The 1,144,495-nt window shown below is 36.7% G+C and overlaps 58 protein-coding genes, 4 long non-coding RNA genes and 1 pseudogene across 132 annotated transcripts; 32 read left to right on the forward strand and 31 right to left on the reverse strand.

Annotated features, from left to right (window-relative positions):
* Positions 1-13,330: 13,330 nt before the first annotated feature.
* On the forward strand, positions 13,331-60,188 carry LOC117231266. Of its 4 annotated transcripts, none has more exons than XM_033489544.1 (3): positions 13,331-13,462; positions 20,348-20,418; positions 53,631-60,188. In XM_033489544.1, the coding sequence occupies exon 3, from the start codon at positions 53,657-53,659 to the stop codon at positions 54,347-54,349; it is 693 nt and encodes a 230-aa protein (XP_033345435.1). In that variant the 5' UTR covers positions 13,331-13,462; positions 20,348-20,418; positions 53,631-53,656; the 3' UTR covers positions 54,350-60,188. The 4 variants fall into 4 exon arrangements, with proteins under 4 accessions (XP_033345435.1, XP_033345437.1, XP_033345438.1 ...); XM_033489546.1 differs by having other exon boundaries at positions 53,634-60,188; XM_033489547.1 differs by lacking the exon at positions 20,348-20,418 and having other exon boundaries at positions 13,341-13,462; positions 53,634-60,188.
* Positions 60,189-101,420: 41,232 nt separating this feature from the next.
* Positions 101,421-144,979, forward strand: LOC117231552 (methyltransferase-like protein 9). 3 transcript variants are annotated; one of them, XR_004492991.1, is made up of 7 exons: positions 101,421-101,800; positions 117,161-117,372; positions 137,791-138,003; positions 140,534-140,921; positions 140,991-141,099; positions 141,848-142,039; positions 144,707-144,979. XR_004492991.1 is itself a non-coding variant. In XM_033490105.1 (6 exons), exons 1-6 carry the CDS (start codon positions 101,609-101,611, stop codon positions 144,709-144,711), a joined length of 1,119 nt encoding a protein of 372 aa, XP_033345996.1. In that variant the 5' UTR covers positions 101,421-101,608; the 3' UTR covers positions 144,712-144,979. The 3 variants fall into 3 exon arrangements, 2 of the variants coding, with proteins under 2 accessions (XP_033345996.1, XP_033345995.1); XM_033490105.1 differs by lacking the exon at positions 141,848-142,039; XM_033490104.1 differs by lacking the exon at positions 144,707-144,979 and having other exon boundaries at positions 141,848-142,359.
* Positions 143,474-147,216, reverse strand: LOC117231551. 4 transcript variants are annotated; one of them, XM_033490102.1, is made up of 8 exons: positions 147,018-147,216; positions 146,803-146,936; positions 146,253-146,495; positions 145,713-146,097; positions 145,225-145,612; positions 145,002-145,124; positions 144,647-144,779; positions 144,504-144,560 (listed from the first exon to the last, which is right to left on the reverse strand). In XM_033490102.1, the coding sequence occupies exons 3-8, from the start codon at positions 146,492-146,494 to the stop codon at positions 144,512-144,514; spliced, it is 1,320 nt and encodes a 439-aa protein (XP_033345993.1). In that variant the 5' UTR covers position 146,495; positions 146,803-146,936; positions 147,018-147,216; the 3' UTR covers positions 144,504-144,511. The 4 variants fall into 4 exon arrangements, with proteins under 4 accessions (XP_033345992.1, XP_033345994.1, XP_033345993.1 ...); XM_033490100.1 differs by lacking the exon at positions 146,803-146,936; XM_033490101.1 differs by lacking the exons at positions 146,803-146,936; positions 147,018-147,216 and having other exon boundaries at positions 143,474-144,560; positions 146,253-146,494.
* A 951-nt stretch (positions 147,217-148,167) lies between these two features.
* Positions 148,168-151,533, forward strand: LOC117231553 (Golgi to ER traffic protein 4 homolog). The gene is made up of 6 exons (XM_033490107.1): positions 148,168-148,330; positions 148,416-148,494; positions 148,868-149,102; positions 149,190-149,328; positions 149,417-149,557; positions 149,648-151,533. The coding sequence occupies exons 1-6, from the start codon at positions 148,170-148,172 to the stop codon at positions 149,895-149,897; spliced, it is 1,005 nt and encodes a 334-aa protein (XP_033345998.1). The 5' UTR covers positions 148,168-148,169; the 3' UTR covers positions 149,898-151,533.
* Positions 151,534-152,279: 746 nt separating this feature from the next.
* Positions 152,280-155,950, reverse strand: LOC117231296 (serine hydroxymethyltransferase, cytosolic). 2 transcript variants are annotated; one of them, XM_033489629.1, is made up of 7 exons: positions 155,808-155,950; positions 154,824-155,006; positions 153,926-154,119; positions 153,628-153,839; positions 153,223-153,547; positions 152,641-153,140; positions 152,280-152,552 (listed from the first exon to the last, which is right to left on the reverse strand). In XM_033489629.1, the coding sequence occupies exons 2-7, from the start codon at positions 154,986-154,988 to the stop codon at positions 152,386-152,388; spliced, it is 1,563 nt and encodes a 520-aa protein (XP_033345520.1). In that variant the 5' UTR covers positions 154,989-155,006; positions 155,808-155,950; the 3' UTR covers positions 152,280-152,385. The 2 variants fall into 2 exon arrangements, with proteins under 2 accessions (XP_033345520.1, XP_033345519.1); XM_033489628.1 differs by lacking the exon at positions 155,808-155,950 and adding an exon at positions 155,593-155,748.
* Positions 155,951-157,036: 1,086 nt separating this feature from the next.
* LOC117231294 (ubiquitin carboxyl-terminal hydrolase 7) lies at positions 157,037-170,068 on the reverse strand. Of its 4 annotated transcripts, none has more exons than XM_033489619.1 (18): positions 169,161-170,068; positions 167,990-168,088; positions 167,383-167,655; positions 167,158-167,276; positions 166,742-166,876; positions 166,273-166,467; positions 165,989-166,160; positions 165,699-165,891; positions 165,450-165,603; positions 165,105-165,299; positions 162,304-162,525; positions 161,728-162,022; positions 161,354-161,573; positions 161,112-161,279; positions 160,517-161,021; positions 160,348-160,419; positions 160,187-160,280; positions 157,037-160,018 (listed from the first exon to the last, which is right to left on the reverse strand). In XM_033489619.1, the coding sequence occupies exons 1-18, from the start codon at positions 169,252-169,254 to the stop codon at positions 159,894-159,896; spliced, it is 3,330 nt and encodes a 1,109-aa protein (XP_033345510.1). In that variant the 5' UTR covers positions 169,255-170,068; the 3' UTR covers positions 157,037-159,893. The 4 variants fall into 4 exon arrangements, with proteins under 4 accessions (XP_033345510.1, XP_033345509.1, XP_033345512.1 ...); XM_033489618.1 differs by having other exon boundaries at positions 160,187-160,286; XM_033489621.1 differs by having other exon boundaries at positions 157,037-159,997; positions 169,161-170,067.
* Positions 170,069-172,772: 2,704 nt separating this feature from the next.
* LOC117231295 (inositol polyphosphate 5-phosphatase E) lies at positions 172,773-178,691 on the reverse strand. 5 transcript variants are annotated; one of them, XM_033489626.1, is made up of 7 exons: positions 178,596-178,691; positions 176,922-178,457; positions 175,523-175,744; positions 174,531-174,840; positions 173,895-174,454; positions 173,326-173,794; positions 172,773-173,254 (listed from the first exon to the last, which is right to left on the reverse strand). In XM_033489626.1, the coding sequence occupies exons 2-7, from the start codon at positions 177,388-177,390 to the stop codon at positions 173,140-173,142; spliced, it is 2,145 nt and encodes a 714-aa protein (XP_033345517.1). In that variant the 5' UTR covers positions 177,391-178,457; positions 178,596-178,691; the 3' UTR covers positions 172,773-173,139. The 5 variants fall into 5 exon arrangements, with proteins under 5 accessions (XP_033345517.1, XP_033345516.1, XP_033345518.1 ...); XM_033489625.1 differs by lacking the exon at positions 178,596-178,691 and having other exon boundaries at positions 176,922-178,580; XM_033489627.1 differs by lacking the exons at positions 175,523-175,744; positions 178,596-178,691 and having other exon boundaries at positions 176,922-177,597.
* Positions 178,692-178,798: 107 nt separating this feature from the next.
* On the forward strand, positions 178,799-190,053 carry LOC117231293. Of its 5 annotated transcripts, XM_033489613.1 has the most exons (7): positions 180,980-181,204; positions 182,461-183,669; positions 183,772-185,880; positions 185,975-186,156; positions 186,260-186,578; positions 186,665-186,874; positions 187,177-190,053. In XM_033489613.1, exons 1-6 carry the CDS (start codon positions 181,072-181,074, stop codon positions 186,865-186,867), a joined length of 4,155 nt encoding a protein of 1,384 aa, XP_033345504.1. In that variant the 5' UTR covers positions 180,980-181,071; the 3' UTR covers positions 186,868-186,874; positions 187,177-190,053. The 5 variants fall into 5 exon arrangements, with proteins under 5 accessions (XP_033345507.1, XP_033345508.1, XP_033345505.1 ...); XM_033489616.1 differs by lacking the exons at positions 180,980-181,204; positions 187,177-190,053 and adding an exon at positions 178,799-179,335 and having other exon boundaries at positions 186,665-186,867; XM_033489617.1 differs by lacking the exons at positions 180,980-181,204; positions 187,177-190,053 and adding an exon at positions 180,329-180,465 and having other exon boundaries at positions 186,665-186,867.
* Positions 190,054-191,211: 1,158 nt separating this feature from the next.
* Positions 191,212-213,189, forward strand: LOC117231297. Of its 2 annotated transcripts, XM_033489631.1 has the most exons (6): positions 191,222-191,417; positions 193,088-193,222; positions 210,297-210,615; positions 210,699-210,851; positions 210,921-211,065; positions 211,309-213,189. In XM_033489631.1, the coding sequence occupies exons 2-6, from the start codon at positions 193,210-193,212 to the stop codon at positions 211,921-211,923; spliced, it is 1,245 nt and encodes a 414-aa protein (XP_033345522.1). In that variant the 5' UTR covers positions 191,222-191,417; positions 193,088-193,209; the 3' UTR covers positions 211,924-213,189. The 2 variants fall into 2 exon arrangements, with proteins under 2 accessions (XP_033345521.1, XP_033345522.1); XM_033489630.1 differs by lacking the exon at positions 193,088-193,222 and having other exon boundaries at positions 191,212-191,417.
* An 842-nt stretch (positions 213,190-214,031) lies between these two features.
* Positions 214,032-228,137, forward strand: LOC117231473 (zinc finger protein 271-like). 11 transcript variants are annotated; one of them, XM_033489945.1, is made up of 12 exons: positions 214,032-214,171; positions 214,926-215,031; positions 215,835-216,230; positions 217,455-217,966; positions 218,046-218,187; positions 218,279-218,611; positions 218,686-218,930; positions 219,163-219,428; positions 221,963-222,184; positions 223,662-223,745; positions 223,830-224,047; positions 224,565-228,137. In XM_033489945.1, the coding sequence occupies exons 2-12, from the start codon at positions 214,981-214,983 to the stop codon at positions 225,036-225,038; spliced, it is 2,943 nt and encodes a 980-aa protein (XP_033345836.1). In that variant the 5' UTR covers positions 214,032-214,171; positions 214,926-214,980; the 3' UTR covers positions 225,039-228,137. The 11 variants fall into 11 exon arrangements, with proteins under 11 accessions (XP_033345836.1, XP_033345835.1, XP_033345831.1 ...); XM_033489944.1 differs by having other exon boundaries at positions 215,835-215,942; positions 216,024-216,230; positions 223,662-224,047; XM_033489940.1 differs by having other exon boundaries at positions 223,662-224,047.
* On the reverse strand, positions 222,086-222,688 carry LOC117231479. Its single transcript, XR_004492976.1, has 2 exons — positions 222,311-222,688; positions 222,086-222,239 (listed from the first exon to the last, which is right to left on the reverse strand). It is a non-coding gene; the product is annotated as an uncharacterized LOC117231479 (long non-coding RNA).
* Positions 228,042-230,487, reverse strand: LOC117231476 (gamma-glutamyl hydrolase A-like). Its single transcript, XM_033489954.1, has 8 exons — positions 230,286-230,487; positions 229,618-229,720; positions 229,480-229,530; positions 229,332-229,409; positions 229,069-229,223; positions 228,890-228,996; positions 228,591-228,819; positions 228,042-228,515 (listed from the first exon to the last, which is right to left on the reverse strand). Exons 1-8 carry the CDS (start codon positions 230,404-230,406, stop codon positions 228,376-228,378), a joined length of 984 nt encoding a protein of 327 aa, XP_033345845.1. The 5' UTR covers positions 230,407-230,487; the 3' UTR covers positions 228,042-228,375.
* Positions 230,488-232,031: 1,544 nt separating this feature from the next.
* LOC117231478 lies at positions 232,032-234,987 on the forward strand. The gene is made up of 5 exons (XM_033489957.1): positions 232,032-232,296; positions 232,410-232,632; positions 233,563-233,974; positions 234,370-234,544; positions 234,692-234,987. The coding sequence occupies exons 2-5, from the start codon at positions 232,453-232,455 to the stop codon at positions 234,831-234,833; spliced, it is 909 nt and encodes a 302-aa protein (XP_033345848.1). The 5' UTR covers positions 232,032-232,296; positions 232,410-232,452; the 3' UTR covers positions 234,834-234,987.
* A 118-nt stretch (positions 234,988-235,105) lies between these two features.
* LOC117231477 (NHP2-like protein 1) lies at positions 235,106-236,190 on the forward strand. The gene is made up of 2 exons (XM_033489955.1): positions 235,106-235,343; positions 235,567-236,190. Exons 1-2 carry the CDS (start codon positions 235,341-235,343, stop codon positions 235,945-235,947), a joined length of 384 nt encoding a protein of 127 aa, XP_033345846.1. The 5' UTR covers positions 235,106-235,340; the 3' UTR covers positions 235,948-236,190.
* Positions 236,191-236,585: 395 nt separating this feature from the next.
* On the reverse strand, positions 236,586-238,835 carry LOC117231475 (chitobiosyldiphosphodolichol beta-mannosyltransferase). Of its 2 annotated transcripts, none has more exons than XM_033489952.1 (6): positions 238,330-238,835; positions 237,797-238,139; positions 237,480-237,727; positions 237,207-237,380; positions 237,015-237,129; positions 236,586-236,872 (listed from the first exon to the last, which is right to left on the reverse strand). In XM_033489952.1, the coding sequence occupies exons 1-6, from the start codon at positions 238,604-238,606 to the stop codon at positions 236,659-236,661; spliced, it is 1,371 nt and encodes a 456-aa protein (XP_033345843.1). In that variant the 5' UTR covers positions 238,607-238,835; the 3' UTR covers positions 236,586-236,658. The 2 variants fall into 2 exon arrangements, with proteins under 2 accessions (XP_033345843.1, XP_033345844.1); XM_033489953.1 differs by lacking the exon at positions 238,330-238,835 and adding an exon at positions 238,307-238,325 and having other exon boundaries at positions 236,601-236,872.
* Positions 238,836-239,189: 354 nt separating this feature from the next.
* LOC117231213 lies at positions 239,190-240,582 on the reverse strand. The gene is made up of 2 exons (XR_004492919.1): positions 240,363-240,582; positions 239,190-240,274 (listed from the first exon to the last, which is right to left on the reverse strand). It is a non-coding gene; the product is annotated as an uncharacterized LOC117231213 (long non-coding RNA).
* An 80-nt stretch (positions 240,583-240,662) lies between these two features.
* On the forward strand, positions 240,663-245,932 carry LOC117231210 (ATPase family AAA domain-containing protein 5). 4 transcript variants are annotated; one of them, XM_033489412.1, is made up of 6 exons: positions 240,663-240,815; positions 241,393-242,304; positions 242,397-242,707; positions 242,945-244,124; positions 244,219-244,636; positions 244,738-245,932. In XM_033489412.1, exons 2-6 carry the CDS (start codon positions 241,406-241,408, stop codon positions 245,497-245,499), a joined length of 3,570 nt encoding a protein of 1,189 aa, XP_033345303.1. In that variant the 5' UTR covers positions 240,663-240,815; positions 241,393-241,405; the 3' UTR covers positions 245,500-245,932. The 4 variants fall into 4 exon arrangements, with proteins under 4 accessions (XP_033345303.1, XP_033345301.1, XP_033345302.1 ...); XM_033489410.1 differs by lacking the exon at positions 240,663-240,815 and adding an exon at positions 241,078-241,247 and having other exon boundaries at positions 241,383-242,304; XM_033489411.1 differs by lacking the exon at positions 240,663-240,815 and adding an exon at positions 241,078-241,247.
* LOC117231211 (eukaryotic translation initiation factor 3 subunit L) lies at positions 245,922-247,909 on the reverse strand. The gene is made up of 3 exons (XM_033489414.1): positions 247,732-247,909; positions 246,200-247,660; positions 245,922-246,114 (listed from the first exon to the last, which is right to left on the reverse strand). The coding sequence occupies exons 1-3, from the start codon at positions 247,750-247,752 to the stop codon at positions 245,980-245,982; spliced, it is 1,617 nt and encodes a 538-aa protein (XP_033345305.1). The 5' UTR covers positions 247,753-247,909; the 3' UTR covers positions 245,922-245,979.
* A 244-nt stretch (positions 247,910-248,153) lies between these two features.
* LOC117231212 (developmentally-regulated GTP-binding protein 2) lies at positions 248,154-250,671 on the forward strand. Its single transcript, XM_033489415.1, has 5 exons — positions 248,154-248,333; positions 248,806-249,113; positions 249,210-249,640; positions 249,810-250,011; positions 250,333-250,671. The coding sequence occupies exons 1-5, from the start codon at positions 248,270-248,272 to the stop codon at positions 250,417-250,419; spliced, it is 1,092 nt and encodes a 363-aa protein (XP_033345306.1). The 5' UTR covers positions 248,154-248,269; the 3' UTR covers positions 250,420-250,671.
* A 754-nt stretch (positions 250,672-251,425) lies between these two features.
* Positions 251,426-253,443, forward strand: LOC117231288 (ras-related protein Rab-40C). Its single transcript, XM_033489605.1, has 4 exons — positions 251,426-251,962; positions 252,465-252,658; positions 252,731-252,953; positions 253,023-253,443. Exons 1-4 carry the CDS (start codon positions 251,803-251,805, stop codon positions 253,328-253,330), a joined length of 885 nt encoding a protein of 294 aa, XP_033345496.1. The 5' UTR covers positions 251,426-251,802; the 3' UTR covers positions 253,331-253,443.
* Positions 253,444-255,820: 2,377 nt separating this feature from the next.
* LOC117231522 lies at positions 255,821-257,057 on the forward strand (annotated as a pseudogene).
* Positions 257,058-257,883: 826 nt separating this feature from the next.
* LOC117231526 (glucose-induced degradation protein 4 homolog) lies at positions 257,884-261,005 on the reverse strand. The gene is made up of 4 exons (XM_033490052.1): positions 260,744-261,005; positions 260,030-260,197; positions 259,732-259,964; positions 257,884-259,512 (listed from the first exon to the last, which is right to left on the reverse strand). Exons 1-4 carry the CDS (start codon positions 260,888-260,890, stop codon positions 259,449-259,451), a joined length of 612 nt encoding a protein of 203 aa, XP_033345943.1. The 5' UTR covers positions 260,891-261,005; the 3' UTR covers positions 257,884-259,448.
* A 566-nt stretch (positions 261,006-261,571) lies between these two features.
* LOC117231524 (BTB/POZ domain-containing protein KCTD5) lies at positions 261,572-265,891 on the forward strand. 2 transcript variants are annotated; one of them, XM_033490049.1, is made up of 4 exons: positions 261,572-261,831; positions 262,197-262,493; positions 262,625-262,753; positions 263,865-265,891. In XM_033490049.1, the coding sequence occupies exons 1-4, from the start codon at positions 261,640-261,642 to the stop codon at positions 263,892-263,894; spliced, it is 648 nt and encodes a 215-aa protein (XP_033345940.1). In that variant the 5' UTR covers positions 261,572-261,639; the 3' UTR covers positions 263,895-265,891. The 2 variants fall into 2 exon arrangements, with proteins under 2 accessions (XP_033345940.1, XP_033345939.1); XM_033490048.1 differs by lacking the exon at positions 263,865-265,891 and having other exon boundaries at positions 262,625-262,852.
* Positions 265,892-266,166: 275 nt separating this feature from the next.
* LOC117231527 (ragulator complex protein LAMTOR2) lies at positions 266,167-267,552 on the reverse strand. Its single transcript, XM_033490053.1, has 3 exons — positions 267,140-267,552; positions 266,763-266,925; positions 266,167-266,452 (listed from the first exon to the last, which is right to left on the reverse strand). The coding sequence occupies exons 1-3, from the start codon at positions 267,205-267,207 to the stop codon at positions 266,303-266,305; spliced, it is 381 nt and encodes a 126-aa protein (XP_033345944.1). The 5' UTR covers positions 267,208-267,552; the 3' UTR covers positions 266,167-266,302.
* Positions 267,553-268,148: 596 nt separating this feature from the next.
* On the forward strand, positions 268,149-270,345 carry LOC117231520 (queuine tRNA-ribosyltransferase catalytic subunit). Its single transcript, XM_033490040.1, has 7 exons — positions 268,149-268,526; positions 268,711-268,800; positions 268,932-269,085; positions 269,167-269,299; positions 269,412-269,573; positions 269,645-269,813; positions 269,915-270,345. The coding sequence occupies exons 1-7, from the start codon at positions 268,392-268,394 to the stop codon at positions 270,257-270,259; spliced, it is 1,188 nt and encodes a 395-aa protein (XP_033345931.1). The 5' UTR covers positions 268,149-268,391; the 3' UTR covers positions 270,260-270,345.
* A 234-nt stretch (positions 270,346-270,579) lies between these two features.
* On the reverse strand, positions 270,580-271,918 carry LOC117231525 (coiled-coil domain-containing protein 25). 2 transcript variants are annotated; one of them, XM_033490051.1, is made up of 6 exons: positions 271,760-271,918; positions 271,588-271,635; positions 271,429-271,520; positions 271,209-271,347; positions 270,965-271,097; positions 270,580-270,880 (listed from the first exon to the last, which is right to left on the reverse strand). In XM_033490051.1, the coding sequence occupies exons 1-6, from the start codon at positions 271,782-271,784 to the stop codon at positions 270,799-270,801; spliced, it is 519 nt and encodes a 172-aa protein (XP_033345942.1). In that variant the 5' UTR covers positions 271,785-271,918; the 3' UTR covers positions 270,580-270,798. The 2 variants fall into 2 exon arrangements, with proteins under 2 accessions (XP_033345942.1, XP_033345941.1); XM_033490050.1 differs by having other exon boundaries at positions 270,671-270,880; positions 270,965-271,347; positions 271,760-271,917.
* A 238-nt stretch (positions 271,919-272,156) lies between these two features.
* LOC117231521 (ubiquitin-associated domain-containing protein 1) lies at positions 272,157-274,994 on the reverse strand. 2 transcript variants are annotated; one of them, XM_033490041.1, is made up of 10 exons: positions 274,727-274,994; positions 274,423-274,586; positions 274,161-274,354; positions 273,924-274,084; positions 273,636-273,847; positions 273,448-273,548; positions 273,380-273,388; positions 272,697-272,887; positions 272,501-272,639; positions 272,157-272,409 (listed from the first exon to the last, which is right to left on the reverse strand). In XM_033490041.1, the coding sequence occupies exons 2-10, from the start codon at positions 274,455-274,457 to the stop codon at positions 272,264-272,266; spliced, it is 1,188 nt and encodes a 395-aa protein (XP_033345932.1). In that variant the 5' UTR covers positions 274,458-274,586; positions 274,727-274,994; the 3' UTR covers positions 272,157-272,263. The 2 variants fall into 2 exon arrangements, with proteins under 2 accessions (XP_033345932.1, XP_033345933.1); XM_033490042.1 differs by lacking the exon at positions 273,380-273,388 and having other exon boundaries at positions 272,159-272,409.
* A 12-nt stretch (positions 274,995-275,006) lies between these two features.
* Positions 275,007-276,765, forward strand: LOC117231523 (coiled-coil domain-containing protein 28A). 4 transcript variants are annotated; one of them, XM_033490044.1, is made up of 5 exons: positions 275,007-275,412; positions 275,581-275,737; positions 275,868-276,078; positions 276,341-276,457; positions 276,528-276,765. In XM_033490044.1, the coding sequence occupies exons 2-5, from the start codon at positions 275,582-275,584 to the stop codon at positions 276,725-276,727; spliced, it is 684 nt and encodes a 227-aa protein (XP_033345935.1). In that variant the 5' UTR covers positions 275,007-275,412; position 275,581; the 3' UTR covers positions 276,728-276,765. The 4 variants fall into 4 exon arrangements, with proteins under 4 accessions (XP_033345935.1, XP_033345938.1, XP_033345934.1 ...); XM_033490047.1 differs by having other exon boundaries at positions 275,008-275,412; positions 276,377-276,457; XM_033490043.1 differs by lacking the exon at positions 275,007-275,412 and adding an exon at positions 275,433-275,490.
* A 1,108-nt stretch (positions 276,766-277,873) lies between these two features.
* Positions 277,874-282,836, forward strand: LOC117231362 (ATP-dependent zinc metalloprotease YME1L). Of its 4 annotated transcripts, none has more exons than XM_033489748.1 (12): positions 277,874-278,111; positions 278,465-278,579; positions 278,665-279,084; positions 279,157-279,376; positions 279,722-279,813; positions 279,937-280,180; positions 280,733-280,865; positions 281,371-281,608; positions 281,679-281,921; positions 281,988-282,131; positions 282,325-282,480; positions 282,570-282,836. In XM_033489748.1, the coding sequence occupies exons 2-12, from the start codon at positions 278,565-278,567 to the stop codon at positions 282,759-282,761; spliced, it is 2,097 nt and encodes a 698-aa protein (XP_033345639.1). In that variant the 5' UTR covers positions 277,874-278,111; positions 278,465-278,564; the 3' UTR covers positions 282,762-282,836. The 4 variants fall into 4 exon arrangements, with proteins under 4 accessions (XP_033345639.1, XP_033345637.1, XP_033345636.1 ...); XM_033489746.1 differs by having other exon boundaries at positions 277,878-278,111; positions 278,465-278,593; positions 279,734-279,813; XM_033489745.1 differs by having other exon boundaries at positions 277,879-278,111; positions 278,465-278,593.
* Positions 282,837-284,780: 1,944 nt separating this feature from the next.
* LOC117231359 (DNA-binding protein RFX7) lies at positions 284,781-295,613 on the reverse strand. Of its 2 annotated transcripts, XR_004492954.1 has the most exons (7): positions 294,862-295,613; positions 293,117-293,371; positions 292,802-292,994; positions 292,482-292,695; positions 292,268-292,410; positions 286,417-292,192; positions 284,781-285,913 (listed from the first exon to the last, which is right to left on the reverse strand). XR_004492954.1 is itself a non-coding variant. In XM_033489742.1 (6 exons), the coding sequence occupies exons 1-6, from the start codon at positions 295,200-295,202 to the stop codon at positions 289,619-289,621; spliced, it is 3,720 nt and encodes a 1,239-aa protein (XP_033345633.1). In that variant the 5' UTR covers positions 295,203-295,613; the 3' UTR covers positions 284,781-289,618. The 2 variants fall into 2 exon arrangements, 1 of the variants encoding a protein (XP_033345633.1); XM_033489742.1 differs by having other exon boundaries at positions 284,781-292,192.
* Positions 295,614-296,163: 550 nt separating this feature from the next.
* Positions 296,164-300,082, forward strand: LOC117231361 (presequence protease, mitochondrial). 2 transcript variants are annotated; one of them, XM_033489743.1, is made up of 2 exons: positions 296,164-296,269; positions 296,738-300,082. In XM_033489743.1, exons 1-2 carry the CDS (start codon positions 296,247-296,249, stop codon positions 299,865-299,867), a joined length of 3,153 nt encoding a protein of 1,050 aa, XP_033345634.1. In that variant the 5' UTR covers positions 296,164-296,246; the 3' UTR covers positions 299,868-300,082. The 2 variants fall into 2 exon arrangements, with proteins under 2 accessions (XP_033345634.1, XP_033345635.1); XM_033489744.1 differs by lacking the exon at positions 296,164-296,269 and adding an exon at positions 296,608-296,643.
* A 206-nt stretch (positions 300,083-300,288) lies between these two features.
* Positions 300,289-302,008, forward strand: LOC117231363 (methyltransferase-like protein 25). Its single transcript, XM_033489750.1, has 5 exons — positions 300,289-300,422; positions 300,508-300,722; positions 300,814-301,396; positions 301,464-301,598; positions 301,732-302,008. The coding sequence occupies exons 2-5, from the start codon at positions 300,645-300,647 to the stop codon at positions 301,977-301,979; spliced, it is 1,044 nt and encodes a 347-aa protein (XP_033345641.1). The 5' UTR covers positions 300,289-300,422; positions 300,508-300,644; the 3' UTR covers positions 301,980-302,008.
* LOC117231365 (mediator of RNA polymerase II transcription subunit 8) lies at positions 301,980-304,400 on the reverse strand. Of its 2 annotated transcripts, XM_033489752.1 has the most exons (7): positions 304,196-304,400; positions 303,889-304,060; positions 303,559-303,804; positions 303,320-303,328; positions 302,644-302,814; positions 302,366-302,483; positions 301,980-302,280 (listed from the first exon to the last, which is right to left on the reverse strand). In XM_033489752.1, exons 2-7 carry the CDS (start codon positions 304,051-304,053, stop codon positions 302,204-302,206), a joined length of 786 nt encoding a protein of 261 aa, XP_033345643.1. In that variant the 5' UTR covers positions 304,054-304,060; positions 304,196-304,400; the 3' UTR covers positions 301,980-302,203. The 2 variants fall into 2 exon arrangements, with proteins under 2 accessions (XP_033345643.1, XP_033345644.1); XM_033489753.1 differs by lacking the exon at positions 303,320-303,328 and having other exon boundaries at positions 304,196-304,399.
* Positions 304,401-305,929: 1,529 nt separating this feature from the next.
* Positions 305,930-307,341, reverse strand: LOC117231364. Its single transcript, XM_033489751.1, has 4 exons — positions 307,060-307,341; positions 306,837-306,953; positions 306,495-306,745; positions 305,930-306,418 (listed from the first exon to the last, which is right to left on the reverse strand). The coding sequence occupies exons 1-4, from the start codon at positions 307,159-307,161 to the stop codon at positions 305,977-305,979; spliced, it is 912 nt and encodes a 303-aa protein (XP_033345642.1). The 5' UTR covers positions 307,162-307,341; the 3' UTR covers positions 305,930-305,976.
* Positions 307,342-308,058: 717 nt separating this feature from the next.
* LOC117231358 (tuberin) lies at positions 308,059-317,209 on the forward strand. The gene is made up of 29 exons (XM_033489741.1): positions 308,059-308,137; positions 308,376-308,512; positions 308,627-308,820; positions 308,897-309,100; positions 309,185-309,359; positions 309,458-309,658; positions 309,735-309,876; positions 309,945-310,093; positions 310,171-310,343; positions 310,406-310,574; positions 310,654-310,875; positions 311,013-311,274; positions 311,361-311,479; positions 311,542-311,706; positions 311,795-311,960; positions 312,037-312,233; positions 312,318-312,434; positions 312,512-312,693; positions 313,801-314,014; positions 314,108-314,539; positions 314,607-314,778; positions 314,863-315,064; positions 315,169-315,349; positions 315,467-315,649; positions 315,723-315,901; positions 315,989-316,337; positions 316,408-316,548; positions 316,615-316,785; positions 316,967-317,209. Exons 1-29 carry the CDS (start codon positions 308,059-308,061, stop codon positions 317,171-317,173), a joined length of 5,484 nt encoding a protein of 1,827 aa, XP_033345632.1. The 3' UTR covers positions 317,174-317,209.
* Positions 317,210-317,931: 722 nt separating this feature from the next.
* LOC117231265 (calcium channel flower) lies at positions 317,932-321,700 on the forward strand. Of its 2 annotated transcripts, XM_033489543.1 has the most exons (6): positions 317,934-318,169; positions 318,250-318,370; positions 318,693-318,900; positions 319,138-319,245; positions 319,773-319,932; positions 320,766-320,899. In XM_033489543.1, exons 1-5 carry the CDS (start codon positions 318,167-318,169, stop codon positions 319,894-319,896), a joined length of 564 nt encoding a protein of 187 aa, XP_033345434.1. In that variant the 5' UTR covers positions 317,934-318,166; the 3' UTR covers positions 319,897-319,932; positions 320,766-320,899. The 2 variants fall into 2 exon arrangements, with proteins under 2 accessions (XP_033345433.1, XP_033345434.1); XM_033489542.1 differs by lacking the exon at positions 319,773-319,932 and having other exon boundaries at positions 317,932-318,169; positions 320,766-321,700.
* Positions 321,701-326,301: 4,601 nt separating this feature from the next.
* Positions 326,302-339,566, reverse strand: LOC117231287 (adenylate kinase isoenzyme 5). 2 transcript variants are annotated; one of them, XM_033489602.1, is made up of 12 exons: positions 339,309-339,566; positions 337,329-337,923; positions 331,456-331,623; positions 331,011-331,121; positions 330,595-330,737; positions 330,033-330,215; positions 329,799-329,921; positions 329,503-329,662; positions 328,899-329,167; positions 328,597-328,761; positions 328,124-328,409; positions 327,569-327,828 (listed from the first exon to the last, which is right to left on the reverse strand). In XM_033489602.1, the coding sequence occupies exons 2-12, from the start codon at positions 337,348-337,350 to the stop codon at positions 327,569-327,571; spliced, it is 1,890 nt and encodes a 629-aa protein (XP_033345493.1). In that variant the 5' UTR covers positions 337,351-337,923; positions 339,309-339,566. The 2 variants fall into 2 exon arrangements, with proteins under 2 accessions (XP_033345494.1, XP_033345493.1); XM_033489603.1 differs by lacking the exon at positions 339,309-339,566 and having other exon boundaries at positions 326,302-327,828; positions 337,329-337,350.
* A 5,072-nt stretch (positions 339,567-344,638) lies between these two features.
* Positions 344,639-348,370, reverse strand: LOC117231392 (E3 ubiquitin-protein ligase MARCH3-like). Its single transcript, XM_033489794.1, has 4 exons — positions 348,069-348,370; positions 345,896-346,059; positions 345,515-345,741; positions 344,639-345,124 (listed from the first exon to the last, which is right to left on the reverse strand). The coding sequence occupies exons 1-4, from the start codon at positions 348,217-348,219 to the stop codon at positions 344,998-345,000; spliced, it is 669 nt and encodes a 222-aa protein (XP_033345685.1). The 5' UTR covers positions 348,220-348,370; the 3' UTR covers positions 344,639-344,997.
* Positions 348,371-349,288: 918 nt separating this feature from the next.
* Positions 349,289-351,901, forward strand: LOC117231278 (general transcription factor 3C polypeptide 5). The gene is made up of 7 exons (XM_033489580.1): positions 349,289-349,468; positions 349,561-349,734; positions 349,830-350,394; positions 350,483-351,058; positions 351,136-351,344; positions 351,414-351,597; positions 351,655-351,901. Exons 1-7 carry the CDS (start codon positions 349,325-349,327, stop codon positions 351,819-351,821), a joined length of 2,019 nt encoding a protein of 672 aa, XP_033345471.1. The 5' UTR covers positions 349,289-349,324; the 3' UTR covers positions 351,822-351,901.
* Positions 351,902-352,290: 389 nt separating this feature from the next.
* LOC117231279 lies at positions 352,291-369,839 on the reverse strand. The gene is made up of 4 exons (XM_033489581.1): positions 369,703-369,839; positions 367,427-367,562; positions 356,280-356,459; positions 352,291-352,859 (listed from the first exon to the last, which is right to left on the reverse strand). Exons 2-4 carry the CDS (start codon positions 367,560-367,562, stop codon positions 352,477-352,479), a joined length of 699 nt encoding a protein of 232 aa, XP_033345472.1. The 5' UTR covers positions 369,703-369,839; the 3' UTR covers positions 352,291-352,476.
* A 10,980-nt stretch (positions 369,840-380,819) lies between these two features.
* LOC117231219 (signal transducing adapter molecule 1) lies at positions 380,820-387,498 on the reverse strand. Its single transcript, XM_033489430.1, has 10 exons — positions 387,064-387,498; positions 386,170-386,330; positions 385,856-386,101; positions 385,503-385,578; positions 385,214-385,423; positions 384,971-385,090; positions 384,712-384,900; positions 384,122-384,348; positions 383,800-384,038; positions 380,820-383,497 (listed from the first exon to the last, which is right to left on the reverse strand). Exons 1-10 carry the CDS (start codon positions 387,104-387,106, stop codon positions 383,383-383,385), a joined length of 1,626 nt encoding a protein of 541 aa, XP_033345321.1. The 5' UTR covers positions 387,107-387,498; the 3' UTR covers positions 380,820-383,382.
* Positions 387,499-387,725: 227 nt separating this feature from the next.
* Positions 387,726-416,729, forward strand: LOC117231218 (mucin-3A). Of its 6 annotated transcripts, XM_033489425.1 has the most exons (17): positions 387,726-387,791; positions 388,062-388,263; positions 388,400-388,701; positions 388,796-389,905; positions 390,001-390,085; positions 391,171-391,260; positions 391,728-391,834; positions 392,621-392,762; positions 394,335-394,585; positions 394,839-395,207; positions 408,175-409,868; positions 410,156-410,715; positions 412,917-413,032; positions 413,493-413,630; positions 414,076-414,280; positions 415,119-415,340; positions 415,943-416,729. In XM_033489425.1, exons 10-17 carry the CDS (start codon positions 395,085-395,087, stop codon positions 416,029-416,031), a joined length of 3,147 nt encoding a protein of 1,048 aa, XP_033345316.1. In that variant the 5' UTR covers positions 387,726-387,791; positions 388,062-388,263; positions 388,400-388,701; positions 388,796-389,905; positions 390,001-390,085; positions 391,171-391,260; positions 391,728-391,834; positions 392,621-392,762; positions 394,335-394,585; positions 394,839-395,084; the 3' UTR covers positions 416,032-416,729. The 6 variants fall into 6 exon arrangements, with proteins under 6 accessions (XP_033345316.1, XP_033345315.1, XP_033345320.1 ...); XM_033489424.1 differs by having other exon boundaries at positions 388,400-389,905; XM_033489429.1 differs by having other exon boundaries at positions 388,400-389,905; positions 414,079-414,280; positions 415,943-416,031.
* A 299-nt stretch (positions 416,730-417,028) lies between these two features.
* On the reverse strand, positions 417,029-419,871 carry LOC117231289 (vacuolar protein sorting-associated protein 52 homolog). Its single transcript, XM_033489606.1, has 9 exons — positions 419,485-419,871; positions 419,174-419,349; positions 418,708-419,092; positions 418,455-418,637; positions 418,251-418,376; positions 417,975-418,159; positions 417,809-417,893; positions 417,530-417,733; positions 417,029-417,454 (listed from the first exon to the last, which is right to left on the reverse strand). The coding sequence occupies exons 1-9, from the start codon at positions 419,716-419,718 to the stop codon at positions 417,029-417,031; spliced, it is 2,004 nt and encodes a 667-aa protein (XP_033345497.1). The 5' UTR covers positions 419,719-419,871.
* A 5,594-nt stretch (positions 419,872-425,465) lies between these two features.
* LOC117231538 (protein rhomboid) lies at positions 425,466-921,740 on the reverse strand. Of its 3 annotated transcripts, none has more exons than XM_033490074.1 (10): positions 921,683-921,740; positions 917,082-917,323; positions 916,673-916,696; positions 916,436-916,600; positions 586,599-586,711; positions 534,613-534,730; positions 462,821-462,963; positions 445,934-446,046; positions 431,421-431,576; positions 425,466-428,386 (listed from the first exon to the last, which is right to left on the reverse strand). In XM_033490074.1, exons 2-10 carry the CDS (start codon positions 917,259-917,261, stop codon positions 428,145-428,147), a joined length of 1,254 nt encoding a protein of 417 aa, XP_033345965.1. In that variant the 5' UTR covers positions 917,262-917,323; positions 921,683-921,740; the 3' UTR covers positions 425,466-428,144. The 3 variants fall into 3 exon arrangements, with proteins under 3 accessions (XP_033345965.1, XP_033345964.1, XP_033345966.1); XM_033490073.1 differs by lacking the exon at positions 921,683-921,740 and adding an exon at positions 919,849-920,008; XM_033490075.1 differs by lacking the exons at positions 916,436-916,600; positions 916,673-916,696; positions 917,082-917,323; positions 921,683-921,740 and adding an exon at positions 689,991-690,033.
* A 62-nt stretch (positions 921,741-921,802) lies between these two features.
* On the forward strand, positions 921,803-923,786 carry LOC117231539 (soluble calcium-activated nucleotidase 1). Its single transcript, XM_033490076.1, has 4 exons — positions 921,803-922,562; positions 922,636-922,839; positions 922,919-923,076; positions 923,154-923,786. The coding sequence occupies exons 1-4, from the start codon at positions 921,938-921,940 to the stop codon at positions 923,364-923,366; spliced, it is 1,200 nt and encodes a 399-aa protein (XP_033345967.1). The 5' UTR covers positions 921,803-921,937; the 3' UTR covers positions 923,367-923,786.
* Positions 923,787-923,915: 129 nt separating this feature from the next.
* LOC117231540 (tetratricopeptide repeat protein 39C-like) lies at positions 923,916-933,111 on the forward strand. Its single transcript, XM_033490077.1, has 16 exons — positions 923,916-925,049; positions 925,393-925,530; positions 925,752-925,953; positions 926,378-926,585; positions 927,063-927,263; positions 927,858-928,026; positions 928,322-928,520; positions 928,596-928,847; positions 930,793-930,969; positions 931,535-931,638; positions 931,712-931,832; positions 931,916-932,047; positions 932,136-932,251; positions 932,391-932,558; positions 932,633-932,725; positions 932,787-933,111. The coding sequence occupies exons 1-16, from the start codon at positions 924,894-924,896 to the stop codon at positions 932,907-932,909; spliced, it is 2,559 nt and encodes an 852-aa protein (XP_033345968.1). The 5' UTR covers positions 923,916-924,893; the 3' UTR covers positions 932,910-933,111.
* Positions 933,112-950,921: 17,810 nt separating this feature from the next.
* Positions 950,922-1,059,436, reverse strand: LOC117231425 (voltage-dependent T-type calcium channel subunit alpha-1G). Its single transcript, XM_033489861.1, is given in 38 exon segments — positions 950,922-955,759; positions 956,607-956,866; positions 957,412-957,691; positions 959,549-959,841; positions 960,000-960,149; positions 960,248-960,378; positions 960,463-960,724; positions 960,807-960,999; positions 961,546-961,926; positions 962,751-962,900; positions 962,978-963,170; positions 963,442-963,788; positions 964,309-964,474; positions 966,580-966,726; positions 966,849-967,000; positions 967,295-967,585; positions 969,487-969,621; positions 970,011-970,166; positions 983,099-983,219; positions 986,340-986,543; positions 986,961-987,112; positions 991,966-992,267; positions 994,748-994,877; positions 994,972-995,032; positions 995,034-995,194; positions 995,881-996,224; positions 998,286-998,391; positions 998,393-998,459; positions 1,001,767-1,001,945; positions 1,002,431-1,002,523; positions 1,003,766-1,003,941; positions 1,004,724-1,004,827; positions 1,017,393-1,017,431; positions 1,022,949-1,023,120; positions 1,025,114-1,025,211; positions 1,027,340-1,027,473; positions 1,029,650-1,029,761; positions 1,059,012-1,059,436. Coding segments are annotated over 38 exon segments (7,797 nt in total). The 3' UTR covers positions 950,922-954,829.
* A 2,394-nt stretch (positions 1,059,437-1,061,830) lies between these two features.
* Positions 1,061,831-1,066,223, reverse strand: LOC117231428 (spermatogenesis-associated protein 20). 2 transcript variants are annotated; one of them, XM_033489864.1, is made up of 13 exons: positions 1,066,130-1,066,223; positions 1,065,508-1,065,675; positions 1,064,897-1,065,263; positions 1,064,684-1,064,827; positions 1,064,420-1,064,509; positions 1,064,070-1,064,327; positions 1,063,798-1,063,977; positions 1,063,522-1,063,731; positions 1,063,246-1,063,438; positions 1,062,986-1,063,154; positions 1,062,708-1,062,916; positions 1,062,218-1,062,417; positions 1,061,831-1,062,127 (listed from the first exon to the last, which is right to left on the reverse strand). In XM_033489864.1, exons 1-13 carry the CDS (start codon positions 1,066,174-1,066,176, stop codon positions 1,061,867-1,061,869), a joined length of 2,496 nt encoding a protein of 831 aa, XP_033345755.1. In that variant the 5' UTR covers positions 1,066,177-1,066,223; the 3' UTR covers positions 1,061,831-1,061,866. The 2 variants fall into 2 exon arrangements, with proteins under 2 accessions (XP_033345755.1, XP_033345756.1); XM_033489865.1 differs by lacking the exon at positions 1,065,508-1,065,675 and having other exon boundaries at positions 1,066,130-1,066,191.
* Positions 1,066,224-1,067,057: 834 nt separating this feature from the next.
* LOC117231444 (probable protein BRICK1-B) lies at positions 1,067,058-1,068,141 on the forward strand. Of its 2 annotated transcripts, none has more exons than XM_033489893.1 (3): positions 1,067,058-1,067,415; positions 1,067,788-1,067,870; positions 1,067,965-1,068,141. In XM_033489893.1, the coding sequence occupies exons 1-3, from the start codon at positions 1,067,295-1,067,297 to the stop codon at positions 1,067,989-1,067,991; spliced, it is 231 nt and encodes a 76-aa protein (XP_033345784.1). In that variant the 5' UTR covers positions 1,067,058-1,067,294; the 3' UTR covers positions 1,067,992-1,068,141. The 2 variants fall into 2 exon arrangements, with proteins under 2 accessions (XP_033345784.1, XP_033345783.1); XM_033489892.1 differs by having other exon boundaries at positions 1,067,093-1,067,430; positions 1,067,965-1,068,136.
* LOC117231370 lies at positions 1,068,000-1,074,066 on the reverse strand. The gene is made up of 4 exons (XM_033489758.1): positions 1,074,046-1,074,066; positions 1,073,831-1,073,923; positions 1,068,498-1,068,771; positions 1,068,000-1,068,351 (listed from the first exon to the last, which is right to left on the reverse strand). The coding sequence occupies exons 1-4, from the start codon at positions 1,074,064-1,074,066 to the stop codon at positions 1,068,098-1,068,100; spliced, it is 642 nt and encodes a 213-aa protein (XP_033345649.1). The 3' UTR covers positions 1,068,000-1,068,097.
* On the forward strand, positions 1,069,392-1,070,963 carry LOC117231443. Its single transcript, XM_033489891.1, has 3 exons — positions 1,069,392-1,070,058; positions 1,070,162-1,070,276; positions 1,070,737-1,070,963. Exons 1-3 carry the CDS (start codon positions 1,070,023-1,070,025, stop codon positions 1,070,880-1,070,882), a joined length of 297 nt encoding a protein of 98 aa, XP_033345782.1. The 5' UTR covers positions 1,069,392-1,070,022; the 3' UTR covers positions 1,070,883-1,070,963.
* Positions 1,072,274-1,073,083, forward strand: LOC117231448. Its single transcript, XR_004492966.1, has 2 exons — positions 1,072,274-1,072,396; positions 1,072,671-1,073,083. It is a non-coding gene; the product is annotated as an uncharacterized LOC117231448 (long non-coding RNA).
* A 913-nt stretch (positions 1,074,067-1,074,979) lies between the features above and the next one.
* On the forward strand, positions 1,074,980-1,079,496 carry LOC117231438 (farnesyl pyrophosphate synthase). Of its 3 annotated transcripts, none has more exons than XM_033489885.1 (7): positions 1,074,980-1,075,017; positions 1,077,379-1,077,547; positions 1,077,738-1,077,878; positions 1,078,023-1,078,226; positions 1,078,518-1,078,682; positions 1,078,788-1,079,000; positions 1,079,081-1,079,496. In XM_033489885.1, the coding sequence occupies exons 1-7, from the start codon at positions 1,074,995-1,074,997 to the stop codon at positions 1,079,288-1,079,290; spliced, it is 1,125 nt and encodes a 374-aa protein (XP_033345776.1). In that variant the 5' UTR covers positions 1,074,980-1,074,994; the 3' UTR covers positions 1,079,291-1,079,496. The 3 variants fall into 3 exon arrangements, with proteins under 3 accessions (XP_033345776.1, XP_033345777.1, XP_033345778.1); XM_033489886.1 differs by lacking the exon at positions 1,074,980-1,075,017 and adding an exon at positions 1,076,332-1,076,440; XM_033489887.1 differs by lacking the exon at positions 1,074,980-1,075,017 and adding an exon at positions 1,076,414-1,076,556.
* LOC117231435 (probable RNA-binding protein CG14230) lies at positions 1,079,313-1,083,113 on the reverse strand. Of its 2 annotated transcripts, none has more exons than XM_033489877.1 (7): positions 1,082,900-1,083,113; positions 1,081,188-1,081,341; positions 1,080,910-1,081,107; positions 1,080,602-1,080,831; positions 1,080,244-1,080,503; positions 1,079,959-1,080,165; positions 1,079,313-1,079,857 (listed from the first exon to the last, which is right to left on the reverse strand). In XM_033489877.1, the coding sequence occupies exons 1-7, from the start codon at positions 1,083,085-1,083,087 to the stop codon at positions 1,079,703-1,079,705; spliced, it is 1,392 nt and encodes a 463-aa protein (XP_033345768.1). In that variant the 5' UTR covers positions 1,083,088-1,083,113; the 3' UTR covers positions 1,079,313-1,079,702. The 2 variants fall into 2 exon arrangements, with proteins under 2 accessions (XP_033345768.1, XP_033345769.1); XM_033489878.1 differs by lacking the exon at positions 1,082,900-1,083,113 and adding an exon at positions 1,081,811-1,081,928.
* Positions 1,083,114-1,084,192: 1,079 nt separating this feature from the next.
* On the reverse strand, positions 1,084,193-1,093,375 carry LOC117231430 (sodium-independent sulfate anion transporter-like). Of its 2 annotated transcripts, XM_033489867.1 has the most exons (11): positions 1,092,705-1,093,375; positions 1,091,717-1,091,912; positions 1,089,744-1,089,964; positions 1,089,465-1,089,651; positions 1,089,130-1,089,294; positions 1,087,873-1,088,034; positions 1,086,547-1,086,687; positions 1,085,797-1,085,942; positions 1,085,018-1,085,191; positions 1,084,773-1,084,929; positions 1,084,193-1,084,655 (listed from the first exon to the last, which is right to left on the reverse strand). In XM_033489867.1, exons 1-11 carry the CDS (start codon positions 1,092,930-1,092,932, stop codon positions 1,084,462-1,084,464), a joined length of 1,971 nt encoding a protein of 656 aa, XP_033345758.1. In that variant the 5' UTR covers positions 1,092,933-1,093,375; the 3' UTR covers positions 1,084,193-1,084,461. The 2 variants fall into 2 exon arrangements, with proteins under 2 accessions (XP_033345758.1, XP_033345759.1); XM_033489868.1 differs by lacking the exons at positions 1,091,717-1,091,912; positions 1,092,705-1,093,375 and adding an exon at positions 1,091,030-1,091,204.
* Positions 1,091,852-1,092,705, forward strand: LOC117231446. 2 transcript variants are annotated; one of them, XR_004492964.1, is made up of 4 exons: positions 1,091,852-1,091,940; positions 1,092,031-1,092,086; positions 1,092,234-1,092,414; positions 1,092,515-1,092,705. It is a non-coding gene; the product is annotated as an uncharacterized LOC117231446 (long non-coding RNA). The 2 variants fall into 2 exon arrangements; XR_004492963.1 differs by having other exon boundaries at positions 1,092,234-1,092,705.
* Positions 1,093,376-1,094,132: 757 nt separating the features above from the next.
* On the reverse strand, positions 1,094,133-1,105,318 carry LOC117231434. 3 transcript variants are annotated; one of them, XM_033489873.1, is made up of 12 exons: positions 1,105,019-1,105,318; positions 1,103,150-1,103,252; positions 1,099,634-1,099,725; positions 1,097,656-1,097,765; positions 1,097,178-1,097,300; positions 1,096,934-1,097,086; positions 1,096,663-1,096,841; positions 1,096,258-1,096,560; positions 1,096,001-1,096,191; positions 1,095,740-1,095,928; positions 1,095,180-1,095,236; positions 1,094,133-1,094,798 (listed from the first exon to the last, which is right to left on the reverse strand). In XM_033489873.1, the coding sequence occupies exons 2-12, from the start codon at positions 1,103,241-1,103,243 to the stop codon at positions 1,094,565-1,094,567; spliced, it is 1,725 nt and encodes a 574-aa protein (XP_033345764.1). In that variant the 5' UTR covers positions 1,103,244-1,103,252; positions 1,105,019-1,105,318; the 3' UTR covers positions 1,094,133-1,094,564. The 3 variants fall into 3 exon arrangements, with proteins under 3 accessions (XP_033345764.1, XP_033345767.1, XP_033345765.1); XM_033489876.1 differs by lacking the exon at positions 1,095,180-1,095,236 and having other exon boundaries at positions 1,105,019-1,105,317; XM_033489874.1 differs by lacking the exon at positions 1,095,180-1,095,236 and having other exon boundaries at positions 1,095,728-1,095,928; positions 1,105,019-1,105,315.
* Positions 1,105,319-1,106,609: 1,291 nt separating this feature from the next.
* On the reverse strand, positions 1,106,610-1,110,823 carry LOC117231429 (pre-mRNA-splicing factor CWC22 homolog). The gene is made up of 2 exons (XM_033489866.1): positions 1,110,788-1,110,823; positions 1,106,610-1,109,624 (listed from the first exon to the last, which is right to left on the reverse strand). Exon 2 carries the CDS (start codon positions 1,109,031-1,109,033, stop codon positions 1,106,817-1,106,819), a length of 2,217 nt encoding a protein of 738 aa, XP_033345757.1. The 5' UTR covers positions 1,109,034-1,109,624; positions 1,110,788-1,110,823; the 3' UTR covers positions 1,106,610-1,106,816.
* A 274-nt stretch (positions 1,110,824-1,111,097) lies between these two features.
* Positions 1,111,098-1,122,439, forward strand: LOC117231431 (nuclear protein localization protein 4 homolog). Its single transcript, XM_033489869.1, has 12 exons — positions 1,111,098-1,111,201; positions 1,111,879-1,111,959; positions 1,112,032-1,112,236; positions 1,112,307-1,112,445; positions 1,112,517-1,112,654; positions 1,112,712-1,113,015; positions 1,113,100-1,113,237; positions 1,113,321-1,113,468; positions 1,113,592-1,113,752; positions 1,121,579-1,121,730; positions 1,121,805-1,121,943; positions 1,122,024-1,122,439. The coding sequence occupies exons 1-12, from the start codon at positions 1,111,181-1,111,183 to the stop codon at positions 1,122,339-1,122,341; spliced, it is 1,944 nt and encodes a 647-aa protein (XP_033345760.1). The 5' UTR covers positions 1,111,098-1,111,180; the 3' UTR covers positions 1,122,342-1,122,439.
* On the reverse strand, positions 1,113,939-1,120,684 carry LOC117231432. 3 transcript variants are annotated; one of them, XM_033489872.1, is made up of 4 exons: positions 1,120,667-1,120,684; positions 1,118,148-1,118,465; positions 1,117,696-1,117,845; positions 1,113,939-1,117,550 (listed from the first exon to the last, which is right to left on the reverse strand). In XM_033489872.1, exons 2-4 carry the CDS (start codon positions 1,118,463-1,118,465, stop codon positions 1,116,219-1,116,221), a joined length of 1,800 nt encoding a protein of 599 aa, XP_033345763.1. In that variant the 5' UTR covers positions 1,120,667-1,120,684; the 3' UTR covers positions 1,113,939-1,116,218. The 3 variants fall into 3 exon arrangements, with proteins under 3 accessions (XP_033345763.1, XP_033345761.1, XP_033345762.1); XM_033489870.1 differs by lacking the exon at positions 1,120,667-1,120,684 and adding an exon at positions 1,120,159-1,120,628; XM_033489871.1 differs by lacking the exon at positions 1,120,667-1,120,684 and adding an exon at positions 1,119,815-1,119,985.
* A 158-nt stretch (positions 1,122,440-1,122,597) lies between the features above and the next one.
* On the reverse strand, positions 1,122,598-1,123,674 carry LOC117231440 (EKC/KEOPS complex subunit TPRKB-like). Its single transcript, XM_033489889.1, has 2 exons — positions 1,123,636-1,123,674; positions 1,122,598-1,123,496 (listed from the first exon to the last, which is right to left on the reverse strand). Exon 2 carries the CDS (start codon positions 1,123,403-1,123,405, stop codon positions 1,122,863-1,122,865), a length of 543 nt encoding a protein of 180 aa, XP_033345780.1. The 5' UTR covers positions 1,123,406-1,123,496; positions 1,123,636-1,123,674; the 3' UTR covers positions 1,122,598-1,122,862.
* Positions 1,123,675-1,123,806: 132 nt separating this feature from the next.
* Positions 1,123,807-1,125,307, forward strand: LOC117231442. Its single transcript, XM_033489890.1, has 3 exons — positions 1,123,807-1,124,129; positions 1,124,226-1,124,443; positions 1,125,052-1,125,307. Exons 1-3 carry the CDS (start codon positions 1,124,078-1,124,080, stop codon positions 1,125,247-1,125,249), a joined length of 468 nt encoding a protein of 155 aa, XP_033345781.1. The 5' UTR covers positions 1,123,807-1,124,077; the 3' UTR covers positions 1,125,250-1,125,307.
* A 2,256-nt stretch (positions 1,125,308-1,127,563) lies between these two features.
* LOC117231437 (antichymotrypsin-2-like) lies at positions 1,127,564-1,141,523 on the forward strand. Of its 4 annotated transcripts, none has more exons than XM_033489881.1 (8): positions 1,127,564-1,127,671; positions 1,131,840-1,131,961; positions 1,132,070-1,132,252; positions 1,132,379-1,132,589; positions 1,132,726-1,132,940; positions 1,133,029-1,133,214; positions 1,133,287-1,133,422; positions 1,141,302-1,141,523. In XM_033489881.1, exons 1-8 carry the CDS (start codon positions 1,127,662-1,127,664, stop codon positions 1,141,442-1,141,444), a joined length of 1,206 nt encoding a protein of 401 aa, XP_033345772.1. In that variant the 5' UTR covers positions 1,127,564-1,127,661; the 3' UTR covers positions 1,141,445-1,141,523. The 4 variants fall into 4 exon arrangements, with proteins under 4 accessions (XP_033345772.1, XP_033345771.1, XP_033345774.1 ...); XM_033489880.1 differs by lacking the exon at positions 1,141,302-1,141,523 and adding an exon at positions 1,140,904-1,141,161; XM_033489883.1 differs by lacking the exon at positions 1,141,302-1,141,523 and adding an exon at positions 1,135,699-1,135,881.
* The last annotated feature ends 2,972 nt before the right edge of the window (positions 1,141,524-1,144,495 follow it).

The following is a 1,144,495-nucleotide window of genomic DNA, read 5'->3' on the forward strand; positions in this document are numbered from 1 at the left end:
TCGACCTTCGTACAATCAAAATTTGAAACTAAACCACGATTATTAGTTACGACAATAATCATGATAATAATAACAATAACAATAATACAGAGACAAATTCTAAACTCACCTAAAATTTTCATCAAATTTTTCCAACCATTGTAACAGCCCAACCGGCTCGTTTAATATTACTCTCGGCCTAATCTTCGGCATCTTTCGCGTCCCTGCAGATCCACTCCTGTGTATCGTTCTTCCAAGGTATTCTTTCATTATTGAAGGTCAACATAGCGAAGATACTTGGACAATAACCCGTAGGCGAATTCCTGAGGACCCATGGAAGAAGGGGGGGAAGCCTAGATTACAGACATGGAATAGCATAGAGACCCGTGGTGGCTCCCGTGGGCGAGGGTTGTCGGCGGTTCACGGTGGAGGGAACGGCAATCATCCCTACTTGATGAGTTTTTCTTATTTTCCCGGTGGAGTTTTAAAAATGGCCGTTTGGCATGCAAGCCCGAGCTCACTCCGCTCTCTTGGATTTATTTCGATTACTTTTCCCAACCCCTGTCACTTCACCCTCGTCCTCCTTCCGATCGAGAATGAAAGAACACTCTTTGATCGGTCGTGTATCCCTGTCTCGTTCTAAAAATGATTTTTCTTGATGCACTTCTTCTTTTGGACGACAGTCGTACATTTAGAGATATTTTCGGAAGATTAATCCTAAGAGCGAGATGTCATATTCTTCAGAATGGAATTTTCATTATTTCGTCGAATAAAAATTATTATCGTTTGACAAGAAAAATGTCATTATTGAAAAATTGTTTAAATCCCTTCTAATGTCTGTTATCTGAATGATAAGCGACGAATATTTTTGCGAGGAACGATCGGTTAAATCCTATCGAAAGACCTTTGCTAGCTACGAACCTCGCAGTTTAAAGATCTATGCAATCAATAATATACAAATATTTCTTTGTTTCCAACTAACAAATGTAACAATATACTTTGGTAGATGAATAATTTGTTGTATCAATTCTATAAAGGATCGACGATCCGTGGTACCTGTACAAACAAAAAAAAAAGTTTTTCGATCGAACATCCGCGCCGAAGCGCACGGTAGCTTGTCTGGCAATCATCGAGCATTGAACGAAAGATTACATTAGTAATAAGCCATTGATATTTCATAGGGCTGGATCTTGTAACACGGTTCACACGTACGTACCACTGCCTCACGAACCTGTTCCCAAGAGATCTCAATCAAGGCGAAAAATAATTTTTATCCCGACTCACGCGAGCTAGCCTCATAATCTTCCCTGGGTCTGATCGAGTTTCGTTGCGAGTTCGATGGTCCTCCTGCATCGAGGATATTTCGTTCTCTTGCCTTTTTGCAGCCAGTAAATGTCTTCTTTAAAACTCGACTCTGTTAGACATAGGCCGGAAAGTTAGGATAGAAACTGACAGTAAATCGTTAGATTTTTATTGAAAAGTGGAGAAAAAATGAAAAAATTAAATTACATATCGCAGGGCATAATTATAATACAGATAATTAAGATTCCACCGCATTCAAAAGTTTTTCATTACGACTTCGGTATCTTCCATCGACTTTATTTTCCATCGACATATCGTTGATTTAACACTAACGATAAACCACGACTCTGTCCAATCAAGAAATCTCTGAAAATTCCAAGAAACTACAAAAACCTTAAAAATAAATTAGATATTAAAAAAAAAAAAAAAAGAAGGAGGAGAAAGAAACGAAAATGCGAATTTTGGGAGCGCGTTTTATGGCGAACGGAAGAAAGGAGAAAGAGAGACCGATAGAAGGTTCCGGCGAGCTGTTCCTCCAGTTCTCTTCACGGCGTTTCGTCACACCTCCACACCTCCTTTGTTTTAGCCGCTTCGCCTCGGTTTCGCCTCGGTTTTTCATGGGGCTTTTTGTCCGCGCGTTTCGCCACTTAACTCCAGTAGTGTCACGTCATCGCCGTGCCTGTCCAACAGCTATCCAAAGGACCTCTTCTGTGTGCGGAGATATTAAAGGTATGCGAAAACCACCGGCATCTCCGTCTCCTCCTCGAGGATTCGTCCCTGTTCCATTCCTCTCTCCTTTCTTCGCTCTTCTTTCGATCTTCTCGACGACCCGTTCTTCTTCTACGTTTGGCCAGGCCGCTCTCGAATCTCGATCCTAATTCCACAAAACAATGCCGATCCGCGGCTGGTCTTCGCCGATTAAACGCGATCGCCAGTCCTCTCTCGTTTCGTTGGATTAAAACTCGCTCACCGAACAGTTGGCAGAGGCTTTAATTTGACTAGGAAACGGCGGACGAAACCGTCTCGGATATCTTTTTGCTCGGATCCCTTAGGTCCATGCTGAGTTCCTTGGAATCGTACGCCGCGCATAGTTAATGAGCTTCTTCTTTTTTCTTAATATTCGTATGGCAAGGATGGCTTGATCGTGTGGTTAGACGAGATTCGCTCGGTTGGATGGATTTATTGGAGTTGGAAAGGTGGTATTCGGTTTCTCATTGTGTAAAAGGATGTTAAGGTTCTGTGTCGAAGCGTCGCGTCGATTCGGCTGAAGTTATCGTGACAACGTAAGATTATTCTTCTATATTTCACTTAGCTATATAATTATTTTGTATAATTTATTTTCATTGTGTTATTCGATTCGATCGAACGTGGGTAAATTTTATACATAAATGTCGGACTGAAATTTACTTGTAATTCATAACGCGATTTTAAAAACTGTAATTTATGAACTCGGTCTGCTTTATTATCCCCCTGTAACGATTAAAGCTCGTCTGTTTAACACGTCATCGTACAGACAGGTTCGACGATGAAACAGACGAACGAAAATGAACGGGAAATCGATGCACAAAGGACGGATATTTTTCTTGCGTGGTGGGTCACGTTTTAACGAGACGGGACTGAAAGAATTACGACGACATACCAAAAGTGCGGGACAATTAACTTAGAACGCATCGGCCTGATTGAGAAAAGGTTCGCCCGGGCGTCTGCCTGTCTGTTTGTGGGCATGTCTGACATCGTTGGGCATGGCCGTCTGAATGGGCCTTGGAATGCGGCACCCACACCACCGGTGTATTCCCTTTATACGCAAACACGTATACATACGCCTGACCGCTCACCCACGCCACCAATAGCTGCTCCATCAACGACGGATACCAAACCAATTCTATTCCTGTATTTTCTATATATACAACTTCCAACATTTTTATTTTTTCGCGTGGATCCATTAACGAGCCGACAGTATCTTCGTACAATTGATTCGTTAAATAATCGACGAGCCGAGTAACAGATTCATTTAACATTTAACTTAACTTAACATTTGGAAACTAGGTACGATTTGAATTTTCATATTGTTTTCATAGAATTTTGTATAAAGTATCCTATTTCCAGACGACTCGCGTTTCGAACGATGATTTGTAAAGAATTCGTGACGTAAACTAACGTCGATAGAAATTCTTTTCTTCTTGTAAGGTTTCGTCTCAAAGTAATAGTTAGGATAAAATGACTTTCTCGTTTTATTTTTTTATCTATCATCATCACCGACTTCTCTGCATATTTTATCTTTCGCTTTGAAAATTGTACACGTTTCTTTGTATTGAGTTGGCAACTAAGTAATTGCGGATTTTGTCAATACCACCAAATGACAAAATCCGCAATCACTTAATTGCCAACCTAATACATTCGCATTCATTTGCTTCCCATAAACGCGCAGTCTGGCAATTCGAAATCAGATTGATAGGAAGTGTGTTAAGCAAGGACTCTCTAGCCGCTAGGAATGATTTCGCCTGCGTGGACGTGTAGATCGCCGCGGTTTGCCCTTGCAAAGCCAGGAACCTCGGAATGCCGCACACCTAATAGCCTCCGGTGACGCTCCGCGTGCCCCGCAGTCTAGTCCTCTTCGTGGCCGCATACCTTCGTGGACCCTGGAGGAAGCTGTGCCACGAGCTCACCGACTAACGCGGCGGAGGACCTCGGGGTTATGGTAGCCACGCAATTTCGTTTCGTTCTTTTGGGTGCACGAGGCGCGACCGGCAAATCGTCAGAACGCCTCGCCAACCGAAATGAGTTTACTGCACGCTTGAATATGGTCGGGTCGTCTTGAAAGCTCCGAGTATAAGCAACGCTGCATTAGGTTAGGTAAGAAATTTGCACAGAAGTCGGAAAGGTTTAGGAATTTTGAGAATGCAGATTTCAGAGGAGATCGATGATGTTTCATGCAAGACGTACTCGTGTAAGTCGGCCGATTCGATTTTATAGTTTCATTTTCGCTGGACTTTTGTCCTTGCGGATGATAATTATCGCTTTTATAATATGAAATTTCGGACAGTATTCTTAACGAATGTTGAAAGAAAATAGTACGAGAAACAGAAAAGAGCGTTCTTTCTGCAGAAGCATTCTTTTCTCGCTTGTAAGCTATGTAGCTTATAGCGATATTAGAATAAATATATATTTGGTCAATTAAAAGCATCTACATCTTATTTCGATCTACATCTTACGGCGTTGTCAACAAAGCGACAAAAAATGTTGCGAATAACCCATCTAATGCAACTTGAAACGGATGATCGCCTTCTAAATTAACAACAAACATCGTGAGCCTCTAAGGAGCCCTTAAAACCACGATTTCAAAGATAACGCCGGGTCCCATTGAAAATCAGCGCGGCACGATTATGCATTTTCGGGTCCGCAGCGTCCGACCACTTCCAATTATCCCGAAACTTTTGTCCTTCCGCCTGGAAGCCTTTGGTCTGGGTCAATACCTTTCCTTGGCCAGTTGCCCGCGAAAGGAGCACAAAGGAACGAGTTCGTTCACGGTGGACCAACGGGCGCACTGATTAAAAATTATCACCCAACGACTACAAAAGGGCCACTTGCTTGCTTCGCGCTTCTCCTCTTTCTCGCTCTTCCACTTTTATTCAACTTCCCTCGCGAACAGATTCCACCCTCTCCCCTTTTCTCTGTCGCACGGTCAGCTCTCCTTTTCGCCGTCGCTTCTCCTTATTTATCTTCACCAAGTTCTTCCTCGAAAGCTAAACGCTTTCGTTGCGGCACAGTCGCCCGATAAAGAAAGAAACTTAGCGGACGAATGAAAAGTTAGACACCACAGTGGTGGTTGCCGAGGCTTTTACAGAGGGCGAACGTTCGTGGAAAAGAGAAACATTCGTTGATGATGCTCGCTTATAGAGAAATACGTGCGGGCCTGTACGCAGTCGAACCGATCAATTTTTGTTGATTTCTTGACTTCGTTACGTAAGTACAGGATCGATGTTCGGTTCTCGACTATTCTGCCAACTTCGAGTAACATTCACGGTGAAAAGCTCGTTCGTTGTCGAGGTTGCTTGGATCGAACACCGATCGCGTACGGCCATAAAGCGAATTTCCACAAATTACGTCGCGGCGTTTACAACCGATCGCGAAGGATCGCGGACACAACGGCCGCGTCTCTGCGACGTGATTCGAAATTTCAAAGTGCGCTACGAAACGGGCTGACTTTTACACGTCCGGCGATGATAACAATGTTACGGACCCACCTTCGGCTACGCGCGACGTTGCATTCGAACGGAGAACGCGTGAAATTTTGTAGTAAAACTCCGTTTGTCCGAACTTGTGGGGGCAAACAGTTGATATAACCGCGGAATTTACGTAATACGAGTTCATCCGTTTTGTCCGCCGCTTATTATTTTTCGTTCGCACGATAGAAGATCGCGTTCAGACGAATGTACTCGATGGACAAAATTCCAGTTAACCGTGTACTAATTGCAATTTCCTTTTAATTAGTACAGGTCTATTGTATATTAAATTTCGTACCATTTAATCGCATCTTCAAATAATTGCAAAAAGAAGAAATTGACAACGAGATATAAGACCTGCTAAAAAAATACTTTCTCTATATGCACTGCAAATACGATTTCAAGGAGAGAATCTATGGTTTAATACGAGGTTCCAAAGAAACCGTCTCGATCGAACTCTTATGTGGAAAAACGGTTTCACATGCATCAACCCAATACGTATCTATCCCATCAAAATTCCAATTACGAGACAAAATCCTGCCGTCAACTCGATCACGATGAGACGTCGCACGATCATCACCCGATTCAAAGGTGATCGACGTTCGAAACGTTGGAGCGAAGGCGTAACGTTCTGTTAATCAATAAGAGAAGGCAGCTACCGATGCCTCCGTACGGACAGTCCGCTCGATCTTTTCAGATCGATTCTCCCTTTCGGACGTATACACGAATACGCCCATCGGCATTCACGAGCGCCGGTCACGAAAGGGGCCGTGACTCGCGACGTGATTCGCACGTATCGTTGCCCTCACGATAATTCCAATGCCAGTGAACTTTCAATCCCGAACAAGCTTCGGGCTAGTCCAGCGCTGAATTCTCGTGTCTCGAGCCGATAGCTTCCTCCTCGTCAGACTGGCCGGACTATGATTCTCCGGCCAAGATCGAATCGCCAGGATTCGGCCAGGATCGTCCACGTGAATTTCAGAGACAGTCATTTTACTTTTGTCGTTTCTCTTTTTTTTTTGTTAGTTTGTTATTTAGGAACGAAATAAAAAATTAAAGCGTAGATTCGAAAAAGACGTTGGTAGTTTGTGCCGTTGCATTTTGTATAAATGACAAATTTCGTAAAGGTTTCTCTTTTCTAAATTTGTTAGACGATAGTTGATGTAGTTAGCGATTCAAACCTCGATTTACAAAGCTACGTTTACGACTTTTCTCCTATTTCGTTGGTTACACGCCATAACCAGAGAAAATATGCAAATCTATCACCGTGAAAGTCCAAACACGTTAAAATAGTCATTGCAAAAAAACGTAGAATCCTCCGTTATGCAATATTCGTGAAATCTCTTGCACTATCGAAGCAAACGTATTGCTCCTTCTTTTATGCGGCAATAGAAATTCTAGAACGAAAATTACACAAGAATTTTGCAATTCAAATTGCTTAAAAAGCTCATTTACTTATTTCAGTCAGCACCGAGTGAATCAGTACTCGAAAATCAACGTCTTCCGATGAGATAATTCCAATGAACGAAACAATAAGAATAAGGAGAAAAATATGTATAAAAACATTTCATCTAAAATTAGCAGGTTGAACGATAGAAGAGCTATTAATTTCCTAGACTCTCTAGAACGGTACCGGAGCGAGCCAATTCTCGTACCCCGATTCTTAGAACTCATTTCAATCCGGCAGGATAATTCCGTGCCGAAGACATTCCGACGGTCAGTGAGTCCTTCCACGTCACGGGCCAGAGATTCTTAAAATAAATCTTTCGGCTGGCAACTTCCTCACTGGAAATTTAGTCGATGAAACGAATACGTTCTCTGAGAGGCTGGAGGTCGAGGAAGTTCTTAGTGACGAAGGACGCAGGAGTAGGATAATTTAACTCGGACAGAAGCGTTTAATTTTGCTTTCGTATATTGCTTCGTAGAATCTTTGTAACTAAGAAATCGCTAGACTATGGATATTTCTATAAATACTTCGAAATGTTTATAGAATTCGCAAGTTAAATCGATCGACCTTCCGAATATTTCTTAATCTTAATTTCAAAAAATTTTTATTACTAAAACGCGCGATTGATATGCGATTCTTTTTTCTTTTTTTTATTTTAATTAAAAGATTAAGCTCGCAGAAGTTGATCAGTTTGACTTAAAAAGTTAATTTCTGAACAGACAGGAGGATGCAAAAAAAAGGTGACGTGTAATATTGGTCAATGTAAAATTTAAGACGAAGAAGCTTAGCGCGATTTGGCAATGCGCGAGTCTGCCGCCACCCGGTCGTACTATAAAAATCTTATCGGCGATCTTTGTGCTGCCCGAGTGGGGACGCTTAATATTAATGTCTCCTCTCGCGCGGTGGTATCCTCGCATCCATACACACCGGGTGACTCTGAACGACGTGCAACGATATTCGAAACAAGACATTACAAAGTGAATTTACGTTAGAAAGTTGGAAAGTCGACGATCGAAGTAGTAATATTTTTCTAAATAATATTCAAATCAATATTTCGTAGCTAAAATTAGTATCAAATTGTCTAATTTCTACGCTGAAATCTAAACTTAGATGGATAAAAACATTATATCTAACGTGAGATATCCTTTGGGTAATTTTCTAAACGATATTGTCACGAAATCTTTGAGGATACCGAAAAATATGAAACTGCTTTCAATCGCTGGGCTTACGTTTCACGTGGCTCTTTACGTTGACTCTTTATCGAAAGAGGAAACTTCGGATAGCCTTTCGTTTCCGTAAGAACGGCGATAAGGAGAGAATTAACAAAGATATCGAAATCATTGACCCTCCTTGACTCTTCTTCGTTCGTTCTGACTGCATGACTTTTGCCAATAATTGCGAGTCACCTCGCCCAGGGGACTTTTCGCAAGCGGAATCGTTGCACGCAAAGGTCGCCAGGTAATTTCCGAAGGAGCAAACATTCTTCTAATTGCGATAATGAACTGAAACCGATACACGGGGACTAAGCAACACCGTCGATTCTTCGACTAATGACCAACTGAATCGAACAATCTGCATTCCTCGAGTGTCACGATCGTGAAATATGTATGCGAACGGTGTTCAAAAAATCCACAGAATTAAAATTCATGGATAGAGACGAAACGAATAAGCTGCTCGGAAGATAGACACAGGAGAAGATAAGATATTAATCACCAGCGTACAGAAGATCATTCTTAAACCGGATTCCACGAGACATCTAAAAATCTTTAAAATCGTATATTTATCTGTCATAACTCGACTGCCGATTCTTATGCCTGTTCCTATTTTTAAACGTACGCTGGAAACAACTGTTTCGTTAAAAGATATTCGTATCGTGTACAACTTTGCACTTTCGAGTTCCTCGTAAATGCACCAAAATCCGCAGTCTAATCTTAAACACGGGACCTGGAATAGAGATCGAGTAGAAACACCCGTTAGAAAACGTTAAACGCGAACGTGTAGAAGAATCGTGCACCAGGTACCAACGTCCCGTATCCCCCAGTATAACGTATGAACACCACAGGCTCGAGGTAGTATAGGAGTTTAATTGGTGGTAATATGAATCCGCGTAATATAAACCGCCATCAGTCTCTCGCCAGGAGAGTGCGCGAGCAAGAAAGTGGCGGAGGTGGCCCTCGAGAAATAACAGAGAAGGGAAACACGTTCGACCCAGACCCACGAAACGATGTCTCCACCTTCGTAATACCGACGACTCTTTTTATCACTGTCGCGAAACACGTTGCCCTTTGAACGTTCCGAGTCTAGCCTCGTGAAACGAGAGTAACGGGGGCAATTTAGATCCAGTCGATCGCTTCGTCCAGCTGAGAATTAGGCGTCCTCGAGGATGATAGAACTGGGACCGAGAACAAACGATCTCTACCAGGCGCTAACAAGCTTTTTAAACGAGCGCAAATTGATTCGCGATCTACTTGTTCCACACGTCAGTGTATATGATACGTAGATTATCGTTCGTAAGTATTTAGATAAATTGCTTGATTCTTAATGACGATATTTTAAACAACGTTTATTGAAATGGCCACTTAAATTTGATATTTAGCATTTCTACGTATCGTTCGAATTTCCTATTTGAATCTGGTATTCGAATTCGGTATTCGATCAAAAGAATGGAAATTAATAACGAATCGGTAATTAGACGTAGTATTTGCTATCTATTTATGAAATCACAGTAGACTATGAGTTTAAGTTGCTCGTTAAAGTTACACAGTCGCAGAAACGTAGAAAAGTTGCAATTCTAATTTAATCACGAAACTTAGCATACCGTACGTAACGAACAACCCGTTTCAGCCAATTTATACACGTTCGAAACTCAAAACCACGAAACTCTCTACTATTACGAAACTTTCCATTCTCTCCGTCCGTTTCCTCACCAAATGTCAAGTCCACCGCCATACAAATAACACTGTTACACATCGCCGAAAGTTCGTAGCAATCAAAGAACGCTCACAACCCTCGTCTGTTGTCTCGGGGTGCGACAATCTCTCCTGGAATACCAGGGAGGGCCGAGTTCCAAGTTCGTTGACTCGCCACGAGTCGTAAGCGATCCTAAGAAGATAAATACACCAGCAGAAGACGATTCCAAGGCGTTTCCCCCGAGGAACCCGCTATCCCTCACAGTTCACCCTCTTTTTCCTCCGACTGCCGTGCATTTTCTCTAATGTATTCACAAATCTTCGTTCTAGCGCGACGTTATCATTCTCCGAGCAGCCCGGAGCGTCGTTTCACGGCGACCATGTGTCCGTGCATACGTGTGAGATAGCGCGAGGGCGCTCGCTTTCTTCCAGCCCCGCTCGAGCTGCAAGGGTGGAATTCATTTCGCGGCCCAACGCCCTCGTCTATAGCCCGGCAGCGGCGTTCGATTGCTTCGATTATCCTTACCTTATTCCGAGAACCCCTCCAGTCCCCATCGAACCTCTCTTTTTCTTCTACGATCCTCGATTCGCCATTCTCGTTCCGGGACATCGACGAGAGTGACTCTATCGCGAGCGACTTCGCGTTCCACGTAAACCCCTCCCCCTTCCCTTCTGCCTGATCAGAGAGCTCTGGAAATCTATCGTTCGGGGTGCAACTACCCTCGAAATCCCCGATGGTCTTTCACCTTCGTCGCAGAGCTGATCCTCTTCGCGAAGGCTCCGACTACGACTGAGAAACACGGATAAAGAGATGGAAAAATGGTTAGAGCGACGAAGATGAGGGTAGCATAAGGAGGAGTAGTGGAAATTAGGGTGAATATAGTCGACAAGATTTACCACGAGGAAGTTTGTTAACGAAATAGTTGCAGGTTGAGAAAAAATCGGTCAAAACTTTGGAATCGGTACGCGTTCCAGATAGATCTAAGAATTTAAAGAGAAAATGAGCTTAGAAGAATTCTGCAGCTTCGGCAATTCTTTCGTAGGAAATGAATTAAAGCGAGGTAAATTACTGTCGATATCGGGAGAAGAAATTTGGAATTCATAACAAAATTATCTGGTAGGAAAAGCTCTCTCTACTCTACATTGTCCCAAGTATATCCACATGGATTTCTTGTGTCGCTTTATGCAGTACGTACAATTTTTATCTTTGATCTTGTAGTTTAGGTGTTCGTTTAAGAATGTAATTAATATATAGTTTGATTCATCAAGTTCATTTAGGTGCTTTTGCGTTATAAATGAAAGAGCCGATCTTACGTGCGAAGGTAGTAAGTCCAGTTTTATCGGCTTCCGGATTTTAACGTTACTCGGCGATGACTAAACGCGAAATAGTTTTTCCGATGGCTTTTAGCCATTTATTGTCTTTTAAAGTAAAGGAGAATTTTACGAGAAAGTTTTCGCAATTGGCGCGGACACAATGACGGTTTTATTCGAATTTTAGTCGTTTCGAGTTTGATCCCGGAATGCTTGGCTCGGTACCATGAGCATCGGCCGTGACAAATATGCAGGCGAAATATCACTATAGGGAAAGGAGTTTCTTCGAGAGATCTATCGCATACCGATCGTACAGAGAAAAACGGTGGTATCGTTGGTAATTTAGCTTTCACGGTTTAATGATTCCGTTGAGCGCGTAGCAAAGAAACAAACGTTTCGAATTTTTCGAGAGGAATGCAAATTTTATTTCCTCGTGGAATCTTATTGTTCGTTTCAGATGGAATAGTTACACAACAAATACACGAACTACGAATAAAGGACTTAGAATTTACTTTAGAATTCCACCAAGTACCAACCATCGATCAAAAATCAACCGAACAAATTGTAAAATACATTTTAATTGAGGGAAACCGCAAATCGTCGATGAAACGATAATACATCGAAAGAAACGCGAATCTTTCTACATTCCCGATGCACAAATCTAATTTCTTCAAGACTTTCTACCTCCTAAAACAGGCATTTATTTACGCAATTGAAATATCATTTATAACATAACTCGCGTTGTAATTTATACTTTGGTTCGCCATATGATTCGTGTAATTTACCATATCCACGACCTAAGCTCAAATACTATATAAAATACCATAGAACTCGTATTACGTCGAAACCAAGCGAGAGAGGCAAACGTTCCCCGGCCTCCAAGACAGCTACCAAACAATTCATCTGCCATCAACTATGAAACCGTCCGTATCTCGAGAAACACGGTCGAAATTTATTCATAATCGAGGCTGGAACGGCGGTATGGCGAACATTTCGGTGCCAGAAAGAAGAATATCCACGGAAAGACACGAAGGGATGGGGAATCGAGGGGTCGAAGTCGCGTCGTCATTCCAGAATATGAGATTTCCAGCAGTTCCAGGCGAGGGAGTGGTCGTACGTAAGAGATCGAGGGTCGAAGAAGGTCCAAGGGAGAATTCGCGAGAGAAGCTAGAAAGAGAAGCGGATATAACGGGCACCGAAGCGGCTGAGGGGCATAAGCCGGCGAATCTGGCGACTCGTACGCGAAGAAAAGCGCGTACTCGTACGAGCAGAGTCGATCGGGGGACATTATTGGATTCTGAGCATTCTCCGAGTTATTAAAATTCGAAGCGAACCGCGAGGCGACCAGAGCGAAAACTCCCCCTTTCGTCTCGCTGGTCTTCAGGGGTGGAACGTTTGTCGAAGAATATTAAAGCCCCGATACCCAAAGTCTCTAGAAAAGAGAAGAACTGTTGGCAAAATCCTAGCCCATGCATTTCTTACGCGATTTGTTAGCGACGAGCGAAGAAGCTTTCAACGAGCTTTAAAAATTTGCGGGGCTTCTGCTAATTTTATATGAAAATTTATATTTTAGGCATGGCTTGAAAGATCATTTGGAGAAGAGCATGACCGATATCGACGTTAATTGTAGCATCTCTTTCAACAATTAGGAACCGTGATTCAAGAACCAAGAGCTACGACTCGATTATTTTCGAATGTAATATTGCGAGAATATTCGATTTGACGATGACGCCGATTAATATAGAATACTCGAATATTTTGACGAGCATTGTTAGCTCCATTATCGTACAATAAATATTATAGAAATAAAATCGCTGCGAAGAAATCGTCAAGTTCTTAAAACCGGCAGATGCGATCAAACAGATAATTATTCCATTACAATGGTAATGTAAAATAAAGAATCGTTATATTAATATCCATAGCGTGAAACTTTAGTACAAAGAAATCTACACCAACGATTGGTAATACGTTGAAAGCAGAAATCGCGATATTTTCCACGTTAATTTACCAAAGAGCGTCCAGAATATCGCAAGCATTTTATCGGCGGTCTCCGCCTACTCTACGTCGATGCTATCATAGCCTATTATCAAATCAAAATGATCAATCATCAGGGTCAATAGCGAATACCGGGGGAGGGTTGCCTTCTCACTGGTGCGAGGCAAACACAAAAGGCGACAGCCAGTTTTCAAGAGGGTCCGGTAAAAGGCGGCAGAAGTCACCGAGGGCAGATTCAAGGGAGGGAAAGGTGGCAAAGGTCGTTCTCGAACCTTGATCAGGGGTGTCCGTCTCGTGTGAGTAAATACAGGGATCTTCTTCGTAATCGGCGTAATCGTTCGACCGACCATCGATCATGCTTCCACAATAAACTTAATATCATTTCGCGTCGAACTGCGTGAAAAGTTGAACGCCCGGGAGATGATCCCTCGATTACACAAACGCGACTCGCGTAGTCGACATTGTACGTATTGGAAAGCGTATCGTGGAGAATTTTAAAGGAAACCAACGTACATTTAGTGATTTTGTCAAGGATACCTTTGCTATCGATGCAACGATGAACGAAACTTTTTTAAAGTAAATCAATCGTCGAGGAATTTTCTTCGGATCGTCCAAAGAGACAACGTTTGATATAATCGATATATCTGTTATATATAACGGGATCGGTACGTGAGAAAAGAATAAATTAGTCGAGATTTGCCATTGTGCATGGAATGAAAAAGAGACCCAAACGAAAGCTATTTACGATTATCCAGAAACGCGATTGACATTCGTAAAAGAAAATCTCCGTGCAACGCGTAACCTACGAACTACATAGAAGCTCAATAAGAAGATAATAATCAGCCTGCTCCCTTACGAACAAAGCAGGCCGAACAATCAAGTAACGCGCACGGCACGCTAACGAACAAATAAAAATCCCTTCCGCGTGTTGCATTTTCCGGCGCATTAGTTGCGCACAATGGTTCCGGTAAAAGGTACAGCGGTAATGGTACGCAACGTAACGAGATCCAAGGAAAAAGGCAAACAATTCCGCCGCCTGATCGAATATAAGTAGATTAAACGCTAGAGAGCTATATATGAAAGTATTCGTTTATACGACGAATAAAAATACAAAGAAAAATAGACAATGTCCATTTTCAGCGATTTTACGCATGGAGCATCGGAATGAACGATTTATAAAAATTGACAAGTAAACGTATTTGAATAAGATGAATTAGAAAATTTGGTATACCGGTTAAAAGGTTGTTGATCCGCCGATGCAATCACAGATCTTCCCACTTCTAATACCGATTACTGTCATTTTCAAAAACGAAATTTGATGTTTCAATGTGATCCACGCGACATAATTTTCAACAAGACCTTTCATTCGTTTCAAACATTTTTACAATCGTCTTCGAACGCGTAACACGAATCTTTCCCATCGATTCTTCCGATACACGCTGCACGCGTGTTACGGTAGCAAATAAAACACTGAAGATTAAAAGCGAGGGTGTCGCAAACGCACATGTGCGCGAGTTTCTCTGCTCGAAACGAGAAACGTGGGACGAGAAAAAAGACCGGAGGTGAAAAAAAAAAACGAGCAACTCCACGGTTACGTTTGATTTTTGATCTGCATTGCTGTTCGCCGGCCCGGAAGGAAAGCCTTTAGAGAATTTTTCCAGCTGGGAAAGCCGTTCGAATATTCACCGAGCTTCTGGTGGCTCTCTATTCAATCCGCTCTTTCATTTCCGTGATTGCTGTTTTAAATAATTGCATCTCTATACCTATCCGGTCGCGGAGTCCCTTCCTGACTCGTTTGCGCAAAATATTTGAAATCGACCTGGGTTATCCCTTCTCCGACACTCGCCCCTCCGCGACGTTTCCACGTTTTTCATCGGATGGCTTCGGTAACTCGCGATTTTTAATTAAATCCTCTCTGACTGACGGCCGAGATCGATGAAAAGAAAAATGTTGGCACTCGTGCGCGACACGTTGCCAAACGGGATTCTATGAAATTGGCTATCGGCCCAAGCTGAGCGCGAACACTCGCGAATCGACGGGGGTAAAAAAGTCATTTGCGGGATTGAAATGGAAATTCGATCGTGTTCCCGTGGAAATTCCATTCGCACGAGAGTAGGACTTTGAACAGGCTGTTCTATTGATTTCAGTGAATTCGGTGGTCAATGAATATCTTTTTTCTTTCCTCTTTGTTCTTTTCGTCTTTTTTCCCTTTTTTTTCTTTTTTCTTTTTTTTTTTTTTTTTTTTTGATGCAAATTATAATGGCCGTTAGAGGTGTAACACTGCTGGATAGAGACACGGCAACGCTGAAAAATTAGAAAGGACCTTTTCCTCGCTTTCGAGGGTATCGAACCCTCGCTTTTCGATATTTTTTAACAAGCTGCTCCATGGGGAAAAATATCATATTTCTGTAAAGGCGGCTCGAGCGTCTCCCTTCGACGTCCCCCTTTAAGTTTAGTTGCCATCTCGAGCCGGTGAACGATCGATCGTCTTGGTTCCGTCTCTCCCTTCTATTGTCACAGCATGGCCCGAGGGTGAAGCGAGGAAAACTGCTGGAAAAATTTACATCCTCGATTGCGACAGTATGGTCGTGTTTGGGTTAGCTACGAACAAACGTGACGAGAAATCGCATGGAAAACGTATCGAACGTTGGAAGAACGTTTTTATAGCGATTGACTGAATATGAATGTAAATGTGGCTGGTTACGCGTTGGTTATTGTGCACGTAATAGCATATTTTTATTTAAACCGACTGATATAAAAAGATTGACAGGGAAACGACGTTGTTACATAATATTTATATAGACCGAATTTAATCGTTTTTGATAGCGAATTATCGAGTAACTAGGAAGAACAACGACAGAGTATCGACAATTCGCGTCAATTATCGTTACTACTCCTACAATAATATTTCAATTTCACATAAACGCGTATCTTTTCTCTGAACTGTTAAACCTCAACATTGCCAATCTATTTGTTAAATGGGTTAAAAGTTACATCTTTGCGCGTAAAATAAAGATCGTAAAATATCGGTAAAACAATAACGCAAACTGCAAATCAAAATTTCGAGATAATAATCCAAACCACAAATCAGTGCGATAAACCGCCTCCTCCGTGAAATCCACCTCGTTCTACGACCACGCTGCAATCTACGACCAGTTACAGTGTCAGAAAAGGACGAAAGCGAATCCGGGCGGCGCCGAACCGAGCGACAAGACTTTCTCGATCTTCCGTTCAAATCACCGGAGCCACTCCTGTCGCCGTGATATCTTTGTTCGACGAAAACCGGACGGAAGGAAAGCCCGTTCCTCGAACCGCGGCAAGAAAAATAAGTCCTTCCGCGAATCTGCGTTCCATCCAGCGTGAACGATCGACGAAGAAGAAATCGGAAAAATCGCAGAAAAATCGCAGAAAAATCGACGGGACGGTCGATGCATGCGAGGGTGGAAATGCAAGAGAAGAGAATAGAAGGGATGGCGTATCGCGGGTGTCGTGATTCGTGCGAACCGGCCTTTACGATTCGAAATCGGTCGATGGAAGCGGCGGAACGGGAGACAACGGCGAGAAAAGAAGAAAAGGAAAGGGAGACGAGGGAGAAAAGCGAGAAAGGAGGGCGAAGGAGAGGCGAGACAAGAAGGGAGGAGATGATAGAGGAACGGAAAAGGAAAGAGAGAGGAGAAAGAGAGAGAAAGAGAAAAGAGAAGCCTCGAGTGCTAAGCCCGATGCGAGAGAGTGGCCAGGCTAAGCCCAAGGCAGAAAGAAAGGTTTTATCTGCTCGTAGTTATTTATCGCTTTCCGTTGTAGCGCTGGCGTCGGGGCACGACCAATCAGAAGTCAGTATCCCCGGGTACCAGTCCGCGCCATCCGCATACATTATCGTGCGGAGCCTCGGCCATTGTCTTTCCACCGTTGTAAATCACATTTTATTCCCTCGCTTACGGTTTCGTTTTATTTATTTGTCGGAGAAACGTATCGCTACCGTACTCGTGGCCAAAGGGGCGCTCGCGCGCGCTCCTCGCGCTCTTCTAACGTGTACAGACGGACGAAGAGACGGACGTGCACACATAGAGATAGATATACCTATATACACACGTGTACCATCGCGGAACAACACGAGAAGGACACACGTGTAGCCAGAGGAAACACACGCTTCCCCGTAAAATCCGTGTAAAGGGAACACACATCCGTGAGTCGAGGGTACCATCGTGGTTGTTCCCTCTTGTTTTCTCCTTTGGACACTCTCTTGAATCGTCCTTTCCTCTCTTTCGTCGACGTAGAACGTGTGAGAGAGGGCTTCGAGGGGCAGAAACGAACGAACGACTTCGATTTTTATTAAGCACCCGGGTGGACCGAGCAACGTCCTCGTCCTCGTCGTCTCCAACGACGACTGTTTAACTAAATTCCATCGCGGGATCACCCTGCTGGTTCGTGATCTCCCCCTAGGACCCCGATAGCCTTTTTTCTTGCCCCGAGCTGCTCCGCTGGCCCGTTGTCCTCGTTCTTTTGGCCACGCTTTCTTTCGAGCCTTTTTCTTCTCTCTCTCCTTCTGCACGCCGCGGAATAAAAGTGAAAGGATGCCTCGCATGATTTACGGAAACGACGAGCTGATGAAACGGCTCTCCGGGCCCCGTTTTCGAACCGCACCGCTCCCCATCGGCGACCGCGATCACCGCCTCCATCCACTACCACGCCATTCTAATTCCACGCGCTTTTTCTCCATCCTCCTATCGTGCTGCGTTCTTTTTTCCATAGCTTTAGTACCGATGTTATTGAGCATTCTATGGCAGTCGTTCGTGTATCGATGGTTTAAGCAGTAAATTATTAAGGCGTTCGTTATATCCAGATACCCTGCAAGATATCGTTTCGCGGACGCTGGTCGTCTTGCCTCGTATAATTATCATTTATTTACGATAATCATAGAATACGCGCGTTCTACGCAAAGTGCCCGAAACGTCTCTGCATTCTCTTGTATTTAATCGATAAGTCGGATATCGTTGAGGATCGATCGTCTTCTCGATTTCCCGCCACGATACGCGTAGACTTTTTCGCGTTCCACGCTGCGAAATACTCGCAACGATATCACACAGTACTATAATAGATATTATCTCGTTCAAAAAATGTTCGAAAGAGATATATACGTCACGCTTAATAATTGTTATCCGTAAATCGTGTTGCATTGACAATTGGCGAAAGATACCTGGTCGGTCGAGTAGTAATTCCGAATTAATAACACGAAGGAGAAAAGATTCGAAGAATTGGGTCAGTGATACGAAATTATGGTTTTCACGCAACAACGACAACTAAAGATCCATACGCACAGTTACAGCTGGATAAATAAGTACATTGTACGATTCTGCTATAAACATAACGACGTCCGTTTCAATTATAACCGTGTCGTATTATTTCATTTACTCTCGTATCATCGAGCATCGATCTTTGTGCTTTGCTTCTTAACGATTCAACGATTCAACAGGAACGCATGATTTCTCCGAGTAGCAATGAAATCGCATTTCGAGAGTCGAGCCTCGACTCCAAACGATTCGATGCGTAACGCGGTTTATTAACATGCTTCGACGAACTGCTATTTTATATGCGCGCAATCCGCGCACCATGTTAATTATGGGTTGCGTTACCTTGTGCCGATACTTAACCACAGCGTTGTACTCGACCCGGGTGAATTATTTCGCTCGTACAAAGCCAAAGATTTACGAAGTTTCGTAGTAAAAACTATAACACCCCGATACCGTCGTTACGTTGTGAAACCCTTTACGCATATGCTCGTAAACGTAGCATATAAAAGAAAAAAAAGGACTCGCTGATGTGTATAATTCCTTTGGGTTTTTTAATTAATCATATAGTTTTTCGCGTTATAATTGTACCGCAGTTAGGCGCAATAACGATGCTTCGGCATCTTCGGCTTGTTCAAACGTAATTGTGAATTATCTCTGCTCTTTCTGAAACCACTGCCATCATTATTATACGACGATGTAGAAAATTATAGTCGAACAAGTTGAATACGAGGTTCGTTTAAAAGTTCTGTATTACCTTGTCTTGTTTATATTTTAATAATACGTGTTGGGTTATAGTTTTTGCTGCAGATTGTAGGAATAATAACGTCGATAGTTGAGCATCTAATTCGCGAACGTGTAATATAAGAGATATTTTCTCACAGAATCCACATTTACGCTTATCCTCACACATGTGCGCTTCGTTTACGAATTATCGTGAAATTTCCCTTTTAAATTTCGTTTTCAATCGAGTTTGCTTTATCGTAGGATTTCGATCAGACGCGTAACGTGGCTCGATGAACGTATCGGTAGGCTGGCTAAAAACCAGACAATGACAAGTCAATTAAAGAAAATGAAAGAAAAAATTGATTATATAATAGAAAGTGACGTGCAAAACAATCGAGTCTCGAAGCGTAGCATAAACTTTCACGCTTATCAAGCTGCACCTACGTGGTGTTGCCATCGACGCATACGATACTCTCGTACCGCTTTCCTACGAAATATAAATCACGCTGCACGAAAGTGTCCACGGCCGCACTAAACCGGCCTCCGCGTGCCAGTAACGAAACAACAATCGACCATAACGTGACCCACCAACAACAATATTATTGATCTCTACTACTTGAACGATCAACGTCCTCGATGTTTATCGTTCGCGGGAATGCTCGAACCCGCCGAAAAAGCGAACAGAGACTGTTCACGGCAGACAGAGTGAAACGGCTGTATAAAGAATTCTACTGCAGTACGGCGACGCGACGGAGGCGCCGGTTTCGAGGCGAAAGAGAGTCTGGCCTGCTCTGTGGTTTCTTTCGATCGGCTTCCAAAATTAATAACGACTGATTTTTATCTCCAATCCATTTCCGAAGTTAGCAATTTCATTTTTAACGAAAAGACGTTGGAAAAGAATTTCGAACAAGTTAAAAATTTAATTTTTTTTTTTAATCGTCTTTGATAACGTTGAAATTTTCAATAATTTTGTTCCAATAGAACAGAACGAATCAATCTAATCGATGTTCGTTAGAGGTATTGCATAGATTTAGTCCTGACCCTCTTCTCCTTTTATTCAAAATTATTTCGTGTATGAGAAATTAAAAAGACAAAAAAAAAAAAAAAAAAAAAAGAAAGAATTAAGAAAAATACATCACGACCGAATAAAACACCAAATGCTTGTGATAGTTTCAGCGGTGCAAGTAGACCATGCAGGCCAGGTTCTCTCCCAGCCTCAGTCGCGTCCTGGCCATCAACAGGTCAGTAACAACGATAAATATACATACATATTACTGAAACTTAAGCGTGCGGATAGAGACAGACGAGCGAGAACACTGTTCTATGTTATAATGGTATGACGCTGATTATCTGGATAAATAGGAGAATATACAATTTGAGACGTAAAAAAAATCGGTAAAATCCGGATAATCGGCGTTTTATCGTAGAAGCGTATAGTTGCGTTGTTAACGCATTATGGATCGTTTAATTGAAAGCGGCGATGATGACGGTACACGTGATAGCGTAGATAACGGTGCGCAAATTACATGGCACGCATTCGCACGTGTTTGACTTGTATGTAGATACTATCGTTTTCGTAACAGTATTGATGTGTTTGCCTGTGTCAGACGAGGAGTAACCTTTTTACCTTGGTTTCTCAGTAAATGGAAATTATTGAAAAGAAAAGGTACATTAATTTTAATGAGTCGGATAAGGTATCTGCTGGTTCGTTTAGCCTGATAATATAACCAGTTTGAAATTTTTAAAAATATTATGCTGTGTGAGTTAGGTATCTTATTTCGATATTACTATAGTGATAAATATATAGGTGCTCCAACGTTTCCAGATACCTGTAGCACGTATAGATGATATTCGGATAATGAGTTTTTGAAACGAAAGCTATAGGTGTAGCAAGATTTATAAAATTCTAAATTCTTCCTAAGGAAAATTTTATCAACGTACAATTTAATCTGCCACAGAACGTTCGACCTACAAATTTTGATAACCAATATGTTGATTTTTCGTTAGCTCGAGACGGATATTTCACTTATTTCATTTCTACATTAAAGGCTTTGTGTAATAAATTGAAATAGTTCGAGCGATAATTTGAAATTCAAAGTTTCGAGATTCGAAGTTCGCAGCTCACACAGATTCGAAATTTTACACTTTTATGATTACGTAGCAGTTACTCTACGTTTCTTATTACGAAATTGAAATCAATTTTTTCAATGTCCGTTCCAATACTATAAGCGAACGTTTCCAAAGTATAATTTATTCTACTTCTGATCATTTTTTTCCATGTAAATTTCACTTTTTCAAATCCTGTCTTAAGTAGACCAATAATCGTTAAAACTACGTCATTGAACGCACGCTCGAAAAGATGAAATATTGTCCATAACGCGTAAACTGCAATATAATACGAGATTTACATCGGTTAGCGACAAATTCATAACGCGTATAGAAAACCTCGCCGAGCAATTACAACGTGGCAGTGCAATTATTTATTTAATAGTCCGTGAAAGAGAAAGTCGTAGAACAGGTTGCTGCCACTGTTACGCGTCGTGGCCCTATCGATTATCGTTTCACGAAACATACTTCGATAGTTCGCTTAAACTTTTTCTCGTAAACTGTCGCGCGTTTTATGCAGGAACGTAACAACTTGGGAACAAAGAAACTTGTTGACCACCGACAACGAAGGAAAAGGCTTCTCGAAGCTGTTTTTCAGTGCGTTTCGAATATCATCTACCAGACTACGAAACATATTACTTGATATCTAGCATGGTAGAAAATTCTACAAATTTTTAAATATCTTTTACTCCCAATATACGCGTGAAACTTTAAATCGTCGTAATTGTTAGATCTATGTATTAATTCGGTGTCTTTAGATCTAGCCATTTCTACTTAAAATTTAAGTATATCTTTTAACGTACTTAAAAATCTAATATCTATATATCCAGAATAGACTTTTAAACAAATTTTTAATTTTTTACGCGTCTTCCGCTTTCCTCGTTAAAGATAAATCCAACGTATCTCGTAATCCGTATCTAAAATATCAATTTTAGATTAAACAGGCACCGAATTAATTTACGATCCTAATAATTTCCATCGTTATCCTCGCACGTCCAAACGACCATCCCTTGTTTTCTCCAATCCCCAATCGCGTTCAACTTTTTTTTCGTCGCCGTACACCCTGTTGCCTTCGCCATGGACGACCTTTTTCTTTGCGTGCGAAATTAGTCTAACCTCAAATTAGCTCCCCGTCAAACATCCAATGTTTCCCTCGTTCTGCCTTATGTCTCGTTACTGTTGTTTCTTTTTTTCCCTACTTTGGCCAACGAAACTCGAAACCTGCACGATGGGTAACCTTGTTTTGTGTTGGGTCGCGCGACCAGAAGCTTTTTTGCCCTCCCCTTTTTTCAATTCTACTCCAGCGTATCTCACCCTCCATGCAAATGAGCGTATCGCGGATCTTCCTCGCCCCGTGCCAAGGGCGTGCTCGTCTCGTTTAGAAAGGAAATACTCGACGCAGAACGCCTCTCTTTGTGGCTTTGGCCGCGTTCTCTGTTTGTTGGGGTTGCACTGATTAACTTGTCGCGTGCGTAATTGCGTTAACTACGATTAAATACTTTGCCAACGATGTACCATGGTTGAGAAAGAGAAGAACGAATTTCAAACTATAAATTTTATTAACTCGATTAGTACCAACTGTCGCTGTTACGTTATTAGCACCTTATGTCACTAAAATATTATAATATTACGTTATATTGGTATAACGACTTGCATGCGGTTTTTCTAACGTTATTAACAATTCTAGTCGAAACAATAAATATTCATATTTCTTATACACAAGACGATATAAAAGTCACCTTCCTGAATTTTGTTAATCTTACTTCGTATTTCATAAAGCATCCTACATAGAGAAAATTCTCTTTTTAATATAGCCTGTCTGGCGTTAAAACAGTGACGTGGCAATGAAAGAAGGAAAATAAAGGAGACGATTAAGTATGAAAGAATAAACTCGATGTGAGGTCTACCAGACGTCACCTCGACCCTTAACACGACCCAAAAACCGTCAAAGTCTGCCTCCTGTTGTCATGTAGATTCGTAATCTTCCGCATTGTACCAAACAATGGAGGCATTCAGTCCCAGGAATAGTGTGAATGCTTATTAAAGTCACGCTGGTATTCACTGTGTTTAGCCTTTTCTGAAACCTTTGCTTACGATCGACAAAAAATGCCTCGATACAAAGAAACATGTCGACAAAGAAAAGCTGAATTTCTACCAGTCCTTGCATTAGTACGATGATTGGCCATCTAGCTGTAAAATTACGCTTTGATTGGATTTCTTTGCCTGGTATTTTAGATGTTTCGATTATTCTCTCATTTAGCGCCATCTTCTTAAATAGATTCTGATGGAAAATATTTGTGATTTATATCGAACCTTGAATCGCAATTAAACTCACTTTGATCCGATTAAACTACGGATAGCTTCTTAGGAAGATGACAAAATTTGTTATAGAAGAATTTTTATATTTTGTAAATCAACAATATACCAGGAAACGATAGAATTACCAGAAATCTCGAGAATAATTTGTACGTGTAATTTCGCGAATTATTTTTAATGGAATTAACGATTGCTCTAGATTTAAAAATCTGGCTTAATTAAATAATTCCTTCTTTATCGTTCTACGAAATTTCTATTAAAACTATTTTGTTTAAACGCTCGTTTAACTTACAAAGGAAAAATAATACAGCGACGAACGGTTACATATCTTTAATTAAAAAACTCGGATATTCTTTATCTTTATACGATTAGGTATCGAAAGTGAAATAACGGATTTCGTAATCGTTTGTGTACGAAGGAAATACAACGAAACGTACATCATTTCGTAACGAGTGTTGATTGTAGGTTTGACAGAAAGTTCTTAAAAATATTCTACTACAGAAGAAATATTTCCGTGGTGACGCGAAAACGGTGAAAGCGAGCAAATGATACGAACGATTATTTTATTGTACCGAGAAGATAAACTGTCTGATCGATATCTAAAGGCGAACCCCTCGGTACGTATGCAGCAACAATGCTGCACAGCTCGACTACTCAATGATTTATAACCCCACTTATGAACCAAATCGATTTCTCTCGAAGGTACTATCCTGACGCCTACACGCTCTTTTAATACGGATAGATTCGAGAGTCTTCTATGAAAACAACGATGCTTTTACATCGTTTCGGTACGAAAACCGGGGATTAACCGTGCAAAAATCAAAAATTTCTATAATACGTGTGTGTGGACAAATTTTGGGATGCGTTGGGATAGATTTGGCTAAGGATCTATTTAACACTAACGTTTTATTCTTTCGTGCGATGGACGAATGCTAAATGATTCGAATGAAACAAACTAGCGAATATGTTAGAGCTGGATCTCGATTATCTCGACGCGTTTATCCATTTAAATTCTAAAAGATCTTGCACGTTGGTATAACCGGATCGTTCTATATTGTACGCGTACAGTACTAGCCCGATACAAGTAAAATATAAAAAAATCCACGTATAACTATCATTCGCGTAGACAGAGCAATTTCCAGTGTAATTTAAATACAAGAGAACCATTTGCATGGACAGCGTCGCTCGTATATCATACACCGTGGATACCTCTCGTCCGTTAATCGAAAGCAACGTATAAACAAATTATCGATCAAACGACGGAAAAAAGCAGGCATCCGAATATCATCGGTGTCACGAAGACACCGTTCGCAGGATCTCACGAGAATGATCGTCAATTCCGCGCCTGGAAACCTCCACCCTTCGATCACATACCGCGGCGTTCTAATAAACGTTTCACAAAAGGATTTTAAAAGCGGAAGGGTATCCAATTATCGCCTGGTCACGACATCCGATCGTGCTGGAATTGCAAAAATAAATTCCCCGGATAGCCTTGCTCCGTCCGTAAGGAATAAAGGGGGTGATGGTTGACGAAGAGAGGGTAAACGGAAGGTGGCGAGGATGCAGTGTCAAGAAAGCGGAAAGTCCGATAATGAGACGTCCTCGCTTTGAAGTTGAAGGCAGGGCGATCGTCGAATGTCGACGTTCGATCGACGAGAAATGAGGCGAGCCCGATGAAGAACGAGGAGAAAGGGCAAAATAAAAAGAAGGCTACGAAGGTGGCAGAGGGTGAAATAAAGGCTGTTAGACGGTGGAAATTACTCTTTTCTGGAAAATCACGTGTGCCAGCTGCTGGTTGCACCAGCGATCGCGTTGTCGTATCGACTAAACAGCGTGTCACGTTCGTAGACAGACGACACGGACCGTGAAAACGATGTATGTACCGTTCGAAACGCTTCCATCTTCCGTACTTTTCGTCGTTTAGCGATCGTTTGCAAGGGTGAGGGATGTCTGGTCCCTTCTCTTTCTCTACAAATTCAATAGCGAATTCGCCGCATCGTTAAACGATACAACTCGTAAAATTTCGCAGTTCGATGCGAATAAACGATTAAACGGATGCATGTTGACGATCGCAGTGGAAAACTTTGCGTTCAGTTTTACCTTGAAATTTCGATCTTTTATATGGCAGTTTAAACGCGCAAACTTTTATTCCTGATGTTTGAAGGTATCGTCATTAGTAATCTTAATTCTGTTATTATACTATATTTTCGCTTTAACGACTTAGCGTTATCTTCGCGCAACGTTGCAAGAAATTTTATCAAGATTAGATAAAACGTAATTTTTCCATCTCAATTACGAATAAAATAATTTCTTTCGATTGTGCATTCAGGGAATATATATTCGAGAGGGTGGATCTCGTGACTAGTACACCATCGTGTCTGCTCGCGACGATACTCTGTCGCGTATCGAAACGTCACGACAGAGATACCGAGGGTCGACGTCCGAATTAAAATGTTTTAAATAGCAATGACAGTAATTGCTCGGTATAAATAGTCTTTTTGTATTCTACCTTCTTCGCCGATTGATTCGAGGTTGATCACGTCCGATGGAACGATGTCGTATAAATTACGTTCTCTCAGCTTGAAAATGGTCCGCGTGATTCTAAATCGAAAGTTATAAATTATAAAATTCATATGTACATATGATCGCTTATTTCGCAGCATAAAATTAGATCCAAGTATAGAAATTACTCTTTTAAAGCGTCGCACAAATACACGACGTCGGTAGCAAACGCGTTAAGCTCGCGTAGACAGAAAAACTCACAGCGAAATGACAATCGTGAAGCGACGAAGTTTCAGAGTCCCGAATGAAATACAGTATATGATAAAAAGGAAAGTAAAGAAGTACAAAGAGACATATACATGATTATTTTATGACACGATGGATTGGTCAGCACCTGCAGGACTCACGATCGTCAAGGCGAATGACCGTCTCCTCGCATTGTCCAAGGTTACGGGTCATCCCTGACCCTGCCACGCGTCCACCCCCTTTGAAAAAACTTCGGTAATGATCGTTCGTGACATAAAGCTATTTTTTGTTTCGACGCCTGCTATCCGTAAGAACCAGCGGCAATTGCGGCCCGCAACGCACAACCACACAAAGAAACTATGTATGTAATCGGAATACATTTGCGAGAATCACTGGGGTGAGCACGCATCCCCCATACTTCCCATAATAACGGATATCCGCGTATAAGGGGGGAAAAAATAGAAGAACTAATTTGCCACCCCCCGTATACTGAACTAGCGACCGCTTGAAACGAAGTATTAATAAGGGTAGTGTGGCTTTACATACAAAATACATGTTATAATTGGATGCTTGCGAAGCTCTTTACGCGAAGGTGCTGATAAAAATAGTACAGGAACAATTTCACCGTACTTTTATTCTTCGATATTTTGACATTTATTTATATACAGGGTGGTTGGTAACTGGCGGTACAAGCGGAAAGGGGGTGATTCTACGCGAAAAAAGAAGTCGAAAATATAGAATAAAAAAATTTTTTTTTTTCCATCGAGACAACGATCTACAGTGAGATCCGTTATAACGTACCGCACGCGTACCGAGCGAAAATTTAAAGTCGATTTTCTCGAAAACAAAGCCTCGAACGAAAAATTTGTATTCTATATTTTCGACTTCTTTTTTCGCGTAGAATCACCCCCTTTCCGCTTGTACCACCAGTTACCAACCATCCTGTATATGTTTGTATTTCTTGGAAATTAGCATCGTTTAACGTGAAACAACAACTAAACGTGTATTTAAATTTGTTGCAATTTTGGCAAAATTTCTTTCAGTTTCGTGTGAAGATACGACTAGATCGTTAGGACGAAAATATAATAAATAATTCATCGAAATAGTAGAATTAAGATCAATAACTGTCTGTAAATATTAAGAATGAAAGTTTTCACGGTTAAACTGCAATAGCGCAAAATTGAAGGTCCAAGATAAAATTGAACATAAAGTTTTCCAATTTGATCGTCAACGTGTAACAATTTAATAATTTATCCGAGTTGCGTAGTATGACAAAGCAGAAACTTTAATATTAAATTTCTAGAGGAAGAGAACGAACCCCCGGTAAAGTTTTACCTGCGAAGGGAATGAATAATTAACATCGAAGCATGAAATTTTGTAAATTGAATGTTATTTAGTTGCAAAAAACAATAATGTGGAATCTTTTCCATTATCATTTTTCGACCCTTTCTTAAGGGCACGCAACCTATCGTCGACCTACCATTACTCTGCTACGGCACAACCCCAACTTATTTAAGTTTACTCGTGCATGACATTCAATAAAATAATAAAATCTCGTTTCTATGAAAATAGACGATATTTTTTAAATTTCAAAATATTTAGTTGAATTTTTTACTCGACCACAACGGTTAATTAGACACAGTATTTTGTTTTTTAACTTTATACGTGTAAATTGGAGTTCGCACGAGCGTTTTGTAAATTTCAAAGATTAATGCAAAGGTGTTAATTAACCAAATCGACTGAACATTTTATCGAAGTACGGATAAAAGCGTCGTACACGATGAATAGGTCGCGTAAAGACGTGACGGTTCGTATAAAAAATATGATCGTCCAGTGCGGTCCATAGACAGCCTCTCGAAGCATAGTTTTTTTTCTACCCCGTAAAATATCCTCACCCACCCCATAATTCGACTCTTCTTGGTCTGCGTGCCTATCGTCGCTGGTTATTAACAACAAAAGAAAGAAGAGTGGGGATATAGACATTAGTACCACCCTTGTCCCCGCCCTTCGTGATGCTATAAATATAAAAATAACCCTCACCCCTAGGATAAATTTCTATCAGCCATGCGGGAAAATGTGGCCCGTGGAAAATACAATTCGAAACCGACATATGGAACTTTTGTTCGATCGTCGCTACCGATGGAAGATTCTTTCGGTGAAAAGAGAATGTGTATCATCGGCAAATATTCAAGTGACAATTTAAAAGAGTTCGTATTACTTTTTAACACGTTTTTTTAACGTAGGCAATTTGATACTCTCTATATATCTATATTTCTTTTAAAAAATGTTAAATAATCTCTATCACAAAATCTCTTCAAGTCGCTGACCTTTCAACATATTTACGTGGAAACAAACGCCACGATTATTTTTAGTTTCGTTGCGTTGTAACTGTTAGCGATAGAAATTCCTGGTCCGATATAGTATGCCAGCTAAAAATCAACGACACAGCATTGTAAAAACGTTGAAGAAAACTTAGGAAGGTACACTTCTACGGAAACGTTTACGACGGTTTTAGGATAGTCGATGGTTGACTGGCTCTTTTTTTGTACAAAGTACAAAGGGGCCGGTCGGAGGGTGAAGAAATCACCCTTTCCGCGTGTGTCTATGTACCGCCAGGGGTGATAGTAAAAAATAACCAAGATATACGGCGGAGCCAGCAGTGCCTCCGGGAGCATAACTCTGCTAATGTATCCTGGCGAAACTTATTCTATGCTACGATCTCTCCCTTTAGCAAGTCTCTTCCCTTTCTCCGAACCCTCTGCAACCCCTGTACCTATTTCTCCGCTAATATAAAGAAAGGCAACAGTCTGTATTAGGATCTACATTCGCTAAAACGCGAAAGCTGCAAATTTTCTATCTCTATATTTTGGTGGACTACTTAGGAACGTTCGAACACAGATATAGAACACTTCGAAGTTCGTTCAATTTCATTCAGTTTTATAAAAACTACTATCAAAGTTACAAAATGCTACGAGAGATTGTACGTTTTCGTTAACATAGATTATCGTAATTCTTGTTATTAGTAATAATACAGAAACGCGAGAAGCGTTAACGTTACGTTGTTTGGAAAATTTATAGTCATTTCTAACAAGTGATATCTTTATATTTAGCCAGATTGGAAGACAATTATTTAGTGGAAATGTGTTTCGTTAAAATCTTGTTTACTTTGTTAACAGTAGATTGAAATATGTAAAATGGAAGCTGTCGTGCAATTACTACTAACTTCGTCGATCAACGATAGATTCTTACAGTTTAAACGATTCTCACTTGATTCTAGTTTACACGCCATTTCTACAAAATAATCGAAGAGCGGAAGTAAAAATTCGGGTTCTTTATTATCAGGAGCAATATCAATTATCAAGGAGGGAAGCGTTATCACAGTAATTCGTACAATTTTTAGCGTTTCGCGTGTGATACAGGATGTATGTTACACGATCACTTTCCTGAATTATGTTGTATGTGTCACGTGCCACTCCTTCGTACTTGAACATGTGCGTAAAGCAAATCTGCTTCAATTATTCCATCGAATAAGAAAATCTGTCTTGGCACTTACAACCTTTTTAAGGAAGCTATACAACTTACATCGTTTCTTGAAATATAAAATTCTTTTTTACTGTTAATTAACGAGTCTTTGATATATTAAAAGTAAAAATATTATAAAGTTAAGATACAAAACAGTATAGCACGTGTAAATAAGTTTTCTTGTATTTATATATACTTTTCTATATTTATTCGTTACATTATATCGTTATATTCGGTCGATAAATAACGTTCTGATAAACAAACAACTGTTTGCCACAAAACTTCGCTTTGGCACGCGCACATTTATTCGACACTTCGAACGTTCAATTAACTTGGCTGTTAATAACTCACGAAAAACTTCTACATCCTCGTTCCAAACGTAGTATCATTACTTAAACATAGCTATTAACGGTTTCCATTCGATCGTAAACAAAAGCATTCTCGGTCACTTAATCAAGTCATCAAATTAATCCACGTAATTACAGAAGACATAAAAACATCCCCGTGCCGCGTCGAAACCGCAGACTAAACGTTTCCCCAGCGATTCGGGCATTAATTGCCACGATGTAACGGGTGTACGAAAAGAAAAAGGGTCTGAAGGCTGGGAGAGTGGAAGCAGCCGGCTTCGAGTCATAAACGTGAGTTATGTCAGCCGTTGGATAGTTGAATCTCAGTATTCTGTGGCGCGCTTTCGGTCCGTTAATATCTTCATTACTAAATCATCCCCGCCCACGGAGCAGCATCGTTCGCGTTTCCTCGCGCTGCCTTCAGATAGACGATCGCGTAGATGGGAATTTCTGGATTCTACCCTAACCACGGCCATTTTCATCCACGGCACATCGCCGGTTTATGCGATCGGTTATCTCCAATCCGGCAAACTACTCTACTCTTGCCGTTTCTTGCCGAATTTCCCTGGAAATCTTGATGAAACGGAAAGGTGGATTAGGTACGGAAAACGAGGAGGATTGAGAATTTCAAAGGAGAAATCGCTGTAAGTTCGAGTCTCGTAGAAATCTCGTTTCAAGCGAAAGAGACAATTTTTTATTAAAAAAAAAAAAAAAAAAAAATTGAATTCGAATGGAATCGAGTTCCTTCGCAACTGTTCTATTCTTTCCGTTCTGTTCTTTAAGAATCACAGAAAAGTCGACCGTGAAGATACGTATCCACGTAGAAAGGATCTCAGTTTTGATCGAAAGAAATGTATCTCGACGAATCAATGTCATCGTTGTGAAACGCTGTATTCTTTTCATAAAATTCCTACTAACTCTATTTCCCGTGAATGTGAAATTCATAATAAGTATATTTATTCCTATAATTTTTCGTTCTTACCTGGTTAAGGATATTTAGATAAACTTCGTCTTTAGTTGTATCGTACGTATGAAAAGAATCACGGACGATTTGATACAAAGAACGGATTTTAAGTGGCATCGTTTTCAGAAATCAGACGAAACGTACATACAAAGTAACGGAGCCATCGAGTCAAAATTAACGTTCTCTCTATTTTCCCTGGGCGCTGTTGTTCCAGCTACTGTTACGAGGACGCGCTTTCTACCAGGAATTAAACCAGCGACCTTAAATTAAACCGTTCATACGAACGGGTCGTAAGGCCTGACACTCGCGATAATTCACGTCGACCCACGTTGACAGCACCGCCGTGTCGCATACAAATGGCGAAAATTCGTATGGTCGTTACCTTCGTGTAAAATGAGAAAAAAACGAAAGACAGAAAGAATCTCCCATGACCGAGCTGAACGAAGAAGAGAAATGGAGAAACGAGAGAAAAAATGTTTCCCATTCGCGCTGGATAACGCGATCCTGTTCTTCGCGTTGGAAACGAAATTAACAAATGACGAACAGTACGAAGTAATGTTTACTGCTGCGAGTTTCGTGTCTGGTAAATTAATTCCTCGGTTTATCGACTCTTTTGAAATCCATTGTATCTATAACGCATATATCATTTTATTAATTTCGTTTCGTTTATTTATTCGTTTCATTTCTTATTTTTTATTCCTTACTTGTGTCGTTTGATGCGTGTTATGTTATGTTATTCGATTAATTAAATTAATTTTAGTAATACATTAAATGTCAAGTATAATAATTTGTTTTTATTTTACGAAAACTATAAGAATCGCGATTGCCGTAACGAAGTGTTGAAAAGATTTCGAAAGTTCAGGAATAACTAATACTCAAACGTGTTAAAATTAGTTACGCGTTGCACTTAGCCAGTGGATACGTACGGACTGGTTCTGTCAGAAAAGTACATGATTATACCTTGTTACACTAATATCAGCAGTTCTCTTTCGTTTCCAGAGCCTGCTTATTTTTCTTCGAGAATGATTTGACAAGCTACATGAACGACAGATTCATATGTACGACTTTACATGCTACATTGAAGAACGTTATTAATATTCTTAAAGGATAAATATATCAATGTAGAAGAAATCAGAAATGTATATATCATAATATACGGCTTATAGATATTATCGATGAATAGTAGGCTGATATTTCGGTCGCATAAATCGTACAGATAATACTCTTAAATTGGTATCACTGGGCATACAACGAGTATCCATAACGATTCAGCTTTAGATTGCTTAATTTTGTAATTTTCAATTTAATTTTACCACTAACCTCTATCGCGACGGATATCAACTACAAAATAAAATTAAATACCCCAAATTTTAGTAGTCTAACAAAAAATATCATAGTAATCTGTAACGAAACGATATTATATTTAATGACAGACCATTTAACTCGTTATGTACTCGATGCATAGTTTTCTACGGAAATGTCATTTCTGCTCATCGAAAGATAATAATAAGTCTCGTTCGGCTGATGTGAATATTCTCAAACGATCGTCGCTCGCTAACACGCGTGTATATTTATTCCACAGATCATTTTGTTCTGTTCAATATAAAATCGCCTATTTGAGAGTTAAGGATGACACTCGTCATTGTAACACCGAAAAACGTCGAAGAAAGAAAGAAGTAAAGAATAACGGGGATCGTTTGGAGGCTCATTAAAAACCAAAGTACTTTCTCCGCCGCGTAAAAGGGCAGAAAGGATCGCGTTAACGACGTGCTCGACAATTAACCCCGCCGGATGGTCTCTCTTTTCCCTTCCCCTCGTTCTTGGCAACCGACCTGGGACAATTAATTAATGCTCGGCCCGGCCGTTTAATTCGGGACGCAAACGAGTTGGATCCTATGTACCAAGAGACAACAAGACAGATAGAGAGAGAGACAGAGAGAGAGAGAGAGCTGGATACAAACGTCTCCCGTTGCAACCTGTTGCTCGAGAGATCAACCGGATGGGCGAGCCAGGATCGTAGAGGAAGAGAGGGAAAGGTAGCAGAGAGGATGATGGTCGTGATCCTTTTGGGGGTGGCAGTGATGCTGCGCGAGCTGGCAATTAAGCCATCAACCCCTTAATGAATGAACTCTGTGAACGGGCATCGAGCCACCGGCAACCCCATTAGCTAACTAACCCCGAGTTATTTGCATGCCTGTCGGCGAGGGTGAGTCGCTCAGATTCACCGAGACAATTACCAGTGACTTTATGGTCAGGTGCTTAAAGGCTTAAAGCGGAGGATCCCTTAAAGAGGCGGGTTGATGGGACCGCGATAGAAGACGTTCTGTTACGAATCGGGTGAATGAGAAATGGGGTGATAACGAGGTGTTTTAATTGTAATTTATTTGCTCTCGCTTTTTCTTTTCTTTCTGGTGTGGGAGCAAATGAGAGATGAGAAGAATTCGAATTATTTATGACGCGTACGTTTCTTTTCTTCTTTGATCTATTTACTTATGCAGAGTCGATCGCCGCGAGAGAAGTTTCAGTTTCGATCGTATCGATGGCGTGACAAGTAACGTTGATCATTAGTTAATTTGATCAAAAATTAGTTAGTTTGATCAAAAATTTATCGGTCAACTTCATCATCGACATAAATAAAAATCTTCGATCTTCGACGTAAATAGAATTCTGCCGTATATACTAATCCAAGAGGAATCTTATAATATTATCTTTGTTCCCAACGAAGCTAAATTTACGGTACGGTAACACGGTGAAATTTGAAATTACAGGAAAAGGAAATCAGAGTATTTTACGGTGTGTTGTGTAAACATTTTAATACCGCGGAAAGGATGAGGTATTAAAGTTAATGGCGCAGAACCTTACGTGCACGCGAAGACGAGTTTTTTTTACCCTCGCGATGGAACCCTCGAGAAAGCAGGAATTTGCTCGAGCTGTGTCCTAAGATTTTCCTCGAAGATAAACCAACCCACGTGGTCAGAGAGCTGAACTATCTCATCGTGTTTTTCACGCCCCAAGACGGGATCGTTCGTCTCGTGTCCATAAGGGGTACGCTCGCGTGTGAAATTGACCACGACTATAGACGACTATGTTAAGTGTTACTAATTAAATGCTCCTTAACCCCGACCGGAAACTGTTCGTCACTTCTGCCACCATCGAGATAATGTCTTTTGTTGTTCGTACATACTGCGCGATAGTTTAATCTTTCCATCTTATTTCTTGCACTTATTTCTTTTCCAAGATCAATAATAAATTTAAATACACTGCTTCGAACAATTAGAAAATCATTTTCCGCGTCACTTTATTTTGGCTCTCGTACCCTGTGCTTGTACAATATTTTTAATCGATTGACTTCGACTAATCTTACGATCAATGTATCAGATTACAGAAGTTTTCAGGTTTTATTTGATCGGTCGATACGATAACGTTGTGTTCGTATTTGCAATCCTCCAACTGTATCGAACGAACGTATTTCCAGAGAAAATACATTCATATACCTTGGTAACAGCCAACTCGAATTCTAACGTGCCGTTAGTCTGGAAAATTAAGCAACGATAAATCCGCGCTTTAGAAACCACTTCGTACATTGTCCAAACCATTAAAATACCTAAAATACCATAAAAAGAATGGCAAACATACGTGTATCCACCACTGTGAATACATTCAATCCTTTGAGATTTGCATTTGAAAAACTTCAAACAATTTCTCAAACTTTCCATTCGAAACAGAATGCATAGAAAGAAGAAAAAGAAGAGCGAAAGGATGGTTGAAGCACACAGCTGGTATCGACGAAAAGACGAATCTTGAAGCGTGCATCCCGTACAATTTCGGAGGATCGCGTGTCGAGACGCACTTTGTCCTCCTAACTCCCTTATACCTTATCCAGTCCTTAGCGCGGAAACGCTAATTCGTTGATTATCCTAATGACTGTCAGAGAAGCAGCAGGAAAGAAGAAAACCACGTACCGCGGGCCCATCCGCTTGATTTATTCCGAGTAGCCCCTTTGAACTTACCGACCAACCTTTGCATATTCCGTACTTTCGCCGTTTCTCAGCGTTCTCTCCTTCGTTTTTCTTCGTTATCGATACGCTTATCCGTGTAAAGTTTCTCTTTTTACGATTTGCAATGGAACGGCGATCGAGTCACGGTATCGCGAGAATCGACGATTCACGCGTCGTGATTCCCCGTGGAAATCTTTATTTCTCATTACGGCATCGGAGTATCTAATAGTTAGACGCTCGTGTCTTGATCACGATAGGGCTTCTTAATCTTACCAGACAAATCTGACGTCCCAGTTTCTTACCCTCTGCCCGGCAAGCTTCGTCCCAGATTGTGTCAAACTCGAGAAATTAGCATCAATCGCCTACCTACGTTTCTATTTCCCGATCTTCTTTTCTAGCTGATGATATTTTCCGATAATTATCTAGCTACGTATCCAACTATGTACATTAAGTTAACGTTAATTATTAGAATACTATTAGAAACTCCTCTAGACAGTTGTTAATGCGCCGTATCAATGTTCAGATCTAACAGCGATCGACTTTACGATTATTTCACGCTGTTTACTTAAATCCATCGTTTGTCACAACCTTTTGACGAAATTTTCAAGAACCTTCGTTCGCTCTACGCCTCTGTGTTACTCGCATGTAACCACAGAGCACGGTAACAAAATTTTGTACAGAAACGTCCACAGGTCTCATATACGCATACTGAAAGTCTAAAAGGAACTTTGAATTTCTTAAATAGTAAACTATTCGTTAACGAGCTGTAAACAATGATTCCAATTGTGCCCATCGCACGAGAGCAGGAAATGAAATACGACGAAAGACAAAACAATCGGTTAAATACAATTCACGCTAGAAGCAAAATTGAAATACATAAGAGTCGGTTGAAGAACTCTCGTTCGGAGCGTAGATGGTAGGCAGCGTGGGCACATAAATGCGAATTTAAATTATACGGGTACCGGTCGCCATCTCGATAGGGTTTCTTAATCCCCTCTGGGAAACGCTAACGCCCTACTTCCACGCGGAACCCCTACTTAATTACTCTAATCACGTGTCGGTGTCGCGTCACGAGGATCGACCAATCGGCAGACTGGTTAATGCCCGGCTACAACGGAATCTCTTGGCGCGAACTCGAAAGAAGAAGACCCTGGTATGCACCGAACGAATCTCGCGTTTCCCGTGATAAGTACCGTCGTTCATCCAATTAACGCCTCGAAGCACTTTTATTACACCCTGTAACTGCCACTTTATTTCTTAATTTCGATGTATCGGCACCGCTAATCGCGTTCGAGACAGCAGTCCAGCGAGTCTCGAAAGATCGTTTCCTTATAGAGTTCATAGAGTTGTTTCATAGTGTCTTCATCACGCTGCTGCTCCATTTATCCGAACTCGTCGAATGACAAACAGTTTGTATAATGGTTGTTCGTATAACAGAAGCTCGCCAATTTTCCTCGCTGAATTTTATCTCGCGTTCGCGCGAATGAGGTCAAGCGGCAAAAGTTCGTTCGATCGGGCATTAACTAGAACTCGGTTGCGATAAATGCAATTGCACCGAGATAAAAGCACCACGAACTCTTCGAATAATCCGATATTTGTTCAAAGCATGGAAACGTATCGTGTCGTGGAATCGATCGTGATACGCTGAAAGGACGATACTCGTAAGAGCTGTAAGAATACGTGACAAGTTGTAAGAACGCTCCGAATACAGATTCTGAAAGTCTTCGCTTGCTTACAACACGATGATTCTCAGCCTGCTAATTAAAGCTCGCGGTATCGATTACCAGCTCAACAAGTTTCACCAAGGACTTCCTTATTGGCGCATAAATTAAAACGCATCCCGTCGATCTCGTGGATGATAAACCGGCCAACGCAAAGAGGGGATACCTGGGATAATCGTTAATTGGGGATTGTTTCCTTATCCCTTCGTTCGAACCGTAAATTACAAAACCGAAGAAAGTTCGGCTTGGAATTCTTCAGCTTCTTCAACTCGGACGAAGTTCCCGTTTCCTGTTTAGCTGATCCTTCTTTCTCTTTTGAAGAAATACGCTTCGTTTTCCTTCCGCGAGGATAACAAGGGGGGTGATAAATAAACGGAGGTTTCGATATTAAAATCTCTGATTCGAGTGTTTCTCTGGGCGTTTGCTGGACCATTGTTTGCGGGAGCCAGAGTCGAATCCTCCTAATTAGGAAATTCTCGTCGCGACCCCGTCTTCGCGCACGCTTTCTTCCTCCGAAGCTTTTTTATTATACCCGGTATAACGAGAGACGAGGGTGCCTCGGTAATTATTATTCAAATATTTCTCTTTACCCCGGCGCGGTCGCATTAATATTTACGACGCAAACCCCGACACTCGCATCCCTCGCGAACTTGGCGTTTCCATTACCGAGGACCACCCTGTACATTTTCTGCTTCTTTCGATTTCTAGTTAAATATATTTTCTAATTTGAAAATATCAAATTCCTTCGATATTACACCGGAATATCTATGTATTTGCTTCAGTATTATTTAGTGTATTTAGTAATATTTTCTTTGTATCGCAATCATTAATATCTTTGTTATTATAATTAAAATAAAAAAGATTACTCAAGAACAGAATTGGTTGGTTTGAGAAGGAGAACATCGTAACGACTCGCTATTCTTTCCTTTTGTCTCGAAATAATTGTTTTCCATTTTTCAAAATCATCCACATTTTTTAAGTAGGACTACGCACGTGTATGTTGGACAAAACTCTAACTTACGTCATCAGTCGTTCGGCTGCAGAGCTAAATTAAATTAGGACGAGCTGCTCGTACTTTGCTCAATTCTCATGTCAACTCGCTCGTATTCATGCAAATCCACTCTACGATCACAATTATGTATTTTAAGTTACGATTATAGTAATCACAACGATTTAATCATCGTACCTGTCTCTTCGCAATAACTGTAAAATTACTCTACATTCTGAATTTAGGGGAAACGTCTGAAAAAAATTCGCTACACGGTTGTAATACACGTATTACCCGTGAGTTATGAAATATTCTGAACTTTTAAGTCCAGTAATTATCCACGGACGATGGAACGTAATTTGTACTCTCTCTTTTTCTTTATCGATAAAACCTATATATAAAAATTGTAAAAAATGATAGCCAGTAAGCGCATTACATCTCACGAAAGTTTAATTAAAATTGTTTACGATCGTTAATTGGCGCATACGCGAGACAGTTAACGATTACATGTTGAGACACAGGTACTCGAATTTATCAGATGAATTATACGAGAATCAGATACTAAATTAATACAAGATTGGCAGAAAGTGGAATGAACGTGAAATAAGAGTTTCCAACAACTTTCTCTAACTCGGCTTTATTTTTCTTATTGTTTTATAGCGGCACGCATGAACTTTTAAATATTACAAACTCTTGAAACACAAAATTAAAACAGCAAATCGCGGAAAATCTTTCGACTCTTACGAAACGACGTATTCAATTTCTGTAACACGCACGAGAATCATTCGATATTCTGTCTCGCAGATTCCTTTCTCTCGATCGTTCGTTCCACAAATAAAAGCATAGAATCGCATCCTTAAAAATACACCTACGAATATAAATAGGGTTTCAAAAAATAAATGTTGCGATACAAAACGCAAAACTCGAAACCAAAGAATCATTGAACGTCTGAAATTTTCTAACTTCTTTCCTTTTATGCGTTCGCCAAATAAAAATACCGCGGAATCACACTCTCGGCAAAGCCTACACACTGAGATAAACAAAATATCGATGAATAAACGCTTTGCCGACAAAATCGATAAAACCAAGTAAATCAATTCGCATGAAAATACCCAAGAATCGAGCGAATTGGCAAGAAACGAGCCCAGACAGCTCTATTCGATTAACTACGAAATCCCTTTACATAAATCACCCCTGTAATTTCTCGTCTGGTCCACTAATTTCATTATAAAACGATTAAACAAGTAAGAAGTAAAGGAAGCAGCGTACGAACGAGCAAGGTCGTTCGACCACGTTCGCATTAGTTCGTTACGTGCACGCTCTTGTAAGGTTTACAGTGCAAAGAAATATCGCCACTCGAAACTTTCAATAAGATAAGATAGGCTGATTTGTGTCGGGCTAATGAATTCACCTTGTGATTCTCCAAATTTGATTGCAAACAACTCGTAAACGATCTACGTTTGAAATCGGACTGCTTACCTCGTTTAGAATATTACGGCGCGACGAATAGCGAGATCTATCACGTACGTTAACGACTCGATGACCATAGTCTTCTATACGAGGATACACGTAACCTTAACTAATCAAAAGGAGAAAAAAGTGTGGCCGATGCTAATGTTAACATTCGTCTCGTACACAATGATCGTAGTTTAATAGCGTGTATATATTGTTCTATTTCTGCGAATTGTTTTGTTTAATTTGTTAATTTTTATACGTATAACAACCATCTCTAATTAACTCAAATAACCTTACTATAGATTTATAGATATTTAAATTTACGCTTACGATACGATTATTGTAGATTTATGGTTATAACAGAAAACATTTTGTCTTACTAGGCTCTCGTTGTTTCGTCGTTATATGGAAGACCGAAGTTGTCTCGTATTAAAGTTATTCGATGTGTAAACAGAGAAAACTCGTGGATAAATTGCAAGGCAGAAAATATATTTAAATAGAAGTGTAATTATAAGTAAGAATACAATTTGAGCTGGTTCAGATCCGCACGCTAGCTGTGTTACCCAATAACTGAAAACCCCGAAGCCAACGTCGCCTGTCTACTGTTTGTAGTCTTCGTCGCAGTGTTTTGTCTACACGCTGTCGATGACTTCGGTGCTTGAGAAAACTAAAAAGACCAGATGTAGAGTTTTCTTAGAAGTGGTGACCACTTCAACATCTCGTAATACACGACAAGTTTAAAATTATTCTGTACAAAGACGTCCAATTGAATTTTAAGACGTGCAATCTCGGCCGACGCAAACGAATCTATATGATACTTAAAAACGTGAAATTCCTGTAGGTGGATGTAATTCGATGTCCAGAGACTGTTCGAGCGTAGACTGTTCAACGAGGAATATAAATAAGCGGAGACTTGTTCCAAACCGAAAAGGGGTTGGGAAAAAGGGAGGAAAATTGGAATCCGAGCGTGTCTGATCTGCGTAACAAGCCGCGCATGGCCGTCAGTCGAGGATCCACGTTCCACCCTCCGATGGTTAGGAATCGCGCACCCTCTTCTGGGCTTCCTAACGATGTGCTAACAAAATACGAGCCGCGGATAAAGAGCTGTTTCGAGGAGGAACGTAAGCAGATTGACGAGGAGACGACGTTACGTACGTCGGGAATAAGAATGGGAAAAAAAGAACAGAGGGAGAAAAGGAAACGAGGAAGACAAATATAAGAGGTTGCAGAGGGTTACGTCTAAGAAACGGACGATGGAAATGATTTCTTCTTTCCCTTCGCGAACGGGCTCTACCTTCCACCCCTTAATTATCCGGCTGACAATTATTTTTAACGACTCCGCGATATCCTAACGAGACCTAATCCGCCGACGTGGCGTCTCTTCCCAAAGAAATAACAAAATGGAATGGTAAACTGGATGTCGAAGGTTGTCCCCTTATCGTGTTTCCTTTTAATCGCTCTGACATTTTTTTTTTTTTTTTTTTTAGTGTAGTCTCGTGACGTTTCTTATCGAATTACGATCACTCTGTCTTTGGCAATATTATTGAGAATTTGTTCAAAGAAATTCGGATAATAGCGTCTTAGCAGATAGAAGAGAATAGGCTGGAGTTTATATACATAGATTTACCTTGCGTCGCTTCTAATTAATTTCTTCGCTTATTTTTCGATAATTTCAGTTCCTAGAAGAAAAATGAAATTCTTCGACTCTCGACTTTCCTGTATTTCTTGCTATGTTACTATGTTGCAATATATCGATCCTTATAACGAAAGAGGATAGACGCGACGAACGTAAAATGTCAACGGCAAGTGAATTAAAATGGAAACCTTCGGGGTGAACGTGCACGTGGAAGCATACGAACACAGTTTGGTTAAATCATAAGGTTAAATCATTTCTATTGTCTCATCAGACAATTACTTCTCTATATTACCACTCGTGCGACTGTTACGATGAAAATTACTGCGTTCTTATATTTAACATAATATACGAATGACGGTCGAAACGATTTTATATACATATGTCCGAAATTGAAGAGTATCGAAGGTCGATCGTTGTTTGGTTTAAAATATCGAATAGTTTGGTGGACGAAGTTATAGAGAGCAGGAAAATTCCTCTCTGTATTCCCACGTTACAATCGGCACGAACAATCGACACAATTGCACAAAACAATCCCGGTCGCCGCAAAGTGGCGAAGCATGACCATCATCGTGATCACGTGAGGGAGTCCACTCCTATTTTCGATCGCTATTACAGCACGATAATTACAGTACGATAGGCGACTTCCCACGTCCGGCACGCCTCGCTCATTAAGTCGTCGCTTAATGATACCTGCAATCGGCTGCGGTCTATACCCGTTATGGTTATGGCAACGCGCGTCATGATCGTCGTACCATGTATTAGTTAATCCCGTTTATTTCGTTACCTGCTACGCTCACAAATAAATCTGCCCTTATACCTACGTCGAATATTACGAAACGACACGATACAATGTTCTCGATTACTTTTCGCGATTATACAATGATTAATCTGAGTTGACTAAGAAGGAGAAGTTAATTCGTCGTTCTATCGGCCAATATTTGTAACATCGTAATTTATTCGAAATATTCTATATGTATTTAAAATATTTTCTTGACATTGCATCGTGCACGATGTTCCATGATCTTCCGATATTACGTTAATTCAACGATTCGTTGAAATAAGGTACGTCGATACGTCGCTATCGAAAGATCTTTTATTCCCACGTTCTCCAGAACACGCGAATTAATAAGTTTCTCAACTTGTCGTATTACGATATGTCGATTTTTAAGCGCACGAAACGTTTGCGTTTAAGAAACGAGCCGGTTAACAGATCAAAAAAGTCAAGCTTTTCAGAATTAATCTGCGAAAGAGAGTTTACGTACGATCAAGAGGTTTCAATCTCGTACGTCACTGTTTCTTGAGCTGGGGTGCTGTGAGAACCCTGTGATTCGCGTGTCGACCAGTTAAGAATCATTAAGGCAAATCTTCGAAGGGGTATTGCTTGCCATCGTGTCAGGGTCAGGCTGGCCTATATGCACGTACCTACTCGTTGAGACAAATATTGGATTGTTACCGGATACATTGTTGATCTAAACCCATTTACGACCGCGTCACAACCACCATTCCCAACGGGACCAATCTCGCTAACAGGGCCGGATCGTTTAACGAACTTACTCTGCATTCTACTCTTCGCTTTCCACGAGGACGGCCAAGATGCGAGACGCGAACCAAAGAAACCAAAATCGAGATGTACGAAGAAAGGCGTAATAAACGCAGGAGGAAGAAAGCGAGAAAACGACCGCTAGGAGTTTATAAAATTTCTATGAGAAATTACTAATTCGTCATTTCTTACAGTTACGATCCTAAAGTAACCCGAAGGAAGTGTCTACCGTAAAAGAGAATTTAAAGGATATCACGGAATTTTTTCAAGAAACTTTCTCTCTTTCCGATCGACACTGATACAATTACGATCTTCGGACATACTCCGGACGAAAAGACGAAACGATAATTATGGCAAACTTGAATCTCCATAGCCTCCGAGGAATGAACCAACGTCGAGAATAAACTAAGAGAAGCTCGCCTAAAAGATATACCATTGCTCTGGTTGTCACGAATCTCCACCTCCGTCACTGTCTACGTCGTTTGCCGTTTCGAGTCGTCGATTCTCATAACGCTACGATATACCGTAAAGCTAAATCCGTAGTCCGTTTAAAACTACGAAACACCGCCTCGCAATCCCAACAACGTCCAAACATGTCCATCCACTCGTACAATACCGATCTGCCAATCTCCTAAAAAGAAAACTGCGAAGACGAAATTGTAAAGGCGACGCAAGGTGGGCATAAACTTTAACGAGTCGAAAGGCTGGAGCCGTGGTCCGCCCCTGACTTTGGCGGGTCCGCGTGTACCCTTCACGTCGGATCCGCAGCGTTGCTCTGCATTTAAATAATTAAAGATCCGACGGGACGGATGGATGCACGGACTCGTCGGTATTAATGGGATAATCGAGCGTTCAACGTCGAACGAGAAGTGGCCGGAGGAGCGGCGAGGGGAAGGCAGCAAACGGGGGGGTGGGTGGGGAGAAAAAGGTTGGTGGTTGGTGACGATGCCTCGGTGGTGGTGGACGGGTGATAATGATTTTATAGTCAGCTGAACTGGCCGGGGGAGGAGGGTGAGAGAGACAATTGACTCGATAATACGGGTCTTCCTGCCTGGCACCCGTTGATACCGACGGCGAATCAAGTGCGAACAACCGACCAGGAGAGAAGAGAAAGAGAAGAAACGAGGGACAAGGATAAATGTTCCGTTCGCTAATGACCCTGGTGCCTCTTTAGGGACTGCTTCTCGACTTAGGCTACCGGTCGAAGACCTCTCCTCTGCCTCTTCGTCACAGCACGGGGAATCAGGTACCTGACAGGGAACTCCACCTCCTGACTTCTGCCGCGTCCTCCCGTTTTGCAGACTCAATACATACCAGCGGCCACCGGCTTTCGGTGGATCGCGCTCACGATCCTCGCGCGTCCAGAACTTCGAGAAACCTAAGCGATGGATAGCGTGAAGCGTAATCGTAGGCTGTCTTTTGGCCTTTTAGCGAGACCTTGGCGAGTCCTTTAGTGCGTCTCGCTGACGTTTCGCAACGAAGATCGTGCACCGGAACAACGCGATAAATCGTGCTTTGTTGTTTCCATTTCGTATCTTTCCGTGGTAATTGTTAGGTAAAAGGGAACACTTTGACATGACGTACGAGTGGGAGGAGGAACAAGCTTCTAGATTTAAAATTACTCGATCTAATTAACTCGATCGAATTAATTCGTCGATGAACTTATAAAATTTTGAAAATGTCAAGCATCGAACTGATGCTACGGCAAGCTATATTTTTTAATTATTCAAGGGGAGGAACTGTGTGTTTAATTCGATGATCCAACAGAGAGACAATTTCGTTTAGACTGGATTGATCGCAAACATATCTCGAGTAATTCAAAGATTGTCTCCCAAATAAAAGACACGATGTTTCCCTCTGTGCTCTTTAATTCTTACGCGGGGGTTACTAAATACGAGTCAGATATTTGTAAAGTAATACAAGCCATTGAGAACACACGATCATATCGAAACATAATTCGTTTCGCCCGTGTGTTTGGATCGTTGCAATCGTCATCGCGACCCGATCTGTAAACCACCCGGTCACCAAAGAATTCAGCAGATATCGTTCAGCAGTTAACCAAAAAGATGGATAACGAGTGACACAAGTGTACAGGTGGTTGGCGTTGATATCTTCAAGTTTCACGACGAATAAGCGTGTACTTTTGCCGGCAGTTTTTTATAACGGTCCTATTCAACGAGTCGTAATTCAGCGATAAAGCGTCGAGTCATCGATACGAAGAATTAATATCGTGTCACGTAAAACATTTAACGAATGGACGCTCGAGTTTCTTTCGCTGCTCGTAAAGAGCGTTTGCTTGATCTCGCCTTTTCCACCGAGTTTGACGTTCATACACAGGTGTCGAAAAAAGACACCTGCCCAATAAGATGGTTCGCGACGTTTCCTCGATATGCGTGTCATGTCCGAGATTCAATTTTCTTCCCCTCGACATTTTCAAAAAATCATCGTTTCTTGTATAAAACAAATTAAATACGTCGTGTGTGTTCGTAATCGTATATTTTCCGAACGCCTTGTATTACTTTCGAATCTTTGAGCTACCCTTTTGCCTCGTTTTACGCGAAACATCGCTACGACACGAAGTTTCTACGAAACTGCACGTTACGTTATATGTTTTCACTCTCAAACAACGATCGTTACCAAAGTTTGAAAAAGATCACGTTTCTTCAACTTTCTCTCTTCATCCATAGTATTTGGTTAGAGTCAGAAAACCCGCAAATAACGCTATATATACACCTGCTCTAATTTCATAAAAAACTAAACAATCGAAAATATCTCACGAACAAAGCGAAGTAACGAAATATAGCAGACACAAGGCAACCGTACGATCCACCACAAAGAGACGATAGAAATGAAAGGAAATTCGAATCGGCCGGTTATCGAGCGATATTTATCGATCTCGTTACGAAAACGGCCACCTCGAAACGAACGAAGCAAGAGAGAAAAAATAAAGAATCGATTTCACGATTAATACGGTGGTACGAATAATTTTGTTGGGCCACCATGGTGCGACGAAAACGGTCGAAGGACGTTCGCAAGGAAAGGAGACGGCGAACGAAGGATAAAAGCAGAGAAGCGAAAGGGATCTGGTCCCGTAGGTTCACGTGCGCGCGGCGAACGCAAAAATAGCTCCGAGACACGTCAATAATTAATTAGCAGAATTTATCGATACGCCACCGCCGTTATCTTGTCCGATACGCGTACGAAACGATTTTGTGACCGTGCAGGGAGATAAGCCGTCGTCAATTCACTCGGCTGCCTCGTTCCCGTAGAAATTACGACTTCCTCGTGATCCTCGACATCCAACATTTCCAAAGGGAGGCGCAGAATGCCCCTACAACGAAACCTCCTGGCCTGTATCGAACGTCAAATGGGTGGGCAGGTGACTCTCCGATGGTCCAACCCAAATTTGGTCCCTCGAATATGAATGTCGCCCATTCACCGTTATAAATAACTATTCCACCGTTTATTTCGTACACAGCCAACCTCGTACACTTGCACGTATAGCTGGATGGGAGCTGCTTTTGGTCGTTTAATTATTCGACTTTTCGTAAAACTCTGTTAACGCGTATAATTAGACGGGCGGTTGTAAATTTTATTGGATTCCTCGGATATCGGGATACGCGTTTCGCAGATTGCATTTAATTGCATTTAACGAGACCTTATCGGTCGTTGATATTGTAGAATAATAAATGGAAGTTTCGAATACGAGCTTGCAGTGTTGTATCTTTTACGAGCACAAAGTTGAAGTGGAATTACAAATAGCGGGAACTTTATAGGGCTCGGGCGAATGTTAAATTAATGTTAATTAATGTTAAACTAAGTTGAAGAAATATATGCATTAATCGTTGGATAACCATTTCAATAAATTTTCCCTGAGAAGCTGCGGTGTACGACTGCAGACAACAAATTTTAGAATGACTCGCCTCGTATATATATTTTGATTCAAAGTCTCTCTTGTAACGCGAAAGGTCCTTCTGCTCGTTCAAACGAGAGTAAAATTCGAGAATACAAAAACTCGTACATGGATAAAGCGATATTCTATCGATTAGCTTGATATGTGTAAACTAATTATTATATTAAAATTTCGTAAGGTATTTCGTAATACGAACATCGCGTGTTACCACAAATCTATCGCGCGATAATATTTTACAAAGCTACAACAATACGTCCGATCAACGATCTCCGATACCAACGATCGACAAAAAATCAAGCAAGAAACACTCGCACGGAGCAAAATACAATTTGCTCTTCCATCCATACAGTGAACCGTGTCTTCCCTGCCAACAACTTCGTAAAGAGCCACAGCCTTCGGATTCGAGAACGAAAGCACACAGATTGCACGGTTGGTACGAGGCGCGACAACTTTTTCTATATAAAACACCGTGGTCCCATCGGGCACCATCTCAATCGGAACCGAAGCGTCTTCTAACGAAGACCCGTTCGCCGATCCGGCAAAGATATACTCTTTGGAAGAAACGGGACGGACAACATCATGGAAAGAGCCATTGATCCTGGTGTTCGGGACACGGTTTCACCCATGTCCGAGCAGCGGTTCGAAGGCTTGGGACATCGGTCCCTTGACGTCTCAAGCGGGAGGGTCTCGCGTCGGCCGAGATAACGAAATTAGCCCGGCCGCTAATTTATTTCCTAATTCTCGCGCGAGCGGAGGTGTGAAACAGCCGTTCTGAACCGTGGTATCCACGATAACGGGCCTCGATGTGGAATAAAAAGAAGAAGAAAAGGTCCCTCTCTGTTTCGGTTGGACGGTGAATTAAAAAGGGACGGAGACACCACGAATGGGAATCGACCGAGAGGAAGAAAGAGAGAGATAGCGAGGAAGGTTATAAAGAGAGGCGAAGAGGAGATAATGCGAGGGAAGGAATGCACGCCCACGTTCACAACGTGTTTTCCTATGTCGGTGTGTACGGTCACACCGCGCGAGAACACGCTGGTAGACGTACGTGGAATGCACCGTTGTTGCATACTTCGCGTAGCAAGCTTATGAACGCGCGAATGCATCGATCCCCAACCGTGGCATTGACTTCCCAAGCGCTGAAAGATGGTCGGATCGGTCGGGTGATCGACTGCGCCCAGGATCGCCGCGAGATTAATGCCCTTACACGAGAACCTTCCTTTCGACCAATTGTATAAATGATATTGGTTCGGTGCGTTGATATTGTCGAGTCAATCTTCGGCTATGCAGATACGATAGGCATGCTGATCTTTTGGGCGATCCTGATCGTCCAACGAATTCTTCGTTCGACGGCACGTCGACGACTAAATTTGTTAATTACGATATTGGTATTCGATGTATTGGAAACGAAATTTTGCGGGCGAGACGAAGTTCGATTTGCTAGACAGCTGGGAGAAGAGATTTGTAGTTTGTCGTAGATCTCTGGTTTGTGATATCGATTGTTAAAAGGTGGATAAACGAACGAGGGTAAAGAAAGGCGGCGATGGTGGAAATTGAAATTATTAATTACGATTTATCGTTGGATAAATTTTGGTAATCGAGCATCGATAGAGAGTTGCGAGGAAAGTAGATCAACGCGGTATTTAAGGAAACTGGTAATATCGTCTCTCGATTAACGGAGACAGAAATTGAGTTGTTCTTTAATATACCAAAAACGTTGGTCGATCGAATCTCAACTTTAAAATGAAACGCAAAGATAATTGCTAACGAAGATTTAGATAGACGAGCATAAGAAAGAGAATTGCATCGTGAAAGAAATTAATTAAGGTAGAAATACATAAACGACGACAACGAAGGAGCTTGTGTTTTCGTTTTGCTAGAGGTTCTATAGTGTCGAAGACTTCTGGCCTGACGGTAATTCTTTGCGTCAATTATCCACAAACGCTTCGTAGCTATCGAAACGAACATGTCACGAATGGAAGCGAAGGGAAAAAAGTAAACTTATATCGAGAGTTAATATTGAAAGAAAGCATATCGAGGCTGCAACGTTCCGCAGCAGCAATTACCTCATTCGCTGTCGTAATTGGAAGACAGACTGTTAGGCCGTAATTTTCTTTTCAAGAAATGCTCGAGCAATTAGTGTAAATAGACACAAAATTGCTCGTCTCCCTGGTAACTATATATAAATTCGTATAACCAGTGTCCCTTCTTTCTCCTTCATTATCATTAATACATTCGATGCGAAGTAAAAATAGATTCAGGGCAAGCTGGTATCGCGAGGAAAATATTACAAAATTCGTATCAATGCGTTACACCAACGTCTCGTATCTTATTTCCTTGGCATGAAAAATTATTAACGCTCTATATTACAACATGATATTACCCATATAAAAAGATAAAAGAGATATGTTTCATAGGAAGATCAAATATACCGGATGGTATTTTCCATACGTATAAATTAAATAAACCGTAAAAGGATAAACGACGAATTAGCATAGTTTTAATGAACGAATTTAAATCAAGTTCCATTCCCTTTGAGACTAGTCGCATTTACAAATGTAAATATCTCGGTGCGAAAAAATTAATCTCTTCTATTGAGAATTCCTCCTCTTCCAGTCATTAAAATACTCATTAGAATAACGAGAAAATTAAGAAAGAATTTCAAAGAAAAAGAATGAAATACAGTCCCTTGTCGCAAAGTTCTTTGTTGCAATTCTCGTTGTAATAACTGAAAGCTTGTTGTAAAGAATTTCGCAGCAATAGAATTAAGCACGGTCGAGGAATGCATTGTAAAATACAATTTAAAATCGGTAGAGGAATCGTTCGACTGTCCTGGATGGGACGCAGTACGCGCGGCTTAGCAAACCAGCTTCAATTTGACAAACTTGCGCGTTGTCGTTACGCTGTTCCAGAACATCCATTAAAATTCCTGGAGGCGCTAACTAACGACATTCCCGATTATTCTGTTCGACGCCCTTCGAATGCGGTTTTATAGCTGTCAGGATATACAGACATATACCTACTTACCAGCGGAACCCACGGTATTGCGTCTGACACGGAAACTCGCTCGTAAATTCCCGCCGAACAAATTTCCAGCATGTGTCGCGGCTATCTTAGGTCCAGTGGTCCTCAACCGACAACGAATCGTTATCTAACTCCGTTAAAAAATTGAATCGATCGACTACTCCGAAGATACGTCAAAAAGTTATTTCAAATTTGAATTTAAAATAATTATTTGCTTGCAAATTTCCAACTGAAATAAGGTTTAATTCGTTTTACGAATCGGTATTTCCTATAGCAAAACGCATCAGAAGCATTTATCGATCTATAAATCGAAAAATAGAGAAAAGCGACGATATCGCAAATATTTTTTTGAAAATTATCTCGAAATTTATAACCGTGCATCCTATCTGTTGTAACAAACAAACCTAGTGGAAAATTGGATACTAATCAAACATCCAGGTAGAAATTTACAAAAAAAAAGTAGTCGATCGGTTACTCGAACGTAAGAGTCTCGTAGAAGCCAAATTGGCCAAATCCGCTATTTATAAAGTTATCAATTCCACGTTACCTAGGTGTGTGCATATACGATATATAATTAGTAGCAAATATCTGAAAAGAGAAATCTTATATTTTCATTTGTCACGAGAAGAGAGCGTCGATAATCGTAAATTCGGGCGAAACTTTCGAAAAATGATGTTTCTAATTGTCATCGTCGTATGAATTTTAATTTACAAAGTTGATCGGCGCGACGTCCGAACGGTTCGTATATCGAAGGAAGATTGAGAGCCGCTGTCGAGCTGGGAGCGGCCGGCAATCAGAATCTCGTACGTAGTCACACATTTAAACAAAAACACACATCGAGGTGGTACCGAAGCACTACTATCTCAATCCGTACGCAAATGAGCTTCTCCTGCCCTCTAAGGAGACGAAGCGAGAGCGATGCGCGTGTAAAAGTTGCCCAGACCCGAGCGTGTGTCGGCTCGTACGTGTTTCACGCGCGCGAGTTTCTCTTGTTCGATTCACGTACCGTGATGATCGGCCGCGTGTACGTACACATGCGTGGACGAGTAGGAGGATCGCGGGAGGGCAGAGGGAGAGGGCAAATCACAGCCACTCAAAGAAATAACCAGTGCTCATTAAGAGTAATAACCCCTCCGTTCTCTCGGTCGAGCCGATTGTTTCAAGGGTGTCACACGGATCGGGACAGCTGCGCGATCTACTGCGCGTCATTCGACGCTCTTCCTTATTATATTAGCTCGTTCGGGGTTGTAACGGGGTCCTCCAATGGCCTTGGTGCCGAAAGAGATCTCACGAACCTCGCGATATTCTCGAGCTCCGTCTTTACTCGAGCAACAGCCAAGAACTTCTCGTCGCTCGTTCTCCATACATGTTGCAAATATCAATTTGTATACGCGTTTTGTCCACGCTGAAGAAAGTAATCGGGAACTTGACGATGAAACAAAGACGAGCAACTTCTCGTAGCTTGTGGTTGACGCATGTTCCGAACGAATATCAACTTGCACAAACATTTTGTCCACGTAATTAATGGAATATTCGCGTTGGATTTGAAAACGATATTCGTTGTTAGCAACAAGTATACGCGGAAGGAACGTATACTGCTGTCGCCGTGTGTTGCCGATCTTTAGCGCAACGAACGGAAACAAACAACGTACTGCGAGTCTGACTTGTAAAGTAAAGGGATTAGTTACTTCTGAAAGGGATTATGAACGCGTGGACGTCGTTCGGCTTGCGTTATCATCGATGAGGAAATGGTTTCGGCGAAGATCGTTTCGAGAGGAAACGTTTTAAGTCGCGTTAGCCGTCGCGAGATTGAAATCCCCGGCGGAGGCGCGACTGCTTGCGTTCCACGAAATTGTTACGCTTAATTCACGGAGTCGAGGACGATCGTCGACATCTGGACGGTTCCGGTCATCGTACGATCAACCGATTACATACTTGCAGGCTGCTACTTCGTTTCGCGATTAAATTCCGGTTCTTTGGAAATTACGCGTAAATTTCTTTTTTATTTCTAAACTAATTTCTATTTTAATCCCATTCCTTTGGTTTCTCTAGAATATCTAATTCGCCCGCGATCTAACAGACAACTTATACAACAGACAGCTTCTGGCTGTTGCCTAATTTACAAACGAAGGAGTTCGAACGAATACAAATAGATCATCCTCCACGACGATGGGCGAATTCTCTGGATTCTTACAAAATTCCTCGACGCCATCTCTCGCAGAACTATACCGCGGTGAATGTCGCTGCGCTAATCCCGCCATTTATCCGTAACACATTTCTCCCGTCTTTACTGCACGAGCAACTCCTTCCAAGAAAGGTCCCTTCGACGTTCAAGGACATAAAAACGCGGATTATTTGGCCTCGCGATCGACGCGAACCATAATCCACGCGGCCGCGAATTACCGACGGTCAAGAAAACGAAGCTGAAGGAAGAGAGGAAGGAGAGGAGGAAGAAGAAGAAGAAGAAGAAGAAGAAGAAGACGGTGAAAGCGTTAACCAAACAGGGCTAAATCCACACTTCGCATCGGCAGAGGTTCTCATTAGGGTTTCAGGTTAAAAGAAGCGAATGTTCGAGGCACGGCAAGTATGGTCTTCGACTCTAATAACTATCAATTCCACGTTGACGCGGAACAGACGGACCAAAGCGAGAGGGACAGAGACGATATCCTGCCTGATATTCCGCTCTCTCGTCCAGGTTTGCTCGCGCCCCACCAAGCCTGATAATTACAGGCGAACGTCCAGCGAATGAGCAGGGGTATCATTAACACTTCCTGCCTCGTAACGACTCCTCGTCCGATACACGATACGCGATATACCCATGCGCGTCACTGCGTAAACCTGTCAACCCGCCTAATCGACGTGCAACAACGCATCCTCACCGACCACGAGATCCAAGATCGCTCCAAGATCGCTCGAGGATCGTTCGAACATCTCACCGGGATCGCTCGATCGAATCTTGTCTGAAATACATTGCCGTGTCGCGCTATATTTCGTTGAAAATTGGTTCAACGAAGGCGTTCCTGCATTCTTACAGGCCATAGCTTTATTCGAATTAGCCGAGCTTGTAATTCAATCTCGAATTTTATGTGGAATAACTACGACTCGTACAATACGGGGCGCTATCGGTTTACGATACAGCGACGAAAGAATAAGTGAAAATATTTGATATTTCATGTCTAAGAAGAAGAAAATATCGGAAAGTGATTACGTATAAAAATTAACAGAATAAGCAAGAAAATAAGTTTCAGAGGCGAAGTAACGCTTACAGAATATCACGAAATATTAATCCAGTTATCGCTGGATGAGTAGAAATTCTACGCCTGTAAAAGACTATCGTCATCGAATTGTTAACGCGTAATTGCTAAGACATTGTGCGGAACCAAATCTCGTTAATTAGGAAGCAAATTGCTCGCGATCTGTCGCATAAGCCTTACCTTACCTATGATCCATCGTTAAAAATAAAATCCTGCGATAAAAAACGGAATCCGGATCAAGCTGGTTGCTTGATTCGGATCGAACAACGACGATAGTTGTCTAATTGAAATTATCCGTGGATAGACGATGCCACGGTTAGACAAGCCGGTGTAGAGCGTAAGGAATGACATTGAGCTCCTTTCTGGAGGCGGCCGCAGGAATTATCCCGTCAATGCGCGTCGCCCCGCGGCCAGGCTAATAACTACCAATTTACCTGTCTCGTAGAAGCAAAAACAGGTTCCATATAAATTCTCTGCTGGTTACATCGTTGACGTTATTATGACAACTAAGTCGGCACAAATCAATTATAACCCTATCCGCGTTTGGAAATCATTTGAAAGAAGAACCGCTTCGGTAGTTAGGAATCTCGGTACAATAGATTGCAAAATGATAGTCAGACACCGGTTACGTTCGTTGTTGCGATTAAGCGAAGCTGCCCATTTTGGTTGAAGTCTATAGTATTTGATTTATGAAATATCGAACGTTAGTCGCGTGTTCCAAGCAACGAAAGATCGCGAGACTGTCAGAAGACCAAGTCGACTATTTTGGCTTCTAATTTCTTTCTAATTCTAAGAAAAGATCCTGATAAATCGCGTTTCCGCGTTTTTCATACAACTTTAAGGTGGTTTTGTAAAAATTTAAAAACAGAACGGATTAAGAAACCGATTTTCTAACGGAACGAATCTGTGGTTTGTTTCCAGTAGCGGCTCCAGGTTTGAGCGGCAGCATGCACGGCAGTGGGCTAATGTCGTTGCACGTGGAAGGGGGCACTCAGGTCCAGGTGCCGCGCTCTCTGATGCAAGCATTCCTGCAGCAAGACCCGAACCATCCAGGCCTGGAAACGGTCCGATTGCCGACGCCTCCGTGCGGCTCCGATGAGAACGGGCCGCCACAGCACTGTCGCGAAGTCGAGACGGAACTGTGCCTGGTCTGTCGCCGATGCGGCCGAGCTTATCCGCAAGAATCGACGCTGCTCGCTCACCAACGCTCCTGCTATCTCGGCAATCAACAGCGTCGCGGTGCGTTGCGCCTCGTCCAATCTCGTTACGCCTGTTCTCTGTGCGATGGAAACACCCCGACGAGAACTTACACGACGGTCACCGAATGGCGGCGTCACGCTGAAACGTTGCAGCATCGAGCTCGCCTCGAAGCGAACCAAGAACGCCAACAACAGCAACAACAGTTTGGTAACATCGGCGCGGAATCTGTGGGACAGTGTGGCGAGGAAGTGCATCCGCTCACGGACGAGATGGAGGATGTGGTGAATCAAATCACCCTGTTGGCTGCTCGCGCGGCCGCTGAGAGCACCACGGGCCAGCCACAGGCTAACGAGAGGGCGAACCAGGACAACAATAACGCTCCCGACGTCAAGAGGCAGAAACTGGTCCAAGAGGTTGCTGCTTTGGCTGGCGCGCGTTAAACGGAGCGTGTCACGCGCGAAAGAAGCGAATAACAAAGACAACGGAGAAGAATCGTCAGGCAGAGGTGCTACGACGAGATGAGTCATCGAACGTTCGCGAATCGTCCGGTTCGCAGGCCGACGATTTCTTCGGGAGGAGAAGATGAAGAGGAAAACGAGAACGAAGGAAGAAAACGGAGCTGGGAGAGAGTGTTCGATGGGTGCTCCTCTTCGACGGGGTACTCGATAACGAAAGCAAACAACGTTCCTAACTGGCTAAATAAAGGGGAGGGGGTTCCAACCAAGGCAGGAACTGTCGGTGGGGGGGGGGGCTTTTTCTTCCGCTCCGGGCACCGGGGAATCCCCGGCTCCAGATACTCGCGCGTGGACGGTGGACCAATCAACGAGGATGCCGCGTAATGGACCTCTCTCTTTATTCTCGTTTTAATTTCGGGCCGCGCACGGGCCACTGTCGCGCGCGTAATCACCAATTTAACTAATATTTTTGTTACAATATATGTACACACATAGCGTGCCACCAAAGCAGCGCGCTCACCAAAGTTCCTTCGATAGAAAGAATGAAGAATGCTTCGGAGTTTTGACGGACACACGTAACGGGACGAGTGAAAACAGAGAAACGAACGACCAAAAGGATTATCGGTTTGTTGTTTGATAATTGAGAGAGACGTTTGCACGAGTCGAGAAACGAGCGATTTTCTCGATGGATCGTCGTTCTTTTCTTTTCTTTTTTGTGTCTCTTTTTTTTTTCTCTTTACGAAGCGACATCGCCTCTATACGTGCGTTGACTTTACGCATCGGTCGCTTCGTAAGTAGGATTTTGGGGATGGAGATGGCGGCGCGGAAACCGCGAGGCGACGAAGAAGCACGTGGAGGAGAATAAATACGTGGGGGAGAGGAAAAGAATGAGCATCGACGACGCCGGGAAGACGCGTCGAGGTGGGCTGATTTAAACGTTCCTATGTAAAGTAATAATAAAGATTTAATGAAACAAAAGAAAAAAAAAGTTACTAAAACAAGCGGACAGACGTTAAGGACGCGGCGTAGTAGGATAGATGGCGCGGCGTTCGCGAAACTAATAGCGTCGCGCTCGTTGCGAATACATACGTACATATTCATCTCTAAGAAATGAAAAAAAAAAAAATGAATCTTCACTCTCTGTCTCTCTCTTTCTCTTTTTACGTGCGTGTGTATGGGTGGTACTGCGTAAGTAGCGTGTGTCAAGGAGGATGCGAGAATCGGATGAGGCGTTGTTCACCGACGGTGACCACGAAAAAAGATGAAAGACACGAAACGGAAGGGAATCGCGAGAAGAAAGGAAGATCACCGCGTGTTCCTCTTTTCTTTTTTAATCGGCAAAAGGTGAACGCGCGAAAGTACATACAGAGGCCAGAGAGGTTCACGTGTCGGAGGACGATCGGACGACCTTTTGAGGAAATCGGTGGCTGGAAGGATTTTTTCTTCGAAAAAAAAAAAAAAAATGGAGAGAGAACCCACGCGCACACGTGCACACTCACACGCACTCACTCGTGACACGTATACACGTGCATACACGCATACACAAGCCTAGTAATATCCATTCTATAGTTTCGAGAAACACCCACAGGGCACGGTAACCCCGCGGCTGGGAGGGGTTCTTTTTAAGTACGATAAAACGCGTAATAAACGTCGCTACCGGCGCGCGAATTTTAAAACGTGAGTTCCGTTCATTTTTCTCTGGCCGTGAGAGCAAAACGCTCGTAAGGAGAAACGTCGAATGGAAAGAAGAGTAAAGTTTCGTGGGAGAGAAACGAGAACGACGACGCGAAACGAAACGGGGAAAAAGCAAAAAGAAGAAATGGGAAGAAAAACGCGAGAGGGCAAGTTGCCCCGGTGCCCGTCGCGATACGGTTCGCGTTCACGAACAAGCAGACCCAGAAACATGGTTCCTATATTTAATAAATTATATTTAATAACGCTAAAAAAAACCTAACGATTAATGATTAATATTAATGATAATAATAAACATAGTAATAATAACGATAGTAATAATGGTAAATAGTTATAGCTATCGATAGCTGTAATTGATTATCGCTAGTTAATCGGTCGACGATACGATAGCAAATCGGTCAGCCGTGCCAGAGACCGCGATCGGGCGCAGTGCTGATCAAGACGTGAACTTTTTTGGTTCTTTCTCACTGGAAAGCCGGAAACGGTGGATCGCGCGGCGCGTGTGATGCTTTCGGGGTCGACCGAAGGAAAGCGCGAAGTTCGCGTACGCGCAAATCGGGTCTCCGTGGTTACGAGAGAGAAAAAGAAAAGAGAATTAAACGCAGTTGAATCGGGTGAACACGGCATAGCACTGGACACGATGGAAGAAAAAGAGAGAAAAAAATGAATGAAAGAAAGACGTAAATAAAAGTCACCTCTCGATCGACGGACACGGGGTTTTTGTAAAGGTCTGCTCGGGAACGACAGAGAATCCACTATTAGCTCGTAAGTTAACGGTTAATTACAATTAAACTGTAGATTTTAAGGGGAATATGGGAGGATATGCATCGGTAGACGACACACAAGACACACTCATGCATAGGTATATATATATATAAAAAAAGGTATATATATATAAATAAATGAATAAAATGAATGAACAAAAAGTATATATATATTTATGTAGAAAATTATATAAATATATATATATATTATATATAAATATATGATGTTGTAACGTACTAGAATCCTCGCGGGTAATATCCGAAACGGCCACGTGTATACGCGCGTACGTACGTCGTGTTTCTCGCGTTTTGTTTAATCTTTTAAACACGCTTACGCGCCGAAATCGAACACACATACATACACACAGACAGACACACATACACACATACACACGTACATAGAACAGGAAAAAAAGTAAGCGAATTATCAAAAAGCCTGAAAACTATCTGGAAAAATGGTGAATCGGGGATATCGCGAATGTGGAAAAAGAGCGGGGGTTGTGCCACCGTATGTGCAAGAGAGAATGTGAGAAGAACCTGTTAAGGGTCGCGCTCCGAATCTTAACCTCAAAAGCGAAAAAAATTAAAAACCGAGGAGTTAAAGCGAAGGTAAAGAGCGTACGACGAAGTAAGAAGAAAACGAATATATATATATGTAGTATAAAGAGGGTACTACCCGGCTACGTGGAAAGTAAATTAGGAAGAAGAGAGAGGGGTTGAAGGGGATGTTTATGGGGATGAAAGGCGGGCGCAAAACGCGTAGTGGTCGTTAGACGTCGAACGAGACGCAAAGTAATAACTATTTGTAAGGTAACTAAGCAACTCGAGGTTCCTGTCTGCAAAAGATAATTTTTCTAATGTAAACGTTGACGACGACGATTATTAATATTATATTTGATTATTACCGACTATTATTATTACGATTATTATTATTATTATTATTATTATAGATTTACTATATTATATTTACATATATGTGGTCATGTATTTATTATTATCTATGTAAAAAGTTATAGCGTTGGGCTAAAACTGAAACGAATGGACACACGGTAACACGCACACATCACACACATACGACACCTGTTTAGGGACACTGTACACACACGTTTATATACACGTATTTATACACGCAAAGAGAGACACGTGTAATTATTGAATTCACACGTACAACATATAAACACATATACGTATACACATATGAAAATCGAAATTCCCAATTGATCGCGTTGCTCCGCGGCGATTCCCTTTTTAGTTAAATCGTAACACGGAGCATCGAAACGAATGGAGAAAAGGAAAGAGAAATGTTCGTAACCGATACCTCGCAAAATAGGACAATTGTTACTATCCGGTGATCACGGGCTAATTAAAAATCTGCGTAGATGTTAATCTGTAGATTACGAAGTAGCGAGCCCCCTCTTATTTGAAATCGTGGCTTTCACCACGTTTCGTCGATCTCGAACGCTCTCATCAAGCCTGTATATTGCAAACGACCTAACCGAACGGCTATACATACACACGATATATCACTAATCTTAGCAGACGAGACGCGAGACCTTGGAAAAAGGGCGAAACGCGTCCCCTTTTATCGCGCGTACATTCTAACGAAAGAGAGTAAGAAAGCGAAAGAGGATGAAAACAGAAACGAAAAGAGGAAAAAGAATGGTATGCACTTTGGCGCACAAAAGAATCAACATCGTGTTCCTTTTAATTGTATACATACACATATGTATAGACGCGTATACATGTATACACGGAATATTTAATTTTTCTAATCGATTCGCGGCTAATACACACGCAGGAGATTTGCACGAGACGAATCGACGAACGCGCAACTTGTTTCGAGAAAAAACATGTACATCGAACATATACTCACACTGTCTACACGTACGCATATATAATACACACATATGAACATGTAGACGTAATACACACGAAACATGCGTATATACGTGGATACCACACATCGAGAATTGAAGCGAATCGAAAACATCGAGAATGGTCTCGAATCGATATAACGTTTATCGCATATACGCGCGTGGAATTCTCAAAACGCGGCAACGTACGTGCGCGTGTACGCAAAACTGGGTTTTGGCGTTTTGAGTTTCGAGTACGGGAGATTGCGTGATAGAGTAACCGAACCTCGCTACTAGCTGTTCCTAAAATCAACAATGATGAATGAGTGATAAGCGTGCGCGGATTAATTTAAGGAGTGAACTATAAGAGATGCAATTGAGTATGCAGAAACTATTATTACGTTGCGAGAAATTTTCACCGCCCCATCGCCGCCCGTCACCTTCCGGTTTCTCTCGTCGATCGTGCGACATTTCCTCGCGAGATCACGCGACCCGAGAACGTTCGACGATACGTCCTTTCGATTCCACGATCGATTTTTCTATCCACGGCCTGCTATAATCGTCGACGAAGCTCGTACGAATAGACGCGGCTGCAAAACCGAAGCTTATAAGAAAGAAAAAGGAAAAAAGAGAAAGAAGAAGATATATGCGATCAGTGGAAAAGAAACTATTCGGATGATCAGTTACACGTATTTACAGGGTCATACGGTCGATTTTTAAGAAGATTGATCGTGGAATGGGAACGATGTTAAGATCGATTCGTTAAAAAAAAAAAAAAAAAAAAGAAAAGACGAAAATCGAAAGAATCGCGGTTTCCTTTTTCTTCTTTATCGAAGAGCACAGAAAATGGAAACACAAGTGGCAAAACGATACGTCGTGTAAGATTCGACGAGAAAAAGAGCGGCCGGCGGCGAGGAAGTTTTTCAGTTTTCTATAACTGTCGTTGAGTTTGTATGAAATATGTTGAATACGACTATACTTATTGGTATAACCCTATTGGTTATTTCTATTGCTATTGCGATTATTATCTATTATTATTATTATTATTATTATTATTATTATTATTATTATTAATGCAGTGATTGAAAGGGCGTTTATTATTATTATTATAATTATTATTGCATTATGAATATTATTATTAATATTGTCACTATTATCGTGGTTCACATTTATCGCCGATTGAATATTTTGTGAATTTGTTCCGAGCTACATTTTCATTGACTATTAATTAATAACGGATACTAATTGATAACGATAGCGACTAATTCTTGTGAGAGATTGCCATGTGTATATCTTATATGTACTCACTTACGGGGCCCGTGGCCCTCCGATGGGGCCGGAAGAGGCCGTGCAACCAGCGTGGCCGCGCGGTCAACCCCGTAAACGCCGGCTCAAGAACCCCGACGATGTTGGCGCCGCGCGCGATCCGTTCCTCTGCGTGCGAGAGCAATTTTTTTTCGAGAGCGATCGTGGTCTGTGTCTGTCGCAAGGTACTCGATCGCGATACTTATAAAAAAAAAAAAATAATAACGTTTCTCTCCTCGCGCCTCGCGCCTCGCCCCTTTTTTTGTAAAACTCGCGGAGACGCGGGGAGACCCACTTGACGAGAAACGGTAAAAAGAAAAAAAAAAAGAGGAAACGATACCGACGGCTTCGATCGAATACAAACCAGGATAAACGAGAAAAATAAGACAAGAGAGCAAGCAAAAAAAAAAAAAAAGGTGGAGGTAAAGGAGAGAAAAACGATAACCGGAGAGAGAAAAATGTGGAAGGGCGCGCGAGCATGCAAACAGACGTGCGTTTCTCGTACTTGCTGACGAAGATGCGCAAGAAAGACGTACCGAGTGTCGTTGTTTTTTAATCATTTGGCAATCGTTTGTGATTTTCGAGCGAAGTTTTCAAGCAAGGATTTATTTTTCTTCGTTGTCGAGTTTGCATTCTTCTGTGATGCCTGTCACGTTCGATCGCGCGACAATTTTCGCGTTCCTATCAAATCGACCTCGTCCGATTTCTTTCGTCGCGTATCAGCGACCATCACCCTTCGTTAATCTCCGATTAATCGTCGATCGACTAACTCGAAATATAAAAGCCGCGTAAACTCGGGAATCACGATGTAGGCCGAGGAACGATAAGAAACGAAGGCGAAACGCGGCCGAGAGAGATGGAGACATCGCGTACGTTCTTTCTTGTTCATCTCGTCCACCCACGCTCGCCCTTGTGTACAAATATATATTTATGGTGCCATATGTGTTATGTGCGCGCGAACAAGATCCCGTGTTCGCGCACGCATCTAGATTTTATAATAGAGAAAAGAAAATGATGAAAAAAAAGAGAGAGAATAAAAGGAATAAGAGTTGAGCGAGCGAGAGAGAAAATGCGACATGCAAGCGCGAAAACGTATCGACATACGAGCACACATATACATACACGAGCACATGACAATTCATATTTACATGCATACACGCGTTACATGTACACATACATACATACACACAAACACACACAAACACACACACACACACGCATATTATATACATACATGCATACATACATGCACACATACATGCACACATACATGCATACATACATGCATACATACATGCATACATACATACATACATACGTACATACATACATACATACGTACATACATACATACGTACATACATACATGCATACGTACATACATACATACGTACATACATACATACATACGTACATACACACACACGTGCCATGCAAGATGGCTGTACCTGTATACGTATATAAATATACGCGAGCATACAGTGATGCACATATTTACGTGCGCTATTCCTATAAAGAGTAATTGAAGAGAGAGAACAAAAAGAAAAAAAAATAGGAATTTAAGAGTGAGGCGAGGGAGATCTGCGATCTGGCATCAACATCGTACGGCAAAATGGGTGCGGTGCAATCATGTTCCTATTAGGTTTCATATCTAAGCGAATAATTAATTATACCACTAAATATAAATGATGAAGAAGATATAATGATATTATATATATATTATTGGATATATATATATACATACGATACGATTATATATAGATCTAGTCTGTGAAACTGATGAATAATCCCCTTCCTATAATCCTTTTCTTAAATAGATAAAAGCTGAAACGTCTTTTCCCCTGATCGATCTCTCGTTTCTTTTTCGCGTCTGCATGGAAAATCAGAGAACGAAATTCACGCGCGTACTCCTCACATTAACGTTCTTTCGTAAGTTGAATCGTTCGTTTAACTACAGAGACACTTCTTCCGCTTAGGGGTGAGAAGCGAGATGTTACGTTCTCTTCCGTTCTTTCTTTCTTTCCCTTTTATTTTGTTATCGAATTGCCATTAACCGAACGTCTAGTGAAAAGAGTTCTCAATTTCTGATTTTCGAAGATTTTCAATCTTTGCTCCGATATAATAAAATGGCTACGCCGAAGCGAATACTGACACATTCGGGATCCACGCGATACCGTGCTTCTTCGAAATAAATTCATATTACTCGATCATTTATCGATGAGAATCTATCAACGAAATGATATTGTACGAAAGTGAAGCAATAAGAAAAAGGAGTATAAAAGTTAACCATGATACGCATCGATTTGTTTAATTGCATCTGGATCTCGAATGTGTTAAATCTCGAGTCGAATATTTTCTTACGAGAAAAGAGAATCGCAACGTCCCGAAAGAAATCGTTAAAACGCAAGGTGGCAAGGTGAAAAGAAGAAAAGAAGAGGAAAAACGATACGAGTAAGAAAAAATAAAGACCTTCGAAAAAAGAAAAACGAGGAGGGAATGTAAACGAAAACATTTGATTCCTAACGTTTCGCCCATCGATGGTGTCTTCTAAAGTAACTCCGTGTTCGTGTTACTCCGGTAGATTTTGCCGCGAGAAAAATAAACTGCAGGACACGCAGTATCTTTCTGCAAAAATATCTTTCTCCGAAAATAGCTTGTTTTGATCTTGTTTTTCCATCGTCGCTTTATTTTTCCGGGGTCTTTCTACCAATTTACTGACTTCAAATACTTCGAATACTATTCTCTCCTCTTTCTGATCGGTGAAAAAACTCGCTTCCTGTCCAGCATGCATCAACGGTGAACGTCTTCGTCGTTTCACCAAAGGTGAAAATTCCTTCTGCCTCAACGAGTTACTTTTTATCCAACGGAAGTTTTGACACGGAGCTTTCATCGAACACGATTACCAACATCGTTTTACGACGAAACAAAAATTTCCTTCTGCGTACAGTACGATATATATCGTTTATTTAGCGGTCTCCTTTTACAGTTATTATTTATTTCGCAAAATTTCCAACGCTTCCATGAAATTTTTCTACGAAATTAAAACGCTAGAATTCTTTATACAATTCCTTCGAACCGTTCTATGAAACTAAAACACTGGGATTTCACGTAATACTACCGTATCCTGTCCCTTGTTATTTTAGGACGTAGCAAGTTACCTTTCTTTAAGTTTCTCTTTCGTTTTTCCCAGATATTTATTACTCTATCGAGAAACATGTTGAATTAAAAGAAGATATTTCGCTTAAGGCTCGAACGAGTCTGAAATTCGATTCAATTCGATTAACCAATTTCGAATAACACTTGAAATATCGATATGAGAAACTAGGAATATCGTTAAGAGAAAAGGATAAGGATGTAAAGATATAAAAATATTTAATATAAAATACAAGTTTCACAAAACTTTCGGAAACTCCTCCGCCAATTGTACCGTGCGCTATCGCGGATGAACGAATCACCGAGCGCGAATATCATTCTATTATGCGGGATTTCATTTTATTTCCGGTCCACAGAGCGTCCCATTTCCGAGTTCCAATATTAGCTCACCTGCTAATTTGCATAGGGACGGAAAACACGGCCGCTTAAGCGAGCGATGTCGCGTGATAACGCGACATCGGTAACGCTCGTACCACGATGACCCGATGCAATTTTTCAATGACGCCATTACGGATTTCCATTCGGTGTCGAAGCGTTCCGAACAATCGCCGTGACAGTCTCCAGTCACTGTCGATACGATCGAATTTATTAATTTCGTGATTTCGCGCAATTGCTGAACAAAACTGGCAAATTCCTACGCGATTTCCAGATTATTCTTCTCGAGACTAAGAACGGATACCTATATTTATTGGAATCCTACTTCGAAATCAAGTACTTTTCCTTTTCTTCTTTTTTTCCTTGTGCTTGAAATATATTACTCTAGTATAAAATACTAAAACTTATCTTTTTCGCTTCAAACGAGGAGGATTCATTCTACTATGACATATTTCCACATGTTCCATTAAATGGTAAGTATTACCTGTAAGAAATTCGATGTTTCTCGAACGACTTTGTTGCACGAGACTCGCGTCCGTCGTTGGTCGCAGCGCTCTATCGTTAGAGGCTCCTCGAAAGGTGCATTTGTGAAACTTTTGATGACACAGATGTCGAGGTAAGTACGAGTTTCAAATATTTCGAATATTCTAAACCTTTGATCACGCAAGTAAAAATTCTATAATTTTCTAAGGGATCGAATATGTCAAGTTTTAGGGTGATCTGCTTATCAAGTTTATCGTTACACGCGAGTTACATTTGGATTTCGCTCGTAAAATAAAACAACGATAAAATAAACCATAATACCATCTCAATAAAAACAAATCACGGAAAAATGAATATAATAAAATTTCTATCTGGTTCTTACGTTCGATTCGTATATTATAATTTTATACCATTTAATACCAGACGTTTTTTTCGACTATATTATTGTCACGACACATCAGTAAATACTGAGAAATTATTTTAAGAAATTCTGAAACATAAAACATTCGCATCTAATAAAACAATTACTACGATCAAACTTTCCACCGTCGTAAAACCACCTCCGTCGTAGATATTTGTCAAAACAATTCTTCCAAAAAGATACAAGTTTCCAAATAGAAAGCCATCTTTTTTTCATTCTATTAAGAAAAAATTCGCATGAATTCGAAGAAAAATGAGCTCGATACAGCCCTATACGCGAGGCAAACGAGGAAACTCACGTGGCATTCGCGACGAATCAAGAGCGTTTCGAGAGAACGAAGCAACTCGTCCGGAAGAGGATGAGAGAAGGAGGATCTCGAAAGGTCTTGGAAAGAGTGTTTGCTCGCGAAATGGAACGCAAATTAGGTTTAGACGGGATCGAAGCTCCGTCGTATCGAAATAAAGGCGACACGTAAAATATATGCGACCCACCCTCGCCATCCGTAACCTTTGGGAAGCTGGCTGGGACGCGAGAGCATCGTTCAGCTCTATCTACGTCTCAGCCAACCCCGATTCAACCCCCGTCTCTGAGAAACCCCCAAAGCGTCTTCACGACGCGATTTCGTCTCGAATGCTAAGTTCGTACCGCGTCTGGTCTTTTGCGAAATTGCCATAGGCGACTGACTTGAAAATTTAAATATCGTATCTTTGCCTGCCAAATGGGAATACGTAGAGTAGAAATGGAAGGGTTGAAGGTAATAATCTCGCTATGGAATAGGATTTTCTATAAATTATCGGAGCTACGATAAAATTGTTTATATCCCAACATTATTGAAACGGATCTATAGCGGTTAGACGTAAATGCGGCGAGCGCTATGCTAGGATCCAGAGTGAAGATATTAATTAGATTTTTCTATCGTTCTCGGCTTAGTTTCTAAAAAAGAAACCATCAGAAGAAGAAATTACCATCGATGCCAAAGATCGGAGGTTATAACGAAATAACTCTCCGATTATTCTTTTGAAAAGTTGATAATCACATTTGAGCTGAAATTGTCAACGAAGAACGAAAATCTACATGGAGTGGATCTTTTTGTAATTTTGAAAAATCTAAATACTTTTGAACCGTGATATATGGAAGTTGAGATAAAAATGAAATATCGAAAAATTATAAAACCTGTAGCTAATAAAGAATTACTCTAAACTTTTCACGGTCACGATAGATCCATAAACGATAAGTAACCCTTAGCTACGTACTTTTTCCCTTCTCACGAACAGGAGTTTATTTGTTAGATTACCTAGTAACGTCGTTTGTTAAATCACTTCGTAATGTAAATTAATCTACCATGACTATTTTCTTCGATTTTAATATATATAGATATATATCTGTTTGAAGATTCTTTGTAACAAAGAGTACTCGAAACGTACAATGTACATAACTACATTTAAAGAAGAAAAAGAAGAAGAAGAAGAATATATAACGCGTAACACGGTATACTGTTACTATTTCGAATTACGTGGCAATCTAAAATTGCATATTGCAAATACATCTGAAATGCATTCAACGCGAAATAGTGAATGGGTACGGCGTAAGACAGCACGCGGATCTGAAGGAAATGGCGAGAAGCTCCGTTGAAGATTCCTTTGGACAGAAAGAAGGCAGAGATGCATCCACCTACATAGTTTTCCTCTTATCCTCCCTATTTCCACTCAATCGCATCTAGTACATCTTTACCATTACGTACATCTCGGTATCTAGTCACCAACACAGCACGCTGTACGTTTGAGACAATTTCTATCGAAGCTATCGCTTTTTCTTCTGTGTCCTCCTCCTCCTTCTCCTCCTCCTCTTTTTCCTTTCGCGTTCGTGCAACGTTAAAATTAAAGAGACATTCCTTTACGATGATGTAAAATATATAGGAAAAGTACGTTCGTAATGATCGAAGACTACAGGAAAGAAATACGATAAATCATCTTCTGTCTCTTATAAGGAAGTAATTTAAAAGAAGCTAATAGGTATGCAATGAAATATTGGCATCCGACAAGAGCGGAGAAAATAATTTTCCAAGCAAATTTACAGCAAAGCATTCTAAACAAATTCTCCGTCCTAAGACGATTTTTCTAGACCTATAGAGAGGCTATCGCGATTAATTCGAGCAATGATATTTGAAATCATCGAATATAACGCGTAACGAGACGCGTTTCGAGTTTCGATACACCGCCGGTCAGTTTTCAAACGAATAACTAAGATGTATCGTATTTATCGATTCCGTAAGACGACGAGATGTTGTTTTTAGCAATTAGTTTCTCATCAATCTATACGTTTCGCTACATTCGCGTACTGTTGCTACAAATCAACTGCGTTCAAACACTTACGAGCAGAAGTATACGTACCATGTTATCGGAACGTTAACACAATCAACCGAGTATCCGCGGAATCGAAAGAACCAAAGAAACGAAACCACAAAATGAATCGAAAAGACCAGCGAACTCCGGCTCGCTTTAATAACTCGAAAGAAAAAAAGAGAAGATTATTATACGGCGGGAGAGAGAAAAAGAATGCAAGCACAACCGATTCCCCGGTGTTAACATCGTTCTCGGAACGAGCACCCGGTATATAAAGAACGTACGTCTTCGGACGTTGCAGCATATAAGACTGCTATACCTATACGCGCACACAGACAGACGCGTATATAGTTACACGTTTACCAGGAGGTCGTATCTTCTCGTTAGCCGCGCGATGAAGCTACCCGCGCCGTGGAGTCACGTTTTTAATTTCTACCGGGCTGGCCTTAGTTCATTTTCACACCCCCTCGCTGGGCGCCGCGCTCGCCAGCCGTCTAATAAGTAAATAATAACTCGTTCCGCCACATAACTCGTCCCGCTTGGCCAGCCCTGTTCGGAGGCAAGCCGAGCTGGACCGCTTGTCCACTTGCAATTAATACGAATTCCACGGTGACACGTCGCGACGAGGCGATGTTTATTTCGCGGCCGAGCTGTGCACGCGCGAGTCCTGGAAATCTGAAAACTCGCGAACCTACGGACATGTTTATGGTACGTGTACGTGGCGCTATTGAAACGAACTGAGTTTGGATTACGTGTGCTGTTGCACGACCAAGCGTGCGTGCGTGCGTGTATTTTGGTTTCGGCCGCGTTGTAATCGAATTGATCGATTATCGAGAGTCTTATCGTTTAGAGTATCGGACAATATCGTTGAGAATTTTGAATTATAGAAGGGACGTTGGTAAGAATATCTGAGAATTTTGGAGAAGAGTTGTGTAAGTCTGGAATTTCCATTAGACGTGTATCGAAGTGAACGCGCGTCGCTATCGTAATGTGTATAGCACGTATATGCAATATGTACAAAGTATCTATATGTAACTGGTATACACGGAAATGCTAATGTTTCTTTCTAATTTTATAATTGTAACGTTCGCGGAATAAAAATTAGAAAGCATACAGTTAGTTGGATAAATTTAATTACACGGGGCATACTACGTAGTTATCGGCTATTGGCCTGACATTTTGTAATAATGACCGAGGTGGATGAAAAATTTATTGAAATTTAATAAAAACGACATTCGACTTTCTCAGGATCAGAGAATCTCACATCTTAAATTACAGAAGATTTCCCTTTTAAGTAAACAAGAACTAGCAGAATTCAGCGTATTCCGTTCGCTTCTACTAACTCGACTAACTAATTAATTCGATTGCGAGCCACGGTAAAAGCCGTTGGGTTCGAGATAGCAAGAAGCTTGCAGCATGTAGCGCACGAAAAACAAGCCACTAAACTATGAAATTTAATCATGTCTTCACAAGTGCTTGACAACTTAATGTAAATTATTTTTTTCTGCCCTTTTATACACGTTGTATTCCAATGGTAATGAGAGTTGCTCTAGCATTAGAGTGGCTGTAATAATACACGAATACAAAGTCATGATCTGTGAACCGTATCAACGCGTTCAGCTAACATAGAAAACACCTCTACTCGTTAACATGTAACAAATGTTTATGGGAAAATAAAGCGAACCTTTTCCCATCGATCGGCCTCTGCTTCTTCGCATTAAACAAAGGAAGTTCAATGGAAAATTAACGAAAGATCGATAATTCCTGCATCGCGCCACCGATCGTTTCTTCTTCTCTTTTATTTTCGTATAAGTACGCCAATCATGGAATAAATAATCTATGTAGTCAATCAATCGACGATTCTCATCGTTATTAATGGCCAAATAATGACAAACACGTTCCCCTCTTCGCGGTCGTGTTCCCACTTTCTTGCTACGTATCGTATCGTACAGAAGGATACGAAGATTCGGAAAAGCTACGAGGAACCACGTATATGTAAGTACACAGTTTCGCTGATTACAATTTGACAGGTGCTGATTGGCGGCTCGTTTAACAGCATTTAATACGCGGCCAGCTGAAAGAGAGCAAATCGCATTCGAACAGAAAACCAGCCGGTGTTTCTTCTCTTTTCTTCCCCTTGGCACGACCATCGTTTCACGATATCCCCGCAACTTTATTCGAGTGTATATGGTGTTCATTAAACGCAAACACCTTAGGTCCATGGTAATCACGACGCACCATCGCGAAATACGTTGCACCGAACGACGTATCTGCCGCTACAATTAAACGCTCGATACGCAGAAAAAAATGAAAGGAAACGATGCACGCGATTCGATTCTATCGAGAATCTCAAAGTGAAAACAGAGTTAAAATCGTCTTCTTCGCAAGATAGCAACAAGGAACGTGAAAAGCTTATCGATTCTCTTAATTTGCAAATGTCTCGTTCCAGAGACAACCTTAGCCGTAGGATCTCGCCTTACCGTTTAGGCGTTAATTCAAATTTCACTGTAAAAGAACACGATTACGCTAGCAGAAGGAGGAAAACGAAGCGAAAGACTATATGAAAATTCAATTTTACTCAGAAATTTCAAGCGAAAACACGGTAAGACCACTTTTCTCTGAAAATACCAACAAGCACTATCGGAAGCTCCTGAATCCTCGGAAAGGTCCAGCAAGAAATTATCGATCAGAGGCATGCGTACAGTAGTACGCGTTAGATAGTGTGGAACAGCGTATATGTGTAAAATAAAAGACTTGGACAGCAGGGGGATTGGCAAAAGTATCTTCTGTGCTCGTATGAATACGTGGATGTATGTCGCGGGGACGAAAAAGCGCACGACGGAGGTAGGAGAGGGTGAGACGTAGGGCGAACCTCCTTAGAATGCATGTGTTTGCCTTTAATACATTTTTCGACGATGTTGACCGAGGCGTATCTTCAACCTGTGCACGTGTGCACGCATATGTATGTGGGAACCAACAAGCTACGGGGTGCCGCTAAAATATTCACCTTGTCAGAGCCGAGCCGCAAAATGTGGACGGCAATTTCCGTGGCTACCGAATTCAAAGCGACGCAGAGACTAAGAAAGAAAAACGATCCTCCTAGAAAAGTGCGCTTTATCTCCGACCTTCGTGTACCAGGCGTTGGCTAGCTACGAATTTGTTTTCAAATAATAATCGCATTCCTTCGACGACGAAAGGTCGAACGACGTTATCTTTTTGTAAATCGAGCTAAAATTGTTCGAGCTTTAATAGCTGAAGCCTGCGTTGTAACGTAAACTCTGGAAGTTTGTTCTTTTTCGCGCTACGAGTTTCGCACAATTCACAGGGTTTTAGATACTAAGCTCAGGCTTGTTACCGAAGGGTAGTTGAGATTAGAATAAAATTGAGATTAGAGTTTAGGAGCAAACGCTGTTATCTCGTAGAATAATCTGACTACGTTTCGCGTTCATCGCTCAAACGTATGCAAAATGTATGCAATATTTAAAATGAAATTAACATTAAAATCCAAAGTATTCGTTATTCTATACGAAACAATTAATTGAGGTAGAAAATTACCCGAGGAAATGATTTGTTTCATGTTAACGCGAAATAATATCGCTTTAAGATAAAAGTAATAAAGTAGTTAAAATGATCCGTTATTGCGAATACCAATTTTTCATTCTTATTCCAAATAAAATTTCCCAAGTTTGTTAATGTAAATAGACATAATTCGGGAACAATGGCATTCAATTTTAACGAAAAAATTGTAGCTACCGTCAAACATCCTGGAAGTTCTCGAAAGAACAGCTTGATTCGTATAACGCGCAATCTATTCTAAATTATACTGTCCACAATACATTTTCCTGATATAACTGATGGCACATCGATCACGGTTATCGATATACTAATAATCTAGATCGGTGTACAAAAATGTGTTTTCTTTTTCTTCCTTCTACGATCGCATAACACACACACACACACACAGGCAAGCAAGATACACGCGTTTTATCGAATCATTAAGACAAACTGCATTAACATAATCATAGTATGCAAACAGCGATAGCAATTTCCGAAATAGCTTCTTCCATGTGTGTTTAGCTGCTGGACAACAGCCAGCCAGCCTCGAACAGATTTCACGTGAAATTACCGTAGGCTTCGCCTCCTCTGTAACCGATTTTATCGCGTCTCATGTTATTAACAGACCGTGTGACATGTGCGTATTATCATGGTTGACGTTTAGCCACGCTTATTCGAATTAGATAATCGCATATTGCCCATTGTTCTTCGGCCAGAGTATAATTATTTAATTCTATGGAAGATAATACAACAGTTGCGTCATATCGTAGCGATAAAAATTTTTGTCTTAAATATTCGTACGTGCCATAGATTAAAACTTCCGTTTAACGCGTTGATTAAAATTGATTAAATATAATACTCGGCTATAAATTTCAATCGTATTCTTATTAAATTATAGACTACGAAAATATAAAAACTGTACAAATGTAACAACCGTATAAAAAAGTACAAGTCGATCGAAAAAGTATCGACGTCGATCAGTTATGGATTTGAAGAAGACGTATTAATCGTTACGTCAGTGAATACAGGTATATTAATCGTAACGATCTACCAACAACGATATCGTTAAATACTCGACTAGAAAACTAATAAAATTACCTACAACGATTTCCTTCTGTTACGCTTCTTTTATCAGATTCCGAAACATCGATTCCAAACGAAGATAGCGTTGTACGCTTCCTGTTACAGTAAAAATCCCTGTTTCAACATGTTCATCGCTATCAACCAGTTATCTACACGTATGTACGAAGCTGTAATAAACAATTTTCGTTCCTTCAAAGCGCATGAGTCGATTACAACGTAAGCTATCGCATTCCAGCGATCCTAAAAATCCATCTTAATAACATAATTCCGCTGGTAAGACGAATAATATCGGATCAAGGTAGATTTATTATAATAAATCTACTGTTTCAGCCTGAAGCGTCTCCTCTTTTGATCGCGAAAGGTCCACGGTAAATTAACATGATGCTTTACGCGTTCTGGTTAACGCTGAAACATTCCAAGCATCTTTTAATAAGATAATAATCTATCCAGCCGTTGTAAAGGGACTATCCGGCCGATTATCGGATAAACACGATAAAAGGAGCAACTGGATCGGCCATTATAAATTCAAGATCGCCGTCCATCGTTCGCAGCGATTAAAAACGGTGGCTAGGGTGGCTGAGCTGCAAGAGCAATTTCGAAGATGGCATTTCCGACGTCCAGCGGCTGCGGCCAAAGCCTATCTTCGAGGCGATTTCACGTGATGTTGTTGCCTCTGGCCTTTCGTTACCGACCGGAGATCCAAAGGAAGGGGATTCAAAGACCCCCGCTATTTCCCGCTAAAATCATTCACCAAGATGCTCCTTATCTCGCTATGCAAAAGAAAGGTAAGGCGCAGACAGAAATTGACAATTCCTCGATGGTTCTCCATCTTACCCTCGCCAACCCTTTCTCTAATCCCTTTCTCCGGTTCTTTCGGTGACTTTAGTGAAAGGCCGAACAGCGTGAGAAACGAAGAGAGAAAGAGCAGGAGGAAGGGGGTGGTTGACGACAAATCTCTTTTCCTACGCGGAGAATAGCCAAAGACAGACGAGAAAGGGAGAGGGTACCTACTTGCAAAAGCTACGGTTAGGAGAAAACGCGCGGCAAGGTAAGAGAAGGGGAGCGGAGAAAGGACAGACAGCGAAGAAAAGAAACGATGCTCGCAGTGTTTGTCCAAGAGGATTCGAAGAAGTATAGCGAATGTGTTCGTGGAGGTCGGCACATAGAGAGAGGGTGGTCACCCCTCCCATCCTTGGCCACCCACGTGTGGGTGGTGGCTGTTGCGGAAGAACTCAGGCAGAGGTGAGAGAGAGAGAAAGAGAGAGGGAGAAAGAGAGGGAAGATGTTGGTTCCGAGGTAGTCCTCTCTTAGAGCATTTCAATATATGGCAAGGGCCTTTGAGGTTGCGGGGGTTAGGGTGTTCGAGGGCAAGAGGAGGCACCCACCTTCACGGTGGAAGTGAGGAGCGCAACGATGGTGTGGGGTGAGAGGCGCTATTGATTCTTCTTTTAATCTCGTCGCGACCCATCCCTCGAGTCGACCTGAGCTGTGGGGGAAAGGGAGGAGGTGGAGATTGGGGTGGTGACGCTAGCGAAGCCGGCAAGAGGAGGAGAGAGAAGGCGAAGGAAACGAAAGAAGAAGGACCTTACGGCCAAGGGGTGGCAACGCAAGGTCCCAGGGATGGGTGCCACAGGGTGAACCTCTCCAAGGGGCGAGGGGATGCCCTTACTTATTTGAATGTGTCGTCGCGCGAGACAAAAACGACGCCGGTGAATCCACGGAATCGATGTGCCATGGTGCCACTACCACCGAAAACCTCTTTCACCCGCATCGCCATTCGGCTGAAATCGTGGAAGGGAAAAGAAAAGTTTGAAGACGTAACAGAAGAATAGGCGACGCACGCGTGTACTGGGTGCACGCAGGGGTTTGTCGGGCAGAGGCCCCGCAGAAGGATGATATTTATGTATCTATTGATTGAGTACCGCCACCACCGGCCACCGCTCCAGGCACTTTTGTTTCACGTGAAATCGACCCCGGTGAGAGGGAGCGGTTTTCTCTGGGACGCTTTGCTCCGCCGTGTTCGCGAATCGATGAATGTAAGCGGTATCGGTGGAGATACGATCCACCGTTGGTAGATTTGTAATATCGTTTCTGTCGCTTTGAACCCGTCGACCGTTGCGCTTGTGCCGCATTTTCGGTAGGTTTAACGATTGGTTGTATCACCATCGGGTTTAAAATTGGTAATCGACACGGGTTATTAGGAAAGCGGTTATTCGCGTGATGATCCAGGATATAGATTAACGATTTGTATGAATCGTTGAAAAGTAACAAAGTTGTTAATATTTCGGTGTCATACGTTAGCCGCCATAATCTGACAAATTCTTATCCTCGCTCCAGTAGCGGCAAATGAGTCAACGGAAGATTCGAATCGGGAGAGACTCGTATTGTTACGCCTTGAAGTGACAACGTTGTTTTGGTTTGCTAGGTTCAAAGGTAAACGAACTCCGTTGTATTTGTAATCGTCAACCGGAGTTTGAACTTTTTACGATACCACCGGTTCATACAAATAGACGAACGTGCTCTCTAGGACAATCATTATAGCGAATCATTATACGGAGTCATAGAGTCGAATAGCAAGCGTAGAGTTGAATAGTAGCAAGGAGCAAGCGACGATTACGACCGGCATACACTATCTTTGTACTTGTATTTTAATATACACTGACTATTACAATTTTATCACTCGTCTCTTTAATAAACCAACGCGTATAATACACTGCCTCACTCTCATATATTAAAATCTTCACGTATTCTCCTCTGAAATTCGTTTCGTTCCAATCGCTGTTCTTGCGAAGGAATCGTCACTCGTAACAATATGAAAAAGAGCACGATTTTCAGAAACCGGACTGAAAAGCGCTTAAAATATAACCTCGACTAAACAACGATTCATATTCGCCACTAATCGCATATAAATTACATCCGATGAAAGAACTCTCGCGATGCAGAAAAAACGTACGCACGTGAATCCCCCGAACAGTTTCTCGTCGTTCTCTAAAATACTTTAGCATCTTTATTCGCAGTAGATATCGAAATTGCGAGCGTGTAGCACGTGCCAGCTGGGTATTAAAAGTCCATAAGTATGGGCCGCATGCGGCGTATAAAAATTCAGGAAACGCAATAAGCGCAACGAAATAAAGTCGTGCAGTTTCTTCCGTTATCCGCTATACTTCCCCTTCTTCTCTTCCAGTTACGCCACTTCCCAACTCCGTATCCCATGTGCGCTCGCTACTCTTTCATCTCCCTGCTCCATCTTCCTCTTTCGTCCAACATCTCTCCCTTCGTCTTTACCTCCATCCACCAGAAATACAGCCCCAAAAGGGGGTGAGAAGAGCGACGGAGAGGTAGAGAAAAAAATCAGCCCCGTGGCCGAAACGAGCAGGGAGCGACGACTGGAAGACGCGGGGTTGGATTTTGTGGGATGAGAATCGCTGGTGGAAATGACGAGAAGACGGGGGAGTCACCCTATTTTTTTGTGCACCCTGCCCGGGCTAGGGTAAGATATTGATTTTTTTTATTTTATAATTAGGGGCTCGCACCCCTTGGCTGCCAGAAAAACATGTCACCCCGTGGAAAGGCCGCCGCTACCCTAACAAAGTCCTACGTATTCGGCGATACCCTTACGGCCCACGTATGCTCTGGGCCATCCACTGTAAATATCCTAACTCCGAGATGTTCAACGACGCGATAGGGTGGCAATTCGAAATAAGGTAAGACTATTTTTAAGCTTGAAGTTTCTAGAATTTGTATCTTCGTCGAAAGCAATGATTGGCACCGATGGTTATGCAAATGTATTGTCATAATCGTTGAAACTTGTGTCGTAACATATAGCCGGAAATTATCTACGAAACCAGTATGAATTATTTACTCGTTGTACGTAATATGCACAGGTACACGCGTATTTAACGATTACCTGTAAAATTAGTACAGATCGATGAGATAGTCGCGACAAGAAGGCAGCTTTTCGTTAATCGAAATAAAGTAAGAAATACAAACTCAGAGTCGATCAAAATTGTATCAGATTTTGAAACGTGCTACGAATTCATAGCGAACCGATATCTATAGCAATACACTTTTACGCTTCTGAAAATGAAACTCGTACATCTTGTTCTTTCAATAAATACGATTTGATCCTTCGGTTACCTGGTCATCGCGCGTTAAAATTTCGACGTCGCCAAAAATTGCAACCGCATCTCTAAACAGTTACAGAAGGACGATGGTCTCGCTATCTTTCAGCGAAGCGCGTGTAACCGTCGCTTTCGATTCCTTGGAAAGAATCAAAGCCACCCCCAGGAGTGCGCTCGCACCACGGCTCCCGGAATTGAACGAGAGCCCCGGTAAAAATCACAACGCGTCGGCTCACCGCCGTTCTCGTTTCTCCATATATAAGATAGCACGGATTCGTAGAAATTCCAGCTTCGCAGGGTGAGAGAGGAAGCTAGGCTAAGGAGCTAGGGGATGGCTGGAAAGCTGGAAGGAAGGTGGCAGCCTCCACCGGCATGGGGTGAGTTCACTCGCGAGGTGGAAGCTGCCGTGGGGTATGGGAGATTGCAGCAACCCTGCAAAGTACAAAGAACCGGCATAGCCGTGCAACCCCTACCCCATCGTCACATTTCTTCTCGCTTCGCCATCCTCTCTCTTTCTCGCTCCTTGCGCTCTCCACCCTTCCACCGGTTCCGTCGGAGGTGACAATTCCTCATCTGCCTCTGCTCACACCTCCGCCCGATTCCTTTGCAACCCCTCTACCACCACACGGACTAACATCGCCTATACATACACGCGAGACACCAGTTCATCGTGCTTAGGCATACACACACGTACGTACGTACACTCTCGTTCAGAAGTATTAAGATACCTGAGCACGATAATTGTACGATAATTCACCAAGCAATAACGTTTGAAGATTGACAAACTCCAATTTTGTAGTTACTGACCTATTTCTACAAATTTTCTGATTTTCCATCGATTGAGTAATTTGTAAATTTGTAACTTGTAAAATTTGTTCGTGAAAGTTTGTTCTTTCGTTGGCGAACTCGTTGTTATTACACACGTGCAAGAATGTTTATTAGCAACGGTAATTTATAACTCGCGATTAATGAGATTTTATGGATAACGTCGGTTCGATCGTGAGGCTACCCTGCTGCGCTCGTACAAAACACAAAAAAGATACGTAAGATACCGAAAGTAGAGTACACGTTGCAACGTTTAGTAGAGAAAACGAGTCTCCGTTTAAATTCTATTTCCATAACTGCGTTAGCAAAAACGTAAACTTGTATAAAAATGCGTGATTGAACCGCGTATACATAAACAAAAAATGGTGCGCGCTTAAGTTTTCACTTATGAACGGGTGTGTACGTAAGCGCGGTTTCTCGTTCGCCTAAACGCACCAAGGCGGCCAAACACACACGCAGCCGTACGATGGTGTACAGCACACCTCCACACCTACACAGTGGCATACATAACGAGTCGGCTTGTCACACACAGAGTATAATATGCAAAGACCCGCCTCCGGGTTGCTATGGAAACTCTAGGAGCCGGCGTGAGAGGTAGCCGGTGCAGGGTGGAGGGCCAAGAAAAGGAGATTCGAGAAACGGTGGGCCAGGAGGGTGACAGGGAGAGGAGGCAGACACTCTTGGAAATTTGTATAACTACCCCCAGGAGCGGCGAAAGCGGGTAGGAGAAGCTGGGTGACTCTTTCCCCGTGGAAGGCGGGGGCACACACATCGATCCGGGGAACCACCCCGCGCCCGACGCTCCTTCGTCATCTCGCAGAGCTACTGCCACCCATCCGCCACCACTTCCACCCTCTTGCTCTCCGCCAGGCAACTCCTGCATGCCTGCAGTGGCCCTGCTCGCCGAATGTTTATGCCTTGCATTAGAACCACTCTTTCTTCTCCGATGCCGCGCCAAGGGATACGATATTATCCATATGTGGAGCGATCGTGAATCGCGTTTAAGGGTGAGGAGTTCTTGCATGGCGAGCGCCCTGGACGCTGAGATTGCACAGAAGGGAATACTTGATCGAATGTAAATAAGGGGTTGATCAGGAAGATCGTTTGAACGAGGAAGAAAGAGATCGGATGGGTGATCGAGACTGGTTTCTTTCGATCGAAAATCTTTTGCACAACTGGACCGATATTGTTAAGGACATTGGACACGTGTTAACCATTGGACTAGAAATCGTTGGGTTGTTAGAATATTTAATTTTAACTTATTTCATTCTGGCGTTCTATATTTGGATAAAAATCGGTAATTAACAGTCTTTGCTGCGGATAAAGTACAAATTGTAAGTATAAACTTTAAAATCGAATATCTCAACGTAAATTATGATTATTATTGCTGTGCTATATGAACCAATGGATCGATTCTAACTAGTTTCATTCTGACTATCTAGCACTTATGGAAATACGTATTCTTCAGACAACAAGTGGACTCGGTAGATACATGTTCGATTTAATTTGAATTCAATACCAGCGCGCTGTTATTCGCGTTGCATCTCGAATAAATTTTGCATGATTTGCGATCGGTATTTCGAAACGACGTACGATATAATTTGTCACTGAAAGATCAACTCGCACGATTCCACACGCCGGAATCTCATAACGTCGACTTCGTAACATACGTTTCTATGAAATCCCTCCGATAAGAGTAAAACTTTTATGTCAATTCAATTTTCAATTCCACGCACAAAGGTCTAGCGCAAACAAAAACCAAAAGGCATCTAAAGTGTTTCGAACAGGCTAAAAACAAATTTCCATTGAAATAAAAGCGCGATAATTTGCACGCATTCCAATCGTAACCGCGTCAAACGAATTTCAACACGCTCGTAATCGTAATCACGCTCGACCGAATAAAAAATCTGTGAAATCACATGGAAGACAAAACTAACAGTAATGAAATAACAGTAATAATAACGGTAATGATCGCAGCTCGAGTAACCCCGAACGTTGCACGACGAAACGATAATTTCCTTGTCGGCCTATTAAATCAAGATTTCACGAGCAACGCCAGCCGGGACGGTTGTGTTCCTAAATACGAAGGCCATTAATCCGCGCGAAGGAAACGCAAACACCGTGGTCGCGGGGCCTAAAACGCGAAAGGATCGAAGAGAGCCATCAACACCAGGAAGTCCGATAATACAGCGCACGACCCCGAGAAAGGAGATTAGCCGAGCGAGCCTCTCATAATCCGAACGTAAAGCAGATCCGCGATGGAGAGTCGCTCACGGCGAATCCTGACCGCGGTTTATACACCAAGCCGATTCTAATCGAATTAACTGAACTTTCACCCGGCTCCGTAGTCACCTAACGACCGGTCCGCAGCAATTACCAAGCCCTCGTGTTTCGATCATCTCCTTCGTTTCTTCCTCTCCCTGTACCATTTACCCTTAGTATTCTATCGTTACAAGTTTTTCGTCCACAATACGTATTTATTCGACGCGTTTCAGCTTCTCTTTACGCGTACTGTAACGCTCTAAAGTCTTGTTCGGACGAGTCGAGTTGCTTGATAGGATACTAACGATCTAAGGACCTTTAAATATGAAATCTGTAAACTAAACGACGTCAAAGCTAAACCTTTCTTTCTCTTTCAACGAATACCGTTTAATTATTCCAGCTGTCTGCGTCCAATAAAATTTCTTTTAAAACGATTTAAGTTACTATCCTATCCTGATACGTCAGAAAATGCACCGTGTACGCGAATACCATTCGTACGTATCCACGTCTATAGCGTGTTAAACCTGGCAACGAGTTCCTGGACAGCTCGGGGCGACCGCTTCTTCGGGCCACTCGGTAATAAGTTTTCGTACCGCGAAGAGGGAAAGAGAAGTACGGCGTCGAGGGAAACGCGTTGCCACGCGGCGACGTGCCCGTGGGTTCCATTGGCTCCGTGGCCAGTCATAATCATCATGACGATAATTATGTAGGTAAATGCGGCTACAAGGGAATTACAAGATGAAAAAAGAAAGAGAGAGGGAGAGAGAGAGAGAGAGAGAGAAAAGAAGAAGAAGATTCGAGGAGGCAAGAAACGAAGATGGGTCCCGATTCCACCGCTGGCCAGCTGCCTCCTCGTTCGATCCTTCGCTAATTATCCTCGTAAGCACCAACTTAATTGCTACACACACTGCCTCTTCTTTCGATCGGTCCCGCTTTTTCATCCCCCTTCCCAAGCAACCGATCGCGATCTTCTTTCGATTTCTTCCTCCTATCGTTGTCTCGCCTTTTCTCTCGCTGTCTCGTTTGACTCCATGCGAACCTCTCACCGAGTAGGAAGTAGCAAAAGTGTAACGTGGGACCCGCGCGTTCGTTGCCATTCGGACGTAGATCGCTCGGAGAATCAAGAGCCTGTCCGCTGAAAGGGATACTCGCCTACTTCCTTCGCGCTGGATAATTTTGTTTGTTCTTCCGAGAAATATCAAGAGGACGCATTATGCGATTAGCCTTACGACTCGTGGATTCACTTTGTCGCTTTAAATAAATTTCGAGAGTTATCTCGAGATAATGACGTTTGTCGATAATGTAATATCGTAAATATAATAATAATTAGTTTATTAATAACAGATGGATTAAACAGAAAACAATGGTTACTTAACATGAACTAATCGTATCAACGTATTATAATTAATTAACGACTCTCGTCAACACAGATTCGACTCTCTCTCAACAACGCTAACAACGCTATCTCGACAACGCAATCCGCACTCTCTGGCTTCTCAACTCATACTGCTGTTAATTCGTTTATGTCTCTTTTGTCTTTTGTCTGATATCTTTTGTTTAAGCTCCGTCATGCACACGCTCAGCAACCGCTCGTCTACAATTCTAATAATGCACGACACTAAGATAATATCCATGAAATCACGAAAGAAAGTCACGTGTAAGACTGACGCTGATTGATATCAATATTAGAAATATTAAAAATATTAAAAATATTAGAAACTACAACCTGATACGAGAACATATCGGTATTAATCATTTCGAAGGATATTGAACAATTCTAGAGACGTATGAAATTAAACAACCACAGACCTGTATCGTACGAATATCAAAGGCGATAAATCGTTAACGATAGAGATTTTTTAAAAATCCAAAAATTTCAATGCATGTTTAATTCGACTGGAAACTTCCGTCGTTAAATGAATAATTACAACGCTGTAGGTAAAGAGAATTTATGCCATACTAAACGAAACTAAAGCGAAACATCACGGGACGAAATTATATGTACGCGTAATACGAAAAAGGTGTATCGTGCGAACTCTTGAATCGATAAAATTCTTCCCGCGGTGATTAAAAGTGCGCAATCTGTTTCTGACAATCATTAATGTATTTAACCTGACTAGTTATTTTCAACGCGTCACCAGCGGTAACAAGACAAGCATTCATTCAACAATTCGAATCAGACAAGAATGATTCGGCAGATTCGTAATCAAGATCCCTGAGACGCAGCTCCGCGTGCATCGAGAAGATTGGTTTCGATATGTTGCGAGGCATGTGATACAAAGTCAAAGGTATGCATTATAACGTCATACTTAATATAAAAATCATTTTTCGTGTTATACATAATCTTACATCGTTATTTCGTTGTTACATGTACCTACTACTGAAGGTATTATCTTCTCCCAGTGTCCAATGAACTTGGCAGAGTCATCCTCGGTACCTAACGTGTCCCGCTCAAAAAATAAGCTTAAAGGAATATAACAGTCGTGGTTTCTTTGACGTAGAACTAACAACGTTACCCTATTTTATCGTAACAAACTCGACAATTAGGTGGAACGTCTCATGACCAAATAAATATAAATAATATGAGAATATAATATTTATATATGGTAGGCAAAGGATGATAAAACGAATAACGTTCCAACTGGAATATAGAAGGCTCGACTCCATTTCCTAAAACTTTCGTAGTTTCGATATCATCAAACATGCCTGATATCTACTGACAAGAAGAAAACATTTAAGATACGCTTTAAAATACGAAAAAATAACAATTGCCTGGTGCAAAATTTTCCAATTAATCCACCCCCTCCTACATCTTCGGAAAGCGCGACGAGGCCGTCCGCGAGCTTATCTCACGCAACAATTCACGGCGTACGGCGATCATAAAGGTGGAATCGGTAGGAATGGTCTTTTGTGAGCGCACGATCGGTCGTGGAGAAGGCAGCGCTAGATAGGCTCGGAAACGGCGCGGCACCTTCTCGTGATCCCTAATACTAGATCGCGCAGGGGCGCGAATTCAAATGAGCCGAAACGACCACGGCACGGTTACCGGGCGCAAAAATGCACGGTACGAGGATGATTACAATGTTACCGGCACGGTAGAACGTAGAATTGCAGAATCGAAGGACGGAAGAAAAGGTGGGACGACTGGGTACAGAGCGCGCCGGGCCAACAGATAGAAAGGGACAAAACTGAACGAACCATGATACGATAGAGGAAGAGGAAGGAAAAGGGAGATAGACGCGGATACGTGGTGTGTGCGTGGCGTGGGTGGAGACTGCCCCACGAAGCCCTACGGGCAGAATTATCATACCCACACACCGGCACGGAGTCCGATCTAATCACACTCCCATATACATAAAATAACTGCTCTACGGGGCCCTATGGGGCACACGGTGTATACAGGGTCCACGGTGAGAGACCAAGCAGGACGAAAGAACGCCGACAAGAGAGAGAGAGAGAGAGAGCGAGAGAGAGAGAGAGAGAGAAAGAGAGCGAGACCGGAGGAGAGAAGGGGGAGAGAGAGAGGTGGATTGTTTTCAGCTGGGACTCGAGTATAAATTGGCCAATTATTCGGAAATAAGGTAATTATATAAGAAGGGAGTGATCTCCGATCGCGCGGACTCGAGCAGAAGGAGATGAAGGGCGAGGGAGGGTAACCGGGGGTGAGAGAGCGGAGGAGGGGAGGGTAGAGAGCAGGAATCGAAGAGAGAAATCAAAGGCGATTATCTGCCTATGAGGTAGGAATCGTCGGCTGGCGTCGGATCGTTCTCTCCTAAGAATTATTCGCCGTGGGCCCCGGATCGTAGCTCGCGGTGCAAAAGCCCTCGTTCGGAAACGGCAGATGTTTTTTCTAAATGGAGACGAATTAGTCGATAAATAACGATCGATCGTGCGCTTCGCGACCGAACCGCGTATCGCGTTTGGAACGAGCGATTGGTACGAGGAGAGGAGAGGAGAGGAGAGGGGGCACCCAAAGACGACCGATGGAGTCAGTCTTCCCGGTTGGAAATCGTGATCGGGATGAAAGACAGTTCCGAGACAGGTCTCGAAGTTGTAGGAATCCTTCGACGTGAACTTCGAAGCGTTTCCGGATAGATGCAGTTTGGAACGACACTTCCGTCGTTTCAGGTTTGCGCTTTTTGTTTAGGCAAGATGTATCAAACTCGCGAATCTGTATTTTGAAATCTGTCTAGTTTTTGTTTAAAACGTCGTACCGAATGTCCGGGATATATGCTCTACCTATAAAAATTAGCTTCCCCTTGCAAATTATATCTTGAAACCTCTGGCGTTAATAAATATACCGGCGTCTTGAAAATAATCTCGCGAGAGGACCAAACTACTTAACCTCCTACTTACAAGGTGAAAAACGTTCAAGATTTTCCTGTCTTATTTCGCTTATCGCCTTGTAACGAGAAAGGAAAGATAACGATCGTTCGAATGGCACGACTCGTTGCACGAGAAAAGCTTCCTCTATCGCGAGAAGAAGAAGAAGAAGAAGAAGAAGAAGAAGAAGAAGAAGAAAGAGAAGGACAAAATCCTTAAAAGAAAGGCTAAAATAGAAGAAGAAGAAGAAGAGGAAGCCGGTGAAAATGAATAAGTTGATAAAGAGGAAGAGCAATCTCTGTTGAAAACCGTGTTTTCGAAAACACGGGGTTCCCGGAACCGCAGGATCCCGATTCGTCTGCGTAGGTAATCCGCTCCGTGGATTATCCAAAGAGCGGAAAGTCACGAGCTGAAATTCTGGCTAAAAACGACGGAACGGCGCGCGAAAGAGAAACAGAGATAGAGCAATCACGCGGCCATTGGAAGCGCACGTATACCCCCGGAGGTATCCGTACACGGCCATTTAAACTCCCTCGCTTAAATACGATAAAAAGTCCCGAATACCTGGAAAACGAGTAATAGAGGAGAAGAAGAGGAAGGGAGAAGGAGAGTCCCGACGCATTATCCCAATTACACGTACGAGCGCTAATCGTCGACATGAGCCGAGCAAGGGGCGCCTCTACCGGGACATTAACATTCCGAAAAACCGGTGATTCTCGCCGACGGTACCATCGACTCCGGGAGACCTCTATAACTACGAGAGATGCACACCGTCCCTCTACGCTGTATATACGAGCGCTAGTTGCTGGCATAAGAGCTGCTCAGCTGGCTATTAAGGGCTGCGTGGTGGCCCGAGGCCGGAATTAGCATACCCTCGAACCGAACTCCACCTCCGCACCGATATCTCGGCTGCACGAGGAGGAATATAACTTAAGTTCAAGCGGATATTATGCCACCATTCTTCCCTTCCCCCCTGTAATCCGGGCCTCCCCTGACCATCCCTTTTATAACCATATAGGTGGGTGCATCGACTGGACCCCTGAGTGAACAGGCGATAGAACGAAGAAGAAGATAGGCAGAAGAGGGAGGATATAGCCGGGGCCTAAGAAGAAGAACCCCTCGACACACGGAGGTCCTCTTCCCTTATCGACGACCATCTCTTTTAATTGTAATTATATGCGGCCTCGGACCAGATAAGAATCGAACGAAAGAAGTCGGGTCCAATGAGTCCTGGTTCCAGACCCACCCAAGCGCGTGCCGTTTACGCCCAGGAATCGACAGGGTTACAACCCGATCTCCGTAACTCTGAATCAACTTACTAGCGCGATTCCATTAAAACGAATCGTTTTAATGGAAGCCATTAGAAAGGAAGAATCGTTGATGTAGCGACGAGCAATTATCCCTCTTAAGTGATACTGATATATGCGTGTGTGTGTGTGTGTGTATATATATATATATATAGTAGGTATTGGTTTAACCCGTTTGGTTCCAAATTATGTTATCGTTGTCTTTTTATCGCAATTTTTGTTCCGAATGGTTAAAATCCGTTCAAACGGCACGTATTGAGCTATATATAGATATTTTTCACAAATACGATACACAATACGCCTATGTATAATATACGATACACGATATAACGATACTTACGAGTAACGATGGTTCTAGAAATATCAATCTCATATAGAAGCCACGAAATAACGAATATTGTATAATATAGCTCCTAGTCGTACGGTCGAGAAACTTTCCAAGTTAAAAAAATTAAACGTCTAAAATCAACCTGTAGACCGCGGGTCTACATTTATCGAAACCGATTTATTCCCTTTCCGCGAATTCTATTGGCCGGTTACGTTCTTTTGCCTATAATCCCTGAAACACCCTGTATTTCCGTTTCTCGGTTGTTCAGCGATTATCGGTCGATATTTAGGATGAAAATAGGGATTTAAACGAAATACGCGTTTCGCTGGCAAAATGCGGCGACGAAAAATTAAACGAACGTACAATCAAAACGAAGAGCAAGGCCGCAGGCGACGAATCACCGTGGCGCCGAGATTCGGGCATATTAAATCATAGCGTAACATCCTTAAAGAGGTGTATCGCGGCGTTCGATTTATTTTCGTAATCCATCGATTCCGCCACGCCGTTCGATAGCCGTATTCTCTGCTGGCTGTAATCATCCCACTAAGCGGACTATCATTAGGGGCAACATTCGCGTGTAGCAGACGTTGTAATAAGAGCACCGAATCATCCCGCTGACCATTTAAACGCGTTTCCCGCGTTCCAGTCATCGTGCGCGCGTGCACATTCCGTGAAGCGGAGAGAAAGAAAAAGATTAACGTGTAATATTTAAATCGTTGCACGATACGGAAATACCGTTTCGAGATGAGTAGCTCTAATACCTGAGTCGCCCGAAGCCAATACCGATCAAAGTTTGACCGGAGACCAACTACTTGGAATCCCTTGTTGATGCAGCTAAAGTTTGAGCGAAGGAGCTACTTGAAACGTTCTGTATTAATACGAGTTAACCGTCATAATATGCCGTAACACAAAATTTCATTCGTAAAAATTTCTACCACGAACTTACGATACGACCGACGTCAGAGTTTAGTTGGAAAACGATGTAAAATCTACTTTGTAAAAGTTCCGCGAAAATATTTAGAAGAAAAGCAACGTGGATTACGGTGTAACTGGATAAACTAGTTGTACAGAATCCTCCGTATTACAAGATAAACGCTACGATATAGAATCGAATTTCGACAAATTTCGTCTAAATACTTAGAACAGGATCCACGTGACAAATTTTTGATCGTCGCGCGGACGATTTCGAACCAGCACGAAGCATCGTCAAGGACGGTCGATAGGCCGATAGATTTTATTACGACCGCCACGTCCAGTCGTATCTCCCGCGGCAGAAAATTCTTTTATAGCGCTTTTTCCGCGAGATAGGAAACCGGATACGATTAATCCGAGCCCGCCGGGCCTCGATGATATTATGGCTGATAATTGGTCGTTCAGGTATCTCTGGAACACGCGAGAGAAAGAAAGAAAGAGATGGACAAAGGAGAGAATGGAGAGGCAAAGGATGGACACGGAGGCGGCGGGGTGGTTAACCAGCGAGATAACACGGCGCAACTCGGCCTCGACCAACCCATAACTAAGCTACGCCTTATTTAAGGCATTATAAGGGCCCTAATTAATACAATGTAGGGGTAGGCGAGATTTTTTTACGAGGCCGCGAGGTTTTATCGCCAATTAAGCCACGGTGCGCTACGGAGCCGGCTGCGGAATGTAAGTAGAGAGAACTGGAGAGAGGCTCCAGGCCGAAAGCGGGACGAGGAAGAGGAGGGAAAATTAAAAAAGAAAGAAGGGACAGGAAGATCGTATGGCTAAATGTTTCCCTATAACGCTGTAAAACGATCGGAAGGTATTTAAGCGATACTTTCAGTGGCTTCATATCGATGTTTTACGCTCTTTCCTCGAATTCGTTTATAGTAGCGCTTGTAATTACTCGAATGATCCAGATATTGCAATGTAATATCAAAATGTATAGGCAGAAGTAACGATTATTACTAAAATAAACAAATCTAAAGAATAATTTCAGAGAAGATCAAAATAGAAAGCAGCTTAAACTTTGGAATTAATATTTTCATTCTACAATTAGATATTTACAAATTTCATTTCAAATATTCACCGAGTAATATTTCCAAAAATTTAACGAACGATCGACGTTAAACGAAATTAATGTTGTAATTCAAGAGCAAAAACTTCTAACTAAGCGTGATATTAAAATTAACGAACGCTTACTCGTCGTACAAAAGAAAGAAGAAAATATAAGACGTTTCAGATATTTTCAGAAATATTTTAAATGACTCACCGACTGGAAACGTCGAAGACGATCTGGCCTCCGAGGAAGCAATGTTCTCGACGGTAATACTCGAAAAAGAAACATCCGTTGGAATTTAATCCACTTTCCGTTGCATTTCCCGCACCAGCTTCGGTTCTAATCGAAGGCTCGCCGATTCTATCGTGGAATTGATTTCCTTCTCATCTGAATATAATTTTCCCCGGACGATCACGGCCGCCGAGGATAATGACGGAGTTACGCCGTAACACCTCCGAGGCATCTCTCTCCCTTTCTTTTTCTTCTTTTATATACATACATAACGTATATGCATTGTGCTCTGCACAGAGAATGTTCAAGCGTACCGTAAACCAGAATTGTACACCATACACGCCATAGAACTGGCCTGTGTTTATATCAGTGTTCGTACACTCGTATACTGGAACAATAAACTATCATGCTCGACTGACTACTCGAGGTGAGCCTCGAAATTTGACAGACATGACTGTAACGAATTGTAAGATACGCCGCGCTGTTACAATCGAAAGAGATTCGGTGGACAGTTTGTAACATTGCAATTTGCTGCGTGTCGTTGAGACATGTAGTCCATACCTGTTCGATCCTAAAATGAAATAAAAAAAATGGTTTTGTAGTATAGAGTCAAAATTTAAAACGAGCAAAATATATGACTTATTACTCGTACCTTTTTTTCTCTACCTTCACGTGCGTTGTAGGAAAGCTACAAAATCTTGACTCTCACCATCCAAGCCTTCTTCGCTCTTAACACGTTCGTTGCTATCATCGAACCATTATCGATGTACAACAGCTATAAAAAAAAAACAAAAAGAATCTCTTACCCATCATATTACCCCCTAGCGATCATCGTAAGAAAGTTTGAAAATTCGACTCTCTAAAGTCTTCTTTACCCTTGACCGACAAAGAGGATAAAGAATCGGTTAACGATGCAACAAATTTCGAAATTATTCTACTACGAGAAACGAGAAATAAACTTATCGCGTTCTCTCGTCGCGTTGCTCGCGTACATACGATCGTCGTGAGAAAGCTTCAGAGACCTAACCACCGAACGCTTCTCCACCCTGAAACAACAAAGTGGCATCTCGCGGCGCGTAACCCTTGCCGTTCGTCCCCACTGTCCATCGTAATCGACGTTTCGGATTCTTTACGGAACAACGGACCGTTCTACCAAGATTTATCGGCCGTTCGATCGTATTTCATTACTCGGCTGACCCTCATTGTCCGGCGTGCGCGACATATTTCCATCGGGCTGTAAACGGTCGAAGGAGCCGCGCGGCGACCGCACATTTCGTTCGGTTAGCCTCGTGGCTAATTCCCGAACGTCCGGCCGTGGACGAAGTGCATAAATAACCGGGCAATCGTGGGTGACGAGTTTTCGCGTCGCGTACGACGAGCTTAAATCTCCCCGGGGCCCAAAGTGACGCCTCGTAATGCGGGGTTTGCTCCGTTCGAACGACGACACAAGCGCATCGACGTTACGGTCCCGCATTGGCAGGCGTTTGAAATACACTCGGCTGAATTATGAACCGTAAAAACAAGTATAGCGGCCGGAACGAAACTCCGTAGGGCTTTAACCCGACTGGTAACCGTAGGCCGTAGGTAACCGTATTCACCCTCGCCAAGGGTTATTACTGTGCGTGACTCGGTGTGGTCTGCGGTCCAAACACCTCGCCAGGATGCCTTCTGCAACGTAGAATAACAGAAAGAGAGGCGAACACGGTTAGGAAATGGGAAAGAGAGAGAATAGAACGAGGCGAACACGAGCATAGACGAAAGAAGAAACGGAATGCGTGGTGGACGACGGAACCACCTCTGGTCGCGAATTCGAGTGGCAAGCGCGCCTCGTTAACAGCTCGTCTCGTTTCGAATACGAATGGGATACCGCCAGTAATTTCTTCAGGGTTAGTCTTCTTTATGTAAGCGAGCATTGTTCTCTTCGTGAGAGGATTTTCGGCTTAGATGTTGGGTCATGCGTGTGGTAAAGATGGAACGTTTGGAATAACGTTATCTCATCCCTTATGGCATACATTTTTTTACGGTTCAGCGATCGAAACTTGCTCGATAACTCAACAAATAAAATTAATAAGTTACCAGCTGTACCGCGTTTATCGGTTTCTGCAAGGAATCACCTGTGTAGGAATAACAATATCTACTAGTTTCCAACCAAGCCTCGCATTTCCACCTTCGAGAATATATCTCCACGTCTAAAAATTAATAGTTAATAATCACCGATAAATGAATTGGTAAACCTTAAACCATCCAAGCATTTAATACCCGCAATTCTTGCGCCTATCGAAACATCCATTCTGCCATTTTGTTCGCTCAAAATCAATAAACATCTGCGATTTCAAAAATCCCTTCAGAACGCTATAAACAACACGACGTAACGATACATCCATTAAAGATCTCAGTGGACACACGATCCCCGAGGTGCCTTAGAATCGAAACACAATGAAAACAGGAATGACCACCTGGTAACGAGACAAAGAGAGGCGTAAAAAAAAAGGAAGAAAAAGGCGAAAAGACTCGAAGGTTAAGTACCAATCGAAATAGCCTTACGCGCGTCGTTCGAGGAAGGTTGGAGGCGGCAAGGGCATCGGCTGTTCAAGGATTGGAACGCGAACCGTGTCAAGTATCCTTCGACGTGGAGGTGTGGTGACCAGAAGAAACGAAAGGCATCGGGTCTCGAGGATGAAGAAGAAGAAAAGGAGATGGACATTAGCGTAATGACGTCCAGAGTGAGGCGTAATGACACCAGGGTCATCGAGCGATACTGCAGTGGATCATACGGCGAGGTCGTGATGGCGAGGTCGTTCCCTCCACCTGAACCACCTCGAACGCCACCACCATCACCACCACCACGCTCTTTCTCTCTCTAGCTTCCTCTCTCCCTCTCCTCTCCTGCTTATTCTTCCTCCACCACCTCCTCCTCCTCCTCCTCCTCCTCCTCCTCCTACTTCTACCTGACTCCTACAGCTCCTCTTTTCCTCCTCGTATTCGCAAATGCGCCCGCGGAATGAGCCGGCTCGGCCCCGACTTGCCCGCCAATAATAATTCTTACCGGATTCAATTTGAATAATGCCGCGTGCGGTTTCCATCGGCATGCCCGAGCACGCCTTATTATCTCACGTACCAACTCGCCTACTCGATATCCATCGATGGTAGGTATATCCCCCTCCTCGCCCCAGCCACCATTATATTTTTCCCCTCTACATCCACCGACACAGAGAGGATCTTTTCCCTCGATCCTCTTCCATCTCGAATCGCTCTTTCGTTCCTTCTTCGTTCCTTCTTCGTCCCTTCTTCGCCCCTTCTTCGTCCCTTCTTCCTTCCTTCTTCCCCTCTCGGCCCCATTCCGCTAGTTCGCGCGAGTACCTTGCCGATGGTTACAATTCTAGGATTTATCTCTCCTTTATCCTTTCATTCCTGTCTCTTGGTTAATGTCGTCGCGCTCTTTTCTGCCCCCTTCGCCGCGGCCTCAACGCCGTGTTGCTCTCGCCTCGTTTTATAGAAATCCGCCAGGAAAAGGAGTACGTTTGAAATACACGGTGGCTCGATCCAAGTATCGAAGGATAAGAGAAGAGAAGGAAAGAGAAGAAGGAAATAAGGGGCGAAAGATCGCGGAGGTATAAAGTGTTTATACTCCGGAATCGCCCTGCTGGAATCGATTTCCAGTCGATCCCCGAGTCTGACCCTTTCCAACAACGATCGATACATATGTACGTCTATCCCCGAAGATTAATGCGATATTGCGCCAACTTTCGTCACGTGGAATTACAATCCCCATCCCCTTCTAGCAAATTAACCCATACTTTACCGTCCTCGTTTTTTCCTTCTTCGTTTCAGCTACCGATCTCCCTACTTGTTTTATCAAAATTACTCGCGCCTCTTCAAACCTCCAGCAATTTCTACTTGTTCTCTCTCTCTCTGTTTCTTCCGAACAGTCTCCTCGGTCTCGCTCTTCCGTCTATCTGCTTCGTTTTCGCGCTTTCGATCTTCTTCGTTCGAGAAGATACATCGGATCCGCGTTAGAGATCCTCGCGACGAAAATTCCCAGGCCATCGGTAGTACTCTTCCTCGTATATGCCATATCGAAGACGGTATGTGCGCCGTCACGGTCCACGGAATAGTCTGTTTTCCTCTTTCTTTCGCCAGTCTGTTCCATCTTGTCGAAGAAATCAACTATACCAACCAAGTGACGACAGATCCTCTTCGCGAGCTCCGACTTTCGACTGACACGTTCAAAGAGTCGATGCACTTATTGTCACGCGTTCTCTTGCCCGTGACTTCGAGTCACGGTTGCCGCTTCTTTGGTCTCGTCAGCTTCACGCCATTTGCAAATTCGTGACACACGTTCCGACCAACGTCTGACTTAACGAGCCTTGTTCTAAGATAATTTGCGCCTGAAATAAGCAATAGATATGGAAATTACGGCGACAGGTTGTTACCCTCGTGTAGTTTTTCATCGTTCGATCAGAAAATTGATAGCGTAGTAAGATGAATTCAATTTTGATTACAGCTTTTTTTCTTCCGAGTATTTTAAACGGAGATTAATGCCAAATATCGTCTTGTTGAATCACGTTCGGTTTGCAATAACAGAAATACAAACATCACATCGTACGATATTGATTTCAAGACAAATGTCAAAAATAAAAAAATGGAACGGTGAAATACCGTCGACTCACACGGTTGATATCTGGTACTGTTATTCGATAGAACGGTAGACAGATATATGTAGAACAAAGCTATAGCGAAAAGCATTATTTAATAAAATTGGTTGACAAAAATTGGATCTAAAAATATTCATTGAATGCCGATACACATTTTAAAAAAAATAGATGAAATGTAAAATAAATGTGGAAAAGTATTGCCTGATATTCTCTTTCTTAAAGTCGCTGCAACTAATTTATCGCTATTTCGACAATGAACAGCTGAAAGCAACGTCACAACATTTTTCATACCGTGGTTAGAGTTTCGTGCTCTAACTTCGTAGACTGCCGTCCCTTTTCTCGCTCGTCGACATAATGTCCTTTCAACCCCCTTTTAAAACCCCTAAGCAGTAACAGTTACAATGTGATAGGGAGCTCTCTAGCCTCATCGACTTCGACATTTCAGTCAGAGAGAAAACTGTACGTGACTGCCATTACCAAGGAACCATCTTCGTCAAAATGCTTCGCGTTTATTTTTAAAGTTGCTTTTTTTGATAAAAAAAAAAAATACACGTTGTAGATTACTCCTTAAGTATGTGATAAAATTGTTAACAATATCGTAATTATCATTATTATGTTAACACTTATATTATAATTTTAAAGCTATAAATATCTTGCTACCGATTCTAAGGTTGAATCCATTTTACAAAAAACATTAACGAATATATCGTATTCCTGATCTAAACATTCGGAAAAGTCAAACGATGCGCGCTAATAAACTATATTTATTAGGAGATTCGCAGGATGACGATCTGATGGACGCCAATCGCACAGTTATCGATTACCTGTCGCCAGAATCAAATAGGAGATTGAGCGGACTTGTGGTTTGAAAGAAAAACCACTGTAGCATATGTGTCCCGTAGGGGTGCTTTTTATCGGAACCATTATAAAGGTTTTCAGAAAGTTTTCGACAGCCTACCCCAGCAACATCCACCGCCTGAGAAATACATTGAATGTAGGGTTGCCACAACAAAACCGTTTGCTTAAATCTACGAACAAAATACTTAAAACTACTATCGGTTACGCGTTAAATAAAGAAATGAAAATAACGCTCGATAAAATGTTTATCTACCGTCGACTATGATAAAATCTATATTGAATTGTTTAGTTCTGAATTTTCAAATTAAGAAAGTGCGACTAATAGGCGTAAATACAATGTTGGAAAGCTCTTCTTTCGTGCTTTCACTGACTTTTGAAATAGTCAGATTCCAAAGGCAAATCTTAACGACGTTTAATCATTAATAACGCGACTTCTTTCATGCTATTACTCATCGCACAAGCCTATAATCAAAATACAAACGCCCAACAAACATCCCAGCGAACCTAATGTCCAAATTAAACAAAATCTGTTTATCATTACGATGTTCTCGGTGTCATCTGCTCGAGGGACATAAATACAAGCTGCGGGGATGACTCGGCTGCGCGCATCCGCCGCCTCTCTCAATCTAAAGCTCGTCGGGGGAAATTAAAACGGCCCGCAATCATTCAACAAAATGCCTCTACCTGGTTTTATTGGTCGAAAAAGCGGGATCTACGTGGAGAAAGGGAAATAAAGGGAGAAAAGAAAGAGAGAGTTGCTCGTCCGGAGCTCTGCTCCTTTCGCTGTTTGGCTGTTTGCGATTCAATACGACAGAAACATCGGGCCCTGGCGAGTCGCCGAAAGGAAAAAGACAAAACGAGCCGACATCGGGGGCCGCAGCAGGCTCCACCGCGAGGTAAATCGAGAAGCTGCGCCGCTAGCTGCGAGTCGAGAAGCCGTCCGGGTGCGGACGACCAAGAGGACTCATGATTCAGTTAGGAGGTTTGAGGTTTGAGGTCTGGCCGTCATTATGTCGCCTGCCGCCGTAGCTGGCGGCTTGTCTGACGAAGAACGCCGAGGTGGCGGCGGTGAAGGAGAATGGAGAGGCAAAAGGAGGTGGGGAAGACCTGTGGTAGCGGATCAAGAAGGTGGAGAACGAAGCAACAGCGGCTGAAAGAACAAGAGAAGGAGGAGGAGGAGGTGGAGGTAAACCGAGGAGGGAAGAGGACAAAAACGAGGCATTAGCGCTACCCGTGCTACCGTGTGTTCCATGGTCTGGCTGACCGCCCGCTGATGCCCATTTCTACTTACCAAATTAGCATTATTACCCGGCACGGACGCAAAAATGCAATCAATGTGTATATCCGTCGGTACGTATGTAGAATCGAAAAAAGAAGGTGCCGACCCCCGTCGGACGTCGATGTACCCGCCGCGAACCAGTGTTAACGACCCTGATCCTCACCGTCCCCGAAGACGTACGAGTGTACCTGCGCTCGGGCATCGGTTAGCACCTTCGATGCTTTATACGCGCCACGATTCCCAAAACTTCTTTTTCCCAGGTTTGCTGATTGAACGGCCTGAAAAACAGGATTACCTTAAGATTGGCCATGTCTCGTGTAGAGTACCAGCCACGCACCAAATAAATCTCGAAAACTCGATCGTTATGAAGGGGCGGGAACGTTTTACGTATTACGACTACGTAAGTAAGAGAGAAAAAGATAGAAGGGAAACTTGAGTGATTCTACACGAAGACTACAAATGAAAAAGACGATAAGACACATTTTCTGTTTTTCGCGGGCAAGCAGTTCTTGCGGCAAAATTTTGGTTTACTGCCTATTTACAAGATTCTCTTTATATTACATTTTGAAGCTAAATAAGTTTGTACATCGCGAAAAGATGATATAAACAATAAAGGATTCTAAGGAGAATTTACAAAAAAAAGTATTTCTGATCGTCATTTTTCTATACGTTTCAATTCATACAGTTGGTCGGTCTTCTAAAAGACTCGGTGAGGAAAGAGAAACGCTTTGCTCGCTTGAGGGATGAACTGACGAGCAGTGTTTAAAAAACGCGATTAGGCGTGATTTATAACGGTTGTTGATGCCCAACGAAATTTTAAAGACCTTTTCCATGAGATACGTTTTCGAAAAATTATGCAGCGCCACTTCAAAGAAATCGACGTACATCGGCTACGCGGCTGAGTTTTCGAGCTAGGTACCTCATCCGCTCGTTTAATATGCATACTACCCGAATTTTATGTGTATCAGTCAAGTCTCGCTTTTACATAAATATTTACATCAGGACACACCTCGTCGATTTTAATGACCTTGACATATGTTGCCATTCGCCGCCGTACGGTCTTAGTTTCCGAGAAATTCATATAAGCCTTCAATTAGATTCAGTTTCCATTACATTTTATTCTGGCATCTCAGGTGGCTACATTTTTATACAGCCCAACCTAAATTCAATTGATCGATGTTAATCGTCTTTAATATAAATAAAAAAAGATAAATAAATAGTTTGTAGCTTGGGTTAGATCGATATCGCTAGCATGACTCAATTTTTATTTCATGCAATCTAGTAAACGTATCGTAAATTTGATTACTATTTTATTTATTATTATTTGTGTATATCTTAGCATTTTGTTCAGTTCTTTGGCGTTCCTACCTATCTAAACTTTGATGAAAGTCTGGTTCGAACAAACGAGCTAATGTTCTTTTGACTGCATAATTAAATCTTAAACTATTCAAAAAAAGTATTAAATTCGAAACTTAATTCTAACCTATTCATACGTTATCTAATTCTTTTTCTCGTTGGTCCAACTTTAAGGATAAATACACTGAAAAAGTATAGGAAGTTAACCGATACTCACACAAAAGTCATCATAATTCCAAATTATTAAACCAGGTATCGATACGACAAACCAAAACGCGTGATTAAACGATACTTCGATACCGCGATCGAAGTTAAGAGGCATAATCCGGTGAATTCTCACGCCCCTCTAATTTGTCGTGTGTATAACCTCTGAAACGCCTAGTTTGGCTTCCAAATCGAGCATCGCGCCCACCTCGCCACGTTTTTACGAGAGAACTTTAAAATTTATCATGCAATTCACCTTCCATCTACGCTCGAGAAACGTACGTTCACGTGGAGCGTAATCACTTTAATCTTCCGCTAATGAGAGTACCCGCGACCCATAAGCAACGAGATTCCATAATTTTTCAACGACGCCTGGCGCTCCTCTGTCGGTCGAGCAAACAACACGAACTCATAAAATGGCGTTCTCGCGCGAGAAGAAGTTCGATTCGGTTCTTCTAGATGCACGCACGGCACGCACACGCACACATGAGCACATGTACGCGTGTCGCGCCACGTGTATGCATGTATGACATGAGCAGCGGAGAAGGCTCGACTTTGGAAGCCTCAGGGCATGTAGACGTATAGGCTCCCCGTGTTACGCATCGTGCCGCACACGGGGCATACATCACTCCACGTGTGAACCCTCACCACCACTAGCAACATCAGCGCCGGCGACCTCACCTTTTAGATAGCTGTTCGTTCCGTGTTGCTGCTGCCGTTGGTTTCTCGGTGTGCCTGCACCGCGGTGTGTTGGTAATTATTATTACGAGGGATAAGAAGAACGAGCCGGGAGAGAGAAACAGCAGGGATCGGTGCGTGGATCTCCTTTCGGTGTTCCCCTGTAATCAGACAGCCGGACCTGACTGCTAGGTAGGAGGGGCAAGGTGAAACACAGAGAAAGAGAAACTTACGGAAGACGTATTAGTGTCGTTTCTGATTTAAGCTGCTGCACAGACCGACTTAATTGTTTCTAACTGATCTTTTCCCCACAAGGGAAACTACTGACAATTTGTCGTTAGGTTAAGGTTAGGTGGATGTTTCTGTACGATCGGCAATGTCGGGTCGACGAACTTTTACGTATAATTGACGTTTGAGGCGCCGCCTGTTCGGTGGACGAACAAACCAATGACCGACGAAAAGCATAGTCCTTTAAAATTTAAAACATCGATCAGTAAGTCGAAATTGGAAGGGAAAGTTGGTTTCATAAATTAGAAGATAATCATAATAACGTAGCGATGATTTATAAGCGAAGTAGCAACTTTTTATTCGTCGGATAATTGAAACTCGGCAACGCCGGCCGACAAGTCGCGTATGCGTGAAATAAGAAAGCCGCAGCGCCGTGCGCAGGAAATGTACACTCTCGGTTCGGTGTGGGTTAACATCGAATTATCGTTCCGGCAATTATCGTTAGCTGGGTGTAATTAAATTATTTCTCGAAGCCTGCGAGGAATTTAACCCGTTTTACCGCTTTTAGAATATCGCCCGATAGCACGATTGTACACACACAAACCACGGGTTTCAGCTACGTAATTACAGGTACGATAATTCATCGACGCGCGCACACGCATGCGACCTGTTCATCCGCGTCCGTGTCTACGTACGAGTTTCGTTAATAACGGTTTGCACCTCTGCCGAGGCTAATTAACGTTTCCCACTCCCTGTACCGCTAATTACGCGTCCTTAAAAAAATGTCCTTATTATCTTAAACACCGGCTTTCGGTAAAATCTGGATTTGTCGATCGACGAGAACGGCGCAATAAAACCACACAGAGACCGATCGCCTGCGTTTTCTCTTCGAGCCAAACGATAAATTTTCAACGTAGAACGAGAACTTCGGAAACACGGCTGGGGGGCACGTTTCGCGCTGCTTTGTCCTTTCGACTCCTCTCAGCCTCCCTCAACCACTTTCCTTTCTATTTCTCTTCTCTTTCCAACTTACTGGATCTCTCTGTGCGTCCATCCTTCTCTCGTTTCGGCCTCTTTCTAACCTCCTTCCCTGCAAATTTACAATGCCCTCGCTTGTAATAAGCGGTTGCGCGCTTCGTTCACGATTATGAGCTCACTTCAGGTACCGTGAGGACTTATCGAGTTAAGGCCCTTCCAACCATGGAACACCAAACAACGTCTTCTCTTCCTCGAACGATACCCCCTCGGTGGAAAACGAATTTTCACTTACACTTACACTGGCGATTCACGATTCACGCGTAAAGTGTGTAAAATAATATAGAACGTTTTCTTGAAGATTTGAAGGCCCCTTCACGATGAAAGGAAAATAATATAGTAAAAGGTTAATGCGTTTCGTACTGAGAGAAAGGTAAGCAATTTAGCACTTTACATTTAAGGAAAGAGGTTATATTAGAATATTTAATCACGTAGTCTTAGAGATATATAATATATAATCTTAGAAAATATACAAATGTGTGCGAATATTTAATTTTATGAGGAAAGGAAATGAAAATTGATTCGTCCGACTTCTTTATCATGCAATTGTTTTTCACTTTTTAGGTAAATAAAGTTTCTCATTGAAAGAGAAGGAGAGACAAATAAATCAAGTTGAAGATTTTGCAAAGAAACCACTTTTTTCTAGAGAGACAGATTTATGGCGATGTAAAAAAGATGGCATTCTAATTATGTAAAATGAGGTACGTTGATACATTAAGCGGTAAGTTGCAATTAAGAGTTTTAAGTAAAAATAATTGCACGAAAATAATAAATAATGATACCTTGTACCTTTTAAGTATAATTAATTATAAGAATACTCTCTTGCATTATTCCAAATAAATTTCACGTGACATTAATTTTTGCCATTAATATGCAAAGCTATCTAATTTCGAACATATATATTGCTAAATATAAATAACAATAAAAAGTGATAATTTGTATCAATTATAGAAATAACAGATATGATTATATTATATTATAGAGTAAATATTACCTACGTGAAAATTAATGTGTCTTACATTGTTGTAAAATGAATTATTTTATACATGTAAGCTATTAATATTCTTACCTTGACATTTTCAACTGGTGCTTTCAGCAGTTACCCCGTTCGCATAAACGTTTTAAATCACTTTCTCATGAATAAAGGATTTTAGTTTAATCGTTTCTGATTTATAGTTAACTTAATGTCGTCCAACCGCGTTCACTTAAGAAAATTATAGAATACTTCAATAACATTGTTTAAATAATTTTGAAATTTCGAATTTATGAATAAAACGAAAAGATCAAGGTTTCATATACTTAAAAATAACTTACGAAGTTTTATTCGCATATGCTATAGAACGGTACTAAAAATTAAAACCAGAAAAGTATGATGCAATATTTGATAAGGAACTAATTGCCGTTTCAGATTGCGGTAGCGAAAGTTATGTAAATTTCCGTACAAACGCGTGACATTTGGAACATTTACGGAAACTTGTCTACGAGGAACTTAATCTAGTCAGCTGTGAGCTGCTAATTATTAGCTATCGTGTCGATATCCATACACAGGCTATTAATCTTTCTTAATTACTCGACGAGAGATAAATTTCAGTGATATCTTAATACTAGATCAGTATTTAAAAATGTTCACTTTTTCTAAACGACAAAACTCTCCATTTCCGCCTAAAAATACTTTTTTTTTTCTTTAAAATTTAATGCTGTAAATATTATAAACAGATGGTTAATAGAGAAAAATATCCATTTCTAATCAGTTTTTTAGAATATAGGGAATTTTTTGGTAATATTACAGAATCTGTTCTTTCTTTTTACTCATCAAATATAAGTGAGTAGCACGATCACTGTCGTGTACATCGTCTTCGTTGGGTAAAAAAAAAAATAGAATACGATATCGTTACACTAATGTCCAACTCCTTAAGTACCTGACGTATGTGAAACTTCTGAATAGCCGGAGGGAAGATTAGGGATTCGAATCGGTGGAATGTACCACGGGACGGTGGCACGGCGTGCTTTGTAAGGGAGACACGTGCACCACATGTTTAAGCTTTAAGTGACGGTCACAGTCCAAACATGTCGCGGACAAGTTAGAGCTCACACAACTCACCGCGGCAGCATCCTTCTTTAACCTTCCGCGATTCAACGCGCTTCCGAATCTAATAAACCACTTGAAAAAAAGATCGTAAAATTAAGTACAGTATTGTACACGAGACGAATAGTTTTATGAGAATGTTGCGATTTCCTATACAACTCGAGAACTTTCGTTATCTTACATTTTTTGCTCACATAATGATATCGTATTGTCAGTTGTTTAAGAGATTAAGATTATTTCGTAAATAAGATAATACCCTTAAGTATCCGTACTAAATATATCGCACGTGAAGTTTATCACAATACATCAGCTTTATTAAAATTTTTAATTGGATTAATGGATTATTAATTTCGAACTAGTAATCTTGTATCTTTTTCTTGAGCTTTGAATTTATATTTTATATAACTAATGGTTTACAGATCATTTAAACAAGTATATGTATATCTTTAAAATTATATTTGACACATACAGTTTTCATTCTGTCATTTTACTTTCACTTCGATTTTTCTTATCTTATGTATTTAAAATGCGTTAATATTTAATCTCAGTATTTTTATTACATTTAGTAATAAACCATAAAAATCATGGTCATCATAGGTGCAAAAAAGGAAAATATTTCATATAAAAAATACATATATATCGTATGAAACACATACACATCCTTTTGCGTGATGTAATCGCAATACGAAAAAAGAAATGATAACCCCAAGAGAGGGTGTCACAGTGTCAGCTACGGTGAAAAATTTGCCAATTAAAAAAATCTCATTTCTCCCAGTAACGAGGGGCGGCGTGCAATTAATGTCAGCGGCGAAAATGATTTATGGGGTGAGGTGGGAGAGATGCAGGTTGTAGGCGAGAGGCTAGCTTATCATAAATTAATGAATTATCAGTACTCGATATGGGGAGCATAAGGGAGGAAGAAACGTTCGCGCGCGCGCGCGCAGTACGTCAATATGGTATTTGAAATATTCATCGATGCACTCCGGTGTACAAGAAATTTTCTCTAAGGCGTATTTATATCACGTAAAACTTTTATGTATGACGGTAAAATTCTTTGGGGTGACAACACCGATGAAAAACATAGCGTCAAGACGTGTGCTTACAGTAGTTATAAATGGGAGGACCCATCAGCAGTTGTTGAGAAACGCCATCAACGTCATCGTCTATAGTACTCCTTAAAAATTGATAAATAATTCAATTTTATGTAACCATAGATCGTGCAACTTCTAATATTTTTAATTAATTGGTAAAATGACAAGAATATCAATTATAAAATAACTAAAGTGATATCAGAATACACGATCACCAGTGAAATACACATGTATGTATATGTGTATGTTTATGACTCACAATACGAACTGGTATGTTTATGTCCACTGTCAAGAACTACGTCGATGTTCCGCGATTCTCCTCGACGCGTTCTTTAACCTCTATTCATTTCACTGTCTTTTTCTCGTATACGTCCTTTTCTTCCTCGCCTTCACGCTTGCATACTTTCTTGTTCTCAATCACTATTCTTTCGCTACCTTTGTCTCATACTTCAACAAAGAGATCGTGCATTCTCTTTTCCACTTAGAATCTATTAAGTCTATTAAGAAGCGCATTGAAATGAGATTCAAATCAAGGTTAGGTGTGAATTAAACCGTGCGACATAAAGGAGTGGAATTTAATTGCGAAGACATTGCGCAGTCGTCGATGTTCTCGTCACCTAAATTTTTTTAATCAGTGTGCTTATCAGTATTTTTTAATAAGTATCATTTGCTATTGTTGGTACTATATTATGCTATAGCTATACTTCAGTCTGTATTGTACCATCTAAATAAAGGAAGCATATATAATCATTTAAATAGTAAGTAATTGTCGTTAATAACAGTATAAAAATATAAAATTTTCCAAGGATTTTCAGAAATCAATTATAACGAAGATTAGTTATGAACAATAGTCTCGTAACAGTCGTATAATTGTCGCAATGGTTTATTTCCGCAGATTTATCGACGTATTATCAAGCACTATTCGTGAAACTCAAGTCTCCTTAACGTATCATTTCAATCGAGAATTGTTATTTTTTCTTAGGAAATTATTGAAATCGTTTTGGCTTTATATTATATAAATGAAAGATACACGCGTCGAATATCATATTTGCCTGGAAAATCGTCGATGGTTTAAAAGTCATTCCGTGTTCCTACATCGTCGACTGTAGCTGCTTACGGGAAACGTAATTCGCTAATCAACCTGTAGTCGCCGCCACCATCGCCAACATGGCCACGTGCTAGACGTGTTTACGTGAACTGCGTCATCTTTCGTATTTTTCTTGTTCATATACCAAAGTGTTAGCTGTGAGATTACAGTGTTGGGTATCGGGTATAGTCATATGATGCGCGTGTGGTGACTAGCAGTCATTAACGTGCTCCTCGTGGGCATGGCGGGTGTGGACGTGCCTGTACCACGGTGCACCTGCAACGTCAAGGATTTGACTACCTGTTCCGCTGTCAATCAGGATTCACCCACGAGTAGAGCCGTAAGAAGTTATAGACCACATGGGAGCCTCGCCAGGTTACTTTATGATAAGCAGAAGGCGGATGAACAGCTCGAAGCGTACGACAAAACCCAGGTAAATATTAACGTAAATAGGTTACATTTCCTATTCAATCCCCTGCATACATATCTGTAGCCAACCCGCGCGTACTCCGTTCTTCGTATCGCCGCCTGAGGTCACGTCAGTGGCCTCAGGACCGTAGATACGTTATAGCGCTTCCAGCTAAAATGACACAACTACATTACATTTTTATTTAACCGATTTTCTAAACATTACTACGATTGTTATATTAATTTTACAATGAATTCATTTTCAATTATATATAGATGTATATATATATATATATGTATTTCAACGTTGTAAGGGAAATTCGTGTTATCGCTTCACGTAACGAATTTGGCCGTTCCAAATTCGATACAGGTTTGATCGTGCTATATTGAAAAGTAAGATTTGTTTAGTGGGTCAGATAAGATAGCAAAATTTGGAATGCAACTGATTCGCGCGTTTATTTTCGTATTATTTGATGGATAACTAGAGATACGTTCGGTGTCGACCTTAGTCGCGTTTAATTAAAATAACGTCGAGGAGAAATTTCTTTTTCCGTGAATGAAGGATCTCTTGAATCTGGTCTTAGTAAATTCCGAGTGGCGCACGGGCCAGCAGGGTAATTGGGTTGTCGGGGGAGGAAGTAGCCACTAAGGCGAAAGCAAGGGGGAGGGAGCAAGGAGAGCAGTAATAATTAGTACAATTACCGCACAAGGCCAACCACTGACTGCCCTCTCATTCCGCGAACGACGCTACTCAAGAGTCAAGAGCATGCTCAGTAATTACAGGATAATTACGTTCTCGATATTCCTGAAACATCTTCAAACGCCAGTCCCGAACACCGTCCAGAGCGTCTTGCCTCGCTCTATTTATAATTATATCTTTATGGTTGCCTTCAATTCAACTCCTCGAAGTCACGAGCGATCATGCCGAGACCGTTGATCGCGTTGAATCTATGAAAACGATCACAAGACAAAAGTCTGCCAACTTGGAACCTACTAACAGCGCTAGTTGCTAGTTACACAACTTCAAACGTTCAATCTATTAATACCGACAACAGCGTGCGATGGTTCGCGTTTCGATTCGTCGTTACTCATGCTACGCGATTACAAGGAACGTTGAAAATAATGGTGTAGTTCGGAAGGAACAGATTTTTAATTTTACCATAAAGTAAGATTAAAACGTAAAATTCGCTTTTGCGAGAAAAATTGAATTTGGAAATGCAAGAAACTAAGACGACGAAAGCATAAAATTCCTATGACCGATAGCGGTTGCTTTCGAAATATTTTGAAATTAGCAGTTACGCGTAATGTTTAACCTTCTGTTAGGTAATTTAACGAGACTGTGATAAACAATACTTATTTATAACAGATGTATACTCCGTATTATCGTCGGTTCAATGATTGTATTTCTTATAGGAAAGGTATTGAATTTTTCGTAAAGTCGGTTAAATTTAAATGACGAGGTGTTGTTCAATTAATCGCTTAAATTCTTCAACATTTGTAAACAGACACATATTTTATATAATCTAAGCCTGGAAGTAGAACGCAGAACTTAAATACACGTTCAATTCTTTCTACAAAATTGAGCAGATTTTTCCTTAGTATCGTCCCAAACGAATTTACAAATTTCACAGGCAAGCAACGTCTCGAAGAGTTTTCGCCTACCATTCTTCGCTTTGAACTTATTCTCAGCTTCGAACATGCCTTCGCACGACGATCTCGAACGCGTCCTTTACATCTATATCGTTTCACACGCGGCCAGAAGGAAAACGAGAAAAAAAGAAACACGCCTCTTTACGTTTTCCATTACGTAGCTAGCATAGGTTGGAAATCCGCAGAAAGTCGACTGGCGCGTCCGATCGCGTATTTATTCATCTAGCGGAAGAAAGAAGCTTTTATCGGTGTTTGCGAGAACCTTTCGCGTGCGACAGAGAGCAAATCGATTCGGAGGGCCGCTCGCTCGAGCAGGTGCTCGCAGGAAAAGGGAAGAATCCCATTCGGTCGCGTGAAACGAGAAATTTGAAATTCGTGCGGAGGGACGCCCCCGCGAGATTTGCCTCAACCCCCTGCCGACCGAAATCGAGGCGAGACGTCGCTTCACCTTCTCTCTCTCTCTCTCTCTCTCTCTCTTTCTCCCTCTCTTTCTCTCTCTCCCGTCCCTTTCCTCTCTCTTTGCGTAGCACTAGGTAGTTCTCTGTGCCTGCCATCGCCTAATATCCCTGAGCAGTCTGAAAACTTTACTCTCAGACCGAGTGGCGTGGATGCGTCGACCCGGTGGTGTTTTAAGGTTTTTAAAAGACTGGCGGCGCCGTTCGTTTCCTCGCGGATCCTCCTCTAAGGAAAGAGATGGAAAAATAGAGAGAAAGAGGGTCGCGTGGAACGCTGCTTTGAAATATTAAGTAACTGATGGATGAGACTCCTGAGGGGAAGAAAGAGAAAACTCCTGCAACCGAGACAACTACCACCGAAAGACGTTTCCGTACACTTTTACACCCCGTAGCCTAAACAACGCGTCCCATTTCTTAGGAATTTTAACTCGTCCTCGGTGCTGTCGCCAACCAGTTCACGGCAGCTTGCGAAACACGCGTATCTCGAGCTCGCTCGTAATAATAACAGCAACGCTCGTGATAATAATGTTTATTACCTTCGTGAAGTGTGGCAAAGAGGAGTCCTGATTGCGAGCAACTTCGGCGAGGCTAATGACGATTCGCTTTGACCATGTTAAATAGAATTTCTCTGTTTGCTTGATGAGGCCCAACTGGTAACTAAGAGACGCGATTTTAAGTTTAACCCCTTCACGTTTGCGGTGCGTCGCGACGTCGTCGCGAATGTAAGTAGATCATTTGGTGTATTATGGATGAAATATTTAACGAATTACACGAATGAAATTTTCATGGCCAAGTATGTCGTTCGTGGCCCAGGAGACTTTACAAGTAGCTACTGTACAAATATACGTATCTACTTATGCGGTATTATAATTGTGGGAACGTGAATTAGCAATCAAGGAATCTCGACAGATATTTCGTAATAATTTATATCGGAATTATGAATATGGATTTTGAAATTATGAAAAATTTTGGATCAGCGAAAGAGGTTGCGCTTACGCAACATAAGACGATACATCTGTTGCAAGAATGTAAATATTATGTACGATCTGAGAGGAAGATGTTATTTTTGAACGCAAAACACGAAGAGTATATTTTCCAAAGACTGTCTTTTTTTTTTCTTAAGCTCCGTGTTATAATGATATGTTTTGAAGTAGATGCTAATTTAAACGGAATTGTGTTATGGCGAGTTAAATTTAACTATGACGCGTACCATAATGGTCAAGTATCCGAACAACGATTGCTATTTACGTCCTTCGCGTTATCAGTGAAACGTTACTTCACGAATATTAATTGCAAATGAATTTCAAATGATTTTTTAGAACGTAATATCGTATACGATACTACTGTAATTTAAAAAAGATACTCTTCGGGAATATTTGTCCGTCGTATTATTCACGATCGTTCGTCGCGTGCTACATTAAGAATTCTAACAGTAACTCGTCTCTTACGTCAAACTGTAATAATATTTTCTTGTCGTGACACGCAACGTAACAGAGTTTAAAGAGGCTAGATATCTCGGACAATTTTTAATACAAGAAGACGCTAGCGAAGAGTAATATTCGACTTCCAAGTGGATCGAAACATACGTGCCTGTTACATATAACGTATATATAACAAAGTCTAAAAGTTTAATAAAATCGTTTATTTAAGTTAATTAGCCACCAACCAATACTACATCGTATCGTAGCCCGTGTTGCAACAGTTCGTCTCGATGTTATCTCTGACGAAATCGGACACCGTACAACAGCCGAAAAGATCAAAACAAACACGAATGACGATTTACAAAACAAGTGGACGGTCGAACGATTCGTCATCTCCGTCGAAATAGCATAAAAAACCGCAAAGGACAAAAATAAATATACATAATGTATACGCGAGCGCGTATTCATAGCTTCGAAGCGTTCTTCGAGATAAATCTCACATACGATAAATACACAGACCGGGCATATACGTACACACGTAGATACTTAGCAGCGGAGAATAGCACGTGACACGCATGGCTCAGACTAAATAACGACAATGTAAATAATATCGAGTCGCGATAGTTGTTACGCGACGCAGTAGCAGAGCGCGGTGCAACGAACGAATCTAGAGAGGAACGAAGACGAGTATACCGTGCGTTATCGTTCGCGTGAGATGGTATTGTTTCGAGAAAAGAACGACCAACGGTGAATACGACTATCGTTCATGAACATAAAGCGAGATCTAGGATCTTTCGCGGCACTTTCACGGTGAAGAATCGCGAAAGATGTTGTCAGGACCGGCGATAAATCCGTATGGTCGGTGGATGTTCGTTTATCAAGTCGTATAATCGCGGGCGTGCGTCGTGTGCGCGAGCATGCGTGCGCAGTGGATCCACCAGCCGAAAAACTGATTTCTGCGGCGTAGATCGACGCTCGATCGACCGAACAAGTCGTATTTATGTCTTTATTCGTACGCAGGATACCGGTTTCCAACGTGAACGCCGATCCATTCGGCAGAATTCTCGTTCGCCGTACACGATACGCTTTGTCGCCGAACTTCTTGCGCACGAGACGCGAGTTGCCGATGCGAGGGGGCCGGCGGTGCCGCCGACCGATTTGAAAGTCGCGGGGCAAAAAAAGGCACGGTTCCAAGACGAGACTCGGTGAAACGAAGGATTTCATTAGGCCCGTCCCTCCCGGCTCTTTTGGTATTTCGCATTTTTGCTGATTTCTTCCGCGCCGGCTTTTCGTCGAGCATAGACCGTGAAAAAGCAACGAGCGATAAGCGACGTTAGCCTGGCATACTTTTCTTTTTTCCTTCTTACTAGAGATTTCTTTCGCATTTGCTACGCTTCGTATCAACGTCGCTGAACCTTTGGCTTTGACTCGAATCGCTGATTTTTGGGGATTAACGACTCGACAAGGTTCGACTCGTGAGGTTAAGTTAATAAAACATATAATTGTATAAATTATTCGATGGCGAATGTACCTTTCCGTCAAGCTGTTTCGCGTTCTTTTTTTTTTTTTTTTTTTATCTAAACATCGTTATTAGAAGATTACAGAAGATTAGAAGATGCTGTTCGATCGCTAAGAATCGTTAACGTATCGTATCGTGCCAATAAAAAGTTTCCGTTTGTAACTCTACGCACGTACGATAACTATCAGGCCACTCGTTATCGTGCCTCGTTGATGCCATTGCGAACAGGAATCAATTAGCAAAAAATATCATGTAAACCGGATCGGATCCTGTGATTCGGGATCTACCAACGGAGGCCCGCTTGTACCGCCTTCATCCTGGTCAATTCAAGTTTTATTAACACTTCGTAAGGTGTATCATTTCAACCACTTATGTCTCTGAAATCGTCGACCAGACACTTTACGTTTCACACGCAATAACAACAAGTTGCTATTACCTCGTAAAGGTAGATCAAAATCGACGTGATAGGTATATTTCGGATTCTGCGCGAGTATACCGAATGTGTCAACGTAAGTGACGTTTAACTCGGTATTCGATCCGGTAATTTCGTAAAGTAAACGATAGATTCCGAGGAATTTTTTCCGATTTTCCAGGGTCGACTTCGACGAATGCCTTTGACGACAAAAAGAATTGCACGCAACTTGTCTTTATCTAAACGTAATTTAATATATTAAATTTAATCGTAGGTAGATAAGAAATATCAAATGAAACTCGGAATATATCTTTATAATCCATAAATTAATAATGATCAGAATTTTATTTGCTCGTGAAAAAGCAACGTTACGATCGACTGTCGTTTTCTTCTTTTCTTTTAATTCGAAATTTGAAGATCACCGACAACTGGAAACCTCGATCGACGGTATCGAAACGAATAAACGAACGAAATGAAGTTTGAAGGATAATAAGCTGGACAGAAGGATGCATAACTTCCAGGTAACTTGACGTAGTAAAAGATCAAACAACCGTAACTGATATCTGTTTTACTGTAAAAATAGAAAGACACGGGTATCTACTCGAGCACTCGTTACCTTTAAGGAGAATTCATTATTAACTTCGGTACTCGGTTATCTTTTTACTACCAGGAAAGTGTAATCCTCTCGATCACGGATAAAAGAAAAAATTCGATCTTCGCAACCTTTCGACACGCTAAAATCTGATTAGTCGCGATAATCGTCTCGGTATCCAGAGAAACAGCGTTTCGTTCTCAGGTTCGCATCTTTGAAACTATTAAACAACCACATGCGCGGTTCTACGTGCAGCGATAGAGATTCCGCTCTAGCCAAGCCCGCGGGACCAAGATCAAGATCGAAAAGCAACATTTCGGATCCTCCTCTCGTTAGCGTGGCAGCTTCGACCGATAAACGTAGAGGAGATTCATCGCTACGAAGGCTCAGAGTGAAATAGTTGGTAATACGAAATAGTTGGTAAAACGAGATTGCCGCGCGCAAGGTGTTATCCTTCGCGACAAGCTAAATTAGCGAGTATACGGAAGATTTTCGCGCGCACCGTATACTTATCGTGGCTTCGACAAAGGCATCGCGATATCGTTCCTCTCAAAGAACAAAGAAGTAAAGGAAACGAAAAGCAAGGGGCAGGGGGGAAAAAAGTTAAAAACCAAGAGAAAAAGAAGAACGAGTAAAATAAATATCAACGGCTTAGGAACGGCTCGTGGATATCGCGGAGAAAAGGAAGAGATATTATGGATGTAGGAGAGAATACGATAGTGCTTTCCGTACGTGAACACGGACCTATCGATGAACCGATGCAAGGGAAGAAGAAGAAGGCTGTCATAAAAGCCGTGGAAAACGTTGGAAAGCCTGTTGAAAAAAGGCCGAGAAAGGGGACGATGAGACGGTCGAGCCGCACACATCGTAATTTGCAAGTTATTTTACGCGGCTATACGGATCGGATAACGAAGCCGCGGGACGGACACAGATCGTTATCGGCTCGTTCTCGAAATATTCCTCTGGGGCACCACCGGTAAGTCGAGGAACGTACAGAGAGTAGAACGTACGTAACCAGAGAGTGCTCTTCCAGCCGTTTCACGCATGATCGATCGCGTCTCGCGCCAACCAAAGGCACTCCAAACGATTATATCGGTTCCATCCGTGTGGGTATACGTACTTGCTTATACAGGGTGTTTCAGAAAGTTATGCCAAACTTGGAAAGTACGTACACGGCGCTCGTGAAACGAAGCGAACGAGCGTTCGGACGTTTGGGCCAAATATCATCGGTCTTGGTGTCGCGAGACTTTCTCATCGGTGAGATTATTATCTGTCATATGTCGTACGTTTGAAATTTCATTAGCGGTATAAAGAGACGCGATTGTCGCGATCGTATCGGTCAAATTTCAAATCTGAAAATGTACGTCGTACGTAGTACCTATCTATAGGAAACGTTTGCTTGGTACGTACAAGACATATATATATATATAGTAAAAAATTAGTACGCGTAGCGTATAAATTAAAATTCCTTTTATGGAGAGTCTTTGATCGATTCGACGAATACCACGTGCTTCTAAAGTTTGGCATCAACTTTCTGGAACATCCTATACGTAGCTACGTATACGTCTGCACGATGCGCTGTCTGATAACGATCCGATTCATTTTGCATCATCGCGGATAGCGCTTACAAATAATTTCGAATCGACCATGTTCGAGAACGATCGTTCGCGAAATAGTTATAGCTGTTTCCTGAGCGAAAAGACTATGTCCAAGAAGATAGTTGATTGCGATTGGTTTAGCTACCAGTTCGGTCGTGGCTTCGACGCTGGCTTAAAACGTTCCAAGATACGTACCTATTTATCCGAGAGTATTAGAAATTTATTTAGTCGAACTAGATGTCGAGGAATAGATATTATTATTTAGTTTATACTAGATTTTATTTGTAGTTGTAAATGTCTATTATATGATTATACATCTATTTTATGATTATACAGTTGTATAATTAATTTATATATATTTCATAGAAATATATATACAGGGTGGTTGGTAACTGGTGGTACAAGCGGAAAAGGGGTGATTCTACGCGAAAAAACAAGTCGAAAATATAGAATACAAATTTTTCGTTCGAGGCTTTGTTTTCGAGAAAATCGACTTTGAATTTTGGCTCGGTACGCGTGCACTTTATCGCGTCTCGTTATAACGGATCTCACTGTAGATCGTTGTTTCGATGGAAAAATTAAAAAAAAAATAAAAATTTGTATTCTATATTTTCGACTTCTTTTTTCGCGTAGAATCGCCCCCTTTTCGCTTGTATCACCAGTTACCAACCACCCTGTATATGTGGAATTATATAAAAAATTGTACGCGGAGACAACAAGCGAATAACGCGATAAAAGTCATACTTTGTAATGGAATGTTGAAATACAACGATATTACACACAGAGACACGAATAATCTTATACAGACACCTACACAGACATTTGAACAGGACACTTACACAGGTCATACTCGCTACTGTATGGAGAGTGGGGTTCTAAATCTTTTAAGGGACCATGGGTCACTACGTACGGTCAGTCTGAGATTAACTGGCCAACTGTCAACGATCCATAAATTCTTTACCTGCACACTTTGTTAATTATACCATATCGCTCACTTAACACGTTGACCGCCACGACACCCGTATTCGGGTGTCAGCAAAGTTTCTGGTCAGGCCGCGTAATCCATATTCGGATATCGCTTATTCGACTACTTGCGAAGGATCGTCGTAGGTATTTGAAAAGATATTCCATAATAATAAATTGTTAATTAATAATTAATTGTAATAGTAGTTGAATTGTTATAAAATAAAAATACGAAAATGGTTTATTAAAAATATTATTTAGAATGTAAAACTTTTCTGCCTTTGTTCGGTCCATTCGACGTCTTTTATTCGCATAACATAGTTTGCACGCGCGTCTAATGCTTCTTCCGGAATCGTTTTTCCAAACGGCGATATTACGAAGACAAGAATTTTTTGTATTTTCGGACAACCTTGATAATTTTGCGACTAACGACTGTCTAAATATTCTAACATCTATATCTTCCCTTGTCGCAATTTTGTAAACGGTCAAAGCGTTTGCAACAGGAATTCGCAGAAGGAATGCCAAGTTTTCCGTACCATTTGATTCCTTTTCTAATCGTGGTGGCGTAAGAAACCATTTGGTCGGAATAATCTGTACCACACTTTTCTTCGTTATATTCGACAACAGCAAGTGGTTTTTAACGTTGCGAACAAACGAAACGAAAGATCATTCTTGAGACTACCACTTGAGCGATTCGCATTACTAAAATATCGATGGGTGCACCTAGCAGAGAACGCTCGGTACTGCTGTACGCGTGGTCTGACGGAGATTTCTTTGAAAACGCGCGTGGCAGACAACGCGTTAAATTCTAACATGGGGAAATCGTAGAACTCGATATGCCATCGATTAATTTCCATGTTACCAAAGCTGTCTTTTTATTCGCTTTGAAAAATACCGTACGCGTTTTATGTATTTTTGCTTCTTTAAATTTTTCCTAAATGCACGAACATTCGCAGCCTATTCGCGAGATTAGCTTCGTTAGATCTTTGCAAAATTCCATAGGCTTATCGCTACGTCGTTGCGTGGATACGAGACGGCACGCATAAAATCACAAAGGCAAGTAGTTCTTCGATTTATTTTCGCGAACGTACGAAAATTTTCGATGTAGAGTCGTCGTTATCGTAGATCGTGTCGGCAGCCTGGAGGATTTAGAAAACTCGAATTGCCTCTCTTCTCGCGCAAACGAACTGATATTCTAGGCGCGGCCAGCTTCGTTAGTCGATCGTCGATCTCGATGAAAACTCCTCACGGTTAGTTACACCGACGCTTTCTGCACACCGCTGCTTTTCCAATCAACACTCCCCACCCGAAATGTTCACGTTGTGAATCTTCAAAAAAGGGGCACCATCTCTGCATTCTGCTCTTGCGAAATTTTGTTCGATACTCTCCCAAGGAAACGGAGAAATTAATTGAAATTTTCCCTGATACTTGCCGCTTTTCAATAACGCAATAGAAAAGATAATCGGTCTTTATCGTTATTAGAAACCTAACGAATGGAATATTTCTTGATTTTAGGATTTTTATGTCGCTGAAGGTGGTGCAAGGATACGTTACCGCTTAACCTGTTAACTGCGGAGTTTAGTTTCAAAAATCCTTTACAGGCTGCGCAGATAAAATGAAGCGACGACGAGTATATACGTCGATCGCGAGGTAAATGCCCCCGTTATAAATTTTACGAAAAATAAAGCGAAACGACGAAGGAAACAATTAACAATTCATCGTTGAAAAATGGTATTGTTATTAAAGACTCGAAAATTGCGAAAAGGTAATAAAGTAAAACGCGCAAAACGACTCGGGGAGTAGTCGACGCATCGAGGAAAATAATCGAATCGATTTATAAAAAGCAATATATTATACAGAGGATAATCGATATACCGAAGAGAATAATCGAATGATCGAACTGTCATTTTTCAAACTCTTTTCGTCTTAAATAAAATACACGATGGTTTCACTGCAAGTATAAAGAAAACATACCACTAAATGTCATTTACGTTACTTTTTACTAAAATTGCGAGTTTTCGTAGTAAATGGTAATTGTTTATTTCGAACGACGCGTATACTCGTTGAACTCGGTTAACTAGTTGAAAGTGAATAGCAAATTCAACGAGCCCTGTGCAAAGCGGAATAACTAATTGCCGTGGAATGGAAAAGAAAACGAAGTTTCTTATGCCAAGCCAGCTGCGCAACGATAAACGACAAACGACGTATTCCGTTCGAAACGGTTGTCGCAACAGCTCGATCTCGCTCGCCGAGTCTCGGACCGCGGTTCGACGCGGAGAAGAAAGGAGCATCGGAAGGATCGATCGATTCGAAAATCCGTAGCATTTGCATCGGCGCGGTTAATCTCGGGAACGTGGCACTCGGTGGTCGCCGGTGAAATCACGAGACAGGTTCGGAAACTTGGAAAGATGGCGTCGATTCTCTCCCACGGCGCCAATATAACGCCTGCTTGGCTCGCGCCCGCCACCGCTGCCGCCTCCGGTATAACATAATGGCACAGGAAGAGAATGCGTTTGACTCGCGATCCAACACGACCCTGGAATTCGAAGAGTTCCACGTACGAGCGACCAAACATCCCCAGTATTCTTCGCGGAAAGCATAAACCGCTCGACGAGCGTTGTTTATCGTTCGCAGTTTACCTACGCCAGGTTTACGCGTGCTTCGGGCCCCCTCTCCATCTCTGAATACCGGAGAGATTTTCAGAAAAAGAAACTCGAGGAAACACTTGCTTCGTTGAGAGAAACGAATACTACGTGTATATCGCGATATCGTAATGGTCGAGAGAGTGAGAAAGGAAATGGAGATTCAAGATCTCGCGATTCGATCTACGCTTGGCAAAATTCCATTTTATTGGACGAACGCCGGATAGCTGCAGGCACGGACGATCCTACGCCGAGGTATAATCGTTGGACACACAGAGAGAGAGAGAGACGATATATGTAGGTGTATCGCTCTCCTTGTTCTTAACTCTTCTCGATGTTAATCAACTTATCGGTAATCCGTCGACGAAAGAAAGTTTGCGGAAAATCGCGCGAACGAGCAATTGGAAGTTAAATAAAGTTACGTTAGGCGAAAACTTTTCTATCGATGGACGTCGAACGACCGATCTTAGTATCGAGGTAACGTCGCAACGAGCAAGCTGTAGGTAAGTAGGACAGTCAAAAATGTCGTAACCTTGAAATACTCTCATTGACGAGGAATGGTAGTAGGTACGGTGCCACGGGTTATACGGCGAAGTTTACGTTTCGCAAGTTCTCCTATGCACTGCAGCGTACCGTCATAAACAGGCACATAACCATTCGGGACGAAGCGCGTTGAACACGAGTCTCGCGCGATGAGGAGCACGGATCTCATAGACTCGAACTGTGACGCGAAACTGCTCTTTCTTTCTTAGCTTAAGTACTGATTATCAAGCACGTTTGTCGCATTGCTTTTTATTTTCATCCTTTTACGCGAGTACTTCGTTACTAAGACGTTCGTTTATTACGCTGGTCGCTTGAAACCTAACGACGAAGAAGCGAGTCGCATCGAGTATACGTTCATTACGAAGAAATTAAAAAAAAAAAAAAAAAAACACACGAGACTTTTGCTTTATGATACGCAAAATAATCGGTGGAAATATTCTCCTAACGAAAATTACCCATTTTGCTTAGTAAAAGTTCGAATAAGTACGGCATTCTGCTCTACGATCGATGTTTATAAAGTTATATTATGTTTACGCGATATTTTTACATTTATATCGTCCGACTATATTACATTTCTATAATTATATCTTTTTTATACGCGCGTCTCTCTTTTTCATCGTCGCAACGACCTTCCATAGATCATTTTCGTCTCATTTTAACACGCAAATGCACGGGTCGTACCATCGCATCGTAATACTTAATATGTATACGTATAGAAAGATCGAGGCGTCCGTGTCGTTTGTCGGTGGTACGCGAGACGTTGATTTAGATGAGCGTGATTTCCGAGTTGGCTACTTGTTGTCCGAGTGGAGAGATGCGATTGGTGCGTGCGCTGGACTAGACGGAAGGTGCGCGAATCTGATTCCCTTTTGCTCCTTCCCTTCGACGATTTCGCCCCGTCTCTGTCCGACGGTTGCCTCGCAGAAAGTCGCCACTAATGACACAAAGAGGAATGCTGTCCGGTCTCCGCACCAGCACCTCGGTAGCCATTTGTAATTCGTGGTGAGAAAAAGTCGCGAAAAAATCGCGAAAAAGTCGAATGAAAGTGCGATGACGGAGGTGGAAGCAACGTTGGCTACTTGCAATTAGCGATGCATGCTGCCAGCTATAATTAAAATCGTACGCCACTCCTTCTGTCTGTCTTTCCTTCTCTCGTCCGCGTAGCTCGCGTAGATCGCTGATTTTCAGATTCCTTCTTGGCCACCTCCCCTTTGTCACTGTTCCAATTCAATTACCAGGGAAAAGTCGTCCAGAGTTCATTAGAGTAATGATCGAGTTACATGATTCATTGCTTCGACAGATGCGGCCCCGAGTCGACCAGTCTCTTTCTCCGGTTCTTCTTCACTCGAGGTTAATTTAATTAAGGCGTTGTTCGTTCGAGATGAGTAATCTGGCTGAGGCTATTGTTTCGCGTATTTGTTGCGCTTATTCTCTGCTAAATTCGCTACCTTCTTCTTTCGGTATTTCTATCTTTTCGTCGAACAACGATATAAATGCATCGCGAAAAAGCTCGATGGCTCGTTGCAGAGGGATACGAGCGGAGTAAAACTTTCCAAGTGCAAATTCACGCGTTTCTCCCCTTGAAAATTAAAGGCGTACAGTATCGAATTATTTTCCTCGTCGACGACGACAGCTAAATAATTATCTTTAAATCTATTCTACTCCGAATTGGTCTAAGAAATTGTCACGCTTAACGAAATATCCGTCTTTAAAAGAAGAAATACTTGTTCTTGTAACGACGATCCAACAAAAATTCCTTTTAACATTGTCCAACAAATTTCTTAACATTTCCCATTCTATCTTGCAATTATACGCATTTCGTTGCCTTCTTACGTTGCGTCTTCGAACGAACATCGTATTACATACTCGCGAAGCGATTTAAAAACTCAAGCTCGAAATACGAGCGATAGGACGAGAAGATAGAGGCAAAAGATACGAAAGAAGCAAGAGGAAAGAAGAGATTGGGAAATCAGAGATAGCCAAGGCCCTATGGACCTCGACGATGACAGAGTCGACAGAATATTACAGAGGTTTGCCGGGAGTTAATTCCCCGGGGCCGAGAAGGGACTGTTTTAATTAGAGAATCTAATTGATGGCCGCGTACGGTGCGGCTGCCGAGCAATCCATAAACGACTTCTTAGGGCCGCGCACCTGGGCACCACGGCGTTAATTACTCTCCTTCTGTGGCCGGGTCCTTCCATCTCACCATTCCCCACCTACCTTCTTCTTCTTCTTCGTCGTTCTCCTCGTTTTTTCCAGGTCTCTTGACTTGCGAGTCTGAAAGAGGAACAGGGAATAATGGGGTGGGAGAGCAGGAGAAAAAGACGTACAAAAAAATAAAGAGTGCGAGAGAGGAAAACGAACGATTGCCTGGTGAGGAAAAAAGAAGGCATGCGTATAAAGAAAAAGAGAAGAAGGAGAGAGAGAGAGAGAGAAGAAGGCGGAAGGTAGAGGCAAGGTGAGGGAGAGAAAGCAACAAGTGTCCCCCGTCGCGAGGCGCAAAAGCATTCCTAATTACGCCCCTGCCCTTGGAGCGAAACGAGACAAAAAGCGCGTTGATTACATTTTCGTATAATTTCATCGGTCGGCGCTCGCCATTAAGAGCCACCACCGCGCGCAAATTAGATCGATTCCTTAATGCCCCGGGCCGCGTAATTGGTTCTCATTCTCGGAAGCTGACGGTGAAATCGGATATCTGTCGTGTACCACAGCCACACCGAGCCAGACTGTGCCGGTGCTGCCGGTGTTGCTGGTGTTGCTGGCGTTGCTTGGTGCTTAGTGGTAGTGGCATGGTATATATACATAGCGACGGTCGGTGGCGATGGTCCGGTGGTGGTGACCGCCGCCACCGATGCTGCCAGCGGAGGACCGGTCAACGTAATTGCTTCTCCGACTGTTTTGCGGTTCCGCACCGAAACCGTTCGCCGGCACCGGAGGAATATCGTTAATGTCGCGATACGCGGCTCCGATAATGAAGCGAGAAACACTTTTTGCCGGACACCTTGCGGGATGTTAATGAATCGCAAGGGGGCCGCGGCTCTTATTTCGACGCATTAACCCACCGCGAAATTTTGCGGAGGCCGCGGTCTCGCGGAACGTGATGCGTGTCGTGATTGCCTGCGAAATTGAAAATATTCCTGCCCGATACTCGAACGTGGCTTTGGATCGTTCCTTGCTTCGTTCGGAGCGACGAGCCTGCCTTTGAATTATAATTTGGTACGTCGTTGCTCGAACGTATTGCAATTATCGCTACGTTCGACCACGGGAATGTCCTGTCGGTAGATTTCGACGTCGATCGAAACGATCACAGGATAGCTTATCGGTAGTTTAATTTTTATACCTAGTTCTAGCGTCTTTGTATGTTTCTTAGATTGTCGTTTTACAGACGCAGCGTCGCATCAACGGTCGTATCGGTTTAACGTTTGTATGTGTCGCTTCTTGCGTCCGTACGTTTTTTTAAATTGTATCAATAGAGAAATCTATAGAGAAAAGAGAGCAGATACTTTTAAGAATTGGTATTTGTATTAGGTTTGAAAAATATTTCACGCACACACACGTATGCACGCGTGCAATTCTTGGCCTTGTTGCAGTGGTACAAAGTGGACAGAACGAAAATCCGGGAAGATTTGCTGCGTTTGTGGATTCCCCTTGGAACAGGACTCCAGCACGATCAACCCGACAAAACCGCCGAAATCTTCCTAATGAAATCCATCGAGAGATCGGACTCTTTACCGTTGCAAGCCTGGCATTCTCTGGCAAGATCCGCTCTGTCCTGGTTCATCAGCCGAACTTCCATAAACGGGTGAGTACTGTAAACCACGACGCGAAAGATCGGAAGATCGTCGCGTTAAATGGACTCGATCATCCGCACGTTTAACATCGTAAAAACCGAATCTTTTTACCGATAAAAATTTTATCCCTATACAAACTGCATGCATCGCGTACTAGCAACTAACGATACGTAAAACGAATTGCTCGCTGTTCCAAATTCTATATTATGTCATCCGATCGTGAGACATAAATTTACGCGTACCATCGATCTTCAAAATTTTATGTTCCGCTTAGACATACGCGCGAGATGTGGAAGAATTTGTTCAAAGTCTCCAGATCGAGATCGTTAGACCCGGAAGGAAATTAAACGCACGATTATTAAAACGCTGAGATACGTCTGTGAATATACCTAGAAAAAGCGTCGACGATTCTGGCCGGATCGTGCGAAGCGCGTGAAATTTGTCTTTCGTATCTTCGACAAGAGTACAGCTTTCATCCAGAAGCCTCGCTAACTTTGATAATCTCTACGACTCTCGTAAAACCCTCCGATCTTCCGACGACATCGAACAATTTCTCCTCGCATAACCGGAAGCACAGCCCCCTAACAAATACTCGGCCAGTGCCGAAAATCCACAGGGTCTCTTTGCGAATCTGCTGGCATCTCGCTAGGGCAAGGTCTCGGCCTCGGCCTTGCTAAGGTAGATCGTTTGCGAGGTGATGAAAGGAGGCTTTCCCTTCTCGCCGGTTAATTAATAACCACGCAGATACGATCTCCGCCTATCTGGCTGTCCGATGAGGCTCGACAACCTGGTGGCAAAGGCTCCTCTGCCGGTTGTACCCCGTTGCTGGGTCGGCTCTCGAGCTGGGTCTCTTCTCGGCCGCTAGACAGGATAGAGAGAGAGAAGGGAACGAAGGGCTAGAAAGAAGAAAGAAAGAGACAGAGACAGGTGGCAAGGGGTACCTGGTACAGGGAGAGGGGAATGGTTATTGATGACCAGCTTTGTTTGCCCCCCGAACCGTTTATTAAAATCCAACGCGGGTGATTAACCTCTCCCCGAGCTACGCGTCGTCCTGGCAGCTACCAGGCGAAACACCTCCGCATCCACTGTGCCGCCTGTGTATATGGGATTGACCGGGGAACCGTTTATTAAAATCCAGCACGGTTATCCGCGTGCTACTAGGCGGGACAGCCTCGCCGGTCGCTTCATGAATTAGAATGATGCGCAGCTTTCTTTTTTCTTTCTTTTTTTTTTTTTTTTTCTTTTCTTCTCTCTCGTACGAATTTTCGAGACCGTGTAGGCAGGATTGAGCAATTAACGCGCTATGGGAATACCTGGATAGGGGTACATCGTGGGATAAATTTTTGGCGATTTTCTCTCGTTAGGTTGATTTTGATCGTGTCTCGAACATATATATCTAACGTTTGTAGAAAGTATTAGGTTGTCCGAAAACTTTCTTTCGTTTTATAAGGAAATAGTAGAATAATAATAGTTTGTTTTATATTATTTTATCGAATTACGTATGATCCATTTTCTTTCGATAGAACATATCTGTTATTTTCCTGCGAAACGAAAGAATCTTTTGGGGCAACTTGGTATATCTTGAAATTTGATTGTACGACACCGTAAATAGACTGGCGTAAATAGCGTTTACGCAAGTTCAGATCTTTATCGGTGGTATCGTTAAAGAAGTAAGAGCTTTTTCGTCGTTTTTTTTTTATATGGGAACGGTAGAGAAAGCACGGTTCTTTGTCGCTTTCTCGTTAACTCGACGTCGAATCGATAAAATCGGTAAATACATTTTGCCCGCGTATTAAAAATTCGATAGTAGACAGGATTGTTTTCGCCGCGAACGTTGAAATTATCAATTCATAATACTATGAATTAAACTATGAATTAAATTGCCAGAATATTTCAAATATTTTTACGTAATACGGTATACTCGATATTCGTGAAAAACATTCGTAATACCAAGTTGAATTTAAGATGGGTATTATTCGCGACGTGAAACAAGGGAAGTAACTAAGCGTATAGGTAGAATATTCGGCGTTCCAAATTGCATCGCCTTATCGGTTGGCCCTGTGCCGTGGACTATCAAGATAACTTTCGTTTATACCATCCAAAATAGTAATTCCACGCTATCAGATAATTTTCGTTATGCTCGACCTCTTAACTTCCATAATCTCGCAGTTAAGGCTGTTATTTTAAAAATAGAGCCTGTCACGCGTTATTTTCTTCGCAATTTTTCACGTTCTATCGTTACGTGAATACCTACTTTTATATCATAATCCAGCCACATTATCTCATCGGTATGTCCGATTATTACTTTCTACGCACGCTCCACGTATCTTGAAAAACAATCTCTCAATTAACTAAAAATTTCTCCCGACCATTTCGTTGTACCTGTATATCGTTTTAGTAATTCGTTACGCTTTCGACGTTCTGCTATTCGAATCTAGCGACTTTTCACGTTCGTCGTTACGGAAATCGATGTCGCTGTTACGAGCGAAAATAGCTGTCGAAAATCATCGACGTTAAATCAAAGACACCGATGATTTTATTCTCCAAAGCAAACTCCTTCTCGGACGACCAACTATGCGCTAACTCGTTCTCGGAAAGAAACCGGATCGATCCACGCTACACAGTAGCCTAACTCGATACATAATACTAGATGCGCGTTTATTTTGACTCGATCAATCATCGACGGATCCGGATCCCCCTTGTTTCCATAAAGAAACCACTGTACCGTCGCTGTTCGGTGCCACGGAATTATCCGTATCGAAATTCCGCACATACAAAACGAAATTGCACGATAATGATATCGTATCGTAACGAACGGGGCTGCCTTGTAACTTCGTCCATAAAGTCTGTTAACGAATTTCTAAGTCGAAAGAAAATTGTATACGCGCGATACGCATACGTATCTCAGAGCCTGTCGCTTCTTTTCATTATCCAAAAGTCAAAATCGGTTTGAAATCTCGCTCCTGTATGATTTCGAACGATCGTTCGATAACGATCGACGATAATAATCGATAACGAACGAATTATCGTTTCGCGCGAGTGCTATTCGAAGTCCGCGAAACGAAGTTCGAGTACGAAGATCGACTTGGACTTTTGCAAACACGCGTCGAACTTGATCCCATCGCTAGTTACGATGATGACTCGCCACGGCTTAAACAGCAATTAGCAGCCATCGTCCCCGGGCTTTTATTATGCGTATTCACGGCAGAACGTTGGCATGGAAGGAGGAGAGCCGAAGCCTCCAAACTAGGATGAGAAGAACGACGGAGTCACCTGGGTGACGTTCACGTGACGTTACAACGCGCTCCCGCTGAGAATATTAATTACATTCCCCCCACGGCTGATCCCCTGCATCTTGGTAGCCGCTGACTTCGAGACCCGTTTGCTCGTCTCACAAATTAATCATAATTAGCGGTGAGATGTCCTCCATCGGTTACCAAGAGAGAAACGGCCAGCGAAGCGAACGATTTCGAGCGAACGAAAGATAGAAAAGACGAAGGAGAGAGGAGGTTAGAGGGGATCGAAGAGCATCCGAGAGAAAAGATAGAAGAGAAAGAAGAGGGAGAGACGAGGGAGAAAATCAAGTCTGGTCGAAGCGTGCATCCGTTCGCTCGCAGGACGAAGGTCTCGATGTTCGCCTTTCTCGAATCTTCCACGTCGTCTTCGTTTTATTTTTCGACCAGCTTCATCTTTCCCTTGGGACACGTCGAGCTTCTAACTTTTTTTTCTCACTCTGCGATTAAACAGAGGACTTTTAATATGACGCAATTGAAAACAGAAGCTACTTGTTTCGGGCTACAGACGCGAGTCTTTCAAACGTAGCCAAATTGACGAAGTTTTACGATAGTGAAAGGTAGAATTATTAATGAAACAAACGATGCCTTAATATCTTCGATAGCGTAATATCGTAACTCGAAAGTTTGCAAAGGAACGAAAAAAGTACAACAAATTTACGACGAGTTTTGAATTAAAAGACGCTTAGTTTTAAGACGAGGAGACAATCGTTTTAACGATATATATATGAAAAATATACAAATATACGAAGATCAGGCGTGCGATACGTTTCTCGTTCTCTTTCGTTATCTCGTCGATGACTGGTAAAGACGACGTCCGGCGATATACAAGTTCGATCATTTCGTACGAAATTCAAGACGTTCGATCTTAGCTCGAACAACCTCTACCCTACTACGCTTTTTAATTCTACTCCTGCAAAAACAATCGCATATGCCGTGAAAAAAGAACGATCAGATACTCGGTGTACCTGAAAATGAATTTCGACCATCGAACGAAATTGCGCGCAATTTTCGAGGGATCCGGGAGCAGGTGGAGACCCACGTCGAGCCGAATCGTTTCGCAGCTCCTTCGATGTCAATTAACAATGATTGCTACATCGACGTGGAACGGCCATTATTTCTAATTGTTCGCCGGAAATGTTCTCCTTGAACCAGCGAGTTTCTGTTATTTCCATGGCTGCACGATTGTATCCAGATGCAAATTCGGTCGTTACTGGCTGTTTGCTCCGCGGAACACGGAATAATTATAGCCCGGTCCATTACCGTTTCACTTCTAATACCGGTGTTCCATCGACGTGCCTGTTGATTCGTGCCTTCGTCCTGTTTATCCTGCCACTTTTGATACGTTCTGCGAATGGTAGAAAAGCGAGAGAGTCGTGATCAAGAAACGCGTAATTGAATGTTTCGCTCTCTCGTAGTCTGTTATAGTCGCCAGGGCTCTCGCTACTGTCAGTTTACCATCGTTTGTACGATAATAATTCGCGATTAAACGATTCCTTGGATAAATACGGAGGAATATCCACAAGGTTCGATCCTTTTGATCTTACCGATGGGGATACGCGTCTAGCCAAATCTATTCTCTCCGACTAACGAACGTGATATTTCAGAGAAATTCGATTGCTCGGATCTGCGAACATCCGCGTGGCTCCGATCAATGAATCGTCCTTTCTCGACACAGAGGTAGTTTTCGTGGTTTGCATCGTTCGTTCCCTCGATCTCTATAGAGAAACGACAGATTTACGTATCAAGGGCGAACCGACGAAATAACGCGTGAAAGATGCATAAACGCGATGCCAAAGGAACACGAGAAAACCAAGAAACGCGTATAAAGTGGGTTATCCGTTTAGCGAAGTTACTAAAATACGTGTCGGGATAATAGATACGTCACAAGAGACTGTTGCACGAGTCGAAAGGTACGAAAGAGAATTTCCATAATTGGAAGAAAATTTCCACGTAGCATAAAGTATCTACCTACTGAAATTTCTCCGAATTTCTCCGAATTACTAAATGGTTCCCGTGTTTCATAAATTGTTCGGTGTTCGTGATAACGCTATATTTCTCGTACGCGAAGCTCTACGTTTCGTATAAACTGCAGATTTACGTAGATAAAATATCCGACTCTCGTAAACTAAATCGAGATCGCCTAATACCTATCGATCGACTAACGATGTAAGGAGAAAGATAACGTGAAATTACGCGAAAGGGAGAGGGTGGAAAACGTCGGATCGATCGTAACAAAGTGAGACAAGGAGGTCCCGACAGATTCCGCAGTCGGACGGAACACAGCAGCCAGTTTTTGTGTCAGGTCCCGGAGTGTGCGGAACTTTAGAATGGTCGTGAGTACGTACCTGCTGAAGGAGGACGATCGAGGAAAGGGGCTGTTTAGTTCCGCGCGCCACCTGTTATCTCCCTGTCCGCTTTTCGACCTCCCCTCTGTCCTTGTAAACCTGACTTTCAAAGGGTGACCAGATCCTTATTTTCTCATGGGTATATACGATATCTTTTTGCTTGGCCATACTTTTAAGACGTTCGTTCGACACGTGCCGCAACTTGCGCGTCACGCTTGTGTCCCCCGCTTCTAAATTTTCTATCCGAGAATCAGAAATTCTTTACATTTTCGTTGTCAGTCGGTTGTCGAGAAATTGCTAATTAAACCCTTAGAGTGCCGAATACTCGCGGCCTATGCGGCCCGTACGGACGGCGCTGACCATCGCTGTGAACCGAGTACTTTTTCGCTAGACTGAACTCTGTCGATTGACTATTCAAAGCGCAAATCGTAATAAGTTATAGTAATTCTTTTGCACGAGATTAAACGATTCAAGAGCGTTATTTTTTAGTATTAGTTGTTTATTATAAACATTGAAATTTACAATAATCTAGAATTTGGGTAGTAAACTAGAAAACGATAAACTAGAAAGTTAAATTTAGTAAATACAACACGAGTTAATAATGCGACATCGCATTTTCTGCATTCGTATCGCGTGTCGCTCCTTCTCTTATTTTTCACACAAACAACACATCTTCTTCTTGATAATTGCGTTGCGCCGGCACGATTAGGGCATTTTGATGGAAAATGCCTATCGATTAAACGAAATGGTAACTCCTCCTCGGACTTTCTCTTTCCTCCTCCTAACATGCTTCTACGTTGGAAATATCTTCGTAAAATGTCTCGTATCAACGCTAAATGAAATTCACGAAATTTTTGTTTCGAAGCGGTAGATTTTTGATATAAAATATTATTATTATATATATAAGGAATGCATTTATATTTATCTCACACAAACGAAATAGTATTAGTTCCGCCGTAGGTGTTCGAAAAAATTGACAAACGCATATATACGTCCATAGCACTCTAAGGGTTAAGACGTTGTAAATATCCCTTGGTGCTCTACGATCGAAGACACGTTAATTTTTAAACGTCGTCGTTAGTAAAACCGTTCATTTCCATTTGTCGTATACAATGCAAATGGCAAAGTCACGTAAACTTACGGCGTTATAAAGTAAATACGATTTTAATGAGCGAACAGAAGCACGTGAGTCGATAATTCGAGGGAACCAGACCGAGCATTTTCGTAATTACAACGACGCGGCAATGAAATCAGTAATTTTCCGGAAACGATTGGGAAACACACGTTGCCAGGGAATTACGTGTTCGCGATGTTTATCACTTGAAAACACGTCATTACGTCCCACCTCGTTTTTGTTCGTCGCCGGCCAAACATCGATATAATTTCGTAAGTGCTTGTCGGCCTCGCAGTATCAAGTGGCGTCGATTTTATAAAAATCGTCGGATACGAAAAACTAACGAGACAACCACGTGCCGATTATAGGAGCAATTTTATCCGTTTTTTTCATTAACCACTTTATATTTCTGTTTCGTTATTAAACTCCCCTTCGAGTTCATTTAGGATTAGAATTTTTACATAAATACTTGTACCTCGTAAATTGGTAGTCCAATCATTTTTTCAGCCTGCAGTTTATCTAATCGCGCTCTTCTAAATTCGACTTGATCGGACGATTCGCGTTCTTTTTGCTGCGTTCGTTATCTCGCGCCAGTCTTCTTTGATTTCTCAGCTTTCGTAACAATAAGCAACACGTGTTAGAATACACACTTTTCTGAAATAAAAACGCGTTCAAATATCTCGAGTTTGATCAGAAAAGTATAATACCTGTCGAAGTAATTACTTCAAGAAAACCTCTACATCTTTTTCTTCTGTATATCCGTCACCCGAAGACCGCTGTTACGAAGAGAATAGAATTTAGCGAAACAAAAGAAACAAGGAAAGGTCCATAATATCGTGCCCTTGAATGTAAATTTTGTTTTGGATTACAAGATCTAGAAAGAAAAGAGCTGTAACCAAATTTTTATTGCTGTTTCTCGTAGCCTTCAGCCACAGCCACAGCCACAGGGTTAGCTTTTTGATAATGTCCTTTGCTATAAATATTAGGTTGTCCGAAAAGCGTCTTCCTTTTACAGACACGTCTTTTACAACAACGCATCTTTATAAAAAAAAAGAAACCTAATCTTGCGATTTTTATTTTGACAGAACAAAATGGATCATACGTAATTCGATAAAATAATATAAGACGGAAAATGTCGTGCATCCATTATTTCCTTAGAAAACGAAAGAAACTTTTCGGACGACCTAATATACAAACGTCCCTAACGCTCCCTATCATATCTTCTTCCGTTGTATCGTAACACTGTAAGAGCGAGGATCTGGATCAGCGTACGCTATACCTCAACTTATACTTGTACCTTTGCTTATTTCGGTATATTTTTCTATTACAAATTCATCCACTCGTTCCTCTATCAACCTCAACAGTACCTACTACTGGTATGCCTGTTAGAACGCCTTTGGATAAGAAAATATACAGGGTGGTTGGTAACTGGTGGTACAAGTCGAGATGGTTTTCTAAGAGGAAGACGTAACACTTTGTCGACTGAGAGTTTTATCTGTTCCACGTCCTATCTACAGGGTGGTTGGTAACAAGCGGAAAGGCGGTGATTCTACGCGAAAAAACAAGACGAAAATATAGAATACAAATTTTTCGTTCGAGGCTTTGTTTTCGAGAAAATCGACTTTGAATTTTCGCTCGGTACGCGTGCACTTTATCGCGTCTCGTTATAACGGATCTCACTGTAGATCGTCGTCTCGATGGAAAAATTAAAAAAAAAATTTTTATTCTATATTTTCGACTTCACTTTTCGCCTATTACTGAAAATTCTCAACGCGAGAATTGATTGTAATTTCAACAAATAAATAAAAAAAAAACTTTTCGCCTAGTGTTACGTCGCGTAACACTCTACCTAGCCGATGCCATACACCGCAGGCAATATGGCAACCAGGTGTCTTCGTATACTCGCAGCGTATCCTCCATAGTTTCAAGGACCTTCCATAAATTTCATAGATTTCCTAGAAAAGGTCCTTCAAACAAAACAAACATCTGGTTCGGAAGAATTTCTAAAGACTATTGTCTACCACGGCGAAAAAGGGAAAGTTAGTTTGTCACGTACGCTGCAACTTTCCTTCCACTAACCACTTTCTCTCGAGGGCGGTTAAGACCCTTCGTCTAACCAATTAAAAACGAAGCCTATTCCCTCACTCTCCTAAATAACATCGGCACCAACAAATCCGATGGTCCCGTGCGCTAGACACACCCATCCTTAGCTTTCCTCCGACACAGCATCGTCACTCGATTTCACTTCTTCTACATCGTTGGAAAAGTCAACTACTAAGTATACCGCTATTGCCCATCGGGCAGTCTAAGCATAACGCGAGAGTCGGTCTCGGTATTGTCGAGCCTACATTTCCTCTCCTAAATATCTTATAGTGCTACGTCCACTAATACACTAAATCTAATTATAAGAGCCCTGCTCTAACGTACATATGTATCTTATCTTCGTGCGATAAGTGATTATCTATCTATCTATGCTCATCAGTGTAATCTAAGTGTTGGAAATATATAATTTATAATTCTGTGAATCACAGTGTTATACAAACTCAATCACCCCTATTACCTCAACGGAAATCAGGGGATCGATCAATTCGTGGTGTCGATTGTTATAATCGTAACGGGGATTTACGACCCCCGTTGACGTTTCTCCTAGCGACTACGTCTCCCCGCGATTGGTCGAAGAAACACCTAGAATCATCCCTTTTCCGCTTGTACCACCAGTTACCAACCACCCTGTAGATAGGACGTGGAACAGATAAAACTCTCAGTCGACAAAGTGTTACGTCTCCCTCTTAGAAAACCGTCTCGACCTGAGAGAAATCACCTAGGAACGCCCACATTTGTCGAGTCTCTGGCGAGGTAAAGGGTTAATGAGCAATTAGCAGGGCGCAAACTCGTGGCGGAGGGCGCGTGGCCACGAAGAGGGTGGTATGCGTGAAACGAGCGCCGCCCCTCGTTTATAATTAGTGGCCACAGCACTGGCAACAGAGAGAAAGCCAGAAATCCAGAGGTTTTCGAGGGGTCGACGCCCACGAGACGCTTTTCCATTAGACGCGAGAATTCGCGCCTGCGCCCCTCCATTAATTACGGAGAGGGTTGCCAATCGGAAGGAGAGCCGAGCGCCGCGCAAACGCGCTAATGATAATTACTGACCAACGAGCCAACGTCGTCTCCGTGGACCAATCGCAGGACGCTGACCGAGAAAAGAAACGAGACGAGCGAGGAAAGAGGGAGGGTTTGTCAGGATGTCTGAGGGGTCGAACGACGAAACTCGCGCGCGCTCCAAGATCGAAAGACTCCACGCTGAGAATTAAGAAAAGTTTGCTTTATTCGGAGACGCGTTATTATACGTGGTTGTTTGCCTTTTCGTCGATAGAAAGAGGAATAGCGAGGAAATTACAACGCCATCGAAGTAACAAAAGAAAGCGTCTCGCTTATCTCTCACGGCATCGATCGTTTCGATGACGATGAAAAAAAAAAAAATATCGATTAGAAAATATAAAAAGGAACAAGATAATAAAAAGTCAGTATGATGTAATTTACGAAATGTATATCGCTTTTTCTCTCAAAGAAGAACAAACGTGTAAGTTTAAAACCTGTTAGTATTCCAAGAATTGCAGTTGGATATTTACAAAGAAAGAAAATAACGGTGGTTCGTATTATTAATAGGCAGATAGGGTATATAACGAGCCTTATTATTTTTATATTAACTACGTCTCCCTAGAAAATATCGGAGTAGAAAAAAGAAAGGAATCGTTCGAATCACGATTGGGGCAGAGAATTTTAAAATTCACCCTCGCCGCGCACGCGACATAGGTACATATACGGATAATAATACGTAACCGTTTGACGAAACTGAACTGTATGATATTTTATACTTTCTCTTATGATTCATTTATTTATATCGATCTTACAGTTTTTTTTACAGTTTTTTGTAGTTTTACCATCAATTCTACATTCGATCGAATACTTTAACTTCGATCGGGCGTTACGATATTCTCGTTTTAATACCCTCGAAACACGTGCACGTAAGTTTGAATTTAACACTCGAACAAGCTTGATATTTTTCGAATTGTTAGCGCGAAATCGGGGAACTCCGGGACTCGCTATTTTCACAGAATCTGTTCGACGGAAAATTATTTCTCGCTTTCGATTTGCCTGCTCGCTTTGACTCGCGAGTATCTTTGCGATCAATTTCATATTTTCGTCTTATTATTTCAATTGCAATGGGATATTTCAATATTTCTACGTACTTCGATGCGTTCGAATTCAACGATAGCGATATTCGTCGAATCAGATATCGTTACGATAAACAATCGTAAATAAACGAATCCCGTCGATTCGACGCGGTTTGCTGGTTCTAACGTTAAATAGGAAATTATTTCTCGTTTTCGATTTGCTTGCAAACGGGCAACCACCCCGTTCCTGATCGCAGCTCGTAATACTCGGTCTACCAACGCGCCATCGAACGTATCGAATGCCGCTCCAATCATCTATCCTATCCGATACGAAAATAAACAGCTTGACGCGATGGAAGTTAAAGAGGAAAGCAAGAAGCATCCCTTTGTGACAGCGTATTGGTATCGGCGGTACAGGCGTGACGAACGCATCTTCCCCGTATATAGTATCGGTATAAACCGGTATGTATTTCCACGGGACCAGGGGCAGAGGAAGAATCGTAGACCGCGTAGCAATGGTCCGCGAGCAACCCTACGAATTACATATGCACGGATGTCGTTCGTAGAGTAGCGCGTCCACGTAAATCGAACGATATGGGGCTGGCCAACCAGCCAATCGGAATGGCCGTTAACGTCTAAGATAAAAACTAGCCGTGGCCCCCGCACCATCTCTCGTCGCTACCATGAGGATTCGCCTAACGAACAGCGAACCAGTGTCTTCTTCGATTCCACGTACACTGTATAGATATACAGGGTGTTTCAGCCAACTGGGCGGAGCTATATCTTTAGCCACCGTAAATGCAATTTTGAAAGTTATACATAAAGTAAGTAAAATCGAGATCAATTTGGACGAATACGTTCGAAATCCGGAGAACTTGGATATATGTAACCCTTTTATTTATAAGCGTAGTACGAGTGTGTCGTGACAGATAAAAATTACACCATCCGGTGATACATATCGAGGAAGAATTTTCTAATCCCGAAACGTTACAGCGAGAAAACGCATTCCGCAGTCATCTTTGCTCGTATCGTGTCCGACAGTACAAAAGTAATAATCCTTCGCTATTTATACCTTCCGGTAATGTTCCTGCGTGAAAATTGCAGTTAACATCTACCGTTATAGTGGGATCGTATGTAATCTGTTACGCGTTTGCCAGAGAAAAATCAGAATGAGAAATACAAGGAGAATTAATAATCATCGATACGTTCGTTAATTATTGCCAGTTGAAATATCGAGTAGATCTGATCGTCGAGTTTCTCGTTTCGAATAATCAAAGTACGTACCTCTAAGAGCAACATTATCATTTCAGAAGAAAAATATTTTCATGCTCTTTCGACAGCTTTTCAAGCGATGTAAAAAATAAATTTACCATCTTCGCTCGATTTCTAATCCCGTTAAACCATTCTGAAAAGCTTGCGGCCAAACTGTGCATAATACACGCTACCCGTGAAACCGAGTTGTAACAACGTCGGTATCTGCGTTCGATCGGAAAAGTTATATCAGAGAATGGAGTGTTACGCTTATTATATATATCGAACACGTTCGCGAGGAACTTGCACTTGGGAAAAGATGTGTAACTTATTATATACGCTGCAGTCGATAGAATGGGAGGTTCCGGTGGGGGCAAGATACATTGACCTTACACACGACGATCGAAGAAAGCTCAGCTTGAAGGAAAGACATCTTGAAACGTTATTTCACGTTATTCGATCGTTAGGAACGTTCGCTCGATAAAAACGAATATAAATTCGGATAATATTATAACGACACCTGCAAGCTACGGTTAAACGTATCTTGCACCGCTTCGACGCAATTAATCTCTGTTGTCACGATTCTTCATTCTTCTCGTATACTTCGGAACGAATGACTTTTTATCCGCCCCTTATCCTTCGATTATCGATCGCGATCAGGAATACATTTGTAAATCTTTGGATCTCAGCTTCTTTGAATATACGTAGCCGAACATTAGACAGCTATCCGCGATTTCGTTTAAACGCTCGATTCTTAATAATTCCAATTTGATTGTATACGTTAAGAAAATAATTTTTTTTTCGACGCACGCCCCCATTCTTTCTTATACCTAGTAAGCTACAATATGTAGCTGGTTGGTCGAATCGAGTCTACGCCCGTCCTTCTTTATCTTTTATGGCGCAACAACTCTTGGGGATCGTACTCGAATCACAGTGTTTAAGGCGTCTAAAATTCAGAAACGTCTCCAAGGAAGGGGGGAGGATTTGCTGTAGCTGGCGCCGAGAAGAAACGAGTTATAAAAGCGTGTATTTCCCTCGCGAATAGTCCACTTCGTGCTCCTATATTCTCCCACGACAATCTCGCTGAAAATCGGACGATGTTCCCGAACTTGCGACGAAATTACAAACTGATACGATATCGTACTCTTACAGATTCACCAAGGAGTAAATATTAGAATGCCATTTTATCAAACTATGATATCGTATGGTAACAGAATAAAATAGACTACCGCCGATTAATCGAATTATAATACGGCGAATCGAGGTAAACTAATTCGATCGAACTACTGTTCGAAATCGAGGCACGAGAAGGACGTAGGAAGAGAACTGGCGTGTTTAATCTCGAAACCAAATAAAAATGGTTTTATTCTAAACAGTCGATTCATATTCGAGCATAACCTTTCAGCAAACGCTATTCCTCGATACAACCAACAATAGGAATTCTTTCCTTCGTATACTTCCCTTTTCAGTGCCGACTTATCGCGGCGAAACAAACGGAGCATCGTATCCTTCAAAAATTGACGCGAGGAAACAAAAGGAAAGGATACAGAGCGTTGCGATTTCTTCGCTCGCGCCCCTTCCGTAAAAGCGTCGCGGTGTATAGAGACCAGGGGGAGTGGAACCGCTCCCCCCACCCTCGCCGGGAAAGGGTCGAATTGGTTCGAACGGATACGCGACGTGTGATCCACGTCTCCGCGCACACGCTCGCCGACGATATTCGCAGTCACGACGAACGCAACGCGAACGTTTCGAGATCGCGGACGCTCGCGGAAAAGAGAAAGAAAGATGGATAACGTTTCCAGGGGTGAAACGGGCCTCGAGACTGACAAAGGTGGGGGTAAGGGGAAAGAAGACGAGATACGTGGGGAACAAGGAAATTCAGAAGTATAAAAGAGAAAGAGAGAGAGAGAGAGAGAGAGGAAAGTAGAAAGGCAAAACGATGCAAAAAGGGAAAGAGAGTATGCGAAAAACTCGCATAACGATCCCGTTTAAGAATCGCTCCACATCCCCCTCTCGCGAGACAAACCCTTATCCCGTTTAACTCCTAGGCGAAGCTGAGCGAAATAACGGGCAAACATGCTCACCAGCCACCCACTCAGCCCTCTTCCCCCGTTTCCTCGTTCTTACCCGGCGCGGAGGACAGCATTTGCAAAACTCCGACGTGTATAATAGTAATTATTGTCCACGGATACTCCTATCCACCCTCCCTCCCCATCCTTTAGCCGCCGATCTGCCACCACCACCGCGACTATCGCGGCGTGGCCTCCCCTCCACCGCTCGTGGACAGGGTGGTCCATGTTCCACGCCTACCCAGCATCCCTAGCTCCCAACTACGTCCTCTCTCCCCTCTTCTCTTCTTCTCGCTTCTCTCTTCCGCTTTCCGTTCTGTCTCGCATAGTCCTCGGAACTTCTCGTCTCTCACACCCGCGCTCCAAGCACGACGAACGAGCAGAAGGAGAAGGAACGAAAAGCCAGCTAACGAGATACCGTCGCCGCGGTAGGGGGAATGCTAAATAGACGCTACGTTTCTCTCTGTCTTCTCCGTTCTCGTTCCTCTCGTTTTTCCTTCGAACGACACCGTTTTCCCCTCCTTTTCTCGCTCCCTCTCTTCGTCCTTCTTTTCCCCATGCTATCCCCACTATCGCTATTCCCCACCACGCGCTGACTTCTCGTACACATCAGCGAAGCTAGCTAACCCCCACCACGGTGATCCGGCGCACGAGCGCTCACGAAAATAGTCGAACGAATCCGAAAACCGGCTACGGTCTACATTGTCACCGCGGACGCACACTAGCTGCGCATACGCTGTGTCGAGCGCGTCGTTCCTTCCGATTCTGTTTCTGCTTATGCTTATGCTCGTGTCTCGTCCCGCTTTTGCTAAAACCTAGAGCGTCGATTGTATAATCGTGATCGAAGAATGAAAAGGGGAAGAAGATCGAGGAATTACAAGAAACCATGATATCGGAACGAAAGACCCTTGGTTCTCTTCTTGTTCGATTTCTTTCAAATAATCTTTGCGACTTTTCGGTCGTTCTTCTTTCGTACAGTCCGATGACGGCTGAATCGCTTGAATCATTTATTAATTAAATTTAGGTGCTTCCCATCTGATAACGAAGAATTGTTATAAAATGAAAATAACAAAAATATATTTGCTCCAATGATAAGTTTAATTCTTTATAATCTATATTTTAAGCTTATGCGAATCGTTTTGTTCTCTGTGAGAGATCCTTTGTTATCAAGTAATTCAAGGAATACATATATCTTAAAATATCGTCTGTGCTTTCGATATCTTCGAAGACACATGATAAATATCGTCGATGCCAATAATGTTTCATAGCGGAAAGGTAGAAGCTGAGTTCAGCGGTTCCGTTCCATTATTGATGTTTGTAGCGAATTGTCAGCGAATATATGTACGATACAGAAGACTCAGAATTAAAAGTTTCACGGTCGATTTGAATTTGTAAACGTAGGAAAAGCTCTCTCGAAGAAAAGTTGGCGAACGATCTGTGAAATTTCTCAAGCCACCGTGATCCCTTTGCTTCTCACCAATTCGAAATACATTTTTCAGTCTGGCAGACATTGATTGAGTGCATCCTAGGAAAGTAATACCGCTGAAATTGACTATTGAATCGAACGAGGAAGTTATAAACATAACTCAAGATCCTTGTTGTCTCTCGACATTTGATTTTGTAATTAGGAAATACAAAATTGAAATTAATTTCTATCGATATCTACATATGTAGTGGGTTATTCTATGTATAAGGGCATTTTTATCAATTATTTTGGTTAATTTATAATTTTATTCATTAGATATGTTGTAATTATTACAGACCACAGTTGATGACAGTTACTTGTTAATTAGACGTCTCTTATCTATAATACAATCTTCGATAATAGTAACGCAATAGTGCGGTAGAAAATAGAGGAATCCAAAATTTTGGCAATTGCAGTGGCAAATTATAGATAACGCCAACCATAAACATATATGTATCTATACGTCAAAACATTTACAACATCTTTTGATATTTCGTACAAATTGAACATTTCCCATTGATTTTATTTTCTAATTACTTTATTACGGTACAGTAAGATGAGTAAGATATCCTAATGCTTACAGTCAGCAATGTAAGTCACGAAACGAAAAGTGAGTCCCTCGACGTGGTCGAAAAACGATCTAGAGCAACAATATGAAAAAGTAACCGAAGAAGGGGAAAGAGAAGTGACATAAGGAAGAATAAAAAGAAGGAGGAGAAAGGTCAGGATAGCGCGTTATGCTCGTTCAGGGCGACAAACGAAGGTAAAGATGACTGGACGGATTCCTTAAGTGTTGCCCCAATCAGATCCCATGTCACTCGGTTCATTAATCCATTCAGGGCGTACTTCGAAAAGTTCCACGTTGTATTACAGTGTTACACCGGTCCCGAATGTAACGACGTGAATATATAATGACGTTCGAAGCTTGAAAAATCTCGAGCGTGACAAGATTGAATCAAATTATAATTGTACCGCATCGATGTAACCTCTTAAAGCGGTTTACGCTGAACCGAACTTTGCATCCATAAATACAAGCATGTGTTACATTCTCGATAGAATTATATGACCACGTCGAAAATTGAATATGCGATAGTACTCTAGTACTTTAGTACTCTCTTTACAAGTAGAGTAGTTCTTTTTACTTTTCTGACGCCGTTGTTATAGTTGGCACTATGAAAAGTTTCAAGTTACTTGAATTCAATTCGTGTACCTTGACTAACCTAAATCGCACACCATTACTCCAAAATATTTACGCAGCGATATTAATATTTTAAACTGATTCGAACCGTTCAGAACAAAAGTACAAATGCTGGAACCGAAGTTCGATAGTAATTGCCATTTATCATTTACTTCGATCTTCAATTGAGATACTTACAGTTTAGTACCAAACATTTTCAAAAAATAATTTGTTGTAAAGCTTCCTGTAGATTTATGATATCGTGGCATATGCTCGTTTTCCATCGTCCTAGACTCCGCGATTCTCCGAATGCAAACAGCAGAATACTGCAGAAAAACCGAGATACGATGAGACGCGTCTCGCGTCTGTGTCGTTAGGTGTGTTTCTGTAATGCTAGCCTACCTTCGATTATTTGCGCGTCCGGTATCGAGAGAAGGACAGATCGCAGGTAAAACGATGGTGCAAAAAGAGACGGAGATAGGTGTATCGAGAGCTCTGCAGCAATCCAGCAGAGAGCAGCACGGCTGAAACGAAGATTTGCAAACAATAGGCCCGTAGCGGGGTGGATTCTTTAGATGGCGACTTGATACGCATCGCATTTACATATTATTGCTATTATTAGGTAAACGGTCCTTCGAGCGCCTCTTTAACACTACGCGCTCGCCCTTCGAGGTATTTTACGAGCGAACGCGAGAGGCCCTCACCGATAAAAGCCACCGAGGCCATAGCGAACTGAACCAGCGCCGCCTGTCGGTCGACAAAAATTCAACCACCGCACCGCCCGGACCGAGTAGGTGGCTGGAATTGTAAATAATCGTCCAGAACCCCTGGAAAAAGATTCTTATCACCTTTATACCCGCCACTGTCCCGTTCCATGTAGATATGACTCGTAGACTAGCCGTCAGCGCTTCGAAACTTCTTACAATCAGTTATTCTTAATCCCGATGATGTATGCTTTGAGATTGCTACATGATTATTGATATTGATGTACATATATAGTTACTTTTATAACACTTTACTATGTTGGAATCGATAGTGTTTAAATGCGCGCTATGTGCAATTCGTCATTGGTATGTGGTAAAACACGATACATATTTGTAGATGTATTTATTAGTAATGAGAATAAGTGTTTTAATTGAATATCGAGTAATTAAATCGATACCGAATCGTACGACTCGTATCGATTGTAATGCAAGTATTAGATTCATAATTAAATTTTTGTATGAATTTTGATATAGAAGATGTGGCCTTTCTCAAAGAATGAATTGAAAAGATAGAGTAAAATGTTGTAGTGTGTATCTTTCGTTTTAAAGAACTCGGGCTTGAAACTGCGAAGATGTGTGAATTTAATTATAAAGTAAGTATTACGTTCAAACTATCTAAATGCATCTTACCCTAAAACAATTGGCTCCTAATTTCTACGATTTGAAAAATAATAATATATTATTAACAACGTAACGAAACTGCGTGGGAAAGAAATAATGGGTCGATTCAAAATCCGCGTAATAACGCAAGATCGCGAGGGATCGGCTTTTTAAACCTGGCAACGCTGTGTAGCCGCGCGCGCACCGGACTTCTCTAGACCGCATGACGCCAGGGTCGAAATTAAAGACGCGGCTTCGAAAGGCAGAGGTAGGGGGCCCCCGACGACGAAGTTGTGGAAAGCAAAAAGGACGAAAAGAAGGGATCGGAATCGCTCGATAAAACAGGGCGACGTTGGAAGCACCGATAGGCCCCGAACGATTCTCCATTGGGAGAAACATTGCGACGCGAGGAGAAGGGAGGAACGAGTACGTACACACAATGGGGTCCAAGAAGAGGAGCCGAGAGCAAAAGCGGTGAATTAATTGTCGCTCGCGCCGCCGACGAAGCCGCCACGATCCGCAAGCCTGATTTGTGAGCCGCACGCGTGTATATCGTATGTGTATCTACCCGTTCCTTTCCTCTGCTCTCTCCCCCTCACCCTCTCTTTCTCACTGGTTCTTTCGTTTTCTCTTTCGTTGCACGCTCTCTTCCCTTTCCATTTCTTTCATTCTTCACTGGTTGATCGTCTCCGGCGTGCAACAAGGAGACCCGTGTACAGGTTATACGCGACCATGGTGGAGACTGACAATGGAAACAAGCCCAACGGTACGGCAAAGTAAACAGGCACTGTATAAGAGAGACAGAGAGAGACGGTAAAACAAAAACAAGATGGTAATGAAAAGAAGCAAATAATAAACGGAGAAATAAGAGAGATAGACCGTGAATGATCCGTGGAAAGAATAAAGAACAAGATAGAGAATCGGAAAGATGCTACGAAAAATGCGGCAACCGGGTCTCCATGTTTCTTTCTCTTCTTTCCATTCGCTTCTTTACATCCTCCTCTTCTGCACCTCTTTCCTCTGTCTCCTCTGAAATCTTCTTCTCTTCCTTCTTCTCCTCCTCCTCCTCCTCCTATCTCGTCTGTTTTTCTTTTTCTTTCTCTTTTTGATTTTTATTTATTATTCAATAGAAGCCAGGAGGTGCTCGTTAATTGATGGCACCGGCTATGGTCGAGCGCAGGAAGCGGTAGAGAGGGAGAAAAATCGAGGTGGGCCCACGAAGAAGGGGACCATGAGACCACCATCGCCTTATTTATAACGCCGGGGGTAACCGAATTCACGATCAAAATCCCGCGTTCCGCGGCATTGATGGATCGCCACCGTTGTGCGCCGCGTTGCGGCAGCGCTGGTATTTTCAAATGAACCCGCCCTTTTTCCTCGTGCGTTCAGCCATGGTTCAGCCCTCGCCATCATCCGCCGGCTAGTCGGAAGATTCCCTCCGAAACGAGGCATCATCGAATTCTCCCGACTAAACCGAGCCACAAACACGTCGGACCTTTTGATTTCTATATGCAGCTGCCTTTCATCGATCATGGAAGCTCCGTCGACCCGCACAATGAGATGTTGAAATATGTGTTACCGTTGCGTTGATTTATTCGTCTCACCCTTCTGTAGCCGACCTCGCGCACCACCAAATCTCGACATTTACGACTTTATCTTGTAATAACTTAGATTTACCTTGTCAAAGTTGTTACAGCGGAATTATATTTTGTACGAGACAGAAAATGCGAAAATTTCTATACGTGTTTGCAAACTTTCTTCGCTTTTCAATACTTTAAAATTTATTCACATTTCAACTATAAATATTTTATAATCCAAATGCGATTGTAAATGCCTGCATTTTTAAGCGACATTTGATTCGAAAAATTATAATTTTACATAGGAGAATAAAGACAAATTTCTATACCGATATCATATAAACATATTTAAACGATTAAAACTTATTTAAAAAATATAGAAATTATTATATATAAGGTTATATTTTATTACATTACGAATAGTTATGTGGTAAAATAGTACTTTACCATATTATATGTTATATAATCCCATCAAAATGAAATCTCATCAATATTAATATCAAATATATTTCTCAAAGGAAAGACAAGCTATTCTGTGTACATATATTCTATGTTATTAATTTTCGCATTTCAACATTGTAAAATGATGATTTCAGGCTGCTAGGCCGCGGCTCCATGCATGTCTTTTCCTGCGAACAGTTTCAAAAATTTATGGCAGCGAGCGGCTTTACAGGGCCGTGGCATTCGTTGGTGGATTTAGGAGCTGGCGACGGTGCCACCACTGCTCATGTAGCCCACCTCTTTGAAAAAGTTTACGCCACAGACATATCAGCACCGATGAGATGGGCTCTGGCGAGAAGGAAGTTCACGTAAGTCACGTTCAATCTTTCGTTCAATTTGCATTCTTCGAAATGAAAGCTTAAAAGGGACAAGAAAATTGTAGGGGTTCCTATTTCTAGTTATTTAACGAAATATCGATGGGGTAGAAATTTGAAAATTTTACGATACACAGAATTTTCCACATTTTTATTCGACCATCTATCTTACCTTTTTTATATTAGAATGTCGTAATTCCATCTGTGTTTAAAATATACAGAAGATTAAATTCTTTGCTCAAGTATGTGCAATGAAAATTCGTACGATGCTATGAATATTTCAAGTAAGTGTAACTGATGAAATAAAGAATGTTAACTAATTTTCAAATATTCCAAAAATATTTGCAAATTTGTCAACCATCTAAAAATGCAAGTTTTTATATTAATAGGTAATTAAAATAAATCAAGGGAATTTGACAAACGTTTTAAAACTTTTGTTGAAAATAAATATACAATTTTCTAAATTATCCTATCCTTCTTTTGAATATTGTATTTTAACGTATGAGATATCTATTACAGGTTTCTTCTATACTATATTTCTTCTATTCTATAAAAAGATAAATAATATCTAGCAAGAAAAATTCACATCAAAGGTACATTTAAATTGACGTTATTTTACCACTTTGCCCTGTAGACGTCTATTTCTTAAAAACTGGACAAAACCATTAATTTTAGTTCGAAAAAAGAAGAGAAAAAAAATGAAAATACATTTCGTTAACAATAGATTTCATGAAAATTGAAACTGATCGTTGAGGTCATTCTTGCAGTATCGATGTATAAATTGATTATTCTTAAGTTTCATATCGAACGACCAGTTCACCCTAGAACGAACATAGAATTCTTCACTCATGGAACGTCGACTATTTCAAAGGTCCTCGTAGTCGCCTTAATTAAGCGCGTAGATGCTTAATTCAATGGTATCCGAGAGTTGGAGGAACATCTAACGACTCAATGTCGTCGAGGACGGTGCATGTAATAGACCATGGTGCGCTACTAACAAGTTTATGGCACCGAATTGATTGGAGTAGAAGTTTACGGTGGTTTTACACCCGGCCTGTCTCGCGTCGATACGGTTGCAATCCGAGACTATTCGAATTTTAAATAAATGTCCGTAGGGTGCGATGTACCCGTAACCGTTTTATAGAAATCCGTTTGCTCTTTTCCAGACGAGTTTAAAACCCTCCCCCCCCCCGTGATCTTAGGCGCGAATGAAGATCTTCGAAGAGAAAATAGGAAGAGAAGTACGTGTTAACACTTAGAATACGATAGTAGTTAGAGATGCAGTCACCGTGAAGTAAACAGTAACTTTGATTCGGATCATGTCCAAGGTGTGGCATTATGTGGGATCCAGTCATACGAGCGAATTCGATGCTTGAAAATAATTAAACAATAGGTTTGTACGAACGTTGAGTTGATTTTGCTTCCGCTTTGGAGCTAAGACTAATTTCTTTGTTATCTAATTATTAATATGATTTTCGTGAGATATGCTTTCAAGGATTACTTTTGTTTTTTTTTACAGTTTAATGCTGTGTAGTGTTTCATTAAGGTTTCTTAACTTTTAAATAATTTATAGTATTTGAGTTTATTATTAACAAAGGAAGAATATTTTGTAAAATGAATGAATTGAAAAGTCTTATTTTCTGATTTACTAATCAAAATTTAACTAATTTGTTTGGATAACATTTATGTTTTGATAATTTTATTAAAATATTGTATGTGTTTTATTAAAATTTATAACTTGAGTGATTGTATAAACATATTTTATTATTTTTAAGTATTGAATTTATTAAAACAAATCCCACATAGGATGCTACACCCTGCTACAACATTTATATTTAACTATAGTATCTAAATTGTAATTACATCATTCTTATTTTCTTACTATTTTAAAATTAGATAAAACTTTGTTAGAAAAATCTAATATCTACTATGTGGCGCTAGATTTTTCGCTGTTTCAAATCTTACTGACAATGCAAATTTAATTTATCATCCAAATCCAATTTAATTTGTTATCCAAGTGTTTGTGTTATTAAAAATAACGAGAATATGAAAATAGGCAAAATAGATAAAATACTTTTTGTAAGAACATAACCGTACCTAAATGGCCTGCATTTAAAATATCTGAATTTACTAACTTCATATTAATTCTTATATTTCTTTTTATGTAATACGTTTCAAATTTAACAGAAGAAAATCATCAAAATCTATTAGAAGAAATATTCTATATAAAATAGGCTACTAAATTTTTATCTAAATTTAATCCTACGCAATCCACAAATCATGTGCATTCTTCTCTTAAAATTAGTTCCTATACCTTTGACCAAATAGCATGCACGTAAATAAAATTCCAAAACATTAAACGAAGCATCTTAAACACAAGATGATGAGAGGAAATGTTTAACAGATTGTGTGAATTAATTATAACAGCATACTATCACCCCTTTCAAATATCAAACAACATATGACATAATATTCTATGGGAATAAAATAAAAATGGAAGAAAATATACTCTATTATCTTATAGGGTGCTGGACGTAGAAAAATGGCACGAAAGCGGTCCATTCGACGTGATCCTCTGCCTGAATCTGTTGGATCGTTGCGATCGACCTAATACTCTACTTCGCCGTCTGAAATCATCTTTGGCTCCGGGTGGACGTCTGGTCGTAGCGCTGGTTCTTCCCTTCAGCCCTTACGTGGAAGTTGGTGAAAGGGGTGACCACAAACCGTCAGAATATCTGCCAGTAAAAGGGAACGGTCTAGAAGGTCAAATAGCCAGCCTCGTCGACAGAGTTTTCGCACCATTGAGCCTAAGGTGTCTCGTATGGAGCAAACTGCCTTACCTCTGCGAGGGAGACCTCGGCCAGGCGTATTACTTTCTCGACGACGTAATATTCGTGCTAGAAGCACAGCCAGTTAGTACACAATCCTGTGAATATTCAATGAGAAATATTTCTAGACACTTATACGCTAGAAGCTTTTAGGATAGCTCGCGATACTCAGCTTCGGAATGGATGGATACGGAACCGTCTGGAAAAGAATGCCCGAACATGTTCGAACAACAGAATTATCAAGAACGGAAATGTAATACAGGCAAGTCACACTTGTAAAAACTTTAATGATTGCTGTTCATCGGTTAGAATTATGCAAGAATACAGAAGAGCAATACTGGCAAGCGACAACGAGCTTAATGTGCAAATACAGCGGTAGCATTGGTGTATTATAATTCATCATTCATTAATCGATTGTCCATTTATGCGAATTGATAAATGAACAACGACGGTGCGCATCTTACAACGATCTCTTACTGTCAAAGTCAGAAGGTGCAGAAAACTTGTACACGGTTCCTATTGATAATAAATATGACGCGAGAGCGATAAAACTTGGAAACTGGATTCTGAACAACAGTTCATACGGCTTGCGACTCTATGTCACATACACCTAAAACGTTTAATTTGTCTCGAGACTCGGTTTTTTGTACCTTTTATCATCAGACTTTGTTTCCGTGCTCCCTCTTACTTTTTTCTTCTCATTTTTTTTCGCTTTTTTCTCTTTTTTTTTTTTTTTCATTTGGCATACAAGTAGCGACTTAGTCATGGATATGCTTAGTCGTGTCGACACTTCGACAACAAGACAAACGATGATACGTTTCGCGTTAGTCTCGTAATAGCTACTAGAAGAAATAGTTCCATTTAGTTGTTGTTGCAAATACACTTTGGCGTGTAACAGGTAAATCGTCAAAAATTACTTAGATGATATTGCAGCAGCTTTACTTATAAGATTCATGTCGATTAACAAAAAACAAGGGATATACAGGACTTAAATTTCGGTGATATTTCAGATTGCATGTGTTGCTCAGTGTATAACATTCTGTGTGCCAAATGTGGATGATCCGTAACTGAAAACACAACCTGTACCTGTTTTGTCCACTAATCTCAAGCATAAATCAGAACACCAGAAACCATAAAATCGATTTGTTCCTAGTAATTTCAACAATTTCACAGACAACGTTGATTTGAAATCTATGTCTATTGTAAGTTCTATTATTAAATTTTATTAATAGACTACAGTTTGCTGGCTTATATTATTTCTCCACAATATTCATTCCAATAGTAAACTACAAAGACAAGATAACAAAATTAATTTAGGATGTATAGAAGAGAATATCAAATAAAATAAAGGTAAATGGTTTAATATTTTATCTTTCACATTACTTTTATATTGTTATGTATATACATAATGTGTATATTACACCCACACTAGATACACATGATGAGATATGCTAAACTATCAATGGCATTTCTTCAGGATACTGCTTGAAAACTATGAAAATAAAATGCTTATCTTTGCACAGCTTTTATATATATAGTAGCATCCACAATCCTGCAGCCTGTATATGCAGCAAATTGCTAAAAAACATATTTTAAATAATGTAATTAATTTTGAAATATCTTTCATACTTTCTACCTTTCTTCCTAGAAATTTTAACACTCCTTCACATTTTCTTTATTATCTACACATATGTATATTTTATTTTCTCAATTATATTAATAATTTTATTCAACTGAGATATTTTAACATAATAATTGGTACATAGATAATATAGATGATATAAATGAATTTTTATGAATGGTTATGTAACATTATACAAAATTAAAATAGAAATTTTTAGTTCGCGCTTCTAATATTGAATTAAATAATTCCTAAATAAATTGAAATTTTATTATGTTTCGTCAATTAATATATATATCAACAGCAAAAAAATTATCGTTAGGACAATATTGTCGAATGTAAACGAAAGAAGATGATCAAAATATTTTCATCCTATCATCCTACATACTAGAAATGCAAAAATGTTTGAATTTAAAAACGAAGTTAACACACAGATGTAAATAGTGGATCACAGAAATCTGAGCCCTGCTAACAATTGATCGACATATTCGCTGCAGATGTTATAAATAAATATACATGCGTTTTATAACAGACACGTTTATAGAAAGATACCTAAACAGAATCACGCGTTCACGCATTCAGATACGTTCATATAAAATTTTGCTATTTGATAGCCGAAACTTTACATCCATCGAACCTGTGTACAAACAAGATTCAGACATTCATCCACTTTCCAAGCATTCATTACACAAATTTATTGTTTATGTTCAGAAACGTATAGTTTATATTTTGATATTATCGAGCGAGAAGGAAACATTTTACCATCGCAGATATGCGTATAACAATTGAGTTTAAAACGATTTTACTTCTACAACCAAAATAAAATGCATTTCATCGAAGAATTTCGATTAAGATAACGCATAATATTTTCTATTTTCTCTTCTCTCGGTTTATCACGCATTTCGCGGTTGCCAGAGGTAATACCGTTTGTAAGTAATAGTGCACAGAGAGAAATTTTTGAGCATCAGTGCAAATCACGCTTCGAAAATTTTCTAATAATGTAACTTTTCGTTCTTTTATTTTTTTTTTTTTAATCGTATATAGTAACGAAATAATTTATTTCTCGAAAAATATCTATGAATTGACCAATGATTTATTTTTTTATACGTGCACACCGCATGTTACTGCCCATGGAGCTTATAAATTATTGCAAGTTTTAACATTAACTTGTCAGATAATAATACTAGACATAACAACAATATATGTTTGTGATCTATTTTTATAAATAAACAATAATTTATACAAGTATAATTTTTAAAAAATGTATATATATAGTATATAGAAATTGAATATTTATTTTAACTAGATAATTTTGTCGTGATTTTAATTATTTAATTTGAAACAATAGTCCAATAATTATATAATAAATATTCAAAAATTAAATAATGCGAGGTCAAGCGACAACAAGAATTGCAATTGCTTATTTATACTCTCGTATTTAAAATACTTATAACAATATCTAATTAGCAAACCTTTCACACTTACATGCAAGACTGAATTTAGTCTTTACACTTTGTCCAAACTTCCAATACGTACAAAAGATTTACTTATATAACAAAGAATCTTTATAATACAATGTTGATCAGGTAATCATTGGAACACAAGTGGTGAGCTATTAAATCAATGCACAACAATAAAATATAAATGCCATTTTATAATACATTCATAATATGTAAATTATTCATGATGAGGTAGATAATTTAAAATTATCTTACCCCATAGTTTCCAAGTAAGCCCCATAGGCAGATTATAAAAATTCGAAAAAAACTTATAGCAACACGAAATAAAGCTAGTTCGAATTTGAAATAACGGTGTGGAGATTCGATTGACTATATATAAATTTTTTTCTTCGCTACCCACGTTTATCACAGTCCACGCATGACTCGTTTTGTCTCTTAGTATTTTGAAGTCCTAAACGCCAACAACATTTGAGCAATCCTTCGGGTTGTTTAAATACAAAACACCCATCTAACCCATAAACACCACATGACTAGAACATCATAGAGCGCAAAGACAAAACCTTGTCTGCCGCTTAAAAAGCGAAGACATTTGTTTAGTCTAGCTTGCGTTGTTCGCATAACTCTTCTAAACCTCCAGTCTTTCTGCATAAAAATTATAACTCTTTATTTGATATCTCTAGTCATGTAACGAGGGTATACTTAAAATATAGACCATAAGAGATACTTACAATGATGGGAGATAGGGAGTACCCGTATGATCTAATCGATGTTTATCTTCATTTTTCCAGCTTGAGACAGGAATATGTGGAGGTGGCAGGAAACTTCTTAGCGACTGTACAAGCTGTATTGTATCCACCAGCGCTGTAACAAAACCAACACAAAACATACATTTCATTTTCATCAATGGAGAAAGATTGGCATGATCTAAAATGTAGTCAAAGAAACACAGTATTTAATATCTAATAACATCACGCATCGATATTATGTAAAATATAAATAATTTATAAGAAGAATCTATTTGTAAACCTAATGGAAATATTATATTAAAAGATAAATCATGACAGATGCTATGTATTTTATTACTTTTTTGCAAAGCTTCTGATTGTTTTCCATATGGCTTGCACATTGCAGGACGTACACAAGCTTTCATCCTTGCCATGTTCTTCATAACTTCTGCAAAAGCCCTTACTATTTTTTCTTGTCCTCCTGTAAAATTATAAGAAAATAATCATTTTTTAAAGACATAAATATAAACATAGTTTCAATTTCATAGATTGAATATTATACATATATATGATCTATTAACCTTCTGAATTTGAAGATGCCCGAGATCCTTTCTCATTTTCTAATGGCCAAGCTCCATTATGTAAGGCTAACAAATCCTTATTTGCATTTCCTATCCCTTGTAAATTTCCCAAACCAAGCCCACTAAGATTGTCCAAATTATCTAAATTCGTTCTTAAGAAGTCTGTTAATTTATGATCAGACATTGGAATATTAGGTATTAAGGATTCATAATGCTGTTTCCCAGTGGCTACTTTTTTTTCTTGTGACACAGGTCTATGTGGAATATTTAATGATGGACGGCTTGGAGGACGTTGAAGATTCATTTGGTTCCCAGCACCTCTCATTTCTGCCAAATCTGCTGTTGATCCTCCTCCCATGTGAGTATTTGGATTAGCACTGCTTAATGTCTATAATATAAATACATCAAATGTAGTTGATTTAAAAATATGTAAAAGTTAATTCTTTTTTTATAAATAAATTATCAATAAAAATGGCTTTTATGCTTACTGCTTGAAAATCTGTGTTATGAGGAAAACTACTACGTAAGAGAGAAGCTGTTGTTTCATTTTCTTGAATGTAAGTTGGTGCCATATGTCCCATTTTTTGAGTTAACTCGAGTTGATTTTTGTAATAACGGCAAGCAGGATTTGGACAGTTTTGTACCACCTCTATTATAAATTCTTTTTCCATACCAAAACATTCCCGTCCGATAGTGTATGATTCCATAACAGCTCTAACTGTCCCTTCTAAGCCCAAATGTAGACCATGTGGACCATTCATATGCTTTAACATCACAGCATTTGCAAAATGTTCATAGGGCAATATTATTTTTCCATTTTCTCTAAGCACTAGCCTTCCCTGAGAGTCCAAAGCTATTCTTGATGCCATCATCCTATTTATACATTACAGAAAATGTAATAAAAGGATTGTAAATTTTACATAAAAAGTTATGTTTTATAAAAAAAACTATACAAACAGTTTACATTTATATATAAACATACAATATAATATATTAATACATAAAGACAAAAGATCAAGCAATCTTACTGCAAATAGGCAGCACTTGGTATCATAGATGCATCCTTGAATTCAGAAAAACATTGCAGCAGTTCGATGCTTGGATTCCAACCTTTATTTTGAAGATAGGCTTGTAATAACATATACATCTTTTCAGTAACATAACCAGCACTACTTGGTGTACCAGGGTAACCAGATCCTCCACCTGGTGGTCCCATTTCGGTTTGCATACCTTTGGCAACAATGTTTTTCATAGTTTCTGCTAAGTCCATCCTGTGCAAATAAAATCATCTTTTCAAAATAAAGAAAAAGATTTCATATAATTTCTACAATTAAAAAATTAAAAAACACATCATAAATATAAAATTAAGTAGACTAAACTGAATTGCTAAAGTTATGTGTAATATCAGTTACAATTTTCGTAGGCGGTAACATTTCTCTTTCTTATAATACATAGAAAATTTCGTTAATTTCTGATGAGTTACATCTCATAAAAATTAATTTACAGAATAGTACACATTGGATAAATTAATTCGTAGAAAGCTATTGTTGAAAATATTAAGATGTACAGTAGCCGTACCGATGCTAATTGACACATGTAATAAAAAAGGGTCAGGAAAATGTGTGTAGGTTGCCAGGGTAGCAAGCTTGGCATTTTAAAAATCCATGCATATTCGAATCCTCCGGCCATTGTTATTTTCGGGATGAAGACGTCTAAAGAAACGATAAAAAAACACTGATGCGAGCCACCGCCCCCCTTTAAAAGCGGGGGGAATGAACGTTTTGGACACTCACCCCGTTACCGAGCACGACTTTCACTCACTCGAAGTGTAACCGGGAACACTACAGGACCCGCTTATCACCCTAATCGCCGCTACTTGGCATACCCTCATTAATGATTCTCTTCACATTTACAAATAACATAAATCGTGATAATTATTTCCGCAAGGATTGTTTGCGCGGCTGGCCACCAGAGGCGCATTGCCTTCACGATTTTTACTGTATCCACGTATGTATGCACCTACGGCATTTCAGCGCTTACGCGACGCCACTTTGCGCATTTATCAATATTACTTTTTGCAATTGCTATCACCTCCGAGACAGCCTTCCAATTTTTCCTATCGATTTAACTAAAAACTATATATTATGACTCTCATCTATATAACGACTTGTATTATCTTCTTTGTATTATGATTACAACGAAATGAGTTTCATTTTCTCTCTAATATATTTCATAAAATTTAATCTCTATATTTGATTATACATATGTATATTGTATTTCATTAATATGTATCCCTAATTATTGTTTTTGAAGTAAAACAATCATTTTATATTTCATATGTTAAAAGTATGTGTAATCGGATAGTAAAATGTAGTGCATATAAAATTGAATAATATAAGTTATATTTTGAAATAATTTTATATATAAAGCAGTATTTTAATATTGCTCCTATAAATTTAGTAGTGCTTACACTACTCTTTCTCGACTTAGAAATATGATAACAAGTAACATAATTGCACACTGAATGTTTTGTGTTGTTTATAGAAAATTATTTTCTATTTATAAAAGCATTGCAAAATTGTAACTACACATGCTACTTTATTATAATTACTCGTTTAATTATTAATGAAGAGTATAAATTATATGTATAATTAACACAACTAAAAATAAAGTTTGCATTCTCAACATTATAATTATATATATATTTTTATAAAACATATATAGATAAATAAGTACGAACATACATTTATGCACAACTTAATTTCTAAAGCTAATTGTATTAGCGATCAGTTTATATTAATTTGTGATATTTCATATTAATATCTACTATAATGTATTACATATATATTATTTGTAACGTTGTATAATAATGTCCTTTTATAAGTGAACATATTGAAGTTCATCTTTAGAAAAAATTCAAATTTAAATTACTTACACACACAGCAATGATACCAATTACAAAAGCAGAAAAAAATATTCCAAAGAGCGTAAACATGGCCTCGCGGTATAATCACGCTATTCAGCGAGTTTTAGCAAAATTAGAAGCATCCATAAATTCGGAAAATTATTATGAAGCTCATCAAATGTATAGAACTTTATACTTCAGGTGGGCCAACAACGTAATTAATCAACATCGTCAAAGAATCGTTTTTATAGAATCGTCGATATGATTGCTTAACCTCTTCTTCCAGATATCTTGGGCAGAAAAAGTATTCGGAACTTTTGGAATTACTATATAATGGTTCTACTCTTTTATTACAACACGAGCAAGTACGTAATCTATTCCACTTTCTCTATTTTTCATTGATTTTACAAATATGTCGCGAAAAAAACTATTTTCAAAATGATGTCATAATACACATTCCTAAGTGTTATTTACAAATTCCCTTCTCGAACAATCTATAATTAAGTTCTATTATCAGTTATCATTAATGTCTGTTATATTAAAATGTATTTTTATAAATAAAAATTAAAATGTTGTGGAATATTCTAGAATATTTTAAGATATAATGAGATTATGTTCTATATCAATTGATAATACTATATAACATTGAGTTGTATATAGCATATTTGCAATTATTTATGCATATTATACAGATGTATAAAAAAGTATTGTAATATTATTATATTTTATTACTTATAGCATGCAAGTGGAGCTGACTTAGGAATCTTATTTATAAATGTTTTAACACAATCAGGAACAGAACCTTCTCAAGATTATTTCGAAAAAATTACAAACTTGTTCAGTATAATGAGTCCTTTATCACCTGAAAGAGATGTATTTGTACAATCTGCTCTTCGATGGAGTATAAAAGGTACAGAATATAAAACAGGTCATCCAGATTTGCATCAGAAAGTAGCACAAGTATTTTGGAGAGGTAAATCGATTAAGATAATAAACGTCTTTAAATATACATTCATATAATAATAATAATATTAAAGAAATTTGTTATACATTTTCGTAGAAAAAAATTATATAATGGCAAGGCAACATTTTATATATAGTAGAGATGGTTCTGGATGTGCTGCGATGCTTGTCGAGCTCCATGAGCAACGTGGTTACAAAAATGAAATAGATCTTTTTATAGCTCAGGCAGTTTTGCAGTAAGTACGCACCTCATTAATTTAAGCATCTAAATAGTATTTAAAGTACTTTAAAACAATTTAGAAAATCCTGTTAACTTATTTTTAGATATCTTTGTTTACAAAATAAAACTACTGCACAGGAAGTTTTCAATTCTTATACATCACAGCATCCAAAAATAAACAGTGGTCCACCATATCTTCTTCCTTTACTGAATTTTTTATTTTTTTTATTAAAAACAGTTGACAGGTGAGTACAAATTTTATCTCATTTGTTTAATTATTAGAAAGTTGTAGGAAATTTGTAGCAATATTATATTCTGCACTTCATATTTTTCAGTGGTAAACTCGCTGTGTTCACAGTACTTTGTGAACAATATCGAATATCTTTAAACAGAGATCCATGTTATCGACAGTACTTAGATAAAATAGGGCAATTATTTTTTAACGTTCCATCCCCACGTCCTCGCAATCAAGGATTATTTGGTACACTTTTACAATCATTTTTTAATGGTCTTGAAGATGAAGGTTCAGATGATGAACAAAGAAACACAGCTTCAACTTCACAAACAGCACAAGAGCTTGACTGATTAAAAGTTACACGTCACTGTGCAATGTGATGAAAGTAAATAATGAACTTTATATATATGTATATATATATACACATAATATATATATACATATATATATACACATATAATGGTGTCCCATATATTTTTAATACACACATTGCGTTGATCTAGTAGATCTTCAAACATTGTATTAAAATTAATTTTCTTAAATGACTTGTACAGATAAACTTATTTAAAATAAAAATATGTGGGATGCATTCCTAGGGGAATTTTTCAAAGTTATAAGTTAGGAACAGTTTTCAAAAATTCATTCATCAGAAAGTAAAACTACATAGAAAGAAGATATTTGTTAAAAATAATGACTCTTTATACATGTCTTTCTTTATATCACCATGGAAGGTCTCTTTTGATACTATATTTGAACTATTATTTGATATGTTGCAACTTAGTCGAAACTTTCAAATTATACATATGGAATCTTATTTAAATATCACAATGAAGCTTAAAAACAAACTTGAACTTTGAACAAAATCCTTGTACTAATAATTATATATATATGATGATGTATGTTCAAGAAAAAAAACATGTATTTGAGTGTAACTGCTGAAATGAAGATTTATTTTATATAAACTTAATCGTGTGACAAATAAACGTTACATTATACACTTATAGCTACAGAGAAGGAGTGCTTAATACTATTTGTTGCTGAAATACTAAATGAGTGAAATTAATCTTATGTATGTAACTGTCATAGCGGGAAGTAAAATATTTATTTATCAAACTCTGTACTAATATGATTTATATTGTTTACAAATTTTAGCGAAAAAAGAATGTATATTTAATTGTGAAAATGACGTGGCCATGATTTTGTAACAAAGCACTTTTCAGTACTAATAAGAATAATGTACAATTGCTGTGTATTGAATCCAAAAGTACAGGAAAAAAATATGATGAAGGATATAGATTTATAATTAAGTATATACATATACAGACATATGTGTATTCTTGTAGTATATGTTATATGTATTATGGGTGTAATAGCTTATTTTTCCATAATTTTTGAACACAGCAAGCATTTTGCAAATATGCAATGTTTAAATTTGTTACAAACACACATGGTTCCACTTTAAACAAAATAAATTAAAATTTGTTGATAAAATAGATTTTTCGTATAGTACATTGACAGACGTGATATGTATTTGTTTTTCATATTAATATGCGCGCGAACATTGATATAATTTTACATATATTATTTAGGAAATTATTAAAATTTATACCATATACAAATATTATATATATGAACACATTATCCTTAAAAGATTTATCACGAAACAATAAATAAATTGAAATACAAAACATTGGAATACTGCGTATATAGATATTATACATAATAGTAAACAAAAATAACATACAAGTAGAAATTTTATTTTATTTACAATTGCAACTTAAAACGTCTTATTTCAGGTCCATTTTTTACATATAACTATACTGGATGTAAAAAGGAATGCAATGTCTCAAGGTATCTCAATTAGAAAAACTAATCTGAAACGAAGCAAACAATATAAAAAGTTAATTCCAATTAACTATTCCTAACTACATTCATTTCTATTGAGCAATAACTGAATATATGATATTATAAATTAGTTATAATATTGTAATCGAGAAAAATGATACTGATTGATAGTAATGCAGGATAATTTATGTGATAATTCTAAATAAATATCAATTATCAATTCGTGAATAAATCTTGATTGTTAAATAAAAATACACAGCTCTAAACAAAGAAACATGAAAATAATCGATATCATAATATAGTTAAAAAAATTAAGGATTGATTTTTATTAATATTTTTATTTATAATTGGTAAGCAACGAATAATAGCAATGGGAATATTTAAATGTTGATGATTAATACAGCAACATTTAGAATCTTTTAAACAAATATAAAAATAAAGTATAAATATTAAATTTTTTTATGTAACAATATAGGAGAAAAACTTTTAATATTCGTGTTTATATAAATGTAATATTCAAATTTCTCTTAATAGTAATTTATGCAACTAAACTTTATTTTTCAAATGAAAATTTAACTCACATATACAAGATACGTTTATATTTAGTTGCAATAATAAATGTACAAAGTTCTTAAAAATTAATGAAGAGTATGGAATTTATTATACTGTATGTATAAGTAATGCAATATTGTAATTCACATAATGTAATACCTTTTAAATGTATAATTAAAAATTATCTTATATTTAATTTCTTAATGTACCCATAATAAGCATTTTTCAAATAATTTATATCCGTGAAAGCATTATATATGTATATAAATACATATTTCATACAGAATTCATATATGTATATATTTATGTTTCTTATGAATAATTACAAAACATAATTCTTTTAAACATATTTTATTCTTTTTTACAAAATTAATAAAAAATGTGTGCAATACAAAGAGTTATGTAAGTAAATATTTATAATGTCATAACAAGATTATACCATCAATATTCTTCAAAACCGGGAATAGGAAATTGCCTAGAAAATGTTTCAACTTCTTCTCTTAAAGCTGTAACCTTTGCCTTTATGTTGACATCGGTATTCAATACCCTTTTATAGTCAATAAGTTTAGGACCAGAAATGTTAGACACTTCCTTAGCAAGTAATAGCCCTAAAAGAAATTAGAATCAAAGAATATTTTTTGTACACTTTTAATATTTTCAATTCTATTCTAAGATATTATTTTAAAACATAAGCACCTCTGTGTATAAAATCAACAACTTTATCAATATCTTTTTCAACTAAACCACGAGTGGTTAATGCAGGTGTACCAAGTCTGATACCACTGCAATTCAATGCACTTTTATCACCAGGCACTGTGTTTTTATTGCAAGCTATGGAGATACTTTCCAAAATCTTTTCTGCTTTAGCTCCTGTAATGCCTTTATTTCGTAAATCTACAAGAAACATATGAACATCAGTTCCACCTGTACTGATTTTATAGCCATGCTCCTGAAGTCTTGAACATAGTCTCTTTGCATTAGCTATAATTTGTTTCTGATACTGAAGAAATTCTGGTGATTTAACTTGTTTCATTGTTGTAGCTATGCCTGCAATTGCATGATTGTGAGGTCCACCTTGTAGTCCTGGGAATACAGCCTGATTAATTTTATCTTCCAAATCATACATAATTTGTTGACCATCTTTTCCAATTTTTCTGACTCCCTTACGAAAAAATATAACACCAGCACGAGGTCCTCTAGTAATGATAAACAAAGAAATGTTCTTTGATAAGGAAATAAGAAGCTATTTACCAATAAGCAATATTTGCTAACAATTACCTTAAAGTCTTATGAGTTGTAGTAGATACAACATCACTATATTCGAATGGACTAGGAATTAATTTAGCTGCAACTAATCCTGATACATGAGCCATGTCACTAAATAAATAAGCATTATTCTCATCTGCTATTTCCCTGAATCGCTTGTAGTTTAAGCATCTACTATAACAGGAAACACCTGCTATTATAATTTTAGGCTTAAATAAACTTGCTTCCTCAGCTAACTTATCATAGTCAATTAAACCAGTATCAAGACTAACTTTGTATGGCATTGATTCAAAAAATATTGATGTGGCAGAAACCTTTTTAGTTGCAGAAAAAAAACCTAGAAGATTGAAACAAAAGAGTTTAACATCTATAATAGCATAGCTTATAATGTTTTAATATGAAAATTTTATGTGGTACCATGTGTAAGATGTCCTCCATCAGGAAGATCTAAACCCATTATACGACCATGAGGCTCAATTAAACCTGTGTAGACTGCAAAATTAGCTGGACTTCCTGAATATGGTTGTACATTACAACCCCATTCTTCAGGATTTAAATCAAATGCTTCCAAAGCACGTTTTTGTGCCAACAATTCAATTTCATCAATATATTCATTTCCTCCATAATATCTAAATATATAAGGACAGTTTTAACAATTGATAAACATATAAATACCTTAAGAGATAATGATAATTGTAAGTTATAAGAAACATACCTCTGACCAGGAAGGCCTTCACTATATTTATTGTGAAGACAAGAACTCAAACATTGCAAAACACTGAGAGATGTAAAATTTTCACTAGCAATCATTTCAAGACCAGACTCTTGCCTCTTTTTTTCCTTTTTCATTAATTCAAAAAGTTCTGGGTCTGTTTCCCAGACATTCTTATAAATTATTTCAGGCATGTGCTATGTAATTAAAAATTCAAAGAATTTTAGTGCCTATTTTATATATTATCAATATACTCATCATTTACTTCATATAATAGAAATAATTTATTGGAATAATGCTATACTATTTCCTGAATATATACTTGTTTATTTCTTAAGTCTGCAGGGGATATTGCAAAATAGTGTTTAGTTATTAGTCTTTTTATTATCTTGATAAAGTTCAAAGTGTTTTTACCGATAACCTTGTGTATAGCATGACACAATGAGATTTTCTTTATCAAGAGGCATATATGTTTTACATACAAGACTCTCTGATTACTACTCCCTATTAATTACTTATTTATATTCAATTATTTCTATTACTTATCAATACTTTGATTAATATTTTTTAAATTTAAAGAAATATAATATAGATTCTTAGAAGCATTTTAACAAATAAAAAAATTGTCCAAAGAAATTATACATTAATAATCAGATATATAATATATAAATATATAAACATTTTTATACAACTTATTTAATTATTATGTAAATAATAAAATAATAAATTAAATATAATATACAGCGATAATTATAAATAATTATAAAAAAATTTTTAATATATAAGATAATTATAAAAAAAACTGCATAAAATATTATTTATGCAAAAAAGTAGCATTATTACTACTGATTGTTCAAACAAAGATTAATTATAATGAGAAATAACTTTTGCAATCACTCACGAGTTTAAGTGTACGACACGTGGTTGAAAAATGCACGTTAGGATTTGAATCTTGGAAGACTTCTGATAGTCCTTGAAGAACACGATCTTTTATATGTTGCATACGGCTGATTAACAGATTGTCAGCCAATCGAAAACCGTAACGATTTAAATTCGCCCAATTCATTGTTATAACAAATAGTTTCTTAAATCATATATATACAAAAGTTCATGAAATATACAAGGTGATTAGAAATTCCTTAAATCATTCATATTTATTGTAACTGACACATTTAGCATTTCGCGTAGTTGCATTCTTTAACCTAAAAATTGTGTAGGACTTCAACTTCAACGGTTCGCAATTTACACGCGCGTAATTTTTAAGTGTAATCGTTTTGTTCAACTATGAGAAGTGATTTAAATGATTCGTAATAATAAAAAATATTTGAAATTGTTAATTTATATAACAATCTAAAATTGTTCCTCAATAAAATATACAACTTTCAAATAAAAAGTGTCATATTATTACATGAAGATATATGTTTTAAAAAATAAGATTCCTGTTTATTACTAATTTATAAAGAAATCGAATACGTAGTAATACGAGATGTAGTATAAATTTAATATAATAGAAAGCGAATTTTTTCTGTAATTCAATAAAATATTTCAAACATTTTTTTAGAACAATCGAAATTGATTGTAATTATCAAATTGAAATGTTTTAATAACTGTTATAAGCGATTAAAAAAGTTTCTTGTTGTTGGCCTTTCTTTATAAAGGATATAATAGACCTAGACACTTCCTTGTTGTACCAGTTTAATTAAAATTCTTCGACCATTTAACTTCACTTTATAATTATTCAGTTCGAAATATTTCACTGAATTGCAATGCAACTTAGTACATGCTTTAAATGTTTTTCTAATAAGAAATAATGATAACAGATTTTACAATTTTACTATGGGCAATACTGCTTTGAAAGTATGTAATTCACTATCGACATACTTACTTTCTTCGAATACACGCAAGTCTATAGCGTATATATCACATTTCTTAGCGACCAATGCACTCCACACTTTTATCAGAACCGTTTAAACGTTCTTTTTTTATCATATTACAAAAACTTTAAATATTTTCGTCAGATTGATTGTTCCTTCTCATCTTTAATGATAACTTAGCGAACAATAATACTACATTGGGAAATTAATGTTGTTACAATTATGACGAAATTTCTAGGGTACAAACATTTATGTAATTGCCATTTCGTAATTGGATAAGCATTATAAACATGAAAATGATCGCATAATTAAAAAGGCAAACATTTGAAAATTTAACAATTTATTTAAAGAGATTATAATACACTTGTATATATGTACTTTGTAATAATTACTTGTTAATTATATGTTCATTCCAAAAAATGTTTACAAGTTAATTTCTTGTCGTGATAAACAGATTATCATAACAATTTTATACTCGCACACAGCATTTTTTATTTTGCTTCTTTTTGTTATTTATTATTGGCATTTTAATATTTAGCATCCCTGGAAAATTCCGGTAATTGAAGAAAAATTAAATTTCGTTATATATAAATCATCATATGCTAAGTAAAAGTCGTATTTTTATTCAATACGATTTGATAATATTTGTCCTCAGTCCAACGTACGTACTATTGATTGACAAATGCTATTTAAAGATAAATAAAACGTTTCTTCTTTTGTCATTTTTTTACTATTAAAATAATTAAAAGTAAAAGTAATAGTAATAAAAAGTAATCCAGAAATATTTATCCATAATATTAACCCAGAAATTTTTTAAGTTTGTTTTAAATTTGTATGTTAAAAAAATTAAAGGGTATTTGAGGAAGATATTGATAATATTGAATCATGAAATGATAGAAAATATCTGCATTATACGTTAATGTTACTATTAACCTATCCGCTAAATTTAATACCGCTTTTAAAAAGGAAAACAGTTTAATTATATACAATATTTATATCCAATATTTTATCTCAACAATGAATTTTTCTTGTAATGTAATTTTTTAATCAAGTATTTCGTACTAGTGTCATTATATAATTTTAAATAAGTTAATGTAATGTCGAACAATAACATTGTTCTAATATAAATATTATCTCAATCCTTAAAAAGAAAATAATATTAAAGTAAACGTACGAAGAAAAACGAATTGAAATATGTCACACTGAAATCATGTGAAGATAATCAAATAAATTCATAAAATGTTCTTTTTCTTATTTATTATCTTGTTTATGCATTCTGTATAGTCTCGTTTATTGTGTGTATTTTGCTTTTTATTTGCTTAGAAAAAAATTAGTGAAAAATTATTGATGAACTTTACAATCACAATTGAGCAGCTGCTACAATATTAGCTGTACAAAAACAGAAACAGCATTACAATTAATTACAAGCATTATATTATATATCAGAAGTGCATATTTTCGCGGATTATTTGTTACATGTAAATTTGATATTTTTTTTCGTTTGCTTTTCTCTTTTTTATTATAATACAATAACTTAAATAATTCTTTTCAAATATAACTTTCATATGATTTAGTGCAAAAAATACATAGATACTATTAACATCGTCATAAGTGATATTCATACTATCTCCAACTTTAAAATCATTGTTATTGTTAGTATTCATTGAGGAACATAACAATAAAATGTATATGTATACAACTAATATGCGGAATTGATATCTATATTTAATAAAATGTGTAATTCATATTTTCATAATGAATACATATGTTTCCAGGTAAATACATATGCCCTATTCATGACATCCTTTGATCAAAACTTTCGCTTTACTTTTGTCAGGAAAACCAGTTATGAAGACTAATATTTTTACAAAAAATTAAACATTAAGTTTTTGTATATGATTTAATTAAAAGAAAAATGAAGTTTTCAATTTTTCTAATGTTTAAAAAATATGTACTTCCTTTTAGTGTCTTATCTTTACATGATTCTAATAATCTTATGAATTGAAAAAGAAATAAAAAGAAAAAGAGAACAAAGAAAGTTCATTTCAAAATCACGTAATGAAATGTATTATTTAAGAATTTCTATCTATATTTTTTAACAGAACACATATTAAAATTATTTTCGAAAACAAAGATAAGCGACTGCAAGTTGCATGTTTATAACGAAACATTTGCAAGCATATACATGATTAAAATTACGGCTGTAGTTAGTCAAACTAGCTGTACAATCACGTTTAGGTTTACAAAATATTGCAATCTTCACAATTAGCATGTCCAGTCTTCGTAAATATTACTGCACATCGCATAAATTTCTTATGTGTTATCGATTCATAGTAATTATTCGTCGATGTTGAAATACGTTCTAGAAAACATGTGACATCATGAATAATACATACTCATTGTAAGAGCTACATTTGACGTATTTCTTTAAATTATATACTCAATCGATATAAATTACCGCTCCAATTGAGCTGCAGCAATTTATTATTCTAATAGACTAACAGCTAATTAGCTCGAATTAAAATCATTAACTTGACCTATTTAAAGAGTTCTTTTAAAGTTTAAAACTCTTTCCTTTCTTTATTTTTTAATAATTGCAACAAACTACTCTCTTAGAAAAAGATTTATTTATTAAATAAATTGAATAAATTGCTCCATCTTTTTTCAACATTTAGTAACATTCTTAGGTATTGTGGAGCCATGGATTTAAACGTTTCGAAGAAAGACTATAATCACAGTTAAGAGAGGAGGAAATGTTGAATAAAAGATGATTCATAAATAATAGGAGATCTAGTAATAACATCGTGGCAAGTTATCGTGCGTAGAGTGTATGCAAAGAATAAAAAAAAAAGAACAAAGCTATGAAATAATGTTTAATAAAACAAAAACAAAGGCTTAATTAACGAAATGGTGAAAACACTTTTTTTTAAACAACAACTTTTATCTTCCAATGCATTCCATATAGTTATGCTCATAGCACAGTGAATTCAACATTCACCATATTTGATGCATTCTTTTTCAGTTTTTTGTTATTTTAATTGAAACTGCTTCATTAATATGTTAGTCTACTGCTAGATATTTGCAAAATTTCATAGAATCCCAGTAAAATATATAGGAAAAGATGTAGAGAACACACACAAAAAAGAATATACTCAAACATAAAAAGATCCAGGGTGTTTGGAAAGCAAATCGAAAATTTTATTTATGAATTATCTTGTAAATATTTTATAATCATTTTTGTTATGCAACAATTTCGTACTGTTTAATTACATTCCCCTTCAATTAAAGTATAATAAGCAACGAATCTATAAACAAGATGTTAATGTTTTGCTATTTTGCGAAGAAATATGAAGAAGGTTATAAAAAGTAATTGTATGGCTGCGTTTCAAACATCCTGAATATAATATAAAACAGGAATATGTAGACAATTCTTTTGTGATAATGGGCGTTAAGTATTACATCACGTAGAACAGTACATAATGTTTCTTTGGGTCTCATTATATTCAGCTACAAAGATTTTACATGGCAGGATCAAATAACCGAGATTTAAAAAAAAATTATACTTTTCTAAACTAATGCGCTATATTTATAAATACCTTACTGTTTCTTGACACAAAAGCATTTTTTTATTTAGTAATAAAATATGCTTTTAAATAAATTCTTACTCTTGATAGACGTAAAAGCAGTGAAAAACAGTGCTTTCAAAAATATTTGTTAAATAACTGTCACTGAGTGACAAAATATTTACAAATTTCACAAATAGAATCCATTGTTGCAGTATAGTGGAATCAATCATCAGTATATATGATTGATCCAGCCATTACGTAAAATCCCTGTCGATTCGAAAGGGAGAACTTCCATGATGTATAAAATATCATTGCATGTTCATTACAGTCTCTTAATCCATCGTATACAAAGCGTAGATTTACCTTTTGTTAACATGATCATAATATTAAAACCGCGCACTATCTGGTTGAAGAACCGAATACATAAACGCATTTCCAACCATCCTATGTCAAACGTCGCTTTCTTACTATAGAGTCGTATAAATTATATGAGTGGCTGCCTAATTTCATTTTTCTTCGTGTGATGAAAATCTAATTGTAAATTTTAATGGCCTTTTCGAGGTAGTTGATACGAGAGCGCTTTGGCGCTTTGTTGACGTGTTCTAGGCCGAGCCAAGGCCTAAGTGGCGATGTGCCTGCGTTTAAAAATGGATAAACTACAAAATTTATTTTTCATCAACGTCAATTTAAAGTCTTTACTGTAAAATTATTCGCTACTTCACCTATTTTAATATTTTCTATCAAAACTTTGACGTTTGTATTTATATGCATGTGTGAGTGTATGTATTTTTTTTTATTTGTATCTTTTTTATTTGAACACTTACTTTGATTTGGATGAATACGGAAATCTGCGAGGTCCATGCAGTATTCTGGCGAGTCCATAATAAAGTGTGGTTTACCCATCGTCACCACCGCGAACTTAAACTTCAAAGTTTTTTTATGAATTCTCATAGAATATCAAATAAAATTAGATTAGGATGCCTACCTTTTCAAATTCTTTTTCTTGTACCCCCAACTTCTTCAATAGTCTTTCTTTCATCTTTGGAAAAGGCTCGCCCTGTAAACACATAAACGACGAAAATACAAACAATGTAAAATTATAAAATTAAAATATTTACTTGAAAAAACATCTTTTCATATTTTACTATACTTACATGTTTGATTTTAAAGAAAAAGGGAATACCAAATGTTGAAAAAATATCCTTGTGGAAATGGGCAACAGGAACCAACATTTCATCTTCTGCTAAATTTAACTCATCATTTGGAATTTCTTCTATCCTGTATAATTTTGTGCCAGATGTATTTAAATTATCTAAAGGTACATCTTCCCTTGGTCCAGGCGAAAGTTTACTAGAATTAATTTCTAATATCCTTAATTTTCCAGATCCGTTTTCTGATAATTCTACTTGTTTTTTAGCTTCTTCCAGCAGTGTTGCTACTGTTCCATTTTTGTTAGGATAAAGAATAATTTCCTTCTCTTCTTTAAGAGACGGACCAACCCATATACATTTGAACTGCTTTTTGTTTTCGAGTTCATTTACTCTAATACTAAGTTGCTGATAATATAACTTTTTTGCTTTAGGTTTACAATAAGAAACTAAATCTTTCAACGAACCTTCAAATGTGCATTTTAGTGGGTGACCAGGTGAATCTTTGTAGCTGCAAATGTAATAAGAAATATTTGTATATATAATATAGATGTATAAAAGTATATAAAATTGCATAGTTATATATTATATATATTCTTACGTTTGACATTTAAAGAATTGCAAAAGATAAGGATCTGTACCAAGTCTCTGTGCCACAGCTCTTGCCATTTGGTCATATGTCATTCTTAATGAAAGTTCCATTGTAAAACCAGTATCATTAGGAATTGTTTTATCACAAAATGTAACTTCCACTCTATGAAATAGGTCTCTGAAATATAAGAAAAATTTTTGTATAAAGATATTTGTATAAATATCAAATTTTACAAATGTTTCTCAACTTACTTGAAGTATTCTCTACATGTTGGAAGCTCATACATTTGATTGTCACCCTCTTTTTGAAAAACAATTATATCTCCATCCATTAATTCCTCAAGGACTTTCTCTAATGGTTCTGTTAAGTTGTCTATCTTTTCTACCAAGTTTGGTTTGATTTCTTCGTAAAGAGCCAATTCTGTATCAGGTGGGAAACCGGCTCTTTCATTTAAGATTGGTATAAGTTCCTCTGCACAAAACCGTGATAACAATTATTTTCCACTGTTATGAAGATATAAATCTATTATATTTTATAATATATAAATTTGTTTCTTAATCTCTGACAATAACATTATAGCAAAAAATGAAATTAAAGAAAGGAAGTTATTTAAAATAAAACTTACGGACTTTAGCTGTGACAGGCATATAATGATGTCCGCAGTAATGAATTTTCTTATTTTTGGGATCATATAATTTAAAAAATAGCAAAACATCAGTGTCTTTATCGAAAGGTGGCAATGCTGTTAGATCAGAATCTGGAGGAACAAGTTCAACAAACACGTTCCAAACATTTGGGTTCTCTGCGCATTGGTAAATGGATTTTTGTAGGTCATTTTCTAATTCAATTGGCATTGGTCTACAAGTCTGGTTTGAACGCACATTCAACGGCCACAAACGAATTTGTTCTATTGGATATTTCTGTGGAAAAAAATCCCATAAAATTAATTATTTAGATTCTGTATCCTTCAATTTGATAAAATAGTTGTTTCACTTTTAAGTACAATTTTTTTAATCACCTACCGTGTTCGTAGATGATCACAATAATATAATATATAACCAATTAGTAGCACATATTATGAAGTCACACCAATATTTCAATATCAAATAATTAAAAATATCGATAAAATAAAATATCGATAGTAGCATATTTTAATACAATATGATGAGAGTAATAGCATGAAAAATTTGTCAACACTTACCAAGCTATCACTCAGCAATTCGAGAAACTCGTGCAAGGTACACTGCTTACGTACGCGAAATACACGATACAAAGCATGCTCTGGATCATATAAGTCATTCCCTTGGTGACCGTCAAAATTATCCTCAAGAAGGACGTTGACGGTTATATACAAGTATGCTTCTGTTCTTTCCTTTCTTCGTATTTGTTCCAGCCTCTTCTCCTCTTGCAGCCTCTCCACCAGCTAGACCAACAAAATTAAAATTATCCATATATGTACTAAATTCATCTCATTGGTAATTTTTCCTCATCTGTCTTCTAAAATTTAAACTTTTAGAAAAGCAGTGTGCTAGTATCATGCTTTTGAGATTCGAGAACAAATAGTATTCGAAACATCAAAAGAATGAATTTTGTTTTGTCCTTTATATAATTTTAATTTTGTTCATCTGCCGCAATACAGACTACTAAGTCAAACAATTACACAATGAAAATTATTCAGCTGTAAATGATGGTTTCATGTAATGTACTTCAAATTAATGCAAACAATTAGAAAGTATATAAAATACATAAAATACTAATAAATTTTTACACAGGGATGATGTTTTAAATAACTAAATAATGATTTATGAAATGTACTAAATTTTTGTTTCATAGTTCTAAAAAATAAATTTCCTATTATCTTCGTTTTGTCTACTACATTTTGATTAAAGTATAAAACACAATGTTATATTATATATTTTTTTGAAATCAAGAATCATACAATGTTAATAATTGATATTTGCAGATCTTAGACTATCATACCTGTGTGCTATGAATATTTACAAAAATACATGACCATCATTTATGCTAAATAATAAAAAGAATGTAATGTATAACTATAGTAGTGTGGAGATGCTTTACATATTGAATTACTGTCATGCGGATGTTTTAAATAATAAAACAACTACATTTTTAACAAGTAAAAAGTAAAAATGGTAACAAATTAACTAATATGATTTTTAGTGTTTGAAATTCTCTAGTATTCAACAGTTTATTCTATATTTTTTCATTCATTTTATGTCTAAGATAAAGAGTAATATATATATATATATATATTATATATTATATATATATATATAGGTATTTTATAGTTATTATGAAATATTCACTTTGTTCATGAGGCATTGAATTTTTTCTATTTATTAATACGTAACAACAAATAAATAGATAGCATCTGTTGATGGTCATACTGACTATGAACATTGACAAAATTTAATGAATTAACGACTCGATTAATTGATTCAGACCTCATTACAAGGTTCAATATCCTAATTTTATTATTAACGTTGATTCAAAGTGTTAATTCGTGAAAATCATAGATTTAATAATATAAATCACATTTCACCTCACTCACTAAACGATCTTCATTAAATAACAAATACACCTTAGAAGACGTATTAAGGAAGTAGCAGACATTAATAAATCCTACTTATTGTTCATTTTCTCTTTTTCCCACAGCATTATCTATTTCATGAGTTATAACTCATTATTTTAAATCAGATTTTGAATAATTATCTCACTCTATTAACTAATAAGTCTTTCTTGCCTGTACTTTTGTTATAATTATTCACACATTTCAACCTATTCTGCGATATGTCTGTGCATTTGTTACCCAAAGCTTTAGAATACTACAATACAATTATTTTTTTAGGTATAATATCATACAATATTTATTACAATAAACATTTCAAACTGATCCTAAGGCTCACCATGATAATAGCCTAATAATCAGATTTTATGCCAACCCGATTTCAATTTTTGTATAGTACCTGAAGTGCAACGCGTACATTAATTATAGCTGTTTAACCTTCAATCAACTAATATATAATTAATATAAAATTTTTAAGTAACGAGAAAAATAAATTAAAAGAATCAACAAAGATCTAATTTTTACATGACTCAATCGTCCATACAAAAAAAATCCTCTGTCAAAAAGATTAAAATACGTTCATTTGAATAAAACAAATCTCTATATAACATTAACTAATAAAAATCTATTGATAATATACATATTAGATAACTGTAATACAACATTTTATATTGATTAACTGTCATTTTCAAACCAAATATCTTTGTATATAGACATCAATTCAATATAATGTAATGAAATATTTTTTTTTCTCCTTTCTTTTTTAAATATGTAATAAATATCAGCAAAGTAATGCGCGCGTAACACTTTTAAGTCACATAAGAGTGACGTATTACATACAACATGCTGTATCTGAAAATGGACACAATGTATACAATATCAACATTTGGTGATATAACAGCCTGTAGCTGATAACGCTATAAATTTCTGGTTATTAAAAAATATTAAGAGAAATTTTATAACAAATATTTGAAAATATATATATGTATGTATAGGTGCTAAAAAAAATATTAATTTATTAAATTTAATTTGTAGATATTATTTTCTGATTAATTCACATATCCAAAATATTGAATCTATTCAAATACGTTCCTATGTTATTAAACTTATTTCATCCTTGTATATAACTTGATGTAATGTTTTATGAATTTGATGATTTTATATGTTATGAGCTAATTAGCTCAAGACATATTTAAGAAATGGGAAGTTTTATTGGAAAAGAATTCAACCAATTTGCAACTCTTTCCATCTCTTCAAAAATCATGAATATAGAGATTTGGATTTCGAGAATTTTGCGTGCACGGACGAAGAGTCGTAGTCTCTGTATGTGAGTCTTTGATTGAGTCAGTCGCGTCTTTGTCACGTTCATGGTCGCTCAACTCCTGGGAAAGCTCTCTTTGTAGGACGTTTCTGACCTCTTGAGGTATATCCTCTTCCTTGACTTCTTGTAGGACATTTTCCAGCTCGGAGTCCCTTATGTACACCAACATATAGGCGTTCGTACAATGTTTGACAGCTATAGACATATCCTCATCTTGACCACCATAATTGTGTTCAATAGCTTCTTGTTTCGTACACCTTGAGACGACATCATCGTCGAATTTGCACCACTGTTTCAGAATTGAGTATACACAATCAATGATATTTGCATATAATTATTTAAAATTATTTAAATAGAAAATGACATTATGTTTAAAAGAAATACATAATTATTTCTAACTAAATTAGAATAAAATAATTAGAATAAAAAATGCACATACTTTTCCATCACCAGCTGGGTTGATAAATACAACATAATGCCCACCATGATTATCCCCACTGTGTACTAAGACTGCGTGCAATGTATAATCTGCACTTGTTGCTTCTTTATTTTGTAAATATTTGCCAAGGCTTATTTTTTCATAGAATTCAAACCTTAATGAAATTTAATATATATAGACATAAAGATCGCAAATATGAAAAAATAGATTCTATGTATTAAGATTATAATTTTTTTTGTTATTTCTTACCTATCATTAAATTTTACAGAACAATCTGTAACTGGATCATATTGAAATCGCATTAAATGTAAATGCAACACTGGTGGAAATGATGAAAAGATAACACCCTTTTCTGCCTCTTGCAATCCATTCTCCCCCGCATCATATTTATTATCACCATCCAGACTTTCAGTACTCACATAATCATTAAAAGACTCATAAACTAAAGTTAATTTTTACATAATATAAAATTTTATAAATAATACGCAAAACATGAAATTTTTATGTATTTAATAAGAAATATTTCTTCGTATACTTACTATTTTTCTTTCCTTTTATATTTAACTGTATATCATAGAAAGTTTCAACTCTAGTTGATTTGTAATCAATATTTTTACATTTGATAAATGAAACCATTTTTCCTTCAAATAATTTTGGCACTGTACCTTCTACACATGTACCTTTCATTTTACTTTCCAACTTGTCTAAAAGCTAAAGCAATTATTAGTAAAGAAAAACTCTTATCATTGATAAATAAAGCTTAAAATACTACAGATTATTGTTAAGGATTTTATAAATAGTAGTAAGTACATTAATTCCTTACCACTCGTAAAAATTCTTGTACATCATGTTGCATGAATGAATCCAATGTTTCCCAACCAAAGCTTTTGGTTAATTTTTTTGTACCTACTGGCTTATCAGAGAACTGTAATTCATGAAATACCCTTTGTAAAGCCAAAGCAACACTTTTGCTAGAATCATCACTTTCTGTTGGCATTTTGTAAACTGCTTTACGTAACTAGAAACATAAAGGATAAATACCTAAATATTTATATTACAATCACAAAAAGTTTAAGATCTAGAAAGTAAAGAATATTAATTAGTTTTTAGTTTAAAAAATACAACAAATTTTATTTTACTTATGTTAATCTGATAATTTCATAATATCCATCACTATCAATGTTTCTTTAGAAATTTGTATTAACATAATATACACAGCACATACTCATACAAATAACAATTATAGTTAATATTTAAGTTTTGAAATACTCGAAATGAATTTATTAACCTACCTGATTCGTAAAATACAAAGTTTGAAGTAAAGAGTTCATATAGCATGTAGCACCTTGATTTTTTAAGCCTACAAATCCTGTATGCTTTTTACTATCCCAGCTGACACCATGTGGAGCATCAGCCATGACATGAACCTATTTAAAAAGAATTAATGTTATAAAAATAGCTATAAACGTGTATGTTTACAGAAAATATTTACGAAACAAATGGATTGAAACTTAATATTTATATAATATTTCATAAACCTCCTCAGAGAATTAAATTATAACATAACCAGAAAATTGGAAATTTTTAAAAATTTTTGATTGAAGATAGCCTAAAATAAAAGTAATGAATAACTATAAATTTTTACATCAAATTAAACAAAATATTTCTTTATTACTCTTTGATTTAAAAAATCTAATATCACACTAACCTCAAGTGTAATAGAATCATCTTTAATAAAACCTTTATCAGGATCCAGGACATCCTGCCATGTCATAAAATGACTAAATCCCCAATCATTTTCTTTACTATAGAAGAGATGTTGAATTTCTAAAATAAGAATACAGAATCATAATATTAACTAAATTAAAAATTAAATGAAACAAAACAATCTTCAGTAAAAATAAAATATTAGTATATGAAAATATATACTAACTTCTACTAAATGGTTCCTGTCCTTCCTTACAAGAAAGTAATCGAAGATCTGCAACTGCATAACAACTCCATGATGATTCACTTTCTCCATTACATTGCAGAAAAAAACCAAGAGATTTCTGAGGAGCTCTATCTTGTGTCTGACTTGACCTTGGCATTATCATTATTTTCCATGGTAAATTACGAACGTAACATGGAGGTGACAACTGGGTTTCTTTCATTTTAGAAAGATTTTCCACTGTATAACGAAATGTTGCCTCTGATCTTGCTTCATCTAAATAAAAAGATATTGAGATTTATAATTAATGATATGCATTTAAATTTTTATAATTGCAACATTAGATTACATCCCATTATAATATTCTTACTCATCATAACTTATTATAACTTTTATAACAACTTTTAATATCTATTATGTATCTATATACCATAATTTTTAAGTTCCCTTTAATCGCTAATTGAATTTAATTACTAATAAAATTTAAGTAAGCTGTCACTGTTAGCAAACATTTATGCCTTTTATTAAGATTTTAATGCTAATATTGTGTTTAATTTGTAAGAAAGGTGGTATCAATAAAATAATCTTTTTTTTAATATTTTTCTCCTACCTTCCTCCATCTCTTGATCTTGAACTATACAAGCTAATTCTGATTCTCCGTTCATAGGACTAGTATCATTACCATCTCCTCCACCATCATTTGGTGTTTCTAGAAGGTTAAGACATCTATTACTGCAAAATTTTTAAAAGCTGCTTTTTGAAAAAAGCTTTCATAACAATTTTAGCAATAAATTAGACGGATAACATTACATTTTACAATGAATTATGCGCTGTTTTGTATATAATATATAAATTTTTGACAGTATTTTTGTATTTTATAAACAGTACCAAAGGAATGTTGTATATTTGAGCTGTTTGAATTGTAGATTATCCACAATACTAATATATAAAAGTAAAAAATTTACTTAATGTTTTATAATAAACTTAAAAAAATGATTTACAGAAATATCTATGTAGTAATTTATACACATAAAACTTGATGAAAAATGCTGTGTCAAATTCCAGTCATTGTGTCATAATTAGAAAACAAATGAATGTTTTCATCAAATGAAGGTCTGCTTATAACCATATATTTATAAGTTGTTAAAAAGAGTATATATACATTCAGTAACTTAACATTAAGTGTTTAAAGTATTTATATAGATATGTAGAGAAACCAAAAATAACAGTACATTTAAAATATATTTAGAATCTTACTTTTCTTTGTCAAGTTAATATAATTTGCGTGATTATATACAACATACATACTATATTGGCGCGCGCGCGCGCATGTGTGTGTGTTACGTATTATACATATATATTAAATACATATCCCATTGCAATATTTTCTATAATGAAAATTTTAATAAACATCAACACATAGATTTTGATTCTTTTTGAATATATAAACTGCATGACTATGCAACAAACCAATCAAGTAGTATAGAATCAAAACTATCCCAAATGTAGCATAATATAACACAAATTATCGAAATCATATAAATATGTCACATATTTTTAACTCTAAAACCAACATAATTTTTATCTTATATTCTAATTAACGCTATTTTTGACTAAAATACGTACATACGTAAAGAAAGTTCACTGTAAAATGTTCGTATCAACGTATAAAGTTCGAAATAATTTCCCATAACCTTCAAAGCAAAAATCAAAACATATAAAACTAATAGAAAAAACTAGAAAAATTTCAATGAAATGAAACAGATGAGGGTAACCCGTACCTCCTTCTTGTGTATCCATTTCTTCGACTTCATTGACCTGAACCGGTGCCAGGTTGAGCTGTTTAAGATTTTCCTGATCGTTAACGTGGTTCATCGCAATGCCGATATTGATGGTCGTCTTGATTGCGCCGGGAACCTCGGAGGCGGCTTCCGCCGTCGAGGTTACTTCTGAAGTTAATTTAACTGATGCAACTGCAGACGAGTTTCGAGTAAAAATGGACTGTTGTCGTTCGACGGGTTGATTATTCTCGTCAGGGACGGAAGATTTTTGCTCGAGCGAATGTTGCTGATTTAGTTGTTCGATTCCAATCGCAACCGGGCTCGCGTCACTACTACGACTCGAGAACGACGTCTTTTTGCCACTCGACGATGGTTGATATTTACTTGCGATGAGACCAATTTCTGCAGCTCTCAAGTGCCCCCGCTTTTTCGGGGGACGCCCACAGCATATATTCCACCCTTGCGAGATATCCTCGTAATTTCTACGTTGTCTCTGCTCTTGTCGCCACTATTTCTCTCCTTATTCTCGAACCTATCTTCCTCGCACTTTTCACTATGTATCACCTCGCTCTTTCTCGACCGATCCGAGGAACGGTTTCCGCACCGCGGGACCGGCGCGCTACTAATCGTCAAACTTACGTACTTCTTGCAAACCACCAATCTACTATATTTCGATCTTACTATTTCATCCAGCCTCTGGCAACGATCACCTTTACAACCAAATCTTTCGTACAGTGTTTCCAGCTTTTTAACCTGATCACTGATACACTCAGCTGATCTTTTCACGGACGAAGCAGGACGATCTGCTTCGATGATAGTCTTTCAGACCTCTTTTACGCGAAAATAAACAAAATGGCGACAAACCACACTGTTCTACTGCCTGCCTGTCTGTTCTGCATACAATTCATACAAGTCACGAAATTTTCAACGTCTTTTAGATAGCACACTCGATGCTACCTTTTGTCTTGTCAACGCGGCAAATATAAATAACTACAAACAAATTACTTACTAAAATCCAGTCTTAGATTCAATTCTATCTGTATTTTTTGAAAAATATTATTCTATACCATTGTTCTTATATTTAAGTTTATAGTTAAGTATAGTAAATGATATATGATATAGTACATTGATACAATAAATTCTAAATAAATTATTATGAAAATAATTCATCGTCGTATGTGCTGTTTTCTGTTTATAATATTATTTATTTAATAAAGTAACTCTACCAAAAAATGGATAAATATAGTGAAATATATGTTAAGAATTTCGAAAAGTTATATAATATTCAATCCATATTCAACCGATGATAAAATTTTACTTTATATTTGAAGATAAAGTTCCAGTTTACAAGAAACAATGTCTTTTAATAAATTGTGATTATACAAATAACTTTAGTAATTTATAATAAAATAAAATAAAATTAGTTATAATCATCATATGTTACACTTAACAGCTTAACCTACATCTTTGTACTTTATACGACTATGTACATTTATTTATTTAATTATACAACTGCATATAACTAATTAAATCAGTTTCAACAGCTTTACAATAATATTGTTGTCTTTAGATTGACAAACATTTCTTTTCGAAAATGTAACAATTTCATATCATAAATTTTATAGATATAGGTTGGATTTATTTATTGCTGTAATTCAAAAATTACAATATTACAATTTTATATCATTGTATTGTATTTCATGTATTGTAATTTAGAAGTACGCACAAGGAAAAGAAGGATACAATAGTATAAATGAAATACTACTGTAAAAAATAATTGAAAGATACTTGATATTTTAATAAATATTTCTTTTTATGTTTATATTTTTCACAAACAGCAAAAATAAATAACTTACTAAAATGTTCACTTATATTTATACAAAAGCATGTTAGCACAAATCTCCCATAAATAGTGATTTTCAATAATATGTATATTAAATCATTAGCAAGTTTTATACAATGTTTGCAAATTATTTACAAATGAGGATTCTACAATTAAAATTAGTTAATAGTTAATAGAATTGATAAGCATTTTAGTAGATAAACGTTTTACAATATTGATTCAATCAAACTGAATATATTATTTGCTTCTATATAAACAGAAATGTATTTAATACATGCTTTTTTATGTTTTTCAAATTAAATATCTTTCAATATAAAATACTTTGTACACATTGAAGCTTTTGAAACATATTGAACATCAGTCTAATTAAGCATATTTGAATTAATAATCACTTTTTAAGTATTTAATTTATATTAGTGCTGCTTTTTGTCTTCCTAGATCATTTTGCAGTTAACGCTTATTTTCTGGTTAATGTTAATCCGTTATTATGAGTATATGTATGTTCTTAAATATATAATATTTATATGATGTATTACATAAATCAAATTCTTATATTAATATATTATTGTTGTACATTATTGTTTAGTATGAGTAATTAAATATATGATACTTGCAATATATATAAAACAAAATGATCACAGTTATATGATAATTATAATCCACTTTTAATAAATATTTAATTACTAATAAAATATGATCATTTGTGTAATAATAATAATAGTTATGCTATGTTGTATATGGAAAATAGTTACTACCTTACAAGCACCAAATTTTGGATATTTTTTTATTATAAATATCCATTAATTGTTAATTGAAAGTATTATTCCAAAGATGATATAATATTGTATTAAAGCAAGATAAATAATATATCTATACCACTGCTCATCTAAATTTAATTAAATAAAGCACTTCCATAGTTATTTAAAAGTTAAAATATTAAACTATTTTATTTGACGCAGAAAAATACACAACAATATCATACAAAAAATGTATATAAAAAAATTTAGTTTGTTTTGAAGAAAAATAATATCAAATGGTTTCAGAAAATAGTAACATTAATTGCAATTGTTTATATTTTTTCATACACTATAGCATAATATTTTAAATTCATTGAACCATTCATTAAAAAATAATTTATAATATTATATTCAGTAATAATACTGATGAAATTTTTGTTGTTGTCTTATATAATAAGATAACGACTTTGAATTTTCATATAATAATTATTATCAGCATTTTTAAATATTTACAATAAAAGTAGATATAAGTGGTGGTAATTACATATAAGCAAAAACAAACTTTTTAAAAGTTTAACTATGTAATAGGATTTACTTAATGCGTTTCAATTATTCAAGAATGAATAATTTGAATATCTTCAAATTTGTTTAAGTTGAATACTGTTGAATATAATAAGCAAACTATAAAATTATTATAAGTTATAATAAATATAAAACCATAAACAAAATTACTTATACATGGTTTAATATTATTATTACATCTTGGAGTGTGTAATTTAACATATTTTAGGCCTTACATATTTTTTATGTAAATTATTTAAGTGGAAAATATATTGCAATATGTAATTTTTTATAATGAAAATCACTGTTGAATATTCTTATGATATTCTAGAAATAAAATGCAGTGATGAAATAACATTATGAATTATGAAATAACATATTATAATTTATACATAGAGAACCTGTAAAAACTATTTGTCTTTTATAAATATTTTAAATTTCCAAATAATGAAGCATCTTTTATTCTTCTTCTTTTTATATTTTTTAGAAATGGCACATATATCTATAATATCTAGCATTTTCATTGCTAGTTATAGGAATGGGAAGTCTACTTTATTTTGACTAGACATTACAAAGTACACATTGTACAGTAACTTGTCCTATAAACTGCACTAAAAAACGGTATTTGATATTCATATAAAAAAGTTATGAACAGTTACAAATTTATCATATATATAGAGCATACAAAAAAAGAAGTGATATTAATTGTAAGAATTGCAATAACTATGATTTCACATTTTGGCATTAAAAAATTAGAATAAATAGAAATATAATGCTCATGTTATATAAATTTCTTAATATGAAATATTTTTTCCAATGAAATTTATATTATCTATGTTTATTGAATTGAACATACTTTTGAAGTTCCATGAGATTCATCCATAGCAGCTGCTCGCCTTTTTATGCCTTCTAGATATATTTCACGATTAAACAAACCACCACCAAGAGGAATACTGTAATAGATGTTAATTAAAGAATATGATGTGTTTTATATAATAAATTATACAATATGAATGGTACATACGTGTCAATACCAGGTCTTATGGTTGTTTTAAAAACACCCCATACAGGTTTATGATCTGAGGTACAAATGCTGGGTACAGAGTCATAAATCAAACATTCTATAACTCCATCTTTATATGAATTAGAACTTTCATAACTAACTCTTCTGATGTAACCTCTTGTATGTCCTTTTCCTTTAAAGAGAATTCTATCAGTATATGCAGGTGTGCGTTGTTTACTACTTGAGTCAAAATTTTGTGTTCCAGGATCATATTTATATGTAGGAGGAAATGTAATTGGTGCCTCTTCAAAACCACGTAAAACAGCTCCTTCACTAAGAATTGTTTTTAATTGATCTTTGTGCAAATTTACAGGTAATTGTTGTGGAAAGCATGCATCTGTGACCCATTGAATAACTTCCTCTCTTGGCTGAGCTAGCCGAAAGTTTAAATCACCACACCAAAATACACAGTCAAAATTTTGAGTTACATCTAAAAATATAATATTCATTCAATATTTTTATAATATAAGCTTATGTAATACAATGTTTTTATAATACAACAATAGTAATATACATTTATATATCCACACCTTTGCTTTTATGTCTCGTAGGTAACTCCTTAGGAAGATCAAGATTTCTAACTATTCTTTTAATATCATTTACCCTTTCTTTAACTTTATCTTGATGTGCGGTTAAATGTGCAGTAACAAACAGAAAACTTGTGCCAAATAACATTAAAGCTATAGCTACTGCTCCTTTTGTTCTAAAAGCAGTTCCTGTCCTAGTTGAAAAGCTAGCATCTTCATGGATGGAACAGAACCAAATTAGATCTCTTCTTAAGAAAAGTGCAAGATGTAGTGTTCCTAAACCAGTACTACAGAGTAGTACGTGAGAAGGACCAAGAGTTTCTTGCAAAGCTGCCTCCCATTCACTCCGCTCAGAACAAGATTCTTGTGTTCCAATTGCTAACAGGTCTGGAACAGTTTCTATATCTGAAGGTAACATAAAATCATTCAATTCTTTTGGTGGATTCTGTCCATTCATATTCCATGTTCCAATAAAAATTTTCAGTTCGCGATTTGGTAGTACTTTTTCAAGTTCTACTGGTCCAAGTAGTGAATTTGCAGCAATCCTACCATGAAGGAAATTTCTATAGCAAAAAATCATAACACATTTACAAAGACAAAGACAAGTACAAAATTAAAACTTTATTAAAATTTATAAACCTTTCTCGTGCTTTTTGTGTAGGAATTAGATTAAGAACTTGAGCAGCTAGTAATGCTTGTTTTGCTAAACTGTCCATAGATGCTCCAGTTTGAGATTGATGACGCTCTTTTTTTTTGGACAATGCATCATGAGATGTAGAACGCGGTTTAAGCTGAACAGGTGCACTTTTTATAGATTCTGGACTTGAATGTCTCATAGAATTTGTTGGTGAATTTCCTACTAAATTATCCACAGATCGCCTATGAATTAGTCTTTGCCTTAAATATGTAGGAACACTTGGAGAAATAGATCCAGAGGATGAATTTTCACCTAGAACATCAAAGTAATATAAAATTATGTAGAACTATATGGAAACCTTTTAGGAAAATACAAAATTCAGGTAACACATATGTATTTTAAAGTAATGTCTTGAAGAAATGAAGTTAATATTAGAAAATAGAATGATAAAGGATATTACAACTTGTATCTGTAATGAAACTAAATTGGTTCAATTGCCAGTTATTGTATTCTTGATACTGACACAGTTATTCAGAAATTAGCAAGAATGTGATTCATTTGAAATATTATAATCAAATATTTTATTCTTTTCTCAAGAGACATATCTTATGTAATTAAATATAGTATTGATATATGATTACATATATGAACAAGATTAAAGTCCTTTTAAGATGGAAAATCTTGTCTTTAAATATATATAGAAATATTATAAAATTTATATTAAAAAATTTATTTTTGTATATATAACATAATATAAATTTTCTTGGAAAAAAATCCAAAATAATTACCTCGGAGGTTTTTAATCTACACAATATTAATGTCCTTAATAAATGTCTATGTTATTAATAATTTCATAGTTCAGGTATTGAAATTTTTTTAAGTGGCCAAATAGAAGAAATAATGTAACATTTATATATTAATAAAATAAAAATGTTTGAAGAAGCATGAGAATCAAATTTTAAGCAGCAGGTATATTTCATTTGTTTTATTATACCTTCTTTTCCTGGTCTTTCAGTATTGTTAGTTTCATGGTATTGAACCATACTGTAAACATCAAAAGGATTGTAGAACATCCGTTCCATTTCCAAGAAGAAATAAGTGATATATTTTCCTTTTGTAAAATATTCGTCCTTGAAGCTTTTTTCATTTCTTTCATAATCAATTAAAAGTTCATTTTCATCTTCTGATGATTCCTCAAATGAATCTTCTGTTGACTCTGCAGAGAAATCACTATCTTCACTATTTTTTTGTGACATTATGCTTTTTTCTTTTAGTAAAAATTTATGTGTATTTTGTAAATTTTTTATAGTGCCAGAATATGGTACTAAATTTGATATTTTGACAAAATCAGAATGTGATACTGAATTTGCAATTTTTGAAAAAGAATCAGAATAGTTTGAAGAATCATTTTTATTTTGTAGATATACATTTTTTATATTATAATCTTCATTTAAAAATGCAATTTTCTTATCTAAATTTCTATCTGAACCACATTTATATCCTTTTTCATCCTGTTCTATATTAATATTTGTTGCACTGAATGCCTTCCTATGTCTTTGGATGTTTAATATATTTGTACATAAGTTATTAGGATATAAATTATCATTTTGTTTAGAACTTTGAGTTATATTTTCATATGATGTCACTTTATTGTTTTTAAAATGTTGATTGTCACATGAATTTTTAATATCAATTTTATGTTTATTATTTTCTCTACTGTCAAAATTTATGTCAACATTAATATCATGCTGCAGTTTAGATGTATCTTCTTTTTCACAACTAACATTATGAGATTTAGTATTTAAATTTTCAGTACATTTTTCAGAAGCTTCTCCAAATTTTAATATTTGCTTTGTTTCTCTCTCTAGTTTGCCACTTTTATTTCGTTTAAATGCTTTAAACAATTTATTAAAAAAAGAAGTTTTCTTTGCTTTATTACTTGGATTAGACATGCTTAAAACATAATACTTAACATTATGCTTCAGATATGTTTTTATGCCAAAGATCAGGTACTAACTGACTGTCAATAAGAACTATGTCTCCTTGCATAAACACATTAGAAGCAATCTTTGCAGGTATTAGTGTAGAAAAAGATATGGTGGGGATGTGCAAGGTCACTACCTCATTCAGTCAAATTACAGATTTGATAAAAAGAGAAACATCATAAGGAATGTATTGGTTAGTGTTATATATATCTTAATTACCCTTAAACAGCTAATAAATAAAAAAATTATTTAGGGGAAACAATTAAACAATCAGTTAATAATTGCTTAAATAATTAAACATCATTTAAGGAATTGACAAATAATTTTTAAATTTATGAACCTAATATATCATCATTAAAATTGATATAATTTGAAAACTGTTTAATTTTTAATGAAACTAATTCTTACCTTCAATAAATGTACTTTGTCGTTCTTTGCCCGTAAAAACACTATTCCTTCCTACATTTTCTTCAACATTGTGCGTACTACTTGCTATATACATCTCCTCCTTCTCTATCGTCACATCTGTTTGACAATTTCCATTAGCAGAAGCTATCTCAGATTTAACAGATGTGTGGCTTAACGTAGTTGGAGATAATCTACTGACAGTCAAACTTTGTGGCGGTGTTCTGCTGCGTTCAGTCATTGCACAGCATAATGAAAGTTTTGTACTAGTATGAGATCCATGTTGTGAATTTTCCAGTTTAGAATTTTTATTTGAATCACCATCTTTGTAAGATGTCTCCAAACATCCAACTTTGGTCTTTTTATTCATAAGCATACGGCAAAGAGATTTTTTCTTTTGCTTTGACTTAGGGGAAATATCTGCCTTAGTATTTGTCACGTTAGATACATCAGCTTCTTCACACTGCTCCATGGTATTTGAAATTTTATATTTTGAACACCATGTAATTAATCCACTATCAATGAATAGAGTACTTTATTATTGCATGAAAAGTTTAACGAAGTCAATCTATCATACATGTGACTATTAAATAAATCAAAACATAAGCATTTGTAATTTTGTTATATAATTATAATTATTCTTCTTCTAATATGAGTTCATATATAAATAAAAATTTTTTTAATGTTTATGCTCATTTGTAGTATAAGTACTTGCATATATATAATTCTTATATGAACAGTGTGCAATTATATCACTAATATATATTTTATTGTATAATATAGACTAGAATCGTAAAACAAGATATTTATCTTGTTAACATCTATAGCACTTTGTTATGTTTATGTCTTTGGCATATTTCTCATATTTAAAGAAATACATTTAATGTTACATTAATAAATAATTGCACTTCAAATATAATAAATTTAACACTTTCATATCGAATAATTTAGGTAGAATATTTAGAGTAAATGTAAATAATACATATTTGTAAGTATAATATTTAGGATGACTATTTAGTTTCTTGATGTTTTCCCTTAGGCATAACATTCATTTTCTTTGCACATGAATATCATTTCATAATTATTCGAAGGAACTTGTAGATGTATATATGTATCTTTCAATTTTGTTGTTACAAATCAAATTCGATAGAAAGACATTGTGCTCATTGAAAGTCAGAGGTTAATTAGACTCAAGTTGTATACACTTTTCTTGTATTATTACGAAATTCACTTTGACTTTGAATCTCACATTGACTATACATCTATACATTGACACGTCATTCACGCTAAAATCCATAACAAACTGCATTCTGATTGAAAATACTTGAAGAACGACGATTAACTCTAACTTCCGCCTCCATGTTTAAATAGAAAGTTAAACAAAATACGTAACATCTATGTTATATTTTCAAAAATTCATATAAACTTCGCTATAATTATCATTTTAGCGATAAATTGTTCTTATTTTCGGTAAAGCTCTCACAAATCCAAATACCGTATCTCTTCACCGCTTCGGCGCTGATTTCTGAACTTGCGCAGCTGTCAATTAAGCAGACGACAATATTACCATATTACAATATTTTCTATAAAATTTCATATTTTACCGACTAATATTCAGTCTAAACAATATACTGAAATAAGAAATTTCTGGTATTTTAGAAAATGTATAATGATTACTTGAAAAAATGATATTTCTTGACCAGTTAAAAGAATAACTGTCAGAGCGAGCAGACGACATTCATTGGCGCCTCACTGTTGGCAAAAACCATCTGTGACGCAATATATTTCATGTACTCGATATACATATGTAAGTATACGAATATATGTAGTAAGTACTTGGTTGGCTCATTTGGCGGGTTGCGTCACTATAATGTTTGTTTACGTGACGATAAGTGTACGTTTAAAGAAATGCGAATACACAGTTAAATTATGCTAGAAGATATATATATGTCCAACTAGAATAATTATTTGATCGTAAACAAAAAAAGGCAGCTGTTTATTTAAACTTTATAATTTTCTGTTTTGCAAGTCGATCGTGTAAATAACACATAATTGTAAATATAAGCAAATAATCGTGTGCGATTAACGAGGAACAGTGTAAAGTAAATATTTAAATGTCGATGATCGCGGTTATTGTAAAAATGATCATTTATATAAATTTATGTTCGTGTCAAAGAAGATTCCAGAAAGACGCAGAAGCGGTATTATACACATGTAGGGAATAAATGTTTGCATATAAGTACATTGCCGCGTTTTCCAAACATTCGTTGAATGTTATTCATTGACGAAAGCGATGTAATATAGATTCATCCATCATTGAGACTTGATTATAGTGAATTTTCTACAGAACTAGATATCGGATACGAAGCATTTTAATAAATATACGAACAAAGTAGTAAAAGAAATGCCACGGCATGGTAAGTAATATTAATGACTTGATTGTGGCTATAATATTTATTAGACTCTACAATATATTCATATTCATATGAATAATAATAAATGTATTAAACATCTTTAAAAACATTTTTACAACAAATTTTGACCGTAATAAATATTAGGAAAGTAAAAATAATTCATGTACGAAAAACTGTTGTAAATAATGAAAGAATAATTTCTAAATATATGTATGTGTATAGTATATACGAAATTTTTAGGAAGAAAAATAATGCATACAACATAAATCTACGTCAATAACAATTCTAGTCCTTAACAATAACTTGAGTGAAATATGTTTTGTCTCTTTTAAGTTATGATCAATGATTACGTTTTTCAACTAAAATTTATACACGCGCTTCTACATGGCGTACCAAATACATGGGCAGAATTCTAATGAAAGAAAATTTCATAGATATAGATTGCGAATGTGGGCGGTGTTAAGGGTGGCTTCAAATTTTCAATCACTTTTTACTATGTTAACAATAATTATAATATCAACAGTATCAACAGAAAACGCGATAGAAAGTGCATTTAAACGTAAAATTAGTATTTAAACAACTATAATTATATGCATTTCACATACTATTGCGAAAAATGTTTTAAAACGCATGTAATCTTCTTTTCGTGTATAATTTTGACAAATAAATAGATATTAACTTAGATGATAACACTAGCAGTGCAATATTTTTGGTAACATTTCTTTTAACAAATGAGTTCAAAATACCTATGTATATTTTATACAATCAACTTCGCTAAACAATTTGCAGTAGACTACATCTAAAAGACTATGAACAAGTAGGAATACATTTTTGAATTGATATCCATTACTAAATATTCCGATAATTGTACGAAAAAAAATAATATTGTGAAAAAGATTGTACATATACGAGGAAGAACGTGTATGACTGTGAACGGGCGAGCGAGAAGGGTTAACAAAAGAGGGAATGGGATAGAAACGTAATTCGCGCCGCCACCGCAAGGTGTCAGCATTGCATGCGGCTCGCTCGCTAGCGGCCACCATTGTTGAAATTCTGCTTTGGTTGATGCCCCGACAATTTTTTGACGGAAAATCGTAAATTCGCCAGCCCCTGGCAAGGGCCCTGTGCGGAAGGTGCGTATCCCGCGGTAATCCTTGGATCATGGCTCCACTATAGCTACCGTCAGTAGCATGTTTAGCGATAAAAAAGGGCCCACCGGGGAAAGCCAGTGAAATCGAGTGTGCCCATCGATTTACGCGAAAGAAAGAGGCACCCATGTCCGTGTCGTACGTCTTGTCGGGGTGTTGGTGTTGTGTGCGCTGCCTGAATTGTGCATGGTACGTGCGTGCATGCGTGCCGGTACAATGCAACGCGTCTGTCCTCGCGCACCATGCAATCTGTCGATCTTAGATTCTGTTGTCCGAAGTGAACGAAACGTTCGATTATCCGAGTGTCCCCGAGAGTGTGAGATATTTGGGCGTCAGGTAGAGATTGTACGAATAATTTGGAAATTTTGAATATATAAGTACACGTTGTTCCGCGTGTCGGCAACACGCGACTCGCGCGTTATCGACGATACCGTCCAGGTGCGGGGAAACACTACATCCCTGCTTCGGTGTTTCGTTAGTGTCTCTGTGTGCGTGTGCGGTATCCACGGGGTTAGATGTCTTCTTTCCACGCTTTGCACGTTGTGCGTGCATAGGCGTGTGCATACGCGAACGCACGTCATTCATACATGTATGCATACGTGCGCTCCTGTGTATTTTCCATGGGTGTATATGCGCGGCTTGGTTAACGTGTTTCATTCGTATATATGCGTGCTCTGGTGCGGTACGTCTACGCACACTGTATGCCATCGGAATTCACGAAAAAGTACATGAACTGTAATCCTGCTACCACGCCGTTGGATCAGCAAATCGAGATACACAGTGTTACACTCGCATGTCCATAGCTCCCCTCGTGGCTAAATCGTAACATCGGCTACGAAACACTTACAGTGTTATTCCTTGTATCGTGATTCTGTGCAATACTGTTAGAATTTCACATCGATATTATTGTGACAGTTCCTTTCAAAGATATAACGCTCGATCCATCATGAGAAATTTCCAAAATAAACTGAGCTTGGTGCTTCTTGAATCTTTTCATATATCAACGTTGACACCCTGACAAATACTGTGATTTTTTATCATCATCCTTAATCTTCGTTCATAGATATCGAATCTTTTGTGTTTTATGGATTTTACGTCCTTTATTGTTTAAATATTGCGAAGGGTTACTTCCAATTATGTGTCCTATTTGTTGAACAAGTAGATATGTTTGTCCTTTAAATTGCTCTTGTGAACTTTTCATGTTGGGATTATATTATTAGTGTAATGTATCGTATTTTAATACAAATACCTTAAAATTATTGATAATGTGACATTCACTCATAATACTGGATATTGTAAAAATATAAGATAAACACCAGTTAAAGATGTAAACATTGAAACTACAAACCTTGTTGCAAAAAGGATTTGCGTTTTGTGAAATATGTGGGTTACATAGAAATATTTTAACAGAAAAGATTAATCTTCTTTTTGCTTAGTGTTAGGTCAATCAAAAATTTATACAATTGTATAAAGAAATATTCATTGCCAATAATACTTATGTTTATATTTGTTTCACTATTAATACCACTGGAATATTTTAATTTTATATCAATTACAGCTTAACAAGATGTAAACATTCAGTTATTTATTAGTATAAAATAAACTAATTTAAACTAAGCTAGTTGAAAATAAACTAGTTTATTTAAATATTTTCTTATAATACTTTCAGAAATAGAAAATATTTATAATTGCACATTACAAGGCAGAAGAATTAACTTCCAATTTATATAATTCATTAAATAATTATCAATGTTATTAATGTGTACATAATATTAATGAGCAAAGAGTAAATATTTTAGAGCAGCATTATGATGTGAATCGTCAAAACACATGAATTGTTCCTATCAATAGTAAATGTAATTTTTGACACTTTCTTCACATAACTTATTTCATAGACAAAAAATTATTTTAATTTTTCAAGTTTATTTGAAACAATCTATAATTGTAATCATAGTTTTCAATGAACATGTTTGTTTACAGGGCCATTTATATTTGGAGTTGCGCCAAAATGGGCGCTATCAAATAATTTCATGCAGTGGGATTACATACAAGAATTGGTAGCACATGGTGGTGTGCCTGACGTTTATAATTTACGTCACAAGGAAGAAAATATAAGTGTGTCGGATTTAGATTTAACTTATGTTAATCAATTTATAAACTTCATACAATCAACAAACAATAAAAAGATTGTAGATTCTGATATACAGAAGGGAACAGTTGATAAATGCTTATCAGAATTTTTAGAGCCTGTGCTTAAAAATCACAAGGAAAGTTATAGTACCTGTCACAGTGACGATAGTAAAATAAAACCATCTAATTTATTGGATACTAACCAAACCATAGGCACCTACTTATTTTGCAAAGATAAAAGCGAAAATTTATCTGAAACAAAGAAGAAAATTGATCATCATCATAAAATTATTGATTGTGTTCCTTGCTTGTCAGAACAATCAAACATACAAAATATTACGCAGTACAAGACATTGTCTAAAATTTTGGAGCAGTATAAAAATATTTATAATCTTTGTGCTTCTGAAGAAGACAAGCCACTTAATTTAGTAAAAAACTTGGAAGATAATAAAGGCTGTTGTAACAAACAAAGTGAAGATAAAAAGAAGCTGTGCAATTTTACAGATATAAAAGTATCTTTAAAGGACTGTGCCATTTCAGACCGAGCAAATCATTCCTGTAATATAGAAAATTGCTACAACACAAAGTACAAGGAAATAGACTATGGTTTATTAAAATTCTCAGATCTAGATGATTTATCTCCTAAATTAAAAATTGATAAAACGTTACTTAAAGCTTCAAAACCTAAAATATGTAAAAATTTAGAAACAAAGTTAAATTGTGTACCAAATAAATACTTAGAACAAGAAAGTACTCTTGCTCTTAATAAATATTTGACTAATAAAACTTCAGTGTTTTTGCGTGAGAGAAAGAATACAAATCTTTCTTTTCTAAATTCATCTCTGAATGTCAAAGATACAAGTATTAAAAGTGAATCTTGTTCAGACGAACAGATAAATAAGTCAAAGAACTCGTATTTTGTAAATACCTGCAAACCAACATTAAGTAATTGGGAAGATTTCGAAATGTCAGGACAATATCCAGGTCATAGCCGACCTCCGGTTGGCACACCTCCACCTCAGACAGTTTGGAATCATCTTACAATGGCACAAAGTCAAGGTAATACCTCTCTTCAATTTTTTAGAAAATTTAAATAAAGAATATCATTTTTAATATAAAATGATAAACATTGTTCTTTTATATTAAAAATATTTGTCTTAGTTTCAGGGTTGAACATTCATCCAACAGCCTTGTCAGGTGCAGCATTGAGTCCGGCAGGATTTTACACACATCCATCTATGGCAAGAGCATCTCATATAACATCACAACTTACACCACAACTTGCACATACTCAAGCACCTCCAACATGGCATACACCAACTGTTCCATCAAAAACAGTTACTCCAGCCAATACACCAGGAAATCCTTTGTTTAGTTTACAAATGCTGGTAGATAATAGACAGAACCAAAGTCAGTATAGAAACTCACCAGGTTCACAAAGTACACTAGATTTATCATCTACTTCCGAAATTATTCCTGAAAATTATTCTCGCATACCTCAAGATATCCCAATAAGTTTGACTGCAAGAAATGTAGATAAGGGTAGCAGAAATGGAAATATTATTTCTCCTCCAATACCTTTGAATGGAGAAACTTCATCTGATAGTGGAATTAGTTCGTCGGTTCCAACACCTAATTCTGTTAGTGAACCAGTTTCACTCTCAACAAAAGAAGTTACAACACCTAAAATAACAGTAAAAAACTTTGAAAGCAATTTAAAAGGAGTGGCAAATCTTCATGATAAGATTAAGGAGATGAATGTAGATAATTTTACGCAGAAAGTTATAAATTTACCACCTAGTGTTACGATTGAAAGGGTAGTTTCAGAGAAGAAAGAGCCTGAGGTTACGAAAAATAAAGATACATTAAGCGTCATTGCACAAGTACCAAGAAATGTTTTGCCTGTTATTGTAAACCTTACCTCTAGAGTGGACAAAGATGTAACAGATAGTCCGAAAAGGGAATCGTCTTCAGAACGAGATCGAAAGATCGAAGAGACGAATGTAAGATCACCTAAAAATTTACCAAAAAGAGGTAAGAAGGGTGTGGATTCTCTGTTAGAAAAGTTAGAAGGTGGTAATAAAAAACTTGGCAGTGCTGAAAATATTGGATCTGTTATTGTAATGCCAGTAGAGGAAAGAGATACATCGAGTGTTAAAAGCATGTCCCCTGATAGACAGAAATCGAAATCTCCAAATAGGGAAGACGAAGTAGTATCTCCAGCATTCAGTAATGACGATTCTAATGATAATACTAAGCAACGCAGAAAAAGAAAACTAGAAAAGCCTGTACGGCTTAGTAAAGACTCTAAAACGGAAGTAGAGGATATGGAATTAGAACCTACAGAACCAACAGAACCTAGAACAAGTGAACCAATAACAGAAGAAACAAATGCAACTCCAGTTGTCAAATTAGAAGACAATATTGACACAGCAGAACAGAGAATATCTGAAAAGATTGAAGAAAGTGTAGACGAAACAAGTGAGGAGAATCAACCTATTAGAAGGCGGAGGAGTAGTGAAAGTACACCTCCTAGTTCAACTCCATCGAATCAGAGGGTTAGAAGAAAATCTAGCGATGATGCGACTGAATTTTCAAAAGTAACAAGTCCAAAACCTGTAAATAATACAAATCCGTTTAATGAAGTTGAATCAGAACTTGAAAAGATGTTTGCCGGTATTGTTGAGACAGAGACAGATGTCAAAAAGGAAGAATCAAAATCAGAACTTACAGAACCTGAACTTCAATCCGGGAGCACAGCGAAAGTCGAAAATTTAGAAAATAATGTGTTACACACAAAAGAGGCGCAAAGTATAAATCCTACTGATGTTTCATCTACAGTTGATACAAAGATGTCTGGAAAGAAAGGGAAAAAAACTAAAGTACAAGGTGGTAAACGAAAAATGTCCAGATCATCTGAAAATATTTTTGGAACTGTGGGTAATGATATACCTCAGAAGGAAATCAAAAAGAGAAGGATATCTAAGAGTTCAAAAAAGCAAGACGCCTCGAAAAAGATTAAGAAAAATGCAAAAGTGGACGGAATAAGAGAAATGGCATATGATTCTGGATCAAATGCAAGTTCTATTAGGTCTCGTGGGCCAGTAGTTCATGTTGAAGGTCCAAGGGACAGTCCATTAAGCATTCAAGTAGTTAACGCACCACGGGAAGAAGAAGAAGAAAAAAGTAAAGAAAAACGAAAGAGTATTGGAAATGGTAATGCGGGAAGGAGTAAGAGACTCAGTCATCAAAACGATTTAGATTATAGGGGTGTGTAGTTTTAATATTTATGTATATTTATATTATATATATAAACGAAAATTTGTATATACAAAACTAAAAAAAAAATATGTGTTTTATATAGGTAAAGTCAGTAGAGCGGGTCTCTTTAGTTCAACGTTGTCATCACGTTATGACGCACATACAACAGATTCCACATGGGTGTGCGTATTTTGTAAACAAGGTCCTCATTCTGTAATACCTGGGGATCCTGCTCGACCACATCCTAATTTGGCTGGTCCACATATAGCACCTGGAACATACACTGTGCGTATAATATTCTTTTTTTTAGCATGTATATTAAATATTTTTTTACTTTATTTTAAATTATGAGTAACATTCAGAAATAACATTCTTTATCAAATTATAGGTTCCAGCTGGTGTTTTGAGTGATTTATTTGGGCCATATTTGATTGGTAAAGAACGTTTAGAAGATGGAATTCTTTCGGCTGATGAACAAGAGATTACTACAGAACAGAAGAAAGGTGGTAAGAATAAAAGGAGTTTGAGGTACGCTGGGTTAGCCGATCAGTTTACTGCAAAAATGGGTAAAAAGAAAAGAAATTCCATTGAAAGTAATACTAATGCCATGTTTACGGGAATGACCGTACTCCCCGGGGAAGAACAACGTTGGGAAGTATGGCTTCATGAACAGTGTGCTGTTTGGGCAGCTGGAGTGTACATGGCAGGTACAATAGAAACAACTTTCTTAGAACTAATTGCAGTAAAAAAAATTGTTGTAAGATTCTTAAGAAAAAATTAATTTACATTACAGGTGGAAGAGTAACAGGTTTACAAGAAGCTGTATGGGATGCAGCAAAGTCGATATGTGACTCTTGTGGTTTAACAGGAGCAAATATTGGTTGCGTTAAACGCGGTTGTAAAGCCGTTACGCATTACCCCTGTGCGTTAACGAAAGGCTGGCACTTGGATACTAATCAGTATATACCGAAGTGCAACCTTCATCGGGTTACGTGAAACTTCGGTGAGTTCGCCAGTATGCGTTACTATGGAATAAATTATCTGCATTATTTCACAACGTATGGCTTTAATTTGAAGCACCGAATGATGATTAATAATTATAGAAAATTATATCCAAATTTGTTTATAAAAGAATATGTTAAAATTAACAAAGCGTAAAACAAAACATCTTTGTATATTCATATATACTATGAGAAATATTTAACTCTTTAACCTCTTGTTCACTCTGTATTATATATAATCAATATTTTTGTTGAAAAAAGTTGAGATTTTAATCAAGTCTAATAATTAATTTATATTTTTCAGCATTTAACAATTTTGAGAAGTTTTGAAATTACGCTTTGCATCATTCGATGCATAAGTGTGTTTGGAGTGTGAAAGTATAAATGTCAAATGTATAAAGGACAGACATATGGTAATTTGCATACACGAAATATCAATATGCTCGACAGAAATATCTTCCAATGTACAAGATGTTCAAACGAGAATGCTGTTACTGTCTTAAGAATTTCAAATGAAAATGGAAATTAACGGATATGAAGAAATGGAAGTTCTTCTCGTTAATTAAATTTAATTAATTTTCTTGGCCTGTGGCCTTGAACAGTGGCCTTTTCGACCTAATGTAAAAGGAAGATTTTTTAATTTAAAATTTGTAGTATAGACGAATCGTTGCTGAGGAACAATGTTAATCAAAAAAGTATTTGCTTTCTTGCTAATATTTATGAAATTTGAAAACGTTACAAATTTTTCCCTAAAACATCATGTACGCAGGAATAAAATATGGGGCATATTGTATTAAAATTTGAACAAAAATCAGAATTCGGCAAAAGAATGAGAAAGCATTAAATTTCTTCTAAGTTGTATGTGTGTATATAAAATGGAATGAATTATTAATCAAGTAATTTAATGGAATTTGAACACGTGTTTCGAATGAAGTGTGGATAAGAAACATATAGACAAGTGTTCTCCTGTGAATGTAAGAAATCATCTGTAAATAACAAAGTTTTTATGTGAAAAAAATTATTATTATATTATTATACAACTTTAATGATATTGCGATATTCTTCATTTTTAAAAATCATACTATTTTAGTAAGCATGTGTAGTTATGTTCTTTATTGCGGGAAACTACATTTAGTGTAACAATACTTATTTCTATTATAATTTTTTGAAGATTAATTGTGACATATAAATCTATTGTAGGTGTAAATAAATAGATTTTCGCTCATATAATATTTCCCTTTATTTCTTAACCTTGTCTATTTTATAACTATGTGTTGAAATCATTTTTATTTAAAGAGAACGAGCTCACATGTTTACTTGAAAAGAGAACACTTGTAATAATTGTAATTATCGTTGTTAATATAACAATAAATTTCTAAGAAAAAGATGGACATTTGTTCCAGAAATATTATCTTCTCTTTTTCCGGCATGTGACAATTATAACTTCACTGTATACTATAATTTATGAATGTGTGAAATCAGTGTTTAAGGTTCAATAGTATATATACAATTCAGTGATTAAATTAATCGCTACTTATTATTATAAAATTTATGGTAATTATTACTGATTTATATTATTTTTTCATATTACTATTATTGTAATCATCTGCGCCGTCATTATTGTCATTGTCGTTTCCATCAAATTTTGTAAGAATATAAAAGAATCAAGTTTTTATAATAACAAGTATAAGAACATGGATAATATCGATTCTCTTAATGTATCAGGGAGAAGTATAAAAAAACAGGAAAATTGTATAAAAATATATAGAATAAAATGTACATAATATTAATTTGAGTAGATAAAAAGAAATATGTATATACATACATACATGTGTATATGTATTTGTATATACATAAATCTGCAAACATGTTAAAAAAGATAGTTGCCACTCCTCCTCTCGCAACACAGAGTATGGCAAAGCAAGAGTAATCATTTTTAAACGTTAGTTATATAGATACAGAAACTAAGTTGTCTAAGAAAAAAGATTCTTTGTACATATTATATATCATATAGTAACAAATGTCTTGTAAAAAGGATTCAAAGAGCGTAAAAAAAGCATTTTATTTAGGACTATAGTCTATCTGTTTTAATGTAAGATGATGAATAGTTTACATAAAAGTCAACGTATTTGGGTTTTTCTTAAACTCCTCAAGACATAGCTCGTCACTTCAAGGGCAGTCTTTGTAAGATAAAAACAAAGAAACAAACAGCCAAAAAATATTGCTACTGAGTTTAATAACGAAAATTAAATTGTAAACAAAACGCTTATATTATACAATTGTGTATGAAAGGGAAACAAAATTCTATCTTAGATGAATAACTGTAATATTAATACTTGTGATACAAAAAAATTTCTGGATAGGAAGGTGTGATGAATAATTCCAGTATATTCTTCCTTTAAATCTAACTCTGCGTACATAGAGCATTATCTACATATTCCTGTACAGATCAGCTTTATGATAAGCCACTGTAGTATTGTATACATATATTAGACTATTTGTGAAAGAAAAGTATAAAGCAGGATATTGTCAGAAGTTTTAGAGATTTTAGAATTCTCTTTGTACGCATAGTTTATCAATATGTAACAAATTTTGAAAATGAAATGGAAGAAAAATGTTTTATTATCTGTCTTGTATAAATGCTAAATTCATTTGGCTTGTAAATTGCGGAGAAAATAATTTAAAGCACTGATGCGCAAACAAAATTTGAATATCACATTGCCTAAATAATTTGTATAAAATATAGATCTGTAAAATAAAATTGTCACATCGTGATGCGTGGTGAGAGAGGTAACGGTAGTAATGTTCGCGAATTGAAAGTAGCAAAAAAACAATTATGTAATGTTAAAAAATCAATAGGTATTTTTATTCCTTGCCTTCGTATTTTTTAGGTCTAATTTAGTTTCGGATCTTCCCTTCTCTTTTCTGTTCAGTCCTCTTTCTTTTCTTGCTTTTATATTGCTTTTAAGAGCTACCTATAGTTTTATACAATTTCTGTGACCTGGTTTAATATTAATAATCAATAGAAAAAGAAAAGTATTGGTTTTAATCCATTTACTGATGCCCGAATAGTAGAACAAAATTCGCGAAATGTATTTGAAGTCGATACAATAATACAGCTAAGTATATATCTTTGTGTAATATAAATATAATGAATAATAAAATATGATACACGTCACAAGTCAGAATAACTACAGACAATTTCAAAATGGCCCTTTATATATTAGGTGAATGTACAAAATTAAAAAAAAAGTACTATGAAGTTCTTGTACCAATTTTGATCCCACTAATCAAAACATAATAAAGAAACATTATGTACAAGAAGTACACAAATTTCGGTTGCGTAATGAAAATTTTTATGTACATGGCAAAAGAGATAGTATTATTAATATTTAATTTTTTTTGTTATAAAGCGTAATGAAATGAACTTTTGTAAATATATTTAAATACAGTAAATCCATAACCAAAATATGCACTGTTATATTGTGAATTATATACCAATGAATTATAGTTTTTTTTTACGGCATCTAACAAAATAATACGAGCATTCTATTTTACATGCAATAATGTCGTGAAAAAGATATTAAGAACTAGCGATAGAAATAGATTTAGAATTGTCTTATTCGGTAATCTTATTTCAATTAAAAATAATTTGAGGACAAAAATAAACTGCGAGGAATATTTTTAATAAAAGAGACACTAAATTTTACAGAAATATTTGAAATTTATTTTAAAAGTAAAATCTTGTACTATAATACATTTGTTTTTGAAAGAGATTTGCAAAATTTTATGTTAGCAAGCACATTATTTTAATTTCAAATAATTTATTTTTACTTTTGATATTTAAATTATAATAATTCATAGTAGAACTGTAGTGCATAATAGCAAATACTTTATGGTCTGTTATATATCACGAATTAATATTCTTTTAATAAAAATATATTACAAGTAATAAAATAAACCTACTTTATTTTATTTTTCATGTTATTTAAAATGAATGTAATAATCTAATTATAGGTGATAATATCTTTGATCACTTTTACTTAAATTTTTTTATAATACAAACGTGAACTAAGCAAAATTTCATGACTTATTACAGAGTCTTAAAATAGTGAAAAATTGTGTATTTACAGGTGCTGTAAAAATAAAATATTTTATTTGAATGTTTGTGCGAAGTCATACGTCGCGCTCAATGCGCCATCTTGAAATTCAAAGAAAGGCATGCAATGTTGTATGTCTTATCCCCAATATATCAATGGTTTTAATCTTCCTGTCATTGGTCAGGGAACGAGAAAGTCTTCCCACTTCCCACTTTCTAGTAGGATGTAGGATTAGTTTCTTCAGTATGCTACTGACTGCGGTGAGAGATGGACGTGTTGTGTGGTGATTGTATGGTGTTTGAGTTTTCATGAAGTTTTGTAACTTTTGCATCGACATAGAAATTATGTCGATTCAAAATGGGTAATTTACCAACGCTAGTGAAGTTTAGTGCGGCACTTCTCTCCTGCATTTTGGATTATACGCGGGCTGATAACGAATTACAAGGTAATAAAAATCTTCTGTATATCTATATTATGGTGTTCCAAACATCAAGCACACGTGGTTATCCTAATCTACTTGATTCCTACTGTCGTTTACTGACATTTAATATTTTGGCGCCCTTGCTTTCCGTCAAATCCACTTCAGAACACTTAAGTTAATAAGCTTGAAAGATGAATCAACCGTTTGTCAACATTGCATACTGGCTCTTATTTTTTAAATGATAATCCATAATTGAATTTTAATTTTCTTTAAAGAAATTTAAATTTGTTCTTTAAATTTTAATTTTAATTAAATTTCCCATGTTACAAAATATACAATTACATTTTTAGATTGTACTTTTTGACTAAATCTTGTTTATTTAATTAACAAATCTGAGTATTAGTTTGTATTGCATTACTATGCCTATTTCATGTCATGAAAAGTATTCTTTTTCACTGCATACCTATTAAACACAACAGTAATCGAGTCCAGTTCATCTCGAAGCTAATTGTCGTACAATGCTTGCGAGTTCGTAGGCGCACTATACCAGAAATCCTCCTTTCATATCAACCCTGTTTCCTTAGTGTTCATTGTAGTGTTGTCATGCTAACAATTATTCGTAGAATTATTTATTAACAATTATTTTCATAAAAGGATGTTTACATCTAAAAATAATTAAATAGAAATATATGTATTTAAATAAGAATTTTTAAACAGTAAATATGTGTAACTTATCTGTATTTGTGTGATCTAAACTGTCGATACATTTTCAATATTTAGAAAAATTCCGAGTAATCTACATTCTTACCTTCTGTTTCCTATTTTATTCTGGAATGTTAATAAAGTGATAGCAAAAAGGTAGTAATTAAAAAATGCATATTACAGTGATAAAGAAATTATTGATATATCAATTATATGATTTTAATAGGAAATGTCAATGAATATAACTTAGAGTCTAATTCTACGTAAAATATTTATTCGCAAGTATTTTTTGGACATTGTCATGTTTTTAAGAGCTTTCTAGAGTTTAGCAGAATTAATTCTCGCACATTCTAATACTCACTGCATAGTATGCATATTTTATTTCTAACATGTTCAATAACAAACAATCTTGCCATTATAAAAGTGTTGCAGTAAAGCATTTGAAAACTGATGAGTCCACGAGATATTTTAATTGTTTTCATAACTGAAATACCTTTAGATTTTCTATAGAATTTATAGGACGTAAATACATCTTATTTTTAAATAACTTTCTAGGATAAAGTTAGGAAGGTTTAAATCAGCCGAATGAGCGCACTAATCAAGGTGTTCATAACACAATTGTTATCGTAATTGTAAATTTCTTTGAGATCCTAACTATGATTATTTGTGAATTATTTCTGTAATGTTTGTATAAAATTTATGTTATTAACGTTGCTGCAAATTATACAAAAATTTCAGCTTTATAATATTCATAAAAATTTTCTTTTATCGAAGATAAGAATTAAAAAGATTAGTATCAACAGTTAATTACAAACAATTAATTAATTACAAATTTTACAAAAATTCTTATCGTAATTGCTTCGATTGAATAACAGCGAATTGTATGTTCTAAGAAGAGAAAAAAAAAAGAGATGTGAAGAAGTTCAGTAATAGAGGTGTGCCATTAATCAAGCCAAATGATACTAAACCGATGTTTGGCTTGTTTGTGCAAGTGAAAGGAGACGAGGATCGTTTTTACGTAGTTGGAACTCGGTTGTGTACGAGCTCTAGGTTAGAGAAGGCTGTGCTCACCGGCCCTGACCAGGACGGACCACCACCGGGCACAGGAGCGTAGATGCAGGGGAAAGGTATAGCCATAGCTCTAGGATGGAAGTGCCTCCGTGAAACCTTCTAGAAGCAAATCGCGGCATTTGCCGTCACTTTTAACATAGTTGTACATATGTCTACTCATTGAAAATTTTCATTTCGATCCTCTACATACCATGAATCATTCAGGAAACCGAGATAAAGTATTTCAAAGAGATATGTACTAGCAATTCTTTAAACAACGTAGTTTAAACTGGCGTAGGTTTTTTCTTTGAGGTATAGTTCACTTGTGCGCAAGTGTATATACACATACACGAATACACGTATGAAAGTATACTCTCATAATTTAAATAGCAATTAAATTATTGAATGATAAATTCAATCCAGTGTCCGAATAGTTTCGTTGTTCGTTCTATACGAGTTCATCAGTCATGCTAATTGTTTCCACCGGACACATACCAATTAATCGGTTGAGCTCGTAACTTTCGCTGAATTCCTTAACAGGTTCACGATATTACTTTAAAGATTCGTTATTCATTTCGTATAATGTTGGAAGCTTTCGTAATTCGAATTCTCCTAGTTAATATTTATCAAGCCTAGGCGCGAGAGTGACTTTGTAATTTTTTCGAAGGAACGATGTTTGCTTGGTATATACGGTGATGTGAAAGAATATCTATAGTCGATAATTTAATTACGTCGCAATTAAAAATTTGATTATTATAACGAGGAATAAAAATTTACATTTATATATATTTAAGTCGTTTTATTTATTTTACTCGTAAATTTCATTCATAATGAAGGTGTGATCGTAATACCTGTATCCTACTTACGTAGAACGTAGAAGAACGTAGAAGCAATGGATTTTTGAGGAGCACGTGAAAACATGCAAAGTAGAAGAGGGATAGTGAAAGGTACGCACGAAAAGTATTTGCACCTACACCAACCTCACTGTTCCAATGAAAATGTTAGTACTTAAAACGCGTAACTATTTCGTCAGATGTGAAATATGGAATAAATTTTTACCTAATTCTATGGTAATATATACGGCAGCGTAAAATTTTCGAAAAGAAATTGGTTACGTAAAGTTGAAAAGGAAAATGCTTATTACGACATAATTATTACGTAATGTATTATAATTTATATTTACGATGCATATTTGTGCAATACAGGGGACATATATTTAATTCTTGTAAATCGCAGAGATTATCGAAACGATTATGTAATTAGGTAAAACATTTGTAAGAAACGTGCTACTGTTAATTAATTATCGATCGTAACATCCTTTCCCTAATGAAGAATAAAAAACATCGTGCATCTTATCTGATGAAACGTTCGTTCGTTTTCCGCGAAGCGTGCAAAAATGAAATTGAACGTTTATTTATTTAGATTTCTCTCTCTGTTCGACTGTTATTTTTAAGCTAAATCGGAGCTAACAGACAATTCTAGGGCACAATGAGAGACGTATACCTTGCTAAATAAAAGATATCTTGCGATTGCGCAATTTCTTTTGCCTCGGTGTAATAGTTTTTTTCCTTTCTGTAATCTCCTTACAATGATTTTAATTAACGTCACCCATAAAGATTTTCATCTGTAGATCAAGAGTTACAATTATGTTACGTTGCAATATTATGTAATAACACATAAGAAATATTTATAAAACAACGATGCCAAGTTACTTGGTGTCTACAATCCTACCAGTAGCGTCAATTTCAATCGCGTACAATTTTGCCATCTTGTATTAGCTTGTCCGAAAAGTTTCTTTCGTTTTATAAGGAAATAATAGACGCACAATGTTTTTTGTTTTATATTAGTTTATTGAGTTATGCACGAACGGAATGGATCATAACTAATTCAATAAAATAATATAAAACAGAAATTGTTATTTTTAACAGACATCACTGTTCACAGTATTTTCCTTCGCGTCATATTCAATAATTTTCTCGATTAGTTTCATAATAAAGTAATTATACTTTAGCGAAGAGTTTCACGCTTAACGAGTATTGCAAATCCTCGTATCCCTTTCTCTATAATCATTTTGCATATTAAATACATAGGTATTTTACTTTATTGCCTTGAACAATATATGATATTTATAATACGTCTATCTGTAGACACAATTGAAATACGAATAAATGTCCATGCGTTTGAAAGGAGACACCTGTATTTCTTAAGAAACGCCACACGTTTATTCAACGTAATAATATTTGAATTTTTACTTAGTGAGGTAATGGTGCGAGATGTTTAACTGTGCGTTCATTGCAAGAATTATAATTAATCCTGGTGAATTTATCGTTAGTCTTTCTTAATATCTTTAACGTTGAACGGAGTTTAACATTATATCGTAGTTGTGGGGATATTTCGTTTTCCTTTTTTTCTTATGTCTTTGCGACTGTCAGTAGTTACGATGAAAGCGAAACTTGTACGTAAATACTTGCAACTTTTTATATCACATTACAAGTAGAAAGCAGGTACCTACTAGTTACCTGTACAGACTAAATTACTGGTAATTTCTATCGTAACAGTGCTACAGCGTCTAATGCGTTACTAACTAACAAGTTTCATTATAAAGTAATTTTTATGATGTCTAATAATTTAAAGTATATTTTGATTATACATAGTATAGGCTCGTAGTAATAAATTTCAAAGAACATTAAGAAGTTGGAAAGCAATGACAAGTTTTATGAAAATTGCGATTTAATCTGTTCAATAATTATTATATCTTTCTAAAATAAATATAGAATATTCTATCATAAATCTACTTTCGTAAATGCATAAAAACCTTGTTAAATTATTAGAAATTAGTCAAGAAATTATTTTCGATTCCTTAATGCGCATAAAATAACATGCAATTTCTAAATATTTTCTTTACATTTTTCGTAGTTCATCTATTTCATATATTCCATTAATAGTAAAAAAAATTGACGAGCAACGATTCAGCTGACGATTAGCATTAGAAAACTCTCTCTTTGTTGCGTTAAGTCGTTTGATCCCGGTATAATGAAATATCGGATATGCTGTGATCATAAAGAAATAAAATAAAGTACGTATATAGCAGAAAATGTGCATGTGTATATGTAAATGTAATGTAAATAAATGTAAATGTATATATATATATATATCCACTATTGTTCGATATGTTTTGTAATAAAATTTTGCAATAGTTAGTCAATTAATGAGCAGGTGCATTTTCCTGGCACATTATGATTCATTCTCTCGTTGGAAAATTATTCTCCCTCTAATTCATCGAGCATGTCCGGGGTTAGCACTGTGCGTTTAGTCTTCCATCATATACACGTGCCATCAGTGGATCGCTGATAGTCCGATAAGCGGTGGCATCCTGTGAGCGAAGCGTGCTTAATATAGTACCATAGCTATCATTTAGATGAAAAGATTACTCCAGAGCTTTTTTAATTAGCAGAATCATGTGCGACTGTCGTTTTACAATTATTGTTTCATATGCATCGATACTCTTTACGATTCGCTCCTGATACAGAGTATAACCGTAGAAGACGATTCTTTGTATACTTTAATGGTATAACGATCATGTTATCACGTGAACAGAAATGTCTGTGAATAGAAAATCTTTTTTAATTAAAAGGATCGATTTTCATTCAACGACAAGTCGAATTTTTCTAACTACTAGAATACATTATTATTTAATGTTCTATTCAGAACAAATTGTCCTTTTTTTAGATTCTCGCTTTGAAATAAACTTTGAAATAAATCGTTCATTCCGTTATATCATACGTTTTACGTTTTGAATTTTATTCCACTCCACTAAATCTTTACACCACCGTGGTCACTTTAATTAAAGCAATTACGTATCACCAGTTGAATTACTTGCGTGCACCACTGCCGTAGAAATTACATACCCAGTGCAACCAGGTCAGAACTCCTATTTTAAATCAGTGAGTGCGCGTACGCATTTGTAAGCACATAATTCGCGGATCAAGAATAATATGTTGTATTACGATGGTTATTGAATTGGTTGAAAATTGTCCCTGTATCAATTGATAATATCGAAACGAGAATAAATGTCATTCAGATTCTGTGGGATTAATAAGTACTTTAGACACCGATACTCGCTGCTACTACGTTCCGTGAAGTTGAAAGGAAATAACATAAGAAATAATTTAGATCCACTTAGAAATCAGACCAGAAAATAGCTGTAATTTCTTGTACATAGGTCAACGTTGAGACGGCAAACAAGAATTTTAGATTACGAAGATTATGAATATTAGAGAATTATGTCATTTATCGTAGTATCGTTTCCTTACTCGATGATTAAACGAAATAAACGTATAATTATATTTATCAAATGTAAAGATACTTTTGTCCAATTTTTCCTCATTTCACGAAAGAATTCACTTGTATTACTTTTCCATTGAACTTTCCAATTAATCATCGCTCGACGATCGAACGAAAGGCTAGCCAGTCGTAACTACAGTTCTAGCAGGTTCGTTAAGGTCATGCGCTGGTTTCTTATCTAGAACTATACTCGATCTCGAAGGCACCGTAGGTAAGCGGAATCTAGACTTTTTCGATGCGGCGAGCTGCTAGTAGAAAGGGAAGTGGGAACAGTAGTCTGTGCACCGAACTACCATTTGATTTTCCAAGGTACCGTTTTCTTCCACGAAACTAGCCTGATCCATCAGAGTCTGGGTGCAGGGCAAACTAACTCCTACCCACGTAACAAGACCCGCATTTTCCAAGTATGTATATCCACAGCTCGTGTACAACGTGGAATTCTTCTTTTTCTTTCTCTCTTTCTTCCTTACTGTTCATCTACCCACAGTATATACCAGTACAGGTACATAGTTCCGATGGTCCTGAGTTGAACAAGTGAACAATGTAAATATATTTGAACGTTTATGCGATCGCATGCGACCGACTTCAGCGGAAGTATCACGCATAGTATTCTGGAAATGCATTGCTGGCAAGTGTGCTCGTTGTTTAGGTGTTCTCGTTGTCCTTTTCCGTGATCGTTGCATTTATGGTGAATTTGTGTTGACTATCTTAATTAGTGAGCTAGTTGGTTGATGATATCTATGTACGTAATGATATTTTAATAATATTTAATTATCCACGCGTTTCTTGTGACTGTAATTTCTCAAATAATATTTAGATTTTTCTTCAGTCTTTGACCTGTTAACTGCGGAGTTTAGTTTCAAAAATTCCTTAGGGGGTGTGCAGATAAAAGCAAGCAACGACAGATATACACGTCGACCGCAGGACGAATGCTCCTATTATAAATTGAAAAAGGTAAGCAAAACGTGGAAGGATTACATTTTTATTCGATAAAAAGTTAACGATTCATTGTTGAAAAAAGATATTGTTATTAAAAACTTAAAAATTGCCAAAAAATAATAAAGCAAAACGTTTCGAGGAATAGCCGATGCATCGGGGAAAATAATGAACCCAATTTATAAAAAGCAATATACAGAACATAACCGATATGCGAAAGAGAATAATCAAATAAACTTTTTTTTTAAACTTTTTTTTTATTTTATTTTTGTTAATAAAATATATAACAGTTTTCCTGGAAGTACAAAGGAAACATACCGCTAAATTTCATTTATATCACTTTTTACTAAAATTTTGAGTTTTTATAGTTAATGGTTTTTATAGTAAATTTGGAATGAAAACTTTATTATTTATAAAGTTTTTCTTTATTATCTATAATATCTTTATTATCTATAAAACTTTATTATCTATAAAGATATCTTTATTATCTATAAAGATAATAAAGTTTAGGATAAATTTTTGCGCGATAGTCGAATATAATTCAGCAAATTATTCGGCAGTATTATTATTCAGCAGTTTCGTAACGGAACATGAAGACACAGAATTTGACATATGTACAACAGAGTGACTCCCCTCTAAAGAAAGCAGTAAGTTTATCATCCAAATGCAGGTTTTTACGAGGCACTGAGGCAGTCTTACTATCGGCATCCGGCCTGACAACTTCCGTCTCGGCTCTGGTAACTCATCGTCAGTGGAACATCTGCATCCTTCTTCAGTCTACCGCTTCGTCATTTTCCGTTCCTCTTATCCTCGACTATCTCGTTACCTGCTATAAAGAACTTTAATTCGCTGAGAACAGTTTCGAAATACAATACTCGTGCGATGCAATAAAATAACGTTTGCCTCGAATTTCTGCGAAAAATGATTAATCTATGATCTACTTTTCAAGCATATTAACAGGCGATTACCTTTAAATATCTCAGTTTGGAACATAAATTGTAAATGTAGTATTTCGATAATGAAAATATTGTATGCAGGTAAATACATAGTTTGATCTAGTTTTACACAACGCGAAGTAGATGAAAAAACATAGCTTTTACAATTACAATTAGCGAAGAACTCTATCAAATGTAGAGTCAGAATCATAAAAGTAGCGGAAAGAAGTTAAGATAGCATACAAATAATTATAATTGTCGAGTATATTCAATAAAAGAAAAACGAAAAGTAAGCTATCCATAGAAAAGAGATGTCGTAAATATTTCTCAGTTATACGTGTAAATAATACATATTTGAAATTATTCAAAGTTTACATTTCTGATGATTAGGGATTGACAGTAATTAGCAATGCATTGAATTATCTCTCGTTGAGCTGAGAAAAATATGAGCTATTAAATTATGTATGCATCTATAATAGGTGTTTGCAATTGTTATGCGAACGACGGCATTGGATTACGAGCCGATTCTGTTCTGTGAATCTATTCTGAAGATCGTTACCCATATTTGAAAGTACAGTTTAACCGATATTCTGTATATACGTGTAACGGTGTCGTGTGAATGGAAGAACGTATACGTTCATTAAGAAATACGTTGTTCTTTCATCGGAATTTTCCTCATAACGATATATTGCTACAAGATATATCTATATGCAGTTTTTTATTCTTCCTTTTTTTCGACCTACAGTATCAACATCATCTTTCGTTATACTTTCACTAGTATTTTTTCTTCTTCCTTTTTTTTTAATTATCTGAACTCAAGCAATTTGAAACCATTTTATCAACGCGTACCTGCCTTTTTTTTTTTTTTATTAGATCATTTGAAATCTTAATGAACCTTTATTTCTATTTACATTGTTAACTAACTTGAAACATCCTTTCATCCTTCCATCTTTCTTCTCATTAGTCATATCGCTTGACATCAGTCAAATCGCTTGAATTCAAATAATTAATTTGAACGAGGCTTTAATGGCATCAAGATTCTGATTATGTATTTATGACCGGAAGTACGTATACGTATACATGTACATGCTTAAAAACAGCCGGTAGACATTTTTCAACTCCGTGCCATTTCTCCATACGAATTTATCTCTACTTACATGACTTACTTGACATAAAATATCTTATCAAATTTCCATCCTTTTCCTCGTAAAGTCTCTTAAACTCGTGTAACTCGATCAATCCGAACAAGACATTAATGCATCAAGATTCTGGCTATCAGAGCGTTTATGCAGGTTCATATCTTCATGAACATACTTGGAAAGAATGAAAGCTAAGCAGTCATCTGTTTCACCTACCAAATATTACGCCGATCGCTGCACTTCGGATATTTTATACATCTCTGCGTATTGTGTCTATCCCGTGCGCTTTTCCACCTGTAAATTTCTCATACACGCATAAACATCTGCAATCTACCGATTACTTATGACGGGAAATATGTGTGTATGTGAATATCCTCGAATCAGCTGGTAAACATTTTTCAACACCTCCAGGCCATTCAAGATTTTACACCTGTGCGTTTCCCCTCTCGATTTACCGGCAAGCGGATTCTCGCGTAGCGAGGCAAATACCCGGGGAAAATGAATTCGAAAACGTGAAGCGGGATGCGGATTCATTGTTATGCGGACAACGTTGCTAGGTCACCGGTGCATTTTACGCGACAATGCCCCAGGGTTCTTCTCCTTCTTAGCTTCGACGTCTCTCTCATTCTTCGCTCTATTCCCCTCCCTACGTTTTACTTATTATTATTTCACGGGATCGGGCCACGAGTTATAACTGTACATTTCTGTGGTGCCGGGATAGGTCTTGGCATTAACTAAGTTACGTAATGACTGGTTTCCTCGGAGAATGAATACTCGGTGCGCGACCTGCCTCTTTTTCCCTCTTCGCGGCGCGGCATCGAGACCGCTCGCTTCGGGGACCACGCAAGTAAATCCCGATGTACAGTTACTTATTTGTACAAACACGAGAAACTCGAGCGACGATACCACCGGTCAACGGACCCAAAACGCGTCTATCCTTTTGCGTTGGTCGTTCGAGTGACGTTACGTTGCATAATAAATTAGATCGATGATCTTTATGCATTCATGGGACATTTGAAGGTGCGAAAGGACACAGGATACGCGCAATATGCAGAATTTTTATTGGTTATTAATATTTAGTAGAAACGTTAACGTTTAGTAGTTATAGAAGCGATTTTTTACCCAGGTTTTGTTCGTTTCATAATCGTAAAGAAAATAACGTAAAAACTAGGTTTTTGTACGTTGCACTTTTAATTAAAGAACTTTGGTTAAATCAGCCATTTTCAACAAAATCATATACGAATGAAAATAATTGTCGAAAGCTTTGTCGCTTTAAAATGATAATTGAACGGTGAGATCCCAATGTACGTATACTGTTATATTCTAGTCATGCGCGCAGTACTCAATCGAGGCTAGCCGACTACAACGACACGATTAGGATTCCCATAGAATTTGGTCGCTTCCTGGTACTACAGTAATCTCGTCATTTTGGTGCCAAAGAAATCCGAAAGCTAGTTCCTAAGTATCGCTTTACAATGTTGTATCGAGATTTGCCAAACAGGGGAAACTTTACGCGATCACTATGAACGTAGAAACAAAAATGATTTCTTACTTGCATGGTTTTTGTCAACATTTAATCGACTATATGTAACTTCGTCAATGTTTGATCGACTATAAATCTGTTTACTTTCATAAACAATAACGCCTACACAAATATCGAATTGCTTATACGTTTTATATTTTATCGTCTAAAAGAGTTTTGGTTAAAGCGTGTATTATATTTCTACAGTATTTCTACTTTCACGTGCCTAATTAATTTTATGTTTCTTCTGTTTTTGCAAATTTCGATACGATAATCATCTTAACAATGTAGTATAGATTTGATAAAATCTTCCAGTGAAATGTTATTTTATCAAAACAATAATCAGTGAAAGTTTCGAAAAGCTTCAATTAATGAAGCTAATTTAAGCGAAGGATCCTAAACGATTGTTTTCAGCATGCTTCTGTACAATGGTATTAAGAAGTCAGTGTTCTCTTTCCTCATTAAAAATTAAATTTCTATTACCAGAGGACAATTACAAATTAAAAATTCCCAATTCTCTTAATTTCGCGTAGAAATTTAATAGATTCATTACAATGCCTTTTAAAGACTTTTTGTAACGTAAAACACATACCCAGGTAAAGGCTCATTTTCTTTGCGTTACGTATCTTTTTAAATAGCCTCATACATTTTAATTTCTTTGATACAAGTCATAAACTCTCTCTCTCTCTCTCTCTCTCTCTGGTATCTTCATAGAACCGGCGAATACCTTTACAATACCGATCAACGCGTAATTTCTTCGTCTCTTTTAATTTACGTATCGTTTAGCCGTTTTCACTATAGTACAAAGACGTTACTAACAATAGTTAGCATCTATGATGATTATACACGGTCGTTGCATTGAAACCTTTTGTACGTCTCTACAAAATACAGCTAGCAATTAGCATGGACCGATGTAAATGGCGTGACAGCGTTTAATTATATCAATTCACCAAGTATTTCACAGTCTGGTTGAAGATCTCACGAAGTTTCTCTTGGTTTAGACATTGATTGTCGCACGGTGACCGAGGAACTTCCACTTTGCGAAACGGGAACGGATTCCGCAACGAGGAAACGTTTAGGAGAGAGAACTCGGTTCCTACTTTGGCAATGATGCAGATTGTCGTTCTAGATAGCTAAATTGACCGTGGGTATGTGGAAAGCTCTCGTACGCGGCTAAATGACAATTTCTCTTTCACCAATTGGCCGAAAACGAACTCGTGCGCGATCAAAACTGGGTTACTTTTAGCGATGCTCTCTAAATCAATGATCGATGACGATTGTTAGCTTTCTTTTCTGCTTTTTTTGTTATATCAAGATCACAGTAAAGAAACGCGATAAAAATACTTTTTTTTTGTCAACTTCTGTTACTTTAAAGCCATTTTTGAGTAAAAGGGAACGTTTTTCCAAAAAGTAGTAGAAAATGAAAAGGACTTGTTAGATAAAAAATTGACAAAGTCTAATAACTTTCGATATTTCAATATCGCGACAAGCGATATTTATAAAATTACGAAGAAGATCAAATAAATTCTGAATTCTGAAATTGTTCTGCTATAAAAAAAAAGGATGATTCCTTTTTACTCCTCGTATCAGAAAGCGATTTTTCCTACGACGAGAAATTGTTCAAGCGAAAAGTACATTTCTTCTAAACTAATTATGATACATTTTCTAACATGTAAGTTTATAGTTACATGGAAATTGCGTAGACTGCGTTCCTTGCCGGAAGGGATAATCGGTTAAAATATAAAGATACGGATCATTTTGCAACTAGGAAAAACCGTAGAACGTAGTTCTACGAAATGTTAGCCTGAAATATAAAAGACCAGAACTTTCTCCCAATGCTCACCGATCGTTGATGCGAATTCACATGAAATACTGGAAAGTGAGTTTTACATTCTTTGTCCAAGTGTCACGATACGATTCATCGGTCTGATAAAAGTTAATAAAATTTACATGTTGTCAAAGAACGACGAAAAGCTTTGTTAAAAAATATCTTTAAGGTATTGAAACTAGTATACGTTGCTTGTTTCTGACTCAGTTTAATATAATATAATTTTCTATGTGGCTGTCAAATGTTTGGAAATAAGTTTAACTATTTTTAAATCCATAAAAATTACTTCGATGATCTGCTTCTCTATTTTACACATCAGAAAGTTATAAAAACTTACAAACAATTTCAATTGTGATAATTCGTTTAATTATCGAATCGGAAGAATATATATTAAATAATCTGTTTAATAATAGAGTATTGTTGTTTAAACTACCGACAAAATAGAATAAGTTTCGCTTATTTTGTTCCATCGAATAGCTCGTCAAAACTCCTCTTTCATCTTCTTGGAAATTTCTCTAAAAATCTGCTATAATTGGGTTGCATAATGTCTATTAATGGTCCGTTTAATCGAAGAATGAAAATTTAATTGGCAGCAACTCGATTATATCTATATGCATATAGCACTTACGTATGAGCGTTCTTCCTTTTTATGTCGAAAGAACACGATGATCGTCAGTCAGATCGCTGAACAAAAGCGTTGCATCAGTGACGTAATGCATTTATGCGATAATACAGTGGCATAAGTGAACTTACCGTGCATGATGTCAGTAAAGCGTAATGACGGTTCAACATTTAACAACGTGAAGTTTCTTAACAGAAATGCTAATTGCTAGATACAATTTCGAATTTATATTACGAGACATATCAGGACAATGATGCGTTTAATACCCTTACGGTATAAAACAGTGAATCTATATCAGTAAACGATATAATTTGAAACTTGTATTATAATCTGCATTTGATTTTTTAAAATATATAACAAACTTAACAAATCAATTATAAAAAGATATGACAAATTTTATTAATTCGATAAAAATTTGTAAATCGTGTCGACGAGATATTTTAATATTAAAAAACGAAGAATCGTTTACAACGACGGCATAAATACATTTCTGTATAAGAAAGAAGAAAGAAAAGTTTCAGGCATATAACAATCGTCTATTCGAACAATCTAACAATGTAAAACCTACTATATGTACTTTTTATTCAATCCCATATAACACTTATCGCTACCATAAATTCTTTTCATTGTTAAAACAATTGAGATTTGGGCGACAATCGTTGATGAACGGTCGCGATAAAATGGAAGAACAGCCATTGCCGGATATTTATGGAAAAGATGCGCTGCTGACACAGTACCGCTTGTTCTACGCGTTTTATGTCAGATCAGACGCGTAAACGCGCGTACGCACGCGCCAGTCACGAGCATCTGCTTGCTATCCGGCTCCATTTACCAATTGTGCTCGTTAATTTCACGACACCCCGTTCCTTCGTGCTAATTGGTCGCTTTAATGGATTTCATGCAGGCTAAAATGTCCAAAAACAGGAATAAACCATCTGCAAATTAAACCTGGAATACTTAATTGCTTAGTTAGATGTTAATGAAAATATACCGTAGACATTACGAATTATCAACTCCACCAGAAAATTCTATCTTCCTTCTGAAGCACAAAATTCCCAAACACGAAAAACTATTAAACAACTATCTGAAAAATTATTCCACCTAATTGATCTGTTAGTAATAAAAAATTCATTTCTCTTTAGAGAAGCTTGTATGGAACTATAGACCCCAATTCGATTGAGAAAAAATAAGCACTTTTAAAACAATTTTTAAAATTTCGTTAGTCACGCAAAGAGTTAAAGGTCATCCTATATTAAACTTACTATCTCATTTAGTATGAGAACAGTGGAAGTTATTACATATAACTAGTACGACTTCCTGAACAATTTCTCATAATCTTTTATATTTTATTGTAAAACAACCTGTAATTAAAGGAATCGTTATTGGAATGTTCCATAAAAAAATCATTACACTAAAGCTATTATGCTTTCATTTAAATCAACAATCATTGAATCGTTCCCCGAAGTAATGAAACACGAAGTAGTCCGTAGTGAATTCTCGAGTAACCTAATAACACGAATCTCGGCCGCAGATTACACACGAAAATAATAAAACCTTAAAACTGTTACCGTAACATCGTATAATTATACACGATGATGTACCTCTAACATTTGAATCGTTCCACATTCTGATTCCCTACTGTGAAAACATCGCGAATATCAAGATCTATCGTAAGAAAATTTTTCTAGTGAAACCGTTGCTCGCGATACTTCCTGACCCGTTTTTCCTTTATTCCAAATAAAAAAAAATTGGAATTTCATTCAATCAACAACTAAGCAGAAATTTATTTTATATCTGGGAAGTGCGACAAAAAAATCCAAAGGAACATTTAAGAAATTAATCTTTGCATTCTACGATAATTTGTCAAATATTGCTTCTATAATTTCTACAAATTGTATAATTTCTTCTTCGACGAAAAATTCTGACTCGTTAATTTGGCGTGACTCGTTAAAAAAAATGATGGATTCTATCTATCTTCTTAAAGTCACACAAAACTTGAAATGAAAGTAACGAAAACTTCACGAATTCATCATCTACATTTGAAATTAACAAGTTATTTCGTTTTCCATTATTTCATATGAAAATACTTTCTTTCTACGCACCAAATGACATAAAAATCGACGATAATGAACTTTACATATGAATTCACACTATACAGTAATCGTTTCTTTCGTAGCTTATACATCTACTCACAATCGTCGAAGAGCGAATGAATTAATTGGATTTGTCTATAGATTAATTATTAGTTGCTTTCACTTGGTTTTTCGGATCGAAGAATGAAGAACCTCCTTTTGACTTTCCCTCGTGCATCCGGTACAGGAAAAGGCTAAACATTCGAGTTCGCCGATTGCATCTTGTATATCGCGAGTTTCGATTTCGCAATAGACTCATTGCTTTAGCTTGCCGACCTCTCAACGTCCTTGCAGCGACTCTCATTAATATATAATTTCATTCCTGAAATTTCATCGTTTATCGGATAGTTATCATGATCGCTTTTTCGACAAATATTTCACTCTTTACAGCGATGAATTCATTGAAGTAGTACTTTTACAGGCTCGTGTAATTTTTTATCGTTAAAAATAATTTCACGAAAATCAGAATAAACGATTATTGCGTTATTGATTATCGCAGCGTGATATAGCGCTATCAAAATACGAATGCCGCGCACACAGAGGAATAGTTGTAAAATCACTTTTGTGAAAGTAGAAAACACGATGAGTCTAAAAACTACGTTAAAAGTAATAGAGCTGTAACAATATCTGTTATCGTTTTACAACGGAAATCTTAAGAAACTACAGGATAGTCGGTGTAAAAACGTTAGAAAGCGATAATTTCGTTGCAAGAGACTATATTATTTTTGCATTCGAATACAATCGAACATTCCTTAAAAGTGAAAGTACATACGGTTACGAGCGATTTGTGTAAAATTCTGCGATGTACCGAAAAGGAAAATTCTTTTTCCTTCTTTTACTAGTAAAATTTTTTTCTACGATAGTTCGCACGTTTTACTTCCCTTAGCTTGCGCTAATTCACTTTTTATATGGGAGATGTCGGAAAATTGAGAAAATAAAGGGGAGCAAATGAAAAATAAGAAAATAATCAAGGGAAACAACTGATCTTGATCGAACGTCCCTTTCTTATCGTGCATAATAACATTAATGAGTATCTTAATTAATCTCTAGAGGTTGAGAACCTCCTCCAAGGTAAATCACCAACACTTGATGTTACGAGCAGTGCGCCAATAGCAACAAGAGGGGAATGCCGTGCGCGGATCGTTGAAAAGTTTCACCTGACCAGTAATGGTACTTCCTGCTAGTCAGGTGGACTATACGTTGATTCATTGGGGGCATATACCCTTCATTGGATTGCAGTTTTATAGTCGTACAACTTCCACGGGTATACCACCAAGATGATACGCTTAACGCTGCTAAAATCCCGAATACATACCCAATCATATCATCTATTCTTTCTTTTCTTCTTTGTCTATTACTTTGGTTTCATTCTAATTATTTCAATTCTGTTTAAATGAAATTTCTTTACCATCGTTTGTATACATATATGAATTATTTAATTATAGAAACGTGTAGAAGAATTTACAAAAATTTGTATATGATCGCTGTGGTTGTGTTTATATTCATAAACATTTGAATGTTTATGAATATAATATGTTCAACTGCTACCAGAAACAAAAATCGAGATAGTATAAAATATAATCAAATTACATTTAAGGTAAGAAATTTAAAAGCGTATTTGACGGAACAGATTTAAATTTAAACTAAATACAGAATAAAATATTCACGTGTAGATAGGAAATTGAATAAGCAAACAAAGGAACTCTTTAATGTTCATCTACGAGAAATTTCCTTTGCTTTACTCCATCTTGTAATCATTTGCATATCAAAGGGATTTTAAGAGACGTTTTCTCACCTAACTATCGATACAAGTGCGAACTAAAGATCTGTTTGCTTCAGAGAAACTGGTAATACTGGAACCGTTTTGAATTTTCTGGTTTTCTTTCTGCCAGCTTGCGCGACGTGTCATTTAAAATTAAAAATATCTTTTTTAAACCTCTTTGTCGTTAACCCCCCTTTATACGATAAAGTTGATGAAACAAAATTCGTTATACATATTTCAATTTTTTTTTTATTATAGCATTCTTTAACGCCTTGGATTAAAGAAAAATAATATTTTAAATAAGATTAATTGGTATATAATTTTCACATTCAGCTTTATTATATATTTATTAGATATTATGTATTCATATATAGTGTAAGTTTTCTATTTCTAATTGCTTTGAAATTTATATTTGAATCGTGAAGTTATTGACAAAATTCGACATTGTTTCTGCACATGCTCGAAACAATCAACTATTGTAACTAAATATAAGTATTTAGAATCGATATGCGTATTCTATGCTACGTTAAGTTTCACTTATTTCATTAAATATCTATTACTTCGTCTATACACTATCATATATAGTAGAAGAATTTTTTGCATTGTTTCGTATTAAATTCTATTTATATTTTTCAACTTATTTTCAATTTATATTTTTCATTGTCAAGCATGTCACATATTTATTTAAATTTTCTACAAAGCTATGTAATTTGGAAATATCTTTTAAATATTTAATTTGTTTATCATTGTAATATCGTTACTTGTTGATACATTGTTATACTGAGCTAAATTAAATAAACTAACATAAATTTGGACCAAACTAAATTTTTTATTGAAATGTTATTGAATTTTCATATGTATAAAAAATTAATTTATAACAATATTAACATAATTACGTATACAAATAAATGTATTTTGCTTTCTACTCTGTGTATATTTTGAAATCTTATCTCAAGCGATGTAAACTTTTTGAGTTTATACATCGAGTAAAATAAATTTGAGAATTCAAAGTTTAGAATGTGACAAAGGAAGTAGAAACACGAGATAACGTTCTCAACCTAGAGAGAATGTAATCGTTGATCCTTCCGCTACCCTACGAAATGGATGGAACACGTAATCATGAAACCAACAACCGCATTCCTCATATACGTACTAAATAGGCCCTCACAACTGCATAAGGTCTACCTGATACGAGGACTCTGTTTCATTGTATTACGAGTCATTGCTCTTCTTCTTTAGAATACATACCACCACGAAGAATTGTAAAGTTTGCATTAGGTCATCTAATACGTAATACAATTTACTTATTAAACAATATAAAACACAAACAAAAATTCTAAAAATTATATAAATTTTTTATAAATAATACAATAATTAAAAAAATTATGTAATGGAATTGCAATTATAAAGAGAGTTGCGTTAGGGATAAATATATTTCACGTAAAAGACATTTTTGATTCGAATAACGTAATTAAAGATCACTTTATATTAGCATTCCTTATATTTAAGTATATTTAACATTGGTACTTGGCGAGTATGTGTGTCAAGCATTTGGGGCACAGCTTCAGGCTATGGATCATTGATCAACGCAAGAATTCGACTTGCATGTTCTTCTTACGTCCCTCTTACGCGAGATTCATAAAGTGGCACATTTTATTCTAGAAGTATAAAACAGTTCAAGTTATACTTGTTTTTTAATAATATAGCTTTTAGTAAAATGGATAAAATAGTATTTATATTGGATTATTTAAAATAGAAATATATTAAAAATGAATCGTTAATAGCACTACAATGTAGCACTACAAATATATTAATATTATAATTATAAAAATAATTAACATTAAAAAACCATTATATATTTTTGAGTTATTTGATTCTTAAATATTTATTATTATATAGAGGAAACTATTGTACATTTTTTATGATTACAGAATGTGTTGAAGGACACAGTGGCTGCAAGAGATGTAGAGATGGAACATGTGCAAGATGCGCAGTTCTTTTACATCAAGGAACTTGTGTCGATACTTGTCCTCCAGGTCATATTGCAGATTGGTCAACTAGAGATGAATACATGGGCAGAATTTGTAAAGAAACAGGATATATGTTTGGATTTACTGGCAGTCAAGTAGCCATTTTGGTAGGAGTTGTTTCTGGTGCAACTATATGTATTCTGATAATATTATGCGGGGCTATAATTGTACATAGAAGAAAGAAAAAAGCTGCTAAACTAATCCAACAGTTTGAAGACAGGTATTCTTTGCTAAATCTTTAATGTATTGTAAGTGTGATTAAAAATGAATAATATTAAAAATATGTTTTAATTTATGTTTTAGTGCAGAGAGAAGAGAATTTTTGAAACATCTTGCAATGCTTAGAGGGGAAGGCAACACGTTTCTTTCTATGCTCAATGACACAAGGAGACAAGTTAGGGAGTTGTACTATTCAGGAAATAATGGAGATGGTGCTGTTGGAATACAAGCCTATAGGTACAATTATGCAATTAGCATAAGCTATCGATTGATATATTCTTTCTTTATTATAATTATGATTTATAGACCAGTTTTGCGGGATTTGGCAAGGATACTGGTTCTTATTAATAGGAGAGACGATGAAATACCAATTCCTCCAGATGATTGGCAAAGACTTTTTTCATGGGCTGAGAGATTACTAAGAAGATACAAAAGGCACAGCTCACCTGAAGTAAGCTAATTTCTTTGTTTAAAACTTATATGAAAAACAAAAATCGAATTCCAAAGAGCTTGTTATTCTAAATTTTGCTTTTTTTCATGCAAGTCTCTAAAACACTTTGGTGAGTCATGCACGTTGAAGGAGTAATTACATATGCATGAGTAAAAAAGAATTTCTTTTAAGTGAAATTATATAAACCAGTAAAAAATTATGTATTTTGTATCAAATTTAAAGGATAACATTTTATACTTCAAGGTGGCTCAACTTATAACATTCTTACAACAACCAACAGCATCCGTCCAAATAAATTCAACACAGCAAGTAACAATCACACAATCACCTCAGCCTTATGAAACAAGAACCACTCCAACCAATCTAACTACATTCCAACCAAATGCACCACTTACAACATTTCAAGCAAGCGACAAATCAAGTATCAGCCCTGCAAGTTCCAGTCTTGGATATATAAAAGATAGCCCTGTGAGCTCCAGCCTTGGGCAAAACAGCTCTGGAGCTTATAACGAGAAACTTAGTCCAAATGGATCTAGCATAGGACAAACAACTCCACTAGTATATGATAACCAAAAACGACTGAAACCTTCGAATACACATTTCCAAGAACTTGCCATTTCCACTTTTAATCATAAATACAATACTGGTGCAACATTAACAGAATCCACTTGTGCAATAGATGAATGCGAGGCAAATGGACTCGATCGTGAATTAAATCCTCAGTGGGAATTTCAAAGTAGTACAGAGGCTGCTAACTATACTATTTTATCAGATTGGTCACCTGCTCGTGAATACCTCATTGATGACTTTACAATTCTCGGTTTCCGACCACAAGATGAAATTACCACGGAATTGTAAATAATATATCATGATATACATAATTTATATATTTCTTTATAGTTTTTGCTCATAAATATATATTTTCTATAAATAAAAAAATTTTCTATTTTATAAATAGGAAATATATATTTCATTTATTTCTATTCTTTCATTCATTCTAAAACTGTAATATCTAAAGCCATAATCGAGAAATATCATGGACTCTCATATTATTGGACTAATTTATTCGTATATAATGCATTTTCAGCCATTCTTATAAATAAAATTTTAAATAAATATATTATTTCTATATCATTCTTTAGACATTCAAGTATATATAAAATATTTCATAATTATTAGGTTGATTGAGACAAGTAAATTTTTCATACCAAAACAAATAGAAAAATTGTACCTAAAGCTTGATTTTCAAGAACCAAAAGTAAAAATTTCCAGCCTATATTTCTAGCACATACTATTTCAGGTATTAGATGGTAGAATGCATAAAATATTGGTTTCTCAATGTTTTTTGAGTATTCAAGAGCTGTAAGAAAGAAAATAGATATTATGTTCTTAATTTATTCGTAATCTACTATGTTAATGTAATAGACGTAAAACATATCTTTCATTCAAAATCATTATTCAGATATTTTTTGATCTAAACACATGATGCGCTAATGCACATTTGATCCTATACCTAAACAGCATGCACCAGAATTAAAACACTTAAAATCTTCAAACCAAATCTTTGAATTGTACAACTTAATAAAATACTTCTTAATTTCTTTTTGTTTAGGACAAGTTGTTTTTCTTGATATTCCATGATTTTGAAAAAATCTGTATGTGTCTGTATGCATGTATGTATCCTAGTTTGTGTATTATATATGTATGAGTTCTGCGATAGAATGAATTTATGATACTATCAGCTAATTGTAAGCGTTTTGTTTAAATGATATTCTTTATTTAATTTCTGTATTACAAATTAATAATTATTATATAATTTACTGTACTAGTCAATATTTCCTTTTATGCAAGAATATGAATTATGTTATGAAATTATGTCCTTATACTACCAATGTCTGAAGTAAGTCTATAAAAATAGTTTTAGATCTTTAATACAAATATTTTTTTATCGATGCACCAACATATCATTATTAAATAAAAATTGCAAAATATTTACGATATAACACATGTATGTATACATACCTGTATATGTTGTTACACAAAAGACCAGAATGGTCGGCTGTATGTACAAATTGATGTAAATAATATTTTACTAGCAAATATGTAAGATAATTATAAATATAATATAATATATATATATATATATATATATATATATATATATATATATATACATATATATACCTAAATATAATCAATCCATCTTTTTATATTTTTAATTAATTTCCATTTTCAAAGGAACTATTTTTCTACAATTATAACATTACAATAAAATGTTGCTGTGTTTAAAATATTATCATTTTTACAATTCTTTCTGTGCGGTAAAATTATATAATTTATACAAATTCAATTGTTTGTATCAATTGTTTTTTACAGAAATTAATCTCCTTTTATTGTTAATTGACTTCTAAGCAAACGTAATACTTCGATCAGAAATTTAGATAAATAAAAATTATTAAATAAAATTATTCACACATTTTAGATTTTGATGTTTCTAATTTGGCGGGTTGTAACACAGGAAGTAATAAAACGACGCGCGCAACCGGATGCTGCGCGCGCATACTGAATGAATTAACAAAGAGCACTTGACAAATTTCATTTTGCCATATTAACAATTAGGCGGTTTATTTCCAGAAAATTTCGTTGGAAATTTGTTTTTCGTTATGGCAAGTTTATTTATCGGGTGATTTTTTCATAGAAATCGATGAAAAACTAATCGACTAAATGATGCACCAAACGCGTAAGTTCCTGCGGGGTGGGCGAGGGACGCCATGACAGTCGTCGTATTTTCTGTTAACCGCGAGCACGTATGCCCTTGCCAGCGTTTTCGTGAAATTGTTGCACAGGTTGCTGTCTATCTGGATCAAAATTGGCAAGCTTGTTTCCTGAATTTCGCAGACTTCCCTTGGAATATATTGTGGAGGTGGAGGGCGAGGGCGCGTGGCCATTATCAGGGATTTGCTTGTGGGTACCCGTGGCGAGGTGAGACGTCGAGAGGCGGCGAAAGGCGTCCCCCCCTGCGTCGGGACGCGCGTCTCCCTGCATACGAGACGGCCTAGGGCCGACCAAGCGAGATGCCAGAACCGCCGACGGCACCGTACACCACGTGAGTCCACCCTCCGAGCACTCTTGATTATCGCTTCGGCCCTCTTCGACGGTTTCTAGAAATCCCCTTGCCCCCGTATCCCGAGGAACCTCCATCTTGTAGCCTCTTGTCCTCGTTCTACGAGTCACGATAATTGACGCGTCATATGCCTGAGACACCAGAAGATGGTGCCCGTGAACCCTCCGTTAACTGCGAGGGGATCTGCGGCGAGTCCTGACAAATGTGGAAATATATCTGCGTACTCATTCGAGCCGTTTGTACTTACGCCTAACATTATACCATTTCACTCTATCAGCCTTTGTCGCCTTCAAAAGATGGTATTGGATGACTCACCCTTTCCCGCTCACTCAACAAAGAACTCTTAAATATCTGTGAGGTTAAATTAACTACTTTTCTTCTTTTTGTAACGTGTCGATACTTTTTTCACGATATTAACCTATCCATAGGAGCATTATATAATAATAAGTATCCGCCCAATGCTGTCTCGAGTTCATTGTATTTAGAAAGAGTTATTTCTCTTATTGATATTAAACCAATTGATTTCGAGGTTAAATCACAAGGTTTATTTTACTAGTCAGTTCCAATGGTGCAAAGGGCAATATAGATACTTTACTAATTATATATCATATCGTTTTCATAATAATACTGATTTCATTAATTTTATTCATTTTACAAGTAATGAATATATCTTATCAGATTTTGTAGAATATTAGGAATTTAGGCAAGAAATAATTTTAATTAAATTATTTTGCAGGATGAGAAATGAAATATATCAAAAACGTTTAATTAGTATCCTTCAGTGAATAAAGATGAACAGTGAGCAGCATGCATTGCCAGCGACTACGCAGGCACAGCAAGAGGTAAGACCATTTTCAACTGATATGGGCTATTTACCAAACCACAAATGCGCAACTGATATATTAAATACTACATTTTGAAAATATTGTGTAATAAATTGAGAAATCCCTGTTCATTGAAATATGTATATGTATTCCCTTTATAAATTCTTCAACAAATACTTACTACTATTTCAATGCATTAATTTTTTTTAGAACTCTGTTATACCTGCTTATTCTTTTGTGCAGTTTTACATAAAATTTATGTTTGGCAGTAGGAAATAAAATTTTTTGTGTATGATGAAATTTTGTATAAAACTTTATACTTCTCCTTTTTTTTTTAAGTTTTGCTGCTTGTAGTAAATTTAAATAAAGTAGCTTTTGCTTGAATATTTTGTATTTATCAGCTTGTTCTTTTTGCAATATAGGTATTTATAAAGCATATTCTGTATGTTAAAAGAAATAAATTTTCCCAAATATGTGTATATAGTGCATAGTATTTATAATTTTCATTATAGTGTAATTCACATTACACTGTAATATTGGATATAAATGTATAAGCTTTTGACTGTAAGGTATATATTTTGTATAATTTTAGATTTAGGTATAGCTATACTTTAATTTTTGCTCAAATATGAATTTGGTATATAAATATCAATAAAATCCTGGCGATGATTGCACGAATGTGTTACAAATTAATTTATAGCTTTTGTAATGCTAGAAAAAGGAATTTGAACACTAGCGCATTTGTTGATTGGATTTGAGCCTGATGCATGCTGCTGCATGCTCTATCAATGTTGTACAAATGTTTGAATGTATATCGGTAGGATGTAAACGCGGGTCAAAGTGGTCGTCCTTCATACCCAGGTGGTTTGGCTACAACAACCAGTCTTGGCAATGTAGGGAGTACCCCGCATTCATCCGCGGACCTGCGTGTAGGTACAGCCGTAGCGTTAGCCTCCTCGGTAGCTAAATATTGGGTCCTCACCAATCTCTTTCCTGGACCGCTACCTCAGGTCTCAGTCTATCATCATTCCCACCACAACTCCTCACATAGGAGTAGTGGAGGTGGAGAGGCATCTTCCAAAGAGCCAGCCTCTTCATTGAACCAAGAAATGGCGTTGACTTCCAGTTCACATCATCAGTCAACACCTACACACCATCATCACCAACCTTCAGTTAGCAGTAGCAGTCATCATAGTTCTTTACAACCAAATTCACAGGTTTGTTTACTTAGAGGTATGCAATGACTAGTTATTGAGTGTAGCTTAAAAATGACCCAGGTTTAGTATCTGCGTTTGCAGGAATTGTGGTAATATACTGTATTGTATGTAATCTCATATAAGTGTGAGTAGATAACAAAGTTATGTCTTGTAATACATACACATGGAATGCTTGCAGTTTCACATTTATAATTTGAAGTATTGCTTCTATCACAGTTTTTTTGTTCCTATTTTTTTGTTTATTATGTGTAATTGTATGTTAATTGTAATTATATATGTATAATATTTATATATATAGTGTATGTCATTTATCTGAAAACGTGCATATGTCTCAAAAACTGTGGATGATATGGACAAATTTTTGAAACGTACTATGTAAAGGAAGATATGTCATACCAATATTTATTTTATCTTACACTAATTTCGAAAAGACCTATAAATGTCACATTTATATTTTTAGATGGATATTATATTTTTTTATCCTATATTCTTATAACCAACAACGATGAGTTCTTGAAATGCTACTTACTCATATGTTTCGCATAAACCACTATCAAGATATTAATTCTTAAGAAGGATGGAAAGTTGTAGCCTTTTCAATGGTAAACAAGTAGAAAGAAAATTACACACACACACAATTGGTTCTTTTTAGAACCACCATGATGTACGAAGTCCGACCGAGCAACCTCCCCGTGGTGTACATTGGATAACGCCAATGCCGGCGGCATATCAAATTTGAAATTTAATATCCCGATATTATGTTATTTATGCGAAAAGTATAAGTAAACAGTGTTTTGAAAATTTTTCTATAGTGGCTACAACAATATGGGATAAAAAAGATGTTGTTACAATTTAAGACAGTTAAATTATAAACATGACCTTTATAAGGTTTCTCTAAGGTTATTACACGATAAAATAAATATCAGTATGATATGTCTCCTTTAGCTTCGTACAATATCTGTTCCAAACATTTTTCTGTATCATCTATAGTTTTTCAGATATTTAGACATTTCCAGGTAAATGGAATACACTGTATATAAATAACTGATACTGTGTTTTTAACTGTTGTTTTTTTTTTCTAGTTTGCAATATGCTAAAAAAACAAAGAGCATAAAATATGTTATTATTAATTTGATGATACTTTCAATTATCTAATTGTTAGAACTATAATTTAGTTATACTGAAAAAGAATGTAGTAATATTTTTTCTTTATATTTTATTTAGCAGATACCAGTTTCTCTACCAGGCCTTAATTTAGACGGGGCACATATACCTGCCAGCGTCAGTCATTTACAAGCAGCACATGCACAAATGCAACAAATGCAGGCAGCACAACAACAACAGCTGCATCAGCAGCAACAGCAGCAGCCCCAACAACAACAACAGCAGCAGCAGCAACAATCTCACCATCAGATGCAAAGTCATCAGAACGCTCAGAACAGTGGACCAACTGCACATAATCAAAACGCACAGAGAGATGATAACAAGGTGAAAGATGAAAGTGGAAGTTGCACAACTGAACGTTGCAGTGACAATCAAGTTCACTGTCAAGTTCAATGTGACCTCCAATTACAAACATCTCAAGATTTACAACAAAGTCTTATGCAACAGCAGCAACAACAGCAGCAACAAATTGGTGTAAACATAAGCGGAAATTCATCGAGTGAAGGCGGAAGTCAAAATAATACAGAAAAGCCTGAAAAAGAGAAAGAATTGCGTCAACTAAATATGACGCAGTACGTTCACACAGTTTATATATCTATTACATTCGATAATTTTTGTACTTCGACAAACGGTATTATAACTTTTGTATAGATTCCAAGTGCCAGATTTAAAACCAGGAGGTCATATGATGGATGTAAGAACAGCTGATGGATCAGTCGTGAAAATTAGCGCTGGGAACGAGCAAGATTTAGCAAAAACACTTGGTGTTGAAATGGTGCAAAATATGTACAAGGTGAGAGTTAATGTGGCACATTATAATAGATAATATATATAAAACAATAGTTTTTAACGTATAATTATAAAATTTGTATTACATTCTGCAGGTAAATGTCGAAGACATTAATCAGCTTTTAGCATATCATGAAGTATTTGGAAAACTACAAAGTGAAATAGCAGCTGGTACAACTTTAGTTGGAAGTACAGTTCCTACTCAAACAGTTACCACTATACAAAATGGAACTCCAATTGTACAACAAGTTCAATTAAATAAGTTTGATATTAAATCAAGCGATGGCGAAGCTACACCAGGACCAAGCGCTTCGCCTGTATCAGTTGGAAGTCATGCATGTGAAATATGTGGAAAAATTTTTCAGTTTCGCTATCAGCTTATCGTTCATCGTAGATATCATACGGAAAGGAAACCTTTTACTTGTCAGGTATATAAAACGTGTTTTCATATTTTATCTTATATTTAATTTTTATTAAATATATATGAATTTCTTGTTTGTAGGTGTGTGGCAAGGCCTTCTTAAATGCAAATGATTTGACACGACATGGGAAGTGTCACCTAGGTGGATCCATGTTTACTTGTACAGTTTGTTTTCATGTATTTGCAAATGCACCCTCTTTGGAACGTCATATGAAGCGACACGCTACCGATAAACCGTATAATTGTACCGTATGTGGAAAAAGCTTTGCAAGAAAAGAACATTTGGATAATCATACGCGTTGTCATACTGGGGAAACACCTTATAGGTAAATTCACTTACGCTATTTCACTAAAATTTCAAAAATTGATAAAGATTACTGTAGAAGATATATTAACATTTCTAATTTTTAATTAATGAGTAATTGTATTTTGTTTTTAGGATTTTAATAATATTAGTATTATTTTTATAATTATTGTCTCAAATGTATATAAAATTTTAAAATATTTATGTTTAAGTAAAATCACGATTAAAAGTAATACTATTATCTTATATTTTAGGTGCCAGTACTGTTCAAAGACGTTTACTAGGAAGGAACATATGGTAAATCATGTTCGCAAACATACGGGTGAAACACCTCATCGATGTGATATTTGTAAAAAGAGCTTTACCCGCAAAGAACATTTCATGAACCATGTTATGTGGCACACGGGAGAAACTCCTCATCATTGTCAAGCTTGTGGCAAGAAATATACACGTAAAGAACATCTCGCAAATCATATGCGTTCACATACCAATGATACACCGTTTCGCTGTGAAATATGCGGTAAGTACTCTATTTTTCCAATAATTCCTGTGATGTAAAGTATTACACACATAAAGTATACGAGTACTCGTTATATAAAATCACTAAGATAACATCTAAAGTGAGCCATTTTTTCCATTTCAAGATCACTTTCTTTAACTCTCACTAATTTAAACTTAATGTATCTGTTATGCTAATAATGATAATAAATAACGAATAATAAATAGATATTTAATTATAGAAGTTTAATATTTTTTTAATTAGTCACTAAAGAGAGTAATCTATACAGATAAAATAATAATGTTTAATTATTTAGTATTATTTTTATGTGATGTATGTAATTGAAATATAATATAAATGGGACGATTCCAGAATATTTAAAAAATTAATATATTAATGATAAAAGATCACATGTGTTGTAGTTGGAATAGAAGTAATGCTTGTACTACAAAAATCATTTTATGTAACATGTTATAATTGATTGAGTTTACACAGTATTTGAGATATTTTGAAGGTAAGTTATATTTTAACTGTCATACATTGATTGACAATAAAATATTTTACATCTGACATATATTTCTTATGGTTTTTATTTAGTATTAGTTATTTTTAAAATTAATTATATATTTTTAATTAGAATTAGGAAAAATACGAAACTTACACACTACACAAATAGTTTTCAGAACTTGTATCTATCCTTCTTAATATTAGCATTAATTTAATTATTCATTTAACCATTCATTTATATATTTCTTATTCAGAAAGAATTATACAATATTTTTTATGAAAAATTATTTAACGCCTTTCATTTTAATACAATATTTTAAATTGCTTTCACATATTTATATATTTAGAAAAAGATATAAAGCAACATTAGATTTCATATAATGTAGCACTTTCTTAAAAATATATTTTATTCGGTGTTTTCAAAATTAAGTAAATTAATAATATTATTTCAATTTAAAAAGTTTAGTATGAATGTTTTTTATAAATATATTAAATACAATAACAAAATATTTGAAGATTAGAAGATATGAAATAAAATTCATGAGAATTGATCGCGCATTGTGTTTAGCTATATCCTGTCACAGGTTGCGCGCATTCCTTTGCAGAAATGTCTTTCTAACCTTCGAATTATCAGTGAGTTCGACCATCGTATATTATTTTTTTTTGTAGCATTGCTATCAGTGATGGGTCACTTACCGTCGTTTCATGCATCTACACTTTACCACATTCTTCAATGTCAAGACTTATTTCGTAAATCTAAGCGGTTCATATACATATTGCGAGCACGTTTCTTTGTCAATAGGTCGCAACAATATTTATTCGAAATATTCGAGTATAATGCGTTTATCTATTTAATTTCAATTTTATTTATTTTAATTTTATTCATATTAATTTAATCCAATTGATTTATTTTAATAATTAGTAATTTAAACAAAATTAATTTCTATTTTTAAAGTATATACAAATCCAAATATTAAGATGTGGCTTTTAAAAACTTGAAGTTCATGCCTATTATTTACTTTATTTACACGTATATTTTGCTTTTTTAATACATTTTTATAAATTAGGCCAGAATGTTACTGTCCATAATTACGTTTTGCATTTAAATTATAATGATTTGGATATCATTAAAAATTTCTTAAAAAATAAAAATTTCTTATTTAATAATTAATCATTTTTATTTAAAAAGTAGAATAAAAATTCGTTTTTGATATGTGGGAATAATAATTTTGCAGTGCCCCACGTGTATTTAACTATTTTGTAGAATAATATTAATTATGAATAAGGGCATGAAATTTAATGTTAAATCTATATCTTACAAGGACGATATTTTTTTATTTGATTACAAAAATTCCATTTACACGATTGCTACGTAGGTATTCACAGATATTGTGGCTATTACCTCTACAGTTCGTGTTACTTCGATATTTATACCCATATTCCCATACCTGTACATATACAATATTCATACCAATATTGACACGAATATATTTTGTTACCAAAAAATTTAAATACTTCTCTTCGTATCAAAACAAGAAATTTAGTTGAGCAAATTGTATTTTGGAAGAAACTGCATTGAAATTTGTTATTGGTATTGTGCAGCGCCTGGTTTATTCCGCAAATTGATAAGATTAGTATGCGTGTATTGAAATGCATAAGAAATAAGTATCTCTAATGGGAAATTTTTAAAAATATGATAGTAATACAGTTTATCATTATCTCTTTGATGATAGATGTCTCACAAATTAATTTTTACTTTGCACTTTAAGCAATAATCTCTCATGTATGAAATATATGAAGAAATTATGCTGTTACTTCGGTTCTTTACCATGAGAAATCAAATAAAATAAATTATCCAAAACATTTTGATGGTCCAAATCATCATCTCGTTATAGCCCAATTTAATCATCATCTTGGAATCGTCCCATAATGTGTTATACATGACATGTCAATGGCAGTTTAATTACAGATCCAATTGATACTACAGTATAATCAAAGCATTGGTCTTTTGTTTTTCTTTTTTTGGTTGTTTACCGCTGCGAATACAGGTAAGTCGTTTACAAGAAAGGAGCACTTCACGAACCACATAATGTGGCACACGGGTGAGACGCCGCATCGCTGTGATTTCTGCTCGAAGACATTCACGCGAAAGGAGCATCTTTTGAACCACGTTCGCCAGCACACGGGTGAGTCTCCACACCGATGCGGCTTCTGCTCCAAATCGTTCACCAGAAAGGAACACCTTGTTAACCACATCCGCCAACACACAGGTGAGAGCGGTTGGCAGATATCCACTTCACAAACAACCAATTGTGATATTTGTCTCTAAGAGTAGTAGTTTTATATGTGAATAGAGAAATCATATTTAGTTAAGAAATACGAATCTAGGTACTTACTATATCACTGAGTCACCACATTCATGTAACGTATTATATAACACGCATTACATACACCAAGAAATCGTTCACATCTTTGTCAAAACCTCAATCGATCCATTGTTTCATCATTCACATAAAAGATGATCATTTAAGTGCATATTGTTTCCAAACACGCGTACACGCACATCATTCGGTTTTGCTTCTACCCAATGTTTAACTATGATTTGCATACTTGCATGTGGAAAAAGATAAATGTATAGGTGTACATATCTTCACTTCTTTTTTAATTTTGTTTTTATTTCTTTTTCTTTTTGTTGCCTTTTGTTCAGCCTTTTTTTTTACTCTTTTTTTGATTAATAGTACTGTTTATGGTAATATACCTAGAGATAATGCGTTCGCCATTCGTGCATAACAGTTCACATTATGTCCAACTAGCAATTAGTTTAACTGATCACAATTACCCCATTTCATCATCAGATCCTATAGAGACATTTACTGTTCTGCCTAATACACCGCTCTCATATATGCTTCTTATTAACTATTTCAGAGCCTTCTCGCTAAATGAAACGTTCTCATAATGCCTCTGCATTGTAGAAACGTTTTCTTATTCGACTTATTATCGCTCCCTTTTTTTGTTCGAGATATGTACATAATTCCATTCTCATTTTCATTTCATTTCATTTCATTTCATTTCATAGCAAAATTTGTTAATGAGATTTCGTTTAATGTAGAGAAGATTCATAATTACAGAATAGTGATTTTTACTTTTCTTTCCTTTTCTTTCTGTTGTTTCTTTTGATGGTAATGATATATATATATATATAAAACATTTTCATTGAATATTTATCATTGTCTGGATCTGATTTTTCATCGATGTAACGTAAGGAAATGGCAAGATCAAGAATTGATTTCATAGATGTAAGAATGACTAGCATTGATAATATAGACATTATCAAAACGTAATGCGAAAACTGAGTGAAGCTCTCACAAACATTTAAATCTCGGTATGAAAACAGTACATCCAGTAAATCAGTAATTTATATACAGTGTCCGTCCTAAACTCTTTCCTCTGAATGATATCAACATATTCTACAAATTAAATATAAGAAAAAAAATACGATATTAAAATACAGATAAACATTTTATTAAGAAGTTATAAAAAGATACAGAATAACAACAAAATAAACGCGAAAGATTTAAGACTTGATCACCGTGGTATGTAAAATAGCAATATGTACTTTTAAAGTGTATACCCGTACGTTGCATCAAAGAAAATCTGTCAAAACTAAAGTCAAATCGTGTAATGATGATTTAATGATGATTGATTGGGGAAATAAAAGTCGCGATATCGTTGGTTAATGTTGCGCAGGAGAGACGCCCTTCCGCTGTCAGTACTGTCCAAAAGCATTTACGCGGAAGGATCATCTGGTGAACCATGTCAGGCAACACACGGGTGAGTCACCGCACAAGTGCCAGTATTGCACCAAATCCTTCACGAGGAAGGAACATTTGACAAATCACGTGCGTCAACACACAGGCGAATCGCCACACCGATGCCACTTCTGCTCCAAGTCATTTACTCGTAAGGAGCATTTGACGAATCATGTGCGAATCCACACTGGTGAATCACCTCATAGGTGTGAATTCTGTCAGAGAACGTTCACCAGGAAAGAACATCTAAATAATCATCTCCGTCAGCATACTGGAGATTCATCGCACTGCTGTAACGTGTGCTCGAAACCATTTACAAGAAAGGTAGATTCAAGTTATGAATATATTTATTTCAGATGAAAGACATATAATAGAATGATAGAATGGATTTTTTGTATGATTGTTAAGCTGCTCCTCATTGAAGCAACAATGATAAACTTTTATTGCCTATTTTATCTATGTCGAAGCATATAATCATAAAAAAATTTGGATTTTGTTTCGGTCTCGAATTGACACCTGTTCTTAACAGATGCGTTGTAAAACAGTTGACAAACTGTATACACTGAAAGGGTATTTGTCATGATGTCTCTTACTTTTGTTTGATCTTTGCTGCTTTGGACGAAAATAGCTAATGAATAGCTCTTTTTGTTACTATAATTCGTCAGAAACATGAAGAAACGGTTGAGCAACAATCAAGAACTTCTTCAAAAGGCATCGACTAAAAATGCCTTCATTGTTATTAGTAAGGACACAGCTTAACAATTGATTTTTTGATTGAGTTTTTTAATTATCGATAATATAAAAAAATTCTAATAAAAATATCCTCAATTTTCTGTTACAGGAACATCTCGTAAATCATATGCGATGTCATACTGGTGAACGTCCATTTGTATGCACAGAATGTGGCAAAAGCTTCCCTTTAAAGGGTAATCTACTTTTCCACATGCGTTCGCACAATAAAGGCAGCAACGCTGAGAGACCGTACCGTTGTGATCTTTGTCCAAAAGACTTTATGTGCAAAGGACATTTAGTGTCTCATAGACGATCACATTCGGACGAGCGACCACATAGCTGTCCAGATTGTGGGAAAACTTTCGTTGAAAAGGGCAATATGCTGAGACACTTGAGAAAACACGCAGCGGAAGGTCCGCCAACACAAGTCAGCACGCCCTCTGCAATTCCTCAATCCGGTGTTCTGCCCATTCCGGCAGCAGCAGTTCTGGTCGGCCATCCTTTGGCACCCCCTGCACCACCCGTAGTCCCACAACATACCGTAGTTGTGCCTACTCCTCCAGGTGTACTGACCTCCTACTAAACCAAATGAAGAGAGCAAACATGTGAAGGAAAAATAGAAAAGCATTTTTTCATAAGGAGAAGAAAAAGTGAGTGTATACACGATGAATGTTGTGTTTGTTGACCAATGAAAGTGCGCCGTTAAGTTGTTTTCCTTCTTTTTTCTTGTTCGTCTGCTCTTTTCTTGGAAGAGGAAGAAGAAAAAGACTGTTGAAACTTGCAGTTTCTACAGGCACAGAAGTGGGTTAATCGATAAAGTGTTGTTATGGAAAGATCGTTGTGAATTGTCATGATTGCAGCGCCCTATTGTTCACGTTTCGAACCTGTCCTCGTCGTAATGCTCTCTGTAGCTACGTATAGAAAAAACGAGAAGGGTTTATAATATGAACTTCGTCAGTTTTGAACAATTAATCGTGCTGCTATGATCGATAGCAGTGTATTATCCAAAGTTTGAATTACTTTGTTTCTGTCTATTTTCTTCTACTTTTCTTTTTCTTCTCTTCTTTTTTATATGATAACTTTTAATAGATCGTTTATCAAGGGGAAAAATATTTGATATGTGTTATGGAGTTAAAAATATAAAATCGATAATAATCGCGAACCCTGCGATTCGATGATGGGCACACATAACTTCGCTATTAATTCGATTACGATTAGAAAGTAATATGACGCTGTATTAGTTTTATGCAATAATTTCGTACAAAAAAAAAAGAGTAACGAAATTAATGTATTTGCTAATTAAAAAGAACAAAATTTAGCGTGATATAATGTAATGTATGTACAACATACCTCTGAAATAATGATGTAATCATAATTTAAAAAATTTATCAAGTAGTTTGCTTGAAGTACAAAATGTATTTGTAATTTGAATTATATTCGGTTTTTATCATTTTTGTCACAATTTTATCAAATTGCTCTGTTTGAGCTGAAATAAGAAAAAAGAAGTAGTTATTCAAAATGATCATAAAATGTAGTAGCAATTATATTTGCGTCCGTCACGTTGATCAGAGCCACAAAATTTTTTACGTTAATTATCACTATTACTCACACAATAAATGAATTAAGAACAATCGATTTGTTCCACAAAATTATACTTTCTTTTTTTTCTATTTCTTTCTTTAGAAAAAAACATAAGTTCGCTTTCTATATATAATTGGCTTAGAGATAAAAAAAGAATTCTATATAAAATCTAATATCGTAAGAATAAGTATACATTTTATTACTTGCGTAAAAAAATTCTGCATAAACGTGACTGAGAAGGAATACTATACATTATAATAATGGATCATTTTCGACTTACTTAGATAATTACGTTTATTTTAATTGGCGTGTAGTTTACTTTAACGTGTTTACTTGCGAGGAATTATATTTCAAAGAAATATTTAAAAACACGATTTATGTTCTTTAATACGGACCCGAATGTCGAATTAAAAGCGTCGCGTTAGTTGTCCGTTTTAGTTGTAGTCATTGTTTTCTTCTCCTTTTAACTTTTCTTTTTGTTTAATCGTAATTATTATAATGGAGTGCAATATAGTTTTGCCGATTTCACTTAAGCGTTTATCCGCATCGAAATGAACCTTTACTACACCAGATTTTAAATAATGAAAAAGCTAAGGAAACAAAAAAGATAAAAAGTGAACAGATGATAGCAATTCAACACTTTTTTTATTTGTAGTATATAGGGACGATACTGAATTATTTTGATTCTTAAAATTAATTTTAAACGATTAACGCTATTTACGTTTCATCTAGTTTGAAAAGGAAAAATATTATTAACTCTAGCGATCTTGTAAGGCCATGTATTTCGTATTTACGATTAAGGGTAAAAGATAAAAGTATCGTAAGCTTGGTTCTGCGGCAACATTGTTTAGTGTTATAAGTTACCTAGATATATATCACATATTTAAAAGAGTATTCAAAATAACAATATGTATGATCAGTTTGTAAAGCGTAAAACGCAGAAAAACAATTCACAATTGCATGTTAACGATTGCTGCAGTATCAGGTTTACCTTAATTATGTATAATATTATAATAATAACAACTATTGAATATAGACACGAGAAAGATGATAAATTTATTAACGCACGTGCATGCGTCACGTGGAGTGTACGACAATGTTCATCACTCCGTAGAAGTCTAGATTAATATATTACGATAAATATATCTAAGTATATCCAAACAGTTAGATATCTCGTACTATTTAAAGAAAAAAGAAAGAAAAAAAATAATAAGGGGAAAATTAATAAATGCCGCAGGTTCACTTTATGAGTGACGCACGAAATGTATGTTACATATGGAGCGTAAAATTCCCACATTATATTCGCGTAGAAGAAGAAAAAGAGATATATAGAGAAATGGAAATAAGAAGGAAACACGCAAAGGTACATCTAGAAAGGAAAGACAAATATATATGTATAATATATATTGCTGATGCTTATATACATTATGTATATATATATTGTACACGACACGAAAATAGAAAAAGGAAGAAAACTATGATGCCGTACCGGAGTCACTTGATACAAATAATATTTCCGACGATATTACGCAATATATTCGTGGCATCGCTCCTTGTAATTTGCTAAAAAATCTAACAAGGAATAAATAGAAATAATGTTTATATGAATTATTATTATTATCTTATTATTATATTATTATTATTATTATTATTATTGATAATATTATACGTTACAAGAATAAAATTACGAGTTGATTCATGCTTTTAAGAGATTTAGTTTCATGCTTGTTTTAAAAAATAGCAAGCAAGTATCAGATCCAACCAATTCCCTTTAAATCGAAGCGACTTTACAAAGATATCAAGTAGAAAACAGTAAAATGCTAGATGCTACTTTACTTTCTCAATAAGAGTCGTAACCAGTCAGTTTTGTGTATAATTTTTAATAAAATTTCTGTCTACATGATCTTATCTTTTTCGGCAATAACAGTCGTTTAAATGAGAACGCTTCGGTTCGAAGTGAAATACGATGGTGAAGGAAAGAATTCAAAATATGGTTTACTTTAGATAGAAGGAAATATGTATAGAACTTTATTATGCACCATTGTAATATTATGTATCCCAGTTGTGACACAATATACACTGGTGTTATGTTAAATGTGAACACTATGTGTCCTGTTTTACATGTAATGATTTCCCATGCTTTAATTCTATTTTGAATAAAATTTTCAGCATAAATTGAAGATTTAGTGATAATAGAGTCGGTCTGCAATAAATTTACATTCATTTTAAAAAATTTAGTATTCCTTTTAATATCTATAGAATATATAACAAAATAATAATTAGTAACAATATACAATAAAATTATCAGACCGAGAATTAACTAAACAAATATCAACAGATCATAATGTATTCACTAAATCAAATATGTAAGATTGCATGAATACAGAGTCCCCCAACGCAGTGTAAGTTGGTGAGTAGTTATAAATTAACGTCTGAGCTTCTTCCTCACTGCTTCGAAATATATGATGATTCTTACGCACTGCACACAAAATAATTTTGGTTGGTATTGATTTCAGATATAAGATATAAAAATCTTCAAAAAAGACAGATGTACCTTCGTTAACGAAAAAATTAGCAAAATATTGTGCAATTTCAATAGCATTTTTTCCATGTGGAATTTTTTCCCCGATTTTCCATTCGTATAAATTTTTCTCTGGATGAAATTGCAAGCCGTAAAAAGGATAAGTGATGTGTTCCAACGAAGAAATGAATTCAAGATTATTTAAATCACGATTCAAAGACAATATTCGAAATTTATCGCTTACACCAGCACGTTGTAAACCCTACAAATCTGTTAATAAGTATCATAATCTTCAGACATATATTATTGTAAAATAAATGAATATATCTTACCGATTTCGTAACACAATTTAGATGCTGGTTTGATGTCACTTTCTTAGTTCTCAATATGTCTTCAACATTATCTGAAATATCAGAAAACATCCTACCGCTTCTGTAATCTAAAATATACAAAGAAAATTAGATTTTTGTTTTAGGAAACTGGTTAAAAAGGTGACATTTGAATGATGAACCTGGTGTAAATTCCAACTGAAGTGGTAGAGCTTGTGCTCTGCAACGTGTCCTATGAGGAAAACGTTCAGCAACAACGTATGTTAACAACTCAAATCCTAAACATATTCCAAGTATTGGAAAATAATCTCCATTGTCATTCATTCTTTTTGCAATTCTGTAAACGAATTCAAAACAATTAAGAAAATTTTTCATACCATGATTAAGCAAAAGATACTCCTATACCGTTTCGAGTGATAAAACTATTTTTATATAATTCTATTACTTGTAAATCTTATATCCTGTATCTGCATACCCCCCATTGCTGTTAGCGAAAGACGCAGATCCACCAGGCCATAGAACTCTATAGGAAATGATATAATACATATATTATAATTTATATATTTTTCTATTTTTTCAGTCTTTCATCTTACCCATTTATTTTAGATAAAATATCTTCATAATAACGTTCATCCCTTCCAATCCTAAAAAAGAGCATCTTTTTGGTATAATTACATGTATATTACAGTGATAATTCAATCTATTATTTATTATAACAATTACAAACTTACCAAATTGGAACAACTCTGGCACCGGCTCCTTCAATAAATTTTACGTATGATGCAGCAATATAACTTTTGGAGTGGTCTGGAGGCTTCTCTTGTACTAAAATACCTTTTAAACATAAGATTGAATAAAATATAAGAGAAACAATTTAGTTAACCAACGCGTTGAATAATATATTTTCATATAATCGCAATAAACTAATATTGTTTGAATAAAAAATAAAATTCGCGCTTTGTTTATGTTACTAGACGAATCAGACTAATTTTAAAAACAGAATATTTGCAATTTTTCTTACTAACTCGCGCAAAAGAAAAAATTAGCAAAACGTGTAACGTGAATTTTTCCTATAAATGCTTCATATAACATTCTAACTTTTTATATTCACTTGTAGATTATATTACAACAGTTTGATTGAAAAATTGAAGTCGCTTTGATTACCATCGAGTATTATCTTTATATATTACACGATCTATGGACCATGTATTACTTGAATATTAATTATTAATTATATATCTCAATCTACGATACAGTTTTTTATGTAATTAAATTTCCATATGCAAACATATTTTTTATATGATTTCTAAAGCATTAAAAAAGAAGGAGAGTTAGCATTATTGATACTTTGACATATACGTGTATATGTATATACATATATGCATAGATCAATACTTGCCAATTATAGGACGGTTATTTGGCGTAGGATTTTCACTGTAAAAATCAAACTGCCCTAGAACTGTCGTAGATTGTAAAGTAGTAAGTACAAACGTAATAAACGCTAACAACAATATCAACATTATAAAGTGCAGATATTTCTGAATTTCTGAAAACACAGAAATGCTCAGTTGATTACTGCGTTTCCCGTTGTAGCTCCACGCTATATAAATAACTCATATACGTACGCCCCCTCATATACGTAATCATAGAATATCTGTGTATATGATAAACATAGTATACATTACAAATTATATAAGATAAGGAATTGTTATTAAATCGTAAAAGTTTACACAATTTACATAATGATATGCCTTTAGTATATAAAATATATGCAGGAAGTTTTTTAGGGTTATCGCTCATTGCGATAAAACACGGAAAAAGCGGGCTTTTCCTAACTCCACACTCGAGTAACAACACTCGAGTTGATGGAGAACGGCCAATACTCATCAATATTTTCTTCTCCTACATCTCAGTTTGTTAATCAGTTAGTCGACATTTAACCTTGTTATCTCTAAAACTCAGACAGAAAGCATCTCAGAGCGTTTTGTGTAAAGTTGTCATAAAAGCAAAAGTAAATCATATCAAATTTGACAATAATTTTGTACTCCGTACATGGTATTATTCTGTGATAAATATTTACCCTAAAAATGTCACGACTTTAAAAAAAAATAGAACATAGAAGACTGTTCAGTATACGATGAACTTCAGCAACTGAAAACGGCATAGAAGCACATGAAAACCTATTTACAACCGAATCAGAGTTGAATTTTATTTATAAATAACCGTTCACGTCCAGGGTAAAAAGGAAAGAAATTATCGTTAAACGGCATATAATGAAAGAACAAGTAAAAACGGAATTTAACAAATACGGCAAATAGATGCATTTATTGCTCTGCTTATGCCTGAGGTGCATATTAGACAAAGAATTTAGATGTTTCATATTTGTGGAATAAAACTCGGAGACCTGCATTTTTTTCAAAAACAATGAGCAGGAATGACTTTGCTGAAATTATGAGGTTAATTTGATTAGAAGAGCGAAAGAAGCCAACATTTACGAACCATTAAATTTGCAATGGTGTCTACAGCGTGGGTTAGGTTCTTATAGAGAATTCACAAAATTGTTATAAACCTGATGCATACATTACTTTTATATAAAGAATCGCGGGAAAAAACCATGCAATAAAACTATCAACAAGTTTAGATTAATTACTACAAAAAACTTGTCAAGTAAAAAATTATAAAGGTTACAAAATTATGAAAATTTATTTAAGATGCGGGAAATATGTATTGGAAATATGATAATAAGATAATTTGTAAAACAGTTGAATAAGATATATCTCTATATAAATAAAAGTGTAATTTTATTTAAGTCTATAATTGAAATTAAACAAAAGTAAATTTCGACGAAATTATATGAAAGTTCACCATTTTATATACATTTAGTTATAAATTAATCATTATCTAAATTAAATCATAAAAACTATTACTTCTTTAATCATCGGTCATTTTAACCGCACGAAGTGTCAGTAGGTTTAGTGTTAATCCCATGATATACTTTGAATTGATATTTATATAAATATATAAATATTTCAAATGCAAAATAATTATTCTTTGAAAATTATTTCCCAAAATCACAAATGTTTTTGAAAAATGAAATCGTTATAAAATAATTCGTTATTTCAAATATGTAATATTTCAGATAGTGTTAATTCGTTCATGTTTCATATTCATAATTCAAACTCCTAAAACTGTATTCATATCTCTCCAGGTTTGCCCTGAAGCAGATGCGCTGGAGTATCGATTTCCGTGTTTTCATAGCCAGTCATTGCTTTCTATCATTTTACATATGTATAGCAAATTCATCAGTCGGTAAATCATTAACCGGAGAAAATTAATTATAAATTTTTAGGATCATGTTAAATTTCTATCTTCGGTCAACATAAATTATCGAAGATCATGCGAATTACAATGTTTGTATAAACTATTGTATAAACCATTAAAATTAGACAGCTCTATATATTGAACATTTTTTAAAAACTAATTGAGTGAGAATAATGAATTATTCACATTGATATATCTTTAGAAAATCTGTATGTCCAATCTAAGTCGAGAAGTTTCATAAGGAAATGTTAGTAAATTGTACTACGAGAAATACTGGCCCTATACCAGCGTATGGTACAACGAGGTATAGTGGAGTAATTAATTTGGAGGAAAATGGCAATAAATACTTTATCAATTCTCCACGCAACGCGCATATTGGACTTTTACCGCCATGCACGAAGACAGATAAGTGGTCAAAGAAATCGGTAAATAATAATCATTCATTTTAAGTTCTTTTCGAAATGCTCTTTAATAAAAAGGCATAGCCGAATAAACATGGTAAAAGTGTATTTAAATCAAATTAAAATTGTCAAACGTCAATCGAAAAAGCTTCGTAGGAAATCCATTTCGACCAGATTTTAGCACCCTACCTCTATTATTAGGGTAGTTATTGATCATGATTACAGGCTTAAACATGATTTACAAGCTATGCTTGATTTCTTTTGTTCTATCCTATAAGAAATTATGGTAAAAATTTAAGATACTATAGCTATATTGTTATATATCTGGGAATTTTTTAAGACCTTTTGACCTAAAATCCTATTTTCTAAAAATTAGGAAAGTTTTAAAAGGCCAATTTTTTATTGAAGTTATTAAATGACAACATCTATACTTTTACAATGAAAGTGGCCTACCATATTTATTAACTCATAACTTTCTTAGATTTGTCGGAATGGTGAGTCATAAATAACAAAATTAAAAACCACTTTTTTTAGAAACAACAGATCTTTTTACGTTTCCGTAAATTTAAAAATGTTTTATCTTCTACTACCACAATCCGTGTCATCGTTGATCACAAGCTTTCATATGATATATGCAATATATCAATTATATAAATAGATCACTCTACACACAACTTTGTCGAAACGGTTTTCTTTCGATCGACGTATCACAAGTTTAATTTGGTTTAGATGCACCTTTATCATGTTTATTCGGCAATGCCTTTTCTTTCTCACTGAACCCCTCCATTAATTATTAACTAAACAGAACTTCAAAATAAAAATGATATATTATCGTAATACTCGTAAGATTATTGTACACAAAGATAATGGACGCCAAAAATTTTAAAACAAAAAAATATGTAAAAAAAGCAACAAAAACATAATATATCTAGCTATAAATTTACTTATGTTTAGAGAAACAATAGAGCTATAAGAAAGGAAGACGGCGTGTGCAGAAATTCCACAGAATCTACTATTCTATCAATTTGTGGAACCATCAGGAAAGAAAGCAGTCATTGTACATGTAAGGACGAAGCGTCATGTATCTGCTTAGAAAACGAAAGAAAATTAAAATCGTTGAGCGAAGACTGTTCAGATTGTTGCACGAATTGGAAAGAAATTCAAAAATTGACAGATACTTCTGAAACGAAATTAACAGATTCATTCGAGAAACTGCTTAATTGTGTAGAAAATGGTGGAGACACAAGCATGTATCTAGATCTATTTGAACCTCATCCTAGAGAAGAGCAACGAATAAAAGGAAAAGATTCGATACCGCTTGGATACGATATGACTTTAATTCTTCCGCAATGTGTTTGCTTAAAAAGTAAATTGTTAATACTACATAGAACTTTAAGAATCTTATTCTACATTGAACTCCATCATTAGCGGTCATTTTGAAAGCATACGATTTTTATTCGTGTCTTTTTATAAATATTTCTGTTATATATATATATATATATATAAAAGTGAAGTTTTTTTTATTCATATTCTGCTACACTTTATTCAAATTAGAATTCATACATGAAGTTACAAGTTCCAACAAGGTACACGTACAATTACGAAACGTATCATTTTTAAATTACAAAATACCTTATATAGGTTAAATATAGTAATATATTTGTTAATATATACATTAATGTTATAATTTTTAATATTACATATGCATAGCGATATATTTTTTACTATTTCTTAATATTTCGAGCATGGTATATATGACAGATTATCAAGAAACCAAACAAATCGAAAATGAAAGTGAAGATACTATTCGTGATGAAAAATCTGAAACTATAAATGACTTAATATGTGCGCCTAGTATTATAGACCTTTCGTGGAATATAATGCAATCTGGAATGATTGAGAAAATACCAGAGAAATACACAACCAATATTTTTGAGTAAGATATTACATATTTTATCATGAAATAAAATGTTTGCATATATATATGTATATGTATTGTTCTCTATCATGCCTATAATGTCTGACATTTCCTATGCGCACACAAGTGGGCATGTAAATGCAATTTATGTATTCTAAATTGCAGGAATGAAAAGAAAGAGCCAATAGGTACAGAAGTATGTTCTAATGTCCAAACAAACGTATGTACAGAAGGAAATTCTCAAACAACATACTGTTTGCATAAAGCATTTTTGGAAAAGATAAATAAATCATATTTTTCGATGTAATTGATATGAACAGTTTATGTATAACATAAAATATTAATAATGTTATTTATAAAATAATATTTTGCATTGAGATAATTATTTGGTAATGATAAAGAACTATGTATATAATACGCACATGTATATGTTAGTATGCATATTATACATGCACTATATAGTAACGCTTTTACAAAACGGAACAAATGATTTATTTATTATAATATATTATTAATATATATATTATTCATCAAATACGTATCCATGAAAACCATTCAACTTTTATGTTTTGATAATATCTCGATACATATCCTCTGAAATCACTGTTGAAATTACTCTTGAGATCAATTTAAATGTGACACTCTGTATAAATGAAGCCAACAGCGATTGGGCTGCCGCAGTTTAAAGCGATTATTTGAGTTCTATCCTCAGTGAAGCGGTTTTTAAGCAAAAATAATCGCGGAGAGGAGCAATTAATTTCTAACAAACTATTCTTTTTAAAATATATTTTAAAACATAATTTGATCAGCAAAAATGGTAAGTTGTTATTTATAATTCATACTTACAATTATTTGTTTTCTTTTATCCACGTGCAACCTTATAGGTTAAGTTTCACACGTGATTATTTACCAACTTTCAGTTAATATAAATGAAAATAATTATAATTATTTATATTTGTTTATATATTGATATTAAGTCAAAATACATATTTTTTCAAAAGAATATTGCTCTTTCCTAATTATTTAAATATCTTTTATAGGGAGATGAAGTTAACCCTAAAGCGTATCCTTTAGCAGACGCTACTTTGACTTCTAAAATTTTGAATTTAGTGCAACAAGCCATGAATTATAAACAATTAAGGAAAGGGGCCAATGAAGCAACAAAAACATTAAATCGTGGCTTATCAGAATTTATCGTAATGGCTGCAGATGCAGAACCTCTAGAAATTTTGCTGCATTTGCCATTATTGTGCGAAGACAAAAATGTACCATATGTATTTGTTAGAAGCAAACAAGCTCTAGGTCGTGCTTGTGGTGTATCTAGGCCTGTTGTTGCTTGCTCTGTGACGGTTAATGAAGGATCACAATTAAAACCACAGATTCAGGCTATACAACAAGAGATTGAACGTCTCTTAGTTTAAATACTTTGTACCTGATTCAGAATCATTCTTTTTAAATTTAAATGTAATCAAACTATTATTTCTATTTTTTACACAGAATTTTGAATAATTTCAAAAGATAGAGCCTTATATATCTTTCATGCAATGAAATTTATGTATAAGTTATCTTTATGACCGAAAAATGTTAACTAAAAAGTATTGATATTCTGTCTGTATCACAATCCAAAATAAATGTTTTTTATCACATATAAAATTCATGATCTTGTATGACTTTGATAGTTACTTTCATATTGTGTAAAAGAATAAACAACATTTCACTTAAAAAATAAAAAATCATTTCTTTTTTTTTAAGTATTGTAAGCATAAAATATTGAAGTATTGTATTTTTCTTTCATTATTTTGGTATATTTGTCATTTATGAGAAAAGCGCTTTCAATAATAAAGTGACCACATTGTATACTTACCTACATTCACGATTTAATAACACTTAAAACCAAATTTATTTATTAAAATTATATTTTGTTCTTGCCAAAATGATTAGACCAATAGGATTTATCTTTTAAATTAACTACTTTAGACAATTAAAAAAAGATGATAACAAATGTTTTCAATTAAGTAAGTAATGAGAAAAATGTAAAGGTTAGAAAAAATAAAACATATAAATTAACGAAATATATATTATAAAAGCTATAATAAAAAAAATATATGCATTAACGAAGTTACAATCATAAATTATTGATTAAAATAAGGTAAGGCAATAGAAGACCAGTTACCATGCCACCGATTTTTTTGAAATTTATGTAACTCCTCTCGAAATTTTATATCTAGTTGGTGTTGAATATCGTTATTAGGAAAATCTTCAAACCATGATTTCAATTGTTCTGCTAGTTCTTTGTCATTCGAAAAAATCATTCCATTTTCCTTGTGTTTAACAAGTTCTGATAAACTAAAAAACAAATGTACTATACAAAAAATCTAAATATAAAATTTAAACATTTATAGATTCAACACTTTTCAAAGCATAATACATAAACTTTAATAAATACAATAAATAAAAAGACCTAATTATAATATAATGTTCTGCTTACCATTTAAAGTTATATGCACAAACTGGAAGCTCACAACCAAACATATCAATAATTTTCATAGGTAAGTCCAATCCACTAGATGATATGTGGAGACAAATGCCTAAATCCGCACTAGCTATAAACATAAATTATGCTTCTTATATACAAAAATATATTAGAATAAATACAAAATTTTATGTTAAAGTTTAGTACCTAACATTTTAGGATACTCTTCATTTTCAAGCCATGGTGTTATGATTGTGACATGTTTCCAATTCTTTAGTTTTATAATAGCCATATAAAATTCTTTCAAAGGACCTTTACCAGTTATCATACAAATCAAATCTGGTAGTTTACAAATATCTTGTTCAAATGCATTTTCATATTCTGCGAAATAAAAAATTTTAAATATAACAATAAATAATTTAATAATAAATGGTAATAATTGATGTCATCAATTATTGACCATAATAATATAACACACACCCTGTAATGCATTTAACAATACTGAAAAATCTTCATCTTCTGTCCAACTTGTACTTGATATAATAAACCCAGGCCTTTTAGAGTATAATTGTGCTTCATTTTCTACATATTTCGTAAATACAGTTGAGCTCTCTTCAGAACCTTTTAATACATTATATTTTTCACTTAATTTTAATAAAAATATATGTTTTTCTGTTAATGATATAGGCTGAAATTCATTTGATGGTCGATCATATAATACCTCAGCTCTAAAGAAAAAAAAGATACTGAATTATAAATTCCAAAATAGGAATTATTTTATATATGAAAACACTAACTTGATGCCCCATTTCAATTGTAAATCTTCCTTCATTGCTTGAGACACACAAAAATTATAATGTGCCTTAGAACCAAAATATGTTTCAATTGCTTTTGCAAATTTTACAAGTAAGTGGTCATCTTTTAGTGTCAATGCCATAAGAGTATGTGCATAATTATGCCAATCAATAATAAATTTTGAATCAACAACTATGGAATAAAACCAACAAACTAGAATCGTTGGTATTGCAGGTGGATTTTGTATTAATATATAATTTGATATATGTTTAGTGAATAATATCCATATAAGGTTAGATGTTTGCCATATCGTTTTTATTACATAATAAGGTAAACGAGACAATCCTGAAATATTAGAAAAAACTCTTTTATTCTACAAATATATATTTATATACAGCTATTACTTCAAACAAATTGTATTATACAATCATAAAATAAAACAAAGACAAAAGAAGTAATAAAAGTGCTTATTTTAAATAAAATTAATCAACATAAATTATAAAAGTATTTACTCATAATACAAGTACATACGTACTATCTTCTATATCTGGGGGAGGATGAAGGTAATAAATATGTATAGAAGAATTTTCTCTTATTTGTTTTAAAGGTAATGAACCGGGATAACCTATAAAATCCACTGTGTAACCTTCTTTCGCAAATGACATCGCATGGTATTGCATTCTAGGACTTCTACCCAAATCTCCAAGAACAACAATACAAACATTTTTATGTCCTTTATATAGATTTAAACATAATTGTCTAATTAAAAACAAAATTGGAAAAATCGTAAATAATAAATAAACACTCCACATTTTAAAGTTAAACCTTGGTTTAAAAGTATGATCACCTTACACTTCGTTCACGGAAATGAGTTAGTAAAAGTAGAAAGAAAATTGACTATAGGAAATATGTAAGGACATGAAGATGTAACGACTAATTTGTGTAACCACATAACTAACCACGCTTTTTATCCGTCTTACTTTCATTACTGACTAAATTTATTAATTTTATGAATTTTGATTGTCTTAAAATTTGATGGATTATATCAAAATGAACATTTCATATTATACTGAAAACAGACGACAATTCTCATTTTGTATCCAGCGAAAGAATGACGAAAAAGCAGGAGAAAGATTAAATGAAAATGAAAGATGAAATGAAAATACAAAATCTTTTAACGAAATTTAAAAAAATAGCCAATTAGAACTCCCTACCAAAAAATTACTTCAAAAGATATAGAAAATTATGTCAATATTAGTATCGAAAATTTTATTTCGGAAGAAAATCGCAAATTTTTATGAAAATTTAATATATTTATGAATTTTTTACACGAAGATGCGATAATCTGGAAGAACGATAACACATATAAAGAAGAGTTAGAAATAGTACAAAATGTCAGAATATAATAATTTATTAACAAACAATGAAGAAAATAGCCAATACATTTACAAATATCAGATATACCTAATATGTATGGTATCTCTATAGCGATAGACCATCTTACAAAGGAAAAGCATCCAAAACCTTTAAGCGAGACACTTGTACCTATTCAAGTGTAAACTTCTGCCTTCGAGGAAATACCAATTGCTTTTTGCCCTTCCTCATAACTCTTGAGACTTACATCCTTCTTTCTTAATGTCTTCTTCGAGTGCGGCATTATTCACCAAAACATCTTTTTTCTATTCGTAGTCTATTTTTTGTAGGATTTGCTTTGTATATTTCGGCTAAAAAATGATCGTCAAATCTTATACTTTCGCCTTTCCTGGCCTAAGTAGTAAATATCGGGTCGTAAATCTTATTATCGCACGGTGGAACTGACTATATAGATTATAGATGTATATAGATTGACTACGAACGCATGCGTCAATGTAGGTTAGGTTTTTATCCACAAACTGTCTCTGGATTTGAATTTTGTCTCTAAAATACACTAAAAACTGTTATATTTTAAATGTGATGTCACACATGTGGTGTGACATATGATATGTTATAGTCTCTATTCATCGAGTACTATCAGAAGATGGAAAACAAATTATGAGATTGACGCCCGAAAACCGAAGTTCAGTTAAAAAATTAAAGCATCAAACAAAATAAAATGAAACTGTCATACACATGTTTAGCACTCCAATTGTTCGACTAAAGTGTGTAGACTAAAGTTTGAGTTTTCAGGATTCAGTAATGTTTGGTAATTTGAGAAGCATCATAGGAGCATAATAGCTAGTAGCTGCGCGACTTCGGCTCACTTGATTCCTTAGAAACTGACGAATTTATAATATTTTACAATAGTAAATGATCTTATATGCAACGTCATTGAATTTGTCTCAATAAATGCCATTGTACGTACTAAGGAAAAAAAAGTGGTACTAATGAAAAAATATCCATGCCAGTACAATTGCTAAGGGTTGACGTTAAATCTAAGTGGTGTATATGTCAAAATTATTGCATCATTCAATCAACTCAAAGAGAATATTCTCTTTTTTTCTCTAAAAGAAATATAATAAACAATTAATTTTTTTTTTTTAGGTAACTTACAATTAGTTTAATTATTTTCTGATTTTGTTATTTTCATACTTGTAGACATGAATTTTTCCATAGAACCGTACAATTAAATGGGTTCTTGTAGCGCGGAACTCGATAGTTTCTTGTCTATGCTAGCGTATAACCAAACGTGGCAGATCCCTAATTCTATAGGATCTTGTATATGCTAGCATATGTCACATTCAGCACTTAGCCACATAATGCAGCACTAATCCGGAAGTCACCAGAACCATAAACGTGGGCACTCTCATTTCTTCTTTGGTAAAAGTAAATATGCTTTACTGCTGGCTAGTAACACCCGAATTTCACTAGTAGGCAACCAATAGCTGCAGCAACAGTATTCACATTTTGTTTATGTTTATTCTTTCATCTCGTTGGATAAATAATAGAAATTAAATTCTTAGGTTCATGGATAATACAACAATCTGAAAGCAAACAAATTTTATACAAAATTAGAGATTTATGTTTTATAATAAAATTCAAAAGGTGGACCTATATTATAAATAACTTTCATATATGCTTATACACTTACCAGTGAACAATAATTATATAATTTTTTTTTACTTAAATGCCTGTAAAATCGTAATATAAAAATGTTACGTTTTTTTTATAATTTAATATAAATATTTTCTAAGAATTAAATAAATAATTTCTAAAATTTTACATTATTTTATAGCTCTTTTTTGTATCTCATAAAATTACTTTTATGACTAAGATCGCTGACCACTGATGAGAACCAAATAAATATCTTCTATATAAGATAAAATAAAGTACATATATTTATGTGATATTGTTTCGTCACTTTATTTTATTATAAATTGAGATATATATGCAAAAATTCGCTTATGAAAAGTAGAAATAACCTAACTGAGGAATTTAATTTGTAATATTGCCAACAGAGTTCTAAAGCAAATGATAGCAATATTATAATCAAATCCATATCTGTAGTATACACATTACACATGTGTCGTGGCGCCAAAATCTTATACTATTGCTGTACAAATAGTAAATTTTATATCAATTGCTTTTACCGTAATTTTCATATTTTCGAAGTTTTTCTCAGGTAGTAATGAAGGATGAGGAATATTACACAGTATTTTGAGGACAATGTACAGTCTACTAATGACGTATCGATACATTCTGATAATGATACGAAAAAAGAAATGAAGTATAGAAAGGATTCTAAAGGAAAGCGTAATCGTGTTAAAATTAAAATATCTCGAACGAATTCTAACGAAAGAGTATGTGATATTATGGACAATAGCAGTGATATGATTGATAAAACGCCTAGTCCATTTGCTAAAATAAATAATGAAGATAAAGATTCATGTGAAACACCAAAAAAATCTTTTCCAAAAAGTGTTCGAAAGCCCTCCAAACGAAACAAATCAACAGATCAATCTTCAAGTTATCTAAATTTAGGAACAAATGATTTGGATATAAAAAATAGAGAGCAAAGTAAAGAAGGTAATGTTAAAACTCGATTAAGCAGTAATAAAAAGTATAGAAAAGAATTGAGTAATAAGACAAATATTAGTGAAGATATAAGCATAGATAATACACTTAAAAGTAGAGAAGTTATTGATGATATAGAGGTAGTAACTATTGATTCTAATAATGAGATTGAAAATAGTAGGGAAGAATCAAATGCTTTTCAAATTCTAATGAATCGCAATAAGGTAGTTCAATATGTCTCACCAATAAAAGTTCTTCCTCAAAATGAAGAAGTAAATAGCAGAAAATCAGAAGAGTATAGAGAGAAACTAAAACGTTCTAAAGAAAAACTAATAGCGTTAGCTGATAAGAAAGGATATTCTAAAAGAAAACTTGCAGAGATGGAAGAAGGTGAAAAAATAGAACAAATAATACAAAATCGTATAAAGCTGTTTAAAGGTGAAGAGAGAAAGGATAGTAACATGAGTACAACTATTTTAAATCATAAGCAATCAGGTGGTAGTTTATTAAATTATTTCAGGTAAGGAATTAGTAGTTACTCATTTTTTCTCTTGAACTATGAATTTCTTTTATTTTCAATATTCTTTTTTATGTTTATTTTATACAATATAGCAAAATTCCAATGGATTTAGTACATACAAATATGGCAAATATGTCCACTATTGTAGTAAAAGCTGATGTACATATGACAGAAAACAATGCTAGATGTGAATTATATAAGTCAGATTTAAGTAGTACGGTACAATCAAATAAGAAACCTAATAAATTAGAATTATCTCAAATGGATGACATTAGAATCATAGAATCTGAAAACATTAATATCTTGAGTAATAAAAAAAAGCAACAAAATGAACAGAATCACAAGCATAGATGGTCGTTGCGAATCAAACTTCAAACTTATGAAAATGAAAATGCTTCAGCAGGTATTTGAAACCTAAATATTACTTCTAATTCATTATATAAAAAATCTGAAGAGAGAGAGAGGAAGAGAGAGAAATACATATGATGTAAAAAAATGTATGGGAGTCTCCCAAAATCAAATATTTTGGTTGATGGCAGTGAGCTTTTACACTTTGATCGCTGACTTTTTATTTTAATATTTTATTATACATACATTTTATTGTGTACTTTTTAAAATAAATTATTTACTTTTTAAATAGGTGATACCAGTGATGAAGAATTATTCTCACCAAGAAGTAAGGTTAAATTAGATATGAAAAATTATAAAAAATGTGGATCAACTAGAAATCTAGATTCAGAAAACTTATCAACAAAAAATAGGAATGTAAAAGAAATATCAAAGCCAGCAGATGAATATACAAAATTAAAGCTAGAGAAACGTGAACATTCGGAAAGTTCAAAAAATAACAATAAATGTTTAAATAACAAATCTGAGAATAAACAGAAATTTATCAAGTGTGATAAACATGATTCAACTTTGATAAAAAATAGTAACGTAAAGAACTATAGTAATACTAATTTAGAATATACTACAGAAAATAAACAAAATGAAGAGGATTGTATGATTATCAAGGACAACAGTTTAAGGAGAAAAACATTTGATAAATTAGCTCCTTTATTTACCAAACGGAAAAGGCAAAATCCAGAAATAATTGCAGCACGACGATTGTTTTTACAGCCAGATATGACAGATAATAATAGTAAAAATAAAAATCGGAAAGTAAATGTTTGTAGTATATTACCATTTCCACTCATTAGTCATGTTACACAGTTAAATAATTTATCTTGGCATGAAACTAACATTTTTAATATCCCAAAAGAAATCTGTAACAATTATGTTCCAATTATAGATATAAACGATTTTAAATCTTTAATAGATTTTTCCAAGAAAAAATTGATAGCTTTAGAAAAAATTAACAAACCGAAAATTGAAGAAGTATTAACAGATATAGAAAAACGTTGTTCAAATGTAAAAGACATGTGGGATGTTATTTCATTTATTGTTAAGGAACAACCTAATAAAATAGTATCTCCTAGAACAAAAACTAAAAAAAATAAACAATCGGGAAGAAAAGAAGTAATAGAATACAAAACTAAGGAGGATCAATTTGAATACTGTAGTTGGACTTACAAATACAGACCAAAATGTTCTCAGGAAATAGTTGGAAACGAAGAAGCAGTAGCAAAATTGAGGGAATGGCTGCTTGGGTGGAAACCGATGTTTACCAATGAAGATGTTAGCAGTGGAGATGAATTTTATTCATCTGATAGTTGTCAAACAAGAATTAGTGAAAATAATCAAGTAGCTGTATTACTCGGACCACATGGCTGCGGTAAGACTGCGAGCGTATATGCACTAGCAGATGAATTTGGTTACATGTTAGTATTAAAAAATTATATTAAATTGACGTATATGATTAAGAACGTTATATAATTTGTGTATATATATATATAATAAAAAATTCTTTTTTAGTGTATTAGAGTTAAATGCATCATCTAGAAGAACAGGAAAAAAGCTTTTAAAAGAATTAGAAGAAGCAACTAAATCACATCGAATTAAGAAAAATGAGAAAATATCTGTATTTTGTGACCTAGTTTCAGATGAAATTATGCCAAAGAAAATACCACAAAACTCCCTCATTCTTTTAGAAGATGTTGATATTATATTTGAAGAAGATGAAGGTTTTATTTCTGCTACATATCAATTAGCATCAAATTCAAAGCGTCCAATTGTTATGACGTGTAGAGACGTTTGTTCCCATCTCAATAAAATGGCACCTCAACAAAACAGAATTTATTTTCAAGAGCCTGTTGGGAATAGAGTTTGTGTTTTATTAGAATTAATTTCATTGGCAGAAACTGGTTATAGACTTCCATCTAATTGTATAACAGTAAGTTTGACTTATATGATGTATAAGCAAAATTAATATGCATTATTTTATTAATTTTATAGAGATGAAATTGTAAATACTAAAATTCTTCTTATTTACAGGAGTTATTGCAAAGCGGTGATTTACGAAAAGCTATATTACAGTTACAATATTTATTGTTATCTGGTCCACCACGAATATTGGAACAGACCATAAGTTTTAAAAATTCATTTTGGCAAAATATACGGTATTATATACACAAGCCGGCAATTAAAATAACTAAGAGGGGGAAAAGGAAAAGAGTTGCAAGTAACGAAGTAACAAATGATGACAAAAACATACTAAATAATATAGCAAATAAATTAGATAATATAGCTTTACTATCATCTCTAATTGAAATAGAAGATTGTGCATTAAATCTGTGGCAAAAAAAAGCACAACCCAATTTATCTTTGGTCGAAAATACTGCTCCATATTCAGCTTCTAGTAATATATGTCTAGAAATAGCTGAATGGATAGGTAGTAAAATTATATGTAAAGAGGAATTGAATGACTACAATGGGACACAATATCAAGATAATATTATGTTAAAAAAACAGTCAAATAAAGGAGTAAATGAAGCCTTGTCACAAACTACATCGTTATTGCTTGACCATCAAATTATAGCTACAGATTACCTCCCATCTGTAAGAACAATATGTAGAGCAGAAGCATTAAGGGCTAACAACAATAATAAAAGAAGAAATCGGTTCTTTCATTATCTTCATAATTTGAAAGCACCATCTACATTATTTCAACCTAATATTTTAGCGGCAGCATGCAAAATAATGCACGATAAAGTTGACAATAATATACAAAGTGAAAATAATAGTGGTCTCTTATAACGATTAATTTTTTGCATTAAATATGTTATAAACATTTATAAACATAGTGCAAATATTATTTTCAAATATATAATAAATCAAAAGAAGCAGTGCATGTTTATAAAACGCTAGAAAAATGAGTGTTATTATTTAATTATATTTTACTTTTTAATCCTTTTTTTTTAAAGAAAATAGATTGTAGATTGTTAGTCATGCCTACTTTTATAATATTAAAAACATACATAAATATTTTATATATTAATAATGAAGCAAAATACCTGTTATCTTGAAAAATATTCAACATTATATATCTTTTTTCTAAGAGCAGTAATATTGTATAAGCATAGAATTAATGTAAAGTTGTATTATACATAGTGCCTCCAAACTGTCTTAGGCTAACAGATTATGTCTTGAATCTTATGATTACATAAATAAAAGATATATTTATTATTAATCAATGTTTTTTATTTTCTTTAGTAAGAATGATATCAATGTAGAGACTTAAATTTTTATATGATGTAACTTGCGATTTAATTCTTCAAATTTTAGAATTTTGCGAATGAAGAAGTCTCCATAACGATGTGCTACTTTCGTGTCCGCAATATGAATCATATCGTGATCTATATAAAAATCCAGCTGTAACAACATGCGTTGTGATTATTTTTTAATGATAGTAAATATAAAACTAAATTAATCAATGTCATATTAAATAACAAATTACCTCTGAGCCAGATTGAAATTTTCCATCTAATCCTGATGCACCTTTTGTCCAAACAATATTCTTCATTTTATGTTTAAAACACAATAGATGAATAGTTAATGCACTGACTTCTTTATCTAAATCCCAGCTCTCATCTGGTCTAGTATTACTACACATAAATGTAGCTAGTTTACTTAATGGCAAAGTAGTATATAATTTTAAATATGAACGAATAGTTGGTAACATCTTTTGTTGAACAACTTCATCCATAAAGACTTGAGTTTGATGCTTAATTGCTTCTCGAACATAATCTTCAGTTGGATTATCAGGGTTTGGTGGTGTAAGAGATAAAAACTTTGGACATGCAAATAGAAAGCATGATTCAAATTCAACTAAATCTCCATATTGCATTTTATACATTTTTTCATGATAATTTTTGTCACGTAACGCCTGTTGTAATCCGTCATCTATACATTGTGGATGAAGAACAAGACAGATTGCTAATAAATGATACATTTGCTCTGTTTGCTTATTAATTTGATCATTTTGGTAACTTCTTGTTGCAAACAACTGTTTGGTTCTTTGAATATATAATAAAATACCAGAAAATGTTCTGATTGCATCTGCATATCTCCGCATCATCATATAAGCAAAACCAACATAATATGCTGTTGATATTTGACAACCAGGAACATGTGAGTATGCACTCTTTTTATAAAGTTCAACATTTTCTAATACTTTAATGGCTTGATAATAGTCTCCCAAAAGAGAATGTAAACGTAACAATCCTACAAGAGAAAAATATCCAAGCATTTTATACAAAGAGTGTCTTCCAAATACACCAGCAACAGAATCTGGATCTCCACCACTTGCATATACTTCTAATTGACTTTTGATTTTTGATTTGTCTACTAAATAATGTAAAACATTTAAAACACACAATACATCCCATGTTTTGCTATGTGCATTTAAATTTTCAATTTCTTCAGGTGTTTTATTTGATAAATTAGCACGATATTGAGTAAAAGACTGAAATTGGTAAACAAATTCATCAATAAGCTCCCATAACCATTGATCGGGTAACTCTAATTGAACTGGAGTCTCTGGACGTAAAATATAATTAAAAAGATCACAATAATTATAAAAAGAACCAAGACGTTGTTCTAATGTTGGTCCTTGCATTCGGGCATAGATATGACGATAATAAAGCTCTTTATACAGAGTAAGAAATACTGGATCATTGTCAACTATATGTGCAATTGTTTGAGTATCTGGCCAAGAAGACTTATCAAATAATTGTTCTGAGATTTTCGGGAACGTTGTTTCATAAAGATTTTGAATCTCAAAAATCATTCCTTCATTTATACAATTGCGTAAGAAAACCAGAAAATTTCGTACAACTTCTGGTACTTGACGATAACCTAATCTGTCATACTGGTCACCATGAACATCTGGTGGTCCATAATCGTCATAAGCATCATACTTAAAATAATATAAATATTAATCACTATAATATGATAAAAAATACGAATATTTACTTAAGTAATATTTACCTCGCTATAATCGTCATACATGGTAATTACTTTTAACTAACTTTATATTTTATATAAAACACTTGGTATAACCTATGCGTTAAAGCAACAAGCTAACCAAAAAGATCGGCAGATAGTTCACGAGTTACTAAATGGCATGATCATAAACTAATCCAAACTAAGATATGCCTCTTACAAATTGTATTTGAAGATAAAATTCAACATTAATAGTCTAGCCGACGAGTCAAGGCAATAAACATGAACAAAATTTAATTACTACGGTTGCAACTATTTGGTGCCGTCTAGTGACACTTAAGTGATACTAATTGGCAACTAATATTTGCAACCGCAATAATCAAATTTTGTTTACGTTAACTGCCTTATCGCATTGGACGAATTATAGATGGCGTAATCAAATAGCAATGAATGTTCTTCACTATAATTTATTGTTTATGGTAGATGTCTTTAAATATATAAGTATATTGTCACGGACACCACATGTAAAAGTGTGTGTCATTTTTGTAAATGTTAATTTATTGTGTGCTTGTTGGTATATAAAATGGGCATATTAGAAAAAATATCTGAGATTGAAAAAGAAATTGCTCGGACGCAAAAGAATAAAGGTTCGTACATATCTCAAGATTAAATTGTTTTTTCTAACCTTATGTAGAAATGCTTCTATATATTCATTTATGCATACTCTTGTAACATACGCAAAGAATTACACATAATACAAACATTTGTCATTTCCGATATACATAGTTTTGTCCTTTTATTAAAATTAGTATTATTGTTAAAATACTTCAATATTGATAAATCATCTTGAAACTAACTAAATCTTTGCTGTTTTGTATACACTGCTAATTTATTAATAAAATTTATTTTAAAAAATGTTTGTATTTATTATTGATCATTATTTATAATTTATTATATTTCTATTAAGTTTTTCCATATATATTTTACAGAAAACAATATAAATTTATTATTATCATTGCTATCACAATAAATATATGTGGCAAAAAGATCATATATATATTTTCTATAAAAGTTATAAGTTGAATAATAGTTAACTTTATTTACAAAATTTATTTTCAGCTACTGAATATCATTTAGGTTTATTAAAAGCAAAGCTTGCAAAGTATAGATCACAACTTTTAGAACCACCAAAGAAATCTGAAAAAGGAGAAGGGTTTGATGTATTAAAATCAGGAGATGCAAGAGTAGCTTTAATAGGTTTTCCCTCTGTAGGAAAATCTACTTTGTTAAGTACATTAACACACACAGAATCTGAAGCAGCATCTTATGAATTTACTACTTTAACTTGTATACCTGGTGTTATTGAATATAAAGGAGCTAATATTCAACTTCTTGATCTCCCTGGAATAATTGAAGGTGCTGCACAGGTAATCACAAGATTAAACTTTATATAATACTAATATATAATACTAATATATAATAATAGTTTATAAAAATCTTACATTTGTGAATATTTCATTAAGGGTAAAGGGAGAGGTAGACAAGTAATAGCTGTTGCAAGAACAGCGGACTTAGTTCTTATGATGCTAGATGCTACTAAACAAGATGTACAAAGACAACTCCTAGAAAAAGAATTGGAATCAGTTGGTATACGACTTAATAAAAAAAAGCCAAACATATATTTTAAGATAAAAAAGGGAGGTGGATTGGCATTCAACTCCACATGTCCATTAACAAAAGTAGATGAGAAATTAGTGCAAATGATTTTACATGAATATAAAATTTTCAATGCAGAAGTTCTATTTCGTGAAGATTGCAGTGCAGATGAGTTAATCGATGTGATTAATGCTAACAGAGTATATTTACCATGTCTTTATGTACATAACAAAATAGATCAAATATCAATAGAAGAAGTGGATAGAATTGCCAGGCAGCCTAATAGTGTAGTAGTTAGGTACAATTTTTCTATAGATTTTTATGTAATATGTATATTAAGAAAATTGATTTTCAAATTTTCATATAAAAATATTATTAATTTCATATAAAATATTCTTATAAAATTTTTTTGTATCTTAAAGTTAAATATTACAACGTTATAAACACATTTCATATGTTTTTTACAGTTGTAATATGAAATTGAATCTAGATTTCCTTCTTGAAACATTGTGGGAATATTTATCTTTAATAAGAGTTTATACAAAAAAACCTGGACAACCACCTGATTTTGAAGATGGTTTAATATTAAGAAAAGGGGTTACTGTAGAACATGTATGTCATGCAATTCATCGTACACTTGCTCAACAATTTAAATATGCTCTTGTTTGGGTAAGTTTTCACTTTTAATATATTAGGTTTTCACAATATTAATAGTTTATGTTCTTATAATTATTTGTTGAAGATTTTGATTCAATATTTTCTCAATAAACTATCTATTTCTATACTTTGTACAATACTCATTTGTGTGACATGTGATAAATCTTCTCATAAAACTGATAAAACATATTTTATAATAAAATTCTAAAAAATATGTGAAAGAATGTAATAAAGATAATGAATTATAGATAGTAGTAAATTCTCAAATAAATGTCTTAAAAAAGAAGAACATTTTTTTAGATGGATTGATAATATCTTACATATTTTTTTTAGGGTACAAGTACCAAGTATTCACCACAACGAGTAGGAGTGCAACATGTTATGCACGATGAAGACGTTATTCAAGTAGTTAAAAAATAAAATTTATACGATTATGTGCATAAATTATCTGTGAAAATCTAAATAGCAAAAATAGAACATTGTATAATTTTGTTTATACATTTTATACGTATTTGCTGAAACGAAAAGGAAGAGATTCTCTTTTAAAATTTACTTCAACTTCTGGGTTTGTTCTATTTAGTATAAATATGAAACATTTATACTATATATTTCTTATTAGTTTAAAAACTAAAATTGTTTAAATGCAACTTTTAATAAATATCATTCATATAAAAATAATCCTAAAGAAGCTAATTTTTTATAGTTGTATAATAATCATATATACATACCATTTGTTTATTAAAAATATATTGCGAAAAATAAATATTGTTTTGTATATTTATTTATATTTACGTAACATATATATTTAAATTATATTATTTTTTACATATATGTGAAGAACGTGTCCTACATAAAAAAAATAAATAAATACATAAATTAATCACGAAAGTATTTGATTGTGCCTAAGAAATAAATAAAACATTATTAAATAACCATTACAGTATTTATTTCTTATTTGATTGATAGCAAGATATATAATATACAGAATGGCCTAGCTAAATGGGATCACCTAAATATCCTTTGAAATACTGTAACTTTGTACTGAGAAGATTTTTCATTTAACAATAAATACGACAAATATCTGATGTAAATAAGAAGCAGAACAGTAAATTTGAACTTGGAGAGAGATATTCAGGTACGGTGCGTATTTAGGTGATCCCATTTAGTTAGTCTACCTTTTGTAACTTGTAACCTCAAAATTGATATCTTACAACTTAATTTATAAATGTACAAAATTTTGTATCCCAAATAATACTAAAAAATCTTAATCTCTTGGTTGTAAAATATTTATTAGTTACATTAAATATTACAATATGATTCTTATTACAAAAATGTTGGGGAATTACAAACTTAACTACGATAGCTACAATCGAGTAATAATCGCTTTACATGAAAATCCACCTTATTTTACCTGGACAAGAATCATTTACTACACACTTGCCTTAATAGTTGGTCACTCGACGAACATACTTGACCTTCGGCCTTCGATAAACTTGACAGTAGACACCTCAACTAAGCAATTAAACATAGGGTAGACAATACAGTAGAAAATGGATTTCATTCTTGTTTTGTTATGATTTTGCTTGAAACTATAACAGCCGTCGGTGAAAAATCATCGTAGGGAAACGTTGTCGATACGTGAAAGTAACTTCGTGTTGAGTGCAACATGGTTTGATTTGTAAAAACGAATCTTTAAAAGAAGTTTATCCGTCTACGGATTCCAAATACAAAAAACGTTAAAGGGGCGATCAGTGCATAGAGGTTTGCCTGCAGTATGCTCAGGGTTTACAATACAGGGATAGTATGGCTGCAGGTGAGGCCAGCACAACAAAGTCTCGTCAAGAAAAACAATACGATTATCTTCTCAAATTTCTGCTGGTTGGTGACAGTGACGTTGGAAAACAAGAAATCTTGAGTGGACTCGAAGATGGTGCTGCCGAATCTCCGTTTTGCAGCGGCAGTGGTATTCTACGATTTTCCTTATCAGTATCTTTTAGCTACCTCTTTTCCCTTTCCCTCTAATTTAAAATAATGCACTTGCATCGTGTTTAATTTAACTTTATTTCATTAGAACTACATAATCAATGTCATAAAATATAATAATATTTGTTTAATTGCAAATAAGATAATAAGGAGCATACCAGAGAAATTTCACGTTAATTATTTCTGATTTGTTGATATTTGTAATAAACATTAATTTGTTACCTATTTGATAAAACTAGTTTAAATCTTATGACTTGTAATTGAACATGAAAATATCAATTTAAAGATTCATGCGAGCAATTTTAAAATAAGATTTTAGAGAATCATACAAAAGCTGAATAAGTATATTATATTACATTATATTCTGTTTATTCATTTTAATTGTGTCATCCTGTAACACTTGTTTTATTCCTAACAATTTGAATTTTCTATTTTCTCTCTTGAACAATTTGAATCTTAAATACTTTGAACCTACTTTTTAGCATATAAAACTACTACTATCTTACTGGATGGAAAAAGAGTAAAATTACAATTATGGGACACATCAGGTCAAGGTAGATTTTGTACAATAATCAGATCTTATTCTCGTGGGGCTCAAGGTATATTTTTAGTCTATGACATTACCAATAAATGGTCTTTTGATGGCATTGATAGATGGTTAAAGGAAGTTGAAGAGGTATATAAAAATGATCTTAAATATCAATTTTATATTATTAAGCAATTATTATATAGTTAAATTTAATTGTAGCATGCTCCTGGAGTACCAAAAGTACTTGTTGGTAATCGCCTTCACTTAGCTTTTAAAAGACAAGTGGGAGAACGTGATGCTGAAGCATATGCAGCTAAAAATCATATGGCATTTTTTGAAGTTTCACCTCTTTGTGATTTTAATATTCGTGAAAGTTTTTCTGAACTTTCTCGAATGGCTTTACATCGTAATGGAATGGAAAGATTATGGAGATCTAATAAAGGTAATGCATTTCAATTTTTGCTATAATAATTTTTTTTAAATCTGTTACGAATACCAATCTGATTTTTAGTTCTCAGTCTTCAAGAACTTGCATGTCGTGCAATAGTTGCAAGAACAACAGTTTATGGTATTGATCAGCTTCCATTGCCTAAATCCATTAAATCTCATTTGAAATCTTACGCAATGACAACTACATCTCAATTACGTTATAATGGAAATAGATCATTGAGCTCTAGTAAAAGTCTAGGTTCTCATCACCGAAAATTACGTTTTGTTGGTGTAGGTCATAATGGACTATCAACTCCAGGTAGTTCACCTGGTAGTATAACAGATTCTCGTACCAGTTGTGTCGGTCGTAATTCTTGCACAATATCTTGAGAATAATTTTATGATTATAATTGTAAATATATAATATTAATTCTTCCTTCCTGTCTTGATGTAAAGAGTTTTGTTAACATGTGCCATCAAAAATAATAAAACATTGAAATCTTTTTTTTTAATAGTAATTATAGCATGAAATATTAGCAGTAAAATTTAAAAAAATAAAAAAAATGATTTATTTATAATTACAAAATATAAATAATTATAGCGCTTCTATATTTAATTTTATAGTTATGTAATATTATAATTTTTTTGTCATATTTCTTTAGTAGTTTTAAAATATTTGAAATAATAGTTTAACAACTTTTGTTAATGATTCAAAAATTTCATTATCATTAATGAAAAAATTATGAATTTTATTAAAAGTGTAAAGATATATAACAAATCAAAAAGTTCTTACTGTCTTTTCTTAAATTTTGATGGACAATGTTTTTTAAAACGAATCTATATTAAAGCAGGAAAAGATGAAGCGAAAAGTACAAGTTCACTAAGTCTACAAAGGTTGTGGTGTAGACTAGAAATAATGTAAGTTGAATAGTTTAGAGCAGCTAATTGGATAATAATACATAAGGACAAATCCAAAAATGTATAATAATTTAACAAATTTTTTAAAATATTATTAGTTTCCATGTTACTAGTATTCTTGTTCAGTAATAATACGAGAAAATTTGTTTTACTTTGTCACTTTTGAAATATTTTAATATGTATTTATATACAAAATCAATTCTAAATTTATATTACACATCTAATTTTTTCTTTCTATTACTCTTTTCTAAAAATTAATTATGCAAAATTGAATAACATTCTTTATAATAATGCAAATATTACACCTTATTTAAATATTTTAATATAATTATATATTATTTTATTTGTACAGTGTAAGTTTATAAAAATTATGTTGTGTATTGTGTAAATATAAAAGAACTCATTCATACTATACTCATATTTTGATAAATTTCACTATAGTAGATTACTATGATTTTTTAATATCAGTAATACAATAACAGCAATTCTAATCTAGCAAATTCTTTTCTTAACTTTTTGCTCTTAACAATTACTTTAAAAATTCCATGAAAAATAATTGTTATTATTAAACCATAGACATCTATCGTATGAAATTTATCAAACTGTGATAACGATTTATACGATAGTTTTTTTAAAGATTACATGATATCAAGAAAACATATAAGATGTATTTATACTGTGTAAAATTCAAATTAAATTATATGTGTATATAAAAGCAGCCATTATTAATTAATATATATGATATGATATGATATGATATATACATATATAAACATAAACGAAGGGGAAGGGCTCTTGCTTGTCCAAAGGAATATATTTAACGTATGTATATTATATGATACTTACAGAGTAATATTTGTGTTATTTTAAAATGAAATATGACATTACTTATTAACCTTTTACCAATTTATCTTTTTCTTGCTAATTTATGTCATCTTTTTAATTGTTAATACATATATTTTAACAAAAAGAGATACAATATAATGTAAAAGAGATCATTGATTTCATCATTGCTGTATATATATATCACTTTAAAAGTTTTCATAAATATTGAAATTGTGGAGAAAGAAAGGGGCCATCTGAATAATTGAAATCAAGTAAAAAAGTTAGTTTCTTATTTGTTAAATATTATAAGAAGCTTGTTTATGTTTATATCTAATAAATAATTTTGTTATAAAATATAATGTGATATATATCACATATTTAAACACATTTCCATTTTAGTATTATGTTTTGTAATATTATAAAATGCATTATAAATGCAAAATACAAATTTCTTTCAACCTATTAATGAACGTAGTAGAAGTAATTACTTCTAAAAAAAATATTAATGCACTTGTGATGGTCACAAAATTGATAAGAATATAACATAATTTGACATTTAACTATCTTATATATAAACAAATATTTTAAAATCACATCAAATGTAATATTGTGCTAATTTTGTCTCTAATCACAAAGAATTTTGTATTATAATAATCGAATACAATTATACAACAAAAATACGACGATTTAAACAACAAATTATAATTAGAACCCTAAATTTTATATACTTTAGAATTAGATGACATTATATTTTATTATATTTTTTCCACGTATGTACAATATAACATAAAAATGATCTATTTTATAAAATTTAGATACTTGAAAATTGGATATGCTATATTTAAATGTAAGTAATATATTAGATAGTGTTTTAATTTTAGTTTAACATATAACTATAAAAAATACTTACAATTTTAGTTGATAATAAATAATAAATTGTTTTCTACTAAAAAAATAAGTTAAAAATTGTATTATACGTAATAATTTATTCATAGATATTCTCTGGGTAGTCATTATAAAATCAAATTTTGAATACATATTAATATCAATTTCTATTCAATAAATTTATATGAATGAAATAAAATTGATTTATTGTTATGATGCATTTGACTATCCTTACACAGAGTATATCATTAAAAAATGTTCAATTGTTTGATAAAAGACTAATGCAATCTAAATTTATTTCAAGCATCTATTTTTATATTTTCCAGTTCTTCTTATATAAGCTTTGCAGACAGATTTAATCTATGTTTATTTAAGGAATATATTTGTATAATTAAAAGAAAAATTAGAGAGAAATGACAACAATTGATGATATATCTATGGTTGAAGACAATGCTTCCCTTCCCAGTAAAAGGAATCTCTGTGTTCCTCAACAGTTATCAGAAGTAAATGAATTATTAAAGTCAATCAATAGAAGACTGGAAGATTGTGCTTTAGAATGGCAAGCAGAGATTTCTCGCAAACAATGGAAAATTTTTAATTCTAATGGCACTGGAGTAACTTCATCTGAACGATCTCTATTAGCAAGAACATATTTTACAGAGAAAAATCTTGATGAAGCTTTCCAACATTTACTTTCTTGTAATAAAATCTTTTCAGAATATTTAAAAAATTTTATTGGTAAGTAAATTAAATATAAGTATTTATATGTTTATTAATAAATGCTAATAACAATATGTTATCAAAATTTAAGCTATTATAATAATCTATTATTAGATCTTTTACAAGATGAAGTATCTGTTTCAAATGTCAAAGAAACATGTGATGTACAAAATCAATGTTTTAATAAAAAAAAAAGTTGCAAAGTATTGGATATCAGTAATAGAGGACCAACACAACTTTCTCCACTTTTAAATGGGGAAGAAAAAGTTCAAGATTATATTGATAACATATTAACAGTCCAGAATTCATTTACTGATGTGGTAAAAGCTAAAATTAACTTTGATACAAAATTTTTGGGGTTTGAAGCTGTATTACATAAAGCTACATCTACATCAACTGATGCAGTTTGCCTTTGTCAATATTGTTCTAGTATTATGGTAATATATTTCACCTGTATTATATTTTACTATTGTTATAATAATATACCTATATATTCAATTGCATATTTTAGCAAGCTACACATGGTACACACAGAAAATTAAGAAGTGTAACTCTTAATCAAAGAAATCGAACAGTTGCAAAACCTAAACGCCTAATTAAGTCTAAAAGAACATTATCCAAAAAGAAAAAAAAAGAAAAATCATCCACAGTAGTTGATAAAATCAATGATCAATTACCACTTGAAACACATACAGGAATCTGTTAATGCAATTTTGTTATATTGTACTTATTTCCAATTAACCATTAAATTTTTGTTAATTTTTGTGGATATCAAGAATTTAAACTAAACAGTAACATATACACCCAAAAAGATAATTTCCATAATTTACTAGAGGAATTCATTTATTATCTTTTACATTATTAGTACATTTCATTTTAATGTTAAAATTTTCCTAAATGATAAATAATCACTAAGCGATTCACTATTTCTAATTTTGAAAGCTTTATTAACTTTTAATTAAACCATTGGAAAATTTAAACATTAAAGTGATTTGTATCAACTTTATATACTTCTTATAACTTACAGTTTTGTTTCTATATTAAAAATATCATATAATAGTTTTAATAGATATATTATATTTAATAAGCAATTTACAATACAACAAGGATCTATACACTTTTATGCTTAATTTTGTAATAATGAATTAATACTTTATCATTTGTTTTAATATTAAAGTAATTACAATATACATGAATTCAGAAAAAGCGTTAAACTCTACTTTTTGCAACAAATGCTGTTAATATTATGTAAATATCATTTTATTAAACATGTACATGGGTATTTAAAATTCTATTTTTTAAATATTCGTCATAGTACGCCATTAACTGCTAATATCGTTTTGTCTTATTTGCTAATATGCTAATTTGGAAGAAAATATATTGTACAAAAATGTTTTTGATTTTACATATATATTACATAAAAATATTACAATAATTTGCCAAATAAGGTATATGACTTTATATATTACATTTTCCAAATTTTGCAAGTTGATACTTCAAACAACATTTTTTTTAAATTAGCAATTTATAAATAAATGTTAATAAGAGATACTTATAGAAGTTACAAACAATTATTGTTACAAATTTCTACCAAATGAATGATTAATTTTTAGTTATATTTAGTTATATTGAAATTAACAGCAGCAGAAATGTATAAATGAATACAATAAAGATATTTTAATACAAATTACACATAATTTTTAGATATTTTATCTTGGAGTAAATATGTCTCTATCCTACATTCTAAGTAACGAATAAATCTAGATTCTAGGTAGTAGACAAGTTTTACTATTTTGGTAACATTAAAATTTTTTTAGTAATCGTTAAAAGAATAAATTTTACATTCGTAAAAAGAGATTCAAAATTAATAGTATTTAGTTTTTAGTAACTTACTGAATAAATACATCAGTTTAAATTAGCCTAATCAATGCAATGAACCATTATAATGTCCTATGTCTATAACAGATTCAATATTTCATTAACATTACATCACGATTTCTATGAACAGCCAACTTGTATCAAATTTCTTCTTCCATTAATATTATGAATATCCATAAAAGGTTTCTTGTTCACTTGGCTCATTAAAATTGTACCACTACAGGGGAATCTTATGAGGAAAGACTTTCTTTATTTGGTATGTTTCTGTGACTGAGAATTTATTAGCTGTATTGAACATACAAAACAGAATTAATGAGTAAATCAACTGACTCATATGGGTAGAGTAAGAAAATCCTTCCTAATAAAATTCTCCTTAAGTGGAGTGATTAATCTGAGTTTACCATTTATTTAATCTGTATCATGCTGATACAAGAGAATAATATCAGCATGAAATTTTGACATCTTAAGATAATATTAAAATTACTTTCATGTTCCAGTTTGATTTTTTTTACTACATTCACTTCAATCCATTCAGTCACCACCGTTATTTCAGTTGAGGCAAACAGATCTCATAAATATATGAATGAGTAATAATATAAGTAAACCTTAAATTTCTACAAATCTATGCAGTCATTACATCATATAAGTAACTCAAATATAAGTATAAGCTTTTAATACATTGCCACAAGATTTTTTATTTCATGTTTTCAAATATATAATTTACTAGAGATTTTTTATAATATGCGTGTATTATTCATTGAACTTAAACAAAAAAACAAAACCCTATTCATACTATAGGGTAAATTTGATTATATATAATGCTAATAAATGATATTACAATCTTATAATAGATAAAAATACCAAATAATTAACAACATTTTAATTGACAAAAAACATCAATTAATTTATTTCGATAAAACATCTTACAATGAATATTAATAATAACTAATTTATAATCAAGCGTATCAATGACTGCAATCCTTGTCACTTTTTCAATTATGACCTTTCTTTTACGAAATCTCTCTAATATTTATATAAAGTAAATATATAATATGCACCATATATATTATGTACTACTATTTAAAAAAGAACCTAAGAAATACCTTATTGAAGTAGTTTATATATATTCTTTCAAGTACTTTACTTTTAACATAAACAATTTAAAAGTTGTTGGTTATTCAAATCGATTGAAACTACTTCAAAGATTGATTTTTATGAGATCTGTAAGCTAAGAGAGGCAAAATATGAATTTCGAGAGATAAATGTGCGAAAGTCATTGATTTCACCTGAACTCGTAGATTTGTATGCTATGTTCTGGGACGTGTTTCAAATTTAAAGATTGATACCTAAAATAATACAAGTATGAAAGAAGAACAATTTTTTTAACATAATTTTCTATCACATACAAATATTAATTTCTTAATGGAAAATGTATAGAATTAAACTAAAATATTACTTATAATTGTAAAGGTTTGTAGTAAGTAAAGTTTAGGATAGAGGGAAAGAGGGGCGGGCGGAAGAGAATATATTTTGTTACATTATATAAATATATCAAATAATATTACCACTCTGAACTACGATGATAATAAAAGCCTTCAATAGTAGCAGCAGATTTTTGAAAGCAAATATAGTAAAATCCTGCAAATGAGGCACCGTTGATATCTTTTATAGTATGATCAGGAACTAAAAAATGTTCCTTCCACCTCATAAAAACAAAATCAGTTCCTTTCAAAGCCTCGTAATCAAATGTGTCTGAATTAAATGTTTTGGCATACTGGCGAAAAGATTCAAATTTACTCTATAATTGAAAAAAATGGATTAGACTTCTGTTAAAATAAAAAAAATATGCAATAAAATACAAACCCAATGTTTTCTATCAACATCTTCATCTGCATCCCATTTACGAGTTAAAAATGGATATTTCTTTGATATAATTTCACCATCAAAGAATGTAGTTAAAGTAGGAAATTCTTCCGTAAGACCCTTAATTTTTAAATAGCCACATAAATAGCTGTTCTCTTCATCTACGTGCTGTAATAGAAAAATCCTTATAAAATAATAGTTTGTACATGTATGTGTGTTGTATTTTATTTGTAAAATAAAAGAAATATGCTACAAAAGATACATTACATACATTTTAAAATATATAACTTCTATATATATATTTATACATATACTCATTCTTTGTAAACATTACAACTAAAATTTTGAGTTCAATCAATATCTATTACTAAAGTACTATCTACAAATTACCGTTTTATTATATATTTTCATTTTCATAAATTTATTCTAATAAAATAACATTACCTGTCAAACAAAATTACGGATTCTATATTGCCAAGATATTTATAAATAAGCTAAGAAGTATAAGGAAAATTTTTTTAAATTCTCGTAATAGATCATTTTAAATTCAGAACTATTTGGATATGTAAACAACATAGTTAACTAATCTAAGATTGTAAAATATTTAAAGGATAAAAGACGTATAATCAATCATTACGCAGTAGACAGATGTCAAAGGTGTAATAGAAATTTGAGATATTTGTGGCGCAATTTCCAGAAAGGGGGAGAACTAACCTGCAAAACTACTTCTACGTCGTAACTGTTGCCTTTAGACTTTTGAGAACCTTGAAATCGTGAACCGTTGTAGAGTAAAGATTTTGTGACACCCGGCTGCTTTGAGTTTGCGGGCGGTGGTGGTACTACGTCAACTTTCACCGGCATTCTCGGCTCAAGTGAACGTTCTTAAAATTTGCCCTCCTTGGGCGACAATTCCTTCATCACAAAACTCTCGCAATGACTGCCGGTAATTTTCAGGACGTAGATGTATTTATGCAAAGCCTCGAACCCAGACACACCCCCGGCCGTAATTTTTACGCGAACGTTCAATTCGACGTCCCTTAAAAAGATCTTACTTTTCCATATGAGTATGGAATTTTAATTATTTTTAATAAATATCAAAGATAACCGTTCACTAACAAAACAAAAACTAATATTTTCACTTGTTTCGTCAACTTGCACGTATCATGTCCAACAAAATTTAGTTCTATTTTGCCGGATGTATAGATACTTACATGTTACTTATCAACAATTTAAATATTAGATTTCTTTTATTCATTTAAATCTTATACTTATACCATTGATTACATTAATATCAGTATGCTACTACCTTATAAAATATACGTACCAGAATTTGTATTTCCAATAAATATAAAGAAATTATTATTTATGTTTATCTTTTTTCATAAACAATGATTCTAATTTGCTTTCCCGCCATAAAATAACAATTTTGATAGTGATATTACGTATTAAATAGTAGCAAAATGTATTAACAATTCAAACAAAATATTTAAATTTGATCTGAAAAAATAGTTTAATGTCACTTTCAATTTCGTGAGCTTAATATTAAGACACTGATTTGATTATGTCACAGAAACCTATGAGCTGAAAGTTGCGTGTGTTTCAAAGCAAATATGGAGGATTTCAGTGACACGAATTCGCACGAAATGACAGAAAATCATGTTCAAAAACGGTGTAATAATCAGTGGGTTCGATTAAATGTTGGTGGTACATATTTTTTAACGGCGAAGACTACTTTAGCTAGAGACCCCAATTCATTTCTCTATCGATTGTGTCAGGAAGATTCTGACCTTATCTCAGACAGGGTTAGTTGATGTTTTTAAATAACCGCGAATTTTAAAACATTGTCAAAAATTGTTAAATATTTTCATCTATATGAATATTTTTTGTGTAATTAATAAGAATATTTTATATAAATCAATTTAGGTAATTATTTTTATAAACCTTTTACATTAAAAGATATATAAACTTGAGTGACATAGCAAATTTTGTTTATTTTCTAATATGATATGTAGCATATGTGTCATTATATTGAAATAATTATACATTAATAATTCATAATGTATATAAATATTAGTATGAAATCATAATTTGTAATTTTACACGAATTATGTATCGTTATAAAATATGTATCATTTATGAAAAATTATTTGTATACTTCATTGTACAGGATGAAACTGGAGCATATTTAATAGATCGTGACCCAACATATTTTAGTCCTGTTTTAAATTACTTACGTCATGGGAAATTGGTTATTAATAAAGATTTAACAGAAGAAGGTGTCTTAGAAGAAGCAGAATTTTATAATATTACAGAACTCATTCGGCTAGTGAAAGAAAGAATTATCTTAAGAGATACCAGACCATTAAGAGATTCAAAGAAACATGTTTATAGAGTCATTCAGTGTCATGAAGATGAATTAACTCAAATGGTATCAACAATGTCTGATGGATGGAAATTTGAGCAGGTATTTTATATGTAAAATTAAATATATTTTTATTTGATATATTAGTGTTTTATCCTTTTTAACATACATTAATAATACAAGAACAAATAACATGCATTGTTAAATTAAAATTGTACTCTTATTTATTTTAGTTAATCAATATAGGATCTCAGTATAATTATGGAAATAACGATCATGCTGAATTTCTATGTGTGGTCAGTCGAGAATATGGAGCCAGTCAACTCAATAGTAAGGAACAAGAATCAACAGATCGTGTTAAGGTATCATTATTGCATTCAAAATTCTTATGTCACTCTTTTAACCAAAGCAATTATACATAATCTTTGTTCATAATTTTATTAAATAATTATGTTACTTTCTTTCTATTTCTTATTTATTTTGTCATAATTGTAACATGAAATCATATTACTAATGTCAACAATTATGTTTATATTTTATTACCAAAGATTATAATTAATAAAAAATTGGAATACATATAAATAAAATATGGAATTATACCATTTCAAAAAAAGTGTTTATAGTTAGGAAATTTTTATAGTTTTATGTAAATGAAGTCACATATATTTAAATCTCTATCTATAAATCTTTTAACTAATTAAGCACACATTATGAATACTTTGTTTTATGATGCAAGATAATATAAAAGTACCTTATAGTTGGTATTAAATATATGCTACTAAGTTTTATAAAAAACATTTTATATTGTTTTTGTATAAAAATTAAAAATATTTATAGATTTATCCTTTTTTATGACTTAAATTTATTTAAATTATAATATAATACTAATTAATTATTTATATTTTTCTTCTCAAAACATATATCATTAATTCAGGGGCCAATTTGCATGAGCATGTTCTGCCTCTGATATTTGCTGTATGTATTACATCATGGTTTTTTTGTACTGCATGCTGTACACTAAATAAAGAATTTTTTCTTTTATTGGTTTGGTTACTTTCTACCCTGTTGTCCTGCAACATTTATTAATGCATGTGTTTGAATTATATTTTGAATGTATTATATTTACAATAGAAATTTTTTAAATTGAAAGCTTTTATAATATACATTGAATTTATAGTACAATATTTTTAATAATTAAATAATGTACAAAATCAGTTCATATAATAAGGTTTCATTTATTATTACTCTATTGTATATTAATCAAAATATTTTCTTCAAAATATGAAGATATTGTGTTATTATAATTTATACAACAAAATGCAGAGGCTGAACAATGCTAAAAATAAATGACATTCGCATATTTTACTTAAGATTTTACATTCATATTTATATTTTTTTTCAATGGAATATAATTTTTAATATGAACCTCATAATATAATCTTACTAAGCTTGAATCATTAAATTATATTTTAGGTTCTGCAGCAGAAGGGTTCTCGCATGTAATCTCTAAATCCGTCCTTTTCTTTTCTTGCTTCATTTAATTAAATCAACTGTGCAGCAACAAGATGAAGACTGTTTTTATTTCTACATGTAAAAGTTTAAGTTCACACAAGATCTTCATTGCTTCATTTTTCATGTACAGTGATAATAACAAAAAAGAAAATACAAAGGTATAATACCTTTTGTAGATACATAGTTATTATGCAACAACACAAGGTGAAGCTTTAAAAACCGAAAGTATCACACATTAATAAGTGAATCATTTTATCTTCTCCAATCATAATTTTAATTTATCAAACATTTAACGAGAATGAATATGGATTGTAGTGGTAGAAATAGTGCTTAATCATTCCATGAGGGATCATACATTTTATAATGAAAGAAATTAATACTGAAGTAAAACTTTTTATCCCACTTATAATCTGTGACACTCTCCTTTTAAAAAAGAATGTACCAAATATAAAAAATATTAATACATATATACACGCAATCACTAATATTAATATGCTATGAAAAGAAATTGTTATTTAGTAATGTTTTAGTTCACTAAATAGTTTAAAAGACAATAGCATTCATAAAGGCAATCTTTTTCATACAAATTTCTACAATGAATATAAATACTCTCTAGTAATAAATAGTTTATCTTTTTGTAACAAGTTGTATAAAAATAATTTTTTTTCTAATCGTATCTTTGTCATAATATTATCTAAATTACTTACCTTCGCACTGCCGCTATAAAACATAAAATAATATTTGTATATTTAGCATGATACTTTTGATTATCAAATACAAAGTTATAACTACAAATGTAAAACTAATTTTGAGATGTAATAACGTGGATGAAAAAAAAGAATGAATGTAATTTTTAACAAAAGCAATTTATTATATCGTTTATTGATATACGATAATATATAGCGAAAAGATTTGAATACAAAAGTTTAAACCATATGAAACATTTAAAAAAAGCTGAATAATTCTCAGTTACTTAAGTATTATTTTCTATATGCATATAATTTCTATTTCATAATATTTCATTTAATGCAAAGCAATTAGGAAGGTAGACTGTAAAATTATGTATGTATAAAAGATACATATTATTTTATTTTCCTCTTCTTTTATTTACAGTGCATCTACTTTGTTTAGATAAGAGTTTCCATTTTTATATATATTTAAGACTACAACAAATCTCTATTATATAATTATAGAATTAAAAACACTTTATAATAGGCATTAACATAAGCTGTCAATTGTTGAAGGCCTATTAAAGAAGTGTTGTAGACAATATACTTGTATTTAAAAGCATTATTCATGAGAAGAAACTTACACGTAGCACTAAATTGTTATAGGTATTGTTAGAATTATGTTATATATGATATATAATAAATTGTATATTATATATACACATATACAATAATTTCATAAAAAAGATTTTTTTCTAAACATATATAAAATAATTTAGTGATATTATTAGTTAATTACGATTCACATTCACAATATGTCACTTGGTAAACATTAATACATGAAAATTTAATTATATAGTTTACAATAAAAAATGTAACAATATAACACTTATAATGAAAATTTATTGTTTGGCTAGTAATTATTATTTTATGTACTCAAAATAACAGGAAAATTTTAGGACCAATGTTAGTCATTTTGTGCAATGTATAATGTAATTCAGTGAACTTGTGTTTAACTTGTATGATTAATCTAATTGATATTAGAATTATCATATTATACATAGGTATATATAACTCTATATGTAAAAGAGTTTGTACTTTCATAGATATATTTCTAAGTCTATTAAATGTTTGATGTTTATTGTTAGAAAAGAAAGTAATATTTATATGCATCAAAAGTAAGTTTTAATACCAATAAATATTTCAAATTACATAGAAGAAGATTATAGGAGGAAGTATATAAATGCAAATGAAATAAATAAAATTTATAACATACAAATTGTGGATTTAAAATAAAAGCAATTCTATTTATAAAGGACATATACATCTATTAATTATTTTTAACATTACATATGTTTATTAATGTATATGAATGTATGAATTTAATATTTAATTTCTAAATTTTTTTAAAGATTATCTATGTAGATATTTTACATTATTAAAAAATATATGACATATTTCATCGATTACAATAAAATTTAAAACTTCATTTCTATGAAGTTCACAAGAATATTTTTAAAAATGCTACTAACGCTTGATTTCAAAGCTAGATTTATTTTCTAAGGGTATCACATTTTTATAAATTTTAATATATAAATGATTACATAAGTGTTTTATTAATTGAAAATATATTATTTACAAGACAGTACCAAGTATCTTTACAATAAATTATAAACATTAAAATATAAAACTAAATTCTACAACACAATTGGGTATATGTTTAAACATTGATTAAGGCATATTTGCTATTGTTTTTAGTGGTTGATCAAGGTATCTTGCTAAAGCTTGTGCTTTTTCTCTTAGTAAACCAAATCCCACATTTTCTTTTGCATACAAACATAACAACAAATTAGCGACTTCGGTAATAACGACTTTGCCCTCCTAAAAGAAAATGTTTTATTAAAAAACATGTTACAAATGTATTATTTCAATATATATATATAACATATAACCGTATGTTGTTTACAACTTTTCATTAATATGCAACTGAAATTTCTGAACAATAATTTGCAATAAAAACTAGTAACTATATACATATTATTTTACTAAAAATATTTTTGCAGTACATTGCAAATATTTTTATTTGTAATCAATTCGTATAAGATATTAATAAAGCAATTTAATTGCATAGAATTTAAGTATTATATAATTAATTACTTGATAATCAAATCTATTAATATTTGATCATTACCACACAATCCATTAATACGAATTGCAATTCATCTTCCTTAAATGCATTTCGTCCATTTTTTTCATAAGCTGACCAAATATTACTTGTAATAGCAGCAGTTACTCTTGCATCTTTATCGCCATAACCACTGTAAGCTAATAAACCACCATCTCTATTTAATAATCTGAAATATATTTTCATTTGAAATATTTGATCACAAACTTTTGTTTTCCTAATTACAATAACGATAAGAAAAATATGTAAATTTATATATGTGATTTCACTTGCATGTTTATTAATATTTATATATCTTATAACATTATATAGTTATTGGATTATATTTAAAAAAACATGCATATAAATCGTGCTTAATTTAACGAAAGAAATATTTTACTTACAATGTATTTTCTACGCCGCCGGTATTAGCTTGACTAAGTACTTGCGTTAATGCTTTTGGTTTCAACATAGTTTCACAAGTAATACAAATTTCTCTTTCTTGTTATCTTCTTTAAATTACTCTCATTAAACTTTATCGTGAACCTAATATAAAACACCAACAAGGTATGAGCATTATTTTTTAATACTTGTATTCTATAAAACAAAGGATAATATCTCTAGGACAAAAAATGTAGAACACAAATTGTAGGATACCAATTTTTCACTAGAGAAAATTAAATTTCTAGCATATGGACTTTTCATAATCTGTAACTATCGTATGAAAACATGTTTTAATATTGATAAGGGTACAAAATAAATATTGTTATTCTATTTTAACGCATTGTAATCAAAGACTACACTGATGATGTGATATTTACAACAAGCAGAAGTTCTGCGACAGTGTTGCTATTATGGACTTACTTTATATATTTAAATTGGTAATAGTGAGCAATTTGGTCAGTATTTCCAATTTCTTTCTCAAACTTTGATATTGTTAAAAGGCCTGCTAAATAAACAAAATATCACGAAAAAAAATATTGCAATCAATTATACATATTTGTAATTTTACTTCAGAGCTAAACCTAAATCTAACCTCAATCTAGGAAAAGCCCTAGAAAATTTCATTTTTATTTTGCAATGTAATGTATAAACATTTTACTATTAGCTACTATTACATATGGGCGTATTTACATAATCGCAAAAGTAAGATAAATAGCACTGAAATGTGTTCCTTGTACAAAAGTACTTAACGTAGTTAAAAGATGATAATAAATATTATCGTAAGGAAATTGTAGAGTAGATTAATATTACACATGGAAAGTAAGTTGATGAATACTGATATATAATAAATATACATATATATATATATATATATATATATATATATATATATATATATATATATATATATATATATATATATATATATATATATATATATATATATAAACGAGTCTTTGAACTGGAATTTTACAGCTATAGTTTATAGTTCAAAGTAAAGGATATTAAGTAATATTGAACAACTTTAGAATTATATATAACACATTTAGAATTACAATAAAACAAATTAAATTATGTTTGATACAATAAGTTATTATTATTATTGTAAATTGTGATATAAGCGACAGTTTTATAAACATTTTATTAATTATGTATGTATATGAAACAAAATACATTATTGACATTATTTGCTAAATTATTAAACTGAAGAAAATGTTACAACAACGAAAATCACCATTACTTTTTGAAATATTTTACGAATGTCAAACTACAAAAGCTAGAACTAGTAGGATGACTCTCATTCATCATCATGTGGATACACCAGTATTTATGCCAGTAGGTACACAGGTAAGTTAAATATAATTAAAAAAAAAAGATTAATGTTTTATGACATTGCAAATCATATTTGGCATATCATTAAACTTGTAATAAGATTTAAGTGTTTATAAAATATTCTATTACTTACAGTCATATTATAGATATATATAAATCAGTCACATTATACATTTTAATAGCAATATTAATGTTTTAGGGTACTTTAAAAGGCATATTACCTCAACAATTAGAACAATTGAATTGTCAAATTATACTTGGAAATACATATCATCTTGGAACAAGACCTGTATGTAATATATATAAATATATAAAGCATAAAGCTTTTCTTTAATATTTCTTCAAGTTATAAAATAATTGAGTTACTTATATTCAAATAAAGTGAACAAATATGTTATTGATAAAAACTGGATTTTGTAGGGTCTTAATATAATGCAGAAAGCTGGTGGTTTACATAACTTTATGAATTGGAAAAGAGCATTATTAACAGATTCTGGTGGTTTTCAAATGGTATCGTTACTAGAACTTGCTAAAATTACGGAAGAAGGTGTCAAGTTTAAATCACCATATAATGGTAATCATTGTATAAGAACAATATATACTTATATTGTATTATGTAAAAATACAAATAAAATACTTTAATATTACTTTACAGGAACAGATTGCATGTTGACACCTGAACATTCTATACAAATACAAAACATAATAGGAGCAGATATAATTATGCAACTTGATGATGTTGTTAAAACTACATTAACAGGACCAAGAGTAGAAGAAGCAATGCATAGGTAGAATTGCATTTATATATATAATTTATAAATAATATTATTGCATTTACGTATATAATATATTATTAATTCCTATCAAAATAATTTTTAATACTCAATATATTATTTACAGAACAACTAGATGGTTAGATAGATGTTTAAAAGCACATCAGAGATCAAATGCGCAAAGTATATTTCCAATTGTACAAGGAGGTCTTGATCCTAAACTTAGATCAGAATGTGCAAATCAATTAATTAAACGTGAAGTGAATGGCTATGCTGTAGGTGGATTAAGGTAAAATATTAATTTAGATGGATTAATTTAGGGAAAGAGAAAGATTATTTTATGATTAATAATATTTCTAGTGGTGGAGAATCTAAAGATGATTTTTGGAGAATGGTACACCTTACTACAAATATACTTCCAAAAACTAAACCACGTTATTTAATGGGTGTTGGATTTGCTATTGATTTAGTTATTTGTTGTGCTTTGGGAATAGATATGTTTGACTGTGTATTTCCTACAAGAACAGCGGTAATTAATTACGGATAATGTGTTTGAATTAAAGAAGAATATACACAAAGTGCAACAAGCTGGTAAAATGAAATCTATTAATGCATATATTACTTTTTTAGAGGTTTGGTTGTGCTTTAGTACGTACTGGTCAATTAAATTTAAAACAAGTTCAATATCGTAAAGATATGAGGCCAATAGATGAATCGTGTGAATGTAGTACATGCAAAACATACACACGTGCTTATCTTCATCATATTGTAACGGTAGAAACAGTTGCATGTCATTTACTATCTGTTCATAATATTGCATTCCAAATGAAATTGATGAAAGATATTAGACAAAGTATCCAAGAACAAAGATTCCCAGAATTTATACAGCAATTCATGTTAGATTTGTTTCCAAACAAGGAATATCCCCCATGGATAGTTAATGCATTGGAAGCTGTTAATGTTACATTATTATAGTAATAATTATTATTTATTTTCATAATAAAATATGTCTTGTATAATTTTTTAATGTCCTTTATAGAAATAAATGTTTGAAAATTTTATATATTTTATAGTAATTGATTTCAACTATTAATAATACTAAGGTATGTAAATTATCATTTATATGAATATCTTACATAAAATAAGTACTAACATATTAAAATACATGATTAATATTATATTCATTTACTTACTAATGTATGTATTAATATACATATTAATGTTCTTAATAGAATTTATATAAGAGAAACCCACTCAATGTTAAAAATTGTTTTGCAATTTGTGCAAAACTTGTACTTCAACCCAGTTTTAAAAATATTTTAATTAACATTTTATTAGTTTCAACATTACCTTGTTATTTTAGATTTTCGTAATGTTTAATGATAATTTTCTTTTAAAATATCAACCAAATTTAATTTTGAAATTATATATGCTTTTTGTTTTAAATATATTCATCTATTATTCCAAACTATGGTGAGTAGGCAATCAAATTACGAATAATATTAATAATTTCATCACATAAAATCATCTGAATCATATCCACTATTTTCTACATTTGATGTCATATTAGATGTATTAAATAAAGAATTATAACTTCTGTAAAAAGTAGAAAATAATGTTAAGTCTGACGAGATTAAACAATTTATATTTGTCAATAATGTACCATAATTTTTGTCTAACCTCATTTCTGCTTCTTCCTTTCTTCGTTTTTCTTCTGCCTTTTCTCTTTCCTTTTGCTCTCTCAAAAGTCTCTTTTTATCTTCCCGTTCATTTCTGTCCCGTTGTTCTCTTTCTGATCTTAAATTTACTTGTTCTGAACGTTTAGTTTTATTCAATCGATTAACAACAGTATTTATTCGTTTTGCAACATGAATTTTACGAACATCCTTATCTTTATGAAAACCAACTTGTCCTATTTCCATACCTGGTGTTTTTTTCAGATTAGACCACATTGTGTATACTACATCGATATCATTCATTTTATTTCCTTCAATACTATTTGCTTTCACTAATTGTGCTGCATCTTCTAAAACTACACTAGGTATGTCATCTATTGTTTGACCCTATAAATCATGTATTCATATATAGATACGCATATATAAATGTGTAAAAGAACATGCATGTTTTTAATAGAAAATATTTACAAGGCGAAGTCGAAGGTATACATGCGCTGAAGAATATTTGTCAACATGAAACCAAACATCTTCTGGCCAACCCCACTTTATGAGGTCATCATCTAGAAAAATATATATTGAAAGAACGTATCTTATACATTATAATATATTTTAGAATTTTTCATTTACTTTCATATTGGTCGACTCCCATAAATAATGTCACCGATGGTTGTACAACTATAATTAAAAATTATAATTATCATTCTAACCTTACTGCATATTATTAGTTTTTTAGTAGTAAAATGTATATGAGAAAATTTAAATATACATTAAACATGAAGCCAGTGATAAATAATAATACCTTCACTTGTAAAATAATAAACCATTATTACAAAAAATATTTAGTTGAAACACGTGGTGTGATTTATCTGTCAAATTTCAAGTCGATACTAGCGACAGCAAACCGTACTTCTTGGAACTATTTAACTTTCTAATACGTAATACCAGAGTTGTAATACTCTGTTTCATGTATATTTTTCTAAAATTGGAAAAAATATATTATGTCCATATGAATATATACTCAAAATTAAAAATGTAATGTTAAAATATACATATCATAAAATAGATTTTTAGCAATGTTAATAAAATTCATGATTCATGAATATAAGTCTATTAAATATATCTAATATATAACCATAATAATAGGCTTCATTAATATGCATGCCTATTATAGCATCGTTTAAAACATTTAGAAAATCTTTTGCTACAAGCTTATGATATTCATTTTTTATTTTATTATAATTTATATTATTCTTATATTGTTCATAATATTAATATTAATTTATTTTACAAAATAATATTTAAATCAGAAATCAATTGCATATTGACTGATATGAATCGTATGTTTTTCGGCATGATATATTGATATAATATGATCCAATACTGGTCCTACTTCAGGATCTCTTATTCGTTCACTTATAGTTACTGGTGATTCTAACAGCGATAAATACACTAAAAATTTCATTTTTACATTAATTATTGTATTATCTAATTATATTAATTTTTTTTTATTTTTATTATTTATTAATAAAAATAATCTTACCAAGTAACATATTAGGATTTGTAAGACTAAGTTGAATACGTGGATCATTCATGATTACTTTATAAATTTGACTACCTGGATCAAGTTCTTTATCTAAATTTTGTAAACTATGCCTCCTTTCTCCAAGTAACCATTCACACTGAAAAGAAGAATATATTTGAAGTGTAATAAAATTAAATTTATATAGATTACTCACAGCATTAATTTGATTGTTTTCAGTAATTTTTAGTGCCTCAATAATATTCTTTTCTTCAAATCCCATCTCTGATAATGATTGTACTGCTCTAGAACTAGGTTTGAAATCCATCTTCCTATAGTAACGGTAACTTTTTAGTAAATGATCTACTATGCTGAGTACATTTTCTTCCTTCTTCAAATTTTCACATCCTACATATAATTATCAATTTATTTGTATACAATTATAAATCAACATGTAATAATAACATATAATTTATCATAATTTTAATCATTTTCAATTAATATGTTTATTACATATATTATTATTTTATAAATCCAAATATGGGCTGTAAACAAATTTTTAATATTTCTGAAAAGAAGTGTTCTCTTTGTGAAGTTTTATTTTTAATTGTAATATATTTTAGTTTTAACAATTATATGGATGATTTTAAATATGTATGAATTAATGTATGAATGTTTTAAATATGAAATTGAATAAGAATATAATTTATAAAGAAAAACTACATTATGATTATATAATATTTATAGTACTTTATATATAGCAAAAAATGAAATGATTTTTCAAAATATACGCTTGTCATAATTTAAAATTTTCTCAAGAATAAAATCAAGAAGATTTATTTGTACTTGACTTGTATTAAATATTATCTAAATAATTAGCTCCTTCAAATAAATCAATACCTGTTTCCCCTAAGACATTTTTGATATATAAATAGATGAACTGGAAACTGCAACATCTTTATTATTACCTTTTTCAATAGATATCAAATCTAAGTAATCATCATCATCATCATCTTCTGGATCATTCTGATGTTCTGCTAACCATTCTAATGCTTCTACTATATTTGATCTGTAATAAGTTAAAAATCAGAGCATAAAATATTACTTTTAATTTATTAATATTCCTGAACATTAAATTAAATAGTAGATTGCGTACTTTCGTAAGTGAAGAGCTTTCAGAACCTTTTTTTCAGAAAAACCCATTTCTGTGAGAGTTTTTGCAGCATTTGTATTAATATTTGGTTTACATCTTGCCTCTAATTTTTCTTTTAAGATATCATAAAACTTTTGTGCTTCTGGGCTATACGATATAATCCTTGCTGATGCTTTTACAAGTGTAATAAAAATTTTTCGTATTTCATTCTGAAACTATAATATAAAATATATAACGTAAATTTTCTCAATACAGAAAATGCAATAATTATACATGTATGTGTATATTTACATCTGCAGGACAAGAAAGAAATGGAATAGGTTTAGGTGGATTACGTATAGGTAAATCTTTTGTTATTTGTAATACTACTTCTTCATCTGGACCTTTCAAAATTTCTGCAGATAAATTTTCATTTATGGGTATTGGACGTATCTTTATTAACATTAATTCATCTGTAATAAAGATAATCATTTTATTTTGCTTAATATATCTGCTGATGTAGCACAGAATTTTAGCAAATTGTTTTACCATTTTCATTAACTTTTTCATTAATTACACTATGATCATCTATAAGCCATTTGAATTCAGATGTATGAACTAAACGAAAGTTAGTTGGACTTCTTGATTTATCATCACCATAGAAATGTTTTATTGCAATATTTTTTATGTTATTGATAGTCATATCTGATGTCACATTAAACCTCATGATCATTCCTTCAAGACTAAGTAAATAAATTATGTTTACTAATAGCTCCCAGGAAGATATTGATAATATTTAATAATATTCTACCTTATAATATTCAAAACAAGTTTTGAGTTAGACATTGTATAGTTTTATAATTATTTATTTTAATAAGATGAATCATCAGATTGTCTTTTGCTTGCTCTTGCTAAACTTTTTGCATCCCAAGTTTCACCAAGTAATTCTTGCAATCATAGAAATATTAGTTATATCTGTAACATAAAGATATGTTATCATTTCTCTTATTATATATGATATAAATCAACTTGAGTATCTTTAAAATAGCTTTGTATTTATATACATATATATGTATATATAATTTTTCATTTTATAATATAAATATTATATTCACTTTTAACATGAAATTTCTTAAGATGTGTATTTTAATTAAAATTTCCTTCGCACTACATTGTCATAATTTTCTTGATATAAAGGTTAGAAATGAATTGTAGAAACATTTTCAAGTGTCACTATGCTAAATGTAATGAATAAACCATGTATGGTTTTTAATCATATCGTATATGAAATAGCGTATATGACACGTATTTGTAAATGTTTTGTTAAAAGTTACAGCACTTAATCAACATTTTTTATCAGCATAAAATTTAAGTTATATATAGGTACATAAATGCCAGTTATCACTTATCAGAAATTGCAGATAATCAGATGATTTGTTTGTATATTATGTGCATGTCAAGATATACAAAGTACAATCGAAAATATATAATCATGAAAAATTAATTCTGTAACTGTTTATTTTCATAAAACGTTTCTTTCTCAATTTTTTTTATTCTTTGAAGGAAAAGGAAGATTATACATACAATAAAATATATTTCGTAGAAATGCTTTTATAATTTGGAGGCAATACATTAAAAACATTACAATACTATGTACTTTAGAAAAAAAGTCAATAAACAAAACAATTACTAATAACATAATTGTGAATGTGTAATAACATGTTTAAATTATAATAATATTTTTGATGTTACTACAATAAAAAATATCAAGTTTAAAAAAGGGTTTGGTTAGATCTATTGCGTATGTATATAGAAGTATTTAAATATCTTCTTTCTTCTGTTTCTTATAAAATGTCATTTAAATGTTATTTAAATTTAGGTATTCATTGATATATATAAAAATTCTACAAATATCTAAATTTAATAACAACAAGAATATAAATTTTGACTAAATTAATGAATTTTTCAGGATGACTGAAAAGTCTGGATGTGGTGAATTGCAACAATTGGTTCAAGAAGAAGAATGTGAAGAACCATTAAGTCAAGGTGGAGAAGCTACACCACCTTCCACACCAGCAAGATCTCATCATCCAAGTAAAAATGATACACATAGTTCTCATATATCGGTATGAATTTAGTATTAGTTACCTAATTTTGACTACTAAAACATAAATTCAAATGTATCATTTCAAAAAAATGGATAAATAGGTGATTTAAATAAAACAATAAAAATAGTAAAAGAGTTTATTATTTCAGCAACAAGTATTATGGGAAACTAATGTACAAACATCACCAATTATTAGTAAAGGAAGTTCTGGTCAGGCAACAAGTCAAGGATCTATGGTTTCTGGCCGTGCTGTGAATCTTTCAAATCATGGTAATCAGTCACGTCTAATGTATATGAATGAGAAGGAAAAGCAAAAACCAAATCGACCAGAACTACCAAAAATAAATCGTCAACATAGAGGTAACTTTGTACTTCATAGTAACATTTAAAAATATTATTTAGAATATAGTAGTAAGTATCCTAAAAATATTTACAACATTTAAATAATATCTTTTTATTCAATTTTCAGTTATATAATGTTACATATTATATTTAATAATACGAAAATTTATATTTTTGTTAATTAATAATATATTATAATCTTTTCATATATTTTTCTGTTTTAAGTATTGTTATGTTTTCATTATATTTTTTGGTTGTGTTTTGGTGTCATTAAATAAAGCTATGGCACCATGCAAACATCATTGCTTTTTGTCAGAGGTTCCTGATGTTCGTCGTATGGAACAAGCTTTATTACAACTTCTGGAAGATTTCCATAGTGGTAATTTACGAGCATTTGGTATGTGAAATATGCTTTTCAATATAGCAGAATAAATATAAAATTGGAATAATATGGAATTGAAATACAGGAAAAGATTGTAGTATGGAACAAATGACAGAAATACGAGAACAACAAGAGCAATTAGCTAAACTTCATTTTGAGTTAGGTCAAAGACAAGGAATTGGTGGAGAACAATCAGGTTTACGACATTCAAGTGCTAATATGAATAATTTGTTGGAATGTCTTCAAGAGCTTAGTGTTTGTATTGAAAAATTACATAGCAAGTAATTGTAAAATATTTATAATATATACAAAATTTATTTAAACATGATATTTAAATAGAAACATGAAAATTAATTAATATAAAAAATAGAATATAATGAAAATTTATGTACTTTATAGAATGTTTTCGCATTTTGGAAATATTTCACGATACTGTTTTTATATAACCGTACATTTAACTTTTCCAATAATGAAATAATTATATTTCTTGATTACAATGTTTTTATTTAATTTAGAAGTTCCTCTTATTATTTTTGTAAATTTAGTTTTATCAAATTCCTTGTAAAATATAAATATATAGTAGTAGCTATTTAATAATATTTAATAAATGATAAAAAGTAAATCACTATGAAGTAGTCATATAATCTAATGAAATTGCATATTTATGTTTAATTATCTATGCCAAACATTTTTTTATAGAAATATTTCATTTCATTTTACTAAACATTTTAACAAATTTATATCAGTGCTTATGTTTATGTAATACTCTAAAACTGTAATTTGTATATTTAATAAAATGACGTAAGTTGTACATTCAAATATACTAAATAATGACAATATTAAAAATTCTTGTTAAAAGTTAGGAAACAAAATTTTTAAAACTTTTCTAAAATTCAATTTTAGTTTTGTATTATCTAAAATGTTAATGTAATTTAATGGAAAAGAAATAAATACGGTTCCTGGTATTTATCTGAAAAAAGAATATATCTTCTTTCTACGTTGTATTATTTATTTTATTAACTGTTCCTATAATATATTTATTCTCTGTTAAGAAGAAATCCATTTTAAAATATAATAAACTAATCAAAATTTGTGTATCAAGCAAGTGCATGAAGCTAATAATATTTTCATAATATATAAGAAAATAGTACATAGGTTCGACGATAAAGGAAATTTATTTAAAATAATATTGAAAGTGTTATGTAAAATAAGTTGTTTTATACATAATTAAATTGTATCGTAAAATAAATGAAGTACGCATAAGGGTCGCAAAATAGTTGTTTTGAAATGCGATTATTAATCCAACAATCTAACTATAAAATAAAATCTGTTGTTACACACATAATATAATCTCGAATTAGGGAAAATATGTATTTTCCGAAAAAATCTCGATGTGTTTTACGCAATCTTAAATCTAATCTCAATTGATTTTAAACATTCGGAAGTTTATATTGTAGATAGCAGTCATTTCCGTTACCTTGCAGCATTAAAACTATATTTCGTATAGGAGATATTGATGTCATGTAATTTAATCTTTTTGGATATGCAACAAAACGTTACTATCAGTTGAATTTAGTTTTATTTAAAAGTGTTATACTTCCATTTATCTTATTACATGTGTTAAATATAGGGTTGAACTGCAATGTTTTCTTTCCAACCTCACAATCAGGTTTGTATTATCATATTTATATAGCTACAAAAGTTTCCAAAATTCATAGATAGCTTATTAGATAGTCTTTTACATTTGATGACATAACAAGTATATACATGAAATTTATATTGTATGTCTTCCTTAAAAATGTCTTTAAAAATTTCCGTTTTATAACCTTATATGTCTATTACATTAATACAAACTTATGAAATTTTTGTCTATTTCATGTCTGTCTTTAGTAAAAGATAATTTCCTGGATTACAAAATAAATTACTTTCTATATGTGTACATTTTTATTTTATTCAATCTTGAAAATAATTAGAGCAAAATATTTAAAATTTCTTATTTCTAAAAAAGAGAATTATTTCTAGGTGTTATATCATCTGACGCAATTAACTTCAGTAGTTAGTCCAAAATCTACATCATTTTCAGTTAAAGTTAAAAGACAAAATGAATTGAAAAAATCTATGAATGATATCTCTTCTGGTAATTTGTCAGACGTAAGATAATTTGGTAATGTATTACATAAAACTATAATGATGCAAATTACTAAGTTTACTTTTTATTTTAGGCTACTAAAAATTATATTGATACATTAATAGGCAAATTAAACATGTCTGATGTAATTACAATGTTTGATATAAGGACAAATAACGTTATGGTAGCATTAGATCAAGTTTCTATGAAAATTTTTAAGAGAAATTTAGAAAAAAATAATAAGTGGAAAGTCTATGCATCAGGATTAAATTCCACAAAAAACAAACACAAATATCTATATAAAAGATGTATGGAAGAAATTATTTTACCTGCTATGTATTTACCATCGAAACAATATCATACAACATTATGTACCTTTTGTAACAAAAATTCATTTAATCACTATGTACAAATTCGTAGTTTTAGAACAAAACGTAATGTCTCTACTGAATTAGAAAAACAATCATCATTTATAAATAAATTTAAAAACTTGGTTGGTCATTTCTCTGGAACAGTAAGATCATGTATTATTTATTATCTATATTGATATTTTATATACTTTGTGAATAACTTTCTTACTTCATAGAATACAGGATTAGTACATGCTCTAAAAGAAAAGGACTTGGCAACAATAAAAAATTTATTTAATAGTCAAACATCGACAGAAGAATATAAAAGAATTATATTAGCTTTTATTGAAGGATATGAAGCAGGACTTAGACGCCAAACATATTCAACTTTTGGATGGTTCAAAATACTATGTAGCTTATTAACAGGAACTGTATTATTAATCTTTTGGTATGGAGGTATGTATTATAGAGGTATAATACAATTTCTATCATTATTTTCTTTGATAACTTTATTTTAATATATTTTTTTGTAGTTACTATCTGTCATTAGCATTTTAAAAAAATATATGTTAATATTGAATATTGTCAATTATTTCAAATAAATAATCATAATAATTTGAAAGTCACTGAAAAATTATTTCACTAAAGGAAGAAGTATTTTTAATATTAACTGTATTATATTAACTATATAATATTAAATATTAAAGTGATAGAGGAGCATTAAAGGAGTATTTAGAATATATTAATATGCTTTAGATTACTAATAATGATGTAAATTTTCTTATACCTTTCATATTGCAGTTTATGTTGTAGGAAGTGGATTACGATTTCCAATGGATGGTGTTAAGTTTAGACCAGAAATAACAGACATAACTTTTAATGACGTTAAAGGAGTAAGTAAATTATTTAAAAGATTCTAATATATCTAAAATCTAATAAATTCTAAAATGAATAAAATCTAATAAGATTTTTCATTTTACTAAATACTGTATATTCATTTGTTTATATACAATTAGGTTGCAGAAGCTAAACAAGAATTAAGAGATATAGTTGAATTTTTAAAAAATCCAGAAAAATTTGTTGCACTCGGTGCAAAATTACCTAAAGGTGTATTACTAGTAGGACCACCAGGAACAGGAAAAACATTATTAGCTAGAGCAGTAGCTGGCGAAGCTGGTGTCCCATTTTTTCAAGCTGCTGGACCTGAATTTGAAGAGATTTTAGTAGGACAAGGTGCACGAAGAATGAGAGATTTATTTAGTAAGTTATAAACAAAATATTGCGAACACAAAATAAATATTAAAGAAACATTCTAAATCATACATTAAATAAAACAAAAAAAACTCCTAAAGAAATATTATTAATGGTTTTCAATTTTTTTTTCTTCTACACTTTTTCTTTATTATAATTAATATATATTGATTATTTATAAGCCATATTAGTTCGATATATGTACTATATATGTATATTAGGAATTGTACATGCTATTTATATTTCAATGTTATGATCACAACATTCTAATGCTGTCATTAATGTTGTCTATTTATATTCTTTTTTTATCTGTATCATGATTTAATGAGCCTTAATTAGCAAGTGTGTATTACCTCAAAAAAATTTTTTATTTTGGGAATTATAAAACAATATGCCCTACAAAAGATATTTATAATTATCTTCATTTTGAATAAAAATTTAAAGAGAAGAAAAGAGAATTTATTTTGATATCATATGTAATTTATATTATGATGTGCAATTTCAATTAAAGTGTCCTGAAAAATTTGTATTACTTATTCATGATCTGTTATTCTTTTTCAGAAGCAGCAAAAGAAAAAGCACCTGCCGTAATATTTATAGATGAAATTGATTCTGTTGGTGCAAAACGAACAAATTCAGCTCTTCATCCATATGCAAATCAAACAGTAAATCAGTTACTTACGGAAATGGATGGGTAAATAAAAAATTTTACCTCTTTATCCTGTAGAATATGGAATAATTCTGAAAATTAATATAGGTTATATACGAAAGCAAAGGAAATTAATAGAAGAAAAGATAAAGAAATTAATGATTATCTTTTTAAATTTTTTAAAAATAATATATGTATTACAAGTTCAACAATTTCGTACTACTTTCTTAATGTATTTTCTCAAGATATGTTTTTATTTCATGTGCATTAAAACTAGGAGACTGAATCTACAATATAAACAATATGTATAATATAGTAAGCATATTATGTTTCCTTATATTAGAGTTAAAGAAATGAGTGTAGGATGGCAAAATAGTACTAATTACATTCATTCATTTCTTTCTCCTATTAATTTTCCTTCTTCTTTTTCTGAAGAAATAAAGTTCAAATTTTAAATTTTGTTACTTATAATTTATAAATTATGACCTTATATATCGATTTTATGTACATTTATTATCATTAATAGTTATATATTTCTTTGTACTTACAGATTTCTTCAGAACGAAGGTGTTATAGTATTAGGTGCGACGAATAGACGGGATGATTTAGATAAAGCATTAATGCGACCCGGTCGTTTTGATGTTGAAGTTCTTGTTGATATACCAGATTACTTAAGCCGGAAGGAAATTTTTGATTTATATTTATCAAGAATATTAACACAAGAGGTTGATGCAGACTATTTAGCAAAGTGTACTCCTGGATTTACTGGAGCTGATATAGAGAATATGGTATTCATTTGAAAATAAGTATTAATTTTAGATCAAGTTAATTTTATTATTATGAGCTTAATTTTAAAAGGTAAATCAAGCAGCTTTAAGAGCTGCTATAAATGATGCTGAATATGTAACAATGAAACATTTAGAATATGCTAGAGATAAAATAATCATGGGTCCAGAAAGAAAACAAAAAATTAAAGATACAGAAACTAATACCATTACAGCATATCATGAAGCAGGACATGCATTAGTTGCATATTATACTAAAGATGCACCACCTATACATAAAATTACCATCTTGTCTCATAGCCATTCTTTGGGACATGTAAGTGTTATAAATTAATAATTGTATTTTTTATTGATATTACATTTCAGTACTCTTTTTGTATAGACAGCGTTTTTATTTAACGACGAATATCATACAACGAAATCCAAATTATTAGCTCTAATGGATAGTTCAATGGGTGGTCGTGCTGCAGAAGAATTAATTTTTGGTTCTGATAAAGTAACAGCAGGAGCATATAACGATTTTCAGGTATTTTGATATAGTTCATATTTATATTAATAATATCTTATCACATATGGTACAATAATTAAAAAAATAAATTACAAGAGCTTAGGAAACAAATTCTAAATACTAAAAATATTCCTAATTTTATTTGCAAATAGTGAAAATTTGAAAATATTACATTGTAATCATTGATAATATTGATAATCATATTTCTTAGAGGGCGACTTCCATCGCAGAAGAGATGGTACACAAGTATGGTATGTCTGAAAAAGTTGGTTTTGGTACAATTCGTAGAAATGGTCAAGGGGATGGATTTCAATTAGGTCCTAGCACAAGTGATCTTGCTGATAAGGAAGTGAAGCGCCTTTTACAAGTAAATTTTATCACCATATAATGTTAATTCTATCATGTAATATTATTCTTTAACCTTTTACATCAAAATTACTATATTTTCTATCTTAGGAATCATATGAACGAGCAAAACTGACATTACAAAAACATGCGAAAGAACTTAAAAAAGTAGCAGATGCTTTACTTAAGTACGAAACATTAAGCAGTAAAGATGTAGAAGCTATTATTAATGGAGAAAAAATTCCACCTGAGACTTTGAAGAATCAACCACGAATTGTAGATCCGACTGAACATGTATTATAAGTAGCATATCGAGATATTCAGTTTAAGATGATAAGTAAAATAAATTATTTGGTGCAGTATCGCAATTTACAATCATACTTTATATTACTTTATTATAAGTAATTATATTTTACAATTTTCAATTTTACAAATTTAATTAAGATATATCAGCTTTTTCAATTGAGAACTTTGTAATACATAACTTCTATTTCATTATCTAATTACTTATTTCTTTAATAAATTAAATTTATATAACAGTTCATACAAATTTACTTTTTGTAACCAATTAATACCTTACAGAGTCTCAACTGAAAATAAATTAAGACAATATACAAATATATCAGAAAATAACATAAATGTGACGAATTATACATAATTACATAAAAATACCAAACTATACATAATTATATACCAAAACAAAATTTTTACATTACCTAAAATTTGAAGTAATAATCGTACAGTTGGAATTTTTATCAAATATAATTCTGCAAAGGAAATTTTATTTTTCATTTACAGAAAATATGTCAATACTATTATTATTGTTACATAAATTTATTGTATGCAATATTGAACTGAAAATATCAATGATCTATTTTTACAATATGATTGTATTCCTGTTACTAATATAACAATAAATTCTTTTTTTATGTTAGCCAATTTTCGATCTCATGTTGAAAAAATAAATTATTGTAAATTCTGCACCAAAAATATATAGGAAAATATTATTAAGTTGATTATTTTTTTATATATTAAAAAAATGCATTGTTTTAGTCGGAAATAAACCATAATTTTATTCAAACTAATATTTACTAAATAATGCTAAACATTCTTTAAAGTATTATATTATTCAATTTTTAACGTGGTTAACCAATTGTTTGGTTGAAAGAAAATATTTTTATTTGTACAAAATATTCAAACAGATTAATAACATTTAGGCCATATAGCATTAACATTTTATTTACTACATAGATATTATAAATTATACAAAATTATATATGTATCCATATATTTCATATTTCGTATAATCCCTATCTATTCCTTCATCATACGATACAGATCACGCTATTATTATTGCATCTAAATTTACTTCTAATACATTACTATAATTCATTAATGCTTACTCCTTTCGTTTTGTTTAAAATTTAATGTCATTGAATTTAGCAATTAACAACGTGTAATATTATTTGACAATGTTTTTAAAATAAAGTTCTATAAAATTCAAATTCTATTGTGTGTTAAATAAACAATTTGCATAAAATATACTATACATATGTGAGCAAATATAAACCACGGAAAATGATCTCTAATATAAATCTATAAGATTAAGATTATATATGTACAATAAACGGATGTACAGGAAAACTCATTTATAGAAGTATTCATACAAATATCACAGTTTACTAACTTTGAGAGAAATCATAACAGTTTAAATTCTCCGAATAATTAATTGGTAATATACTTGATATTAATTGTAATATATATGTGAAAACCGATTCAAAGAAATTCTTGGCTTCAAATAAATTTTTTCAATAAAGAGGTGAATACTATCATTTAAGTAATATTGAAGATTGTTATATATTCGATAAATTTACATGAAAAAATTTTTCTCACTAAAATAAAATTTTCATACACAGTTAAAACTTACATTTTTTCTTAAAAAATAAAAAAGTTACTTTCACTAGCATATGCTGATTGAGTCTTACAAAATTTATATTGATATAATACGAATATATCATAACATAAAACTAATGAATAAAAAAAGAAAATAGTTACAAATATTATTAAAAATACTTTAGTTACAAAAGTACTACTTATAGTAAACATATAGAACCTTTTTAAAGATTCAATAAGAATAAATATTTTTAACATGTAAGCTAATTTAAAATATAAAGTTCTATATGATATATAAAATTTCATAACATTAAACTTAAAAAAGAAAAATATCTATGAAAAATTAATAACGGGAATTTATTGTTATCTTATAAGGAATAAAGAGGGAACTGCATTTGTTATGTTTCTCTTTAATGACTTTTTTGCACCTTTTTTTACTAAAAAAGAATTTTTATTTACAAAGCAAAATAAATTGCCAGTAACACTAGCACACGCAATGGGAATACCGCTTTCCTATTGCTTGATTTAGTCTACCTGACATTCGATCATACAAAATAGGTAGAGAAATTTTTGTTTTTTGTTTTTTCTCATTAACGAAGCAAAAGTATCTTGAAGAATCAAAAAAACGATCCTTCGAAGATCTATAAGCCTCAGAAACGGCATTAGAGCCGCATAATATCGCCAGGTCTATTTTTTTTTCCTTCAATTGAAAGTAATACAAAATCTTTGACAAGAAACAAAACGCAGATCGTTTTATGTGGCAAGATTACGTATATTATAAATATATTTGACGGAAAATAAGCAAGGCGAGTTTTTTCTTCTCTTTTAAAAATTACCAATAAAATCAATCTGCAAGCAACAGTACTTTGTTCACACTTTCTTATTATTTTTCTTTTTCATGGAAACACATTTCTTGTATTTTTATTTTGTTTGGCTATGTAGGATAGTATGTTAATTCATGATGACGTTGAAGAACAGAAAACTCGAAATCAGTAAAATTTGAATGATATTTTACAAATTAAAAAGAAGATCTTTGTGATAATCTATGATCGATGGATCTTGTTTTATGAAAATTATTTCATTCTACGTTTTTCTAATCGTGATGACCGATAAATTATTGCATTCTACGATTACGACATATAATATTTTACTGACCTATAAAATTGTCCTACCCCATGCAGTATTGTTAATATTCGAATAATTATCCATTTGTACTCCATTTTTTCTCCGTCGAAATTTATATTTCAATTCGAGAAAAAAAGATCAATTATTAAACAACACAAGGCAATATTTGTACAAAATTTTTGTTACAAAGGAAAATATATTTCCTTATCGTGATATTAAATATTAACATGGAATATAGATAAATAAAATATCAATAAAGAAAAGAAAATAAACAATTCACAAATCAACAAACTTCCGATGGAGGGAAAAAATACAGTGCAAAGTCCAATTGTATGGTAATTTAGTTATACCATGCCCATTCAAACAATCTTGTCCCATCAGCGTATTTTCATTTTCCATTGAAACAATATAGTATTCAAAATGATGCTCACGATTTCCTATGCAGACAAGATCGCCGTTATTATTACCTTTTCGTTTAAATATAACTATATCTATTGACTGTCTGTGTAAATATGAATGTATATATGTTTCAATATAATTTATTTCCGCTATTTTGTTTTTAATTTTTTTTCTTTTTTTTATAAATCGGTGCTGTTACATTACAGATGTCTAGATACCAGTATCAATTTTAACGTTTCGCATTTATTCTCGTATTATTAATTTGAGCCAATAATTTTACAATATTAATCTTACTGTTCTCCTTTTCTTTGTTTGGCAAATAAAGGATAGTACGATTATTGCACATTGTTAACTGTTTCATAAAAATGTTTCACATATTTTTCATGAATATATCGATATCCGCATCTAGATAAATTCAAATTGTAAATCAAACAGCACAGACAAACCCTGATTACACGATAATATCGAATAATTCCTACCTAAAATCTTTGTGCGTACAACAACAAGTAATATCGTAGTACATATACTTTTTTTTACTTACGAGTTACAAATAGCAGTACTGTTATAGAAATTTCCAAGATCTTCGATCATTTGGTCAAGTTAATGAAAGTCATTTATTCACGTCTAAGAACATCCTATAATTGCTCGGTTCATATTTTCCATTAATTTTTTCTTTCTTTCTCTTATTTTTTTTTTCTTGTCATTTCACAACCTATGGAAGGTCGAGTCCTCTTTTCTTTTCGTCCATTTATTTAACTGCTAGTTTCAAATCACTACTTGGTTCGTCGAATGATTCTCTTTTTTTATGTTTGTACAATTCACAACTCGCCTTACAGTAAGATTACCGTCTTATTAGTTTTGTTTTAATAGTTTAGAATATTTGAAACTACGTTGTAACTCATTTCATACAAAGAATGTGTTACTCTCGCTGTATTTCAGGCTGCGTGGGAAACTAACGTTTTCTTGTTGCTTATAAATGTGTGATGCAATTACCAGAAATATTTATTAACCTTTTGAAGTATTGCTGATTTCCACTTTTTTTCTATATCTTTTTCTTTTTTCTACCTTTTTATTCATTTTATTCTGTTTAAATTTGAATCAATATATAAAAATACGCTTAATAGGCATGCTCATATAAAGTATCTTTTAATATCTTCCAAGAAATCTCGTTCGATTCTCTATTCTTAATTTGTCATTTAAAAACTTTATGATATGCCGAGAGATTACTTTCGTCGAAAAGTTTTGTTCCTTTTTGGGTCATCGTATTGGCTCGATTCATGCTTCAAAAGGTTAATAGAAACGTGCAGGTTACAAATTCAAAACCATGATTACATGCGTAACATTCTAGATTTATGGAATTCGAAATTCTTCGAATTCCCACATACGATTATTTAGTTACGGTATGTGAAATGGCGATTAAAAACCGGTATTAGCAATGTAGTGCCTTTATATGGCAATAGCACAAACCAAAAAACGTATTCAAAATATACTCCGGTTAATCGTAACGTTACGAAAAAATTAGACATAAATTCACACAGAAATTACTCTTGTAGATACAAAAACATAAATTTTAAATAATTCGTTATTTTTTAACTTATTTCATTCCTTCTTCTTTGTATTTTTTTATTGTCATAATAATTGCTTATTTGATTATTAAAATGTTAATCGATTAACAGAAACACGAGATTTGGTTCATGCTATTTAGTACGTCAATAGTAACTCTCAAGAACAAGATTTCACAAAAATCATACTATATATTTACATGGTGTTAACATTCGCAACGCCATATAATCCTTTACAGAATGATAATATAGAATTCTTGCAAATGTCGTGTGTTCGTGATCATTTGCGAGTAAATAACGTTTACCCCATATTTTTTATAAAAATCTAATATTTTACGATGTTGAAGCGCATCATTTTAAGACTTCGACGTGAAAAATAATTTTAAGTGATGAAATTCATACAACCGCGATCATACCATACATTTTTGTGTGGATTCTCTACAAAAAATTCTAACTTTTTCTGCTTTGAAAGCTAAGTAACCACGGTAAGTTAGGAATAAAAATCGATTAAACAACTATCCAATTCATAAAATTCTCGATCAAGAACGCCGTAGAAAAATATAAATTGGCGGTGTATTTATGGTAATTCGGATTTCATTGATGAACAAAACGATATACCAGGAAGACCCGCCATAGTAATAATTATTTAGCAGTATTATCGATGTAGAATCCAGTACGGTACATAAATATGAAATTTTATGTCTTTCGAAGCACAATTCTTTTTCTTTTCTTTTTGCTTTATCTTTTATTTAAAACAAAAGTGCTCAAACTTCAATTACCCAAATTATACGAATTTTGATCAATTTTTGGTAGATCATATTAATATTTAAAAATCATATCCAAAGTAACAATTTGAAGTCATATTTAAAAAGATGGTAACCGTGAATGTAATAAATTTATTTGTGTTAATAATAAAGTTTAAAGCATGTGACAGGACAGAATAAAAGGAAGAGAAATGTAAAAATTAATAAACAGTAATAGTGATTTTATGAAGTTTGAATACTTCTGATCTAAAATGTGATGTTTTATCAATCAAACGCAAATTTGACAAATTTATATAGATATGAGGTAAAATAAAACATTTATAAATTTACATACTCGCTTTTTTGCCGTCACTTTGCCGGTCAGAAAAAGCGTACTACATACTGGGTTCAATACCGATTGTTATGTAAAAAGAAGCTCACCAATGTCCAGCAGGTGATCGTAAATATTTCTTAGAAACGCTTGAGTAACAAAGTCGCAATAACGCGTTCTTAAATGACTTAGAAACAAACGTTTCAAAACGACGAATATAAAGTATTTATATAAAATCAACTTCCACTTATTCGAATCTCAAATACTTCACAGCGACGATCGCTCTGTTTGAGCAACTTCTTCGTCATATTTTTCACACTTGAAAACTCAATGTTCCACCAAAGACACCTAAGACTTCACTGAAGACATTTACACTTTTTAGTTTCACTAGTGGCAAATTCAAGAAATATATAATGTTCGAAGATTATATTTGCATCACAGTGATTTCTTTCTCGCTTTACTTACTTTAAAAAATCAGAAATACAAGTATAAAAAAAATACCATTGGCAGTCACTCATTCTGCTCTTTTATATTGAATTGAATTATGAATACTTATAACTGCGTCAAAATTATGTTCAATTCAATAGTCAATATAGTATTCAACTCTTTTAAAAACATCTTTTTTATATTTGAATTTTCTATCATGAGCTCCTCTCATTATAATGTATGTTAGTACTGTAATTGAGAAGATAAATTAAAGACATTAATTCTGGTATATTCTTGTTATCATGTATGTATTACCTAAGCAGTAGAGATTTATTTAATGTCTCAATAAACGGTAAAAAATGACAAATTGATGTAAATTATATTCATAAATATAAAACAAGAAAGAATTCTTTATTCCAACAAAAACTCAAACTGATGCATCTTTATGTGATCACTGTGACATGTATTATTTGATATTAGCACAAGGAACTAGGATTTAATCGTTAATCCTTTTATACTGCCACTATAATGTTTTGCATATTAAAATGGAATATTTATGCAAATTACTATCATTATAAAATGGAGTCATGCGAACATACAATTTAAGAATTATTTTTCCAACCTTTGGTAGATCACTATGCAAAATCACAAGAAATCCATGAATTACTTTTGTATATGCTTTCAACGATTAGGCTCTGTCACTTCATTAAACAAAGGTGTCAGTGAATCAACATCTTGTAATCCATCAAAATTACCAAGTGGGTCCAAATCATTTGTTTCTGTATCAGCTTCTCCAAGGAAATTGGCTTCAAGCAAATCCACAACATTCCTACATAAACTGCTAGAAGTAGACTCGTTAACAGTTTCATTGTGTAAGTTTAAAGAATTCAGAGTAGGACTTGAGAGCATCGGTTCGTTAGTATCCTGATACGTTTCTTGCGATTGAATTGTATGTAGTGGAGTCGAAGGATATGATCTAGATCCATTACTATCTTCTGTGTAAGATGGCGTATATGTTGATACTGGCACAGGTAATGGTGTATTAGGATAGGAGCGTGACTGTATTATTTTCTGTAATGCTCCACCTACTGGAATATCAAGTACATTTGATGGATCCAACATATCCTCTTCTGACAAGTTTAAATTTGAATTTGGTAAAGCATCCAACACTATTGAATTGTTTTCTATCAAGCCTTCTTCTGCAGGTTGTTCCGGTAAAATTTGCAAGCTTTGAGTTCCTTCTTCATCCAAAATGTTTAATATATTCGTTATGTTTTCAGGTGTAATTTCTTTGTCACCCATTAAGAAATTTTGGTCATCTGATATAAAATTCGGATCAACGTCATCAAGTAAATATGTTGAAGGTCCTTCTGGTTGACCCATTGATCCAAAATCATTGAACTCACTAGGTACTGGCGTAGGCGCTATGGAACTGCTTGTAGATGGATTAAAACTCTGGCTTTGAAAGGATGATAAGCAATGTTGCGTTGAAATAGGTGACATCAATGCAGGATTAACCATTCTATGTAATGGAACTGATTGCGACCTATAAAGTTCACTGGTAAATTGTTTATTGTTATGAAACAATTCGCTAATTTCCTGATCAGGTTGACTTTTTTGATAAACGTTTTTAATTTCTTGTAAATTTTCCTGACTTGGATAATTAATGAGTAATTGTTTTTGCGGTGCTAAATCAGAAGATAAAAATGCAGCACACTGTGATCCTTGTCCTTCTCTTTTTGGTGTAACTGAAATTTGCGTTGTACTACTATCCACCTGCACTTCCGACGACTTGGTAGAAATCAACGGTAACTGTGGTGTAGATGACGCTTGTCTAACTAATTCCGGACCACTTGTGGGAACAACAAAAGTATCATTCTTGCTAGTATAAGGCATACTGCAAGATATTGAACGCGATAAGGATTTGTGAGTACGAGCTCTGGAACTACCTGCTTGTAAATTGCTTCTCGACCGTGGCACAGGTGTATTTCGTGGTGAAACGAATGGGCTAGCGTTTGCAGAATTAGATTTGGAAGCGCGACCATTAATAGGTGAATGTGGGCCAGGCGATATTGGCGTAAAATTAAATATTCGACGTCGTGTATTTGGGCTCTGTGGAACTGTATTAGTAATAACATTCGAGTCTTGAACATGTTCTACAACATTCGTTTCAAAACTGACTCTACGTCTGGTATTATTTTGGTTCGAATGGTTTAGTAAAGTTGGTAATATCAAATTGTGCTTTTGAGTGATTTCACGTTTTTCAACATTCTGCCTAATGATAGCAGCAGGTAATACATCAACAGGTGCATGTACAGTCCCTCCTTTCAAATTCTGTTGTAATATTAATCTTAGCTGTGAAACTTTATCAGATCTTGATATTTGTTCATCAATAGCAATGGTATTTGCTTCCACATCTGAACTTGATGAATTGCTTTGTTGAAAATACTGTAATAATTCCTCCTCTTGTTCTTGAGAGTTGTTACCTCCATTCAAATAATCATCTAAAGCATCCGAATCAATAGAGCCAAGTTTCTCGGTTTTACCTGCAAGATTTGAATTCTCTTGCAATAATAGAATCTGGTCTTTAGTTAAAACTGTAGATTCCTCTATTGCATTTGAACTAGACTCAAAAGTGTTGGGACAACCATTTACTTTAATGCAACTTTTGGAACATGTTGATGATTCATTATCACAGTTTTTGGTAGGCTGATTGTTAACAGCCTCGTTTGTTTTGCACTTGGTAGGCTTCAGATTACTAGCTAGTATCACCGAAATTTTCCCGGGACGTTGTATAGATGTAAGCTTAGGCAACAACACATTGGAATGCTCTACATTCTCTTGTATTTGCTGTTCTGTAAGTTTTGTCTGCTTCTCAGGACTTGTCTCTGATGGTTGATTCAATACAATTGGATTGGCACGCTTTCTGGAATTTTTGGGTTTGATATCTCGCTGTGTATTTACGCAGTTGGTCATTACTACACTAGGGTTGCTATTATTCTGTATGTCTTCAATCGATTGTACCACTATATTATCACAGTTGGATTCCAGGGAGATGTTACATGGCTGACTACTAGTAGCTTTAAAAACTTTCTTCTGCCGATTGGTTACTACAGCAGATGAACTCAATTTCGTTAATGCATTCTGCTGCCCACTCGATACATTTGTACCTTGAGATGACTGATTGGATTTAGTTTTCTTATTTCCCTTATTTGCCCCCGTTTTATTATCGACAGTCTTCTCTTTGTTCTGGTTCTGAAACATTTAAGAAACATTACATTTACTGTTAGTTACCTACATCTTGTTACTTACTAAGAAAATATTTTATACCTGTATAACAGTATCAAGATGACGGTGTTTTTGATCCCTTATATGTTCTCGCTGTTGTAGCTTTCGTTGCAACTGTAATTGTGCTTCTCTAAGCTTCCCAGATTTTCCACTAATAGGTGTTGCACGTATATCTGTATTTGTCTCTGAATATATAAAATAACTTATAATATACAATCAGAAAGAATGCTTCTGAAATATATGACAATCATCAAACCTTTATTTGTCGATGTATTCGAATTTCCTGAAGCACATAATATGCACACAGCAGATAGAGATCGAGTATCAACACACAGATTATCAACAAGATGACGTGCTAAGGCACTCAAAGTTGGAAATTTCAAACCAAGGAGGCTTTCTGCCCATTCTCTGATCAATGTAGATGCAGCTCCCAACATTTCTTCAGTAATATTTTCATCTACTTCCTCACCCTAAAAAATTTAAAATTTAATTATAATACAAAATATAGTGTGTGTTTCGTAAAATATAGAGAAAATATACATTATATACAGTTTTTAAAACAATTTTGTGTCTTACAGTCTGAGTGCCAGATATATTAGGCAATGTTGGAGGATCCAATTTAACTCTCTTGCGCATTCCAGCATAACAGTAACGTGAATTGCCTCGTGTGCCTAGCCTACGTGGTCGAACTCTTGGATATACTTGTTTCATAACTTTACCGAAATCAGCAGTTGATAAGGGTTTCATAGAATTTCGCATACAATACATACTGTAAATAAATTGAAAACAGAAATGTAAAATAACAAATAACAATAAGATACTCAAAGTTTAATTAATTAATAAAAAACTTTTAGGACAACTTTTAAAACATGTCATATTTAAACTACTTACTTATATTCATCATAAACTTCTTGTTTTGGTAAAGAAACATCTGGATCTTCTTCTAAATGTGTTTTAATCCACATGATAGTTTGATGAATTTCATAACGATTTCCTAATGGATTTAATGGTTGTCTCAAAGGATCAACAGTTCCTCCAGTATTAGTCAATGATAGTGGAAGTTTCAGGTACAACAATAATTTTTCTTCTATTTTCAGTTGTTCAATTTGTGAGAAGATTTCTTGAATACGTGTTTTTGATTCTTCACTGTATATAAAAATCAATAAAGTTGATTTGTATATAATTATATATAAAACACACTGTATATAAAATTTATCGAATGTACATTGTTTAAAATAATACTTGAATGAAAACATATTTAAAACCGTGGTAATATAAAAGCAAAATTTACATATTTATTCTCCATATATGTGTTTATAATTTACATGTAGTTCTGTTTTAAATACTTATACATAGAATATAATTTCTATAAAAGAATTATAGCATATAATCAATAATGTTTTTATGCGCATATGAAATATGTAATTTTTCTGTAAGTATTAACATAACATGGTAAAATAAATTTAGTAAAGTATAGCTTAAAATAGAATTTGTTTAGTTAGCTTGTAAATTTAAATAAAGAATTATTTTATTTCTATTTCCTCCGAAAATTATATAAATACATCTTTCCTTTTTTTATTATTAGCGAATTACATATATATTTGTCTTATTATAGAATCTTCAATTTCATTTGCATATGAGAGCATAAATTTAAATTAAGTTGAAAATATATTTCAGACACACAATTAATATTAAGTTGTTTCAATACTTTCTCAAAAATGTATCGGCTTATGAGTATTTTAGATTATAGATTTCAAACAGAATAACAATGTTTCTCCTTTATTCCTAATTGCTTGATTTATATAAAGATTATTACTATAAATGGTACTTTTATTTCAAAAGTAAAGCAAAGACATTAAATACTTATCCTAATTTATTTTACAGTATTCATTATTCCATAAAGATAAAAATATATATATTTATACAAAATTTTTATTCAAATACCTTCTCTTCATCTGAAATAGAAATATGTAACAGTGTGATTCTACTTAAACATATACCTCTTATTTAAAACTTTAGGCAATAGTTGAAACTCTGCTTTTATTTATAAATTCAGTTGAAATCTTTGTGCTTATTATACATTGCATTAAAAAAAGATGTTTGAAATAACTTTAATATTACAGTAATTATTATTATAAATAAAGAGAAATAAAAGAAACATTGTTTTTATTTAGCATAAACATTGAAGAAAGTATGTGTTAACAAAATGTATTAAGTAACTTCAATTTCACAATTGCAAACTAAATAAATCATTAAAGAAGAATAAAGAGAAATATAAAAAGAAGCATATAAACAATTAAATTTTTTAATGCAAAATTTCTTTTGGATATTATCACCTAATTTTCTTCAACTTATAATAGAAACATTCAAATAATTGAACAAATCGCAATTTTGGCCAAAAATTCTACAAATTCATTAATGTAAAAGGAAAAAAACATGATACATTGAGAATAAAAAGAAAGAAAAGCCTAGAGGCAGGAGAAGAGAAAATGAGAGAAAAGAACGGGAAGGAGCGAGAGCGAGTAAGCAAGCAAGGGAGGGAGAGAAAGAAAGAAAAAGAGAGACAGAGAGAGTGAGTGAATGAGTGAGAGATAGATAGAGAGAGAGAGAGAGAGAGAGAGAACAATTGAATTAACCTGATGCTATCTTCGATCATGAGCCGAATTTTGTCGTACTTGGTGGTTGTGCCATGATTTGCCAGAGCCGTGAACTTGGCCGCGATGATATCCTGAAGTAGGTCGTCGTCGTGGAAGCCGTTTGAAAATCTGCCGGCAGCCGGTCGCTGACTCGACTGTAGTTGCTTGTTAGTATCATTAATGCCGGCGTTGATGCTACCGTCACCATTCTCAAGGGAAACGTCAGTTCGTTCCTTCTTAATTCGCCTGCCGTCGAACGCGCTTTCGTCGGCATTAAGCTCGATTCTTGCGGGTGGTTTGCTGACGCAGGGCTTCGTTTGATCATGGTTATCAGTACTCATCGTACCCCGTCAGAGCGGAGGCGCTTCGATTATGTGTGGAAAAATTGATCACCTCCCGTAGGACGACGCGAGTACCCTACCATTTTGTCAGAGTCAGCTGGACTACTTGTTAGCATTGCACTCCCGGTGATTATACATGAGCGCCATTCGAGACCCTCCACTCGCGCGGACCCGACAAGTCGCCGAAGCGCATACAATATGAGAATAACCACCGATCCGTCATACCGATCTCACGAGCAACATTTTATCCATGCCTTTTGGCATAGTTCATTTTGGCGGAATGCTCTTATGCGCAACCCATGACCAACTTTAATATCAGGATTAGTGGACGGTCTACCAGGCACGGAAATCCGAGCACTTTGCGCGTTCTTCAATCGTCATAGATCTTGCGCTTTGTCTTGTGAGTATGTCGCTTCATGTCGCTTTCTCCTACGTGTTAAGTCGTATTCTCATCGAACTTGCGTTTCCCTTAAAAAGATCACCAACTATTGGTAAATAGTTCTCGAAGTTCCATTGAATTTATATATTTTTATCGTATATTTGTATAAATATTGTATGTATTTTATTGTTAATGAGCTCATACAATTTTCAACTTCATAGATTCAACGGCAAAATGTCATTATATTTTTTCTCAACGATCGTTCGTTGCAATTCTACCTATTTTATTTCTTTAATATCAGGTTTCTTATTGGATGTTTATAATTGAATACGCTTAATTATTGGTTGATACGCTATGGTTTTGGAAATACTAGATACAATAATATGATTGGCTAGCGTTAATACTTTGTAATTAAAATTTAAAATATATCTGAATGAAATAAAAGTTTAAGTATATGAAGTAAGTAATTTTATATTCATGAAAAACAAGTTTTTTTCAAATAGTAATAGTTATAAGTTTATATCTTAACAATTTTATATTGGTAGTAATTCTTAATAAATAGATTTTGCCTGCCTAGTTATTTGTACATAATCAAGGCATCAAAACAAGTAGAAGAAAAATCCTACCATCGTACCTAATGCCGAGAATGAATATCTAAAAGTTATATGTACGTTATAAGAGCTAATAGGTAAGATTATCGTAATATAAAATTATTTAGTTGATTTTTTACTTTAGACTGTTACATATTTAATATTATATATAACTATTAGCTTGTAATTACAATTATATACTATCACGATTTGTAATCTATTATCAGTTACAAAATGAATTTTGTCTTCTGTAAATTTTCGATGTAATCATTATTAATTAATATCATTATATAATTACCATTTAATTAAATAATCTACTATAAATACTAATTATTGGTGATTATTACATTAACATTCATCGTATTAAAAAATCACGTGTTATGAATTATTTTCAAATTTAGAAATTAAAAAATTTGTAAATATTGTTTTAAAAAAGATATAACATTATCTACACACCGGATATCTAATTTTGGTGAGTGATATTGTATAAAATGATATTTTTTTTTAAGATCTTTCACTATATGTTATTCAAATGGCATAAGGTAATAGTGATTAACCTTTTACAGATTGAAGTGCTACAGAATCATGTTGAAGATGTTGAGTTTGCCACAAAATTCTTATTTACGTCAATTTGGATTGAAACACTATTTGAAATATCGCAATTTCCATTCAAAAAGAAATGTAGCATTTAGTGCTACAAAATACGATAGAAATGTAACAGAAAGTGATGTTAATAAATTCAAAAATGGACAAATTATTCATGGTTTTATAGTAGATGAAATTGCAAAAATAGATGAAGTATATCTAACTGCAGTGAGATTAACTCATTTGGGAACAGGGGCACAGTATTTACATTTAGCCAGAGATGACAGTAATAATGTATTTTCAGTTGGATTTCGTACAACTCCAAAAGATTCTACGGGTTTACCTCATATCCTAGAACATACTACTCTCTGTGGTAGTGAAAGATATCCATGTAGAGACCCATTTTTTAAAATGTTACGGAGATCGTTGGCTACATTTATGAATGCTATGACAGGACCTGATTATACCATATATCCATTTTCTACACAAAATTTGAAAGATTATCGAAATTTACAGTCAGTGTATTTGGATTCTGTATTTAAACCAAATTTAAGAGAACTTGATTTTAAACAGGAAGGATGGAGATTAGAACATGCAGATGTTAATGACAAAAATTCCCCTATTATTTTTAAAGGCGTAGTTTTTAATGAGATGAAAGGTGTCTTCAATGAAAATCAAACAATATTAGCTGAAAAATTACTAAATCTTATTTTACCTAATCATACATATGCAGTAATTTCTGGTGGAGATCCTCTTGTTATTCCTACTTTAAGATATGTTGATCTACTCAATTTCCATCAAATTTATTATCATCCTTCTAACTCTCGATTCTATTCCTATGGCAATTTTCCTTTAGAAGATCATTTAAAATTTATCAATGATCGATACCTCTTTCTAATGGATAAGATAGATACATCTATGTCCAAAGTTCCTTCAGAAAAACGGTGGAACAATCCAAAGAAAGAACATATTACATGTAGGCCAGATCCAATGGCACCAGATCCTAGTCGACAAGGTAGCATAGCTATTGGTTATTTGTGCAATGATATCACTGATATACAAAAGAATTTTGAAATAAACATTTTATCTCAACTATTATTAAGAGGTCCAAATTCAGCATTTTTTAAGGCCTTAGTAGAATCAAAACTGGGAACTGCTTTTGGCCCAATGACAGGTTTTGATTCCCATTGTAAAGATACCATGTTTGTTGTCAGTTTGCTTGGTGTTAAACCAGAAGATTTTGAAAAAGTAGATAAGACTTTTAATGAAACTGTACAGAAAGTTGTTGAAGAAGGTTTTATGGAAGATCATGTTGAGGCTGTCCTACATAGTATTGAGCTTCAACTAAAACATCAAACTTCCAATTTTGGATTGCAATTACTTTTTAACTTAACACCATTATGGAATCACAATGGCGATCTTATACAATCAATGAGAATCAATAAAGCAATTAGGAAATTTAGAGAAGGAATAAAGAACAATCCTAAATATCTTCAAGAATTAGTGAAAGCATATCTAATGGATAATAATCATAGATTGACATTAACAATGCTGCCATATGAGAAATATGATCATGAAAAAGAAGCTGCTGAACATGAATTGTTAGAATCTAAATTAAAACAACTTTCCAAGGAAGAATTAGATCAAATTTATATAGATGGAAAAATTCTTCTTGAAGAACAAAAGAAAGAAGAAGATGTGAATGTCCTTCCTACTTTAGAAATAAAAGATATAAAAGCAGATGTAGAACGATATAAATTGGAGGATATGAAGGTAGTTGGTGTTCCTTTACAAGTTGCTACTGAACCAACAAATGGTGTTTGCTATTATCGAGGAATTCTTGGTACACAAGATTTAGCACAGGAATTAAAACCATTGTTGCCACTTTTCAATAATATTATTTCAAAAATGGGTACAAAAAATTATGATTATAGAAATTTTGATCAAATGATACGATTGAAGACTGGAGGTTTAAATTTTATGAATCACATTGTAGAACATAAAAATAGCTTATTGCAATATGAAGAAGGAGTATTAATAGAATCTTATTGTCTAGATCGTAATGTAAATGATATGTGGAAATTATGGTTAGAATTGTTTAATAATGTCCAATTATCTGATATTGAGAGATTTACAACATTAGTTAAAATTAATGCTGCAGATTTGATTAACGGTATTGCGGATTTAGGGCACACTTATGTAATGAGTAGTGCAGCCAGTTTGGTCTCACCAGTCACTAAATTCAAGGAAACTCTATCAGGATTACAATATGTCTCAAACATGAAAAAAATAACACAAATGTCAGATTTGAACCCTGTTTTAAGTCAAATGCAAGAAATATCTGATTATATCTTAAATAAACAACATCTGAGATCAGCAATAAATTTATGTACAAATAACAAAGACATGATATTAGAAAGTATCAGTGAATTTTATAGTTCATTGAAAGGTACACCACAAAACACATATACTTTTACACATGGCCAAAATATTGAAATGGAAGATAGCGCTATCCATTATGTATTACCATATGCTGTAAATTATACAGCTAAAGCAATTCTTACTGTACCATATACAAATCCTGACTTCGCATCATTACGAGTACTTTCTAAATTGATCACATCACTTTACTTACATCCAGAAATTCGTGAAAAAGGTGGAGCTTATGGAGGTGGTGCTATATTGTTATCAGATGGAATATTCGCATTTTATTCTTATAGAGATCCTAATTCTACTCGTACTTTAGACTTATTTGACAAAGCTTATGAATTCTTATTGAAGTATCCATTATCCCAAAGTGATATTGATGAAGCAAAATTAGGAATATTTCAACATCTTGATGCGCCAGTTTCCCCAAGTAATCGTGGAATGATTAAATTTAGATACAACGTAACGGATGATGATATTCAAGAACAAAGAGAAAGATTGAAAGCTGTAACTAAAGACCAACTTATGCACGTTGGTACTAAATATTTACAACCTGATCAGAAACATATTAGAGTAGGACGTGCGTTGATTGGACCAGTTAATCACGATTTATTAAATAGGCATTCAGAAAATTGGAAGGTTCAAAATCAAGAAGAAGAAATTCGAGCAAGAGCAGTCGAATGAATATTTTGTGTTAAAATAAATATTATTAATTATATCAATCTACTAATTATATTAATTATGAATATTATTATCATATGTAAGCTATTTATTAAAATGAGCATCATTTATATAGAACACATACACTTATATAGAACAATTTATGTAGTTACCATGAAATGTATTGCAATTCGTTGTAAAATGTTTATATAATAAATGTTATAAAAATTACTATAATATATATGTATGCATGTATATACAATGTAGATACAATTATAAAATATAATTGTAGTTACAGGGTAATAGTAAAGCTTAAAATATATATAAATTTATATATATATATATTCCTTCACATATATTTTTTATATATAGATGGCATGTGTAAATAAGTGTATTGCAAATATGTATTTTTTGGATGCATTGAACTTATTTCATGACATACAGTGGCTTTATAATACTCCAGTTACTGATTTGTTAACTGAAGGAGTACTTGATTTTTTTCCAAAAGAATGGCTGCATGCTTTGCAAATTTTAAAAAATGAAGAACTTAATGATTTTGTTGTAAAAAAAATGACAAAGGTTGGTAAATAATTAACAGTAAAATATAAAATATACAAATATGTTGATATAATATCACAAATACATTATTTAATTTTTTAGCCAGAATGGTCAAAAACCTTAATAGCTTTTGTTGAAAAGTGTAGATATATTGATCAATTACCAACTATAAACACTGTATTATCAACAACATTACCAAAGGACTTCCAAATAGGTCTTACTAGCAAAAAACAACATGAAATAATGCAATTGGCACATCTGGTACATATGCAATGTGCACCTCTAAATATTAAAGTTATTATTGATCTTGGTGCAGGTTTGGTAAGAAATCCATATTTATGTAATGCTATTCAGGAAAAATGAAATTTGTATTTCTTTTCTAAAAAATGTTTATACCATGCTTTCATTCTAGGGATATATTTGCCAATTATTATATCATTTATATGGATATAAAGTTCTAGGATTAGAAAAAAGTCAAGTAAACATAGATAATGCTCAAAAGAGACAACTAAAAAGGTTTCCTGATTCATTAATGCATGTTAAATATAATTGTTGTGATTTAAAATGCAATTCTGTTGAGACAATAGAAACTATTTTAAGTAATGAGTTTCAAGAAAAGTCAAATGTTTGTTTGATTGGTTTACATGCTTGTGGAGATCTTAGCATATATGCATCAAAAATATTTCGTGATATGACAGCAGCACGTGTTTTTATTATAGTTCCTTGTTGTTATCATAAGCTTTCAATATCAAAAAGAATAAAAATAAATGTATCAACTGAAAAACAATATTTTAACAATTTCCCTTTATCTAATTGTCTTAAAACTATAATTAATAATACTGATTTTGACATTGGTTCCTTCTTGAGGCAGCCCTTTTTACGACTAGCATGCCAAGAACCAGCAGACAGATGGAATAATATGTCTATTGAAACACACAATGAACATTCCTTTTATGTTCTTGCAAGGGCTGTCCTTCAATTATATGCATCTAAAAGTATGTGTCAATTTTTTATTTCAAATACTATTTACTTAACATTAATGTAAAATATAAAATGCTTTAGATGGATTTTTCCTTAAGAAACGTAAACAAAAAGGAACAAGAAAATCTCAATGTTGCGACTTCAAAACTTATGTTAGAGATTCACTAACTAGATACATTTTACAACCACAGGAAGAAGAAGCATTAAAAGAACAAGGTGATATTCTATTAATTTGTCACATTCTAAAAACTTTCTGTTGTTTTTATGACTCTTTTGGTATATTATATGTTACAAAAATACATTTTCACAAAACTATAATGAATGATTAAGAGGTTATTTTGGTTTTTAGATGTACAACTTAATCTTGATATGCACGAAAAAAACATCATAGAGCTATGGGAAAATCACTGTGATAAATTAAAGATTGTAGAAACATATACTGGTTTACAACTGATGTTGCAAGCATCAGCAGAATCATTTGTTTTACAAGATCGATTATGTTGGATGGAAGAACAAGGTTTAGAAGCAAAAATTATTCCTGTAATGAATAAATACTTATCCCCACGAGCATATGCAATTATATCACAAAAGAAATAATAAATTTTATAAATTAGCAGTTTTATAAATCATATTTTGCTATATAATTATAAACTGATCTACAAGTATTATATCTAACTATATCAAATATTTTATCTACATTTTTCTACGACAATAAGTAATTATTTGACTGGTTATGTATTAGAAGATAATAAATTATAGTAGAAATAACTTCTAATTTGAAAAATATACTAAGATTAATATGTTAAATAATAAATTATATTTTATCTGTATGGATGAATTTGTGATGCTGCTTTAATATTAGTTTTGATTGCACTTGGAGCTTTACTCATTTGTCCCACTACAAACACATAAAATATATTGGTTAATATTGTGAATATAAACATTAATGTTATAATTAATCAAATTAGAGTGGATTTGCTTACTAGATGGATTTCCTAAAGATCCTTGTCCTGGAGCTTGTTGTTGATTTCCAGGCCTACCTACCATCATCCCACTTGGCACAGAATTTACACCAGATTGAACCATTTGCACAGAATCAGACTAGAAGGTAAAAGTGCAAAATATAAGACAAAATTATTCCGGATATAATTTTACTCGTTGTAACTATTTTTTGGAACATTCACTTAAGATCACTGATCACTTTATATGAGATTTGTGTCATAGCTAAAGTATTAAAAATATTAACTTAAAAGAAATTTACCTTTAAACCTTTACCCATACCCACAGCTGCTACAAGAGCATGAGTGTCTGCAGTACTACTTGTCTGGGCTTGAGTTGCTCTAGATCCAGCTTCACTTTCCCATTCCTCACGCGCCTTATTTGCTACATCCCATATATTATTAATGACTTTTGTGTACTGACCCATATGTTTCTGAAAATTATAAAGTGCATACATATTTTATAAGAAAAATAACATTTAATGTTCCACTCGCTAAATGGACCTACTATGAAATTTATAGTATTTTTAAACCATTAGAGGAAAATTAACTTTTGTATATCAAAATTAAAATGTTTATTAATATCAAGTTGTATTAATATCAACTTAAATAAATATGCAATCTACTACAAATTTACAATAATATTTTTTAAACATAAAAGTTAAGATTTCCTCTAATAGTTTAATATTAATAAAAAAGCATGTGTTGCTGCAATGTAAATAAATTATAAAATAATTTGAAATTTAAAATTGTACTGAAAAATATGATAATTTAAAGTGCTATTATAGGTAACTAAATACAAAACATGTTAAAATATATAAAGGATATTTTTGTCTTCAAAATTTGAAAATTATTATATGTATAATTTGTAACTATTTTAATTTCAGTCCAAAGCGAATGGAACTAATAAAAGCTGAAAGCTAGCTGATAGTAGCTTACATTGCAGTCCTAGTTGATGTTTAGTTAGCAGATTAAAAGAGAAATAGAACATCTTATATTATCTTTAGACTTATACAATAAGACAATAGAGAGATATAATTTTATCTCTGTCTTAAAGTACTTTCAAGATTTAAACTCATTAAATCTTCTAATTATTAACAGGAAGTGAAATTTATATAAATATTCATAGTTAATTTTTAAAAAGATGTAATATATAAATAAGAAATGGTTTTTCTTACATGTGATGCTTCAAAATTTACATTTGCAGCTTTTGTTTCAAGCTGCATCATTTTTTGTTCTGCTTGAGGTTCCACTTTAGTTCGTAGATAATCTGGTACTAAATCATGAGCAAATGTGGGAATTCTACCTTCGGTTAAACGAAGCAATTCTTCATCTTTCTCTGGACTTAATCTTAATGGTAAAACTGTTAAGTTCCTTAAATTTGGTGCTTTATCATGTCCAAGAATTTTTGAGAGACTGGTCAACTATAAAAACAGCTTGTTTTAAATTAAATCATTTAAATTAAGCAAAATTGGTTTTATTTAAAAGTTTCAACTACATTAACTTACATGTCCTGAAATAAGTGCAAAATTGTCCAGAAAATTTGGCCAATTCAATGTTTCATATTCGTGTTCCAATTTAAATATCATTGCAGCAATTGCAGTCTTTAAATCATTTACTCTCATAATAATAGCCTCCAAAGCGGAATCCAGTTGCTTTTCTTCTCTTTGCATTTTCAATCTTGTTAAAATATAAATAAAGACATATTGTAATATTTTTACATGCATTGTTATTCATTATTATTAAAGTAGCACAAGTAATTGTGTATAAACAATATTATATTCATATTTATTTTATTAAAGATAGCATACTTACTATTAGATGTACAATAATCCAACAAAATTCGTAATTGTTTATTGTGGTATTCTTTTATTAATATTAGTCTTACATTATTACAGCATAAACATTCGTACGCATCTTGTACATGATCGTTCTTGTACCTCTGATCATGATGGATATTAATCATGAACATAGTAATACACGAAATCTAAATCGCCACTTTAGGCTTGATGGTGGTGGGAGGGGGGGGGGGACACTTCCCGGAGGGAAGAACATGGTCACGTGGTATTTTGCGGTCACATCGGTGATTGGCTTTAGCATAATTGCGCAAAATTTCAAAATGAGATCTCTGATTTGTTTACAATTATAGATGTACGATAAAATATTCTCCATAAAACGGAGGCACGAAGTGTTTTATTTATATATCGGCATACTGAAATGTTAATAGTGTCATATAAATGTTATCGTACATTATTGAGACGTTAGAATTAATTGGCTAAAAGTTAAAATCTACAGATATGAATCTACAGATATATTGTTTTCCTTTAGTATCTACTTTTGCAACTACCATATCCATGGGCAACTACGCAATAGATTCAGTATGTTTTTCAGTATTATTATGACACAGAGGAAATAAACCCGTCAACCTGTTACGGCAATTACACTGATTTACTTTTATTTGATGAAAATAAAATTACGCTTGCACGATCACAACCAATCACCAATGCGGCCTCAAAGTACCACATGACCATAATTTCTGTTTTTCGGGAACGACTTCACTTCTCTTAGTTACTGTTCCGACGTTCTGAACATTGTCCTGAATCTCAATATTCCTATGTCGATGGTTATGGTGGAGTGTGTAAATAAAGTCTATTAGACTACTTAATAATTTTCTAAATGAATTAATCAAAATATATTATAGTAAATAATAGTAATATACAAATTTGAGAGAAAGATTTGATGTTGTACTTCTATTTGAAGTATTTTCATTATTTTTAAGTAAATAATTTTAAATAAATAATATATATATAAAGTAAGATATATATACATATAAAGCAAGAGATTTCGATGATTTTTGATATGTGTAGAAATCAATGTTTAGAAGAACTTTTTCCTATACATATAACAATGGACGACCTATTATAAGCAGTATTTACTGTAGTGGTATCGACTGTTTTCTGCGAATAACTCAGAAGCTGAAATCGACCATCGGTTAAATGTATAAAAAAATGTTGTTCAAAATGTTGAGTTTTGCAACGTATAGAAAAATCATCGAGATTGGAGGGGAGGTAACTTCTCTGAAGTTTCAACAAAATAAGTTCCCTTTGCTTTTTGACAAATTTTACTTTTAATGACTGATAAGGAATTATACAAATTTGTAGGCGCATAAAAAATCAAAATTACTAATACAAAGTAAATACAAATAAGCAGTAAGAGTAACTCATATGAAAAGTTACAGAAAAGAAGATTTTTTAAATTCAATCACAAGCATAAAAATTGCTTTAAAAAACAGTATTATAATCTTATATACATAAGAGTAAAAATTTTTTATTTAGTATTTATTAAGATCAAGATACTTGGTAAATAACTTTTCACATTATCCTAAGGATATTACTGTGGCATGTTTCTAAGTTTAAACATAATTATCTTTGTTATTTCATTTTTATATTTTTTAAATATACTATAATTAAAGCATTATTTATTTTTGACTGCAATAAATTTATTTGTAGAAAATATTAAATCTTTAATTAATATAAATCTTAAATATTAAATCTTTCATTACAACATTTTTATCATTTTGGTGAATTATTGAATAATCAATTTTGAGTGTCACTGTCAGGATTTGCTACTTGTCTTTTAAGCATTATAAAAACCAATGGTGCAACTACTTTCCAGCCAAGTTTTTTAAACATATTTTCAGATGTTGTATTTCCTTTAACAATAAATAGTACTGTAGAAATCCCTTGTTCTGCAAACTTCTTTGAAAGCATATTTACTACTATTTTTGCATAACCTTTTCCTCTATGTTCCTCTACAGTTTGTACTATTGATAATCCATGCCAATCATTTTGCATGCACCAAGAAACTAAAGAATCATCTTCTTTTAAATATAGTCCTATTCCACCATTCATTTCTACCAGTGTACTTAAGTATTTTAGAGATAACTGTGGGTTTTCCACATCTCTGTGTGGCCATACAGAATGTATTAATGGAATGTTTGATTTATCCAGAGGTTTTATATAACATTCATTTGGTATCCTAAAGAAAAGCAAATAAATTATTGTATATTGGTATTATAGTGGTATACTGATAATATAATAGCAAATATGAATACCAAGTCTTTGTTTTTATACACTCTTCAGCAGGCTTAAAATAATAGTTAAATGACAACACTAGATTTGTTTCTACATTTCTCAAATGTTTCAGATTCTCTAGTGCAGTCAGTACACTAGATATAAAACATTCATGAACTGTAACAAAGTTTACTTGTTGATTATAATCTATGACTTTGGTTTCTGTTAACACTTTATTTATAATATCACTGTTTGGATGCAGTGTAAATATTAGTACATTATATTCTGAAAACTATATATATAACTATATATATATATAAGAAATAATATTTCTTATAATTTCTTTTTACATTTATATATTCACATTTATATAAAATACTTACATTGCTTATCCCAAGGAAAGTTCCTTGTTCATCATCTCCATATGGGCAATACATTTGAATAGATATATTTGGATTCCTTTTTTTCCATACAATAGCATTTTCAATCCAGTAATAATACTATAAATAGAAAATTTTATTATGATTTACTGTGATTTATCTATAAGATTTATATTAACAACATTAGGATATGTATTGATTATAAATTGTTTAAACTGAAACTTACATATGCAAAATGTGGCCAGTTATGCTCTACTTTTTTTTTAATAAGAGACCATTTTTCAAATGGTAAAGGTTGTAAAATATCTACAGTAGAATTTTTTGACATTGTATAATTGAAATTTCTAACCGTAAAATGAGAATGTATAATTGCATATAGCTATATATTTTACTACTGTTTTTCAGTGTTACTACCTTGATCTCAACTATCTGAAATGTTGTCCTAGAGTAAATAAAAGAAATGAAATTGATAATAGTTGATAATTATAGAACTATGTAATATACGATATTAGAACATTAAAAGATATATAATAAATAATAATATATATATATATATATGTACATATATCAATTATCATTCTGTATTCTATAACTTTATATCAAAATTTTAAAATCGTAATAAATCATAAAAGTATATTACTATATTTCTGTATAAAAGAGAAAGAAAGTATTTCATACACTTACTACATTTATTATATTTAATATAAATAATACTAAATATATTTTAACTTAAAAATTTTATTTATATATAATATATAGTACTCTATAGTAGAATAGATTTAGATATTTAAGAAGAGAAAGAGAGGGAAAAATGATATTTTGCTTGCAGTTTACTGTTTTAGATAAATTGAATTCGTACAAAACAATTGTATTTGACCATAAATCATTAAAATAATAGATCTACAATTTTTCATTTGGAAATTTATTTTTAATTGAATAAGTACTTGCGGGAATTAGTTATTTCTTGTAGCCCTCTAATGGCGAATATCAGAAATATGGTTTAAACATACGTTTAAACTTTATATATTGATAGTCTTCATTAGTGTTTTTTTATAGTTGCAAATTACAGCTGATTGGTGTTTGGCATTCTGGCACCCCATCTCTCTTTACACGGTGCATCTCACTGACATTTCTCTGCTCAGATTTGCTTTTGATATGCCTACTAATACTTATTACAACTCTTTCTGGATATATCCTAGTGTTTTCTTTTGGTTCGTAAAATAAAATGTCGAAAATGAACTCCAAAGATAAAGATAATAAAACATTACATGATAAATTGAAACAATTCTTCCGCATTAACAAAGGTGATTTTATAAAGATTCAATTTTTATAATTAATGATTACATTGTATTATTGATATATTTTGATATCAAATAATGAGACACGCTTTTAATGATAATAAGCTTTTATCTTGTCCTAAGTAAAATAATTCTGTAATTATAATTTATAAATTATAATTGACGATTGCAGTTTATATATTATTTACAGAATGGCATTCGTATATATTATTTGTAAACAAATCAATAATAAATTTATTTTTAGGTAATTATAAAAGTCGTGAAGATGTTACATTAACTCATGATCTTGAGAAAGAAATTAGTCCTGAAAGTCCTGTGCATCATCGTACAAAAGTAATTAAAGATTTGTGTGATGCAGTTCTTAATCAACAATGGGAAGATGTAGGTAGATTGTTTATGATAATAAATTTATACTAATATGTATAACATTATCTATTAAATAATATTTCATAGTAATATGTTTAAAAATATTATTGATTTCTATTTTTTCATTAGAAAGCAGCTGAAAGATTATGGTATTTGGTACAAGATCTTCTGGAAAAGGATGTGCCTCGTGAGCACAGACATGTGACATTAAACTTTCTGCGATGTCTTGTTCAAGGTCAATATTCTAAATTATCTTCTCTTATGAGAGTGAAGTTCTTTATGGTTGTTAAGGAACACAATATTCCTGAAGATATTGGACCTAGGTAACTATTAAAATACAATAATTAGAAATTGTTTTATTTTATGAATATTTTAGCTAAGTTGAGGATTATTATGTAGATTGGACCTTTTACAAAGCTTAACAGAAAATGGAAAAGATATATTGCACCTAGAGGAGAGAATGGGACCTTTCTTATTAGATTGGATGCCTGTTGTAACAGCAGGAGATGGAAAAAGGGGGGCTGAGTTTTTATCGCTTCTTGTTAATGTCATAAAATTTAACTCAGCATATATTGATGAAGATATTATATCAGGCCTTGTTCAGTAAATATTTTATAATTTAATATAAGTAAATCAACAATTATGGTAGACATTATAAAATAAATACTTCATATTTTATATTCTTAGGTATATTTGCCATCTATGTTATTATAGCAATAGCAGTGAAGTTGTTTCTGGATGCTTAGAAGCTTTGGATGCGATTGTTTGTTACAGTAATTTACAATCTGATTCATTACAAACTTTTATCATAGCATTATGTGGAAGTGTTAATGTTGAAACATACTGTCAAATAAGTTGGAAGGTACATCACAAAATTTTATGAAGTCTAAATAATATTAATTTAAATTAAAATTATAATTTAGAAATACTTCAATCTCAAATATGTATGACTTTTTGTAGATAATGCGTAACTTATTAGGTACACATATGGGTCATTCTGCACTATATACGATGTGTCGTTTGCTACAAGATACAAATTTTCAGAGAGATGTTCGTTTACTTAGAGGTGCAGTATTTTATGTAAATATGGGTCTTTGGGGGACTCATAGAATTCCAAAACTAGAATGTACTCCTACATCAGTTTTACCTTCATTTTATCAAGTAAGTAATAAAAATCTAGTATAATCTTTATATGTTTTCATGTAATTCACTGTTTATTGCTTTGTTATTTTATAAGGCTTTAAAATGTAATCATCCAATTGTTATGTATGAAGTCACATTATCAATTCAAAGATTAGTAAATAAATATGGTGCTGAGTTATGGGACCCTACATGGAGTATTATTCTTGATATTATTGAAGAAGTTATTTCTCATACAGGTAAAATTTAAAACTGTAAAATTCGATGTAAATATTAGGTTTTTATTAATAATGTATTCTGTTCTTAGAAACTAGTAATCAGCCTGCAACCAGACAAGTTTCAGTGAGTTTACATGAAACAATAAATAGCATTGAAAATTTATTGGATAGTAACTATTATAATGGTTGTATTCAACGATTTTATGATCTCGTTGAACGATGTAGTGATGCAAGACCTGTAATTATTATATTTTTAATGCAAATATAACACTAAATATTTTTTCTGTGCCAAAATATAAAATTATTTTTTTTTAGGAAGGTTCCATTTTGAAATTAATCGAATATCGAGCACGTACTATAGGAGCTACACATCATCTATGGCAATCCAGATTAGCAAATTTGATGGAGCGTTATTATAAAATTGAAACGCGTACTAATGTTAGAATGAAAGTTCTTGATGTTTTAACAAACGTCGTTCAAGTTAATAGGTATATAAAATGACATTTTGTAAAAATTAAATAAATTTTGTAATTGTCGTTTCTTTCAATAGATCTAGATATGAAGATGAATTAATTGAGCGAATAATTGTGCCATATTTTCAACATGTCGATATGGATGCGGATATTACAATTCGTAATGGTGTTGCACATTTACTTGTTGACCTTTGTCTTGAGTGTGATACAAAAAGATGTTTAGAACTTTTAGATATACTGGAGAAGGTATATAATTTTTTAGATATTTATTTACATAAAACATTATTTTTAATATAACATATTCAAATCAAAAATGTATGTTAAGGTAATCAACAAACCATTCGCTTCTGACACTCCAGTTACGAAAGATGTCGATATTAAAGATGTAAAGACTGCAATTGTTGGTGTGATAAAAATATTAACATCAAAAATTTATTATTTACCATCAAGTCATGCCATACGTGCTTACAAAGTTTTAGTCAATCATCTGGAGCAACATTACAAAGAACCAACCGTCTTCCATGACATTTCTACCATTCGATACTTGGTAATAAACATAAATGATGTAAATGATGTAATAAATACAAAATATTTTAATCTCTAACTTTTTAGTGGTAATACGTTAACATTTTAGTGTATCTTATATTTTAGTGTACCTTATTATAAAATTATTATGCATTTTAGATTTTTGAATGTTTTTTAAAAATTAGAGCGAATACGCTTTATCATCTTGGATTTCCGGATGCTCAAAATGCATCCGTGATAAAGTTCAGCCCATATCTAGTTTTAGAACATGCAACAACTGAACGAATGAATAGTGGAGGAGGTGGCAGTAGTCCTCCACCAGTTAGTCCAGCTCCATTACAGCATTTATCTTGTCAAATTACTCATATGTCATTGGCACATGCATGTAAAGCGGTTATTTCCTGTATTAAATCAGAAAAAGGTTTATATTATACATATTTTCAATTATTATATAATTATTTATTTATGAAAGTTGGGAGTTGAATTTAAAATTTATTGGCTTTACAGATTGGAAGGTTTTGCAACTTGTACTAAAAGAATTGCCTCAAGTAATGCAAAATAGAGCATTAATATTATCACGACATACAAACGATATTGACTTCTTTGCAACTGCACTTTGTTCCATGGTACATTATCTTATTTTCTTCCTTAAACATTCCAACAAATTTATTTTGATATATTTTTATAGGTCAGTGATAAAAGTTTGAGACTTCCAGAGTCTCTCTACAATGTTCCTCCAAAATTTACTCTTTCAGAGTTTCGCGTTCATGTTTTTCCAGTATTAGCATCATTAGCTTCATATCATGCACATCTGGAACCTAATTTGCAACAGCGTTTGATAAAGTGTTTAGAAGTAAGAAAATAAAATTCAATTCTTAAAATTAATACACTGATGCAATGTTTGTAGCTAGCTAAAATTTTTAAATATTGTCACTTTTTAGGTTGGATTAACAGCAAAGTGTGCAAGTCAGTGTGTTACTAGTCTTACAACTTGTATTTTAGAAATGCGTGATGCAATGAACAAACTTCTATCTGAAGTACTTTTAAATTTATCAAAAATTTCAGCAACAGTACATATAGCTATACCAATTTTGGAATTTCTGTCTAGTAAGTATTAAAAACTTTAACAACCAATAAGTTTAATCGTGAGATACATATGTATTTATATATCTTTTCCTTGCAGCTCTTACTAGGCTTCCAAAAGTTTTTGCAAGTTTTATTGGAGATCAATACATGTCTGTCTTTGCAATTTTATTACCATATACAAATCCCTTCAAATATGATCATTATACAGTATCCTTAGCACATCATGTAATTGCTGTATGGTTTTTGAAATGTCGACTACCATTTCGTAGAGATTTTGTTAGATTTATTACTACAGTATGTACATTATTAACATGCTATTATTAGTCTATTGTTAGCTATTGTTCTTAATAATGAAACTGACTTTTTTTTAATATACAGGGTTTGAAGGCAAATGTAATAGTTCCCTTTGAAGAGGGACATTTAATGAAATCGGATTTTAACTTCATAAATGAAGATTCTTCAAATAGAAAACGTAGTTCAAGCTTAACAGAGCAGGTATAAAAATTAATAAAACTATATTCGTTTATTATCGTTTTTTAATCCATTATTTACTGTTATATTTTTATTTATAGGGTAGTAGGGGCAGGAGAGAGAGACCTATAATGGCTAATCGTATGATAGGAGACAATAAGGTTTCAGATTTAAAGCCTCCAATTGATGAGGCTTTAATGACTTTTCATGTGGAGCTTACTGAAACTTGTATTGATCTTATGGCTCGGTATACATTTTCAACTTATTCAGCTCGACCTAAAAGGTAAATTTATAAATTTTCATGTTTTATTAATTATGAAATATATATATGTCGGAGATGAAAGGACATCGAAGCCTCCCCTTTGGAACTTCGAGATAATCCCCTAACACCGTAATCTAGATTCTATCATAGGCGTAATTAAACAATTGTCGTCTTTCGATCCGATTGTATTTGTTCGAGATTTGTGATAATGAGCTTGGGCTCGAGGCGACAGCTAGTCGCCGAACGTAACCGCGGTCACGGGATGAACGCTTTGTCTAACAAAGGTACGGAATAATTCTATAGCTCTCCTTAAAAGAAATATGTATAGCGGCACGCGACAGTAAACATTCCAACGGTTTTTGTTCCATGGCTCGCCACACGCAGATCCTATTCTTCGAGTATGATGGTTACTAGATGCCGACGCGTCTCCACAGTACGTGATCAGCTAGCCCGAGGGCCGTTATAGACACTAAGATCTAGTTACCTGAAGTCCTTCAAACAGACAAACAGTCTTTGTCCCAACTACGGGAAGATAGGGGAGATCTATTTTTTTCAACGAACGACGTCTCCCACTAGCAACTTTCCCTCGAGAGCGGCTAGCATCTTTTTCTAACTACCGATACGGAGATTGACCAATTAGCAGCAACGTCAATTTCCCTTATTTTCCGAACAAAGGCTATCCCCGACGAATCCGATGATCTCGTGTCCTTAGACACACCTCATCATAGTTTTCCTCTGTGGCATCGTCGGAACGGAAAATCATTCTTTCTTGCGGTCCCATTGACGAATAGAGTAACACCTTACGATCAGTGAATATTACGCGTCCGATTTAGATTTTGTGAGCACGTTCATCTCTCATCCCGTCGACTGCGGATTCGTTATTGAACCTAGGATCATTGTCATTAGTTTCTCGAGTATCTAATTACCACGGTTACTTGTCCAGTTCTATGACAATCATATTTGCACTAGTCAATGTCTTCTCTGTTGCATAACGACAACGTGTAATCCAAACGAAGATTCGTTTCACGCCCCTAACCCTAATTCTAATGTTACACCCGACATATATATATATATATATATTTCATAATTAATATATATATATAAATAAGTATAACTTATCTTTATTAGACTAGCAGCTGCCGATTTTCTACTTAAAGAGGGCCAATCAATGACATGGCTACTTGGTAACAAACTTATTACAGTAACAACAAGTGGTTGTAGCAATAAAGCAATGCGAAATGGACTTTGTGATAATTGTTGGGTTGTATGTAAACCTGGTCCTCAATCTCCTGAACATTCGAAAACATCTCAATCAACTTTAAGACGAGCATCGAGTACAGAGGTATTGTTAATATGCATTATTGATATTATTTACATAATTATTTTGCTATTAGTTACAAATTGTTCTAAAATATAAAATGATAATATATAATAGACAGCAAAAGAGGACAAATTGTCTAGGCAGTCCTCTGGAGGTCATGGGAGCTCTACTGCAAACACAGCTGCAAATTCCCCAACAGAAGAATCAAAGAAAGCATCGGAAGATTTAGATTTAACAAAAAAAGACCATTCTTCAGAAAAAATGGAAAAAGATCAAGCAGAATCATCAAAATTAGAACAAATACTTAATAGTGAGAAACAAGAAGAACATGTGCTCTGTGCTTGTTGGTGTCAGGGTTGGGCTGAGATATATGTACGTAGACCTACAGGTGATATGTCTTGGATAATGAGGATTCAGAACTCTATGCAATTTGAAACAAATGTAGACTTTCCTGTGTATGATATAATGGCTTTATATAGGCCAAATCAAGATTTGTTGCAAAAGCAGCAAGAATCTACATCAGAGTGTTCTGGAGATGAAGCAGAGGTAGTTTCAAAATATATTATTTAAAAATTATGTAAAAAGATGTACAATTCTTTCTCTCTTTCTATAGGACACTGCAGATAAAAGTATGGATCAAATACGATGTGATCATAATATTATGAAATCTGTGATATCTTCTGTATCATCAGGTCCAATCGCAATACCTGGTTCACCAGCTCGACCGAGTCCTTCAAGGCAAAGTTCACGCGATAGTTTAGAGAGTTTAGAGGATGGTGAAGATGGTATGATTAAACCTTATTATACTTTAATTGTCGTAATAAACAAATAATAAAATGGGTATATTAAAAAGTAAAAATTATTGGTAGATTTACGTCGTTCTCGAAATCCCGTACGCAGATCAAATTCTAGTCCTGAAATGAGTGCTAATTGGAAGAATCCATTCTTGAATAAAGAAAAACTAAGCAATTTGCAACAAGTAGACCGAGATCTTTTATCTACAGATATAGAAGTCAAACTTGATGCAGAACTAAAAAAACCTGCAAAAACTACATATGCAAAAGATATGAGGTATTATTTGTTTAACAAATAATAGTGTATTCTATTATTTTAATAGATTTTAATAATAACTTCATTAGCTTTGTAAATATAATAATAAAGATATATTTATGCAGAGTTAGTTGTGAAGCTATACCAGAAGAGATGTTTGGCATGGGTACAACACCTCCATCAGAAAATGCATCAGATCATCCAACTGCATTACGATCTCAACGTTCTTATCCAGGTGCAACACAAGTCACTCAAATTATTACGACTACCAGCAATACTGTTCCTCCATCACCTACTACCATACAGGTATAGTATTATTTTTTTAGCCTCTCGGGCATGAAAAGCCACTTCCAGTTTATGTATTCAAGTAAATAAAGTTTGCAATATGTCTTAATTACAAAAACCTTTCGTCTATTTTTACAGGTTCAAGGAAACTTTTTGGGAGTACAGGGACGCACAACACAAATTCAGTCATCTGTTGCAAAGCCTCCACAATCACCTACACAAATTTATCCTCGTTTATCTAGTCTTGACTCTGGTCAAAAACAAATGCCATTAGGATCAGATAGTAAACCACCTATTGGACGCAATCATTTAGCTGATAAGGTATTGTTGATTATATTTATTCTTAAATACTCTGTTTTAAAAGGAAAATACATATACACACATCTGTTTGTAGCAAAAGGATGAGAAACCTGATCCTTCTATGTTACCTCCTTTGCCATTACCTTTTCGTGATAGAGGTCATACAATTTCTGTAATGAGCCCCGTAAAAAAGTCCCGTGGAGAATGGGATAATATTCGTAGAGGAAACTCGCCACGAGTAAAAGAAACACCTAAAACTAGTATCAATCCGAGGTAATGATACAATACTTTTAAATACAAATATTCGGTAATTATCTTTGTGTTCTAATGTAAAATTTATATTTAAATTATAAATTACAGTTTTGTGTTTTTGCAACTGTATCATACAGCACATTTTGGTTCGCCTTCAGAAAAACCTTTATTGGTTCCACAGACAACGGCTGTACAAAGAGCAGTAACAAATTTAGATAGAATACAACCATATGAAACCCATAAAATTGGGGTTCTTTATGTTGGTCCAGGGCAAGCTTCTAATGAAACTGAAATTTTAGCTAATCAACATGGATCACTTCGATATACAGAATTTTTACAACGATTAGGAACGTTAGTCCGATTGAAGGACGTTGATGAAAGTGTGTTTTTGGGAGGTTTAGATCGTAATGGTGAAAACGGAAACTTTGCATATATTTGGCAAGACGATGTTACACAGGTTGAAATAAATTTCTATAATTTTTGTTATTTTATATTTTTGATAATGTAATTTTATATAATTTTATCAGGTGGCATTTCATGTTGCTACGTTGATGCCAACAAAATTAAGTGATCCGAAATGTACATCTAAAAAACAACATATTGGAAATAATTATGTTACTGTTGTTTATAATGAATCTGGAGAACCATATAATATACAAACTGTAAAGGTATGTTTTATTATAGTATCTCATTGTAAAGTATGATATGTACTAATATTTGTGTTGCTTTCTTAGGGACAGTTCAATTATGCATGTGTTGTAATTCAGCCCCTAGATCATGGTACTAATCAAGTTACAGTTCAAGTAAAAGAAGAATTAGTTAAACATATTCGACACAGTGAACCAAAAATTATTTCTGACCAAAATTTAGCTATTTTATCTCGACAATTAGCTCTTCATGCCAATGTAAGTTTTATAAAAAAATATACTAATTGTAATTATATTGTACTATTCGTATACTATTCAATGTCTTTCCAATATATAAAAAAAATTAAATCAACATTAGTTTAATACCGTATTTGTTTTATTATAGCTTTCTCTTAAATTATATTACAATGAAATTTATAGTTTCTCTTCTCTGTCCTAGCTTGCTTCAATGGTTTCATCATCATTGGAACAAAATAGTCACAATCCATATGCTTCTAACTGGTTAGAACGTTTACGACATATTAAACGACTTAGGAATCGTGTGTTGCAAGAAACAAACAATAATCCAGATAGAACAACTGATGATTTATCACCAAGATCGAACAAACGTATTTATATGGATGATTTTACTGAGTATACAACATGATTTGATTTTAATAAAGGAGTTATTTAATAATTGTAATTAATATGATTCATGTTTGTTAATGCGATAATTAAGTATTCTTTCTGTAAACTACAAAGAAGATAATTATTCTAAGTACAAATATTTCTCATATTTTATATTCAAATTTCAGTTAATTCATTAATATAAATTTTTAATTTTGTGATAAATAAAAGAACGAGTATGTAATATTCTAATATAATTATGTATTGTTATTTTAATATTCAATATAAAATAATATTATCTATTTAATGTATTTCGTTCTTCAAGATTATAAATAAATTCGACAAAATCGGTTTCAAACAAATCGTTAGGAAAAATTCACAATTTTAGAAAATACATTTATATTAGTAAAAATGAATTTTATATTTAAAAATAATAAAAATATCCGCTTGATATTATGAATATTTATTTCATATTGATTGGTAGAAATTTTCCGTAGAGGTTATATTTTATTTTGTAAGTTGGTAATACAAATAGCGCTTAAACCACGATCATATAAACAGAGCTCTCGATATCCATACACTATACCCCAAGCCTAGGGAATATTCTAAAATTGAATCATGAAAAATTAACATGGAAGACAGGAAGGTTCTCGTTCTATGCATGCGTGAGGTGCCATAAATGTCTCAAATAGGGACAGAGATACTCTACTCATCTCTGTCTATCTCGCAGAACGAGAACTTTGTTGTCTTCCATGTTGACTTTTCACAACTCAAAAGAGGGGTGGTTTTCCCTAGCGAGTGTCTAGATATGATCGTAGTTCAGACTCTAGACCTGTTTATATGACCGTCGCAGCTTAACTATAAAGAAGTTCACGTGAGAACTACATACAAAATCGTTGACAGATATAAGCGCCTCTGCCCACATAATTAAGAAACTCACGGGTCGATTTTCCGTACATCAACATCCTTATAGTACTGTCAGTCTCGTTTGGTCCTGTCAGCTGGTGAAGAAGGGGAGACTAGAACGATAAAAATGGTAAATGTATTTTCAATTATTGAAACTACAATTATTTGGACATATGTTTTTTTTATATTGATAGTTTATTGACTTTTTAGTCGTTCGCTGAGAAAATATCGTCGATTATGCAAAGACCAGGACAGGACCCTGTTGCCAAGGACGATGTACCTTGGTGGATGAAGTATGCTGGACGAGGACTCGGCACCGTGGGTAGTATAAGTATGTTTTGTAACATAACATGTATTGTGAGATATACATCATTATGGAATTAACTTACTGTCATTACTTTCTTTTACAGTAAACTTCTTATATTTTTTAGAATTTACATAAAAATGTATATAATAATTCATGTTTTATATAGACATATACAGTATTAACATACAATATGCATTTATGGTTTGTGATTTTTCTATATTTACAACTAATTATATAGAACTTAAACATCTTAAATCATCTATTGTTATCACTATAAACATTTTTATTACTTATCTTTATATTATGGACACAATAGCTATTTATGATTTTTGTGAATTTGTTATAGTTGCAATTATTCTTGGAGGATGGAATTGTTTATCAATTCTGATGGGTTCGGTAGATTGCCTAATAAGTGGTATGTGGCAAATGGTGGCTGGTTTTATAGTTGCAACAATAGAAGCACCATGTTGCTGTCTATTTATTGATTATGTACAAAACTTAAGTGATTGGGTGGAAAAGAGACCATATTGGAATAGAGCAGCTGGATATTGTATGTAAGTTTAAATTATATTTTTAATGAAATATTTAAGTTATAAATCTATATTTTTTTCTATAGTGATGTGCATAGATAATTAAATGAGAATGCATCGTAATAGAGAAAATTTTTAACCGAGTTTCTTTTATGGCTGGGAGATATAAAATTAACTATGTTATTGTTATATTGTTTTTCTTTCCTTTAATATTAATTTATATTGCTACTGTTTAGACATAATGTATTGTTTTACTTTTAGAATGGCAATTCCTTCAGTCCTCCTTTGTTTTGGAATGAGTAGCTTATTTGGCAGTGGTCTAATATTTGCGACAGGTGTAATATATGGACTAATGTCACTTGGGCGAAAGTAAGTTACATCTGTTTAATTTATTATTTTAGGAGATATATCATTCATATTAAAATTACATATATCATACAGATATACTTGTATAGGTATAAACAATTTATATTAATAAGTATATTGCTTTGTTTCAATTCTAAAAAATTAGTATAATTTCTTATACGATTATTTTATTCAGTTAAGGAAATAAATTGTATGGTGTGTTGTTATCATGTGTGCACATGTTATTTGCTTGTGGGTGGAAGACTAATTTTGTTACATTATCTCATATTTGTTTATATTTATGTTTGAATTTGTTGCTATGGTTTTTGGGTACTTTTTATAATACATAAATTAACTAACATAATTTCCATTTCATATTATGAAGTTCCATAAAGTATATATCATTCATACAAAGCAACACAAAATGTATCATTTTCCTTTTATTTAACATACGTTACAAGCTATGTACTATTAAAATATAATAGTAAAGTATATAATATTTGTCATATGTAATACTTAATTTTTCGTTACTAATACACTAATCATAACAGAGGAACCAGGCCCGACCCAGCAGGAATGACGTCGGGTGTGAGTTCCCCACAGGGTACTGTACCTCCTACTACAGATCACCATACAACTCTCGTGGAAGATCCTGATGTCTGGAGGCCTACATAAATCATCAAACATTCATTGCACCACTTCTCTAACCAGGCAATAATAAATAAAATTTAATGTCATTTTTACACTTGTAGTTTTCTAGATACCACATTTTTAGATACCACATTACATTTTTAGATTTATGGCTAGATTTTAATGTTATAATTATGATTAATATATTTGACAATATGAGTTTAATTTATCTAATACATTACAATGAAATTGTCATTTCTGTGTGCAATGGTTTTTTCGCTAATTTATTTGAAAAAATTGAATTATTTGATTTAATAATACATATATTATTTGTATTCTATGTAAGTTAAAACTCATAAATTAATTATGCTGCAATGAAAGGCTTATATGTGTGTATGCTTAAGCTTAAGAATATTAGTTCATAATTTTAAACAATTATTTACCTATACACAAACGTTCTTTTAATACTACGAAAATAACACACATAGCTTTGGAAAATACATATTTAGCTTTGGATTTCTTGCATTGGAAACACATGTTTGCTTTGTTCTTATATTTTTGAGATATAGTGTATCACTTATATTAATGAGTTGCATGATATTGCTAGCTTCTTTTACCTATAATTTTATATACATTTGGATTTCAGCACATTATTTTCAATTTTAAATACCATCCCTTAATACTTCTTTGTTAAATACTATTATTTATGAATAGTATAGGTTCTTTTTAGATATAGTTATAAAATGTTTAAAATAATATTGAAATTTTTGCTATAACGTAACATTTTATATTATTAAAGCGTCTTTATAGGTATGTGTTCTATAATACAAAATTTATATTTTGTATATACATATAACGACAGTAATAAATAATAATTAAATAAATAAATAAATTAATAATTTATGAATTTTTAGGGCACCACTTCGTGAAATGAGATCAGCAGCGACGAATATCGAGGTTCCTTCATCGAGTATGCAAGCTACACTTGTTGAAAATGCTCAACCAATGAGTTTTACCAATAGACCAGATAGTAATGTTTAAATTCACAACATTAATTGGCAAAAGAATTCATTTTCTGGTATGAATGGTGATGAATGTTGACTTGGTAAAATATTCAATAATTGAGCCTATGAATATGCATTGTTTGAAGCACTTATTATTTAGTCCTACTAATATTCTAATATTTTATCATCTTCAATTTATGATACTGTAAATTGCTTATATTATTTGTGCTGACATATAGGTGAAGTAGTTAGGTCATTTTTTCCTTTTCATACATAATTTTTAATTTAGTTTCAGTTGTGGACTTCGATATCAATAGAGCATTAGTGATATTAACACATTATTTACTAAACCATTATTATATATATAAAAGTTACATTATTTCAGTTTTTTATTTGAAATAATGCCAAAGTTAAAGACTGCTATAGAAATTATATTCTGTTAGTATTCATAGGCTTGATTTCTTGTGCTCCTACTTGTCTATTGTGTGTCATAATGTTCATAAAGAATGAAATTGGTGAGGAAAAAATAATTTTACGTTAGTTGATTTTGGATGTAGTTATCTATTTAAATTTTACATTTTAAATTGATGAAGTGTAATATTTTGAACTAAAATAACACTTCCAAAATCAAAATATCCTAAGACTTTAAGACGAATCATTCATAAGTTATAGAAGGTGGACGAGTCATAACTAGCTTTATTTTCATTTATTCATGTATTGTATACATATATATGTGGGATAAGTTATATAGTTAGAACAATCCTCCATTTGTTTATTATTTAGGATAAAAAATTAATCTATAAATTATGAATTGATCTAAATCCAATAATATTGCACTTCATTTTTTTTAGAAAAACAGCATTATATATATATTTTATATGAGTCAATCTTTTGTGAATGAAATTTGCAATATTTTGCAAAAAGATTATTTTGGATAGATTTTTCTTCAAAATTGATATTTGATGGATGCAAGAATTAATTTATATAAAAAATTAAATATATATGTAATTTAAAAAGAGAGACATTGTTCGACTTCGGTGTATTATTACATTTAACATGAAAAAGAGGAAACAAAAAGATAGATTATGTAACTTTTCTTTTTATTATTTTATCCTACCTTGAATAAAGAAAATATATATGGAAATATAAGTATATGGATTACTTCGTTTATTTTTTCTGCGAAATTACTTGTACATATACATGTATACATACATACATTTGAATTTACTTCGTAATCGTTTCATTCGATATTTATATTTATATATATGGTATCTACTCCCATATGATATTCTTGATTCCAAAACTTCCAAACATAATTTTTTGTACCTTCTATATTTTTGTAGCTAAATCTGAATGATATATGGCAGAGACTATTACTGATCTACTAGTATATTTTAGTGTGTATAATGTAGTTTTTGTTCAAAATTACAAAATTGTAAATATATAATATTCTGATTATTTCGATAATGTTTATATCAGATTTTACTCTATTCAAAATTGTTTTAATCAGAATCAGACGTATCAATGACTTCCTCATTTTTATAGACATTTTGAACTTCTTTCCCTCTTCAATCCATATCATGTATTTTTAATCGAATAAGCATTTATTTCTTAATCGAAACTGTCAAATTACTCGACCATTATCTCTCCCTACATTCCCATTTTTTAATTAATTTATTTATTAAATATACAAGACTCTAGAAATATTTAACCAGGTACCGATTTTTTAAATCTTTGATGATTTTAGTGTTGCGTTTGCCAAATAAATTCAGTTTAAATCCACTTCTAGACGTATGTAAATTATTGTATTTATATAGTGCGTATTATAAAGTTATTGTTTATTGTGATTTTCGTGTAGCATTTTATTGTGATTGTTTATAATTAAGTACACTTTTAGTAATTTATGTTCATATATGATAAATAATATACTATATCATACGCAATGTTAATTAGCATGCATTAAAAGAAATAGGAGCATATTATGTAACTTGATTATATCACATGTAGTTTCTGTACTCAATCTGAATCGAATATTTCCGATTTTCATATTTTATCATTTATGATTTATTTTCAGATTACAAAATGCTTCTTTTAAATTTAAATTACGTATTTTAAAAAATATAATAAAATCAGGGTATACTTACCTTGATAACATCATTAGTGTCAAATATTTTTATGTAATGTTTAATAGGAAAAAAATGATATAAAGGATGTATGATATTAGTGAGAGATTAAATTAGAAGCAAATATTCGGCGCTAACTAATTTTATTTTACTTTCATTGCATAAATTTTGAAGAATATTTAGCGTTTACACAATGAGAGACGATACTTGAGCAAATTCAACATGAAGAAAATAATATAAAAAGGAAAAAAAATGTTAAAATAAATTTTCAAATGAATAATGTATAAAATATACGATAAGTTACACGAGGCATTTTATTGTTGTTACTGGTAGGACAGGAATATATTTATAATAATTTTCTGTCATAAGGAAATGTGTTCAAAAGTATATGTCGCATGCGTATTTGACCAACTATTATTGAGAAGGATTAAACATTTATAGTAACATACATTATTTGCTATATAGGTTAGTGGATTATGAATAAATTTTAAGAATACATACTGTCTTCGAAATATACCAAAATATACATATGTAGATATTCAACTTCCATTAAATAGAAACCCAAACGAAATATTTATAATGCTTAATGCACTATCACGATTTCAAGCCAATATGATATGTATACACGGAAGAAAATAGACTTATTTTAAACATATGTCTATTTAATTAAAAATATCCTGTTATAAATATGTTTAATTTTGGGAGTAGAAATTTATAAATAAAAGGTTCGGATATACACCGCTATGTATGTATTACATTAATAATTACATGAATAAATTAATAAGCTTCGTTACATACATGTATAGTAAAATTGTCAATAAATATTAAAATTACATTAAAAGTATTATATTTGAATAATTTTAACTAAAGTGGTAAAATTTATTATAACTAAACCTTTTAAATTTCATTCTTATAATTCTTTTCTTTCGACAGTACTACTTATGTATTATATTTTACATGATTCTTTTTTTAAAAATCGCGTTGTTTATTTTAGTAAGTAAATTGTAAGTAAATTGTCAACCAATTATAAAGAAGGATTTGATATGACCAATGAAAGTATTCAAAAAATTTCGTGTTATTCGTTCTTTATACATTTTGTTCAAACGTGCGGAAATTCATATTATTTTATAAACGTACGATTAAATAAATTTTTTATTATTCAAGAGATTTAATTGATACAGTGTTTCTTTATGAAATAGATAAATGATGATGTAGAGTAAAATTCGCACTCAATTTAGTTTAGTTAATTTAGTTATGGTACGTGGAATAAATAATACGATAACGATATTGTGTAAAATTTCAGTGCATTTGTTTATTATCTTAATATTTGTCTAAAAAAACATCGATATATATATATATATATAGAAATAATCTAAATAATATAGAACATTATACAACTTTTATATTTTTATACTTTATCGCTGAAAAAAAGACAATGATATTGTTATTTATAAAATATTATCATATTGATTTAATATCAATTAAAAATTACAATTCATATGTATAGAAACGAATGCTGAATGTGAGTGTTTGTAGTACGAATCGATGTGCTTTGTCTCGAAAAAATTCCAATAAAATCAAATCGTAAAGGTAAGGCAAAACATAAAAATCTGTTTCATATAATAAATAATATAAATTATAATTTAAATATTCTGAATAGAAGATGATTTTAACGTTAATCTATATTGATTTATACAATTTATATAAATCCGCCTGCGGACTCAGTTGTATATTATATGAAACTTTGCTTAGATTTATATGTATATTTATAAATTATGTTATTTAATTGTAAGGTTTTTACAATGCATTTAATTGCACGGTATGTCACAGCAATGATATTTTATCCGACAATTTTTAAATAAAATTTGATAAGGCTATAAGTTCAAGACATTAAGTAATTTCTATTTTTCGTACTATTGTTCTTATGATATTGTTTTTTACAGGATGTTCCACAAGTTTTTGTACAAACATTGCTGGTGTCTTGGATTCTAAATTTTCAGTGAAAATAAGAGAAAAAGAAGAAGGATGCATTTGAGTTGTGTCCTGTAAGTACGTTTATGATCACTATCTGTGATACAATTAACTAATGAAACGAAATAAACATATACTTTACATGATATTTTTTATCTATAGTGATCTGTTAAACTCGTGAAAGAAGTGTGTTGAATACCTCACGGGACACCAGCATTGATGTAAGTATTTCTAAATTTATCCTAAAGAGTTGTGGTTAACTGTTTCAATATACATATGAATCTTTTCGAAATGTTTTTTGTACTTCGTGTAGAAAACAGTTTGTCACCTGATTTAAGTAGATCTACTTTCTGCATGCATTTAAAAAGTCATTGTTTATTTACAGTTATTTGTCATATCAAAATTTGTCACGATTTGTCATATCATATTTCTGTATACATATTTTTTAATTGCATTATCTTACGTATTTACTACCTGCATAATTTTTTAATATTTGGACCAATATCTCTATATCATAATTCGTAACGCAAATGCTTTAAAACGCACGCATAAAAGAAGATTTTATTTTAATAAGGCCAATAAGCACATTTTTAGTGAGGTATCTAATGTTTTATTACGTGTAATGTATAAATCCCTGTGATATGAAATATTAGAATGTAAAAACTAGACTATTTAATTATTTATTTAATAATCAGGAGTGATTTGAAGATTTTAGTTTTATTCTTTTATGAAAGAAAATAATTTCAATAATGAAGAACAATTTAAAATTGCTTCATTGATTTTTTTTGTACGTATTCCAGTCTCGTATATAAATCAGTCCAATATTATACAGAGTGGTTGGTAACTGATGATACAAGCGGAAAGGGGGTGATTCTACGTGAAAAGAGAAGTCGAAAATATACAATAAAAATTTTTCGTTTGAGGCTTTGTTTTCGAGAAAATCGACTTTGAATTTTCGCTCGGTACGCGTGCACTTTATCACGTCTCGTTATAACGGATCTCACTGTAGATCGTTGTCTCGATGGAAAAATTAAAAAAAAAAAAGAAATTTATTCTATATTTTCGACTTCTTTTTTCGCATAGAATCACCCCCTTTTCGCGTGTACCATCAGTTACCAACCACCCTGTATAAATGAAACGAAAAAAATGATTGATTTTTCATTGAGACATTTTCCATTTATGTGGAATACGACTGAAAGTATATAGAAGGAAAATGAATTAATATAGAACAGAAATTCGCGTAAATAAATAATGGTAAATAATAATGTTAAAGAAATTTTATTTGTAAATATTAGATATGGAAATAAATTATCAAGAAATAATTAAAGAAGCTATTCAAACTAGGTGAAAAAAACGATTATTTTAATATTTTATTAGAATATACAATTATTAAATGTTCTTTAATTAGACTTAACTTATTGATATCTTATCGTGCTTACTATGAGTACCGTTTAGAGTAATAGAAACACGGATAATATTATTCCATTCAAAAGTCCGAAACTAAATTCTTTTTCTACGTAATATGTGCTTGTATCAAGAGCCATTTAATTTCTTTTGATAAGAGTTCAACGTACCAGCTACTGATCCGTAATTATTAAATTTGCATAATTTGGTTCAATTTTCATTAGAGTTAAATTTTCATTTACACTCTTGAAATATCTGTTTTCTAGAGTTCCATAAAAAATCTTATTTTTATAATCGCGTTTTATTAGAAACGAACGATATTAAATACTTTACTTCGTTATCAGTCTCGCTTGATGTAAGTACTTACTGTCTGTAACGTTCAGGTAAAAAAGAATAAGAAAAACAAGAAAGAAAAACATACGTATTTCATATTACACTTAAACGTATCGTATACAACTATTTAGTCTCGAAACCTCGATATTTGAATACGAGTATCTTAGTCTATATGTATACATTTGCGTATCTAATTTTGTGTTTGGCTTTCCTCTTAAATTCATCGTTTAATCCTATGTAAGTCGTAATGGTCTTAAGGCACGATGCGAATGTATTATTACGTAAGTGGGCTGTTCCCGGATTTTCCCGACAAACTGGGATTATTGAAAATAAATAAAAAATATAGTACGAAATTGAGTTAAAACTGTTTTGTTGGAAAATTATAAGTTCATATTGAACACAACATGAATCAAGCAACGATTTTTCATTGCTATTTTACATTATGTTTTTCTGTTTTAAAACGATCCAGCTTAATGGACTCTTAATTAGCGAGTTCTGAATTTCGTTTAAAGACTCTTGTAATGTAATGTTTACACATTTATTGAAACTTATTTATGGCATTGAAATCTTTCTTCTATCATGGCAAAGCGTTCATAAACAAAAACTTCATATAATAACTTCTTCTTATTTTCTCTAGTAAATTATACTTTTCCAGTTTATCAGATAACGCCGAAAAATCTTCATATAGTATTATTATAATACGTATAGTATACTGCTTATATATGTATGTATGTTTTATCAGAGAGGAACTTCGAATGTTCGTTTAATTTCGTGATCATTGACGTGATCGATTAAATTTATAAAAAGATAGAACAATATTAAAAATATTCTTTTCTCCTTTTTAATTTTTCGTTCGAACGACGATCTTACACGTGTTTTTAACTACATGTGTAAATTCTGTTGGTAACCTTCGACCTCGTTGTACATCTTCCTCACTGCATCTTTGGTGTTGTTCGGCAAATAATTTTGTACCGCCGGTGCAACTTTGTTATTACTTGATATAATTCCGTTGGCCAGATGTGCAACACCATTTTGCAACATGTGTGCGGTACCATTCGCAATACCGTTTTGCATACGAGCAGCACCGTTTTTTTGAACCTGTCTGGCGTTATTCTTTAATCCATTAGCGATTCGTACTGCACCTGTCAGTGGAAATTTTGATTAAATCTTATTCTTGCCCTTTGTTTTCAGTAATTATGTTCCATTAAAATTTAACTTATTTATTATCAAACTGCGAATGTTTCTATAACTTCATATTTTTGTAAACGTAATTAAAAATGGAATTTAAGCAGGGGTTAGCAACCATTAAATATTATATAAACGTATAAACATTTGCAGTGTATATATTATACATATGTACTTAGGTATAAGTAAAGTAAAATAAGAAAGAGAGAGAGAGAGAGAGAGAGAAAGAGAGAGAGAGAGAATATTGGTTACCCTGTATGCTGCGTATTCCATTCATATTTTTCGTAGCATTAACTGCTTGCTCGGCATTTAATTTACCATCGGTCATCTGCTTAGAAACACCGTTTGATATGATCGATTGATCCTTATTATTAAGAACAACTGTATTTAATTTCTCATTGTTTCCATTTTCTTGTACCATCTGTGGTTCAGGATTATGCAGATCATTCTCTTCTTTGCGACGCGTTTGCGTCATTAATTGATAAAGTGCGGCCGCGAATTCTTGTTGCACGCTTGGTACGTCCGTGTCGCCATCAATCTGTATTGAAAACGATTTCACATTTTAGTATTACTACACTCGTACTATCTTGATTAATTTAATATTAATTTTATATAAAATTATATTTCTTTATATCTATCTAATGCCAAATTTTTATTGTATTATTGGTATTGTAGTATTATATTGTCTGAATCACAAGAGAGGAAGAATTTCGGATTACACTTACAATCGTTAAGCGATTTTCGTTGTCCAAGGTTTTTAACATAGGTAAAGATACTTCGCGAAAGAGTTCCAGCCTCTTTCTAAATGCAGATACGTTATCATCTATCCTTCCTCTGCCAAGTTGTAGTTTCGAGCAGTCTAATAATACTAACGGTGGCTGCTGGCCAAACTAAAAAGTTGAGAAATAATATTGGATATGTTCGTTAAATTTGGATAACATTGTAAAAACATGAGAAAAGATCTATTGTGTACACCGTTGTACATTTATTATCAAACTGTATGTATATATGGGCCATTGTAAATTACCTTATTCTCAAATTCTTGCACTTGATTCAAGTCTCTCGGATAGCCATCTATTACTATGCCATCCGTGTCGCGATTTAGCATAATCTGCTGTTCTACTACTTGCATGACGATGTCTTGTGGCACCGTTTCTCCAGAAACGATAGCATCGTTGACAATAGTATTTGACGATGCCATCGCTCTAAGCAAACCACCGATGCTAACTTGGACCCAGCCTGGCATATTGCGAACAGCCTGAGTGCATAAATTTTCTTTGTTGCTTCCTGGGCCACCTAGTAAAATAAAAATACCAATCTTAAGTGCTTGTAACGTTTTATTAAATTTCTTCGATCTAATTCGTTTGTTAACGTAGCTCTGATATAATTAGTTTTAGTAAGTTTTTATTTTCAAGCTCTATATGCCTATGCTCCTGGAACCTTTATGCTCAAATCTTACGTGTTCTAACAAGTAGAAAGAAATCACGCATACCAAAAAACCATTCTTTCATTTTACCGATTAAATTAACAACAATTTGGCAAACTTAAGAAATTTGTTAAGGCTAAAAAAATATTACGATTGGATTTGGAATAATTCAAGGAACAATTTTGTAAGGTGTATTTTTTCTTACCTATAACCCAGATGAACGCGGGTAATCCTTTTCTAGACTTGATCGCGGTTTTTACGGGTTTCACATTCACCTCGACAGGTATTTGCGTTAGCTGAGCCAACACTTCTTCCATAGGAGATGATGATTTTGGAATAGATTCTTTCCTCCTCTCGACTTCTACCTGTAATTTCAATATTCTACGTTGGACAGCTTGAATATTAACATTTTCACAGACGAATTTATCAAGCGTTTAGCAAAAGAGATCGTAAGCCGAAGAATAAATATATATATCACCGGTTCGAAACATGGAAACTTACTTCTGTTTTTAACGGTTGAGAAGCATTTTTTCCTTGTATTTCATCGTTTGACAAGCCGAGAATTTTGAAAACCGCTTCACGAAAATCGACGTAAACCTCGCTCGGATTTCTTTCTCCGTTTATCTGTAATTACCATAAGCGATAATCAGACAATGCTTTAACGATTATCACGCGTTCAGGAAATGAGATCAGCATCAAGTTTCAAAAAGTATGTAGAAATATTCGCTTGCTTACCTCTAGCAACATTCCACTTTGATCGAAATATTCTGCGACGGGCATAACGTTTCTATAAAAATTATAAAGTTCCATTCTTGCTAGCTCGATCACTACTTGTCCAAGTTGTGCACCAAAATCGATTTGTCTTTCGAGAATCTCCTGTCTCCAGGACACGAGAATCACGCCGTTTACAATTTTAATCTGTAAATGTAGCAATTATTTTTGGACCTCTTTTTATAACATAAAGGATCGTTTTTCCTTTCTTAATGTAACAGTTTTAACGAAGTGTCGCAGAAGCTGTTCTATAAAACTTATGACACGATTAATTGTAACATTCAAACATGATTCTCAAAGGAAATCGATTTCTTTTCTACAAACGGGAGTTCAGAAATATTATGAAAGGATCAATCGAAGAGAATGTCCTAATTTGGTGATCGATTTTTGTCCTTTATCTGCTTTGTGCATGCTTCAATATATGTTTTGTTTACATATCTCATTTAAGAATTTGATCCGGATTATTCTTCTCTGTCGTTAGAAGAGGCGTTTTCGAATCAAAATATATTTATATAAAAATACTTACTTTTTCAGCATATTCTACTACGTCGCGCATATTACGTGGATAACCACTAACAAGAAAGACTTTGGAACCTGGAGACATCTTAATTTCCAGCATAAGAACCTCCGCAACTGTTTTACTGCTAAGTTGTCCGAAATCTTGCATATCTATCGTAAAAATAATATATCAACAAATAGGATATTTATATATAGGATATAATAAATAAAAAATATTAATATAATAATATATTAGTATTCGCAAAATTCTGTTTTCATCTATCTTACGGGCTTTCATTAGCAATAAAATCATTATAACAATATATTCATTATCAATTTTATTTAGTAATTGTTACATCACTAATATTTATTAATTTACGTGTATAGTAATTATCCGTAATTTCTCACTTAATGATCCACTTTACAAATAACGTGTCTCCATACCATTTCCAAGAGCGTATTGTTGAAGGAGATCCATCATGTTGATATGCGTTATACCCTTTTTCTCTTGCATCAAATTATCACAATGTGTCACCTTTCCACTACCAGGTCCACCTGAAGATCGAAAGTTGTATCATGATATAGAAAGAATGATAAAACACCATTTCGCACTATAGACAAATATGGTACTTTGCTCGAATAACAGCTAAAACGCTGATAGCATTTTACGATAATAATCAAATTAACAGAAACTTTCTTATGTCAAAATTTGTTGAAACGTAAAAAAAATTTTTTACATTAAACTTTGCATTAAAAAGAGTCGTCCTAATCCGAAAGTTAATTCAGATTCTTATTTTTAACTTCATCCGAGAATCATGTACGCAAGGCGCGAGAAAGCAATTCAAATACTTTGCTCTTATTTTTCAACTGAATCGTATATGATACGAACCAAGCACAAATATGACAGGCACTTTTGGAACTTCGAATTTAACTGCACCAACGTTCTGTTGTGGAAAATATCCGCTTGGGGGTGTTGACAAGAGGCCAGCCTCTCCTCGCCATTTCCCCGCGCTTCGAGCATCAGCTTCCTCGAACACCTGCGATCCATTTTGTTGATCTGCGACCAAATTTTTCGTTAAATAACTTGAAGTCGATCGTTAAACTAGATTATTATCGGTTGAAATTATAAACTAAGTACTATAAGTTTGGAGAATGATCGGTTTATTCGTTAGCCGTTTTGATGTTCAATTAAAACTTTTTAGTAACCTTTTGTATTGGGTTGGCAACTAAGTATTGCGGATTTTATCATTAGGTGGTAATGACAAAATCCGCAATCATTTAGTTGTCAACCTAATACAACGATTGCTTATTGCAAAAGCAATTTTCATAGATTCCGATCAATTTTAATGTCAATTTAAATCTTCCTTCTGTTCTTTACACTTTTCTTTGTTAATTACCTGTTAACCTTACGTTAACTGTAATATTATTTTGCAAAATGTATTATATTTAGCAAGTGATGACATACTGTGAAGAACATGCTCTTAGAAAAATTATCAGTCTACACGATGTCGTAACGTTCAATTTTTACATTGCATGTGCTACGTAATATTGCGTGGCAATTTATAACATCACGTGCAGCTGCGCTTATGTACATTTAATTTAAATATTAACGATTACAAAGCAATGTCTTCATTAGGTTAAAAGGTCTCCAGCACCTATTTGTCTCTTCCTTTTATAAAATTTCCTTTATCTCTTGGTTTCCGCTTCGGAAGAAAACGAACGAGTATGATGATCGTATACATGTTAACCACTCTTGTTTTCTTTATATTTTTCGAAAATCTTTTCTAATTTTAGTAATTTATCAGGCACCATTGGGATTCTTTTCATTCAAACGCAAACACTGCTACGATCTTAGTTGATAAACGAAATAAAAATGTATCAGCGAGTAAAAATATAGGTATAATAATTAAACAGAAATATATTAAAGAGAGATTCTAATAGAAAAATGTTAAATACGATAATTTTTTTAGCAATTTCTAAACTTTATTTAATGAACGATGAAAGTATGAAAATTGTTATTAACGATTGTGATATGAAAACAATTTTTCCTTTCTTAAATACCAATATTTTATAATATCTGATCTTAGCTAAAATTTTGTATGTTACTACATTACTATTCTACAGTGTTTAATTTATTCATAAATGTTTTAACTCGATCACATAGGCACAGATCATACACGATATACATATATGCTTGTACATATAGAATGAATTATTCATATATGAGTTTATACTTCTATTAATTATTAACGTACATCTATAGAAATTTCAATAGCTTGACGAAGAACTGCCAGTTTAATTCCAGAAAAGATATATACATAGTTCAAACTTGTTATTAAACGTATATGATTATAAAAACTACAAGAAATGAATTGTTCAGACAGAGATTTATTTTGACAAACGATAGATATGATTTTACTTAACAAAAAATATTTCATCGTTAAACAAAATTATGTGAAATAAATATTCAGTAGCTTTATTTTTTTTTAATTAAATATTTTAATGAAATTTTGCAATCTTTAATCGTTAAATTAAATACACCACCGTGGAATAATATATAATGTTATTAATTATTCAATCATTCAAAGAGGAAACTATGTGATAGTGACCGTCAAAACAGAATGAGATCGAGGAACGATCTCTAATCTTTTTAATTCTTCAATTTGATCGGTCAATAAAAAATCCGAAAAATAAAAAATCATCGCCGCGACTGCCGTCACGTTTGCGCGACTAATTTTTTGCGTAATTTACACGAGCGTTTTGCACTAATTTGCCGTTTCTCCAGTTAAAAATGGGAATCGCGTTCCGCGTGAACTGCTTCGTAGAAATCCACGCTATTCTAAAATGTAACGACAAATTGGCGCGACGGTGACGCTGTGGCTAATCGCACGTCTCCACCGTGCCTGTAGGCATCGTAGCTTTTGGTATATACGTATAATATCTATGTATACGTATAAGATCTATGAAACTGGAAACATTTGCACATTCTTGTATGCAATCGAAATCATTTGAATGCCTTTACGTTAACTGTGAAATTTATCATGACCGAACACCGTGTCACAGTGTAACGTTACTTCCACGATATCGATTAAACTGTATACGTAAACTGTATATAAACTGTGTTCTTGCGGTCTCCTTTCGATTGTAGAGAAACAGGTCTAACGTTGAAGCATCTACGTGTCCATAAAGGAAAGAAACACACGTTACTGCTGTACACGTGGAACGATGTGTTTCTGTGAAAAAGGTGGCCACACGTAATGATCGAAGATCATACATTAAAAATTATGTTCAAGACTATAAGATTTTAATGAAGCAGATTCGCACGATTACATAGTTGTCTTCAGTAAACATTTTAATTCATTTTGCAGTAAGTGTAATTTGATGATGATATTTTAAAGTATGTTTTAACGTATCAATTTTCGTATACGGGGATGTGTATTTCAATAAATTATGTTGAGTTTAATCTTATAGTAATCGTAATGTTATATTCAGGTAATTTTGTTATTATTTTCAATGATAATCAGTAGCAGCCGGTACTATATCAAATAATATACGCGATAAAAGAACGATATCTTACTGTTGCTTCAACGTTTATAATCTTTGTGATAAGAATCGCTAACAAAAGGCCAATCGTAATAACTGCCAACGTCCTTTCACGGCACTTCGCAATCGTGGTTTTAATCGTAGATATAAAAAAGAAAGAAAGATATAAAAGATTATGTTTAAGATTTGATTCTCATCTTACTGTTTCCTTTACTAAGAAAGGGGTATAAACACTGACTAGCTAACGACAAACGTCATGAACTTATTTGCAATATTGATTCGTTACGTGACTCATGCCTATAGAAATTTCTTTGTTGCCATCGAGCTATTCATTTCTACGTAAACTATTAACTTTGCGGTAAACGAATCCTCGAAGAGAATATGATACGAAGGAACCATTGTAAACGAAACAAGCGTATCTCCTTTTCACGTTGACCATATATACAAAGAAAGCGTTGATTAATCTCGGAAGAAGATTAGATCGCAGTTGATATTTTCCTTAAAGATGAGTTTCAATCTCAAGAAAGTAATGAAATCTTAAGACAGAATTTACGCCATTTTTATAAACATAACTAAACAAAATCTAAGTAGAGGTGCGTTCCATCTTTTAAATACTATAACGGCTTCTATACTTTGAATATTTTATGTAGGGTGGTGGGTAACTGGTGGTACAAGCGGAAAGGGGGTGATTCTACGCGAAAAAAGAAGTCGAAAATATAGAATAAAAATTTTTCGTTCGAGGCTTTGTTTTCGAGAAAATCGACTTTGAATTTTGGCTCGGTACGCGTGCACCTTATCACGTCTCGTTATAACGGATCTCACTGTGGATCGTTGTCTCGATGGAAAAATTTAAAAAAAAAAAAAAGAAATTTTATTCTATATTTTCGACTTCTTTTTTCGCGTAGAATCACCCCCTTTCCGCTTGTATCACCAGTTACCAACCACCCTGTATATTTTTCTACACTCACTCTTTACATCTTTAAATTTCCTATGAATGTACAAACATCCGTAGCACGTTAATTATATACATTAAAATTCTTATTAAGATTTCTTGAATTATAGATTCGTTTATTCGTTTAAAAATTCCACAAAATTTTCATTTACATTGAAACCGTGAAAAATGTCTTTGTGTCGTAAAGCTTGGAGGGACGGTAAACTGAAAACAATGGAATCTTTCGTGTACATGTTCTGCGCGCTTGTTAATACATTTTGTAAACTTCCAAACGTGTTTCTATTTTATCGTCTTGCGTAATTTAAGAGATACGTCGAATTTGTGATAAAAACGAGTTTCTGCTTTTCTTTTGGGAAATCGCTGGAAGACTTATTGATCGAGTAACATGTGTAATGTCAAGTACAAGGTATATATGGGTCACGCGTGTGTCTCGTTCACATTTGTGTCTTAATATTAAAAGCGAAACAAGAAACATTTTCTCAATATATATCGTTATTTCACAGTTTTTCCTCTCGAAAATACCGTTTTACTATATATATCTATATATATAAGAAAGATTTTCTATAAAAATCCTACAAAGTATAATCTTCTTTATGATTAACAGCATAAATATAAGAGAAATATGAATCATCGCAACTAATATATCATTAGACATTCCACTTCTCCGTCTGCTTTCTAATATCATGTTTCAGGTTTTCAAATAAATTTCAGTAACATTTTTTGTTTCATATTTTCAAACACGATTGTCTTTTAATCTTTTTAATCTTTTAATCTTTAAAAATATGAGAGAAGAAATTCTAATTGATTATCTATAGATTCTTATTGTAAGCGAAAAGTTAACACTGCCGTTTGTACTGCTTAGTAACACTGCTCCTCGTACTCCATTTTCCTCTTTGTTTCTACCAGATGCTATCACGAATAAATCGTGCCGTCTATTAAATGTTTCTCGATTTTTGTTTGCATCCCTGTCCAGTTTGAATGTTTGTTACCTTTCGTGTATTCACTTTCACAATTTTTTTCTCTGTTGACTCTATTCTATCACTAGCGCTCGATATTTCACTTACCTTTGTTCTTTCACCGACGGTGCCAAGTTCACTAACTAACAGTATTTTATTATTCAGGTATATTTATTTCTGAATTTTCACTTTACACTTGTTTACTTGTGACCGATCGCCTGAAGAGCCTTCAGCTGGCTACTGACTGTGAACGATATTTATTATCCAAAGTATTGCTCGCGTATACCACACAGAGATATTAATCGCGACGATATTATCTCAAGATTTAACTTCGATCGATCGTTTCGGTTGATACTGTCATTAAAAATAAATCGAGTCTCGGTCTACAGCCAATTTCGACGTTTCAATATTTACGCGAAAATTTGACTTTACAATGCCTTGAGATGCTAAAAATAAGAAGGAGATACTAAAACACTAGTTGGACTTAGAGATATGAAAGCTTCATTTCTATCGATTCTAACGAGTTCATACATCCGACAGTCAAACGTTTAACGTCACCTAACGCTCGCCGTGTCTTCTGACAAACATGAAAAAAAGAAGAAAAGAAACTAGGAAGTAAAACACCTCGTAAAACACTTAATTTTATATAAATTTCAGTAAGAAATTATTATAATGAATTTCACGCGTGACGTGTATTCTTTAAATTATATCAAAGACGATCGTCGTCACTGCTTTTTTTAATTCATAAATCTATAACGTTATGTATAGTATATACACTGTAGTATTATGCTAAACAAAAGCTTTTCTTTAAATAAAAATAATGTTATCATTCGTTATTATTTGTTTACCATTAGCATGCGATAATATTTGGCAACATTAACCATCGATATGAAATATCAATTCACATGTACAGAAGATTTTATGATCTAATCAAAACCTATTTGCAGTTCAACCTGATAGCGTTGATATTTATCGTTCTTGTTATAGTTTTCATATTTGCCATTTACGAAATGCAAATATGTATTTTTTATTTTTAACTTTCCAATATCTCTGATAACGGAAGCTCTTTCACAGTGTAATAAAACGAAATTCATTCAGAACGAATGATTCCAAAGATATTGTTATCTCCTCATCCTCGAGGTTTCCTATTTCCCATTTCTCATTCCAGCTTTCCGGTATCACGTACAGATACTTTTCATAAGAGATAAATATTAACAATTGCGTTACGCATGATGACGTTTAGTTGATGAAATATATACCACTACGTTCTAAAGCACAATAGTATCAATGATATTTTCAACGAATACTTACCAGTGTCCAGGCAGATGCCCATAGTAGGTCGTTCGAAGGATGCCAAGATCCTGCCACGGCCATTTACTCACATGCTTCCAACTAACTAATTCACTTTTTCTGACACGTTCCTTCGAGAACCAAGTACCACAAGCAACAATTTCCTTCTCACATTAAGAACTCTTTTGTTCACAACGTTTTCGTCGATACTTCTTCTTTCTTCGATTCAAACTACTCGAACTATTAACCGAGTTTTTTCACTTTTCATAAACGGTTGCGAATAAACTTCTATGATACTTTCTTTTCAGAAGTATCCAGTAGATGTCCTTACAGACGACTAAGATCGATCAAATGAGATTTATGATCACAGTCCAATAGATCGGTATCCAAAAGCAGGAGAAGGCTCGATTCGTAAAGTTTCCCTCGATGGTCGATTAAATCCCCGTAGTTTCTTTAGGAAAATCTTCAGAACGATGGTCAGTAGTAACACCATCCACATCGAGTCGATAATTTTTCGTTCAGCGTATGAGATGCGATGCACGTTGTTTCGTGAGTTTATCAGAGGGCACGTCCATCTTTAGCAAGAACCACTTTCAGTAGCGAACTATCCAAGAATCTGTAATACAAATAATCAGCAACGTTCGTTAACCCTTCGCAAGAATTTTGTTTGCTTATAGAGAGTTCTAGGAGTTATAATCGATTTATATTTCTTACTTCAACTTGGGCTAACTATCGGATCATAGGTAGACCATAGATTTTTATGTAATTGTTTAGAAATTTATAGATAATAGAAATTTATAAAATTGCGAGGAAAATAGAAATTGGCAATAAAGCGTGGTTTAAATAGAGATCAATTTAATATTTAATATGTATCGATTAAGTACCACTTATTTCATATATTCTGTTACTATGAAAATTTAAATTCATTCCAACGATATCGTTGAAGCTTTGCTTTTCATTTTTCAATAATCCTACTTTTTAAAATTCCATCGATTCGCAATACCGCCTTTGAAATTAGAATTTCTCTTCGAAAGTGCATTTTATTTCAACGTAATTCATTTGCCAATATTTCCACTTATAGTCGCTAGATTATTTCAATGTCGAATCGATTAATAGCAATTACTTGATAATGTGCATAGTGTTTATGCGTATATATTCATACTTTTAATTTTATTCGAGAGTTCAGAAAACAATATAGGAATGAAAGAACTAAAAACAAGGAGAAGTGCAACTGATCGGAGCTCTCTAAACATAAATTTCTATGCAAGTTTCCGCTTTACTGTTAATTTTCTACGGAAATAAGCATTTGCACAAGAGTCTACAATTTAGCAAGATGTAACAGAGTGATAAATAAAATAAAATTTGAAATACGTACATGGCCGTAATTTAACCTCAAATTTCCACGTTATAGAGAATTAAACTAGAATATTAAACGTATTAAATAAATAAAATAATTTCATATTCATTTTAGTCCATATCGATACTGTATATTATTCGTATGATAGGGATTAGTCAATTTGTAAGCATCTATGTAATACAAATGAAACTTAGTTTCATCGCTGTAGCATAAACCCTGTAACCTTTAAAATTATAATTTATTTTCCATTTGTTATTCCATTAAAGAATGACTCCTCCCCTCTTTCTGAACTTCTATCAAAACTATCAAGCAATCAGACAAAAATAAAGTGCTCGTGAAGGAACGATCAAGCGAATCTCTGACAATGCACAGAGAATCGTGGGTTTTCGAAGTATTTTCGATTAAAACATATAACATCCACGACCGTGTTTCATCAAAGAAACATCGATTGAGTAATCTTCCAGGAAAGTGAGGCCACGCGACAAAACGGATCACCGCCACACGATGCTACTCTTTGTTCGAATAAATTCTAACCCTTTCACGAATCTCCCTCGATTCTTCCATTCTCTTCAAAAAATTATCGAAGAGGACACGACGTAAGATCACCAAAGTACCAGCCACTAATTACAACCGCACAAACTTACATAGTAAATGTCTCTGCTGGAAAACTGTTTCTTCTTAGATTTCTAGAAAACTTGTCCTTTTACGTTTTATAACGATGTCGAACCGTTCGAGAACTCTGTCGATCGTTGTGAATCGAGAAAAAGGAAGCGTGGTCTCAGCGACGAAAAACACAGCCGACACGCGAGACTTTCGGAACGGAACTTTCACGAGCAGAGGTTTTCTAGTCGCGGCGTGATAACACTGTAATGGATTGTTAGAAACGACTAGAGGTCGTAGCAAGAGTCAATCGTCACCATAGATACGCCCATGCGCACCTAATCCTTTTTCCACCACTGTCCGATACATACATGTGTTTTGCATACGTCTGAGTTAATGGCCCCGCTTTTTGCGTTGGTTACAATGTACGAAAGTGTGCGTCGGTGAGTTGCAGGTTCAATGTCAAGTTCTTGCCGAACAGATGGTTCTCGAACGAGTGGATTAGCCATTGGCGAATTAATTAATCCCACCATATTGTTACAGCGTTTTTAATCTTCTATATAGCGAATTATGTAATTTAACTGTTCCTCTCACTTGCCGTTTGGTGAACCAATCGAAGTTTGTTTTTGACATGGGTGACAGGATTTTAAAGGGTCTTTAAAATATAGTAGGATTCTTCTTAACCGATGACCTATGAGACTGAATCTAAGTGTCCTGTAAGATATTTGCCACGCGTGATTTCTCATTTCAATCGTATGTCGATAATTTTTTTTTAAATATTAATAATCCTTCTCTCGGTTGAAAGTAAAAGTTGAAGCATACAGAATTCGGAGGCTACAGCAGGATTAATTTAAAAGTATTTACCGTATGTTACATAAAAATTCAAATATAACGAAGATAACGTCTAACCTAATCACGTAATTATCTCGATTTAATCTCGCTATGTTCTGTGTGGCATTTTTAAAATGCAATCGTGGTCTTCTATTATTAAAAAATTCCTTAATTCCAAGGAAAATATGAAAGAATCATTGTTGATTTCTCGTTTCTAGAGGAAATGAATTGCAAAAAATCGAAGAAAAGTTTATTGAAAGAAATAAAATGTTATTAGTTTGATACACGTGATGTGTACAAAATTTTTCTTATTGTTAAATGATTTAACATCGTTACGTATGTAAGTTTATATACTATATTTGTACAAATAGGTCCTTATTTTCAAACTAATAAACATACGTACATTGCGACTGAAAACTTTCAACAGTCACATATTACATGTGTATTTCATGTATACATACGTACTATTTGTTGTCTGCCTTATGCGGTGTATTTCTACTGCATGACTACTGTCGGCGTCCGTGTTTCTTCGTTACCTATAATTCACTTTCTTCGTGTCTTACAATATGTATCAAAAATGAAAAGTTTGTTTTTGGAAACTACTAAATTAAATAAATGATCACGTGTTAGGTTTATTTTATAAATTATGGTAAAACTGATTCTGTGAAAAGTGCAAAACAGTGTGTTATAAAAATGAAGGAAATTTTCTCGTACTTTAGAAATGATATTTAAAACGCTTTAAATTCTACAGTTGTTTAAACAGATATATTAGAATTTATTTCTCCGGTACGTTTGCAATCGATTAAGTTTCTAGAATGACTATTAGATGTGCGCAATATCAACATATACGAACATACATTATATTCGATTAATATCACTAGTCACCGTGTGAAAATATACTCTACTGCAGATATATTATTTTATTATCATCATCTATGTCTATCTGATAATGTACAGGGTAATTCACCTATCCTAGCCATCATAAATAACTCGTCAACTGTTTGTATGAAAAATTCTTTTAAACGAAAGTCGTGTAACATTAACAGGCACACACACTACAGAAAACAATTTTCAACTAATGATAAATTGATTTCTTAAAGGTGTGAAAGACAAGTGTTAGGAGATATTCTTTAGATTATCAAAAGTATGTATACATGATCATTATACTTTAGAAATTAAAGTGAAGAAAAGTGAAAAAAATAAAAAGATAAAAGAATGGAGGTTATGTTCTTGCAAAAATAATTGCTTGGGAACAATGTATAGGTGGATCAATTAAGAGCCAAGAGACAATCAATTCACATTTTCAATTGTTGTATTATATTGCTTGATTGCCTGATGTTGCATCATCCTTGAAAATTTTTCAAAAATAATCCCATTGCGACTTTCGCAGAAAGTTTACTTTCATTAATATGGAATGGAATTACCTATATATTTACAATCCTTTTATTCATTAAAATTTTGTTATCTTTACTAACAAAGATTGCTCATATTCAAGACAATAATTCGTACCAATAACATTATATGTTTTTATTTTAAAGAGAAAGTGATCCTATCGACCGATAGAAACTTCCAAAAAAATTAGTTTCTTCTCTCTTGATAGTAAACCGATAATTCTTCTCGTAACGTGAAAAGTTTAAACAGCGATCATAAATCCTAGTTTCGTAAACGTCTCTAGCAAGAGCTATTACCAAGAAATTACTACTTGATTCGTAGTGGGCGATTACCCCCGTGTGTCTGCATTATTCGTTATTCAAATAAGCTCGAAGGTATAATCAACCACTCTTCCCCTGTTTCTTCGACGAAAATAATAAAAGCATTCGAGCATATATACTAAAAACTGTCAGTGATAGTTGTGATATCGATTAAATTATTTAGATACCCACTCATACAGCTGCTTAGCTCTCACACATTCATGTATAATTCTTACAAGGTAAGCCGTTTAGGTAACCACGCCCGTTTTCCAATGACATGCATCATCTCCGTGACAACGAATCACTCCCCTGAAAAACGTTTTAATACTAGCCTGTCGTTCGCTTTCCTTCACTTCTTTCACTCTTATTCGCCTTCTTTTTTTCGGTCACATTGCCCTGAAATTATATAGATTATTTTAATTACAATATATGTATTATAATACGATTCAATATGAGTTTTTAGTATAGTTTACTTTTATACGATTGACAAACGATAGATATTGAAGCAATTCAATTAAACAAGTTGTTTCTTCGACGAATATCGACGAGAAAAGAACCAATGAAAATGTCATCCTATGAGAAGTTTCGATTAACGTTTAACGAGCGGAAATGTCTCATAGAACTTTCTTTTCAAATGAAACATAACATAAGTTCATTTATCTTTAATGCACAACTTGATTATTGACGTCTCATTGACAAGTAACGAGCAACCTTCGTCATTTAGTCAAGGACATACGACGTCGCCTGATGAATTGTCTCGTTACTTGACTGTTAATAGTGCACTAACGAATGAGATTTTAAAAGGATAAAAGAAGCAAGACAGTTGACTGCGATTATATTGCATGAAAGCAGTTAGAAGAATTTTAGATGGTTCAAAAAGTACAATTGAATATTTGGATAAATATTGGGTAAATTAAGTGGAAATAATGAATCATTTGGACTCTAACAGGAAAAATAAAAGTAGAATTCAGATTTCATTTTTTGCATATTTTATTACCACAAGAAAATAATAGTTTCGCTTTTAAAAATCATTCTAAACATTTTTTAGGATATAAATTTTTAGTTGTGTAATATTTTCTTAAATGTATACTATAGCTATTTACAAATTTCTGCAGATCTTTTTCTTTGAAGATCGCACGATCGTTTTACAAATATTCAAGTACATTTATTTAAATTATTTAGTAGTTTCCTTGACCTTGATATTCGATCGTGAAGACGAATATTGGTATGCAAATTTTAGGAAGTACATTCATAAAATATTGCCTTGCATTTAATGTCAGAGAAATATTCATACTGTCCTTCTAAAATTGGCATAAATTGGACTGGCAATGTTTTAATATTAAGTCCTATTGCGGAGGCATGTTAAATATATAAAATTGCTAACATAATTCATGTCAAATATTTCATATTCGAGAAACAACATTTAAAAAATTATGATATATTATACACATGCAATAATACATTTATTTATATCTATAGTATAAGAGATACAACAGTGAATTAAATTTAAAAAGTTTAAAGATATTGTCAAATATTTTTATAAGCATCTGATTGTTATCTTCGCTTTCATGTTTATCGGTTTTTTAAAAGAATTTTTAACACGCCATCATTATAAATATCCCAAAAAATATTTCCTATATATTGCTGCTATGCTTGTCATTACACTTGTTCATAAACTGTGTCTATGATTTATACAAGCTTCTTAGAAGCTTAAAAGTTGATCGCAGAAAAGCTTACTATAGTTTCTTAACGATTGTTTGCCTGTTAACTGACTAAATTGTCGGAAATGTTCTAACAATTTTCATGAATAATTTAATTACAGTTGATGAAATTATTAAATGATATAAACAGATATATTTCTTATCTTAATAGTATAATTCATATCACAGTTTTTCTCTAATTCAATTAAAAAAAATCTGTATTTATTGTAACAGTTTATCTGATCTATTTCTATTTTTACCAATTTATATACACTAAATTCTTTGTCCAGTGATTAGTCTAATATCACATTTGATTAGAACGCTAGGATTCTCCTAGATTGTCCCAGTGTCATAATTGTTTTATTATGATAATATCAATGTCAAATAAAAATCCACTACTCTGTTTAACATTAAATGTTTTACTTATATTTTTCCATGAGGGTCAACTGCATATATCAAACGCATAATTGACATAGTTAAACACATTTTATTATTTACAAATTTCATATTATTCAGATATTATTGTAAATAAATTACAAAAAATAATTACAACTGACGCCGTATTCTTTTTCGATGTTTTTGACAAATTTATCTTTACTGTTTACTGATGTTCTTATTACAATTAAATGGTAAGAAGAAATACTGTTTCAAACGCAGTACAAAAGTCTCTTATCGTTTTAAATGTATCGTTATATACATCGAATATCTTGTTACAAAAAGTGCACGTACTAAAATCTTGTGCATTAGTTCATACACCGTTTCATTTTTATGAAAATACATTTATAAATATACAAAATTCGCCCACATACTTCTTTAATAAGTACGTTCTAATTTAAATATCACTCGTTTTAATACTGGAGGCGTATACAAATAATTTATTAAAAATGGTATATAGCATTGCATTAAATTAATTAAATAATCTCAATACAAGGTAAAAAAGACTGAAAACACAGATCAGTATTTTCTCCTTCGAAGACACGAGATGATAAGTAAGTACATTAATATCACATAAAAACAATGATTAAATAATATTAATCATATATGAACGTTTAAAAATTTTGAGGGAACATTACCGTTTAATTGTTAAATTTTGAAAAACGCATAACTAATTATTCATAAAATTAACGGAGTTATCGATTAAACTAATTTATCTCTCGGCTCAGGTACTTCATTATTTGAACGCTTATTAATATCACACAGTATCGATTCACAATATTGACGCATTCGCAATGTTAAATACATCTGAGCTTTAAATTATTTAATAGCACGATATTACATAAACTTGTATTGTTGTACAGATTTGAGCAGACTGTACTCACACCATACCGTATCAATGTACATATTTCAAATGATCGGAAAGCAAATCACTTTAAAAGTATAGGAAGATAAGATTCTTATAATGGCAAATTAAGACGCGAATATGACAATATATAGATAGTAATTTCGGTAGTTTTAACAATTTCAATGAAATTTATGAATTGTAAATTGTTTATCAAAATTATTGGATGCTTTTAAATCTTAAATTCATCTTCCAAAGGATTTGAGAATTCGATGGTACATGTTTCGGGCTTGTGCTTTACTATTAACTTAACGTCTTGATTTCTTGTGCGCCATTGTTGCCACGACCTATAATGAAACCTAAAAGCAAAAATTTCGAACATCCGGAAAGATTTAAGAAGAGTAGAGTTTACATTAATTGATAGAAATTAATTTTTTGTTGAATAACAAATATACATAGATAATCGTGAGTCATCGATCATTTTTAGTGATTATCGATGATGAATTATACAATGTATAATCAGCTAATTTGCTATATTGATCGCTGTGTCTTTACGAAAAGTGACTAAGATATGATATTATAAACAAAAGATACACGATTTATTTTATCAATAATGTATTTAAAACCTTGATTCGAGATATAAAGCAAGAGGTAGATTTTCTACACTATTTCGTATCAAATAAATTAGTAGCTATATTTTAATAATAATGCAACAAATAAATTTTTCGTATGATGATCATAAGCCATACCTCATAGTGACAATCAACCACAAGCAATAAGTGGCTACCAGTACGCTACAAAGGGCAGTCAAGCCTGTTCCCTCCCAAAAACCAAGCTTGGTATAAGCGGATGCGCCAATTGCGCAGAAGTATGTTGCCGCGATACAAAGTGGAGTTAACAGTATCAGACACACTATATCGCCAGTTATACCTTGTGGTCCGTATCTGTTTCTAGTTCTCCACCATTGTCTGAAAGACTATAGTAATTTTTAGTAACGATTAAAGTTAGCCAAATTATAATCGAACCAACGAATTCAAATCTTTCTTTAATTCTTTGTCAAAGTAACGTGAGCATGTAATTCAAGTTTATATACAAGAAAATTATTTTAAGAGAAATGTCTAAAAACTCACCTGTAATAACGGTTTATAGTTCCTCTGTATCTCGAATGACAGGTTACAAATCTCACAACGATCGGTGTTCGACATGGACAACCATTTTTCCAAACAAGAAGCATGGATTAGGCCCAATGTACCGGAACATTTGCAAGGATCTATCAATTCTTCCGAACTTTCATCTATGAAACAATTTTGTTTCATTTAATAGAGAACCCTATTTTGTAACGTTGTAATAGTATTAATGCATTTATGACGGTATTAGATGCAATGACACCGAAATAAAAAAGGAAACAGAAGAAACTAATCGAAACAAAAGGTGCTGTTCCTCAACGATACTTTTAGATCTCGTATGCCGATAAATAGAAAGCGAAAAATGGCGGTTCTCAGCTGAGATATTTAACCACATCCGCTCCAGTCATCAGATATAACATAGTCCCATCATTTCTACATCATTTATTCTGACCCGTAGAAAACCGTTTAGTGAGTATTGCAAAAATTAATTTTGACGATACTGTTTCGAGATTTCGTCTTAATGCTTATGTATTATGAAAAGTGTTGGATTGGAAAATCTGCTCAAAAATTCGATTTATAAAATATGTATTAATCTTTATATCAAGGTAATTCTATGTTTGTTAATCTTATCGTGCGGCTTCTGCTCGTATACTATTTATATAGGTATTACAATTACGTATAAGATAAGAATTAACCATGCACATGAATTAACATTTGTCATCAATGAAAGAATATTTTAATAATTGCTTTTTATGATTTTTAATTTTGTTTAAATTTTATATTCGTTTGGCCATCACACCGACACGAACCATGTTCCACCACTTTTAATAATTAATAATCAGCAGTCAATAATCAATGATCAATAATAATCAAACATGTAAATAAATTAATAAGTAATACACATTATCACGTAAATTGCGCATTGTCTTACATTACAACAAAATATTTACATCTATCTATTCCTGCATATAAATATGTAAGTAGATACATGTATGTATACAGATATGCACGTATATGCATACCTATATATGTATAGTTTTGTATTATATGTTGCGTGCACTATAAGGCTTACATGTTAAAGTTTACACGTAATCTATGCTTATCGTTTCATCAAAAAACGTAGTACCTGCCACAGACTGTGACTCAGAGAACATTTCGAGACGTCACTGAATTCTTTGTGGTAGTATCGAATCTATGATCGATATCAAGATTTCAGATACTCGGAATATTAACAAAAATATATGCAACATACATAATCACCAAAATATAAACAATCAATTATTATTAATAAAATTCATAGGACTAGATGTAAGAGATGTAAAATAAAAATAACGATAAAATCGGAAATATTGTCATAGAGGATACGTTAACGCTTTCAAATACTCCCATTAATCACGAAACTGAATCACTACTATACATACATATATATATATATGTTTCTCTTGTTTAGGCACATTCCACAAATATAGGCATATTCCACTTTTTTCATTTTAACATATTTATTTTAATATACATATTTTTTATCGATATGTATCACCCGTCCTTATAAGGTTACCAGTTTAAATATTGGCAGAATTAATATTTAAAGACAATATGAAATCACACTTAGAATCATATCGAAATCATTTGCTATTTCTAACAAAAACTTATCAAGTTTCAACACACACTTCTATACCTTATTTATATTACCTCAAAAAATATTAGTTCACTTGCCAAGAATACCTTGGGTTATTACCTTGCGTAAACTACATCTTGAAACTAACTAGGTTCTGAAAACATTTCGTACGTAATCCACTTTCAAACTTACTATTTAAATCACAAAAATAGTCCCTGCTTAAATTATACGATCTTAACACTTCGTTTCTAAATCTTCAATGAACTCTTCCCCTGGATTACAAATTTATCATTTAAGCCTGGAGTATATTAGGACATACTGATACATTACACTTATATAAAAGAAATCATAAAAAAATATCATAAGCAATCTTCAATCACGTTGTCCAAATCATGAAACCACAACACTTTCTTCTTAGCATCTCAGTTTCAAATTCAAACCACTGAATCCTAAACAGATCGAGGAAACAAAGATCGTGCAGGATCGATGGATCAATATACTTAAAAGTGAATGAAGAAGAGGAGGAAAAATAGGAAAGAAAGAAAATTGTCAATATTGTACCTTCGTGACATATTCGACAGCAATTAGAGCCGGCACTTTGTTTATCGGTAGTCATGTTGTGTCGGTAGAAAGGCGAAGCGATTTTTGGCGTGTTGATGGTCGCAGCGTCGTCGAACGCCGCCGTCGCTGCACTGCTCTGATGAAATTCCATGGGACGTTATCGAGCTATTATCGAGGAATTATCGCCGCCTATGCGTTCGTTGTTGGATGTCGTCGCAATGTCATCCGGATGAAATCAACCGTTTTGTCACAGGAATCGGTACTTTTCGATCATCAATCAAATCGGTGTCTTTAACTTGACGTAGTCGTCATCAAAATGTTTTGATTCTTAAGTAGATATAGTTTATCTACTGATATTCAAAAGTTTCGATTTGTGGAAATTAAATAATTATAAAATTGTAAAAATTGTAAAAATTGTAAAAATATATATATAATTGTAATTATTTGAGTATATTTTATTGAGTGTATCATTTATTTTTTAATTTTAATTTTGGTGTAATATTTACTACATAATAGTAGTTAATATACATAAACATATGTAGTTTGCGCAATATTTTAAAGTTGTTCAGGAAGGATAAATGAAAGGATGTAAATGAGCATTTTATTTGTATTTGTATTTACAATTCTTAATTGTATTAAATTATTTATAACTGTGTGGCAAGGTTGAGCATTAATAAATAGAATGTTAGTAGTTGATGTTCTACAATAATTTTTTTATTTATTTTCTTTACATATTTTTCTAATATATTTTTCTTAATAATATTATTGTTTTTTTAACGAATCTTGAAATAAATTTATACAAGGCAATAAAATTTTATTTTAAGCTCAAAAGTTTAATTTTATAAATGGAATGAATGAAATGTTTAATATATGTATATTATAAGATACGATATTTTTTAATTTTATTTAACTTTATTATGAATATTTATTTTATTAAATGAATTGCAAATTTATATTATACGAGTATATATACAATTAAAATATAAAAATATTATTATTCAAATTAAGTTACATAAAATATATATTTTTGTATTTTATAGATTTCAAAGTTTATGAACCTGTAATTAAACAACTTGTGTAACCTTGTTTTCAGTATTCATGTGTTCAGTAAGATTTTTAACCTCAAAAAAATACGTTGATTAAATCTAACCTATATTATATTACATATTATTACAATATTATTGTGATTACATGTTTTGACATGATATTATTTGTAAGTTTTATGATTTAAGGATAATAATACAAAAAAAGCAACAATGAGTACATCAAGTGATGTTAGTAATGAGAACTTAGAAGTACAGGATGGGAAAGATGAAGATATTAAGATTGAAGATTATCAAAAAGAAATTGATAGTGATGATTCCTATAGTGACATTCCAGAAGCTAGTAACGATGACAATGTAAGACTAAATTAACATTTTATATTTACTTTTGTTCTACTTTTATATTAATAAATATTTAATATACTTTTAAATATATTTAAATTATATAGACAGAAGATAATCAGAACAATGTAGATAATTGCCAAGAAAATGAATATGTGGGACCAGTTCTTCCTGGAGGCCATAGGTTTGACAAAAAGTTTATCTGTGTTAAATATCCTGGAAATGTTATTAATCCAGATAAAGCTGTAGAAACACTAGGTGGCATTCAAAGCATTTCTACGGTATTATATTATTTTCTCATAAGGATTATACGATAGTAATATTTATAAAACTAATAATTAACAATCCCTCTAATTAATTGTATGTGTGTTAATAGGCAGTAAATACACCAAATCGACGGTTGGAGTTAAGATTCAGACCTGATGATATTTTTTGTAAACCGACTTGTGGCGATAGACATAATACTAATGGTTTCCTGCTTAGAATTAGAATTAAAAAATCTAGAGTAAAGAAAGCAGAAGAAGCTGAAGCAAAACAACAAAGGAAATCATCAAGAAGTACTGTGATTGTAAGTGATTCTTCGATCGGTGACAATGAAAATACTGAAAATAATGTGGATAAAGTGAATTTACCACAGACTAGAGACAATAAAGATCAACAAGAACAACTTATGACTGAATTAATCGATCGAGTACAAAGTTGCAGCTTTAATACTCCCAATAATCCTGTTCCTGGTCCTTCTCATAGAGTGTATTCTGAAAATAACGCGGATTTACGGGATCAATCACTAAATACAAATGAAGTAAATATATCAAAGAACAAAAAGGATATACCACCAACGTTTGATCGAAATAAATATGAAGATCTTTCTGAAGATAAGGATTATACATTGCCAAAATTACAAATCTTAGGTCGAGTTGACACAGAATTTAGATTTACAAGTATGTATGGTTTAAAATGGATAAAATAAAATTTATGTTACTTTTTTCATATATCGGAAATAGAGTTAAAGAATACAATATTTTTCAGGTCTTTGTGACTTTCAGTATTTACCTATGACACAAAGTAAGGAAAATCCGAAAAAGTTAGAATGTATATACCACAAGATTTATCCCAGTAATATACCACATTATTCTTGGTTAAAGAATGACGTACCTTACTTCTTGCCACCAGCTGCGTTTAGCAGAATGGATACGGTACAGCAATATGTACCAAAGACAGAAATTAATTCGTATCCGGAAAATATAATAGGAAAGTGTCGAAAGAGAAAGATAGGATTTTCGAATTTCATTTATTTTTCAACATCAGAAGTTCCTTCTAAACCGCCAACAGGCATAGAAACTGCCATGAAAGTTAAATTCATTCAGAGTATACACTTTGAACAAATCCGTCAAATTTTTGAGGAACGACCAATTTGGTCGAAGAACGCAATAATATATAAAACTAAATTTTCTTCTGAACGATTGAAAATTTTACTACCAGCAGTCGCATATTATTTTGTAACTGGTCCATGGAAAATTATGTGGGTAAAACTGGGGTATGATCCAAGGAAAGATATTTCTGCTAGAAAATACCAAACTTTAGATTACAGATTAAAATCTATGCGTAGGTATCTTAAGTATTGCTGTTATTAATATAATATTCACACTGAAAAATTGCCTTACTTACTTTGTTTTATTCAGATGGTTTAGGATCTACTGTAAAATGTAAAAGAAATTACTCAGAGTATACATTACCATACAAATCAACATCAGCTGCAAAACAGAAAACAATTGTACAAAGTGTGATTTCTAGTCGAGAGCAAAGTCCTAAAAAGGAACAAGATTTAAGCGAAGATGTGTATATCTATCGAGAAGGAATAGTACCTCCCTCGAAGCAAATGTTTTATCAGGTTTATTACAATTTTCTGATTATTACAAATTTTTATGGTTCTATACTTCAAGTACAAAATTCCTTTCAGTATTGCGATGTTCTAGTAGATGAAATACAAGAAATGTTAGCAAAGTTACCAGATCCTTTACCTGGAATTAGGTGCCACGAAAAAAGAGGCTGGTTACCAGTAGGTTTTGATGCACAGTGTAGAGAAATTATTAACAGACAAGTTCGAGCTGTTTTAAGAAAACAAATGAATATACCCGAAGATCGTAAGTATTAATATTTCTTTGTGTATATAATTTTATACTACAATATTTTATTTACAGATCCTACATCTTTACCTCGAAAACGTAAATCTGGAATTAAATTAAAGCTTAATAAACTTAGAGCTAAACAAAGAAAGAAAAAAAATGATTCTGTCTCTAGTGCAGAAGAAAGTGAGGGAAAATATGATCAATCTGAAACCAATGTTATTGCAATAGAAAATGAGTAAATTATGTTATGTATATGTAAGATTTGGTAAATAAATAGCATTTTATAAATACCTACAAATAAAGTTTATTCATAAATGTACAGAGTCTGTCTGCCAAATGTCTATTAATAAATATGTTTACATCATTAATTAACTGATACTGTAATTACAAATTAAACAAAACGTAAAATATAATTGATTTCTTTTGAAAAATGAGTGCAGGAAAAGTGCAGCGACGAGACACATTTTAATAATATTCATGAACGCTTAATAAATATTTTTAATACATGTATAACATGTATATATAATTAGTGTAACAACTTTTGTATTACATTGCAAGAAATAATTAAGTGCCTTTGAAAAATCCTGATCACAGTTCCTCGACGATATCTAAATTTATATAAGCATTTATATGTATATGAAACTTTGTGATCCGAAGAATTAAATTTATATAAATTGTATATTCGATGTAAAATATTCCATTTTTTTGCAGTCCAAATGAAAGGTAATGCTTTAATGCTGATAGGAAGCTAATTCACATAAATAATATAGAATAAAATGTTCAACGATTATTTTTCATTTGTTTCCTTTTTGTTTTAACTCGTGTTTCGTCTAAGCTGCAAGAGAAACGGATAAAACAGGTGCTGATGACGCGAATTATTCATTCACGAGGCCTTTAAACGCGGATGTTGGGATTGGTACTGGCCACGTAGCTCAAAAGTTCTTCGGAGTCCTCGCAGACGAATGGTTTCTGGTGATAGCAAGCCACATCGTGCCAGCTGATTCCATCCTTGTAAACGTTGTTTAGGATGGACATGCAAGACTCACTGGTGCCATTTATGTCGAATTCAGCGTTGTCCGGTTGTCTGACCTTCTTGTGTCCAGTTTGAGACCATGGATTGAAGGACCAACCTTCGGGGATTTGATTTGTTGGCGCCATCTTCTTTCTGTTGGCTGACCAGAACCAACCATAGAGGGCTTTGGGTTCAAGATCACGACGATTCTCGCAGCCTTTGAAGTCGCAGAGACGTCCAGATGTCCAGATGTAAGGAACATCGTCTATGAAAAAGTAATAATTTATTAATTTTTACGAAAGAAATGATTAATACATTACAACAAATACAACAAATACAACAAATACAACAAATACAAACTTTATTATACAGATTATGCAATTCTCTGGTATATGTTTTTTCTGATAGGTAAAGAGCTGTAATCCTTTCCCGAAGGAAACTAATATTCAAGTGAAATCTATACCGTGAAAACTGAAAATTATGGTATAATATTTTGGAAACTTTTTTTTATTTTCAGTTTAAGTATATTCCAAGTATAATGAAATATCGAAAATTTTGCATTATTTTTCTAGAATCTTATAATTTTAGTCATAGATTTACGACTTTTGTAAGAAAGTACTTCTTTCAAAATTTCTGTTTAAATCTTCTACAGGTTAGAAAACAACATAATTTATAAAAGGTTTCCGCTTTCCTTATCCAAAGGACAACCTTCGAAAAAATAACCTCATTTTAATATCGGTAGAAATGTTAACATAGACGAGTTTCAGATCATACTACTTCGTGGCAAGAGACATATGCGGTCGAAATGATTGATGCGTTCCGTGATGCAACTATGTATGTATATAAGAAGATGAGATTCCTCAGCCTCAACCCACTTAAAGATCCTTCGTTTTGCCTTGAAGATTCTGTTGTTAACTCGTTAACTCGGAGATTCTAACTTCTCGACAACGAATGGAAATTGTATCTGCACTTGCGAAAGCAATTAGTTGTATGCAAATGAGCAACAAACAAATTTCAACGCGCGCGCGTGTGTGTGTGTGTGTGTATGCATTAAATGAATCTTTTTATTGATTCAAATATTTCATCTGTGATGGGATAATCGATACACTAAATTCTTTCGATCTTTCTTTCTTGTTTCTCAAAATATTTGATTCAATAAAAAAAAAAGGAGAATTATTTTATGATATTGTTGTAATACTTTTTTACAGACATGTCTATTATAAAATTTAAATATTTTGTTCTTGTTTTTTAAGAGTTTCAAAAAAAAAAAAAAAAATAAGAAAAAAGGAGAATAATTTTAACTACGGCGAAGTTAATTTGTGCATTTATAGAAAACTTTGAAGCACAACAAATATCCAGAATACGTATAACATACAAAGATATATAAAATAGCTAGAATAAAATATTTACTACAATATTTAGTCGACGATACAAATCTTTATTTAAATTCTGTTTCTTTAATTATCTCCACAAGAGACACGAATTTACATAAACATACTCAGTCCACATAATAATTAATTGCGTAATTGTAAGATTCGCCTTTATGGTTTGTTGAATAACCAATAAACTCTTCTCGTCCTCGTTCCGTGAAATATCCGTTCGATCAAAATATGTATTTTCACGACATTGTTCTTGTAATAAGTAACCATAAAACTGATTAGTCTTTCACTTTCTTCAGCCGTGAGGAAACACTATGGCCGAAGACGCGATGTTACAAGCCACTTAACGCGAAGTCGAAGAAGCATCGTCTCACGGCGATGGATCATTTGTTTCGAAATTTCTATGCTATCCAGCTGGCTAAAGAACGAAAGCTACGCTGGGTAATAAATTGTAAACGATCCTGACTGCTTCTGTGTTCCTTGGTACCGATTTTATCTCCGTGGTCGTAGAACTTTCTAAGCCTGACGTTAAAGAAATGGATTTATACCTTCCTACGCGTTTCTGCCGACACGTAAAATTTAATAACTATGTACATACCGTTGTATGAGATTATTGTTAGGTATATCTCTCGATTAACTTAACTACCGATTATTGCTCAAATTCACGTAATTGGCGATGGTATTCGTTTCTTGAATCCATCCATGCTGTTTTAAGGCGAACTATGTTGAAACTCGTTACTGGATCTTATAATTTATTTCGTGCAAGCAATTGTTAATCATTTTTGTCAAAATGATTTAGCTGAACGCGAAAATGAACGAAGTCAAAACGATGGTAGCTAAAACAAAAGGAAAAGTAAAATTGTCTGCTATAAAATAGATCAATTACCAGGTTCGTTATACGAAAGCCACAAGAGAGAACATAAGTACACGTTTAGCTCTAAAATAAAATAAAATGTACAAGTTACTTAGGTTTAAGAAGAGTATAAAAAATTCCTTGTTGCTGTACGTGATCTTTTGTCTGAACTTTATCCTGAAGTTTCTCTCGAAGTATTAAAAATTTTGTTTACATAAAATATAAGAATTTTATTTGACACGCAAAAGTTCGAAGATCGTAGTAGAAAAGAAAACGCAAGTACTATTTGTTGATTTTCTGATTTTAGTGTTACCCCGTGACTAGATAATAGGAGTTTAAATATAACAGATTTGAAAAGGAAAACGATCTATCGTATGCAGACTCTTTTGAAAATAGCCGATGAGCTAGCACGACCAAACATATCGTTTCGTATCTTCAAAGTATTCGCGAGGGTTTCAAAATTTTCCAATCGAGTTCGAACCTATTCGTAATATACTTGATTTTATCTTCGTTTCAGACGTGACGTACGAGAATTGCTGTAATATACTTGAACTTTGCACAGTTTCTTCTTCCTTACGTTCCTGCGAATACGCGTGAAAGGATCAGAAACGTTACGAAATGAAAATCACGCGAAAGAGCGACAACAAAGAAAAAAAGCCGAAGAGAAGAGAAGAGTTAATAGCGATGCAATTAGGATATATGAATCCGTACGAAACCGAAGGTAAACGCGTTTCGTGTTCACGCGTGAGTCGTTCGCGAAACGTGCCTGTGCATCATGCGTTAATGAATCATTTTTATTCTTGTAATCGTTGCCTCGAGATTATTCAACCGATCGAATGGAACACCTCGTTTTTCCTCATGAATAAACAAGTACACGTCGATAGAAATTTTTTCTTCTGCGAATCGATCTTCCTCGTATCATAGCGAAAGAAATCTTTTGATAAGTCGACTCGAATACGAAGAAATTCCAACTTAGCTTCGAGATGAATTTTTATTTTATTTGTAACGTTTCTTCCTTCTCTTTTCTCTGTATGAATACTAACGACGTTTCAATTGTACGTACATAGGCGTGTATATACTGTATAATAACGTACATATAATAACATATACATATATGTACATAATTATCGAACTGCAGATTCATTCGAAGGTGCAGAAATGCATATAAACACGTAAAATACTTGAAATATAATATTCGAAGGCGATATTTAGCAAGTAAAACGATTTTTCAACCGGATTTCATTACTTAAATTCTATTTATAAAAGTAGGAATTTCCATGAATATCCGCAATTTAATAATCGTCAATGAGCATGATTCAGAATAGTTTAGAACACCTGACTTCGTCTTTTTATTCTAAGCTTTACCTTGCGTCTTCTATTTTATAAAATATTTCAAGAATTTGTCTTATTTATCTTCTACTCGCGGAGCATCTCAAGAATTAAAATCGCTTACTTTGTTGAATGAGTCTGAAGATTAAGTTGTTCTCGTCTTGAGTTTCCATCGACACGAGGTCCATGCAGTACTCTCTGCAGATGTTCCTAGCGTCTAACCAATCCACCCTCTGGTTTGCGTGAGCCGGAACGTGCCCGCTATAGAAATAATTGTGCCCTCTGTAGTTGAATTCTCTCGGTCCTGCGAATTGGAAATAGAAAATTAATCCCCCGAACGAAAGACAAAGGTTTGTGAAGAGATCGGCTTTTATTAATTCTTATCAGATTTTTCCACGCGACACATAAGCGTGGTAATCTCGTACGATAAATTCTAACACTTTACGGTATCTTGACGCTTCGTTACGATCCTTTTATCAAGAAAAAAAAAAAGAAAAGATATGAACTGATACCAAGAATGTTCTTCATACTTTTTGTCAGTTGTGTTTGATATATCAAGATTTGACTACATAGAGTTGCGGATTTTTCTTCCAGAAGAAACAGAGAAAGAGAGAGAGAGAGAGAGAGAAAAAAGGAAATCGTTCACGATATTCAATTATGTTTGTCGTGTATAATGTATATAAACGGCGTGGATCTGTAATCGGGGAATGTGATTATCGTCCGGTTAAATGTCAATGGTCTTACAATTTTTCACGTTACACGTTGATTATGCAGGAATGCCTCTCTCGTCGACGATTTACGACGTGCGTCTCATTATGAGAGCCTAACGTTCTGATTGCGAAAGGGTTGCTCGTATTCAACGGTAATATTACAGGCTGTTGCCTATTTCATCTATGTTCTCTCTCGAGTATCATCGATATTCTAATATTCTCAAATTAACCAATCCGTGATCTCTACGAATAATAATCAAGGATTTCTTTCCCATAGATTTACGAGTTATCGCGTCTATTGGCAAGCAGATCGACTGTAGTTAATTCGTATAATTTGTAAAATTTGATGTATAACTTTATCAATTTTATTACCACGTCTGTCATCGTTCTTCGAAGGAATTTATCATCATCGATTATTCATAATTCGCGACTCGTAAAGTTTTGCTAATCGTGTCTACATGCATAGAGCAAGAGAGGTCTGGGAAACTTGTTCGAAAACAATTTTTTCTTTTTTTTCCGCAATTTAAATATTCGCTTAAGTACATCGTTTATCTTGAATATCGCGTAGAATCCTATAATTTACCTATAAAAGTGGAAGAGCGTTGCTGAAAAAGTCACTAGACCTCGTCGAATTATTGCCAAGACTAATATCCTAAATTCTAGCTATTAAAATCGATTATGTCAGAACCTGTTATTTCAGAAGTTGCAGACACACCATAGACCAGTGCGTATGTATTATTACGTATTTACTACGCGTTTCATCGCCCGTAATGCCGCAAGGAGAGGCATGATGGATGCGCGCGAACACGGCTCCTCTTCACCGACGTGTAATCCTGTGTAATCTCATTGTTGCAAAAATAGCCGTTGAACGAGAAGAACGAAAGGGAAAGACAAGAAAAAAAAAAGAAAGAAGAATTAACTAAATTGCACGTTCCTTCTGACATATCACGGAAAAGAAAAATCTCACGGTGAATGTCATGTGGCTAGTTTCTTCTGAATGATTCCCAAGCAGGAATCAATCGGTTGTTACATTGGGAGTCGAGGCTACGACGCGTTCCCCTTTCAAAAACGAACGATGATTCTAATACCTCTGTTAGAACGTCGATTGCCTTAACGTCGAAGTGCTGTCGTGAGTTTCGACAAGAAGTTTCTACGAGAAGATCATGATCTCAGCGACGCCGACGCGGATAGTCGAATAAACGTAGCAGCTATCCTTGAACATTTGGCATTTAACAATTCGTGGTTCCTGAGATTCTTGCTTGACCGTAGGGAACATGGATTTTTAATTGTCGATCAACTTTCGAAACGTGTAGCTTTTTCATAGAAATATAGATTTTGTATTCATTCTGGCAAATGTATAGTTTCATCTATATCATGCAGTTTTTGTAAAATTATTATATTACAAACGAACGCATTCTTGAACATTTAGTATTTAGCATTTCTTGGTTCTTAAGATTCTTGTTTAGTCTCAGGGATGGCTCTTTCTATGTTTCGTGCATTCTTTTCTTTCTGGTGAAATTACTATTATTTTATTTACTATATACTATATTTATATTATATTTACTGTACTATATTTACTATATACAGGGTGGTTGGTAACTGGTGGTACAAGCGGAAAGGGGGTGATTCTATGCGAAAAAAGTAGTCGAAAATATAGAATAAAAATTTATCGCGTCTCGTTATAACGGATCTCACTGTGGATCGTTGTCTCGATGGAAAAATTAAAAAAAAAAAAATTAAAAAAGAAATTTTTATTCTATATTTTCGACTTTTCTTTTCGCCTAGAATCATCCCCTTTCCGCTTGTACCACCAGTTACCAATCACCCTGTATATTGGATTATTTACTACAAAGAAGAAGAGAAGAAGCTCTGCATTCGTTCTACGGTATATCGAACGAAAGGAGACAATTATTTCCAGCGTCAGAGTATGACTAATTGGTATGTTAATTAGATGCCTTTAGAATCACCTATCTGTAATAAGCATATTTTTAAATTCATATATTTTCTCATCTCGTGACAGTTCGAAAGATGTATCATTTGTATTTACGTAATTTCAGGGAATTTCGTATAACTTAATTGAAATATTTCGATGATGAAACTTGTATTACGCGTATCGTTAATAAATTTTGAATTTCACCGAATTAATTTGCATAATTTAATAATTCGAACGTATTGCACGGATCTAAATCGATTCTAAAGAAAACTTAATTCAGCCGATGTTATTCTGCGAGAAGATTAAAAAAAACCACATGTAGAATTTCAAACGAGAGTTGCAAATCAGCAAAGAAATATCGAATTTTATCTTGCCTCGAGTTTCCCTTTTTTCACGTGATTTTCCTGCGCTACGTTGTGCGATGAATATTGCTAACAACGAACGTAAAAACAATTACGATATCGTATACGATCAAGTCTATCGTACGTTTCATAATATTCGAGAAATTATTTCCGCTATTTGTAACTCGAGTTTTCCTTCCTTTTAGTTTCCCAATGGCAATGAATTTGTTTCATCTATGAACAATCGAAAGAAACGTTCACCTTTGTACATTTTATTATCGTCTTTATCATCTTGACGAGCGTTCCGCCTACCAACACGTTTTTCCGTGTCCACGTTTAAATTCCAATTATTTCGATTGCATCGATCGATATCGATCGAATAAACAAATTTTATTAATAATTATTTGTTGATCGAGATTAACTTCTCTAGAAGACCGATAAAAGTACTTGGCATCATAATTATCGAATGCATGTAGATACGTCATCTAACAAAATTAAAAATCATTCTATATAAAATAAATTAAATTATCAGAATTTTTTATAACGAACTTATTACTTAGCCTAAAGCGATCGAAAGAATACCAACAAATACGATGATAAATATTTAACACCGACATATGTATACAACCGCGAAAAGATGATAAAACAAAGGTTAAACAAAAGTGACATTAAACACAGTGCATTTCACAAGTTGTGTTTCCTTGTTTCTATACGATCGTGTGTTTGCGTCTGATAGACGTCTACGAGAAAAAAAATTGGTCTCCCTCTTCGTCTTTCTTCAGTTTTCTCCTATACTCGCAATTAACGATCGTTATATCACCGTTCATTAAACATTTATGCGCCTTTAGAAACACTCGCACGTTTCACCATTGTGTCAAGGAACTTCTGACGATAATCGTTTGAATCGTCCGCGCAATTCTGTTGTTTTCGAGTCTACTAACGGTGTTTCTGCAGCATCAGTTATATATAAAGAATCTATTCCTGAGAATATAAGATCGTAAAAAATGTGCTTTTCGAATCGCATACATTACATAAAATATCGTAATTCGTAATTTTAATTTCTCGTCTTCGTTCGTTACTATCGACAATAATATTCAATATTATTCAGTGTTATTAATAATTGCTTTTCGTAAACTGATGTAATAAAGGCTCTATGATCATTTTCGTTGGGTGAGTTATACAGGGTGGTCGGTAACTGGTGGTACAAGCGGAAAAAGAAGTCGAAAATATAGAATAAAAATTTTTTTTATTTTTTTAAATTTTTTCGTCGAGACAACGATCCACAGTGAGATCCGTTATAACGAGACGCGATAAAGTGCACGCGTACCGAGCGAAAATTCAAAGTCGATTTTCTCGAAAACAAAGCCTCGAACGAAACATTTTTATTTTATATTTTCCACTTCTTTTTTCGCGTAGAATCACCTCTTTTCCGCTTGTACCACCAGTTACCAACCACCCTGTATATCGAATTACTTCGTTCTTTCGTATATATGCAATTTTTCGAAACGTATTCGAAACAATATTCGTTCGAACGTATATATGCAATTATTGCACATGAATACAGATAGATGTAAATATATGGTTTTATTATTTATTTCAAAATGGAATTCTTAAAAAATCTCTGGTTCTGATCTCATTTTTAATATTATAAGCCTATTTTCCAAACATCTTATTCAAGATGTAATTTTTGGAATTCTGTCTCCTTTGTTACGTACTAAAAAGACCATTAGTCAAACGCAAGAAGCGGTTCGTACAACGTTTCATTCATTGTCTAAGGCTAAGCACCTTAATGCATTAACATCCTCGTCATTACCATCGTCAGTAGAATGGTAACTCGCGAAATTAATTATGACCTTTCTACGGTAAAAATGTATGTGAGAATGAATGGTGTTGCTGAGTAAAGTTGGACGTTAGTTGTTCAAAGTTAATAACTCTGAAACACAATGTTAGTTCGTATAATAGCGAATCGCAATGGTAGATTGGGAAAGATCTAATGATTGATGAACGTAATCTTTCATAGCAAGTGAAGTTAATCAGAATACTACAGCAGTATACTGTTCATACATTAAGAGAAAAATGTAAAGCCGGAACTTCGTTCTAAGGCAATAAGGCGAGAAGTGTGCGTAGTAAATAACAAATAAATAATACTGTTCTAAAGAGTTTAGAATTGAAAATATCCATCGTGAGGTTTTCATGAGAACGTTGATCGAATGTTTGAATAAAAAAATTAATCGAATTAAAAGAAGCAGAAGATCTGGCAGGGAAATCTGGTTCCCAAATTTTTCACTATTTTTATATCTTTTTTTGATAAATCTTTAAAGTGGTAAAATTTGTAAGCTACTACAAAATATACGAATTACATTAAAAAATATATATCGTCATCGCAGTACATGCGACTATCCGTTTAATAATAGAAAACAGATTTATCTCATTTGGTTGTCAATCATACGCAAGTAAATAGCCAATTTAGGGCGGAGAAAGCGGAATTTATTAATCGAGGGACAGTAGAAATCTGTTATTTTTTACGCCCACTTCCGCCATGACTTATCGATCATATTTGCATGCCAAGTCTTTTGTTCGACGCCAGTACGATTTACGTTGCTCTTCAAACAGGTATTTTTTTTTCTTTTATCCATGTCAAAACTTGTATCTATTTAATTTCTCTTTTTTTATTTTTTTTTTTTTGATCAGATAACAGCAACGAAGAAGATAATATTTTCAAAAATACGAAAAAATATGTTTTAACGCAATAAATTTAAATAAAGGAGACGACATTGTACACGTTTTGTTTATATCGAATTTTATCTTGCGTAACGTTTAGAATTCGCAATAATTGCATCAGATCAAACACGATTCAACATAGCTATTTCAAAATAACATTTAAACGATCGGTAACATCTACGATTTCATGACACGGCTATACACGACTAACTGTGCTATTTGCCTCCTTCGGAATATTTATCCATGGGATTATAAAAAGAAAAAAAAAAGAAGAAGAAAAATGACGAAAGAATAATACGAATGACAGCAAGAGGCTTCTTGTAAGATTTTTAAAGTGGTTCTTGACACACGAGGAACTCCAATGGAATGGAAAGCTCTCACTTTCACGTGTCACGACCTGCACGTGTTTCACGGCAGAGTCACCTAAACGTTTCCAGAAACGTATAATTTATGCCAATGAAATGGTTAATATTTACGGATCGTATTTGAGCATGACGCGCCATTTCTTGAAAAGGAGAAAAGAAAGCACGTTGGACACGCGTCGTTTTCAAATAAACGTACTTAATGAATTCGATACGAAGGATTTTATACGTATAGCGAATATTTCATATTTATGATTTTACAGTTGTTAATGAAACAGTTGAATAAATTTTGCGATTTTTCTAGAAGAAGAAAATTGACATACTGAATTTTTCAAAAAAAAAAAAAAAACAAAACAAAAAGGTACAATATTCTTATAACAATTCTTTATAAATGACTTTGTGAAGAAAATACGAACGAAGAAGGAGATTAGAAAAATTAATTTTGGAAATGTTAATCAACTAAAATGTAGGATGTATAAAACAGTACTTGTAAAAAATGTATAATTGTAAAAATGCAATTTTTCAATTTTAATTTATTTATGGAGAAGGTATCACACTAAGTGGGAAATTAACTTGTCATCCAAATTTCTAATATTTTAGATTTAATATTTCAACACACTGTTAACTATGAATTAAACATTTTCATAATCTATGCGCAGTCGAATCTCATAAATAAGTGGCGAACATTGGATATAAAAGTCGTTTTGATCGAAGGTGCGAGGAAAACGAAAGCCAAGCCGCAGGTGAAACTTTTTCTTGATAATTCGACTTAATGGGTGGAGATTACTTGAGATTCGATTCGTCCAGCGACAGAGAATAACAGATTTCCTTTTTCTTCGGCTTCTTCTGCAGCTATAACCAATCGGACGTGTAACTTTGTTCGAAAATAAATTGATAAACGATGCGTGCAATACGACATTGTAATTTATCACGGTTTGCTGCTATATTATTTATTCGATCGGATACGCTGTTATTTGGGGTTGAATAAAGGTCGAATAAAGGTCAAACTTTTGTGCTCCTCGAAAATATTACGTAAATGTATAGAGTTACTGTTTTGTTATACTTTGCATAATAAAAAATAATTCTATAAAAATAGTACTTCCTTTCGCATCGATATAAAAATCTAACGTATCTTTAAAAATTAACGTACGCATGGAATATTAAAAATTTCGAAACTTTCGTACAAGGAGAAAAAGTACGTATGAAATATCGAAAATTTGGAAACTTTCTAGAAAAGAAATTTCTATTCGTGAAATATCTAAAATTTTGAAATTTTTTGTATAAAAGGATTTACAGCGATTAAAAAAAAGTTATTCGTTTCTTGGAAAAGTGTAAAATAACAGAAACTTTGTATCTTTGCGAGCAACTTTTAAAATAATCAGCTTCATCGACCAGGAAAAATAGAAATATCCCATGTGAATTCACCGAATTGGACATTTTACTGGAAACCAGGATCAGCGTGAAGAAAGACGTGAACTATCGTTAAAGAGCGGTCATTATACGCGGGCATAACGAGCAACAGCGAAATTATCTCTGTGGCATGTTGTTGTTTCGTTTCGCAACAATTCTTGACATTTTCATAGCGGCAGAGCATCGGCCTTTTGTGAGCTTGTCAGTTGGACAATCTTACCAGCTACGATATTACGACACCTGATTGGTCAGCCGCACTGTCATAAGATAATTTAACGACAATTTGTTAGCTGCGGACCAGTAATGTTTCATAATTTTGATTAAGAACCACTTTGATCATCAGACTCCTCGGTTGTGTTTAACGATTCAACTTTTAATTCCCAGCCCGGTTAAAGAGCATTTTACACTCTAATGTACAGAGACTTATAAATTAAAAATTTGTTATATTCCGTAAGAATGACAATTTCAATATAGGGGCACGATTGTCACGTGTGTTATGTCTTTTTTTTTTCTCTTTTCAAAATTATTTCATACGTTTACATTGTTTTTACTTTTTGTTTTAATTAAAAATTTATGGTCGCATACAGCATCCAAAGTTATCAATAACCACTGCGAGAATAGCTTTGTTTCTTTAAAAAGAAATGTATTATACGTGTTATATTGGCTATATACTTTATAAATTTTTACTATCAAATCTACCAAATCAGCCAAAATGTCTGATTGAAGATTGTATATTTTTGGAATTATTGAAAAAATGCAAGTAACGTTAAGTTTCGTTAATTATTAATCAATATTAAATTCTCACAGCTAAATGACCTTATTGCTCGAGATGATTTCATCGATGTAGCACGTGACTCGAGTTTCTTATTGTTACTAACTTGGAAAGTGGATGCAACTGTAGATAATCGAACATTCCAGTCGAACATTATTATAATCCAACATTACGACACTGATACCTTTCACGTGATTAAATACCGTGGAAATAGGATTACTACGAAATTTCGATCGATATGATCATAAGGGAATAATAACAACCAATAACAACCAATACTCGTCAAATTAGTCTGTTTGTAGTAAAGTATTTCTAATGTTAAATAACGTGTATTGGCAATGTTATTTAATCAACCAAGGTAACTCGACGTTTTTAACATTGTACTTGTCGCGAGGCGTATTAAAATGGTAATAAAATGGAAATTAAATAAAAATGAAAAACTCGCATTTAGTACAGAATAGAAATAAAGATATAACGAAGAATGAACATTTTTACATAATAACGATAAATATATACACGGTGCCGATATGCGTATTTTGACAATATTTAAATGTTGATACATACATAGATGCATGGATACTTTGGCTCGATAATTTGCATTATCTGTTACATCCAATCAAGAGTAAGTGTCAGTGATCATACAGATGAAAAGTTGTAGCAAATTTTATGTCCCATAAAAATTGTCAGTTGGTGAGATATAGCTGACCTCCTTGTAAATGTGTGTGTGTGTATATATATATATATATATAAGTAAGCAATGGAGATTGAGATGGAGAAAGTGGATTGTATATTCTCCAAACAGATTTTTCATTCGAGATAAAAAAACGAGATGTACATTCCACTTTCGTTCCTGCTGGTTATCTTTGAAACAGATTACTAGGAACAGTAAAACATAAATTTCTATATGACATTGAAAGATCATTTCAATGAGTAAAATCTGCGTGATAAATCATATATTTTTTCTATAAATCATTATTTAATATTCTCTTGCTAAGTAATAATTGTGAATGACAATAAGTAATAATATTCGGTTGTTATTAACTATCAAGAAACTTACGTTGTTATTGTTATATTTTTGTCAATAAATAGGAAGCACATAAAGCAGATAGGCCTCAAGTTCCAACCATAAAAATATACAAATATACAGGGTGGTTGGTAACTGGTGGTACAAGCGGAAAGGGGGTGATTCTACGCGAAAAAAGAAGTCGAAAATATAGAATAAAAATTTTTCGTTCGAGGCTTTGTTTTCGAGAAAATCGACTTTGAATTTTCGCTCGGTACGCGTGCACTTTATCGCGTCTCGTTATAACGGATCTCACTGTAGATCGTTGTCTCGATTGACGTTATTTTTTTAATTTTTTTAATTTTTAAATTTTTATTCTATATTTTCGACTTCTTTTTTCGCGTAGAATCACCTCCTTTCCGCTTGTACCACCAGTTACCAACCACCCTGTATAATTGCATATAAAACACGCAATTTATAAAAGTTTCCTAAAATTTTTCCCATCAAGTGATTTAGGATAATGTATTGTAAATTGTAAAAACGAATTGTAAAAAACGGATTACCGGTAGCTGATGTTACACAGTTTTGCATTGAACAAATAATTTGCGGGAAACTAGTCAAAACAAAGCCGACGAAACATCCTGTTCAAGATTATGCAACTAGTCCGTCGCGTCGGCTTTGTTGACCCCGAATCGGTGTCTCTCCCTTAACTTCGTTTCGTTACACGTCCTCTCGCTAATTATCGCGGCGCGATTGCGAGATGTCTGCTGGTTTCTTGATTTTGTATCCTAACCGTGAGAAAGTGCATCGAACGCAAACGAAAGGAGACGAAACGCTACTCTCGCATTGTACGATCCGTTAACGAGTTACCAACCAATTACAGACTCGTCTGCGCTAGACCTTGTCTGAATAAAGTCCAAATGATTCTAAATAATTTCAAATAAGGAAAATGTACCTAAATTATGAGAAAATCTTTACAGACCAATAACTTATGAATTTTTAGGATATCTATACTTTTATGAAGGATTATTTATAAAGAGAATGAAATTTGCTACGTACATACATATCCTAAAAGTTGCATTAAAAATGACGATTCGAAGTTAACTCATTATGGATTAACTAGTGAAATAGCGAATAAAAAAATATATAAACGTAATATTAATGTACAGTAATGGATTTGAAAATCTGAAGGTGCACAAATTTTCACGCTTGAAAATGAAATATTGTGTTAACGTAACGTTGGTCTTTAATGAATTAAGATAAAAATATGTAAATAACAAGTATTTGTTATTGTATTGTGTGTATACGTCTAATATATTAGTAAATTTGTATTTGTATTATATTCAAATCTCAAATGAAAGCAAGTATTAATTACATGTAGACAAATATGGTTAGGTTAACCTTTAGGTGGATGTACATAGCGTTAAAATAAAAAAAGAAATTTAATTATCCAGGTATTATAATCAGAAGAGAATAATCTGATATACACGTGTTTGCACAATAGACGAATGCTGTTTTAGGTTGAAAAATATACGATCGTGAGATTGCGCGAGAGTTTTGTCGGCATGTATCGGGCCGGTTTAACCTCAATTTCTTTTAGTTGCCGGAGAACGTGCCGGGGCATCTAAATGCCCCGGATTCACGGAAGAGGATTGTGTTTTGTCCGTCGTTAACATTGTCGCGGATATGTTTTGAAATCGTGATGAGAAATGTTAAACTTTCAGACAATGATCAATACAATTAAAATGAAATTGTATGATGTCCAAAGAGTTTTTTTAGCTTGTCATTCGGAATTTAGAATTTTTCTTCATTTCCATTCCTTTTCTAGTACATTTACAGTTTGTTTGACGAATAAATTGACTTTTACGTCATGTTTTAGTAGTTTCATTTTAAAATTTGACTTATAATTAGAAACTAAGCTTCAAAGAGATTTATTCGTACGAAATATCAAGAAAAAATATGATCCTAGCGTTTTAACTACAAAGAGAGCCGAAAGTTCAAAACGAAAAATTTACTCACGGTTTGCACATTTCTGCGGTACAGGAAGAGACAGGAATCTTCCTGGTCTGTTGCTTTGTGGCCGAATTTCGTTTATTGCTGGTTGGGCGTACACTAACGCCGCGAAGAATAACACGGCCAGCGGCGCCAACATCATCTGAGAAACAAATTAAAAATTGAAAAAAATAATAAATTAAACAAAGATTAATATACACTGTCTATAAAATTACTTTTAAGAAATATAATTGTACTTGTATTTTCATTTTAATTTACTCATTGACAACGCTAATTAAAAAACTACAATCGAAATAATTTGGAATATAATTTTGGAAACAAAGGGGACGATATCATCTATATAAATAATAAATAACATAACAGACAAAGATTAAAGAAATCTATTACAAAATGAGGAGAAGTGTTCCAAAATTACATATTTCATAAAGTAATTCAAATCCTTTAATTTCTTATGCAAATCGAAATCGGAATCTCTTAACACATACTACATGCTACTTCGGCAGAAACATCTTCGTATACATCAATGACAACAGGATGATCTATCGCACCATCTTTCAATTCAGCATTCGAGCCAACCAGCATCAATATGATCCTATAAGATCGAAGGAGCGAAGCGATGGAAAGTTAATTATAATTTTAAAACACCTTGTCATAGACATATGCAATTGTTCACATCGTGACCAAAAACAGGTGAGAGTTTTGTTGGTTAAAAGTGACACGAAGATAAGGTCGTAATTCCGTATATACCTATTAATACCTATGTTTAGTTTCTATAAGTCAACAAAGAGAGTTTCACTCGGGGAGTGCCAATTTTTGCACGTGACTTTTTTACGGATAGATAGTAGTATCGCCACTGTCTTACGTGCCAACTGTTACATGTAGTGATCCGGTAATTGGCGGGGACTTTTTCGTTGTAAGCCTGGCTAACGACCGAACGTTCCCTTGTACGGTCGAACGTAATGATTTTCGACGCGTCGAGAGTAGCTTCATCGCTTCCTCCAAGAAAAATGAGATAACGCGTGAAGCAAGAATCCTCTTATGTAATAGGGGATAAAAGAAATTGCACAATTGATGTAAAATTCGCAAAAAGCGAATTGAAGACTGTACTTTGTATACGATTCTTGTAGTTCATATTGCGATGGATCATTTAGAAACTAGATAAAGGAAAACATTAAATTTTTACAGAGATATTCTTAGATATCAGTTCTTCCTGTTTATTATTTTGGCTTTAACAAAGTGACGCATAATTAAATGCATATAATTCATTAATTTATATATCTAGCGTATCATAAGACTCTGTTATATTTTTTTTCATTGTTGTACTAATACTATTAATGTTAATATTAATAGTAAATATTAAAGAGAGACTAAATTTTCTTTTTATCATTATTTATGAATGATTTTGATCAGTGATCTTTATCATTTAACAGAACAATAATAAATTAATATATAATAATAAATTAAATTGAACAATAATAAATAAATTATATGTTATAGTACTCACTGATAAATTTTGGATAAAAAATAAAAAGTACGAAACATTCTTGTTTGTATCAAAGATGTAAACCACAAAGCAACCATATACTCGTTTCTAACTAAATAATATTAATTATCAGATCTGTTACCTTTTTCCTTTTTATCGTTATTACATTTTTCCAGAAGAGTATATAGTCTGGATACAATGAAAAATCTTCATTCATTCATAAAAATTTATTTCCTTAAATGTTACTTTCAAATGTACCAATGCTTTACTAACTACAATAAATTTAGAATTTCTCCTTTTAAACGTCATCAAGAAATCTTGCATTTTTATTTCACTTTAATTTTACTTTAAAAACATTAAACACTTAACATTTTATTATTCAAAAAGACCTTATTTTTGTCTATGCAAACGTTTCAAGCAACTTCCATAAAAACCCAATCGAACAAGAACTTACAACCTATACACGAAACCATTACCATCCTCATTGAATTAATTTATCGGTAGTATTCGTCACGCAGAAGCGTGCATTATTCAAGCCTGCGATACTCTACGAGATGTAGGTATATACATACATACATATATACATATATTACATATTCAGTTTGTTGCACTTTTTCTATTTTTATTTTTCCCCGCTTTCGTTTAGCACTTTGCGATTGGTATTCCGTAGATGACTTTAAAAAAATCGTGAGAACTGGAATTCCAAAAAATGAAAGGAAAATAAAACGATACGAGCTCACGCACAGGTATACGTATACTTTTTTTTCTTTTCCTTTTCTGATCATTTCGAAACACTCACCTTGTCTCACTTGTCTTTCTTTTTCCGGTTTATTTCTCGGATTAAAACGAGATGGACGACGAGATCGACGATTAAAGAAACGTGCTCACTGATAGGGTTATGAAGAGACAGGCACCTTCACCGTCGATTATATAGAAATAGTCCCCACCATCTCGTAGATTCATCCCACCCTGGGCTACAAGGAACCATCGAGACTCTTCTTAGCTCGACCTTAGTCATAATTGGCGTAATAATCGAGGGTTAGGTTTTTCGTGATTTTCACGTGCTTTTGTCGCGTTTATTGTTCGAGAAGGTAGGTTAGAATCGAAAAATATCTTTTTAAATACGTTTATGTTAATACATGTTTTCTTTGTTTTTCTGGTGTTAGTAAGTTGGAGTGGATCGGTATTGGTAATTGGTATTCGTGTAACCCGGAAGCCTGAAGGCATAGTTTCTACGAGCTATTTGAATGGTATTTGTTAAGAGAATATGTCGATACAGGTTACAGGTAAGAGAGAATACATTAATTTTGGAGATAAATTTTTGGTTATGATCATATTTGTAGTTTCAATGGTAGATAAATTTAAAGCTAGACTGCACGAAGAAATTAATTTTAATAGAATGTATATGAAAAATGTTACTTTTTATCTTATGTTCCAAAATGCTTTTTTCTTTAATATCCTTGTTAGTCACATAAATCACTGAAATGGACAAAAAATACTATTTATCTAAAATTCAAAATTTTGAGAATAATATTTATGTAGAATAAAACGTGTAGAATAAAAATCCAATTTCTTTATGTCTCACCTTCTTAATGAACAAGTTAAGGTTAATAGTCTTTTTATTAACATTGCCGAGGCAGTCAACGTTGTCACTAAAATAATATTTATTCGATATCTCTAAATTTGTTTATATTGTAATGTTTAATGCGTTGTTAGGGTTATTTTAGACAATTGTAAAATTTAGTAGGGCAAACAACGAGATTAATATTTCTGTGGTTTCCTGGCCATTGGTTAGGCGCGAGTCGATAATTGACTCTCGACCCAGAAGAAACGTATTTTCCCTGCATTCCATCACATTTACAAGTAAATGCATTTTCGCTTGCTCGCGTAAATATTCTTTGTAACATGCAAACATCGCCTGCAAGCTTTCCTTTTCGCTTAAGTCGTCATATCCGTGAAAAATACGCGATAGATTGCTCTTTGTTTCGTTTCATGTGTGAATTTGAGTTGTTTCTGAGTTGAATTTGATTTGCTTCGAAGAAAGTTGAAACGTTGAAAAAACATGTAGGAGGCAATGAATAATAGATGATTTGGATACTTGACAATTTATGGATATTTACGTAACATAGCACACCTTCTCGTCCATTCAGGAAAAAGCATTGTGAAAATTTTCCCAAATTTTTTTTATTTTACAATTGAAATTTCTAAAATGACTTTAACATAGCTATATATTTATATATAGGTTTCTCCTTTTATTTAACATCTCTGCGATGAATAATAAAATAGAACCATATTAGTCTTGATTGGATCTAATTATTTTTTTTGTTGAATATCAATCTCAAAGAAAATTTATTCTAATACAATAATAATAAAATTTTATTCTGATTACATTAAATTTTACTCATCTTTCGGTAGTTTTCTTTGTACTTTTCCCATGAAATTACTCACATGGAAATGATCGCTTTAATTATAGAAATGCGTTAAAATTAATGTTTGTTGCGTGACTGTGATCGTTACATAACGCTGCATAAAAATTCGCATGGCCATTTTAATCGATACCGTATATATTTTTTTTGAAATTCACAAAATTTATGCCTTCGATTCTCCACGTGGGAAGTACTTTATGACATTGTACTTGAATTTTATCGCGACATTCGTGAAATACAAGAGCGTTTCACCTCCACAAATTAAAGCTTTTGCAAATCAGAGGAATTAATGTTTACATTATGCATCGAAGATTTAAAGATTTCAAAGTAAGATAAAACAATACATTTTGCATTATACCTATATATATTATATAATAAAAATGAAATTAAACTTTCCTATTTGTGTTCGTATGTTCTTATATATATATTTTCAATATGTAATATCATTTAATATTTCGAAATTCTTTTTCAATATTTCTACAAAATCCCAAACGTTACAAATATATCTTGCGCCATCAACTGACTTCTACATTTACGTATATTTTAAGAACGTCATGTTATCAAATTTGCAATAAATTCATGACATAACATGCCATAAACATCCTCCTTTGCTGGTTACAGTAAATTCAATGCAAAATCAGCCGTACAATTTTTGTACGCTTTTCCATTATGTAATAAATGACACGCTTCGTATCGATGGTCATCCTTGCACAGAATAAATGGAAGCCGATTAATGAAAAAACGACAGAAGAAAGGAAAGGGAAAAAGATGATAGGTACAAAACGCACGTAATTTGTTACGTAACGTAACGAACCAGATGTTCGTAATTCCGCGAGGATCTCATCATCTTCTCTTCGAGAAGAATAAAATGGAAAAGGTCACTTTTGATCTTGATCGAATGTATGCGAATTTCAGAAAGACTGGACATTGTGTCTCCATGTTTTGTTCTCTGCTCTCTTCGGCCTTCTTTGCCGGTGACCTTGAGGATGCACCGCCTCGTTAACTTTCACTGTAGTAATCGAAGATACCGTCGAGAACAGGATGGTAGTCAATGTCACCTGCGATTCCATTATATTATAGTACGGTATATTTATTGTGTTTTGTTTATTCATCGAGAACCATTCATCGAGAACCATTCATCGAGAAGACAGTTTGGATAAACATAGTATTTGATGACCATAGGGGAATGACATGATCTTTATAAAGGATATTATAGAGTAACAATTAAAAATTGCGACTGTAAAATTTTTTAATTTCGATACACCGCCAATTAATCTTGTATTAGCGATACTAATATGTATACCTATATTTATTTGGTTTCTGAATTTGGATTTCATGTAAACATTAATGATCTTCAGGCTAATTGTACGATTGGTTTTATATAATACTTCGTGGATGTATTGTCTATTTTTACGAGATTTACATATATCTTTAGGCTAAAGAAATCGTACGATGAATAATACAATTAACAATAAGCAGAAATGGATTTATCATATTTTGCCATCTTTATAATCTTTATCTATAACGTTGGTAGTTATCCATTGATCATATTGGGTTTTCCCAGATAAAAAGAATAACCATTTATGTAATTTGAATTATTCGTTCTCACGTTAAGAAGAAGATCAGGGTATTCTCCATACCATATCATATACGTATGAAGCTATTATCGAACAACAGTTTGCTTATTTAGTCATTTACGCAGGAGTATGCTGCACGCGTATTTAAAGACGTTTAAACGCACATTTGCAGTCATTGAACGCGCCAGGATACGTGTCAATCACGTCAGATGCTTTATGAACCATACTTAAATAATGTAAAACGATAAAACTGGCTATTCTTAGAATTGGTACGCTGGAACGCCTATTATCGCGACAAGAAGGAAAAGCTTCTGCTTCCATAATTTCTTTTTTCGTTATTCTTTTGTTATACGTAAAATTTTAAGCGACTAAACAATCTTTTGTTTTTCAAAATGTAGGTGCATTTTTGAACAAAGGAGAAGGATGTTTTAAGAGACGTTAATGAAAATAAATTATGGTAAATAGAAAGAGAAATGTCATTTCAAACGAAAGTTGTTCTACCGTTATTTGTCTCTTGGTTCAAATAGGAAAAGCAAAGGAAATAGATACGTGGGTTTCACGTGAGTTAAGCGATCTATAGGAACTCAGACTTAGTGGGTATAATCATTCGAAGAAATAAATGGGATCTATTTATAAAAGGTACCGTCTCTTGTAACGAACGGTGAATCTTATGTCACAAGATAAAACTTCCTGAATTGAATGATTTAACAAAGATACATACGCAAGACACATATTAAATTAAAATCACTGTTCCTCGTCAAAACAAACACGTAGTTAGCATTGAATGAACATCTACGGATTTTATCGATTGCAATTTTCTACAACTTGGAACTACTGCAATTACTACAGAGAATGAGTTTGTTGGTAAACAAATGAAAACTAATTTTATGACACGACAATACAGTTATCATTTGAAATTTTTAATTGAATTAAATTGAAGTAAATTTTTAATTGGATAATTTCCTAATGACAAACAATCGACGTGTACGGAAGAGAAAGGCAAATTTTCTATTGGAATTTGCAATAACAACGTTTTGTTCACGAATACGTGGAAATGTTGTGATCACCGATTGATGTAATGTTTTCATCGTAGAATAGGTAATTCCTCGAACACTTGTTACTCACCGATACGTGCTCTTAATACCTGCAAAGGGAAACTTTCAATTTCGTGTTTGAAATCCATAAATTCACTTTGGTCCGTCCTGGAAAATGCCGATCGCTGTTCTTGAATTCGAATCTCGTTTTCCTGAATGAATTAAACACCGTGAAATCGGGATAATTCTTTATTTCCAAATTTTGTCCAAAGCCCAAATTAAACGAAAATAATACAAAACAAGTACGGTCATCGAACGTTTATTATCTTTTTTTTTAATTTTTTTTATTTTAAAACGACTAAAAATAATCCGTGCAACTTGACAAACTTTGATTCCAAATATGCGGTTTGAGACTTAACGGTAAGGGTCGTCGAATAATAAATAATTAATTATCGTTGGCGATCCTTGAATTTAGTTGCTTCGAACGACCGGTTCTGTTCGCGTTCGTGGCGAATGATAAACGAGCGATGTAACGTTTAAAACTTCGGTAAACAGCATCACGAGATCGTCTCAATTGTCGCCGGGGAGAAAGGCCGCCTTAAGGTCGCATGAAATTACGAAATTCCAGAAAGCATTTGTTTCCGACCCTTAAAGGTCGCCTGTACTTCATTTAGATTAAGTACGTAGCCGACAGGGAACATCCTTTTACGCCTCATGTCCTTGCATGCTTGTGATTTACGCCATTTAATGGACAGTCATGACGCGCTAGCTTAAATAACGTCGCGAACACGATAAACTTGAAATTTTTCAAATGTGTCCGCTCCTTCATCGGATAATTATCGAATACATTGACTGTGATTTATCTTCTAAGGGAATCTTCTATAGTGTCGTTCAGCAATTGATGTATTAGCGTTGACTTACAACTTCGGTTTAGTGATTGTCAGATTGATAGTTAAGTTGAAATAGTTGAGTGTATTTTGAATGTATCTGGTTTTGAAACCGATGTTTGATCCTTCTCTATTCTCCTGTATTTAATTTTTCAATAAAATGACAATTAAAAATAGCAATTAAAAGTCAGTAGTGCGATTCTGTCAGAAGCATTTTTTAATTTGAATAATTGTTAGTTTTAATAATTGTAGAAATAAGACGCCAGTAAGTTGCTCGAGCATATTTGTTCTAGAGGTAGATTATTATATTCCCTGCTCGTATTATCTATTATTTTGAGTTGCATTAATCTTTGTATCTTTAGAAATCTTCTTAACAATTGTCGCTTAAGAGTCATGCTATTACAGTTGTCCTAAGATCATCGTTAAGCACCTGGCGGTGACTGGTTTTTTTTCAATAGAACGTAGATGTTGTCACATTAGGATAAAACTAAATTTCTGGAGAAAAATTACATAAATGGGGAAAGCAACCGAAGAACGAAGCAGTCGAAGGTAGTAATTAAAACTTCATCATCATCATCATTATGAGCAATCTCTACTTAAAAGGTGAATTCAAAATGCTCGTAACAGCGTCCAATTCGATTAATCATTTTCTCTGTTTTCAATAGTTTTTAGCCTCTGTCTTGATGAAGAGATTACAAATAAAAATAACAAAGTAAAAACACTCGGAGAAAGAAGTAAAATTTTGTATCTAAATTTTTTTGGCGAGAAGATGCAAAGGAAACAAATTGTGTAAAAGGAGCAAAATTTGCATATGCCATGTATACAGGAAAATTATCATTTATTTTCAATTTATATCGAAAGAAACATAACTTAACATATTTTATTATACCGATTTATAATTGCTAAAGTTACCGTTCGTCTGTCATTCGATGTCAAATACATTTTCGTCTGTCTCTTCTTTCTTTTTTTTTTTAGATGAAATATGTAGTGAAGTTGCGTATCTAAAACAATAAACATTGTCTCGAGACAATGGTGTGAATTATTATGCATCTCGATAGCACGATTTCGCCTCGGTACACCAGTTACGAAAGTCAGCGCTACGATGTACGTTTCCTTTTCGCTGCGATCTCTAAAATGACTCGTCTTTCATTGATCTTGCGATTATAAGATATTCGAAATCTAATTTTCTTGCGCAAATGAATCCTTCGGTATAATACACGAAAGGCTTGGCCAATTTAAATATTCGAATAGATTCTCTCTTTTTGTTCTGACAATCGATGACGCTCGAAAAATAAATTAGGAGCTTTATATCTTCGAATATTCAAACGAATACATAGTGCACGTTTTGCAATAATGGCTTGTTTCTACCTTAGTTATTACTTTATTTCGAGATTAACACAACTTTTGGCCACTTTATGTCACGGTATCTCTACTTAAAAAATTCTGATTTACCAATAGTGAAATACGGAATTAAAAGTAAGTTCCAAGGATAATTTCAGATCAAAGATTTTTCGAGTTAAAAAATTGCTTCGATACACTGACAAAATGTTTCTATCAATTTCACGCGCATCATTGACGAACACAGTAGCATCAAAAAAAAAAAAAAAAACTTTGCTCTTGTGCACTTTGTTAATTATGTCGGATCTTATTAGGTTATTCTCCGTTTCCGTTCTCCAATTATCTAAGCTTCAAACGTTTCACGTTCGAGGATGTATTTCTCACGGAAACGCAATTGCAAGAGAGCCGCTTTGGCGGAGCTACGAGATGATAGATTCTCGAAATTTCTCAATAGCCGCCTCTTACTCGAAATTTTTATCGCGCGAAGACGCTGGATCTCCAAACGATCAAATTATAATTTATCTTCAAAAATTTCTTCCCCAAATTGTATTGACCGATAACAAATTTTAGAATGCCTATCCTATAAATGTCAAAATCTTTGTTAATCATATAAAATACGTACAAGATGTTTCGCAGAAAGAATTTCTCTGTTACAAATATTCAATCGTATCTCTTTGACTTATTTTTGTAAAGATTTAAAAAAATATTTCTTTAACGGACACCCTAACTGTTTGTCGATTCGCCTCCGTACGATTTTTATATCGAGAGAAGACAAGAAAGATAAAACACATTGATGAACATCTTCGCAAAGATCATTTAATTATTCTTCGAGTCTTGTAATAGCGCAGCATGTTTTATTTATACAAAATTAAGGATGCTCGTAAAGAATTTTCAAGGGAAATGAGGATTGCTTCTTGTTGTAAATCGAGTTTTTAACGAGAGGCGATGCTACTTCCACGAAGCAAGTGATCGCAAGTGATTCAAGGGCAATATGATTTATTAAATGTCACAGGAAATTATAGTTGGATTCGGTCATCGCGTGTAAAATTATTATATTCGTTATTGCTATTAAAATTATTGTCCAGATTCATTAGCAGGTTTTTATCTGCCGCATAATCTGTGGTTTGACGAACGTATTGCAGCTTCAGTTCGATGTGGGAGTGGCTATCGTGGCATTCTATTATAACGCATTACTATACGATGCATAGAACATCCGCGATAATCCAGTAGACCGCGGAGATTCGTAAAAGGAGAATATCCTGGAATGCAGAGCATCCTTGATTCACGATTAACTGCAGACATCTGACGAAACTGCAACGATGGATGGACTTGCAAAACAGCATTTAACACGAATGTCGCAACATTGTACGTGCGGATGGGAAGATTGAACGATTACTAGATCGATCTTGAACGATGTTCGAAGGATCGACAAAGTCACAAAGGGATACGTCCATCCTTTCTTATCGTTATATCGATTCCATGGAGAAGTTTCGTGAATATACAGTGCGTTTTACAATTATATTATAAAAGCCTGAAACCTTAAAATTTTCAATCCTTGTGCCGGTATAAGGTACAAAATATGAAATCTGATTAGGAAGAAATATCGCAAAATCGAACAATTAAATTCATGGAAAACGAGGGAAGATGTATTACTAAGTTACTGTTACAATTTAATTCTATTTTATCTTGTATTCGATTTTTATATAGCAAAAAAAAAAAAAAATACTGTATGTAAATATGCTGATTTCATAGTTCTCAGACAAAGATAAACTCGTATAGTTGTTCTTTCTTCCAGTGAGTACGACCTATCCTTTCTTGAGAAAACATCGTCTCTTATACGTTTTCCTCTACAGCAGGGCGAATATTAGATATTTCCATCTTGTAGCATTCGTTCTTTATTCGTATCGTTGGCCTCGAAAAATTAGGTCAAAACTTGTTACTATACTATATCAGGACAGAAGATGCAAAAATTTATCCTGCAAGGACAAGAAATGATTACGTTGAGATAATTATTCCGAAGATCAGTATCACGCGATCGTTGATAAAGGTCTTTGTAAAGAACGTGGCACGATCTGAATTTTATAAAAAATGTAAATAATAGAAATTCTTAAATCTGATTGATTCAATCGATAAGTAATCAATCATATATATGATACGTTGCATTTCTTCAACGAGATAACTATTCTCAATAACTTAAAGATTACTATTAAGTAACTTATCGTTAGTAAAGAAAAAGAAATGAAATATTTGTAAAGAGATTACCAGAATAGGCAAAGCTGATTTCTCTGAAAGATAGAAGTAACACGAGGTCAACGATCGTTATTTAATGATTGTCCTATTTGACGCGCCACATCTTTGACCTTGTTGCTCGAAAGGTAGGAAAAAGATTTCTGTTAATTCATTTGGGAAGACCTGCAATTTGGACGAGCTCGTTAAAGTTGTTGATTCGTAAAATTCTCCTTAATTATTATGGGATTACCTGTATATAGTGAAAGGGATGAGTATGGACCTAAATTTAACCTGCTTCAAACGAGTCATGAGTTCATCGTACGTGTTGTTTAATCTCTTCGTTGAAACTTACTATTAGTTTAAAGATAGCATTTTGCAATTTTATCCAGAAATTTTCTGAACGAATTAGAAATTATCGAAGATATCATGTATATTTCTATATATTTATTTTGAATTTTAATTAAAAGTGATGCCGATTATACACATATAGTGAAATATGGAGAAGTAAAAGTTGAAACTTTTATACTTTTCTATATAAGTACTAGTTGCACGTTCTTTTACGATCCGAGGCTAAAGCGTTTAAAAATATTAAACGAAAATAAGAACTATTAATTTTCGTATGACATTTTTATAAATAAACTGTGTTTGTAAATCAAATCAAATGGAATTTTGCAAAATCTGGATAAACAGAAGATTTATTCAAGAAGAAATAGGATTCAAAAATCTTAATATTTATGCTAATATACCTTCCCTTGACATTTTAACTTAATGGAACAAAATAAGAAAAACACGCGCATACTCGTGACCATATGCAAAAGATGTTCGGTTTTAGAGAACGTCATATACAAGGTGTCTCATAGGTTTCGATAACGTCAGAAATGATAATCTAATAATTTTCTACAAACTCGTTAAATCGAATATAATAAAGATAATCAGTTTCGTGTTACGGAGCCTTTGTAAATATATCGCTTTGCTTTTTTTTTTTTGTTTTTTAATTAAAAGAATACAAAACTGAAGGAAGTAGAATGTTAATGTCAAGGTTGTTTTGTTCATTGTCGATCTAAGATTGCCATTGTCAAGGAAGACGACTCATTATTCTATCGATCTTTGGCCAGATTAACAGTTATGAGGATTCCACGATCAATTATTAATGCATTTATTAATATCCTGGTTCGCTACATTGCAGAAAATCATTATTATGGCGATAAGGTAGAAAAACAGTTGTCTGGAAGATTAATTTTGTGTAATCAAATTATCATAAGCTTTGTAAACAATAATTATTTTTGGATGTAATAGTAGATTATAATCATTATTGTATTTAACTGTCTACCCAACATGACTTGAAAGATATACACTTCACCTTTGCTTCATTTGTCTTTTATTAGTATGTTATACCAAAACCAAATCTCTTCATATTTCTAAATTTCAAATTAAGTTGAGAAGATCTATAACGAATCCTATAATCTATTTTTCATAAAGAAAATTTTTAAGTTAGCATATCGTATAGGAAGTTAATTATAATCTATATAATCCAACATTGCATTTAAAAATATTTATTACATAGAAAATTTTTCACAATAATATGATTACACAAAATTAATATTCGATATAACTTTCTGTATCGACTGTATTTGAAAATAATTCTCAAATTGCTATGATAAATGGAAATGACCATTCTTATCGCTATTCTTTTAATTGTATTAGGGTGTTGCCGTTTCAGTAGATTCCGGTCTTTTAAATGTTGTCAGCTTTTCATAGAAATGTAAGATGATTTACGACGATGACGGCACTGTAAAATGATACCTTTTTACGATAAATCCACCACTACGTCGACCATAAATCTTGAGTAATGAGTGGATCGTGCGCGAAAAACACGGTGCTGGATAACTGTGTTCAGAGAAGATGACGAGATTTCGAACAATTCTTGGGAATCGCAATTATTGTGAGATTCGATCGTGGTAAGAGCGTTCAGAAGGTCGATAGAGCATGGACGCATCAAGAAGGGAAGATAGTAAACCGTATGAAAGAAATAGAACAAGAGAAGAAAGATTAAAGGAGTAAACGATCCTTAAAGAAATCTTTGCAGAAATACAATTCGAGGCAAAATGTTGACACACTACGCAATACATAATAGTACAATATAAAACAATATACACTGAATAAATATTATACTTCTTTTTTCAAAACCATTTTGATATTATTTATGAGTCTATCAGTTTCTATCAAACAAGGTTTTCTTCAAACATCTAACTGCGAACGTTTGATCGTTTCCTGTCAAATCCCACAGAGTAAAAAGTAAAACACGTGATCTTTCTATTTACGTAAATGTCATGAGCAATCTTGAATCGATTTTATTAGGACATTGTGTATATAAGGTGATAGAAAAGAAGAGGGATCTAAGATTATATAAATATTAGTGTTAGAGTAAATTATTCAAATCCAAACGTATCATTTATTTTCCTTATGTATGACTTATTCTGTACATTAGACGATGTCCAAACTAGATGATTCAAGATCATTTTTTTTTTTGAAATACTAAAAAACTAAATGTTATATTACAGACTTTGAACGATACGGTTCACAAAAATATAACAAAGGAATTCAGTATCACTTACGTAAATAATGAGAGTTTAATGGCAACGTAACATTTACAATGTAAATTACATCTATTTTTCTTTTTTTTTTGTAATAAGACCTATTCCTCTATCACTTTCTATGTCTCTTTTTTCTCTCTCACTCGCTCTTTTTTTTTCTCTAGGTACATATACAAAGTACAGTATACGTTTTTCTCCTCTTCCTTAGTCTTCTTTTTTTCGCTCAATACATCTGTATGTGACTTACTTTTACACATATGTGGCTTCTTTTTACTGACATTGCTTTACAAGATTTTTACATGATCTTATTTCATTTTTTTTTCTTTCTACACGTTATCGACGTAATTTATTCCGTTTCTTTTAAATTCCTATGCCGCCCAAGTATATATTGCACTATCGTATCAATGCGCCCTGTCTTTTCTGAGAAACATTAAGGGGGTTACTCAGTGTCTCGAATGAAACTTGAAAAATGATAAAAAAATGCATACTTGAACCTAATGAAAACTTAGAATCTAAGAGTCTAAATGATTGTACATTTTATAAGAATGTTTATATATATGCTTATTACAATGTTCATTAGATGGAAAGATGTCATACTTTACAATGATGTACTTTACAATATTTTCGTTAGAAGAAATTCTTTACATACGTTTAATTTTCAATTCGAGTTACGAAGCAACCCCTTTAAGTTATATTAAATTTGAGATTGTTTCCAGCTTTGAATCAAATTCTTTCAAACTTATTAACAATCTATTTTTAGACGTGTGTATGTAGATATTTATTGCTTATTAATTACTAAGAAATTAGAAAAAAGTAACTTGTATAAAGAGAAGTTAAATTGAAAGTATAATATACATAAAAAAAAGAAACACTTCAATTTAACTATTTTAATTAGTTCATAAGAAATATAAACTATTTCAAATCAAATAAGAGTGATAATTAGTATACAGATTTCAAATACGGGATTATATACATTTTACTATTAGACTTAATGTAATGTGAGAAATTCATGCGAATGAAGTATCTTTTTTATTGTATGTTTCATATATGCAAAAAGTAATTTTCATAATCTATCGGGTTTATTACTTTCCTTGCTCATTTTTGTACTTCAACAAATCTGAAATTACAGTCTAACAGTGATTCACTCACTGACCTACTAAAACTTTCTCTTGGCCTATAAATTGGTACTAATATCATGTTTTAACTTCGAAATATAAACTTCACTTATAAATATCTTAAAAATAAAGGCCTATTAAAGAAATCCTTGAGAATCGCATTATTCTAATTTTAAACCTTTAAATCCTATTTTAATGTAAGTTTAAAAGAATACAGTCGTCTTTTTCCTTATGTTTTTCTTATTTTTCGTTTTTTTCTTTAACACAGACAGGGCCGCTTTTACGACGGTATGAACGCAACTATATGCGAGTATTATGCATTAACAATTCATAAAAAGTTTCTCGCAGATTTCTCGATAAGCGATTAATAGGAAATATGTTTTATTATACACAGTGGACAGACTAGACCAAGTTCAAACGTCTTGTCGTGATAATTGTTCTTAAATTTATATGTACCTCGACAATATTTAATTCGAGCTGCTTCTTTCAAAGCTACTATGATCTTTAACTCTTTCTTTTTCTTTCTGTATTTCTTTTTTTTATTTAAGGAAAGAATTTTCATATTTTAACAATCGTATATTAAGGACCTTTCATAGTTGTTAATAATGAATGATAGTAAAAAACTATAAAATACGGTAGTTCTTTCGATTACAGTCTCCACCATTTTTTGTGTACAGTTTTTGTGTACTAGCGTAATTATACGTTAAACGGCGGTGCAGTTTTCTTCAGAACTTATTACAAACATACGATAAACTTTATACAACATATTATAAATAAGTATAATAAAATTGTTACGCGATATAATTTCGACGTATGATTAAAAACAATATATCAATATTTATAAATTGATTTTATATTTCAGTATTTTTTTCTTTTTTTCTGATTTTTCCGTGCATTATTTTTCACTTCAACACTTTGAATGTAACGAGGTTGTTACAGTTGAAATGCGAAACGAAATAGCGGTTGCTAACGAATCAAAGGAATGTGTTAATTGAAACTGAATCAATAACTGACACAAACGCTTTTTGAGAAGAATATATACCATAACGGTAATCAAACGTTAATAAAATAATTCGCATTTCGCTTAATGCATTTTTTAGTTATTTCGTCGTGTATGTGCCTGTAATAAGCTTACACGGTAAGTTTCGAATGCAAAACTTTCATCAAAAACCCAGTATCTTTGGCTACTTCGGGTATGTTTATTTAAATAATTATAATATAGTGATATTGTATAGCTTGAGTTACAGTACAGGGTGAATTTGAAACATGTAGCATCCCTTTACATCATATGTTGCCCATTTGATGGAGCATATTGAGGTTGTTGGCTTACCGGATGTCCTGTTGGTCCTGGTGGACCATATGGTCCTGGCATAGTACCAGTTTGAGGTGGATATCTGTTGTATATCATTAAATGCTTCTTTATAAACTTTTTCTTTCTAACGTATATTTTCATTAATCCCTTAAATGACCGATTTATAACAATCATAAATTAATGTGACTTTCTCATATTACACTAATAGAAAGAAGTAATTTTTAGTCACAAAAGGGATTAAATATTGTATTAATCTCTTCTTTATAAAGCTATTAAGACCTATATTATTAAACTATTTACATGTACTATATATATTATCTCTGAATAAATATATTATAAGTGGAATTTTCAAATATCTTATATCACGTGTATATCAACACATACCCTTGATGTGAGTAAGGTACATTGCTTTGCTCTGGCACAGGTGGTCCATGAGGATGTCCTCCTGGTGGGTGCTGATGCGAACCCGCTGGTTGCACGTGAAAATGTTGTGGTAATGTCATGTTTGGCATGCTTGCAGGACCCATGTATTCGTTAGGTGGTATAGTCGCATTATATGGCCCAGGTGGACCACCTCCAACAGGAAAGGAAGTTTGATGAGGTGGAGGTACTCCATTAAATATCTAAGAAATTCAAACATTTCATTTTAACTTAAATAAGAATATCATTTATTGAAAAGAAATTGAAATATATATTAAATTCTTACATGTGGAGGTGGTGGTCCCTGATTTTGAAACTGATAAGGGTTTATGTGAGGTGGCATCTTAGGTAGGGTATAATTTGATGGTGTAGGAGGTGGTGGTTCTCGCATCAATGTATGATACAAATTAAGAGCATCCACCAGATCAGAACTTAACTGAGTTAGCTGTGCATGCCTCCTGTCTACTTTTTCTAAAGCTGCATCTATCAACGGTCCCATAGCAGTAACTTGTTCTAAAATTGTTATAAAATTAATAGTTAATATAAGTAATGATATAAAATAATGTATTGTGGTATTGTGGACAGATTGCCCAAGAAATATCGGGTGAACTACAAATGTTGCGAGAAAGCCTAAGTGCCGACAGGCCGAAAGAATTGGGAAACTTCAATGGGCCAAGCAGCCCATTTAGTTATCTTAGTTATAGCACATTACTATATTTAGTTCACGTTAAATAACCATTGTTTTCTGTTTAATCCATTGTAAATAAATCCATCTATCAATAAACTTATCATATAGGATAATCATTGGAAATCCCAATTTCTAATATTTCTGAATAAATAAATCCTATAGTACAATATAAGATACAAATACAGTACCTTCTAAATCAAGCATTTCTTGTGGATCCGAATTATCACATTGAGGATCAGCTTCATGTAATAAATGTAAAAGTCTGTCCATCTTTCTTTCATCTATTTCAACTTCAACCACTTCTGGTTCTCTCTTTACAGTTTTTACTTCTACCTCTTCAGCAAACTGAACCATTTTTTTGTTACTGTGTTCTAATTCTATATGTGAATTTATATATAGTACTTATTTTTAACTAACACATGAATAATTTAATATTTCATATCTTACTTGTAAACTGTTCAGGCTCCATAGACAAATCTGCAGTAACAAAGTTAGAGGGAAATAGTCCTTCTCCATTTTGGTTACTGCCTTTCCACCAGTTTGGATCAGAATCGTCCAATATGTTAACTAAAATTCAGTTGATAACAATAATTTCATCATTACACAATAAATTTATTATAGTCACATCTTTTTAGCTGTAATTAAAATATAACTGTTTGAGATTAAATTTTCAAAGAACACAAATCATACTTATTTCTCCTGCAAAAAATGTTAATTCATTATCTTCTGCTGCCTCAAAATCATACAGAGCACGGACCTTCCTGCCTTCGGAGTTGCTGGAGGCACCAAGTGCAGAACTTACATTAGGGTATAAACTGGTGTATTTATTAGATGCTGGTGAGCTATGTGAAGAGGATGCTTGACTATGAGCTTTACTTTCCTTAAGAGAAAGTTCTATGGCTAGAATGGAAAGTAATTAATTTAATTTTGCAATTCTAGGGGAAATGTTATTAAATATTCTTCAACAATTTGAAGGTACCTTTTGCAATGTCTTCCTCTTCTTGTGAATTTGTTACTACATTTGGATCTTTACTTAATACACTTATACGTTTGGGCTAAAAAAAAAAAAAGAAAATGGATATACTAAATACAGCAATTATTTGTGGTTATAGTTATTTGATGCATACGAAATAATCTATCAATCTATATAAATAATTCCATGTGGTTCAATGGAATAATTATTCTCTTGATGAATGATTGCAGGAAAAACACAGAACGTCAATAAATGATAGTCTTATCTTATTAGTATTTAAATAAAAGACTACATTCAACCATATATGTTTCGCAATAAATAAGAATCTTATATGTGAATTCAGATGGAAGGAAACTTACCGTATCTGATGTAGAAGTAAAGTCATGTCCTTCATTTTTAAGTTTATTGTACAAACTTGGAATTAAATTTAACTGAGGATCAGTTTTGAAATCATTTTCAGCCCATTTCTTTAAAAGTACCTTCATTTTTTCAGCAATCTTTGGTTCAGAATGATTAACAAGCTTCCTCAGGTCATTTTCAAATTCTCTTGATGCAATTTCCAGATGAAATGTTTTTCCACAATTGATGACACACACATCTAACAACTAAATCCACATTCAATGAATATCGGTTACACAATGGTTTAAAGTTACATTTTGAAGGATATACTGACTGTTAATGCTTGCATAACGATGTGTGGATCTGGAGAATATAGTCTTTTAACAATCGACCGTAAACATTCCTTTGCATTTTGGGTAGAAGTTCCCACTTTATCACAAATATCCAACATACTTCCCCATTCTATAGACATATTCTTCTCACTGGTTGCCTTTTCTATTATAAAAAAATTATAAGAAAGGCATAAGATATGATAAGGGAAATAGAAGTATCAATTTGCATTATTCCATTCCAATCGCAAATTTCCTAATAAAAAGTACTACTGAATATTTCAATTAGGCAATATATATATATGATAACTTTATTCTTTTTCTTCAATGATTTCCTCAAACATATGAACATCATGGAGTATCAATCTCATATACATATTTGTACCACAACTTGTACACAACTTCCTAACAAATTGAATAAATAATAAAAGGTGTGAGCTCGTATCAGGCTCGTTTCGCGTTGCAAATTAAAGAGAAATCTGGCTCTGTCCGTGTATGAATTCCAAAAAGAACAGTTAGCATTCAGGAAATTCCTACGATTTGAACGTCTCGAATATTTCTCTACGTGATTTATGCTTTTATCAGAATGAACGAGCATTTTCGTAGACGTGACGGGAGTAATCGGTCAAGGCGATATAAAAGCGAGGTTGAAGTAATTCGCAAAATCTGATGTCTTAATTAGAGGTCAAATGTCAACAACCGCTTAATGCATCCATCAAACGTGGAATTTTGACGTTGCATAAAAAAAAAATGAAAAACCAGATCCAACGTATGCACAGAGAAACAATAGATATGAGCTGTCATAGGATTTAAAATTTGTTTCCTGGGGTTAAAGTAGTCTGATGCAGGAACAATCGTGTTATAAGTGAATTAAGGCTAGGGAGAAGTCTGCCACTCACCAACGTCAGCGTCGAAAGGCGAGGAATTCTGGAAAAGACCCATTTTCGACGTGGTTCCTTTAATCGATCTATGTTCGACAGTTACGTCCGTTACGCGCTGTCACGGAATTACGTTACGTTCTTCTCTACGCATCCAGCTGATATTTACTTACAAACACGACACCGAATGACTAATAACATTCTAATCTACCATCGAGGGACATCTTTCTTTCGACCTGCCAAAAAACCTCGATACTATCGAATCATCTCGAGCGTAATGTCAAACGGGAGCGGTTTCGCGTCACGAATTATACGATTAATCGATGAGTTCACCGTATGGCCACGGGGAATTCAGATAAACGATTCATGCTTTGAAGGATTAAATATGTATAGCGATTAAAATTACTGATAATTTGCGCAATTCGTTCCTTTTCGATAAAGACATTGAAATGAACATCGACAATCGATACATCGTAAACTATTGCGTCCTACTATCTGCCATCTGGCGAAGAACTTGTGAAATTAGTTTATGAAAGTATGATTTACCATACGAGTCCCATTACCATTTTCGTGTCACACGCGACCTTATCATTTCAGTACATATAACATTCTGTGTGTAAAATGTATGTACATTCATACTACATGAATTCAGAGACAAGATACATAATAGACGTGACATTGGATATTCGCTGTAGTAGACTAGTGGCAGGGATGAGGTGCAGACGTAGTCAGTGCTTATATAGAAGAAGGTGATCGAATATGACAGAAATTATTACAAAGAAACATTATTTTATTACACACATTATTGAATGCAATTGTATTATCAAAAATTTCAAACAATATGATTCACTGATCGTAGAACACATGGTTAGACTATGAAATAATGAGTTGCGTTTGATTCCATCGCACTTGCTTCCTCTCTTAAATTCATGAACATCATTTGATTCCTCTTCTTCTTTTACAATTCTACTATTTGTCTTGTATTGTGCATATTTTTTGAATATATTCTCTTGATATAGGTATCATGTTTGGCGGTAAGAAATATACCGAAATATACCGAAGATAACCGAAGTGCACCGAAGTAAATGATACCGAAGATGATATAAAGTGAAATTGATGTAATTACCGCCATTTTAAAATTTAACTTGCGAGAATAAGTTAGCGCTATTTATAGCGCTAGAGTTATATTTTTTATGTTCATAGTTTATTAAAAAGGATGAGGTAAAGTAAAGTATATTATGAAATTCTAGAAGACACTTGCATCATATTTGAATCTTAAATGACTTTATTATTTATATTTTCAATGAGCCTGGAATATTATAAATTGTGGTTGTAAATTGAAAACCTTTTCACACAGATTTTTCATCGAAAGAAGATCGAAGATTCTGTCAAAAGCTGAGTATGGAAAACTTAAAGAATAGAGAGATGCGCGGTTTATTACGAAACGACATCGCGAAAGAGTCTCTAGTTCATTGTGGTTTCACGAACAATTTTTGCATTTGTCCCAGGCTTCCAAACCTTGGGAATAAACTGCATCACATAATTTCTGCATAATACACTGACAATCAGGCTGTCATCATGTTTGTCAAATTACAATGTACTGTCATTGTGCTTGTTGAAAATCACCTTGACATTATGCAATAACCATGAATTTTGATGGTCTTTATTAGTATTTTGATATCTAGTATCATGAAATTATCATATAACTTTTAATTATATCGATAACTTTCCTACTCTGCATTGTTATTTATAGAAGCTTCCGGGTGCAGTCCTTGTCCTTTTGGTATCGATTGTATATCCAGGTCGTGAAAGCCTCGAAGATTTCTATCTCCATTCAAATGTTTAAATATCACTTTCACTGTTCGATATGATCAAATGATTTATCTACGTTGAATAAAACAAAGCAATGATTAGCATCTGTATGTTTTGTAGTTCTGACGGAATCTGTAACAGAAGCTTCAACGGAAGTGATACGTTGAATCTATTTGAAACATTTGATACTTTCTAAAAGAAACAAAATATAAGAATGGTTTCTATTTGTTTAAAATTGTCAGTGGTTTGAAAAATTTGCTATCGTCAATTTATTAGTTTATTTATTGCCAAGTTACAGTATATTATCTCCCAAAAATAATTTTTATGTCAAGAGGGATTGTTTTAGATATCTCGCGATGTTCTTAGAATTCGCAAGAGGAGGAAGAATGCCAGAGGAAGTAGTCTATGAACTTACGTTACGTACATGCTTCCGTTATTAGTTATAAATAACGGGTGAAAGCGCACACGTGTACACGTTTAATTATTGCAGGACAAAAAGCAATTCTGGGGAGCAATTGGTGAAGGAGGATAATCAATAAAGTATTGTTGCGTCTTGACGGTCCCGTAATGGCGGTTATTAAGTTACGGATGAGAAGTAGCAGCTTTCGATGTCGAAGATAAGACGTAAAGTATTATAGAAAAGTGAGAAACGATGTAGACGAGAAATTATACAGTAGAGTGAAATAATTATAACAATTACGTTTGAAAGGCAAGGAAAGATAAAAATTAATAATAGTACTTATACTATATGCATATATTAGTAATAGTCTTATAACAGTTTGTAACAATTCTATGTAGAAATATCGTAGTAGTATAGGAAATATCTACAAGAAGGAGAAATTTATGATAAGCATACTTATGTATTTTTCGTACACATTCTTTATGTATATTTATAATTTTCCTAACTTGTAATTTATGTAAATTTCATGGTGCATCGAGATATTACAATTACACTACGAATACGAGGACAGAAAATTATCTGGACAATTACCCTGTAAGACAAGGGGAAAATTAAGCAGGCAACACGACAGGCAAAATTGTATTGTTTAAGGTAAATTATGTTACACTGTTTTCTTGCAAACTAGCTACGTCCAGTTGGAAATCTTCCACCTACATTTAACATTGCTTGGTCTTACGAAATATAAGGTGCTGTGACTTCCATTTTCCGGTTTCTTGCAATGATTTAATTCATAAGACGTCTGTGACAAACGAAACCTGATTCGACAGAAATGTAAGTAATATGAATAATATTTTAACTGTACGATTTATTAAAACTTAGCATTTTCTTTTTATTAGTGAAGCACTTTTATAATTATATGCGAAGTCTATATTAGAGTATTTGGAACCGACAACAAAATTGAATAAGTAATTAGAAAATATTATTCAAATTTAATATGACCTGAAATTTACGTTCTACGACAAATTCTTAAATTATATTATCAGAGTCACCCGAAATAACATGGAACTTGATTAAGAATTTGACTGACACGGGAAGATGATTATCATAAACAAAATTGTAATATTTCAATATTGTTTTACGTAATCCTAAAGATAAAATTATATCATGTAACCAACTATAGTACTTGAGATTCGGTATGAGCAAACAATACAACGTTACTCTAATAACTGTATAAAGGGGTAACAAGGTTCCTCCTGCGGCGAAGAATCGAAACTACGAGAATATTTTCGTTAAAATTCACTTCCTCTCCCCTTCGTACAGGTGAAACGCTTTTTAATGAGATTCACGGGCATAAAGGAAAGCGTCTTTTCCCATCCGCGATATATCCGTCCACACAATACTTTTTTTCCACGAACCGTCTCGCTCTTCCGAGATGTCTCGTGTCTGATAAACAGTACGAATATTGCGTTCCCTTATGTAATACGGTTCTCTTGATCTTTGTATTGCTGTTTTTCGATAGGGGAATTTCAACAGCGAATCACGATATACAGGTGTACCTGTCTTCTTTTTATCTCATCACGAAGATATATCTTTCAAAGAGTATTACAATCTATAAAATACGTTGATCGACGAAAGTGTGTACTCTGATATTTGAGGAGAAAAACCACAGCTTTCCGGGTGCAATTTCATAATAATATACCGATATTTCATGATTAGAAACGTTTGCCAAGTAAGTATTGTTAAATTTACATTAAAAAAAGGTTTGTTTTTTCTTGAAGATTATTGTATGTATAGAGACGCGAAATTCTAGGTAATTTGTTCTATGTAGTATCGCGCGAGTTTGATTTTTTATTCTTTGAACCGATGATCGATTCTTTTTATATTACTCGACAATTGTAATTATTTTTGCCTAATAGGAACAGCTTTAGAAGATTGTAAGAGGTGCCTTACTTCATCGATGGAATTGGGAACAAACGGTTGCTTGGATGTTCTGCATGACGAAGAAAGTAATGGTTATACACTATCGTCCATAAGTTTAGGGTCACGCCTGCAATTCTAGCAATATATAGTTTACTAGCACGATATAATATCACTTAAATTTGCGAGAAACAGTGTTTTTTAGTTTCTTTTAAAATTCTCTTATATTTGTATTTCAATACTTTATGTCTCAAAAGAGGTACTTGAACAAAGTCTTTTCAAATTGACAATTTAGAAAAAATGCAGCTCCAGAAAAATTTTCTCTTGAAATTAAAAAATTTTAATTTCAAGCTAACTTACTCTTAAAAGTCATATCGTAAAAGAATGAAAATTCCTTTTTTGAAATGAAGAAACTAGAAGAAGAAACTTAGGATATAGATGCTTCTTAAAAGTTATCTTTAAATGACTAAATCATAGAAAGCTTTTTTATAAATTCATTTGTCATACATACTAAACAATTTTGCATGAAACGAAGCATTGTACTTCTGGACGATAGTGTACTATAGCCGTACGAAGGAAGAAAGTTCGGCTCGGGCATCATACAAGGAAGAGCATACATCTCGAGCATTGTGGTAGTCTGAATCCGCTCATGTTCCTTAAAAGGTAAGAAATGGATTGCAAATAGATGACGCAAGGATTAATTAAAGTCTTGAACAAATAATGTTTTATTTCTATAAAATAGCTAATCGTAAGTTTTATGGTGAAGAAATTTAGAGAAAGGAAATGGAAACATTTTTTGTGCATAGGTAGCATGAAACATCCATCATTTATTTTGCAGTACCTATACCTTTTCTTACATAATCGGCATAGAACACTTTAAACTATTGTTGGTAAAATTGATATAATTTATTTTCGATTAAATTTGTTCCTTCTCTTGTATATCAAATATTAATCGTATGAATTTTAAAAAGTGAATTTTAAAAAAAATTTTTTAAAAATACAAGAATGTTTTTGGTAAATTATTAAACGAGGTTCTTATGTAATCTTTAGCAAAACCATAACGAAATTTGGCAGATGTTTACGGAGGTGTTTAACAGAAAGTGATCGAAACTTTCGCTCAATTCTCGAATCTTACGTCACGACAGTGATCAGTCTTACAATAATAACCAATCGGTAACATGTATTATAGCAATCTTTAGTCATAAAAGCGTGTACTTTTTTTATTTTATTTATAATTTTTATTATTCTTTTAATTCAGTTTATCATTTCGTTGCCGATGGTTATCTTCTTTATTAATGTCTTAAAAATATTCTACGATCATGTAAAAATACATAAAACAGATTATTTGCAAATTCTATTTCCACTAGCGATTGGCATGTAATATTTTCTAAGCTAGATTAATTGTTTTCAGTGAATCCTTCTTGTAACAATTTTGCAACAATCTTACAGGAAACAGATAAGCAGATTGAAACTCGTTTTCGATGGTGAGCGGAGAAAGGACGAATGGTGATCGCGTTTTCGTTGCCTCGAGCCATTTGAAAAATATTTTACCGGCTAACTACTTACGTAGTAAAAACTAACCGGAAAAGAGGTATCTGATTCCATTTGATCGATGAGCAAATTTGATTTGTCAGTTCTTTTACTTGGTTTCGAAACAAAGTTAATCATTCCACAACGGTATTCCAACATTTAGGTACATGTTTCTTTCAGATATAATAAGATAGATATTTTGAAATTTCCAATTTACATAAAACAATAGAAAAATAGTTTTATTTGGAAGAAAGATTTCTTGAGATTTTCTCATAAAATTTGAGTAGCTTCTTCTCTTCTATTTCATCAATGTATCAGACGAGAAGCTTCCTAAAAAAATGGTCTAGAGATCCAGGATAAAAAAGAATATTCATAGTTGAATTAGTAGGAAAATTGAATATATTTTATAAATATAAAAAACGTTCCTTATGGACTGTTCTAATTAACAATTCGAATGTAGCTAATATTAAAAAAAATTACAACTAGAATTTTCAACTCAATTTACTAAACTTCAGCATTTTATTTTATGAGCCTTTCCCCAAAAGGTTTCTCAATTATTATTCGTTAAATCTTCTAGTCCTAATATTGTAATCTTCTCCAAAAAAATTCCTTAGATTCCAATGTTTTTTCAGTATACGACAGTTGTCCTCTTTCCAGTAGCGCGTTTTAAAAATTAGGAAATCTATTGCGGCGTGCCGGTTCATTTCATTCATAGCACTTCCGCGAGCATTCTACACGACAACTAAAAACGATTTATTATCGGAAGTAAGTGCCGAAATTGTTTGTAAAACGGTACGATGCGCTTTTGCGCGTTCCCCGGAACGTTCGAGCGGAACTGGTACAACTTGATGCTCGTTCGAGCGTTTCCGTTCGTTTCAATGGTGTTAAGTAACTTTCCGACGTATCGATTCGCTTCTTTTGCCTTTCTGTTCAAAAACTGTTCATGTAATCTTTCTTCGAAGCATTTCTCTCCACAAAAGATGTCGATTGATTTGATTGAAAAACCAGCTTGTTATCTTATTATATCTATGCTATTTTCTGTATAATGTTCTTTTTCTGCTCCTTAATGTTTTCTCTGTATTCCTTGGAGTATTAATTTGTCCATTAGAATCAAGAAACTAGAATTAAGAAAACATATTTCTTTATTAGAATCGAACGTTGTTTTGGTTTAATCATACACCTCGTATCTTGGTATTTTTATCAATCAAATCTAACTCAACGTGATTCGTCGTATTTTAATTATAAAAACAAATTTTTAATCTTGAAGATCACATAGTGTGGAATAGTCGATAATGTATAAATATTAAAATTAACTACTAGTATATTCTATAAACGTTTGGACTGAAAAAAAATATGTTTTCTTCCTCTTCCCGGTTCTATCGTTCTACGTATTTTTAATGTTCCCTCGATAAGAATACATGACCCGTTAATCACTATTATTAACAATTCTACATAATACTTATAGAAAGTTTCCTGATTGTTTTAATTCCGATACAAAATAATACGTTCCGTAATTGCACATCCTTTCTCCTTTCTTCTACTAAAAATAACACATTTTTTAATTTGCATCTGAAACGATTGCCTGAATTGGATCTGAACGATTCCTAAACCAACAGACATCTACTCGATACAGATTTCTATCGATCGTTGGCAAAAATCCCAACAAAATGGAAAACAAATGCAGGTTCCAGTTGAGGAAGGCGTCAAGAGAAGACAGAAGTGGGTTCGGAACCGACGTTCACCGTCCTACCTGTACGTCTCCCACCTGGTCTATGCCTGAGGAACTCTTCCCCGACTGGAGAAGTAAAACTCTCAGACGTTTTCCGATCTCCAACAGTCCCGAACTCGTCCTCGTCAACGTGTGAACTTGTGTCAGCTAAGCAGGTCTGACGCGTCTTCGCTATTGTCCTCTTGTTTTCGTTTCTCCGCTAACACGAGAAAAGCTCGACTATTCTTTCTTTCGATAAAACGACCCGAGAACCTTATTTTCCCTTAGAACAACGCTTTCGTTTTGATCAACGAAACGATTTCGTTCTCCGAATATATTTCCCAGATATACCTATCTTTCTTTTTTTTTCGTTTAATTTGTAAATCATGGTTCAATTTGTAAATTAACCGATTCGTTGTATTTACGAAGAAAGGAAAGATATACGCGATATTTGTTTGAGGGAAGATTATAGAACGAGGAAGCAGTGTAAAATTATTTGGTTTAATAAGCCTGCTGTAACTTTGTAAGTAAATTTGAAAGTCGACGGATATTGGAGAAGAAAGAAGAAAGAGACGTAGTGGGGTGTCGATGTTCCGGTGGTGAAGTTCTTAGAAAAAGGTAAACCGTGTGTGAACGCTGCTCGATAATCGAAGAGAAAGGAGGATCGTTGACGTAATGAGGCGGAGAAATGTTTTGTGCTTCCTGTGGATCACCGCGATCCTGAGGATACAAGGTTTCGTAGCTGCCGAGGCTGACCCGGCGATTCTCTCAGGGACCGACTTGGCTCAGTTCCAACAGGTAAGAAAAATGCTACCTGATTAATTTCTTCTTTTCTTGATGGTGAAGTATTATTTAAAAAAATGTTTTTATCGGATAATACATGATCTCTTGAGAAATTTCATGTTAATATAGTGTAAGATACAGTTGCTAAATTGGAAACTACAAAGGAGGTATCTTTCATAGACTTTCTTAGATGTGTAGGTAGATAGAGATTTAGGTACCTACTTGGTATCTTTTAAGAGAGGCTTGAGAGATTTTTATAAAGAAAATTTTGACAAAACAAACGCACGATATACTCTATCTAATCTATATGGGGCCAGAGTCATTGGATTTAATAACAAAAACGAATTATCAGGTGGAAGACAGCTACAAGTAACAACTAATGGTGAAGATTAATTAATAAGAAATTGCAGATAAAACAATTGATTTCTCTCCTTCCAGAGGATGAACCTGTCGAAGGTTTCATGCAATTCATGTAAGCGAAGTTCCTTGATCTTTTCCGCTATCTGTCGCTTTTTTGTCATGTAAGAAGCATTTGAGCACAGATTCATCGACAAAGGTTCTATCTATTCAGGCATTAAGTAAAATTACGTTTAAACAAATAAAGTTTTGCCGTGCAATAATCTATCTTTAGTAAATAAATATATATCTTGTTCTAGCTTGGAAGGGTGGGACGATATTTTATCAAATACGCTTCCGATGTCAGACGTCCGATGGAAAGTACACTTCGTAAAGCATTCGGCTGTGAAAAGATCGCGTGTAGTCGATCAAAGTTTTCCGTAATACCGGCGAGATCGATGTTCCTTTTCCACGATAGTGCAACGCTTCTATCGATCGAATACAATACTAAGCACGGGAGAATTACTTTCGAGAATCGGGATTTCCAAATACGTGTGGTATCTCGATTCAGAAATCGTGGAGATCGTTCGGGAAAAGAATGACCCTTTTAACGATTTGAATATCATTCTAGCAGAAATTACCGTGCGAACGTGAATCGAGATATCGCCGGTGTATCTCTGGCAACACGCAAACTATATTTTCTCGGAATGTGCAATCGTCGATGATTTTTATCCACCCATCCTGTGTAATAAACAGGCTTCCGATGTTCACGCACGCTTCTGGGAAACTTAAATCAATGCAAAAAATGTACAGCATGTACATAGTATGCAAAAATACACGAATAATTCGAAATAATGTTCTCGTTACGGTATCCTGGAGAATGAAAGAAATTTCTATTCACATTCTGTATATTTTTACGCACGATCGCAAAAAGTATGAATTTGGAAGATCCAGCGATAAGTAATAACCGACAACACATCGAGTTAGCAAGTTTCAAAAGACTTTGCACGTTTACGAAGCCGATCGTTTCACGTGGAACAATCTAACACGTATCGAGGATCGCTTAGCAAAGAAATTTCCACGTAGCGCGTTTCAACGTGTAATTAAATCTGATGCGAGATCTCTCCGACACGAACAAAGAGCCTGTGTGCACGCGTACGAACGGTGTGAAACGAAGCCATTTGCGATAGGTATGCAGATTTGATGAAATTACTTGGTACTGTTGCTCTCGCGGTTGACGTAATCAGGCCACAGTTAAACATTTCTACCACTGCCTTTGTTACACGTTATATTAGGTTGTCCCAAAAGTTTCTTTCGTTCTATAAGGAAATAATAGATCGGCGTTTCAACAAAACGAAACGGATCGTACGTAATTCAATAAAAAATAATATAAAACAAAAAACATTGTGCATCTATTATTTCTTACAAGACGAATGAAACTTCTGGGACAACCTATTATAATCTTTGATAATCGCGAGCAAGTTTCGCTGGTTGGACAGTAAAATCGGCGAATAAATATAGAGATATTACGGTTCACGCTGTGAATCGCGTTCGTTCGCCGTTGAAACGCCGCTTCTTTCTCCGTATTTGTTTATACGATCGCGATTCCTTGTACGTTTCCGATTTCACTTATGCCATTTTAACGCCTTCGCGACACGGTTAACACATTCACTTGGATTTTCTCACTTGATCGGATTTTCATGATGTGTGTTCACCAAGTGTGTGTTCATAGGTATTGGATCGATGCATACGAAATCTCATTGTTCTGTAGCTTAAATTTGGCGTTAAATTTTCGCACAATATGTAATAATAATACTAACATATCCTGATAACACAGGATATTTAAAAATTTTAATTGTTTCAATAACAGGAATTCTTTTTACAATGATAATTAAGATAATGGCTTGAAATTCAAAGTAAGCGTTGTACTTAATTACGCACAGTCGCGTTAATTACGTTTCTGCAATCATTCTGAAACGATCCAACCCCAAGATTTCTCTTCATCATCAAATTCAGTTTTCCGCGTAATAAGTAACGCTCTGTGGAGTTTACCTTCTCTGTTTTTGTGCCGTGTCTCCTCTCATCTTCCATCTGTGCAACGTATCAACGACGTTGCTGGACACAATTTCTTCGTTCTTCTCATAATATCGCAGTCATCTTTACGCTACGATCATTCCATAATCCTAATACTAGCTTTATGCGGTACTTTATCTCCAAAAACTTACTCCGGAAGCTTGTTTCAACAAACTGACAGCTTCTAAAGATAATCAGTGAACAAAAAGTTCTCCGCTTCATAGTCCAGTTGAACTGGATTTTCAGCAAATTTTTATCACATTTTTATCTAGCGCACTGCATTCCAAGGTTTTCCAAAGTCTCGCAATTCTCTATGGACCGTCGATCTAAATGAAAGTTATAAATTCCATGAAGTATATCCGATGGCCATTGATACCGGCACAAAGCATGTCGATTAGCGAGTTCTCGGTGCAAGGTTTCTTCAATTCTCGAGAGAAATCCGCCAATTAGAGGAAGATGCCGCTAAGAGGGCGCAGGAAATTGATATTGCAAAAGACGAAGATAGGAAGACCCGACATCAGATAGGAGTTTGCGAGTGAAGGTAGAAACAGAGGCCAGAAGTCACTCTGTTAGTGGGTGAATAGTGAACATCTTGGTTCTACTTTCGTACGTTGTTATAATTCCTCTTCTCGTGTCACGATTTTCCTACTTCTTCCGCAGCCAAACGTATTATAAATCTTTGCATATATATTATCACGTTTAAAAGATTTTAGATCAATATGTTAATTACAGTAATTAAAATAATACTCGCTTAGGAAGTTTCAAATCTCACACCGGATAAGGATAAAACGAAACCGTAGGAAACGGAAAAAGGGAAAAAAGGAAAGAAGAAGAAAAGAAGAAAGGAAAAGAAATAGAAACGAAACAGTAATATAATAGATTGCTTATAGAATTTCTAATCGAATTAACAACATGAAATTAGAGGCGAAGCTAGCAGAAAGCTAGCATCTAATAAACGAAAGTAAGGTTCATCACGGCTATCCAACGTTTAATACGTCGCGTCGTAAACTTCCTAACGTACTCAATTTTTATCCATTAAAGGATAAAAACTTTAATGGACATCCTTCGGTTAATCATCGATAAGTTCCACGTTAATATTTCTATTAACGCGGCCAAAGATATTACGACAGTATCGGTGGAACGTGACAAATAGATAAATTTCATGCAATTTTCAATTTCCTTTTTTTAGAAACGTATCATTGCGTTATATAAAAGCTTTATCTGAGATACAGAAACTATATGTGGGATTTAAGGAAAGAAGTTGAAGCGGGTTCTCAGTGGCACAGGGAAGTAAGCTGAAACTACTGGTTTTTTTTTATCTTCCAACGACAAAGAGGAAAATGGGATCTTTTTATCGCTATTATTTCTCGCGCACAACGACGTTGTAACATCGTCAATTATTCAATATCGTCAACGACAAATCTCGTTAAACACGTTCCCTGCCTTTTTCTGTCATTCCGCCAAACAACACTTTCACGAGCTCGGCGATAAAGTCTAGCACGTTATAGCGTTTACAGACATTTCTCCTGTGCGTGACATCCAAGAAACACCGATTATATTTCCCAATAGTTTCTCTTACGGAGAGTTTTTGTAGGTTGACCGTGAGCATACGTAAAATCGAGAGTCACTTCTTTGCCGCTAGACAGTCCGCGATACGTAAGACCAAGAGGAAGAAGAACCGGAAGTTTCGCCAATAGGCTGTCTTTGACGCTTCCGTTTCCACGCACGGAATGCTCCATCGAGCGCGGCAATTCATCGTTTCTTCCTTCCGACAAACGACGGTGAAAGGGTCTACCGTTGATTTATTCTGGTTTACCCGATAATTCCAATCGTACTTGAAATAATTTTAACACTGCGCGTACCGTTGCGGAATTTCAATTTTTATATCGCGATCTCAGAACAATCAAAGTCTCTTAATGTTTTGAGAAAAACATTGCCACAAAATTCAGACAAATTGCAAGCGGATCGTTCTTATTCTGTGCATCGAAACACCAACATTTATTTAAATTTCTAACGTATATTTTTTATAACTACGCGATTTTCATCTATGTGATCCATATCATACTGATCTATGGTTGTTCTATATGATTTTTTTATTATTCTTCTATAAAATTAATAAAAAGACGTGCCAGGAGAAGTTCAAATAGAACCGTGACTTTAAAATTTTATAAAATTTTCATCTTGCCCTCGACATTGGTAACAAGCAGTCGCTGGAAGTCCATTTACGATAGCCATTTTCGTTTTCACTTGCTGTTCTTTCAGCTTTTGCTCCTTTCGTCGAAGGATTACGCTGCTCCATTTCTTTTTATCGCGTCCTAATGTCGTAACTTTTTTCGTTTCTAAATTCCTATTACGAACAATACGTAATTTCTATTTCCGCTCGTTTCTCGTCTAATTTTACGAAAGAAGAATTCTTCCAATTTGTTTCTTGTTCATTTCGTTATTTCTATGATGCGTGTACTCAACATAGAGAAGTTCCTGTTATTTCAATAATATTCACCGAGACCTCGAAGAGTTTATCAAAGTGTAGTGCTAAATAGCACGATTCGATTCACCTTTCTCGAGGACACGAAGTGAGATCAAGGCGAATATACGGGACAATAGGTGAAGGTGAAGGATGCCACATAGTTTCTCACTTTCTCCAGAAACTTTGCCGATTAGCAGGCTCTAACCAGCAATATGCTCAATGTAATTTCTAGTTAGAAGGAAATAGTTTTCCAGAATGAGAATAAACGAACATCGAACAGGTAAATCGTCTCTGAAAATGATACGTTTAGAAACTCGTTCGATCGTAGCATTCCTTGCTTTAGGATGCTTGAAATAAAAGTAAGAAATTTTGTCAAAAGTATTTAAACTATATTTTGATCCACGAAGAAGGCGATTTCGGTTAATTAAGGTTACTATGACATTCTTGAAATGCTTGGCCAAATTTGGGCATCGTTAAACGACAGAAATTTTCTTAATATGTGTCGCCGTGGCACGGATTTCTCTTAAATTGGTTGCCGGTTGCTACTTTGTATTTTGAAATTAAATACAAAAATGTTTTGAAAGATTAGATTAAATATAATATCAATGCATTCGATATATCCTGTATATATATATATATATATATATATATATATATATATATATATATATACTCAGCAAAAGAAATTCAAGAATTTGACCTAAATTTTGTTTTGAGAAGAATTTTATCTTCATCTTCTTCGCCTCTTCTACTCACACTCACAATTCTATTTACTACACATTAGTCACATTTCACACGTATTTACATATAAAATCGTGGTGACGCTGTCTCTGTACTTAAACTTTCACGAATAAAATTTGAATACATCACGCAATTAAATTTTACCTATCTATAAAATTTCACAGGCAGGAATGTAAAAGTTCGTCTGTTCGATTCATTGTTCGATTAATCAATCTCTCTCGTCGGAAGACACGAAGCAAAAAAGGTTAAAGAACGCCAGGTTTCTGACATACTCTATGCCCAATGACAAAACCAGCCTACGTAATCGTCAAAGTTGGCCGGCCTATTTTCTCGCGAACGGTTCCTTTTAAATTGATAGGAAGTCTAGTGACGTTAATTGCAGCAACGGTGCACAGCTATCGAACTTCATATCTTAAGGTGCAGGAAGAGAAGAAGTAGTTTCACGACAGTAAGATCGAAAGTGCGACTTCTGCACGACCCTGGGGTGAAATTTCTCTCTTTCTATAAGAAGACGGAGGATGTTAATCATTCTCGGAGAAATTTCCATGTCTGTCTTGTTGACCGGCGAGAACAAACACAATGCTTGAATAATTATTTTAGTAATTTAATTTACATTCGTGTTTACCAACTAACTTATATCCATAATGGAGTGATTAGAGTATACGAAGAATAGCAAGGAAACAATGAGAAATTTCTGGAGACGATTTTATTGAGAAAATCCAGTTTCTATACTTTGATCTATCGGATAGTTTAATCTAGATAAGATTTAGAATTTAACTGTATGCGTAATATACAGCGTTATGCTTTTATTATTGGCTATTGTTCGTAGTATATGTACGATCTATATCTTTTTTATAGCAAGCTACAAGAAAAAGAAGAAGAAGAAATGGAAAAAACGTATAATCGTTTTACGTTACTTTATACTTTTATTTTGTGCTATAACACTGTAGGATATCAGGACAAGAAAAGAAATGTCTATCATTATCCATCATTTATACTGGATCCATTTTAGAAAACAAATAACCGGGTACATGCTCCTACAGCTTTTTTCCAATCGTTCACTCTTCGTGACAGTTGACAACTTGGCATGTTTCTCATTAACATATACCTTTCACCCCGAGATCACTAAATTACGCGTTGCACTATACGCACATTGCACAATGTACAAATATTGATCAGCTATCACGTAATATTTGATTACATATTAGATCATGTTTGACATTGATTCTCTTATAATATACGTAAATATTTTCTTGAGCAATGTTTGTCGTACGACTTGTACCGTCCAATAGCACAAAATGGGACATGCCCGCAAACGTGTTGGCGACTCCCATTAATACTTTACGATAATAAATACGCTAACTTATTAAATGACATTATGCGAAAGAACAAACGTAGTTGTTCCACTATTACAATCTAGGACACCCCGTGTATGAAAGATCTCAGATAAATCGGAGAGATTCTCGTTAAATTATTCCATGTAATTGCTTGCGTTTCTTGCAATGCTGGCATAAAAAACATAGGATACGTGGCACGGAACAAGTATACAAACTCGCGCAGAAGAATCCAGTTAAACGGTTATGTTACAGGTCGTCCTTTCACTAAAATCGAACGATCCCGCGTGCGATCGAAAGTAAAAGCAATCAACTGGTGGTATACTTTCTACGAAGAACGAAGGATAAAAGCATACGTTAAAAGATAAAAGATAGAAGGACACTTTCGCGATTTCGTATTCATCTTTATGGCAAGTACAGTCGTTTAAAATAACAATCGCGCCTTTTAATTATACCTTTTAGAATGCAGATCGAGAAAGTCCAATTAATAGTATTCATTAAAATATCGCTTACAGGGTTTCGGTTTATAAGCGATTGCGTGAAAATAATTTTATCGCAAATCCTTGTGTCATTAGCACGCAGTTGCTAATCGCTCGTCAAATCGCTTAACAAAACATCGATTAACAGAAAATCGAGGATCCTAAAAGGGATTGGCAAGAATAGAAATCGAAAGATATTACTATATTTTTATTCAAAACTTTCGTTTCTCTTTAAATAGATTAATATCGGTGTTTGTAAAGTAGTTGAAAATTATCCGAACAGTGTAATATTTGCACGAACACAATGACGAAATACGACAGTTGCAGGTTTCCACTGGATCGCCGATTCGAACGTCTTGCAGTCTCCTTGAAAGTCTCTCAATTACGAAAAAGTAATTTTTCTCCAACAGCGAGATATTTCGCGGACACAATAAAATCTACCAGTCGAAGTTTCGAGAAAATTACTGCCACAAAGCCTCCTTCCAAGTGTCTCAATTATGAAAAAGCAAAGTGTACCAATTCCTCGCGCGCTTTTCCACCGCCGAGCAACCGGAACGTGCGATTTATAGTATATTCGTTAGCAAAGTGACAATTTCATTTAACTAAGACTATCCGAACGTGAGAGAACATATCGAAATTAATCAGGAAGTAACGTCGGTTTCGAAAGTCGTGGGAAGAGGAACAGATCGTTCCGTTTAAAAATATTACAGACTTTCTCTGCGCTTTAATACCGCCTCGTTATTTGCCTTGTGTCGTTGAAAGCACTTTGTCCGCCTGCCATTTATGGATTACAAATTTTATAAAGATCACGTATGTTGCCGTTTGGAAAATAAAAATGGTCGTAGAAACGAGAAAAAGACTTTAACGAACTTCTTTCCTTAAAAGAAGTTTCCTTTGAATTATGTATTGGCGTTCTAGATATGCGGTTTCAGAGCCTATATCGTATATAAGGTGTTTAAAAAAAGAAAAAAAAAAAAAGAAAAAATGTTAATTATCAAGATATTTCGAGTGATTAATTGGCAGTTTGTATTTCTTGAAATATTTAAAGAACAACGTTTTCGAGTTAACACGGAAGATGAACTACTCCGATTACATAAACAAATTAGGAAGCACTTCAAGGGTTTCAAACGCGATTAATCTGTGTAGGAGTCGTGACATGTAGTAAACGCTCGGTGATAAATGTACGAAGCGAATATTATTACGTATTATTACGTACTTTAATCCGCAAGAGTCGTGACTTCGTGCGGATTATGTAAACTAATTATGTTACTAGTAGATGCCCTGATTATAATATACATACGTGTCTTGTGTGTACCTTGACATTTCGACTTCTCTGATCTTCGATTCTTCTAATCTTCCGATCTTATAGTTTTCCAAGCATTTTAATTTCTCAATCTTTCGACGTTACGATATTTCGATGTTTTAATATTTTAATTTCTCTGTCCTTCGGTCTCTTCGTCTGACTCTCAACCATCCAGAAAGATCCATCGTAGGGCATCGCCGACCTAAAAAGCACCGACGAAGTAAAAAGGGATCTCGCTTGGAACGTTGAAGAAAAAAAGAAAAAAAGGCTATTCCGAACGTTATTACCGAATATAGAGATAATGACTTCTGGGCGTTCAGAAATATTCTGCGAAACGGAAGGAAAGCGAAAGGTGGCAGAAATCTTCTGTCCTGTTGAACGCTAGGAACGCCATATTCTACGGGGCGTAAAAGTGAAGGAGCACCCGTTATATAACGGGACTATACCGTGTCCTGTAGTGAATGCACGCGTTTGATCGTGCATGCAGGCCTATTATGCAATCACTGGCATAATAGGGGTAGTGTGCTGGCCGCATATTCCGCGTGGATGTACCTGGCTAAGCTGCTCGAAGATGTAATAGCAAAGAATTTCCTCATGGATATATGTGGAAAGTGAACGTCTTCTTGGAGTTGTAAAAAAGGAAAAAGAACCAGTGAATGGTTTTTCTGCGTTGATCGTCGAATGAAATATAGCGAAGGATGGTGGTTTAATTAATCGGATGGAATCGTTGCAGTCTGTGGCGTTTTAGGTAACAAGGGATATTGTATAAGTGTCTGAAACACATTTCCCTCTATTCGAAATATTTTTACCAGTTGATCGTAGATTAACTAATATTCGATGCTTTGATGTAATTTGCAGCTCGTAGTTCGTTCGTTTCTCAATTTTCTTGTTATCCAGCCATGTATATGTATATAATATAATATAATATTAAAAGCAAAATATTCCCTCGCGGTCGTAAAATAACGTTAAAATCGAAAATTCGACGAAAATGCACGTGTCGTGTCTGTGTTTTTCTGCGATCGTCGAACATCGTTCAACGAGATCCTTGCGTTTTAAACGAACACAGATAACCATTCTATGCAAAATACGAGCAAACCAACTTACACCACTGTGACTCTCGATCCGCCACCTTTCTCCTTCGTTCTTCTTCGCTTCCACAACCCCATGAATAGACAGAACGCAACTTCACCGACCATTACTGTTTCCACGTTCGATTTTAAACGATCCGTTCACTACCGACTGCACGTTGAAACACGATCGCTTATAAGGCCTTCTCCTTGTGATATCAGAAGGAAATGCACGATCGTGCCGATCTATAGAACGGTTGTCTGGTCAGTCGATATATCTGGAGATAGTTGAAACACGCGGACACGTGGATCGTTAATAGAAGAGAGAGAGATAGGAAGCCGCGCCCAGATTACATTTTTTTCCACATCAGCTGTGGGAAAACCGTGGCCAACGATCCGCGGACAGCAGCACCGCGATCGTTGCGCGTGATCTCGTTACGTCAGTGATCGCGATCGATGAAATCTTTGAGGAAGAGTTTAATTCGTAAAAGCAGAGTTGCTTGACCGATTACCTGCGTTACGTTTGATCAGTAGACTGCGAACTTTTACGCGTTTTATGAAATTCCATTACCGAAACTCTAGCACGTTTAATCGCGAAAATAACTTTGCGTTATATCTCATAATTGCAACTATTATTACAACGATCATTTTTCATGACACGAAACTATGAATACGAATTTTAATTATTGTTAGTCTTATGTACGTATATGTATAGAGGAATAAGTACACGAATAGAATTTATAGTAGCAGCTGAGACACTATATTTCATAAACACTTGGTTCATGAACGAAACGCACGCATAGTTTGGTTCAAAGAGGAATAGCGGTAGAAGGAGAATGCACGAAGTTCGTTATGCTTTCGTGAAGTCATCTGGTTCAAGATTGCATGCAAATAGGTGCAAGAAGCGAAGAATGTTTTATTGTTGACATCATAGATTCATATAGTTTCTCTAAAACGTCCACTTTCTAAGCCTCGATTACTCTTAACCGGAGACAGAGACTTTTCGCAATAGTAAGCGGGGAAAACTAACATCGCGGTATACTTTTTTCGAGCGAGGTAAACATTGTTATTGCTTTACTAACTGGTGTTGAAATTATCGTTATGTAACACAATGTTCTATCCACGTATAATAATCAAATCCTATATGAAGATCGATCGATCATCGGCGTCTGTTTAATTAATCAACTTGCAGAATGAAATTAATCGCATTAAACCATTTTATTACTAGCAAAAACTAGAGAAACATAAGGCTATACAAATGTGACAGAGTCATTAATTATATTATATTCTCATAAATAAATATTAATCATAAATTTATTTTTATCGATAGTCAAATGCTATACATGTAAAAGTATTGTATCATTTCCTCAAATTTTAAGATCCATTTCGATAAAAAGAATATTTGATCTATCCTTTTTCGTAAGCAAATCTATCTGCAATACCATATTAAAAAATCAAAAAATTTAAATTGCATAATCATCTTACTGCACAATTATGATAAATTCTCTATCTAATTCTCAAATAGCACGTTCCATTCTGCATTTATTCTCACGTTTTTCTGGCCTCGGCGAGAGGCAAAAACCTGCTCCAGTTACTCGTCTTAGCCTGTTTATCTTGCTACCAGTTAGTCTATTCAAACACCGCGTGATTGATCGCCTTTGACTCACATTTACCGTCAGCGTTATTACGAGATTTAGGAGACTATTAGAACGTACTACGGCAATTAGTAGCAGCCGACATGACAATGACAGTGGTTTCTATAGACGGCATTGACTTTCGATCGTATTATCGAACATATCTCTTTAACGCGTTGATCGCTGGACCGAACCCACGTGGCCTTCCATCGTGTGTGGCATTCTTTTCTTAAAATTCGACGATTTGCACAGACACCGCTATAACGTCACCCACCTCTGGTATCAACCCGGTTCATAACGCCAACGTAGCGTCATCAGTAGTCAGCAAAGAGTTAACTACACACGGAGATTTATAACACGGTCGACTAGAAAGAGAATGAAACAACAGCTAAAAACAAAATGAAATACAAGTAAACAAGCTAGTTGATAAACGGCCAGAGATTCATTAACTCGTAATTTATGATAATGATACCAGCGTAACTTTCATCCATATTGCTCATCGTATTATAATTTCAAATTTCCTTCCGATCTAATTGCTATTTGCTAAGTAATCGTTTAAAAAACTTAATTTCAGATTGATCAATCGCCTATCGTAGTTAACGACTAAATAGAAAGAAATTTCCTGTACAAATATCATTTACATAATATTTTTCTTCGTGCGCACTCGTGATAATGTACCTTTCATCGCACGGACTGAAGAGATTCTCTTCGACGCGCAACTCTTGGCACGTAGCTATGCTTTAATTTTAATTTAAAGAGAAAGGTAACGAAGGAACGCGATGGCAAAAGCTTGGAACAGTGTCGCCGCGCGTACCGAGGTGGTAGAAGAGATTTCAATTTAAATTCGAGATCGTCGAACGAGTTATTACGCGAGGACGCTGCGAAATGAAAACCGCGACGGAGTTATACTTTCTCGAAGAGTCGAGGAGATTGTCTCACAGCCCCTGGTACAACAACGACACGGAGAAGGGAGCCTAGAACAATGCCTCGGCTAATTATCGCGATCTTAATTACATCGGGCTCTCTTTCTTTCTTTCTCGAACAAAGCTGATGATTAATCATCACGAATACGCGCTGGATTGCCTTGCAGATAATTGCAGAATCTATAACCGCCGGTGATTAAACGTGCGACTAGGGTAGATCATTGACTATTCCGCGATTTATGTAAATACTTGTGCTCATTACACGCCATTTCTTTGTTCACAAATTTGTTAAGTACCTATTAACATGGTAAACAATGTACGAATCGGTCAAGAGGTACGATGATCGAATGCATGGAAGAATGACGATTACAAATGTGATTTCTTGCAGTTTTCCTTCAAATCTAATTCTGTTTGTTATCTTCTGGAAACTAATTCACGAAAGTGAAATTTCTTAATGAAATATTGGACACCAATTGTGCACCTGGATAATGTGACACTGAGAATTTTATGAAAAATAGAAATAAAATTGATCAATTTGATTTCTCGGAAGCTCACATGACCAGCGAAAATGTAAAGAAACATAATATAATAAAAATATAACGAATATATATGTAATTTTGTTTAGAGTCATCCATCGCATGATCCACGGCCGCGTCTCTCAGCCTCTCAACAGGCTCAAATATTGAGCGACGTTCAGCAACACCAGCAACGTTTCCGTCGACCCCAAGACGCGACCAATTCTCGAGGATCCTTCGATCAAGTTGCCTCCAAGCCGCAAACTAGCGCGTCTTACCCATCCCTGGCCAAATACAAAGTAGATCGCGCAAAACAGCAACAACTTCAACAGCTGTACCAACAGCAACAACAAGTACAGCAATTGATACAAGAACAGCAACAAAAAATAGCTCAACAACTCAGCAATCCAAACTACTTGAACGCTCAGACTCAATTCCAATCTCAACCAGCCAAGCAACAATTTCCACAGCAATTTAGCAGCCAGTATCAGAACACCAATAGCCACTTTCAGAACCTTCAGCAGGACTTGTCGCAACCTTTGTTCAGCGATCGACAGACGTTACAGCTGCAAGAATATCTAGAGAAGCAACGTGAGTTGGAATTGGTGCAAAAGCAAAGGCAACAATTATTATTGGAACAACAGGAGCTACGAAGGCAGCAGGAGCTTCTGAGACTCCAACAGCTTCAGAAACTCACGTCGACTACTCCTTTGCCAGTTCCTGTCACTTCTGCCAGCACGATTGCTGTCAGCACTGCAACGTCTCCTGTTCTCGTATCGCTACCAACAGCGAGAAAAATCACTTCGTCCGAAACAGATCTGTTCCTGAAAGCGATAGCTACTCACCAGAAGAAGTTCTCTACGACCACACCAATTCCACCAACAACAACGACAACTGCGAGGACCACAACGACCATCAAACCGACCATCGTCACTGCAGTCTCACCCAGAACGTACCAAGAAAAGATAACGGTCACTCCCACTATCCCAGAGAATTTATTGAGCTTGATACAGGAGCAGCAGAATCAGTTTGTGCAACAAGGTAAGCCAAAGCCTCAGATCAAGGTTATATATCAGACTGAGAAGCCAGTGACCTCGAAGACCGTCACGACGAAGACCAGGTCTGCTTCCTTAGGATCGGAAAGAGACGTCTTGTTGAAACAACTGAAGCTGGCTCTGGCTCAATCTATCGACGACGACGTGAGGAACGTCAGTACCAGGGACATAGTTCTTCCCAACGGAAAGAAGATTCAATTAATTGATTCTTCAAGCAGCTTAACGTCTAATCTTCCTACCGATGGATCCACCTTAACTATGTCTACTTTGGCGCTGACTACTTCGACGACGACTATCAAGCCACCGAAAGCTATTTTCGAAGAGCTGACTAGGGGCGTGCTTCCTCCTGGAGCTGATTTTGAAGTTATTAGACAGAAGAGCGACGGAAAGCTGGAGGAAATTGGAAAAGCACCGATTCAGAGTCTACCAGCGAAGAAGGTGACGTTTGTGGTATTGGAAGAGCAACCCGATGGCAGTTACAAAGTGCAAGGGGTGAAAGGGAACGCGGAGAAAGAGGGAAGCGAGGTCGAGTCTATCGTGGAGAAGATAAAGAAAGGAGAGTTAAAGTTGCCACCGAGTTCTTCGAATCCGACGACTGCGACTTCGCTTCAGAATTTCGGATCCGGCTTGGATCCAAATTCTATTTCGACGAGGCAGAGTGCGACAGCCTCGAGTCAAAGTATTGCGTCTACTAGCCCTAGATCGACTACTCCGAGGTCTACTTCTATTTCGTCGAGGTACACGGAGAGGTACGCGATAGAGCAAATTAATTTAATTCGATAAATTTTTCATTTCTCATACCGCACCAATTACAAATCTTAATCTTCTAAATATCGTTCTTTCACAATATCCTTCAGAATCCAACTACAGTGGCTATGAAAGTATTTACATGGTGTAATCGTAACTACTTACGTATTGTAATTAGGCAATTTCTGTGTATGATCCTAATTTATCGTGCACTGTATTTGCGTACGATCTATCGCGTAACTATTCGCGTCATTCGCGTTTAATTAATCAAAACAACGTCTTTTTGCAGCAAACCGACGGAATACTTCCCTCACGTGACAATTTCACCAAATTCCGTGCCCACGACGGACAAGTATCTGTCCTCGGCATCGAGCGTCACCAGCCACGTGTACAATTCACTTGGAAGCGTAAACACAACCCCTAAATTGACCCCCTTGGATCACGATAGTCGAGTGACGTCGAAATATCCAAGTGTAACAAGGAGTCACTTCATCCCGACCATGGCTCCGGTCAATGAAATCATTACAACGACACTTCCATCGATGCCGACCACTTTCTCGCATCAGTCGACCAATTCCTACATTCACTTCACCACCAGGCCAACCGGTGAAACTTCGCCGACCCTCAAGACGATCCCGACCACCACGAGACCGTCGTCCACCTTACACAACGAGAATATAATCTATCAGGACAGCTTTGAAAGGTCCACCATATCATCGACGATCGAATCACCTTCGACCAGGAGTCAGATACACGAGAGTTTGAACACGTTGTTTAGGAGGGAAGGATTGTTCGCCATGGCTAAATATTTGAGACAGTCGGGTTTGGACAACGTGTTGAACGAAACTGGTGAGTGACCGATTAGATTCCTTTTGTCGTAATAAAATCGAAATGAAAATGTTACAGAGACATATGGAATTTTTCAAGTAAAAATTTTGAAATAACTATCACCGAGAAGTTGAACGTTGTAAGGTAACTGATGGATCAATTACCAGAAGTTTTCTTCTTATTAGAATAAGATTAAAACGAAATTGCAACCGTAATCTAGCCTATGGTGCCTTTTTAATGAAAAATTTTGAAACTTGCAGTGTCTTCGTTTAGTACGAATGAAATTTTTTGGATCTCGATAAATCACACGGCAAAATTCTTTTTCGTTAAACTACTCGAATTCGAACTTCAACTTCCATATACATTAACCTGATGAAGAACGAAGATTTATAATCTGTACAAATGTTTTGCTTCTTCTCGACGTCAAACTTAGCCAAGCAACGTTCATTAGAAAAATGTTCACACGGATTGTCTGAACGTTTCGACAGAACCTGCCTCGTCGCAACAACAATAATGGTCGTTACCTCGTTATACGAATCTTTAAATTACAAAAGTCAGCTTAATTGCGTCGTACGGTATTGCGTTAATTGACCTATATAAGCCATCGATTTGATCGAACGTTTGTAACATCTCGTATCTTCAATTTATGAATTCAGTCACCGTGTTACCGCCGTTACGTTACCTTTATGGCTTTAACAACGAACGACTAATTAAGGTTTATCGAAGAATCGATCGCCGACAAAAACGATACAATACCGAAGAATCCGCGATCTGCAGGTCTGATTTATTTCAAGTCTCGTTAGTTTTTCATCCTTTATTTCATGATACTTTTGTGTCGCGTTTCGTGAAATGGGTACAAGGTTGAATTTCTAGCACATTTACTGTTAATACGCTTAAGATGGTTGATCGATAATTGAAGAGTGTCTGTAGAAAAAACGCTGTAGGTACCACGATACAGGTTTTTCAGGAGGAAAGGACACTTTATGCATCGATGTAGTCCAAATTCACGAAAAAGAAAAGTTGAATCTATTGGAAACCCTGTACTCGCCGCCTTTTAATTGCACAGAAAACTCAATGCTCTATTCATTTAGATAAAAGCACAGATAGGAGCCGAGAAACGATTAATTAAAGTTTACTGGCGCTTACATTTTTCTCTATAGAGGCGACGTTATGACACCATCTCCGAGCATTGTTAACGACCATTCAGAACATAAAATTGCATTTAAGTTCTATGCTACTTCTATGCTCGCGTTAGTACGTAGAACATTGTCCAATAAGAAATCAAAGTTCTTCAACTTTGACACTTACAGTGTTTTGTACAATCGCTCTTCATTGATCGTTCTAAAATTTTTTATTACCGAAAATAAATTCGCTTGTAGCGATCGTAAAACATAAACCACGTAACTACAAAATCCAACGATTTCAATTTCTTCATTCCGTTAACATTGACGGTGAAAACGTAATAACACGAATATTTTATAAATATACTTATCTATCAAACGTATAAATTATAAATACAATTATTATATAATTATGCAATTATAAATACGTTATTAAATATATATGATTTATAATTTATAATGTTACGCAAGTAATAATCTAGACAGTCGGACAATGTCCAGACGTTTCTGAGGCAATTAAAAACGATTGTGAAAATAAGCGGTGGAGAAACGCGTCGGAGGAGATCGTGCAACAGCCAGATCCAATTATCGACGTGTCAGACAAACGGAAAAACAGTGCACTTCCGTCGATTAAAAAGCAAAGAAGCGTAACGGTGTCCCTTCACGCTGGGCGAGAAACGACCGGATAATAATTATCCTCGTGATTGAGAAAGATGCGTTTGTCACTCTCGTGACGTCTCTCGAGCCAGATCCAGAACAAACGCGCCCTGTCGTAAATCGTAAAATGACGCTAAGCTACAGCGAGTTACACAATATCGTGCGAAACGTAGACGAATACTTGAAATAGGATTATAAAACAGCGAGTCATTCTATCTGAGATTGATCGTCTACGTTTTAAAAATAATCTACGAGTATAGAAAAAGTAGCATGTAATCGAAGTTTGTCTCGAATTTCTTTCGCGACGATCGCTTCTGTTATTTTATTTCGAAACACTTTCGAACCGATCATTTGGACTACCATTTGAATTTAATGAATATGATTCGATGTTACAAGAGAAGTAACTAATGTTACGCTTATAAAAACTGTTCTATGATATTACAGGGCCGTACACGATATTTGTACCGACAGACAAAGCTTTCAGGACGCTTTTGGTGCAACTTGGTGGTCCAGAAAAGGCAGAGCAAAAGTTCCGAGATAATCCACGACTTCTTAGCGGGGTACGTCACTTTTGTTGATTTATAACGCGGCAACGATTGCTTGCGATATTAATCCCGCGAGAATCGTCTTCTTAGCTTCTCACGAGCAAACGAAATTCCATCCTCGAATCGAAGAGTAATTAATTGAAGAGTAATTTGAAGAGTAATTTGAAGAGTAATTGAAGAGTAATTGCGCGATACGTTGATAAGTAGTAATTTTTGATTGGATTGCAGAATGTAGTTATATCTCTAAGGAGCTGACGTCACAGTAAAATGCCACATTCTGTTGATCATTAATTCTCTCTTAAATAGAATTATGGGTAAAAGTAATTTACCGTGATTAAATAAAATTTACATGGATGGAATTTGTATGATTAATTTACAACTACCGCTGTGCCTTAAATGGAATTATGGTCTACTATACGATGATTAAGTAGACTATATCGCTGGAATTTATATGGTTTATATGGTTAATTTGCAGTTACTGCTGCACCACGTGATACCAGGAGCCTTCAGGATCGATTCGTTGCAAGATGAAATGACTGGTGTTAGCTTAGCTGGAACGCAATTAAGAGTGAACGAATACGCAATGCACGACCACGAATGGAACGACATCAAGGTATATCCCTTATTTCACAGAGACCTCGTAATTCCAGATTATGTTATCGTTGACAGTCTCACTGACCTTAACGGCGATTTATCTCCATCGATTCTCATTTTTGGATCAATGAGTCATAACCAGCGCTGCATATTCGCCGCATTGCTCGATCGATCGTTTCGCGTTGATCTAGTTTGTCGACCTTCTGGAAAACATTCCATTCGCTCGTTAATAATGCATAACATCGTGCGTACATAAACGATCGTGCGATCTTTTCTTTTCTAGGAATTCAAAATTGGCGAAGATTGAAACCAATGATCTTTCTTACTGTCGCGTATCTTTTTCACTAACTTTGCGTAATGTTATTTAAATTCTTAAAACGAGTAAAATCGACATTGATCTAAGCAGAAAGCGACGTTAACAGCGCTGTGTTTTTTTTTTTTTTTTTTTTGTTCATTTTTACAAGCAGGTGACAACGATAAATGGCGCGAAAGTGGCATCGAATAAACGGGACATCGAGATACCACAGGGTGTCGCCCACGCTGTTGATAGGGTGATGTTTCCTCTTCCGGTTGGCGATTTGGTGCAAACGTTGCAGGCTGACCGCGAGAGAAGATTCACCAATTTCCTTAAAATGCTTTACATCTCCGGTCTTCAAGATACTTTATCAGGTAAGACAGATCGAATAAATAATAATAATAATAATAATAACTAAATAATAAAAAATAAATAATAACGCACATTTATGAACGCATAAAATTGCAGGGAACTGTTAAATTACTATCAGCTACAAAACTAACTTATATATCAATCATGCCTGATTCTTTGAAATGCCACAAGATAAGATGTAGTTTATGGATTTCTTGTATTCGGTAATAAAGAGGAATTGATGAGAAATTGATGATTCAAATAACCGGTACACGTTCGATAACTTATCTAAATCATCGTTTGCGATGCTTCATCACTCGTACAACTTGTTTACTTTCTGACGAAACTCTTTCCATCGTTGAAGGGTTAATGAGCCTTTACCCAATAACAGTGCTCGTAATATCGTATCTATTAATGATATAGATGGCTAATAGTTATTTAATGACGTACATATAGCCAGATATTTTATGATTTTCAAAAGATTTTATTTAAAAATACCTGGATATAATAATTCGTAATTCATTAATTATCACCATGTCGTGTAACAATTATGTAACTTGATTTTTGTACATTTTAAGGATACATTCTAAGCAAAGCTCGAAGGGAACGAGTTATACTTAAAGCGTGAAATATCCATTAATAATAATAATCGATAAATTATCTCAAGCCGACTGAATGAAATTTTCATACTTACTTTAATGAAGGTTCGTCAAATTTTCAATAATCTGAGCTTCCGTTGATATTTATTAAGTCAAATTTAACAGAAGCTGTCGTAATTGTCTATGATTGTATGTATGATAACATTTAGGTGTTAAAATTAGAATTATTAACAGTTCAGTAATGCGGAAATAACTTTTGCAGGACCTAAAACTTTCACCGTTTTCGCACCAACGGACTCCGCTTTCGAATCATCTTCGAAAGACGGAGCACCGGTTTGGACGGAAGAAGACGGACCAGAAGCTGCGAAAACGATTGTTTCGAGACACGTGATTCCATCTACCCTATACACAGCTGGTATGAGGTATTATTTGCAAAAGGATACCCTTCGTCCTCAGTCACCTGTTCATATTCACAAAAACGGTGGTAAGTGAAAGATATTCTGTTATAAAATATAAAATATCAAGTAAGATTTAATATTACAAGAAAAATATTCTATCAAAATATATATGTTATAATTTTGTTTAAATAACAAATTTAATTGCTTGGAGAAAATATTAACTACTTATGACTAACGAATCTGAATTCCCGATTTCCTGCTCAAAGTTATGTTAATTGAACGAAACATACGTATTGAATAATAATCTTCTAAGCTAGAAAAATTCAAAGAATTTTCTTCCCGTAAAAATTGTAGTCTGGCGCGCGAACGGTGAAAAAATAGGCGTCCTAATAACCTATTTGCTCGTTAAGCAGTGATTCCCCCACCTTGTGATTAAACATTCCCTTTCGCCCCATAACGTATTCATTAAAGTATGATATGGAACGAATTTCTTTCTAATGGATGCATACGTGCTGCCCCACCCATCTTTATCCCTTGAAATTGTTCTTTCACTTTCAATGTTATAATTGCTTGTAATTATTTTCAAATTAATTGTCTTCCATTTAGTAATTACCGTTATGAAACAACCTTTCAAAGAAAATATTTTGTAATAAAGAAAGATTGTAAACTATTTCCTATGTTGTTCCAGGTCGAGTACGAGTGAACGAGGCGCATGTCGTAACACATAATATACCAGCAACAAATGGAGTTTTGCACGCAATTGACGGCATACTATAGCCACTACAACATCGGTTACGTAGATCGGTTACATTCAATTTGAAAAGTCAGGCGTCTTAAGAGGAAATGCATATGTCAGTCACAGTACACGAAAAATATTTATATTCTTATACTTATTACTTCTTTGCGATTTGCTAAAGAAAAATATAATAATAATCTTAGACTAGGTTTGCACTACGTGATAATCTAATAATAATTTATGAATAATATACTAGCCTAATAAACGTTCTGTTTTTAGAAATATGTAGTGATAACGAGGAAAATAAAATTTTAGTAAAAGGAAAAAGAATTTTTAACGCTTAGGGATTATTGCAGTAAATCGCAAAGAATTAAAGTATTCGTCTCAAAAAGATCGTAATTGAGACAAAAACGTAGGTATCTCGGGAAAGGAAGAAAAGATAAATCTCTAGAACTATCATTAAGTTCAACAATAAGGATAAATCGACAGGATTTGCCATAGATGTTGTGAAATTGCATAAATGTAATGGGATCTTTTTTAAGGCATAAACAAATAGAAAGACTAATTTATATAACATAGATGCGTGTCAATCGCTCATGTTGCTACGCAAGCTATACGAGCCACTAAGTGCGAAAAATTAATTGCCTAATTGTATAGAATGGTAACGCAATACCATGATTAGTATTATTATAGTATGTATTATTTTATAAATAAATGTACAGTCTATGTTTTTTCATAATTATTGTCTTCTAATGTTATTTTTAATATTTGACCAATTACTATCTTTCGTCTTCTCACTTATATGCAATAAATAGAATAGAGATAAAAAATATACAATCATATTGATAATAAAATTATTTTTTATTTTTGTAAAGATAATTTATAAATAAAGTATATAATATTTCCATTCATAAATATATATAACATTTACAATTACATTACGTTCTAAATCGACGAAATTTAATAATAAAATTGATATACTGTTATACGTTATTACGATAATTCTGCCTGATTTTAATAAAAATTCTTTTATTCTTTTTAATAATTCGCTTTATATTTTTTCATTTCCACCATTATATGATGGAAGTTCGTTAATTGTGTACGAGCATTTGGCGGTAAGATTTTATGGAATCTGTGGTAATATTGCACTAACTGTGTCATTGCATGTTGTACCAGTGCTGTACCAAGTACCAAACTAGGAAAAGATTTTAATACTTCGTGATTAATTTCTTCTAACGCACGTTTCCAATTATTCGTAAAAGATTGTACAAGAGCCAATGCTTTTCCCTCTTGTCTTTTTGATTCATCGGGTTGACCCTTCTCGATCATGACTTCAGATTCTTTGACAAACTGTATTATACCTCCAAAATGTGGACTTAAAATTTCCTCGACATATTCCGAAGAACGTGCGTTTAATTGATCGCGAAAACTTTCTGCTTCTTTTGAATTGTCTCGTGTTCTTTCCTAAAGAATATGGTTACGTCTATAACATATTTCTTTTTACAATATTAATTAAGCGTAATAAATTAATTGTTTTACCATTAATACACCAAGAACCAAATCATAATTATTGATGAGAAAAACTAGTTGTTGAATTCTAGTGCAAAATGTAGCTGCCATTCTTAATAGGAAACATTGCACGGCTTCCCGCAATTCCGCTAATAATTGCGTAGCCCCTTCACAAGGAAATCCTTCAACTACGCCAACCATTGCAGCACTAAATTCAGCGTATCTTCGTGTAATCTACATACAAATTTCTCGAACTATTACTATTTCTAAAAACTTACGTTAACATATACTTTAATGTTATAAACTTACATAATGTGGCCCTGTTTCTTGGGTGAGTTTTAGTGGATCGCAGCTTTTTATACTTTGAATATTCAATTGAAAAACGTATTCGAATCTAACGATTCAAACAAAAAATGTATATATTTAAACTTCCACTTAAGAATTAAAAATTATATTATTATGTTGATTTAAATACCTAGGCCAAATTATTGATGTCATGTTATCCCAATACTTATCTAAAGCTGGTACCGCTCTTTTATGACAAGTTAAGCGATATCGCATTACTAAATGTAAACACAAGAATAAAGCGATGGTATCATAGCAATTTTCCACAAAAGATTGCAGATTTTTCACCATTAGATTTATTGTTTTTCCCATTACCTAATTATTAAGTACATGGTAGTACATAACTTTATATATTCATTTTTGTTCATTTTATTAGAATTGACATAAACAATGAAAAGTATTTTACCTGATTAAAGATATCCATCGCTTGCACACCACGTACTTTAAAAAATTCAGTTAAGAATAAATATTCTCTACAAGCATTATCTACAAGAGCATATTGTTCACTTCTGAACAAAGCTTCGTAATGATACTATAAACACAAAAGAAATTGTTCTATTAATATTTCCATATGTGATTTTACCTTAAAAGCGATAATTTCCATATTCACCCTTGTTTTAGATGCAGTATGAGGTACTATAATGGCTGCTTCCAACTGAGAAGTTAATACATCTCCTCTATTACCTATAGAAAATACTGTACCCTTATGCTTTAGTATAGTTTTATGAAAAATACTTCTCCCTGCTGTGTCTTCAACTCCCATCATATCATCTTTAGTTGCTCTTTCTTCAAACTATATAATTTAGTAATTAGAAAGAGATTTTGATTATCATTCTATTTAAGATTTGACATTATTATTTTACCTGCAGTTTCATTAGTTTCGAAGAATACGACTTAAAATACGAATAATATATTTTACTCATTGTGCTAATATATTCTCCACAAATTTCTTCGGCTACGTTTCTTTCATTTGCTAAAATAAATTCGAAGAAAAATTTATACTTCAACATATTGTTCTGAGGGACTTGATAATTTGTCATTGGTTTCCTGAATTTGTAAATCTGTTCTAAAAGATACGTTCTGATCTTTGCTAGTGCTTTCACTTTCAGTTTCTCTAATATATCTTTCACATCTAAGCACGACTTTGCTTCTTTAAAACTCTGCTCCTTTACAAAATTTATTTTATGATTTAATGTTTGTAGTTGGGTCAAAAATTCTTTTTCAGTCACCGGGCAATCCATTATTCCCCTAATAAATCATAATTACAAATTTAAGAATATTTCTAAATTTTTAAACGAGTATTATCTTTGTATTATTCTTAATTCTTACGCGATAAGAGCTTCTGACACTGTCATGTCTTCGATAAACTGACTAAGAGGTCCTCTAATAATTTGCCTATTAGACAATTGTTGACTCATTGCTACAGACTTACGTTGTAAATACAGTATTTCTGAACTGATACTTCCTAAATCTAATTGGAAACTCATTAACATTGATTCCATTTTCTATAAACAAAATTTTTGAAATGCATTTTAAATCATACATCGTGTCTTTTAATATATTTTATTTTTGAAGTCGTAATCAGATTTTAGAAATTATAAATTGCAGATACTGGTAATTCATGCAGATTAAAATCTAACCTCCAAAATATTATCGCACGCAGCAATTTGGTTATGAAGACTTGCAATATTTTCGCTTTCTTTTATATAGTCTTGAATAGATTTATTCTCCACTTCTTTTAATTCTTTTTCAATTTGTCTGGAATATTGACGCAAATCCGTACCAGTCTTCAAAACTTCTTGAACAACATCATCTCCAAGATCTTGAGGTAATTGCACCTCGTTATCTTCAAAGATATCAATTTCACCCGACATTTTACAAATCTTCCCTTTCTTTAATTAATTTATTAATTTAATTCATTTATATCGCACAGTAATAAACGCCATTCCTTACTCTGCTGTCAAACCTTTTTCACTTGTAGAACTGTCACAACGGTCACTTACATTCTCATTGGTCACACACGCGTTACACGGAACTGGGCCATAGATAAAGTAAAGAACAAACATATCATAACAAATAAATACGTATGTATGCGTAAAAAAGTTTATTTATTTAGGATATAATTTTCCTAATAATAATTTTTTAAATAATTTAAATTTTATGTGGGGTGACGTGGACAACGTGGCATTAATAATATAAAAGAGACATTCATAATATACGTATAATATCATTTCTATTGCTAATATTTTATTCTAATAATATGTTAATAATAGAAATAATATTATATTTTTAACGACACTATAATTATTTTATTATCATTGATATTATATGACAAAATTTATTATATTTGTAGTTTCGATTCGATTCGATTCGATTCTTACCATTTTTATCACATGCGACATTACCGATTCAGTATATAATGGTTTGAATTAAAAGTAAAGTTTCGTATGGAATTACAAATAAAATACAGTCTTACCATCCAGTCTAAACGAATGAATAAAAAATATTTATTCGAAGACCTTTTCCGAGTACTAATTTCAACAAATAATTTACGAGTGAATTAATTACAATAGTTAAACAATTATCTTAGCTTATATTTATATATAAAAAAATCTGACTTGTTTCGAGGTCGGTATTCTGTATAATATTTCAGAACGAGAAACGCAAAGTCTCAATAATGCCATGTTTAGTCTGCATTTACGTTTAAATGTATTTATCAGCTCACAGTGCATATTTAAGTTGGTATGCTTCCTGTTGTACCGATTATCGATCTACCATCCATACCGTAGTTCAACTTGTACCATTGTGTCACTTACACTGTAACGTCTTATTTTAGTTACTTTATTATATTGTAAGGCTATCATTCGATTCAATCGATTCATTCTATAGTTGTATATCCTATAATTGTATCAATATCCGAATTTAGTCTACAGAAAAGTATAAAAAGTGTTCGAGACAAGTGTGATAGTTCTCTTATTAAGAACCTTGTTAATTTAATGTAATAAGAATAAAGGAATTACATAGTACGAACTATATTAAAACGCAGCTTGCATTCTTATCTGGAATTTAGGGAAGGTAAAGGAAATAGAACGTTCGTTCTTCACAAAAATTTTATTTTCGCACATTTCTCGCGTTCCTTTTACAACGTTTGCTACTTCTTGTTTTTTCATTTATACAATTTACAAAAGATCCTTTGTCTTTCATTTTCATTCCCCACGCGCACCGGAAAAATCCGAAATCTTGCACACGGAGACATCAACGAACGAATGCGACGAAACGAGCTGACTAACGATGACGCTGGCGAGGTTTATTTAAACGATGACGGTAATAAGAATAATTTATTATATAAGTCGATAATAATAATATTAATAATAATATTAATAATAATATTAATAATAATAATAATAATAATACAATAATAATAAGTAACAAGACTACAGTAACGATAATATCAATAGTCGCACGGAAAGTAACCTTTCAGGCCTATTTTCGCTTTTACTAGCTCCGCCTCTTTGGCTTGTGAACGTTTCATGACTGACCGTACATTATCAATGGTATAAATAAATAAATAACGAAGAGAAGATATCCATCGACCATACACTAAACGAACAATGTTTTCCTCGGCTAATTCACCCGAGAGATGTATAAGATAAATGTGTTTAATTTCGTTCAAAGCATCGTTCGGATTGGGCAAGTTACTAGAATTTCTCATGGTCAAGTCAATTGAAGACTATACAGTGAAATTACGATAAATCATACTTCCGCTATTTATAGGAGAAACAATTCCAAAATTCTGTTATACAGTCAATCAATTACAAAATTGTCTCTTTAATTGTCAAAATTAAGTACAGTTGTAATAGCTACACTATTGCCTTTTTTTCTTTTTTCACGGATTTCGATCAAATTATTTTCTTTTCATATTCCATATTAAAGTAAAGTCCGTAGTAAAGTCTTCGTTTAACTTGAAATCATTTGAATTCAAGTAATTTGACTAATCTAAACAAGGCTTGACAGATGGCAAGCTCGCACTTGCCTCTACCGCTCCAAGAGAAACTCTATTCTGGAATTATTTCTTTTTCGTTTTTTTTTTTCTTCTTCTTTTCTTATTTTGATTTAAAATCATGATCGCGTTACAATTGTTTTAAACTCGCGAGGAACCTGCCCTGACTCGATTAGATGAAAGCGAACATTCGTGGCTACAAAATCGACTAATTATACGAAGCTAATTGTATGAAACTGAAAAGGACGTCTTTCCCTTGTACGCGTTGACGTACATTAGACTGCGAATGCTTATGCAAATTCATATTTTCAATTCGTATTTCGAAAGCATCCAAATAAATGAAATCTAATAATTAATGCTTTAAATATTATCACCAATACTTTGGATATTTCTTGCATATTTTTGTATATCGCGCGAATTCTGTAAATTTCTTAGATATTTCAATCTCTCATAATTGCACAAATATCCACAGTCCAATTATTACAAAACTAATTAGCGCAATAAAGTATAATCGCCAGAAGATCACAAGCGATCGTTCGATTTCTCGTTCGGTTTCGCTGACGATTATTACGAGCAGCGGCGCGCATTACATAAACAATTTTCTTCGACTAGACGAATTATCTGAAAATTGTGAATCACGAAATTACACAAAAATTGTGCTTCTTACGATACAATGAAAAAGATACTATTGAATATTTCAAGTCGCATGGAAAGAGCGTATTTACGCAGAACTGTTTTAATTACTAACAGTTTGATCGTGATTTGCCGTCTTACGTTTCTCAAGCTAGATCACTCTCGATCAAACTCAGTCTTGAAATGAAATATATCAAATGTTTCACATGCATTACAATAAACGCTGAATATACTCGGAAATTTAATCTCACTGCTCGACATTTCATATTTTGCAATCATTCTAACGATCATTCGTTGAGTTCCAATTACGCTAGAACTTCGTTTACACGAACTTTTATTTTGTTTACACGAAATTTCAGTCGGCCAATCTCATTTCGGTTGGTACGCGAATAAATGAATTTCTGCCAGCTGAATGTATTTACCTGAATACGAACCCAATAAACTCTTACTATAATAATAAATAGCTAATGATAGAAGATTAATGAGCAAATTGAAAAATCTCATCACATTTGTTCCAATTACGTAAATTGCTTGCCTGCCGACAAGTTTGCACAAACGAAGTTCTACTGTATATCATTCGTACGTTCGACAGAAAGGGCTCGTTTCAATGATCCCGACGATCTTCGAGCCTCGAGGACTCGACGCAGCACGCCGGTTCGAGACGCGTGTTCCATGAATTGTTGCATTAAAATTTCGTTTTAAAAACAGCGGTACAGAAAGTGGACGTTGTTCACGGTAGGTACAATTGTTTGGTTCGGCCATCGAAACGTCGAGTTCATCAAAAATATCAACTTAAAACCTAAACCTCTCGAGACCGGGAAGAAAAGAAAAAGCAGAGAAGAATCCAATTCTGCTCGTTAATTATTCCGCAAACGAGCAGGATGATCCCTCCTCGAAACGTCTGTGCTTCCGTTATCCGAGAGGCGCGCGTTCCAGGAGGCGAAACTGCATCAATTAAAAGCAGAATTCGAAACAAACAATGCCCAGCAACGGTAATAGAAATTAAACAAGAACTAATACTAGTATCGGCGCGCGTGTAGCGCTGCTACAAATTTCGAGGTACGCGAATTCGAAGCCGCTCAAGTGTCGAGAACGAAACGAAAACGCTGTCGTTACGATAGATATTCGTGTATCTAACCACGGATTCTCTATCGATATCGAATATTCGGATTAGTTCGTCGTATCGGATGTTCGATAGCTGGCTCGGGCGCCGCTTAATAAAACGAAATAATAAATAAATAAATAAATAAATAAAAACGCGTGAAAATAATATACGTTGTTCGATGATCTCCCTCCGTTTTCTTCGAGGCTGTAAAGGAAAGGGAGAAACGAGCAGAATCGAACGATACTTAAACGAATTCGACACTTAAACGAATTCGACTTGAACACGTGTTTTAGCTTCTAACGTTAACACGCGAAATAATTTAACGGATACAACGCGTTCGTGACTGTATAAATCTCTCGTCGTCACGCCTTAATTATGCTGATAGAGTTAGACTATGTCGCGAGCGGAACTTTTCTATTTGCCTCGCAGGTAACATTTTGGCCGGCTCTTCGAAATAAATAAACGTGGAACTCGAGGACTGGCATTAATATTCGACAATAATATTCTGCTGTCCGATTTGAAGTCAAAATCGTTAGGACGACGTGTTTCAAATCGCTGGTGAAATTGGTGATTCGATGTTTTTCCATGATTTCTGACACGATACGATTTCAAACGAAAAGATGAGAAAATTCCATTAATGCAGATTGTCACGATATACGGTGAAAGTTCAATTTTCGTAATTGTCGAGTTAGCAACTATTTATGCTATTTAACGATTATTTGTAAGCGTAATCAATCGGAAGAAACACGTCAGAAATCCGAACGACGAATCACCACGTTGTTCTGAAGTAAATTTTCGAGCCGTATCTCGCCGTTTCAAAACGAAAAAAAAAAAAAAGAAAGAAGAAGGAAAATTGTTCTCCGACAATGTCTTAATGCCTTAGCTGCCTGCTGCCGCTACTAATTGACTAGCATCGTTAATCACTCTCGGTTTGAACTCGTTCGCCTTTTCGCCATCGACTTTTTGGTACGAATTTCCTCCTTTTCCTTTCTCTCGCTCTTTTTATCTCGCGAACACTCGCGCTGACGATTAGTTTTCGCGAACCAAAGGAAACTCAACGTCGCAACGAAATAATTCTCGATTTACTCGTTAATATCTTTCTTCCTAAATTTTCAACCAATCTGGTATCATTTACGTTTAAGAAATGAAAATAGTTGGGAAATTATAACGAAAAGAATCGATCCATAAACGGGAAAGCAAAATAAATTGAGAATATTTCCTCGTGTGTGAGTCGACCGATGGATAAGAAAGAAGAGAAAAAGAGGACGTGGATTAACGAATGGAGCGGACTCGAGGAGATCCAAGTCGCGACGAAATCACCGGCACACCTTTATCGACGAGAAAGTATCAATAAATAGAAGCTTTCGTATTTACTAGGAATATACGCGCGACGAAGAACGAGAATAAGCAAATAAGTTAAGAAAAAGGCGAAAGACACGCGCTTCCAAAGATCCGCGGTACAACTAGTCGACCATAACGCAACCACCTTATAGTTATACGCAATTTAATTACAAATGGGCCTTTATAGAGTGAACACATATGTTTCGCGAAGAACTCGTGAAAATCGCAACGATATTCTTCGATCATTCGCGCAAGCTTCTTCGTTTCGCTGTTCGACGATTTTCTTTCTTCGAATGGGCCTAAGCTCGTTCTTCGAAATTCTCCTCGAACGAAACTTGAATTTTAGGTCGACGATAAATCATGTTACTAAATTATAATATCAACAGGGACATAGAATATGGACAAAGCTTGAGAAAGTTGTCCCACAAAACTCGCGAATCTTCATCGTATCTTCTTAAGCAAATTTTTCTAAGAAAATCTTGTTACTTCGCGAAACACCAAATTCAAAATACTTGATATTCGTTTCTTATTTGTCTCTCTCCCTCTCTCTCTCTCTCTCTCTCTCTTATCGTTCTCTTGTTTTATACGAGCAACCACGCAATCTCGCGATTATCAGACTAGACCGCGCGGTCGACCGAGATTTACTTCGGTCCAACGCGCTTGCATTATACTCTCGCATTCGTTTTCGCGCACACGCACACACACACACGCACTCGTGCATACACATGGCGGGATGTCCGCCGTTTTGATTATGTACAGAATTATTTACAATGGTATACAGATTAGAGCGCGAATCGATCGCTCGGTCACAAACACGCTGGAGGAGACAGCTTTGATCACATCTTGATCGCACCTTGGTGATGATCGTGGATGTTCGGCAGTCGGTAGAAGATGAAGAACAGAACCAGTTTTTCTTTTCTTTTTTTTTTCTTTCTCTCTCTCTTTTTTAAAAACGCATCTCGACGAGCATCGCGTTTCGCGATAATTACGTAAATGCCCCGAAGATAACTAAATTCAGCGGCGCGCGGTCGCTGTTTGAATTTCACGCCTCGAGACGTATTTGAACCGAAGAACGTCAAAGTTCTTTTTCCTCGATTAATCATCGATTTTCTTAATTCTCGTATTAATAAAGAAAGATCATCGTGCTTCGTGGTTGTCGGACTCAACTTCGTAAAGGAACGAATTTTCCAACGACCAAGGCAAATCCTTGCGATCGTCAGCCGTAAGAGAAGACGCCGGTAGGAGACGTTCGATTCTTTAATCTGCTGGTTTTTTCATTTGCACGACGTTCCGTTCGATTCCCGAGAAAGATCGTTGCCGCGTTTGCTGCCAGGATCGATCCTCGAATAGCGACGAAAAGACCATTCTTCTTTCGTTTTCCTCGTGACCAGAGAGACGATCGATCGTTCTCCCTTGGTTCTCTTCTCGGTTTCTTGTATCTGGACACCTTGTTTCCCTCGACATCGCGAAGGCTTCCTCCGGAACATCTTTTCGCCTCTATCTCCGTTGCTCTTCGCTTGTCGTCCGTCTTCGTTCGAGAAGTGAAATTGAAAAGGGCAAAAGAGGTTGTTCGCTAGGATTCTTTGGTTTTCTTCGTGCCACGAAAGCGGCCGATAAGCGAGAAAATAATCCGGAAAGAAGAATCGCGTCTCCTTCTACGCTCGTGTCGTCCGCTCCCCCTCCCCCTCCCATCCCCCCGAAACGAATCCTTTAAACGAAGATTTTTTTCTTCTTCTCATCGTTCTTCTGTTCTTTCCTTATACCATTCCTTTCCATTTCTTTTCTCTCTCTCTCTCTCTCTTTCTCTCACTCTCTCACTCTTTCTGCTCGATGAATCGCGAGTTTTCGTGGTTATCGTAATTCGAACGACAATTTGGGTCCCGTAAACGGATTCCCAGAGGTATCTCGAATCTTTGGTTTCTCACCGGGAAAGTAGGAAATCGCTGACGCTCGAGGGGAAGGGATCGGTTGTATCATTCAAATTTTTCGATTTCTTTTATTATCTTCTCCGTGATAGATTCGTTCTTTCGTAGTTGCGATATTCGACTTGGAGAAGATACGTAAAGTCGATGCGAACCATGACGCGTATGCGCGTAGGAAAGGAATTTTCTTCCTGGTATTTTAATGAATTAATTAATTAATTAATTATCCTATGCACAGTTGAATTTGTCCCGACGTGGGAGAGAGAGACACGAAAGTAATTTTATATCTGTATTGTTTTAATTACGCGACATTTCGACGAATAAGGGAGCTATCTCGCGAAAATTGTATTCGAAAATAATGAGATTTGCTGTCGCACAGTGTTTTCTTTCCGGTCTGTGTTCTTTGTCTTTCTTGTTTCTGTTCTCTCCTTTTTATTTGTATTTTTCCCCTTTATTTCTTGCTTCTCGTTTTATTCGTTCAAGTTTGCATATTCAACGAGTGTCAAGTGTCACGGCTCCTTCGAATATCTTCATTTTGCTTGTTCTTTCAATTTGTACTGATGACTAAGTTCGATCAAAGTAGCTAAAATATTCATTCTTCCACTTCCTTTGAATTTTAATATACTTTTAAAAATCTCCTCTTACGCGAATGCCAGTGATTAGAAAATTATTTCTCTTTCTTCCTGTTAGCGTTACGTAATCATTAATTTTTCCTTCTAATCGTAGTCCTGTTTTGCTAACCATTTACTTACAGTTTCTCCGAAATATCTGCCATCGCTCTCTATCACTTTCCAAGCTCCCCTCGAGGCAAACTCTTGGAAAGTGCGATTTATCAACAGGGGCTATCATCGATTCTCCTCTTCATTCTTCAGTCTAGCAAACAACGAACCTTCCCATCTAATTTTTCTTCGTCGTGTTCGTCCAAAAACTTCGCTTCGCCATACACGACTACTCAAAAAACCGTCCCGTGCAATGTTCAACTTTCCTTCATTCAAAAATATCTTCTTATCGTCTCTTTGCTCTGCACCGCGACCGCCGTGGAATCGGAAACAGAGGTTTCTTCTTTCTCTTCGTCTTCAAAAAATCCACTAGACGCTTGGAAAAATCTTCTTCTTTTTTTCTTCGCTCATCTTCGTCGAGGTTAGAGAACAGTTTCTCTCGACCGTCCTCTCGATCAACTCAAACTTCCATGTTTCTTCTCGATTTCTCATCTGTGTCCTCCTTTGTTAGTTCGACAATTTGTTAGTCAGCTTCGCGTTACGAATTTCGCGGTTGGCCGTACGCGAAGCTGACCTCGCGTCATGGATAGTCCGGATGCATGAGATTGTACATGATCGCGAAGATCGTGCAGGCCGCGTATACGCCGAGGGCCACCCACCAGAGAAGCTGTTCGTGGAGCCGCTGCTCGAAGTTCTTCAGCACCAACAAACCGATCGTCAGACCCGCCAATGCACCCGTCAGATGCGCCACGTAGGAAACTGGCGGGCCTATTTGCTCGGCTGCGTATCTGTCGTAGATCGCGAATCCCACGTCTGCACTCGCTGAAAATGAAAATCGTTTCGTTTTACGTTTCTTCCATTTGCACGTCTATCAAGCCGATTGCTTACATAAGAGGAAGACATGTCGAGTTGTCGGTGGATTATCAAGTGGATTGTTGGGCGTTATCTGCTAATTTCTCTAGTTAGGACTTTCCTACCTTTGAAACTCAGAATAATTTTAATTGGACAGAGTAGGCAATTGGATATCGAATCTCGGCAAGTAAAATACTGGAGTAATTTTGAATTTCGTGTTTCAGCGTTACGTCGAGAATTAGAAAATTTGTCTGAGATTAACAGGATTAACAGTCGGCAAGAAACTTGGAAAATCGTAGCGACGTTAAAGCAATGCTGTGAAAACTGCAAAGCTCGTTTTACTCGCGTGTACAGTGTACCATTTCCTCCTGCTTCTGTCTTCGTTCCCATGCTACAAACACTTTCCGTACTTTGTCCTCTGTTTTAACAACACCAGCAAAGGGAAACCGGCAAGTTATATTAACACTGGAACTACCACACCAGTCAAATCGACTGGTTTTACAATTTTATTTTCAAATTCTTACTTCATGTTATACTTTTTCCCCGTAATAACGTAATGACCTTCGCAACGATAACTAAAGGAATAATATAATGAATTTTATTTTGTTTTTTATGTATTCAAACTGAAAATAATTTTGTATCAAGGTTACTTATACCAATACCAGTGAAAATGACTGGTACTTGTCGAAGTGTAAAAATGTCTTGCAATTTGTTTTCGAACCCCAATTAACCAGTTTCCTCGTTTTGTACTTCCCACGCGTTTTTACAATTTTTACCGCGTATCATTCGATATGACGATATCAGTTATCAGGAAAATTCCGGATCGATCGCTAGATGCTAACACTAGAAATATTTATATAACACAATTTTATAAATGTGTCAACCCTCGTTTAGGGATCATGGTCCCGGATGGATTAATAATACGAAAAATGTACTACATAACATGGAATTCCTTCTGTAAAAAAGTAATAAATAAAAAAATATAAAGATATTCTATTATTACGTATTTTTTTAAAAGACCAGTCATTTTGACTTGATTTGGTAGAAAGAGCTTAATGTTAACTATCGGTAGTTTCAGTGTTAAATCCGTTGATCTTTATTCAAACTTTATCGCGGAGCCACGATGCGTGAAAGGGATGCAAAAGCTGCGTAAAAGGCTTCACACGGCACTCAATTAGAACATAGACTTAGATAAAGAGCACTATTTTTGTTGAAGTATACAGGGTGGTTGGTAACTGATGGTACAAGCGGAAAGGGGGTGATTCTACGCGAAAAAAGAAGTCGAAAATATATGTCGGGTTTACATTAGAATTAGGGTTAGGGGCGTGAAACGAATCTTCGTTTGGGTTACACGTTGTCGTTACGCAATAGAGAAGACATTGACTAGTGCAAATACGATTATTATAGAACCGGACAAGTAACCGCGGTAGTTAGGTACTCGAGAAACTAATGACAATGATCCTAGGTTCAGTAACGACTCCGCAGTCGATGGGATGATAGATGAACGTACTCACAAAATCTAAGTCGGACGCGTAATATTCACTGATCATAAAGAGTTATTCCTTTCATCAATGAGATCGCGAGCGAGAATGCCTTTCCCGTCCCGATGATGCCACAGAGGAAAACTATAACGGGGTGTGTCTAAGGATACGAGATCATCGGATTCGTCGAGAAAAGCCTTCGTTCAGAAAGTAAGGGAAATTGGCGTTGCTGCTAATTGGTCAATCTCCATATCGGTGGTTAGAAAAAGATGCTAGCCGCCCTCGAGGGAAAGTTGCTAGTGGGAGACGCCGCTCGTTGAAAAATATGTCTCCCCTATCTTCCCGTAGTTGGGACAAAGACCGTTTGTCTGTTTGAAGGACTTTAGTTAACTAAACCTTAAGATTTATAACGGGCCCTCGGGCTAGCCGAACATGTACTGCGGAGACGCATCGACATCTGGCAATCATCTTACTCGAAGAATAGGGTCTGCGTGTGGAGAGCCACGGGACAGAAACCGTTGGAATGTTTACTGTCGCGTGTCGCCACGAATATTTCTTTTAAGGAGAGCTATAGAATTACTCCATACCTTTGTTAGACAAAGCGTTCATCCCGTGACCGCGGCTACGTTCGGCGACTGACTGTCGCCTCGAGCCCAAGCTCATTATCACAACTCTCGAACAATTACAATCGGATTGAATAACTATAATTGTTCAATTACAGCTATAGTAGACTCTAGGTTACAATGTTGCGGGATTATCCAAAATTCCAAAGGCTCCGGTGTTCTTTCATCTCCGACATATAGAATAAAATTTTTTTTTTAATTTTTCCATCGAGACAACGATCTACAGTGAGATTCGTTATAACGTACCGCACGCGTACCGAGCGAAAATTCAAAGTCGATTTTCTCGAAAACAAAGCCTCGAACGAAAAATTTTTATTCTATATTTTCGATTTCTTTTTTCGCGTGGAATCACCCCCTTTTCGCTTGTACCACCAATTACCAATCACCCTGTATATACCAGTATGAAAGTATGTCACAAGATAACCGTGTATCGTTGAATAAACGTTGAAGACTTACGTGGTCAGGGTGATTTTAAATTCAATTTTTTTTAAACATGCTCAAGGCTTTTTATCTTCGATCGCGTTTTAATCGTTTGTTAAATTAGATCGATATAGATTTGACGAGCTTAAAGTGGATCTTGTATTATTCCATAAGCTTCTATTTAACGAATTTTTAATTTTTTACCTTCAAGTTACGAAAAAGTTCAGGAGGACATTAAATCGATTGAAAATACTAAGTTCGAAGTTTGGAAAAAGATTTTTCACATTTTTCGTTCTTCGAAAGCTTTATACGTATGGCTTGAAAACTTTCTATATAACTTTTTAAAGAAACGTATGAAGTTTTACGATCTTTGTTTTTTTAAATATAATATATCCTTCTCTCTTGCTGAAACGAATTTCTCTATCCGTGTAATATCGAAAAAGATACGGAAAGAAAAGAAAATTTTGTTCGAAATCTTACCGATTACAAAGATCCCTATTAATCGAACAATGCCGAACTCCATGTTATTATAATTGAGAAGGACGTTGGCTAAGTGAGCCGCGAGGAGGGCGTAAACACCACCGCTTGCGCCAACAAGGTACACGTCCGTGTCGAACACCGAAGTACCCAGAGAACCTGCAAACATAAAAAGAAAATTCATTTCTCGTATCAAATTATGCATGTTACGGTAAAAATGTTATATTGAAACACCTATCACTGTTAGCCTCTCATTGTTTGAAACAAACACCGATAAAGATTAGTTTTCAAGAACAACGGTGTTACGACCGTTCGCGGAGAGACGCGGTCGCGAGGAAAACGCGTCAGCGAGAGGCGTAAATTCTCGCTACGATTCGTTGAATCGACGCCGCGAAGTAGTCGTTCCCCTGTTTCGGTTAAGATAACAGAGGTGGTTGAATGAATATGACACAGTAGAGTAAGTTATATTTCACCGTTTATTCCAACAACTTAGGCAACGAAGACAATTACGCTGGTGCGTATGTACGAGATGAATGAGTGACTGATCTGCGGGTGTGTATACCCGGTGGAAGGATGTTGACCGTTCGAAGGATGTAAAACTGCATGTCCCACTGTCTTGGGAGACGATGCTGTGTCGGAGGAAAGCTAAGGATGGGTGTGTCTAGCGCACGGGACCATCGGATTTGTTGGTGCCGATGTTAGTTAAGAGAGTGAGGGAAATAGGCTTCGTTGTTAATTGGTTAAACGGAGGGTCTTAACCGCCCTCGAGAGAAAGTGGTTAGTGGGAGGAAAGTTGCAGCGTACGTGAGAAAAACTAAATTTCCCTCGTCAAACCGTGGTAGACAATAGTCTTTGGAAATTCTTCGGAAACAGACGTTTGTTTGGTTTGAAGGACCTTTACTAGGAAATCTATGAGATTTATGGAAGGTACTTGAGACTGTTGAGGGTACGCAATGAGTATCCGAAGACATCTGGTTGCCATCTTGCCCGCGGTGTGTGGCCTGGGCTAGGTAGAGTGTTACGCGACGTAACAACGGATATTTGCATCTCCTTGTAACGTTAATATTATATTTTCTCTTGAAATCCTAGATACGTTATAAAGAAATTTCCATGATATTTATAAAATAAGGAGTCGATGGAATTTCATAAAAAGAACAAACAAATGGAAGACTACTACCATTATTTGTTCTTTTCTATTTGCTGACACGAACTTGTTTTCCTTCAACATCTTGAAATCAATCTTAAAAATTAAAATGCTTGAAAATCTTGAAGATTCTACAAACTGTTTCGTCTCGTGTATAACAAATTTAACACTTTCGCGAAACAAGTTGGCATGCACGTTACTGCACAAGTGTATTCTATTGTAGCAAGTTACACGGTGTAACAAAAGACCGCACGTCGTCGTTTCGCATGCGTGCGAAGCAACAGATGTTTCCGAGTAGGAAGCCGAAGGAAGAGCCGACAGTGGAAAACTGTGCTGTAGACAGCCAACTTACGACTAGTTTCGTCACTAAAATTTATAGTTTCAGGATGTTTACTCGGGACCATAATGATGATTAATATCGGAATGTTCTCGCGTCATTTCTTCTAATACGACGAAATTATTCAGGAAAAGGAAATTTTCAGTGGAAGATATCGTTCTACGTTTACTAATGTTAAAAACCTCTAGACGAGAAACGATAGTTTACAAACGAAATCGTTAAATGTCGACGAGAAATAGACGCATTTATTGAAGAATCAAAGGGATCATCCACGTGGAAAATCTAACAGTGGATGCTTTATACCTCGAGTATGCCATCGCTCTAAAATTAGTAGTATAACACGGTGATAGTCAGACGTGGCGGAACGATCATATAGAAGCACTTCGCTTCATTTCTATCGTCCGGGCATGACTCTGGATAGGAGATTGACATGGAAACAACGCATCACAGACAAATCGAAGCAACTCAAGGCTAAACTTACAAAATTTTACTGGTTCATTGGCCGTCGCTCCAACTTAAACACTCAGAGCAAAATAATGCTATATAAAAGCCATACTAAAACCTGTTTGGACCTATGGGATCCAACTATGGGGAACAGCGAGTAACTCCAACATAGAAATCCTTCAACGATCTCAATAAAAAACACTAAGATCCTTAATAGATGCACCTTGGTATGTCACCAACGAAACAATCCACCGCGACCTCAAGATACCCACAGTCAGAGAAAAAATATACAAGTTCAGAAGCAGATATAACACAAGAGTCAACAACCATTAGTCACCCAACTACTTGACACGACGAACCAGATCCGCAGATTAAAAAGAAAATACCCTTTAGATCGAAGCATTAGATTCAACTAGAACCAACATAATATAAGTTATTATAAACCAAGTTATTGTACCATGCCAAATGAAGTTATTTAAAATTCTCAACGAGAATTGATTGTAAATAGTCTACCAAATAAAAAAGAAAAAAATTTCTATCGTGTTTGAAAGTTTCTTTGTCATCTCCAACACTAAAATACTTTCCCATTATCTTTACAGAACTCACGTATCTCTGTAATATTTATTTTTATGTATTATTTTGTGTATTATCTTTTTCGATCGTCTTATAGGTCAAGTGTACCGTCGTTCTAAAATCAGTAGTATACTACCGCGCTAGTCAGACATCGCGAACACGTCGTAAACAAACCATTTCTAGAAACTCTTCGCTTTATCTGTATCAGAAAATCAGTTGGAAAAAATCTGTCGGTGAAAGTCTGCCGGCGGTGGGAACGAGAGAGCGGACGAAGTAGTGGCCGAAGAAGTAGACAATTCTCCAGGTCCAGACCATTACAGCCTGCAACAGTTTGTCCGCAGAAATTATACTTCTTAACTTAAGAGCGAAAATAAACGAAAATTGGACAAAAAATAGAAATCTTCGTGCAAACCACGACCAACAACAATACGAAGCGACTTTTTCAAGAAGATTCTTATTCTACCAAGACACGACCAAGTCGTAATCTCAAGAATCCTAATGGGCCACGCGAAACTCGCTCGCCAATATCTTCTCAACAAAGAAGAATGTCCAACCTGCGAACTGTGCGAAGTTCATCCGACAGTAGAGCACATTATCATTCATCGCAGAAGACACGTCATGAATAGACAACGATTCAGCGTAAGATCCAGCTTGAGAGACGATTTAAAGGACAATGAACCGACCCAAAATCTACCGCGCTGCCTAAAACATACCAAACTGTACAACAAATTGTAAAGTTCGTTATTGAGTCGTTAATAACCAAGGCAAATGCAACGTCGATGCAACAATAAGAGTAATTGAAATAAAATCAATTTTCTCCTGATGCTAAAATATCGGAATATTCGATCGACCACGGGGATTAACAAACGTGCAATTATCTCATCCGCGAAACTTTTGGCTTTACGTACTATCCGACAATAATCTACTTCGTTCTACGGAACAACTTTAGAATTTAATTATAAAATTATTTACTAAGCTATTAATTTCACCTGCACTGCTCCTGTGTTAGTCTAGTTCGATTGTGAAGCATATAGGGAGAGAAAGAGAGAGAGAGAGAGAGAAAGAGAGAGAGAGAGAGAAAGGGAGAGAAAGGGAAAGAGAAAGAAAGGGACAGACAGAGAGAATAGTAGCAGTAGTGGTAGTAATTAGCGAGTGACCTGTATCGTTCTGGGAGCTCCATAGGGTAGTGGCTCTGCTCACCACCATAAACCTCGTAAACTACCTGTGCATAGAGTTTCCTCCGGTTGGAAATCGGATATGTGTTTCTACCTTGGCAAGGAAACGTTCGCTTCACATCAGACTGGTTACTATCCGTATTAAGCAAATTACTTATCTCTAATGAATCGACTAACTATAACCGAGTTCCATAGAAATTAACAATTTACGTATTACATACGTCCGGCGAAAGAATCGGGTTTCATCGGGGAATTCGAGTTGGGGAACTTTATTCTTCGAAGGATAGTGCACGTTCGTATTGAATTATCGTACGGCTTCTATCGCTACGTATAATCCCTTATGGAGTTGAAGGTTGGAAGAGAAAGCGCAAATCGTTCGAGGAATTTAGTTTCAAAGCGTAACTTTAGAGACGAGAAGAAAGATAATAAAATGAACGTTGAGATAACTTTTTACGATGTAAATAAAATAACAGAGATAATGTGCGAGAAGGAAAATATTAAGAATTACGAATCCATCATCGAAGTTTCTTAAAATTATCGAAAATTAGAAATTACAACGAAATCTTACGTCGACGAAAATTATGTCTGCTTCTGCTTAGAATTAATAAAAGCTGTAATAAGACAAATATGCGATTATTGCAACGTTAAACAAGCTGATCTGTGTCGCTTTGAAATCTTATTTAAAACAAAGACAAAGCGAAATGCTGCACGTTAAGACGAACAGAGACAAACGAATATTAATCCTTGGCTGTTTATCACGGTATCAAAATTCAGAAAGGGTCGTTACCATTAATCAACAGACTGTTAACGCTGCTAATAATGATAAAATAGTAAATACGATGGTAGTAACAACGGCTGGTTATAATTTACGGTATGTTATCATGCTACATCTGAATATAGATAACTCTATTAAAATTAAGTTCCCGTAACAGGTACCGTGGTTGGATCCCGTCAGATGAGATGACTGGAGTTTGTCCAGCCACTATTACTGAGAGAACGCCACCATAAAAATTGTCTATCCTTTGGGCTCCGCGAATCTTCAAGCTTAATAATGGTAAGATTAATTTCTTCGTATGAAATTCCACGTTACTCGACGTTAACGTTAATAAGAAAAATATCATTTGTATTTTGGCATTTTTACACTCGTACTTCTAACAGTCTGAAAGTCGATAAACTTTGCTCTCGTTAATTACTAAAGACAAGATTGTCGAGTTTCGTGGATTATAGAATCTTAAATTAGAATAGATCCGGATATCGTACCTTCGAATATAAACGTACTGAAATGTTACCATATCCGAGGAAGCCGCGGGATATTAAAAGACGTTTGAAAATAACGTTTCATTCTATCAATGAAGTCGATGGGCGTCGATGCTCGTCAATTTTATTTTTACGCGCTCGAGGTATTATATATTATTAAACGACTTTTATATTTCCTCGCCTTCTTCGTCTACTTTTTATTTTTTTTTTTTTTTTTTCGCAATAATAGTTCTTGGACCTGAAACACGTGCAACAGGTGCAAAGTATCAACTACGAGCGCCGCAACCAATAGCAAAAAAAAAAGTATGAAGAGTGTCGGTACTTGGATCGTCCTATGGGGACTCTGCACACACGTGCAACGTCCACGATTGTATTATCGGTTTTCCGTCCAATAGAAAAATTGATAAGTCCAACAGTTTGTTAAGCAGACTATAGAGATACATTAATCTAATGATATGTTAATATACGCGAGACATATATCGTAACATTCAGATGTTCGAAATCATTTAAGTAATCTTTTTGGTAGTAAAAGGCGATTTTAACGCAACATCTTACGAAAGAGAAATTTTTACTTACGACATTCTTTTACTTACGGATCTGCAAAGTAAATTATATACTTATACGTGTAAAGACTAAAACTGATCTAACTTGAGTAATTAATTTGTCTTTATTATCTATCAGCTCGATAATTATACGAGTTTAACTATTTAACGATTATAGAAGTTTATAGCAGACAAAATTAAAAATACACATAAATTGAAAAAAGAGGAAATTCGCTGGAGCACTAGTTTCGTTTAAAACCACGTAATCGGAAGATACGTCTAAACGATAGAAAAAAATGAACCGTAGTATGAAACACCGTGCTAACGCTAACACTAACTAATGATACGAAGAAACGAACGTAGCAGAAACAGCGAGTTCTTCTCGTTGCAATTCGCTCGTTTTCACCAGGGCACCCAACGAATCCTATTACCGAATCTGTAAAAGGGAAACGTTTGAAAATTTTCTTACGCGTACCACTCCACCGTCTCAAGGATCCGTGGCTGCATTCAGCCGGAGAACTGTGATACCGAGAGGAAAAATGCTGGGTAAAAGCGGGATGGAATAAAGAGGAGAAGGAGTTGCAAAGACAGCCGATGCGTCTCGTATTGCTCGGCAGGAGAAAATAGAGCGCGCATTTAGAAGGCGAGTGCAAGCACGTCGATGCATTCGTAAAGAGGGACACGGAGGTAATGGAAGCCGAGAGCTGGGGTCCGGAAACCTGGGAACCAACCCGGAACCTGCATGCCCGATTCCGCCGCAAGAACGATATATTTTAACCTTCAATGAAAATTCCACGAGAATGCGTCTGATTAAACTGGAAGGAAATTTAAATCCACTTTTATTTAATAGAATGGGAATTGATTTTATTGTGATCGATTCGATCGACGATGGATTATCGATTTTGTCCATTAAAGCGCTAAACGCTAATGCAGTTGGTTCTAAGTTGGGTCTGAGACATTTTTACCTTATTCGTGGGCGTTATCGATACTTCATCCATCAACGATCGAGTTAAGTCAAGTGGTTGATTAATTAAGCGCAGTAATTGTGTAAAAATAATTGTGTATTACAACAATACATACACGTTATGGATACACATCGTAGATCGGTGGCACGAAGAAGAAGTTGCACGATTTGAGAAGAGATACTTAGTCACAGTGCCATGGAATATTTCAAATTCTTCGAAGTTCGTGAAATTATAGAACGTAGATGGAAGAGGAGATACTAAGGAAAAAGTTATAGGAAATTTTCCGAATTGCTTTTCGCCGTGTGAATTCAATGGAATTCAATAACGTAAAGTGAGTGGGAAGAAGTTACAAATGAGTCTCTTATCCTCTTCCTGCTGATTCTACGGACTAAGTCAGAATGTGTAGAGTGTGAGCATATTTCCCTCTTATCGTTGTTTCCTGGGCTCGTGGCGAATCGACGGGGACAAGGAAACGAAGTAGTTTTCGAAGTTTGCGGGAGAAGGGTGAAACCAGTGGCACGTAAACAGTCTATAGTCTATGGCTCTGGGGAAAACGAAAGGAGAATGTATTGGCTGCCGTCCGGGACTCCTGATCTAACTGCTCGTAATAAGAAAGAGTAGCAATAGAGGGAAACTGTATTTTAGAGATGTCGAGGTAGTATATAGCGAATAATTTTCTAGTCTCAATAAAAATTGAAGTATTTGTCTTTCGGCGTGAAGGATTTTTGTAGCAGGCACTAAGAAATTAATAAAATAGCTCGGTATCTGCGTTTAGGTTTTTGAATTCAATAAAAGAAAGATTAAAAACGGGGACAGAAGGACGCGAGTCGAGGGAACGTTAACGCGTTTTGTTACGAGGCTTGTACAAATCACTTTCATCGCGAAATCTGTCATTGTCGTTGTGTTAAATAAGTAGCTAGCGAACGAAGGGATATATTTTTAATGTATTTTGAATTAAAAAAAAAGTAAATAAGTAAATTGCAAACAGCAGGAAAGAACAGAAAGCATTGAAATTAAAAATATTCCGCAGCAAGAAAAATGATCGCTTAATCTTTCTAAAAACCAGAGATACCTGGTAGAAAGAAATATAAAAACGTAAAAATAATAGAAATTTTTATTCCATTAAAAACGGGTAGACCAGTTTGGAATAACATAGCATAATATACCTAGCTATTCATATTCTCCCACCATCTATCTTGCAATACGCTCATTTTACCGCACCGAATGTCAAAATTCTAAACTGTATTGTACGCGTATAAGCCAGATGCGACCAGGATTACGAAAGTGATATTAAAGAGGAGCGGAATAAACGGAGGCTGAATACGAAGGGAATTTTCGATGGTGTTAGGTCGTTATCGAAACAACACACACCGAATATTGTTCATCTTCTATAAGCCCCCTTTTCTCTGTTTCTCTTCCACCTTGCACGAGTCTTCCACCTTCAACGTCGTTGTTTCTTTTTCGTCTTTTCATTGTTCCATTTACCCCGCTTAATTCTCATCCATTTCGCGCGAAACTTTTCCACGTTTTTTGGATTATTTTATCGGCTCCACCATTCGCCCATCCTATTTTCTTTTCGTGCTTTTTAATAAACTTTTATATCGTTTGCTCTATCCGACATTCTTTTTCTTTACGCTTTACGCTTCACTCCAGCATATTACATTTCATTGCTATAATAATGGAATATTGTTTTCTACTAACTGTACGCCAATTTAACTACATATTCTTGTTAGTTTTCTCATCTACGGTTTTTCTATCCAAATAAACTCTTCATCCCTCGCTATTTCTCCCATGCTATTCTATTTTCTCGGTTCGTTAGTTCGTCTCGAAGCTCTCCTTTTTAGTTGCTCGTGTCACTTTCCACGGACATGTGTTGTTACTATTTAAATTTAATAATCTTAATTAGTTTATCGTAAACGTTTGAGCAGCAACAAGGAGACAGCTTCGATGTTTAAATCGCATTTAAGCAATAGATAACCGTTTCATATCCAAAAACGCAAAAATTTATTACTACGAATATCGTTTGACTATGAACTTGTAGAACGTTTAAAAAAGCGACTCGACTCGATTGATTTTGAGTTGATATTCGTTGGCTCTAGCTTCTTATCGCAGCAGCTTCTTTATTACATTTTAGCAATTAATTCGATGTTACATAACAATAGCACATAACGTATTTTACGTAGTATCTGTTTTTAAATTCGTAATTCTACTCTGCTCGACGAATGATACACATAAGACGAGCGTATAATAAAAAGGAATACGGTATTGACATGGAAGTATGAAGCGCGAGTTACAATGACTCCTCCTCTATCTTTAAACAAACACGGCACAGAGAAAAGGTAGCTCGCAACAGAAGATGAAAAACAGCGGTTGCACCGGAGAAAGAAAATAAAATCTACTCGATACGTCGGACTTTCTTCTCCAGTTTCCTGTGCGCAAGTTTATGCCGTTGCTTGGAATTTTCAATTTTACGCTTCCTGATGAGCAAATATCCGAAGTACGATGGAAAATCGATGATGGCGTTCTCCTGGCAGAAAATAGCATAGAGATTCGCCAGCTACTATACAACTGCCACGGTATTATGTATGAAACGCGTTTTGCGGAAGCCTCCAAGCAAACAAGCTTACTTCGAAACTGGATTTTTTTACGATCTACGAAATTTAAAATTCCAAGCTGATCATTCGTCGTTACGATAAAATATTTCTAATTTGACAATTATTCGCTGAATACGATTGCAACCTTATCTTTTTTTATCACAACGTCGTAAAGTTTTACCGCGTTTTCCATTATTAAACGTTTATTTCGTCTAAGCAACTTAAATAAATATCGTAGAAAGTTCAGGGGAAAAGTTCCGAGAGAATTTACGTCTGAACGTAGAATCGATGACGAATTACTCGGTAAAATGCTAGATCCTTATTAAACGAAAATTTCCTATTCTCTGCCTCCACGAATACATTTTTTAATCGTATTACGAACGTACGTATTATGAATTGTATTTTTGCAAAATTCATTACTATTTGTCAGAGTGATACGGCCAGGTAGTGTGAAACGAAAATAAACGAATTGAAATAATAACGAACACCGATAGCGATAATTAGTATCGGTTGATTAAAAATTCATTATTCGAGCGTATCCCTTTAAGGATAATGAAGCCATCGGGTAAAAGCATGGAAATTATTTTTCGCATTACTCTCGTGTTAATATTATAAATATGACAAAAAATTATGTATGCACAAACGGAACAAAGTAACATTCCAACGGACCCTGCTTTAAAATATTACCGACGATATTTGCAATTCATGAGCATGTATTACACACATCGTAGGGGACCGTAAAAACGAATACGAAGGAGGGAGAGGGAATGGAAACGACGAAACTGCGGAGGAGATTAAAAAGCTCGATAAAATTAACACGAAACGGTAAGGATGACAGGGATAGAAAAAAAAATTGATCAAATCAACGGGAGCATCGACCAGAATAAAGAACAATAGCGCACGCAAACCGAAAGAAGAAAAAGAGGAGGAATACTACGGAACAAATAGAATGGCATAGGTCGAACGAATGCCTGAAAATCCAATAAAAGAGAAAAGAAGCAAAAAGAGAAAAAAGAAAGAAAAGACAAAGACAAAGGATGAAATAGTGTACAACGATTCGTTGAGAAAAAAAGATGAACAAAAGAGAAATAGGGAGGGAGGGAGGGGGGGGAGAGAGAGAGAGAGAGAGGAAGTAGAAGAACGAAAAAGCGGTCGATTTTCCGCGTTTTAAATCAAAATTTAGAATCTTTCGAATTTTTCTCGCGATCTCTACTTCGAGCAAATTATATTTCGCTTTTCTAACAGAGAACAAAGAGGCCATAAACAAAGATCTTTACGATATTAATTTCCAAAGTTAGTTTCTTTAGAGCTTTTAAGATTGCTAAAATATCTTTACTATACGATTGAGATCGGCACGTACCATATTTTGCAATTTTTCCAATACGGTTCGCTTTAAAAACAGGCTCGATATTCTTTGAAATAAATGGCTGCCTTTTTTTTTTTTTTTTAACCAGCGAACGACGATAGAAAAATTTGATCGACGCGTTCCATTTGAACCGCAAATTAATATCACGAGAATATTACGTTGAAAAATTTAATGAACACGTCGAAACGTACCTTGGTTAACGATAGAAACATCACGATCACGGTCAAGCCATATAACGCGTATAACCATTAAAAATAATAACAATAATAAAAAAGAATGAAAACAACGAAATACGTTTCTAAAAACTGAGATCGTCTGATAATTCCACAAAGGATATAACCTAACAAACACGAAGATGGTACCCCGCTGGGGGTAGCCACCCACATGTTATATTATTATACCACTAAGCTATAATATTTTACCGAATGTCCTACTGGACAAATTGTAAAATTTAAACAAAGAAATAAAAAAAAAATCTAATAATTCCATCGACGTTGAATTCAATTTGGAAAAGTCTATTACATCAAAAGCGAAACGGTACCTGCTGCACGATGAGAAAAGAGGGTGATCGAACAGTCGTCTAAAGGGAGACGAGGGTGAAAATTAGCGAAAAGGTAAGCTGGAGGGCAAATAACGGGCACTGAAGGGTTTCGAGGAAGGGAAAGGCTAGACAGACGGCCGTCTAGCATCGGGGATACCGTGGTCTCTCGTTGTGCATGCAAAATGCATCACGCATACGGGAACGTTCCGCGACGACATGCAGATACCGTCGTATAATTGTCCGTGTCACGCAATCGGCACGGCGCCGGTGATTCTGCGACACGAAGTCTCGCTGCCAATTCGAAAGCGGGGCCGTTGACGGAACGAATGAAATTACGTGGAAATTAAGCCGGTTTATCTCGAAATTATTCTCTCGTCATCGCTTTCTTTCCATCTTTCTAAGAATTTCGAATTTCTTTCTTCCATCGACCGGAACTTTCTGGCGCCTCGAGCTTCTTGCACAATTATCTAATACCGTGTTAGTTATTAACGAAACTGTACAAGTTGCAAGTTAGATGTTACGATACGATATCGATAAATTTTCTTGGGTAACGAGACGAACGAACATCTTTGAGTATTTGCCATTATCTTTATATCTAATCTTCGATTATCGCGTTTGGGGTAAGAGCGCAAAATTATAGTTGGTAACCTATGACGAAGTTGTAGTTTAACGAGTCGCTCGGTGGATAAATGATAAACGGTTTGTTGCTGGCGAAATCTCAAATCCTAGTGCGCTTTAAAATCATCGAAAAAAGTGGTTTATATAGTATAATTAATTCAATAAAGGAGGTGTTCTCGCAGGCTAAAAAACATTCAATTCTGAAAGCAATGACAGGAAAGCACGTAGTTAAGTCGTTTGAAAAATTCAAGAAAGCTACCCGGAAAGCTATATTTTACAGTTTCTATGTAAAGTACCTCTCTATATATAATCTTCATTCTAAAAATTATTCAGAATAATTAAATTATGTGAGCGATCGTACGTTAGACGATAATTAAATTTCATCTATGAATGCATGAAGTGCAAAAAACCTGCAAATTGATCGATCGTAAAAAAGAGTAAGTGAAAAAGGAAAAAAAAAAAGGGAAGAGAGAAGCGAGGTAAAGGCGATAGATGCCGTTGCACTTGCTTAGTTACAATCGCATTACATCGGCGCGACCGCGATGCATACGAAGTAATCTTGTCGCGGTGGCCTCAGACAAGCTGTCGCCGCCTCCTGTTCACATGGAAAGCTACGAAGGCTCCGGAGAAAGCCAGTAGGGACGACTACTTCAGAGGGGACCTTCCGAGAAAAGACGAACGAGGAACGGTGCCGCTTTATTCTCATTACGCGATTCAATATTCCGAGGTAACCTTCTCGCCTGGTCTATGATTAAGCGAAGCTGCAAAATGAAAATTTCGATAGCTCTGTCCTGTCTGATAAATCCAGCCTTTTTTCCCCTTTCTTGATCGATGTAAATTGAGACGTGGAAAATTGGACGAGCCTCGAAGCGCGAATAGACGTAAACACGTAAGAAGTTTTCTTTGTTAAAACGAGATTGGAATTTATCGTTGAATTTACGATCTATACAGGATCTCGACTTCTTGTTTCTTGTATGGTTGGATATGCGTTATAACGTAGCTGTAAAATACAGCTTTCCGGACAACTTTCTCAAATTATAGGTTTACAGCGTTAGCGTAGATCGTTTTTTTTTCTTTTTACATAAGAGAAACAAGTTTGGTATGTGACAAAAGCGCGCGTTTCTATATCACTTTCGTATTTCCGTCGTATTGTTTTCGAAAGGTTAAACAATTTCCAGAAAACAGGACACGAACAACCAGTCGATTTTAATCGTTCGTAACAAACTTGGCATTTTCATCAAAACTAACTATGCGAAAGATACGACGAAACAAACGAAATACGTACGAATGTCTAATTCCATCGCGTCCATATGGTCCATCCAATTACACGTCCTTTTTCGCAACTCCAAAAATCCGCCGCCAAAAAATCTTTCCTCGTTCGCTGTTACCCGTTCCTCTGTTCATTTCTCTCTCGTAATTCCGAGTCACCACAGTTGGTTTCGTTTCCAGTTTCCGGGCAAAGCGGAACGTTACGATCCCCCGGCATCTACGTTGTCCGATGTATCCCGGACCTCCCAGCGGGAGTTTATTATTCATGCGCCCTATTTTGCAACGTTTTACTTTCATGACTGCTAATAACCCGGGATCCGAGTCTAATCGAATTTATGCAAATGGCAATTAGGTTTACACGAATGTGCGGCCCTTGCTTCTCGTCCTGATACGTGTACCAACGGTACACGCGTTTCTACGGATATACACGGATACACGAGAAACGCGCGTGCCTCCCTTTTCTCTCTCACTCTCTCTCTCTTTCTCTCTCTCTCTCTCACTCTTTCTTCAACCCTCTCTACGTGCTTTACACGCGACAGGGACGAAATAATGGAAAGAGAGAGGAAGAAGAAGAGAGTGAGCGAACGAGAATGGCGACGCAACATGCTCGGAAAGGGTGACAGAGGGGAAACGAGGGATGATCGGAGGGTGGTGAGATGGAGGGGGAGGGGAGAGTAAAAACACGTTCCATGCTGGAAAATCCCGAAACACGGCAAATGGAAAGAGGGACAAATTGTGTTACAGAGAAGAAATAGAGTCGCGCGGCCTGGCAGTTGCAGCTGCGCTTGCAACGGCATTTATATGGGTGAGAATCGCCGAGTGATTTAAATTCAGGAATATTGTTGCCAGCATTCTGTAGCATTACTGCATTACATGCCGGCGCATAATCGCGCGTGCAGCTATCGACAAGCCTCGGCTTGGCGAATGCTCGGCGCGTTAAATGCACTTGGACCGAGGCTCTCGTTTAATCGCATTTTGTTGACAACGGATAACGTTCTCTCGTCGTTTCCTTCCTTTTATTCTCTCCACGCATTCGCTGCCTCTCTTTACATCTATTTTTCGTTCGTTTGCTTCGATTCGAACGATGTGCCGTTCGACATGCTTGTTCTCTACCTGTAGACGCGTAATTACGATTATTTCCGAATTGGTGCGCACGATACCATTTAAATAGTTAGTTTAAGATATCGTGTTTGATAAAGCTCGGACTCTTTGAGAATGGGTTAGTCGACTTTTAGCGATTAAGAGGCTGGTCTCGAGATGTAACGTTCTTTCGAAGGATTTTATCGCGCAGAAGTATCTCCGTTGGAACTGGAAATATTTTTGAAAAAAACATCCAAATAGTTAAATACAAGATACTTGTGTTTAATCTTTTGTTATAACGATGTCCGAGAATTAATCGAATACGAATGTGACGAATTTCCGTATTATCGAACGCATGAGTTTATATAATCAATTAATCCGGAGTCTGACAGTTCTGAATAAACTAAACGAGAGTCGTCAACTGTGTAATCTGTTAAACGTATTAAACGAACTGTCAGTAATAATTGTCGTATTTACGAACGTTTTTAATGCACACCTAACGCATAGAAAAGTGTAATTTTGGGAATACTGTCGCTAGATGTCGAAACGAGAAATTCCACTTAGCCATAGAAATAAAATTTTGCGATTTGCAACGCGTAGCGATTACTTACCGGCAAGAACTCCAGCCATGTAAACCGCCGCGATCCTCAGACTTCCGTGAACCATTTCCAGGGGAAGTCCCACGACCACCTGTACTCCTAAGTTAAATAGTAGGTGAAGCCACCTGAAATTCAAGCGCACATCCTCGTGAGACGGTAAATTTCATTCGGAGTAAAGTGAGAGATTAATTACAGAAAAAGCGTAGTGGAAGAATTTGCTTGGTTTCAAAGACGTTAAATTTTTTACTCTAAATTTTGTCATATTTTGCGCAGGTTTAAAAATATGGCATACACGGTGTGTTTATAGACGTGCAATTTTTATGTCATTTATTACGTAATTTTCAGATAAGACGATATTACAATATATATCAAATATTGATAAATGAGATAATACGTTTTATATTTAAAATGACATAGCATTAGCATTTTCGCGTGTTTGAAAGTTTTTCATTATGCCTCATTCTCAATCGTGTTATCGAAATACTGGAATGTGGTGGCTATAGGAATTATAATCTACTTAGCAGGCGAGTCTTTATTGCGAGTAATCATCGGCGTGGCGCAAACCTGCATTAGCGAGATACACAGGTAGCTAAGAGATTTATTTCCATGCTCGATCTTTCTAATAACGCGAACTTTGTTTGGAGAACAAACTTACTTCCAAATCGAAAACCCGCAATATCACTGAAATTTAGCAGACATTTAATTTATGAATTGGAGGGTTGAACGAACGTTCGGAAAATTTGTGCAAAAGCATGTAAGTTCCTTCGTAAGTCACGAATCTTACGATTAAAAGAAACGTTACATTCTTGAACCGTGTAATATCCTTCTTCGGAAACTCTTAATTTTTTTTTTTGCAGTGTAAAAGAAGAACTAACAAAAAAAAACAACGTTATTTATTCTATAAAGGAATCCCCAAATTATTCTTCAAATTCGGCAGATTCGGATTAATCGTAAATCAAGAGTTCCAACACCTCGGTAAGGGCTATACTTGATAGCTTTATCGCCAGCCTAACTCGCTACAAGTGTTAATAGACACTCGCAGGTGATTATTAATCCGTACCTCTTAAATTAAGGGAGACAAACGACTATCTTGGCTCACACTTTACTCGACGAAATGGCGCTCGAGATCCGAGAGCAGCGAATTAAAATTACCCTTCTTCTGAAGGCGCGTACGCAACTTAGGGGAAAGATAAAAGCGGAAGTGGAGCCGAAGCAACGATAGGATCGGCGATGCTTCCTGGAAAATTCGGCTCGCCGTGCCACGACTATCGCAATGACAACGGCGGACGACGAAATTAAAGCAATTATGAATTTTATCTTGGCGACGCCTTGGAAACTTTCGCCGCGAGAAGAGAAGATGATCGAGCTTATCTGCTCCGGTTGGCAGCGCGGGAACGTTGTACGAGATAACATTCGTTTGACGCGATTCACCCAGTTTCCCTTCGTCTCTCATATTCAATTCCCAATTCGACCATGTTGCAATCTCTTTCTCAACTCGTCCGTAGCTTTCGCCAACTAATTACAACGAAAAGACGAACGCGTAATCTCGTTGGAACGAAAGATGCCGGCTACACCGAGTGCCTCGCCAACTCCGTCCGTTTCAAAGATCCTCGTTGTGTCGACGATAACGAACGAAACTATTGCTCGTAAAAAGAAAATCATATCGTGCCTGCACGAAGTAAATACAAGCTTGGTTTGTTACGCTCTGTGAATTATTCGTGTGATTTTCTTCGGTTTATTTATATTTATACAATAGCAAGTTGAAAGAGCACCAGAATTTCTACAAATTTCTTCATCGCGCTGTGAAACGCGTCGTTCTGACAATCACGATTACAGATAATTCGTAATAAACGTTATACTAGTTGATATTTGTATTCTCAACAGTGCAGTTCTCGAAAGTCGAACAAACAATCGTGTCTGTCCTGCTTCTTTCGCGGTGTTTTTCATCGTTTTATAAAAATCAGTGACGTTAACAGCGATTTGGACAACTCGCACTATGAAATGTTAGAGTTTCCTATCGATGTCTCGATCGTCGATCCAAACCTACAGCGACTACGCAAAGTATCGTCACGTGATTTTACAAGCAAGCGTTTTCTTATCAGAATCTACGTTTCATTCTTAAAATATCAGACTCTTATATTCCTACGAATATGCTCTACCATGATTCACACGGAATTTACGTACTTGGATCTAATTAATTAGTACGTAGATGCTGTAATAGATACAATAGCGCGCCAATGCTTTTCGTAGTGACTGTAGCTGTGATATTTGAAAACTGACGACTGAAACCTCCACCGCGATCGACTCGATCCACCGTTTTATGGGACCTTTCGCTGGGAAGCTCGTCGATTGTCGTCCGAAACAGCGCAAAAGCGAACTAATACGTTAAATGTGAAAGTAGGGAAGTTTCAGTCAAACATTTCGTCGATTTTACGACGATACGAAACGTTTGCCTTCTTACCACGGCATATTCCTTCTATATACGTTCTTTGCTGAAACTTGGAACGACTCTACTTTCTCCTGGCACCGCTTTAGTATTTCAAGCAGACCGTTTTTCCGTTAAAAGCCTGTCGGCTCGGCTTTGCTTCTTTCCTATTCGCCGAGTGCGTTCGCGAAGAACCGTTGGAATTCCAGCAGGCGGTTTCGCGGTGACCTAATCACAGGCTGTCTGGCTCGATTTGCGTGGCACACGTTCCGAAGCGAGACGAGAAAACGGCGCCCGTGAACTTGTTCGAGAGCGTCTCGATCGCATTCTTCGGCGCGTCGACCGCGTTGCGAAACTAGACGCGCGACGACGATGCTTCAGACTCGTCGAGGATGCAAACAGCGCGCTTAATAGGCTCACGTTTTAGTCGGTCGACTCGATTTACGGATCAGCCAGCTGAACTCTGTTCTCCAGTTTCTCTCGTCGTAGTTAAGACGCGTTTAGACCAACCGAGCGGATGCTCGTTCTTAGCCCACTTTACTTCGAATTAAAGCGTAAACGAGCGTTCTTTCGTCGTTTGGCAATTGCTCGCCGAATGGAGAATCGAACATCCGAATGCTCTAAATTGCTACAAAAGTACGTGTTCGATGGTCGCGAATAGACCACGGATTTCTATGCAAATTTATATTTTCGAGAATATATTTGTAAAATTAAAACCTCGGTAGAAAGTCGTTTTCTCTGCTTCAGTATTACACCAGGCGCTATACTTTGGATTTGGATATTTTATGTACATTTCTTGTAATTTTGCATCTATATAAATTTCTTACAAACGCATAACAATCCGTAGTGAAGTTACAAATGAATTTACGAACAGATCGCGCGATAAGCGTTTACGTTTAACGAGCACGAGCGAATGCTCTGTTGGTCGTTTGGTCTGATCGTAGCTTAAACCTTGTCTTCCTGCGAACGTTTCATACGTATTACCGTTTACTAAAAATTTGGAAACTTTGAACAAATTTAATCAGAACTCATCGCAACGTTTATGAATCTATCCTCGAGTATCGCACGCTGGGATAATAGCAAATAAACGAAACGCCATTTACAGAACATAAATTCACAGATATTTCTGCATACGGCTAATATTTTCGCGAACCTAAAAGCCGCACGAAATTCCAAACGAAATTCCACCAAACAAAATAGCCAAGCAGAATAAAACATCAAGGAAACGACCTACTTTTTCATCATCCTTTAACACTTTGACTTTTCCGCGTTTCAAGACGATTTGAAGAACGTTCGTGGTAAAAATGTGACGTTTCCAGCTGCATGGAACAATTCCACAAATGCACACACAGAGAGAGAGAGAGAGAGGGGGGGGGGGGGAGCGGAAGGATACGTAGGCATCAATTCGTCGAAAGTACGCAATCCACGAAATGGAGCATGCAAAAAGGAAGTTGGAAGGCTGTTCGCTGTCTAGGACAGCTCGGATAGAAGGAGGGTAGAAACGATAAGACAAGAGGATAGATACCCTCGCTTTGCGATGGAAGGAAAGACCGCCATCCGTCATTCGTATTCGCGAGATAGAAATTTCGATCAGGCAGGATCATCCTTCAGCTGAACTGAGAGCCGACAATCCGGTGTAATTCGTCCACTAAGACAATGACGGAGAATTCGTCTAATTGCTATCCAATTAACTGAAACCGCTACCCCCTTCTGCGCTCGTTCAACTTCCTCTGAATTCTTCCCTCTTCTGTCTAGAAACGTTTCGTGTGTCGTGACTCGAATAATATCGTCGTTTAAATGCTAAAACGCTATTAACGCTGAAACGCACGGATTTTACGTACTAGTCGATCGCCGTGATTTTCCAGGAATATGAACGGGATCACGAGAACGAAAGCAACCGTGAAGTTTATAATTCCCTCGGGAACAACCGTTTGAAGATATATACGTACGTATAGCGACTGACAAACTCGATCAAATTGCATCCGAATATCTAGTTATTCTTATGATCAGTCGCGATCAGCTTCCGCCATGTTCTCGTATTTTCAAGCAAACCGTAGTCTGATTTTCTTTTTACGTAATCAACAGTTTCTCTCTTTTCATACGTTCGCGTATTCTTGCTTTTCATTCGCAAAAGCTTTATTTCGCTCTCGTAGCGAATTATCGATCGTTTCGTAGTCGAAGAAAACTTTGCTTCATGTCGCGTTTTATCTTTCGACAAGTTCTTTTAAAATTTGTTCGTACATTAAGCACCGTACCCACAGAACGTTGCATCTTCTTCGTAATATCAGAATAATCAGATTTCGGTAATCTTTCAATTTCTGCTTGCTCGCATCGATCCATCGATTTCGCGACTACAAATTATCGCAAATCCTTGGATTTCCTCTAGAACGACTATTTGGTAGTATTCAGCGGATAAATCGTCTTGCATTTTCTCTTGGCCAACTAGTCGTCGACGTGGTTGCTGGTAATCAAGGTATCGTGGTCTAAATTGTCCACGATAAAGCGAACACTCGCTGTATACCATTAAGGAAATTGTGTCTTCCTCCGCGCGACTACCAAGCACTCGAAACAACGGTAATTACAGAAACACAGTGATTAATTAGAAAAGTAACTTATAAGTGACTGTTCATTCGTTCCGACCGCTTGGATCGCGCGGCAAATCTTCAAGTTTCTTCTTACGATTAGAATTTCTCGAGGAATACGTAATATCGCGTATTTTACTTCCTTCTTTTAATTCCCTGGACTCTGTAGACGGAAAGAGATACATTAATCCTCTCTTTATGGAAATTTCATAGTGTACGCTTCGATATTCTCTTGTGGATTTCTGGAAGTAGAAACGATACTTAATCTACGGTTTTTCTTACAAAGTACAGATTCCTTTGTCTGCGGCATCGAATATCATAATTTCCTCGTCTACGATTTACATCCTCTATGGCATTCCATGGTTTTAATCAGATACGATTTCTAATTATCGCCACTTCGATTATTCGAGTGTCGTTCGATAGAAAAGTTCGAGTATCAGTCGATAGAATAAAACAATGTATCTGTTTCTTGTGATTTTAACAAAGAATAAAAAATAATTACAATTTTTCATTCTTATCGTATATTAAAATTCTTTTCGAGCTTATAATTCGTCACGGCTAAGCTTCGATATCTTCGAACTCTTCCTCTTGCATTTGCTTCGCACAGGACGATTGCTCGAACGATCGAATAGATCCGAAATCGAATATCATAATTTCCTCGTCTACGATTTACATCGTCTGTGGCATTCCATGGTTTTAATCAGATACGATTTTTAATTATCGCCACTTCGATTCTTCGAGTATCGTTTTCAGTCGATAGAATAAAACAATGTGTCTGTTTCTTGTAATTTTAACAAAGAATAAAAAATAATTAAAATTTTTCATTCTTATCGTATATTAAAATTCTTTTCGAGCTTATAATTCGCCACGGCTAAGCTTCGATATCTTCGAACTCTTCCTCTTGCATTTGCTTCGCACGGGACGATTGCTCGAGCGATCGAATCGACCCGAAATCGGTATAAAAGGCGAGCGACAAAAGGAGATGGTCGGGACGATTAAAAGGATTATCGAGCGAAACCGATTTGAATGCGAGCTCGCCGCTGAGCAACGGGATAAAGGCGGAAGGTGGAGTTTCAGCAAGTTGACTCGAACGTTCCAGAGTCGCAATGTCGTCAGTCGGTCTAACTACTTGCTAGTAGTTAATTACGTATCGAAAACTTCTTACTTATCGTTGAATCGTGGCCGAGTTTGCCCACGCCGATGTCTCAGCATTCTACGATTTCTAATAACGAGCCGATGCAGCTCGCCTACTTTTCCACGGCCTGTTATCGTCAACTTTCCGCTCCAAACAATCTTCGTTTCGATTCTATCGCTTTATCGTCTAATCTGATGTTCGACCGATGGCTCTGACGACCACTCGATGTTCAACCGCTGACAATTACGAATTGGAAAGCTTCCGTACCTTGGAAACTTCACGTTTCGTGAATAAAGTTTCTAAGCTTCCTTGGAATTGGATAATTTCTCCTTGAAACACCGTATTACGACGACGATGATTTGACGTTGAAAAATTACTGATTGAAAAATCGTCCTATAAAACTAGAAGCTTCACCGACGATTTCTACTTTGTTTCAGAAGCAACGAGTTTTTGCGAATACGATTGAAAGAGAGTGAACCTACGCTGGGGTTTGTTTCTTGAAAAACGTTATAACCAACTTTCTATGCTTCTAGAATAGCAAATCTTATAATGTCAAAGTATTTTTGTATATTCTTTGCATCCTTTATACGTTTAATTTATACATGGTGGTTGGTAACTGGTGGTACAAGCGGAAAGGGGGTGATTCTACGCGAAAAAAGAAGTCGAAAATATAGAATAAAAATTTTTCGTTCGAGGCTTTGTTTTCGAGAAAATCGACTTTGAATTTTCGCTCGGTACGCGTGCGGTACGTTATAACGGATCTCACTGTGGATCGTTGTCTCGATGGAAAAATTAAAAAAAAAAAAATTTTATTCTATATTTTCTTCTTTTTTCGCGTAGAATCACCCCCTTTTCGCTTGTACTACCAGTTACCAACCACCCTGTATATAAATGCGCAAAATCCCATAGTCTAACGAAGAGATTCGATTTATAACATCTTTTTCAGATTATACGTACATGGACCAGTGAAGATACATTGGTTTTGAGTAAATTTCTCGAGGAAAACAAAAGCTACGCATTGTTAAAAAGCGACACAATTTTGCGTATTATATCGGGTCCTAAAATCTCGACTTCAAAGATAGCAAAGAAATCCACGACGGGCAAGTGTATGCGGTAGACGTAGCCTAATCTTAATTACCCGTAGCACCCGTTCCTTTAATCCACAATCTGTTCCTTCAAAATCCCCGTATGATAATGCCGTACGTCGGAAGGGTGAAGCAAAAGTTTCCGTTTCCACGTGACGCGTCTCGACGCAAGGAACAACGACAGGGTCGAAGGTATTAAGGACGAGGCCTTCTTTTCTGCATTTAGACGACATTAAACGAGTTTCGCATAATGGTTTTGCTCGTCGGGCATGCATAATGTCTCGCCATTGGGTTGTCGGTGAACGAAGGATCCACGCGGACGATTCGACGGGCCAGCAAGATGGACGTCGTTATTTAAATCGAGTCGATGTTATCCTCTGCCGCTCCACACTGTCTTCTTTCAATTTCATCCTCGCAAAAGTCCTGCGATGATCATCGAGAACAGCAGGGTGCGTCCTGCATCTCCTCCAGCCGGCAGACACTTCTTCCCCGAAATGAATTTTTCCGAAGGAATTTATTCATTTCTCGGCGTCTGCCTTGGTTTTCAACTGGCGGTTGCATTTTTATAAGAGGAATATCAACGAAGGGTAGAACGAACACGTATACCTACACCTCTGAGAACTTATACCACAGTTTTGACAAGATGGATTTTTTCTATCGTCTATGAGAATTTTATCGCAGCTTCCTCTCCTTCTCTTCTGTTCGAACGTTTCGCGCTATTTGTATATTTTGTACATTTCTATACTTTGGTCGGTGTAAACAAATCGTTTGATCAAACGAGAACGATACCGATACCGAGACGAAGAAGATACGATTTAGAAAATGTAGAAACTGGAGTGAATTATAATTACACACTTTTATTATTATTATTATTATTAGCAATTAGATATTACACGATGTTACAGAGAATTAAGAAACGTTCGGAAAGAGATTCGAACTGAATTATCGAAATCGGGTTAAAGCGCAGCATAAGAGACGACAAACGTTGTACGAAGAATATTTTTATATCATTGGTCGAATCAGAATGATATTTTACGTATCAGCCCCCGTCTCGATTCTATTATCCGCGAATAGATTTACAGAATGTTGAAAAACCTTCAGGTATTTCTTAGGTAAGGATCACGGAAAGGTTTCTATTCGCGAACGTGGCACGGAAACATCCTTTCGACGATACTTGTTCTCTCGTATTTTCGCGAACTGCGCGATACCATTGTCTGTTCCAACGGTGTGCCGTGTTCACTTCCTGCAATTACCACGATTGTCTCGATTTTTCTCGGCTTCAACGTTTCTCACGGCTCGTCCCCTCGTATCTGTACGTCGCAGGTCGCGAAACTACCTGAGAGATACGCCTCTGAAAGACAGGAGACACCTTTCACATTGATAACAAGCAGGTTAAACTCGGTGTTCGGCGGCAAGACGCCTCTGAAACCAGGGGTTTTCGATTCCTTGCCGTTTGGGACGTTTCCTTTCGTTGCTCCAAATGTTCAACGTATTTCGACGACAGTTTAAAAGACATTGTTCGAGTTGGAGGTCGCGCAAGTTTCAAGATTTTACCATTCCATGGAAACTTGCTTTAGACTGAAACTTTCCAGCGGATGGATGAGATTACTTCCGTAATATGTGCGAGCAGGTTCGTTTTTGGCGAACAGAGCTTCGTCTTTTCCACTCACGATCGTTTCATAACCTTTGTCCTTTAAAATAATCAATTTTGTTCTTGTACCTGAGTGTGTTACACGTGCATATAGTTAAAAAATACATTCTTCCAAGTTGTGTTCTTCAAACTTGCGACATTTTCTGCGATAATTTTTCAGATATCTTTTTTGTTCGTAAAAAGAGTGGAATATACAAAAATAGAGTTACATCGAGGTGTTTCGGTATTTCCAAGTATTTCAAAACTATATGTATTCTAATAAATATACAACAGCCATTTCGGGTTATATAGATCGAAGAAGAACAGTAGAATTAAAACGATAAAATTCCAAAGTATTAGCTCTTCGACGAATGCAAAGATATATGGTCATGTTAACGCGTTATTTTATCCAATATCGCTAAAATATCGAATCATAAGATATCCTGTCGTTTAAGTAAAATATTTTGTCGCTGTAATAGCAAAAATGTTTTTGGTATATATAAATATAAGAAGGAACGTACAGAGAACAGAAATAAAGCACATTTCTTTAACGTAGAACCGATCGTGTGCGTAAAATATCCTTCAATGGAGTATTACGTATATTAGATATTCCAGAGACGTAGACCGCTATAAAATCGTTCGCAGTAATAAAAAACGTCTTGAAAATCGCGGGACGCTTTTCGCATTAATAACGAGAAGCCTTTGATAACACGTCGAGAAGAGGAGAAGAATCGAGCATGGGATAGAGATAAGGCAACGTTAGATAATTTACCAGGCTATCTTTTTACCTTACCATCGAATTACACGTAACGGATGGACATTTACATCGGATCTTAACGAAATTTCTTTCTTCTAATCTTCCGCAAACACTTTCCACTTTTTATCGATACCTCGAAATTTAAAAACAATCTTATTACTTATCGTACAAATTTTCTCATCGAAATTGATCAATGTATTTTTGTTACATCCGAAAGAAGCGAAATTAACGCGTTTGGTTTGGCCGAGTGTCAATTTCAAGAAAAGATAGCAGATATTAATCTCGACCATTAGTTTGCCATTATTAGTTAGTTCGTACATTGTAACAACATTTATGTATCGTTGATATAAATCAAGTAAAGCGCGGCCATACGAACAGCAGTTCGTTCGTTATCGAAATCTTCTTTGCTATGAAAAATTTCTTATCGAAGTTCACGAATGTTTCGTGCAATTGGTACAATAATTGGTCGAGAGCTATCGCGGAAGTTGAATCGTAAAGAAATTACAAGGTTTTCTTCGTTACAGTTCTGGTCGATCTCGCGTACTCTCACACACACACACACACACACACACACACACGCGCGCGCGCGCGCGCGCGCGCGAGCATATGCACCTTCTGCTTCTTAATTGCACTTCATTTTATTTTCCGGATATTATCGCGAGTTAGAATCGTTTCGAAACTTCCACGCTCGTTTCTATTCAAAACTTCTCGTCCGTGTGTTCTATCTGAACTTTCGACCAACGCGATACGTATTCCTACTTCACCCAGTATGATTTTACGCTTTCTCAAACGTGCCTACAATTGCAGCTTGTTGGAACTTTGATAAATACACCGTGTTCCCTTTTCTTCCGTTAAGGTGATCGACGGTTTCCTTGCTCGGCTTTTTTCCATCCACCTGGTGAGAGTAATCCCCTGATCTCTTTTCTCTTTTTATCTTTTTTAACGTTGTTTGATTTTACAAAAATGATCGCTATTATTGACGTTATTGGAATCGTGATAGTTTATTTATGACAAGAAATAAAAATGACAGGCTCGTGGCAAAACACGTTTAATCTCTGTTTAATAGTTTTAACCATTTTTCACGCAATTTTCATCGTATCGCACAACTGTTCTAGATGTATCTGTATATATATATATATATATATATAGAGTTGGCAACTAAGTAATTGCGGCTCATGTCGTTAGGTGGTAATGACACTTAGTTGCCTACTTAATAATTATATCGCTACAGAACATCCACGTTCGTTCGAATAACGAAATTGTAGAAGCACGACGAACGTTTCTATAAAAACCAGTCAATTTTCACTCGACGACAAGTCAAAACGTATTTGTTTCGAGCTCCTGAATTATCAATGGAAGACGAAGATCGGCGAAAGCTACCAGTGTCGACTGCGTGATAATTCTTAGAAATGCTACTAATCCCTTGGTAATCGTTCGCTGTTACTTAATATACTAACATCTAAGGAAAGTGAACTATTTCAAAGAGCAAACGTCATATTGAATCGTTGAAATCGCACACCACAAGCAGTCAGACTGGCAACACGAACTCATCGTATCTCGCGAACAATCCATATTCGCGATGATCCGCTGAAAGTTGTCGGGTTCAGGTACGAAGATGGATCGTGAAGGAGGTTCATCGGGGTGGAGAGATATATTTTCGCGCATTAATAACTAGGATATCGCAATATTCTCGGCAACGAGAGAGGTGGTTTTTGAGAAGACCGATGGCGGCTGAGAGAAGTAACAAAGAGAAAGGAAGAAAAGGGAGCGAGGAAAGCACGCGGGTTCTATGGGAAAACGTCGGGTCACTCTTATCGCTGTTTCCATACGCACGTAGGGAAAATGGTCGCCTTATCTGCCGTTTCCATGAATAATTTAGAGAGCTTCGCTGTTGAAAACTTCGCCGCCAGTTCCTCTCGTTCTATCGTTCGGACGTTTCTCGCGTGCGTTACACTCCCAAGAAAGAACTATCGTCGTGGAGAAAAAGCGAACACGGAAAAAAGAATGCTATCGTTTTGGAAGGAGCGCGACGAACAGGAATCGAGAAGGCACCTGAGAAGTTATATTTCTAACGCGGATGAGTTTAAAAATTCATACGGACGAGTATTGCGTATTATGGTACGAGTGACTGGTGGACGAACGTTTCGCGTAACTGTGCCTGTGAACCTGCATTCAACTTATGCATATTTAATGGTTATTACGCGGCAAAGTGTATATGTGAATCATAGGGGGCGACGTTTACACCTTTCATAAAATAACGGGTAGTATTTAAAGGTTCGTAGGCGAGGGAGAATTAAAACGTTAGTCTGCGAGTTTCTTCGAGAAAGTAACTTGAGATATATCTTTGATATTCTTCGAAAGATCAGTAGGATAAAAAAGATTAGACCAATACATGTAAATGATTCGTTTTGTCTATGAGTTGGCTGAAAGATCGTTTCGAAATTATTTCACGATGCATTTGCGTGTTGAGAATTGCAAGAGAGGAATTATACAATTGCACGTTTCAGGATTATTTCACTCGTGATATATAGTTTTTGAACCTATCATACCACAAAGTTGTTTGAAAAGGTTTATATCGATACTGGTGATTCGATTTTGCTTTATGCGATTCTATATTTTATCTAATTTCGTGCTTTTATCGCGCAACAAATAGCGTAGCAGCGTTATTATAACATACGTTTTCAATATCCGCGTAAAACATCGAAAGAGGAATATTATGAAAAACCGAAACTCGTATCATTAATTCCCTGAAAGTATTGATTAGCGCGCACGATACGTCTGATAAACATTCAAAGAGAGTCGGTTGAAAGCTACTTTCGAAACGAATGAATTATTGTCAAGGAAATGACTGATAAAACGAATATTATTGCGTACATTGAAAACGGATTTAACATCCCTTTGTTATAAATTATCTGAAAAGCACATCAAATTTCTCTTCGTAAAACAATATACCGAAACACCGTACGTAACAATGGGTATTCAAATAATTTTCATCCTTAAAATAATCGACGTCGTACAGTGTACACTTTTAGGATTTAATCGATCTAAAACGTTATGAGTTTCTGTTTCGCGTTTCCCCTGTTATTTTACAGCGTCCAGTACGTGGCGCGCGTGTCCGTACGAAGTTGCGTTGTAAATTTATAATTTAGGCGAATAAATTTTGTCGATCATCGACGTTTCTGTTTTAGCCTCGTAAGGGTTGGCCAGAGAAGGGTGAAGCTAGAATATTATATAAGCGTCGAGACGCTTATGTGCGTGTCTTTCAACGCTTCTTTATGCTGCCATTAATAAAATACAATCCCCTTCACCGTACAATTTTTGCTACAGCGGAAAAAAGCAGAACAGGACATGACTTCGTACTTTTTGTTTTTTTTTTTTTTTCTTTTTCAACAGAGAAGCATATTTTAAAATTTAGTGCACTGTCGATCGATCCACGTTACCAACATTGTCTTTCTTTCTACTTTCCATCAATGTATTTTTTCATTCTCTTCAAAATTTTCGAAATATTGCTTGCCCTAATGGTTACATCCTCGGCATCTCCGACGATTCAATTGAAATTGACTGATTAATTAAACTTGAACGTTAAAACACGAATGTTAAAATCAGTTAAAATCAACAACAACGTACTTGCTCGGCATTTTCTCCAGTGATTTTCACGTATTCAATTGTTAACGCAACATCCATCCTCCCTAGTTTCGCCTAATTTTCATCTCTAATTTACTATTCGAATTACGATTCTTCATTGTATCGGTGTAAATACACTCAACATACAGGAAGCTCGGACACGTTCGCAAAAGGTGTTCGCTTGGACCGTGAAAATGATGGGAAGCAAGGAGGTAGAGAAGGACGATAGGGGCGAGTAAACAGTTGAACGATGTTCTGCTGAAAAGATAGCGAGAGAAAAAGTGGAGAAAAGCGTATTTTCGATGGTGGGAGCAGCCGCGTGCCGGAACATTTACGTAATTCCATTTGACTCGTGGGACGATTGTTGAATTCGATTCGCGTCGACCGAAGGAGATTGCAACGTGATTCGCTGTCGCCGCTGGGAAGGGGATGGAAATTAGCGTCAAGGATTAACGCGAGAATTGCATCGGGCGTATTCACGGCGAAGGGCGGCCAATCGAGAAAAGTGGCCAGCAAAATGTCCAATTTGTCACGCGTGACACTTTCCTTCTGCGCGCCATCTGAATTTCAAACTGTCCACCCTCTCCCTTTTTTTTCTTTTTTTCTTCGCGTGCGTCAAATCTGTAGTCCGAATATTGTCGCAGAATATGATAATACGGTTATAATTACGCCAGATTATGCATTGTTGCCGATTTAATTGGACGATTGGTTTCGTAACAAAACGTTGTTATTTTCTCGTTCGATACGTTTCGTCCGCTGACTCTTTGCGTAGCCCGGAATCCATCCCTCGGTCCAGGCGGCCACTCGCTACGTCAATATAATTAGTTGGACCGTAATAATCATAGGGAACTGTCGAAAAACTAAACATTTCGATCTACATCTCGATTGACTCTTCGAGTCAAGATGTACCAGGGATTTTCACCCGTAAGCGACCGGTGATGGGGCGATCAACACTCGGCAAGAGTTTTCCTCTGTGACAGTGAGTGTCACGTCAGAGACGCAAGAAATCACGAAACCGATAGATCGCCGGTGATCTCCTCGCGTCGCAGTCCGAACGTTTCGCGAATAAAGTGAAGAAATTGAACTTTGTACGTGATAATAGAATTTATTATGCGAATCCAACCGAGTGACGGTTGATCAAAGTGTTACAACAGAATGATTAAAGTGTTGCAGGAGACTGATCCAAAATGTTTTAACAGACTGGGCGAGCGTCTATTTTGGAGGGTTTTTATACCCAGGTTTTAGTCCCTCTGGAGAGGTTGTCGTCTGCTGTATCTCAGAAGCGCCTATTCCGTTACTATTTGGTTATTGTTTCGACGACTGTGGTGTGCAGGATGTCTAGCCTATCCTATTACTGTTTCTGAGCGGGTGGTCTTCTTGAGCGTGTGACAACCGAACTTTACTGGAGTCGTAGGACTCTACAGATCAGTCAACATCTCTGCTCTCAACTGGGTTCACTACTTTATCTCAGTCAACATATGTTCATTAACTATATCTACTTTTGATAACTCATCTAATTAACATATATATATATACGAAAGGAGCGTAAGCATCTTGCCCAGTTAGTTACCCAACTACTTGACACGACGGGTCACGCAGACTAAAAAGACAATATCCTTTAGATCGAAGCATTAGATTCAACTAGAATCAAACATATTATAAACTATTATAATCCAAGTTACAGTACCATGCCAAAAGAATTTACTTATAATTCGCAATGAGAATTGATCGTAAATAGTCTACCAAATAAAAAAAAAAAAAGAAAAAAAGAAAGAAAGAACAAAGAGTACGTTATAACCTGTTACCTCAGCGTTATAATTAATTCAACTACCTCTATTATCTTAAACGAAATAGAGGATCGATCAGTTTCGTGGCGTCGATTGTAATATCGTAACGGGAATTTACGATTCCCGTTGACACGCTTCCTTGAGATCTCCGCCAACGGTCGACGATACACGATGTTACTTGGTTTATGGAAATTATGACAAGAGAGTAGAAATAGTTAGTATGGATTTTGTTTGGGAAATTGAATAGAAAATTATTTAGTTACACGCGATAGGAAGAGAGTATAATTCCGTTGTCATGTTGAGTGATGTGAAACTTTTGCAAAAGTAGTCTTATACCGTGTGAGCGTTTTCCAATAAATCAATTTTATTTTAGTCGCGCACTAGGCAGATGTTAGAATCGATAGCTTTACTATTTTGCAGTAAAATGAAAACGTAGTATGATAAAAAACATTTCGTTCCCTGTTAGTTATTGTTTGGTTTATGAGAACTAGAGGGTCGTAAATATTAGGTTGTCTCGAAAGTTTCTGTCGTTTCACAAGGAAATATTAGATGCGTAACATTCCTCGTTTTATATTATTTTATTGAATTACGCGCGATCTATTTTGTAGTAATAGAATAAAATGCAGTTAGGATTTATTTTGAAACGAAAGAAACTTTTGGAACAATCTAATAAATTCGTTAAAAAATGCGAGTAAAACGTTAGTTGTTTAGGATCGAGAACCATAATCTTTCATTATCCTTCTTTCATTATTCTTCGATAATACAAGATGATTTTACTTTATTTTCATATTAGTTTTTATTTCACGTCGAACGAACGAATTAATACAGCAATTAGTACATCCTATATCTAATGCTTTATTTTTAAACAAATAGCATATCATTTTGCCTTTTTTGTCTTCACTATTTTTACATTTCTACTTTATCAGAAAAATGAAGACGAAAATATGACAAGTTTATCATCATATGAAAATAACGCGATACTGAAAGCTGCATTTTGAACGCAACATAACTAGCAAATAAATAACGAGTTAACTCAGCACAAAGGTTTCATACGTCAAAGAAACATAGCCGGCGATTTAAACGATCCTCCTGATACACAAATTTACCCGGACATTTTTGACAAATGCGTCGTGAATTTCAATTTCCGCATTTTCCAATAATCGTCGTGAAATTTCATTCTGCAGTCGAACGTAACGAATATCTACCTAATATTAAAAATAGTATCGTCACGACGAAGCCCGACTCTAATGAAACTCGACGGTATATTACAACGACAATAATTTTATCATTTTATTTCGTTGTTCGGCAAACAACGGCGCTAACATACTGCTGTTTAATCGATATTACAAAGGATCCCGATTAACGTCAAAGGAGTTAAGATCGACAAACGATAACACATATTTCGCTGACATTTCGATTCGTTTTTATTAAAAAATATTCGATAAGACCCAGTGTAACGTAGTATCAACGATATCAGTATGACATTCGTGGAATTTTCGTCGTTGTATCTAGCGTGACTTTCAAAGTAGTAGGTCGAACAGATCGTTAAAAAAAAGTGTTTGTTCCGGGTAAAGGCCAATTTTTGTTTCAAATAAAAATTTTACTTAAAAAAAAAAAAAAAGAAGGAAAAGGAAAAAACAACGGTATGTTCCGACTTGTCGGAAAAGAAGCCAAGTTCTGTGTTTCCTTTTCAAATAAACTACATATATGTTTCCTAGAATATGACAAAGAATTACAAAAGTATGAGACGTTTCGTAACCGTCGTTTCCTTAAAAATACACTTTATTTCTTAACATTTTTGCGACCAACGGATGCTCTTTTACACGAAAGGGAAAACAAATTACTTCGTTTTTGGAAATTTTGATTTAACTTACCCAGCATGAAGGAACATATAGAACGCGAATCTCCAGAGCTCGAGACGTTTGTCCGGTCTGTAAATGAAAACGCTGTCGATCGGTACTGGCCCCGAAGGATTCACCTCTCCCATCGCCACCGTGTAATACGTGAAGAAACCCAGCTGCAAGCATAAATTCACGAAAGATTAATTCATCGTTTTGTCATTTAACTATCTTATCGAGTAATAAATTCGTTCGTCTCTTACTAGCGCGGAAATGCCAATCAAATTTTATTATTCCCGATTTTCCTTTTATATCCAGCCATAGAATCTCTCTTCCGCTTCGCTTGTACCGCGAATTTAGAATCGCCACGTATAGGAAAATTAAGTTGAAAAATATATTGTACCGTGATATAACGTTCCGTAATTAACGTATCGTGGATCTTAATCGCCGAAATAAAAGTAAAGGGACACCGAGGTTACACTTAGAATTCATATTAAAATAGTTTTAGATTTATTTAATAAAGGATTTCCAGGATCTTCGTCGATATACATTTGCACGCGTCTCTCTTTGTCTCAGCATCTTCCATACCACACTGCCAACGGAACAGTTACATTCGTTTGTTTTTCGAGACGCCGTGCACACACGTACTTCCACACACTCATATTCACATACGCGTGTCACTACTACGCGGCCAATCTAGTTTAACACACAAAATTATACATATCTCAATAACAGTCATTATCGACACGTTGCTTATCAAACTGGACATCCCTTGGACGTGCTTTCAGGCAAAACGTCGTTGTCCGTTTTCCAAGCCAAAGACGCGTAAGTATATTTCTGGTCCTCGACAGAGAAGGGAATCTTTCCATAAAAGGATATTGCGGATACAGATCTCTGGTGATCTGCCGTTGCATTATACACATTGTGCCCCGGTTCATAACGTTGTATATATAATATATCGGCGATATTGCGCAGAAATATTTGAATACATCGGTCACTACTCGACTTGTCCCTACGTCTAATTCAAAATAAACAGGCGCGCACCTTACTGCTCGAGTGGTGTTTATTGCGTGCTTCGCCAGCTTTATCGAAATTAAAATCTCCATTTCTGTCTATAATATAAGTTTATTCGACTGTAAAGTCAGATATGTTATCGGTTTTCAGGAGATATTGTGGCAAGGGTGAAAGAAGATTGAATATGAAAAGGAAGAGCGGATGGAAACGATAGCTATAGATCCAATATCTTTTATAATAAATCTATCTAACAGAGGTCGTAACTTAGAATAAAAGTTTTATATTAGATCGAAGGCCCGATCGTTGGATTTTCTAGGGCGGTACCACGCAACATGCGATTTTTAGCATGCTACTGATGCAGCTTTTGTGTGCACGTTGGTCGATTAGTAAAATCTTTCTATTCGATTCTTGTTTCTATAAGGAGAAATTGGAACTTTTATTCGAAAAATTCACCGGTTTTTAATATTCCGGCGACCAAAAGGAATTCCAAATATTTACATCGGATCTTGCTTTGTTAGTTCGTTCATGCTTTTTTCTTTTAATGATGTCACCCGACTTTCACGTATTATTTCAATGCTCGTGAAAAAAACATTCTATTTCAATCGTGAGATTATTTTACTTCCATTACGACGGTTTCGAATTTCTTCATTTAAACTAACGATGTTGCGTGGGCTTTTTAAGTTACTTTTCAAGCTTACCTTTGAGTCTCCTGTCGTTTGTGCCACCTACTTGTACCGAATAAACCCGCGAAAGCAAGTAAGTATTTTTTTTTTCTTTTTTAAATTCAACGCCAATCCTGTACTCGTCCAACGAAATTGAAAAATTAACGAAAGAAAAAAGAATTAATTTGTCTCCTTGTAGAAACTCGTAGCTAAGAAAACGATCGAACGAAGAGAGGGGAAACTGTTAAAAATAGAAATACAAAATTGAAAACACTCTGTCATCGTGTAGTACTTTAAAATCAAGAGATGTTGGCGTGGTCGTGCACTGGCGAGAGATACGAGTGACATGCCGCGTGCTAAGGACGTTTATTACGTCATAATGATCCGAACTGCCGGCTTGCCGAGTGAATGTAAGCGGCTAAAAGAGGAGAGAATACGACACGACGTTGGTGGTGGTGCGTGCAACGTTACGACGACATAGCGGCTGCAAGCGTGAATGAACGATATAAATCAGGGTTTGTAATATCACGTCGACGCCGGTGTGCAGACGCCGTTTAGGCATATTGTTTCTGTAAACGAGAGAAATATAACGGCGCCTGGCTATGTACAACATTTCCCTGGCGGCTCAACAACAATGAGAGTCGCGTCTTCAACAAATTGCCCCTGCGTGGGCTCGCAGCCGTGCAACCTAGGCAAACTTTTCCCTTCGCGTTAATGAATTATTGTATTTTCGTTTCATAGCTCGGAGGGTTTCCACTTTTTGAGCTTCGACGTTACGCGAGATTCAATGCGATCGAAACTTCTACGAACTTCTTTTTAATCGTTTCACGGTGGAACAAGAGAGCAAGACAACTAGAGATTTTGCTTTTCAGATTTCTATAATTTCGCATATTATATATTATCGTGGTTTCGTTTCATAGCTCGGAGAGTTTCCACTTTTTGAGCTTCGACGTTACGCGAGATTCAATGCGATCGAAACTTCTACGAACTTCTTTTTAATCGTTTCACGGTGGAACAAGAGAGCAAGACAACTAGAGATTTTGCTTTTCAGATTTCTATAATTTCGCATATTATATATTATCGTGGTTTCGTTTCATAGCTCGGAGAGTTTCCACTTTTTGAGCTTCGACGTTACGCGAGATTCAATGCGATCGAAACTTCTACGAACTTCTTTTTAATCGTTTCACGGTGGAACAAGAGAGCAAGACGACGGCTAGAGATTTTGCTTTTCAAATTTCTGTAATTTCACATCATCCTAAGGATTCTTAACGAAATAAACGCATAATCGAAAAGACACATCTTTATTTAAACCAGAGGTCTCGATGATCAGCTCTGCGAATGAAGAAACGGAGAAAAGTGATGATATACAGGGTGGTTGGTAACTGGCGGTACAAGCGGAAAGGGGGTGATTCTACGCGAAAAAAGAAGTCGAAAATATAGAATAAAATTTTTTTTTTTTTTTAATTTTTCCATCGAGACAACGATCTACAGTGAGATCCGTTATAACGTACCGCACGCGTACCGAGCGAAAATTCAAAGTCGATTTTCTCGAAAACAAAGCCTCGAACGAAAAATTTTTATTCTATATTTCCCACTTCTTTTTTCGCGTAGAATCACCCCCTTTCCGCGTTTACCACCAGTTACCAACCACCCTGTATATATATTTCTTTTTCTTCTTTTTTTTCAAAATTTATCTTGCTCTTCAAGATTATTTACATATTCCGACTCGCTAAGTAAACTTACTGGAAATAAGTAATTTGTCGCGAAAACACTAATCGCGTGTCTAGGCAATGAAATTGAAAAATATAGGAAATACAAAGTTGATCGATTTGCTCTGTGAGAGTTTCGTTTATTAACCTATTAAGGTCTAACGTGGCGTTACGTAACATTTTATTTTTAATCTGATATCGCGATATTATACGTAGCGTCGTATCGTGCGTAGAGTACTTATATATCTATTCTACATAACTCTATTATCATCGAGGAAACATTGATCAATGGAATAATTAACCTGGCTGCTCGAGGCAATACGCGTGTATTAACTCGTTAACACCGTTTCATTATTATCTCAAATTGTGCGTCAATTTTCGGTTGCATCTTCGCGACAGTTGTAAATCGGCCGCTTTCAATTAAGCTTCTTTGATTATAACCGTGTCCCTGAACCAGACAAAGTCCCCTAATTCCAATGTTCGAGGACGCGCGTCTGGCGCGTTCCTTTGTGCTAATGGAACAGAGAAATTCGCGAGAACACACCTAAGAATGGAAACCGTGTCTTGGTCGGGCGAGTGGAAAAGTCTTGGAACGCTGAAGACTGGAACAACGACCGAGCCTTCTCTCTTTAAGACGTTTAAAGGTTTAAAAATGGGCGATGAAGAAGCGTGAAAAAAAAACGAGCGTTACAAAGAAAGAAAGAAAGAAAAAAAAAACAACGTGAAAACGAACAGAATAAAAATTGGAATAGCACAATAGCAATAAACAAATAAAAAGTTTCATTTTTGAAAGATGTGATCTTCGCTCACAATCTTTTCGAACTTTGAACATCGATCAAGTTACACGAGCGAAATTAAACGTTTCGTTACTATTCGATACTGGATGATTCGATTTCTTTCTTTGATGTCACTTTACGACTAGCGAGAAATATTTTAATACGATATATTCGAAGATGGAAAGAATTTATTAGCAACTGGCAAACGATTATTTTAATGCTACGACAGCCGACAATTTTCAAATTACGAGGAGAGTGGAAAAACCCGCGCGTAAGCTGAGAATCAAACAGCAAGACGATTCTGATAACAAGAAATTACTTGACAATAAATCTTGACAAAATTTCCCCTCGTAAAAAGCGGGGAATGTGATTTATCAAGATACGTTGAGACGAAAGAATAGCGTATATCGAATATATATGTATACATCTGCAATATCGAAGGAGAATTCGTACGGAGCGAAATTTCATCCGTGATAGTCTTAAAAGAGTACACAGAATGGAAGAAAAATTCGCAACGCAACGATGAAACACGAGGGAGTGCAACGTAGAACAGTGGACTGTCGTAAAGGGGAAAGAAATAAAAGAGGGAAGAACGTAAGCAGAGCAGCGAAAAACAAGCAATAAAGTGGAAGGAAAACGAAATGTAATGAGGAAGAGAGGGGAAAAAAAAACGAGCGAAAGATAGAAGAGGTTGTTGCAGTCTGTTGACAGTGGTTGAAGGTTTCTGGTCGTCCAAAGCACAGAGGAATGCAAATGATCGCAGCCAACTCGATATGCAAAAGAAGGAAAGAAGCCACGAACTAAAAACATTGTGAAAAAAAGGGAGAAAAAAGAAAACAAAAAAAAAAAAAAAGAAAGAGAAGTAAGAGGAAAAGTCGACGAGGATAACAGAAAAGAATCCTCGATCGTTCGAGCTTCCTAGAAAAGTATACTCCCGTGAGCATACGCTATGAGTATACACCTGTTTAACGTCGATGCCTCGTACTTTGAAGAGCATTAGAGGGTAATGCACAAGTATTCGCTGAAATATATAGGGTGATAAAGAAAAGAGTCTAGTAGTAGGGAGACTTATACGGTTGACTATGAAAAGTCAAAAATATTACTGTATATTAGCGTGTCCATTTTATGGAAAACAGACAGCGAAATTTTCTCAACAACGTTACTTTTCGATATCGAGAGCGTATTATAAAGGTTAAATTGCAGATTATTACTCGCATGTAATATGGATCAGCTCAATAAATCGAAAAGTACAGGGAAGCGATAGTTGTTAAAAATACTGTTTTTTTTTTTGTTTTAAATTTACCTTGGGGTTAGGTAGGATTTACCTTGAGAAATTTATAAAAAACGAAGTTGTTCGGTTTTATACCTGTGATAAGAGGGTCGTAACGAATTACAAATTTTCTAAAAGATTTCCTCCTCTTGATGAAAGTTCGAATCGCGAATATGTAAATATATTAGAACAGCGAGCTACGTTTATTTTCGAAATCGTGTATCATTCGTATTGTCTTACAGGTAAAATAAATTTTACGATCAAAACTTTGTAACAGATAGGTACTAGGTTTGTTACACATAGATCTCGCGAGTATTTTGGCTGCGTGCCACGCTACCGAAACGTTTAACAACGCTACGATGTAAAGTATAATATACGTGCAAATTTAGCTGAAGCAGCATATTGCGGAAAATTGTTTGTTTCCACCATACGCACATATCATGATTAGCAGAACTCCCTTGCGAATAACTTTCAAAGAATTGGCACGAAATAATTTAATCTCTTCAGATACGAAAATATATAGTTTGATGGTTCTGTTACGGAACAATATCGAAACGAAACTCGCGTGTAATTTCCCATGACGGTCTATAACGCACAGCATGCCATGACAGCGTTCCAAGCTTTGTAAAGATACATTATACAACGTCTTATATATTGTTGTTATTATTATTATTATTATTATTATAAATATATCTTCAACGAAGAACGAGAATCGCAAGACTGAAGGTTTTAAGCAATTCGTAAGACAAGCATGTACATCGTAAATTTATCTCGTCTCTCGCGGGAGACGTTGGTGGGAGGAAAATGAGGAAAATGAGAAAAAGAAGGAGGGTTTGAAGCACCGGCACAAAGGAAAAAGAAAAAGTCTACTAGAGTATGACGAGTACCCCTTATTAAAGTCCATTAAGCAGTGTTTCCTCTAATTGCCTCATCTTTTTTCCAACGCGAGCCACTGGTACCTTCTCTTAGGAATTTTCTAAAATTCTAGAATCGAACGACGCGGCCATGTATAATTAAATTCTATCGTTCAGTTTTCCTCTGATCGCGAACAACGATGGCGTAGACGGTGTACAGTAGGCGGAAATGAAATCCTCGTTCAATTTAATTTGACATATTTTCCAGAAATATGCGAGAACTAGGATAACATTTATTTTTCATACTATACCGTCAACGACGTGTTAACGAGTTCGTAAAACCATGAAATCATAAAATTCGCAATTATCTTGGACAACCGCAACCGAGTAAATCGAACATCACACGAGACAAACGCGACAAGTCCGTTTTCCCATTAAAACGCTAATAAAATTTACAAAATAACACGCGCAACATATTCGTACAACGTTTGTGCAAGTATTCGAATACTTTCGTAATGTATTTCGCTCACGAAACTTCAATCGAAACGACTACGATGATACAGCGGACTATTTACAAAGGGAAAGGTACATTGGCAAACTTTGAGTTGGAAATGCCAGTAATTAGCTTGTATTCTTTTTAGACCTCGTTCAGTTAAATTTCCCTTTCAGCTGGAAAGAGCTACAGCTCGTGAAATTGCAATATCAGAGCGGAGACAAGCGGTCGCCTACCTTTGAAAACTTCTTTCCTCTTTCTGATTTTCGAGTTTCAACGTTAATCTCGAGGCCGTTGCTTCTTTACCGGTCCATCACCCGGCTACGTGAGCTTCGTAATTAATTAATTCTCTCCCCTTTTAATCCAGCTTTCGTCATTATTGCACTTGCCGCTCTTTTTTATGTTCCTTTCTTTCCTTTGCCACGGATGACCTCGGCTCTGTCTCATTTTGTTTCATCCAACTCCCGCAGGACTGTTAATAATTAGTTCTATCTTCGTCCCCCTATTTTCTCTCGTATCTCTACGTGTATTAAGCTTCTACAATTCCACTTCCTCTCTCATTCTGTCGTCTTTTTTTTTCTTTTTTCTCTTTCTTTTTTTTTTGTACGAAAGTGTGAAACTGATTACGTTGCGGTGGATCTAGCTAAAAAGAAACGTTACAACGTCCTGTGGTGAAATTGCCGCGTGCGAGATGCTGTGATCTTTGTATCGTTGGCTGCTGCTTCTTGCGACTTTTTACGAACTGATGAATTATACGTATCGTGTATTATTCTTACTTCGTATTATTATCGTTTTTAATTCAGGTGAATCTGAGCTTTAGAATTTCATTCGAGTAAAACCATTTAATTAGCAAGACGATTGACGTTTACGACTGTGGTACACAAACCGAGATGTTCTCACTGAAATTAGTCGATAAATTGAATCTTTTTAACGATCAGGATCTAACGAAACTCGAGGCGCGAGATTTGCCAAAATACCCAAAAATATCAAGTATCGAAACGTCGAAGTGATTGTACACGTTCGTCACAGAAGAGAGCATCGTACGCCGAGGATAAAAGGATAAAGTATAGGAAACTATTTAAGAAAAGTAGAAGTGACCTAGGAGCCTCTGAAAAAATGTGTACATCGCTTGGAAAAAAATTACTACCGTCACGTACTCTCCGTGCTATAGAATACAATTTTTACAAACAAAATTCTCTCGTATCCCTGAAAACAACGAAAGCGTCGAGAACAAGATCGTTGCCTCGCGCATCGTGTGTCGCAAAATCACCGGATGTCGATCGATCCATCCATCGAACATGAAATTTTATCCTTTATCATTCCTGTTTTAGGGGAAAAATTTCATCGACGGTGAGCACGTTGCTTCGAGATTCATGCGAAAACGTCGGTCGTTGAATCGGCCGAGAAAGAGTATGAAAAAAGAAAAAAAAAAGAAAAAAAGATACAGCGAAACGGCCAACGCGAGCTGGACGGGGACTGAAAGCGCGGCTTAAAAAAACACAGAAGGAGGGAACAACCGAATGAATACTAGAGCAACAGAAAAGAGACATCGCGTGGAGAACCGACTTTGTAACGAGCAACAGCCCATTCCGCATTACCACCTTTGTTGCACAGAGTCTGTGTTTGTGCGCGTTCTTTAACGCAGAACTTCGTCCAACTTATTGGAAGATTCGAGTGAGAACGAGACATAAATGCTTTGTTTTTACGCGAGGATAATAACGATCGTTTATTAGGTACGTAAGTAAGTTCTTTCGATCAACAACGTCGATGGATAGAGCGCGGATGTCGATGGAAATTTATATTTTTATCAAACGTCATAATGGGTATTACGCTTTCGATATTTTATATATTGCTGCATATTATGTGCGTTTTTTATGTGGACATTTTTGGAATTTTATTAATACAGTTTATTAATTTTATTAATACATTTTATTAATACAGAAATTGCTAGATCGCGGATGATTATGCAAACAAGATTGACGTTTTCTTGGGTACAGTTGAAGAAGCGCGAATCGAGCAGAGATTTGTTTTATCTTCTTGAACGTTAGAACGATTATTTTAGTTTTGATATACATATTTTTGTTAATATTCTTGCGCTCTTGAATTTCCTATATTTTTATGCGGAACGATCGAACTAACTAAAATACATTTCTAGCCAATATAAGCCAATATTCGCACGCTATGATAATTAACTCAAAGTTGGACTAACTTTATAAGCTCCGGAGCTTAGCTTATGCAACACTGATTTTAGATGTAGGATTGATATGAAAATGACATGAAAGTTAGTTAGCGGTCTATTGTATGTGGCATCTATTCTAATAGGAAGTTTGTTCGCGTTATATGCAAAATCAATTATATTATAATTTGAAGACCATTTTTCCCTACGGCGATCTTCGTACGAAGTACGACTTCGAATATCAACGATGAAAGTATAACAATATTAAATGGAATTTAATTGACAGTTTACATGCCACGTTGTTTCTAAAGCCCGAAATACGTCAAAACTCTAACGTGCATCGTTGTTCATTTCACATTCCATTTTACCATTTGAAAACACGTAAGATATCAATAGACCGAGTGTAAGTAGCTTTTAATAGCACGCTTGCGCTCTTTAACGTACGTAATTGTTAACTCGTCGATATCATCTTGTTTCGCCTAATGAAATTGCATTTTTACTAGTCCCGAGCTCTCTCATTATTTTGTATTTACCTCCTATAATTATCGCAATGTATTTCCATCTTGATCTACGATCGAGTATATGCACACGACACGACGTTACGTTAATAGGATAATTTTATCGCCGCTCTGTTATCCTCTACAAAACATACTACAGCAATTTCTCCGTTTCACGTACAACAACAACGAACCGAATGTTCCTGTTATATTTCCGAATGCACGACTGTCTATTTGAAAATTCCTCGCTCTTTAACCACCAACGATAGACTATTCGAGGGACGTTTATTTTATTCGTGCGCAAGATTCCGTGCTTCTCGGTCCACTACTGCCCGCTAGACAATTTCTTAACACATTCTAACTAACAGTAAGAAAGACAGACTATTTGAGGGATGTCTATTTTATTCGCGAGTAAGGTTCTATATCTTGTCGATCCATCACTGTCTGTTAGAAAATACCTTACAACATTTTAACCAAGAACGACAAACTATTCGAAGGACGTCTATTTCATTTGTCAACACGATCCTACGCTTCTCGACCTATCACTGTCCGTTAGTTAAAATTCCTTACAATATTTAAGTACGAAAGACCAGGCTGTGGTATGTCTATTTTATTTGCCAGCAAGATTCGCTCTAAAAACAGCGCCATAGAAAATGCTACGAGTCTCGGAGGGCAAGCGAGAATTTCACCGCGCCGCGTTACGAAAACAAAAGTTTCGACGATTTCGAATTTCAAATGTAGCGTCGTCGTCTCGCAGCAAGGAAACACGCATGGTCAGAACGAATGCGGCACACGCGAGGCTAAAGCGAGCAGAAGCAAACGTGGAAGGAATGCAGGCGAAAATCCCATCGTGAGAATAATATTCTCGTTCGCGTCGATTTCCACGATATATTTTACAGGGATTCGCCGGGATTTCTCCTTCGTCAGCGTAGATCGGGATGGCGCGCACGATTTATGCATGTACAGGATATCGTAGTAGCGGCGGACGCAGCCGAGGAGTAGGCCGATTCCAGGGGAATCTCTCGATAATCGTCGCCGTGTAATCGCGTTTGCACTCGAACCGACGATTTATGACCAGTCACGTCAGTGCCAAGCGTACGCGTCTACCTTCGGCCGCTGATTAATGCGGCCGGACCTCCACCGTGGAAATAACATACAGAACTCGCGTTTTCAACCGGCACAAACGTCCTCCGCCGTGACGTGACATTTAACGAGCCGTTTTATCGACCAACGCCCCCTCCTTCTTCCGTGTTTTTCCGTTTCCCAAATTCTTCCCAACGAACCACTTGGACACACGACCGAGTCGTACTACTTGCTCGATAGCCATTTTCATTGCGGCGTGTCGGAAAATACGCGAAGGACATTCGGAATATGCGAAAACGACGAAGAAAGTTCGCGTAGAGAAACGAGTCACGGACGATGATATTTTATGGGCATTTTGTATTTTGTCAGAATTACGAATTTTCACGTTTGGTGGATCGAAGAAAGGATAATTTTGCACGTGAGCGAAAAACCAGCCGGTTGTCAAGCGTCTAATTTAATAACGACACGATGTATTTCGCGTTAGTCTCGTTAATTCGTGTAACATTCGACTCTATATGGTAATATGTTGGCGCTATACGAATTTCTTAGGCTCTTGCATCGATCGAGAACGGATCGAAAGTGCAAATGGATTAAGCTAAAACACGCTGATCGATTCAATGGTAGTTTCGCTTGAGAAAAAATAATTTACACGAAGAAACATGTAGCGCGAAAGAATTAGCGAACGCCAATTAAGCGTAAAATTTGAACCGAAGGAAAATCGCAAGAAGGGAAAGGCCTTTGTAAAATTATTCCGCGTATAAAATGTTAACTGAGAATCATGGCTATTCTCCAACAACTCGTATCAACGCTACTCCGAACGAAGTCGAATCGCACAAAAGCTCAAACACGTAGATTATCCCATTAATGTGCCTGGTGATTATCATTAGGGCGAGGAAACATGGAATTAACGTAAAATCAAAGGCGCGAAAGCGTGTACAGGTTGGCCGGTCTCGCGTGCAAATTTCAGATACAGGCGCGGTACATGCCGGTTATTGGAGCGTGTTGGTCCAGCTCCAATTCATCTCGTTGAGCGTGAACGTCATCGCCGTTGTCGTCGACGCCGACGGTGTCGCTGGCAAAAAGCCTCTTTCACGCTCCGGGATTCCGAGCCATCTTTCTCGGCTTAGGTGCTTTTTGCAAGCCAGTCGTTCGGAAAAACGGATGGAGTGCGATAATACGGGAACTCCTGGAACTACTTGCGAATAACCTGAGAAAACAGCCGCGCTTTTGTCGAATCCACAACGACCTTTCGTTGCGAGCGCGAGCTAATTAAAATGTCGAACTGCTGCTAAACCGATTATTTTCCGACTACCGCAGAATTTTATCCGAAGAACGTGCGATCGTTTCGGACGTTTCTTGCGATCGAATTAACACGGAGAAACGCGATAAATTTCTAATATCTGGCAATTTGTTTTTATCGCGGAACGAGGTGATAGATAGGAAACTTTTTCTCGATGTACTGTGCTTCCAACGTGAAGGCAAATGTATGAAAATTGGAAATTCTCTGGGATGGAATTGGGTTTATAAAATTTGAGAGGAAGAACAGCGACAAATTATCGTATTTCATTTTTCCGTTACTTTAGTAGCGTGTGAAACAGGATATTTTTTTTTCCACGCAACGCGCTTTTGTACAGCGAACGTACGAAGATTGAAAGTCCTTTGAAATGAAATGAAATTTGCAGAACTCGACGTGGAGAAGCGCGATGAATTATGATGTTTAACAATTTGGCAATTTTTCTATTAAACCGGCGATAAATCGAATATTTCTGATTCTACCGCGTTTCGGAAGTTAATTCGGAAAATTGGAAATTCTCCGGCATGAAGTGGAATTTATAAAATTTGAAACGAATAAAAGCGATGAATTATAATATTTAACAACTCCTCCGTGTGGCAAACCGAATATTTCTCGATATACTCGGCGTTTATCCACATACTGTACGTAATGGAATTACATTAAATTTACTACGTTCGAAATAGAAAACTACGATCAATTTGTAATATTAAAACTCCTTTTTATTATTTTTCCATATTACTGCATTTGCATTATAATTATTATGTTCGTATATTTGATTCGTTTCGCTGTAATGGCAGGAAGTAAAATTTCGTTTCGGAAATTGACGCGATGAAATTGACACTTGCGGGTTTCGCTGCCTACGTTATTGTTTGGTAACAGAACTCCACGGCGTATCGATTCCATGTTAATCAAATGAAAAACACGTCAAAGACACGATTCCCATTTCCTGCTTTATCTATGCGTTTTATATCGTAGCGACAGTTTTCGACTAAAAGCAGAACAGTACGCACGCTGATAGAGAGAAAGTCGCAGCGTACGCGTTTGTATGCGTTTATCTACTGCACAAACGTAAGTGGCCAGTTCGTATTGAAAATATCGGGTTGGTAACTAAGTGATTGCGGATTTTGTCATTAGGTGATATTGATAAAATCCGCAATCACTTAGTTGCCAATCCAATAAATCGAACATAATAACATTTAATCATGAAAAATTACAGTAACTCAAGTTACAGTAATAAGAATATAAATATAATGGAAATATTAAAAATACGCGAATAAAGTGGTTTTTAATTTGCCTTCAAAGTAAGCATCGCGCGAAACTCGCTGAAACTGTGCAATAACTGTACAACAAAAAGAAGAAGTAACTTTACTTTCGACATTTTTACCGGCTTAATCCACGCTTTAAAATTAACAGAACAACCGCAGAAGCTTTTTGCGTGTATCTCAAAGTTTCCATACGTTTAGTTAAAAATTCAGGAAACTAAACAAGGCCGGTGGAAAAGTTTCTGATCGGTGTAAACGCGTCGAAAACTAAAATACGGATTCCCAGTGTCGAAGAACGGAACAAACTAGAAAAGAGCTTTTACTAAAGGGGAACGTTAATTTTTGGATAATATACAGGGTGGTTGGTAACTGTTGGTACAAGCGGAAAGGGGGTGATTCTACGCGAAAAAAGAAGTCGAAAATATACAATAAAATTTTTTTTTTAATTTTTCCATCGAGACAACGATCTACAGTGAGATCCGTTATAACGAGACGCGATAAAGTGCACGCGTACCGAGCGAAAATTCAAAGTCGATTTTTTCGAAAACAAAGCCTCGAACGAAAAATTTTTATTCTATATTTTCGACTTATTTTTTCGCCTAGAATCACCCCCTTTCCGCTTGTACCACCAGTTACCAACCACTCTGTATACGTAATGTGCTTGCGACAACGAAAGTTATAACGCAAGGTGAGCTGAATCAAATTTTACGTGTTGTTTTCTCCGTAATTACTGTTAACCCCCAAAATTTTCAAGATTTTTTTTTTCCTTAAATTCCCTTCGAAATTTGCGCTTGCGTTGTATCCTCGCGATAAATAATTTTGTGGAAGCGAATAGGTCGGATTCGTTGCATAAGTCGGTCGTAAGATTAACGTTAAATCGAATGGTCGAAATCCAATGGAATTACGTATATTTATCAGACTGAATCAAATTGAATGATCGAATGAAATAGGAAAATAAAATTAACGTTTGATCCGCACGTTGAACATCGATTCAGCTAACGAGATTGAGAAATTTCATTAAAAAATGGTATTGGTCGGGTTGGCTTTCGAAAGGCTCGATCGATTCTAAAACGCGTGATTTAGCCAATTTAAACGCTACAACAAGCCGATAAAACAATCATTCAAGAATAAATCTTTGGAAATAAAATTTCCGCTGATTTCAGTACAAATTTCAAGAATAACGTAATACAATGTTACATGGAAGCACATAATCGAACGTTTCCATTCGTCGTTTACGTTAATACAACAAGAACAAAACGCTTCACTGTGTTGTTATTTGTAAAACAATTCGCTTTATTGCTGAAATAATTCCCACTTTAAGAAAAATGGTTTGCTCGAATTACGGTGAAAGAACGTCTCTTCCAAAGGTATCTTATTTTCACAGAGTGGAAACATTCGCGTACGTTGCGTCTCCTTTCTTCTTGGCAACCTACCGCCCTTAAAATTCACCTCGAACCCCGCGAAATGCAGAAAGGAAGCCCGAAAGCTATCGGGGAGCGCGTCTGGCGATATTGTTAGGAATGCAAATTAAAGCATTCAAAGGCTTTGATGAACTTGCGTGAGTTCTGGCCAGCTTAAAAAAACGAGCTAAAGCGTTGATGGAAGAAGAAACGGCGAAAAAGAAAGAGTTTCATCCGGTTTCAAACGACACCTGAATTCGAGGAGACTTTTGACTAGACAAGCGCCAACGCTTGCCATGGATTCTAAATGTACGCGTGTATCTATAGTAGAGAAAATTTAATTATTGTATTAAATTAAAAGAAATTTTCTGCTGTTAATCTCAAATTTTATTTTCTTACGTCGGATTAAAATTTTATATATATAATCTAATGTATACAGGTTTTATAATTTCGTATAGTTCGAAGGATAATGGCGCACGTGATAAAAAATATCGGCACACCGTCGTATTTATTCTAACATTCGTGTGCATGTTGGTTAATTAGACCCGAGTGTATCAAGTTTAAGTAAAATAAGTCATTTAGGAGAATTGTTCGGTTAAAACGGCGGACAAATAGAAAAGAAGTGATTCGTATCAGTAAAGAGCGTAACAGAGCATGAATAATGGTATAACAGCGTAATATAATAATAAATATAATAAAGAAATAATACAATGGTATGTGAATACGTCAATTGGAAATGGTCGTTTCAATTTAAAAGAATTAAGGTACTTTGCTGGTAGAAGGAAACAAAGCATAGAATTAAAAATATAGGACTCTGTTTTTAGACTTAACAAAAACCCGAGGACTACTGTGTTAATGGATTCTTATCCTTTAACGCTTTTAATATTGATGAGGAGGACCGTTTTACCGGAAGTGCTCGCCTTGCTCGTTTCTTCCACCTCAAAGAAGAGAAAGTTCCTCTTAGAAGGGGCGTGCTTTGTATGCTTAATCGTTAACGATTCATACGAGAACCGACTACGGAAAAATGTGGCTAAGAGCGAATATCCCTTGCCCTTTGAACACGCAAAGATTTTGAAAGCAACTTAAAAAGGATCTTTCCTTTCAAACTGAAAATGTACATACACCGGGTGAAAACAACGTTGCGAACTACGCATAATAAAGAAATTTCCTTCTCGGAATATTAAAATCCTATCAATTACGTGCTAGACGATATTAAACGAACCTGTACAATTTATCTTATACGTATTCATCGAATGAGTTTCCTAACACAATCATCTCAAAGGAAAAGTTGCTCGATGTATAGAAAATTTGTCCACGTAAAGATATAAATTGTGATTCACGGGAATATGGAAACTTTGCAAAAGAAAAAAGGAAGAAAGAGAAGGAAAGACAGACAAAGTGTAGAAAGAGCAAACAATTGAAAATCAGAACGAAAAGCTCGGTCGAATGTGCTGAAATTTGATCGAAAATAATTGTCGAGGATTATCCTACGAACGTGATTCTTAATCCCTCTGTGCATCGATAGTAAGCTCTGCAGTTGGAGTAGTTAGACAGGCCACGACAAAGATATTTTTAAATCGCGTCCAAGCTTCGTGTTGTCAAGGACGATCGCAATTTACCGTAGGTAACGGCACTGCCTCGATCGCTGAACGAAAGCTGAAAATTCGTCGACTCGCGATAAACGACGATGGACGGTTTCGAAGTTAAGCCCGGTTGTCGACAGAAATTATTACAACAGTTAAGATAATCCATCCACAAACTCCCGCTGGATATTAGCCATCCTGTCGAGCATAACGTTATATCGAGTACTTTATGCTTCTTTTTTTTTTCTTTTTTTTCTTTTTCCTTGGTAGAGATCTTGGCAGGGGATGGAAACTGCGGCCGTACTAAATTTCCACGCTTTCAGATATTTTACGCGATCGTGAAAGAGAAACGTTTGTGGTTTACAGGATTTCTGAGAGGGTCAAAAATAATTTTTACTCTCATTTGCTCTGGCTGTGCAAATAAACCTACGTGAGAACGACGTGGTTCAATGAACAGTGGAACGTTCATTGTTATTCGGACGTGGAGAATACTCTCGGATATTACGTGTCGATTATCGCGGTTAAATTATTGGACAGTGATAATAATTCGAAGGAGCTGTTTGACGCAACAGAAACGGCGATGGTGAGTCGAACGTTGCGGTAAAAATAAAATATCGCAGCAAGATTCAGCGGAAGAATACGCGCAAAGAAACCACTGTACTTGCAGTGTTGGTCGAACAACGTCCGATAGAGACGAATTTCGGTAAATTTTAGGAGAAGACGAGTTACAAATTTCTATGAATACATGAATATTTAAGAGCGTTTAACTAACTCTATCGTGCCATGAAATTTAGAATTTCCATTGTAAGCATATACCTTTGTACCTATGTTTTAACAAATTTATCTTATCTCGAACGTACGAATCAACGCAAGATGGTATTAAAAGAAGATTTGTAATTGCATTTCGTGTAATTATTTGTCAATTATAAAATTTCTGCAAAGATAGAAATGTCTCGTCGTTCTTATTATTAACAATACGTCGTTTATTATATTTTTATTAGAATATTAAACGAACCAAATATACAGAGTAAAATAGCTAACCACTTTATTCGATCTATTCTGCAATTGATCGGAAATTATTCGGGTCGTATAAATGACCGGGGTAACTAGGAAACAAGCGTTCGTAAAATTAGCCAACATTAATTGACAAACTTGACAAAACTTGTATCAACGTTGATTCGATCGGTTACAGCCATTGCTACAACATTTCGACTATTCGCATTCAGCGTGTAGCTGTTATGTCTGACCATTGACCATACTCTGACTACTACGAATCGATTTGCCGTATCTAACCGCAGCATTGACACGAGCTACTAATTCAATGGAAACAGAACCAATTCGATGTCCGATTGTTTCGTTTCATTGTTATTTTAACGATGCTTCGTTGTTGCTTCCTATTTGACTTTATTTCTTTCTACATATGCAGCTACGATTCCTTACGCGCCGATATTCGTCCGATTGTAAACGGAAACCAGAAAAACACGATCAACACGTGGTTGATAAAACTTCCAGTTTAACGAGAGAATTTCATATGCAACGATTTAGTATAAATTTTATAGTCTTCGCCTCGCTAACACTTGGACTACGGATACAACAAGAACACCGACGATGAAAGAATCTACATCGAATTAACTAACAACAAAAAGATTCGCCAAATTCTCAACAGCGAAACGCTTCGGAAACAGGTCGAAATTAGTTTTGCCGGCGTATTTTTTCACGAACGATGCTACATACAAATAGGGAAATTTTGATTTTCATTAGCTTTCGGAGTGAGCTGAAATTCGCGCAAAGCATTCCGAGCATAGCGCCGTCGAACAACGAGTTTCCCGAAGGAACGATCCAAAAGGAAGAGAACGGATAAACCCGATTAATTAAATCGCAAAGCGAAGAAACAGGGAATGTACGGATGTTAACATGTATCGCACGAAAGATGACAACACTTCGATCGTACAATCTCGTTCGCGTTTCGTTGTGTCGCGTTACGTTGCACTTTCGCGTCTCGCTATCGACGTCTGAATTTTATTCCGATACCGCGACAAAGAGTAACAATTTTCCGTTCATCTTTCAGACGTCTTGCAAACGAGATTGGTACACGAGCGATGAAATTTTCGCGAATTAAAAGACGCTTCGCGTCGTCACCCCTTTGGTCGGGCAACTTCGCTGACTTTAACCGCAGAAAAACATGGTCCGTCGGTAACTACGACTAAATACAATAACATAAACAAGGAAGATAAATAGACGGGGTGAGAGTTAACGTTTGCGAGCGAAAGGTTGCAGTTACGTGTCCTGCAGCTTGAAACAGTTTAAAAGCGATCTCGTGCAAATTTGTATGCGGTCAAGTTTATATGGTGCGGGAGAGCTGATGGTGTTAGTTTCATTCTCCCTCCCCTCTCTCTCTCTCTCTCTCTCGACGATGTCCTTTCTTCTCTTGCATCGTCAATTTCCTCTATCTATGGTTATCACCGAGCCCGGCATTCTACGGTTTACAGGTGAACTTATGGTGGCGAGCGTATACGGTCACAGGTGTTTGAACGCGTGTATGCAACTTGCGTGTTTGTTTCACTTGTCTTCTCTACGCGTTTACCTGTACGATATAGTGGGATATAGATGATGTAGGTACAAGATCTGGCGCGCGACCATGTCGGATAAACGTGACTTGCGATCTTGTGTGGAGATTACTTCTGGTATAGAGCTATGCGTCGTTTCTGCGTTATTGGTCGAGGTTTGTGGTTTCTACCGAAGACTTTTAACCATCTGCGGTATTTTCCAAGTCTCGTTCCGGTTGGTTCGCGCTCATGTCGTTAATCACTGACGTCAAGTCGATATCGCTTAGTTTTTTCGTTGCTTCGATATTTTAGAAGCAAACTAATACGACGACATATTTGTATATAGGTGGGTATATAATACAGGGTGTCCGTGAAATCATGGTACAAGCGATCGGATGACGACTGTGCATGCAAGAATTAATTGAAAAAAAGAACAACGTCTTTTCGCGTGACGTTTCGCTTTCGAGAAAAATGAGATGGAAAATCGACTGGATGTTTCTCCTTACGAAATCTCTGTTTCTGATCGTACCGCGACTTGCTTCTTGATTAACAAAATGCTTGTTAAAAAGTACTACTAATTTTATTCCTATTTATGAAACGATTCAAATTAAATAACAGGAATGAAGAAAAGTAGTAATCGACCTCGCGGAGGTAAGATAACAACGATAACAACAGGAACCAAATTGTGGAATTATTCGCCTTTAATAATTGAATTTAATAATAAAAGATACGAGCAGAAATGGAAGTTTTATAGTTGGAAACTCTCAATTAATAATCAGATGCGTTTCCAAACTCATCGTTCTCGAAAACGAAGCCTTAAACGAAACAATGTCGTTCTTTATTCTTTTCCACGTATCTTTGCACGTAGAACCATCAACCGACCGCTTATACCATGGTTTTGGAGACACGTCGACGACGTTGGCGACGTCGAGTCACACTAGATAAAAGATCGCAAACAGTTAATATACCGTGACAATAAATTACCAATAAACACCATAAATTAGCAATCAAAAGGGAAAATGGTGTACGAGCGCATAGAGAAAGAAAGAAATACACAATTCGTTCCTGTTTACCTGGAAACGTTTCCGATGGATTTTTAGCGCAGTTTGAAGCTCGAAAGCATATAGATTTTTGCAGTAGAATTTAATTCGACTCATAAGTTTCTTAAATGGAAGATTCTATAATATTGATATGTGCGTGTTTCACATTTTCACCCTTAGCTCGTATAATTTTACGTCGGCATACATCACTGAAAATGCAATGAAACGCAGATGGCCAAACATATTCATACATGTGTGTTCATATCTGCAGCTGTTTATACACATAGCGAAGTGTTTTCGCAAGTGTTTATGCGTTTGCATCCCGCCAGCTTGATGTAGTGGAATAGATTTGACGTGCAGCGCGCCGAAACGAAGAGCACCATTCACCAATTAATTTTATAGAATGGTTTCGTTGCTGTACTCATCGCAATATCGAAACCTCCTATTAACCCGTTAAAGGTCGAGTAGTTTTTTTTATCGTAAGCTATTTCTGTTAACAATAATACGATGGTCGTGTCAAACAATTTATCATTTTTCGTAGTAATTTTACAATCTTGCAAGGAGTATCTTTGCGTATACGATTTATTTTAATTTTCCTTTTTGGTACAATTTTGGTCGAACGTTTGAAAAATAAAAATCCAGAAAAATATTAGAAAAAAGAAAGGCGATATTTAAGATATATCTATACTATGATATTAATTAATGACTATTATTTCGTTGAATATCTATTCGTCACGTTGTCACAGTACTATGTTAAGTTATGTTTCTCGGATTACGTTGCGCGGAAAAAATAGTTAGAGTTTCCCTTCGAACAATTTCGTCAAAACGTAACGTCAGAAGGAATTCGTAAGTTTTGCTATACGAGACGGAATTGGAAGCATGGCTTGCGATTAGGCTAGAACCATTGGCTGCACGTGCCACGTCGTGGATTTATATCGTGTCAATCGCTATACACCGAAATGCTACAATTGCGTGTGACCAACAGTAATAAGGGAAGTTCGGTGACTTAGGTGACTTATGAAATGGCTGCTAGAATTTCCAGCTGCCAGAATGTTCTAAATTTTAGGAAATTGTAATTGTAAATGCAAGGATTAATTTATTAAAAGAATACGTGTTAAAATTATTACGATCGATAGACGATTGCTTCTCACATTCAACGGTAACATAAACAAATAAATAAATAAAACAATCAACTTTGTTTTCACCTAATATAGTACGTAATTCGCATATACACGATATCATAGGTATTTTATTATATTTCCTATTATATTTTCGAAAACAGATGTTTCGAATGGAATTTTAAAATGTTTTATACAACGCACGCAATCGAATAACAAAGTTTTCCATAGTAAGCATTCAAATATGATTTAGTATATGTTATAGCATATTAAAAAATGAAATACAGCGGTTCATACAGCGATATACGAATTCACTGTACGTGAAAATAATCTAACGTAACATCTGGATGACGCGATACGCGATAAATAAAAGATCGGAGTCATAATTCAAGCCGAAGAAATATCGCCGATATAACAACGAATTATAGCTACTTTTATTTCGGTTCTTTCGCAAGAAGAAGGTAAAGATACTCGAATGACGAGGTGAATCTGCATGAAAGGGAAGATTCGGTCTCAGGTGTGTCGTACATCGTCCCGGTCGGACATCGAAATGGCTTTTCTCGCCTCCAGGGACCTAAGATCGGGACTGTGCTGCGACCAATATCCATCGCATACCTTCTTGCTCCAGCGAATCTCGATCCAGCCAAGTCTAGACGCGTTATCGTAAAATTAACATCGACCTGAGTCTGAACAAATTTTCAATTTTCTCTGTGCCTATAGGTTTACGTAGCCTCGCTTATCAAGCGGCCTGCGTGACTCGAAAGAATTTCTCCAGCGACAATAAAGATGCCACTGATCTCGATCTAAATCTACCTGATATTCTCCTCGTACATTCTGAAAAGTTTTCTCGTTGTTTCTATAGCCTATCGAAATGGAAATTATGGGGTGTCTGTATGGTACGTGGAAAGGTATTTTGTGGCTTTTACCGAGGGATTTTTTTTATCTTTGCTAACAGATAGTTACTTTGCGTTAGGAGATAACGCTCTTTGTTAGAAGATAAAGTACGAATTATAGGTACATTATTGTTTTTAACTCTGTTTTTTTTTCTTTTCTTTTTTTTCTTTTCTTTTTTTTTTTTTTAAAGCCTTTTTCGATTCGATCGTAACGATTTTCTATCGTTAGCCAGATCTTTGAAATTGCTTCGAAAAATTGAAAACTTCAATTTGAACGTTTAATTTATCAACGTTCACGGTAATTTGAATTTCACATTGTAGAAAGGTCATTGACTCGTGTAACCCTAATGAGCATTAGATCGAAATGTCGAATAGCTTTAACGAGATAATAGATTGCCCGATATGTACAAGCCATTAATCGCTCGTGTTTCATTAACGCTGTCCAAAATTTAACATGAAAAACCATTTATAGCAAGTTTTTACTTCAACTCGCCGTGTTACCGAGTAATTAATCAAATATCCACGTACAATGATACTTCAGGCAGAAGCTTTGTAACAAAAAAAAAAAAAAAGAGAAAGAGAGAGAGAGGGAATCGTATACTTGGAAACTAAACTTTTTTAAAAATTATTAAACCGTTACTTACTATTATCTTTGCTATTTACTGCAAAAATAAATAAAGATAAATAAATAAAAAATAAAAAAAAAATAAATCCAGCATAAATTTCAAATCTTTAAAAAATCACGTATCTGTTGTCTGTGGATAATGCATTTCCAACGACGATTCCGATTACCAAACAAAATTTCACGTAAATTGAAACCCTACAAATTTATTAGAATTTCCGAATCTCTACGGATCAACATTTTCAACATCGGCAGGAAAATGAAAAAGTCAGCGGTGAACGTGCCCTTTATAGGCTCGTTTGTTGATTATGTCCCATTATTACATCATTACCATTAACGCGTACGACGCATCGAAACGATCATTTAATCGTTGCTGCGATTCGATCTGTCCAAATCCGACTACAATGGTTCGCAGGAAATATTATACGATCATTGAGAGAGAGAGAGAGGAAGAGAGAGTAACAACGTTATTCCATCGAATGCAACGTAATTTGATAATTCGCGGCTCGACTCGCTCAATGGCCAATAGCGTTAATGGATTATGTCACTGGTTATAGTAATTCGCTTCCGTCCACCGTACGGGTATCCTCTCTGCTCGCGCGTTTCCAGAAATCCGATATTAGGCCAGGGACCATTTAGTTTATTCGGAAGATACTGACGATCGTTCGAACTACGAGCGTGGCGATAATTATTAGCAACGCAATTCATAAAGTTTATTTGTAACGAGATTCGATCTCGAACTATGAAATTACGGAGAAAAATGAGGCTACGCGATCACGAAGATTAGGAAGACGAAACAAGTGGATTTTGCTCGTGATGTATCTGTCAAATTTACTCGAGCACTCGTTTATCCGACGTAATCTTTGTCAGAAACGCGTCTCGAAATAGCGAAATGGTAATTGGAAAGGGTAGAATGGAAAGTGAGAGACTCGCGTGTAACTTACGTGGAATTAATCATTTCGAATATGCGAGCGAAATTGCATGGCTGTTTCAAAGGGAAGTATTATCCGCGTCTATGTATTAGAATAATGAAACGGTATTATTGCATTAGATCCGAATGATCCTATTTCGAAGATACAATTGGATATTTTAGAGACACGCACGATGCGAGACTCGCGCGATCCAAAGATCACAACGTGTAAATGTTGCAATTTACTTGACTTCTTTGTCTCGTTACAATGCTAATAAGATTTCAAATGTTTCGTATAACACGCATAATAAATATATTCATGAAAGACTTGCACAAGCGTGCAAGTATTTTTGTAAACTTCTGCGTGTGTATTCGAAGCGTAGTAGGTTTCGAGGTGATTTTCAGAAATTATTAGGACTGGCTGGAACAAGAGGACGCGGGAAGGGGGTGCAACAGAAGTTAATCCATAAGAGGTTCCTGGAGTACTCCTGTCATACGCGTAGGATGGTCATCGTGGAGTTTTAGTCGGTAGGAGTCCGACACTACTCTGCTGTTACGCGATTATTAGAACAGCGGAGTGTCCATGAGGATTTCTCCATGTACAAAAAAAAAAAAAAAAAAAAGAAAAAAGGTTTCGAGGTGATTTAAAAATTGGTTATATTTTAACGAACGTATTGACATAAATGGTTCCGTTGAAAGCCTGGAGATTCATCGGATATCGTTGGAAGACCGCGTGTTCTATCTTCAACGAGAACGTGTACGAGAGGAGCTAGAGAAGAAACACCGGGCGAATGGAAAAATAAACGATTGAAACAAAGAGAGGGAAAGAGAAAGAAGGAAAGAAGAATAGAGAAAAAAGAAGGCTGGAACGTGACGACTGAAATAAATCGACGAAGGAAAGCAAGAGAGGAATCGAGATAGAAACGTGGACACGGTTGAAAGGAACTTTCACCGCGCGACCTTTCCTTCCTAACAAACTTTCTACTCCCTTTTTGGAAAATAGCCTCAGCCATTTTCAATGAAAGCGCGTGATATTGCCGGGACCTCGATGAAAATATTTTGAAAACAAAGCTGCGATGCAACAAATTCGCAAGAAACTAGTTCGCTATAAAAAAGAAACAGAAAGAAAGTGGTAAACCTTTTTTCCCCCCGTTTACGTGCATCGTTGCAAAGAATAATCGTTGATTTTTAACGAGGCAAAGTAAATGTTTATGAAATGAGATTGCAGGTAGAAAAAAATGTATGAAAGCAAGCGGACAAAGAACGAACTAGAAACAGCTATTGGAAAGGTAAATATGTAAATTACGAATGAAAAGAGGAACGATAACGATCTCGCAATGACGCGTGTCTTCTCTTTTTAGTTTTTGCGTTTATAAATATACTGAAACATTTAGTGTTCTAAACATTTTTCCTTTATAGAAGAATATATAAGAAACGACTGTGTCGAAAAACTTTCAAATTGGATTTTGAAGACTTGGAAAAATGATATCGTATTATACTAATACGCAATATATTACAGTACACATACATACAATATATAAATAATATCATAATCGTATCATAAAAATTTTTGGTTGTATGACCATTTAATCGGGATAATTAATAGGTGAAAATTCGACAACTAGAAAATTTAACACATTGGAATATCGTAACTTTGTACATCTATAGTTCATGAAAAAATATTTTATTTATTAAAGATTAAAAAATTAAAATTATTTAAAACAGTACGATCTTACATTCGTTCTAAATTCGTAATAATCGAGCTATACTAATCGGAGATTTCGATATCATGTTGCGCATCGTGTTCGAGCTTTTCAGTTATTTTTACGAAGCTTCACGGGCCAAGTTCTCGGCATTCGAATGCAGTTTCGCCTTTATAAAATTATAAAACGCTTGTGCGCGTTTACGCACTCGGAACGAAAGTCATTTGCATGAAGAAGGAAACGTCGCTTGCTCGTGAACTCTTTTACGATTCACGGCTGACTGCAGTTCCCTTTTCGTTTCTTATTTCGTATTTATTCGCATGATTTGTGTCGCTAGGCTTTTTCCTTGGAAAACCAGTCGTCGCATCGGTTTCTTTCAGTTTCTTCCAACTTTAAAACTCTACTTTTAATATGCAAATTCCGATCATTCGCCAATCCAATTTATTTATTTCGTTTGTTCGTTTAAAATATCCAAACGACGAGAACGTATTTAAAAGTTGCAAGTTTCGTGTCAATGAGAAATCGTTTGGTATAATATATTATCGTTTAAGAAATTGTTATTGAACGCCAACAGATTTATTGCTATGTAGACGTTCACAGACAAACAAGAAGAATATTATGAAAAAGGTCTTATAGGGAACTTCATACGAAAAACTTTTCACAAGACTCGTATTCTTATATTCTTTTTATATTCTTCTCGGTGGAGACTCTTTAAGCCACTTTCTCAGTAGTATAAGACCGAATATGTCAGACTATGTACGTCGTTCTCGAAAAATCACGTTTAAGGGAATTGTATGTGGAAAACTTAAAAGATATATATTTTTATATATATTTCAATATCCTCTTGGATAATTCAATAATTAAATACAATATTTTTTCAATTAGTTTATAATTGTTATAGATCGTAATAAACGAAGCGATTAATATGCCTAAAGGTAATAGGAAAAATCCAGCGGAAGGATAAATCCGGATCAACTTCTATTTGTTTAATTAGCTGCGTTTTCTAATCCAATTCACTTTTTCATTACTCTGGTTAAACGAGTTTTATTAGTAATATGCGAGAAATTAGCAGGGCAAAACTTTCCGCTCTCCGTTTCGCCCGCAGGAAAATCTAGCTTCAGTTCCCTTATCAAAAATCTCTCTAAAAATAACGTGAAAAATTTCAAGCACAAGTTACACGTATGAAACGAAAGAGAGAGAAAGAGAGAGAGAGAAAAAAAAGAAGATTTTCATCGTCGTGTTTCGCGCAACCATGTACAGCAACATGCTAAACACGATTTCAGAATCGAATATTTTTTAGACTACGGGACAAATTTTATATCTCATCGATTATCGATATTAGAAATTCATTTCTCTCCACATGCCTGCCGAGGAAATCCCGCGTACTAAAAAATCGCCAAAATATAATAAAATAATCCTACGATCGTCCTTTTGGAAAATCGACGGGCATATCCGAACCGTTCGAAGAACTTGTCACGGTACAATGTCGCGTACATCGCACGATAGAAGAAAAACAAAAGGACCAAAAAAGAGAATTAACCCGATAATGATCTAAAGGCTTCTGCATTCGCGTAACCTTGTTCACCGATGCGAAAACTAAAGACACTCTAAAAAAAAAAAAAAAAAAAAATATAAAGGAACCGCTAATCCGGCCATTACTACAAACTCATTACTAACGGACAAAAAGGTTTCCAAAAGAAGACGGAATAACGTTGCAGAGAAAAAGAAAAGAAGAAAAAAGGAGGAAGGAAAAGAAAAGAAAATTAGAAACGAAGATCAAATAAGAGCTTGCAAGCATGTACTCGAATGCAGGCTTCTAAGAAGGTCATCGACCTTCGGAGGATTTTAAAGATGGAATTAGCGAAAGGGGGTAGGAGAGGCAGGACGAGAAGAGAGAAAAGAAAGACAGCGAGAAGAGAGGGATGTTGGAGAGGAAGAAGGGAAAAGACGATGGTTATCCGGTGGCATTTGTTTTTGGAGGGAAGCGAAAAAAGGGGGCGAGAAAGGGGCGAAAGGTAACGGGGAAAGGGTGAAAGAGGAAGGAAAGCCCGTATTTGTGTTATCTCGTGAGAGGCAAAGGACGAAGGTGGAAAGGAGAAAACCCGCATTTCTGTTATCTAGAAAAAGGGGCACAAAATGGAACTACCTTAATACCTACTACGGACTTACGAAATTATTATCGTCTCTCTGGTTAAACGAGATGCTCCGCGTGATCGTGACCGTCCGAACTAGATCCGTAGATCCGCGCGGATTAAACTACTTGGACCTTCTTACTTTTTTCGCCCCTCTGCCTTGCATCCCCGTTTTATTTTATAGGTCAGATAGTGGCCGTTAAGCGTGGATTTCGAATTCGCCGAAAATTCACCGCGCAGTAAATTGCAGCGGCAAACGCGACCACCCTTGCGTTTAAACTCCGACCTATTACTTACCCCTTCTGGTCGCTAGGTTTGCCAGGATTTCATTTTTCTAGCTAATTCGCTGGCTTCGTTTCTTCGATCGAACCGACAATTATTTCGTAGGAAAGAAGAAAAATAGGATTTTTTCGGGTTCAAATCGCGCGATGGTAACACATGGGGTAGATACGAAAACCCTTTTAACGATCTTGAAATATACGTCGCTTATTTAACATTCGTTGTTAATTAATCGAATTTGGCGTATAGATAGATAAATCTCGAAGCTGGTCGTTTTTAAATGTAATTGATGTATAATTGTTCGATTTAAATGAAATATATTTTTCACGTAATTTACATCCACCTGAATGTAGCATTTTATATGGGAGTTTGCATGGAAGTCTAAATATGCATAAAGCTAATGAAAAGCAATTACTTCTTAAAATATTCTTGATGCAAATGGATAGCATAATATCCTGTGTTAATTGCTACACTATCGTTTGCTCAAATTTTAAGCATCTTGTTTGAGTAAACGGAGCGAAGATCTATAACAAGATCGTGATATTTTACAAATAGATTACGATGGTTTTAGTAAACTGTCTTTTACAATAAGATCTGTAAGTGTCAGATCGCACTGACGATACGGTTGGGACGTTAAAAATTACGCGCCGAGATGAATAGGAAAAAGTAAGGCGCGGAAAGAGTAGGAGATTTACATACATTATCCGCAGGTCGAGGAAAACGAAAGTGAGAAGACTTTGAGTGGAATAAAGGAGATACGGTGCAAAGAAGATTTCGAGCGGCAAAAGTTTGTTCTCGCGTTATCTGACGAAGAAAAAGTATCGGGAAAAGAAAGGGGAACAGGAAAAAGGAAATGCTAACCAATGAAGGATGAACGACGAATTGCTAAACTTAAAAATTACAAACGATTGCACAAAAGATTATATTCGCTCGATTGTATTTAAGAATAAAGCAAGCGCGGCAGATTTGAATCAGAAGATCGAAGCGAACGACTAAGACGAAAAACTATTCGCAACTTTGAAAATACGAATTTTTCAACTTATTTGCATTGGAACTTTTTCCTCCATTCGAAGAATACTATCCATCTGTAAAATTTCAATCGCTTCTTTCTTACCATCCGGCGTAAACGATCAAATTTCTTCCGTTGAAAGCTACAGCCGACTCAATATCGATTAAAGAGTTCTTTCAGATATTGCTTTTGGAACATAAGCTAACGAAAGAGAATAAAATTCTATTTGCACGTGACAGTACTTTTAACATCTCGAGCCCTTCTTTCTTATCACTCTATACCGCAATCTTTCACGCATTAAAGTGAAAGTCGCGCTGGTCCTTCTGTCGATTTTCTTTTTCTCCCTTTTCTTTTCTCTTTTTCTTTTTGTCATGCGGCATTCGAGAGGAAGAGAGGACGCTCCGGCTCTTTACGATCCGGCCTCCGTTTAAGAAGATTAGGTTTACACGGATCTTAGTTTTACTTGAATTTACGAAATCGCATCCAGTAGAAGGTATCCACGGGGACCCCAGAATCGCCAGAGTTTTATGCGAGTTTAAAGCAGAAAGTCCAGGGGTTTCTGATACTTCCAGCTAGAAAGAGGGAGAGAGAGAGAGAGAGAGAGAGAGAGAGAGAGAGATAGAGGAAAGAAGAAGACGAAAAGAAACGAGGACGATTGTTTTCGCTACATTTGTTTCGCGAATGTACACGGAAGGAGGGGGGAAAAATACGGTGGAGAAAACGCGTATATACGTGTGCTCGTTCGTTTGGAACAGATCGAAAAGTGTAAGCGGTTCTTAATGCTTCGTAGTAGCAGCTCGCTGTTTGTAGAATTCTTAATTCTCTACGAAATTGCACAACTTTTGTCTCGGTGCAATAAACCAAAGTTTTGCCCGTTCTATGTAAATTTATACTGAAAAAGAGAGAGACAGAGAGTACTGAACATAATAAGTTTGTAAACTTTTCAGAAAGTAGAGAGCAGTTTGAACAACGAGCTGCATTGTTTAAGAAAAAAGCAGCCACCCGTTTGGACAACGTGTAATCTTTCCGACCGTTTAGCTGTACAATATTTTTCTTCCCCTCTTTTTCTTCCGAAGCTACTCGCTTCTAACTCGTATCGTCCCTTACAGAAGACTACGATAGTTTGGGCTGCATTCAAGTTACGTTACTTCGTTTCCGAGTGTTCGTGTTTGATAAAATAATCGAGAATTATATAATTTATCGATTATAACACGTTATTGTGATTAGTTCGCGTTAAACAACCATCGTTTCCTGTTTAATCGTCTGTTTGATCCATTTATCGTAAATAAACTAATTGTAGTAAAGATCCTACAATATTCGATCGTGTTCTCTTAAATACCACGGAGGTATATAACGAAACCTCTACGACCCAGAGATCGGGGAAGAAGGTTCTCCTATCTCGACTATCGAACAAATTTATTTTACCAACTTTTATATCTCTGCCATGAGCATCAATTTCACCAATTGCTACCGAATGAAACTTTGAAGGAAAGCCAAACAGTCGTCAAAGAACTCGCGACTGTGTCAACATCAATCCGCAACGTTTACGAACCAAACGGTGTTTCAAAGTATTCCCGCGAAACGACTGTTTAAAAAAATTGCATCGGCAATTTGCGCGAGCAAAGTACGTCCAAGGCGATTGGGATTTTAGAGAAATTTAAGGAGAGAAGTCGACGTGGCACGGAACTTGCGGCGCGCGATTCCAGCTTCCCGTTGACACGGGTCTGACTCGTTGATTTTGCATAATTCAGGAGGCAAGTTAGGACCTTGCGGTTACCCTCTGTTATTCCAACCTTATCTTATCCCGTCTTCGGGCTTCCGTTCATCTCACGATATCAGATTTGCGCGAGGCTTCCGGTTCGAAGACCGTAAAGTCTAAACTCTGGTTCCATGCGAACCTCTCGCGTGAAAAATCGTCCTCCTACGAGAATGGAAACTAGAGACGCCATTCTGCCGAATTATCGAACTTTGAGAGTGTTCCGGTCGCTGCTAAGCTTCGTCGAATCGGGAAGCCGCAAAGCGTGTAATTTCTTCGATAATCGAACGAAAAGCAAGGGTCTGAAACGCATTAGCGCGTTTTGGGAAAAAGTAGCTTTCAATCATCCGGCCATTGACGATTTTTCTATTCTTCTGTGCAAAATCCCGGGCGAAATTTATAGCGTGTACGGGTTTGTCATTAGGAGACTTTTAACGTTATAAGATACGTTGAAATAAGTTGGAGGAAGAGGAAATATTTCTTTTCCTTTGGGTTTAACGTCGCGTCGATAATAAGGTCGTTATCGATACCCCATTAGGGTAATGGCACATTTGTTTTCCGCAGCTTGCCGCTGTTACATCTCGTAGCATACTTCTGTTTCTTCTAACGTGTTACGTTTTGTACTACGTTCAATTATGTTATTTATATTACATATCGTAACGTGGTTCTGGGATGTCAAAGCCGTGCTTGGGTGAAGTCTGTATTTTCGTGTCTACGTTTCGAATCTTCTGCACTCGGACAGCAAGGTGATTCGTCGAACCCGTTTTCGTCGATTAACTTACATGTAACTCAGGAACAGAGTGGCTCATCAACCGAAATCAACCGAATATATGCTGCAAACTGCAAGCTCAATTTACGTAACTGAAAACTGGCAGTTCTCTTTTATCATATTTCGTAACATTAGCGAACAGCGAAAGGCATAATACGATTCCTACAATAGCGGAAAGCTTTCAAGCGAATACGGCTACGCTTTTCCAGCAGACGAAAACGATTCACCGAACTTTGGTCGGAGTGCGGCTCGATACGCGCCACCGATCCCGAACGTCCGGTTAAGAGTTGGACTAAAAAAAATTTCGTGATTGCGCAAGCTGATCTCGTCGAGGTTACATTAGTGCGTTACGTGACGAACTTGCGTGATTTCGTGGAAAAACTTTCGGCTGCAAGAACGCACCGGGAACTCGCAAACGGGCTGTGAGAAGGACGAGGAAAGACGAAGACACGAAGGAAAAAAGAAGGAATGAGAGAGACAATGAGAGGAGAAAGAGAGAAGAAGAACGGAGACTCGTAGTTTCAGCCAGCGGAAAAAATAAAGTCGGAACAGCCGTGGGGAAAATTGACTACTTCGTCGAGATTTTAGACGATTGGCACCCCTGCAGCTTTCGTATTACCCGGGGAAAATAGCGGCTGTTCTAAAGAGAGGAATTAAGCTGGCGAGTTTTCGCGTCGAAACTTTTTACCTCTCTTTGCTTGCCCCCACCTCCTCCGCTTCTTCTGCGAATTCTTCCTTCCTCGATCGTAGATCAACATCAGGCTACACTGATTTTTCTTTTTCTCGCTCCTTTTCAGCTATGCTTCCCTTCGCCCTTTTCGTTTTGATTCCTCGCCTCGAGAAGAAGCTATTGCGCGAGAAACGCGCTGACTGGCGTTATAAGCTTCTTTTAACTCTTGTTGTTTATTCCACGAATCTTTTTTTTTTTCTTTTTTTTTTTTTCTTTCTTTTTGCCATTTCCGCTTCGTCCTTTTCTTCCTGTACAGAGGTTCTCAGTCGGTATCTTGCGAGATTATCGTTCCATGGAGCAAGATATTTCGACGAAGAAGATATCGCTTTAACGCGTACTTTTAATTTAGAAAATTGCCTCCTTTCGCGAGAACAAGCAGTGTCCTGGAATTGATTATATCTCGCTATGCGACGAGGAATTTTCGTTAAAGGCTGCACTTGCTTCCGTCGTACGCGATACTTGTCGCTATGGTTCGTCATAAGATTATTGTTCGAAGCTCCGGCTATCGAGTGGAAAGAGATTTTATACGGCGTTTGTTTAGAAATTTATTTCCTTTTGCAACGCTGTGTTTTCAAGTTGACTGTTCACCTCGCCAACTGAAATTTCAAACAGTTTTCGATCGAAAATTTGTTTTCTTTTGTTGCGCAGTGTCTCTCGATCGCGTAGTTACTCTTTCACAAAGTTATTTCGCTTTGTACCACGTTGAAAGAAATTTTATACGATTTTCCTTTAGAAATTTAAGTTCTTTCGTAATATAGTATTCTTAAATCGATTACTGTCCCGAGTTATCTCACTTTGTATCCTTCGAACAGAAATTTCCCACTATTTTACTAACAAAAATCTTCTTTCCCCTGAAATATTTCGCAATCGTTCGACTGTCGTTATTATTGTAAATCTATGTTTCTTTAATAGTATAATAACTATCATTTATCTATAACTATCAGATAGATCGCTATTCCAAGTTACTTCGTAAAGGTCGAAGTGAAATTTTGCACAAAAGTTTCAAAATAGAAAAGAAGAGAAAATTGATCGTTGTTAAAAATGACAACGCGAGTTCGTGCTCGCCATCCATATGCAAATGCGTTAGTTACAAGAAATAGTAACTAGAAAATAGTCCTAGTTACGATCGATAGATTTAATCGATAGGCTTAAGATGCTTTTTTGTTTTTATCCCTACTTTTTGTAAGCGCGTGCAATAAAGGTTTTTTTGGCTCAGAACAGAAGATTTATCCACTCAATGAAACAATAACTATTGCGATCCTATCTCTGAGTACAGAAATAACAAAAATCGTATTTTATAATACAACGTTTCTCGATCATGTCGTCACTTTGTTGCAACAAGTTAATTCGAACGAAGAGTGGCGGAGTCTGTTTCGAACGAAGCAAGCGCGAACACGAAAATGCTAGGGAAAAATTTGTAAGCAAAGTTCTTCCCCTGCAGATGCGAGAATACGAGACTGGAAGGGAAAAAAGTGTAACGTGGAGGGGATGCTATCTAAAGGTGGGATCAAATTTATATTTATTTCTGCCTCGTTTTCGCGGCTAGAACTGAACAAATGGCGGCAATATTTCAAAGGTAATTTGCCGAGGGAGAAGGAAAAGAGGAAAAAACAGTGCGCCGGCTACCGCGATATAAATCGAAATTTGAATTCGGATAGTTATCATTATATTGGACTTTTAATTAATTTTCGATCATCGGATACGGATTTACCGAATTTGTATTCTACGTATGTCCCGTGGTTTCCGTTATGTAAATTTTATTTCATCTTTCTCTGTGGCGACAGAAAACTTTTTAAGACTCGGAGCTTCGTTAACGAAGATTCTCTTAATCAAGGCACTTCCAAATTGTTAATATTTATGTTTATTAATCAAATGCTTAGCGCGATCGTAATTATTTTTACTTCGACGAGATCGTTCGTTCCATTTGTATCATTTAATTTAATATTGTGAAAAATATATAAATGAAAATTAATATATATATATATATATACTATGTAGGTACGTATAATAAAATTTCAAACTGTTTTCTCATTACGAGTAAGATATTTTAAAGAGAAGAAATGGAAAGAATCTCGACCTGTGTGGTTCTCAATGGACTCGAAAAGTTTGTCTATCTTTAAACAAAAGTCTTCGGCCACCAAATTTTTCGTTGAACCGTCTCGCTCGATTTTACTCCAGGGCAACCTTTAAACTCGCCAAGTTTTAACATTTTCTTCGTCTCTCTGAATTTCGAGGGCTCGTGCGAAAGAAGAAGAGAAAAAGAGCTATTGACGCGACGTCACATTCAACAAGTTGCGAGGAAACTGGGACGATACTCTCGCGGAATGAAATGTCTTATAAAATCTCCGATAGAATAAAATAGTCGCATCGAACGACACTTGCTTGAAAATAATGCGTAGTTATAACAACGTTAGCATGTATTAGGTCGCCCGAAAAGTTTCCTTCGTTTTATAAGAAAATCGTGGATGCACAACATTTTCCGTTTTATATTTTGTCGAATTACGTACGATCCATTTTGTTTTATCAAGATAAAAATCACAACGTTTGACAGATTGGATTTCACGTTTGTATTATATAAAAAAACCTCTTTGTAAAAGACGCGTCTGCAAAAGAAAGACACCTTACTATACGAATACAGCTTTCAGAAGGACGCCAACGTTTAACGTAATATTCGTGCAATTGAAAAAATAAACGAGTTTCATTATCTGCGGTATACGCAAAATCAAACAACCTCTGTATAATTTTAATTACAAGATTGAATATTAGCGATATTCGACGAACAATAGCCATAAAACGAATATTAAAGTTCAATTAGTCGATTTACGTTACCTTAACGGATTCGAGTTGACGATTAGGTTAAATCTAAATAATCTAAACGTATTAATATCGAATTTACTTGGTTTCATGGAAACGATTGCGTTAGAGTTGTAACTAAGCAATATGCATTCGATCGTAAAGCCACGTGTTTAACAGTTTCAAGCACGAAGATCGTTATATTTGATCAACACCAGGCAAGGTATTCCACGAATCCCTATACAAACTCTAGCGCTAATTAATAATTTCGTGATTGTTTCGTTTCAATCAATTCCAGCTACAACGGATCAAAATAAATATTTTTAACTGTAACAAATTACTTCCAAAATATGTCACGTTACGTTCGTTAACTTCGAATTCATTCTGCCTACTTGTAAGATTCTAACTACAAAGATTCTAACTAGTTTTTCTGAGCTACTTTTACCTTTATGCAGCCATGCACTGCTAACTTTTAAGGGAACCAACTCGCACGCGTATGTATGTACATGTACATTCAAGTACTTGGAGTTGGATTATTTAATCCTCGTAAGTATGTGCGCATATCTAAGATTCTCATTTTCCAAACATTATACTTATCTCCCTCTCTCTCTTTCTCTCTTTCTCTCGTGAAAATTCTCTGGGTAAACTTTCTTTTTCCACGTAAAATGAAACGTCTACTGCACTAGAAACGCTCCCTTAAGAGCCGTTCCAATTGCCTTTGAATCTCCTTTATGAGAAGCTCGGTGTTCAATTGCGCGTCTAACTCGCGAGAGATTGCGTTCTCCAGAAAATAATCTAATACGTTCGCTTCCTTACGTACGTGTAAGGTGTGAAACTTCTTAAGTTTCTCGCGGTGCAACCGTATGATTTCAGTTGCACAGCAATTTCACATTGGCATACAGTTTGTCGTTCTTCGGAAACATGTCACGACACAGAAAACAAATTCATCGAGATTGTTGGCAAAATTAATCTCGAGGTTTTTCTTCTTCCGTTCGAAACCATAAAATAAAAATCTAGTTGCTTGTTAAAACGAGAGGGAAATTTGACCATATAGAAATTCCAGGACTTTACCAGAACCAACTGTTTCTAAAAACAGAGAAGAATTATCGTCTACAATCGTCTACAAAATTCATCAAAATTCTCCGGTTCAACGTTAAAGTCTTCTTTTAGAACGTTGAAAATTTTCTTAAAAATTCCAGAAAACTTGCAAACAAAATTGTGATCGCAGCGTAAAAAGAACGAGACGCTGTTAGAAAAACGGACGAATGACTGGTGGAAATTGTCCGTAAGCTTCGTCGAAATTCTTCCGCTTAATGTCAAAGTCTTTTGCCAAACGTTAAACATCATTTTCCTCGTTAACGCAACAGTTAACGACGCGATCGAAGCGGTAACAATTCAGCGTTGAAAACGAAACAGAACCAAAAAATACGAAAGAATAGATTGGTCGAGATCGTTCGTAAAAGTCATCGAAATTAACGTCTCCTTCTACAACGTTACGCGTCATTTTACTGAGTAAACCAAGACCGAGGATTCGAACCTACAAATTCGAGCATCGTAAGAGGAATTACGAACGAAACTCTACTCTGTGTATATGGATACGCAAGGGAATAATCGAAATTGTCGGTAAAACTCGTCAAAACGGATCGATCGAAATCCAATCAATCTATCGTGGCCAGTTCTTGCGCGTGATACCCGATCGTAGCGGCATCGCACAAACCGGTGCATATTTCTTCGAATGGCGCGTAGTTAAGCCGTGCCCACCGGCGCCGCGAGTGTTCCCTTCAACTACACAGGATTTGCGCGATCCTCGACAATCGATTATACTCTAGCAGCGGTGAAATTTGTAGCGGCGGCACAGATGAAAATTTACGCCGATTCACGGTAGCTGCGCGTCCTTGTCGAGCGCAAAAACGTCAATGGGGGCCAACGTAAATTCTGACCACGCCGTTTGCTCCATGTTGCAAAGGTTTAATCGATAAACCTCGTTATATCGCACCCTAAATCCTTTTCTAGCAGCGGTTAAACCATAGAGCATGCATTAATATATTAGGATCTCGCGAGGAAAGTAGTTGAATAGGAATTTTAAATTTTCCAAACTGTTCCGTTTGATTTTAAAAAGAAGCGAAACGTAATTTTTTTGGAGCGGTACCAGCTTACAATTAACGCGTGCTTTTTACAGCGGAGACTCAATGGATATAGATTTTTTCCCTTTTGAATTATTTAATTTAATTTAATTCACGATACGTAATTTTTTAAATGGAACCATTTGTTCAATTAGCATACGTATTGCGTGGGTCGTCGCTGGAAACGCCTGGAATATTTTCCTTTGAATGGGCAGCGGAAAGTATTTAACGATCATATCGTTATAAAATTCCACGAATCGGATAGTATGCTTTCTCGTTTATTTAAATATTCGATAAATATCTTTTTGGAGAGGAAAAAAGAGGAATTTTTTTTAGAGTCGATAGGAACTTTTATCCGACAGGAATTTGGTTGCCGGACTTTCGAGAATTTTCTCTGGTCTTAAGAACTCTTCCGGACTTTGAAGCACCTTTTAGAACTTTGAACTTCGTAACATTGAAACTGCGAATCCCACTCTTCCGTGCAAATCACAATCGAATTGCAGCTATCAAAATATAGTTCCCTTATATATAGAAAATTTCAAACGTATAACTTAGATTTCTGCTGTAGTTCTCATTTTCTTCTCTACGAATTTGCTTGAACAAATCTTCCATCTCAAACTTTCGTGATTTTACTTTCAAAACAAAAATATACAAAAAGATCTATAAAAAGCGTTTTTGTTGTTATTTCTGTGTTTAGATGTAGGATCACAATAGCTATTATTTTATTCTTTGGATAAATCTATCACACCGTTCTCACCTTTACGCACTTTCTTACACGGATTAGGCATAAAAACAGAAGAATATCTTCAATCTATCGATTATATCTAGAACTATCTTCTAGTTATTATTTATTGTAACTAGCGCGTCTGCATATGGATGGCGAGCGCGAACTCAAGTTGTCATTTTCAACAGTTTTAAGTTACGTAACACGAATACGATCTTTCCACATTAGCATGCCGATACACGATACGTCGCGCGATTGTCGTAAAGCAGTTTCAGAAATGAAAACCGCAGGACCCTTCGCGTCGTTCAACTTTCTCCAAAATTCGACAAAGATCGTGAAATCTCTGCGTGGTTGAAACATTAAACAGAGAAACTCGGAAAGCGGAGTGCAGTAAAAAAAAAAAAAACGAGCGGCGACAAGTAGAACTGATCGGCGATTCGAGCCGTCGCGACGACGGTGAAAATAACGGAAAGTTGCTAACGAGGATTCAGAGAGAGAGTTTTCATTATTGCCCGTGCATCGACGTTTTTCCTGCACCGCCAGCAGTCACCTTCGTCCCCAAGAAATCCTTATCTAGGACTGTTCATCCCCTTGGAGCTTCGTAAATTTTCTGATTCGTGTTCTCCCACCAAAACCAGGAAATATCGTTCAAGAACCGCGTTAAGCCAAAGGATATCGAAGTTCTTCAGAGGGTTTCGCTATTCTCGGTATTTTTTTATCTTCTAACCTGGGTTGGCCGGTAGGTCGCTGATCGAGGCTAAAAGGTCTCCAGATTGCCATGGACCTTCGTTTTCTTGCTACCTTTTCGCCAGCCACTAGCGAGGGATTCCTCGTTTCCTTGATTTTCTTACGACCGCGATGCCTTCCTCTATATATCCTTTAATCCTGAACTTTCGCCCTCTCCAACTCTAACTGTCTTTCCTCGCTCCCTTTTCACTGTTTCCCTATTTTCTTGAACAGTGATTCGAAGTGTGATTGGACGGTTACGTCGCGAAGATTATAGCGCACGATTCAAGGGTGGCTAAAGCGATAATTACGTGGCAGCGAATTTTACAATCGCTGGAAGCGGAAATTTGAATAGACAATTTTGAGAATCATGTAACTGTAGTGGCTAATTTTGGTAATGGTAAAGGTGGTCTTCGCGATGGAGTAAAGTTCAGAGGTGGTAATCATAGTGGAAAATTTTGGAAATTACGGATGATGGTGACTCGTATAAGACAACGATGTATCGAACGTTATCTGCATGAGAATATATCGAGTCTTTTAGTTTATTCGCTCAACGATATAAAGATCATAGTTGTTACAATTATACTTACAGGGTATCTATATAATTGAAACTAGAGAAATAAAAATATTAACTGAAAGAATATAATGAAATTTGTCACATGTAAAATATTTGTTTTTTTTTTTTCTTTTTTCTTTTCTCTTTGTTTAAATACAATACCGCCAATAAAATTGTTGTAACGAAAAAGTCGTGAATTCAGTGCACAAATGAATTTTATGTAAAATATTTCGTTTTGAAACGAACACTGAATGTCACAAGATATTTTTAACGTTAACATCGGTAATACTAAAAATTGGTTCACTGTATAACCGCAAAAATAAAAGGTGAAATCATTGTTTGATATTTTCAATTGAAATTGTAAAAACATTTCTCCGTTATCTTTCGGCAACAATATATTTATGTCCCTCGCCTAAAAATGATATTCAGACTATCAGGTGTTTGTCTTCGTTGAAACGCGAAATAACACACGAACGTACCAACACATTGTACAAAGTTGTGCTCGTATTATCTTTATACTGATAATTATCATATAAGGATAATCTTACAAGTCGGATTACAGCGTAATTTTTTACGATGGTTCTCTTATCTCGCGTAATCTATTCTCCCTTCGGTTGTTTCTGTTTCGACTTTTATCTTTACTTCCATCTTTATGTTACGTTAAAACGAAACGAATGCTCCCACGTGCGTTAAAACGAAATAAGGCTTTGTAAGAAAAAAAAAAAAAAAAGGGAGAGGCGGAACATTTAACCTTGGAATGTTTGAGTTTCACTCGTGAATTCATTAAAAATATTTCTCCGTATAGGATACTTTTATATTTATCGTATTCCTATATCTCTATATAATATCTTTTTCTATCATATGTTCAGCTTACTGTATCTTAATAATTACAGAACTTATAATCCGAAACACAGATACAGAATAAAGAATTTCTCGTTCAAACAAGATCATATTAGGAGCGTGATAAAAGTTTAGCCTATGAGACAAAAGATATTACTTAATTTCAAAGAGCAATCAAAAGCATCAATTTAGCTGTAAAATTACTTTAGGTCGTTTTCAATGTAGCCGATTGATCTCTATATGAATGAAAAGTACGATATTTTGCACTACAACCACATCCTCTTTTCTTATTTTAAATAGCTTTTTTTTTATTACAAAAAATTTAATCATTTTCACTGATAAACTGATTAAAGAAAATCGAAACGGACATTTATATTTATTATTGTACTATATGAAGCATACGAAGATCCTAAGATTTTAGAGGTAACAAGACAGAAGGTGCGTGGACGTGAAAACTTCGCAAGAAACAGTTTCCAATTAACGTCATTCCGTGGTACCGGCGGAAATAGCGAAAGAACGGTCTAACCTCGTTTGCCCGACAAACAGTTGTAAGTGTACAATGGTTCCATCAGTTTTCGGATGACACAAGAAGCGAGAAACCACGTTTCACCCTCGGTATCAATAATTGTCCGGATGTTCTCGCTAATGAAGCGGGACTTCGACTTAATGACCGTGCTTAATTGGCAAAACTTTCAAGGATCCGTTCTTCCTACGAAGCAAGAACGTGCCACTATCTGTGACCTCCCCTATACAGAAACTGTGTTTCTGGCTGACGCAGCTAAGGGAGCAATCCAAACTCTCACTCCCCCCTTTATCTTACTTCGCCGAATATCCATCGAACTCTCCCTTCGTCCAAATAGAGAATCGTTCACGTTCGACCTTTTATCGCAGGGAAGATGCGAAAAGTTGACACAAAGTAAAATTGTTCCGTGAAATATCATTTCGGAAAGTAAATCCGAACATATCTCGTCCTTTACAGGCTATTTGTACGATTCGAGCTGCGAACGAAGTATATTCGTCTGAGCGAAGGTGGCGACGAATTTTTAACAATTACGAACTAGCAGCAATTAGATCGTCATAATAGAAACGTGCAACGACGAAACCAACGAAATCGTAAATTCCCTTCTGCTCGAAATATCTCAACTTCCACGAAAATTACGATCTAAGATCTTGCGAACTTACGATGTTCGACGCAAGAAAAACGAAACGTCCCGTTGCTGTTTGTACAAAATGTACATTGAAAAGAAAAGAAGAATAATAAATTGGACTGTTTTTTTTTTTTAAACCGATGTTAATTACAACGAATATTCAGAAAATCTCTCGTTCATTCTTATTTAATTACGGACGATCGTAATCTTACTCTTCCCTCGATACGACGAAATCTTCGAAAATCAGGGAAACAGGAGAAAGGAAGTTTGAAGAAATTGACAGAAAAATGAATTTGCTGTTGGCAAATGTTATCGTCGTTCTTCGATAGCGGCTCGTCTTAATTGGGAAAACTTCGCAAGAGATATTCTTCCCCCGGGGGAGACAAGAAGTTCGCTATCTACGCGTTCTTCCTGCTGGTTCCCTGTGGAAGATCTAGCTCGGTCGGTTCCTACGCTTTCACCCCTCCGACGGTTGGTATTCTTGCGGTGGCGGCGATCACGGTAAGGGTGGCAAAACGTGGCTGGCGTTATCCGATATTCTCTCTGTGGCTGGTCCATGATCTCGGAACGAGGGTATCGTAGGATCAAACGAGGTGCACCAGGGTATATCGAGCCACGGTTCGCCGCTCACCGGTTTCCGGAAGCTTATTGGAGCCACGTAGTTTACACTGTAGGAGGCAGGAAGCGACAGAGGGAGATACGAAGAGGGAGAAGCTAGCTCCGCTTCGCGTCCACCAGTTTCCTTCTACACAGATGCTCCGAATAGCGGGGGCCACCTCTTCTTGAATTATGGTTGCACGTGTATCCATACGCTTATCTAATATTACCTACCAACTATTATTATTCTTGTTATTATCGTCATTAGCGTCCGAAGAGTATCGACGCTCTCGTAAAACCTCGATTTTTCGCGTCTATCTTGTCGTCGCAGAGCCTACGGATAATGGAACGAACATTTTCCTGATTTATTAAATTTCGTTGGTTCAAGCAGAGATTAAGGAAATCGACTTGTATAATGTTAATACGCGGGGAGGAGGGAAAGTGGAATAAGAAGGTACATTTCGCAGCGCGGATATAAATATGGATATAAGATCGTGGTAGACGTGTAATAAATGCTATCCAGCTAGTAGAATATTCATTAACTCGAGCGAACTCACCGGTGAATTTCTTAAATCTGTATTGATTATTTGATATCTTTGATCTTTCATAACTTCCATCGCTGTTATTTATTAAAATTTGTCCATCGATCTGAACGACATTATCAAGCGAAATATTATGTTGTCGGAAAAGTGTCTTTCTTTCGCAAACGTACTTTTTTATTATTTCCTCATAAAACGAAAGAAACTTTATGAGCAAGCTGATAGATCGAACGCTTTGCCCAAATCGTCATTCTGAACAGGTAACGTAATCAAGGTTATTCATTTCAAATATTTAGTACCATTTTTAAATAATTGCATTAAAGCGAAATTTTATATTTCCTGATATTTGTTGATTAACTTTTTGCGCATATCCGTACGTACAATTCTTAAAAAGAAAAAGAAAGTAGAAAATATTTGGTAAGAATCTACTCGACTTATACTCGGCGAACTTTATATCGTTCGTTCGTGGAATTTTAGCTCGCGACTCTATCGAAGAAACGTTTAGCAGCTGTACGGCGAATTTTAACCGCAGTTCTCAAAAGTTTGTCCGCGACAGAAGACGATTTATGTTACAATGACATTGATACCCCGCTGGGAGTAGCCACCCGCATGATAATCAAACAGCCAAAAAATTCTACCAAATGTTCAAATTGGACAAATCGTGAATGTAAACAACTAAATAAAAAAAAAACAATGACATTGATATTACCTATGAGAAAAGCACATTCGTCGTACGTCCGTATCAAAAGATACCTTGTGCGATAGAAACTCGATTTACGCAGCCTCCTATTTCTCTTCTTATCTCTGGTGGTTTGCTCCCGGCGCGTAGTTACTGCGCTACGTAATATAAATGAGCTTTCGTAAACCGGAAACTGTTGTTAAATGGCGCGAACAACAGTTTTCAATATTAACGCCTTAAATAAATTGCCAGCGAGACGAGTGTAAACGTACATTCGAAAGTCGCGTCTAATAACGTCCAAACGCAGTTTCTCCGGAGAGATGAATTTCTGTAGATACTTGTGCATGAACGTAACACACATACAGTGTACTTGTACGGCGCTGCGTCTCGTGTTCCTCGTGGTATGCCTCGCGAAATATCAAATCGTGCAAGGTCACGTACATGCAAATGCTAAGTATATTGAAGTTCGCGGTTCATTTTTTAAATTTATCAACGATATTGGACCTGCTGGCGTTCGACGATCAGCCAGATCAATCACTTACGATTCACTACCACGTAGGTTTCTTTTATTTTGCGTTTAACATTTTTCCCGTGATCAGAAGCAAATATAAAAAAAATTATCGAAAGTTTTAGATCGATCAAAGTAGTTGAAAGATCAAAGTAATCGTCGCGAGTGTGGTTTGCGCATTGTATTTATTAAAGGCACATCGATCGATACAGTTTCATTTTCCATTTGGTACGAATTGCGGTATTTTCTAAACGTGATACACGATACGTACGCTATAGCGTGAAATACAGAGGACGCGGTGAGTAGGAGAAAGGATAATAGTTGTCTCTTAAGAATTTGAAAGGAAAAAGTAGAGAAGAAGGGAAAGGATATGCAACACGTCCGCAAGATAAAGATACTAGGAAGTAAGTTGCTATCTAAGGAAGAAAAGGGACGAAACGAGAAAGAGGATGACAATAATGCGCGAGTTAAGGCGTCGTAAAGTTAAGATAAATGTAAAGCAAATGCAAATTATGTGCTCGTCTGCGTGAGAATAACCGATACGATATTCATTTGTGATGTAAGAAATAAAACACGTTAAACGATTCTGGCACGTCGATCAATTTTCATCGAGAATCTGCTTCGTTCCGCGTCAGATTTCGCGTCGTTCTCCTAATCTAATCGCCGTGTTATCCATTTAATGGTCCGCGTTCCTCCTCCGCGGCAGTAAACTCTTTAATCGCTCGAACCTTTTCTTGTTCGCTCTTCTTCCTGTTTATACCGTTTTTAAGTTGCCAGGAAGACGCGAAGGAACAAATAGAGAAGGAAGCGACGAAGGAAGCCGAAAGAGGGATGAAAGAAACGATTCGTCCGGGAGAAAGGGAGAACAACGTAGGGGCAAGGTTCGTGGCGTACTAACTCAGGCACCTTAATTAGACGGACGTCGAGCAAAAGAGAGGGAGAAAAAAGAAGAGGACAACGAGATGAAAAAAGGACCAAGATCTCCTAGGAACTGACTTATACTCCCTTTATCCTTTTTTCTTTCGTCGACATCGGCTGGAATGTCGCTCGATAAAAACGACATCGATTTTCTCTGCTTGCAGCGACGAAAAAAATATGCCGAAGAACGAGATGGGAGACACGTCGCGAGAAAGAGAGAAAGACAGAGGCTTCCAACGCGAAGATTGGGAACTTCCGCGTTTTCATGGTCCAATTGCGTGTTCCAAGTGTTAGAGAAGGCGCACGTGCTCGATGCAACGTATTTTTGACTTTTATGAGATGGTTCGACGTGGAGGGTTTACCAATTCGTGGGATCAAGCTGTTTGTCTGTTATTATCGATGCTTCGTTTCTTTTTCTATTCTTTTCTTCCCTTTTTTTTTTTTTTTTTGTCTTGCCTCCTTCGAGCACGTTTCCTCTCTGCGTGCAAGTATTTAGAGGAGAATTTGTACAGAGAATAGCATTTAAAGAATCTATTTTTGAAAAATTAATCTGCCACGTATAATTTTAAATTATTCGTCGACTATTAAACGTACACTGTTGCACAGGCAGGATCATTGCGCTGCTTGTACATTCGTTTTTATTTCTATTTCTGCTTCTGCTTTTGTAAGGAGAATATTTAACTTTTGTTCTTCTTGTATGTTGTATTTTCACGTCGTTAATTTTTAATCCTACGACGAAATTTTCCTCCGTAAACGGACGGTCTAAAAATCTTGCGAACTTTTGCTTTTCAAAATAAGACAGTCTCTTCTTATAAATGTGTTAATTAATGCACGCTGCGTTCGTACCGTGTGTAAGCTCACAATACGTATATTCCGGTTTAAAAATATTCAAACGCGATCGTTTCTTGTCGCAATATCTTTCGCTCAACTAGACGCGCAACCAACAACCAACTAGCCGTTTCATCTCCAACATGTGCAGTCATTAAAAGAAAAAAAAATGTAACGCAAAGCAAAGAATTAATTCGAGCTTCGCGTAACCCTCTAGCGAGGCATCTCTTACGAAGTAACTTCGGTTGCAACTTCTGTGCTTACACTTGTTAGCTTAATTAATACGCTTAAGCGACAAACGTTTAAAAAGCACCGATGAGTCTACGTTGGTTCGTAGGTGACACGGCTTTCTGAATTTTAAATAATCCGCATGATGTATTTACATACGTCCGTAATTGGAATTGCAAGAGTCGCGAGCATTCCTCGTGCTCTCTGCTGATGTTTACGTTTCAACGAATATAAAAAGTGTTAAAAAAAAAAAAATGTAAAATTACACGTATTAGAATTTTCTCATAAAAGCTATAAATTACAAAATTTGTATCTTAGAGAAACAGGATAATCCCCCGTTATAGATACGCGCGTGAATACATTTCACGTACGAAAATAATAACATTCGACGCGCTGTTTTAGGAAAGCGCGAATGAATTTACTATTCAACCGAATACTACGAAGTACGAAGATATAATAACCGGTTTTGCGAATTCTAAATAAGGTCCACTGTCCGCGAAGCTTCATAGACGCGAATTAGATGCTAGCGTTAAGTACGTTTTCATACAGTGTGGTCATTGTGAAGTAATCTGCGACAGTACACGAAACTCGCAGCGAAGCGTCTTCGTCGTTACGCGTTTTCGTCATGACGACTGGCGTTAACATTGTCGGTAACGAGACGTACGTTGCAGCTGTAAACGAACGTAGCGACATAGGATGAACGCGACTTCCTCGTCGCCAGCGACATTTTAATAACGAGACGAAACGTATCTTACCGTACGCTTCGTAGACCGAACATCGGTGTACGCCGTATCGTCGCTTCAAATAAACATACGCTTACGCCAACTTCTATGAAGTTTCTTCTACGAAGCGACGGTTCGTGGACAGTGGGCCTTATATTGTAATTGTTAACACTTGTCTTCATACGTCGTACGTAATAAGAAGAGAGAAGAAGAAAATGCAGTGGCATAGACGCAGACAGCCGGGTGGCTGAGAAGATTGAGAGAGAGAGGGAGAGAGAGAGAGAGAGGGCAAAGGTAAGGAGAAAAAGCAGAGATGGTAAACCAGTTCGGCGGTTGTCCACGTGCCAACCGCGTCTGCTTCTGTCACTCGCCACAAACGTATCGTCCCATCGTGTTGCCGACGTGGAAGCGCGTGTAGAGCCCTTCTGGTGCACACGCGTGCACCATGCACGGCCGCCCCGTTAACGAGCCACTCGTGCAACCACTCAGAAATCGCGCGGAGAGAAACGAGGGATCGAACGGTTTGTTCGAGGCCTGGAGGAGTTACGGGCCATCTGGATCCTGCCATTGGTATTCTACGTTTCTAAAAACGGATCCGACGCGATGCGTTCTTTCCAAATAATCAGACAGGTATGTATTATATCCAAATGATTTTGACGAAAATATAATAAGAGGATAATTCGAGCGAAGATAACATACGTGGAAGAAAAATGAAATTTCCTCGTTAAAAAATTGGTACCGGTGTATTTTCTTTAATAGAAATTGTCGTTGAAATTTCGCACGGCGAATACCGCGGGTAATTACGCGATTGTGAATTGTTAACTCGTTGTTATTGATTTTAATGGACGGTATATTAGCCAGCATCGAAGGATCTTGTGTGCAAGAGGACAAAAATCCTTTGACAGCGTCGCTCGTAATATTCAACGCCACCGTTAAATTAGCAATTAACCATGGTTACGTGTTTCATTTTCAGCAGGTACGTGTAATGCCTAATTACATTTTTAGACTCTTTGCGCTGTTCTTTAATCGAAGAATATATTAATGGATGGATAATATGGAGAATAATATGGGACATAAATTCGTAAAATTTGTGAAACGTTTAGTATTCACTTGTAATAATAGAATTTGATATTGAAATATTGCTACTAATCATTTTTGTATTAAATTACGCAATTAGACTGCAAAATTGTATACGTTTATGAGAAATTTAAAGATGCGGAATATGCACAGAATGCGTGTAGTACGCGAGAACGTACAAAATATAGTAGTCTGTATAATATTCAGTAGATAAAAAACAATTTGTTCCCTAAATTTCATCCTCTTGATTATATTTATAAACCAATCTCTTACGTATTAAACACAAACAGCGCTCTATATGTAATAACGTTACTACGTAGAATTTAATTAAAAAATTTGACATTAAAATTAATTATCAAAAGAAATCGTACGTAACCAAAATTTCTGCGTTCGCACGAAGAAGAAAAAAGAGCAGGAGAAAAACGGAGTGACACGAGACATAAATAGGCTGTTAAAGGGAGAGAAAACGGAGAGAATCCGAGCGTAAAGAGGCGCCAGAAGGAAAGGGAACATCGGCATTCCCATTTAAAAGAGCAAAGGGGCTAGTTTTTTATCTGGAAGAAGAAGCGGCCCAGAGGCGTAAAAGGAATCTATCGGTGGCACGTGACGAGCCACGCGCCCTTAACACCTACGGCTTTATCTCGAGGGTTCAAGCGCGTATCTTGTTCACCCACCTTATTCGAAACTGATAAGAATGATTTGCGATCCAAACACAGTTTGATTCTCTCTGCTTTCTTTCTCTCTCTCTCTCTCTCTCTCCTCCTCTCCTTTCCTTTCTTCCGCCTCCCTCTAGTGACTAGACTGCGAATTTTTATGCATTTATGGAAAATTTAAAGGAGCAAGAACGCATAGAATATACATAATACACGAAAATATCTAAAATATGCAGGTTGAGTCAGATCATGTGGAAAGTACGGCAGGGGTTGATGCAGCACGCTAAAATAAAAAGAAAATAAGAATATGAACACATGCCTGATACGACCTTGTTTTCGATTTACAGCTTATTTTATGACGGTACACGTTGCTTACATAGATCAACGATTGTCTAGCAGGTGAATGGATGGTGCTGGCCTTATTTCCTGATCAGCTCGCTCTCCGGACCTGAATCCGTTCCATTATTGGTTATGGAGGCATTTAAAATCTCTTGCGTATAAAACGTCAGTTGACAATGTCGAAGCTCCTGATGAACGCGACGACCAAAGTTACCGATAAACCCGTATAAGCTGATCGAACATGTTCGACAATCTATGATGTGATACATTCACGCTTCTATTGAAGCTGAACCTGGTCACTCGGAGCAGCTGTTACTCGAAAACAGGGTCATATAGGACATATATCTATACGAGCGTTTCTTCTTATTTTAGTGCGCTGAATACGGCTGCTACCTTATACATATACTTTTCGTATCTTCTGACCTACCCTGTATAAAACGCTATATCTACGCAACAGTGTTGCTGTTTATAATATTTAATCGATGAAGCGACATGTATCAAACTCTGATGGATCCTGATGGATGAACGAAGCTGCGAACTGAACTGATGCATCTGACGCGACGTGTCTTGTCGATATTTCTTTCTCAGATTTGCGCGAAATATTTAAGAAAATTATGATTAACGACCCTAAGAGCAGAGCAATCGAGATGGGTTTAGAGAAAGGACGAAACTCGTTTCGAAATTTCTGCCAATACGATCAGCCAAGAATTTGGTTTTTCAACGAAAAGCTCTCTCGTGAATCAATCGTCACGATCAATCGCTGCAGCTGAGCATTGTAATCTTGCCGCGTCTCTCGCTCAAGTTCGCATAACTAACGATCTGGAATGCTCGTGCGCACGTAGCTATCAAAACATTGGCCATATTGCATGGCAATGCCCTTTGTTTGATACTCAGAGAATGAAATTAGTTCAACAACCTGCGGAACTGAAGCTGCAACCGAGTATAATTGTCTGCCTCGCCAAACCAAATGTACCTACGTGCAATTATGTTTTGTTGTTTCTCAAGGACCGTAATATTAAAGTAGGAAACGTATATACGCGTATATTCGCGATATATAGCGAACAAGCCTGCACAAGGCTTGAAATAGTTAAAAAAAAGACGTTAAATAATTAAAAAAAAAAAGAAAATAAACCTTCCGTGGAAGTGCCTAATTTTTAAACACACGTAAAGGAATTAAATCTTTTCTTTGTCTTTGAGTAAGCATAACATGGAACGTACGGTTCTATTTAGAAGAATAAAATGCATCAATTATTGAAGAATGAAAATATTTGAAAGAATACGAATATTAAAAAAAAAAAATATTAACATTGTTCTTTTGTTGATAATACGAAATGAAGCGAATATAGCACGAAACGAAGAATCTTATTCGTTATATCAGAGAAAATCGATTGAGCATTCTAGCAGGACGGATTGCAAAAATGTGTCGGAAGAGAAAGAACGGACCGAGCGGAGAAAAGAAAAGCGGCAAACGCGACTACGAAATGCTTCTGTTGAATTTTTCACGAGCATCGGGCCGAGCTCTCATCTCAGAAAAATCTCGTCTGCATTTCCTCGTAATACACCGCTCGGTTATCCGGCCTGCGAGTCTTTCGCTAGCTGCTCGAGATTTTTCGCGATTAATCATTAAACAGCATCGCGATCCTTTGTACCAACTCTTTTACGAACTTACATACGAAACATGTCGAATTTAGAATGTTTTCTGTCTTCAACGAACCTAACAGCTTGCAGCTTTCGAACTTTTATTTGACCTCGCGATATATTACAACGTAAAAATGCTAGAACGTTTTGGTAAGATGATTAGTTAAAAGGTGTAAATAAGATGATTTTACAACATGGTTTAAATGCAAATGATGTCAGATTTAACTTCAAACTTAAAGAACGAATAAACACTTTTACCTTGAAACTTACCATTTGATCAACCATTATTTGTCGAATCGATTATAATTCATTGTCTTCTTAATTAATATTGCGTCGTTTTTTGCGATAAATGAAGTTACGAATATGAATCGTATAGCCGGATAACGAAACTGAGAAACTTACAAAAAGTGCAGTCGATTTGTTTTCTTTTGAAAGGCTGGTATAATATTATCAGAGTAAAGTTATCTTAAGAACAAAGTTACGGCAATAATTTAAGACACAATATAGATAAATTTTATCAGTATAAAAGTACCTATTGCATACTTATTATTAAAAAAGTATAAAAGCTTGTTCTTTTTTTGTATATTATCTGTTTCTTTACGTGTCTTTCAATTCGATTCTTTCGATACAAATGTTTTATTTTCTTCAAATAATTCTAGTATTATGTCGTGAAATTCCGTATCTAAATATTATTGTTACAATCTGCAAAAAATCTCTAGCGGCCCAAGACGTACGCTTCTATTGACAACTAAGTGATTGCGGATTTTGTCAATACCATCTAATGACAAAATCCGCAATCACTTAGTTGCTAACTCAATAAATAACTGTTCTTAACAGTTAGATTTTGCATCGAAAATCCCAATACATTTGAACGCTACGGACGGCTGGCGGTACTTTGTATTTCATTGTTATCTTCTTAATAATTTTTTCACAAAATTTGAAATATTTATCAACTAATAGTACGCATATACAGGGTGGTTGGTAACTGGTGGTACAAGCGGACAGGGGGTGATTCTACGCGAAAAAAGAAGTCGAAAATATAGAAAAAAAATGTTTCGTTCGAGGCTTTGTTTTCGAGAAAATCGACTTTGAATTTTCGGTCGGTACGCGTGCGCTTTATCGCGTCTCGTTATAACGGATCTCACTGTAGATCGTTGTCTCGATGGAAAAATTAAAAAAAACAATTAATATTCTATATTTTCGACTTACCAACCACCCTGTATAGTATTGTAGATGTATTTCATAAAGTAACAAATATGACGAGCGCTACTGGTTTCTCTTCGCAATCGATTAAGACAAGCGCCATCGCGCTATTCGGGATTTTTCGACCCTGTTTTTCCAAAGACTCCCGGGGCTCAAAACGGTTACTGTATTCTGGAATGATCATCGTAATTACATATATGTGTAAGAGTGTGTTCGTAATGTCGATGAAAAGTTATAAACGACGTAGCTATCGTAACGTATGTACCTACACATTTCTGTCAAGTGTTACTCTCTCGCTCGTTAACAGAGTTACGACTTCGCGAAGACTTCCGTTTTACATCTACCTTCGTCTCCTTCGAGATATCGCTCGAAGAGCTTTCGTCTCGAAAAGGCTTATTCGAGGATTAACAGGAATTCTCGTAAAATTCAAATCCGTTCGATCACCTAAATCTGTTCTCGTGTTTTAATCGCACGGAACTTCGAAGACAGAAACGCTAGCTATTAAATAGGTATCGAAATTATTAATTTTCATTTATATTATTCAGATTGTTAAGCTATATAAAAGTAATAAATAATTTTCTTGAATTCAATTCATTTCCACTTCTGCTCCAATTGATACTTTGCTTTAGAAGAGAAATTTCACTGATGAACACCGCTTGCCAAGTATATATACATTGGAAATAATTTATTATCCCCATTCTATAAACTTAATTTACAGAAATATTGCTTGGATAACTAATATTTCCAAAGCTTTTCATTCATTCATTGCCAAGCTTCTTAAGCACCCATAAATGTAAATGATTTTCTCTCCGTTAACTCGAAGCAAGATGTACAAGGCGTCTTCGAAATCGTGGTACAAGCGGATTGCTGGTGATTCTACGTGTAAAAGTAAGTCGAAGAGAAAAAATAATATTTTTTCGTTGGTGGGTTTGTCATCGAGAAAAGTGAGTTCGAAGATCCATCAGGTGTCCAGTTACTAATTACTCTTGAAACTTACAATTAGTAGAGAATCTGCTAGATTCGTCTGCTTTTATTTCTATAGATCTTGCATTTACAAATATTACACATTCGTAAGTATTCGATTATGAAACGCAGAATGTCTCCGAAATCGTGGTACAAGCGAATTACTGGTGATTCTACGTGCAGAAATACGTCGAAAAGAAAGAATAATATTTTTTCGTTGGTGGGTTCGTTTTCGAGAAAAGTGAGCTTGGAGATCCGTCAGGTGCCCGTGTACTAATTGTAAGTTTCAAGACTATTGGATTGGCAACTAAGTGATTGCGGATTTTGTCATTAGCTGGTATTGACAAAATCCGCTATCACTTAGTTGCCAATCCAACAGTACCAGGGCAACTGACGGATCTTCAAACTTTTCTCGAAAACGAAGCCTCCACCGAAAAAATGTTATTCTTCTTTTTGATTTATTTCTGCACGTAGAATCACCAGCAAACCGCTTGTACCACGATTTCGGAGACATGCTGTATTTCATAATCGAGTATTTCATAATCTAGATCTATAAAAATAAAAGCAAACAAATCTAGCGTATTGTCTGTAAATTTGATCGAGGATAAACAAAATACGAGATATTGCATAGCGAGGACAATTCACGAACGTTATGGACAATCGCATCGGTGATCGCTGTGTGAAAAAAGGGTACAAAAGCGGAAGGGTAAAGACACTTTAGCACTTTTCTCGTTTGCAAAATATATTTCCCTTCTCGAACAATAAACTGGTTGCAGCGGTTCTGTTCGATATCCGTGAATGGTCGAACGGATGCGGTTCCCTGGGATTTACCGGCTACTAAATAACGAGGCCAATAATGGGCATAATAATGATAGCGCCGATGAGATTATCGAAATTGGAAAGATGCCAAAAGGCCTGCGATGTTTCCGTCTCGCGCGCCAGCACGCGTTTTTACGCGTTCTCCATCCACCGCTTCCCGAACGTGTAATACAAAAAGATCTATGATCGTCCCGTCATATTTTCACCGTATTTTCCGTTTCTGCCTTTCGAATAGACTGCTTGAAGTTTGGACAAACAATCGCAGTTAGAAATTTTAGTATTTCTGATAAACAACATCGATGCGTGAAGAATGTCGGTTATGAATAATTTGATATCGCATTAAATTATACAAAGTTTATTCATCTTTAATACGACTTTAATACTATGATTATAATTCATCTTTAATACTATGATTAGTTTGTTTGAAGCATAATTTACCAATGATCGTAACCTTAACCTCGTGTAATCTTGCTAGGTTGTAGCTTATATACAGGGTGTCGCGTTTCTACCTATGTATTATTATTTCTATTATTAATCCTTCGCACTCGGCTGTCCCTTTTGATCCACTTTATGGAGCGCGCGGGTTATATAGAACAAATTAAAAAAAAATATATGTTTCATCGAAGCTGCAGTTTCGCACTGTACGAAAGAATAAATAAAAAAGTTGAAAATGTACACAGATACGCCGAGTGTAAATGGTTAATATTATTTCCATTACTGTAAATCTAGTACCGAGCCAATAAAAATATCATGCAACATGCTTTTTGAATTTCCCTAGAATGTCATAAAAAAGCTAACGTGTGATCCTATTTATGTTACCCAAGGTGACGTTAGTTTTGCTTAGAAAACAAAGTATTTTTAGAATTTTTTTATCGTCATTTTTAGTACACTAAACACCACTGAAACACGGTTCAAAACACTTTTTTGTTACGTGACCGCAAATGGCACAAAACAAAAATAGTGAGCCGCCTTACGCGTGACATCCTATATATTACGTTATAATAATATTTTATATATACTAAATATTGTCTGTATGTGTGTATACTATAATATAATGTATACTAAAACTAGCCAATCGTTATAGTATTAAAGACGAATAAATTTTGCGTAATTTAATCTTGTTATCTCTGGTAGCTAGCAACTTATGCACGTAATTTTCAAGTTACAATACCGTCATTTTCAATTGAAACTCGCTAGTCGACGAGTATGATACATTTACGTTAACGACTTGAACACACACGGTACTAGGTTCTGGTTCTTTAAATCAGCTTGCCAGATACGAGTGTCAACATAGCCCATTGAACCTAATACCATTAACCAAACCCGAAGGCGAGTTACCAAAATCTATTTACACATCGCCGTTGTTTAGTGTACACAGTCCCAAGACGTTAACGCAAATTACGCAAGTGCACGTGCGTACACATGCATACCACAGAGGCTGGCTACAGTATTAGTATCTGCTGACATCAAGTTGATAGATGTTTAATGATAAACAGATTTCCATAATGAGATTTGCCGAGTCTAGTGCAAATCATTGTTTGAACAGCTTCCTCGCCTGCGTTCTATGCATTTTTGTCCCCTTACATTTCTATGATAAATGCACAGATATCAGCAGTTCGATCTTTCAAAGTAACAAAATTAGTACACCGATAAAACGATATAAGAATAGCAAAACTATTCTCGATAATAATTCTAACAGATACGTTTACGAAATTTCAGCAGAGTAACCATCATTGATAAAAACATTCTTTCGTTCGATTAATTTCTGCCACTTTGATACATTCGCTGTTATCGCCTCAACGACATTCTAAGATCTAAGAATCTACGAATCCAAAGAAAGTAATTGAATCGACGTCGGTAGCGAAGAACGCGTCGAGCAATGAACGACGACGGAAGCTACAGCACGAAATGACTGAAACCTTGCGAAAGAACGTGAAGATGTTTCTAGATAGAAACTGTAAAACGAAGCACATAATGGAAACTAACCAGTAGAAGACACAAATTTAAAAACGCTGTGAAAAAAATATTCACCGAGAGAAGTACGTTTAGAAACTACATGCGTGCGTATTATTCGAGCCATCCGTGTTTCTTCTTCTTACGATCCACGTAAAACGTAAGAAGAAGAAAAATATGTGATAAAAGTCGGTGAAATAAGAAATTGTCGAAGTACATCGGAGCAAAACAGAAACGAAGACAGGAAGAAGTGGGCAATAACAATACGTGAACGCGATTACCCTGGAAGAAGCAGGTAAACGAGCAAAGAGAAAGGTAATGCGATGGAAAGGGGAGAATGGTGAGGGCGTACACAGGTGTAAGAAGCCTGTACAGCCAGATGTTTACGTGCGTTATGGCGGCATGGTAAAGGCGTACGTACGGATGATACAATATCCAAGCGATATCAAATCGATGTTTATTCAAGTGGCTGTATGACACGTACTATACGCAGCATCAGAATGCCGGTTCGTGTTCGAGTTGTTTCACTCTTGCGCGCTTTCTCTCGACACGCCATATGCTGGTCATTTCGATGCAGCACCAACTAAGTATTTACGCGTCTATCGATCAACTATTCTGTTTTATTTTATTTGTCCATGCTCTATCCGTCATTGTCGCGCCTTAATTTCGCGAGATTTCAGCCGTGGAACGTCTATCGAGAACTATCTTCGAATTCTCTTAGATCGTGCATCGACAGACGAAGACAAAATTCAGCGGAGACAAAATTTCATTGGAGATCAGTTCGATGTAGAAATCGAAGATACTTTGATCAGGAAATAGTAAATGATCGTGTAATATTTAACAACGTTTTAATAAATTCGATCGAACATCGCTGTGGAATGTTATCGCAGTCGAAATATTAGAAAATATATCTTGTGTATCAAAATTTTTCTTTTCGCGTGTGAATATAATCGAATTTATAAATATACCTATTTGGTTGTAAAGTTGTTCCGATGTGATCTTTTTATTCGCGAACGGAGAGAACTTCTTGACACTTCGAACAATTCGTAATTAACAGCGATAACGATTTTACAGCGACAAGTTGACTTCTCGCAGAGCAAACGTACATATCACTGTACGTAAGAAATATTAAGAAGATAAAATTAGAAGACATTAAGATTTTGTATCTTATACGATGTAACACGGAGATAATGAAATGGCGTGTACGTTAATTCGTTCGCGAGCAGCCCTTGTTACGATACGGAGGGCTGGAATGAATCCAGTAGACGCATTACGCGACACAAACTTGGCGCGTTTTTATAAATTTTCCGCGCGCTATAAATTACAAGAAGTTTTGAAAAACAACGTGCAACTTCAACACTTACGATTCTGAAGTCGAGACAGCATATTTTAAAGGCTACTTCGGCCGCGATACAGCTGTATAAAACTAAATTTAAACTCGCCCGTTTATCATAATTCACTTGGATTCAGTGTACTACAAACGACATTTTTCTCCTTTTCTTGACATTTCTCAATTTTTTAATTCTAAGGCATACGCGTTTTAACATCACGGGAAATCTGTTCGAAGATATATACGTACTTCTGTAAATTTACGAATGCTGCAGCTACTACTTGCGTACATTTGATGTAATTGCATTTGCATATAATCGATATCGTACGCCTGCGATTTAAATAAAAAGTCAAACGATCGAGTGGAAATCGGAAGATGCAACGAGGAAAGGTTTAAAGCTTTATTCAAACGTTTAACGCTTATTTGATAGAACATTCTTAAAAGCAAGGAACAAGGAATGTTACAAAACGCTTTTACAGTGAAAATTCGATTTCAATACTTTAGCGTACCAGGAGGAAAACAAAGTTCAACGAAGCCTGATCGTCGATTACGCGTCAAAAGTAGAATCAACGAATCGACTTCCGTTCCACGTTACTCTAATTTTTGTCAATCCTTCGAAAACTTCCATACTAATCGCGTATTCGTATAATGAAATTGAGAAACCTGTAAAAAAAGGCATTAAATGTAAAAGGATCGAGTGCAATTCCCATTATTCGTGAATCAATATCATTTCGAGCTGTTAAACTTCATTGGTCAAAGTCCATTCCATTTAGGATGAAATCCAGAGGAAACAGCTAGCGTTCGAGCTCGTTATCATACTATTCCGAACCGCGGAAATAAAACAGCGCGAGCTATTCCGGGCCACGAGAGAACAAACAATTCGTTGGGAAACGACAAATGCAAACTATTTAACGCGCGAATGCCAATTATGGTTATTGTAGTACGATCTCTGAAGCCTGTGAGATGTCACTTTTATCAAGACGCGAATCGTTCAAGTAACGATTAAATCCAACGACTGAATGAACAAAACGCGCGGCTAAACGGAATCGAAAGGCGAGAAGAAAATTATTAGATAAACGGTGCGAACGATTTACGAAAATTAATGGACGTAAAACGTATACGAAAATTAATGGACGAACGATGGACACAGAGTATCTGGAAATTTAACGAAATGAAAAATTTTCAATACTTAAGGGTACGATCAAATACGAAATGTTTTATAAAAAAAAAAAAAAAAAAAATTAAATACGTACAAAAATGCGAAACGTTATATTGAAAGACAAGAAAAGATTCGCATATCAGCGTAATAGTTAACTGTCAATACTCCATTTCAACATATTCACCGTTCCTGTCAATCTGAAGGTGACAACGATAAAAGATGGAATTTATTATCCTATTGTTTCATCCCAATGGAGAAGATTTAATACTCGCTTGACGTATCTTTGTATGTTTACAGTTATCCGCGCATAAAATTCCAATGGTGTAAAATTGAAGATCCAAGCATCCTTCTCTTTATATTTCGCACGCTTGTTGTAACTTTCAACGAATTCTTCAAATCATCTACGTTCAAGTAACGTTTATCGCTGAATTACTATATCCAATAGGATATGCTGAGAGTAAGTTGAGCTCTTAAATCCTGGGACACCCGATGTACGTAGATACATATACACACACGTTGACAGCACCGTTACGCATTCGCGGATAAATACCCACTTACGTATTCAGATCCGGAGGTTGGCTGCAGAATAATCGTCGTTCGAGTCGCTTCTACAAAGACAAAAGACTACCACCGGATTGTAATAAGTGAAACTGCTGCTTCTGTGTCTACCTACCACTGTTATTACTACGTGGCTGTTAAATTACCAGGGAAAAGAAGCAACGGAAATTTTCTATCCTCTTGCCAGCGTTTTTACATTTTCTCTTTGATAGTGTAACTTTGCAAACCGAATTCCTAACAATTTGATTTCTTCTATTTCTATCATACACGTTTGTAACGTATTAGGTTGACCGGAAAGTTTCTTTCGGTTCATAAGGTGATGATAATAGACGAACAACAATCTCTGTTTTATATTATTTCATTGAATTAGGTATGATCCATTTCGTTCTATTTCTATTATTACGTTCGTGCATAATTCAATAATTCCTTATTATTTCTATTATTTCCTTATAAAACGAAAGAAACATTTCGGACAACCTAATATATCATATACCGATAGCGTCGAGTCAGCCTACTTGTATTATCGTAAGAAATTCATGATATTTCTTCTACTGGACAAGACTCTTCTTAGATTAGAGTTATAACGCGTAATTGACCACGAATTCCATGATTTCGATAATTTTATACGTGTTTTGACACGCGACAGGAAACCAGCGACATTTCCATTAAACGATAATTCTATGAAGATACATTGCGTTCCAATGTTTTTGAAATAGTAGCGTTCTGCGTCGACGTGTGCACTGGTATGTCGTTCTTTTAGATCGAATGGGATAAATGCAATCGCATATTTGCATCAGTCATCGAGCATAACGTGGAACGAATACCACGGCTGATGTTTACCCGGTTAAGTAAGTGGGTGAACGTTTAGAGGAAATTAAAGAGAGTTACGCTATCTGGAGGCTACGCGTTACACATTTACGCACCCGTATAGTAAATCGGTAAAACACAGTTATTGCCAATGGACGATAGACCACCAAAGTAAAAATATTTCTAAAAAACATTATATACAATGCAGGCCACAAATATTAGGACGTTCGTTGGTTACATTTAATTATTGGGAAATTCTTACTTTATTTAATATTTTACCTTAGAAGGCAGGTTGCAAAGGCAAAAATAAAATAGCTAAAGTATAAAAGCAACATAAATTATAACATACATATATCATTTTTCTATATTTTTATATTTTTTTTATTGTACGTATATTTGAATTTACGCTAAATATTAAACACCAATAGACGTGCTAACACTTATGGTCGGCTGTGTATATAGGTACGTAGGTCTGAAGGAAAGGACGTGGCACGCGAGTATACACACATCGGCACGCAAAATATTCTATGAAAATCGTCGCAGCGATCGAACCAGATGGAAATTTAATTCCCGCAGGCAGGTTATCTCGGGACCGAGGAGAGCGACTGAAGTCGCGGAATTGAATTTTGGAAGGGCCTGTACCCATGGAAGACCTTCCCGAGGACCTCGATATACGTCGCATCCGCTTTCGCCTAGAATCGAATATTTTCATGAAAATGCCGAAACAACGATGTTCCCGGTCGAGCCTTTCCATATATCGAATTCTGTTTAGCTATCGGGACACCATATAACGTTCTTGAATTGCTCGCCTCCGTTCTCACTGGAGTCATACGAATTGCATTTGTATGCTTTTTTTTTGTTTGCGCGATCGATATTAAAAAGCGACGGAAAGAAAGTCGAATGATTTCGGAATATTTATCTCTATAAAATAGTATTTTTCCTCGTACGATGGTGCACTGAGAAAAGAGAAGATATAGTTACATCTTTTTTAATGCAATCAGGTGCACGGTATCATTCTTTTTACGCGAGTAAATTCTTCTAGCTGTTGTTCGTGCAACAGCGAAGAAGACAGACGTTCGATAAAATTAATAATTTATCAGACATGGAATTTTCTTTGCAAGAGTTTACGCGTGTTATTTTAGATGTTTTGATACGTTAGTAGCGTAAATAAAAGAAATAAACTTGATTTTTACTGCAGATATAAGCTTCGTTATTACAGCCATTCCACCAGCTAAAATGTGCTTTTAATATATCGCATCATGCTCCTATCTCTCGATTAGTCTACGAAAATATCGATACGTATGCAAATTTATCGATTAAAGAATAATTCATGAATCTAAATATATCGCGATATAGCAGGAACAATTCAGAAGAATCGTCGTCTTATACGGAAACAAAACATCTGGCTATATTAAAAAAGAAAATGCCTGTACTTTTTCGCGTATTAAACGAGATAAAATTCCACGACATTGTCAGTTGATTCAATTTTTTTCTCCGTCACTTTTTAATATCGTTAACCGTATAGAAGCAGTAACCCGTAGCAATGGTCTGACTCAACCTGCATATGCAGCAGCGGAGAAGGACCAGACCAGACAAGGAAATTGTTTGATCTTCGATCGTCGTCCTCATATTGGCCCCTTGCCGTTTAAATTTCCCGTTTCGTAAACTGATGCAGATATTATTTTCTTTTCTCTCTCTCTCTCTCTCTCTTTCTTCTCTTACTTTTCCATTTTTCAAATAGAACCCTGTCGCTACGACGGTAATAAAGAAGTTTCATCTGTTTTCCGTTAAAAGACGACGCTTTATAGCGTTTCCAATGGCACTTGCGACGTTGCGATTTTAACTTAAATTATTGGCAAGTGCTTGCATGGGGCTAAATGTAAACGTACGAAGGTAAATGTCTCTAGTCGATGGGAGCTACGTTACATAAGAAGTATGCGAGATGTTTAACTTGGCGTTGGCAAATTATATTTTTCTACGCTTCCTGGGCAAACTGGTTCGTTTATATCTCGGTCCATCTTTCATATTCTAAAGTTACAAAAATGTGGAAAAAAGTTCTGCGACATTCGGATACTTTCGTCTGTATCACAGTCTGCGCAAAGATAACGTTCCTGTAAAAATAAAAATACGGAGAGAAGAGAAGGCCGAGTGCGAAATTACGCGATTTAAATTATATATTTCCAATATCGCTAAAATTAAAAATCGAATGTCTCTGTTCATACAGCCACAGAGGTGAAAAAATAATAAAACCTAATTTTCGATCATTATCATTCATCTGCCAGTAACTTCTTTTAATTTCATGAAATATAGAAATGACGTTCAGTTTTCTTCTTGTTTCTTGTGCAGTCTCTAACGGGATGGCGATTTTTGTAAATTGAAAATGTTTAATCAAGCCTTTTCCGTGTCCCATCTGGATTCGAGAAATCTGGTTTCTTTGTTTTGCGCAAGACGACCGAGAAGTGCTACAAGCGAACTTAATTTTCCAATTAAATATACTTCGTTCACTGGTCAAACAGTATTTCAAATGGTAGATTGCAACGATGGAGTGACGCTCGTTTCTCTAATATCGTTTCTATGTAACGAGGTTAGTTTGGCCAGGAAGTAGTTAGAGCTCTGGTTCAGCCTGGAATGTGGAAAACCTTACGAGGCTTTACGAACGAACGAAATAAGCAAGATAGAAGAAGTATCAGGGCAAAGGAAAAGTCATTGAATTTTCTAAATCTGACATTACTAGAAATTATTCTTATTTATTTCACTTTCTATGAAAGCAACTTTGAATATCGGATTTATCGACGAACGAGATTTTATTAACCGAAGAATACAGAAGGAAGACACGATGAATCATAATTTTCATTTTTTTTTCGTATAAAACCGATTTCACGTATATCATCAAAAGTTTGATTCTCATCAAATTTCTTTATGGATTTCTCCTAAAAAATTATCGATTTCTCGAGACTCTGTCGAAAGATACTGATTATTATGCATCTATGAGACATTTCAAAGTGCGAAGGTACATAGAATACGCATAATAAAGAAATACGTATACAATATGGAAAGTATGCCATTCGTTATAATATTTAGCGAGTGAAACAAATCTTTGCTTAAGTTTTATTTCTTCATTTGTGTTTATAAAACATTCACAGTGTTTAGTCATAGTCTAAATATAAAACAAGATAGGTATTTAAAATTCATAGAAACTCGTAAGAGGACGAGTCCGTGAGTACGTAACTACAGTTACTCGCATAATTCATCCCGCAACACATACGCTCATATCGCACATACATAACAGATCATACACATATCAACACATGCTCGTTAAAACAGACTAACGTTTTTAAAATAGGACAATTAAACGACCCGAGTATTTTTGAGAAGTTGAAAGAATTAATTCGTGTTAGCCGGCGTGAAAAAGAAAGAGATTTGGAAAAATGGACAATTTTTCTATTTAGATTTCAGGCCGAGAGTCGTAAACAAAATGACGACTTTCGTTAATTTTAACCGTCTGTAGCTCATAGAAACAGCAACCGATTTCGATGAAATTTTCAACAAATGGACAGAACGCGTCGTTTAAATTTTCATTAGAGGCCCAGACAAGAAAGCTGTGACAAGAAGTATTTACTATTTTCCTCGCGATTCCGACCAAACGCAATTTTTTTTTCCAATTGTTGTTCCATTTAAAAAATCGTCATTCTTATTTTTGTTTGAAAAATTCTTACTGTTGTTTTGTTTCAAAGGGCGTTTGGTATAAAAGAGAGGGATAGATCTCTGCTTTGTACGATTGCGTACAATAGGAGTGAGCACCGTTATTGTTAAATATAGAATCAGTTTTTACTTCCGATGTATGTTTTCCCGTACTTTTCTCTTTCACAAATTTGTATTCGTCTTCTTCCTTCGTTCCTCGTATTTTATTCCTATCATTTTATACATCAGAGTCATCTTGCCTTTTCTTTCCTTACCTTTGAATTTCCTTCGAACTTTTTCACTTCCTGAATACGATATTTTTCAAATTTTTCTTCCACCGATCTGTCTACGTCGATCGATACCCAGTCGTTTCGATTGTTTCGCGTACGTCGATGTTTCGTGAAAAATTTTGTTGCAGAGTCGTATACGGATAAGTACACACGATTGAGAAGCTATTATACGTCAAATAATTTGCGCGTGCCTGTGCATGTAGCATCGAAGTTACTCCGAAATTAGTAACTATATTCACAGTTTTTAGAATGTGACAGCAGATTATAGAAATCTTTGACGAAAACTTTCGAAATTTCGGTAGTTTACGTGTTAAGAGAATGTACGTGAGTTTGATTATTCCGTGTAAAGTCGGAGCTTGAATTCTAAGATATCAAAGCTTCGCTGAATCGAATAATCCTATTCTGCTCTATAACGAAAGTTAGACGAATAATAGATACGCAACAAGCGTAAATACGTATATGTTCGACAACATAATCTTCTTCTACGGAAAGAAGAACCTGAACTGTTCAAGGTAAGCGTATTTCAATGAACCCTGTTTTTCATATCATCAAACCAATATCCTCTGTATCTCAGGGACTGGCGTATCGATTTCGTCGAATTTTTGCGCTAAACAAATTAATGGAAGTTAATTGTAATTATCGTAAATTTAGTCGGAAAACACAACAGTGTATTTTCTCGAGTGAAAATTTAAAAGTTTAATTCTCCGTTCGGGCAAGCTCTGCTCGCAATTACGCTTGGCGCGCGAGCTTAAATCGCTTTTAAAACTGTTTAATGCAAGGACATCGACATAATCGACGTCGGTTGCCAACAGAGAGCCTGTTAAAACCAGTGATTTTAACTTTAACAACGGGAAGTATCGGTATTTTATTTAGAATAGAGTACAAAAGAATTTAACGAGCTGGTAAACGGCGTGTCTTGCAAACAGGTGTAAAGTTCTTATGCGATGCGTAAAACTTAAACGATATTGTAGATATCCATCTAATATTTCTCTGTTCTGTCTCTTTGCTCCTTTTTCTCTTCCCTTGGTCTGTTTACGGACACAGTCAACATTCTACAGGGTGTCACAACTGTCTAGAAACGAGGCATTCGGAAACCGCATTGAGTGACTCTGTAAATCGAAAAAGAACAAGGGGGGAGAAAAAACAATGAAGTTGCGAATATCGTTTTGTAGAATTTAGCTTGGAATCTCCAATTATTTATGCCGTCTGGTTGCAACGGATAATTAACTCGCGTAAATAAATAATTCGCTTTTGAAGAACGGAACACGGTCAACGTCCAACTTATGCGACGAAGTAGAAAAAGATCGACAAAAGATAGAGTCAGTCGGTGAGTTTGGCTTCTGTCCAGGTCCAAATATCCTTCGTGTATTTTGCGACAGCCTGTAGAGTATACTCGAGGGTCGTTATACGACCCGCGTTGTAAACGAAAATGTAATTTTCTATGCATTTCCGTCGGTTAATGCGAAGCTGTACGAATACACGCAATGTCAACGTATTATCTCTAATTGTATTCGAGTCATTAGGATTGGGATCGTCACGAATCGGGCGTCGAATCCATAACTTACAACTTGTAAGTCACGATACTCGACGACGCACTGATCGCATCAACGTTAATAACAGGTCATTAAATTTCTAATTTTCCGCGCGGCGGCCTTAACTAGAAAAAAATTACACGCTTCGATATGGCCGAAAGAACGAAGGAATTCGGACCTCTCACGGAATCAGGCCATCTTGCTAGAATTTACTTTCCTATCAACGATAATGGCGATTGGTGTGCGAAAATTGCACGATCAATTGAACAGATTTACCTTAGACTACTAGTGAAACGAAATAATTTTCATCGGGATTTAGAGCCGAGGTTCTTGACTTTCCGCCGGCAAATATTCAATATCTCGAGAATAGTCGAGCGTATGTAATCGTGTTTCTATCCGATAACAGATAAGAAATAAAAGTAAGCGTTGTAAAAATGACAAGTAAAAATATTTGCGTGCTTTTAGCAATTGGAAAGACGAAATATGCGATACCAGCCTCTTTTACTGGTTTCCTGATAATCCTAGTGTCGAAACTTTATTTCTCGAATTCTTGCCAAATACAATGTTAATTTCCTCTAATCTGGCAATGTAACTTTGTTTCAAAACGATGTACACTGACGTCGCAAAAGCATCTGTACGTTAGGAGAAAGAAACGATAGCAAAAGAAATATTTCATTTAGGACAAAAACGATTCTGTGCGCAACGTGAACTCTGTACTCTGTTCAGAGAACTGTAAAATTAATACACTTTGGCAAAATTTCAAGGGATCGAACGATAACATTACCGAGCTTTCACGAATGCCAATTCGGATAATTAATTGAGAGGCCCGTAATAAAATGTTTGTCTCTTTACCAGAAAAATGAGAGAATACTCTAATATTTGCTCCAAAAATACCTCTTCGATTTACGTTCGATGGATTTCAATTCTTCAAACGAAATATTCACGACAATACATAGTTCTCATACTCCTGCATCTTTAATTTTTCTTCCATAAACTTCACTATCTCTTCAACGACATATTCTCATCGTTTTACACAATTGCTGCAAATGTATCTGTAATGTCGTTTCAATCGCACGCTTCGTTAGAGTTCATAAAATCGAAGACCGTTAGACTCGAGTCGTGTATAATATCTGAATAATTTTTATATCGGCCACGACATTTTTCGAAGATAAATAAAAATCTTTAACGCGATAACAGAACAAATGGTAAAGCAAAGGGTTTAGCTGGCTTCGTAAAAATCTGCGATGTAATTACGAACGTCCAATTCTCCCCTTAAAAAAGAAAAAAAGAAAAAAAAATAGAACAAACCGCGAGAATACATTAGACACGCGAAAATTTCCAAATTACGATTATTATTACGACCATAACCGACTAGTATACCCTCTCCTCTCTCATTCGTGATCGATGAGCCGGTGAGCACACGCGTAAAATATCAGCAGTGAATATCCGCGTTATTAATACGTGGCGCAAACACGGACGCAAACGCTCGCGCAATAACAAATGCGACAGAGAGTCGAGGATGGACGCGCGAATGGGAACGTCGGGATACGAGGAAGACAGACGAACGCAGAAGGGTACTATTAGAAGGGAGTTATTAGAACGAGAAATAGGAGTAACGAGAAAACAGGCACGTCGGCGAAACACAGGGGAAAAAAGCAAACAGAAATAGGTGAATGAGAAAATGAAACCGCGAGACACAAAGAGAAAGAGAGTGAGGGAGAGAGACAGAGAGAGAGAAAGAGCGAGTGAAGGAGGGAGAAAAAAGAGAGAAATGCAAAGTAACGAAAGCAGAAACGGTGCAATTAAAGCGGCGACATACAGTATAATAGGAAAGGAAAGACACAAATTCTTTCTTTTGTCTACTTTTTTGTGCAACGATAGAGAGGAACTCGATGACAACGTTATGCTCAAAACGATAATACCAGGGCCACGTGAGCGTTGTCTATTAGTAAACGCGATATACCGCTATTTTGATCACAAGTATCGGGACATCCATCGGTTACATTTATGGCAAAAATTCTAGTAAATTTTACTGCATTTGGTATTTTACGTTGCGAGGCAACGCGTAACAGGTTTGCGATAAAATAACTAGTAAATAAGAGCAATTTGTTAGTAAGTACGGATAGGTGCCTTAATATTTAGTAGTCGGCAATGTAGATATTTACCTGTTTCTTTAAATATTTAGCGCTTTTATCTTGTTACTTTGCGAATGTCCAGAGTTATTGAATTTTCTTCTGTGTAACAGATTTTTTTTTTATTAATTATTTTGCAAATTTTGACGAACGTGCTCGGAACTAGCGAAAGAAAAATACATGAAAACGGGGATGGATGCGGATGGATTAGAGAGGAGACGCGTGTAGAGGACGTGAGACGAAAGAATACGTCACAAAGCTGTAAATGATATATGGACAAATAAAGGTGGAGATATTTCCGATAGGAAAGCGAAGGTAAAGAGAGAAGCGGAACGCGATAAATTGTAATTAGATCCGGGGCGAATTTGACAATGTCTGGCGTGCATGAATCATGTATTAATCCAATCGCTAATGGGTATTAACCAGAATCCCGTTTAAAATTATAGCTCCTCTATAGGTATTGCGTGTAGGTATGTGTATAGGTAGGACGTGTGTGATGCAACTCTAACAAGTTCTTACAGTAATGCCGCGATTAATATTTTCAAATAATAAATATCGAATAAAGTAAAGTAAAGTCGCTGCACTGACGTTGTGGAGATAAAAACCTTGTTACGTTTTTATTAAAAAAAAAGAAAAAAGAAGGAGAAGGAAAGGAATATTTATTTTTAATCTATACGCGCGATGCTAATGATACGATAAGCGTTTAATCCTTTTGCAACTATGGACGAGCTGCCTCTTTTAGAATATTTGTTCGTTCATTTTAGAAGATAGATTGTTTCAAAATGTATTTTACGTTTCATCGTGAATTTTCCAAGTAATTTGATAGTTACGTGGTACCGTTCTCTTACCGTGTTTTGATATTGAACGCTAATGGAACCGTAATTGAGAATGATACACGCGAAAAATCGTATTCTAATTCTGGCAGTAAATTTAAAATAATTGGAAAAAATTGTATAATGCCGAAAGAACTTAAAATTAAAAATCAAATTAGAAAGCTTTTCAATAGGAATTTTACTTGATAAAACATTTTAACATTTTTCCTCTTCTTTTTTTTTTTTTTGGTATTTAAATATTTTCCCGATTCATAGGACAAATGTCGTGCAAATTGTCGGGTGAATAATTTTGGAAATTGTAACAGGAAAGGTGTACAAATAATTCATTAACGAATAATCGTATTTAACGGTGACAGGTACATTGAAATTTAATCAGCAGGTTGATCGGCAAATCTGACGAAATCCACGGTAATCCATTTTTGTTGCTAAATATCAATGAAGCGAGTAGAGTACTGCGATTTAATTTATCGATTCTCTGTACTTCTCCGACAATGGTTTCCAATAATCGGAAGAACAAAATCAAATACACATAAAACATTAAAAAAAAAAATAAAAAAAAAGATAAAAAAAGAAACATTTATATGATACTTAAGTAGAAACTTTGTAGATTAAACGTAATCGCGTTTAAAACTAAAGTCGATTTTTTTTCAATTAGTCGTAATATTTTAATTATAAAGCATTAGGGACCTGATCCAGGTTCTGTAGACGCACATGTTGCTTCTGGAGTTGCGAGTTCACGCCGTGGGGTATACTTGAAGATTTAATTAACGAGGTGGTTCGATGAGAAAGGATTGCTGTATATCCACACCGCACCTGAGACCCGTGTTTCGTCCCGTATTTAAGAAATTCTGTCAATTTAACTTCTTAACAATTTTTACGATACGATGGACCAACAAACTTCAGCACATTTTTACAGCGAAACCTCTTTGAAACCGAGGATTTTGTCTGCAAAAGGAAATAATTCCAATGTTTCTACATTCACTTGCACACTAGCTTTTTTCCTTTTCTCGCTTTTTATAGGCGACAGAAACAACATTCGTGCCATTCGTAATACGCTGTGATGAAAGATATAAAGCATCGAGGAAGCTGGGAAAATTTGCAAAAATCTCAAATGTTGTACCCGATTTATACAATTTGAATGCGGTTAGGAAAACTATTTCAATGTTTGATCACGTGTTTTCCGACAAATATGAAAAGTAATTTCGCGAGCGCTTCTTCGAATCGTCCAAATATTAATTCGACAAATATCCGCCTGCCGTAAAATACTTTGAAGTTTTTGGTGAAACGAACGATCAACAGATAATTCGATATATTTACTCGAAGAACCGAACGTTTCTGAAAACAGCGCGGAACCTCCGATACAGACTGAATATCGAATATCGAAAATAGAAACTTTCCCAGTTTTTCGTCTGTTCTTCTCATTACAGGTGCAGATTTTTTCCCCTTTGACGATGGATTTTCTTCTCTTTTTTCTCTCTCTCTCTCTTTTTTTTCTTTTTTTTTTTTTTTTTTTTTTTAAGAAACGAAACCTTAATATGGAGAACGTTACAAATGTACGCAGAGGTACACCAGTAAATAATTCAGCGAGTTAAGAATTTTTAAGCGAAATATTCGAAACGTTATGCGATTACCGCTGGCGAATTGAAATTACCGATGTCGATTATTTCGTTTCCAATTAAACGGTGATGCTCCTACCGATGTAAATCGTTGCAAAATACTCTCGTTAAAAATTCATTGAAATACCTGTATCAAGAGCATTTATCTAAAATTGGTGGACGCGAACGGAGAAAGGGACGTGGCCGGTCATTTATTATTTATTTTTGCGATACATCCAAGTGAAATTCTTCGCGTGCGAATTGCTCGCGTAAAAAGTCGATCGATCACGCATCACGCCCACGCGTCAAAAGAACGTGATTACACGTTCGCGTATTATCATACAAACGAGATACCCTTGTAAAGGCTAATTATATCGGCTAATCATTTTCACGAAAATAAGAAAAATAATCAAGGAAATCGATCCCCTCCCCCTTTGTCTATCGCGGTCACTGTGGCATTTCAAATAAGGCTAACCCATGAATAATAGGAAGCCGCTACCGACTTAAGAGATAGTCTCTTCCTCCTTTTTTTTCTTCTTTTTCCTGTTTTTTTTTCTTTTTATATTTTCGATGACTAGATTTTAGAAGACTTATTTCGATAACAATTCAGGAAATATAAATATCGAATCGCAGATAGGTAGACTGAAGTCAGGACACGTACAGGTGAATGATTCAAGTATTTAGGCTTAGGGTAATTTCAACTTTGAGAAGTATGATTCTCTTAGTTGTATACGCCATACGTAAAAACACGTAGAAAAATACGTAGCAAAATACGAGCATAAAAAACTACTTGACATAATCCGAAAAATTACTTTGCCTCTCGAAAATGTATTTCTATCGAAAAGCTTAAATAAATTCTAAATATTTGCAATGATAATTTGGCGATGATTATATCAGGCGTTTAAACGATATCTATGGTAAAGAACACGGAACAAATTGAATTAAAGCATAAACACACACGCACAGCTCTGACTAATTAAAACGAGAAGTCGAAACAGCGAGAAGAAATAGAACTTTCTGGCCGATACATATTCGCAAACGTATGAAATTATGGAATCGTTTATTTCGGTTAAGCAAACTCCGGGCCGAGCATTTTCAACAAATAAGTACCAGATAAATCAATTTTTCTACTTATTAATGCACTGGCACGTACCGCGATGCTTGCCTTTGTATATTCTTTATCGTCTGTTCGTATTGGAAATCGAGGGAATTTCCAAACATTTGTCAAAGGAACAACGTTTAAATGGAATTTCACTGGTTAGCCTATTCCGGATTTTTACTCGATCGAAAATAAAGAAACTCGTATCATTTACGAGGATGTTTAATATCGTGCAATGTAAATAACGTAGTTATCGGGCTGCAACGTAGTTCCGCGGCAATAACCAAGCCGGCACATTACACGAAATAACGGCACATAATAGCTTACGCATAAAAAATATTTATAATATAAAATGATTATCTCGTTTGAACCGACAGACTATAAACGACTCTTTAATACGTTCGATATCAAAAACGATAATCTTCGTCAATTTGATATAACGAAATCAATTGGCCTTTTGCCCATGAACAGGCCCAGTCACGAAAGCATTTGAATAGTTGTGATAGAAAACTTGTACGTGTCATATCGTACGCGTTATGCGAAACATTTTGAAATTTCATTGGCACCGTAACGAGACACGACTGTCGCGATCATACCGATGAAATTGGAAAACGTTGAAGCGAGTATAGAAATTACCTTCGATCTTCTCGATAGAATCTAGACGAGAAAACTATCGACGCCAGCGCGTGATTATTGCAATTGAAATTAATTACGATTCTTTCGAGTATAATAGGTGTAACAAGTTGTTACATTTTATCCGCGTGTATATTTGCATCGGAACTTTTGCATGAATATGTATAAAGTTCTGATCGATTAATCGTGATCGAATATCGCGTTTCGAAACGACAGTGTATATCGTTGCAGCAATTTCGAATGAAGTCACAGAACATGGCGCGGCATAACGTTCGTTGTTGCCATTTTATACGAACTTTTACGGTATTTTACAGGTTGCCCGGTAAAGTTGGCCGGTTCTCGCGGTCGCTCTGAATCTGGCCGCATAATGTAAACCAAAATTAACGACCTTGCTTTACACACCCAGCCCCTTTCATCCCCCTCCCCCCACCTCTTTCTCATCGTTCGGACGCGAGCGAAAACAAATTCGCAAGGGGTGAAATTTAATAACGCGGTTAGAGCGACAGCGTGAAAAGCAAAAAGGTGCGGCACACTCTTTCACAGTCGCGTGAAAAAAAAGACGAACAGCCATCGTCGTCGCGATATTAATCGCGCAACGATATAAAAGTAACGACACCGGTGTTCGAACCGGCGAGATGAACCAGGAAGGGGAGTATGATGATAGCGAACGCGATAGAGAAAAAGAGACGCGCGTATCAAAGGCATTTTTAATAAATAACAGCGGCACGAGCAGTTCCAGTGGCCTCGTTCCGGTCGCGCTTGTCACCGCGCATCCTTCCACTGTGTAATTTTCACTAAAAATTCATTAGTCAACGGATCACGCGGCGTGATCAAAGTCCGCGAATTTCAAATCTCATAGCATTATGGTTGTGTCCGGTAGAGAGACGCAAATTCTTCGAATACGGATCTCCATTCTCTCTTTTTTTTTCTTTTTTTCTTTTTTCTTTTTTTTCTCGATAAATAGATTTGGAAACGTATACTTGAACTAACAATGTCAGAGTTTCGATATGTATCTTACGTAGATACGAATCTTAACACTTTGACTGCCACGTTGGTGATATATGACCGGTCACGGTTTCTCCTGTGACGACACGGTGGGTCATTGGTGACCGGAGCGCTTGAGCTTCTTACAATTGTCAAAATTGAACGAAAGTTGACAGTTAGGGCATTTTGAATATAACCGATAAATAGAAGATACTTTGAAATAAAAAGTGCCCCATCGAACGATTAAACATTTTTATTAGAACATCAATAAAAAAAAAAATCAGAACAAATCTTGCATTTAACGATGCACTGTGTTAAAACACAACGATTTTAGTCAAAGTGTTAATATTTTACGCTTATAAATTGCGTACGGCGCTCTGCGCGCAAAACGCGCTCCCAGAGCCATTTTTGATCGACGCAGAGATCTATCGATGTACTGGCTACACCGACTGATTGTTTTTATTGCTTGGAACGTCAACGTTCGGTTGTTTTGCTGATCATTTGTCACAAGAATGCGCAAGGCTTCATTACCTTGGTAACATAACAAAAACGTTTGTCTCTCGTTGCTTAAGTCATCGATTCGGTCGAAAAAGACATAAAACCGAGATATCTCGTGACCCGGCCACAACATCCTGCTCGCTAAAAACGAGATATCCCGTAACCCGTAAGCAATGTGTTAAATACGTTACACGTAATCGATTAGAGTTAAAGCGATACGAAGGAAATAAACGAACAGATGTACTTACGTTCCTGTTCCGATAAAGGTAAATCTTCGCGTAACTAGGACCGTTTGCATATTTTTAGTAATTCGACGAAGACGTAAAAAATTTCATATCGTTCATTTTGACTAATTTCGTAGGTTCAGTTTTAACAGCAACGATGCAAACTTATCCTTCTTTTTTTTTTTTTTTTTAATCATTCTATTCCATTTTAAACGACGACGGCGCTAATCACCGCGAAACGCAAGTACAGCGGAATATAACGACGATATTAAATTGTCGGATGGGTTAAATTACAGAGAATAGTTTGTTCTATACTAACCTCCACAAGGGTGATGAGAATGATGAAAAGAGGCGGCGGACAACACCTGTAATGGTCGGCGTAGTATTTCCGGTCCCTTTCTTCCGTAAGGAATTCATCGCCGATCATGCGGACCATCCTGCAATTAAGAAATTTTCTTTCACCGATTCTATTCTTTGTCGTTGGTGACATTTCTGTTTCTCGTTTTCTCTTCGACACATTGGCGCGTTAATTTTTCCACGTTTAACGATCGAAACGTTGCTTCCGCGGATCACAGTTTAGTTAGCTGTGCTTGCTTCGAGACGAACGAATCGTTGGAATTTTGCTTAGTGGAATAAATTAAGGAAGAAAAATACGTAGCTCAGATACTCCATTTTTGCTCTCGATGCTGTATTTTATTGGCTCGAAATATTATTTGTAAATTTTATTGTTCAAGTTGAAGGTATTGTTCGAGGCATTTCTGGTTTGTTATATTATCCGTAGAGAATTTTTTAACTGATTTGCAATCCATTGTAACGGTAAAATACATAGATGTATGGAAAAACCAGAAGCAAAAGTTGCTCGCATTTTTCATTCTGTAATATGAATGATAAACAAATCATATTTCGAAAATACTATATCGCGCGTATTGGTAATATAGGCTCGATGAATCGGTACATTTGCCACGGATGATATTCCAACGCGAAAAATGTATTGACCAACGATAAACTCGTCAACCAATATCAGCTTGAATGCGGTATTTTCAATCGTATTTAAAAACCTGCGATGTATAAAATAAACGTTAAAACATTACAATAAATGTCCATAACCAATGTCCATAAACAATGAACGTTACGTAAAAAAATATTGACGAATGAAATACAATAGACGCTGCATGGAACATTGCAATTAGAGATTCGGAAATTTCAATGAAAAGCATAAAATCCTCGTTAAAAGAGGTTATAAGATACTTATAAATAAACTGTGGCTTTTGTACGCTTTTATCGAGAATTCAACGATATTGAACTAATAATGTAAAAAATATAGAAAATATTGTTATATCCAAAATAAAAATTGCAATATTCAATGAGTGGAACAAGCGTCTATTTAAGCTGCCTTTTTCTACTCGTATTCGTAAGAATACGAAAGCATCGTAAACGTGTGCAATCGACTCGCGTACGAGAAACGATACAAAAGGAACGCGAGCTTGTAACAAATAACATAAAGAAAAGCTTGGAGAATTCACAGCTCGCGACTCACACCACCAAGTTCTTAGCCGGCACTAACGAAACAACGGATTTATCGAGGCAGAATTATGAAAATTATCGAGATCATTAAGAGTTTTTTTTTTTTTTTTTCACCCAAGTATTTGAGAATTAATCTGTCAATGGCCCGGGGATATTCTGCGAACTAATCGTCGGTCTGGAGGAATTTTCACGCGAAGAAATAGTTACGAACGCTCGTTAATCGTCGCCAGGGGTAGCGAAATAACGAGAAATTAATTTTACCGATTTCAACTTCGCCACGAAGAAAAGGAGAAACACTTTCGCGCAATTACGGCTGACTTGTGCCGTCTAGGATTTCTCATTATCTCGACCAGTCGATATCCGACAGTTGTTCCAAGTCATACACCCTTGACATTGTGAGAGAATTTCCACGATTATTAATAATAATTACGATTAACTAATTGCACACTGTTGCATTGACGCATAGGATTTTAATCAAAGACCCTGTGTTCTCGATACCCTTTCAGCCTCCATCCAATTTCCTTCTTCCCTTTTCATTCTTTCACCTCGATTGAATAGTTTTTAATGAAATTCAACGTATTCGAATATCTCGCAATGAATTTACTTTGACAAAGCAAAATCAGAAACGCGAGCCACGAGATTCTAAATTAATTCTAAATTGATTCTAAATTGATTCTAAAATAATTCGAATATATTTCGAGAATCTCTGGACTTTTTAACGAATTCACGCGACAAAATAATTATTACAAAATATTTTTTAAATTATTTATTTACTTAGCATTGCTCGTATACTCGTAACAACGAAATAACTGTCCTTTGATATTCGGTATGATTTTACGTTCGTGTATTCCACGCGGTTTTATGAATAAAATATTCTAAAAAAAAAAAAAAAAAAAAAGGGAGGTATTTGAAGAGATAAAATATCCAATAAAATATCGAAAACGTGAAGAACAGGGTTAAGCACGGAACGAGTAACGTCGTACGGTTACTGATAAACGCGTAATTAATAACTTGATCGATCGTCGAATGAAAATTCGAAGGTAGAAAGATACGAATACCGCTATTTATTTCCTATCGTTCTACCAGAGAAGACGAATGCAAACATTTCCTATTCATTCGTTATTCTGAGGCGATCGTTCAACTGTAAGTCTGTGTCACTGTGAATTAAATCGTCGATCAAGTGGTATTTCATAAACGTTCTTCATATTTCCCGACTGTGCGCCGTGAACCAATATTTCTCGTGGATTTCCTCGCAATTAGCTTGATTGAACATCGAAAAAGGGGAAATCTTATATCTATTGGGCACCGAAGAAATATAGTAACATTTGTTTTTTGAGATTATTGAAAGACATTTATCAAACGTATTTTCCTGAATCCGATAAAATAGTATCGGCCATGCTGAAGTGGAAAAATTTGATATTTCATTTTGCGTTTTTCTTAATGTTCTCCGCGATATTTTTTAAATCACGCGGATATTTCATTTCTACGAATCTACAACCCTATCATTTACGATTCCACGTAGTTTGACCGTATGGTTGTTTACAAAATTGTCAAATTATACTCCAAATCTTCGTTACATTAAATCTAAAATCATCTAAATTACATCTTAGATCAATACGTACGTTATGGTAGAAATTCCTAATATTCTATAATATTATCAGATAAAAAATAGCGCGAAATCTAAATTCTACTCGCTAGAACAAAAGATCCGAATTCTTATTATTATAATGACAAAAATTCCGATTACTCTATCGTTGGAGACTAATACAAAATCTAAATTCTAAGGTTAAACATTTTTTAATTCACTCACGACAATCGTAGAAACTTTGAATATTAATATTATTATTATGAAAAAAGGAGTAATATTATTAAAACAATACGACGTTTCGATTCTACTATAAGAACGATACAAATTCCAAATACCATCACTGAGACGATAGAAATTCCATATTTTTCCCCGTACCTATCTTACAATCTCCTATAGTATTCCAACGAATAATGTTCTAACGAACGATAGAACAACAAATGGACCAAACGAGACACAAGTTTCTTTTAGAAACGTGCCGAAGCGTGAGCAGCTATGGTCGCGTAGATGCTCCGGTGTTCCCGATAGCGATCTTCCGTTCCATGGAATAATTACGAAGAAATATTGGCCCGTAATTCAACGCGCTAGCCATAACACCGTTTATGGTATCATAGATGAACTATCTCCTTCGTGTTTCCATCGACTGCGAGACGAAGCGAGGGTAGAGGACGCTCGTACGAGGGTGGACGAGAAAAGAGCAATTAGAGAGAAGCTAGGCTATATGGAGCGTGTTAGAGGAATGAGAGAGAAAAAAAAGAGGAAAGAAAGAAGAAGGAGGGGGAAAAAATAGGTAGAGAGGTAAGAATTAACGGGAAAGATGAAAGAAACGTGGCAAGGAGAAAAAGTAGAGCAGAACGAATAAAACAGTTGGTAGCGAGGAAAGGTTGGAGGACAGAGATATTAAAGAAATGAGAACCACGACTAATTACGGAATAATACAGAGATCAAGAAAGCGATGGAAAAAGTTCTGGCGGGGTAGCCTGCGACAAAAAAGATCATGGAAATGGGTCAAAATGTGATACTAATGGGAGAAGCAAATTACAGGATGAAGAGGGGCCGACAAGAACCGGGAAATATTATTTTTCAAGCACGCTATCGCGGTACGGTTGCTTTGTTTATCTTTTAAAGAGACGCGACTTCGAGTTACAGGAAGTATAATACGTTTCTCTTATCGATTATTTACGACTGTATCCATTACTATGATAGATTATTCGTGGACTATCGGAAAATTTAAAGGTACAAGAATGCGCAGAGTACGCGTACGTAAGATACAGATTATTAAAAATGTAGTATGTTCGTTAGGATTGAGATTATAGGAGATTTAGAATTGCAAAAATGTACAAAGTAGACATAATACGCAAAAATACACAGAATATTCAAAGTAAGTAAGTAAATTTCTGTTGAAAATGACAACGTGAGTTCGTGCTCGCCATCCATATGCAGATGCGTTAGTTATAAGAAATGGTAACTGGAGGATGATCCTAGTTACAATCGATAGATTTAATCGATAGGCTTAAGATGCCTTTTTGTTTTTATACCTAGTATTTTGTAAGCGCGTGCAATAAAGGTCTTTTTTTGGCTCGGAACGGTGTGATAGATTTATCCATTCGATAAAATAATAACTATTCTGATCTAACCTCCGAGTATAGGAATAACGACAATTTCTATCTAGATTCTATTTAATTTAATTAAATTCATAGAAAGACGAATTTGCATAAAACTCCGCTGTCTAGCTACGATACGTTTAACGAGTGAAACAAATTTCTATCGTTGTGCTTCTATTTGCGCGATGTAAATTCGCGTGGAATACGCAATCCGGTTATTAACGATTCAGTTGAAATCATAAGCTGAATTTTATCATTTACAACGACGATCGGTCTGTTTTAAAAATGTTAGCAGCTGCAACGCTGCTTAGATTAAATATTAAAACATGATCGAGCGGCGAACAACGTGTTTGCAAAATGCAGGACATGGCGCAGTGTAATTTTCGTTTTTCACGTAAAGCACAACTCTTTTTCAAAAAGTCGTTTCCCGGTATTTTAGATTTTTCCACGATAATTATAAAATACTGACACTGGTGGATTAAAGCGATTCATAAAACAGTGTTATTTAAGACGTTACAGAATGGGTGCGCAAAACAGAGAAATTGTAGCAATTTATGGAAACATTTATGGACTTTAAATTACAAAACAATTAGAAAGGTATACGGTAATAACGAAACCGTATAACAGCGAGTAACTATTTTACAGAGGGAAACAAAACTGTGTGGGCGAGATGGGAGTTAGTGTTTTATGAACACCTAAGTGTTCATGGAGTACGCGAATCGTGACACCGTTTTATTTGTTGTAGTAGCTGCAAACCGCAGTGTGCGGTCAGTTACCGGGTTGTGTAGTTACTCGCGTAACAGGAGAACAAATATCTTTTTCTCGTTGTCGCAAATCCTTTCGTAAAATTGCCAGCGTTTTCTTCTATGAAATACGTCGCGAGCCACGATTGCCGCCGGTTATCCCGAAGAAACGCGTTAAATTTATGGGACCTTGGTAAATCATAAAATTCCGATCATTGATAAGTGAATGAAAATATTACATTCTTCGCTTTTTTCTAATCATTCGAAATAAAAATAGAAGTTTTCGCAACCATATTCGGAATTAATCTTGCGATCGCTTTTTGCTACGTTTCCAGACAAAGTGTCACCAAACGAGATTGTAAATTTTAATCTGTAAAAAGCGAGTTGCACTATAGATAGATATTGTTTTCATTTGTTACCTATAATTTCAACAACACGTTTGTTCAATTTCCACCAATAAAATACCAAACGCGATCCTGATAACAACTCGCTATACATCCTCTCCGTTCTTGATCAGAGGGTTTTCGCAACATTTCTCTGCGCATCCGTGCAAAACACTTTTCTACCAATTGGAATTAAGAAACGGTCGCAGAAGTCGTCGCGAACGTTTCTAAATTTCTACAGACGCTATGAAAGGCGAGAACAGAAATAAGAGGAGCTACGAAATTGTTAGTCCTGGTGGGTTGGGTTGTCCTTCTCAGTGGGAGTTGCAAGTAGCCGTGAAATAGGAAAGCAAAGCAAGCAGCTCGGTGAGGAATCAGCGAAAACGGAGACGGTCAGATACGCGAGATATGGTCGGTCTGAAAGAAAAGAAAGAAAGAAAGAAAGCAAGAAGGAAAGAAAGAAAGAAAGGGAGAAAAAAGCGGGTGATCTCGAATGCAGAGTGGGTCTGTGAGCGCGGCTGCCAGGTCCGTAGGCTCACATCTAATTGCTAGCGCGCCTCGAGACACCGTAGATCGCACGAGCGATTTCCAATTAGCGATGTGACTGATATACCTGGGTTCAAGGAAACGAGAAAGGGGTCGTCTACTCTGTTTCTCTCGCTTCCTCCGTTCGCGACAGCACAGGTGGCGTGCTTGACGTCCGCCACGCTTCTCTGCAACGGTCTCTGCTACAAGATGAGACAGTCTGAGGAGAACGAGCCGAGAGAGAGAGAGAGAGAGAGAGAGAAATACCTGCTTCAAGGATACTGATTAATTGCATCGGCTAGGTATATCGAGCCTTCGTTATTAACCGTCACAATGGCCGAATAGTCAGGCTAATTGATCGAGCACGCGGAAAATCGCCGCGAGAACGAGAACTCGTCGATGCATGCTTTTCGACGATTTACCATTTGTCCAGACGATTCTTTGGAAGATAAGTTTCTTTAGAAGATAAATCGAAGTATACACCGAGACGGCAGTTCGCCAATCATTGACAAAATAGATACCTAACGCAACAAAGTTATCTAAATATTTAAATTTCGCGAACCATATATACTACGTCTCCAAATATCTTCGCTTTTATCGATTCTTTGTACGACCACGATATTGTACGAATGCATCTTCCATCATATACCCCGTGACGCTTCTTCTTCGACTACTATATCCTTTACGCGTTCATGCAAATTTATATCCTTCTAGACACAATGAAGAGAACGGAATCTAAATAGCAGTTCGTTTCGTCCCATGGATACGGTAATTAACGCCTTCAACATCTTGTATATCTTTGTACATTACGCGTGCTCCGCACGCCTGCGCGCTTTTGAATCATCGATAAGCGTACGAACACCATGTACTAAAACTTCCCTCGTAGATAAAAAGTATTTCCTTGCCTCTTATCAGCATACGAAACGTCGTTACATGGATCCATCGTAGATACGTCGATTTCACCAACAATTCACGCGACATGTCAAAATACCTGCGCTTTCATCGACTCTCTTACAACTACGAATTCCTCTGCATCGTGTAGAAAGTTAGAAACACGGTGAGGTTAAAAGGATGAGTCTCGTAATCAAATTAGTTACTCGAGTTTTCCGTAAAACGCGGAGATCCGTTGTTCGCGCGACAACCAACCGGAAAGTAAGAAATTGTCCCAGCAGCGGTACAGCTAAGTAAGGACAGTAACGACCTTAACTACTATGTCAACCTGTATCGCCTTTAATTACTCGGAGAGAGTGTTGCTGCTGTCACGATCCCGTGATCGCCAAGTTTCGCTGTTCCTGAAGTTCGCGCAAGCGGAGGCTTTCGGAGATGGTTTCGAAAGGTTTCCCGTGATAATTCGATTCTTTACTTTTGCCTCGTACGCGTTTTTCTATTTTCTTTTCGCGACCACGTCCGCCCACGAATTAATCGAATCACCTGGAACCGGCGATTCTTGGTTCATAAAAAAAAAAAAAAAACAAATTCACATAAAAGCTCCGCTCCCCAGCGGCTTAAACCCAAAAATTGTACTAAACAAAAAAAATGTAAAGCGCCGACACATAATATAGTACGTCGTAGCGCCGCGTATCGGTACCTTTGCCTAACACATCATTACAAAAATTCACCGTTTATTGTGAATACCAAAATGTATTTAAAACTGTATCTTGGATTAAATAAACATCATTAAAAATAAAAAATAAAAAAGAATTCTTGATTCATACAAACGAGTTTATTACATCGGCGACGGTGTTTCGCAGGTTTCTGATACAGCAGATCCCATGTGTTCGTAGGAAACAACGGGATAAATGAAAGGAACGAGTATCATCGAAATACCGTACACGCGTTTCGGTGGATTCGTCAAAAAGTATACGTGATATTGGATTGGCAACTAAGTGATTGCGGAATTTATCATTAGATGGTATTGACAAAATTCGCAATCACTTAGTTACCAAACCAATATTTGTCGATAATTGCGTTCGGAGTTAGTTACGTTATTTAAAGTTATTCGGAGCTTGACTGTATTTCGCGAAATATTAAATTGATCTCGAGCGCAGACTTTATGGTTCACTACGTCTGCGAAGCATATTTCGATTATCGTCCCCGTACGTTCCTTTCGACGAGCTTATTGTAATTTCGTCGGTTCCTTTCTGTACCAATTGTACGCAGCAGATTAGAAACGTAAGGTAAAAATTGATCGGGCTGGTGCACGCGACGCGCGATTTGAAGATGGAAATAAAATTCGAAACACGATATATTCGATGGATGTAATTTCTACGCATATTCTTCTTATTTCGTACGGTTGACAATTCACTCTTCGTGGAAGCAAATCGAGTGTCTCGAAATCAATTTTACAGGAATCAAGTTTACAGAAACGACGTTCCCCGTGCACGAGAATCTAACATTTCAATATCTTACATTTATTACCATCTTATATTTATCGCAAACAGACAGTCGAGACGATACTGTAACCTCATTTATCGAATACTATCTATCTGTCGACAGTAAATATTTATTTACCATAGCTTCCAACGATATCTACAAGAACAGCATTAAGCAAAATAAGAAGGCAACTCTTAAAGGATTTGCGAGTTAAAAGGAAAGGACACTCTAAAACGGATATTAATTTCTCCAACTTGTATCTTCGCTGGTACACGTAAATAGCTGATCCAGAGTAACGTTTACATAAAGCTAAACGGTACAACGAAAAAGCTGGATTTATCGCGAGTCACGTGTTCTTACAGCTTCGTCGTTACGTGCACGCAAGTGCACAGACAGATGCGAACATAAAAAGGGAATAATACTTCCGTAAGAGTCGCCTTCGTTCTTATCCCCTTGCAGATGTACGTTCGTATAAGAATCCAAGCAGATCAGTAGCCCTTAAACCCGATTTTACTCGTCCGCGATCAAAGCGATCGGGAAATCGAATCTCTCGATGATCGTCTAGCTCGCGTGCAGATTTCGTATCGGTGGAATAGAATATGTAAGCCGACCAATACCGTTTTAGCTAAGGCCGCATACGTACAGGCGTGGAGAGTGCATAAAGCGGATCAACGAAAACGTCGATCGTTCAGACGATTTCTTAAACGTATCGATTTTTGAACGTTTTACGAGCGAACAGAATCGTCTCCGACAGAATCGTTCTGTCGTTTTCGTACTTCTGCGGGGAGAAAGAATAAAAATGGTAAATCGAGACTACCAAATAAACTTCAGACGTATCGCCGTGCAACATAGAAGCGGCGCCTGGAATTTTACGCGCATCTTTTCATACGCTTTTTACGGTGAGGAGCATCGAGGTTTAATCGAGCCGCTTATTCGGTAAACAGGTTAACGCTTTGACTGTCACGGTGGTTATTGGTCAGATACGTAGGAAAATATAAAGAAAGAATAGGAACACACCCAAACGAGCTAACTGTGGAAACGATCAACACCTCAAACATGGATAAAAGACTGAAAAGGAAACAGACCTCACAAAGGACACAACCTAACAAACACGAAGATGGTATTCCGCTGGGGGTGGTCACCCACATGATAATCATCAAACAGTTAAAAAATTCTACCAAATGTCCAAACTGGACAAATTGTGAATGTAAAGAATTAAATAAATAAAAAAAAACGGTGGTCATTGGTGACCGGAGCGCTTCAACTTCTTACATTTGTAAAAGTTGTATGAAAATCGACACTTAAAATCGTCCATTGAGGGAGAACGTTGTCTCACATCATCGGTTTATTATTATTTTGCCATCATATGCTTTGAATAATAAAAATACTCCCGTGGCGTCCTCAGCGAGAAATATGATTTCCACGTGGCAGTCAAAGTGTTAACTTGGCGAAACAAAGAGCAGAGACGATCGATGAAATTGTATAAGATAAGCATCGGTCGCAAGCGCTTTGCAATTAATATTTCAACATTTCGAATGGTGATGTAGGTTAGAGTCAGATACAAAAGTAGTATACAAGAACCATAATTGAAAGAAGCTACGCAAGTATATCGAAACATAAAATCTGCGATTACGAGCAACTCGATATTTCGTAAAACACAATCAAACGATAAGCATTTTGCTTTGTGACGGTCCGATCGAAGGACTTGGAGGAAGATTATCTGTCTTATCGTGTTGAAAGATTCCAAAATGTAGAATTTTGTGTCGCGACGCGTAGCATGGTCCACGACGAAGAGGATCGTATTTGAAAGGATCAATATGGAAACCCGATTCGAAGCAGAATACACACGTGCATTAGTTGGTAGCGAAGGATGGAAAACGTTTTTCTTGCTCGAACTAAAAACACGTTTTAAGCAAGAAAAATATGGTTCGCACACAGGAAATGTACAAGAACACAACTGAAATATTATCTTTTTCATCGCTGCAATGACGTTTCATTTGCGAACTTTGTTTCAAAATGAAATAAATAGAACCGTGATCTTATGATAACCTCCGGTAGATATTGAAATCGCGACAGTAGAAGCTTCTCGATACGTTTATATTTACAAAAATAAAAGGACGGATATTTTTACCGTATATAAAATGTTTGGGAACAGGTTCTATGTGAAAGTTGCGACGGTTCGCAACGATTAAAGAAGCTACATGATTTTTGGTAATTCAATTTACTGGACGTTAATGGCATTACAATTTCATGTGAAATTTTTATTTCTCCATCTAATACGCTCATGTTCGAAGTTAGTACAATCGAATCCAAATTATCAGCAAAATCTTCAAAATTACGAGCTTCAAGTTCTTAATTTTTGTATCCCATTCGACGAGAAATGAAAAACTTGTGGAAGAGCGGAAAATCTACATCTCGTGTCGTCTATTAATTGCTAAACTATTCTGCAAGACCATGTGAAATCTTCAATCTGTAACTTGCTCTTCAATTGATAAACATTATCACTTAATAAATGTGGGATGGTGTGAAGGGTCAGGGAAGGACGTGGCGTGAGGGGTGATTGTTTATAAACGTCGTCAGGATATGTTAATGTTGTCAAGGAGTGTCGTGAGCGTTACCAAGGTTTGTTAAGGGAAAAATGAGCATGGTGAATGCTGTCAGAGTTGAATGAAGTTCGTTGTGTTGTTGTGACGTAGAATTAGTGAGAAACGAATTCGTGAAACGCGATGTTTTATTCGATTTTGTGAGAGTGCAACGATATTGTGTTTATCATACTGTTTTTTCCTGTTAATTTATAATATAACATTCTTACATAAATTATTATGCACCAATGACGAAGAAATTCATCAATTTTGTTCGTCTTTTCCTTCGATCATTCAACATCGCATCCATCGCTTGTTACAAGCGACTCAAGGCTGAGATTTACGGTTTGTTTCGTCCGGTGACTCTTTGAGTAACCTGGAAACTATCCCTCGGTCGAGGCGGCCACTCGCTACGTCGATATAATTAGTTGGATCGTAATAATCCTAAGGAACTGTCGTAAAACTAAGCATTTCGATTTGACCGATTAAGTGGTATAAGCATTTCGATTAAGTGGTATAAAACACCTTCGAGTCAAAATGTTCCTTATAGTTATTGCTCCATCAGGTAAAAAGTGGACAAACGTGGGTTTCCCATGTTTCCCGGGATTTTCACCCGTAAGCGACCGGTGGTAGGCGACCAACACCCAACAAGAGTTTTCCTCTACGACAGTGTCACGTAAACTTAAGGGTTGGATGACGAAATAAAATAGCTGAGTCGTAACACAACTATTAATTTTGTTTTAATTAAACTTTATTATGGATCCAGCAATCACAACGGAATACACACTGAATTAACATAAATCACAATTCACTCCAATCACGTTATGTAAGACTTAGTTACACTGATACGTTAAGTACGCGACTGTTAGAAGGGTAGAGACCGGTAAAGATATGTTGACTATTCTAAGGATACGGAATAAATGAATTTTACTGACGAGGAAAGCTAGGGATGGGTGTGTCTAAGGACACGGGACTATCGGATTAGTTGATGACAATTTTGGTTAAGAAAGTGAGGGCAGTAGACACCGTCTCCGATTGGATAATAAGACGGTTGGTAGACCAGGAAGGGTTTTGCCCGCCCTCGTGAGAAAGTTGTTAACGGAACATACCAGACGTTAACCCATATTAACAATAAACGTAAAGACAAGACAAGAGGTACTCGCTTGGTCCGAAGGACCTTAACTATGAAAATTCCAAGACCCCTGGTGGGTACTTCAGATTATTGAGGGTACGCGCCAAGGATGTGCAGACATCTGGGCGCCATCCTGCCCACGGTGTGTGCCCTGGTCTCTGATGTGAAATGACGTTACAACAGCATCATCACCGAACGTTACTGGATCTACGATTACAGATCAGTCAACATCTCTGCACTGGGTTCGCTACTTTATCTCAGCCAACATATATCCATTAACTATATCTACTTTTGATAACTCATCTAATTGACATATATATACACGCAACGAGCGTAATCATCTTGTCTACAATTGTTGTTGGAACAAAGAATACATTATAACCTGTTACCTCAGCGTTATAATTAAATTCATTCACCTCTATTATCCTAAACGAAATAGGGGATCGACCAGTTTCGTAGCGTCGATCGTAATATCGTAACGGGAATTTACGATTCCCGTTGACGCGTTTCCTTGAGATCGCGTCTCTCCGTCAATGGTCGAAGAAACACTGTTTGTTGTACAATGTTTCGCTATGTGCTGCTATGTTTCAGGTAGCGTGGCAAGTTCTCGGTCATCGATTTTCTATCGATAAATAAAACATCTTGTAATTTTTACGTATTATCCAGATTGCTTTCCAAATTGTGTCTCTAATGAAATTTCAAAGTGTACCACGTACAATACGGACGTAAAAGCTTTCTGCTTTCCTGTGCCGGCGTATGTACATTCTGTTTGGGTGAGAAAGGAAGGAAGGAGCAAAGGGGCGAGGGGAAGAAGACGAAGATCTCGATACAGAGTGAAAGACAGAGGGACAGAGGATCGGAAGGACGTTTGATCGTAAAGGGGTCGAGGGTGCGCCGCATGCCCGAGAAAGCATGAAATTGCGCTCAGCTCGGTCGCGGCATATTAGATTATTAGGACTCCGCGCGCGCATATCCGGACGTCGTCCTGCTGTATTCCCCCCGGGAATACAAGGGAAATTTCGCGATAAATCAAACGTAGCCAGGCCACAACTATGCCCGTCGGGGAAACAAGATTTTCGTCGAAACGACCGTAAAGTCGTTTAATACCCCTGTGTTTGGAGGATCGGCCACGCAGATCCGCCATCTGTTCACGTAAAATTCACGACAATTTCCGTTCAACATGATCGAACAGCGTCTGCCACAGGCCAGTGACGATAAAAGATCATAAGCGTCAGCTTTAGCCAATTATTACAAAAGAATAGCAGTAGCTAGGTATCTGTTAAACGACCAATTTCTGACCAATCGATGCAAAACTCCTACGGTTTACCGTGTTTGAGTAGGTTTTGCGTTACTTAACGATTATATCGTGTTTGTCAAGATTAATTGAACCAGCCTTCGGCGAATCTACGAATGCTGTTGCGTTTCGAAAAATTGTTCACGTTGTTGATACGTACAAATATTCAGAAGCAATTTCACACATACGATGATTTATGTCATTTGTTTGCGACAGATAAATTTCTATTTTTTTTTCTTTCTTCTTTTATTTATTTATCAGAGCGAGGCAATGAAATTAAAAAATTTACGAAAAGCGGAATCGACTAATTGAACTTTGGACCCTCGACTCCGTTTGGTTTGACTCTCTGAAAGCTTTTCTTATCTACGATTGTTGCAGTTACGAAAGGAGTCGATATATTTCTCGACATTAAGAAAACGTTATCGTAACTGGCAATAAAATTCCAACTTGATTGGCTACCCGAATAAACAAATACTTTTTTTTTAAGAATCGTAAAACACGAATAACTAATATATCGAAGATTTCACCGTTTAATTACCCACTGAACGTGTCTCTATCTTCAGCCGTTATAAAGATACTCCTAACTTCGGCCTTGGATTGCGTGACCCTGTATAATTACCTGAGAACGACGACTTAATTAGCAAGCTCTGTCAAATCAATTCGCTCCTTGCTTCGGAGCAATTACAAGTTATTAACCAGAAACGCGATCCGGGAAAAAGAGGCGAGGACAAAACGATTCGTGTCCATTCGAAAATTCGATTTGCCGGATAGTAATAATATCCTCGATAAACATGTCTGAGGGTCTCTATCGAGAAAGTTACGGTCACCGTGTGTATCAACTGTTTCAAGGATGACATTTAAGAAGAAGCAATACGTTATAGGAAAAGGAGAAAAGGACTTTATGGGGGTGGCAGAAGAGAGACAGGATTATTCTCGCAGGTACAAGAACAGGATCAATTGGTAAGGATGAACAAGGAGAAACCAATGGAGAAAAGAGTTTGCCGAAGAAGGAAATTGACTTCTGGCAGGTAAGGACACGTGCTTGGACTACGTGCCACTGTCTGGACCAGTGGTTCTCGATCTTTTGCGTGTTTGAAAATGGCATATTCTTCGTCGAAGTAAATATAGCTATAATTATAATGTATAACAATGAAAAGAGAATAAAACACCTGCAGATAAATCGTTTCTTCCTGCTTTTATTTTCTAAACATTTCGTTGTAGATCGGTTATTTCATTCGTATTATAGCTGCCTTATAACGTAAAATGTAAAACGAAATGACATTTCTTAGAGGTTTTCCTACAGATACAAAACGAGTAAACGTCGTGATATTTACGGTCAACAGTTTTGTATACGCATCAAGTTTCGTACACCTGGATTACATATATAGATAAATGGAGAAAGCGAGGAGAAACATTGAATCTTATAAAATTATAGAAACTCCGATAACTGATCAACCAGACGACTGTGGCTTACGCCAGGTTGAGAACCACTGGCCTAAGCTCTTAGTCTAGGCGTGTCTTTGCACGCACCACCATAAGCTCGTAAATGTATACTTCGTTCGTAAGTACGAGGATGATACTTTGGTCCAGCAGCATTAACGATACATGAAGGAATATCACTACAAGTTGTCAAATGTAAGTAGTTTTCCTTATCAATTTGACAATTCCATATCACATAAACAACATATTAATCTACTAAGAAAAAGCTACTGTCCCCTCTTACTTCAACTTTCTTTCTCACGTTCATCCCTTGCAGAATGAGCTACCTACGTTCGCTTTTCTTGCCCTCTCGTTTCCTTCGACTGAGCAAATCGATTGGTATATAAATGCTACATGCCAAATACAGTGGTTACGTTCAATGGCTACAATTTTCGCAGCCATCATACGCATTCTCTATTTTCTGGTTTCAGCCGCTCATTTGCCAAGTCGTTCGACTCTACAACGCTAAAACGATAGAGAAAATTGATGAAATTACGCGAGATAAGCATCGATCAACCGCTTTGGCATTAAAATTTCAACAATTTCGAAGAGCCTAGTTAACCACTTTGGCCTGAGAACGACACGTTTAATGGTCATGGCAACTCTGCCGTATCTGCGTGCCTAATCTCGGTTGACGTTATTTTCATCGTGAAGCGAATTAGTTTTTCTTTTCTCTCTCTCTCTCTCTCTTCCTTTTTCGTCAGTTAGAACGGTGTGTTTCGATTCTACGAGGAGAGAAAAACGAATAGATAGAAGGTTACGAGCCTGGTAAATGGATGCCTCACGCGTCTGTTTGTAGGAATGGTGATTCGACTACTTATCTGTCTACTTAACGTGCTTAGGGGAGTGGTCGGGAAATAGCGTCGCAAGGAGGATAAGCTCGCGCGACTAGGGTTTACGGGAAGGTCGATAAATACGACGCGAGACGTAAAGTTTCACCCTGCAGATATGGAAGAAGCGGCAACAGAACGGGGATGATCTATCCTGTTCGATTACGTTTAAACGTATATGAGCGCCATAACGTTGCTTGATTAGTTGTTCCAGTTGTTTGAGTTCGCGTGTGTGTTTTATGTTCGACTTTAGAATCCGTTTAACCTTATCGGATGGATAGTATCGTTGTTGGTAGAACGTACAGTAGCTCACAAAGGTATTCGAACATTTATTATAGAGACCTTGGATCACGAGTATATCGTGTTTATTATAGAAAGCATTTTGAAATTTCATCGACATTCTTACGAGGTACGACTGTCATAATTAGGTCGGTGAAATTGGAAACAAACTGGAGAACGTACGTAGAAATTGCAAGGCATTTAAAGCAAATGTATGGAATTTATTACAATATGTAATTCGTTTAATCCAATATCGAATTTGTAATTGTTATAATTTGTCTTATAATTCTAATTTATAATCGAAAATTACAGTTAATGTAGAAGATCGATAGAACGAATGATCGTCAATATGAGCAATAATAGCATCCAGTACTAAGTTTCCTACGAGTTAATGTCATTACGCGCATGTTTGTTCGTCGAAATGCATATTCGTGTACGAAACACGTATCGTGCTCTTCGCTCTGTTTACGCGATAAATTGTTTATTTTATTGGCCTATTTGTAACGTACATCGTTTATGTCATTCGTAAACCAATACAGAGTTTGAAGTAGAATGTATTCCGAAGCTGTTCATCGACCGTCTCGATTTGCTGCAAAAGTCTCGAAATGAAAGTAGAAACAGTACGTTAAAAAATTAATCAACGTAATAAAAGAAGAGATAAAATACATTAAGAAATATCGTAAGACACGCTACGAAATTCAATTAATAAACACAATCAATAGCGCAATTCCAATTACCACGTGAAAACTTCGATACTTTGCAGGATAATTAGCACGTTGCAATGGGAACCGTCATAGATCGAAATACATCGCACCATAACGTTTAATTTTTGCAAAATATCGTACATTCTAGTTACGTACTCCTTTCTCCGACCACGTTATCCAAGTTATTCGCATCGTTGATAATCGATAAAATTTACCTTACTTTGATCATTTTCGAAAATGTATTAAAAGACGCGAGTCACCGATGACCACCGACGTGTTAAACTGTCTTCAACCGTCCCGGTCAAGCGGAAACGATTCATTTCACGAGAAGCACGAAATCTCGAAGGAAAGCTAAGAAAGGATAGTTTCAGCCATTCGATCAGCACCGATATACTATCTGGAAAAACATCGAATCATTGGGACTGGCTGGTACAGAGAACGACAACGGAACAGAGAACGGTCGATAGGATTTTTCTGATTACACTCGGTGTTCCGGAGGAAACGAATCGTACCTCGAAAGAATACGATGCTAGGCAAATACGCGATCCTGAGGAGTAATACTCCTCTATCTCGCGATTACTCCTATCACTCGTGGAAATGAGGGAAAAAGAAATCGAACCGGAACAAATAGGAGGAGGAAGTGGGAGGGAATGTACACGGAGATCGATAGACAGATGGAAGAAAATAGAATGAAGGAACAGGAGGAAACGATATACAATTGAGGAAATGGTAACCGGATAAAGAAGTTCTCTTCAACTTCTTTCAGAGCGAATGCGGTATTTTTACTGGAGAATTTGATTTCAGGCATCTCCGGAACTTTAATCCGTCGCGTTCTGCGTTCAATGTGAATATTTAGTAAAAATGGATTTTACTCAGAGCGGAGTATGTTTAACGACTCGCGATAGAAAGAAGGAAAGCTACTGTTCTCCTCAAATATTTCTGTTTAAGTAAGTGGAAAGGATATAAGCGATTCAGCAATAGTACCTGCGATCGATGCTGTGAACAAATTAACTTGTTCAAACATCTTTTTCGAACATTTACGCGATATTCACGTATCATAGGTATAATCAAGAGACTAAAAAACAATTAATATAGAAACTGACCAAAATGTCGTACACTTACAAATAGTAACAATGCACCGTGCGAGTTGTCTGACCGATGCTAGTCGATACTACTTAAATCAAGTCATACGAACGCAAAGAGAAACAGGAACAGAAAGATACAACAACAACAACAACAGCAGCAGCAGCAGCAACAACAACAGCAACAACAACAGCAACAACGCAGGACGTCGCACGGACCATTCCACGCGACGTAACACGTATATATACGAATATAGAGAACAGCGTATATAAGTTGCCTGACCAATGCTAATCGCTACTACTTAGTCGAGCCATAGCCACGCAAAGGATAAAGAAAAGGACGAGAAAAGGATAGAAGCGAATACGGCTGGCTGATTTAACGGATTAGCTAGCAGAAGAGGATCATTCGCGATTTTTAAGCATCGTATGGGAGAGGTTTACTGGAGCGAGTGCGCGGTCGGCGACCACGATGCTTGAATCATTCTGACTTGCTCACCATGTTCGGATAACCGGCACAACTGGCGGTAAGGGTGGTTAAACCGACGCAGGCCAGCCGATGATGTACAGCTCTATGGTAAACCACGCATGCACTAACCGAACCTGTGTCTACCCTCCTAATGGCACTTCTTTCTCAACTTGGGCGTGTTGGTATTTTTGGATTACGTCACGACCTTCTGAGAAACGTTTCGAACAGAAGAAGCGGTTTCTTTGTAAGAGAAGTAAGAGCTGCTTTAAATTCTCGGTACATTTAAATACATGAAAATGCATCAGACTAGGTTTGGAAATCGAGATGCGATTTTCTTTCCTCCTTTTACTATGCAATAATGTTTTCGTTGGTATAAAAACCTACCGATTTTCTATCGAAAGTTGACGTAGATTTAATATTGTACGATGTCTGTACATACGCGAAACATATTTTTTAAATGTCAACAGAAGCTTCACTTTTCATTTCCATATTTATTCTTGTACTTCGATATCATATAAAAATATACCGATATTCTATTAAAAAATTTAATTCTCTCTTTTATCTTTTATCTACGATGGAATCCAGCAACTTGTTTCTCATTGCAAACTAACAAACCTTTCTTCAACTATACGTTCCTACGAATTATTGAAATATATATATAACAATATTAATATATCAGGTTGTCCGAAAAGTTTCTTTCGTTTTATACAGGAAATAATAGACGCACAATGTTTTTTCTTTTATATTAGTTTATGCACGAACGTAATAATGCAAATAGAACGAAATGGATCATATCTAATTCAATAAAATAATATAAAACAGAAATTGTTGTTCATTTATTAACATCTTATGAAACGAAAGAAACTTTTCAGACAACCTAATAAATAATAAAAAAAAAACCGTCACTATTTTATGAAACCGCGAAGAAGATAATTTATTTTCAACGCAAATTCTATACAAGTTCCACTAAACGACAATTTGACTGAATCGCAAGCGATCTGCGAATTAAATCAATCTTTCGATACACTGGACAAACATAATAATAAGACCAAGCATTAATACCCCCCTTCGAGTATAATGTCATTTACGCAGCTCGTAAATTGATAATGATACATGACCACGATATAACCAATAACTGTGCAGATAAGCGATCTTTGATAGATACAGCCGATTGGATAACGCGCAATCAAATGCAATCAATCAAATGACCAAGTCGCCGTGCAAAACCATATATTACGAACGGACAGCGCGTCTTGATGGTCAACAGAAGCTGGATCACGGGAACGGAGGGACTTGTCACGACCCTAATTTAGTAATCTTCGTTAACGGGGCCATAGGTAATCGCTTCGCAAGTATATTATCGTTGCTCTCGATCTTTAGCTATCTTCTCGTCTAAATCTTCTACCTGGAGTTTTTTCAAAAACGGATACCCGTATCGATTAGTTCCGTAAGTAGAATACGAGTAGCACTAGTCGGACAGTAGCGTATGCAGACGCTTACTCGCCTTTGACGAGTTGCGATTTGGTGTTAGAATTATAGCAGAAAGGAATAAAGTGCGAGGGAAGTTAATGAGAGTACCGTTGCAGAACGATGGCGATGTTTTAATCGTCGTAGATGAGTACACGAAACTTTCAAGCGTAAGTACATGAAATCTTTACACATTCCCGTTGTTTCGCTTGACTTTGCGTCAATATAAATTTCTACTTGCTGAAACATCTAAACAAAAACTCCCGAGGGACAAATTACTTAGGAATAAAAAACAAAGGTGAAAGCAGACCTGATGATTTTTATGAAAAATAAAATTACGCATCTAAGTCACTTCGATCGAACGCAAAATCTTGTAAAGGAAGATTCGATTTACCTCTGCGAATATTCCAATCAGTTCCGATAACTATTGTAAAATTGTATTCCACAGAAAGTACATGTAATAACTATTTTTAGCGAGCGGATATCTCCCAAACGATCAAACAAATATAAACAAAAAATACGCGATAAAGGAAGTAATCTTCGATACCGAAATCCAACTACGTGTGTATATATATATGTATATATAAGGTACAAAGATAAACCCATAAAGCAATTACGCGCACAAAACGAAGAGCGGAAGATATTCGAAAATTGCGGAGGATGACAGAGGGGGGGAAAATCGGTGCCGATGGCTCGATCTTGTAGCGCGATTAATCGAGGACGGTGTGGTACGAGTCGACCGTCGAAATTTCCAAAATTATCGGGATGACACGCCACGAAATAGCTCGCGTCGAGTGGATGAGAGGAGCGAGAGGAGAGAAGCAAAGGGTTGGCGAGGCAGGGAGCGAGGAGGAGGAGGAGGAGGAGAAACACTTCGTCGCGAGGAACAATAGCTCGTTTGGGGTCGCGTAGCTATGCAACGTATGACGTATAGCCCAATATCCTTGGTACAGGCCGACCGTATGCTTCTCTCTCCCTGTGTTTCCACCACCCAACCTTCGCCAGCCGCACTCTGACTCCGACCTGCACATAACCCTCTCTCTTCTCCCTTTCATCACACCGTACTCAAATCCCTACCCGTGGCCGTAGTTCCCATCCTTAGTCGCCGAGATCTTCGTTCTCCTCGCCACGAGAAGCTCATACATGCGTGCAATCCCCAACGAGGGTGAACGTGTAATTACGTACCAGGTGGCTAATTAATCCGGCGAATCTGCACGCTCTCCCCTGTGCAAGAGGCCTCGGTGAAAAAGGGAACCGTGCCAACTAGACGAAGACGAAGCGATAGATATCAAATGTATGGGTGAATCATTTACGTCTCACCCCATCCCCTAAACAGACACCACCTACTAAATATACCTACGTACATATTGACTATAGGACTTACTGCCGTTTGCATGTTGTTATACACCGTTTTACGACTACCGACATTGTTTGTCGAGATTGGTGTTGATCAAGGGGTGCGTCTTCTTTTTCTTTTTTTCTTTTTTTTTTTTTTTGTTAAGAGTGATGGAGGAGAACTCGAGAGAAATGGTAGGTAGTTAGGTGGAAACTTCTTCTTCATTTGTCACCGAAAGAGGAATTTTTGTACAGATTGACGAAGCAATTTTTCCGAACGCTGTACGCTCGACGTGTTTGTGATTTTTCGCGTCTGAATCGTGTTATTGGTATATCTATACGTCGAGTTTTGTCGCTTCTTCAGGCTAGATCCGAATCGGGAAAATTTACGTCTGCCTCGAAGAAGTAAAGCGAAACGTGCTAACAGCACCGATGGAAACTCGAAGAATCGTAAATACATTGGCACATAGCTTCATTTTCTAATGAAACGTTCTTAGCCAGCGTTCTACGTTTCATTTTCATAGTACCAAATTTTCGTAATCGTATCATAGTACTAGCAAATAATACGAAAGTTGATATATTTGAACGCAATCGATGTATTGATAGGATAAATGCAGCGACGTGACAATACTTCTTGTAGCCATTGTATGTCATCCAATCATCGTGAAAATTTCAAAACTTAGAACTTTACTCCCTTGATTTCGTTATTGCTTGACAAACTCGTCATCGAGCAAATATCGTTTTCTCTAAATACATAAGCACAGATTTTACACATACATTACGTATGTTAACCGGAATAACGCCGGAATAATTATCTCAAATAAATATTTATTCAAAAATATTCATACAACGCGTAACGTTGATTTCCCCAACGTAAAAAGCGGTTGTCCTAAAATTTCGTAAATGCAAACCGTTTCTCGCTTCGACCAAAGCATTACAATTTCTCCTTCTTTTTTTATGTTCGACCAACTAACGCACATTTTTTCCTCTTTTTTTCCTTTTTTTTTTTTTTTTTTTGTTTCATAGAATTTTTGGAGAATATTTTTCGGCGCGAAATAAAAATCTGGCATTGCTGTGCGTCATGTGGCCACGAGTGAAGGAAAACAATATTGGGTAGGCAAAAAGCGTGAGAACCGATTGACAAAACGTTCGAATTTGCATGAATCACGATAACCAGACGAAACTCGCATCACTGTTCGCGTGTACCAATATGTACGAGTAACGTACGCGGACCAACAGAGGGTAGGTACCGTAATCGCCATCGGTTTTGCCGATCTCGTTTTCAGGCAAAAGTCCTGGATTATTTTTCTGCGATATCGAAACATGTCGGCGTCTAATTGCATATCAAATGTACGATAAAAGGAAGGTGGAATATTTCTTGCAAAATTTGCAACCGGCTAAAGTTTCTAATATTGCAATGTCAAGTTCGAAATAAATTTGATCATTTAATAAAACATACAGGAAATAGCGTATAAAAAGAAAGTTCATTAATCCGCATCGCGTGGAACAGAATTGATTTTACCGAGTAATATTTCGCGTTGTAAATTGTTTAAATCTTCCAAATTCCTAAAAATTAGTTCTTTAAATTTGTTAACGATTGTCTAAATATTTATAAAACTGATAGTAGATCTTTAACGATGAAAGGTATTTGCAATTATATCGAATTAAATACAAGTTACTGAACTGGTTTCTTGCGTGCTGACACACAGTAGAATATCCCGCAACTGGCCAGACGTTCGACGATAGATGTACTCGTACTACTTTTAGACTTCACACGTATGAAATTACTTATTCAGCTAATAATAGAGTATCAAAGGAATTGTCTTTTACGAATCAAAACCGCTTGTTCTCGATTAAATAACGATCGGAATAAAAAGCAACGTTCGTTTCACTTTTATAACTTCAACAAATAACTTATATTCGATTACTTAATTTCCATTTACGCGTATTTAAATATGTATATGAACGGTTATGAAAGTTTGATATTTTTTTACTGACAATTGATAGTATTCAAAGATACATTGAAACCGCGTTTTGAAAGTTTTAGTCAGGCGACTATGCAATTCAGCAGCGATCTAGATTGGCGGTGTATTCTGAACAAACTTTTTCAGAACGCCGGTATCCAAATCGGTTTTAGAAGTTTCGACGAACAGTGAGAAACAAAATCTATAAACAAAATATATAAAAAAGACATACGGAGAAGCTTATTAGTCAGCTTGGTCGTTAAAAAGTTTATCGTAGATGTAAAAGCGTGATTATTTCCGCCAGATTAACCAAATCGATTTAACCCCTGAGGTAAGCTGAAAATACATTAACTTTTTGACAGAGTTGTCGGATATCTGGATAAAAAATTTCGATCTGAACTTATGAGTTGTAATTACAAGCTTCGACCTAAATGAAGATTAGCGTTATAAGTTTCTCGATAGCTAAATTATAACGATATCTACAACCTCCGATAGTTGAGAACTTCATAATAACGATAAAGAGTTAACCGTACAATTTTTAAATTAATAGGACGTCTAATTTTCATACCTAAAATTTCTTTAAAAAGAAGAAACCAACGAACAAAGATTCGCGAGAGATAAGGTTAAGAATATTCGTGGCAAAATAGAGCGGCGAATTAAGACGAAAAAAGGAAGCCGATAACCCTAAGGAAACTTTATGGAAGCTCTATCGTGTCTCAAATTCACCCTTGACTTTGCCTGCTTCGTAAACGACAAAGTGTACAAAGAAAGACCGGTCTCGCTTTATCCAGAAATTACTCGTGACTGGAGCTGGTAAATCCATAAATACAACGCGCCTGAGAGCTGATTCAGTAATTTCGCGATAACGATACACGAAACAGGCTACGTGTACGAGAAACACAATCCGACCTCGTGTTATCAATACAGGGCACGATCGAAGGACGAGGCGGCTACAAAGCAGTTTTCCTCCTACGATCAGCAAAAATCGTCTTCTACGAAGGGAGGGGACCCATACAATGATGCAACAGAGGGACAGAGAAAGAACATAAAAAAGAAAGAAAAAGAAAAAGATGGACAGAGCGCCGAAGAGGGGCTGAAGGAACAGAGAAAAAGAAAGAAGAACAGGCCACGTCGAGTACCTACATTCGCTCGACGTGGTCGGTCGACAGCTTGGACCTTCGACTGGTGTAACCTGCCAGTACAGCAGTCGGAACATCCTCTTATAGACGTACACGTCCATCCAGAAAGTCAACGGCGGCAAGCCGTGGTACACTGATCGGTCGGCGAACGTTCGAGTTTCGAGCGTGAACGTCGAGACGCGTACCGAGCCAGGAAGCAGGTTGAAGCCGAACGACCTGACTGCTCGTTAGCGCCGGTAATTGTCACTTGTTAGGTGGCAGCTTGTCCTCGGGCCGGTAACCTCCAGTTTTGCGTCAATCTCCCACCCTCTCTCTCTTTCTCTTGGTAGCACACCACTCGAAACGCCTCGAACGCGGCCGAGAGGTTTTTCAAAAGCGCTTCAACGCCGAAAGCTCGACCGGCCCTTGTCGACAAGTCCTTCTATTTACCCTCTTCTATCGACCACTCCTTTCGTTCCTCGCTATCTCACCTACAGCTGTGTCCTATTCTTTGCTATTTCGGGGCTCCGCTTTTGCCACCCGCTCGTGCTCGTGGCCAGTGCAAAGCTCTTGAAATCGCGCGAGCAACCGATCTGAACGAAAGCATCGTTAATTGGGGCAAAAGAGGTGGACGCCTTTGGAAATCCGCGTGAAAACTTTGCGGATGAAAACCGATGGAGGATTTGGTATTTGTTATATTGGGTCGTCGGATTGGTCTTAAAGCTTGCCTAGAACGAATTATAAAGTTTGTAATTAAATTACCACGCTTTGTAATGATATAATTTAATCAAATATGCCTAGCTCTGCACGGTAATATATTTTCATCGATAAGACAACAGTTCTGTTTATGTGCGAAACGAGCGGCTACGAGCTAAGACAGATTTAAATCTGCTTCCACGAGCCAATGTATTTGCATTCGGAAGTGTTAGGACAGTTTCTATTTTTGGTCAAGTTTTGGTATTTATTGCGTAGACACGCTACTCGAATCTTAAATTTTGAATTTTACATTTCTTAAGTAACATTTCTTGATTTCTTCGTTAGGTTTACTGCCAGGTATTCTTAGCTCTTTCTTATTTTGAAACTGATAGAAATTTCCTAAGATTTTGGAGCAGAAGCGTAGGTAATTAAGAAATATTTGTGGATAATCGATAATTCCGATCGTGTGTGATCGCAGTGTTCCCTGTAACTCTTTGAATCGAAGGAGTCCGGAAACGGAACAGTGCACGAAAACGAAATATTACACGAGTACAGGCTTACTAAATCTAAATTTTCAATTGTGAATAAAGGTCGTACAATGCAAACGTGTCGAGTAGAGTACATAACTGATGGTATAACCAGCAAGGGAGTAATTCTACATGAGAAAACAAATCGAAAATGTAGACCAACACGCTGTTTTGTGTCTGGCTTTATTTCCGAGAAAATTGAGTTTGAACATTCGCCGTATACTACCCGTTCCGACAATTTATAAGTTGATTAAATAAATTGCTTATAAAATGTGTATTTTGTAATATCGTACTTTATACGCACACCAATGGTAAAGAATAATTACAAAAGCTACCTGTAACGATGAAATTAGAGAACGTTTTTAGCTGGATCTTTTTAATGGAAATTTTAATCAAAAATACTTAACAAAAATACGTTAAAAGGGGATTATCGTAGGAGACAGAGACGCGAGTCAAGTAATTATCAAACAGTCGACCGAAAGTAGATTTTAATTATCTCTGATAACAGAAATTTAGTGGATTTTCATCGTGTTTTATATTTTAAACGTCAAATGTCTAAAATGAAACGTATATCAACTCAGAACGTAGGAATTTCATAAAATAAAAACTTGATACTCGATACATTATTATCATTCACATTTTTATATCAAATTACCTCTAGCTGAATATCAAAGATATTACATTTCATAATTAATGTATCATCGGATGATAAATAAAAATAAATATTTTTCGAAAGAGTTCACTCCGCTATTTGCTCGTTTAATTCTGCGAATTCTGTTCCTTTTTCTACAAACATTTGGATGGGAAAAAGCAGCGAGGAGCAGATCAGTAAAAAATATTGATAAACGTAATATAAGCGGTGAATGACATCTTTCGATCTCCCGTAGCCAGATAAAATCACGTCATCGCGCTGAAGATCGTCAAGTGCGACAACGTTTTGTTCGATTCGATGAAAAAATAAAATCGAGGCGCGCGAATGGGTGGCGCGGCGAACAATTTTTACCGACAAAAGGGTGTCGAACGCTTGCATCATCGATCGATTATTACGGGGTTGAAACTCGCGAGCAGAATATCTAAGTTCTTTCATGTTCGTTCGAAAACATTTGATGGACCTCGGAGGTCTTAGATCGAACGAACTCGATGTTTCGTTTGACGATTTTCTGGATAATTTAACAACGTCGCAGACGTCAAAACGATTCCTTAACCTTTTTTGTTCTTCATTTATCTCGATTAGACGGTGTCTCAAAGTACCTACCTATAGAACGAAAAGATTTACACGAAGATTTTAGCAGACGATAGACTCGTTCGATTATTTTGTTTAATTTGACAAGTAGTTTTGTGAAGCAAAAAGAAATTATAGCTAATAATATAATATTGAGGAATAAATTACAAGAAACTAAACTTTTACTTTTTAATAAAACTTGCCAAATTCTATTGATACTGCGAAACGATTGAAGAGGAAATTATACAGATGTACAGTTTCTGTGCAGAATGAACTAATTGAACAAGGAATAAAGATACGAGAAAGGACCACATGATCGCATATGTTTCGATCTTTCAAATTTTGTCCAAGACTGCGTTCAAATATTTCGAGTAGCCTTTGCTCGACGTACAATTCAAAGTAACGTTCTCCTCTTTTCTGATCAACGACCGAGGAACCAATTTTCTACGTCGTATGCTCTAGTTGTTGCCTTTAGCGGATGATAGATTACACGATAGTGCAACGATCGATCCACACGTTCTTAATAATTTCTTACTTATCTTTTACAAGCGGTATAGCTCAAGACGAAATTACAGTCGACGAAAATATCTGATTTCACTGTTGAAATACGCTAGTGCGAAAAACTCATGTAGATTAAATTCCAAAACATTATTAATTCTTTCATAAAGAATATAATCTAACAAACACGAAGATGGTAGCCACCCACATGATAATCAAACAGCTAAAAAATTCTACCAAATGTCCAAATTGGACAAATTGTGAATGTGAAATATTAAAGAAAAAAAAATTATTAATTCTCTAACATTCTATTTTATCTAACGAGTGAAACGTACGAAAATGGTTCGTTAACCGAATTTAAGGAATTCGATCCAAATGTATCCAGAATAGTAATATGCAAATTGGTAAATTTAACGACGATCCTATTCTTTCGATTTTTAATAATCTTCAAAATTTTACCACCACCCATAGATCGTTTCGGTGGCGGAAACTTTCAACGTAAGAGGAAGAAACTTTACATATTACGTAGTCTTTTGTTAAATTTCACAAGAACAGATAAAAGTACGTAGGGTAAAAGATCTTTGCGTAAAATGTACTTCCATCGTGGTTAAAGAATATCATCGTCTTGGAATGGACGAAGAATCGCGACAGAATTTAAAAAAGGTCGAATGTAACGAGTCCTTGGAAGAGGGAGAATTCTTTTAAAGGTGAATATCGATCGATCAGGCTACTTACAAGGCAGTCTCGCATCCCATGCACACGGAATAGATTTCGTATGCGCCTGACGTTGAAGAAAAACCGCGGGAAAGTCGTGTGGCCGTGTTCATGTTCCTCCTTCGAGGGAATATCATTGAACAGCTATAAAGACGTAACTAGATTTTATTGTCACCCATATCTCATTTATGACAATCCGTAAAACCAGCCGCGATTCCTACGCACATTGAAATATATCCATTTTATAACCGAGCCCAAGAAAGGGATCAAAAGAAATTCGTATTCCTACGCGTTTCCGCTGTGTTGCGAGAAATATCGGATAACGGATACCGTGTTCTTTCTTTCGTTTTATGCGCGCAGTATGTACTTCGTTGTTTGGTAATTTTGGGAAATTGAAAGGTTTACAGCCATCGTTCGATTTATCGTTCATTATTGAAACATCGTTATCCATTTTTTTTTTTTTTTGGAATTTGCGTTATTAGATTTGATTTTATTTGGTAGAAGAATTTCGAATAGTAAAATTTCCAAATTTTATGCAAAATTAAATTCACACAAATATACACAAATATAATATATAGGATGTCTACGTTTCTTGCGTCCAACATTTTTCGGTACATTCTACGTTTGTAAATAGGAGAACATTCGCTTTGTATAATTTGACTATAATTTATTATTATTCGTGAAACTTGACCATCATCCGTGGAACTTCTATTAATTTATTTTATTTGCCAGATCGTGGGACAATCTGCAATCGTAAAAATTTAGGCTTTACGATAATTCGTAACAAACGAGCACGCAAAGCGTCTAAATTTCTCTCATTTAAAATTCGTCGTTGTATTATGCGCGTATAAATGGAAAAAGTGGATAAACTTTTAGAAGAATATCGGTTCGAATGTATTCGAAGAAACGACGGACGATTGGAAAGTTTGAAAAGGGTAAATTTTACGCTTACGTGAGATTGCGTGATACGCGAATTAAAACGAAACCTGTCACGAGAGTTATATAGGAAAGTTAGGGGCCAGGCAAATAACGAAGTAATGTGCATGGTCGTGTGAACGTGGTATCAATTGTCTAAATAAAAGGTTTGAAACTTTTTGCACGGCTATAAAGAGAGAGAAGCGGCTGGTGATATCGATGCCCTTCAATTAAAAATTGTTTGATACTGTCTCTCCTTTGTTTGCAGAGATGTTGGAAACTTTTATTTTCTTGTTATAACGAATCGGAATATCAATTTCACAATGCAACAGCTGAAACAAATTAATTGGCGAAGAGAAGAACGTTTTGAATGAAACGTTATATAAGTATCTTTAATTTGTAATTAATTAAGTAGCCATAATGAGAGAGAAATTTCATATTGACGGTAAATATGTGGGAAAAAGGTACGAGCCTTTCAGAAGACAAGCTAATCGACTCTCTTTATACATTACTCGACTTCATTAATTTTTTTCACACAATTAGTACAATTGATAATACAATAAATGTTTAATTTTCAACAAACAGACGATTTAGGTTTCATAAGTTCACTCGTCGCACGGAAATGCCATAGATAACAGTAAATTCGAAGATGAATTTACAAAATTAATATTCGTAACATGGTTTTTCTTTACTTTCCGATTTACGTTAAACTCGATGAACTTTCATCGCTACGAATATTTGGAAAAATTTACAAAAGTAACAACCGAGAAAAATCTAATCCTTTCAGCGTAAAGAAAGAGATATTCAAATAAATATGTAAATCCTACTTTTACTTATCACAGACGTTTCTACGCTACATAGTTTGAAATGTTCGAACGTGGGTGTGGAAAAATAAATCTCGATTTCGCGTAAAAGTGAAATATTTTGCGTGTTTCTGAAACAGAACAAACGAATAAACCAGCCACGGTTTTTATCTTATAGGAGCGTAACGATAGAGTCGCGTCTGTTGTGTCTTATTTAAATTTTAAAGTATCAATTTAAGCTAACCGCACGAAACTAATCGAAGTTGAAAAACGATGGGCGTGGCTTTAGTTAGATGCCAATGAAACGGCATCGTAGTACTCGTTGTTTCGTCCGTTAACTTAATTAAATCGAACGATACGTCTCTCTCGCTGGCCGTCAGTCAATGACAGGAATTTGAAAAAAGAACTGCGCGCTACCGTAATTTATAGCTTGTTTGCTCCATCCTGCGCGGCCAAATTTTCCAAACTAGAATTATTGCCTTCTCCTCGCTTTCGTTTGTTTTCCACTGCCCGGAAACAAATGGAAAATAGCCAAATAACAAGTCACCGAAGAACCAGCACGTTCCGAAAATGTTTGCAAAATTCAACGGTACGCTTATCGATGGCCCGGTAATTCAAAGAGGGGAAGGAAATACGTATATATATTTGGAAACTGTTCCGTGAAACTGTTCGATCGAGAAACAGTAGTATTTATCCTACCGCAAATTTGTTTCCACTTAACGAATTCTACATTAATTGCCAGGAATCGATGGCGAAGATAAACAACGTTTTATAAAATAACGAAAAATAACGAAATTTATTTATAATATTTAGCGGTAACCGTGGCCAAATATATTTTTTTTTTAACCAAACAGAAATAGAAATCGAAGTAAATTGTATATAATCCTTCGTGATTTACTGTGAACGGTAAACGCGTTTCAATAAAATTTTGTTGTATGACCCAATATATCGGTGATCTTTAATTTTAACTTTCCCCGTTTGGGTGCGGATCATTTTTGTTTAACTTCTATCGCTGATCGTATTTAAAAAAGGAAAAGAACAGAGGCAAATTTGTCGGATTTCATCTGGCAGGAAAACATATTCGTACGTATTTTATAACTCGAAAATCATGATTCTCGATAAAAAAAAAATGATTTTAAAAGTATATTATTTAAACGTGAAACGGAATAACCATTATGGAAAAAACATGTTACAAGAATGTGTATACAGGATAGTTGATAACTGGTGGTACAAGCGGAAAGGGGGTGATTCTACGCGAAAAAAGAAGTCGAAAATACAGAATAAAAATTTTTCGTTCGAGGCTTTGTTTTCGAGAAAATCGACTTTGAATTTTCGCTCGGTACGCGTGCGGTACGTTACAACGGATCTCACTGTAGATCGTTGTCTCAATGGAAAAATTTAAAAAAAAAGAAATTCCCCCCTTCCGCCCCCCCCCCCCTCTTTCCACCAGTTACCAACCACCCTGTATAACGTTACATACTTTTTACCATTCCCATTAAAATGAAACATCGACTGATCGTTAATAAACGTAGTAGCATCGATTAACGAAGAGGTGTAACCAGCTATCAACGTCGAAACATCAACGAAATATTAATAAATATCTATTAATGTCATCACAAACGTCATTTAACACGTTACACCCTAATTCACCATAAAACAATATTCCCTGCATTTTCTTCTTTCAAATTAATCAATCACGACATTAATCGATAATTAATCTACTGTCGCTCGACCCGTTGTATATTACGTGACTAAAAATTCCATCAGAAACGTATTCTTTCGTCCGTCGTTAGAAATACAGCCGATGATATTTCAGAAGACCAAAACTCGCAGCAGCTGCGCCATTAAATTTATCGTTATTACGTTAACGACGCTTGCAAGAGGATTGTAGATATCGGGGATGAAAAGTGTCGAACGATGCCAGCGATACTTGTTTACCGTACGAGCAGCATTAGCTGTTTTATCGTTGGCGCTCGCGCGTGGTCTGCTGGAATAGATAATTAAATACGAGAGGCTTAACACTCCGCGTAGGGCGGCGAACAGGGGTTTGCGAGAGACGGAGGAACAGGGGCAGAGCGAGGTGGTAGCTTAACGAGGCAAATTATTAGGCCGATTAACTCGGCTCGATGATCGAGAGCGTAACTGTAAACACACAGCCACGTAACATTGAAATTCGCAGTTGGATGCGGAAACGCAACGTCAAAGAGACAAAAATGGAATTTCCCGCCGGACGAAAGTTGGGAAGGATGAAAGGGCAGAGCGAAAAGAGAAACGTTGCAGAAGGAAACGAGCGTACAGTTGAATAAAAAAGAGCGAGAGAGTGGACGAGAGAGCGAAGCGAAATAAATAATTGTGAGATTAAAACGAAAGATCGAAGCGAAGTATGAAAAAGATGGATAAAGTGGCGGATGAAGATAGAGAGGAGAGAAAGAAAATTTATGTGATAAGATTGAGAAGAGACAGACTACTGTCGATAGGTCGATTTATCACTAGCGTACCGTTCGAGAATTTTTCAAGGATTTATCCGACTTTCGGTAGCGCAGATTTGACGATCCCTACATTTACGACACTCTCGCCTTCTTACTCGAAATTATTTCAACGTGTTTTTAACTTTGCCGATCGTTGACGATTCGTTCGCGTAATTGACATCTTGCAGAGTATCTATGCGGTATTTCGCGCGTGGAAATTTGTTTCTCTACCGTATTCGCTGAATTTGCAGCGAAATTTTGAATATTACAGGTGCGATGTTCATCTGTATGTTCCTCGTTCACCGAATATGGCATCTACAATTTCGTCGTTATTTACGATCTTTACAAAACTTATTCGAAAGACACAGACAAGAAATATACTCTAGAACCCTGTAAAAACCATTCGAAGAAATCCATCAACGAAAAAGACAAAATATATTTCAAGAAAAACCTCGCGAAGTTATTGAAGGCAGCAAAAGCCTAATTCCCAACTTAATACCTAATATGGGTTTCTGCAGGCAGAAGGCAATTTTTCAGTTCCGAACATTCTAGACGCCTGACTTTATCCCGACACAAAGCAATAATGTAATACCTGAAGACAGCGGAATTTCCAACAAAGTGGAACATCTTAAGGGATTTTCATTTAGGACGAACAGCATCCATAGCACCCTAATAAATTCGCAGGCAAGCAACGAGTCTCAAATTTGTCGGAAAAAGAGCCATATACATACGTACACACAGAAATATCAGCTTCACTTGGACAGCATGAAAAACTCGATCTCTATGTCTCGCAGCTCCTCCAACGCTGGAGATACTCTTCCCTTTCTATTCTCTCTCATTTCCCATTCGGAATAAAGTTTCGCATTTTCTTCGAGACTACAACCCACAACAGAGCTGCGCGTCCAAATAGAATACTCGGCAAACTACCGGCAAGTAAATACGCGAATGACGTATATTCAATTTGCAAATGCATGAATACCTGTCGCACTATGGACTTTTCCAAGTGACGATGAACAAATTATTACAGAAAGAAAAATCTTCCCGAGCACATCGTAAATCTTCTCTGCCTACAACTTGTCATTCGAATTGTTTCTGCGCCTTAATTCGAGGAAAAATCATCGAAAATGGTTCACGCCTCTTTGCGATATGCACTAAAGGAAGCAGAGTGATGTGAGAGAATCTATTGTTAAATAACGTCAAATCTACGCGTAAGCTTTCGATATTTCTTCGATATTTTCCATTCATAAATTATTCGATAAGCGGAATCTTTCGTTTGGGATAATCGCAATTTAGTTTACGATGTCTCTTTTCTTTTCCATTTATGACAGTGAATGTATATGTATATATATATATATATATAGTGAATGCGATGGATGGAAAATTTTGAATCTAACATGATTTTCCTTAGAAAAGAAACTATTTAATGTTCAGCAGTATTTGTTTCAATTTATTAATTTCATCGCGCGAAAGAGATTTATAATAAGCAATTTTCTTCCATTCCAATGAAACACGCAACGGAACCCAATATCGATTGTCAGGAACTTTCCACACGATTTAATTACTTTTGTTATTGAAACTTCTTAGAAAAGTTACGATATGTATCATCCAATTTGATATATTATAGAATAGTTGAAAATCTCGAGCAATTTCTTAAACTACCCTATAAAAGTTGAATCAGCGAAGAAATTTTTAGCAGTGGCGGAAGCCGCGACAATTTTCCAACGAATCCCCTAACGTTTTGTCTAAATACGACGTAATTATTTACGAGTGCCGCAATGCGTGGGTGGCACGATTCTATACCGACTGAAATGTCGATGGTTTACCGGTAGATGTAGGTCACCGCAATAATTTCTGACATGTTTCGCATGTTGTGCCGATAATAACGTATTGTCCGATGCGAAATGGATCGGTTGGTAAACGACAAATCGACGCGCATAAATGTAATAGATTATTAGTGTCTAACGATTGTCAGCAACTCTATCATTCGCCACCAATATTATCGTAAATATACCAAAACCAGATCACCGATATTACCCCCATCGAAAATACTATTATATTCATTCGCATACCGAACACTCGCGGCTGAATTTTACGACGCTATCTCATTCCTATTCAAATTTTAATTAATCGATTCGAATATTTAACTCTGTCAAATATGGACAATGTACACGTAGTATTTCTTTAAATGACACGAAATTATATTTATTACATATAAATAGTTGTGTTAATCTTTGATGAAATGTATATAAAATGTATATAATAGAGTAGAATCTATTAGTATTGAGTTTAGAGAAACTGTTTTCTTCTATTCTTTCTATGGTATCTAGTTTGGACGTTCTAAGATAAATTAAATTGATAGCTAACTGTTTTATAATAATAACATACGACTATATAGATTATACGTGTCATTTCTGTTTAACTCTAGCTTATTTCCTCGACACATCAGTATCGTGTTTCATAGTTTGATGCAACCGAATCGTAGATATATTTCATCTCGGTGCACTTACCCGAAACCTCTTTGTCCTTATAAATGATATTCTAACTTAACCTAACTATGGCGTAACAATATGTAATATTTGATAAATTCACAGAAGACTACGACATCTTTATTGTTATGGAAATGTATCCATCACAAACGAACGCCCGTTTATATACACGGGAATTTCACGACAGTTCGAACAAACAAATTTACATGAAATCGTTACTAGAAATCGTTACCTAGATGCGCACAACATCATTACGCATTAGCGAACGCATCGTCGTCGCAAGGTTCTCATGAGCACGCCGCGCCGTGTAATCTCGTTTTCTTTTCGTAAGATCCCATTGTCCCCGAGACCGTGTCGTCGTTTCATGGAAAAATAAATAGAGTCGGGACCGTCGTAGGACGACCGGCCGTTCCTGCACGAAACACTCGCTTATTTGTCCCGAATGAAACGAAAACACACGCTAAGCAAAAAAGTTGCTCGTTATACCGGCTCCGTATCTTCTCATGCGATGTCTTAACGTCAACCGACCGCTAACCAGTCCTAACTCTGTGACCATAACAATTTTCTCATTACTTTGAGCTTTCTATGTACTCTTCGTTTGTCAATTTATTAATCTTATAGATAAAATACAAAGAAAGTTGATCTCTTTAAGTTTGATTCTATTGATTCGATTAATTCTAGATACATAGATAGGCATATTTCAGACATACACAAAATATGTACTAATATCGAGGGCCATGTATGCACCAAATAACTATATTTACTTACAAATAGTCATGAAAATTATTGGCACATGCGAAATAAACGTTAGACAAATTATCTCTGAAGCGGAACTTTTTTACGAGTATTGAGCAGACAAGAGGCAAATAGCACGTACAACCGATGATACCAGGAAAAATCTGCCAGTCGAAATTTAGTTTGTTCATGTTCAATGGAACACGATAAAGAATCGTTCGCTAAATTGGCACCGCTATCGGACAATAACACTACAAATGCTACTTTACTGCAACACGTGCTGTTCGATGGAATCAAGTTCTCCGAGCGATCTCCTCGACGTACGTACTTACGTACTCGAGATGCTATTCTACTCCCGCTTTCAATACCGACGAGGATAATGAGATACAAACAGAACGAAACAGCGAGATCGCTACCTCGTAACGAAAGTATTACGCGAATGAAATTCTCGATAGCGTTTTTAATCCGAATAACGTGTAGCAAAATAAATCGCCGAAGTTATAAAGACGCGAGGAGCCAATTTAGTTCCCTTTTGTTCTCATTTTTTTTCTTTCCCTCTTTATCTTCTTTCTTTCCTTTTTTTCCAAAAAAAAATCACTCGTTCGTGAAAATGCCGTGTTTGTCCGCAAAAATTTCATTCGGGACTTTTTCGCAAACAAGAACGTTAATCCCCCCTGCGTTACAGGCACGCATTCAGGTTATATTTCCGTTCTAAAAAACTACGAAACCAAGGGGAAAAATGTCGCGACGTGATATTTCGTGACCGCTGAAAAAAAAAACGCGATAGTAAAAACGTATCGACGGCCATTTAATCGGTTGTTATTGAGAAATCTGATTTTCTGATTCGTCAGAGCTCTGTACCTTCGACGTCAAGTCGCGTTTCGTGGCGCTGTTAGCGCTGAAAACGAACGCCACAACAGAGTGTGTAAACAATACCAAGATGATTTACATCGTTACCGGAGGCGCTGACACACGATTCAATATCAATTCACAGGATCACGAATTTCTGTTAACAATGAACTAACCCTTCCAATACCGTTTATTTTCTACTCTGTGTCGGATTGATAACGTTTAACTTTTCACCTCGGAATCTTCTCAGTACCTAGGTTAAGTTTAGTCGTTCTATTACAAGTACGTCAATTACAAGCTATGGACGAATGATTTATAATATTTATGATTAATAACTTTCTGCCTGAAGAACTGCAATTGTAGTTGGACAAAGTGTGGTTACAAATATAAACAGACTTTGTTATATTTAGGCCATAATTATGACTGTTTTTAAAAAATTACCCAATACCATTTGCATTTCGAGGTTAGTTTATAAATAACGTTTTAATAGGGAATTCCAACCTACAATTTACTGTCTTACTTTACAATATTCTTGCAAACTTTCTGTAAAACTCACGAAAACGCATTGACAGTTATAAACAGTAATTTATACATCCAGGCCAAAAGAATGGAGTTTACTTAATTAATTAACATAATTTAAATCTATATTGCCCTGGTTTCAGCTACGAGAAAGTAACTAGTATTACTTCTACTTATTCAATTGATATTAAATTATATACATTGTAGTAAAACTCCACAAATGCATCAAAATGTCTAAATAATACCTACAGACAGTAAATTATAGATCCAGACCAAGAGAATAGATCTTATCTAAAATAGAGTTAAAAAGTTAAAACGCCTAATAGATCACGATGTAGCAACACGATGCAGCGAATGAAAAAAAGCGTGCACGCGGTTGAAGGAACGAGAGCAAGCTACGAGAGAAAAAAAAAGACGAATCGACGCACGCCTTTTTCGTGGCATCTCGATTTTCCTAGTCTTCAAGAGAAAAAAAGAAGATCGTTTCTCGTTCGACAGATGGTGCTGACAGAACGAACGCGTCGAAACGTGTCTAACCAAGGGAATTTTTGGAAGCTGATTCGAACGCGTTTTCATCGATGCGTATCGCTGGAGATCGCTTTCTAGTGTCAAAAGATGTCGGCGGATTTCAAATAGCGATTCGTTTGGTTCTTCGGTTCGACGAAAACGATATCAAAAGAACGCGGTGGGTCTAAACGAAACAAAACGGTGGCGAGCTCTCTCGTTCATTTATAGACCGCAGAATGACAAGAGAGAAACGAACTGTCGCGTGAAACGAGGCGCGTTTAGCCGGTTCGACTAAAGCTGTCGATGTCATCGTATCCGGGCCACTCGAAACAATATTTTCGCCGGTCGAAAGAAGTCACGCCACAGAGCTCGTAGATAATATTTTTGTCAGCAGCGGCGAGCACAAAGCGAGAGCTTTTGCCATCGAAATAACACTCGCTGTGGACGTGGTCGAAAAAAACCAACGACCACGTGGTCTACATAAAAAATTGCCAACAGGGAGAGGATCGACGAAATCGAATTTGGCACGATGGTATTTCAAGAATTTGCGAGTTACAACGTCGACGCTTCTTATATGTTCCACCATGGTAATGGTAAATCAGAAGCGGTAATTAAAAGGACAAAAGAAAAGAAAGAATATTTACATGATCGACGTATGCTGCGGCCTGTCGGTGTCACCGGCATTGTTCGTGCCCCCCGTTAATCCTTGCACCTGTACGTTGGTCGCGATGCTAGTCCTTGCCGGATGCCTGGCACTATCCTTCAGTATTTTTTTCGCGCTGAGCGGCGTGGCTGTCACGCACATTGTCTTGCGCGGTATCACGATCACCTTGGTAGCACGCACTTTGAAGGAGCGTCGTGGTCGTCGTCGCGTGCACAAAAACAACAAGCGTCGGTCACGATCGGTGATGATAGCTGAGCAGCGAGAAATCGAGCTCGCGCGTGAACGTGGATCGCGAAACAAAGGGAGAGAGGACGCGCCGCCGGGGCATACGTGAAAACTTCGAAGAGAAGATCTTCGACGGGTGAATTTATCCGAGGCCTAGCGCGTGGTCGTTTGTATGCACTGGTGCGATGTGTAGCGAGGATCGACTCGTGACGAGGGGGTTAGTGGAGGGGCGAACGCGTCGATTCCTTCGCGAGATGGAGACTTATCGGCGTGAGAGTGAACTGTGCGCGGTGGCGTACGATTCGTTTGTTCCACGCGAGATTAGCCCCGCAGCAACGGGTGTAAATAAAAACTCGCGTCTCGTTCGTTCACAGATCCCACCTCATAGCGCACCGCGGGCCTACTGAGTGACTGACTGACTGAGTGACTGCCGCGAGCTTCGAGCCACGAGCCACCCTGCGTGGGTGCACACGCGGTCTCACTGCGTGGAAAGGCAACGAGCGCGCCGATTGGCCCGCTCCAGAGGCTGGTCCCCGTGGGGGGCGAGCGTCGACCAATCGGAGCGCGCGAGTCACCACCGTACCACCGAGCAAACTCTGCTTGACGATTTTCCAGCACTCTATCGCGAGCCGTTTCGCGGTGCGTGTTGTCTCGCTGTCTCTGTAACTCTCTGTCGCCTTTCGAGAATTTCTTACGAAACGTCCTTCTATTCCTCGCGTCGCATACTCATTTCTCGATCTTCGTTTTTTCTCGCATCCACGAACAATCTCGGGTGTCGTCAGAGGCAAAAGTTTCGAGTAGCTTCGCCGTGGATTCTTTCAAGTGTGCAAGTGACGGAAGTTTTAATGGAATTGTTAGTCGCGCGGCTTTAAGTGGACCAAGTGCTATCGGATCCTGCGGGGTGTGCTTTGGGAACGGAAATCTGTGATGAAACGTCGTTACGGGAAAAGTGATGTGCGCGGAGAAGTGTAAACATTTTTTTTTTTTTTCTTTTTCGGCGTTCGAAGTTCAAAGCGCCTGGCTATATGGCGATACGGTTTTCCAGATGTTTTCAACGCCTTTTCTGACGGCACCGAAATAACCTTTTTGTGCGATTATTATCGTATTTACGTTGAACAGCTTTGTCATCTTGCGTATCGTGTTACGTAGAAACATCACTCGTATCCTCTTAATAACGTCGTTCCTCGTAGTTTCCAAACAAAAGCGTATATAGGAGACAGGCTACTTCAAAAAAAGCAGACACTCGGTAGAAATGCAATTCGACTCGCCCTACGTGTCGCGTGTCACTTGGTGGAAATTAACGAACGTCTGTCACGCGTCGTCGTCGAAAAGCCGAACGTTTGAAATCCACCGAACTTTACCATTGCTGTTACCTTACGTTCTCCGTTAAATTGTAGTACAAACTTTCTTGCGAGATAAACTATTTTTCTCCGTCTAATAAATTACGCTTCCAAACTTACTAATCGTCCCTTCCTCTTATTATTCAGTTTCACGTAATAGATAACAAGAAACAAAAGAAAGGAAACAGAGTAATATATTGTACACTCGTAAGTACATAATATACTGATTATTTAAATTGGTGGATATGTCTTGCACAATTATTGAAGTAGTACCATTAGAGATAGTTTTACAGGTTACCAGCGGTGGTAACTTTTTTTGCGCATTAGCGAACAGGTTTGATAATAAAACACATTAAGTTCTACAAGTGAGTTTTATAAATTACACACAAGCCATAAAGCTACATAATTGCCCTGTTCAGCTTCAAATTATAAAACTATGAAGCTGTTTATGAAGCAGCGGTTTATAACCTATAATTTGTTACTTATCAATTCCCTAGCGTTACTAGTTACGTAGTAAATTATTGTGCAAAAGAACCGTGCTTTTAATGGAACACAAATATCACTACGGATACGATCATAAATCAAAATCTTGTATAATCGCCGATATTTTTGCTTCTGGTTTTACAATCAAATTCCACCATGTCAAAAAAAAAAAAAAGAGAGAGAGAAGAAAAAAGAAAAGAAAAGGAAAAGAAATATTCTAGTATTTTTTCACTTTCAAGCAGTAATATGAAACAAAATCTTTTTACACGCGTTATGTAGCCTGTCGTTTGACTTCAAGGTCGTAAGAGCGATCGAGAAGGTTAATAAGCGAAACGATGCGATTTTTCGAAGTGTCGCAGGTACTTTACATACAGGGTTGCATCCCGAAAAGCGAATCTAACGACGATGGTATCTGTGAACGTGGAAATTTTCTCGGTTTCGAGTGTGGCTGGCTTCTTGAACGGCGACCAGGTGTGTAGGGTCCTGAATATGGCCATCGACTGACGCACACCTAAGTATTTTTCACGAGCCAGCAGTTTACAACGGCTCCTTTTATGACCTTTTATTAACTGGAGGATTCGTCGCTACGTGACCGACTCGAGTTTCGCCGGATTAGTATTTCGGGACACTGAATGGACGGCGAGATTCGATCGATTTTTCCACGGCTACGAAATTAACGAGATCATCGTGAAAATCGTAGCCGAACCCAAAGGGGCGGGGGGAGGGTGACATTCGTAGGCCTAACTGATCCAGTTGAAACGTACACGTATTTGAAATTCAAATACGTGTGGCGCTCGTTTTTTTTTATGCTTTTGGTTTCTCTATTTTTTTTTTTTTTTTTTTTTTTTCAAATCGAACCGAGTACTCGTTTCCCTGTGTAATGTAATCGTCGTTTGATTTACGTGGAACATGTATGTTCAACGTGGTAGATATTTTTTCACGCGATAAGACATAAATTTTACGAAAAATAATCTGTAAGTATATTTTATAAGCGAATTTCGTTTCATGTTAGTTTCAGTGATATTGACGCGAGTTTTTCTCCGCCAATATTTCTCAACGTTTGCTACGGACAAATATTTGTACAGGGAAAAGTTTTATGAAACATGCTTTGCACTTTCCACAATTTTTTTTTTTTTATAAAAATTTACAAATTCAAGGATTTCTCGCGAGAGTTACGAGTATATGTCTTACTGGTTTGTAAAAAAAAGAAAGGAAAAAACCGTCTATTTGTTAGTTCATACAATTCTTTTCGAATTGTAATTGTAAAACACTAAGCATAATGTGCTGAATGTGTTAAGCATAATAATATATATATATATATATTTATGTAATAAATACGAGTGAATACAAGGTGTTTCAAATGGACGGAGAAAAGAATTTATAATATCGAGGTTGAATTTACAATATTACTCAGAACCTCCGCTATTTGATTTGCATTTGAAAAATTAAAATCTTGCAAATATATTGAAACGACAGAGAAAGGTCGAACGATATGTACACTGCGTTGCTCTCTTCGAATCATATTCTGCTAGATATATATATATTTCTTATTAATTAAACATGTTTCATTATACAGGGACGTAACTAAGTCGAAAATATAGAATAAAATCTTTTTTTAATTTTTTTTTTAATTTTTCCATCGAGACAACGATCTACAGTGAGATCCGTTATAACGAGACGCGATAAAGTGCACGCGTACCGAGCGAAAATTCAAAGTCGATTTTCTCGAAAACAAAGCCTCGAACGAAACATTTTTATTGTATATTTTCGACTTCTTTTTTCGCGTAGAATCGCCTCCTTTCCGCTTGTACCACCAGTTACCAACCACCCTGTATAATCCATTACTTATTCGGTATATGAATCTAAAGATAGCTTCTCACAGTAACCATCCATCCTAGCGAAAGTATTAAAAATCTGCACAATGTACAACGTACACTGTTTGGAAAGAAAAAAAGGAACATTGACGTTCGCAGTAAGAAACGACGATCGACTTTGTTTTCTCGTAGCAACAGTGGCCGATGAGGCAAATTGGCGCGTTTGATCGAATAGGTAGACAATTACACGGCTGGTAATAAGCAGTATAATAAATGGTGATCAAACAAACCGGCTTCAAAGGCGTTGCCAGGCTCTTTCAAGAGAAATCCGGGAGTTCCGGTAACGCGGTATCAAAGAGCTCCGGGAATTTCATCCGAAGTTCCCTTTCTTCTTTTGCATCGGGCCCGGGCTCGTTATCCCTACAAAGTGCGGCCTAGCAGGGTGTGAAAGAGAAGCCTGAAAAATCTGGCCGCATCCGCGGGGGAAAAGCAAACTTTTACGCCGACGCGGTTTATAATTCCGTCGTCGCGTTAGCGGCAAACTCAATTAACAGATTTTACATTGTCGCGTCGGAGGAGAATCGTAACGGGGCCAACGGAATTTCGTTTCCTTGCCGCTGCACCACTGAAAAATAACCGTACCGTTGCGTAACGGAAACCAGGAAAGATTCCTTTAGCTTTGTGGATCAGCGTAAAGAAAATCTTCAGAGAAACGTATGTTGATTCTTCAAGTAGCTTAAAGCGAAATCCTTGTTTTTACGAAAGGTACATTTATATATTGGCGCATAGTTCTGCTTGAAAGTATTTATGGAGATATCCGCTGTTTTCAATTCAATTTTAGTATTTACAATTGGATTACGAACTCTCCACGATATATGTATTTGTGTACCGGGTGGTATATTTTTTTAACACACGATGGACCGAGAATTGTAGTAACGACAATCGAAATCAAAAAGTGCTCTTCGTTTAAGTTCTTGGAGAATTAATTTGAACGATTACGAAGTTACAGGCTGAAATTGATGATATCGAGTTGATAATCTACTAACAGAGGAAGAGCTCTATCTATTTAAACGTTGCTACGTTTTTAATAAGAATAAATCTCATCGCATTTACATTTACAAGAATTAGGATCCATATAATTGAAAATTATTCTTATCGATATGTAATTTCACAAATGTAGAAGCTTCTGATTAAAGGAGAAGTTGGTTAACAAGTTCAAATAATCGAATTTCTATCGATATCGGAAACAAAATCGGATATCTTCTTTAACTCAACGAAAAATTTTCACAAAAGTCGCATTCTACCTGCTAACTATATTTCATCGAAAAAAGTATCCCTAATCGCGGAAGTAACAGGGACAAGCCCAATATTTTGTTCAAAATGAGCTCACAAATCGCTCTGGTATTTTGTGCTCAACAATGGATCGTAAATTGCAGCTAATTAACGGTGTCCAATATCGCACCGCGTACGATACATTAACGTGAGAAAAGTGGTAAAATAGCCGGGACAATGCGAAATATTTTTCGCGGTACGTCCGTCTGTATTTTAATCGTCCCATTGAAACCGGACTGATTAAAATCGACGTAACAAAATTGCGAGCGAAGTTTAGGAAAACGTTCGATTTTCGAAACGATCGTCGTCTGCGGGCTATGATTAAACGCAGTGGCGAAATCGAATGGAAACGAAGGACATACGTTCACAAAGCGACAGAAACCGTACACCATCGTCTTCGAACTCTAATTTGCTGTTCTCGTTTTGTCGTTCGAAACGATCTTTGACGGGATGCGAGAGCGGAGACCCTTTGAGGATAAGCAGGGATATGTGGGACGATGGCAAAGTAAACCCGTATCCATCATTTCCTTTTCTTCTCTTTTTTTTTCCTTTTTTTTTTCTATAGCGATTAAGAAAAATATTTTGATACGAATGACGTATGAGTGCGTGATTGACATTGAGATTATCAAACTCAACAAAATGATTGGTATTAAATGTTTTCTATTTGTAATTACCGAAAACGTCAGTGTTTACCTTTATTGAGATAGGAATACGATTACATACACTCGTCTATTTTTACCATATTGCTGTAATTCAAATTAATTATGTGTAACGTATTTAATATTTAGATAGCTAGTTCTAGAATTAATTTTTGTCTCGATAAGAAAGGTGCGGTTGAAAAGTGTGTTTCGTTATTAAAGAAAGCGAAAAAATAGTTATACGAAGAAATCTGGATAATTTAATATTTTAATTGTATACATACAATGTTAAAAGATTAATAAACTCTACAATCGTTACTAGAATATTTATTTTATTTAACAGAACACCTCCAACATATATCGTCTTTACGTATTGTATTATAGGGTTATATCTGTCTCTGTTATCATTTTCGTTTATTATTTTATCTTTGTGAACCATTAATTACGCGATGAAAGCAAACGAATATCGTTATAATCCTTTTGTCTCATAACGAAACAAGTGGTATTCATCAAATTTCAAGTACTTTTTAATATCGTTTCATAAATCTTTTCGTTCGAAATACATAATATAAATAAAACGACAGCGTTAAATAAATTTTTCGTCTTTTCCTCTTCCCTCCACGCTAGAATTAATTAAAATCCAGGTTTTAATTATTCTTTCATAAAAATTATCATCATAGGTTTGAATCTACATGATTCTAAGCATCTGATGGCAAAAATGACGCAGAACACGCCAGTGGGGTATTTAAATGAAAAAATGCAGGATGATAACATCGAAATTACCGCGATGTGAAATTAATTCAGCTCCGCGAAGCGCGGCGAACGAGAAGCTAATTATTAGAAATTCGCCTTTGTTCCTAATTAACTCATATTGCTTTTCCTTCGTTTCGGGCGAAATTGTTGGCGAGGATACGATCAACGTTCAAGAACAATTCGTCGGCTTAATGATGCTTGTATTTTGACGCTTAATTACTGAAGGAAGTGCAGTACGTGTAAAGTTAATGATTTCCGGAATTCGATGATCAGTTTAAATACGTACGCGAATATTCAAATAAGAAATCCTGCAACACGTTCGTTTCTTTTAATTGTACATGGCGAAATGAATCAAAGTTTTGATTTTCACGCATATTACTTAAAATGTAGAAATATAAGAGAATTCTGAGAATCGTAAGATTGAAAGATCTGCAGAGTACGCGGCGCGATAATAAACAGCTTCGAATCGACGACGACTTCCTTAAGCTGAAAATGTCGATAATGTCAATTTATGTCAATCGAGCAAGAGACATCCCATCGGTTATGTCAATTGCGTTTCATGACGTTGACCTTGGCACGATCAATATGTTTTTTATCGTGCCAAAGGTAAACGTCAGAGCTAAGCTAAAATTCAAAATGTTAATTTAAAAAATTCTGTCGTTCTATTTATGACGTTAAAGAATGATGCAACGATATAGAAGAACGTAATTTTACTTACCAACGTAAACTATTCTTATTTCGACGTATTTTTACATTTTTACACTTTTTCTCTTAAAACAAAGAGAAGACGGACATTTTTCTCTTAATAAGAACGAACAATATAAAACGAAGCGAAACTGTCGTTGCATCAAAATTAGCAGTAAATGTGGAATAATAACGATGGTTTGATAGTATGTATATAGCCATAGTTATGGTATTTCTCAACGTGCGGTAAAGCGCTATTTATGGAAACGATATTTTAGTTGGTAGATGCTCGATTAACTAAACTCCTGCCGATTGAATCCACTTATCCGAACGTGAACTCCCATTATATTTGAACGAGAAGTCACATAGGTGGAGGGAATCGGTAAACTCCTGCTACATGAACTCCAGTTATACGAACTGTTTGTCCCACGACGGATTCAGATAAATGGAGTTCTATCGTAACTGTATATTCCGCTAATATATGTAATAATATTCAGTATCGTAGCTAATATTCGCACAATCGAAATGTACTCAAACATTTAGAGTTTGACGTAAAATTAAAGGGCCGTTTTCTTTCATTCAAATAAAAGTACCTGTTCCTTTTCCTCCTCTTACGTCTTTCCTCGTTTTTAACGATTTCACCTATCGATATATTCATGTACTATCGTTCTGATACCATCGTTGAAAGCTATTCTTTCTTGCAAATTTTATCAAATTCTCGCGGTTGCATGTTGTTGCTCGTTTTCAAGACTAGCGTCGGTGGAAGAAAATTCGTAACGCTAACGAATTTTCCTTGCATCAACGGCGTAATATTATAGTCAAGCATCGAAAACGAATATTTCGCATACTTACTAGTCGTTATTAACAATGCACCAGAGATTGCACCGCTGCTTACGATAATTTTCGCGAGAAAAATAAACGGACGGCCGGCTATACAAAATATGCGGCGTAAGCAGCGTAACACGGTAGCAATTAAAATCACTTTCACTGCGCGAGGATGAAGCTCGCTTTAAGAGGTGCACTTTAATCGAGAAACATTAAGCTCCGACCGGATTAACTCGGAAGAAAAGAACGCGGCGAGATCGCCCCTTATTACGCGCTACGGGATGGTTTTTTCACGGTGGAAAAAAATCTGGCTCGGCGTTTCTGGCCGTTTTCGCCCGCGGAAAATGAAATCACACCTATTAACTGCGTCAGGTTTAACGAAAATTTAAAGGGCGCAGAGCAAGGTTTTTGGATCTTTGTTTCGCGCCTCCGAGACGGATTTGCGTGTTATATTCAGCAGCTTGACTACGGAGAAAGACTGGGCATCCACCATGTTGAAAGTCAACCGTTCCAGCTACGTTTTCCAACGGGGGTAAAAGAGAAAGCGAGCGCTTCTGTGCGCCAACGATACGAGGAAAATGAGAGAAACGACGCGAGGGTTGGAAAGTAATCCCCAGTTGCTTAGAGGCGTTTGCATACTTCGCGAATATACCTTTCGTGAATGCATCACGTGCGTCGTACGACGCATTTTGAAATTTGAGCAGAACCGTAACGAAATCACGCTATCACGATCATACTGGTTAAGTTTGAGATTTAACTGGAAATGCACATATCGTACGCATCGCATAACGCGTTTAGAAACATTAGCACTGTAATGAGATACGATTGTCACGATCATATTGATCAAGTTAGAAACTATTGGGTTGGCAACTAAGTCAATACAACCTAATGACAAAATCCGTAATCACTTATTTGCCACCCAATACATATTGTACGTATCGTACAAAACGTTCGAAATTTCCTTAGCACTGAACGAGGCACGATTGTCACGATTGTAACGATTACGGTGAAAAAATTTGAAATTAATTTTCAAATTGCATATTTCAGAATGTTTTATAAAATACGTGTACGATCATGTACGTAATACGACGTTTTAAATGTCAATGTATAATACGTTTTGCACGATGTACAAAATATATAGGTTTTCAGGTTGGCTTTTCTTTTCTTTAATTTTACCAATATAACCACGACAGTCGTGTCTCGTTGCAGTGCTAATGAAATTTCGAAACGTTTTATGTAATGCGTTTTCCGTGGCAATTGTTAAAATTGTTACTTTCCACTGTGCCTTTAATAGCCGTGTTTCTCGAAGAAATTTTCCGCTCTCAGCGCTCTCCGCCGGGAAACCGCGATTAAAAAAACGTTTCTTACGTGGTCGCGCGTGCGCGTAAACCGGATATACATGGAAGATGGGAGTTACGGATGTCGAGTTGAGACGCTGGTCTTCGCGCGACTTTCCAATTACCAGAGTTCGTTGCTTCCGGAGGAACTGCTGCTTTTATGACCGCGGGAATTATCGTTATAGAAGAGCGTAATTCTTGGAGAACGAATGATCGCGAGGTTTTAAACTGAAAGTTTAGTTTGTTCGTTTTGTTGGTATCCTTCTGTCAGAGAGTTTGAGGGAATTTATAGCGTAAAATAAGAATTTGTAATCGTATTCGCGAAGGAATTAATCATTAGATCGGTGCAAATGATATAATCAGGTAAAACTGACGATTGCCAGAATTCTAAAACGCACGATTTCGAATCAAAGAAGAGGTCTATCGATTTTGAATTAAAGAAGAAAGAGCTTCCGATATTACAGGCCAACGTAATACAACCTATTAGCTAATTTACTAATTAAAATTCACGTTATTTCTTTATCTTCTATCTCGAAAAGAGCCATACGAGGAGAAATTCATAATTCGAAAATGATTTAATCAAAAAAGCAACGGCCCGACGTTTCATCGATTGCCTTAGCCGCGCTGCTCCGCATAACAAATCAATGCTCGTCATCGTGCTCTGTTGGAGCTGGTTGCACGTCAGATTCACCGCACCGCTAGCACGAGCATTCGTTGGTTCGCTCTCAGCAGGAGGAATCGCCGGCAATAAAGCATTCTTAGTTTTTTGATGCTCATAGAGAGAAGCGGCAGGGATAACGGCGTCGCGTCTCAGGGGTGTCGTGCAGCCACTTTTACACCTTCAGCCGATTCACCACGAAAATTTGCATGGCCCTTGGTCGTGGTGGTTGGACCGCGACGAGAAAGGGGGCGTCGAGACGCGTCGAGGCGTTGGGTTCAACAGCAACGACGACATAGAGGAAGAGAAGGGGAGAGAAGACCGCGAGACTTAAGGGCTCTACTCGCATCGAATTCCAAGCGTGCTCGCGCTACCTGCCTGGAATATAGTCTCGTCATATTTCCGTCCGGCCACCCCCCCGTTTCTCTCTTTTCCCTCCTCTTCTCTTCTCTTCTCTTCTCTCATCTCTTTTCTCCTCTCTGTCCGCCTGACGCCTGAGCGATATTTTATTTGCAAAGCGGCTGCCTGCAGGTTGCCACTGCTTCTTCTTATCTTATGCGCGCAGGAATGTCTCCTTGCTAGCTTGAAGATTTCATGCTATCAAACGATGACAGCACCAGAAAGAGGAATAAAGAGAAGGAGAGGTACCGATCAAGTGAAATACATTTTGTTCGATTTTTACTTTCGATTCGTGTCGTTTGTCCGCTTCTTCGACGGTTTTATCTCTCGCCTTGTATCCTTGACCGTTTCCCTACGCCGCCGCCGCTCCCCTTTTTCTTCCCTTTTTCTTCCCTTTTTCTTCCCTTTTTCTTCCCTTTTTCTTCCCTTTTTCTTCCCTTTTTCTTCCTCTTTCTCTTGGTGGAGAGACGCGCGTGCTTCGCCGCTCATTTAACGAGGCAAAATAGAACTTCAAACAGTTTTAATGGAATTTTGAATGCAAGCTCTCCTCTATAACGCGCCGCGGTCTTCGCGTCTTAAGGGAAATTTGGTAGTTTCATGGCTCGAAGGAGAGAATACCCGAAAGTCCCTAGACTTTTCCGTACACGGCAGCCAGTTTAATAGCTCGAAATTTTTTATATCGCTTTCGGTAGGCAGCTTGCTCGCGAAATTTCCCGTTTGTTTTCAGGTCGTAGGCCTTTCAAACGTGCTTCGTAAACTTGGAAAGAAATCTTTTCTTCGGGGCGGTTATTTATGCGGAACTTGGCTTGTTCGAAAGAACATATCGAAGCAAGGAAAATTATGAGTTCGGAAAGGGAGTAAAAGATTATAAAATATGGAAAAATCAGCGATTCGTTCGATATTAATAGATATGTAAGTTCTATTCGATTCGAATCGAACATCTCGTTAAAACCTTTAACATTTACCAAGCGATTATTATTTCTGTTACGTAATTACGACATTAATTGCTTTTAAAGATATTTCAATGGAAATTACGACGAGAAGAAGTACTGTCGGAATATTAAATAGCACTTAATATGAGTTACATTCTGTTGAAAGTGTTCTGACATTTCATTAGTATTAAAATTTCGTTAACTACAGACGACATTAATATGTATAAAACATGGAAACTTTTAATTGGTAAAATTCTATCTCATAAAAGTTCCTTCCATCTTTCGTTCCTCCTATCTATTTTCATTTTTACATCTTCATTTCCTATTCTACGAATCTTCCATCCCTGGAAAATTAAAAATAAAAACATATCACAGTGCAACTACGATTCTATTGCTATTCGTAGAATCACAATTCATATTAATTAATAATATATAATATAATAATTAATTCATATACATTTTCTACAAAACATCGATACATTCATCCATTTTATCGTAATCCGATCCATCTGACGTTCGAACAATCTTTAACGTTACAAATTAATACAAGTCTTTACATCCGACGTGTTTCGCTTTTTTAAACAGTTACTGTATCAATCTTACCTACAGATCTTCGTTTTTTTGTAATATCCTCTACCAGATACGTACATAGGTTTGCACGTTTAATCATTTATCTTGCTTTACGCAATTTTCTTATATTCTCTTATCCTTCGATCTCTGTGTACACGCTATTTTTCGCATTTCCGTTTCTTTGTCGGCGTTGTTCCTTTTATTTCCTTCTTTTTCTATTCCTCATTTTTCATCCGTCTTCGTTGCCTTTCTTTAATCGCGCGCACGCGCGTGGGCCCTTTTTCGTATCTACTTTCTTTCTCATTAACTCTCCCCTCTGATCTTTCTTTTTGCTCTTGTTCAACTCGCTCGCTTACTCGTTTACTTATTCTTCGATCCATTCACTCGTTCGTTCTCATCGCGCTTTCATTTTTCTTTGTGTATGTGTTTGTGCTTCTCTCTCTTTCTCTCTCTTTCTTTCTCTCTCTCTCTCTCTCCGATCTCTCAAGCGGACGCGACGGTACAATGAATTATTTATGAATGGCACCCAGAAACAAGTCGAATCGATCACGCTCGAGGGACCCGACGCCTTGATACATATCCGTGACTATTAATCTCATCGAGTTACTCGCGAAAGGAAAAGTGATTAATTTCGTTGCAATGTCCCCGAGAATGTTGGTGATCGGAATGTCTTTGATTAGAACCGGTCAAACTTTTCTGTCAAACGCTTTAAAGATTACAGCTACGGGATGAAGATGTAAATAGCCGAAGTGTTACCTCACGATATTCCGGTTTGCATATTGTTAAAAGCAATGTTAATTCCGCAATTTCGTAGAGATATCTCTTTCACGCGGCTGATAAATTCTAGCGGACCTGATTATTCGTATTTACAGCTTCGTTTCGTTTGTATTTATTTAGCCGTATTTATTTCTTTCCTGCTCGTGTAATTACGAAACTAACTTGCAAATGGAATTTTTCGATATTTGTATGGGTCCTTCGTAATTTACGATAAATTCAATTTATACGCGCCACCGAAATTGATCAACTCCGTGGAGGCGACCCGAAGCTGCACATTCGAAAAATGTATTTTCTACGGTATATTTACGATAAATTGAATTTTCACGCACGGAACGAAAATCGGTCAACTGCGCGTAGATCGAAAGATTAAAACCCGAGGAACGAAGCGGTAACGTTAGGTTCGCTTCCGAAGGATTTGATTATCAACCAGCGACGCGACGATACGTTTCGTTTAGTGCTCTATCTACGAAGGTGACGGGCGTCTCGTATAAAAATTCTCGGCGTGCACCGAAACACGTCGATATAATCTACGCAGAATCGTATCGAAAATTCGAAATCCACGACAGCTCGCGTATTCCACGCGATTCATCGTTGAAGACTACATTTTGTGGAAATCGCGCGCGCGCCTCGTCGCGAACGCTTCCGAACCTCGGAGGTGGAATGTTAAACGAAAGAATCGCAGCTGCGACTAACCGTGGAGAAATTTTCGACCGACTGGGAAATCACATCTATAAGCAATGACTGGAAACGCGTTCAGTGCTCGGTATGCCGGGTCGAAACGAAAGGCGATATATACAGAGGAACAGCGAGAACGACGAAGAAGTAGTAGCATCCTTCGAGCTAGCAGTAGGAAGTAGAAAGACGTTGATGTTTCACAGGTCGTACGATGTACGTTGCTGTTTTCTCGAGGTTCTCTCGCATGGGTAACGATGCGGAGCATAAAATGCAGCACAGAAATACTGTAAGGAGGTCCTCGTCGTACGGTGTCGTCGGATGTTTCAACGGAATAATAAAACGCGCAACCTTCCCTTTCCTCTCATTTTTTCCCATCGTTCTATCCACTTTTCTTCGCCACCACGCTCCACTTTCTTTCTGTCTCGACGGATAACTTAATTTTATTCTTTTCCTATCTTTCTCCTTCCTTCATCGATCGTCGAGCTTTGTCTCGCCGAACGTTTTCTCCAGGTTCAATTTGTCCGAAATCTCTAACCTCGTCGAGATGAACGCGAACAATAATATGCACGATGTTTATGCAACGATGATATCGTTCCGTAAGTTTGGCATCGCGCGTGCAATTTTGCTTTCGATGAAAATTACGCGTCTATGCTTGTCGAGATGAACGCGAAGAATAATACGGAGAATGTCCATCGAACGATTTACTACTCTTCTGCGTTTGGGACATTGGCTTTTGACGAGGCAAAAGATGGAAGGACGTTTTATGATGGTAAAAAATTAGATAATCGTACCTGCGAAAGAGAGGAGGTTCGTGCACGAGCAGATGAAAGTCGTTTTCGGAGCAGACTTCACGGTCACGATGGTGAACCGCGCATTTAAAGCTTCTAGTTCGTTTGCCACTCATCTGTAACAGAGATAATTAATTATTATTGATCGTTGTTCGAAGTCAGTATTTTATTCGGAGATTTAAAAAACATAGGTCTGTTACGGGTTAATAATCGATAAATTTACAGCAACGTTTAGATCGTATCTATTGGAAGAGAAAGAGAAATTCATATCCAAAAGTACGGAGGTTTGTTACTACGAGCGACGAGTCGACTATAAATTTATAGCCCATTTAAAAAAGTTCTTAATTTTTGTTTATTTACTCAAATTACCCAGAAATGCGGCTATCTTGTCATTCGTAAAAGTACAAAAACTGATATCCTACGTGCAAATGTCGAAGAACGTGTCAACGTATCATAATAAATTATATCTCGTTGCATAATCTGTACTGTTTTCCTCGATAAAAATGTCGTGTCCAGAAGTTTTCCATTTTCCAAGGTATATTCAAATATTCGAAGCTTCCCATGATTTTTACTTCTCGAGTAAAGTTACATCGCACCGTTACGAAATAATAATGAAATATTTTGTATCGAATAGAGAAAAACAAGGGTAGCAAAAATGGCAGCATGTTCGTTTCAATTTATTTACCAGCCACAAACGTATCCGTATGTAAGAACCATAAGAGAGACATAACCGACTTTATGGAGTAGAAGGGAGCACGTCGATGTTTCAGAGAATCTCTTGGCATCAAGGATGCACACGCGCCATTATCGTAGAAAAATGTCGAAAGGACAAGATCCGACGGAACGATCGATTTGACGGGAAGTCAACGACACAAAAGGTGGCTGCAGTTCTTGGCACGATCCTTTGGAAGGAAGCTCGACTCGACGCTGCTCGAGCTGCGGTGTCTGATATTTGGATCAGGATCCGTTAACGCGGTTAGGCAAATGCGAGCAGGAACGCTAGCAAACTCCTTCAGCTAAGTCGTGTACATAGAACGGCCCTGTACCACGAAGACACGAACAAACATCCACAAACACGAGTACCGTCTTACGCGTGCAGTTTGTACCAATGTAGAAGGAAGAGAGTGTGTGCACAGTGGCGTAAGAGCTTCCTACATTACTATCCATCGACCATGGAACCCGCTCGCTATCGTATTTACTGGTGCACGATAGTTGTTTTAGGCTACGAGACCTGTGGGCCAATGAATTTCTCGTCAATGTCGCGAATAATTTAAGTAGAACGATAATCGTTCGTCGAAGAAAAGGATACGAAGGAGAAGCATATGAACGAAGGATGAAGTGATCCGACTATCTGCCTTTTTTTTACGATTGTACGAAGAAACTACTGGGGACAAAGTTAAACTGTTTCTTTAAATAATAAACAATCCTTTCTCGCGTTTATTTATTTCGAAGATTCGAAGGTCGTTGGTATTTCCTTAAATAGAATCTTATGTATCTTTTTATACCGGTGGATGTGATTTTCTTTTCTCTATACAAATAATCTAAGTACGTAGAGAAGTTTGGAGAATAACTACATAAACAGTTACATAAGCTTGAAAGATATTTCGATTTTAACTTGATGAAATGCAGTAGTGCATGGAACGTAAAGGAAACGTGAACGTAAGAGTACCACTTTGCGCATTTCCTTCTCTTTCGTACGTCGAGTTGCACGAAATTAAGGTTAAAATATCATTTGATCTATTTTCAGGCACAAGCAGCTTAATACTCTTGTACAGGAGAATAAGAAAACGCATCAATTGATGGATAAAAAGGTATAGTACCCCTACGTCTAAGAACGTAGCGGTAGCCTTGGAATCTCGCGGAGAAACGACCTTGAGAAGAAATTCTTTCCACCGTTATGTGTGCCCCTTCAAGTAGTTTAACTTTGTCCTGAGAAGTTTTTTCCCAGACAATCGTACACAAGGCAGATATTTAAGCGATCTCATTCCGCCGAGACATACTGTACATGTATACTGTGTATGTACAACCTGTGTATGCGTAGAAAAAAGTTGAAGAAAAACTTTAGGAGCATACAGTGCTCATCAAAACAAGCAAAAACGTCTTAATAAACATGGGTTCGTAAACCACTAGTTTCTGAGTTACGAGGTGTTTTTGCCAGTAGGACATTACGTTTACAACATATGTTCAATATGTCTCCCGTTCATTTCCACGCACACTTCTATACGTTTTCTCATAGAAGCGCGCATACTTTGAAAGATCTCTGGCGTTTCTTCTTATCACTCGGCAGTACTTTTTCGTTCGTTGTATCAACTCATTTAGCGAAGCAGCTGTTTTCCTATACGCCACACATTTATACGTTAAACTGCGAAACTAATGGTTTCTCGATTCACCTTTATTAACATCTCTTTGTTTTCCCTGTTTCTCGACCAGTATTACGTGTCAATTTTTTCCTCAACTTTTTGTACATCCATTCTGTACAACCTTTTGTACATTTTGTTATATCATTTCGTACTTTGGACGATGTACAATTTTCAGACATTGTTCGGATGGCAGCCTGACGCGTTCGATGCGAGAGGATCTCTAGGGTTGCTATCTTCTCCGACGAAAAAAATCGAAACAAGTTCTTTTATCTGCTTGAGAAATGGCTGGAACAGTTAGATCGTCGTCGATGAAATGTCACTTATTTGCGCTCGATAGTAGAAACGAAATACAACCGTACGTGTTTCTCTTCCTCGTTGAAACGTAGCTACGATAAATGTGGATTTCTTATTAAAATAGAACGTAAATCATGTTCTTATGTGTATGTAGGTAGATGCTGGTACACGTTAAATCGGTGCGAAATTTCGGAGAATTTTCCAAGGCGGCGACAGTGCGCGGTGATGGGCCGAAACAAAGCACGATGGAGCGAGTTCTGGCTGCGCGGAGAACCAGCTGCCGGAAGCCGCAGTGTTTCTTGCTCGTTTGATTGCCAAAAAGAAGCGGTCGCGGAGGAAGAACAGCGGCAAGGGTGCACGCCGATGAACTTCGTGGAACGTCTAGCCGGCCAAGAGAATTAAATTTGCCGTTGCCGTGGAATCGGTACTCCTATTTGCCACGCCTCGGAGCGTATCCCTTGTCCTTTCTGCTCCTTTTTTCACCATTTCGTTTTGTATCCCCCAGAAAAATTTTTTTACCACTTAATGACCAATAAATTGGCGTCGTATAATGGTTGATCTCGTGATTTAAACGTCCATTCGTAAGATACTGTACGTATGAAAATTGGATCGCGTTAGTTGATCACCAGCGGCGTAACACATTGATATCTGTTAAATTATTTACTTAAATTATCGCTCAATATTCACATTCATATTCGTATCCTTAATATTTTATTTCATTTAGTCGATTATTTTAATATTAATAAGTTTCTTAAGAAAAAAATATGTTATATCTTTATGGTTGCCAGGTGATTATAATTATGAAAATAGGTTTAATAATCGTCAGCGGTAAACGAGAGAAAAATCTATACGTTAAAGAATCAAGAGTCCCTGTAATCTTAGTTTAGTCTGGTAAAACGATCAACATCGTAAAATTAATCTTCAAACTTGCATTCGTAATTAAACCGCAGATAAAATCCTACCGCTGTAAAATTACCGCCGTTAATCAAGCTGATCCCTTTTCTCGCTAAAAAAAGACAAATTAAACACTTAGGAAATCTGGCCAATGCATTTACAAATCTCCTTTAATCAACCGGCGTACCTCGTACTTTTTAACTCACTTTCGTAATTTCCACTAATTTCCAAGATCAAAGACGAAGAATAGGGTATAGTGGTATAGCGTAATCGTAGGACAGTTCGGACGTTAATGAAAAGGTGGCAGATCGTCGTTTGCCTTTAAATATCCGTTGGTCACGTGTTACATCTAGGAAGGTTTTACCGCGCAATGAAGCAGCGGAGATTCGTTGCCAGCCAGTGTCCGGCTAAGTAAGTAAATCTTCGACGTGAATTTACGGTCCCGGAGGGAGTCGGTTCGTGTGTCTCGTCGCCGTGGCCGGGATCGATAGTATCGCAGAAGGAGCCCAAGGGCTCGTTCTATTAATCTCGATCGTTTGTTCGGAGTTTATCGCCGTGCAGCGATGTATCCAGGATATTTAGAAGAGCTTGGCCACGCTCGAAACACCAGAGAAGCTTTTTGCCGGCGACTTGTGGATTCTAGCATGAAATTTAATCTGTTGTTCGTCGCTTATCGCGAGGCTGGGAACCTTGCGAGCATCGTGTAAGATAAAACCATGGAACCGAGATAGAAAAGCGGAGTAAACGTGCTTACAGCGAGGCGCGCAATTTTAAAATCCACGGGTGTACAAAACGTAAACGTATAAATGTAGTTTGTCGTGCTTTTGGTTCTGCCGGATCAATCGGGAAAGTGCAACGCGTAACACGATTGATCTGAAAAACCAAAAGCGTGACAGCCATCGAGCATCGTGAAAGCTTAAAATCTGAAATAAACGCAGTTACCTGATTGCCAATGATATCAAAGTGGAAATTAAACAAACATAGTTTGCATCTTTTTCTACCATTGAAATACGAATAAACGAATAAACGTACAGGTTCAAACGTACCGACTTGTTTCCCTATACGATGCAGCTAAACTAATTTTCTAGTCATATTTTCCCGAAACATATCCTTCATACTAATTAACAAATACCATTTTACGTAGCAATATTTTCTGTATCGTACAGAACCATCACTTTTCCCTAAAAATTACCTATTAAATTAAACCTACTCACCAAACTAACACTATAGTAAAGCTACGAAGAACTATAATACATAAAATAAAACTATAATAGAAAACTGCTCGTAGGTGGGAAAACCACGATGCTGAAAAGGCTATACGAGGAAAGATCGATACGCAGAGTTTGGACAAAGTCTGGATAACGTTGCTCAAGGCAAATGAGTTCGTGGAATGTCGGCGGTGCTGTGGTTTCAATCGGACGATAACAGAGATCGATGGGAAACGCGTGGTCCGACGCCTTCCGCCGAGGGATGGTCAATGAGGGGCGAGGTACGCGCACGGCTATTATAGCTCGAACATAGCAAACGCAGACCGACGAGTCAGCTCGTCGTAAACACGAGTACAACCGGCCAGTTTAATTCGATTAGGCCGCGATCATCGGACTGCTCGATCGCCCGGCAGCGAATTCCCTTGCTAACTTCGCGCTCTTGCGCGTTCCGCAATCTAATGACGGTCCTATAAACGATACTCGGCCAACCGGCACGGGTTGATAAACGCGTTGCATTCTTCAAATTGTACGGTCCACGAGTGAACACCGAAAATGCCGAGTTAGAATGTGAAATGCCAGGTGAAAATGAAAATTGTGTTTATACGTGGACGAGAAGATAACCGAGTTTTCTAATTGTTGTTTTTAAAACGTTTTATAGCTAACGATATTTGTCTTTTTAACGGTATTCGGAAAGATAAAACCGAGTCTTGCATGGTATTTACATCGTCGCGCTCGATGTAGGAAGATCGTGCGTATGTGCGTCGATGAGGATAACATCGGGTGTCTAGGTGGAATTTTTTGTATGTTTTGTGATTAATGGACAAGAACGTTTGTTGGACTACAGAGATATTTTCGTTGATATTTATAAGTCTATAATTAGTAAACGAAGTCTGAAATGTAATCTTTCTCTACATTCTTTTACAAAATTTACATTTTTTACACCGAATCGCACAAGTCAGATAAATACAAGACGTTTTCTACGATTATTTTATCACGTTCGAACCTTTTCAAGTACAAATATAATCTTTTACTACGAGCCAGGTAATCCGTTTGTCGAAAAAGCGTCCAATTATTCGCCAACAAAGGAACAGTGGTAGAAGGGAAACGAAGAAAGTCGGGAAAAAGAAGGATAGGAAGAAGTGAGAGAATAAAAAGGGAGAAAGGCGCAATCAAGGTAGATATCCCCCGATCGTTTTAGGAAGATATGCCTGTACACGTAGGGGCGAATAAGAGACGCAATTCCCGTGGATCCAGTCACGTGTTCCAACCCCTAGGAGGGTACGGTAACACGTATACGCGCGGCTACATAGAGTGAATTTTCCGGAGCATTGTCGAGAAGCACGGCTCTATTCGATTTCGAATCGAATCGAATCGAATGAGCCTGGAGAAGGGGGTGGTTTGCAACGGACGAGCGGGAAACCGACGTTTGCGCGAGCCGGAGAATTTACCCCATTGGCCAGCCTAATGGCACGGATTTCATTATGCCGGGTTTACACGGGGCCGGGCCTACATTACGTGGCAAGTCGGCCCTCCGACCATTTGGAATGCAAAACTGTTGCCTGCGCAAATTTGCTTCCAGAGAATATTGGCCCGTGGAATGGTTTAATCGTGTTGACGGTCCCATGAGAAGAGCCTCGCCTCGTGAAATGTTAAAGGAGTCCACTGTATCGGCTGTCTTCCACTTTTCCCTAGAAAATTCCCGAGATGATATCGATCAATTATTTAAGACCAGGGCACGGAATAGAATTGCAGCTGTAATTTTGTACTTTACATCCCCTAACGAAGCTTGTTCTTGTAAACGTAGGTCGTATAAATAGTTGCTTTGGGGAGAACAAGATCCTTTTTTATGAAAAAGCAAATCGTTTAATTATTCGAGATAGAAACTTGGGTACAGTTACGGTTATAATTCGTAATTCGTGGGTCCTGAACGAAGGTTAAAATGGCAAATCTTTTTCTTTTTTTTCTTTCTTTTTATAGAAGTAGAAATGTTTCGTACGTAGGTCTGAGATTGTCGAAAAAATTATGGCTTGATATTATTTCACATACGGTGGCGTGTGAAAGTTGCTGATTGAAAGTGGCGCGTGAAAGGATTTTAATTGTTCAACGTTGAGCCCAGGAATGTTGTATGTAAATGATACAGTGGAAGAAATACAAATGTAGGAAATTATTGGAAATAATATTAAAACGTTGGTAGATGGATTGTTTTTCTAGTTAAAACGAAGTTTTCGGGAAATTTCCCAACGTGTCAATGTAATCGCGTAATTCTGTAGAAACGAAGCTCCTATAATTCCGTAGTTACACTTTAATCCAATCGCGTGAAACACTCTGTATTTTCGACGTCTGCTCGTCCTTTATTTCTCCGCCAATAATCACACGAGAACAGCGGCAAGAAAAATAGTTCCTCAGGCGAAAGGGTAAATCGGAGATCGAGCGGGCCTCGTACAAGTTGAAGAACGTGCGAGATTTTTCAACGAGAAGGATATAGGGGCTTTTTTGCCTCCATTTCTCTCTCACGTTTATGGCTATGATCTCAAAGGAGGCACACATCATTTTTAGGTTTGAAATTAAGTTTGGCGAGATTCCAGCGTATCGACGTGAGAATCCCTCTCTTTCAGTACGCTCACGTGCAAACGTAATCCACTAGACGGTACGCTTAAAGCTTTCACGATAATTGGACTGGTTTATGCGGGCATAAACAACTCACGACAGATTTAGCCCATAAAATTTGATTAACATTTCTCTTTCATGGAATTAATAAATATGATTAAATTTCGTTGCCACGTCTCTTTCGTATTTCTTCGTATTTTTCCACCCATTCTCTTCTGTTTCCTATCCTTAACGAAGACAGTCGATTCGAAACCATTGGAAACAAACGAGCATCAATTTTTAACAGAACCGCGACCGACGACGTGTTTGTTCCTTTTCTCTCTCCCCCTCTCTCTCTTCTTCTTCTTTGCAGAAAGAAACTTTTCCGTGGGCACGTTAAACGCGCGTTAAATAACGAAACAAACCCGTTAAGAGCACCGTATAACTTAAGTCTGTTATAAGCTTGTTTGATAAATTGCGGATCGGAGAGTAAATTGAAGCATTTATCAAGTAATTTTATTAACCCGAGTTTATCGTATGCAAGGCCGAAGAAGGAAACGGATTCACTTCGGCGAAATTAATTCTACACGTTAGGCGAAACGCTCTTTTGCATGGCAAGCTCGTGAAAAAACCTTCTCCATCGCATAATTAGATTCTCGGGGTTTTCCACCTTTTTATGCGGCTAACGCTACGCCTTATACGTATATATATATATATATGTATATCGAACTTGGTTCGCAAATCTGACAGAGGTAAATTGCACTTTTTGTACGTCGGTGATTTTTGTATCAGCGTTTTCACGCGTCTTACTCTATTTTTTTCTCTTTTTTCCGCAACTGCTGAGGTTGTCAATTTTTCTCTGCGCGCGGAATATGCGTTTCACTAGACGGGAACGAAAGTGTACGACTACAGATTGAAAGTATTTTCAATGCGTCTCGCGAGAGCGTTTGTCGTTCTACAATTATAGAATCATTGAGAATATTAGTAAAAGAATTGATACAACTCGTTAGTTCCTTTTCGTACAATATGTTTCGTACAAATCGCAGTGAATTACATTATGAGAGAAAAGCAACGACTACCAACGAATTACACGTAACTCGAATAATTAAATATTTAATCTATAACTTTGTTGGAATCTTTTTTCCATTTATCTTACGCTTCTTCGTGAAAATTGTGGAAAAATGAATTAGTAGGAGAAAGACGAAGAAGAGGAAGAAGGAGAAGAAAAAGAGGAAAGTATTATCATACAGAGAAAATGTTGTTTCGAGCAATCGTATTGTCTTATTGTTAGAGGAGACAAATAATTGCCTTATTTCAATTGGTAAACGCATTCAATGGTTATTGCTATTATATACAAAAGTGGTCCGCCGTTAAGGGAATTTTTTCTTTGGAAGATTGCATCAAAAGAAGAGCAGAGTGAGTGGAGGTAAAGTCGACGAAATATTGAAACGGAAATTGCGACAATTCGTCGCGGAGGAAAGAACTGTTTCAAAGAGTAATATTATTCTAAAGGCGTATAAAACGTTTAAATTGTATTTCTTTCAATAAATTTAGACTGGCTGTTATTGTTCAAAATATTCATTTTCCATTCGTCAAAAGTTATATTCTCAAACAATTGCTCAAACGTTGACTGCGTTTTTCTTAATATGCTCGTGTTTCAAATGCGATATGTTACGTTATACTTTGGTGACAGAAATGCGTATGTAGGGCTGTAAAGTTATTAGAATTTTGCAAACATTTAATGGAAATATTTCACTTCGTATATTTCTATATAAAATTCTTTTGCTTTTAAAAAGTAAAAGACAGATGTACGTGTATGTGATTTCTTTATTTCGAATTTTTAAATATCGAACAATTTTATTACGTTGTGTCAGTGGAAAATCCCTTTCCTGAACAAGATTTCACCAAAGAGTGTTTGCTGAGTTTTTATACGGGAATCGCGTTCTCTCTACGAATCGATGCAAAGTAGTTTAAACTTGATATAAAAATTTCTACGCGCCAATTACCTGTTTCGTTATTCTGAAAATAATTCACGAGAATTTAGAGTCGGACGAGCCGAAATACGGACAAAATTTTTCACAAATTATTTTTCGCTGAAGCGTAACGCGATACTAATCTCGTTAACTAACCGCTGTTTCATAACAGCTGAAACTTTTATTTCCATGTTCTTTCATTTTCTCGAATTGACATTTAACGAGAATAGAATCGATTCTTTTATTATATTAAATAATAATAGAATGCCACGAGCATTGAAATATTTAACGTTAGAAAAATGAGAAAATAATTTTCAAGGTAGACAGGCCATGCAGGGAATAAAAGGGGCGAATCGACTGCAGTTTGATCTATCGAGAGGCGTTCATTGCAATTTTAAAGCGATCGAATCCCTCGGTGCAGTCGAACGACGTTATATGCGGCTTCGTCGACCACGACACAGAATTCCGAGGTTACAGCTTGCCCGCAACTGGTTACCCGCTGTTCAATTAACAATTACGAATGAATATTAATTGCAAGCTCTCCAATTTTCGGAAGTGACGCGACTGAATGTCGACTAGAAACGTTGCCTCGCACGTGATAATGACGCGCAACGCGCTACATAATCGATTAAATGGCATTTGCGGCCCTCTATCAAAATTGGTCATCTTAATGCTCATTAATTACCCATTTCTGACCATATAACATCTTGTTCATTTTTTACATCGGTAGAAAGGAAACAGGTACGTTTAATTGCATTTGAAATTGGATATAGAGACGATTGTGAAAGATGTAATTCGGTGTACCCGTAGTAAACCAACGTTAGCGATAGAGTTTTTTATTAAAAGTATAATAAAGCGCTGAAACATGAACGCTGACATTCACGGTAATTTCAGCCGTCGAAGAAGTTCATTAAACTTCACAAGTTGGTTTGATTTTGTATCGTAGAATTTTCAAGGAACAACGCGTCTTCGCTTTCTTATCTCGTTCTCGTTTAACGTACGAGTATCTTCGAGGAGAATTAAAGCAACGAAGTAGACACGGACGTTTCGTTCTTGGAAACGGGCCAAGGTTGATTATTCCTCAGAATTTTGTAACAAATCGTAAATGAACATCTCCATAAAAATTGAACGATTCATTAATCTCGCCACACGGTACATTTTCACCCAATTGAAACGAGAAACAAAATGTTTTCCCTTGGTCATATACACGCTCCTACGAATAACATTTCACTTGGATCCAACGTTTCTCTAATCAATTTTCTACTCCATCTAATAGCCACCTTATCGACGCACGTTACCTTCTTTCATTTCGCCGAAGCTCAAGCAGATCGAATGAACGATCTGACGTGGTAAACGACGCAATACACGTGAAGGAATCGATACTAATTACCCGAGATTTCGGCGGGCAGGCGATCGTGTAAATCGATCTAGTAATACCAATCAGATCAATCGAGATAAGGCTGATCCGAGTAATTCGAATCGAAACTGGCAACTCCAGTTTGCCCTCTCTCTCCCTCTCCATGGAAGATGTGTTTCATCTCGTATGGCGAGCTTGCTTCGCTCAGAGAGCCCCGCGTAGTTCGTTACAGCCGAGGTCACGCACAGAACGACAATGAGAAAGAGGCTGCGACGGTGAAACGCGAATCAAAATCCGGTGCGCCCTGTTCCGTCTGTTCTCTGGTCGTCTGGGTCGTTACAAAGGATCGTTAACCGTGTTTCCACGTGGCCATCGTGGCTCGTTACCGGTTTCTCCGTGTATTTCGCCGACATCTGTAGCTAGCACGAGCAAATCATAGAAATCAGATAACAACGATATACCCGCCTCTGCGAATTTGCGTCGCCGAGACCGTCTCCCCTTTTGCTCCGCCTTCTCCTGCACGTTCTTCTATTACGAGAAAGGACCACTTCGTTTACATATCTATGCTAAACTTACCCCTCTGGAGCGAGAGTCGCCCTTCGACGATCGCCCCTTTCGAAGCACGCGCCCGTCAACGCGAGGTCGCATTCGGTTCCTCGTTCACGCACCCTGTCTGCTGCCTGAATTCAGACACGTGCAAGTATACGCGCGTAGAGACGTATATTCGATTTTCAGGTTGCCGGAATTTTCGTCTCGCCCTTTCCATGTTACACGGAATCGGTCGTTTTCAATGGCTATTTCGATTTCGTGCCGCGGATTAGAAGTTGCAGCGTTTGGGTCGTAGTACGTCGGGGTGCGCGTGTATATTGCGCGATTCGACTAGGATTGTTAGCGAAATTTTATAACTTACGAGTTAAAAGCGTGAACGAATTGACGTGTATAGTAACTACGAGCTTGGCAATGACAGTGTCACAGATTCATAAGAAAAAGCAAGGGGCTCTAACCAACATCTCGCAGGCCATCGAAACAACAACGCAGAGAGTGTTCCAGTATTAGAAAACAGTAACAGCATGGCCACCTCTGGCCCCGGCGATACCCTCTCCATAAGAGGCAAATTCATAGTATATAAACCTTCCGAAAATCAGCTCTCCACACACTCTGTTCTAACATTCTTAACTGTCACTCTGTCGGATTCATATAATAAATTCTGCCAGTATATCTAAAGTCCGAATTTTTCTTACCTTGGTCGTGAAACGCTTAAACTTACGCGAGATCATTCGAAGGATCATTTTAATTTCATCACTCGCCGTGTTTTCGACGTGACAACAGAAACGAGGTTGTACGTGCAAGTTTGTAAATTACAAGCTGCAAGTAGTCGATCACTCAGGTAATAGATTTCTTCGATGTAACATTGTAAATTTATAAGGAAGAAGTTTATAATCTGTTCCTCGTAACTTTACGATTCTTATCGATGTTATTGGCTGGTAAACTATTATGTAAGGGTTGCTCGGTAATAGCATCAGAGGAAACGTTCGTCGACAGATCGTCGAACTTAAATTTGAACGTAATAGCTCGTCCGCGGAATTTTACAGAGCGACGTCTCTACTTTCGATATTTCCCAGAAACCAGCGAAAGGCAACGAGAGTGAAAGGATCGGCGATTAAACGTTGGAGAATCAACCCCGATATTAGAGCGTCCAGCCATCCGCTAACAAAGCCGAGAAAAGTATCTACGATCAGCTGGAAAGTCGAAAAACCGTAAATCAAGATTACTCTCGTTAACGATGGAAATATTCCAGCGTTTCCTCTAACTCTCTGACTAACGGCGTGAAACTTGTAAAACCACTTCCTTGAGTTGTCGAGAGGAAGTTCCGTGTTGCAAGCCAGCGCCAACAAGTGTATCAAAGAGAAACGGAATAACGAGAGACGGCCTGTAAACGAGCAGGCCGGCCATTCAGACATTTTCATCTTATTTTTCTCGTAGCTGCGAAATTCATGGACGCCGATTAGTTTCGTTTAATTTGAGGCAAGCAATTGGTACTTTGAACGTTGCGAGTAATTAGGTAGGTGAGCCCGTTGAAAAGGAAGAAGCGAGAAACGGAGTAGCGAAGCTCTGGAGACCGCGTAAAGGTTCGTTTACGCCTTACGACCGTCTCGAGATTCTATCTTCTAACGACGTCTCTCTTCTTCTATTCCTCTCTTCTATCCGATCTTTCTCTACTTTTCCTCCTTCTCTCTTCTCTCGTAGCGATGCGTGACCGGAGTCAGTATGGCACCGTTAGAAACTGTTCCTACGTGTGCTCACCCACTCGTGGAGAACACGTACCGCCGCGAAAATAAGCTGCGCACTCGTCGGGGTTAAAAGCATTCCCGAGACGACTAAGCTCTCGCGTTTCTTTTTGCCTGGCGCCTGGTCGCAAGTTTCGGGGATGACACACTCCCCCGGCAATACTTGAATATGCTATCCTCTACGACTGCCAGATCCAGTCGTTTATTATTTCAACTTTATCGATTCGATCGTTCGGCATAGTCAGCCTCTATGGTGTCCCGCTTTTCGTTTCCAGTTCCCAGGAAATACCGTTTCAGTCAGTGTAACACGACGAGTAATAGGAAAAGCGTAAAACGCGCGAAACAACTTTGTTTCATTCTGTTTCTCTGGCGATCTATCGAATCTGTCGCGTCCATCGTCTTTCTTCGATCGCGTCCTTTTCTTCGCTCGACGATCGACGCGTATCGTTTACAACGGTGAATTTACAACAGTGAACAACGAAACGATGAATCGTGCATCGAGAATGTGGCACGCGACCGGGTCGGGCGTATTTGTAAAATAACTTTCTTCCTTTTATTACTAGTCTTCCAGACGTTATTTATATTTATATACAGGGTGGTTGGTAACTGGTGGTACAAGCGGAAAGGGGGTGATTCTACGCGAAAAAAGAAGTCGAAAATATAGAATAAAAATTTTTCGTTCGTGGCTTTGTTTTCGAGGAAATCGACTTTGAATTTTCGCTCGGTACGCGTCCGGTACGTTACAACGGATCTCACTGTAGATCGTTGTCTCGATTGACGTTATTTTTTTAATTTTTAAAATTTTTAAATTTTTAAATTTTTAAATTTTTAAATTTTAAATTTTTAAATTTTTAAATTTTTAAATTTTTAAATTTTTAAATTTTTAAATTTTTAAATTTTTAAATTTTTATTCTATATTTGCGACTTCTTTTTTCGCGTAGAATCACCCCCTTTCCACTTGTACCACCAGTTACCAACCACCCTGTATATTCCTTCCTTTTATATTTCTTTATATTTCGTTTATGGGTGTGTATATCCCTTTCCGCGTTTCCAACCAGCTACATAGTCTCGTCGATATATTCGAAAGCCATAATATTAAAAAACACGACAAATTATATTCATCGTATTTTTTTATAGTTCAATGGTGTTATGGTTCAATGTTCACACCGAATATTCTCCTTCGATTTTGGGATAATCACCCGCTTGAACGTTTAAAGAAGTATTAGGTTTTCCGGAAAGTGTCTTTCTTTTACAGACACGTCTTTTACGTCTTTATACAAACATGAAACCTATTCTGTCGAACGTTGTGATCTTTATTTTAATAGAACAAAATGGATCATACGTAATTTGATAAAATATAGTGAAGTATAATTTCCTTATAAAACGAAAGAAACACGAAGATTAATATCAATTGAGTTCAGCTTCCCCAAAACTTAAGTTGAATTTTCGTAAGGAACAAAAAGTGCGATCATTCTGTATGACCATCCAATACGTTTTACAAGAACGAGCAATAGTTTCGTAGAATTGATTATATTCCTATACTTATTGTAACTTAGTTTTTATAAATCTACCACGAAGATTCCCACGAAGATTTTAACCACTGTTAAACTGTTTTCGACGAGTATACTCGTCACGAAGAAATACCTAACCCCAATATTTTGTGTGAAAAAGCGCTGTCGGTAATAAAATTAAAAAATAAAACAGTCATTTCGTTGCAACTTTAATTCTGTATTATATCAGATTGTCCCAAAAGTTTCTTTCTTTTCGTACGTAATTAGTAGATGTATAACATATTTTGTTTTATATTATATCCATGTTGTAGTAATAGAACAAAGTGTGTCATATACAATTCAATAAAATAATATAGAAGGAAAAATGCCGTGCATCTATCATTTCCTCATCAAACGAAAGAAACATTTCGGTAAACTTAATAACAGCCAGACGTACTCTGTGTTTCACGAGTATACTCGTCATCGCTTGCTTTTTGCGATACATTTTAGGTACACGCTTTTTAAACAGGTCGCAACAGCTAACTGGTTGATAGATACGATTTACGTAACTTAATTTGTTACACGCAGTAACATCAAAGGTAACAATACCGTATGCTCGAATGGTATTAGCAGAGTATGTTAGTTGCATTCGCGTCAAAGCCATCGAACGGATTATAGCGAACGGGACACCGCGCCAATTAAACGTACTTATCGAGACAATTATACGGAATCTTGATAACAACTTGACGCTAGAACTACCTTAACCTTAACGACGTTTCAGTCGCTATAATCCCTGTTAACGAAGGAATTAGGATAATTGTACTTGTTGAGAAATTTGCGATGCGTTTACAAAACAAAAGTTAGCTCATGTTCAATTCATAATCTGACATTCCGAGCGAAATAATCTGAACGTCCAAACGATATCAATTCGATATCTGGATTTATTACATCGTTGGATAATTTAGATTTTATGCGTTTGGATGCTTTTGTGTCGATAATCGGGAATCCAATTAATCGAAAATAAATCCAAAATGAGGTACAGAATTATCCATGTGCTTGTCGTTTATCGTTTAACCGTTTTATTTTCTCTTCTGTCGCATGCTTGCTTCTTGAACAAACGTTACTCGAGAGTTCTACTTCTCGAAGAAACAGTATGTTCAACATTCTATGTTCTATAAGATTCTAATTAAAACGGCAGCTAATTTTTATTTCAATGTTTTTCCTTTATTCTCTGATGTCCATATTTTTTCGCTTTGCTATCTTCTTCGTTGTTACGTTACTTACGTGTCATTGTACGTAAAGTTCGTACGATTTGTGTAAAATTTCTTTATCGAAAAATTTATTGCGAAGTAGCGAGGAAGAAGATAAATAAGTTTCTCACCGTAAACCGGTTCTTCGAATCTTGCGTTGTCCGATATAATGGCCATAAAATATTTATCGCGCGATACAGCTTGGAGGAAACAAAAGGAGTAGAAACGATATTTGGAAGAATGATCGAGATGAAAGTAGACATGGTCCGAGGGGCGAAAGCGTCATTTTCCACAGGTGGTTGAGAAACGAGATAGAGATTTGTCATGAATGAGATTCGAGAAATAGAAAAGGCAAGACGCTGCTACCAAGAAACGTCGTTACGTTCGAAACCGCAGAATACGATCGAACACATTTTCTCGACGTCGTCTCGGCGACGATTTTCAGCCGATTCCGAAACTATTTTAGCGAAAAAGGCGAAAGACCAACGAAATACCTGACAATTCTCGAACGAGTTTTCGCGGAAATACTTTCGATTAGCCGATTTTATCGAGAAATCGAATTCTTCGAACTCGTGCCGCGAAAAGTGCATCGTAAGAGAACAACGAAAGTTAGTAAAAATAGGCGAACATATCTGTTAGATAAAGCAATTGGAAAATGTCGGGTCAGCGTACAAATTATTCCTATTCTGTTAAAAGTTTACTTTGAAATTATTAAATACAGACTGTTGATTAATTCTAACATTAAACGCGAACCATAATCATTTTACGATTCTATAATCATATGAATATCGCGTTTCGAATGATAACATTGTCGTTTACTTTCCCTTTTTCTTCGATTTTATTTCATAATTCTAATATCGATCTAATATCGAATAATTCCAGGAAATGTAAACTACAGGAAATGTAAAATCGCAAAATACGCACAATACGTAAAAATATCCGAAACATCGCATATTACGATATTCGCTGTACAAAATAAATTTATACAAAATAAATGAGTTTAACATATTCGTCGCCACGTCGTACATATCTAGGTGACGGGTATACTTCCGTGGGAACCCCGTCACAAAGTATGGGTGACGCTCTTCTTGTTCGAGTTAATTAAATATAAGATATTATATATAGAACATACAACATAAAAATATCAAGAACATATTATACCATACTTTTTATTAATTTATATTCTGGATAATATATTACATTATGCTATATCGCGTGGTATTTGTTAAAAAGTTCCAAACACATTTGGGGTGATTTTGGGCATTTCGAACAATGGACTCCGTCATCACTACTCTCCTCACTTTCAAATATATTTTCACACTGTTTATTGAATATTTTGAGGATGAAAAAATCACTGATGTACGTCTCACAAGTATGCTTCTCGATTAAATGAAAGATCCGAGATATCTGCCATGAGATCCCTCGGAATACTCTAGCTAGAAAGCTTATCGCTTTCTCCACTTCGGAACTAAATAATCTTTTCTTTATAATGAATCGAAGACGATAAACAACGAATCGAAGGCGAATCACGTTGGGCGACGAACATGTTAATTAAGTTCGTAATAATTCGAGTTCTCCTAGAAATCCGTAATCTGTAACGTTTAGATTAAACAATTAAAGGCAGGTTCCGAAGAACGATAAGAAATAGCCGCGAAATACTTTGTCAATATCTATGGATCTGGTTTCTCGTTATTCCGCTGTCGATCACTCCAACGGAGTAGAAATCAAAGTAACGGCTGCAGTGCGGAACGTAATTCCAGTATATCATGTCGGGACGTAATGAAACATAATGGTTTCGCAAAGTCATTATGTTTTCTGTTAATGGGTTCCCGTTGTTCCCGCCAGCTAACATTTTTGTTTGCCGTGCTATCAAGACGAACGGTGTGCACACATGTGTGTTCCGCGCCGTTTCTCGATAGCCTGATCGATTCACGCGCGTGCCACATAAAAAGAAGGAAGAGAAACGAGCCGCGATGGAGCAACGTCCGTTCGTTCGTTACCGGAACTTGACGAGTCAAACTCCGACCTGATAATAACACGCTACTTTCATAATTGCTGATGTAATTAGAGGGGGGAAAATAGGGGAGTAAGAGGGGACTCGTGACGGCACTTTCGCCACAGAACGTACGATTGCTTTCGTTCTCTCTTTGGAATAGGCGCGGATCCGCTATTGTTCGCCATTCTACAATTTCGTTTCCATCGGCAGATCGGACGCGTAATCTTTTTCTCTTCGCTATATTATCCGGTAGGATACTCGTGTCCACTATTGTATAATCTGTCCGTTTATTCGAAAAGAATTCAATTTCACATACCCGAGATACCCGAGTTAAGGATTTTTACATTCGTAGTATTTCTTCTTTCTGTTCTCTTCTTTTTTGTTTCGGAAATTCCGTCTTCCGGAATTCGCGAAATTTCATCTTCTATAAAAATACCTAAGTTAAAGATTTTTATATTTTTAGTACCTGCTTTTTTTTTACCTTCCTACCAATTTCGTTGAAATTGAATTTCTTATGGAAGTGCTCATGTTCCTAGATCTTCGTGTTCGTTATCTTTCCTATCGATTTCGACGAATCAAGATTTATTAGCATTACACGGAGATTACAGGTTACAGTGATTCTAATCAGCCTGCTTGCTCAAACGTAAAGCGAGTTTAACTTCGTATAAAAATATCGCAGTTGAGGATTTTTACGTCTTTAGTATTCTGTTTCATTTTTATCAGTTTCAGTGAAATTTATCCGGAGAATCAAGAATTTATTAGCGTTACACGAAGATTACGCGTTGATTTCGATCTGTCTGCTTCCTCGAGCGTAAAGCGAATCTAATTTCTCATAAAAATATCCAAGTTAAGGATTTCCACGTTTCCGGTATTGTTTTTCTCCCTTTCTATCGATTTCGGTGAAACTTAAACAGAAAATTGAGATTTACACGATGATCGTGAAACTCGCGGATGAGGCAGACGGGCTAAGGTATTGGCTAATGTTTGACAAATTCTTCATCAAAGCGGTAATCTTCAAATTCCATGACTCTTTGGCTGATAAGGCTTTGAAACCAAAAGACCAGAGGAATTTAATACGATTCGTGGTTATCGACGAAATTCGTGGTTAAAACTAAAAAGCGGCGGGAGCAAAGTAATAGCAGAAAAATGTGGAACGAAATAACAGAGAATAGAAGAGGGGAGGTTGGATAAAAATTTAATTTCGATGATTCAAGGGTGAAAAGATAGGCAGATAGATAGGAATAAAAAAAATGGACAGTAAAGAATATGAAGCAGAAAAAAGAGAAAAATAATTTGATAACCTTTATTAACCTAGATTGGTTCAAACGAATATAACGTAGCAATTTGATAATTGAATTTTATATTTATCAAATTTAACCTGCAGTCGTTACAGAATATTAAATATGTTACAAAATGTTAGCATGTTCTTTATAGAAAATTATAAATATAGTTGCTTTCTTTTTTAATTTGTAAAAGACAATAATTAAATATTACAAAGAGAACGAGTAATTAAGAATCACAAAAAAAAAACGCATAAAAGACTTCTGAACAACATAAAAATCTAGAAAGTTAATTGGGAGATAGCTTCAGACACGCGTAAGTAGAATGAGACGGTACATTCTACTTATTAGCATCGCGTTAAAAAACGTTGGTCTTCGACAGCGAATAAATATCGACTATAGTTTGCGATATTTTTTTGAATTTTTTCCAGTGCCAACGACAAATCTTCATACTTTTTTTTAACGTCTGAAAAACGATTCGGAATGATAAGAATGATATTATTCAGAAAGAAAGAAAGAAAGAAAAATGAAAAAGGAAAAGACGAAGATATAAATCAGACATCAGTGAAATTCAACAATTATAATTTGATTGCCTCAACTTGATATAGCTATGAATCAACGTGAGTTACGAGTTCCGTGATTATGGTAGTTTCTCCGAACCTGCTGTTGTATGCGGTTACATTGTAATCCCATTATCAATTCAATTAAATTCACTGCGATACAAATTGCAACCGCTTCCAACTTCCCGCTGCAAACGAAATTTAGCGTACGTTTATCATTACTATTTCCCTCATTTTTTTTCCTAATTAATTCTTTCCGTTTTATTTTTGTTACTAATTGCACGACATTCGGAATTTTAACGACTGGCTCGATATTTCCTTCAATTTAGTTTGTTTTTCTTTTCCTCGATAAAATGAATCGCAGACTGTCACTTGAAACGATTAACAGTTCGTTAATTGTGGATTGTTAATAAAAAATATTTCTAGCTTTGCCGTACCGCATACACGAATTACGGTATAAAATAAGGAGGGAAACAACGTCTGATTTCTTTTTCCAGTTCATTCATCTTGTCCAATTCCTTTAGGTAGAACGATAATTATCGCTAAGTAACGTCATAAATTCTGAATACCGCCATAGTTTGCTCTTTCTCGATTGGTTTCCTATCCTCCGCTGGTTCTTCTGTTTGCCGAAGCAATTAATGCATAAACCCTTTCCCTGTTGATTGATCCATGAAATTGGGATTCCTATAATTTGAATCCATTATGATTGCGTAATCTGAGTATAATGGGCAATTAAAGTTTGTAGTACTTTGGATTTAACCACATGCAGATGTAATTTAAGGTTAAATAAAGCTAAATCGCGAATTTAACGAAGGAAAGTTTCTTTCCGCGCAAACGTCAAATAACGACTTTTCCTCAGGATCTTCGCAAACTGAGGAAATCATATTTAAATATATAAAAAATCCGAAACTCGATCGTGGTAAAAAATTCGTTACCACGGAACAATAGCGAACGGCAAATAAACGTCGAACCAGAAAATTTCTGTAATCAGAACTTTGAAATTTTCGATCGACGTAATTGAAAACTCTATTCCGAGCCGTTCCACTGTCTACTTACTTTTCGATCTTCCAATATTCCACGAATGACACACGCGTCACTCCGAAGAAAGAAAGGCGAAGAAACTTCGTGATATTTAAATTACCATTCATCGTTAGTTGGAATTGCCGTTTATTATCGCGCCTCGTACCCGTTCTCCTCCCCCACCCGTTCACCATACCCGTTTAAGTTTTCTAATTCCCGGTGTTCAACTTCACCGCCGCGGAGGAACGATGAAAATTTGCAGAAGGAAGTAACGTCGTCGACTTAACAAAGTTTTCTCGGCCGTTGCCTCGCACGATTCTCTCTTTGCTCCCTCGATCCGAGAAGGATCGCCGAGCATTCGTGTCGTCGGTTCTCCGAAGCGAGCCCGAGTTACACAGAGAACGAGCGGAATCGCTGAAGAGAAGAGCTGGCCACCGTGCTTTTACCCCGTACTTCGTTACAACTTAATTCACATCCGCAAGAAACTCTTTCGCGCGTCGAGCGAGAAGCGTCTGTCCCTCCTCCGTCTTTAACTCGCGGAAAGTGAAAGTATGGCAAGAAATGGAAAGAGAAAAACGCGAGCTGCGCCAGTTACGTAACGCGGTTGAATCGTTCGCTCGACAGCGAGAAAAAGCGCTACGTATTATTCTTCTTTTTGCGTTCTCTGCGTCGAGTAAGAATGTGTCTAGATTGATAGAGAACGCAGCTTTGCATTTCTTCTTCGTTATCGTGAAAATAACTTTGCTGAAAAATAACGATCGTTTTGTCGTTCGTTGCCTTCCTCTTATTCTTCCTCTTCGTCTTTCATTTTTTAACGTCACGTCCGCCAACACGGCCGTTAGCCACGGTTTTGCTTACATCTAAGTTAATCGTCCCACGCGTCTGTCGATTCGAAGAATTTCAAAAGGATTTCCCTACTTCGTCACGAATGCCCAGTTCCTCGGGTATTTTGAATCTGTCGCGTGGTTCGTCTTATTTCCTGCGTTTTAGAATTACGAGCTGTACCGTGAGTGCTAGGTCACAAGATTCACACCACGGACAAGTTTCTCTTTGTACCTTTGAAATAGAAATTCGCGCGTCGAGTCTTGTGTGTCCAATTAGCAGTTTCAATGGCTCGACCTCGTCTCTTCCATCGTACGGTGGTTCGGCGAAAGATCGAAATGATGTTGCGGAGCTTACGGTAGCTTCCCATTTCTCGAGCAATCTGCGTCCCATTAGATTTCTCAATACCTTGGCATGGTGTACCGACGTCATCTTTAAATGGTAGTGAGATGGTTTAGCTTCCTCGTTTCCTGCTGTATCTTGGTGGCAGAAAATCCAGGTGATAACGATCGTTCTCTGTATTGTTTTCTAATTTGCTTGAGATCACTTCGTTTTCATTCTGCGGATTTCGTATTGCTGCAATCACGTTCAAGCAGTCGTCGAAAACGTGGTGGAATTTTTTATTTGCCGATTGTTCAAGTGCTTCGAGCATTGCTACTCCACTGCTTCTGCACTGGAAACGTTTGGCACGAGGTGTATAATAAGTTGAATTTTTTCATTTTGCGTTTGATGCGTCTGTAAATACACATAAGGTAAAAATCATTGACTTTATGTAAAATTTCGTCGAATTTGCGTGTTTTCTTGCTTTAAATTGATTTATCCAATTCTACTTCTAGGGCGTTTACGAAGTTAGTAATTCGTCTTACTTTCTTCTCAATCTTCCGCGTTATTCGATCGAATGGATAAATTTTGCTTTTTCCATCATATTGCACGTCGCTATACGAGGTATATAGAATTAATAGACGAATTGTTCAGAAGCCATACCGATCGATTTTTTAAATTTACCCTGGGATTCGTTTTTATTTATACCACACTCTTACAATAGACAATAGAACTGGTACAAGCAAGTATTTGTTATTTCTTTTAGAGTCGAGCATTAATCGTGTATTTATGCAGTGGCACGAAGAAACTAATAGAAGACGTAGTTGGCGAGTTTAATTTCCGGGAGGCTCATTTCCCAATCCTTCCAACAGGAACTTCATTGTTTGTTCGTGAAACAACATTGTTGACTTGTTCGTATCGTTTGGCGATGAAAGCATAATATTTTCGGTATTCGACTACCTTCGCGATATCTTAAATAGCTTTTATTTTATGTAACTTTAGAATTTGATCAGTAACTAGAATAAGAATAAGCTGCGTTAGTTAAAATTGTTCAAGGTTACATATATAAAGTGGCAAAGTTTACAAGTAGTAACTGCGAATGTTTGCGCGGGAGGAAGAAAGTTCTTAGAAACGGGGAATTTAGAGGGAAAGTTGCTAGTGAGAAATTAAGGAAAATACTTGTAATTAAAATTTAACTACTTTGCCGCACTTTCAACGCACAACGCACGCCCTCGCACGTTTATATCCTCGCGTTCGCGTGTTTTATTCTTAGCGTCGCGCAAATGTTTTACATTATACCCAAGGCGACGGTAAACATATTGTCAAAGAAATTTGGAATTATGAATTTACTTAATCGCGATGTAGTATACATACGTCAAATTAACATTGGTCAGAAAATACAGCATTTCGTACTCATTGCCACGGCATATATATATATATATATATATATATATATATATATATATATTTCTTGAAATTAGTAATATTAATATTACACGAATATTACGAGTCGTACAAACACGAAACTACTTTAATCTATGAACTTGTTCCTCGTGTTACATGATCAAACATTATTTCCAAAAATAATTTTAAAATCCTTCGACGATTTCTTACGTCGTTGAAAATCTCTACCCGCGCCCATGTACTTCGTTGTTACGTTACTTTGCTTTATATACTCGTCAAACTTAATGCAATAAACGGCCGGTTATTTCACGCGTACGAAGCGGAGCAAGTAGACAACACGCTTTGGTATCCTAATCTGAATAAAAGGAAGAGCGAGTGTATCGGGGGTAAATTGATTGGCCGATCGGATAATCCCTATCGTGTACGTAGCCGGATATTAGTAATTTCGATAAGAAGGATCCGAGACGCGGCGGATCTTTGTGTCGAAGAGAGAAATAAAATTGGCGAGCTCGGCAAATTGGACCGAACGGGTAGGCCAGAAACGTAGATACGTGTTTTGGTAATAAAATTACGCTACATCGGGGGAAAGTATCACGATAGGAAATTGCTTATCGCTCGTAATTGGACCGTGGCAAATTATGAAAATGGAGGGAGGCGAGCGTGTTGGAGGAGCCAGCGCAGGTTTAAGAGGCGTAATTAAAGAAAACGAGAACGCGAACCGTGTGATAGGAGGAAATTGAAAAATTGGCGATCACCTGCTGACCGGAATCGATACATTCGAACAAATAGCGATAATTGACCTAATGAATTACCAAATGGAAATTTCGAGAGGGTATGAAATTGGCGAAACTAATAGTCGAACGAAACAGCTGCAGCTAATTCCGTTAATGCGAGGTTAAGCGGAAATTTCATTAAGTGAACAGGACTAAATTCCTCGTCGCGATTACGATTACAGGCTAATGATAGTCTGATTTATTCCTATTGTTCGTTTGTGTTTAAATTCCTTTGATTATATTTCATAAATATTATTTTATTCGATTAATTCCGCTTCGAGCAGACGAAAATTAATTAAATTAAATCGAAGAAAAATTGTACAGGAAAATGCTGCGCTATCTGAGAAGCTCCATCTTATGTTTCGTACAAACGCATCAACGAGCACAAACGGTATAATTTTGTTTGAAAGTATCGCGATCTTATCGTCGTTTGTCTTCAACAGTACATTATATTACTTCGTACTTTTAATTATATTTTAACACGTTTTACTTCTACGCGTCTGTACAATATCGAATAAATTTTTCAACCACTCGCACGTATTTAATTTCATTAAAATTCCTAACAAAGATAAATAGAAAAACAGATTCGAAAAAATATCGCTTCTAATAAATGCAGAGTATATATTGCAAATAATACGGATTATATTCTGTTCGCTGAGAAATAAATAGCTCGTTGAAAAAAAAAAAAAAAAAAATAGCGGGAAGAGAAACGGAAGCTGTAATGAAAATCAATTTGCCTGGCAAAACGTTTCCAGTTATACAGGAACAACACACGCAAACCGAGTTCCTGTTGCCGAGTAGTTGTGCGGAAGTTCGTTTAGCGGCATTTTGAGGCTGCGTTTGGACAACATGCAAGGTGGCAAATGCTCAGGCAGGGTCAAAGTAAACCCTTCGACGAACTTCATCGAGACTCCGCGAAACTTTATGCCCGTGACTATACTCAAGTTAGACGAGTTTCAACCGATATCGAGACACGGACGTAGACGTATAAATTCCGCGTGTATACGTATAAGCGCACCGTCACTCACCCAACACTGGTTTACCTAACTTTTGCCACCGCCCAAGACTCGGTCTGCTCTGAAATTCCCGAATTAGCCGCTAAAGTGGTCTCTTGTATTTCCCTCTAGCGAATACGATAGTAATGAGCGACGAGAATGGCTGTAAAGTGAAATGCCAACGATTTCACGGGATATTAGCCTGTTAATTCTAAGTTGACGTTCATTCTATGTTATTCGATGTGAAAACTTACATAATGAAACGACATAATCCATGCAGAAACGAAGTCTTCCCGATTTTTCGACAATTGGATCAAAGTTATATTTAAAAAAATTGAAATCATCGAAATAATTCCCATTGTCGTGGACGACGTTTTCCTATTTTCCGGTAGCTTGCGAATACCATCGGGTTTTCGTTCAACAATCGACCTAATTGTTCGTTGACGAATTTCTGAGGACCAGCAGGCTGTGGTCAATTTTTGAATTCGAAATTACCTTTTTTCGGTACGGACCATTTTACTGGCTTCTCTTTCAATCTTCGACAATTGGATCAAAGTTATGTTTAAAAAAATTGAAAATCATCGAAATAATTCCCATTGTCGTGGACGACGTTTTCCTATTTTCCGGTAGCTTGCGAATACCATCGGGTTTTCGTTCAACAATCGACCTAATTGTTCGTTGACGAATTTCTGAGGACCAGCAGGCTGTGGTCAATTTTTGAATTCGAAATTACCTTTTTTCGGTACGGACCATTTTACTGGCTTCTCTTTCAATCTTCGACAATTGGATCAAAGTTATGTTTAAAAAAATTGAAAATCATCGAAATAATTCCCATTGTCGTGGACGACGTTTTCCTATTTTCCGGTAGCTTGCGAATACCATCGGGTTTTCGTTCAACAATCGACCTAATTGTTCGTTGACGAATTTCTGAGGAACAGCAGGCTGTGGTCAATTTTTGAATTCGAAATTACCTTTTTTCGGTACGGACCATTTGACTGGCTTCTCTTTCAGTCTATCTGACAAGAAGATGGAAAGAACCTCGAAATTTCGAACGGTTCGATGCTTCAGGTTGATGCTAAAGCAGGCCCGAAAGGATCTGAGTGCGTGGCTGTCTGCTTTCATACGTTTTTAATTATTTTTCCTTACTATAGTACAGCCGCATATTCTAACAAATTTGCGAATGACGATTCCAATAAAGACGTTTAGAACGTAAAAAATTACTGCATTCGGAACATCATTTCTCTATTAATCCTTTTGGGGTCGTTTCCTTGTCAACCTAAAGCATCGAACGCACGTACTTTCGGCAGAGTTCCTATCACCTTACAGTGAGATTAAAGCCAAACAGTATGCCGTGCTGAATATATCGCATACCGAGTGTCATCGAACATTTCATTAATTTATAAGATTACGGCGCAACAATTGAGCAGGACACAAAAGAGCAGGATGATATTTTTACTTGGACGGCTGTGCCGAATACGTGAATCCAGTCGAATAGAATTCGTTCCTTCGTTACTCATTGCGATTAGATCGAGCGAATGCCAAAAAATACAGCAATTAGTCACGCTATCCTCTCGCGATTTTGTATTCGTGCGATGATATTCGACAATCTCTATACGTGGTTCCCACGTACGTTAGAGCAGTCGCCGGTCACTTCGTAATGAATCCACTGTCGGCGTTCGACTTTCGGATCGGCAAACTTTCTTGTGTTTCTTTTCTTCTTTTTTTTTTTGCGAAGAAGTACGAGTCACGGCGATCTCGCTGTCCGTGGAACAGTGTGCACGCGGAATCTCGGCAGATTCTTCGTGCGGAAGTGACGTGCTTTCGAAGGTAGTGAAACGCACCACTTCCCTCTGTGTCGCTGTGAACCGAAAACGAATGGAGAAAGTTCAGCGCGAAATTCTGGCCGTAAAAAGGAAGCGGAGAGACGGCGGAGGGTTCGCGGCACGAGGAGGGGAAGAAAAATTTACGGGCACGGCCGGCTCCGCCATTGAAATCCGGGACTGGAAAACCGCGAAATCGTTGAAATAACGTCGCGCCGGAAATCTCGCGGAGATTCGATATCCGGCGATCGTAAAGAAACGCCGGACGTGACCGAAAATTACTAAAAGACGGAAATGCGAATTCCACCGCGAATTTATATACGCTGTTCGCTTTGTCCTGCGGCTCTGTGCAACCTGTGTCCTCCTTTTGCCTTCTCCCCGCTTCCCCCCTTCCTTTTTTCCATTGTTCCCTTGCTCTTTTTGCACCGGACAATTCCGTTCACTTCCGGTTTCCGCGATATATACTGTCTGCTTCGCGCATCGATGTTTCTATTCGAGGATCCTTTCGTGCAAGGACTTTCGAAAAATTCGAAATTTATCGTCCCGCTGAAAATTGCTCTGTACGCTACGCGTGCGGGCGAGTTTTCGAAATTTTTATCGGGAATTCTCGTTGTACGATGTAGATCGCTGGTCAGAGATATTTCGACGCTTTACGATGTTAATTTTACCTGAACGCTTCAACTATTTTTTATTATAGATCTCTTCGTTCGTTCGTGTCGTACGCGCGTTACAGTGGCTGCAAAAGGTATTAAACAACTGTATATATTACAGCACTGATATATCGGTGAATTATGTTCGAGTATATTAAATCTCGTGTCATTTGATAGTAATCGCGTACGACCGCAAGAAATTGATACCGTTGGAATAAAAATTAGGACCTTCCAGATACTTTTCGTTAGCCACTGTATAACGTAAAATACCTATCAGATAAAGCAATACGTATTTGTTAGAGTTTTTCCAAGGTTTCTAAGCTTTTTCCTAGAGATGTCTTAATGTTTACGGTCTGTACGTTGGTACGAGCACGTCTTTTCGCAGATGCGGCTCGATCTTTTCCTCGCGGAGTAAATAAATTTTATAGATACGCGCTTTCCTTCGCTCGTAATGGTTCCAATTACGTATCAATTTCTTCTTCGGTCGCTCTATGAATTATGAATTTCAGCTTTCAAGAACTACCCGTCTTATGCAGCAGTTCGAAGACAGAAAAATTCGAAGTAATTGAACGTCGTAAAAGTAGTAATTAAAAGAGCGCCGATTGGAACGTTCAATTAAGTATTTTACCATATTTATGCCGAGTCTCGTAAATTTCTAACGATAGGAAAAAGGCTACAGCCTTAAGCCCCTTTACCGGGACATCAATTTAATTTATTCGGCGCGGTTCTTAGGGGCGGCGCCGCTCGGTTCCGGAACATCTTAAGACACGATCGAACTCTTTCGTTCTTTTCCATCGCGTTAATTTCCACTTTAGTTAAGAGATTGAATTACACGGTAGTCGAGCGAAGATAGAAATATTCGTATTTGAAAACGAGAGTAATTAAGCGGAGCCGCGGCGGGTCGCAGCGAATTGCCTTTGTCTAGCAGCGAATTGCCTTTGTCTAGCATCTGCCGTTGACGTTTCGCCTCTGCTCTTCTTCTACCGCGTCTTACGATTGCTCTTTCGGCTCGTTATCATCGTTTCTCATTATCGTAACCGTCATCCGGCCAAACAACGAACCGCAGATCTACGGGCGAATCGAATTTTATAGGAGAATGCCACCTCGGCGAACGAGAGGAAACGAAGAAAGGGGTGGCTTTGACTTTCGTCGCCCTTTGCTTTCGCCCTAGTTAGGAACTAACCAAACGACCGGCGCTGAATCGCAGAAGCAAGACAATGCCGTTACCTCGACCGGGTAAACGAAGAATAAATTGTATGCTTTTCACACGGGCTTGCGGTGCTTTAAAATTGCTGCTTTGACTTCTTTTTCTTCGTCTTTTGTCCCTTTGTTCCACACCGCGAAGCTTAATTAGAATAAAACGTGTAATAAATGCGTTGGACCAACACGAACGAGTCCACCTTTATTCCGGCCACTTTCTTCAGCTTTGACGTTAACAATTGCTCAGCTTTTCGCCTTTATCTACGTCATGGACGACGCGCGCGCGTCTGTGTGTTGGGCAAGTTGACTCGCCAGTTTTGCTAAGCGCGTATTAATTAACGAATGTATTACTCGTAGAATAAGTAGCTCGAAGCTTAGCTCGTTTTCCTTTGTGTTCGGATGTCCAATATAAGGAATTTATATTTGTCGAGTTCTCACTATGATTAGGGTTAGGGGCGTGAAACGAATCCTCATTTGGACTACACGTTGTTGCTGTGCAATGGAGAAGGCATTGACTAGCGCAAATACGACTACTACAGAATTTGACAAGTAACCGCGGTAATGAGACACTCGAGAAGCTAACGACAATGATCCTAGGTCCAACAACGAATCCGCGGTCTACGGGTTAGTAGGCTTATTTCTTCGTCGAAGTGCTAAGTTGGAATTGATATCAAGACGTTAGTTAACTAGTCCAAGAGCTCGTACACCAGCGAAAAAGTGACTTTCCGTCACGGTGACGCTGTCGAGGAAAGCTATGATGGGGTGTGTCTAAGAGCACGAAATCCTCGGATTCGTGGAGAGATGTCTTCATTCGGGAAGCGAGGAAAATCGACGCTGCTGTTAATTGGTCAGTTTGGGACAAAGACTGCTTGTCCGTTTGAAGAACCTAATTAACAAAATCCTAAGGTTTATAGCGGGTCCTCAGACTAGCTGAACTTGTGCCGTGTAGGTGCATCGACATCTGGTAATCTTTGTTTACTGTCGAGTACCTCTACGGGTATTTCTTTTAACGAGGGCTATATCATTACTCCATACCTTTGTTAGACGGAGCGTTCGTCCCGTTGACCGCGGTTACGTTCGGCGACTGATTGTCGCCTTGAGCCCAAGCTCATTGTCACAAATCTCGAATAAATACAATTGGGTAGAATGACGGCAAATTGTTTAATTACAGCTATAGACTTTAATTACAATTTTACGAATATTCCCGAAGTTCCAGAGGGGTGGCTCCGGTGTCCTTTCATCTCCGACATATTTAAGAATACCAAGAAATGAATTACCAGAGTAATTATTTCTGCGTCACTGGTAGCTAACTGTGCGAGGCTTTCCGATATAGCTAGAGAATAAATCGCTCGGTCGTCGTCGGTAGAGGAAAACGGATTACACCTCGACACGAGACCAACGGAACAACATTACTTTAGGTGGAGACGTAGAAATTTGTAGGTAATGCTCGATTTTTTTAATAGAAATATCATTTTCTTATAGCAAAATTGCAATATATATCCTTTTAAACGAAGACAATAACATTGACGTAAATCGATATAATAAAATGAAATAATTTATCCTATATAGTAATTAATTTTGCAACAAGAACGAGCGTTCACATTTATCTTAATTATGCACGAAACATTAATCGAGTATCTTCGGTAATATAACGCGCACTTGCATTTAATTATAAAATATTGATCAGAAATTACACGTTAGCACGCGATATTACTAGCGTTTCGTACACGAGAGTATAATCGTATTTTAGTTAATGTTACTTATATGTAAATAACTGTTTTCTGAGTCGAGCAACCAATCCTTCGCGAATTCAAAAGCACTAACTACTGTGCAAACACAATTATAAACGTCCTCGTCTGAAAAGCCTGTGACAGCTTCTCTCCTCGCTCGGCGTAAATGCACAGGTTTGATAGGGATTAGCATTAAAGCAACACTTCTCTAACATACAACGTACTCTTCAGGGTAGAGTGTAACCGTGATGTCCGGAGAGCAAGTGTTGCGCGAAATTTGAAGTTTAGTAATATACGTCGCGGTAATGAAAATATGCTGTCCTTAAATCGAATGCCAAGAGAAATACAGTCGAATAAATAAACGCTCGAAGGCACGTGCGATATAAAGACAAAAATGTGTATCCGATTGCGTGGACTTTGGAACAAATTTTCGTTATATACAAATTTCCGCAACATTACCTTTCAAAGTTCTTTCTTCAAATAAGGAGCAGATTTTCTATTTTTATTACAACACGCGCATTAACAAACACAGCATTTTAAATTTACATCATCCTTCCGCCGATAGTTCTCGTACAAGATAAAAATTGTCGATTGACAGAGGCTCACGTACACTTGTCGACACTTGAACGTACGATGAGTTGTTGCGATCATATTGGACAAATGTGTAACGCCTTTGAAAATCTATACGGAAGCTACAAGACATTTATGACAGACATAGGTTTGATAAAAACTTACTACACGGTACGAATAACAGTCTTAAACAATTAATGCTACGGATGGTTTCACTACGTATTTTTTAATTACATAAATAATCAACATACGTTTTCAGATTCGTTGCAAACTTTTCTTTGCGTAACCAGCATAGTCGTATCTCGTTGCAGCGTTAAAGAAATTCCAAAATGTTTCGTATAATATATACATAAAAGTAAAAATCTTCTAAGAGTATCGCGGTACTTTCGCGGACTGCTGCACATAACCAACGAGAATCTCCAAGCAATGGAGAAGTGGAAAGCTGGAACAAGCAACGTCTTCCAACTATACAGACGCGTCTCGCAACACGAAATCTCATAACGACGCTTCAATAAAGCGGAATCGAAGCTTCGTAACATACAAATGTCCGTGTATTAACCGTTGCCTTTCTTCCTTCGAAGGTAAGAACGGTATTGCTATTGGGGTAAGTAGAAGCGAGAGGGTGGAGAGGCGCAGTTGCAGCAATCGGTAACGATGCGCACCGATTAGGAGCTTACGTGTTCCTTCGAAAATTGTTCGTTTTGGGTTCTCTACTTCCCTCGGGTTATTCGAACGAGTAGGTCCGCTTATATAGGTTCTTGCCCGCCGCGAATTCGGGTCTCGAAGGTACTCGTCGCGCCACCTGAGCCAAACGACTGCCAGTACCCTGGCTACCTACCAAATTAACTTTTACTACCATCTTCCCAATTAATTTACAGGCTCCCGCAGCCGCCTAATTGCGCGCATAAATTATCCGCACCCTCGAAATTGTCCGTTCCGAGCCACTCCAACGGAGATGTCCGACTTGCTTCTTTCCTCTCTTGTATCTCTTCGCCTTCTCTAACGTCTCGTTTCTTGCTTTCTCTAGCTGACACGACTCCTCTTTCGATCCTCCAAACGTTCCGTTCGTTCGTTCGCTGCCACTTAACCTGGCCCTTGATTTCACGCTCGTTCTCGTCACCAACTGGATGGTGGTGACGGTACGGTTCCCCGCGACTGGATTTTCTTGTCGAATCTGGCTATCGCCAGCACCACGCAAAACCAGAAGGGGCGCGCCGGTTAAACGTCCAGCTGAATTTCCGGCTTTATCGAATACGCCTGACCGCCGTTCGCGTCTTACATAGCAAGATGCTCTGTTTAATATCTATATGCGTTTACAAGAACACAGAGAGCGAGAGCATTCGTTTGTGCTCGTTCGGTGCAAACGATCGTGGTGCAATCTGTTCGTAAACACGTTCGGATCAAAAGAGTCTGCTCACGAGATACGCGAGCGAACGTGCGCACGTAGGGATTACACCGAGCATCCGAAATACTTTCGCAATTGTTAGCGTTTCTCGTATCACACTTTGCTGTTATGATATACAAAGATAGAGTAACAGTTAGGATTTGCTAAAATTCGAGCTACGATACGTATACGCGTGTCGCGTATTATCTTCGTCATCAACATTCAAACACTGGAAATTCAAATATTTCCTCGACATGATACGTCGCGAGTTCTACAAATACCCAGATTAATCGAACGGTCAGATATGATTCTGAAGCAATGGAGTATTTAAATCGATGCATCAAATGGTCAAAGCGCATAGATTTTCGTTAATTCAGAGAGAGAAGTAAATTCCCTGTAACGACGCGGTATTACGAGGCGAAGGGTTAACGGGATTAGAAACTCAGTGCGAAAAGCATCGCGAATTGTCCCGGTCGAACGTTATTTGACACAATGGCCCGTGGAAATTTAGCCCTGGTTTCGAATAAGATGAGGCAAATTAACAGCAACTGCCTCGGGCGATCGAGAAAGTTTGACTTCGAATCTCGTCGCGATTCACAGGAATTAATTACGTGCCGCAGTTTCTGCTTTCGCCCGTCAGTCTTAACGCGAATTAGTGTACATGGCAAATCGTTCCTTTCGCGTTACGCAATTACCCTTATTGGCCTGCCTCGATCCTAACGAAAACGCTTTGTCCCTCATTTCGGTTATCGTAATGAACCGATTGTCACGATTGCTTTGTCGCAAAGTGAATACGTTTCATCGATGACGAGTCACACCGTCGTCTTCGTTCGAAGACGAATCACGAGTGTCAGAAGTTCAAAAGTCTTGAAATTAATTCCAACTTTTTATTTTTCATAAAAATGATAGTGCGTAGTGCTAACTACGAATATTAAATTACGCACATCCTTCCTTTTTGATAAAATTGTCAACATATTGTAATTTCTAGATCGTACAAGGTATCAAGTTGCCAATCTTTTTACGATCACTTAAATTCTTCCGGGTTTTAAGTAAGTTACTATCACATATACACTCTTTGATATTACGCGCGTGAAAATTATTGCATCCCCAAATTTCCCACAGATGTATTTAACCTTATCATCGTCATACGTCGATAATCTTCGTCATACGAGACGCGTGATACAAATTAGAACGAAAGATACTGATCGTAGCGAATACGATCGATATTGAGATTTACGACTATATGCAACATTCGATCCATGGTCTTGCACGAATCGTCTATAGTCCAACGATACTAATTAAAAGTTAAGCGGATAATTACAATCTTAACATGGATAAATACCTTATATAGGTGAAATCTATGCATTCTCACATTCTGAGCTCCCTAATTCCGTGTTGAGAATCGGTTCGCAATTAAGGCTGAACTTTGGAGAAGCGGAATGGCGAAGGATTACGCGAGATATCACGTGGTAGGACGGCGAAGAGCACCGCCGTGATAATTCATTCCAGGTATTTTCCACGCGGATGGAATAAGTGCTACATTTTCGTCGGCGTTGTTCGCTTATATATTCATAAATGCGAATATATCGAGGCAGCTACGTACGCGTGCACGGGATGGTCGAAACGATTTTGCGACGCGCCCTTGCAATAATTTATTCGCGAAACCGTACTCTGTCTACCTCTTGGAACTGGCCATCCGATCCACCTTCGCAACCCAGCGACCCAATGAATGTATATTAATGACCGACGAGAATTTAAAATACTCCGTGTCGGAAACGAAGCATTCGCGAATCTTCTGGCTCGCGTCGAAATGGTTGGCGGGCTGAAAAGAAAATTCAACGAACGAACTTGCATCTGTCCCATGTAATAATAACAGCGATGAATATTTGTAAAGGTGTACGAAGCATTTTTATAGGAATTTCTTTCTATTCTATCTTCGGATTATTTTTAGTTTTATATGGAGATTGTTTGGAAAGAAAAGTAGAGGAATACGTAGCGGAATTAGGTTTCGATGAACTTTCATCGAATTACTATCGCTGTTATGTATTTAAGTTTTATTTATTACGTAGCCTTATAGTATATAGATGATTGGCTAAATAATCGAAGTTCGTGCTTACATTTTGGTGTAAATAATTGGAATTTAATGAAACTTTATCGATATCTATTTCCGTCAGCTATTCACTTATTTCTGTATGAAAGAATTATTAATTGTTCGAAGTTGATTGATGGAGATTTAGATACGTTTGCAATTAAAGAGAAGTGAAGTCAATTTATATGACCGTAGAATGAAACGCTGAACGATGACGATGCGAAGGGAAATGCCAGTTTCTGTAATTGTTCGATTAATTTGGAACTTTACATTGGAGGATCGTTTAATTAGTTTAGATCTTTGATGCATTGCAAGATAATCGTTATATGGAGGTTCCAATTGTTTCGATAGAAAAAAGATTTCCATGGTTACATACGAGTTTTGCTTTCTAACCATTTATTTCAGATTTTCATTGATTAGATGTGTATAGTTCTCTTCTTTCTTTCATGCAGGTAGTTCTATACGGAATAAAAGAAGAAAACACTTTTTATTTAAATAATACGGTAATTTCTATGCCTCTAGTTTTATATTCGCGAATGTATAAATATGTAATATTTTGATTTAATTTAAATGAATTTTAATAAATTTTTTTCTTTTCATACTAAACATTTCTACACGAGCGGACGTGAATGGCACGATCAATTTTTACACGACTCCCTGTCACTTGGATTTTAATTGCTTAAAAATTTTGCCAAAAAAATTCCACTCTTTTATTGAAAATTTTGATAAGTAATTTTTTCAGCTGTCTATAATAGAATGGAATGTTTGAACAGTTTGATAGTAATTCTACAGCCTGCTGAACAGCTTTATTGGCTCTTTCATTTCCACGGATTACATGTTATGGTACCTGTCCAAACAGAATGTGGGTAATTTTCAGTAGGATTTCGTTCCATTTTTTCAATGATTAGTTTTATAATAGGATTTTCGGAATTTCAATTTTTTTTTCACCGTTGAATATGAACCTTTATTTGAGATTTTTCATGATTTTCGATCTATTCGATACATACTCTATAGGTGAATATCGTAGGAAAATATTTCGATTTTTCTTTAACGATTATTTAAAGTTAAATATATGTACATTCTTATGAGAAATTCTCTATTTCAAAAGATATTTTTAAATCGGTCTCTAACTGGAAATAATTGATTTTAAACGATCGATTGAACGAATTATAACAAAAGATAGTTTAATTTATATTTAATTTCGAGAAATTCTACCTATTTTTTGAACTAACATTCTATTCTGACTACGAACAATTCACATTTCATATTAAACTAATCAAATGTACTAATAATAGTAGTAATGAAGTTGATTTATAAATATTATAGAGGTACTAATAATTTTAGTGGATGCAAATTACCAGGTTACATTTTAATTTTCAAAAAAGAAATCGTAACGTGAGCAGGTAACCGATATAATATGAACTTATTACAAAAAGCGTTGGTATTATTAAAAAGTGGTAGTAATTACTATGCATGGTGTTCACAGAGTATGAAGTTATTATTAAGCAAGGTGGTCTATTAGTATTAATAAAAGACGTTAATGTGCAGCTGAAAATGGTTAGAAAGTATAGGTACGTGTTATTCTTATGGAAATGGCTGAAGTGAAATGAATATTGCGGAAGTAGGTTAACAAATTAGTGGGGGAATGAATATGCATTTGTAAAATAAAAAGAAGATGCGCTGCAGGGGAAAAAATGAATTTCTTTTAGATGAAAAAATTCATTTTATTAAAAAAGTTCCCTCAATGCCGTTTCGAAGACCAATTACTGGCAATTGCACGTCGCTGCACCTATAAAAATTATGTAGACCTACAAATATAGTATTCTTTTCACTATTCTATTTTTACTTCTAATATTTTTTCTAATTGAACTCATCGTTAGAAAACAGCTACAACTTGAAACAATCACGTGTATCATGATATTTAATGATCTGTATATTGACATGTGTATATTCATATACATTTATGTATATATTTATTTACTTATTTATTTATATTTATATACATGTGTTTATATACATATATTTCAAATGGAATTGGACTCACACTTATATTGACTTAATTACAATCTTTACCACAACATATCATATCCACTGGCATCCATAAATAACAAATCATCTTAAATTTACAATAGACACGAGCGAATCGACACGTTACAATTACAAAATAATGTTGATGATCCTTCACCGCGTATTATATCGCACAGAAAACCGAGCTATACTATGTTTTGAAAATTTTATGACAAATTCATTTTAAAATTAAGCTACACCGTGTTTCAAAGATTTTATTGAAAATCCGATTTCATTCAAGCTATTATAGGATTTTTTATTTACTTAGAATGGATAAAACAGGAGGCGATGGTTATCTAACGTGAACTAATTAATGTGCTATAACTAAGACAACTAAATAGTTAATTTACAACTCTCGTCACCACGGTTCCAACGCTCTCTTTCACGCGGACCACACACAACGCAGACAATACTCTGACTTTTCAACTCACACTCTTGAGCCCGATAACGCCAGCAACACTAAAGAACTCTCTGGCAACACTAAAGCTCTCGCTGGTAACGCTAAAAGCCCGACAACGCCGGCAACGCTAAAGCTCTAGCTTGCAACACTAAAGCCCGTTAACTCACTAACCGCTACCTTCTATACCCTGGCTTCGGTATACCTGGCCCGCACGTGTCCCATAGTCAAGCAGACCTTAATTGCTCAGGATTTTCCCCCGAAAATACTACACTATCGCCTAATGTCAGCAAGCGTTTTCATGTCTTACGGACCCGAGTGTATTTCACTTTCATTCCTCCCTGCGTATTTATCTCGACGCAGTAAATCATCCGAATCATCCATCCACGATCCATCACACCTATTTCTTCCGAGCACAAATCTCTTATTCCCTTAACCGTTCTATTACCAACACACTCCAAACTTTTTCTCCCCTCCGCTTCTTCGCTCTATGCTTCGTTTCGTTCTGGTATCCATCGATTCGCTTCCGCGAGACGCCTCTCGTTGACGATTCTCGTCTCGCCAGACAACCTGACTCTTTTTTGTCCTCGATTCTCACCTGTGAATTTCCTCTCGCCCCATTACCTCTCCGGCTCTTTTGTGAAGTTTTTGATTCGAACTAGCGCCACGAGCGGAATCGCGGTATCGCGCGCGCGTTTACGCGCGTTCCTTTCCATCCCTGTTTTCCGCGCTTTCACGCGACGCGAGTGATAAATCCGCGTCCTATAAATCAGCCGCCATTTTTGGCCGGAACTTTTTGACAAGGCAATTGGGAATTGTTTGGTAAACGACGCCGGGGTAGGGTTGAAAAATCATGAGGTACGCGGTTTCCAGCGTCCGTACTATCCCATTCAATCCATGTCCCCGACCAGTCTCGGTCGTTTTTATTTATCACGAATCGCGGAATTTCCAGCCGGAATTTCCTTCCATCCACGATCATGGACACCGATTTCTCTACCTCCACGTGTTTTCCTCTCATTCTCTCGAGATCCTGTGATCTCGCGCCTCCTGTGAACCTTAGAACGCTTTTGCCTCTTTTTCAGGTAATATGCGATCTCGCGATTGAATATCACACGGTTGTTAGCTTCTGATATCGGAAATATCGCGCGATTCATTCGATCGGATGAATCGGCGAAGCTCTGTCGTTAGATCTCTCCTGTTTATCTTATTTCACGACTTCTATGAGTCGTTCTCGATGGATAATCGAAATATAGGAAAAGTTGAGATAAGAAAGAGACGTTAAAAAATAATGTTTCGCAGCTCGAACGTTAATAAGACGTGAAAAATATTGAAGTTGCTTTTTATCGGTTTTAATCGAGTAATTTTTAAAATACTTCTATCTGGCGATACTTTACGTCTACGCTGTTACGATTTGTAAAAGATTCCGCTAATTATAACCATAATTAATTATAACCAGTAAAACCATGATCTTTTAATCTCGTTCTAAAATTTTAGAATTCCGTCGTGGATTATCCTTCGCCATGAAATTAATTAATTATATTAAAATAAAAATTTCATATTGTATAAATTACGCGCAGATTTTTCGTTCGTCCATCTTCTTTCGAAATAATAGCATTATCGTTGCCGGCGTAAACGTTAATTTTTCAATTTGAATCTCATTGTGTGCTTTCACAAGAGTCGAGAGAACCTGGTGAATCGGGTTTCGTCGATAATAGAACGATAGAACGTGTCGAAATGTTCACTAGGGCCCGTGTATTTTTGCAATGCGTCGCTTACAGCGTAACGTATATTTTATTTCATTCTTATGATAATATCCACGCGAATTTTCTCCGTTGCTTGAATAGATCGTAACAAGCGCGACGCGATTTTATTTCTCTCAATTCGGGGAATTCTGTCGGAATTCGGGCTTCAATCATCGCACCGCGCGATTCTTGCCCGCGCTATATCCAGAGGAACGAAATTTTCAGCTGTTCTTTGTTTCAAACCCGAAGAATGCAAACAGATAACAACGCTATTTTTGGAAGGCCGAGGTAAATTATCGGACCCTCAGGCGCCACCGATTCTTCCTGATTCTGACTGCAAGAGAAATAACGACAAATCTACCAATCGTCCGACCATTGTCGTCTACAATCCGATTTGAAAGTCTCTGCTTTGAGAAAATTCGAAGCTTATTCTTCGCAATATTGAACACGATTTTATATATTTGATATATTCCAGAGAAACGCAATGTTAAATTTTATGTATGTCGAAATATCACGACATATCCACCCTTCTATCTGTACATTCGTTTTAAATTAAAATTGCAAATATATTAAACCATTTCATACGGCTAACGAAACGAACAGCACGAATTGCCTTCTCGACGAAGCAAATTGTTTAATTCTCTCTTACGTATTTTTAGTCTTGAGATTCTCGATATAGTAAAATATAAGAACGCTTGTTCCTATTTTTATTGAAAAATAATATTACTGTTCCATGATGTTTTGTATTTAATATTTTTTTCGAATTACAAGAAAAGAATCTTTATTACACGTTAATATTGCAGCTCTGATCAAAACCGGTTAGCGATACCGCTTACAACACGAAGCGAAGAAAATAATATCATTGTGTCGTCTATTCGTTTCTACAACGTTAATTTCTCGTTACGGTAATCCCAAAATCATCTTACAACGCGAAAAACCAAATTCTCTATTTAATTCCGTCGCACCAACGTCTCCATAACGCAATTACTTTAAATTTTAATTAATTGGCGTCGTTGGCGAGATGAAACGTTTCTTCGAATTTGCGCGATACGCTTTCATCGTCGAGGCGAAAAAGATTTTAGCCTCGTTTATCGCTTGTTTCTCAAAAGCGGGAACGTATGATCTAGCCTGGCTAAAAATACGCGGAAAAGTCGGCTAGAAAAAGGCAGAATGATATTAGTAACTCAATTTACGTTTCGGCGATAGTTTGGAATCCTTTGGAAGACGAAAGACTGGTCGCAGAAAAGAGCGACGGAAACGGAGGGAGGAAGAAAAAGAAAAGAGAAAAGAGAAGGGAAGGAAGAAGAAGATTAGGTAGGTATACGATTTGGGTTAGCGCCAGCGTCGTTGCCAACGACGCCGGCCGACGTCGAGGGTCCGTCACTTGGCGCCGCAATTGCTACGCTATGGCTGCTCCCTTAAAGGACAATTCACATCTGCCTTTTCGTTTTCACCATTTTCTTTCAAACAACCCTGTTACTGTCAATTGTACGTATTTCTTAATTGCGTAACGAATTGATTCTTTCTTTCCCTTTTAGACGAACCTTTTCTCTCCGATTTTTCCATCCAGATCTTTGAATGGTTTCAAAGATAGGTCGCTGTTATCTCGGGTTTACAACATTCTACTGCGTGCATTAGGATAAACGAATAGTCGAGCGTTCAAGATTTATGTAGTATCGTTATGGCACTCTGTTACAGTTGATTTTTGCTCGAAACGAGACAAATATCTTATTACGTTATTATTCTTTCTTCAAGCCATTCGTTGTTATTTCACGCAAATTACGTACGAGTAGTATTCGTACTCGTTACTGTAATTCTACGCCGTTATTAGTTATATTTCAGTTCATTGCCAATGTATATAATTCTTTGAACGTTCAAATGCTGGATACAGTGATCCAGCCACCGAAAGCAGGACGCAATGATCTTCGAGAGAATTCTAATATTTCCACATGTACGCGTTGTATAAAGATTTTATATTCGATTATCAAGAACATGTTGTTCGACGATACGTAATAGGAAAGCTGAAAGTGTAACCAACGATAGACTACACGGAGTCACTTCTTTCTTTAAATCCACAATAACCACGAACTTCGTTTCATCGACTTCCAGATCACGTCCAATCCATCGCCTAAGTGCTAGTACGTACGATAGACACGTTGGGAAACACGCGAATACACGGTTGCTAAGCCCAAGAGGTCCAATTGAAATTAAAGAGGACGAAAGATACTACGTGCTGTATAATTGGCAAAAAGAAAAATGTAGCGAAAGGGACGAAGCTACTTAAAATTAAAGAACAAAGCGTATTACACGCGTGGTCCGCTTAAGCTGAAGAGCATTTAATGTTCAATTAAATGCAACAAAGATCAAAGATCCCGTCAACGAAGGTGAATTTGCCTTAATTCAAGCGACGCGACGACTGTTCTTTTTTTCCTCCTCTGTCCTCATCCGTGTCCATTTTTTCCATCCTCTTCTGTTCTCTCTGGTCTCGAGAGCAAGTCCGCGAATCCCCGCCGCTATAAATAGCGCGGGACCGTCTGACTACGTGTCTGCGATGTCGTGAAATGTACGACGCCCGAGTTCCTTGTCTGCAGAGGCGTCTCGACGCCTGTAACGATACCGATCGAGATAATTCAGTGGGGTAAGCCGCGCCACGACACCGCGTCGTTAAAATTAGCGAAACCACGCTCTCCTCGTAACTACGGTTTCGTCGAAACGGACGTCGTTGCTGTGTTCTTCCTTTCCTCTTTCAGGTAATACTTGCATCTGCGCAATCTCGTTTCCCTTCGACGCCACATATCAATTTTTAAACTCTTCTTTATCCGCCACTGTACGTACGACCGCTCGTCACCGAGCTATTAGACCGAAGACGTTACAGCGGCATCGTTCACGATATTAAATATTACCGTCGTAACGCGAATGTTGTAAAAGTTTTTCGCGATGAACGTTTTAAAAAGAAAGAAAAAGAGAAGTAAAGGACAACATACGTTATACATATACGTTGGTCGCGCGTATCACAGCGCTTGAATTTATCGCACGTATCACAACATCAAAGACCACACTGATCTCAACTCGAATTTATACCTGACGTTCTATCCTATATTTCTTCCTCTCTCTCTTCTGCTTTTTCTCGCTATTTCGTTTCTGCGAGATTGATGAAGACCAAGTACGTTTATTATGTTGCTACAGCGACAGAACAACGCATTTATCGATTCTTTTTCTTTGAGGAGCACGTGTTATCCGGGATTTATAGGCCACTGCGAAGCTCAACGTTTGATTGGAAACCATTCGTGAACGGGAGTATCTCGTGAAAATTATGGCCCGTATAATCCTAAGGCAGATGTTTACTCTTTCCTTCTTTTCTTTTTTTTTTTTTTTGTGGCTTTTATTTAACGTTTGTCGTAGTTGATACTGTGTAAACTACAAATTTTGATGCCGTTTTTGTGAAAATCATTGGCAGCGTGGAAATATATCTTTCGATCCTGTCGTTTCTATTTCGAGAAATTTCTTCTCGCAACGTTTATACAAATACGGATTTCCAAACGTATATTCGTACAAAAATTTGTTCGGAAGTATTTGTATCGAAATAGAAATTACAATATAGGATATGATACAAAGTTTTATGCTGTACTTGGTGCACGCGTAAACGCGTGTCTTTAGTATCGAGTTTTAATACAATACGATGAAACACATTTATTCGATAAATACGATCTTGGAAAATGCTTGTAACGAGTGCGATTGAAAATTAATGTTTTAATGTAATTCAATTATTAAACTACCGTAACCCTGGAAACGTTTTAATAACACGGACATCCGTGTTCATTGACACAGCAATTATTAATTAATAATGGTGTGAGTTAATTAAAGAATTCTCTCGTTAATTAGCGGAGTTAATTTTTGCTTATTGTTTATAACGGTAATAAAATGATTACCGCTTCTCGACAGTAGTCCACGAATACCAACGTTTATGCTTCAATAGGTAAAAATAAGGTAATAACGTATTCGATATCTGTTACTTCTAAATTGATAAAACCCTGTTATTTCCACTGTATTAAACACACATTATATCTGTACATTTCTACAATATTTATCGGTTTTATATACTTTTTCTATATAACAAGAGCAACAGAGGAGAAACAAAAGTATTGGGTATTTATGTGAATAACACGTAAAAAATAATTTGCAAATAAAGTGAAAATTTGCGAAGCAAATGAATAAAAAAAGAAAACGTGAGTGTGAAAAGTTTCACAACGGAAATAGCGTATCGTTCGATACGACGACGAAGTTACGAAAACTACAGAAAAATGAAGTAACCGATAATTCAACCAGCAAATTTCTTCGCGAGCAAAATATACCAATCTGTTACATTAGAACGACCATGCGCTTCTTTAAATATCTTCATCAAGAAATACACGTTTCCATAGCGATAATAGGGACTTATTTCTCGACAATGGCGGCGCAGCTTGACATGGCAGAAAATAAACTAGCACGAATCGATAGAGACGCGGAGAACAAATCTTCTGGATGTTGGTCGGCGGCGGGCACAAGAAGAAAGTCGAATCCGTTTTCTGGAGTAAGGCGGAAATTAGAATTTTCACGGTAGAGGGAAAAAGAGACGCGGACGAGTCCTCGTGGGATGAAGAAAGCGAATCTTCGGCCGGAACGAGTTGGCGTTGATGGAACGACAAGGGGGTTGCAGGGTGGGTGACTTTAGGCAGACCGTCAAATCGAGAGGGAAGAACGTGGCAGGGCACTTTTCGAGTTAGCAGAAAGGTCGACCAACCCCTGACTGCCGTGACACGATAAAGGACGAAAGTCCACCTCCATTCTTAACCGTGACAGTATGTCTTATATACGGGCACGTTCCTACCTTCGTTGGAGAATGTGTTTTCTAGAGAGAACCTGGCCAGCATCGATTGCTCGTCGACTCGCCGCAATGCGATGTCATCGAATTAATTCCGAACGAAACAAAGAGGCCGAACGAAAATTTTGAAAAAGCTTTATTGCTTAAAGCTTTATAATTATTTTAAAATTGAAATTTTATATGGAATATTACGAGAACGAGAAAAGAAATTCGTTCGTTGGTGGAATTTTTGTATATTTGGAAATTTGCTTTATTCGAATGGGATTCGTAGGAGAAAAAGGCCGCTGGAAAGTGCTAGGTAGAGAATTCAATTTTTTTTAATATTAATAGAAATAATCGTTTGAAACGTTAATAGTACTGCGCGATCTCTGGTATTTTGGCTGGTTACATTAGAAGATATTAACGTATAGTTATTTTAGAATATCTCGAAGACGTAGAAATTTGGCTAAGTTGTATAATCGATATGTTCGATTCATAGAATTTTTGCGAGAGATGTCTACGCAGAGAGGGAATATACGTATGACATGATACATGTTGTATCTCGTTCTTTGTAACTATTTAAATTCAGCGAACTTTATATCATGCGAGTTTCAAGTTTCGAGAAACTGTCAAACAGATACTGTCAGACTTACGTAAGATATAACTTATTGTTGCATAAAATGTCTCGGAAAATGATCCTTTTAAGGAAGACGATCGTGTTAGTAAGACACATGTACAGAGTCAAGAGACTCGAACCGATATTATATCAAGTGAATTTCCCCTATGAAATATGCAAAATATGTTATCAAAGGAAAAAGTTCCGAGGAACATCGACATAAAATGTCTGGTTGTAAGAATCGATGCATTTTTATTATTTTTATTACCGAGATACACGATATTTCTAGTATCATATTCCATACGCATTGTCTGTCTTCTTCCTCGTTGTCGAAGCTACTATTACTACGAGAAAGTTTGCAAGATCCACGAATCATGTTTCTCTTCGAATTAACATTAATGTTATATACCATGTAATATCGATAACGTTAATATTAGCAAGCAAGGTGAGTGGCCGATGGCCACCGATAGCAGTCGACACGTTAAACGAGAAACCACGTTGATTACGAGCTACCATTTATTGTTAGGGGTCTGAGAAAGTTTCTGTTCCTTAAAATTCAGGAACAAACCAGAGCGACAGCATCGGCGGAATTAATTAACAGGCACCTCAAACGACCAACCTTTGACAAACATACGGAAGTGCTCGTCGACTTGCTGGTCGCGTGTGATGCTCCGCAAGTCAACGCGGAGCATCCATAAACTACTTGCCGACTATGTTCGTTCGTGAACGAGAACATTTCGTTGGCTTTACCAAGGATTCAAAAATCTAATGCCGTGATTTATCGCGATTACGAAGGAATCGAACCGAGTCTACGGCGCTACGCTTTTATCGACCCTGTTCGACCCTTACATTCTCGTGCTCCGGCGTAATAATATCTTGTCGGGTGTTTGTTTAAGAATTTATCGTATGCAAGAACGTTGAGCCCCGTTTTTTCAAGTTGCTTTATTATCAAAAGTACATAAAATAAACTTTCGGCTGTGAACGATTAATCCTATTAACTCGAAACATTTTCTATCTAGCACGATATACGCGGAAGTTACTGGAAAACTTGAAATTACGTAATCAGACTACATTAGCTTCAGTTAATTAAGGTATACAAGTAGTTAATGAAGTCATCGTATAGCAGTATAATACTTGGCGGAATTATTTTAGCAAAGTTGGCGGGTTTACTTTTTAAATTGAAGTTAAACGAGAATGTCCTTTGGTGCATCGATAATTCTTCGGTTAAGCGGAAAAGAAGGGATTTCGGATGACTTTATTACAGTAATAGCTTTAGGACCCGTGTTCGCGATAATTATGGCCGTCGTAACGTTGAATTCCGGGGGAAAAATTGAGCCGGCGATTGCTCTGTATAATTTTACGTCCACGTTAATTTAATTTCGTATTTTGACAAATTACCACATTATGAAAACCCACGAATCATCTCGAGTAATAGGCCTTTTATTTTCGTCTTCAATTCTCTCCCGTTTTATATTCCGTAACAAAACCTGATGCCGGGGTTTTCTACCAAAAGTTTCCACCCATTATACCTAATTATTCGTATGAGACGTACAAGCATTCGATTAAAACTTCCAACGTCGAATAAAGCTGTCGATCAAAGTACCGAAGATGATCTTCCGGTTTTCGTTAGATCGGTAGCTAGCGTTCCGCGGTAACGAAACACGTTACTTCTGCCGCGATCAACCCGATAACCGACAAGATTCTAGTTAGTCTTTCGCGTAATTCGGTTTCAAAGTAATTAGTTGTTTTTGGTACGCTCGGCGAACAGAGTACCCTCCGTGATATTCGGGTTCTCTTCGAGCGTTCCAACTCTTCGCTAACGTAAACTCATTTCTCGACAGACTCTCCAATGTGATTTATTCGGATTAAACGGCTCCGCCCCTTATCTTGATCATTATTAAAGAGCAGCCTGAAATTTTCCTTCGATCGAACTTACGTACTCACGTTCCAACGTTATCGGGGAATTCGAGAGTGAATTCGGTGGAAACCGGCGGGGATGGAAGAAGACGAGCAAGGGCAAAGGAGAAAAGGACGTAGAGAGGATGGAAGAAAGGGAGGAATTAAATTACGTTCTTGAGAAAAATTTCCTTCGACGATCAAACGATCGTGAAATAAGCGAAGGAAACTGTGTTTGACAAACAGCCGACGATTCTCCTTGCAGCTTGTTTACAAAAGCGGCGGAATGTGTTTTCCGCTCGTTGTCGAATTTACCTTACCGAGATTCGCGAAGTCTTTTTCAAAGGGAATCGTTGGATCCGCCGAATTTATTTTATTTCTATCGAAAGGCGCTCGAATTCCGCGCGAGAGAGCGTCAAATCCGACAAGGAAAATTAAACGTACGTCTATCGACGCATCGTCTGTGTATATCGTCAAATAATTTCATAGCTCCATTGTCGTTGTAAAGATCGTATTTAACTCGTAGTTGGAATTATACGAATATTCTTTACGCATCGCGGTAATTTATATCGCTGATGTCGACGTAGGATGAATTTACTTTGAAAGATTAGATTTTGTTGCACAGAAAAAGAACAAGTACTTTTAATATTTCTCTACGATCACCGGGATTCTCATTCGAAGTTTCCTTAAAATTTTGGAATTTCATATAAGAATCTTTACATTCTTTTATTACGTCTTTATATTAAAGTTTCAGCCTGGAAGTTTAGTTTATATCGCGCATCATTTTTCATTAGAACTTCACCTTTTGACTTACATCCCGTTATCGCGAAACGTTCTCGTTGGTATCCGGAGAAAAAATTTGTATCGCTCCGTCACACGAGCTTAAACAGACCGGCGCATGATGACGGCATAGCTTCTTCTCTCTTTACCGTGTCGCAGAACTATTTTATACTATATTTATCGTGATCGTTACGGGCCGTCGACAGTAAGGACCGACAAGCATTTTCTAGAAATATGTTTTGCCATAATCTTGCCACTACGTACACAACGCAAGCAATCAACCATCGCAATAATGTTCCGTGTCTGCTATTCATATTGTCAAATGTTCGACATTTCTAAGAAATCTACAAGATGTTTAGTAGACACTTTGTTATTTGTCACCATAATGTAAACCCTATATTCGTCCTTCAACAGTGGTTACGAAAAGTATTTGCACGTACATTCGTTCTCACGAAGAGTTTCTTTTTTTTTATCGGACTCTACATTTCATTTTCAAAGCATGAAAGGAGGACGATGAAAAAGTGGCAAATTTCTCTTCCCTTCAGCCACCTAAAATTCCGATAAAAATTCTAATAAGAATCGTTGCAAGAATTGTTTCGTCTTTGGATGACGTTTCGTCGTAAGATGTTGGTCATACTTTTATGATATCTTGCTATCCGTAAGATGATGCCTTATTAGAATTTTAGGTGCCTAAAGGGGTGTATAAGTTGGATATTTTTTATAATCATATTTCAAAAATACAAGTAAATAATCCGAAATTACGTATATTTGAATCTAATTGAACAGTACGTAAATGTTACGACAAATACGATGGCGTTCAAGTACTCTTTTCGATCACTGTACAATATTTCACACGCGCGAGTTATATTAAAAAATCTCTATATAAATGAAAGATAGAAGCTATTTGCACAAAGTATACACTCGTTTGTCATCTTCGAAAGGAAAACCTGCGTTGAGTTCGAAACGACGTACGAAGTCAGTCATTCGATCACTGTCGAACGCCCATGAGATAAGACAGAGAAGCGTAGGCTGAGAAACAATTAGGATAGCGAAAAGATGTCATCGTGAAGAGATAACGTAATGGGGGACATTAGCTACGACCCTCATAGAGGGTCAAAGTGCTCGTATAAATAAATTACTTTCGCTCTTTATGTTTTTGCCAGCCGATAAACGAGGTCGTTTACAGCCAAAGCAACCGTGTCCCGGGACCGTAATCTTCAGCTTCTCCTTTTGTTTCCGCACGGCATGAGCGCCATTTTCTATTCCATCCCGCAGAACGTTTTCGTTAAGTGCATAAGGGTACGATCTTGTTAATGAGCCAAGAAATGGAACGTGCCAGTGTAATGACCGTTAATTGTTTTCACCTCTCATCGTATCCTTTGACCTGTCCTCCAACACGCTTGAGAGAAAAGCTCGCGAATGATACGACTTGGACGAAACATTGTAGGCTTCAGGATCAATCGGAAACATCAAACACGTATACTTTTTTTTCTTTTTTGTTACGCCAACTCAAATTTTAAGTGTGAAATCACCCTCCAAAATTTGGTCCCTTGAGAGATAACCCAGCTAACATGGTAACCCAAGTAACGTGGCTGATGCGAATTATCTAAACGTTTCTGAAAATTATTCGCTGCAGCACTTTCTTCTAATATGTTAGAAGTCAGTCGGTTTAATCAAGAAGTTAAACAAGATCTTTTCTATCTGTAATCGTCCCCAAGTTGGATTATGCTTTGCTCAACGCGTAGCTAAAAAGATATACGTGTTTGATATTTTTGTCTGTTCTTCGAGCCTGCATGGTTTCCTGTAAATTGAAACCGGCTCAGTCGCCATCTCTTTTCGTTAGTTAGATCGCAAATTGCGCGTCGATTTATCGCGAAATTTTCACAACGATACCAACGACCGCTTATATTTAACGTTTGCCGGGCTAATCCTGAACGTCGATGATCGACAACGTAATCCTTGTTTTCAGTGATTACCATTTAAAGCGCTTGCGATAATCAGCTTCGTGTATTTGCGATCGAACGCGAGTTTTCAAATTTCCTACACCGTCATATCGTTTCACTCCTTTTCCATCGTCGTCTCGATACTTGTGATATCTTTTTTAACATTTACAAAGATTACAACAAGCGTTGGTACGCGTCCTTGTTTTCCAACTTTTATATTTCATTTTTCCGTATTACGCGTGTAAACCAAGTCTATTTCACGACCGCGAGGATGAAATTAAGTAAATACATAAGTTTTATTTTCATAGCGTTCTAAATAATACGAAATGCAATATATCGGCTTGGTAACTAAGTGATTGCGGATTTTGTAATCTAATTACAAAATCCACAATTACTTAGTTGCCAATCCAATATTTGCATCTATTTAATCGGAGCGTAAATGCTGTAATAAATGTAATAGCGCGCCAATACCGTTTCTAACTATTGTACTTTAATGACAGAAATCTTGTAAATTACGAAATTGGTCCGATATCGTAGAAATAGTTATATTATATATCGCTATAACATAGGATAATCATATGCTGCTGTTTCGTTATTAATTTATTTGCATAGTTAAATCTCAACAGCTGCTGTGAAATGGAAATACGGTAATTCTATGGTGGATTCTGCAGGCATAAGTTATAATTATTAAGGCTGAGCCTAATTGGAGATTACGAAGATACTTAGCGTCATGTGTTATTTGAGAGCGAAATTATGACGATGTTTATTACGTCTGGGATACTATGGCACGTCACAGTAGCGATTGGGGATTAACTGGTGATAATTATAAGTAATTAAATTTGATTTTCATCATCATAGTTATAGTATTTAATCTGTCGATGTATCCAATTGCGGGAATCTTACGATCGAATAGCGTACTTACGTACGTACGAAATAATTTCCAAGTAAAAACAGCGATGATAGCTAAATAGATTTGTGTAGTGCGTGTTTCTTTCTCCAAGTATGTTTCCGCGACATATCTATCAACGATTTAACGATACTAGAAGAAGATTAGCACTGCGTAAGACAGCAAAAAGTTGGAAATTAGAAAAGTAATTTTAAAGAGGAATAACAAGAAAAGGACGAACGTTCGCGTCAAGACGCATCGCTTTTTAAGAAGATTAAAATCCACGTTTTTCTGACGTTAAATTTAATAAACGAGCATATTACATACACCGAGAAGAGTCGCTATTCGGTAAGCGACACTATCGACACGTATAACGAGAAGTCGAGCCGACATACGCGTTCCGTCGTATCGCGAAGATAAATTTAAACGAAAGCTCTTTGCCAGGTGAGCGTTTAGAGGTACACGAATTAACATTCGAAGCGCGGCGAACAAAAGGCGAGGAAATAATCGCGAAATGATTTATCGCGTGTCGGCGCGCGTTACATAAATCACCCGAGGAGCAACGTTCTACAAATACAATAAGCGGAATCTCCGCCTTCAGTCTGGTAAATCGGTTCGTTCATTTTTTCAGCCGTTGATTCGCACGCGTCGAACCAGCGAATAGGACGTGGCAGTGGCAACTATCTCGAGTCTTCCACCCTCGAATCGCGAACGCGTTACAACGCAATGGCATCTATGAATATATACACTCGCGTTCATAAGTATTAGATCGTCTGGTCTCTCGCATAATCGAATTAACATTGTTAATGAAATCTCACGAATCAGAGATCGCGAGTTATTAGCGTTGCGTGATATATTCATTTACGTAATAACAGCGAGCTTGGTAATAAAACAAATGAAATTGTATATGCAGATGTTACAAGCGGCGAGTCGATCGATTGTCTGCCTTGACATTACACAATTACGAAACGAAGTTGTATACGTAAATGTTACAAGCGACGAGTCCATTGGTTACCGCTTTGACAATTAAAAAAGTTATAAGTTTTTAATCACTTTGGAAGTTATAACCTGTCGAGCGAGAATTCAAATTATCAAACGATTAATCGATCGGAATTTCCTATTCGTGCGGTGTACGATGTATTTATAGAAATCGTAAAAATTTATTGAAAGTATTTTTGCAAGGGTTGTGACGAGACAGTAGGTGTAGTTTTTATAATCTTCATAAAATTCCATTGTTGTAATTTTAGACGAATTTAAGGGTATCTCGTAAAATCACCGCGAGTTATCCAAATTCTTGTGGAATAAAAGTCTTACGTATTCGATTTGATAGGAGAAAATCTGACTAGAAGCGTGCAAAGTAAAACGGTTGAACTTATGAAAATTATTGCGCCGATTTCTTGCGTCTAAAGTCTAGCGTTTCAAACGAGGTAATTCCACCTTTAGTTAAAGTGTCTTATCTACCATTTCGAGCCTGAAGAAACCTCAACTTTTATCATTCTCTCTGTGCCATTTTTGTTTTTGCTCGTTTTCAAGCATTAAAGGATACGCGCGCGACAATTTATCGCTCTCTCTCGCATCAATCGAAAGTTCAACTTCTTCTTCTTCTTCTTCTTCTTCTTCTTCGAACAATGCCATATTATTTACGATAGTTATAACAGTTACAAACAATGATAAAGATAAACAATAGTTATAAATAACAATTTATAACACCTATATATATCTAACAACTATCAAAGCGACGGTTTTATCGCTAGTGCGTGTCAATCTCTACGATACAAGTTTACTCAAAATATAAAAAGAAAAGCACACGAGACTTGGAACATCTCGACGTATAGTTTGAAAAATAAAGCAACTATTAGGTAGGTTAAATGTTAACTAAGAGGAACAGACGTCTTAAACGTTTGAATAATTTTCTAGATCCTTCAAACGTACCAAAGTTTCTTGCAAATGTCGTAATACTTCTGAACGGGGGTGTACCTCGCTCGGTTTCTATGGTGTGCGCAACCTTCGCTCCATTCGTGCTCGTTTTATCGGGCTGAAACGATGACTCGTCGAGTTTACTCGCGAGAGCGGCCTTTGCCGGAACGGTACCAAAACGCGGAAGGGACGGGAACTCGAAGAAAAATGTCCCCGTTTTTTCGATACAGTCACCGCGACAGAACCGTGGGGCAGAGGCAGGGAAAGCACGCGGCTAATAGCGAGTCGTAAATCAAGCCCGCCGCCAGGAATGCGTTGATTCACCTCGATTTAACTCAACTCCGTCGATCGTGACCATTAGTTTTGACGCGTTTATTATTTTTACGCGATCGGTCACCCTTTTACCACGATCGATACGTTGCGGCAGTATTTTTTTACTTTTTTTTTTTTTTTTTTTTGAAAAAGAATTAACATCTAGCGACGGTAAAGAATTTTTTTTATGGAAGCGAAGATATAAAATCGTGTAGGCTAGAACAGAATCCATTGGAAATCGATTTATATTAATATTTTCCTATTTAGGGGTTTATGTAATTTGAAAAATACGCACATATCCGTTAGTTTAGTTACAGTTTAACTAGTGCTTGAATAAAATAAAGTTTTTTATGTTTACAATTTTCTCTTTCCTGGACCTCGTCGTTCTGTGACAAAATGATTCGGTTACGAAATATTTTACGACTATCCAACGAGCGTATGAATAAGATCGAAGATCCAACGTTGCAAACTCCCGCACGAATATGCGTCAAAGTATCCAAGGAACGAGAATTCCGGAGAACAAACCTCTTTGTTAATATTCGGTCTAACCGGATAAAAATTACCAGGTTAAAATTTCAAGAATCTTCGTCGTTTCGTTCGAAGAAAAACGCCGGTGACGATGAGAGAATTGTTGAAAGTAGCGTGGAAACGAGAATCTTATCTACAGAGAGAAATGTACAACACGTTGAAAGACACTTGAAACGCTCTGCATAAATTAAAAGAGTAATCGCACTACCAACAATTTCCACAATACCGAACTCATACCTCCACTTTCCTGCGATTAATCAGAGAGTTATTCAAAAATGTGGCGTCTTTGACTCGTTTGAAGGCCGCTGTACCGCCGCGTTTCCCTGCTTTTTACGCGGAACCACGGATCTCCTGGTTAAGTCATCTTCTTTTTCAATTACGGTAAGTAAAGGCGAGAAGCACAATAACAGAGTGGGTTTCGCGTTAAAACGCGCAAGGCGGCCGAGTTTTTAGAAAATTGCCAGCGTTCATGCGGTCGACGTCGCGTTGCGGCTAGCGTCGCGTTGCGACGACACAGCCCTAAGGGGTCAGCGATGGCGATGCTCGTTGACGTGTATTTCGTTGACAACGACGCGTCAATCTGCGGAGCTGCAAATGGTCCGCAGTCCGCGATACAGCAGCGATTTCGCATCTGTCTGTAAACAAAGCGACGATCACTCTGGTAAGATGAGTAGCCAGATACCAGGCCGTGCCAATCAGAATCCGGGTTTCGTTGATAATTCGCCAGATATTACCCCGTGCAATCATCGTCCTTACGAAACAGACGATCACGATCCGTGCGACGTGGTGTTGCAGCGAGTTTATGCGATTGTCGTCAAAGTTCCATGCTTCGGTGATTTGTGTTTTGCTGTATAACGTTGCACCGGCAACAATTTCAAGGATACTCGACGACGTAATGTGTTTATAACGCGTGCTAACCTTTGTAGTTGTTGTTGCGCGTAAGTCGTGACTTACGGTTATGGTTATGCGGATCGTTACGCAATTTCACATTTTCACCATCGTAATTACAAAAATGGCACGTAAATAGAGATTCGTTTCAGTCGCTAAGTACTGCAATCAATTTATATTCGCATCTTACTTACATTTCGCATCTTTTACTTAGAAAATATCGAGCGAATAAGTGAACGATGAATTCCAGGGAAGGCGTCGAATTGATAATAACCTGGTGCGTCGATGCAACGTTTTAATTGCACTTGCTTATACGCGAGTTCTATCTGATGCTCCTACAACATTTAAATTACCAACTATGACTGTGGAGAAAATAATCATGAATAATACATATGATAAATAGTAGAGGCATAAAGTGCTGCATACAATACTTGCAGTTCTCTCTATTGTATACCGCGAATCAACAAAGTCTTCTCTTATTATTCAGTAAATTAACCGATCTCAATAAGATCTCAAAATATTCGAATCGTTATAAAACGAAATGCTAGTCAATTTTCAAGATATTACGTAGAAAGGGAATTATTGGAAATTATCTAAAATATCGTAAAATTGAATTCGAAAGACGTTGTAGAAGTAAATGGTAGTTTACGAGTAAATTTTCGAAATGCTGTGCGTTGAAGCGGATGCTACAACGGCAGGTTTATTCTTCGAAATGACAACATTTCTGTTTTAACTGATTAATTCGTGTACCCGGTTAGATTTCGACGAACAGTTGGAACGCGTCTATCGACAGACTGTTTCATAGTGGAAAATTAACGACGCCATGACGACACGTCGAATTGTATTCATCTCGTGCAGAGTGCATCGGCGCAACTGCAGTCGCATAACCGGTCTTCAGGCTGATGAGAACGTGTATACGGGAATCATGTCAGAGGAACGAGGAGAGAAGGAGAGAATGAGCGGGCGTATAGATAGCAAGGTAGTCTAAATTGTGCCCAAACTGCCGTAGGCGATACGGGCGATTGCTCGTCAAATCGATTCGTTGAATTGGCCGTCGCGTCGTTTCATTTGCAAACAAACCGATCGATCCAAAATCCATTGCTACGAGCCTCGATCGTTTTCCAATTACCTTTTTTCTATCTTCCTTGTTCTTAGAAAATTTCCTACAGCTGTACTCGTTCTTATATTGATCGTAATTGCAGTCTATAAATCGAAGCTTCGCTCGTACTTTGCAATTTGTATTCTATACATTCGCGAACTCTGTAATTAGTCGTAAAAATTTATTCGGAAATTTAGGATTTTCGACGCTTTCTTATTGCGGTAAATACAATTATGGAAGTAAGTTGCCTGCTTTTGGAGCAGTTGAACGCTAATTGTCAGATTACAGATTCTTTGTGTTATAAATGTACGAATATGTACGAACTTGCATATAACGTGCAGGAGTATTCGAATTATCCAAAGTCAGATATTTATTATACAATCTAGAGAATGAAACAAATCTCTGTTTAGATAGCATTTTGTTCAACGATATCGAAAAATTAGTTTTGAAACGTGAGATAAAAGAACGCATTAGGTCATTGTTTCGCGTTATGGGAATTGCATTTCTCGAGCGTTGAACGTACGTTCTGTATTGTGCGAAAACTAATTAAGTTCGCTTAGGTCACGATATAACGTAACAATTGTCTCATATACTGATCGTAAATGCAATCAATTAAGTGAAATAAATACTTTATTTTAGTATCGATTACAGTTATATTTCATACAGTGCAATATGTATAAATATCAATTAATTAATTCATTAGCTGTATAAATTAATGGAAAAGTAAGATCAATGATAATGAAAAAATAAGATCGATGGCAATCGAAATGTTATTTACATGGATCTTCAACGCGTTTATATTTGATGTAATTACAAGTGACGCGTGATTCTTTGCAATTAAAAGTTGTATAATATATCCAGCAATACGTGCGTTTAAAATATGAGCAGATTATTACACGACGTAAATGAAATTCGTTTAATTAAGCAACCAGCGACGATCTTTAAAAATATCAAACAATAATTGAGTAGATAGTATGATTATGATAATGGGCATAAATATATATCCGGAAATTCTGCTAAAATCATTCCATTCTGAAAGATTGCTCGAAGCTAAATATTATATCCGTTGCTATAAACGGAACCCATTAACGATGTTTTTACTCGACATGAAAACTTTATTCGCTTGGAAGCTTCCTGTACGTCTATGTCACTAATTCCGATTGCACTGTTTATGTAGTCACTAATGTTTCTGTACAAACTGTACAAAATACTTCAATAAACGTCTGATTCGTTCAGACTTAAATAGTTAAACATTTTTCATTAAAAATTATATCTGCATGCGTATAGCGATTTAAATAAAATTTCATATCGTATGCATTGCACATAGGTATAATATGTTCGAAGTTTCTTTCGTTTTATGAGGAAATAATAAACGCACAATGTTTTCTGTTTTATATTATTTTGTCGAATTATGTACGATCCAATTTCTTCTGTTCAGATAAACACCGCGACATTCAACACACTTGGTTTCACGTTTGTATAAAGATGCGCTGCTGTAAAATCACGTTTGCGAAAGAAAGACATTTTCCGGACAACCTAATACTTTACTTTTTTAGTCTTCCGGTCATGAAGAGAGACTCGATTTAAAATTGTTATTTTTATTTGCTTCGCAGTCTTACCTATTTCCACCTGATACAAATATTTACAAACTTCTTTTATCAAACTATTCAACTATTAATCTCGTTACATGTTGACCTAGTTATCACCTATCTATCTAACTATATGTACTTGACTATCATTGTTTAGCTATTGTCTGACCATTTGGTATTAACCTAGTTATTCAGCTAACTATAATTACTTACTCTGAATATGTATATACAGGGTGACTGGTAACTGGTGGTACAAGCGGAAAGGGGGTGATTCTACGCGAAAAAAAGTCGAAAATATAGAATAAAAATTTTTTTTATTATTTTTTATTTTTTATTTTTTTACATTTTTTTATTTTTTTTTAATTTTTCCATCGAGACAACGATCTACAGTGAGATCCGTTATAACGAGACGTGATAAAGCGCACGTGTACCGAGCGAAAATTCAAAGTCGATTTTCTCGAAAACAAAGCCTCGAACGAAACATTTTTTTCTATATTTTCGACTTCTTTTTTCGCGTAGAATCGTCCCCTTTCCGCTTGTACCACCAGTTACCAACCACCCTGTATATGTATATTTTACACGTACGTATTATTATCTACAAATTGCTATATATGCTACACGTATTTAAATTTTATTTAAAGTACTGTAACGATCAGAGCAGAGATTTTCATGGAAATTCATAATGCAATGAAAAGAGTAGAATCGCAGCGGTAATTCGATTAACCGAAATATAATAAAGAGTGCTATACTTTGGATATTTCATATATGACATACCACGCGCTTTCTACGCGTTTTAGTATCTTTAAATTTCTCATAATTGTATAAACAATCGCATTTCTAGCAGTAATTATTCAATACTAGCTTTGTATCGTAAAACAATTCCAAACAGATTCGATACTTCGTACGGTTGAAAAATCGCGTGGCTTGAGAGTCGCTGGTGCGACAAATGCCAAGAAATATCGGTAAAACGCGGTCCACACGCGGCGAGCATGGAATTTTCCTTTTTTACAGTTTCCACGATGGATCGATCTGGCAAGAGCGCAACGGCAGGGTAACGATTCGTTCGACAGAAAAATGAAAATCCGTGCGCGCAGGTGGAAATCAACGGCAAAAGGCGGCTACGTTCCGATACAGGTGGCCCGTGGCCGCCGTTACATCGTCGATCGTCGTTGAAATATTTGACAAAATTTCGTGAAATATCGGAAAGAGAAAAACATCGTAACGACGCGCGTACAAAACGTACGAAGCAAGGCTATTTTTGAGCCGAAACTGGGTTAGTCAAACAGTGACTGTGCCGCAGAACACTCCCGCCATTATACGCGTCCTTCGTAGGGTTTAATCTAGAATTGCTTCTTCTTTTAGCCCGACAGAATTCGATAAACACAGATACGATATCGCCGCGTGCACTTCCGAAAATTACGTTTCCTCTCGTTACCACTTTCAAACAGCGAGTTCTCTCCGACGCGTAGCCATTCTTTTCCCTTCTCCTTCTCTATTTATTTTACCACGATGTTGATGAAATTGCCCGAACGTCGAACGGAAACGTCGTCGGGTAATCTAGTTGAGAACACGATCGATTATGCTACAGAATATTCAGCCTCGTGCTATCTACATTACCCTAATGTTTGCAAGTGTCTGATTACTCCCGTCCGTTTCCACTGACAGCAAGACCTTGCGGTAACAGTAGCTTTTAGTAAAACGTACCAACGAACTGCAAGTCGACGAATTGAAGCAGTAGTTGCTGCCTTTTTAACGTCAATAAATTACGTGTTTTATTATCTCTGTGTTGAAGAATTCGATAGTAGCATATCGCAATGGAAAACGCTATTCGATCTAAAATATTGCTACTTGAATCGGTACAGCTTTTCCCTTAGTTTGAAACGGTCTTCTTTATGTCACTTGTAGCTTAGAAATGGTCGTATATCATAGGAATATAATCATATATTATAAACGAAATATACGTTATTTGTATTTATTCGATATACGATGTATAATTTTAGATATAATTACAAGAATCGATGTAATTTTTCTATTAGCTTAAAGAGGATCTTCCTTATCCGACATAGACGTCGAATATTCGATAATTCGAGGATAAACAATTTCAACAAGAAACAACGAATATCGAACTTGTCATCGCGTATCAACTTCTACAGATCAATTTATTATCCTACGTTAACGTATAATATCCTGCAATGAAAATAGGAACATCGCAGGATAAGGATCTCCTATCTGTAATTTTATAATCGGATTATATCTTGTCAGATATAAACTGTAGCCACAAAAACTTTGGAAAACCTGTAGCCTCTTCCTCCGATGGATCGTGTAAAGCCTATAACGAATACTCTATTACTTGTCGGATTAACGGTAAAATTAATAGGTGATTACCAATATTTGTAAAATGCAAATACTCGCAGTGAATTAAATTTTAAATGTTAATTTAGTTAATTACCGTGTCGCGCGCGTTTTCGATATCGGCCCGCCACCGCAACGAATTTGTTCGTGCATCGAGTTCGATATAATTAAGGCCGCGCCGTGGCGTCGCGTCGATACGAATAAGCAGAAATTGGAATAGCCACGATATCGGCGAGAAGAACCGGAAAAGCCTCTTACGAACGACGAGCAGAGAATCTTCTTCTTGTTAAAAATAAACGGCAGAGGTAAGAGGTTAAGCTGTACGCGAGCTTTGACTCAACTGGGACGTCAATGCGCGTCAGAACTCAAGGTATAAAGCGAACAAGCTTTTAGGCAGCTTAAGATCTATCGACTCAAGTATAAAGTAGATCTTTAGGGATTTTATTTTTTATATTTTTTACTTTAACGAATTTCCGTCACGCGTTCACTAAACATTTATGGCGAAGAAAATTGATCAGTCGATAGTAAATGTTACAGTTAACTTTCGTTTAGCCTGTGATTCTAAAATTGTTACATGTACTTTAATCTCAGCCTTGTTTTAGCAAATTTAAATAAATGATAATTCCGTGAAGAAATTTTTTACGCTTTGGAAAATATCTTAACGTGAAATTGGAAAGAAATTAGATACGTTGATAACTATTGTATCGTAATTCTACGAGATTGGAAAAATTATTTGACAAAAGAAAAATAGCTATCGCGCTAGAAAGGACACGGAGACTGAGGCTGCGACAGGGTTAAATATGCAGGCTTCGGTTAAGATTTAGTCGAGATTTTTCTTCGTAGGTAGTTGAATTACTTCACTCGGAATTTTCATTCAAACATATTACGTAAATTCTGAATTGTTTACAAATATTTGGATTTAATCGCGTACGATATTGTTATCGAGAAAATAAAATGTGAAATCAATAGGACGTTGCATCGAATATTAAATAATATTCTTGGTAAATTAAAGATAAAGGTTCAACGTACGTAAAGATGAGATAAAGTGTTTCGATAAAAATGGAAAAGTAAAGGGATCGATAATTGGGGAAAAAAGCGAGTTGGAAATCGAGTTTAGAGATAATAAATTAGTTGTTAGTTCGTTAGTTAGTTAACAGGCTGTACGGTTAATTTTTTCTAGAAAGTGGAATAGTATTAAAGCAGACTTTTTATTTATCCGAGTTTCGATGGAGTGGCAAAATTTCAAGTACCTTTCTCAGGGTTGCCAAACACTCGAGTCACTTGCTCTTATCGGCAAAATTCGTAGAACCCGACGGTGTAACTTTTCTTGAAGTGGCCACCATCGATCAAACTCGAATCGACCGACTGCCAATCGAATTCAAATCTTTTCGAGGGCACGACTCTATAGATCTATAAATTTACTTTCTATTTTAATATTACGAAAAGAGAAACTCGGCCGCCCTCGTGACTTCCACAAATATTTGCTTTAGTCCCGCACTTGTACAAAATATTTGATAAAGCTTGAACGAATTTAAAATTATACCAAGTATACAAAAATATATTTTTCTATGGAATACATAAGTAAGCGCACGCGGACTAAATATGCTTGTTTACTTTGAAATTATATTTATCTAATGAGAAATATCTTCAATTCGTGAAAAAGGAGTAAGAATAGATGAAAAGGGGTCGCATACATAAATAACAAATATATATATATATATATGCATTAGCATACATATTTCTCTGAAACCGAAAGAATCGTTTAACGATAGAAAAGCACGATTTTATCAAAACTAACCGAGAGATCTTAACAAGGTCAAATATTTATTAATAATGCAATGTGTAAAAGAGCCAATTTTAGACTCCAAAGACTAATTAAACGTCTAGAGTCTAGACGGATCGCGATAAGGCTATTGACATATACAAAAGTATGAACTATCTTCGACCTTACTTTTCTATTTATGAAGCTTTTTCGAAGCTTATCGATGAAATATTCATGGCTCGTCATTACGTACTGTGATTATCAATTTATTCTGTTAGTTAGACGTAATTCCCAACTAAAAATTATTTATCATCGCACGATGTGATCAGCAATTTTTCACCGTACTTCGTAACACAAGTATTTTGTTTGCAACGGAAAAGAAGGAAAAACGAGGAGAAGAGGCCTGATGAAACTTTTCATTACATCAGAATGGAAGATCTGCGAGAGGAAAGAGACTGTGGGATGTGCAATGAGAGCGCCGAGCGAGAGTCCATGGGGGTCCGCGACTGACTGAGACCGCCAAGAATAGAAATCCGTGCTTATAGTTGCTGACTTAAGTCTCGGACTCTGAGTCAGCCATGAGGATTCCGTCTTGAAGCTCGCGCCTCTTGCTCCCTTTCTTTCTATCTTCCTACAACCACCACCTTCGTCATCGCTTTTAAACGACTTTACATTAAGCTACGTTCACGACGAGACCAGAAATCCTCGTGCTGTTTCGCGAGATCTTTATATTTCTGATTCTGGAGACGTTTCTTATTAATTTCCAGCATCAACCACTCGTAGTATTAAACTCTCTTCCTCCGTTAAAAAATAAAACCTCTAAGTAGATTTTTTTACGTGACGAATGAAAGTTTCGCTAGTACCATTTCTATGTTACGCTGTGTACGTTACTTTTGCGCCTATAATTTTCATTATTTTGTTATCACCATTTCACGTTAGAATATTTCACGTTTCAGTAGCATTTGGAATATCTACGTAGGAAAATGAAAATTAAATGTTCTATCTATTCGCAAGTAACAAAACGTATCTCAATATGAAGTTTCTCTGAATTTAGTGGAAATTCATTTCGAATAATTCTACTTAAGAATTAAAGTGCCGCGTTTCAGTTTCATCTATTAAGACTCTACCTCTTTCGTCGATACAATTATTCCGCAAATACATTAAGATCGTTCCGCGTTTGCATTAAACTCGCTACTATGCCTCGTAAATATTCGTTTTGTACGAATCAGATAGAATAGAGAATAAGCAATCGAATGCGCTTTGGTAAGCAGCTTAATAAACAACGAACCAATCAAACCTTCATTTACCATTAATTATGTTATTCCCTTCTCCGTAATGTACTCTCCATGGAATAAACTTATTCCTATCGCGAGCCGTGCAGCGGAAATAGCAGATAGCTGATGGAACAAAGAATATTTTTCGCCGTTTCAGCGTTTAACGAGCGTGGCGATGATCGTTGGCGAATCGAGCGGCGCATCGTCAAAACACGCTTCCGCTTCGAAAATCCGTTTCTTTCGGGAAAGAGAGTCACGACGACGATTTCCGTAACCGTTCTCGCGCGGCGCATTTAAACTTTTCCAATTCCGTAGCATTTCATTTCCCAAATGGTCGAAGCTACTGTCTCTACCTTTTCCTCTTCTTTCTCTCGTCTTTTTCTTTTCCGTTCGCCACCCCTCTGTTCTGTTCTGTTTCACGCGAGCGACACGGGAACGCGGACTCTTTTTTTCTGCGTGCGCGTTGAATGAGCCGCGAGAAAACGTCAGGAAAGTTTCGGAAGGTCGTTCCCCTAGTGGCCAGCGCTTTTTCTCCCGTTTCGTCCGTTCTGGAAATCATTTGCAGTTTGCAACGACGACGACGCGACGTAAGACGTTTGCTCGGTGTGCGAACAGGATGGCACAGTTCGTGAACGTGGAAAATTGAAATTTCATAGGAATTGCAAAATAGGACAGAAACGAGCATATCCGCTTAGCGTGTGAACACGGCGGGGCAGTTCGTGAACGTGAAAAATCGAAATTCCATAGTAATCGTAAAATGTGACAGAATTTCGGATATCCGTTCGATGTGCGAACAGAGTGTTGCCGTTTGTCAACGTGGAAAATCGAAATTTCATAGAAATTACAAAATCGGACAGAAATGAGAATATCTGTCTGGTATGTGAAGCAGTGTGGGGCAGTTTGGGCACGTGGGAAATTGAAATTCCATGGGAATTGCAGAATGAGACAGTAATGGAGCGTACACGGTCGTTAAACGTTGAGTACGTGTGACAATATATTAGTAGAAATTTAATTTATTATAATTTTATTATGAATTTCCCATATGATAATGCGCGTTTTCCATATTTTGTATGAACGAAGCCTAAAACTTTTCGCGTGCGCGCTTCCTCTGCGCGTTTTCCTTTTCCTTTTCTTCGTCTTCGTCCTCGTGTCTCGTTTGGACGGGGTTGTCAACCGTGTCGGAGATTTGGCATTGGCCCTCGGATACTCCAGTCTCGTTTCGTCTTGTCTCGTGGCTTCCACGCTCGAATTTTTCTACTTTCTTCTTTTTTCCTCTCTGCTTCATCCTCCCTCTCTCTCTCTCTCTTTCTCTCTTCCTCTCTTTTTCTCTCTTTTGCACCTTTAAAAATTTCTTTTTTATTGACGTAAACGTTTTTTTATTAAACGTAGCCACAGTTTCGTAAATGCAAGTAATTATAGATCGTACGATCTTGACACATTTACCGCGATGGCAATCGCTTGTGATCGATGAGGTTGAAGCAGAAAGTTTGTGCCGTTATCGGTGACAACGGCGAATGTTAATAGAGTTCATTGTTTGACAAATGAAATGTAAATTCGAGTTTTGACAATGTTACTCGTGTCGACAATGTTTATTTTAATAATTTTGTTTTTATAGCATTCAATAATATTTGCTAGGGACAAAAGTCATTAATTTCGCTTTGTCAGAGATGAATTTGTTTTACGATCTTCGATTTTGAATTCGATATTCGATATTCGTTCGTCTGTCGATATTCGATTCCGAATTCGATATTAGATATCCGTTCGTCAGCCTGTCTTTCGATTATACAACGCTCTACTCGAAAAATAACAGTTGTAAAAAATAACCTTTCGCCTGATGCATCGCGATAAAACGGAACGAACGAATCGAAGGAATAATGAAATATGTTTCGAGAATAACGAAATAACGGATCGAGTGTACTTTTGATCAAATGGTGGTACAGGTTGAAACAATTAAAAGTCACAGCCAAATCACGCTTGTTGATTTTCATTACGAAACTATGTTCAAATGTTTTCGTTCAGAAAATAACAAAGAGCAACAAAATTCAAAAGTATAAATTCTATATATAAATTCGTCAAATAATTGTTTTTATCGCGCATGATTTCTGTTTTTTTAATGTCTCCTTCTTACAAGAAGCTCAGAGGAAATCTATTTCCATCAGTAATTAACAAAAAGCGAAATTTCTTTTCAGATCTGTCCCAAACTTGATCGTATTGATCATGATAGTAGAGTCTCGTAACAATATTAATGAAACTTCTAAATGTTTCATATAACATATTGGGTTCTAACATAAATTCGTCCCGTTTTCGCGTTTGTATATTTACAATATACGCTGTGGACCATAAATATTATGGTCACATAATATTACCGACATCTACTCGTTACAATTATTGCAAAACTCAAACATATTTTACTTTATTTAGTATTTTATATTACGAGCCACGTATGATGCGAATGAATTTGATTTCAACGAATCGAGCATTAACGACGAAACAATTGAAAAAATAGAAGCAGTCCAGATACTTGTAGCAATATATGTATTACGTCTATAGAAACCGGATGAATTTATGTTACAATGCAATACATAATACAGGGTGTTATCGAACTGACGACACAAATCGAAAGCGGCGAAGTTACATGAAAAATAGGTCGAAAATATAGAATGACATATTTCCCTACGAAGCTTTATTTTCGAGAAAATTCAGTTTGGAAATCTGTCAAGTATACTTGAACATGGCTAATTCCGGACTGGCCAGAGGTAAATAATCGATAGGAGATCGTTGTACGCGTGAAAACAAGTGGAAAATGCGTAATAAATTTTGTTCGCAAAACGCTTTGTTCCTGAGAAAATAAATGAGAAACCTTGTCACAGGCGCGTGGTAGACCGATACTTAACCGAACGTGTTCGTACTCAATTTTCTCGCGGCAAGATGAAGCGTTAAACAAAAACAATATTATTCCATGTTGTTCGTTTATTTTCGCATTTAGAATAGCCTTCTGCCGATCGTTTACTCGTACCTAGCCGATAACTAGCCAAATTCAAATATATTTGGCAAATCTTCGAACTCGATTCTCTGGGGAAAACAAAAGTTTGGACAATAAAATGTCACTCTGCACTTTCGACTTGTTTCTCCGTGTAGACTCACCATCTTCTTTCACGCTTTGTACCACCAGTTCGGTAACACCCTGTATATAATCGTGAAACGTGTCTACAAGCGTGGAATACTTTTCGCGAGCCTGTGTATTTTTCCTCCAAGAGGCGCAACTACGGTGTAACTCGAAAGGAGAAACATTCTCGTCCTCGCCAAGGTTTCAGCTGGTGCGGCGTTGTCAACCGTTTCGCGGTATCTCGAGTACTTGGCATTGGCCCTCGTCTGGGCCGGTCGTTGCGTTTCGTTTCATTTCGTTTCGTTTCGTTTCGTTTCGTCTCGTCTCGTTTCGTCTCGTCTCGTCTCGTCTCGCCGCTTTTGCAAGAACCTTCCCGTCTTCCTCTATCACGCGAGTTGCATCCTCGTTCGTCGTTTGATACACCACGTTTTCGTCGATTTGCATAGCTAACCGAGGCCAGTTTCGTCTCGGCTATTTCCTGTCGCATTTTCCACGGGAATAGAACACCGTGCGCGATCGTCGACCGCATTTCTCGTGGGGCCGCTTTAAACTTCGCGCCCGGAAATCACCCTCGCCTTGGCGATCCGTCGGCCCGTGGCAAAAAGCACGGCCGATACCAACCACTTATCCGCCGCTTTCTTCACGACCGCTTTCGCTATTCTCCACGACGTTCCCTTGAAAACCGTTCGAAACTATCTTCGCCTTTTTTCGATGTCGAACAACTTTTTCCCCCAGAATTTTGCCTTTCTTGCAGTTCTTTTTTTCGGTTTCGTCGCTGGGAAAGCTGTTGTGCTTTGAAGTTAAACGCGAAATTTGTAAATGAGACGAGCTGTTTATGCGAGATGATTCGGAGAAGGAAAAAAAGTTTTTGCAGCGAAAAAAGGTTGGACGATGAGCGTTGTGTAAATTTGTATAATTTAGGATTTTATTCGGCTGTGAGGAATGCAGATTTTTTTACTTTAATTCATAGTCCGAAAGTTATGTTAACTAACGTGCTGATAAAACACAGTAGTCGACTAAAGCTAGTAGAATAGGCACAGGATAATTCCTATGGAAATGCGTAATAATAAGTGTGATAATTAACTTATCTACAGCGTTAACGCAACGTTTCGTTCTTCTAATTTCCTTTCTTTTTTTCTTCGGTTATTTTGCGAGAAGAAATTTCAAGAATTGACTTGCCAGAGTCTTAATCTTATTCATCTTTTTGTCGCCATTTCTACTTCTATTTCTTCTATAGACTACGATTTGTGAGAAATGTAACGTTTACGTTGTCGCTCATGCAAGATATTGACGTAGCCAAGCAACCATATGGTCGAAGAAACCTGATGAAAGCGGATTTAACATTTTCAGATCGGATGAAAAAAGATTCGAGTGACGAAAGGCGAGTACTGACCTCCACCAGAATCCACAAGCTACTGTCAAGCACGTGGTGATTTGTGGATGCATAGCATTTGGTGGAATAAGAAAGCCTCGTTTATTAATAGTAACCACCACTGTTAACGTCTAAAGGAATCAAATTAATTTGCAAAATCACAGACTTTAATACTATGGATGTATAATTAAACGATAACAAAAATATCTTATATTTCCACAAAAGTATCATTAAAAAGAATGTTCATCTTTTACATTGTCCATACATATTAGGCTCGTGATTATTAACATTTATTATTAACACTTAATACTTTTACACGGTTTGAGGTTTTATAATTATCCGTCTTGCTCACACGATACGTACACATTTTCTGTCTTTGTTCGTCATATTCGTAATCCGCTTGTTACTTGAGCTTGAGAGCGTAACGCAAGAATAACAATAATGATAAAGTATGAATTTTTTGATCTTATTAAAATACTTGGTACAATTGGAAAGAGTTTCGAATGGAATTTTAAACGCGTAATAGGGGACAAGATGGCGAAGCAGTGTAAAGTTTCATTGCAGAGGTTCGCGAAACGTAAACTGGGAAAAGCGGAGGGGAAAAGAGGATGAAACCACCGTAGGAATACCTGTGACTTGCAGAACAACCCAATTATGTAACTTAATGATGCAAGATACGCTCGTCTTTTACAATCGTCTCGAAATAATTTTGCTTCGAGCTAGTTATTTCTTTACACTCAAGTTTTTTCCCTCTCACTCGTTACGTTTCTGTACCCTTCGTAGCCAGACTTTTCATACCACCTCTCTTTTTATTGTTAATACACGTCGTTATGAATTTTATGATAGACTAGGATACACCAGTTACAAATTATATAACAGAAGGACTAATTAATTAATAATTGTTATAACGTAACGTGTAACGTAATTGGACAACGAAAGTAGGCTAATATTTAATCGAGATGAAACGTAAGAGCATACTTTCCTAAAAAGCGGATAAGCCTGTAGCGGATAACTTCTTTAGGTAGAAAGTTACTAAGACCAGATGAAAATGGTTATTTTAAACAGTTAAAAATTACAAGAAAGTGGTCCTCTTTCTCCAAAATAAATGCTACGCGAAACCAACGGTTGTTCCACTTTTTATTCGTTATATCTTCTAAAACAACGAAAAACACTCGCCAATAGTCTACTTCCATGTTATTCGATTAATTGTCATAATCTTTCAGAAAAGTACTCGTTTACTCTTACCCCATCTCTCGTCGCGACCGTGAAAAAGCGTTAAGCGACTGTACAGCTAGTGCTGCAAAATTTACAACATCGAGAAGAAAAATAACGGCTATTGGGAAATATGACGGCGAACGACTTCCTCTTAGTCACGTTCGAGTTATCGTTAACGGGGTGTGATCGTGGTGCAAGGAAGGGGATGGACGAGGAGAGGTTCGGCAGATTTTTAGCCGCATCACCGCGAAAAAAGCGCGATCTCCAGGTCGGAAAGAAACTCGTGAAACGTATCCGGATCTCCGGTACGTTCGATTAACGATTTTCAAGGGGTATCCTCTTCTTCCCTTCTTACCGCCCTCTTCTCCTCACTCTCTCTCTCTCTCTCTCTCTTTCTCTCCCTCTGTCCCTAATAACCCCCGCGAAATTACGGCCACCGCGTTATTGAATCCTAGAGCTGCGAGCTCGATAAGAAGCGGCGGTGGGGTGATTAATGACGAGGCGGCACTCGAGAGAGTGCCGTTACATTTTCGCTCTCTCGAAAGATTAACGAACTTTCAACGATCGTTCATTTTTTGATTTTTCCGTAGCCGACGTCCTCGTTCCAGCGGATTGCTCGGCCGCCCCGACATCGCCAGATTATTTCACCAATCGAATTTTCCAACGGTACCAGACTGTTTCGTTTATTTCTAATCGAGCACTCGTTCCCTGGATCCGATACCTCTAATCCCATGGAAGCGCCGAATCCACCATACGATAACCAATCCGATTTCCTTCGATTATCTCGTCTGCTTTGAGCTCTCATCGACTCGAGATGGTGTAACTCGAGTTTTACGCGAACACGAAATGTACGTTGATCAAAGGCGTGTTTCGATCAGCGAGCTGTTACGTTAAATTTTTCTCAATGTTCATTATGCTTCGTATATACAAAATTAAGGGAAATCTAAGTGGCACGTTATTACGTACAAAGTAGCACACTGTACGCGTTATAAAAATTCTACCATTCGAATACAGTCGTACGTGCAAGATACACCGTTTCTAGTGGTGGTGAAATTTGTTAATTTCTGCCTCGGTCATGAATTTTGTTTCATTTATGAGAACACCGAAAATATCGATATGAGGGTTGGCGTATCGCGATGTATTGACGTGTTCGATTCGATACAATTCTCTCTTTAGTCGGTCTCTCTAAAATCAATAATGAGTTTACTAAGGTTAATAAAAAATAGAGGACAGAATTTAATATCAGAGTGCGTGGCTGTCGTTTGTCAAAACTGCGTTATTAAATTCCATTTACTCTGAACTCCAGTGCAGAGGATGTTATTAAAATGTACATTCTTATGATGCTAATGCGGTCTGATGCCAGGGTCTTCAAACGCAAGAGATTACACAGATATCGGTTATCGGGAAAATGCGCATTAAATTCAGCGACATTATTAAAATGGTCAGGTTAGGATTATTAGGTTTTAGACGGGCATTGTGCTTCAGATTTAGTATTCATAAACATGCATGAATCTTTCTGCGTTATTACCATATCTTGGCGTCCGTTCGAAAGCAAAGGATTCGAAACGTTAGCTAAGCATGAAACTCCTATCAAACGCACCGTGAATAATAAATGTAAGTTTGCTTTTACATTCGACGTAAATGGAACGTAACAACAGCTTGAAAAATATTAAGACAACGTAAAACGAGCAAGTGAATTTTATATACGAAGAATGGGAAAAGAAAAAATTATATTACACGTTGAATATTTCCTCTTTGTTTTTACTACGATATGAAATACGTAATTAAATTTTCATTTAACACAAATCCTTCCATAATAAAATTAATAAATTTGTTGTTTTATTTTCATATATCTAATATTTTAGCTTTATCGATAAAATTATTTAACGATTCACGATATATTTCGTAAATGTTATATTTTGTGAACTTTTCTTCTGAATTTCTTAAATTACCAAGACATCGATATGATAATATTTCACAGGAGCGACGCTTTTCTACGTATCAGAAAGATTTGAGGTTTCTTCGTCCAAAAAATTCTTGGCAGTTGCAGGAGAAGAAGTCACTTATGCCTTTTACTTCCACAGAATCTTCGAAAGTTTTGTCATTAAGGGAATTTCAAAGCAAACGTAACAAATGGAAAACTGTCAGTTTAATGTCTCGTGAATGAAAGGAGTCAGGTAGGATTCTCCAAGCTTAACTTGTTCGACTTTAGCCGTGTCGCTATTGTAAGGGATGACGCCTTTGTGCTTCGTGCGATATCAACACTACTTTTTTAAAAGTTCACAGGATCGTTGTACTTATTTTATATATATATATATATATATGATTAGTCGTTTGTTCAGTACCAAAATAATATAAATCATCTTAGTAGGAAGTATTTCAGGAAATTAAAGTTGATCAACGAAACTAAAATATAACACGTATGTATCTTCGTTACTTTTGTGAATATACATTATATCGATATAAAAAATTATACGAATATGTGCTCGTAATAATATCGACTATTTTTATATCCAACTACATGTACCTATACATTTATACTTATTATATTTGCATATTAATATTCACATTCATACGCGATTAATTTACACTGTATCTAAGCATTCCTCTCAATTTTGCAAAAATAATAAAATAATAAAAGTCGCCTACCGATCTAACTAACGAATAAATTGCGAACTTTTATATATTTACGGCAAAAATATATAAAATAATATAACGTTTAACAAGAAAAACAAGTTCTCGCCTAAATCTCATTCTCTTAATTACATTTACAAGAATATGAATTCGCGGTCTACCAATGAAATACATTGCTCTAGAAAATTCATCATAGTCCACGAACCATCTACTGAAACCTAAGCAAATTACAATGTCGACAGTCACTGATGCCTAGCATTCTTGATCCACGTTATAACGTTACAACGCGCGAATTATCCAAATAGCCACTTAACCCTCCCTGTCTTTGATACGTGCACACACTCGACATAAACTGCTATCGAACAGAGTCGTTCAAATTCTCCTAAAACACGATCAAATCAGGAGGGCAATTATTACGGGCTAAGAGAGGGAGAGAGAGAGAGTCGACGTCGAAACGCCAAGCCATAGAACAGCAGCTCGTATGTTATTATTACAAGAGGGAACGACTAAGCGGTAGGAGCCACGAGGACGATTACAGCGACTAGAACGACGAGGATATCGCCGATGGAGAGTCGACGAGTACAAAGGGCACTCGAGATCCTGGGACAATGTGGCGCCGAGTGCTGCGAGCGAACTGAATCGAAATTGGGGTCAGCGGCTTTCATCGGTGAACATAGTCTAGCTAACACCGTATTCGACTCTCCCCTCGTTCCTCCTCCCTTGCCTTCTGTTCCCGGTTGACATTGGCCAAAAGATCGCGATTTCGCATGATCCACGGGCACGAGGAAAGATTTACCCTCTTAGGAACCTCTCCGCCGCTCGTTCAGACTGCACATCGGTAGAACGCGTCACGTCCAATCGTTCCCCTCGAAAGGTTAATATTTGCCGAGACTCGTAGTCGCAGAACGAAACATGCTTTTTAGCGATAATCGGATCTCTTTCGGAGATATCAAGCTGCTGAATGAAAGACTCGAGAGTTTTATTGCGTCTGCTCGGTCTTCATGTTATAATAGACGAGAGCAGAGGATTACAAGCAGACGGTGGATGTTTACGCGTGTTGACACTAGGACTATCGGTGCTTCTGCGTGTACAGTGGCGGACGAAAGCAGGTTCATGAAGTAAGAAATGGAAAGGGACACCGTAACTGTAGAAAGTGGATTTATATTTTACGAGCAGCTACGAATCGATATCGGCGATGAATATCCGAAGCAACGAATTACGCGCGTTAGGAGACGGCATAAAAAATGAGAAATAACGTCTGTAATCGTCTTTAATTATTTTATTATTTACGCAGTTTATCGATATAGCTTCTAAATTGTTCGTGCAATTGAATATTTAATGATGGTAGTTTAACAATAATTTTGCAATTGTCAGGGTATGTTATGTTTCGCGTTACGATAAATTGCTAGCTCTTCTTTAAAATTTGCGACTATCAATCGATGACATTTATGTTCGAAGCGTAATATCCAGCATTTTGATTATTTGGTATTTTTAAAGGAATTTGAAAAAATCTTTCGAACTTGCATTTACCTTCCATTTTCTCATTCCATTTGCAACGGAATCGATAAACTTTTATCGCTTTATTTATCGTCGACGATTACTTTTCGCGATTTCCATCAGAAAATATAGCGAGATGTGGATTAAATGATTTATGGTTTGCCATATATGATTTACATCGTGTGAGAACGTCCCTGCGTGTGTCTCCCATTGGCGTGCTGCGAAGTGCACTTTACGAAATTGCGCGTCATTCCGAAAGTTAATCCAATCCAAAGTCCATGCAGTTTTTGTCCGTTAGATTTGGTCGAATACGTTTCTCAATGCGAGACTTACGCGAGAAGAAGAAAGTGGCAGTGTAGTCACAAAGGAACTTCTTACGAGAAAGAAGAAAATTACAGAAGAGCAACAGTCGACGAACTGTTAAACTTACACAATTTCTATTAAATTACTAATCTTCTAAAAAAATTAATTTCCAAATATCCAGTTATATATATACCCGCTAAATATTATTTATTTCTTACATATAAATTATATATTTCTGATAAATACAATTTACTTATTCTCTACATACTAAAATACCAAACTCCTTAAAAAAAGATGCCACGTCACTTCCAAGCAAAAATCTGCTGGAAAACAATGCACTCGCCGTCAATTTATGTGGAGCAGGGACGATCCTTTACTCGTTGCCAGTTGTATCGGGGCTTCTCCGTCCTTTTCAACTTTTCTTCGAACCTACTTCGATTCCCATCCGTCGTTTTACCCCGCTGCATCTAATATTTATCTCGAAACCCTTCATTATTTTCCGCTGGCTATCGGTCTTTGTGTACGACTTCGTGTTCGCGTCTTTCGTGATTAACGACGCGACCGGGATTACACGACGACGAAGGGATGAAAGGGAGCTTTCGTTCGCAGAGATGCGATTAAAACGACGCCATTGACGTCCATTGATGTCGGATCGGCAGGACGATGAGGACCAAGTGACAGAATAACGAGGACGCGTTGACAGCATCAGGATAATGAATGAAACAGACAAGATATATGAGCCCGGAGAAAAACAACGACGAACCGACTAGACGAATATGAGATAAGAATGTTGTAAGACGAGGATGAAGCTAGTCGAGATTAAGCTCGGGATGGGGTTAATAAAACGAGATATCCGCTCGCACGTAAGCGCTAATCAACTTGCTCGTTACGTGCACTCTCTACTATACGAACGTTAAATTAGTCGAATATATTCTATTATGCGTAGATTTTTCCATTTGTAACAATGTGGTCTCGTTTCTTTTGAATCGTTCTTTGGATGTTTTATGTATCGTAGTATCAGTAGTATGGTACCTAGCTCATTTTCATGTCAGACTGTGTAACGCAATCATTGCGAGTCTGGAAGGAATAGATCGATTGCTGGTAAAAAGTTCAGTTAAAGAATAGTACAATAATCCTGTGCGAAGAGTAGCATCTCTTTTTCACTTTTCTTCGGCGCATCTTCTATTTATTACGTTGCATTGTACAGTCAGTCATAAAAATCTAAATACGTACCACTAAGTTGTATCTTGTACTTTACCAATCGCCCTTGTTAACGCGTGACAAATTTCGTCATCTGTCGGTCGTTGCGATGTTTATTAATAACATATATTCGTTATAATATTTCAAATATAAAAAATATACGGTCTCTTCCACGACTCTTTATTCATATTATTCCCTTAGCTTCCCCTCGTCAGACTGTCAGTACCGTTATCATCGAACGGAGATATTCTCCGACATCAAAGACAATCGCAAGGATGGCCCGTGGACCAGCGGTCTGGGCGTCAGCACGACACACGTAGGAAACGAAGCCATTAGCGCGCGGCTGACAGAGGCCGAAAGAAAAATGAACAATGGGGTCGTGGATGAAAAAGTAGAACAACGAGATGCCGGATGCGATAACAAAGATACCGGAACGGAATCGGACGAACTAATCGGCGGTAAACGAGACACCGAAAGACGCTAATGAAACGGTGAAAAGGTGCGACCAAGTGACGGAAGCGGAGGACACATTGACGAGTTGCGTGTCAAGGAATGGCGTCACTCTTGGTATTTCATTGTCGTGTGGCCGTGAAAAAAAAAAAACAGCGAGAAGAAAGGAAGGAGGTCGCGCGTGACAAAAGGTCGAAGGGTAATACGTCAGTGCGAGGGATAGGAAGAGAGGCCAGGGGCGGGATGAACGTTGGGGAAAAACTAATTTCCCGGCGAAGCTGTAGGTGTAGGAGAACGCGGTATTAAAAGCCCTGCGGGCCAAAAGCGGCGGTTCTCTCGGCCGTACGAGTCAGCAAAACCTTTTCGGCGATTCGTTCTCTACCCGCGACCGGAGCCAACGTCGTATAATTTATATTCTTTCATATTCAAGCCGGCCTTGCGAGTTTACGGCCAACCAACGGTTCTTCCCATGCCTGGACATTCCACCTATAAACATGCCGGATATTCCTGTTGCTGGAATATTTTGATAATGGGAACGATTCTCGTGATTTATAAACCGCGCGATTCGATCAACGTCCTCTTCCTTCCTCCCCGATCTCCATTTGGCTTTTTCTGCTTTTTATTTCAAATTTTTCTGTCGCGTCAATTCATCGAAGTCATTGGCAACCACGTTAATTTACGTAAAGATAAAGACAAACATCGAACATTGAATCGAATGAAAGAAAAAATATTAAGACGCTTCGAGAAGTTGGACACGCTTGAGCATCGGTTTACAGCTCGAGTCGCTTCTTTGGGATTTTCGTCGATTTGGTACGACCTTCTTTCGCGTTGGTATTTCGGACAAGATGCGATAATGTGTTCAATCCAGTTTATTTCGTTGTATCTGTTACACGTTGGTTGGTCGTTTTTTTTTACCGAAAAGTTTCATATTATCATTCTAATATTTCTATTATTTGTATCGTTATTTATATTCACGACGATATCCTCCTGTTCGTAATAGCGGGCAACGTAGTAGCCACGGATTTAAATTCAAAGTACAATTTATCCGCCTTAATGTGCCGCGTTTCCTATAAATCAGTGCTTTTCGCATTAAATCCGTCGTCTGGCCAAGGAAATTTTGCCACTTTGCTACTTTCGACTCTGATTCGGTTCATAAACCAACGGGATAGTTGAGCACGGTATAAAGTTTATGGCGCCGCAAACCGAATAGTTTCCGAAACATAAGCGCATTACCGTTCGCGGCACGATCTTACTCGACTTCTGCTACTACTTGTAGGGCTTCTACATTCCACTCGAAATTTCGTCCATCGATAGTTTCCAACAAATGCCTGTAATTTTATCGTGTTTATAGGACATTTCGATTTTCGTCCATTTATTCCCTCAAGCGCAATCAAATAGGTAGAATCTAAACGGCGATTTCTTTCATCCGCGAAACGTTATATCAGACGTTTCCGCAGCAACCGATTTAAAAAGTAATTTTATTCGGTTTCAAAGGTTGTTGCGACAATTTTGGAAGCCACTGTATTTGATAAAATTTGAAATACGCTCGTCACAGCGTTCCTAAACGTTGTTCGCGAACTTGCGTCAAACGCTTGTTTCTCGCAACAGTTTCCCAACAAATTCACAAAATCTTGCACCGAGAGAGTCAAACAGAGTCCGACCAGTTTGAAATCAAAGAACGGCAACAGCTTCCGTTGTTGGAAAGTTATTTCAACCGGTGGGATTACGTGAAATTATCAGCGAAAGCGTAGCGTTGAAACTTATCGGCGAGTTTCATCGTTCGATGAACAACACAGCTCGTAACGTTTGGGCCGGGTTCCCAGTGAATTTGCGAATGTATTCGCGAGCGCGGTAACAGCCGCAGGGCAAAGTAAGTACAAAGGGAAAGTTGCCGGTGCCTGTGAATGACACGTGCGATCGCGCAGTTGGCGCATTTTCGATGACAAGCGTCTATTTACCGGCGGCGTTTCCGTGTATTTTCCCGTTTCCACGAAAGATACACAGTGACTCACGAAAGTACTCGAATACGTACCGCAGAATTTTTTAATGAATATATTATGCGCGTCGTACGAAGCTTTCTGAAATTTCGTTGGCATTGTAACGAGACCCGGCTGCCGTGATAACAATAGGAAAATTTTTAACCAATCCGAAAACGTATATGAAAGTTACAAGACATTTACCGCCAACGTACACTTTTCATTGCGTTGGTAAAGTTTGAAGCGAATCTGAGAATGACGAATTGTACGTATTACGTAAAATGTATTATATGTTGAGGTATAAAAGCGTACTATATATTGTATTATGCGTACATTGTATGCATTACACGAAACATTTGGAAATTTCATTAACACTATTACTAGTGGTGTATTTACTGCGATAAATATACAGGATGTGCCATCTGAAGGAAGCCACTTAAATATCTAGACGTAAATACTTTGAATATTTAATAACGTAAACTTTAAGTTCATATATCATATTAACAACGTCCTAAAGTTTCATACTAAAAGTGTAACTATATTATAGTAAAAGCATAAAAATGACGCAGAATGAAATGTTTTACCCTCATAAAATATCTAAGAGAAGATACGAAGTTACGGTACTACATCGACATGGAGAAATAAATTTTTCTTTTCTGAGAAACTTCACATTCCCCGTTTTCCCGTAAGCTATCTTCATTATTACATTGGTAAAATTTTCAACGATTCTAGGAATATATATAGAAGATAGAAGACATTTATGGCAAACATACGTGTGCTAAAAGATTAATCTACAGCATAGAATAGTAGTCACGATCGGTGTTAAAGATTGTCGTCTCGCTACGTACCGTGATTAATTCATACAGCGAATAATTGAACGTTCGCTTGGATGAATTTCACCAATAAATATTTTCTAACTTCCGTATAAATTTCCAGGCATGTTTCAAATTTGACCAATATAATCGTGGACAGTCGTGTCTCGTTACGACGCTAGTGAAATTTCAAAACGTTTTTGTATACAATATATACGTAGAAAGTTTCTAGGAGTGTTCGAATACTTTCGCGAGCCACTATAACGATAGACGAGAAGCAGAGAGTGAGAGGATTGGCCAGGGTAACCGAAATACTTTATGCTAAACTTAGTTTATGCCGTGAGCGTTATTGAAACTCCGAGTAGGATTACACGGCCTGCCAGAGATACGAGGCGCACCCTTAAGGTCGCGAGAGAAACACAATATCTGCAGGCTTATTTATCACCCCTACCGTACGGTCTCCACCTTCCTTTTCTACGCTTGCACCCTCGCCAGCCCCGTTGCTGGTCGCCTTGTGTTTGGAAACTTGAGGTTCGCGTTGGTCGACCCACCCTCGTCGTATGCAGACGAGATCGTTGCTTTGAGAATTATTAACGAGTTTAAATTGCGATATACCGGTCGATGATCGTTTACGACGCATTATCTTGGATACGATGAATCTTTAAACGTATACGTTATATATTGAGATAAGTGTAATTTTCTGTGCTACATTAGATTAGCCGCGTAGTAGTGACACACATATATGAGTATGAGTAGCGTGTGAGAGTAAAACAGTCTCGTAAAACAGAAGAATGCAACTATTCCGTTGGTAGTGTGGTAAAGAAGATGGTGAGACAAAGAGAGTGCTGAAACGCGCAAATGTGTATCGACGAGTATCTTGTAAATCACATAATAAATAAATAAATCTGAAACTATTTTCATGTCAATCTCAAGTGTAATCTAAATGTTTCTATGTATTTATTTCGGCGATTAAGATCCACGATTGTCAACAGTATACAGGGTGGTTGGTAACTGGTGGTACAAGCGAAAAGGGGGTGATTCTAAGCGAAAAAAGAAGTCGAAAATGTAGAATAAACATTTTTTTTTTTTAATTTTTCCATCGAGACAACGATCTACAGTGAGATCCGTTATAACGTACCGCACGCGTACCGAGCGAAAATTCAAAGTCGATTTTCTCGAAAACAAAGCCTCGAACGAAAAATTTTTATTCTATTTTTTCTACTTCTTTTTTCGCGTAGTATCACCTCCTTTCCGTTTGTACCACCAGTTACCAACCATCCTGTATATTAAATCCATAGGTGTAGTGTTTTTTCATACCTTTGTTTAAAGATTATCGTTGATCGAGTTGGTGTTGAACTTTGATTGTGGGAGGGTTGGGGGTAGCACTTGTCGCCATACAATAGGAAACATCACGCTTATACGTACCATGGAAGATGAAAAACTTCACTACAGAAAGATAGGAAGAATGTTAGTTTCGTTTCTATTTATTTATCATTGCTATGGTTTAGCCAATATTCTGTCGTCTTAGAGACAAGTGTTATGCAAATACACCAATACGTTTACGAATAGTTTTAATAATTTGATAATCTCCAACGAGCGAATTGGAAGAACGAACGACGTTAAAAAACGTATCTGGTTTTTGAAGAGTGAACACAAAGAAGTAAATTGCGCGAATAGTAAATCAGAGATTAACGATAATTAGTAATTTCGGGAAATTATCTACGTTCTAAAATACCCCGCTTAATCTCCCGAAAGACACGAATCCTGCAAACTTCAATTTCAATATCCCGCGCGATTTCAATCACAGCGTCGCCGATAAGCAATCGTTTCGAATTCGATTAAGCGTAATCCTTTTACCGACGATGAGAACGATCTCTCTAAATACTTCCAAAAAAAAAAAAAAAAAAAAAAGAAAAAAATACGTCGAGTCGCGCAAACACTGCGATAACGAGCGGAAAATAGTGCGAGCGAAGATTAAAAGAAAAAAAAGAAAAAGGAACGAAGCGGTGAAACGCCTCTTGTTTAAACGTTAATAACGCACCATCATAATATACCGTTGCCATTATCGTTAAACCGCATTATAAAATTCAAATAGCCGGTTAGACCGCGGGGGAGAAAAAAAGAAAAAAAAGAAAAAAGAAAAGGACGAGGCTACAGATCGCGAAAATAGAGTTTAAAGCGGACTATAAACGAAGTCTGGGAAGAAGGAAGAGGGCACGACCGAGAGAAGACGCGAGATTGGTCCGCGGCAAGTGTGGTCTTGCAGCGTGGATACAGGTTGAATGAGGAAGGAAATGGGAAATAGAGGAAGAAAATGTCTAGAGAGCGAGCACGGGAGAAAGAGAAGGGAAGATGGAAGACTCAGAAGGGAAGAGTATCCGGATAAGCCTTTGTGGGGCGAGATAAAAAGCTGCTTCCTTCCGGATGGCGACTATTAAAACCGTACCATTATGGAATACATAGTAGTGTATCCTCGTCGGCGCTTTTATTTCATTACATGGTTTGCGCGGCTAACGAAATTACCGCAATTTCGCGGTGTGCCGGCCGCCACGGAGCCACTATGCTTCGTTGCTCTACAACTCAACCTCCTTCAACCGCTAGCAACCCCTTCTTCGTCCACCCTCTTTGCTCTACTCGCTCGTTGCCGCTCGTTCGACGACTTCCTCTCGAGGATTCCGGGGCACGTACCAAAGCGGAAAATCTTCTCGCCCCGCAGCCATGTCTCGATTCCCGGCCTTCCTATCGAATGCTCGTTAATTACGGTTATTATAGCGAACACGACGAGAGATGTCGGGGGAGCGATGCGTCATGGGCCCCGGACGCACATTTTGACAGTGAATATGCGAATTACCGCACTGATATTCACCGTGAAACACGTACATGCCGATGGTTTCGCATGGCAACGAGTTCGTTTGGAAAAGGAAATCGACCTTTCCAGAGATTTTGCAGAGAAATGGACGCAAGGTGGGGTTATTCCAGGCACCTCAGCTTCGACATCTTAAGATACCATCTTAAGTTTCGCCTTTTCACATCGGCACGCGCTAGAATTCTACCTACTCGCACTACACTCGTCGGGACGAAATTTTAGTCGACGTCCGATTCACTGAACTTTTGCCAGTTCAATTCGCTTATCTGAACGCGAATTCCTATTATGCGAACGAAGAATAGTAGGTAGCGGAGAACATTAGGATATTACGTGAAAATTCCAATTGTGTAAACTGTTTGTAGCTCGAAAAATTCAGGCGATCGGAGTTCTACCGTGAAACAAAGTACTATCTTCTGTGCAAATTATATATATTTAAATAAAAAAATAATAAATCTATGGAATATTTGCACTCTTCTCGTTTGGTTATATTACGTATCGTATTTGCGTTACCGAGTGATATTTAGTACGTCAAACTTCGATGTGTGTTGGCGAAGAGCGTCCTGGTTCAATCGGCCGTATCGTTGTTTTTCGTCGGTGGTTGCAGGGTTCTGTTGGACGGTTTCAACCATGCGCAAATTTTTTAAACTAGCTGTTGCGAATTTAGAAAAAAGGAAAAACAGTTTTAAAAACTATCGACTGAAAAATTGTTTGATCCTTTTGTTCGCAAGGTCAGGCCGGTTTGGAATTCCTTCCGTACGGCTGATTGAACGGTAACGCGGAGGAAAGGGTGCAAATAAATTTGGCACCGACGGATGGAGTGGAATATCAAATACCCATCGAGCAGGGCGACTTGATTCAAAAAAGAAATACCAAACAACCAGACAGATGCGCCTTTGAATTTATGTACCGTCGAGAAAGTTGCTGTTCTTTGAAAGAATCTTCAAAGGAACTTCGTGAGTGTATTCCAGAAGTAAGATTTCAAACACAAAAGTCCGAAGAAGGGTGGAGTCGCGTATTAAAATTGTGTTTCCATTCGATATGCAAGTTCCAAGGATTCCTGCAATAGCATTGATAGCTTCACCAAACATATTTTCCTCCATTGAATCTTCTCCTTCGTGTACGAGGCTCTATGAAAAACATAAATAGGTCAACTAATGGAGATATCGAATATAAAGAACGCGCGATTCGAATACGACGAGCCTTTTGAAAATACGCAATAAATCTGCAATGTCCCATAAGACGCCGACAATTCTACTATCCTTGTTACGTGACTTATTAATTCAATCGATATAATTGACGTTTCAGAGACAATCGTAACTAACGTTAGACAAAAACGCACGTATAATCCGAGAATCGAACGCAAAGATAGTTTTAACGTGGAATTGGTTCACGGTATTACAAATATTCAAATTGCTCCTCTACGAGGATCGAAAACTGTGATTTATCATATTTTTCATTTGAAATTTTCAGAGTATATCGAGCGTGTTATGTTATTAACGACATAGATCAATTATTAGAAAGAAACGTAGATTATTTAAGTGTTAAGTTTTGTACGCGAGTCGATTCAACTTAGCCAAACTGAACGCTTCAAATTGGGAAGAACGCGATAGAAATAATTTTTCACGGTGAGACAAGGGGGAGATGAGAAGAATCAGTTTCGACACGTACGAGCATCGATACGACAACCTTACGCACGATTTACAGATCTTCGCCGTGAGAGAAGGGAACAGAAATAGCGGGATGGAAAGCGAGAAACAGGCGGCCGCGTAGTATTCCACAACGATGGGAAAGATTTGGAAGACTGGGGAAAACGTAAAGGGAAACGAGAAAGAGAGGGTGTGAAAAATGCAAAGCCATCGACACGAGAAAAACGAATGTTCGACCGTGCGGAATCTGTAGGAGACACGTTGTCGAACACGAGACATTGTCTGCCAGTTCGTGCAGTGCTCTACAATAATAGAATTTTCAAACTTTATTCCCCGTACCAAGGTCTCTATTTCTCCTATCCTATCGAAATTGTTATTTCTAACAGTCTCGAAAAATACTTTTTTATTCGATCGATTACGCTCTCTAACAGAAATTTTTATCGCGTTTTATTACCTAACGTATGGAGGAATTTTCTTCGATTATTTAGCTTGTTATTCAATAGCTTGCTATTGAATTGTACGGAAAGTTGGTGGTATTTTTCATCAGTATGTTTATCATGCACTTTTAAAAAGAATCTCGACAAGTACTGCTCCCACTTGAACGTGGAATGCGTTCGAAGAAAAAGCTCTTTTTTTTCACGAAGAAACAAAGACTCGATATATTTCAATTCAAAGAGCACAATCATGCTCAGCCGTAGTTCAACATTAGCGAAACCAAAATAAAGAAAGAAAGAGAGGTAGAAACAGCGAAAGATTCATTTCAATTAAATAACATTAATTTCCTCTAGCAGGCACAATGGCTACAAAAATGATTGCCATAACCAGAATACGTACATACGTATTCTGATACTTACACAGTACTTAATTAGATTCAAGCGTATCAAGTATCGTACTATTTAAATAACATTTTTCTACGACTACAAAAATTTCATACCATCAAAATCAAATATAAAATCTATCAAAAAAGAAAAGAAAAAAAGAAACGTTTCGTTGGAAAATAAGGATGCGTACCATTTTCTAACCACTGTATAACTACCAAGCTTTATTACCAAATAAGAAAATACTCTTCCTACGAAAGCTTCCACATTCTGATAGGTGAGCATTTAGACATTAAAAGCCCGGTCCCATTGGATCGAAGATGAATCTTGGAAGAGTAGAGCGAACCAACGGTCGTTCGCGTGTGACGAGAGGCAATGGAGGAAAATGGAGTTCGTGCATTATTTTGGTGATGCATTCACGCGGGCCACTGTACGCGCGGGCCGTGCACTCTATATGCGAGATGTGCATGGAAGCACGAACGAAGCGTGTTCCAGCGAGAGCATTCGCGTGTACGCCTCGCCGCGCCCAGCCTGTTTTTCCCTAGGACGAGTGAATGCGGGCTATGCATACGGGGTAGGAACAAAACTCGACCACGAAGCCGCGATACGCTTTTCAGAGACGAGCGAGCACGATAAATCGGTCAGGATTTCTCTTAGATGTTTTCCGCGTCGTGATTCCCCGTTATCCGAAAACCTGTCGTTTCTACTGGCACAGATTTTCAATGGCGAGATCGATAGGTTAACCGGAAGCGAGCTTGAAATAAAATAACGTAGAATGATATTCGACGAATTCTGTGACGTGCCGGTGCGATGATCGTCCCTCTCCATCGCGTGGTAAATTTTCCTCTATGAAATTTTTTAGAAGAGAACGCCAAGTTCTACGTTGGATTAATCCAACAACGCGTTATTGATATTTTTCGACGTTATCGAATTCTGTTCTTTTTTTCTTCTTTTTTTTTTTAATATCGCGGTTGTGAAAAGTAATTCCAAGGTTTCGCTCGATAGATTTTTTTCTTTATTTTTTTCTGCCATACAGGCGATTCTATGATTTCATGAAATTTCAAGAAATGCTATAGTATCTCTGTAAGATTCGGGTATTTGTATTATGATAAATTGCTAGGTTCTGAAAATCAGATTGATAGGATTAATTCTGCTATAGTTCTAGATCCTTCGACCGAATTCTACGAACGTTTCGACGAGCGAGAAGATTTTTAACGTTACGGGAAAAAGTCTTTGGCATAAAATTGATACAATTAATCTGTCGTATTGTACATTTCCATCGTGTCCCTATTGTTACGATTGTCTTTATTTGATTTCATAAATTATTGAAAATATTTGAACGTATAATTGTGGAATTACAGCGTGACGATTGAATTTATCGTAGTTTTACGTCGCTCGTGTATGAAAATGGAAAATCTCGTTTTAAAACAATAGGGGAACGATGCGATTTTAATCGATTCATTCGGATTGAAAGCAATTGTTTGAACGGAATAATTCTAGAATTAAAACGCATCGATTTAAGCCACATTATGTCGCCTATCTTAATTTCATTATTTCGATTTTTCTGCCTGATAATCCATTACAAATTTTCACGACAAACGAACGAATAATAAAATACTTCAATTCCATCTGTCGGAAATTATTTTCGCCCCGCATAAATTTCAGCTTAAGAAGCTTCATCAAGAGAGAGAAGCGGCAAAGTGGCGGAGTGAAAAAAAAATTAAATCGCCATTAAGCGCATCTGGCGGAAAGGCATTTTTCTCATTGAACTACTTAAGGGCTGAAACGTTAATGCAAGCGTCACGAAGGGCTGGTGTTTAAGTGGCGGGCCGCTACGGCGACGTAGACGTGGGCCGATGCGCAAATGATACACGTTGCAGGAAACGACGCCACGTTTTGCCAAGGGTGGCTGAGTAGGTAAGTAACGAAGCGTGAGTAACTAACCGTCGTAAAAGCACGAAACAACGTACGAGCGTCATGCTCGTAAAATGTCGGAACGTGTTCTGCTCTTTTTGGCCACGTGGTAACGCGTTTCGAAACCAACTTGACGAGCAAGATGACGGACTATGCTCGCAAACCACCTCGAACTATTCGAAGAACGACGAGTTTCTCGTTGTCTGTGCTTCCTTACGTTCGCTTTGCATGGTAACAAATTTACCCTACGTAATTACACAGGCCTACAAAAGCATCTGAATACTCGAACACACCTGACATGAATATATTTCACACGAAACATCTTGAAACTTCATTGCCATCGCCATGAGAATCCATTGTCACGATTATATCGATCAAGCTTGAAACCAATCTGAGAATATACAGGGTGGTTGGTAACTGCTGGTACAAGCGGAAAGGTGGTGATTCTACGCGAAAAAAGAAGTCGAAAATATAGAATACAAATTTTTTTTAATTTTTTTTTAAATTTTTCCATCGAGACAACGATCTACAGTGAGTAAAGTGCACGCGTACCGAGCGAAGATTCAAAGTCGATTTTCTCGAAAACGAAGCCTCGAACGAAAAATTTTTATTCTATATCTTTGAATTCTTTTTTCGCGTAGAATCACCACCTTTCCGCTTGTACCACCAGTTACCAACAACCCTGTACATAGAAGTTAGGCGATATTTATTTGCAAGCATGCGCTATACGGAGAACACTGTAGTATTTGACCACTGAGTCATTGTCTATTCTCGTATAATATATAGTAACACTATCAAAAGTATATATGGGATCTGAAGCATTTGGGATTCTTCGGATTCGAATCACGTTATTAGTACACTGTGCTTTGTACCAACGTTTCGTCATATACCAATTCACTTCCTCGAGCCAGATCTCAAAACGTCTAATTTACGTCGGAACACAGCGCAACGTACAAATAAAACGATCGAAATCCAAAGAATCAGAAATCTGTCATTCATGATGAAAGTTTCGAATCTAAAATATACAGCCTTTGTTAGAAGTAAAATTTCGTTGAAATAGGAAGTCAGTCTTAAATATACAGCTACGTTGAAGTTACAATTTTGGCTGGAACTTTTATCAGCCATTGTATACGGGGCAAGATAATCTCTCCTTAGAAAACAAGCAAATTGACATGGCGGAAAATAGTTTTACAAATGGATCTTTCGTAATAACTCTATTTACGTATCGCGTTATCGTTCCCAGTAGATCCCACGGATCGAGATACCAAGTTGGTTGGAAAAGGAAGCGTATTACGATGCTTTCGATTGTTAACAAGTCCGTGAACAACAAGGTTAACATGAAGCCAGCTCTGTGGTCGTTTTTCTCTCTACTGCAGGACTGGCCTTCCGTTACCTATTTTCCAGCCAGTCTCGATCTATTCAATCTCGATGCAAAGGCGATCTCACGTGCAGTAATAGCTTGTCAGCCGCACCGAGGTCGTTTCTGATAAACGGCAGCTTCTCTCGGCAATCCTTTCTTAAGGTTCCATAGCACGAATGCTACCTCTCCGTTAGACCCTTTCGTCTCGCTCTTCACCCTCCTGGTTACCGCATAATACGTTTACCGCTACGTGAAATTGTTTGCTGAAACGTCGTCGTCCCCTTCTATTTTTACGTTATCGTAAACGTACGTATCGGGACACGTCATAACAAATTGAAAAATGGATATACACGTGTCCCTTTTATTTTCTCTGTGTTGTCTTTCGGCACATTGTTCGGCTGACACGATAAATTAAATTACATTCTATTTTACATGGGCAGTCGTATTTTCTTAAGGATAGAGTTTGTAACTTGCAACAGGTTAAAGAAGATTTCAATATTAATATTTGTTCTGAAACATTGTTAGGCTGACACGGTAAATTAAATTACATTTTATTTTACACGGGCAGTCGTATTTTCTTAAGGATAGAGTTTGTAACTTGCAACAGGTTAAAGAAGATTTCAATATTAATATTTGTTGTTCCGAAACATTGTTGGACTGACACGGTAAATTAAATTACATTTTATTTTACATGGGCAGTCGTATTTTCTTAAGGATAGAGTTGTAACTTGCAACAGGTTAAAGAAGATTTCAATTTCAATATTTGTTGTTCCGAAACATTGTTGGACTGACACGGTAAATTAAATTACATTTTATTTTACATGGGCAGTCGTATTTTCTTAAGGATAGAGTTGTAACTTGCAACAGGTTAAAGAAGATTTCAATTTCAATATTTGTTGTTCCGAAACATTGTTGGACTGACACGGTAAATTAAATTACATTTTATTTTACATGGGCAGTCGTATTTTCTTAAGGATAGAGTTGTAACTTGCAACAGGTTAAAGAAGATACAAATTTCGATATTTGTTTAAGGTTTGGCGCGGACGAGCACAATAAAAAATTACTTGTTTGTAGATTGAATAAATCATCTTTTAATCTGTCGGTGTATCGTGAATATTGTTGCATGTCAGAAACAGGGACTTATAGATTTAGTGCAACATAGATTTTACGTTAAGCTTAAGTTATAATACTTGTTTGTTTAGAAACTTATCGTATAAGGAGAGCCAAGAGCAAGGTACGATATATTATATAACAATGATACGTGGGTAATGAAATGGAGTGATTTTTGCAAGTAAAATTTAATTCACTTGATTCGAACGAGCGTATGATAATGTAATAAAAGGACGATGGAGCTTTCAATTGCATCGCAAAATCAAATATTACACAAGCAGAGTGATGATACGGTATTCACTGAGTAACCGTGATTCGTGAACGCAATGGTAAAATGGCACACTGACTGTCGCAAATTATAAGCACAAAGTGGAATTTTAATATATCATAAAAACATAGAAAGAACACTTTTTTATTAAAATCAGAAAAAACCATACCTGAAGCGTGCAACTAAAGAATGTATCTGATGAAAGTCACTCCACGCTATCAAATAATTTCGTCAAGCTTTTTCAAAGACTTAAAAAAAAAAAAAATAAATAAAAATGTAAAAAAAGAAACAATGGTAGAGAAGATGAAAAACTGGCAGTTCGCTAATAAATTCGGTAGGCCGAAACTCGAGTGAAAACCAAAAAGAAAAGACGGACTCTACTCGCGAAAGCAATATTCCCGATAGCGGGCAAGACAGACGTTTTCTCATTTCCGTGTAAAGACCCTCCGGCCGGAACTTCGTGACCGTTTCTCGTTTGTCTTTTCAAGGCCGCCACAAGGGCCCCGTCCCTAATACCAATTATACATTTTTACTTGGAAACGAAATTTCGTGTGACACGCAGCCAATTTGCCGCGGATCTCTTAGGGAAAGGACCAGATAGCGGAGTCGATTATTTATTCCATTGCGAAGGATTGAACGATGTTAAAAGGATAAGGGAAGAATGGCTTTTTCTTACGTCGAGGACCGTATCGGTCCTCGTTTTCGTGACTCTGAATCGTTTGTCTTGGCAAGAGGGTGGTTGCTCGCTGCAATTTGATATTGATTACAATTACCATCGAGTACGATGAACGACAGCTGTTGGGAATTGTCCTCCGAAACGTTCGTACGATGTAAGAGCTGTTTTCGCAGAGTAATTGGATAACTCGGATAATTTGAGAAATGCCACTTTGCAGGTGCGTCGTTCTTCTTTAATTATCTCCGTGGCTAACGTAAATTGGAAGGACGCGTGCGAGTTATCGGGGTCGGTTCAATCTTTTTCGCGTCGTTCGAAACAGATTGGCTTATGCTTTTGCGTAGATGAACGAAATTATCGTTTTCCTCCGATTGTCGGAGGATCCGGTGTTGTTGATGACGTACGGAATGGATATAGCGACCGCAAAAGGTATCGGCACGCAACCTTATTTTCCAACGAAGCGTTTCTCGGCTTATTTTTAGAGAATACAATTTTTGTACTCACAAGACAGTACTGCTAGATGATGCGGAATTTGATACGGGTACTTGGATCTAATTAATGTTACAATAAATACATTCGGACGTGTGAATACTTTTTGTAACTTATTTTTAAAGATTACAAGTTGAATAGGAATATTACCGCGTTCAAGAAGATATACACATTGCCACTTGCAATTTGACCGCAGATTTTTACGCGAATTTCTATTTTCGCGAATACAATTAAATATACAAATAGAATCCAGGCAGAGATTAAAGAGTATTATACTTATTTTATACGTTTTTGCATATCATTTTATGCGTTTTTGTGTTTTAAAATTTCTCATAATTGGATAAAAATCCGCGGACAGCTTATAATTATTCCAAGAATGCACCTTTTACACTTTGCTTCGCCTCTAGCATAAAATCTAAGGGTTCTTTGCTACTACAACACAAACGATTTTTTGCCGTCTTTCTTAATTAAAATGTTCTCTTTAGCGTTTTTTTTTTCATTTTTCAAGATGCGCGTTGAATTATTTAAAGTTTCGCGTGTCTCTTACACTTTAAACGAAGTTACAGTGTACAAGCTGTTCTAAAATGATAAACGCGTATTTTTAATTGAACGAGCAGAAACAAAGAGCGTAGAAAACGATGATAAAGCGTCAATTTTCTCGAATAAAACGGCAGCTAGGGTATTTCAATTAAGAAGGTCAGTTCATTGGGAAAATGAACATTGTTTCGATCGTATCATTAATTTGAAATTGTATCCGTTTTAAATTCCAATTGTTCCAGCTACATCGACGTTCCAAGTCGCTCAAATAATTATATGTGGTAATGTAATATGTTAAAACGGTAAACATCAATGAATGGATTATTTTTATTTGCTCGAAAACGTTACACGCGAATGATGAACTTCCACCTTATTAAGGCAATTTTCGAAAACAAGTTTCTTCCACGAGGCGAAAATAAACGCGAACAAACGCGTATCTCCCCGGCGTTTTTCGATATTACGTCAAACTGATTGGCATTTTAAGAATTTAACGAGACCGGCACGCGAATCGATTCCGGGCTATGTGAAATCTCGACTATTTATCGGCTTCGGTGACGTTAAATCATTCATACTCGTGACAGAAAAGTCTACAGTTATCACGGTTTACGGAAAAACAGGTGCGTCGATAGCTGCGTGCGCTGACATTTCAAGAATATATAAATAGCCGTTGATCGAAAGTTCCGCTTTGAAAAAAAGCTAAACCATCCCTGTACAGGCGTCCTTGCTCGATTCGAGCGATCTAAGCTCCTGATGGTTTCTCGCTCGAGTTGCTTACATTATACAGTAGCTCGTAGAGGTACTCGAACACTTGTAGTAAAATTTTATGAATACATTACGCGTGTGGCAGAAAACCTTTTAAAATTTTCTTGCCAATATAACGAGATGCGAGCGTCATTATTATATCGGTAAAAATTTGAAACCGCTCTGAAAATGTACGTACATAGAAGTTATAAGATATTTAATACGATTATACGCTTGGTAGAGTTTATCAAAATATTCCAACGATCAATTATTCGTTATATTAATAGGATAAAATATTATACACGGTGTACCGTCTGTAATACTAATTATACGTTTAAGATGACTACTAGCGCGGTGTAATAATTTTCTGCTATGTTTGCTCGCAGTAAATATCTTGTAACTCTTTTTTAAGCGTTTTCAGATTCGCCTGAAATTTTATCAAAACAAACTTGACAAGCCCGTCAAGATGAAATTTCATGATAAAAATGATGAAATTTCAAAATGTTTCCTACAATACACCCGATAACATATGCCATATATAATACATTTTAATACGTCGATATGTAGTACGCTTTATGTAATACGTTCAATATATACGTCTTCACGTTGGTTTGAAATTTGATCAATCGATCGAGACAGTCGTGTCCCGTTAGTTAGTGAAATTTCGAAATGTTTTATACAAAACATACGATATATACATAATACATTTTATTAGGTCAGTATAATAGTACGTTTTATGTTTGAAGCCCCTATCGATACGATCGTACAATACCTGGCAGCTGTTACAGTGTTAATGAAATTTCGAAGTATTTTGTATAACATACGCGCGATGTACCTATAAATGTTTTCCACGACAAGAAAGCACTTTGGTGAACCAGTGTAGCAGACATTATGCTGAATGGCGTCAGGCCATATTTCTTTGTGCTTTCCTTTTTTCGTAACGCTTTTTCTTCGTCGGTAAACCATGTCGGGCGTTAAAATTTTAAAAAACAAAGGGAAGATAAAAGGAGAAAAAGAGGAGGGAAAAGAATTAACGAACACCGCCGCCGTGAAAATGTTTTATAATTCAACAATGTTAATAAACGATGCACGTCCCGGTCGTGATACACGACTATAAAAATGCATCGGCCACAATGTACTTTTATCAGGATAAAACTCGTATCGTATTTAATAACGTAAGAGCGCCTGCGGGTCGGTTAATGTTGATAACGCCGCAGACGTTTGCGAAATAGTTGGCCAGAAATTTGCGTCTCAAAATTTGCCACCGTATCGGCGTCGACTACGAATTTTAATAGCGTCCCTTGTGCCCTTGTCACATAAATATCGCGTTTCTAGTAGGATTTTGAAATTACGACGAACGAGAAGGAGGACGATACGGCGAAACATTCACGAAAATGGGACAATCAAACTTTTTCGCTTTTGTTGTTCCACTTTCTTATTTCGCTTCTTGCTGTAATATGAAGTAATTATGATTAACATTCGATGTTTCAAGGTTTCATTTTCTCTTCCAAGGTGTTAATTGAAATAAAGTTCGAAATTTATAATTGAAATAAATGAACTTTCTAGCGGCATAATTACGAAGAAATAATCTAGTAATTTAGTAACTTTTCGATGAATTGAAAGTAACGAACGACCATAAATATCGTAAAATATGAAATGTGGATGTTGCGAAAGGTAGGTTTATTCAATTGATACTACCAGAATATATCGATATCAGGTGTCTGTGGTTCCATGACAAACCGACGCAGTGATGTCAAAGGGTGTAAACGTAACAGAGGGTTGTAAATCGATTAGAACGACAGACAGACGATGGTTACATAATCCGTTGCGAAGGGACACCAGCAAGATCGTGTCTCTCTGGTATTGCGCCTCTCTATCATTTTTCTAGTTTGCTGTTTCACTCCGAATTATCTTCTTAGACAATAATCGCTTGTTTCTAGGAAGAGTTTCTTTCTAGGAAAACGCGAGAATGAAGTATAGTATTTATTCAACTTAACTGATCAGTGCTTTAATAAAAGCAACAGCGTACAAATACCTTTGATGGCCACTGTATATTCAAATACAAAGGCATGGAATAAAATTAAATCTCAAAATCCATCACTTTTTCAGCAACCAGGCAGATATTCTGATAATCGAAAAGTTCGTTCAATCACTGTAACTTAGCCGATAGTTATAGGTTCTAATAGGTGGAAACAACTCGATAAAAGCGCAGAACCGATACAACGAAATATACGAAGTACGTAGAAACGTAGCGTGCAAACCAGAAAACGTCACGGATCAGTAATCGAGGTACGTGACAAAAAGCAGCCAAGGAATGAGCTTACCGACGATTAATCCTCGTGGGCGTTTCATCGCGATTATTATCTGCAATTAATATCGCGAAAGTATTAAAAAAAAGGAAAGAAAAGAAAAAGAAAAGAGAAATCCGCTGGCTCACGGCGATTGCCACAGTGTAAAAGCGTGATCGATACGTCGTCGTATTTTATAAATTACCGTGCATCCCCCTTTAAGCGTTTAGATCGCCGCCAGGGCGAATATATTCAAGCGGCCACGCTAAACGAAATGGAATGCCGATACTCACGCGACCTCCTATCTTTTCGAGAGCTTATTTCTTTCGTAGTCACGACCGCGTGAAAGTTCATCGCGTTTTCCACTTCGTTCTCGATGAAATTTACATAAAATTACCGCGAGCACGCGACGCACGACGTTTTGTTATCGTTTAATTTTGTTCGCTGGAATTCCGTTAATTTTTGGTATCTTCATCGCGAGCCACAGAACGAAAGTCGGTGTACGATTACTTACGTTGCCCTTCGTTCTCATACGTTTCGTTCGCGTTTCTTTCTCGTTCAAATTATTTCTCGAAGGACAAAGCCTCCTCTCGGTCTCATTTGCCGCTTCATTTTTTCGATGCACCATTAAGAGACTCGTTTTAAAGGTATGAATATGTGCACGTGTATTTCTCTCATTTCTCGGAAAGTTTTTCCTCGTTTCGTTTTCTTCCAGCCAGTTCGGTTCGTGCGTCTTCCTTCGAGAGGCGAATCTCGAAAATGTTATGTTCTCTTTTTAACGTGTAATCTTCATTCCTCTCGACACTCTGCTTTTATTTATTCCTTCCGTTGGTTCTGTTATTTCTTAATGATTTCATTATACCGACTGTTGGTAGAGATCGTTATCTCAGAGTTTGCTCCGGTTTTAGATATTCTATGCTTCATTCGAATACGACGTGTGTTTGTCATGTTCAAAGCATACGAAATAAGAAGGTAGCAAGCAGCGCGATCACTAACGAGCTGTCGCAATTTCTTTTTAAATAATCAATAATTTCTTATACATAAATTTATATGAATAACATAAATATAATAATAATAAATAAATTAAATAAATACATATAAATTCCTCGATCAGATGAAAAACGAGAAATACGCCAAAAACGAAGTTTCCTTTGAACGTACGATCCTGTTAATTCAATCATCAAATGAAATTTAGATTTTCAACGCGCTATCGTAATTCGTCTAACGAGATAAACACACAGAGAGTACTTTTTCTGATTACTCGGACAGGAGTAAGAAGATCATTTCAGCCATTGTTGGAGCCATATTATGAGTCACGAGGAGTAGGAATCGTTCAAATGGACAAACTTACTTCTTTCCTTTTTTCGTTCCTTCCTTCCTTCCTTCCTTCCTTCCTTCCTTCCAGAAGCGTTTTAAGGTCTCGCGCGATGAATGCCGATGATCCTACGCAGCGTTCAAATATTTGGATCCCATGGCACGTACGATCGAAAAGGAGGCGCATTCTGCTCGAGAGAGCGAGTCAAGGAGGGAAGTCTAAAGCAGCAGAAAATTCCGGAATCGTCCCGGGAAGAAGTAAATCGAAGTGCGTAGACCAAAATGTACCTGACGACTCGAGACGGTAATCATACGTGACGTGAGCTTCGTATAAATCGATTAAAGACGTTCGACTATTTATTTTTATCAGGTGTAATAAATATATTTGCCATATTGGCTTGCCGAGGCAAGCCATCGTGTTTCGATTTCGAACTTGCTCTTTGCGTTTGCATTTTGCCACGACGTTTCGCGGACACTGCAATTTACTTCGTCGGGGCAAAATCTGAAAATGTTCAGGCTGCGAGTGCAAAATTCAAACGCGATCGCTTATCGCGAAAATCCATTATCAAAATATATCAGCATCGTGGAAGCTTGAAACGATTTCGATTGTAAATTGCGAAGATAATAATTACTCTAGGAAATTGGAATTGGTCTCATTGCAAAGAGTATGCTTTTGCCTGAAAGAAAGCCACGAAAAAGTCAGAACTGATTTCTCTGCACTTTGAACCTCTTTTTACCAGGGCACATATGAATTTGCCATTAGTTTCGTGTATATATATATATATATATATATATATGTAGTTACTATGTCGAACATTAAAGTCGAATTCTCAGAATCACTGGGTCAAACTGTACATTTCACCCGACGATAAGTTGCTGAAATTGCTCGAATAAACATCGAATCCGAATATCAGATTTATTACCGGACGAAATATATGTTTTAATCCACGGATCCAGAGAATTCGACTTTAATATTCGACGTAATAACCACGTCCACGAAACTAAAGGCAAATTCATAGGAACATGTGATTAATATCTTGAGTTTCAAAGCATTGAAACCCTACACCACCGTATGAACTGGAGTAAGTCGAACTATCTCGTATTATACAAGATTTTAGTTAATTAAAGTCGAATAATTAACCTCGAACTGCATGCAATAGAACGCGTAATTTGATCATTTTTATATATTAAGACGATACCTATAAGGAAATCGAAGGAAAGCTTCATGAGATTAAAATTCTATTAAAAATATTATTTTTGACATCAATAAAAGCGTAAGATTTAACTCGACATTAATATGGTAAAACAAAAAGAAGAAAAGGAAAAAGAGGAAGATATTTATATTAAATATAAAATACAAAATTTATCAAATTAGTCGGGATATCTATAGGTACGCGAGCTTTTTCCCATCGATGAACGAATAAATTAACTTCCAAACGGGATGACGTCGGTCTCATGATATTTAAAAAAAAATATTACGCTCAAACGGAACGGAAATATTCGCCAGGTTAATCTCGCGTTTGCGATATTTTCCAGAATCGGGAACATTCTCGGGATATTCTGAAATTTTCATCGATCATCCCGGGGCGGGAACGGAGAAAACGACACGAAATGAATTACAATACTCGGCAGAGTGTTAAAACTCATCAACCTTACTATCCATTATCCCCTTCATTAACAGAACTTTCTTTTATCTTCGCGGTGCGAGCCTACAGCGTCGCTAATCTTCGCGCAACAAATAGGTACGCCGCCGCCAGAATATTCGCTGGCTGAATTAAATGAAATTAAACGAAGCTACTTTAACCGCTGTTCCGCGAACCATAGAATCGAACATTTCTCGCACCGTCGTTGTATCTTCGCCTGCGATCGCGAAAGCAAAGAGGACGTTACGTTTTTAGGGATTTTTTGAAATGTCGATATATCAACGATTTCGACGAGAATAAATGGCGATGTTAAAAATGAACGAAACGACTTTCCTGTTACGTGGAAAGTTGGAGTTGCGTGAAGTATTTCAACGGTTTTTTCCCTAATATAGTGGCAGGTATCACGATAAACCGAGGGATGGGATATGAAGTTGCGTCCGCGGAAATTAACACGCAAGTCAAACATGAAAGTGTATGCACGCTGTTTACATTCAATTATAAAGTATCAAAGTAGCACAGCGGAGCAAGTTATTCAAGAAAAGCAACTTTATAAGAGCAACTGCTCTACATGCGACTGAATTTATCAGTCGAAGCACACACGTCGTTACGTCGGTTAAATTATCTCGTTAAAAATTAACATTATATTTTACCATTATACGAAGAACGATCATTTGCCTGTCCTAAAAATGAAACGGCGGTTTATATCATAGCTGAGTTAATTGCATTAAATAGAACAATAACGTTAAAGGTAAAACTCATCGGGTATAGTAATTTACATAAAGAACCTTAATCACGCGATACGCGGAAAGGAAACGTTTTACAAAATCGTTGAAATTATAGAAAATAATGGTACGCTCCTCGGCAAATGGACGTGGCAAACTAATTTCTTTAATTAACTGAAACTAGTTTTTAAAAGCAGCATAAATTCTCGCTATTATATTTTATATTCAGCGTCGAATCTCCGTATTTATGTAAATTTAATTCTGTCACGAATTGTCCACGTTAAAGCTTATTTTCGTTATTACCTTCGTGCAGGAAGGATTACCGCGCGAAAAACGATAGTAAAGTAACAGAGGCAGAGTTTTCGTGGCAAATCAGGAAGATTTTACATAGAAAAATCAGAAGTATCGCGAACAGAAAGGTATCGCGAAGGGAATAGGCGAAATAGATCGAAGTTTTATAGCGAAAGCTGTCGAATTTGTTCGACGAAAGTGATAAAGAGACGAAAATGGAACTCATTGACGGCTTTATTGCGACCGACTGTACATTATTCGAACAATCAAATGTAATCAGGACTCGGCGACCTCGGTGGGCGAGAAACTTTCCCCAACTTCGGACCAAGTTATAATCGAAGTCAACTTAATAGAGTTTGGGGAAGGAAACTGATAATTAGGACATCGGTTCTCGATACTCTGCCACCCCTTAATCGAATGGCACTCAGTTAAGTAAATATTCGAACGATGCGTCAATTTTGCGGGTCATATTGCTCTTCTGCCTCAATTTCGACCGTTATTTTTCAAACCCCCCGAATAACAAAAAAAAAAGAAAAGAAAAAAGAGGAGAACAATGTAACAAATTAAATTTTCTTTACGAAGTAAATACACGGAGGTTGGCCAATTTTTATACTAATTTCTATTGCGTTAATTCAATTCAAGATACGATACAATGACGACGATTCTGTACAAGCGGAAGCAGCGAACGAAAGTGGCAATGAAAAGGTGACTTCTAATGCCAAAGCATTCGTTAACATTCGAAAAGCAGCTTCGATGTTTCGAAGTACAAAACGAACGTAAAGCTATGCAGTTACTTGTGTCGATAAACTTATGTCACTTGGCAGCTAGAAAGATACAAAGTCCGTAGATATTCGAAGAATCTGTCGACTAATTTTAATCCGTTAATACTCGAACGATTAAGATTTCATATCGTAAGATCGATCAGTTCCATCATCCTTGTCTTCCTATTAGTTCGAGAATAAGCGACGCTCTGGTGTATTCAAATTTGTCAGCTTGTAGGCAGAATGTGTTTTCTGTAAAATGGGAGGAAAAGTTTAGCGACGGAAATGAGTGGTTTAAAAAGTGGTTGTGTCTGTAATTTAGCGCGTAAACCGGTCGCTGCGGTAGACGCGGAAGGTGTTAATGGGAAGCGATCCGACGGCTGCGTCATAGCCGAGGATATATATGCGGGAGTATATTGAAATTGTCACGTGACAGAGTATACACAACAGGCGGCAGAATACGCCACAGGGAGACACGTGAAACGCGGCAGAGCGTGAGTGTGCGCCAGGAATGGCACAATGGCAACGGCACTCGACTGACAATGAGCACGAGTGGAGATGTGCTCTCCCATTGGACCGTCTTGACGTACTACACACCACCGACACTACGAACATTGGGTTAATGCGCCATTGTCCTCCGTGCGTACCTGCCGAGGATTACACGCGCTCGCGAGCGAACGAGCGAGCCTTACCGCTCCCGTAAGGTGATTACATAATGCATATACATGCGGATACCTGCGTTCCACCGGATTCTGCCCTACCCTTTCAGCCGACACACGTGACCCTGGCCTCCAATCGCTGTCGCTTTTGTCTACCGTTCGTGGATTTAGTCAACGAAACTGCCGAGAATTCTCTATTGTTGAATTAACCGACGCATTTACAGGAGAAACGGTTCTTGTGGAATTTGTTGATTTGGTTTTTTTTTTTTTTAAAGCGAGAGTTTCAATATCCTAGCCAGGATGGAAATTAACGATGAAACGATGCGCGGGCGAGTGAAACGAATTAAGCGATCGTTTTATATACGATACGAAGATACGAATGGATCGATGAAACGAATTAATCGTGCAACTCGTAACAGAAGCGATTCTCGTCAAATTGTTCAATTTTAATATCGAGCTTTCTAATATTCTAGTGGTATTAAATTAACGATAGAGTGAGTTATCTCTTGATTCAGTATCGAAGAGAAATTCAACGGATCTACAAATAGAATTCTTGCGATGCTTTTACAAATTAATCATTTATTGTATGTATCATAGTTGTATGATATCATTGTAAATTCGTTCAAGGTAATCGTGCGATTTATTTATTCGTGTATTATGCAAATGTTTTTTTATTAAAAGCTGAAATGTAGTGGACAGATGTTAAAGATGCCATTGATCAAAGAACGTGAATAAGAATATTTCTTACTACTATACCTTCGATTAGTGCAGGGAGCGAAGACGTGAAAGATATTTAAACATAGTAGCGTGACACAATCACGACCGAATCAATACTCGATCTCCTCGTAGTCGAGTAACATTCTTCCTATTCTGTTCAATTTTAACGTTTCTTGTTTAACTTCATAATTACGATATCAATAAACAAAAAAATTAAATTCATATTAATCCTGTATGCCTAACAAAGAATAGCTAGAATTTATCTAGTTCTTCTTACTCTGTTCAACATTTGGCTTCATAATTACACTAACGACAAACTTGATTAGATTCCTATTAATCCTGTATGCCTCAACGCCTATCAGAGAACACGTATTAGGACAAAATAACTAGAATTTATGTGGCTCTTCTTACTCTGTTCAACACCTAACTTCACAGTTACGGTAAAACCAAATTACATTAGACTCCTATCAATCCCGTATGCCTGAACGTGTATTAGAGAATACGTATTAGGACAAAATAGCTAGAATTTATCTGGCTCTTCTTACTCTGTTCAACACCTAATTTCACAGTTACGGTAAAACCAAACTAGATTAGACTGCTATTAATCCCGTATGCCTGAACGTGTATTAGAGAACACGATCGTGATACGGATAGGAAAACCGTTCCGTATTATTTTCAATTAACGGCGTATCCAGCGGCACATTCGTCTCCGTTATCGATCAGCTGTTTCCTCTTCACTGTGCTTTTCTCCGGGACGTCCGGCTGTACGGCCGTCGACGTGCCACGTTTCCGCATTGCGGTCGGGAATAAAGTCGAGCGTCGTCGCGGTTTAAGGAGAAGCTTTCGTGGCTACCTGTCAGAAGGGCAGCTTAATGAAAGAGCAGAGGGGCGTCTCTCCTTAATGGCCTCGACTTATCCTCGAGACAATCTTCTTCGCCATCCGACTGCCCCGACCTTACAGTAGGAGAAGGCACGCGATTCTTTCGCGCTCGACGCGCCCACGTAATGCCATTACACGCCGCGCGATCCTCGATGATCTACAGTCTCATTTCTGGTCCGTTTGCATCGACGGAAAATTGCTGCTCGCGGAATGATCGAGTCGAGCTTTTAGTCTCCACTTGCGAAATCTAAACTATTTTTCTCTCCTATCCCGAACCACTGACCTCGTTTCTTCGATTAACTTAATCCTCAAAGTGATATTAGGTGATATTACCTTCTGGAAGGTAAGGAGACGTCGGATAACGCTGTCGTATTAAGACTCACATGGGTTGGCTCCTTTTACGATTGTTATTACGGTTCGTGAGGGCTTTGCACGTGGCGTACACACGATTACTTATTTTTTGCCGATATCGTGTAAAGAAACTCCTTACATATAATACGTTGCATGAATTGAAAGTTGATGGACAAAATATGGAAACATTTAAGACCACAAAAATACAAGTGTATGCTCACTTTTTCGCTCTCATCGTATAGAAGACGGTTGGTATTTACGTATTACGGGTCGGTAGTCCTACCATTAATTACTCTTGTGTTTAGTTTATCAATTTATTAACATGACGAATTAAATAACGGGCGTATTACGCGGAAACGCAAAGACGTTGAACCGCCCGTCAATTTTTTCTCCAGGCAGGAAGTTGTTTTTACTCCGTCAGACAGTTCGAGTTCCGAGTTTACCCAGCGTAAGCCGAGAACAAGACTCCCTCTCTTGATTCAGGCTTGAGTAAAGACGCGTGGAACTACGGGGCCAGGTGGTTAACTAACTGCGAGCCGGAGCCATTAGCATTTATAGTGCAAAGTTGTTCGGGCGTTAAATCCACTTTACGTTTTATACGTTTTTCTCTTGGCACGCGCGATCCCAATCTGTAATTACCCTCATGGAACACTTTCGAATGACTACCGACATGGACGCGTTATAATTTGAACGTTAAATCACGTTGATTAATTTCGCGGCTAATTTCGCTACGGTCGCTGTGACCGCCAATTAACAGGATTTAAGTATTTACAGCGGCTACAAAAGGTATCGGCACGTATCGGTATTTCCCAATGGAACGTTTTTCTATCTGGCTTTGCATTTTGTTTCGATGGTATCGAGTGTTTGTACTCGTATTTTCCGGCCATACATTACAATTATTATTAAGCGATACGAAATTCGATATACTTGGATTTAAGTGATTAATAAAATATGTAAATACTATATAGTAAATGCAACGACAGTGTAAATTCTTTTTGCAGGTTTGCGGTATTGTTGTTAATTCATCGATGGAAGAAGTTAAATCGAGATGGAGTATGGTTTACAAAGCTTGTATCAATTAGTCGCTACGTTTATGTATTAACGCGTTTATAAATTCGATTTTCGTAATCGAATATGATTGATCTTGTTACTAAGCATTGTAGCAAGTTCTATATTATTTAAATTATTTAAATCTACCGGTGCCTTAATATACCGTAATCATAGTAACTTTGTACGAATGAATGATTTCTATCGATTGGTTTCTCTTGCTTCCGGAATACGCTTGATCTGTTTAAGTAGAAAAGGTGCGACCTGTTCGGACGAGGGATCCTAATAACTATACTACTTACGCGTAACTACAGAAAAAAGATTTTCCAAATACATTCTCAGGTATTAGAAAACTGTACAAGTTGACGATATCGTTAATAAATAATTTTTGAAATGTCATTTCCTCGCTTCAAATAATCTCTCCTTAGTAATATATCGATTTTACACATCTCGAAAAATTATCACAAGTATCAGTATTTTGTCGAATTGCGTACGATCCATTTTGTTCCGTTGAGATAAACACCGCGACATTTCACACACTTGGTTTCACGTTTGTACGAAGGTGCGCTGTTGAAACCAATATTTCATTACTTTCAACAGTGTCTCTGCGTGCTTCAACTCGACGTGGTTGTTAAACCATTTCGTCGCGCGTCTCTTGTAACGAACTATAGCAGAATTCACACTTGTAACTTTTGATATCGAACGTGCAATCGAACGATTAAATCAACGAACATTTCTACAATGTCTGCGCGCCCCTACCGCCAAATTACGCGGAATCGCGAGCAACTAGAGAGCTGAAAAATGCTACTGGAGTTTGCTGATTCAAGTTTGTTTATTATCCAGAGCGTAATTCGACGAGGACGATCAAATAAGGGTGAAACATGGGCGGACATAATTACGGTGAAAAATTGGCGGGTCGGATACGCGTCCGGAACGCGTCGTGTGTTGCCCGCGAGGGATTTTCACGAGTTCGTCAGCTGTCACATGGTCACGCCTGCTCCTCTTTATAATTCCATTAAAAGGAAACTTGGAAATTTCCCAGCGGACTCGTCACTCTCGGTAACTTTCTGTTTCGCGGCCTTTCGTACAGGGGGAAAACGCCGCGTCCAAAGGGAGAAGCATGACCTCGAAAGCTACGCTCCGCGTTCTGATGCACCCTACGCCGAAATAGAAGCCCGGACACAAAAGTGCTCGAACAAAAGATCCGCTTACAAATACCCGAAATAATCTTATCCGCCTCTTTTGTTCCCTTGTTTCGTCCGGTTCGTTTTATTCATTAACTTCGATGCTTTTTATCGTCTCGCTATTATACATAATAAGAGAATAATTAATTTTCTTACTCGAAACACGTTCAACGCGAGAAGGTATCCGTGACGAACGTTGAAAACGATTTTGTTATACCTGGTTTTACTTGGAAGATGTTTGAAACTTACGTTGAACTGTTGAAAAATGTTTCGAGAAAGTAACGTCGATAAAAATGGTTCGATTTTCCTGATTCTCGATACGAAAACTCATTTGTAGTGTTTTATTGAAATTATTTTTATTTCCAGAGGCTAAGTTCCAGACGCATCTTTATAAACCAATATACATAGATCTAGTTTCATTTCGCATTAAATGTTGTAAATATCTTTTCAGTTAAATTATATCGTTTTTTAGTATATATCGTTGAATAAAGTTCGAAGGGTTTTCCAGCCTTTTCGTGTCTTATGCAGATTCAAAATGTTTAGTTAAAGCTTGAAGCGCTTAAAAATTTCGTAATACATCGATATGTCGGCTCAGTATTCAAAGCACGTACGATACTAGGTAAGATAAAGATTTATAGAAAGGAAACGTAACAGTCGGTCTGATGTAAGTAGCTTTTAATAGCACGTTCGCGTATTTATATGTAAATAATTGTTGGCTCGTCCATACCGACTTTCATCTCTAATGAAGTTACATTTTTATTAGTCGCGAACTCCTTAATTATTTTGCGTTCGGTCGTTATAGTTAACGTTGCCATCTTGGCGACATTAAAACTCTATGCAAATCGACTTCGCTGTTAAATATATTTATAAACAGGAATTATTACTCGAATATTCGTACGCAATTTCTACGTTTAATAATGTATGGGAATAATATACGAACGTTAATTACACGGCAGTGGATGCTGTACAATTGTAACAAATCGGCAAGAAGTCTAACTGAACTTTGCAATTTCATGTAAATTTAATCGTTCGGCGCTTCAAGCTTTTAATTAAAACGCCACTTTTTACGTGATATTTAAACTAAATTATATACAATAGAAACGTATTAATCAAAAAGAAAGAATAAATAGAGAGAGAGAGAGAGAGAGAGAGAGAGAGAGAGAGATAGGAAGCCAGCACAAACAAATCAGAATTAACACGAATGTAACCGTTTCATTACTAAAACCATGTACTTACTCGGAACCATGCAATTCCGCATCATCAACACGAAACGCCCAGAGGCAACACTTCCTCCTACAAGCAAAGCATACTCAACCCCCTAGTGTTTCGCTGCCCTTTGCGGCATGTAATGTTCAACGATAAATCGAAAAACAAAAGACGCGACAAACGACACTCGTTTCAACGCGGCGACGCTTAAAGTTACCGTACACACATACACACGATAATTCCTGTGCGCAAATATTTCTACCTGTTATTACAGTTCGCCACGCGAGACGTTACTTTGAAAAACGAATGTATCACACGTACCGCTCGTGCGCCCTTCGACGTGCGTTACGTAAAATAGCGCATTTCGTTTGTATTAAGAAAGAAAGAAGCTTGTCTTGAAAAAGAATAAGCTTTCCTTTGACGCGGATTCGATGTACGTTTCTTTCATCCGCCGGTAGATGCTCGCCTTTAAACCATCGAAAAGCTTCTCAGTCGGCTTTTCTTATCGTTAATAAATAGTAGCAGTAATAATAGAAACGTTCGATTTTAGCGAAACATCCTGTGGTTTCTTTCGAGGTTGAGGTTGACTGAATGAAGAACGAGTGGATGAATTTGTAATAGAAAGATATATTGAAATAATTAAAGGTATAAGTTTATGCTGATTCAGATCCTTACTCTCTTAGTGTTACTATACAAAGGAACGATAGGGAGCACGTTCATATATTTACAGCAAAAGGACCAAACAAGTTAAGCTTATAGCTTTGGCTAGAGGCTACAGGGAACACAAATAGAAATCTGTTTATTATTTTCTTTGTTCCTAGACCTTGCAACCCAAAACATAACGTATATTCAAGGGTACAATAATATGCACCTTTCCTTATTTAGAATATTTCTGCGTAATAGCAGTCACCGGGTCACGGATATACGTAAATAAAGATGTACAGTCTTTTTTGAAGTAGTTACTTCGACAGTTTTAAATACCTGTTTTTACTCATGCTCGTGGGATTTTCAGTCAAGTATAGTGAGATATGCTAAACCGAATTAATTAAGTGGCACTAAGGATATTATCTGTTGCAGCATCAATTCAGTTAAATGTACCATGTATTCAGCGATGATTAACAACACCTTTTCCCTGTTTACCACATGTTCGTTCGTTGTAACATTTTAACTTTATTCCTAGCGACTGTTCGTTATAACTTCCGTTTATTGTACCATTATTCGTTGCAACATACCTTACCGTATTTCTTTTTTCTTTTTCAGGGGAATCTATTATTTTCTGATTGCATAAGGTGCACTTAAGGTTCCTCGTATACGGTGTCTCTTACCTTCTGAATTTTTCTACCATGAGAAATATATTCAGCGTTCGATTCTTTTTTCTTTTACCATCCAGCCATCTCAGCGTTCCACCGTCGCCATACACCGCCAATATTACAGTCTCGATTATCACAGTAAATGAGTCATAAAGGATAAAAACAGAACGTCGACAAAGTACAAAAACGTATTGTAGTACTACTATGATTAGTTTGTCTATAATAAATGGATTAAACGGGAAACGATGGTTACTTAACATGAACTAATCACAACAACGTATTATAATTAAGACAACTAGATAATTAATTAGCAACTCTCGTCACCACGGATTCAGTTCTCTCTCAACAACGCTAGCAACGCTATCTCGACAACGCAATTCCCACTCTCTGGCTTCTCAACTCATACTGCTGTTAATTCGTTTATCGTCCCTTAGCAACCCCTTGTCTTTTGTCTTAGCCTCGTATCTTTTGTCTTAGCCCCACCACGCACGTGCTCAGCAACCGCTTGTTTGTAATTCACACGATACCCCCCAGGCCCCTCGTCCACGATACTACAGTATAGGCAGAAACTAGTGGAAATACAAAATCAAATATACATATATAACAAAAGTGCAACAGAACTGCTATCTCCATAGAATTATAGTAAGCATGTACGCAGTCAGTAGGGAATTGCCACTTGCGCACTTGTACTTTGGATTTCTCAGTGTTTGCGCCAAGCTTCGGCGCGCTTTTCGTTTTCAACCACCCACAATTGAACGAGCGGGGGAATGGAAAACATCAACAAGGAAAGGAGAACGAGAAAAGGGTGGATGATCAAACGACAGCGTCGTCACCTCGGTTAGAGCAAAAGCCCGACCTGTTCGACGTCCCAACCTCGAATGGACACCGGTGAGTCGGCAGAGGGTCGAAGAAGATCTGCAGAAAGTAATATTAATAGCTCGATATAAAGGGGATAATCCACGCGGCTCTTCTCCGGCTCGCGCTATTTGTAACGATCAATACGGCAGGGCTGTCCGATCGCTCGTTTTTCAAGCAATGGCACCGGGCATTTTTCGCTCGCCTAATAATCCGGGGGTGGCCCGTGAAAAACTGGCCGGATACCCTCCTTGATTCATTTAAAAGGATATTCATATTGCGCGGATCGAACGACCCACCATTTTTCATCCAACCAGCCTCATCTTTTTTTTTCTCGTTGGCATCACTGGAAGGGTATAGTTCAGGAAATGCGTCAACACGTGCGTGTACAGCCCCTTTTTCAATTTTCTTTCCTCTTCTTTGCATCGCCATATACTCTTTGACGCGACCAAGAGGGTAAGAGAGGATAAATTTTTTTCTACGAAGAATAATTCTAGTATGGGGTAGAATCCTTGGGGAGTCTCTGGGGTAAAATATATAGTAGCTCGTTATGGTGTTCGAACCGCAGAAAGATTTTATTATGCGTGTTGTACGAAACTGTTTAAAATTTTATTACATCGCGATAATATGCATAGTACACTGTATTTACATCGTAATCACGCGAAACGTACGGATTATGCAGGTTGTCCGAGTTTAATCGATCCAGGAAAATATCTCCTGCGCTGTACGTTATTCGAAGAAGTGTTTCGGATAGAACTTACTTTGTTTCGAGGTGGGACATCTTGCGATGCTCGCAAATCTTATGTCTAAGGTGGCCGTTCCTTTGAAATTTCATGGTTTTTTTTTTGAATGGAACTACACGTCTTTTTATAAATCATCCGATGCATTTTTTAATTCGCAAAAAGGCGATAAGGTACTTGGATCGAGAAATTATCAGTACAGAAGATATTTTAACTTTAATCTTTATGCGTTTATGTTTACGTTCTCCTTGTCTTTTACATACTCAGCTTGATGAAATTAACATTGAAGTACCTTTTAAACTAAGTATTTTCAGATACAACTATAATACCTTTTCGTGGAGAATCAACAACTGCATCGAGTGGTGTACAAAAAAATATAAAAAAGAGTTCCGCTCAGAAGAAGACAAAGTTAGGATCTCGAAATCGCCTACACCTGACCTAAACTGAAACAAATCTGACGGTCACCATAAGACGTTCCCCTTGAAACAGGACAAGTTTTATTTGAAACCCTTGTTCGAATAATCTATAGTTTAGGAGATACTTGCATGGATCGATTAAAATAACGCACCCTGTATATAATCATATGTTATATCACAGCAATATTCTCTATAAATAAATATATAATATTGTAAAAAGAAAAATCTGAATTTTGAAGTAATTTGAGGAAAAGGGACAAATGCTTTTAGATAAATAACTTGCTAAATAAAAATGCAAAGTATCGCCCAGTAAAATAACTCGTCAGATATAGAATTCTTAGTCGTCATCTTATTGCAGTTATTGTAATATTATTGTTTTACATCTCAAAGTGGAGTGGCGCAATTACGATGAACGAGGCAAGTTTGAAGATCGGCGAAGAATCATCGGTTAAATAAACGAATAGCCAATCAGGCTTTAATTTTTTCTTTTTCGCGATGACGCCGATTCACGTCGATTTCAGACAGCCACGAAACGCGGAGATGTCAAACCAGAGAAAAGATAGCATCTAAAGTGCGCGATATATGAACTTTGCGTGCTGGTACAATATGCCTTTCTACTTTTATATCGAAGGATGTTGCATCTCGTTTATCTGATCGACGGAAGGTTAAGTATAATTACACGCAACTAATTGCTTATCTCTCACGATCGATCGTCGAACTCTTCTCAATGCTGGAATTTATTTCTAGTTATTATAAATAGAGATTATGCAACGTATCTTAATACGCGAAAACTCGAAAGTTTATTCTTTCGATCCAAGGTGATAAGATCGTCTATGTTTGCTCCTTATGTAGGATAATAAAAGAATATTCTAATAGAGTCTCTAATTTCTGTTCGGTACCGTTTCGACGTTTTTTAAATAAATATTTAAATTCCTCATATTACGAAATCTTTATAAATATTTCTGCCATTACATCGTGGAAGAACTGTGTTTAATTAAGTATGTCTCTTGGGAGCCAGACTGACCTAGTCCACTTTTCACGCAGTTATCAGTTTCACGCTATCCAGGCACATAATTAACATCGAACAGTTGAAAAAAGAAATCTTATTTTCATAAATTTGCTTATCGCAAGGCACGAATAACCACAAATTCCAAGATAAATTAAAAAACGAAATAATATTTGTAATCGTCGTTTTTCTACGCGTTTAAACCGGAGTTGATGAACATGGCCTCCGAGCGATTCAAATCGTGAAGTTATAAAACTATTTAATTTTCATTCGACCATAAGTCAGAACACACATCATTTTCAATAACATATCGCTATATCGGCAACCTGTGTGTACTAAAACGACCCACGGATACCGTAGAACGGTATTTTTAATTATCGTTAAATCAACACGGACGAAAACGTGCTACGGACATTTATTCGAAGTTGTCATAGAATTCTCGTGCGAATCATCTTTTCCAGTGCTTTATGTCAACATCGAACGATTCATAGAGAAAAATGTGACGTTACGTTTGCTCGGTATCGGGCCACCTGTCGTATCATCGTTTGTTGCTTGATAATATTTTTTTAATAGTACTGCAACGAGAAAAGAAAGTTGCGAGATCGCGATAACACAACCGGGCGAAAGCAATATAACAGTCGGCAGCGATCGTAAAACGAAGTGGCGCGTAAACGACGCCAAGCGCCGGCATATTGCCACGTGGATAATTCGTTTTGCAACGTCTTAAAGGCTACGCCCGCGCCTCCACGCGTTCTTTTTATGCCACCGCTGCCGTTGGCAGAAAATTCTCTCCGGTTAGACGATTAAATCAAAAGAATCCGTGAGACTCTTAAATTGCCGTTTCTAGAAGACCATTACTTTTTTTTTCTTCTCGGCGAGCTTGTTGCTTCTACCTTTCCCCCTTTCTTTTCCCTCTGAATATCTGTCACGAGATGGAAAATCACATTTTCATGTAAATCGTCTGACTTGTTTTCATCGTGTCTTCGAATAGAAAATTAAATTATAAATGCAGGCCAGCGAAATTTGCACGACAGAATTTCGTTCCGCGTATCTTGCTTAAGCAAGAATTTCTTCGTAGCTATGAGTCGCTTAAATCGTATTGTCGGCGTGCCACTTTTATCACCACTCTTCGCAATTATTCGTAAAAATGAAGCTTGAAAATAAGAAATTAACTATTGCTGACTGAGAGTGCCACGTTCAATCAATGATACTATATTGTTATATCGAACAAGACCAGGCAATTTCGTACTATCAATTCTTTCAATATACAGGGTGGTTGGTAACTGGTGGTACAAGCGGAAAGGGGGTGATTCTACGCGAAAAAAGAGGTCGAAAATATAGAATAAACATTTTTCGTTCGAGGCTTTGTTTTCGAGAAAATCGACTTTGAATTTTCGCTCGGTACGCGTGCACTTTATCGCGTCTCGTTATAACGGATCTCACTGTAGATCGTTGTCTCGATGGAAAAATGTAAAAAAATTTTTATTCTATATTTTCGACTTCTTTTTTCGCGTAGAATCACCCCCTTTCCGTTTGTACCACCAGTTACCAACCACCCTGTATAATATACAGATAATATAATATTGAGGAAGATCTCTCGTAAAATACATGTTCTTAAATATAAAGAAATGACGCAGGATATTTGAGCGTTGACTCACGCTGACCACGTTTGAGCGCACAACATCAATATTAGTTGGTGAAATAATTTTTCCGTAAAAATTGTGTCGGATAGAAATGTTACATCGGCCTGGTATAATAATTCGAAATTTCAATAAATAGGGCGTAAAATGTCGATGAATAAACCGCGGGGTCGTATTCGCCGGTATAACGATCGCAGGTGAAGTATTCCACCTACACGAAAATGCAATTAAACCGTCGTATTTCAAAATTAAACGCGTCTAGTCCCTCTAGATTAATGCGAGTCGCAGCGAGATGAAGTTCATTCTCGCGAGCGCTCAAATACGCCGCGAATATTATGCGAATTCCACGACGCGCGTATTTTACATCGGCGAATCGATGTGCATTAACGATCAAATTACTAGGAGCATTTTTTAAATTTCCTACGTTTCACGAAATCAAGCTTTTCAGTGACATATCCGCGCACGGTATCTGATATTTCGTATTTAGAATGTATTTCCGCGGTGAAATCGTATCCAACGATGATTCGCAGATAAAACAGCTTTTTATTATCGAAGCGATTCGGATTCCCGCTGTATTTTATACATTTTACGCGCTGTCGAAAGTTTTACTCTTGATGCTGATTTTATTGTATGTGAAATAACCGATTGTTATCGATATCGCGTGCGCGCTTCTTTCGCGTCAAAAAAAAAAAAAAAAAAAAAAAAAAAAGACGATTGATCCGAGGTGTAACATGAAAGGTTTTTCCATTTTTAGTATTAAACGAACGAAGGAAGCGGAATGAAATTTTTCGCATCGGGATTTTTGGAAAAAGATACTGAGAGTAAAATATTAATAATTTATCGCGATAAAGTTAATATTGAAAACAATATTTGAACGTGGCGGTAGCTTTACGTATGGCGACCGACTCGTCGAATTAAAAATATGTGAAACCATATCAAAAAAAAAATTTAAAGTAAGTGGAGCTCCGGAAATAGTCTTGAAATCGAGTCGATATTAATAGCCCGAATAAAATGAAAGAACTTTTCATAACCAGGATGTAACTAGTAGAAAATTCTGCTCATAGGTTCTGCAATGAATGTAAAATGTTACGAAAAAGTTAATGAATCGTTTCTTTTCGAGCGTTGGATGAAAGATCGTTTTTCTTCTACTATGACAACGGATACCCAATGGCACGTTAATTACGCAAAAATTTTTGACGCAAGAAGACACTGCCATACTTCATTATCTATTCGCTTAATCTTCCCCCGATTCATTTTCTACGTTGGAAATTTTCTGCGGATTTTCTTGAGAAATTTGTTAAAGAACGGAAACGTGGCTAAAAGACGTAGATTTCAAAGCGATAAACTTCGCAGTGATAAACAGGCAAAATTTATTAAACGCATCTTCTAATGTTTTACAACCTCGTTCCTGAAACCCGCAGATCGTATCGTGTGAATATGATAAAACATCGTAAAGGCTGTCCGAGAACGAGTGAGAAAGCCTTCGAGAACTTATCTAGGAAGCTATTTTAAGTGAAAAATATTACACGAACGTACATTCTATTCCCACTATCTATGTAGTTATAATAGCGTAAAGTTCTACTGTTCCCGTATAGCGAGCTTGCAAGTTTATTTCGATGCGATGTTTGTATTTAAGCTCGGGGGACACATATTCACCATTTATCATAAAACTGAATCGGATATAAATATCTCTGGCCCTTTTATATTCTTTTCATATTCATATTGTATTAAATTTGTAAATTTACTACGATGGCAGCTTGAAATTCGAAACTGTTATATTATAATAGGAAGATCTACGTGACATTTACAGGCTGCGGATCCTTTTAAAAATAACATCCGACGAAATAAAAATTGCTTTCGCATCTTTGAACGTCATTCTCTCCTCGATTACGCTTAATCGTTACTTTTGCCGTGTATTAATATCAATTTCAAAATTATCCACCTATGACGTTATTTATAAATGTTTATAGGACGTAGTAGCAGCAACGAATGGTATTATTTAATGTGACGCGGTAAATTGAAAAAAATACGAGGTAAGAGCAAGAGATTAAAAAACAATAAAGACGAAAACATGGGGATATAAAGGAGACAAGGGAGGAGCACTCTTATAGGTTTATTTTTTCTCATGCCGGAACTCCCATTAACGTCGATCGTCAAACGATGCTGGAGTAATTCGTCCGGCCTTTAATCGCCCTTCGGATGGTTTATTTTATGAACGCACGTCGTTCTAAGTAAAAGTAGACATTGACGCGTGCACGGTTTAGGAAAAGCAATTTTTTTTTAACTTTCCATGATGTTACCTTTTTCCAACGGTTGAATATTATTAAACTTTTGCGTTCGTCTATCACTACGATTTATTATTAATTTTTATTACCAAAAAAAAAAAAAAAAAGAAATGCCTTTTTCGTCTCCTAGCCTAATTAAAAATTTTGATTAACACGAATACCATCTCGTTGCCATTATATCTGGGAAATTTTTATTAAAATCAGTCTGTGACGCGTTTCAGAAATGTTCATTAAACTCGATTCACAAACGATCTAGAAAATTTAAAATAGTACCTTCGTTCCGTAACGCGAAATATGAATTTTCAATCAACTTTATGAATGTTCTCTTAACATAGTTTTTTTAAGAGGAAAAAAAAGAACCGTTGGCTTCTGTGACCTACAAACAACCTAGACCACGAAGACGAGAGCCGACTACTTTTGATCTCTCTACCGGCATTGAATAATAAACGTTTGGCCGCGGAACGGGTCAAGGGGAATGTATTCCCCTCGGAAGGTGTATTTTTATAGAGAACCACTTGAAGAGCGACAAACGGCCGTGCCAGGGACGTACGATATTTATTTATAACCCTTGTCGCATGAATTTCACGATATGCAGACGAAAGCACCCCAGGGAGCGGGACGTGTTTCCATCCAGACTACCGGCCACTGGGTCGATAAATAGGAACCCGCAAAACCATTCACCCAATCCACTGAATCTTCTTTCTCTTCTTTGTTATTACGGTCGTCGAGTGATCGGTCGACTTTAGTCCTCGCATGCGAAATTCTTTATCGAACGTCCGGCATTTTTGCCAAACTACGATCAAAATCCACGAAACTGGATATTTTGACTTTTCTATGCTTGTAGTATCTATGTGTGATGGAAGTGTCCCGTACGTGGAATTTTACTGCGAACAAAGAACGCGGATAAATGTATTTTCTTCGATCGATAGTTTACAGTTGTTTTATATCATTATAATACATTATTGGCGATCTAGTTGAAATTATAGATCGTGTTTTACGATATCGAATTTGTTTTAAAAGTCGTAGTAATTGTTAGGTTCGATCGAAGTTCTTCAAGCTACGTTTCGCAGAGAACGAACTAACATTAAACTGTGACATAGCAGGAGAATCGTTTGCATCGAAATTCTTGTTACGTTCGTATTTATGTAATTTTCGTTCCAAAATTGTCAATTGTTAGTATACTCGGCGAAAGAGGTAAAAAGATAGTATAGGAAATTAATCGAAGATTCTCATTGGTACTTTACCATCTTTAAACACGTTCTATAAATTTGCAACAATTTCTATAATTCCCAAGCTATCCATCTCCACTACACGTTAAATAAAGCGATATTTTACAGCAAGAGTAAATAACCATGAATCCGTAAACGTTCGCTTGTCAGAATTTGAAAAAGAGTATTAAGAAAGATAAAAAATCCCACGATTAATTTATTCCAATTTCACCCTGAACACGAAGTCTTGCGTTCAAATCCATACCGATGTAATATCCGCGTATTTGACGCAGTCCCGCGATTTAAATCGAATTCGAATCGCAGCTGGGATAAAGAGAAAAGAATTTAATATCGAAGCGCACGATGATACTGTATCGTGTTTAACAGCGGTGGCCAGTGTTTCGTGGCAATGCAACGCAGCGAAATAATCTCCCGTTGCTGCTTTAGATCACTTTGCAGGGGCCATCGTGGTGTAGCTAGGTAGCTCGTTTATGTTGCGCATCGCCTCCGGGTGTGCGGTATCCGACCGAAAATCGAGGAACGTTTTAGGATCGTCGGAGAATACAAGCCGATAGATAGGCCTTTATCCGAGGTTGTGCATCGAATTCTCTCGTTCTGTGCCCGCGTCGTTCTCCGCATCGGTGATCAGTATGCCTGCCATTCTTGTGGCTCGCGTTTTATACGCAGGGGGAGAAATATGTTCTCCTCTCCTTCTTGGCATTCACGTGTCGACGCTCCGTTTCTGATTATTCGATTAAGGCCGTTTACACGGCCGTTCGAAGGATTGGGAGTGGTCGATTTTTTATGCGAAGGTAGTCGAATTTTTCTTCGCCCGATATACAGGGTGAGTCAGTAAGAATGGCCACCTGAAATAACTCGTTGCCCACTGACTTTACCAAGCAAAGCTTGAAATAAAGTTCATCGTATTCGGGAAACATCGTGAGCATCGGTAGAATATAGTTTGATCTTTTCACTTCTTATATTCTTTGACATGTTCAGGTGAACTTGTGTTTTTTAAATGGCACCTTATTTTTTTTATGACGTTAGTCGATACAGCTGGATATTCTTTACACAAAGACCTCATTAACCCGTTAATACCGAGAAACCACTAGTTCAGAACATATTTTAACTTCAATTTGGTCTTCTCAACCCAATCAAATCTGACGTACGAAAGACAAGGAATACCGCGAAGCGGTTCTCTTGTGTTTTTGTCTTTTATGCGCTGAACTTGACGAATTTTTCTGCAAAGAATGTCCAAGAGTACGTCCACGTGCTGGGTCGACTGATGTTATAGAAAATATACGACGTCGTTTAAAAAATGTCAAGGTCACCTAATATCTGGAAAGATGCAAGGTATTGAAAGATCAAACTGTGCTCACCCGATCAATCCTCCCTCGAATGCGATAAATTTTATTTCAAACCCTTTTTGATAAATTTAGAAAAAAATTAGGTAACGAGTTACTTCAACTGGTCATTCTTATCGATTCACTGTATGTACAGATAATCGACGATACTGATTATATCAATGAGCAATGCCGGTTTTTGTCGGTTTTCCAATTTCATTACGTAAATACAGAAATGATGTTCAATTTTCACAAAACAAATGACGCTACCACGAATCCATTTGTTACAAGGAGATGATACAAATAATAGTAAATTTCAAGGTAAATTTTAAAAATGATGTTTGTAACATAGCCGCTTTTTTCTGCTATTCAATTTATGGAGTTCATCAACGTGTCTTCTGAATGGGTCATATTTTTCCTCAATCGATAAATATTTCATTAACGAATTTGTAAGAATCGAGACAGTGGAATTTCTCCCTGTGTGTAGTCGACCATATTGGCTATATATTTTTATTTTATATTTCAGGAATAATTGTTTTTTTTATTAACCGAGTTAATAAAAAAATATGAAAGAGCGTCAAATAACACTTTTATAAGAGAATATTTGTATAAAGTACACAGCGGCATGCAAGGGTTTCCAGTTAGATAGATTTCCCGCTCCGCGTTTCATGAATGATATCCAACAGAATTCTACCGAATATTTCGTACAAAGGTATAGCAACTAATAGAAAACGATACGATAAATAAATTTTCTTATACGATTATACAATTTTAATAAAAATTCTTTAAAATATCGCCATCCGATTATAGAGAGAAAAATCTATGCGTACGCTCGATAATATTAACTATCATTTCCACGCAAGAATAAGATAATCGTAAGCCATTGAAGACGCCACATTTTTAACAGATCTTCCATTAAAACGCCCCGTCTCAGTACACGCGTTTTCTCACATATCGAAAGAATTACAAAAATCTACGCCCTTTCACGACCAAGCTTCTCTTTCTCGAATTTCCTCTTCCGTAAAAAACCTCATTTAAAACACGCTAGCCGACGAGTAAGAGGAATCCAGCGAACCTTTCAAGCAAGAAGAAGCTTTGTTTCCCTTGGAAAGCTGGCGCTTTAGGAATCTACGTGGCAAAAATTGCAGAGTAAATTTGCGGAAAACGCGAAGTTCGCGACAGAATGGCGGGATAGAAAGGAGCGGAGCAGTGGCGCGACGCGTCTTTGTTCCTTCTCGCTATTTTTGACCGAGCTTCGAGACGAGCTCGTATCCCCTTCCGGTTCACGGGGCCATAGGAGTCAGCGATCGAGCACGTGCTCTCTTCCCATGAATGAGCGTCATGGTGTGCCACGGCGACGCGTTACATTCTTGATGCCTCGATTCTCTGTGCACGGGACGCCTGAATGGCTGGCGAATGAAACGAAAAAGCTACGCCTTCGCGTTTATACACGGCCGTACACGCGCGAACGCGAAACGACGATGTAGAAATCGCTTCTCGCTGTTGTCGAAAGCGACAGAGGCGATGCTCGGTTCGCGATCACCATTTGGATGTTCTGCTACGTTGATCTTGATATTTGCCTAAATGAATTTGATGACTACACTGGCCGTGCATCGTACAACGAACGTCGACAAGTTTTCCCTGATTTTGTTCTTTTTTATCTTTTTCGTTTTTCTGCGTCCTACCGGTCGCAGAGGCGCTCGGGGACTTTTCAAAACTCCGTTTTTAATTGCGTTCGCATGTAGAGACTGCGCGTTTTATCATGGATGTGGAAGCGTATGCGGTTGTTCAATCGTGTTTGGACGCAAAGTTTGGGCGTTCAATGTGTTCGTTTAAAACTTTTTGTTAACATTTGCCACTGTTTGGAGGATTAAGAACGTTTGATGAGAATCTTTTGTTGGGCGAAGGAAATGTTTCAAATTATTTCAATTTTTTAATGGACAAAATACGATGTAACGATTAAATAGCAGACATGGACATGTTGAAACTTTCGTATATTTTACATCATACGAATCAATCGATTATTGTTATTAACCAATTTAATGCCGACCATAAGGTCATCAAACTTCTAACGTGTCATTTAAAATTTATGTGTAATATATTCGAACAACGACGAGGAAAATGTATCCGTTGTAAGTGATTTTAGATAAATAAAGAATGTTAAATTATACCGATGTAATTGTACTAATTATCCCGGCCATAGTGTCTGCTCTTACGTTATTAACGTGATCTTCAAACGAACATGCATACGGCTTTTCGTGTTTTCAGTTACAGCAAGTTTAACAACTTTAGAAACAGGAGAAGACGTCCCAACAAAGTTCGCATTTTGATATACAGAATTATTGGAGCCCAATAAGAACTTGATACACAACGTACGGAATACGTTATTGAAGTTTAAACGTGGTTTGAACGCTATTCAGATTCGAAGCATACAGTGTATTATACGTAGGTCAATCAACGTCGCAATTCTCTATTAATTATCGTTGTATCGGTTTAATTAAACGTGAATTTTGTGTTCTCGCGTGACACGTTACATTCGCACGTAAAATATTTTTACGTTAATTGGAATACCAAGTTTAAAAAAAAAAGAAAAGAAAAAAGATAATACAAATTTAAGCGATACAATCTTCTCTATTTTCGTAGAATCATGGAAATCATTACCTTTTGCGATTTATTTTAAGGGTCATTTATTTTTTATTTATTTTTTAATTTGTTATTTGAAAGGTATACGCGAAACAGTTAATTAGTAGGTAAATAATATTAGAAAATAACTGTGGAGAAAGTTTGCACCGCGAACGGTCGCAGACCTACTATAATTTGCGTAGGCAAAAATACCACCACGTCTAATCACAATTTTGCTAATTGATTTAATCAAGTTAATGTGAACGTTAACGCATTCTATGAGTAACGCAGGAAACGTGTCAGCGGATCGTTTTAATACGGATATATCCAGCAACGTGACTTCGTTGTTTCTAGAGATGCGCGACACCTACACACTTCCGGTTCTCATTGCGGGTGGAACGCCCACTGACTAACTTAAATGGGCAAAAATTCCATCGACGATGTTCATCGACCTAAAGCTTTCATATATATAGAAACAAATACGATACAATAATATATATTCAATAAATACAAGCAACAAATACATATATATCGATCTCGTTTACAGTGCAATGATTAATAATGAAACATGATCGCCGTGATTATATTGCTGGAATTTCAAACCGATAGATGTTAGACAAAGTTTTGTAAAAAACTTAGTTATGTTTAGTGTATACATCGATGATTGACTATTCAAGCATTTTTTTCTGTCCATAAAATATACGTATATTTGCATAATAATATTTTGAGAAAATTGCAAAATATGTAAAGCGTGATAAAGGAATACTTCATCGGAAGATAAAATATGTGCAAATACGTTTCTAGCCAGTCTATACGTATTTACTTGCACTGAATATCTTGTAGCTTCTACGTGCTGTATTTTCACAGTTGTTTTAAAGTTGATCAGTAAAATCATTAGACCACGAATTTCCATGTAAATTCATATATTTACGAATATAACTTAAAAATGATGGATCTTACCTAGAAAATTGTTTCCTTCTCGATATAATCGTAAAAGCTATTACACATTGAATATTTTATATATTCTCCCACGTTACAAGCTTTCTGTCCGTCTCCGTATTTTTCGATTACCTACGAACGCGTAAAAATCCGCGGTCTAACCATCGAATCTTGTAACAATACCTGCTGACGAAAGTTCTAAATGTTTCTCATAACGCGCAGAATACATTCGTAAATGGTTTATTCTACCAGAATGTTGGAATACTTTCTGTGAGCCACTTCGACTATAAAGCAAGTATAATACCGCCACTAGTGTTACGCTCTCGGTGAGATCTGGACAGGCATAAAATAGCGGCTTGCTTTCGGTCGTATGGAGATAGTAGAAACTGGCAGAAGAGGGATCAGCGTGAAAATACGCGACGCGTTTTAAAAGCGTTTCGCGTAACAACGGCTTTCACGGTGATGGTGAATCAGCGATAAATCATCGTGTCGGTGATGTGTATCCGTGTCGCGGCCGATCGTGAGAAAAATGATGACAGTGGGCTGGCGGAACGAAGCGAAGCGAAGCCGCGGACTCTGCGGAGGTGTATCGTTCGGTCCGTTCGCAATCTCGCAAGGGCCGTAGATCGATAAGCAAATAGAAGGTGTATCCGCGGCGCACACGGAAAGTAGCCACGGTCATAAATAACGATTAACGTGGCAGCAGGCGACCGAGGAACGGCGAAATTGGTCCTTCCAACGACACGGAAAGCGAAACTCGATGTGTCTTCGTTTGCCGGTAGATTGGTGGCCGTCTGCCGAAGATGCCGAGTTGTTTGTCTTTTAACGCCGCACGGCAACATTATTCCACGCCTTGTTTCGTAAGTCAAACGAGTTTGTTACCTTCCGGTCGAACTTTGTGCCCTGCGCGGACCACTTTCCATAGAAATGCACCGTTGCTCGCGTTCTTTCTGCGTCGCGTGTTAACCAATTAAGGAACGCGCGAGTGTTGCGTAGACGACGATGTATCGTTAAAATTTATATATATGGATATTGATATTAAAATAGGTCATGATTTGCAAACACGAAGCAATCGGAGATAGAGAAGATACGAGGAGAGTTTTAAACGAAGCTGCGATTTAAACGATGAGAATAATTTAGCTGCAAATGGGAACGATCGTTCGCAAAGTGGTAACGAAAGGTATTCGCATATTGATTAATTAGATTCGAGTGAATTTTCTGTCACTTGGTGGTACTTTCATACGTATAACTATAGAAAATACATGTGGTTATAGAACCCGATGAAGAAACATTTCAATGGGAAACGAGGTTGTGTGAAAATATTATTCGAGGCTACTTCAACGATGTCTTCGACGATTTACTAAATTCGCAGTAGTTGCAATTATTATGTAAAAAAAAACTGATTTGATTTTGACTTGTATAGAAACATGGAAATGTACGGAGCTTTAACAAGTAATTCCGGTGTTCCACATAGTCACGATGCAGGTGCTTTCGAGTAATTCCTTTCGCACGATAACAATGAAAATGGATCGAAGCAGAACGTTAAACATATGCGTAGGGGAGGACGTATTTCACGTGTAATTACAGAATTTCTCCCGGAAGGGTGGAAAAAGCTTCCAGCCAATATTCTCTAAATGAATATGTACGACCACTTCCCTGCATCTCTCTCTCTCTCTCTCTCTCTTCTCCGAATTCTTTTCCTGCCTTGTCTTCTCTCTCTCTTTTTTCTCTCGCTTTATGACTCGGTAATAGAAAAGAACAGCGGAACAAACGACAAGATCAGGGTATGCAGAAAGCGGATAAATAATTCGACAAGAACAAACATAAAAAGGAAACGAGAGAAAATAGTCGAAGGAAGATCGATTTAGCCGGCTGCTTTAATTAAAAGGGATACGTTAGACGTTGTAACCACCGCTACGGTATGTACTCTTATTAAGATAAAACAAGCAATTACCGGGAGACAGAGGTCAATCCCTTGCTGCTCCCCTTTCCACGTTTTCCACCTTCTTCTTCCCGCGATTTCTACAAACTCCTCGAATACTTTCGTTACGATTCGCGAACAAAGGACGAATCTCGATTCCATTAACAAAAGGAAATTGAAAATTTTTATGACGGCGCGGAGTGCTGCGTAGCTTCGGGCCACATTGTCGTCGTTCTTTCAATCAACTCGCTGCCAGCGGGAACTTCTAATTGGGTTGAAATAATATTTTCCTTGATAAAACATTCAGTGGGGCTAACGAAAGTATTTAAATACTTATCGTAGAAAACTTCTACTTGTATATCGTATGCGTGGGTTGTACGAAACATTTGGAAACTTCATTATCACTGTAACGAGCTACAAGTGTTACGACTATTGTTGCGAATTCTCAACTAAGTGGCGATCAGTCAGGTTGCAATTGATCGCTTGATATCGCGAACCTTGAACGAGATTGACGCTCAAGGTGAAGGTAAATGAAAGATATCGAGTAGTAGTATGTTTAGGTGATTCATTTGTACTCTATAGTATACACAAAGAGAATTACTAGATATTACGTTATAGATACGAGATATTACGTTAACCTCTTAACCTACAACTACGGGCATAGCTCGTAGTACGATGATCGAAGCAAACGTAAATATTACGGGCATAGCCTGTAGTACGATATAATATAATATAATATACAGCGTGTATATAATATACAGGAATAAAAATTTTTTTTTTATTTTTTTTTTAATTTTTCCATCGAGACAACGATCTCCAGTGAGATCCGTTATAACGTACCGCACGCGTACCGAGCGAAAATTCAAAGTCGATTTTCTCGAAAACAAAGCCTCGAACGAAAAATTTTTATTCTATATTTTCGACTTCTTTTTTCGCGTAGAATCACCCCCTTTCCGCTTGTACCACCAGTTACCAACCACCCTGTATAATAGCTTGTTTACGTTTTCGGCCCGAAATTCTCGAACGTAAATCGTAGGTTAAAGACTTAATACGATTTAATGTAGCACGAAGAGTATCACGTTCTGACGAAGACTGCGTTAAAACTCTGTTCATACTGAGAAGAAGCTTCAAGAAGCTTCGCCTGGTCCTCATATACTAACTTTCCGTCCCCAAGTTTTCCTTCTCACCATGGGTTTTGTGGGATGGAAATCTATTACTTGAAATATTGTGGTCGTGTACTCTCGCAGGCGCATATTGACCAGCAATCAGCAATCAGCAAAGTATCAGATGTTTACTTTAGATCTTAGGCACTTAGGGTGTTTATTAGCCCCTTAATGTGGTCCGCATCGTAAGGTTTACAACTTGGGACGAGGAAAATTCAGACTTTCCCAAAAAAAGGCAGATGTGTTGTTCGAGTCGTAAACAGACGGCCACTTCAAATCCCGAACAATTATATTGGTCAAATTTCGAAGCAATCTGAAAATGTGAATATATTGTGCGTACTATATGATATTGACACGTGAAAGTCTATCACATACGAGATCGCATATGTTATTCGACGTATTGTATAAAACATTTTGAAACTTCATAGGCATCGCAACGAGACACGATTGCTATCATTGTATTGGTGAAATTTCAAACCAATTTGAAAATGCGTATACTGGACGTATTAAACGCATAGTGACGTGTGAAGATATATCATACGAGATTGCGTATGTTATTGTATGCATTATATAGAACATTTTGAAATTTCATAGGCATCGTAATGAGACACGACTGCCTGGCGATTACATCGGTCACGTTTCAAACCAATCTAAAAATATGTATATTGTACGTATTGTACGAATATATTATATCGAGACTTGTTAACATGTATTATATGTATGTTACTGTATGTATTGCGCAAAACATTTTCAAACTTCGTAAGCACGAGGCACGGCTGATACTGATGATATTGGTCGAATTTCAAATTAATTTGAAAACCTCTGTATCGTACGTATTACGTAAAAGGTATTTATATTATCCGGTACAGTTTATCCGGCCACTACCAACGTTTTAAATAATCCGTCTTCAAACGTAGATCGTTTAAAAACAGTAAATATTATATCCACAATGAAATTTGACGAATTACAAGGCAAAGTTACCTGGCTCGACTCAAATAAGTTCCATCTTCCTCCTTTCCTCGTATTATTCTCGACTTATCGCTACATAACTTCAAGAAGAGGCACAACAGCGAACCAACCATAGATCCGTTTAATTCGAAGCAGTGTGGCGGATTTCGCGCTCCCACTGCGATATTTTCGATCGCAACCTTCTCACGATATCGCCAGTAATTAATAAACGTATAATACGAACCTACGAATCGTATTGTATGAATCAGCGCGAACCTTCAGGTAGGAAACATAAATCTCGTACATTCGTCCGAATTACGCGTATGGACGCGGTCAGACAACGCGAGTGAGAACGATTAATAACCATGGAAAATGGAATCTTTCATTTTTAAATTTTAAACCTCGGTCGGCTATAAAATGACTGGCCTCTGGCTATCTGCAAGGACACGCGGGTCGAACGAATCTCGAGAAAAGTTGCTGCGCCCGATTCCAGCACTCTCTGACCGTCGCGTCGTTTCGTCTCTTCCTCGGACACCTCGCTCGATCTTTCGCTTCATAAATCGTCGGTTCAACCGAGCGTGAAGCCATAATTCGTGGCAGCGAGAGTCACTGCCGGCGGAGGAGCAAGAGGCAAGAAGCTAGAAGGTGGAGTAGGTGGCGTCGGCGTCGAGGCGTCCGTCTCGTCCTCCGCGTCCGTGTCCTTTTACCCACGCGACTAAACCGTGGAAGGAAGAACTCGATCCGCCGGAAACTAACAGCGTCGTTGCGCGCATACTTATGCATCCCTGCTGGCCTGTTCCTGTCCCATTGTATTTTTCAACGCGTGTGAAACGATCGGTTCTACGTCCAATGAATTTTCTAACGCTCCGTCACGACGAAGTTTGCGTGGCTTGGTACGATGCTCTATTAATAGTATCGATATCATATAGTACATAAGATTCTAGGTAATTGTAAGATACGTATTTTTACCTTCGACGTAGCTACGTCATCGATTCGAAATTTGCAATCATGACACGTTACAGAGAATTAAATAATTGAAAATGTTTAGTAAATTTACTTAGCGGTGGTTACGTTGTTTATCGTCGTTACAGTATACCTCGAGATCGATCGATATGTATCAATAACGCGATATGGAAGAAATTAAGAAGTTTGTAATCTCGGTTTGAGTATGGATCGCTTTCAGTGTCTAAGTTATTTACGGTAAAGAATGCCTGTGTGTAGAATGTGTGAGATCATTCTCTGTTCACTGGTGCGAATCTCTGAGGAGCTTAAATTATACGTCGAGATTTTATTACTTTCGGTGAAATATTAATCTAATATTTCAGGCGATAGCGTCATTTTTACAGACAAGAAAAATAAGCGTGGGAATGATGGAAGGTAATAGTCACTGCGATATATGAATTCAAATATGAATTTAAAGATCAAAGTTTTTCTACCTTACATTTTTTGCTATATGATTTTGTAATTACTGGCGTCGCGAAATTACCATGTTACGAAAGTTTCAAAAATTTCGCGACATTTCCGATAATGGGAGAACTGAAACACCATTGCGAAGACGATATGCAGAACAAAATGTGAGGCTGGCGATCAAAATCTGCTGCCTCCTACATTTTTCATTATGCGAAATTCACACGTTTTGCTTCGAACCGAATGCGAAACCAACGAAACGTCGTAGGAGTCGGCTTTTAAATTTCGAGGTTTTCGAGTTTGTAGATAAACCAAAGGCACCGTTTCAAAGAAAATATGCCACGTACACAGCGGCGTTCATTCTGCTTCTTCCACCGTACGAAATTCAAAAACGTTTCGCTTCGAAGTAAATTGGAGACGAATGAAACTGTACGAACGGAAACGCCGATTTACACTTTTCAATGAAACCTAACGACCGTGACAGAAATCTCGCAAAGTGATCGGAACACTTTATTGCACAACAACGTTATCGACCTACCGCCACGTGGGATTTTTGCGGATGTCAATGCGACAATCCGTGCCAACACCCATATTGCACCCACGTATCTGCAACAATGTGAACTTACGCGTGCACCGTGTTCCAGAGAGAGAGAGAGAAAAAAAAAAGAGAAAAAAGAAAAACGGAGCGTTTCGCAAAACGAGGTATAAATAAACGTGAAAGAATAGATTGGATTTATCTGTTGCGGGGGCGCGCGACGCGCTGGCTGTAACGGGCGTTTGTAGGATTTTTGAGCGATGTAATCGTTTGTTAAAGGTGATTGTGGAAACCGCGAAACGTGGCGAGCAAAATTCTTCTGGAAATTTTCGGCGAGCCATTTTATCTAGAATTTACGAACTCGTCATTCGTTACATAGGTTCGTTAGCCGGGACGAATAAACGAGATTGCGTTCCTTTTAGCGAAAGCGAGATTTTGTTTTTCAGATAGGCAATATTTATCTTCCTTTTTGACTAGTGGATCGGAGAACGTCGAAACGAATGCAAATATTTACTTAATTTCGCAAATGAGATCTAAGAAGCGCTCGAATATTTCTAAAGATCTTTAGAATGGCATTCGAGAAACGAAAATATTATTTCGCTAGGATATTTTTAATAGAAGCCTTTGTCCCACGTTAATACCATCGTAATTACATTCAACGACGATTCCTGTTATATAAATGACAAGATACCGATTTCCTTTGAAATGAAAATCTTCAACTATGTACACGTACCGTATACATAGATTAGATATACATATACGTGCTGGCGTTATATTTTTTCATTACATTTTATGAAATTACTTTCCCCCTTTCCTTTCCGCATTCGTACCTTCTTTCCCTCTTTCCTACCTTCGTAACACACAATGCTCGCGAATATCGCATAATCTTATACATTCTTGTTACAAGGTTTATCTTCGCCTAAATGAATTCTCTTTCATTCTCGTAATGTGCCAAGCGAAACGTTACTTTCCACAGGTAAATGCCCTATACCTTTTACATTATACATTTTACCTACGCACTGTACATTATCACTTTCTAAAATGAACCATATGAACGAAACCAAATAAAATTAACCACTGCTACGAAATTAAGAATATTCAAAAATTTTCCAAATGGCCCGATTATTCGTCCCTGTTGTATCACGTTCTAATACAACTTGGAAAACACCCTGTTGTATGCAGTATGGAGCGTAGAACGGAAGGGTGGCACGGGCCTAGCAACCGGTATTATACGCGTTTCTCGGCGATGAATCACAAACCGCCTGCTTATTCCTTGACCGTTCTTATCCCGTGTACTCCACGTTGAACTTACGTACGATGTATACGGTTGCACCTTCATCTACTCGGTCTGCGGCGAACGTAGGTTGGCGCGCGCCGATTCCGCGCCCGGGAAACTGTTGACCGGCGCCCATTGAGCGTCCATTGATGCGACTCCACGGTGGCCAGCCTTTCTTTCGCCGCTTCGTGTTTACCGTGCACGCGCTCGATCTGCATTCTGCGAGGTCCGCGCGCAGGTGACGGAACCCTGGGCCACGCGTACGTACGCCTTTTCCCGCGTCGAACGCCGATTCCTTCTGTCTTTTAACGCGTGGCCGGATACGTATTTTACGCGCTGTCGCCTCATCCAGGGGTTCTCAGAAGCGTGCCACGTATCGAGCGAACGAGACCTGGTTACTAATGAAACTGGATTGTTTTAGGAAATTTTAGAGAATCGAATGGTAGTTTTGTTCGGTTTGATTGCCGTCATTGTTGCTGACTCTGTTCACTGGTGAATAGCTGATTGCGTATTATTAGCGTAGCGTAGCGTTGTATACAGTGTAATACTCGGTGGTTGTAAAAAGTATAATTCGCGGCTATTTTATCGTTCTATTGTTTAGAAGATTTCTTTTCTTTTCCCTAATGTTAACGGTTAGCTGGTTTTGGTATATCCAGAGTTTTAGGATTCTGGTAGATGTAACGCGATAGGATTGCGTAACCATCGTAATTATTGCGGCAATTATACGCGTTTCATTAATTAAGTGCAAGTATATTAAATTACATATCGTTTCGAACGAATTCCGTGGAAAATGAAACGTGCATCCTGATACGAAGAATGCTTGGAGAATAACGATTGGGAAATAAGGACACGTGCAAATACTTTTCACAGCTGTTATATGTGTGTTTACGCGTGTGTGATAAGCGTGAATATCAAAAGTAAAGTACCCACACGTTCTTATTGGAATTTAAATTAACAAAGGGATATTAAATGAAGAAATTTTTGATACTAATTTAATTTTGCAAATTTGCCCAACTTTCTTCTCTTCTAAAGGCAATACATACGTATTTTAATAAAATTAATTCAAAATGCTAACTAAGTTTCTGGTATGAAAATTAGCAACTAATAATTGTTCCTAAATTCGTCCTCTCGTTGTAAAATACTTCGTTGCTTTGAGAGTTGTTGAATATCGAACACCGACCTAATATCAGATAACAAACTATTAACGTATATGTATATACACTTCGATACTCCCATGATAATTATATCAATAACTAATTATTAACAAATTGTTACCAACTATTAATGTACTTTCGTTACTAAATTACAAATTGTGTAATTAAATTAAACAGATAATCGAATGTCAATTTTCCTCGATGATCTTTCCTTTGATGATTTAAAGTACTGTATCATGAAATTCATCCATAGTTAATATAGTATAATTTTGATTATAATTTTACGAATAATCTTATACTCTATTTAACACTTTTGCATTCGAAGTGAAACTCCATTTATTTGAACTTACTTTCGGAATAAATTGTACATACAATTGTATATTAATTCGTCTTTAAACAATAATTAGATTCTATCGCCAGAAATTTATTCGATCGGCCATTAAGATTTCATTGCAATAATCTATAAGCGGCTTTGGCTAAGTGAAACAGCGTTGTAATACTCGTAGAAATCTTTCACGTTCAACAGAGCAAAATAAATTAATGGAATACGCATAATACGGGGGAAAGAAAATAACGAACAAAGGACACGTGCACCAAGATAATAGAAGATTAGCATGTTGGACGTATAAATTTGGACTTTAAGTCAGAAGAAGCGTATTAAGGAACCGTTGTTCTCGTCGAATGACCGACGAGTAAATCAAGATAGGGGATTACATTCGGCTGTAAAGCATAAATAATATCGAAACAATAAAAATGACGTTGTAGTAATAAAAACGACGGGCAGAAGAAAGGCGTCGTAACCATGGTGGATTTGCATTTAAAAAGGGGCGCAACTCCTACCAAAATATATGGCCGTGGACCGTGTAGCTAGAAATAAAGCCGGCCGAAAGAAAAGGATACGAGAAGGAAGGAAGGAAGGAAGAGGAAAGCAAAGCCGTATCAAAGGAAACGAAACGCAAGTGTATAAGACAAGTGTATTATAATCTGTAACAAGAGAAACGGAAGATGTAAAGGCAAGCTGCGATAAACATGTCGGCGAAGGTGGAGATGAGAAAGGTAAAATATCAGAAGAGTGTAGATTAAATAGAAAAGTTGAATTAAATTGCGCGAACTTCTTCAAATTAAGTTAATATTAGATACGGAATTTACTTTAGCCATCATTTTACATTTCATTATTCGTTTATCGGTTTTGCTTTCGGATCTTCGCAGTCTCTTACCTTTAACTGAAAACCAATTGATGCGAATAGAATCTCAAAATAGTATGAAAATATTTGAATTCGGAATTGACTTAGTAATTGAAATATAGTGATTAAAAGAGATTTATATATTTAATCAAGGAAATATTTATTTATATTGATTCATATTTATAAGGATATCTATATAACGAAACTTTATTTGGACGGGTAGGACGACTCCTAAAATATCTTGCTTTAAGAGAAACACGTATACTACTACGTTTAATAACTAACGAACAATCTTCCACTAACAAAAGGTAGAAAAGAAGACCATATATAGAAAAGGCTATCGTATTCATAGCCTTTTTCTCTGCCAAACAAAAGCCGCACTACTAAAGAAAATTTCACTCTGTGACATATCTATACATACACCGTTGTCGCTAAGTAATTCCATTCCAGAAATGTTCAGAACGTAAAAGGTTAACACACAGCGACCTAACTCCGACAATTCGTTACTCCACAGTTTAGCGTGTTTCGCGAGCAACAAACGCAATACTCTAGACGTGACACGCGGCGAGAAGATGAAGCTTTGGAGAGCAGACCAGACAACGGCGCAAGTACAGTTATAATAGCTGGCAGTAATTTGAAAGGGGATGAATCAGAGATGAAGAGAAGGAAGGGAGAGATGAACGCATTGTTGAATACCACAGCAAGGCAAAACTGGCGAAACAGGTAGGTGGTGCTATACAGCCGCCTACTTAGTCGCGGCTACTCTTCAACTAGCAGCTACTCCTGCGAGTTACTCTCTGCCTTGCGGAACCTCGAATACCGTCCGTTGACCACCGACCACCGACCGCCAACCACCGACCTTTGCCCCGGCCGTTTGTTCCGTGTTCGTCGAGAAAATATCGCCCCTGTTCCGCCCACGAAACTGAGAAACGTTTAATCAAATTCCGGGACCACGCGATCGCTTACTTCCTGCCTTTCGCTTTCCTTCGTCCCCGTATTTCTTTCTTCGCGAATCGATGTTCGCCTCCCTGGCGAATTTTTCTTCTTTTTTTTTTTCTTTTACATTTAGTTGCATTCGTTTTCAATTTTATTGCGATTTTTTGGGCACTTTATCAGATAAGAAAGTTCATTTCATCGATATAAGGATGAACGAACTAAAGGAAAAATACGATGTAGGAATGGAAAAAGTATTTTGGCGATAAACGCTTCTGATAAGAAACAAAACCGAATGAACGTTCGTAGCAGTAAATACGTACGAAAGTGCAACATCGATCTGAGAGCAGCGTTAGTGTGCGTGGCCGATTACATATGGACAGATGCAGACTATATGCAGCGTTCTCTTTCTATTTCTATATCGCGATCACTTACACGATGACGATCGACGATATCGATTTCATTTACACGGATATTTCTACAAATTCATATCCTTACGAGGATAAATAAAAAAATTGTATTTAAATAGGAAATTTGTTTACCTATTAGATATTATAACAACTACTATACTTTGGATATTTTATATATTTTTACATATTAGACGTACTGTATGCATCTTTGTATCTTGATTTCTCGAATAGTAGTGATAAGTAGACGATCTATCGAGAAAGATTTGTTAAGCCTATTAGATACTTCAACGAATACTCTAGTTTTCGTATTTTATAGATTTTTGTACGTTCTATGCATTTTTGCACCTTGAAATTTCTCATTAATATGTAAGAATTTTGAATTTAGCAATAACATAAAAGCATGTATACAGTTCCTATATAAACCATGTAAAAAGGGATTCTTTTTAAAGAAATCAATTTGTAAATTACCAGTTTGTAATAATTCTATAAATCGTAGGACAGATTTTAGCCATTAAGAGAATTTACATTTCTTTTCAATATTCCATTACAAAATTACTTATCTTGTTGAAATATACGATATAACGTCATTGTCGCGTATTAATTACAATGTTGTCCCGTTACTGTGTGAAGAAAAATCTTGGAATTTATTGAATCCGTTCGAATCGAATAAATAATTTAGTTACACATGTATACGTTTGGGAAACGTAAACGAGGAGAATGATCGTTTAGGTAACGTACGCTCTAACAAATCAATTTCCTGCGCGGGACGGAAGCCACGCGCATATTAATTAAAGAGGCTGCTCTAACGGGAAAATTTGGCAATTCGAATGGACGGTCATGTAACACGACTCGTTAGACACGTTATTCAACGCGAGTTCTGTTCGCCATTTTTACAAAATTGTTTCGAACACGTTGCTTTCGTGCAACAAGAACTTCGTGAAAATGAAAAAAAAGTCGCGCACTCTAATTTTTGTATCGTGACAAAGAATGCAATTAATACCTGATACGGCATATTGATGTCGATATTAAATTTCAGGACAATTTACACATATTACATTCGTATTTCTAACCACAAAGTGGTATGAAATTAAAATCTATTTCGGCCTGCGATGCATTCATCATTATCTCACGTATCTCCTTGCCATTTTATCTATTCCCATAAAATGATATTCGCGTGTTTTTAATAAACGCATAAAGATGTGCACGAGCTTACGAACTCGTCTCGCGTATAAAAAGTACATTCGCGAATAATCTTCTTTAATTTTAATTATCAATATTTTTTATCCTCATAAAGAAAAAATATCTCTTTTTTTAGACTCATTAACCGCACATTAATTCGGACGTCGTTCTTTAACCAAAATTAATTTCTAAATCAGAAGATGTCTACCTCCAAAATTGACATCTTTCGATTTCACTTGGAGCGTTGCTATAAAATAGGAAGATCGGTGGAAACTTCAAACGTTTCGAAACGGAATTCAACCAAAGCAAACTGCTTAATCCGAACGATGCTTTACATCGCAAGTGTTACTACTTACATTATCGATGTCACAGGTGTCGTTTAATTTCTTGGTTGGTGTGCATGTTCAATGGGATAAGAAACGACAGGGCGGTAAGACGTGTGCTGGGCGAGATCGAACGACGAAGACCTCCGAAATTCAATGGCAAAGCCTCCGCAGAGGCTCGTAAATATTTACAACGCACCTGATCACATTTGCATGTCAAACTCGCCGGGATTTTTAAACGGGAAACATCACAATTGAAACCGCCCATTTCGTTTAGCCGAATACTCTATCGTCGCCCGAAACGATATTGAATGTTTAGGTTTCTATGAGAATATTCGCTTTCCGAGCGAGCTCGTTTTCGATCGACCTATCGTACAGCTTTTCGCGGCTAACTAATGATTCCTATAAAAAATTATTTCGCGCTATGATAGCACGCTCCTGTATTTATATTTCCTCGTCACTTTCGCTTTATTTCTCACGTTGTTTCCAACGAATATATTTCAACACCTCAAAACTTACGAATTTATATAGATTCCTATGGACGCATTGTTTTTGATCTGATAGCTATAACACCTGGAATATTTTCTTCTTAAATTATTTCCATTAGATTGTCCTTCGGTAATTTCGTTTATAATATTCAGGATATTCCTCGTGAAAAAGACTCGAGCGATGCCAGATAGAATTTCTACATTAGTCACTTCCTCTATTTTAGTCGATTGTTCACAGTCACGTCAATCGTTCTTGCGAAATTATTGACCAACTTTTATTATTTTTATAGAATACTGTCGCTCTTTGAATTTTGGTATCTATCGTTGCGATGTTTGATTAATGTCTTTTATATTATATTATCTGGTTTAATGGATGTGTGCTGGCATACAAACGAACGTACACAGAGTTACGAAGCCAATAATTAAATTCTTAGCGAAACATTTATCACCGGTATACGTGGAATACGTGGAACTAATGTGTCATATGAAAAATATTCGCTTAAGTAACAAACTTGTTCGTTTCGCGCTTGTATAACGCGTTACTTGAATAACGATATATTGAAAAAGAAATTAATTTTAAAATTATCATTATCCATAATCGTTTAACATCCGCGTCGTTCTGTATCCCGAGCGATTAAATTAGATTTTATTCAAATAATTTCACATCTTCGATAAATTATAACATTCTCATTAGCGAATATAGCATACGCGAAAACACACGGTCCTTTTTAATGAAACGTCATCGAATGTAACTAGCTCTTGAAAATTACAACGCGAAGTTATGACAGCATTAAATATGAAACGAAACGATTATCATGTTGAGAGAAATGGATTCATAGATAGTCGACTAACACGCTATCTCGTTCGAATATGTACGTCACCTTCTATTGTCAGAAACGGTTAAATGCATTTGTGTACCTATACTAACATACGTATTGGATTACTTAATGGAAACGCATCACTCTCGTGTCATGTGCTTCCAATAAAGCCATTAACCGTTTTCCAAACGGGTATAATTTGCGTCCATTATGTCATGTTTGATATTTAATAGCTAATAATCGGAATATCATACTTGGGATCCAGTTAACAAGTTATTAAACTGATAAGAATTACTTACATTTCTGCTACATTTTGAAGTCGATAAAATTTCCATTCCGAAACATTTGTGCTATCGGAAAAGGTACCATTTTGCGCAACTTGTGACAGAAATAGCATAAAAGAACTGGAGAAGGCTAAGATAGGCTTACACAATTTAATAGAATATTTGCATTGAACTATACATACCAGCCATTTGCCTCGTAATTCGTGAAATTTCGTTACGACCAATTTTTTGAACATCTATATCCGATGGGATAAAAGTAAAATTTCGCCGTGGCGAGTAATCGCTGTATCACGAATGTTTATGCATTCATAGGGAAATGAAATATCGTGAAATACGGTAAAGCGTACAAAATATCGAAGGTAAAATGCAAGTTCCGATGTGTACAGAGTAAATACAAATATGAATTGAATTTGCATAAGCATTCGCAAATAATTACCAAAATACCTATTTAGAATGTTTCATCCTCTACTATCATTACCAAAAAATTATTCCTCCTAAATCGTAAGATAATGGATATAAGAAAAAATAAACGTACCAGTCTTCGAAAATCCCCCTATCCAATCTGCCCGTATCCCTCCATTAAATTCAGACACAGTATGTTCCCCAGAATTATATCGCGCGTACGGTATATACGTATATATAGCGAAGAGGAAGCTCTGAATCTTGAAAAAAGTTTCCATTATAAATGGCCATTTCGTCGACGATTTTTCCATCATGGCGGCGAAACGAGGTCGAAAATTCGTTCGTCCGAACATTTTCTACGTTGCAACCGCGCAGGTCGCGTTTAGAAATCACTGTGAATTCCGCATGCAAATGCGATCGAGTGCTTGGTGCGTAAATATTTACGAGGCTGGTTGCCGCGAGAGGGCTAGAATAGGGCTAAGGGAGAGAGAAATAGACGAAAGCATGTATTATTCAGAGGACAATCTTCGAGAGTACTTATAAATGGGCGATATTTAAGAAAGAGAATAATCCCGTGTGATACATAGATATATAGAGAAAGAAATAGGGGAATGGCGAACAGGCCAGACGTTTAAAACGAATTGAAACTTTGTAGGGAGGTTGCAAAGCGGACACATATATTTATTGTTCACGATGCTTTATTTATTACCTCATCGCGTGTACACTGACCCCCGTGGACGATGCGATCCGAGTACTGGGAAATTAATTTCGTTTCGACTTACCTGAAACAGAAAGGTATAAGGTGATTAGTTTAGCAAGGTAATCAGCGATTCTTCGGGAAGTTCTTATCGTTCGATGAGATATTATTGATGTTCGTACGACAAATTAATTTGAATTTTTGTTCGAATAACGTTGACGCGAATATTTTTAACAAGACATTACGGTCTGGCTTAAATACGATTGTTTGAACGAAATAGTTTTATTTTATGAGAATTTAATAAATTATTTGTTTTTATTCTGTTGAATTTTCATTATTCCTCCATGGAGTTTATATTAATTAAAAATGTAACAAACGTACAATGTTATTCGCGTATTCACAGAAAAAAATGTTAATTAGTACGGTTAACATCAGAATCATATAACAGGTAGGAATATAGGTTTATTCTCATTTCCGTCTTCGTTATCGTTCTCTACGTCATAAGCTATTAGATTTCATTCGGGAAAATATGCCAGTTTTACCATGTGCGAGCATTTTCAATGATTTATTTAATTTCGAATTGTTTTTCTTGCGAGCGAAATTGCTCGAGCAATTTGACGCAGAAATAACACCAAGAAGAAATATAGGAATAAACGAACAGATAGTAATATTTTAAAATACAACTGATTCCTCCGTTTCGCGATACAGTGATCTAACTTTCTGCGTATGCATGCACCAAGATCACACGTGTCTACATTTGTATCATTTGCAATTCCAGTAATTTGTCACAAAGTGCCTTTATTTTTGACGACATAGTGTGTATTTGAGTACGTTATAATTTCAAATCAAAGCTCGATATTCTTTTAAGATAATAGCCCATAGGTATAATTGATATCCTGTGACGTAACAAATCTCATGAATACAAAGCTACAGAATTTCCTGTTAATTTCCGCTTCCATCTGCTATTTAACTATTTACCGTTCCATCTATGCGTACATTCAAGAAATAAAAATATAATACGCACGTACGTACACACTAATCTTAACGAATATTCACTATTGATTTTCTTTGTTCTCTATTTTTACCTTAAACATTGACAAATCAAGTATCAACGCGTCTCTTTAAATCATATTTTCATGTTCTACGCTTCATTTTCATAGTCATCGACTGTTTCTAGTCGTACGAGAGTACCACATACTGAATGTCACAAAATTTAATGTACTCACACCTGGTTAATTAGCAGGTCAATTCAAATACAACGGCGTGCCGATGCTTTTTTCCAGCCAATGTACAACCAGGAAGTTGGAACGCACGCAACTAGCTCAGACAGATTCGAATACGATATGCAGACACGTTCTCAAAAGATTGTGAAAAGAGGGGAATGTGAAAGAAGTTGGCGATTACCGTGGCTAAAGGATCACCGAGAGAAGTTAAAGACGAAGAGGAAGAAAAACGAAGGAGGGCTGCGATCCGTCTGAAGGCTTTTACCAAGTCCTCGGGTGGTATACAAGAGACGCGTGTGAATCGTGCGTCGATTCCTTAGAAGATCTAGCAATAAGACCGCTGTGCTCGAGACCCGGCAGCCAGCTTTCGCTTTGCTTTTCATCGCAGCCGAGACCCGTGCCTGTTCCGCGTGACCTTTCAAGGCCTATCCTCTCTGCTTCTTCGTTGCGTATGAAAAAGCTCGCATTTCCAGGGGAACGTAATCGCCCCTAGCGAGAATGTGGAAACCATCTTTCTTCAACGTCGCGATATCAAAGACGCCGGCCAACGATAATTACTGTTTGTTCCGATCACTGACGCGAATTGATTGTAACGCGCAGGAAGTTTCATCTTTCGAACAATATTAACACTAGAACTATGAAAGTTGACGTTCCTTTCGATGAAATTTCTTACACGCTTTCGACAAAATTGAAATAGAAGCATAATTATATAGGGTGGTTGGTAACTGGTGGTACAAGCGGAAAGGGGGTGATTCTACGCGAAAAAAGAGGTCGAAAATATAGAATAAAAATTTTTCGTTCGAGGCTTTGTTTTCGAGAAATTCGACTTTGAATTTTCGCTCGGTACGCGTGCACTTTATCGCGTCTCGTTATAACGGATCTCACTGTACATCGTTGTCTCGATGGAAAAATTAAAAAAAAAATTTTTTTAATTCTTATTCTATATTTTCGACTTCTTTTTTCGCGTAGAATTACCCCCTTTCCGCTTGTACCGCCAGTTACTAACCACCCTGTATATAGATTTATTTGTTTATGTTATTCGTTTGTTTTTTATATTGCTTTAGTTGAAATCATATATGTAATATACGCGTTAGGTCATTATATATCGATAATCGTTTATTTATTTAGCAAGTATGTTTGTGTGTGATCATTAAATTGTTGATATTCATACAAATTTCTATTTCTATGCACACGATGAAAGAAACTGAAAACAGAGATTTGTTTCACTTGCTGAATATCGTAACGTTTATCGAACATCTTATGTGCTTATGCATTTTTGTGACTTGAAGTTTCTCGTGGATGCATAAACACTGGCGATCTAACGACGATCACAGTTGTTTGTTTATTACTTAAGCTAATTTAATCGCAACTGTATTAATTAATTCGATTTTTAAATATTCCAAATTCGAATAATAATTCAGTTTAATCGTATACGTAACACGATCCAAATACCATAATAACTCATTAATTGCGTATCATGGTTATTAAGTAGGTAATAATTAGAAGGAAGCTTGAAATATATCGTAAACGTCGATACGGTTAGATGTACATAGATTTAAGCCACTTTGAAATTGAAGTAGGTAGTTGCTGGATTTTAAAGTTGCCAAGAGCGGACTTTCGCGATAACACACCCGGCGAATTTTCGAACGAATTCCGAATGCATAGCTTGTATGTAATACGATTTGCAGAAGTGGTATCGCGAACGTAGATAAATTCGCGACAAATGCATGCAAACGTCTGAATACCAATACGAACTTTTGTTCGATCGTGCGTTTAAAAGGGAAGAATATGCTTCTAGATACGTATAATACGTTCGTGAACATATTCTATCTCATATACACACACGAAGAAACATATTTGCATCTATAATTTGTGGATTATGATAAAAATTACAAATTTTAGTATGCTTTTACCGTACTTTACAGCGTATAGATTAATTTTATGAATCGTTAAAAAATGTTAACATTAGAGAAACAGTTGCTTTCTACACGTTGCGATTGAAATCACGATAAATGAAGTAATACAATGATTAATATTTCAATCGATGATCAATTAAATTCATATCATGTATGAACATATTCGTGATATATTTGTTGCATGTATTTTGTATATATTTTGCATAAATATCGATAGTTTACTTATGGAATTAGGAAAATACGTGAAGGTAACCACTAACAATTGTTTGCGAAACTTAGAAATGGAACGACGAGAATGGAGCTGTTTTATTGTCAGAGAAGCCATACCACCCTCATGCTGGACTGCGTTAACGCCGATAACTGTACACTGCAACGTGTGTGGATAAAACAGACTTATGTGCACCCGCATATACGACCTGCTTTCCAAGCAAACAGTTCATGACCGGTCCAAAGAAACTACGTGTATTTGTGTGGGCAACGCGCTGTGAGAAGATAAAAACCACCATTGTACATACGATAAACGAGGAATACATTTTTCAATTTATACAAATTCATTAAACGATCGACGGATTAACGAGGCGAGTTTCGCACCAATAAAGCGTGATAAAGTACATACGATTTTTGTATCGTTATTTATTAAAGAACAACTTTTTACAATCTAGATAATTATTATTCGTTAAACTAAAATTCTATTTAAAAAACTCACCTTGGTGAAAATTTAACATTGTTCTTTTTAATATTAATATTTCCTTTAATATCCTCTCGACTTTTATTTAATTCTTTACGTTGTTTATAATTCGATAAATCTTCTCGCGATTCGCGCAATACTGAAACTCATCTTTTACAAGAAAGGAGAATATTTCGAGAAGAGAAACGATATACGTATAATAGATTCCAATATGTTACGCTCATATCGTAATAGAAGTGAAATTAAAGAACGAACAAACGAATAGAAAGGGAAAATAAAATCGTTCGTATCCAAATTTGCTACAATTCTTCTGGAATGTCGAAAGAACGAAGAAAGAATTTTGAAATTGGGCTGCTCGTGTGCCGGGAATCAAAGTATAGGTAATATTCGGGACGAGTCGAGCGACGACGTGATAAAAACGCGGCGCAAATAAAATTCAGAGGTACGCGGAAGAAGCAGGCCGTGGCATTTGTTTATTTGTTTACGCTGGTACTTTATATAGGGCATTACGCTAAAAATTTCGTGAATATTCAAGGCTCGTTGAAGACCCGAAAGAGCTCTCGACGAATTCAGCCAACGTTATTTTCATTTATTCAATGGACTGCACTTTTTTCCATGACGTCAAACTCCCGCCTTCTTTCTCTTCCTATTTCTCTTTCTTCTTCTTTTTCCTTCCCTTTGCGCACATTCTAATTTAATTCGTAAAAATGGCCACTGAGATCTCGAGTGTTTTCAGGGCTCTATGCACGCCGCCCTGGCTCAACCATCTTCACGAGCATTCAGCGTCAATAACATTCTTTCCGGATCCACGAATCCGCGTTACACATACACGGTCGATGGCTAGATTCCACCAGGCAAGGTTTTTTGCACGTCGAAATGCATCGTCGATTTACACGAGCCCTCGTAAACTCGGCTTCTTGCGACTAGAATCGCTTTTGACCTCGTATCTCTTTGCAAAACCCTTTCGCTGCTCTATGACGCGAATAAATATACTGGGATTCCATGGCACGCGTGGCAAACTGGGATTAAGCTGCCCGCAAAATACAAGTCTACCGTGCTAAGAGTCGGCCCTCCAAGCGTACGCATAATTTCCTTTTAATCGTTTGCACACCGACGTTGGCTCATGTGTAAAGTCTCTGTTCTATGGGGCGTCTTAAAACGAGCGCGGAAAAGTTTGAGAAATTTCTGATAGGATATTACAGCGAGTAAAACGTAAAGAAGAGGGTAGATATACGAGGTGTTCGTTCCATTCCATGTAACAGTTTCAAACTAATTGAGAGTATGAAGGTAATTTTAATAGAGAAACGATTGACGATGATAGGTGTTGCGATCTTCGGAATATTTAACTCTTCAAGATTATTGCATACGGTGAAATTTCATCCCACGTGAGTTTTTGTTTTCGTTTCCTCAACTTGCGATAATATCATCATTGTACATTATTTATAACCGTTGTATATGATAACTTTCCCACCTTTGTCCTAGCACTGAATAACAATGAGACGTTTAATTCCACTTCGCCTGATTAATCTTTTCACTCACAAAAGATGCACAGTGACACGTATTGATATTCGAACGTTTCGTGAAATATAAGAATTAGTTACCTCGTTGTTTCTTATTTAGGAAAAGTACATGTATTGTGAATGAATAAAAAATACGTTTCCACGAACTACGATATTTGTTCCGATATATTGAAAAAAAAGACAAACTAGTTCATAGTTAGAAACGAACGTTTACGAGGATAATGTATGCGAATATTAATTCGAGTCACTGCGCTTAAGTAAACTTCCGGCCGTGATAGAGGGAAAACACACGTATACAAACGGAATGTGTTTCCGACTCATCAAGAAATTCGCTGTCGGTTATGTGCATTTAATCCTCGGTAAGGAGAGGCAGGTAGCTATGTACGGGCAGTAGAACAGGAATGGAGAACGAGTAGGACGTGCAGACACGGAACGTTCAGGTAGGAGGGGAAAAAAAAGACAAGCGACAAGACGTAAGACGGTAGTATGGAAACGCGGGGGCAGTCGTGCACGTCAAACAGTAATCAACAGAGGCAAACACAACGCGTAAATATGACGTGCCTCCTGTCTGCGAGACTGGAACGTCTCGCTTATCGTTTCTATCCTTCGGCGTAAAAGGAGTCGGACTAAGAATCGACCATTTTCGTTTTTGCCCTTATTTTCTAGTTCCTTTCTAAAAAAAAAAAAAAAATCACATTTTAATAGTAAATTATATCGTCGTATTGTTTCTCGTAAAATTCAATTCGTCGGAATTACGAAAGAGATTTAGTCATATTTGGAGATGTAAATCGTTATTTGTTGAGTAATGTAACTCACGAGGATAGAAATATGAGACATTAAGGTTTCAATCTATACGCAAATATTAAGTACCGATGTCGTTAACAATGGTTGTAAATTAAAAGTCAATCTTCTAACTTTACTTAATAATTCTGGTAGAATATTGATAGCATAGTTGGCATTCTACCATAAAAATGTTTTACTTATAAATAATTTTCGTTATATATTAATCTTGTGAATTGGATACAAGGCCAATGATTTGTATATTACGCTCTATTTGCCATCGAGTATAGAATCGCGCTCAATTGTTCCATACAAGTTACTAAAAGCTACATTCCATACATTTTATATGATATGCTACGATATGTACAAAATAAAGAATAGGTTTTAACACGCCAATGTGTAATACGTTTTGTACAATACGTACGACATATTCAGAATATAGAACAGATTTTAATACGTCGACGAATATTACGTTTCATGTAATACATACGATACATACACTCTTAAATTGGTTTCAAATTGTGCAATATAACGTCTCATTACGGTAGTAACGAAACTTCATCGTGTTTCATATAATAAACTAATTTCATATAATGTACGCGTACAAGTTTCCCGTAGTCGTTTTCCATGATACTTGAGTGAGTATGCGTATACGCAAAACTACTTTTACAATGGCGTCGTCCGACAAACCTACAAACTCAACGAAACGCGAAAAGAAGGCGGCTGCCTCGAGTTTTCATGACACATCTCGCCAACGCTTCGAACCTTGTTAATACATTCTTCGACGATCCATTTGCAATTGCGTAAGACAAATGCTTTCCGCAACAAATGCGCCGAGACTAATGTATTTCTCGATGGAACGATTTATCGAAAGAAATGCAACGATTTCGACGATTCCGTTTTATCGAGGAATCGCCGCGACATTTAATATCTAGACCAGTCATTAATCGCGAGCTCTATTATCGGGATGCATCGGGCGACGACATTTTGCTACTTCGACTCTCTTTTAGGAATTCGTCGTCTTGCCTGTGCCATCATTCACGAGGTTCGTAGCGAGATCGAAGGAAATCGCTGAAAGTGTTTGACGAAAGTGAAGAAAATTTAACGCTGTCCTCGACCAGCTATAATGCGGATGGAAGATTTGTATCGTTCTTCAAGGTCGAGTATTGCGTCAAGAATACATTAGAATCGAAGGAAAAAGAACTATCGTTACGACGCCGAAAATATTTCCAAGATTTATACGAAACATCGAAGATTTGAGTTTAGAATAATTTTTTAAAGTTATTGCATACTTTCTGTTATATACGTACATTTATTTCCATCGAGATATATTTTAGCAGAGGGCAGGTACGTTTTTATTTTAGTATAAATTCCATTTCTCTGGAAATATTTTTCGGATTTCTCGGCTGATATTTTTCTCGGAATACGAATGAATTTTTTAGTAGCCTGTACATTCCTGATAGCTCTTCTTAAATTTGAGGAGCGAAGAGATATTTACAGGGTTAACTTCTACTGAACATATATTTGATGATAAATACGTAAAAACACTTTTGGATGTATTGGTTCGCGCTAATGAGATTCAATATTACGGATTTTATTATTACAATTTTAACAATTTCAGTATCTGTATCGGTAACGTTATTAAAACTTTATGCTTTCTGTTTAAATATTGATCTGCCATATCTGATGTGTGTATATAAATATACGTTGATAACGTTATAATTATTAGACATAAATATTTATATAAATCCAATATCAATCTATTGATTTTATATATTATAGAGACATCGAAATTAACATTCAGGGTATACGTATGAAATTTAACGGAAGATTTTCGTTCAAGGTATCACACGTTTGATTGTATAACGTATTACAGATTCAACTTAAACCATCTGTAATGTATATATATATATATATATATGTATATCTCCCTTGTGAGGAGAACATAGGATATTCGGGTCGCTAATTCGACCTAAATTGTGCACATAGTTAATGCCTACTATCTGTAATAATATGCTGAACGCACGTGCTACACCATTCTAGAATTTTCGCGAGAATATCATATGTATTGTATTATATGTATAACACATAACTCATCTATCTAAATGTTACATATCTAATATAATTCAAGATTTATTCAAGAAAAAATGTTTTGTTAAAAAAAAGTTTATTTTACTATCAAATAATTAATACGATGTCAAGTAAAATAATAACAAAATATAAGTTATAAATGTACCTAAAAAATACTCTCTCGCGTCAAAATAATTTGTAATTAAAAATCATTGGTTGCTTTTATTTGATGTTAAGAGGATTCGTATTATGTATCAAGCACTTGCCTATAAACAAATATAGTTTTAAACAACGTTATAGCTCAAACGATAGCTTGTACGGTTAATATAATTTACGAATATCTAATATATGATAGACATTAATCAAATATAATCGATAACACGAGTGCCATGTGCAGCCCTTATTAGAGCTGATAGCTTGATCATTATAGCAGATAATATAATAGTAATTCCTTCGATTGATCAATTTCGACATCACCGAATTTCTAGAAATATTTCACCGTCAGGCTGTGACATTTAACCGCAGAATTTTATGCAGAATATAGAATATATCAAGTGTCGTAGAATTGATCTACATAGAAATTGTTCAAGTATTCAAGAGACGGATAAGATACGTTCCAGACGCATCAGCCGCGATGGGCGATTTCGAATCAACGTGTACTTCGAGAATTTCAACAGAATCGAACGGAACGTAGAAGAGAAAATAGAGGATGACAAGTAGAATCGACGTTGAGAAGCAATCACTTTGCATTTACGAATTTGAACGCGACAGCGGATGGTGTATATCGAGAGAAGTGTAACGTAACAGGTGCAGAAAAAGAGAAGCCAGCCAGTGCTATCTATACATAACGGTGGGAAAAGGCAATCGGATGTACGGATACGCGTAAAATTCCGGCCAACTAAAAGCGTTTTCTTTCTTGTTCTGCGCACAAAGGAGACGAAACTGTGTTTCTATTCCGGCGTGTTTTATCGCGAAAGCGAAACGAGTTAAAAGCTGCGTAAAAATTCACGATGAGCGACGGTAGAGCTCTTTAGCCGGAGTATCTCGCGTAATAGCGCTTGCAATTAATGAGATACCTAACTGTAGGGAGGTGTCCCTCTCGTTCGTAAGAGTTCTCGAGCGGAAGTGCTATTGAAATTATGACGTGACGCCACTTCGCCAAGTGGAAAAGTATTTCAACGTTGCGCCGCTCGCATTCACGCGCTGGATGCTATTGTCGCGCGGGAAAAGAGCTCGCGCGTCATCGAAGAAAGCTTCTCATCCTCTTTCCGAATTGTTCGCTAATCGTATGAAAATCTGACGGAAGCGTCTATGACGTATTTCGAATACGCTGCATCAAAATAGAATTAGACGTAAAGCATGGTTTTACGATTCCTGGTGATCGCTTTAGCACAAGTTGCAGATATTTTGTGAGAAAACGATGTGGTATTATATATTCTCCGCTCTGAAATCTTGGAGCAGCTGTTACGTTAACTTCAAAATAGCGAAGAATGAATTATCATTAAGATACCGAGAATTTGTATGGCGAAGAAATTAGATGCTTCTAGTACCTCAACGATCTTGTTGAAACACGCGCGGAATTAAAAATTCGTAATCAACATCAAGTACGAAATTCTTATTAGAAATTGGAAATGTGCTACTTTAGGGCGCGAGTGTATATAATTTTATGCTACATTTTATGTTTATGCTGAACTTGACAAGATTAATTATTTTAGTAACACGCTAGAACTCCGTTTCTACGAAGTGCATCTATTTGGACGAAATTTTACCTGCGTTCTGTCTGATTAAATAAACTACCGCCGGTTGAATTTACTTACCGAAACGCGAACGTTATATGAAGTAAAATTCATAGATCGTAAAAGCAATCGGCGGATTTGTATTACGCGAACTCGAATTATATACAAACTGTTAGTACTCCGATAAATTCAGATAAATTGGGTGTTCTATCATACTTAACCTAATTACGTTCTTTCGATCACTTTCGGTCCGATTACATTTGTTCACGGCTTGAACAAAATATAGGAAAAGTCACGCGTCATTTTTCTCGTTCCAAATTTTTGTTAAACGTCCTCTGACAACGTTCGAAATTCTTATCGTCTCCTAAAATGCGAGCAACGTCGAAATATAAAATCTCGAGGATCATAGAAGAATTAACATACAAATTTACCAGAAGAATCTGGCGTGAAACAACGAATTGTCAAATCTATCGTCTCTGTCGTCACGTCAAAGATCTAAAAATTGGATCGATTATCCGTTTGACAGGTAGGCTTCGATGAAACCGAGAACCACTGAGCTTAAATGCAGAAATAAATCACAGCCCCTTCGAATAAAGACATTTATAACTCTCTTTGTTAATTATATACTTGTCGAGTGTCCGCTATCACGTGGAAATGTCTGTCACAGTCGGAACGTCTGTACGAACCGAACCGATTCACTGACGCAGACTGCAACACGCCGCACACCTGTCACCGAGTACATTTTTGCAGAGAAGCTGTGAGAGCGCCTCGGCTTGATGGTGCATTGTTACAGGCTACGCGAATATAATGCCCGCGCAAATGTGACGTCTTCTCTTGTTACTGGACACTTTGCTCCTAGCCATACTCTGGTTATCTATTCTGTTGGAACTGCTGTTAAACACACGAACGGTATACGAGCTTCTGTTCGTCTCATATCGAAGAAAAATGTATGGTAATCCTTCCATTGATAATGATACAGCAAGCATTTTATAGAACGTAAAAGGTATTTACGTTTCAAGGGCAGATTAAAAAATATAACGAATATACCGAAATTTGCCATTGCTTTGTTTTGTCAAAAAATTGCGTCGTGTTGCACTGTATGCGTACGTAGAACTTTGTCGTATAATTATCACGTATGTTTTATTATATTATCATCATTCTCAGTATCATAATTTTTAAATTAGCTTTTAAATTAGCATGCCCGAAGATTGAGATTCTTTCTACAATGTCTAAGAATTAGAATCCTATCCATTTGGATTTCATTGATTAGCATGTATTTATTGATTCAATATTCAGTATTATGATATTTCATTGATTGAGATTTTGATATAACGACATCATCGTTGAATAAAATATACGAATATCGATATAGAAATATTTATGTTCGTATTATATTTGTATATATATGCACGTTGCAAGGCAAAAGTATGTTTACGTTCATTTTGCACAGGTTTTCGTATCTTATGCGAATCTGTTCGTGTAAAAGCAGCTTATAAAAAAGATTCAAGTACGTATGTTAATGCCATTTCTCTCCTCCTTTACTCACTAGCTACAAAGATTCTTTCATTGAAAGTGGTTGACTTAAGAATAAGCGCTATACATATTTAGAAATGTGCTCCCCTTTCAGCAAAGAAGTCGTAGACTTTGGTCTAATTATTTCTTCTTTTTTTCCACGCGGGCTAGCGGTTTCGTAAGGAACAGAAATAAGTGTGCTTCCGGTCGACAGCCGCGGCTTTCCCTCTTAAGCTTCTTCGTACTCCTTTTCGCTAGACCTCTCTTGAAACCAACCACGGTCCATACATGTGACGAAACTCTTCATTTTTAAATAGAAGCTTCTTCGCGGTACGCGAGCGTACTTCCGGAAAATCTCTGTTTTCCTTTCCACGGTCCGCTCTTCTTGGTAATACGGTTTTCTTAATAACGATATTAGTCTTTTAACTTGGCACTCGAGTAACCAGATGAGCCACCGATGACTCGTTCTTTGATTCTGTAGGTTAATTTAAAACGAAGATTGATACGAAAAATCGAATAATTTAAAACTCCTTTCTTTCGGACACTTGCCAAATTTCAACGTAATACTTATTAAAGTAAATTATATCGTCAGATTGTTCGCGTGACGGTGCAACTAAAAATCCTCGAGGAAAACGGTTCGAAATAATCCAAACATCTACAAAGAACACGTTTCTTTTCGATTTAATTAAGAACATTTCTCGCGAGTCTTTAAAAGAATATTACTCGTTGTTAAAAAATACTGATTTATATCGTGACGCTGGTCTTTTTAAACGCGTAAACGAATATTTTTCTAGCTCGGTAATGGAGCTTCCGTAAAACTTTACGATTCGACATAAACTCATAAGCTTGATCAGCCAGTGGTCGTAAACGAAAAGCGAAGGTCTCCGATGATGCACTGTTCGGTACGTGAGAAATTAAAACGTCTATAAAGAATTGTAAATGACTAGTAGCGTAGTCGTTTATAGGTTTACGAGCTTTCCGCCGCATCTCGACACTGTTCTTATCCACTTTATCTTTTCATCGCGTCTCTTTATTACCTACGTTCCGGCCATCAGCGTATGTTCTGACAAATCAGGTTAGTGTACCGATACATCGCTTCAAAACACTACCAATCACACTTTACACCTGTTCATATAATGTTCCTATTTTCCGCTCTATATTTTGTCGAACTGTAGTCTCAGATTTTTCAAACAGATACACTTTCTACAACGTTCTGGTGGTTTTTGAAATTTTATTCGCTAACAGAACCGTAACAAACTTTAGGCGTCTAGCCTGGTCTGCGTCGGAAGGGAAAATACATTAACTGGCGCATTACCTACGACAACTGTATATATTCTGGTTCGAGGACAAGGGAGGGAAAGCTGAGTTTAAATGGCGAACGTGGATTTGCGAGTAAAGACGGTATTAGGTGTTTCGCCGCGATTATAGCGGGATCTGGTCTAGAGCGGATTCCCCGTGTAGGAAAACACACTGAAAACGAGCGAACCGGACACTGCTGCTCCAAGGAAGCTCGCTGAATCCTCGTTGGTCGAGAAAGAAACTACAGAAACGTTTTATGCATACGCTGCTCTCCTCTTCTGGCGAGTGGTTTCGCGTCGGAAAAAAATGCACTGTTAATAAGCAACTGGCTATTAAGCTTTCTTCGACTACCGCTTCAACTAGTCGTTAATTAGCCGTTTCTTATTTTACTCGTTTGCGAATCTCCGCTTCGTCACTTAAAGAGGACGTATTCTTTCTGTTCGTCTCTCGCCAGTCTACCGTTTCGTTCTGATCACGTACAGTGGCTCACGCGAGTATTCCAGCGCTCTTGGAAACTTTTTACGTACATGTTGCACAAAACATTTAGAAATTTCATTAGCACTGTGAACGACAGCTGCACGACAGTGACACGATTATCGCGATCTGAAGCGGATCTGAAAATCTATAGAAAAGGTACAAGATGTTTATTCGTAAACCTCGCAAAGATCACCAAGTATTTGTGCCAATAACATAGTAACATAGTAATATACAGTGAAATTATCCTCAGCACTAATTGTACGTTTAAGAGCACACCATTCGTCCTGTATACTAATTTCTCACTAAGCGTATGTTCGCAATAAACGTCTCGCAACTTCTATGTACATTTTCAAATTCCTCCCAGATTTTACCATCGTAATCGCGATAATCGCGTCCCGCTACTATACGGTGCTTACGAAATCTCAAATTTTATTTTCTCCTCGTGTCCTCCGTAAGGAGTCGCCTCAAACTCGCGTGTACGCGTTACTTAAAACACCGTGCGTACAGGACAAAATTATTGAAAATTCTCGTTCGCTCGTTGGAATCTCGTTTGAACGGAGACACGAAGCGACGCGCTCCTTTTACCCTATTTGTATACACGTGAATCGTTCGTTGATCCTTCGCGGATCGAAACAACGGAATTTGAGGTCGCGGGCAGCGTCGGAAACAGGCGGAGCGGAGCGGAGCAGAACGAGCCGTGCCACGGTTCTGGTCGGCTTCATCTTTTGAAACTCGTTGTACGTAGGCGCGCACCAGCCCGCCCGTAAATATTCGCCGGCACTAGGTTCTTGCATATTCATTTCTAGCGGACGTACACAGCACTCGGACCGAAATAATGGTCACGGATTCCGTCGGGACACGCGGCCCAATCTCTTCTAATTCCTCTTTGCCTTTTTCCTACCTTTGTCTAAACCCTTCGTCCGAATGTTCCTCTAGTATATTTCGTCGCGATCCTTTTTTCGCGCGGCTTCGTTGTGCTCCGAAAGAAATCGCTGCTTCCACGCGGAGGGAATTATGCAAACCGGAGGCGAGAGAAGAAGAGAAAGCGAATCTATCGAGAGAGCGAGCGACATCGCTGTTGTAAAGGAATACAAGTTGTAAATACTACTGAATCTACGTTTATTACGTTAATCTATGGAGTGGAAATTTATGCATATTTATTATTTATATTATGTAGTGGAATCTTTTGCGGTGAATTTTTGTAACTGAAAAATATTACATATAGGTATTAGGATAGCTAATATTTATCGGACAATTCTAACAATATGTAGTTCGTTATGTATTTTACAAAAAAATTGTAACAATTTTTGCTGTATTTAGTATTTGATGTTACGACACGCGAACGATGTGACACGTTTATAATCAAATAAGTAGAATACGAAAACATTAAAGTAGTAAATAGCAATTCGCGTCGTAATATACTTATGGTCAGCATGTACGTGAAAGAGGAATGGAGGAATTACTGGAATCTGAAAGTTGGAACGTGTAATATTGCTAACTATACGTAGCTAATTAATTCTCCTATTTCCACTGTTCCCCATGGCTACATATTTCGAATTACGTAGTAGAATATTACTCTCGTTAGAAGATAATCGTAGAATTGCGGACTAGTTTCGTTCAACCCGTGAAAGATCATCTTTAGATGTCAAACTGAGTTCCTTATAATATTGTCTTACGATAGTCATAAAGATTCCAGAGCAACGTTCAACGACTAAGAAACGAAATTGTTTAATTAAATACATACGCTGATTACCGAATGTAATATGTACAAAATTATTGAAAATCTAAAAGATGCGCAAGAAAATCTATTATACAGCAATGTCGGTAGCTTCTATAATTTGGCAAATTAATTAAAAAGGGAAAGAAGCCGTGGAAGATCAGATGCGATATATAATCGTAAATGGAATAAACTCAGGACAATGAAGTATTCAAACATTTCTAGCAATTTCAACGACATAAAGCGATGTAATACTACGTAAAATATTACCGAGCTACATATGATCACAGGACTGACATTTCTGACGCTGAATGTAATTAAGTGGTGAACCTCAAAGCCGCTCTCGGAAGTTACGTAGAAGCAAAGGACAGGATCGTGTGCAACAACGTAAAACAACGTCAAAATTACTCGAATTAACCTGACGTTTTCACTGAACAACTTACTTACGGATAAATTGTCTTATTCATGGCGTGGAATTATGCACGTTGTAGCGAAACAGAAGGATAGCTTCATTTGTAGATAGCGAACAATATAACGAAAGAGAAATTAATTTTAGGCTACTAACAAACTTACGGCGTTACTCGTTTCGAACTACAGCGAACCGCAGGCTGTAATTGCTCCTTGTATTATTTAAATATTATAATAATACCAATAAATTATGAAACTTGAATCGAAGAAATGAAAATTGAAGGTATATAATTTTATCCATACATTTTCCAATGAAAGATCGTTGAAACGTCTAAAGGCGTATCGTGGCGAATGTATAAAATTTCTATGAAAAATTAGGAATGGAGTACATTTATATAAAAATTATGTACGTAGAAGGATTTCTTTTTATAAAGGAAAATGTACAATTCAATTTGTTCGATCGCTCGATCGTCAATTTCACTTCACGTGTGTCATCGTTTGCATATGTATGCACGAAATAGCTACGGCCAAAGCACGTGTCCTGTTTCGCGTCGCTTTGAGCGAAATCAAATACCGAGACCGATTAATTTAGTGTTTCGATATTTGTAGCCCGTACATAGACACGTGATAATTAAATTGATCAGGCAATTAGTCAAGTTTTCCCCGCAAACAGCCATCCTCCGAACGTTCGGTCCGCCAAGTGTACAAATATTAGACGATTCGATCGCTGCCATGGTGACGCGCCATAACTTTTATCCTCGATAAATCGTCAGGGTTAAAGACGCAATGGTAACGAGTAACGTTACAAATAAATTCGAACCCGATCAGAATTCTTTGCACAGGCTGCGAGCACTTGCAACGAACAGACTATACTTTTAAGTAGATTGATCCAACCTCGACTGGACAGGTATCGTACAATATTAACAGGGGACAGGTTTGAAATATTTACAAGCACGTGTAATAGTAGTTTTAAGTATAATATAATTGAAACTAGGATTCCACTTTAAATAGATTAGCTCAGCCTAGACTGGACAGATATTATGCGCAATACACGAGACAGATTTGAAATATTTAACAGACGTAATGGTATTTCTAAACATAACTAAACTTTGACCAAGTAGACTCGATCTTTTTATAAGCATCCTAATCAGAAAATTGATCTGTCATATTTTACTACTAATATCTTTTTCCTCGTAAAATTCGATTCTTTCAGACGCTAAAGCGTTGCATCTCAATACATTCTCGAATCCTATATCGGCACTCTTCTTGAAGATCGACATTTTTTACTTAGAACGTGCAATCCGAGTACTTAATGCAAACAGAAAAGGAAACTTCGCCTCTCGCGAGTAATAATTAACAACCGAACCGTACGAAGTGAAACGTTTGTTTCGGTATCGGCTGAGGCTCGCGCGTACCGAAACTGACATCATCCCTACTCGGGATAAAATAATCTAGTCACACGCGAAAAAATAAGCGGGATTACGTGACCGTAGATAGAAATGGCCATTTCTAAAACAGCGCACCGCTCGGGCGAGGCATTCTTCGAAGAGAGCACCGTGCGTTTCTCTTCTCGACAGCGTGTGGATGCATATATCCGCGAAACGACGGAGCATAACGGCATAACGCGAACGCAGCCACATGATGTAAAAAGTTGCGACACGCTTAGCCGGCACGCTCAACAAGGCTAGAATATGGTCGCTGATAGGACCTTTCTCCTTTTTTCTCTCTACGATTTTCCCTTCGTTCCTGTCTCCTTTCTCCGCTCTCTTCTGTCTTTTTTTCCCCTCCCTTTCGCGGTCCTATAGGCGTAACAACTTCGAAATATCGCTTCGAAACGGTCGACCGCGATCGCAGTTTCAATTACACCGAATCTAACTGTCCCGCTTCTTTATCGATTGTTGCCCCCTCGATTCGCCTTTTTTTCCTTTTCTCTTCGCCCACTTTTCCCCCTCTTACTCTTCCTTCCCTCCTTCTTTCCGTTCACGATGCTTTATCATCCGTTCTCTATTAATTAAAGGAAAATAGAAAAGTCCGCAACAAGATAGCAGAGTGCGCGAGGTTTTCAGCGGCGTCGGATACTTTCACTGTACGGGCCCCGTTCTAGTTTTCGTTCGAACCTGCTGCCACCGCCCCTCTCTATTGTTCGGTATCGATTTTTGTTTGCCCCGTAATTGGACGAAACCGCCGGCTAAATCTCGCTTGTTCACGATTCGAGCGAGCGGATGCACCATACAAATGTAAATTCCCGCGGCGGACGACGATGTCGATGTCAAGTGACACTTTAAAGGTCTCGTGGCTTTCAATTTGCACGCCGTTAATTAACGTCAAGGCGATCTTCGTCCTTGAAAGGGGTCGCAGGGGCGATGAAAGAGGAGGAAGAGGAAGAGGAACGAGAAATAGGTAGGAGGAGCGAAAGGAGGATCGAACCGGCTATCTTTGAGAGAGACAGAGACAGAGACAGAGAGAGACAGAGAGAGACAGAGAGAGAGTTTAAGACACGCGCGAGTTAATGTTAATTAAGTCGAGACTGTCGACCGAGATTTAATTAAAAGGAGTTGCAGCCCGCGGGAAGGTGATGCGCCAATCCGTTGAAATAGCCTGCCACTTCTATAACTGTGCAATTATCCGATATTTAATAATCCCATCGAAGAGGCACACTCGAGAAGTTTTTTCAACCACCCTCTTTTCATCGGAAACCTTTGGCTCGCGATCGGCCTTTTTTCTTTCTCGCCGATTATTGCGCCGGATTCGTACGGTATGAAGATGAGACTGCGTGCTCATAGAGAGATGAGTAGAATTTCAAGTGGATTTTCTTTCGCGATCGTACAGCAATATGGGAAGAATGTGGGAAACGTGGAGCTCTAGGATTGCGATAAAGAAAAAAAGCGAATAATCGAAAATTTATACAATTTGTGTACAATAGTCGAGAAAAAATATTTTCGTTTCTTTTTTAATCATTTTCTCAGTCGATTCGGATTAGACGAGTTACGTAATTTAAGAATGAACGGTTCGAGAGGTTAAAATCGAAATTTATCAAAAAGCAGCACGTGGCACGAAAGTCAGTGACTTAAACCACCCGCGTTTCTCTTCGTTTCTCAACAATTTTTCTTCTCGGTGAAGTCAGGTTTATAACTGGCTGACACGTTTAAAATTTTACATTTGTCCCTGCGATTCGTACACGTCAGAGAGTAATTTATGTAACGTGCGCACGTCTATTCGTTTTAATACGCACCTTTTAAATTGTTCGACTTGCTTCCGACTGATTTACTTTTATCGCTTGGAGTACCTTTCGTCCCTCTCCCTCCCCCTTTCTTAGATAAAGCATCACATGGGATGTCAATTAAGAGATCTTAATAATTGATGAACCTAAAAGCAGCGAGCGTTTGAGTTTTATTGCGAAATAAAAGCGAAATAAAAGAGTTTCCTTCTCGTTCCTGCTCGGGAATTCGTCTCGTCCGCTTCCATTAATTTCGATTATCCTCTACGACCGTAAGTGAAACTAGAAGAATATAAAACAAGGCGGCGTTGACCTGATTCGATTTCACGAATAGCTGTTTTATTCGTTAGTCTCCTGCCATAATAGGCGATGGAAAAAGTTCCTCTATTTATTTATGTATCTATAAAAGTTCGTGTTACCCAAACAGCATTAAGTTTTCAATTCTTTTAACGAACTCTCACTTAACAGGACAACCTGTTAGAAATAAAGTTTGCCCTGACGATTGACTCAATGACGATAAAAGGTGGCGAAGCTTTGGCCATTTTTATTTTTCTCGCAAATTCCTCGCCTACGAAAATCGTCCTTGCACGAATATCAAATCTAAATAATAATTCACAAATATTTAAATAATTCCCTATTCTGTAACTATCCTAATACTTACATACTATACTTTTACAAGCGTAAATACCGCGCCTCCAAACGTCCGATCGCTTCTACCCCAAATCTCTTCTCACGCGACTCGAGAATAAAATGTACAAGCTACAAAAAGCGAATGATGCTGGAAAATTTCTCAAAGAGATATACGATATCGTGAGAAAAATGCGGTAGCAGAGAGCACGAGGTCCTGATAGCGCCTTAACGGTGTCTTATGGTACAGTGGCCACGCTCTCCACACGGAGGCACACGCAAGAACTAGAACGCGTAACATTTTAATAAACACAATTATCCGATCCGACGTCATTTAGGTGTACGGGGCAGGAGGCCGTGCAAGAAAGTTACAGGTAAGTAAGAAGCCAGAGTGGGCGTAGGAGGTGTAGCTCGGTCGCGTCTCGAGAATAATCCACGAGCCACCATTAAGCAACGTATTCAACGGCGTGCAGCCAGGTTTAAGCTTCATCCTGTTCGCGCTATCCGCTCGCGGCGTGTTTCGCGCGAACGTTTCTCGCTCGCCGCTTCTGACCGCTCCTAGCCACGCGTTGTTGCCCGCGCCTACGTCGCTTATAAATAACGTAATTAGTCTGCCTCCTGTGTCCTTTCTCTTCCTCCCACAGTATCGAGCACAGAGCCGCGTCTTCCTTCCTTTATTCTTTGAATCGCCGCCATTTCTTCCTGTCTTTCTTCTCCAAGCGACAAAGCCGCTCGACTGTCCCCGTTCCCTTATCTCCATCCTAATTCTTTCTCCATGCACGACGCCAATTTTTTCCACCTTCACCCTCTCCTATTGTATATATCATCCTACATCCGCCCTCTTCCGCCGTTTCTTCCCACATTTTCAATCGATCTCCGTGCCAGACAGCTGTGACCGCCGAACTTCCGCTTCCAATGTACTTCCGTAAACAACCGTACGTCGAGTATCCTGATGGATTTGATACGAAGTTGGAGGTAGGACAGGTTTTCCTGCTACAGGATTTTTTGGATGACGGAGTGAGCGAAGGAACGTGAAACAGCGTTCGAGAAGAGGGAACAGATTCGAGAGGACGACTAATTCCTTTGAGATGAATTTTGGGAAGAATAATAATCGATCGATGTAGACTATGGTTTATTCGAATTGGAAAAAATAAGATAAGTTTATAGAATATTTACAGATATAATCTTCAAGTAGCTTCGTTATTCGTGAAATTGTATGTTTCGGTAGGTTTCGGTGGGACGAGAGAAATTATAGTAATCTGGTACACTTTTTGAAAGTTATTTTCGGATATATTGTACCGAAGAGTTAACGTTCACGTGGCAATAACCCAGTTGACGTAGAGATCGAATACCCGATTATTTACAGCCAGAAAGCAAAGAAACAAACGAAAGTCGTATTCTTTAGTTCGATATTAAATCGATCGAAGTGCAAATTCAATTTGTTTCTGTATTTGGATATTTATTATCGAAGATGCACGCAATAATACATTTGGAGGAAAAATTACACGCATTTAGAAAATAATCGAAATACAATTAATTCTTACGGTCGAGGACGTTATGGAACGTTTCAAACATTCCGCTTAATTTTCGTCATTAGCGTAACGACATTCCGTTATGAATTTTTCGACGAATTTTAATATAAAATTGATCGAATAAGATTATGAAATTCAACTGTCGCGATCACGACGAATTTCCAATGGAGCTTAAAATAAATTACAAGGCACAAATATTAAAAGATCATTTTTACTTTAGCCGTAAAATATTTTTGTCCCAAGTCCACATAGGAAATGAACGATAAAAAAAAACGACTAATTATTCCTTCTCATTTTTTTCTACGCGTTAGAAACGAATTACGTACGCGTACCACGAAATTTCATTTTTGAACCTTCAGATCTCTTCGGATAATTATCGATTTACTGCAGGCCGGAAAATTTCTACGCGCTTATACTTGGAAATACGTATAATGGAAATACGAACGAACAAACAAAGATTCGTCAACGCTAAAACACGCGACGACTCGCAACCATCGAAATATTTCCCCATAAACGTTTCTCGTTAGTTCAGCTTCAACGTAACAACACAGCAGCACATTTGGATCCCGCTGAAGCGAATAAAAACGTGGATATATCTCCGGCAAGTATCGTCAGTTTCGAGTCGAGGAACAAAAGACCGGCGGAAGAGAGATGACTCCGTTAAGGAACGAAAGATCGTGGATTACGAGCTTGAAGTCTGGTGGAAAAGCATGCAGTATCGTTGCGTGCGGTATTTTTTCCGGCTCGCGTGGAAAGGACGATGTGCCATTCGAGGAGCTTTTACGCGACCATAACTGTAACAGTGCGAGGACGCGGTATTACGAACATCGTGGCGTAGTATCGTGGTTATTCGAGCCACCTAACTTCGATCACCTGCTGCAACATCTTAAAATTCAATCTTGAACTTTGCACGGAACAATCAAACTTGTATATTACGAGACACCATTAGCCTTTAATGTGATAACTGGGCTGCGGATTCTCACGTAGTCTCGTATTTTTACCAAAGGAAGTACAGAAATAGAACCTAGTTTGGTTCTCTAAAAATTCCTAAGAGTATTTCACTTTGGATATTTCATATTTCTCTATATCATGCATAGGTACGTTCGGCGAATTTTTGCAACTTAAAATTTATCATAAATGCGTAAAAATCCGCAGGATTTTATTTTAGGTCCAACAAGGGAAACCTTATGAAAACCGAGAAAACGATTGGAATAAGCATACGATAGAGTAATTCGAATAACAATACGATAAACGACAGAATAATCTTCAGAAGTAAAATAAATGTTAACACTGGTTGAACTATCGGCTTTTCTTCGATGAGTGGAGATCACGCGCGCTCTTAGAAACCTACTGTCGTCCAGCTGTCCATGTATGTACACGATATATTTTTACCGTTTACTATATAACAAGTTAAACAATCTGCAAACGTATATCGCTTGAGAATTGTACGTAACCAAATTTGGCGAATTACAAGGCAAATTACTTAGCTCCGCTCAAATATCCTTCTGGCTCGAGTAACTCTACCTTATGCTACGAGCGTGGATCCTACGATCCCAGGATGCCAGGCTGAACACCACCGAACCGGCTTCTTCGCTCTCGGTATCCTCCCTCGTTGGACAACGCGCGTTCTTCCGCTCGATATGCATCTGCGCGTGTTTCGTACCTTCTTACACTTTGTATCGCGGTCCTTTATTGCTTTCAGAACAACCGGTGTACGGTGTCAGGCCGCTTTTAATCGCGCGCTCTAAACCGTTATCGAATTCCTTTGTCTTGAGCTAAGAACGAGGAGGTGGATCGCAACGAACGGTAAAACGTTTGTACGTATCGTTCGTTCTGCGTGTTGCGGTGGCGGCAAACGCGTGCTCGTTCAAAGTGGCATCTCATACAGGTGTGCGTAAGAAAACGCGAGGCTTCGAACATTCGGAGAACGGTTGTTCGGATCTTCCACGTAGGAGGAGAATCGGTTTTCTAACGTAGGAAGAGAGTCGGTTCTCCGACGTGCAAAGAGAATTGGTTATCTGACGTAGGAGGGGAAATTAGAATCTTCTTGGTGCTGCGTAATAAGCCAAGAAGATCGATCGCTGACGACTGTCATATTCAGAATTATTATATATCGTTGCTATTTCTGTATTTAGAGGTAGGATCGCGATAGCTATTAATTTATTCTTCGAATAAATCTATCACACTGTTCTGAGCTGAAAAACTCTTATTGCACTTCCTTACATGGACTAGAGATATTAACAAAAGAATATCTTAAACCTATCGATTATATCTAGAACCATTACTATTACTATTATTTATTGTAATTAGCGCATCTGCATATAGATGACGAGCGCGAACTCACGTTGTCATTTTCAACATATATTGCCTTAAGGGGATTTTGATTGTAAATTGATTTCAGTTTATCCTTGGATTTTTGTAGTTAACTTTATAGATATTTTCTTACTGCGCGATAAGAAATTGCACGTTGAAGGAGTTTGGAAGACGCGTGTTAAGGCGTGTACAATTTTTTCACGACGTTTTTGGATGTGTGCAACGAGTCAGAGGAGATGAGTAAGAGATGAGTAAGATACGGGCACAATACATATATTATAGTATGCGATACATGATATAACAGTTTGCATACAATATCCACGAACAATGTACGCAGCGGACAATGTCTGTAAATTTGTATACGCCTCGACAAGAGCGTTGTTCGGTTATAATACAATTACGTATTGTCTCGTTGATATTTCTTGTTCATGTTAGAAAAAGGTATTGGAACAGTTGTTAGAGCGCGTGGGAGATTATATGCTGATTCGTCTTGTTAACGCTAGAACTGTCGCTGAACTATGTGGGATTATATATAAATCGTTTGTAATTAAACAGATTTGCATAATGTAATCTTGTTTTATTTCTACGACAGACATTAAGAGATTAGTTTTGCCAGAACGCGGCAGCGTGGTTCAAATAATTTACATAAACATTTTTATAATTTAAAGAAAATTAGATAAATTTATTGTTAGATTAGATGTCTATATATTTCGGGGGAAAAGGCGTAAAAATGTATGAAATACGTAACGTAGAGTAATCGATACGACATTCGGTAGACGAACAAAATTTCTAATTAAATTTCATTTCCTTGGTTACGTTCGTAAAGATACGAAATTGCGTAAGCATCGGCAGTTTATTTATCGCATTACGTCATAAACACGTCTCTACGTATGTTTGTCCACAGATTGTCTTTTCTACGAAATTTATTAAAAACTCGCCGTGTAATCGAGCTATATATAGAATCAAGATCCAACATGACAAAACCGCTTACTCGAACGTTTGCTCAAACAGATCGCAGTACGATACGAGCATCCACGGTAGTTTGTACAAACCGAATGAAGATCCCCACCGAATCGAGGGTTAATTTTCTCTCGTACTTCCCTTTCCCGTCCTCTCGTTGGCTCTCACAGCAAGGGGAGCGACCAGAGGGCAGAATAAACACGAAGACGAGGCTAGCCCAGTAAAATTGCGGTGTAGCAGGACGCAGACTCTCGGCTGGTTTGTGGCGATGACCACAAATTAACGACCGCGACGCTCGAGATAAAATAACAAGCCGCATAAAAGAGCGCCGATACGTTCCGATTACCTCGACCTACCTCCGCGATAGATTTCACTGACCGCCTCCTCCGCTTCTTTTCTCTTTCACGAGGGCCGGGACGAGGTGTGCCCGACCGGATCCTCCTACGAGCCGCCAGGAACACCGACAGATATTCACAGACGACCGGGAAACTCCTGAGAAATCCACGTCCGCCGACTGATCTCTACTGATCGCTAAAAATGGCACCGTTCGATCGAGCTGTGTGATCTCATGAACGGACGACGATACGACCCTCCTTTGGAAATTGTCTCGAGAAGATTGTTCGAGTGTTTGGGTGAAAGTGGGAGGATGAGTTTAGGCGTCAAAGAATGCTGTGTATTCGTTCTGCGCCGAATTGGATCATTTGGAACGTCGCTAGTACTTCTTCGCAATGGATATTCAGATTCTGTTCGGGGTATTTGGTGAAAATGGAAAAGAACGAGAAGATGAAACAACGGACCATGTAAGAAAAATAAGAAAATCAGTTTCTTAATTAGAAAACACGAAGAATTGCACGCGTGCAACTGTTGCAATAATTTATCGCAGCTTTCGAGATAGACGAATAAGCACTAAGGTGATTCGTGACTGAAAAAGATGGCAGCGCGGTATAAAAGTAACCGAATCTAGAATATTCATTGACCTAACTAAATTCGACTAAAACTACCTTCGTTTCTTATTCAGTTTCCCTTTGATTCTGCGGAGGCGAATAACCGAGAATTCATAACTGATAAATGAACGTAGGTGGTGAAATTAATTTTGCGGATATTTATGCATTTACGTGAAATTCTGAAAGATTCTTAAAAATACACAGAATATACGTTACACGAGGATATATGAAACATTCAAAGTGCAATAATTTTATTTTAACGGGTGAAATAAGTTTCTGGATGGATTCCATCTTTCCGTTTATAAAAATATATCGTACAGTCGAGAAAGTAACTTCGTAGTTCGTATCTATCGCTAATAGCAATTCCTCGTTCTGACTGCTATCATCAAAAGGCAATTTTAGCTACTCGGAAGTCCATGACGTGTCCATGGTGCAAAAAACAAGAAGCATCGTGGACATCTTTGAGCAAACAATCAGAAGACGAGCTTCTGGAGCGGGCAAGAGCGTTTAATCGAATTACTTCCCCGAAACCGAAAGAAGATGATTCAAGGCACGCCGAGGAAAGGTCGAAGGTACGAAAACCGAGACCTCCCATCTTGGCTCGATCCCCGAGCCACGATCACATCCACGTCGCTTTTCGCCTGGCTCGACTTAATAGTTGCTCCTTTTTTGTACGGTGATCGGCGTGCGGGTGGCAGGTAGGATCTTCGAAGGATCCTCCACAGGCTGGTCCGTTTCTCAGTCGGCCAACTCGCTCGCGACCAAACGAAATCGGCTGACTGCCGAATCGAGACATTCCCTTGGCACACACCGATCCAATTTCGAGAAACGGTTCTGGCGAGGGTCCACCGATGATCGAGTATCGAGTAATTGTTCCCGAAGCGAAAATCGAAATTCTAGGACAGACGGATTGCCACGAAGATTCGGCTCCTCTGACGAGAAAGAATCGAGAAAATGAAGGGATATCAAGGGGTAGTAGCCGGTGGAAGATTGTTATTTTAGAGGATTCTCCTGTGCTTCTTTGAAGTATTTGCTCGTACTTGCGGTTACTTAAATTATACTTCGAGATATTTCTCTCTTATCTCAGAGATACGTAAATAAGATATAAACAAAATTGGTCGAGAAAATGGAGGAATTTGCAGGATTCTAAGTTCTTTATCGAATTTTGAAGCGTTCCTTTCTGCGTATCGAATGAGACGACGCGATAATTCCGAAATAAATGGACGTAATTGTTCACCGTTCAAATTCAAGTTTTTATCAATTCGTATATGTACTTAGCTAATAATAATCCATGTAAAACAGCGTGTGTTTTAACGATATATGCTGATCCTATCGTTTTCTTTCTTTCCTTCGTTACAGTTTTCTTTAATCTCGGAATGATGGGATATTTTAATTACAGTGGACGTCACAGACGAATGCAACAACTCGTAAAAGTAACGCTCCTAGAATCTTTGTATCTACATATTCTACAAAACGTCATGAAATTTCAGTAGCACTGTAACGAGACACGACGAAGCCGAACACTCCGCTACACATCAGCCAATCGTCGTCAAAGTATCTTCTCTGTTTGATCAAAAGATTGCTCTTCGTCTCGAGAATCTCGATCTACGATCTTCGTACATCGTTCGTCGAGAACAGCTAAAAGCTGGCTGCTCGCTTCTGAAATCTATTCCCGGGATGCAACATCTTTCTCCGGCTGTCACTATGTCTTAGTTCCGTCGGTGTTCTCGACAGGCTATGGGCCATAGACTGGCCCGGTCGGGTAGCCGTGTCGGAATGAAAAATCACACCGGTCACCCGGGCGTCGCGTCGCATCGCGTCCCGTCGGCCAGATAGCAGCGACCGCGCCAGGGAAATCTCATTCCAGCGAACATCCGTAAAAAGTCCGGGAATTTGTAGAGGCGACGCAGGAAATGGCGGCCAACGAAAAACGGGAATGTCCAATCCAATTCGAAAAGTCGCCGAGGTTCGTTTACCTTTCGCTCTTTGCTCGCGTGAAACTTCCGCGTTCCCTCGACCTCGCCCTTTCCCTCTTTCGCCGTCTCCTCTTTCTCCACGTTCGTTCGATCGCGCTTTAACTCCCTTTTCACCGATGATACCCCGCACACAATGTACCGTGCGCGTCTTTTTGTAGCCCCCTCTGTCTTTAATGGACACCTCGTATCGATTCTCCCGGAAATCTGTTAAAAGCTGCTAGTCGACAGAGCGCTGTTTCCGTCGCGACGTTCCTTCCCTGTCGCCTGATCCGTTCAAACAGTGTGTTTCGAATTTAGACGCCTTTTTACCTTGATGTACGCGTACACGTTCTTCTCGAAGAACCGTCGTGCGCGATAGAATGTGAGAAAAATTTCATAGATAGATATTGTTAGAATTTAATCTCGGAATTAAGATTAATAATCTGTGGAAGACACGATGTTTGCGTTGAAATAATATTATTTGATATTTATTAAACAATTATTACAGGAAATGTAAGTGTGTCGTGAAATGTAGACAGTTGGCTAGTTATTCTCAGACTGACTGGCTTAGTGACCCATGGCCCTTGAAAAGGTTTTGAACCCCACTCTCTATGCAGTAATGAGCGTGACCTGTGTAGATGTCCGTGTGGCGTCACATGTGTCACAGAACCTTCTAGTAGCTTCTCGGCGTGCCCAATGTTCCGTCCATGTCCTTACGCTTCTTCCGCCGAATTCTCGAAAGAGCATGCACGCGCCAGTCGCCGTGGTACATCTCACGAACGCACGCTAGTGGGGATATCGCTGGGCAACGAAGGGAAGAATCCGTCCGATCAATCACCTCATCTGCATGCGATTAATATCGTTGTATTCCAATAGATTTGTCTTTTTTTTTCTTCTTCTTTTTATTAACAAACGAAGCTTTACGAAACGATCGACTAGAGACTGGTTGACTAGAGACGTTTACTGTGTTTGTTACAGTGGTTTGTTAAGAAGCAGTAGGTTAGAATAGTTTGTTGGGACGTAAGGTATTATATGGAAAAGAAATATAAATTATGAAGTTTCCTAGAAGAAAAGCCAATAAGACAGAGCGACGAATTGTTAAACAAATTGCCTTTCGTGTCTTAGTTCTGCTTTCTCAAATTGGTTGCATTTGAATTTATAATTACAACGGCCTTTAAGGAACTTTCTTTTCCTGATACTTTTTCCATTTCTTTGTTTCTCAAGATACGTCGGAATATTCTCTATTTCGTAACTTTTCAGTTAAATTATATCATACGAACTGTTACGAAATAACGATCAAATATCTTAAACCAAGCGAAGAGAAACAAAGATGGCAGAGAGGAAATGATAAAACTTCGGGTTTCTTCAGTCTCGAAATGGTAAATGCGACATTTTAATTAAAATGGGCATCGTAATCTTATGGATCTTCTTTGGAACAGCTACTCCTCCAAAAATCTCAACGATTTTAATGAAATACCTCTTTTAACATTGTCCGTGCTCAGGATCGCATACTTCGTATTGCGTATTCTATTAATTCTACTTTTATCGCCGAGCTATTTTTAATCGAAACGAGTCAGCTAAATATCTGCATGAATCGTTTTTGTTATTTCCATGCGGAATACCACTGCGCGAGTAAACATAACTTCCAATATTTTTGCATAGAGAGTTGGAAATCACGGGATCGATAAATTAATACGTTGAAACAATGATATTTCACGTGTTGCGCGTATCATGGCGATAAAATGTCTATATTTATTTTGAGGAAAAAAAAACAATTACGTTAGTCACAGCACTAAATCGAACGTAGGTACGATTGAAAAATATTATGGATCTTCCGTATCGGCGCTCTGATTGCGATACATATTGATGCGAATGAATTGCTTTATGGAACGAGATATCACCTATCGATGTCAAATCGATCCTACGTTGCGAAAACAATTAGCGAATTAAACGGTGTGAACGATTTTCGCTGTAAAATCACTGTTCAGGACGGATAACCGCCGATTTTCCAATAATTAATGCCGTATCGGCATCCGATGAAATTTTCAAAATTAGATTACATACTTGCAAAATTTCGAGTTCATTAATAGCCATTTGCATTATTAAGTTCGATGTACATAGCCTGGCACTATGGAAAGTGCAACACGTTTATCGATATTTAAAATTCATAACCCGATCCAGAATCGACATTCATTCGTGCAACGAGTATTCAAAAGGGTGTAATATTTAATTGGAAAATATCTAAGATCGTGTATATTTATATAGCAGAAACGTTTACGTGAAAATATCAAATATCGAAGAGCTCCATTATATACTTACTGATACCTGCGTTGTCTCGTCGTAACGATCCATAACTTAGTTACTAGATGTTTATCGATAGCTATGCCACTGACACAGTTGTTGATTTAAATGATTTTTGAATTAAAAAGGAAAAAAAAGAGAGGTTTAGAAAAGTAAGCAAAACAATAAGCAGCGAGACTGACACGAAGATTCTTTGCTGAACTAAAAATAGTTTTGATAAAAATACATTTGTCATGAGATTAAAGAAAAGATACGCAGCTTGTGCGATAAACAACGATTTTATCGTAACATCGATTTTCAAAGTTTTATCGGTATTATAACTCATATTCTAATCGATTGATCGTGTTCAGGGTTTGCAAGTTGCAAGGTGGTTCGAAAGAGGAGAAGCGCGAAGTACACGTGCATGTACGTTATCCATTCATAAGAATTCTTTTCCTTCGCGTTTTCTATGAAAAGATACAAAGTCCAATAGGCTCGTTCTAGAGGCGTCTACAGCGATGTTAGCCATTCTGCAAATCCTGAGAATACCGGCGACAAAGTTCCTAATTAAAGTTGTTGCCTCGGTGTGAAAAGGGCGGCATTCAGCTTTTAATAGGACTACCCTCGAGGCACCAAAACGAAGTATTTATATTCCTTCTTATAAACGAGTCGAAGATTGTATTCGTATCGAATGAAAAGAATAGGATAATAAAAAAGTTCTGAATATTTCTTCTGCATTTTTTAATCTGGCCAGGATTAAACAGTTATTTAAAATCTCTCTTATATATAGATCGAACGAAGTAACGTATTTACAAATTCGAGAATATTTTGCTTAAAAAGTTGTCTCTACGTGATTTAGTTTTTAGAAAAAAAATCGGTTCGTTTTAAAAATTGAACGTTCGTGATGTTTCATCGAAATTCATTAGACTATTAAAAAAGAACTAATGTTAAAGTATGATTCATAGAGAGAAGTGCACGATAATTCTATTCTGTCTGCAATTTTTATTAAATATCGGGACAATCGATAATTACGACAATTTTAAATTACAAATGACGAAAGAATAATAAGGAATATATCGTACGATCAGCTTTTCAAGTGCGTAAATTTGAGAGAATCGCTTTTTACCGCGATACCTGTGGAATTATCAAAGCGGTGCCAATGTTACGTATAATTGTAAATAAAAATGATTAACGTACAAACGTTGTTCAATGATTCTTTCCACCTGTCGTCCTGTTAATAACTGGTAGTTAAAAATGAAACGAAATTTTGTAACAAAGAGGCAAGACATAAGAGTGATGAAGGAAAGATGATACATTGAAATTGTGGAATTTATTTAAAAATGCTATATCAACATTGATAATTAAGAAAAAAGTAGACTGTCGACGGGCATGTATGCGAGCATCGCTAACGATGCCCTGCACGCAAAGGAATCAAAATTTCATGGAAACTGGCCGTTAAATTACCAGCTCAAAGGTGCTGTGATCAAGTGGCAATTATCAGCGAGTACACATGCACTGTGTTGCCATGAAATAGCCGAATATGAAATTTCTGCATATAAAATTCATGACATTACGTATGTACTTTTAAGATTACCCAGATTATGGCAAACATCCAATCCGGTACGCTTTTGTCACAACTAAAAATATACAATTGCTTAAACATTTTGCTTAAACATTTTTTTACGAGTCCAATTTTTAAGTGGATATACTTAAATAATTGTAAATATTAAAAGATGACCGAAAAACGAATATAAAGAATTATACGTTTTCCACGATAGAAGTATAAAAGGAAAAAGTATTGTTTTTAATATTTTATGCGCTAGTTTAAGTATGCTTCTTAATGTAAAGATGTTCGTAATTGAAGCAAACGATTGTTGCATATTTATGGCCACAAAAATATGTTCCTATCTTACATACTTTTACGCTAGTTATTACCATAAAATGTTGCATCTCATGGAAGTTAACGATCCACGTACTAAAATAACATCGAAGAATTCATAAAGTCTCCTAGTTTAAATATAGACGACCACGTTCAAGAGTATCTTGCGATCATATCATCGCAGATAACTGAATTTGCATACATGGCCAGAAACGAGATAAATACGGAAGAACAGAATACTCTACTGAAAAAGAACCCTCTCAAAAATCATTCCCAAGACGGCGATAAGCTCCGTAAAGCTCTGAAATATTTTTCTTCACGCTGTATAAATAAAACGAAGTTACATCGTAACGCACACTCGTACGTATTTAAACACCTACAGGAACGTCTCTAAGACAATTATAACGACACATTCCAGCTGTGTAATCACGGCGACGTACACGGTGCGTCGCAATTTCGTCGGCAAAATCGTCACGTTTTCGACCGCTGAATAAACGTACACATTTGTCCGAGAACGTTTTCTACCGCTTCATCCTCCGCCGTAAACAGCGCGGAACAGCAACGAGCAAATGTCGAAAGAGCGATCGGTTATCGTGTCCTATCGCGATCAATCAGCGATCGAACAGCACGCTCTTTGAATCGTCGATCGAGGCGGTCGGCCAATCAGGCCAAGTGCATCGATCGAGGAATCGCACGATGAGAGAGACTCGAGGGATGGTGGTTTAAAGAGTCGGCCGGCCGAACAGCAGGTGTTGAAGTAACTGGCAGAAGGAAGGGATAAATAGGTGTGCCAAACTAATATTTTTACAAACTTCTCAACGAGCCTCGATATTTTTGCGGCGCACAGACAGAGTAACAGAGAAAGAGAAAAAGAGAGAGAGAGAGAGAGAACAGAAAAGGGTGGCGGAAAAAGCCGGAAGAGTAAAGGAAGGATGAAGAGGAGCTTCCGGCGAAGTGGATAGGTAATAACCTTCTTGCCGCGGTGAGAAATGATTGGCAATCAAAGTTGGTATTGCCAGAGTGGAGGACTAGCCGAGTGAGTCGCGAACCGAGAGTGCATTTGCTCCTATTTCCAAGAGAAAGGAAGGACGGAGAAAGAGAGAGAGAGAGAGAGAGAGAGAGACAGAGACAGACTCGTTAACCGACCTCCACTCCTACACGCTCGACAATTCCACCCGTACACTTTCCTTACTCCAACGGAGCTTTCATCTTCGCCAGCTTTTTCCTCGTCGTCGTCGGTGGCGACGACGTCGACGTTGCGAAAGTCGGAACACCTCGACCGGAAACTCGGTCGCAGGCGTTTCTTGCATCAACGACGAACGATACCCTTCTCCCCCTCCCCCCTCTCTATCCATCGCGTTATTCTTCCCTCCTGACAGGAACGAAAAGATACAGAGACGCGGGAACGATCCTTTGTATCGGGCAACGTTCGATCGTTTGCTCGATGAACGAAAAGAAAGAAACGTGTTTTTGCCCTGTTCTGTGTTTTGCGCGGAACGGCCCGAGGCTTCGTCGCGCGCCCATCGTTTCGTGCAATACCAGTTAATACGAAATGAAACGAAAGCGACGCGTGTGTGATTTTTATTCTTGACTTTGCCGCCCGATCTCGCGTCTCCCGGATGTTTCTTCGAATTTGTCTGGGAAAGAAAGTATTACGACGTCGATCGATACATTTTTTTGATTTTCTACATTTGCGACACGGTTCGATGCTTCGATTACGAAACTGTCGGAAGGAGCGACTGCGTCCAGAGAGCGGAGATTCTTAATTCGATTTAATATTATTTAGACACACAATTCTCATAAATAGTCGTAACCTTTCGTATCGCGATTTGCGATTGAAATTTCCGTTTCGTATTTGCGATATTACGAATTTTTCGTTTGCCAAATGGTATCTATAAACAGACCACAGACACCGTGCCGATAATCTTGTGCATAACGAAACCAAAACGAAGGTGCAGCGCAGCAGGAGAGAAGCAAGAGCGAGAAGAGTTTCGAAATATTCGAGTTTACCTGATCGCGAATTGCGAGTACAAAAAATAATTTCGCTATATGATATGGAGAAAACATTGATTTATTCAATTGTTTCTAGTTAGTTTCTAGTTAGTAATTGCTGTTACATGTAGTAAACAGATGTATACGTCTCCGAATGTTAGGTGTATCGATTCGAATTTCACGTGTTCGCGGATCCAAGAGATTTGTATCTTCTTCGAATGAAATCTCATGTAACGCTTCAAGCGTACGCCGTGTACGTTCGACTCGCTGTATATTCGTTGACGCAATTCCTCCAAAATCAGCGATTTTTTAACTATTCGTATGCTTTGCTATTTCGTTAAGCGACGATATATCGCAACTCGCAAAAACTATCTACTAGATTGTCCGAAATGTTTCTTTCGTTTTATAAGGAAATAACGGACGCACAATGTTTTTAGTTTTATATCAGTTTATTGAACTATGCAGGAACATAATAATAGAAATAGAACGAAATGGATCACACCTGATTCAATAAAATAATACAAAACAGCAATTGTTGTTCATCTATTATCACCTTGTGAAAGGAAAGAAACTTTTCGGACAACCCAATACTGTTGATACGCTAACGTAACCAACAAACGCGCTAAAACACCGATGAGAGGCGTTCGAAAGCAATAAAAAATAACGGAGACTGTCCGAAGAAAAACAATATAAAAGCGATACGAAATAGGAAAGACGATAAACTGATAATTCGTTGAAAAGAGAGCGTCGTCTCTTTTCTTCTCTCCTCTCGCAGGATATACTCGATGCAAATAATCGTCGCTGGTCAGGACGCGTTTCCATAGCTCGCAGGTGATTAATCGGCCTCAACACGGCCGACTACCTTATACTTGGGCCGACTTATATACCGGCGCGAAGAAAACAGGACCGACGGGACAGACGGGTGATTATTTTGCGAAGATCGCTCCGTCATCGCAGAAGGCGGCACCTCTGATCTGCCTCCGGTCCAGAGGCTCGGGGGCTTCCCATAATCACCTACGATCCTCTCTCGCGCCGGGAGCGATCTTACCACCATGAAAACAGAGAGAAAGGGTGCCAGAATGGCGAAGAAGGAGCGCAGACACACGCGAGACGAGGAGAACGTCGGCTGGAATCCGCGGCCTCCGTCGCGCTCCGGCAAGGTCGCAAATTCTTTTGCTCGTTTCTTCGCCTCGTCCTCGATCTCCCGTCAGTGTTTTCCTTCCTCCTCATCGCCCCGTTATACCGAAGATTCCTCGTCGTCCTTGTCGCGCTACACTCTTTTGTTTCAGCAGTTCGTCGGAACGTCGTTTTCTCTTACGATTTATTGCCATAATTGAATGGGAATATTTTTTCCTTCTCCTCCTTTCCTTCGGATCACGTTAGATCGATGCTTGTCATGAGAATAATTAACGTTACAGGGATGTATAGCGACGACGTTTCGGTTATTATTATTATCAGGGATACTGGTGTTGGTAATATCAGTGACAAGTGTTCATAATATCGAAATGTTATCGACGGTTAAAAGGATCAATTAGATCATCGAATATAACTAAAGTATATTTTGTCTGTAGTGGCTACCAAAAATGTTTGCGTACGCACTTTCCAAACAAAACATCCTCTTCTTATTACGTTTTATATGCTTCGTTTCTATAGCGCGAGATTTTTGTAGCCTCGCCAAAGTACATTTTACTAAACCATACGAAGAATATGGTTGCTTAAAATGGCTATTCAAACTGTACACGAAGCAACGAATATAAATTTGCCATAAGAGTCAGGGTTTAGATGCGGTTCGAATTTTTGCCAATATAATCGTGTCAGTCGTGCCTCGTAATAACGTTAATAAAATTTCAGAATGTTTTATACAAAACGTACACGATATACGTAGTTTTCTGTGATAAGTGCTCGAATACTTGTTTGAGCCACTGTGTATCCTCTTCAACGAGCATTCTAGGTAATTACCTACTTACAGTTTAAAAATACTCAGCTAGATACTACGGGTGTCTACAATACGACGAATAAATATCCATTTTCCATTCTGTTTCGTTAATGACCACGTTGGAAGTTAGGTCGACTTTGGCCGTGGAATTCGTGAAATCCCCTTTGCACGATTTGACGTATAACAAGCAGCCGTTACGAAATGTTTAGACAGCAAGGAGTACACAAACTGTGCTGCTCGTCTGCATCGATGCCACTTGACCTTGTCCTTTTTTCTTCATTTTTTTTCAGCTACTAACTTCTTATTATTCTGCCGTCTGCGGCGGCCGTTCCTTTTTCATCTTCGATACTCCACTCGTTCGCTCGGATGTCCTTTTCTGCTCGAAATCCTGCTTCACTGTTTTGTTAGAAGACTACCTTTTTTCCCTTTCTCGTTGCTCTATTTTGACTGCTTTTAGCTGTGTCATTTGAAAGAAATCGTGAACCGGAATGAAAATGATGGATGTCGTGCGCGGCTTCTTTCTAAGACTTTTTAGTTTCTGCTTTGAGACCTTTTCTCGAACTGTGGCACCGTTTCTTGATAAATCGTCCCGTAGAATAACTCTACGTTCAAATCGGACCACTCTTACAATTTATAATTCCTTCATTGATATTTTATTGCCGTTATAACGTTTCTTCTGTTAATTTGTTATCGTTACGATATTAATAACGTTCTGACGATTTTTCCAAACGATTCTTACGATGTGCTGGAAGCTTTTCTTCCTTTCTTCCATTCCGTTACGTAAGCTATTTTGCGATCAAAGACACTTCGAATATCTGGAAATCAATTAACAGGAGTTCTTCTCTTCGAAACTTTCCAATTAGTTGGAGAAAATTGTTGTCGAAATAGAACCTCGATGAATAAATGTTCGTGATAGGAGTACACGCGTATGCACGTATACATACATTCTCGTTTCTTAACATCCATCCTAATTATGCAAATTTTTCATTTTTTCCTACCGTAACTATCCCCGCAATTTCAATTTCAAATTGTATCTTATCGTTGTACCCTCCGCGTATGTTTTCACGTTTAGCTTTATAATTGCATAATGCGAGTAATTTTGCTACATATACGTTACTTAATAATATGTCATTAAATATTAATTCGACGAGTCAATAACCCGCGTGGCACGCTGTAGCTCACATGTCACGTAATTAGTTCTTAAACCTAATATACATCCTCCGAACTGAATTGTCTTTAACACGGCGATTATGTTAATTAATAAAAATCATTCGAGATTAAAACATTCATTTCACAGACAAAAAAGAAAAAATATACGCGTTCTACGGGTTATTATCAACGAACCTGGACTGAGAGATAAAAATCTCGTTCTTTCTGCATTCTTAATATTTCATCAAGGTAATATCGTGTAAATAACACCATGAGAAAAGCAGATTAAAATCCAGCCTGTATAGAAATTTCCCTTTGCGTTGATAGAAACGGCGCAATACTCTCACATTATTGCACGGCAGACGCGTTGCATACCTAAAATGCGGACGGACATGACGAAAAGAATAAACGAGCCATAAAAATCGATTGCCCTGAAATTATTAGCGAAGGTAACGAGCAGATGTATGGAGCAGGAAAGATAAAAGAAAGGCCTGCGAGCTCGGCCGTTGATACAACTGCTATACACGTGTACCCAGACCAAATACGGTCTGCTTTACTTTTTAATTAAAGATAATGATTGTTTCGAACGATTTCACACCGATTACACGGTGCGTGTTACTCTCGCCAAGTGCTTATTAATTTGGTAACATTCGGCATTTGCATCGTTTCCACTTCCTTAATGCGCATGAAACACTGCTTTTTGACTTCCTCTGCTCGTCCTGTCCGAGAGTAGCCATATCCAGTGGCAGTCGATAACGACCACGGTAATAATAATGCTAACTTGGTTATAACTTGTCTTTTCGACGTTACGAAACGAGTAGTGTTTACACACTGTAATACGATACGAGGTATCAGATTAATTTTCCTGTGAGAAAGTACGAGCAACGTAACGCCGACAATTTCAATAGTTTTTGTTCCATTTACAAAATTCGCTGTATCTCATAAACGAAAACAGATATACGAACGATATTCCTTGCTTTTTTTAATGTACGATCAGCTGCCGAAGTGAGCCCCACGTGTTCCGTTATAGGCTGTATATAATCACGATAATCAGTTCGTCTTATGCCAACGAAATTACAAAACGTTTCGCATAATACGTAAGCGTGATATATCGATAAAAGGCGTCTACCGTGTTCGAATACTTTCTGCCATATACTTGGCTGTATACGAGCCACCGTGTGTACGTGGCTCAATGTTAATTCTTCTATCCCTGCAATAAAAATCTCCGCTACAGCTCTCAAAATTCTGCGCGACATCCGCCATAAATAAGTAGCACTCGTATATCTAACAGAGTAGACACATAAATAGACGGTGGATAGGTAGACAGGGTTGTCCAAGGGCAGAACTGGTCGTGAAAGTTCTCCCCTGGGTGAAACGACTGATCGTTGGAACTGGCTGGCGCGAACCCCTCACAAGATATTCGACACTAGAAGCCATGTTACGCTACGATGTCTGTGTGACTGTCTCCTGTCGGTATCGTTCCTCGAACGCCCTTCGTCATCGTCAGCTTTAACCAGTCGGTGGAAGTATCGATCGCGGTGTATCGGGTTCCACGCCGGCTGCCCACGCGACTACTTCCTTTAGTTCTCCTCCTTCCTATCCTTCCGGCACTGAACCAGGCGTCCACGTAGTTAGCAAACACCATGGCTATGGCGAACACGACGATAATCCGATAATAGGCTTGACAAGGTGGTTTATGCGTTTCGGTTCGTTCTCTCTCGCAGACGGATTCGTCCTTTGTGCGGTATAAAGCTAAGTTCACACTGACGGACAGTTGTCCGCAGACACGCGTCGCAGCCAGTCAGCGTCCACCTTTCGTGGAAAATCCGCGGACAAAATTCAAGTCCAGAGACAGTTGTTGGATGAAAAAAACACGTGCATGCTGACAGACGATTGTCGGCAGACACGCGTCGTCCGGGGGAAATGCCTCGTAAAATGCACGTCCGTGGGCAAGTAGTTTGTCTTCCATTGGAACGACAGAGACAACGTGTACGGGCAAATGGAAGACGCTTTAAATGGAATGCGTTCGCGAAGCAAACCGATACGGATGTGCGATGCTGAGATTTATCACACGGTGTTTGCTATCGAGGCAAGGAAAGGCGAAAGTAGAAATATTCGAAGATACGTACTGTTCGTTGAAATCACTGCAGTTACGTACCGTCTTTTCGTGAACGTGTCGCAAAGAATCGTTCGATAATCGAACAAAGGTCAACTTCATTTTTCTTAATGGAACTGTACATCTTCTTTGTTCGTCGATCGATATATTATGACACTCCTTATAAAAAGTTATCAACCTGTGTATTTATCTTGGAAAACCATTAGTATCGATCAAAGAGATTTTTTGAAAGAATTGAAAAGCACGAATAAAATCATTAAATTCTGGATTTCTATTAAATACGAACAATCAAACATACGTGTAATATTTCGCGATAGAAAATGTTTTCGGCATTGCAATATTAATTATTTATATTTGTACGATATCCGACTCCACAACTGGACGTACGTATTTATCGTTTAAAAGTCAGAGTTTAAAAAGTTTAAAGTACACGCTATTCTTCTTACTTGAGAGGGACCGCCCGTTTGGTGATCGTCAAAGTTTTCCGCAAAGATAGATTTCGACAATCCGTGTGTGCCATCTCTAACACATCCTCGACTCATCGACATCGATGATATAGAGATGATCTAGTGGATATACTTAGGCGACTGTCGGCGGACAATGTATGCGGACTATGTCTGTCAGTGTAGTCAGTGTGAACATGGAAAAGAAACTTATGTCCTTGATAGTAAAAAGAAATGTTTTCGATAAAATTTATATTTGAAAGTAGGATCTGATTTACGCGAGGGTAAGTCAGATTGCCAAAGTAATTAGCTGTAGCTTTAAGAAATTAAGAGAACATCTTATCGAATTTTCTATTTTTATTGAATTATGAACTCATCGTCTCTCCGGTTTCTTAGAATTCTAAAAAATTTTCTATTATTTCTGATTGTTCGAGGCTTAGCCTTTGTCCGATACGTTCTTTAGGTATCACGATGCAGTTTAAGTATCGTTTTGAATCGATAGAATAAATCAAAATGTTCTGTTTTATTGTTGCGTCGTTTGCAGGTAATTAAATGGTTGCTGGTTTTGAGTTAAACTTAACGAGATTTAATTCCATTAGTATAAAATCTTCGGAATCATTTCTTATTATACTATGAACTAGCTGTTTCAGATGAGAAAGAAAAATAATTACACTCGCATCAGCTTCAATCATGTGAATGTAGTTTATAGTTTTGCGCGGACAATTCTCTGTACACGATGTAGTTCTCTGTCAGAAATTAATTAACAGATAGTGCAGCAACAGTGACATTCAAAGTGGTTCGCAGATTGATTAAAATACAGGCAACAGCGAAACGTGAAGTATCAGTGGCATTTAGCAAATAGAATATCGAATCTAAAATACGTATTTCGACTGAACGTTTAAATATAATCAAATGATAATCAAATATTTTGTACAATTAATAACGAAATGACGAGAAAAACTTTTTCAAGAGAAAATGCGGTTAAACACACTTTCCTCTAACAGTCAGCGCGTTATAATATTTTCTTAATAATCTAAGTTTAAAGAGGTTAGTAAATTCGTACTTGAATGGCTAATTAGCACTAAGACTACGTCAACTAATTACATCACCAATACTTTCCTCTTTCCGCTTCAAAGTTTCGCTTTCGGTTTCAAAGTACCGTTTACAGATTTCGTAACACGTGGAATACGCGAAACGAAATAACGAACGTAGATTTTGTGATATATTAAATATCGCTAAAAAGTTATGCAAAAGCACCTAGCCAATCGCTTAACGTTGCAAGATACTATGTATTATTTCAAATAAATTTTAAACATTTCGATTTGTATGCGTATACTGTACTGTGCTGTACTATACTACACTATACCACTACGTATACTATACTCTCCAAACATATTGCGATTCGAAGTAACACAATAATTTCTTTAACGTTTAATTTTAACTGAAATCGTTCCACCAATTTGAGAAGTTTATGAAATATTATTATAATAAAACGCAGTAGTGCAGCGGTTGGGAAATTTTTCAAATTTATGTTCATCCTGTTGTATGCGACTACATTTATTTCGAATTTTACTTTGGTGAAAAAATAAATAAAAAGTAAATTACACTTGACATAAAATAAAGCGATGTTTATACGAGCGCAACAATGTTATACATATTTGTTATTTTTCCCTACATATCTGTACGTTATTTCCACGAAATCCGAACGGTTCGCAAATAAAAACCCAGTGACCTGATATCTGGTAGTCTTGAAAACCAGAAAACCAGTCCTCGCACGTCCATTCCATCGCTAATTTCTATTCGCCCCTTTCCGGAAAACGAATCAATGAAAATCCGAGCGAAGCGGCCGATTCGATCAAAGATTTTCCACCGTACTTCATGACGTAATTTCTCGCAGAAACAGAGAACGAAAAGATTAAAACAAAAAAGGAAAAAAAAAGAAAAAAATACGAACCATCGTTGGCCACAGCGATCCAGACGGCGGTTAGGCCATCGCGACGAGGTGGTGGGCATCGTTTCTCGGCGTCCCTTTTCGTCGGGCAGAAAAAACGAGCCGTAAAAGACATTAACGTTGCCGGCCGGTCTGATACGTCACGAATCGGCCGAATCTCGTTCATCTTTGCTGGTTCCTCCAGATGTTCGCCGGCTTGGGAACCACCTCACGGTGAAATTAGTCGGATTATCGCGGACGTGGGACGACCTCGAACTCCAACGGGGGCAAACGTGGGGACACGCGAGGAGAAAAAAATGAAAGAAGAAGGAGAGTCTGGTGAAAAGTGGAAAGAGGGGAAGAGGAACGCAGGCAGCGTGACCCACGTAGGCAGCAGGAAGAGAGCCACCTTCGAAACAGGTGTAGAGTCGTTCGCCAGGGGGAATTCCTTGCAGCGAGGTTAATGATTCGCCTTTACGACTAACAGGCACCGGTTACCCGGCTCGTTCGTTCCTGCGTTCCGTTCTAGAGATGGCTTGGAACCTGATTTTTAGACTCGCCGAGACTCAAATTCGAAACTTTAACGAAACTCTTCGTGGTACTTGGTTCTTCCCTTCTTACTTGAGAACTATCTGTTCTATCAAGGATTAAAATCTGTACAAATAATTTCATTCTTTTATTTACGGAGAGATATCCTTTAATGAAACGTTTCGGGTACGTGGTAAACTATCGACCATGTTCAGCTACACAGTGAGCTATCAACGAGCTATCAATGATGGGAATGGACGAAGAAGCGAGGTACAGTTTAGTAAAATGTTTAAGTAAGGCGTCTGTTAAAAGAATCGGTGGATGCATGTCATATGATGTACAGGATGTATGATCATTCGACCGAGACAGTCAAAATAATCGCATAAAATACGGCGATATTCTCCTCGTGATAATTTAGAATGACCTAAATATTTCGATGGAACGTGAAATTTAAATTTCTCGAAAATATCGCCGGTAAAATATTAGACCATCGAGTGATCGATCAAGTGATTAATATTAAATGACATATCGGACAAATATCGAATAAAATAAAATTAATCGAAAATTTTCTTACTTTCGGAACAAAAATGAGATTCGAAAAATTCGAGATGCAGAGTAAAATCAACTTGCGAAAAATAAAACTCTTGCGCTTAGTTTTTTCTCCATGCGAACGATTACAGTGGAAAGATCGTGACTTTCGAGAGATTTTCAGACTCGGAGCATCTCATCCCCGGTTGTTTCTGTTTCGCTGCGCCAATGTGCAGTGTATCCGGCTACGAGTGGTTCGTCTCGCGTTGTAGACCGATTATGGGCTTCCTCCGTGATCCGGAGGAACCGCGTAAGTACCTGGATTTCGCGTGGGGAACGGATAATTAAAAGCGTAACTTTAATCGCCGACAAGATCTCTCGGCGATCACCGGGGAAAAAAGTAATTCGTTCGATCGTGAGTCTGGCGAGTCTCGCGGATCGATCTGCTATGCTGGATGCGCGAGATGCGTGGATTTTAATTGGCGCTCGCGATGAAAGAAAGCCTCGTCTGCTGGTGAGATCCTTACTCGCCAATCGAGTGGTTTATTCTACGGAGATCATGGTGTTGTCGATTGAATTTGAATAGACGATGGGTGGTGAATGGGTTCTGAATTCCAGTGGTTTTTGTAAAATGCTCGTTGTTCTGCAGCTATTTTACCGAAGGTGGAAGAAGCTAATGTGAGGATTCAGCAATTTCTATATGTAAGTAGCGATCTTTGCTTGTAAATTCATCGATTCGCGTGTCCGAAACTTCTGCTATATTAAATTGTCCTTATTTCGTGTTGTAAAATATCAATTAATATCATATGTGTACGATGTGATTACTATTATAGTTTGTCGCAAGAATACGATTTATAATTTCCTGTGCTCATAAGATAGAACGCAATAAAACAATTATATTTATTCGAAATTTATATTGCATTTTATTTTAATCTATACGCTATAAACGTATATTTCATGTATATGATTCATCTAGTCGATAAATTATTATTGTTTGATCGATGTATATATCTATTAATCTATAAGTTGGATAATATTTTCAAAAATTATTTTCACGAAAAATTGATTAATAAATGGATACAAGTAAGAGTTTGAAATGAGACAGAGATAAAGAATATAAGTAGTTCAATTTGAAGACCGCATCATCCTGATTTCCAAGATGCGTTATAAGAAGCCTATAAGACCAGTGATCGTACGTGTCACGATTATAACATCATATTCAATGCACTACTTAGTATAATGATGATGAACTATACTAGCGGTATTACTTTGAAATTATGTTCCTTTCCTTTTTGTTGCAAAATAACCAGTTATCCATTAAAACATTTTCATATTATTTGTAAGATTATTTCTTGTTTAGATTCATCCTACTCCAAACTTGTTTCAAACAAGTAAATTTCTTCTTTGAATAATAATTTAAACACCTAATTACTGTGGCAAAGATACCTTTGCTAATTTCCCCTTATCTGCGTTATCACCCTATAATTAGGTATTTGCATAACAACAAAGTTCCAACATTTTCGTAATTTCTCTAGTTTAATGCTTTTCCTCTCTTCCCTAATTTGATGTATGCGTCCGGTAATTAGGTTCCGTTCATAAAGATCGTATCGAACAACTTCCTTGTCCTGTTTTCTGTTCGTAGTTTTCATGTTACGAACATAGATACGCGAAGATAAATTTTCACGATATATGTATATCGTAATTTCCCTCTTCTCTCCGTCGTCTTACGATTCTTTTCCTTATCGCAATGTTAAAATTAAAGTGGAATTTCATTGAACTCGAGGCTACGTTTATTTAGATCGAATTAATTAGAATCTGTCGAGTTTAGTATAATAATAGACCGCGTTAAATACAATTATATTGTTCGAAGTTAGTGCAAGGCGAAGTTAGAGATTTAAGGATGAAAATATCTATACAAAAATATAACTTACAGTAATAATCAATAATAAATTAAATGCCCAACAATCGGTCAATAAACTCTATCCATTATAGATAATTGACGATCATGTAGTCGATATCTAAAGTTAGAACGCGACATGTATGGAAGAGGGGCCAAGTGAATAGCTCGAGTTATTTGCAAAATTACATCCGCTGTCCGGCGAATTATAATTAACGTAAAAAGATGCAAACTTAAATGACAATTCACATAAAAATAATAATAAAAATAATTACCCGAATCGTAATTCAGATAAAAATAAAAACTTGAATTATAATTCACGTAAAAGGCCAATAGCCTTATCCTCTGCATATTTTATTAAAAATCACAAGTAACCAAGGAGGAGCCGAATTTCTATTCCGGTCGCCGTCTCCCATCATTTCCACGGATTCAGGCAATGTCGGTGTTGAAAGTTGGCGCACGGCGCGTCCATTTATTCGGAAGCTCTCGAGGGGGTTGGTACCCGGACGCCGAGGTGGCACGATTCCTGGCGCAGAGCAGACGATTGGAATCGCGTCGAACGGTCGACAGCTTCTTTAATCGGCCAACGGGGATAAACGATGGTGAATTGACGGGGATCGAGTCTCCGGACACAGATCGCGGACCTGCTGTTCCGCTGGATGAAGTCGTTCGGCAAGGCTGGCCGGGCGTTAAAATTACCCATCGCGGTAACCCTAGAAAGAGAGAAAGAGAGAAAGAGAGAAAGAGAGCTGGAACGATGGAGCCTCCTGTAAAACGCGGCACCGACGCTCGTTGAACAAAGATCGCGATGGTCCGACGAGAAAAAACGCGTGAGAAGGAACGACGAAAGAAGGGGGAGAGAGACGTTGACAGAGAGAGACAGAGAGAGAAGGAATCTTTGGTATTAAGTTGGGTAGTGATGGTGAACAGAGGAAAGAATGGACGAGAAGAGAAGAGAAAAGAGCGCAGAAAAGAAGAGAAGAGAAGGGAAGAGCTGTGGAGAGGGGCGGAAGGTAATCGAGGGGGGGGGGGAGGATGGGATAATGCGTTGCCGATTTCGCGATGACGCCGAGGAAAAAGAAAGAAACGAACGGAGGGAAGAGGGTGGCTGAAGGGATGGCGAGAAACGGTGGGTAACGACGCCGATGGAAAAGAAAATAGAGAGAATGGAGCGCGGAGCGGATCTTTCAAAGAGGCAATTTCGTAATTACGAGAGAGGAACGGGCTCTGTGGAGCGACCTGCTGGCCGGAACGAGATCGTATCGCGTTTTTCTTCTTCGGCTACGGGACCGAGACCGCACCGCGTCGACCGCGCGCGGGGGCATAACCCTTTCTCGATAAGAATCGTGCAGCGAACCTCTTGTATATATTTTACGCGGCTTCCTCCTTTTTCGTGCTACTTTAAATATCATCGATCCCGGGCCGGTCGCCGGACGATCGACAACGCCACGAGGTTTGCCCTCCAACGACCAATTAACCGGGCATCGGCAGCGTCAACGATTCGACAGTCTTACGTCCGTCACGGTTTCGAGAATTTTTAGCGTCGATTATCGTTAGACGTTTGCGAGTTCGATTGCTCGAGGAAAGAAACTGTTCGTTGACACTATCCTTTCGTTTAATTAAAATACGCTTACGTATCTTATCTGTTTTAAGACACGCGAGGAAATAGTAGAGTCTTATTATTCTTCCGTGAATACTATTCTTCGTTCGGTTCAGAATATTCAGTCGTTGTCTCGTAACGGTCTGTATAATAAAATTTTACTTTAGAAAATGAGAAACTTATTTCGATATGTCTGGAAGAACGAACGATTAAGACATTTTAACTGACGAGGACAGACTAGAACTACCAAACTACTCTGTAGTTTTGCAATTGCTACAGCTGCGTGGTTGCTTTTGGCAAAATTCATACGGATTTTTATTCAAGTGGAAATACGATTCTATCTACGTATTTATTTTCCTTATATTACTTCGATTATAAAATGCTTCCCGATTCTAACCGTTTAAATTCGTTGAACAAACTGAACAGATATCAGTTTTAAGATAAATATAAGCCATTAAACAAATTTACGTCGATCGTTAGAATTGTAGACTTTTCTCGTTAAATTTTGCCAATACGTTTTACAGATGGAAAAAATTACTGCACAGACATCGGCAGTTTGCAGTTTTATTACAAAATTAACAGAAAGGCGGTTTCGAAAGATAGCAGATTTGTGGATACTATGATACAAGACGCGAGCAATTTGTTTAATCATTTCAAAATGCCAGTAGACAGAAGTAAGTTGATCGAAATGAATTTTGACTTATTAAAACGATATTGTTTCTTTAACGTTAAGCTGTACAGATACGCGGAAATCCTACCACGCGAACCAAAGGTTCATTAAAAAAGCTCTTTCATTTCTGATCCTCTTCCCTTTAATACCCGGTAAGCTTTCTATTGTGTTAGGTTCGCAGAATAGTTTCATCATTTTCATTCAGCCGGATATTGACGTACTCGTAATAAATGAGAGAACTTGCAATAAAATTGATCCTGTTTGATTCGAGCCGTGGAATTATTTTAAAAAACCGCCGAGAGATCTAACTCGGTTGATAAAATATCGTAACGAAAATATTCGCTTATCTAATTTATTCGGAGTATTACGTGCGAAAAGGTAGACGCAGAATTTGAAATCACAACTTTTTCAAGATATTGCGTTAGTATGAATGAGAATAAAAATTTGTACGACGTTTGCACTTACAAGAAAGACAATTTTTACGATGATTTATTGTCAGCAGGATTCCCGTTCGCAAACAATAGCTCTCATAGAAATCAAATCTCGTTCGTCAATTTGTATTTTCCAGATTTTTATTTCTCGCTCTGCTGTCATTCAAAAGATACGATACATAATACACCGACTGTCAGATCACTAGAAACCCACTACGCTCTGTAGTATACAGAGTATACTACAGATAGTATACATGACTGTCGTACTAAAATTTTTGTCTGCGCGTTATATTTTGCGAAATAACTACCAAGAGAAGATAGTTATTTATATATACAAATACGAGTCAGAATTCTTAATGAATCCAGATTCTAAAATAATCATTTATAAAATTAAGTTCCTAAATATTGTATATATCAGATTGTCTCAAACACATAACGTTTCTTGTTTTATATTATTTAAATCGAATTATGTATGGTCCATTTTGTTCCAATAGAAAATATTATTCTTTTGTAAAACGAAAGAAACTTTGGGACAGATTAAGACATGATTCTTTAACACTAGAACTACCACACCAGTCAAATCGACTGGTTTTACAATTTTATTTTAAAATTCCTACTTCGTGTTATATTTTTTTCCTCCGTAATGACTTTCGCGACGATAACTAAAAGAATAATACAATGAATTTTATTTTGTCTTTTTATGTATTCGAACTGAAAATAATTTTGTATCAAGACTACTTATACCAATAGCAGTCAAAATGACTGGTACTTGTCAAAGTGTAAAAGGGTCCTGCAATCTGTTTATCGAACCCCAATTAACCAGTTTCCTCGTTTTGTACAACTTGCCACACGTTTTTAAAATTTCTACTGCGTATCATTCGATATAACGATGTCAGTTATCAGGAAAATTCCGGATCGATCGCTAGATCGCTAAATGCCAATACTAAAAATACCATACCAGTCACAATAACTGGTTCTACAATTTTATAAATGTGTCAACCCTCGTTTAGGGATCATGCTCCCAGATGGATTAATAATACCAAAGATATACTACATAATATGGAATTCCTTCTGTAAGAAAGTAATAAATCAATGAATATAAAAATATTCTATTATTATTAGTATTTTTTAAAGACCAGTCATTTTCTCTGGTTTTGGTAGAAATAGCTTCGTGTTAATTATCGGTAGTTCTATTGTTAATGCGGTTGATAAGTGACAATAGTATATGATTCAATAAGTAGTATTAAACCGTCAAAGTCAGACTCTGTTTCGTATGTATCAGTCTAATATTAAACTGTGAATATAAAACGATCGTATTCCAATGTCAGACTATTTGATAGATGACGCGAAGTATCATATTAAATATCAGAAATTAAATAATAAAATTTCCTATATAATACAATAACTACACAACTTAGCTACTTGATTACAAATCAACTTGTTCGCAACTCAGCCATCTTATTATCTTTTCTTGTTAATCCAACATTGCACGAACGTACTATACGTTTTTACAGCTTCAAATTTCCCATAAATGCATACAAATTCCACCACTAATCATTTTTCATCTTATTTTTTTGTGATCATTTTGTCGATACCATATTACGAATTTCTTTTATCTCAATGCAATCTCCCATCCATCTTAAATTGCACCAACGCATTTTTTTCAGCTTCAAATTTTTCACAAAAGCTAAAAAATTCTGCCACTAATCATTCCTACGAAACAACTTCCGTCGATCCATCAAATCGTACTCGCGCGCCGAGTACAATCATCTCGACACGTCCCGAAGAGTAACCGCTGTTCTATGAAAACTTGTGTCAATATCCCCGAAGAAATTTCCCGCGGAAAAGAAGGAAGGATATCTCGATCTCCGCGCTAAATTATGCAAAACCGTCAGGCTGCTCCGCGTCGCGCGAAACTTGTTGAATTAACGCAGCTCCGATTCAAAAGTAAGAACGTAAAACATCAGCCGATCGCGGTTTCCAGGATCGCGTAGACGCGCTTCGTATTCGACAAACAGCGAACGGGGACTTACACGTACGGCTGTTAACGAAGTTTCCACGTTGAACAGTAAAGGTAACGATCGAATACACATGCAAAGCGGGAAAGAGATATCTCGATCTATCCGGGCGCGGTATCTAGCCAAGCCGCAAAGTCGTTTGCCAGCCAAGTTTCGATGAGTAGGTATACACCGCAGCCGACACACGTAGCAAAGCTGCAGAAACCGCGGCTGTGTACGCGATTAAGCCTCGTGCTGCGACTAGCTGAGGAAGCTGCAAAGCAAACGAAACCAAAAAGGGCGGCCTGCATTAGCTTATTAGCAGCGGGGATCTGCTCTTTTAAATTCCAATTCCATATAATCTTCGCGATTTTAATGGCCACTGTATCGAGAGCTTCATTTCAGCGTTATCGTTTGTGTTTTATATTCCATGTTTAATTGATTTTGAGTAACTTGTTCGACTGGAACGGCAGAGTGTTACGTTGGTTGCGCCAACTTGCTCGATACTTGCCAGTACAGGATTGAGATTTACGAATTTATGTATAATATATATTTACATACACTTGAACGCTTATTTTTGACACGTTTAACGGAGAGTTTGGTCGGTTTTGTTTGGTAGGAATTTTCCCGATGCGGATAAAATCTAATTCATTTCACTGATATGCCGCTGATGCGATATGTTGCTGTATGTTAGAGATCGATTGCTTCCGATTGCTGTGGAATTATTCGTGATTGTGAATTTTATTGGAAAACGCGTCGGATAGATGGTATAATGTTCGTGTAAATACACTGGGTCATGAAAATATTTGGACATTATCGATGGATGCTTTTATGTACGTGTTCCACGTGCTACATAAAATATTTCGAAATTTATTAACACTGTAACTTTGAGTATCGTGTTTGTATTATTCACACTTGAAATCAATTTATAAATGTATACATATAGGGATTACGATTGAAATATGTTATATTTTTGCGTTACGATCGTTTCTGCGTCTCCCTGTCCAATTAGTAAATTAAAATAAACGTCGTGAGAGTAGATTTAATAAAATTCTAACAGGTTGTCAAATTAAAAATTTCGAAAACTACGTACAACGAATTAATTATCAGAGATCGTTATAGAATCGAGTTTAAATAGCAACACCCTACACGTACTTACGTCGCGTCAACATAATTTCACAATTAACTCGAACCTATATCGTAATAGTTTCTGTAGGATTTAATTTACGCCTGATTAACGAGGATTTCGTTGGCAGCAGTTATTCGACGCTTTTGTACATTTTTCCAGGGTAATGCGCTCTAATTTTTCGCTCCTGTACTTTCGCGTCCGAATCTGCGACTGCCACATACCGTCCACATAAAACGGATGACTCGTCTCTTTTCAGAGAAGAGAGCTTGCGACAAAAATGGCCTGCTTTTAGGTACGCCCGGACTTTGCAACTGTACCAGTTTTATCTCCCCTCCCCCCCTCCTCCTTTTTTTAGGGTATACTATGTCCATCGCAAGTACCCGCATTACGGGACAATATTAAACGTTGCTCGTGTCATCCCGCATTTTTCACGAATGAACAGTTTCCCAACGTGGAACACGTAAATACTCTTTTAAATGTTTTAAAAGACAACTGGAATAATCGCGCGAATGTTTCAGCGCTATAATCTTCGTGTTACTTAAATTATACGAAAATTATACTAATACGTTTGTTATAGCGGGTTGAAACGAAATGTTCATCGCTAATTGTTTACAATAACTCGGTACTTTTGCGGATATAATATATTTAGCGACGCAATATTATTTTATCGCAAAGGATAAATATGCGAGACTTATTTTCCTAGCCGAAAACGCGAGTTAGGTTCTTTCTCTTAGGTTTCTTTTCTTTTTTTTATTTTTCATAAATTGAAATGAAATCAAAGGTAATTTCGGATTATTTGCTCGAGATTCAGGGAAAATTAAGCAACCGTTAGCAAATTATTTCTCCAGTAACGTTTTTCATACGTGTCGTAAATTTTCAATCAGAAAATACAGACAGAGAGACAGAGGAATCGATATAACTTTTCTTAGAGGACGATAAGCTCGACGTTCCTATCAAGGACGAGAGAATAGCGGACTGCGGGTTGAAACTACTACGAGGTATAGAGACAAGTTGCTCGTAAACTTCGACTTGAAAAATTTCATCGAGCTTGCCCAACCAACTGCAAACTTATAATAAGTGTGATCGTGAGGAGGATAAAAAAAAAAATGGCAAAAAATTGGAAAGGAAGAAAGACACTGTCAATTTGCTTTTAGAATGCAACTTGAAGGATGGATAGTCATATTTTATATAGTATATTTTATACAGTACGTACGAAAAGCATTTACACGTGTTCTTTCCTGCCAAGAAAGCGCCTTGCAATTTACATTTCATTTTTATAGTATTAAATTTACAAAGATTTACCAAATTTACATAAAATATAAAAAATATCCAAAGTAAAGACACGTAATAATATCTAATCATTAATTACTGTCAAAAAAATAACAATTTTACTCTTATTTCCTTAACACGTTCGATGCGAAGTCGATCAGACTGAACGTTAGATAACTCACCTATGCAAATTCATATTCCTATGAGGCGCAAATAGAAGAGCAACGCCTCGATTTGTTTCATCTACCGATTTTTATACATTTTTTATACAGGCTTTCTATATTTTTGTATATCACGCGCTCTCTGTGCATTTTTACACCTTTCGATTAATCCGTAAACACGCAATACACTTAAATACGCGAAAATTCGCGCTCTACTAATTACAATTAGACGGCGGGTTTCTACGCGTTCATGGGAAATTTGTAAATGAAGAATTGTACAGGATACACGTGATACGAAGAAATATATAAAATATGCAAAGCGCAGCGCCGTTCGTAGTACTTGATAACAGAGAAAACAACTTTTCTACGCAGATTCTATTTCCTTAATTATGAATGCTGAAAACCATGAATTCGCATAAATATCCGCCGTTTAATTACGCTTATTTACGCTGGCTGAACTAAAACACAACGCTGAACAAGGATCAACGAACGAACCAACTGAAACGAACGGAAATCCAACTACACGTGTTGCACCTAAACCGAACCGAATTCGGAAGCTTTTGTTCCCGAAGGGGTGTGATAAAAAATTCCATCCGCTTTTCAGCGTTCGACATGAAAGATTCAAGTTCGACTGGTATAACTCGAAACAATGGTGAGAACAAGGAAGGATCGTAGAACGTGTCGAGGGAGCCGGAGGGCTGTTGAAGAGGAAAGGGCGGCCGAGGGGAAAGACGGAGGAGAATAGAAATGTCTGGAAGCAAGAGCGAATCATCCGGCACCACCTGTGCGAACTACTTTGAGAAACAATTTCTCGCGGTAGTCGCCGGCATTGCGAAGTCGTTCGACCGTTACGATACTGGTTCGATCGAGTCGTTACAATGTCGCGGTACAATGGCTTCTATTCAAACGTCGCAGTGTCGGATGTCGCGATGCATTGGACAGATGGATCGATGCCCACGAGACGACGAATTGCCTGTCCAGCTGTTTGGATGCTCTTTTACCAAAAAAAAAAAAAAAAAAAAAAAGGAAAAGAAACCAGAAATCTCGTGGAAAAGAGCCGCTCGCAATTAGGCGAGTCCAGTAGACCGTCGATGTGTTATGGTTCGATGTTATCGTAGGATGGCATGGAAAGCTTTTACGGAGGGTTGAGTGAACCAATCGACGAAATTGTGCCGTAATTAGTCGTTTGCTTGGACTCGTTGTGACTCGAGTTAGTTTAGGTGTGAAAATAATTGGCCACTCGAGGTTTCTTTGGTCGTGCATCGATGATACAAGTAAATCCTGTTTTCATCGCGTTGCAGCGTTTCACGAGTGATAAGCGAAGTATAATTAAGAAGAATGTGTGGAGAGAAAAAGAAAAAATAATAATCGTCGTAGCGAGGTTTACCTTGCAGCTCTTCAAGCATTCTCAATTATTTTCAATTAAACGATTCATTCGATTACTAACCAAACTGCCGGTTAACGCGTATATTTCTAGGGAATTTAAAATCCAAAATTAAACATCCAAAGTATAATAGACTTGTTGTGATATTTCGGGGGTGAAGTGAATTTCTGTTTCAGTTTCATTTCTTTAGGTAGGTTTGTAAAAATATGCACTTAAATACTTGAACATCACACAGTCTACTAATAATGTAAAGAAGTACTTGGTATGAATGAGGTTTTCTATTTTCTTTTTTTTTCTTTTTCCAAATAAAATAAACGGTAGATAAAACAGATTCTTTAGTTCAAGATCGCATGTCTATTTGGCTGCCTGGCACTGTTATAGTATATACTGTTTAAATTTAATTTATGGTCTTACTTATTCAACTCATCAAGGTACAAATCCAGCGATTATATTTCAAAGTGCAGTTGGGAACGATTAAAACGCTAAAACACCGTGCTATTGTCTTTTAATTAAATTAGTTGCTTTCTAAATTTTTAATTAAGGAAGGAGTACCTCCCTCATCGTGAAACACTGCCATTAGCAAGGATTATATTGCTGCAAAATTAGTCGCTCGGAGTATGCCGGGTGTAGGAATGTAAATTTAATTGTGGGCAAATGTAAGAACGGTAAATGCAACGTAATTTAAACGAAATTTGCATACTAACGTGCAAAATAATGTTACCGATTAACAAGATATAACAGGCACTTGCGGATGGAGAATAAAGAGTTGAAATAATTTCAACCACATTCTAACATTGTTATTGTTTAAAGTAATAAGAATGTTTGCTATCTTCCAGAACTAAAATAATTTACTATCCGAATAGCAAAGTATTCGGCTGGAATGGCACTCTTCACGGGCTTTTGAGGTCAACTGAAGTCCAAGACGAGGGTCGTTTTTCAGGGAAATAAGGGGTGAAAAATTTCGCTCTACCTGTTGATGCGTGACGTCCTCGTGGGCCTTGTCGATAAAATTTAGCTTTCTTAAATTTTAATTTGGTGCTCTTAACCTATTTTATGGTTTAGTCATATGGCATTTGAATCGTAAATACCGGATTAGGTTTGGGTTAATGTTTTATTTTGCGGTCAGTTAAGCCGTGATCGCTTGGAGCGTTAGAATTGTCTGCGCTAAAATCAGTCCGGATACTGTAATTTATTTATAATCTGTTTAATGATATTATTGGTCTTATAATTAAACGTCTCATGAAAATTATCTTTCATGAAGACATAGAAGTGGAAGCTAATTATAATTGACAGATGTCTTCACCAAATGTGGGTAATGTTATTAGGAAATGTCTTCGAAATTTCACGAATTTTATTTGTACACTCTCCTAATTTGTTAATATCCCTATGAGATTTATTATATTTAGAAGTGAACGCGCAAAGTTAAATAAATAGGCAATGTAATGGGCAATGTCAAGAAATATTTTAACTTTATGTAGAAGATATACAGATTTCGTACAACGAAAGATTTCCCGTCCTTAAGATCCTATTACGTAAAAAAAAGTGCTTCGTTTAATGACGCGGAGTCATAATTACGAGAATCATCCATCACTCGATTAACGTTACAATCATGTTACAATGGCCTTCGTTGACCACGCCGTTCAGCAGCCGGAGAATTGTTCTGTGGGAAGAGACGATATCAGTTTCGATCTCGCGATTTTTTCTTCATTCTTTTCTTTTCTCTTTGCGACGTGAGTCATTTGTAAGAGTCCGTAACAAGAGAGGAATATAATTGTTATCTTTTACATAAGAGAAATATTGCCTTGATAATTATTCCAAATAATTCACAGAAGATAATTGATGCCTGAATCATTTATATTAATATTGTAATCGTTCGTCTATATAAATAATAATATAAGTAATTTCCTGAGAAGCACGCATCCACCCATCGTATATGTATAGGATATTAATATGTAAGAAGCTTGAATTAAAAATGTAGAACAGTATCTCAAGTTTGAAATTAGTTTCCGGTGCTTCGTTATTTATTCAACGAGTGTTAAGAACTGTGACTTTATGTTCACATCAACAGTTACTTGGAAGCTGCCTCGAATTACTCGTAAAAAATTAATTTGTATCAGCAAGAATCAACAGATCTAAAGCGTGGCAATTAACTCAGAACGGTACACTTCACGCGAATAAAGAATTCATTTTTAACAGTACTTTAGTATTGCCAAGAATTGACATCGAATTGCTAATAACGAATCGCGATAAAAATAATATTTCCAATCTTTTCATCGTTATCGTATTGGTACGCACTCTGTGAAAACACGAAGATTTAATTATTCTCCGAGCTAAAGTTTACATTAAACAGTAAATAACTTACAACACGGCAAAAATGACAGTTTCAATCGTTTCAGAATCGACATTGACAACCGAACAAACGAATTTCGTTTCATTGTTAGCTCAGAGTTATATTACCGTGTTTTTCGACGAAAAACAAAGGGAGAAGCCATATAAATTCTACGCCGAATAATCGTTTCTGCATATAAAACTATTACAACGTTGGCGAATAATGGTTGCAGTTTTTGTTTCGCGGTCACAAAAGCGCGCAACCTCGACTGGCTTCAACAGACAGCCATGGCTAAATGCATTATCCTTTCGCGGATGGTTAAGAGGCTAATAACAATTGCAATTTCTCCCCTGTGTAACTTTGGAACTCGCAGCCTGCGTTCGCGTAAATCCTGCCTAGGTTATTCTCGCCTTTTTTTTACGCGTTCATGTTATTTTTCACCCGCGATATCGTCACGCGTAAAAAGGGTAACGCACGTTTTATGGGGCTAACTTTACGCCTCCGGTTAACAGCGTTAACGCTCTCCGAAGGTGGCGCTATTTTCAAACTTACGACGTATACTAGCGACATTTTGCCCAACAAATTTCAAGTAAGATGCTGAAGTCCGAACACCGCACGAATATCAGGGCATATTTGTTCCGGAAGTATTGTTCTTTGTTTACGTCTTGGATTTTTCTTACGATCGTATCAAGCAATTTGTAATATCTGTCAAAAAAATCGTAAACAATGATCATGGTCCAGGTACATCTCGCAAGATGAGAAGATAACAATATGAGAATGGCGATTTTCCATTAAATCTTATTGCTCGATATAAAAACCGTTTAAACGCTGGAACTTATCATACAATTTATAGTTTCTATCGGAAGAATCGTAAACGACATTCAAAGTTCATGTACATTCTACAGGATGAAAAGATATAAAGACAGAGAATTTTACGCCTTAACCTTAATTTAATTTTAAACCTTAAACCTTCTTGTCTCGCGATTATAAGTTACAAAAATCACAGCCAATATTCAAAATCTAAGTACACGTCGCAAAATCGAGAAACGAAGAGGAAGAGAAATTTCGTTGAACCTTATCGCCCCCGCGCAAGAATGCCATTTATACTACGACGTATCGCGCAACTTGTAGCATTCATTGCAAAAATCATAACCAACGTTCAAAGTCTAAACACGTTTCATAAAGTGAACAAATGGAAAGGAAGAGAATTTTTCATCAAACCTTATCGTCCCGCGCAAGAATGCCATTTATACTACGACATATCGCCCAATTTGTAATATTAATTGCAAAAATCATAGCCAATATTCAAAATCTAAGTACACGTCGCAAAATCGAGAAACTAAGAGCAAGAGAAGTTTCGTTAAACCTTATTGTTCCGTACAAGGATGCCATTTATACTACGACGTATCGCTCAACTTGCAATATTAATTGCAAAAATCATAGCCAATATTCGAAATCTAAGTACACGTCTCATAAAATGAACAAATGAGAAGGAAGACAATTTTTCATGGAACTTTATCGTTCCGCGCAAGAATGCCATTTATATTACGACATATCGCGGAATTTATACTATCCCTTATAAAAATCATAATCAATATTCAAGGTCTAAAAATAGCTGACGGTATGAATAAATGAAAAGGCAGAAAATCTTCCATTAAACCTTATTGTTCCACACAAGAACGCTATTTATACCGGAACGTACGACACAAGCGCACGTAGCTGGATTGATTCTTGCATTATAGAAAGCTATCCGCCTAGATCGTCGTCGCGTATATATCCAGACAAATTTTATTCGCGATCGGACAGTCAGAGGAAATTCATCTTGAAGCGAAACCACGTTAGAGCGAACGAAGCTTCTTCTGCTTAGTCATTCGGCGGTGTGACCCTCCCAAACAGGCGATCGCGTCAAGCGTAATTAGCTCGGTAAAAAATAAAAGGAGGAAGAAAGGTGTTTCTTAAGCGCGACAAACGAAACGCAATTAACGAAGGCAGCGCCGCGAGACCAAGCCAAGTCTTTGTCGATTACACGACCATGGATGCGCTTACGATTAGGAACGAAACGACAATTCCTTTCCCTCTTGCCACTATAATTACACCTGCCGTCAACTGACACTCCACCGCCGTGGAAAAAAAATATTCGCGGCGCGACTGTCTCATTAAAGAGGCAACCGCGCCGCCGGTGCTTAATTTGTCCAACGCGTGAGGCCTCTTTCTATTACCAGACGGGTAAACCTTTCTGCCTGGAATGATAAAACTCGGCGAGATACATGAAAATATACGGCTTGACGAATATTTATTCATTTCGCAACGCGAAATTTTTAAGACACCAGATAGAACTTTTGTCCTCGTTCTTTCAACCAAGTTGCGCGATGAGGTTTTTATTATTCGTTTCTCATTTCGTTGAGGGAAATTTTCATTAATGAGCGAAATTCTGGATAATACAGCTAGAGAAGTGTAGCGGGTGAAGTTATTTGTACATGCCCTTTATTTTCAACCAAGTGTTTTTTGTTAGCAGCTTACACAAGTTTTATCGCACATTTTATTCTTATCGTATATATTCGATTTTTATAGTCACTACGAAACCATGTGAAACTCAACATACTCGAACTTAATTAATCAGTATATAAACACAAATATATTAAATGCAATGGTTGTACAGATACTTTTTTCTAGCCACTGTATATATTTATTTAATAATCAAATTTTTAGCCTGTACTGTCTTGAATCGAATTTATAAGAAGTGAATTTATGAGAGTCGTTCGGTTTTTAGGGAGTCGAACGTTAATCGTATATTTACATCCTTAATCGTACATTTAACGAAATGAAGAAACTAACAGAAAGAAAAGCTGAATACCTCGACAGAAATTGATCAAATAGGAAATTAAAACGTAGACGAAAGGATCGCCTTTGGTTTGCTCGATTACCATCGCGACTAATACGGATATTCATAGCGATGAAACGACGTAAAAAAAATTCTAACAAATCTATCTACCTATTCTATCTCGATTTATTTGAAGTAACAAAAGAATTCCAAGGAACTAAATAATTAGGTAGGTCGAAAGCGGTCACCCGTGTGACGAATTAACTCGTGCTTCGACATTAACATTCTGACACAGAGCACGAAGCACGTGGAGTGCAAAAACAATCGGGGCAAACTAAATCGGTAGAAAACGAACGCAGCCGCTGCCGTAAAACAAATTGAACGTCACAGACTCAATTTATTCTATACGATGCGAATTCCAACTCTCGCCGTGCTAAGGAAGATAATTCGAGAGAGATGGCCGGGAACGGCAGACCACCGAAACACGTTTCCTATGAATTTGCAATGAAATAACACGATGCACCGCTGGTCGTTGGATTCAAGTTGAATACCTCTAAACGTTTTCTCTCTAATTTAGCAAGTACGCGGCAACGTCGACAAAGAAGGAATGCTAAAGCGTGCGAAACGACATCGTTGGCCCGGAGCCCGGCCATTCTTTCCAACGCCTTCTGCGGGCAAGACTCTTGCCGGTACAATACATCGATAGAACCAAGAGAGCCAAGAGAAAGAAACTAGAAAGACAAAGAGGAACAAGAAGACGAAGAAGAAGAAGAAGAAGAAGAGGAGGAGGAGGAGGAAGAAGCGTACGCGGATTTCGCAGACTGTAATTATTGATATCGGCAGCGCGATCATCGGCGAAATGTATTCGTCTAGCGCAACGAGGAAGAAGAGGCAAACCGTGATCGAGGAAACGAAAGAGAATGAGCGCAAAGAGGAAAAGAGATGAGAATGGAAGAGACACGGGGATGGGTCAAAGGTGATCTCGAATACTCGACGATACGACCGCTCGAAGCCAACAAAGATCTCTGCCCACCTTGATTTCGCCCTCCTCCACCTCCTAACCCCTTTTAGTTTCCGTCTCTGTCCAACTCTGTCGTCGAGTTATACGAATGTAGGCAGGTATGCACGACTGTACTACGACCATATAGGTAGATACGACCGTAAACCATAAAGATCTCATACAGAGGGCCGTGGATCGCCCATTGACCACCCACATGGCCTTCCAGCCCCCTCTTCCACGCATCTACCTCTATCGCTCTTGCGAAAAGCAGGAATATTCACCTCTTGCTTCAGATTTCTTCTTTTGGCTTTAATATACGTGTAGTTTTCAGTTAGCTGTCCCGTGTAATTTAAAGGGACTTTTGTTGAGCATTTCGGCTCGACGTATCCTTTTTGGACGTTAGGTAATAACGTCTGTGTTACTGCGGGAACGTTGGTTACATCGTCTGGAAGGTTTCGGTCTTTTGGTCGTGCAATATTTACGATTGTATAATTTTATTCGAGTTAACTTTACTGTAGATCGCGCGATACGCGTTTGAAATTCGTTTTCTCTTTGACCCTGCTAATCATTATTAATCTACGTTGTTCCGAGAAGCTACTTGTATTGCTTGAAAGTATTAGTTTGAAAAGACCATTACTCTTCGAAACTCGTCAAATTGTCACAGTGTATTATTCGTAGAACAAATGTTTGAACGATCTTCCATTGTACTTCGTATACATTGCGCTGTTTTCTTCGTGTCGTTTAACACGCGACTTCTCTTTCTCTCTTCCTATTTACAACTTTTTCAGTTTCTAGCACGAAACGTAGCTCGCTGTCTCTTATTCAAAATACTAAAGAGGCGAAGCTTTCTTTGTTTCATTCCGATGCTGCTGCTCAACTTCGCACAAACGTAGTCATTTTCTCGAAAGTAAATATTTCCAGAGCTGCGTTGAAAATCTATCATTTTGTCTTTCTCAACCATACTCGTCTAATTGAATAATTTAAAATAATTCTCGCGCAATATCGTGAAAGCTGCAGCGTCTTAAATCCACTGACCGTGAATAAATTGTCAGCTGACGTCGAACGATAATTTCGGCGAGGTAGCAGGAATCCGATACGCGTCTGCTGTCGGTGACGCTTCTAAAATAAATTGTGTAAAGAATTAAAATGTGGAAGATCGCGGATTTCTATTCGTATTCAACGCGGCCAGGTTACTCGCCAGATAACCGACTCGTATTTCAAGCCGGCGAACAATTTCGGATCGCGGTCGCATCGAAACGTCCCGTTTTGAATTTCATTTGCAGAATCGTAATTTTTCCCAATTCCATAAGATCCCTTGGTGATCTCTCTCTCTCTCTCTCTCTCCTCTCGCAGAGGCGTTATTGGTCCACATAGCTAGCCATAGTTCGCCGGATCGTACGATCGGTCGTTTAATGCCTCGTTCGCGCTTCTCGAACGGACGAAAGCCGGTTCGATGAATCGATATATTTCTACGAGGTGTCCGAATTCGTTAAAATGAAATTCCGCCGGCAAAACAAGCTTTCAATTAACCTGTCACGTTATTTCAACAGTGCCGGCTGCAATGATCGTACAACGAAGAAAGCAATGAAAAGTGGCCTTCGAAAGACCAGACAAGGCGAAGCTGACGAAAGAAATAGAGGCCGAGAGAAAAGGCAAAGGACTGAGTTTCCCGAATCGACGCTGTTTGATCCCTTTGCGGCGCCGCGTCTCTTCCTCTCTGTCCTCTTCCATCCTCGCGTTTCATAAAGACGGATAAATGGATGTCCTCGGGAATCCTTCAGTTTTCTCGTTCCTCTTTCCGATCTTATCTCGACGCTGGCTTCGAGTCGAGCTCCGCCAATAAACAGGAGAAACCTCAGCTTATTTCTTAGTATTTTTGTAAGAAACGGTTAGGACGTTTGATCCTCTTTGCTCGCGTGTTATTCGAGCGTCTGCGTATATTTATTATTGTCTATCGCAAGTGACTTCGAATTTCGTTGCAACGTTTCAGACATTCCTGTGCAAAAGTTCCGTCGTAGAATCGTCCATTAAATATCAACGCTAATGAATCCACGCAACAAGGACAAGTTGGACATCGTGGGCTTCCGTCGCATCGTGTTAGAATTCATAATTTTACTATTTTACGAGGACAATTAGTTGGCTCGTAATTTGTAAAACTTACTCGCTCGTAGAACTTTGCTCGTTTTATTATTCGACTTGTTGCTGTTATACGAATGAAATGCATCAACACATAGAAATCGTAAATTTTTCGTAGCAACGTTAGATCGATTCTGTGCGGAAGAACTGTTACGATGTACTTCGAATCTAAAATTTCACAAATCTTACCTCGAAATTCATTTTACACCATTATCTTCGTATTTCTGTATAACTTTGTACATCTGTCGCTGAGACAAAAGACAACGTCAGAAATTCATTATTAACCGTTCCAACCGACTGTAGTTTCGTTAAAAGCCGGTCGAACAAAATGCTTCAGAAAGGCATCTTTGAATTTTTAATCATTTCAACGCTTGGTACTTTACCGTTGTCCATTAATCCGTGCCGGCAGGAGAAAAGCCACGGTTTTCGATGAAACGTCCACGAACAAACGATAAAAACTTTCCTAAGCCACTCTGTTCCACGGATATGCATAAAATATCAAGTGAAAATTCATAAATCCGGAGATCCGTCGAGTGGAACTTTCGTCAGTTGGTTTCTGTTGACGAGCTATAAAATCGGATTGAAAGGGGAATTTTCTCGCGGAGCAAGTTTGAAAAAGTTTAGAAATCGGAGAGGAGCGGCGATATTTAATAACGAGGGCTCACGCGAGTTCGAGAAAGAATCGACTAAACGACCTCTCGAAGGGATCCATCCGTTTCGGCGTCGACGATCATTAACCTTTCGTACGTCCATTAGCCTGCACGTCCGGATAAAGTAATTAGCCTCGACCTTTACAGCGGTTCCCTCGGCCCGGCTCCTTTGCCGCATTCTTTGCCCGCTCTTCCTTCCCCAATTTGGCAATTAGCTGCGCGCTAACATTGCTACCGTACTGATTTCTTATCTGCTGCCATTAAAATCCACTTCGCCTTCTTAGCGATCGACTATCGTTTCAACGATCTTTAAGGGATCGACTTTTATTCTAACGAGAAGCGTTCGATCAGAGTAGCGGGTCCTGATACCTGAATTTCAATGGTATCGTAGGAGAGTAACAATAGATGCAATAAGACAGCCAAGAAATGGTTCTATATCGATTTAGGTTATCGGAGAAACTATTTAAAGAATTACATGGTGAAAATTTGTATAGTTCGTGGATTTAATGGTTGTTGTAAAACATCGGGAATAAACGAAATAGAAAATTCGAAGAAACTTATCCAGTACCTGAATTCGAATCAGGATTCAACCGACGATAGATACGATAGAACGACCAAGAAATAGTTTTACATTGATCTACGTTATCAGAGAAACAATTTAAAAAAATCGCATAGTAAACGTTTGCAAATTTCATTACTTTAAAGCTCGTTGAAAAGCATTTGAAATAAACGAAGTAGAAAGTATCGTATCGTATCTGAATTAGGATCACGATACCACAGGACTCAAGCGACATTGGATACCACGAAATAACCAAGAATTAGTTCCACTTTGACTCAGATTATTATCGGATAAATCATTTATGATAAACCATGATAGAGCGAAAGTCCGTAAACCTCGTCGATTTAAAGCTTTCCGAGAAATATTCGAAACGAGCGAATTTGGAAAATAGAAGAGAATAGAAGAGAATAGAAATAGAACAGAATAATCGTGATATGGTTGAACTGAAAAGATACCAACGAATAAAATGATTAAAATAACCTACGGATATATACAAATATTTTTAAAGTTCTATCGATCGATCGAAGTTTTCTATCGCAGCGTTTTAAAAATCTATTACCAGACAGATTAATTTCTTTCTGTTCACGCGGACATTCAATTTTCCTCGTGGAGTACGATGGCTTTCAGAGACGATCGCGGAAGCAACCGGTCTGAGACGGGAATTTCGATCGCAGCATGCGTATTCGAGACCGGTGCTCGACTATCTCCCTCTCAAGGTCCAGCGGAGGCTCGAGGCGACCCGTGGGAGCCACGCGCCTGCCGTGCGCCATCTTCTCCCTCCACTCGCTTCGCTCGCTTCCTTCCCTTCACGTTCGAGCACGCTGCCAACCTTCCTTCCGTTCGCCTTCTTCTCACGGCCAGCTCGAACCTCGACCGTGCGTTCCAACAGCGAAGGGAACGACCGAGCTTACCGATACCCCGTTAATAGGCCAGTTGAATCAGCCTTGGTAACATTCATTTTGGTAAAATGTTTTCGTTTCGTCTACAGCTCTCGTTGGAAGATCGCTGCAACTACCATGTTGCATCGTGAAAGTTACTCTAATGGAACGGTTTAAAAAAGAACAGTTGCAAATAAAACTATTCTCCGATGGCAAATAAAACGGTAGCAGTGGTAACGCGTTGGATCGAAAAGCGAGCCTTAAAAGCTGAATCCTGTAAATGCAAACTACATATATTCATTGTAAATTTTGAAGAGCGCGATGAATAACGAACTTGAAGAAATGTTTTAGTTCTAGCGGCGTATACACGGTTTTTAAAGCGTTGTTCCCACTATCTGACACATTTTCATGGGAATATTAAAAACTCGTTAGAGAATGATTTTACTTTCAGATTTTCTTAGGAGGAAACCTTATGCATTAGGAATATTTCTTCTCGTAGAGAATGGCAAATTATACACTCTGCGTATTGCTGATACAATAATCTGTTATTACGAACAGATTATATTTTTTTGCGTTGTGTTAAAGGTTACGTTAAAAAATGGTCGAGATAATTAAGGCTAAATGGTCGTTTTAAGTTTACGTTGAACGCTATTACGCCTTTAACATCGTCGAGCAAATTGACTTTTAAAGTTAAAACTTTACCTCGCGGCGCACAGTTTGATTGCGTTCGACAACGATAATTAACAGGTTGGTACGATTAAAATGGACTTTTACATTATCCAATTCAAAGTACTGTCTCTTTATTTACACGTGTTCTCGTTTAAATTCCATTAAATCAATTAAGAATAACGTTACAATTATTCAAAGGGACCAAAACGTTAAAATTCAAAAGGTAGCCAAATTTCAGGCGATTTCTTATCTAAAGGAGAATCGTATTACATGGAAAATTTTTTCGCGAAAGAATCTCACCGATTACTCGAGCGATTAATATTTAATTCATTAATTTCTAACATGAAAGCAGAGAACAAAGAGGATCCACAAAGTAGATTCGTTAAAACTGTGTTACACGCATATTATATCGTTGTTTCCTCTACGCTGATAGAACGCTAAATAGTTAAATAGCGAACTATCCGGAAATTAACAGGAATTTTTGTCCTTCAAAAAAAAAACAAAAAAAAAACAAGAAAAAAAAACGAAATTCGATCGTGCAAATAAATTCGACGAAATTACAAATGAAAGGTTAACGCGACGTTTTAACGGACCGTAACAGCTTCAACTAGTTATGGTGAGAATCCAATCCTCAAAATATCCCAAGAAGCAACGATAAGAAACGAGAAAGAGAAGTGGACAAAAAGACGGTGTATCCAACGATAGTAAATGCCATTTCTGCAGTGCAATCTCTCAGGCGCGGCTTATATAAAAACATAGGATTCATGTTCCATTGAGCGGATAGAAATAATGGTGGACGGTGGAAAGGGAAAATCTGGAATCGGCGGTGCGCGCAACAAGAAAAGAAGGAAGGGTTGCGGTGGCCGCGAAGGGGGACGCGACTTCCCTGAAAAATGATGGGATCCAATATCGCGGCCGATTCGAAAGCGAACTGGAGCAGTTGGCTGGACGTATAGAGAGGCCACCTTTCGCCCTCTATTTTCTTTATTATCGTCGGACGGGTGTGCACGGTCAATGGACGTAAGAAACGTAACCTGGAAAAGGAAACGTACCTATCTATATCTAACAGGTCGCGGAAGGACCAGGTTCCTATGTCCTAGCGGATCGTTCCATTGGCCACGATTTCAAGGCTGATTACTAGTGCAAAGTGAAAAACTTTCCATCGATTTCATTCGTACTCGCGACACGAGTACGAGGTGTATCGTAAAACGTGATTTTGTAACGTGCAGTGAAAGCTCGATTATCCGAAAATTCGAATAATACGCAAAGATCTATCAGCGTTCATAAATCGTACAATAAGAGATCATAGAAATCTTCTGATAGCGTAACGGCGTATATTTATCTGGATTTAATTTGTTATTTAATCGGTCGAGAGTTTAATTGTTTTCACGATAATCGACTATTTGCACTCTTGTACTCTTCGTGCTCAAATTTCGAAGTAAACGAAGTTATGGCGAAAGTTCAGAGTATCTCGGACAACACGGAATTGCCTTTGAACGAGACCTCGGTGTACTTGGTGCTTAGTTTTTATATTTTATTAACGCTCAAACGAGCCGCTCATTTGCTAAATCGACTAACCGCTCAGTTACACGGGATCCTCTTATACGGAATACCGAAACAACGTCCACCTACTCGTTGGAAAAAATACAGCAATAAAAAAAACAATTTTGACAGAAACAGAAAAGCAGGAGAAAAAAAGAAACTTGCATTTTGTGTCCTTTAAACGAGATAGATGAACCTGCCCCAAAAATCTGTCATAACTACGAACCATTTGTTAACTCGCTCGGATTGCTCACGCTGCAGCAGCGTAAGTTTATGTCAGATCTAACGTTTATTTACAAAATCACGAACAATCGCATAAATTGCTCTGACATTCCCAGTCTCATCGAGTTTAATGTTCCGTCTACAACTTTCAGGTCCCACCCACCATTCCACTCAACTCGGCATTCAACGATCTCTGCCCTAAACAACTGTCTTGACCGTATCTGTAAACAGGCTAATCCCTTCGCTCGTAAACTCGATTTCTTTGGTGGCTCATTACCATCGTTCAAGAGTCCGGCGAAATCTGCTTTACACGTATTTAGGTCAACAGTAGGTTCGCACCGCGCTCGATTTATACCTATTTCGTATACCTGTACGTACGTTATTTCCACTTGCTTCATTGCACCAAGTGCAAAGATGTAACCCGTTAACCAATAAATAAATAAATGTAATATCAAAAAAAAGCTAAATGAATATAGGAGAGGGAGAAGGGTGCGAGAGTTGAGGGTCAGCATTTTTTGACCTGGGAAGACAGAAGTTGCGAGCCGAGTGTTAGAATAAGACGCACGAAGATATTGCGATCAGTTTTTGCATTGGGTGTTGTTTGTTGAAATAAAACTAAACTTCATTTCAAATAGAACACCCTTCCTTGTCCTTTCTCTAGACTATTTAGGTACTACATAAATAAAAAGATTGGTGGAATGATATAAGATAAGCATCGTTTAACACTCGATACTACGGTTTTGCAACGACGACGACTTACGGAATTGATAATCAAGCTAAAGGTATTTAGCTCGAACATTGAACGTTTTCTTGTTGCCTCGTCGAGCGACGAAGAAAATCGACCGACGGTTTCATTTGGAACGATTAACGGTTGGTTTTGTATTGTTGGCACTGGTCGACGCGGTTGCAGTCGTATTAAACACGCTGGTTGTTTTGTCCAGCTCGGTAATCTGTTGTGCAATTAACATAGAGTGTCGTGCAAAGGTCCTAGATTAGCTACCAAAATCATATATAGATGTAGTTATGTAGATATATGTAGAGTGGATTTACCAAATAATGGAAGCATCGTTTCTAAATTTTGTTCGTTCGAATAGAAACGAAGGAATTTTAGTTCTATATTTGGTACAGTTGTATCGCTCATTCACCCTTGAATCGTATTATTATTTTATTATCGATATTGGCTAGAACGTCCAATTTTTTATAATAGCCACTAAGCGAAATTACTCTGCGTAAGTGCAGTAAATGGAAAAAATATTTTATGCATACCGGAAGGAAAATATGACAGCTGCGTCCTATATGCTCTTCACCTCCATTACCGAAAAGGCCGATGAGAGATATCTTTTTTTATTTAGAGCGACAGTGCTTTTAACCAACACTTCGCAGTATTGCGAAATGCAAATTTAATCGAATTGCTTTTTCTCGAAGAAGTATAAAGCTGATGATATACGTCCCTATATATCTTTCATCTGTACGTTATATCCGTACGTTCTAAATCACATTTAGAAATTAGAAAATACGAAACGTCCAGGCTTCGACTTTGTTAACTTTTCAATGCTAGTTCCGACTCGTTTTCTGCGTAAATTTCCAATGTTAAGATTAGGTCTCGCGGAGCATCGTATCGTGAATTCGACTAAATTGGTCTACCATCGTTTATGCTGTTACTTAATGTTTGTTAAACCAACCCATAGAAAATAGATTCGAACATGTCAAAATTCGACGATCCAGTATGCCATTCGCCAATCAACCAAACATAGTTTCAAGTGAAATTCTCGATCGCGCCATTAATCACCACGGTAATCAAAATCCACTTTCCGTGCTCAAACAACGATTAACAAATCTTGTCTGGATTCGACGTCCACCACCAAATCCAATTAACGATACTTAGTTTATGTTACATCAGTGTCCATCTTTATCGCGTCTAAATTAATTAATTGTCCGTTTGTGGAGGTTAATGCGAGAGCGACTTAATTTGTTCGTGACAAGAGACGTTCCAGCCGATCGTTTATTAAATTATGGGATATCGATTGGTACGTTCGCGGAGCGGCGAGTTTATCGTTCAAATGAGAACGAAATGGGAACAAAGCGAGCTGCAAGACAGGTGTCGCGCGGCCAAGTTAAGCGGATGGAAGATACACGGGATGCAAAGTAATGGAAGTGTCAGAGACAAGTGCATTTGTTCTGTCGTTTGCACAAAATCGATTTCTCACAATGACTGCCTCGTGTCCTCCGCGTTATGCTATAGAACGAAGATCCAAACGATAGGTAAATAGGTTCTCGAAGCGAGGGCTGGCTGAAAAACGGAAACGGATTTCACAGTTCCCTGTTCCTTGTTGTTCGAGACACACATTTTCATCCAGTCACCTGCAGTACACCACGTCTTTCATTGTGCGAAACTTCACCAAACGCGATTGTCGGGGACAGATCAATTATGTCAATACTAATGGGTATACATGTACCAATACGCACGAAGCCTGTAGGTCAGTCATCTACTTCAAAATTGGGCAAATGTAAGTGATGACAAAACGATGGTCGTTTATCTCGAGATTGTATACAACAAAACAAGTAACTAACACGTAAAATAGTAATACGAGCAACGCGAGCTAACGTAAAGTTTATAATTTACATAAAATACTGAAGCTTTAAAATGGAAGGTAGCCGAAGGTTTTTGACCGGTAGTCAAATGTTCAACGATGATTGGAATCGTGCAAGACATTCTAAAGAAATTGGAACGTTTTCGGAGGTTCTTTAGAACGTGAGAGATCGATGTTGAGAATGTTTGACACGATATACGGAAAGAGAAAGAGAAAAAGAGACGCCTCGTTGGTATATTTTCACGAAGAGCACGCTTGAACTAATGGAATATTTAAAAATTAATCGTGTATGCGAAGTATGAATATCAGGCAATACATAAGACGTACTCCATGCCAAACTCGGCACACAAAACTACAATTTAACCACGATCTAGCCAACGTACAAGTACCAGAGTATTTCTGGAGTAGAAGCAATTCGCAGATAAAGCAACCATGTAGATCTCCTTCTCTCGTGTATCTTGATCAGCGGCGAAAGAAGTAGCAGAATAAAGGACGAAAATCATGAATCTATAAACAGCCCAAGAACGTTAACCTCGATCGTGAGATTTTAACCGTATCCTACCTCCCTCTTCAACGCTGTCCACCCTTTTTCACGACCTCTAGCCTGTTCTTCTCTTCGGTTGCTTTCTCTCTATCGCGTCCATTGATTCCCAACTTTCCCGTCGTCTTTTTACGCCGTCTGCGTGCCTCGCGGTTCAGACGGTCGTTTGCTTTTCTCTCCCCTTCTAATCTATCTGCCTTCCTCTCGCGTCTCCGCGTTCGTTTCTTCCTCGGATCGAGAGAGCGCCGCGTGTCTCGCCGGAGTACGAGCACGTAACGCCTTCATTTGGACGGTTCCAGCAGGCCGAATATCTTACCTGGCGATGCTGGGTCCAGGCGCCGGATACAGAGGGGGCAGGCGTATCATCGCGAGACCCTGGGAAATACGCCCACGCACTCGGCCACTCGCCAGATTTTTCTCTTCTTCTGTTTGTCCCGAGCGCGGCGCACTGTCCACGCGTACGCCAGATCGCTTCATCGAGATGCACCGTCGCCACTTTTATTTCGTTCGTTTCGTTTTTACGTTCCGACACGTACGGATAATGGATTCGTAATGTCGATAGCCGTGGATATGTCATGGGATCCGCTCGCCGTTCCTCCGCAGCTCTTTCGCTTTCGCTTTGTAAAGTAATTCTGAGGATGATCGCTGTACGTATGGCGAAGAGGAATTCTTTTTCCTTTTGTCTCGTACGGTAATTCCAAAGACGATTGCTCCGTAATGCGAACTTTTTAGAGGCTCTCTTTATCCAGTACCTAGTCGTAGTTTCGTTCCTTAGAGAACTTTTCTCATTTCGAGGAGAATACCAAAATAGCAGTCGGTTATTAGAGGTTGATGTTTGATCCTTTTATCCCTAAACCGTACAACGTGAAAAATATTTCGACCGATTGCGTGATAAATGAGCGGATTCGTGTAATTCTTTTGATGTTGAACGAGTAAGAATTGTTTATCGACGGAATAAAATTTGTTGCAACATTATAGGTAGTGCAAATCAAAATGTTGATTTAATAGTTATTATTCATTCAGATAGTTCGTATAATTCCTTTGATTCGTATCTTGTTAATGATATTTGGTATCTCTAAATTCATGTGTAATATTTAATTATGCCTCCTCTAAGCTATTGTTCGTCGCTCCAACGCTGATATCATATACGGAATTCTGCGATGTAATAAAAATTCCGACGATTTAACGAAAATAAAGTTTATCCAACAAGTTGGTATTTTCGAAGAAGAAAGAACTGTGAAAGACGAAGAAATTACGTGCCACGAGGTAACACGTAAATTATATCAAACGCAAAGATGCAAACATCATCCAACAGGATAGTTTCGCAAGTCGAAAGGGAATAAGAGAAACTAATATTTTAACGAAGGCATACGGGCAGTTGGACATGTGCCAAACGTTACATCACCGGTCTTGCCACGAGCATTGTTACTCGTAACATCATCTCGTTTGTTACATCGGACGGCTTGATGTTTAGTTTTGCGGTCGATTGAAATGCTTCGAGCGACAGGAAGTAGAAAGAAACAGAAGACCGAAAGTTCGACGGCGTCTCGCGGAAGTTTCAACTGTAATTTCGCTGCGTCCCGTGGGAAGAAGAGATTTCTTCTCTTGGCTTTAACCTGGCTCTCTGCCTTTTTCTATCGTCGCAGGCGACTAGATTTAATTTACGAGTTCATTTGCATCGCGCGAACCGTAACGGTCGTCGCCTTTCCGCACGGCGGACTTTCCATTTCTCGCGTTCCCCTCTCAAGACCGTTGTTTGCCTCCGATACGCTCTACAAATGTTCCGCTGGCGAATATTTAAGACTCTCGCGTCTTTTGTAAAAATTTGTCCGTTCTTTCGTAAATAACCTTTATCTTTCGTAACATTTTTGCACTTGTAGTTTCTAGAGAAATTTGTTACTTGACTTAGTACGTCAAAGTGACAGGAGAGCAAGAGGGTTGCAAAGTGTTCGTTCGGGATCGCCAGGATTCTCTAATGTAACGACTCTTCTGGAAAATTTCACGATGAAAATCTTCAACGCATATTTACTTCGATATTCTTCTTCTACGTATAGCGACATTCCTGTACCTCTACTATATCAAATTTCACTATATATTTCTTACTTTCACATAGCAAACAATCCGCAAGAAACAAGCTCCTCGCGCTATTCTACTCGTCGTCCAACGCGTCGAATCAATTTCCAAGTGATTCGCCTTTCCACAGAAGAACACTCGCAAAATCACATCAAAAGATTCGATTGGAAGAAAGGGAAAGAGTGGAATGTATGAAATTAATTTGCACGGAATCAAACGCTCCGGATATCTCTGGAAATCCTAAATTCGCTGGCATATCTAAACGAAAAAAGGGAAAGTGGACGAAAGGAGCGGTGGAAAAGGATAGGCGAGAAAGGGCAATGGAAGATGGAAGACGAGGAGAAAGAGTTAAAGGGCGTACGGTATGCGAACGTGGGCGTGGGTCCAGACTGGGCGCGTGTCCGGACATTCCCCGTGGGTAGAAAGAAGCTGAAACGAGTTAGGTATACCGGAGAATAGAGAGGAGAGAGAACGTAAGGGACATCGGAGAGACTACCACGGGAGAAAGAAGGCAGGACCGCATCCCGGGTGGGCAGGATCGGTTCGAACTCTCAAAAATTTATGGCCGGCGCTTCGACCTACGAGCGGGAGGTGTTACACCCGGGTCCTACAGGTCGGGACCGTAAGATTTACGCAACGCCGCCAGGAAAGTGAAGAGAAGTACGAGCGGCGCGCGCTCTCGCGCTAACGAAAGAGAGATCGCGCTCGTTAATGTCCGGCTGGATAATCGATAGTATTGTCTGCGGCAGCAGCAGCACCGAGATCCGAAACGAGCGGCAGAAACAAACCCGGCGTATTGCGCGTGCTGCGATCTATTTCGTTTACTTCGAGGCTCGTCAAATTTGACGCATCGTTTGTCGGGATTCGCGATGGCAATTTTTTCCGTTTGTCGGTTCATTTACCCGGCCGCGGAAAAGCGATGCACCGATCGTCTGGGTTAGATCTGTGACACGGGAGATCGAAACGCGGGAAAATTATCACATTTAACATATTCGGGATGGAAGAACGGTTTTTAAGTTTACACTGTTTCGTACGTGTCGAACGTGCGAAGCGTGTCTTGCGTTGAACGCCTACCGACGCAATATCTGCAAGCTGTGTGTATTAAAACTACCCACAGGGTGTGTAGAACCACGTTAATTCTACTTTGACCACAGTGTGTTTATCGGAGGTGCTGTGTCGATGAATCAACTGGCAAACGTCTTTCTCCATTCTGGCAACACTTCGTATTTCTTATCTGAACATTTTTCTAAACTTTCTTCATTATCTGAATGCCTAGAATAAAAGCCATATAAATATCGTACTGTTTTCTTAAGGCACCCTGTATACAGGATGTCCCGGTGTAATCTCCTTGGACAAATATCTCGAAAGAGCTAGAGAACAGATAGCAGTGAGAGATAGCGGTAAAAGATTCAGACGAGAGTTGTAGAATGTCACGGAGGTGGAAAAAAATGAGCAACTCGTTGTTCGCTTGAATTATTGATAATCGATTCCAAATATTTTTTATAATACTATATTATACTAATATACTAATATTCTTATATCGTACGTTATATTATTCATCGTATTATTCCTTGTTCTGTATATCATTAATTTTAAAGGGAAGCTTCCTCGAACTCGAATCTTAACGTCTCTTTATTATTGGCGTTCTCGGTTGGCATATGAAAATTCGTTTATCTCTGCTAGACAACTGGAATTTCGATTCGTCACTGCATAAAACATTCTTTCACATTTCCGAGGTCCAGTTCTCATGCTCTCTAGCCGGCCATAGCCTTTCCTTTTTGTTTTGTGGCTTCGAGAAGAGTGGTTTTGTGTGCTGCAACTGGACCATGCAATCCAGCAGCTGCTAATCTACGCTTTACGGTACTCACGGATCATGAGGTTTCACGGGTAATATTCAAACTTCCTTGAATTGTCGAAGCTGCAACTCCTTCATCGACGTTACTCTTATTCTCGCATTTCGTGTTCCGATCGTTACTTCATCATCGAGAGAAAATGACATCATTTTCTATTACGAAGAGCTTGTGCGTCCGATATTATTTTTAAAGTATAAGTATTATACTATATGGCGGGCTAAAAGATGACAGTATCGCAAGTCGAGGTTCTGATAATTTGTTTGCTCCCAAGAGATTCTTGCAGCCGTTGCAGCCTTTGGTTTTCTAGTTGATTAAATTTATTGTTAATTTGGCTATAGAACATTATTTTATGAAAAATAGCAGTGAATCGACATACTCCTCTACGTTTCTCAATCGTCTGAATAACAAGATAAAATCTCGGAAAACCATTAGTTTAAGAAATTATCGACGATTCCGTGTTAGATTAAAAAAATGCATTCGGAAATGAACAGTACTCGAGTACGAAAGATCGAGCAACTGTTACAAGAATAGATACGACCACTCAACTGGAAATCTACCACTTAAACGCGATGGGCGCCAAAGTTCCATTTCCTCTGATTCCTCAGATACCACCTCATTGCCCCTTGGAATGCAATTTATTTTCAAGTTCGCGGCGGTGTGAAAGCTTTTTCTTAAACGTTTTCGAAACTCGCAAAAGTATTCCGTACTGTTGATTTCGATGTGCTCTTGCAAGATTACAGTATCGCTAGATTCAAAGAAAATATTCTATAGAAACGCGGATAACAAATTTATAATAGACACTCAACGAAAAGAGAAACTTTGTTTCGCTGTAACGTTGAAATTTCGATATTCTCCTTCCATCGGCTGGTAATGGAAATCATCCCTCTCTGTAATTTTCAACGAAGCGGAAGTTCCGTGGAATTTCCGTAGCGACGTTATATTAACATAAAAAAAATTCAGTCTGAACGATGACAGCATGCGCGTTCTGAAAACGAAGGGCAGATGGTACCGACATTCTTGTTCACATCCCTCGAGCGAATTCATCCGGAAAGATCGTATTTTCTTTGTTACTGCCAATCAGGCTGACACTTGTCAAACTCTTCAATTTAACTGAAACAAGAAAATATCGCAAGGATCCTAGGTCGAAAGTTACGAGGAAAATGGATAAGGGGAGAAGAAAAGTGAAAGATGTCTGTGTAAACTCCGTAGAATACTGAATAATTCTCGATGATAACTATCTGAAAGATGTGAATGAAACAGTGTATGACGCTGTTTTAAATATTAAATTGCTATTTGTGTACGATATATATAGATATTGGGTTGGTATTGACAAAATCCGCAATCACTTACTTGCCAACCTAATATTATACAATAATAATGGAATAATATTAATAGATGATTAACAAAATATTAATGGATAATAGTGTAATATTCAATAGTATGTATATTGTAATATCGAGCGATATAAGGCAAAGTATCGCAAAATTACGATTTTTGATAAAATATATTCTTTTTTTATTTAATATTTCACATTCACAATTCGTCCAATTTGGACATTTGGTAGAATTTGTTAGCTGTTTGATTATCATGTGGGTGGCTACCCCCAGCGGGGTACTATCTTCTAGATTACGATATATGCGAATTTCGAAAAATTTGTTGTTAAAAGTTTGATAGGTAATTTAGAAAAAGAAACAAATGAAATTTCAGGGAAACAGTTGATCGTGAAATTTTGTTAGCTGTGTAATCGTTCCTAGCTTTGTATTCATATCTTTGTTTTCCTCTGACACCTCTCAATATATACATTTTCTATGGAAATATGCTTGTATGGAATATCGACCGCAGAAAGAATTGTAAAAACGTGATGTATAATATCGTTGACTTTTTATTCCACGCATTCAGCGTCGATGTATTCAGAGCAGAAAATGCATTCTAAAGAGCACAGTCATATATTACAGATATCTGTACACACCCCATCCGTGCTTAAATCATTTATCTAAAATTTTATTTACAATTAAACTTATATCTCCGGCTGAAATATGCCCCGTTGGAAAAAATTTGATGTATTAACTCGAATAAATTTTTATGATACGGACAATCTGTTGCAGAGCAGATTACATTGTTACGGACAAAGCTGCACCTATAATCCCGAATACCTGTATTATTTCAATAAATTCGACATATGTTTATAGGTTCATATATCGTTACGATAAATCAAATAGTATATTTAGAAAAGGCGAAGAAGCAAATTTTTATTAAACGATCGATAAAGGTTCTGTGGATCGAAGTTCGTTTCACATTCACTCACCTGTGATATCACGAGGTATTGTGTGGTCATTCGATAACGTGTTTTGAAGACTTACCTGAAACAAAAGAAAATAGAATTAAATTCTAGGGACGTTTGCAGAAAATGTTTATGATTGAAACAAGTAAAACGTATTTGCTTGTATTTCTAAATAAGTACGTTTATCGATCGAAAATTTCGGATCGAAAATTTCTTTCCCAATGTTGCACGAGTATACTGAATTTTCTATTAATTCGTCAGAGGTTTCTGAATAAGAAGTTTTGCAAAGTAATTAACTCTTAAAATTTTCTTGAAATTCTTGACTTCCGATATAGCGACACAGTGACTCGAAACTTTTCGTCGATGATGAAACTTAACGGAAAATGAAATTTGCTCTCCTTTAAAAATTGTATCAACAGTTATCGGGTTATGCGCTATAAGAAGAATTTTAATTAAATTTCTAAGTATAGGAGAAAAATTTCTCAAAATCTTATAACGCGAGAAGTTGTCGCATTTACGAGAAATTAAAAAGCGGAGAAATACATAAAATAGAAAATACGCAAAGTTTAGCATCTATTACGATATCTAGTAGATAAAGCAAATCTCCATCGTGAATTTCCACAAATATCCGCGTTCTACTTATCGTTAAGAATTAACAACGTGGTTAAACTAAATCGAAACCTGTCTCTAGCGAGAATAATCCTTAATAGAACGGTAGAATTACTTTCGGATGTGGTAAAGCACGAAGTGGACAAGAATCTCAACTACGAATAAACAATAAAAAAAAAAGAAACGAACAGAACTATACAAAAAATATTAAACGATCGAATGTCGCGCCTTGACGCTTTCAAACACTTTCAGCCTCATTCTCAGCCAATAATGGAAGCTTAAAAGATACAGGATTCCACTGTACACCTATTCCAAAGGCGATAATCGCGCGAAAGGAGGAAATCTCGAGCCCTCTAGTCGACTCGGTATCATCGATACTTTGCAATATCGGTTCGCGATAAAAGGCAGCGTGGTCCTCGAAATTCTATCCTGCATCGGCAACCTTTAAAACGGTCGAATGAATTTTGAACGGATTATTGCCGAACGTATCAGGACCGCCTGCAACCCCACGAAGGAGAAGAAGGAAGAAACCGGCGAACGATATTGGGAAACGGTAAATATTTCTCGGCATATACGGTAGAACGAGTATAAAAGGCAGGATGGGGTCGGGTGCCGCTGGAATCTTGTTCCACGCCGCGATTATCGCGTGTGCATCCGCGCGAATGAGAAGGAGAAGCAAAGAGAGAAACGAAGCGGAGAGAGGATGAGCGGCACGGACATTGCGGGCTTTCGTTGCTTTAGCCTGAAATTAAAACGGAGTCGATTGCACGGGAACGCCGAGTTCCACGATCTCTCTTTTCTCTTCACGGCAATTCCGCTTTTGTCTTTCATGGTCTTTCACCCTGGCGAACGCAGCGCGTTATGGCGATATCGGCGCTGCTGCTCCACGATTTTCATACGTTCGATGCGAACGGAATGATTAAAGTCGATCGCTGTATTTCGCGCGAAAAGAAGGATTTATCGTTATCCGTAAATACAGCGAATGATGGTACGCGCGATTGGCAGTTGGACGACCGTGCGGCCTGGAGCAAGCACAACGTTTCGCATTCCACGGTTCTGGTACTTAACACCTGCACGACGAGTCTTGCGCGTTTTATTTTGCAGAGATTATCGAATGCGAATGATCGTTCTATTTTCTCGCGATGTTCCTCAAACGTATAGTCCTGTAGCGGCACACGAGTTAGAGGACAATCCAAATCATCATTGTCGTTTTGCCTCGGAGTATCAATTTTGTTAGGATACACGTAATGTGATAATAAATAAACTCCGCGCGAAACAATGTCAGCGCTACGTGAAATCGTCGAACGAAGACGAATTTGAATTTTCCGACTCTCCCCCGACCAGTATAAATAAACGGACGCGATCGCAAACGAGTCAGTTATCTGTCAGTATCTACGAATATTTATCAGCCATCTTACTTTGCGACTTACACACTGTCTTAGCGAATCCGTTGGTACGAGCGTCTTTTCGAACGTTATCTGTAATTATTATATTTATGTAGCATCGTGGTGCTTAGCTGTAGATGCCGCTGCTGGGTACGACCGCTTTTCTTCTCATTTTTGTATCGTGGAAGAAAAATCGGACTCCGGGTTCCGAACGTTCGTAACCTAAGGCGCTAACCACTGCGCTGCCGTCGTTTTTTTTTTTTTTTTTTTTGAGATTTAAAGTTTATCGAGTCCAAGAGTACAGTTTTAGGTACATATTCACAATAAACGGTGAATTTTTGTAATAGTATGTTAGACAAAGGTACCGATACGCGGCGGTACGACGTAGCCATGCTGTATTATGTGTCGGCGCTTTGCATTTTTCGTGTATAATACAATTTTTGGGTTTAAGCCGCTGGGGAGCGGAGCTTTTTTATGTATTTTTCTTTTTTATTTTTTTCTGTCCTGAAAACTTTGCGCTGCCGTCGTCCGACACTAGTTAGTGTCGAGTGGTGGTATTTGCTATCGAGTGCCGCCACAGATCTTTGTTTCCACGATACTACATTTATTTAATCATTTGAAATATACTTAACGGTTTCTTAACTTAAAGGAGCAATCTCGTCTTATAAATCCCACGATCAACCATCCTCTACACAAGTCTACCCACAATTGGTGACCCCGACGTGAGTTGAACACGACCAACTATTTATTCTCTATAGTCCGTTTCACTGCGATTTTTGCGGGAAGTATAAAAGGAAGGTTTAAAGAGAAGGCGTGACAAAGTGGTTAACCAGTTAGCTGTTGCGACCTCTTGGAAAAGCGCGTAGCTGAAATGTGTGGCGAAAAGTAAGCGACGACGTGTGTACTCGTCAAACACAGAGTATCCGTGGCTGTTATAACGTAGAATTAAGCTGTAACGAAACGACTGTTTTATTTTTTAACTTTATTACCGTCAGGGCTCGTCGTAACGCAAAATATTACCGTTCCTTCGTGACGAGTATACTCGTGAAAAACAGCCAACAAGTTGAGAAATACAAATTTAGAGGAAAACGAGACAGAGTTGCGCGGAAACGATTGGAGACTTTAACGCGAGAAATTACGCGTGTACCTCGACGAGGAAACATAGATACAGTCCGAAATGTCCGGCCGTGAAAGCGTCAACATGTCTCGACGAATCGAAGATTCTTCTCTGTATTCTTGTCGAATCCCGCTACTTTGAAATTTCTTTCTTCTTCGAAACCTCGATAAAATTCCAATAAAAATCGACGACGAATGCCATCGACAGACAAGGCGTTCACCGCGAGACGATCGACGGATGCTGCTGAAACGGGTCCACGACGTTATGCCAAAAAAACAAATCCTTATATTTCTTCCGTCTCTTTTAACACGTTGACGTATTCGGGTGTCGCTTATTTGACTACTTGCGAAAGATCGTCGTAGGTATTTGAAAAGATATTCCATAATAATAAATTGGTAATTAATAATTAATTGTAACAATAGTTGAATTGTTATAAAGTAAAAATACGAAAATGGTTTATTAAAAAAATTATTTAGAATGTAAAACTTTAAAGCAATCTATACATAGCTGAGGTTGGTCGGGACAATTTGGACGATAAGTTGTTGTTTTCTTCAAATTCTTTCGTGCCTTTGTTCGGTCCATTCGACGTCTTTTATTTGCATAACATAGTTTGCACGCGCGTCTAATGCTTCTTCCGAAATCGTTTTTCCGAACGACGATATTATGCCGACTCCGTCGAAGACAAGGATTTTTTGTATTTTCAGACAACCTTAATAATTTTGCAACTAATAATCGTCTAAATATTCTAATATCTATATTCTTCCTTGTTGCAATTTTCTAAACCGTCAAAGCGTTTACAACAGAAATTCCCAGAAAGAATCGAATGGCAAGTTTCCCGTACCATTTGATTCCTTTTCTAATCGTGGTGGCATAAGAAACCATTTGGTCGGAATAATCTATACCACACTTTCCTTCGTTATATTCAACAACAGCTAGTGGTTTTAACGTTGCGAACAAACGAAACGAAAGATGATTCTTGAGACCACCGCACGAGCGACTAGCATTACTAAAATATCGATGGGAGCACCTAGCAGAGAAACCTGCCTGACGGAGATTTCTTTGAAAACACGCGTGCCAGTCAACGTGTTAAAACCAACGAAAAGGGAGTATCAAGAGCAAAAAGAGCGAGCAAGAAAAGGCGCAAAAAACAAAAGAGGAAACGAACAGGTATGAAGGAAAATCGTGGACCAAGTGTCAGCGAGAGAAGGCGAGGGCAATCGGATGGCAGAGCTGGAAACACGATCGTAACATTGGCCTGGAAGAGAGCAGAGGAAAGTGTAAGCGGCGTGGAAGCGAGAGGCGGATGAACAGGATGGTAAACTCGGAAACGCTTTGTCCGGTGGCTGAGTCTGTCTGGCGTCGTTTTCACGCCGGCTTGAACGCGCTTTTCGGTGTAAACCGCTTACGGGCAGGACGTAAACGCGGGCGAAAACGCGGGCTGATCCAAGGCTGAAATAGGGCGAAGAAAATCGAGAGGCGCGTGGAAACGTCGAACTCGGCGCGACGTCTGTTACCAACGACGTCTGTCACGTGTACACTGTACACGTGTGTGTACATACGCGTCACGGATGGAGCTGGATGCTTGTGAACAGAGCGACAGAGAAACGAGGCTCGTGCAGAGAGACGTTCGTCATCGACCAACTCGCAATAACCGCTCGACAAATATTTAACCTGGTTGTATACTCCGCGTGGGAAAGCCGGCTGGTGCCGCGTAATGTGCTTTCGGTGTCGCAATGTTGCCCGCCTGGAATGCCTCTCTCAAGAGATACGCGACGACACTGATTTTTCCTCCTTCAAACGCGTCCCTACTCTCGATACATCGAACGATTCCATCCGTAGGGATATGATCGGTTTGCATCCATCCGCGTCGCGATCGCGTCTAGTCGAAGAATCGAACGCGATGTCGGGTGGGTGATGGAACTCGTGGGTTCAGCTTTCGAAAGGATTTCAATCCCTTTCTTCGTTATTCCTGATGTATCTAGCTTCTAACGATCGTTCGGTTTGCGAAGCGGTGGTAAAAACGAGATATTAAATATAGCGATCGTTTCGTTCCAAAAATAGGAATAGAGATCGATCGGTGCTCGATCGTTGAATTCGGAAGACAAAGTCAGAAATAACTTAGCGTGTCGTTTCGTTCGTATTCTTCTTCCTTCGATTTCCTTCTAGTTCTATTTTCTATTACGTTGCGTACAACAACGCGACAGTCGTATTTCGCGATACGTTCTTACAAGATAAGAATGAAACGCTTGATACAGCGGTCGTTTAGTTCAAAGAATAGCAAACAGCAGTCGATCGGCGTTCGATCCACGAGACAGAGACCAAAATCGAGCAACAAGTTTAACGATCGTTTGGTTAAAAGAACAGGGATAACGTTTAATCAGCTTCTGCTCGTTTAATTCGCAACGCGTCGTTTAATCCGTAGAATCGTATTACTCTTCTTCCGATTTTCTTCTACTTCCATCGTTATACCGCAACGATACAACGATATAAAATAAAAATTGGATTTACCATTCTCCCAGCTATCGAATATCTCAGGCTCCTACGAACTTCAACGTTTCCAAACGCCATGCCGCATAATCGAATATTCCAGCTGACCGAATTTGCATTCGCTCTGGCTGTCGAAAAACTTGAAGATAAATCCAGGACGCTATCCACCGGAGTGCTACTATCGCGTGACGTTTCAACGAGCAACCGGAAAATTTAGTCCTTCGTGAGGGACCTCGTTTCTCTGGCTGCGCTGCTCGCCGACAAATTATCCCCCTGGCCTGGTAAAACGAATTTAGAAGGTCGATCGGAGTGTTTGATTTTCCCGTGGACGCGGCACAATGGGGGTGAACGAAATCACGGCGAAGCTATAGCGATTCTCATTATCGGTGTCTCGATAAGCGTGGCAAACGAGTGCCATTTTTTCCTGCCCGATTGTTCTCTCGCAGTCGATCGCGCGTATAATTTGCGAGATGAACGGGTACAAGTTAGAAGGAAGCTGCTAAAGGAGCAAGAAACGAGGAGGAAGAAACCGAAGAAAGAGCGAAGGATCGAGAGGAAAGTGGATGGAAAAAGGGGAAGCGAGAGACGGTTTCGATAAGGTTAGGATCGTCCGTATAGGAATCACCGGAGTGTGTCTATGTTCGTTCGACTGGCTTGATAACGAGAGAAACTATGTAGCTGTAACGGTGGCCCGATAAAACGCTTTCTGGATGAGTCCCGCTTTCGCCTTTTAGACGTACCACAGTTCCGAACAAAGGATATTTCGTCGTTATACCCAGTGGCGGTTTTATGCAAAATCGAAGTCCTCCAGCGAATCGTCTTTTCTTATGAATATGTACAACCTGTTCATAAATATTAAGACTGCTGCTGGTCTCGGATAAAGCTCGACCGCTGATTCGAAATTCTTAGGGAACCGATTAATCGGTCAGAAATGTCGTGTACTCGCGAAATAAAGGGCCCGCTGCGGATGAAAGAAAACGTTAGAGATCATCGACGAGGGTTATGGAAAAATGGGCAATCGTGTTTCGCGTATCGAATGGGTAAGCATATCTTTACGTTTCCAAAGTTTTCCTATAGTTCCAGTTATTAGACAATTCTTTGGATAATTTTATTTTGCGTGTTGTAAAAAGTATTTTATTTATTCTTCTAGTCCGACTGTAGATCGTATTTCGTAATATACGGCGATTCTTTTTTTTTTTTAATCGTTGGCGCGCTGTAGAAAGATTCGTTGCACGCTGAATGATCGGCGAACGACTGGTAAAAGTAACGTAATCCTCGATCGGTGTCGTATGTGACACGAGCAGAATTTGAATCCGGACAATTTTATTTTACAAACAAATTTAAATTGATAATCTACGTCTCTGGAGAAAGTTTCGTTTGTCGCGCCCTATGGCATCGCCATGGAACAAGTTTCATATTCTCAAAATGTATACTCGCTAATGGGCGACTCACGCCACAACACTAAACAAATAGAAAAGAGAAACTGTGCTCGTGATCGCGCATAATCACGCTCGATCTAGCGATTTATTTCGCTAGACAAGGAGGATATACGTGGATTTATTAAAATTCCATAGAAACTGGGAAATTTACATGTTTCCTCTGGTTACCTGTTCACTGACGCGAAACAATCTCGCAACGTGTATCTGGCTTGTTTGTTATAGGAGTCGCAGATTTATTTCGACAAACATTTGAGCCGTCCATTTTTCGTGAAAGCTGTTTTTGACATCGATTGCGGCCGTTTTGCGAGTATCGCGCCGCTCGCACGCACTTGTTTTACTACGAAATTTACTCTGTTTACTCTGACGTTTAAATGGTTGAGGGTATTTTGTATTATGCAGATCGGCTCTGTGCGAAAACCATGATACGCGAGGCGTGCACGATTCATGAGTCATAACGCCGAATCGGAAACATTCGAGTGCTATCGAAGCGACGGATACTCCAACCGAATCAAATTCGAGTAATTTCGAGGGTCAGTGTTAATGAATCGTTTAAAACATCGTGCAAATCGATGAATATTCTGCCTCGCGTTGCACGATAATTTAAATCGATTGTTTTTTGACATTTTTACTAGAACAATTATTCGCGCGAAATAATTTTACTTCTGTAATTTTAATCGTAAAATTTCGATCGAACGTAACAAGAGAAACTCGACGTTATTAAATCGTGTAATTTCGTCAAATTGATGAAATTATTACTCTCGTTATTCTTCCATCGTACGTAATTTTGAAGAATTTCTTTGCGTTGGCGAAAAACTGTCTCCGTTGTATAAATTCACGGTATTTCGCTGCAGCTGCCCGTAAATAGGCTAATTTAGAGCTTTCGTGTTCCTTAAATCGTTCGTTTACGGTGTTTCCAGTTTCTCTGCTGTACGCTGTTTCGCTGCTATGACTTGCGATTAACTGCGAAACGCCAGCTAATCATTCATTCAACGACTCGCTATTAATTCTCATTTCCAGTCTCCATTTATTTAGCTCTGTTTTTGGAGAAACGCAAAATACTCAGAAATTATGGAAAGTATTATCTACGCCGAATACAAACGGAAGTAAAAAGTTACACAGAAAGAAGAAGTTTCAGTTATGAATGAAAACACGCAAACGTTTACATTTTACTTCTAGTACAAAAGTGATCCAACTAAAAAAACCTGGTTACCGGCGAGGAAGCTTTTAATGGAACTTTCGGACCATATACTGAAAATGATAAAAGAGAAATTCGATTCCGCAAAAAAGAAACGAAAACTTACGATAATTTTAGATCTCTAAACTATCTCTAAACTATTTTCTCGCGTTCATTGCATTTTTCATAAAAAGTTAGAAATATATAATTCTCATATCGGATACTAAAAACACCCTGTATATGATAAACGAGTATGCCCCGCTTATTTTGCAATAATCTACTGTTTATCCGCTACGTTACGAAATACAGATACGCCACGCTAAATGGAAACATCGTGCGCGTAAAATCCAAGATTTTGACGCATCGTTACGACTTGGTCGGTTACGAGTTTTTTTTCTTTTTTTTTTTTTTTGTTTATTATTTAATTTGTACTTTACAATTTGTCCAGCTGGACATTCGGTAAATTTTTCTAGCTCAATTGCTAAATAACATGTGGATGACTACCCCCAGCGGGATACCATCTTCGAGTTTGATTATTTCATTTCTTTAGCGAGGTCAATGTAGTATTTTCTTTTTAGTTTTCTTTCTATGAGAGTTTTGCTCGTTTCAGCAGCCAGCTGGTTTGGATGTGTTGCCGTTCTTTCCTTGTATTTTTCTACGTACCTGCCGATTTCTTCTTTGACCGTTGATATTTTTTAATCTTTGCATATATCCTCGTTTCTGACATACCGTGGGGCGTTGACTGTTGTTCTCAGTATCTTCGATCGTAGCAACTCCAGTTTATTTATGTGATTCGTTGCTGCTGTCCCCCATAGTAGCATTCCGTACGTCCAAATTGCTTTTATCATCGTTTTTCAGATTTTTAGTTTATTCTCTATGCTGAGTTTAGAGTTTCGACTAGTTATTCGGTACATCTGTCTTCTTTTTATCCGTATTTTGTGTATAATCGATTTAGTATGTGGTTACGAGTGCCACTGAAAAACCTACGTCAGCCATCCAAGACCATCGTGCCCCTGCGCGCATAGCTGAATAATTCCAACGTGAACGTACGACGAATCAATTATGAACGGTGTTTTTCACTGACACGCGATTATCTATCCGACCTTGCATCTGAAACGTATCGAACCCGATTCTGGCTGGCAGCGAAAACAACGAAGAATACGTGCTACACGGTCGGCCAACGATCGTTTTGGAATTCCCACGGACCGATATTAAAAAACGCGAAGCCAGCGTCCAAGTTAAGCGCAATTTTATACCCTACATCGCATTTAGGCGAAACGATCTTATGGGAGCAATTTTGAGTTACACGATCCCCGGACAGATCGACGATATCGAATGAAAACGTTTCGTTGACGGCAAACGCGTAATTATACAGCCGGGCCCGGCTTCTTGCTTACACGCTCGACCGCCACGATCCACCGTGTTAACTTTCAACCAGAGATCATTCTTCCGGCTATATCGCAATTTGCAATCGGCCTTGTTTACGAGGAATCTCACCCCGAGACCCGGACGAGAGTTCCACGTCGACGTCCGCTCGTAATTCATACGAGAAATGAACTTTTGCGAAGGAGAAGAAGCACGTTCCGCGACCCTCTCTAACGTCGTTGGTTGTGCGAACGTATATGATAGTTTAGCAGAGAAAATTCTCGATAAAAAAAAATGTATTATACGTTATGCGTATTATACCGTGTGTCGTGTAAAACATTTTGAAATTTCATTGGCAATGTAACGAAACACGACTGTTTTATGCTGGTCAGAGTTAGAACCAATCTGAATGTGTGCATGTCGTACGTATTACATACAAGATGTTATGTATCGACGTGTTAAAATGTATTAGGTGAAACATTTTCAAATTTCATCAGCGTTATAACGAGACACGATTGTCACGACTACGTTGATCAAACTTGGAACCGATCTGAATACGTTTATATCGTACGTATCATATAAAAGATATTATATATCGACGTGTTAAAATGTATTAGCTGAAACATTTTCAAATTTCACTAACACTGTAGCGAAATACGATTGTCACGCCTATGTTGATCAAACTTGGAACCGATCTGAATACGTTAATATCGTACATATCATATAAAAGATATTATAAATTGACGTATTAAAATATATTGCATACTACGTATATATTATATGCGTTACTAAACATTTTCAAATTTCATTAGCACCATAACGAGACACGACCGTCATTTTTACATCGATCAAACTTTAAACCAATCTCAAAAAGGTACCCTCACGCTCAGTGCGTTATATACTCTATGTATACGTAGATAATATACATATGTCGCGGATGAAATGACAGATTTTCATTAAAGTAATTAGAAAGTAATAGAAGTAAAAGGAATTCTACTAAATCCAATGCGCTGTACCAAATATCATCAGGCGTCGCAACGTCGTATGATCGACAATGAACTCGTACGTATATCGTATGTATTCGAACGAAACTGAGATTCGAGAACGAACGATCGAGCGTATAAAGCGATCCGACGTCGGCAGAATCTTCTCGTCGAATTGGTTCGTGCGTGGAATCTCTACGATCGTAAGACGGGTCCTCCCGTTCTTGAAACTTCGATCAAAATTGTACGCTCGACATTTTTTCGATATTCAAAGATCAATACGATTCCCCGTTGCCGGCAAGTTTCTCGGCTCTTCCGGTCGTTTGTTTTGTCGGGAAATTCGAGAACCGTTTGCGTACTGTTCCTCGTCGCCGGATCGGTTGGTTCTGGTTTATCGAAGAAAGGTTTGTTTGAAGATTCGTGTCGGTTGATCTTTACGTGGGAGCTGCTAGAAGAAGCATCTTCTGGTATCGTTGGAATTTCGAACGATGGGAATCGGAGGATGGCGGAGCCGGCGAACCACCGTAAGAAACGGCGAATTATTTCCCAGCCAGTCGGTTTTTTGCGAATGAAATTCTTCGGACGCTTCTCTCGGATGTGTTCGACGTTTTATAACTAACGTCGAAGAGCAAGCGTTAATTGGCTCGATCGTTCGCGTCTGATCGTTACGATGCTTCGCTTGTATCATTCCTTCAAACATAGAACCGTAACGATATAGTTTCTTTAAAACATTTTTATCGTTCAACAACTGATCTTTCTACTCGTAGACTAAGCAGATTAGGCGAAAAATTCGAACGAAGGAAACTAAGGAACAGATACCATCTATCTATCGTTGTCTGTCGAGTAAAAATACAGACAAGAGTTTTTAGATTTGTTTTAAAGACATCGCGTAGAATTTGTTAACTACCGGTGCGATGATTCTGCGTATTTCCTCGCAGTCTTTTCCCACAATTTTGGTTACAAGACCTATTCCTTTGTCTCTGTATAATGATTACCGTTCGACAATGTTCTTACGTTTATCTCTGAACGATCTATTCTATTTTAGATAATATCCTACGTATTCTATCCTATTCGTTCTAAATTGTTTAAACATGAATGAAACATGAAACTTAAATAGCGGTTCGTTGCGATCGCCGTCTGATCTCTAGTTTTTCTTTTCGCCTTTATGAAACGATCGTAAGTAAGAAAAGATAGAAAGAACACTAGCTCTGCAAGCAGAGGAACGCCTCGGTGAGCAAGATAACAAAGGCAAACTAAAAATGTCAATAAACGGGCAACGACGCGTTTCGTTCGCTCGTCTGCATCGCTCCGAATCGAAGACTAAGTTAACCGTGCAGTTTCAATTATTAATTTTTCATCGTTCTTCGAAGAATCCTATTAAACGATAGAAGTCGTACAACGTTCGATACAAGAGTTACGTAAGTGGTAGAATTAGCGAAAATAAGATTTTCTCGTTCTATCGAATTTCTTCTGGTATTTGAATCTTTTATCGTTTCGATTCTTTAATTTCCGCTCGATATTAACGGCTGCCCGGAAAGTATCTTTCTTTCGCAAACGTGTTTTTCACAACGACGCAGCTTCGTACAAACGTGAAACCAAGTCTGTGAAATGTCACGGTGTTTATCTTAACGGAACAAAATGGATCGTACGTAATTCGACGAAATAATATAAAACAAAGAACGTTGCGCGTTTATCATTTCCTCGCAAAACGAAAGAAACTTTTCGGATAATCTAATACTTGTCGATTCGATGAAATAATTCGTTGTACGCTTTTCATTCCTAATGCACCAATTCTTAGTAATTCGTGTCGAACGCGTATCCAAAATTTCGTTATATAAACACAGCTATCGTAGGAAAATTATTTATTAACACGGGATATCGTATAAATAATTTATGAATAAACATTCGATCTACAGCGAGCACGTGAATCCGCAAGCTCTCAAGAAGATTTCAGTGGTTTCCACGACGCCGTAACTGATAAATAAACGAGCAAAGAACGAATCTTCGCTTGTTTCGTCAAAATTCGTCAGAAAATTTTGACAGCGAGGTTATTCATTTCCGGTCGGAACTCGCCAGGGACAGTTCGTTCGTTCGTTCGTTGCGTAAAGTTAAATTGAGAAGGACCCGTCTCGCTGGAAAGTAGAATACACAGTTATGCAAATCACCACGGTACCCGTACGAAAAGTGCATAACCACGGAAACGTAGCGCCGCAGGTCCAGCGGCAGTCAAGTCCGAAGGGAAATTGGCGAGAATCGAGGAAAGTGAACCCCAGGGGCGTACCGAAGAGCTCGCGCGTTTCTTTTATGTGAAATGGACCGAGTTGGAAACGTCGAACGATCGATACCAATGTCTTATATTCTCTTTCGACTATGGCTAAGTGTTCGTGCATATGAAACGTCGTTCCCTGGAATATAAAACTCTAGCCACGCGTAGTTTCGCCAAAGTGTCATATATTTGATCGGTGTAATTTCAAAGCGCGATATGTAATTTTATACGTTTTTTTCTTTCTTCAGATTTTATCCTTCTAGATTCGTAAGAAACTGTCCGTTTCCAATTTGAGAATGTCTCGGACCTTGAAGTTTCTTAGAGTTCCTTTATTCGCATACGCGTACGTAGTTTATTCGCTAAACAGTGGATATTTGAAAAAAAAAGAACAAAAATGGAAACCAACGGGTGCAGAATCGGAGAAATAGAAAAGTCGTTGGAAAATTTCGTATTTCGAGTCCGAAAATCTCCTGCTGTGCTGTCGTATGAGAAAATAGAACCTATGATCTTAACTCGTAACGAGTCGTTAAGAAGTAGACCGCAAAAATTTGCACTCGCATAAACGTCCCTAATCTACCAACAACTTACGTAGCGACCGATACTGTTATTAACGATCGATAAAAAAAAACTTTCAGGTCAAAATTGATTCTTACAAAAGGAAAACGTACAATTCTATCGGAAAAACATCATCGCGCGAACCATTATTATCCCACGTGACAGCATCGCGAGAGCGGAAGAAGCCGCAGAAGATGGAAACCGTGAAATTTCCTAAAAGATCATTCGACTATCGTTCTCCTTTGAAACTCATAAAACTAGAAACGACTGCGTTTCGGCGAAACGAGAGCTCTTAAAGGCTGCGAGTGTTGCGGCCGGTTGCGAGGAAGCGTGCGCCTGTTCGCGATTCGCAATTACAATCGTGTTACCACGGTGCGGCGGTACATCAAAGATCGCATAATGAGTTTGAGTTGCGAGAGGGCGGGCGAGCAAGAGATGCGCCGCCGGAATTCAGGGTGACTTGAACAGAGGGGTTAGGGGGGCCGCGAAAGAGGTCGGTTCGGAGGGGGCCGACTGTTCCAGCGTCTGTGCATTTTAATAAAGATTCCGAGAGGCGCGCGATCCGCACGAGGCCGTGAAAACCGAAGAGAGCGATAAAAAGAGGCCGGAACAAAGGGAAGTCGTCGGGTGGTCGCGTTATGAGACTGCAGTAATTCAGCCGATGCGGCCGGAAAGAGGAAACCACGGGGGCGGTTCGATAATTTCAAAGGGGATTAGACAGCCGCGAACGTACGTACGAGCTGGCGATTCTTTTTATTTCGATAAGTAATTGGCCGCCTTTTGTCGCGTACGGACAAATCGCTCTTTCTCAGCGACGATCGGTCGATTTACTTTTTCGGATGAAAAGGGCAGAAGATCCAATCTGGTCGAATTGGTTTAACGCCGAGGATCGTGGATGCTGTTAAGTTGCAGCCTAAAACCATATAAAGCGATAAATGGCGCTGGAGGGATGCGGACATAAAGTTAGCGAAACCAAGAGTCTTCGAACAAAAGTTTAACCGCGCGCAACTGTCTCTTTCGTTCTTCGTACGTTTCAAAGAAACATCGTGTGTTTAATTTGCACGTCACTCGATATTATTTTCTCAAGGAGCAAGTGCAAGGAGCAATTATCGCTTCTGAAATTCGAAACTTCTTGAACAAGTTCACAAGTTATCGTATTATGTGGCGATATACGGTGACTCGCGAAAGTTACTCACGAAAGTATTTTAGTTCGGTAATATAGCGAACAATTGACTGCTCGTAACTGATACTCCGTGATCGATACTTTACGCGATATATTCTCGCAGTATGTATCTTGTAACTTTTGTATACAGTGTTGCGAATAATTATAAACTCAAACAACGTTTTCTGCCTTACTTTCTCGATTATTTATATTTAAACGGTGAATTGCACGCTACGGGATATCGGAAGACGTTACACGGCGAATTATTGTCTTTCACAACTGAAATAGAAGAGAAACAGACGATTTTTCAATAAGACGATGCTTCTATTCGTACAGACGCCACTACAAATAGGTGCTTCTAAGATTTCGAAATAGAATTGTTACCGAGATACCAGCGTTGAATTCTGATCCGAATCGGATCGAGAACCTGCGGAGAATTTTAGCAAGAAAAATTTACGACCAGGAAAAGGCACCTATGAAAGATATCGCTAAACTTAAAAAGAGAATAAAATTTAAGACGAAGTTTCGAATGAATCAAGGAATAGTATACCCAGCAGATTAATAAAAGTAATCGAAAATAAGGAAAAACCGCTAAACGTCGAATGCTGACGTGACAAGATTAACATCCAGTTTATATTACTTCACAGTCAAAAACACAATTTTAAAAAGTATAATTTTCAATAAACTTCGAAAGAAGAAAATTCTTGTTCGTTGTATCTTCGATCTTTGTTTTATATCGTAAAGTGAAACTGTATAAACGATTTTGTCAACTTCTGCTTTGACATTGTGAAAAATCTAAAAATAGGCTGTACTTTATAATTATTATTAACACCTTATGACTTTCCCACATAAAATATTACACGAATATGCCACGCGAATTTAACACGTAAATTATATATGAAGATACTATACGAACTTACTATAGAATTTTATAATGCGAAAACTCAGGCAGTATACAAATTTCGTCTGGAGAACGTTGCAAACTTATCTGGCGAACAGCTTGCCTGACAGCCATCAGAAGCACAGCCGCAAGAAGATCCAAAACTAAGATGATCCGAAGCCAAGAAGAGAGAAGGAGGCAGGAAGATCATGTATTACGAAGGAGAAATACGAAGCGCGATGCTAGGTCCCAAGGGAAGAGATCGGCCGAGTGAAATACAGGGGATCAAAGACGAATCGGATAAGGAAGGCTAAACCGTGATACGAAGAAGGGTGAGCAGCTAAACCTCTGGTAAGAGGATCTCGCCAACGAAGGGAGTAACGTGCAACGAACGACAGAGCGATGCCACCAGGAGTCGGTTAGATAACCAAGAGAACCGAAGACGGACGACGAGAAGAGGAACACGGAAGAGAGAAGAGCTCACGACGGAGAAAGCAGGGATCGAGCAAGCCACGGAATGTAACTGGAATGCCGGTGTTCATCGTCCGACCATTCGGTAATGGCTACACGTGTACACCATAACGGATACACGCGCCAACCCCTCACCCACGCTATAGCTTCGGCCTGGCCGCATACGCGAGTTATCCTCTTCGCGTGTAAGCGTTACGCGGTGCAACGAAACTGCGAGACCGGCCCTGGCGTGCATTCGATCGCTACGATCCGGAGGATCCACGGAAGTCGATCGATCCATCCGCATATACGTTGCGCCCTTCGTAAATATCAGGACGCTAACTAACGCGCGCAGCCTGTTTGAAGGTTTAACAGCGACGCTAGTAGCCTGTATATTCTAACGATCGAACAAAAAATGTTGGATATATATAGGTCAGCTTGTGGTCAGCTTGGGTCAGAAATATCAGGACATTGACGAATATTATGCAAGTTTGAAAGTTTAACAGCCACGCTAGTAGTCTGTATATTCTAACTATTAAAGAAAAAAATCTTGTATATATATATATATATGGGTCATTTGAAATTTGATTAGGAAATTGTAATAAAAATACAGAATACGAAGAGAAGGATACTGTGCGTTCGTGGATGGTACGTTTAATCTTCTCCGCTGGCCAGGAAAGCGTTGTGATCGAGACCGATTCTCCAAGAACTACCAAACATTCTTTCGTTGCATCTTCCTTGTGCGATCTTCGTATAATATTGCAGTGAAATGAGCCACACGTGCACAGACGTGAATCATAAGTGTCTTCTTACGAGATAAATAGTTTTCCCAATAAAAGTATGCTTGTATTACAAACAGATATTCGTACAATACATCGCATCTTTGTATATGGATGATTTAAACAGAAAGAAACGTATCGGATAGATGGATTGGCTTATTGAAACGAAGAAAAATGAAAATCGATCTTCGTAATAAGCAAGCTGCGGATTTTTATGCAACTACGTATTGTTACGAAGAGAAACGAAATCTCTTTTATCACGAATGCATAAAAGTGCGCAGTCCGGTAATAATTTTCTCAATTTGACTTGAAACCGTCCTGACGTACAGCGACGAGCGAAAGTGTAAACGCCCCAACTTAAACTGAATAATCGGAATAATTAATAATTTCGATTATTATATAAAGATCAAGTTATTATAACTATCGACTGAATCTGGCAAATAAAATATAACACTTTATTTTCGTCTAAGCTAACAATGTACAGAACATTATCAAAAATAAGATTCTGACGCAATGCTCACAGTTTTGCCCTTTGATATCCTATACACGAGTCGACGTTGTAAATTAATGTTTTATCCATAAGATATACAATTTTATCCATACAATACATACAATATAAAGAATAATTTTCATTATAGTTCGACTTATTCCTAACTTGTAATTAAAGTACATCGTTTGAATAATAAACACGCGTCCAAATACTTTCGAGCGTACTTAGGTATACGTAGGTTGGATGGAAGGATAGACACGAATTGGCATGAGCACGGCTGTGAGATCGGACTACCAGTTCGATATTCCGACCATCCAAGTCGTTAGACGTTACGACCGGTAACGCGGCAGTTCGTTGATGTTGCTATCTATGTACTTTCGTGTGTGTACCTGTAACCTCGTACAGAGATCTCACGTCCCGAACGATAAGCGGAATACGAGAGACTCGGAGCGGAAGTTTACGCGCTCGTCACGGCTTCTCCCGCTGCCGCTCCCCGTTATTTTCCCCGCTGACGTGATTAACTTGCCACAAGTGGCTGGAATTTTGAGAGAAACGCTGCTCAATGCATTCGAAAGGTCGCGCGAGCGCGAATGTTTCGTTCTTTTGATTTAGAATTTTAGAACGTTTGGAGTAATAGTATCGAAGTATAGCGATAGGAAATTTGGACGTGTTGGAAAATCAGATTCTATTAATGTTATTTTCACGATTTTTACGCGCGTGTAAATATCAGGCTGTCTCGACAGTTTCTTTCGCTTTATAAGGAAATAACAGATGCACAATATTTTCGTTATTTTTGGACAAAATGAATTCAATAAAATAATATAAAACAAGAAATGCTGTGCATCTTACTATTCCTTTATAAAACGAAAGAAACTTCCGAGACAACTTAATATTACAGATATCTGTTTTCCAATATAAGAAGACAAGTATACATATATTGGTTTGGAAAATTATTTTCATTGCCCGAGGAGACTGACGATCGACTGTCTGTCGACGAGCGTCTCGCTCATCTCGCTGCAACGTTTTACGAAGGTTACGCAAGAAAAATGTAACGAAGGATGCTGCGAGTTTTTGGAAAATCAGTCTCGATTAAAACGGTTTCATTGTCAATGGAAATTTTCTTGTAAATGGAGATGTAGTCGTCTGTTTCCGACACAACCACGATTTCATCGAAAGAATTGTTTTCGTCTGCGTAGTAGTGAGTTATTGGCGTCTGTGCGTGTCTGACTCGTTTCACTACGATATTATATTCAACGTCTGGCTCTTCGTCATTAGCAGGCTGTGTCGGATGCAGACGGATGTTCAAACGTTTATGGAAAAGTGAGAGATACGAAAACGCATAGAGTGAATACGATACACAGAACTGTATAAAGTACTCAAACTATAGCGTTTATTGTGATATTTAGTAAACGTAAGAATCTCTGTTTAGATTCTAATTCTTCAGTCCTCTTCGTTTAAACTTTGAATTTGCATAAATATTTTCGATCTCATCGTTACTATCCGAGATCTATTCCTCGACAATTTATCAATTAATAACGTTCATGGATCGATAAGTTACAAGCTACGTTTGCAATTTAGTCATTTTATTCAGACGATTATTATTAATCAGACGATTCGTACCTTGTCAAATTTATCGTTTCATTGACAAGTTTGCTATTTGCAAGCAATACATCAGATTGTTATTGAATGGAATTATCGAACAAATTATACAGACTAACCTATCTGCATCTCTAGCTTTAACTACTCACACAAGGAGTAATCGACGTACGGGGTACGTGTAACAATTCCCAATCGAGTACTGATGATCACACGTATGCAGTACATCATGCATCTCATCCCTTACCGAAGGCTCAAACCACGATCGTTTGGGGATCAATCGAAATTAGGAGACATTACTCCATGCGGCAAGTCTATCTTCGTTTGAGCAACATACGGTATAATTTTCGTTTACGACAATCTCGTTTGTGCCACGTCGATTGTATAATTGTGTGATCAGTGATAGTGTAACTAAACTAATAAAGACTTTTTAGATCCAGTCTGTGTCCCATAGCTCATACGTATAGTCTGTGCTGATCAATAATTTACAAGCTTGGACAAATTTCATTGACGATGAAAGAAAAGAGTAAGAATTTGAAATAACGAAATCATTTAAATTACGTGGAAAAATGTAAATGACATTTAAGCGATTTGTAAAATGCTTTCTATTGAAATTACGTTTAACATTACCAATGTAAATTACGTGACGTTCCCTTTCGCGATTAATTTTTCTGGTACGACATTACTGGTCGAAGCGCGTAATTACGAATTCATTATTTAGGGTGGTAAATTTAAATCCACGCCATGGAAAGTCCTTCAACGGTTTATAATATTACGCGCTATAAAATTATATTTAATAACCTACCTTTCTACAATCAATTTCATTTTATGTTCAGCTTAATATGTTCCCGCTTAAAGCGAGTGTATAAATCGATGCATAAGGATATTTTCCTAAAATCTTTAGTATCTAATATCATCGTAAGCCGATTATTCGAATATTGCAACGAGGACAAACGTTCGAACAATTGCTTGAACGAAACGAGATATAGATTTTGCTCCAATGTTTCTAAAATCAAACGGGAGACAAATCGCTAAATCACTGAGACAGTAAATATAACTTTCAACCATCGTTTCGTCATTAAGTCTTCCAAACATAATCTACCATAAATTCCAAATAAATATCGTCGCGTGTAACGTAATTATTAACGTTTACTTTCTACAAAAATTTCAGACCAGATACATATGTTTCGCATCTGACACCAGAGACGAGACGAATTATTTGTTAATTCACGTAGAATTCTAATATTACCAATCGTTCGCTGTTTTACGAAAGGGTTCGTTCGCTCGTTTCAAAGTTTATAAGCGCCGGTATAAATCATTTTTAATAATATTCCTCGTATCATGTTGCTTCCCTTCTAACCGCTGGAACAGGTGAGGAAAAAAAAATCATTAACTTTAATAAGGGTGGTTTTTGCCATGGACGACTCAATTATTCCAAGCACGTGACAGCCGTGTTGTACGGTTACGTATACTCTCAGAGAAGCATGCAGCGTCGTGTTTCACGTAACCTTAAGCTTGTAAGTTTAAAGCTGCGAAAAGCGAGGTAAGTTTAACGAGCCTGCGAGTTCTATGGGCGTACGGAAAGGGTTAAATGCGAAGTAGGTCGCGTGAATGGCTCCAGTTTGCGGTGTCGAGAGTAAGATCGGTCTTGCAGGTGGCCATTCTTTTGCATTACGAGCCGAGCTTCCGAAATATATCCGTCGTGCGGGCACAACAAACGGGACAAGCCGGAAAATACCGGACGTTTGTGGACGGCTCGTAAGCACGTATAGCGGACAAAGCTCAGCAGGCCAGAGCGTTGCGTTCTACGGCTCACGATGTATCTTCTCCACCTCCACGCGCGCCGGAAGTAATCGTTTTAACGTGCAATGGCAGCGATCGTTAAGTACCGCGGGCCTCGTCTTACGTCATGGTCAGATCGCGGCGAAACTAGCGATGGGAACAACGCGACTCGAGTCGTTTACTTTACTCTCAATTGTCCTTTCCAAGGCACCATAGAATATTTTCGTGTCTCCTTTTTTCTTTTTCTTTTTTTTAGATATTGGCGTCGTTGGTTGATACGAGATGGCGTACACGTGGAAAGCAGAAAATAGAATTTTTATGAGTCAAGTAGAAAACAAATTAGGAAAATATCCGTAGTTTATTTACGTTTAGAAGTTCTTCCGAAGGTACGATGAAACATTTTCATGCTTTTTCTTCGATGTTGGTGTCGTGTTGGTTGATACAGGATGAGGTAAACGCGCAAGTTAGAAAGTAGAATTTTTATGAAACAAAACAGAGTAAGAAGTATTTCGATATTTTTTTTTTTGTTAGATAATCATTGAATAAGTATCGATCTTTTAGGTATTACATAAAAATAGAAGGATAATTAAGGTATAATTACGGGATACATAAATGCATGGAACGTGTTACGTTAAAGTGGAGCTGCCAGCCGCCGCTGAATACAACTCGTCGACTAAAGTCAATAACAAATATACCCAATCGCTCGCGGCTGTAAGGTGACACTAGACAAGTACATACGTGACGCACAGTTGCCGTGCCGACGTGGATAAGTGAAATTTACCTGTCTTTGTCAGACCAAACGAAGTTATCGATCTACTCGTATTCTCTACCGAAAATCCCAATAAAAATATCCTTACGAATAGACTACGGACTCGCATGAACGTAACTGAAAGAATAGAACTTCGTAAATAGAAATTCATTGTATTCTTAAAAAAAATTCTAAGGAGTACCTTACCTTCGATACGCCATATATATCATACATTCTATGCATTTTTGCATACTTAATTTCGCATGAATGCATAAAAATTGTAGGCATAAATTTGATTATTATTTCTAAGAAAAGCTACAAAAGTCGATCGTTCCAGCCATTAGTCGTCGCTTTAATTATCAATAAAAAATCGAGGAACTCGATTCGATTTTTCAATATCTCGAACGCTCGAGATCTCAATATCTCAGTAACGTTTCTAAGGAAAGCTACGAGCCAATTATTTTAACCAATTGCGCGTTCATCACGCGCGAAGAGCGTAGAAACGCTTAGATCTTGAATTTGATCTCGCGTGACAACACGCATGCGAATAGTTTAGAAGGAAGATCGATTTGATCGAGAATGTTGGAGGAACTCGCATCGTGTGCCCATCGCTAGTTACGACCACCCTAAGACTACCTACATACTCGGCTACGCCTCGACACATTGCCTCGACCCACGCGCCATTGTCTTCTCTTTCGGACGACGCTGCCTGATGTAAGAGGGAACGAGATACGTATTCGCGGATACGTTTCAGCGAGAGAAAAAAGAAAGTCTGGTTGGAATTATAGGCAGATAGGCAGATACGTAGGACGACGCCGGGATATCGAGATCCGATGGCAGGACTGGCGTGGAACAGATTTTTCAAAGATGTCAGAGGTTTGTAATTAACGGACCGGGCGGCGTTGTTTGAATTGTTAATGCCGGATACGTTAATCACGACGCTGTAACGTCGCGGGAAAAGGCTTTACGAGGTTGTTAAAGAGTGTAAAAGAATATTTGAATATCACGCTCTTAATTTAGCAAAGCGTATTTTTATCGCGGAGAAAAATTTCTAGAAAATTTAGTTTTAACACGGTAAGAAGCTATTTTTACAGTTTCATTTCCAAGATCGTAGAATATTATTTAAATACGTATACTTGTACAAAGATATATTTTGGTGAAATAATTCGCGGATGCAGATTTTCGCGTATAGCAGAAAGTCGATAGGACAGTGACGCGCGATCGATACGAGTATTACAAATCAAATTTGTTAGTTTGTTGTCTTTAATTTACTATTAATTCGAGCATTATTTCTATATGTATTTGTTTCGTTTGAAATCTCGAGATACTTTGACAATGGTTACGATTATTAATATTTCGATACTCTAAACAAATTCATACCGTACGTCGATCAAAGCGTCATAATCGAAATTGTATCATACGTACGACTAAAAATTCTATATAACCTAAATCTGACAGAAAAATTCGTAAAGCAATTCTCGCGTGAAAACATTGAAAATACACTGTACTACCTTCCTGCGAAATGACGACCAGTTCTTATGTTTCTGACACGGTGGGTCGTAAAAGTTGCAGTTCCTGCTCGATAAAACAAGAGCTGATCCATCCTGCAACAATATGACGCCGCGTGGAAAGTGGCGTCCGGTTAACACGCGGAATAGCTGTTCGAAAACGCGCAAACGGAACGACAGGAACATTCTCATACGAGCGAGGCTGGTATTCCGCGAGTCTCACGACTTCTCCACGACGTGAATCATGCCAGTTCCGGTCCGACCCACGCGTACGTGTCCCTGAAACACCCGCGCCTCGATCTCGTCCTCCGTCTCGACGCATCCCTGCCGTCTCAGCTCGTCTCGATTACGCCTGAATTTATGAAATGCTCTTTTATGGCTATTTTCTTCGAGCCGTACGAAATTCTCGTGCCACGCAATCGCAAACTGGGTCTTCAAGTTCAAAGTACGAGCGACGCGTCAACACCGTGTCCTTCGAGCTATCGACTTCGATTCCAAAGCCTCGATTTTTAATACCGCGAAGTCCGAGTTCTTTAAGGAAGCTTTAAAATTCAATTCTAAGAACCGAGTCTTTAAAACTGACGCCGTACGAAGTTTAAGTTCTCGAGAATTCAGAGTTCTATTCTAAAAGTTGGTTGCCTAAAAGAGAAAAAAGTGTCTCGGAGCTTTAACGTCGAATCTTCGAGCCCGAGGAGTCGAAACTCATGAAAACGAAATAAGGAAATTAACGGTAATTCCGTGATGTATCCTATCCGTTCTCTACGAAGAATAACTTCGGATCTGAATATACCGAAGATCGAATCGCCATAGTTGGCGCCTGGATTCACAGCAATCTTCCGATGATTCAATTACCAACTTTTGAAAGTGAAACATCTCGAAGCAACGCGCTCGTTCGTCTCCTCTGATAAATTATACTTCGTTTCCTTCCTTCGCGGGACGTTCGATGAAGTTTAAGAAATCTGTTCAAAAAATAGGAAATTTCAAATATAAAAATCAACTCTTCGCGTCTGCTGAAAATCTGTTGGCGAATAAAAATCGTTTTGAAGAATCTAGCTTTCGCTAATCAAACAGCTTGTACAGCTCTCTCGATGCACTCCTACAGTCAACATTTAATTACACGATCAAACACGTGCCCGATGAACTTGACATGGCCATTCGCACCGAACAAGCACTTCCTCCGCCAGACGAACTATAATCACTTTCTTGCTCTAATAGATCATCCACGACATGCGCATCCGTGGGAGGGAAGAAATTGTTCTATGCTGTATCCACGGTCCAAAGGGGAGCAATTTCGGATATAGAGAGTTCATGAAACTGCTCTTCCCTTTATTGGCGCTTAAAGGGGACGAGCAGAGAAACGGATTAATCTTTACTCGTCGGTCATTCGCGCGGATGTACAACGCGGGGGAGAATGATGCGTGTATCGTTCAATTACGAACGCAATATTTTAGGACGCTATATTCTAGACACAGTGTAGAGGAAAACTAATAGAAGGAAAAAAGATCGAGGCGGTAATAAAACGTTTTAGGATGAAACTGTGCAAGTGATTAAATATTTGATTTTATTTTAGTGGGTTGGCAATTAAGTGACAAATAAAAAATTAATGACAATAAAAGATTCTTTGAAAATTTCGTCTCTATCTATGTATATATATATATATACATTATACTATTCAATTTCGCCTTACGAGACTCACTTCCTTCTACAAGCATTATTTTCAGCTATACGACACATTTTCCCGTTGTGAAACTTACCCTTCGCACGCGAGCATTGGTTCACGAAAACGACGATTTTCCATAGCGGTTTCTCACGAAAGCCGATATATACAGTGGCTATAAAAAAAAGTATCGGCACGCATCTATATTTTGCAATGAGGCGTTTCCTTGTCAAATTCTATACATTACATTTTCATAATATCATGGTACTCGTAGTCGTATGAGAGTATTACGAAATGATAGGAAATTTAATATACTTGGATTAATTAGTACGCAAGTGCTATAATTTGACCGCGGATTTCTGCGTATTTGTGAGAAATTTCAAAGCGCAAAAATGTACAAAATGCATTTCAAAGTGCATAAATTCTTTAATGGATGGAATAAATCTTTACGTAGGATCCGTCTCCTTAATTATGCCGATAAAGGTGTTAATTGGAATCTAGCTATGACGAATACAACCAAGTGCAAGTACTTTCTTCAGCCACACCGTATCGTTCACATTTGTCACGCGCACGATACCGTCTCTTCTCGCGAAAGCAAAGCCAAAAACAAATCACGGCTATGACCAAGTTGACAGTGAAACGTACAAACGGGTTGCGATTGAAACAAAATCGGCCACTTGGCTGAAAACGAGCGACCGTCGTAAAATGGTCGGTCGCGTTTTGAGAAAGCAGAGACTTAAATGCAGTCGTACTAGAGGAGCACGAAGCTTCGAGTCACGTCGAACGATTCGCGTGGCGACCATCGTCGAGCACGACCGGTTCGACCGTAATCAGAGAACAATCGCGCGGCTGCCTACCCTTCGGCTCGATTATTTTATGCCACGCATATCCAAGTTAACGTCTTGATTCCCGCTAGTCACGTGGGCCGCGATTAAACTACGTTCAGGCTAAAGTTCAGAGCAACTTCTCGATGCGAAGTTCGAAAGGAAATATTCGCCACTTTACGCTCTCGAAAGCGACACCAAATATTATTACACGCGAGTTTGGTCGCAGTATGACTAACGAATATTAATTGAAATTCTTGAAAGAATCGAGCTTCGTACTTATTCGTCGTACCAGCAAGTGCAAAGAAAACGTTGCAGAGCTGACTGTTCGAAGAAGATCCACATTTTTATATAACATAGGTAAATCGCTCTACAGAAAAACAAGATCACGCGATGTCGAATCACGTTGCGAACAAGATGTCCTCTACGATACGAGGTAAAAATTGTTCTTCGTAATACGACCCGAATATCGTATCAAGAAAGGGCGATAAAACACGTGGAATTCGAACGAGCAAAATAAAGTACAGAGCTAGCAGCACGAAACTTCCTTCTCCGATGTTTCATCAACCCTCGCTCGCTATCACAATAATTACCAAAGGCTTAACCTTTTCCCACCTAACCCTGTTCCACCACGACGAACAATAACACGATTCCATCGGTGAATCTAATTTCCCTTAAAATCGTCTACAGGTGAAAGAAGAGGACAAACAATGGCCGGTGTAAAATTACCATAGATTCGATCTGATTACGAGGCACGTGGTTCCGTTTGTTAGGGGCAGGGGGTGAAGCTCGAAACGCAAACTCGCCGAACGTGGCACCCTTGGCTACGTTTTTACGCGAGGCTATTCCGCGTTCTCTAGTTTGAAACGTAGCATCCACGTGACCGCGTGTCTAAGGTGGCTGACAGGAAAGCACAATGTGCAACGGGTGGCTCGATGGGGCACGCGTACCCTGTTATAAGCCCGCACGCCCCCTTTTAGCCTCACACGACTCGTAACACGAGAACGGGACTTTGTGCCACGTAATGCTGCTGTAGCATGAAACTTTCAGCCGTTCCGGCTGATACGTGAACTTACAACCCCTGTGTACAGGCGGCAGACACATCCGTGAGCGGGCCGAATCGTGCTCGACCGGAAAGGACCGGCTTTATCTCCCATCCCACTAGCTGATCTGCGAATCAACCTCTTCCTCCATCCATATTTCATCTTCTTTTTTTTCTTTTCCTTTTCTTCTCTTTCTTTTTTCTTCTTTTGATCAGATTCGAACGATTAGGAAAGGATTTTGTGACGACTAGAATATGGATGTTCGTGCAAATATATATTTCTAAGGATGTAGATGGAGATAGAAACAAGGGGCAGATTTGTTTCGCTGATTAAATATCACAAGGAATACTACATTTTGCAAATTTCATATATTCTCAGGTGTATTTCCTATCTTACGATTTCCTGTACGTGCATTAACATCCGCAGTCTGCTAACGACGGATACTTTTCGCTCGCTAAATAATGCAACGAGTACACCATGGCTGGAAAATTTTACACGTTTAAGATTATACATGTTAATCGCATTCTGTATATTTTACATCCTGCAATCTCTTACAAATACGCGAGTATCCGCAGTCTAGCAGATTCATTTCACTCGCTAAATGTCGTATCGAATACCGGTAGTTTCAACATTTCACAGTATATTCTGTGTACCCCGCTCCTTGAAACTTCCTATAAGTGCAAGAACATTTTCGCAAGCTTGACATTCTCAGGTAATTCAATGTCGAAAAGGCGTTTAAAATAGCCATCTCTAGTTTCACTATATATATCACGGAAAAGGTCGCTTTTAATCGATTATCAGCCATCGATAAGCTGTCGAAGTATCGGATAGACGCCATTCTACGCTCCCCAAAATGACCCACTGCTATATCTTTCCTCGACTCACCATGATTTCGTTAAAATCTCCAGCAGACCAATCGGATTGTTATCGTAAACGTTCGCGGAACATTTGATTACATAGCAACACGGTGTAGCAGAGTGCGATCAATTCTCAGGTTACGAAGTAACGGTATTGCGAAATGCTGTCGGGGAAGAGCGCCGAAACAGAACCGGAAAAGCGGAAGAACGAAATGAGAAAGAAGCGCGACGCTGTTTGCCTTGCGCGGATTGGAGCGAGAGAGCCGATATTTTCTCGTTAAAAGTTTTCAACGTTCTATTAATTACAGGCTATCGTTTCTCGATCGGCGAGAGACGCGAAGCTTTCGTTGGTCCAGCGCCGTTAATTCTGCCCTTTCGGTTTCGAATCGGCTCGTTGATTCGACTCGAAGCGGCAGCTATTTTTCACGCATGCTCGCGTTCTTTTCCGACAACGCACTGTGCTTTCTCTATACACCGTGATCCTAAATTCGTGACACGATCGAACCCAGGCAGATTGTATGGCCCGAAATAAGGCAAATATCGAGAATAGCAAAATTACGTGGCACCTTTCGTTTTCGGAGGAAAATTATGTTTGCAAACTCCGTCAGCTGTGCGCGAATTTGCTCGATCGCAAGCAGATATAATCACAGTAGGGATAATCGACAGGAAATTATTCTACGTGAGGACATAGTAGAAAAGAATATATATAGAGTGAAGTTACTTTGTTTGAGGCTTCGTTTTGGACAATGTATTATTTATTGATGTACCGAAACGTGTTATATATATTTGTTTTATACGAAACATTTTGAATTATCGTTAGCTCTATTATGAGTCACTGTCGTGACTGCATTGATCTACGTTTATCACGACCTTACGATTATGGTGATCGTGTTATAGAAAAATACATAATATATCTATACACATTATATACAGGGTGGTTAGTAACTGGTGGTACAAGCGGAAAGGGGGTGATACTACGCGAAAAAAGAAGTCGAAAATATAGAATAAAAATTTATCGTTCGAGGCTTTGATTTCGAGAGAATCGACTTTGAATTTTCGCTCGGTACGCGTGCACTTTATCGCGTCTCGTTATAACGGATCTCACTGTAGATCGTTGTCTCGATTGTCGTTATTTTTTAATTTTAAAAATTTTTAAATTTTTATTCTATATTTTCGACTTCTTTTTTCGCGTTGAACCACCCCCTTTCCGCTTGTACCACCAATTACCAACCACCCTGTATATATGAAACATTTCAATACACCGATATACGATCCTATATAAAGTATATAGGATATGTACATTTGATTGGTTTGAAATTTTATCAATACAGCCACGACGATCGTATATTCCTACAATACCAACGGAATTTTAAAATGTCTTATACAACGCAGACGATATGTACATAAAAGTTTCCCATGATAAACATTCAAATACTCTGTAGAATCAGCGTAATTTCATTATTCTTGATTTTCGTATTATTTTGAGCCATTCAATATCCTCGATCGACTTGAAATTCGTGGCACGAATTTACACGCATACGCGATTCATTATAATGTGATTATCCTTGAATTTCGTCTGATTTTCAGCCTATTAACCCTAAACTTCAAATTCATAGCGCGAATTTCGAATCACGGTGTATGCAGGCGTGTGCGTGCTATCGTACGCTCCTCTTTTTCCACGAAAAACCGCTGATGAAGACGAACAGCCCGCGAGCAACCGACAATGCGATAGACCGTGAAGCCACGATAACGCTGTTGCCTCGTTGCTCCTGTCACGCACTCGCGCGCGAGCTTGCGTAATTATGATTAAGAACGGTAGATAGATCGTTGGATCGTCCGCTCGTGGCGAGCTGTACGCGCTCGTTACACCTTTCAGCGGGATTAGCTCGACCAACGCGTGTCCAACAGATCGCAGATACGCGACGGGGACCAAGGCATGCGTTTTGTTGCGTTCCGTCGGCTATATTTTAGGTCGACGCTTGTTGGCTGCCGATCATTGTTCAACGGCTGCTTACGGGACACGCGGATCCGCGTTATCGCCACACCGTATCCTACTTTTTTCCTTTGGCAAAAAATCCAGCTGAATGTCGTGGTCAATGGCAGAGTGGAGCGGGAATGAAATATTGGCTCGTTGAATATAGAATGCAATTTTTCAAAATAAAATTTCCGCTCTGAAATCTCATATATTTCGACGAATTTTCGCCGCACTTTTTCATCGACGAAGTTATAAGAACGAGTTAGTATTGATTAGGTATTGGGCGAGATAATAAATATATATGTCGGAAGTGGAAGAACATCGGGGCCTTTCCTTTGGAATTTTGGGAAAGTCCCCAATACTTTAGTCTAGACTTTTTATTATGGCTGTACTTAAATAGTAAAACTTAGAAGTAATTGTTTATGATTTAATCCGATTGTGTGTGCCCGGGATTTATGACAGTAGGCTTGGACTCGAAGTGACACATCTGGTCGCTGAACGTAGCCATGGTCACAGGATGGACCTTTTTGCCAAAAAGAGGTATGACGTAGTTGTACAGTTCTTAAAAATATAGTTAACCAGAGGGCTACAGAGAGGTACAGAGAAGAGTACATAAGCGCAGTTCCACTTGGACTGTGAGAGCTAGTTGAGTTCTACTTGTACTGTGGACAAGTAAGTTGAGTTACACTTGAATTGTGGACAAGTAAGTTCAGTTCGACTTAGACTTTGGAAGAAAACCTACTGAGCCTAAGATCATTGTCATTCGGTCCATCCCGTGATCGTGGCTACGTTTGGCGACCCGTTGTGTCACTTCGAGCCCAAGCCTGTTGTCATAAATCTCGGGCACACATAATCGAATTAAATCATAAACAGCAACTTCTAGGTTTTATTATTTAAGTACAGCTATAATGGAAAGTCAAGACTAAAGTATTGGGGGTCTTCGTAAAAATTCCAAAACAAAGGCCCCGATGTCCTTTCATCTCCGACATGTATATAGAAGGTTCTAAATGATAGAACACGGTGCATTATAAGAATGACTCGTAAATATAAGACACGTTCAGCTAGCTACGGTTGTTCTCTACGATTCAGTATTAATATTAATATCCATTGTATAAGGATATCTTGATATCGATTGGAGATATCGAGTAGCTATTACAAATTAGAAGAATGAGTTGTAAATAGGAGAACGTTGATTATGTCACAAGAACCAGTTCTTGTAAATGTAGAACATGTTCAGCTAATGAAGGTTCCTGTTTCCATCTCTATTACTCCCGTATCGTCCACAACGTGGCGTTTCCTCCAACGATCACGAATCAGTTGAATTCACAAAACTCCATCTCGCAATAACCTTCGTCTAGATTCCATCCCATAAAAAGGATCGTCGTATCCTGTCCCTCGTTACACAAACGTTTGACGCAATGACATCAGTAGCATCGGTACTACCTACTGTACTTTACATGCAGTTAATTAACGCGCAAATCAAGCCGAGCAGCGTGGAATTAGCGACGGCTGCGAGAGAAGAAAAGTGAGAAAAAAGGGACGTCCGAAAGAGAGAAAGGGTAACGCGGTGGCGGAGGACAGCGGGGCGTGGAACGGTGTAAATTTATGTTCAATTTCGTGGCGGATGCGGAAGCGACGGCCGAGCGGAATTTTCGCACGGGGATTTTAGCTCGCGCGGGCAATAAACCTTCGACCGGCCGGACGGGCAACATCGTCGAGAGGAACGACGCGGCGCGGCTTCGAACTTGCATAGACGACCAGCCACAGTTGTATATTGTATGCCGAAAAAACGAGACAACCGCCCGTGTAGAGATCGAAAGTGAGAGAAAGAGAGAGAGAGAGAGAGAGAGGAGGGAGGAAAATCAAAACGAGAGAGGAGGAAAAGAAAGGAGGGGATGAAAGAGGAAGACAGGGAGGCGATAAACACAATTGGAATTGAATATCGAAAAGCACCGAGGGATGAAGAGAAAAGAGAAAGAGAGAGAGAGGAATTTCCGCGGCACAAAAGGCTCGGCGTGGCGTGGACGTATTTAGAGCGGAACTGGCCTAACCCGAAATTCGACCCCAGCGTGAAACGCCGCTCCCGACGATTTATGCAGAGACGGAATTATTTGTGACGCTGGTACGGGCCACGGGAAAATACAGGGAGGGGCCATTTAACAAGGGGAATGCGTAGAGAAGGGTCTGAATAATGAAATACGGACGCGGGCCAATTTCGGATATACTCAACTGATTGCGTGTGGTGCATTATGCGATGAAGTATGCTTCTGCGGCCGAAACGCGGAAGGAAACCAAGCGTATCACGTTGTTTAGTATCGGCACCCTCCTGCATAGTTGCGTTTGATAGGAAAATCGTAAGAGTTTAACAAATGTGAAATAACAAGTACCTACGCTGCTGAAGACGATCAGACGAGTAAACAGGCCTGCGAAAGATTTAGGTCTGATAGACTGATACGTTGTTCGTATGATGAGATAATAAAAATTGACTTCAGGGAGAAACACAGTGGAGCATCGAGTTATTCACACTGTTAGAAACAAGGAACGACGATTCAGGAACAGCTGCTTAGTTTCAGTTTTTCGTACATCAGCTCCTCTAACCCCGGCGAGGGCTACGGTTACGGTGGATGCGTAACGTATGCTGACAAAGCGTCACAATGGTAAAATATACGGATTCTTATGGCGTTAGCTGGGGAATTTCATTTGATTCATCGACACCTGTCGCAACCGTAACCTATAAGAAGAATAGCTAGTGAATCTCCATCGTTGGAATTGTCAAGCGACGAGTATGAAAGTCAAACCGATACGGAAGACCATCTTCTAAGTGCTTTGCGCAACGTATAAATACAAGAAGTATCTAATTTTCTGCTGTCACCAAATATCGCGTGCAAGTAAAAGACCTCGTTAATGAACAGAAACATCGAAGAGACTCTGACGATACCTACGAAAGCGGCGTTAACGACCGAGAAAGGTGTATCTTGTTCTGTTAAAAGACGCGACAAAAATTGCCAAAGGGACCCAAGAGGCAGAAGCAGCGAAATGGAGGAAGGATAATACGAAAGGCGGAAGTATCGTAATTTTCCTGACACCGGCGAAGGATGGTGTATCAAAGGGTGTAACCGTGATCCTTTTCCTTTCTGTTATCCTGCATTAACCACGATCGAAACGAGTCTTCCGGCGAGGTTTCTCCATTGGGCCCGTGTCGACGCTGTTTTGTTCTCATTAAACGCCTATCTTTTGGTTAATGAATCCTTTCCGTAATTAAATGGCAACGGAACACGATCTCCGGTGACTCCTTTAATTAACGGCAATTACGGAAGAAACGATTACGGAGCGCGGAAGATGACGAGAGGAAACGGAAACGGTGCTGAAGCCTCTTTAACGGCTCGACGAGCATCCACTTTGTGACACTTTCTAATTCCGCCCTTCCCCTTTCCACTAAACCGGGGAAATCGTAATCATTTGGAATATCGTAATTGCACGCGCGTAATTTTCTCCATTGAAATTCCAGCGCGATTAATAATCCAACGATTGCGCGAACTAGCGTTCTCTGTCGTAAAATTTATCGAGGTGAAAATACGATCGAAATGAAACGCAGAATTGTGAGGAGTCTAAATGTGGTAAGGTTATTCGTGACACCTAAGCTTCCATATCTTGAAATTCTACTTTTAACTTTGCGGCAAAGCTTGCCTCGAATAGTCGAACTTGTACGTTGCGAATAGATCGTGGGTCTTTGTGCATTTTCAAGGAACAAGGTGTAAAAATGCATGAAATGTACGTCATATGCAAAAATATAGAAACAAAATCCGAGATATAGTACTCGTTATAACGTGTCATACGTAAACCAACTTTTTGCCCGGCTTCCATTTTGTTTCTCTTTTTTTTTCGTTACGATCGTAAAGATATGAATTTGCATAAATATCCGCAATCCAATTACGACGTACCATTAGTTTTGTATGTAATACTGCAAGTGAGGGGAAATATCGTTTAGTTTCAGCAGCAAGAAAAAGCATTAAAAACGGTAGAACAACTGGACGAAGGCAGGTAGCCGTAATATGAAATTTATGTATAATAAAGTAATATATAGTTTCGTAATATGAATTTTACGCGTTAAATATGTTAAAACAATAGAGAGAAATGACGAACTAAAACAATAGATCGAACGATCTCAAACGATGAAAGTCTGTAACTCGACCTGTAATATGCCCGGTTCCGATCGAACGAAGATCTCTGAATCGACAAAAATAGAGATTTTGCTATATAAAACGCGGATTTGCGCCGTAGAGCTAATTTATCGATATCCTATCCTCCTTCCCCTACTCGGTCTATTTTTCCTTAATACTAGTGACGATATCCAAGAGGAAAAGAGTAGGTGGTAGAGAATAGCGTGGAGTCGTTGGAAAAAACCGTGATTTTTGTTAAATTATGAGACCATCAATTTCTATCCTACGCTGGTAACCGGCTGAGAGCAGACAGGCCGGTGGGTGCACCGGCTATCTCTCAGTGGAGCGTAACAGGGCTGGAAAGAAAGCAAGAAATGGCGGAAACCGTAAGGGAGGATGGGCGACGCTTTATTATACCAGCACAGCCACCCTGTTCGTTTCTTACGGTGTCCCGCAAGAATCGTAAAGAAGCCACACGGAAGAAATATTACGGCTGCGATTTCGTCTGTTGGGAGACGTTGTCTCTTCCCGTACTCTGATACCGACGATCATCTTGTAGATTTCTAATGCGTGCTGCGTCACGTCCCAAGACGCTGGATTTCTCGTAAATTATCATTAACTGGGCGGGATTTTCGGCTACCATAATTACGAATAATTTATGATTTGTAACAGAAATCTTCACGGGTAAACGTCGAGAACATTTGTACAACTACAATGGCTGCGAAAAGTACCGGCACATTATTGTATTTATCATGTATTGATAAATTAGGTCCAAGTATGTTAGTGATACTTCTCGCAATCACAGTTTGTTAATATTAACCACTATATAGCATAAAGAAGATCAACAAACTCATCTATTAATCATATTTTTCCGCTGCAAACTGCAAATCGTGATAACGTTATCTGAGAAACTTTTCTCTCCTTCCAGCCCTAAAGTTTGCAGCGCTCTTTTTGTCACCCAGGGTGGTAGAGTGGACGCGGCCTTAAGCGAATTCCTACACGAAGCACGCGCGACTTGAAACGAATAGCGAGACGCTTTCGGTAGAAGCTCAACGCTCGCGAAGATCCGAACCACCGATAAGGGGTGGCGCGCGGCTGGCGTCGTCCCACCGAAGAAACGAACATTTCTCTTCGTGATACGGCGTAAAAGGGCAGAAAGTATGAACGAGTAACTCCATGCAGCGCTATCAAACCGTGCGCATCGTGCGGAGTTCCTCTGAAAAAAAAAAAAAAGGAAGTTTCTCTCCCTCGCGAGGCAGCTACCGCGAATCTCGCGCTTCCCCTTTCTCCAGGCGCCGAAGATATCGCGTGAGGAAGGGGCGAGAAGAGGCAGAAAGAATGAGAGTATCCGAGTCCCGCGAAAGCCGTAAAGTCCCCTTCCAAGCCCACTGGAAGACGAATTCGCCAGAGGACGAGAGCATTTTCCAGCTGGACGCACTTGAAAAGTGCATCCGGACGCGGTCGAGTGTGAGACAGTTCGACAGGTGTTTTTAAAAATCCCGCCCTTCCGCGCTCGCCCCTCGATAGCCTATTCCTCGTCTGTTTCCGTCCAGAATGGATTTCGACCGAGCTTTTTCTCCTCCTCTCCCAACCTCCCCGCCCCCCAATTTTTTTCGTTACTTTCCCAAACTATTAACGAGAAAAGTAGCAGACGAAGTGGACAGGAACAGGGATTCGCTTATTACGGGTAGTCCAACGTTTCGTCGCGGTGTTTTCGTTTGGCACCGGAGTCGAGAATTCGGCCACGCTGAATACCTGCTTGGATAGATACATCGATGGGATGAATACTTTACTCAGCGAGCTTCCTGCGTCGTTGTGTTTCTACCGTGCACCGTATCTTTGCAAGTTGATGCGAAGTTTCGCAACAGTTCGCGTTTCCTTTTTCTTTCCCTTTCGTTACGTTTTTGGAATATCGCGATCTTTTTATTTCGTTAATTCATCGATTTTAAAACGTATCGGCGGTTCTTTTGCACGATGCCTTAACGACGAATGATATCAGCGAATCGACAAGTCACAAATTGTTAGAAGTTTGTGACGGCACTCGACGCCAACTAGTGTCTGACGACGACAGCGCAGTGGTTAGCGCCTTAAGTTACGAACGTTCGGGACCCGGGTTTTCGAATCCCGACGACCGTAGTCCGATTTTTCTTTCCACGGCATCTAATTAAGAAGAAAAGCAGCAATACCCCAGCAGCGACATCTGCACCAGCAGCAGAATCTATCTCGGCCTCTACACCAGCGGTAGCACTATCACCCACAACTATATCTCCACCTCAAGTTTATAGCTTTATAGTTACAATTTACAGTGGAACGGGGTGTTCAGACGACTGGTGATTTATAAAATTCGCTACGGAAATTTCGTTCGCTTTACTACCGAATTTGTTGTATTATCTCGTGCGACAGGATTTATTAGCGCTAATAACTCGTAACCCGTGACTCGTAAAATTTCACTAGTAACGCTGGTTGAATTGTGCGAGAGGACCGGGATATCATTCGTTTCTGCGTGGGATTTTCTATCTTCTTCGAAAGGTAATTTTAGCGGAGAGCGACCTAAAATTTTATCGAACCTTTTAATCCTCGAGCATGGAACCTTCCTACTTCTGCAACTAGCTTCGGTATTAGCCGATGTCCTTGGACGGAATATCCGTAGCTTGGAAAGTCGAAGTATCACAAAACTGTGGAAGTAATTTAAGAACGATAAACTGTCGCGAGAGTGGCCACTCAGCAAAGCGGGCCAAGCCGATTTTCCAGGTGGACTAAACTTTTAAAGTGCATTGCGAAATTGTATATTACAATCGGGAGTTGACCAAGTGATTTCGAAAATTCAACGAGAAAACTCTCGCGTAATAATGTCCACCTTCGCGGCGTTTCTTTGGAAAATTTCCCCAAGTACTTACCAGCGAATTGTGTGAAAGAAAGGAAGAGGAAGAAGGGAAAGATATAGATTTGCTTCCTACGGATCAAATTTCGAGACGTAGAAGAGCGGCTTTGAAAATGGAAGAAGTTGCAGGACTTCGTTTCCCGTACGTTCAAATTAATTACAATGTCCGGTGATCGAATTAGAAATCTTGCCACTCTGTTCATTATCTCCGTAAATTGAAAACAAGAGAAGATCGAGCGTCGCGCTTTTTAAAGAAATCCCTCGAAGAATTTGCGCTTACTCGCGTCATTTTCCTCCGATAGATAAACTTGCCGAAGTAAATAATTTGTTTCTTCGAGAAGTTCAATGCTATGATATCCAGATAATGAAATTGAGAAACTTAGAAAAGCTGGGACTGATCGGTTCGCCTTCTCTCGCAAGTTCAATTAATAAACTTTGTTAATTTAACTCGATGTGTCGATTTTTCTGAAAAAAAAAAGAAAGAAAGAACGAAAGACAGTATCCATCTTGGGAAGTTCGCAGCGAGTCCTAATTCGACGGCCAGCGTCTGACTGTAGGTCGATAATTGAGGCTGATAAACGAAAGTTGGAAGAAGAATAACCGTTAAACGAGAAAATTGAATCCTTCTCGCGGTGAATGTACCTTCGCGACAAGCTTTCCACGTGAATCGATATGAAGCTGAGTTTCCACGGCCTCCGTATTCAACCGCGCCAACCCCGCGTTTATTCCGCTATTTTTCATACTTTAGAGGCTTAATCCGTGGAATTTATGGGTTCCACGCTCGCCGGCTTCTCGGCGTCCTTTTTTCATCCTATTCCTTTTCTTAATGTCACTCATACCCGTCGTTCCCAAGTTTATAATTCTCGAACACGTGTTCAGAGATGTTTCTTACGACGATCTACGACGTTGCTACGAGGATACAGAATCTCTCTGTTCGTCGATCGATGAGATTTTCAAATGAGACGGTACAAATGAGATTTTCAGGAAGAACCAACAGCTATTCGATAGCTTACGCGAAAATTATTTACTCGATTTGTATTGTACAGGTTGCTGCGAAACAACGATCGGATATTTCAAGTTGAACGAGGAGGAACATAGTTGATGGAACATCGGCTTTCTTCGGTTACGCTTTAGGGACACTTTAACGAAGGAGGGCAACGTAATTTTTCGTAGCTTTTTAGCGTGTGAAAGGAAATTTGAATAAGTCATTTTCCAAATGGTATACGTACGCAATTACGTTCAACTTGTAGAGAGAAATTTTCGCATCTTTATACGAACAAGTACGTGATCCGGTTACGTTTCAAATTGTGCTACGTTTTATGTTTCGAGAAGGAAGAGAATCAAATTTCTTCTTCACAGACAAGTCTAATAATAACATTCTATCGAGTAGAGAAGCAAGCGTTTGCGTACATTTGCACAAAAGAGACAGGTTAAAGCGAGAAAATTAAACGGATAGTCTTCTTCGGTGACGGTTTAAAATAAAATTCGATTAACTTTCAATTAGACAGTAAGCTAACTTTTTGCACGTCGCGCGCACCAATATAGCGAAACGGATTGAAAAATTCAGCAGAAAGTTTCAACCGGCGAGCGAATGAGTTGATGAAGGAAAATTGAAGTGGATAAATTTAATCTTCTTCTCGAATTAAATAAACGCCACCGTAGAAAAGCGTGTTTGCCAACAATTATATAGACAGTTTCGATGATTAGACTGAAATTCGAGAAATGCTTAGAAATTAGAAACGACGGAGAAGAAGAGAATTATATGAAATGAACATTTGCTGGTAATTGTTGAGCGTTTGAAATTTCGAAATTCGGCTACTCGTTAACGTTGAAACAATTACAAAACGGGACCACGAATAACTTTTTGGAAACGCGATACATCGGAAACTTGTAATTTAATACGAAATATTCCCGATTTACCATGTAAATTGCGATAGTTGGCTTACGTAACTGTTTAGTTTCACAATTTCAAAGTATCCATGAAAGTAAGTTCGAACGAAACTTTTCATTCTCGTTCGAAAAATGCGAAACTCTGAGTACAAGTAAAATTCTAACTCTAACAGGTCGATACAAAAATTCGAACGATACAACGTTTCAAAAAGATCTTAAGCGCTTTGCAACGCGTGATATTAGAAACAAGAGGCCTGCGTACGTTCCAATCGAAAATCCTTTACCGAATTTCGAAAATTACCGCTGAAAAAGAGAGAGAAATAAAAGAGAAAAAAATGTTGCGACGAAACGTTCGTTCTATTTTCAATTTGATAACTCATCGATTTTTATCTTCGCGTTATCTTCCAATGGTCCATGATGGATGACGAAACGTGTCCGGTGGTTACGACCGAGAAAATTAACAAGAAATCAACCGTCCGAAACGAGAAGGATAATACCGATCCGACCTGACTGTTCGCTTTTTCATTTGGAATTATCGCGGTACGAGTTTTTGAAAAATTAGCTCGGACCTTTTCTCCCGTTCTCGTTTGGGATTAACGTTCGACTTTCGTTTTTTCCTGCGCGCGAGATAAAAAGAATTGGGTGGGAGGGGACGATAAATGGCGCAAAATTCGGGGGACACCTGGTCGGTTTCGTTCACCGTTTCCTCGTTACCATCTCTGACAGACTTCGAACGAAGATACTTAACGCTGACAGGCGACGTTCGTCGAAAATAGAAATTACGGACAACTTAGGATATTACGCGGAACGATGGATGTGAAAATATTTTTTAAATATTCCATCGCGATATCGCGAGCTTGAAAGTGTCCTGGATAAAAATGTAGTAATCGTATCGTACGAATAATGTTTCGACTATCCTCGATATGAGCGTGAGTATATAACGTTGAAGTGGTCACCACTTCTAAGAAAACTCTACATCTGGTCTTTTTAGTTTTCCCAAGCACCGAAGCCATCGACAGCGTGTAGACGAAAGACTGCGACGAAAACAGACCATAAACAATAGACAGGCGACGTTGGCTTCGGGTTTTTCAGTTATTGGGTAACACAGCTAGCGTGCGGATCTGGACCAGCTGAAATTGTATTCTTACTTGTAATTACACTTCTATTTAAATATATTTTCTGCCTTACAATTTATCCACGAGTTTCTCTGTTTACACATCGAATAACCTCAACATATAATTTTTGAATTTTTCAAGCATGCGATTCACAAAAAGCGCTTTATACAGAAAGATATACAATCGAATTACGAAATGATGGGGATGTTGGTAAAAAACTAATTATTTCTGTGACTCGTTTAATTTATTTACCGCAACTTATTCTATCTTTCGTACATTAAAAAAACGATTCATCGCTATTATTCTAACTGTGTGTTTAATTCGTTTATATAGAAAATATAATATATCGTTTTAAAAAGCGAGCCACGCGAATTATGAAAAAGATATTTCATCTTTCACGTTTCCACGGTCTGCTTGGTTTTAATAAACAGCACTTTATAGCCAACTAGTTAAAAAGTTTGGAATTTTTTCTGCATATTAATCAAAGATTAATACCTACGGCTCAAAGCAAAAGTTACAATCGTAATGTAATTGCTTCCTACAGAAAGGGGCTACGTACTAGTGAAAATATTTCCTTGCGAAGGAATCTTCCTTTTTAATCAACCGATATGACAAAGGATACGAAATCACGTAAATTCTAAAAGTATATTCAATGTAATTTTTATTAGGATTTTTATTAGGAATAACTCGAAATTACTATGAACAATCCAACACGAGGAAATATCGATTCTCTTCCGCTCGAATTGTTCGATGGTATGCAATATCTTCATTATTGCGCGTTAACGCCAGCTGCATATGGAGATACATATTATATGATATTGCAATTAAATTTAATGGCTACTTAAGTGCTTCGATTTATTATCTCGCACGTTCTTTAAAAAGAAGCGCGAATTAACATCGAAACGTTACATTCGTTATTTAAATATCAAACCTACGTAATTTAACTTTGACACGTACAGGTTTATAATACATTGCAAAACAGATGAATTCAGATTGATGCGATTAATTACGAACAATTGTTTATCGTAAATATACGATGTCTTTCGTTTCCTGTAACATATTTAATTGCCCGATTATATTTTTCACGTGTTTCCGTATACAGGGTGGTTGGTAACTGCTGGTACAAGCGGAAAGGGGGTGGTTCTACGCGAAAAAAGAAGACGAAAATATAGAATAAAAATTTAAAAATTTTAAAAATTAAAAAAATAACGTCAATCGAGACAACGATCTACAGTGAGATCCGTTATAACGAGACGGGATAAAGTGCACGCGTACCGAGCGAAAATTCAAAGTCGATTCTCTCGAAACCAAAGCCTCGAACGAAAAATTTTTATTCTATATTTTCGACTTCTTTTTTCGCGTAGAATCACCCCCTTTCCGCTTGTACCACCAGTTACCAACCACCCTGTATATATTTTTCTTCGTGATTACTTTATTCTTTACCTTATTCTTCCACATCCATAATTATCGTTAGTTCTACCGTGGAATTTTGTAATTCTTCAAGCATTGCTTTCACAGTTTCGTTGCAGCAAAACAAATTATACGACGTTCGTCAATTAAATATTTAAGGAAACGAAAATTTATGGACGAAAGGCGAGAGGAATTGTTTCTATTCCTCAGGAACACCTTGACGATCTATTCGTCTCTGACAATCAATTTAACGCCTCGTCCACCACAATGGTAATCGATGAACCAGCTTTTAATAAACTTTTTTACACTGACTAGAATGACGTAAACTTCACTGACTTCCAAGTTTTCAACGATGTGAATTATATCAGCGGTTTCTAACCTGTGGTTCGCAAACTCCCGGCGAACCATAAGTGCACACACACGCAGGAATGAAAAATATTTGCTACGAGTATTTATTTACTTATTTTGCAAGGAGTCTCTCCTCTTCAAACCTGAACATACCTTAGTTACTTTTAAACGTAAATATTTGCCACACAAGAGATTTAAATTTCGCGGTATGTGCGGGGGTCCGCGACAAGAAAAGATCATTCGAAGAGGGTCGGTTGCAAAAGAATGTTAAAAAACCATTGTCACAGACAACCCTGTCAAGAAAACTACGCAAATATAATACACTGGAAAAACCAAATGTTACGATGTACGGTATATTTCGATGTATCTCGGTGCCCAAGACGAAAACGTATAAAATTGGGGTAGCAGCAGAGGCGACGAAAATCTAAATTGACCTTTACGCGAACCAAGTTCATTATCGTGCCACTGTTTGATCGTTGAAACTATGATACGGCTGGTATTCGCGTATTCCGATCGACGAATTAAACGTCCCCGGGCACTCTTCGACACGATATCGGTTCACGATATAGCTGAAAGTTTCAGGAGAGGGGAAAACACAGGGTGCGATCGCGCGGATAATCTGGAAAACGAGAGACGACGATGACGATGGTTGGCAGTGGGACCGCGTTATCGTAATCGCGATTACCGGCGGCGCGCGGCCAGTCGATATTTTACTGGCGATTTGGCGATCGGCCGATTCCATGCGGCTGATTCGCTAATTACGACATGCCGGTGATATCGCGCGGAACGAGAAATTTACCGGGCTCGCGCTTTAAGAGTTTTACGGGAAAGAGAGACGCGCGAGCAATAGCGAGAAACAGAGTCGTAATGGAACCGGCTGGCTGGCCGATGGCCAGGCTGCCAGTTGATATCGAAACAACCAGCATCGCCGTACCCGGAGACACTGACTGGGAATTCATCGACATCCACGACCGGATATTACGCTAAATTAGGATCGGAGGATGCTACCTGCGCCAAATAGAAATTCCGCCGAGCTTTAGGTTACGAGTCCACTAAACTTTCCCAGATTTTTCCAGGTAGATTATTCGCGTTTGCGTTCTCTCTTGCCCTTTGCGCGCCATCGGTTCTCGTTTACCACGAATTTACGATAACGCGAGTGGTTGTTTTCCATTCGATCGAGGGAAATTTAATTGGGAGAATTTTTTGACTCGATTCGCGTTAGCGGGTGTATTGAATTAAAACGTTAGGTTGCTGCACGTGAAAAGTCCGACTAAACGTAGGTTGAATATTCATGAAGCGTCCGAGTATATGTTTAAGCTCTAAATGAGATATTCATAGGAGAAATATCCCGGTGATTTTTTGACGGTCTGCGGCAGATATTATACGCTACGTATTCTCTTTGAAGGGTATTGTGTAGAGTTGCGAGCAAGTGGATGAAAAATCGTATAGCGTGCAAGTTGCTGTCATAAACAGACAGATTAGAAGAATCATTATGCGAAGCGCTTCTACGATCGTCTTATTTCTTAGATTCCTTTCTAATCGTCTGCCACGTATTTGCATAGGTATTCGCATCGTTCTTTTAATAAGAAAATAATCGGATGATAACGAGATAATAAAGAAAAAAGAAGAAATGCTTTCGAAGAAGTCATTCTATTAAAGAAAGAAAAAAAAGCATAGATTTCGTCCTAGCAAGGATACATTTTAATTTTAGAATTGATCGCTCAATGACTTCGACAAGAGGTAAAAAGAGAAGAAATTTGGGACACGCGTATAAAATTGAAACCAGCGGCCGAAACGATGGAAATAGCATTTTATCAGTCGTCAAAAGGGGTTAAGTATCAATTTATTCGTGGATATCTAAGCTCGCGGGTGATCGAAACGATCAGTTCTGTAAATACAGCTTACGCGGAAATTACGCTGTGTAACAGAGCCTCTTATAGCGGTAACGGGAGAAGCATTTCGACGAAAAGTAAATACCAGCGGTGATCCTCGAGGGAACCCGCGAGGGATATAATTCAGAAATCCGGCGAAATAAACGTGGCACGAGGATGCCGTTGAGAAAGAAGCTCTCTTCCTACGGTTACTGCGAAAAAGGAGGAAAGCTGAAAACACGCTTTATCCGCACGCTGAGCGCGGAAATCCTTAACACTCGTAAAACAATAATCGACGGCTCAACGTGGCTTCGATTCTGATCTTCCCTAAGTACCTCGAGAATGAATTCCTTGCGTCGTTAGTTGGCTGGCGAAAGATCAGCCGCGATCGCTTCTGGATTGATTAAAACTATCGAGACGATCGCGTTGCATATAATATTAAATTATTGTACAGAAGATATTTTATATATTTTCGCTATACATATACTAAGTTGTAACTAAAATTCGTCCTGTTTTTATACGTATCTCGATATGCACCTTAATTACGTAGTATTTATTATTTAATTAGGTAGTATTTTTATTGTATATTATATATTTGATCGATTACATGGTAATGGAGGATATTAGATGCACTTACTTGATATCCACAGTGGCTCGCGAAAGTGAATGGCCGAAACGATGTACATTAAAGTAATTTGCTTACACGAGCAGATGTCAATAGGAAGATGGAAGTCTTAAGATCATATCAGTAAAATTTGAAAAGGATTCAACAACGTAGGTAGGAGTTATGACGCATTTATTAGAAACACGCGTTGTAAGTGACTCACAAAAGTATTTGAACGCTACATATATGCAATTGTTGTGCACTTACTTCCGTTCACAATTCCGGCAATCTCGTTTTACGTAATCGGAATATTCGCAATGTATATGTAATCGAAATATTATTTCTCTTTCACACTTTTTTGTTTCAGTCTTTTTGGCATTTATTTTAAATACTATTGTGCACACTTTCACTTAGTAGCTTAGCTTTTTAAGTAGGTTTTTGTTCGCAGATCTAGATTAAGTTAATTTTGAGCCTCATTGTTGGACAGCGAGGGACAACGAGCGACTCATCCTTTGTTTCAAGTCGGCTTTAAACGTTAGCCTTAAACCTTAATCTCAAGCCTTACTTTTGCGCCTTCGTCTTAAACTTTAGTTTTAGTATAACCGTGGAAACCGATATACTCGATTGATATCCCATTTAGCCACAGAAGTGACCTCCTGGTGATCCTTTTGCTCTTTTCGTTGAACGTAGTTCGTCTGCTTCGTTTATTAATAGATCTCGTTACTTAATTAATTTCAGTTAATCGATTCGAGAACATAAAGATGAAGATAGAAAAGATTAAAAAATTCGCACTTTCACGCTTCGGATAACGTGAAATTACATTTTTATTTGAAACTAATTAAACGAATCGTTTAACTATTATTGTACAATAATTTATTATTTTCATAGCGCGTAACGCTTTCTGAAATAGCTACGTATAACCATAGAAGCATAAAATTCTATAATTCCTTGCGCTTATACAATATTCTACTCTATATTTCATTCATAATTTCGTACAAGATATTTGCTTTAATTGAAAACAGTACCATCGTGAATCGATAACGTCGCGTGTGACACGAAAATGGTAAAGTAGTCAGGTGATTGTCAAAACGTAGCCCACGAAAAAGCATTAATAATGTCACGCCTATCCTCGTCTGCGATGTTATTATTAACATTCGTTAAAATTGCCTGCTTTAAGATAACCTATTCTACCGAAGGATCATGAAAAATGATTATTCGTTTCATAATACACAGCGACAATGGAAAATTACTTATCTTCCCTGCTATTATTATCATTGCGTTATTCGCTTGACACACTTGTTACTCGGCAGAATATTCGTGGCTAATGGAATTAAAATGAAAAAACAGCGAGCTCAAAAGAAAAAATAGACTTAACGGAATTCTCTAATTATCCGTAACCTTTTTCGACTGTCATTACATAATGTAAAAGTACTCTAACGAACGCGGGCCACTGAAACGTGGAAATAAACTCATTAGCATGTGGAGTCGGTCTGATTTTATAAATTAATTTTTAGCCGTACGCGTGGAATATTCGAGTTATATAATAACGAAAGTGGCATAACAGAGCCTGTGCAACGAAAACAAAGTAGAGAATGTCGGCAACGTGCAAAATATTTACGGTAAAAACTTTGTTATCCGAACTTTCGTTAGAACGTTATTCTACTAAAAAATTGTATTACACCGCATCTTTGTCAGACAGTCTACGCTAATTTTGTTCGTAGTTAATTAAAACGTAAGATGGTGGATGCAAATGCTGCACCAGAGACTTTCTAGTTTCGCCCCTACCCCAGTATATATTTTTGTAACGTAGTTTTCGATCGCTACATCAACTTCAAAACAAAAAGAAGGAAAATATAAAAACCGTGAAGCTTAAAAATATTTCCGCGACAAGACTGGGGTCTAGGGAAATCTCAAACGTTACGAGCACTTTTGTAATTTCGCTATAAAACATCGGTAGATTAGATACAGCCTTGTAATTACAAGCTATAAGCGAAGATTAGAATTTTTCATTCAGATAGCACAGAATCTCGTTAAAATATCAATATACGTACATCTTTCTATCTCTCTGTAACAATTCAGTGATATTTCTGTTCTATTCGCTAGAAAGGTTTTCATGAAAAATAAGCGTCAAACGTATTCCGAAACAATTCTCTAACCAAAATGTTACAACTAATATCTCCGTACATTTACGCGAAATTCATATTTTTACGAATGTAACAAGAAGAAATGAAATTTGGATAGAAAATTATCTTACTATATGTAAAAAAGTGTCTTTCTTTTACAGACCCGTCTTTTACAACGACGCATCTTTATACAAACGTGAAACCTAATCCGTCCATCCTAATCCGTTGTGATCTTCATTTTGATAGAACAAGATGAATCATACGTAATTGGATAAAACAATATAAAACGGAAAATGTTGTGCATTCATTATTTCCTCATAAAACGAAAGAAACTTTTCAGACGACCTAATACACACGCTCTATGCATTCTCGCACCTTTTAAATTCCCCTTAAATGCGTAAGAATCTACAGTCTAATCTTCGCGAAAACCAATATAACGATAGAAAAAAAAGAAGAACGATAGAAAAACCTCGTGGCTATTCGACGAGTAACATCGATCAAGCCATGTTGGTACGCTAACGCTAAGAGCTAGAACCATAGAGTGTAATTGTTAAAGGTTGGAGAACGCTGGCGTAACGGGAAACTAGACAACAATAACCGTATCAGTGACATGGAGCAAAACCTTGGCGGGGAAGGCAAATTACAGGAAACATTTGAGCCGCATAAAGTAATGGAATGCATAGCGACATCCGTGATCAAAAGACGGGAGGGTAAACGGGCGCACGGTCGAGCAGAGCGAAACACAAAGTGAGCCATGCATACTGTATCCGTCCATTTCATTTTGAAACCCAATTTCGTGCCAGCCAACCCGGCTCTCCCTACGAGAGAGATCATCCTCCTCTGGCGTTCACCCTTGCCACGAGGCTATTGTAGAGAGCAACGGGCCGCAAGCATTCTACGCATCTCGATCCTCAATTCTAATTACAGCCCGTTAATTAGCCGCGGACCGACCCTTACGTTCATTACGATCCGAGCTCCCGTCTTGCTCCGCGGGATTTTGTTCTTGCTCCGATGTTCCGTAATGCGTCCTGTTGCAGGGCGGCGGGGTACAGAGGGCGAAGAAAGGGATTCATCGTGAAACTTGAGCGTCGGTGAACCTCGTTCCATGGCTTACCGGAACGATTTGATCGCGAACGATCGCGCACGAGGCTGGCTCGTTACGTTTGCGTGGAGGGAAACAGTGCATTTTGAAGCGGTGCATCGGTGGATTGGAGGTTGCAGGGATGCTAGTTCCTCGTCGCGGTCTAGGAAGATACGACTAACGCATATTTACGTGCTTGGCAGTGAGCAGACTGCGGGTAGTTTATGATAATTTCTGTTTTTAGGAGCATGATTTGAAAAATCGGATCTGGCTGGAAAATTCTGTCGGATAGCGTGTAACGGTTACTACGTTTTGCATACTTCATGCGTTTCTAGGTATTACGGATATTTTTACATCTTTAATTTTCTCATATGTGCGCGGGAATCCAGTGGTGAACACTGGAGATTGTGGCCAGTTTGTTTTACTACCGATCTGTTCTCTTCCGGACTTTTCTGTAGTTCGATTTACGATTTCCTACGATTGAAATAATGTCGTTAAGGAGGTTTTACGAGTGCTGGGTTACAGGTTGCACGGTGCGAATGTATCTGTTGAGAATTTTGGATCTTAATAGCCGAAATAACGGTATAGGAACGCTAAATTTACACTTAGAATTTATATTAGACCAGTTATATATTTATTTGATAATCGATTTCAAAGATATTCATCGATACACACTTGCACGCGTCTCGGCACTTTCTTCCATACCAGACTGTTAACCGACTGAACATTTTACATTCCTTTGTTTTTGAGACGCCGTGCACACACATACTTCCACACACTGATATTCACATACAAGTATTACTACTACGCAGCTAACCTAGTCTAGCACATAAAATTATACATATCTCAATAATATCGTCTTGTAAAAGGATCTTTGTAGCAATTTTTAGTTGTATTTTACTTCTGTTTTACTCTCAACTGATATTATCAAACCTTTCGTCAAGAGGATCGTCAAAATTTATTTGTTTATTTTCAATTTGAATCTATATTTTGCATTTTGCACGATAGAAAGAATTCACTATAGAAAAAAGGACGTTTCTGCTTTAACCCGAAGAAAATAATTTTCGTTAACATAAATTCCGAACAATATCGTTTGATCTTTAAAAATGACTAGACATATTTCTATTGGAATGTTTGTATTACATTTCGTCATAAAGTATTGCAGCGTTATACTCGACGATTAATATCCTCCTTGTAAGTTCCCTTCGCTAAAGTTACTCGTAGTAGGTAAATAGGCAACGTTCATTTAACGTAATAAATGGCTAGATTAAAATTGGCGCATCTTTCTTCTCCTTCAACATCGAAATAATCTCTTTTAAGTGGTTTACTTCTTTCTACGCATCGACTAACGATTAATATACAACGATACGAGCCATGTTTCGCAAAACAGGTTAATGGCAATCTCCGTGCAACGTGAATACTAAATACTTCACTTTATACTTCGCAGATCTAATTACCCGTTATTTTAACAAATGACCGAACGTTCCTCTAAGACCGTACTCGAGTAACGAAATAAGAAGACGCGAGGTATAAAAGCAGAAAGATGAATATTACAGAAATAGCACATATATAAAACGCGTTAAATTAGCTTGTAAATTAAGATTGTTGCTATACTTTCGATATTTTCCACGTTATATTATCTTTCCAGTTAAGATTGAAACGCGGTTTGTGTCTTGCAAACGTACATTTACATATCCATCTAACGATACATTTAATCGTCGATAATTATGAAAATACTGCCATAATGGCGTAATAATGCTAGAACAAAATAAATTAATTACGTGCCCCTCGTTCCCCGTAATCACCAAGTTAGATATCGTATAGTACGATCGTATATGACGTAAATACGATATTAATTAAACATATACAATTATTTTAAAGAGAACGAGTTAACGTTGCAATGCAAATAAAACTTCTGTATATCGATATAGAGAACGGAATAATATAATTCAGGATTATTATTTCGAAATCGATATGCACGGATGTGATAATCGTGCGAGTGTAAGTTGATCTGACGATGAAATTGCTACGTTGCGATGATCCAAAGCGATGTAATTTCTTGCTATATTGAAACTCATTGTGTACAATAATTTATAATATTCTAGTTTTATCCAATTTTAAGTTAAGACGCTTTCTTATCCTTAGGCAAAAATTCCTATAAATTCCTCTACGTTATATTCAAAATATTGACAATATTATGCAATAGAGAATCTATATGAAGCTATTCTTGTGCTTGTAACTTTTCCTCGGTTTCACACGTTGAACCCAGCTGTTCAAATTCTTGCCAAATATTAAGAAAAACCTTACACCGGCTATAAATTTTTCTGTTTCGTTCCCTTCGACTACTTTACGATAAAGGTTCGATTCATAAAGAAGGCTTTCCCAAAAAAAAAGTTCCAGTTGCGCTTAAATCAGCCACGCGCTTCCAACATCTACATCCGAAAAATTCCTGGAAAAATGGGATTGGTAGTTCGTTTACCCCGCGTACGCGCGTGGTTATTCATGGGACTTTGGGAAGAAGAGAGGATTCGAGTCTCATAAATACGTCATACCGGCTTCGGATCCAAGCTTTTAGTCTCGGCACCATCGTCGAAACCCTTTCCCCGCTATTTCCGGTCGGCCAAGTTCCGGAATTATCGGCAGAACTTTATGCCCGAGATGAAGAAGCCGATCGCTCTGGGGAAATCTCCGGAGCTTCCGACAGGGGAGAACAATTAGACCGTTCTGTGTTCCATGCCACGGCCAGTTAATCGTCTATATCCATTTTTAGTACGCCAACTTATATCGAGTTTCATTACCAGTCCCTTCCCTCTTCTCCTTTTTTACCTCCCTTTCATCGTCCACTTTTTCCCTGACCTTTGGACTTTGTCGAGAGATTGGATAGAAATAACAATCAGAGGTTTCGGATCGCGTTAACGACTAAGTGACTTTGAGTCTGGTTAAAAGCAAACTCAAGTCACTCGTCGACTTACTCGTATTTTTCGAAGCGTTCGAAAGGAAAAACGAAATACATACAGAGTTTGATCAAACAGAAGTGAAGTTTCCAGCGTTGATCAAATTTCAAATCTCGTCGTTTTAATCAACCGATCAGCTGTACCGAAGTATCTTGCGAATCCGCGTTATAGCTACTTTTCAAATTGCAATTCCTTCCTAAATTGCAATTCTCCTAATATCGATTCTCTTTTATCACGGAACGTTATTCAAAGATAAGTAACGCGATTGGCGAAAGAATAACCGACTCTGACTTATCGATAACGAGGATAACGCGAATTACTCGATACAAAGGACTACTTGTAAATAACATTCGACTACTAAATATAATGCAAAAGTTAATACCCACCGGCAACCGAGTTATAAACATTTAACGTACGATATGAAACGTAGTGAAATAAAATTTCACAAGCACACGACTGTTCATTCTCCCCGGTGAAACGTAGCAGAGGCCGATTTAATTAAAACGAAGCCTGGTATCCGATTATCCGAACATCCTCTTATTAAATAATTCGAACAATCCACGCATTTATTAATATCGCATGATCAACAACATTTTTAATCGCGTATCCTGCTGATTAAACCGTTCATTCCGAGGCAATAAATAGCCGGTATCAAGCGTGACGAGTAAATTGAAGACCGTCACAGATAACGTAACTTATCCGCGTATATCGTATTCATGCGCCGTGATTCGCTATCGAAAGCGGGCTCGCGATACGGAATCCCGGCCGCGTACAAATAATTTACAGATAATTTTCGTGATTTTAATTCGATCAGAACGACTGCTATTAGTAATACAAATAATTTCATAGGACAGGCATAATGACGGGCCGTTCGGCCGGCTGCGACTCGCCTACTATTCGCGGGATAACGTTGCCAGCACGTATTTTAACTTTGCGTAGGCACGCATGCTGCGCGTAACGATCATACCGGAAATGGATGAGCCGCACGGAATAATTTTCCGAATGACGTTTAACAAAATATCGCCAGAGTCGATTAATTAACTGCCGTGAAATCGATCGTCAATGAACGAGATTGGTACGCGAACGGTTTTGGTATCCAATTCGAATAAATATTATCGATTTTTTAATATTCGATGATATATTCAGGCAAGTTAAAGAGCAGGTTTGGGGTAATTGTTGCTACGATTGTTGAGATGGCTATTGTTTGGGAAATTGATGTAACGATTGGTAAATTTGTCGGCGAATAATTATTATCGGAGGATTTGCAGTAATTCGATCGCGAATGTCCGTGCAAATGAGCATTTTTACGAACGTTAAACAGAAATTTATTTCGCTTGTTAAATATTACGTCTCTGATTCACGAGTAGTTCGATAAGCTTTTCCTTTTTAATTATTTGGCAAGTATTAGCTTGTCCGAAAAGTTTCTTTCGTTTTATAAGGAAACGATAGACGCACAATGTTTTTTGTTTCATATTAGTTTATTGAATTATGCACGAATATAATAATAGAAATAGAACGAAATGGATCATATCTAATTCGATAAAATAATATAAAACAGAAATTGTTGTTCGTCTGTTATCATCTTATCAAATGAAAGAAACTTTTCGGATAACCTAATACAATTACGTTTTGTCTGTGAACGAAGCCTGGCGAAAGCTGGTGTTCTATGAAAAATTACTTTTCAATGCTGCGGCATACATATAACAGAAAATGTAAAATATATAACGAGCGAATCTAAGGATGAAATGAGAATAGTCTCTTCTAAAATTTTCTATTGTAAGCGAAACGCCGTGTGTTTAGAACATAACAACTTTCGCATAATAAATAACAGAGTACCACGTAGAAGGACGAACTAACCCAGAGAGAGAGAGAAGGAGAGATCGGAATAATTCCCATCACAATTAATCAACCTCCTACTCGAACAACAAACGCAACGCACTATTCCAGTCTCAACAATGACAAAACACCTTTCTCCATAATTAATTAAATTTAATTAAACACTTTACCCGACATCATACACCCCTCAGGATCCCTATATCAAACTCACCGGTACCTAACAAAATAATCTAATACGGATGTAAGGAAATATTAATTGCTTCGAATTATCCGATTAATCTTATTCCAAACAAAAAAACGTCTGGAATAAAAATTGCGGAAAAAATAAAGTTAAATATTTGATCGATCGATGCAACTTTTCTGTAGTTCTTCTACAGCTTCTCTATACAGTTCTTCTTTTCTATAGCTTTTTGGGGCCAGAAAGTAGCTACATTTATCGAGTCTTAGGGTGTTGGTAGCGTAGATCGACTTTCTCACGACATGTTATTTAGTGCGTTACCTATACGCGATCCAATTTTTACACAGCCTAGTTTTAACGCAGATATTCATCTTCGAAGCTGCAAGTTAACGCTCAACATTTCGTGTTAACATTTAATTGAAGCACCCCGTATAGCGAGCTGCTGCCAAAGGACTTTTTGATTAGCCATAGAAAAATCGTTTCCACGTTACGTAAAACGCTTAGAAGTATCTTTTTTTACAGACAAATTTAGCCCTAGCCTCGCCGCTCTCCGATACAAGTAACGTGAAACACGTAATTTCGGCGTGCAAACTGCAGTATATTATAACGCGATGTTATATCCATAACTGAATCGTTTGTTAACACGCGCTCATAGAAAGTACAGGCAGTCGAGAAATTTGTTCCTAGAGGGAGAATCTGAGACGTGCGCGAAGAAGATGATTCACGAGTGTCAGCGTGTTTCGCTGATATTGCTTGATTTCGCAATAGGGATATTGTCGCTCTACAGATTTCTCCTGTGACGCCAGCCACGGTGGTCGTCGGTGACCGGAGCGCTTCAATTTCTTACAATTGTAAAAATTAAATGAAAATTGACAGTTATGGCATTTCGAATATAACCGATAAATAGAAGATACTTTGAAACAAAAAGTGCCCATTCAACGATTAAACGTTTTTATTAGAACATCAATAAAAAAAAAAAAATGAGAAGAGATCTTGCATCTAACGGTGTACTGTGCTTGCATCCATAGCTTTGAAGGGTAATCTACGAATATTATTATAAACACAGCTTAGAAAATAATCGTAAATGCTGCTTTATAATCGTATAATTGAAGTTAGAAGTGTGCACATACCTTACTATTATATATAGAACGAGCAAATACCGTTTACTAATATCTTCTACACGTTTCAACAATATATTCTGCACGTTTTGCTTACGACGAAATAACGAATGCGAATGGTTTGTTGAAATAAACGAAGCCTCGTTATAATACGTCGCTATCGACTGTTACCAAGGCGCCACGATGGTCACCCGTGACCACCAATAAGATAAACGGTCCATTGGGGAAGAACGTTGACTCACATCGTCGATTTATTATTTATTTTACCATTATATGCTTCGAATAATAGAAATACTCCCGTGGTGTCCTGAGCGAAACATGTGATTTTTGCGTGGCAGTCAAAGCGTCAAACGATTTTATCGCCATTCTATTCGTGGATAAAACACTTATTATTTACGTCATCGTGGCAGTTCTAGAATTAATTTCACTATAGATAGGAAATTCGTTCGATCGATTTAAACGCGCCTTTACGTAACTACGGACTGTACTTATTTCCATCGAACGACTATCGACCAAAGCATGGAAAACGCGATTGAAAATGCGATTGAAAATGCTTCTCTCGCCGCGAAATTTGAACTTCCGTTTCTCCCGGGCGACAGCCCTTTCACCGGCTCGATTATCGACGTTTCGCAGCGCCGCCGGAAGCGGCCGGGTCAACGGCGTCCCTCGGCCCCACCGGTGCCGCTGTCAAACAATGATATTTTACACAATGTCCCCGGTTGAGCGAATCGACCACGTTCGTGGCTCGCTCCAGCTTCGCGCGGAAACTCCACAGCGAGTCATCCGGTCCACTCCGAGCGACCTCCGGAAGTTTCATCAGTTATTAAACAATTTTGTTGTATCTAGCGATCGTAGCTTCGTATCAACAAGTTTGCAACACCTGCCTGGTGTTTTACCTGAATCGCGAAACTTCTTTACGTGCGTTTCCTTTCATAATCTTCTTGATCAACGTTTTTTCCTTTTTTTTTTTTTATAGAATTTTCGTCTCATTAGGAACAATAACTTTTGTGTGATTTAATATGTTTGTCCAACGATTCATTGGTTTCGTCGTATTATTTTTCATTTACAAGAATTATTAAGCCCTAGAATTAAAAAATTCTTTAAGTGGCGCTGTTACAATCTTTTTGGCTAAATTAATCCTTTATTCTACAGACTGTTCAATACCTTCAACGACTCGAGTATATTTTTTCGGGTTAGACTATGTACCTTGTTTCAAAGATTTGCTCAGTTGTACCGAAGTTCATTTATTTAAAATAAAAAAGACACCGAAAATTGGAGCAACTCAGATTGTAACGAAGGTTTGCCGTTTCGCAGAAAACTTCGTTACTCGTGCAAAGCATAAGCCAAGAAGAAATTTTCCTTCTTTCTGTCCTGACCAAATAAAGATACTTTCGTTCGCGTGGTTGGCCAGTGCTTCTCCATGTTAAACGCACTCATATACGATATTGTATTATTATAACGTAGAGAAGCCAAAAACAGATTCGTATGCGTAACGAACCTTCCAACGTTCATTAACTTCGTTAAAGTCGAAATATTTTTTTTTAATTACCGTTGCCGCCTCGTTAGCGAAACACGAAAATTTTTCAGCGAGTTTGATAAACTTCGAAGAAACTGCGAATTGTCGAGGTTTCGCGCGAATCACGCGAACGAGACTTCGCGGGGAAACAATAACGCGTAACGACATAGAAAACGTAACGTCCCGGGTGCCTTTTCGTTTTGTCCACTGCGAATAAAATGGCTGACATCGAATCAATATGCATCGAGTAATCCGCGCTTCTGGAAATGCGTCGGTGAATACCGATGCAGCGAATACCGCGTGATAACGTTCGCGATGAATGACGGATCAGAGTAAGCTGCAAACAATTTTCTGAAAAAATTAACCTGCACGCGAGCGAAGAGAGTTGGCGAGTTTTGCTCCGCGCTTGATGCCTCTATTGAAACGAATTAGCAATCGGTATCAGCGCTGCGCGTTTGTCCGGATTCGTATAATAGCGTGATCAGTGTTTTCCAAGGATAGAAAGTCACGTGTGAAGCTGATTGTAATATTTAAGAACGGGAAAGCTCTTCAGAATCGTGAAATATCGTCTATTTCGATACTGAATTGAAATAATACTTCTTACTTACATTATATTAAATAATAATTATTTAGAACGATAAATGATTCCTGGAATTTTATATTTCACGTTCCACCAACTTCACATTCGCTTTTGGTTTTCCATACACACATATTTATTTATTTATTTATTTTTGGATACTAAATAAATGTACGTTCGTAAAGTATAAAAGAGATGAGAGGATTAACTGTTTTTATTTCTCACCCTCTGCCTAGTTCTACGATCCATAACGATCTGAACGTCACCCTAGGTGTACATCCCTCTTCATAAATATTAGCACACTTACTTAATCCACTCGAGTAGATAAGAAGAATCTGTAGCGGCACATGAGTCAGAGGACAATTCAAATCATGTTGTTGTTTTACCTCGGAGTATCAAGATCTTTAGGATACACGTAATGTGATAATAAATAAACTGCGCGCAAAACAATGTCGCCGCTACGTGCAATCGTCGAACGAAGACGAATTTGAGTTTTCCGACTCTCCCTCGATCAGTATAAATAAATGGATGCAACCGAAAGGAGTTCAGTTGTCGAACAGTTATCAACGAATTATCAGCGATCTAATTAACGAGTCATTAGCGATCTTATTTTGCGACTTATACATTGTACGAGCGTCTCAGCGAATATCGTCTGTATAATAATTTATTTAATTATTTCTAAATATATTCGACGGTTTCAACAACGAGCAATCTCGTCTAATAAATCTAACGAGCAAAAATCCTCTACACAAGTCGTGCACAGATCGTTAGGAATCGTCGTAACAATCGTGTCTCGTTACAATGCCGATGAAATTTCAAAATATTTTAACACACGTAACGAAAGTTGTATTTCAGGAATATTCTGCTCGACTAATCGTTAATCGTTGATTCGTTGATATTTTAGATTATTTGACGTGTTTTACACGAGACCAATAGGTGTACCAATACTTACGAACGAGAGTACATATCAATATTCAAGCCGTATCTCGGACACTCGAACGCGTAAACCAACACCTAACCAAGTTCTACTTCAAAATCCAGCTCTCGTCATTTTAATGAAATTCGCCAACAATCCGAAACTCATAACCACTCCATATCGCCTGTTACACACACGCTCGGCCCTTCACTGGTCAGAAAGTTTCGTCGAATTTTCATTTGATTTCCTCGATCGATGTTGAAACGAGATAGACGAACCGCGTGAATGGAGAAGTCCCGAATGAACGTAGTTTGGCCAGGTAGTCGCCGCGTATTACTATGCCGGTGAACACGCCGGATGTCCGGTGTCGGTGCAGGAAAACGCGTCTCGTCGATCAGGAAAGGTAGCCAGCCAGTGCACCGTGCAGGCTTTCACGGGCACACAGGTATGTACGAACGAACAGGTATGTGGCGGGCGTAGCTGGCGAGCAACGATCGTGTCTGTTCACTTCCGCTTCGCGTTTCATTCACAACTCTTTCGCCTTCACCTACGCGCCACGCGTTTCCTTCGTTCACGGCGGATGATTCATCGAAGAAATTCTCTCGCCTCCCACGTTACTCGCCTCGATTCCCTGCTCTCTTCCTCTTTTGGTAGTTGACGTAATACGACGATATTCCGTAGTGCGTTTAATTAAATTTTAGGCTTATTACGATACTCTGATATCGTAAGTTTCGTTTTGCTTAGGATTTCACATCGTAGGATATTTATCAAAATTGGCGGCCGATTGGGAAATAAAAGCAGTGGAAAATATATTACATTTACGTACGAGCGTGCAAAATCCGCGAGTGGAAAATCTACGCGTGCAAAATTAACACGCGTGAGATCTACGCGTGCGAAGTCGGCATCGTGCAAAGTCCAACCGTGCAAAATTAACACGCGCAGAATCTACGCGTACAGAATCGGCGCGTGCAATGTCCACGCGCGTAAAAATTAACACGCGCAAAATCTACGCGTGCATAATCCAGGTGTGCGTAAATTCTACGTGCGAAGAGTCGGCTCGTGCGAAATTAACACGCGAAGGATCTACGCGCGTAGAATCGGCACGTGCAAAAATTAACACGCGCAGAATCTACGCGCACAGCATCGGCACGAGCAAAAATTAACACGCGCAGAATCTACGCGTACAGAATCGCTACGTGCAAAATTAACACGCGCAGAACCAACGTGTACAGAATTGGCGCGTGCAGAATCCACGCGTACAGGATCCGCGCATGCATGATCTACACGTTCAGAATCGGCACGTGTGCAGTTTACGCGTGCAGAATCCATTGGCACAAACTAGCGCACGCAAATAATAACAGCGATGATAAAACAGCTTATCCAGAAACGAAGATACTTCTTACGTGCAAACCAATGAGGAATCGTTATGCTCTTTTTCTTTTCTTTTCTCATCCTATTAGCCTTGCCGCGAGGTAAACGCCTGTTTGGAAGTTTCGTCACCGTAAAATGGTCAGCGGATACGGTACGTTCGATGGAACACGAACGCTTAATTAAGGGTTGTCTTTGCTCGGTAGATTAATCATCTCTGTTAACGGCCTGTACTCGATGCTGTCCCGTTACCTGCTAATTTTTCCAGACTTTCGCTGTTTGCTTTTCATTATCTTTTATCGATTTGGATGGCAGAGAGATCGGCTTTTTTTCTCGTTCGGGGAGCACATTATTCGTCAAGTGCTAGGTATCTTTGGATTAATATGGAAAGGTAATTTAATAGGAAATTTTTAATAAGAAATTTTATCGCGTGAGATCGAATTCGTATACAAGCTCTTTTATGAAGTTTCCAGTTACTGTTACCATATTATTATAAGTCGTATAGCCTTTATATTTTATTTCGATTCTATGCTAAAAGGTGAGCACGAGTTCCTTGGTATCGTCGATCCAAGTGATTCTTTATTGAAGCAACGCGCACTATTTCCATCGTATTATTATTTCAAAATTATAATCATCTTAAATTTCAATTATTCAAGCAACGTTCATCGACTTTCGATATGGTTCAAATAATTACGAGCGGAGTAACATAAGGCTGCCAGGAATATTATTTTCGTATCTTATTTTCAAATTACGCGCGTATTTTTTAATCAGCCTCTGCATTTCATTTTCGTGGCATCAAATTTTTGAACTCCTATAAAAGTACCACCAAACGATTCTTACGGGCATCCCCTCTACATATATGTGATTATGCATTATGCGTGTATCACTAAGAAACAAAAAAAAAAAAAAAAAAAAGAAAAGAATTGGAAAAATTAACCCGTTCCGAAAATTATATAATTCCCAATGTACCATAAATCATCGACATTGACACGAGAAAAGAAATGAAAATGGCTAGAACAAAGGGAAGATGGATTGACATTTCACCCTCTTTTATTTAACTTTCGAGCAGTGCAAGCTGAATAATTTTTCGGTGGTTCATCCACCGGTAATGATTTATCGTCGTTCATTTGGTAGTTAATGCGAAAACAATGGGCCTGAACGAACGTGGAAACAAGCTGACTGATTTCCGGGGCAAATCTGCGGATTCGGAACGGGCCAGGCCGACTAAATAGGCCACGGACGTCGATCGGCTTCCCTTCGTATCGTCGATTTCCCCTTCGACCCTCTTTCATATGTAGGCTCACGTATCGCGTTAACAAGCTGTCGTACAATGGCTATTATTGTTCGGTAGAAAAGTACGATTGTAGACCGTGCGTTTGCGTGTTCGAAACGCGTATTCCGCTGTGAGTCGTGCCTACATGGATCTACCTACGAGCTACTCCTTCGAAAGCAAAAGTAAACGTAGTAGAGATACTCGCTACGATCTTTGAATTCTTCATGGGAACGAGACCAACGGGACGACAATAGAATATCGCGTTATAGCGTCGATATCATTGCCGGCTGCTCTATATGCAAATAGCGACAGTTTCCGGCTATACGCGTCGGCGTAGGATACTTTTAAGGCTACGTGGAAATATACTTTTAGGAACATAGGAAATTATATAGAACATTTTAAAATTTCACTGGCATCGTAACGATCGTCGTTACAGTAAATGATAAAGCTTGAAACAAATCTGAGAATAAACATGGAAGTTAGTAGATATTTGTCGTCGGCATACTTCGCAGAGATCGCAGAAATATCGAAACAATCGAGTGGATCTACATGCTGATAATAAATCAAACTGTTCAATGGAACAATTGTAAATATTTGTCACGCGCTTACGATGCTTGTGGCTCATCTTTTCGCTAAATATCCGCTAAATATGCATTTCAAAACGATCAGGACTTTCGAAACTTTTAAAATTTCACTGGCATCGTAACGATCGTCGTTATAGTAAATGGTAAAGCTTGAAACAAATCTGAGAATAAACATGGAAGTTAGTAGATATTTGTCGTCGACATACTTCGCAGAGATCGCAGAAATATCGGAACAATCGAATGGATCTACATGCTGATAATAAATCAAACTGTTCAATGGAACAATTGTAAATATTTGTCACGCGCTTACGATGCTTGTGGCTTATCTTTTCGCTAAATATCCGCTAAATATGCATTTCAAAACGATCAGGATTTTCGAAACTCATCAAAAGTTTCAAGAACTTTGAGCTTCGAATACACATACGTATACAGATCGGAAGCGTTTCCAAGTATTTCAGATTGCTATCGCTATACGTGAACCACCGTATGGTTATACGGTGTACGAACGAGTCTGCTCAGAGTTCAATACGAATGGAGAGCGTCGACTGGGGAGTTTACAGAGTTTTCATTGTAATGAACGAGCATACGTTGTGAATAATAAGCGGAGAAACGAGCTGCGTGAATGCGTGAATAAGTAATCACGGGGATAAGTCGACAGAAATAAACCCGGAAATACGATACGGGGATTAAAACGAAAACACGAGTTTAGTGGATTCTCATTCAGTTTTAGAAAAAACTTACGAAGCTAATTTATTTCTTCTTTTTTTTTTTTTCCTATTTCGTACAAAATTGTTTCTCGTAGTGTACACGGTATCGGTGTGCTGTTTGCACACCGGATGCACGGAACACCGTGCTTTACTCTATCTTTGACTTTAAATCTGAATTAGTCGAGCGATGTTAGTCATCTAGAGATAAATAGGTTGTTTGTTGCTATTACGTAACGATGTAGCAATAAGGTGCAATTTGACGATGACAAACGAATATAATAAGACGAAAAATAAACCCGTACGGATATGAAATTTCGAACATGTGTAACTTCACACAGACTTAAAATACAATATCATAGCGAATCAGAAATATAGTATAATGTAGCATCCTGTTGCGGTACGTGCACAGATAATTTAATATGCATGAATGTAACCGTTCACATGCCATTGTAATATCGTCAGTACGGAAACACGTATTGCTGCTATGCAAACATGAAATAATTGAGGGTCTCCGAAATGGAAAAATGCAACTGCATTAGCGAAGAATTATGCTATCAACAGACCGATAATTCTACGTTTTATAAGAAGGAATTTTTTCAAATACCATCTAATCGAATATAAGCGTTTGCTTGGTCTTTCCCTGCGTATTGTACATACTTTGGATTTACATGTTACAGACGCTGTAAGTGATAAATATACGAAAAAGAAGAAAGACGATCGATGCAATAGCTAACATTATGAGAATCGTTCAAACATTGTTACCACGAATACTTTGTCGTAGACAATTTTTCAAGCAAAAATTATCTCATATCTTCATAGATCATAAACAAGTGACTTCACCTGCAAACGATATAATTTACATTCACGAAACATTTTTTCTTACTTCAAAATGATTTTCTATTATACAATCTGTTGTTGTATTAAATAATTTTTTATAACAGCATACACGTTCGCAAGACTTGCCAGCAACAAGCATAGAGAAGTTGCTCAGACTTATCGAAAAGATTCTTCGGATTCGATATTCGTTGAAGAAGCGAGACACCTTTGCACGTTGCTGTAACATGTTTCGTGCGAGGTCGCATAGTCGAGCATATTGTCAGCGAACTGGAAGGTCCCTGGATCACCTTGCCACCAAAAGCATATCTACACGGTGGAAAGAAGAAAGATTCCAGTCACGAATCCTCTTCAAGTTGGAACGAGGAGTCACTTTCGCCTCGACAGATCGAACGAGCTCGACCGTTTTCTCCATTCTCAAAATGAAATTGCACGATTACCCTTCGTTTCGCGCTTTTCCATCCAGCAGTTCGTATCTGTACCTTATCAACCTATCGATAGAATATTCCCCAGGTTTCTAGGTGAAAGAAGTTCCACGATTTTTCGTTCTTCTATCAGAAAACAATGTACGCTTCTTTATAATGGAAAATCCGACGATATCGTTTCTCCACTGTTTTTCCAACTCTTAGCTTACGTTTATGTACAAAATGTATTAGAAATATTTTGTGACTGCACCGTGACAGCTGAATCGATCAAACATCCACACAGACTGCGCTTCTTTCGCGTAACGTTTTACTGCGAAACCTTTCACCAACGATTCGCAACTTCGTTTGATCATTTTCGAAGAACTGTTGTCCAACGATTTCAGACAATGACGTATCTGTAATTTGCACTTTGTCCTGCAACGAAGAATGTACGACGCACCGCAGAATAATTTGTCGCTACAGATTCAAGCTGCATGAATAAGAAAGAAGCTTCTGGCCGAGTTTCTTTTCAGATATTCTTGCCTCGAGGAATATCTAAAAACTGTAAGTATTGGATATATCTCCTGAGTCACTGCAGACTCGCTATAAACTGTAAGATTGTGACCAGTCGTATTTATGCGACACTTGCAATACATCGTATTACAGAGACTTAGAAAAAGATCGTGAAAATTTTCACGACCACCCAATAAATTATGCTCGCGTGTGAAGAGTGTCGACCTAGGCGTGGATTAGAAAGTAAAATTTCTCGTGTATCCTCGCACGTAACTACGCATCGCGATATTATAATAACACGTCTGTGTGGCCGCTTGAAAATTCATACGGCCCCTAAATAGGCGTCGTATAACCATCCTGGTCACTTGGAAATATCATCATAGTGGTCGGAGCTGATATCGGCTCTGGCAAACCGTATGCTTCGGTGTGCGTTGCGGTCGCACCTACAAATTGCCAATTAACGCCGTTCAAACACGAATTATCAAGAACGCCTTTGTACCGAGAAACTTCAGCTACCAGCGTCCATTTTTTCTCTTTCTCTTCTAAAACTTTCCAATCTTTCTACTGTGATGTTACAGTATCCTAGAAAATACTACCGTAAGAATACTAATTAATCGAAGTACGAAGAGAATTAATCGGATCTATCTATAATTAAAATTGGATCATTGCCGAAATTTGTTTAAAATTTGCAGAAGAAAATTCTCTAAAAACGAGATTTCATATTTTCGTCAAATTCAATGGTCGGTATAACAAATTATGGCTTTCCTTGAAAGATTGCAACAAATTCTTTAGAACGAATAAGTTTTCTTAACGGATAAACAATTTTGTTGATATACAGTGAAAAGCACTAGTATTTTTCGAATATTCTCTATGTACATTTACATTACGCATGAATAATATTAGAAACTCTAACTCAACGTGAAAAATATTAAAAGTGCGAATTCACTGACTGCAACCCGTTAAATGGAGATTTATATTTCGTATACGCAGCTCGGAAAAGATACGTATACGGGTATTGAAAATATTGAATAGTTTCCTAACAGCAATAATCATTTATTGGCGATTTAAATTGAACGGCGATAAAAGAACAACATATTTATTAAGCTACGTTCGATTTAAATTTGCATAATGGAATAAACGTATTGTATCGGTTTAAAAACGAGAAAGGTTCGTACATCAATTAAATATCATGTGGATGAATTGGTACAATGAAAATGTAATTTTTACTGGTGCTTGAAGTATCTTCGTTTCATGGAAATTTAAAGGATTTCATTATTGGATTTTATAGCTCGAAGGTAGATGCATTCTTATTTATATTAAATTCTTGGGTATTCAAGCCATAATTTCTTTCTATTTGGGACACAATATCACGAAAGAAGGAATTTAAGTTAAAATTCTTCCGCAAAATGCATGTAAAGATAAATCTATCATTATTTATGAATAATATCTGTAAAATTATATTTGGAAAATGTAGAAATTACAGGAGAAATTGTCAACAGGAATAACATATTATTATGTAAAGCAAAGTAATAATGTACAATTTATCATGGATGTGTTACGAATAATTTGTAAATGCATTGAATGAGAAAAATAATATTATTTACATAATAATACCTATTATGCTGTTTTTTAATTAATGTCACAAATATCAAAGCGATGCCATTATGCTTATTTTAAAGTAATCTAATTGTTTGCCAAGACATCAAAAATATCGCGTTAATTACTGAATTTCATAAAATAACGAACGCGTGAAAATATAAATCACAAGCGAAAAAATGAAATATATTTCAGGTTTGTAAAATCCAAACTCTTGTCGATCTTATAAAATATTTTTATCAAACTAATACAACAAACCATTGAACAAACCAAACGAGTCAAATTTCCCGCAACGAAGACAACGCAAAACTTGTAATAGACCGCAAACACTTGCGATCGTGTCTTTTTATAACAATCGTCGTTAACAATCGTACGAGTACGATTGACACGATAAACGTGTACTTAATAAGATTGTAAGATCATTAGAAAATTGTTAATTATATTAAATCGTTAACCAGAAAAACACTAAAAAGTCTCAAGGATCGTAATAAAATACACGTTGCAAAGTACGTACTCTCTAAATTTAAGCAGAATCAAGACCTTCGTGAATAAGAAAACATTAATCATAACTTTAATTCATCGATAAAAAAAAATAATTTACAGAAAAAATTTAATAGAAAAATAGATAGTTTAAAGGTTCCAAGGTGCAAGGAGCCTCTTACTTCTGACGAACAACGAGAAAACGAAGGTTCGGAGGGATAATCAGGCTGGTTCTTTTGAGAGCGCGCGTAAGATTCTTCATGCTTTCAGGCTCGCTGTGAATCAGTGTCTAATTATGTCGTTTAATTTTCACGCGATAACGTGGCTCGACGTCGGAACTTGATCAACCGTGAAGTCCTATTGATACGAGACGTGGTTAAGAAAGGGGAGCAAAGGAGCCGGCGACGTGGGAACCAGGAAGGACAATGCCGCTTTTTTCAACTCCCTTTCCGTGATCTGTTTCGAAACTGAACGCCTCGATGACTGCGAAAGATCTGCTCGCGTTCTAAGGCCACTCGCAGCTTTCCATCCTTCGTAAACGCTGATCCGATAATATCATTTCTACGACTCGTTATTGCACAATGCATAGGCATGCGCGTACATACATACACTCATACGTGATTCGTAAGATTCGTTATTGGCTAAGAGAATATATAATACATAGCGATCGTAAGAATCTTCAACTTAAAGCATCGAATGCAGTGGCGATGAGATACCAACCCTTCAACGACAACGTCCATGTCGTTCTTTTTTTATATATTTTTCGACCATCTAAATAATTCAACGTTTCTGAACGTTTCTTCCAGCAAAACCAAGCAAACAACGTTTTTTTCAAGTTCGTCGCGGGGAATAACCGTGGTGTAACAGAAGACCGGCGATTTTTATAAATTCACGTAGAATTGTACGAATGAAACTATCAGTCTATGGCAATGTTATTATTGAAAATCGTACACAAACTTTCACAATGTAGAAGTAGATTTTGCGTGAAAATTATTTATCATACGACAACTACAATGAACCAAAAGGCAGGTCAGAAGCAAATGTTAATAGATGTGCTCTTCACCTTCGGCAAAACAATTCCGAGCACTTTTCGGACATCGACATCGAAAGTACGCTTGCGTACATAGCGTGTGGCGAAAAAGAAGGCGGCGTAGAAAGCTCGAACTAAAAATGAATTTCTCTGAAATAAAGAACAACCGCCGCAGAGATGTTCATTAACCGGGGCAGCATCGGATTACACGCTTCTCCAGCTTGACGTTTTTTTTCTTTTCTCCGCTTCCTTTTCTTCCCCCCCCCCCCTTTTTTTTTATTCTTCCCCCGGTCTCTTCACGGCCGCGGTTCGAGCTGGTACAAAGTAAACTTTCCGCGTTGTATTTCCCGACGTTGCTGCGTCCTCTTGGAAATCGAATTGCCCGCAACGAGTCGGAGATAGAATTTTGAAGGAGAACAGCAGAGATAGGCGAACGAAAAACTGTATTAGCCACTTATCTCGTGGCGAACGTACGCGCCGGTGAGAACGAGACGTAGACGAAATGGAAGAATGCTTGGAAAACCATTCTCCTTCGATTTATCCTCTCGACCGAACGGATCGTGACCTAACAGTCGCATCTTCGGCTAATGGCACTCGGTTCAGAAAACAAGGAACGCCGAAGAAAAACGCCCAAGTCTACGAGCAATGGTTAATGTAAGCCGCTCAAACGAAGGTTGTGAACAGTACATAATTGCACTGGCTGTGGATCCGAAGAAACCTTGATGGTTTTCGATATTACCGTTGCGTATCGCGGATACGGTTTTACCCAGCCACAACTTAAGAAGAAGAAATTTTGCTCCATCGATGATTCGAGTAGCACATCTCAACTTTCGAGTTCTATTTCCAACGTTTTACGCTCGTTACGAGGACATTTAACGAATATAATTTCGATTGCATAACGAAGGATCGTCAAAGACCGATATCTTTTTACTATCGTAAGCCTCGTTTGCTAAATGACCTAATTAGGTCAGTGGCAAATTCGAATAATAAACAATAAAAAGGAAACTATTATTAGCCACTGTGTTTAAACTGTTGAACTCTATCTTTGTTATTTTATGTTCGTTACGAAAGCGTTTGATAAATATAATTTTCATTGCGCAACTGTCGAATAAATCCTAAACCTTCCTAAGGTCACGTTTTTGCTCAAAAACGGCAGAAACTCTATACGGATGGAACAATAATTATCGAACAAAATGCCACGTATTTGGTATAATTGCATCGTCGCGGTGTGTTGAAACGAAGTTTGTACGTCATAGTACGAAACTTCGAAGGTAAATTAAACAGTTGTAAATCCAGAACCTCCAGTCGCACACGGTTTTGCGCTGGTATCCCGCGACATCGTGAGTATCAAAAACCGAACTAGTCTGTCGCTAACGATCTAGGAATGAACGCGACGCAAAAGCCACAGCACGCAGCAAAAAAGCACTTGGCTCGTAATTCGTGGAACAGCCGTTCGTCGTACGCGTGATCTCCGAACAGAGGATAAGGCAGAGTCGAAGAGGATGATCGATAAAGAAAAGTATTCGAGACAGAAGGGAGGCGAACGAGGGAGAGTTCTGCGGATATTACGTGAAGTGACCGAAATGAGCACCTGCCGATCGAGGTGTTACAGCGTGGGAGGTCGACGTCGGGCTGGAAGAAGATAAATATAGAATTTCTCGTCCTGCTTCATCCCTCTATGTTTCGAAAGAGGACTCGGCCACGGAAGAAGAATAATCGCGTGAAATTCCTACGGTTCAGTCGAGCGCGTAGCATCGCGAGGCTAGCGCCGTGCCGGGAATGATATATACTCGCAACGAACCGATATGGGACCGTTTGCTCTATTCTTTGCATTCTGGAATGCATAATCGGCCAGCCATTCGTTATGCGCGACAGCGAGCAGCTCGAAGCGTGCTAATAGCCACGCTTTTTCCATCCTGGCGTTCTGCCCCGGCATTCCAGGAATCCGGAAAAGAAATCGCATAATGATCTCTCGTGTTGCGGGAACACCGTCCACGAACGATGAAATTGCGGTCGGCCGACGAAACGGATGAGTCAGAGGTGGACGACTAGGCGTGACAATGAATTGACGGAAACAAGAAGGCGCGTAAAGCCGGGGATCCACCGGAAACCAGAGCTAAGCTACAGTAGCAAGCAAAACTGAACACGCTCTTCAAAGCGGAATAACTCGTTTAAAATTCGACCAAACTACTTGAGGTTTTGTTTTGTTCTTTTTTTTTTTTTTTTTGTTTAGAAGTTGGAGGGATTGGAGGTTTATTGGATGACGCGTAAAGGAAATTTTCGGAACATTGCAACTGGTCGGAATGGCAGGGTGAGAGACGATAGGTCGCTTTTTACAACTCTTTTATGCGGGTCTGTAATAAATATTTGCGCAATACGTTGTCGATGAATTGAAGAATTTATCGATCAAGTGTTAGTTAATTTTCAAGATGTTGAGATGAGGTACGATATCGTGGTGAGTTATGGTTCGGAGAAGCGTTGGAAGTACGTAAAGGGATTAAAGTTGATCAAAGTTTAATACAGTAAACGTATAATTGAAAGCTATGAGAAAATGTATGGAATTTTCCTACGTAACTATCAATAGTAATGTTTCATGGATACAGGATGTACGGCAGAGCTGTTACAAAAAATTGAAACCTCGCGTATACTCGAAACATCGAAACGCAACGAATAAAACGCGGTGAAAAAGTATGATGGTTCGTTACAATAAATTTTACTCTTTGCGCTTCGCGTTTCACTTTGCAACAAGAAAAACAGACGTGCAAAAATAGTTAGGCTACGAGAACGTATTTCACAGGAAGTGCGTCGTAATTTCTCTTTTAGCGAAAATAAATACTATAAACGCGAATGTGACAAAAAGAAACCATGAGTTATATATATATATTTTTTTTTTCGTGGATGAGGCGCGAAGGATTTTTCATTCTTAAAAAAATGAAAAGGAGAAGAATATGAAACAATCGACTAACGATATCGCGCGAAACGTGCTTTGAATAATCTCTGATTTAACGCGTAAATATCGATTTTGTTACATGTATTTGCAAATGTTTATGCATGATCAATTATTCTGTAATGATATCAAAGTAAATTATGCCACGAAATACGATTACCAAGCGACAAATATGATTTCGATAAGCGTGTAATTCATTTTATTGTCGTGTCGTATTATATTCTCAACAAAATTAATAATACCGATGTTAAATCCACGCTAATATCTTTCAAAATCAATGCTGTACGAAAATTATGTTCGGAGATCGCACGTATTACAGATGTGTATACTTGTAGCCTTAAATAATTTTCGGTGACTGCAATTAATTCAATACTTTCAGACACTCTTCAAGTACATGCTATTCGGGAAATCTGTTCACCGCTGAAGAACGAAAAAACTAAGTGACAGTACTCGTGCACGATCTTTTTGCCTGCGACCCAACATTTTCTCCAACTCATTATAGCCCCAATATTTTTCCTTTATTCAAGCTTGAAGTTCTTGATGCAAGCTATCTTCTCGTTGATTCGGATAATCTTACGGTACGGATCTTGATATTCTTTCTTGCTGAATCTAAATTAATTAGTCCTAAGTTAATTCGTCCTTTTTAGTTATTCGCCGATTGCCACGACGTGCTAAATTTTCCAGAATGATCGAAACGAGGTAAATTTCACAGACTGCAACAGCGTGAACGTCTCGGATAACATTGCCAGGAAAAAATGCAAATACAATATAACACGAACACGGTATAATATTTTAGAAAAATTGTATGCCAACCTATCGCGGTTTGCAGGTCAAGATATATAAAGTACACTCGACAATCAACGCGTTAAAAATTAGAATAGCGTCCCGTAGCACACACGAAATTCTATCGATCTATGCAAAGTTCAAGCTGGAATTGTCGAACGTTGATGTTCAGCTAATCCAAAATATCTCCATCTTGCTTCGAGCCATTCTTATTCGCTATATAATCAACGTCCCACGAACTACATTGGAAAGCCAACGAGGAACGCTAATTGTTTCACTTCGCTTCAGTAAGCAGGATCTTGCGTACAATTGTTCACCGTGAGAACGTCGAAACCCCGGAATTGACCGCGATACGAACGTCGGCGAATTACGTAAATCGTCCTCGTGGTGGCGCGCTGCGTCAACGGATCTTGACCTTGATCTCTTTGTTCTTCGAATCTGGCGTGGATCAACGACGATCGAAAATCCGGGTCTACGTCTCGGCAGGTGGCATAAAAGTTGCGCCGCCAGTGTGGTTAAACACCGGTCGTTCGTGCCGGAGGTTCGTCCGCCCGATCGAAATATAAGGGAGGAGGCGGTCTCGTTAAAAACATCTGCCACGGACCGCTACCGTTACCGCAGCCCAGCACGAACGATCGAAGAAGAAGAACCTTCGTTCTGGTTTCTTCGAATGCAATTTCAATGGGATTAGTTTGTCTCTGGATGATCGACCGCTCTTTGATCGATACGCTCCCGACCTGATACGTCTCGGTTTCGCGCGTTAACACTTTTCTTCGTGCCGCTTCGAAATTCTCAGATCTTCGTCTTTTTGTCTACTCTTCTCGTCGGCTAGACGCGGTTGCACGTTCGCAGTGTTAGCTCTTCGATCGATAACTGTCAATGATCGGATCGATGTACATATGTATGTAAATGGTATGTAAAAGAGTCCTTCTCTGTGGAGGAGTTTTTTTTTTTTTTTTTTTTGAGGAAGAGACCATAGAAGAAAACGACGAGTCCGGTAATTACGTTTGGTTCTAGTTTTTTAACACGAGCTACGTTTCTATCGATTGTTATACGACTATGACCGCTCTTTTTGTTCTCTTTGTATCTGCAAAGTGAAATTTTGTAACTGTTAATGATATTGTAACCGTTTGACTGTGAAACACGCTACAGATTTATAAGATTTATTTCCGTAGCATTTATGTATAATTAGTTTGTTAGATTAATCCGAATTCAGTCAGTCTGTGTATCTCGGTGACTCTGATTCTAATCCCTTGACATCCGAAAACCGAGCACGCATCCGCTGCAATAATTAATTTCGTTAGGTGGTCCGAATTTGATCGGGAAAGAACGAGTTCCTCCACGCTAGCGTGTCACCAGTGCAGCTTACTGGAATAAATTCGCGCTACAAACTCGTACTCGGAGAAATTGCGGAGCAGAAATTGTGTGCAGAGTTTGTCCTCGTATTATCTTAGCTCGAAACTAAATTTATTTAAAAATTTCCAGAGACTCTGCAGGACGAACGAAACGAAGCGAATCAGAATTACGCGTCGCACGATCACAAGCGTTTAAATCGAAGTATTATACAACAGATGCGTGCGAACACGAAAAAGGCATGGAAGAAGCGTTGTCTGGTGCATCACCCACTACACTAAACGTGTAACGGGCAGAATAGGTCCAGCTGGTGGCACGTGCGGCTTCATCGACAGGTGGCGAACGGATGCACGTGAACTCGGCCCCGTCTCGCACACGGAGGATTCTGTCTGCTCGATCGCTCTAATTTAACCTAATCTTAACGAACGCGCTTCTATTCCCCCGTGCCTTTCGAAATTAGACCAATTTCTTAATAATTTGATCATTATCTACGCTTTAGTTCATAAAGGAGTTCTTATGCGGTTATGGGAAATTTAAAGGCAAAAATCTGCAGAACCAGCACGATATGAAAAGAAAGATATAAAACGTGCAAAGTACTCGCTATGATATTTATTAAGCAGAATAAATTTGTATTTATATCTGATTTCTTTAGTTGTATTCGGTAAAGTAAGAACACGTATAATATATCCGCAGTCTGATAATTATCATAACACAAGCGCAATATAAATTATCACAATACATAACGCAGTCTTAACGTTATCTTTACAAATGTCTGGAAAAATGAGTAAATGAAATTTTGGATTAGACTTCTCTCTCTCTCTCTCTCTCTCTCTCGCGCTATTAATCGATAAAATAGACCACACGCTTAAGCGAAGATTATATTATTTCATTACATCGATTGGCTAAAACGACTCTTAAATTATTGATAACAAATTAGAATCGTAGAAAGAGATTATCATTAAAGTACATTTATCCCACGTTAATGTAATCGAAAAACAAATAAATAGGATCGTTCCGAATTGTTTCGCGGAGAAATTGCTCGATCAACAATTTTACGAGGATTTCAACGTCTTTACGACGTTTCACGGACGATTGGATATCACTTTTCGTTCGGTCTACACGAAAACGCCACGGTCCATTATAATACTTGTTACCAGCCGCGAGTGTTCGCGTGTTGCACAGTGATTTCCTTTCGCGAGATTTAACGTAGCGTCACTTTCCATTTGCACGAATGTCGATAAATCTTCAAGGCGATTCGCACGCCTTTGGCGAAAAAATACCGAACTTCGGACAGTTACTGCCAATGAGATCCCGGCAAAAAGTACGTGAGACTTCCTCTCCCGCCAGTCTTAACGTTTATTTTTAATCCTTAAATCGATCATCACGATCGATGCAACTTTAAACGAAATTTCGTTTAACAAGATTTTTCTATTCCTCTATCGTCTCGTTATGTTTCCAATGCTACGAGGTAAAATTGATCTCTGTCTAACAGCTTTGCAAAAATCGATACCGAATCAAATTTTGACCGAAATTTCTTCTCTTTTTCTCCTCAACGTATCAATTTTGGTCCGTTCATCGAAGACGATGAGCTGGCTGGTCATTTGGGTTTCCAATCTATCGGACGTAATAATAATCGCTCTACGATGATTAACACTAGAACTATCGATAGTTAAGTTAAGCTATTTCTACCAGAAGCAGTCTAAATGACTGATCTTTGAAAAATATGTAATGATGGAATATTTTTATATTTATTGATTAATTACTTTCTTACAGAAGGAATGCCATGTTATGTAGTATATTTTTGGTATTATTAATCGAGGTAGTACTAAACGAGGGTTGACACATTTATAAAATTGTAGAACCAGTCATTTTGACTAGTATGGTATTTCTAGTGTTATCATTTAGCGATCTAGCGATCGATCCGGAATTTTCCTGATAACTGAGATATCGTCATATCGAATGATAGGCAGTAAAAATTTGAAAAACGTGTGGGAAGTCGTACAAGACGAGGAATCTGGTTAATTGGAGTTCGATAAACAGATTGCAGGACCCTTTCACACTTTCACTCCTATTGGTATAAGTAGCCTTGATACAAAATTATTTTCAGTCTGAATACATAAAAAACAAAATAAAATTCATTATATTATTCTTTTGGTTATCGTTGCGAAAGTTATTACATCATTGCGGAAAAAAATATAACACGAAGTAGGAATTTTAAAATAAAATTGTAAAACCAGTCGATTTGACTGGCGTGGTAGTTCTGGTGTTAATTAACAATTCCTTTATTTATCTTCCGCGGTGTATTTTAATTTCACAAACGTTCGTATCCTATTCATCATCTTCGACTAAAACCATAAACCATCGACGCTGAAAGTAAAGACAACTTTCGATCGACGAAGATTCCCACCGTTGAAAAAACAATTCGACTTCATGGACAACGAGCTCTAGCCATAATTCACCATTTCACTGCGCTTCAATTGCGCTTGTTACGGTTCGCTCGACTACGACCATGCCCGCTAAAGATTCTGATTATCATAATTATATTTTCTCCGAGCGGATGACTCAGCGAAGAAGTAGAACGTGGAGGAGGATGAAAGAGGATACCTATCGCTATAATCGAGCCAATCCGCAGAAGATTGACCAAGATCACCGTCTGCATCCAAAGGCCCTGAAGAGAAGTTTTACGCGCTGGTTATCAAGCAACTTTGTCAACCGTGAAGTTCAAACTTTGCTCGTTATTTCGTATCAGATTAATTTCATCCGCGTGAAACGTCGTCGAAGGAACTTTCAACGTCACACTTCACGAATTTCGCGATCAAATGTTGCCTACGATTTTATTCGATTTCGATATGCTTTTATATAGCTTCAGCCAGACGCACGAAATAACAGAAAATATTCAAATTTGTTGGCAAAAGATCATCGAGCGAGAATTAATTTCTGTTTAAATGGAAGGCAATCGTGGCTAGATCCTAAAGAAATTCTTCAAGAAATAAAAGATCGACAGAAGTAAACTAATTCTCGACTGTTCTGACTGCGAATAAACATTTTAAACGATTTAAATATTCCTTGGCTACTGGTGGTAGTTATTGATACAGGAAATTGTTTCTGGTTACGAATAACCATTCTCCAAAAACTGTTTCGGTCATCGATAATGGTTGCTAGTAACAAAAAAGAAAAAAGAAATATCAATCATTTAGGCAAAGATGTTATTAATTCATAAACCGTAACTTTAAAAATTTCCTAACGATTATGGTCTCTGGTTTCACCAATAAATATGGAAACTGGATTGTTGCGAAGTAAGAAATTGAAAAAAATCATTTAAAATTTGACCGAAAGAAGCATTCAGACTTTAAAGTAGTACGCGATACATATAAAAAAATATTTTCAATGCTTGGAAGAAGAATTTTATGTTGAAAAATAAATAAACAAAATTAAACGCGATTCGTTGACAAATTCTGATTGTTGGATTTTAGTTGAAGATATTCGTGCACATAGACGTACTATCACCTTGAACAAAACGTAATTTTCTATCTGACATACTTACGTATCTTACATCCCCGTGTTATGAGAGACTCATCAGCATGCTTCACACTTGGCGTTAAGTTCTTCTGATTAAATTCTTGACCCAGTCTTGGTAGTGCCACTTTTCTCTTTCCAGTGCTCAACATCTCAAATTTGCGCTCGTGACTAATAATTACGATATGACAGAATTCAATTATTCTGTTGACACACTTTCTTACATATTCCAATCTCCATTGATTTCTGCCTATCTAATTTATTCTATCGCGTATTCTCCAACACTCTGTCGTCGCGTCTTACACAAACGACTATTTATATCAACTACGAATTACTCGTCCATCGTCATAAATTCCGACATTTTTATATTTACTGAACCAATCTTCGATAACGTATAAACGAGGCGTTTATACGTTTTATTAACAATTATTTACCGTATTTCACAAGTCTTAGTATTAAACGTAAATATTAGATTTCCCAGCAACGATATAGAATCTCGTGTAATATTATTATCAAACGTAATCGTAACGACAGCGTGTATGTGTGTACAGGTAAATTACAATACTTTTGCATTACAATGATATGATTCTGGACAACGGGTATCCGTTGACGACATATAAACATGGCTCGGTAGATAAACATAAATATTTCGATTGTAAATTGAAAGCGATGATATTACATCTCATATGTATACATACATGTATTATTTATATTTGTTTCGTAAATAGTTGACAGAGAGGATTTATTTGTATTCTCGTTCCCACTTTGAGTGCAGAAAACTATACGACTCCGATAAATACTATGAAACTAACCGCAAGATCTTTCAACTATTGTAACGAGAGAATTTCTATCAACGTTTTACGCGTCGCGTATTTTTACACGAAGAAGCGTACGATTATAATTTATAATACGTAGGTTAAAGGTTTGGAATCTGGAATGAAGCGGTACATGTAAATTTCGAGCTGACGATGCTTATAGAGAAGCGACGAAGCATATAAGCGGGTCAGAGGCTGGCGCCACGACGGACATTATCCAATGAGGCGAACAAATTATTCTATATAGCATAATCGTTTCTCCTACACCGTCTCTTCCTTCAACCTCCATCCGGTCCATACAGTTTCTTAACAACACGTGACCGCTTCTCAGAAAACCATTATCTCTTTACCCAAATCAACTAATCGATTCCATGATTATTTGCTCGTTAACAGACTCCCAACTGTTGTCTCCGTTAATTTCCTCCTTTGTCGTCTTTATTTCATTTTGTGCTATTTATCCAGACGCGATGAGCAGATACCGATTTATCATGCATTTACGAGAATTTTGAAGATGCAAAGACTGACACAGAATGCGTATAATATGCAAAAATACATAACATATTCGGAATACAGTATTCCTTGCAATACTTGGCGGATAAAACGATTTTAAGCGCGATTCTATTAATTATATTTATGAAAGAACCTGCAAGATCATCCGCAATTTAATGGCAAATAAGTTTCGTTCATTTTGCTGAAACTTTACTTTAATTTTCATACTTGGTATCCCTGTAACGCCAACGTGTATGTAAAATTTAGTATTTATGAAATAATGCTAGATTAAAGTAGCCTTTACCGTCATTTCATTACGCATTGTAATAAACGCAACATTAATGCAATTCATTATATTTTATATTATAATTAAATTTACTCTGTCGTGCATCACAATAAATAAACATAATACAAATGTATGCCTGGCCCATTGAAACGGAATGCAAGCTTAAATCCGGCTAAATTTCAATCTCAATTTCGTGATGAAAATGTAAAAGATGGATATAATCCGTTCGTGTAGTAGCTTTGTGGTAAGTAATTTGCATAATAGCATTCTATATATACGTGTGTATGCGGTATAAATCATTCCACAATATTATTCTGTAATATGCTATAATATATATATATAACAACGAAAGATACGATTTTCTTGTGGCATCGTGTTATTTTTCAAACAAAAATCCTGATAACCCTGTGGTAACAAATTCTTAGAAATTGGACCTACTTTGCATTACCACGTTTCTTAATTAACTTTTACTTCTTACAGTCATACACCTACAATACGTACTTTCAGATAATAGAAAACATAATATTAACATTAATATTAGAAAAATGTTTGTACTCTGTTTTCTTGGCTATATGGAAAAATGCAACGTCGTGTACGCGTTATTTATGTTTGTTTGAAAAGAAGGCGTGAACCAATTTTCATCGAACGTCGTCAAATAGACAAATAACGTGTCGCATATCGATTCCGATCGTTTCAAATTTAGCAGTTTACCAAGCTGAGAAAGCAATTAACCGAAAAAAAGAAGGAAAATCATAAAAGTAGGAAGTCGAAGTTGGATGAAAATGGCAAAGTTCGGTCGAACACATACGACAAAGTAATACGTGCCTCCAACATACTAAACGATATCAGACGCACGCATATAAAGTAATATAGACGTAATATGGGCAGAAGCATAGGGGCTCTATCGGCCTTTAGAAGCGAATTACGATCGAGAAACTGCGGTCGATGTCATAAAGCTGTACCTACAGGCGGGTACTTCGTATCTGACCCGATGCTTTCACAAGGGTCCTCGTTATCTCTATCATTGATTTCGAACGCGATCTAACTCGTAAGATCCACCATGTCGTTTCAAGAATTATGACTGTTACAGAGATATGTTCGTTAGCCGAATTCGATCACCACATTTATGACCATTAATTTAGCGCCGTTAATAATTCATCACCACTACTATCAAACTAATGGGAAAGTTCTGTCATCAAATTTTGCGCGTACGTTTCAATACAATATTATATTTCGAGGATCAAATTCAACGAGTGTATTTATAAATAACACTATGTGAAGTTCGCGAATGGCTCAGTCGAAATGTATCCATGAAATGAAGGACGAAAATGCAGGCTATAAAAAGGTTTGTGCAATATCGCCGGAGAACTTATCTGTTATCGTAGATTCGTTCGATGAATTGTTCCGTGGCAGAGTATATTTTAGACAATTTACAGATAAAACAATTTTCAACGGAGGCAAGTTCAAAGCCTTTGTCAGATTCGTTTATAGTTCGATTAGATCTTCGTGAAGGTAAAAAAGTTTCAAAAGCTCCAAAAGACCAGAAAAATGTTCGATACTGCGAATCAGACTGTAGAGACAGAAAGATATTTCAACGGTAAAAATGAAAAATTTAACAGCGACGGGATAAATGGATCGTCGGATAGATGAGAAAGGATCGCGAGCAATGACGAACGTTATGTCAATTACTAATGTTAATTAACAACTTGAAATTTCAGTTCAAATAATTTGCTTTTTTTCTCACGTATAACGAGAAACAAGAAACTTTCTGATCCTACTGTTCTCGTACCTAGTATTTCCTCGCTCTTACGACGAAACTATTTTTTAAATATTTTTCAAATTTCGTAAGAAAACGTATTTAGCAAAAACAGATAAATACACGAACTAACCAAAGCCGGTATTACGGGCAATTTCTGCGAAAGAAACGCTCGTTCCTTGCAAAGAAGAAAAACGACAAAACTTTTCGTTCGATCTAACGCTTTATACTTACGATCCCATCGTAATTCCATCTCTGCGTATCAAAAGCAGCGTATATTCTTAGAATACGAAGGGGCAACGTACGGCAGCCGCGTGAATCAGGCTTGAACGTCGCGTTTCCAGAAGCCTAACCGGCCAACCGTATAGAAACACATACACGGACACGCAACTACCCTGTAACTAACGCATCGAACGCGATTTTATCAGCGTAATCGAGCATAATGCGCGCAGATCTCCGCGGAGCGTAATTCTTTCCGCGAGCGGAGGCGCGCGTGCGTGTACACGCGATCTATCGTTTATCGCGATAGTCGCGATAACGAACGTTCGATTAATAACCGCGACAGAGGCCGTGCACACGATACGAATCGTTGAAAAATTCGTCGCCGTATCCACGACCCGATCATTTTTCCAACATCTAAATTCACTTTGTTTTCGCGCGTCCTGCAATTACAGCTGCTAGCTTGCGGTCTATGTTTATGGAAATGGAGCTAGCTCCGTTGAATTCGACTCATGATTTTCGCGTATCTGCTACCATATTGTATTGCGGGACGTGTATTTATACGGATACAAATGTTCCATCGTTCCAGTGTTCTATTATCTGGCCTCTCTTGTTCAATTAGCAGGAAAATTTTGCAAATTGCAACTTCTGCATATCGTACCACGTATACAACTCGCAATTACCTAAATATTTGAATCGAGCGTCGATACGCTCGTTCCAGGTGCTGTTTAAATTATTCCCTTAAGTTATAAAACTTGTTCGAATCGGTCGAGCTACCTGAAACCAACTTACTTGACCAAACTTGCTTAACTCGAAACATCGTTTCCTGCTCGTTACTCGATCTTTACGTATCTCTCGTAGATTATTTTTAATGATATTGCCGTTAGTTCGTTCTACGATAAAAATAAAGAAAAAAGAGAAAGGAAAAAAACACCTTTGCCAAATTCTAAATTTATGTTTCGACACTCTGAACAATCGATACTCTCTTAGCTACGTTTTCTAGTAAACCTACGTTTCGCGTCACTGTTTCTGCGTTTAAATGTCGCCCAAAAGGATAACAGATCCATTATAGATCCGGTTAACATTCAATGCGCGCATTAGCGCTGCAAGTTTCGTTTTCTTCAAAGCGGGCTCATAACAATGCTTCATATACATGATTCTAATAGAAATCCTTTAAAACCCTTGCTCGTACCCTCGTAGAGATGCATGGGGCGTCCCGTGCGTCTATTGAAACCGTTCAACCGTTCGGAGATAGCGCCACTCAATATGCTGTTCAGTTTCTGAAGAGTAAATATGCAGACCGGGTAAACGGAAGGCAAAAAAAGTGTCGGGCGTAAGTACCATCTTCGAACGGTTCCCAAGTGCGGATACGATCTAGGACCTTCGCCGAGACCGACGCCTGGCCACTGGTTTTTGCTCTATCTGGCTGAAGATCGAGCCGCTGCGGAGAGAACAGGACGCAACGATTTACGTAATTTCTATGGAGAAAACGACAGTGGCCGCGGAGAAGTTATAGCGTCGTTTTGCATACGAGTACGAGGGATCCATCTTAATCGAAAGATGGCAAACGCGACGCATTCAAAGTTTCCATGCCCGTACGAAAAATAACGGTCGAGACGGTGAAGGGATGAGTTACGGTAGCTCTTGTAAATTTATTGCTAATTCTCTTGATTTATTACGCTGTAGAAGGTGCAAATGGGAAGTTAGGGGAACGGGGGATACTGTTGGCGTACAACGTGACGTGTTAATGAAAGTAAAAGATTCCGATAGATAGAGAAGCGAGTCGAGAAGGTATTCGAGCCCTTAACGTTAGACTGCATACTTTTATTATTTTATTTATAACTAATAAATAAAAATAAATAATACTTAAGTGATACTTAATACATGAAACGTCCCATTTTTTCAATTATATTCATAAAAATATGAATTAGCATAAATATCCGCGGTCTACTTGTCGTAGAAGTGGATATGTATATTGTGTATATTATATTGCGTACATTTTTAGCAACGTGATTTTCACGATTATACGAGTAGAATTTGAAACCAGCCCAGAAATGTATATGGAAGGTACAAGACGTATATTGCAAACATGCAGTTGGTTAAAAATTACGTATACAGTATGATATATGAGATATATTAATTTATATATACAATTGTCAAATTAAACAAGCATCTTTACTTTCAAATCATATGTTATCGTTGTTATCGGGTAAGAAAGCCAACTGGAATAGAATAGTAACTTTCGCAAGCTTTTATTTGGAATAGACCGGTAAACCCTTTGAACAGTAGTCGTGGTAAACAGGTACCTGAAGTGGTAAGCAACGCAATTAGCAGTCGTTGCGTGTCGAGTTCACAAATACGTACAAGCCCTGTTCGAAAATAAACTTAAGCGAAAGAAAGGGGCAGACGAATATCCTATTAGCTATTAGTTGCCAGATACGCTATCATTTACATTTTCGTGCGCTTCTTTCTCGACAATTTTTATTAAACATCGACGTCTCAATTTTTATATTTTCCGTGCAAAATCGTTACGTACAAAACGACATTATGAGAAATCTAATTATAAAAGAGGTAGAAGATGTTCGATATCTTTGTATATACAGTGCTTAAATAAACGTACCATTCGATGGCAATGCAAATATCAATTTGAAACTAGACTGATAAACAAATATACAGGGAAACTCCAGACTGTATTTCTATGCCAAGAGAATTTTTTGGCCTCGAAGTATACCGGTGTACTTTCAAAATACGATTACTTCAAATGCCACCGTATGCCTCTTTTCCGTGAATTAATTTTCCTCGTCGGTATTATCTCTACGTAAACAATCCGCTAAATCGATCTTAGCTCCTCAAATTTTATAACTGTTAATAAGTTATAATCGTGCCATTCATTTTTCACGCACATGTATCTCGAAGTGCGGCGTAGCAAAAATGATATTATCCTTTTTAATTCTAAAACAAACACGACAAAGCTCTTATCAGAATAATCCGTTAAAACTACAGCTGCCGCTTCGGCCTGTTCATTCCTCTAAAAATTCATTTTAAACGTACTATACCCCCAAGCAAGAGACACGCGTGAAGTTTTAATACCCTACGCAGATGCGACACGGGACTGCCAACAGAACGCAAGAAAGAACAATACTTTTAAGTGTGCTCGTAAAAAGCTTCAAACGAACGATAAAAACCGCGACAATCGTTTCTATCCATTGTTTCGCAAGCCGCGATAATACTGTACACATATGCGGGACAATATCAGTACACTGTCTGTTATAAGTATTAGACGATTGTAGAAAATAAAACGAGTGAAAATCGTTCAATTCGTGCTGGATATCGGCAAGTACCTGCACACGATCAGCTGTATACCTACGCACGATCGTCGTATTTACCAATGCTTGTTAATACTTCTTCGTAGTAATCCTGAAAGCCAGGAGCAATTTTCCCATTTGTCTAGCATATTGTACGCCAGATAAACTGCGAATTTTTAAACATTTATGGAAAATTGATGGGTGCCAGAAACCACAGAATGTGTATAAATATACAGAAACGTATAAAATGTTGAAAATATAGCACTTGCTGTGAAGTAAGTGAAACAATTGTCTATCGTGTTCTCGTTTTATAAATTATATTCGTAAAAATATGAATTTGCAGAAATATCCGCGATCCAATAATTGGAAAAGTGGAATTTTCCCTAGAACTTCCACACATCGATTTATATCAATCGGTTTCGGTATCGACATCGTTCCGGTAGTATTAATAGGTAAAAGATTCTTTCGTTTTATAAGGAAATAATAGACGCACAATGTTTTTTGCTTTATATTAGTTTATTAGTAATAGAAATAGAACGAAATGGATCACACCTGATTCAATAAAATAATATAAAACAGAAATTGTCATCTATTAGCATCTTATGAAACGAAAGAAACTTTTCGGACGACCTAACACATTCGTATTATGTGTTCGTCGAACGGTGGCATCCGATCAGCCAGTCGACAGAAAACGATTCGCGAATGCATATAATATCGACTAAAAATGTTTCTCCCTTCAAGCACGACGTATTATACATATAAATATATATCATATTTACCAGATTGTGCTAATTTCTTTGCAAATTCAACCCATGCCGCTTCTTATTCCTCATTATCACTATACTTTGCACCTGGCTGGTCATACAGAAAGATCTGATCTCCGACAAGTTCGATAAATCGCTCAGGATGCATCGTTAATGTCCTCTTGCTGTCACGGTCACGTGCGAACTGAGTCGAAACATATGCGCACTGTCGGCACCGATGCTTTTCGTCAAATCCCGATGCGTTCCGTATCCGACAAAGTAGATGTTCCTCGCGAGAATGTCGAACAGCCTGACCGACGTCGCGTACGTGTCATCGACCTTAATTCGCGCTAATCAAGGACCGTAGAAAGTGAAAGGAGCGAAAAGCATATAATTTCTATTAAATATCAGCAAGTGACCTAACACTTCTAGCCGACCGTGTACGTACGTATTCACAGGGCGATCGAGTCGCCGTATTAACGCGCGAAAGCTCGATTTCCCCCGGCGGAGGGCTTTAGAAAACGCGTTTTAATGAGAGGCTGGCCCGTCCAATAAATCCCCCGGGAGAATATCTCTTAACTACAGCTCCCCCGCCCCTCCCTGGTCGGGTATTTCTTTTTCCAGGAGGGCTCTCTCATTATTTATCATGCACAGGCAGCTTACTCCGCGAGCAAAAGTAAATCTCCATTCCCTTGCGTTCCTCTTAATTTCACGACTCCCTTGAAAGTCGAGCCAGCGGACGCGGCAGAGAGAACGAGAAACACCGTGAGCGGATGACGAAGAGAAGCGGTGGAAGAAGAGAGAGAGAGAGAGATACCGGTGGTGGAGAACGCAAATTCCCCGTGAGAAATTCCACCTTTGATTGCGTCGCAGCTTGGAGGAGTTGAACGGATTTATGTCGGACGCGTGTGCCTCTGCCACGAGGTCAGAAACGCAACCTCCGACCAATCAGAGATGAACGAAGAGAGCGGAGAAAGACGGAAAGGAAGGAAAGGAAAGATGGAACGTACTTCTGTTGCGAAATAATTTAATAGTTAATAATATCGGTGAGTCGACGAGCGACGAGTTCTCTTTTCCATCGTACACTTTTAATTCTTTTCTAATTCTATGTCCGATAGACTAATTGGTCGACGCGTTTCGTGAAGTTTCCTCGTTCAATGTTATCCTTCTTGGGATCGAGCGCTGCGATCGGACACGATCATCGTGATTATGTATATTGGTAAATTTTTCCACTAGTCTGAAGATATAGACGCGTATGTACGTAAAAATTGTAGGATATTACAGAAAACGTATATTCAGCGAGATTAGTGTACGATATGAAAAGACAATTCGAATATACGGTGTATAATAAGCGTCAGAAATATTGCACCGAATATCGAAATTTACGGATGTAACGAATAAACGATTGTTAAATATATCTTCAGATTTGTTTGAAACTCGATCGAGTTAATCGCGATAATCGGCTACTAGCTTCAAAATATTTCATAAAATATCCATCAAATTATTACCCGAAGAACGAATATCCCTACACGGTGTATCCGTAAAACGCATCTACGCAAGTACGGAATACTATCACGATCCTGTGAGTGGACGAATTTTCCAAAATCTGTCTGAAGATATCGGTCGAATCGTGCGAGAAGGGCCCCGGAGAAGTGAAAGAAACGCGTATCCCGGGAAGAAGGGAGAAGAAAGTAAGCTAGCAAAAGGGAGGGATAGGCCGAGCGACGACGAAATAACGAGAAAAAAGGAGAAGCAGCCGCGACTCGTCTCGGAGAGAGAAAACATTAAAGCGCGAGGATGAAAGAAGCCTCTTTGTGTTTCCCAGGTGAGCGTTATAAATGAGCTCTCCGACGGGAACGAGGGTGTCTGGGCCGAGGGTGGCGAGCCGGAGGATCGCCGCCCGACCACACCTATGCCACCAGAAGTCACCGGAGGACCACCGTTGCGACAAACGACCAAATCTGCTTTACGGATGGATCGCGTTTTTCTTTCTCTTCGTTTCTTCCAGCCGAGCCACGCTATCGCTTTTTTCCTCCCCGTCGCGTGCTTTTTAATTACGCGGGCCGAAAATCGCGTTCACGTGTCGACGGTTAATGTCTTAATTAATTAGACGGGACAGGGGTAATATTCTTGATACCGGAATGCTGTTTCGTTTGGCCTAAGCAAGCATCGCGGGCAGAATTTTTTATCGGATGCCACGAGTGTGGGTTCCTGGACTTTCGAATGGTATTTTTGCGTGGTCGATTTGTCTTGGATATTTCATTGCCGAGCCTTCTTCTATGACAGTTTACCGACTAATTATTTATTGGAGAATTAACGAGTTTTAAGGTGCATTAGTTATACGTTTCTTTTCTTCCTCTTCTTTTTTTTTTTTTTTTTTTTTAAGGATTTTGTCGTCTTTCGTTAGATAGGTTCGTCGGATGACTTGCGAATCGAAGGATTTACTTGCACAATTTCGTTTGTTTCATCTAGAAATTTGTTGATCTCGTGCAAGAGCGTTTATCGATCCTGTTGGCTTGTGACTTGCAATTTGTAACATTTGGCCAATAATATTTTGTCTAAATCATTTGAAAACGAATGGATTGTTTGTAAAAATTTGTAGGTAATTTTGTAGGAGTATTGGTAAATTTCAAAATAGACATCTTTGTTAAGTTTTTCAAGTTAGATTTTGAACGAATTATTTCTCCAGCTCTAAACTAATTGTCCCCGGCATCCAAGGTTTTCAATCGTGCTATAAGTTTATGAATAGAGTAGTGTAATAATATCCGATTCAACCTATCGCTCTCACTATATTTATGTTACTAAAGACTTTATGGTAATATAGAAGGCTTTTAACATAATTTAAACAGATTATGTAGAAAGCTCGTCCGCTTCGTATTAAAGCAATTATGCTTTAATTAGATCCCCTTAGAAATAGTTATTCGAGCAAATGTAACTACCAATTCGAAGACGTACATTATCGCGTCTACGCTTATCTTCGAGTCCAAAACACAAGACCAAACGTAACAATGCCGAAGTTCTTTTTTAATATCAAACGATACGTCTCGATAATTGAATCTTCCTCGAAAATGTTATATAAAATGTTTCAAAAAAAAAAAAAAAAAATCAGAAAATAAATGTTCTCGCAAAGGATAAAAAACACATGATAAAAATATCATGTTCCACGTTTCTCAAGACAATCCGAACGAAACCAAAATTTTCAAACTACGATCCAATAAAATCAAAGTCAAAATACATCTTCACCGCTACTCAGCGTTCAACAAGCGGACACCGAGAGCAAAATAATCCCCGAAAGCAAACATCTTCTTCATTCACGGGCTATTTAAATACAACGGCGACTCCTCCCAGCCTTAATCCGTAATCGTACGATCTAATTCCGGATAAACGGGTAATAAGATAATCTACGAAAGCCCCCGGAGAGTTTCAAAATCAATTTATTCCGGGCCAGAGGGAACCGGTCGCAGAAAACCAAGCGGCCGCGGAACGAAGTCTCTCCCGGGCCAGACAACGAAATAAAGAAAAAAAAAAAAGAAAGAAAAGAAAAGAAAAGAAAAAGAAGAAAACGAAAGAGGGAGAAAAGAAGGCCTAGGTATATAGCTAGGGTTGTTCTCGCGCGATCACGCGTGATGCGGTCAGTTGGCGCTGACGCGAATATAATGAGGCACAGTGGCAATTTGGAGGTTAGCTAGCAAAAGCCTGGCGCAAGATACACAAAAACCATCTGATCGAGGATCATCCTTCCAAAAGGCTTTTGCCACGGCTTACGACCGGTCTACACGCTCACCTTGCCGAATGTAAAGTTCGCGAGTTATATTAACAATGCTCTTAGCCCGGCGATAAAATGGGTCGGTGCAATGGGTCGCTGAATAACGCAACGAGAGCTTCGTCGTTGTGGTTACGCGGTTTTCGCGCCGCAACAATATGCGCCGCGATAATATGCGCTGCTAGTTTTCTGCTGGAATTTTATGAATGCATTTTGCGCCGCTTCCGAGCTTTAGTTGCTATTACGTTGAAACGCAGAAAAGGTTCATGGCTTTAGGGTAGATTTTTAAAGACTCGATCCATTGACGGAAGGTTGCGTTATAGCTGTTGTTATGGTCGGAGAAGTCGGAAGTATCGTGATGTTGGTCACGGTTTATTAATTCCTTAGGATTTTTGTAGGGTAGAAATATATATTTTATTCTCCTTCTACGTTTTTTTAAAATTTCCATTCGAGTAATCAATTTTGTGCGCGGTACAAGTCTATCGTAGGAGAAATTGGTTAACGTAATAACAAATTATATCAAAGGTAATAACAAATATGTGAAATACGGAGAAAAGACATACATTTACTCTACTATCATTTTATAGCTAGATTTTTCTTCGAAATTGCGTTCTATCGCGAATACAAATCCTTTCTTTGACAATGCTGATTAATATCGTTCGACAATTGTTTTAGATTGATGAACAACGATCAATCCCGATCCTACAGAGTTTCCATATGCATAGAAGCATACCCCACGGTAATTTAATTGCGACTACATAATTTGCGTCTAATCATTCCATTATTTATTTTATATCCCCTAAATGCAACATTATGAATACACATATGAAATAATACAAGAATCGTGCGATACTGTGAATAACAATAGCGTATTGTCGCTGCTAATTAATTTATCATTAGGTCTATTTATCGTTGAGCAATAACTATTTACTGTTAATTAATCACCGATGCATTTCCCTCGTTCTTCGCGATAAAAACCACGTTATTAACAGAATATTCTAACGTCAACGAACTCGCTAGCCTCCAAAATTCTCATTTTACGTATAAATTCCATTCGTATTTGTATTCGTTATATTCAAACATCACCGAACCAATACAAAATCGAAAGAAAGAGAAGAGAACAATTTAATAGAAAATAGAACGAAATCGAACTGTGTGAAAGTTGCTTCTCATCAAAGAGTATAAAAGAGTAGAAGAATCGTACGGAAGATCGACAGATTTGGATGTGAGTCACGCGAGAAACCAGCCCGCCGAAAATTCGTCGATTTCTATCGAAAGCCACGATACTCTTCCTACCTTTACGTAAACTCCGATAACTATCTTTGTGGCCCGTCTTATTCAGGATCGAGCAGTTGCACCCCGTGGTGCATGAGAATCGTTGAAATCGACGTCAGAACGTCGCCTTCTCTTCTCGCGTTCTTCTCGAAATCCTCGTTGATGGAACCCGCTGGCACTTGGTAGGATACACGTGGGCGTGGGCCCGTCTTTATTTGACTCATTGTCAGAACTAAGTGGTTCCCTCTAGCCTATGCTATACGATCTACCTTATTTGCTCCGCTGCTGGATTAGAATGGCCCAGTGACCACCGGCTACGCTCGCTTCTTGTTTACATACGCGAGTTGGGAACGAAGAGCGACTATCATCATCTCCCTTCGCGCGATACGTATATCGTTCGACCAATTTTGACATTGAATTATTTTGTCAAAGCGTGTTATTTTGTTAGAGCAAGTAGAGTAATTCTCGCGAGTATCCTTCGAAAAATGAAAAACACTGGAATTCGAAGGAGTGTGGTGGCAGCGAACGTCTTGTAACTTTTGCATAAATTGTCAGATCGATTTGAAATTTTGCGAATCAATGGCATACTTGACACATTCGTAAAACTTTTCTATGATGAATTTCGACCGATCGATTAAGAATGCAGCGGTGTCGTACTAAGTATATTTAATAGGTCGGAGAAGAAACGTCGAGTGGAAAATCCTCGGCGATGATGCTGCAGGAACACGATAGCACGATGGCACCAGGTTTTCGCAAAGCTTTCTCGGATATTAAATTTCGTGGAATGCTCGGGGAACGATGGGTAGAGAGCAAAACAACGGCGAGCGTACGAGAACCTTATTCCGAAACGTGGTGTGCTAAGGTACACTACTCGCATACACCGTGTCTGCTCTCGAATAATGTCTTGAGAAGTCGGCATTAAGCGAGAACACGCGACGTAACTCACCCGACACGATTGCAACCATCGTGGTTGGATCTTTGCTTCGGAAGTTTCGTGGAAAAGTTCTCGTGACAAATCTGACTATTTTTTTAGGAAATTGTAGACGTTGTTTCGTGAAGATGCACACGCGATTAAAAGTACGAAGACACTTTCTACTTTCAAACGCATGGTAAGAGACTCGTACTTTTATGTCCAACAAAAGATTCCCTGGACAAGTCCAGTAAACGACATTGCAAACGTGCAAGCAGATATGGCAAACATGTTCAAGACAACCTCAAATATCTGTTCATTTTATCTGCAGAAATTTACTCGTAGACGTTACTCGGATATCATAAGGATACTCGAGACAGCTTCAACAATTTATTCGCTTTATCTGCGGATATTTATTAAACATTGACACATCGAATGAACGTACTTTCGACGAGACAAGGGATTTTTCCAAGTACGATTAGTGTTCGAATCAATGTCAGCTAGGTTCCAGTATATTCTTATCGTTTAGTAGTACTTTCGCGTAACTACCAAAATTTGCTGCTACTTAAACGAAATGCATAGAATCTGATAAAAAAATGCTTCGTTTGAAAAATAATAGTACGTGCAAATAGCTGTCATGGCCTCCTTTTGTACAGCCTGTGTATGCGTCTGCGGAACGAGCGAATAAATTTTTCCAGAGCCGAGGGGGTTAATTCGAACGATTACTTCGAAAATCTCAGACCCTAATGAACCAAACAATCGATGAAATAATGGTGGAACCACTGGAGGTGCAACACGATCAACAGGCCGCCTCAAACAATACATTTCTCGAGCCACAATGACGCGAGCTAAACCGCATCCCCCGTGGTCGTTGAATAAACAGTGATCATCCCGGTGCAAAGGTCTGACAGGCGAAAGTGAAGGCTAGACACGAATATTATAATCAAGAAGATGTTCCTCTGGAGTGGAAGGAACAAAGGGGGAGAGCGCAAGGTGAGATACAGAGGATGCGTCAAAGAGATGTTTCGAGGTCTCGCGACCTTCGAATCGGGCGATTTTAAACTCGCAACTCGTAGCCCGAGGCGAGCACCGGCATTAATACCAGTAATCGAAGAATCGAGAGATGCTCGCGTGCGCTCGTCTTGCACATGTTCCAACGAGCTGCCGATTCGAACTACCGGCCATTTTCCTTTAATCCTCCTCCTCATTCTCCTTCTTCTCCTCCTCCTCCTCCTTCTTCTTCTTCTTCTTCTTCTTCTTCTTCTTCTTCTTCTTCTCTCGTTGTCGAAAGCGTGGTGGGTTCGCGCCGCTATTCGCTGTTCGTCTAAAATTCAACGCGCCGACTAGAAGAGAGAAGCAAACAAACGAACCGGGCCGCCGTTCAGCAGACACATCAGCTGTGCGCATGCAAATTACAGCCGAACGCGATGCAACGCGTCCATATGGTGGTCCACCATTATCCGCACGCTCGCGACCAACGAACCGTCTCTCGTGGCGCCCTCTGAGAATCCTTACGTGTCTTCATCAACGGTACCATTACCCTGTAGACTTGGTTCAAGAGTATTTGCCAAGAGTTCGAAGCTATCGTAACGTTAGCCTCGAGTGATAGCGCATGGAAGATTAAAATGGCGATCAAATAGCCGCTTGTATCTTCTATGAACGCATCTATTTACTAGAAGAGAGATTTGCTAGAAGAATGAGACATCTCAGGCAGTGTCAATTCGATCTGGATTTGATCAAAGTCTATTGGTTGCTTTTGAGTTTGTTGTCCGAAATAGCGACGAGTGGAAGAACGACGAGGATCGAGTAGTCGCGTGTGTCTGCCACGAGTTTTGTATCTTCTATTTCTAAGAATTTGTCAGCAGAGCGAGATATTTTAAAAAATCGTCGATTCGATTGGAATTCGATCGGAATCGATCTTTTGCGTATAATCTTGTTTGCGAGGAGTCCGAAGGTATCGTGATATGTTCCCCAAGGACCAAACTATGGCACAACTGCTGTTCGAAACGTAGCAATTTCTTGGATGATTGTCAGAATGAAATTCGTTTCAGGATGTCTGGAAAGTGTAAAGCATAGAATTGCAGAACTACCATATTCCAGTTGGGATGCTATCAGCTCGATCGTACCAACGCAATTGCTACAAACAATAATTCCACATAGCGGAAATTACGTTTAGAATGTCAGCTAAATTTACTTCTTCAATTTTCGCAAGTCACTTTCCCATTCCTATTTTACCGACCCTTATTTTACTTCCAATTAGGATTTGAATAAATTTACAATTACGATAAATAAATAATCTATTGCTTCATTACGGATAATGGATTCTACGATGGATTCTACGTACATCGTAGTGATGTTAAATAATTCTAGCAATTATTAACGTGTTTTTCGTCATTGAAGCACCACTGAATCACGATATATCGAAGATCTGTTTCTCGGTTTCTTTCAGCATTCTGATTCCGAATGAACCTATCGATAAGCAAATGAATGATTTATAATATCGACCGTATAACCTGCATAATCCGTACCAGCTACCTAAATACTTTAAAACTCTGTTTCCGCTAGACTTCCATCAACAACGAGCTTCGCGCAAACTCTCAAACGCCAGGAACAACTATTTTCCAAATCAAGAAACACAATCCAACTACAAGCGGTGCGTCATTTCCCGTTTCAGAGAATACCAACAGCGATCCGTTCCATTAACATTCACACGAGTCCCTTTCTCTCGAAACCAAACGATACCAAACTACAAATTTATCTTTGATCTTCGCAACGGCTTTGATCTTCGGACGAGTCGCGACTGCGAGTTTAACCGCTGCATTTGGCACGGATGAACAGCACCGAAGCGCACGCAGAATTCTGACAAAAATCAATGTAATGCATTTCCAGAGAAGCGTCTATATTTGGGATAATATCGGGACGAGAAAATGGAATCGAATGTAGGGAAACTGAATCTCGAAGGACGCGACGAAATATCGACGAAGATCGAATTAAACGATCCAGGCAGCGAGATCCAGCATCGTCATTGCACAGTGGAAAAAAGAAAGGGGAGAAGTTCGAGCGCTTTCTCCTCGCCTGCGAATTTTTTCATTTCCTTCTTTTTTTTTTTTTTTTTTCGATGCAAAATACGCAAGGTAGCAAATCGTTGGTTTATTGACGGTTAACGATGAATTTGTAATATTTATATATCGTGTAATTATGTTCTACATATATCTTGGCTACCTTTCGTTGCTGCACGTTCCAAACGATACCCAACAAACGTCAACTGGTAGAAACATTTTGTCCAGGTTAAAACAAATCTAATCGGAAGAACATTGGGATTTCCTAGCAACGCGCAAATGTGCTATGAAACAGTGAATAATCTGTGCACACCAAAGTGCGTGTATTTTTCTCAACAATCTTTTTCCGTCCTCGACAACCTCGACGATCTTTCTCTGTCGCGACGCGTTGACGCGTGTTTCTTATTTCCCTTCGATTCCTACGAACGTAAATAGGCAACAAGTGACGTCTTTTAATACAAGCTACAGAAGGACGAAGAAACACGAAGAACATTGTTGGCCGATCCGGCAACTTTTTTAAGGAACATCGATAAAATCTTTCTGGTTGTCGCTTGAGCGAAGGCAAAGTTTTAGGAGAACGCGTAGAAAAAAGATTTGTCGTGGCCTACGGCCCGTACACAGGGAAACGGGCGAGGGTTAGTAAAAGCAGGAAAAAAAAAGGATAGAAGAAAGCTAGCAGCAGCGAGGCTACTGAAAGAAAGGGAGGGAAATGTGAGAAGAATAGGGAAAAAGGAGTGGTGGGAAAAGAGGAGAAGACGTAGCGCGACATGTAAATGCATGGAAGAAATTATTCATGGAAGATGCCAAGCTGCGGGCGCAATGAGACGAAACGAGATTCACGAGACAGGTCGAACTAACGACACTCGACGCCACGTCCTCGTTCTCATCCTCGACGCGGCGGCGTCGCTGGCTTGAGATACGGATCGGTGCTAATGCCTTGCTTTATGGGTCAGGTTGGCTCGGCTACGCAGCGGTCACGTAGCGGCAAGGTTTGCACGGAATTTCAAAAAAACAGAAGAAAAGGAGCGCGTTGTCACGTGCTGGTCCCGAGATTCTGGATGAAGAAACCATCAACGTGCTCTTTCATCGCGCGCGATATTCACGAGCGTCCGCTTCTCCTTCTTCTTAAGGTTCATTTTCACTGGTGAACGAAATTCTTCGACAGTTCGTCGTCTATTTGTCGTTTGCTGGCGTACCGTTTGCGCAAACACGTCCGTGAGACGCATAGAGTGGCATCACGTAGGGAGCGATCCATAAAATTTTACGAGCGCTATACGCCAACAGTGAACTGTTACAATGTTCGTGAACAGTTGGCCGGTGAGTACGCGCCTTTAGAAGGAGGACATCGGGGTCCCTGCTCGGCATCCGGCAACTATTCACGCGTCTTCCGCTTCTCTCGATCCTTATCCGCGTTGGCCCGCGATCTTATCGCTGTTTTCTACCGATCATTGCACAACGATGCGCTTCACAGATACATCGGCCCGTCGTGTAACCGTAACTGGAAGCGCGAAAATTGCGTATTGTTTCCTCCGCCGAAACGTCGTATTGTTCTTCTTCTCAATCTCGGAAAGCAATCTGTTCGCTTTGACACCGGTATAAATTATTCTCCGCTCTCTGTGTACGCTTAACCGCTCGATTTACATGTTACTTTCTGTCTGCTCTCTGTTACGTTCTTTCAACGACACGAGTCTCCCGTCGCTGTATGCATTGTTCCGTGTTCCGTGTGATTAATGTCGCGATTCTGCCTCGTAGTTTTATGAAGTATGTATCTACAGCCGAGTACGTTGGATAGGCTGCGCGTTCTTTTCCAATCTTCACTGTTGATGCATTATTGACGATTGTTTGGATATAAATGGTAATTTGTGGATGATTTACGTTGTTGCGCGTTCCAACACGATGGCAATTAAAGGAAAGCAATTTAATGTAAAATTAACCTTTTAAATAATCCCTGTGATCTATCGCATCTCATAATTATAAAATGGTAATCGTTTTCTTCTTCGTGAAACAAAGTTATTATACGGAAAACGAATTGTTTCGTACTGATAAGCGACATTGATCGATCCCATAAACTGAAAAGTACAGACAAAAGCGACGATATTTTCTAAATTCGTCTTACAGTTTATCGTTTCACTTGTAACATCTGTCGAGATAAATGTCTTTGTCGAAATATCGAAATTCGTCTCGTAAGAATAGAATATGAATCGCGTGCTCGCGTAAAGAAGAATTAAGAAATTAATAAAAACGTCAGCTTGATTAGTTCGGCTTCTCTGTAGTTCTAATTTAGCCGAAAGAGAACGATCTTGCCTCTTAATGGATCAAGACAAGCGAGCACTAATTTTGACCGTTTACACAGAGGACTGCATCTCGGAGCACGAAGTGACTATCGGAGGAAGTTAGAACAACTTTATCACTGGCTCAGAGGTTTGATCATCCAAAGTCGGTAAATCTGGCAAGAGTCGAAGGAGGACTAGCCTAATTCGAGTATCTTTGTGGATCCTTCCCGACGAACCTAGAATTTGTTCAGCGGTAATTGTAGCCAAAAGCAACAACAGACGCAGTCGTTCCAAATTAAGATGCACATTTTTCCAAGAGACAGGCATCATTTATACGCCATTTGATCCAGAAATTCCTAACGAAATATCGTAGATTTTTCACTTATTTTTAAAACCTTTTGTATCTTCGAGTTCGGTTATTTCACGCGTTACAGCGCTTCTTTTTAGGCATCGAGCGACATAACGGCGAAAAGATCAACAAAATTAAATTTGTTGTTTATCTTTTGCAACGTGGTGTCGCACGAAACGTGAAAACGAAAATTTTAGGTTTTAACAAATTGCGAAAGCGTTATAGCAGTCCCAGCAACTGTACGATGATGAAATGGCCTGGAGACTCGTCAAAGGAATGACCTATCTTTTCCAGGCAGCGAAAGCGCTGAAAATCGGCTTTCCGCGATTAAACCGTATTCGCGTATTATAACTATCGAGGAAGTAAATCGTATGGCCGCGAGACTCGCGTTGATCCCTTCGTTCCCTCTCCCCTTTGCAACAACTTTTCCCGTTCCTGACCGTCTGGCGGCTCGTATTGAGCACGCAGACTGCCTTCGGCTACGGTTTAGATTATACATTACGAAGCACGTGCCTGCACGCGACATGTTGCACGCCGTGAAGCCGGTCAACCGGAGTCAAACGGTGGAACTGGCTGATCCTTAAGAGACCGGAGTAGGGTTAGCTTATTTGCGATTTTGCAGGTTGATTTTGAAGTTTCAGCGAATTTTTTTAAAAACTGAAAACGTATCGTAATTGTTCGTTGAAAAGGACAAAGGATGCGCAATGTGTTTCAGGGATATTCGAAGTTGAGATTTTTAGACTTTGAAATATTCAGAGACGGAATTTTGAATTTCGGATATATACAGCGTAAATCTTGAACCTTTTGGATATTTGAAATCGAAATTTCCTTTCCTTTGTAGGATCATATCGATGAAAAAGAATACGAAATGAAATTCGGTATCGAATAAAGTGAGAGCAAAAAGGGCGCTCATCGTCGAATTCGTTAGAAGATGACAAGGCATTCGAAAGATAATTTTGGACGTACTTTTTTCGCAACAGACATAAGCTAAAAATTTATATAGTTGCTCGTAAAAAGAAAACGTTCTTTTGTACTTTTGACACATGGTGTGCCAGTTTAGCTTCTCGAATGTTTCGCTTTTAACTTTTACCTGAAAGGCCTTTGTATACGACACGAGTAGATACGGTGAAGTCACAGGATCAGAAGATCAAGGATACGAGGATTTCTACGTAGAAAATCGACACGAAATGCTGGAATGCAATTATTCAGCTTTGATTGAATCTTTGACTGTAGCGAAAGCCAATCAACAGCGTCTCTGCCGATTCGTACGCGTAATTCAATTTGATCGATCTTGCCCTCGCGGAAGAATTGAATTTTATGATGATGAGCCCGCCCGGTGCTGCTGGTTTTTTTAAAAAACTTTTCTTTCACGTGTTCCGAGAAACGTGTTTAACGATGCAAGCCTTTTTGTCGATTTAAATGAGAAGGGAACGAATGAAATCTTGAAAGAAATCTTACATCGAAGATGATCGATGCTTCGCGCAAATTGATTTTCGTCTGGTAAAAAAAAATTGCTTTGAAGTCATAGTTTCTTTCTGTATCTTCGTGTAATCTTTTCCAAGTCAGTATCGATACAATATAATTCAAATTCATTATTTATGCATATAATTTGTAACGTCGAAAGATGACGAGCAAAGTCACTGACACAGAGTTTCTTTCAAATCATCGCAAGAGAGAAAGATATTTGAACGAAGAAACATAATTCGCGCTTCAAACTCGCAGTTTACTTTATCTCGCAATCGAATTTATCGAAACATCGAACATTAGCTTTCCCTTACCACGTACTCAGTTGCCTACGGTTCCAAATTGGATAAACGTACGAAATAATCTAAACGAAGAATCTAAACGAGAAACTAAAAGTACCGTCATCGTCCTACACGTTCCTCTCTATCCTCTCTATCTATCCAAAGCAAAAAGGGAGATCACAGTCCGCGTTTGAACACAGGATTAATTCACCGTTTAATTCAAAGCCAAGCTTCTTCCAGCGGCATACTAAAGACGCTGACAGAGGATCCTTCATTGAATCCTCGCCGGACAAAAATACGTGTAAATAATCGTTGGCGCGAAAACCCGGCGAGGGGGAGGGGGCGATTTTAATCGGGGCGTGGTACAATGTAGCCGGTGCAAAACCTGGCGGCTAATCAATCCTTTCAGGTGCACGGGTGAAAATAACGCGGCTGGGGCAAAAGATGCGGCCATTTGGTCTCGCGAAGGAATAAAAACCGGCGAGGTAAAAGCGCAAAGTCGAAAGCAATTTCAATCGGCTGGCGGATCCCTGCGCGACCAGGTAAATGTCGGACGTGAACGTTCGAAAACGAAAAAGGAACTATATAAAAAAAAAAGAGAAAAAAACAGACCGACAGATAGACAGATAGATGGAAAGAGGATGGGGGGAAAGAAGGGTAGAGAGGAGACAGAGGATCGAGAAAACAGAAGGGAGGATAGAAAAATAAAAAAAAAGAGGCAACTGGCTGCCAAAAATCCAAAGCGAATCCGGCGAGAACGAGCAAGCCTCCCAGCCGCAATTTCACGCGATCGAATCGGGCCGAAGCAAATTAAAAACTAATCGTTTTCCCGCACCCTGCTGGCACGCGCTTTACCTCTGTGGCTCGAGCCACGTAACCAGAGACCTCCCCGCGTGAAAAAACACCGCAGAAACGTGGTGCATGACCGTCGTACCCAACGCCATATACCTACACAAACGATCCCAACCGTTTGACCGACGCTTGATCTTACCAGGGTGAGACCCGTGGCCGACAAATTGTTTTTCCCTCCTCCCTCCACCTACCTTCGTCTGTGTTCTCCGTTTTCTGCTGATTGATCTTCCGTTCGGACCGAAGGGCCACGAGCTAACCCTGGCACCCGGCGATTCGTCACGGGAGACCTCGTCTGGAAACACTGGACTTTTCCTTGGACCCGTTCCACTTTTGTGTCTGTTTATAGGATAGGAGCGCCCAAAAGTTTTTCGTCCAAGCGAATTTTTTTAGTATACAATGCTGAAGCTATATCTGCAAGATTTCTTAGCTGCTGTCGTTGTAATGATGGAAGGTTATTGGAAAGGAAAACAAGAGATTGCCGCGATAGAAATCAAGAGGATTGTAGATAATTCAGTGTACGAGAGATATTTCAGGTAAAAATCTGTTATAGAAAAGTAGGGAATAGTAGGTGTTTCGATGTAATAGTGATTGAAATACGTTTCAAGACTATAATGGTTGTAACCGACTAATAATTATCTTCTAAAAACGTAGAAACACGGTTGTGCGCGAAATTCTTCGCTCAAGCGGATTCTTCATTGCATATTCGTCGTATTCCATCGTATGAAACTAGCGAAAGAAAATTGATAAATAGCGATAAACGATAATTATCTGTAAAAAGTGTAAAAGTATAACTAAGTACAGTCGAGTGTTTAATAAAAACTCGGCAAATAAACTTTCTTTCGGTAATCCAAAAGAGCGTAATTTATGTAATAGCAATATTTGTAAAAGGAAGCTGCAATTTCCTTCAAGTTGCTACTACGTTTCTATTCAATTTTTTCGCAATTGGCTCTCAAGCGTTCCCTTACTTCAGCAGCTGGTTTCTTTTTAGTTGAACCGAATCGAATTATTTCGTTTCTCGATAAAACCTTCCAACCACGAACCTCGTGGCGAGTACTTTAGCGATCTCGTTTGCAACGCTTCGGAAGAATACCTCATAGTTGCACGTTCCAAAAAAGAAAGAACGCGTTAACTCGCTGATTCCTCGAGAGATGGATCGTTGACCGCGAAAACAGACTCGTTTGAATTTCCACTCTCAAGGGAAACGAACAACTCGGCTCGGCTTGTGCATTAAGTAATCGAATCGTTCGAAGCCATCGATGGGAATTGACCGTTGCACGAATACGCAACACTCGTGTGTGTAAAATAAAAATAAATCTTAGTCGACAAAACAGCCGTTTGAAAGCTTTTACAGGTATAAAAAAAAAAATACCTGTATTTCGTTATCGTGTCAATTAAATACAATACGATAAAATTCTACAATTTCGTTTCGCATATTTTGACGTAAAATTTTCATCGGAAAAATTAGATTTTATTGTACTCTTTCCGTACAAGAGACAGTAAAAGAATATTTTAATCTTTGTTACACTGTAAGGTGATTCTCTTAGTTCCGTTCGAAACTATCGTAAAAATGTTTTATGTCTCCCTTTTCTAACTCTTTTAGTGTCAACATTTAGAAAATACTGTGGAAACATAAAGTTTAGAGATTTTCTTCAAAGAGCATCTTTTATTTCTCTTCCTTAACCTACGAGGAATAAAATAGTTATACCATTTTAGGAGCAGAATAAAAAGGATACTAGAATGTCATGGTTTGATTCTACTCCTCGTAACAGCTGAATCTAGGTTTTTATAGCTAAGGAAATGCTCCGATTGGCGAACATGTATGCAGGTAAGTAATTATCGTTCATTCTCCATTATCGTTCATTTATTTTCAATATAAATTTGAAATCATTCTATGCTCCTACTACCTCAAAGTACTTCGATGTATCTTTAAATTCTATACGATAGAATAAATAGAATATACAGAGAATTCTATACTATCGAATAAAAAAGTGGAAATACAAATTTTCATGGACAATTAATTGAATTTAAACTAAGCAAACTCTGGGACAAGCCATCGTAGTTGTTCAATGAGCTTTATATTTACAATTATGCGTACAAGTGTTGATTTAACGAGGTTTAACAATTTAACGTGTTTATTAGTCACTTTTAAAGTAAAGACAATGTTCTTAGGTTCAAACGAATCCACGGTCAACGGGATAACTCTTTCTACAATTGAATACGTTTTGAAACTCAAAATAACGTTAGCTGTGACACGCGCTATCTTTCTGACTGATTGACCTGACGTTGTGAGTAAACTCACCAAGGAGACCATAAGAATAAAAGACTGACACGATCACACTTGTCAATTGCGTATTGATCAGGGTTATCAACAAAGTTCCAGGCGCCGTTACTAAGCAGACCCGCGTAGAACCGTCACAGCTCCTGCCTCGAGGCTTGTTTGTTAACGCAGCGTGTGACCCTCGATATTGGTACTTCTTCTGTTAAGTAAAAACGTTCGTCCCGTGACCGTGGCTACGTTCGGCGACCAGTCGTGTCACCTCGAACCCAAGCCCACTGTCACAAATCTGGGACAAACGTGATCAAATCGTATCACAACTACTACTTCCAAGTTCTATTATTTAAGTACAGCTATAATGAATAGTTTAGACCAAAGCATTGGGAATCTTCCCAAAATTCCAAAAGAAAGGCCCGTTGTCCCTACATCTCCGACATACTAATACGATCTTTATCATCTATTTTTATTAATTGGAACGATACGAAAAATCAAATTCTCAAACCGACTATGATCTCTGTAACCGCGTCCTATCGGAAAAAATACGACGTTAAAAACGATGTGATTGGACACAGTGGCAAGAGGATGAGAAAACAATCGTTGATCGAGCTATCGTCTGTTACCATTTTCGTTGCTTGTTCCAAGTAAAGTTCATTCTTAGCAGAGGTGCGCGAGAAACTCGCCTCCCAGAGGGTTCCGGAAGTTTCGAGACAGCGTCGCGTCGCGGTTCGCGTCCACGGCGTGATCGGAATAAAATTTTACCATCGAAAGACGTTTACGTTCACGTTGATGTTCTCTGCAAACAGCTGAGTCCTTTAGAGCAGAAGTCAACGAATTCGGTTTATTTCAATGGAATCGTGGCGTAACCACTCTATGCTAATTCGTACGCGTAGCGCCGGAAATGAATGACACTCGAAACTTTCCCGTCCGGTAACGATGAAAATAGTCGGTGTGCATCGCGAAATGCGTTTTCACTGTAGTCGCCAGGCCATGAGCGCACGCGATGAACGAGCATGCACGCATCCATGCACGCGATATCATACCGTGCCTGTCGTGCCCGGTTAATTACAACAATCGATATCGTTTAAATTGCAGGTTGCGCCTGCGTGCCATTTCGCGGGGCCGATGTAAGAGCACGCCGAGTACGAAACAGAAGGAAAACTGGCGAAGGAAGGAATCCAACTACTGTCAGTCGCATCGTTCTTCGATACGTAGTGCGGTGGATAGCTACAGTGGCGTAAATTTGAAAAATTAGTGCCGCTAGTACACATTTTTCTTCCACTGTACTTTTGTCTTCTACCCTCTGTTACTCGCTGTTTCTATTGGGTTGGCAACTAAGGTGGTAACGACCACCTAATGACAAAATCCGCGATCACTTAGTTGCCAAGCTAATACTATACTTGCGCATAATGGCTGGGTAGGGGTCCCCTGCTGTTATTAACACATACGCGACTCGTTTATCGAGGCGACGAACGATCTTTGGCAATATTATTGGTGAGAACTTGCACGTGTTGTTCAATTTTAATTGGTCGAACGATATTTAGTGGCGTTTCGTGTGATTCGAATAATTATGAGCGTACGTACGCGAGAAGCTTATGAAGAGTAATAGATTCTCTATAGAATTGCCAATAAAGGTGTTTGTGCGCTTTATGAAAGGAGTATGTTCATTTACACGAAGCGTATACGTACAGCATCGTGTAATAACTCACATACAATTCGGAGTATATAATTCCCATAAAAACGGTTTGTCTATAGAACAATCAATTTTATTTTTAATCAATTCGAAGATCAAATCGAAAGACGTTTTTAGTAGCACGAGATTAGACGATTAGTTTCTCTATAAAAGAATATTTCCTCCTCCTTTAACAGCGAGCAAGAAAAGGACGAATATGCCCAAATGAGAAGACAAGGTTTCACACGAGACTAAGTATGACAGTGTATTAAATTGCAAGATTGGTTTCCTACGAAAGACAGTATTTCTCTTCTCTCGTTTAATAGCAAGTAAAAAAAGAAAAAAAGACAAATACACTCGGTAATGAAAAAACAATTTTTGGCATGAGACTAGGTGCGACAGTGTATCAAATTGTAAAGTCGTTTCTCCACAAGGGACAAAACTTTTCCTTGCTCGTTTAATAGCATGTAAAAGAAGAACAAATATAGTAATAACGTCGTAACGATTATTTCGAAGAGCAACAGTTATTACGCCACTGGCAAATGTCATGAACAAGCGTATAATCAAGTGTGGCGGCGCGTGCCAAGCGTACCGGTGTCGCCACCTGCCGGCATCAGACCAATTGTTACATTATCCCCCACCAACGACAACAGCAACAACACGAATATTCCAGCAGGAACATTGTCAACTCTATCGTTGCACGGTCTACGTTGTAGTCTCTCTCCTTCTTTCTCTCTCTCTCTCTCTCTTCCCTCCATTTATCTCTCACAATTCTACCTAACCTCTCGCCGAATCCCACAATCTCATGACTTTTTACCTCTTTCATCTCCATTTAGACAAACCGTCTTCCTGTTTTTAAAACGTACCTCGAAATGCCATAAAACAACACCACTCTACGATACTTCCACGTTTTGGTCGGATTTAAATAATTTACTCGCTTTTAACGGATTCTTTCGACCCAGGAACACGCGAACGAGTATTTGCAAGCGGAAACGGGCAAACGTTTTGCTCATAAGTATCGTTAAACCGTAAAGAAACTTCTGACGACTGCCCATGACGGAGGAAGAGGACTCCGAAGAAGTTTGGTTTTCGCTTAAAAATTTAAATGGAAGTTAAATTTTCATGCTCGATATCGTTCGTTTCCCTTCGAAAACACAGCTCGAAAAACCTAATATGTTCTTTACATTCTCTACTCTGTATATTATATCTTTATTCTCTACGGTAAATAGTAATTGTTCAGAGGACGAAATTCACGTAGCTATCGAAGAAGAAAACCGGTTAACGCGAAACTTAATGTACAACTTAATGTTCGTGTAATCGCGAAACTTTAAAAGCTCGACGAACGATAAACGTTGCATAGGCGCCGACTGTATCTTTAAGCCCAATAGTCGAATTATCACATTTGCTTGCAATATTGTACTTTTCACTAGAAATATTTCTGGCATTATCTCTACAAGAGCAGAGTTTTGTACAAAAATTCAGATTAAAACGTTCTCCAAAAGATTGATCCAATTCGTCGTTTCATATCACAGCCTGTTTCCCAAGATCTTTCCCCATTACCATTGCGCTAATACGATCGTTCTTAACGCCCATTTGATTAGCCACTGACGACCTGACAATCCAAACAGTTTGAAGGCAGAAAAAAAAGAAAAATTGCGAAATTCGATATTTATTTGAAAAACTTGATCGAAGGAAGGAAGGAAAGAGCGAAGCTGGAAACACGAGGAGGATAGTGTCGCGTGAGTCTGCGAAACAGGAAGGTGAAGAAGGAGAAAGATCAGACAGGAAGCAGCTGGTCGTCGAGTCGCGTGCCTAGCAGGAAACGCGGATCGAACCTACCAAGGAAGAGTATACCGTTGCTTTACCCTCGAGCATAGGCGGGGGAGGATCGAGTGGCTCCGAAGAGGGCTAAAGTCTGAAGGGGCCTTTATTGCTATATAGAGCCACGTCCTGACACGTGCTCCGAGGATATCTTCGTTAAACGTTTACCAACGGGACTCGTAATGGCACGCGACGACATCCTCCAGGTGGTCCAACGTCTCCACCGTGTACATAGCTGCAACGCGTGGTAAGACGGCGTGCGCCAGCAAACAAAGGACACGTATAACGTCGCCGGAGCAAAAGGCGAGATTTTAAGATCGAATTCGATAAGTAAACGGGCATTCGTGGAAATTGCATGGTTTTCAAGAAAATTTACTTACTTGATTCGCTTCTGAGTTATCGTTGTCTTCCTATTGTTCGAATGATCTCTAAATTGTCTCTCTAAAAGGTAAAAATTAGAGAAGGATTTGCTCTCCGCGCCAAGCTTATTCTAAAGTAGAATAGAAGATCGCTATTATTTTCTGATGCTGGACGAATCATCTTTGACCTTTTCTCTTTTTAAAGGAAAATTTAAAGTCACTTTTTGGAGCTCTTTCTGATTAGAGAAAAGGTAAATAATACGTTGCCATTATGATGAAAATAGAAATGAGAAGCTTGAATCTTATCGAGAAGTTTCGTTGATAAAGAAATACTTGGGAAATATTATTATATAATTCTAATCATTATGTATATGCTTATCGCAAGTTGTTAGAAAATTGTGGATATGTTCATGCAAATATCTATATGTAGATTCGGCGTACTTTGTTTTCCACGTAACATTATTCGTACAATCAAATATTCGCATAATAATCGAACATTCGGATGTGCAGATAATCAAGGTCCTACTGTATTGTAGCAATTAGTGCCATTTCATTAAATCCTTGTCTGTTTTCGTTTAAATTTCGTTCCATTGGACCATTATGCAAATACATATTTGTGTGGGAAATTGGTAATAAATTAAAACCTGAATAGACATTTACCCGTTTGGAAAATTTTTAACCATTTCGCGTATTCTACGTATTTTCTATATCCTGTGTGCTATTTCTACAAATACATGCGAAAGTAAAACGAAAAGGATTCGTTTCATATTGTTCCACTGTCGCTATTTTCTCACGTAGAGTCTACGATTTTGTTTGGAAAAATCCAAGTATACAATACACTATTGCTTGGTCCTTGATGGATTGCTCGGTTAATAAAGATGGCTTTTATGAAAATACAGTTACAACAACGATCGAACGAAAATCTTGGATCAGCGTGACGATCGACGTACCGTTCCTAACAAATAGAACAAACAAATCAAAGGATACCTATCGGATCGCGATTTCTTAACGCTGAAGTAATTATTTCTAGGAAAACTCTACGTATTTCTTTCGTATATCCGTTACCTGCACACCGCCGCTACGAAGGAAATAGAATTTAGTGAAGTAAAAAAGAAGAAAAAAAAGGCAGGTCCATATTATCGTGACCTTGAATATGAACGTTGTTTGAGTTACAAAGAGCTATAAGTAGATTTTTATTGCCGTCTCTTGTAACTTTCAATTATAGTCATACACCGAGGTTAACTTTTTTGGTAATGTTCTTTGCTGTAAATGTATCAACGTGCTCCCTGTCACCTTCAATTGTAACGTAACACTGCCAGTGTGAGGATCCGGATCAGCATACGCTGTTCTTATACCTGTGCCTGCTATACTTGTACTTATACTTGCTTTAATATATTTCTATTACACATTCATCCACGCATTCCTCTATCGGATAACCCCAACACTTAATCGTGCCGCAAGTCCAATTACGTAATAAAAGTGGCTTTCAGGAACACAGAAGTGGAAGTAGACGAGAGAACGAAAATCTTGGTCGGCGTGGTCGTTTCGCTATCGAATTATCGAGTGGGTCGAGGATGGAACAGGGAGGAAAAAGGAAAAGTACTCGGCCTGTAGACGGAAGAAAAAGGAGGAGGAGGAAACGGGGCACGTGTTCGTGTGGCTATCCGGTGAAATAAGAGACCGGAAGCATCTGTGGGGAAGCCGTATTGTTTGTTCGAGTGCTTTATTCGGTCGAGCCGCCCCGTACTATTCCAAGTTTCACCCGTCTACGGGGTGACTCGAGCTAAACGAACGCAATCTCGAATCTCAGCGACGCAATACCTTTCACCTCGTCCCGTTGCCTCCGAGACAAAGCTGCGTGAACCGTTTTTTGTCCGACGTTCGTTAGCTCGATTGCCTCTCCGTGAAATAGAAGAATATTCGCTGTGCGATTTACCCTGATTAGTACCGTTCTGCAAATTGGAACGCGACTCTGCAATCGACGTAGCTGGTATTTTAAAGCCGTCTTCCACGTCACTTCCTTGGACAGTGAGGTTATTGCATAAAGAACATCGTTCTCCGACGAGGTCTTGTCAGTTATTTCAAGAATCATAAAATATTCGACGATTGTTTCCGTTCGTGTATCATCTCGCTCGGAGGTTTTCATACATCGCATCTATTAAATCTTCATTGCTTTGCCGATGAGTATTCTCAAAGCAAGTGCGTTCTATTTCTCCGAAAGTACACAAACTGTGCGTCCTGTTTCTTTCAACGTGCAAAAACACGATTTTCATTTCTCTTCGTACGTATAAGCTCGACTAAATCGCCAGGAAACAATAAGAACGTCGAACTATCGCGACATTACGTCAATGTAAAGTTACCCAAACGTTTGTTAATTCGTCTGGTCTTTGCTTCGATCTAAAATTTTCAAATAAATTATACGAATTAATACATCTATTACTCGATAACACGATTGTGGAAAAAGACGCATCGATCTCGGGAAAATCGTGCACGATTCAATTCAGCAAACGCGTCACTCCGTTTGGCAAAAAGAGAGAAGCGAAAAGGTGCTGGTGCTTTCGAAATTTAAGAGCTGGAGAACATCTTTTCAACCCTTCTCACCTGGCAACCCTAATGGAGTTCAAAACATTCGATCGAACCCTCGTCACGATTTCTTTGCTCCGTTCACCGCCCACCTAGTCTGTCTGAGGATCTGTAACCAGCCAGCGTTGTATACAATGTATACAAATTCGATTCATCCAGTGTTATCGAGAAACGTATCGCAGAAACAGCATTATTCCACAGAAGATTGAAAAATCGTTCAAGTTTCCCCGGTTGGAAAGCAAATTTATTATATTACGGATCATCTTTTTCAGCCATTCGTTATAAAACATTTACCTTTGTTTAAACAAATGTACTTTTCGTTCGTAGGATAACAATATCGATTTTTTTTTTATATTACCGCGATGAAAATAAAAACAAATGCAGACCGTAGTAGGTACCTATTGATATGCAAACAGGTATATTTTATTTCAGCACACGTTCGAATTATACGTCATCCACCATTCAATATTCCACTGTTTTGCAGAAACTAATTTCATATGAGTTATGGCTATCAGACTGACTGGATTTATAATTTAAGTACTGCTATTCTCACTGCGGATATTACGTAATTAAAAACAACATCTTTTTAACTAGCTACAGGTTATCCGTCTGAACGTTCGCTACAGAATATTATGGAAAATATTATGAAAAATATCTCAAAATTTTACCGATATCCCAATACGCGATATTGCAACCTAATAATATCCGATTGATTATATCGTCACTCGATATTCGATATACAATGAAATCTATTCACCGCTCCTATATACTAATTTTTGACTAAACATACATTTACAAAATAATTCAATGTACATTTTCGGATTAGTTCCAAATTTTGCGACGGTCGTGTCTCGTTATGGTGGCAATAAAATTGCAAAATCTTTTGTACGACACGTGAAATATATCTAAAAAGGAAACACCCAACAGATCTCATAAAGGATGTAACCTAACAAACACGAAGATGGTACCCCGCTGGGGGTAGCCACCCACGTGATAATCAAACGGCCTAAAAATTCTATCAAATGTCCAAGTCGAACAAATTGTGAATGTAAACAACTAAATAAAAAAAAAAGAAAAAAAAGACATGAAATATATGCGTTAAAGTTTGCTATGGTAAACGTTGAAATACATTCATGAACCACATCATGGGACGAGTGTACGGAACATGCCTTTGCTACTCGTGCCAGATGTTCCTCTCGATTTTGGCTACAGGAGGCAAGAACGAATTGGTCTACATTTACATTAGCATCTTCTCCACGGTTTTCGAATGTTTCACCGGGTGAATTGGCTGGGGGCGCGGGCCTCTCCTCCCCGTAGAATAAATGAAAGATACTTTAGAGAAGCGATTATCGACTTTCCCGAGCCGTTCGCGGAAGTTTCCTTTTTTAATTAGTTTACGGCCTGCTTGCGAAGTCACGCGTACTAGCCACACCGTGAATGGAAATCAGCCGATTAAACAAGCAGCCAGGCCGCGTTAATGCAATGGCTTTCGTTAAGTCGATCGGTTATTCCGTTCCACAGTTTCAGCCAGTTTTTAATTAGATTATTTAGCGCGTGTAAAAATTTGATGAAATTAATAAACCGTCTGGTAAATTGTGCCCCGAATAAAAGTAACTTCGCGCAAGTGAACTGAAATACAGATTAATCCTTTGACATGTTTTATCCATCGGATACTGTAAGATAGAAAATTGCTTTCTCATACTCATCGGTCACTCTTCGATATGATTTTTATCACGATAACCGATTCTCAAATTCGTATCGTATAACATACTCGATAAAAAATATTTCTCCCCCGGGCGTCGAATATTTCCAAGCGTAGAAACAATTTCGTCAGCCATCGTACGTCGTTTTGCCTTTTTTCGCCTCGGCTTACTTTTTTCTCCGAGTCTTTTTTCGATCCATCCTCGATATCTCGTTACCAACAGCAGCGAAACCACCTGGACTGCAAAGGGTTACGCGTACCAGCAGTAGCCCTTTGCGATGCTCTTTCTGCCAGTTTCTCGTCAGGATGACGGCCAAGAATTTCTGCGTTGCTCGGATGCGTGCTGTTCATTCGCGAGATAAATGTTCTCTCGTGCGATGAGAAGATTTCGAGCAAGCGATGGGAAATGTACGCGGAGTATGCGATGCAAAGTTTTTATGAAGCGAAGAATTTCAAAGATGGCAAAGGAACCGATGCTTTAAGGGCCTTTGCGTGCTACAACGCGCACAAAGGTTGTAAAAGAAGACTTTCAGTCTTTAAGGGTTGATAACGTTTGTCGTAAACAGTAGAAGATGGTTAACGATGATTCTCTGAGAAATAGCGAAATATAATTTTGCGGATTACCGCGAAGATGTGTTGGAATTTGAGGAATCGAGAATACGTACGTGTAGCGAATAATTCATCGTAAACGCGCAATTGTAGAAGTGGAAAAAACGTAGTTGGGAAGTAACTGACCGACCGACAAACGAAATAACTTCTGCCAATTTCTCCAATTATTTTTGAACACTGTAAACGAGTATTTAGGTGGATAAATGAATAAAAATGTAGAACTTTTGGAAACGACCGAGAGAGTTCACGAATTTTTATTACTCTGCGAAACAAGAAAAGATAAAAGTAATAATTGGTCTACGATACTTGTTACCCTTTCGAATATTATTTAACGAGGTGAAATGTATTTTCATCGAACGTGACATTCCCCGTAACAGTTATTACGAGTTTTCTGTCATTTTCGTTGTCATTTTCGAACGAGTTATCAAACAATGGATAGTTACTTTTTAACGACCCATGAAATAGACTACCGCGAAATTTATCAAGCAAAAACATATCGATATATTTTACCAACAAATAGAACTTTCTATTCGTTGAAATAAAATTATGAAAACTGTATTCTTCAAAAAAGGAAGAAAAAAAAATGGCGATAAAATATCGTAAATTTATGCGTCGAAGTTTCGTGTACGAGCGAGTAGAATTCTTTTACGAAGAAAAGAACAATCGATAAATGATACAATCGATTGTAAATGACTAAAATTCTTCCGCTGTATGATATACAAAGAGAAGAAAATCGTCAATGCCGTAATAACTTACAAATGACTAGAATTCTTCTCTTATTAAAGAAAAAAGAAAAGAAAAAAAGAAAGTCATGTAGCGGAGCAAATGAAGCGGAAAAGAGGATGGACGATGGATGCGTTGAATGCATAGAAAAGTTCGATAGAATCGATTTCGTAAGCAAAGAGAGGAAAAAAGCACGACGGCTGGTTTGCGGCAATATGCCAATATGGCAATAAAGCGGCCTCTTTCTTTCTTCCTCTCTCGATATAAACAGGGGTACAATGTCGGTGCAAAAGTGCCGACAGATGGGATTCTTCTCTCTTTCTTCTTTTTATCTATGCCCCCTCCCCCCCTACCTACCCCCCTACTCGGAATCCTCTCGAGTACATATGAGACTCCTACAAAACCACCCACAATGTTCTCTTTCATGGAATTTCATCGTTTTTCGTTAGTTTCCCGATACACCGGGCGTGCATCCTCTTCAATTGTACCCGGAGAACAACGCAATATGCTCCTCCCCCCTGCCTCTAATATAGACATCGTTTCTCTGAATTCAAAGCATAAAAATGCTATAACGCATATCGAATCAGCATGTATGCGATATTTTTCTTCTTTTGGTTTTACTCTGTCTCGTTTCAATGGTCCGTTTGTTTATCTGTATTATACGCCCTCTATATTTTATTTATCACGATCAGATATTCATTAACATCGTTCAGAGCGTATACATTACGTACGTTTCTGTCTTTGTTCGACTTTGATTTAATTATTCAAAACGAAATGTTTACAAGACTTGTTGTCGCCAGCTGATAAATATTTAGAAATTGAAGTTTTTACGGCAGTGGCGTATCTTCGTTCTTTTTCGCTCAGTTTGAAATATTTAGCTGTTATTCGACAACAGCATCTGTAATACAGCATCGCTCGAAGATAAAAAACAAGAGTAACCTCAAATATTTCAATATCTAGCAGGAAAATAAAGCGACAAAGGAATATTCGAATATGTATATCGAAGGTTTTTTTTTAAATTCAGAGTTATGACTATGCAAAATAAACGTTAAAATGTATGAATACCGCTAAGTGCAACGAACCAACAAGTATCGGTGTACCGTATATGCATGTTCAATGACAGGAACGAAATGATTGTCGCTGTTTTCCGCCACAGAATATCAACCGTACAAGTGGCGCAATTTTAACGGACCCGCAAGAATCTTGCTCTTCTCGATAAACTTCCATAATAGGCGTAAATAACGAAGAAAAATTCATTATAAATATGTAATGGATTTATCACATAAAACAAGCGTTATAAACACCAGTTACCGGACAGTGAAATCTCCATTATTCGATCGTAGCTATCGTATAATGGTCCGTTCGATAAATACTAAAATCTCGTTGAAGCTGATCGAAAAAACGCAAATAACAAACAGAATAGTACAGCAGTTAACCAAGCGGTTAACAGATACAACGTTAATTTTCAATAAGGTGAAAATTTACCGATAAACTAAAATTGGTAACAATCGGTAAACGGTCATTTATAAAAAAAAAAAAAAAAAATAGTACAAACGAAGCGAGACGTTAAACTCGTACGATTCTCGCAAAAATGTAACCGTTCGGAGGATTTGGACGACGCGTGAGACGAAATGTTCGGATTAACCGTTCAGAAGGTGCACAAAATCTGGCTGTCACGAGGCTTAAAGACGCAAGTTCGCGAAACAGCTGTACAAGCTAGCGAATCTCGGGACAAACGGCTTGCTGGAGGAAAAAAGAGAAAATATGGAACACGAGGGAGTGGAAAATTTATTCTTCGAGCGGTTTCGTGGGCTTGATCAAAGGAAAGCGAGTGCTCGAAAGCCAGCCAACCACACCGCCAAAATTCTATCTGGCTGCCTAGTTGTTATTGAAATGGCATTCGCAGCTGTTTACTCTGTCGTGCATGCAGTTTCCCGTTGACAAAAGGGTTGTCGCGCTGGCTGACAATTTCCTCAAAAGCGAAATACCGGAAGAAAAAGAGAAGCGAAGGTTGCTACACGACATACCGTGCGCGATGAGCTATTTTCGAGACCAGCTGTCTTCGTGCGCAACTTTGTCCGCAGAACAAACACCTTCGCACGAGACTCGACTATGGAAAATGGAAGATGATGATACTTGTTGGGATCGGACGGTTAAAGCGAGACACTTAGTCTCGTGCGAGACTAGCAACGAACCATCGAAATAATTTGAAACTTGCGTGGATCGAAGATTCTCAGTGGTTGCGGATAACTTTGAAGGATATCTAAATCTCCATCGTGCGATTTTTCAGCCAATAGTCCTTTTATATCCTTAAAATGTTTTTGAACTGTATTAGAAAGACGAAAGAATCGCTATCGTATAACATGCCCAGTACCTGCTTTTCATTCTGTCGTACACACACAGAATAAGTCTAAAAGGAGGAATTTACCTGCAGAATTCAACACTGCCAGCTCTTAAACGTAACGATTCAAAAATCTCATTCCTTTGCTTATTTAGTAAAAAATATGGTCATTATCGTCAATCACTTCGAAACTAATTAACATCTTCTAACGCGTCTTGTCATTACTCCAAATTCTTTTTTCTACCATCTACATTCGAAGCTACATTTTTTACACATCCAATTAAACGCGTGGATAATCCAAGCGAAAGCGAAATGCCAGAGAAAGATACGGACAGGGAGAATCATCCATCGAAGGAACGATGATGTAGAAGCGAAACGATAGAACGTAGACAGAAGAACAAAAAGAGAGAAAGAGAGAGAGAGAGAAATAGGAGGGTTTTGAAGGCAATGAAACTTTTACCGTTCCGTCGATAATTACGGGTTAACGAGGCGGCAGCAAGTACCCACTCGTTCGAACGATAATTGGTCGGTGATCGATTCGTGCCGCGAAACAACCCGTAGCCAGTTCGGTTGCAAATGCGAAATCTGCTTCGTCTGTTTCCCTCGTAACATTCGCATGGATAGAAGGCACATACTGGCGGACAAAAAGAAAAAAAGAAAGCGAAATAAAATGGTGCGTAACAGTTTCGAACACTTGCGCCAATCTTTTGTCTCGATAAATCGCTTCGGAGAAGCGACGACGATCGTTGCCGTTCGATTTTCTGTCCATTTTCTCGACTACCAGTTACGCGAGCAAAAATTTTAAAACTCATCTTCAGCGAAAATTCGATCAAACTTGTTCCTATTTTTGTTCCTTTTTTTTTTCTTTTCTTTAATAAATCGTTTACATGGTCCTCTTCACGGTAACTTACTATCTGACGGTATATCAGTGGATTGACAAGTTTCAAGTTGTAGATTATGGATTGGTATTGCTGGAACAGTTTCGAAACATCGTGCAATTTCATATAAAGTCTCGTCTTAAACGACAGTCAGCTAATCTGTACTTTGCAAAATTCGCTGGTAGAAGTCCATTTATTCGTTGAATTATAACACGTAAGGATTACCAAGCAAATAACAGCCTGTTTACGGATAAAAGCTCCATATGTTCCCTAACGTTAGTGCCGGGCGTGGAGTTATAAATAAATTCGAATAAACAATCCAATTTGTGTTTTGTAAAATTCGCCGGTGAAACGCAATTCATTCGTTAAATTATAACACGTAAAGAGCGTCGAACGAATAACAGCCTGTTTACGAATAAACGCTCCATACGTTCTCTAACGTTAATACCGAACACTCCGATGTTATAAATAAATTCCAACAAAGAGTCCAGCAGATGTTACGTGTTCGGCTAACTGTATCGCCAGATTACGATATTACTCGTACAACACTCAACAATGACGAACATCTATCAACTAATCTATCAACTATCACGTAAACCAACTTATCGAGCGTAGCATTCAAAGAGCCTGGAAATATGCGAAATAAACAGCTCCAGTAGCCGTAAATCCCGCAAGATACCTGACAGGTACAGGTACTCTCGCGCCTCCGTACGTCTCAATACACACGGAGGGACGAAGAAAACGAGAAAGAGAAGGAGAGGGACGATGGTGCGCGCGTGTATATGGATTGCAGATTCCCTGCAGCGTCGAATCCTGGCTAATCCTGAAAAGCGTGCGACGAGCACGCACGGCATTCTGGCAATTCTCACGATTTCCTCGTCACCCTTAGGTCAACCGAAGCCCTCGTGCTTATACACATCCATCGGTTCCACCCTCGATCGTGTCCACATTCACGTAGTCCTAACCCTCGGCGCTCTATAGCTCAGGTGCACTATTCTCTCTCTCTCTCTCTCTGCCTCCCTCTCTCACCCTTTCTCCCTTCATGGTTCTACGTGTTTCTGCTAGCGGCAGCTTTATCCAGAGCGGCCGTAAGGAGCCCACAAACGACCAAAAACGACTGTAGGTAGAGATCCTTCGTGTCCCTGCCACGCAACTCCGTGAATGGTCGAGCAATTTCTGACCTCGACTTGGTTCTGTCTTTTTTCTCCCTATGCTGCTCCATTCAACGAACCGTTATAAACATAAATTTACAAACTAACCTCCGCAAATGCGATTGTCCTACCGCCACACCGGGTTTCGTCCGACACACCTATAAACCTATAATGGTCGATTCGTGATTCGGAATAAGTTAAACTGATTTGTCAGTCTAAAGAAGAGACCCCAAGTTGCTATACAGCTACTTTAACAAGGCGACAAACCAGCCCACCTCATGGTCAGGCACAATGCCCGCTGCTGGTGCCTTTACTGTCCCTCGATCACCGCCCCTAAATCTTACCTGTAACGACATTCAAATTCCATCATCTTGGAATTTTAGGTACGCAATAGCAAGAGGTTTCGTGTGTAAGAAAGTTTCTTTCGGTGGGTTTGAGAGAAAGTCTTCTACGTTCGATTGTACGGAATTTTCACGTATTTGTTCTCTTTGTGCTTTCGCGTCGCTCCGATTTTTACGTTTTTGGTGGACGACGTAAATTTCTATTGAAACTTCGTTTCTTTACCTCCACGCAAATATATATCTGTAGGAACATCGGTTTGTGAGATAGAACCGTTCATAGTATACAACGATCCTGTAATTGCTTCGAGCAGTGTGTTGCGTGTTATTACGTAAACCGTGTAAATAATCTTCACAGATGATAAATATTAAATATATTAAACAGAAGCATGTACGTTTCGTACGTATAAGTATTAACCGAACGAGCGATACTCGTTAGTACTTTCAACGAGATGTGCTAACAGTTATGCGCTTCGATCGTTCGATTGTTACATCGTTACTGCCGCGCGAACCAATTTAGTTTACAACACGAATACGTGCACACGTGCAATGAAATAATTCCAAAATACAAATTCGAAGCTGTAAATACCTGTAAACGAAGTTTCAGTCGATTTAAACATCGTTGACAATTTTACGAGCCGAACAGATGCCGATATACCATAAATGATGACAACAGGTAACGAAAACCTAATGAAACGCATCAAACGCGGTACAAATGACGTCTGTTACAGAATTGGACATTTTTCTGCGAACGAAGAAAATGCAAGAATCGTAATGGTCTCGTCGAAAATACAATTCGATAAAACGCGGTGTACGTGAGCGTGCATTTCGACGCGTTTTCCCTCCAAGATATTAAAAAACGGAATTTATTTGAAACGTTGACACCGGTTCGCGTGACACAGTAGATTCTTTTTCCCTTTTTCTTATTTCCTTTTTTCCCCTAAAAACGTAGGGTATTAAACGAACAGATTTTTAACGTCGAAATTAACGAGACGCTTTTTGAGATTCTACAATTGTTTTGTACCTTTTCTTCTTATACGTAGAAGGTTATAGAAAAGAGAATTACACAAAACACGTAGAAAAGAGCATAGCGTGATTATTTTTAATGCTTGTAATTTAATGTTCTTTTTCTCTTTTAAATAAATTATAATAAATGATAGTAAATAAGAGCAAATTTTATAATACAATGTATCTATTATAGGTACACATTGTATATAACCAACTAAATTTGTCAATTTTCGACGTCATTAAAAAATCACGTTCCATATTCATTTTGTCCAAAGAACTCTCGATCTTACCACGGATTATACATTTCCCAGTACGACACAGTTAACGTTAGTGTTAAACGACGTTTTCGTCGTATCGTTTGACGAAATGCAGGCGTTGCTTCTGCCGAATAATTTAGGCAAACGATAACGAAAAATACGACTTGTATCGTTGGAGAAAATTTCAGAAAATTATAAAACGTGACTCGTATTATTAATAAAATGTTTAAGAAAATCATAGGATACTATCCGTATTATTAATAGAATAAGAAGATGTTTAACAAAATTATAAGCATATTATATTACCAACATTTCGTCTGTAAATTTTCAGGCCAGTGTTTCATTCTCGATAACGCAAGGTTATCGTTTAATTCGATATAAAAGCGTTACACGTGAACGAAATTCAATCGAGGAATCGTGTAGATCGTATATAAAAGGAGGGAAACGCAAGAAAGATTAAAAGACTACAAATAGAGCGTGTCACTTGAGTGGAAGAATTATCGACTAGCCGTCGAGGATGCTGGGCTTCCATCTCGAGGTTATAAAGGAGGCCAACGAGTAGTCGGTAAGAGGGCGTAAATAGAGACACCAAACGAGGGGAGAATAGGAAAGTGGTAGCTATGGGCCGTGCCCTCCTCATCGTGAAGTTTAACGACGGTAGGCGTGGTAGAAACGAGCCGCCTTTGTCCTCCACGCCGGACCAAATTATGTCGAGCGGGCCCAAAATCACCCCATAATTGGCAAGCTGTTTGTTTTGTCACAGACCGCGCCGACAACAGATGGCCCTGTTCGGTCTTGCTTCACAGCCCTTATTACGATTTCCTATTAACGGTTCACCGGTCAAAATCGATTTCACCGTGATATCCAAGTACATTGCGAGCCAAGGAGCCGCGTTACACGCCAACGCATTTCGCGATCCCCTGAAATAAGAGCGGAACACGAGCGAAAGACGAATTTGCGATTGGGATTTCTAGAGTTTTACACGTCGATATACTTTAGGTATTTCTCATGTTAGGTAGAGTTTGTTGAGAATTGTGGATCTTAATTGCCGAAATAAAAGTAAAGGAACACTAAGGTTACTCTTAGAATTCATATTAAAATAGTTTTAGATTTATTTAATAAAGGATTCCCAGGATCTTCGTCGATATACATTTGCACGCGTCTCGGCACTCTCTTTGTCTCGCCATCTTCCATACCTTCGAAGATGGTATCCCACTGGGGGTAGTCATGTTATATTATTATACCACTAAGCTATAATATTTTACCAAATGTCCTACTGGACAAATTGTAAAATGTAAATAAATAAATAAAAGAAAAAAAATCTTCCATACCACACTACCAACGGGACAGTTACATTCATCTGTTTATCGAGACGCCGCGCACACACATACTTCCGCACACTCACATTCACATACGTGTGTCACTACTCCGCGGCCAAACTAGCCTAGCACGCAAAATTATACGTATCTCAATAGAGTTTACAGATTATCTTACGACAACTTCTCACGCTTTTCGTGATTCGTTCAACAACTGATAATATCTGGCGTGTTGGTATTCGATAGCTGGTAATCAGATCGCCGCTGTTAATGGATTTATGGAAAACTCGAAAGGTGTAAGAATGCACAGAAGATGCATATAATATATCAAATTATGTGAAATATAAATAAAAATATCAATTTGTCTGCTCGTAGCAATCTAATTTTAGATATATTTAGATATGGTACGTGAAGATAGCTACGTAGTGGCGTTAGTTGCCGGTTTGTTTGCATATTCTGTTGCTAAAAATTGGTTGCATATTAAGTTGCTAAAGGCGCATGAATTCGGTTTGCACGAGTACGATGATCTGACGAATGTTAACGCGTGACGTACGTAGTCGAGAGGATGCGCGGATCATTGAATGGCGAAGACAACAATAAATTTCAATTTTAAAGCAATTGACGAAAGAGGAAATTTTATACGAGTCAAATTGAACTATGTATTATGTACATTATACACAATGCAATGGTAATCGAACACCTGTGGAATTGCGAAACAGAAGCGATTCTAAGGTCAGGTGTAAATATAACGTGGAAAAAAATGAAAATCGCTGGAGGATCTCTCGTGGCCTTCGCCAGTGGGCGACACTGTACAGCCCTCGAAGTTTGTATCAACCACCCATCAGGTGGCAGCACCTGTCGATCCGCTCGACCCGATTGATTAAAAACTGACAAACTCATTTTTATATTACACATTTTTGGAATTAGCGACGTACGAAAGAGATGTACAAAATACCAGAGATAAAAATCGATTTCATCAAGTTATGCTCTATATAAATCATTTTCAGTACAAGACACAATGCTCCCAATTAATAACGCACTTAAAATCAAAGTTGTTTCTGCTAGCAAATTTATTTATACTAAGTTTAACCAATTACACATTAAGTACCAATATTAGTTGCAAGTTAAAAAATAGACATTGGTCGAAATTTCGTATCAAGAAGATGAAACAAATTTTTGGATAAACTAATTAAATATCCTTACTCGAGGCTATACATTCCTTCGAATTTTAACAGGAGAAGATAGATTTTATTGAAAAAGAATGAAATTAGCTTTCGAATCTTCCAAATCACATGTCTATGAAGGAAATACGTACGTTGGACAACCTTCGTGTACAATTTTTTATTCGACATATAATTTGTAACGGTTAACGCTATATAAAGCGGATTTCTCTTTGTACGTGTGAAGATATTAATTTTATTTTGTACAATTATAAAAAAAAAAGAGATTCAATATCCCCCGATATCTTTATAGGAAATGAGAAGAGCGTTCGACAGGTTAAATTACTTCAATGTGTTATTCGATATAACGTGTCTAGCCTCTGACAGCAAGTTCCAGGAGCGAAATAGGTGAAAAGGAGTCGACGAACGACGGGTATCGATCTTGGAAAAGGTGGAGCAACAAGAATTATTGAACGATACACCCAACCGTAATTAAGCAAGCGTCCTGTCTACCTTGTACAATCTACCTTGACGAGGACTGTGTCACAGGATCGTGAGACCGAGATAATATTCCAACGACGTCTCGTCCTGCCGGCTCTTCCACGTTATTTAGTTGCCTCACAAATAACTCGGCGATGCGCATATGACGCGTGTAAATTGTAGAAAAAAAAAAAGAACGTAACTATCGCCCGAAGCGAGAACTGAAACGATAAAATAAAGACGAAACACGATTTCACGGGATTTTATTAATTTTCATCCGACAAGATGAAAACTATGGTAAAACGTGAAAAATATTAATCGATGTTCGTGATATAACGTATGTAAAGTATAATATCCAGTAACGTAGTTTCATTAACTTTTTGCTGAGAATTTGCAAGTAACTTGATATTATAGTAATAGTTTAAAGGCACCGAATATTTCAAAGCTTCGCTACTTGAATTTATTATACGAATACGTAATCGCAACGAGTCCTGGCGCCTGTAATTTATGCATATAAATTGCAACCAACGATTTACTACGCGAGATTGGTCGTCAAATTAATTTTAAAGAAATACCGCGATAAATACCGCCGGCTAATAATTGGAAGATAACGCAAGAAATCCTACACCGTAATAAAATCTCTGCTTAAAATTATTTTACCTTAAACTCATCCTTGTAAAATTCCCTTCTTATCTCCACCATTTCGAACTTCCAAACAATTTGCAGATTATATTTCAATCTAACACTTTATCGTACTTTTTCGCAATTTATCTTGTATGACACGGTAACCATCAAAGACACCGCTAACAGATAAAACCATTTAACCGTAGGACGGCTAATCCTAACGAAACAAAATTGATGACCATTCCTATAAACAAGAAAAAACGGAGAGATGGGGGAGGGGTGGGAAGGAAAAAGGAATACAAGAACAAGGAGGAACGGCGAGAACGAAGAACGTTATCTTATCGAGTGGCTCTCGTCCCGAGAACTGGTATGCGACTCGGCAGATCGATGTTCTCTATCTTAAACGTTTCTACGATTGGGCATATTTTGTTTCGACTGTCCCCTAATTAGAAGTCGTCTGGACTTTTAAGTCAGGCCAAATGAAGTTCGAGCGAGGCCGATCGTGAGGTACGATAGGATGAAAACGAAGGAAACGTAACGATGACCAAGATACCTTTTTCTTAATTTCACGGTCCATTCGACCGCTAGAGAATACACGCGAGAGTCGAAGAACGCCTTCTTCGATCCTTTTTACAGGTTGCTTCAGAATGTTCGTGCCAAACTTTGCCAGCATTCGTTCAAACAAACACGAATAATTCTATTTGATTGCGTTGATTCTAGTTGATGGACACGATGGTGGTGGAACGATTAAAATAACATTCTCTTCAATTTCGCTACGCTCCTCTGTTATTCCTTTCGATTCTATCGTACGTGCTATTAACTCTTCCGTCGTATTCGTCATTTGGTTCCGAATTTTACCTCGGGTTTTAAACGATCTTTTCCGGCTTCTGTATCTAAATCATTTCTTTCTTCAACGAGATCAGAGAATTCTGGAAACCGGCGTACGATCGTTGATTCATCGCGCGTGTCTGTTATCCTATAGTGGCTCTTACAATTTCGTAAAAATCATTCTCAAAAATTTCTGCATCATAGTCTCAGGTATATAAACAGAAAATTCCAATCGATCAATCGCTCGCTTGAATATCGATTCGACCGGTTATCTTCTCAGTCATAGTCATAAAATCAGAAGGTGTTGTAATATTTAAACGTACTGATAAAAAGTCTAACAACTCGAAAATTAGTGACATTTTCGCTCGGTTTCACAGGTGCTACATGCTCCTTTGGCATCGAGTTTCTGGAAGAACCTGTACACGCGTTGGAGTCGCCTGAAAGTCTGGGTGGTGCGACCACCGGATCCTCGTGAAAAACAGAGACGAGGCGACGAGTCAATGACCATGAAATTTTCGATCCACATAGATAGCATCGTGTATTTAAAAATGCTTTTAACAGAACTCCGTCAGCCGATTGTCCCTAATAGGGGAACCTTGTCCTTGCCTCCGCTTGGCGTGGTTCACGTTCGCTAACCGGCTATATACGAAACTAACCGGACAATTAGTTAGCCGATCGTGACAAATCTACGGGCTGGAAATCGTAAAGTTTCAAGACTTTCGCTCGACTCGCGGGCCAACGAAATATCGCTGCAACTTTGCCTCGCCCCAGTAAATAACTTGCGACGACGTATTTAGTGGGCCGCTTTGATATTCGTTCGCGAGAACACGGAAATTGCGTACAACAGAGGATTTTCACTTGCAAATTTCTTTAAGAATTCGTTAACTAGTTCTACCCGGCTATGGCCGACTTTAAATTTCCATTCTCGGCAGAAAAGTAGATTTTCCCGCGCAATTATGAAACGAGCAAATCTCTCGAAACTGCAATGCACGTAATCTGTTCCTCTCGTTTTGTATAACATGCCATTGGTCGATGATTTTTTGTGTTACAAGCGTAACAGGCAAACGTGTCTTACATAGGAGAATAAGAATAGATTAATAAATCATTTAGAAATATCACAGAATGTATGAAACTTCGAAATGGAGTTGATCACAACGCTACAGAGTAGATTAGTAAATATTCCTTAAAAATGGACTTCTAGCTATTTTTCTCGCCACTAAAATACATAATTTCAGACAAAGTAGCAGAAGTAGAACTCCATTTATTCGAACTTGGGAGACAGAAAGTCTATATACAGTGGCGGATAGAAGAAAGTTTCAAATTGATACACTATGAATCTCGGTAAATCGTGTGCTATAAGTTCTTGATCATATCGGCGACAGTCGTCTACTCTGTGTTTTATATTATTTTTATTCGTTGATCTTATCAAACATAAATTCATATTGTAAAATTATATTGTCCATTTACGCTTCGTATTTTATAAACTTTATTTTGTCCGCCACTGTACATAATCGAAACTCTATTACCTATTTACGTAACAGAAACTCACATCCGGATAAGCGAACTGAAATGGCAAAATTTAATCGGACAGATTCATCGTTAATTAACATGCACCCTTGTTTTTCAATGGGGCGTTCCATTTCAACGGTATGAAATTTTCGTAGTCGTACGAAACGATACGTGGTTTAATATACCTGGACACTAATGATACTAATTAACCAGCGCGTATACATTTATGCAAACGCTAGAATCCTGTGCCAATGTTTTTTGCGCAGCCACTGTAAATCTGCTTCTAGCGTGCGTTAAATATCCAACGACGCTTAAATACTCGTATCCGACTCGAAAAGCGACAAAACCTAAAGGCAAACACGGAACCGAAACCGCGCTCGAAACCTAACATCTAAACAGCATAAACATTATCATGGTTAAATAACGGAGGAGCGTGGCACGAATCGACCAGTCAATCCGTAGCCGCGCAAACACCAAGCAAACACGTGGACGGAGCGACGTTGAAATTTTCATGGAGCTGTGTGCAGCCGTGTTCTAGACGTGACGGCGCGGCGGCCGACGACGCGTTACGAAAATCAACGGCTCGTTAATAATAGCCCCGGCTGTGTCATGCCCGGGCAACAGACAAAGGCTCATAAATGAGGCAAAAGTATTCACAGTTTAAATCAGCGGTGGATAGAGCACGGCATTGGGCGATGTAGGGCCTCGCGCGAGCACGAGTCAAGTCGGATGTGTATACGAGGAATCGAGATATACAAGGCTGCAACAGAAGAGATGAGAGAAGAAGAGAAGAAAAGGGAAAAGAAGAGACGAGAGGAAGAAAGAGGAGAATAGCGGAGGCTGAAAGGGATCGGGGCGCGCCTGAGAATGGAGATTTAAGGGTCCGACATGGGTGTGGGTGGCTGCAGGGTTTCTGCCGATGGCGTCGTCCTCATCGTTGTCGCCGCATCGTTACATTCGCCGCCAACGTGACGCCCCTGCGCTTGTTCGAACGGGGCCCCCCTCGCGTATATACGGCCCTTCTACGTGGCATTTACATTATTCGGCCCCGACTCGAATCTAATATTATGAATCACGCGCCCTGTCCGAGCCGTGCATAATGGGGTCGTAGGTCGGCACCGCCTCGCGCGGAATTCTTCTACGCTCTGTTGTTCTCTTCGGAGGAACAGCAATGGAACAAAGGGTTCCAGACCCTTTTCAAGCGGATGAATTTTCATAATGGATAATAACACTGTTGCTTAGTTACACTTAATAACGTCGCGGACCGGACGTTTCGAGCCCGGCGACGGGAAATTCGCCGCGGAATGCCGACGATCTCGCGTAACCGCACATGCAACGGATACACCGTGCAATTCTTTCGGTCTCGGAGGTCACGAGAGAAAATCCAGAAGCGGAGACACTTTTGAACTGTTAAATACGTGGCGTTGCTAATTGCCAACGTAGATATATTTTTTCACGTGGAAGCACGAGCTTCCTTTCCGACTTGCGTTAACATTCTCCCAAGGAAGGAACAAGTATCGCATGCACGTAATATACTTTTCACAAATATTACACGTCTATCTGTGTCCTTCTCTCTCCTTCGATTAACGAGTTACGATATAATCTTCTATTTAGTCGGATTACAAATTCTCGATCAAGCTGTAGAATCGAATACGAAATAGCGATAAGTGAAGAGAATATCGAGGTAGAAGGAGAGAAATTACTCGTTACGAATATAGTGGAAGATAAGGTTGGTGGAAATTTATAATTGTTATACGACAGCAAAATATCGAACGATACACAGTACGCTGAAAAACGATGAATTCTAAGGCGACCAAGCGTAGATCAGAAGCTCGATTCCACAAGAACGATACCCGTACCAAGTATGATACTCGATCAAATTCTAAAGACAATCCATTTTCTAACTTTCTGTCTGTACAATCACAAGCAAAGCGAAACTGCCAATACACAAACGAAATCGATCAAACCTAAAGCCATCTTTCGTCCATAAAACATCAACGATACGAAACAGCTGCCGCGTTAACGTACATGGAGGCGAGACTGTCTCAAAAACAGCGAATAACTCAATGAAAAAGTAAGAGAAGAAGTCGGGTAGCTTTGGTAAATAAGTTTCCCCGTGTGGAAGACCGACAGTAGAATGATTTATCGCGAAGATTTAGGAACAAGAGGGGGATAACAGAGTGAAGGCTATAACGAGACGAAAGAGGCAAAAGTGGAGGCGAAAGGAGAGGAGAAAATTTTCTTAAATTGCACTTTGTAGCTCCTGAGAGACCTTACACAGGGATTTCGACGCCCACGGCGAGGGATAACGAGGCGAGCTCGGGGTCCTCCTCCACGTGGAGGTGAGACACACACCGGTAGGTCTTTCGTAGCAATGCACAAGGCCCACAGGGACATAATTGATATCTGGGAAGAGCAAAGGAGCAGAAGAACCGAACCTGGAGATGGCTGGAACGTGGCGGAGAGCAAGAGGAAAAAATTACCTTACGAAGAGGCGACCGACACGAAACGAAGAAGGACGGAGGACCACCGAGATCGTGTCCAGAATCGCCGACTTGCCGAAACTCTGGCAAAGGCCACCTAAGCGCCGACCACGTATGCCTTTCTCCTTTTATTTCTCTTTCCACACCGATTTTCGATCCTTTTCTTTAATGGCCGGTTCAGCACTACGCAAACATCGAGTGACCACCTTCGTCCGAGCTAATTGCTAATCGCAGGTCAGCCAGCGATCCTCCTCCGGGTCCCTTTGTCTCGCACGTTCTTACGTCTTTCTCCGACCGTGCACGAACATTCATGCGTTATTTCGATAAAATACGATAGTCGAATAGACGCACCCATGTCCCGGACACTTGTCGGAAACTTGCATATTATTTAAAACATTTTGAATGTTCATTATTAAGTTCATTAATAAAACACGATTGTAATGATTGTATTGATGTTTGGAATTTATCTGAAAACGTATAATATAATATAATAGAAGGAACGCATTTGTTAAATGTTACTAAATGTGCCAGACAGTAGCCTCATTTTGATAATTCAAATTTCAAATAGATGTCGTTTCCAAGTTTCGCAAAAATTGTATAGAAATTCTCCAACTCAGAAGCACTCTAAATCCGGACAAATTACGTTATAACATAGCGTTAACATAAAATTAATTGAATGTTAAAATTTCATTATATACCGTTTATGCATTCCCCCTTATTAATTCGTAGAACACATCCTCTTTATCCATCCCTCCCTTTCATCATGAAACCTTCTCGAAGAACTTTTCCGTGTCGATTAATTAACGAGATAAGAACGTCAAACAAATTGGACGATCCAAACGTTACGGTAGAGACTGTGTAAATCACGCGGTGGATACCTTGAAAACTCGAAATGTCGCAATAACTCGAACAATACGAAACCCCTTTGCCGCTTACGAATGTTGATATTAACGAAAAACGCGGAAACAAAGAACGCAACAGCAAATGGCGAAACAAGAACGGACAACGAGAAACGATAACAGATTGCGCGGTAATTGAAAAAGTACCGGGCGAAATTTTCAGGAAATACTGTCCCTATTCTTCTATTCTTATTGTCAGAGACTTACGTGGCGTAAAATATGTGCACCGTCAGTCGCACGACAAACAAGATTATCATGTTCGTTCGTGGTCGTGTGAAATAATAAGTATGCAAGCGTTATATAGTGCAACAAGAGGGAGAGAGGCGCATGCACGGAAATCCTGGTTACCGTCGTTCGATCCCCGGCGACCATAAATCATACTACCGTGTGGAGAATGCTTGCGATTCCGTGCTCTTGAATAATTGCGTCTACCTTTAACCACCTGCGGGTTCAATCCTATCATACTGTGTCGTCTCATCGAGGTAAAAGAATGGAATTCCTGGTATTCAACTATGGATAACAAACGCGAAGAAACCAAAAAGGTATAACCATACGCTTGCCACTGCATTTATCGTGAAAAGCGTCGTAACTACCATGCAAATAAATCTAGCCATTATGTGGAACTTATTAAGTTGTATGGTAAACGAAATGAAGGCATGATGCGGTATTTTGTCGAATAAAAATGACTGAATAGCTTGTCGATGATTGGTAGATTACTGGGAAGGTAAATTGCGTCATTTTTCTTTTACCGATTTTATTACAGGTGGTGTGATAACAAAGTTTGGAGAATATATCTGTTTGCACCAAAATTGCTATGGTACGATTATTTACGGAAGGAGGAAATAATTTAAAGCGTCGATATCCATCTATTTGTAATGCATAGATATTTGTTATTCGGAACTATTCTTTCAGTATTGAAATTAAGTATCGAGACTATCGTTTTTGACAAAGGAAATAACTACAGAACACGTTGGACTTGAAAGGGATTCTGAGATTGAACAACAAATTCGACTATCTCAAAGGGATTTTCCTCGAAAACGAAATCTTTTTACAGAAGAAAAACGTTTGTACACCGAAGAGTAGAAAAATTTCAAAGGCTTCCTCCCCTTTGCTGAAGGTATTTGCAAAGCCCAGATTTATCGATAATCTTCAATCCGATACATAATACAGCAGTAACCCAAGTAAACCAAAAAATTCAGACGGATGGATTAGTTTCCGACAAGGGAGATTTAATTCGTTTCAACAGCAACAAGGTAAAATAGCTGATAAAATGTATCATCGATAGTGAATGCATTTGCAATAATATTGTTTAGTGCATATGATTATTATTAAAGTAAAGAACTATATGATTTCAACACTTTTTCATGTAAAAATAATTTTCATGGCTTTAGTCGGTATTTATTTTATCGATGGAATATTTTCATGTTCAAGCACAGTAAAAAGAAAAAAACATAGCAAACATGCACGTAGCTGAGTTACTTTGATAAATGGCAAATTCAAAGGAAAATCGAGCAAAAAAAAAAGCAAAATAAAGAAATATTAAACATACCGGGGTTTGTCGATTTTTGTCAATTTTATCGAGGAAAATACACAACGAGGGTTGAGATAATTTTGGAGAGCACAGTATATAGGTACGATCTTTACGGAATGTCAATACCAGCATCAGTGTACGCGGTTTAGGATCCCTTTACGTGTCGTTTAACCTATGATTTGAATCACTTCGGTTTGTGCACGGACAATTTTCTGCCACTCAACGTCAGATCTGCTTACCTCCGATGGAGATCACCGAGAAAAAGGCGAGTAGGGGAAAACCGCCAAAAAGTTGTGAGCAAACTCGAACGCGAACAAAGAGCTGGCTGCCGTTGTATACCGGTGCCTTTAAACGGCAAGATTACCATTCTTTCGATATTTATCTAGCAGTTTTTCGTCGCATTCTTCCTTCTTCTCCCACCATAAGATTTTCCCTTTTTCCTCAAACCACCTCTTTGCTCTCGTTCTAGTCCCACGGAGAACGAAATTCTAGGCCGTAGCCGCATTTTTCGGATTGACAAATAAAACGGACAATGAAAAGTTCCGAGGTTTGTTCGTCGAGCAGAATAAGTCTATTTAACTGCCGTAAACCTTCCCCGCTTTTCGTTTCGTTTCATTTCGTTTCGTTTCCCTCCTGTTCGTGCGAGTCGAGCTTCCAAGAAGCTTTAGATTCGCCCTCTTTTCAGAAAAACCGATAAAAATCTGACGCGTGTATTTGAATGTCGTCTTCGATTCGCTCTCTTAAACAGATTTCGACCGTACAAGATATCTTGATGAATTAGCTGCACGGTTATAACGTACGTACTAGGAAAAAACGGAAAAGATGTGCTTTGTATGGACTTTGAGGGATTTGGAAGATTTGGAACAATAAGAAGACAACTCCGATATTCAAATTGTATTCATTGGTAGAAAAAGTAAGATACAGGAAAATTTGATATTCAAAAATGCAAGAGTTTGTTACCACGACTACTAGTCGGCTGATTCATTTATAACGAAAATAAAAGTTTCAAAATGTGATTTGATTTTGGGCTAGTTTCCTGTTAGTTTACTCAAATTACTGAAAAGTGATAAAATGTCTTCTTATTGTTTCAGTCTCTTCATTTGTCTCACGCGGTTGTTCACACGATTGCGATAGTTTAATATGAATTTCAAAAAATAACAAGGCAATTCTGCTTCTCCTTCGGAAAACGTGTTTTAATTTTAAACAAGCACAAATATTTTCTAACTATGTAATGTTTTATTGAAATCTGCATGCATTCACTCACCACATTCACGAAGTCCTGGAACGTCACCGCTTGAACACGTGATTCCTTTGCTCTGATAAGGAGAATATGTCGTTTATTCGGTGGTATCTCAGCCTCCCATTCGGGACTTTTTAAAGCCGCTAAAAAATCCTCCACCGGTATCTCACCAAAACCCTCGGGATCAAACTAAGGGAAAAGATTTAATTACGTTGAGACGTCGATTAAGCTGATTTTTTGCTGATAGATACTTGAACGTACCTTATCGAACAGTATTCGCCATTTCTGTAACCAAAAAGAAAATAATATCAGAATACGATACTAAGATAACTAACTAATATGCATTGGTTAATATAATTACATTAAATATGATCGAGTGTCTCTTCTAAAATATCATTTTTTTATACCACTATAAAATACAGTATACATATATAATAATTAGACTGTGGATTGTTATGCAATTTCATATTTCCATGGACGTTGTTGCTAAGGAAATAAAATCTATATAGAGATTCTGTCTACATGAAGATTTTTAATCGGTATTTTATTTCCGATATTTTGTATATCTATTTTTGCATATTATACACGTTTTTCCAACAAGTTTCGTATAAATGCGTAAACATACACAGTCCAATAATATTAGTAACAGTAAACGTATAAATTGCCGTACGTCGTTAAGAAGTTCCCGTCTATATTCGGATTCGTCGATATCGATTTCGGAAGCAAGATCGGTATGATCGGTAACATAGCCATCGTAGTGCGCGCTATTCGCCTCGCTACGTGCATATTCTTCCTCCTCCTCGACGGTACCGGCGATAGTCGGTATCGAAGCACCGCTTGCCAGTAGCATTACCACGCGTGGCACGAGGTCACCGGATAAATCTCCTCATTCCACCCTCTTTCGTCCGTTTCCTGAAACCCAACCATATTATTGCATTTCTACCGGTACAAGTGCATTCCTACACATAAATTTTTACCAATTTCTATGATGGTATCCTTAACAGTAACATTGAAATAATATGAATGTTAAAAAACGATGATCAATAGCCGCTACTTTTTCAACATTTTAGACGAATTACAACTTAAATAAGCCATGTCGTAATACTTGATACGAGTGTTTGATATATCTTATAATTATTAATAATTACTTGAATTAATTAGGTTGTAGTATCAACTTGTAGAGATAATTATACGATGAGTATTGATTGTTCTTATACTATTCTACACATGCTTAAAATGTTGTCCTTGGAATTATCTGTACAGATACGCAACGAACTATGCACTATAATTCAGCTCGCGCGACGGTACCGTTTCCATGGCAATGCATCGTCGATAGGTCTGGCTACACACTACCTATCTACTGTATCTTGCTATTGTCCATCAAGTGCATTCAAGGTTATCGTTTCTAATTAAATGAAGCTTTCTTATCTCGCCTCATACTACGAGAAAAGCTGAATTTCGCATTTAAAAAAGTGAAAAGTTCCATGTTTTAAATATCTTTCTATCAGAAAGAGATTTTCTTCTCTTGCGAAAAAATACTGTTTCATTAAAATTGAACAATGTAATATATTTAATATTATATATTATATGTAAATATAATATAAATGGTTAGAAGATATTAAAAAGAGACTTTATAATTCTATTGTCGCATGTGTGTTATAAAATTCTAAAAATATTATACATGTACGTGTATTATGTCCAACGAAATGTAATATAATTATTCTTTTATTATAAATTAACGAGTTCTTAAGTAAAACGAGAAGCGTGAAGGTATTATATTTATTATTATATTTTACCACAGAAATAGGTCAGGCTATAAAGCTTCCATAATTCTATTAACGTCCCTTCCTAGGTAATCAACTTTATAGAAACATGCAATAAATAGAAAAAAATCCTCTGTATAAAGAAGTGTCCGTCAATTTACTCAAAGTAGACGAACATATAATTTATTTAGAAAAGGAGAGCAGAATTATATATCCTGATAATTCATAAATAAATTTCACACACATCTTAAATCTCTTCTCCAAGTATGAACTATTTTTATTCGACTATACTTATTTAATTCACATATCATCTCACGTTGAAATTCATAACGATTAATCTGATTGAATTTAATATTGTCACTTATATATATATACTCTTTGAACAAATTCAGCGTATCATTACCAAATAGCGAGAGGCGATAATTAATCGTTAAAATTATCAATGCAAATTACCATTCTTTTAAACGAAATATATTCGCAATTATGGAAATAATTGCCTACTTAATAAAGTTACAACGGTTCGACGAGTTTTCGATCTAAGATCTAATACGATACGTAAACCTATAACCGCGATGCAACCGAAGCGTCCACGCGTCCGCTCGTGCCACCCCTCTAGTCACTTTCCCTTTCCGCCCCCTCTCCCGCTTAACCTCGTCCCTCACCCCCAAGTCCTTTACATCCACGTTCATTCGTTACCCTCCGTTTTGGCACGGCGTCACTGAAACTCACCCACATCCACCCCTCCCTCCACCCTCCAATGTCGTCGTACCAACCCCACAAAGTCATCCTCTATTCCACTTGCTCCATCTCTTTCTACCCCCCTTCTGCGCCATCTTCTAAGCGCAATTACGTCTCACCCAAGCAGATCCGTTTCCACGAGACGCTGTTAAGGTCAACGACCTTGAAGAATATCCGACGACACATCGTCATGGACGATGCTTCTTACGTATACCTCGGTATCTTCTTACGACCAGCCCTACCTGGCGTTAGATTACCTCGAACCCTTTCGTGATGCACGAAACGCCAGGTTTACACCTTACTTCGTTTACCTTATGTATAGTTTCTATATTATATGATATTATTTTGCGCTAACGATACTAACTAATATCGTAATAACATATGTTAACTAATTATCGTTTCTATGTATACGTCTATATGCATGAAGGTTCGAGCAGTTGGCAATATTTTGACATCTTTATCGCGGGAAGTTTTGAAACCGTCTTATCGAGAACAGGTTGGTAATAGCATGAGCCAATATGTACTCTGTTTCAGGATGTGAATGTGTAGACTATTTCTTTGGCTGTTAACCTTTCACACGACTTCTGCGGCTATCTCAGATATATAGCACAGGCTTACTTTCACTGTTTTGTCCAGGGAATGGTTTCACACTTGATAATACGTAATACGCATGAGTGCTAATGACATTGCTGTTATAAAGAATAGAATACATTCTCCTAATACAGGAATCAATGTTTATATAATAAATGAGCAATAATAATAAAAATATATTCGTATGGTTACTTGTATAAATGTATATACATAGTCATAACCACTATATGGGAAATCAATCGCATTGCAGTTATTTCATTGGCGAACATTGTGTTTTATTTATATATCCTTACTTCCAATAATTAAAACAGTAAAAGTGCGATATTAGTAAGACATACTGTTTACCTTTTACAACATGAATACGATGATATTGGAGTAGTATTCCATGAGTGAGTATTCACAAACGAGAAGAAGACGTTAAGTAGAAATACTGTTAGCCATAACACCATAATCTCGCGGAACATTCATTCACAACATTCACGTTTTAACAAAATCACTTACATCACATAGAAGATGTTCTATATTTTTCAAAAATTCATTCTAACTATTTCGTTGTTATAAGCACTGAGTCGAATTACTATAAACAATAATGACTTTGAAATGTTCGAATATTTACAGCGTGGTAGCAAAAGTAACGCTTTGTTCACCGTTTTGGCGCCACATTGGTAGTCAATCGAGATGTAATCGAGAGTATGTAACATCGATAAAACAGTTTCAAAATCGATTGGAGATCACTAAAAATCCAAAGAGATTTCAAAGTATTTTTAAATCATGATTTCATCGAAACATGAATCTATGAAAAACAATACTCTACTGTTCCCGTATTCGTATATTCACTTCGTTATGTCAACAATTGGCACAAACAAATGGTTAATGTTTTCAGCAATGCGCGAAACGTACAATTTGAAATGGAACATGGCGGTTGGACAGAAATTTTCACGTAAGGTGTATATAGAGAGAAACGATGTTGACAGAGAACGTCGTTACAACGTAGGAAATACAGATGTAACCGCAGTGCGGAAAAGAAATCGGAAATCGAGCCGAATCGGCACACGCGTTGTCACGTTAACACGAAGACGATAGTGCAGTACGTGTGATAGTGGTGGCGGTGCCACGAGTAACTGCGGCAACGTGCGCAAAGCGCGTTCGATCGATAATACAGGTTGCCGCGGACCTGCGATAGCCAATAGAAATCAGATCACATAAGACACACGCGAGGAACACGTGGAAAGTGGAAATACGGTTGTGGTTTAACGTATCGCCAATATAACCGATGCTGTCCGCGGGAAACGCGTCACACGACTGACGAGTACTTTACCACCCTCATGGACTCCCCTTTCCACCGCCCCCTTTTTCCACCCCCTCGATTCGTTTCACCCCAGACTCGTTCGTTCAACCCCAACGTTTAAGAATATGCTGCGGATGCTTGCATCGTTATTGGCACGATACAAATTGATACCTTTTCAACAGAAGAAACTTCTCAACCTCCATATGTTCTTTCTCTTTGTAACGTCAATGTCAATACATCATCGTAAATTGTGTTTCTTCAATTATTTGTACTTTACGATGGAGTTATGTAAGATTGGTAATATGTATAAGGCACTTCCTTAATCGTTCAATATATTTATATATAAGAATATTTTTATTGATATGTATAAATAGTTATCAGGTGTTTTTGAAAATCATGCAATATTTTTGAACTATCTTACTTAATCGAAGTGTTGATTATAATATCGAGTAAAGTTATTGGAAAGAGTAAACAAATATTCGATATCTGTGACGGATATACTATACAGATATACTGTGTACTTAGGTGTAGAGTCTAAAACTACTTCATCATGAAAACCAAGTTAAAATGAACGAAACAGACGACTACTTTAGAAATTGCAATAGCAGATAATAGTAAAATCTGTATTTTGTATTTAATTATTGCATACGTGTCATTATATCTAATGTTATTTCACATATAAATTGATCGTTTTGAAATAAAAATTTGTATCATAGAGATGTTCAAATATTTATAGCCCTGAATAAAATATATATTTAATCCACTAAGTATAAAATTATTTCCTGCATTCTTTATGTCACTTAGTTTATAAAATATAACTGTATTATTTCTATTCTAAATATTAAATAATTATACCAGGTAAAGAATATTCTTCATGGATATGTTACTTACCAGATTGTGAAATGTTCCACTTAATATTTAGATTATATGATATTAAATAGATAGTTACGAAACTTATAACATTTTATGGTCTTATTTTTAATGCTATTTAAATCCCTTAATCCGTTCAGGTGGCGCTGATGTATGTGGCTGTCTGCATTCCCCTTTCACCACTACCTATTAAGGTGGAACAAAAAGTTAGGTTATGTTAGGTTAGATTTTAGTTGACACGTATTATAAATTATTAATTTTTCAATGTAATGTGGTATGAAACGAATGCGAATGAAGAACGGAAACACAGAAACGATGTCATATCTACGTGACTGGAGGCAAGCATTGCGTGTTCCTCATGTCTACAGAGTTGCTAACAGTACATTTCGCATTCAGAGCCAATATTTGGCTTTAATTTTCCTATTACTATCTATTCCTCTGTTCCTACTTGGATTACCTCTGCTGCGCGGAGTTGTACATTCGTCGTCATCGAATCAATTTTTGTCAGAGTGTAGATATTACAAGTACAATAAGACATACCCTCTGTCAGCTCCGATCAAGACATCCAAGGGTATCACTTATCGTATAGCAATAGTAAGTGATCTTGACCACAATTCCAAAAGTTTAGATAAAAAAGATGTGTGGCACAGTATTATGAAAACTGGAAGTCTCTTTTGGAATCCTAGCACAAATTTTCTTTCGGTTGTTTGGGATGATAGAAACCACATGTTAACATCATCTTTAACTTTAAAAGGACGTGGCATGGAATTGTCTGAACTGGTTACGTTTGATGGACATTTATTGTCTTTTGATGATCGTACAGGAATTATATATTTTATTGAAGGAGAAGAAGTTTATCCCTGGGTTATTTTGATGGATGGTAATGGTAAAAATTCTAAAGGTAAATCGCACGTTTGATATCATTAGGATCAATAAAATTCTATGTTGCATTTCAATTTCTATGATAATTTTAGGATTTAAATCTGAATGGGCAACTATTAAGGATGAGCATTTGTATGTTGGTAGTATGGGTAAAGAATGGACCAATCCTTCAGGAGTATTTGAACATAATAATCCCCTTTGGATAAAAGTAATAACTCCACGTGGTGAAGTTCAATCTGTGAATTGGATTTCAAACTATAAACGATTAAGAGAAGCAATAAATATTGAATATCCAGGTATAAAACTATATATTTTATACAAAATTTAAAGAATTTTAATTTTCATTAAAAAATGTTGTGTAATATTTCTATATAGGCTATATGATTCATGAATCAGGAGCTTGGAGCGATATACACAAAAGCTGGTTTTTTTTGCCAAGGAGATGTTGTCACCAGCGCTATAACGAAACTAAAGATGAAACAATGAGTTGCAATATCTTACTAACTGCAGATGAAAATTTTGTAGATATCAAGGTATTTTTCTATTCTTGGTTATAGAGTTAATGTTTAAATTAAGGAATATAAAAACGTTAATAATATTTTATTTTCAGGTTACCAAAGTTGGTAATTTAGTACCAATCAGAGGTTTCTCAAGTTTCAAATTTTTACCAGGCTCTCAAGATACGATTATCATTGCCCTTAAAACTGAAGAATATCAAGGACAGACAGCTACGTATATTATGGCATTTACAATTGATGGAAACATCATGATGCCTGAGACTAAAGTGATAGATAAAAAATTCGAAGGTCTTGAATTCATATGACATTCCACTTAAGAATATTCATACTAAATTTAAACGATGTAAATAAATGTACAGAGATTTTATAGTTCCATATTACCGTTATACAACATGTAATGACTGTGTAAACTATTTTACACAGTTCCTGTTCAGTTGAACCTTTTATTTTACACAGTTTTACTCTATCACCAGTATTGTTCTTTTTCAAAATATACTTTTATTTTCATAATAATGGCAACACGTTTACTGTATACTACTAAATGCGTCAATTGTAAATATAATGTACATACGAATGTACAATACTTATTATAACAATACTTATTATAAAATGAAACGGAATGTTACGTATAATTGAACTCGACGAGATATAGAGATTATGAAATAGAATTAGGAATTTAATGCTTTGTTTTATACATTGACCATTACAAGTGCAATAGAATAGAACGTTCCAATCTATTTTATTTCATTTCTATTCCCGTACCTCTTCTGCCTCTTAAAGTTATTATGATAAAACTTTTGTTTAATACTGTAATGTGCCTTCAGGGTCGTAATATACATAGTCTAAAATCAATATCTATATATGAAAATGCAAGGTGGTGGCAGCACCATTGCGCTATACTGACAGATACTTTAGTCAACTTGTGGCACCGTAGGTAGAAAGCTCTGTTTAATAAACGTCACGTTTCAATTATTTTCTTAAAGACATAAATTATTTTTTCAATCCTTTTTGCTTAGAATATTGGTGATAATGTGCAGTCTCGTATAACTATCTTTGAAACCTGAGGAAACACCGAACAAAATCTTGCACGCATTGCACTTCTATTAACATTATTTATACAGTAAAAAGGAATGTAAATTCATTAATAGAAAGAATGGTAAAAAAACGCGTAAAGTAAATCTTAAGGACTAGAAAATCAAACTAAAAATTTCGAAGTGCCGAGCGAATATTTAAATTGACTTTGCAAGTAAACACTCGAAATATTCACGACTAACTACTGCACGAGTTTATTTTTTCCCCATATGTTCTTCATATGGGGCAATTTCCTTGCATAACATCTGCAATCAGCGTGAATCTCCCAAACACATAAAACATTTACGATGCGACCGTGTAATGTCATCCAGTTCCAGTTTTTCGAAGAAGCATTCAAGATACGATTATGATGAAGATTTCCAGTTTTAACATTTCCCACGCGCGATGCATTTCAACGAGGAAAGTAAGCATGCAGGAAGGAAGAATATTTTGTATACTTATACACGGTAATATAGTAGTACCGCGCCTAACAGTGCCGTGACGCAAATTCGTCGACAACTGTACATATTAGTGTTGTTTCGAATTACTGAATTGTACTAATATTGAGAAGAGCATTAAAGGAGTACCGCTATCGAGCTGTTTGCCCAAGAAAAGCGGAAACATTCGTTTTAACGGCCGCAGAAATGTTTCTTATTTGACGCACACGCGACATTCGCGACGAGCATATTCCTTATCGGTCCGATTTACGAAAATATAGTTGACTCAGAACAAACAAATTTCGTTCACCTGAAAAAAGAATTATGGCTACAAAATCAAACGGCACGAAGGAGTGGAATACCGCTAGAATGGGTATTTCTCTGCTGTTGAATAACAAAACGGAGGAAGCGGAAGCCCTATTTACCGGACACCCGCATAGTTTTCACATGAAAGCAGGTCGCTGTTTTGTCTTATTCATGGTATGTAAATAATACATCGCAACTGTTTTACTTCACTGTAGAAATTAATAAAAAATTGTTCGAGATTGATTTCAGTTAAGCTTTTATTGAAGAACAAAGGAATTAGGGAATAATTCTCTTAAGATATTAAGTGTAAGGGAGAATCTTTTTAAAGTAAAGTTTGTTACGTTATTGTTACGAAGACTTATTGCTAGTAACGTAAAAATAGTCTGGATAACGTATCGCGTGCTAGCTTGCATGTTTTTATTGACCGCAATCCTATTTCGAACAATCTTAGTAAGAGCCCATGATGTACGCTCTCGATATAGGAACAGGAAGGAATAATCGTCGAATAAATTTTTAGAATGCACTGATGACCTTTGAGAACGATAAGCTTCAGCAGGCTATGCTACTGCTGAAGGATATGGAAAGGGAATGTGCGAGTGACATAGGATGGTTAAAGTCTATGAAGAGTAAAGTCTTCAAAGCAGAAGAAACAGGCGTAATTATTATCTTCTAATTAAAGTTTTTTAATAAATTTCATTTGTATTAACACGTTCGTTGTATTCTTTAACGCAAGACTAGATTTTTATATTGTATAAGAGTTATTTGTTAGCATATACATAATGAAAGTCGGGTTAGCAGTGAACGTGATGAAACAATGTAAAAAGATTCATAAATACAGCTAGCGAGGAGATGTTAATAGGGAAATAAATGTTTTAGAAGGACTACGTGAATAAATTGGAGAGGCAAATAGTTCTCGCAGACTCGCAAGTTTGTTCGGCGATATTAACGTTACTACAACAAGAACTCACTGGTTACGTACGTGGTGGTTGGATGTTACGTAAAGCTTGGCGAGTTTATCAGCATGCACACTCACAAATCTTGCAGTTATATCAGCGCACATTTGGTTCTAATCCATCGGGTATGTAATTGTATCGAACTATTGAGGGATGTTGTCAATCTATGCTGTGATCAATAGCACGTGCTCAAGCCGATTATAATGTTATTTAAGTTAAATAAAAATAAGAATGACACTGTTTAATATGCAATTGTATTGTAATTTCATTCCGAAGAAAAGGTGGCTGAATTAAGGCAAAAGACACAGGATTCAGATCATTTTGATAAGAATATATAGATAGCAAATACTAGCAAATATTATTTTAGAAATAAGTAAATACTTGTTGAAGTCCTCTAAAAACCTTTTTCTCATCAGAATATTTATTCTGATCTTCCGTTTGCGAGAGGAAAGATCCGAAATGATTAAATCAAGAATATTTTTCGTTTGATATCAGAATGAATAAGACTAATATAAAAAGGGAAATTTTTCGTAATTTTGGTTTGAATAGGATTCGACACAAGATGCAGCACTCCTTCGTGTAATGGCTCCTCTTACTCACTGCAAAGTCCACATAGTCCAGGTTCCTCGGAATGGTCTATACCATCTTGCAACGGTTCAACAAACAACCCGACACCGATCTCATCCCCCTCAGGTCTGCGAAGCTCTCTATCAATGTTCTTCTCGCTCACTGGCATCACGTCCGAACAACAGACACCGTAATTGTTGTTTCTTCTTACAAACATTTCTCGATCCTCGTCGTGGAACCCTTGCCTTTCTCTTTTACCTGTACACGAAGTAAAATAACAGTGAATTTTTTGTTCTTTTTTGCTTTTGTTAAGCATATACATTAGGGTTACTCTTTCAAACAACAAACAAATTTTGTGAATGACAGCACATTCTTATACTTGAATCGTTGTTTAACCCTTTCAGTGGTACTATCATTTATCTAGGTTTCAGAGAATATCATTGTCAATTGAAACTTATTCTAAGTTACAATTAGTACAATTATTAAGTATACAATTCTAAGAAATGTTTACCGTTGAAAGAGTTAAGATCTGATTATCGATACACTGAACGAAAAGCTAAACGATGTGTGACTCAATTTTTTTTTTGAGAATATTGTGTCTTTTTGTAACGAATTGACGCTTTCCCCTTTAAAATTGACAGAAGTGGAAAAGTGACGTGTTTTGCAGCTTCGTTGAACCATCTGAGGTCTCCCGGTTGATGTCAGCGGTTAGTTTTGGTTATGGGATTTATCAACTCTGTGTCAGTTTATTGCCGCCTTCTCTTCTAAAAGTGATTCACTTTTTGGGCTTCGAGGGCGACAGAGAAGCAGGAATCACTGCGCTCATGTATGCACGGCTTAGCGAAGATATGCGTGCTCCTCTTGCCACGTGAGTTTAGAGATAATATACATATTATGTACAGGGTGACTTGTGTAACTCGACATGATATTTTTTATGAGATTGTATAGGGCTTTACGATAAATTCAAAAAGTATATTACATGATATTTTTATCAAAAATCAATACTAAGTTTACGCTACACTGTGCAAGTTGTTCAAACTGCACACCGTCCTTCGCAATGCAACATTCTGCTTTTCTGTAAAAGTCTAAATGAGTAAAATAAATTTTGTAAATCTAAATAATTCTATCTTTCTGAACGAGCAAGATATTATTCCCACTAGTATCTATAAAAACATCATGCAATATGCTTTTAATATGAAAAAGCAACATAATATGGACCAGATGACCTTAATTTCATTATAAAAGCAAAGTATTTTCGGAATTTTTTTATGGTCATTTGTAGCACACTTGACATCATCTATGCACGGTTCAAAACATTTTTTGTTACATTGTTAAATGGCAGAAAGATAGTGGGCCGCGTTACGTGAAACGTTCTTTAACTCTGTATATATATATATTCATATGTATATATATTTCGTTTATACGATGAGATATTAATTTATCAATTTTCCGTCCGTCTTAGCTTATCCCTACTCTGGTACCACACAATTGCACGTCCATTTTTTGCCCTTGATGGAAGCAATCTACGGGCTGGTGTAAATGCCGCGAAACAATTAATCGCGGAGTGTCATTCAGAATTTAGCAATTCGGCGCTCTTTCTATTTTTCGCTGGTCGAATAGAGAGGCTCGAGGTAAGGATGCATTTATGATCATCTCAACACTTTTCCGTCTTCTCAATATGCCGACGTTATGTACCATGAATAAATATTTTTAAAAATTACTTTGATATAACTTATCTTCTTCGCTATTTATTATTTACGATATAATTTAATATTGAATTAATTCTGTCTTACAATCTTTCCTACTTTCTTAATATTTTATTATTACTTTCGATAAGTATTACTATTTCTTAAAATTACATTAATGTAATCAACGTTTTTGCTATTTATGATTTATAACTTACGTAGAATTAATTTCGTTTCACAGTCAAACGTAAATGGTGCTCTGCAAGCATACGCGAAGGCTGTCGAAGCTTCGAGTCAAAGAGAGATCAAATTATTGTGCCTACACGAGGTGGCCTGGTGTCATCTGATTCGTTTAAGTTACGAAGAAGCTTACCGATCTTTGACACAATTGCATCAACAATCCAGGTGGTCGGTGAGCTTCTACGATTATTTAGCAACCGGTATAAGATATTTTTTTCTCCTTATTACCTTTGCAATCTTTCATTTCGGTTACATCTTTAAATATTTCTTCTCAGTCTGTTGCGGGGCGATTGGTAAATTCGATATCGTGGCCTCGTCTTATCGAAAGGTCCACCATTGTGACAATCGAATGAGTAAAGAGACTCAATTGGGTTTGTTCGTTTTGCGTCGAACTCCTAAACTTGTGGATCTGAAAACTGGCCAGCCTTATACCGTTTTGTACTACAGACTGCTCGTGTATGAATTATTGTATTTGTGGAACGCGATGCCATCATGTTCTGTGGACTCGTTGCAAGGAATACTTTTAGGTAACAAGAAATGCATTCTTTTGAAAAATTAATTTAGAAATAATATATTATTAATGATATGATAGCATAATATTTTACATTATTACATGGTTGAATAACGTTTTAATACATATTTCTTTGTAAGCTTTTAAACCTACTAATCATTTGATAATTTGTTAATAATTATTCTTTTGACAATTAAATTGTTAGAATGCAAAGACAATCTTTCGGACGAACCGATGGTTGGATTGGCCAACTTGATTGAAGGAGCAGCCTATTTCTGTCTCGGCGATACTCAAGCAGCGATTGAAAGTTACAGAAATTGTCTAAAGCGTCGTTATCCGATCAACGATGCGTATGATCAACATGTTAGCGCATTTGCACTCTACGAGCTTGGCACTGCGCTGTGCAGTATCAATGTAAATGATAAACATTTGAATAAACGCTCAAATAGATTCTAAAATTAATTTCGTTTAAAATTTTGTTCCCTAGGTATTAACGCTATTTCATGTATATTTTATTTCAGAATGTCGAAGAAGGAAAGATGTTCCTTTCGAGGGCGCAAAACCAGTACAAGGACTACGATTTCGAGAGCCGCCTCAATGTACGAATACACACAAGCTTACACAATTTTAACTGACGAAAAGTGAAAATCGAACGGTTACGTCTTCATCTGCTACAGAATTTACCTATGGAATCTAAAGTGCGATAACGATCAGGCATCGTCTTATCCTATAAAAATTCCGTCTATATCGATTTAAATCGGAAAGTTTATCTATGTACATCGACGATCGAAACTGAAGAAACTCGTTCCTGTAAAATAGTTGTTCTAGAGTACAATAAAATCGTTACAAAGGTGATCGTTCATTACTCTCTGTAATACGTAGAAATCATAATAAAATTTAACCGTACGAATGCAGAAAATATCCCATTGTTAAATACGATGTATATAGATAAATTTATCCATGCTGTTATTACGTGTATATACATGTATGTATATTAGAACTACATGACATGTGCGAAGAAGGAAGAAACAAGGAATGCCAAGTTATAGAATACCTTTATTGTTTCTAATTAAATATAGAAGGTAATAATAACGAACAGTTTAACAGTCCAAGTTGTTACATTAAAAATGGACATTCCATATTTTTCTCCCTTATTCTTTATATACTTATACAAATACGCTGCAAAGACATACCTCCATAAATTAATGTTAAGAATAAATATTATAATATTATTGTTGCTTTACGAAGTTTCTACTGTATTTATTCCGTTACTTACGTATCTTATCAGAAAATTATTATGTATTTACAGAAATTCGTTAATATTAGACAATACGTTGTATTATATATGTATATGTTTTATTATTTTATCGATGTTACAGTTGCTAGAATAACATGTATAAAATTGTTGATCGAATTACAACATATGGTATGTTTTCTATCTGAATATTTTAAAATTTTGTAATGAAACTTGCATAAGCAATGTCCATTTGTCGACTTGTACAATGTACGAGCATACTTGAAAAACGTAGATGTGTACAGTCAGAAAACTAATTGATAAAATTTATCGAGATCCGACGTATGCTATATTACGAATAAAATTATTTCGTTTGAAAACATATCTCCGTTAAATATTTATTGCGAAGATATTTTATATCTTTATAGAGTGTGCTTACCTACATAAAATGTATAGAAAAGCAGACTTCAATTTAGCTAAAAAGATAATAAGATCAATCTAGGATAGAATTATCGTAATTAATTTTTTATATTATATCATATTATATTATATTAATTTTTTATATTAGGAAACAATTAGCAGATATTCTTCAAATAACTGTTCCAAACATCTGAGATCTCGCTCGTCGTTTTAATCGTTCTGAAGTTTGTTTTGAAATCTACTAAACGGAATTTAGCAATTAGACAAGTTGAAGGAACTTTGACAAAATTACAAGAGGTTTGTTCAGGCCCTTCAAAAGATCAAACCTGTGATTATGAGTACGATCCGATGAACGTTCGAAACACGTACTGCTGTGCAAATGGAGGAACCTGTCCAGCTGCTATATTGAATTCCTCTCGCCAATCTCCTTGGTACTGTAAATTCATCAAACCATTTGTATTTTGCATTATTACGTCGTTATTAGGTACGTCGATCTATGGTTAACTTGCAAATTTCAAAATTTTTAAGTAATTCGTAACTGGACGATTTGGAAAAGAAAAACGTTCTACGTAGAAAGCTTCGTATCCAATTCCTTAAAAATACTTCATGTTTCGAGATCAATTGGACGAATATTAAACGATTTCTGTGTTGAGGGATATTTACTGTAATGTTTTCCATTTCTGAAAAATGTACAATTACTATATAGATCTAAATTAGAATGTAAATTCCAGTTACGAATTTAAAATGTTAATACGTTTCGTACCACATTGTCCATATAAATTAGTAACAACTTAAAATTTTATTATATTTTGTACTCTAACGTCGAAATATAGCAGACACGAAACTGAAATAAAATCTATGATATTTTCAATCTTTTTTCTAGTTTAACGATGTAGAGAACATTTTCAAGATTTGATGTTAGATAATTCTCGAAAATTTTTTATTTCTCATACAGCGGAACGTATTAACGATTTTATGCTTAGCAAAATTTTAGAATAAACGAAAAATGAAATAATTTCGGATAAAATGCTTCGTGTTGAACGTTTCAGCTATGTCCGTGTCTCATTTGTGCGACAAATACTCAGCCAGTACGACGTTCAAGATAATCAGATCCGACTTGGTGAATCTGCGAACGCATTTGAATACCCTTTCGGTAATTACTGTACCGTTGTCTTGTTCGACAATTAAACGATATTAAATCACGATTTTAAACGTCGTTCGCTTAGATGGAAGTAAAGAACGTAATGGAAACGCGAGACGATTTAAAGAGTAAGTTGAAAGAGGTTGGATACGTGATACCAAAAATGTCTGAGGCCATTCTCTATTTAAGAAACGAAGTGTCCGAGGGTAAAAAAGATATGATGTATCGATTACAGCATACACGTTATTCTTTTCCGGGATAGTTATAGACATTGGTTTATTTGAAATAGGAATGGAACAGCATACGAAAACATTGTTGAAGGTTATGTCCCCAGAAACTGTCCGAGAATTGGTAAAGAGCGAACTGCAAACGTACGACGCTGACAAAACCGGAAGGACAGATTACGCGCTCGGAACTTCAGGTTTTAAATGGAAAAAATATATTTTCTTTATTTTAAATTATTTCATTATCTGTCTGTTTCGCTGAAGATATTATGGAAATTGTCATAGGCGGAGCAATCCTCTCGACGAGAAAGACAGAAACGTACTCGGCTGGTGCACCGGTACTGAAACTTTTTGGGATACCAATTTGTCAGCAACAAAACACACCTCACGCTATAATTCAGGTTACTGAATATTACTTTTTAATAATTCATTTATCGTGAAATACGAATAATAATTATAAATAAATCGCTATTCCTGAAAAGGATAAAAAATGAAATTAATATTTCCTTTGAAATACATCGATCAATTTTCATTATATAGACTAGTGTTCTTCCGGGTGAGTGTTGGGCATTTAAAGGCAGCAGTGGAAGCGTTGTTATACAGTTACTCGGTTTTGTACATGTGTCTGGAGTAAGTCTGGAACATATTCCACAGTCGATATCTCCTACAGGGGAAACGAGCACCGCTCCAAAACAATTTTCTATTCTGGTAAATTTCGGAAATTTAATGTACCGTAATTTAGAATATCGTAAACGAGACAGATATACGTTGCATATTTGCAGGGTTTAACCAGCGTAGATGATACAAATTCTTTCTTTTTTGGTGAATTCACGTACGATAATACTGGTCCTCCTGTACAATATTTCGAAGTTCAGGTAAAGTAAAGTTTACCGATATACATTTTATAAAACATATATTATCACTTGTAATTTACAGAACAAACCAAAGAAAGCATACGAAATAATCGAATTAAAGGTTCATTCCAATAGTGGTAACAATGAATACACCTGCATCTACAGAATAAGGGTTCACGGTACCCTAAGTAAAAAGAGTAGGTAATTTTCCCTTAAATAATTATTTAATGATCGAAAGAAGAAATTTTGGGATGGTATTTGCGACCAAAGGGACTTGGCTAGATGAGAATTCCAAGAGATTATCGACGTAGTGTAATTGTTAATATAATATCGATTTGGATAAGATTTTCGTATGTAAGGTATTATATATACTTTATTATATAGTAAATAAAGACATATATAATTTTCATATTGTTATCCTTCTTCTTTTTCTCATTTTTAACGAAATAGAGCCTAATTCTAATAATTTAATTAATTAATAAGAGTTAATAATTGTGAGATAAATATAACGTACAAATACTGTTTTGATCATAAACTGTCATGCGATATATGTAAATAAAAACAATTTTAAATCGAAAACTAATACCACAGGAGTATGAAGCGTGAATTTAGTTTTACCTTGTAAGAAATATTAAAATTATAGAAATGATTACTGTAATAAATTGTGGGTGTCCCGTGAGCACCTGGGTCATCCTGAAGGACAGCGGGAGACCGCGGCAGCTCCTCCATGTCTCCCAACTTGGGAGGACGGCCTCGATGCCTCGATGTTTGCCTCCCTCGTTGATCAGCTGAGACCGCTACCGGTCTCACGCATCCTTCTTAACGGTTGCCATATCGTCTGGGGCCGTCTGCTCGGCCACGTTCTCCCCGGGGTCCAGCGCTCTTATGCGGGAGTATCTTCGCTTGAGTACCAACGTCCAGATCTCCGACGGGGTATAACATTTAACCAATTAATAAATAACATTTAAAACATTAATTAACAATCAAACCATTAATTAGCAACGTTTAAACCATTACTTAAGAACAATTAAAGCATTAATTTATAATATTTAAGCCATTACTTAATAACAATTATACTATTAATTTATAACAATCCAACCAATAATTAGCAACATTTAAGCAACTAATTAATAACAATTAAGCTATTAATTCATAACAATTGAAACATAAATTAACAACATTTAAAACATTAATTTATAACAATAAAACCGTTCTTCAAGGAATCAATAAGTCTCTCGCTAATAGCCTAATAGATCCTTTGATAGATCTAACGAAGAAATACCTAACCGCGATTGCAGCCAATTAATTCATATTATTCGCTACATAATTAATCTGTATCACGTACAGCGATGTAGGAGGTATTGAAGAAAAAAGCCATTTAATGTTACAACTATAACGAGTAAATTTGCTCGTTTAATTTGAAAGGAATTAAAAAAGAACCCGATTTTTAAGTAAGTATTAAATAAAAATTTAAAATATCGCAGTGATGTAGATGTTATTCAAGAAAAAAGAACATTTCGCTTTATAATTAACACGAGTAAATGAACGAATATCGATAATATAATATAATGCTTAATATGAATTTTATCTGTCTGATTGTTTAATATCTTAACTTATTTCACAGTAACGACATCGACTGTCGTTAAGCTGTTTCCCCCTTTTTGTTCAAACTAATTGATAGTCGAAAACTAGTATTAAAGAAGTGTGAATTTAGGCTTAGTGTGCAGAAACTATTAAAATGATAAAAATGGATATTGTATTAAATCGTTGAAGTCGCCAATTTACGATAAAAATTAAGAAATTGTTCAATTTGATTTTGTTGTAATGGAAAAACCGTCCTTTGCAATGTCAAGAGGTCGTTGCCGTTCGATTGACATCTCTATATCTTGTCAAGGTATATAAGAAACACGGAAGTCGCGCGCGAGCTCTTTTGTGCCTGAAATTCCGGAGAGTGAACATCGAAGAAGAATTTAAATATAAGGTAAATAAAAAAAAATATCAAATAACAACATAGCAACCAGTAATTTATAACGTCTAAACCATTAATTTATAACATTTAAGCCATTAATTTATAACATTTAAGCTATTAATTTATAACATTTAAGCTATTAATTTATAACATTTAAGCTATTAATTTACAAAATTTAAGTATTAATCTAAAAGAATTACTCCGTTAATTCTTAACAACTATACCAATAATTTATAACCATATTCTCCCATTAATTCAAAGTAATTATGCTCTTAATTTATAACAGTTGTACCATTAATCGGAAGCAACTCTACATTCAGTGATTTAAATCAATACCATCAATTCGTAGTGAGTGAATTAATGATTTATTTTGTTTTATTTTATTAACGAAATCTTTCAAGTCCCTAAAGTGCTGTTTTATTTTTATATAGCATTATTTTTTAATTTTAAATACAGTATCTAATTTCCCATTTCACTATTTCGTATAAAACCAATGGTAACACAGAGTGTAATTTTAAGATGTAATTTTCCATGTCTGCTCAAAACCAAGGAAACAACACCATATTCATGGAATCAAGGAAGCAAGTGCAATTTAACCGCAAGTGCAATTTAAAAGCAACCACATCTTATCTGTAGCTGCACATGAGTCAGAGGACATTTCAAATCATGTTGTTGCTTTGCTTCGGAGTATCAAGACCGTTAGATTATAAGTAATGTATGAACAAATAAACTCCGGGCAAAACAATGTCGCCGCTACAATGTCGCTTTATTATAAAATAATTTTACATCTCTGCTTCCAATGCTTAAAAACTGTTTATGTAAATGGGACCCGAGCGTAGTTACCTCCTCGTGGTGGGTCCCGGTAATTGGTATCGTTTCCCAAATAATAATACACCAAGTACTATTTTGAATATTAGTATTATTATTTGAGAAACGATATCAAGCTAAAAACTACTTCAATATAGTCTGGTCTTGATCATCCAAAATAATTTTGGTGATCTAGACCGGACTAAGACCCCCCCGCGGGGGCGCCGTGGGACATCGTGGGACATCGTGGGACATCGCGGGACACCGTGGGACATCGCGGGACACCGTGGGATGCGAGCGTTTTAGCCTTAATTAATCTTAAGATAGATACCTATGTTATGTGCATTGTAAGCTCATTCTGTACAAAGATACTTATCTATCTTGGAACGAAAAATAAAAATCTCGTCACTCGTGATGTCCTCGCTTACCACATTGGAAAAATTGTTTCCACGATTTATCGGTTCACGGTCGCTCAGTTCTTTCAAACCGTAGCGTGACGTACTCGCTCGCGCGTATTCCGGGTACGTGCGGGTCAACGTGCACTGGGCAACTCTTTGGATTCGTAAGTCGCCCCAAGCACACCTCTGTCTTGGTGACTACTCGACGACTGCTCGTCGTTTGCCTCGAATCACGGCAGTTGTCATCGCGCTGGTGATACCTGCGATCCGCAATACTGTCCGATTGGTACTTCGGTACTCGGGCAGAGACCTGCTTTTCACGTCCTCCGTAATTCTGTTCAAGTGGCGAACCCGCGGGGGTGGACCCCACTGTTCAGTTGGGGCCTTGCCTTCGTAATTCTGTTCAGCGGTCCCTCCCCGGGCCCTCACTTGCTCAGTTGGAGTGTGTTAAATTGCAGGCCTATTTGCTAGATCGCTAGTATCATCGGTAGGTGCCATCGACCGTGATAAGATCCAGACGACGTGACAGGAATCGGGCGAAGGTCAATGCTTGGGCTTTCCGCTGAACCTTAGGGTTATCTGGTACACGGGAGTACGTCACGTAGGTTTGTTAGTTCTTTCGAGAGATCGTGATTTCGTTCGTTCCGGGCGCGCCGCGGTTTTTCTTTCACCTTCTGATTGTTGGGGCTACTTTTCCATACTAGCCCCATTTTTTTTCTTTCGTTCCAAGTTAGATAAACGTGTCTTTGATACAGAATGTCGCGGATAGGGTTGCGAATTATTGTACGATGTTTGTACTGATCGATGTAATCGGTGTATGGGAGATGAATGTTGCGTTGCGTGGGAGATAGATATTGCGTTGTGTGAGCTTTGTTTTACGTTTGTAAAGATTCATGTAAGCGCTGCGTTGGAGATATGTGTTTCACAGTTAGGCTACGAAACAACTATTTCTTTACGCAGGCCCATGATCAAGTAGAATCAGAACTCGACATTCTTGCCAATAGGTTGAATGTCGAGACCGATGCATAATGTTAAATAACTCATGGGCGGGTCTCGTGCGTAGTCACCTCCTCGTGGTGAGACCTGGTAATTGGCATCCTTTTTCAAAAATTAATCAGTTGATTAATCTTTGGAAAACGATGCCAAGCTAAGAACTACGCACCAGTCCAGTTTGGGTCTCCAAATGCCGCCAAAAGAATTTTGGATGATCCAGACTGGACTGCAACGTGGGACACCGTGGGACACCGTGGGATACCATCGGTCTAGTTTGGGTCTCCAAAAGCCTCCAACAGAATTTTGGATGATCTAGACTGGACTGCAACGTGGGACATCGATGGACACCGTTGGACATCGTTGGACACCGTTGGACACCGTTGGACAACGTTGGACACCGTGGGACACCGTGGGACACCGTGGGATACCATCGGTCTAGTTTGGGTCTCCAAAAGCCTCCAACAGAATTTTGGATGATCTAGACTGGACTGCAACGTGGGACACCGTGGGACACCGTGGGATACCATCGGTCTAGTTTGGGTCTCCAAAAGCCTCCAACAGAATTTTGGATGATCTAGACTGGACTGCAACGTGGGACATCGATGGACACCGTTGGACATCGTTGGACAACGTTGGACAACGTTGGACACCGTTGGACACCGTTGGACGCCGTTGGACGCCGTTGGACGCCGTTGGACGCCGTTGGACGCCGTTGGACACCGTTGGACAACGTTGGACAACGTTGGACACCGTGGGACACCGTGGGACACCGTGGGACACCGTGGGATGTGTTTTGGCTATGTCGAATCCATTCTGAGCTCATTCTGTACAATGATACTTATCTAACTTGGAACGAGATATAAAAATCTATTCTTTTTTTCCACTGAATCTTGCGGTTATTTTGTGCACAGGAGTGCATCGCGTGAGTCCATTGATTCTTTTGAAAGATCCCAATGTATAAAATCATTCTCTTATTTCAAACCAATTTTTAACGAATTATCTTATTGCTTGAAATTGAGTTATAAGGTCATAAACTTATAAATTAGTAACAGGCAGATTCAAATACATCGAAGGAAGGTTTCGCGCGCGTTTGCACAGTATTCTTTAAATATATTTAGTGGCTAACTTTTGAATTCTTGCAAATATTTTCCATTATTTAAAACACGCGACTGTAGTGTATTATTGGAATGTATATTTCGTATTCTAATAACGAAAATTCACAGTATATATTCTAATTGCGAACAATATAATTCTTGCAAACGATTGCATTGCATTCACGTTATTCATGAGCATTTGTTTGCTATCGAAAAATATCTCACAATTTTCAACTAAATAATATTTTTCAAACTTGTTCCAATTTCTTAATAATAATTTTTAAGCGTAAAAAATAGCAGTATTTTCTAAATAAACGTTCGATAGGAAAAAGAAGAAAATTGTCGAAACGACGTTTCGCTTCTTTCTCTCCCCCCCCCCCCCATCCGCCCTTAAACAACCACCATTTCCACCACTTCCACCACTGGACTTTACACGGTTCCTGCCTAATGTTAGTCTCCCTGATGATATTCGCTCGGATACCGCAGCATCCAGTGTAACGTCCTCTGTTTCTCCGCATCGAACGGTGAGTCGCATGCATTTTTGTTCCTCCGGTCACTCAATCATGTCGTAGGATGAAAGGTCCGAATCGGCACGGGTGACCGGTTGTATTACGTAGAATTTTGTTGCGAGCATAGTGACCGCGGGTATTTTTATACCCGTGAGTAGTAACATTCTTTTTTTAAATTTATTAGTTTAGGATAGGTCTTCTTGCACAGCGCGATTATAATAATTAGTTTAAATACATACACTTGAGAATATATTCGTGTTATTTATAAATATGCATGTTAACATTCCGCATGAATATTTGCAAATGGCAAATATGTACACGAATATACTTGTTTCACATAAATATACTTGATCTTAAGCAATGAATTAATCGTGACAATATTAAGTCACGTTCGTTTATTTCACTTTGGCTAGAATTTAAAATACGAGTTAAAATTCATTTTTTCCCGTACAAGAATATGTGAAATTTTACGTGCAAGAGGACACTTCGCGACAGGCAGATTTTTGAATCAAAGCAATAATTTTGAACACTGCTTCTGCACTTTCGAGTATATGCTTTGATAAAGAGATCGCCTGAGATTATTTCTTTTTTAGTAATATATTTAGAGTCAATTATTCCATTTGATCGAGTCTCAGTCTTTTAAAATTAACGCTACCTTTTTTTGCAATATTAAAATTTTGTTCTGATTTATTAAATTAATAAAGTAGAGTTACTTGGTTACTATTAAATTAATAAAGTAGATTTAATCAGAAACGAAGTAGTAAAATATAAAATCAAAGAACGTTAGTCCGGTAAATAAAAATTACACAAACTAATCATCTTTTTAGATCAGGATTTTCAGGTTTAACCCTTTCCGTGCCCATTGTCAGGATCTCATTCACGTGCCCAGGTGCTACTTGAATGGGAGAGAGACATTGGGCACGATGATCTAGAATTAAGTAATGTAATAATTTGTCAGCGACTGACGATGTGTTAGTGTATCGTGCACGACGTATTTTCCACATTATGTGTGTGTGTTGTTAGGCCGTGGAATTGCGTCGCTTTTTCTCATTCGTTAAAACTTCAAATATTAAAAATGTCGAGATATATATCGATTCAATTTACGTTTCGATACAATCACAATTTGTGATAATATCGTCCACGCGATTAAGCGTAACCACGTTTTTAATATTGCCGTCAATTACAATTATAATTCGAAGTTTGCTTCCATTTATTTTAAAGATATCATTTTCTCAGACGTGTTTTATCACGTTTTACGCAATGGTCACTAGCCTTCGTCAGTCGATTTCAGGAAAACGGTACGTACCTTAGAGTGTGCATGCTGTGTGTTAAGCTCGGGTGTCGGAGGCGTCCCGGGACGTCCTCTCTAGTGTAGGACCTTTGCGCCCGAGCGTTTGTGTGAGAACCGTGGAGCGATTGTGTTGGTGTGCCTGTTTTGCCATTTTTTAAATATAGCGCTAGGTAGGATAGGTAGTATACTTTCTGGTATGTCTGTTAATTATAAGTAGGTAGGGCCGGGCAGGTTGGCACAGTCTCTGGTCGGGTAGGCGCGTTTTCGCGTGACCAACCTGTTTCTGGAAATCTAATTTGAAAAATCGACGGTGAAACTGGCACGAGTAGAGCATGCACTCGTCTCTGGTTTTGCCTTTCGATTTTTCGAATTTCGCGGTCGCGGTCGCGAATGGGTCGAAACGAACGTTTATCGCTCGAGCACGCACATACGAGTGGGCAACGATCACTGCTGTGATCGTTGGTCAGTCCATGTGCACTTCAATCAGCTTCCGCGGTTTATATTTTTATTTTACCTTGGTAAGTTTTTTTTTTTTTTTTGTTTGCGATTTAGAAGTCTCGAGCTTAGATTTAAGTTTCAGCGGGCATTGCGCCCGAAGAAAGAAGAGGCTATAAGCCGAAGAGGCCCGGCAAACTGCCACTCAAGAGGGCAACTACTAATGGCTGCCCATCCTCTGGGTCATCCAGAGCATGGGAAGTCATTATTGTTACTACTTTGTCACTATGCTCGCTTTCAGTATTTGTAGTAGTAGTAGTAGTAGTAGTCTTTGCTTTTTTGGCCGATGTATATATCGGTCCATCGTCCCATTGGGCAAATCGCGATTTTTCTTATTAGTGTTGCGATAAATTAATTACGGGTTGTATTAGAGTTACGAGATAACATCGCGGCTTTTCATTAGTGTGGCGAGAAAATGATTACGGTTTGAATTAGAGTTGCGATAAAATGATAATCGCGTTTGCTTTAGAGTTGCGAATTACGATATCGCGATTGTCTTTTGCAAATTTTATTATAAATATTTAGAATTTATCTTATTTTCTATTGTTTAAAATTAGATTATAAAAATGTTAGTTTTCAATTAATTTTATAGTATTGCATGTTGTAATATCAGAATATTTAAAGTAGATTTTTTAATATAGTGAATTGTAATTTTCATTAAATTCACTTTAAGATTTAGCGTTGCGATAATGAATGATCGCGTTTTCTTAAGTAGAGTTGCGTTTACAAAATGCCCAAACCCCCCGACTACATTTGTCGGACACTGTTCCTGGATCACACGATACAGCTGCAAGAGCTGTGCAAGTGTGATCGTTCATCGGCAACCTCTTAAATGGTTGCACTTTGATCTCTCGCTATTAGTGTTGCGTATTGCTTAAATACGAGTGCATAGATTTATATTTATTAGCGTTGCGTATCAAATATCGGGAATTTTTAGACCTTTCTTTTTTTTTTTTTAATGGTAGATTAATTGATATTGCAAATATAACGAAGCACTCATCGCGTTTGATTTTGAGAATTTTCTGCTTCATAAATATTGGTAGTAAATTAGTGTTGCGAAACAAGAATATTCAGTTCCACTCTCGGCGTGTTGATCGGGTTTATATAGAGTGGAACACGATCGAATTTTAGTAGCCCTTCTGGCTATTGCTATGTTTCTTTTTCAGCACCCCTTATTAATGCGCCCCTTATTACTACGTTTATTACTGAAAATACTGCTATAAGACATATTCCTTTGTCAGCGTTAAAGTTACCATGACTGCTAAAATACAGAACTTTATTACGAATGTATATATATATATATATATATTTACATATATGAAACTGTGAGCGATTTCTTGCGCAGCAAAGTATTATAATGAAATATCTTTTCATTACAAGACTTTTTTTAAAATTTAATTCATTGCAATTGGAATTAGTGCTGGCGATTGTTCGTTCTTAGAACCATAACTTTTAACATTTTCTCGACCGCGATATTTTCAATCTTTTAACAGTAATGTAGAATTTTATAAATATTCGAATTTCATAGTGAATTTTTAATTCAGATTAAATTCAATTACTTAAAATACTTGTTTTCAACGTAACCCTAGTTTCGATTAAAAAGATACAAATGATTCTCTATATTTGCTAAAATTTAATCAATAGTAATTTGATCTATAATTAACCATTATTAGTAGTTTATTTTTCATATATAAAATGTTCTCGTTTTAAAGATACCTGTTTCTTTCATATACCAAATCAAGTAAATGAGTTTGTTTCAAATTTATCAATTTGCAGAAAGTACATTTCAATTACATATATGAACATTTCATAGCATATTAAATATGTATGCTAGATACCCAAATGATTTTTCTTCCATTGTCCGATTGTTCAGGCTTCTTCCCGTTTCCCCATTTTTAAAAGAAGCATATTACGGTCACGTTGGAGTATATAACTTTTCGATATCTTCGTAAATTTAGTACAACGAGTCGTATGTCTCTTATGCAAGACTCTAAATTGTATATGCAGTGTCAATAGTTTCATTTCCATTCTTTGGTTCCAAGTTAGACAAATGTATCTTTGATACCGAATGTTGCCAGTATGGTTGCGAATTATTGTACAATGTTTGTACTGAACGATGTAATCGTTTTCGCAGATTAATCAGTTGATTAACTTTTGGAAAACCACTACATGGATAAGTACAAACATTGCACAATAATTCGATACCACGCTAAGAACCACGCTAATACAGTCCAGTTTGGATTACTAAAAGCCACGAAAAGAATTTTGGATAACGTAAACTGGACTGCAACGTGGGACGCCGTTGGACACCGGAGGACGCCGTGGGACACCGTTGGACGCCGTGGGACACCGTGGGACATCGTCGGTCTAGTGTGGATCACCAAATGCCGCGAAAAGAATTTTGGATGATCTACACTGGACTGCAAAGTGGGACATGGTCGGTCCAGTGTGGGTCACCAAATGCCGCGAAAAGAATTTTGGATGATCTACACTGGATTGCAACGTGGGACACCGTGAGACATCGTGGGACACCGTGGGACGCCGTGGGACACCGTGGGACACCGTTGGACACCGTTGGACGCCGTGGGACACCGTTGGACGCCGTGGGACACCGTTGGACGCCGTGGGACACCGTTGGACGCCGTGGGACACCGTTGGACGCCGCGGGACACCGTGGGACATCGTCGGTCCAGTGTGGGTCACCAAATGCCGCGAAAAGAATTTTGGATGATCTACACTGGACTGCAACGTTGGACATCGTGGGACGCCGTGGGACGCCGTGGGACGACGTGGGACATCGTCGGTCTATTGTGGATCACCAAATGCCGCGAAAAGAATTTTGGATGATCTACACTGGACTGCAACGTGGGACATCGTCGGTCCAGTGTGGGTCACCAAATGCCGCGAAAAGAATTTTGGATGATCTACACTGGACTGCAACGCGGGACGCCGTGGGACACCGTGGGACGCCGTGGGACGCCGTGGGACACCGTGGGACACCGTGGGACACCGTGGGACACCGTGGGACACCATTGGACACCGTGGGATACCGTGGGACATCGTCGGTCTAGTGTGGATCACCAAATGCCGCGAAAAGAATTTTGGATGATCTACACTGGACTGCAACGTGGGACATCGTCGGTCCAGTGTGGGTCACCAAATGCCGCGAAAAGAATTTTGGATGACCTACACAGGACTGCAACGTGGGACATCGTCGGTCCAGTGTGGGTCACCAAATGCCGCGAAAAGAATTTTGGATGATCTACACTGGACTGCAACGTGGGACGCCGTTGGACACCCTGGGACACCGTTGGACACCGTTGGACACCGCTGGACACCGTTGGACAACGTTGGACGCCGTGGGACACCGTTGGACGCCGTGGGACACCGTGGGACATCGTCGGTCTAGTGTGGATCACCAAATGCCGCGAAAAGAATTTTGGATGATCTACACTGGACTGCAACGTGGGACATCGTCGGTCCAGTGTGGGTCACCAAATGCCGCGAAAAGAATTTTGGATGACCTACACAGGACTGCAACGTGGGACATCGTCGGTCCAGTGTGGGTCACCAAATGCCGCGAAAAGAATTTTGGATGATCTACACTGGACTGCAACGTGGGACACCGTGAGACATCGTGGGACACCGTGGGACGCCGTGGGACACCGTGGGACACCGTTGGACACCGTTGGACGCCGTGGGACACCGTTGGACACCGTTGGACGCCGTGGGACACCGTGGGACATCGTCGGTCTAGTGTGGATCACCAAATGCCGCGAAAAGAATTTTGGATGATCTACACTGGACTGCAACGTGGGACATCGTCGGTCCAGTGTGGGTCACCAAATGCCGCGAAAAGAATTTTGGATGATCTACACTGGACTGCAACGTTGGACATCGTGGGACGCCGTGGGACGCCGTGGGACATCGTCGGTCTATTGTGGATCACCAAATGCCGCGAAAAGAATTTTGGATGATCTACACTGGACTGCAACGTGGGACATCGTCGGTCCAGTGTGGGTCACCAAATGCCGCGAAAAGAATTTTGGATGATCTACACTGGACTGCAACGCGGGACGCCGTGGGACACCGTGGGACGCCGTGGGACGCCGTGGGACACCGTGGGACACCGTGGGACACCGTGGGACACCGTGGGACACCATTGGACACCGTGGGATACCGTGGGACATCGTCGGTCTAGTGTGGATCACCAAATGCCGCGAAAAGAATTTTGGATGACCTACACAGGACTGCAACGTGGGACATCGTCGGTCCAGTGTGGGTCACCAAATGCCGCGAAAAGAATTTTGGATGATCTACACTGGACTGCAACGTTGGACATCGTGGGACATCGTGGGACGCCGCGGGAAAGCGTGGGACACCGCTGGACGCCGTTGGACGCCGTTGGACACCGTTGGACACCGGTGGACACCGTTGGACACCGTTGGACACCGTTGGACACCGTTGGACACCGTTGGACACCGTTGGACACCGTTGGACACCGTTGGACACCGTTGGACACCGTTGGACACCGTTGGACACCGTTGGACACCGTTGGACACCGTTGGACACCGTTGGACACCGTTGGACGTCGTTGGACATCGTTGGATATCGTTGGACGTCGTTGGACGTCGTTGGACGTCGTTGGACATCGTTGGACGTCGTTGGACGTCGTTGGACGTCGTTGGACGTCGTTGGACGTCGTTGGACGTCGTTGGACAACGTTGGACACCGTTGGACAACGTTGGACACCGTTGGACACCGTTGGACACCGTTGGACACCGTTGGACACCGTTGGACACCGTTGGACGCCGTTGGACGCCGTTGGACGCCGTTGGACGTCGTTGGACGCCGCGGGACACCGTGGGACAACGTTGGACACCGTTGGACACCGTTGGACACCGTTGGACACCGTTGGACACCGTTGGACACCGTTGGACACCGTTGGACACCGTTGGACACCGTTGGACACCGTTGGACACCGTTGGACACCGTTGGACACCGTTGGACACCGTTGGACACCGTTGGACACCGTTGGACATCGTTGGACGCCGTGGGACGCCGTAGGACGTCGTGGGACGTCGTGGGACGTCGTGGGACGCCGTTCGACGCCGTGGGACATCGTGGGACATCGTGGGATGCGAGCGATTTAGCCTTAATTAATCATAAGATAGATACCTATGTTAAGTGTATTGTGAGCTCATTCTGTACAACGATATTTATCCACCTTAGAACGAAAAAAGAAAAATCTCGTTTCCCTTCACTCGCTTGCCACACAGTACTTATTGTATCGGTTCGCGATCACTCAGTTCTTTCAAACTGTCGTTTGGCGTACTCGCTCGCGCGTATTTGGGGTTAGGTTTGTTAATTCTTTCGAGAGACCGCGATCTCGTTCGTTTCGGGCGCGCCGCGATTTTTTCCTTTATCATCTGATTCATCGGGCATTTTCTTGTTTTCCCACTTTTTAAGGGAAACTTATTGAGATCACTTTAGAGTTTATAATTTTTCAGTATCTTCAATATCTTATAGCGTCGCAAAAGTAGAACGTTAAGCAATTTAGTACAGCGATTCGTATGTCCCGTCTGCAAGACACGAAATGGTATATACAGTGTCAGTAGCTACATTTTCTTTTTTTCGTTCCAAGTTAGATAAATGTGTGTTTGATACCGAGTGATGCCAGTAGGGATGCGAATTATTGTACGATATTTGTACTGATCGATGTAATCGTTGTATGGGAGATGAATGTTGCGCTTTACGTTTGTAAAGATTCGTGTAACTGCTGCGTAGGAGATAGGTGTTTCGCGGTTAGGCTACGAAATAACTATCTCTTTACGCAGGCCCATGATCAAGTAGAATCAGAACTCGACATTCTTGCCAATAGGTTGAATGTCGAGACCGATGCATAATGTTAAATAACTCATGGGCGGGTCTCGTGCGTAGTCACCTCCTCGTGGTGAGACCTGGTAATTGGCATCGTTTTCCAAAAATTAATCAGTTGATTAATCTTTGGAAAACGATACCAAGCTAAGAACTACGCACCAGTCCAGTTTGGGTCACCAAAAGCCTCAAAAAGAATTTTGTTCAAACTAATTGATAGTCGAAAACTAGTTTTAAAGAAGTGTGAATTTAGTCTTAGTGTGCAGAAACTATTAAAATGATAAAAATGGATATTGTATTAAATCGTTGAAGTCGCCAATTTACGATAAAAATTAAGAAATTGTTCAATTTGATTTTGTTGTAATGAAAAAACCGTCCTTTGCTATGTCAAGAGGTCGTTGCCGTTCGATTGACATCTCTATATCTTGTCAAGGTATATAAGAAACACGGAAGTCACGCGCGAGCTCTTTTGTGCCTGAAATTCCGGAGAGTGAACATCGAAGAAGAATTTAAATATAAGGTAAATAAAAAAAAATATCAAATAACAACATTGCAACCAGTAATTTATAACGTCTAAACCATTAATTTACAACACTTAAGCTATTAATTTATAACATTTAAGCCATTAATTTACAAAATTTAAGTCATTAATCTAAAAGAATTACTCCGTTAATTCTTAACAACTATACCAATAATTTATAACCATATTCTCCCATTAATTCAAAGTAATTATGCTCTTAATTTATAACAGTTGTACCATTAATCGGAAGCAACTCTACATTCAGTAATTTAAATCAATACCATCAATTCGTAGTGAGTGAATTAATGATTTATTTTGTTTTATTTTATTAACGAAATCTTTCAAGTCCCTAAAGTGCTGTTTTATTTTTATATAGCATTATTTTTTAATTTTAAATACAGTATCTAATTTCCCATTTCACTATTTCGTATAAAACCAATGGTAACACAGAGTGTAATTTTAAGATGTAATTTTCCATGTCTGCTCAAAACCAAGGAAACAACACCATATTCATGGAATCAAGGAAGCAAGTGCAATTTAACCGCAAGTGCAATTTAAAAGCAACCACATCTTATCTGTAGCTGCACATGAGTCAGAGGACATTTCAAATCATGTTGTTGCTTTGCTTCGGAGTATCAAGACCGTTAGATTATAAGTAATGTATGAACAAATAAACTCCGGGCAAAACAATGTCGCCGCTACAATGTCGCTTTATTATAAAATAATTTTACATCTCTGCTTCCAATGCTTAAAAACTGTTTATGTAAATGGGACCCGAGCGTAGTTACCTCCTCGTGGTGGGTCCCGGTAATTGGTATCGTTTCCCAAATAATAATACACCAAGTACTATTTTGAATATTAGTATTATTATTTGAGAAACGATATCAAGCTAAAAACTACTTCAATATAGTCTGGTCTTGATCATCCAAAATAATTTTGGTGATCTAGACCGGACTAAGACCCCCCCGCGGGGGCGCCGTGGGACATCGTGGGACATCGTGGGACATCGCGGGACACCGTGGGACATCGCGGGACACCGTGGGATGCGAGCGTTTTAGCCTTAATTAATCTTAAGATAGATACCTATGTTATGTGCATTGTAAGCTCATTCTGTACAAAGATACTTATCTATCTTGGAACGAAAAATAAAAATCTCGTCACTCGTGATGCCCTCGCTTACCACATTGGAAAAATTGTTTCCACGATTTATCGGTTCACGGTCGCTCAGTTCTTTCAAACCGTAGCGTGACGTACTCGCTCGCGCGTATTCCGGGTACGTGCGGGTCAACGTGCACTGGGCAACTCTTTGGATTCGTAAGTCGCCCCAAGCACACCTCTGTCTTGGTGACTACTCGACGACTGCTCGTCGTTTGCCTCGAATCACGGCAGTTGTCATCGCACTGGCGATACCTGCGATCCGCAATACTGTCCGATTGGTACTTCGGTACTCGGGCAGAGACCTGCTTTTCACGTCCTCCGTAATTCTGTTCAAGTGGCGAACCCGCGGGGGTGGACCCCACTGTTCAGTTGGGGCCTTGCCTTCGTAATTCTGTTCAGCGGTCCCTCCCCGGGCCCTCACTTGCTCAGTTGGAGTGTGTTAAATTGCAGGCCTATTTGCTAGATCGCTAGTATCATCGGTAGGTGCCGTCGACCGTGATAAGATCCAGACGACGTGACAGGAATCGGGCGAAGGTCAATGCTTGGGCTTTCCGCTGAACCTTAGGGTTATCTGGTACACGGGAGTACGTCACGTAGGTTTGTTAGTTCTTTCGAGAGATCGTGATTTCGTTCGTTCCGGGCGCGCCGCGGTTTTTCTTTCACCTTCTGATTGTTGGGGCTACTTTTCCATACTAGCCCCATTTTTTTTCTTTCGTTCCAAGTTAGATAAACGTGTCTTTGATACAGAATGTCGCGGATAGGGTTGCGAATTATTGTACGATGTTTGTACTGATCGATGTAATCGGTGTATGGGAGATGAATGTTGCGTTGCGTGGGAGATAGATATTGCGTTGTGTGAGCTTTGTTTTACGTTTGTAAAGATTCATGTAAGCGCTGCGTTGGAGATATGTGTTTCGCGGTTAGGCTACGAAACAACTATTTCTTTACGCAGGCCCATGATCAAGTAGAATCAGAACTCGACATTCTTGCCAATAGGTTGAATGTCGAGACCGATGCATAATGTTAAATAACTCATGGGCGGGTCTCGTGCGTAGTCACCTCCTCGTGGTGAGACCTGGTAATTGGCATCCTTTTTCAAAAATTAATCAGTTGATTAATCTTTGGAAAACGATGCCAAGCTAAGAACTACGCACCAGTCCAGTTTGGGTCTCCAAATGCCGCCAAAAGAATTTTGGATGATCCAGACTGGACTGCACCGTGGGACACCGTTAGACACCGTTGGACACCGTTGGACACCGTTGGACACCGTTGGACACCGTTGGACACCGTGGGACACCGTGGGACACCATGGTACACCGTTGTACACACTGTGATATGTCTTGACTATGTGGAATCGATCTTGAGCCCATTCTGTACAATGATACTTATCTGACTTGGAACGAGATATAAAAATCTATTCTTCTTCTTCACTGAATCTTGTGGTTATTTTGTGCATAGGAGTGCGTCGCGTAAGTCCATTGATTCTTTTGAAAGATCCCGATGTTTGAAATTATTGTCTTATTTCAAATGAATTTTTAACGTATTATCTTATTGTTTCTAATTGAGTTATAACGTCATAAATTTGCAACTTAGTAACAGTTGAATTCAAATACCTCGAAACAAGGTTTCGCGCGCGTTTGTGCAGTAATTTTTAAGTATATTTAGTGGCGAACTTTTGAATTCTTGCAAATATTTTCCAATATTTATAACACGCGACTATAGTGTATTAGTGGAATGTATATTTCGTATTCTAATAACGAAAATTCACAGTATATATTCGAATTGCGAACAGTATAATTCTTGCAAACGATTGCATTGCATTCACGTTATTCATGAGCATTTGTTTGCTATCGAAAAATATCTCACAATTTTCAACTAAATAATATTTTTCAATCCCGGGCAATCAGTATTCTTTGATATATAATTACTAATTGTATCACTATACAGTAAACTAATTACCTGTATAACTGGTATAATTATTAATTATATGGCAAGTAATATGAGCTAATTGGTTGCGATCCTAACTAGGCGTTCGTATCAATGTATGTATGATATACGGTATAGTCATAAAATATGAATAAGAATGGAGTATTTTAAAATTAAATAACTCCATCCAAACTTCTTATGAATTTCTATGAGTAAGCAGGTTTAATGTTCAATCTACCATTTTTTTTTTTTTGCAAAATGTCGCGAGGGTTGTTTACATCTCCAAATATCATGACCTTCTTGCGCATTGGTCAAGCTTTACGACTTTTACGAGGTAAACTATCACCCATGTGTGTCTTTCGGTGTGAGAATCATTGCGCTCCGTTGTTTAGGCTGACCTTCTTTCGTTCGTGCAAGGAGGTTTGCTCGCGTGCAGGCACTTGAATTTCCTTATACCTGTATACGTAGTCGAACACCCTGTATATATCTTTCTTCTCCATTACGCAAAATTAAGCTCTAGAAATCCAAAGCGTTCACTAAATTAAAAACAAAATGGAAGGGAAAGTAATAAATAAAAAGTCATGAAGTCAATTCAACGTAATCGTCATTCAATTTATTACATTTGTACATATTTAGTCTTGTTCTACGCTTCTATCGTCGTGTTCCTCCATTCTCTCGCACATTCGCACTCACGCATTCAACCTTTCTCTCCACCTCTCTCCCATACTCTCATTTTCTCTCTCTTCCCTTTCCTAATTTTTCCCTTTTTTCTTTCGAAATTCGATCGAACATTCACGTGGCTAGACTTCTCCCCGAAAAAAATTCACGTATACGCACATGTACGCATCAGGCAGACAAAAAGGACGCTTCTCGGCGGTCGTATGGACCATGCCTGGTACGTTACTGTTGTAATTAAAATAGCACGATACATTTGAGGGCGGCTAGCCATTCTTCGTTTTATTTCTTTTTGTTTTTCTTTTTTCTTTATTTTACATTTTCTCTTTTTCCCTCAACCGTCTTCTTCCTTATTCTCCCTGGCTTTCATCGCGTTTCTTTCTTATCCTTCCTCCTCTATTATTGTTCTTCTTTCACTTCTTTATATCTGTTTCTTTCTTCTCTTTTTTTTTTTTTGTAATTTTTTCTCTCTTTTATTTCTTTTTTGTTACTTTTCATTTATTCCTTTTTTTTTCTTAAATAGACGATTACGCACTGCCTCGTTCAGGGGCGAAGAACAGACTCGAGAGGCACGCGGCAACAAGTACACTGAATAACACGTTTAATAACTCTGATGTACGTGCGCGTGCACGATTTCATCTCTTGTACTTATTATTCACGTAACTATATGTATATATACGTATATGTGTTCACGTATGTATGTACGCATATATGTATATACTTTTCATTTTGTTAATTTTATTCGTTTATATTTTTCTTCCATTTCTCCCACTTTTTATTTTCCACTTTCCTTCTGCTTCCCTTTCTTCTTCTTCTCTTTCGTTTTCGTCGGATTCTCTCGCGGATAGAAATTGTTCCATCGCCATGTTGCGCACATACGTAAGTAGATTCGCCTTTTCTCCTCTCTTTCACTCATCTTTTTAGTTCTCTTTTACATCTTCTAAACTCTTCGCTTGCTTTTTACTGTCTGTTTCGCTAAACAAATACACGTGCAACTGAACGGCGAATTCTCGCGCGCTGTCGCACGATTCATCCCGTGGCTAGAGTAAACTATAATTCGGAGGTCAGTCGTCTAACGCTATCGAGCTATCGAAACTCGGTCGTGGTGCCAGAGAGACGCGCGTTATACGTTAATCATGTACGTGTATCGTGTATATATATATACACACGCATTTATATATGTATATATATATGTATATTATACGGATACATTATAATCTAGGAGTTCTGATTAAAAGGTCCAAGGAAGTCCAATACGCTACCATTACGAATAGTTTCACCTCGACGAACAGCTTGACTCTACATTTCCGTGACACGTTCTTTCTCCTTTCCTTCGTTTCTTCGTTATCGATTGACGAATCGCATCGATCCCTCCCTGTCCCATAAATTCGTCAGAAATTTCTTCGCTCGTTTAACGTAACAATTTCGAATGGATAATCGCAACAACCAGAACATTAGAGCGGAGATGCCTCGTTTTTACGTAAATCGTAAGAGTAGAATAGGCGTGATTGCGCGTACAAGATTTGCATTAGACCTTTTAAACGGAGTAAGTTTCGACTATGAACAGTCCATACCACTACGTAGTTTCGTTTACTACTGGGATCGTACGATAGATCGATCGATGAGGAAAGAGTCGGCCGAAATCTATCCGCCATCGTACGTTTCGCTAACGATTGTCACTCTCGTCGGACGATTAACGATTAACAGGTAATTGAAACGAATTGATCACCCCCGCAGCGATTATTAATTAACAGCTGTCTCGATTTAACAGGTTCAACGAGTTACACGAAGAGACTATTATTATTTATAGCGTTGGTAATAGTTCGTTACGCCTATGATTATCGAACGATCGAAGTAACACGCGAGGCAGCTGATAATCGATCATGTTGGAACCGAAGGTTGGTTCTTTCGTTCGATCGATCGATCGATCGTTCGGTTCAGTCGCGTGACTATCGTTTTTTTCTTTTTTCATATTCCTTTTTTTTTTTTCTTTTTTTCTTTTAAAAAGCAACGTGGCGCACAGCGCTCGTTAACGTTTTAGCAACCTATGAAACTTCGAGTCAACGAAGAGAAATCACCAATTGCCTTTGATCGTTCGAAGCGCGGGCACCACCACCGCACGAAGGTTCGTCAACGTCCGTCAACGTTAGAAGGCATAGAATTTTTTTACTTTATACTTGCACTCTTCTTTTACTTTTATTTAATTACTCCTTCTTTTTCTTCTTCTTAATTTTTTTTTCTTTTGCTATTTTTTCATCGTTTCTAATTTGTTGAATTTATCCCCGACAATCGTTAAATATTACCGCACGCGGTAGTATCAAAATAAACCACACCGAGTGTATAGTATAGAATATTCGTAAGTGTATGTATGTACAGTAGAGTTTCTTCTATCGTATTTATATATTTGCGTTTATTATATTTGTTTTTTTATTTTTTCTTTTATTCCTCACTTCAAACCATAGTTCCGCGCTCGTCCCCGTTTTACGTTCCTTTCATTTTATTTTTATCAAAAAGTCGCACCACCATCGTTTCGTATTTTCTTGTTTCTTTAATTGTTGCTTTATCTTTGTTCCTCGCTCTCTGCTTGTCGTCCTGCTGTATTCGCTCCCTCCATTTACTCTTGTAGCGCTCTTTTGTTCTCTCTCTCTCACACTCTCTCTCTCTCTCTCTCTCTATTTTTTTTATATAGGAAATACACTACGATTAAAGTATATCACAGATGTTAACGAGAAGAACGTTCTAGAACGCGAGAAAGAAACGAAGAGAAGGAAACGAAGAGAATACTTGACTCATCGTCAGTCGCCGCAGGATTTATTCGGAAGTACACGGCAGCTGGTGTCGTCATAGCTTTCCACGCGAACCCGTCCAAGTTAATACCAATTGACATAGAGATTATAGATTGTACGAGTTTCAATTTGTATTAAAGATTATCACAACGTCGGAGTTAGTCTTAAGTTCCTAATCGTATTTACCTCGAGCTCCGAGCTAATCGTCCAGTTTGCTTCTTTTGTTTCGTTATATAGAGTTAGCGTGAAAGAGGTGACAAAAATACCAGTATAATCGACTAAACTATGAACTGGCTGTTTATTACTTTAGCCAATCGTAACAATATTTATTCGGCCTCCCCATTCTTCCCCCGTTTCGACCACGCACCACCTTGGTTCTGAGAATATTTAATTACGAAGCTCTTAACGTCTATTGTTAATACACGAGATTCTTTTGTTCCGTTTGTTCTTCCTGTCTCTCCGCAGCTAAAATCTCCGTCCCGCGATAAGACTACGCTACTTTTTATTCTGTTTTCCTAATTTCTTTTATAGTCCGAAACTGTATTTTTTTTTTTTTTTTATCTAGATTTTCTGGCACTTCGGTAATGACCATTCGCGTTCGTGCTCTTCTTCATTTTCCCTCATTGTGTTTTCCGTACCTTCGGTTTGGCACCTTTCTGTTTCTCCGTCGAGAGCTACCCACGATCCGCCGCGGCTCTCGAAACATTCCTGCGAACGACACGCGTTATTTATTCGACGAGCTGGAGAAAAAGGAAAGGCGAGAAAGTGTGGTCCGATTAATTGCAATTGTCGCGTAGACTCGACAAATTTGTTTTTTTCCTTTTTTTTTTTTTTTTTACCTAACGACTACGTAAATTCTCTAATTATTGACGCAGAACTACATCGTTCTTCATCCTACCAATTCCTACGGATCGACTTCCACGGTGTATTTTTTAACGGAACGTAAGATCAGTTCCGCTGGCAATAATAGATTGTCATAGGTTTTTCATTTCTTTTTTTTTTTTTTCATTTCTTCTGATTTTTTTTTTTTTTTTTTTTTTCTTTGGTTGCCCTCGCTTGTCGTTTGCACGCGCGTTCAGCCGTTCGCTAACGCGCACACGCGATCTCTCATTCACGTCATCCCTTCGAACTATTTCATTTTGCGCGCTGAAAACACACAATTGTTCTATCCGTGATCGAACACGTTCTCCCGTACCTTCGATTCCCATTGATCTTCGCTTTCGGTTACACGCTCGACCAACAGCGAATCCGTTTCCCTGCCCAGAAAACGCCATCCATTCACCCTTCCGATGTTCCCGATCTTCTCTAAACCTCCTGCTCCCTATCTTTGGCAAGTTCACGGCGGCAAAGTTACTAGAATATAACGACTATATTGTCATGCACTACAGTCTTTCTTAGAGCCCAAACATTGAACCCTCGCAGAACCCTCCATGGTACTTTGCCGTGGATACCATGGTCGGCTAGCAGTTGCATAGAAATCTATACTGTTTCTCGGTAGAACCGATTACTTTTGCTTTTTGTTTCCTCTTTTTTTTTTTTGTATTTTTTCCTTTTTTCTTTTTAGAATCCGTTTCTCTAAATTTCAGATAGGAGTGTAGATCGCGCGAAGACCATTCGATCTTGAACTTTAAGAACGATCCGAGGGTGCTCTATCGAATCTCTCGGACCTCCCCTTCGTTTCTTCCGTTACGTCGGTTCCATCGTGGATCGCGGTGACGGACGAAACGGACGTCGACCCGTCCGGCGTCTCCTCGCTGGATTTCCTCGTGTGATGGCTGTTGCTGCTCGTCGAGTCGGTATCGTCCACGTATATGCGAACGTCCGAGCCAATGGTCGTGCAAACCGCTTCCGGTATATTTACCACGGCGATTCCGTTCCTGCTACCGTTTCCACTAGCGCCACCGCTTCCGGTTCCGCTTGCACTCGCGCTTGCACTCGTGCTTGCACTCGCGCTTGCACTCGCGCTTCCGCTCGTGCTCACGCTCGTGCTTGCCATCATGCTGTCGCTCATGTTACCGATCGATATCGGCGACACCTCCTCCGATCGTTGCTCGGTGACGTATACGTAGCTGCCCGTACGAATCGACGGAGGGTATTGGTCACCGACACCGGCCGCCATTCCCAGGGAATTTCCGCACTTGAGCTTGGACGGTCTCCTTTCGTTAATTATCGACTGCACGTCAAGATCGTCCGTCGGCGGAGCAGATACCCGTCGCTCGTTTTTCGTTTTCTTGGAATCGTCCAATTTGTTGCTACCCTTCGATGCACCGTTTTCCGTGTAATCGTTCGACACGCTCGGCGTTCTGGATGGGGCGTTGCTTGCGGTACCGACGCTCACGTTCGTGTCCGACTGTGACTGCGTGTCGCTCGATGGCCTGCGACTCAACGTTGCCTTGGACGGGTAAATAGTGGCCGTTGGCAAAAGATAACGTTCGCTGCTTAGTTTAGGACAGGCTAGCGTGGTTACCGAGCCGGCCGGTGACACCGGGGAAGAACTCGTTGGAGGTTTGATCACGCTCAACAAACACTTGTTCTCTTGTCCGTTGCTGCTGGTCGCCTGCCAACGTAAATTAGCATATATTAATTGGTGAGAAATCACGATGGTTAATCGCTTCGTGAATAGCGAAGGAAATGTGCCAGAGAGAGTTTTTGAAATTCTCTTTGAGATGTAGGATTCTTTGTGGAGGTGAATGATGATTTTTCTTTTCTTTCTTATCTTTTTTTCCTTTTTTTTGTGAGGAGTTTGCGAGGACACTGAAAGGAGTTTAAAAGTAAAAAGTAAAGTATTAAATGAAACGATAGAAACTGTGTTTAACGATAAAATAATTAGCGTGGCAAATGAGTTTGTATTTGACGCCTTGATGTGCACGGTAATTGAAAATTTGTATAGAACGATAAACACATTACTATGCGTGTACTATACGGTTGAAATAGTATTACGCAGGCTATCGAGAAGTCGCATTGATCAACTCCATCGATCGAGAAGCAAAAGGGATGACGTTGCAAAGGCTGTCTTTTCACATTCATCTCGGAATTTTCTATTGTTTATGTCATCTGTATTGTTTGTGTAATGAACAGACTCGCGCGAGTACGTAATTTGTTTTCTAAAAATGAAACTTTGATCGTCTACTTATGTAAGAAAGATGAGAAATTGGTAAAAAATAGAGTTGATCAGTTTGGCTTCTGGGAAGCTTCTCGTACGTGCTCGGAACGCAAAAGCATAGAACAACAAACGGGTCATCACGTGCTATTTTCTTTTTACTTTATCGATTTATCTGCAAACTGAAAACTTACTTGTAACTGTTAACAAAATTGCCTACCTAAGGGAAATAAAATTATAATCCCGATGAAAACTAATCATGCTTAGAATTTGTCGTTCGTAGAGAAAATAAAAATAATTTTACCTGTAACCTTAGACACTGCGCGTGGGTGGGTTCTCGGCTTACTGCAATGTAATTGCATTGAGGAATAATTCGAGGCACGCTTAGATTGCTCAGTGGCTTCTCGAAAACTTCGGCGACTTCAAAATGCATCGGCAGTAAGGATCTCTTCTGGTTATGCCCCGAGTGAAACGTTTGTCGACGCTTCGATTTGAACATGGACGGTCTTGAACTGGAACGATGATACGAATTGCGCCGCGACAACGTGGCGAAAATCGTTCCGTCTATAAAACGTAGAAATTGCGATATCTTTTAGATTATTCGTTAAAAAAAAAAAAAAATCACATATTATCGTGCACCTTAAAATTTCCTGATAAACGTAAAAGCATAAAATACTTTTAGCCTATTACGTCTTATTTCGTAATAAGGAAATTTCTTATGAAAAGTATATATGGAAAAGTATTTTAAAAACGCATACAAGTTTTCATCGTTGAAAAACGATACCCAAAATTACAAAAATACATTGCCAGTGCTTTAAACAGATCGATATAAAATTTCCTAAAATATTAGAATTTAGTATCTAATATCGAGATGTAACGCTACAGATGGCAATCAAATAATATTTTAATAATCAAAGAACGAATTAGATTTAATAACGACCGGTGAATAAAATAGATTACCACGAATCGTACGCAAGTTTGAAATATCGTTTTGCCTAATGCAAAATGGAAAATTGAAAGATTCGTTACGCGATTCATCGATTGAGCTGGCTTTGCCACATCTATCCATAATTTACATTCGGTTGTCGAATATTTTACTGTACACGTACCGCCTTCGTCTTCCTCCCGTGGTGGATTGTAAATAAAATTCGCAGGCAAGGAACGAACTTTGGCAAGACCAGGTCTTCTCTTAATAAGAATCTTCTCGTTCGTCACTAAAATAGACTCGCGTTCTCTAAAGTCGTCGTCCTCCTCGATGCCACCATCGTCTCCTCTTCCTCGTTTCACCGTTTCCTCGTCTTCCTCTTCTTCCTCTACCTCCAACAGCTCTTCCTGCTCCGCGGCCAATTCCCTCTCCAGCTGAGTTTCCATGTCAAGCTCGTCTTCCATCTGAGAAATAAATTTTAGATTTTAAGTCGATTCTCTTTCAATTTTATTACATTTTAACGCGATAGACATACATTTTCAACACCGAATCGTTCTATTTCACAATCTGTTTAACCGTGTTCAGGGAAAGACGCGTTTGCGGTGTAACTTTTCAACGAAAATCTTGTCCCGATTAGCCACGAATCGGTCGAATTCACTGTCTCGATTAAGATAATGTAGATATTTAGATAGAATCCGACACAAGGTTTTAAAGTTTAAATGTAACTTTATATTTCACAAAGAATAACTTGGAACACTCGGTGCACGGATGAAAGTTAAACGTGAGCGAAGCGATGCCGTTTCACTGTGTCTCTGACTGAGTACGACTGAAGTATGGACGATGCGCGTGGTAAAAATGAAAACTCCAGGTAGAACATGGGTCAAGCGAATTCGTCAATTGCAATTTCCAGCTAATTGGTAATTGATATAGAAGCAAGTATGCAAAGTGTGAACTGACCGTCCCCACTAACGGTTACTGGAAGGTACGGAACGTACCCTCGAGCGAAGCATAGGGGAATGTTAGAGATTGTGTTGCAAGATTTAACCGTTAGGTTAATAAACCCAAGAAGCGCTTTGAGTTAAAAAGCGCATCGTAAAACTATGGGACTAGGCAGAAACAATAAGCTTTATGGATGGCATATGGAATAAAATAAATAAAATAGTAAAAATTCGTTTTTGACACAGGATTAATGGCTCCTTGGAGTTTGTTAATGGTCCGAGCGAATGTTAAGGACAGCGTAGATAGGGAAATACAACTGAAAACAGATATATTATTATGATTATGATATAGATTATTATGATATTATTGATATTATTATTATTATTATTATTATTATGATATAGATTATTATGGATGAACAAATGGACGAGTGTACGAAGAGTGGGTCGCGTTACAGAACACATTCAACGCACTATAATTATTAATTATACTTGTCGGAGACGAAAGGACACCGGGGCCTTCCCCTGGAACTTTGGGAAAATCCGTAAAATCGTAATTAAAGTTGTAATTAAACAATTTGCCGCCATTCTGCCCAATTGTACTTGTTTGCTATTATCTGTGATAATAAACTTGGGCTCAAGGCGACCATCAGCCGTCGAACGTAGCCGCGATCAACGGGACGGGCGCTCCGTCTAACAAAGGTGCGGAGCGATGTTATGAACCTCATTAAAGGAAATGCCCATAGAGGTACCCGACAGTAAAACATGCCAACTGTTCCTTCGGACAATGAATACCCGATGTTGAGGCACGTACACAGTACAAGTCTAATTAGCCCGAGGACCCGCTATAAAACCTGGGTTTTTCGGCAATTAAGATTTGTGCAAACGGACAGGCAGCTTTTGTCTCAAATCGACCAATCGACAGCGACGTCGATCCGAGGATCTCGCGTACTTAGACACCCCACCATAGTTGGCCTCGGTAGCGTCATTGGGACGAAAATTCATTCTTTCTCGAGATCTGATCGGCGAAGGGAGTAGCGCCTTACGATGAGCGAGTAGTACACGTTTGAGTTAGAGCAAGTATATCTATCCTCCCGTTGACCGTGGATTCGTTATCGAACCTAAGACCATTATCACTAGTGTCGCGAGTGCCTAATCGCCGCTGTTGATTGTCGAATCGGTAGTGTTCATACTCGTAGTATCAGGCCGTATCTTCGTTACAACACAACGCTGGCCAACTCCAAGGGAGGTCTATCAAACGCCCACAACCCTGTTCCTGACTCGTCTCCGACATACTAATTCGTATAATTTAGGTACAAAGAATTAGACATTTCATTCATGGAAATAGAAAATCGATTAAGAGTTTAATCGATTAATTCTCACCTGTTTGTGACTTTCTTCGAGGTGTTTCATGAGCACGGCGACGACGACGTTGACAAGAACGAATTGTGCCATCAGCACGAAAATTACAAAAAATATCGGGGCTATAATGGTGCTCACGCAACAATTCTTCACGCAGTCCGCTGCTTCGTCGCAGTCGTCCCTCAGGGTGTCCTTCATGATACCGTTCCAATTGTCGCCGGTGGCTACGCGAAAAAGCGTTAGAAACGCCATACCAAAATTACTGAAATGAGCATGCTCCCCGAGACCCTGGCAAGGCATGTCGTCGTTACATTCTGCAATAATTAACATATATCGTGGACTAAATTCCTACAGGAACTGGTAGCAAACGGTACTATAACATAAAATATACAACGTGGACAGCAGGGGACAGAGAGTTGGTTTTAAAGAAAATCGTTGTTTGAAAAATTCTCTGTGATAATTTAGCGCTTACCTAATCGGCCAAATAGTTCTACACCAAGAGCTGCGAAGATGAAAAAGAGCAGAAAAAATAGTAATCCTAGATTTCCAACTTGCGGTAACGCCTGCATTACCGTATCTAAAAGGGCGCGTATTCCTTTTGCCATTTTCAGCAACTTCAAAACTACAAAAATCGTTCCAATCGTTAGCCGATCCCCTTCGTTGTCCTCTTGTTTTCTTTTCTTTTCTTTCTTTTTTTTTTTTTTTTTTTTTGTAACTTACCTCTAGCGATTCGTAAAACTCTCATTACCCGAATTATCGTAGGATTGATCGGAATGATCTTCGACTCAACTTCTTCAAGAACTATACCAACCACCGATAATATCACGATTCCTACGTCTAATTGATTCCATCTAGGGTGAAATAGTCAGTTTGAATATTTGATATTGTGCGAAAAAATATATTTTTTTTTCTTTTTTGACGAAAGTACGACATACTTGTCTTTAAGGTAAAGATGTAGACCTAAGGCAACGAGTTTCATAAAAGATTCGAGGATGAAGACCGCGGTGAAGAAATAATTGAATATCTTTAGAGCGTAAGTCAGAGCTTTTGGCATCATGTAAAATTCCATCGCCATGGTAACAACATTCAGGCCGATCACCGCAGCAATTGCTAGGTCGAAATATTTAGAAGTCACAACGTTGTGAACGAATAGCCTCGATTTTGAGTAGTTCGTGTAGTAGGGTGGCTCGTGCATTTCTGCGAATCGAATGGTTTGCCTTTAATTTCGTTTCTTCGATCTCGTTCAGTTAAACGCAAAACACACTCTTCCTTTTCTTACTTCGTCGTTTCTTCTCCATTTGCAAGGCTCGTTTGGCAGCTCTTCTCACTCGTTCCTCCTTCTCTTGTTCCTCGCGACATCTATGAAAATTTTCCACCACAACGCCCACGAACATGTTAAGGACGAAGAAGCCAACCAACAGGATAAAAGCTATGAAGTAGAGCAGTCGCCATTCCGAATAATTCTCGATTGGCTGAAACGGATGATAAGGGATACTTTGCAGGTATACCTAATCGGATTACAATCAGGATAAACCAGTTACTAATTTCACAATAATCGTTAAAGTAAGACCACGGTTCAAAATTTTCATTTGCACGCTCTCTTTCTGAAATACGTATATTTTATACGTACATTTTTTTAAATAATTTCACCGACATAATTGAAGCTCGTATTGCCAACCAAAGAACGCATACCACCAAAGCTGTTAAAAATTCTGTTACCAGAGACGATTTACGCGTTACAAATGTCATTTTTATTTACTGGAAGTATCGTTTCCACGACGGTAAGAACGATAACCTCTAAAGGCGATGAAACGATCTTCCACCAGAAAGTAAATCTAAAAGGCGATCCTACTTGGGATTATGGTATTGCGATCGATAATCTGGTCGAATTAAAAATCAATGTTGGTATTAAAAAGAAAGAACTTTGGGGGAAAAAATAAATGACCCTAGGGTATATGTAGATTAAGCGAAGTGGTAATATAATATGCAAATAAAATTGGCGCACTCGAGCGCGTTACCTGTTGATCGACGCCTACAGCGTCGAGTCCGGTGTACATGATGTTCACCCATCCGTCCCTCGATGATAATACGAACAATGACATCAACGCTTTTCCAAGATCGTCGAAATTGTATTTTCTGTTTAACCAAACGTTGCGTTTGTCGGCCAGGCAGTCCGTCTTATTGCGTACATTTTTAATATCAGGCCCCTCGCAGTAATAAAAGGCACCCTTGAACAGCTGCACGCCCAAGATACCGAAGATTACGAAAAAAGTACAGCATATCAAAACGATGTTGCCGATAGGTCGTAAAGAGGATAACAATGTCTGAACAACCAGTTTCAAACCAGGAGCTCGATTAATAACCCGTAATGGTCTTAGTGACCTTAAAAGTCTAAAAACCTGCAACGATACGAATTATAGGTTAGGGTTATTTGATAACAGGTGAGAAAGTTATGCGAAACGCGATTATCATGTGTCCCAAAACAGTGTCAATTTCATATCGTTTCATTTATTCGAATGTTTATGAATAGTTTGAAAAGATATTTTTCAGGATGATTGTTTTTGATTAGCTTTTTATTAATCGCTTTGGATGATTCAGTGTTTCAAATATTAGAGTAATTTGTATACAATGTATTGTATAAAATGAGTAATGTTCATGTATAACGTATATTGTAACATGTGCTAGGCATCGATTTATCCACATACTTATTCATCGATTGTTATTAGCATCCTGGCGTCAAGTGACGTCTCTGCTACGTCAAGTGACGTCCCTGTCACGTCATTAGCAACTCTGATATGCGTAAAGGCGTGACACGACAGGCACGACACTAAGTATTAAAGGGTTAATTATTTACTCGTTTTACAAAAATATCTCAATTTTAAGACGATGTAAACTGTGTGCCTGTGTATACGCAGATTCCAACGAAATTAAATGCTATCTGTGTAGAAAATTTCGTGAAGTTGAACCGTAAATCAAAATGTGAAACATAGAGTATTCGAATTCGATGGAACAAATGAAAATCAGTGCTTTGATTTAATTAGAGAAATACGACGATTAAAAACAAATTTATTCTATTTTATACCGTTGAATATAATCTGCGCAAATCTCTTTGGCGTGTTTTCTTCGCATTTTATATATAATGAAAAGGAGACAGGAAGACAAAGAAAAGAAACAAATGTAAAAGTGAATTTACGTTAGAATCACGTTAAAGAGAAAAACGTACCCTCAGTATTCCAAATATTCTTGGACTACTCGCCGACAGTAAGGACATTGATAAGTCGATTATGGAAATGATCACAAGAACTCCGTCCATAATATTCCATCCTGAAGTAAAATAAGCGTCGGATCCGTACAGCATACCAGATGCAACAACCTGCGACAAATTGTAATCCGTTTTCGTGGAAGATATTCTCTCTGTTTTCCGCAGAGATATCAAAACTTCTTTGTTACCTTGATAAACATCTCAACAGCAAACACCGCGGTAAAAATGTAATTCGCGGTGGATAAAAAAAGTCTCTCTCCGCTATCCGGTGGTATATTTGGCCGTTCCATCGCCAGTGTGATACAATTCAGACCAATGAAAAAGAGAACCACGTTATCGAACCATCTTTGATCGACTAACTGCCGACATAAAACGCGAAATCTGAAACGTAAATACGTTTGCAATTTGTGGAACGATCGTTCGTTGTCAAATCGAGGAACACGCTTAATCATAGTAAAAATTTGTATCGACGATATTTAAGAATATTTAACAATCCGACGATATTGAATTTTCATTCAAAAAAAAAAAGGAATATTAAAAAATGTATTAACTGATTCGATCGTATTTTTCTTGTTTCGAAATACTTCAAGTAAATAGATTTCTTTTTAAGAAAATATCGCACATAAAGCGTAGCGCGCACACACAAACGTACCTGTTATTCGGTGGAAAAATGTAAAGCGAGTAATCATCACGTTCCTTAAGGCATCCTTTCGGTTCAAAAAACATGAATATTTTTTTAATTCTCTCGATGCTGCTTGCACTACCATGACCATTCAAGGGAGGCGTCTGTTCGTCTGTACGGGGATTGTCATCATCTTGATCGGGAAGTCGTTTAATTCTGGGCAGTGGACCAGTCTCCATTGACAGATTATTGATTGTACGTGCCGTTGAGCATTGCATAGGCACCTCGTCTAGAGGTAAGGTTTTTCTCGTCGGCGACTGAATGTTTTCGTTTCCACGCAACGAGTTCCTTCGCGAAAGATCGCTAATCCATCGCATCTTTAAAACATATTAATCCCCGTGATTACTTTATCACGAATTACCAAAGTTTATCTTTCGTAATTGATTGCTAGAATATCTTTTACTTGGAAAACCAAGTCGTGTTGACGATTAATATTTGTAAATTTCTTCGTAAAAATGTAACTCTTATTCCTACGGTATTATTACGATTTCGATACAAATTTTCATATTTTCTATGTAAAATTTGAAATAATTTAATCAATTCGATCTCAAAATCAACCGACGATTAATTTTGAAAATACGTTTGCGTCTTTTCTACGCGCGTTTTTCTCTATATCTAGACTTTTAATTTTTTTTTATTTATTTATTTATTTACATTTTACAATTTGTCCAGTAGGACATTTGGTAAAATATTACAGCTTAGTGGTATAATAATGTAACACGTGGATGGCTACCCCCAGTGGGATACCATCTTCGAATTTGATCGATAGACTTTTAATATACGCGAAAAAGAAATATTGCGTTTCATAACGAGTTTGAAATTTTTGACAAGACTCACCTGATTAGGCGTTGCTGTGTAACGCCGTATAGAGGAGCTACGGCTTGCGATGGAATTATTAGGGCTGAGACTACGATTATTGCTTGTTAGGACGGTCGTTCGATTATTCGGTGTGTCGCTTTGCGTGTCGTTTCTTATCGAACCGTGTAAATAACCGCCGTTGAAACTGAAAGGTAATTTTGCGAAAATTACCACGGCAAAGGAGAAACTGGAGCATAAACATGATCATCTATTGTGAACAACGTTTATCGCGGACTACGTTACTGTTACATCGGTGTTTCGAATACGACGTTACCATCAATTTGCATTACTTGCATATTTCGCTTCGACAACATTCTCCGGCAAATAATTGAACAAGAAAACAGAATTAGTAATTTAACTTGTAGATATTACGTTTGACTATGTGCATGAATAAATTTACCTTGGTTGCGATATGATGAATTATTGAAAACCTAACTGGCGAACGAACTGCCACGAATAGATTTTTACCATTTCTTTCTATAGTACACTCGTAGTTTCAACGTAAATGATATCTTTGTATTACGCCTTAACGATGGTATTTTAATTCTCATTATTCAATGTAGTTTTACTACTCGCTATGCTTTACGCAACTAAAATCTTGCGATTGAATTTTCATCGCCTTTTCGCCGGATAACCATATGCAAATGAGGAAGAAAATAATGGTTTAGCAAATTTTCAGTTACAGCGAAGCAGTTATGCCACGTATTACGCAATGACCGAGTCGTTAACCAATATGAAGTATTTATGGATGACCGTAATCATCTTTGACAAAGATTGATGTTACTTCCCTTAAACCGGTTGCACACGTAACTGCATACTCGTGCGCTATGCAAATCTATCGCACGAGTATACGCGAACGTTTGTGCGGTAATAGTGCGCCCTGTGGGGGCTATACGACCAAGATATACTCGCACAAAAAATTACACGGCTTTACACTGATTAAAAATTGAAACAACGACTTTTTTTTTTTTTTTTTTAGAAGGTTACAGTAAGATAGCGAAGCTCCACAGTGGCGTACTAAGGTACACACAGAGTTAAAAACAGAGTAACTGTTTAAAAATTGATCTTCAGTTTATTGAAAAAGTTGGAAGAATTCGTTTACTAGATGACGCGTAAGAAAATTTTTTTTTTTTTTTAAGGAACCGCAGTTGGTCGGAATTTCGAAGAAGATAGCAAAGATCGCTTCTTACAACTCTTTCATCTGAGGCTGCGATGGAAATTTAAAAAGCACGCTCTGTAGATTTATGACTGTTACATGCACACTGAAAATTTCATCTATAAAACTCGTAAGGATTATGAGAACCTAAGCTAGAGGGTGGGTCAACAAACAAATTGTAGCTCCCGCTCCAAGGAATATACCTAAACGTTATTTTATATTATTCAACTGTTATCTGTATTACTTTATTAATTCAATATTACCCACAGTGGCTGCAAAAGATATTTCTACACCACCACGGTTGTTATTACCTTTACACGCTAACTAAATCCGACTGTATTTTCTATCATTTAATGAAAATGACAAAAGTTCGATACTATGAGAATGAAACGTAGAATCTAATAAAAAAAAAAAAAAAAAAAAAGAAATAAGAATACGTATGTCGGAGATGAAAGGACATCGGGACCTTTCTTTACCCTAATCCCTAATACCGTAATTCAGATGTTTACGACGACGACATTTAAACGATAAACGAAGAAATAGTTATGCGGGCACTTAAGGTTTATGACGATGGGTTTGGGCTCGAGGTGACATAACGAGTCACCGAACGTACCCAGGGTCACGGGAGGGACGTGTAATAAAAGAAGTAGGAAATAGTTGTGCAGCTCTGCTGAAAAACAGAGATTGACCCGAGGAGTGGGAAAAGGACTATATAAGGGCAGTTTCATTTGGATTACGAGTTAGTTAGTCGTTGAGCGAATTGCTGATTGAGTTATCGAGAGAGTTATCAGAATCGTGTATTACGTTGGCATTCGTCATCCCGTGGACCGCGGATTCGTTATCGAACCTGAATTCGTTGTCATCAACGTCTAGACCACCCGATCGCCGCGAATATTCGTAATCTGTGTATCGCAACTGATCGTATCGATAAACCTTTACCGTGACTACCATGGCAAATTCGAGAGAAAATTCTTCAGACGCGCACACTTCCAATCCTAATCCGACATGTACAAATACTCTTCGTAACCACTGTGTATATTATTTCCAAATATCCTTTTATTACGCATATCGTCTTGATTTTATTCACAACTTACGTTGAATTGGAACCGAGTAGGGTGCTTCGACCGTTATTTAGTACAGTAGCTCTACCAAGAGGTTCGTCCTCCGATTGCGACCAACGTTTCCTCCGTAGAGATGGCCGTGATAATTTCCACGAGTAACCTCTTTGTATCCTTGGCGGACTGTAGCAAGGAGCAGTCACGTAACTTACGAGTCGAAAGATTATATTCATCTTCGCGTTTCGTATAATTTATTTCAAGTTGTACTCGGTGGAAAAGAGATATTACGGGTGGGACGCGCGTACCTTGAACTGGATGATTCTCTCGTTGCTGGATTAACAACAGCAGTGACGAGGCTTATTCGTCGAGGAAACTGTCCGGCAATAAGATTTTTCGTTGATATTTTATTTGAAACGTCTGGTAGCTTCAACAGGCCGGAAGGAATACTACACTGACTCTGGAAAAATAATATTTTCGTAGAAAGTTACTGGAAATCGATGAATATTTTCAGCCTGCTATAAGAATATTCAGACATTTATACAATAAATGTTAAGCTAGAAAATTCCAATATTCCATTACAATTGCTATTTATTTCTTCAAATAGATCAGATATATTTGTTATATATTTACCGAGTGGCAATTACTTGGAAACGAGTACTAATTATTAATTTACTTTTTAGCCTAGTTACACTTTGCCACGATACGAGCATCGTATTAAACAACGCAGATGTTTGAAAGATAGTACACGTACGCCTGAACGATCGATGGATTCGATGGACAATGCCGCTGTAGGATAAACAGCTCGACAATTTAGATCTCTGTAGCCGACATCGAGCGTGGTGTTGGGTGAATCCTGAGGGGTGGCTGCCGTGTGAGTAATTATCGGTGGTTGTCCAGCAGCGCCCATCATCTTATTCTCCTTTTGAATGTTACACTTTGGCTCGTCTATCTGATGCTTCCACACGGTGTTCTGCTTTTCCCTGCTGTTGTTGTCTTTGTACTTGCGCAACTCCTCGGCGCTCTGCCACGAATTCTTTCGATCCTACGTTCAAATATTTACACGCTAAGATAAAATCGTTTTTCAGTTTTCTTCTCGCGCATACAAATGTACGTGCTGTACATAAAAATGCGCGAGTAAATGCGATCCAACATCTTCGTGGCCATCTTCGAGACGAAGATCGTTGTGTCTCACAGGTTGACGAATAATCGGCACCGTTAAACGATTGCTGCGATTTATTTCGAAAAAATTTGATTAATTCGAATGATTTGTTTCTACGAGTGTAAACCGGAAATAATCGCCAAAGACACGTATTTAACGTTTGCACAAGTAAATGTTTTAGAATCACTTTGACGTTGATTCGTGAGATTGGAAGCTAGTGATTTCATATTAGAAAATAAATTGAAAGGAGCGTATGCTATTAAAAGTAGCGTTGTAAGAGATGTTAGTGAAACTGATCCACGACAAACATCGAGATAAATGGCGCTCGAATAGAAAGTAAGCCATTATTCGTCACTTGGCTCGAGCATAAGAGCAAAAGACAAATGGACAAGCGGATAGAGCGTGAGTTATGCAGACACTCAGGCGAATGAAGATAGTCAATGTTAGTTCGGATAAACAAGCGAAGTTCATTTTTAGATCAGATAGTCGCTTGTACGAGGATACTTCAAGATGATAAATTCGTAAAGATGGGCGTATCATTTTCGTGTATCACGAAAGATGAATTATTCGTTGCAGCTTTCTATAATGTATACTTGCGTCAAGAACGATATTACAAGCAAACGGAGCAAACCTCTAGGAAATTCAGGAGAAGCAAAATGGAACCAAAATGATGTCAAAGTGAAAGTTAACACGGAATCAAAATAGAAAGTAAAATGAAACTAAACTGAAAATCGGAGTAAAATCAGGATAAAGATCAGGAGGATGGCTATGCAAAATGTTTCAGGATTAGAATATAAAATATGATGGAAATAGTGAAATATTTTTCACATCGTCCCAATTCCTCCTATTTTATATCTGAAAATATTTGTTCTTCCAAATACCTGTACTCTCATTGTGTCGAAACTACGAAAGTAAATGCAGCGTTCGAGGAACCTGGAATTCTATACTCAGCGATTTCCTAAGAAAAGTAAACACTTTATCCTGTATAAAACTAAAGTATTGTTTGATTTATGTCTTCCTTAGCGACGCAAGCAATTTTTTTGCCAGAAGATTCTAAGCAGACGCGTGCTTTATATATTTTAATTTGATTAATGGTGATAGGAGCTGTCCACTGATCAATAAATAAAGCTCCTTTGATAGATTGCTCTTTACCCTCTCTTCTTCCAACAAATTGCTTCTTGCACAGAATATTTCGGAAACCTGTACGTATACATAACCCGAGATGATCGATAAAGCCTGAAGAGGAGAAAGATGCAAGAACCTCGTGACGAACCTGTATGTTCTCATACTGTACTTCAAATATCTTTGGCTTTTTCAGTTATGGACCAGCTGTTGTTTGCATGATTAATGTATCCCAGAGAATATAAGACGATCCGTACGAGATCTCGCTATGTTTACAGAGAACAATTCCAAAGTGAATCTGTTTGTTCGCGTTACTCGTTTAGGGGATATTTTCTGTCCAAGGGCGCCATCCAATTGTTGAAATTTAGACAATTGCAACGTCTCTTTTGCAAGTTTCTTTTCTCTTTTTTTTTTTACTTTTTTTTAAACGAATGGAAATTACGAGAATTCGATTAATTTTTCTTTTTCATCGATATTCTTTCTCCCATCCGGATCCTACGATCTTACAATTATTTTACGATTCTCCAGATCCTATCGTCCTATGAGACTTATTCTTGATTTTATGTGGAAACATTTTCGCTAAATGATGGAAATTCTGTTGGATTCTGAGATTAGCGGTCGCGCGGCTACTATCGATGATTAATCGACATTGATCTTCTTACCTGCGTGTATGTGTCGCTATCAGTGATCGAGTGAGATCTCGATATTCTCGAGGAACCATCGTCACTGCCCATCCCTGCTTCTTTCGCCGCGAGTCTCGCCATCTCTCTCTGTTCTCGCTCTCTTCTTTCATTTCTCTGGAAAAGTTCATGTTTCGATATTTATAACATTTCGTAACTCGCCGTACACAGCGAGTGAACCGAACGAACCGGCTCAAACTATAACGTTTATATCGATGATCAATAGAGTATAATCGAGTTGTAAAATTTCCTGTAAGTACAAATCGATTTGTACGTTACGATAGACGACAGGAAAATGCTAGATATTCGATGTCACGGTTTTAATCCTTAGACTCTTAATTTCACTTGATTCGGATACAGGAAACTCGTTTAATTAATTGGAGGCTGGATTTACGATAAATTCCCGATCAAATTTCAGTCGCTCTATGTGGTTAATAACGTGGTTAATAATTCTGGTGTGCGCCGGAATTGTCCAGCAAATGAACGTAAATTAGCGACAAACGTACCTCGGAGGAGAATCCTTCGACGAGAATGGCGACGAGCAGATTGAAGAGGACGTAATTGCCGAATGTCATCAACGCGACGAAGTAGAGGGCCGCCCAATGAGACGTTTTCTGCATACCATTGAACAACACGACGTTCCAATCTTCCTGCGTCAAGATCTATGTAAAAAGGAAAATGGAAAATGCCTGTTTATACGCAACACAAGCAATCGGTGGTTACGCTTCAAACGATAGGCAAAACAGAATGTTTCTATGTTCACGACAAACAAAAGTATCGAAGCTAGAAAGTTATTCTGTCTTGTTGAATCTGCTATTTAATTGCTCTTAATAGTAATAATACAATCGTTCGTGTATTCTTAGAAATAGGAACTAGCTTATGTAAAATCATCGTTATCGGCTAGTTCTACACATTGTGATAAGTTGAAGGGAACGAAAAGAAAAAGAGGAGAAGACAGATGAAAGATAGCAATGTACGATCAGTATCCGGACGATATTCTTACTCTATGGGATGTCAGTTACTTGCGGCCGCTTAATCGCGAATTTCTCTCTGCTTTCTCTCCGCGTTCTTCTCGGCAAAGGTGATTTTATTTTGATCTTTCTCGCCGCGGCGTCTCTACAACATGGCATCACAACAACGTACGGCTATTTATTCAAAAAGGGTAAGACGATGATACGCGACAGCGTAACGTAATCCGTGTAATCGATTAACTGCTCTCGGGCCGACAACGAACCGTGTTAATCGCCGCGACAAACAAATCGTTATTCACTCTCCGTTTAATTCTATCGGCAGTCGCGAGAAATCACTGACGAGCCTCCGACGATCCGAGGGGAAAGTAACCGAGATTGAAAAAATTCCAGAGGAAAAAACGTATCGGTTAGAACAAAAAAAAAAAAAAGGAAAAGAAAAGAAGAGAAGAAACTCGGCGGCGAAGAGAGAGAAACTCGTCGACGCGTTGCTGATCTGTTACGAACGCGTTGTTAATTAAGCCGTGTGTAGAGCAAAGATGGGCATAGAGGAAGAGAAAGAACGGAGAGAAAAAAGAGAAACGGAAAGAATGGAGAGAGAGAAAGAGAGAGAGAGAGAAATAGAGTAAGGAAGAAAGAGAATAGGGATAGGACAAAAAGTAAAGGATGTCCGTATATGCATATATTTCGATCGCGCGATATCAAGAAAATGAGCTGGAAACGCGATGGAGCGAAAAAGCCAGAGAAAACTGTACATAATATTATGTGACACGTACATATACGTATATAGATATAGATATGGATAAATATAGATATAGATACAGAGTTACAGGTACAGATGCAGATCATAGATATCTGGATATAGAGATATAGGTGGACACAGACATCAACATAGACATATAGATATATAGATAGAACAATAGACATAGAGATGGAGATGGAAATAGTAATAGATTATAGGCATAGATAAAGATTAGAGATTATAGATATAGGTGTAGATATAGAAATACCATGTGCATATATAAATACTTAGCGCATATACAGTAGTGTATTTTTTATTTTTTATCTTTTTTTTTTCGGTGTAAGAGAGTGGGGAACAGTGGTACCTGAAAGACCGTGACAAGTGCCCAGACGATGTCGTTGAAATGTTTGCGATCACAGCGACACATTGGGTGCCGCGAGACCACCTCGGCACAGGTGCAGGGCCGACTCCGGTCCGCCCACATGCAAAACTTACCCCCGAACAGGTACATCCCTAGGATGCTGCAACCGAGACAATCCGCTGGCCTAAAGTATCACCGCGATGAACGACGAACGAGAAAGAAATTGGGGACAAGGGATATACCGGTTGCCACACACACCGTGAAGCGTCTTCGTTTCTTCTTTCTTTCACATTTCTACGAATTTTTCGTAAAGCCAGGTATCTCGTTTTCCATTTTCCTTTCGCTCGATTTCCAACGATCTGTCCACCTACTTTTTACATCCACTCGATTCGACCGAGCTTTTTCGTTGTTTCTTACGTCTGTGCTCTTGTAGAACGTATCAAGTGTATATCGTGTAAAACGTTTGGAAATTTTTAGTTAAACGTATGGCGGAACACGACTGTCGTGGTATATTATACGTTGGTGTCGTATTAACCGTATTAGGTGTATCGACGTATGTACAGGGTGTCGAAGAAGATCGGGGCAAAATTCGTACTACGTGTTGCCGAAACCAGGCAGATAAATAGAAGCTTCGTACGAATTTGTGTCCGAAGATGCTTTATCGAGGAATTATATGCGTTCTTAAGCTTTTATTAAGCGTTGTGGAAGTTGTAATAAACGTTGAAAATTTCTTCTTTCTGCGAGGATTCAGGCTTCCTCTCGTCGAACTGAGTGACGAATTCTTTCGAATACTCCTGCCGATACAGAGATATTAGCAAATGTATTTTGAATACACTGCGAAAGCTGGTCTTCCGTTTCTATCGCGTTTTCGTCAAACGAAGAACAACTTCCCCAGAAATTTCTCGAACGCTTGTAATTTTTTAACAAAGCATTTTCGGACATAAGTTCGTACGAACATTTACTATCTACCTGACCTCATTAACGCGTACTACAAGTTTGTTCCCGACATTCGATATATCCAAATGCATCCTAATATATAATACGCACACGTATGTGTACACAATATGTAATTACAAGATATTACACATACGACACCTCGAAATTGCTTCCAAATTTCTTACTTCTCAATACGATCACGACAGTCCTGTCTCATCGTGGTTAATGAAATTTGAAAAAGTAAGCGCGATATATGCATAAAAATTGTTTACGACGAGCGTGGAAATACTTTGTCGAGTCAGCGTATATAAACCCGTGAGAGCACGAAAAGCCGAACAGGCGTTGAATTTGTATAGTATCGATCTTCTTCTGCGGGGCAGGTTGTAGGTACAACGGAGAAAACGGCCGGCGCGATTCGAATGTAAAGCTATGGTAAAAATACGTATCCGGGTTACGTAATCCCTTAAGCGGCGCTTTGGATGTCGGTTCGAATATGGCCGTGAATATTTTAAGCGGTAATTTCCAGGCGGAATTGCGGCCGCCGTTCGCCACTGCGTTAGTTAGCGCATTGTTCATCGCCAGGAAAATTACCTCCGAGCTAGAATAGAAACTAAGATTGAATACGTATTTAAGGAAACTGCGGATTATGGTGCTGGCGCTGTCTAGTTCGTCGAGACTGCTAAGGCTAAGTATTTGCGTCGGCTGTTTGTTCGATGACCGAGCTTTTAAACTGTTTCCACGTGAAATGGACAGCGTCGCTGGAAACTATTTCCACGACTTTGTTAATGTTGATTTTAGTGGAAACTGGTTGAAACGGGTATCGTATAGTTTCAGACAAACTATACTACGTACAGGGTGAGTCGCGTTCAACACGGCTGTTTTCTTTCAAAGTATTTAGGTGGCTGAAAAATTCTTTTCACGGTGTTCGTGGTCCTCTCGCATGGTTTGACCCTTTCGTGATGTAGCGCGAAAGAGACAAAAAGAGAACGAAGATGGTATAGCACTGTGAGTATATTAAACGTCGCGTACGTAACGCATTCATTAATAATGATTTCTTATGGAAGGTTGAAAGATACGTCGCTTTTTCGACGGTAGAAGCGCGAGAGATCATTTTGAAATTATTCATTCTGCATTCTTGGTCGCTTTATTGCACCGTGAAAGAGTAAAAACCCAGGCAGAGTACAGTTATCGGTTTCGATTAACCTAAATAGGTCTCAATCTTTTAACAATATCTTCCGAACTAATATCGATTTCCCTTTATTTCACATTTAAATCGAATATTTAAAATTCTCTTGCTAATTTTCAACCGACCACCGTCCACCTCAGATATCATTGCATAGCGTAACAAAAGTCGTAAAATATGGTAAGATCGTCATCCAGTCAACCGTTTGGAAGGTCGACGAACGTATCTGTCTCAAATGACAAATTCAAATTCTTTTCTCGTGTCGTTTGAAGAAAAGAGATGGAAACATTCGACTTATGAAATTCTTCTTAACAAATATTTCCACAAACAACGATAATAACAAGGATCAATTAATAATCGAATAAATAAATAAGCGAATCGAACCGACGGATATCGAGCGACGAATTATACGATTCGATGACAGACGTTTTATAAAAGGAGACGCGGTCGAATCGAACGAATCGCCGCGATTAAAAATAACAATTGACTCTAGGAGAACGAAGACACTTGGCGGGCGGGGCGTTTAAGCAGGTATATCGGGTGAACAGCAAAAACAACTGTCACTCGAAGCTTGTACAGTCACATTCTGCAAGATCGGCGGTGTCTGTCCATTTGTACAAATGCCGTGTATCCTGTATTCGGACGAGAGAAAACAAACAGGCGTACGTGTGTCATGTAACTTGTATATATTATATATACGTTGTTACCAAGCGAATATTACACAAGCTGCGTGTATAAACTGTAAGGAAAAACTGTACGGCGATAGTAATAAAAATTGCGGAAGAAAAATTGCATTAATTGAATTCTGAATAGTAAAAGGAAAATTTTTAGATTAATGTCTGTGGATAATAAAATTGTCGTTTGCGTGAATAAATTCTCGTCATATGCCGTGTTTCGCGTTACGATCGACGTTACCGACGGATATGGAATATATCGAACGAATTGGACGAAATTTTGGCTACAAACGACGTATGTACGTTTGAGAACAAGAGGTTTGGACAAACATAGTGGAAATTTTATTAGACAAAATACGTAAGCAACGACTCGTTCTCAAACTCTACTTTCGGGCATTCTTCGAGCTTCTTAATATACAGCAAATTTTTGTTCCCACACATACAGGGTGGTTGGTAACTGGTGGTACAAACGGAAAGGGGATGATTCTACGCGTAAAAAGAAGTCGAAAATATAGAATAAACATTTTTCGTTCGAGGCTTTGTTTTCGAGAAAATCGACTTTGAATGTTCGCTCGGTACGCGTGCGGTACGTTATACCGGACCTCACTGTAGATCGTTGTCTCGGTGGAAAAATTAAAAAAAAAAAAAAATGTTTATTCTACATTTTCGACTTCTTTTTTCGCGTAGAATCACCCCCTTTCCGCTTGTACCACCAGTTACCAACCACCCTGTATATCCATAAACGAATATCAACGTCGACGTGTGATTGAACTGAAATTCAGTAAATTCGATTGTTGCGATAGACCGGATAAATCAGTTGGGAATTGTAAATTAAAACGATCGTTGTACCGGTTACACGACAACAAAGTACCATCTCTTCTGAAACTATATGCACGATACGAGCAAGAAGAAAATAGAGTCCCAAATAAAATGATAATAAATGACAACAAAAATAAATGAGATGTACGTATCGACAAACAAACCAACCCGAATAGTATGGCCAAGAAAAATATGCAAAGATACGTTTCGGTATTCTTGTTCTGTCGCGCATGAAACTTGTACGCGAACTCGTGTCCAATTCTTCTGAAACATCCAGTACAGAACAGAATCGGTAAAAAGGAAATCGACATTGATATTCGTTTTTTGTTTGGAATACGTGTCGTTTGCTTCGAAGATCCGATACGGACGAGAACTACTATCTCGTCGCGCTAAACTTCGCCTCGTTGGTTCATCGTTATTCAACAACTGTACGTGTCTAACGATGCACTCTGATGCACTCTGATGCACTCTGATGCGAGTTCGCTATTATAAATACGAATTTATCGTATCGAATAACGCGCCGTACGTCTGCGTCGTACTCCGAGACAAAGATACACCGTATGCGCGAAACATAATTTTTAAATTTCAATTCAGTTACGTCGGTTGCAACATGACGAAAAGTGAAACTAATAGAGCCGCGGCGAAATATATGTACCTGTCGTTGCAGAATGTCACGGTTGACGTTTATTCGGACAAAAAAAAACCAGGAGAGAAAGAAAACGGAGAAAACCAAAAAAAAAAAAAAAAAGAAAAAAGGAGAAAGATAAAATAAAACGGCAAAGCGTAAATATATATATATATATATGTATATAATATATAATATAATGTAATAATAATTTCTAAATATAAGTAAGGTTAAAAATCTGAAACGAACTTTTAGCGGCTGGTTGCACAAGTACACACTAGCTATCGGTATTAGCAAGTATCTGTAATATTGTTGTTACGTATCTCATATATATGTCTCTAAATTAATAAGTCTACCTGGAATTCTGAATGGCACGGGTATTTGGGTATCGGGTAAATAAAGGTGTCTATCTACAGCGGCTAAACGGAGAGATATTAATAGTACGGAAATCGTACGCAAATTACATGTGGCAGACGGTTGTACCTCTTATTTTCTTTTCTTTCTTTTTTTTTTTTCTTCTCTTTTCTCTCTAACGTGTTAATTTCTATTTGTTCTTTTCTTCTTCTTCTTTTTTGTTTCTCCCTCTCGTTTGAAACAATCTGCTGTTCATTCGGTTCAACGGACGTGTCACGCGACGATTTTTAATCCGACACACATTGAGACTCTGCTTTACGTGTTTATATCTCGTGTTCGCGCGACGTATCGTTTCTTTCTTTGCCCCCCTTCCCTCCTCCAGGTTCGTCGGATGTTCGATTTTTTTTTTTTATTTTTTATTCATTTTTTTTTTCCTTTTTGGAACACAAAGTGAAAAGTCGAACAAGATAGAGACAGATAGAGACAGAGAGAAAAGACAGTCAGAGTAAGTATGACAGAAACAGTGTGAATACAATCGAATGAATTAGAGATACAAAATGCGCAACCGAAGAATCGAAGTCGGATAAACAAACACGTGTAGAGAAATTACGAACGTCAATGACACCGATATGTAATGTAAGTACTGACTGAGAGAAAAATGACGCGGAAGGCTCGAGACGTTGCTACACTGTTAAAAAATTCATGGCGTGACGGAACCTGTGACGGTAATAGAACGTCTTCCTTTTTTCTTCTTTCTTTTTTTCTTCGTTTTTTTCTTTTTTTTTCTTTTTTTGTTTCTCGCTTTTATCGCGTCTCCGATTACTCGCGCGCTTACTCCTCGCGTCTCTAAGAACGTGTATCATTGCTAAAGATCATTTTCATCCGACCACGTTATTTATAGATCGCATACATACACGTTATTTTTTTAATATCATGGCACAGGGAGCTCCAACTGTTCAACATTAACTCGGGGCTCGCAGATTTTCGATCCGCGCCGCTGTGTTCTTTTAATTTACGGCTACTTGCCGGCCGTTTCGGAGGATTTATTTTACCGAATGAATACTTGCCATCCTTCTCGATGTACCGGTTAAAAATATTTCGCGCTCGATTGTTGGCGCGTAACAGTCGAAATTGCTCCCACGAGAGCAGGAAGAAAGAATTGATTCGATAAATCGGCACGCATAATTCTCCCGAATAACGAGCTAGCCTTTCGTTGTGTAGTCATAAAAGTTTGCTTGATTCATGGACTTGATGCCCCCCCACGTTAAAGAATAATCCCTAAATGCTTCTTCGCTTTAAACGCGGTCTTTGATCGGCTCGTCTTTTAATGGAAAGTATTTTAACGCACTTTGAATCGTTGATTATAAATTATTTGCTCATAAGGAAATATTATAACCACCTGGCCAATTACGTTTGATAAAATTAAATCTTATACGATATTATATCGATCGCGTTCCAGTCATCGATTTAACCGATTTCATATTATCCAGTCTATTTATTGTTCTTTGCATTTATCGTTACGTCGTACGAATGATCTCACAAATCAGGTTCAAATTTCAGCTGAAACTGTTTTGATAACATTCAGGCAATTGATAAATCGCCGTAAGGTTCGCTAAGTTCATTATTCTTCTTCTACGTCTGACAAATGATTTCTGAATCAACTAGGAGAATTATTGCGTTTTGCACGACGATGTGAATCGTTACGAGTCATCGAATATCGTGTCGTTGAAGTTTGGTAATTCGAAAGAGCGACAAATTTATTGTACAATGTAAACGACATTAATGAGAATCGGGGAAAAGGTTGCGATACAATTTCCCGTAGCTTATAACAGAAACGTTCTCGCTCGTTTCAGCGGATTTATTTCGACCCTGCTTCTAACTTGCGCAGCTGCCTCTTCTTTCGGAAAACTCTGTGACGCTGCACCTGGAGAATAATCATGCGAAACTGTAGGCAATACCTCGCGCAGAAAACTTAATCGCATTAGTAAGTTGTTAAGCATCGTTTATTTTAAGCCGCTTAACCGTGTCCTCAAAGTTGAAGCTAACTTTTTCAACTCGACTACGTTTCTTAAGCCCGATACCTGAACTTAATTCGGAACTTCGAAACACGCGCAAAATATCTACGTAACATTTAACAGGATATCTGGATAATTTCTGACCGAAGATCAAGGACTAAGGCTGAAATTTAGAATTCAAATAAAATCTCGTGATATCTCTTCGTTTGCCTTGGAACGATAGAATCGTTGGAACGATTTATCTGAAAAAATGCGAATCGATCGCCGGTTAGAGAAAGGAAGGTCAAGGAGTGACACGATGGTGACGTTTTAAGGGACGTTACTGAAAGTAATCGACGACAAACAGCAAGATAAATGACGTTTCAGACGAAAGTAAGCCATTATTTGTCACTTGGCTGAAATAGAAAAAGCGAAGAAAATGGATAAATGGATTCCACATGAGTTAAGCGATATATAGAAGATTGGATAGATGGGAGTAAACGTTCCCAGCTATTTCGCAAGAAGTAGAAGAAGAATCCATTTTTGAAACGTGAAACTCGGTTAATCCGTGGCGGGAATACGCGTTGTTTGAATACTTTTTATGTCTCTCCAGTGTTTCGCGACACAATGCAATTAACGAAACAAAAATTCAACTCACTTTTTATTCGCAATGACCTGCCAATCACGCGAGGAATGTTCGTCGGATATTTAGCGAGACACCGCGTACGTTTAGCTATGTCGCATCGTTACAACGAAGAATGTACTGGGTGCCGGACGAATAATTAATCGACAGCCCATCCGAAATATTTCTGCCATTTCATACGTTGAGAAGATTCGCCGGTTGAAAAGTTCGCGATTTTAACATTGTCGCGTGATTAATTTCGCAATAAACGGAAAGCTACGAAGATCAGATTCGTCCCTTGGAAACGTCCAACACGGTGAATTTCGTCGTTAAAAAATTTCATAACGTTAACCATTCGCTGTCTGTCAGTTTCATTGATACGAGAAAACAAGCGAGAAAGGAAAGATGAGATCCGTGAAATGGGAAATGGAATTTCGCGAAAGTTACGATCTTGGAAATTTCAAGCGCCCCTTTCCGATGAAACCTGATACGCATTATCATTTTATTATCATTGGATGTATTAGAGCCGACAAAAGGAAAATCTCGTCCGCGATACATCCCTTTTTGAAAGGAATGTTGCGCATACTCGTTTGTACACAGGGCATACAGGCGGAAAAGTGGTTTAACCCTCTGGCTATGGCGGAGATGGCCGAGAAGTGCTACTCCTCTACGCCACTCTAAACTGCGAGTATGTACTCTGCCAATGGATAGAGCAAAGAGAAATTTCATAGCATCGAAAGTTCAATCATCTATTTAAATATTAGGTTCAATGGGTTTGTTTGTCTCTCGACGGAGGAGTAACTTCTTAAAGAATGTTACAGTGACATTATAGAGACAAGTCGCGTATGAAAATTGTCCGCAGTTGTGGACTGCTTGTGAAATGGTCTTAAATAATCTCCTCTTTCGGGTCTATTTTTAAGACAACTAATTACGAGACACACAAGGTTTCTTAATGAACGTTCAAAGGAGAAAGGTTATTTAAATCAGGGCAATAGAGGTTGGAATATCCGATGATTCTTACTCGATTTTGTTTCCATCGACGAAACATATAAAAAGGAAATAAACCTACCGTCGCGTAAATGTAAATCTTCGTCGTTGCTGTACGACGAACAATTTTCGAGATATTTCGAATAATTTCACTGTGAAAGATTGCCAGAGTCACTGGTCGATCCTATGGAAAAGGAGATTTCCGCGTGCAACCAATTAAAAAGTAACCACAACAATATTTATCTATATACGTGGTAAGAGAAAAACGAAACGTTTTAGTTATCGATCGAATATTTGCGAGAGATTCGCTAGAGCGGCCGTTGCTATGGCGATCTTTCATAACGAGACGACTAATTCGCCAAGTAAAATGTCAATTGTTTAGAAATTCTGTAAGCTACGGGCCTATACAATATTATTTTTCCTTTATTATAGATTCTTCCTTCGGAATTTATCACCCTATAGATTTTCACTATCAAAAGACAGTCGTTCCATTTAACGCAGTGGGTGGGGCACTTTTACACAGTTTTGCCTGCATTTACGTGCCGTTGTTATAGGAACAAGCGGAATTCAGAAAGAGATCAAAAGATTTAATGCGACTTCTCCCTCGTTCTATCTCTTCTGGCGCTTCAACCTTTTTCTTTAAATACAGACACGCGGGCTTGGATGCCCGTTTCATTTCGCGAGCCAAGCTTCAGCCCTGATGCAACCGTGATTTTACCTTCTCCAGCGAAGAAAGAAATCACGGTTAGTTATAACTTTTGCTTTGATACGAGAATCAAGTAATTAATACGAATGTGAACAAAAATTAAGTAATTTATACGAAGTTTGAATTATTCGCGCTATCGTCGGTCAGGCTATGATCGAATTACGATCGACGAACGATAAAAGTGACGTTATTTGGAAATATCGTGGAACATATTGCGCTTTAACCTAAGGAAATTCACGTTAGATTCGGCATCGAATATTTTCAACTCGATTCGGGAGATATGAACAAAGCGAGAAAACGCTTGGTTCTGATTTAAATAGGGAATTTTTAAATCGATGTTTATCTTTACACGGAGAAAATATATATTTGCCCGTAAGCGATGAATTTTGGAGTTTAACAACCGTGTGCAAGATAGCGTCGCGCTGAAGTTAGAGATCCCTGTGCGATAAAATTGCTCGAACATCGTTACGCATTGTATTGTATATATTATCCGGATTGCCGTTTTTCACAGTGTAACGGAATGTCGTATGATGGAATGTAGATATTGTAAGGAAATGTGTGCATATCGAAAACACGGACAGGGCCAACAGCGATGAGAAGCAGCAACAACAACAACAACAACACCAACAACAACAACGATCACTTGGGAAAGGACACGTACCAGCATGCAAAGCGTATAATAGAATGTGAACGATAATTAACATGCACGGCACGAGCTTGTACGATCAATCGAAGTAAAAGCGATCAAAGCTGGAAAAAACGCTGATATACGGGGGGAAAAAAGGTCGGCGTTTTCCATCTATGCTGATGCGACAATTCAAACAGTCTCACGGTTTAACAGAGAAAATTTCTCAACAACCTTTTTACCGGGACGCAAAAAAGGAAAAAAAAAGAGAAAAACACAGGTCAAAAACGTATCAGTCGCTTGTTCGATCGATGATCACGTCACAGAGAAGAGATTTTGTGAAAAAAATTTCGTGGCAGCAGGCTACAGTAAGTGAGAGATATTATGCACTTGCGACGACCACAACCAAGTAACAATAACAGATGCGAAGCTTTCGATGCAAAATCGTTGTTTCGTACGACGCTTTATCGCTATTTCTTGCGAGCAAAGAGCTTATATCACAGTTCTGTAGTTTCTTGACGAAAGTATCGTTTGTTCGAAAGCATCGTGGAATATCTGAATGGAAAAACTGCAAGACACAGTGGTCATTGGACACTCTTGTGCTACGACCGGTTTTATTGGCTCTTCTTTTACGACGAGAAACAGAATAATATTTTCTTAGATGTGATGTAAGATCTTTCGTTCGTCGAGTATATCGGCACGTTTCTTGAACGGTTTCTAAATGTCTCATACGCGAATCTCTCTTTCTCTCGTGTTATATCATCGAGATTTAGCGATTGTTTGTAGAGAAATTAGATCCATCAAGATTCTACTAACTTTGTATTTGCTCCTTTCAATACTAAACGTTTCCACACACGTTAACCTCTTTTTGCGCAAACGTTACTTCCAATCGATCAAATTACCGATATTCTCGAAAACCCAACCCCTTAATTCGTACGATTAAATAAAAAGAAACCCTCGTTTATGTAAATAGAATCCAACTTCGTTGGACTTCCATGTACACAACGATCGACAATTTGAACGATTTTAAGACCAGGATACGTTCCTTTGATAACAAAAATTTACTAAAGTCTCTCGGTGCCAAACGACGTCTCTGACATTGTCATTGTACGATCCGAAGTAGCAAATGAACGACGCAGGCCGAAGGCAAAGGGTCACTTACCCTTTACCATTACCAGCATTAGACGCAAAACGATCTTCTGGCAGCGACGACAAAGGACGAACAGGTCGAAAAAGAACCCTGTTTTTTAATACAATTGAATTTCGGCGAAAAGATTCGCGCAAAGAACGAATAGAAACCGTGCGCAGAAACGGCGAATCTGGCGGAAGCAAGACAACGCTAAAGAATCGGAAGCAGCGTAAGCATGTCCGAGGGCCAGCTCGACGCGCTGCGATGGCAATTGTGAGAGCCGCGAGGCGCATTTTTAAAAACAAAAAGAAAAACGCACTTCTTTACTCTCGCTAAGCAGCGACTGCGGATTAAGACGAATAAAGAAAAAGCGAAGAAACATCATCTCAGGTACGGTCGTTCGAATGATCCGTGGCCTCCTCCTCCTCCTCCTCCTCCTCCTCCACCTCCTCCTCCTCCTCCTCCTCCTCCTCCTACCTCGATACGGCTCTGCATGCCATTATAGAGTATATAATTTTCGTTTCATGTATGTATCTCTCATACGTTACCTTAAGGCCTCGCGATAATCATAAACGTAGCAGATGACGTCTTTCGGCCGTTCAATGACGAATGTGACGATATATTGTATATGTCGTACGTATATATGTATTGTATATAAGGGCATATATGTATATATATATGTGCACATATATACATATATCGAGGTAACTTAGCATACGTGGTTGCATGTGTATGTAACGTTAATACGTATATATACGAATAAATATATATATATAATATAATTATAATATATATAATATATAATATACACTATATAGAGGAAAATAAAGCCCTCGAGAGATACGTGGAAAAGTATCCTTTGTAGGTACCTGAAACACCGTCACAATAGCCCAGAGTAACGAGTCAAAGTTTTTCCTATCACACTCGACGTCAGAGCTGCCTTTCATCGTTTCACAGAATTTGCAACCAAACAGGTTCATCCCGAGAATACTACAACACAACGAAACGTGCAATGTACTTCCTTATCCGTAAATATATAGGTAGATAAATAGACAGATAGTTGTGTAGGGAAGAGAAAAAAGAAGTGAAGTAAGAACGTGGGGATGTAAAGAGAGACAGAGAGAGACAGAGAGAGAGAGGAATAGAGAGAGAGTGAGAGTGAGAGAGAGAAAGAGAGACAGAGAGAGAGAGAGAGGAATAGAAAGAGAGAGATAGAGAGAGAGAGAGATAGAGAGGGACAGAGGAAATAATGACGGGAAGGGGTAGCAAGGTTGATAGAGGAAGAAAACAAATTTAGTTTGGAGAAAAAATAGAGAAGCTTCTCTCGACTACGGTAAATCGAGTCACTTAACAAGTAATCGTATAGAAAGTCTGATGACGGTGCGCTCGTCCTACGTTACAGCGCGTATGCTAACGCAGACTAACGTCAAAATTAATATCAATTCGTCCAAACGAATATCGCGTGGGTAATTCTGTTTGCGTGAAAGCCGGCAGAAATCTACTTTAAAAAAGAGCCAAATCTTTTCGAATGGGTTATAGTTGATACTCGTATATCTGTATTTATAATTTATGGCTATTGACTTTACTTAGGCATTTTATTATCCTGATAGGTTTTAATATGTTTGCTTAAAGATTTAAAGATAGTTCCGTTTATTGATCCTGCGATTTGGAACTATCTCGACAGTGGTATATACTACCAGCCAAAAGTATAGAACCTTGGCGAAAGTGTTTTATAAATAAGAATTAGGAATCGCGCTTCCAATTCATGTTCTTTCGAAATAAACGATTGTCGAAGAATAACCTATGTAAGTTTCAGTTCCTTCCCGTGAATGATTTCTAAAGTAATAATAATAATAATAATAATAACAACAATAAACCTATAGAGAATATAATAAGTAAAAATAGAATAATTGAAAAGGATAGAATCATCTCCACGCCTAATGTCGCAACATTTCGAAAGTCGCCTTCGAACAGATCGAAACTCGACTCACCGACCCGTAATGCTGCAGCGGTAGTTGCTACGAAGGAAATTAATTTGCCACATTTAATAACACACACAGCTTGTCAACAGTCTGCCATGAAAACTAGCAACGAGGCTCATGCTTCTGGCCGATAGTGAATACCATCTGATCGCCTGCGCGTTTCTCGCCGAAAGATCGAAAAACAAAAGCGTGGACAAAAAAAAGAAAAGAAACGTAAAAGAAATAGAATATCCTATGATGGCACGTAGTTCGAAGAATCAAAGTATTTCAAAAATTTCCTCAGTTTAAAAAAATGACGCACACCTGAGTCCCTGGATAATGAGATCAAACATCAAACGGACTGACGATGGCAACAAAAATAACACGAAGCCGGTGGCGATTGCGACGAACGATCGATCGACCGTCGGATGATCTCGAGACGCGTGTCAAACCCGCGGGGATAGCGAGAGGCCGTGTTCGCAGCATAATCAAATAACCGAAAGAGATACATATTTATCCATTCGCAAGCTGTCTAATATCGATGACCACACCGAGGCGCACTTTGTAGGCACTTAGAGAGTACATAGCATTAAAAAAAGGAAGAAGAACGGGGCAATAGAATAAGAAAGAAGACGTACGAATACACGAATAATTAATAGGTAGTAGTATATATATATATACATATAGCTCTCATACTCGTCGCTAGATGAAAAGCACCATGCACACATGAAAATATATATACATATATATATATTCATATACGTGTATGTATATATATATATGTATACATCTATATTCATATCGATATTCATATGTATAATAGGTGTCCTCTAATAATAATAATAAAAAAATGGTAGAAAAATAAATAAACAAATGAGAAAAGAAACAGTATATAATAATAATATACACGTTCGATGCCTCAAGCCATGAGAAAGGGCCAACAAGACACTCCTCGTAGACACGTGCCAACAAACACCCATCGTTCATTACCATTACAACGTCAGAAAACGCTGCAGTCGCAAACGCAACAGTGTGGTAAATAATGTAAAACGAGAGAACTGCTGCGACTCGGTTTCATCTATAATACGTGAGATGCAATTTACGCGGCGATCCATATGCCGTGAGAGAAGATAAAAAAAGCGCATAAAGAAGAGAAAAGACAAAAGGAGTATAAAACGGAAGACATAGTCACCTAATACACTTCGTGTTCGAAGAGCAGTGACATACAAGCCCCAGCTCCTGTGGAAGCTCGGAAGCGGACAAGAAGCTGTTCTCAAAAGACAATAAATGTCAACGAGACCCTCGAATCAATCAAACGAAACGAACGCGTTTCTCTACGATGAACAACGTCGCCGAAGGAATATCTGAAGGAACGCGATAAACGCGAATTTAGACTCTACGCTCTTAGACTTGCATCGCGGATCGCTCGTCGCACGGTGAAAGGCGTAACAATCGTATTCGTAAAATACCACGACCGGTGAACGACGTAGATCTAGTACGATAGATCAATCTCAGTCGATATATCTCTACTTTCGACGAACCGAATGACGATGGTTCGTCTAGAACTATTTTATGCCGTTCTTCCGCAAAAACCTAAATTCGCTCGTTATCTCGATCGTCAGTTTGAAAACCACCGAAACAAATTCAACGATTTGATATAAATATCCTGGCTGCCATCTTTCCCTTTCACCACGGACGAATCAACCGTGACGCGAATACGAAGCGTGCGAATATAAATTCGCCTTATCGTTGCACGTCGCGCCATCGAGCGAGGATTCGATCGAAACACGGTCTCGTTGACACTTAACTTAGCTCTGTTTCTTTAGTCTCTCCACAATTCGTGATAGTCCATCGATAATCCAGTGATCTTTCAATTCGCTTTGGCTGTCATGCAAACGTTATGCTGATGAGGTGATTATCTGAACGGAATAACGCGCAACGTTAAATCCGTGTCCGTGAACACGAAACGCGTTTGCGATCCGACGATTGATAACTGTCCGCGTGGTGATCGCGACGATGATGGCCGACGCGAACCGCGATCCTGGAAACGTGCATCTCGACGATTTTTAAAGACCGACGACGACGTGGCCGACAACCGCGAGCACGATTCCCGGGCACTGGTTGCCTAAAGGGAAAGGGAACAACTTACCTGAATATAAAGATGAAAAGTACTAAAAGGGAAAAGAATACGGCAACGTTATCCATGGTGCGCAGCATCACGAACAGCTGTCGCCGGAGGTTCGGTAGGAAACGCACGAGCTTGAGGATTCTCAGTAGCCGGAAGGTCCTCAACACGCTCAGCCCGGAACTTCCGCTCCTCTCCTCAACGAACGCTTGACAAATCTCCACCACGCTAGACGTTCAACAGAAAATTCCTCCTTTTGCATATACATTGTCGTGCGATATAACGCGTAACTCTTACATTAACAGACCATTCGAATGCTCGAACCTTTGGAATTATCCGTTCGATTCTAATGAATAGGTATGTTTGAGTTTCTTTATATTTTAAGTTAATACGAAAAACTCGAGTCTTCTCTTCTAAATTTTTGCTTTGAATTCCACCGATGTCACGAGTATTGGTTTATAAGGAATATTCGCAGCGAAATTTGGGAAAAGTTCGTAATCGACGTATTTTTATGGAATCAATGTCTTGTCTATCGGTAAATTTATCAAATTTTCTAACTTTCAGAGATACGTGTTTGTTCGACATTTTTTTTTTAGAAAAACGTCAAAGTGTTGATTCGCGTAAATGATTGTTTTATTCGCATACCTGAGCACCACGACGACTCCGTCGAAAACGTTGAATCCGTTGCTTATGTAACCGAACGGACCCTCCGCGATGATCTTCAGCAACATTTCCACGGCAAAGACGGCCGAAAATACGATATTGCTTATCTCGACCACTATGGTCAATTGCTCCGGCTGTCGACCGATAAACAGGAAAAAAGGATACCACCTTTTCGATGCATATGTATATATATACAGGGTGGTTGGTAACTGGTGGTACAAGCGGGAAGGAGGTGATTCTACGCGAAAAAAGAAGTCGAAAATGTAGAATAAACATTTTCTTTTTTTTTCATTTTTCCATCGAGACAACGATCTACAGCGAGGTCCGGTATAACGTACCGCATGCGTACCGACCGAAAATTCAAAGTCGATTTTCTCGAAAACAAAATCTCGAACGAAAAATTTGTATTCTATATTTCCGACTTCTTTTTTCGCGTAGAATCATCCCCTTTCCGCTTGTACCACCAGTTACCAACCACCCTGTATATATGTATTTTCGCTATGAAATCACGATGAACCCCTTGTCTCACTCAGAATTCTGTCAAAGTTCGCTTTCTCGGGAACATTTTATTTCTATCTCGGTGTGTAGTCTCCCTTATGCGTCGGTTACAGAACACCCTGTATATTACAATATTTATTCTCTGACGTGTGCAAATAGAAATTCCAAGTGAGCGTGTATGTACATGTATGTACATATGTGCGAATAGGTACAAGTGACAGGTTTCAGAGATTATGGCGCAAACAAAGGTAGGTTGTTAGCCACCTAAGGTTTTGGATGGACACTATTACGTGTCAGTAACACTGACACGACGATTTCCACGATGACACTAGCAGCCGATCGCTACATTCGCCAATCACGACACTCCCTCTATGACGGTTCAAGAAGCAAAAGATCGTCCTGGAAATCTAATTAAAAACGTATTTTGTTCCTATGAACAAATTTGACGGATCTCTGTATTGTTTGTGAATGTTTATTTCGATAAAATAATTTCAATATTCTTCTACTGTATCGAAATAACTGTCGACCTCAAGCGCGTAAGGTTTCTAAACTTTTAAATTCAAAGTTTACATTTTTATTAATTTTTTTTTTGTAAGGTATATAATTACAGTAATTGCAATTGCAGTAATCGATATTTTATAGATCTTTCAATCTCTGTCGATGGAATCGTTTGAAAAATGATGTCGCGTGATTTTTTGAATAAACTCGTTCCACGTTTCTCACCATCCTCTTTACGGTACTTTAAAAAGCTGATTTCCTTCTTTATCCTGCTTTTCGCTTCTGGTTCGTTTTAAACGACCCCGTAACGCGTTATGTGAGATTTAGGTCAGAACTCTATTTATTGCAGCGTTTCTAACTAATCTGCGAACAAGGAAAAACCATAAACGAGCTACATCATGAAAGAGCTGTTTAAGGATTCATTTCATATAACAGCGCATGCAAATCTTCACCAAAACTACAGCTTCTCGCGTTTGCTTTAAGACCTTTATATATAGGTTCCATCAATCTTCATGATGTAATTTTATTTTACTGTAAAAACAGCGATCAATAAATTTTACATTCTGCTATAAAATATTTATGGTTCATACATGCATTACAGCGAGATATAAAGTTTCTTACATAAACGAATTTAATAAAATCCTGCACCTATACCTATAAAATCTTTCTGTATCTTGTGTATTACCGTCGAATTTTATTTACTCCGCCCTCAAACGTTATTTCTGATCTTTATTTTGAATATTGAAGTGATGTGATTTTTATTATGCTCTTATCGTCGTATGAAGATAACGTAAGTACGCTGGTCGTTCGATAGATTACGGTTAAAAGTTGGCAAATAAATTTCGTCGATAGATAAACCGGATTGACGGCATTTCGCTTTTTACGAATAGCAAAAAAAAAAATAAAAAAAGAAAGGTACTTCACGAGTTGTATCGCCGCGCTAGAGAATTTGTGAGTCGTCTTTTAAACACAATCGGATGATTTCACCTTTTATGATCACCTTCTATACAAAAACAGACGTTTCAAATCCGAAGATAACGCGAAAGGAACGATTGAAGCGATTAAAGATTTTGTGTCGTAATCAACGCTATCGAAAAGAAATAAGCGAGTTAATCGAGGCGGTTTCCTTTAAAAAGAGTCTACGTGAAACAAAATATAGCGAATTGGATAAACTTTTAGTGAAAAGTCGTTGCCTTAGCTGGATTTTGGTGTCAGCTATACCTGAGTCTATAATAAGTATTAACTTATTATAAATAATCAGCCATGTCACTGCGCCACGCCAGAAAAATTACTGAAAATTCTCAATGCGAGAATCGATTGTAATTTTAATAAATTTAAAAAAAAAAAAAAGATGATTGTCAGATGTCGGTACATCCTCACAGAATATTTTCAGCTAGCCTAAACACCCGCTTTAAATTTTAGGATTTATTTATCTAAGTCTCTCCAAAGGGGCAAATAGTCTGTGTCTTAACAGTTCCTAAATCTACTACGGGAAGATACGGGAAATCTGCTTTTCTCACACATCATGCTTCCCGCTAGCAACTTTCTCTCAAGGGCGGTTAGCATCCTTTTCCAACCACCAACACAAAATTAGCCAAGTAACAGCGACGTCCATTTCCCTCACTTTCCGAACCAAGTCTCTATTTTGCTTATATGGCTCATTGCTGCTGTTCCCCATAGTGATATTCCGCACGTCCAGATTGCTTTTATGATCGTTTTGCACATTTTTCATTTATTTTCTATGCTTAATTTGGATTTTCCACTTGTTAGCCAATGCATTTGTCGCCTTGCTGTCTGTATTTTGTCTATTATTGATTTCATATGCTGTTTCCATGTGAGTTGTGTATCTGTGGCGGATCGGTATCAACAGGACGCCGATAGGTTGAGGCATCAACGCGGCGCAACACCCCCCGGGCGATCCGCGGGTACCAACCGCCAACACCAGAGAGCTACGACGACAACGAGTCTGTCTATCTCGCTAGCGGTCGAATATACGGGCACACGATACAAATACCGCACCTAGCGAGACTCTCTCTACGTCTAAGGCAGGGACTACCGGGCATAGCCTTACTGACGAGTCCACCACTAGTCCCGGGACGAAACTCATTCCCTTTTCAGCTAGCTCGAACCACCCCACCTCCTACATATCTAAGTGGAGTCCTAAGTATTTGACTTGCCTTGTTTGTATTATGTGCGTGCCGTTCAGAAAGATGTTTGGTGGTATCTGTTTTCGCAGTGTGAATGTAGTATGGTTGCATTTAACGGGCTTTGCTTTAATTTGTTTAACTTGTAGCCACTTTTCTATTTTTGTGATATGTTCTTGTAGTAATGTGACTGCTGTTACAGGGTTAGTGTGCCTGACTAATACAGCTGTGTCGTCCGCGAATGTCAGTATTTTGCTATTGGTAGTTGTTGGTATGTTGGACGTGTATAGCGTGTATAGTATTGGTCCTAAGACGCTGCCTTGCGGAACCCCCTTTCATAATAATTTTTTTTTATATTTATTAAAATTTGCAATCAATAATATTCAGTAACTCATAATAATTTGACTCGAAATCTGCTATTATATTTGGACCCATTTTTCCAGAAAAATTGCGTGTTGACAAAGCGACGATAAGAATGTCAAACCATGAAAAATGACACGATTTTCAAGAAGATCCAATGTTTACCGAAAACGCAACAAGGGATTAACTAATTGTTTCGTTAGATTCGCGAATAATTATTTATACAGGCTCGCGGAGAGCGTGGCGCACAATTCAAGGATTCTACTCGTGTCAGCTTGAATAGCCAGCTATCTGGAAATTGTATATTACAGTGTCTGCGATAAGCCAATCTCTGCTCTGATTGAAAGATAAACAGAAAGCTTCCTTTTTCACCCAATATCAACCACTGTAATCGAATATTTTGTGGGAACGTCTGGAAAGATTGGCTGAATAAGCGAGCGACTGAATGTGCGGGGGGATGTGAAAAGGCGAAAGGAAAATTGACCAGTTTTATTGTACGAACGATGAAAATTGAAAGAGCATAAATAAAAATGAAATTGAATTATTAAGTATGTCGTGTGACGTTATTGTATCGCGTTATGTCATCGTGTGTATAATGAGAGAATGTACAGAATGTTCGATAATTCAACAAACTTCGTCTACGAGTTTAACAGGTGGCTGCGATTGAAAAGCGTCATTAATGTACATTGCATACGCATACTTATACAAGGTAACTATCACAACGGAAACTATGAACTAGAAAACTATCGAAGACGAGAAAGAATCTCGAGAAGTTGTTCGTGATCGAAGACACCTGAGACAAGAGGTTCGTTTACTCTATGCAAACGATAATCGTTGTACCATCGATACGATGCAACATAAATAACAATGTAGATATTTAAAAAATTAAAAATAACAAGATACAGGCAGACGAGTAAAATATCTGTATCACCGTCGATTATATTTATGTCACTATAATTGGAACGTTTATTTCTTGTAACGAGTGGTACATAAACGAGAATCGTGTATTAACAAGTAATTATTAACAAGTAAAGAGATACACAACTGATCGAAGCGATATATGCGTATCTGTGATAAAATCACAGAAATCGGTCAGACTTTACATACATTTCCAGAATCGTATTCATTTGCAATTAGAATTATTTCTTCTTTTGCGATACACATAAAGACATTTTTATACAACGCGAAGAGGAGAAGAGGTTGAACGAATAGCAGAAATCGCTATTTCTCGCGCGATTCATACGCGTAATGCAGAAATTTGAAGTATCAATCGCCGAGTGACTGTTTGGCAGCTTCGGCTTCGAATATGAAATTCAACGTACGTGATCTAATAAAACGTGCAGGATTACGTGAAATACGGTGGTGTCAATCGGCATGACGACTTCGTGTTTTCGTTTCTCTAGCCTCGTCATATCGCTTCCATCGACTAACTGTACACTTCTGACACGAATACCGAATATGTCACGATACGAGATAAAAACACTGACCTGGTTATGATATTCTATCCCCATGCTCAGAGTATTGATCAAAATCGCCAATAAGATACCCTGTTGAAAATATTTGTGCTCGACCAGCTTCTTAATCGACCGTCTTATGCACCGTATCGCGCAAACACAACGGTTGCCGCAAGTTCTCAACACTCTTCTAGCGCGGGAGGTTTTTGCCCATTTGTCACCTTCGTCTGGCCATTGATCAGTGCCCTGGAGTTCACAGCAACACGAGCAATTATCAATGTCGGACGCTAACCACTGCGTACGATCCTCCAGGGTAATGCGTCGATCCGTTATTCCTAAAATAAACGTTTCTCTATATACATACGCGCGATCGTCAAATGGAATACTGCGTTCTCTGTTGATTTCAATCGCACGTGGTATATTTCCTTTGATTTGCTCTTTGTCGTAGGTGAAAGGTAATTTAAATGCACGGCGTAGATTCGTCTAAAGGCAGAGCTCAAAGGCATTGTTAACGAATTGATATTACACGTAGTGAGAAACACTGTGGTACGAAACGCTATACTTTGACACATTGTACCACGAAATCCCGAATATCGCACTTGGAAATACTGCACTTTGAAATACAGTACTTTTGAAATTTTGTACTTGGAAATATCGCGTTTCAGGCTACTGTACTTTGAAATACTCTATTTCCAAGTATCATATTTCCTGATTCCAAGCCTCAAAATACCGTAATTCGAAGTACTTGCCATTCGAAACACCGCATTTCGAAACGTCTCGCTTGAAATTATCAATGGTCCGAGTACCGTATTTCGAGATACAGTAGCTGGAAACATCATGCTTCGAAGTTACACAGGGTGGTTGGTAACTGGTGGTACAAGCGAAAAGGGGGTGATTCTACGTGAAAAAAGAAGTGGAAAATATAGAATACAAATTTTTCGTTCGAGGCTTTGTTTTCGAGAAAATCGACTTTGAATGTTCGCTCGGTACGCGTGCACTTTATCGCGTCTAGTTATACCGGACCTCACTGTAGATCGTTGTCTCGATGGAAAAATTAAAAAAAAAAAAAATATTTATTTTTAATTTTCGACTTCTTTTTTCGCGTAGAATCACCCCCTTTCCGCTTGTACCGCCAGTTACCAACCACCCTGTATATTAGGTTGTTCGAAAAGTTGCTTTCGTTCATAAGATGATAATAGACGTTCGGAATTTTGAGTGGCCATCCGTTTATGGCACGGACAGGTCCATTCCCTTCTTTAGGAAATTCCGAATTACATGTCCTCCCGAAGCTGTAAACCTAATGACTCCGACGTCAGGTAAAATACCCCGGGAAAAGATCAGCCGGAAGGGCACGATGGACAGACGAAACCCAACGGCTGGTAGGGAGAATCAGCAACGTAGGAGGACAGTTCATCATCAGACATCCGTACGGGTGAAATACTTTGCTCTCGACAAGATCTTACCACCGCCGTGTTCCTAATATCAAACGTTACTTTTATACAACAAGTGCAAATACAGTGCTAGATTACTCTAACACTCGATCTATTAAACCTTGAGCGTTAATTCATTCGAGGTACGCGATATCGACCGAGCGGTTTGACCTGACCGGTTGCTCTTTAGTCGATAATTCGCAACAATAGATGAACAACAATTTCTGTTCTATATTGCTTTATCGAATTAAGTATGATTCATTTCGTCCTATTTCTACTACGTTCGTGCATAATTCAATAAATTAATATAAAACAAAAAACACTGTGCGTCTATTATTTCCTTATAAAACGAAAGAAACTTTTCGGACAACCTAATACTACCAAGTATAGTAATATATTCCTTTCTTAACACGTTGACTGCCACGACACCCGTATTCGGGTGTCAGCAAAGTTTCTGGTCGGGCCACTTGCTAAGGATCGTTGTAGGTATTTGAAAAATATTCCATAATAATAAAACTTTTGAATTGTTATAAAATAAAAATACGGAAATGGTTTATTACAAAAATTACTTAGAATGTAAAACTTTAAAGCATTCTATACATAGCTAAGGTTGGTCGGGACAATTTGGACGATAAGTTGTTGTTTTCTTCAAATTCTTTCGTGCCTTTGTTCGGTCCATTCGACGTCTTCCATTTGCATAACATAGTTTGCACGCGCGTCTAATGCTTCTTCCGGAATCGTTTTCCCGAACGACGATATTATGCCGACTCCGTCGAAGACAAGGAGTTTTTGTATTTTCAGACAACCCTAATAATTTTGCAACTAATAATCGTCTAAATATTCTAATATCTATATTCTTCCTTGTCGCAATTTTGTAAACCGTCAAAGCGTTTACAACAGAAATTCCCAGAAAGAATCGAATGGTAAGTTTTCCGTACCATTTGATTCCTTTTCTAATCGTAGTGGCATAAGAAACCATTTGGTCGGAATAATCTATACCACACTTTCCTTCGTTATATTCAACAACAGCTAGTGGTTTTAACGTTGCGAACAAACGAAACGAAAGATGATTCTTGAGACCACCGCACGAGCGACTAGCATTACCAAAATATCGATGGGAGCACCTAGCAGAGAACGCTCGGTACTGCTGTACGCGTGGCCTGACGGAGATTTCTTTGAAAACACGCGTGCCAGTCAACGTGTTAAAACTCTTCGGCAAAATCAAACGTTACCCACGATATTCTCAAATTCCATTCATATACCATTTTCTCATCCAGCCTCTCAATTGCAAGAGCTACAAACTAGGAACAACAAGGTGCAGGTATGTTCTCCAAAAATATAGATTGAAATATAGCGAAGAGGAAAAAGAGTAAAAGATAATATACCTTTGGTAAGCGAATTGAGAAAAGAATCCAACGCCAGCTGACCGGTTGGTAGCGCGGCGCTCAAAGCACCGCTTAACGCCAGTAATTCTTGACAAGTCATGGCTTCGTTTCCACCAAATTCAGCCTGCATCTACGGTGACACATGTTCACATGACAAATTACGCGAATGCAACGGACACGAGCAGGTGAAATTCCGGCCACATGCGCTCGCAGTGGAATGTAACCTGTATGTGGTCTGGCAGTGGGCTCGACCAAACATTCCCGTCACCGGTCTGCGTCATTTTTCGCAGGAGATACGTTCCGTTCGCCGGGTGACACCGTCGTCGAGCCGGCCTGCAACGCGTTTCCGACGTTGTTGTTGCCGTGCAACAACACCACGTCGCTGAACATCACGCTGCTCCTTCTACGATAGTTCGTGCAAGGCGGACTTAGCAGCGCGTTGTTCGTCTGAGGGCGTAGTTCAATTTCAACGGGGAATTAAATTCAGAAATTTTGCATCGTCTACCGATTACTAATGAGTTTCGAAACGTGTTTAATCCTTCGCATTTAGAAGACCTTAGGGGATAGATTTTGATGGGTTTGTTGACTTGGAAAGGCTGTTGCGCGAAACTTTAGTATCGTGAAATACGAATATCGCTAAAATGATAACTCGCAAATAAAAAGAAGAGGAAGAAGAGTCTGCGTGTACTTTTTTTTTTATTCGTGAAAGATTATCGACGATTAAGTAAAAAAGACTAATTTGAAACTCTACAACTCTAACGTAGTACTTCTCGTTCAAATATTAATTTCAGTCGTTCTCAAGTTACACTGATCGACTTTGCGAATTAGAAAATACCGAAAAGCGATATCGCTACAAGCGTCGTTTCTTAAATTTCCTCGATCATAGTCTTGTCACAAATAAACCGACAGAAGCAAGTCGTTTGTTTCTTGGGTGTTAACCATCGCAACTGAAACGAATACTACAACGTTGTCAGAAAGAAACGAATGGAGAGCAAAGTTGATCAGTTTAACTTCCGAGAGACGCATTAACGAAAGACAAAATAATATTGAAATATGTAGAATCTTTCTACGATTACCTTGAACGTGTTTCAACATCAGAAACCAAAATACTAAATGACGTGGACGGAGCATACCTGAATACTCGCTTCAGTCGCGTTGGAAAAGACATTGTCGCTTCCATTGCAGGAAACGGAGGAAGTCCTGTGCAGTGCCATACGATGGCACACGTTCGAAGAGACGTCAGCCTCGGAGATCTCAGGACTGGCGCGAGGTGCAATCGCCAAATTTCCATTGCTGCCGCCGTTGTTACTGAGAGCAGTCGCGAGAATCGCAGTCTGCGTCGGAGGACTGTTCGCGGGAAAATCAGTGAGCGACCCTCCGCCGCTAGCAACCCCCTGCTGTTGCTGCTGTTGTTGCTGTTCCGCGTATTCCAGGGCCGCCAACAACCGAGGACATCTACCATGATGGATTCTCCTATCTGACGAACGTATAATAACGTGCATGGTAACAATATTAAAGTGGGTCGTATGAAATTCAACGATATCAATTATGTTAAATGGGAATCGATATATCGTGTCCCGTGGAAAAACTGTCGAGCAAGTATTAATTGCATGGAAGTCGATAAAAATGAAAGACCTTAAAGAATACTCGATACCAAGTCGCTTCATGGGTCTTTGTGCGAGAGTCAATAATTATCCGCGGCATATCTACTTGTAAAATTTTTAATTGGAACCAGATGTTTCGAAACGTATATTTTGTCGAGCGTATTAAATTCCACAGGGTCGAATGTTTTTTTACGTTTGAGGAAAAAATATATCAGCTTGTTCGAAAGGTTTCTTTCCTTTCACAAGGTGATAATAGACGAACAACGATTTTTGTTTTACATTATTTTATCGAATTAGGTGTGATCCATTTCGTTCTATTTCTATCATTGCATGATTATCGCATGATATTAGTGCACGATTCAGTAAACTAATATAACATAAAGAGCATTGCGCGTCTATTATTTCCTTATAAAACGAAAGAAACATTACTGACAATCTAATAGTTTTGTCGATCGTTGATAACGAAAACGTATTTCTTCCGATTCTTTCGCAAGGTAATAAAATATCGAGGCAAATTGACCGAAAAAGACGAGCTTATTGCTCTTTTAGTTGATCGTTTGCCGAGTGCAATGTTATGCGCAACGAACGTCGAACACGAAAAGATTAAAAGAACGTTAGAGGAAAATCGTCTGCCGTTTCATTCGTTTTTATTAAAACAAAATTAAAAAGAATATGATTATTTGTACGTTTGTAGACGTTTATAGATTTTAAAACTATCGCGTGTAACATACATGGTACCGTAATAAAAGCTATAATTTGAAAAACTATCGGAGGAGCTATTCTATCAAATTGATAAAACAGAATGAAAGAGGCAGCAGTGTGTTAATAAACACAGACGTATAAACAAATCGTTTACGAGATACATAATTTCTTAATGAACATGTAAAATCCGAGGCCTACGCACTTCCTCCGCACTCGATACAATAGAACAGCCACTCTTCCTGGAACCTACGATCACTGTAGCATTGTTCCCAACACACACTCCATCGTCTGAGATCTTCTATTATTCCCGCAATAATAGCGTCAGTTTAAGTGATATTCTCAAGCAATCGCGCGGAACAGCGCCAGATATTCCAGGAATCTCTGATCGCGTACGTTCATCTCTAAAAAAACGCTCTCGTGCTTGCAGTGAAACGAACCACCGACGATTTAAACGTCTCTCGTAAGTACATTCTATGCGGATATCGTTGGCCGATATTCCAGTTTATCGAGATATCGATTATTTCGTGATAAGAACGAACAGAATTATCGAGTTAAACGTAATAATTGAATACCTCGAGAACGATTGGTTCGCCCATTCACGTTTATTAAAAAGTTTCCTGCTACCTTTACCGAGTTTTGTAAATTCGCCAAGCTTCTGTCAATAAACACGAGGAGGCATCCCGTATTTTCGTCAAGAAATACAATCGCTCGGAACGGAGAGTTTTACATTTTAAAAAAAGAAATTACGAGAACGAAATTTGAACAAAATTCACGAAAGCGATTTTACAAAATCAACGAAATTTCCTTCTCTCCAAAATTCATTTCCTTTTCAACAGATGAGTCAATTTCCTTTCTATTGAAATTAATTTTGCTCTCGTAAGATTTACGAATCCCTCCGTTTGTCGAATTAATCTTCTTCGAAAGAAACAAATTTACGAATCTCTTCGGAATTTATCAACTTTACTGGCTCGAAAGATTCCTCCGTGAACGAACCACGTTCGACAGGGAAGAAAAGCACGTGACGCCTGGATCGTTTCGAAGACGATTAAATCTTCGTTTCTTTCAGAAAAATGGCAAACTACACGGGCATTCGTTTCCAAGGGAGAACATATAGGCGAAATGAAACGGAAACGTCGAAAAGATGTTGCAGTTTGCAGAGAAGCTCGTAAATTACAATGAAAATCAAACGTTGCAGGGGATTAATCCTCACTTAGGAAATACAACTCTCTTACCTCCGGGTAATCTATTCGAATCAGGGCCGGGTGCACCTGCTCGATACGGGTGTCCATGTTGTTGCTGTTCCTTAAGTAAATTCTGCTCGCGCGTTTCTGCTGTCTTTGTATAAATACACTCGGTACCTCTTCATTAACCTTCTCTTTCCTCTTCGCCACAGGTGTGCAATATATCTGAGAAGATGCGGTACGATTATAGCAGAATGGAACAACCAAAAGACAATTTCAAATGGCAATTCCTTCGTTTCTCGAGCGGAGAACCGATGGAGCGCTATTTCGCTTCGTTTAACGTGACACTGTCACGGTTTACGATCGTTTCTTCTCCAAAAATTCCGTAAGACAATCGTTGGTCTTTCCGCGTGGTAAGATAATAAAATAGGATATTGAAGAACAAGAAACGAATAATCGTATTATGGAATGGAATTGTTTTAACACTTTGACTGCCACCGTTGGTCAGATATGACCGGAGCGCTTCCATTTCTTACAATTGTAAAAATTCTATGAAAATTCACAGTTAGGGCATTTCGAATATAACCGATAAATAGAAGATACTCTGGAACAAAATGTGCCCCATTGAACGATTAAACGTTTTTATTAGAATATTAATAAAAAAAAAGAGAACAAATCTTGCATCTAACGGTGTACTGCGTTTGCATCCATAGCTTTGAAGGGTAATCTACGAATATTATTATAAACACAGCTTAGAAAATAATCGTAAATGCTGCTTTATAATCGTATAATTGAAGTTAGAAGTGTGCACATACCTTACTATTATATATAGAACGAGCAAATACCATTTACTAATATCTTCTACACGTTTCAACAATATATTCTGCACGTTTTGCTTACGACGAAATAACGAATGCGAATGGTTTGTTGAAATAAACGAAGCCTCGTTATAATACGTCGCTATCGACTGTTACCAAGGTGCCACGGTGGTCACCCGTGACCACCAATAAGGTAAACGGTCCATTGGGGAAGAACGTTGTCTCACATCGTCGATTTATTATTATTCTGCCATTGTACGCTTCGAATAATAAAAATACTCCCTTGGCGTCCTCAGCGAAACACGTGATTTCAGCGTGGCAGTCAAAGTGTAGAACGAGAATTATTCGTTTTTAAAACAAAAGACTAACTGGCCAGTGTTTTGCTTCGTTTAACGTATGCTTTGTCACAGTTTTCCAATCATCGTTCTTCCAAGAATTTAATAAAACTATTGTTCGCCTTTCTGCATGGTATACTTTAAACGAGAATCCTTCTTTTTTAAATGCGATGGCTCAATCGAGGAAACCGATGAATTCGATGATATTACGAGAGAGTTTGCAGTTACTTCTTCCGCAAAAATTTGACGTAATTGTCCGATAGAATTGTAACCCTGTTCGGTGAGAAAATAGAAAAAGAATAAAAAATGAGTAGTAGGATAATAGAACTATTCTAAATGAGAACCCTTTATTCTTGAAGCGCAGGACCAATGTAGGCTTTCACAATATTGTAAGACTCTTTGATTACTTCTCCTCGACAACCTTAATAGAGTTATTGTGCGATCTTTCTGCTCAATAAAATAATACGATGGTCGTCTTTATGTTCAAGATAAAACGATCGAAAATGAAAAATAAACAGCGTAGTGGCGAAACTGTTTCCTCGAGGATGTTCGTTATTTAAAGTGGTAGTCTAATGGAACACACCTTGATATACAACTTAACGATATATCAAGAATTTTCAATTTCTCACCGAGAAATCTAATAAAGTCAAAAAGTGTGTGATAATAGAACCATCAAAAAGCGAACAATATGGTTTGCTTGGAAATTATTAGAAAAAGCGAGGAAACTTTTGCTTTATATCCTGAAACTTTTCTACAGCTTTTTCTATGACGTATGTGATACAGCGGCCAAGTTACTCCTGAGGGAATAAAAGTAGTAGCATCCCTTTTATTCTTCCAGATATAGAAGTGTATAAATTTCTACGAATTTCGAAGGAAGTTTAATCAATATGTAAATCTTTAAAACACTCGATCACACACGCGTGCGATACGCTCGAGTTGATATTTCTAAATTGCCTATCTTCGATTTTATCGAACTTTTATTAATATCGAATTTGATTCTCAGAGTAACGCGTACCTCGTCTTGATTGTAATTCGTAATATTATTTGTTCAATATTTATGTCTGTTACGCGCATTACGATAATACCTCGTGTATCTATTATTATTAATAAATATACAGGGTAGTTGGTAACTGGTGGTACAAGCGGAAAGGGGGTGATTCTACGCGAAAAAAGAAGTCGAAAATGTAGAATAAAAATTTTTTTTTTTTTAATTTTTCCATCGAGACAACGATCTACAGTGAGATCCGGTATAACGTACCGCGCGCGTACCGAGCGAAAATTCAAGGTGGATTTTCTCGAAAACAAAGCGTCAAACGAAAAATTGTTATTCTATATTTTCGACTTCTTTTTTCGCGTAGAATCATCCCCTTTCCGCTTGTGCCACCAGTTGTCAACCACCCTGTATAAATACGATGTATGTAAATAGGCGATGGTACGTTTGAATAACGTGCGACGCAAAGTATCGAACTGGGTAAAAAATAAATTTCACTGTTCTACAGGCTTTTCGTTTGCAATTCGTTCGATCTATTGTAATTGGAAAATTCGTGAACGTTATTTCGTACATGGAAAAGCGATCTTTCTTTTAGGCCTCTTAGGTAGCGGTGAAAAATAATAACGAGAGAAGAAACGATTACGTAGGTGGAAAAGAGAAGTTGAAAAAATTGTCCAATATCTCTATTTTACGTTCGAATGAAATCTAACTAAAATCTACACGTCAATTTTGCGACATCCATTTAAAATACCGTTGCATCGATCAAAAATAAACGATACGTTTACCACAGTCGTGTTTTCCGTAACTGAAACTAGAAAATTGATACAAATTGAAAATGAAAATACAAAGCTTTTTCTATATCGTGCGCGCCGAAAAATATAAAGTTAAACGGACGAAAATCAATACGTATCTTCTTATATGGAACGATAAAAAGAAAACGTAATGGAAAAGACAAAAATCAAATTCGACAATTACGTAATAAATAAACTTTCGTAAAAACCTTTATTCATTATTATGTAAAGAACCGAGAACATCGTAATGACATTATTATATTTCATAAAACGATGCTCCGTGTTCCAGTTAACGGAGTTGCAACTTAATTAATTATGAAAATATAAGTGCTGATACTTTTAAGCGTTGAAATACGTGACTAAACTCTGATCCTCAGGATCTTCGCTTACATCGCTATGATTTTCAATGTACATGTATACCATATATCGCTATCCAGGTTATATCAAGTTGTGCTTGAACTTTGTACTTTCGTGCCTCGGCTTTAAATTTCCTTTTTTTTATTTCTTTAATGCCGAGAACAGCGAGAGCGAGAGAGACAGAGAGATAGAGGGGAAAAAGTTAATACGCTTTTCCCGTAAAGTCGCTTAAATACTCACTTAACAATTTCAGCGTAACATGTAGTCGGTTCTGAGGTATTCGTCGACGACGCAAGCGTTGATGTAGAATGAAAACGTGCACGCTCCAGTCGCATTCTTTCCATCTCCCGCTTTTTCGTCTCTGAGAATTGCGTCGCTATCACGACTAAGCAGAGATTAATCATGAAGAAGGAACCAATCTGTAACCCAAATTTGTTCAACTTGCACCATTTCCTCTTTTCTTTTTTTCCTTTTTCTTTTTTTTTTTTCTTTCGCTCGTTAACAGCAAAGAAACGTTTCTCTTCCCGTTGCGAAACATCGTGCGATCTTTGAATCCGTAGAAAAAGGTTCCTACTTCCCTCTACTTATCTCTATTTAATCAGAAGAACATTCCGTATCGCGGAGTAAGAAGTAAACGAATCTTTGTTTCCTTTTAGGTTTCCATCAAACAGCATTTAAAAGGAACGAAGTAAATTAAAGAAATGAAGAATATTTTATATTCGATATATACGGTGTTTAAAAGAAATACCGGCACACCATTGTATTTATTATGGGATTTTGCGTATGCTAGAATTCGACACTGTGACAATGAAATGTAGAGGTTGATGAAAAGATGGCCCATCGGGAAATAAGGCTACGTGCCAATACTTTTTGTAAATATCGTGCATGAAGTAATTAAACGTACCACGATTAAAAGGACGAAGTATATCCAGTCCCAAAAAGAATGAGCATCCTGTACGTAATACATTATGTCTGTCCATCCCTCCAGACTGATTACCTATGACGATATCATTTACTTTGTCAATTTTTCTCGTCCAAGCAGTTGAAATCTCCGTGGAGAAATTACGTTGAGGTGCATTATATATCGTAGATCGTCGAACAAAAGATTTTCTTAAATCAGTTAGCTTTTTAGTACAGAATAAATGAAATTACGAGTCGCTACAAGATTCGCTAACGAACAGACTGCGAGTGTCTCTGCGAATTTACATTTCAATGAAAAACAATTTTTCATTAATTTAAATATAGACGATACTTTAATATTTATATGCACAATATTTTGTGATATATCTGTGCGTGTTTCGGTAGAATCTTGATTACCAAAGCAGATCAACGAACTATCGATCGATGCAAAATTTAGAAATGTTTCTCCGTAAGACGTAGGAACTTCGGCAACTTGACGTTACATTTTTGTTTCAAAATTCTCGTTCCTGTTTAATATCGACGTTTCTAAAATAATTTAATATATATTCAATATACGTGTGTCTTCGATTTAAATATCGAAACTCGAGGAGCGTGTAGGGGATCGATAAACCGAGGAAAAACGAGTCCTTTAGAAATTCCCTCGTTTTCGATCCATTTCGAAGGAAATCGCGGAAAAACGAAGAAAAATATTTTCGTTTGTTCGTATATTTATTTCAAAATGGCGAATTGTAGCCGTATCCAACCGCAGCTGCAGTGCAGTAAATATCAGCAGCGCGATGTCTGGCTGCAATTAGAGCGGTCAATGTTAGATGTATCTAATGGTTGCGTTGTTGCAAAAGGTCTGCGTTTTCAACGGTATCCTCGTTAAATAAACGATAACGCGTATAAACAAGCGCAGATGCGCAAACGAAAAAGCAAGAACAATTTTTGTTTCCTTCCCTGCGATTTTCTCCAAAATGTTGGAAAAAACCAGCGCTTCTGAATCTCTTAAAGCGCTTTTTGGACCTCTACACGCTCTCAAAGCGTTGGCATTTAAATTGGGTTTCACGTTTCCTACAAATGCAGAAACATCCGCAGTCTAATTGCCAAGCATACATATAGAATAGATAAGATTGGCTACTGGAGCAATCCTTGACCTGCTGCATGTTAAACTAACTCACTCGAATAATAAGAATACTCACTCGATTATACAAATACTAACATGTAACATGTGTGTGTATTTATGTATGTATATGTATATATATATACTAACAAAAGTAGGGAATTTTGGCTACGGTGAAGTTTCAGTTTCTGAATGTGAGAGAACTAGGACACTCACGAGAAATATTGCGACCCAGGCAAGACCGATATTGTCGAACGATATCGTTCCTTGGAAAGGATTGTTACCCTGACCCTTGCACTCCGTGTAGTAGTAATTCCAATTAACGCAGGTGTCGTTGGTGATGAACGTTGCGTTATTGTTCGGCAACGCGGTGCTATTGCAAATCACGTTTCCTAAAAGCAAGAACACTTCAGTGGCTTGTACGAATGTCGCGCTATCGGGAAACCGATACGAATTTCGTTCTTTGGATCTGCTGAGAAATTAACGTTCGTTAATGAACTTTAGAACGATCTATGTTTCAGACGGCGTTGTTATTAGTTTTATTAGAAATTACTTATATCGATGGAAAGAATTCGGTGAATCTTATTAAATTTCTTATTAAATGAAGTAGCTGTCGTAGGAAAATTTCTCAATATCTTTACATCGACTGCCGACAGAAGTTGAATGGAAAATCAAAAAGTGGATATTTTTTCCCATTTTTCGATTTAAATTCGCGTCGTCGATAGAAAATTACGAGAAGCTCGGATCGTTTGCAAATACAGAGACGGATTTCGGAAATATCGTAACCTGGAAATACATTTCCATTTGCTACGTTTTCCTATTTGCGAATGTCGAGAGTCGATCGATTTAACGCGTTTAGTGATTGCTAATTTCGTATAAAATTCTGTTTCCGTGTTTCTACGTTTGCAGTTACGAAGATGGAACTAGCAGTCACAGAGAGCATCGAATCCATCGACGCTAGCGATTTCCATCGAGATATGTGACGTTCTTTCGCTCCCTATCCCGCGGGCATATTTTTCCGAAATTCTGGTGACAGCGATGCCGAAACACGCGATGCCAGTGTCGAACGAAACCGTAAACTTGTTCTCGATTGAAAGCGAATAAAAAAAAGGGTGGGGGCAGAGGGAAAAGAAAATTGGAAAACCAGTGAAAAGAATATCGAAGATGCACTCACCGAACTTGAGCGGCGGCAGGTTACTGCAAGAGTGCATTCCGTTGTCGTCGGGACGCGAGCAAATGTAGTCCTGACCCTGATATTCGAAGTACTTCTCAAGGTCGCTGGAAAAGCAACGAGCCACAATTAAAAATCGATTTCGAAACAAGACCGCATCCTCGCGCCTCGTTTCTTATAATTAAGAGGTTGCACGTATAATATGTATGTATGTATAGATGTATGTGTATATATATATATACATATATATATATACACACACACACATATGTATATGTATGTAAATATGCCTTATGCACGAATGCACTCGTTGCATGCTTCGCTTTATGCGTGTACACCGTGTATATGCAGCGTGTTCCATATGATATATTATATATATGTATATAAAGGTTATGTATAATATATAATGTATACAATATGTATTTATATAATATACGTATTCAGGCTGTTTCAGAAGCACAGATCAATGAAGGAGAATATTGGAAGACGATGAAAGGGAATGTCTCTCGTCTGACAAACGTACGTTCCATCTTGCATTGTTTCTTTTCTTTCTTTCTTCTTGTTCTTTTTAGTAATTGAGCATTAAAATGATACATACAAGTTTGAGACGCTTGTCGAGCAATTTGCCAAACTTTGGTTACGATAAAGTTTCTGGGAACAAATTGCATAGAAACTATGAACTATATATATGTACATATAGGTAATTACGTAGGTTGGCCATACTGTTCCGTTTCTGCTGGAAAGTTCTGACCGTGGCTAATATCGTTTCAGAGGAACCGAGAAGCGAAAAAGTGCAAGAAAAATTAATTTTCCTTTTGTAGTCGGTTTTGGAAATATAAATCTATTTTTGGTAGTTCGATGTATTTAATTCATTTTAAGTCTCGGTATTAGTAAGTACGAAATTTACGAATTGATTTCCATCGCTGGAAAATGTAATTATTGCTTGATGTAATTATTATACCGATGAATTTCACTCTCGCAGAATGATCATCGCTCAGTCTTCCTTTTCCTTGTATCTAAGCTTCATCTACCTCTTGACCTTTCTGAATTTCTTATTCAGAATTGATTGACAAATGAATCTGCACCGCTACCGGGAAAAAACTGGTTCTCTCGTAAAATCCTACTTTTTATCCATTCTGACCCGTTTCCTCGGCGTTTAAAAAGGAAAATTCGATCAACTTTTTCACAGTGATTTCTAACAAGCTGTCGAGCATACCGCATAAGGGAATTTCAAATGCAATTCCTAGGTTAGAAAAAAGAATTCTTTCGTCAGCTTTTAAGTAATTCTTTCAACTCACTCGTAATGTAACTTCTTTTTTTGAGATTTGTAATAAAGTGATAGAATAGTTTTTTTTCTTTTTTTTTTATTTAACGCCATTATACGTATATTATAGTGGAATAACGGGGCGAAATTTCATCGAAAGTGGTTCGGTGGTTCGGAAGAAAATGGGTCGTGAATTTGATAAAACCCAGTTTTCGACAATTTTGTAACGCTTTAAAATATAAATTAAAGCTGTGTAATTCGAACAAAGCATAGCATATAATTTACCATCAAACGAAAATTTAATTACTCGTTTTACAACGTTATGAATAATACGAGAAAATCTCAGTCGAGTTGCGAGGATACTATAATTAATTTTACAAAGTCCTGTCTTATGATTTAAAGGCAAATACAAAGTAGCACAACCTTTTAAGGCGTCAAACGAAGTATAATTTCTTTGCTGGAGGCTTTACTGAAACCCTACGGATGCATCCGTAGTTTGGCGCATTGCTCGTCAAATATCGCCCGAAACGTCCATTTTTTATACTTCCATTACTAGGAAATTAGGCGAAATCGTTTACTCTTATCTCGTAAGAGACTGTTACTTGTTGTTTCGTTAGTGACTCGTTAATTATACATACAATAAAATTGACCGACTTGCCCAAGTGCTTCGACGAATTTTCAAATCCGTATCATTAAATTTTCATTATACAAATTATACCGAATTTCACGCTTCCAAAAGTTTCCTATCTAATTTACCGCGGATTTATCACGATTCTTAGGAATCTCTTATCAACTCTCGATTCTCCTTACTTTACTCCAATCCTCGCAAATAATTTCTAAAAATTTCTAACCTCTACAATCTCCTATTGAACTTACCGCGAATTGGTCGCAAACTTGTCGAGCCGATAAACACTTCTCTTAATTCTTTATTCTCGTGCGATTTTCGCGAACAATTTCAAACAAATGATCGCGTAGAAAGCTTTTATTAAAGCTATTATTATATCATTGATCAACGATTCCCAAACTATCGCAACGTTCACGAACGACTATTTACGTTAATCGCTCAAAAAATATTCCTTCCATCGGCCACACCGCTGCCTCCTTTATCGATCTCGCGATCTAAAACGCTGCACGTAGACATATACCTATAATATACAATATACGATACGCAAGACACGTACGCGCGCGCGCGCGCTCGTGTGTAATTAGGCCCATATATAATATGTTGTAGATATGTGCAATAATCGACGATAAGAGATTATAATATATATATATATATATATATATAAAGAGTAAAAGAAAAGAAGAACAGAAGAGAAAATAGAAACGCAAGAGAAACAAAGGCAGAAGCGAGTATCGAGTTTGCGTGCACGCAAGTCGGCGTTTTGTATCGGGATAAAACGATAAGAAAGAAAACCGATAACGCCCGTGTAAGTACGGCCCGCTCCAGTGTCACCTGCTAGATGCAAGAAAGTAAATGCACTCTTCGGCTTCGAGGGGCTGCCTCTTATCGGGCTGTTATTCAATTTCATCGTGTGAAGTAACACGGCCACTAAAACAATGTCGAGCACCGCGACAAAACCGTTTAATAGAGAGACACGCCCGATACCGACCCCTCGCTATTTGTATACCGCTTGTTACGACCGAGGTATGGCGGCCATCGTCAGCCGTTGTTTGTACCGGTAAGCATCCCGTCGATACGACACAACCTTTTTCCTACATCCCCATAACATTTTTTCTCTTTTCTTTGGATTCTCCTCCGGGACGATTTAAGATGGGATTTTCTATAAGCGTCAAATACGATGGCTTCTAGGATTTTTTGAACGTACCCTCGCAACCTTTGCTCGCTAACTTTGTACCGTAACATTTTCTTCGATATATCGCGCGTACTGCGTATGTGGAGAATTTTGAAATTTCATCGAAACGCTATTGCGATAATCGCGTTGGTAACACTTTACTGACCGCTAGCGGTTCAACAGCATACGAACGTCCATCGGTAGCTCAGGCGCTGATTCTCCCTGGCGCCGGCACTGTTTCGGTTTAGTAAGTTTTTCAAATTGGTATAAAACTATGGGAGCTTACAAAACAACGCAACTGATGCAACTGAGCAAGATACCTTAGTACCAAATAACAAATTATTGTTCAAATAATGAGAAAAATTGTCGGCGACAAAAGGCCGATTAGTAGGCTATCGGTCGGTAAGCGTCGGCGACAAAGAACCGATTAATCGACTATCGGTCGGTAAAGTGGTAAGATGTTGAACGAATATTGAAACGCATATCGTACGTATTGCACGAAACGTATTGCACGTAATATATTCTGAAATTTCACGAGTAATATAGAGAAACACGATTGTCGTATTTGTAATTATATTATGCGGCAAATTTTAAGGTTACGTTATACGTGCAATTTTGAACGAACCTTAATACGTGTGTTAATGTACGTATTAAATAAAACTGTGGTGATTATACTGGGCAATTTTTTAAGCAAATTCCAAATGAAACTTCGTTATCACTGTAGTGGAACGTGACTGTCATCGTTAGATTGGTACTCGAAACGAATCTGAAAACGTTACATAGAAAATACAGAATATTTAATATACAGGGTGGTTGGTAACTGGTGGTACAAGCGGAAAGGGATGATTCTACGCGAAAAAAGAAGTGGAAAATACAGAATAAAAATTTTTCGTTCGAGGCTTTGTTTTCGAGAAAATCGACTTTGAATTTTCGCTCGGTACGCGTGCGGTACGTTATAACGGATCTCACTGTAGATCGTTGTCTCGATGGAAAAATTAAAAAAAAAAAAATTAACCACCAATTACCAACCACCCTGTATAAACTACGTCACAGATTCGATGGAATCTTCAACTCATTTGCAAGTTTCGAAGGATACGTCCGCTTTTTTAACACTTTCAGAAAATCCCTTCTTTACCCTCGGGCCAATTCTCGCTGCCAAATGGATTGTTTTTTAAAGTTCCAGTGGTCAGATTATCTTTAATTCATCCGGTCTCCTAACCGTTTTATATTCGTTGTCCGATGTAATTTTAATCCCCAGTTCTCGGTTATTTAAATTTCCTGAAACAAGTTTGCCTCGAAAGGGTCTAAAGGACGAAATAATCTCCCACGACTCAACTTGTCTTTACAGGATTTGGCGATCCTTATCCGCTTGAAGATTTTCGAAATACTTAACAAAGGAGAATACCAGCGTTGCTTTCGTTTGAGATGTTAGAATTAATAATATTATAAGTACTAATTGCCTTCGTACAATTTCATCATCTTTATCGACTCTAAGTTCATTGAAATATATAAATATATTTAATCCTTTAAGCACGCGCACCTTTTCGTAGCTTACTATCGCAAAAAGGTAAAACAAAAAAAAAAAAACAAAAATGGTGAGAAAAATACAATATTATTATCATTATAACGCGTGTCAATTAGTTGACTGAAATTTGGTTAACAGTGAGATACATAAATACGTGAGCGTATAACACGAATACGAATATTTATCTGGTAGAAAAGAAAATGACAGCGTGAACAGAAAATTAGAATTATTTACGTGGTGTATAAAATTATAATATGAAATAATCGTAAAACGGATCCGTCGTTAATTTCCACCTATGAAATTTCCTGAAAACCATAATATCGCTGTTAGGACGACAGCCGTGATTTACGAAATTTTTGATTCCGTGGTCTATGGACGACAGTAGAATTTAAAAGGTCAATGAATTAAATATCATCGTTTAAATTCGCCACGTGAAATATTTCTTCGCGACGTTGTAAATCCAAAAGTCGAAGTAACCTACGATACAACTTGCTTTATAGGATTCTATGATTTTTATTAGACCGACGGTACTTGATACATGTGTTGCAAAAATACATCGATTCTATAAATTTACCATTCGGAATGATTATTCGCGAGGCTGTAAATTTGATGTCGGAGAAATTTCCTACCCTTCATCTGCATGAAATTCTACTCATAGTATACCAGCGTTGGAATTTCATGTTTCTACGCTATGGGAATTTATTAAAAATCGCATCTTAAGAGCACCGTTTCATTTTCGTTTCGTGTTTTCACTCGGGGAAAAATGGGAAATCGATAAGAAACTCGTGTAAGCAACTTCCTCGTTTTCTTCCTCCTCGGTGCCCTTTGAGAACAGTTGAAAAACAACATTTGCAGAATTATGGTTTGACGGGTGTGACAACGCGACATCAGTCCAGCCAAATCGTAAATAATATATTTTTTGATTAAAATTGAATAAACTACCAACAGCTAGAAATTCATGTCGCTTTATGTAATCTTATAGATTGTCAAATACGAAGTTGTTGATAATTTACAGATTCGGTCGAATCGCAGTTCGTAGTTGGAATTTCTGCTGAATTTTCTGCTCGTATCTCCGTGACCATCTTTTGGATAATCTCCAAGCTTTTTCTTTTCAAAATTCAAGCTCTTCCTCTTTAAACTATTTACACGGCCATTACGGTATTTATTTATTGCAAAATCAACTAACGACTCTTGATTATTGTTGCATAAATAACATCGTGACGTAAACATTGTTACATAAATGGACACAAGTATAATACGATGTAGAAAATATTTTTATAAGGTGTTTAAACTTGCTTTATGGTCTCGCTTATGCGTTGTAAGCGACGTTAAATTGATTAAGCTGATTAAAATTCCACTTCTTTTTTTTTATATATATATATATATCTCCATTGTAAAGTCAGGAATATTAGATTTTAGAAATCTACTAAAATTACGTATCACGTTACCTTTTTTAAACCACTGCAAATTTTTGACGAATTCAACGTTTTACCACAAAAATCTTTGCATAAAACTTGTTAAAGTAACGTTTACAAGGACCGACGATAAGTTTAAAATTCGATACGAGATACGAAGCTGTTTCAGTCTATAAACTTCAAAACGATATTTATTTGGTAGCGATAATTGACCCAAATGTATAAAGCTACTTTATTACGTAATAATTCTAATGGTTTTACTTGGAGCATCGCATCCATATTCACGGACCAAGCGTTATATTTATTTTCATTTTTATTTACGCTTTAATTTAACGAAAAAGGTGAAGGTAGTTTCTTTTTTCCTTACTTTTAGCAGCAACGTATAATTTGAACGAAATATACAGGGTGGTTGATAACTGGTGGTACAAGCGAAAAGGGGGTGATTCTACGCGAAAAAAGAAGCCGAAAATATAGAATAAAAATTTTTCGTTCGAGGCTTTGTTTTCGAGAAAATCGACTTTGAATTTTGGCTCGGTACGCCTGCACCTTATCGCGTCTCGTTATAACGGATCTCACTGTAGGTCGTTGTTTCGATGGAAAAATTAAACAAAAAAAATTAAAACAAAAATTTTATTCTATATTTTCGACTTCTTTTTTCGCGTAGAATCACCCCCTTTCCGCTTGTACCACCAGTTACCAACCACCCTGTATACGCGCTGAACAGTGGCATTGGCAAACAGACAGTAACATTCAAGGACATCGGAAATTTGATCGATCTTAACGAATTCGTAATTTTCACGAATATAAATAAATTCCACGTTTCGCTTTCACCTACAGCATTTTTATTTACTCGTCCGAAATAATGTTACTTTGTTTGGTTCGTCGATCGTATCACAGCGCTGCAACGTCGGGACGACGATAACGTTCGATCAATTTGATTAGCAAATTAATAAATATCCGAACGTAAAAACGTACCTGCAAGCATCGGGAATATCGTTGAAAACATTTAACGTCGAATGGTTGTTCGTGACTCGGTAAATGGTATAAAACAAAAAAAAAATATTTAACAGCTCGAATTTACCGAACAATTATATTTGTCGTATCAAACAATTCCATTTGATTCCCATTCGAAGTACACAATTTGTCGTTTCTCGCGAAAAATCTATTTATCGATTGAAATTAATTTAATAATTTATTTAACGTAACGTTTAATATACACGTTCGCGTGGATTATTTTCCATGTTACACGTACGACAACGACAACGACAAGCGTATAAATAGAAAATCGGCCAATTAACGCGTTTCCACGGCGAGTTATGCGAAATTAATCGACATCGATACGAATTTCCAGTAAATTCAAATTCTGTCGATGCATCGAATCATACGGTGGCATCGTCATCGCGCGGATTAAACATATTAGAGGCATCGATCATCGTATCGCAACTGAAACACTCTGTAATAATTCAATTGTCATTTTAAATTTCAGCGGCAGGGCACACGTTCGAACCAACCGGTACGCGCTAGTTAGATCAATATCGCGTCCCTCCAAGTAAATCATAGAGAACAGCATGCGAAAACACGCGACATAAACTGGAAATCCTCGAATTTATTCGGGGCCGCTCGCCTAAAGCGAAATTATTAACAGCGTTATAAACCTCATGAAATATCGTTCAGGCGAATATATCGGTGGGCGATTCGTCCTACGTTTCTGTTTTCTGGCCAAGTTGTTGCACCATGCAAAACCAGTGTCGCTATTTGAAAACGAGAGTCTAACGTTCTAGAACATGTTAAAGGAGTATTTCCATTAAAGGCAGTCGATCTTTCGACCCGCGAGAGAAATTATTGAAAAATTTCAGAAGGCAAAAAGAGTAATTTGCGAGGCTTTGAAATTTCCGATATCGCTTACGATAAATTTGAATAATCCGTTCTTTCTGTATCGTTCGTTTTATAATTTGGTTACTCGCGTTTCCACGTAGAAAAACATTTTCCCCATATTATACTAATACCTTTATATTCATAATCGGCATATATCCGAGCTTTTTTGTCGCGTATTTCCAAAAAGAAAAAAACAATCTTCTCTCCGCGAGATTGAGCGCGCAAAGATTGAAAAGTAAAGGCGAAAGTTTAATCCGAAGCAGATATAAATAGAAATCGATCGATATCTGGAATTTTAAGGAACTTTAGACTGCTGATAGACGAGCGAAAAGCGTGAAAATTATAGCGCGCTGATTACGCGTCGAAAATCAGCAACACGTGTACTCCACGAGTTTATGAATTTCGAAAGCAATTGAACGATTCTTTCTGAAGAAATATCGTATGGATAAAAACAAGAATAGAATATCATATCGTTTATCTGTAAGTGAAGTATTATTGGAAAGAAAGCTTGGGGAACTATCGTGGAAATTGCTGAAAAATTAGAAATTAAATTAGAAACGAGCAATTTAGCAAGGATATTTTGAAAACTTTGAACTTTAAGGGTATAAAATAAGGAAAGGTCAGGCTTTCCAAGCCACCAAATGGAAATACTCCCTTAAGCACCGATCTTTCGCTAACACGATAACGCATCGAACGATTTTGCATCCGCAATGGCGCACGTGCACCCATCGGGCTAACCTTAATGCACGTGTTCCAGACCCAAGACATTGCACAGCTACGTTATGTGCTCGCTGTATGCTCGTGATGGTGCTGAACGTGCTTTTCATAAAAAAAAAAAAGGAAAAAGATGAAATAAGAATAAAAAAAAAAGGTAAGGGGCAGCTAATCGAACGTGTAACGAGGCTGTCGTTGCATTGAATGCGTAAGTGTGCGGGTGCGTAGAGATTGTTCTTGCGTGACCGTACGATCGTGCTAGCCACTACAATATACAGCTTCACGGGCGTTTGGAAACTACACCTAAAATAAACATTACATATTTTATAAATAATATATTTGTTCGCGTTGAAATCTCTGAGGTGCGCGGAATCGATCGGAAGAGCGTGACGTTGCTCTCGGAAGTTTCTCTAGATTTTTAGTAATATCTAGGGATTTTAAGTTTAACCATTTCTAGTATTTTTCGTATATCCCATTGTTTCAATCGTATTTGAATTTAAATCGACCATTCGATATCAACGTGTTTCTTTTTCTTTGTGAAATATTGGATAAGCGAAATGCTATTGTATAGCGATGTACATATCTCGCGGTAAATGTTTATTACATCGATCGATATTTGCCTATCGGCTGGGGAAAACGAGAACGTATTGTTTAAAAATGGCCACTCGTTGAGTGAGACGAGCGAACTCGTTGCGGAAGTTTAATAATTACACACGTACGGGGAAGAGTAAATATATCTGCTACTATGAACTACTGTGAACTCACGCTCACTAGTAAGAACCGTTTCTAGACTTTTATCACGTGCCTTGGTTTTACGCACTGCTATTCGCAACCAGAGGTAGCTCTTCCCTTTGTCGACGCAACGAAGATACTTCGATCTGCTCGTATTATATTTAGCCGAATAAAGTAAAGATTCGTTTGATTTGATAAAACAAAGACCAGCTTTGATCGACAAATCAATTGGCAACAACTAACAAGCATCGAGACACGAACCGCGTAGAAATCCGATCGATCGCGACTTTAAATTTTGTTAATTTTTTTAATCTCAATTTAAACAAATACACGATCGATGTTCGATTCCGGAACAAGAAGTAACTTACTTCCACAAGTTGGTTTATCATAAGATAAGACTAAAATAATACGAACAACGATATAGAGTTGTAAGATGAAATTAAAAAATAACATTTGTAACACGATGATCGTGTTTTCTTTTTTCCTCTGTAATTTTCAATTTACGAAGTTTATCGATGTGGCTTCCGATTTATGTTACGAAGAAACTGTAACAACTGAACGGAAATGTTGAAGAGAATTTCTGCCTAGACATTCTGTTGCTCCTTGAACCTATCAATTTATAACTCGCCGATTAAAAACAGACAAACGCGTACGTTTCGAAGATACCAAGGGAAAGACAAACTAAGATTTCCTCGACGTTACACCAACGTTATTTTCCAAGAATCGTGTTATTGCGTGGCTGTAGCTTTCACGACCAAATATATCTACCTACCGCGGCTCAAAAGTCTTAGGACATCTTTTATTCTTAGCACAACTTCGTTATCCGATTTCAATTACAAACTTTAATTTGCACGCGCAATTTATTAAAATTCTTAGTAAAATACCTTTATTCCATTTTTAACTTAATTCCAATTACTTATTTACGATTATATAATTAATTGTATTAATTACTCGATTCTTTCTCCGTTTACAAGCAAACGTGATAAAATCTACCAAAACCTTCGAGCTGGCGTGTACATCCGATCAATTCTTTGCGATTGAAAAATCTTCGTCGCATCTTTGTAGATTCCACTGAAACCGCAGCATTTCGAATCGACCAGAAAAAAATGACGAATATTTATACGAAGGAAAACGACGCAAGAAACGACGTCCGTACGATTCCATCGTCGTGACGGTGAAGTACAAAGGACTAGCGACACGGTACGCGTGACGCACAAAGGGACGTTTGTTGGCGGCGCGCGTCGCGTCGCGTCGGTCAAGTTTCACGTCCGACTACGCATCCAATGAAACCGCAGCCGAAGAAACATGCCGTACATGGAACACGCCGTACGTGCGCTCGCTTTTTACCCGATCTAAAAGCTTCGCTGAAGCTGGATGGCGCGGCGGCTGGGAATACGGTGCTGCGCGGCGCGGCGTGGCGCGGCGCGGCGCGGCGGCAAGCCGAAAAGTATGTATACTACGCGTACATACGTAACACGTAGCCGGTGCAGAAGTCGATAAACGATTCAAAATAGCTGCTACGTAAACCAGGGTGAGGAAAGAGAAAGATAGAGAGACAGTGGTAGTAGATCGGGCTGCTTAATTAGCTCCGGGATGGATTTGGAGCTGCGGGAAGAGAAGAGGCTCGTTGGTGTACCTAAAGCACGAGAACAGCAAGCAGTGTGGAGAATCGAGAGCGAGGTGAAAGTGGGCAGAACGGATGGGGCGCAGCGTTTCCCGCGAAAATATACATATTGGAAAGCGTACGGGCCGCGGAAGTCTCGAAGCAGAACTGGATCTTTCAAATAAACTTCATCTCTCTCAACGGCCGTTTGCTATTGTTCGGTGGTTGAATGACCAGAACACAGAGGACGACAGGAACAGCGCCAGGGAAAATAAATGGGATTGGAATATACGTACGCGGCTGGAGTAAGAGCGAACCGCGAGAGAAAAACAGGAGAAGGGGAAAACTCTCTGGCCGATGTTCTGCGGTGAATAACAAGTTGGGAGACGGCAGGCGACATCACGCAGATCTCGTACAATTGTAATAACAACGAGTATAGGAGTTGTACGGAGATATCGTTTCATCGTGTTAATTAAATTCTCGAGATGGAGAGCGGAAGCCTAGGAGAGACGTAGACAGATCTATAGAGATAGACAACCAGATGGGAAGGTGAAAGGGATGGAAGAAGCGGAATGAGGATGTTTGGGGATGTGTGTGTCAGAGCGATGGCAGATATCGAGACCAAGAGGAGAGAGGAGAGAGAACATCGATCTTCTTTTCGTGCACTGAAAGAAAGGAAGAATCTTGAAATAAAGTTTCGAAAGTACGCCGCGTTCTCAGACACGAAGAAGGAAAGACAATCGAGCTCGACACTTTGTGCGAAGTATATAATATAATAAATGTATAAGTATGTAGGTACACATATATAGTAATTTTCATAGTAAAAGTTAAGATCGTTCACATTCGTGTCGTACGTTCCAAGCTGCGTACGTTGCAAACGACATATATGTACACAATGGCCGGATACTGCGGTAACCGCAGCGTCGGGTTATGACACGAGTATACAAAAAACGACGGTACACGACAGATTAGAGACGCAGAGACGGGTAAAATACCGTTTCGAAATAGCTTCTGTGCCGCTCTGTGCTTCAAGAGGTCCTCGTTCTTTATTAATCTTCCGTTCATTGGATCAGTTTGAACGTGCATTCGCAGTCCCGTCCATAAGTCACTCGGATTACTTGTTTATTTTCAAACGTAATTATCGTTGAACGCTTGCGTCGCCTAATAAATATCGGACCACGTTCGCGGCAAATTTAACGAGCAATCGAAATAGCATCCGTGATTAAAGTCTCTCAAAAATTTCGATCCTTTTCGATGGAATAAAAATTACGTACGTAACGTTCCGGTATCACGCCGTATGGCATAGCAACAACAACGAGAATCGATTAATACATTTTTAGGAAGAACGCTGAATTTACGATAAAACGTTGCAAGTATAGCACGAAACGTTTCTATGTGTATCGCGTTATGAGTGACCGGTGATTTATGGACGGTTAGGTAGATAACTGTAGCATCCGTTGAATGTTCATTATCTTTTTATTACTTTCGAAATTCGAAATAGTATTTTATTCACCTCTGGACAAGGTGGCATGCTCTATGCTTGGTACACACTATAAATACATTTGTACACTCGTACCGTGATCAAGAACAAACAGAGAGATAAATATATACATATGCACGTGACGTATGCATGTATATACATATATGCACACATGGATGCACGCCTATGCATATTATGTGATTTATATAGATTTAGATATGTATATAGATATATTATGCATAGCACATTGTTCTCTACTAGAGCTTACTAAATGCGTGATCGAACCGAGTACTCGTCCGAGAGTAACCTGCAACAGCGAAACAATAGCCTGTCACTGCCCCCTAAGGTGGTCATGTACTTACGTCTAATGTCTAGCTTTCTTTTCTATCTTTTTCTTGTCATTTTCTATCTTGTTCTTTTTGCTTATGGGACAAAGAGAGGGGGAAAAAATAGAACGATCGATCTTTTGATCGATCTTCGCTTTTCCTGTCTCCGCTAGGCTGGTATCGCTACTATTGAAACAAAAGTCAAAGATATTTCGTTAAGTCGATTACGTACTAAATGAGAGATTCACTGACGACTCGATGAAAGTTGATTTTAACGCAATTTATTTCACTCGGACACGATTTTCCTTTTTAAAAAGAGATTCTGTAATAAAATATTATTCTGTGATATTATTCTACAATGTATATTATTTTCTACATGGCAGGATACTTTATACAGAGCGGCGAGACAAGGTCGAAAAACTTCGTCTTATTCAATGGTTAAAGCCACGTGTCGAACGTAGATTGAAATATCAAGTATCGAATATTATCAGCATTTTTCTACGAATGGTATGCCATCTATTCGAATTCTAATCGAATTAGCGATATTATCATGCAACGATACTCTGCTACGATATTTTCTCGCTATATGGAAATGTTTAGCTAGAAACGACCATCGAGATCGACCTTATTTTAGCTGTATTATCGAATAAAAATAAATTTCTTATCCAAACAGGAATTTATTTGTGTAGGTAATGCGCCATTTAGAAAAATGCGTTCAATTATCGACTGTAAAAGTGGCGATACGTTAAGAGCCTTTCGTCTGTATCGATCGAAGTCGAACTTAATCCTATCCGATTATAACCGAATAAAAGTAGCTTTTAGTCGAATCAAACAGAAATTTATTCGCATAGTACCGTGCCTATCGCTCGTCGCTTGAAAATGAAAGTGTGAAATATCGTCCTTCGCTACTGTTTCTATAATTTTGGAATTAATTACTCTAATAAATTATCCCGATAGGTATTTAGAATAACTCGTTACAAACAACGAATAATTATTATCAGAAAGAGTGGAAGAACCGCGAAAGATTCATTTAAATAACCATCTCGCATAAATATTCATGGAAAAAGAATTTGAATAAAGCTCAACTCCGTTTCCGATAAATTAACGCGGGAGACCAGAGTTATTCGTCATTTCGATTGATTGTCACATTTTGTATTCATAATTCGGCTGCAGAATGACAGACAGATTATTCGAGCGGTTAAACGGTATGCGTTGCTTTTACTAAATAACTGTTTGCTACATAAATCGTTGTTCTTACTATTTATCGCTACTCTGACGTAACTTTACACCTAAAATACAGCATAATCGTAGCAAACGAATCGAACTGAATATGTCTAATTAAAAATAAAAAAAGAAAGCTTATAGGAGAAAATTTTGCAATATTCAACGACATCTTTTACTTCACATATACGCGGTATTATTATTCCCACTATCGTGTTAATAATTTTCAGATAATTACTCTTGTGCCACAGGATGATAGATCTTGTTAAGCAGCAGACAATTTCCCTGTACTTCTTCCTAAATTGACTCGCAACACAGATACAACCTGACCCAGTTGCTGCTATCTCCCTACAGAGCATATCATTGTCAAGTTTCTGCTACGCCGACATAACCTAGTCACCTGGTCTTCGATAGAACATAAATATTCTTTCAACTTGTACGAAGATTAATTTCGCTGATCGATCGAAACACGTATTTAAAACAACGATGATATTTTTCCATCGTAATAATAATTAAACAGAAGTAAAGGTTCTCGATCAAAGGATAACCACGACCATAACCTTGCCATTATTCACCACTCTGTATAAAGCAGTAGTTGTAACGCGAAAAATGGCCCGATATAAAAACCGTTTAAACACGGGAGTGAAACGCGCGAAAGCGGTTATAAAACATTTAACTGTAACCTCGACGAGCGCGTGTGTTGAGGTCCGTTTTAAATAGTTTGCCCGTTCATTAGCAATTCCCCCTGTTTCTCGTCCAGCCACCGACATATACGTATCGTATGTACGAATAAATGAATCCCGCTTTTATGGCTCGGGGACATGCACGAAATATAATACGAGCCGAAAATTTCTCTCTTTTTCGATCGGCAAATTCTCCAATCTGCATTCTCGTCGTCCGGATTTTAACGAATCGAAAATCTTTCGTTCTAAACTACGTGATTCCTATGGATATACTATATATCGGAAAATACGTCTATGAATAGGAATCAAGTTGAAAAGTAGAGGGAGAGGGGCGGAGACACAGAGAAGAAGGGTGAAGAAAGAAGAGTACAAGGTGATTCGTGAATGCGTGGTGTCCGTTCTTCAGGCTGAGCGTGCACATGGAAATAAACAGAGAACGTCGTACGAACGTGACGATGTATTCTACGTATCTTAGTTTTCCAGTTGAGGATTATTCGAACTATGTTGTAAGTGTTTGCCTCTGGTATTATCGTTGGACCATGTCGAATCTCGGTTACGCGAAATCTCCGCGATACATTTACTCGCTAGCCTGTACGCTGAGATTGTAAATAACGCAGAGTGAAATAAAAGAGAAAAATATTTGCCTCGGCACGCGCAACCGTACATGTTTTATCATCGACCGTATATAACATACAATAGCGAAGAAAAGGAAATTTAAAATTGATACGCTATGAATTTTAATAACTTTTGTATTAAAAACGTTTGACTGTATTGGTAACAGACATCTATTCCATGCTATATATCGTGCTGATTCGTTTACGTTACTTAGACGCGAATCCATTTTGGAAAATTACGTCGACCTCACGCGCCTCTTAGCTTATAAACTTTTTTTCGTCCGCCGCTGTAGCCGAAACGACGTTTCTCGTGACCTAAAGCTGACGAGCAATACCGATCGATTTGAATCGAGTAGAACTTCGGTCGGTCGATATCCTACGCACTCGTGCAGGTTCATTATTATTCCGAAGGCGGAAAAATAAAAATTCGAAACTTTATATAGATGAAGTAAAAATTGGCTGTGCGCGTGTGTGTACAGGCAACGATAAAGCGCGCAGTATGCACACGCATTGAGATACGAAGCAGACGTTTTGAACATTTTATTCGATCATCCGTAACTGGAAAATTAAAATACTTGGGATGTACGTTCACACGATGCTTTTTTATTTATTTATTTATTTATTTTAATGCTGCCAATTTTCATCCTCACTTAAAGCATGGACGTGTATTTACAAATCACCCTGTATATATATCGTGTGAGAGAAGAGGTGCGGAAAGAACGAGCGAAGAAAGAAATCGCAGCGGAGAGAGAACTTCAATTTACTCGAAGCGATACCTTGCCACGACAACTCGAGCTATATGTATATCGCCATGCATCTTCAGCATACTGCGTGAAAACGAACCGTACTGAAATATTCTTTTAGAAAGAGGATGCACTCACGTATATACGTACGCGTCCGTTGTCCGTATCAAGCTTTTCAGCACATCCTTTCTTTTTTCTTTTTCTTTCTCATTTAATGGAACTATCAGACGGCGAAAGCTTCAGTGCTAAGGGCATGCGAAGAAAAGTATCTTGTATGTTTTTCCTAAATCCAAAATTGACTTTGGCCGAAAATCACATGGCGAAATAATATCCAGATGGAGAGAATGCTTCCAAATAAACGCGAGTATCCAAATCATTTTTTGCGCAAATCTTTCGTGGATGTACCGTATTCGTTGCACGAAACACTTTGAAACACGTCGTTCTATGTATTATCGCGTTGGCAATTAGATGGTATTGACAAAATCCGTGATCACTCAGTTGCCAACCCGATATATCAAACGTATTTTATATTAAAATCTGCTACATGTTCGTGCACATCGTACGTACGATATCATTTTCATTGACATCGTAACGAGACTGGATGATCGTGATCGTATAAAAGAAGATATTTATCGCAAACATGAAACTTGAAAGCGATCTAAAAATTTACACGTTGCACGTAAATGTGCTACATATCGCGTCCATATATTACGTGTTTTATTTCCGCAATTTCATCGACGTTGCAACGAAACGCAACTTTCATGGTGATACTGGTGAAATCTCATACCAATCTGAAAATCTGCATAGAAGTTACAAGATATTTACTGCAGATTTATACTTGGTAAAAAGATTCGTATATAAAACGAACGACAGTCCGAAACGCTTAATTAGCGTCGAAGATGACTACGCTAGATACCACGGCTTCGTATCATCGTCTATATCGTCGGCTTCTATGCATTTTCAAATTTCAAATTCGTTCAACGTAGTCGCGATAATTATGGTACGCGTGATCGCGGTGCTACGTTAAATTTTCAAAGTGTTACATAACGCACAGGTACTATATTTATAAAATGATCGCACGAACATTGGAATACCTTGACGAACCGCTATACATACGTTTCAGCGTGCATTTTAGAAAAGAGTAACGTTGACCCTTAGCACTGGAAGATCGCCGACGCGAGTTTCCGTGAAGTGCCATGTGAAAATCATCAAGCGAATGGATATCGGTAACGTAAAGCCGAAAATAAATGAGCGTGAAGAGGTGGATGTAAAATATCTGATAACGAACGATGTCGGCTATGTAACACGGAAGCGCGGGATTCTTCGCGAGAACCTCGTGATTCGCTATAAAGTAGGGCACACACCGGTCACGGAAATTCCCTAACTATACGCGACGCTGTTTAAACCGGGAATAAAACAAGGTCGAAGAAAAATATTCGCAAAGTGGTCGACGTTCATCGATCGCTTTGCGTCTCTCAGTCAAACTTTACGGAACTGTCATCGGCGTCGTAGAAACTGGTCGAGGAATAGGATATTTCGAATCGAAATTGACACACAGAGAACGCGTATGTTAAGTTAAAGGACGTTGACGAGCGAGACGCGTCGATCTGCAATTGCGAAAAGTTTGTGAAACACGAATAAAACGAAAGATGTCGGCGAGTTTCGTGATTACACTTGTCAAAGCGTGGAAATTCGTGTGGCAAATATACGTGGGGAAAAAAGATGAAAGCGCAAAACAGCTGATTCGCAGACAGCAATTGGAAATGCACGCGTGCGCGTCCGATGGCTGAGTTAATACTTATCCAGACGTGCGTTCGTGTATTGCACCATCTTCTGGAAATAGAGTACGGCCGACGTTTATCTCAAACGCAATGCAGCCTAGCGTACGCCGCGTTAAACGTTGACTCTCGACGATTACGTGGGGGAAGCAAGAAAGAGCGGATCAAAAAGAGAGAAGCGAGGTGGTAGAAGCAAGACAAAGACGAAAGTCAGAGTGAAACGGTAAGATAGAGAGGGTAAGAGAGAGAGAGAAAGAGCAAGAGGATAAGAGAGAGAGAGAGAGAGTGAGAGGGAGGGAAAAGAGAATAGAGAAGAAAATGCGGAATCGATGCGAGTTTAAGCGTAATAATAAACGAACCAGACGAACTCTGATCGTCTCAGAAACGCATATATGTACGTAGAGAAAAACCAATAAATGAACGAACGACAGAAGACGTATCGTTCGGTTTGAGACTTACTCGGGATATTTGACGTTGGGTAAAGCCTTCAGGAAACAACGTTGACGCAGGATGCCCTCCCACAGTTGCACGCCAACGATACCGAATATAAAGAAGACGAAGAAGCACAGCAGCAGCACGTTGCCCAGCATAGGAAGAGTGTCGAGTAAAAGCATCACTAGTATCCGCATACCTGTTGGAAAAAGAAAGACGAAATAGTGGCAAGAACAGCGACACTCGAGTCTCCTTTTAAAACAAGTCTCGGCTGTTCGCTATGATTGCGGCGCAATCGTGTCGTCTAGTTTCACCGACAGCGTGACAAATACAGGATTTCTTTGTTTACAGAGCAAGTCAGGAAAGTATTCGAAGACTCGAAGAAAACTTTTATAAACGTAATTGCGCTTAGGCGAGAGATTTTCAAATTTCGTTGATATCGTAGTGAGATCAGCGCGATTACATCGGTCAATTTTGAAACGAATCCGGAAACGTAGGCTAGAAGCTATATTTATTGCAAGATATCTTTTAGCCGAGATCGTGAAGGCATTTCAACGATCAATTGTCCATTGTATCGGTAAATCTCGATATTCGGTGAGACCATTTTTAATACTTTTTGCTTCTTTTCGTTTTTTCTTTTTTTTTTTATATATATATATATCGATAATATCATATACCTTCATTTTTAATATCTTGTAGCTTCTATATACGTCAGTCGTATCTGATTACGTCGCTAATGAAATTTCAAAACGTTTAATATCGCACGGACGATGTAATATATCGGCGAAAGATTTCTATAAACGTTCAAATACTTTCGTGAACCATTGTACGTCACTGGAGGAAGAATAATGTCATCCGGATACGGCGCTAAATAGAGATGTGCGCGAAAAAGTGGGAAATCACGAGGCGAGAAAAGCGAAGGACTTGTTACAGGCGGAACACTCAAATATAGTGTATCGCGGTTCTAAATCGATCCGCTCATTATTTGTTCATCTGGATCGTTCAGGAATAAATCTTCTTTCAAGTTCATTCATGTTAAGCTTACATCTATATCCTACTATATATAATCGTTGCGGGCCGAGAAAAATGTAAATTCGATCGAACAGAGAACGTCGAATCTTCTTTTCACGCGATTTTATTTAAAGAAGCTGCAATCGCGGCTGCAACGTAAAGAGTATCGAAAGAGAAACGAGTCGAGTGCTTGAGTCGAAAAAAGAAAAAAAAAAGAAAAACACTGGCAAATATTTTTCAACGGACGCCGGATATAACAAGTTTGTAAATTTGGAAAAATTGATCGATCGGTGCGTGTATTAACTGCAAACGTAGCGTACGAACGAATAATGCGACCGCGTTACACGGCGATCCTCCGCGTTAAAATACATCGAAATTTGAAACGAAAGTTTTCAGCGTGGCAAATCCATTGCGGGAAATGAGAATTTTTGTTGCGACTAATTTTGCTATTATCGCGATCAATTAGAATTTTTCCCTGTAATTAAATACTTGGAAGATGGTAGTCGTCGTAAATAGATCGTTTATGAATATGCAAGTGTTTATAAATAAATATGAACGTCTACCGGTTATGTAAGTTTGAGAAACGGCGTGAGAAGCGACTACAAGTAAGTTAGAAAAGAATATGTAAGTAAGAAATTCTTGGCTCTCCTTTAAAATTCAAATCGCGTTACGACAAAAACTCCCCTTCATGGCGGTACGCGATAAACAGAAGGAAAGAATTTTATCTGGTGATTTGGATTAGCTTAGGGACCAATTTATGTTCGATTGCACACGCTTCCAACGAGAATCAATTTTCTTGTAAACAAAGCTCCGTAGGATAAAACTTTATTTGTTCTTTCCCGACTTATTTTTGAACGAAGAACCATCTTCCCTCGGCAATACCCTATGCCTTTGGATTCCGATTCACCTTGCACATGATCGGTATAACGACAAATATTCTCTCTCTTTTATTTCTTTTATTTTTTTTTTTTTTTTTTTTTGAAACGGATAAATTTATTCGGTGTATTTTATTCGATCAGAATTTTGGCCAGAAAGATCGAAGCAAATAAATGTCGCGAACGTTGGTTCGCTTGGATATACGTACGCGCGATTTATATATTTGCCGTCTATTATGAAAATTGTTTATCGTAAAAGTCAGCGTTTTTCAACGTACACAACCAGTTGTATTTTTGTATACTCACTTGGAATCCTGTTGATGGCACGTAGAGGTCTCAAGACTCTTATAGTCCTTATGGCCGATAAATTCATGTTTTCCACGTTCAAACAATATTCCAGAGCACTGAAATAGAATAATCGAACATAGAATTTTTCTTCTTTGTCGAACATTTCGTTCCGATCGCAAATATTTATTCCACGCCAAGGCGTTGTTTTTCTGTCGAATATTTAGTAAACTCTGGTGGCAAGGTTGGCAAAAATGAAGATATAAATTCCATTCAGACCGAATCCGTTCAAAACGTTCGAGATTGAATAAGCATTCGTCAATCAGAATTCTGCGATGTTAGGTGAAAATGAAATTAGATTGCTGAAAGCAACGTGTTGTACGTGCTCCCCTCTTGTAATTGAATTTTATCCCAAGTAAATTTATTTATAAATGAACACGCGTAACTACGAATTCCCCAAATGTTTCACACCAACTCGTACGCGTTTCTACGTGTCCGTTGCGTTCAGAATTGTAAGAAAGGAAAACCTACGTAGAACGAAAAGCCGTACTCGATTTGAAGGATAATCGAAGAATGGAAATATTTCGTTGCCTTCGAGCTACCTTTTCAATTATAAAACAGAATGAACGTGATACTGGGAAACACGGCTGGCTCGCGTAAAATCGAATAAGAGTTTAGCGGTTTATCAATTTCACGAGCTCCTAAGTACCTCGATGGAACCTGTGCGATTAACTTTACCCGCGTGACACCGTTCAATCCGCGAAACTTTATTTCACGGAAAACTTGCCACGAAGTACGTTCCGACCTCCATAGCTTCGAACCAACCACCGAATTAAGGGAAACTTTCGCGCAACTTGCTCGTTCGTTATACCAAAATAAAAATTCCACACGAATAAACGCCAACTCTATTCATTCCCCATATCCAACTTATTCTCGTATCTTGCTCTTTCTTCGCTCTTCCATTCAATTTCGTTTCCATTATTTCGTTCGTTCGTAAGCTGCTCTCTCGTTCGCCAACGAGACTTGTAAAAGTCGATCTATAGTGCAACTATTCTAATCCGTCTGAATAGATTTACGATGCAACTCGGCGTATCTAAATCTCACGGCGACAAAAATTCCGCACAACTGGAGTTCGCAGAGTAAAGTAGTCGAGCGGTTCTTTACGCTGACTGTCGCTTCTTACGAGAATAACCGCAGTTTAATGGACTATAGATTACGTTGATACTTGTGATTAAATATGTTGCAATTAAATACGCTGTACGCAACGTGATTAATCGCGATCAACGATAATCAGGCTGAGCGTTGATATTGTCAATTTGCATGTTTTCAATAATTGGCGAAATAAAAGATCGGATACGGAGATCGTTCAGATTGGTACGATAGCTTTAACATCGAGATAAGATTTCATTGTAATAGATAGGATTTAGGGAAATAGCGGTCTACCGTATCAGAGGGAAATTTTACGCAGCGTCTGATGTAATTGAACTCCGGCTAATTGAGTTCACTTATCTACATATGTGTAAACTCTAATTAGTTGAATGAGAAATGGCAGGTCATGAAGCGAATCAGCGAGACAATTCTCGCTGCATGAACTCCAATTATACGTATGTTTGTCCTCCAGTGGATTCAGGTAAATGGAATTTCACCGAGTATTGTTCGTCCAGACACGGAACCATTCTACTTGTTAGCGACTTTCAGGTTTCATATTCCACCAGGAACCTTTCAGTTCCTAAAAATCTGATTAAATGTTATCGTTAAGGAGAGATTGCTCGGATATTTTCCAGCTACGATAAATGGTTCATATTCCGGAAGAATAGAATATTCGAATTATTCTGTCGTGTACGAAACAACAAATGCGGAAACAACGGCGTGTTCCGTGTTACGCGTGGAATGCGACTGTACATTCCAGAAGGTGATTCGCGAGGAAAGAGCATACGAGTCTGCGAAATAAGAGACGATTAACCCTCGATCCGCACGCTGGGTCGTTTTCGACCAGCGATTTTAACTAATTTTTCAATCTTTCCACACTTTTGTCTAAATTCTGCTTTGCTCTGAAAAAAATCAAATTAACGTAACGATGGGAACTGTCGGACGATATTTCGCATTCTTGAAGGAATATTCAAGAATTTTGGAAAAAATTGTTGCAAACACGACAACCTAGAAAAATCGGCATGAACTTGAACGACCCAGCGAACAGACGACGCGAACAAAGATAAAGTTACAGACGGAGGGTTGACGAACACTCACCCAGCCGCTACTATGAAAAAGTCCAATCTGTTCCAGGAGTCAGCGAGATACGTTCCTTTGCCGTAGATGCCCATCGCGACCATTTTGATCGTCATCTCCAGGGCGAAGAAGGCGAAAATGATGTCGTCGAACATCTGTAAGCCAGAAAGCCAGGCTGGCCGATTAGACGACAACACGCTTAACCCGATCGGGCGTAATTGATCAAGGACACTAGAGCAGCAAGTTGCATTAGCTGTCGAACCACCGACTACTGTTCAATCGCGTTTGCTTCCCTTTTCTCTTTGACGTGTGAAACCAAACGTGGAAAGCAGGACAAACAGTGCAATTAATCAATCGCCTCTTGCATCAAGACTTTCGTGCTTTGACATTTTTTTCTCTTTGAAGGAAACTTTCTTCGCGACTCTTCTTTTTCTTCCTTTCATTTTTCTTCTGGCACGAGCCAGAAAACAAAGATAGGACGAAAATGGGACACGAAGTTTTCCAGAGAATCTGCAGGGACATAGTTTCGCTGGTTTTTCATACCGACGTTAATTTGAATCTTCAAACGTGTAGATTAACGTTCTTAAGCCTCGTAAACCGGTTCGACGATTTTTTATCGAATCCTGCTTTCTTAGTAATCGATTCTCGAAAGTTATGATAAGCGAAATTTGTTCGAATGCCACGCGAAGTTTGTTGTAATATCATTGCGTTGCGACGTGGTTATTTGTAACCGATAGCGCAGACAATAATTTTTCCTCCTCTTTATACAACATCGAATAGCGATAAAACATTTAATTCTATTTGTTCGATCTTGTTAAGTTTTTAATTTAAAATAGACGCGAAAGATCTGTAGCCTTTAGGGGTTGAAATATTTTTCTTTACGTTTGAAAAAAATGAGAGAGAAAATTCGTGATTTGTCGTTTCAATGTTATGTCAAAGATGTTCTTAAAACGTTTAAAGATCTTTTCTCACGATCGAAACAAATGGAATTGGAATAACAGAAATCCGGAGGATAACAAAATTAAAATTCAATTTTCATTTATGGATTGCATAATAGAAATTTAATCTTCGAAATAGCGTTTATTGGTTTTTAGAATTTTGATCCATTTTCACGATTAATCGCTGGATTCGGTGAAATCACGCGTGCATTTTTCGATTCCAGTAATACCGAATATCTTCAAATTCATTTGTAAAATAACAAAACATTTTCCCGTAATATATGGTCGAGCTGTGTATGCAGATTAGCAGATATTAACAATGGGATACACGTGAATGTCAGAGCTGACCCGAAACGAGGCGAAAAACGGGTTAACAACTGGGTAAATTCTATACGCATATTCTGTATGGCTTGATAATTAAGTCGTATCACTAATTAAAATTATTCAGCGTAGTCGCGCACGCTGACATAAAAACAGCGAAAGAGAAAGAGCGTTGCGATTTCATCGCGCAAGCTGCAGTCGAAAGTGCAGCAACCTATAAATCGTGACGCACGGAATTGTAATTGCAACCTTTTGCCAAGGTAAATCTGAGCTTAACACCGCACCGTGACAAATGAAAACGAGCAGATAAAGGCCACCGAGATTCAATTATATCTTTTCTGGCCTTTCTCTTTTTCTTTTTTCTTTTTTTTTTCTTTTTTTTCAATTATCACTCGTAATTAACGATAGCTGCAAATGGCTTTCACAGATACGTATGAAGAGTACGCAAGAAAAGCGTGGCAAATCCATATTTGCTTTTTTGACTTTCGACCATTTATTGTAAATTTCATACAAACGTTCACGAATATAACCGAAAATGGATGACAAGTTTACGAAATTTTGTAAACAATCGAATAAAGAATAGTTTTCGCAATGTCCAACAGGCCGGAAAAATATGTATTCGGTCGCACAATCGATTAAAGGGGACAATTTTGAATCGATTAAAGGGGAAAAACTTTGAAATCGATCGCTGAATTTTTTAATTGCTAATCGTGCTCTTCGGATACGGACTCGAATATTTATAATCGACTATGAAAGATTCGAATAATATTGCAGTATATTCTTTTATAAATATTAATTTCCATGCGAGAAAAGAGAAGCAGTACGTTCAAATATTTGAAGTAGATTCGACAGATTCCACCGAACTGTACAGACTCCAGTAGTTTCAGCTATGTTAAACTAGTCTGATTCTAACGTTCTCTATCTACTGCGCACAGCGAAATCAATGTTTCAACAGAGACTCGCTTGCTATCTTCGAAGCTGGCTATATTAAAATCTTTAAAATTATGAAAACTTTTGAAAGAAAGTAGCTATAAAAATGTTCATATGTAGGGAGATAAATAAATATACATACTTGCAATATTTTACAGCGGTTTGTCACACACTGATCGTCGACGCACGGTTGGTACATTCCCAGTGTAATGCAGTTTAAAAGAATTACCATCATGCTCACTCTTTCGAACCACGTGATCATACTATGTTAAGGAAAATAGTTTTCTTCCGTTTCGATAATTAATTAACGCTGACCACAAATTATCCTGATGAAAGTTACGTGTTATCGTTTAAACACGAACAAATAGGATTGTTTATAATCGTTCGAAGGGTTCCACGTGTCAGCAAGATCAACGCTGTATGTTGAATGAGAAATGCGTTTAAATCAGTTACAACACGAGTTGGCAAAACTGCGTAAACACTATTACGCAAATTAATAGAAATCTGACAATTCTCATAAATGAAATATCGTCTTTTAACTTACGATGTGATTTAAACATCTGTCGATCTTTTGTTAATAATTACACGCATAATGTAATTCGCGTTCGTGATTAACGATATAACAATTTGTGTCGAAATTAACAATTTTCAAATCTTTAATACTTCGAATTAATGGGAATAAATTTTGTTCCATTTTATATTCCAATAACATCGAATCACTGAGACACCTTTCTCTTGCAAGAACGAGATTGTTAGCTGGAACGTAGTTGTACGGCTTCGTTCGTGTCAAAATATTCTGCCATTTAGTTAATTACGGGGAGCACTGTACGTAGCTAGCAATTACGAGACAGAGCTCTTGTCAATTGTTTCTGTAGGTAACGTTAGTTAATTAGAAATTCATTTTTATCGTGATATTAATTGCAGTCTGTAATCTGAAAACAAAGGCACACTGTCGTTCATATTAATCACTGTAAGTAAGAATTTGCAAGACAAACAGCTTCTGAATATCTCAAATGAAAATGTTCCTTAAAATAATTTATATTTGTACGCTCATGTGTCTTTTCGTTAAATTTTTAATAAATTATTCTATCCGTAAAATTGGTTAAAAAGGACACACAGCAAAATTCGATCCAGCTGCACTAGCTCGAATTATCATACGTTAAGAAACTACATGTATCACATTACGTCCACTTTTTTCTTTAAGGGGGTGTCCTGAATTAACTAAAAAATATAACTAAAAAAGTTCGTCGAAAAGTTTATTTAAATAATTGTTATAGCAACTTAAATTTGATTTCTTCTTTTTAAAAAACACAATTTTTCTTTAAACCCGCCAAAATTTTTAATTTCACACTATTTTCTGCCTTTTTTTTTTTTTGTTAGTTCATCGAGAAGAAAGATATATAATAATTTAATCCTTTTTTGGTTTTTCGTTTTGACGCCGATTGAAAACTGCAGCCCATGAAATAGGCTTAGAAATCTGTTATAATTTTTTCTTACTTTACAAAAATTTTTTTGTATTCGTTAAATATACAGGGTGGTTGATAACTGGTGGTACAAGCGGAAAGGGGGTGATTCTACGTGAAAAAAGAAGTCGAAAATATAGAATAAAACATTTCTTTTTTTTTTTTAATTTTTCCATCGAGACAACGATCTACAGTGAGATCCGTTATAACGTACCGCACGCGTACCGAGCGAAAATTCAAAGTCGATTTTCTCGAAAACAAAGCCTCGAACGAAAAATATTTATTCTATATTTTCCACTTCTTTTTTCGCGCAGAATCACCCTCTTTCCGCTTTTACCGCCAGTTATCAACCACCCTGTATATAAAGCTATACCTCAAAATTCAATAACTTCATTCCCTTCTAAAAAAAAAATCACAAAAGGTTGTTAGAACGCTGTTTTAGAACATTCTAATTCAGGGCGCCCCCTTAATATTAAAATTGTCTACGTCCATAAAGGTGATGTGATATAAATAACTAATTGTCAGATGAAAATTTGTTTGTTTTTGAACCGAATACGCTTGCACTATATACCGCCCTCTTAGATGCAATTTTCATATTTCAAGGGAGAAACATACGAAATTGATAAGGTAATTTTTGTAAAGCTTCGAAGCTTGCGAAGCTTGTAGGAGACCTCTACAAAATTGTATTCTCCGAAGTTCGATGAAATTTTGGAAACGATCGTTGCAAATGCAACATGCTATAGCGACACTCTCGTTGGCGAAATTGCATAAAAAACGAAATTTGTTATCGTGCCCCGTAGAAGATAAAGCGAAAGAACTGACTGGCTGCTTTTTACCGTTTCTCTTGGACCAATCGTAAAATCGATGGATTTTTCTCTTTCGATGACATCCTGTCTCCCAACTAACGAATGACAATTCTATTTCAATTACTAATTATTAATCAATTATTAATATATATATATATATTATACGAATATAACGTAAATATGCTTTCGAGTTGAATCTTCGATAAAAATCAAACAAGAAGAAAAATAACGCGTAAAAAGGAGGAAATTTCAGTAAGTAAACACATTTGGAGAACAACCCTCGAGAGTAGAGTTTCGAATTTTGAGAACTTCTCGCCACTAAAATATGCGAAAAATATTCATGCTTCAAAGTTGCACGAAACACATTATTCATGGAACTTTTTGTCACCTTCAGTGGACGGGGGAAAAAATACGTTTACCATTCAAACTCGATTTTTTACAATTCCACGACTTCGGTCCTCCTACCATCTCGTACGATCACCAATGAACAACATACGTACGACGTTCCGTAACGCGTTATCAGATGGCGAGTCTACGTACGCAAATTCATATCAATCTGAAGACAATGATTTGAAGAGAGCGATACCGAAACGGTATGAAAGATGAAGATGGCTGAAATTAATTTTTAATTCTCACGCATGTACCCTTGAAACGTCTGCAAATGCATTAACATCGGTCATCTGTATAATTCCGTAAAAAAAAAATGAATACGAAATTTAAGGAAGAAAAGAAGAAAGAAGAAAAGAAGAAGATGGAAAGATGATTCGTTCAATTTACGATACACGCTTCGTTAACAAGTCGAAATGAACATCGTCGTTCTTCCACGGTAATTCGATTATGAAATAATTGAACGAGCTGTTATCGTAAAACAATATTACCCTTCATTTCCCTGGCTGTTACGTTCAATTGATACAACGACTGGACCAAACTGATGGTCCCTTTTTTTTTTATTTCTTCCCGATAATTTCTTGGCCTCTACCAATAAGGGGTCAGATATAGCGATCAGGGGTCAGCGAATGCTTTACACGCTGGAGACCGTTCGAAACCGCTATTACCACCCTGTCACACCAATTTAGCCGGTGTTCTACCATTTCGCCATCGTGTCGTCACAAAACGATCGATCGATAAGACAAGGCGCAACTGTAATCTTACAGATCGATCACGGTTGCCAAGTGACTATTACCTAAACACTATCCTCCTCGATGCGTGACTCGAGCTTTCACTCGTGTCGGATAAACCACCAAATGATATTTCACTGGTAATCGACGAGAGAGTGGACATTTTTTGTCCAGCTCGTTCACAAGAGCGTGCGGAGACCGTCGGTCACGCAGACTGTCACGTTTCTAGAGTAAATAGAGTCGTCGTGAAATTTATGGGACGATAGCGAAGCTTGACAAGACGTGGATAGACGAGCATTTTCCTAAGAAATTATCGATAAGTCCGAATCTAACAGAGTGATAAACGAAAAATGAGTGTGAAAGAGTCGGCGAGATTCTCTTACTTTTCTGCTGATTTTTCTTCTTCTCAATTATCGTTCGTAATTGGTAGATCCAAGCACTTAAAAAGTGTATTACACTTCTGGTCAAGGGATCGAAGTGCCCTTTAGCTTTTGAATGAACGAACGTTCTTGCGCGAGTTTCTGAGAAATGAGAATATCGTGATTGTAACTTCCATTTTTAAATGTAATTAATTATAGTTTCGATACCATGGAGGATCAATATTTTTGTGTAATCGAGAAAGTGATCGCTTTAAACTTTTGCAGGATATTAAAATTGGTCCACTAGATTCGATTACGTTGACAAGTAGATTAGATTCAACCTGGACGATTCCAACTTTCCACATCTATCACTTTCTTAACAAAAATTTCTCCTTTGTTTAAACCATTTTTCTTGGCCATCTTCGAGACTTATTCGTTAACACTAGAACTACTATACCAGTCAAATTGACTGGTTCTAGAATTTTATTTGAAAATTCCTACTTCGTGTTATATCTTTTTTCCGCAATGATGTAATGACTCTCGCAACGATAACTAAAAGAACAATATAATGAATTTTATTTTGTTTTTTATGTATTCAAACCCAAAATAATTTTGTATCAAGGCTACTTATACCAATATCAGTGAAAATGACTGGTACTTGACAAAGTGTAAGAGGGTCTATTTTATTGTCTGATTTTAACACTAGAACTATCATACCAGTCAAGTCAACTGGTTCTACAATTTTATTTGAAAATTCCTACTTCATGTTATATCTTTTTTCCGCAATGATGTAATGACTCTCGCAACGATAACTAAAAGAACAATATAATGAATTTTATTTTGTTTTTTATGTATTCAAACCCAAAATAATTTTGTATCAAGGCTACTTATACCAATATCAGTGAAAATGACTGGTTCTTGTCCAAGTGTTAAAAGGTCCTGCAATCTGTTTATCGAACCACAATTAACCAGTTTCCTCGTTTTGTACATCTTACCACACGTTTTTAAAATTTGTACTGCCTATCGTTCGATATGACGATATCAGTTATGAGGAAAATTGCGGATCGATCGCTAGATCGCTAGATGCTAACCCTAGAAATACCACATCAGTCAATATGACTGGTTCTACAATTTTATAAATGTGTCAACCCTCGTCTCGGGATCATGGTCCCGGATGGATTAATAATACGAAAAATGTACTACGTAACATGGAATTGCTTCTGTAAGAAAGTAATAAATCAATAAATATAAAAATATTCTATTATTACGTATTTTTTAAAGACCAGTCATTTTCACTGGTTTCGATAGAAATAGCTTCGTGTTAACTATCGGTAGTTCTAGTGTTAAAGGTCTCGTTCATCGTCTAATTATCCCCTAAATTATACTTGACTAAATTTTGTAGCAGATATGCAAATAAAAATCGATATACACGCGCTTCGTAATTGTAATATTTAAACAGCAGTTTCCACGCTGTCGCCGAAATCTCGATAAAACAAATATCGTACACACGTTCCATCGATAAGACGGGATCTTAATAAATCCTTTGGATTCTGAAAATCTTTATTTAATGCCGGTACACGCCGTGTTTCTAAATAAGAGAGTCATAAAACTGTGGAAACGATGGCGAATGCCAATAAACGACAATTCTCCGCGAGATTCATCGAAAATACATCGAAAATAATTCAAAGCGAGAGAAGCTATAAGCAGTTTATCACGGACATATTCCCCTTGTTTTGTATAATGTCGACAGTCATAAATTTTACATCGATGCTATGCAAGAAACTTAGTGGAAAAGCAGGCAAGCGAATACAACCACCGATAGCGAGACTCGGAAACTTGGAAAACTTAGCGATACGACGATTTTCGTCGTCAGCATTACGTTGCCTCGCGTGTCTAATAAACTGCATAGAAACTAGGTGATTGACCAACTTTCGTTTGTAGCGACAAAGAGGAATGGCACGCGCGTAGTAACGCGTACTCCGGGAACAATGTTATCGCGTATCCCTTTGTCGGAAGATTTACAACTCGCAAGGACGAGGCGAGCGTAAAAAATTCGAATCGTGGAAAACGTATCGTATAACGCGAATGTGACGAGCGTAGAAAACAACATCGTCGCGTGAACTGGCGTTTTATAGGGTAATAAAAGGCGGTGAATTTCGAGCTGCAAGGGAAAAGCGCATGAATCGCGCGACGCTACACGCAACGCATCGTTCCGACACGATACGTTAACAGGCCACTGACACTACGTTGTTATGTGGCTTTCTACAAAGCTGATGGCCTTCACCACATTCGAACGTTTCTCGCGTGAAGATGCTAATCTAACGAGACAAAATGTCTTTCATTACTTTCGCTCTTATACTCCGATCGACATATTAGAAGTACGCCTCGTCAGATCGATAAGATCGTTAACGAGTTGCACTTGATTTTTCACTTCGTTTCTTTAGGTTGCCCGAAAAGTTTCTTTCGTTTTGTAAAGAAATAATAGGCGCACAATGTTTTTTGTTTTATATTAATTTATCGTATTATACGGGAACGTAATAATAGAAATAGAACGAAATGGATCGTACTTAATTCGATAAAATAATATAAAACAGAAATTATCGTTCATCTATTATCACCTTATGAAACGAAAGAAGCTTTTCGGACGACCTAATATTCATCGATATGTGAAATGGTACTAGGTTGCTTCGTGTTTTATCCATGAAATACAATGTTTTCCATTATTTGCACTTTCATCTTTATTTTATAATGCAATTCATATATCGGAAAAAGCCAGCTCTTTGCATATAAGAGATAACATACTTAACCCTTTAACCTACAACTACGAGCATAACCCGTATTAGATGAACGGGCATAACACGTATTAGAAGATCGGGCATAGCCCGCATTAGAAGATCGGGCATAACCCGTATTATACTACTACGCGGTCAATCTAACCTAGCATATAAAATTATGCATATCTCGACATATCTATTAGTGAATTTGGATATTTCTTCTTTAACTGTAGTTAACTTAAGGTCGCCATGTATCGTTTCATTGGTAACACACCAAGCTGCATCTATTAAGGATCTTAGAGTTTTTCACTGGAATCGAATTGAAGAATTTCTGTGTTGGAATTACTCGCTGTTCCCCATAGTTGGATCCCATAGGTCCAAACAGGTTTAGATGTAGCTAATTTGTCCTACAGGCGACATATTAACCCTTTTGCACATGTGTGCAAAGTGTGACTCGACATCAGTTTTTATCTCAGCACCTCCTTTGTCGATGTTCTTTCATGTCCACGTTTTTCTGTGAAACGTGCGAAAGAAATGTTGAGGAAAATATTTGGTTGGTATGATCGCTAGTTCCTACATGTTAAGTTGGTACGACTTCTAACGACGCTCCTTTGTCTTTGGCGTTGGCCCAGTGTTAATTATCTGAGTGTACCCGGTGTGTTCATATGGTTGTACATGGTGGTGAAATACAGGACGTAAAAACTGAATCTGTGTGAATCAATAAATATCAAACTCCAAAACCTACTTAATAACAAGAAAAGCAGGATTGCATCCTGGACATTGTTTCAAGATATCTCATACACTTAAAAATTACAAAATACAACAATGGTGTGAATAAAACTGGTATTTAAGTGAATTTCTTTCTTCCTTTATTTATTTAAATTGTCTTATTTCTTAGTTAAAGTAACTTTCAAATAAAACACTTAAAAGCCTTGGGAGCTGTTCGTAACGAAATTGAAATAAAATTTGCAGTGCAAAGGGTTAAAGAATGGCTTCGATACACGATAGAAGCCTAGATTATTCGAACGTCTGTGTAGTTGGTAGAGACAATGACGATAGAATGGCTGTATTATTCGACTGTCTGGGTATTCTACTATTCGAATGATTTAGTATCCAAATATTCTGCTATCTGACAGATTAATAATAATATTTGATAATCGATAACGTCGATAATATTCGGTACAATAAATAGTTGCACGCGTACTGTGACGTATAACCCAACTTTGAAACAAATTTAGAAGCTGCGCAGGGAAAAGGAATGTCAAGTATCTGAAGTATCTCTCGTACACACGCGTTCTCATCGCTGCGTTACGATCACACGTTTTCGTCGAAACTTTCGGTTAAAACGTTCGTCTTAAACGCGAGTGTAAATGAAATATAATTTATACGTTGAAATTGTCAAATTACGTGTTTACGATAATTTCGTTATAAACAAACGCTATTCCGCTTCTGCAGTCCGCAACAAATAATCGTTTCTTATTCAAATTCGTTCTCATCCATGTATTTTATTTTTATACCTCTGGAATGCTGTCCTTTTTATGCATAATCGATGCGTACAATGATTAATCAATATCTTTTTCATACGACGTGCACCGTGCAAGAAGACGTTACACCGAGTAGACGTGGCAAAATGGTTAGCTTCGAACTGACGCGTCGTTGAAAGGGTTAAGGGCAAGGGTGGTAAACTTGGTCGCGTGCTAAATTACACAAGGGGGTTCCGAAAGTGGAGTTAACTTATTGTCGAAAGGATTAAAGCCTGAGCTTTGCGAGGCTACAGACGAACGATGTACCATTCGATGAATTTTGCTTCGTAAAATTGTTAAAAATTGTGACAGCTGATGACGATATTTTGATCATAAATCTTTATAAGATCGAGAAATGTCTTCTTCGTTAACGTGGTTGATAATTGACAAAAGAACAGAATTCGATGGATGATGGTAATCTATTGGGTTGGCAACTAAGTGATTGCGGATTTTGTCATTAGGTGGTATTGACAAATCTAATACGGGCTATGCCCGTTCACCTAATACCCAATAGTAGGTTAAAGGGTTAAGTATATTATCTCTTATATGCAAAGAGCTGGCTTCTTCCGATATATGAATTGCATTATAAAATAAAGATGAAAGTGCAAATAATGAAAAGCATTTTGTTTCATGGATAAAACACGAAGCAACCTAGTACCATTTCACATATCGATGAATATTAGGTCGTCCGAAAAGTTTCTTTCGTTTCATAAGGTGATAATAGATGAACAACAATTTCTGTTTTATATTATTTTATCGAATTAGGTACGATCCATTTCGTTCTATTTCTATTATTACGTTCGTGCATAATTCAATAAACTAATATAAAACAAAAAACTTTATAAAACGAAAGAAACTTTTCCAACAACCTAATATAACACATACGAGTAGACATATAAGCAGCGACCTAACTTGGATATACTGTTAATCGGTGCTACGTATAATACTATTCTTTTGAATCTTATTCTTACTACTAGTAATCAGCATTGTCCTAAATGAAGACACGTTATCTTTAATACTCCAGGCAAATTGCTCCAATTCTCATTACGCTCTGCACGAAGTAGCGCAGTCTTTTCGCATGCTCTTCGCTTTTGTATTTCGCCTGCTGTTTTTATTAAGCGTCATGATATATTTTTATATTCGTATTCGTAGAAACGCAAGCGAATTATCTCGTTGCAGGTAATTCTGAATCTTCCTGCCCAAGTATATTAGCCTGGAATTTTGAAGTTGCCAAATTCCAAGGGTTAACAAATTAAACGCGGCGGAAAATCTTCATTTGCACAAGGTGTTTGCAAAATAAGTAGCGTCCGGAATTAAGCGTGTCGCATAATGGAAGAATATTTTTCCACTTTTGTTGATTCGTGCGTTAAAAGACGGCGGAATTACGTGGTATGCGAACGGTATACTTTTGCACATTAACCGGCTCGTTTTTCAATAAAATATTCCTTTACGCGGCAAGATTAACAAAGCCGAATTTACTTCGTTTTAATCACTTCAAGCGTAAATGGGACGATGTATTTTTAATAGAAATTTTACGACACGCTGAAAGGGCCAACGTTTCTTACGATAATCAAATATTAAGCTTAAGGGATTATCTTTGAATTATTGGCCACTCAAGATCCTAGAGTTACGAAGGATTTTTATTTATTCAACGTGCTTTAAAGTAATATTTTAATTATCACTCTTGCGCAAGAAACCGATCTTTCTTCGCCACTGTTATTCATTTACGCTTTAGAAACAGCCGGATATTTACTATAACGTTGTCGACGTTTATAGATACAGCCGTGTGAATCGTAGATGATGCTTTTATTCGAATAAATTATTCGGAAGTTGTCGTATAAATCTGAAATTAATGGTTTCTCGCAAGACAAGCAAATCTCTTTCTCCTTTTCCTTCTTTATTTTATTTATCTGTGTGAGGAAATTCGATACACGGACAAGCATACTCTATACGCACGACGATAATTATTTTTAATGTACCTCTCTATCTTCTTTTTTTTTTTTTTTTTTTTATTAAAATAAGATACAAAGTACAGAAACATTCTACTGTTTCGTTAAAAATTTAATTGTTCAATTAATTGCTATTTTCATATAATCGTATGTGCGTCACGTTTAAGAAAAAAGGACAAGGCAGACTATTATGCGATCTATTAGCATGAAGCATCGACTCGAGTCAAGATCGCGCGATCATAGGTTAAAGTAGGTGTTAAATTGATCGCGTACGATTAATTCGTAGATTAGCGAAATCTCTGTTCTTAATGCCGTTTAATTGCCGTCCGTAGATTCGCATGAAACGCTTTGCAAAATTGTCCCAACGATTTAAGCCGTATGAAATAAATCCATTGAAATAATTTACGTGAACTTCCTTTAATCGAAATTGAATTTAACTTTATCTCGCTGGCCGCTCGTTTATCACCGACGACTGTAAAATAATTAACCGCTGTAAAAATCGATCGCGAAACGAATGAAATTCGGCGAGTGAATCTTTAGGCAACGCGAACAAAGCCGATTGTATTGGCCGAGCTAGTAAGAAGAAAATGGTAAAATCATACGGCACAAGTTTGTAACTCTGTAACTTGACATTTACCAGTTCGTTACTATTATTAGTTAGTAAATCATTGTGCACGAGGGCCCCGTGAATAATGTTGTTGACGCAACCGTTGCGTCATTCCTTTCGTATGTTCCGACGAGATGACTTAATATTAAGAAAATAAGAAAGAAAAAAAAAAAAAACGCCGCGAAAAAAGAAGAAAAATCGACGATGCGTCGAAAGCAGAAATTATCGAGTCAAAGACATTTTTTCTTTTTCCCGAGCAAAATTTGTTAAAAGTACAGACGTTTCCAACGAAAAAAAAAAAAAAAAAAAAAAAAAGAAGAAAAAGAAAAGAAACTGTCAAGTCGCGTGTTCTATCAGTGAATGTGATAAATTGGCGTAAATTGAGCATGCAGTATTATGGAAAAGCCAGTCGAAGAAGGTGGATCCCTTCATACTTCAGGCGGGCTAACGTTAGAACTGGATCTGACGTTGATGGGAAGGTGATAGAATTCCAAACATAAATTTCCAATAGGCCGCGCTATTGTAGGAACGGGCAGAAGCTTCCCGGCTCTCATTTTCACGGACATACATCAAACGAATTAGATCCGACGCGTTATACAGGCAGCGAGCTATTCGTTCTGCTGCTTGGAAAATAAATGCCGCGGGAATTCACAGCGAAGCTAAATAATTCGTAGGTCAACGCGATTTATGTCCGCATATTTCTCATCGAAAAATTGATCGAGTACGAGTCTCCGGTAGAACTGTACGTCAGAGAGAGGAATACGTCTCGTAGGCAATGATAGCGTTATGTAAAGCTTCATTGAAAGATCGGCAACCGACCGTTACCATCGGCCAAACACGCCAAACTGGAAGCTTCTACGTGCAACCCACGTACAATTTATATATAGAATTCGATCAACCAACCCACCCTTCGATGCTAATGACAATTAACGTGTGCCTCGATTCAAGTTCTCGCGTGCTCTTCGCGTTTCTGTCTTGTATTACGTCGAGAGTCGGTCGAGCGATACACCTTACGAAACGAGATTCGTGTAATATCGACTTTGCTATTTACCATTGGCCCGTGCCTGCCTGTATTTTGTATCTTTCTTCCATCAATTTTGGATTTATACGTGTGTACGCTGCTCGTCAAAAAGTTAGCCCGTGTGAGCTATCTTTAATTTCTCAATGACGCGTGTAAAGTTTTTCGTCTACAACGTACAATATCAAATAATTCGTTGGAATAATAATAATAATAAATAACGATCGAATAATAGTTCGTTGAAAATAATTAAAAATATTGCGTGTAACAAGAAAAGGTTGTTTTACTTTAAGAACGAAACGATAACACAATCTGTTAACACGTTTAGAAATTGCTCGGTAGTTCATGATCTATCAACGAGTAAAGATCACAGTACAACGTTATGTAAATTTGTAAGTATATGGAACGCGAGACAAAATTAAACGTGTCTGAAAAAAGCAAATTGTCGAACGAAAACGGCAACTGTTAGCAGTAGCTAAAATATCGAAAGTAATAAGAAGAAGTCGTAAAGTAATTTCTTAATTTCTTAAAAAATGTTTCTTAAATATGAAAGATAACTCACGTGGGCTATCTGTTCGACGAGGAGTGTAGGTACAGGTTTTTCGAATAAATTTCGCTCTTTCGATGATGTACGCTCGCTGTTGACGCTGTATATGGATGTATAATGGTAGCTTAGGAGAGTAGGTTTTACGAAATATTATGTAACGTATACATTGTATACGTGTTATATAAAAGATTTTGAAATTTCGCTGCCACTATAATAAGACTCGGAGGATATCAACGTCATAGTGGTAAAATTTGAAGGAAATCCGGCAATATACGCAGAAGCTGCAAGATATTTAGCGCAAGTATATATTTCACGATGATCGTAAAAGACAAATTTCTGACAAATTGCGAGAATTCTGCACGCAGATGCGCGCCGTTCCGTTTAGAAAATCGATCGCCGTCGTCACGCGAGCCTCTGCTTACTTTCGCCGATATCTTTTATCGAATTTGAAAGCGATAGTCCCGATTTACACCGCTTTAAAGCTGATCAGAACGAGAACTTTTAAATGTAACGAATTAATCTTCGGGGAGAACAGATAGCGAACCTACTCGCACAAAGCGGAGAGACGTTGACGCTCGTCGCTACGCGAAGCTTCTTCGTCACGGCGCAATAAAATGCACACGTCCTCACCAAGAGTTGGATAATCGAATCGTGCGTTTAGTAACCCTTACACGCGCACGTCCTTCGGATCCTTGTCTAAATTTATGACCCGGCCACTACCAATCTCCGATAGTTTTCGACCGGGAGACTCCACCCTGCCACCCTCGAGTTCGGGGGTGTGTCGTTTTAGGTTCGAGAGACGACAGAAGTCGCTAATAGGAAGAAACCAGACTCTGCCGTGGCTTATAAAAAGACAAGTTCTTTGCACTTGGGATAATTCCTATTGTCAGAGGAATTTTTCAAAATATCGTAAGCGACACGTGGTTATCGAAGTGATCAATCTGGTGGTCTGTAAAAAGACACGCGAAATCGATACAATTCGTTGAAAATCCATAAGGCACGTTAAAAAGTTAAAAAAATCAGATTGAAACGAGGGAAGATGAAAATTGTTAGAATCGAAAAATTTGTTGGGGAATATTTGTAAGAGAGCGATTCAAGCTTTCTTAACAAACTTACTATCGACGATTAATCGGTGGAACGAAGTTAGCTAAAGACGTACGTACTTTAGAAGATGTTTTAAAAATATATTAGGTACACTGAGTAGCGCGTACTTCTTTAATATATTTCTTCAGCTCTGTTAATTAATTTTTTAACGACTAAATAGACTTTACTTTCAAAACGCGACGCCCGTGCCTTTTGAAGAGGGCGCAACGCTTCCCGAAGTAGCTGCACCGCCTTTACAACTGGACATCGTATAGCTAAGTACGGTCAGAATTACGAACCTTTGATGTATGCAGCTTTCAAACGTCTGTTTCTTTACAAAAGCTCGCAGCTTCTTCTTGTATATTATTCATTTATGAAATCATTAATAGCCTTGTAAACGGTCCTCGAATCTTCCACAACATCGATCCTCGTATTTCATCTGTACATTGTAATTACGAAACGCCGCACGTGCTTTTTCCAAAGTGTCTGCTTTTTATTTTTTATCTTTTAGTCTGGAGGAAACGAAGAATAGCATTACGATAGAAACGCTGTCGTATAAGGATGATCGTCGAGTTTATAGAATTCGGGAGAAGATCAATTTAAGTTGAGCACGAAACAAAAGAAAGCAAGCAAAGTAACGAAATAACGGTCTTTCAAAGTTAAAAGTTAGTTTCGCGCCGCGAGAGAAGTTGCGTATTGGTAGTCACCTTAAATCCGAGTGAAAAAGTTAGAATATTTATTTACGGAAAAGTCACACTTGTTCTGCCTTCCCAACACTTTAATCTTCCCTTGCACTTGCCTTATTCGGATACTACGACGAACTATGATATATCTTTGATCAACTTTTGCCTATACTGCAACCACTACTATCACGCGTTGTCCATACTCTTCGTAAATATAATACACAATGGATGCAGTGTCTATCGATGCGAATAAACAATTTTTCTATCGCTTTCCTCCGTGTTATCCGCAACTATCGCCCTCTTTCGCGTGTACATTAGCATACTTGAAGAATTTTTATTCATTTCGCTATTCATAATTTTCGAGATATCGACCAATTATCGAAGATATTGAAATATTGCACACCGGCTATACCTTTGGTATTTTGTGAAACGTTGCCTATTTATCAGTTTTTCAACAAATTCTTCCCGTTTTCGACCGCGTGAAATTAAAACGCATCTTTTTGATCGTAGAGTGACACTCGGATCAAAGATCCCCCGAAAATCTCTTCTTCGCATCTAACTCGAATCTATTTAGAAAATTCATGCGTCCGCAAGCTGACGAGAAGACGCGCGAGACATCTCCGACAAGCGGAACGGCAAGAAACTCGTAGCCTAAATATCTCATAGACGGAAACGAACGACTTAAACCATCTGCAAGTGCAAAAGACTGGGCGATGCGCGTATAGGATGGAAATTGTCGCGAAGGTCTGACGATGGCAGAACCGAACGAGACGTTTCCTCGGACAAATCGCGAGAAAGCCGCCGCGTTATCTACTTTCCACAAACATACGGAGTGTGTCCGATCAATAAACGGCTGGCCTCCGCCAGGCTCTCTCCTCCGGTGTAACCGTCGAATCTTGCCGTGGCGCGGCTCGCGCCGCCGATGCAAAAAAAAGGGGAAAGAAAAAGAGAATAGGTGGAAGCGGAACCTGGAGGTTTTCGCAACGGTGGCGATGTTGGTCCGCGTCGCGTCTGCCCGCTCGAGTAAAAACACGAGCAACAGTTTGCTTGCAAGCATCTCTGTGCGTCTCTTTGTGCCAGGGCACAAGAGACCCGGTGGCGGACGAAGAATAAACTGGCACAAAGGTACGCGTCACGATTCTGAATGCGAAGTTCTGCTCACGGTGAAATTCGGACGGAAGCGTTTCAAGCCACGTACACCACGACTCAAACCGTCCGTGCATTGCCTACAGGCGAAAAAATAACGAAGCCAGGATTCCATACGCTATTTATGATTGAGCGTGTGTACACGATGAATTATTCCGCGTTTCAGCAGAGGCGGAGGAAAAGTAAATTTAGTCACGCAGCTTCCGCGAACGTGCGAGAGAACAGCCGAGAGTCTCGTCGGTCTTCTAGGTCACGAGATGCACGATTATCGAGCGCGATTCCACTCGTCCACCAATAATGTTTCGCCAGGAGAAAATTATTATTGATACGCTTATAACATCGTTATATACGGTGGCCCGTGATACGCGTACGAATTATTTTATTTTATTTGTTTCGCGGTATTGATGCCACGCGGCCAAAACACCATTTCCACTTGTCTCTTACGTCACTCGCTCAGGATGATTCTATAGCGATCGAAGCAACTATTGCATACCTTTCGCGGTGGTATTACGTGCGTTGTGTAAGGAACATTTTGAACATTTGGTTGGCAGCGTTGAGAGACGCGGCAGCATGTCGCGATAATATCGATGAAATTACAGATCAACGTGGTTATCGTACACGTTACAACGTGTATTGTATAATGCGTTTTGTAATTAACGCGTTCAAACGTGATATATATATATATATTTCGTATAGAGTATGTGCATCGAGCGAATGATTTTGAAATTTCGTTGGTATCGTAATGGGACACGACCGCCATGATAGCATTGGTAAAATTTCAAGCCAACGTATTATACATATTATATGCATTGAATGAAACATTTTGAAATTTCATTAGCGTCGTAACGAGACACGCTGCCATAATTGTATCGATCAAACGAATCAATCTGAAAATGTACTGTACGCATTATATGTAAAATGTATTGTATAACGACGTACGAATATTCTATGTATTAATTAAAATGATATATTAATTGATATATTACTCTCGTATTATTGTTACATATTATTCATATGTTAACCATTTCGCTATGTCAAAGAACTTTCTCGTAATAGATGCAAAGTCTGATATACAGGATGGTTGGTAACTGGTGGTACAAGCGAAAAGGGGGTGATTCTATGCGAAAAAAGAAGTCGAAGATATAGAATACAAATTTTTCGTTCGAGGCTTTGTTTTCGAGAAAATCGACTTTGAATTTTCGCTCGGTACGCCTGCACTTTATCGCGTCTCGTTATAACGAATCTCACTGTAGATCGTTGTTTGGATTGACGTTATTTTTGTAATTTTTTAAATTTTTATTCCATATTTTCGACTTCTTTCTTCGCGTAGAATCACCCCCTTTCCGCTTGTACCACCAGTTACCAACCACCCTATATGATGGAACATTATTATTATTATTATTATTATTATTACTACTACTATTATTATTATTACTATTATATGTGTCCATCTGCCGTGCGAAACGTATTGATATTCCATTATCGCTACGATGAATCCCATGACGATTATATTGATTAAATTTCGAAGCAATTTGAAGATGCGCACATCGCATATTTATTTAATATAAAACGTACACGTATAACGAGTTTGTGAATTTCCTGCAGCGGGTGGAATTGAAATTTGAACGCGAGAAGTGCGGGATTTTGAAATGTTGAGCACTTGGTGGTGGCCGGTAGCGTGATTATCGGCGTTGCGAAGGTGAAAGGCACTTGATTCCAGGAAAGTTTTAATTGAGGTGTCAATCACGAGGACAAAACGGTAAATCCTATAGTTAGCCTGCGTTATCTACTGTTTGCTCTCTGTAGTTCTTTCCTTCTCGTGTATTTTCATTCTTCTTCTCTTCTTTTTTCTTTTTTTCTTTTTTTTTTTTTTTTTTTTCTAGACCGAATGTGGGAACGTAAATTGTCATCATCCTCTGAAAATGATTGCTTGGAATTCTAAAATATCGGAAGCTCGTCGCCTCTGTTATTTTAGGCTTTTCACGCTCTTTCTTTTTTTTTTTTTTATCTATTTTTAACAGATCCTAAATGGACGTGCTATATTTAGTAACTGGAATATTTTCGAAATGGATTAATATCTCTGGATGCTCGCACTGTTTCAAACAAAATTCCACGCTGAAAATATCCTAAACTAAATATATTGTAACTTATGACACGTTCCCGTGGTAGACGATGATTTTCACGATCGCGAAATTTTCGCTTATTGTCTTCGTTGGCCGATCGAATTTAATTAATTCCCCGACCTTGGCAATTATTTTTAGAAAACGCTTCGCGTTAAGCTTAAGAAACAATGCCGTTACAATCGCGAATTTTCAAATTACGTCTAGTTAGAATCTCCATCGGCTCTTAATACGGTCGACTTCGGTTTCCTTCGTCAAATCTGCCGATTAAAATATTCTTCTCGTTCTTAAAATATCGATAATTTCTACGATTATTAAACGCGTGAAGAACCATCGAGTAAATTTATCCGTATCATCATTCACAATATTCCATAAATCACTCTGCAAATATCAGCTGCAAAAATACACGATGCGTGATTTTCATTTTAAGGTTGATCAACGAAGAGATTCGTTCTCTTGCGATACTAGCGATACCCTGGCTAATTATTTTTATTGTACAAATTAAACGTAACTGCACTTGTTACTTGACCTACTTATCGAAGGCTAACGCTATACAGTTTCGTTGTCCGCGACGTTCGCTTCGTGATATTCGTTAAAGCGAAGAATCCAGCTGCTCGTTGATCGAAAACGATACACCATAACGATTAATAACCAGAAATAACTGGAAATGAAATCGTAAACGTTCGCGATGTTAACTCGGAGAAATATTCAAACATTTAAAACCTATAGTTCCCAGAATATATCTTCTTTTCATCGGAAGAATTACGAGCAGAAAGGAAGTCGACCAAATTGAATTTTTAACAAGCGAGTTGAAATCTCTATAGGCCAATATAGACGCTAATAACGCATTCAGATGGACGTATTGTTAAAATCAAAATAAGAACAAAAGGCCGGCTGATTCGTCAAAGCGAAATATGACAAAAGAAGAAAAAATAGATAAGCGAGTTTCAAGCGATCACGCGATTCAACAAATGGCATCATCCATATCAATAAAGAGCTCTTCAGACAATTATATTTTTTATTCGTCGTAGTACGTGCAACGATTGATCACGCACACGATCGCAACGTTACCATCATCGTCGCTGTGATCCTAATGATGCAGACGCGGATAAAGCGTATCGCGGATAAAACATATTGTTACATTCCGTCTCGTTGTTCGCCGCCAAATACCAAAAGCGTGATTTCGCGTGATTTCAATGCGCAAAATAAGACACATATGCGTTTCCTCGTGCTATCGTTCTGTCGGCGATCGATAAACGCGCTGCCATTACGAACCGAAGATACGAAAAATCGATACTTTGGGCATTAATTGGCAAAGGACTGTTAAAATTGTACAAATCGTGGCTTTGCATTTACATTTTGGAAATTAAATTCGGATCGCGCTGGAACACACGCGAGTAAAGTTCGTTCCAAGAGTTTAAAACTATTAGCCACGCGTGTATTACCGAACGAAGAAACGAACGACGACCGAATGAACGATTTCCATTATCGTGTTTTTAAAGTGGACATTTTCCACGCGAAAAAATCTGTTGCGATAAAATTATCGGAATTTTTATTATTTATTAATATTATTTTTATCGAAAGAATCGTCGAAGGATGATATCGTTGGAGAACGTAATGAACGATGTATAAAAAAAAGGGAAGTTGATTATTAAATACAGGGTGGTTGGTAACTGGTGGTACAAGCGGACAGGGGGTGATTCTACGCGTAAAAAGAAGTCGAAAATGTAGAATGAAAATTTTTCGTTCGAGGCTTTGTTTTCGAGAAAATCGACTTTGAATTTTGGCTCGGTACGCCTGCACTTTATCGCGTCTCGTTATAACGGATCTCACTGTAGATCGTTGTCTGGATTGACGTTATTTTTTTTAAATTTTTAAATTTTTATTCTATATTTTCGACTTCTCCAATGGAAACACCAGTTACCAACCACCCTGTATAATTTGTGACGTGGAATAATCGCGAATATATGTGTCCACGCGTCGAACTAATTTTCGCTTCTTCCATTCAATTGCCAACTAACCAAACGAAACGATAACGACGGACACGCGCAAATGTTCTATTGCGCTCACGTACGCGCCTCCAACGTGTTACGAATCTTTATCGAATCAAATATAATTTTCTTGCTACTTGGAATCAGACTATCAGCAACAACAGCTGTCTTAACCGAACGGTCGATTTGTCCGTGTCAGAAATTCACCTACTAGAAAATACCACTGTGTTCCATGAATATAGAACTAGCCTGTGATGCTTGCAAAGCATATTCCTAGGTATATTAGATTTTAAACTTTCACGATGATTAGATATCACATTTGTAATTCTTGGGGAGTAGCGTTGTCGATGCGTTGTACTTTGTTCCATCGTTTTGTGAATATTCCAGGTCGCTTCGAGACTCGAAGAAACGCGAGTATATCGTCGATGTGGTCGTAAAAGTTTAAGATCTAGAAACTATTCTGAATCCTAAGACCAAAGGAGAGAATGTAACTTCTCCTGTTCTTCCTCTTCGTGTAGTCTTCGTCTAAAAACGTTGGAAAGCGTAAACGCGTAAGAATTGAAAGTTTCAGCCAGTTTTTATAGTTAGGAAACACAAGGCGCGTGCTACTGGCTCGTCGATGAAAAATTGACGAGAGCAAGAGTATCTCGGAGGATGTTCTTTCTACCCTTTTGCCGATAATACCGATGTTCTATAGGTTCGTGAGCCGTTAATACAGAGAGGGGAACGCGCTGGATTTGTAACACTTTCTGCCGCAGCAAGAACACCGATAACTTTTATCTTTCGCGCCCGCAAACATTCAGGCCAGTGTCTTTATCTAACGTGATCCCGTGGATACGCGAGCCGATAAGACTTGTGCACGGAATAAACGAATCGAGTGGTGGCTTTGATCGACCTACAGGATATAACCCGGATACCACGTCTCCTGTATACGGCAAGAAATTGATGTTCCAAGGCTGTCTGTCTTACCTCCCCTGTTATCAATCCCGGATCAACGACAAGAGCAGCGCATAAAGAAAAGCTAGTTCCATTAAGAAATAGTTCTTTCTTACGTAACAGGTATCAGGGATATCGATCTTCTATACACGAAATTTGTATCAACGCATATGGAAGATGTTAGGTTAAGTTTTAAGTAAAAGTTGAAATACACGTGGTTTCCTTCAAACAACTAAGAGAAACGAGTCTCGACCTTTCGTATTTTCCGTCGACTTTCGTTCACGAATATGACCAAATTTCATGTTCCTAATAATAGTGTAGTATCGTGGACAAAAGGCCTAAGAGATATCGGGTGAACCATAAACAGCGTCGCGAGAAAACCGAGGTGCCGACAGGCCCATCAATGTGTCGTCGGTCCTTCGTGACCCTGGCCACGAGCGGTTTCGGAACACGTGCGTGGTGGAGCTAAGACAAAAGACAAAGGGATACTAAGGGACATAGACGAATTAACAGTCAGTGTCAATGGAGAAACCAGAGTGTTTGTCGAGAAGTCAGAGAATGCAAATTGCGTTGTCGAGGGAGTGTGATCCGCGTGAGAGAAAGAGAGAGTTGGATCTGTGGTAACGAGAATTGCAAATTAACTATCTAGTTGTCTTAATTATAGCACGTTGTTGTATTTAGTTCACGTTAAACAACCATCGTTTCCTGTTTAATCAACATCTGTACAATCCGTTATTATTAATAAATTAATTATAGTATAAGATGCTGAGGAAATATTAGGTTGGTACGATCGCTAGTTCCTACATGTTAAGTTGGTACGACTTCTAACGACGCTCTTTTGTCTTTGGCGTCGGCCACGTGTTAATTAGCTAAGTGTATCCTATGTGTTCATATGGCTATACATGGTGGTGAAATACAGAACGTAAAAAGCTGAATCTGTGTGAATCAATAAATATCAAACTCCACAACCTATTTAATAACATAAGATACTACAATAGATTTTTCTCGAAATGACCAAGCGATTTCTCGTCGTTCGTGTCACAGCAACATCGAACGACTGTATTTCGGGATCAACGTACGCACAGTGTATCTTGCGAATCTGGTGATATTGTTCGTAACGCTACGTGTGTTACGCGTATGCTCGAAGCGACACGCGTTTCATTGAAAATCAAACGGACGATTTTCACGATATCTGTGAACGCATGCGTGTTATTTTAATTGAATGACCTGTCTGTGTGCCGAGATCAATATAAGCGAAGTTATTACGATTGATGAAACAACGGGACCGGTTGAAGATCGAACAAGCTCGACGATGATCGAGAACAGGCGTGAACGATAGATCCGAAAGAGTAAACGACGCGAAAGGAGATCTCGAGAGATACAGTGGCTCGCGAAAGTGTCTCGGCTCTTGTAGAAACTCTCTATGAATTATAGACGCGTTATGAAAGATTCTGAAATTTCCCTGACGCTCTAACAAAATTACGATCGTATTGGTGAAGTTTCAAAGGAATCTGAAAGTGAATATGAAAGTTGCTGCTTCACCGAGATCACCAAAATATCGTATTTCAGACGGTCAATTTTATTCGTTGCATTGGTAAGCCACGGTATTTAACGAGACTATATATTTGCAATAAAAGTATCTCGCAGCTTCCAGGTACATTTTCAAATTGGTTTCGACATGATCGTGACACTCGTGCTTCGTTACAGTGTTAACGAAATTTCAAAATGATCCGTATAATACACGCAACATACGCGTAATATATGATACATTCTGATACTTAAATATACAGGGTGGTTGATAACTGGTGGTACAAGCGGAAAGGGGGTGGTTCTATGCGAAAAAAGAAGTCGAAAATATAGGATAAAAATTTAAAAATTTTAAAATTTTAAAAATTAAAAAAATAACGTCAATCGAGACAACGATCTACAGTGAGATCCGTTATAACGAGACGCGATAAAGTGCAGGCGTACCGAGCGAAAATTCAAAGTCGATTTTCTCGAAAACAAAGCCTCGAACGAAAAATTTTTATCCTATATTTTCCACTTCTTTTTTCGCGTAGAATCACCCCCTTTCTGCTTGTACCACCAGTTACCAACCACCCTGTATAATAAACACAATATGTATCATTTGCAAATTGAGACATTCTCCAGACAATGCGAAACGGTCTCGTTGCAATGAAATTTGCCAATGAAATTTCGAAACGTTTTATACGATACGCGTAATATAACGTAACATCATTACACGCGATATACGATACGTTTCAATTGTAATACGCGTTATATAATACGCGTTATAAATTGACCAATATTATCACGATAATGGCGTCTCGTTAGGCTGCTAATAAAATTTCTAAACGTTACGTACAACGCGTAAAATTGGCCTCTGACAAGCGTTGAAATACTTTCCTGAGCCGCTGTAAACGACCAAGAAAAGGATTAGTCAGTCGGCGCTAGAACACGGAGATACGAAGCTGAAGAAGTGTCAGGGACGCCGATCGCAGAACCACGCTCCTTTCGAATTCACTGTTCTCGCGATACGACCGATCGATCGAACGAAGCTCGCTGAGCCTGGAGACCTAAATCTCGGTGAAAATCCACCCTTACATTCAGCCGCCTCCGCTCTTTCTTCTCCTTTCGTTGCGGCTGTTCTTCTAGCAATCTCCAGGATTTCCTATGCTTATCGATGACTCATCGCGTTCCACGCGATCGCGGCATGGCCACGCGAGATCGACGAATAAATACCGAGCATAAATGTCGCGACAGAAGCGTCTTCTTTCGTCCCACGGATTGTATTCCCTTCGGACTTCGCCATGGTTTTCATGCAAATAACGAAATCCTCGAACTTACTGCTAAAGTCGTATCGAGCGGAATTCTGGCCCGAAGACAAATTCCAGAGCGCGGCGGTAGCACAGAGTTGGGAGATTTTCCGGCGAGTAGACGCATCGGCAACAACTCGGAGGAATCTCGCTGGCGTGGAATAAAATTAACGTCCGGCTGGAACAATTTTACGGGGGCATTTTACACGAACGAAATTTACGTATCGCTATCGCTCTCAAGTATTTGAACATCTGCGCGATGTTTCTCTCTACAGTTGATCCTCTAGCTCTTGCCATAACCGAGATAAAATATTATACTATCGCTAAGTTGAAACTGGAACAAGAAATGCGCCTGGATCCTTTTACGTAACGAATGCTTAATACAGTTATATACAGGGTGGTTGGTAACTGGTGATACAAGCGGAAAGGAGGTGATTCTACGCGAAAAAAGAAGTCGAAAATATAGAATACAAATTTAAAAAATTACAAAAATAACGTCAATCCAGACAACGATCTACAGTGAGATCCGTTATAACGAGACGCGATAAAGTGCAGGCGTACCGAGCCAAAATTCAAAGTCGATTTTCTCGAAAACAAAGCATCGAACGAAAAATTTTCATTCTACATTTTCGACTTCTTTTTACGCGTAGAATCACCCCCTTTCCGCTTGTACCACCAGTTACCAGCCACCCTGCATATATTATCTCGTGAAACATATATGAATTTTTTAAATGTGACTAAAAATACGTATTCCTATCCCTAGCAAAATACCAACGTTGGACAAACACGCTTAATGTCGCTTGATACAAACACCAGCGATTCCTATCTGCCCCCAATTGCTCTTTCTGTTGAGAATATAAATATCGTGTATTTATACCGATCGATCTTAACTATGGTTCTCATCGATATCTGCCAACTGTGCTACACGATTGGCTGAGACAAGATCAAAATCAAAATTGAACGAAACAGTCTCATCTGAATCGTATTCGCGTCTACGATCGTTCCAGCATCCGCGTACTTGTAACTGCTAGCGTGACACTCGCGCTAGCGTGATTCCGCTGGGACAGAAACTTCGTCGTAAGGACGAGCGACGAAAGATCCGAATGCGTGCGAGGAAGAGCGATCCCAGGGAACCAGGGCAATCTAAGGCGACGAACAAGGACAAGACCGCGTCGCGACTCGTTGGAAAGTCGCAACGAGACATCCGCAGCGCTCGAAACACGCGATGATTCCTGTTACTTCCGTCTATCTAACGATCCATCGGTAGCCTCTGTCAGCTGTTTCTCATCGATGCCTGGAATCTCATTTACCGAACGTTTAATAGACAATCAGCCGGCCGAAGCGGCCGGGCAAATTGTTTCGATCGACTGCCACTTCCGGCGGCATTCGACGCTGTCGAAGATTGCCTCGTTGACGCTTCGGTCATTCGATTATTTTTCACCCGTTTGTAATGGAGTTCGGCCTCGCGTCGTTGACGACGTGCGCCGCATCGAAAAGAAGAGGAAGAAAAGAGGTCATCGGGCTCCAGGATCGGACGATATCGACGAGGAGGAAACGAAAGAACTGAGCGTTGTTGCGGGGCCGACGTGAATCGTTTCGTTGGGTGTCGCATCCGGCTCCATCGCCGGTGTCCGCGAAATTACCTAATCGATGACTGCCGGACATCTGCGTTCTGTTTCTGTCTCTTTGCGATCGTGCTGCGTTGATCGAGTTCGCTGTTTTTCACGACCATAGTCGTCACGAAGAAATGGCAATGGTTTCTCTTACAGTGAGCATACTCGTCGGGCGTGCAAAGTAATTGAAACTTGCTGTTTAAATTGCAGTTCGGTAATTGCGTTAATAACATTGGGAAATAAACCGGTCGTCTCGTCGCAACTTAATTCCATGTTACAACAGCCACTACGTCGAGTATACTCGCTATCGTTTGCTTCTTTCCACACATTTTAGACACACGCTTTTCAACGAGGTCGCGATCGCTAACTGGTTAGTCGAAGACGAAACGAACGAACAACAAGTGCGACAAGTTACGTTTCTAGTCTTTTGTGAGACAGCGCTTCTAACTACTTCAGGCTACTGTCAAGCTGATCGATCCGTGTTCATGAATTTTTGTAAAACGGTTAAAGCGAGACGAATGTAACGGACGAAAAATGTTCCCAACTTCGAACGCGGATGATTCGGGTAACATCGTCGGAAAGAAAGACGTATATGCGATGTAATATTTCGCAAAAATTAAACGTTATGACAGTAGAGTAGATATATTCCGATCTATCGTGGCTCACGAAATATATCAAATGACTTGGGGCTTGCAAAACATAAAATTCGCGCGCTCCTATTTTACAACGGTACAAGTTATATAACAGTAGGCTAAATCGAAAGTACTGTCAATGTTATCGTTTCCGCGTTTTCCAAAGTATATAGGAAAATATTTAACATCCGAAATAGAAATCTCGCAAATTAATTTATCCGAAGACGACAAGAACAATGCGAAATTGTAAAGTAGATTTTCGAAAATAGCCTTCGTAATTGTCACTTTTCTACGCGCTCCAATTTATCGAGTTAATCGGCACAGCTTCTAATTGCCAGGACCAGTTCATCCGAACGTTAGTCTGTCGCACATTCGTTGCAACGATGACCGATCGGATAATGCGATTTATAAAACGCTCAATGACGATTTTATTTCACGAAGCGAATATAAAATTAGCATAAAATTCAGAGATCGTTAAAGTGACAAGCTTCTTACGATGCGCTTTTAGCGACTGATCGTTCTTCCTCTTCTTTTCTTTTTTTCTTCGCGTCATCCGTATAAATGACTGCGTCATCTTACTGGCATTGCCATTTCTTCGAAGACGATCAATTAGATCGAGGTCGATCGAGCGATAGACATCGAACCGTTGCATCCGGTTGCAAACGGGAGCACGAGGCCGTGGCAGCAGGAAGCTTAGAAACGTCAACGAGCGAGCAAGTAGATGCGACTGCACCGTGTCTGAATCATTTATCGGACAATAGTGGTATAACGCGATGATTATGCAGACGCGTCGCTGCATCAATTCGTACTCCTTGCAGGTTGGAATTATACCAAGATGATATCGCGCGAAGTTGAAATTCGCGTAAACCACGTCTGTGAGACGAGCGGAGACGCGAGGCTCTGTCACGTGTTTGCCAATGTTTGCCGGGACGGTGTGTACGACTTTATTACGTCTGAATTTCCTAGCAAACGACGAGACTCGTTTATACTTTCTGGTGTATTTTTGTTAACTTACGTATACGAGGGAACGATTTTTATTCGCCAGTCGACGACAAAATTCACGACGCAACAAAGAGCAAAATATCAGGAAACAAATTGTTTAGGCCGCTGTCGAGGTAAACGTGAAAGCCACGATTTATCGACTAATAATATCGGTACGTTGACAAGTTATAAATCGTGAAATTGTAGACTCCCTTTTTACGATTCCATGATTTTTTCACAGACAAGACGGTCGGATAATCCGTGTAATTTCTAATATTCGCTCGTCCAGTTGTACTAGCTCTGCTCGCGCGAACTTGTCGCTATTCTCCTTATCCCAACGTACGATCTGTATTCGAACGAATGTCAGTGACGCCAGGAAGATTCCACGAACGTTGGCGTTTTTGTAAAAGTTATCCTGGAACCTACCGCGCCGATTACACATAACGATATTATACGCAAAGATATATAACCTTCGCCTAAATAAAAGAAAAACCTGATAAGGAAGAGGAAGAAACGAAATTTTTAGCCGAGAAACAGAGGAATCTCGGTTGCGTCGGAGAAATTTTGCATCGTTGGAAAATCGAACGGAAGGAAGAAAATTTTGTCGCAAAAAAAACCAGGTCGAGAAGAAATTGCGAGTAAAGAAAAAGGCGCGAAATAGAGTTGCGAGAGGATCGAAGAGAACAGAGGCGCTCGCGGTGAAAGGTTCGAAAGGAGGAAAGTGACCATCGACGATGTTAGATTCGAGCGAGAGAAGAAATGGACGCCAGGGGCAGGTAGATAAGCGTTCGTTGAAGGGACAGGCTATATAGTACATAGGGTAGGATAGAGTATAGGTAAAAAGGTACAAGGGAACGTTTGTTCAATTTCTACGGGCAAACGAGAGGGATAAAAGCGGTGGAGAATTGCGAAATGCTTGGCCCGCATTCGCAGTAGTTCCAGTCGTCCATTGTCCGCGTGCACAATGGGAATCTTTCTAGCGACGCTTGTTGCTCGGATGCTAGCTGACTAAACTTTGCCCGCCGACCACGTGCGTCCTGCACACCCCGCAATTTCGCGCACAAACAGACACGTATACAAGACGTGTATAACGTTGCAGAGGGAAGAAGGAGGCAGAAATACGTAGAGACAGACGCGTTGGTCGTGTGGTAGTCGGTATCCATGCAAGCACACTGATTCGCCTGGGGATAGGTCAATCAATGACCTATTTAAAAAACCTTCGGTCTGACCTCGCGCACTCTATCTCCTGCCGCTATGGTACGCCGAACCGAGACTTGCAGTTTATGTACGAGTTTAACTTTCCTCATATTCTCGCTTCGATCTCTGTGCCTTCTTTTTTTCCTTGCGAGAACGACGCGTGCTAATGTAGAGAATACCGAAGACTAGTCGACTTCGAACTTAGAAGAGAACTTTATGCGTTGGCTATGTAGGAATTTATGTAGGAATATTTGCTTATAGTTGTTGAATTCGTGAAATAGTACAATTATTAAAGGCTGCCTATACTCCGTTTGGAATAAATCCATTTTCTACGATCTTCTCGCGGTCAGCATTTGCCTTCTCCGTCACGTTGCTCTTCTTTTCCTATTAATTAGGATTAGTTGGTTAGATGCAAAACGTATGATATCGCGTATTGCCTATGTATACAGGGTGATTGGTAACTGGTGGTACAAGCGGAAAGGGGGTGATTCTACGCGAAAGAAGAAGTCGAAAATATGAAATAAAAATTTTTTTTTAATTTTTCCATCGAGACAACGATCTACAGCGAGATCCGTTATAACGTACCGCACGCGTACCGAGCGAAAATTCAAAGTCGATTCTCTCGAAAACGAAGCCTCGAACGGAAAATTTTTGTTCTATATTTTCGACTTCTTTTTTCGCGTAGAATCACCCCCTCTCTGCTTGTACCACCAGTTACCAACCATCCTGCATATATATATATATGTTGATATAATCGTATTGAAATAGTCTCGTACGATGCAACGACTAATTATAAGACGAAACAGCAGATTTGAATTTGTATCGTACATTTAAAATTTGAAATGCTGTCGAATTTCGCCTAGCCAACACTGTCGTATCGGATAATTTCTATTCTTGGTCGAACGTCATCCGGATGTGTTAAAAAGATGTGCGATCACCTTGTTTGATCTGCGCGTTTGGATCACCCGTCGATATAACTGCGAAAAAGCCGATGCATTTGGGAAGATGGTACAGGAAACTGACAAAACACAGACGATATTTCATTGAGAAACCACGGCACATATAGAAACATCAGTATCGACGAATGAACGAAACCTTCACGATGAATATATGTTCGAAGTTAATGCTTTGTGTGGCTTTTCGATTTTCTTTTATCTCGAAGCTTAACAGGACTAGCGTGCTATTACGTGTATAGAATAAATCCTACTATAGTGATAATAAAATTGGTACAATAATATAGTGGCTCGTTTCGCCTCGCTTTTTAACGAGTTATTAATTACGATCGAATACGAAGCCGATGTATCCGCGAGATACGAACCATGGGAAAATAGGAGAAAATTCATTAGATCGAAAAATCTAAGAACAGAACGTATACTGCTTTTTAATCGGCGGAAAAGTAGTAGAAAAAGCCGAGCTGATACTCTTTGGAAATTCTCACCGTAGAATTTCGTAGAACATGGAACGAATAAATAAATTCAATACCGTGTTTTACGTCGAAGAAATAGATCGTAAGATTAATATCGATTAAAATCCCTGAGGTTCTCGTTCTTTCATCACCCTCGAACGACGTAAACGAATAAAATTGAAATAATTTTCCACGCCTGGTTACATCTCATTTCACATCGATAGAATTGTACGAAGGAGTCCGGTGATAAATATCCACTGAAATTATATGGCGGGACCCGACAGAACGCTGAAAGAACGATACAGCAAAACGTGTATGTAAGAATTGAAAATAAAAAGAGAAGCCCGATTCGATCGCTAACCAGCTAACGTTGTAACCGATAAATCTAAACGACACGCAGGAACCCTCGAAATGCTGCAAGTCCGTAATAAAGATGTTTTACGAGCGTGATGGAAAAAAGATGGAGACGTGCTCGTGATATTCGGTGGGAAAGAATTCTTCGGTTGGGCGCCGTGGCTTCGCTTAGAGGATAAAATAAATCCCAAACGAAGCTCTAGCTACGTTCTCGGATGTTACACGGTAGCACGGATAGCGTGCAACGAAACTTACTTATTTCGTCTCGCGGGCTGGAATAATCTTGGACAAAGCGGTTTTCTCACAGGCAAAAGCGGAATAAAAATAACGATATCACCGTTCGGTAAACGACAGACAGTGGTCGTTACGATCCAAAAGGATATGGATTAGTGATGAGCGCCAGACACCAGTTGCGCGGTCGTGTATTCTGGTCGAGGTATCGCATTGCAACCGGCACGAAACCAGGATAGGGTAGCTCATCGCCATCCACGTCTACCCCGTCGTCTTCTTCGTTCTCGTCTTCCTCTTCGTCGTCTTGATCGTCGTCGTCGTCGTCGTCGTCGTCCTCGTCGTCCTCGTCGTCCTCGTCGTCGTCCTCCTCCTCCTCTTCCTCCTCCTCCTCCTCCTCCCCGTGTTGTCGGTGCGCGATACGTCTATTGGTCGACTGGCCACCCCCATCTTCGTCCTCGTCGTCCTCGAGATCACTGAGTTGGGCAACGTCACTGTCAGAACCTTGCTCGCCATTCCCTGCCCCGGCAGCTTTACTCGCCGGACGATACCGATATCCTTGGGGATAATGCAACGACATGCTGCTTCCCGGCTTCTAGATCTCGTCCAGCGGTCGACACGAGGATGACGAATCGTTCGGGACGAATCGTTTTCAGCGGCAGCCTGACACGAAGATCGTCTGCGCGGGATAATTCCAAATAGATTTGCTGGCAGATTTATCACCGGGAAGATATTGCCTGAGTTGCGCTGGCGACAACGTAGACGTCGCTGCTCTAAACGACGGGGCCAGGTGGACAGGTAAGAACGACATCGAGGACCCGATGTGTAGTTCGGTCGGTTCTTTCGGCTACCTGCGGTATACCGATACAACGAGCGATACGAAGAACGCGCTTCTCGTACGCTTTACCGGTAGTAACATGCACCGTGCTTTTCGTCACGAATGTCTCGAGAGCGAAGAAGCTGCCTCACATCCACTGGCCGCATTTTACGTTGAAGTAGCGACAACGGTGAAATCCAGGTGCGTAACCGTGCGCCTCGCGATGCGCTTGCCCGGTTTCTCTCACCTGCAATTCTCTCTCACCTACGGTTGCCCTGTCGTACGGAGGTCGCAGCTCACCTGCTACCAAGCAAGGTGATCACTCGCGGTCAGTGTCGGCACAACGATTCTTCTTCGAACGATTAACGATCGAAGCTTTTGTTTTCGCGATGACGATGATCGAGAGAGGAACGACGTCGAAGGACGACCGAGGAACCGAGCGATAGAACCACCTGCCGTGTAAAACGTCTGTGTGTGCGTGTGTGTGCGCGCGCGCGTGTGTGTGTGTGTGTGCGTGTGTGTGAAACGAAGTCCCGAGGGAGACACTTTTTGGCAGCAAGATGGAAAGGCAAAGCGCGTGAGTGGCGCGTGGTACGTCGCGTGGCAGCCCCGTTAAAAACGATCCAGCTTCCCAACTCTTCTTTGGGAACGTAGCATTTAGCCTATTTCTGACTCGATAACTCGATCGCGCGCGACTAACGACCACGAATCGGCCTACCTGAAGAAATTATATCCCTATAAGAACCGCGACCCATATCAAACTGTTGGCGAACGTGCGCGTCGACGGTGCCCGGCGCAGCGTCGACCGGTGACTGAAAAAAACGTCGAACATCCTTGTCGACGGAACGAAACGCATGCGCGACCCTTCCGTCTAGGCGTCCCTCGCTCATCCGCTTCACGACCTTCTGCATCCTCCCTCGAGAAGATCAGCAGATCCTCCTACTCTCCTCCATCTCTCTCTCTCTCTCTCTCTCTCTCTCTTCTTTTCTTTTCTCTCTCGTTGGTTCGTTCGCGGTGACCTCTCCGTGGTCGTAGATAATGTACTCGAACCGCGAAGAAGAAAGGAAGAGATAATCAGAAGCAGGCAAGGAGGCGCAGGCAAGCACAGAAGAAGAGAAGCTGATCTTATAGCTACTCGTCTCGAGATCTTGTCGCTTTGGTTTTCACTGCCGATAAAGTGCCACGCGTGCTCCTTTTTTTTCTTTTCTTCTCCTTTTCGAACAATGCGTTTTATCTCGTAGCTGGTACATGTGACAGACTCGATACCAATTAATAGAAATTCGTTGCAGCCGCCGGAGATGACAATCGACGACAGAGAGCGTTGTTTATTACGAATCGTATTTTTTTACGTAGACAAGCAAATACTTGGACGTTGACGAGCCATTGTCGGTATACGATCTTTCAAGGCCTAACTTTAAAGAAGATGAACCGAAACGATCTTAACGACTGAGACGTGCACGTGCAGTGACTGTCCAGATTACAACCTTACCGCTATATTTAAATGTGATCAGTATATTTGTATATCTGTATGTATGTGTGCATTTTCTCTCTTTTTATACGATTATTTATTTGTAGAAAGAATTATGTATGTAAAATATATATATATATATATTTTTTTACATACATATGTATATATATAGATAGATAGATATATGGTTGTTAATAGTAAATATCTGATCCTTCTTATTTCAGCTTTCTTCCCGCTTTCTTCTCTTAGAGTGTCTACCAATCTCTCTCTTCCTCTAGTGGTTCATATACCGTGTCTATTTTCGGTTGGAATTCAACGCGAGATTTTGCGGTAGGCACCGTATTATGTATCGTTCCCAACAAAAGTTCGCCAGTAATCAAGAACCGATATATGAAAAATGATTATGGTTTAATTGTAAATATGATATATTTATCATTACCATATTAAATCGTTGGGTGTAGAAATTAAAAATGAGTCGTACGCAATTATTTGTACACATCTATTTTATTAAAAGAAAAAACATTTATATGTACAATCATGTCCAACAAGTGTTATTCTTAATAATATAACAAATTCCATTGATGCTGCTGCAAATTATGATACAGTACATACATGTAACTTGAGATTCGTTAAATTGTATTATTTTGCTATTTCTCTACTCTCACCATCAAAAACGATACAGAATCGGCTTTTTTAGTAAACTTAGTTACTAATTAGTAAGGATCTTATTTCTGTTCATCTAGCAATGTTGCTAATTGTTCGGGACTCGTAACAGGCAACGAACACGTGCGATGTTTACATACATATACAGTTGTTCGATTATTCAGAGATTTCATATTTCTGAGATGTTGGTTTTTACGCAATAACACGCTGTTCGTTTCATCGGGATCAATTAAGAGAAGAATCCTGTTGGGTATCAAACGTTTATATATAACGCGAAGTAGCTCATCGGTATCCTTGGCACCTCGTTTTCCAACCACATAAATCTAAAACACGACATATACACGCAATCGTTTCAAAAGCTCATCAAGTTTTTGAAAACTGAATATGCTCGATGCATATAAGTTTGCACGCACTTGCGCTGCATCATCATGGTAGCGTACGAGTGCTGATGTTAGTTGTGGAACCGCAACAGGTCTCTGCATCAGCAAATATCTGAATGCTCCGAACAGACGAGCAGCTTTATCCTTGAATTCGTCACAACCTAAGTAATCTGCCAACCTCAGCAAATTTTCAGCGGCAATCGAGTTACCGGATGGTTCCGCTCCGTCATAAACTATATGTGAAATTATAAATCTTCAAATACATATCTGATCTTTTTCTTCCATTCGTGTTACGACCTAATACTAAACGCAACTATCACAGTCTGATGAACTTAACGACTGGACGTAATGAAACATTGAGCAGGCGCTGCTATAAATATTTGAATTACTTTCAGCTATACCACAGAATGTTGGTTTCTTTGATTTCATAGCTGAACGCAATCACAACCATCAGACGTATCATATAAAACCATGAAAACTGTAATTGCTAAACTAAGATTATCTTGAAAATACTTAAATATACCTTCTTTAAGCCTGAGAATTATACTTGGATCGCTCGATGTTGTTAAGAAATATCCTCCATTTGTTTCATCCCAAAAATACTGATCTTGAAGATGTTGCAATTTCTCGGCAAATTCCAGCCACTCCTCGTTTAAATCAGATTCGTATAAATCCAACAACCCTTTTATAACAAACGCATAATCGTCTAAAAATCCAGGTATGGGTGTACTCCTAAAAATAATAAATATTAAAATGTACATTATGATACGCCGCGTAATTTAATAGCGATAATATACGTACATTTGTGTAATCGTGCCTTTTTCGTCACGGTAACAACTATGAAGTAATATATTCTTGGTTTCATCGAAAAGATATTCTTTAATAAATTTTGCGGCATCTGCCGCGTGCTCAATGTATTGTTTATTATTTACTGCCGCTCCCCCAAAAGCTAAACCACTTATCATAAGACCTAAATCCAGGTTGCTTATTAATTTAGCAGTTAAAAAAACATATATTAGCGTAAAGTATATGTAGAAAATATATTGTTCGTAACTCTTTACCATTCCATGATGTAATGATCTTATCGTCTAAGTGAGGCCGCGGCCTTGCAGATCTAACTTTGTATAACATGGAACATGCTTCTTTCAAATACATTTTAGTTTCTTCAATTGGAAGATTAAAATATCTAGCAGTTTCTTCAATTTCATTGTATGCTATTAATACATTTTTTTCTCCCATCTCTCCATGTGGATCCTGATAAGTAACAGATTATCAATTATATATTTAGACATAGAATAGAAATTAATTATAGAAATAAGAAAAAGTATATAGCATACTTGATGCGATTTTACATTTCCTGATTCATTTACATTGAAATGGCGACAAAAAATATCCGAAAGTTTAACATGATTTTCATCAGAAACTTCTTTATTTAGAAGTGATTTAATTTCCACGGCAGACCACACATAAAAAGCACCTTCCTTTTTCGCATGTGTATCGTGCATAGGATAAGAATCTGCATCTTCAGCGCTATAAAACCCACCTTCCTAAAAAACATAAAATAGATAAATGTTAATGTACATATAATTCTGAAAACAGAGCAAATATAATACCTTGTGACGAAGATCTCTTATTACATATGTAGCGATATCATCAACAATTTCGGCAAAATAATTATCTTTAGTTACAAGATATGCATCTGCGTATGATTTCATTAACTGACCCTGATCGTACAACATTTTTTCAAAGTGTGGAACGTGCCACTCACCGTCTGTAGCATATCTAGAAAAACCCTATTTAAAAATAGTAAACATTATTACAAATTATTTTGGAGCTAACATCGTGAATATTTTGTTTAATAGCTAATTAGGATTAAAATTCTTACCTGACCTACATGATCGTGAATACCACCAAAAGACATTTTTTTTAAAGTGTAAACAGACATATACAAGCAAGGTCGTACAGACTCCACATTGGGTTGACGTGCATACATATGAAATAAAAAGTTAAAATTTACTGGCTGTGGAAATTTTGGTGATTGCATGTTATACGTAGAGCCAAACCCACCAAATTTCGGTTCAAATTCATTTACAAGTTGCTGAATACAAATTTTACTACATTCCAATGAAGGTATATCATGTACCTATGTAAAGAAATCATTATTCATTAATAATCACAATTCTTTTACAAAATAGCTTAAACAAGAGTACAACAATTTATTATTTATTAATTTACCTTAAGTGAATCTGGAATTTTAGAAATACTGTGTAAAGTTTCAAGATTGGTAGATCCAATCTCTGTAAGTTTACTTCTGGATTGATTCCACTAAAAAATATGAAATATAAAGAAACCGATATTGATATAACGTATTAATCTAACTATAATATGTAATGATTTATAATATGTCTTAAATTCACTTGAATGGAATATGATTTGTTTATTAAACGCTATGTATTTATACTATATCAAATAATTCTTAAAAACTAAAGATATTTATACCTTTTGGGCAACACTGAGTAAAATTGTCTTAAATCCTGTTTGTCTAAATGTATCTTCTGGAGGAAAATAAGTCCCTCCAACTATAGGTTTTAAATCAGTGGTAAGAAAGACACTCATTGGCCATCCACCATGACCGCTTGTTGCCTATGTGAAACGATAGCTTTTAATCTATATCATATTTGTTTAAAATACAATGTAATCACATTTACTTGCTTGTATAAAAGTCATGTATATCCTATCGATATCTGGTCTCTCTTCCTTGTCTACTTTTATATTAATGAAATTCTTATTCATTATTTCAGCAATTTCTTTATTTGTAAAAGATTCTTTTTCCATAACATGACACCAGTGACACGTAGAATAGCCAACAGATAAAAAGATACACTTGTTCTCTTTACTTGCTTTTTCCAATGCTTCGTCACACCATGGGTACCAATCAACTGGATTAGTAGCATGCTGTAGTAAATATGGTGACTTTTCTAAACTCAAACGATTCTTTTTTTGTATCGGCATATTTCCTGAATTATTGGTTGATGCCATATTTGCAAATAATGAAACTGTCAGTGATCTTTGGTTTATCCTATAAGATTTAAAATTAGAAAATTAATTATCAATATATTTGACTTTGGTGCATATATTTATAAAACATATAAAAATTGCAAATGGAAGATTTAAAATAAAAGAATAAACAAGGACATGTAAATAATTGTGATATAAATTAATGAACAAAACACTACTTATTTTCATTGACATTGTTTTAATATACTTTTATTAAATGAAAGGTTACTACAAATATTACATGAATGTATGTTTGTGTGTTCTACCTGTTTAATCGCTGTATAGTTAGAGACATGAAACTACGTTGAGATAAATATGATCTTATTCCAAGATTCCGAATCCACCACTTTTTAGATAATAAAGACGTATAGTCAACTATTGACAAAAAACAATATCTTCCCAAAGTCATGACACTCCTTACATAAAATATGTACCTAACAAAAAGTAAAGCCGAAAATAAATATGAAAATAAATTCTGCAAATTTCTATATGTAAAATATATAATAAAATATTAAGCATTCATTTTGACATCATAAAATATAAATCCAATTAATTTCATTACTAATCTATCAACATTATTTGTTTAATTTAATTAAATTGCAGAAGATTTTTAACACGTAAACATATTGTGAACTTTTAGATTCTATTTTCAAATAATAGAAACTTTGCATCAATTTTTTCTTATACTCGTTACATTTATACATGAATAGCTATCATTTTCTTCAACAGAATTGGAATCTCACAAAATTTTAATTATTTCATTTATCATCAAAAATTATTTAATTTCAACTTAGGTAAGGTAACTAAGGTAACTAACATAATTAAGATTAGAAGCTACTTATTTAGTTTATACCATAAAAATATTTACACAAATTGTATTCAACATACATTAATTTGCATCCTTCCTTACTGTAAAGTCCACCATCGCAGTACATGTAAATACGAATAATGGCGAGTTACTACTAAAGTGCTATATATCTGGTACTTCATACTATACATAAAATGCTTTTATAAACTGTACATATCCGAAAAGAAAGTATTATTATTATAATAAAATACATACTATTAACTACAAAATATGTTTATTTCTTAGCTTAATATATATTAGCTCAAAATAGCTCAAAATATATTAATTTTGTAGCTTAAACATTTCATTCAAATAATAATAAAAAATATTGCAATATAAAATTATGAAATATGTACGAAATATTTTTTGCGATTATTATTATATACAGATACATTTACGGAAATAACAGATCATTTTTGATATACGATAGTTGCTTACAAATAAATGATATAGCTATATTCTTATACCACAAGAAAAAATGATGGAATATTATTTTATAAATTAATATTTAAATATCGTACATAAAAGTTACAATTAAAGTTTCAGATAACAAACGCAAGAAAAACGAACATATAGAAAATATAAAAATAAATTATCTAGGATTATGTACATGCAGAAAAAAAACTTTCTCTCTAATATAAATATATATATCACGTTTAAGCGTTAAATCCAAGATATTCAATTATTTAAGCAAAATTGTGTAATTTATTATTGACATATGACTCGAATCTAGTGACTTCTTTTTTTATATATTCGAATATATCTAATATTTACAATTCTATTTAGCTATTTGTAGTGAATGACATTGTAATCAAAAGGAATACATTAAGCTTAACTAAACTAGAGTAAGCTAAATTAATCTAGATTAATCTAAAATTGTAAAGAATTTTTAGAAAAATATTATTAAAACTTCGGAACACTTCTTAAAAACAATATAAATGTAATTGAATGAATTTGTTACAAAATATGTTTATATATATTATCTGAAAATGTATGTATACATATTGTTTCATTATTTCATTCACTTATGGCAAATCAGTAAAAAGCGCGTTTTGCGTTAGTTATATATGTATACGTAAATGTATCTAAATACCTTGACTATGAAAAATGTAATAACTACTGTTCATTATTTAAGTCTATAACGAACGTATAATGTAATATCAGATAACATTAATTAATTTCTTCAAACATCGCAATACTTCAAATATGGCTGCCGTACATCGAGAGGCTATCCAAAAACAGATTCAACAAGACTGGGCAAATCGAGAATACATCGAAGTTATAACTGGTAGCATCAAAAAGATAACTGACTTTCTCAATTCCTTTGGTAATTATTTAAAAGGTTGTTGAATAATATTCATTCATGTGGAATATTTTACAAAAATATTTTATAGAAAATTATAAACTATTTTATATCGTGATCAAAGAAATCATTTGTTTTGTACTTCTAAACTAAAAACCATTGATTTTATCAAGCAATTGCATTTGGATACATCCATAACTAGATTGCTTTCTTACTTACATAGAGTATAGGTACGTGTTTTGACAATTCTGACTTACATGAATCTTTTCATAACCTTATTGCTTCCTCTTTTATCATTTTCTTGAATTACTAAAATCCACAAAGACGCTTTAAATAAAATTAACATTGTATGAAGCTTACTTTATTACTTACAATCAATTAACTTTATTGTGTTAGATATGTCTTGCAGATCAAGAATAGCTGTTCTCAACGAAAAACTTACAACTCTAGAAAGAAGAATCGAATATCTGGAAGCATGTGTAAGTTACCATTTATAATTTGGATCAATTATGATTTGCACGTTATGAAAAATATATGACATGTATTATATTTTCTACAATTATTATTTTCCAGGTCACAAAAGGGGAAACATTAACCTAAATTAATCATAGTTTAGGATTTTTGTATTTATTGAAATTATATATGAATAAATATACAATAAATGTGACTACAATAAACTATATGTTATATTCAGTTTATCATTGCTTTACTTGGAAGGAAATGTAAATGGATTATATGATTCACGCTTAACATAGTGTTCTGATGGCTTTTTTCGCCACTCATTAATGTAAAGACCTCTTGATTGCACTCCATAAAGCAGAGCATCCCTAAGATTCAATCTATTCTTAGTTACATAAAAATCACGTACCACTGCATAGAAAGGTAAAGTAACAAAACATAGAAGTGCCACAGTATGTCCCAAAGGCAGGAATTTTCGAAGCAGCGGAAAAGTACAATATACTACAAAAAATATTGTTATTTTAAAATAATATCTATTATTAATAAGGATTTTTACATTATTTTTATTTCATGTTATAAATTATAAAACAATCATGTAAAATAATTTCATTTAGTAGTAATGTATTATAGAAGAAGACTTCCCTCACCTCCCATTAGATTATTAAATGGACCTTCTGTTCCCCTTATTTGTCTTGTTATATAACTACCAGTAAGATAGTAAAAACTTAAACCACACAAAGGAAATGTAACATATGCAATTCTTCCAAATGTAGCAGGGGTCTCCAATATACCTTTTGAAGCTTGAAGTACTAGTCCAGCACCAATGCCCGCTATCAGGGGTATTTTCATTCTTCGCACAAGCAAAGAAACTGGATTGTCATCCTCTTTACCCCACAGCTCTGATATATCTCTGTTGTGATTCTAAAGTGAAATTATTTTGTTTTACATTCAATTCATGTAATCATCTTAGACAAATTATAGAGACAAATTTTCAGATTTTATTTAATAATACATTTTAAATCGAATCATTGATTTGCAAATCACTGCTTTAATATACAAATGTGCACAAATGTTTCCAAGTATTACAAGTAAAGATTCTCTGATGAAAAATTAGAAATAGAAATTATAAATATACCATAATATAATATTAATTGTTGTAGGAAGCAAAATTTGACATCTATATTTGATACGCTATTGCACTTCAATGCCGCCTTTGATTGGTTATATGAAACAAGCTGTATGCCTTTCTATTTCTCCATTACGTGGCATGAAGAACTTTTATAATAGATTTGCATAGCTACAGCTATGTTATTTAACTAGTTATGTTTAATTCTCTTTAAATTAAATAATAAACTAAAATTAAAACTACGTTTAATTCTGGAAAATTTTTTAATATATCAAAGAGACGGCACTTGAAATGAAAAGAATTTTGTATTTCCTCCGCAAAGCTGTGACACTACCGCATGAATTTGATTGAAATACCTACCCTAATATCGTTACACATGTAAAACTACCTTTACAATATGCGCACTGTTAAGTGGCTCCTTGCAGTGTAAATTTTAACGCGGTAAAAATTAATTGCACAGCTGGGTAGCCGAGGCAACGACCAAAAGGAATTTGATAAGAGATTTATTGATTAAATGACAGAATTATTACTGGTTACTTAATAGGATGTGTAACATTTCCTGCTCATTTTTAAATGACCTAAATGACTAAATTGTCCAATTTCAAATTTCACGAACACGAGCAGAATGCTTTTACACTCCACGCATAATAAATCAGCCTGAAATTCCCCAAATTTCTGAATGACCACGTAAAAATACAACGAAAATTAGTTTTTGTAAATGGAACTATTGTCAGTAGACAATATCATAACATCAATATCAAAACACGTTCAAAATACGTTATCATTTGACATATGTATTAGATAAAATCAACTTAAAATAGAAAAGTTCGAAATATTTTTACATGAAATATGTTTACAATTTAATAGTCTCCTTAAAAGCAAATACAACTTATTTTTAGCAACTGTGCACATATAATTGAATATGGCGATGTTACTAACGGTAGTGAACGTTGACGCATTTTAGTTTCAATACGTCGTTATATAAATATAAAGGATTTTTATTTGTCAAAGAGACATAGAAAAATTATTAATATTATTAGAAGAAAATGTTACGTTTAAATTTAAACGACTTGTTAAAACAGGTATAGTGCTAAATTTTCTCAAAATGTAACCTATTATAAAAAACAAACATTTTAGTTATTTGCGTTCAATCAACAAATCATTAAAAGATACTAATTATTTCAGAAACAGAATTTAATATTATTAAGGTATTTAAGCTCACGAGCAAAGAGTAGTACATTGAAGATTAAACCAAATGTTGCAGGACTCAGTGAGAAATGTTGTAAAATTCCAAATACACGTAAGACAGATATATTTAATAATATATGTTATTATAATTTATCATTATATATTTTAATAAAATAAAATTATGATTATAAATTATTATAATTATTATATTTAATAACTATTATAATATAAAGCAACGTGAAAATTTTTCTTTATGCTCTTAAAGTATAAGATTTTTTCCTTCAAATGATCTTTAAATGAAAAACAAAGTAAAAAATTCAACACATTGGATAATTCAGTAAATAAATATCATTTTGCAAAAAGTTTAGTCACCCAAAGATATAAATGAAATTAGTAGATTAGTGTCTCAGTAAATGCAAATATATAATTGCTCCTTAAATATTTATAAATTCATATAGGTGTAAAAGTATTTTTAAGATGATTAATAATTTTTATAGGTTTTACATTAAGAATTAGTTATATTTTTAGTATTTTTGTTCATATTATATCGTTTTTTAAATTTTACTTTTCAGCTGTTGGACCTCGTGCTGCTAAAGATAAAGAATATAAAAATCCAGAGTATTTTTGTTATCATATAGACACTTTCGGAGAAGCAGAAGTGGAATTAGCAAAATATAGATTACCAGCTCCTTCTAATAGAATACCTTTCAATAAATAGTTTTTATGATCACGTTTGTCTTCATAGAAAATTTTGTAGCAACCCACATTGTGTAGTAAATAAATAATATTTAAAAAGGAATATTGCAAAATTTCGAATTTTTTTATGGAAACAAGTAGATAAAATTAAACAAAGAATAATTATACAATCATCTTACACGAGAACCTATAGGATGCTTTAAAACGGTACACACACACACACACATATGTATATATATATATATAGTATTGTAATAACATAAAGTAAAATATATTTATAAAAGATTATATTTCATTCATTTTGACTGTTTAAACCACTTTAAGCAATTATATGCACTATCTTTATGAAAAAAAAAATTAGTTTACATTTAAAAAAAAATATATAACTATATTTAAAGTAAAAAATAATAAATGACAATAAAGTAATCTTGTTCATACATAAATCTGTCTGAAATTTCCAATTTTCTCAAATTAAGAGTAGAGGTTTAACATAACGGAAAGACATTTGTGATATATGTATCATAATTATACGTGAAAAAATTAAATTAAAAATATGAGATAACATTTCTCCATACAAAGTTTTATTTCCAAATAAATCGTATACAATAAAATAAATTATATACATGTGCAATTACAAGTTGTATGAACTTCAAGTCATGTACACCTCAGTTTAAAACATGTTATTATAAATTATTTATAATTTGATAATTATTATTATTTAAAATTAGTAAATTTTTCATATAGAGAGAGATTTATATCTTATATAACTTAATCTTTTTTCTGGTGCGAAACATGCATTATTCAATAATACTTTTGAAGGTTAAATAAACAAATTAAATTGTTTAAAGGTTAAATATAAGAGATACGATTTCAAATATCCTTTTCTATTACAGATCTTTTAATATTATAGAAAAATATAATTTTTATAAAGGCAATATTAAAATAGATATGTATTATAATATGTGCCATCTTTAAACATACTATATGATTATTGTAATTTAAATTCAAAGAAACAAGTATGTATAAATACATAATGGTTTTTATTACATTGCACAATACATATTATTATATTTTACATATATCTTCAGCTATGTAGAAATATATTTTATTTACGTCGAACGTACGATCCATAATTTTAATCTTCCTCTGATGCCTTTTTGAAATAAGAATTCGTTAAATTGCCTTTATGTACAATATATTATTTTTACCATTATATATTCTTACCGTACATAGTCTAGGTTTATATGTACAAACATATATATATGAGAAACAAAATTTTATACACTCAAGTGCTGTAATTATCCTTCAATGTTTTGTAAGTCGAGGTTACGGTAAAGACATATTACATACAGATATAGTAAACATGTTTTCTATTATACCGAAACATACCGCTCTGTCATTGTTTAAGCGTAATATTTCACAAAATTTTGTTAACGTAATAAATATAAGAAACAATCCTTTATGGTGGATATATAAAGAATCAAACATACGATACTTTTATTATAATACAAATATATCCTCTTTGGAATACTTTAGGTAAGCAGAATTTTTTGCTTATTAATTTTATTTTACCATAATAATAATATTATAAGTATAATATAATGATAATTATCATACGTGCTTTTAGTATGTATTTTGGAAACACAGATTTTAATATATTTGAATACATTATATATTTAATATTATATTTTTAATAATATATTTGAATTAAAGAATTCTTTAAATATCTAGTAAGGATAAATATTCATGTTAAAATATAAAAACAGAAATATAAATTTAAGTGAGGTTAAATAATTTTTATCAATTTCAGAGTTATCTTAATTGCTTTAATATTTTAAACAGTTTGCAAAATACTAATTTATTACTTTGTGATATAATATATCTGTTAAACATAAGTTCTTTGGTATGATATGGTAGCAATCTTGTATAAGTGACTGAAACAATATTCTCCCAATAGTAGTTATCTTAATTAGCTGTATTTACCACTTTATTGTATCTATAGAAAGAATTTCTGATTTATGCAAATATAACTGGAAATAAGAGAAATCTTACGATTAAAATGATAGAGAAAATAATTAAATCATGTAAAAAAGTGGATTTTGTTGAATTTATTATGCTATTATGCTTATTATGTGCTATTGTATGATATTTAAAGAATACAAATCTGTTATGTGTATTATTTTATCACTTAAATGATCGAATAAAGTCTGCGATAAGACAATATTTAAATAAGATGTAATTTGATAAGAAATATGTACATCCTATAAGTTACTTTTTGAATCCAGAAAATAAGACATACATATAAAAATGAGATATGTCATTATATTTTAAAAAGTAAATTCATTGGATGATTTATTATAATACAGAATATTTCTAATATAAGAATGTGCAGTTATATATTTTTTACATTATAATATATTAAATTTATTTCAAGGTTTACTTACTAAATATTTCTGTATTAATATGTGAAATATCATTTTTTATCTTTTCAAATTATCTTTTATCTTTTAACGTTTCAAATTAATTTTAATATGTAAATACAAATTAAATATGTAAATTATTATATCATAACAAATATTGAAAGTGGTTATAAATGATAAATTCTGTACTATACTTATACAGTACTATTTAATTATATTTCAGTATTAATAATCATATTGATGAAATTCTCTTTGGTCTCATTAGGGTTACATTTTATTATTGTTTGAGTTCCACGATGTGTTATTGCTTTTAGAATCACTGTAATGGATTTACTTATTTCAGAACCCATTTCCTCTTCGTCATTCTGAGATTTTATATTTTATGATTTTGTAATCTTAAGATATATTTATAAATTTATTAAAATAAATAGAAAAGTTTCAATCAGAAGTAATAAAATGTTTATAATGTTTAAATGTTTGTATTAGGTTGAATTTTAATGTTATTTTTTTTTTGGAAATTATAATGTAATAAATACAAATATAACTATACCTCTAGAAGATCACTTCCTATTTCTTCTGGTTCAATATTTTCTTCAAGAAATGACATATCGTAGACCGTAAGTGTATTATTAGATAAGTAGAACTAATTCATATGAAAATCATGTTTTTATTTACATAACAACTGACTGACTCAAGATGCCATTTCAGGGTTTACTATGAAGTAACTCATATAAAAATCATGTTTCTATTAATATAAATGCTAACGGTTTCAAAGAGATACCTCATACTATATTGGATAGTCTCTCAAAGTAGATATATAAGAATTTATAATGATTTATGTATTGAAAAATTCAGTAAAGTTCAGTATATAAAGATAGTATTACTAACTTGAAGCTTTATCTTAAATTTAATTTTCGCTCTATTAAATAAGTTACTGCAATGAGAAAAAATGGAATCTCTTTCTCGTTTCTTATTATAATTCTAATTATTTATATATATATGTGTCCTGTATAACATATACAGGGTGCTCAACAACATATAATAGAAAATTCAAAAACATGATAGAAAATTTGAAGGGTGCTTTTACAAGTTAAAATAAGACAAAAATTAATAATAAAATAATTTTTGTGGTTTAATTTATTAGCTACTAACATGTAAATATCGACTAAAGTATTCCTAAAATTTGGTAGATTTCTCTTGATAGATTCTACATAAATGAATGTAGAGCAGTTCAGGCTATGGCAGTTATAGTGATTTCAAGTTGCAAAGAAGATTATGACATTCGCTGTGAAGAATTTGCGAAGTTTCGTAAGAAAAATCATAGTTTAATCATTACATCTATTTTCTTATAGAAATTCATAGAAGAATATGAAAAACTATCTGATGAAGTTTCTGAGTGGAGATAATTAATATCTTCTACAGCTTATGAACATACGCGCATAATTTAAAGAAATGAAGTGATAAACATATTATACATGTATATGTATATTATACACACAGAAGGCGTGTAAAATGAAAAGTATAAAAACAAGAATTTCATAGGTACAGACTTTGACTTTCATGGACTTCTTTGAAATACGAATTGAAAGTATAATCATAACAATCATAATCAATTCTTACGTTGATGTTCAAAGTTCTTTCATTACGCAAAATATCGTATTTTTTTCGCAATCTATATGTAAGTGTATACATCAGACACGCTACAAGTGCGACCATGGATCAACCTCGAGGTGTATCGTGAGTTATTCCAAAATAGATAGTGTACATCATTTAAAGTGCAATAAAACGGCAAAAAAATATTGTTGTTAACCTTTTAGTTAGTATGTTGTAAGGGGGTGACTTCTCTTTACAAAATCATTCTAAACAGGAACTGGAAAAAGGACTATTTAACTCTATAGAGACATTTGAGTTTGTAAAATTTGAAGAAGTAAGAAGCAACTTCAGTTTTCCACTCCGTTTTATAGCATAAAAGAGTTCTTGAAAAAAATTCAGTTCAAGGATGTGAAAGTAGAGATTCACCCTTTAAAATGAGCTCAGGAATACTGTTGTATGATGCTTTTTTCACAAGTTTGCAGTAGTCCAAAGATCGACCATTTTTTGGTCAAAATTTAGCGATCTCTTAATTTTGTGGAGTAGCATTTTATGTTTGTTATACAAAATACTGAAATTTTACTAGTGCTGTTATGAAACTCGGTTATTATTACCTATATTATTACCTATTAAAATTTGAAACCAAAACATTTCTGAAAATTATATATAAAAATTAGAATTGGAGATATATATTTTGCAAAGGTCACGAATCTATTTAGTCATTTATATTAATAAATCTGAATTTTTAGGAGACCATCTTTAATACTTATTATATATTTAAGATGGCTATTCATGCTGTTTACTAATTTTTTACTAGATACATATGTCTTCTACACATATTTTCAGGTTGATTAATAGAATTATGACTGTCATATTTAATTGATACGTTAATGAAATAAAAAAATGTTCATATAACGCATATATAAAAGATTTCTGTGGTAATACGTATAAATACTTTTGTAAGACATTGTACATATGTCGCTTTGAGTTTGAGACTCACTGCACTTCTTATCGCTTCGGCTGTTCTATATTCGTTCGTGTAGGGAGGTTTGCAAATCTTCAGGGATGCTTTAATAGGATCTTTAGATGTTAGATAAATAAATAAACGAATAAAGCCTCAAACGAATGTTCTTTATTCTATATTTTCGTATTATTTTAACTTGTAGAAGCATACCTTAAATTCTTTACCATCTCCGAACTGTATAAAATAATCGTTGGCTATCAATCAAATGATGCAACACCTGCGATTCGATACGACCACCAGAAAACGAATCGCGTTGTATAAAACTGTCGGCTTTCAAACTGACAATATGTATATATAATATGTATGAACATGCCCATTTGTAACAAGGTTTTTGTAATTATAATAAGATTGCATAAGTAAAATGCGTGTTACATGACAAAGCAGTTGGATGGATGGATGTAGTCGTTGTGTGTGTGTGTGTGTGTGTGTGTATATATATATATATATATATATATATATCGAATGCAATGAAACTCAACCGCATATTTTGCATTAGTTTCACAGTAGTTTACAGAAGCTTACTTCTCGTGACAAAATGAACTCAAAGTATCTATCGTCTGTGTTCCTTTGCGCAACTTACTTACAAGTTGCAAGTTACCAGTATTTTAATAAATATCCTTGCACATCATATTAACTAGTTTGACAATACACAAAGCTTACAAGTAAATTTTAAAAATGATAAGTTCATGATTTTCGTCTTTGATCGATATGTTATACCTTATATGATTATCTCATCCGATAAAAATTGTAAAAGAGAAGACTCTAACTGATAACTTGTTGCTTGATTTCAATTCATTATATTATAATATTATATTTCATATATATAATAAATTATATTATTAATTCATTGTATTATATTACAATATTATTAACTAGTAAATTATTGTACAGAATTCTGATGTTCTAGTTCACCGGGAGTACCGATTAGACGTAACGAAAGAACAATTTCGATATTTTTTTCTTGATAACAAGTATCAAGTGTTGGTGGATTTTTTAGAAGTTTTAAATTACTTCTCAATTTGTTAAATGTTTACTCAAAACTTAACAAGAAAACAAAGACATTAGTGCCCTCTAATTAGTGAAATACAAGTTACATTATTATTAAATTCTATACCATGTGAGATATTAATGTGCCAGTTACACTAATATATTTAAATAATGTATCTAATTAGGGAAGAATAGTACTTCTGCTATTTAAGTTTTTAACAATTTAACAGAAGATATTCTTAGATCTGCAATAAAAGTTTTACTTCCGCTGACTATTATATTGTTAATATTTATTTCGAAATCATATTATAATAATTTATTTGTAATATATTTCTCTGATTAATTCTTACGTATTTCTAAATCATGAATGATCTCTAAAATTGTAAATTTTTAAAATAAAATAGAAACTAAAAGATCGTTGTATCTTTTTAAATAAATTCAGTTGTCACTATGATTCCTAACATAGAAAAATGTCATTAAAATTTGTCTTCTTTTAGATTCAACAATGCCGATGCACGAACATATTCAGTGGTTCCGAATACATCATTTATATCGATTAAGGATGAAAGTCGTGAATTAATGGCTGTATGGCCCGATATCGTACGTGATCTCACGGATGCTGGTCGTCATCTTGACATACCAGATGTTACCAAATGGCTAATGAAGGTATTCTTTTTCTTCTTTTCTCTTTCTTAAATTTTCACATTAACGAACGATACATTATACTTATAGTCCTTCGTATACAGGGTGTCTCAATTCAATATTCTGAATTTATATAATTATATTTGTTCTCAAACGTATTACATTTAAAATGATATATTATTGACAAAGTTGTTTCCTCTTCTTTAATTTTTAGGTATTGCAATACAATGTTCCATGTGGAGGGAAGAATAGAGCGTTAACGGTTGTAGAAGCATACAAATCATTAAGTCCTCCCAATCAAATAACGGAAGAAAATCTTCGTTTAACTCGTATACTAGGCTGGTGCACAGAATTGGTTTGTAATTTTTCTTCTATCATTTCCAGTTTATGTTATTTTAGGATTTACAATAGTACATAGCATATTCACTTTATTAATTTCTTTTTAGTCCGGTGACTTAAAAAATTATTTATATAATATGATTATATATTTGTATTATAGTTGCAAGCGTTCTTGCTGATGGTAGATGATATTCAAGATCACTCAGAAATGCGACGAAATCAACCGTGCTGGTATCTATACAATGACATTGGATTAACGGCTATTAACGACGCTTTAATGCTGGAAATGTGTATATATCAGCTCCTTAAGAAACATTTTAAGACAAAAGAATGTTATGTAAATCTCTTAGAACAATTTCTATCCGTAAGTAATTATTTTTCGTACTCAATAATATACAAAATATTCCGATTTGGTACCGATTAACTCTAGGTGGGAATATTTTTGTGGTTGTCTAAATTGTCTTAATAGTTATGGCGATCATCATGCTAAACACCCACTACAGATTTGATAGATAGATTTTGTTGTTTTGTACTTTTGCAGAAATCAATAAAATTGTTTGATAACATATAATATTTTTACTATTTTATTTATAAAAAATATTGTTTGCTAAATTAAGAAAGTAGCAACTTTTATACTATGTTATATTATTTACAGGTTTCTTTAAAAACGGAAATGGGTCAATGTCTAGATTTATTATCAACAAATTTTGGAAAGAAACCGAATCTAGATCTGTTTACAATGGATAGATATAATTCTATTGTAAAATATAAAACAGGTTACTATACGTTTGTGTTACCAGCCACTGCTGCTATGAGTTTTGTAAGTTTAATTCTATTAATTCTTATAACTACATTATTTGTCTAAAGAAAGTTTAGATCTTATCTTCATTTTTCAATTATGTCTAAAGTTACATATTATTTATAGGCTGGTATAACAGATCCCGAAATGTATAGGCAAGCAAAAACAATTTTGTTAGAAATGGGACATCTTTTTCAAGTAAAAGATGATTATTTAGATTGTTATGGTAGTATAGAAGACATTGGAAAAACTGGTACAGATATAGCAGAGGGAAAATGTTCATGGCTTATTGTTGTAGCTTTACAACGTGCTACACCAGAGCAAAAGAAAATTTTTGAGGTATACATGTCACTAATAATATTTTGTATTCATTATCTCTTTTTAAGTAAAGATACGAATAACATACAAATACTTTACAGGAGTGCTATGGACAATCTGATGTAGAAAAAGTAAATCGTGTAAAACAACTCTATCAGGAGCTTGGTATATCAAATACTTATGCTATTTACGAAGAAGAAACATATAACTTACTACATACACATATACAACAAATATCTCGTGGACTTCCACATGATCTCTTCTTAAAGTTACTTAACAGAACATGTCGTAAAATAGGTCGAAAGGACTAATTATAGAATTAAAAACGACAGATATTAATTATTATTATAATTTAAGGAAATACATATGTGTTTGTATTTTCTTCTCTCTGCGACAGAGATTAAATAAGGACCAGTAACACTTTACCTTTAATGATTAAATTCTGTCGTAACAAGATAAGATCATAAACAGAGACAATAATTTCTTACTACAAATACATTGTTGCTGAAGTGCACAATGTTAATGAAAATGCAAATGATAGAGAAATGTTAATTCACAGTTAAAAATGTGTAATATTTTATATTTTATATGGTATAGGAGATATATTTCATACGATGTTTTATATGATACATTTTCTTGACAAGTTGCATCTTTTTTATTTGAAAACAACTGTATAAACTTAACATTTTCGTTTATATGTTTAAAAAATTAATAAAAGAGATTTTAAGATGATTTTTTAACTTTTTTTTTGTATCCCCAAGGTTGCTTCTTTTTCATATTTTTTCGAATTTTCGAACGAACAATCTGTTTTACTTCTTGTCTAAGCTCTTTAAACGTATCTTCTGACACGGGTTCTTTCGAAAAAAAATTTTCTGCCTCTAAAATATATTAAACATGAATATGTAAAAAATAATTATTACTTCTAATTTTTCTATTTAAATAGAAATATAAATATTTATATTTTATATAAAATGCGTACCACTAAAACGAACATCATTACTATCAAAGAAAAACTTATTTGTGTCTACTATCACATTATTTGTATGTTCTTTTTTATTTGTATATTCTTCCTTACTGTTATGTTCTTCATCAGAAGAATCGTATTTAAATGGATTCTTTGAGTCAAAACCTAATTGAATCTTTGGAGGCTTCAATGGTTCCGTATTTAAAATATTACTACTATCATCTAAAATTATGAACAAAAATAAATGTAATAAATATCATAAAATAAATTTTTTAATTAATGTATTATGTAAATATTAACTTTTTTCATCAGTTGTTTCTTTCCCAAATGTTTTTAATAAACTGAATGGACCTCCTTCTTTCAAGCTTTTTGATAGTGAGTCTGACACAGAAAAGTATATATCTTTCGACACTTCCACAGGTGCATTTTCAATCAGGTTATCTGTATTATTCTTATTTTTCTTCTTCTTAACTTTTTTGGTTTCTGTTTCAGATTTTTCTATATTAATTTCATATTCTTTATGACCATTTTCTGTAGGATCATATCTAATCATTCCTTTCCTAAAGAATTAAATAATGTAATATAGAAATACATAATTATGTAAGTAATTATTATTATAATTCTAATATTATGATTAACATAAGTATTTTATTCATACTTTGGAAATTTTACATCCTTATTTGTATCTTTATTCTTTGAACTAATTGGCACTCCTAGAATATTTTCTAAAATATCTAATTGCAATTTCTTTTCCTTTTGTAAATCAATTTTATCATCACCTTTTGTGTCTTCAGTAATATCTTTATCCGATTCTTTATCATTCTCTATGAAACGTTTGTCAAGTTTAAACCGTTCATCATTTCCCAAAATAATATTACTTCTAAGAAACTAAAATTAATCAATTAATATCAATGGCTTAAATATTTATAAAATTTATTTATATATGAATATATATAAATATCTTACCTCCCCTGTGAAATGTTTGTTAATTTCAAATTTACTATCATCCCAAACCGACTCATCATCATTTCTATCATAGTCATCATCATCAAACAAATCAAGTCTTCTTTTCTTTCCTTTTTCTTCGATTTTATTGATTTCTTCTATTTTATTGATATAATCATTATCATCAAATATTATTTTATTTTTATTTGAATTATTATCCTATAAAAATAAATACGATATATGGAAAATATGACACAAAAGCTTAAAATGTTGGACAAAATTAATTTAAACATGTTTACCAAATTCTTCAGTGCATTCTGCACTGCCAATTCTTTAGCTCTGAAAATTTGCTTCTTATGTTTTAATGATTCTACTCGTTTCTTTTCTGATGCACTAATTTTATCCATCTTTATTTCTTCGTTAACTTCGCGTTTTAAAATAACCATTCTTTTCCTTAGATATATTAAGATAAATTAGTTGCGACATGTGATAGTATTTATTAAACTTAAAGAAACTTAACCTATTAAATTTATGTGTGACAATGTATACAACAAACAGACACATAAAAGAAATGCTATATATTTGATAATATTTGAATTCTATTTATTTATATACAAATACAGCAAAATCATGATTAAGTAAGTTTATAATTAAATCAATTTTATAAATTTTTTATTACATGAATGTTCAGTATATGTGCAATCTTATTTCGTATACGTGAACACGGATATTAGGGGTTAGGTTTCACTAGCCGACATCCGAAAATTGCAAATCTATTTTTATTTAACACCTTCATAACTAAAACATTTTCGAAAATTTAGAGAAATATTATTTTACTATTTGAAATTAATTTTACGATTTATGATATTGAAATTTCTAAAAATATCAATTGTTTAATAATTGAATATAACTGTGCAATTACCAATTATTATTGTAGATGAAATAAAGAATCCTATACTTCTATATAACTTCTATTCATTTGTATGAACTGAATATAATGCAGATGTTCTTAAAATTTTTTTTACGTATTTACTTAAGCCTTTTTAAAAAATTATATATTAAATGGTAATTAATAGCGAGATATAATATTACGTACATATGTAGGATATATATTTTATGAATAGATAGTACGAATTTGTACAATACGTTTAATCCTTAGCCTCGCATTCGTATATGATAGAATCATATTAAAATCAGGTATAGTATGAACTTGTTCAACACTTTGATCAATGAATTTCAATGAATTCCTGCCCTTTTATTGCCTAATAATTCGTTATTCATCTATTCTCGGCAAAAGAAGTAATAACTAAGTGCGAATTAAGTACATGCTTATGATTCAAACAAAGGTTTGAACGATCGCGTATTTACGCTCGTTTTCGATCGTCAACGTTAGGCCATTTTCGGACGATTCCGCCCGCCGATGCGAACTGTTGCGCGCCTGCACAGAAATAAATATAAGGACACGTCAATTTAAAGAGTGTGACGGATACGAAATGTCAAGAGTAACAATATTCACTCAGTAAAATTATTAATTAATAATGAAGGATATGGCATTAGGGCTCACTGGATCTGGATCTCGCACGTAGTCATCTCCACGTTTATACCAATCAATTAGTCTTTGGGAAACGATGCCAAGCTAAGAACTACGTAACCTGCAAATCAGTTCAATCTAGATCATGTAAAATTCGCATAGTAATTTTAGATGATCTGTTTTCGCACGTTCGCGGGGAGATATGATCTCGAGGAAGCGCGCCAACGGGAGTCGTAAAGTCCCGTTACGATTTACTAATCGACGCCGCGAATCGTTCGATCCCTTATTTCTTTTGGGATAATAAGGGTAGTTAAATTGAAGATAACGCTGCTACTAACAGGTTATTATATATTTTCACAATCCAACAACTTCGGTGTAATACAAAATGAATGTTTGTTATAGAATGGTTACGAGTGAGTGCGAGTGAGTGCGAGTCTCTAGTCGTATTATCGCGTATGATGATGGATTTTGTCGACTCACTGTATTCGACTTGTTGACTGCTTGATGAGATGCTTGATCGAGACTGACTTGGATAGTTGATGTGAGTTAGACTTAGAAGAAGTAGAAGAAGTAGCTGACTTGACCCTCCTGATGTCGTAGGAGAAGTAGTTGACTTGACTCTCCTGATGTCGCAGAAGAAGTAGTTGACTTGACTCTCCTGATGTCATAGGAGAAGTAGTTACAGTGACGATGCTGTGTCGTAGGAAAGCTAGTGATGGGTGTGTCTAGCGCACGGGACTATCAGATTTGTTCATGACATTTTTGGTCAGGAAAGTGAGGACAGTATACATTGCTTCTGATTGGATAAACGAAGGTTGGTGGACTAGGAAGGGTCTTAGCCGCCCTCGATTACTAGTAGGAAGCATCGTACGTGAGAAAAACTAACTTTTCCTTGTCAAGCCGTAATAGATATAGCCTTTAGAAATGATTCGGAAAACAGATGTTTGTTGGGTCTGAAGGACCTTAGCTAGCAAATTATTGGGATGTATGACGGGTCCTTAAGGATATTGAGGGTACGCCGTAAGGATGAGCGGACATCTGGTGTCCGTCTGGCCCGCGGTGTGTGGCCTGATCTAGGTAACGGGTCGCTCGACGTAACAGATCTCCACTGAATTATAATTTATTAGTGAATTAAATATCTCGAACATCCCAGTACAATATACGAAAAGATCACTAGTAGTTTGGCGGGAATTTTGAATTTAATCGCAAAATATTTTACTTAATATTTTTAAACCACAGTTAACTGTGATAATTGAGGCAACGATAAATCTATTAGTTTAAATCAATGTGGGAATTTCATTATAACTGAATTGTTAATCAACGAAGCAATTATCAAAACATAAAACACACTACACACTTAAGGTCTATATTTTATTACGCTGATTTTCCATGTAATATATTATCTGCGAATCTGTTGTGCGATTTACTGTGTTGTCTCGCCGGTACAGTTTCGTGACATTGTATTCTTTAATCTCCTTTCAAGACGTACATACATATCTCAAATGTAATGATCGATACAATAGTAAATTAAAACTATTGTCCCATAATTAAAATCTTACCTATCATGGTCTTCCGAGTATTTTCATTCTCGATAAATTTTATTTTCATTCTTGACAAACGCAAACAGGTTCTCGATTCGTTCTTGCATACTCTTCGTGGTTATATCATTATCGTCACACTTTACACGCTTCATCGATATTATATTGTATTGTATTTGTATAATTGATTAGGTACGTAGCTGAATTTAAATATTCTTTTTCTTTCATAGATCTATTTCAATTTTGCTGTATCATTATCATTGTTATTACTACCAATATCATATCATTAAGTTCAACAACAGAAAATGTTTCAGTATTAAGCAAGTTGATGATATTATCGAATTTTAAAACTGAAAGTTATATCAAATATGCGATATACATACATTAAAAGATGTTGGCACATCTTTGGCTAATTTCGCTTGATGTTCGTTTCATGTTAAAATTGTCGCGTTTGCAAGATATTAATGTAAATCAGGAAGTAACTAATTGTAAGAAGGACATTTTTCATGTTTGTTTCGTTTCCTGCGAAGGCGTCAACATTAACGTAACTTCTCCGTCATCTCCAGAGTTTGTCACGAGTTTTGGAAGCGTTTCAGCACCTTTTTTATTATCATTGGCACACGTGAACGTTGCATGCCCTATCATGTTTTCTAAAAGTTGTTCTTTCACTTCATCTGCATTGTTTATCAAAAGACCGTCTAAAAAGTTTAATAAATACGTATAATCATTTATATAATCAATAAAATATAGTACATTTTTTTAAAGATACGCATAGTGATTTAATTAAGATACGTTAATAAAAATATCAAGTGTACCATGAAAGATGGAAGATATTTTATCCTCTTCGTCGATAAAGTGAAAATGTTTATTGTTCGCGAAAGCTTCGAAGTTATTAAACGTCCTTAAAGAAACGTTCATGAACCATAACCTCTTCTTCTCGGCGTTGACATTCGCCGATATTATCTCAATACCCTGCGATCCAAGAGAAAACGCGATCTTTCTATCTGTTCTTTACAGATTAATGATAAATCAAATTAATTAAATTAATTCTCTCTATTACCTTGATCGCTGTATAGTCGATACTCCGCATTCTTTCACAATTGATAATAAATGGCACGTTATTTTCATCGTATTTGTGAATTATTTTCATCACTTTATTGCAAAAGTAATTTGCAGCTGGATAAAATAGTCCAGTGTCTGGTTTGAGTACTATATATTTGTTTCCAAGTTGCGTCTACAAAAGGGCAACGAAGGAAGCGTTTGATTTTTCACAAAAAGCATAGAAGTGTTAATCGTTTTTAAATGTTAATCGTCTTAAGATCGAAAGATGACGACGATACGGTGTAAAATTAATATAGTACAGGGTGTCTTAAAAAATATGGTATAACCGGTTATTTTATGATACACGCGAAGGTGAATTGAAAAAGCGTACAGCTTTTTCGTTTCAGATTTTATTTTCGAGACGATCGAGTTTGAAAATTTGTCGTGTATATTTGCATTTGATTAATTTTTCATCTAGGCCATCAGAGTGGAAAAAATTTGTTATTCAAAAACGGAATTTCCGATGAAAATATTTTATCGCATATTGTTTACTTATTTTTCTTTCGTAATATTTTTAGTAAAAATAATCTCTTGTCTGGTTATTTATTTTTCATGTATTCCTACTTAGTCGGCGGCTAGATGAGCGCGTGAGTATTCGACAAATTCTCAACATATTCCGTTTTGATACGAAATGCAAATACCGACAGAAGTTTGTGAAGCGTATTCGAGTCAATGCCCGAGCAAAGATTCGTTGGCACTGATATTATGAGAACGTGATGGTACAATATTATCTTTTACCTTACATTGAATTACTTCGATTTTTGGTCTAGCAGGCGATCGAAGGAAGAATATTAAACTGAACAGAGCACCAACTAAGAGTCCTAATTCGACGCCAAATATCACGCTAACTAGAAATGTCACTATCGCTGCAACCGCGTCCCTTTCTGCAATCAAGTATAGAGAATTATTCAACGTCAAATACAAGAGGTTAATTCTGAAGAGTAACATGAACAAATGCAGATTAATATTTGACAAATGTCTTAGTATACGTTATTTTTATACTTATTATTGGACAGATATAAAAGGTATACAAAATTTGACTCGACTTTATTTGCTAAATATATATATATATATATATATATATATATCAAGTTAATGCAAACTTTTTAAAATCGATCTTTTTTTGTCATTCTATCAGCTTCTCTTAATATATCTTTTATTTTTATTAAAAATTTGAACGTATACGATCACGTAGTAAAATATTCTTCTATAGTTTACAATTAGAGGAGATTGAGAATTGAGGGTATCTGATATCGATCGAGTATCTTATCTTAATTTGTTTAAACACAAAATAAGGCATGAGTTCGCTTGGTAATTAATAAAGGATGTTCGTTTCTGCTTTATCTCCGAGTGTACAGGAAATTTTTATGCAAATACGATACTCGATAAGGAAAATATTTCGAGACTGAGAAAATATTTGAACTTCCCATTGTATTAATGTGACTTTAACGTAAATTTTTACTATATGTAAAAGTTACAACGACTCACTGCATCCTTTCCACAATAGACGTATTATCTTCAAGTCAATTATGAATATTACAGCGCTTATCAATACCGCTGCAAGAGTGGAACGCGGGATGTAATAAAAATATGGTGTCAAGAAACTCAATGCCAGTAACGTCATCATTCCTACAAAACATCCAATGTTATTATCCGTAACCATTTCTTAAAAAGAAATACATATTATGTAAGAAATATATATTAAGGATACACGCAAGAGAAAATACAGTAGAATATTATTTATCCAAATTCCGTTTATCGAAACGAAATTTTTCTTAGTGTCTGACTAGGAGCTTCTGGCGGTTGAATCTACTTGCGTGAACGTGTAGTGTAATATTATACGCGTATACAGGACAGAAAGAATGTATTTCCTCGCGTGAAAACGAGATGAATAAGACGATGAATGAAAAACGAGATGAACGATAGAATAAGATTTGGAAGACTGAAAAGGGAACACCCAACAGATCTCACAAAGGACATAACCTAACATACAAACATTCACCACATGCTATATTACTATATCACTAAGCTATAATATTTTACCAAATGTCCTACTGGACAAATTGTAAAAAGTAAATAAATAAATAAAAAAAAAAGAATAAGATTTTCCTCGTGTAGCCTTCTTTTCGACAAAATCAAGTTTGAAAGGTCAAGCATACTTGACCGTTGGCTAATTTCTCAGCGAATAAGAGCGAAGAATTGGTAGTGGCTTATTCTACATGTGAAAATAGGTCGAGATGGTGGAATAAGATTTTCTCGTTCGTAGCTTCGTTTTCAAGAAAGTAGAATTTGAAACTTGGAATGATCCTCGACGAAAAGACTAATTTTTGGACTTTTTAGGTAATTCTACAATATAATAGCAGTGGGAAACTGGATTCGCATAGTCAGAAAAATCGATATTACGAATGATTTATGTCTTGACTCTTGCAAGTTAGGACAGTTAATTGGCTGCGTAAAAGTTTTATCACGTTTACAAGAGTCACGTAATACAGTAAATATTTCGCTTAAAACATTTGAAACGTATTGTACTTTGGATCTTCCGGAGAAGAAGAAACGCGAACAGAGATCTGTCTGTTTTGTTTTCAGCTGTGAAATTTGTTGAATACGCGTGTCTCCAGGTTCGCTCTTGACTAAACGCGTTCAAATTCTATTTTCTCGAAAGAAGCGATAGTGGACAGAGTTTCGGTGAACTTTTATTATAGCTCCAATTCTATGAATTATTCGTTCTTCGATGAACACTGATAAATAGAGTTCTAGCATATTTTCTCTTCCAGCAATTTTCCATGTTGCTTCGTCTCGAAATGAGAATATTACCGACGTATATACCGGCCATAGGCGTCCGTACACCGCTGGCGGAAACTACGGCGCTTCTGGTGAACGCTCCGGCAGTTGGCATCGACGAAACGAAACTCCCAAATATATTGCACAAACCGAGCGTTAACATCTCTTGCGTCGCATTTATGCTGCTACCACTTGCTAAAAATACAAACATCGTGTCGCCATCAATTACGTTCGTGTAACCTCGTGTAGTTCATTGATACGTGTAAACTATGAAATCTGTGGATCTGCGTACAAAACACGTGAACATTTCGAAATTTCTCTTACGAAGCGGTCTCTTTTACGTATTTCATGCTGGATGCATCGTTCCCAAATAATCTCCGAGTTCTTCGAGGTCGTTGACGATACGAGGCGAAGTTCGTAAATTGTAGTTTTTGCGAATTTATGCGAACAACGCGTCCAAAAATTTAATGCGAATTTGGAGGAGCCCCAGTCGTTTTCTCGTCGAAAATATTATTTCGCGTTACCGTATTACTCTATTTCTCGCTTTGTACTATACAATCAAAAATATCAAAAATATCTTCCCTTTTTGCGACACTTTCGAAACAAATATCCTGTCATACTTTATACGGATCGTCGTGTTACGAGTGAATTTAAATGAACAGAATTTCTCTATATTGTAACTTTTGATATTAAACGGATATTAAAATATACGTCAGCTTATCTGCAGTAGAAATCACTATATACATTCGCGATCTACGACGATAGATACAAATCTGAAATCACTGAAAAGACGAATGGGATTTTCAACGATGTATGTATGTACTAGGTTTAAGGTTAAGCCGCGCGATAACGCAGGTTTCTACACGTGGCAGATTTTTAAGCTTCCTTTTGTACTAGAACATCGAATAGTTTGCTCTAATAAATCATAAAATTTGGAGAATACATTTTTACACTATTCAAGGTCCTATAAAAAGCAATTCTAAGATCTTACGTTAAATGGTCATGTAAATCATGTTTATTGTTTCAGCCTGTACACTCGACTACCTGAAACATCGACACGCATCTCACAACGCGCCTTTACAAACATTTCAAACGAAGTATGAACAGCATATTAGTCATCCATAAATCAAATAATCACCCGCCACGTTACACGTATTCGATGAAACAAAACAAAAAAAAAAAAAAAGAAAAAGAAGAAACTTCGTTCGTTCGATAAAAATTCGAAAATATATTCGCAACGACGTTTTTTGAATACAGATCCGCAAGATCTCGACGATTTATAGTGTTTACCGAATGCTTTAGCAATGGCTACGTTTGCCAACACCGAGACAAGAGGCAGTATGATTATGCCTGACCCTAAATGGGAGCACATGTCTAGAAACGTGTAGGTCTCGTTTCCAACCTGAGACGAGAACGGAGGTACAGAGAACTTGGGAAGTCCTGACTGTATCTTTCCTTTAAATTAAAAATAAAAGTCAGAAGGGAATAACGAATATTTCTCGTAGAAATTTTCTTACGCGTTAAACGCGCTGTAATGATTATAACGAAGCGAAACGCCTGTGATGGCGTTTACTTCGTGTGGAGGATTAAAAAAGAAAGAAAATAAGAGAGAAGGAAACGCGAACCTGAAAGAATGAACGGCGAGGATCCTGTCTTCTCGAAATAAAAAGCTATCGTCGAAGCAATCAGGATGACCAAAGCGTTGCGACAGATGGAAAGAAACCACAAGAACTTCTTCAGCCACGTCTTTTTACGTTTCTCCTTTGATCGATCATTCTCTTTCCCGAAACAGCAGTCCATGTCTTTCAGTTGCTAGATGATAGAAACACGAGATAGATGGTTAAATCGAAAGGCAATTTATTCCCATATTTATTTCCGTAATGCGATATCTTGAAGGGACTTACTCTGAAAAACAGAAGGAACGCTATACTGCAAATTCCAAGGAGAAAATCTGGCATTCGTACGTTTTGCACGTTTTGAAATATCTTGCTCAGATTGTCGACAATACTGTGCGCTTTGAACTTCAATCCTAATAGCCCTTGCAATTGCGATACGATTATAATAATTGAAGTAGCCGAAGTGAAGCCTGACGTGACTGGCATCGATATAAAATCTACCAGAAAGCCTGTATAAAGAATTTCATCGTTTAAAAAAATATTATTACGAATGAGAGCGAACGATGGTACGAACATAAAATAACACATCATTGGGATACGTTCAGACGCAAAAACAAAGTGGAACGTTAATTTACTGATTGTAATATTTTTAGATATTATTTTAGAGTAAACGTTCATTTTATTTATCGTGCTATTGTATCGTTAACGTTCTCGTTCAAATGCTATACCTAACCTTGTATTTTTGCCGATTTTTATGCATTTACTAGAGATTTAAAGAATGCAAAAATATATAAAATATCCGATCTACGGTACTTGTAATATTTAACAACCGATACGAATATTCGCTTGGCCTCTGTTTCTTTAATTGTACTACCAAGAGCATGAACGAGCATAAATATCCTATAAAATAGGATAGAAACCGAAAGTTAGAGTTCGAACGAATTGCTACGAACACTAGCCTCCTCTGTTGAATCAGAACAATAATCGCTGTCAGGAGCGTGACTCGATTTACGAGAGAAGAGGTTAAGAGAAAAAGCGATTTGTACGCGTACTATACGTAATACGTGCATGGTATTTTGTCGAAAACACGCGAGGGAAGCTTGAAAAGAATATCAACGCGCAACAAGTGCGTATTTATAGTAGCAATTAGTTAAAATCGTTGTATCAACAATTAGTCAAGATATGGAAAAAAGAGTATGTCTGTTTGCACTGCGAGTATTCTCATTTTCGGCTTAGTTACTTCTACATTCCGGAGATTTGCTAATTTCACGTATCAAGAAATGTGTCTTCCATAGATAATTCCTCGTGATTTATCTTTCTTAGACAATTGTTTACTTAGTCTTAGAATCGATTTAAGCGAGTCTTAATCTTGGATTTCCTATTAACTGCTTGAAAATATTATCTTCAAACTACGAAAGAACCGATTTATATTATAGTTTATTATTTTATTATTGCTTGTCGCATCGTATTAAGTCGATATATAATAATAAAACTAATTATCGTACCGAATTTAAGACGTAGCGATTCAGAAAACTTGAGAAATAGAAGCAATTAAAGATATTTGTTGATATCACCTGCTGTCGACAGTTCGATATTCTCAACAATGGAAAATTTACGAACGTAAATCGGCTGCTCAGTTTTATCGGCTCGGTAAAAATTTGGCAGCTCCAAATTTTGCTGACAGCGATGAAAGCAACGATAAATAGACAACTCTGATAATTTGAACACCGACATACTAGGAATTTTTTGGACGTAAAACTAGTTAGTTTCGTTCCTATCCGTTTCCTCTGCCGATTTACACTTCTTTTTATGTCATAGAATAATTTGTCGAGATCTGGAACTGATTTGTCTTTGCATCGAGCCCTTCAACTGCCATCGTACGTAATACTCGATGAAGCCGAAAGTATTTTACGAGAATACAGGAGGCAATTCGTTAGGCGAATATTTTACAATTATCTTTGTATTGTCTTTGTATTCTATCGATCGAGAAAAGTACAAACGAGAGATTTTACCAACGATGCCGTATATTTTATGAATGAAACGCTTGTTTCAGCTACGCGTATGCGTATGTACACGTACAGATTTTCATTTATCTGTCTCGGATCAACGAGTATTCTATGGTTTTTAACCTCTTTCGCGCAGTGTTTCAAAGATCCATCGTTCCACTCTTTTCGCATCTGAGAGCATTCCTTTGTATTGTCGAAGCAATTACTCTCTTGGAGTGATTGAACGTTTCTGAAAATTATTTTGTCGATACGAGCCTAAACGTAGCAGGCCCATCAGCAATTCTACGCATCCAGCAAGAAAACAAAAGAGCACGATAAAATCCACTGGCATGTTTCTTGTATATTCGAAGGTAAGTAGCGACATCAAGGACGAAGGACCAATCGATACTTCTTTGATCGTTCCCAAAAAGATGTAGACAAAGTTGCCCATTAGACACGAATAAAGACCATACTGCAAAGAATTGGACGCTTTATAATTTGTACGTTTATGTGATCGAACACGGCAAGTATGAAGAGTAAACAGTAATGAATTAACATCGGGCGTAACCGTTGTGTTTCTGTCTGTCCAGAATAATCTCGCAGATGGTTTTAGAAAATATGGCTCTTGCGTGAATTCACGTGCGAGGTATGTAACACTTTCTGCTAGGGTTCTAGTTTTCGTTGAAAATTATCCGTTTCGCGTTACCTCGAAAACGGAATTTATGATTCTATGATTTTCTTGACTGTCTCCACGAGCGAACTCTTCAAATTTTTACCGTTTCGTATATTACAGATTCCCATCGGAATTGTAATGACACGTAACCAAGAAAAAGGTAACAAAAGCGAGAAATCAAAGTCGAACGATTCGAGCGAGTGAAAACTGAGTATCGACGATATGAAAACCTTATAGATCGGCGATAACTATCTTTCGCTTCTAAGAATCTGAAGATTGGAATCACGACAGCCATAGAAAAGTAATTCGCAACTTCTTCGATTCCGGCTGTTTATAATAATAAGTTGCACATTTTCTCCTATTATTTAGCCCATAATTCATTACCATTGTTCCTTCGAAAGGTGCGAGAGAAATGTTCGAATACCTCGGTATTGATGGGCGAATCATCGTCGATGGGACGAACAAGATAAGATGTAAATAATAGTAAACAACAATATATTCAAGCAATGGCGCGATATGATAACTAGATAGGGGTGAGAACGAAGAAAATTTCTCGATCGACCAAGTAAGGAGTAAAGAGTAAAAATATACCTGAGCAGTTAAACCTGCGAGTGCAGCGTATGCTATACTTTGAGGGATCAAGGTTAATCCTAGGGAAAATCCAGCTACGAGATCCGAAACGGCATCCAAACGAGAGTATTTTGGCAACCAATGTATTATCGTTATGTACTTGACTATCGAGCAGCTCGATTTGCTATTGTCCTTCTTAGACGTCGGAAGTTCCTCCAACGGGATAGACTCTTTCGTGGTAGCAGGCATTTCTTTGCGCGAACAATCAGAATTCTCGAAAATATTCGCCGATGATACCGATGCTTAACACTGCCAGTTAAATTATTCGGGTTTGTACGTTCGATCACTTCACAGCAACATTAGAATTGTATTGGAAGGAAAAAGGCAAAGCAGTTGACTCGAAGAAGCCGTGTTACGCACTGATCGTGCACCTCGCGGCATTTATGTTCATACATTGCGAGCGTAAACGCGGTTCTACCTCCCTATCAGCATATTTTCATCGCTTCTAAATTGTTATCATTTGATGTGTCTCCCGTTAAATCTTAAGGCAAACATCTGGCGCCAACGAAATTCCCATCTTCGCGCGATTCTATAATTGTTAAGTAACACTCGGCTCACGTGCGTTACTTGTTGATATATTGATAAAAATCACCAATTAAGGACAAAAGCGTTGGGTCATGATCAATCTTATATGGCGGAGAGACTCGCGTACTCTATACTCGACGTCTCTGTGTTTAACGACGAACGGTGTTTACGTCCGAGCGAATTAGGTAGAACGTGTTAATTCGCCTACGCGTTCCACGCAAATTTGCTGGAGATCAACAAGGAAAATTGGAAGAATCGGGAGAAAAAGTGATTCGGTGCCAACGTTTTAATGCGTTGTTAGTTCACGGTTTCGTAGTGCGAATTAGGATATTCCTGGCGTTCTCTGGTTAAGACGCGAGTAACTTGGATCAGTGGCTTACGCTACTCGCCACATAATCATGTGTATATGTATGTTTACGTTTAGAAAGGTATATAATGTATTTCAATGAAAATTAATGCTTGAAATGAAAGTGCTTTTACATGCACCTTTTTAATTATTCAAATGCGTATGTGTACGTAGGTTTAGTGTATTAAAGAGTATCATCGAGTTAACGTTGCGTTTCATTTGCAATTTTATTTTGCTTTTTTCTTATTTTTTTTTTTTTTTTGTTTGATCAGTTTATATGATTGTTTTTAATATCGTAATTACGAAAGGAAGGTTCAAGGATGTGGTCGATATTTATCTTGCCACTGTCTCTTGCTTTACTGCGATCTATGAATTTGATGAAGTTTGAAAGGATTTAAAGTATTCAAAGTGACATGCTGTTTCTTTTTATTCATTACGGAGACCCTTACTGGGCCTCTCTGATTTATGCATTGAGCTTTGGTAAAATATCCATTAATATCGTAATATCTTATGCTTTAATAGAATATCTTAGCTACTTTATTTACGTTGTTCGATAATTTTGCATTTGCGTAACTTTCGTTTCGCTGCTTGATCCGTGTCCAATGCAGTTTAACGTCAATTACGTCGGTTTTAGTTACAGATGTAAGTTAAGTAGGACAATAAGGTCGTTTCAACGAGAAAAATTTCATTTTGCGCGAAGAAAGTAGGTGAAAGTAATGGGGAGCTATAATTTTCGATAATGGTAATATAATTATAATAATAGTAATAATAATATTATTAAATGACAACAATTACTAATAATAATTATAATAATATGCTATATTCAGATAATTTCAGTAAAATCTCTATGTAAAAATTCAATTATAACACAATTAATCTGTTTATCGATAGCATCGTATTTTGGAATTTAACAATATTTCTTATTAATGCGAGTCGAATTGCGAGTCACGTTAACGCAACTTCTTATTAACCTGATCGATTTGTTCGTCGATCCTCTCCGACGTTCCGCGAAACTTGTTTGGTTCCGGCCCAATCATTTGTATAAGTTGCGGTACATCTTGGCCGCTGATCTGCGTGAAACGTGCCAATGACTTCATGCACGCGTACAACTGTTCCTCAGCAGGGCTGCCATTGAAATATTGTAACAGTGCCATTGTCAATTCTACAGCGACGTCATCGAACACCTATACATTTCATAAAAAGAAAGACGATTAAAATGAAATCACGATTGTTTAATTACACATCGAAGACTGCAAAACGACAGATAGAAAATGCTGAACAATAAAAAAAAAAGCTGCACTTCCTCGCTCTTCGAAAAGGATAGATACAAATAAATTAATATCCGAACTGACGCTGCTTTCTTTGGTTATTCGATGTATGTATAATGCAAAATTAAATCGACGATGATGACGACGACGATGGCGATGAATGTACGGTTATTTAAATCATATTATTGCTACTGATAAAATTTGCATTCGCAGTTCATGGATATGAAATCGTAAATTTGTGATGGACGACTTACCGTAACGTGCGGTTAAATTATACATACATGTTCGGACAAGTACCTTAGAAATGCTGCCTTTTGGTAAAAGTCGCCGCAGATTTTTGCTTTTGTTCATTTTCTGAAAACACAGTATCCGGTCTCTCGATAGGTATCCATTAATTCCAACTGCATCGCAACATTGTATACATGTATACAAATACAAACGAGCAACGAGAAAACGTATTTATATATTACTTGAATCATAGCTATTTATAATAGGGAATCGTTTTTGGGATGATATCGTTGCTCGTCCGTGAATCAGTTACCAAATTTGATACATGGTTAAAGTACCTCTCACGGTTTAATACCTTTATAAGTACAGCTAATTTATTAATAAAGGCAGCACTTCTATTCGCGAGAAAGAAAGCGTCACTTTGTTTGTTGGATTAGTTAAAAAGTGATAGTAAAAGCGTTCGTTATGCGACACTGCAAACTACACGTTATTTTATCTTAGAATTGCGCGCTGAAGAATTAGATTTTCTTTCTCTCTGTTTTTCTTTTCACGCTGAATATTAGATGTGTAATTAAAACGAAACAGGAAATTGTTAATTGGATAGGAAGGATACAGACCACAGTTTTTACCTCCTTGCAGGCAAGATTGTGAATAATAGCGGCACCACGAATTTGCAAGTCAACCGAATTGGAAAGCAACGAATGCACTGCAACTTTCGTCGTTACCCTTATGTTACTGATATTTTGAGTTTGATGTTGCCATTCCGATATATACAACAACCATTCTGAACTACTAAGGTTTTCGAACATGTTTGCCAACTATAATGTATAATTGAAAATTAAAAATTCGTTAAATTTATCGATGCACACAGACGATTCTAATTTGCTTACAAATTGTGCAAGAGGAAGTTGTTCTTCAGCAGGATGACGATCGATATCAAAAGCGTAATTCATAATTATATGTTCCCTTCTGTCCTGATGCAATAGTAAGATCACGTCGTCCTTTAACGCAGCAACCGAGAGTATGTTCAATAATTTCACCCTTGCGTCACTTGCCAGAGCTTTATCATACAGTATTCGTCCTAAATACACAAATTGTCTTTGATACATACTCTTACAACGAAGAATATCGTTTTTCGTCGTCTTACCTACGAAATTTAAAAAGTTGTCTCCGAGTGCCCAAGAACCCTCGTTCTCCAAGACGTATTGTCGAAGCTCATCCATGCACACGCGATCCTCTTCGTTCAATTTCCCGTCCAGCAACTTCACTAACGTCTGGTACTCTTCTTTGATGTCCACTGAGTCCTTAAACACGATGGGAGGATCTCGATGACGTTTCCTTTCTTCCAGTTCCTTTTTCTCTTCTTCCTCCATCTGCATCACTCGCTCCGATGGTAGCACCTCCGTGCTCTCGCCGTTCGAAGCTTGCATTTCGCTCAGACTTATAGCACCTAAATTCGTATGAAAACAGTATACCGATAAAGAGAAAAAGTAAACAAAATATACAAGACAGTTAAGAGATACATGTATCTTATTTTACGAAATCGATGTACTTTCACTTTCCGCCATGTGTGTACAATTACTGGGTCCGGTACTATTGCTATCGCTCGCACCGCTATCCTTGCTTCCTTTTTGCTTCTTCTCCTTCTTCTTCTTTTTTTTCTTTCTATCTTTCTTCGCGAGTTTCTCGTTGATCTCGTTTCTCCTTTCTTCTAGCGCGATTGAATTTAATCTGCCATAATAGTTACATCGTACTTAAAGACGGTCACAAAAGGAAAAGAAAAGAAAGGAAAACTAATAAACGAGACGCGAAAAGCGTTTTACCTTGCTTCTTCGATAGCCTCATTTAAAAGTTGAAATTCCGGCGAAACCTCTCTATGATTTCTTGGTTCAAGGAATGTTGGATCAACTATAAATGCTCTACTCGCGCTACTGCACAAACCTTCTATGAGTCCTCCAATCTGTTGTCCAATCGGTCTAAAACAATTTAAATTTTAAATTAAATTAAATTAAATTTTAAGAGAAAAAGGAAAGGAAAGTATCAAATTTAACTGATAATCATTCGTACGTTTGTAGTATTTCCTCCGGCAGATCTAGGATGTACTTGGGAATATCTTGACCCACTAGAAAATTACTGACTTCGTTTGTGAAGCTGTTGCAGTTATGTTTGAAGAGGTTGTAAGTACCCGGGCTACAATTTAACGACAAATAACAATCACAGTAAATATAAATGTAAATACAAAATCATAAGTAGCAGCTCGCAAAACTGTGTAATCGTAAGATTTTCTTTTAAACTCGAAGGTAAAAAACATTCTAATCTTAATTAACGATATAATGATATAAAATGAACGCTATTTGTTATTTGTATTTATACCGTAGTTATGCTGCATTTGTAGTTATACTGTATTTAATTATTTGCAAGATTGTAAAATTAATCAGACAACGTAATAAATAATAAATTAATTCGTCTTATTTCTTATTCTTATTGATGAGATTTATTTAAATTTTCGGACGCCTAGATTCTAGTTTATTCGATGATAACTCACGCGAACGTAGACACTCCCAAGCCGTTTATGTATTCGAAGAAGACAGAATATGGCAGATATGTTTCGCCGATTCTTTCCACTTTGTGCGGCTCCCCTAACACTGTGCCACCCTGAAATAGAGAGCGAAATTAACCGCGTGCGATGGCTGATGAAAAAATTGGTGAAAAACGCGTCAATGTCAATTTTCCGACAGCCGGCTCAGCGGTGAGTGTGCTTCCACCCCCTCCGGCATTAGCGTGCACGTAATTTTAGAAGCACGACAAACTTGCGCTTCCCTGTAAGAAACGCTTAAAATAACCGCCCACGGCTAGTGTATCGGTGTTGCATTCTGTAGCAGAACGTAGGAAAGAATGTGCCAAATAAAAGAGAGAAAAAAGAGAACGGGAGACGCCGAAAGTGGCGCAAAGAGGAAGATCAACAGGAAGCGACGCCTCTCGAAGAAATTTCATAATCGAGCGAAATTCAACGAATGGATATTGAAACGAACCTAACGTATGTACGTGGATCGTCACGAGATATCCGTACGTCGTATAACTATCCAAGTAATTACAAATACATATGTACAATTATTAAAGCGAGTGGAAAATAAAAATAAAAATATCACGATTGACACGAAGAAAACGATCAATTGAAAATTAAGTTATCCGAGTTACCAACAAACGCGTATGATAACAATCACCGTAAATAGTACAACACTGGAGTTTGCTTTCGTTGGAAGCATACTAAAACTATTTTGCACCTAGTCGAGTCGTGCGAGAAGAACGATGTCACGTCTGATGGAGAGACAGAAACGGAAGATCAAAGAGACACCGGAATCGGTAAGAGCGCGATGAACCGTTTTCTCGTCAAGGAACCACTCGAATACGTACTGGCGTCGCGGTACCTCGAGATTCGACGCCACGCAGCCGGCAACCGTAACTCAAGATAAACGAACGATATTCGAGTTCGCATGGCAGGCAGCGCGCACGCTCTTCGTCGTCGCTGTTTTCGGTTTGCTTTTACTTATGACGTCGCGTCTACTGTGCACATCAAACAACACCTGCCAGCTGATCGTCTACCGCAGTAACGGTCGCGTCGATCTTAACGACGGTCAAGTAGCTCGTTCGTTCGTTCGTTCGTTCGTTCGTTCGTTCATTCGTTCGGTCGTTCAGCAGTGAAGCAAAACGATGCGCGATGAACGACGAACGACGAGAAACGAGCGGGCAACGATGCGCGATCGAACCTTGGGAGACGTTAAACTTGATCGTAGATAATCGATCTATCTTCGAATCGTTTGTCTTGCATCTAACTTCTCGATCACATTTGCGCGACTTACAGTTAGTTTCCAACACTCGACGAACTTCACGCACTCGATTCCAATCTCTTTCAATCTCGGTTTGAGAAATTTGAATTTGAAAACATGGCTCGTTTCAAGTACGTGTGGATCTGTTGCTAAATATAGATGGTGGAAACCCGAGGCTTTCACGAGATGCTAGCATTTTTTTGTTTTCGCGCGCTGAGAGATCGACGAGCAGCGTTATACACGACTACGAGCAGAAGATTTAACGAATCGATTCTGCTGAGCCGAGAAGAGACTTACCGATAGCTTTCGCCTTCGTAAAATCTAGACGATAGGGCCATGGGATGGAAAGAGCCATGAGAAAGAGAGAGGAGTGAAAGAGAGCGAGGTAAAGCTCGAGGGAATTATTTTTAGGTTCAACCAGACCAAATTTAGTACCCACTCCGTGTCTAGCGTATCGTATGGCCAGAATGACTCGTCACTACTACTAGCGCGTGGCCCGATAGGTCACCATTTCGACGATGGAGAGATGCATTTCGAGTAACTTAACGCTTAATCGTTCATATCGTACACGTGGATATTTATCGATCAATTGATAATATTTTTATTTACACGTCGCTTCAAGACGCTTCAAAACGTCCTTGTTTTCTTTCTTTTTCCTTTGTAAATAATTCTATGGTTATATAGAGATATACTCACGGGCCGAGCAGTTTGAATTCCAGATGGGCCGAAGAAGTATTCTCTTCCGTAAGCAACGATCGCCGTGTGCCATATACCCTCTACATGTTGACCTACGCGTGGATAACAATGCTTTCTATTATCAGTATTCACTTATCGATTATATAATTTATCTTAACGTATTCGGTTTTCTACGAACGAATGAATTTTGTTTTAAATATGCATGCAAATTATCTCAGTATCTTTAGCGCTGATCGAATTTTTATTAGCATCTACGCCAAACTCCGACGCTTTGCAGATTTCTCTGTGCGTAATGTACGCCTGTGTTATAGAATTCTCCATCTGCGCTTTGCACGTGAATTATTCTAAAAAGCTTCTCCATAAGATTTCGTGACTTTTCATTTATAAAATTATTTATGGACGTCGCGATATCGTTCGTCGACTTGGGTGCAAAATTTACGCAGTGGACGCGTTAGGTGGACAGTTAGAACATTAGAAGTCTTGCATTGCGAATGTTTGGAATGGCCTAGTTATGCTAATATTACATCGGAATTAGTACAGTCGTATTTTGATAATTTTAGCACGGGTGTCGTTGAGATCGCCGACACGAATTTCATACACACTGTTTTTACCGGGAACAGTTCACCAACACCGAACTTGATGGACGACAATTTTCACCAAAAACAGCTATAATCGACGACGGGTATTAACCGATAACAATAATGATCGAGATACGTCTTCCCTAGGTGAACAAAGCTAGAACGCAGACTGATGTAATACTCTAATACGGTAATATTCTAAACCGAACTCGTACTTTGCTCGGGCTTGCTGTAAACAATTGGTTAAACACTGTATGAATCATTGCTGTTGTATTGTTATTATTATTACCGGTTAAAGCATTCGTCGATCGAGTCTGGTATCGGTGAATCGTTATCGCTAAAAACAGTGCTGCTGAATACATATCTAGAAAAGCCATACATGCAACGACAGATCAAATACGTATAAGTATTATAAAATGTGATAACATAGGAAATAGTTTTAAAAGTCTTTTTTACTATAATATGCCTCAGGAACGAGAAAGATTATATTAAGAAAATAAATATTATAGAAAAGAAAATATTAATTGTTATTTTAATTTACGTGCTGCATAAAGTTAGTTGTATCAGGGACAGAATTTACGATATCAGTTACATCGATGCAAAGATACTTGTGTTTTGGCATCGATATGGCCAAGTGAACTCGTAGATCGCGGTAAATAATACTGCTCAAGGACCAACGAACTCTTCGTGCGATACGATAATATCGCGCCAAGTCCTTGCCGCATAAATTCGCTTCGTAAAAGTACAATCTCAGTTTGCTTGGACGAGGTTCGGGCTCGTAATCGTCGGCTCGAGTCTCCTTCGACCTAGTTTCTCATCGCGGGAATAGCTAAGCACATCCGCGATTATCTTATTGCAACGCGTTTCTGGGAGGGTCGTCGTGGTGAAATAACCGCGAGAAATAGCTGCTACAGCCGTCCGGCTCGACAATTCACCACTTTCAGAGATTATGCAACATTTCGCCGATCCTAACTAATTCTCATTGACTTTCCGTTAATTTAAGAACAAACTTCCAATACGTTAAATACAGTTAAACGAAGTATATTTCTTTGAAATTATTACGTAACACTGATATTTCGTTTATGTCAAATACAAAGAGAAACAAACTCTATTTCATAACATAGTAGCCTACAAACCTATCGCGATAAATATGAAAAATATTTAATAGTTCGTTTAACTCTAGCTCAATTAATTATTCTGGAGTTTCGATAAGTATAGAAGAAATTCAAAGAACGAAATATAGTACGAAAAGATGAACATATTTCTGATCCATAACTGCGATACGTTTACACATCTATTGACTAACAAAAGAGAAATAAATTGCAAAATGAATTTCGTTTCATTGTGCGCTCTTTTAGTCGATTTAACGAACATCGTTATTCTCCTTTGTTGTTATTCCGTATTGTCTGGCATCCGTTTTATTATTTTCACGGTACATCTGCAACACGTAACGTTAAACATTCTTCATTCCCGCTTTCAGTCCCTGAACTTCGTTCTTATGATTCGTTTTCCAGTACTCTGCGTAGATAAGACTACAAACCGCGTATTTATTTGTTTGTAAGGAGAATCGCGTGCAGTGTGAAATACCAAGCTCGCGAACAATTACAAGTAGTGGCTTCTGAAAATAGATCCGCAAGCTCGGCGACTAATCGTGAGTGGCGAACGAACCTTGGATACATGACGTAAACGCCTCGCGGAGACACGTGTGCGTATGTTGTATTTTACAACTTTTCCGTGGAATTTCGTTCGAATCGAGCGCTTTCTCCCTTCCTTCTTCTCGTTACTTCCGCATTGTACCGCAACATGCGCCCAAATTTTCTTCAAATAGATTCTTTGAGCTTTCTGTTTCACCATACTTTCCATTGATAATTCCTCATTGGATATTACATCTTATCGTTAGTCTCATCAAGATATGAGATTGTGCGACAATAAGAAGATTGTTTGTAATATGACACGAACTTAATTTTACTGAAAAATAATGAATAATGAACGATCATAATTTATGAGAATAGAACAGTTAGCAAAAGAAATAATAAAATAACGAGGAAAATAATGAGAGGTAATAGGCGTACAAATTTGAAAACAACGAGGATGTTGACTATAAATGTTCTCACAGCGCTGTGTTCAGTATCCCAAATTTAGAATAAATTAAGATCACACGAAACAACAAATCTAATGACGGTCCCAATGACGAACACGTCTGTGCCAAGTTACCTTTGCCCTACGATTCGTTTCATTTCTATGATTGTTCCTCTTTAAATTGCTTCGATTCCTAAGATTGCACGGTGCAGTTGTTAATTCCTCTATTCTAAGATAACTTTTGGCGTATTTGTCGAATTTGCTTTAATCGTTTATTCGTTATTAATAACCCAACTATAAAGGAAATTTGTAGTTTTTTAGAATATGAAGCTCATTTCAAGTTTAATACTCTTTACTGGAAACGAAATAAAAGTTTTAATTATTGCAATTATTAAACTAATGGAATACTTATACTACTGTCATTTTATAAAATTCACAAGTCACGTATTAATAACATAAAATATTTTCATAATCGTTAATTGTTAGTTTTCCTAAGCAATATTTTCATTCATGGATTATTCATTGAAGAATCATTGACAATAAATTATTCATCAATGTAGTCATCGGTTACATCATTCGGTTGTGATCCGTGTGTATTTTTAATAAATAGAGAATTGGATTTTGCGCATGTCGTTTTTTTTATATTTATGGCTCAAAAATACCCAGTTGTTCCTGTTTACCTCGCACGAACTAGAAGAAGACGCTGAAATGTACCTTTAAATAACGCACAACACGGCCTAGGTGGTACGAACGAGGCCAGTAATTCATATTTTTCTTGGTAATAATCATTCATCATTTTGTTACATTTCGATGCCAAAACACCATGCATCACACTTGTCTAAGAGATATTTTAATTTACCGATGACGAGTCTAGACATCATAGAGGCGATGCCCTTTGTAAGGTCATAGATATATAGTTCCACGGTTGTCTTCACATCTTCCGCGTTTTCCATCTTGCCTAACTGTAACAGAAATGGATAAAAATACTCATTTCGAACAAACGAGATTTCATTAAAAAAAAATATCTAATAAATAATTTCAATATCAGCAAGTACATAAAGAAGTACGTACAAATTCTTTATCTAACTCTGTTGTTCTCCTTACTTCGTCTTCATGTTTGTATCTTTCCAGATATCTTCCTTTTTTGGAATACTTTATTCAGAAAACACGTAGAATACACAAGAAGTAGTAACATTACATTGAATACTAAAATCAAATATTTAAAAGCTAGCTATATTTTAATAACTTCTATTGAAATATAACGTTAATTTCGAATCACACAGAAATGAGAAGAACGGCAGAGTTAATAATAATCAGATTGCAGATTTGTATGCATTTATGCGAAATTCAAAGATGCAGAAATACATTAAATGTGAAACAAATCTCTATCTGAATTCTACTTCTTTACTTGTATTTATAAAAATATAAATTTACACAAAAGTCTGCGACCAGCAATAATTATTTCATAGATTGTTCGATCGGTATATATTTCCCGCGTAAACTTTCGTATCATTGATAAGATCATATCGTATCTTATGATCGAGAATGTGCTATCACGCCAAACAAATGAAAATCGAATCTGATTGGTCAGTACAAAATCACCGACCAATCAAAAAAACCATCTAATTAAATCGACGCTTCAGCTTTTGTCACAGTCGAGTGAGAAAAGTCATGGTCGTGAACGAGTCTCGTAAATCGCTGAACGTCGAACATTATTTAAACCTTCCTACACGTATCTTCTTATACTCGCTCTAATGGATGTAACAAGTACAAAACGTACTTAAATATGTATATTGATTGCCCTATAGAACTGAAGTCATTCACTTTGATAGACAAGTTTAGAAGCCTTGTTTCGCGGCTGACACTTTTCTCATCCCGCATTAGATGGAGCGCACAGTGTGCGCAAGATCAATTCACATCTACACTACCGGCTAAAAATATTAGACCACCTGATCTTATTGTTATTTTTCACGACCGATATAACATACGTAAATCTATGGCGATATTTATTCGTTTATATGTAAATTTTGTAATAAAAGCTTGTTGGCAAGTTACTATCCGATAGCTAACGTACAGTTCTTAATACGCTAGAAATAATTTTTCATATTCCTATTTTTCATATTCGTACATAAAAAAGTATACTTAATGCTGTTTTAAGCCATATTTATTGCAGTAATATATTCAAATACAATACTCAATAAGGAATTTATTTATAATAATTTGATAGTTCCTATCAGAAATATATATATATATATATATATCCGATGAATGGATAGTGAAATTATAAAAATAGAGAGATTTTAATCACATACTTTTCATGCTCGATGATTACACATAATAGATTCAATATATCATCATCCTGAGATGAATCAGCAATACATGACGGACTGGCATGAACACGTTTAAACTCATTGATTACGCGGCTTTTACAAACGCGGTATTCTTTCAAGATCCTCACATATATATGATAAACAAAACACTGTTAAAAGTTTGATCAAATACGTGTATCTATACTATTTAAAATTTCCACACATTTCTAACGCAAATTATCTACATCTCTATATCATACATCATACAAAACACAAATGTAAAGCTAAAAATACACGTTTAAAAGTTAAATTAAATATAAGCTTAAAAATAACTAGATGAAATTCGAACGAACTATAGGGTTAACTAATAAGCGAGAATCTAAGTAAAGAAACTAGAAAGCGATTAAAAAATGTCTTACCTATCTTCTTGTTTTCATTCACGATATTTCATTGACGATAATCTACTAACAGGTGGATAGATTATCAGGATAATGTCAACTAGGGATAATAGAAAGGTAATCGATCAAAGGAGTAAAAGGTAGGATCACTTGACGTTGGTACGTCAAAATGATCCAACCAAAATTGGTATTGGATGATGATACAGCACAAATGAGATGTACACCTCCTGCTTGGTAGCTACTGGCTAGCAAATGCAACTGATCGCGGCGAAATGTTCGCCAGAGTTACAGACCAGTGTGGAGACACGGCGCGGTAGTCGTACTTGCCAGGAAGAAACGGTAAAGAGGTAAGAGGGTCATCGCGCGAAGGCAGCGCCTGCCTACCGGCATCACGGCCAATAACACAATACATTAATACTCCAAAAGTCGCATTTTAACACATTGGTTGACTGCCACACACAGTTTTATATATTTTTCACTGACAGTCACAATAGATTGAAATATACTATACCATAAAAAATAATTTTTGTAAAATATTATATTGTATTTGCCTGTTTTTTCTGAAAATGTTATATAAATCATTTACATTGTTAAAAATTTGTTAGTCCGTGGAATTTACCGTATTTTAATCATTTTAAAAAACTTAGAAAAACGTGGGTCATCAATGACCTAGATTTCTAGGTTTCTAGGAGTATATTTCTTTTTTTCAAATAGCACGGCATTTTTCTCTGAAACGACTGTTCTTTCAACACTTTCTCAAAAAACCTGTAGAAATACTAAATACTTTCTTTTTAATGGAGATAAACATTGGTTTATAAATTTTATTTGATTATATTTTTATATAATATAACTGTATATTATGTATGGAATATATATAAATGTTTCCAAATTATTTTCAAATTGTAGCGAAGACCATTATTGATTTGTTTTTGAATACAAGGGTTATTTTTGTTACTATACACTATATACATACACGGATAGACGTACATGTAGTCTGCGTTCATTGTCAGGGCGAACTTAACAAGCATTGCACACTTGACGCATTCATTGTGTCGGTGTTGGTAAAATTATTCTAAATAAGAAAATTTAATATTCATAATAAATAACATAAATTTGTATTATAGGCAATATTTTTTAAGTAAATCTGTACGAATGAAACAGAAAGAAGTTTTGTATAAATATATTGGTATAAATATTATTGCCCCTCTAGTTAATGTGCAAAAGCGGTTCTTGGAACAAAATTGTATTATTTTAAGAAACGAAATATAGTTACAGAAAATAATTTCTTAGAATTCTTTTATAACAAATTTTACAATTAACAGGTTATTTTGAAACAGATCGTAAAAATTGTATAAGTTATATTTTATATGATGTTAAATTTTCTTAAAATCATTTTAAAAACTTTACACAAAATAAAAATTATTTTCTTATATTTATTTAAGTTTTTCATTTACCTTTATCTTTTATATCATACAATCTTTATTGCTATGAGAAGATTTGGTAAATGTACAATAAATAAAATTGTAATAAAAAAAAGATGTTTATAACGTCTTAAACATTGATATAATGAATGTAACTGTATATCCAAATACTAGATTAAATACATATAGAATTATTGGTAAAAATATATTTATTCAGATTAAAAAATATTATGAGAACATATGTACACACATAATAATGAGACTCTACTACCATATTAATTAGACTGTAAGAGCTATCCGCAATCTAATCATAACTATATTGGTAAAGTTAGAAACAAATCTGAAAATGTACATTGAGGCTATAAGAGATTTATCACTTAATTTATTATGTACAAATTTCATTTGACCTTTTTCATTTTCTTAGCTTTCTCTTTTTTCTTATGTTTCTTTTTATTTTCTTTCGTCATTTGTTTCTTTCTTTGTTCTTTTTTCAATTTTTTCTTTCCTTTTTTCATATCTTCATCCGAAGATACATCAGAATCATTAGAACTTGAACTAGTTGAAGAGCTTGAAGATGACGATGATTCGCTTGAACTAGAAAGAGAAGAATCTGCAGAAGAATCAGAAGCACTCTCACTTTTTTGTTCTAATACTGGAATTATGACAGGTTTTGGATGAGATTTTAAATGTTCCCTTAAATCGTCTGTGAGACCACCCAAACCAATGGATGTAAAGAAATTGATTGCAAAACGTGTGTTCTTAGGGTCATCTCTGGGAAACAACCCTTCAAAAGCATGTTTTAACGTAACATCTTTCACACGTTGATTAAGTTTAGATAGTCCCATGTATTCAGAAAGTTCTTGAAACAAAATCTTTATAAATATCCTATTGGAACTTGTTGTATCCTCTTCGGTTAATTTTATACAAGATAATACTTCCCACGATATAGAATCAGTAAATAGTAAATGAGCAAAGAACTTTGATACATTACGCAATTTATTTGTATCTAGACGGTGTATTGTATGATATGAGTCTTGAAAAATTTGCTCAAATGGTGTGACATACATCTTATTAATGGCACAAAACCGACCAGCCAACAATCCAAAGAATTTTTCATATGTTCTCATTTCTGCACAACAATCTAAGAACATATGACAGAGTTCAGTTTCTTGACCAGGTTTTAGTTGCATTTTCATTAATTTGTGTGCACATTCTTCAAAATCAAGCGATGAATGTATTGTTAAATATATTGTTCTTCTGAGTGCAGTTAGATTTGTCTCTGTGTTATCTACTATTATGTCTTCTTTCCCTTCTGCCACAGCAGTACTATCTTCGTCAGAACTTTCTTCTTCGTCATCTTCTTCTTCACTTTCTGAACCACTGACATCTGAATTTAGTATTTCTTTACTTAGTTCTTTATATTTATCTTCATTATTAATGTATTCTGCATCAAACTTAAATACATTTAATATATCTTGAGAATCTGTTGCTTCATCTAATGTTATTAAATGAGTAAATTGATTCTCTTCTTCTACGAGATCAAGTTCTTCTGGAACTGCTTCATGATCCTTGAATCCATCTTTTCTAACTTGAAATATAACTTCAATCATATATTGAACTCGTTTATCTAATTGTCCTTCATGTAATATATTTCTTAGCATTTCGAATATAGCCTCAATACCCTTTCTAGAAACTTCTGTTAATTTCATGCCACATTCTTTTAAAAATGCTATTGCTACTTCTACTGAGTCATCTGTTGGTGTTTCCACTAATAAAGTCAAAATTTCTAAAGCCACAATCTCGTGTGCTACTCTTTGATTTACCAAATGTGCTATAAATGTCCCAGAAGATATACACAAAGGTTTGTCATTCCTTCTAAAACCACGTTTAAACTGTATTACTAGACGTTTTAATATTAATTCTCCTATATTTGGAAACTTAGAATTAATAATTGCAGTGAGGGCTGCATAAACAGATGTAAAGGTTGGTGATGCTGCTTGAGCTTGTATGATAGATCTAGCGAGCAAACCTCTACCTCTAACAATATTTTCTTTTAAAAGTTCTCGAGTTATAAGTCCAATATTACTGACGTTAACTTTATTAATATAACCATGTATAGATTTTTTTAGGGCTTCCCATGCAATGCGTTGATATGCAGCTCCTGATTTATCAGTAATCTCAGCTTGCATTATTCGTAACTTTGCAGGTGGTATATAAGCACCACCTGTTCTTGATGTTAAAAGATCAACTGTTCGATTTTGTCTTGCTTCATCCGAAGCATTTGTTTCTCCTTTTTCCATTTCTTTATCTGTAATCTTATTTCTTTCTGGCATTTTTTTATTTTCCTTTGCCTCCCGATGATCTTTTACTTTCCTTAATTTGTGTCGTTCGTATGACCGCTCTTCTCTATTGGTTTCTTCGAAATCACGATTTCTCCTATGAGAAACATTCTTTCTATTATTCCTATTGTCATAATAATAATGATCTCGATCACGTTCCTGATCACGATCACGGTTACGCTCACGAGTTTTATCTCGATCTCGACTTCGATCAGAATCTCTCGAATGTCTATAATCTTCTCTTGCCTCTTTCGTCTTTGAGTGTGATCTCTTCATTTTCAAATTATATTTCTGTTCAAGTTATAATTGTTTATCTGATATTATAGGATCCACCATATGTATCAAATACTAATGAACATGAACATATAAACAACTCTAGGCACTCATAAATATATCATATCCAAAACATAAACGAAACTTGACGAAACTGTCCACGTTGGACGATCGTAAACATAAGTTGGAAACTCCTGTGGTGGGGATAAGACTCCTAATATCGAGAGAGATACTTTACAAATCGGCCGCTGTCCATCGAGACCATAGCGCTGAGACCGACTGTTAAACTTTTGCATCTAACGCCACCTTTGTCATCCTTACCATTGAAGATAAAGAATAGAAGCTAAATTACTTTCCATAACCTTCTTCAATTTCTTTGATATACAGTATTTCATGTACTACAGAAGAATGTTATTTACATAAATGTAAATTTATATAATAGAATAAAGTTCAATTACAGACACGGTCGTGTTGCAAATTGCAGGTACAGGGCGCACTGAATGACGAAGTCCAACAAATCGATTGAAGCGCCTTACTTGAGAAACATTTTCTGGTCGCCTAAGAGCCTTATCCCCTCTACTGGAGTTTCGAAATCTGTATGACCGTGCAGTACAACCGTGCTATAACCTAACATTTAGGTAATATAACCTAAACCAAAATATTCGATTAAATACATCATATATTAATATTTATTAGTTTGGAATAAAATATGCACATTATTTTTAAGAATGAAATCTTGTTTTTATTGGAAGATATAATACATGCTGTTTTAATTTACAAAAAAGAAAATAATAAAAACATGTGAATGAAAATGACAATTGATATACGGATATTATTCATTTCATGGTGCGCAAGATTTGTATAAATTCCTGTACAAAATACAACACTTGGTATTTTTTTCGTACACTATAATATACATACATGTATATTTTCTCAAGAAAATTTAACTTAGACATTAATCCACCACTTTTTAATCTTTCATAGTTAAAAAATAACCTGGAGATCTAAATACATAAAAATCTTATCAGTCAAATAAGTTACTGATCTTAGTTTGATAACCATACTATTCTTCTATTTTCTATCTCATAACCCAACGATTAACGAATTAGTCGTCCCTTTTCATCGTACATTTTTGTAATAACCGTTATAAAATTAAATCAAAGATAAAACAGTAATGTTTATTTTATTTATAATCGAAGACGATCACCTGGTAATTGGCAACCACCGCCACCGTGGCCATGACCGGATACCAATTTACGATCGGTTCAACAACCTGTGTCGCTGTTCTACGATTCCCATCTTTATAATTCAACCATTTAAAATGAAATAGCACGGATATACATCGTATTATTTCGCAATGTCACTTATGTCGCGTGCTGTTTTTTGACATTCAAAAGAAATCCGCGTAAGTGAAAGTGTTGGGAAAATAAATGCAAGAGAGCCAATACTATAAAACGAAACAGTTTCGAATATCAGGGGAAGACATTACTCAGCAAATACGGGGTGACTCAAAAAACACAGGAGACGCGTTCCGTTTTTTTTCGCATTATAAAGTCACAACCACAGAAAAAGGAAGAGAAAATAAACAAGAAAAATAAAATAAGATTGCAACATCTGGCTGCCAAATTTATCTTTGTACGGATTAAGAAGTTAATAACTGACATTGCTCTCGTGTTCGTTCGTGTGGGGAAAATAGGGTGCATACATACAACATCGAAAAGCGTGTAATAACATTATTTTTTTAGACAGAAACTTACCTAATCTGTATTCGAAGTCCCGTGTTTGTAAATCTACCGTTAAAAGACGCTATCTAACGTTAAAAGAATAGTGCGCGATCGCTGAAATTCTACTGAAATTTTACTGGTGAGCAAATATCTCTCCTTGACGTTAAATCGTCAATTTTACACATCATGTGTATAAAGAAATTTTAAAGAGGGAAACAACCGACACGATAACGAAAGTGATGGAAAAACACCATATCTTGCAATATTTTATTAATATTTGCAAAATCATGCAAAGAGGTTAGGATACTAGATGTTGACTCAACAATTTTCTTTCACTTACTAGGGATTTTAGCAATACTGTGTTACGTTACGAGCGAGCAAGTTAAACACGGATTGAACAGCTGATGCTTCATTGAGACCGGCGAAATGTCAAAGTCTAGGCAAATTGTAAGTTACCCTACTATTAAATGATTAACCTCAACCAATTAATCCGTATAGACCGCTTGATTGAAACGGAACAACGTTTTATTAATAAAATAGGTCATTCGTTTCAGAAATTTCGAAAATTTTACAATTCATGTAGTAACGTGTAACTTACTAAAAGTTCCCAGATATCTTATTCCTTAATCTTATTCCTTTGTTTTCCTTTTATGGTTTTTAAAAATTTACAATGATGATACACTAAAAAATATACTGTATTGAAAATTTAATCTAATAAATGCGTTTTTAATAAATATTGCTCTAATATTTGTTTTTCATATCTGAATATTTATTTTTCTATATAAGTTTCTATGTTTATAAATAAATTGCAAATATATATTGAAATATTATATCCATACAATATTTCTTACACCAAATAATGTTTTTTTTATATTTATTTATCTGATATTATTATACATGTATTTTTTGTTGTAAATAAAATTTTTATATAAGTTAATTTCTACTTAACAAATAAATATTATTGTAAGAAATGTTAATACTTTTATGGAGTTATTGACACACAACCATCCTTTAATGTTTAAAATGTACTATAATGAACTTAAATTGAAGTGTAAATGTAATGTTGAAATGTGTGAAATGTAATATATATGAATCTTTGATTATAGATATTTATTTGTTTACAGACCTTACGTGTGCAATGTTCAGAAGGAACAAAGCGTATAGATGTAAATCTGTCTGATACAATTTCTCAATTGTATGATAAGGTTTGTCCTTTTAATATCATGGAACAACAGTGTATAATCATATAAATATTAATTCATTTTTCAAAATTGTAGGTCTCTAAAGCCTTTGAATTGAATACTTTTGGATTTGGACTCTATAAGGAACGAAATCATAAAAATGAACTTCCAGTTTCTCATAACAGAACAATTTCAGGAGCACATCTTTCTCATGGAGATATGTTATATCTGGCTCCTCAGAGTAGTACACAGTTGTGGAGTACTCCCTCAACTAGTACTGCCAATATTGATATTTCTCAAGGTTTTAATTATATCACTTCATTTTTCTTATTAGTTGAACTTAATGTTACATTAACTTTATTCTATACTAGAAACAAAACCAATGGATGAAACAGAGACTAGCAACCATACTTTCAATGCTTCTCGATCTGTATCAAATGCAATGGAAGACGTTGATGAACAATTATGGAAACTTGATGGTAAAATACAAAGAAAACGTGATGAAAAACTGTAAGTGAATATAAGTATAAATAAATTTTGTATATAAAATTATATTAAATATGTTGTAATTCGTTTAATAGATGTAGACATGGTGCAAATGGATGCTGTGTTCATTGTACTCCTTTAGAACCTTTTGATGAAGCTTATCTTAAGGAACAAAATATAAAACATTTGTCTTTTCATTCGTATCTCAGGAAACTCACTGCTGGAGTTGATAGGTATGTTCAGCTCTATGTTACGTAATATTCCATATACAACCTTTAAATATTTTATAGGGGGAAGTTTATACAATTAGAAGATATAAACTGCCGTATAAAAACTGGTTGTAAAGATCATCCACCTTGGCCACGAGGTATATGTAGCAAATGCCAACCAAGCTCTATTACCCTGAATCGACAAACTTATCGTCACGTGGACAACGTTATGTTTGAAAATCCAAGCTTAGTTGAACGCTTTCTCAATTATTGGCGCAGCACTGGTCATCAACGTATTGGATTTTTATACGGAAGATACGAAATACATACAGATGTACCATTAGGCATTAGAGCTGTTGTCGCGGCTATTTACGAGCCACCACAGGTACTTTAATAGAAATAAATAATATTAAAACTATCATATCTACAAGCATTCTTGTAATCTACAATGTAACCATAATTATTTTAGGAAAGTACAAAAAATTCTATACGACTTTTACCGGATGAAAAAGAAGTGGTAGTGGATGAATTGGCTCATTTACTTAATTTAAAAAGAGTTGGATGGATTTTTACAGACCTTATAGTTGACGATATCAAGAAAGGAACGGTAAATTTATCTGCGACTAACCTGTATTTTTCTTTCTCATAAACTAAAGTCCTTAATTAATAGCATTAGTTTAATTTATCCAGGTAAAACACGTTCGAAATATAGAAAGTCATTTTTTATCTGCTCAAGAATGTATTATGGCTGGGTATTTCCAAAACAAATATCCAAATCCCTGTCGTTTTTCTCCTAATAATTATTTTGGTTCAAAGTTTGTTACTGTTTGTGTTACTGGTAAGTCACTTGCATCATATTGTTAATCAAACTGCTTTGTTTTGATGTATATATGTATATATATACACAAAAAAAAATATACACAAAAAATCTGAATTATTAAATAGTACATATTGATTATAGGTGATGAGAAAAATCAAATTCATATGGAAGGTTATCAAGTGTCCAATCAATGCATGGCATTGGTTCGAGATAGCTGCTTGGTTCCTACGAAAGATGCTCCAGAATTGGGCTATGTAATTGAATCAACAGATAAACAGTATGTCCCAGATGTCTTCTACAAGGTGAGTACATCCATTTTTTATTCAAATACATTTAATTAATTCCCTCTGCTTGAAATTAAGATGGCAATGTAGCTTTAAATTTAATTATGAATTTGCATATTGTGATGAAAATATGACACTGCTGAATTATATCTTACATGCTAATAGTATTAAGGAAGGTGAAGGTATGCATAAAGTATACACGAATGAAAGAGAAACAGTTTATAACTCAAAATTGATTGATTAAAAGTACATTTAAATTGGGTAACGAACTTCATTTCGTACATGTATAATGAAATAACAGAACTGTTTAAGCAAGTGCACTACGGATATGCGCTTCCGTAGGCTGTAAACAAAATGACCTCAATTTTCATATGTAAGATGATTACGCCTTAACTTAAAAAGGGGTGAGTGAGGAATAGAAAAAGAAAAGGACACGGGAGAGAGAAAGAAAAAAAAAAAAATAATAGATGGAAAGAAAAAACGAGAGAAAAACTTATCGCAAAATTATAGCCGCTCAACCGTTTAATTCGAACGCGAGGGGCAAGGTAAATCGTCGGTTGTTAGAATCGATATTACAAGCTATGCGTTGTTACCTCATCACGTTCATAAAAATATATGTAGTATATATATATTTATATATATATATACGCGCGCGCGTGGATATTTTGTGTATACAGGTGGGCTTCTAGCTTCACTCGCTTCGGTAAACACATGAATTTATACGCATCTAGATTCAAAAGTGTCGACTGAGTTTCCCGGTTGTTTTTTTTTTATTTTCTTACAACGACCGAAACGAGAGAAATTCATTCGAGCTCGACCACCCTTCGATCGTCGTACGTATTTACGCAGTGATATTTAATTCTAACGGCGATTCTTACATTCATCGCGATGCAACGAGTCCGCCCTTTCTTTTCTTTCTTCATTGCAAAACGCGACGAGTTAGCTAATTAACAAGTGTTAAAACTTTCAAGTTCAACATCGAATGAGGCTTTCTTCGAAAAAGGCATCCGCGACGTCGAGGGCGTGCAATTTTCTATAATACGTGAGTGCGCTTTTTGTTTCTACGCGCCGATTTACAGAACACTCTTTTACAACGCGTTTCTTCGCACACGGGTACATGGTAATATGATACATAACGATGGGATTCTTTTACGAGGATTGAGACGAGTAGTATAACGCATTACATTATCGTAGTACTTCGATATACAGCATCGAGGAATGATTCGTTTATAATATATATCCGCTCATTTCGTTCGTATTTTTCTGATCAGACGACGAGGCTTACAATCTACATAGTAGTAGTTAGGCCTTGCATACATTTTCATCTTGAGATCTAACCTTAAATACAGTTAATTTACGGCGGTCAACTAGACCACAGCAAAGAGCAAAAAGGGAGTAGTATATCCTTGAGTCGTCCGATAGGAACCGCAATTTTCCTCGACTCGTTTCATCGCGCAATTACTTGTTCCCTTTCAGCTCCTTTTTCTCTCCTCTGAAAAAAGAAACGGAACGATACGTGATCGTTAATCGGACGAAATAAAATTGGCCCTTTGACGCACCGACGTATCGTTCTAACCGTCAATGTTCTAAACGACCTGCGTGTATGAAATTACGACCTTTTGACTTTTTACGAAGTCACGTATTTCGATTATAAAACAAAAAAAGAGAGTTCCCGCCTGTACGTTTGTTTGTTTCTTTTCTTGTTTGTTTGTTTGCTTGTTTTTTTTTTCTTACAAATATATGAACATATGTGTATACACATATAAGTTTATCCCATTTTCCGTAAATATTCCTCATCTACACGATATTTTTTTTTTCTTCTTTTTGTTTTTACTACCTATGATCTAAAACATTAGCAACGCCCATAGGGCGACACCGTTAACCACGGCACTTGTTAAATCCCGTACGATACCCTCTATATCAACTATACATAGCAATATGCCAATAGCCAAAATAAACGTCGAACTTCTTCTAAAACAAATGTCGTACAGCTAGAAGTCGTATCGATATCACGATCGATCTTGAGGTACGTATTATCGATCATCGTCGTTATTGTAGATACAGAATCATATTGATTCCCAATCAATAGCAAAATATGGATCTTTATTTCTTCTTTCTTCTCTTATGCGTCCACGTTTAAAAATAGATTCAATATCTTTAGAATTCTATTGTTAATAGTTAATTAAATTGTGTGACTCATATGGAGCATCGCGATTCATGGAGCTACATATATGGTCGCGACGGTGTCTCTCAACATGTAATATCATTTATCGTTGGATATTATATATACGTGACTTTTTTTTTTTTTGTTTTGTTTGTTTAATTAAACACCCCATTCCCTATATCGAACGCGTCAGAGATACCGTCGCGAACTCGTAAAACTTCTTCCTTTTTTTTCTTCAGTTATCTAGAACGGGATAATGTAAAGTATACGGGTAGAACTTGATTACCCTTCGGTGTATACTAACCGCAATAATGTTGTCGTTACAATTTACCGCATTTCGTAATTAGAATATTCTTCGTAGGCTTGCCCGTTTGATCACCAAATGTAGATATCTTCTCGACTAATTCTAGTCCTTCGACGACGTGGCCAAAGATTCCTGTGAATCCGCGCATCTCTTGTAGTATTATACGAAATTGTGAACCGACCATACCAAGGTTATCATGTCGTTTTTGCGTTCGCCGCATTCCCACTGCTCCTCTCACTGCAGGGAATTTCGTGTCGTCCGGCATAAAGTAACCATCCTCGAATATGCTCCTTCCTCCGCGACCATTGTTTAGCTCAAAATCACCAGTAATCACGGATTCGCCTTCCCAGCACTGAAAGATCGTGCAACCCTTGTAACCGACTCCGACTTCACCGGTCGCCAGAACACTAAAATTTTTAGCCATTTTTGGAGCTGCATCCGGCCTCACTTCTATCACGATACGGCCATGCGGAGATCCGTTCACTTCGATGTTGAAATAATACAGAGGATAAGGGTTCGAAGGTCCTCGAAGGGATGCTGCTATTCCGCTGGACGGCGGTTGAGAGGATGAGTGGACGGTTACCAAACTTCCGCCACCAGTACCGACTCCTTCCGGTATAAATGTCGATTGTTGCTGTGGATGTAACATCGCATTTGGAGGTGCGGGCGGAACGGGTTTAACGGACGGCGAACCAGGTGGAATGAGAAGTTGCTGCGGGGTTGCCGGCGGCGGTGGACCTTGGTGTACATGAACGGAGCCCGGTGGTGCTGGTTGCGGTTGCATCATGTTTGAATGATACTCTATAGAACCGTTTTGCATGTGTTGCTTACTAACTACATGTCTCGAATATAGCTGCGACATGCAATAATTTGCGAGGAACAGTATCGGATTTTGTGAAGCCGCCAAATGATTTGGTAATCTACCGCCATTACTAGTTCCTTGAGAAACGATCGATTCTCCCGTGTGAATTCCAGCCAACGCTTGTTTTAATAGCGCAAAATCAAATACCACTCCCGAGTTACCAATCAAATCGTCGAGTTGGCACTGCAACATCATTTCTTGGTACTTTGATTGCAATCTTTGTTTCTCGAGTATGAGTTGCGAATGCAAATTGTATACATCGTTAGGACTGTCGATCATCTGAAGACTAGCTTTCGCTTTCCCAAGCGTTTCTCGCGCGTCCGTTATCTCAGGAAAATGACTCCAGCCATTCTGAAGATCGGTCTCAACATGTGTTTTTAAAGTTACACAAGCTTCTAACACCTTTATTAAGAATTCTCGTTGCTGCATAGCCAGTCTTTGAATCTCGGTCGATAACTTTCCCATAGCAACTAATTCCAATTGAACCTAAAAAAACACATCCACATGCATTCTTCCTCTAATTCGAACATCACGTACCGGCTACCGATATCTCTTTAATACGCGCAAAACTGCGTATATATACATGCCGACAACAAATGTACCAACAAATAAAACTCATTCTAAAACTTACATCGGATATGAGTTGTTCTTTGGCATCAGTTTGCGATTTAATCTGGTGACCTGGGTGTTCTTGTGGAGTGGCGCATGCTCTGCAAAGTGCAGTGCAACATGTCGCACACCACAATGCCAGAGGCATTCCGTGCGTGTGACAATTCTCACTCTGTAACAATGTTATAATAATCATACATTTCATATGATTTTTTTACATTATATATTATAATATATTCTCATATGGTAAACCGATAACCATTTTCCATTCCAAAAAGAATTTCAAGTATTAAAATTATATCCTATATTTTAAACGGAAACTATTTGCAGGCCTTATAACATAATCCTATTACTATTAGAACTTATGTTGATATGGCTTCAGAGCTGCATGCTTTCTTTACCATTTACGTATGATCTGACAATGCAAATAACCAGCTGACAAACCCAAAATCTTTAAGGAAAAGTTATCTGTACCTTTCTTTCCTTATCATTTGTCTTTCCAGATGTGTTGTTCGTGGTGATTTTTAAGTGAGACAAATTATTCGTTAGAACAAGGAGAGAAGAGTGCGTCGGTAGAGCGTCCGGTCCTTGATCACCCAGGTCCGTCCTCTTCCAGCAATGCGCGCAAAACAACTCACGTCCCTTTAATAAATTGTTCTCTATGCAACGCAAGCAAAAGTAATGCTTGCAACTAAGATATTTCGGGCATTGCTCCGCGTCGTTATACTTCTGCTTGCAATAACTGCAAAGCGTCAGTTCCTCTAAATCCGTTAGAACGCTTGGATCCAGCATCTGGAAAATGATAAAATATTATTCATTAATTATTCTTTTATTCTTTGTAATCGTAGGCCTTTACGTTATTCGAAATATTCAAAAACTACCATTTTACCTGGTTAAATCATTGTAATCTTATACGGAATTATACGAAAAGGGACACAGATAATTTATGAAAGATTGAGTTAGAAGAAAGTATACATATAAGAAATGTTCGTTTCGTTATATGTATGCGTCGTACTATTTAGGAAAATAATATAAAGGTCGAGCTTGATATACCTATTTCTAATAATAACGGTTCAACATTTGAACTCATGTTGTTTTCTTTTCGTCTTTTTTTCTCTGTTCCACTCTCTCCTTTGTCTTACGTGATACAATTCGCAGTTTTTATAAAATGTGTCTTTAAATTTATCTACGAAAATTGTTGACTATTGAAGCATACTACGTATTTTATTATTCAAACAATATCAAATATTTTATACATATTTATTTCGTTACTGGTACATATATATGTATTCTTGTTTGTGATATATTCTATACAAGGTTTTAGAATCGTTCAATGCGATGCGATTTATTTCATGAATGAACTTGGGAATATCTTTTCTTTGATCGAACGTATGTATGTACGACGAAAACATATCGTTTTGTTTTTTTTCTTCTTAACCAAATACAAAACAAGGGAACAAAAGAAAGATCGAATTCGTTAGTACAATATATAAATTAGAACCGCAATTCTTTTACTTGATTCCTCTCTTTCTACTATTTTCCTTTTTTTTCCGTTCGTACGCTGTAAAACTGTTTCATAACACGCCACATTAGGTTCAATCGTGTTATTTCATTGTATTGTCTCTAAGCACGAACTCGTCCTCAGAAGGTTAGCCTCTTATCTGACACATCGACTACAACATCAAAATTATTATGCAACAATTTGGCTGACACTACTGATACGTAAAAAATGACATTTCATGGGAGAACGCGCATGCGTGGAAAATCCCGCCAAAACGTAAGGGGGTCGAACAGTCGAAGTTTTGGGATTTACCATTCGTTAACGGGGAAAGCGTATTAAGGGGAAAGGCAGCTAACAGAGGTAGACGTATATAGAATGGTCACATTTCTTAGTTCTGGCAAAGCATATTTCAAATACCAATAGCTGTAACCGATAAAACCTTCGGCCGTATGATATATGGATTCTTGCAGCTTATCGCCGAGTACTTTCCGTGATATTACGGCTGTCACCACTTGTGACAAGTCCACGGTTTAAGTTAAAAATGACTCGAACGCGGACTACTACGTGTTAGGCAAATTCCGCGGGAATATTCTACTTAAGTTTGTTCTCTCGGTCGTATCATCTCGGTGTTTATACGTACACGCTTGCTTCTTTCTCTACCTCTCGTTCTCGCTCTCGTTTGTCAGTCCTCTACACACTTCTTTCACACTGTCTCTTTCTATCTTATTCACATACATATGCATGCACACTCGTCTCTTTTCTCGTGCTCACAATGGCATACAACACGCGCGCGCGCGCGTCACAGAGAACACGTCTACACACAATACACACACAGAAAGCATATGCCTTCTCCTTATCACGCATTCAAGCGCGCGCACACGCACGCATTATACTACACATGCATACTCTCCTTTTCATTCTTTCTCTTTTGCTTCTTGCTTGTTCTTTCTTTCGTTGGATTGTAGGAGCGTAAATGTTCCGTACCGTGTATACGATTCGTGATCGTCTCCTTGCCGCGCGATGGAGGCTGATCGTTGGCACTCGTCACTCCTAACGTAATACCGTGACGATGATTATTCCGTAACTTTTGTTCGAATATACGATTTAGGACTTTAATTTACATCGGGATTGACGTAGTATTGTGCGGTTCCGCACGCAGGAATCGCGAGCACTCCGACGTTTTTCGTCGCCGCAGTTGCCGTCGTCGAGAGCTTTTTACCAAAGCTATATTTTTTTTTTGTACTTTTTCACGTTACGTGTTTTACGCTTATCGAACGTCGTGAGTTATTATGGATAACATAACGACGGCGCGCCGGTAACGCGGCGTTACTTCAGTCTTAGCTCGTGCGAACGTTTTGCCACATCATGATGTTTGGTTCACTAAACTAACCACTAGCATGGCGGCGACGACCGACCGACCGACCGACACACACCACAGCGCGCGCTAGTCGCTTACGCTGTTGCTCTCTCCTCTCTTCGTCCCGTATCTTACCCCCTCTCGTCGATCCTAAACCTTCCTCCTTCTCTCTTCCTCTTTCCTCTTTCTTATACACTTTCGGGTTCGACTCGTGGCAAACGGTGCCGGTTTGTCGTCTGCGGCTTCTACCACTGCGCGCGCATTCGACCAACCATTACAAGTATTATGGACTTGCCTTCATGATCCTTCTTGTAAAATCTAGTTATATCTGCTTCAATTCAACCAATCAAATTCTCTAGATGTTACTCGACCTCACGGTCGTATAGAGGTTTGGCAATTCCTGTGATGAGAATAAGACTCTTAAGCGAAGGACAAAAGATTCTCAATTTATTTGCTAAGCAATAAGGCGCTTCAATCGCTGTGTATTGTATAAGTTGCGGACATGGTCGCATATCATGAGATATATATAGATATAAGTGTAGACTGCAAATACCGTGTTAAGAAAATACGTTGAAAAAGAGATAGAGACAAATAACTAGATCTCCCTTTCCTTTTCTATCTGTTAGAAACAAATATTTGTTATCACAATTTTTCTAAAGAATGCGTGGTCTATACTTCTTATACTGTGTGGGAAACAGCTATGATGTATAATTATACGTATATTGTTTTCGCTAACCTGTAGATCGCAGCGCTCTATGGCTAGCGGCAGATTTCTAAAGCGCACCTTATGACATTATCTCTGTCACAGAAGTTGCCACACTTGCCTGTGTATAGGGACGTGTTGACACACTTATTACAGAATGTCTTTTCAAAATGTTTTCAATACAATTTATCTCAATTTTCATTGCATATTTGCGATTTCTAATAACAAATATCAACAAAACAATATGAATATAGGATAATTTTGGAAAATGTAATAAAATTGAAATATCACAATGAAATGTTCGTCTTTTTGCATTTTAATATTTTGATTTGTTTGATCTCCAGGAAAAAGATTCTTATGGAAATGAAGTGTCAAGGCTAGCAAGACCTTTGCCAGTAGAATATTTATTGGTAGATATACCTGCATCCACGCCACTTAATCCACAGTTTACTTTTTATGTTAGCAATAATATCACACCATTTCTTATTGAAAATAGGTATGTAAAAAAAGTACATAGAACAGATTATAGTTTTTTAAAATAGTTTCGATGTCAATTTTATTTGGTTTTAGACTCATCGATGGACAAATTCAAGAATTTAGCTCACTTTGTTCTTACATGCAACAATTTAGCAAAGAACAATTTCTAGAAGCAGTTTCAGATTTTCACTTATTAATTTTTATTGCAACAATGGATATGTTTCCAATGAAGGTACAATGTGTTTTCTATTAAATACTCGTCTATTTTAGTTTTATTTCATTGTTATAAAATAGGCTTATTTGTTATTTTAGGACCATATGATGCCATTATTAGAAGCAATTCGTGCAAAAGATAGAGAAAAAGCTATAGAGTGGTCACGTTTAGAACAATGGGCAACAGTAGAGCAACTCATATCTGAAACTACAGCATCTACATCTCAACCAATGTTTGATAATAGCTCAAGGATTTCAGCTTCTGCACTTGCAGAGGGAAGTGGAATAGCAGTTGGTACAGATTCAATTGTAAATTCACCACCTGATCAAGGACTTTGGACTTGTTCACATTGCACATTTCTCAATGCAGCAGATTTTGCAATGTGTGAAATGTGTGGTTTGCCAAGGAATACGTAACAAACTGTCATTATATTGCTTTTGTATGCAATTGAGGGTGTTGTCCTTAAATTGCAAATTTGCTCCTGCAGGTTTTGACAGATACTGTGTTCTTGCAGATATAAAAATTGTTTTCAGCGCATACCTGGCTTTATTTATGAGTGAATAAAAAGAGGAAAAAGTATCTTTCACTGAAATCTACTTTACAGCTTTCCTTTTTGTAGTAATCCTTGAACAAGCGTATAACCAGGAGTAATGTACAAATCGCAAAATGTAATAACTATCTTTTTTCCATGTTGTATTTATATACTAAGAATTTGAAAATCTACATTAAACATTTACAGAAAATTCACAATTATCACATTAAGTTGCTATGAGGTTTATAAAAATAAATATGAGGAATAAAACAAGAATATTGATTACAATGAATAAATTACAATATATTTAATTTTTTCTTGTTTATGAAACATTGTTACATAAGTACACAAAAATTTTAGATATCAAATAATGTTTATCTACAAAAAAATTCTGCCAAGATCTTTTTATTTCAATAATATAAAATCTTTACAGCTAATTCTAGAAATAACAGAATTAGCGAGAGTAGAAATATTCAATTCATTCTCATCAATTTTATATCTTCTTTTTACTAAATCAAAATTTGTAAATTGAGGCAAACTAGAAATCAATACCCTTTCTCCTTTTACACTGTTCATTAGTATTTCTGACATTGAATTTCCATCACATTCTTTGTGTATTATTGCTATTAGTATATTTTTGTCATTATAACCGATACCAAAATCTGCTAATGAACGTGATATGTTTTTTGATACTGATAAATTAAACAATACCTCAGTGTATAAAGTTTTTGTAGTTAACTGAGTCATTTTTGCACTAATTGCAGCTTTATTAGCAGCTACTATTACTTGCAAAGGATCCACTATAAGCGCCGCTTTTATAATACAGCAAGAAAGTTTATTGTCCATAACTTTTTTATGCAGTTCATTAGAATTTTGTACATCCTTAAATAAATATAATGTGCAGACCATTTCTGTTTCAGGATCTAATGATACTGTATAATCGTCCATCTTTGTCAGTATGCAATATTCAATAATAAATCAAATATTAATATTTCCTCTCTGATATTACTTTTGCAAAATATGATACATATCATATGGCCTGAAAAAAAACTCGTCGAAATAATTTCTTCTTAATTTAAATTTATAATTAGCTATATAATCATTTAAATAGAACACAATTTAATAATTTTTGTACTTTACACAAATAACTTTAAATAAAAGTTTGGTTATTTTCATACCATTTACTGTCGACAAAGTGGATCTTCCTTTTATACCACTAGGGGGCGACAAATTAGTAAATAATTTCTTCCCACTCTTAATTTAAAATTTAAACCACTTATTATTAGGGCAATTACGTATAAGAAATTGCGTACATTTAAGGAAAAATTACATCTGTAAGATTTATATATTAATGTGGTTTAATTATTGAAATAAATACTACGTAACATTTTTTTTTAAAATATATATAAGCACAGACAAAGATATACTTATCTGTGATTGAAAACAAAACGATTGAAGATCGAATATATCATATACGTAGCCGTATCGATATGAAATAATTCTTAATTTTGATTATTACTATTTAAGAATGATTTGCTAAAATTAACCTCAAAATTTTCTTTGTGTTGTAGAAGCCATTAATATAGCATATTTTAAAAGATTTAAAAATTCTAGTAAGTTATGACCAATGATGAACCCTGCAGAAGTATATGGAATAAATTTTGTGACTCTGGTAAATATTTTGTAGTCCTATAATGATAATATTAAATTTCTTTTAATTGTCTCGTAGATAATTTATCATTTAACATATAATTTGTTATTTGGTTAGTAAATAGTGGAGTATTTTGGACTTCCACGGAATTTAAATCAGCATGTCCCCCGAAAAAGAAAAAGAAAAAGCCGGACGAAGAACTCAGTAAGGGAATGAAATTATCAGATGAAGATACAAAAGATGGTGTAGATCCCTCGTTTTCAAAAAAATCGCCGTATCAAAGTCCTAGTGATATTTGCCCCGATGTTAAATCTTCTTGTTATATTAAGATGCAGGTATTTTTACAACAAGTCAACTTCATTCTAAATATTTAAATTTTATATATACAGGGTGGTTGGTAACTGGTGGTGCAAGCGGAAAGGGGGCGATTCTACGCGAAAAAAGGAGTCGAAAATATAGAATAAAAGAAATTAAAACAAAAATTTTTTTTTTTTAATTTTTCCATCGAGACAACGATCTACAGTGAGATCCGTTATAACGTACCACACGCGTATCGAGCGAAAATTCAAAATCGATTTTCTCGAAAACAAAGCCTCAAACGAAAAGTTTTTATTCTATATTTTCGACTTCTTTTTTCGCGACTTCTATATATATATATATATATATATATAGATTGATAGATAGATAAAGATAATGTAAACATATATTGCATATATCTTTAATAATTTAAAAATGAGAAAGGGGGAGTTTATTAATATTTATTATTTTTACACGATCAAAGGTATTTTCCATAAAATGAATCATTTTTTGTTTAGTACCGCTCTTCTTTTTCTTTCTTTTTTTCGTACCTTTTAAATCATATCTTAATTTTCATTTAATTATTATTGCGCCAGTTTTTTAAATACAAATATAGAAATATTCATAAGAAAAATATTATTTATAGGATCCTTGTAGACCATGCTGTTGCGATGATAAACCAAAGCCACCACCTTGCCCGCCAAACCGCCGCCCACAACGATCACGGGAAACAATCTGTGGTTGCGAACTTTGTCAGAAAAATCCTAATCATGAGAAATGTTGTGATAAGAATAGAGCATTTCGCGGTATAGATATCAATCGTGAATATTTCGAGAAAGCATAAAATTTTTTTTACTATATGTCAGTTTATATTCTCTATATGTAGAATGAAATTACTAAGAAGTGACGTCACTTATTATATTTTCATCAAATGATTTTAATCAAATATATATACGTACATATAGAAAGAACTAAAATATTTCGTTATAAATATCCTTTCTAATACTATAAAACGGTCAAGAAGTAAATTTCCTTCTTCTTTCATACAAGAGAAATTTTAGTACACTATTTAGCTTTTTATTAATCCAATTGGAGTTAATCCATATTACATACAATACACTTGCGTTTCAGGAATTTCACGTATAATCTTATCGATTATATCATTTTCAAGATATAGATGTAGCTGTTTTCTTTGTAGCTAACCACACCCCGAAGATACTATTGGGTTCATTTCCAACCAAACACTCAACAACTATAGTACTACAGTTCATTAAGTAAAGCCATTTTTATTATATTTCTTCCTATTTCTCGTGTCGTCTATTTAAAACGCTTTTTCATAGATATATACAAATAGCGAATAAAGTAAGTTACAAAACAATTTTTTTTTTAAATATATAGTGCGTATTATGTGAAACGTGAAATAGTTTTAGTGTATAATATATTTGATCCTATACATTGTATAGATGTACTCTTAGATAAATAGATCTCTCTTTTTCGTTATTTATAAAATCTATAGAATTCCAATTTACTTTTAATAGTGTGACTATTACTAAAAAATAAATTCAATTTGTTACATATTCTCATTGTAACGATGACGAAAATATTTTATAAAGAGTAATTATTTTAATATCATATATTATATCTATACATTTTTTATTTCACGTAGTTAAGCTGAAAAAAATATTTCATTTCCAATTCGTATGCTTGATTCTATTACTATTTAAGGTTCGTCAGATTTCCCAGCGTTTATTTTATGACTCATGCCCAATTCTCATTCGAACCTAACTTCAGGCATTTGTGCGGCAGCGATCCATGTAATTGTGGAGAGTTTCTAGCACGGTACCTATAGTAGGGTAATTGCGCACAAGCGAAACGAATATAGTTACAATATCTTAAGAAAGGTGCTAACAGATATAATAAATTACGCGGGAAATTTGCTTTTTGTGTAACGCTTATAATTCGGTAAGTGTACCTATTATGGATTATTTACGTTTTTATTTCATTGAATCAGATAAAGTTTTTGACAGCATATGTATATGAATCATACGTATTAATATATTCATAACATGTTTCATCAAACGACAAATATGTAATACTAATTTCCGTGATGCGAGATAGAAAGTAGATATCATAAAAGAGGTCAAGGTCACTTTTTCTTATTAAGATATTTTCTTTATTTTTTGAATACTTCAGATAATATTCCTTTTAAAATGTTGTTATCAAACGATTATGTTGTCTCTTTACATAACAAAAAAAGGCTTACAAATCTGAGGTATTACTACTGATAAATGCATAAGTCAAGTACTCTTTAGGTCTAAGTGATAATTTTAAGCCTTTCCTCGTTCATTAAAATAGGAACATGTAGTAAAAAAAAAAGTTTTACTTTCTTTATAATTTAATTTGCTTAGATTTATAACAAAATAAAAAACTAATATTTTGTACTTTAATTACTTAAATGAAGAATTTCGAAACACGATATTCATAATCTATTATTGTAGACTAATAACAATATTACGTGCCTGTCTTTATATATTTTCTATTAGCACATTTAGGAGAATCTACACATACATATTATTCTTAGAATATTTCAGTCATCTGTTTACTGGTAGAGCGTATGGAATTCTAATCAGGTTTATCCATATCTCTCAATTCATACGTAGGTCTCGCAACTAATGTAAACATCGATCGAAATAAATCGCTGGTAAAAAATCCTAAAACGTCGTTGTATCTTTCGTAGAATTGGGACTATTAGAATTATTTTATAGAAGAGCGAATAAAATAAAAGAAGAAATTTAAAACTTTTACACAAATAACTTTTAAATAAATCAACTTCACATTTTTGAAAATTATTCGAATGAACAAACAGAATATGCGTAAATCTACTAGCTACGGAGGAAGCATATAATAGATATATGTAAATATTTATATTAACAGTACTTTTTCTGATAATATTAGTCGAAATATCATTGCCCTGTTTATGTTTGTAACATCAAGTCCATTTGGGATATAGAGTCGAGAATACAAATAAGATTTAAAATTCATGGTTGCTTAATCTGTACGATTCTACGGACAATCGAATGCGTACATCGTGATTGGCTGTTCGTTCGTTACCGATCCTTGGTAGGTTCGCTCTGCCCACTGCCAGGATTTCCCTGAGGTTGTTAATCGTGCTTTTATATTCGTTCAGACGATTCTTCTTGCAGTCTGCGTTTAACTTTAGAAGAGGTTTAACCGGTAAAACGAGTGGATCGCGACTATGCGTATATGTAAGTAAATTTATATATGTGTATTTGAGAAGGTAGGTTATCGCGGATCTCGCCCCGGATTAAGCCGAGTATGCACAATTTCTGTTCGGTAGTTAATGCAAATCGATTAATAATCATTTAAACCTCCTTCTCCAAGTAATTACTTTCTTTATGTATAATCAATCAATCTTCGTAATACTACTTTCACAGCAATGGATGTTATTACAACAAGCAAACGAGTTTAATGTGTGTCAGAAATACGTACTTCAAAAAGATACTTCGTTGTTATTTTCGATATTTCTATTGTACGAGAAAGATGTTGTCTTTAAGTCTTACGACTAGACTGATGATCTCTCCGACCTTTCAGCCTTAATATTTTTACGGTGCAATAATACTTCTAAATAATAATCTTTTACTAGTTTATGTCTTTTATAGCATACTTTTTAATGATATTAAATAAGAACTTATTGTGTTTTATCGATGTTTTTGTTGGGTATAGGCTGCTAAACTTTTCATTGCGTAAAAACTGTATATGTGTGACGATAATATGTAGTGACTTAAGAAAATGTTCGAAAATTCTTTAAAGCAGAATAAAAGCAGAAATTTTGTCTAGAAATTAGAAGAATTGGTTTGCTAGATGATATGTAAAAAAGTTGTGAAAAAATTACAACTGATCGAAATCGCGAAGAAAATAAGGCACTTTTTAGGATTTCTTTATCTGAATTTGTAATAAAAATTTAAATAATACATTTATGTCAGTTATGTAAATTTACGCCAGTTACATACATGCTGAAAATTTCATCAAAATTGATTAACGTTACTGTGAATTACAAGTGGTAAAAAAATGATGAAAATCGTAGTTCTTCACGACTTTCGGCGTATAACTGAAATAAATTTAAAAATTCTTGCATCTTTCAACGTTTGTCGTTTGTTTCTGCATCAACCGATTTCGATGGAATTTTCATGTACATACATATTAGCATGTACATACACATATGTATAATTGACATAAATGTATGAAACATATTGTTTGAATTCTCATTACAGGCATAGATAAAAATATTGTAAGAAGTGTCTTTTATTACTTTCCTCAAGATATTTACTATTTTTTATTTATTCCAATAATTGCAATTTTTACTAAATTTTTTTATATGTCGTGTATTAAACCAATTCTTTTAACATCTAACAAAAATTCAAGTCATTTGGTTAAATTTTTAAAAAGTTATTTTATTTTAGAGGTCGTTCGAACACTGTCATTAACCGCTGTATAAGTGAATAATGAACGAAGTGTAGGTCCATTATGTTTGATACCATTTTCTAATCCGTATTACGTTCCGTATTACGTATTTGAATAGGAAGAGTATAGAATTTTATGAGTATATGTTACATGTAAGTAAGAAATTTTTGAACGAATATCCTTTCATCGTTTCATCTTGCAAGTAATTATATTTATTTATATACATCATTTTTATACATAAATAGTCAAGTATTAAGGAAAACTAATCAACTTGATGTAGGGTTACCTACATGATATTTTAAAAATAACGTTTCAGTTAACTGAATTGGAAAATGAAATTAATTAAAATATTAATATAAGTAACAACAGTTGAATTTTATGCGTATAAAATTTGCATTTTTCATGGAATTTCTGTTTCTTTGACCGATAATATAGTTATTTATAATTATACGATACTGATTGCTGTAATCAAGTTTCAAAGTGATGAAAAACGCACACATTCGGTGACGATACGAATATCGTGGCGTTTCTTTCTCATTTGAGAAAATCTGCTATTAAATATGTCACAAGATAAATTATTGTAATAAGGCACATTATGTTTTATTCGTATCTAGATTGGTTAAATTGATCTCGAGGCATGTATCCTATATCTACTTTTAGTAACTTCGTAAATCTTTGTGTAATAGATATTTCAACGAAGAGATATTTAATATCTATTGACACGGTAACTAGCATTCTTACTCATAATTATCTACATATTTGTAATTTTAACGTATATAACCACATACGTTATTCAGAAATATCTCAGACGTAAAACCATCAGAATTACAAAAGTATATTGCTGAAATAGTAAAATATAAAGTATTAACTTAACGTATAAATATTTATTATACAAATATTTACAAATATGCTTAAAAAATATTCACATAATAATCTACGTTAACAATTGTAAAATTTACATAAAATCAAGATAATGGTAATTGTTACGTTAGAAAAACAATTATATTTGTCACATTCATAAAATGTGTTACGAAACAAAAGCAATTTGTCCATCGATAAATACCGTTGACAGCGATAGTACGATATCATATGATAATATTGATTACTGTGACTGCGCAATGTAGTAAATGTGATATTAATTATTGTTAAATCATTATTTCCACTGCGTTTACATGGTATTATTAGTCGCGTTGAAAATAATAAGTCTATTGCAATGCATATTCACGTATGTAATTAATGGGTTTTCCCCGGTGAGATTTACGGAAAACATTATTTTCGTCTCTATATATGTCATGTATGTATAGTGTATGACACGCGAGAAGCTGTCATAATTGAATTTAGTATTTTTTATATGCTTATTTTTATCAGCGGATACTCCGAATATTTAATAACGATAAAATACTATAAATAATATAAATAATTAATAAGTAATTAACACTTAAATTAATAATTTTTTAACAATATAGTATCTTTTTTGTCTTGTTTAATTTAATCTAGGACTATTACAATGAGCAATTAATATTGTTTACTTCATTTAAAACAATGTATATATTATGAGTTAATTTTAATGAGTAATTAATGGTATATGGTTGTATCAGACAAGAAACATGAGGTGTAAATTTATACGTATCCAATTCGCATACGAAGTTATTAATATTCGAACCTCCTTTGAAACGGAATAACTTTTTTTGAAATTGAAACAAACGACTTGAGCTTTTCTGAAAAATTAGAAGGGTTAGTTTACAAGGTGATCTTTGTAAATTTTTGTAAAAGTTGCTGTTAGTCGAAAGAAATAAAGAATTGTAAAGATTACAAAGAAAATAGCAAATATGCACACTATAAATATGTTAACTATAATATAATTAATCTTTTATTTATGATTTGTTTATTAAATTTATAAATATTCATATAAATTTGTATTTAAAAAGGATTAAATAATGACGATATAATAAGTTAATAGTATTTCTATAATTAAATAATAACCATATAAATTATTCTTGTTGGAAATACGTAAAGTATTTCGAATGTTCGTATTTATTTAAATACTTTATTTCTAATTGATGAATTTATAAAAAATATGTGTATCTTTACATTTAGTTTTCAAAGTTTGTAACTTGTCCCTACTTTATTTGAAACTTTCATTTTGGTTTTCATTAATCATGTCGCGTAGTAGTTGACCTCGGCCGCTTGATCTTTTAGTAAAACCTTGAGTAGTAAAACCTTGAATTTTATAAGTATCTTGAACTTTCAAATTACAGGTATTTGCATAACTTACACAATGTTTGTACATTAATTATTATTAAAAATTGATTTCTGAATAATGAGAGATAAAGTAAGAATTCTGTAAGGGACTGGATAGGCGATTCTCAGTTATTCTGTTATCCATCGAAAAACTAATGAAGATATACTTACATCTCTTGTGCACAAAAGACAATGAAGGTTACGCTCTCGAGATATGTTGTTAAACCTAATAGACGAAAGATTGAATTACATCGCTTTTGCTTTAAACGGCTCATAAGTTAGGTTTCGGATATTACTGTATTAAGAAATGTTTGGTATTTGATAATGATTACTGATAATGTTCAAAATAATATACAAATTATCTGTATGAAATAATACAATATATTAAAATGTATTAAAAATATTTTTAAACTCATGGAATATTTTCGTTAAATTCTAATTGGTGTTAAGTTCTAGAACTTTGAAGAAGTCATTTATTATTTCATGTAATATATGTATTGATTGATAGTAAATTTAATTTTTAATGTTCAAAATTATTTAAAGCAATACTTAATCATAAAGTTCCTAATTTTTACATATAATATATATACATATATCTTATATGTAAAGATAATAATATTATATAAAATAATATTATATGTAATACATATATCAAATTTCATATCTATTTTGTCAGTTTTTAATAACAATTTTTTACTAAATTTTTGTTAGTAATAAGAAGTATCTGGTTGGTGGCTCTTGCTCTAATAACAATGTCAAAGGCAGAGAAAAATGTTGAAGCACTGCGTTCCGTTGTGGAAGGTGCAAATCAATTTAGTTCTTCATTTTTCCAGGTAAAATAGTGCACTTTAAAATTTATTCCAAATACTACTTATGAACTGCTTATTTATCTTGCAAATGATCGAAGATGAATAAGTTATAGAGATGCAAATGGTTTTCAGACTGTGGTACAAGATAATCCTGGCAACCTTATTACGTCTCCTCTAAGTGCAGGTATTGTTCTTGCTATGGCTGCTTATGGAGCTCGTGGAAACACAGAAGCCCAGTTTAGAAATGTACTTCATCTACCAACATCACAGAGTCTTGCCACATCTGGTTATCAGTCACTTATTGATAATCTCAATGTAGGTATCTCTCTCAACCTTTTGCTTTTATTAATTTAATGTATAGTATAAATTGTAAATTTATCAATATAAATAACAAATGCATTATTCTATGCTATAGAATATTTTTTTCATGTTTTAATGTAGAATGTGAAAGACAATAAATTGGCTGTTGCAAATAAAGCCTTCTTAGCAGCAAGTTTAAATTTGAAACCAAGTTATAAAGATTTAACTGAAGTTTACTTCCGCTCTGCTTCTCAATTGGTAAACTTTGCTCAAAATAAGGAAGCTGCAAATATTATTAATAGTTGGGTTGAACAAAATACAAATAATCTCATTAAAGAGCTTATAAGTGCTGGTTTGTATATGTTTATTTTATTTATTAAAGTATAAAGAAAATACTATAGAAATTTTTGATTGAATGCATTCTAGCTTCAGTATTTCTAACCACATTATGTCGTTTTATGTTATTATCAATGTTTTTTTATAAACAGATATGCTAAATGACTTGACTAAATTAGTACTTGTCAATGCAGTATATTTTAAAGGCCAATGGAAAGATAAGTTCGACCCTAAGTTGACTAGCGATATGGCATTTCATACTAGTAAAGTTGAAGTAAAAAATGTTCCCACAATGTATAGGAAAGGTAATTATAGATATGGAGTGCTTCCAGATTTAGATGCTAAATTTGTTGTAATACCATATAAGGTAAGTTTTGAAGAAAAAGTCAGTAATGTATAAAAAGAAGCTGCTTCTGTGTAAAACGTTGTGAAATACAAGCAAATAAATCTTCTAGGGTGACGAATTGAGTATGATCATAATTCTTCCGAATGAAATTGATGGTTTGTCTGATGTTGAGAAAAAATTACAAAATACAAGTTTAACGAACATTCTAAGTCAAGGGTATGAGCAGGAAATAGAATTATGGTTACCAAAGTTCAAGGTGGAAAGTAAGCTTCAACTTAATGATGTCTTAAAAAAGGTATATATATATATAAAGTGTAATTCATGTACAGAAAACTATTTCTTGTATTTTAATTCTTATTTTGTGTAGATGGGATTGACTGATGCATTTACTGCTCGTGCTAATTTTTCTGGGATTGCTGATGAAACTTTGTATGTCAGTGATGTTATACAAAAGGCATACATTGAAGTAAATGAAGAAGGAAGCGAAGCTGCTGCTGCAACTGGTAAGTGAATAAACATTCTATGTTATGCAGTTTATATTTAAATTACATAAGATATCACTTTGCGCAGATAGTAGATATGAAAATATTAAAAAAATAATGTAATATTATACAAAAATTATTTTTTTATTTATTTCTTACTGCTCTGGCTTCTTGGTTAGAGGATGATATCTAGTTGTCTAATGATTACTTAGACTAATTTTATATCTAATCATATTTTCTACAAGGCGATAGTGTAATATCCTTAGCAAACTAAGAAAAGAAGATGAAAACAAAAATCTTCTTTGATTATCTTTGGCTCTGAATTTTCTCCTCTGCCCCTGTATAAATTTACTCCTCTGCCTTTCTCCATCTCCTTTTTCTCTACACCAGTCCAATGTATTTTTTGTTGTACTTGGAATCTGTTATCCTCCATTGCCTTCCTTCTCTCCTTGTATATAGCCTTCTTCATCATTTTTCAAACTATCTCTTTATATTCCTTCTCAGTTTTCTCTTTGCTTTTTGTTCCTCCTCTCCTTTTGTTCTTCCTCTTCTTCTCCTTCTTACTTCTTTTCTTCTCTACATTCTACCACTATCTTGTTTTCTGACTCTCTTACCCATTCTTTATAATTTAAAGCCTTTCTCATTGTCCTGATGTGCAGTTCTACATTTTGTATTTCTCCATTATTATATAATTCGGTATGTTTCTACCTAAGCCTAAGATTCATTTCATACATTTTCTTTGGATTCAATCTATCCTTCCATCTCCCTGTTGCCTCCAGATTTCCATCCCACAGAGAGCTGCACTTTGTACTAACGAACCAAACATTTTCAGTATCTTTTCAAAAGATACTAAATTTATTTATGTCAATAATAATATTTACTATTGAGAGGTGTTGAGTAATTTGGAAATATAAAAGTGACATATGAATAAAAATAGAAGAACTGAAAAAATTAAAGTAATACAGTTAATATTATAACAATATCATGTTATTATATATGATATATTACATGATAAGTATACAAAAACACATAAATTTATCACATAAAATAACAGTATTTTGCTTGGTTTCAATTTTTGCTTAATTTATGATTCTTTTGAGCTTTTGAATAGTTTGGAGAGAATGTTTATTAGTATTATTATTTCATATTTTAATATTTCAGTCTAATTAATAAAAATTTGCATGTATGTTCTTCCTAATTTTTTGCAAGCTATGTAAATATGCGTATATTTATTTATTTTCTCTGCATAAGTTTAAATCTATTATATCAAAAATTATATAACTATAACATGTTTATGTGTGTACACAATAGTTCAAAATGTTTCCTCATGTTTGGTTTCCTGCATGAAACAGCATGCTTCCTATTATTTCTAAATGTACAATTCTTTGCATTAATATTTAGTAGTCTGTTATTATGTGTTTTCACATGTTTATGTTTCGTAATAGTTTATTTTATACAATATCTTAATCATTTAGTGAAAAGTAATATGGAGATATTATCAGTAAAGAAGCTAAGTATATATTGACTACATATTAAGCGAACTATTTATATTGTCAATAAATAATTTATTTTGTCTATATATTAGAAGTGTTTTTCAAAATGCAAGTTTTTAATAATGTTGGATTTCAAGGATGTAGTATGTGTATCTTAGTACAGCTGAGTCTGCAATAAATATTCATCTAATTATACTTACATTGTCCCCTTAATTAGATGATAATTATATTAATCATGAATCATAACTATTATAATTATTAACAAAATCACATAAATCGAAAATAGAAAAAGAGGGAGGAAGATGGACGAATCTAGTGGAAACGAATTTGGTTGAAATGTTTTTCTTCTAATTGATAATAGTATACAATTTTTTTCGACAGAAATGGAGATTGCGCTCTTCTTGTCTCCTTCCCTAGAAGAGTTTCGAGTAAATGGACCATTCTTTTATGCAATTACATCACGGGATGACAACGTAGTTCTCTTCAAAGGCCGCGTTATTGACTGCGAGACAACTGCGTGATTTCCTTGATTATGTTATATGTTTTTATTTCAGTCAATTACTTGTCTATTCTTGTCAAGAATTATACGTACTATTAATTTCTTCGCTCTTTTTCCTTTCTTCACATTCACTCTAATATAGCAAAATCTTCTATATTATGAGTTTAATGGTTTTCCAATAATATCATTTCGCATACCTTAATTTTGATATAATAACATAGCACATTGTAGTGATCCAATTCTTCCTCTATTTAGTTCGAGCTTGTGGCTCAAATGAATAATTCACTATTAATTACTTGTGGCAGGTCTCAGTGTAAGGCCTCTTTCGAGCATTTGGTCACCGCCGAAGCCCATTGAGTTCCACGTCGATCGACCATTCCTGTCGATCGTTAAATACGACAATGTGATTTTGTTCTTAATGAATATCGTATCTATATCGTAATTTCGTTCTTTACCTTGAAAATTAAATAGATAATATATCGACTTTACACTGTATAATGGATCTCTACGTCTTTCCCACTTTTTTACGTTATTAAACATCAAATTAGGGATTAACAGCATACACCATATCGTGGATTGTTCTGCCAATCTCTGCCAATTTACATAATTAACAATTAACATAACAAGTTTCTTGACTGGATCGACTGATTTAAATAGATGAGTGTTTATACGTGGAGAAAGTTGTCCTCATTCATATCACATCTTAAAATACATTATATTAACATTATTTGATCAAAGGAAATCGCGCAATGCCATTAAAAGATCATGTAACACTATGAAGCATATATATGGAAGAAGAAATAAGACTTTCCTATTTTATGTGTATCATGAATTTAACTTATTGTTAACAATATAATTTGTATTTTATTAAAAATTTTCATCTCTACTTTATGGTTCTATCACTTTATTATATTTAGTTCCTTGTAACATATTTAAATTTAACTTGCTTCCTTTAACCATTAAATTGCTCCTTATTTATTTTTACAATTTAATATGCAAAGCAATCAAGACTCAATACATAAGGATTTTGTCTTGTCTTCAGAAAATTTGATTCATTCTTTTACTATGCTGTACTCTGTTCTTATTGCATTAATTTAAATGTCGAGTATTTGATAAATGCAACATATTGCTATCACGCTATCGCATACTTTATTAACATATTATTTTCTTTGTTATAACAGCTTGTAATATAATATTTATTATATCTTCATGCCTGCTTATTATAGTTTTCTTTATATTTTGTATATTTTGTTTCTTTTTTTTCTAATGAAAACATTTCAATATCTATGTGCAGTATTTAAAAAATATATAAACTACTGTACAAAAGACACATGACTCCATTTAAAAGAATAGAATCGATATTATCTTCACCTCCAAAAAACAATCGCACGTTATGCAATGTGTCGCTGGAACATTTTATTTCGTGGAACATTCTGTATATTTAAAAACCACTTTTGAAACATTGGTATAAAACTTACCAAATTAGACTTACTCATGTATTATATCATGTGTTATTTATAATGTATATAATTGTTTATATCGTTTCTTTTTTCATTTTCAAAGATGCATAAGTTCGTACCTTTGATGTTGAAATTATATTTTTCGGTTATTACATCTCACTAACGCGTTAACAATCTATTAGAATGTTCCAAAATTTACCAAGATAAATCAATTTTCCAATATAATTTTGAGCAATATTCCATAGTACGTTTTAGTTGTTGAGGGACGATCGTAAGTTCAACTGTTTCGATTTAGAAACAACCTTCTAAGCAGTGAAATTATTAAGAAATAAATGCTAACAACAAATGATGCAAATACTCTACATTTCAAATTTTTGTTCTCACATTTGTTTCGAGTAGATGGATTTACTGATTTTCTAGGAGTTCTTGCTTCACTTTTATTGATAACGTTCTAATTTTCTATCCTATAAAACATTGGTTCTCAAATTAGTATGACAAATTATAATATTATCTTTTATGAATAAGCTGCATTCGCTTTCTATTTCTTCATCAAGTACCTTTTTTTATTAAATAAATCTTAAATTTATGAATAAGTCAGAAATACATTAGATGATTCCGCTACTTCTTGGTTTCATGGCTTGGTTTTGCTTTCATGGAGTAAAAATGCAAACCTTAATCTATATATTCTAGATCTTCCTGCACTGCTGCGCATGTGAAACAAATTCGAACCATTTCCAAAAGTTTATCAAGTTCAATCGTTGCTTCTTATTTTATACGACAGATGTTTTAATATCGAAATTTTATATTCATTTGAAACAAAATTGCAAAAAACAATATCATTTCGACTAATTTAAAAAATTCTCTTCCTAGCGTGTAAATTACTTCTGATATATATGATCCGTGTTAAGTAAATTCAGAATTTAATTTTACATTTGTCCAAATAATGTTTGCATTCATTCTCTGGTCTATACATATCACTACTTTTTGTTGTTACAAGAAAAATACGTGTATATTGGTATTGGCAATATCAGTGTATATTTACAGCATTTATTCATGTATAATATTTGTCCTTTTTAGGTTTTATATCTTTCTTTCTTATATCAGAGTTTCACATCGAACTTTAGTCTTCAAAATTGATAGACCTTTTTATTTTGCAATTCAACATTATAACGTTGATTTGCCAATCTGGATCTTCAAGGGACTGCTAACTAAACCTTGATTCGCAATTATATAATATAATTAATAGTCAGATTTTTGTGCTTTTTTTGGTTCCATGTATACACGTATTGTTTATTTTTGAAATGCTGAAATAAAATAACTTTCGTTCGTATCTTCTTTTATTATCAAACATTTTTACGTTTGTTTGTAAGGAGTTTATTCATAGGTCATGTACAAATTTTTTGTCTTTTCTTTTCTTCATGGTGTCTTCATAATATAATACATTATCGTTCAATTCATGTCGTGCCACATAGGAAGAGTAAAAGGAAAAATTGGAAATAGCGTTTGTTCAATTGAAATTATTACGATTATTATACAATTTGTTCCAGGTTTCTTTGTAGTATTACAGTCTTCAGTGACAATAATGCAAATGATGATTAACCATCCTTTCTTTTATAGTATCCTCAAAATCGTTACAAATCTGGGAACAAAAAATAATCTTATTTCAATATTTCATGGTCTTGTCGAAGATCCAGTTTTTGATTAATTTAACTGTTACCTTATTTCTTTGTACATACCTTGAGAATGCGTATAAATTGTTTGCAAATTTTAGGGTATATTGGATTATTAAAGGATATATAGATATAGATATAGTTACAGGGGAAATATATAAATCACTTTATTGCTATTATAGGCATAGTTATTTGCTGCCATTGTTTCAGTATTAATTACAGTACTATAGCTAGAAATTGTTGAAATTCCAGAGAAGATGTCAGTGAATCGTCTGTTCATCTATGCTATCATCTAAACAGGGAACAAAGATTTTTAAGGGATATATTATTGAATCCTAAACTTTCACATTGATAACGTTACAGTAATGTTATTGTTACCTGAATAGAATAAAAAGTGTTATAAAATCAAATAAATATTGTCGTTCATTGTACATATGCAACATTGTTCATTTATTTATTGGAGGAAATGTTCATTCTATTACGTTTTTATTTACAGATCATTTCAATCTTGTCACTGACAGGATTGAAATTAATTATTAATTAATTAATTATTAATTAAAAGCATGATCAGTTGCAGATGTGTAAAGTTAGTTGCAACGTGCTTGTATCGCGATTAACTTCTTTTTAATTTGCTGCTTTATAAGTTGAAATGCATTATGTTAACTGTATGCATTACTGATTATGTACTTACATTATACATATGTGTATTTGTACACTTTACAAAACAAAATTCTTTACAATATTATAGTACAATTGTCCTTTGGTTGACTCGAATTTCAAGGCCGAAAAATCTTTAAATCATGGATGCTTTGCCTTATCGAGTTTTATACTCTTATAGAGGTTTCCCGCTTAATGAAATATGTATTTACACATATTTTAAAAATATCGTATGTGCGTGCCTGCGAGTGCACACGCGCGCGTGTATGTGTCTGTGACTTACGGTATGAACACTTTTAAAAAATTAAGTAGCAAATAAAAAGTAAGCAATCATTAAGTTAAAAAGGTAAGGTATTCATCGAATTAGCTTCACAACCCGTATAATTTGTACTTCACGATTTTGAGATACGAAATTAATATACATAATGCTCCATTTGATTCTTATAAATCAACGTATTCTCGATTTAAGAATTTTACCTGATACAGCTAATTTTGTAGACAAATGATATAGAGGAAAATATCAATTAGGGATTAGTCTAATATTTTACTTATTTCAATATACGAACCACTAGATCTAGATATACTTTGTTTTGGAAATTATGATGTTATTATAATCCAGTTATAAAATTGAAATTTTCTGTTTATTATTCATTTTCCCATAATATTATCAACATCGTAGAAACGATTAAAAGTTCTGTATTTTGCACCTTGAATTTTAATTTTTATCGAATTGAAGCAATTGTGCTGTTGTTTAGTATAAGTGTTTCTTATTAACATCGTTTGCGAAGAATGTTTCAGGTAATTATTTAGGATGCTGCGGCCTTCATTGCATTTCGATGATTGTTTACTATGTTGTCGGCAGTATGGTTTTAAATAACTTCTTGTTTTCGCCAAGTATTAGTTTCAGAGATATTTGTTAAAAGCTGTCGGTACGACTGGAGTGACTGCTTCCTACAATTAGTCACGCGCCGTTCCCCAGGCAGTGGACGCCTGAAAGTAGACAATAATTAACGAACATCTATCAGCGAAGCCAGTATGAGTTCTATACTCCAGGAATGGCGCGGTCGGTCACAAAGCGGAGCCCTTACACGCTCACACTACTTGGTTCCTACAATTGTGCGTCTGTGACAGTTCAAGCGTTGATATTGATTGCCGACCGGATAAATTGACACCTGACTCAATCCTGATTCTCATCGTTTGTTTAAAGTATATATAGGATTGGGTGTCAGTTTATCCAACCACCGCATGATGGCTGACAACTAATTCTAACGCATGCGCTGTACATACGAATAATTATAGGTACTATTCACTGTAGCGCTACCGACAGTTTCTATAAACATCTCGAAAACTAGAGAGTCTGATGGTAACATGCAGAGGAAAAAGTTGTTCAAAATGTTGATTCCTGCAACATATTGTAAATGTCGTTGAAATCCGAGATTGCAGCAGCTTCATTAATAATTGTCATGTTTTACAATAAACTTTCAATATTAACACATTCATCATAGTCGTTCAAGGAAACAGTGGCTTTCCATATTCCAAATATCAATATTTAGATAATATTCCGTCGCAGATATGAAACAGTGAGCTTTGGGTAGTTCTTAGTGCTTTCAAACATGTATGCATGTGTGACTTCCGGTAGCGAACGTGTATATGTTTACTTCATATCGCTGTTTCTGCTCTATTCATACACTTACACATAACGTTCGGCATAACTCTGTTTCAGGTTTGCTTATTATGAAGAAAATGGCTCGTAATATAAGGGAGTTCAAAATTAATCAGCCATTCTTTTATTATATCATAAAAACTATGAACGATGAAAAGGAAAATGATATTAATCTACCATTATTCTGCGGTTCTGTAAACGAACCCGAAATCTAACAACAGTAGTGTCATAATAATGCGATTATTAATTCGTGTGTTCCGTAGTTATAAGTTCTAATAATACCTTGTTCCACAATAAATGTGTTGCATTCACTTTAAATTTGGATTATTTTGCTCTTATACCAGAAATTATATATACATCTCGGAAAATTAAATAAATCCTATATATAATCCTATATATTCTCCCTTTTTAAAACAACTTCTTTAAAACAATAATAATTTCCATAAAATTTGTTTCAGCAATACTCTTCGTTCTTGCGAGTTCTCCTCAGCTCAAGCCAATGATGAGAATCGACCGACCATTTTTCTACAGTATTTATAAAAGTCAATCAGAAGATCAAAATATCGTAACGTTATTCAATGGACACGTTAATAGTCCTTAAAATATATTATTTTTATACTTGTACTTTTTATTGTTACACTTTTTATACTTAAACACGTGGAATAAAGATTATGTATGGATGTAAGCCTGTTAGGTGAAAGCCATCCGAAGCGGAAAGGGAAAAATTAAATAAATAGATAAAATGAATACTGAAATTATTGTTATCTCTCATTCATCTCACGGTTTTCGATGATTTTTGAATATGTTACAGAAATTAACATTTCCTACTGCAGTGAATTCTGCCTACAATTGCTTCTTTTTTTATTATTTAATTTGTACTTTACGATTTGTCCAGCTGGACATTTGGTAAGTTATAATTGTGCGTGCGCGATATACTGGTTAATACGATATACTGATATTTTCCTGAATTTCTTTGTCCACAAAATTGACTATATCAGATTAAATTATTAAATCGGGAATATGTTGATTTGTGAGAAAATGTGGAATTCCAACGTTTGGGATGGCCACCTGACCTTCGTCACCCTCCGCTGTGGGGAGAGAAAGCATCAACACTTAAGGTTGCCATAAATTAAAAATTCACCTGTATGATGTAGTGGCCAGTAGGCCTCGGCGTCTCCCACTTGCAAGAGCATAGTCATAGGCTTCGATGTTTTTTCACGGCTGCAACGCCGACAGTACTCTGTTATTCTTTGCGCAATTGTCAACGTGTTAAAGACAATAAATTAATTGTTGCGAATAAAGTTTTCGTAGCAGCCAGTTTAAATTTGAAATCAAGTCACAAAAATTTAACAGATGTTTATTCTGTTTCCCAATTAGTAAACTTTGCTCGAAATAAAGAAGTTGCAAATATTATTAATAGTTGGTTCAAACAAAATACAAATAATCTGATTAAAGAGCTTATAACTGTTTTTGTATATGTTTATTTTATTCATTACGATGTAAAGACAATACTATAGAAAATTTAGATTGAATGCTTTCTAACTTCAATATGGCCAATCATACTATGTAGTTTTATGTTGTTATTAATGTTTTTTATAAACAGAAATTCTAGATTACACGACAATGATATTCATGGTCCATGCAGTATATTTCACATGCGAATGAAAAAATAAGTTCGACCCTAAGTCGACTAGCGATATGCCATTTCATATTAGTAAAGTCAAAGTAAAAAATGTTCCTACAATGTATGTAGGAGGTAATTACATATATGGAGCACTTGCAGATTTAAATGCTAGATTCGTTGTAATACCATACGAGGTAAATTTAGAAGAAAAAGCCAATAATGTGTAAAAAGAAGCTGCTTCTTTGTAAAACTTCGTGAAATGCAAAAGAAGCAAATAAATCTTGTAGCATCCAGATTTCAGTATGTTTATAATTCTTCCAAACGAAGTTGAAGGTTTGTCCGATGTTGAGAAAAAATAGGAAAATATAAGTTTAAGCAACATTGTAAGTCATGGAAATATACACCAAAGTTCAAGGTGCAAAGTAAATTTAAAGAGAATGAGGTTGCAGCGGAGATATATATATATATATATAGTGTAACTCGTGTAAAGACAACTATTTCTTATTTTTTAATTTCTATTTTATGAAGTTGATGAATTTGACCGATCCATATACTGATAAAATTGAAATACGTGGGATTACATGTGAAGGTTGGAAGTCTATCATATAAGTTGGAAGATTATATGACTTCTAACCAAAATCGTTTTAATTATAAAAAAGACTCAAGCAGTAAGTTGGCCTCAGATGTTATTTTATCCGGTCGTCGTAATGCTGCCGGCCACAATACTGATGCATATGCTGCCACGAACACACAATCATACGCAGAATTAATCACCGGTACCGACAGCCTTTGTCGGACAACTCGGAAACTAACACTGTGCGGCGGTTACATGTACAGGAAAAAGTTATGCAGAATCGTTTCTTCTATGGTACATTAGGATATCCTAGAAATTGTAGAGATTCAGTTCGATCTGTACATTTGCAAAAACGGTATTAAAAAATGTTGTTATTTCTATACTCAGAGGTAAGATCAGAATACTTATTATTTTATTGAATGGATAAATCTATCACACTGTTCTGAGCCAAAACGCGCTTACAAAAACTAGGGATAAAAACAAAAAAGGCATCTTAAGCCTATCGATTAAATCTATCGATTGTAACTAGGATCATCCTCTAGTTACTATTTCTTATAACTAACGCATCTGCATATGGATGGCGAGCACGAACTCACGTTGTCATTTTCAACGAAGAAGCTTATATAAAATTTGTTCCAGGAATAATAATTACAGTTGACAAGTTTCCCAGTATGACTCCAATAAAAATTGATCGGCCGTTCTATTATGCTGTTTATCAAAACCAAAGAGACTATCAAGACATCGTAAAGGTACTCAGTGGACAGGTTGATGATCCTTAAAAACATTATTTTGCGGTTCTGTTTACGTACCTTTCTCTCGTACCCTTTAAATCATAGTTTAATTTTCGTTTAATCATTATTGCGCCAATATTTTACCCAAAGTCTAAGGACAGTAATGTCATAATCGCAATATCATAGTAATGTGATAATTAATTCGTTTGCTCCGTAGTTATAAGCATTTTAATAATACCTTGTCTCACAATAAATGTATTGCATTCACCTTAAATTTGCATTATTGTACTCCTTCGTCAACAGTATATATATAGACACATAAAGATATTTATAGATAAAGATGATATAAAGAGATACTGCATATACCTTTAGTAACTTAAAACCGAGAAAGGGGGAGTTTATTAATATTTATTATTTTTATATGATCAAAAATATTTTCTATAATAGGAAACTTTTTCTTTAACAATGTCCCTTTTTCTTTTCCTTTCTTTCGTACCTTTTAAATCATAGTTTAATTATCGTTTAATTATTTTTGCGCCACTTTTTTAAAATACAAGCGCAAGAATATTCACAAGAAAAATATTATTTATGGGATCCTAGTGCACCATGTTGCGATGATAAACCAAAGCCACCACCTTGCCCGTCAAACCGCAGTCCACAACGATCACGGTAACTAACCTATGGGTGCGAACTTTGTCAGGAAAATCCTAATCATGAGGAATG

The sequence above is a fragment of the Bombus vosnesenskii genome, unplaced genomic scaffold (assembly GCF_011952255.1).
Source record: "Bombus vosnesenskii isolate JDL3184/JDL3185 unplaced genomic scaffold, Bvos_JDL3184-5_v1.1 scf7180000013272, whole genome shotgun sequence".
Taxonomy (NCBI): Eukaryota; Metazoa; Arthropoda; class Insecta; order Hymenoptera; family Apidae; genus Bombus; species Bombus vosnesenskii.

Bases quoted from the DNA above. Each gene is read 5' to 3' on its own strand.
- LOC117231288 (XM_033489605.1), top strand. From the start codon at position 251,803: ATGGCTGCAGGTGAGGCCAGCACAACAAAGTCTCGTCAAGAAAAACAA. The intron at 251,963-252,464 runs GTATTCTACGAT...CCTACTTTTTAG, and splicing joins TCCGTTTTGCAGCGGCAGTG to CATATAAAACTACTACTATC. The intron at 252,954-253,022 runs GTAATGCATTTC...TCTGATTTTTAG, and splicing joins ATTATGGAGATCTAATAAAG to TTCTCAGTCTTCAAGAACTT.
- LOC117231287 (XM_033489603.1), bottom strand. From the start codon at position 337,350: ATGGGCATCTGCCTGGACACTG. The intron at 331,122-331,455 runs GTTCGTATCATA...TTCGATCTTCAG, and splicing joins GCCTGTCATATTTGTGCTTG to GTGGACCTGGTAGTGGAAAG. The intron at 328,410-328,596 runs GTAAGTGTAATC...TTTTCAATACAG, and splicing joins ACGAAAATCGCTTAACGATT to ATTGATGGCGACACGGACGT.
- LOC117231358 (XM_033489741.1), top strand. From the start codon at position 308,059: ATGTCGAAAATGAACTCCAAAGATAAAGATAATAAAACATTACATGAT. The intron at 310,094-310,170 runs GTAATTATTATA...ATTTTTTTTTAG, and splicing joins GATGTAGTGATGCAAGACCT to GAAGGTTCCATTTTGAAATT. The intron at 312,694-313,800 runs GTAAATTTATAA...TATCTTTATTAG, and splicing joins TATTCAGCTCGACCTAAAAG to ACTAGCAGCTGCCGATTTTC.
- LOC117231432 (XM_033489872.1), bottom strand. From the start codon at position 1,118,465: ATGCTGGATCCAAGCGTTCTAACGGATTTAGAGGAACTGACGCTTTGC. The intron at 1,117,846-1,118,147 runs GTACAGATAACT...ACATTGTTACAG, and splicing joins CAAATGATAAGGAAAGAAAG to AGTGAGAATTGTCACACGCA. The intron at 1,117,551-1,117,695 runs GTAAGTTTTAGA...GTGTTTTTTTAG, and splicing joins AAGAACAACTCATATCCGAT to GTTCAATTGGAATTAGTTGC.
- LOC117231370 (XM_033489758.1), bottom strand. From the start codon at position 1,074,066: ATGAGGTATCTCTTTGAAACC. The intron at 1,073,924-1,074,045 runs GTTAGCATTTAT...CATATGAATTAG, and splicing joins TGAGGTATCTCTTTGAAACC to TTCTACTTATCTAATAATAC. The intron at 1,068,352-1,068,497 runs GTGAGGGAAGTC...TATTTTTTGTAG, and splicing joins ATTTAATAATCTAATGGGAG to TATATTGTACTTTTCCGCTG.
- LOC117231430 (XM_033489867.1), bottom strand. From the start codon at position 1,092,932: ATGCCTGCTACCACGAAAGAGTCTATCCCGTTGGAGGAACTTCCGACG. The intron at 1,089,652-1,089,743 runs GTAAGTCCCTTC...TCTATCATCTAG, and splicing joins CGTTCCTTCTGTTTTTCAGA to CAACTGAAAGACATGGACTG. The intron at 1,088,035-1,089,129 runs GTAAACACTATA...TTGTATTTTTAG, and splicing joins AGCCATTGCTAAAGCATTCG to CAAGTGGTAGCAGCATAAAT.
- LOC117231524 (XM_033490048.1), top strand. From the start codon at position 261,640: ATGGAGGATTTCAGTGACACGAATTCGCACGAAATGACAGAAAATCAT. The intron at 261,832-262,196 runs GTTAGTTGATGT...TTCATTGTACAG, and splicing joins CTGACCTTATCTCAGACAGG to GATGAAACTGGAGCATATTT. The intron at 262,494-262,624 runs GTATTTTATATG...TATTTATTTTAG, and splicing joins ATGGATGGAAATTTGAGCAG to TTAATCAATATAGGATCTCA.
- LOC117231293 (XM_033489614.1), top strand. From the start codon at position 181,072: ATGCATACGTGCGCTCCTGTGTATTTTCCATGGGTGTATATGCGCGGC. The intron at 186,157-186,259 runs GTGCGTATAATA...ATCAAATTATAG, and splicing joins TAGCACCTGGAACATACACT to GTTCCAGCTGGTGTTTTGAG. The intron at 186,579-186,664 runs GTACAATAGAAA...TTTACATTACAG, and splicing joins AGCTGGAGTGTACATGGCAG to GTGGAAGAGTAACAGGTTTA.
- LOC117231294 (XM_033489618.1), bottom strand. From the start codon at position 169,254: ATGAACCACGTTAACGATCAGGAAAATCTTAAACAGCTCAACCTGGCA. The intron at 167,656-167,989 runs GTAGGAGAAAAA...CTTTTTATTTAG, and splicing joins AGATCAAGAGATGGAGGAAG to ATGAAGCAAGATCAGAGGCA. The intron at 161,022-161,111 runs GTAAGAATATAT...TTACATTTGCAG, and splicing joins CAATTCTTTAAATGTCAAAC to CTACAAAGATTCACCTGGTC.
- LOC117231219 (XM_033489430.1), bottom strand. From the start codon at position 387,106: ATGGGTCTTTTCCAGAATTCCTCGCCTTTCGACGCTGACGTTG. The intron at 385,424-385,502 runs GTACCTTCAAAT...TTTCCATTCTAG, and splicing joins AGAGGAAGACATTGCAAAAG to CCATAGAACTTTCTCTTAAG. The intron at 383,498-383,799 runs GTATGTGTTGAT...GATATACAACAG, and splicing joins GTACCTTACTCACATCAAGG to ATATCCACCTCAAACTGGTA.
- LOC117231218 (XM_033489424.1), top strand. From the start codon at position 395,085: ATGAGGCGGAGAAATGTTTTGTGCTTCCTGTGGATCACCGCGATCCTG. The intron at 413,033-413,492 runs GTACGTCACTTT...GTTAATTTGCAG, and splicing joins ATCCACGACTTCTTAGCGGG to TTACTGCTGCACCACGTGAT. The intron at 413,631-414,075 runs GTATATCCCTTA...CATTTTTACAAG, and splicing joins ACGAATGGAACGACATCAAG to CAGGTGACAACGATAAATGG.
- LOC117231540 (XM_033490077.1), top strand. From the start codon at position 924,894: ATGGCTACAAAATCAAACGGCACGAAGGAGTGGAATACCGCTAGAATG. The intron at 931,639-931,711 runs GTAATTACTGTA...TCGTTCGCTTAG, and splicing joins CGCATTTGAATACCCTTTCG to ATGGAAGTAAAGAACGTAAT. The intron at 932,252-932,390 runs GTTACTGAATAT...TTCATTATATAG, and splicing joins CACCTCACGCTATAATTCAG to ACTAGTGTTCTTCCGGGTGA.
- LOC117231478 (XM_033489957.1), top strand. From the start codon at position 232,453: ATGTTAGTAAATTGTACTACGAGAAATACTGGCCCTATACCAGCGTAT. The intron at 233,975-234,369 runs GTAAATTGTTAA...TATATATGACAG, and splicing joins GCAATGTGTTTGCTTAAAAA to ATTATCAAGAAACCAAACAA. The intron at 234,545-234,691 runs GTAAGATATTAC...TCTAAATTGCAG, and splicing joins TACACAACCAATATTTTTGA to GAATGAAAAGAAAGAGCCAA.
- LOC117231212 (XM_033489415.1), top strand. From the start codon at position 248,270: ATGGGCATATTAGAAAAAATATCTGAGATTGAAAAAGAAATTGCTCGG. The intron at 248,334-248,805 runs GTTCGTACATAT...ATTTATTTTCAG, and splicing joins TCGGACGCAAAAGAATAAAG to CTACTGAATATCATTTAGGT. The intron at 249,114-249,209 runs GTAATCACAAGA...TATTTCATTAAG, and splicing joins TAATTGAAGGTGCTGCACAG to GGTAAAGGGAGAGGTAGACA.
- LOC117231539 (XM_033490076.1), top strand. From the start codon at position 921,938: ATGAAACGAATGCGAATGAAGAACGGAAACACAGAAACGATGTCATAT. The intron at 922,563-922,635 runs GTAAATCGCACG...TGATAATTTTAG, and splicing joins TAATGGTAAAAATTCTAAAG to GATTTAAATCTGAATGGGCA. The intron at 922,840-922,918 runs GTATAAAACTAT...ATTTCTATATAG, and splicing joins AATAAATATTGAATATCCAG to GCTATATGATTCATGAATCA.
- LOC117231362 (XM_033489745.1), top strand. From the start codon at position 278,085: ATGTTTTCTTTCCAACCTCACAATCAG. The intron at 278,112-278,464 runs GTTTGTATTATC...AATTATTTCTAG, and splicing joins CTTTCCAACCTCACAATCAG to GTGTTATATCATCTGACGCA. The intron at 279,814-279,936 runs GTAAGTAAATTA...ATATACAATTAG, and splicing joins CTTTTAATGACGTTAAAGGA to GTTGCAGAAGCTAAACAAGA.
- LOC117231525 (XM_033490050.1), bottom strand. From the start codon at position 271,784: ATGGTTTATTATTTTACAAGTGAAG. The intron at 271,521-271,587 runs GTAAATGAAAAA...ATATTTTTCTAG, and splicing joins GGGAGTCGACCAATATGAAA to ATGATGACCTCATAAAGTGG. The intron at 270,881-270,964 runs GTTAGACAAAAA...TACTTTTTACAG, and splicing joins AAGGAAGAAGCAGAAATGAG to AAGTTATAATTCTTTATTTA.
- LOC117231210 (XM_033489412.1), top strand. From the start codon at position 241,406: ATGAGGAATATTACACAGTATTTTGAGGACAATGTACAGTCTACTAAT. The intron at 244,125-244,218 runs GTTAGTATTAAA...ATTCTTTTTTAG, and splicing joins GCAGATGAATTTGGTTACAT to TGTATTAGAGTTAAATGCAT. The intron at 244,637-244,737 runs GTAAGTTTGACT...TCTTATTTACAG, and splicing joins TTCCATCTAATTGTATAACA to GAGTTATTGCAAAGCGGTGA.
- LOC117231440 (XM_033489889.1), bottom strand. From the start codon at position 1,123,405: ATGGACGATTATACAGTATCATTAGATCCTGAAACAGAAATGGTCTGC.
- LOC117231476 (XM_033489954.1), bottom strand. From the start codon at position 230,406: ATGTTGATATTGTTGTTAGCGTTTATTACGTTTGTACTTACTACTTTA. The intron at 229,410-229,479 runs GTAAGATGAAAG...CATTTCCTATAG, and splicing joins ATTTTATCTAAAATAAATGG to AGTTCTATGGCCTGGTGGAT. The intron at 228,820-228,889 runs GTAAGATATATT...ACAGATTTGTAG, and splicing joins TAAATTGTGTTACGAAATCG to GGTTTACAACGTGCTGGTGT.
- LOC117231444 (XM_033489892.1), top strand. From the start codon at position 1,067,295: ATGGCTGCCGTACATCGAGAGGCTATCCAAAAACAGATTCAACAAGAC. The intron at 1,067,431-1,067,787 runs GTTGTTGAATAA...TTATTGTGTTAG, and splicing joins CTTTGGTAATTATTTAAAAG to ATATGTCTTGCAGATCAAGA. The intron at 1,067,871-1,067,964 runs GTAAGTTACCAT...ATTATTTTCCAG, and splicing joins TCGAATATCTGGAAGCATGT to GTCACAAAAGGGGAAACATT.
- LOC117231475 (XM_033489952.1), bottom strand. From the start codon at position 238,606: ATGTGGAGTGTTTATTTATTATTTACGATTTTTCCAATTTTGTTTTTA. The intron at 237,728-237,796 runs GTTAGTGTTTTC...TTTTTTCTTTAG, and splicing joins CAATTGAAATGGGGCATCAA to AGCTGAGGTATTATATGATC. The intron at 236,873-237,014 runs GTAAGCAGAACA...TTTGTTTTTTAG, and splicing joins TGTGCATATAACTTTAAATG to TTTATCAGAACTTGTTAAAC.
- LOC117231473 (XM_033489940.1), top strand. From the start codon at position 214,981: ATGAACAGTGAGCAGCATGCATTGCCAGCGACTACGCAGGCACAGCAA. The intron at 216,231-217,454 runs GTTTGTTTACTT...TATTTTATTTAG, and splicing joins CTTTACAACCAAATTCACAG to CAGATACCAGTTTCTCTACC. The intron at 217,967-218,045 runs GTACGTTCACAC...ACTTTTGTATAG, and splicing joins CGTCAACTAAATATGACGCA to ATTCCAAGTGCCAGATTTAA.
- LOC117231523 (XM_033490043.1), top strand. The intron at 275,738-275,867 runs GTATGAATTTAG...TTATTATTTCAG, and splicing joins CACATAGTTCTCATATATCG to CAACAAGTATTATGGGAAAC. The intron at 276,079-276,340 runs GTAACTTTGTAC...CATTAAATAAAG, and splicing joins AATAAATCGTCAACATAGAG to CTATGGCACCATGCAAACAT.
- LOC117231278 (XM_033489580.1), top strand. From the start codon at position 349,325: ATGAGTACATCAAGTGATGTTAGTAATGAGAACTTAGAAGTACAGGAT. The intron at 349,735-349,829 runs GTATTATATTAT...GTGTGTTAATAG, and splicing joins GCATTCAAAGCATTTCTACG to GCAGTAAATACACCAAATCG. The intron at 351,059-351,135 runs GTAGGTATCTTA...TGTTTTATTCAG, and splicing joins TTACAGATTAAAATCTATGC to ATGGTTTAGGATCTACTGTA.
- LOC117231359 (XM_033489742.1), bottom strand. From the start codon at position 295,202: ATGAGTACTGATAACCATGATCAAACGAAGCCCTGCGTCAGCAAACCA. The intron at 293,372-294,861 runs GTTAATTCAATT...TTTTATATACAG, and splicing joins ATGATCGAAGATAGCATCAG to TGAAGAATCAAAAACACGTA. The intron at 292,995-293,116 runs GTAAGTAGTTTA...ATTTATTTACAG, and splicing joins GAAGTTTATGATGAATATAA to TATGTATTGTATGCGAAATT.
- LOC117231551 (XM_033490101.1), bottom strand. From the start codon at position 146,494: ATGGACTTAGCAGAAACTATGAAAAACATTGTTGCCAAAGGTATGCAA. The intron at 146,098-146,252 runs GTAAGATTGCTT...ATGTATAAATAG, and splicing joins CCAAGTGCTGCCTATTTGCA to GATGATGGCATCAAGAATAG. The intron at 144,780-145,001 runs GTAATAAAATAC...GTTTTGTTACAG, and splicing joins ATCAGAAGCTTTGCAAAAAA to CGCTGGTGGATACAATACAG.
- LOC117231527 (XM_033490053.1), bottom strand. From the start codon at position 267,207: ATGTTGAAACCAAAAGCATTAACGCAAGTACTTAGTCAAGCTAATACC. The intron at 266,926-267,139 runs GTAAGTAAAATA...AATATATTTCAG, and splicing joins GGCGGCGTAGAAAATACATT to ATTATTAAATAGAGATGGTG. The intron at 266,453-266,762 runs GTAATGATCAAA...ATTTTCTTTTAG, and splicing joins TCGTATTAATGGATTGTGTG to GAGGGCAAAGTCGTTATTAC.
- LOC117231442 (XM_033489890.1), top strand. From the start codon at position 1,124,078: ATGACCAATGATGAACCCTGCAGAAGTATATGGAATAAATTTTGTGAC. The intron at 1,124,130-1,124,225 runs GTAAATATTTTG...TTATTTGGTTAG, and splicing joins GAATAAATTTTGTGACTCTG to TAAATAGTGGAGTATTTTGG. The intron at 1,124,444-1,125,051 runs GTATTTTTACAA...TATTATTTATAG, and splicing joins CTTGTTATATTAAGATGCAG to GATCCTTGTAGACCATGCTG.
- LOC117231279 (XM_033489581.1), bottom strand. From the start codon at position 367,562: ATGATGTTGGCGCCGCTGGCCGTGTTATTCTTCGCGGCGTTAGTGTAC. The intron at 356,460-367,426 runs GTGAGTAAATTT...TCCAATTCGCAG, and splicing joins ACCGCAGAAATGTGCAAACC to GACCGAGAGAATTCAACTAC. The intron at 352,860-356,279 runs GTAAGCGATTTT...ACTTTTTCATAG, and splicing joins CTTCAGACTCATTCAACAAA to ACGATGTTCCTTACATCTGG.
- LOC117231265 (XM_033489542.1), top strand. The intron at 318,371-318,692 runs GTATGTTTTGTA...AATTTGTTATAG, and splicing joins CGGCACCGTGGGTAGTATAA to TTGCAATTATTCTTGGAGGA. The intron at 318,901-319,137 runs GTAAGTTTAAAT...TTTTACTTTTAG, and splicing joins AGAGCAGCTGGATATTGTAT to AATGGCAATTCCTTCAGTCC.
- LOC117231521 (XM_033490041.1), bottom strand. From the start codon at position 274,457: ATGTCTAACTCAAAACTTGTTTTGAATATTATAAG. The intron at 274,355-274,422 runs GTAGAATATTAT...TTATTTACTTAG, and splicing joins CTTGTTTTGAATATTATAAG to TCTTGAAGGAATGATCATGA. The intron at 272,410-272,500 runs GTAAGATTATTT...TGAAATTTTTAG, and splicing joins AAATCCTAATATGTTACTTG to TGTATTTATCGCTGTTAGAA.
- LOC117231289 (XM_033489606.1), bottom strand. From the start codon at position 419,718: ATGTCGGGTGAAATTGATATCTTTGAAGATAACGAGGTGCAATTACCT. The intron at 419,350-419,484 runs GTTAGATTTTAA...TTTTGTTTATAG, and splicing joins CGTGCGATAATATTTTGGAG to AAAATGGAATCAATGTTAAT. The intron at 418,638-418,707 runs GTAAAATAATAA...TAAATTATATAG, and splicing joins CGAAACTAATGAAACTGCAG to TTTGAAGAAAGAGCAACTAA.
- LOC117231364 (XM_033489751.1), bottom strand. From the start codon at position 307,161: ATGTCAAAAAATTCTACTGTAGATATTTTACAACCTTTACCATTTGAA. The intron at 306,954-307,059 runs GTAAGTTTCAGT...TTCTATTTATAG, and splicing joins ACTGGCCACATTTTGCATAT to TATTATTACTGGATTGAAAA. The intron at 306,419-306,494 runs GTATTCATATTT...GCTTTTCTTTAG, and splicing joins TGTATAAAAACAAAGACTTG to GATACCAAATGAATGTTATA.
- LOC117231392 (XM_033489794.1), bottom strand. From the start codon at position 348,219: ATGGAATTTCATCAGAGCAGTGCAGCGACGGCGGCGTTCGACGACGCT. The intron at 346,060-348,068 runs GTACAATATTGA...ATTGTTTCATAG, and splicing joins CTGTCGAATATGTCACGAAG to ATGAAAGTTCGGAAGAATTG. The intron at 345,125-345,514 runs GTATGGCTTATG...TTTTGCTTTTAG, and splicing joins TGGTTGATTGTCACTATGAG to GTTTCATTATAGGTCGTGGC.
- LOC117231438 (XM_033489885.1), top strand. From the start codon at position 1,074,995: ATGGATCAACCTCGAGGTGTATC. The intron at 1,075,018-1,077,378 runs GTGAGTTATTCC...GTCTTCTTTTAG, and splicing joins GATCAACCTCGAGGTGTATC to ATTCAACAATGCCGATGCAC. The intron at 1,078,227-1,078,517 runs GTAAGTAATTAT...TATTATTTACAG, and splicing joins TCTTAGAACAATTTCTATCC to GTTTCTTTAAAAACGGAAAT.
- LOC117231296 (XM_033489629.1), bottom strand. From the start codon at position 154,988: ATGAATTGGGCGAATTTAAATCGTTACGGTTTTCGATTGGCTGACAAT. The intron at 153,840-153,925 runs GTATGTTTCTTA...TTATATATTTAG, and splicing joins GAAGGCCTTCCTGGTCAGAG to ATATTATGGAGGAAATGAAT. The intron at 153,548-153,627 runs GTACCACATAAA...TCAATCTTCTAG, and splicing joins TGGAGGACATCTTACACATG to GTTTTTTTTCTGCAACTAAA.
- LOC117231435 (XM_033489877.1), bottom strand. From the start codon at position 1,083,087: ATGACATCAGGAGAGTCAAGTCAACTACTTCTTCTGCGACATCAGGAG. The intron at 1,081,108-1,081,187 runs GTAAACATGTTT...TTATTTTTATAG, and splicing joins AGAATGCACTGAAGAATTTG to GATAATAATTCAAATAAAAA. The intron at 1,080,504-1,080,601 runs GTATGAATAAAA...TTAATTCTTTAG, and splicing joins AAGGATGTAAAATTTCCAAA to GAAAGGAATGATTAGATATG.
- LOC117231428 (XM_033489864.1), bottom strand. From the start codon at position 1,066,176: ATGTACTGCGATGGTGGACTTTACAGTAAGGAAGGATGCAAATTAAT. The intron at 1,065,264-1,065,507 runs GTAGAACACACA...TAAATCTTATAG, and splicing joins ACTATACAGCGATTAAACAG to GATAAACCAAAGATCACTGA. The intron at 1,063,155-1,063,245 runs GTAAAGAGTTAC...ACCTGGATTTAG, and splicing joins GATCATTACATCATGGAATG to GTCTTATGATAAGTGGTTTA.
- LOC117231552 (XM_033490104.1), top strand. From the start codon at position 101,609: ATGGCGGGTGTGGACGTGCCTGTACCACGGTGCACCTGCAACGTCAAG. The intron at 117,373-137,790 runs GTGAGTACTGTA...TGATGATTTCAG, and splicing joins AGCCGAACTTCCATAAACGG to GCTGCTAGGCCGCGGCTCCA. The intron at 138,004-140,533 runs GTAAGTCACGTT...ATTATCTTATAG, and splicing joins CTGGCGAGAAGGAAGTTCAC to GGTGCTGGACGTAGAAAAAT.
- LOC117231297 (XM_033489630.1), top strand. From the start codon at position 191,330: ATGGGTAATTTACCAACGCTAGTGAAGTTTAGTGCGGCACTTCTCTCC. The intron at 191,418-210,296 runs GTAATAAAAATC...TTATGATTACAG, and splicing joins GGCTGATAACGAATTACAAG to AATGTGTTGAAGGACACAGT. The intron at 210,852-210,920 runs GTACAATTATGC...TATGATTTATAG, and splicing joins GTTGGAATACAAGCCTATAG to ACCAGTTTTGCGGGATTTGG.
- LOC117231431 (XM_033489869.1), top strand. From the start codon at position 1,111,181: ATGTCAAAGTCTAGGCAAATT. The intron at 1,112,655-1,112,711 runs GTATGTTCAGCT...AATATTTTATAG, and splicing joins CTCACTGCTGGAGTTGATAG to GGGGAAGTTTATACAATTAG. The intron at 1,113,753-1,121,578 runs GTGAGTACATCC...TTTGATCTCCAG, and splicing joins TCCCAGATGTCTTCTACAAG to GAAAAAGATTCTTATGGAAA.
- LOC117231211 (XM_033489414.1), bottom strand. From the start codon at position 247,752: ATGTATGACGATTATAGCGAG. The intron at 247,661-247,731 runs GTAAATATTACT...TATTATTTTAAG, and splicing joins TGTATGACGATTATAGCGAG to TATGATGCTTATGACGATTA. The intron at 246,115-246,199 runs GTAATTTGTTAT...ATGTTGTTACAG, and splicing joins AATTTCAATCTGGCTCAGAG to CTGGATTTTTATATAGATCA.
- LOC117231553 (XM_033490107.1), top strand. From the start codon at position 148,170: ATGATACCAATTACAAAAGCAGAAAAAAATATTCCAAAGAGCGTAAAC. The intron at 148,331-148,415 runs GTGGGCCAACAA...CTCTTCTTCCAG, and splicing joins TATAGAACTTTATACTTCAG to ATATCTTGGGCAGAAAAAGT. The intron at 149,558-149,647 runs GTGAGTACAAAT...CATATTTTTCAG, and splicing joins TTATTAAAAACAGTTGACAG to TGGTAAACTCGCTGTGTTCA.
- LOC117231429 (XM_033489866.1), bottom strand. From the start codon at position 1,109,033: ATGAAGAGATCACACTCAAAGACGAAAGAGGCAAGAGAAGATTATAGA.
- LOC117231443 (XM_033489891.1), top strand. From the start codon at position 1,070,023: ATGTTACGTTTAAATTTAAACGACTTGTTAAAACAG. The intron at 1,070,059-1,070,161 runs GTATAGTGCTAA...TAATTATTTCAG, and splicing joins TAAACGACTTGTTAAAACAG to AAACAGAATTTAATATTATT. The intron at 1,070,277-1,070,736 runs GTAAGACAGATA...TTTACTTTTCAG, and splicing joins TTGTAAAATTCCAAATACAC to CTGTTGGACCTCGTGCTGCT.
- LOC117231526 (XM_033490052.1), bottom strand. From the start codon at position 260,890: ATGCCGGTGAAAGTTGACGTAGTACCACCACCGCCCGCAAACTCAAAG. The intron at 260,198-260,743 runs GTTAGTTCTCCC...TTTCTATTACAG, and splicing joins ACGTAGAAGTAGTTTTGCAG to CACGTAGATGAAGAGAACAG. The intron at 259,965-260,029 runs GTTTGTATTTTA...TTTCAATTATAG, and splicing joins ATGTTGATAGAAAACATTGG to AGTAAATTTGAATCTTTTCG.
- LOC117231538 (XM_033490074.1), bottom strand. From the start codon at position 917,261: ATGCTACTGGCAAGCGGTGCTTCGATACCGACTATCGCCGGTACCGTC. The intron at 916,697-917,081 runs GTACGGCAATTT...TTTTGGTTACAG, and splicing joins GACGGGAACTTCTTAACGAC to AAATGGCGAATACTGTTCGA. The intron at 446,047-462,820 runs GTAAGTTAAATC...CTTGAATTTCAG, and splicing joins TATATGTTCCTTCATGCTGG to GTGGCTTCACCTACTATTTA.
- LOC117231520 (XM_033490040.1), top strand. From the start codon at position 268,392: ATGTTACAACAACGAAAATCACCATTACTTTTTGAAATATTTTACGAA. The intron at 268,527-268,710 runs GTAAGTTAAATA...TTAATGTTTTAG, and splicing joins TTATGCCAGTAGGTACACAG to GGTACTTTAAAAGGCATATT. The intron at 269,574-269,644 runs GTAAAATATTAA...TAATATTTCTAG, and splicing joins TATGCTGTAGGTGGATTAAG to TGGTGGAGAATCTAAAGATG.
- LOC117231363 (XM_033489750.1), top strand. From the start codon at position 300,645: ATGCAATTGGCACATCTGGTACATATGCAATGTGCACCTCTAAATATT. The intron at 301,397-301,463 runs GTATGTGTCAAT...AAAATGCTTTAG, and splicing joins TCAATTATATGCATCTAAAA to ATGGATTTTTCCTTAAGAAA. The intron at 301,599-301,731 runs GTGATATTCTAT...TTTGGTTTTTAG, and splicing joins AGAAGCATTAAAAGAACAAG to ATGTACAACTTAATCTTGAT.
- LOC117231365 (XM_033489752.1), bottom strand. From the start codon at position 304,053: ATGCAAAGAGAAGAAAAGCAACTGGATTCCGCTTTGGAGGCTATTATT. The intron at 303,805-303,888 runs GTAAGTTAATGT...CTGTTTTTATAG, and splicing joins TTGCACTTATTTCAGGACAT to TTGACCAGTCTCTCAAAAAT. The intron at 302,281-302,365 runs GTAAGCAAATCC...ATGTGTTTGTAG, and splicing joins ATCTTTAGGAAATCCATCTA to TGGGACAAATGAGTAAAGCT.
- LOC117231437 (XM_033489880.1), top strand. The intron at 1,132,941-1,133,028 runs GTAAGTTTTGAA...TAAATCTTCTAG, and splicing joins TTGTTGTAATACCATATAAG to GGTGACGAATTGAGTATGAT. The intron at 1,133,215-1,133,286 runs GTATATATATAT...TATTTTGTGTAG, and splicing joins TTAATGATGTCTTAAAAAAG to ATGGGATTGACTGATGCATT.
- LOC117231361 (XM_033489743.1), top strand. From the start codon at position 296,247: ATGTACGTTATAAGAGCTAATAG. The intron at 296,270-296,737 runs GTAAGATTATCG...AACCTTTTACAG, and splicing joins TACGTTATAAGAGCTAATAG to ATTGAAGTGCTACAGAATCA.
- LOC117231434 (XM_033489873.1), bottom strand. From the start codon at position 1,103,243: ATGGAAAACGCGGAAGATGTGAAGACAACCGTGGAACTATATATCTAT. The intron at 1,097,766-1,099,633 runs GTGAGTATATCT...TCTCTATTTCAG, and splicing joins GAATTCAAACTGCTCGGCCC to GGTGGCACAGTGTTAGGGGA. The intron at 1,097,087-1,097,177 runs GTACGAATGATT...AAATTGTTTTAG, and splicing joins CCGGAGGAAATACTACAAAC to ACCGATTGGACAACAGATTG.
- LOC117231295 (XM_033489623.1), bottom strand. From the start codon at position 176,480: ATGTCTAATCCAAGTAATAAAGCAAAGAAAACTTCTTTTTTTAATAAA. The intron at 174,841-175,522 runs GTATAATAAAAC...TTGATGTTCTAG, and splicing joins TGAAAGACCAGGAAAAGAAG to GTGAAAATTCATCCTCTGGA. The intron at 173,255-173,325 runs GTATGTACCATT...CATCTATTACAG, and splicing joins ATAAGACCTGGTATTGACAC to TATTCCTCTTGGTGGTGGTT.
- LOC117231266 (XM_033489544.1), top strand. From the start codon at position 53,657: ATGCACGGCAGTGGGCTAATGTCGTTGCACGTGGAAGGGGGCACTCAG.